The sequence below is a fragment of the Crinia signifera genome, chromosome 1, assembly GCF_055691185.1.
Source record: "Crinia signifera chromosome 1, ASM5569118v1, whole genome shotgun sequence".
Lineage (NCBI taxonomy): Eukaryota > Metazoa > Chordata > Amphibia > Anura > Myobatrachidae > Crinia > Crinia signifera.
Genome location: NC_139217.1, coordinates 167,538,971 through 168,692,403, shown reverse-complemented (window position 1 = coordinate 168,692,403; position 1,153,433 = coordinate 167,538,971). Strand labels below are relative to the sequence as shown.

Sequence of the window (1,153,433 nt, the reverse complement as noted above, 5' to 3'; positions counted from 1 at the left end):
TTTCACTGCGCCACCGCTCTAGCTGTTCTCCTAGCTGTTCTCAGCGCTACGTTACCAGCGTAGCGTGTGCGCGTGCCACTCTAGCTGTTCTCATTGCAGCGCTACGCTATCAGCGTAGCGTAATGTACACGCTACAATTGAGACGCTGGATTCAGACACTAATGAGTCTGAATTTGGTAGGGTGTAGGGGTACATAGAGGTGCACTGTGCAAAACACTCCTAAACCTGTTCACAATGACACTAGTCGACATAACAGCTGTCGACCTTGTAAATTCCACTATCCACGCCAACCCGAAGTGTGGCGAGCGCAGCGAGCCCCGCGAGGGGCGGCGGTACATGTCCTATGACCTTTTCATACCCCCACTATCCATGTCGGCGTGGAGTTGAGAATAAAAAGTGTGGCGAGCGCAGCGAGGGGACGCGGACACCTGTGAAGCCCGCGAGGGGACGCAAATACCTGTGAAGGTATCCGCGTGCGCTCGCCACGCTTCGGGCTCGACGGCTCGCTGCGCTCACCACACTTTCTATTTTCAACTCCACGCCAACGTGGATAGTGGGGGTATGAAAAGGTCGTAGGACACGTACCGCCGCCGCTCGCCACGCTTCGGGTTGGCGTGGATAGTGGAATTTACAAGGTCGACAGCTGTTGCGTCGACTAGTGCCATTGTGCACAGGTTTTAATAGTGTACCCCTAGACCCAGCTAAATTTAGATGCTTTAGCCTCTAAATTGAGATGTACCCCTACACCCAACTAAATCCAGACGCTTGAGCGTCTGAATTTAGATGCCCCACCACCTAAGCGGCTTGCAAGGCGCCTGGATTCAGACGCTTTAGCGTCTAAATCCACACTTCCCCGCTTCTTAGCGGCTAGCAGGGACTCTAGATTCAGACGCATTAGCGTCTGAATCTAGCGTATACATAGTGCCTAGAGCGGTGTGCCGGGGTGTGTAGTTTAGAAGCCCCGGCACGTCATCGGTGTGCCGGGGTGTCCACTTTATCATGCCACCCATTGTCAGCGGTGCCCAGGCGCTGCCTATTTCACTGTGGAACTACAAGTACCACAGTGACCTGTCAGCGCCTGGGCAGCGCGCTGCTGCTGCTGGCTGGCCGGCCGCTACGCTGTTAACGTAGAGCTAGAGCGGCACAAGCACAGTCAGACAGCGCTAGAGCGGCACGCGCACAGTTAAACAGAGCCTCTGGCAGGCTGCCAAGTTTCTGTTACAGACTGTGCGCGCGGTGGCGCCCTGAAACTTACTATTGAAAACAATGCATTAATGCCACTTGGATTGTAAATTCCATAGCAACTGGTTTCCATTTTAGCACCCATTCCAGTTAAACATATCTGCATGTATTTTGTGGAAATAAGTCTGTACAATAGATAATTCCCCCCACTACATAGAGAAAATGGCGACGCTGGCAGGATCATTCCATAACTAGTCTTGCATTTCATTGAGGTAGACATCATTAAGAAAAAGGATAGATTTACAATACAGTATATGGAAAAATCAAGTCAGTGTAGTTTACCCGAAGCCCTTTACAGATATGCTTCCTATTTTCAAATGTATATAGAAGTATTCTAAAAGTGAAATGAATAAATCAAATAATAAGAGACTATTTAAAGACTGCTTGGTGCACACTAGAATCTCATGGTAGCGTGCTTCATTAACAATATAATTGTTACACAATGGCCATTTTTGAAATTTGTTGTAACGACATGTCGTTATCGGTAAACTAGTTTAATATATTGTACCGGGCTTTAAAGAAGAATATGAACACCAGACAACATTTACCATCATTAGACTGTTCTCTCTATTGAAGGATGATCAGAAGGGATTCAAGACAGACTTTAAGTGATTTTAAGGCAACAATTTAAGCTTGTTAGGTTAACTTCAGCAAATAGCAGCTTACTATTCTTGTGCCAGCAACTTATATTACTCTTCAAAAAGAACTAACTAAATCTACAGAATTAGCCTTGGTAACCCATTTCCGCCATAAAAATGAAGCTTTTTATTGCAACCCGTGATACGCCGTATTCAATTGTCAGTGATAAACTACCGGCAATATTTCTGTATACTGTAGGTTTACTGCAAATTTCACTTCCCCACCACTGGACTTGGGGAAAATCCTATTTAAAAGGCAAAAGATGTCAGGATTTGGTTCAGAACCCCTGGGACACCCCCTGAATAAACAATTAAGCCCCTATGAAGTTTTTCTTGAAATTTTATTCAGCCAATAATGAAAGGTCATTTTGGGGTCACAATAAAAAATTATTGAAATTGGGGTACAAAATAGGCGACATGTATATTGGGTGTTTTATCAATGGGACAAGTGTTTTTTTTGCTTGCAGGAGGGAGCAATCGTTTAAAATATTTTAAAAGTGGCTTATAATTACCCAAATATACAATTTCAGCACTTAATTTTGCTGACAAAACACAGTTTGATTTTTTTAATGCATATAACATCCATTTGACAAAATGTAAGTACACCATATAATTTTATTATGACCACTAATAGACTATAGTAATTCCCTATATTAGTTTGTCTTTTGGGGGGGTAACCTTAGATTTCCCTATTTTCTACTACACTTTCATTTGGTGTTGATGGCAAGAATTGTAGCAAGAAACAGTTTTTGCAAATTTGCAATTGAATAGGGTGAACTGCAATTAAATTACATTTAAAAAACCATGCGATTGGAGCAAGTTACTGTGCTATTGCAGTTAATTGATTTTCTCCCTATATGGTCACAGGTACAGTTGTGCTCACAAGTTTACATACACTAGAAGAATTTGTGATTTTCTGGCCATTTGTCAGAGAATATGAATGATAACTTACTAACTTTTCTTTCACTCATGGTTAGTGGTTGGGTGAAGCCATTTATTGTCAAACATCTATGTTCACTCTTATTAAATCATAATGACAACAGATACTACCCAAATGACCCTCATCAAAAGTTTACTCACCCAAGTTATTAATACCCTGTATTGCCCCCTTTAAAAATCAATGACAGCTTGAAGTCTTTTGTGGTAGTTGTGGATGAGGCTCTTTATTTTCTCAGATGGTAAAGCTGCCCATTCTTCTTGGCAAAAAGCCTCCAGTTCCTGTAAATAATATTGAGGTCAGGAAACAGAGATGGCCACTCCAGAACCTTCACTTTATTTTGCTGTAGCCAATGACAGAGCGACTTGGCCTTGTGTTTTGGATTGTCATGTTGGAACGTCCAATACGTCCCATGCGCAGCTTCCAGACTGATGAGTGCAAATTTTCCTCCAGTATTTTCTGATAACATGCTGCATTCATTTGCCATCAATTTTGACCAAGTTTCAAGTGCCTTTGTAGCTCACACATCCCCAAATCAGCAGCAATCCACCTCCGTTTCACAGTGGGAATGGTGTAACTTTCATCATAAGCCTTGTTGACTCCTCTCCAAATTAAATTTTATGGTTGTGGCCAAAAAGTAAAATTTTGGTCTCATCACTCCAAATGACTTTGTTCCAGAAGTTTTGAGGCTTGTATTTGTGCTGTTTGGACTATTGTAAGTGGGACGCTTTGTGGCATTTGTGTAGTAATGGCTTTCTTCTGGCGACTCGACCATGCAGCCCATTTTTCTTCAAATGCCTCCTTATTTTGCATCTTGAATCAACCACACCACTTTTTTTCAGAGTCCTGTATTTCAGCTGAAGTTATTTGTGGATTTTTCTTTGCATCCCGAACAATTTTTCTGGCAGTTGTGGCTAAAATTTTTGTTGGTCTACCTGACCGTGATTTGGTTTCCACAGAATCCCTCATTTTTCACTTTTTAATTAGAGTTTGAACACAGCTGATTGGCATTCTCAATTGCTTTGATATCTTTTTATATTCCTTTCCTGTTTTATACAGTTCAATTACCTTTTCCTGCAGATCCTTTGACAATTCTTTTGCTTTCCCAATGATTCAGAATACAGACACGTCAGTGCAGCACTGGATAAAAGATGCAAGGGTCTTTCAGAAGACCAGAAACTCACTGACCTTTTATACAAAAACACTGATTACAAGCAAACAGATCAAGCCAAAATCTCCAGGGTATGCAAACTTTTGATCAGGGTCATTAGGGTAGTTTCTGTTGTCATTACGATTTAATAAGAGTAAACACCATTGTTTAAATGGCTTCACCCAACCACTAATCATGAATGAAAGAAAAGTTTGTGAGTTATCATTCATATTCTCGGACAAATAGCCAGAATATCGCAAATGCTGCTAGGGTATGTAAACTTATGAGCACAATTGAATATGAAGATCCCAAATAATCACACTTGTATGCTTGTTGAAATTCTCTTTTCAAAGCAATGGCCATTAATATGGATTTGTTCCCCTTTATGCGAAATAGTTTCCACCCTTCTCGGAAACCTAACCACTAGACTTTGGAGCATGGCTACAGGAAGTTGTATCCAATCAGCCACAAGAGAATCATAGAGGTTGGCCAATGACGTTGATGTGAAGCACTGAAGCAAGCATTCCAATTCATCCCAAGGATTTTCTTTTTTTAACATCATTGATTTTTATTGGAATAAAGAAGAAAAAGAGCATACATTTTCACCGAGATAGTACAATATGCGAAGGGGGGTAAAGGGAACCAAAAAAAAAAAAAAAACCAAAGAAGTTATTATAGGGGGAGAGGGGAGGAGGAGGGGGGGGGGTGTACATGAATCAAGGTGAACATATAGTATACAGTATAGTACTCCAATAGTATATATAAAAGTAGCATACATTTACAGTGACTTATACATTTATGGTATTGTAAGATAAACCGTAGGCTCTGACAGGCAGGGGGGTCTATCATTGCTAATGGGAGTCGAGAGCATTCTCGATGAGGCTAAATTGCCTGGGGTCAGAATTGGATGGTTTAGGGAAGATTGACGCCCCAGCTCCATCTGTAATAAATTCACTCCAAGGCGACCAGAGTACTAGTGGTGATGAGGCTTTGTAGGAGTACGGCATGTATTCTGTCTCCATAGCGAAATTAAATTGAATTTTGTGAATGACCTTTAGTAAGGTGGGAGGGGATGGTTGCTTCCATAGTTGTGCTAGTGCGGCTCTTGCTGCTATCAGGATTTGTCCAAGGACATATCGTTGGTGAGTTAAGATGTCATCTGGGAATAAATGTAATAATGTGATGGAAGGGGAGGGAGAAAGCTTTAGAAGTAGCACATCGTTGATTAGGTTAAATACATCCAGCCAGAACTGACGTAGAGCCGTACATGACCAAAAAATATGGAAAACATGGCCAATCTCGCCACATTGGCGCCAGCAGTATTTAGAGGAGGAGGGCCAAATGGTGTGTAATCTGTCGGGAGTTAAGTATAGCCTGTGTAACAATTTCACATGCATCTCGGTGTGGTTCAGACATCTTGAGATTTTAAATGAGGTGGCTAAAATGTTGTTCCATTGGGATTCGGACAGGTTTATCTGTAAGTCTTTTTCCCATCTTTTCCGAGATTTATATTTTGGGACTGGGGCTAGATCTAGAAGGATCTTGTACCAAAATGAGATTTCTCCTCTAGGTATGGGGTGAGAGATTCTAGATAGAACTGTAGGTGTGAGGGGGTTACTAGAACTCAACGACTTAGTAGTTTTTTTCCACCAGTGTTGAATTTGGAAGTACCCTAGTAGTTCTGAGTCAGGGATTTGATATTTATTTTGTAATATAGGGAATGGTAGTAGTAGTGTGCCATTTAACAAATCACCAAGTGTTTTCGCACCGCAGGAGACCCACTTTACAAGATTCAGGTTAGGTATAAGTTTGGCAAGGGATTTTAATGTGATGTGGGGGAGAGTGGCGGAAGAGGTATGTAGTTTATCAGCGAGTTTGTCCCATATTTTCAATGAAGACTGGGTAGACGGTAATAAAGAGGGAAGGGCTGGTCTTAGATGCTTAGGTATGAACACTGCATCTGCAAGCGGGAAGTCGGTACAGGCTGCTCTCTCCAAGATAGCCCATTCTGTAACTGAGTCTGTAGCGCAGATATGTTTAAGTTGGGCTAAAACACAGGCTTCATGGTACAATGCCAGATCGGGGAGACCTAGACCTCCCTTAGCTTTAGGTTGGGTCATTTTGGATTTTGCGATTTTTGGGGGTCCAGTTGGCCAGACATATTTGGTCAAGATGCGATTACATTCATTGAAGTATTTAGTTGGGACAGAGTAGGGGATAGTGCGGAATATATACATTGAATGCAGCTATGCGGCCCAGCCAGGATATATCCCAAGGATTTTCAATGTGTGTAAAGGTCAGGGCTGCATGCAGGACAGTCAAATTCTTACAAAACAAACATGGCAAATCTTAGGGCCCGATTCAGACCTGAGCGCTGCTGTACAACATTGCAGAAGTTCGCAATCAGATAGCTGCTGCCCCGACAGAGTCAAATCCAACCCTGTGCAAGTCTACAAATTACTTGCTAATAGATCGCTAAGCTGCAAAACACTCACCATTAAATGATTTCCCCGGTTTGTGCAAGTGAGCAAAAACTAAGGGCATAATTCGTCCCTGATTACACAGCGGGCATGCAGTACGGGTTCACAGTACAAATGCACAAGGTCGTCCTGTGATGCATTCCTGCAACTAGTTCTGTTCGCTGACCATTTACAAGGTGATTGACAGGGAGTGGAGGTAGACACCATCCATTTTTGGTGGCGTGCTATGAAAAACACTAGGTGTGCCTAGAAAACCGCTGAAAGCGTGGAGGGGAAATGCAGGGGTGCAAAATCGGCTTAGGGCAGGGTTTATGATGTCAGCTTTCAGCCTGGATGTGCCCGTTTTTCATCGCAGCGCCAAGTAAGGCTCAGGCTACGCAGCGCCTGCAATAACTTGGAAGGCAAAATTTTACTCCAGGATGGAGGCTTAACTGATCGCTGGATCCTGCAAGTTCGCAGCTATGCGATCAGATCTGAAGCGGGCCCTATGACCCTTCCACAAATCTCAGAAACAGGCTGATCGAGGCTGGAGCGGATGTCATACACCTTCCCTTAAAACACCTGGACACACTTTCATTTTTATGACACTCATATAAAATGGTCAGATAGCACCCACAAACCACCACTTCCTGTCCATCAAACTGTGGACGGACTGCGAAAAAACGTGCAGATTTTTTTTTTTAGATGTTTGGTTCACACATGCACTCTGCAACCCAGACAAATGCGCAGTCATTTGATAATTGATCAGCTTGTGAATTCACACAACAGTGATCAGGTCTGAATAACCCCCTTAGTTTGATACATCTGCATGAGGGCATGGTCATACTGAAACATCAAGGAACTTTCCCTAATCTACTACCTGTACCTCAAAGCTGGAAAAACACAATACTCTAGAACTGGGATGAACCACTTCCAGTCATTGTGATCTACTTTCACATGTCAAGTCTAGTGATTGCACATAAAATACTACATCGTGTCCCCATAGGTCACAGAAATTTTCCACATAGTGCGCTCATCTGTCACAGAAAATGCCACAAAATGTACCCATTATATCACATATGCCAGTCAGAGCCCCTTTCGTGTTCCCTTAATACGCCAGCATCAGCGCCCTGTAATTGCTTCTAATAGGTATTTATCTAGCAAGTTCTAGAAGATAATAACTAGAATATATGATTGGCTGTTATGTGCTGTACTTCTATAAACCCGCAAAGCATCAATACACCGACTGACAAGGTTATCACTTATCACAGCTGGAAATACAGTGCAATCCTTTCTGGCAATTAGTTTACCTGAACAAAGACTTTCTGAAGCAACGTTCTGCGCTCTGCCAATGGCAGCTCATTTTCTGCTCCTCCAGGTACCTCAGGCACGTGCGGGAGGTCAAAAAACAGGTACAGGCATTTAATTAGGGTGGAAGGCACCGACATGGTTGTCATGCAGTCCACGGTTTTCTGGGTAAGAAAGACACACACAAAATTAAACCGTGATTTCAAAAAGGAAGATGAGACCAATGTGACTAACTAAGAGACATCAAAATGACAGAAACACATAAGCATAATGTCAAGGCTTGACCTTACGCTGATCTGTCTATTGGCCGCTGGTGCGTCTAATTTGCCCCATAGAGGTGAGTAGCAGCATTATCCTTTTATTATATAGGATTTTGTCTTCAAGCAAGCAGATGGCTTGGTAATTTGTGTCTATTTATTATATATGGTAATGTAGTAATAAAACAAATAAACATCATACAGTAGCTGCATTATCACAGCTAAACTTTAGTTATGGTTCATACAAAAGTTAATACAAAACAGTTACAGTAAATTTGATATTCAGTACTTTGTCAAATAAGGTCTGAGTTTGTTTCCTGCAAACATGTAAGAAAAATGTATATGTTTTCAAGTGCTAGTTTATTTTGCAATACAAATTTCTAAGCAATATCTCACATTCTCTGAGATTAATACTTTGAACATTACATTGGAGCAACATGGATGGTGTAATGTTTATCAATACTTCCTCACAGCACCAAATTCTACATAGGGGTATGTTCAACTGCTGTCGGAACTGCCCTCCTGTCGGAAAGAAGGTAGTTTTCGACTAGAATAGGTGGAAAGGGGTTCCGACCTATTGACTACGGGCAGTTTGGCACCGATCCACCTGTATATATTGGAAACAGGGCATAATCCAACAGGTTATCTCGACAATCTCAAGCCAATTTAAAATAAATTTGGATTGAGGCAGGGAGGACGGCGCTGGGTGAGCAGCAGCAGATTGATCGGCGCCGTACTCCCATCCGCCATCCTCTCATCCTCCTCCGTCGCTCACTCGTCCCGCCGACAGGCTTGGGTGAGAGCAGCTGACCTGCCCCCACCCCACCTCCCGCCACTCATCTGGTCTAAGTGAGCAGCAGCAGCCAAATATGACAGTCGGATTTGGCCGCTGATTGAATAGGTAGTGGTCCATTTAGTGTCGGATCCATTCCAACACTCATTTGACTGAATGAATCTGCCAAATGAATGTTGGAATGGACCCGACACTAATTGAATATACCCCATAGAGTTTAAATTCCACCATGGTCCTAGCTGTGTGGAGTTTGTATATTCTTCCCTTAACTACTACAGTTTTCACCCACAATCCAAAAACATATTGGTGAGTTAACTAGCACTTAACAAAAATGAATCCCAGTGTGTATAATGTGTAGACCTGGTAGAAAATTTAAGCGTAAGCACAACGAGGACAGGGAACTGATGTGAGAGGCAAAATATTCTCTGTAAACTAATAATAAAAATTACAGTACTTTAGCCCATGGTTAGAACCAAAGCACTATGTGGGAGATTGGATACAAACCAGCTTCAAAATGTCATTAATGCATGTTGACCCTTTTTGCTGAGTCAACCTTTTGCCTGTCGACCAAATGATCCATACATGTATCTCTCTTCACCTTATCTCTATAGCTTTGATATAGCTCGACATATAAACACAGTTATGTTGAAATAAAGAAATATAAATAAGTGATTCGACTCACATAATTGCAATGATACCTTATAGCTATTGAAAATAAATTGAAAATATAGTAAAAAAAAAAAAAAGATAAGAACATACCTGCCCAGATGAGGCCAATAAGTTAATTACTGTAAGAAGCATCCATCCCCTACTGGTCTCCTCACTCTGGTTGATCTCTAGAAATTGGACAATGGCACGACTAGCAGCCTCTGCAATTAGAAACAAACAATAACTGTGCAAACTGCTAAGCTATCATTTTACTATGTAGATGCCAATGTATTTTCCTCACGTTTAGATCTATAATATACAGAAGGGGAGTTCAATAAGTTTCAAGAAGTGCAGTAAATAGATAAAGTAACTGCAATTTGAATTAGGTGTTCTTGCAAAATGTCAAGCCATGGAACCATATATAAAAGGAGAAATGCACATTAGTCAGCATGTTCATTTCCTTCACAACTCGTTGGCAACTGGAGACCTATGATCTTCCATGACTACAAGAGTGACCTAAGACAGCAGGAGATTATTGCACAATAATGCATTTTAGGGAGGAAGCACTGCTTGGAAACACTGTTTTTAATAGTTTGCAGAATTCGGGTGTTATATGGTGTCTGGAAGACTAGGAGCAGTGCAGGTGACCTGTGTCTGCCATCACCAAGAGCAATGTTGCTGCCATGAGGTACACAATTGAGATGGACGCCAGGGTGACTGTGGCCCAATTAGAGAAGATACTTGATACCCAATAAAAAGCTTGAGTAAGGTTTCTGCCCATCAGCTTACTTGAAAGCAGAAGGAGGCTCGTGTGCCACAAACTCTGTCTGTGAGATCATCAAGGTCGACCAATCAGCCGACCACAGTTGCAGGTACACTACCAGAGAAGGTGTGATGTGAGCCAAGCAGAAACTGGCTGCATTTGTGGTGAAGACTGTGAAATGTAACTTTGCATTGACTTTGTAAAAAAAAAATGTAATGTTCACTTTTGTAAATAATTTGAGTATCTGGAAACGTAGAGCACACCCCCACTCATATATAAATGTACACTGACATGCACATACTGAGCACCGTTTAATGAATAAGTTGATGAATTCAATAATCAGTTTATTATTGTTCAGTGTATATGGCTGATCACTGAATACAATGTAAAAAACGTATTACAAGACATTTAGATTCAAGCACACACATTGCAATCTAATTATTCGGGACTACCCTGCGCAGTAATGGCCAATGTCAGACAGAACCTCACAGCTAAAAGTCAATGTAAAAACAGCAAAATCGGGGGTCCTGCCGGGGAGTCAGTGCCAAAATTAGATGCTGGCTTCAGCCCGTGACTATTTAGCCCCCCCTCAAAAAAAACTATTAAACCATATATGAAAAAACCATCACACTGACCCCCACAGGTAACAAAAATAAAATACATCGTCCCTCACATGAAAACAATAGACCAGTGAATAACAGTTGAACTGGTGGTGTTGGCTGCAAACTGGTATGGACATTTTCTAGCTCTGGTACACTGATAACAGCTCAAGGCATACTAGTGTGCCACATCACAATGGTTGAAATACGCTAATCTAAATTTTACTGGTATTTTTAACCATTTAAGATAATAAGGACTGTCTACGGATTTTAATAAAAGAAAGAGCTGAAGCAATATGTAGAATTGTGTAGAATAGGAATGGCCAACGCACTGTAGTCAAACCAGGATGTATGTGGACCTAAGTTTCTACACGACCTTCAGTTTTCTGAATTCCTTTTTTATTTAATGGGAAACGATTCTGCGGTCAGAAAAGTGTCTATTCACATTAAAATGCCAGTTGTCTAGATTTCATAAGCTGATGTGACAAAAACATGCGCAAAGTGGAAAATTAAGATGGTCATCTGCATTGCAATGAGTTACTCCTTCCCGGTATATGGGAACACCACATAAGAAGCACTACGTTTTCTTAATAATGAACATTTCCTCTTCTGAACTGAAGGGTATCTAAATTTCATATGAAATATATGCAAGACTTACTACACAAAATATTTAGCATCAATGTGTTATTATTCTAGTAACAAACCTGTGGACTTGTTAGATGCTCTCCTTCGTATCTCCGTCACCATCAGTCGTGAAACTTGTGTAGTGAACTGCAGGAGGTCGGAGAACTTCTCGGTCATTGTGTTCGGTGGTGCATTTCCAAACACCTAACAACAAAATGAGGTTGTGAAGTAAATACACGCTAAAGAGATTATACTTTGTGTAGAGCAGACATGTCCAAACTGTGGCCCTCCAGCTGTTGTGAAACTACAAGTCCCATCATGCCTTGCCACAGTTTTGTTATCAGGGAATGCTAAAACTATGTCAAGGCATGCTGGGATGTGTAGCTTCACAACAGCTGGAGGGCCATAGTTTGGACATGCCTGGTGTAGAGGAATCAAATAATATAACTTGGTAACTTCTAACATAACAAAACAAAATCATTTCAAGAGGGATAGACATGAATTAAGTCTATAGTTACAACTGTTGGGCGATGTAGAAGGGGAGGGTTGGCTGGAGAGCATGTTTATTTTTATTTTTTTAGGTCTGATTGACATCTGGCCATATGCAGATCCTTAGTATGAGGGCAATGTGATTAATATAGTCTAATAGGGTCCTACACATGTGAGTGGTGAAGGGATACTACTGTAAACACTTACAGTATCAGTATAAAATAAAACCAACCAAAAAGATAAATTCAGAATCAAGTCATAAATACCCTATTAAAGACTGGCAGCATCATATAAAGTTTCTCTTCTTGTTCTTTCTGAGTCATGTGCCGGGCAGGGTGACAAAGCTCTGTAAAAAGCCGCCTTAGATGCATTAGACCAAGTGCATTGTCCTGCGGGCTACATTCCTCTTGCCGAGGCCGGCCCATGATTCTCTTGACCATATTCATGGTTGCACTTTTGTCACTGCAACCCTTTTACCTATAGAGAGATAAAACAATTTTCATAAATCAACCATCTAAAAATGCATTAGGTCAAATAATTAAAAGCAAGTATCAAGGTAATAAAGAAAAAAGTTCAGCCTTAAAACCGCTAACCTTACATTTATCTTCTAGAACTAATACAGGCTTTTTTGTTTATTTGCACGTTTATTTAAGTTAAATGCATTATAATGTATCAGTCACTAAAATACTTATTTACTAATAAAATATATACAATGCAAAGATCATAATCATTATCTGTGGAAAAGTAGACATAACCAATGGCAGTTTTTACCTATGGGCTGCAGGGCTTCCGCCCCCCCCAGGTAAAATCTGCTACTGTTTGAAGCCAGATGCAGTCTGTGAGACTGCACTGGCTTCACTGTGTGACCTGCCAGTCACCCAAGGCAGTCCCACTTGGGATTGTTCCCTCCCCCCGGGATTCCTCCATGAGCTGCTGAGCAACAGCCCATAAAATACAGTGTTCTGCACATGCCGGTACCGAGGACGATACTGCGGATGAGCCAGACCTGGGACCCTGAATATGCACCTGTGGACTGCTGCCAAAACAGTTAAAATATAACCTTCAGAAAATTCAGATTTATTGATAATTGTAGTTACGAATATATAGTATATACACAGGCTTTCACAGTGGTGCGGCAGAAACAACCTGACCTAAACCCCATCAAAACAGTTGAGATGGTTGTAGACTTCAGGAGCAAACCTGTCAAGGTTCCATTAGTAATTTCCTACAGTGGTCTCATGGGTAGAGACCTTCAAATTGCTTGAGACAAAAATTTCTCGCAACCTCAGCTGGGAGCCCAACATAACCTCCATTGTCAAAAAGGCCCAACAGCGGCTGTTCTTCCTGAGGCAACCGAATAAATTCTACATTCCACAGGAGCTGCTGCGGCTCTTTTGCACTGCCATTGTGGAGTCTGTTCTATGCTTATCTATTACAATCTGGTTTGGAGGGGCCAATTAATCTGACAAACAAAGCCTGCAAAGAGTGTTGAGGAAAGCAGAGAAGATTATTGGGATGGGCCTCCTCCTGTAGAGAACTATACGGTACTTGTTTCCTAGCACGGCCACAATCTTGTCCATCGTGTACCTTAAAGTTAAGGTACACGATGGACGCGATGGACCCGATTTCCTTTGAAATCAGGTCCATTTTGCCGGCAAAGGCAAAATCGGGACCATCGCGTCGGTCGAGTGCATTAACATGGCCCGCGACGCGTCTGACGCGATGGATGCGATTTTGCCATAGGCTTCAATGTTAAAATATTTTTAACATTGAAATCGGGAGCATCGCGTCGGTCTTGTGCCATTATAATGGCACAAGATGAGATGGACTTGATTAAGTCCACTTTACATAGCAAACAATGTGAAATGGGCCAATATGACCCATTTCACATTGTATATGGCCCCGTCATCGTTAAAAAGTTAAGCAACCCCATTGTGAGCGTCACCCCACGATTGACGCCAACCCGGCGTCCTCCGCGGTGCGCGTCCTCCAACCTTTTCATACCCCTACTATCCACGTCGGCGTGGAGTTGAGAATATAAAGTGTGGCGAGCGTAGCGAGCCACCGAGCCCGAAGCGTGACGAGCGTAGCGAGCCCCGCGTATACCTGTGAAGTTATACGCGTGCGCTCACCACGCTTCGGGCTCGGTGGCTCGCTGCGCTCGACACACTTTATATTCTCAACTCCACGCCGACGTGGATAGTAGGGGTATGAAAAGGTCGGAGGACACGTACCGCTGCGCTCGCCCCGCTTCGGGTTGGCGTCAATCGTGGGGTGCTGTTGAGGGGGTAAAATTTGGGGTCTGGGGACTACTTTACATTGAATTCAATAAAATAGGGCCCCAGGGGCCCTATTCACATTTGATTCAATGTAAAAATCAGGTCCATCGCGTCGTTTGCATCGATTTTTCCGACCCAATCACCCCGATACAAATCGGTGTGGCCGTGCTAGGAAACAAGTACCAACTATACTTAAGCAGGGTCAAGAAGCGAGCTGGGAAGATCATGGCAGACACCTTGGCCATGACTTGTTTGATATTCTCCCATCAGGTCCATCCATGCCAAGTCGGCAAGAACCTTCTTCCCAATAGCTAAAAAGCTTCTTCCCAATAGCTATTCAACTACTGAACAATGTACTCTAAGATACTGCTAATCTAAACATCTAACTGCTCTGTCTAACCTTGCAAATCATAGCATGTGAACCGTCATTTGTATGCGCAACTGATACAATGTATGTATGGCATATCATCTCTCTTGTACCATGCTTGAAGTTGCACTGTATCCACAAAAAATTCCTAGTATACAAGAGTATACATGGTAAATAAAGCAATTCTGATTCTATTAAGGGTTACAACATTATTTAAAGTGCTGAATAGTTTTTTACTACTGTATTTAAAAACTATGTTAAAAAAAAATGAATTTAAATAGTGAAACTATTGGTATCCTGCAATGTGTTTAAGTTGTAATGTTGCTAGGTGACAGCGAATGCACAGTATAAGTCATTGCAGTTGCCGACTCTTTGTGGCCGAGCTTGATGACATCATTGGAGAGCTTGATGACATCATTGGATAGCGCAGCCTGGCAGAAGATTGTCCCATAAGAGGAGAGGGTGCAAATGGTAGTAAGGTATTTATATGCGTAATATATGTTCTTTTATTATGCCTGATGACAACAGGCAAACACTGAAATGTTGACAAGTTTGCTGTGATTTTATAGTAGCCGCCAATGCCGCACGTGACTGGTCTGTATGTTTTCCCTAACCCACTGGTTCCTAAACTTTCTTGAATCCTGGTTCCCTAGAGAGTCAGCACTTTATTCTATGCACCCCTAGTCCAAACGTTTCCTATTGCTAAAATAAAAATATATATATTAAATTAAGTATATAGTGCTAAGTTGTCAGCATTAGATTCAGTTATGTGGTGGTGGACATACAGTAGTTGTGGTCCTAATTGTCCATATTTTCTATGATTGAGATGTGAAATCAGATATCTGGATTTAGGAAAATTAGGGAAAGGAAGGGAAGGAGATTTCACCTGGCACTGCTGTCAGCACTTTCTTATTTTTCATTTTCTGATTCAGATGTGGTTGGAAATTTGTTAGACAGTGCAAAATGCTAATGTTTGACACTTGTCACATGTGCCTCCAATTTTCGAGAGTCCGGAGACCAAGATCTCTTTCAAAACGCAAAGATTTCCTGTCCTCTTGGTCAGAGCTGCGGCGGACCCTGGGGTGCCTCAGAATGTTTGCAAGAGTGCCTTAGGTTGGGGGTCACCGAACAAAACAATTATTTATGTTCAAAGTGATAGGTAACACCAGTGCTGGTTTGTATGGACAATTATAACTACAGCTATGTTCCCCACCACATAACTGAACCAGGTTAACAGTTAAGGTTGAGGTTGACAGTTAAGCACAATTTACTGTATTTTTTTATTTATCCATAAGAAACTTTTGACTAGGGATGCCTTGAATAAATGCTGATATTCTAGGGCGCCCAGGTCAAGAAAGTTTGGGAACCACTGGCATACACTGGAGATTCTTTAATACAGGCATTTCATTCTATTTATATGTACTGCAGCACATAGGATGTCTGAAATAACAGAGGTCCACATTTTGAAGACGTATTCATTTATTAAAGAACGTACAGAGTATATACTAATCACTAATGTGTATAATTGACCCTTATAAATATATAGGCAAAAAAAAAAAGGCACAACTCCATGCATAATGGTCAATTCAGCGGCGGTCTGCAAAAACGCAGAGTCTAGACATGAATATGGTTTAAGGCAAAAGCAGAAACTTAATACTGACCTATCTGATCTCAGAGACATTGCAGGATACAACGCTGTGAGGAAACGAGGGACAGCCTAGCTGTATGCATGTATCCATTTGAGCCCTGCAGCAACAAATGCATGAAAACTCATGCAAAACAAACGGAGTTATGTATTAACAAATCCCCCTTACAATAATTTCTTTATAATTTACGTATGATTGGATTAATACTATGTGTATTGTGTTTTACATAAGTATATTTTTACAATTGGGCAGGTACTTCACACTACAACAAAAACATTATGAAGGCCAGTCATTTCTATTAGATATGCCTATATGATTAATGATCAGACATATGAGCAGCAAAATAATGACCGAGACTATATAGTAGTACTGCAGACAAAAACACAAATGGGTGCCTATAAAATTAAAATATATTGCTATTTAGGGACATCGGCCTGAAGTTTGTTATATTTACTGCCATTCTCGTTGATAAGAAATACAAAAAATATCATGTTTCTAGAGGATGATGGTGTACTAACTAAAACATTCCTCGCATCAGACTTTATTCTGCAGTCATACAAAACACAAAGCAACAAACTGGTACAATTTTCTGTCTGATATTTCTGCCCTCTCAGTAGAACACAAGCCTTAGTGACTGTGCTCACACACTTATGACAAATACAAGTGCAATTGATGAGAAAACATTTTGTTCTGACTGAAAAGTATACAAGGTGCATCCTTGAAGAGTACAAGGAAAGCTTGAATATTGTACAAAACCTTGAGCACAATGGAACAGAGATAATGCTAGAAGATTCAGCTTTAGATTGGAGCAACAGAAACTCTTTTGAATGAAACATAAATAAGAATCCATTGGATGTGGATGCATAGGTTAATGTCTATGAAAAGAGAAAATGAAAGGCAATTTTGAACTCAGCTGTATGTGTGGCTTAGGAGAAATACAACAAATATATCCAGCAATCTACTGTACTTGCTTTGTTATTACTGCTTTACAAATATCCACTGCTGAACAGATTTCTATTTAGTTTGATTGCATTACACTGACTATAATGTATATATGGATGGTAACCAGATGGCTGCACAATGTCTAGGTCGACCTACAGATGATCAACATGGTCTGAAGGTAGTCACGAACAAAAGGTGGATGTAGCTATGGTCAACACAGTTTTGGGCTCTTTATTCACTTTTTCATGTTTTACCATCTACTTGGACAATCGGGAACGTTATAGTGGCCAGAAAGCATGGTAAGCGGAGGGATGCAGTACACTAACTGGGGTCCACATGCTCAGGTGTCAAAATCTAAACAAAAAAAAAAGGTGAAAAAAACTTATGTCGACCTTTTCATGGCGACCAAGAGATTGTTGACCTAAAAACTGGCACTCTCATATACCAGACCCTATATGCATTTACTGATTGTATTGTGCCAAATGATCACCAAGGTCTAAAACTCGATGTCGTCTTTTTCCTATAAATACAAGTTTACTTTCATTTATTCTAAAATACAGTACAATAGTTTAGCAAACATTAAACATCTTATTTCGTCCTCATCACTATGACAACTAGCGAGCAGATCAGCCTCAGCAGAATGACCGCTATTTAGCATAGCTACCATCTGAAATTGGAGGTGTGTAATAACTAGCTGCTGAACTACAAGTGTAAAGACAAATTGGTTACAGGAAATCTAAAAGAAAAAAAATCCTGGAATTGTATGCATGGTTAGTAAAATCAATGCACAAATTATTTTGCTAGTGTGTTCACAGAACATGTTCAACAATGAACACACTGTGCAACATAGTCGCTGAGCAATTTTGGCATAATATCTCTCAGTAATATATTGCCCAGTGTACCATTTGCATTGGCTGAAAATTGCATGCTAATGTAATCCACTATTATATTTTGACTAGAAATAACTGGTTCATTCATTTGACAAACGCCCTCTCAGACAGTAACCACACTGGGTCGGTCATTTGCATTCACTTGGGATACCTCTAGCCTAAAATACCTTTGTGTTGTTTTGAATAGGGACCTATCCTAGCTTTTTGATAACAATGGAATGGTTTGAAAGAATTGACCTATATATGAATATGGAAGGCCTACGTTTTGGAGTGGAGAAATTAAAGACTTTACTACCACCTGGATCCCTTGTTTAGGGTTGGAATGTTCCACTGAACATAAACATTCCTTAATTTGAGTTACAGCCACCTGGATAGAACACTTTTTATCCCTCCTCCCAGCTCCTTTCCTCCACTACCTCTCCCTGTGTCAATGTGTACTTTCTTTCTTTCAGTATTGTTTGCTGTGATTTAATGTTTAATATGATTTGGTTATGTGATTTGCATGTGATCCACTGCCTTGATTAATGTGGATGTCCTTTTGTACTCATGTTTGTGGACCATGCAAGCTTATGGTTTGCTATACGCATATTTTGTTTTTCTTTATGATGTCTGCGGATTCTAAAATAAATAAGATATATTGAAAAAGATAAAACAGTTGACATGCACAAGGTTGACACAAAGAAATTTAACTTGTTGGCGTCATCGTCACCGGAGCATGTGGACCCCAATTAGTGTACCGCTTCTCTCATCATACCAGGTGACAAACCAATATCACTTTCACCTTGAAATTATATACAGTCACCTTACATAATAAGGGTGTGGATCATGGGGTCGACAAGAAGGTCACTGTCTAGGACCTGGTAATCCCAAAAGGTCGACATACACAAGATGGACAATGGAAAGAGGTTAACTCAAAAAAAGGTTGACATGAGTTTTTCATGTTTGTTCACATTTGGTTCAGCCAATCAGCTCCTACCTGCCATGCCATAGACTGTTTGAAAAATGTCAGACAGGAGCTGATTGGCTGGTTGTTTATCACTCTCCATTTTATCACTTTTGAAGCTTAGTGCATCTAGCCCTTTGTTTCTTAGTACAGAAAATGTATAAATCTCTTTTGGACTTTGTAGTAGCCAAGCTGTGAGTCCAAAACGATTTTCAAATTCCAATATCAAAACACGTACTTATGACAGCCAGACAAACTATAATTGCAATACTATGTAGAATAAAAAAGCATAGATACTGTATTGGATGAGCTTTTGTAACTCTATTCACTTGCAGATTGTTGATTTAAAGTGAAAATGCTGTTGAAAGGAGCACGGAGAAAGACACCATGGAATTAACATAGATACACAATTACAGTCATGCCGAGAGATAAGTGAATAATAGCAAAGAATTAATTATAATGTTTAAACATGACAGTTGAAGACGAAGTGGGCGTCAGTAACTGGTCTGCACTTGAAAAAAGTCTCAAGTAGTCTTCAGCAGATCCGTGCAGTGTGATGCTTATTAAATGGGATGTTATTTTATTAAGGTCTGGTGTAATTACACTTAATTTAGTGATACACTAATTGCTATTACACTCAATCTAACACTGAAAAGAAACAAACTGGGTTTCTTTTTTCAGCATTTTGTGAAGATCCAATACACATGTAGATACAGAGCAGTAAAGTATTAATAACTCAATGTAAACATTGAAAATATAACCACATAATTCTGCTTAATGAGAAGTAAAAATTCTTTCTAGTTGATGGCTAAGACTAATGGGGCACACACACACATGGCAATTGAAGCCCAATTTCTACGCAATCTGACTAGATTGCTTAGAAATGAAGCACAAAACGCTGTTTGTATGCCCCATAGTGAACGTGATGTGCGGCCATGCGTGCCGCTACCGCCAGGCTAGATTTTTCAAGCATGCTTGAAATAACTAGTCATCGCCCATGTTTTCCCTTTTGAGAACATGGGTAGTGACAGATCGCTCAGCACACATTGCTAGTGCAGTGATGTGTCGCTGAACTCAGTGTCGCTCAGCACAAAGCTCAACTCGACCCGAGGCAATGGTAGCTTAGCCAAAAAAATAAATACATATTTTGTGTGTGTGTGTATGCTAGATATATTATATTTATTTAATATGGTTGTCCGCACTCACATCCACCATAATGTTATCAGTGGGGTGGTCCAGTAGGGTAACAGGAAATCACTGTTCCAAATATATCCAGGTTTTGGCCATTCAGAACAAAATAAGGGCACTCACCAATCCAGTAGTTCATTAAAGTTTTAATAAGCTATCAATTACATCATAAATTGTTGACTTTTCAATCCATCAAGGCCATTATCAAGACACTGAAAGGATGGCATACATACATTTATAGCAAGGTATGCTCTATCTAGGGTAGAGATTAACACATTATTTTAAGTGCATTGCATAAAATGGAACTATTTATAGATTTATTTTTTATTTATTACCAGTTATGTATATAGCGCAGACATATTCTGCAGTGCTTTAAAGAGGATATTTTAAACATTCACATCAGTCCTTGTGGAGATTACAATCTATATTGCCTATCACATATACAAACACAAACATTCTAGGGTTAATTTTTGGTTGGGAGCTAATTAGCCTACCAGTATATATTTGGATTGTGGCAGGAAACCAGAGTACCCGCAATATACAAACTCCACATAGTTAGGGCCATGGTGGGTATTGAAACCATGACCTCAGTGCTGCTAGGCAATAATGCTAATCACTGTACCATGCGTGCTGCTACATTCACCTATATTCATTGTTGTACGCCATACACATATGCTTCGTTTGATGCCCATCATCATCATCATGTACTTTCAACATAGCACTTGACCCACTTCATTGCTCTCATTACCACTGTCTACAAGAAAACACTCCATTACAGAGATGTGTTTGAAATTGAATATGACTTTGCAATGTCCATAGTTGTATGTGTCGGTGTCGATTGAAAGGTCTACAGTGCGAAAACACACAAGATACACTCCATAAAAATGCATTCAACTCTGTATCCTATCCTTTGTACAGGGACATTTCACTGAATTTCTGTTTTTGGTGTTGTAATTGGCCTTCTCTCTGGCCAAAAATATGCAGAGTAGACCAGGCTTTTGGCTAAGAGGGGACATCCCAGGAATTTCCCAGGTCTCAGGTGCAGCGTGAATGGGGGTCTGAAACAAAAACCTGGGATTTGGCTGAGGTGAAAAACCTCGTTCTGGGCAACGAAATTCCTGGGTCCTAAGTTTGGAAGTGGTATTACTATCCAGTGCAGGATTACATATACATTAACAAAAAGCTGATGTTGATTTTATAGCAAAGTACTGTTTCCTCCATCTTGTGAATATTGTCTGGAAACAGGCCAATATTTAACATCACCACTAAGTAAACACTATGTTGCTTTAATCAGGATCTGACTACAGACAGTACAGACATGCACTTTACAAAGCTTCCAAATGAGAGCAATTAATATGAAGTTTGCAGTTAATTACAGCAAACTAAATAAAAAAAATAGGCCTCCTTAACGGTTAAATCAAGTGATTACAAAGTCACAAATGAAATGCATGGAAAGTAAAATAGCTAAAAGTTAAATGTCTAGTTGTTTTTCTATTCTAGCTAGATCCTAGATCGCTGCGAAAGCAACTGGAAAAGGCAAAATGGTAATGTGGTTGCAAACATAAAAGTACAAGTCCCCACGAATGAGTCACCAGAACAAAACATGGTCAGAAAGTGAAAAAAATTCTCTGGATAGATTTACATGGAAAAGGGACACACACACACACACACACACACACACACACACACACACACACACACACACACACTTAAATCTAGAACTAAGAAAGCATAATCTCCCAAAGATTACATACTATAGGGATGATTTTGAAGCGGGAACAGTTGGGTGCAGAATGTGCATCTGGAAACCCCATTTTCTGCAGCAGGGAGGGCAATGCTTACTGCACTTGGGGAAAAGTGATTGACCAGGAATGCAGTGCAAACATAGCAATGGACTGTATGCATTTCAATTGTTCATTGCAGCTCCCATTACTACAGTACATGGGTAGCGCAGCTACAACATCTGCATTCAATTCAATATGCACCAAGCTCTGAAATCAGCCTCAGTGTCAAACACAAGCCAGATACTAATTATCATTGAAGTTTATGTATTCATAGTATACAATTGTGTATTTATTTCAAATTATAAAATATCCCCACAAATAAAAGCCCTAAATTAGTTATCATTAGTAGAAATAAGAGCTTGAATAATGTATACTTAAATCTAAAAAGGCACATTCTTTTATATTTCATTATATCTTGTTGTTTGTTGTGGCTTCTCTATTATAATTGTTCCCCATTACACAATAAATGCGTGCTGATGTTGCTCAGCTACAGCATGAAAATATAGCACACAGCAATAATAAATGTCTCTTCGCAACACTCACACAAGGCACAGCCAAGTCTCTGAGATAGAATTGTTTTAAATTTCACTGAAAATTAGCAGAAAGCAGAAGCAAATTGCACAAATGAGTACAGGAGCCTAGTTATAACACATCACGCAATGAAGACAATGGGGGAAATCACCACACTGCACTCATTGTACTGCAGCCAATAGATCTTGCTGTTCTTTAACAATAGAGGGTGTATTTACTTAAGTGTAAGTTTACAGTAGTGGAGAGGTTGTTGCCCAAAGCAACCAGATTCTACAGTAGCTATTATCTTCTAGAACGGTGGTGGTTGATAAGCAGCCATCCAGCTGTTTTAGAACTACACATCCCAACACACCCTGCCTCAGTTTTGCTAATTGTCCATTTAAAAAGCTCTTGAAAATGTTCTTTTATTGAATGGTATCTTCCCTGCTTCAATCCGCCAATGTCCTTCTCTGGCTTCTTTTCAGAACAGAGGTCGTCAGGTCATGTTCGCTAATACATGCAATGTACAGTTCTTTTGCCAGAATATCGCTGAATATTTGGGCCATATCCCGCACAAACCAGTTTTTAATCGTTACCCACAAATATTAAGGATCCCCCTAAATGTATGTCCACTATCTCATCTGCTCCAGTTTCTTGAATTCAGACAGCACCCTAATATATGTAAGCTGCAAATCAGTCAGATTTACTTACTGGAGTTTGGGAGCAGCAGCTTTATGCCATCTTCAGATGAGGCTATATCTGACTTACAATCATGCATGTCCAAACTGTGGAACTCCAGCTGTTGTGAAACTACACATCCCAGCATGCCTACAAAACTGTAGCAAGGCAAAATGGGACTTGCAGTTTCACAACAGCTGGGAGGGCCATAGTTTGGACATACCTGGACTAATTAGTTATACCGATGGACTCAAAATGTATAATCCTGGGAGAGGAGATCATATCTAGAACTTAATGCCAGGGCTATTTCTAAGCGATCTGACTTAGAAATTAAGCACACATCGCCTTGTGTGTACACCCACCAGTGATGGCAATGCACGGTAGTGCATTGCATGCAGTGAAAATCTAATCAGATCGCCAGTGTTCCCACAAGAGAACACAGGTCCGCACACATTGCATGTATGTTGACCTATCTGTGCTTATGCACATCCCTCAGCACCACCGAAGGCGGAGCCTGAGCTGGGAGATGAAAGCATCTCCCAGTGCCGGCTTTTCCATTGCAGTGAACGGGACCCAGATCGTCAGGTTACCAGTTTACACTGCACAGCGATCCGAGCGCTTGCCGGGTTGATGACCCAGGTCGTCAGACTATTTACACAAGCTGCTGACCCAGCATTTTGCGTGCTTCCATGCAAAAACCCAGGTCTGCACAGCTGGTGTAAAAGGGGTATACAATAAGTAATATAATTCTTGCACAGCATCATCCAGTGAGAAAGCATACATTTAGAATGAGAATATAGTCCCATTGTAAAATATCTGCTCATCCTTCTTTACTTTCATATAACAATTAAAGACCATTAACCTTTCTGGACATTGAAGGGGAGCAATACATTTACACAGGGCCGTTTCTAGAGGCGGACAAGCCGTGCAGCAGCCCGGGGCGCCGCACGGCTTGTCCGCCTCTGTTTGACAGCCGGGGCGCCCTGCAGCTTCCCCAATGCCGCAGCAGCCTCCTCCCCGGCGTCCACACACAAGCAGAGGGAGGGGAGGGGAACGCATCGCGCGTCTGTCCCTCCCCCTCGCTTAGTGTGTCACTGGGCTGTCAGCCTATCAGCGCTCGCGGGCTGGCAGCCAATAAGGAGCCAGCCCGCGGGGTATGAATGGCTGATGGGCGACGGCTCAGGACAGACAAGTGCACACTACACAGTGAAGGGGAAGGAAAGAAGCGCGATGCGCTCCCCTCCCCTCCCCAAGGAATCAGCGCTGCAGCAGCACTCCCCAAGGAAGCAGCAGCAGAGGCGATGGCACAGGGGGAGACACAGAAACAGTGAGTTTGGCACTGTGGGGGCATAGATCTATGGCACTGTTGAGGCATATTTGGCACTGTGGGGGCATACATCTGTGGCAGTATAGATACAGGTATGGAGTGTCTACCAACAGTGCGCTCAGCAGCCAGACAGATCTATGTATGCAGGGTGTTTCCCTTAACCCTTAAAATACGGCAGTGTTTACAAAATGTTATACATATCTCAGTATCAGCGCCTGATACTGAGATATGTATAACATTTTGTATACATCTGTGGCACTGTGGGGGCATATTTGGCACTGTGGGGGCATATGTTTGGCACTATGGGGGCATAAGTGTGGCACTGTGGGGGCATATGTGGCACTGTGGGGGCATATGTGGCGCTGTGGGGGCATATGTGGCGCTGTGGGGGCATATGTGGCGCTGTGGGGGCATATGTGGCGCTGTGGGGGCATATCTGGCACTGTGGGGGCATATATCTGTGGCACTGTGGGGGCATATGTGTGGCACTGTGGGGGTATATATTTGTGGCACTGTGGGGGCATATTTGGCACTGGTGGCATATGTGTGGCACTGTGGGGGCATAGCTGTCACTGTGGGGGCATATATGTGTGGCGCTGTGGGGGCATATATGTGTGGCGCTGTGGGGGCATATATGTGTGGCGCTGTGGGGGCATATCTGGCACTATGGGGGCATATTAGTAAACGGCATCAGTTGTGCGTCAGCAGCGCGTGGGGCATAATTTGTAATGGCCATTACGGTGTGGGGTCTAATGGGCATCACGGTGTGCGACAATGTGTAATTGTCATCACGGTGTGTGTGACATAATGTGTAAATGTCATCACGGTGTGTGACATAATGTGTAATTGTCATCACGGTGTGCGGCGTAATGTGTAATTGTCATCACGGATAAATAGTGTATAATGATTTAAGTAGCCTGTCATTGTTTGGCCTTGATCTGTGAGGTGTACTAAGTCCCTGTGTGGCCTTCAGCCGGCCAATTTGAGTGCGGGAGGACAATGACAATTCCTGCGCTCAGGGCCTTTTCTAGAGGCGGACAAGCCGTGCAGCAGCCCGGGGCGCCGCACGGCTTGTCCGCCTCTGTTTGACAGCCGGGGCGCCCTGCAGCTTCCCCAATGCCGCAGCAGCCTCCTCCCCGGCGTCCACACACAAGCAGAGGGAGGGGAGGGGAACGCATCGCGCGTCTGTCCCTCCCCCTCGCTTAGTGTGTCACTGGGCTGTCAGCCTATCAGCGCTCGCGGGCTGGCAGCCAATAAGGAGCCAGCCCGCGGGGTATGAATGGCTGATGGGCGACGGCTCAGGACAGACAAGTGCACACTACACAGTGAAGGGGAAGGAAAGAAGCGCGATGCGCTCCCCTCCCCTCCCCAAGGAATCAGCGCTGCAGCAGCACTCCCCAAGGAAGCAGCAGCAGAGGCGATGGCACAGGGGGAGACACAGAAACAGTGAGTTTGGCACTGTGGGGGCATAGATCTATGGCACTGTTGAGGCATATTTGGCACTGTGGGGGCATACATCTGTGGCACTGTGGGGGCATATTTGGCACTGTGGGGGCATATGTTTGGCACTATGGGGGCATAAGTGTGGCACTGTGGGGGCATATGTGGCGCTGTGGGGGCATATGTGGCGCTGTGGGGGCATATGTGGCGCTGTGGGGGCATATGTGGCGCTGTGGGGGCATATGTGGCGCTGTGGGGGCATATCTGGCGCTGTGGGGGCATATATCTGTGGCACTGTGGGGGCATATGTGTGGCACTGTGGGGGTATATATTTGTGGCACTGTGGGGGCATATTTGGCACTGGTGGCATATGTGTGGCACTGTGGGGGCATAGCTGTCACTGTGGGGGCATATATGTGTGGCGCTGTGGGGGCATATCTGGCACTGTGGGGGCATATTAGTAAACGGCATCAGTTGTGCGTCAGCAGCGCGTGGGGCATAATTTGTAATGGCCATTACGGTGTGGGGTCTAATGGGCATCACGGTGTGCGACATAATGTGTAATTGTCATCACGGTGTGTGTGACATAATGTGTAAATGTCATCACGGTGTGTGACATAATGTGTAATTGTCATCACGGTGTGCGGCGTAATGTGTAATTGTCATCACGGATAAATAGTGTATAATGATTTAAGTAGCCTGTCATTGTTTGGCCTTGATCTGTGAGGTGTACTAAGTCCCTGTGTGGCCTTCAGCCGGCCAATTTGAGTGCGGGAGGACAATGACAATTCCTGCGGTCAGGGCCGTTTCTAGAGGCGGACAAGCCGTGCAGCAGCCCGGGGCGCCGCACGGCTTGTCCGCCTCTGTTTGACAGCCGGGGCGCCCTGCAGCTTCCCCAATGCCGCAGCAGCCTCCTCCCCGGCGTCCACACACAAGCAGAGGGAGGGGAGGGGAACGCATCGCGCGTCTGTCCCTCCCCCTCGCTTAGTGTGTCACTGGGCTGTCAGCCTATCAGCGCTCGCGGGCTGGCAGCCAATAAGGAGCCAGCCCGCGGGGTATGAATGGCTGATGGGCGACGGCTCAGGACAGACAAGTGCACACTACACAGTGAAGGGGAAGGAAAGAAGCGCGATGCGCTCCCCTCCCCTCCCCAAGGAATCAGCGCTGCAGCAGCACTCCCCAAGGAAGCAGCAGCAGAGGCGATGGCACAGGGGGAGACACAGAAACAGTGAGTTTGGCACTGTGGGGGCATAGATCTATGGCACTGTTGAGGCATATTTGGCACTGTGGGGGCATACATCTGTGGCACTGTGGGGGCATATTTGGCACTGTGGGGGCATAGGTTTGGCACTATGGGGGCATAAGTGTGGCACTGTGGGGGCATATGTGGCACTGTGGGGGCATATGTGGCGCTGTGGGGGCATATGTGGCGCTGTGGGGGCATATGTGGCGCTGTGGGGGCATATGTGGCGCTGTGGGGGCATATGTGGCGCTGTGGGGGCATATCTGGCACTGTGGGGGCATATATCTGTGGCACTGTGGGGGCATATGTGTGGCACTGTGGGGGTATATATTTGTGGCACTGTGGGGGCATATTTGGCACTGGTGGCATATGTGTGGCACTGTGGGGGCATAGCTGTCACTGTGGGGGCATATATGTGTGGCGCTGTGGGGGCATATCTGGCACTGTGGGGGCATATTAGTAAACGGCATCAGTTGTGCGTCAGCAGCGCGTGGGGCATAATTTGTAATGGCCATTACGGTGTGGGGTCTAATGGGCATCACGGTGTGCGACATAATGTGTAATTGTCATCACGGTGTGTGTGACATAATGTGTAATTGTCATCACGGTGTGCGGCGTAATGTGTAATTGTCATCACGGATAAATAGTGTATAATGATTTAAGTAGCCTGTCATTGTTTGGCCTTGATCTGTGAGGTGTACTAAGTCCCTGTGTGGCCTTCAGCCGGCCAATTTGAGTGCGGGAGGACAATGACAATTCCTGCGGTAACCAATGTCTGGTCATGCAGGATGCAAATGTGTGATGTAAGGTAATTGTTTTCCTGCTAGACCACGCCCTTATATTAAACCACACCCCCTTTTAAATGAAGCCACACCCCCTATTTCGGCGCGCGCCTCCGGCGCGCGCAATTTCCGCAGTGCCATGTAATGTATTTCATTGGGGGGGGGGGCGCATTTTTTTTCCTTCGCCCTGGGAGCTAAATTGTCTAGAAACGGCCCTGCATTTACATGACCATATTCATCCATCTACTGCATTCACAAAACATGCTTGCTGGGTGAAATGCAATCCGCTCCTGATGTGAAGCAGCAGATGACTTCCTTCCTCTGAGCTACACTGTGTGAGGCAATTCCATTCCATACGCCCAAACACATACTTGTGTCAGGTCAGAGCCCACACAGTGGCTTCCTTGTAGTCTCTCTGTGCCAGCAACATGATACAACAGCTGATCTGAAGCACCATAGCAATGCCTGGTGAATACAGAGTCTCTGCCAGACAAAGGAGGAACATGGGGAGTAAGAACAAAACACATTTTGCCCACTAGAAGTGTGAAACTGTCCATGTAGATTCTCTTCATTAATCAGTATAAAAAATGCTGATTAAGATGAAGCCCGTAATACAACGTAACTAACTACTTTTACTAAAGCTTCTAAAAATGAAAGTGAGGTTGCCCATAGCAACCAAATCAGTTCTACTGTATCTATCATTATCCAGGACGCAACAGAGAAATGATAGACTAAAATCTGCTATAAGCAACATCCCCTCCTTCTGTTTTTAGAAGCTTTATTACATTTATCCCCAAATATCGCTGGTTTTAATCAATAATACCCCTTTCACATCTCTAATGCTGGGTGGCACTCGGGATTTGGACACGGGTCCATCCCGGGAGCGACGTGGCATTTGCGGTGTTTAGCTGCTCTCAGTGACTTGGCTTATTGCTGGGTCACTGACATCATCATGGGGCTGAGCTCCTGGCAGCGGAGGAGGCAGAAATTGAATATCCTGGGAGAAATTTACTAAGATGTGTACTCTACTTCACATGTGATGTTGCCAACCAAAATCTACTTCTTATTTATTTAGCACCCTCTAGAAGATAGTAGACAGGATCTGATTGGTTGCCCATAGAAACATCACATGTGAAGTAGAATACACATCTTAGTATATTTCCCCCGGGATATTCAAATTGGCCCTTTCACAATGCACAGAGACCCCAGTTATTTGTGCGTTGTGAAAGGGGTATTATACAGAGAGCATTTTCCAAACAAATGGTAAATCATTTTGCTTTTAGGATGGTTTTCTTTAAATATACAATGTACACAGTATACAAAATAAGTGACGAGATATAAACTAACTAATAATATATTACCTTTTAATTCTTCTCATCAAAGCTAGAGGTTGCAGGAGTTTTTCTTAGGAGACGATTAAACTTCCCACTGAACGTACTCTGCATAGAACATCACTGCCGTTAGAAAGGAGCCACCTGCAAAGGACAGACAAACAGCTGAAATGGAAAGCAAATACATACTGACGTTTCTTTTTTGAATAAACAGCTAAGAGTATAATGAGAAATTTGTATATTAAGCAATCAGCAACGTCGTTTCAGCATATCAGTGCACCCCCCAGAATGAATATTAGCATGCAAATTATATGTGGTCTCAAAACAAAACATTCATTAGGCGTAGGAAGTGGTAATTGACAAAGCAAAAAGGTAAAATATTTTTTTTCTGTATCCTCGGAAAAATAAGTGTAGGTGTGTGTGAATGTGTTCACATTCTGTTCTGATTTAATATGCAACTGAAAAACATAAAAAAAAAACACATTATTGTAATTAAATAGTACAATAACAAGGTAAAAAATTTAGTTAATCCTGCATAGCTGTGTGGTAGCTGGAACTGCAATAGCCATTGCAAAATGAACATTTGTCTTGTTAACTAAACTGCATAGAGAATGCATTCAATCTATGATGTTTTACTAGTTGCTGATTATGTACATGCAGAACTAATTTTAATCCAGGCAATGATGGGCTAAAGATTTAAAACGCTGTCACACAGATGCTTATTCTATTACTCTTTCCCAACCTAAGCACACCGGATTAATTGTTTGTTGCAGATAGAGAAGTGGGTGCCAGCTGAAGACCCTATAGCAAAGGTCATGTACATGAACTCACGCTGCTCTCAAGCAGCCACAGCAGCACTCTGATCTAGAAGAACACGAATTAGGCAGGAACTCTCTGCAACATTTTGATTTTATTCAATCATCATCAGGCATAAAACATATGTTACAAACTCACCTTATATCCCCTCTCCACCGTGCACGCCATCTCACGCATCCTGCAGGCACTGATCCACATCATCAGTGCGTGTCAGCAATTGCAACCGGAGTTATGGTTACCAGCCCCAACAAGCGAGGCACGCACCATGGAAACCGGCGCCTTGTGCTGACGTCGCCGCCTAAGACGGGAAAGCTGCCCCGGACAAGAGACAGACCGGCGTGTAATTAAAAACCAAAGGAGAAGAAGGATAAAGGTGAAGTAACATCAGATATGCATATTATACAAAACGCAATGTAATAATCACAAGTAATGTTATAAACAATACAGGTATTACACAAGGACACTAAGTATTACAAAAAACATATTACAATAAAGGCCACATTACATATTACATACTAGATAGTGTGAGTAATTACTCTCTACATCTATCACAAAAACGCATGAATGACCATTTGGGATTTCATGCATTTTTGTGATAGTGTTGAGTAATTACTCTCTACCTCTATCTAGTATGTAATGTGCCCTCATGTAAATCGGGTGTGCATTCTAAGATCCCCCGCCCCCATAAGATAACATTGTGTACACCTGTACACCTGAAGGTTGGGACTCCTTCAACTTAGAGTAGCACCCCGCCCACCTGATCTGAACATTAGTTCACCAGTTTGGTCCCTGGTAGCCACAGACTGCAAACTGAGGGCACAATGAAGGTAAGACCTAAAAATTTACACTAATTGCTAGTCTTGGAGATGGATTTGGGGCGCGGTTCCCCTTGAGTTGACGTAACCGAGTTGCTTTCGGGGTGGCACACCCTAACATTTATTTAGCACTATTTATTTTCACTAATATTATACTTCCTAGCACTACACTTTTTAACCTCTAGCTCCTGCTTCTTTCTTATTAACACACATCTATAGCTTAGTTTTTCACTTGTGTGCTGCCCTGGGGTGACTGGCTTATGCTGGCCTTTTTTGGGGTTCCGCGCCCCAGATTCCTAGTATTAGGGACCCACCAGAAATGAGGTTACCGTGAAGCTGGTTGGTGGGCAAATATTTCTTGGCCAATGAATATACCAAGAACCTCTATTATTGATTGATTTTGATTAATAATATGGAGTGTACATCTGCACCACATGTCTTTCTTTGCAGAACTACAAGTCCCAGCATGATAGCACCTCATGTAAATCGGGTGTGCATTCTAAGATCCCCCGCCCCCATTGTTCTCAAAATGGGCAAAAAAATGCTGCACTGCAGGTGGGGCAGATGTAACATGTGTAGAGAGAGTTATGCCCCTTTCAGACCGCACTTTTTACCCGTTCTTTTTTACAGTTTTTAAACGGTAATTTGTGCCGTCTGAAAGGCGAAGAGTGAATTTATCGGTTCTATTGAACTGGTATTTCTAAACGGTAATAAAGTAGGGTCCTACCCATTTCAGACCCGTTTTTTTCATCCACTGTTTTCTACGGGTTAAAAAGAGTTCAGTGTTGTGAAGGAACAAAAACTGCACTGAAATACCATTTAAGGAAAAAAACTGCACTGAAATACCGTTTAAAGATATGTGGTGTTAAAGGGGTTTTAGCTGGCAGACCCGTCTTTAGAAACGTTTTAAAATACCTGGTCAAAGCCAGTTTTGCGGTCTGAAAGCAGCATTAGATTTGTGTGAGTTATTTTGTTTCTGTGCAGGGTAAATAATGGCTGCATTTTCTTTACACTGCAATTTAGATTTCAGTTTCAACACAACCCACCTAAATTTAACTCTTTGCACATGTTACATCTGCCCCACCTGCAGTGCAGCATTTTTTGCCCATATTGAGAACAAATTTGTACTGAGATCAGGTTTGAATAAGAGCCAAAAGTCAGAGATACAACAGGGGCCAAAAGGCAGTGATACAACAGTTCACAGAAAAGCCTCATTACCTTTTCACTAGTAATGTCCTACCGACCTTCCATATAACAGGACAATAGCACATATGGAGTAAAGCTGGTTATATTTTTCGTAACCTTATATGAATTTAGGATTGTTTTGTGATAGTAATGCCAATCAAGTATAAAAAAAGCATTAAAAAAAACAACCCTGCACTGTTTTTGAAATCTATAAAAAAAAAATTAAAAACATCCTATTTAGCATTTTTTGAAGCACTGCGAGTGCGGTATGTTTTGTCTTCTCAATAATAGTGTCTGGTTGTTAGATCTTGCTAATTCCATCCCAGTGAGGAGGTAATTGGATTTATGCTGCTCTCTTGTGCATATACAAAGATAGAAAATCATGAGTATATGAATAAGAAATAACTGTTGCAGTCTGTTATTGAAAAACAGTAACTGTTACACTAAGTATTACAAGTAACAGTGTAAACGGTCATGTATCATTTTACATATCACTTTTGCATCCCGTATGCTGGGAACATGAATGTTCTTGATTTTATTTTTCTAAACATTAGATGTATTTGTTTATTACAAATAATAACATATAATACACTTCAACGTATTCAACTGTTACTATATTGGCTTATCTTTGGCATAATTATATGCTGTAATGCAGCCCATTCCTGTTCACAGCATAGGGGATGCAAAACTGTTTTTCAGACCAATTCATGTTTAAACTAGTAAAAAAGGTGGAAAGAATATATACTATTGTGCACCCAGAAGCTAGATAAGATTTTATTCAGGGACCGTCCTATAATCCCAAAACATGCATACTGTATACAGATAAAAAGTGAAAAGTCCCTTCACCAGCGCTTCGGATATCCTTAAATGTAGAAAAACTTCAAAGCCCATTCAACCATCCACAATATGCTTGGTGGCATGTGGAGAAATTATAGGAGATAAAATAGAACAGCTGATATACACCAAAGGAAGTGTCCAGGAACACGATTGCCATACTTGGACTGGTTTACTAGCTAGCCTGCCCGGGGAGTCATCTGGTATTTCCATCTTACCCAAGCCTATATTGAACTGTTTTTCCCACAGTTCAATACCTTATGGTAAACGCACACTTTGCACTTTATTTGCCTATGGAAAAATCCTGTTTTGATGTTGCGAATATTGTCATTAAATTTATTACACTATGTTATATTTTCATCTCCTATAATTTCTCCACATACCACCGAGCCTATTGTGGATGGTTGAAGGGGCTTTGACGTTTTTCTACATTTGAGGATATCCGAAAGGAGAGTTATAAGTATTCATGTTTAAAATAAACTGCCACAAGTAAAGACAAAAAAACAGAAGTGTTTTAAATACTGGGGCAGTACGGATGGTGTAACAGTTAGCCTGTTTCCTCCCACAATCCAAAAATATACAGGTAGGCTAAATGGCTCCCCAAAAAATTTACCCTAGAATGTCTGTGTGTGCGTGTATATATGGTAGGGAATATAGATTGTAAGCTCCACTGGGGCAGGGACTGATGTGATTGTTCAACTATACTCTGTAAAGCGCTGCGGACTATGCAGGAGAAAACAAAATATTCACAATTTCTACCGCCAAAGTCAGTCACTTTGCAATAGGACAAGCTCGTACTCTCTTTTACTATGCTAAAGTATATTAATGAACCACTCTAAGACATCCTGACATACTTAGAACTAGATCGGAGCATCTTCATAGGTTTCGTTGTTTTCACCTAAAAAGCAAAACTTTAGGCCTCTTGCCAGATCAGAAGATGTTGACTCAGATCAAAATGATTTTGCACGTTTTAAGTCACAACTTTTCCACACTAGCCGATTTTGAATATCTCAATTTCAAGTTTTTCACTCCGCCCTAGTGATCACGTAGGGAATGTTGGGAAAACAACTTGGCTTCTTTACTGCTGTTATAACATCTCATACTGTACAGAACTTTAACTATGAAATCAGAGCAACATTCCTTAGCAAACCATACAATTTATAAAAAAAGTTACACATAGTAAAAATAATCCAAAATATTTCATAAACATGGTAATGCAAGCGTTAAATGTTTACTAAATCCAAAAGTAGTAATAAAAGATTAACGATTTTAGATTTATCCTGTGACTAAACTATCATGGTATTTGTAAATTCATGATTTTGCATACAAGGCATGTTGATAAAAAAAGGATTTGTAGGCATCTATCATACTACATTTGATCTCATTATTAAACAGTTTACTGGAGTTCGACATTTCTTTATTTCCTGCAATTTATTTACAAAGATAACTAGGTATAAAAAAAAAAAAAAAAAAAAAAAAAAAACCACACAAAAATTCCATCAAAAGCAATTACAGATTAAAAGAAGTCAACAATTAAAACCATTTCACACTCAGCAGAAAAATAATTAAACACACGTTTATAGCGGAATAAATGCCAGAAGCCAGGTCATAAAAAATAGCAAGCCATGCAAGTGTGCACGCTACACTAATTGTGGGTCTACGCGCTCAGGTGTTGACAACAAAATAAACGTGAAAAACGAATCGACTTTTCCATGCCGATCTTGTACATGTTGATCATTGTGCATGGCAAGCCTTTGTCATTATTGACTTTGTGCATGTTGACCCTTTTGGCGCCGACCAATTGGGACACGGTCGACCGTTTAATCCGGAACTGGCAGAAGGTGCTGCTAGAACATGGTAAGCTGACACTTACCTGACACTCATTATGTTGCCAGCTGAGGGTTGGACAAGAGTAATCTTATCCAAGCAGTAGACCAAGTGGTGGGCACAAAAATCTACATGACACAATAGGCCAGATCACATATCTGTTCAAATCACTCTTGATCCTCCCATGTGACTACTATTTCCAGTGAAGTAATGTCACTTTTTGGTAGTCACTATCCCCCTTTTGGATACTCGAAATTGACTCATTTGGTAGATATTGCTGCTATTCTTATTTACACGGCAGTGCTCATGTAGTGTACAAAGTATGAGAAACATTTAGGCAAGTAGATATTATACATTCGCATTATAAATTATGGTATTATATTAAGAAATATGGGTACTCTTTACTTAGAAGGGCGCCCATCTCGGCCATCTCGGGCATTGAATGCACTAAAAAATCAGGTGCGATGCGACAGACGAGATGCCCGAGATTTCCCATAGGGAACAATGTTAAATGTCTCAATTGACCCGATTTTCCTGTTCAATGCCTCAATTGACCCAATTTTTCCATAGGAAACAATGTTAAATGGGCCACAGAGGCCAAATAGGCACCCTGAAGTGAATAATGGCCACCCGAATTGTTAACGCCACCCCACGATCAACGTCAACCCAAAGCGTGGCGAGCGCAGCGAGCCCACGAGGGGCGGCGGTACGCGTCCTACGACCTTTTCATACTCCCACTATCCACGTCGGCGTGGAGTTGAGAATAGAAAGTGTGGCGAGCGCAGCGAGCCACCGAGCCCGAAGCGTGGCGAGCGCAGCGAGCCCCGCGAGGGGACGCGGATACCTTCACAGGTATCCGCGTCCCCTCGCGGGCTTCACAGCTGTCCGCGTGCGCTCGCCACGCTTCGGGCTCGGTGGCTCGCTGCGCTCGCCACACTTTCTATTCTCAACTCCACGCCGACGTGGATAGTGGGGGTATGAAAAGGTCGTAGGACGCGGGCTCGCTGCGCTCGCCACGCATCGGGTTGACGTTGATCGTGGGGTGGCGTTAACAATTCGGGTGGCCATTATACACTTCAGGGTGCCTATTTGGCCTCTGTGGCCCATTTAACATTGTTTCCTATGGAAAAATCGGGTCAATTGAGGCATTGAACAGGAAAATTGGGTCAATTGAGACATTTAACATTGTTCCCTATGGGAAATCTCGGGCATCTCGTCGGTTGATCGCACCCGATTTTTTAGTGCATTCAATGCCCGAGATGCCCGAGATTTTTTACTAACGATGCCCACGATCAAAATCGTGGGCGCCCTTCTAAGTAAAGAGTACCGAAATATGTATGTAAGAAAACATATTACTGCCAATAAAAACCATCAGATAACAGTGAGTTATTTTATGCCATATCACCTCCTGCAGGCCTTTAATAAAGAAAGAGGATTTGGCTTCATAGATCCTTTTTGGTCCAAAACACTGATGATGCACTTGTATTGCTGCAGATATCTTTTTCTTATAGTAGACTGTAGCGAGTCTGGTAAAGTGCCACGCAGACTTATACGATAGGGACTGGCAGAGGTGCAATTACCAATAGTGCAGCAGGTTCATTACACCAGGGCCCCTGAGGACTGGGGGCCCATTGCTGACCAGACCATTAATGACTTTTCAGGTTAGGGTAGTGGAGGGATCCCAAATCATATTCTTGCACCTGGGCCAGCCACTCACAAGTTCCACCACTGGGGACGGGGAAACAAATAACGTTGTAATCTTCCTTCCCCCATAATTAGCAATGATATACTTTATAGAAAAAATAACCTAGAATAACAGAGTTGTGCCTTCTACAGGATCAAGTTTTGACTTCTCCTTATAAGCCTCGACACCAGTTGTTGCCAAATGCAGCCCTCAAGGCACCCCAAACAGTCCATGTTTTTGAGCTATCCCTGCTTGCGCACAGATGGCAAAAGCACACTGGCTGAGGTGCTAATTAAGTCACCTGTGCCTAAACATGGATATCCTTAAAATGTGGACTGTTAGGGTGCTTTGGGGATTTTGGAAACACTGTTCTTTATCTAATAACTACGTACAGGCTACAATGTATATTTATGCCAGGAGATTAACGGCCTGATCCGGCAAAGCAGGTCAGTGATTTTGTTCTTCTGTGCATGCATCTATGTCACATTGCACAGGAGTCCATAGAGTGTGCACACAGGGTGGGAACTTAGGTTAAGGAGCAAAGTCTAAAGAAAAGTGTTAAAAATGTAGTGAGAGGTGGCTTATCACATGCATGGAGCTGGTCCATCTTTTGGGAGTGGCGTGGACCTTTGGTGAAAGTTGTTTTGTACACAGACGCTCAACCGCTCACATAGGAAGCCATACTTGAACTGAGAAACTGCACTCGCCATAGGTTTCAATGGTACGATTGACGGAGCACCCAAAGACACACCAAACTGTATTTCAGTGTCTAGAGATGCGGACATTTGATTTCCCAGACCTTGTACATACAGACACAGCATGAAAGGACTATGTACCAGGATTTGCATAAAGTTGCAGACAGACCGCTGCCAATAGATGAATACACTGACGCAGTTGCGTCTGAATCTGAACCAGCCCCTAAAAAAGGTGGGAAAGTAAATATTCAGCTATAATTGTAGATTGACAAAGAACTTCTCTACTTACAAATGTTAAATCACTTATTGAAATAAAAATAGAAAAAGGGAAGGGGCTTTAGCCAATGCTACAGGTTTGTGTCAAAAGGGGAGTGTTGTGAAACCTAGGCCTACATGGATTAGAATAGGCATAACGAGAACTGGAAGCCAATTACAGTGCATGCGTTTACTGCCGAGTTCTTCTGGAACAGCTGTCAGACAAATTAGGACAGTTTAGCTTTACATCCGCCTATTAGAGAAAACTCACATTTGCAATAGGAATTAAACAAATCTTAATCCATTTAAAGTGAGACTCCAGTATTAGCCAAGACAATGCATGAGGTTTTTCTTTATGAGCTTACAAGCTGTAACCAGACAAATCATTCTTCTTGAACTGTACAAATCTAAAGCAGTTGCACTTAGGAAAATGCTGCTGCTGGTATTACTGATGCTTTGGTTTGAGCATCTACATTGCTGTACAATAGCTATAACTAATGTAAATGGTAGCTTTATTGGTTTTCTAATGAATGTATTTTTAGCTATTGATTTTGCAAGCTGCAAAGTAAAGGAAGCACTGGGCAGGGATCTATGAGCATGCTGGGTGCACAATTGCAAAGGTATGCTTAAAACCTAGAAATTAGGTATGTGGAAACACTGGCCACCCCGAGTGACCCAAGGGTTACTCAGATGGACAGTGTTCACACAGAGAGAGACACTGCTGTCTTCGGATGCAGCAGTGGATCACAGAAGCCTGTTTTAGTACTGCGTCCATCTCTGAATAAGGCTCTTAGTCCTACTAAAGGTGCATACACACTGCATACACGCTGGTCGTTTTTGCCTAGAGTGCACGCAGAGCGATCATGCGAAAATGCAATATTTGCCCCAGCCCAGTGATTTTCACGGGCTGGGCTTTCACTATGATTGGGATAGTAATCTGTGGGGAACATGGCAAGCAAAGTGGCCCCACTAGTGTCTACGTTTGCACTGATGGTGATCACAGAACATGAAATATACAAGATGTGGCAAAAGAAAAATCCCATAAATGTTTCAACCATTTTTTTTTTTTAAATCGACCATTAACTAGTGCCATATATGTTGACCAATTTAAAGAAACTTCAAAGAAAGAAATCAGGCGCTACAGTATGTCAGTAGCTGTGGTTCTAAATAGAAGCTGCTGCTCAAAATGTGGGGGTAGTCAATCCCCACCAAAAAAGCACACAAAACCAATCACGCACAAGGCATGTGAGCAGCGCTAATGAATTAAACCAATAGTTTGATATAAAGATAATAATTTTTACTGTCAATTTACTGTTTTTATTTATTGACAGTAAAAATTATTATCTTTATATCAAACTATTGATAGTGTAGATCTTCTATAACAAAGCCAATCCCTAGTATTCAGTGCAGAAATAGAGGGGAATGGGCCACAGTTAAGTTGCAAGTATAGTCAGAAAACTGAGGGAGAAACAAGTACATTTACAGAGGAGAAAGTCCTCACACAACTGTCAAAATTGAAAGTGGATAAATCAATTGGGCAAGATGGGATACATCCAAGGATACTTAAAGAGCTTAAAGGGGAGCTGTAAAACCAATAAAATAATTATTGAACCAGTCACTAGCTACTGGAGTAATCCCAGAGGACTGGAAAACAGTGAATGTAGTCCCACTGCGCAAAAGTGGAAGCAACTATTGACCAGTGAGCCTTACCATCAGTAGTAGGGAAATTGATGGAAACACTCTTAAAAACAAAGAGATGTAGAATATCTCAAAACCAGCCATTTACAGGATCGAAAGAAGATTATGTTAAACTGGGGGAAGATTATGTTAAACAAATCTTATTGACTTTTTGACTGGGTGACTAAAGTAATAGATCAAGGTGGGGCTGTAGATGTAGCTTATCTAGACTTTAGTAAGGCTTTTGACGCTGTCCCACATCGCAGACTGTTAAATAAACTTGAAAATTTGGGATTGGATTCTAAGATAGTTGAATGAATAAGATCTTGGTTGCAGGACAGAAAACAGAGTTGTAGTAAATGGAGTACAGTCAAAGGAGGGAAAGGTTACAAGTGGAGTACCCCAGGGATCTGTACTCAGACCAGTGCTTTTTAATATCTTTATTGGTGATATTGCAAATGGAATTGAGGGTAAAATGTGTGTTTTTGCATATGACACAAAAGGTATGCAACAGGGTAGACACACCAGGAGGGGTAAAACAAATGATTGATGATCTAGGTAGATTAGAGGAATGGTAAAGAGCATGGCAACTACAGTTTAATGGCAAAAAATGCAAAATCATGCACTTGGGTCTCAGAAATCCAAAGACTCAATATAGTATAAATGGCACTATAATGGAAACTACTGAGGAAAAGAGGGATCTAGGTGTAACTATTTCAGGGGACTTAAAGGCAGGTAGGCAATGTAACAAAGCAATGAAGAAGGCAAGTCAGATGCTTGGTTGCATAGGGAGAGGTATCAGCAGTAGAAAGAAAGAAGTCATATAGGGGCAGATGTATTAAGCTTTAACAAGAGATAAATCCAAGGGTGATAAGGAGAGATAAATATCCAGCCAATCACCTGCTAACTGCCATGTTACAGGCTGTGTTTGAAAAAAGTCAGTAAGGAGCTGATTGGCTGGAAGTTTATCTCTCCTTATCACCCTTGCATTTATCTCTTGTTAAGGCTTAATACATCTGCCCCAATGCCACTGTATAGGTCATTGGTATGACCTCATCTAGAGTACTGTGTTCAGTTCTGGAGGCCATATCTCCAGAAGGATATAAATACATTAGAGACTGTACAAAGAAGGGCAACCAAAATGGTGCATGGCCTACATCGCAAATACCAGGAAAGACTAAAAAATATCTTAATACGTATACTTTAGAGCAGAGAAGGGAAAGGGGGGACATGATAGAAACTTTCAAATATATCAAGGGTTTTAACAAGGTACAGGTGGGAGACATTCTTCACAGGAAGAGGAGCAACAGAACACGAGGACATGCACTGAAACTAGAGGGAGAAAGATTCAGGGGTCAAATATGGTTTGAGGTAACATGTTTAAAAGAGGGGCAGACTAGAAGGGCCAAGTGGTTCTTATCTGAAGTCAAATTCTATGTTTCTCAGGGGTAGATTTATTAAGCTCGGTGAAGTGATAAAGTGTTTGTTTTTTATCACCGGCCAATCAGCTCCTAACTATGAAGTTACAGGCTTGGTTTGAAAAATGACAGGTAGGAGCTGATTGGGCAGTGATAAAAACCAGACACTTTATCACATCACGAGCTTAATAAATCTACCCCTCAGTTTCTATTCCCTTGAGGATGTAGAACTGGTTGTAGAAAGGAGAGTGTGCAGTTGGTAAGGGATACCCACCAATGGCGTATGAATAATACATGTTAAAAATGATGGTGTAACCATCTAATAAGCATTATCCCTAAATTTTACATTCATTTTAAAAAGGTCAATGACGGACAACCCCCACTGTGCTAAACTTGCAAACCGCGCAGCTGTCACATCGCTCCCAAACACAAATAGCACTGCACAAGTGTGTCCACTGGGACCAATGGGCTCAAGTTTAAGACCGTTTTCCTTGCACTGTACCAGTAATAAAAATGATAGTAAAAATCACGAACTTGAAGACAGTGAGAGGCCTTTATCTGCCAAATATGCTGTTTGGTCTACAGGCAGATATTATTTAGACTTTAGCTTACAGAGCAGTCCTGAATTTGTGGATTCACAGTTTAACTAATGTGAAATATTGTTATATAGCCCCCACTGTGAGGCTGCAAAGCAACACTCACAGGGTAGTATTTACAAGTAATAATACCTTTATCTCAAGTTTTGAATGCCATAAAATTTCGTAAGGCTTTTTCCAGTGACTAATCTCTGCAATTTTGTTCTGATACCACTGTATATGTACACCCCATAGCGATGGTAATGCATGGTCCTGCACGCCGCCATCGCTAGCTCAGATCTTTAGCACATGCAGGCCATCGCCTAGTAAGATCTCGTTAGATCAGCTAGCAAGTGCATACAATAGGTTAGCCCAGACCACTTAGCACACATCACTACATGTTTATGGGGCTTAAGTGCTCTGTCTCAGTAATAGGTATACTAAGTAAGGGCTTAACTCAATAGTGTAATAAGCACCCTGTTCCCTAATTCTAAAAGGAAGAAGATCAGGGCGAGTTAAAATCGACAAACTTTTATTTATCCTGAGAGGAAGGAGTGTACTGAATGTATATTTCCAAGATTGGATGATTCCTAGTAAGTTGGGAAAGTGCTACAACCCATATAAGCAAGAGTGACTGCTCCTCTGAGTCTATATTTGGAAGTTTGTGCTACCTTTTACTTTCAGTGGGTTATGCCCTCATTGGGTATACCTATTTCAGATTTTTGGGGTTGAGTAGGACAAAAATGGTGAATTAAGTTTTTATGTATTTTTGTGGGAAACCTTTGTAAGCCAAAGCCAAGTTGATATCTCACTGGCCTAAAAAATAGGGGTCGAATTAGAAAAAACATTGCTTGATGGGGGCTTATGTCATGGAAGAAATATACTCCCCAAAATTCCATGTTTCTAGTTCCAGCGGATTGGGCTAGGCCAGCGATGGCTAACCTTGACACTCCAGCTGTTGAACTACACATCCCAGCATGCCCTGCTACAGTTGTACTATTTGGCCATGCTAAAATTGATGCAGGGCATGTTGGGATGTGTAGTTCAACAACAGCTCAACAACAGATATTGGGTGGCTCAAGAAATATGTGGGCAGATTTAACAATAAATTATATTCTTGTTATCACTTGTTACGAATGATAAATGGCTTTCCAGACAACCAGTGCCTATTACTTTTCAAACACATCACAGGAGCTGATTGGCTGGATCAAGATTTAGAATTCGTAATGAGTGATAACCAGAATATCACTCTGTGGACCAAATGTATTAAAGGGGTTTACATGGGAAGTTGAGAGCTCTGAGCGATGCTAGAGAGCTCAGGACACTCAGCACACAGCACTGCACAGCGACGTACAGCTGAGCGATCTGTCAGAGCCAGTGTTGTCCAAGAGAACTTTGGCCCTGACACCGGCGATTATATATTTATCTAGTATGCAGGATATAAAATCACTGGGTCATTAATGTTAGCTGAGCAATGTAGGGGCATTTTCTAAGTGATCTAGAGAGATCGCATTGAAAAGGTCTGGGAATTGCTATGTGTGTAGGCCCCATAAATCTTAAAAAGAGATATGGAGGGTGATAAAGAGAGACCAGACATTTAGTACCTAACTGTAATTTCCCAAACAGACTAGCATGGCAGTTAGGAGCTGTCTATATGGTCCTTTATCTCTCTCCACTTGTTAAGGCTTAATACACCTGCCCCATAGTTCAATTTGCCCCACTGTGTTCCGATTTAACTGAGCAGCGATTTAGAACATCTGTTACATGTATGTTATACACACACACACTGCATCCAGGATATATTAGTACATTTGTAAAACATATTAGTTTTCCCTTGATGTTCGGAAGGGCACATGGGAATTCACAAAGTAAACAATGGTAATATTTATATTATTTATATTCAATATATAAGTTTATAACTCCAGTCTAGAGTATACATTGAGCCCTGTTAAGCTTCTGCCAGTCTCCACCTAGTAACTTCTTAAATGGACACAAAAACAATAAAATGTAGACCTTGAAAATATATTAATAATTTTTATTTTTTTCATTCAGAGTTGGAATGAATTTGTAGTGAAACTATCTGTTCTACATCAGATTGAACGTCACCAGCTACACCACACTTCTGCATAGGGATGCAGCGATGCCGAGAAGTGTTCCATCTTGGTGACATTTTGCTGCGGATGCTAGAATGCACTCAGGTCCATAATCATTTCTTAGAAAGCTGTACTTAAGTGGAATCATGCCTGAAGAAGTTGTAATTAAAAAGCCACTCAAACTACATTACTAATTAATGCCATCTTGAAAAAGAATCCCAGAACCTTGAACCACTGATTTTGACTAGGTTTACTTGATATTTTGACTATGGCCAGTATTCAATGAGAAAAATTCGCTGTGATTTCTGGAGAGTTTGTGCTTTTCACGCGGTGGAGAGAGGTTTTTTTTCTCCAAAGGCGAGCCACCCTATTCAATGTGAAATATTCTCCGTCTTTCTAAGTGATTCTCGCCGTCTCTCTCCGTGTAGAAATTCTCCATCTTTTGATGGAGAGCAGGAATGTGAACTTTTAAACTAAAAGGGTGTTTTTTTTAATTTTGGTGTCAAAAAATCAGGTTTTTTTTTCTGTGAAGGGCCATGTTATTTTTATTCATGTGCCTATAGCACATGAATATATATTTAATTTAAAAAAAAATATTTTTTTACAATTTTTTTTTTTTTTTTTTTTTACACAGTGCAGCCAGCAGGGGGCCGGAGCGCTCGAGCCGCTCATTAGATATTCATATATTCACTGCACCCGAAGCACGTTCGGGTACAGTGAATACTGGGTCCCCCGCTGGCTATAGGGGGGGCAGCCTGTGCTGCCTGGGTCCCGGGGAGCCCTGCTCCCCTCCCCATATCCCCTGCAGCAGCCAAGAGAGACTTTAATCTCTCTTGGCTGCTACGTCCCCCGGCTCCCTGACAGCTCCCTGCCGCGGACGCTCGTCCGCTGCAGGGGTTAAGACTCGCCGCGAGTGGCGGCGAGTCTTTAACACGTTGAATAGTGGGAGCAGGAGGCTCCGGAACACGGAGAGTGCATGGCGAGAGAAAAAAATCTCTCGCCATGCACGGAGAACATTTCTCATTGAATACTGGCCTATATTAGAACAATACATTTTACAAAATATAATCAAAATTGTCCGGCCTGTTGCCATACCTTCCTCATTGGGACCTCACATTGGCATCGCAAGCAGTGCAGATACTGTGCGATATGCAATAACTTTTCTTCTGATTTTGACTATATAGTCAAAATCAGAAGTACATATCACAATGTGTATATGCACCTTTAGGCCAGAGCCATTCTTCAGTAGATTTATACACTACATAAAACACCACAAGATGAGGTGTAGATTTTACTGAAGCATCTAAATAAAAAAAATACAAAAGAAAGCTTGTCTTCATTCTAACAAATCCCTCTTACTTCCCTTTATTATAATCCTGAATTCCAAAACGGTCTAGAATTCCAAAACGGTCATATCCCTTTATGATATGGAGAGTAGGTGGTGTAACCATCCTGAATTGCTTGGTTGACAAGGATTTACATCAGGTTTTGACTTTTGCTTCAGCTGTTGAATATCGCACCTTAGTGGCGTATCCTCTGGCCTTTCTGCAGGTGCAACACTGTATATCATCCGTAATTAGGATATTCTCTGAGAAGGATTGGATAAACCCAATAGATGTGCTATTAAATAAACCCCCCATATTACGGAAGGCCATCTCCATTTACTACAGATACTTTAAAATTGACTTGGACTACTCAAATAGAGGCATGTCAAAATGGCTGTCTAAGTTCCCTGATTATGAAATCAAAGACCTACTCAATGCGCTGATAAAGTCCTGCAAGGTTTTATCGTCTTTTACATATATAGAAATGTTTCTAAACATTTTCCATGGAGCATCCCCACATAGAAGCTTCCTGATGGGTCACTCCACATCCCATGCATGCTGCAGATGTGGGGAACCCTATGCGGATTTGTACAACAATTTTTGGTCCAGCCCGATAGTCCGGCAATTCTGTCACGCAATATGCGGAAACATCTTTAGTGGGATATAGTTCATTCACACCAGAATAGGCTATTTTTGGCATTGTCTCATCCTCCACGAGAATATCTAAGGGAGGCAGACATCTTCTACTGACGATTAGCGAGACGGCCCGTAAAACTATCCTTCTTAAGTGGATTTCTTGGTCACCTCCAACACTTCCAACCTTTGTTTAAATGCAAATTATTTAACTTGTTCAGGATGGGCTGGATTGAAGTCAATCTGAACAAGGAGTCCAAAATTAATACATTCTTTACAGTATGGGAAAGTTATAATGCCACACTGTCGGTGCATAAGAGGCTCCAAATACACCAAAGTTTACAGAACACATCTTGGTATTTACTGCGCTTAGCAGCTAACAACCCTCCCATTACATTTGATATAATTGGAATCACCATAGTCAAGTACAAAATGTACTCTTGTCCATCCTACACCCCACAAATAATTCAAAGGTGGTTTTTACATAAAAAAAAAAATCAGAAACCCAATTAAGTTTTTTTTCACAACATTTTCCACAATTAGCAGCAATTTTGTGATGCTAGAAACGAGCACAGCTAAAAATTGTAATACCAACTTCACATTCATAAAGTCACCCTCCACCCCCCTCCTCAACAAAAAGTTGCCATTATTTGTTCTTTTTTATACACCCCATTTCTTTGAATATAAATTTAATTAAAATATTAAGAGTAAATTACGATACTCATTTGGCTGGAAGACAAAGTCCATACTCAAAAGTAATGCGATTAAGCTGCAAATTTTATCCAATATGCCAATTATTGAAGTGCATAATCTTCCAGTACTGGGTACATATTAAGTGCAAGGATAATTCAAGAATTCAGAGGATACTGCCTAATCTTCAGTGGAAAGATGCACATTGCTACAAAAAGGATTTCAGAGTATTAGCGAATTAAAACTTTATTACTTACTAGTTAAAAGCTCATCCAAATGACGGCTTAGACCGATGTGCTCCTACCTCCAGTCTCTGTCTTCACAGCTCCCTCGCTACATATCCAGCAAGTTAGAAACAGATCATTTTGCTTTCACTTTATGTTAAGAAGTAATTTGGTCCATCGAGTGTGTTCTAGTGGTCACTGTATGGATGTTCCACGATAACTCTCGAACGCTCTAACTAATCATCTTCAACCTTTTCACACTACCTTATATTAAAAAGGTACGATCTAAGTGCGTAGATAGGTTTAATTGGACTAGCCCTTAAGGGTGCCCTCATAAGGGTCCATGCTATTTCTGTTGTTTTCATTCATTGTGATATGTCGTTGGAAAGCTTGACTTTTTGAATACAATACAATAAACAGACTCCCTTTAGCGGACCATTAAAGGCATATAAGGGTCCATTAAATGAAAAACATTATCACTTCACAAAACTTTTGACAAACTGAAATGAATAAGCAACTCATCTGCAGAGTAGTCTGTGAATTGAACACTGCAGATATCGTTGTGAAATCCATGCGAGATAGATCCCGTCAATTTTCTGTTGATGGTTTCCTTATTCATTGAGGGTTTTTGGGATCTTCTGTACCTGCTGCAGCAGCACCTGCCCTGTGGTTGGGAAGGGAAGGTGTATAGTTGGAGACCTGATCTGGCTGCTGCATCAGGTCCTGCCTTGATGTGGTTGGCAAGGGAAGGTGGATAATGGGAGACTTGGGGGGGGGTATTCAATGTCAGGGGAACGGCTGTCGAGCAAGCTCGACAGCAGTGCCCCTGTCCCCTTCTCATTTTGCTCGCTTGGAGCTCGGCAGTCGGGATTCAATGTCCCGGCCGCCGAGCGGCGAGAAGGGGGCATGGCCTCGAGTTAACGATGAAAATAGACGAGCTCCGGCCAGGAGCTCGCCTATTTCCGGCTTTTCTCGGCAGAACGAGCCCGACAGCTTGTGCTGTCGGGCTCGTTCTGCGCAAAACCCCTGTTCAATGCTGTCGGGGAACACAGCATTGAATAGGGCCCCGTAGCCATCTCCCCCGTCGGGAGATGGCTGCGGGTGCACGACAAAGATTGAATACCCCCCTTGGTCTTGCTGCTGCAGCAGGTCCTGCCTTGATGTGGTTGGCAAGGGAAGGTGGATAATGGGAGACTTGGTCTAGCAGTTGCAGCAGCTCCTGCCATGCTGCGGTTGGAAAGGGAAGTTGGATAGTTGGGAGTCTTGCTCTGGCTGCTGCAGCAGCTCCTGCCCCTGCTGCGGTTGGGAAGATAAGGTGAATAGTTGGATACTTGCTGTGCCTGTATCCTCATTTGCTGCTCTATTCAGTGACAAAGACCTGCTAGTGCCTGCATTATTGCTCACCACTTCTGTGCAATAAGTTGCCTGTTTGCACGCCCAAACATCACTTTTTGTATTGTGCACATTACAGACAACTGCTTTAGGTGCCTAAACCCAGTCTGCTTGTTGTGACACAAACAAAACAAAAATAAAAACTTTTGAATGGCACCCCCTATTCTCCAGTCACTTTAGACGAGAGATAAGGCACACACAAACAAATGAATTGCTTCAAGTGTGGACATTTTGGTTTACAAATAAATTTATATTTCTTTTAAATGGAAGGTAAATCATGGAATATTCCTATATACATACTATAATAGCACCATCTGAGAAAATATATTATTATTATTATAATTTTATTTATAAGGCGCCACAAGTGTTTCGCAGCGCCGTACAAATTACTAATATTACTACGAAATCATTAACCTGGACTCTGGCCACACCTTGCAAATGACCCTACTCGCTATTACTAATTTTGTCATTATTACCACTCAGCAGCCATGCTCTCATGTTATTGCATTGTATTATGAATGTAACCAATGAATAAGCTTAAATAACTTTCTCAGAGATAGCTTATCAATTGGGAGTATAGGACAATAGCACCAGGCCTCCAAATACATATAGGTCCCATTATCTGCCCAGCAGTCCACACGGTCAACCATAAATCATGAATATTACAATTATGGGGATTATTCACACCTGATTGCTGGGATGCTAATTGCAGAGCCCTGCGATCAGGTCATTGCCGCACAGCCAGAATAAAATCCCACCCTGTCCAAGCCTGCAAAAATATCACAGCACTGTATTGATTCTTCCAGTGTGGGCAGTCTGTGCATAGCCCAGGATTTACTCAGCCAGTGCGATAGAAACATCCTGGAAATGACCCCACACCCTCCCTGAAATGCCTTGGAATGCCTGCGTTTAAACTAACACTCCCAGTAAATGACTGGGTAACACCCCAAACGCCAGCTTTCTATCAATCAACTTCCATACGGCCAAAAATTTAAATATATGATAGATTTTTATCACAGGAAGGTAGGGCATAAAGTGGTCATGCAGATGTTGGGGGGGGGGGGGGGACTCATTTCTCTATATCACCTTATTACACCCCCTCCCCTACCCCCATTAGGCAGAGACAGCGCCAGTGGTAGGGTTTTTGCCATTCCCTGCAAACTAGAATGCTTTACTGTGAGAATTACTGTGCAGGGCCAGTGTGGAGGTTAAAATGTTCCACCTCACCATTAGAGGTGGTGGAACTCGCTTCCACCCCGTTCCCCCTCACTATAATCTCTGCATGAAGGCCTTGTGGTTGTACATGTGTATGGCAAGCTAATTTTTATGTATTTAGGGAGACATGGATGGGTGGATGGAGCGGGAGTCATCTTTTGCAGGGGATGGCGGAGGAATCGTCATCCGCCATCCCCCGCCAGCCGCCGTAAGGGGATGCGCGCGTCCCCTTACAACAGGGCTCCCCCGGGTCCCCGCAACCTCACCGACGGACGCCCCGGGTCCTTGCCGCCTTGCCGCACCCCCCCCCCCCCCTAACCCTGTCCGTCTCCCTGAAGCGAAGACGGACAGGGTTCCCGTCCCCCCGCCGACAGGAAACTGGGGCGCGCGTGCGTGTGGGACGCACGCGCGTCCCAGTCAGATGGAGCGCCTCTCCGCCGGCGATCGCCAGCGGACAGATTCTGGCGATCCCTGGGCAAGAATGAGCGGCGCTCCATCTGTAGGAGTGTATCATGTATAGATAAATAGATAGAGATCATTTCATTGTAAAAGATCAGTTCATTTCCTACAACACAGCTATCCATCAAATACAAAAGAAACACAATATCTTTCAGCACCTCTGAGAAATCAGCGCATGGATGTTTCCGTGAAACCACACACATACACACACATTTCTCCTAGAGACAGTGCCTGGCAGTTGGCATGGCATCTCGACAACTCCCTACTATAAACCACTGGAGAGAAGTCAGATTTCATCGGCAAAGATAAACACACAGGGGAGCAGGTACTGGAATAGCCAATCCTTTATTTGAAAACACAAATGCATGAGACCACAATGTCACTCTCTGTTTTACAAACTATGACAAGAAAAGAGAGACAGATAAGCCATGAAAGTCTAAGTATGGGGAGCGCATAACAAGGAGCTCTATTGAATGCCATTGCACAGAGCTCAGAGGAGACACTCTGCAGCAATGCTTAAAGGGGACTTTTACAATAATGTTTTGCAAGGTGAAGTGAAGGGCGTAGAGATTTTCAGAAGATTTATTGCTGCTGTGTGGTGTAAATGCATTGGAAAGCACATCTGTGCTGCATCTGAAGAGTGGAAACGATGCCTTTGCTTGTGTCCTTGTACATATTGACCGCGTATCTAGTGTGTGAAATAAAGAGGTCAAAACAATCCCTATGAGACTGTTCTGTGCACAGCTAAAGGAGCAAAGCGATCTACAATGCTTTATGGTAAAATGAAACATGTATTTTTGTGTTTGCCAATAAAAACAGCATTCCTGAACTCAAACAGACGTGTGCAAATGAGTGATAAGGATCTATCTTTCATATGGTATTTTGTACTTCACTTGCTCATAAAATTACCAACGATACAGTCTCATCTTTACTTGTAACCAAGGGGTTTATTTGCTTAAATGGGAGTTCTAATGAATATGGGATGTTGCTATGGGAAACCAATCATAATCTACTTCTTTATTTAGCACCTTCTAGAAGATAACAGACAGAATCTAAATCAGGGGTGGCCAAACCGGTCCTCGAGATCTACCAACGGTCCACGTTTTCCAGGTTACCTAGCTGGTGCACAGCTGCAGTCATTACTAACTGTCATATTTTAAAACATGCTGCAGTCATTCTTACTATAGATCCACAGGTTGCCTGGAAATCATGCACCGTTGGTAGATTTTGAGGACAGGTTTGGCCACCCCTGATCTAAATGATTGCCCATAGCAACATCCCCATCATCAATAGAACGCCCATCTTAGTAAACAAATCTCTGAGATGTAAAGGCCATTCTCATATAGACAATGTTCACTGAGAATACTTTGACATAAACTGTAGACAGTAGCACATTATAAACAAATACAAGCTTTGTGCTTTGTTCCCCATGCATATAATATATATTGGGGGGCTATGTTACAATAAATCTCTTTACTTGGATGCACCGCTCTCTACTCTGATTTTGACAAAGGCACGCAGCTACTTTGAACTTTTACGGTCCGTTGGAGATAGATAGATATATATCTATCTATCTAAGAGCAGGGAGCAGTGGCGCACACTCGGACTTTCCACAAGAGAAGATAGACACTGGGTGCTGCTGTAACGTGTCGGGGGTTCATTCCTTTTTCAAGATTAGAACTTATTTTATATATTCGCCCTCTGACTAAGTACGTGGTGATGAAACGTGTTGGGGCATGGCCTGGCGTTGCTGTCTTGTCTGCCGATTATGAGCATGGGAGTGTAACCGCTCCAACTAATCTGTGCAGGATACACAGATCTCTATGCTGTTAAAGTGCGGTGGTTAAACCGCCTACTCTGGTACGTTACCTTATACTGGTTTGTCGTGTGGATACCCTTTTAAATAAAAACTTTTTTACCTTTGGTACTGCACTATGGAGCGCTCTTATTTACCCTTGTAGAGAATATATATATATATATATATATATATATATATATATATATATATATATATATATATATATATATATATATATATATTCTGCAGGTTTGTCCTGCCCCAGCAAAACCCACCACTCAAGGGGTTAATTGACCCCATAGACAAAGCAAAAATTCAAAGTTGTGAATGGAAAGCTAAAATCGCTATCCACTGTCAAATTCACATGCAATTCCTGAACCATCGAACAGTTTTTGCCATATTTGCATATGTGAGTAACTTTGAGGCTCTCACTAATCTGCGACTAGGACAGTGTGAAAATGCCTTGATACGCCTGTTTTTTTTTCTTTTTCCTCAGACATGCCTAGAAAATGGCAAGTTTCCACCTAGAAAATGGCAAGTTTCTGCCCACCAAATGCCAGCATCCTGTTAATCAAAGTTTGACCACATTTGGTTTACAATTAATATGAATTTTCTGCTGCTAAACACCCTCGTGCATGCACAATGAAAACAGTACACATGCGCAGTCATTAGACAATATCTTGATTTGTGGATTCTCTAGTTAGCGTTCAGGGCTGAACCAGGCCATAGGTACAGTTCTGTAGTTCTGTTATTACCAGAACTGTGCACCTTGGATGTATATAGATGTATCAATGTTTTGTATTTATTTATTTTTTAATGAAATTAAGCTATGATTGGCAAAAGTGGGATTTGATAGTGTACCGTCAATTAAGAATTTGTACATAAGTTCAAATTGCTCGGTGGTAGCTCTTACACCTTGCTGTTCTCGCCTTCAAAGCTCATCAATCACCAAGCCAAAATGTATTTCTGTGTGTCTAAAAGGAAGAGGGAGTCAATCAGAGCATGAAAAAGTACATGTTTCATTTGCAAGCACTCCAGGAGCTGTCAAAACGCATGAGTTCAGGAGAGATGTTTTTTTATTTATTTTTTAATATACACACAGTGCATCCTGTTTAATGAGAAGCAAGAGAGCCCAGAAATAAACTGCCTGCGGGATTACAACAGCAAGGCCAATGTGCAACATGGCGACTTCCACATCGGAGTTTATTTACAAAAATCATTTTATTTCTATAATTTTATTATAAAGGCTGCAAGAGCTAACACGCCAAACCTATGGGTGAAATCTGCACTTTGGAAAATTTAAATTTTCAGAACATCCTCCCATTCATAAAGGCAACACGGACGGTGCAATGGTTAGCATTACTGCCTCACGGTACTGAGGTCATGGGTTCTTTTCCCACCATGGCTCTAACTGTGCGGCGTTTGTATATTCTCCCCGTACTTGCGTGAGTTTACTCCGGGGACTGTACATTTGGTAGAGAATATAGATTGTAAGCTCCACTGGGGCAGGGAATGTTGTGAATGTTCTAATATTCTCTGTAAAGCGCTGCGGAATATGTGTGCGCTATATAAGAAACTGTTAAATAATAATAATAATAATCTATATAATAAGTTGAAGAGTCTGTGTGCGTGTGTGCGTGTGTGCGTGTCCGTTGCATTGCGGGTACACCGTGGCACTCAGAGCTGCCAAATTTGGCAACAAGGTACCTCTGGACCTGGTGGTGTGCACCTCGAAGCCGTTTTTGGGAAATTTCACTTAGAAATTTAAAAAACACCAAGTTTAAATTTCCCTTCATTGATGATCTGGGGAAAAAGATTGACGATCGGGAAAACCGTAGTCGAAGGAACAACTCCACACCTGATATCATTGCTGTCATTGAGTATGAATGACACATTCTAACATTATGGTGAAGGGTTTAAACAATTATTAGGAATAACTGAGGATATACATAGACCACACATCACACGCACACGTACATATTGTACACGCACACACAGTACACCACATATGCACACAACACACATATATATATAGGTAGCGCACCTCACACACTTACACATTGGACAGATACACACAACAAAACACACACATAACACACCACATGTAGTACAACACAAACCCATATACACTACAACACACACCCAAAAACAGTACAACAAACACACAGAACACACACTTAAACATTGTGCAGATACAGAAACACACAGAACACACACACTTAAGCATTGTCAGGATACGCACAGCAAACTACACGCACATATATATGTAGCGCACCTCACATTCAGCGGATACACATAACACAACACACACACATAACACACCACTCATGGTACAACACACACCCACATTCACTACAACATGCACCCAAAAACAGTACAATACAAAGAACACACACAAGCATTGCACAGATACAAAAAGCACACTACACACACACACACACACACACATTTATACGTAACACACCTTACGCACTTACACATTGGGCAGATACACACAGCACACACATAACATACCTCTAACAGCACAACACACACCCACATTCACCACACTCACACACCCAAAAAACAGTACAACACACAAAACACATACTTAAACACTGCACAGATACACAAATGCACAACACACACATACACATACAGTATATACATAGCACACCTCACACACTTACGCATTGGACAGATACATACAACACAACACACAACCACATACACTACAACACACACACAAAAACAGTAACACACACAAACACATAAAAAATTTATTTGCCATTTATTTAACAGTCTGTACCGGCTAAAAAAAACTATACCTAATGTACCAGCTTTTCTTTTTTCCCCATATCCATCTCTGCGCACCCCGGCCAGTTGCACTGAGAAATCTTTGTCCTGGCCAATGCACCCGTTGTTTAATACAAAGTGGCTACACTGCACTCACCCTGTTAGTCAGTTGGATGTTAGGCACTGCTCTGCCTTAAGGGTTTCCCAGACTCTTTTGGTTCATAGATAATGTTTGGTCGATGGGCATGAGCGCTGCATGTATTTGTTTGAAGTTATGAGTGTAAGAAGTCGAAGAATAAGACTGAGATGAAGATTTGTCACGTTATAGTGTACAATTTACTCAATAAATCGTGAAATAAATATGTGTACATAGAAGTACAATCCAGAAATGAAAGTAGAATTAAAAAATAAATTCTGATTCAAACTGATAATTGTTTGGATGGGGTGGGTTGTGAAACAAATCTATAGGTGGAGGGGGTATGGATATTGTGGGCATAATTAGTGTTTTATACACCCACAGGGGGTCCCCAGTTGATGAGAAATTTTCACTTCAGTGTCACCATAGGGGTATTTCCAATTGGGGTTCAGGTGGTCTTTTAGGGGTCCCTTTACAATCCCGTTGGTCTCTTCTCCTGGAGCCTACGGTCTCCCTCAGTGATTGACTATCATTAAGGGAGACCGTAGGCTCAAGGAGGAGAGACCTATGGGATTGTAAAGGGACCCTAAAAGACCACCTGGACCCCAATTGGGAATCCCGCTATGGTGACACTGTGACCATGACACTGTACTGAAAATCCCATCAATTGAGGACCCCCTGTAGGTGTACCAAACACCAATTATGCTCACAATATCCATACCCCCCCACCTATAGATTTGTTTCAAAACCCACCCCCATCCAAACAATTATCAGTTTGAATCAGAACTTATTTTATAATCCTACTGTCATTTTTTAATTGTACTTCTATGTACACGTATATATTTTTTCACAATTTATCGAGTAAATTGTACACTTTAACATGGCAAATCTTTATCTCAGTCTTATTCTTCAACTTATTACACTCCAAACCTTATCAATGCACCCATTTATGATTGCGATGGCTGGATCGGTGTATTGGCCCGTGGGTGTAGGGAAGAATTTGGCCCATTGCACCCGTTCTCAGTGGTGCATTGCAGTGGTGAGGTTAGCGTGCATCGCGTCATGATGTCACGTGGCCAGGCCCGCGGACCTGCTCCCACACTCAGTGGCTGCCCCACTGTTTGGTAGAGATGCCCGGTGCATGTGCTTTACAGATCTCCAGACCTCAGAGACTGTTGCAGGCAGGATCGGTGAGGGGAGCGGCACTGGCAGGGAGCGTTGAATTTTTAATTAATTATGGCACGGTAAGTAATGCCCACCCCGGTCTCCACGCACTCAGCGTCTGTAATTACACACCCTAGAAACTGTAACATTGAAAGTATAGAAATGGAGGTGTGGCCACATCCCTTTTTGATTTTGTACCAATTTCTGACCCTCAGATGTTGGAAGGTACTGTATGTCATAGGTGATAAATCTCAGGAGTGGATGTGGAATTCATCAACACATACAAGTTATCAACTCAGGAGCGTTGTGTTTCAAACAACAACACCACACCTGATTTCATTGCCATCATTGAGTATCAATGCAAACACATCCTAACATTATGGTGGAATCTATAACAAATTACAATCTTAGGTCTTTGGCACAGCATACTGTAAGATGACATTTTTCAGCAATTTTGGAAATAAAAAAAACCCAAGGTTTTCCCGGGCAACGCCGGGCGGGTCAGCTAGTAATAATAATAAGCCTTGCATTTCAAAGAGCCAATTTATCTCTTGAATTCAACTCCGTAGCATCCACCGGGTTATTATGCAAGCATTAACATTTTGTAGCACTGCTAGGTATAAATCCCAAGCTGTGTTTTCTGTCAATTAGTAATAAAAGGGCTTCTTAAAGCACTATCTGTAATGAAAACTGCAGACTTGCTCTGTAACACATATAGGATGCCCCCCCATTTTTTTCTGTTACTCCCAGTGCACAATTTCTAGACTAGAAGAAACTCCAAACTCGCTAGGTTATGAAAGCAATGAGATCACCGCCAGTCTCAGAGATGTCATTTTGCATCATATCTTGGTGCCAAAGAGAGGAGCAGACATCCTAGAAAACAGGATGGTTTCCAGCCATGCCATTTTGATGGGGAGGAAAAAAAAAACTTCAGGATTAAATCTGTTGCTTCTACTGCCACACTTTGAAATGAGCTCATCTTGGGACTTGTTAAAATTATGATTTCCTATGTACAATAGTATTAAACCAGTAGGTTGAGACCAGTTGTGCCCACTTTGAAAAAGTTCATCATTGCAGCCCCCAACCCCCCCCCCTATATTGCGGCTTTGTGTATCACATCAATGTGGCAGCATGGTCACTGTAAAACAGGCCAATATGGTGGCTTCATGTATCACAATGTCTAATTGGCAAAAATGGGTGTCTCGGATCTGCGAGCACTTGCAAAATCATATAATGGTTGGCGACCATCTAATGATTTTGTCCCCACATGCAAGGCTGCGAATGGATGTTTATGCAAAACACCTATTTGCAGGCCTGCGGGGGATCACGGCGTGCAAGGGGGGGCAGGTGGCCGTACGAGCGGCATTTGGTGGACTCTCAAGGCTGTGAAATTCGCAGCCTTGCGAGTCAACCAGAATAAAGGCCATAGTCCACTATGGAGTAAAGCAAGGGAAAAAGAGTTAATTTAATTCATGAAGTTCAACAAATCAGCTAGATACACCATTATTGGGTATATGTTGTGAAGTCAGACTAGATAATCCATACTGTACATCTTTTAACAAATTTATGATACTCTGATTTTCTATACAAAAAAAACTCTCTAGGGTCAAATCTATCAAATTATGTAGAAGTGATCCGGTACTACTGCAAAAGAAACAAAAATAAATAGGCATAAAAAAAAAGGAAAGAAGTTTCACTGTATCTTGGACCAAAAGAAGAAGTCACATTGCAAACTTAATAATAATTTGATTCAGATTGCCTGGTTATACATATGCTGTGTACACACGGGGAGATATATTGCTCAGCCATATATTGCTGAGCAATATATGGCTGAGCCATATATTGCTCAGTTTCTACTTTACATCAGCGACCAGAGATGGTCGCTGATGAAAAAAACTGCCGGGGGGAGCCCGGCAGTGGTAATCAGCTAGTCGCAGGAGCATGTTCCTGCGACCAGCGATCACCACAGGGGCAAAAACGGGAGCGCGCACCCGGCGATATATCGCCGGTGCACACTCCCATTGCGGGCAATATGGTCACTCAGCGACCATATTTCCCACGATTTTGCACAAAATCGCCCCTGTGTGTACGCACCAATACCAGAGGATTTGTGTACATTACTGCAAGGACTCCACCATAAAATGTAAAAATATTTTTTACTACTTCAACACTACACAGACAGGACACACTAAATAACATATTAATTAAAATAAAAGAAAATAAAAAATGTACCCGTTTAAGATAAAAGGCTTGTACTTGTCCTAGCAACACTTGTGTAGCTGAAATACTAGTCAGAATTCCACAGCGCATCTTCAATAATAAAACATTGTTTACTATGGGGAATTCTCTGGCATGGCATTTCCTGAAGAGGAGGGGTTATCTAAGGATGTAGCAAGCTGAGCAAGGCAACCAGCCAAACATCCACTCACAGACTACTGCGCTCATCTTACCAGCCAGTCCAAAGATGAAATGGAGAGAGGTACTGGTCTGCCTGCAGATGGAAGTACTCAGATGTCCTTAAGATTTAAGCATCAAAGCAGAGATGGGATTTTAAAAAGCTCAGTGATTTGTATTGCACTTGGTTTAAAGCATGTTAAATCAATAAGAAACCAATTTCTAAAGAGGACATTTGGACTATTGTAATTTTTAGAATATTAGCAGATATAACAAGAAACTACTCCTGGAACAAAGAAAAAAACATAATAATGGTACAAAAATAAATTTAAATGAATATAATATTTATATGCACTCCATAATCTGCAAGTACAATTTCAACCTTTTCAAATCTACCCAAGATAATTAATACAATTCCAGAAACAATAGCAACCCTTCTTGCAGGATGAAATTAAACCCTATTCAGCTGAAATGTTGGCGTTTCTCTAGATGAACATGATGTGGCTGTGTAGTCATCACATCAGTGACAAAGACTAGAGCTGAACAGAAGCAAAGTATTCAAGCAGACAGAATAACTTTTGACAAAGTAAAAATTGACCAATATTATTACAATAAGATCTATTAATGATGTCATCATCCAAAACAGGTTTACAAAAGTCAGCTTCATAACCCAAAAGAAGGATGCCAAGATACACAATGAAGAGAATAAGCCTGAAGAATCTACAATCTCATATCAAAAGCCAAGTATTTAACACTAGGCTAATTACAATTGAAAACTATAAGGTTAGATTTTTCCATATAAATTACCATCTGTAGTATGATCAGTTATCATCATCATCATCATCATCTAAACGGCACATCAGCAGCTGAAATTCAACTCCAACTTGGCAAAATGTATGGTGATAACGTCAGGTCACAGAAACAGGTTGGGTACACTGCCTTTGATAATGGCAGTGCAGTCGTTCAAAATGACCAGCGATCCGGCCAGTAAAGCATGTCCAATGTAGAATGTATTTGTAGTTTAAAATAACGGTGCAATAAACAGACCTAGGAGGCATTCATGTTAAATGGCCCAATTGACCCGATTTCACATAGGGAACAATGTTAAATGGCCCACAGACCCCAAATACCCACCCTGAAGTGTGAAATGGCCCCCCCAATTGTTAACGCCACCCCACGATCAACGTCAACCCGAAGCGTGGCGAGCGCAGCTGTACGCGTCCTCCGACCTTTTCATACCCCCACTATCCACGTCGGCGTGGAGTTGAGAATAGAAAGTGTGGCGAACGCAGCGAGCCACCGAGCCCCGCGAGGGGACGCGGAATACATGTTTAATAATCCGTGTCCGCTCGCCACGCTTCGGGAGCGTGTTCCGCGTCCACTCGCCACACTTTCTATTCTCAACTCCACGCCGACGTGGATAGTGGGGGTATGAAAAGGTCGGAGGACGCGTACCGCCGCGCTCGCCATGCTTCGGGTTGACGTTGATCGTGGGGTGGCGTTAACAATTGGGGGGGCCATTTCACACTTCAGGGTGGGTATTTGGGGTCTGTGGGCCATTTAACATTGTTCCCTATGTGAAATCGGGTCAATTGGGCCATTTAACATTGTTCCCTATGTAAAATTGCGGTAATCGCGTCGGTCGCATCGCATGCGATTTTTTGGCTGCATGCGATGCGACCGACGCGATTTTTTTCCTTGCGATGCCTAAGATCAAAATCGTGAGCGCCGCTCTAGGAAACAAGTAACATGAATTTATTACAAAAATACACCTTGACAAGTTGGCACTGAATTTCAGCTGCTGATGTGCCCTTTAGATGCAGAAATCTAATCAAACTATGCACCTCAATGCAAAAAAAAAAACAGTCTTAGCAGCTTTGTACGCATTGGGCAAAGCAATGAACTGGGGCCCCTACCCAAATATTCATGTGAATACACTTTTCCAAAAAAATAGAAGTTACCCCTCCTGCGGTCCTGTGCAGTCTCTCCATGTTGAGATGATAAATGACTGATATCCATGAATCTGAATACTATCACCAATCAGAATTCTCAGAGCTTTTTGGCTTCAGGCTGGGATGCAGGCCTCACCGCTTAGTTTGTATGTAACTCACAATTCACAGCGGCCGGGGAGCTTTCGCTATCTCTAGAATCATGGGGCCCTAGGTAGCTGCCCAAAGTGCCTATATGTTAAGATAGTCCCAAATCCACCCTCGTACTTTGAATATACAGTATTGGTAAAAATTAGGACATGCCTCTTTTCAGCCTAGTTTAAGAAATTCGAAGTAGTAACACGAGAATACTACTGGCAAGGTCTAAACTGACATGAAGAAAACACTGATCAGCAAATGTGTATGTTTGGACAACTCGCTTATATTATTTTTAGATTATCAGTATTTGATACTTGAGCAATAAAGGACTCCAAACCCAATAAGGATCAAGTAGCAAGACCCAATAAACAAGGACGACAACAAGGACAAGATCCAATAAACTAGGCTTTTTTTTAAAAATGCAAGAAAAAAAATAAATGTATCCTTATTAAGGAGATACAGGGAAAGATAATTGGAGGGATGCAGGAAAAAGCAGAAGGATTATGTTAACAAATCCACTACATTACATAAAAACCAAAGGCTTTATGGGGGTCAACCTTATTTGTAGGTTTTGGATCCAACATCCTCTTTCACTGCATTGGATTTTACTGACTCTACAAGGGTTGTGCAATGGAGGTATGAGGTTCTTATACACAAAAAGTAGTGTATTTACAAACATTACATTTATTCACGTCAGAACTTCTGTGGCGGTGTCCCACGAACTGGGGTCTACTGAGCTGACAGTTTGGTCTTGGGATTGGAGATCCAGATTTCATCATCATCATCACCACTGATGATCTCTCGGAAAGTTTGCGAATATCACTAAATCTGGCTAGCATATTGCTTAACTTTGCTTAGGTCAAGCTCATTGCAAGAAGAAGCAAGCAGATGGATCCTAATGCAATGCCATCTCCTTCTCTAATAGGGCAACGGTTATTCCTCACACTAGGCAGATCATGCCAAGCATGAAGAATAATTTTTAAAAAGGCTAATTGTGCCCTGCCCTTTTACCAGTGCCCTCCTAAAACAGCCTGCCAATGCCTGGCCACCACAGTCACATTTAATGGAGAGCTTAGGGGTGGCCCAGCTATCATTGGGAAATAATGTACGGTCAGGTGATTTGGTGTGTCCAATCATATTAGTGGCATGTCTGTCATTAAAACACCCCTTTACATAAATGCCTGGCCTACAGCCCCCTGATGACATATAGTGATTATACTTAACCTAAAACCTAGCTGGGAAAATTACCTACACAAAAAAAAACAAAAAAAACTGCATCGTAATCTTTTCAGTGCTTTTAAAAATTTATCAGACAAAAACAGACTAATTTATAGTATATAAATGTAGATAAATTTAGACGTGTGCAAAACTCCATCAAGAAAATACATAATGGCCTCTCAACAATATGTTTTGAATTGAGTCGAACAGATTTCTATGCACTGATCAAACAGCGCATGCACATAGACAAGTTCACAAAATGGAATGGGCTGAGACAACATGATCACGCTGAGCTCGTCTGCCTTTTACGAATGTTGTGGGAGAAATGGTTTAATATTCGGAGTCATTTGTACAAAAAGTGGAAAGCCTTTTTTTAGAAGGATCTCATACACCTATCATGTGGCTGCTGCAGGTGCCAATACTAATGAGGACTGTTGCTGCAGTGGACAGTAAAACTGTGAGCGCATTTCCTCTTTGAAGAGGAATGGCTCTTCATATTAGCCTACAGAAGCCTTGCATTAGTATAGGGTAGCAAAGCAACCTTCCCACAGCATCAAGCAAACACAGCCATTTTGCATCCAACTCAACAAATCAAGCCCACAGTGTGCATTGATCCCACAATACAGTAACTAAACCAAACTTACATGGAAATACAGTGGATCGGGTTAATATGCAACATCGTGAGTTGAAGACACGCATTTCATCATCTTGACAAATTTTCTTTATTACAAAGGCATAGAGAAACTTCCCTATTTATTCAGACCTGAAACAAACCACATCAGGGGGGGAAATTAACGTGCCAGTGAAAGAGGTTTCATGGGGCCAAAATGAGGAAGGTAACATACACATTTTACAGGAAAATACAGAGTGGTGTAACTTTTATTTCTTTCATTAATTAATTGGATTCACGTGGCCACAGGAGAAAGTAAGCTGTGGGAGCAATTCAATTGTTGATCTGGTTGGGAACCCATTACTGTACAGAAGCCAGAAGCGCAAAGCAGCTAAAAACACCTAAAGTCCTACTTGTAGTTAGGATACACAAACCACAGACTTTTTGCACATTTCTTTCTGCCACCTCAGGGTGCTTTGAGAAGAGATTTATAAATAGTAGAACATGGGCCCCTGATTTGATCCGAATTGTAGTCTATGAAAAAGCACATCAAATTATCATGTCAATTATATGCTGCGTTGACCATTGTCATATTGACCAGGTCAACCCATTAGCTGTCGACTTTATTACTGTCGACCTAAGTATGCTACAGGTAATGCTAACCCCAACCCTAACACACCCATCCCACAGCCTAACCCCAAACACCCCCCTCCCCCTTGCCTGCAATCTAGCACTAAATCCCCTCCGATAATAATTCCCTAAAAGCCCCCATACACTTATGCGATTTGGGCTGATGGTACTTAGTTTAGTTTCACGGCGGCAGCGCGTGCCACTCTGTGTTTGAACCTTGGCAGCTTGCCAGACTGCCTTTCTTCTCTAAGCTACGTTATCAGCGTAGCGCCTGTTTAAATCCTGGCAGCTCGCCAGCTGCCTTACTTCTGTAATCTACATTATCAGCATCCTACGCTGACTCTGCGGCAGCCCTGCGCAGACAGGTCATTGTGGCACTTGTAGTTCCACAGAGAAATAGACACCCTGGAAAACCATAGAAAAAGGGGTGGTGGTGACCCTGACCACACAGAGTGGGTCTGGGTGCAGGTGCGCCTGGCTGGAGCTGTGTTTCCCTAGCTGCTGCTCTGGGACAGGATAGTTAGTCCTGTACTGAATGAACAAGAAAAGAAAGGGGTGTTGAGCTGCGCTTGATATAACTTTGTAAAAAGTGAGGTAATGAAACCTGTAAAGTTGGGTGAAAAAAATGAGGGATTGGTTGATCTAGTACAAAAAGATTTAATGTCTAAAATACATATAGCCAGAATACATTGATAATTCTCTAAAATCACATAAAATTCATATCTCACCAACCAAACTGGGGAAAATGTATGGCCCGGAGAGTCCCAAGAGTCCTGTATAGGGCTGAGATGTAAATCGTCCTGTATGGAGCTGCAATGATATGCCCAATTGGAGCAGTAGGGAGGGAGGACCAGATGTAAGAATAAGGAGCGGCTTAAGTTGACACGGATTGCCGACTCCCTCCGCTGGATGGACTGGAGCGGGATGGGTCCTCTACCTCTACCTTACTGTAAGAATTTGTAATCCAAATGGAACCAGTGGAGGTGGTATTACCGGACTGGGATCTGTGCGTGGCCCAAGGGGACCCCCAGGTCCTGGTGAGGCGTGATGGTTGTCTCCAATGTAGCAGATGGTGGGGAGGACTTGAAGATGTTGATAAGGAGCGGCCCAGGATGGCACAAATAACCGACTCCCTCCGCTGGATGGAATAGAGCGGGATACAGTCCTCGACCTCAACCTTGCTGCTAGGACTTGGTGGTCCAATTGGACAAAGGGTGGTAAATGTGTGCACAAATAAGCACTTCCGGGATCTTTAGGGGTACCAGTTTGGTATTCTGGAAGGAGATAGAAACCTGAGTCCTGACCGGTTTCGCTGCTCCAGGCAGCTTTGTCAGAGGATCCTCTGACAAAGCTGCCTGGAGCAGCGAAACCGGTCAGGACTCAGGTTTCTATCTCCTTCCAGAATACCAAACTGGTACCCCTAAAGATCCCGGAAGTGCTTATTTGTGCACACATTTACCACCCTTTGTCCAATTGGACCACCAAGTTCTAGCAGCAAGGTTGAGGTCGAGGACTGTATCCCGCTCTATTCCATCCAGCGGAGGGAGTCGGTTATTTGTGCCATCCTGGGCCGCTCCTTATCAACATCTTCAAGTCCTCCCCACCATCTGCTACATTGGAGACAACCATCACGCCTCACCAGGACCTGGGGGTCCCCTTGGGCCACGCACAGATCCCAGTCCGGTAATACCACCTCCACTGGTTCCATTTGGATTACAAATTCTTACAGTAAGGTAGAGGTAGAGGACCCATCCCGCTCCAGTCCATCCAGCGGAGGGAGTCGGCAATCCGTGTCAACTTAAGCCGCTCCTTATTCTTACATCTGGTCCTCCCTCCCTACTGCTCCAATTGGGCATATCATTGCAGCTCCATACAGGACGATTTACATCTCAGCCCTATACAGGACTCTTGGGACTCTCCGGGCCATACATTTTCCCCAGTTTGGTTGGTGAGATATGAATTTTATGTGATTTTAGAGAATTATCAATGTATTCTGGCTATATGTATTTTAGACATTAAATCTTTTTGTACTAGATCAACCAATCCCTCATTTTTTTCACCCAACTTTACAGGTTTCATTACCTCACTTTTTACAAAGTTATATCAAGCGCAGCTCAACACCCCTTTCTTACCCTGGAAAACCACTAACAAAAGGGGGCGTCTGAATCTTGCATCTACTACTATAGCTTCTAAATACAGCGCCGGCAAACTGTTCATTTAGACGCTTAACATCCAAATTTAGATGCTCCGCAAACCGCTAACAAGGGTGCATTTAAATTTAGACCCTTACAGCATCTACATTTTAGTTGGGTATAGGGGTACAGTGTGCAAAACACTACTAAACCTCTTAACAATGACACTTGTCGATGTTGTCGATGTAACAGCTGTCGACCTTGTTTATGCCACTATCCACGCCAGCCCGAAGCGTGGCGAGTGCAGCGCACCCAGTGAGGGGACGCGGTATGCGTCCTACCGACCTTTTCATACCCCCACTATCCACATCGGCGTGGAGTTGATTTTATATAGTGTGGCGAGCGCAGCAAGCCACCGAGCCCGAAGCGTGGCGAGCCCCGCGAGGATCGGGCCGAGACATTTTTTGGGGGATTTTGACATTGCATCCAATCCGATACGCAGTGCTGCGTGCATCAGATTGGAGTCAGAGGTCGGACCTGCCTGCACATCCGGACTCTGACCCACTTTTGGAGGCAGGAAATGGGTTGCATTCAATACATCACATGCAGAAGGACCGCATGAAGGTCCCGGCCGGCTCAAGGGGGATCGGATGGCCATACACTACTGCGACTTCTCTGTATAGCCACCTTAACTCTCTGTGGTAGTCAGGATGCAGACTACATCCTAAAACACACGAGCTGAATTTAACAAATCCAGAACCTACACTGAATAATTTAAATAGGGTATTTTTATTTTCTATTTACTTTTCAAAAGCCTATCTTCCTTTTTTTTATTGTATGTAACAGATACCTGTGGTAAGCATAGTTTCAGCTCAAACCACAAAAGCAATTGAGAAAAGCACGGTGTTTAGCTTCGGTGATCCTCAGGGTATCTGGTTGACAGATCGACACAAAAACAGAAAAAGTCGACATGCACTAGAACAACACTGACAAAAGGCCAACACAAGAAAAAGAAAAGCTAGACATGAGTTTTTCACAACTTTGTTCTTTCTTTGGACTTTTTCATGCTTTACCATATATGTGCAGCACTACGACTGGGAATGATGAAGTGTGTCGAGCACAGCAAGGCACCATGCCTGAGGACATGGCAGGGTATGCTCTACACTAATTGGGGGCCATGTCGACATTGACAGCAAAAACAGTGTAAACTGCATGTCGAAATTTTCATGTGTTATTTTTCCTGTCAACCTTTTGTCAGTGCCGACACGGTCTGTCAACCTTTTGGTGTTGACCTATACACTGGCACCTGCGGATTAGGTGTGGATCACAGGGTTGACAAATACTCACATACAGATGTAGCTACACAGATTACATTGGCCAAGTGACAGACAAACACATGCACATAGTACAGGGAAAAATTCTTAAGCTGGACACAGATATACACAAAATAACGTCTAGCCCAGTGGTTCCCAATCTTTTTTGAGTCTTGGCACCCTAAAGTATCAGATTTTTTTCGCGGCACCCCCTAGGCCAAAAACAAACATGTAGAAAAAAAAATAATGTAGAAAATTAATTAGATTGCTTTTATATGTGATTCTTTGGTAAAGGGCAGTATTTTCTTCTATTTGTACATACATTTTATGATTGGCAGCCACCAGCACTGGTTTTGTCCATAAATAAAAGATCATAAATAATTTGAATTGGTCCTGGACCAATAACCCGCGGCACCCCTGCAAGTGTCCCGAGGCACCCCAGGGAGCCACGGCACACAGTTTGGGAACCACTGGTCTAGACAACACGCATCATCATTCTTTAAAAAAGAAAAAGAGGATTTAAAAAAAAAAAAATGGTAAGAGATAATCATTTCATACAGCTATGGTTTGGAGTGTGAACACAAGCATTATGAATCGAGAGAGCTGAATTCCCTGTGGTAAAGCCATGCAGCCGCAATGTGACATCGGCCACATCCCATAGTGCCCTATGGAGAGAGTCTTTCATGCACACAGCGCTGTCTCCGCCAAATAGAAACCACAATTTGCAGAAGGAACTGTACAAGTCACTGAGAAGTAATGTAAAAATAAAATACTCATGACAAGCAAGTCCTCAATGAAGAACATATTTATTATGAACACAAATATGCAAGTACTGTAGATTTTAGACCAGGCATTCCCAAAGCTTGCTCCTCAATGCGGGTGTGGATCATTAGGTTGACCAAACTAAGGTCGACACATGAAAGAGGTTGACAGGGTTATTAGGAAGGTCGACAGTCAAAAGTCAACATGGGTTTCTCACATTTTTTGTTCCCAATGTAGACACAATTGTTATGGATATCGAAAAAGTGCATCGCATCCCCTCACATTGCTCGTTACACTAATATATTCTTCCTCCGTGCCCTAGCGGATGGTAGGGTATGAAATATCGCCTGTCGGCACATACCGGTTAAAAAACAAAAAGTGAACAACCCCTGTCGACCTTTTGACTGTCAACTTAATGCCCCTGTCGACCTTTCATCATGTGTCAACCTAAGGCATGTTGACTTTCAGTGGTCGACGTAACGCATGTCGACCTTTTAACTGTCGACCTAGTGACTGTGTACCCTAGATGAACACTAACAGTCCTGGAATTAGTGATATTGATGTTTGAGCCCAGGTGACTTCATTAGTACAATACACTCTTAATTTGCAGCTGTGGCTGTGTTGTGGATGGGCACTATCTAGCAGCAACATGCCACAATTCGCTGGTCAATGGGGGGGGGGGATTGCACTATTCTAATGGTACAGTCTCATTTTGGCTCTGCTTCCTCAATACTTGCCACCAGGGCTTGGATTTAATACACAGTGCCTGCTCTAGTTGTCTTTTAGGGGGATTTCTGGGTACTTGACCCTCCCACAACCCCCAACCCCCACCCTGTGCACCACTGTACCCAATAGTTTGTGTACAGTACATCACCTGCATTGTCGCACAGAGCGGCTGCAGACATCAGTTAAACCGAATTAAAAGGGAGAGGGCAGTGATGGGTAGTATTTTACAAAATGTAGGCATGTCAGCCCTGTTATGTAGGTGTACTGGGGGATATGGTCTGCATCTTCCAACACAACTGTACTGGCCCCAGCAGCTAAACACCGCCGACCATCCTGCATAACTACAGGGTTACTCAGGTGACAATTTACACACAGATGATTGGTTGCAGCATCTTTGGATGCACCAGTGGATCACAAATACATGCAGAGGGAGACTTTCTACTACAGACACCTCCTGCTGCTTTTGCATGTTTTAGCACAGCTGCAGTGTACAAAAGACATAGAAGCTGTGCAATACCATCCATCGCTGAATCAAGCACACCATATGGGAAAATTAACTGCATCCAAAAGGAAACACACAGAATGTACCAGAAGAGAAATGTACTAAGCCTTGGAGAGTAATCCACTACTAGCCTAACTGCTCCTAACTGTTACAGAAGCTGTAGTTTTGCTCTCTCTACTTTATCACTCTCTACAGCTTAGCACATCTGCCTGGGTTTTATCAGATTTCCTTGGTGTTGAAGCCAATGTATAGTAAGGGGCCCATTTATCATATAATATTTGAGGCTACTTAACTCGAAAACACCAGTTTAGTCACAAATATTAAGTATTCCCCGAATGTCTCAAGGGGGACCGCAGATCCCCGCTGTGATCCCTCCTGCCCTGCGGCCAGTCGCTTTCCTCATAGGTTTCTGTGTGTGTGTGGGGGGGGGGGGCGCCCGATGTTGTTGCTGATATCACCATCAGGCAGCATTGCTGGCATGGCAGTGCGGTCAGCAAGGTCATGGTAGGAAAATGCTAACCCGGCACCTGGCGAAGCAGAGCGCAGGGACAGGATACTTTCTGAGACCCTGTCCCTGCAGGGACATACATACTGCCGAAAGGATAGCATATTGCAATGCGATCCGTGGTGGTAAATACCACCCACATCACATTGCATATGCGATCCTGTAGTAAATGGGCCCCCAAATCTGAAGGTATCATTTTCTGCTTATGAAACACTTTAAATAAATGAATTAAATTAAATAAATTTGAGAGAGAAAATTAGTATTTCTGTGGCCTATTCCTTCCTAATATCTGAATATCATACAGATACCATGCAGGTTCAACGTCAAAGATGGGAGACAGATCTGGGTATCCTTAATGATATGGAATGGGATGCTGCTAGGGAATTTCCAACCCTTGCCACTTCTTCAATTAGGACTCAACAGATTCAATTATTTATATTATATAAAACATATTTGACTCCAAAGTGCTTAGTCAAATTTGGTGGTAGAGATTCAGCTGAAGGTCCGAAATGTAGAGGGGCGGATTGTGGCTTTTGGCACCTTAAATGTGTATGCCCTGTAGTTCAGAAATTTTGGAAACAAATTAAGACTGCTTTGATAGTCACAGGAATCCCGTCGGACTATCTTACCCCCAGGGTATGTTTGTTAGGTGCAGGGGGTGCTGAATTAATTTATAGGGATGACACTATGTATGTCATTAACCTGACTGCCCTAGCAAAGGTTTGTATAACTCGCGCTTGGATGGCACAGTCAGGTCCATCATTTAAAAAATGGAAGATGTTGGTCAATTCTACTTTACAGCATGAAAAATATATATATATGATAAGGGGCAAATTGTCTAAATATGATAAAGTATGGCATCGATGGATTAACTCAATTTATGCCGATACATTCTGAATGGCTCTAATGTCCAACTGTATTTAAATTTGCAGCCACTGATGCCAAATATTAGTTAGTTACAAAACGATATGACTTCACTAGGAAAATATTCTTTCTTGATGATATTTCTCATTTTAAAGGAACAGGGTTGGATGGGACAGTATATATTATATTTATTTATGTATTTAATACATTATTATTTTTATTCATTTTTTTGTGTTGGGTGTATTTATATATTTTTTTTATTTTTTTTACCGTAATATTGTTCATTGTTATGATAACATTGAATTATCCATAAGATAACTATTCTTGATGTCTTTGTTTATTATTCCTTTTTGAAATGTAAATGCCTTTCTTTAAAATAATAAAATTACTCTATTGAAAAAAAAAAAAAAAAAAAATGATAAAGATTGGCTTAATATATGTTGAATTTGTCATTAGCTAAATTAAACCAAAATCAGCATATATATTTGGCAATAGGAAAAACAATGGTAGAAATTGTTTTGTGTCTGCTTTCAGAAAGTTCTAAAATTAGCGTTTGATGACAGCCAGCTGTCAGAGATGTATCAGTATAGTGTGACTGTCCTTATTAGATGGATAAGGAGCTGCAGTGTAACCAGTGACTGCACTATGGTCAATTAGCATAGGAAGTTGTGTGAGTGCAACTAGGAAATACTAAAACACACATTTAAGGTCACTGGTGTAATGGAATTTAGGTTCAAACAACCAATCAAAATATGGAAGGACATATGACCGTAATTTATATACATTGCTGTAAAAGACTTCTATAATCTTTAATTGGATTTCATATCTTAATTGGATAATTGCAATTTCAAAAACAATTTTCTCCAACAGAATAGTAAATCAAAATGAATAATGTGAACATGAGATATAAAAATTAGCAGATACAATTTGCAATGACATATAATATGTACTACTAAAAATAGAGGATTAACCACTGGAACATAATAAAAGCAAGAGATGTAGAATACAACTGGTATAAGACTCTATTAAATGAGGGCAAGCAGAGGAATCCAGAGAACAAAAAGGATATAAACACGGATACAGGATACGGTTACAAGGTTTGTCAAGACTGCAAGAGGAGTATCTAACACACACACACACGTTCAGTAAAGTCAAAAGATGGGATCATTAGGTCAACAGTGACAAGGATGACAGTCTATAGGTCCTCCACTATTGGTCGACAGCGATAAGGTCGACACAGGGGGGGGGGTTGAAAGTTGATTTGCACTAGGTAGACATGGACAAAAGATCTAAGTTTTTCATGATTTTGTTGTCTATGTTGACATGGACCCCCAATTACTGTAACATGTACACTCGCATGGCTTGCTTCACTCATCATGCTTCACTCTGCACACTTGACTGCTCCCAATGGTAGTCCATGTGGATCGTAAAGTACTGTATGAACAAGTTATATAAATTGTCATTCGGACAAGTCTGCCTAATTTAAGCCTTAACACACATGCCCCAAAACAGATGAATTGCCTGGTAACAGATTGTACAAAACACAGGGCAAAATGGTACATAGTCCATTCCAGAAAATTCATACAAAAATGGTCAATATGTATACCGTAGTAGGTAGAAAAAGAAGGGGAGAATAATAGATAGGTTTTTGAACAGATAAAAGTAAAAAAAAAAAAAAAAAAAAAGACAGAGAAAGAGTCCTCTAGAGATCTTTTAGACCAATGACATGACCTCTTTAATGAGGGTAGTATATAGGTGGAACAGACTTCCAAACAAAGGCGGCCGAGGTGAATATGGTAGGGGATTAGACAGTAAACTAGGTTAAATCTGGAGAAATAGTAGGTTTCACACATGGTCAACAGTTTGTTTTGTTTTTAATATAAATGTGCAGACTAGTGAGGGATGCGATCATTTTGTCTACAGCATAATGGTCAACAGTCATTCGGTCGACACCATTAGGTTGACATGGGAAAATGTCGTCATGAGTCTAGGTCGACATGGGAAAGGTCATTACTTTGTAAAGCGCAACGGAATATGCTGCGCTTTATAAGAAACTGTTAATAAATAAATAAATAAAATACTTTGACAGGTCGCTAGTTTGACAGTGTCTAGGTTGACATGGAGTTTTTCACTGTTTTTTGGGGCCGACATGTGCCGACAGGCGGTATTTCATGCCCTACCATCCACTAGGGCGTGGTGGGAGAATAAAACAGTGTGCCCGATGCATTGCGGTGCACTTTAAACTGTGTCCATGTCAACTGTGTTGACATTCAGGGGAAAAAAACATGTGAAAAACCCCATGTCGACCTAATGATAATTAAAAATAAATAAATAAAAAGAAGACGACATGGAATGGACATTTTCTTTACATTTTTTTTTATAGATTAATCACCAAATGTCAACCTGCGAGACTGTAGCATACAGAATTACCAAATGAGGTAAGTTTCCTCATCAAGTCAGATAAACAAAATATTATCAAAGGGCTTCCTTTCCCCCTTCTGTTTTAGAGAATGCCATATGTTCTAACAGGTCGTACACATCTTTTGGCAATAGGTTCTGAAGTGTTTCAGATGTTCGCTGGACTTAAAGCACCATTGGCTACATTCCTCACAGCAGCACAATACCTCTACTGAACATCTAAAGAAGCGAACACTGCTGAAGAGCTGCAATAAAAGCACAGCTGGAAGGCAGACTGCATCAGGTCAGGATTTCTCAATAATATACTGTATTTATTATCAGTTTCTTATATAGCGCACACATATTCCGCAGCGCTTAACAGAGAATATTAGAACATTCACATCAGTCCCTGTCCCAGTGGAGCTTACAATCTATATTCCCTACCACAGATACACACACACACACACACACACACACACACTGACATTCTAGGGTAATCTTTTGTTGGAAGCCAGTTAACCTACCTGTATATTTTTGGATTGTGTGGAGGAAACCAGAGTACTCGGAGGAAACCCACGCAAGTACGGGGAGAATATACAAACTCTGCACAGTTAGGGCCATGGTGGGGATCAAACCCATGACCTCAGTGCTGTGAGGCAACTGTACACCCAATTTGTTTAGCAGTTTTCATGCTGAGTTACCAGCTAGCTTTGGGATGTCAAGTGAGTGCAATTAATATAAATACTATGGTACATCAGTTTCCCCTTTCTAGTTAGAGTGGTGTTCTGTTCCCCTTGCAGAATTAGCATTTTAGAACTTTGTGACAAACTCTGCATAGTCAACAAATTCAAAACAAAGTCACATGGCTTCTACAGTGTTATATGGTGAAAAGACGACCAAACCATAAACAGCAGCAGTGATTGGGGAAATACGGTATAATACCCCTTTCACATCGCACTTTTAAAACGGTAAATTGCCATTTTTTTTTCCCTTTTTAAAACGTTTAAGCCTGCACTGTGAATGCATAGCATTGTACACATTCACATTGCACAAAAAACGGCAAGGAACCGTGTAGGACTCTGCTTTTTACACGGTTCGAAATGCCAGTTAACTTTAAACGGTAAATCGGCTGTGGTGCATTCACAGTGCAGGCTTAAACGTTTTAAAAAGGGAAAAAAACGGCAATTTACCGTTTTAAAAGTGCGATGTGAAAGGGGTATTACATGTAACAGTTGTGTAAACATGAGAATGTCTATATGCTGAGAATGATGCACTGTCAACAAACGGTCTCTGGTGGTTTTAGCGTTGTCCCAGATGCTGTAGCAGCTCCAGTGTAAAGCAGAATCGAGACTTTTTAACATGCTTAATATGCCAGATCCCCCAACGGATCGCCGATCATCGCTGGCCACTGATCGGCGGTGCATTTCTGAGCATGTGCAAATGGGGAGGGAGGGCCGGGGAGACACCCAGCATTTTATGGGTGTACCCATAAAAAATGCTGGGTGTTCCCCTGTTTAGTGATCACTGTTGAATTAGGCCCAAAATCTCAAAACATTAACAATGGAGTGCTGATAAGCCTTTCAGATGTATTGAAACTGAAAACAAAAAAATACCCTAGATTGAAATTTGCTAGGGAGAATAAACCAATGTAAATGTAGTCTAGTTTCCCTAAAGGCAGTGTGACCAAGACACTTATGCTGCAACTTCATTTTATATGGACGTGTTTGGTAATCTGACTCCAGCATGTGAAGCCTATTATGTCCTATAAGTATTGCTTCATGACATGGAATGAACTTAAAAACGTCTTCTGCAAATTTGTAAAGTTTCAAAAAAAATCTCAGATTTTTCTTTTTCTTTTCTTACATTTAAGTTTTTTCTACCCCTTTCACACTGCAGCTCTTAAGGCCCCCTTACATTTGTCCGACTTGTCATAACGACAAGTCGGACCTGATTGTCCCAGCAGCTCCCCGGGAGGGATCACATGCGATGGCACTTCATGTGCCAAGTTTTGCATGTGATAAATCGCATGCGATTTATCACATGCCACTCCCGGGGAGCTGCAGGGACAATGGGAGCGGGGGACAGCAGCAGGAATATGCCCGCAAACAGAGAGTGGGCAGGGGGGGGGGGGGGGGGGTCGGGGTGCAGGGAGCCGGGCAGGAAGCCGCTGGGCAGGGAGCGGCGGCGCAGAGTACCAGGGAGCCGGGCAGGAGAACACGATGCAGCAGCAGCACTTCCAAAAAAAAAGAAAAACCCCATACAAACGAATAGGAAGCCATTGATTGGCTGAGACCTCTCTCAGCCAATGAGCGATTGGCTGAGAGAGGTCTCAGCCAATCGCTGATTGGCTGAGAGAGGTCTCAGCCAATGAATGGCTTCCTATGCGTTTGTATGGCCCTTTTTTTTTTGAAGTCCTGCTGCTGCAGCGTCTTCTCCTGCCCGGCTCCCTGGTACTCTGCGCCGCCCCCCCCCCCTGCTCCCGCTGATGCTGCCCGGCTCCCTGCGCCTGACTCTGGACCCCTGTTGTGGGGGAGCACGGCTCCGGGCAGCACATAAGATTTAGCAAATCTTATGTGCAGCCCGTCCGACCTCCCATCTCCGATCCGATGCGCACGGGCCGCGCATCGGGTCGGAGGGGATGTCACCATATGCGATTTGGGACGATTTCACGGCCCGATTCATCCGAATCGGGCAAAATCGTGCCCAAATCGCATAACGTAAGGGGGCCTTTAAACACTATATTGTCGTTTTTTTTGCCTTCTTAAAACAGTAGAGCTGCAATGTGAAAGCTCCAGGGTGCTTTAACCGTTTTAGAAATACCGGTATTTCTTAAACGGTTAAAAAGCAGGGTCCTAGCCGTTTCAGAGCAGCTTTTTATGCAGTGTGAACGGCTCTATTTCTATGGCTTGAAATGTGTTCCTTGGGGGTTAAACGGGTTGAATGTGTGAATAGTTTTACATGCCATTTAAAACGGTTTTCACCTGCAATGTTAAAGGGGTTTGAAAGGGGTTCAGTGGCTCAGACACATTTTAAATACCGTTTCGAAATGCCGGGTCTTAAACGTTTAAGCAATGTGAAAGCAGCATAAAGGGTCAGTTTAGTAAATGCCAGTCAGATACACTAAAAACTTTCCTCTGTGGTGGTGAAGTGGTCACAATGTGCCATATTCATGACATCAGATTAAAAAACAACTCATATCCTTCATGTCTTCTGGTCATCGGGTGATGCAGTGGGGAAACCAAAATTAAACGGCCCTTTTTCCTCATGTGAGATATATATATATATATTTCAGGGTCCTGTCCCCCTATACAACTGTCTTTATTTACCATGCACTTGTCCTAAATTGCCTTGTACTGTAATTATTTGCTCATTTATGTATTGTTAGGCAATGCAGAATAAAAGTAATACAATAATAAATGATCCTTCTCCTACTATCCTGGCCAGTCAGTAACGTTATATCTATAAGCAATGGTGAAAGTTAGGCAGACACTTGCATTTACCAAATAAAGCACTTGACGTTTATGGCAGGAAGGAATTTGCACATGTAAATCTATGGCTGCGTCTGCACATTGCGTTTTAGCAGGATGCAGTCGAAAAGGAGCTGCTTTGTAGGATGATTACTGAAGCGGATATATACACAAGCATGCTGCATCCTGCTAAACAAGATCCTGTCCAACTGCATCCTGCTAAAACACAATTTGTCGATGCAGCCTTATTTACTATAAACCTTTTATAAAGGAGATTACAGTTTAGTTGGCTTATTTGTCTGTACCGCATATTGAGCAAATGTAATAGGGTGTGAGAATCATAAAGTGAGAGATTTCTCATTTATTTATTTTTAAGCACAGTCACTTACAGATGACGCCAGGTTTATCCGTCTGGCCAGCGCACCATTTGAGGAAAATGGGATACATGTGCGTGTGAGATACTCATGTGTCCCCATCTTAGCGTGCCATTCGCCAGGATGGGGGAGCGCCGTCCGGATGGATAAACATGTCAAAGCTCAACCTGGTTTTCCCAGTGTAAAGGACTGCCACTGCCACACAAAAGAAAAAAGGAAAACTCATGCCAAAAGCTCTCACTTTCTGATTCTCACACTATTACATTTATCCCACTATCTTGACCATACTGCATTTTTGTTTCTGTTACTACTAGTCAACCCTAACAAAAATCTTTATTTGGAGAGATATAAATCACAGAGAGGTCTTGTATGCGTTGATGCTGATGCAAAATTAAGTAATGAATGAATTTGAAACTGGAAGTATATGCCAAGACGCTGCTATGATGTATAGACACGCATGCTCTTTTTGTTCTGAATGAAATTATGTATCTACATAAGAATTATTGCAAAACTGTATTACCTCCTAACCGACAAACCGCAGGTGCCGGTCGCCATGGCGACCATATTTTCCTGTCTGGCGACTAGATTCTGTGAGAGATGTGGCCTGCCGCCTGCTGAGGAAATAGGAGGCAGCGGCAGTGTGTCCCAGCTCCTGCCTAAGCCACAAAGCTGCGGATAGCAGTGTGCGTCACACCTCCTCTCAGCATATAGAGGAGATCCCCCGCCCCCTGCATCTCCATCCTCAGCAGAGTGGATGTCCGTGCGGCTCCTTCCGCTCTCCTGCATCCTCTTTTGGCTGGCTAATTTCAATCCGCTCCCCTGCCGTGGATATCAGCATGACCCCCCCTCACAGAATATCTCTGAGATCCGGAACCCGGAAAGCTGAGCTGCGTTCAGCGCTGTCCTCAGTAGCAGGAAGCAGCAACGCGGCTCCAGCCACCCTCCTGCTGTTTTCTTGCCCATTGTCCCCAGCAGTTGGTGCGAGGCACCTGCTAAATGTAAGTGCGGCGGCAAGCTATTTTAAATCCGCTCCCCTGCCTTATAGCTCTATACCTCCTGCCCTTGTCTACCCCCCCTCAGTGTGGCAGTTTGCTAGGGAACCCTGCACCATGGTACCCCATAGCAACAAACATTTATTCCTGGAAGAGCAGGTTAACCCCTGGCAGAGCATGGTAACCCCATACTGGCAGTGCATGTTAGCCCCATATTGGCAGAGCATATTAACCCCATGTCAGCCCCTGGCATTAAGCATGAAACGCATAGCAACGATCCTGTAGGTAAGCGAAACTTATGTGGCATAATATGCAATTACGGCACAATGTTTGGTATAATGTGTAATGGACATTACGGAGTGTGTACATTTGTGGGGGCGTGTCTTCGGCGCGCACTGTCCCTATTATTGGTTTGTCTGGCTCCTACATTTTCATCCTGGGTCCTAAATGTTAAAGAAATTTGTCGAGCCCTGTCTAACAGCAAAACAATGCGTTTTTTTTTTTTGTTTTTTTTTTAAATGCCGGGACACGGAGCATAGCACCACTCCCCTGAGACCCGCGAAGCCCCACCCCCGTGTTTTGATTGGCCCACAGGCTAATCAGTCAAACACAATGGATGACCATCGACAGTCATCCATTGCATATTTTAGCACTATCGATGGCCAGTTGCACATGGCAATGGCGCTGCGAAACACTTGTGGCGCCTTATAAATAAAATTATAATAATAATAATTATCCCTAATTTTGACTAAGCAATTTTGTCTAAGTAATGATAGTCTATGATCTAGTCAAATTTGCCTTGCCTTCACAGTCAATCTATGCTAGACAATACTGACTAAGTAGGAAAAATAGGGAGATTTAGGCTAACCTTCTAGGAAATTTTGACTATCTAGTCAAAATCTCACCATGTGTACACCAATTTAGAGTCATCGGAATCTCTGGGAGCTCTCCCAGACTCTCTTGATAGTAGGCCAGTTGACTGCATGGGTTTTGATATACATATGTATTTGGTGTGAATCAAACCTTGCCGTTATTTCCCTGAGAGCTATTCTATTGAAGATGAGTTGGTGCCTATAGCAACCAATCAGATTGTACTTCTTTTATGAATTTAGCACCTTCTAGAAGATAATAGAAAAAATCTGATTGGCAACATCCCATCTTCACTAGAACTCCCATCTTAGCAAATTGTGCCCATAGAGAGGTTTCTTAAAGTGGATATACACTAGACAATATTTTAAACGATACTGCCGATATCGACCATTCATAATGACAAATTCTGAAGATTGTTCAATATGCACGCACCATATCACTACTGATGTGCACTCCCTTGGGCCATTGTGCCATCCTTTGTTGTCTGTACATGCAGCTCAATCTGAGGATATCATCAACGGCAGCATAGCTCCTTGATTATATCACTTGTTAAAAAAAAAAAAAAAAAGTCGCTCAATGTGCCATTTATGACAACATATTGCAGCCAGCAACATCGCTACTTTTCTTGTGCACCTCTAAGGAAATGCAGATGTGTATGTGCCACCAACATACACTGCAGTGGTGTCTGATGGCGCAACTCCTGTAATTGAATCCGCCTCTATATATTTTATCATAGGACAAACACTGCATGTAGCATACCGCAAGAAGATACAATTCTGATAAATTAATTATGACAAATGAAATAGAAAAAGTTCTGTCCTACACAAAGGGCTCCTCTACGCAATTACCCTCTCTGTCCTATACAAAGCTTTCCTGTACACAATTACCCCCTCTGCCCTACACAAAGGGTTTCTGTACGCAATTACCCCCTCTGCCATACACAAAGGGTTTTTGTACGCAATTACCCCCTCTGCCATAAACAAAGGGTTCCTGTACCCTCTACCCTACACAAAGGGTTCCTGTACCCAATTACCCCCTCTACCCTACACAAAGTGTTTCTGTACGTAATTACCCCCCTCTACCCTACACAAAGGGTTCCTGTACCCAATTTCCCCCTCTACCCTACACAAAGTGTTTCTGTACCCAATTACTCCCTCTATCCTACAAAAAAGGGTTTCTGTACACAATTACCCCCCTCTGCCCTACACAAAGGGCTCCTGTATGCAATTAAGCCCTCTACCCTACACAATGGGTACCTTACGCAATTTACCCCTCTGCCCTATACAAAGGGTTCCTGTATAGAATTACCCCCCCCCTCTGCCCTACACATATGTCTAGGTCGACATGGGTATGGTCAACAGTGAAAAAGTCAACTTTTTTTTTTTTTTTTACACTTATGTCCTAGTCATTGTAGTGGATTGTAGGGCATGAAATACTGCCTGTCGGCACATGTTATAATGACATGGACACCGAAACGTACTACCACGTCAGCTTGCCATGCTTCGGGCACAGTGCCTCGCTACGCTCAGCACACTATTTTATTCTCCCACCATGCCCTAGTGGATGGTAGGGCATGAAATACCACCTGTCGGCTCCAAAAAAACCAGTAAAAAAAATAAAACCTATGTCGACCTAATGAGCCTGTGAACCTAAAGTCTTGTTGACCTTACTGCATGTCAATCTACTTGGTGGTGACCCAATGACCGTATCCCCGAAAATGAATACTAGGTTCCTTTATGCCAGGGATGGGGAACCTTAGGCCCTCCAGCTGTTGTTAAACTGCACATCCCAGCATGCCCTGCTACAGTTTTGTTATTTGGCCATTCTAAAACTGCTGCAGGGCATGCTGGGATGTGCAGTTCAACAACAGCTGGAGGGCTGAAGGTTCCCCATTCCTGCTTTATGCAATCACTCTTTACATTTAACCAGCTTATGTATTTGTATATCTTCAGAGACTGGACCAATATTCAATCCACTGCAGGCCAGTATTTCCAGGTAAGCATGGTATCATTAATACCGCTTTCACATCGCAAAATGTAGGATCACACCAGGACTTTGAAACAGTTCAGTCCCGAAGCGACCCTGCATTTTGCTCTCTCAAGGCTCTTCAGGGACCCGGCAATATTGCTGGTTCACTGATGTCATGCAGGAGTGGGCAAAGTGTCATCGGGGCAGGGGAGGAGGCAACGCTTGCAGTTGGCACTGCTCCAAGCACTGCCTCCTTTATCAGTGTGAAAGGCACCCATGTTGCACGACTCGGTTAACCCATTCACACTGCACAGCAACGAACCGAGAAAGAAACCTGCTTTTTTATAGGTTCGTAATGCTGGGTTGCTAAGCCCAGTAAGCCCTTTCAGATCGCACCTATTATCGGGTCTAACTGGCAACAAACCAGTAATTTGGTGCGGTAGTAAGTTGTTCTGCAAAACAGACATTATTAGTTATACCCTATAATTATTTAACTACATTTAATACCAAATTTCTAAAGTTTATATTAGATGTTAATTAGTTGTAGGCCTACTTTATTAAAAGTCAATTAGACTCAAAACACATTTTGCATAGACGTGTGCATTGACACTTTTGAACCAATAGTTTTTACATTTTCTCTCTTTCAACAGCCTCATATTTTTTTCTACCCAGTAGCAAAAATGGAGATAACATGCAACAAAATAAGCCTAGATTTGAAGATATCCAAGGTACTGCACACTAACAAATAACCTGAAGCCCCCTACCCACTAGGCAAGATTTTAAAATATATCGCTCAGAAGATCATTTAAAATCTTGTGGAGTGCCTGCTCATTGTCATTAATGATGTTAGCTCCTGCGCACCATCAACGCCGCCTCATCATCAGCTGAAAATGCAGGTATTCATCTATGCAGCCAACGACCTGCATGAGGAGTGGCCGCGGGTGATGTCATTGAACAATTTTGGTATAGTTACATGTGTATGCACTATACTATTAACCTGCAGCGACCGTTGATATTGCTAATGTCACTCGGGGTCTAATGGTGACTTACTTAGTCCAGCAGCTCCAGGGGTGGCTTCCAAGTCTGGCTGTGAAGTCCGGCTAACTTCCAACTAATCCTACATGGTTTCCAGTGGTAAGTGCAACTAGTCCTCCCCTAGTGCCTAACCCTAACCGCCTGTCCCGTGGCCTAACCTTAACACTACACTGAAGGTCGGCATTTCAGATGCTAAATGGGGATGTAGTCATAATGTTGACATCTCGGCAGTGCACAATGTTGACATGATCAATCTCAACATTAAGACTACATTCCCATTATACACCCAATATGTACAATATACTGCAGCTCTTTGAATACAAAAAATGAACATGATTTTGCAACCTGTAGCTGGAGATTTTGCAGACTCAAAAAATCATGAGAGGAAAATGTTAAACAGGAAATCACAGCACAACGACCACAGGACTTCACATGACCAAACTTATCAGATTCCTAATACCACAGCAAATTTTGAAAGAGGTCCAGCACTGACAGTAAAAACCAATACCTACTGTTAATAAATAAAAAACATGTGTACCAAGAGTTTCTTCAAAATATTAACAGGAATAAGAATTCGAAAACACTGCATCAAAAATCTAGCGTAGTTTAGACATAAAAATATCTATATGTTATAATGTAGCAAGGAAACACTGTATCAGAATTCTTAGTTACACACCAGGACGACCATGAGGCCTTATTCTGGTTCACTCTTAGAGGCAAATTCCTTCTTGGCTGGACAAAACCAAGTGCACTGCAGGTGGGGCAGATGTAACATGTGCAGATAGAATTAGATTTGGTGAGTTATTTTGTTTCTGTGCAGGGTAAATACTGGCTACTTTATTTTTACAAAAAAATACCCCGCCTAAATCTAATTCTCTCTGCACAAGTAACATCTGCCCCACCTGCAGTGCACATGGGTTTGTCCAGCTCAGAAGGAATTTGCTTCTAAGAGTGAACTAGAATAAGGCCCATGATTTCCTTTGAAAACACACTATAGCCCTGTACACACGCTTAGATTTTTGCCTGTTTTCGATTCGATTTTGCTTATAGAAGCAAAATCAAATCGAATCCTAATCGAAATCGAATGGTTTTTGTGTCACTTTTGATCTGCTTTCGATTCGATGCGCGCTCCCGTTTTCACCAAATCGAACACAAAAATCTTCTATGCAGCCAAGGAAATCTCAATTCGATCCAGTAAATAGAATGAGTACATTGTGCCTACATTGTGAAATCCAAATCGAATCGAATGCAAAAGTACAAATCTAATGGGAAGATCCAATGCCAGATCTAATAGAAAATCAAATCTAAAGCAAATCTAAGCATGTATACAGGGCTAATGATCTCAGGTTGGATTGGAGCATACAAACACACACGATCTGCACACAAATGTAGATTGACAAATCTTTACTGCAGTAGGTAAAATCCCCAATCCGACAGATGACCGGCGGGGACGCGCATCAGATCAGAATCGTAGTAACAACAGGTACAATTCAGCTCTTTTTACATACAAATCGGTCGTAAGATGCATCGAAATTGGGGGAATGAAGTCCAAATCGTCCTGATATGTACCCAACATTATACACGCTACCCACAAATCCTCAGTCATCTCCTCCTCCTGGATTAACATAGTTAATATAATGCCCACATATTTCATTGTGCTTTAGATTTGGGAACCGTAATAACACGAGACAGAAAAGGTAAGAGGGCCCTCGGAAGCTTACAATCTATAAATGCCCTAATCATTTCCGCTTCTTAAGGCTCATATACACGGGGCGACTTTAGCACGTGCTGAGCGATGTAGTTTAGCACAGATCGCTCAGCACACATGCTATCTGCGATGTGTGCTGACCAGTGTTCTCTGGTGAGAACATTGGTCAGTCAAGATCTAGTCAGGCGATGGTGATGCGCAAGACCACGCATTGCTGTCGCTCGCGGGCATACACACGGAGCTACCGCTGCTTAATTTCAAAGTGATCTACAACAAAAACATAAATGAATGAAAATACTACCAAGGAAGCAAGGTATCTGATCAAAAGGTCAACATGAATACAGGTTGAGTATCCCCTATCCAAATTATTCCAAAAACCGTGGTTTTTGGAATCATTTGAATTTTTTAAATTTTTTTTTTTTTTTAACCCCCCCTAACCCTCTTTTCATACTTACCAAGTCCCAGGGCGTCCACAGCAGGCCTCCGGCATCTTCTCCAGGGTCTCCAGCGGACCCAGGAATGCATTGCGCGAGTGTGCGTGCGCGCCGGTGACATCACCGGTGCGCGCGCACACTCGCGCAATGCATTCCTGGGACCGCTGGAGTCCAGGAGAAGATGCCGGAGGCCTGCTGTGGACACCCGGGGACTGCGCGGACGCAGAGGGACCACCGGACACCATCAGGGGACAGGTGAGAATGGCTACAAAAATTTAATCCAAAAATTTAATCCAAAAACTGGAAAATTACCCTATCCGGAATGCTCGTGGTCCCGAGCATTTAGGATAGGGGATACTCAACCTGTATAGCCGACACATGAAAAGGCGACATGAGGGGTTTTTGGAACTTTTTCATACTTTCCACGTGGACTGCGACTGGAAATGGTAAAGTGTGCTGAGCGTAGCTAGTTACCTTATCTGAAGCATGGCGAGCACAGCCAGACATGCAAGGGGATGCGGTAAACTAATTTGATGTGCTTAAATTTACAAACACCAAAAAAAACTTTCATGAAAAGATCTTTGCATGTGTCACATCAGCCAATTTCATGTCAAACTTTTGTCTGTTGACCTTATCCATATAGACCATTTGGGAGTCGACAGACACTGTCAACAAATTTGACGGTCAACCCTTTAAACCGGGTCAAAAAAAAAAAAAAAACATAAATATTACATTATCCCAAATGTAAACAAATTAGGGATCACTTGCCACCATCCAAACATAGCATTATTGCTTCATACCGAGCTAACAATGATGCTGGGGAGAAATAACACCATTTAGAAATGTATTATTATTACATACACTAAAAACAGGAGGGTTGCTATTGTGCTGGTCCTGTATCACACACACACACACACACACACACACACAAAATCAATGCTAATGCTGCTTACCAGCAAACTCTGACACTGCATGGTCATCATGAGGCTGCTGGTCATCAGGGACAGTGAGATACTCTGCACAATAGCTGAGACAGCCATGCAGCACTGATTGTGTAACAATACCTCCTAGCACACATGTGTGTTCCCTCTATAACCAAAAATCACTATTTAATAAAAGGTTAAAAAAAAAAAAAAAAAAAAGAGCATAGTAAATAGAAATAGGAGAGCAGACCAGTGTAACATGGTGACAAGTTATACTGGGCTCAACCCGTTCAAGGTTCACATACCAGCTATACAAACTAGTAGTGCAGTGTTTGCCTTCAGTATACACAGTGAGGAAGCAAATGGCTTATCCCTCTACACACAGAGCAATTACATCTGCGGAGGCCACTGGACACTGAAATAAATACATGTGCATTCCTTACCTGGCTGGAATGCAGGCACTTACAGGCCTGCCTGAGTAGGAATGGGTTAAACCATGTCCATTATGCACATAATACTATTATATACACACACTGGGGCACGGCAGTCACCAGAGAATGGGCTACATAAATGACTGGCCACTCACCTCCATGCAGGGTGGCACAGTAGATTGCAGAATGGCAGCAGGATGGAGCTTGCTATTTTATTCCTCTCCTTGGATAATTTCCTGCCCTCCTCCTTTAATGCAGTGCACTGGCTGCTCCTCCCGGCATGCTGATGTCAAGCCATCCCTTCCCACATACATCCAGGGGAAAGCAAATGTGACTTTTGATTTTAGTACAATAATAATAATGATGATGATGATGATAAAACAATACGATCATCCAAATGTCAAGGTGAGAGCAGAAAGGAATGAGGAGGAGAAGGATGAGGCTCCTGTTTGCATCCAGTGTGTGCTGCCTCTGTGTGTGACTGGCTGCTATGCCCACAGTACAGTGCCAGCTGCTGCTGCTGTTTGCCTGGCCCTGTCCTTGCCTCTTCCATCAATGCTGATCGCCCAGGCCGCTCTCACCATCCTGGACAGTCAGGAGTTGTTGCTGTTCCCAGCAGCTGCTGGTGGCCATTTTTAATCTTTATTCCTCCTCCCTCTTCCTGACTCACTCCGAGATCTTCCCTCTGCCTCCCTCCCTCCCTTCCCCCTTGCTCTGTCTCTGGTGTGTGAGGAGGACAGTGCCTGTCTCCTCTGCTGTGTGTGTGTATATATCTGGGATGGCTGGCAGGGTAGAATGGGCAGCCTTTGTCACTTCCCTCCCTGCAGCTTGCCTTGTCTTATTTCCAGAGGCTAAAAATGGACCAGTCGCCTCATTACTGCACAATAGCCAGGAATTCCCAAGCTGCAGGTTACCACAGTCCCTTATTACCCAGCAAGTGTTCATGTGTAGACGACAACACTGTATTAGTAGTTGTTGTTGCTGTTATTATTATAACATTTATTTTTCTGTGTGATTGTTTACACAACAAACTAAACCATTGCATGTATATAAAATCACCTGAAGCTAATGAATACAGATCTATATATATAAAAATACAGTCAAGTTCCTATATTGATACATGTTTATAGTTTTATGGAAAGTAAAGTTGGGTACATACCAGAGCGATGTGTATTTGGATATTGGATATTATGCCACAGACAGGGTGACATATCGCACCTTGCGACCAATATACTAAAGGGTTATAATATTACCTTGCACAATGTCGCTTGTGATATTGACCAGTCGTCCACGCAGTATGGCCGACTTGTTGATATATCATGTGACCGCGGGAGCAAACACTGTTGTCGCCCATGCAGATTCAACTTTTTTCAACGTCAAATCTGCATTGTCTACAACGACCGCTAAATTGTTGAATCTGCCTCCATTTTCGACAAACTACGTTCGTTCTCGACAATCATATCCTACATCATAACATTTCCGACAGTTAGATCCTACCATGGAAAAGTTCAGATAGTTGGATAGATTGAATAGGTCAAAAAGTGACGATATTTCTGAATGTTGGAAATGTCGGCACATATTAAATAACCCCCTATGTATCCTGTGTTTGTTTGTGTGTACCTACAGTATGTATGTTCTATGGGGGGTTTTCTGGTTGATTTGCAAGGCTGCCTTGCGAGTCCACCAAACACCGCACGGCGAATGACCGCCCCCCCCCCCCCGCCGCCCCCTTAAAGTGCGGCTTCGCCCGAACAGCTGCGAATGGATGTTTTGCATAAACATCCATTCGCATGGCTCGGGTAACCGCCCACATCTTTTGATGGTCACCGACCATCGAATGATGTTTAGCGTGCACATATATATAAGTGACTTTTTAGTTGCGTACATTTGCGTGCACGCTGGCGTGGATATGGGCGGGCAACTGACATCCGGTGATGTCAGCTACCCGCCCCCCACACCTGCGTCACTGCCTCATTACCATGAGAACGCCCAGCGTTCTCAAGGGAAGGCCCATGGAACGCTGGGCGTTCCCATATGGTAATGGGGCAGCCCGGCGCCCCCCGCCCTACTCCCCCCCCCGTCGCCATGGGTGCATGCACCCAGTGAACCGAACATCGGTAACATCGTGCAAATGCACGCAGGACCAATGTAATCTGAATGAGGCCCTATGTGTGTATATACAGTATATGTGGGTGTATGTGTGCATAAGTGTGTATGGGGGAAATGTACTACTATGGGAGTTTTATTTCACATGCGATGTTGCTATGGGCAACCAATCAAATCCTGTCTATTAACTTCTAGCGCAGTGGTTCTCAACTCGTCCTTGAGGTGCACAGTGCACGTTTTCGAGGTCTCCGCAATCACAGGTGAAATAATTAACTCTACGTGCGAATTGTGTCAGAGAATAATGAGTGCACCTGCCGGGTGACATGGAAAATGTGCACTGTTGAGGGTCTTTGAGGACCGAGTTGAGAACCAATGTTCTAGATGGTGCTAAATAAATAAAAAGTAGATTCTGATTGGTTGCCCATAGCAACATCCCATGTGAAATAGAACTCCCATCTTAGAAAACTTCCCCCAATGTGTTCTATGTAACATTTGTGTGCGATTGCCATCTGCAACCCCCACCCTGTACAAGAAGAGTCACACTGGAACAAATCGAAGTTCCGCTGCAGAAATAAGGGGTACACTAATATAACATTGCAACGTGGACAATAACAGTCTCACCTGAACTCTCAAATAGCCACACACATACTATTTACACAAAAGGGTCATTGTTCAGGTCCCTTAAAAATATGAGCTGAGTGTATGAGTCTTTAAACAATGAGGCTAAGCGGGGTACATCTGAGGAGAGGGTGTCCCTTGTTCCCACCAGCAATCCTCACATGAATGGCTACAGGGGGAGCTGAAGCCACCATGCACACGTGTTGATTCAGGGATTAATGTAGTGAGCAACTCTAGCTTCTATGGACTGCAGCCGATGCAGCCCATAAAAGGGTATACTCATGCACACAACTGTTGCAGATACTGCGCATGCACTGGACCCGACGCCTATCACTGCATTCAAAAGGGGCCAGGTCCATGTACAGCAGCATGGAGCTGGACCTGATGGCAGGGAGCAGGACCTGATGACGCAGCCAGCAGCAGCCCCCCTCCTACAGAAAGGTGGTTGCTTATGTCCTTCCTATGACTTCAATTAATTCCATTATCATTACCCACGTAACAACCCGTAGTACAGATATGTAGCATGGATTAGCCCACAGGTTCTCAAAGTTGATCCTCAGGACCCCACACAGTGCATGTTTTGCAGGCCTCCTCACAGAATCAAGTGAAGTAATTAGCTCCACCTGTGGTTCTTATAAAATGTGTCAGTCAGTAATGAGCGCATCTGTTGGGTGACCTGGAAAACGGGAACTGTGTGGGGACCGAGTTTGAGAACCACTGGATTAGCCAAATACACATGTAAAATGGTTCCAATAGGAATCAGAAAGACCAATATTATTAAATAAAATTTTATATGAGAAAGATGCTCACAATGCTGAAAGTATAAAATGAATCCGAATGACATACAAAGATAGTTTTAAGGCCCCCATACAATGGTCCAACTTGTCTGAGGCACAAGTCAGACCATTTTTCCCTTGACCTTTCCCGAGGGTCCTTAATCCATCTTGGCACTTGATTTGCAATGAATCGCATGTAATTTAATGTAAAAGGACTCCTGGTGGGGTTCAAGGAAGATTGGATGCCATATACCACAGGTGCTAAAAAGCACCTGCGATGTGCATGTAGGATTTTGGCTCCAATGCAATGAGTACGGGACATATGTCAAATGCATGTGATTTGGCGACTTTTCATCCGATTACACGGCATGAACAGTCTGAATCGGGTGACAGGCTGAAGGGGCTCCACCTCGCACCAGTGTATGGGTATCTTAAGGCAAATCATGTTCTTATAAAATTCTATTTATATAAGAAGCTGGAGACATTCCCTGGGGTAAATTTACTAATATGGGCGTTCCATTGAAGATGGTCGCACAGGGTCCAGCATTATACATACAAATTTTTATAATCATATCAAGCAATATAAACAGCAATTGAGCGCGATCATTACAGTTTAAACAGCTCGGATTAGGTATCGTCAGGGGTAGTGATAGATGTTGGGGAGGTAGTTTCTTTCTCATTGAGACTAAATTGTAGGGGGCTTACTCGGGATGGGTCGGGGAAGTACTGAGCTCCTTTGCCCTCTGTGACATATATGTGCCAGTGCGCCCATTGGACTATTGGTGAGGGTGCCGAGCAGGTGTAAGATATGAATTCCGTTTCCATAATGAAGTGGTATTGGGTTTTATGGATCAGCCAATTAGTTTCTATTATCTTTTAGAAGGTGCTAAATAAATAAGTAGAATCTTATTGGTTGCTATGGGCAACATCCCATCTTCAAAAAAACTCCCATCCTAGTAAATTTACTTCCCAATGGCACAATGGCCCAATAGCAGAATAGTTCTACATGGCAATCTATGACTACCTGTATCACACTGCCTCTCTTCTGATGGCTCACTGGTTTGGAAGTGTGACACTTTCCAGTCCAACCTCAGGTTAGTAAGAAGGGCAAGCTCAGAATGTATAGGACCCCATCATTTTACCATTATCTGTGTTTTGAGCGATTTGCTTGCAATCCTAACCAGATATAGACAGAGGCATCAAGGGGGGTGGGGTTGTTGGAGGGGCCAGGAGGATCCGGGTCCCGCTGCCCCTCCTTACGCTGTGTGGTGCCCCCCCCTCATGCAGAGCATAATACTTTTAATGTTTATTAAAGAGGAGGTTGGGGGGGCTGATCCACCAGCTGGCCAGCAAGTTTTGGCAATCCATAGGAAGCTAGGAAATGAAACCTGTTTAAAATTCCCAATTCCGTGACTTAATGGGGGGAATTTACTAAAGGAAATTTGTAAAAAATAGGTGTATTTGTATCCAGAAATACACTTATTTTTGACATTTACAATCCCAAAAATACGGCAATTTGTATTCGTATTGATAGCACGAATACGAATTGCCATATTTTCGGGATAGCAATGTATGTACCAAAAGTCACATTGAGTCCAAGTTTGTTAAATGGAAATATGATTGAAATATGAGGCCAATTCAGACCTGATCACAGGGATATAACTTTGTGCAGCCCAGCGATCAGTTAGCCCCCTTCCCGACAGAGTGAAATCCCTTCCCTTTACACGGCTCAAATGTAATCACCATCAAATGGGTGTCCCCCATCTGTGCTCCAAATTATTCAACTGTCTCTAAAGTTTGCAAATTTGAAATAAATTCTCCAACTTTGAAACACAATAATGTTTTATGTATGTGTAACCCATTAGAAATTCTATAACACAGACATTTCCAAATGCGGAACTCAAGGCACCCCAACACCCCAAACCTGGACCATTGGGGTGCCTTGAGGACCACATTTGGGAACCTCTGCTATAACATTTAATAATTACATTTTACACTAAACCCCTGGGTAAGTTATTTATTTGACAAAATTGCAACAGAAACCCTTTGTTCCTCTCTGCCTACTATTCCTCAGTAACACGATAGTCTGGGACCACAGGTATGTATGGGGTAGTGCGACTTTCTAATTGTTTGGTCATATACAGTATATCAGATGGGGTATATAGTGATCCTCTTCCAACTAATAGTACACTGCAACTGTGTATTTCTATTAGAATAAAACCATCCACCTTTTGTTCACCGCTTTGACCCGTCCCTTTCCACTACAACATGTCCATCCTCCTTTGTACACTCACTCGCTGATTCTGAAGAAACCATCTCTCCACCTTTTTTCTGTTAAGGTACCATCCCTTTTTTCGGCAAACCTTTCCTTCCACAGTGCTTGATTGTCTTATGTACAACCCCCTTACTCATGTGCACTCAGCTCTGCCTACTCAACTCCTTGCAATCAGGCTTCAGAACTCTATAGTCCACTTTATCTGACCTCCTCTATATTTTCAATTATCTGCTACGTCAAGGGTTGCTTTTTCCAACTCATCATCCATGACCTCTCTGCCATTTTTAAAACTGTTAACTGTTAACCACCCTCTTCTCTTTGACACCTTTCACTACCCTTTCTGTTTTGGCCTTCACAACACTGTTTTGTAGTAATTCCCTAGAATTCAAATTTCTCATTTTCGAAGTCCTCAATGCTCTCATCAACTACCATTCATACATCTTAGAATGCATGGTGTATTCCCGCTTTCTCTCTTCAATGTATTGAGTTATGCTTCTCTTTCCTTCTAGTAATCACCTTTACTTCTGACTCCAAAACTATTCCTGTACTACTCTACACTCCCAAAACTCACTAGCCTGCTTTGCCACAAGCTCCCTAAACTTTAATCTTTCAAGTGATCACCGAAACTCATCTCTTCACTAGATACTAACTTATCACCTCCTGCCACTACTTACTCTACATGTTCTACCAGTCCCAGTATTGCTTCTTGTAGACCAGGCATTCCCAACCACGGTCCTCAAGGCACACCAACAGTGCAGGTTTTGTAGATATCCAGGCTTGAGCACAGGTGACTTAATTAGTATCTGAGGGATTCTGATTAAACCATCTGTGCTGAAGTCTGGATATCACTAAAACCTGGATCGTGGTTGGGAATGCCTGTTGTAGACTATAAGATCTCATGAGCAAAGCCGTCTATCATCTTACCATTAAATCTCCTGCGGCCATTGATGGATCCATTGATCAAAATATAGGGGGTGATTTTGCATATCCTTATTTATCCTCCCACAGTCTTAATTGTGGCTACCAGTACCATGCAACAATCAATGTAGTACTTCAGCTATGAACTGTATTTTCTGTGCATAAGAAGAGGGTAGAGGATGCAGAACAGTTGAACAGGAAGCTTTATCTGCCTCTTGGCCACAAGCCAGTTCTATATAGTGTGCTACCTCAGACCTTTAGCCCCCAGCTAGGAGAGGGCAAGTGCTCCTATCACCCTCCCTTCAATGCTTTTGGCAACCTCATATGTACTTGTTCTATGTATTGTACAATATTTAACTCTTCATGTTGGTAGCTGCAGAGTTTTATGACATTTTATATATAAAGGATGATGATAGTGCTGAAATGTAATTTGCTAGGCAAAGTCACATAGATTGTGAATGCAGCCATTTGGGATTTAGTTCTTGTGCATTTACAGTACCTTTTAAAAGCTGAGCTCTCTGGATCGCACAGCTTCAAGACAACATTATACTCAATAGACTGTTTTATATCCTGCAATAACCATAGATAGCACATCACAGCACTGCTGTGGCATACAATTTTGATGTTTCTGCATTTCTATTATTTATGACTAATATCTGATGCCTTTGGGTGAGGCCCTCTGCTATTTTAGGACATGCAAAGCAATCTACTTGATGACTCTGACTTAACAGAACACTGGACTTCCACATTTTGGCAGAAGTCATTTTAAATTTGTTGTCAGCTCATATTACAATTAAAAAGCAGATAACAGGTTTATTTGTGTTATTTCCTGACACCTTTTGTAGTTGTGTACTTGATATTAGTCTTTGGAAACTACCTAGAAATTGTTCTAATTTTGTTTGATCAAGACATGAAATATATTGTACAAGGATTTTTTTTTGTATCATCCTTTGGTCCAGTAACATTCAGAGAATGAACCAGCTAGAACTCATTATACTTATAGCTATCCTTGAATTGCCTCTTCATTTCTTTCTCTTACTTGATGCAAGCGTAGGTGAACACCTTGTTTAATGTAGCATGTACAGTATATTCTCTGGCTCATCCACTTCTTAATATTTGTATTTTACAGGAGATAGGTAGTAGCAGTGGCGTAACTATAGAGGGTGCAGGGGATGCAGCTGCTATGGGGCCCGGGGCCTTTGGGGGGCCCGAGTACCAAGCAGGCAATCCCCTGCACTCTTTTACATTTATTTCTTCACAAAATAGTGCCACTGTGTGCAGGTTCTGGGCATTTTTTAACCTGAGCGGGAGGGAGGTAGGCAGGCGATGCACATTGCTGCTGCAGCTGCTCCAAAGGTCGACTATAGTGAACGCGGAGGGGAGGGAGGAGCTGCCGCAGGGAGGAAGAAGGTGCTGCTGTGGGTGGCCGGAGTCTCCGGAACCTGCCCTCAAGACACTCCATGGAGGTGCCGCTGCTGCTGCTGACTGGACCCTTCCCTGGAGACACACCATAGAGTGGAGGGAGGAGGTGCTGCTGCTGGCCTGCAATGGATCCTGCCCTGGATCCGCTCTACTCCATGGAGGGAGGACGCTGCTGCTGCCCTGACCCTGCAGGTGCTCCGTGGAGGGGAAGGAGGAGGTGCTGCTGCTGGCTGGCAACGGATCCTGCCCTGGATCCGCTCTGCTCCATGGAGGGAGGACGGACGCTGCTGCTGCTCTGACCCTGCCCTGCAGGTGCTCCATGGAGGGGAGGGAGGAGGTGCTGCTGCTGGCCGGCAATGGATTCTGCCCTGGATCCGCTCTGCTCTATGGACGGAGGACGCTGCTGCTGCCCAAACCCTGCCCTGCTGGTGCTCTGTGGATGGGAGGGAGGAGCCTACCTAAAGACAACAGACCCAGTGATGGTAAGCAAACCCCATCCCACCACTCATCACCACAAACACACACACACACGCACTTTAGTCTGTCACACCCCTGCATTCCCATCTGTCTATATTGCTCCCCCATCCATCTGTACCCCCATTATGGTGCCCTATCCCCTCTCTATGCCTCCCCATCTGTCTGTCAGTCTGTCTTCCATAAGTTGATCCATCTGAATATAACTGTTGTCCACCTGTCCCCCCATATCCTTCTATATGCCCCCCACACCCATCTATCAGTCTTTGCCCTCATACAGTATGCTGCTCTATCCATTCATCTATGCCCACTTCCTTCCATCTTTCTGTGCCCCTCCATCCATTTATGCCTGCCCCCCCATCTGTCTTTCCATCTATGCCCCATTATAGGGGTCATGCCTGTCCATATGTCTGTCTTTGTCCCACCATATCGTGTTTTGTCCGTCTATCCGTCAGTCACCCCATCTATGCCCCCATATGGCACACTGTCAGTGCATACTTGACCCCTCATCAGCCAAGCCCTCCCCATCCATTGTCTGTCTGTCTGTCTCTCACTGACACACTGTCATGCCCTGACACACTCTCTTTTTTCCATGATGCCCCATGCCACCCATTTCTCTCTCTCTTCCTCTTGCTCCTCACTCTGTTTTTATCTGTTTTTCCCCTGACGCCCTCTTTGTCTCTCGTTTCCTTCTTCACACCCCCCCCCCCCATAAGAGGCACTGTAGTAACAGCGGTAGGGGGGCCCTTTCCAAAATTTTGCTATGGGGCCCTCAAACTTCTAGTTATGCCTCTGGGTAGTAGCCTTGCTGAATGCATTAAAATAATATGAAAGAGCTGGTAGCTTAGCCATATTTTGTCACAAAATTAATAATCTTCCTTATGACTAAGAGGGGTCAGATGGTCTGATAAGAAGTAGTGCACTGCCTGTAGTATCCTAGGGAAGCTCCAGGCAGCTCCATGGGCTGTAGTGTGACTGCATAGAGAGTCCCTTGGATTCAGCAACAGTGGTACATACTGTACACAGTGATAACATCAGTACACAGTGGTAGCTATAATAGTGGTAATACAGGTCTCACATCTGAGTTGCTTAGTACTGCACAGTTGTGCACTACCGTGATACTCAACACAGTGCCATGACATTATCCCACTGGCACCAGGGACACAGCACAGAGGAGAAGGAGACTCTAATGGGCCTACACAGGTAGCGATTTAGGGGCATTTTCTAAGTGATCTCACTAGATCGCTTAAAAAATGACCCAACATTGCTCCAAGTGTAGGGGCATAACGATAGTGATGAGTGGCCCTGCACATCGTTATCGCCCGGTGATTAATATTCAGCATGCTGGATGAATCTAGTAATATCACCAGAGAACACTGGCCCTGACAGATCGCTAAGCACACAGCGCTGACACTGTGCTGAGTTTCTTGCTGTGTTCTGCGCGATCTAGCATTGCTCAGAACACTCAGCAATTCACTACCTGCGTAGGCCCCTAACACCACTTCTCACCCAATCTCGGCTCACATAAAGCACATAAAACATATTACACTTTAATTAAGTATCATAGTCCAAGTATTTGGCCAAACCTATTAAGTATTGAATTTAGGTGTTTCAGTCAAATCCGTTGCAGTCTCCATTGGCCAACATTTGTTATACATAATGGGTTATTCTGAAGGGCTCAGTGACTTCCAACGTGGGACTGTGATAGGATGCCACCTTTGCAATAAGACAGTTCATGAAATGTCATCCCTGCTGGATAATCCACAATGAATTTGAAGTGATATTATTAGAATGTGGAAGCGTTTAGGAACAACATGAAGCAGACCAATATGGAAAATCACAGAGCAGGATCAACAACTGCTAAGGCACATGATGCGTAAAAGTCATGAGCGCTTTGCTGATTTCCTAGCTGTAGAGTTCCAGAATTGGCATTAATGTAAGCACAAAATCATTTATGGCAGGAGCTTAAAGGAACGGGGTTTCCATTGTTGAGTAGATGCAGGCAAGCCTCACGTAACCAAATCCAATGGCAAGCGTCAGATGGAGTGGTATAAAGCACACCGACACTGTGGAGCAGTGGAAATGTGCTTGGTGGAGTAACGAATCCCACTTCTCTGTGGATTTCAGATGGGAGAGTCTGTCTTTCATGAATGCTGGGAGAATATTACCAGCCTGACTGTACTGTGCCAACTGTGAAGGTTGGTGGTGGATGGATAATGGTATGGGGCTGTTTTTACAGTTAGGGTTAGGCCCCTTACCTTCAATGAAAGACAATCTTAATGCTTCAGCATACCAAGCTTAACAATGCTATGCTTCCAACTTTGTGGCAACAGCATGGGGAAGGCCCTTTTATATTCCAAAATAAATGTGCCCCAGTGCACAAAGCAAGGACTATAAAGACATTGTATAATGAGTTTGGTGTGGACGAACCTGACTGGTCTGCACAGAGCCCGGACCTCAACCCCATTGAGCACCTTTGGGATGAACTTTAGTAATTGTTAACCAGAACTTCTCATCCAACATTGTTGCCTTTCTTCATCAATGCTCTATAGAATGAATGGGCACAAATTCTCACAGAAATACTCCACGATCTTGTGGAAAGCCTTCCAAGAATATTGGAAGCTGTTATAGGTGCTAAAGGGTGACCAGCTCCATATTAAAGTATTTGTATACAATATCATTAAAGTCCATGATGGTGTATTGATCAGGCATTCAAATACTTTTGTCCATATAGTGTATTTCAGTCCACATTTTCTCAGGTATATACTTGGTAGTGGTAATGTCTGTTGCCTCATTAACATATCAGATACAATATATTTGCTTGCTACATAGGTAACACTTATAGACTTATTTTCAAATAACTCCGGGATGAATTGGCGTCTAAGAATAACAATGGGCTTGCTGCTATAATAAAAGTTATAGTAATTGCATACTATTACTGTATGTTGATAGTTTCATCCTGACTAAGAAAACGTAATTCAGCATAGGGCTTCCTTGGCAAGTTCATTGTGTTCTGCCTCAGTGGTGAATATGGCAATAGTGGGTTACTTTCTGCTTGACCAACAGATTTCTACATCGTTACCTGCCAGTAAAAACAGTTATTGATCCCCAGTCTGGATCACCGAAAGATTCAGTGCAGAAGATCCAGATGTTTGAAAACATCTAACTTTAAGTTGATCCTTTGGAGTACATTAGAATTATTTTAACCGTTCAGTGTTGTTTTCTATGGTTTTTGGCAAATCAGCTCACCCAGCTCGTAGCATGTGTGATGTCTCGATGAGTATTAATACTTATTTAATTTTCTCTATCTCTGTCTCACTTTTTGAATTACATGGCCTTTATTACATTTTCCCTTTGTTAGTGAGTATACTGACTTGTTTTGCATCCTAGGGCCTGATTCAGCTCCGAATGTGCGGCTGCAAATTCACAGCAGCAAGCATTCCGTTAAGCTACTGCCATGCTAGATTGAAATCCTGCCTTGCGAATCAATGTGCGTATGGATGTGTATGGCTACACATCTATTTGCAGCAATGCCAAAATGTCTAAAACCCATCACAGGCGTTTAGTAGCCCTATACTTACTCGCAGTGTGATGGAAAAGGCATATCTGGTGTGGAGCTAAAGTCACACACCCTCCCATAAAACACTCAGGCATGCCTAAATTGGGTTCTGCTTCTGGGTTAATTACTGGATGGATGGTCTCTGACTAAGCTGCAATGTCCTGATAAAAATCCTATTTGGATTGAAACACCGCCAACATTTACCTGTCATGGTACAATCTGCTATATATTTGCCTACTGTCACCTGTCAGTAAACCCATGTTCTTTGCAACTTATGATTTGGTGAGTGCCCATTAATTATACTATTCTCTGGATATTGGAAATCAATTCCTTCAATGGAGAACCCCTGGCTGCTAGCTCTATGTGAGTGTGGACACTCTGTATCTATCTATCTATCTATCTATCTATCTATCTATCTATCTATCTATCTATCTATCTATCTAGAACCTGCAGTAGTACAGCATTTCAACACTCCTCTAATTACTGTAGTATGGAGTTTAATTCAGGCAATGTTTAATACAAACACTGTATCGTCATCATTTCTGTGTGTATTTTTTTTTTTACTTTACATTTTTATTAATTTTTTCATATAAAAGACATGAACAGTTTACATACCAGACATAAAAAAAACAAATACATTTGAGTCACTAAATCGATTGCTTTCACATTGTTATACTTTTGAGTGCTGATTAGCTACCGCGCCTGTTACTTATCCATTTAACAATATATTGCTATCTGCAAGGCAGGTAGTTTCCCCAGAGTATAAGGGAGATAGAGTTGCCAAACTATATATTGCTTTTAACCATGGTGCTTACAAGGTCGTTAACAATGAAAACCGGCAAAAAAAAAAACATAGCATATCTTCCCTAAGTGCATGGATTATAGGTTAGAAATTTGTACATTGGTTCATACACTTATTGTTGGTATTACTTATCCTCAGTCGCAAAAAATGACTTACCACAAAAAAAAAATCATTTTTCATATCCTATAAGTGTTTGGGGTGTACTTTAACTTCTTTTTACTTCAGTGTCAATCTACTCATGTGACCTAAGTACTCAGTGTTTTGTATATTACCCTAACTACTAAATATTAACCCCTTACCGACGCAGCCTGTTTTTGCCTTCCTGACAGAGCCCTTTTTTTCAAATCTGATATGTATCACTTAAGTGGGGATAACTTTTTTTTGCTTTTACTTATCCCAGTGATTTTGAGATTGTTTTCTCATGACACATTGTACTTCAAGTTAGTGGTAAATTTTGGTCGATACAGTCTGTGTTTTTTTGTGAAAAATACCAAAATGTCGTAAAAAATTTGAAAATTTAGCAATTTTCAAAATGTTAAATTTTCTGCTTGTGAGACAAATAATCATACCACTCAAAATAGTTAATAACTAACATAGACCATATGTATACTTTATGTTTCCATCATTATTTCAACCTCCTTTTAATTTTTTTGGACACTAGGAGGCTTAAAATATGAATAGCAAATTCTCAAATTTTCAAGAAAATTTCAAACACTGATTTTTTTAGGGACCAGTTCAGTTCTGATGTGACTTTGAGGGACTTGTATGTTAGACACCCCCATAAATGATGCCATTTCAAAAACTGCACCCCTCACAGTATTCAAAACAGCATTTTGGAAGTTTGTTAACCCTTTAGGTGTTTCACAGGAATTAAAACAAAGTGTATGTGAAATTTAAAAATTTCATTTTTTTAGCAGATTTTCAATTTTAATACATTTTTCTAAGGAACACAGTAGATTTTACTAGAGAAATGTGACTAAAAATTGCACCAATACAGTGGAACCCCCCCACAAGTGACCCCATTTTGCAAACTACACCCCTCAGGGAATTCATCTAGGGGTATAGTGTACATTTCAAACCCCCAGGGGTTTCACCAATTTTGGTACAACTGGGCTGTGAAAATTAAAAATTACATTTTTTACACAAAAATGCAGTTCTGGCTCAAAATTTTTCATTTTCACAAGGAATGAAGGAGACAAAGCACCCCAAAATCTGTGCCCCAATTTCTCCCGAGTACGGCAATGCCTCATATGTGACCAAAAAATACCATTTGGGTGCATGGCAGGACTCAGAAGGGAAGGAGTGATATTTGGATTTTGCAGCACACATTCTGGTGGAATGAATGGTGGGTGCTATGTCGCATTAGCAAGACCCCCGAAGCACCAATACAGTGGAACCCCCCCACAAGTGACCCCATTTTGCAAACTACACCCCTCAGGGAATTCATCTAGGGGTATAGTGTACATTTCAAACCCCCAGGGGTTTCACCAATTTTGGTACAACTGGGCTGTGAAAATGAAAAATTAAATTTTTTTACACAAAAATGCAGTTCTGGCTCAAAATTTTTCATTTTCACAAGGAATGAAGGAGACAAAGCACCCCAAAATCTGTGCCCCAATTTCTCCCGAGTACGGCAATGCCTCATATGTGACCAAAAAATACCATTTGGGTGCATGGCAGGACTCAGAAGGGAAGGAGTGATATTTGGATTTTGCAGCACAGATTCTGGTGGAATGAATGGTGGGTGCTATGTCGCATTAGCAAGACCCCCGAAGCACCAATACAGTGGAACCCCCCCACAAGTGACCCCATTTTGCAAACTACACCCCTCAGGGAATTCATCTAGGGGTATAGTGTACATTTCAAACCCCCAGGGGATTCACCAATTTTGGTACAACTGGGATGTGAAAATGAAAAATTACATTTTTTTACACAAAAATGCAGTTCTGGCTCAAAATTTTTCATTTTCACAAGAAATGAAGGAGACAAAGCACCCCAAAATCTGTGCCCCAATTTCTCCCGAGTACGGCAGTGCCTCATATGTGACCAAAAAATACCATTTGGGTGCATGGCAGGACTCAGAAGGGAAGGAGTGATATTTGGATTTTGCAGCACAGATTCTGGTGGAATGAATGGTTGGTGCTATGTCGCATTAGCAAGACCCCCGAAGCACCAATACAGTGGAACCCCCCCACAAGTGACCCCATTTTGCAAACTACACCCCTCAGGGAATTCATCTAGGGGTATAGTGTACATTTCAAACCCCCAGGGGTTTCACCAATTTTGGTACAACTGGGATGTGAAAATGAAAAATTACATTTTTTTACACAAAAATGCAGTTCTGGTTCAAAATTTTTCATTTTCACAAGGAATGAAGGAGACAAAGCACCCCAAGATCTGTGCCCCAATTTCTCCCGAGTACGGCAATGCCTCATATGTGACCAAAAAATACCATTTGGGTGCATGGCAGGACTCAGAAGGGAAGGAGTGATATTTGGATTTTGCAGCACAGATTCTGGTGGAATGAATGGTGGGTGCTATGTCGCATTAGCAAGACCCCCGAAGCACCAATACAGTGGAACCCCCCCACAAGTGACCCCATTTTGCAAACTACACCCCTCAGGGAATTCATCTAGGGGTATAGTGTACATTTCAAACCCCCAGGGGTTTCAGCAATTTTGGTACAACTGGGCTGTGAAAATGAAAAATTACATTTTTTTACACAAAAATGCAGTTCTGGCTCAAAATTTTTCATTTTCACAAGGAATGAAGGAGACAAAGCACCCCAAAATCTGTGCCCCAATTTCTCCCGAGTACGGCAATGCCTCATATGTGACCAAAAAATACCATTTGGGTGCATGGCAGGACTCAGAAGGGAAGGAGTGATATTTGGATTTTGCAGCACACATTCTGGTGGAATGAATGGTGGGTGCTATGTCGCATTAGCAAGACCCCCGAAGCACGGTGAAATGATGAACCTAATAATCCATAGATGTGTGGTATATTTTAAAGCACTCCTTCATACATAGGCCGGGTTTGTCGGGGCAAGTTTCACAGTGGAAAATAGTTTGCTTTCGTATTCCCTTTTTATAGCAAACTTTGCACCTTTTTTGTGTCCTGCCCTTTTTTCCAGTGGAGGGGATTTCGTTAGGAAAATGCTGCCCTGATACAATACGGGGGCCAGTACTAGAAGTACTGGGGCCAGTACTAGAAGTACTGGGGCCCTCTGCCTGCTGGTTCCCAAATATTAGGCCCTTTATGACTTCCTCTTGAAAGTGCATAAATGTCCCCGTCTGGCTGGTAGAACGGAATAGTACGTAAGCGTTATACAGTGCCATCTGGATGATATACACGGCCAGCTTCTTATACCATATTTTTGTTTTCCGCAGGGCACTGTACGGCTTCAGTACCTGATCTGAAAGATCCACTCCGCCCATGTACTTATTGTAATCTAGGATACAAATAGGTTTTGAGGTGTGGGTACTGGTACCTCGTACAGGGACGGAGGTGGTACTGTCTCCGTGAATTGTTGTCAGTATAAGGACATCCCTCTTGTCCTTATATTTGACCAACAACATATTTTCGGTGCATATTCCCCTGCTTTCACCCTTTCTCAGTAATTGGGCAACGTGCGTTTTTGGGAGGCCTCTTTGGTTCTTGCGCACAGTACCGCAAGCTGCTGTACCTCTTGAACCAAGGGCCTTAAACAGGGGGATGCTGGTGTAAAAGTTATCCACATAGAGGTGATAACCCTTATCCAGGAAGGGGTGCACTAAATCCCAGACAATCTTTACACTAACACCTACGAGGGAGGGGGGGCATTCTGGCGGTTCAATTCTTGTGTCCTTCCCTTCATATACCCTAAACCTGTGGGTGTACCCTGAGGTACTTTCGCACAGCTTATACATTTTTATGCCATACCTTGCCCTCTTATTGGGAAGGTACTGGCGGAATTTAACCCTTCCTTTAAAATGTATAAGTGACTCGTCTACACAAATTAATTTTTGGGGGATGTACATCTCAGCAAATTTGGCGCTGAAATGATCAATGACCGGCCTGACTTTGAATAGCCGGTCAAAGGTGGGATCATCTCTGGGTGGGCACTGTGCATTATCGTTGTAATGCAAAAATTTAAGGATCGTCTCAAAACGAGTCCGGGTCATGGCCATACGATGAAGTGGGGTGCTGTACAGAACATCTGTACTCCAATATTGCCTAATTTCTGGCTTTTTAACTATGCCCATATGTAACACCAGACCCCAAAACGTCATCATCTTTACTGCATCTACAGGGGTCCACCTAGCAAATGATGACGTGGGGTTTTGGGCAATAAACTGCTGGGCATATAAATTACTTTGGTCCACCATTAAATTTATAAAATCATCAGAGAAAAAGACTTTGAAAAAGTCAATTTCTTTGAGGCCTGTACTATCAAATTGGATTCCTGGGCAAAAACTCAGGAACCTGGGGCTCAAAATTGTCTGGTGGTGGGGTCCATACGAGATCAATCATTGGGGGGGGGTCTCAGCTGCTCTACGGGGGCGTCTTTAAAGGGGGTCCCTCATCACTAGAGGAGGAAGAGGAGCTTAAGACAAATGCCAATTCATCGCTTACTTCACTGGCTGTGTCAGTGTCAGAGGCAAGAAGGGCATATGCCTCCTCCGCTGAAAACAGTCTTTGCGATGATTGGGACATTTTTATTATTTTTAAGTGTAGTGTTTCAACACGTGTATAGTGTAGGGGGGGTACAAACTTTATTTCAACACGGGGGGTATGTAGTGTGTATGTAGTGCTTTAACACGTGTAAGAAAAAAAAAAAAAAAGCTCCTGCACCAAAAATTGAGCACAGATGTTGGTCAGTAACGTCCGTCACTGATCAGCGCTCAGCGGGCACAGGACACCCACAAAAGCACCGTGGGTGTAAAAACAATAAAAAAAAAAAAAACCCACAGCACTCTCCAAAAAAAATTTTTTTTAAATAACTGCTGAGTCAAAGGCAACAGAAATTTGATAAAAAAAAAAAAAAATTAGTTCAACCCTCTGCCAAAAATGCTGATCAGTGATGTACGTCACTGATCAGCGCTCAGCGGGCACAGGACACCCACAAAAGCACCGTGGGTGTAAAAACAATTTAAAAAAAAAAACCCACAGCACTCTCCAAAAAAAAAAAAATTAAAAATAACTGCTGATGAGTCAAAGGCAACAGAAATTTGATAAAAAAAAAAAAAATTTGATCAACCCTGTGCCAAAAATGCTGATCAGTGATGTACGTCACTGATCAGCGCTCAGCGGCCACAGGACACCCACAAAAGCACCGTGGGTGTAAAAACAATTTAAAAAAAAAAAACCCACAGCACTCTCCAAAAAAACCAAAACTGGTGATCAGTGATGCAACACTGATTAGCAGTGATTAGCAGTGAGGGGCAGCAGGCACACAACTGTGGGTGCAACCTGACAGGGTATATATAAAAAAAAAAATAACCCTGCACCCCAAAAAAGGTGCTGATCAGTTAGTTTCAGCACAAAAGGGGGGCAGCAGGGGGCAGCAGATCCAAAATTATAGCACACAATATATATATATCTCTGACACAATGACGCTGCAGCAGCAGCACAAGCAGACAGGAAGCAAGAGCAACCAGGAAGCAACCAGGAAGCACCAATAGCTGGCAGCACGGATGCCACCAACGCTGATCAGGTCAGTATAGGGCACAGATGGGCACGGAGACCGCTCTGCGCGCTGTTCCTGACCGGAATGGCGGCTGCAGGGCTGTCTCCGTTACCTCATTTGAGGTGTATTGGCGGTGATTGGTCCGTCGGTCCGACGGACCAATCACAGCCTTTGGGGGCAGGTGGGGTGAGGTGGGGTGACCACCAGTGACACCCTTACACCCCGTGGTGATTGGTGCTGTACTTAACAGCACCAATCACCACTGATCCCTGTGTCACCGGCGAACGTTATTCGCCGGTACACAGAAAACGCTGTAATTGGCTGTTCACATTGAACAGCCAATCACAGCGATCGCCGATGGGTGGGGGCATCACTGCCCCCCCTGGGCAATGAGGGAAGATGTCTGCTGACGTACATTTATGCCATGTGTCGGGAAGTACATCCCGACCATGACGTAAATGTACGTCAAATGTCGGGAAGGGGTTAAATAAAGTGATTATCCTTACTCTAAGTCAGTTGTGTTAAATCATCCATTCACTCAATCTTTATAGTGAAATTTATTATCATACACTAATATTTTTTAATAAAGTGCATGTATCTATTCTAATAAAGTGCATTTGTTTTCTTGTGATTTTTGAACATCGTATTATTATATTAAATCTATACAAACAAAAAACTACTTCTTATTATTAATTATAATATATGGAATTAATCCAGCCGTGCCAGATCTGATTAAATTTAACTAACGTGTTACGACTTAAAAATAAATACTTTTCTTGTTTAATAGTGTAGTTAACCAGTGACTTCCAACTATTATACTCTGGGGGGTCTTTGGACATCCAGGTTCTTCCCACAATCACTTTTGCAATTGCACATAGGTTATTAATATATATTTTTTCGTAGCCCGTTGTTTCTTCATCTACCATCCCCAACAGACAACATCTTGGGGTTAAGAGTTTAATAGAGATCCCAGTATCGGTTATAGTGCCTTTGACTTTTTCCCAGAATTCTGCCACTCTGTGACAGTTCCAGATTAGATGGAAGAAGGTTCCGGAGAGGTCATCACATTTTGGACATTTTGTTAGAGAGTACCCTGAAAACTTCGCTAAAGTTGTAGCTGAAAGATATGATCTATGTAAAATGTACAGTTGTGTCAATTGAACACGCAGCGAATTTGTGGTTCTGGATATTGCGGATTTAGCCCTTCTCCATTCCTCATTATTTATACCCCCGAGATCGTCTTCCCATTTACCCTTTAATTCCCTTAGCCAGTCTTTATATATATTTTTGCCTAATATTTTATATATTCTTGATACTAACTTTGGTTTGTTACCTGATTTTAGTATTAATTTTATTGGAGTTTCTCCAAATAAAGGAATTTTATTTTCATATTTGGCCTGTATCGCACTTCTCAGCTGAAGATAACGAAAAAAAAAGGTCTGTGGTAATTCAAATTCCTCTTTCAGCTGTGTGAATGATTTGAGTCCTGCCGGATCAAAGATTTGACTAAGTTTGGTCACGGCATGAGGGTACCATGCTGTTTTGATTTGCAGGGTCTCCGACTCACTAGTTGTAAGATAGTCTACCAAAAAATAATCTGTATCTATAAAATCAATTTCTAATATTTTAATGGCTTCTTGCCATATTGTTATAGCTTGAGCTATTAAGGGGGGGATCTGTCTTAGTCTTTTTTCCCTGTAAGATTCTCTGTGTTGGGCAAATCCCCGGGGTCGAGAAGGTGATTAAAGTGTCCACTATTTCTCTGCATTGATCATCCTGACAAAGCCATGGCCCAAGATGTGACAACTGGGCCGCAATATAATACCTCCTAAGGTCTGGTTTCTCCCTCATCAGATTACTCAGTTTAATTTTTGGACGGGCGTTATTCCAAACAAGTGAGGCCAAAATACTGTTTAATTTTCTAAACATCGTTTTTACAAGGTAAATCGGTGATTGCTTGACCACGTACAAGAATTTAGGAAGGACCACCATTTTTACCAGGTTTATTCTTCCGGTTACTATCAACGGAAGCCTCCTCCATGATTAAATTTTTTTACCCAGCCAGTCAAACAGCGGTTGGATACTAAGCTTCTCAAATTCCTTAGGTTCCCAAGAAACTATAATACCCAAATATTTTAAAGATGTTACCCACTGTATTGGAAGAGGCGGGTACGGTTGATACTTATACGTGGGGCCTGCTGGAAAGATGACAGATTTGGTCTGGTTAATTCTGAATCCGGAGAATTTCCCAAAGTCCTCGATTATCTCCAACGTTTCCATAAAAGATACTGAGTAATCGGCTAAATAAATCAGAAGATCATCGGCATATAGGGCCTTATTTTAGTTCACTCTTTCTGACAAAATCCTTCTTAGATGGACAAAACCATGTGCACTGCAGGGGGGCAAATGAAAAATGTGCAGAGAGAATTAGATTTGGGTGAGTTATTTTGTTTCTGTGCAGGGTAAATACTGACTGCTTTATTTTTACACTGCAATATAGATCTCACTTTGAAGTAAAACCCCACCCAAATCGAATTATCTCTGCACAAGTAACATCTGCCCCCCTGCAGTGCACATGGTTTTGTCCATCTAAGAAGGATTTTGTCAGAAAGAGTGAACTAGAATAACCTCCATAGTGAGATCCCATTTCTCTGCCCTCCCGTAGGCATATCCGCAGCTTTTATATATTGTCTCACTTTACATGCCACAGGCTCAATCGCCAGGGCGAACAAGGCAGGGGAGAGTGGACACCCCTGCCTTTTTCCCCTTGAGAGGGAAAATGCCGGAGAAATCCATCCGTTAACAGCAACCCGTGCGCTCGGGGTGGTATATAACAGTTGAATCCATTTAATGTAGTTTGGTCCCAGCCCCAATGATCTTAACCCCTTCCCGACATTTGACGTACATTTACGTCATGGTCGGGAAGTACTTCCCGACACATGGCGTAAATGTACGTCATGGCATTTAACTGTCACCGCGTCTATAGACGCGGTGACAGTTTCAACATGTCTGCTGTCCCTGACAGCAGACATGTCCGTGCATGCCCCGGGGGGGCTGCGATGCCGCCCCCCCGTCGGCGATCGCTGTGATTGGCTGTTCAGTGTGAACAGCCAATTACAGCGTTTTCCTGTGTCACCGGCGAATAACGTTCGCCGGTGACACGGGATCAGAGGTGATTGGTGCTGTAAAGTACAGCACCAATCACCGCGGGGTGTAAGGGTGACACTGGTGTCACCCCACCGCACCCCGCCCGCCCCCAAAGGCCGTGATTGGTTCGTCGGACCGACGGACCAATCACAGCCAAGGAGGGGGATTTAAACTAACGGTGACTGCACTGCAGACGCCATTCCGGTCTGGAATAGCGTGCAGTGCGGTCACCGTACCTCCCTGCCGCCATACTGACCAGAACCTTGCTCCATAGCTTGCTCCATACTCCATACTTACCTGATCGCTGCTTCATCACTGCTTCCTGGATCCTGTTACTACTTGTGCCTTCCTGTGAAATTGTGCTGCTGCAGTGTACTAGCTAGATAGAGAGAGATAGATAGAGAGAGATAGATAGAGAGATAGAGAGAGATAGAGAGAGATAGAGAGAGATAGAGAGAGATAGAGAGAGAGATAGTGTCAGAGAGTGCTATATTTTGTGCTGCTGCAGTGTGATCTAGTTATAGATAGAGAGAGAGAGATAGAGAGAGAGAGATAGATAGAGAGGCCTAGTGACAGAGTGCTATATTTTGTGCTGCTGCAGTGTGATAGTTATAGAGAGATAGAGAGAGATAGAGAGAGATAGAGAGAGAGATAGTGTCAGAGAGTGCTATATTTTGTGCTGCTGCAGTGTGATCTAGTTATAGATAGAGAGAGAGAGATAGAGAGAGAGAGATAGATAGAGAGGCCTAGTGACAGAGTGCTATATTTTGTGCTGCTGCAGTGTGATAGTTATAGAGAGATAGAGAGAGATAGAGAGAGAGAGATAGAGAGAGATAGTGACAGATTGTGCTATATATTTTTGATATAACTGACTGCTGCCCCCTCCTTTTGTGCTGATCAGTATAAATTAACTGATCAGCAACTTTTTGGGGGCGCAGGTTTTTTTTTATATATAGATATACCTGTCAGTGCTGCTGCTGCAGTGTCATAGAGTGATAGATAGTGAGAGATAGAGAGATAGAGAGAGATAGTGACAGAGAGTGATAGAGAGTGCTAAATTTTTTGGCTGCTGCCCCCGCCTTTTGTGCTGATCACTATATCTGAGGTGATCAGCAACTTTTTTGGGGGTACAGAGGTTTTTTTTTTTTTATATATACCTGTCAGTTGCACCAAAGGTTGTGCACCTGCTGCACCTCACTGGTAATCAGTGTCGCATCACTGATCACCTTTTTTTTTTGTGTGTGTGCTGTGGGGTCTTTTTTTAATTTTTTTTTACACACACTGTGATTTTGTGGGTGTCCTGTGGCCGCTGTGCGCTGATCAGTGACGTACATCACTGATCATCTTTTTCGGCACAGGGTTGATCTATATATTTTTTTTTTTGATCAAATTCCTGTTGCCTTTGAGCGCTGTTCAGTGACAGACGTTACTGACCAACATCTGTGCTCAATTTTTGGCGCAGGACCTTTTTTTTTTTTTTTTTTAACCCCTTCAATTTTTTTTTTTAACCCCTTCAATTTTTTTTTTTTAACCCCTTCAATTTTTTTTTTTTTTTAACCCCTCCATTTTTTTTTTTTGTATAAAGTATTTTTTTTTCCTGCACACTACATACACACTACAACCTACATACCCCCCGGGTTGAAATAAAGTTTGTACCCCCCCCTACACTATACACGTGTTGAAACATTTCACTACCTGTAACACAAAAATAAAAATGGCATCCCAAATGTCCTCCCAAATGTCCTCCCAAATGTCCTCCCAGTCATCCAGGAGAATGTATTCAGTGGAGGAGGCATATGCCATGCTTGCCTCTGACTCTGACACAGGCAGTGATGCAAGCGGGGAATTTGAAGGATTCGCCTTAAGCTCCTCTTCCTCCTCTGGTGATGAGGGACCCCCTCAAAGACGCCCCCGTAGATCAGCTGAGACCCCCCCCCCCAATAATTGATCTCGTATGGACCCCACCACCAGACAATTTTGAGCCCCAGGTTCCTGAGTTTTTGGCCATGCCAGGAATCCAATTTGATTCCACAGGTCTCAGAGAAATTGACTTTTTCAAATTATTTTTCTCTGATGATTTTATAAATTTAATGGTGGACCAAACTAATTTATATGCCCAGCAGTTTATTGCTCAAAACCCCACGTCATCATTTGCTAGGTGGACCCCTGTAGATGCAGTAGAGATGATGACGTTTTGGGGTCTGGTGTTTCATATGGGCATAGTAAAAAAGCCAGAAATTAGGCAATATTGGAGTACAGATGTTCTGTACAGTACTCCATTTTACCGTATGGCCATGCCCCGGACTCGATTTGAGACAATTCTTAAATTTATACATTACACCGATAATGCACAGTGCCCACCCAGAGATGATCCCACCTTTGACCGGCTATTCAAAGTCAGGCCGGTCATTGATCATTTCAGTGCCAAATTTGAAGAGGTGTACATCCCAGAAAAATTTATTTGTATCGACGAGTCCCTTATACATTTTAAAGGAAGGGTTAAATTCCGCCAGTACCTTCCCAGTAAGAGGGCAAGGTATGGCATAAAAATGTATAAACTGTGTGAAAGCACCTCAGGGTACACCCACAGGTTTAGGGTTTATGAAGGGAAGGATTCAAGAATTCAACCGCCAGAATGCCCCCCCTCCCTCGTAGGTGTTAGTGGGAAAATTGTCTGGGATTTAGTGCACCCCTTCCTGGATAAAGGTTATCACCTCTATGTGGATAACTTTTACACCAGCATCCCCCTGTTTAAGGCCCTTGGTTCAAGAGGTACAGCAGCTTGCGGTACTGTGCGCAAGAACCAAAGAGGCCTCCCAAAAACGCACATTGCCCAAGTAATGAGAAGGGGTGAAAGCAGGGGAATATGCACCGAAAATATGTTGTTGGTCAAATATAAGGACAAGAGGGATGTCCTTATACTGACAACAATTCACGGAGACAGTACCACCTCCGTCCCTGTACGAGGTACCAGTACCCACACCTCAAAACCTAATTGTATCCTGGATTACAATAGGTACATGGGCGGAGTGGATCTTTCAGATCAGGTACTGAAGCCGTACAGTGCCCTGCGGAAAACAAAAATCTGGTACAAGAAGGTGGCCGTGTATATCATCCAGATGGCACTGTATAACGCTTACGTGCTATTCCGTTCTACCGGCCAGAGGGGGACATTTATGCACTTTCAAGAGGAAGTCATAAAGGGCCTAATATTTGGGAACCAGCAGGCAGAGGGCCCCAGTACTTCTAGTACTGGCCCCCGTATTGTACCAGGGCAGCATTTTCCTGATGAAATCCCCTCCACTGGAAAAAAGGGCAGGACACAAAAAAGGTGCAAAGTTTGCTATAAAAAGGGAATAAGAAAGCAAACTATTTTCCAGTGTGACACTTGCCCCGACAAACCCGGCCTATGTATAAAGGAGTGTTTTAAAATATACCACACATCTATGGAATATTAGGTTCATAATTTCACCGTGCTTCGGGGGTCTTGCTAATGCCACATAGCACCCACCATTCATTCCACCAGAATCTGAGCCGCAAAATCCAAAAATCACTCCTTCCCTTCTGAGTCCTGCCATGCACCCAACTGGTATTTTTTGGTCACATGTGAGGCATTGCCGTACTCGGGAGAAATTGGGGCACATATTTTGGGGTGCTTTGTCTCCTTCATTCCTTGTGAAAATGAAAAATTTTGAGCCAGAACTGCATTTTTGTGTAAAAAAATGTAATTTTTCATGTTCACTGCCCACTTGTATCAAAATTGGTGAAACCCCTGGGGGTTTGAAATGTACACTATACCCCTAGATGAATTCCCTGAGGGGTGTAGTTTGCAAAATGGGGTCACTTGTGGGGGGGTTCCACTGTATTGGTGCTTTGGGGGTCTTGCTAATGCGACATAGCACCCACCATCATTCCACCAGAATTTGTGCTGCAAAATCCAAATATCACTCCTTCCCTTCTGAGTCCTGCCACTTTTTGGTCACACATGAGGCATTGCCGTACTCGGGAGAAATTGGGGCACATATTTTGGGGTGCTTTTTCTCCTTCATACCTTCTGAAAATGAAAAATTTTGAGCCAGAACTGCATTTTTGTGTAAAAAAATGTAATTTTTCATTTTCACTGCCCACTTGTATCAAAATTGGTGAAACCCCTGGGGGTTTTAAATGTACACTATACCCCTAGATGAATTCCCTGAGGGGTGTAGTTTGCAAAATGGGGTGACTTGTGGGGGGGTTCCACTGTATTGGTGCAACATAGCACCCACCATTCATTCCACCAGAATATGTGCTGCAAAATCCAAAAATCACTCCTTCCCTTCTGAGTCCTGCCATGCACCCAACTGGTATTTTTTGGTCACATGTGAGGCATTGCCGTACTCGGGAGAAATTGGGGCACAGATTTTGGGGTGCTTTTTCTCCTTCATACCTTCTGAAAATGAAAAATTTTGAGCCAGAACTGCATTTTTGTGTAAAAAATGTAATTTTTCTTTTTCACTGCCCACTTGTATCAAAATTGGTGAAACCCCTGGGGATTTGAAATGTACACTATACCCCTAGATGAATTCCCTGAGGGGTGTAGTTTGCAAAATGGGGTGACTTGTGGGGGGGTTCCACTGTATTGGTGCTTGGGGGGTCTTGCTAATGCGACATAGCACCCACCAAAATTCCACCAGAATCTGAGCCGCAAAAGCCAAAAATCACTCCTTCCGTTCTGAGTCCTGCCATGCACCCAACTGGTATTTTTTGGTCACATGTGAGGCATTGCCGTACTCGGGAGAAATTGGGGCACATATTTTGGGGTGCTTTTTCTCCTTCATACCTTCTGAAAATGAAAAATTTTGAGCCAGAACTGCATTTTTGTGTAAAAAAATGTAATTTTTCATGTTCACTGCCCACTTGTATCAAAATTGGTGAAACCCCTGGGGGTTTGAAATGTACACTATACCCCTAGATGAATTCCCTGAGGGGTGTAGTTTGCAAAATGGGGTCACTTGTGGGGGGGTTCCACTGTATTGGTGCTTGGGGGGTCTTGCTAATGCGACATAGCACCCACCAAAATTCCACCAGAATCTGAGCCGCAAAATCCAAAAATCACTCCTTCCGTTCTGAGTCCTGCCATGCACCCAACTGGTATTTTTTGGTCACATGTGAGGCATTGCCGTACTCGGGAGAAATTGGGGCACATATTTTGGGGTGCTTTTTCTCCTTCATACCTTCTGAAAATGAAAAATTTTGAGCCAGAACTGCATTTTTGTGTAAAAAAATGTAATTTTTCATGTTCACTGCCCACTTGTATCAAAATTGGTGAAACCCCTGGGGGTTTGAAATGTACACTATACCCCTAGATGAATTCCCTGAGGGGTGTAGTTTTCAAAATGGGGTGACTTGTGGGGGGGTTCCACTGTATTGGTGCTTGGGGGGTCTTGCTAATGCGACATAGCACCCACCAAAATTCCACCAGAATCTGAGCCGCAAAATCCAAAAATCACTCCTTCCCTTCTGAGTCCTGCCATGCACCCAACTGGTATTTTTTGGTCACATGTGAGGCATTGCCGTACTCGGGAGAAATTGGGGCACATATTTTGGGGTGCTTTTTCTCCTTCATACCTTCTGAAAATGAAAAATTTTGAGCCAGAACTGCATTTTTGTGTAAAAAAATGTAATTTTTCATTTTCACTGCCCACTTGTATCAAAATTGGTGAAACCCCTGGGGGTTTGAAATGTACACTATACCCCTAGATGAATTCCCTGAGGGGTGTACTTTGCAAAATGGGGTGACTTGTGGGGGGGTTCCACTGTATTGGTGCAACATAGCACCCACCATTCATTCCACCAGAATCTGTGCTGCAAAATCCAAAAATCACTCCTTCCCTTCTGAGTCCTGCCATGCACCCAACTGGTATTTTTTGGTCACATGTGAGGCATTGCCGTACTCGGGAGAAATTGGGGCACAGATTTTGGGGTGCTTTTTCTCCTTCATACCTTCTGAAAATGAAAAATTTTGAGCCAGAACTGCATTTTTGTGTAAAAAAATGTAATTTTTCATTTTCACTGCCCACTTGTATCAAAATTGGTGAAACCCCTGGGGGTTTGAAATGTACACTATACCCCTAGATGAATTCCCTGAGGGGTGTAGTTTTCAAAATGGGGTGACTTGTGGGGGGGTTCCACTGTATTGGTGCTTGGGGGGTCTTGCTAATGCGACATAGCACCCACCAAAATTCCACCAGAATCTGAGCCGCAAAATCCAAAAATCACTCCTTCCGTTCTGAGTCCTGCCATGCACCCAACTGGTATTTTTTGGTCACATGTGAGGCATTGCCGTACTCGGGAGAAATTGGGGCACATATTTTGGGGTGCTTTTTCTCCTTCATACCTTCTGAAAATGAAAAATTTTGAGCCAGAACTGCATTTTTGTGTAAAAAAATGTAATTTTTCATTTTCACTGCCCACTTGTATCAAAATTGGTGAAACCCCTGGGGGTTTGAAATGTACACTATACCCATAGATGAATTCCCTGAGGGGTGTACTTTGCAAAATGGGGTGACTTGTGGGGGGGTTCCACTGTATTGGTGCAACATAGCACCCACCATTCATTCCACCAGAATCTGTGCTGCAAAATCCAAAAATCACTCCTTCCCTTCTGAGTCCTGCCATGCACCCAACTGGTATTTTTTGGTCACATGTGAGGCATTGCCGTACTCGGGAGAAATTGGGGCACAGATTTTGGGGTGCTTTTTCTCCTTCATACCTTCTGAAAATGAAAAATTTTGAGCCAGAACTGCATTTTTGTGTAAAAAAATGTAATTTTTCATTTTCACTGCCCACTTGTATCAAAATTGGTGAAACCCCTGGGGGTTTGAAATGTACACTATACCCCTAGATGAATTCCCTGAGGGGTGTAGTTTGCAAAATGGGGTGACTTGTGGGGGGTTCCACTGTATTGGTGCTTGGGGGGTCTTGCTAATGCGACATAGCACCCACCAAAATTCCACCAGAATCTGAGCTGCAAAATCCAAAAATCACTCCTTCCCTTCTGAGTCCTGCCATGCACCCAACTGGTATTTTTTGGTCACATGTGAGGCATTGCCGTACTCGGGAGAAATTGGGGCACAGATTTTGGGGTGCTTTGTCTCCTTCATACCTTCTGAAAATGACAAATTTGGAGCCAGAACTGCATTTTTGTGTAAAAAAAATAATTTTTCATTTTCACTGCCCAGTTGTACCACAATTGGTGAAACCCCTGGGGGTTTGAAATGTACACTATACCCCTAGATGAATTCCCTGAGGGGTGTAGTTTGCAAAATGGGGTCACTTGTGGGGGGGTTCCTAACTTTTAGCATCTTATGGTGCCTTGAAACCTACATGGTGCCTAAAAAATAATCTCATAAAAAGGAGGCTCCAAAATCAAGTAGGTGCTCCTTCTATTATGAAGCCTGTGGTTTGGTCACCGTGCACACTAGGGCCACATATAGGATATTTATGAAAACCAAAGAATTGGGGGAATCAATTTTTAGTCACATTTCTCTAGTAAAATGTACTGTGTTCCTTATAAAAATGTATTAAAATTGCAAATCTGCAAAAAAAAAGAAATTTTGAAATTTCACCTACACTTTGTTTTAATTCCTGTGAAACACCTAAAGGGTTAACAAACTTCCAAAATGCTGTTTTGAATACTGTGAGGGGTGCAGTTTTTGAAATGGCATCATTTATGGGGGTGTCTCACATACAAGTCCCTCAAAGTTACATCAGAACTGAACTGGTCCCTAAAAAAATCAGTGTTTGAAATTTTCTTGAAAATTTGAGAATTTGCTATTCATATTGTAAGCCTCCTAGTGTCCCAAAAAATTAAAAGGAAGTTGAAATAATGATGTCAACATAAAGTAGACATATGGCCTATGTTAGTTATTCACTATTTTGAGTGGTAAGATTATTTGTCTCACAAGCAGAAAATTTAACATTTTGCAAATCGCTAAATTTTCCATTTTTTCACGATATTTTGGTATTTTTCACAAAAAAACACAGACTGTATCGACCCAAATTTACCACTAATTTGAAGTACAATGTGTCACGAAAAAACAATCTCAAAATCACTGGGATAAGTAAAAGCAAAAAAAAGTTATCCCCACTTAAGTGAGACATGTCAGATTTGAAAAAAAGGGCTCTGTCAGGAACGCAAAAACTGGCTCTGTCAGGAAGGGGTTAATACAGCCCATAAATACGACCATTCTACAGTATCGAAGGCTTTTATCGCATCAATCGATATCACCACCGGTCTGCTATCATCCTTTTCTCCTGTCTGCAAATAAGTATATAGTCGTCTTATATTTATAGAGGTTTCTTTCCCGGGCATAAAACCGGACTGGTCCGGGTGTACCAACGTATGAATATATCAATTCAACCTTTTTGCCAATATTTTGGCCAGTATCTTGGCTTCGGAGGGAATCAATGATATTGGTCTGTACGAGTCTAGTTCTTTCACATTTTTTCCTGGTTTTGGTATTACCACTACTTTGGCCTCTGTCATTGATAATGGAATAACACCCTCCTCAAATGAATTTTCAAAGGTCTCTAAAAGCAGAGGAGCTAATGATTTAATATATTTTTTGTAGATCTCTACTGGGATCCCATCTACTCCGGGGGCTTTTCCATTGGGGGAATCTGTGATGGCTTGAATTATTTCTCCAATTTTTAATGGGGCTTTGAAAACATCTAACTTTAAGTTGATCTTTTGGAGTACATTAGAATTCTTTTAACCGTTCAGTGTTGTTTTCTATGGTTTTTGGCAAATCAGCTCACCCAGCTCGTAGCATGTGTGATGTCTCGATGAGTATTAATACTTATTTAATTTTCTCTATCTCTGTCTCACTTTTTGAATTACATGGCCTTTATTACATTTTCCCTTTGTTAGTGAGTATACTGACTTGTTTTGCATCCTAGGGCCTGATTCAGCTCCGAATGTGCAGCTGCAAATTCACAGCAGCAAGCATTCCGTTAAGCTACTGCCATGCTAGATTGAAATCCTGCCTTGCGAATCAATGTGCGTATGGATGTGTATGGCTACACATCTATTTGCAGCAATGCCAAAATGTCTAAAACCCATCGCAGGCGTTGAGTAGCTCTATGTGAGTGTGGACACTCTGTATCTATCTATCTATCTATCTATCTATCTATCTATCTATCTATCTATCTATCTATCTATCTATCTATCTAGAACCTGAAGTAGTACAGCATTTCAACACTCCTCTAATCACTGTAGTATGGAGTTTAATTCAGGCAATGTTTAATACAAACACTGTATCGTCATCATTTCTGTGTGTATATGTATATATCAAATGTATATTTAATTTTTTTATTTCATTTTATACCAAAAAAGTTTATGCCTTACTTTTTTTACTACTTGAGCTGCGCTGGCTGCACAAACAGAAGCACACAGTGCAGTGGCCAGGGCCGGCGCTACCCACTCAGCAGCTCCTGCAAAGCAGGGAGGCGCCATGCTGAAAAGGCGCTTTCTCCCTCCCTGCTCTGCTAAAGCTGCCTCAGCCCTCACTGTCACTGCCTCCTGCACGCCACCCACAGCGCCTGTCTGACAGCGGGGGCGGCAGTATAAAGAGCAGCTCCCTGCACCGCGAGGGCACACAGCCTGCATGCCGCCCGCAGTGCCTGTCTGACAGTGGGCGGCAGTATGGAGAGGCTGAGCAGCTCCCTGCACTGTGCACACACTGTCCTCCTCCTGCGACCTGCCTCCTCTTCCTCATGGACACATTGCATGCATGCGGTGCGATGTGATCTAGCCCATAACGTGTATGGGCTCACAGCGTGTATGGGCACCTTTAGTGCCTGCAACATTTTGTAGACACAGCACTGAGATGGTGTATGCATACATGTACATGCACCCGAGATCCTCCATAGGATCGCATGTTGCATACACTCCCACAATCGGGCTGCAGCTTGTTGCAATGGCAATGTGAAAGGGCGCAACATGTATGGTTTGCAGGAGGGCGCCGGACACCCTAGCACCGGCCCTGGCAGTGGCTGCAGCTTGCTCCTCTGACCTTTTCGAAGTCCCGACTTTATAATGCAACCATGTACCCGCTGGCTCCTCCAGGATGGCTCCTTCCTGCAAGATGCACTCCAATGAGTAATACTGAGAACCTGTACAGGCACAGGCTTTCATTTAGTGTTCTAAGTAGTTTGCTCTGTCCTGTCAGAGCACTGTAGATCTAAAGCTGTGTACACATGCTTCGATTTTTTTCCTGTTTTCGATTCAATTTTGCTTCTATAAGCAAAATCGAATTGAAAACAGCGAAAAATCTAGTGGTTTTTATTACACTTTTGATCTGCATTCGATTCGATGCGCACTCCCGTTTTCTCAAAATCGAAAAGAAAAATAGAGAGTGCAGCCAAGGAAATATTGAATTTGATCCAGTAAATCGAATGTGTACAATGTACCATGAATGTAAATTGAATTCGATATCGAAATCGATATCTAATGCAAAAGTACAGATCTAATGCCAAATTGAATGGGAAGATCTAATGCCAAATCTAATAGAAAATCGAATCTAACATCGAATCTAAAGCAAAACGAAGTGTGTGTACATAACTTAACTCTGATCTGTGGTGGTGGGGTGTGCGTGTGTGTGTGTGGGGGGGGGGGGGGCTTCAAGACGGGGGGCCCTTTCAGATGAGGGTGTTGCAGGAAACTTACCTCCCTTTCCTTTAAAGTTGATTTCTTATTTGTATCACACTACTTCTGTGTTCCACTTAAATCTCTCTGCATTTAGAGGCATTATGTGACATACAAAACATTATTTATAGGCATTTGGCCTAGTGTTCTTCATTTGTAAAAAAGAACTCTCATTGCTGGTCTCAACTGGCATGTATTCCTGAAACTGGTGCAATTTATCCCACACAATATACTGTACTGTAGCTTAGTAACACAGGTTTCTAAAGCAGTAATCAACAAATCTAAGGCAGGCTTTAAATTCTGCAGCAACACCATTGCAACCTCGTTATCATCCACCAGATGTCAGTTGCGGAGATATACAGTAGACAACGTCTAATCAATGTACACATTCATGCCTCGGCATTCACTCTGGTACCACACAGTGTTTTTGTCTTAATATGCTGCCTGAAGTATATCCCTGGTTCATGTGCTGACACTTTTTATCATGAAGTATGAAATATATGTACTGCTCCACAGCTAAGCCAATAGCTCCCATGGCTCTGTCTACTCCGAGTCCCAATGAATCTCCATAACAATTTTCCACATGATATAATTGTTTGAACTTCTCTATTTTATAATGGTCATACTGGCTGCCACACTATGCATTTTTTGTAACTGGCAGGACCTTCTGTATACTGACGTATTAGTGTAGATCCTGGGTGATTTCTGTAAGCATTTCACACTTCACGCAGCTAACATCAACATCGGATGGCAGCGGGGCAGCAGTGTACAGCGGAATGTAAAATGTAGGTGAATCCACAAAAATGTCCTTAACCAGGCTTTCAGGATTGTTGATAACAGCGGTAGATAAAAGTGACAGTACACAATGGTGGCTATAATAGCACCAATCAGGGGAGGCAGCGCAGTACTAAATTCAAATAGGGGAGGCACAGCAACTGCCATTCCAAACTGACTCACTGGCAGTTAGTGTTTCTCCACTATTTGAATTTTGGACTGGGCTGGAGTCCAACCCCTGGAGCCGCCACTAGTGCTTATGCAGGCAATATACAACCAGGGTCAGTTTAGGCCAGTATTCAATGCCTCAGATTCGCCGGTTTTTTTCAGTAAATCTGGCAAATCGCTGGGTTTACGGCGAATTTTCTGTTAGAAAAAACGGTACTTGTTTCCTATCTGGGCGCCCGCTACGTTAATTGCGCACCATGCTATTCTCCGTATAAAAATCGGATCGCATCGCATCGGATACCACAAATGCACATACACGATATTGAACGATGCGATGCGATCCGATTTCGTTCCCGCTTTTATGGTTGGCCCATAGGATGGCCCATCTGTAACCCTCCACTATCCACGTGATCCCGAAGCGTGGCGAGCACAGCGAGCCCCGCGAGGGGCGGCGGTACGCGTCCTCCGACTTTTTCATACCCCCACTATCCACGTCGGCGTGGAGTTGAGAATAGAAAGTGTGACGAGCGCAGCGAGCCACCGAGCCCGAAGCGTGGCGAGCGCAGCGAGCCCCGCGAGGGGACGCGGATACCTGTGAAGCCCGCGAGGGGACACGGATACCTGTGAAGGTATCCGTGTCCCCTCGCAGGCTTCACAGGTATCCGCCCCACTTTCTATTCTCAACTCCACGCCGACGTGGATAGTGGGGGTATGAAAAAGTCGGAGGACGCGTACCGCCGCCCCTCGCGGGGCTCGCTGCGCTCGCCACGCTTCGGGATAAAATTGTGAATTTTCCCTTGGGTACCAAAGTGTCTTCCCTTGATTCCCAAGTGCCACCCTTCCATCCACTCCGATCCGATACAAAATGTAGTCGGATCGGATCGGACGCCATCGTACAGCATTGTGCACCGCATGCGATGCGATCCGATTTAAAATGAAATCGGATCGGATCGGATAGCATCGTATGCCATCGTACATCATCGAGTACCGAATCTGATGCGATCCGATTTCATTACGGTGCCGTACGTAGAAAACCTGGGCGCCCAGATAGGAAACAAGTACCGAAAAAACAATTCTCCCTATTCAATGGAGGCAATTCGCCACAAATGAACAGCGAATGTCTGCCGATTCGCCGTAAATTATTCTCCACAATTCGCCTGTGATTTTCAATGGGGTTTTTAGTGGAATTCGCCGACAGTGTATTCAATGCTCAAATGGAGAACTGCTTTCTCCATTGATTTTCGCCATGATTCTCCGTTTAGCATTCGTCATCTTTTTAGGTGAACAGTAATGTGATCTTTTAAATTAAAGCGTGTTTAATTTTTTTTTTGGTGTTAAAAAATCAGAATATTTTTCCTATGAAGGGGCATGCTATTTTTATTCATATACTTGCAGCACATGAATATATTTTTAATATATATATATATTTTTTTAAACAATATATATTTTACACATTCGCCAGCAGGGGGCCGGGAGCCGGAGCCGCTCATTAATATTCATATATTCACTGCACACTGATCCCGATGATCGGGACCAGTGAGTGCAGCGGCTCCGACCCCAGCAGCACCCTGCAAGCCCTTCTGCTGGGGGTGAGGTGAGGGGAGGGAGGTGAGGGGAGGGAGGTGAGGGGACGGGAGGGGGGAGAGATATGCGGGGGACAAGCTGACAGGGACGGCTCCAGCAGTAGCAGACCTCTGACTCCGGCAGCCACAGCACGGTGATGTCAGCGCTGGGACTGCTTGAGCCGGAGGCTCTACTGCTGCTGGACCTGTCCCCAGGCTGTGCGGAGGCTCCCGCCTGCATCAGCGCGCTCCCCCGCCGCGACACCAGTCCCTCCCATCCCCCTGCAGACTCCAGACAGGCATGGAGCATCTGCACAGGGGGATTCGTCACTCTTGCCACTATTCACCGTCAGGGGCAGCGAGCCCCTGACGCATTGAATAGTCAGGGCTGGCGGCTGGCGGCGAATTGAAGGGGAGAGAAAAATCATGGCAAGCGCACTGCGAATCAAAAACAGGATTCGCTGCCATGCGCTCGCCATTGCATTGAATACTCCCCTTAGATTGTTGGGTGCCCCCCTGCAAAGTAGAAATGTGTGCCTTCCTCCTAAATAGTGTGGTCTCATAAGGAAGGGATAGGAACCACACAACAGTACACTCAATTCATATTACAACAAACAGTATTACCCATTATTTATGTTAAACTACACAGTAGTACTCCTTATACAGATTACCCACATCCTAGTGCCTTACACAAATAATGTCCACAGTAGTAGTGACCCTTAAACATAATGCCCACAGTACAGCTCAGTACAGTAGCTGTGTTCTTTACACCTAGGGCCAGATGTACTAAGCTTGAAAACTGATAAAATAAAGAGTGATACACCACCAGCCAATCAGCTCCTGCCTGACATGTCACAGGCTGTGTTTGAAAAATGACAGGTAGTAGCTGATTGAATGATGGTTTATCACTCTTCATTTTATCACTTTTCAAGGCTTAGTACATCTCGACCCTAATGCTTACAGTAGTAGGGTCTTCTAACATAGATGGGGAGTGGAGAAAGAGAGGGGGGTACGGTGCTGAAGACTGAAGTTCCTGCAGCTGCTGTCTGTCATACTGAGGGTGAGGTTTTTGTAGGAGGGAAAAAGTAGAAGGGGGGATTTTTGAAGATCCGCACACAGTTAGTTTTTATCCCTCGTTTATATGTATATATATATATATATATATATATATATATATTTGTTGGGATTTCTTTGGAGGGAGGACGCCCTTCGTTATTATAGTTGGGCGGGAGAGCTATCCGGGCAAGTATGGTACAATTCAGTTGAGGAATAAATACTGAGGGTGAGACTTGACTCTGGAGATCAGCGCCAGGTGGACTGGAGACTGCCAATGCTGCTGCCTGTCATACAGCCGCATTCCAAACTGTTGATGCTGTCTTACAGCTTGATGGGTAGAGCAGTAGCCAACAGCAACAATGGACAGAAGCTAGGAAGCAGTGCCAGGAAAGCACCTCTCCAGGATGGCACCTCCCTGCTTTGCATAAGCTGAGTGTGTTGCATAGACCCTATATACTGTACAACAGTAAAAGGGCTCAGCTCTATGCAGTACCGTGAAACTCAACACATCCTGCCTGTGTCACAGCACAGAACACTTCTCTCCAATAGTTTAATTGAGATGTGGGCTCGATCAGTCAGCTCCTTCTCTGTCCTGTGCTTGGGAGAATACCAGATGACACACCCACCCAGTCAACATCAAGGGACCACTCAGGAGGTGGCAAGGACAATGCACTCCAGCAGGCAGTTGCACAGAGCCTACATGCATAAGAGGAGAGGAGTTTGTCTTAGTGGAAATTCCGCACCACCCTGCCCCCCCCCACCAAGTAAGGCTTGAACTTGCTTATAGGGAGTGACAGAGATACAAATGTGGCTAGGGCCATCTTTACAGCATTGTAGGTCCTGCACAAAGCAATGCACAGAGGCGTAACTAGATATTCGTAGGCCCCATAGCAAAAGTTTTTAAGGGCCCCCTATTTAGCAACTGATGGTGATAAATGTATGTAAAACATATTACTTAGACAGTAAAGATGGGCCCCCTTCAGCTCTGAGCCCCATAGCAGCTGCAGCCCTTGCACCTATGGTAGTTATGCCCTTGGCAATGCACCATGGCCCCTACACACCCATTAATTGGAACCAATTTGAAAAAATCATAACATGCACCTACTGCAGTCCTGCAGCATCTCTTCACGTGCTTCCATACAGTGAATGACTGTCAGCATACTGATTTGTGGAGAGTTCCAGCCATCTACCAATCAGCATGCTGACAGTCATTCACTGCCTGGCTGCAGGCTGGTAGGCAGGTAGAGAATTCTGATGTGTAACCACCACCTGCACCTGCTCGAAGGATTCTAAAATTGTGGGACCCCAGGCTATAGTTTGTGGCACTAGGAGTATTTACACATACAATTTCTTAATTATACTGCCAGCATAATTTAAGAACCTAATAATTAGTAAATTAATCATATTCATTTTATACCATGTTCATTAAGCGATTACACATATATTTCATTATAAAAGCTGCAAGAGACTTTTCTATTTTAGTTTAATTTAGTTTGTTTTAAACGCAATAAATTTTACAAGGCTAATTCAATAAATATGTTTTGTGTACATTTGTGGAAACATGGAAATAGCAGTGGAACAGTAAATACACAATGGAGCAAAACTATTTCTAAATACTAAAAGCTCCCATTTGTTATAGGTGCGCAAAATATACAGTATATTGAATGCGGTTATCACTTATTTACCGCTTATGTATGTATATCTACAGATGTGTCCACATACAGAATCCACCCACTTACTACATTTGGAAAAACAGCTAAGCCGTGTTTTACATGTTGTGACAAATTGAGAAAAAAAGCCAAGATGTATGTGGACACATCTGTATATTTTTCAACACAATAATTATTTCAGAAGTGCCATGTCAGTACACAGTTTTAACTGTCCCTTGAAAAACATGTTTTCTAAATGTAAGTCCATTTGTGCTCTGATTGCATGAAATCTTCCTGTTTACCCGTGTGGACAGCACAGATTATATCTACGTGACAGTAATTTGACATTCAGCACTTAAAAATAACATCACAGGAAAGACTGAGTTTAGTATAACAATACATTTTGTATTTATCTTCTTTTATTTTTTGAGCTAAAGTCCTGCATTCTGCAACATTTGGACCACCAACTTAATTGAACTAACTTAAAATGCACTGTATCTTAAAATACTAGATATTAAAGCCTCATTGATGTTCGAAAAAATTAGAGTGTTAAGCAGTGTTTCCTAAACTTTTTTGAAGTACATCGCCCTAAAGATATTCTTTCACGGCACCCCCACCGGAGCGTCCCAGGCGGGGGGGGCGGACGGACGCTCCGGTGCTCACGCATAATTGCGGCAGGGGGGGGCGGTGAGTGATGCGCCAAGTGATGCGGGGGCGCCAAGTGATACGTATCACCCGACACCCCAGCCGCACCATTTTCCGGGGGGCGGGTTGGGGTGTCAGGTGATGCGTCGACCGCTGCTAAGTAGCTCCTGGGGTAGGGAGGGGGACCTGGTAATGTGGCGGCTGCCACCTAGTCAATTCGGAGGGGGGGGGGGGAGTTGCGGCCATCACTGATGCCACTCACCTCCAGTGGCCGCGCCCTAGGCAAATGCCTAGAGCTGCCTAGTGGTGGCGCCAGCCCTGGGCACCCCTAAGACAAAAGTAACTTTCTTATTAGGTAATGCAGAAAAAATATACAGTAAAATTAATTTCATTGTGTTTATGTTTCTTCCATAAGGTCATTTATATGGTGAAGGACAGAGTTTGTTACTGTTTGTCTACATGTTGTTTGATGGGAAGCAACAAGCAACAATAATAATAATACTTTTATTATTAATAATAATAATAATAATAATAATATAGAAATATTCAAATTGACACAACACATTCTCCACCAAAGCTTAAATCCCCCCCTGATTCCTCTGTAATAGCCTGAAGGTAAGGAGGTGTGGGAAGGTGGGACAGAAGCAGTCACCAGGTAGTTACATGTAAACACATGGGCAAGGATTCCGGATTGCCTGATTCAAAGATGTATGCACATGCCATCACAGCGGCGATTTAGAATGCAGTGGCTGTGCGAAAATATGCAAATGTTGCAGCCACTGGCATTTGTATTGAGATATCCACTGTGGATCAGAGATACACAGCCTGTGGACACAGACCCAGACAGACTAAATGAAAGATCAATAGATTAGGGGCATGATTCAGACCTGATTGCTCATCTGCAAGACGCCAGCCAGACAGAGTGAAAACCTGCCCTGTGTAAATATATGAGTGAATTGTAAAAACTTCATGCAGGGAGAAGTCGCATAAGAATTCCCTTGCATGTGATCCCATTTTACGATGCCCGGAGTCTGCCCTTGTCAGAGGTCTGATGTGCAAGCAGGTATGATCTCTGACTCTGATCTGATGCACACAGGACCGCTCATTTTATCGGAACAGATGTCAAACACATTCAATTTGGCTACTTTTTCACCCGATCCATCGGAATCGGGTGAAAAGTGTCCAAATCGGACAAGTGTATGGCCAGCTTAAGGGAGTATTCCATCCCCGGTGCTATTTCCGATAGGGGAAATAGCGGCGGGCGCCTATTCAATGCTGTTTTGCAGAACACAGGATTGTCAAGATCACGGACATATCTCGACAATTCACAGCCGTTTTCGCAGCCACATCCTCTTTTTCACCGATCGGCAGGCAGGACATTGAATCCCACCTGCCGATAAACAGGCGAGCGGATCAAAAATGGGCCAGGGTCCCTACTGTCAGGACCCGGGATTGAATGCCCCACTAAGTCTGAGCCTTCCACAAACCTGCAACAAAAACATGCTGATTGAGGCTGGTGCTGACATCACACACCCTGTTTAAAATGCCTAGGCATGCCTGTCTTTTTCAGACATTCCCAAAAAACAGCAGGTTAACACCCCCAAACACTGACTTCCTGTCCGTCAAATTGTGAATGGACTGAGATTAGATATTATATATTAGATATTATATATATATTTTGCTATTTCTGTTGCTATTTGAGCTCGGATATGCAATCATTTGATAATCAAACGGATTGTTCTGCAATTAACCCTATGTATGGGGATCCTGCGCTCTCTGTTTATTGAACCACTATGGCATTCCTATATGGCCACTCTATCCTGCACTGCTATGGTGTTCCTATCTGGTCACTCTGTCCTGCACAGCTATGCAGTGACGTACGGTGAGGTCATTGCCTGGGGAGGCACTGACCTCCCCGCACTGCACCATATAATACTACAAATGTTTATAGTTATATGAATGTTTCAGCAAATAAATCTTTATTATTTAGCTGACTGACCAAGCATGTGACTCAGAGACACCACTAGCCTGTTTGACACCCTGTTCACCCAAGGTGGCGTAGTGTCTTCAGGATGGCATGGCCATGACTGGCGGGGGCACTTGTGGGGTCAATGAGATGTGTTTCAGACCCCATAGAGTACCGTGTCTGAGAGTGTTGGCTCTTATTCACTTTCAGGAGTGAGGTGGTGCATGTAACAATATAGAGTAGCACCTGGCTTCTGCCACTGAGCAAGAACTGGCATTTTGGTGCCACCCCTGGATGGGTGACTCCCAGATGTAGCTCGCACACCCTGCCCTGGATGGGTGACACCCAGGTGTAGCTCGCACTCCCTGTACCCTCCTTGTGAAGCTACCAGGGCTGCCGACAGGGCGGGTGCCGTGGGCACAACGCCTCCCCCACCCAGCGCCCCCCCAGCCAGGTATGCACAATATACAGTGCAGCCCGCCAAGTGCCGAGCCTAGGAGACAGAGGGGCTCGGCGCTCTGCAGGCTGCACTGGGCAGACTCCTCCATCTGCATTAACATATCTAATATATTATACTGTATATAATAATATAAGCAGCAGAACTATTCACTCCATTCACTTCTGATTCAGTCCTATTGCTTGGTTCTGCAATTCATAATCATTGCGTGAGGAGCATGAGGTTGGTCATACAGTAGTTCCTGATTGTCCCTGAAGAAGGAACAATCCCTGCAAAGTACAAACATTTGTTACAATAACTGACACATAAGCTGGCCATACATTAGGGCTACTTCTCCAATGGGTGAAGAAGCCCGCGATCCCCCTTGAGCCGCCGGGAACCTCCCGGTAACAGGACCTCATAAAATTCACGGTATGCCAGTGGTTCCCAAACTGTGCGCCGTGGCTCTGTGGGGTGCCTCGGGACACTTGCACGGGTGCCATGGGTTGGTGGTCCAGGACCATTTCAAACTAATTATGGACAAAACAAGTGCTGGTGGCTGCCAATCATGAAATATGTGTACAATCAGAAGCAAATCATGCCCTTTAACACATAACTGAACCTAAGAAACACAAATAAACACAATCTATTTAATTTTATGTATATTTTTTGGGGTCTAGGGGGTACCGTGGAAAAATTCTGATACTCTAGGGTGCCGTGATTCGAAAAAGATTGGAAACCCCTGCTGTATGCAATATTTTTGCATATGGCATGGCTGCAATGCAACACATCTCTCCTGCAGCCCGTGCAATCCTCTAGCTCCGACGCGATGCGCAGACCATGCATCGCATTGGACTTAATGTTAAATACATGCAATTTGGAGGCTTTTCATGAGATTTATTGCCGCAATCACATGAAAGCAACCAAATCGCATGTACATAGCTCTAGTGCAGTGGTTCCCAACCTGGGGTACTAGTACCCCTGGGGGTACTCTGCAGACCAGTTGGGGGTACTTAGAAATAATATTGGTAATGGCGGAAGAAGAAAAAGTCTCCCAATGGTAAAAGAAGTCTACCATTGACATGGAAACAAGCCACGTTGTGTCATTTCCAATTCCATCTGCAGCGTCATCAGAGTCTCGTGCTTTTGCCCAACCAGCAATTCACTGAGAGCTACCTGTGAACATCTGCCCCGCACTGACACGGGTGGAAGAAGCATTAATCCTACAGGCGTTAGCGGGAACTCTGGAGACAATACACAGCCAGCGGCCAGACAAAGACGGACCTGATTCCTGGCCATATACTAGTCCACGGCTACTCCTTAATATTAGGACACGCATACTGCTCACTTACACTCATAAGTACCGTGGAAATTTCAAATTGAGAGGAGGGGTACTTATATATGAAAAGCCTAAACAAGGGGTACGGAAGAGAAAAAAGGTTGGGAACCACTGCTCTAGTGTATGGGCATCTTTAGTAGTATTATCTTGCAGTTAGCAATGTTATAGTGGAGAATCTATAGAAGTTATAGTGGAGAATCTAATGATGTCTTAAGAACATTAGTGAGTGTTTCCATAGTCAGAAACATAGTGAAGCAAACATAGTGAAGGAATGGATACAAGTTCCACTGGGATAATGGGGCAACCTTGTTTAAGTTTCAGGGCACATCCCGTATGTAAAATTGCAAAGTATATAATATAATTTAAAAAGTTGTAATTGTTGCCTCAGTGCCTCAGCTCTTTGTATCCATATGTGGCATGTTTATTGTGTAAATGAAATGGTTTCACAGAAAAGATAGCTCAGAATAGAGTAATCACAATATGATTGTTATGGAGGCAGGAGTGTCATCGCTCCCACATCTTCCTGTTAATTGCTGACTTCATTGCTTTTCCCACGGGACCTGCTGAAAGCGGTTGCCATGGAGACTTCATCCTGCTCCTGCTTCAAGGATCTTGATCTATCTGACAATGCTAACTCGCCTTGAGATGTACATAACAAAAAGACTTTCAAAATCATGTTAATTTGTATTCCTGGAATAGTAATTAAACTATGCATTTCTGTGTTATGTCTGTACCCTTTACTTTTAGCTAAACTTTATTTTTGTAGATAGTTTGTATGCTGTTATAATATAGGTCATGTGTGTGCTTGGATAACCTTACAAATGAATTCTTGCAAAATAAGATTATGTTTACATAAATTCATGCAGAAAATGCTTCTAAATCTCTTATAATCAAGATCATTTCATAAAAAAAAAAAATTCTTTTAATTTACTTATATTATAATTAGAAACTAATGAAGTGTAAACATGTGGTTATGTTCTATGAGCAAGCAACTTCACTCCTGGATGAAGAAATAACTTAATTTGAATTTGGAAAAATGATGATGTCATAAGTAAAATAAAACAAGTTTGTATTTGATTTGTATATTAAAGCAATTTCTCCATTTATATAATGTTTGTTTTGGAGCCACCCTGGGAGTCTCTTGCTATATTTTTTAATTGTATACCTTGATTAATAAAACAGGAGGCTCTTCTGCAATTCCTGTGAAACAATCACTGTTCCATGGTTTTAAAATCATTTTTTTTACCAAGCGAGCTGGCGCTGCTGTCTGGTCGCACTTCAAATTGCTCCTGGCTGGCAGAAAGGTCTGTCCGTGCTGTCCCTGCACAGTGCTGTCTATCCTAACAAGATCCAATCTGGTAATCGCAAATCCCAGCTCAATTTTAACTTGGAGCCCAGTCTAGTATATCAAGGGACTCATTCCTAGTAACACCTGCTCAGTTTCATTCCAGTCACCTGCCAGTTTGGTTCCAGTCTGGCCACTCTCTACGGTTCCAGTTCTGTGTCAGTTACAACCTGGTTCCATTCCGGTCACTCTCCAGTTTCAGTCAGGCTCCAGTTACAATACGGGTTCCAGTGCAGTTATAATCCGTTTCATGTCTGGTTACAGTTACAATCAAGTTCTAGTCCAGTCACCTACTGGTTCTAATCTAATTTCAGTACCTAACCAGTTCCAATCATTGGTCCTGTCCAGTTCAGCTATTCTCCAGCTTCAGCTCAATATACAATTAATTCCAGTCGCTTCCAGTTTCCAGTATAATCACGTTGTTTATTATTCCCCAGTACACACCTTAAGGCTTGCCACTGCTAGAACACCAACATAATCTCTAAATCCTCACTAACATAGTTGCCTGTTTCCCTTAAACTCCATGACCAAGAGATGGATTAAGCCTTAGCCTTCTAGCCTGACACATATGCAGTAGGTTCCGGTTTAAGTCAATTTTGCAGTCGTAATGAATCAAGACAAGGTTTTAGCAATTTGGGTCCAGAATCATAGGAAATATGAAAAACTTCTATGGTAAATCAGCATAGGTATTCAGTGACTTGTGGCCACTTAAATCCATGAAAAAGGGCCAGTGATTTATTGAAAACATGGCAATTTAGATATATTTTACTGATGGAGCTGAAGACTGTGCTAGACTGTTCTAATTGTAAAGTTGGATTTAAATTAGAGATGTGCGGGCTCGGATTCCTCAGATCCGAGCCAGCACGGACGTCATCAATCCGGGCCCAGATACGAGCAGCGCTCGGAGCTTCCCGCCTTACTCGAATCCGGGCGCACGGGCAAAACGTCATCGCCCGGCGTCGGATTCAAGCGAGATCACCTTTAAATTCCGCAACCTCGCGCCGCCATCTTCACTCCAATCTCGGAGAAGGGTAGGGAAGGGTGTGCTGCTGCTGTGTGTGGTCTCTGCTGGGGCCCGTGCTGCTGTGTACTGTGTCTCTGCTCAGTGATCAAGACATCACCATTGCAAGGATGACTGGTGCTGTGTTCTGTCTCTCCTTTGTGCTGGGGCCTGCCTCTGCTGAGTCTGCTCCTGTATAGTCAGTCACAGTGTGATAGTCCACTGGTGCTGCTAGTGCCACTGCCTGCCCTGCACTGCCTAGTGTCTGCTGCAGTCTGCTCTCTGCTGTTGCCACTGGCTAGTGCCTACCAGTACCTATTGCAGTATATAATTCCAGTGTGCTGTTGCCCCTGGCTATCAGTACCTATCACAGTATATAATTCCAGTTTGCTGTTGCCACTGGCAGTAGCTACCAGTATTTTATTTATTGCAGTATATAATTCTAGTCTGCTGTTGCCACTGGCTACCAGTATTTATCGCAGTATATAATTCCAGTCTGATGTTGCCGCTGGCTACCAGTATTATTTATCACAGTATATAAATCCAGTCTGCTGTTTCCATTGGCTACCAGTATTTATCGCAGTATATAATTCCAGTCTGCTGTTGCCGCTGACTACCAGTATTATTTATCACAGTATATAAAAATCCAGTCTGCTGTTTCCACTGGCTACCAGTATTTATCGCAGTATATAATTCCAGTCTGCTGTTGCCGCTGACTACCAGTATTATTTATCACAGTATATAAAAATCCAGTCTGCTGTTTCCACTGGCTACCAGTATTTATCGCAGTATATAATTCCTGTCTGTTGCCACTGGCTACCAGTATTTATTGCAGTATATAATTCCAATCTGCTGTTTCCACTGGCTACCAGTACTATCAGTCCAGGGGTGCCCACATGTGTGCTGTATCCATCCAGGGGTGCCCACATGTGTGCTGTATTTGTCCAGGGGTGCCCCCATGTGTCCTGTATCAGTCCTGGGGTGCCCGCATGTGTGCCGTATAATTCCAGGGGTGCCCCATGTGTCCCATATCAGACCAGGGGAGCTGCCCTTTTTTTTTAATGAAAATAAAATTAAGGTGTTTTTTTTTTACTGCAAGGGCTGTTAAATGCGCTGTAGTCCAGGGGTGAGCCAAGAGTGCTGTATAATTCATGGGGTGTTGCTAAGTAAGGTGTGCTGCTCTTTTTTATAATTAAAAGAATACACATTTTTATTTTTACTGCAGGAATTTGTCTGCCGTATAATTCCATGCCTGCTGCCATGTGTGCCGTAACAGTCCAGGGGTGCCGCCATCTGTGCCGTATAATTCCATGTGTGCTGTATCAGGTCAGGGGTGCCACCATCTATGCTGTATAATCCTGGGGTAAGCCAAGTCTGCCGTATAATTCATGGGGTGCTGCCAAGTGTGCTGTATTAGTCCAGGGGTGATGCTAAGCGTGCCATATTAGTCCAGGGGTGATGCTAGGTGTGCCGTATCAGACTAGGGGGATGCTAGGTGTGACATATCAGTCCAGGGGTGATGCTAAATGTGCCGTATCAGTCCAGGTGTGATGCTACCTGTGCCATATCAGTCCAGGGGTGATGCTAGGTGTGCCGTATCAGACTAGGGGGGATGCTAAGTGTGCCATATCAGTCCAGGGGTGATGCTAAATGTGCCGTATCAGTCCAGGGGTGATGCTACCTGTGCCATATCAGTCCAGGGGTAATTCTAGGTGTGCAGTATCAGCCTAGAGGGTATGCTAAGTGTGCCATATCAGTCTAGTGTTTGTGCCGCACACTTGTGTGGCTTATCATAGTTATCCAGCTACCTCGGTGCAACCTTTTGCCCTAAAAACAATATTGTAAGGTGTGAGCTGTTCAGAATAGACTGTAAATGAGTGGAAATTAATGTTATTGAGGTTAATATAGCGTAGGAGCAAAAAAAAAAAAAAAAAATCTGCGATTTTAGCAGTTTTTATGCTTTTTTAACAAAAAAATCAGAACCCAAAACCCAAGAAATCCAAACACAAAACACTTAGGAGGTGTTTTGGCAAAACCCATTAGAACCCAAAACCTCAAGGTAATCAGAACCCAAAACCCAAAACCCGAAAAGTGGCCGGTGCACATCTCTAATTTAAATCCTAATTATTCCAATTCATTTTACTCTGTGAATCTTCTGACATAAAATAGGCCTTTGAGTAGTTTGAAAAACTATTAGGAACAGTGCTCATCTATTGCTGACTCCTGATGAATTCCATAGAACAACACAAGTAAGGTTACAAGTACATCCATTACTTATTTTGATATACTCAAAAGTGATTGAGAACTTTATCACTCTATGTATGGATTGTGTATTTGTATATTTTACTGTTAAAACTTTCTTCTGAAGAGCTTTACCTCTAAATGAAGATGAGCTATTTTATATGGATATTTAAATCATTACTTTAAAGTCTGGTGATGTTAGAGTTCTCAGCATGAGAGCGTTCTCAATGCCATATCCAAGGTTTGATATACATTTTTTCATACCAGCCCCCTCTGATTGCTGTTATTTATTTCTATTATTGTGACTCTGACCAACAGGGGGGCCTTTTAGTAGAGATGTTAATTGAGGAATAGGGCAAGATAAGAGCATAGTTTTAGCTATACACTACTGATCATAAGTTTGGGGTCATCAGAAATTTCCTTATTTTTGAAAGAAAAGCACCATTTTTTTTTCCATTAAATTAATCAGAAATACACTCTATATATTGTTAAGGTAGTAATTGACTATACTAGCTGCAAACATCAAGGGTGAAATGTACTAGGGTGAGAGAATCAGAAAGTGAGAGATTTGGTAAGAAATATCCAGGTACTTTTAAAGCGGCAATCATTTACACTGCAAAATCACACTGGTTTTGCAGTGTAAATGATTGCCGCTTTAAAAATACCTGGATATTTCTTACCAAATCTCTCACTTTCTGATTCTCTCATCCGATTACATTTGTTTTTAAAATAATATTTACATAGGTTTATAGTAGTAGTAGTACGTTTATTTATAAGGCGCCGCAAAGTGTCCGCAGCGCCGTACATAGCAAACAAAAAAACAAATTACAAGATAACGTACAGGGTGTGTTGAAAAATACAGTATGAATAGGGGTATAGCTGGTAGAACTAAAATCAGCATCAGTTCAGAAGTAGGTGTCAAAATTGTCGAGGAGACTGAAGATGAAGTAAAAGAAGGGAAGAACAGGACAGGAGCACAGGTGAGGTAAAGAGGTAGGGTGAGTACGTGAGGAAGGAGGACCCTACTCATAAGAGTTAACATACTAAAAATAGGTGGGTGGACGAACGAAAAACAATAGGATAAGTAGGAACGGAGGGGAACGGAGGCAGGATAGGAGGATCAAAAGAGGTTAGGAGGAGGGATAGGCTAGTCGAAAAAAGTGGGTTTTGAGGGAGCGCTTGAAGGAGGTAAGGGAATCAGAAAGCCTGATGGGTGGCGGGAGGTTGTTCCAGTGCAGGGGGGCAGCGCGAGAGAAGTCTTGGACACGGGAGTGGGAGGAGGTGATTAGGTGAGAGGTCAGTCGGCGGTCAGCGATGGAGCGAAGAGGACGGGAGGGAGTGTGGATAGAGATCAGTGAAGAGAGGTAAGGAGCGGTGGAGGAGGAGAGAGTCTTGTAGGTGGTGGTGAGGAGTTTAAAGAGAACTCGGAAAGGAATGGGGAGCCAGTGAAGAGATAGACAGAGGGGGAGGCGGAGGTAGAGCGGCGGGAGAGGAAGATGAGCCTAGCAGCAGCGTTAAGAATGGATTGGAGAGGTAGCCCAGAGAGAAGGATGTTGCAGTAGTCAAGGCGGGAGATGACAAGAGAATGAATGAGAATTTTGGTTGCGTCAGTGGAGAGGAATGGTCTGATGCGTGAGATGTTGCGTAGGTGAAAGCGGCAAGACTGTGAGAGAGCACGAATGTGGGGGGTGAAAGAGAGGGAGGAGTCAATGATGACACGAGGCAGCACGTTTGGTCGGTGGAGGTGATCTCGGTTTCACCAATGCTGATGGAGATAGTGGGAGAAGAGGGGATGTTCGGGGGATGGAAGATTAGAAGTTCAGCCATGTTTAGTTTCAGGAAGCGTTGGGTCATCCAGGCTGAGATGGCCGTGAGGCATTCGGAGACCTTGGACAGGAGTGATGGGGATAGGTCGGGGGAGGAGAGATAGATTAGGGTATCATCAGCATAAAGGTGGTAATGAAAACCATAGGAGCTGATGAGGGTGCCCAGAGAGGTGGTGTAGAGGGAGAAGAGGGCCAAGGACTGACCCTTGGGGAACACCGTCTGGCTGCGGGGTAGTAGGAGAGGAGGAGCTCGGAGTGGAGACGGAGAAGGACCGATCGGAGAGGTATGAGGTGAACCAGGAGAAGACCGTGCCAGTGATGCCAAAGGAGCGGAGGGTGTTGAGCAGGAGAGGGTGGTCAACAGTGGCAAAGGCAGAGTGGCCCATTTTCAGCAACCATTATTCCAGTGTTATAATGGAACATTGTGTTTGCTTATCGTATTAGAGGACGAATGGATGATTAGAAAACCCTTGTGCAATTATGTTAGCACAGCTGAAAATAGGTTTTCTTGTTAGAGATGCTATAAAACTGGCCTTCCTTTGAGCTAGTTGAGTATAAGAGCATCACATTTGTGGGTTCTATTATACTCTCAAAATGTCCAGAAAACTCGACAGTCTATCGGGAAGCTGGCGTCAGCTGCCCGCTCGCTTTCTGTACAGGGTGCCTGCAGACCTAAGACACCACAGAGGTGTTTTAGGTCTGTGAGCACTGTAAAAATCATTCGATGGCCGGCGACCATAGAATAATTTCCTCCCTGCAAGCAAGCTGTGAATGGATGTTTATGCAAAACATCCATTCGCATGCCTGCGGGGGATCACGGTGTGTGAGAGGGGACGGCGGGCGGCATTTTGTGGACTCACAAGGCTGCGAAATTGTAAGCCTTGCGAGTCAACCAGAATAAGGTCCTAAGCCATCATTTTGATGCGCCTTTAACTAGTTCTATATATATAAACGTGTAACAACTTTCATATACTTGCAGGGTGGCCTCCTTCAGCAGTGTACGGTGCTTGCATGCAACAGAAGAAGGTATCGGCTAACGATGTGAGCAACGTTTCAAGTTCAACGCCTTTATTGGCAATGAAACTTTGCTCACATCTTGTTGTATGGTTTAAGTTCTTTTAGAACACAATTTTTATCAACACAGAATGCCATGTGAGTGTATATGAGGTAAAACACATCTGAATACATTAACTGGACATTGATTGGATGCCTGTTACGATTGGATGCTTTGGCCTCTGGTCATTTTCTTCAGATGAAACCACTGTAAAGGTTAAAGCGGAGAAACGCATCAAGGACTGAGGCTTATTCATACCCTCTTGTTTTCTAAACCTTTCGGATATACTGCTGCAACCCCCTGTGCTTGGCCGAAATTGAGTTGATGGCTCATATATCACCAACAGCCTGAATTGTCTTTGGCACACTTGTGCCCATCACTTACATCAGCCACTTGCGACGGGCAGTCCTACTGTGTCCATCTGCTCACCGCTAGCAGAGGACACGTCTGTGCAGATCATCATCGCTGACTGCTTGTGGCGGACGGCTTGCTCCCTGCTTATTCTGACATTAGCGGTTTGTCAACAGGCGGTGACTGCTGAGGGGGTAGCTGGAGCTGTCTGCAGGTGTGGATCCTTAGTGTGGCCGAAGAGACACATTTTTTCACAAATCTCAGGTTTATTTCCACCTCTTAAATTATTCCACCACTGAGGTTCGCCTCAATGAGAGCGAATTAAATACACTAACAAATTGGAGCTGTATTCATTTCCATTTGCATTAATTGCACAGCTGGGGCTCTCAGTACCGAATAAATACTATATGATTTCTGTCCAGGACCTCAGGTTATAACTAGGGATGTGCACCGGGCACTTTTCGTGTTCCGTGAAACACGTTTTGGGTTTGTATCTCGGGCAGTGTTTGGATCTGGATCTATTCCAAAACAACACCATTTTCGTGTTTCGTGTTTTGGGTTTCATGTTTTGGGTTCTGAATTTTTTTTTTTAAAGCATAAATACTGCTCCTACGCTATTTTTGCTCCTACGCTATTATTAACCTCAATATCATACATTTTCACTCATTTCCAGTCTATTCTGAACACCTCACAATATTGTTTTTAGGGCAAAAGGTTGCACTGAGGTAGCTGGATAACTATGCTAAGCCACAAAAGTGGGCGGTACAAACACGTGGCTGATCTATGAGTGTAACTGCAGCAGCAGCAGACAGGATGGCTGTTTGAAAAACTAGGCCCCAAAAAGCACATAATGGCAAAAAAAGAGGTGCAAGATGGAATGTTGTATAAATAGGACATGCACACTTTAACAAACCAATCATTTCAGCGACAGGGTCTGCCACACGACTGACCAGTTTTAGCCTATGCTTGGTCCTGCAATTCGACAACTACAGAGCCAGAAAGTTCTGAGCTTAGGTGCAGTGGGACTGAACTTGTGTTGCCATGGAAAGTTGTGCTGGCTGCAGGTGGCTACGAAAAGATGTCCTTCTCTTGGCTTGTATTTTTTTTTTAGAAACGGGCTACAAATGGCACTTGAAGACAAAAGCATTCTAAATGTGGTCCATGACTGTCTCTGACTGGGGGATGTCTCTTCCCACCAATATGGGGTGGTTCTTAGCAATGTCTTTGATACACAGGTAGGAGATGTATACCTGCTCTTCATGGAAACCGGGGGCTTCCTTCCTAATCGTATGTGTTCACTTAAGGAATGTTTGACTCGACATCTCAACATGCCATCTTCACAAGTTTCATTCCTGACTTAAAAGAAAACTTTAATAAAGGATATCCCCAATAAATGGCTTGATTGTCCAATGTCTACACATTTGCTGAAAGAATTGGCTCTGGAAGTCTTACACCACTTGGCTCTGCGCCTAGCAATGTTGGATGCCATGTTAGCTGATTTTACATTATTGGTTGATGGGTATTTAAATACGTATAGCCAAGGAGCAGCGGATGATTTGGGAAGCACTGAGATCTGCTCCAAGCTTCCAAAAGAAATTCAGCAACTTTGTGTTTTCCATCAAGTTAGGCGAGACTTACAAGCAGGTTAATAAACGATAACCCCACTACATAACTTGATCATCAAGAATTCGCTCTGGAAGTCTTACACCGCTTGGCTCTGCACCTAGCAATTTTGGATGCCATGTTAGCTGATTTTACATCATTGGTTGATGGGTATTTAAATACATATAGCCAAGGAGCAGCGGATGATTCAGGCCACACTGGGATTTGCTCAGAGCTTCCAAAAGAAATTGTTTTCCAGCAAGTTAGGCGAGCGGAAGCAATACACAAATACATTGTCAATGGCCAAGGGTTTCTTACACGGGTCGAAAAGAGAAACCAATGAATGGAATAGCTGCACTGCAGAGCTGCAAAGGAGCGGAACCTACTGGCCAAACATAACCCCCCCCCTCCCTTCCTTATTATATTGCCTTTAGTATATGCACTTGCACTTGATTCAGGTGCATCCCCGCTCCTTTGCCTATGTCGTTGGTGGCTGTGTAGGCTTGAATGGTCTTTTTCTGCTCATCCATCCTCTGCAGCATATAGAGGGTGGAGTTCCAGCGCGTCACAACCTCTTGTTTGAGGTGATAGAAGGGCAGGTTGAGGTGTTTTTGCTGCCGCTCCAGCCTTCGGCAGGCAGTGGCAGAATGGCAAAGTGTCCAGCAATTTTGCGGCCCACCACAAGCATCTCCTGCACGCTCCTATCACTTTTTAAGTTGTCTTCCGACTGCGTCTGGTTGTGCTATGCAGGGTGAGAGCAGCAGCGGCGGGCTCCCAGAAAATAATATTTATTAATTTATTTACAGTTTCTTATATAGCGCAGCAGATTCCGTTGCGCTTTACAATAGTAAACAGTGATAAAACAAACTGGGTAACAACAGACAGACTTAGAGGTAGGAGGGCCCTGCTGCAAGCTTACAATCTTTAGGGACATATTCAGAATATCTTCATTTGCATAATGAATGTGAATGTGACACAGTCATGTACATGTTATCTGTGCTTAAGGTACAGTGCTTCCATTAACAACACTGCAGAATGGAGACTTCCGGTTCCGGTCCCGATGTAGGCGGCTGCGGCTAACGAGACCTCCGCTACATCCCCGGCACCAACCGTCCCCCTGCTCCCCCCGAGCACCTGAAAAGGTCCCCACCCGACTCCGGAGCCAGCTGAGACATCCCCGCCACGTAAAGAGCCGCTCGATCGCGGCCATCAGCAGCACCACGAGACGCCGCGGCGAGCTGCGGCCTGCTGCGGGTCACTCCTCATCACACGCTGAGAGACGGACACGCTGCGTGTACCCGGAGCCGGCGTCCAGGTACATTCAACCCACGGAGCCCCTCACCAGCACCCCTAGGCGAGCGGTGACAAGCCCGCTGACCACAGTGCCGCACAGCTGCATAGATTACCACACCCGTAGAGTCCACGCTGCTCCTCACCTGGGCAGCCATTTAGGCGCCAGACCCCCCCTCCGCCATTAAGCCCTGCTGGCTACTTGCTATAAAAGGCCCATCAAGACTGCCAGACGTATGTGGTAGCAGACATACTAATAGATAGCCTGGACAGAATACCCTGCAGATCTCTCCCATTGGGGACAGAGCACATATAGTGCCGGACCACTATAGAGGACAGAGCCTGCTGGACAGGACATAATAAGCCACAAATCCAGGCCCACGCTACACAGCACCCATATACCCACCTCAGGCGGTGGATGGAGAGATTTCTCTCTCCACAGATGCCGAGGAGGTCACAAAAACCTGAAGAGAAGAGAGCCAAGTCCAGCTCCAGATCACAGTCACTATCTAGATCTAAGATGGCCGCCACACGAGACAAGACAGGGGATTTCACCTCACAGGTACTTTTCTCCCAGGCTTCGGACACACTAGAGGGGCCCCCTGTTACCTACTCTGAGGTGGTGAAGGCTATACAAGAAACTATGGGTCCCTTGATGGAGGCACAAGCTGCCAAATTTAATATTGCTATTAAAGACGTTACAGCACAGTTGAAACAAGTAGCACAGACGCAACATGCCACCGAATGCAGGGTGGGGGAGCTTTTTCAGGATGTATCCACACTCAAAGACTCCTCTTCCAACCTCCAGCAAACGTGTTATGACCTTCAGAATAAGATTGACGATCTTGAAAACAGATCGAGAAGGAACAATTTGAGGATTGTGGGGCTGGATGAGAGCATAAAGGGCCCAGATCTATATAAATTTCTACAAATTTCCCTACCTGAGATGTTGCAGTTATCAGACCAGTGCGGTGACATGGTGATCGAGAGGGCACACCGCCTGGGCCCGACACGCACCACAAAGGGAAATAGACCGAGGGTTGTGATATTTCGTTGCCTGAATTACCTACATAAAGACGCTATATGGTCAGCATCCAGAAGACACCGAGACCTGACTTGGAACGACTCAAAAATATTCATATTCCAGGACTATTCTGCGGAAGTTACTCGGGCCCGCAAGGAGTTCTCCCCAATATGCACCAAACTATTCAACGCAAAAAAGAATTTTGCGCTTCTCTATCCAGCAAGATTGAGAATATTTGATGGAGACAAGGTCAAGGATTTCACCTCAGCTGCTGACGCAGACCGCTACATCGCTGAACAGGATAATGCATCAGAGACTGATCCTGACGCCCAGGGGGCATCCGCCTCTGGGAACTGAATAGGTTTGGTAGATTAGATATTTTGGAGGGTTGATGAGAGGCATGTTTGACCAGTCAAGATCTGCCACAACACATGATAGATTTATCATCTTGCAGAATATGCTGCTGATAGAATTGCAATATTGGCCTCTAAAGTTAATTTTTCTTGAATAGTAGGTTAAAGTAAAAGACTCGATATAATTTTTGTTAGACATGAGTATCGGTACTGCTTAGGATATGTATGGATAAAGGGAACTGCCAGACACAATGCAAAGTTACTTAGTATGGACACTACTGGTTGCTCACCTGTTTATTATAAGATCGGTTCATCTGATACAGTCAGATTAAGGTTCTAAAGGTATATAACAATGTTAGATAAATTAGATTATTATTATAGATTATTATGGGAGAGATTTATGGGGGGATTTAGGGGGGATGGGAGGGGAAGGGGATTTTGTTAGGAGTTATCGTTAGATTGGAGGGAGGTGAATAAGGAAGTTCTGATTAGAGTATTATGTGACCCCCACGGGAGCAACTGCTTCACGATGGGAGGTCTTACTGTTTGTGTGTTTTTTATGTTGTATGTGGTGTGTCTTCCCCTAGTTTGTCTTTTTCCCTCCGTGTGTCTTCCCCAGGTGCTGTTAGGGTATGAGGTACTGCGACAAAGATATGTATAAAGATCTATGATGCTAATGCTTAAGATAGGCTCACTAAATGTGGGCGGATTTAATACCCCTGCTAAACGCAGGAAAATACTAACATACTTGAATAAAATGTCCTTGGATATTGCCTTCCTACAGGAAACCCACCTTATCCCAAGTGAAATTTTAAAACTTAATATGCTAAGATGGTCTGTGATGGCATCGGCATCATTTAATTCCAAATCACGGGGAGTGGTGATTCTTATCAGGAATGCTATTAACCATACAATAACGTCGACTGAGATTGATGAAAATGGCAGATATGTAATTGTAAATGTAACAGTGCAAGATGTACCATATACTTTGTGTAACATTTATGCCCCCAATACTAACCCCCGTGGGTTCTACGCATCCCTGGTTGCCAAGCTTGACTCTATGCAAACGCACTCTCTGATCCTGGGGGGGGACTTCAACGTGGTGGCATCACAAACATTAGATAGGAATACACCCATGCCCAAGCATAATCGTCATCCAGATAACACTATAGCTTCCCTATGTGATCAATTTCAATTGGTGGACTCTTGGCGTTCATGCAATCCACTGGAAAGAGATTACACATGTCTGTCCGCAGCCCATGGCACCCTTTCCAGAATAGATTACGTATTGATCCCTCGCCACATGTTTCCCAAGCTTGCTGACACAAAGATAGAGACAATTAGCATCTCTGACCATGCTTTGTGCTGGGTCCAGCTCGCCGCCCAGGTTGACAAAGGCCCGATACGCCAATGGCGCTTCCCAGCCTACCTGGCAAATTCCATACAATTCAGAGCCATGCTGGAGGCGGCGTGGATGGACTTCAAGCACAATCATGCGGAATTGGAAACTACAGATCCTTTATTATTTTGGCAGGCTTCAAAGGCTGTGTTAAGGGGTAATATTATGTCCTACTGCAAGAAAAGAGACAGAGACCTAGACAAAAACTACCTAGAAGCCCAATCCCAATTAACACAGTCCTATTCCAATTTTAAAAATAACCCTACAGGGCCCAATAAAACACGCTATTATAAAGACAAAACAACATTTGACAATGTTTTGGCGGGCATAGAAAAGAAATTTAGTTTTCATAAAAACAGTAAATTTCACCGCTTTGGCAATAAGGCGGGGAAACTACTATCACACTTATTAGCAGGTAGACGCTCACCCACGATAGTGAAATCCATCAAAGACCCAATGGGAATACTTAAAAAATCAAATGCCGAAATATCCAAGGTGTTTTTTGATTTTTACTCCTCCCTTTATTCTGCCCCTACAATAAATATAGAGGCCAAGAACAGTTTTTGGTCAAATCTCCAAATTCCCACCCTCTCACAGGCTCAAAAGGAATCCCTGGTGGCCCCCATCTCAATAGAGGAAGTACAATCGACAATAACGAAACTTAAAAACGGAAAATCCCCTGGACCCGACGGGTTCGCCAATGAATATTTTAAAATATTGGCCCCTAAACTGGCCCCATCCTTGACAGCAATGTTTAATGAAATTATGACAGGAAAGGCCCTCCCATTACATTTTAATTCGGCAGTAGTAAGACTCCTCCCCAAACCAGGTAGAGATGCGGAAGACCCAAGCTCTTACCGACCTATATCATTGTTAAATAGTGATTACAAATTAATTACTAAGGTTATGGCAGACAGACTTAAGCTGATTCTTCCACACCTGATACACCCAGACCAGTCCGGGTTTATCTGGGGGCGTCAGTCGGTGGTAAACATTAGAAAATTACTAGCAGTAATGGAGTGGCTTCGAGCTCACCCATCCGGGGAGCAGAACGTAGTTCTGTCCCTGGATGCGGAGAAAGCCTTCGACCTAGTCACATGGGACCATGTATTCGAAACACTCCATAGATTCGGAGCCCCCCCCCAATTTATGACTCTGCTCAAAACTCTATATACGAACCCAGCCACGCAAATCCTTAATAATGGCTTCCTCTCACAACCATTTTATACAAAACGTGGCACCCGACAGGGATGCCCGTTGTCTCCACTAATATTTGCCCTGGCACTGGAGCCACTAGCCATAGCCCTTAGAGCAGCCCCTGCATATACTGGTATAAAAGTCGGAGAAGAAGAGGCTAAATTGGCCCTCTTCGCCGATGACATGTTGGTTTTTCTATCAAATCCTAAGGAAACTGTCCCCGTAATAGTCCCCTTGATAGAGCAATTTGGATCATTTTCCGGTCTCAAGGTAAATTACAACAAATCTGAGGCGATGATTCTCTCTGATCCAAAACCCTTGTCAGACATAGACTCCCCATTGGCCCAATTCTCTATAGTAAAGAACACAATGAAGTACTTGGGAATCCGCATACCCCATTCTGTATCCGAAATATATTCGGCTAACTTTAGACCCGTGATAGCGGAAATTTCCGCACTGCTCCATAGATGGACCACCCTTCCCCTCTCAACGATGGGAAGGGCGGCGGTCATCAAAAGCATAGCATTCCCTAAGTTAGCATACCTGCTACAGATGATTCCACTTTCCCTTACCAAACAAGACTGCGCCATAATCAAAACCGTGTTCTCTAAATTCTTATGGGCGGGCAAAAAGCCGAGAGTTGCTTATGCAAAACTGCAATTACCTAGGTCTGAGGGAGGACTTAATATCCCGGACCCGGCGACATTTAGCAGGGCAGTTTTCTTTAGATATATAACAGACTGGAGCTGGCTACATTCAACCTTCACCAATCGAGCCATCGAGGAAGCACTATTTGCTCCTTATTCACCAATAGCACTAATACATACACCTAGGAAAATGATTAGCCAAAACATAAAAGATAATATTTTATTTAAGGACACCTACAAGGCATGGATATACACGAACAAAGCACTGAAAAGATCCCCCCAGGTTTCAAGATTTATAACATTCTGGGGTAATCCTGGTTTTCCCCCCGGAATGGATAACTCCCAGTTTCTGACTTGGAGGAAGGCTGGTTTGGCGGCAATCAGGGATGTGTTCGACCCGGGGGGCCATCTTATGTCGTTTGCGGACCTAAAAGAAAAATATAAATTACAACAAAAACATTTTTTTATGTTCCTACAAATAAGGCACATGATTCAGTCCCTTCCCCCGGCTGGTCCGGAGGGAGCGGAGACTGACCCAATTGCCACTATAATGACACTGGCTCATACCGGAACTTATAGGCTGAGATACTATTACGCAGTAGCGGAAGTTACAGATGGGGGTAAGAAATGGAATAAAACTTTAAATGCCTGGAAATTAGAGATTCCTTCGATTCCAGAGTGTGGGGAGGTCATGAAACATTGCCAACAGACCATGAAATATTTACACTCAGCTTCTCTCCAAGAGGTGCACTGGAAAGTACTAAACAGGGCATATGTGGCTCCGATACAAAGAGCTCACATGGTGCCTGATGCACCAGACTCTTGCACCAAATGTGGTCAGAGACGGGCCACCTTTTTTCACAATCTTTGGCAGTGTGGCAGGATATCCACATATTGGAATAAATTGATAATGTTCATAAATAATACCTTCCAATTGAACATAACTAAAGACCCTACGGCATGTCTACTCCTAGTATTGAATGAATGGGATTGGGGAGTCCGGAAAAAATCTTTGTTGCCTGTGATAACGGTAATCCTAGGAATAGCAAAAAAACTAATTATGAAATACTGGATTAAGAAATCGGCACCCTCCATTCTTGAAACAAAGAACACAATAATAAGTATCTTGTACATGGAGAGACAGGCCACATTACCGGACATAGAAACAGGCGTTATGAGGTTTTATCGTAAATGGGGCCCTTATATCGAGACCTTACCCAGTACTACACAATCACAAATTCTAAGTTTATATGAAAACACGTCATGGTATTTGGTGCGCCAACTGAGTCATACATGAACAGTTCACCCAAACAAGATAAATGGAAGTAGGCGGCTCGAAATGTATAAGGATAGCATAGTATCATGTTTAGAGGTATCTCTTAGAAACTAATAGCAGTAGCCTCACTCCCCCCCCCCCCCCCCCCACACCTTCCCTGTGTCTTGTCTAGTTTGTCCAATTTTAAATATTAGTTTATATATTATATGGAATTGGAATTGAAGGCGAGCAAATATATTTAGTACTATGGAAAGCAAAATCAATACGTACTGACAAAAATACGTCTACTGTGGATCTATATTTCTATACGCATAAGCCTATTCAATTCTGTATGTTTATATTTGTGTATGTTTGTATTATGTTTGAGGAGAAAATAATGAAAATGTGGTCACCCTGCGCGGTGTATTTAAGTCTAACAAGGAGTGATTTGTCGCCTTGATGTTTGTCAATTTCACTATGTGACTTCCTCAAATAAAATGTTTTGAAAAAAAAAAAAAACAACACTGCAGAAAGGCTTCCCGGAGACACCTGTAACACCCTATCTACGTGTGATTCAGTAGCAGGACATGGGTGAGAAGCAGCCGCCATTTTAATCCTTGTCTGGCACTTGTGATTATGGTGCAATATTTAGATTAGCAGAGGGTTCCATTAAAATAAAATTGGCTTTGCCTTAGTTTAAATCTGGGTCTGCTATTGTGATATGTCATCAGCATCCTCCTCCTCCTCATCAACTTCCTCCTCAGCGCCAGCTACATCACTTTCCTCCTCCTGGTGTACAACATTGACAACTTCAAAATCAGGAACTGGACTGTGGGTGATTCTTCCAGCATATGCAGAGGGTGTGCTGCAAATGGTGGAAGGAGCCACCACTTCCCGTACAGTGATGGGAAGGTCAGGCTTCACAACCACCAACACCCTTGGACTCTCCTTGGGGATTTGTGATATTGTGTCTTTTATAAGGCTGAGTTGTTTGCTGTCTTTATGTTGACAGCTTAACTCTCTTTACATTTCTAAGGGGGCGGGGGGGGGGGGGGGGGGGGAGGATGAGAGCTGTGAAGGATGTATCTGTTTGCTTGCTGATTAGTGGATTATTGGTGCAGGATGGCAGGAGGGGTTAGTTGAGAATGAGTTTTGTACAGTATATATTCTAATGAATTGGTAGGTATGGGCCACAGTGCAGTGCAGTGCATGGCTTTCAGCAGGGGCGTAACTAGATATTAGTAGACCCCATAGAAAAAGTTTGTAAGGGCCCCCTATTTAGCAACTGATGGAGATAAATGTATTTAGACAGTAAATAAGCCCCCCCCCCCTCAGCTCTGGTCCCCATAACAGCTTGGTAATTACGCCCTTTCCATAAGAGCTCTATCTCAGATGACCAATGAAGAGATAACAAGGGCCCTTATTCTGGTCGGTGCGGATATATCCGCGTGCGTTCGGCCCGCCGATGTTTTGTGTCTGCGCATGTGCAGAGGCGTCTCTGCGCATGTGCGAGCGGGGCGTACGGTCAAATCCCGCATGATATATGAACACTCCGAACAGGGGGTGGAGAGGGGCGTGAAGGGCTATTTGGGCTCATTACCATATGCATACGCCCCGTGTTTCATGGGCGTTCCCATGAAAACGCTGGGCGTACGTATGGTAATGCGGCCGTGACGCACGTGTAGGGGGCGGACATATGACATCGCCGGATGTCAGCTGCCCGCCCAGATCCCTGCTTTTGCACGGAAAAATGTCCGTGTGGTCTGAGGTTGCGGGAGCTGGTGGAACACTCAGGCCTGCATTCGATGGTCTGCGACCATCGAATGATGGGGGAGGTTCCCTTAGATGGAGGAGGCGTATTCCGTGAAAAATACACGTGCGGTCCGTTCGGCCAGCTTCTTACCGCGTACGGACGGAGTTTGCGATCCGTATGGAAGGCGGGGTTTCGCACACACGGTCCTGGCCGCATGATCGGATCCGGCCGCACCGATCAGAATAAGGCCCTAGGTCATTTTGGAAGAAACAAAGGTCGAATTGAGGTAAAAAATACAAATAAACTTTAGTAAGAGAAACGTAAAGCATTCTGCAAGCCTAGAACATGCCCATTAAGCAATGCTGTTTCAATCGAACTCCCATCTAAAGGCTTGAATTTCATAATACAGTCAAAAAAACATACTGGGGGGAAAAATGTAATAGAAACTACAGCTGACCTTCAAAAATCAAAATAGAGGTAATTTACTCCTTTGCTTATTTTAAGGTCAGAACAATTGTCACAAACATACTCAAAAGTAAAATTGTGTTTTTTCTTACCATCAGCAAACATAACAAGCTAAGGATCATATGTACTACTACTAACCCTCCTTGCAGAAAACACTTCTATGGAAGAACTATTATTGGGTGAGTGTGCAACTTTACACAAATAAACACGGAGGTACAACCTGTGGCATAATTGTGGGGGTGCGGGCCACACCAGGGTGTCACTCTCTGAGGGATAATACAACATGCAGCACCAGGCTTACCGTGTTGGATCCTGCACGGAAAACTGACTTTGGACCCGTGAGGCCAAGCTTACTAAAATGCAAGGTCATACTCACTTTTGCTGGTACATGGTGAAGCCCCACCTGCTATAAGTCATTGCACCAGATATACATAAAGATAAGGACTCCACTGAGCAAAGCCACACGCTGACGCTGAGGACCATACTCAACAAAGACAAGCTGATTAAGTATTAGCCAAAATACATGGCAGCTTGCAAGATTTTAGTCATCTACAATTAGAGATCAGACACAATTCCAACAGAAAATAATTAATTAAATCTGCTCCGGCCTCATCCAGCTGCAAATGCTTATATAATGCAAGATAGTTAAGGACACTGACAGCATCCAGTGTGTACACTCGCTATCATTAACTATGTGGGCTTCCTCACGTTGTTAACGTCCACCTCCCTCATCCGAACATGTTTAGACAAGGGATTCCTCATTAATGGCGATCATGCTGCAACTGCAGTATGACAGATGCTCCCCCTGCTATCGCTCTCTTACCATCCGGACCTGTCTATGCCGGCCCCCTATGCCGCGTTTCCACTATCTGTGTTGACAGGGATCGGGTAGTATGTAAGGGGCATAACACTTTGGGACTAGACTAAACTTCTTATATATGTAAAGAATGTACAGATGTGTCCTCTTACCTCTCTGCTGCATTGCCATGAAGCACGTCCTGCTATTTGCACCATGCTGTATCGATGGTTGGCATTCTAAATTGCAAGAAGTTATTATTATTATTATTATAATTTTATTTATAAGGCGCCACAAGTGTTTCGCAGCGCCGTACAAAGGAACAATACAGGGAAACAAAACTTGGCATAACATTGAATAAATAACAAAAATACAGTACAAATAAAGAGCGCCACAGATCAATACACATTACAGCTTGGATATAAGTAGTGAGGATTCAATCAACATACAACTAGAGGCTTGAGGCCAATGATGGAGAGGAGTATGCAGATGAAGATGGTCACTGAGTGTTGGAGTAAAGGAGAGCTGTGAGTGAAATGTGAAGAGAAGTGGGCTTTGACAACAGGAGGGAAGAGGGCCCTACTCGGAGGAGCTTACAATCTAGTAGGAAGGGGAGACAGACAGATTACAAGAGGTGCAAGCGAGGGGGTGGTGGTTAGATAGCAGGATGTAAACAGGAAACAGGCAAGGGGTCGGAGAACCAGCTGGTTTATGCAGTGGAAGGGTACACTTTGATAAATAGGTGAGTTTTCAGTGCCCGTTTGAAGCTTTGCAAGGTCGGGGAGAGTCTAATGGAGCGAGGGAGTGCGTTCCACTGAAGGGGTGCAGCACGGGCAAAGTCCTGTACTCTAGCATGGGAGGCAGTGATCAGGGTGGAGGAGAGACGACAGTCGTCAGCTGACCGTAGAGGGCGGGAGGGTGTATGAATGGAGATGAGGTTAGAGATATATGGAGCAATGGAATTAGAGATGGCCCTGTAGGTGAGTGTGAGGTGTTTGAAGAGGATTCTGTAGGGGAATGGAAGCCAGTGCAGATTTTGTTGAAGGGGAGTAGCAGAATTAGAGCGGCGGGAGTGGAATATAAGCCTGGCTGCAGCATTGAGGACAGATTGGAGAGGAGCTAGTTGGGATTGAGCAAGGCCGGTGAGAAGAGCATTACAGTAGTCAAGCCGTGAGATGACCAATGAGTGGATGATCAGCTTAGTTGCACTCTGTGAGAGAAAGGGCCTGATGCGAGCAATGTTGCGTAACTGGAACCGGCAAGAATGGGCCAGCGTTTGGATGTGGGGTGCAAAGGAGAGGGAGGAGTCAAGAGTGACACCCAGGCAGCGGAGTTGGGGAACAGGGGAGATGATGGTGTTGTTAACAGTGATAGAGATATTAGTAGGGGGCATAGCTCTGGGTGGGGGAAAGATAATAAGTTCGGTTTTGTCCATATTCAGCTTCAGAAATCGCTCAGACATCCAGGTAGAGATGGCAGCGAGGCAGTTGGAAACTTGGGAGAAAACAGTGGGGGACAGATCAGGAGAGGAGAGGTAGATTTGGGTGTCATCTGCATAGAGGTGATATTGGAAGCCAAAGGAGTTAATGAGTGCACCCAGAGAGGAGGTGTACAGAGAGAACAGAATGGGGCCAAGGACGGAACCCTGAGGGACCCCGACAGGAAGGATAGAAGGTGGTGAGGTAGAGCCAGAGGCAGAGACTGAGAAGGAACGGTTGAAGAGGTAAGAGGAAAACCAGTTGAAGACTGTGCCAGAGAGGCCAATGTTTTGGAGTGTGTGGAGGAGGAGAGGGTGATCCACAGTGTCAAAGGCAGCAGATAGGTCCAAAAGGATAAGCAGGGAGAAGTGACCCTTGGATTTGGCTGACAGCAGGTCATTGGTGACTTTCACTAGGGCAGTCTCAGTGGAATGAAGTGGGCGAAAGCCAGATTGAAGGGGATCTAGGATGGAGTGGTCAGACAGGTAGCTGGTGAGACGCCTGTAAACCAGCCGTTCTAGTATTTTAGAGGCAAATGGGAGAAGAGAGATAGGGCGGTAGCTTGTGGGAGAAAAAGGGTCCAGGTTAGGTTTTTTAAGAATAGGCGAGACCAGAGCGTGTTTGAAGGGTGAGGGAAAGATGCCAGTAGAAAGAGATAGGTTAAAGAGGTGAGCAAGGTGGGAGCAGCCAGTGGGGGAGAGGGAACTGAGGAGACGGGAGGGGAGAGGGTCCAGGGGACAGGTAGAGGGGGGAGAGGATGAGATGAGGGAGCGGACTTCCTCAGCTGTAGTAGGGCAGAAGGATGACAGAGTGGGGTAGTTGGTAGGGGAGGATGATTGGGGTGGGTGGGCAGCAGAGGGGGTATGGAAGGAGATATCATGTCGGATTACCTCAATTTTAGAGAGGAAGAAGGAGGCAAAGTCAGTGGCAGTGAGGGATGAAGGGAGGAAGGGTGGTGCAGGGCGAAGTAGAGTGTTGAAAGTTTCAAAGAGACGTCGGGGATTGGAGGAATGGGAAGAGATGAGAGATTTGAAGAAAGATTGTTTGGTATAGGAGAGAGCAGCGCTGTAGGAGAAGAGAATAAACTTGAAAGAAGTTACAACTTAATGTACTGAGCAGCTGGAAAACCTGGAGAGTGTAATACCATTTTCTGTCCACCAGATGACTAAACTGTATTGCATCTGAGTTATTATTTATTTACAGTTTCTTATATAGCGCAGCCAACAAGTTTCTCTAGCGCCACCTGCTGATTGGCTGCATATTACACTATGCAGTCATAAAGAACAGCATGTCGCCATGAATCCAGAGATGTAGTTGAGTTTGTAATAAAGTATTAAGGCCAGATGTATCAAGCATCAAAAAGTGATAAAATGAGTGATACACAACCAGCCAATCAGCTCCTATCTGTAATTTTTCAAACCCAGTCTGTGACGTGGCAGTTATGAGCTGATTGGATGGCTGTTTATCACTCTCCATTTTATAACTTTTTGAAGCTTGATACATCTGGGCCTAAATATTATTTTTTATGTTATGCCAGCAAGCTGCATTTTTATACTAAATCACTATAGACATTGTATTGTACACCAGTACCAGCCATGGTATATGGTTTAAAGATGCCTGTTCTGAAGACACACGAGCAGTTTTTCATAAGGAGAGATCATTTTAGGTTTATTGCTCCAAAAGCACAAGTTTATGTATTGGCACGCGCTTCCCCCTCCCTTCCTCTCTACTTTATGACACCTACTGTAGCTGTATAAGACTCGAAACCACTATTGGCATTGTATTGTACATGGAACAAGGCATAAAATGATATGGGATCACCGTCCATCCAATGACACATTGTTTTCAGTACTGTAGCTTTCGTCTGAGTGGCTTTCGCCACTCATCGGTTCTTCTTTGAATTGGATGACGTAGATTCTCTTGTGGTGTACCATACGCCATGAAATGCTGCGGCTGAAATAGGATTGCAAATGTCATTGGTAGGCAAAAAATATTGCTGCAGTCAGAATAGTAAGCATTGTAAGCAAGGGAGTAAGATTTTGTGATTATAAAGCAGGAAAGGTCAATAGTTCCCCATGGGTAGGGCCGCCTACAGCACCGCGGGCCCCGGGGGGGGGAAAGGTGGCATGGCCAATGGAGGGGGCATGGTCATGCCCATGTAAATAAAATATTATAGCAGGAGGTGCAGACCGTGTGCGGACGGCCGACCATCTGGCGGGTGAGACACCCACTCAGGGAGAGAGAGGACAGGCTGCTGCTGCAGCTACCTCTCTCCCCAGCTCAGTACACAACACTGAGCAGCATGTACTGGGCTAGGGAGAGAGGCTTTGCTGCAGTAACAGCCTGTCCTGTCTACTCCCACTGCCCAGTTCTCTGCAGCATACCCGTGCCCAGGTAAAAAGTATTCCCCACCCCCTCCTCTCGATGAAGCTTCCCTTGGGGGTTGATCCACTGTAGAATACATTTGCAATGGCACCAAGACGGCATTGTAAGGAGGGTGGATACACTCTATCTGGGCTTGGAACTGTCGGAGGGTGGATACACTCTATCTGGGCTTGGAACTGTCGGATGTGCTGGTGCATACACTATGGGAAGGGAGAAGGGAGCATGTGCTGCTTTGCTGGGGAGAGAGTCTGCTGCAGCAGCAGCAGTCTTTACTCTCTCTCTGTGTAATTCTTGTTGGGAGGGGGATCACCTATACACCCCTGGGTGACCAACCACTCGGTGCCCCCCTGTACTTCGCGAGCATTCACATACTGTATTTTAGCTTTTTTACAAGCTGGGGGCCTGAACACTCCCTGACTTGGCTATGCCCTCTTGCCGTATCATAGCCTAGCAGAGTTGCCTCAAGCCCTTGCCATTTGAACCCCTAATCACTATAAACTGCATACACATTTAATTTGTTCTCAATTAATTTATTGGCCATGTATCAAGGTCTGGAGAGATATCTGCATATTCAAAGCCCTGTCCCAAACCAAAATTCTAGCACTTTTTACTTTCACAATTAAATACAGTATGTCTATTTACTGTATGTGGAAAGTAGGCAGTGGGGAACATAAGGCAGGTATGTATTATTACTAGAGATATTCGGGTTTGGTTTTACTTGGATTTACTCGGATCTCAAAATGGGATCTTATTGGCTATCCAAAACCTATGACAGCTGATAGCCAATCAGAAAAATGCGAACGTGTTCTAATTTTGCTGGAATAAAACAAGTAAATCCAAACTGCACATATTTAATTTAGTACCATTTGCACTTGTTTTATAATACTACTGTTAGTCTGAAATTTCCCGAGAACTACAAAATAATTCCACATACTTTTTCTTGATTAAAGTGTGAACAAGTAATAGCTGCATTTCTACCTTTAATGACACCTTTTCATGAAGTTGGGGCATGGCCACACATCCCAAACCATAATTTTCGTCATTGGGGTCCATAGATGCTGGGCTGCACCTGGGGACCATTCGGTCTGCAGTGCCTGTTCCTTAACTGTGACAAGAGCCAGGTAATGTTAAAGTGCAGCATCAGGCACCATTTACTAAGAAGGAGTCTGCACTTTGGTGTCAGCCCTAGTATGGTGACATCAAGGTGTGGCGAGCATCCCAATCATTACCAATCATCAATTGAAATAACCAAATAATGCAATTAATAAAATTGGGCAGTGGGAGGTGGCCATTACTGGTGGGCGTAGGGGTAGCCTGACCATTAATTCTGCCTCTGATTATAGGCAGTACGGATGGTGTAGTGATTATAGATATTGGGGGAAATTTAATAAGATGTGTATTACATGTGATGTTGGTATGGGCAACCAATCAGATCCTGTCTACTATCTTCTAGAGGGTGCACAAAATAAATAAGAAGTAGATTCTGATTGGTTGCCCATAGCAACATCACATGTGAATTAGAAGACACATCTTAGTAAATTTCCTCCACTGCCTCATGGCACTGAAGTCATGGGTTCAATTCCCACCATGGCCCTAACTGTGCGGTTTGTATATTCTCACCGTACTTGTGTGGTTTCCTCCAGTTTCCACCCGCAATCCAAAAATATACCGGTGGGTTACTAGGCTCCCAACAAAAATTAACACTAGAATGTCTGTGTGTGTGTGCATGTACATATGGTAGGGAATATAGGGGCAGATTTATTAAGCTCGGTGAAGTGAAATGTGGCTGGTACTTTATCACCGGCCAAACGGCTCCTAACTGTGAAGTTACAGGCTTGGTTTGAAAAATGACAGGTAGGAGCTGATTGGCCGGTGAGAAAGAACATATACTTTATCACTTCACTGAGCTTAATAAATATACTGTACCCCATCGATTGTAAACTCCACTGGGGCAGGGACTGATGTGACTGTTCCAATATTATCTCTGCGTAACGCTGTGGAATATGTATGTGTTATATAAATAACTGGTAATAATAATAATAATAATAATATTTATATGCCTTTAAAATGTACATCTGTCTAAGCAATCACTAAAACTATTTGCAAACATTTCACATTGCAGAAAGCAAGTTGAGAATTTGGATATGATAATTTTTTCACTTGTAATGTTCCATCTATGAACAGATGTCACTACAGCAGGAACTGGAAATTAGGCCACCTGCTAACTAAAAGGTCCAATTCACTAGGAGTTCCTGCATTCACTATCAATGATACAATGGGGGACATTTACTAAGATAGGAATAAGACTTCACATATGATGTTGCTATGGGCAACCAATCAGAATCTACTTATTTATTTAGCACCTTCTAGAAGATAGTAGACATGATCTGATTGGTTGCCCAAAGCAACATCACATGTGAAGTGAAATACACATCTTAGTAAATTTCCCCCATATTGGGGGAAATTTACGAAGATAGGAATAAGACTTCACATGTGATGTTGCTATGGGCAACCAATCAGAATCTACTTATTTATTTAGCACCCTCTAGTAGATAGTAGACAGGATCTGATTGGTTGCCCATAGCAACATCACATGTGAAGTCTTATTCCTATCTTCGTAAATTTCCCCCAATATGGGGTAAATTTACTAAGATGTGTATTTCACTTCACATGTCATGTCTACTTTCTTCTAGAGGGTGCTAAATAAATAAGTAGATTCTGATTGGTTGCCCATAGCAACATCACATATGAAGTAGAATACACATCTTAGTAAATTCCCCCCTATGTGTTGAAATCCAGATGCTACCGAACGACAGGGATCCGAACTGCACGGCTCACAGAACGAGGCAAAACATCATCATCCTGGCATCAGATTCTTGTGAGATCCGAACTCGATATAAATCCCCCTCAACACCACCATATTCACTTCGGCATTGGAGAGGTTTCAGGGAGGTTGTGTCTCTGTGTCTCTCTGGGAAGCTGTGGTACTGGGCTGTCTGCTGCTGGTGCTGGCGGTCTGTGCTGTCCAGTGCTGGTGTCCTAGTGCTGTATAAGTCCAATGCAGTGGTGCTGTGCTGTCTAGTGCTGCCATTAAGTCCAATGGTACTGCAGCAAAGCAGTTTGGAGGCCCCTGTATAAACTGGCTATATTTTACCTTAGTTTTCCCCCCTTCAGTGTGTACTCCGAAAGAGTTTTTAAGTTCAGGCGGGAACCTGGTCAGCAAGCTGCATAGGAGGTTGCTTCCACAAAATGTGTAAAAGATTATGTTCTTCAAAATTAAAAGATTATGTTCTTCAAAATGGTGTATTCCAGTGGGGATGGATTAATAATCTGTGAGGATGAGGATGTACGTACCGAAGGGGGTGAGGAATCGGAGGATGAGGATAACATTTTGCCTCTGTAGAGCCGATTTCTACAGGGAGAGATGAATTGCTCCTTTTTTTGTGGGGGCCCAAACAAACCAATCATTTCAGCCACAGTTGTGTGGCAGACCCTGACGCTGAAATGATTGGTTTGTTAAAGACAGTGCGCATGTCCTATTTAAGCAAAAGGGTGGATGGGAGGGCCCAAGGACAATTCCATCTTGGAACACTTTTTTGGGGGGCATTATGTGCTCCTTGGGGCATAGTTTTTCAAACTGCCATCCTGTCTGCCGCTGCAGTGCAACTCCTAGATTTGCCACGTGTTTGTGCCGCCCACTTGTGTCGCTTAGCATAGTCATCCAGCTACCTCAGTGCAACCTTTTGGCCTGACAACAACATTGTGAGGTGTGAGGTATTCAGTATAGACTGGAACTGAGTGGAACTTAATGTTATTTAGGTTAATAATAATGTAGGAACAAAAACCCAAATTCTGTAATTTTGATGTTTTTTTTTAAAATACAGATCCAAAACAAAAAAAAACACAGAAGGACTGAAAGACCTGCCAATGATTTCTGACATGTCTACTGTCACTGCATATGATGCTGTCACAATTGAAAAAAATGGTGGAGGATTACTCTGTTGACAGCATCCAAGTACACATGTCAGACAGTCCGTTCCTGTACTGGCAGGAAAAAAGGCAGTTTGGAGGCCCATGTACAGACTGGTTCTATTTTACCTGAATTGTTCCCCCTCCGGTGTGTACTCCGAAAGAGTTTTTAAGTGCAGCCAGGAACCTGGTCAGCGAGCGGCATAGGAGGTTTCTTCCACAGAATGTGGAGAAGATGATGTTCATCAAAATGAATTATTAATTCTTCAACGAAGAGACTAAAGATGGACCTGTAATGGTGGATTCCAGCGGGGACAAATTAATAATCTTTGAGGATGAGGATGTAATGAAGGAGGTGAGGAATTGGAGGATGAGGACGTAATTTTGCCTCTGTAGAGCCGGTTTGTACAGGGAGAGATGAATTGCCACTTTTTTTGTGGAGGCCCAAGCAAACCAATCATTTCAACCACAGTCGTGTGGCAGACCCTGTCGCAGAAATGATTGGTTTGTTAAAGACAGTGTGTATGACCTGTTTAAGTAAAATGGTGGGTGGGAGGGCTCAAGAATAATTCCATCTTACACCTCTTTTTTTTGGCATTATGTGCTCTTTGGGGACTAGTTTTTCAAACTGCCATCCTGTCTGCTGCTGCAGTGCCACTCCTAGATGGGCCATGTGTTTGTGCCGCCCACTTGTGTCGCTCCAGCTACCTCAGTGCAACATTTTGGCCTAAAGACAACATTGTAAGGTGTGAGGTATTCAGTATAGACTGGAAATGAGTGGAAATAAATTGAGGTTTAACGTAGATGCAAAAAAAATAAAATACAGATCTAAGACACTGAAGGGTGGTGTTTTGGAACAGATGCAAAATATACGTTTTACAAAACACTAAAGGGGAAATTTACTAAGATGTGTATTCTACTTCACAAGTGATGTTGCTATGGGCAACTAATCAGAATGTACTTCTTATTTATTTAGCACCCTCTAAAAGATAGTAGACATGATCTGATTGGTTGCCCAAAGCAACATCACATGTGAAGTAGAATCTTAGTAAATGTCTCACTCTGGCCCTTATTCTGGTTGGTGCGGTCGAGCCGCATATGCGGCTCCGACCGCACCAGACGAATCCCCGCCCACCATACGGTTCGCCACGGCCGTCCGTACACGGACGGCTGGCGAACCGCACGAAAATGGTGGAGGCGTACGCCTCCACCATGCTGGGAGCTGCCCCCTGCATTCGATGGTCGACGACCATCGAAGGCAGGACCGCACGCCGCGGCAGCTCCCGCAAGCTGAGACCACACGGACAATCGTCCGTGTGGTAGCTTGTATGGGGGCTGAAAGCTGACATCCGCCGACGTCAGCTTTCCGCCCCCATGAGTGGCGTCATGCCCTCATTACCATGCGTACGCCCCGCGTTTGCATGGGAACGCCCATGAAACGCGGGGCGTACACATAGGGAAATGAGGGGATGAAGCCCCTCACGCCCCTATACGCCCCCTTTGCGGCGTCTAAATTTTTAACACGGAGAATTCCCCTGCACATGCGCAGAGTGACCTCTGCGCATGTGCAGAGAGAAAACATCGGCGGTACGGCCGCACGCGGGCCGTACCGAGCCGATTAGAATAAGGGCCTAAAAGTGGCCGGTGCACATTCCTAGTTGAAATTAACTTTCTAAATGTCCACTAACTATTAAAAGAGATTAAAGAGATCTCTGAGATATAATCATTGTAGTGTGACTTGGTGAATAATAAAGAAAGCAAATCATCCTCTTTATCCACAACCATGGCATTCCCTTAATGAGCTCTTCAGTCTGGCTCTTGAAGATAAAGATGAAACTGAACATCAAAAAAATAACTACAACTGAAGCTGAGCAACAAATGCTGTAGATGAAGGCAATCACCCTGCATACTTTAACAACGAAATACCACAGCACCTGGAAATATACAAAATAAGATCCTATTGTTAATAAATAAGTTGTAACTTAATAAATGAAAACATTATTTGCAATAATGCTCCATTTTATTGAATGTTAAGTTAATTAACTTAACATTCAATAAAATGGAGCATTATTGCAAATAATGTTTTAATGTTGGCTGCAAGGTGGCTCAGTGGTTAGCCACCTTGCAGGGGTTATTTAAATTTGTCTTCATAAAAAGACAGACAATCAGGGCCCTCTAAGCTAACATTATTTGTTATGAAATACAATCGCATACAATAATATGCAGAATGGCTATATATATATATATATATATATATATATATATATATTACTTTTTTATATGGTCAAAGCTTCAAAAAAATTCAAAATAGCAAGTACAATACAATATACATCATATATGTATGAAAGAATATAAGTATCTACAAATCCAGAGGAGCCTTATAGATGTAATCAGATATTGTGCTGGTGTACATGTGCAGAAGGAAATTATTCGAAAAATATTGGAGGGTCATTGAGTAGAACACGTTCTTTGTACCAGAATGTTCCTCGAAAAACATTGATGAATGTCTAATTGACGGCATGGCTATAATTTACAGTATGTTTACAGTATGTACATACCAAATAATGTTACACTGTAACATTTTTTTATGTGTATACATTCAATATGACACTCAGAATATAGGCATGCTGCATATTATTTTAATCAGCAAAAGCTTCCGATTTTCATAGCGATGCACAACAGCTTCCTACCAAACCACATTCAGTTACCTTCATTGCAAATTGTGCTGAGTAGAATGCAGTTTCATCTTCACTTTGTGGATTCTTCAATACCTGCCAAGGTGACTCCCCTAACCTGCACCTTTTATAAATAATCCCCCCAAATATAAATATTTATGCCAAAATACATATTGCATTTATTATTTTAATTAGAAGCTTGCAAATTTAATCCTGTGGGATTTTTTTAAATTTGTGTTTTTGGACGTTCTGTTGTGTCTATCATATACCCTACTACAGAGACTAGTCTGTGTTGTGACTACAATAATTGTAATACAGTAGCCTCTGTTTCTTATATTTATGTTCTGATCTTGGAAAAATATTGTATACTTGACCACTGTGTGTGTTGTCATCATTCATTCATTCATTCATTCAATAAATACAAATGTTTTTTTTTTTTTTTTACCAAGCTAGCTTCTATAACACTGACAAAAAAAACCCAGACAGGCCGTTACGGATTCTTTAGTTTAGCATCATTCACTATTTGCATGTTTATTGAGTAGAACTGTGGTCATACCAGCTATTTTTTTTTATCACTCCCTCCACTCACTTTCAGAACGTTTTTTTTTATTTTTAATGGCGATAGTACTTGCTCTAAGGACCTTGAAAAAAATGGGCTGTAAAAATTCTGCATCAGCAGTTGAAATTCATTAGTGGTGATAACATCATGTCACGGAAACAGGTTTAGGTTTGGTACGCTACCTGTGGTGGATGTGTTTAATTGGCCAGATTGCTGCTCAAAAAGAGGGGGATGAACAATCGCACTGGCAGTATTTATAAGGTAACCCCTTGTTTTCAATCAATATTCATAGACTTTATTATGTGGGGTGTGCTGTCACTTCAACAGTAATTTGAGCAATAACAAGGGAAGAGAAGACTGTTATGTACGTGATGCACTGTTAGGACAAGAAAAATTAATAAAATGTAACCTTTAATTGTTTATTTTAAGATTTGTGACATATAAAAACAATTGCCAAAGAGGCAAAGAGGAAGAAACAAAGTGTTTTTAAAAGAGGGGATATAGATCCTCTCAAATTGAACCCCAATGTCCTGTTCCCAGTATAATTGCTAGATTAGGTGCGTGTTGTTGTAAATCTTACAGTGTGTACCCACTCATAAAATAAACAGATCTGTTACAGTTTTCACTTAAATAAGTTACTTTTGTTTAATATTAGTTTATAACACAGATTGCTCCCAAGAACTGTGCAGATAAATTAGGACAGCGAAGTAAATATGTCTGTTAGGTCCTTTTAAACATCAGAAAATGGGGTGCCGTCAAGTATCTGCACAGATATTGCGCAGTGTGTAGCACAGTCTTAAATAATCACAAACTACGGGGCCGGCTGGTAGTACACATGCCGTGTTTTACATCTAAAGTGTACCCGTTAGATCTGATATTGGGAACACAAATCGGCTGTTAGTGTTCTCCGCCGTTTGTGTAGTTCATCTCCGCAGGGAAAGTGGCTTGTACGTATGCCACTGTTCCCGGCTGTGCTGGTAGCGCATCTGTGTCTGCGGGGAGATCACAGTCAATGGTGGGGCTGTGGTTCTCCAACTCGCAGACCCGTGTCGCGCTCCGTCACTGACACTGCGCCTAACAGAGGGACGCACCGGTCGGGTGCTGTATTTGCACTGGCGTGCTGTAATAACATCTGAGTCTTGGGAGACCGTCGTCAGGTTCTGACCCCATGGTTCCTATCAGATGCGCCCTCTGTGAGTGGATACTGTAACGCCCTATACATCAATCAAAATACATTTCATGGGGGAAAGGGACATGAGGATATTTCACACACTAAGTGTGTCTGGTCAACGCGCGTGTCGCCACCAGCTTCATCAGGACCTGAACTGTAGAACTTAAATATGATGCGTGTAGAACTTAAATATGATAGGCTTGCCTGATGAGGTGTGTTTTCAGGGGACGCTTGAAAGTTTGGAGGCTAGTGGAGAGTCTTATTGTGCGTGGAAGGGCATTCCATAGGATGGGAGCAGCCCGATAAAAGTCTTGTAATAGTGCATGGGAGCTAGTGATCCGTGCAGAAGAGAGACGCAGATCTTGTGCAGAGCGGAGTGGTCGAGATGGGAGATATTTTGTGATAAGTGCAGAGATATATGCTGGTGCAGTATGGGAATATAAGTAATTATGTTTTGGAAATATTGAGTTTGAGTTGGCGAGAAGACATCCAAAATGAGATGGCAGAGAGACATTCAGAGACTCGGCCCAAAACCACTGGTGACAACTCTGGGGTTGATAGATAGATTTGAGTATCATCTGCATATAAGTGATACTGAAATCCGAAAGAGCTGATTAGTTTGCCAAGTGAGGAGGTATAGATTGAGAAAAGCAGAGGACCTAAGACTGAGCCTTGCGGAACTCCGACTGACAGAGGTAGTGAAGAGGAAGTAGAGTCACAGAAGCGAACAGTGAAAGAGCGATCAGATAGGTAAGATGTGAACCAGGAAATGGCTGTATCATTAAGACCTAGGGAGTGTAGTGTTTGTAAAAGGAGAGTGTGATCCACAGTGTCAAATGCAGCAGAAAGATCTAGAAGAATAAGCAGTGAGTAATGGCCTTTAGACTTAGCAGTTACCAGATCATTCACCACTTTAGTCAGTGCTGTCTCAGTGGAGTGTTGAGAGCGGAAGCCTGACTGAAGCGGGTCTAATAGGGTGTTAGAGTTAAGAAAGTTTGTGAGGCAAGAGTAGACAAGCCTCTCGAGTAGCTTGGAGAGGCATGGGAGCTGAGAGATAGGACGATAGTTAGAGAGAGAGTTATGGTCAGAATTGTGTTTTTTTAAGAATGGGAGTAATCACTGCATGTTTGAGCAGAGACGGAAAAGTACCAGTAGCAAGAGAGAGATTGCAGATTTTAGTTAAGGTTGGAATAAGCACAGGAGATAGATTTTTAATGACTTGTGCAGGTATAGGATCAAGAGGATAGGTAGTAGAGTAGGAGGATAAGAAGAGTGCGGATACTTCCTTTTCATTTGTGGGCTCAAATGAAGAGAAAGTGCCAGAGGGTTCAGGTGTGGAAGAAAGCGGGTTAGAGGTTGTGGAGCATACCATTTCATCTCGGATTTTATCAATCTTGTCCTTAAAGTAGGAGGCAAGTTCTTGTGCACTGATGGTAGCCGGTGGGGGAGGAGGGGGAGGATACAGAAGAGACTTAAAGGTGTTAAAAAGTCACTTAGGGTTGGTGGCATGAGAAGAGATGAGAGATTGGTAGTAAGTTTGTTTGGCCGTGTCCAAAGCATTGCAGTAGGAGTGGTAGCTAGTCTTATATGTGAGGAAATCAGTCATATTACGAGATTTACGCCATTGGCGTTCTACTTTACGTGACTGATTTCGTAGTTTTCTTGTTGTTTTAGAGTGCCACGTTTGGCATCTAAGCCTACGTGGGGTATAATGGGTAGCTGGAGCCACTTCATCAAGGGCTGTTTCAAGAGTCAGGTAGAGGTGGGAAACAGCAGAGTCAGGAGAGGTAAATGTAGAAATTAGTGAGAGCTGTTGTTGGAGGGAGGTAGAATGTTGTGGAAAATTAATACAATTAATACAATAGTAGACACCCTTAATCTTGCCCCTTAAACATTATGCCACACGGCATAAGCCAAAATCACATTATGCCACACGGAATAAGCCAACCTTTACACAGAATAAGTAAAAATTCACATTATGCCACACAGAATGATCCAAAATGCATATTATACCACCCGGATTGAGCCAAAATTCATGACGGAGCTCCAATCACGACGTGCACTCAGACAAAAATTGCCCTTTACACATGATTCCACCCACCATAATGCCCTTTACACATAATGCCAATATAATGCCCATTACACATAATGCCACCCAACATAATACTATACACCGTAATTCCTATTACATATTATGCAACATAAGTAATAACTACATGCTTGTTGCCAAGAGTTTAATTCTCATTGCCACGGGGGAGTTACATGCTCGTTGCTAGGGGGAGTTACATGCTTGTTGCTAGGGGGAACCTTTTACTATCTACTACATTCTATGAAACAATGTTTACAGTTCTGAGCGTTTAAGAAAAGTCCTTTCCTACCTTTAATAGTCTGACAGTCCCATCCGCTGTGTGGGGTCTGGCCGGATATGAAAGCAAGCTTTGCCGGTTAATCCCCGCTGCTGGGTTCTCCGTGCTGCGGAACTTCAGGCCGCCGGCTGGAGATGTCATGCCAGTCACTGCTGATTGGCCGCACACAGCACGCCAGGACTTGTAGTCTCCCCACAGCCTTGCTGTGACGTCCCCTCACTGCAGGCTATCCCAGAGAAGATGGAGACAGGCCTGTTGCTTTCCCCCATGTGCACCCTGGGAGATGTAGTCCTGGCCAGGCACTTCAAAGTCTCCCAGCACTACAGCAGGAGGCTGGAATCTGGGTGACTGAAAAAGCCTCCTGCAGCACAATTGCAAGCCGAGTTGGGCTGCTTTTCATTGCTAGTATTGGCTCATGGGACGTATCTTTCCCACCTGTAGTCTAATGGCTATGAGGGCAAGTAGTGGTCTACATACTCTAGCATATCTCCCAACTGTCCCAATTACCGCGGGAATGTCCGGATTTTTTGGGGATGTTTCCGCGTCCCTTACTCGATGGCAGTGTCCCGCAGGGGGGGGGGCAGTTGGGAGTCCCCCCTGTCAGTTGCCAGCCAGAGGGCCTGGGGCATGGCTAGAGGCTCCCAGAGCCTCTGGGCCATGCCCCCACAGCATCAAAACGGGGGCATGGCCTCGCGGGACAACACGATTATAGGCCCCGTCTCCTTTCCTGGTGAGCCCTGCCCACTAATTTCGAGCACACGCCGAAGGTGTGTGCCTGCGTCCCTCCTTCCATAACCTAAAAGTTGGGAGGTATGCTCTAGCGTCCCTGGGAATGTTATGAAATTGAGAATATTACACGTGAAACCATACAGTAGGTGTCGATTCTGTGGGTGCTCAAGGGCCCGAGCACCCACTGAATTTGATGAGCACCCACAGACCCAAGTCCCGCTGCAGGGCCGCTGTATTAACTTGCTAATTTGCGGCTGCAGCACCCGCATCGCTAGACCGGCCGCCTGGGAAACAGTATGCCGGGATGGCGGGAAGAGTGTATTCCATCCGCAGAGTAATAGGTGGATGTGAGGCAGGCCAGCCTGTGCGTGCTTTGCACATAGCGCACACTGACTGAGTAGCTTATTGTGGCAGATAGGAACATGTAGTAGGATGTAAAGAAAGGGGATTTTAAGGAGGAGCTACACAGTCTCAGGCTCATAAGCAAGTACTGGACTCTTCTTAGGAAATATTGGGGCAGAATCTGTATCAATCTGCCCCGAATGTTTTTAAAACAATGGATCCCGATTCTCCAGAATAACGTGGAGAAGTGGGCACCCGTTGCGGCCGAATGTATTACCCCACCCCCAGCCGATAAGGAGAGCCTTTATGCCCAGCGTTAACGGCTCTCCTTATCAGCGTCCCCGGCATCCCTGTGCATGCGCACTAGTGCTCCCCCCCGGCAGGCTCTAATGGGCATGTGCAAGATCTCGCTTTTATTGCGAGATCTCCAGTGCAGCCCAGAGCCAGCAGCAGGGCTAGTGTTGTCACAGCAGTGGGGATAGTAGAACGCTAGCCCTGAGCTGGCAAAAGCAGCCAGAGCAATTCAACACCTGGGCGGCTGTCAATACATCGCCGTGGCCGCTAATCACTGGGGGGATTGCAGGGGACAGCCCCGCCGAGCGTAACTTGGCAGGCTAGCACTAGCGCATGTTAGGTGCGCTAGTAATACATTAAGGATGATGTAATCCCCCCCCCCCCCAGTTAACCAGTGTTAAGTGTATTTCTGCATTTAACATTGGTTAGTACATCTGCCCCATTGTGTGTTAATTCCAGAGTAACTGATAGTGACATGTGAGTAGGAAAGCACAGAGCCAACCAGGTCAAAGTCAAATACCAAGTTTTTGCTGTATGTCCAGTGTAATGGGGCCTACACACATGCCGATTTTGTGCCATTTTCTAAGCGATTTAGCAAGGTCGCTTAGAAACTAAGCATACATCGGTGTGTGTGTGGGGGCTAAACCGATATAGATGCGCGGCCCCGCGCGTCTAAATCGCATTAAGATGAAGAATGAGCATGTCCCATCAATCTAGCAAAATCGTTTAGCAAGACCCTGCATATCGGGTGCCTTTTGTGTGGTGTCAATCTGGCATGCTTAAATCGCTAAGCAGAATCACTGAGGCACATTTTGCACGTTCTAAGCAATATAGATGATTTTGTGCTCAAAGGAAATCTGCTATGCTAAATCTGGCATGCTATATCTCTGGCCAAAATCGGGATGTGTGTAGGCCCTATTAGTTATAACATCTGATGAGTTGTTTTACCATTTTAGCAAATTCAACTAGAGCAGCAATGAATAACTAACATGTATCTAAGGGAAGTATTCGGGCATGAGATCTGTGAATAGTTAACTGAAGCATTTTCCATAATATGCATGGTTTATCTGCAATGTTAATTAAATGTGATTCTTGTGAAATCAATCTGTTTAGTAAAATTGCAGTGTAGAATAATATCTCTTTCACGCTGCCAGCAATATCCCAGAATATTTCACACGAGCAAACAGCAACCAGGTACATTGGCCCTGATTCAGGTCTGATATTGGCCCCGATTCTGGTGTTTGCACGGGAGACCAACAATGAAGCTGTGCGCATGTGCATATTCGCTTATGCGCATGTGCAGGCGTCTTCGGAGACTTGCATTGTCTGTTTGGCACTCGCACAGGGAGGGGTGTGTGTGTGTGTGTGTGAAGGAGTTGGGCAGGGGGAATTCCCTGTGTTTCCTGGGTGTACCCACCAAAATGCCCAGGAAAACGCTGGGCGTACCCATGCAAATGCAGGTGACAACCTGCCTGACAGGGGCAGGCCGCTAACATCACAAGACATCAGCCACAAGCCCTGTTATCAGAGCAGGACTCTGCAAGTCTAAGTCAGCAGAGATTGAGGAGTGCTTCATATCTTTACAGGGGCTGGCAGTGGATTCCCCAGCCGCCAGAAGTGGATGTGCATGCAGAAGACGCACCTGCTTTCCCTTCAACCAGAGCTCCCCTGGGGTCCCCCGCTGCCTCGTCGCCGTCCCCCACCTCCCCCTTCCCATCTAACCCTGCCCATCTCCCTGAAGCGGAGACAGGCGGGAAAGTGCGCCCCACTCAGATGTAGCGTCCACTCGCCAGTGGGGGTGGTCTGGGGAACCCTGGCACTGGATGAGTGGCGCTACATCTGTACTGTAGATTTGCGAGCACTTTAGAAGTCATGCACACTACCCTGTATCAGATGACAAATCCTGTATGTAAGAGACTCTGCTATAAACGTGCATAGTGGTCATGGTTATTCTAACACCTCATTCCTGTGCTCTGGTGCAATGATTCATTTGTATTACTTGCTTTTACATTTGGCTACCAGCCTGATATTTTGTTATTATAGTGTACAGCCTTCCCCAGCCTTGCAGCTTTACGTTTCAGGTGGTTGAAATGAGCCGTCCTTTACACTGTGTACAACTCTAATTCTGGGCTTAGGGCCTGATTCAGCAAGGCTTGCTAAGAAGCTGTCGTTTGCAGCCCCCGGCCGAACGTCTGCCCCTACTGCCGCTAAATCCCCTCGGTACCATGCGAGGGGGTGTACGCAAACACAACCTCTCGGATGTGGCTGAAGGAGAGAGAAATCATTTGATGGTTGCAGATCATTGAATGATTTCTCTCCCCTTTGGAAATAAAAGTCAGTCTGAACTGACTTTTATTGCCTTTGGTGTCCGCCAAAGCGGGGGCGGCGCTGATGTCCTGTGATGTCAGCCGCTGGCCACCCGGCAGGCATTGGGTTTTTCTGGTACAGCCCTGTGTCTACCTCTCCCCACCTCTGGCCCTCCTTCCCCGCAACGAACGGCCTGGCGAGTGTGTAACTGCCCAAAGCTGTTCGCTGAGGGGGTTAGCACATGTGCAGAAATGCCCATGTGCGTGCACAAACCCCAACCATCGGGCTGGGGCCAAATTCAGATTGATAGGATTCAAAAAGTGATAAAGTGGATAAACAACCAGCCAATCACCTCCTACCTTTCCTTTTTCAAACCCAGCCTGTACCATGACAGTTAGGAGCTGGCTGTTTATCATTCTCCATTTTATAATTTTCTGAAGTTTGATACATCTGGCCCTTAGTCTCCCATATTCAGGTGCTTTGTCTGTCCTCACTTGCTATTGCTCACACTGGGCGGCTTTTGAGCTGGAAGCAGCTCAAACGACAAAACTGAGCTGCTTTCGGCTCAAAATTGCCCAGCGTGTGTGGGCCTTAACCCTCTCCGTACATAGCATTCTACAGAATGTACAAATTTAACATGTTGGTATTTGAAATGTTGATATTATGAACATGTCAGCGACCTGGTATAACATAAAATAACATATAATTGCCAGCATTTTGAATTTTGTCATGGTGTGGGCAGCACGGACGGTGTACTGGTTAGCATTACTGCCTCAGTGCTGAGGTTATGGGTTTGATACCCACCATGGCCCTAACTGTGCAAAGTTTGTATATTCTCTGTTCACGTGGGTTTCCTCCGGGTACTCCGGTTTCCTCCCACAATCCAAAAATATACTGGTAGGCTAATTGGCTCCCAATAAAATGAACCCTAGAATGTCTGTGTGTGCGTGTACATGTGGTAGGGAATATAGATTGTAAGCTCCACTGGGGCAGGGACTGATGTGAATGTTCAACTATACTCTGTAAAGTGCTGCGGAATATGTGTGCGATATAAAATAAACTGTTAATAATAATAATAATAATGTTGACTAATGTACTTGCCACACTGAGCAGTGTTTCTGTTCTGTAGAGTGAGTCAATTCTGGATTACTAAAAAAAGCATAGCTACATAGTTTCATTTGATTTCCTGTACAACTAGTAAGGTCCTTAACTAGTGGTGGACAAGTAGTGCCATCACCCTGGAAATAACCTGGCGGCACCATAATTCTCCTGTGGCACCTGTATTTGACTTATAGGGTACCAGAAACAGCACCTTGTAACAGATGCTCTGAAGAGTCCATCTACTGGCTTGCAGAACCTTCTGGAAGTGTCCTAAGTATATCAGATTCTTCTTTGTCCTGGAAGTCATACCTCCTCATCATGGCATCCCATACTACCACCTGTCACAGATAATGAACTGACACTGCAGACAGCCAAGTCTCCTGGGGAAACCAGCATCTCCAGGGATGATGGACATGTCCCCAGACATGAGAGCACACCCCACTCCATTAGGTCACATCCACTTTTTGGGCAGCTGGGGTGTTAGTGCAGATTACACACTGGTTCTCACCACACCCAGTGGTGCCTCTGCCAATGTATGTAATGGATGTAAAACTATCTTTGTCTGGACAACCAGATGTAGAAAAAATAAATGTTTCAGTAAACATTGTATGTAAATACAGAAGATTTGTATAACCACAATTTAGCTTAGTTATAACAATGCATCATAGTTGCAAACAAAGGTTTTAATTAATTTCTGATTACATTTAATTAGCATGTGTAGGTAAGAAAGTTGTATCTTGTTGGAAGGGTGTCCACTTGCTGGGCTAATTTCAAAGAATACTATATAACAATTCTTAGGATTTTTTATAGGGCACCAACATATTTTGCATCCCATCACTTTTTGAGAATGTTTATTCGCTCACATTGGCGCATATAGCTGATTTCTACATTGTGTCCTTGTGATTTTTAAAATAATTTATTATACAGGTAGCAGCAAGGCTTAATATTTTCTGGTTTCCACATCCCTTTTTCACGCAGAACATGATCAATGGAATAAATTAGCACACAATCCCACTATGGAGATAAGCAGAATGTGTTTTATCTTTCCTTTTCAATTGCTAGTTGTATGCAATTTGGTCATTAAAGGAATAACAACTCTGTGCCAAGCCTGGTATTCACCCCACAGGAGCCCTGAGATTACAGTTAATGTATCCACTATGTTAAAGAGATACATACTTCCAGAGTAAAAGTATTAACCCAAAACATATCTCTTATATATGTTTCAGACACAGCCAAGCTGTGATTTAAATGTTGTGGCATGTGCCAGTGTTTCTTACTTCCTAATCGATCAATGCAGATGCCAGTTTACCACCTGTCCGTAAATTTTCTGGACCAATATAAAAGATACAGACAACCACAGCATACAGTCATATGTAATAAAAGAAAACTGTTGGCTTCTAAAACAGAAATCTAGACTTTCTCAGTCACGCATAGTAGGAATACTTTGAGTGTGTAGAACTGAAATAGCCAAAAGCCAAATTATGACCCACTAAATACTATTTTGGATGTAGTTATTAGGTTGATATTATTAATGTCGAAAATCATGTCAACATCACAATGTTGATAGTTATGATGTCAACTTTGTTCATATGACATGACATTCCCAGACTGTTAATATGAGAAATGTCGACATTAGGGTTAGGTTGTGGGCAGGAGGTTAAGAGATAGGGAGCAGTCATGGTTAGACTATTTGGGGGCAGACACTAAATGGTTACAAAGGGTTAGGGATCATTGTTGAAATAAAGCAGGTATACTCACTGGAATAAAGCAGGTATACTCACCACTCCATGAGACGACTCAGCCATAAGTGACAGCCACATGACCAGCAGGATCTGGAAAACACAGCTGTTGGTGTTGGGAGAAGGTAAGTAATCTCTGGCCCACCAGGGAAAATATGTTGACATTTGCACATGTCGATGTTTCATCACTGTTTGCATGATGAATGTCAATATTATCTTATACCACACCCAGTGACAAAATGGATGTGCATGTGGCAATGTGCCTCAGCAATGTGGATGTAGCAGACAGCGCTAAGATCAAGGGTCAGATGATGATCCCAGCACAAGAAATACAGTTGCAGATGGTAGTGGTGCTTCCCACAAGCCGATCACTGCTCACAGGTGGCAGCCAATTAAAGATGGTGGCCACTTCATAGCTCGGCCTGTTCGTCAGGCGCTGCCAGGTGGAAAGGTCAAGTTTAGTGGCGGTGTTCAGAAAAAGTGAAGAGCTCCAGTGGTCAGGTCAGAAGCTAGTCATATCAAGTAAGAAGACAGTTGGTGTAGCCTTTGAATATCAGTCAGCAGCTGAGCATTGAGCCCATGGCAAAAGACACAGAGAGTGCTGCTAGTGGTGGAATACAAAAGGGGTAGTAAAGCTCCCAACTAATGCCTGCCTATGTCACACAACAGGCAGGCATTAGACCAGGAGTAAAAGAGGGCATTAGGACCTGTTGACTTCAAGTGCCCTATCCACAGGAGATTTCAGATCTGGCCACTAGGCCCAGGTCGCTCAGTGTCCCTAAGTAGGCAGGCTTAATCCAGAGGCCATAACAATTAGAGTGATTTGAACACAAGGCCCAGACCACTCCAGCATGTCAAGTTAGGCAATCAAGAAAGAGCTGAGCCTCTCTTTAAGTAAAGTGATCTAGGCACTAGGCCCAGATTACTGATAGTGCCCACGAGTAAAGCCCAAGTAAGTGTGATCCAGACGTTAAGCCCACTTCACATCATGTTCTGCTGTAGAAAGCTGAGTAGGCCTGGACCCCATAACAAAGATGGACCTGGCATTAGGCCCAGATTAAAGTGTTTTTGAACTTTGTTTTTGAACTTTGCAAAGCAAAGTTCAAAAACCAAGAGTCAAGAAAAAGAAAGGCTGAGGTTGGAGACCAAGGATAAAACAATATGAAAGCATGCAGGATTACAGCTATATAAACTCCAGGCAACCTCTAAAAAAAAGTTAAAGCGGCTCTCACACCAGGCTTTACACAAAGTTTGGGTGCTGCTATATATTTTCACCTCCAACCCGCTGGGAAGTGTCAGCTTACTACGAAAATAAAGCCCAACAAAAGAGAAATACACCAAACACCATTTGGAATAGCAATTGGAAACTAACTTACTCACTCTTAACTTCTCTCTAACCCAGGAAGTGTGCAGCCTTTTATAATGCTTGTGAGGTGGTCTCAAGGTACCAATAGGTACCAACCTATCAAAAATGGCTGATATTACAAAAGTGCATTTTTCTGTCAAATCATAGGGCATGACTCAGACCTGTTCACATGGTCACGAAAATGAACAGTTAACTGCGCATGCATACTGGTCACAATGCACGTGCACGATGCCCAGCTGCAAACAAGTCCTGCAACTTTTTCTGTTCACTAGCCATCCGCACAGTGACTAATATGCAGTGTGTGTGTGGGGGTGGACACCGTCCCTTTCATGGGTATCTGAAGAAAAATCCTGGGCATGCCAAAAATAACACAAAAAAAACGCAGGGATAGACAGCGCCAAGTAAGTCCTAGTCTACCGGTGCCTGCGATGACTTGAGCCCAATGTAAAATAATAATTTGATGGTGAGCTTTTTATGAAGGATTTCGGACATATTTGCAGACACATAAATTCGCCAGATGGTACTTCACTGGAGAGGGCGACGGCTTAACTGATCGCTGTCCACTGCGAATGGCTGTGCGAACAGGTCTGAATCAGGCCGTTAGTGTCTTTGCCATTTTAAAACCGATCACTCTGTGAGACTCAATTTTCAAACTGCTTAATGGCAAATTTGGTGGTTTGAAGCTCATTTATTTTAGTAAACAAAGTAGAACTATTACGAAAAAAATAATAATAATAGAATTTACATTGTACAGATTAAATTTTTGGAGAAATTATAAAAAATAAGGGATATAATTTAATATATATATTTTTTTGTCCTTAAACTTGCTACAGTTTATGGGACAACAAATATAATAATGTAAAATGGACTGCACATAAGACTGCACCATTACATGATATCATGGCTTTAGGAAAGTATTTCAGCGCCATCTACTGTCAGTTGTTTGTATACAGTATCTGCAGATTGTGATCTGTATAAAATTAGTTGAAGTAATAGCTATCATCTATATATGTCTAGTGTATCTCCGAAACACTACCATCTGTTGGCAGCAAGTGAAACTACTAGCTTAGAGCGGGCTTGCACTGCCATCTGTTGGCAGCAATTGAAACTACTGTGCATCTACTAGCTTTCGAAGCATTAGCTTTGAGCGTGCTTACTAGTTTAAAATAAATGCAATTTTTTAAACCTGAGATGTCAGAATATATATGGATAATGAGCTATTTCCTGTATATTCCATCACTATTAGAAGGGAGTTCTATAACCATAATTGTGTAAATAAGTGGTATCCATTGTTTTAAAGCTAATTAAAAGATATTTAGGTGTATACATATAAGTGTTGTATGACAGCAATAAATAATGAAGAAATAGAATGCGTGTAGCAATGATATAATAATAATAATAATAATAATAATATTGTAGTGTTATTATATTATGCACCTTTATTACATTTGCTGTACTGTACTTCTTTAAAAAGAGATTTTCAATTGTAAGCAGCTTTGGGATCCCGTACCAAGTCCCGGGGAGTAAGTTGGCTGATACAGAACATTTAATTCACATTCCAGAATTGGAATTGCTGTTCTGTATTACTGCTGAATGACACATGAAAATCATATTTACCAGTGACTTATTTTATTACAAAAATCTAATATTACAGTACTAATATCTGTGTGTGTCTTCCACGCAAAAGGCTTTTCACCACTATGGGGGCATGCACAGAGCTGACATGTCCCCAGACCATCTTTCTCCCAACCATTTATTCACCACTACGCAGAGCAGCAAGTGACAGAGGGCCTCCCAGCTGCCCGCCGACCGCGGGACACTGCTGACAGAGTTTTTTTGGGACTGCTTTTATGGAGTGTTGATTTTTTTTTCACAAATTTACTTCTAGGGACTGTTTATGGACACGAAAAATGAATGCAACAAAAAGGCATACAGTTTAATATTTAATGAACTACCAATAGGACACTTTTTAAGTGTGATTTTCTGTTACAGTGATAACCAAAAAGTATTATCTCCACAAAAAAAACATCACTGTCCTGATGATAATATTCCAGAGCAATAAAGATTAACTTACCACTTCAGTGGGCCAATGTCTGTAGCTATGTGCACGTTTATGCCAGCTGGCTCACATGTGGGTCGTAGAATTTAAAACACAAATTTACAGCCTGTTTCTGAGTCGAGCACAAGAGTTCTTGCAGCATTTTCTATTAGTTCTGGCCTGTTTTTTTTAATTTTGGTACTTGTGTAGTTTCACGGCGCCACTGCGCCCACAGTCTCTCATGAAACTTGGCAGCTTGCCAGACTCTGTGTTTATTGAGTGCGTGCCGCTCTAGATGTAATGCACGTTATCAGCAGCTGCCCAGCGCTGACAGGTCATTGTGGTACTTGTAGTTCCACAGTGGACACCCCGGCACACCGCTAATGAATGGGGCTTCACCCCGGCACACCGCTATCAAAGTTGGTGTCCCTAAAGCGTCTGAATCTAGACTCCCTGCAAACCGCAAAGAAGGGGGCACCTGAATTTAGATGCTAAAGCGTCTGAATCTAGACTCCCTGCAAACCGCAAAGAAGGGGGCATCTGAATTTAGACGCTAAAGGGTCTAGATTTAGTAGGGTGTAGGGGTACATAGGGGTGCACTGTGCAAAACACTATTAAACCTGTTCACAATGACACTAGTCGATGTAACAGCTGTCGACCTTGTTAATTCCACTATCCATGCCACCCACCACAAACTGGCATTTTGCCAGAAAACAAGATGGCCGCCGGTGGGCAGCTGCACCACGGGCAGCTCCTCCAATGGCTCACGACTCTGTCTGGTCCCCGACTCCCCGGCAGGCAGCACAGCAGCTGTCCTGAGGGTTAGGTTTGGGGCGTGCGGTACAGCAGTGCAGTGCCATGACTTGAACAATGTAAGTTAACAGTTTTACAGCCTGTCCCCCCGCCCTTCCCTCCCTTTGCCTCTCTGAATGATAGTAAATAGCAGAAGGCTTATTTTAATTATGGAGATGAGATATATATATATATATATATATGTATGTATGTGTATATATGTGTGTGTATATATATATGATTGAAAATAACATGACCTCCTTTGATCTCTCTCTATTTATGCAATTAATGAAATTGATATTAAAAAGAAATTACTTTCTCTTCAATGGGGGGTTCTACCGCCAGCTATCAGGGTGCGCAATGGGGAGCTGTGTCTCCCCATCTTTTGCTAATATCTTCATGTTTACGGCTGAAAAACAACTATTCCATGAAAACCCATTAGCTCGTAACAAAATCCTACTCCTAACCAGATACATTGACGATTTGTTCATGCTCTGGGGGGGGAGTGAGGAGGAGCTTAGGAGGCTGATCACCCACATCAATGAACAGTCTTCCCCAATAAAATTAACGATGGAGTGCTCTCAAACATCAGTAAATTATCTGGATGTGAAAGTAAACATTGAAGAAGGCACAATAAAAACTACATTATTCGTCAAACCAACAGACAGGAACACCACGTTGAAGGTGAACAGTTATCACCCGATAGCCTTGAAAAAGGCATTACCAAAATCCCAGATGCTGAGGGCGGCTAGAATCGTAAGCGAGCCAGCATTACTTCCAGATATTCTGGACGAGTTCATCATGAAGTTCACACAAAGAGGTTACGATAATGCATTATTACAACAACAGAAGGTTGAAATATTACAGCTGGATAGAAATTCTTTGTTGAATTCTGATGTAAGAAGAAACAAACAAGAAGAGACTATCCCTTTTGTAACCAGATTGAATACCAGCAGCGCAGTGTTACCTAGAGCGACCAGGGCCTTGTGGCCAATCATTAAGACGGACAAAAGTCTACATGGTCTCAAGAAGAAAAGACCAATGCTCTGCTATACCAAGGGGCAGAGCATAAAAGATGTCATTGTGCACAGTGACATCACTGGGTTCGCTGATATACAACCGAGAACACATTTTTTAACCAAGACCAATGGCTGCTACAAGTGCCTAAAGTGCACAACGTGTGAAAGCATGATGACAGGAGGAGCTTACATACACCCGATCACTAAAAAGTCCTATGTGATCAAACATGTTCTCACATGCAAAACAACGCACATAGTGTATGTAATCCAATGTCCCTGCAATAAGATATATGTAGGAAAGACTGTGAGAACAATGAGAGAAAGAATGGCCATGCACCGGTCGGCCATTAAGGCGGCCTTAGAAGGCAAGGATAACGACCAGCCGGTAGCAAAACATTTTGCAATACAAAACCATAGGCTCTGTGATCTAAAACACATGGCTATAGACCACGTTCCAGAGTCAATTAGAGAAGGAGACAGAGGAGGACAGTTACTAAGATCAGAGACCAGATGGATATTCCGCCTGAGGGCAACTAAACCTGAAGGCCTGAATGAGCGGTTACCACTGGGGACCCTGCTGTGATGAACCTTGTATTTTTTCTTCCTTTTCCTTTTTGCCATTTTTTCATTTTTCTTAAATTTTTTTATTTTTATTTTTTATTTTTTACTGTTTCCTTTTATAGGGAGGACATTTGGAAAAAAAACATCTAGTTCCCAGTCCTTCAAATTGAACATTGACTTGGCACATGATACATTTCAACATTAAGTACATGAGTTCACAGGCTTTAATTAGACCAACCCTCTTGTCCTTCTATTCTTGCCTGTCAGCAGGTAAAGGTGGATCATTATATGCCCCACATAAAAAGAGGGGGGCTGTTTAATACATATATAGCGAGAAGCCGTAAGAGACTTCTGCTATACAGTAAATCTGACTGATATAGTCCTTCACTGGGATCCTGTTTTTTAACGTCTTAAATATAATACTGTAGAATAACACAGTATCTTCTATCACCACTAATTATTCATTCACTTGTCATTTTTCCAGTCACAACCTTCAGATCACCGTTATTACACTAGTTTGTTTGGTTTATTTCACGTATTTTATTTCACCCATTATTGTTTACTGAATACACACCACTTGAATATAACACAAGTCCAAACACACACAAGTATCAATTATATTTAATGTCTTGTTTATAATGTATTATGCACTGCTTAATGTGTCCCTCTGGCTCTGATTAAACTCCAGGTTCCCCGCCGGCTGGAACGCAAACCAAGTATTGTTGGGGAGATCACCATGGTGACCGGACTGCTTGCGTCTCAGAGCCAAGCAGCGAGATCGTTTCCCCGCACGTCATTTCCGGCTATGGCCGACTTCCGACTTCCGGGTCGCGGCGTCTCCAGCGGGCGGGAACCAGAGTCCGGATCTGAACGGAGGACACCTTATTTAAGGTAAGTGGAAACACTACCTCACTGTCTCACCTGTACACTTTGAAAAAGGAGCGCGAGCTCTGAAACGTCAGTCATCTTTTTTTGCCAAATACACTTTTGAAAAAAGACCTCTGAGTGCCGCGTTTTTCTCCACGCCATATATATATATATATATATATATATATATATATATATATATATATATATATATACACTAAACATCGGCACTCACCTTTCTTTGTTTTGGGGTGCCCTATGGATTGTGACCACATTGTTTAAACAGACATTGTAGGGGCTCTGCACACACTAAATTAACTGATAATAAATAGTGTTAGGACCTGCAGAAAAGTGGGGTTCCGTGAAGGGGGCTGCAGGCTTAAATGCATTGATCAATTCATGAATCAAATCTCCACTATTTATTATCAGTTAATTTAGTGAGTGCAGAGCCCCTACAATGTCTGTTTAAACAATGTGGTCACAAGCCATAGGGCACCCCAAAACTAGGAAAGGTGAGTGCCGATGTTTAGTGTATATATTGTTTATTAGATTAATTTTTTAAATTAGTCTTATTGCGGTCACACCCTGTTAGATTCCTTAGCTTATGTTAACCATTTCCCTAGATGATTAGTGACAGGTGTGTTGGTCACTGCTCACATATTAAAGCATAGTGCAGTGGTTCCCAAACTGTGTGCCGTGGCTCCCTGGGGTGCCTCGGGACACATGCAGGGGTGCCGCGGCTTGGTGGTCCAGGACCAACTCAAATTATTAATGGTTAATTATTTATGAGCAAGACCAGTGCTGGTGGCTGGCAATCATAGAATGTGTACAAACAGAAGCAAATACTGCCCTTTACCACATAACTGCCGCTAAGAATCGCATATAAACCCAATCTAATTCATTTTTTTTGGACCTAAGGGTGCCGTGAAAAAAAATCTGATTCTCTATTGTGCCCTGAATCAAAAAAGATTGGGAACCTCTGGCATAGTGTGTTGTGAGCTTTAGACCAGGTAGCATGCCTGGAATCAAGCATTGATGCGATAGCTATGTGTATTGTAGCCATTTTCAGCGATAGTGTTAGGACCTGCAGAAAAGTGGGGTCCCGTGAAGGGGGCTGCAGGCTTAAATGCATTGATCAATTCATGAACCAAATCTCCACTATTTATTATCAGTTAATTTAGTGTGTGCAGAGCCCCTACAATGTGTATATATATATATATATCTATATATATATAGATATATATATATATAGATATATATATATATCTATATATATATATATATATATATCTATATATATAGATATATATATATACACACAAACATATATAAAACTAGTGGCATTATGGTGTGTGGCACATAGGGTCAGGGGCATTATGGTGTGCGGCGTATAGTGTAAGGACATCACAGTGTGTAGCGTAACATGTAAGTGGTGTTACGGTTTGTGTCCCATGTGTAATGGGCATTAAGGAGTGTCACATATTGTGTAATAGGCATTACGGTGGGTGGCATATGTAATGGTCATTGTGGTGTGTGGCATATTGTGTAATGGACATTGCGGTATGTGGCATAATGTTTAATGGGCATTGCGGTGTGTCAAATATTATGTAATGGTCATTGTGATAAGTGGCATAATGTGTAATGGACATTACTGTGTGTGGCATAATGTTTAAGGGAAATTATTTTTCTTGGCACTTCCATGAAATGGCCACTTACCCTCAGCAGATGCCTACTTCCTGTCAATCACCATGCAAATGGCGTGTTTATAGAAATAGCTGCAGGCTTTCATCACAGGATGGCCTTGTACACACATACTATGAACCGTATGCATGCACAGTGTATCGATTATCGGCCCCTATGACAATTTCCAGCCATGCGATCAGGTTTGAATTAGGTCCATAGTACGTCCTGTCCTTAACCCCTTCTTTCCCTAGCTGCTATCTAGCCTTACCCAATCCTTGTCCTCAGCATTGCTTTCCCTTAGTCCCTCTTTGCCCCAGTTTAGCCCTAGTGGCTACCCACCCTTAGATAGATACATAAGAAGGATTCGGTATGAAATCCCGATGGTCAAAATCCCGACAGGGTCAAAATCCCGAATGGGTCAAAATACCGACAAGGTCAAAATCCCGACAAGGTCAAAATCCCGACATTTAAAATTCCGACGAAGACAAAATCCCGACAATTAAAATCCCGACAAGGTCAAAATACCGACATCCAGAATGTACAGGTGAAAAAGTCAACAAGGTCGACATGGGGGTTTTCAGTGTGTTTTTTTTTTAACCGAATGTCGACATAGTCAACATGGACACAGTTGGAAGTCAACCGCATGCCCTTGGCAACATGGGCAACATTTTAGCTTGCTTCGCTTGCGATGCTTCGGGCACAATGCCTCGCTGCGCTCGGCACACTATTTTATTCTCCCACCATGCCCTAGTGGATGGTAGGGCATGAAATACCACCTGTCGGCACATGTCGGGTAAAAAAACAGTGAAAAACCCCATGTCGACCTCGCGACCTGTCGACCGAAAGTCATGTTGACTTTTTCACCTGTACATTGTATATGTCGATATTTTGACCTTGTTGGGATTTTAAATGTCGGGATTTTGTCCTTGTTGGGATTTTAAATGTCGAGATTTTGACCTTGTCGGGATTTTGACCTTGTCGGTATTTTGACCCATTCAGGATTTTGACCCTGTCGGGATTTTAACCATATCCCCATAAGAAGACAGAAAATCATATTATTACACCTCTTTTTTTTTAAGCTTCGTGTTCTTGGTGAAACAAATGAAGATGTCATAATAGGTGACTACTGTGAGGTAATACACAACCTAAATTTTTTATATACATGGTTCGATGTTCAGATACATAAGTACAAAAAGTATGTGCAGGCAGTAATTTTTGTACTAGATTACATCGCATCTAGTTCAAATAGCACACTGGTTTATGTTATACGCTAAACCAGTGTGCTATTTGAACTAGATGCGATGTATTCTAGCGATTTGAACTTGGGACCTTTTTCTGGTCCATTTGCTCCCCTGCTCATCCTCAGATGTCAGCTGCCTGCCCCCTTCCCATACATAGCCTGCAGATCTAAGACACCATAGAGGGTGGCAGGCATTTGTGCGGGCAGCAGGCGGCATTCAAATTACACGCAAAGTTGCGAATTTCGCAGTTTTGCGTGTCAACCAAAATAAGGTCCTAGATATGATCTAGTACAAAATGGACACCACACATATTGCACCAGGCTCCTATTTCTATGGGCACCTTAAGATGTTGCCCATAGCATCCAATCAGGTTCTACAGATGTGTCCATATACACCTTTCTTGAAAAATCTTGACACGGCACTTAGGAAGTCATTCTGGTTGGCTCACTTAGCAGCATTAGTTTACTGCTTAGTGAGCCTTGTAACATACAACTGCTCGCCCCGCGCTGCACTGGGAATATCCCCGCCGCACTGTGAATGGATGTTTTGCATAAACATCCATTCCCAGGCTAGTGCTTGTAAAGCTGTCAGTCTCTGCTGACTTAGATCTGCAGTGTCCTGCTTCAAGGATTGTGTGGGCAGCTGACGTCTGATTACATCAGGTGCCCACCCCCGGAAGCCAGGTGCCCACCGCTGATAAAAATGACCTCCTTAATTTGGCCTGACATCAGTTCTCATTTCATGTTGTGCTTTGATGTTTGCTGTGCAGCAAAGTTGCAATTCATAGTTTCACCACTGGATGGCCAGTGTATCACGCAATGTACTGTATTACATCACTATAAAGTATTAAACCTGTGTATAGAAGAAGTTTGCAATTTTTAATTTTTCAGAAAATTGTGGTTGCATTTCGCCAGTTTCAGGGCTCGCGTATATGCGCAACCACGTGGGCGCATGCGCACATCCCAAAGAACTTTCTAAGCGATTTTTGCCAACTCAGCTTCAGTTGCCCCATATAATTCATATAGTGAAAAATAGCTCCCCAGCATGCAGGTCATTAACCCCTTAAGTGGTGGAATTTGCTGGGGCAGGACAAACCTACCAGGACAGGTATGTCCTGCCCCAGCAATACTCACCACCCAAGGGCAACAGCCAGTCCCGACTTCCCCCTCCTGTCACTCCCCCTCTGTTCCAGGCCTATGCCCTCCTGCAATCTTATGCCAGAGCTCCCCGCCGGCCTTTCACACTGCAGCAGTGACCATGTGACAGGCCACGCTCTGGGAGGTTCGGGGCGGCTCGGGGAACTCAGGCGCCCAAACTCCCGAGCGCTCCTGAGTTCCCCGAGCTGTGCCTCCCCAAGCAGGGCCTGCCACCTGTTCACTGATGCAGTGCTAATGCCGGCGGGAGCAGCGACAGGGGAGCTCTGGCGTACGTTTACCAGAGCGCCAGAGTGCGGAGGTCAGGGGAAGTGACAGGAATGGGAGAAAGCAATGGGTGGGTGCCGCTAGAGGTGGTGCGCCAGTGGTGCACAGCTGGGGGCACCACTGGCGCACATCTACATACTGGTGGTATGCCCCGGAAATTTCCGGCCATAACACTATGTAGCCATACACATCTATATATATATACACAGAAAAGAGTGAGAAAATAGCGCCTCCTAGTGCAATACGTACTACTTATTCTATACCCTTCACCATGTGGGAAAATACACCCCAACAAATGAGCCTGTACTCAATGCCCCAGAGACAGTTGTTGTCATCCGGGTTCCAGCGACCTCTGTGGTTTTCTCCTCTGGCTGTGTTGCTCCACCCTGGAAGGTGCAGGGACCCAGCAGTGTGGAGGGGGAGGCAGCTCACCACAGGCCCAGATTCAGAACTTCAGAAGCAGAAAGTGCCAGCTTCTGAACTCTTGTGTTCTCCACACTAAAAGCAAAGTGATTCCACCTATTTCTTTTACTTTTATCATATCGTGCATCTTATCCTTTTTATGAAATATCTCTTATTATCTCTTATCCGTTTAAATACGTTTTAGCAGTTTTTCTGTCACCTTTAGCACTTCATTATATATGAAATTTCTCCGTATTTTTATGTATTATTGAGATATCCCTACCCCTATTGTTATTGATTGTATTTTTCTACTGTAAAATAAATGTATTTATTTCTTAAACACTAAGCCTATTCATATATACATTTTTAAACTGTAGTCGCCAGGCTCTAAGTATTTCTTCACAATATATATATATATATATATATATATATATATATATATATATATATATATATATAGTGGCAGATGCTCAATCAGTTTAGTAATACCATTCAGGTGCATGAAAGGGAGGGGGAATACTGAGTAAGTAAAAATACATTGTTTCCCTCAGCTCGCTGAATGGTGTTAGTAACCAGTCTTGAACATTGCATGATATTTGAATTCAGAGATATTGGTTATATATATTTGCGCAAATGTATGATTTAAGTATAACGGGCTTGCGCTAAGGTAGGTAGCTCCTAGTTTGGATATATTTAAGTAAGTACACATTATCATGTGGCTCCTTGCTGGTTAATCATAGGCTTGGGGGCTTAAATCATAGAGCAGATGACATGGCTCCCCAAATCAACACAGACTGTAGAAACTTCACATTAGACTTCAAGCATCTTGGATTGTGTGCCTCTCCATTCTTCCTACAGACTCTGGGAACTTGGATTCCAAATGAGATTCAAAATTTGCTCTGATCAGAAAAGAGGACTTTGGACCACTGTGGAACAGATCAGTTCTTTTTCTTTGCCCAGGTGAGACACTTCTGACACTGTTTGTTTCTCAGGAGCGGCTTGATGATAGGTATATGACATTTGAAGTCCATGTCCAGGATTAGTCTGTGTGTGGTGGTTTTTGATGCACTAACTCCAGCCTCAGTCCACTCTTTGTGATGCTCCCCCATACTTTTGAATGGCCTTTTCCTGAAAATGCTCTCCAGGCTGCAGAGAGGGGGTGTGGTATAGGGTTCTGACAGTCGGGATCCCGACAGTCATTAGCCCGATGTCGGAATCCCGACTGGCCGGACTCAGACAGCATGACGAGCGCAACAAAGCCCCTTGTGGGCTCACTGTGCTCACCACGCTGCGGGCACGGTGGCTCGCTACGCTTGCCACCTATTCTATTCTCCCTTTATGAGGGTCGTGGCCCCCCACGAGGGACCGTCGGGAACCTGCCTGTTGGTGTTTTAACAGTCGGGATCCCGATGTCGGGTAAATGACTGTCGGGATCCCAATGTCGGGTAAATGACTGTCGCGATCCCGAAGCCGGGTAAATGACTTTGGGATCCCGACTGTTGGGACCCCGTCCGGCACCCACAGAGAGGATTGTCTGCTGCTTGTGCACCTTTTTTCTTCCACACTTTTCCCTTCCACTTATTATGTGAGGCTTTCCTTCCATGTGGAGGGTGCCAGTGATGTTTTTCTGCACAAATGTTAGGTTAGCTGTCTTCCCCATGGTTGTGAAGTTCTACTGATCCATACTGAGAGACCATTTAAAGGCTCAGGAACCCTCTGTAGGTGTTTTGGATTAATTAGCTGATTAGTGTGAAACTTTGAGCCTACATTATTGAACCTTTTCACAATATTCTAATTTTCTGAGATTTTGGATTTGGGGTTTTCATAAGATGTAAGCCATAATCATCAAAATGATAACAAATAAAGGCTTGCAATATCTTACTTTGTATGTAATGAGTAGGGTTACCACCTAGTCCCTTTAATTCCGGACACATGTTAATTACACAGGTTCTGTGGCAGTTTAAAATCAGGTGAAGTGGAGTTTTGAAGTCAGCCAGCCACAGAACCTGTGTAATTAATATGTGTCCGGAATTAAAGGGACTAGGTGGTAACCCTAGTAATGAGTCTATATCAGTGGTAGCCAACCCTAGAGAGCTACCAGCAGTTCCCATTTTCCAGACAACCTAGCTGCTGCACAGCTGCACTCATTCCTCACTAACACATTTTAAAAGATCCACAGGTGGAGCTAATTAGCTCACTTGTGATTCGGGGGGTTATTCTAGTCCATTCTTTCTGACAAATTCCTTCTTAGATGGACAAAACCATGTGCACTGCGGGTGGGGCAGATGTAACTTGTGCAGAGAGAATTAGATTTGGATGGGGTTTTTCTTCAAAGTGAGATCTATATTGAAGTGTAAAATCATGCAGTCAGTATTTTCCCTGCACAGAAACAAAATAACTCACCCAAATCTAATTCTCTCTGCACATGTTACATCTGCCCCCCTGCAGTGCACATGGTTTTGTCCATCTAAGAAGGATTTTGTCAGAAAGAATGAACTAGAATAAACCCCTCTGTGAGGAGACCTGCAAAACATGCACTGTTGGTAGCTCTCGAGGACTAGGATTGGCTACCCCAGGTCTATATAATATATTAGTTACACCTTTTAAGTTGAATTACTGAAATAAATTAACTTTTGCACAATATTCAAATTTTTTGAGTTTCACCTGTTTAGCTTTGGCTTCCTATCACTAGTATTTATTAACACTATCGTATTTTCACTGGCGTGCTGCTCTGGGCTTTCTGGCTTATGCTGTTGTTTTGGGGCGCCACACCCTGCACCTAGATATAGCTCTAGGGACTCCCAATATACAGAGCAAGCTTGACTGCCATGACCTACACATTGAATACCCCCCTTAATCATTGGTGCGATGGAAAAAGGCATATCCAGTGTGGAGCTGACGTCTCCTCATTAACCTCTCTTCTTGCAGCCTAACCCTAACCCTCCCACTCCCGCAACCTGACCATAACCTTACCCCTAGTGCCTAAATCTGAACCCTGCACTCTACCTTCTAAACCTAACCCCCTGCAGCCAGACCTTAACCCACAATTCTTGGTGCCTAACCCTAACCCCTCCCTCCCCGCAGCCTAACCCTAACCTTCCTCTCCCCACAGCCTAACCCTAACCTTCCTCTCCCCACAGCCTAACCCTAACCTTCCTCTCCCCACAGCCTAACCCTAAATCCACCCACTAGTGTTTAAATTTAACCCTCCTTAACTTCCCTGTCCTGACCCTAACTCTCTCTGCATAATCACGATCGGGATGCCAGCTGGCGGGATTGCAGCATTAGTGCGGAATGCTGACCACCATCACCATGACCACTAGGATGCTGACTGCAGCCAACCCAAAAATTAAGTATTCTGGTTACTTGCCTTTCAAATCACATATTGCAACAATGAATAGAAATGCTGGTTGAAATCCAAGTGACAGCACTGTTTAAATTATGTCTTCAAGTTTAGATTTGTTTAGATTTATATCTTTGTTATTACTAAATGCTATGTATTCTCAGATTATGCTAAAGTTTATGACATCTGTTCCCTTTTTCTTTACATGTGTAATACACTCTACAGGGGGAACTATTTTTAATTTTCAAACATTTAGTCTAGTGGCCCAAATATATAGTTGTATAAATTGGCATTTTGTATTTGTACGAAGATAGGATATATGACCTAGATTTCATGGTCACGCTTACAGAGAGAAATAAAAGCAGCGATAAAAGTGTTGATTTTGAGGCTTGCAGGAACAATATGATAGTAGAACATAGCTCTATTGCCATGAAAAAGAACATTAAAAAGAGCAAAAACATAACATCTGTTATACAGTAATTGTGAATTCTCACAAGGCAATTACTGCTACCACTTTTATGTCAGCTTAGACAGCATGAGATCAGAAACTACATCCAGCAAAGAGCAATACAACTGACATAGCAGAACGCCATTAGTGTCAGACCCATTAATATGGGAAAGGAAATTTGCAGAATTTTCAATTTTAAAATCAATTATAGAGGGGAATAAAGTGGTAAATTGGCAGAACACAAATCAGAAGTCATATTATAGCAGTTTGATTTTGACTACTGCTCTATGGGGAAAATAGGAGTGTTCTTCAATACTACTCAGGTATTAATGGTACACAATGTCTAAGTCGATAGTCACTAGGTTGACCACTGAAGGTCGACAGTGACTAGGTTGACACCTTGACATTGGTTGACATTGACAAAAGGTAGACACAAGCTTATGGTGGACATATACATGGTCGACATGGGTAAGGTTGACATGAGTTTTCAAAAATTTTGGGTGTCTATATCGATATATATATGTCAACTTGGACACCATAGAAGTGTACCACGTCCCCTTGCATGGTTTGCTGCGCTCTACACCCTATTATATTCCCACACTATACCCACTATGTCTCACTCACCAGGGAACACTGACCCTGACAGATCACCCAGCACACATCACTGGCACAGCTCAATGTTCTGAGAGATCCAGTATGTAGCAAAATCTCCCCATGTGTAGGCCCCTTTACCCTTCAGTCTGTGCAGAATGCTTTACAAAATAGTGCTAATAATTTATTTTTATCAATTACCAACATGCAAAGTCGCATACAATGCTTGTCTATATTTTGTGTGTAATTGTAATGGTATGTGCTTAATAAATGGTTTGGCTGTGAAATTCTAAGCAAAAATTTTGTATGCAGCTACAGTCACAATTGCATATAGAATATAGGCATGCTGCATATGCTTTTAATCAGTAGAAGCAAATGTTACAAATGTGCTCTAATTTTTTACTTGTAAGTGAATTTAAACATTGTTGAACACAACTGCAAATGACCTGCAATTGTTATACTATACGCAGAGCCGACACTAGCCACTCAGCAGGGTATGCAAAGCAGGGAGGCGGTGTGCTGGAGAGACACTCTCCATGCTCTGCACCCCTGCTGCTGTCTAGTTGGCTGTCGCACAGTCACAGCCTGTGCCTATCACACTGTGTGACAGGCAGTAACTCTGGCAGCATGATCGCCTGTGTTAGGGCACTTCCCTCTCTTCCTCTCTGCTGCTCGTTTCATGTAAATGACAGGCAAGCAGCAGCACCGTCCTCCCCTCTCTTGCCTACCCTCCTTCTTTCCCCTCCCTCATAGCAGTAGTGGTCAGTGCAGCCACTCCCGATACTGAGCTTGGTGCACACGTGACACAGGTTCTTGACTGCTCATTGGATGTAATGATACTTAGTGTTAAGACTCTGGAGGGTACGACCAAACCTGACCTCTAACTCTGTTGCCTCTACTCATGGTTGATGTACACATGCAGTGCTAGTCTTCACCTATAACAACTGCGTTAGAAGGAGCTGGTTATGCCAGCTCCAATCCCTATGTCGCCAGGCCTTACATGAGACAACGTGTCTGCCAAGGCGAGGAGAGTGCAAGAAGAAAGCTGATTAAGAGACACACAGGATGGGGTACCCCCAGAGTCTACACAAATGAGGGTGCAACAATGCACTAAGGTGGTAAATAACAAAACACACCCTAACTACTGCCCAAGGAAGGAATGACCCCCAGAGGACAAACCAGACCCCCAGTGCGAGCTTCTGCAACAATGCAGACATGGAACTGTTCAATATAATAAAAGAAGGAGCTGCAGGGAGAGCCCCTGACTTATCTGGAATGATGGTACACAGCATACAGAACTCAGGAAGCTGCAGCGCAGGCAGGCAGGAATGCTGACCGGGACCATAGCAAAAGCCAGGTTTGGGGTTCAATACGCTTGACAGGAGTACTTTCTGGGGTACACAAGGCAGTATCCGGACTCTGACAGGACTAGACAAGGCTCAGGAAAAAGCTAGGAAGAACTCCACTGGAACTCTCTGCAGGCTAACAAGCAGCTAGGACAGAACTCTGACTAGACTTAAACAGAACTATACAGTAACTGGCAGGGTTATTGGTCTGAATATCCACAGTATAAGCACAGATTTAAGTTTCTATGCCGCTGATGCTTCTCCAGTGAAAGCTTCAGCCATAGAACACTTCTATGCTTTTCATGGGCCTCCGGGTCTGAGGTCTTGCTGACTAAAAACTTCTTAGATGGGTCTCATTAGGGGCTGAATCAACCCCAGTGACCTCTGGGAGGATCAGAAAAATGTTGGTTAAGAGTTCTTGCAGCTGGAGTAGGGACCGCTGCAGAACCTCTAACCGCCCAGGTTTAAAGGCAGTGAAAGCCATATTTAGAGCCGCTAATGACTTTTGCATGGTCTGAATGGTAGAGCTGTGCAAGATCACAGACCAAACAACTACGGCAAAACAAACTATGGCAAGACAAACTACAAGAAAAATCTGGACTGGACTCAGCTCCAGAATTTTTTTGTGGCAAGTTATAACATTAGGACTCTGGAGGGTACCACCAAACCTGACCCCTAACTGTTGCCTCTCCTCGTGGTTGATGGACACATGCAGTGCTAGTCTTCACCTATAACAACCGTGTTCGAAGGAGCTGGTTATGCCAGCTCCAACCCCGAGTTCGCCAGGCCTTAAATGAGACAACGTGTCCGCCAAGGCGAGGAGAGTGCAAGAGGAAAGCTGACTAAAGAGACACACAGGATGGGGTACCCCCAGAGTCTACACAAATGCGGGTGCAACAATGCACTAAGGTGGTAAATAACAAAACACGCCCTGACTACTGCCCAAGGAAGGAAGGAATGACCCCCAGAGGACAAACCAGTGCGAGCTGCTGCAACAATACAGAGATGGAACCATTCAATATAATAACAGAAGCACCTGCAGGGAGAGCCCCTGACTTATCTGGAATGATGGTACACAGCATACAGAACTCAGGAAGCTGCAGCGCAGGCAGACAGGAATGCTGACTGGGACTGTAGCACAAGCCAGGCTTGGGGTTAAGTATGCTTGACAGCAGTACTTGCTGGGGTACACAGGGCAGTACCTGGGCTCTGACAGGACTAGACAAGGCTCAGGAAAAAGCTAGGAAGAACTCCACTGGAACTCTCTGCAGGCTAACAAGCAGCCAGGACTGAACACTGACTAAACTTAAACAGAACTATAACTGGCAGGGTAGTGCTGGCCAGAATGCCTTATAAAGGCATTCTGATCCAGACACCTGTACACAATCCAGCCCAACTCCCAGCAGGGATAACGAGGTCATTACCTCTCAGGCTTGTGAATAATTAAGATCACAGAGGATTAAGCTGCAATGGCACAGACCCACTACCAGATGCCACCAGAGAGTTAAATAGCAAACAAAGACTGAAAACAACACAGAACAGACAAGACAGAAATGAGCCATTTATCAATGGCTCCTAACAGTTAGTATGGTTGGGAGGTTTCAGAGTTCATACCAATTGTCATTACAATTGATGAGCAGTCAAGAACCTGTGTAGTGTAGTGTGTGGGGAGGGTTGTTGCAAGATAGCAGCGGTCGAGTGTGCATGGTGGGAGTTATAGGATAGGAAAGGTAGTGTAGTGTGTGGGAACTAGGGTGCAGGGTAACAGCAATGTAGTGTCCATAGAGGAAAATGCAGAGTAGTGGCAATAGTGTTGTATGTGCAGACCGGGGTGTGCAGATTATTGGTGATAGTGTGGTGTGTATGGGGAGGGGAATGCTGGGTAGTGGCAGTAGTTTAGTGTGCAATGAGTAGCGGTGATGGGTAGGGTAGGGGCAGCAAGGTAGGGGCAGCAGTGTGTGTGCGGGGATGGGGTGCACGGTATTAGCAGTTGTGTGGATAATGGGGTGCAAGATAGTGCTGATGTACTGCGTTGTATTTGTTTGTAGGAGGGAAGAAAGAAGAAAATGTATAGTTTGCAGAAGGGAGACAAACACCCTAGCACTGGCCCTGACTATAAGTCACATTTTGTGTTGGTCTGAAAAATATCCGACAGTTTCTGCCTTAAAAATACTGTTCCATCAAAAGTTGGATCCAATTTACATTCAAAACATTAAAGAAGCATGTCATTACATTGGACTAATTCCAGGAAAAATTTGGACATTCTAGCGTCTTGCAACTTTTTCTCGTCTGTTCAAATTGGCTCTAATTACATCCCAGCCCCTGTTGTCTATTCCAATATATCATTGCACTCACTTTTACAGCAGTCAGCCTGTCCTATTTCCTCTACATCTCTATCCTCATCTCCTTTACACTCATACCAGCTTACTTAGTTCTTCCAATGGCCGCTGCCTTTATCCTGATTATCTAGTCCCTCCGCCACCTCCATAATGTGGTCTATCTTGCTTTTCCACCACTGGAATTAACTCCATCTCCACCTGTCTCCAAATTTTAAAGCAGTCATTCAAAACTAAAATGTCTTTTTTAAAGTAGACCTCGTAGCCATTCTTATTTAAATTAGAAATAAACTTTTCCACCTTGTCTGTTTTATCCTTCATGATTGATACACATGCATGCATGACACACATCGGTTTTATTCATTTTAATTCTACCATTTTTTTAGCACAGCACTTTTACTTACAAACTTCTGCTTCATTTCCTTTGCTTAATTAAAAAAGGTTTCTTCATTCATGCAATGCGATGATGGCTATTTTTATTTATATAAAAATTATTCTGGATTAGTTTGGGTATGTTTTTATTTTGTAGCTTTAGTCACTCTTTATAAATCAATAGGTCTAAAAAATTTATTACTTCTGGCTAACATTTATATGTTCTACATAGAGCAAAATGTATTTTTTGAAAATAGTATTATCAGTGATAATATTTCGTCATATAAGAGATATATAGACGATCTGTTTATTACTTGGCAAGGAAGTGAACAACAATTCATGGATCTGATTGATAAGCACAATTCTACCAACTGCCCGGTTAAATTTACTATCCGCATGAACCAAAATTGCATTGATTTCTTGGATGTGGTTGTTCGCAAAGAATTGGGGTGTTTTTCCACCAGTGTGTATCATAAGCCCACAGACCGTAATACGGGTCTGCATGTAAATAGCTGCCACCCTGTACCACTAAAAATGGGGCTTCCCTATTCTCAGATGATCCGTGTCAGACAGATCAATTCTGAGATATCCATGGCCATTGAACAATTAGACGATTTGATTAATCGCTTTGTTTCTAGAGGATATGATAGACAGTTTCTTGTCAATACTAAAAATAGGGTTCTTAAACTTGACCGCCAATCACTGCTTGTGCCGGCCATCAAGGATGTGTCAACATCGCAGCAACGTCTACCCTGGGTTAACAATTACAATTTAAAATCTGAAAATATACAAAAAATAGCCAAACAACAATGGCCAATAGTTCAGACTGATGCACAGTTACCCTTTACTAGTACCACACTCATGCCTTGTTATTCACGCGGCCCTAATCTACGGGACATATTGGTTAAATCTGACATTACCCAAAGAGTCTCTACCAGTCTTTTTTTAACCTCTAAACCAGGCTGTTTCAAGTGCTCTTGTGTCACCTGCCAATTCATGCTTACAGGTGACAGCTTTAACCACCCGCACTCTGGAAAAAAGATTCCCATTAGACAGCATTTGACCTGTAATAGCACTTACGTGGTCTATCAAATTTTGTGCCCTTGTGGCTTAACTTATATTGGAAAAACCCAATGTAAATTCAAAGACAGGATGGCGGGTCACCGTTCCACTATCAAAGCTGCGTTAATTAATAAACGCAGTGACCAGCCGGTGGCCCGGCATTTCTATGAAAAAAATCATTCGCTAAGCAGCCTGAGATATCGCATGATTGACCAGATCGCCAGACCTATTCGAGGTGGTGATCGAGGTCGACTGTTACTTAAGAGGGAGGCAGAATGGATTCACCGTCTCGATGTAATCTCCCCGAGGGGGTTAAATGAATATTTATCATTTGCTGCTTTCTAATGTTTTTTCCCTAGAAGATATTCTATTGCTGTTTTCTCATATTGTAATATTCTGTTTTAACTCATTACATGCACTTTATAATAATGTAACAATTTGTTCATGCATTTGCACTTTATATTGCAACTTATGTATTTTTTTCATTATTTCTTCAGTTTGGTGATGGTTTTTTCACGAAATCAGGAGGTTTGACCCGCACTACGTCATCAGCAATTGACGGACAGCCCTGACGTGCGGCGTGCTTCCTCCCTCCCTCTTTCTGCACATGGGTGATGTATATAAGATCTGTATGTACTGTTTTTCATTTATCCTGACGATAGTGCCGACATTAAAGAGCACTGAAACGTTGATTCAAATCGACACTGTATTGTCGTTATTTGCAGTATCATTACCGAGTGCCGCACCCCAAACTCTTGGTATATATATATATATATATATATATATATATATATATATAGTGGTGGGTAGGCAGTGGCACTCAGGAGTTTTAGATGGTGAAAAAGAGTTTTTTAATACTAAAACGCTGACATCTCAATTCCCAACGTTTCGGGGTCAAACTCCCCCCGTTTTCAAGGTGAGATATATACCAGTTTACAGTTTAGGAAACTAATCCAATGAGGGCACTCACTACATTTGTATAATGAGAGAATTTTAATTAAGGTACATCACCATTCTGTAGTCAGTCCACTAGGTGGCCTTTCTCAAGACAGGGCATCTATAGGCGTCTTCACAGCTCAAACATCCTGATTAATTAAAATTCTCTCATTATACAAATGAGTGCCCTCATTGGATTTGTTTCCTAAACTGGTATATGATTGGGACAAATAATTGTCACCTTAGAGGTGCACCCCAGTGAATTTTCAAAGGTGGTCGTGAGTGCGGAGTCTCCGAATAATATATATATATATATATATATATATATATATATATATATATATATATCCAAGGTGCTTAATAAAAAGCAGGGGCACTCACCATTTTTCAGTCAGTCATTTTTAATGTAGCAAATCACTCATAGTAGTCGACGTTTCAACCCTCTAGGGGCCTTTGTCAAGACAAAAAATAAGATCCATATGGGTGAGTGCGCTGGAACGCATACCCGGAAGTAGATGCGTGTCAGCACACGCACTTCCGGTCCGGACCCGGCTATTCAGCCGAAGTTTATTAAGGTATTTCTCCGATTTCATAAACTATTTATATGTTCTACTTATGCGGTCACTGTTGGTACATTAACATTAATATATCCATGTACATGTAAGTGCTACTATGGGTTTATCTGAGAAGTTAAAGTGCGTTCCATTGGTTACACCAATGGTGGATTGAGCCACACAGGTGAAATGTATGGGGGCAATCAATGGGGTATTTAATGGCTGCATGCAGCATGTGTCAGTATCTCTCTCTTTGCCTGCTGTGCATATGGATCTTATTTTTTGTCTTGACAAAGGCCCCTAGAGGGTTGAAACGTCGACTACTATGAGTGATTTGCTACATTAAAAATGACTGACTGAAAAATGGTGAGTGCCCCTGCTTTTTATTAAGCACCTTGGATGTGAATTGGCCATTTGGACTGAATTGCCTTAGTGGTGCACCCCAAACACTCAACACTCCTGGATATGAGTGCAGGAACCTCCGTCTATATATATATATATATATATACCGTATATACTCGAGTATAAGTCGACCCAAATATAAGCCGAGGCACCTAATTTTACAACAGCCTTTTTATCAAGGTGCTGGATAGAGATATCCAGCACCTTGATAAAAAGGCTCACAGCCTTGAAACGTCGGTACATACCGCTGCAGTCCTGTCGTTTTTTTCTGAGTGCCGCCGTCACCCCCACTGCCATACATAGGGTGGTCGACACTGGCCACATCTCAGGAAGGCACCAGACATAGATCTTTGGACATCCTGCACCTTTCCTGGAGTGCCACCCTACATATTGTTATATATATATATATATATATATATATATATATATTTCTATATGTATCATTTTTTATTCTAACTACAGTAGCCTCACAATTTCTAATCTCTAATAATAGGTGGCTAATAAGACAGATGTAAAAATACAATATCTTTATGAGAGCTGGGAACATTATGCATCTGAAATGTTCTTCATTGATTTTGCAAAATGGTTCTTTTTGTAATAAATACAAACATGATGTACAGCTTTTATTTAGTTATTAGAATTAGACCTATTTTTGAGTGTACATACTGTATACTTGTAGCAGTCACTTTACCCAAGGTTGGATTTGGAGTTTGTTGCCATAGGTACTAAAGGAGAATATGCCCTACTAGTAAGCCCGCTCAAAGTAAATGCTTTCAAAGGTGGTCTGAGACACCACAGAGCTGTCTCAGACCACAGAGGTGTCTCAGACCTGCGAGCGCTGGAGAAATCATTTGATGGTCACCAACCAGAGAAAACGAGAATCTAGAAAAACAGAATCTCTGCAATGCATGTGAAATGCACCTTGGTTTTATAATTATAACAATTTGGTCAACCGTGTGCCATCTCATTGTTTTGGCCTCTATTGTCATAGTAGTTATTATAACAATAAAAAGTTGAATATTTTATAGCACCAGTTATCACTTATGAAGGTTCTGTTGTATAGACTGCAGCACACAAAATTTATGTTATACCCTACAGCAGAGACCCCAAGAGTCTACATGAGGAGTCTCTATAGGGTCATTAGGTCGACCCATATTAGGTCGCAATGCATTGGGTCAACCACAGAAGGTCGACGTGGCTTAGGTCAACACATGAAATTGGTGGACATGGCTAAGGTCGACAGGGTTGGAAGGCTAACAGAAGCATTTTGGCGACAATGTCTAGGTCGACATGAGTTTTCAACATTTTTTTTGAGCCCACATGTGCCGACAGGTGGTATTTCATGCCCTACCATCCACTAGTGCATGGAGGGAGAATATAATAGAGTGCAGAGCGTAGCGAGGCACCATACCTGAAGCATAGCAAGCACAGTGAGCCATGCTAGGGGACAGGGTACACTTTGACAGTGTCCATGTTGACATTTGGGACAAAATGTGCAAAAAATCTTATGTTGACCTTGCCATTGTCGACCTAGTGCTTTTGTCGACCTTCCAACACTGTCGACCTTATCCATGTCTACGTATTTCATGTGTCCTAAGCCATGTCGACATTATTTGGTTGATCCAATGCATGTTGACTTAATATGGGTCTACCCAATGACCCATATCCCTCTATAGTACTTAGGATAATTTCAGAAAAATCTAATTTCAATTCATGCAGGCCCAGGATTTATCATAATACCACTTGTAATATTAGAAGGACAACCCCAGATTTCCAGTTCACATGAACAAGGTAGATAACACACAATCATTAAAGTAGCATACAAATCCATACGTTGCTTGACTACTTCACAGCTACACTCTGCAATTAGCCAGCATACAGTGTTTAGCATCTAGCAGGCAAACAGACATAATGACTGGTATCTATAACTACTGTGTTCAGTTTCATCTGTCATATAATTGGGCAATTATCACTCTGCCTTGTGTGTCAGGCTGCTCAGCTGCAGTGACTTTCCTTATTAAGGGGGCTTGTCCATTGTAGCTGTTCTGATTGGACATTGCTCCCTATATTATCCAGTCTGCCTTAAGTTCTGTGCTGGTTATGCTGCTTGTTTTAAGCTATTTCCCTGATCCTATCCAGCCCTGTGTTCACTTACCTGGATCCTGTTTCCCAAAGTTTGCTTACCCCTTCATCTGTCTATCTTGTTTTTCATACTTGATACTTGCTCCTATGAAGCTTCTGTTTGTATTCTGTGATAATTCCCATGTTCTGTTTGAAACTAGTACTGCCCCACAGTCTGGTCTCACTGTATGTCCATCTGGGTCACTAAGTGTCTATTCCGCTTTTGCAGATTCTGTAACTGGTCTGTTTGTCTGCCAGTGTGTTGTCCCTTAGTACTACACTTAGTTGTTATTAGCGACCAGCCATTGTGTTTCACTACTCTGTACTTACGTAAACATCTACATTACAGTGTCACTAGTGTGTAACATCCACAACAGTGGTCTGGTGCCATTGTAGTATATCCTTGTTTATGATTTGTCCTGTGTGTCTGGTCCTTCCTTTTTGTGTCCCAGTCTGACTCCAGTCCTGTATTTGCCTTGTTCAGCCTCCTGTATCAGCCTTGTCCCTCTGAAAGACCTGGCGGCATCGGAGTGGGGACGGACCTAATTTTCCCTTACAAACGTGGCTGTTATAGGCGAAGCCTTAGGCTGCAGCAGGCTTTAAGGACTGCTGGGCAAGTACAACAGCACTACCTATACCACCTTGGTGGCAACCCTAACATTATTTAATTTACCTCTCTAGTTGTGATTCTCTTTTAGGCAATATGAGTCACTTCCACTCACTCGTCCTGGCTACAACTTTTTTTTTTTTTACCAAATAGTGGGATTGCACCTGAGATTTGGTACTCAGCTCCAACCCGGGTACTACCCATCTTATGACTTTCACATTGCGTGCCTACCTGGCATAATGCTGGGTGGGTGGTGGCAGTGGAGGCGGATCCTGAGCTGGCTCCTGAAGATGAGATCATTGCAGTGAACAGGTTCCTCGTAGCATCGACCTGCATTACCCATTTACACTGCAATTTCCCATTTACACTGCATTTATCCTGGGTTGCTGCCCATTCGTGTTCAATAACCTTAGGACATTTTGGGCAGTGTAATAGAAGTAAGTCAGTATAAGACATCCAGGACCAAATGAAATAGGGTCTGAAAATCAGAAGTGAGAAATTTGAGTTTTACCATTTTTTTAAAGCATCAATCAATTATATGGCTAATACAACCTGTTTTTTTTCCAGCATAAATGATTGCCGCTTTAAAATAATATGAAAACTCCCCAAATCTTTCTTTTCTTATTCTCTCAGTCTAATAGATTTTGCCCCCCTGGCTGTTTTGCAGTACATACCTCCCAACTGCCCCACTTTCTGCGTGAATGTCCCAGTCTTTGGGGATGTTCCCGCAGTGTCCCGGGGGGGGGGGGGCAGTTTGGAGTCCCCCCTGTCACCCGTGAGTAGACACTGTGTACATGTGTACATTGTCTATTCATGCCCCCACAGCAACAAAAATGTGGGTGTGGCCTCGCAGGAGCATACCTAGTATAGACCACGCCACCTTTCCAGTAGACTACACCCCCAAAATTTAAGGAGCATCTTTGTAAGAGTTGGAAGGTACAGTATGCAATATGCCTCTCATTAGGTGCCAATTTCATACACTGCTATTACCTTATGTTACTTTCCTTCACTAAGGAGAGAATATTTAGTTCCCTTTTAATAAGCAGATTATTTTGTTTTAAGATTATACATTCATTATATTATATGCAGTATGTCTCCACTATAAAACATCCATAAAATATAATGTTAACAAATTAATTGTCAAGCTTATCTTTTTTTTTTTTAATCAGTTGATTTATTTTCAAATTGAAACTGGTCGATGTTAGTGCCACATGTGCAAAAGAATAAAGGCAGTAGGAAATCTACAATAATTAGAAACATTCTAGACTTTTCTTTTGCATGGGACCACTGTGGCTAATTCATAGCTGTCAGTGCACAGGTGGACAAAGGTTGCATTTAGCTTCTCAGTAGTGGTATGTGAAATGTGAAAAGTAATGTTCCTGCATCCACAGAGCGGTTGGAGAGAACACTATAATAGAACTTGATTGGAGTACGGCTTCTGATCCTAAAAGCAATGTAAAAACTCCTCTCTCATTGTAATTGCTGCATTTGTAAGGGGTGCTGGTAAAATTAGAATCACCACAAAATGTTCATAATAAATGGCTGCATGAGCACCCAGCTGCTGATTTGGACTTTCTTTGTCTTTGCTGTAAAGACTAGAAATATTTCATTTGTTTGCCTGACTGTACCATAAATATATTGCTGTAGTTATTAGCATTTATTAAAATTGTAATTATTGTTTTCTGACAACTCCCACATACTCATTTTTAAAAAGCAATTCTTGAACCTGTTTATTAAAATGAATCATTTTTAGAACATGTCCCCTTATAATTCAGTTTAACGTTTAGAAAATCTATTTGTGGAAGAGATGTATACTGATGTAAAACACATAGGGGGGGTATTAAATCCGGGATTCCGACTGTGGGAACGCCCCGATAGTCGGAATCCTGGCTGTTTTTCGTCGGCTTACGACATGATCTCCACAGTCGGTATTCAATGTACTGACAGTCGAGTGGCGGAAAGTTCATGGATCGGCAAAAACAGCACAGTTTGGTTAAAAAAACAGCTGGGGTTTCGTCAATCCAAGGCCCTTTCTGACAATACAGACTCGCCTTTATAGGGAGGTGAGTCTGTAGCAGGCCAGTCCCGGCCGGGATTGAATACTGGACTGCCGATATTTCCACTATCGGAATTGGATCATATTTGGTTTAAGTCCTTTGTAATGCTTTCGTTACAACTGACTCAGATCTTAAGAGATGCAAAGAGCTCCTTTTGAGCAAGCTGGCAGCTGAAATGGCATATGACACAATGAGATATCCTCCAACTGCTGCTGCCAGGTAATGAGGATAAGTTCACTCAGCACACCAGAGTGACTCAGCATTTTAACAACAAAATTAGTGACACCTCTGCTCTGACTCCAGCTGATATGGTTGCATACAACCAATTAAGGACAGAGTATTGTTGGATACACCATTAGTGTATGTGTGTTCAATTACTATCTGTCTGTGTTAACCTTTTATTTTGCAGATAGCCTGGTTGCTTGACAAGGGATTCCTTCCAATAAAGACCTGCTCTTGCAACTCATACCTCCCAACATTACCCTCTCCAGGAGGGACACAATGCTCTGTTTCTGGACTTCTCTCTTAATGTAGGATTGCCGTCACCTGTTCTAAACAGGTAAATGGGTAAGAAAGGTATTTCCACAGAGGTGATAGCCAGTGACGTGCGGTGGTGGCTTTGTGCAGAGAGGCACCTGTTACAGCCACCACGCAAACCCCCCTCCACCACACCTGCTGTCGCCACCCCCCCCCTTCATATATTTTGTGGCACTTAAGTTAAGCAGAGGGGCAAGTTGGGAAGCCCAGGGTCCGCATTCAGGCCATCTTCGGCAGGCTGCTGGAGGAGCAGTGCTTCCTCTGCAGCTCCAGGGTCCGGCGCTGGACATATCATTCAAGCAGGTGACTGGAGAGAGGTGCCGATCCTCCTGCTGCTGAGTAGAGGGGGGAAATCCATTCAGTGATGCCGGCACCTGCAGTCTCTGCGAGGTGGGCTTCTGGGCAGGCTGCGGGTGTGTGGTCAGACTGCCCGACACACTCCTTACTACACTTGGCCGCGTAGCAGGTGAAACAGCAGTGCCGACCCTGGTTGCTGCAGTGTGCAGGAGGCCGAGCAGGAGTGGGAGCTGGTGGGTGAGCTGTTGAACAAGCCATGCAGTGGTGCCCAGTGCTTCAGCTGCAGCCCCATGGATCAGCGATGGAACGTGACAGGCAGGCAGAGAGGTACCGGCTGGCTGCTAGTGCTGCGGCATGCCCCTGACCCTGAGGCACCTGTAAAGGTGCCGCTTGAGCTAGTATTTTTAATGGGCTTTTACAGCCCTCTGTTTGTCCCCACCCCCTGTCCGCCCTCTGCTTCTATCAATTGTATAGGACAGCTGGAGGCACCGCTTTAGGTGCCTCCAAATCAATAAAAACATGATGCACAGTTAAAAATGTTTAGAATAATATAAAGAAAATAGTTTTGACACTCTGGGTGAAATGTAATAGGATGAGAGATTCAGAAAGTGAGAGATTTGGTAAGAAATCTCCAGTTTTTTTAAAGCGGCAGTCATTTACACTGCAAAATCAAACTGGTTTTGCAGTGTAAATGATTGCCGCTTTAAAAAAACTGGAGATTTCTTACCAAATCTCTCACTTTCTGAATCTCTCATCCTATTACATTTCACCCTCTGTGTCATATGTATCTTCCTTGTATTATTTTAATCATTAATGACAGGGGAGGCACTGCCTCCCCTGCCTCCCCTGACTGCACGTCCCTGGTGATAGCAATCATACATTACGAGGGAAGTCCAGAAACAGAGCATTGTGTCCCTCCTGGAGAGGGTAATGTTGGGAGGTATGCAACTTGTCTCCTTGCTGGACATGTTGGATCCTTTGCTCCATGTCACCATGATATCTCTGCTGAATGGTGTATCCTATTACCATGGTATTTCTGTTGAACAGTGTATCCTGCGACCATGGTACAATATCTCTGCTGAACCAGTGCATTGTGTGACCATGGTATTTCTGATGAACCTGTGTATCCTGTGTCTGTGGCTAACCCGTACATATGGTGCTCCTCCAAACCTGAATTATCTAGTAACTGCTGCCACTCTGCCAAACCTGAGTGATCCGGTATCAGCTGCCGCTATGCCAAACTTAATTGATACAGTACCGCTGCCACTGCCAAACCTGAGTGATCCGGGAACTGCTTCAGCTCTGCCAAACCGAAGTAATCAGTTGACTAATGCAGCCTGCTCTCCAATCCCTTTACTGACCAACTTTACCAAATATCCTGTGACCCAAGTCTCCCGTTTCTTTAAAAAACAGTAGTTTAGTAAAAACCAATAGTGCCTGTACAGCTTTGCCTTACCTTGTGCTGTTCGTGTGATTGCCAAAGTTGTACTGGTGCTACAGTATTTGCATAATAGCCACAGCTTGCTGAACTTTAGTGCTGTTCATATGACTGCCATAGCTCTACTGACCCGGTGATCCTGGCATCCAGCCTGGTATTGCTTTACCTGACTTTAATTCTGCTGAACATATAATTGAATGACCATTAATTTTTGTATCTGATTGCCTAAATAAATACTGTACTACTCTTTATCATTATTAAGGTATAAGTCTATATATATATATATATATATATATATATATATATATATAAATAACATACAAATTTTACTGTAGCCCACCTCAAAAAAATGTAAAGCAGTCTGGACTGCTAACTGTATGGAGGACCCGGACGGAGGGAGGGTGAATTAACTTTATGTGCAGTCTCAGTCAGTCTCTCTCACACTGACTGACTGCAGGGAGGTTTGTGCTGCTCAGCCTAGCTGCTTTCCCCGCCGGCTGCAGTGAGCCAGAGCAATTCAGCTCAGCTCGCCCAGCGGCGGAGCAGGGGGATAGCTGGGGGATAGCTGGGGTGGGGGGGGGGGGGGGGGTGTGAGGGGTTTGGGGCCATTGGCAGCAGTGTGAAAATACATTAAGACAGCGCTGGCAAAACGATCTTTATGTAATATTTGCCTATTTTTGAATGTATCTGTTATGGGTTGGGTTAGTTGTGGACCCTGACAAGACTGAAGTACAGGGCTTTGACCCACAGGGGTAACAACAAGATTAACGGGTTAAAAGTAAGGTTTATTTATGCACCCACTTGCTTTCACCTCTTATATTTAAGCTGTAATGTGTATTGAACTGTGGCGCTCTTTATTTGTACTCTATTTTTGTTATTTATTTAATGTTATGCCAAGTTTTGTCTCCCTGTATTGTTCCTTCCTTTGTACGACGCTGCGAAACACTTGTTGCGCCTTATAAATAAAACTATAATAATAATAATAATACCCACAGTTTTAGATACGTTAAAAGTGTGGGATAAAACTAAATCGAAGGTCCCTTCACTAACCTTTCCAAAATTAAATATACCATTAAAGATGTTCAAAACTCTGATTTCAAATCTGAATATCTCAAAATGGATCGCGGTGGGCATAAGAGATTTAGGAGATATCTTTGAAGGAGGAAGACTGATACCGTTTAAAGAACTACAGACTCGGTTTGACTTACCCGAGTCAGAGTTCCTACAATACATGCAAATACAGAATTGGATACGGAAGGCGAAGGGGATAGTAGACTTATTAGAATACCCACCATCCGCACTCATGACCCAGCTGAACAAAATGGGAACGAGAGGATCCATTTCATATTGGTATAAGCATTTCATATTGGTATAGTACCTCAAAATCCTAAAACATCAGCCCAGCAAAAATGGGAAAGAGATATGAATATCTATCTAACTGATAAACAATGGGAAAGTATATATACTTCTGCGTTTAGCATGTCTAAATGCTTGAACCATACAGAAATGCAGGTTACTGGCTTTCAAGCTCACAGTTCTGTTGGAGGGAATGCGGAGAGGTTGGGAATATCTACCATGTGTTTTGGCTTTGTCCAAAAATACAGCAATACTGGAGAGAAATATTCACGCAAATTAATAAAGTATTGGGACTGACATTGGCCCCCTCCCCACAAATAGCCCTTTAACATATATATCCAACGGAAGTTGCAGGCAATCATCGATATGTAGCAGGACATATATGTATAGCAGCACGAGCGGCCCTGGCGCAATGCTGGAAGCAAGCTACACTCCAACATACTCAAAAAGTGATCTCTAAAAAACTATTTCAATATATAATGGAAACAGAAACCGCATACGGTATTACACCTTCTAGATCAATACAGAGGAAATGGAGTATATGGGGTAAATACACTTCAGACCCAGAGGGTGGGAGTTAGAAATAAATTTAGAATAGCCTAGGAGAACCTAGACTGGATCAAAATGGAAAAGAGATATAGGCCGTAGGGGAGGGAAAACTACCTTATTAAACAAAGACTAGGAAATATAAAGCTGAAGGATAGGTAGGAGAATCTCCATAGTACAAAGAAAGAAATGAAAATGAAGGTTGTAGATTAAAGGATGTGCAACGGATATTTTATTGTAAACCCCTGTAATGTACCCCTCCCCCTGTTCTTTTTTCTATACCCCTTCCTTTTTTTGTTTTTTCTATATTGAAAAATCTAATAAAGAAATTAATGTTAACAAAAAAATCTCAATTCCCAATCCAAGACAAAAAAAAATTGGAATAGGCATATCAGAGATCTTTTATATAAAACATTTCACCAATTTAATGAAAAAATATGGAACTCAATATCAAAACATGGTGAAAATGATTGCTGGTTCATTGGGAAAGTCCTTTTTGGATCTTGATACTGTACATTGGCCATTGGCGCTCACTGATCAGCAGATCCAGTTGGGGATTCTGGGGAATTGGTGATTAGATGTAGAAGGCTGAGAAGGAATTGTGTTCTAGATACACTTTATTTTGAATGTTTATATATTTTTTTCATTTATAAAATTGATGTAAGAAAATACATTTCTTTCATTTCTAGACATTAGTAATATAATAACTTGCTAGTTGAAAATCCAAATGCTGTTAATGACATAATTGCTCATATTACCTAACAATGATTCTAATGGCCAGAGGCACTGCCAATTTCATTAACCAATATGCTAAAACAAAATACAAAGAAATGGCTTAATTCATTTAATTTAAAACACTTAAGACGCCAGTAACGAAAATGGTAAATACGTACTCATATTACAGTAAGGTCAGTTGCTATGGAAGATCACCCAGACACAATGTGGACACTATCCTGGCTAATGTTGTCGCCTAACTATCTGTATTGGCATTTTGAAGAATTTAAAGGAAAATAATGGACTCACTTATTGTTAGTTTTCTTAGTATAAAAAAGGCAGACGTTATAAACCTGATTCAGTCTGATGTATCATTGGCTAACGGTAATGAGAAATAGAGCATTACAGCTTAATTGTCCCTGTGAATACCATTGAGACGTAAATACAAAATAAGAATAGCATTAACGAATGACTAGAAAGTTAATGTTCAAAATGATAAATATTGTGTTTTTTTCCCTTTATTTCAAACACTTGCCAAGTGAGATGCTTGAATAGGTAAATTACATGTTGAAAGCATATGAGGTTTTGGTTGGCTGGTTTGGAAATATCACAATGTCTTCGTCCAATCTGAGCCAGAGGAAAGGAGAGCAGCAGATTCATTTCATTATAAAGAAGCAGCCAACAGATCGGGCTTTCAGAAGTGTTTTTTCCCTATGTGTGACTATTCGCCAGTGGCAACAGTTCATACACAGACCTTCTCCTTTTCTCTCCTATTATTTATACTTCGTGGGGGTAAATGAATGAAGTATGATGAGTCTTCCATCTGCATTGAGAGAAACTCTGCTCCCAGGGCTGGTAGCTACTGCATTTAGCCAGACAGGAATCAGTGAGTACATCATTTTACATATACCTTGCTCTTTTATATGTCTGTTGCTCGTCATTGCAAGTTCAATGTTTTAGGGCTATTTTCATTGCCGATTGTTACTGATCAAAAAAACTTGTCTTCGACTTGTCTTCTGTATAAGAGCTCGTTAACTCATGATTTGCTAAACAAACATATACAGCATTGCTGTTGCCTTGACAGCGAGCAGATTAACACTCAGTGTCACAAAGGCCTGAAATGAGCACTTGACAATGTTTTATGATTTATAATTGTTCTGTTGCTTTGGCTACATGAGGTCTCTGAATGTCCATTTGAATTTTCTTTTTTTATATGTATCGGCAAGTAATTTATTGCGGCTATAACCATTATCGAGGTACGCTGTTTTTTATTCTTACCGATTTCCTACAGTTTTTATATCACTATTGAAGTCTGTAAATAAGTCTGGAGAACGGCAGCAGAAGCCTGTGTAATGGGTTACAGGTCTGCTCCTTACGTATTGCATCTAGACATAATAATTGTATTTGCAAATGAACACATTTCTGCAGTATATATAATTGCTTCTCTATTGAAGTCCATAACATTGCTTTGTTATAGTTAATTTAACATTAAACTTTTATTGAATGTCATTGTTTTAAAACAAGCTGTCATCTAAACTGATGTAAGGAAAGTGAAGGAGAGGTAAAAGCGAGCAATAGACAAACAGATCTCTGTGTTCCTGGTTTTATGTTTTCACGCAGCTGACTTTCCTAATTAGAATGTTTCTGTTCTTAATTCTTTAAGAATAATGAAGATAAAGAGCATTGTGCAATTTGTGGGTTTTTACCTCCTGGCAGATGTGTAATTGTCAGTACAACTAAACAGTGCTGTTACCTCATGCTCTGATATCAGATCCAGCAAAATGCATTTCCATGGTAACTGTTTAAAGAAGTTAAGCAGCGTGCGCTCAGTTTGTCTTTGACATCAGGAAAAATATATCTATGCCATTATTTAAAAGTGTACACAGATAAATGTATGTTCATCTCGAGTTTTGTGTATATCAGGGCTGTTAATGGCTTTCTAGCCTACAATGCTCTTCTTGTGATGGATGGGAAATATGTTCCATTTTAGAAAGCTCCTTATAAGGATTATTCAGTAAGGTTGTCAATCAAAGTTGATTTTACACGAGCTACAGAAAATTGTCATGTTCTGCAAGTATTTATCTATAGTATTCCCGTAGAACGTATGTTTTGTACAAAAAAATGCATCTGTGGTGCACAAAGATGACAATGTTCACACTTGTACTCCTTTCACATATCAAAAATAACCCGGGTCTATCCCGGGTTGTTGCCGGTTCGACCTGGGTCTCTGTGGGATGTGAAAGGGACTTTTTAAATTTCCTGGGTTCAGTAACCTGGCACTCAGACCCAGGTTAAAAGAAGGGTTAATCCCGGGTCCTGTTCACACTGTGGAGTAGGCAGCACTTGAAGTCAGCATCAACTCCCTGCCCCATCTGATGTCAGTGACCCGGGTTATTGCCGGGTTGCTGCAGGGAGCTAAACCTTGCAAATGCTGGGTAGCTCCTGGGATGTACCGGCCTTTGCGATGTAAAAGGGGAATTAGTAATGCAATATTTTCAGTAACTATCATACCTTTTGCATTTTGCTATAATCTGAAACACTAACCTGAGATACTGCAAAGTGATTTGATTGCTACATTTTACCTGCCTACTCTCCCGGAACAGCTGAAAGGCTTCCTTACATTGGGCAACACTTCCTGGAATGGCCGGTCTCCTGCATCCACCACCAGCCCCCGGCACCCTCCCTCGGCTCCCTGAATAGAGTGGGGGGGGAGATTCTCTGTCGCTTACCGCCGCGTTAAGGGGTCCTTTTCCTCCCCAAAATCACCACCGCATATTCTGTGTCATTCGCCGGTGGAAGTGCGTGCTCTGCACTTCCGCATTCCTCAGGTTTTTGCTCTGCCGCTGCCTCCCCATAGATTAACATTGGGTGGGCGCGTGCAGCTTATTCTGTATGCCCCGCTGCGTTATTCTGGACAGTGTTTAAATTCGCCTCCTTGGACTGGCGAAGAGGTATTAACCTCGGCTGATTTATTGTCAATGTATTTGTATTATGCTTTATGGCACATTCTTTTATTGTTTATTTTATTATATTATCATTTTTTTAAGTATATATATATATATATATATATAAATAAAAAAAAGCCATAGAGACTTACAAATATGTTGACAGAGAACCCGCCCTGGAGAGAGAAAGGCGCACGCTTACTTCTATCAGCTAGGCGGCATCTGGCGGCACAGTACCGTGGTCCCCTTGGCTGCTTCTGTATAGCCCCTGCTGCAGAGACGCTTGTTGTGCCCATATGCCTGATGCCAGTGTGCTGGATTACTGTTCTAAGTGCCTGTCCCAGACCTTAGTGTCAGGGAATTCTAGTAAAACCTAAATACTAATGAGTTGTCTATGGACGCATGCGCACTCGAACCCTAACACAGGGATCGCGGAGGGATGAGACACCGCAAACACACTGCGGAAGCCGAAGGGAAAGAGAATATGGAGAAAAGGTAAACAGTAATGGCGCGCAAATGTGCCGTAAAACAAGCGATAAATAGATCAACTCGGCACGAATGTTTGAGAATCTCCCCCATAAGTGGGCGTGCTGAGGGGACCTGATGATGCAATTCATCCTGAGTTGCGACATTGTAGCCCCAAACCCACTGTACAGTGGCTTTATTCTTGGCAATGGCCCAGAGCCATGATTATGTGACTATTCCCCCATGCCCCTCCCCTCCCCCCATACAACTGAATATTACCCTGTATACCCCATACAGATAGCATATATGAGCTGTTCCTTATCTGGTAATGTAAATACACTGCTCTGCCGAATGATTAATTATTCTCAGTCACAAACAGAATCTAGAAAGCTACATAATTATTTAGTAAATGTTAAAATATGGTGTAAACAAGTCTCTTTTTGGTAGACAATATCTATATGTGATTACAGGACCAGATTAAGGTAGGTGGGGCAACAGGGCAATAATGAATACTCCTACCAACATAATTGTTGTCAATAGGATATTCTGGTGAATGTGCTACTACTTTCAATGTGTATTGGAATTGTATTATGTTTAATAAGGTATTGCCTCCAGTTCACATTATGCAACACAGAAACCACAGTTCGCACTGTCATTTTTTAAACCCAGCCTGTAACATGGAAGCTAGGAGCTGATTGGCTGGTTGTTTATCACTATTTGAAGCTTAATACAATTAACGATAGATGCGTGGAACAGATGCGATAGATGCGTGGAAAAGTGAGCCAGTGCAGATGTTGACGATGGCAACCAATCAGCATTGAGGTAACATCAGGGGTGCCAACGGCTTTGGCATCCTCCAGTAATGGGGGGGGGGGGTTGCCCAATGTGGGGATTTGTGGCTAGATCTCTCTTCAGAAATATGAAAAAAAGAGGTTATAGTATGTTCGGCAGAAAAGTGTCTGCACGTGCCATACAGGGTGCTGCTGGTGTCATGCTTGATAAATGGCAGAAGAGGGTGGTGGAGACAGCGAGTGTTATTGCTCCAAGCAGGTAGAAATAACAGACTACTTCTGCAGCTTCCTCTTTCCCTCTACCAGAGACTGTTGCATCAGCTGTCACTTCTACCTTCATCTCTACCTGCCAAATATCTACAACAGGGAAGGGGGTGGCATTAGGACCTGGGCCTTCCAACCCGGTATAATGTGCAGTATGACAGCACCCAGGTGAAATAAGCCAGGTCAAGCAGGGTTGAACACGGGTTCAACGTGGCTCACGCTATAGTGTGAATGGGTAAGCTGGGTTGATCCGTGTATAGCAATGGAATAGCTGGCGTTTGGAGATAATCTCATATCTACGCATTGACTCATGAACCATCACCAATTCGGCAATAAGTGTGGTGGGGCTGCCAGTCTAAAAAGGGTCTCAACCAGGTCACTCCTAAGATAAACCCTTGTACAAAATCTCAGATGGGATCTTGCTTTGCAATGTGAAAGCAATTTACTGTTGCGGGGTCATATTTCTATACAAACTGCTGAATGTATGGAAGTAAAATATATTAGAGAGGGCTCAAGTGAGAGAGAGAAAAGTGCAAGAGAGTGTAAATGGCAAAGGTTCTATAAAACAGGATGTATAGTTGTCCCCTTTGACCCCCCCACACAAGTAAGGCCCACACAAGACTAATTGAATGGCTAATCGGAAAGTGGGAGATTTACAAGAATAGTCAGTCCCAACCAAGTATTTCAAACAATACTTGGAGAGCGATAGTGCAGAATTTGCTTATTGCATCCCTATCAGCTTCTGTCATTTTTCTAGCACAGCCTTTTAAATGGTTGTTATTTACCTCGCTCCACAATTTGATATATCTCTCCCTTTGATAAACTTGACAGATGTATTCTTAAACTGGCCTAATGGTAATCTGTCTGCTTCTATGCTCAACATTTAAACTGAAGTTAAATTTACAGTAATTGCACAAACTGAGAAGATAATATGTAGGCACTTATACACAGACAGAAATAGCGCCATAGTAATATATGTCACCTATCGACATTCAGCTAGAAGGGATATCTTACTGAAGTCACCAAATTGTAGCACAAAGTGCTAATAGTGGCTCACAATAATCCAGGGTATTACTAGGTAATGACGGTTATTTGCCCAAGACAGTTACCTATAAGGTCACCAATATTCAATCATGTCATGTTATAAAGACATTTACATTTTCTGTTACTGCTGAAAAGGCTACAAAGATACCTTTAGCATTACTAAGCACAATGTGTTTCCATTTTCTGACATTTATATTCCACGATGACTGATTCTGTGTAATGTTAAAGGTATAGGGGTATATTCAATTAAAGTCAAATCCATTCCGACATTCTTTTGTCAGAATGGATCCGACTTGGGCTATTCAATTAGCAGCCAAATACAACTCCGGGACTGGGTGAGCGACGGTGGCGGCAGGGAGATGGGACAGTGTCAGGTGAGCTACTCTCACCCGGCCAGCCCGGTGGTGGGACAGGTGAGCAATGCGGGACCCGGTGGGAGGTGGGCGGGAGGATAGCACCAGGTGATTGCCAAAAGTCATTGCTGGATTGTGGCAAAAAGGGCTTACATATAGCTAGGGTGCTGAGTAACTTTGCACCAGTCCTGGTACTGTACAGTATGTATTATGAAACACCAGATTGACATGCAATGCATTGTAATGAAATGGTCATGTACCTGGAAATGCAATATAATATGACTTATTTATAAGTATTAAGCAAAATCCAGCACTTATAGCTGTTAATAATGTATGATGATGCCTTCCAGGGAGAAACAAACTCCAATATATCATAGCAAATTTGCGGCGCTTGGAGACTGTAGATCAATATAGAGAAATTGGCTTTAATATCCTATGTTTCGGGGATTAACTCAATATCGGGGAAAACTTTCAACCATTTTCGATATATTGATCTACACTCTATCTATCTATCTACAGTATGTGATGTTTTACATCCTTGCTGGCGGGTCGCCAGAACGTACGCGCTGGCGACCCGCCAGCAGCCTCGCCAGCGAGGAGACTGAGACGCGCGTGCGTCTCACGCGCACGCGCGTCTCAGTCTCCGTCGCTAGCGCGACGGAAACCCTGTCCATCTCCGCCTCAGGGAGACGGACAGGGTTAGGGGGGGTTAGGGAGGGTGCGGGCAGGCGGCGGGGACCCCGGGTTACCGCCGGCAAGCCGGCGGGGACCCGGGGGAACGTTTGGAAGCGCCGTCGGAAGGGGGCGCGCGCGCCTCTCGTGCGCGCGCGCCCCCTTCTCACGAGCGCCATGGCGCTGGCGGGGGATGGCGGCTGGCGACGCCAGCGCCATCCCCTGCAAGGATGGGACCTGACCCATCTGTATCTATCTATCTCACATTAAAGTACTCTATGGGCGAGATGTATTAAAATACATCGCCGCCCTTCGCGGCCACCCAACCGCGATGCCAGCGCATATGTACTAACATATGCGTCTGGCATCGCTGTGCGGTGACGGAGCCCCCCGCGATACCTGTACTCTGGTGTGCGGGGGGTCTCCGTCACCTCCCTGCCGCCTGGCTCTCCCTTCATGCCGGGGACAGCTAAGCAGGCTGTCCCCAGCGCCTCCTCCTCCCACCAGGGGGAGGAGGGGTTTACCTTCCGGGGTCCAGGAGGACCCTTCAGGAAGGTAAGCCAGAGGGGGGGTCGGCGAGGCGTCGGGTTTGCGTCGTCGGGCAGCGAAAAGAAGCCTATAGGCTTCTATAGGGTATTGCCACCCAAAGGTGGCGATACCCTTCAATGCGGTATCATTTTTGATACATTGGAAAATGCTGTAAAACCGGGGTTTTACGGCATTTTCCGTTTGATACATCTCGCCCTATATGTGATTAATTAAAACGATATTACCCAAGGGGACATAACTTCACATTGTAATAGGAAACCAAAAGATAGTGGACAGTAAAACCCATGACACGACTCACACTAAAAAAGACACACACACAGCGCGTGCATCAATTTTAATTAATTGTTCAATGTTTGTTTAAGTCATGTATGTGGTATATATTTCACTATAACGGTTCTCTTTTACCTATATTATTAAAGGTTATATTTTAATAAATTCTTTTCTTCAGTGCGCCAGCAACAAAGTCAATCCTTTTCTCTTTTTGCTCCTCCGAATACAATTATTGTCTTTGGCAGCACCCCCACTCATGCACTAACTGTAATTGAACATGGCAACTAGAAATTGGGGACATCAGCAAAATTAAAAAATAAAACTTGTGCAGAAGTACTTCTCATACCCCCTGTTCCCCCTTTTTTGAGTACCTTTCTATATAAAAATATTGCCTGATTCAGTTAATCACAAGAGCAAACTCATTCCCAAATTGGCAAAACCATGCTGCACAGCCAGGGCCAGATTTCCCACTAGGACCGTGAGGCACAGGCCTATGAGCGGCACCCCTGTGCAACACCCTGTGCCAGATTGGGGCGCGCAAACATTCTCGGCAATGAAACCTGCGGTCGGCCGCAATAAGAGCGGCCCCATCTGTATGTGTAATAACTGAATTTGCATGTGATTTATGTGTCTAGTGAACGCAAGAGTGCTATTCTATACTTTGTGGTGGCAGCATAGGTAAAATCCACATCACGACTGGCCATCTACATCAGGTTGGTGATTCTGAGCACAGGCTGGAGCTGTGTGTCGTGACAACATTATCACCCCTTTATCACTAGAGCCCCAGGTCAGACCCGGGCATTTGATCCCGGGTCAATCCCGGGGTGGACCCGCTTTTAGACACATTTCCATTGCACTGCTACCCAGGATATTGCCGGATCATCCCCAGGTGCGCACACAGGGGGGTCTCCGAGTACCTAGAAACCACCCTGGCTGCCGAACTATCAGCTTAGGCTAGTGGTGTGATTTTTAAACAGCATTTAGCAGGCTGTGCAGCTCCCGCAACTGCCTCCTAGAAAAGAGAGACAGTCTGTCGCTGGGGCTGGGCTGGCTGACAGTAGGGAGAGATACTGTAGCTGTAGAGGCAGCGTGTATTTCCTCAAAGGCTGTGCTCCACCCACAGGACTACTGTGAAGGAGAGCTGGTAGGGGCAGACAGGGACTGTGTTCTACAGCTGGGCAAGTACAATGTTCCGATTTTTTTGAGCTCTAGTAGGGGGAGGGGTGAATGCTGTGTGTGTGTACACACTGTATATGTTGCATGTACTCTATGTGTGTAAATGCTGTGTGTCTGTATGTATGTTGCATGTATGTGTGCACATGTTGTGAATATGTATGCTATGTGTGTGTGTCTGTGTGCATATGCTGTGTGAATATCTGTGCTATGTGTGTGTGTGTGTGTGTCTGTATCTATACTATCTGTGTATATCTATGCTATGTGTATATCTATGTGTACATGCTGTGTGTATCTATGCAATGTTTATCTATGTGTATCTATGCTATTTATGTATATCTATGCTATGCTCTAGGTGGGCAAGTCATCCGGAATTTTCCCACTCTCCCGCAATCACCCCTTGGGGGTTGTGGGGATCCGATGATGCAAATTGCATCATTGTGCCCCCCCTGCTTTTTCAAAAACCCAGTTTAACTGTTAAGAGGCGTCATTAGTGCCAACCTACCTGCCTCTCCTTGGTGTGTGGATATGTAAGAGGCGCGGGGACGGGACTGGCATGCTGATCACGGTGTTTACTCACCTTGCCATCTTCCGTCTCTCACCTTCAGGCTGATGATGGTACTTCTTTCTCGTGCTGCGCTGGACTCCGATGCAATGCTACCTGCAGAAGAAACGGGGGTGGGGAGTCCCACTATGGAGGGGAGGGGATGGTCATCACAGGCACTACTGGCCTCAGACTGGTTAGACCTGCTTGCGGAACACGCTCCAGGGAAGAGGAAGGAGCACGGACAACACAGCACACAAACACAACACAAATTATCGGCTGCCCACCTATCCTGTGCCACGGACCTGCTGCCCGATTGCATAGGCCTCAAGCCTGGAGGTCCTGGACCTAAAGTCCACGGGTCAGGAGGGTCTGGCTGATAATGGCCATGAGACGTAAAGACCCGCCTACTGCTCCAACAGGCCGAGAGGGCCTGAACACACTCCACGGGCTTGGTGCCTGAACTCTGGTGGTCTAGGGAGGAGCCGTCCCAGCATGGGGCATACTTCTACAGATAACGACTACTGTTGGACTAAGGACTGTCCCGAACCAGACCCCAGGATCCCAAGTTCTTGAAAAGACTCATCAACTACTTACAATTGGGCCTAAGATTTCCTCTTGATAAAGAAATCTCCACTCCAGGAACTCATTGCTCTATTTGAGCCAACTACAAGTGAGATCTGCTTACAGTGAGCGTATGATACTTTGCTCATTAAAGGGAATTTTATACAGTCAAGCAGTCATTCTAGGAACGGGACTACACTATACAATAATTCACCAATGTCAGAGACTGCTTAATTTACCACGCCAAAGATTCATGGTTATAATACGAGTTTTAACTCTTGTTTTTTTAATTTAATTTTTTTTTTTTATTGATGTTTTAACATCATTCTTTGAATAAATATTATTATTAAATATCCCATGGTAATTTAATTTGCTCTTTCCTCAAAACTAGCACTGTGTTCTCTTGTGTTTTTGTTTCCATAATTTCCATGCCATTGCAAAGGCAATTTACCATACTTGATCAATCGGATTCAGTATTAAATCCCCGCGGTCGGGATCCCGGCGTTCAAAATCCCGACGCCGGAATCCCGACCGCCGAAATCCCAACAAGGGGGGGACGTGGATCGCCCTCCCTTGCGGGCTCGCTGCGCTCGCCACGCAGCGGGTCCGGTGCCTCGCTACGGTCGGCACACTAATTTATTCTCCCTCCGGGGGTGTCGTGGACACCCCCGGAGGGAGAAAGTGTTGAAATTTCGGCGATCGGGATTCCGGCGTCCGGATTTTGAACGCCGGGATCCCGACCGCCGGGATTTACACTGCATCCCGATCAATCCTATACTTTCTTTGTGAGAATTTCAACTGGTTACATAGAAAAGACGTTCAATGTTGCAGTGAGTTGACATGTTTTATGGGAATTAAAGGGCTAATAACAACAGAAGATTCACGTTTTAAAAACACACTTTATTTTCATGTAATAATTGGGGATAATTAAATATCATGCTAAATGACACTGTTGAATTTAATTCTGCAGCTTGTCGAATCAACCTGGGTGAGTATTGATCAGATCCAAATTTGATTTGTGGCATGTACAGAGAATGCAGTAGATTAAGCTCCTGAGAGTGATAAAGGGTATATGCTGCTGTCTGAAGGTCTTATACAATTCTCAGCAGATGGGGAATGAGGTTATATAACCTAATTTGTCACCAGATTGGATTACGACCATTTGCAATAACTGATATTCAATGCAGATTTCGTTGAGAGATTTTTGAACAAACTGCTTTGAAATGCATATGAAGTAAATGTTACTTTGCTCCTGTGGAGTCCTCAGATTGGATTTTATATTGCGATTGAAGACATAATATGAAAACCAGGTGGTGGTAAAAATAGAACTGTTCTAATACCAGTAAATCTTTTTAATATGAACTCTGTTGTTCTTCTTTATTTATTTAGTAAGCTGTCAGGTAGAGCTTTATTTTCTATACCTCATCTACATTAACTAATGGACATTGCAAACCCTTTAAGTCACAGCAGACCTGCAGGTGCATGGATTGTCATTACTTTTCTAATTACCAAATGGTTTGGGGAATTTCATTTTCTATACCAAGTAAACAATACTAACAACAACAGATTATACAGTATATAAGAGACCTGAAACCATAGTTTTTCTCTTCCAAGTAGTCACGAAGTAGAAGATATAATAAGTGATGATATGTGATAAAGGAAATTATCTTCCCTGTCATTTATTTTTGTCACGGTTGTAATATACAGTAGTTATTATTCTGTATTGTAGATTCCTCTACATTGTGTTTTGTAATAATATGTTTGAACACCAAAAATGCATAAAAAAACTGATAGTTTGTCAGATAAATAGTTCCTCAAATCTCGGCTGATTATCCTCAGTGCTGCTGCTTCAGGGCCCATACACAGGGGCGGATCCAGGATAAAATGACAGGGGGGGCACCATGATAAAAAAAGGGTTTGGGTGGGGGAGGGGCAGTGTTAGTGGTGCCAGTGTACATGCTAAGAGAGCGGCAGGAGAGGGTGGGAATGGAATTAAAAATAGGCCCTGGCATTTAAAGTATGCAGGACCACCATGGCGACAAAAGTGAAGGATGTAGTTGGCGCGCTCCGGAAAAGGGTGTGTGGCCACTCAACAGGGGGCGTGTCAACACCATATACAACTTCTACACATTATGCAACAAAATACTAGACCCCATTATACTTGCCCCTTACACATGATGCCAAATGGAATGAGCCAAAATTCAAATAATGCCACATGGATTGTGTCAAAATTCACATAATGCCACACGGATTGAGCCAAATGCATAAAATGCCATACGGATTGAGCCAAAATTCACATAATGCCACAAGGATTGGGAAAAAATTCACATAATTCAACACTGATTGAGCCAAAATTCCGATAATGCCACATGGATTGAGCCAAAATTCACATAATGCCACACGGATTGAGACAAAATTCACATAATGCCACATGGATTGAGCCAGAATTCACATAATGCCACACAGATTAAGCCAAAATTCACAATACACTTCATAAACAGGGACATTGTCCACTAAAGGCTCGCATTAAACATTTACACCATAATGTCCATTACACGTTAAGTTACACGCCATTATGTCCATTATGTGTTATGCCAAACACCATAATGCCTATTAAAAATTATGCTACATAAGTGCTGCTTCTCTACATGCTCATTGCCAAGGGTTCCATGCTCATTGCCAGAGGTTCCATGCTCGTTGCCATGTGGGATTACATGCTCATTGCCAAGGGGGAATACATGCTCGTGGTAAATGGGGGACAGCAGAAGTGATAGCCACTGACAGTGGCAGAGCCTGGCTGTATTCAGAGCACTGCAGGTCCTGGCTATTTGAAATAATACCCCTTTAACACCAGAAAATGCATTCCCAGGTTGGCCCCTTTTACACCAGCCTAGTCCCTGCATTTTCTGGTGTGAGGGGGAGAGAAAACCAACCCTCCCCCCTTTAACCAGTTATCTCATTTAACCGCCTTTATCTTCGGAACCAACTGATCCATTTACATGAGACAAGTATTATATTGAAGAACTTTTGAGTGGGCTTTGAATGATTTTGGTCCAGTAAAACTGGAACGTTTGGTTCCAGAGTAATCTGCCCTCAAAGAACATGAACAGCCATGAAATTACATTTAAAAAAAAAAATCGGTTTACACGCAATATCTCTGGAACCGATTGACCGATTTGGACCAGCCTGGTATCATATTGAAGGCCCAGCGATTTGGAATTGAATGAAATCAACCACAAGGGCGGGAAATGGCAGCCGTTGGAACCGGGTGGGGGGTCGGAATTGATGGGTCCCATATTATCCTATGGGGAAAAAACGTTACAGGTTTGCCATGCGATATCTCCGGTTCCCGGGGGGCTAGAGACATGGGGCTGGGCTCGTTGGAAAGCCCTGGTCCTCAGCTACAAAGTAAATGACAGGGGGGGCACGTGCCCGGGTGCCCCCCCCCCCCTGAATCCGCCACTGCCCATACACACTGGGCGACTTTGAGCTGAAAGTCGCTCAAAACAGCATGTTTGAGCGGCTTTCAGCTCAAAGCCGCCCAGTGTGTATGCCCCGGCGATGAGCGATGAACGCTGCTGCGCGCTCCCGCATCATCGCCAGGAAATCCGTTTATCTGCTGGTATTACCAAAAGATGAGCGGCTTTGAGGTTGGCTTTGCATAGCACTGCGCTATGCAAAGCTGACCTCTCCCGCAGGGGTAAAGCTGCTCAGTGTGTATGCACTGAGGGGCTTTCCCCCCAGCGATGATAGATATCATCGCTGACCATACACGCTGGGAATAGTCGTCCAGTGTGTATGGACCTTAACGGTCTACCTTTTTGTCAGTTCTAGCTTTTTATTGATAATTTGAAAAAAATGTACTTTAAAAAAACATAAAAAATATAAAATTACATATTTTATTGCGTGTCACAATCTGGACGATCTGCCGATATTGTTCCATGATGACACCGAGACCCGATGAACAGGCAAGCTATATAGCCAAATTGACCTGCATGTTCAGAAGACCACAATAATCCTCAACAACGCATGGGGAGTGTATCGTTAATGATCTTGAGTGTACACAATAGACAATATTGTGAACGATATCTTTAAGAAGCCCCTTTCTGAGAGATATTGTTTACAATATCCTTTAGTGTGTATGGGGCTTTAAGCTTGGTGCACACACTATACAATATAGTGAACCAGCCATATGGTCATGAGATGTAATACATCTTTCCTCTGTACACACTATATGATACAATTATATCAATGTATCATTACATGCTGCATGTTACTGCACCAAGTTTGTAATGGAATCATTTGATTGGACGCAATGCACATCCAATGAATGGGACTACTTCATTAATGACTGCTAGGAAAGCTGGATCATGGGTACACCCTATGTAATGAAATATAGTTCTGTAGTATGTACCTAGCTTTAGGTTATATGCTCGTGTGTGCAGGTAATGGTTTTTCCATCACAATTTCCTCAATGAAAAGTACTGCATCTTAAACAATAATTAACATTTATTAAACACTGCTTAATTGGAAAGAAGTGTAAACCAGTGACGTGCGGTGAGTTCAGTGGCTGGTGAGGCACTGGCTAGTATCAGACCCAGAGTTTGTGGTGGTCATCTTGGACTTAAGCTCCAATACACACTAGATGACTAGGGAGGGTATTTAAAGATGTACGGGAGCACACATTGTTATTGATATTGAGCTTACATACTAGACTTTAAAAAATATTTTTTTCAAAGATATAGCTTAGAGGGCGATACCTTCTGTGCGATATATTTTTATTGTTTTGTCTAGGGTGTATGGGGTACTATAAGTAGATATTGGATCATTTTAACAACATATAGCCCAAGTGCATTCCATGTTATAAATGTTACTTATACAGGCGTATCTATCGATCTATCACAGCAGAGAATGGTACCTCCGTTTACAAACATTTTAAGGAAAAGTCTGTTTAGTACTGTAACACGTTATATTCACCTGTAGCTACAAATGGGTAGGACACAAGCAGTACAATCTAGGAGGATTGGCAGGGCAGCCACGACCGAGCTGATATTTGGTGGCAATTACACCAGAAGTCCTTGCTGGAGGAAGCTACTCCACTGTGCCCAGTGGCTGCTGTAACTTTTCCTCAGTGTGCAGGGCCAGGTTAAGCCTATGAGGTGCCCAGGGCATTTAAGGCAGAGGCCATTATGCCAGCACCGCACCACTGGCTGGGCCTACTCCCCATGTGTAGGATATATATATACACATATACCAATACATACTAACAGCTTGCACCTCAATTGTGCTTGCTTGCGTGTGGCCGGGGAAGGAGTGGGTGGTTAGGCTTAGGCACTAGTGTGGGGACTTAGGGTTGGCTGTGGGGAGGGGGGTTTAGGCACTTATAAGGAGGTGGAGTCAGGGTAAGGATGCACAGCGGGGTTGAAGTTTATGTGTTGAGATACAGGGGTTAGGTTTAGGCAGTAGAGGGGTGGGTTATAGTCAGGCTGAAGGGGAGGGTGGGTTATGGTCAGGCTGTAGGGGAGGGTGGGTTAACTTGTGGAGCCCCTTATAAGATTCTCTTTATTGGGATGCTGAGGGCGGTCTTTTGACCACTGGCATTCTGATATCAACTCCAAATACATTGATTATCACACCTAACCCCCAACCTCAAACCTTAAAAATTTAAAGACCCCACTATATATATATATATGTACAGTAGAGAGCAGCACTTCCTCGACAGTAAATAGAAGCTGCGGTGCCTTCCAGGTCCCCGAAGGTGTGCACACAGGAGTCCAGGGGGCGGCACTCGACAAAACAGTAGTCAAAGTCGCAGAATTACATCAACGTTTCGAACAATTTATTTCAGTTCTTCATCAGGATATAACGTTATAGAGGGGGGTAGAGGGGGATGGTAGTAAAGGAGAAGAGGGGGGGGGTAGAAGTCAATGGTGGGAGTAGAGGTTGAGGGGAGAATGACAGGGGTGGTATAGGATGAGAGCAATGGATAGAGGATGAGAGGGGAGTGATGGAGGACCAAAGGGAGGTAGTGGTAGAAGAATAGAGGGGGAGTGGGCTGGTAGAGGACCGTGGGGGGTGGTGGTGATATAGGACCAAAGGGGGCTGCCATGGGAGAGAACCAGAAAGGGGTGGGGGGTTGTAGAGAGAAAAAGGGATGACAGAGGACCAGAGGGTGGGTTTATAGAGGATTAGAGGGGGATGATGGAGGTCAGGCAGTGGTTACAAAGCATTGATAAAAGTTTGAATGTATACCTGCTTCTGGCCGTCACAGTGGAGCGCTTCCTTTTCTCGGAGCTAGCAGTGCATGGTTCCTCACCACAGCGCTGGGACTCCCTCTCCCCTGCCACTGTAGCTTCTTTTTCACAGCGCCAAATCCTCCCTATCTACCACAGTGCAGGGCTTCCTCCTCCAGATGCCGGGTCTTCCTGTCCCCGCACCCGGCGCCAGGTCTCCTTTTCCCCCCGCAGTTCAGACTTCCTCTTGCGGACACTGGGTCTCCCTGTCCCGGCGCTGCGTCTCCCTGTCCCGGCGCTGTGTCTCCCTGTCCCAGAGCTGGGTCTCCCTCTCCCCCCCCCAGCAGCGCAGGATTTCAATTGCTAACTTGCGCCGGACATATTCAGCAGTGCAGGATCCTCTCCCCCCGGTGGATTCCCAGTGTCAGACTCCCCCCCCCCCCCGGTGGATGCCTAGTGTCAGGTGCTATCCTGGGAGCGGGTTTGCTGGTGCTGGGTGCCAGGGAAGACGAAGGGGAGTGGGTAAGTGGCTGGAGATTGTTTATTGGTGGCTGGATGCTGCCAGATCATCGGATGCCCAGTCACATTCGCCTCAGTGACAGGGGTGTCCTTTCATATAGGCAAAAAGCACGTCCCTGTCACTGAGGCATTGCTATAGGTGCCGCTTTTATAGCTTTTACAGCCCGGTGCTCGGCTCTGCCCCCTACCCGCCCCCTCTTTCTGGACCTTTTACATTGAGAGCCAGAGGCATAGCTCTCGATGCCTCCGAAACCAATAATAGAAAAAAATGATGTAGTAAAAATGATTAAAATAATATAAAGCAAATACTTATAACACAGAATATGTGTCATAAGTATTTTCTTTGTATTATTTAGTTATTTTAACCATTTATGACAGGGGAGGCACTGCCTCCCCTGACTGCATGTCCCTGGTGTAAACCTAAATAAAGAATGTGTATACTTTACATATGTTTACATGCAAAGCTATGACTATAGGAAGACATGTGCTGTGTTAGAACCAGTAACATATACTCCAGGTCATACTTGCCTACTCCCGCACAAGTGCCTGGAAACTCACAATTTTTTGGACAGAAGAGAGAGCTAGAGTTTCCAATATACTTCTTTATATACTGTAGCTCTGATGTTCTGATTGAGAGTGAACTTTATAATCCTGAATATGAGGAATTCTTTGTGGTTCTTGTATTTATATCTAGCCATATCTATTTGGTTGTTACAAAATTTTTATTAGATTTTGCCCTTATAAAGAGAAAAATAAAGTGAAGTTTAGCTGTGTTTTTCCTGTTAATTAAAGAGATAGGTAATGGTGTAGCTGGAAAACTGCATTATAGACACAAACAATAAGGGCAGGGCTTAAAGTGGTCAAGCAGAGGTGAGGGAACTCATTTATCTATGCCACCTAATTAATCCCCTACCCCCATTAGGGCTAGTAGTAGGGTTTTTGACATCCTCTTGCAAACTAGAATGCTTCTCTGTGAGAATTACTGTTCAGGGCCAATGTGGAGTTTAGAATGTTCCACCTCACCATTAGAGGTGATGGAACTCAGTTCCAGCCCGTTCCTCCTCACTTTAACCCCTGAATAAGGGGGTTATTCAATTAAATAAAAAATGGCCCAATTTTCAACTTTTTTTTCATCTTTAATTGAATAAATCAAATGTAAATTAAAAACTGACAAAAATTAATGTTTTTTGACTGAGGAAAAATACAGCACGGAATTGAATGCCTCCTAGGTCTGTTTATTGCACCGTTATTTTAAACTACAAATACATTCTATAATGATATGTTATATATAACCTGTACAGGGAGCGTTTCACAGTTTCCACAGATTATACCAGTACATTTACATGTAAAAACAAAGCTCAGCGCGTAGAAGTCTGCCCAGTGCACAGTGTGAGTGGCACCTCTCAATCACAGGACACGACAACAAACACTTCTTGTACATAATGATTATTATTAAGGAAAGTAACATAAGATGCTATCATTAAAGTACATTGTTCTCTTGCTGTTTTATTACCATCTCTGTGGTGGGTAGATGTTAAGAAAGGAACAAAAGCAAAATAACATATTTGGTGTTTTGCATACAAGTGCCTCATTTAGCATTAGGAAAAACTCCAGATAGAAGGTGCAACTTTAGAAAAATGTGTTGCACCGCATGGAGGGTATATATACATTGTACAGATGGATTGTGAATTAAATGTGTGTTTTCTAGCTCAACTCTAAATCACAAGGTGAAAAAAATCTAGCCACTCTTTGGAGGTTATTCTGATCGGAGCGGCCAAACGTGCGTACGTTCGCCATTACCGCACGATAGCCGTACGCGGCCGTTAGGGTTAGGTCCACCCACAAATCAGCCGCTTACGTACGGGCAGAAATACCGCAGAAGGGGAGTGGCGTACAAATGAGCGTACGGCAACGTACGCGGACGGCCCAGCCCTTGCACTCCGACAACTGGCATACAACTGAGCGTACGGCGCCGTTTACGGACGTCTGTCGTCCGTCTTCCCACCGACTTCTTGCGGAGATCTGAGCGTACGCCAGCTTGCACGGACGGGTCCCTATTGTTTTCAATGGAAAACTCAGCTTATGTCACCGCTCGTGAGAGTGAGCGTACGTCCGTGCACGCTGGCATACCCTTCACATATATGGACCTGCAAATCTTGCCTTTCATCTATAATTAAGAAAATTAATTAATTGATTGAATTAATTAATGTGCAAAATAGTGGCCATGGGCTTAAAACATTGCTGAAACATCCTTTGTAGGTGTTAGATGTGGTTTATGTTATTGTATCCTAAATACAAAACCTATGTTAGTATTAGAGTGAACACGTTGACACATGTCGACTTGTGTAGATTGAGTGTGCTACTGCGTAAAGTCTATGAAAGCACGTAGTGAATGTGTCTGTTTAGCAAATACCTACCTTAGCGTATAAAAAGATTCTTACCTTAAATTAAACAAACCTTTAATTGTGGAGAAGTATAGAAACATAAGCTTCCAATGTGTTTGCGTGCTGTGTGTGTGGCTTGCAGGCAGTGAAATAATGGTTTGGACTTAATAGACTGCAGCATTGCTTATTACATTCAGGTGTATGTGTTTGAGTAGTAATCAGCGTTAATTAGCCAACTCAGCCGCACGCTGGCATGCGGTATCTGTAGGGGTGGTTTGAGCTGGCGGTTGGCGGCCGCCTGTTTGGTGTCCGAAATGAACGGTGCCTTAGTCGATCGTGCGGTAGTAGCACCGCTCATTTTTGGTGCACACCCCCGTGTACGCCCATATTTACGCCCATTTTCCCTCATTATTTCGGCCGCTCCCATCAACACGCCCCTATGCCGCCCCATTACCCGTACACTCGCGTACAGGTTTTTTCGCACGTTGAGACCCCGTCCGTAAGCGTTGTGGAGTGTTCGCGCCGGCGCATTAGCGTATCTGCACATGCGCAGATCATGAAAAACACCGGGACGTACGCATACGGCCCGGCCGCTCCAACCAGAATAAGGCCCTTTGTGTGCTACAGTATATACAAAACTAGACATGGTCTTCCCTGCATGCAAACATAGCACTTCTCTGGCAACACGTTTGTTCAGGAACAAAAAGTGTAAGATGTATATGGATTCACCATAAATAAGGCCACGTGTGAAAAAAAAGTAACACCATCTGAAATTACCTGCTTGGCTGCGGATGCATGATGATACTTGCTTACTATACCTGAATAGCTGGAAGGCTCCCAAAAATCAATTGATGCCTCCAGCCCCCCAAGAAATTAGCCAAGCCGGTTCCCAACGCCATACCACCAGTTTGGCCTCAGAACCCAGCATGGTCTGTGAAAGTAATGGCTTTCATGGGTGACTTTCTAATTATGTTTTTTCTTCTACTATCTGATAGTGACACACAAGGGGGCATAATGGAAGTACACGCTACAAGGGGCCATATGACAGATGTTAAGGGCATTTTTACAGGACATGTCAGGGAGACACTGGGGGCATTTGGGACATACAAGGGGGGATGAGGGGACAATTCTGCTGTGGAGGGGGCACACATTGATACTTGTTTCCTAGCACGGCGCCCACGATTTTTAGTCGTATGGCATCTTATGCATTGTATCGCATCGCATGCGGCTATATGGCATGCGATGCGATACAATGCATAAGATGCCATACGACTAAAAATCGTGGGCGCCGTGCTAGGAAACAAGTACCAATGTGTGCCCCCTCCACAGCAGAATTGTCCCCTCATCCCCCCTGCAATGTACTGAATTTATCGCTTTTTAATTCAATTAAGGACCAGAGGAAGATCATTCTCCGTTCAGCCAATCTACTAACATAGATAATAAAATAATAGGTACTTCATGTATGCAAGGACCCATTAACCATCCTGTTATGAATTGTTTCTTCTTGTGAAAAGTACCTTTAACCTATTCTTGTGATCTGTTAACCCCCGATGATGTCCTGTTAGGGGGCGAAACGCGTTGGGTATCTTCTGCTGTTTCCAAGTGTCTGAGATGTCTCAATGAAATTTATAACGATCTGGAATAACTGCTACCACTGTGTGGAAAAAAATACTTTTTAATAAACATTTGAAATGATATGGACTTTTTACTGTATGCTAGAGTGAAATTATCTAAGGCTTGATTGATCTAATTGTGGTGATCAAAAATATATATATTATATATATATATATATATATATATATATATATATATATATATATATAACAATTTGAGGAATCCGCACACTTAGATTTGTTATTGAGGTATTGAGGGTACCCGTCAATATCCAGGGATATCCAGGGATATAAACAAGACAGCACTCCTGTATCCATTTATAATCCAGCACAGCACAATTTATTAATCCATAAAATTGAGCATTAAAGGCTTAGAAAAACAATATGCAATTTCGGCAATATCATGCAATTATTGGTAATGGGGGTCACAAGCATATTCACCCATCCTTGCAATAGTTAACAGTCGGCAGTTATAAATGGTATTGTGTAGGGCTTAAAGTGGTCCTGGAGAGGTGGTGGAACCCCGTTCCCTTAACACCTCCACCCCCCCCCAGTAGCGCACGCAGGGGGGGTTTCTGAGTACCCAGAAACCCCCCCCCAGGAGTCTAAGGACCCTAGGCTGAAAGCTGAGGGTCCCCTCTTTCCATGGGTATAAGAATTTTAAAAACCGGCCCTGGGGAACCGGAGATATCTGACTTCAAAACAGTGGTCCCCATCCAAGCATGTTAATTGCTTTTCCCAGTCAGATATTTCAGGTTCTGTCTGACTCAGAGTTTTTCTGAGGGTATACTCTAAAAGCTGGGACTCTCCCCCTTTGAAGGACACTAGTAGCTTGTCTCTACTGTTCCCAGAACCAGAGATATCAGCCTTCCAGCAGCTGGTTACTGCTCCAGCTCCACACACATGGCATGTAGTTTTATATACTCGTTGCCAGATTGCTCTGCCTCCTGAACTCGGATCCCCTAGTCCCCAATACCATTTGGTAGGAGGGATTCTCTAGTTTTTAATTCCATTAAAATCTAAGAAATCTATTTCTGGGATCTGGAGATATCTGCAGTCAAGCAAGCTGTCCTCCCACCAGAAAATTATGAATAATAAGCCCACTCCACTATGCACCCCTCCTCTGCATATTAAACATCCTCTACCACCCAGGAAGTTATGTATCAGGGCCCCTTCATTCAGCTCAATGCCCCCTTCTCCCACCCCATCTCCCACCATCTGTGCAGTAAAGGGGTAATTAGTGGAAATTACTGATCCAGGCCCTACATGCTGAGCGGTTGATATAATACCCCCTACCACCCGCGGGACATCAAAGCTTCCCCCACCCCTACCGCTGGAGGATCGGTAGGGGCCCTAATACATTACTATGCCCAGGGATCTACACTGCTGTTATATATATATATATAATTTCTATACATTTGGTCTATCTAAAATACTTTTACTGACTCGGCATATACTGGGTCACCTAAGTGTCCATCTCCGTGCTTTGCTCCGCCCCTCTGGAAACCCCCTTCTGAAAATCCTGCGTTTGCCACTACCCCCATCCCCCCTCCACCCCCACCCCCCCATTAGGCAGAGCCTAGACCAGTGCCAGGGAATTTGCGCCCTACCTTCCATAAAGGGATAATGGCTCACAACACACTGTAGCACAATCATATACATATTACACCACATGCAGTGCCCTTGATTTATATTGTCACACAGTAATGTCCCTTATACACATTATGTCCACAGTTGTTCATCTTCACTTTACATCACATATGCCGTGCCAGAAGAAGTCACTGGGACAGGCTTTTCTGTTGGAATTACTGTGGTGGAGGTGGAACTCAGTTCCCCCTACCATTAGAGGTGGTGGAACTCAGTTCCTCCCAGTTCTCCCTCACTTTAACCTCTGGTATTGTGACAAACAGAGGTAATCTTAGTTACTGTTATTTGAAAGGAGGACATCTCGTTCTGAAATGAGGCGTATAGATTTTAGTCTCCAGTTTTCTAAATTAATTGTTATTCAAACTGTAATGATCTAATTTATATGCATGTTCCATTGGCTTACCAGTACTTTGTGCCTTTATAAACTATTCAGTCGGTTCAGACAGAAACTGGATATTATTCTGCTCGTTTTCTGACACACAATGTTAACCCTAAAGTGTTCTAATCTATTAAGATTGCAACCTCATGCAGCTTGTAGTGTGCGTGTGACCTGTGTACAACCTAGCCTGCTAGCCAGGTGCAGCGTCACTCACTGTTAATGTCCACAGGTTATTCCCACTCCCCTTTCTTTCAGTGGAGAATCAGGGTGCTTGCAACCGAAACCCATTTGCTTTAGCTAGGAGGCAATCCTATTCCCTAGAACAAAGTTCACATATCATAAATGACAGTTTCTAGGTTTCGTTTCTTGTTGTAAACCACATGAAGTTAAATTTGACTTTATCTACATTCTAATAAAGGCCCCTATTCTGATTTACACGTGTACATGCAGGGGAGCGATTTTTTCATGCGCATAGTCTTTAATGCACAGATGCAGCCACTGTGTGCGAGTGGCCATGGCGAATAGAGTATTCGCCGAGTGCTCACACACAACAGTGTGGGTGGGGGGCGTGGGGTGTGGGGTGGAGGGCCGGGGGATGCGCACATGGGAATGCACAGCATTTCATGGACGTTCCCATGAAAATGCTGGGTGTTCTCATGGTAATTCCCAGATGACGCACGTGCAGGGGGTGGGCAGGTTACTTCAGCGGATGTCCAGCGGACGTTCCCACACAGAGCGCCCGCAGATCTGAGACACCAAAGGCATCGTAGATCTGCGAGCACTTGCAAAATCATTCATCAAATGATTTTGTCCCTGCACACAAGGCTGCGAATGGATGTTTATGCAAAACATCCATTTGCACAGAGGCAGAACTCTGGGAGGCAATGGAGTCATCTGCCGCCGGGCTCCTGTTTCCAAGGGGGCACCTCTCCTCCCCTGCAAGTTTGAATCAGTTAATTGAAAGCAGTTGATATTGCTAATGTGGCTGACTCCCCCTTCTAACAGCATTTTTGCAAGTGTCACACCCTGTATTAGATCCCATGACCTTACTGGAGACAGACACCTTACTGATTGAGCTATTTGAAGGGGGGGCACCAATACTTATCTTGCCTCCAGGCAACTGGGATGAACTTACGCCACTGCATTTGCATGCCTGCGGGGGATCGCGGCGTGCGAGTCAACCAGAATATGCGCCAAAGTACAGCTCATCTATGTTATAAAGTGTTATTATTGCAACTATAAAGTCACTATTGAGTCACTTCTGACACTGGCTTGGTAATTTTTTCTTGAAAATCAATTTAGTATTGTAGAACTTCATTAAAATATTTTAGACTGGATATACTGGATATCATTTATATATGCTATTTCAGGTTTCCAGTACTTAATAAGGTTATCATGAGGCCAATGATGTAAGAAAGTGAGAAACAACTAGAAAGTAAATACATATACATTTATCATCAAGGAGCCTCAAACCTTTTAAAGGTCTCTTGAACTGATGACAGTCTTGACATTTGTAGTAAAAAAAAAGGTACAGTAACACAATAAGATATGGGGCTAAATTATTATTATTATCTTTTATTTATATGGTGCCACAAAGGATCCGTAGTGCTTAACTATATTACATGTTTTTGCTCATTTATGTTTTATAAATGAGCAAAAACATGTAATATAAATTGGACACTTCTCATATTCATATCTCTTGCAAACTAGAATCCACAAAAAACTATTTTTACGACATTGTTACTATCTTTTTTCCCACAGTCCAAACTTCAAATATGGGAGCCACACCAACTGCCACCATATATCATTTCAAACTGAATCACTAGCAGTTGGTGTTTCGCCCCTATTTGAATTTTGAACTGTGCTGCAGCTCCACCTCTGAAGCCACCACTGTATAAATATGATTTCTATATGTTTGAATAATAAATGGATATCATAGGTGTATATTACTGTGTATATATTATGTGTTACAGTTTAAAGGTTACCATAATGTAGATGGCTTTATATAATGTTTTGAATATATTTTGAATATATGTTTAAATAACAAAGCCCAACAAAATAAAAATTGCTTATATGTCAAGAATACTGTCATGAATTGAGGGTAATTTAGGGTTGTGGAATTACAAAAATTAAAGTAGTATTTGTGAATTGATTCTAGTTTCTTGAAGTAATGGATGCTCTCAATTAATAGGAAACTTAGCTATAATATGTGCATACTACTAAGCCCGGTTGAAGCAAATGCTTCGAAAGCAAGTTTGCTACCTTGTGAATACCTCTGTGTTTGTTCAAGTGTGACAGAGAAAGAGATGTAGGTTCTCTCGCTGCCAACAGATGGCAGTGTTTCGGAGACACACAAATGGACACTAGACATATATATATATATATATATATATATATATATATACACACAGATGATGGGGATCTACCATAACACTGTAGTGGGTGAGACATCTGAATATTTTTGGTGATCGGCTACTGTCAGTTGACAGCTGGGGTTGAGCTACAATGTACATGTTGTCTGTTGGGTCTTTCTTATTTCTAGTATGTGTATTTCAATCACATCCCGGACCTCTCCCCTCCCACTAAAGGTCGGCAACATGTCTCTGGTTTCAAAATCTGTCTGGTATAATGTGTCATAAGATCTGTTCATGACTTGTATATACACACAACAGTGGATGACTCAAACTACAATATAGTTAGTAGTTAAGGCTGAATAAAGATGTGCGTCCATAGAGTTCAACCTTGGTTAGTGTGTATGATCCATTTGCTACATCCCTTAGTATACGTAGTGTATTATGATTTATTTAAACACAGATTATGATTATTGTTTGTAACTTGGATATTTTTACCCAATAGATGTGCGTCCAACCTTATTTTGGTACTTGTGTACTAGCATGGCGCCCCGATAATTAGTCGCCCGATTTTTTAATCGAATCTCATCGCATGCCATACACCCGATGGCATGCGATGCAATGCGATTTTAACTCATATTCGATATTAAATTGTATAAGCACCCTAATGGGTGCTTACAATGCTTAAATGCACCCCCACGCCACCCCCCAAGTATAAACGTGAACCCGAAGCGTGGCGAGCGCAGAGAGCCTGCGATGGGTGGCGGTACGCGTCCTACGACCTTTTCATACCCCCACTATCCACGTCGGCGTGGAGTTTAGAATAGAAAGTGTGGCGAGCGCAGCGAGCCACCGAGCCCGAAGCGTAGCGAGCGCACGCGGATACCTGTGAAGCCCGCGATGGGACGCGGATACCTGTGAAGCCCGCGAGGAGACGCGGATACCTGTGAAGGTATCCGCGTCCCCTCGCGGGGCTCGCTGCGCTCGCCACGCTTTGGGCTCGGTGGCTCGCTGCACTCGCCACACTTTCTATTCTCAACTCCACGCCGACGTGGATAGTGGGGGTATGAAAAGGTCGTAGGACTGTATTCCGCGTGCGCTCGCCACGCTTCGGGCTAATTTTCCGCGTCCCCTTGCGGGGCTCGCTCATTTGGCACGCTTCGGGCTCGGTGGCTCACTGCGCTCCCCACACTATATAAAATCAACTCCACACCGAAGTGGATAGTGGAGGTATGAACTGGTTGGGAGAACACGTACCGCTTCCCCTCGCGGGGCTTGCTGTGCTCACCACGCTTCGGGCTAATGTGGATAGTGGGTGTGTGCTAAATCACACCGCAGATCGAATTGTATGCAAATTGTATGAAAAACGCATGCAAATATCACATGCGATTTGCATATGATTCGATCCGTGATGCAATTTAGCACACCCCCAACATCCACGTCATCCTGAAGCGTGGCGAGCGCACGCGGTACGCGTCCTCGTGACCTGTTCATACCCCCACTATACATGTCGGAGTGGAGTTGATTTTATAAAGTGTGGCGAGCGCAGCGAGCCCCCCGAGCCCAAAGCATGGCGAGCAGACGCGTAATAGGAGCCGGAAGCATGTCGAGGGGACATGGATTGCTTGAAGTGTATTCCGTGTGCGCTCGCCAAACTTTGGGCTCGTTACGCAACCCCTCGTGAGGCTCGCTGCTCTTCGGGCTCGGTGTCTCGTTGCGCTCACCACACTTTATAAAATCAACTCCACACCGAAGTGGGGGTATGAACAGGTCGGGAGGAAACGTACCGTATTGCATGCGATTTGCATACGATCCGCTGGGAAGTGCCGCCCTGACACTACACAAGTACCTAGGTTTCTATACAGCTCACCACCTGGTGAGTATATGCTACTTGCAAGTAATGGAGCAGGGTTGCGGGAACAGCTCCATGCAGATGATTATTAGGGTTTTGGACCTAAATGGGAGATTTGTGACTTCATCATGCTACTTCTCATAGAGTCTGACTTTACTAAGGATCTACAACAAGTGGCCCTCCAACTGCTTTGGGACTTCACATCCCAGCATGTCCTACCACATATTTGCTATCATGACATGCTAAAACTGTGGCAGGACATGCTAGGATATGTAATTCAACAGCAGCTGGAGGGTCACTTATTACCCTGATGTTCAGTAATACATCAGACTGGAGGACAGACCTTTCTGGGTCCTAGTTACTAGCATGTATACATAGTGAAGAGTGCAGGAGTGAACTGCTTTCTAGCACTACCCCTGACAAAAATACCCAAAATATATCATCGCACACATCCCCTTGAAATTTGACTGATTGATTTGGGGAGTCTCTCACCTGGGGATGAGCCTGCGAGCTGGAGTGTATGATCCGGCGAGCTGGAGTGTATGATCCGGCCAGCGGGGTGCTACCTTTGGTGCCCTTGCGCAGCTTTCCCTCACCTCTCCCTCCGATGGTTGCTGGGAGCCTGGATGCTGGGTCGCCAGAGGCCGCTTGCAGGTGTCTGTGTCGGGACTCTGCTAGGCTGGACCACCGCTGTCTGGGGGATCCCGGCCCTCTCTTCTTTTCTTTGATGTCTATCACAGCTCACCCATCTTGTGATCCAGCAGTGGGGTTGGGGGGCCAGGGGCTGGGAGCTCGAAGGATTGAGTGGGGGCTCCACAGTGTACGTCCACCCAGGGGCCACCCACAGGCCGATGGTGCTGCGGGGGGGGGGGGGGGGGACAATGCCATGCTGCTGGGCTCCGGCCATCCTGCTGTCCTGCTCCAGTTTGCAGAGCTCAACCGCTGGGGGAGCACAGCGCTACCTCTTTCCTCTCCCACATCACCGCCAACGCTGCCCACCGCCCGCTGCTCCCGAGGCTGGGGATGGTGGAGCTCCGTGGATGGGGGACCAGAGCTCCACGTGCATGCGACCTCCCCGGCCTCCACTGGAAGTAAAGGATTGTGGATAACAATATTTTCTGAATTTGCAGATTTGCACAGGATGGTCTTTCTAAGTGGTGACTATATACTCGCATTCATCTGCAAATTTGCAGATGAGCGATCAGGTCTGAATCAGGCGATCCATCAAGAGCAATAACCCCTGGGCAACCTTTACAGGCAGTAGTTCCATCCTTACAGACCAGTAGCATGGGTGTTCTGGTAAAGTCTGAAAACAGCAGAAGGTGCAACATCTATGGGTGTCTCCGTGTGATCAGGTGACATGGTCAACAAGGGCGTAACTACCATAGGTGCAAGGGGTGCAGCTGCTATGGGGCCCATAGCTGAAGGGGGCCCATCTTTGCTGTCTAAGTAATATGTTTTACATACATTTATCACCATCAGTTGCTAAATGGGGGGCCCTTACAAACTTTTGCTATGGGGCCTACGAATATCTAGGTATGCCTCTGATGGTTAGGAATAACTTAAGGGGACACCACAGGTTATTATGTGTGTGGTTTAAACAAAATGTCACAATGTGCTTACCATGTTCTATTTTACAATGTGCTTACCATGTTCTATTTGACAATGTGCTTACCATGTTCTAAGGTCTATTTTTGTATATGAATCCTAGGACCAGATTGTTCATGTGTGACTGTATCATCCTCAATATGTAATGTGTTTCTTACAGTCACTCATGTAAACTGAAAGTCACAGCTCACATCTCCCCATTTAATGAAGTTTTAAGATTAATTATTTTTGCAAATGATTTTAGATCTCTTGACATGACTCTGACAGATTTATATAAAGCTCTTTTTATGCCACAAATTACTGGTTTCACTTTACATTTTTAAAGATATGATTTTTATGCATTACAGAAATATGTAATTTCTCAGTTGGAACGCTTGACATGTATTGAATTCACTTTGCTCACTAGAGTCTATCTGCCATAATGTATGCAGTCATTCTCCTTGTTCTCAACGTAACAGGTAATTAGCTATTAGCAATATAGGTTGTTGGGATATGTAATCTAATAATGCAACCTTTGACCCCTTTGCATTTGTTGACCTACTGTAAATGGTAACACCAATGCCGGAAGTTGTAGTTAAATAATAACTGAAAGCACATGTGACAATTTTGTCTAAAAATATTACACTCTGCTTTTTTCATGTACACTACAGTATCTTTTATTAGCATCAAAGAATGAATCTTTAAGCTGTCTTCTTTATTATAATAATTTATGCTGCTATAATTTTAGATCTATTATTATGTTATAATAAAGAATCCATCATGGGCCTGTTTCTGGTTAACTCGCAAAAGCAAATTCTCTCTCTAATGGGAAAAAAGACTGCAAGTGGGGCAGATGTAACATGTGCAGAGAGAGTTAGATTTGGGAGGTTTTGTTTTCTGTGCAGGATAAATAATGGATGCTTTTTTTTCAAACTGCAATATAGATATCAGTTTGAAGTACAAACCCCACCCAAATCTAACTTTCTCTGCACAGGTTACATCTGCCCCACCTGCACTGCACATGGATTTGTCCATTAGAGTCAGGGCCCATATGTATGCAATGAGCATGCAATAATATCTTAAACTTTCCCCATATTGTTATCTAATCTGCCTATATTATAGCCTCCCAAATTAGTCACAATATTTCCCTGTAATAATAAGCGTCATAGTATCCGACCCAATAAATATAATGGCAAATATTACCGCATAGTTTATTTTATATGGCGTCGCACCAAAGCTCACTTTAAATGGCATTACCCACCCAACACAAGCATATGGGCTTTTTTGGCATTTTGCACAGAGAGGGATCTAATCAGATGCTTTCAGTTGTCCCCACTGGTGCATACATCATAAGGTGCATGTGCAGAAGGACTGATGGGAAGTGCCCATAACGCAAAGGACAGCCCTTATTCGGGAAAAGCGGTTCTTTGCTTAAATAATCATGCATTATTAAATGCTGATACACATGTGATCATTGGCTAAACTGTGTGCCGTGGCTCCCTGGGGTGCCTCGGGACACTTGCAGGGGTGCCTTGGATTGGTGGTCCAGTGCCAATTGAAATTGTTTATGGTCAATGTAAAAGGCAAAAACATTGCTGGTGGGCTGCCAATAATAAAATATGTGGACAAACAGAAGCTAATCCTGTCCCTCACCCATAAATAAACCTATGTATCACATACAAATCAATTTACAGAATAAAAAACTTTTGGCCTAGGGGTGCCGTAAAAAAAATTGTGATGCTCTAGGGTGCCGTGATTTAAAAAAGTTTGGGAACCACTGGGCTAAACACATCACATTCAAAATGCGATGCTTGATGCATCCTGCCCATAGAGTAGTTGTCATCTGCAAGGGGTGGAGGCCACCATATGAAGGGTGGTAATGCTGAATTACTATGACCTACTATGAGTTTTTTTATTGGAATGGTGGTACAGATGTGGCCTCATACACCTAGTCTTAAGATGCCCTATGGTATGAGATGCCCAGCACAAGTGAGCCATGCTGAGTGTCTTTTTTGTCTGAATTTATGTCTAAATCACAATACGATGCAACAAAACTGCTTCACGAGACTGAGCTGATTCATTTGATATTCAACACATATATGTCTGCATTTGATATACATTTTCATGCATTTCGTTAAATAAGTAATGAAACAAAAAATCAGCAATATAGAAAAGTAGTGCTTTATAAAAGGTATATAAAAACTTAGAAGGCTGTTGTATGTAGAAAAATCTATTTTTTACACATAAAAATAAACATTTACAAACATAACTACAAATGATATCTGCTTTTTTATTGCAGTTATAAAACAAGGGATGTGTGCATTCCTAACTACTTAAAACAGTAATCTGTTCTGAAAAATAGTGGCATATGCTTCTTGGGGAATGATGTACTGGAGAACCAGTTCCATAATTCTTATTTGAGCTATTACCAGTGTTATAAAGTGGGGCCAGTGATGATGCAATTTGGAGTGGGGCCAGGATGAGGCAATTTGGTGCAAAGCAAGTCTGGTCAAGTTGCTGGTATTGCCACATGGCAAGGGGGCAGCACCAGGAGGCCATGTGGGAGCTCAAGGAGGCATGACCAAGGGTGTAACTACAATAAGTGCAAGGTGTGCAGCTGATATGGGGCCAAAAACTGAGGGGGCCCATCTCCCCTGTGTTATATGTGCTATAAAGTTATATGTGCGATATAGATTTATCACCATTAATTGGCCCATACAAACATTTTCTTGAGGCCTAAGGATATAGTTAAGCCCCTGGGCGGGACGACTCTTCTAGCTGCCCAGGAGTACCAATCGAGATTCGGGAGACTCCCTGATGTTCCAGTAGAGCAGGCAAGTATAATGAAAATGCTTCCTAATTGCATCCCATTGCAACTACACTGTGCTCCCACTGATCTAAATAAGAAGTACTGAAATTATGAAGAAATTACACAAATTAAACCTACGTAAACATGCAAATATGTCTCATTCGGTGCAATGATTTCTATTTTCAGCTCTGTTTACATGCTTCCAAATTCCATTTACTTTCAAAAGCATTTTAAATGCAGTGTTTTAATGCCATTGTGTATGTAGCCCTAAGGCCCCTTCCTAGACTGTTTATCTCTTATTTATTCTTCTTATTCATGTTCTGTCAGAAATATCAGGCATGATCAGTAATCATCAAGTCAGTCTTTGAATCCATTCAGTCCTGCAAGAGCCTTTAAAGTTATTAATCAGATGTTTCAACCAGATGCCACTTGTGTCATAATTGCTGCTCAGCTGTTGTGTGTGGTACTTGGTGGGCGTGCATACATTATCTAGTGACGCTGGACACGTTTTTATCAAGTAAACATTGAGATGTTTGCGAATAAGGATAAAGATTGCAGAAAGTATTAAGAAACTATCACTCACCTGCATTTCATCCTGTCCAGTGAGTTTTGTGATAGCACTAATAGACTAAAGCCCCATACACAGAGGATATAGTAAAAGATCACCCACTACTGTATTTTCAAGTGTTTACACTGAATATCATTAACGATGCGTGCTCCCGCTTCCCCCATCGCACCCTTAAGCGCTGGCATCGGCAAGTGTGTATGCATGCGGGTCCCCATTGTTACCAATATCGTGTCGGCAGAGATTGGCTAGTGTGTATTGGGCTTAAGCAAGAACTGTACTATCACTGCACAGAATAGGAAGCTGACAGAGGAGATCACATGCCATGTGGGCCTCTAAACTTCAGGATGCTTGCAGTATAATAACATACCTCCCAACAGTCCCGATTTTAGCGGGACAGTCCCGATTATCAGGGCCTGTCCCGCTGTCCCACCCGCGGGCGGCAGTGGGGGGGCTGTTGGGAGTCCCCCCTGTCAGCTGCTAAGCAGCGGGGAATAAACGCTGTGCGCATGCACAGGGGGGGGGGGGCATGGCTAGAGGCTTACAGAGCCTCTGGGTCATGCAACCCATAGCGGCAAAATGGGGGCGTGGCCTCGTGGGAGAGCCACGAGTATAGGCCACGCCCCAAATTAGGTCACGCCCCCGAACATTTCACCCGTTGTGAGATCTGCTAGATTGGAGGACCAACAGAGAACTGTATGCAGTCCCTGGGTAGACAATGTCTATGTCTAACAGTCACTACTGTAGGTTGATGACTAATGGTTCAACACTGACAAAAGGTTATGGTCAACATAGAGAAGGGAGCGGGTACTGGCGGCAGCAGCACATGTGCAGCACAGTATCAGGGTATTTTGGGGGGGGGGGGAAATATCATGATGGTGCTGCGAAGACCATAACTTAGCTTTATCTCACGCTCCATCCCTGCATGCGATAATTGATACATCCATATTCAATGATTGCATTGCTAGATTGACTGATATTATCACATCCACAGATGCGGACGGTGATAAATGGGCACCATAAGACGGTGCGTTTTGCCTGTGTGATGTGATGCGCGCTCCCGCTCACATCACATCGCCAGCACAAAACATCTGTGCAGCCCGTACTTTTTGCACTAGATATCTAATACCAAAAACACGCTGCTGCAGCACATCACATGCTATTTCTACTAGATTTGCTCTAGTACAAAAAGTACAGAGCACATGGCTCCATGTATGGGCACCTTTAGTAATATAACATAGGACCTTATTCTAATTGACTTGCAAGGCTTCAAAATTTGCAGCCTTGCAAGTCCTTCAGACGCTGCCTGCTCCCACAGTGCTGGCCGCCCCCCCTTGCTTGTGCAACCCCCCCAGCAACCCCCCTGTGAATGGATGATTTACATAATCATCCATTCGCAGGTGGGAAGAAATCATTCGATGCTCGCAGTTCAGAGATACCCCCCGCACCCGCGTCACGGCCTCATTCATTAGCCTGAGAATGGCCAGTGTTCTCATGGAAACCTCCATGAAATGCTGGACGTTCCCATATGCTAATGGGGCTGGCCGCTGCTCCCCACCATTCTCCGACCCTGTGTAGAGTACGTGCACCCGGCAAAGAGAATGTTTGCCGTGGGTGCACGCACCCTGCATCTGCACATGCGCACGCACAGAGGACCGAATAAATCAGAATCAGGCCCATAGTAACAAGAGACCAGTCGCACCATACACCATAACAAATGTAATAATTATATATCATATATAGGGATGTGCATCGGCTACTTTTCGCGTTTTTGCTTTTTGGTTCTGATTGCCTTCAGGTTTTGGGTTCTAATAGGTTTTGCCAAAACACTCCCTCAAGGTTTTGGGATTTAATTTTTTTGGGGGAAAAAAAGCATAAAAACAGCTAAAATTGCATCATTTTTTTTCTCCCATGCTATTATTAACCTCAATAACATTAATTTTCACTCATTTGGCGTCTATTCTGAACACCTCACACCTTACAATATTGTTTTTAGGCCAAAAGGTTGCACCAAGGTAGCTGGATGACTATGCTACTGTAAGCCACACAAGTGGGCAGCACAAACACTGGACTGATACGGCACACTTAGCATCACCCCTGGACTGATATAGCACACTTAGCATCACCCCTGGATTGATACAGCACACTTAGCATCACCCCTGGATTGATACAGCACACTGCATCACCCCTGGATTGATACAGCACACTTAGCATCACCCCTGGACTAATACAGCACACTTGGCAGCACCCCATGAATTATACGGCAGACTTGGATTACCCCAGGAATTATATGGCCCAGATGATGGCACCCCTGACCTGATACAGCACACATGGCAGAACACATGGTTTTATATGGCACAGATGGCGGAACCTCTAGACTGATACAGCACACATGGAATTATATGGCACACATGGTGACTTTCCTGCAGTAAAAGTAAATAAAACATATTCTTTTAATAAAAAAATGGCAGCACCTCTGTATTGATATAGCAGCACCCCACAAATTATACAGCACACTTGGCTCACCCTTGGACTGATACGGCACACTTAGCATCATCCCTGGACTGATACGGAACACTTAGCACCATCATCAAAAAATTGTATTATTTTAATAAAAAAAAAAATTAGCAGCCCACCTGGAATTATACGGCAGATTTAGCAACACCCCATGAATTATACAGTACTCTTGGCTCACCCCTGGACTACAGCACATTTAACAGCCCTTGCAGTAAAAACAAAACAAAACTTATGGTACTTATATGTTAGTTGGGCGCCCACTACGCAATTTGCTTAGTGGGCTATTCTGCATAGGGAAATCGCATCGCATCGCATGGGCCATTTTAGGGCCATGCGATGTGCGATTTTCCTATGTAATTTATTCACTGCTCTCTCAGCCCCAGGCCATCGCATCCCATCTGCCGCAAAATCGCATGCGATCGCATGCGATTTTAAATCGCATGCGATTGCATGTCATTTTATAGGGTGTTTGATGCCATGACATTAGGTATACAACAATATGATTGTATGTCCCAAAAATAGGTTTAACGCACCCCCCCCACTATCCACGCCACCCGAAGCGTGGCGAGCGCAGCGTACCCCGCGAGGGGCGGCGTAACGTGTCCTCCGACTTTTCATTACCCCACTATCTCCACGTCGGTGTGGAGTTGATTATATATAGTGTGGCGAGCGCAGCCAACCACCGACCCGAAGCACGGCGAGCGCAGTGAGCCCCGTGAGGGGACGCGGAATACATGTAAAGTAATCCGCGTCCTCTCGCGGGGCTTGCTTCGCTCGCCACGCTTCGGGCTCAGTGGCTCACTGCGCTCGCCACACTATATAGAGTCAACTCCACGCCGTGGATAGTGGCGGTACGAAAAGGTCGAGGACACATTCCGCCACCGCTCGCCACGCTTCGGGGTGAGTAAAAGCTATTTTTAGGACATACAATCATATTACTGTATACCTAATGTAATGGCATCGCACACCCGATAAAATCGCATGCGATCGCATGCGATTGTGCGGGAGGTGCGATGCGATGCGATATTCTGGTGTAAAAACAAAAAATTGCATTGCATGCCCTTAAAACGAACCATGTGATGCAATGCGATTTCCCTACCTAACTAACATATAAGTACCCAACTTATTTTTATTTTCATTTAAAAAAGGGCAGCTCCCCTGGACTGGGGGCACCAATGGAATTATATGGCACACCTGCGGGCACCCCATGACATACTAACTAACATATAAGTACCCAACTAACATATAAGTACCCAACTTATTTTTATTTTCATTTAAAAAAGGGCAGCTCCCCTGGACTGGGGGCACCCATGGAATTATATGGCACACCTGCAGGCACCCCATGTCTGATATGGGACACATGCGGGCACCCCTGGAGTGATATGGGACACATGGGGGCACCCATAGAATTATACGGCACACATACGGGCACCCATGGAAGTATACAGCACACATACGGGCACCCCTGGACTGATATGGGACACATGTGGATTATACGGAATTATACGGCACACATGGGGGCACCCATGGAATTATACGGCACACATGCGTGCACCCCTGGACTGATATGGGACACATGTGGGCACCCCTGGACTGATACGGGACACATGTGGGCACCTCTGGACTGATATGAGAAACATGCGGGCACCCCATGTCTGATATGGGACACATGGGGGCACCCCTGGAATTATATGGCACACATGCAGGCACCCCTGGACTGATACGGGACACATGGGGGCACCTATACAATTATACAGCACACATGGGGGCACCCATGGATTGATACGGGACACATGCGGGCACCCCTGGACTGATAGGGGACACTGGGAAGCCCTGCAGTAAAAATAAAAATCTTTTTTTTTTTTCAGAGAACCCCTTGTCCCCCACAGTAGTCCTATATAGAAGCCCCCCTAGTAGTGCCACAGAATAGTACCCTTAGAAGTTCCTCCTTAGTCTATTCCACAGTAGTTCTCCTTTAGTAGTTGTTCACTGGCTGCTCAGAAGTTCCCCCTTAGTAGCTGTACCTGGCCGCTCAGTAGATCACTCTTTAGTTTGTCCCCACTCCAGCAGCCCCTTTAGCCTGTTTTGTGCCCCCTTTAGTGTGTCACCCCCCCGCCTTGCAGCCCCCATGAGTTCTCCCCCTCTGAAGACAGCATGGACACATCTGTGCTGTCTGACATTCACTTATCGAATGAAGATGGCACCGGAGCCAGGACTTATATAGCGATCGAATCCGATGCGGATGATGAGGTTTTGGCCTTGTTTTGGACTCGGAAAGATGGCGGGACCTGGCGAACTCCGCGAATCCGGCCTTGGATTGGGTAAGTTCGGGGGGTTCGGATCTCTAGGATTCGAACCCGCTCACCTCTAATCATATACAAAGGTTTTGCCATAAAATTGTCCAGTATTATGAGCCGGCCCATCTATGGGCAACATCTCCACGTCCAAAAACTGAAACCTTAGTAAATATACCGCTAAGTGTATATTTATGGATTGTTGCTCCTATGCCTGGAGAGGCTGAGTGGGGGAGGGCACTGATACGTCAAATACAGAACATTTATTTGTATGTAAGTACAGCATTCCTACTTAATGAGTCTTGGATACAACCCCAAAAAATGTTCTTCTAAGGCACATCTCTAATGGGTACTGGAGGCCTGGTATATAGATATGATAATTGATGATGATGATGATGATGACCCTGGCAATACCATCCAATCACTTTTATAATATATAATTTCCACTTGGACTTCTGCAGGAATTCAAAATATTCACTAGATTTACAAATGGAGCCGGGCTCCCTCTTGCTGGCAAATCGCCAGACTGTCTCTGCTGGCGATCCGCCAGCAGCGAGGCGCTCCATCTGGTGTCTCACACGCACGCGCATCTCAGTTTCCGGGCGGCCGTACGATGGGAACACTGTCCGTCTCCGCTTCAGGGAGACGGACAGGGTTAGGGGGGGGGGGGGGGGGGAGACGGTGGGGACCCCGGGGGAAGTGGCCGGGACCCGGGGGAAGCGCCGTCGGAAGGGGACGCGCGCGCATCTCGTGCGCGCGCGTCCCCTTTTACATATCGGAAGGCGGCTGGCGATTCTGCCACCATCCCCTGCAAAGACCAGGCCAGCTCCATCTCTACATATTAGTAAATGACTGATATTGGGTTTTTGTATCACATTACATTTTCTGTATTTCTATATTTTATTAAAGATGTGTGCTGACCTTTTTATTAGTTTGGATACGGATTCCTCTAAAATCGGATTTAAAATCCAAATTATCGGGACTCTGGGGGCTATTCAGACTTGACCGCTGTGCTCCTAATTTGCAGAGCCCTGCGATCAGGTTATTGCTGCCCAGCCAGAGTGAAATCCCACCATGTGCAAGCCTGCAAAAAGCTTGTCAATATATTTCAGCCCCAATTTTTTTTTCAGTATGTGCAGTCTGTGCGTGGCCCGGGACATACTCGGCGGGTGCGATAGAAAGAGGCTGATCGGTGCTGGAACTGACGTTACATACCCTCCCTGAAAACACTTGGAAACACGTGCATTTTCTCTGGCACTTCCAGTAAATTGCCGGGTGACAACCACAAACACCAGCTTCCTGTTAGTCTACTTGCATATGGCCAGTGATTAAAAAAGAAGATTTTGTTGCAGGATGGCCTTGTGCATGCGTACTGCGATCCGTACTCATGCGCAGTTGATTGATCATCACCTGGGCTGCAAACTTGCAGGTGCAATCATGTCTGACTTATGCTGGCCACACATCAGATCAACTTTCCTACAACCATCCAACTAGTTGCTTGGATTGAATAAAAAATATGGTACTGGATGGGAGCAAATGTAAAATTTACTTCAGAAATTTGCTACCAAATCTGAAAAAGGACAAAAAACTGTTGCTCAGACACGGTACTGTAGTTTTGGCCATTTTCCTGGGTTTGTGAGCACATTTCTGATGCTTTGCTCCCATCCAGTACCAGATTTTTATTCCATCCAAGCAACTAGTTGGATGGTTGGAGGAAAGTTGGTCTGATGCGTGGCCAGCATAACCCAGGTTGTTTAGTTTAGATCAGGCATGTCCAACCTGCGTCCCTCCAGCTGTTGTGAAACTACACATCCCAGCATGCCTTGCCATAGTATTGCTATTAGAGAATGCTAAAACTATTGCAAGGGATGCTGGGATGTGTAGTTTCACGACAGCTGGAGGTTGGACATGCTTGGTTTAGATCTTCTTGAAATATCTGGATCAGGATTTGGTTTGATTCGAATCCACAAATTTCCTGTGGATTCGGATTTCAGGAGGGTCGATCCAAACATCTCTGTATTTTATTGTGTGCAAACATATGCCTTTCACATTAATTTATAACGTTCTCATGCCACATTCTTAAACTATTGTTGGTTGTATGCCTGAAATACACCTAATTTAGAAATTCTGTGGTGTTTATAGTTGAACATTTATGTAATCAAACATGCAAATGTAAATGTGCGAACAGGATGTTTAGCATATATCAGGAGGGTGACCTGTCAAAACTCTATGGGCCTTATTCTGGTTCACTCTCAGAGGCAAATTCCTTCCTAAATGGACAACACCATGTGCACTGCAGGTGGGGCAGATACAACATGTGCAGAAAGAATAAGGTTTGGGTGTGGTTTTCTTCAAAGTGAGATCTATACTGCATCGTAGAAATAAAGCAGTCAGTATTTTCCCTGCACAGAAACAAAATAACTCACCCAAATCTAATTCTCTATGCACATGATACATCTGCCCCACCTGCTGTGCACATGGTTTTGTCCATTTGTAAAGGAATTTGCCTCTGAGAGTGAACCAGAATAAGGCTCTATGGGCCAGATGCACTAAGCTTCAAAAGTGATAAAATGGAAAGTGATAAACAGCCAGCCAATCAACTCCTACCTGCCATGTCACAGACTGTTTGAAAAATGTCAGGTATGAGCTGATTGGCTGGCTGTTTATCACTCTCAATTTTATCACTTTTGAAGCTTAGTACATCTGGCCCATTCATGAGGCACAAGTGGTTAACAGGAATTCATGATTAAACTAAAGAAATCTTGATTGTTTGAATATTTCTACAAGACTGACATGTCTAATATAGTCTTTTCTCTATTTTACATAAGGCTGTAGAGAACATAGGTAAAATGTTGCTAGGCAACACAAGGACTGTGAGGTAGCACAGCATCTCTCAAGGAGTGGGACGGGTTAAGTTAATCACATAACGCCATATGGGAATATTTATTGTTTAGTCTGTTACAGCTTTTAATAATGACTTAAATTAAAGTCTACTGTAAATGCAGCTTAAAATATTGAAAAAAGATTGTAACTTGTATTCCTGCTGTAAAATAATATTACATTTGTACACGTTGATTAATGCATCTACGGCTCATTTTGGGACCTAATGAATATCTGCGGGTATTTTCAGGGTGTACCAGCAAACATAAAGTATCCCTGTTTGATGAGAAAGAAGGGAAAGACTCTCTTTTTTGTTGGGGCACTCTTAAATGAAGATTACGTGACGTAATATTTAGTTGTTTGAATTATGATGTATTGTACAGTTCAAGATTGTATGCCGGGACGCTGCTAGGGGTCAACTCTATGCAAGCCTCCCTAAGAAAAAAAGGGGGGGGGGGGTTTACTAGTAAGACAATGATGCCTAAGCGTGTACCCCATTTTGAATGAAGTGTACTAAAATTTAACTTTTAATTATACATTTAAAAATATATACTAGACAGACGTGTAGACATACAGTAGACACACATGAGAATACCCTTCCCTTCTTTCTCATCAAACACTTATCTTACTCTCAGGGGTGCACCTCCACACTCTCTAAACCATTGGGGAGACAACGATTCCTCCCTCTATATTGGTCAATTGTGGATATTTAAATTTTTAGCTTAAACTTGCAAGAACCTAACCTGTGCACTGGTCTATTCCCCTACCCCTTTCCCCTTACATCAAATCATAAAGTATCCCTGGCCTGTATTTACAGGGGACCGTAGAATATCAGAGATGTTGGCTGTGGTACTCCATTTTTGACCGCAAAATAAATCCACCTAAGTTTCTATGGGGACTGCATTATTGCTACATTTACCAAGCTGATGTTAACCTCTGTAGACTATGTGATCCTCCTTGCAGAAGGGGAGAGGGTTCACATGCGTTGTCATGCAGACTGTGCATGTTTTTTCAGTGGCGTCACTAGGGGGTGTGTGGCCCGCACCCGGGTGTCACCTTTCAGTAGGGTGACACCAAACAATGCTGCACCCACACCCACTCACCAGTGTTCACGTCACAATCTGCACATCCCTGCCGGCAAATAACAACATAGCAGGAGAAGCACTGGTGATATATAAGGCTCTTTTCCCTCTATTTCCAATTGCTTGAGATATATATATATATATATATATATATATATATATATATATAGTAACAAAGATCGGATCACATACACAGAGATTCAAATGATGACTGATATTTATTTTATAAAGCAGGTCACAGTATACCAGATGAATTCCAAAGGCAAGTGTAGTTACAGGCAGCAGCATACAGGTTATCACAGCATTAACAGACTCTTGCAAATGCTCTAGTTGTCCCTACCATAGCCCACGACCCCGGCATATCGCTTGGGCAGCTAATCCACCATCAAGGGAATTTGCACTTTGCCCTGGAAACACTTATATCAGGAAATCACAAGTGCTGCTGATTACACACCTGGCTTTTACTACTGCTCCAAAACCTGGTCTGTATCCTCCAAATTACTATCACGTGGAGAGATGCTGTCTTTGCCACACTCCTCTCCCCTTAGCTTCAACCACCCTAGTGCAGCTACAATATTTTCAGGCGAGGTCTCCTCTACTTGTGTCATCTTTCCGGGTACACAGCACTCCACCACTTTGCAGAGGTCGCCCACCTTGCTTTCTTCCTTCTCTTGACCATAGGTTTGCTTGTTATCATACTGTAAATAAACTATCCCCATCTTTTTCAACTAGTGGACGCACATATCCCTCGGATACACTCTGTTCTAGAGAAACCTACATTCTGGACATCCCTGTTCATTGTAATCTCCAGGCTCCAGTACTTTGAGAATTTTCTGCAATACTTTGAGAGTTTTCATACTGAGCATGGTTGAATGCGTGGGTAGAAGGTGAACACCATGTACTGTATCATTTTGCATGTGAAGCTGAACATAACTTTTTCAGTGCAATATGTCACTGCTCTCACAGGACCGAATTTTCTCAAATGAGCCTCATTAACTGTAACCTGACACCATCAGGAAGTTCTCCAGGAGTATAATAGGGTTTAATACTGTAGTGGAGGCTCAACTGAGACTACAAGGGGAAAGGTGTGAGAAAATTAGTTTTTGCAGCTTTATATACAGTAACCCATTGCTGTAATGCGTTCAAAATTATAGTTTATAAATAGACTGGGGAACAAAGGTGTCAATTCATTTTTTAAAGTACAATAAAGGAGAAGTCATAGCAGATCAAAATGGAAAGGGGAATTGTTTATTTTTATTAATAATAATAATAATAATAATAATAATAATAATAATAATAATTATTATTATTATTATTAATAATATTTTTGTTATTATTTTAAGGCATCACACAATGTCTACAGTGCATCACATGCAATATACAGTGGAAAAAAACAACAACTCAACGGTCCAAAATGTAATATGACATATCAAAGTAACCAACAAACTGGAGGGTGTACTGGGGAGAATAGAAGATCAAGGGAGGAGAGAAGAGTGGTGATTTAGGAGAAAGCATGGAAGTCTTTGGTGAAAAGTTATATTTTGAGTATGAACATTTGAGTATGTGAGGAGTGAGTTTCAGAGGAGGGGAAGAATGGAAGAAATCTTGGTGGTAGCTGTAAGAGGAAATGGTTGGGGAGAGTAGAGGTCACATAACTGGATCATACAGAACTGTGGACATAGATGAGGTCAGATATGTAGGACAGCGCAGAGTTATAAAATGCTTTATAAGTGAGGGTTAGTAGTTTCAACTGGATTCTGAGGGGGTGGGGAAACAGTGAAGCAGGTTGCAGAAGGGGGGGGGGGCTAACACAGAGCCTCTAGAAAAGAAAATGAGAGATCCAGTAAAATTTTGGTTGATAGGAATGTTAGAATAGGAGTGTGTTTCTGCGCAGACTCCAATATGATGGTGCTTCATTCCCTTACCAAGAGGGCCACCACTAATACTACTAGCGAACAATGTCCAGAACTATCTTTCTGTAGCTTGCTGTTCCAGTACCCTGCACCAATACCAGCATCCAGGAGACAGTCATTACCTGGTGATATGTCTGAATTCTTGCTCAGCTACAAGCCCTTTCATCAAGTGGTGTAACAATGAGTACTGCTGCACTATCGCTTGCTCCATAAAGCCACAATACCAAGTTAACTCAATAAATGTTAATCTACTGGTGTGTATACGAGAAAAAGATATAGAGAGCGCTATTAAAGAAACCTCCACCTTAGTGTATTAGTGCAACAGTAAGGTACAGATTTTTACAGTTTGTAAAATGGCTTTATTAAAACATAAATGGTGTGGTCGATGTCAGACACAATTTACAGCATTGATTGTACATTTTTAGTACATGAATATCAGGTGAGTCGAGACCCAACGCGTTTCGTCGCTGCACGACTTCTTCAGGGGTGATGGACTCGAGTTTCCTGGGCTTTAGAAGATATATGAATAGTTTTTAGAAAAAACTTTTTTTTGACGTTGTGATGACGTCCTGAGGTGACGGGAAGTAAGATCCTGCAGAAAGGCTGGATTCGCTGTCCCAGATTATAATAAATACCGGTGGTGTACCGCTGAGTGGTTCTTAGTGTCTGACTGCAGCTCAAGCCCTTTCATCAAGTGGTGTAACAATGAGTACTGCTGCACTATCGCTTGCTCCATAAAGCCACAATACCAGGTTAACTCAATAAATGTTAATCTACTGGTGTGTATATTAACTCTACTAAACCACCAACTGCACACATATTGCCAGCAATAAATATCCTTTTTCTCTTTACTACTGCATTGCACATTGAAAACTGTTAAATTCCTTTAGATTTCAACGTCATCTTTATGTATATGGAAAGATATTCTCTCTGGATTATTTACAGAATGCAATCTAAAATACACAATATAACAATATAGGACTGTACATATCTTCATTCTCACACCATATTCTTTGCACAATATCTGTATCTCATTCAAACTAATTACAGTCTAATATTCCCTAATAAGGCACTTGTGTAATTCACTAGCCTGCTCCGTCTCATAACTAAAGTGATACAAAGCCCACACAAAGTTGACAAATGTCATTTAATACGCTCAAACAGTTCACTGATCTGGTCGCTTATAAGGACTGGACACCCCCCATTAAAACCCCAACACATTGGAAACTGAGTGGTAACATGTTCTAATTTATTATGAAATAATCATATGGAATTCCATGCTTTTTTAACCATGAATTTTTATTGTTTTTTTTATTATCATTTATGTGCATAATAACATATTTTAATAATTTTTTTTGAAACAAAACAAACATTCAATTTATTACTGTTCAGCCAGCGCTGGTACACATATCTTTTCCAGTTCACTGATCTAGACCAACATTGCTGTGTAACTGGGCACTTTTTATTAATATGCAAAATGTAGAACTTAGCCTTGTGCATTGAACAGCTAATATCCTATTCTTACATAGTATAAAGCAAGGCCTGGGAAGCATGTCTGTCTGTCTGTCAGTCCAAACGTGGTAATTTACCAAACTGCTGGACAAAATGATCTCTACTTTGCCCTGTTACTTGCTGAAGATTCCCCCAAAGGTTTAGCAATATTTACAATTTATGTATTTGGATTGGATGCAAGGAAAATAAAGCTTTTAACATATACAGTAAGCCCATAAAATAGACCAGGCTGCTGGGCCCCACACCCTGTGTAACTTAAGACCCCCATACACTATGCGATCGGTGCATGATTTCACCCGAGTCGGATGAATCGGGCTGTGAAATCGGCCCAAATCGCATAGCTAGACATCCCCTCCGACCTGATGCGCGGTCCCGTGCACATCAGATAAGAGTTGGGAGTTCGGACGGGCTACACATAAGATTGGAGCATGGGGGCGGCGCAGGGAACCGGGCAGGAGAAGATGCTGCATCGGCGCAGCGCCAGCGGCGGGAGCAGAGCCCTTAAAATAAAAGCAAGCCTATACAAATGAACAGGAAGCCAATGATTGGCTGAGACATCTCTCTCAGCCAATCAGAGATTGGCTGAGAGAGGTCTTTATATAGACCTTTATGTGGTATACAAAGAAATTCTATAAGTCTGTGATGCATTTGTTTTAATTTCATTACTTTACTCTAACTACAACAAATTTACCTCTGCGAATCATGGGCGGGTTGCTAGTAGAGTATACGTTTGCAAGCAGGACCCTCCTGTCAAGTGGAACAGAATATGCTGGCAAAATAAACACATATTATTATTATTATTATTATTATTATTATTATTATTATACTACTACTACTACTACTACTAATAATAATAATAACAAAAATAATAATAATAAAAAAACTAGACACATTTTTTATTATGTATCCAAATGAGCATGGAGGCAAATATTCTGTAGAATTGCCTACTATTGACAAGTTATGGTAGAGTCATAAAATTCACAAATTTATAGGAATTTACCCAGCTCCCAGGAGAGTAGTCAAGTCTAGTAGCTCCAGTGTTGTGTACATGGTGCGTGAAGACAGGATAAGCTATAAATTGCATCAATACAAGATATGCAAGGTATCATGTTTGTTTTGTCTTAATGGCTGGGGTCTTACCTAATTTGTAGCACATGACCCCACTTCTTTTATCAAGACCGCATCAAGGGAGTTATTCTGGTTGGTTTGCAAACGCAAATTCCTTCTTTAATGGACAAATCCATGTGCACTGTAGGTGGGGCAGATGTAACGTGCAGAGACAGTTACAGTAACATGTGCAGAGAGAGTTACATTTGGGTGAGTTATTTTGTTTTGGTACAGAGTAAATATTGTCTGCTTTATTTTTGCACTGCAAATTAGATTTCACTTTGAAAACACCTCACCCAAATGTAACTCTCTTTTGTCCATTAAAGAAGGAGTTTGCTTTTAAAAACCAACCAGAATCACCCCCCAAATCTCAAAGAGGAAACATTGGTAGTAGTTAAGTATGTTATTACCGAATGCAGTGGCGTAACTCTGATTTAGGCGCCCCCCCACCGCAACTAAAATGTGTGTGTCCACCCCCTCCTCCCCTTCTCACCACCGCCTCCCGGTCCATTGCTGCATGCCGGGACCAGCAGAATCTCCTGTGTGCGGTCCTGGCACTCCTCCTGTTAGAATGTCTCTTGCAAAATGGCCGCTGCCGTAAAGCAGACCATTATTTAGGATGCAAGATGAGGTTGCCGCCTCCTCTAGCATCCTTAATAACATCTGCTGTGAGGTGGCAGCCATTTTGTGACAATCTAACAAGAGGAGTGCCAGGACTGTAGACAGGAGGATCTGCTGGTCCCGGCGGGCAGCAGTGGACTGGGCAGCAGCGGTGAAGAGGGGGAGGGTGACAGATTTGGCGGCGGTGGCTGCCCCATTAACCCCTAGCATTAGCTTCCGCAGACCCCACGGCGTCCAAACTTACCTAGCACCTCCAAGCCACCGCGGGGTCTGCGGAGATATTGTTACGCCACTGACCTAGGGTTAGGCAAATAAACAAGCAAAATACTATTAATTATCAACCTTTGTACAGTGTCAGTTGCATATTACAGTATACAGTACAAAACAAAAGTTTAATATTTGTGAGATAGCTTTAAAGTTGCGTTAACTTCCAAATATTCTGTTCCATGTGTGACTGTCAAATATGTGTGGATAAGTTTATTTCAGTTTGAGTTCATGCTAATTATAATTAATTAGTACAATGATATGCCAAGATATTATGTAATTGGTGTTCGATTGCATAAAGAGCTGTGTCAGTTATATAGCACATGTGGTTGCTGGCTGTGCATAAAAACAACAGAAACATGATTTATTGTGCAAGTCAAATACTTAATGAAAAAGGGTAATGCATAATTCAAACTGATATGGGAAGTAGTTGCTAAACAGTGGACACAAAGCTAGCAATGGTCTATTCTGCCTTAAATGAGAGAGTTAAAAATGTTCTTTAATATAAAACATAATGAAAAAAATAACAGAATAATTATATTTTGACACTTTTTAAAATCTTGACACTGCATTAACCTACACTGCAATGCACAATTTAATTACAGAAAATGATCTGTGTATTGGTCTGATGAGAAAGTATAGTGCTACTTTTGTTTCCATAGAGCTTTTGTAATACTGTACCTTCACTTTCCATCATGGATAGTCTAAAATTGATTTAAAAAAAAAATATATATATCCTTATGTGAATTTCACTTAGATGTCCTGGCAATACAGGACATTACAGCAAAAATAAAGCAGACAATATTTACTCTGCACTGAAGCAAAATAACTTGCCCAAATGTACCTCTCTCTGCACATGTTACATCAGCCCCAGTGCACATGGTTTTGTCCATTAAAGTAGTGGGGATCCCAACAGTCAGCATCCCAACGTCGGGATCCCAACTGCTGGTGCCCCGACAGGGGGTAGAGTGCAAAGAAGCCTGTATATAATAAACCGCTTAATAAAATACAATCTATAAGATAACTACTTCATCTGATTTCTTTAGGAGATTTAATACATCTGTACCTAAGCATCAAAGGCCCAGGGCGTGGCTTCCAATGCTGAGCTGACATGGAGATGTCCAGCTCCAGTCTATCCCAGTGATGAGCGTAAGGATGATTGTGGTCCCGGGACTACTATCTCAATGTTGCAGCCACTTTTTTTTTGATAGTTTAGAAAGCTGTTTATTTTATAGCACAGAAAAGCTTAACATTCAAAAATGACTGTTGTTAGATTCACCCTAAAGGCTTGACTTACTATGCTACCCCTGTGTAGCAGATTTCCAATGTGGAGGCAGCAATCACACGCTCTACTGAGTTTTGACAATACATAACAATTGGACTCGACTGACTCCAGGGCACTATGCAGGATTAATGCTAAAAGACTATACCAGTGTCATTTCTGGTTATAAATAGTTTTATGCTACCGTAGCATGTTGTCTTTGATTTTGCTCTACATAGAATGCCATTATATTGGGTCTATCACACCCTACATTTCAGATGATTCCAGTCCTGACTAATAAGCTGTTACCAATTCTACAAAAAGATTTCATTCAGCTAGTAGAAAGAATTTCTTTACGGTCAGAACAGTCAAACTCTGGAACTCTCTTCCCAGAGAGGTGGTAATGGCTGGCTCATTAAATGCGTTCAAGGCAAAGTTGGACAAACATTTACTGGAGAAAAACATCCATGGGTACAAATAAGAAATATAATTTGTCTGTAAAATACCAGAACCAACCAAATCAGCAATGGATATCTATACCAGGTTGAACTAGATGGACGCAAGTCTTTTTTCAGCCTTACCTACTATGTAACTATGTAAATACATAGGTATCAAGGGAATATGTAATTATATCCACTAACACAGTGGTTCCCAAACTGTGTGCCGTGGCTCCCCGGGGTGCCTCGGGACACTTGCAGGGGTGCCTCGGGTTGGTTGTCCAGGACCAATTCAAATAATTTATGGTCAATTATTTCTGGACAAAACCAGTGCTGGTGGCTACCAATCCTAAAATATGTACAATCAGAAGCAAATCCTGCCCTTTACCACGTAACTGAACCTAAGAAGCACACAATCTACTTAATATGATATATATTTTTGGGGGCCATGGGGTGCCTTGGAAAAATTCTGATACTCTAGGGTGCCGTGATTAGAAAAAGATTGGGAACCCCTGCACTAACAATTAAATTGAGTCATGATGCATTGATACCCACAGGTATATTTATCATATTAGTTTGTAACAACTATTTAAGCTTCATTCTGCCTGCCTATATCACTACTTTGACACGTACAGAATATAATTGCACCTGGCCCTGATTTTAGGTTGCCTTTTCTCTCGCCTTGTTCTTCAGGGACCAGCGGCAGCTGCAGTGCCGACCATATAGTACAGGGGGAATTTCTTATCCCATAAAAAAATACATATGATGACCAGAGTTAGATTTAGGCTTCATGGTACCCTAAGCATGACATCCATTTTTTCAAACAACCCATACAGGCACCCCTATGAATTATAGCAGACAGGTCCCCAGTCAGCATGGGACCCCCCCTCCCCCCTGGCCCCAACCCACTGATTGTAGAAGTCAGGGCCCCAGTCAGTGTGTTCTCCTCCACAACTTGAAGCAAGCAGGCCGCCTTTCAGTATGTGCCTTATCACCCCATTGAGTGTAGCAGACAGCATTATCCCCACACATCTATGACCTCCATTGTCCCCTCCAACCACTCACTGACTCCTCACACACATGACACTCCTCAAAGCACCATGTGCAACCACCTGATTCTTCATAGAGGGCATTCCACACATATCACTTCCCCAATGTATGATACAATCACATTCAGGGAGAGGTTAGGGTTAGGCTGTTGGATGGGTTGTTAGGGTTAGGCTGCTGGAAGAAGGAGTTAGGTGCAGGAGGGTTGGTTATAGTTAGGCTGTGGGGTGTAGGGTTGGGCTGCCAGAGGGGAGTTTAGGGTTAAATTAGACAAGGGCAGGGTATGTGTGTGTTGGGATTAGGCTATAACATAGGAGGTTAGAGCTAGAGTTAGATTTGGGAAACTTCCTTTAGCCCAACCCTGTGATCATACCTCCAAACATGACTCATTCCGGGAGAGATAAACTGCTCTGTTCTTTGACTTTCTTGCCCGTGGCAGTCGCAGAGGTGGGGCTCCAGCACATTACAAAATTCAAATAGGGGCACACCCCAACTGCCACCTATAACACTGCCAAACACCACCATCTGGGACTCACTAGCAGTTGGTGTGGCTCCCCTATTTGAATTTTAAACTGTCATGCAGAGTATTTTGTCCGTCCTGGAATAAATCATGTTTGGTAGTTATGTTTTGGTGACTCCAAACTGGAACTTGTGGTGTACAGGGAGCCGAATGCACAATGTTGCAGGCAGGAAGCTGGCCGGTCTTCCCTGATATATTCTATCGGCAGCACTAAGTGATACTCCATGTTATGTGCAACAGCAGGCCCCTGAGTTCCACACTTGGGACCAGGCACATAGTCAGTGACAGGGAGCGCTTTGGGACCAGATGTAGGCCAATTGTACAGAAGGTAAGTCACTCCTTCAACACACTCCCCCCACCTCCATCTTCCCCTTCTGCCTTGGATGGGACCTCAGACAGCAGCTTTGCAGCCTAAAGAGACTGGCAGCATGCGGCAAGTGGCTGCATATAATTACAATGAGTAAAACTTACTCTTTTTAATGCTGCCAGCTGCAGGTCCCTTAGGATCAGCCAGGCCCTTAGTGGCCACCTAAGTTGGCTAGCAGTAAGTTCACCACTGGTGTTGATGAATGTAATATATGTGCTGGCTTAGATTGGCAGCGTGGTTGTGTGTATTAGATGCTATGAAGAACCCGTGGCTCGGCAGAAAGCATCCCACTTCTTCTAAACCCACCCCCAGGGTCCAGTGAAACTAGCCAATGGGAGTTTGCTTATGGTATTAGAAAGAGTTTGATGCCTTATACTAAGTCCTGAGTGAGTCTTCTGATGCACTGTCACACAGCACTGGAGGAATCAGCCAGCACATACATTGCATACATCAGTATATGTATGTTTTAATGTGCTAAGCAGTTCCCCCTGCACTGTATTGTTGCAGTGGGTTGTTGACAATATGAGAGATGCTGGCCGTATCTGATTGGTCACATCTGATCCAACACTCATGTCTGAAATGTACTCAGCTACAGATGGACTTTTGACCAAGTGTGGTGTAAGTGGGAGCCTTGTCCGTCTTGGACTTTGAGCCCAAACATTCCCTGCTACTGCTGGCTTTCAGCGGATGTTATGTGTCAGTAGATGCAAGGGAGAAAGAATTCCAGGTTGCCCATGGTTGCTAGGTAATCTGGCACATGCGGTATGAGTCTTCACTGCTACATGGTTGCCAGGCAATATTTCTGACCTTCCAAGTAATACTGACTTGAATAAAGAATTAACATTCTGCTGCTCTTTTAAAATGCTCATAGAACCTTATGGCAATTTAACTTAAGCACAGTCACCTGATGCTAAGTATTGTGGACAAAGAAATAAATGATCTTGGCAAAAAACTTGGAGAAATAGGAAAAGGAATTCAAATGTCAATCGACCTTCAAGAGGTTCAAGAACTATCTAGAACTCTATGTACAAAAAAATCATTGTTAGGAAAATAAACACATTTTTCAGAGATTTGAAGGATTTCAGTACTGGTAACATCTTCAGATGGAACATATCCAGCATCAGGAGAGAGGGCACTAAGGCCCTGATTCTGGTTGGCTCGCAAAGCAGCGGTAGTTTGCTGCTTTGCGAGCTATGTAACGCTGCTCCCCCCGCTACTCGCTGATTTCCCCTGCAGCGTTGGAAACGGATGTTGTTTTGCATAAACATCCATGCGCAGCCTTGCCTGGGGGCCTGAAATAATTTGATACTCGGCGATCATCGAATGATTTCTATAGGCTAATCTAAGTCACTCTCTGGTGACTTAGATTAGCAGCGCCCTGCTCTGAGAACAGGGTCGGGCAGCTGACATCCGGTGATGACAGCCGTCCACCCACAGTAGGCAGATGGCCGCCCCCATTTGCATGGGGACGCCCTGTGTTTTCCTGGGTGCACCCAGCATTTTCATGGGTACATTGTACACACCCTGCCCGCCTCATTCACCCCCCCCTCGCTGCGAGACTTGCATAGTCTCCGAGGTCTCCCACAGGTCTCCCACAGTGAAGACCATATAAGCAATTATGCACATGCGCAGGCCATCAACATCGGTCCCTGTTACGAATTCGCAAATCCCAAGAGTATACACCAGGGTAAATTTACTAAAGCTTCTAAAAAATAGAGGTGATGTTACCAATTGGTTGCTATAGGCAACATCACCTCTTTTCATTTTTAGAAGCTTTAGTAAATTTATCCCGTCATCTGAGTCTGAATCCTCTGGAGGCGTGGATTATTAGGAATTTGATAGTGCCTAGGTCATTATGCATATAGATGAGACTCCTACAGTATGTGGCCACATCAGCATCCTCCTCTTTTTTTTAAGAGGAGGCAATGGTGTTGGTGGAGGGTATTTAAGTATGTATTTGTTACTATGTAAGTTGTATCCTGATGAAAATGCAACAAGCATTGAAACGTTCATATTAAAAGGATTGTGTGAAGAGTATTATTTATGCTTCAGTGTGCCACTTTCTGGATTCTCTGTGTATGGCTGTGACAATTTTTTTTTCAGGCACCGGGGGTTAGTATATGGGACATTGGAGTGTCAGCTGTATGGACTTATTGTATGCAGTCATTCACCCCAAATTGTGAATCACTGGGGCAGGGCACCCAGCCTTCAGAATACTTTACCGTCATCAGTCAGCAGTAGCCTACTTGGATGGGTGACTAGTAGGAATTCTGGTTGTTTTTAATATTGCTTATTCCTTTTTCACGTGTTGCAAAATGGCTGAATCAGCAGCTTTGGGTAACGAGCAAATAGAGGTTATGTTGCACAATTATCCTGTTGGCGATTATTGGTCTTTTTCTGAGTTGGAAGCTGAAATTATTCTTGATAAGGATAAATTGCGCAATCAGATTGATTCAATTTCATCAGAATTTCTGTATCGTGAATTATGGAAATTAAGGAGGAAAGAAATTGACTTTCATTGCCATTTGCCATTGCCATACTATTTTCATTCGCTCTAAAATAGTCACTTAAGAAAAGAGTGACTATTTTAGAGTGAAAATGATCCCGCGGGGATTGCGGGTGAAAAATAGCCCAACAATTGGCCATCAAGATCCTGCATTCTGCAGGCGTGGGGAGGCCATTTGTAACAAATGTTCTTTGGACATGATTTTACTGATTATAGAACAAATCAATAAAGAATTGTCTGCTTTTAAATAAAGAATCATATCCTCTGAAAGTTTATATAAGGAGACACTAAGTAAAGACCCAGATACTGATTGGTATGAAAAACTTCAGAATCAGATGTAGTCATACAAAACGGATTTAATAATGTTTGTTTAAACAAGAGAAACTTAGTAAAGTTACAACTGATTATGAGTTGCATAATGTGTATCAATGGACCAATCCTAGGTCTGACAATCAACGCAAACCCTTCTTCCTCCACAATCGGATGAGACATGAGAATAAGGAACCTTTTTATGACACAGCTTCATCCAGTAAAAGCGAACTTGAGGGTTCTGGAAGAAAGTTTTGTTTTTTATGCCAGAATTTAATACCTTTAGACAGAGTGACCCGGTTAAAAAATCCAAAAAGTCTCCATATCCGCCGTGGTGGCCAAAGGCAAAGAATCAACCCGCCTTGGCAAAAAAAAAACAAAAAAAACACCATGGGGCAGAAAAGCCTGATCATTAACCTTTCATCTATTAACTGCCACTGAAGAAAAAGTGTTGAATAGTGGAGTATCGTTTGTACCCACAAACTTTTTTGATCCTCTACAGTTGCTGGTGGAACTACATGATTTTCAGCATAAATTACGGCTGAAATATTTTTTTTGCAAAAATGAAACATTAATTTCTTTTGCAATATGAATTTGTCTAAGAAGGAATGGACAGCGTTAACAAATTTGTCTAAGTGGGGATAGAATATTCTGTACAGCGCATAATGATGTGGTTGTCACCCCATAGGCTGCGAATGGATGTTCATGCAAAACATCCATTCGCAGCCGTGTGGGCAAATTCATTCTGTGAAGGAGGGTAATGGTCTATGCAAATGGCTGGCAGCGCTGCGAACTTGGCAGCACTTCGTGTCAACCAGAATAAGGTCCTGACTATGTATAAGGGTCTATTATGAAAAGTGGAAGAGGTGTGGCCAATGCCCTGTGGTATGTAAAACCCACACACTATAAGCCTCAATATCTCCATAAATATATGATAGTACAAAAATTGCATTAATAATTGTATAAAATACAAATACAGTTGTGATAATTATGATTTATGACCAACCATGTGGTCGCTGGTGTCTGTCTTGTGCTCATTATGGTTTCATTTTATGTGGAGGCCTGAATAGCTTGCTGTATGCCAGTAGATATTTTACATCTATTTTACATCTATGGAAGGACTTTACTAAATACGTTTATTAATCATCTTTTTCGATTTGTCCATTTAATGGTCCCTGTAAAGTATATTGATAACCAGAATGATCCATATATTGTGTATTTTAAATTAAATTACTAGATTGGCAGCTCCTCCGAGCAGGGCCCTCTTCCCTCCTGTTGTCTAAGCCCACTTCTCTTCACATTTCACTCACAGCTCTCCTATACTCAAACACTCAGCGACCATCTTCGTCTGCATACTCCTCTCCATCATTGGCCTCAAGCCTCTAGTACATTGATCAAGTCCTCACTACTTACACTTAAGCTGTAATGTGTATTGAATTTTGGTGCTGTTTTTACCTGTTCTCTATTTTGTTATTTATTCACTGTAATGCTAAGTTTTGTCTCCATGTACTGTTCCTTTGTACAGCGCTGCAAAACACTTGTAAATCAAATTATAAATAATTAATATATAAAAATTAACTAGTAATTATATAATAATAATATTTGTCATTAGATTGCTCTGTGTATTTTATTACTCTGGAAGCTTTTGTCCTTGCTTAAATCTCTTTGATATATTAATTGTTCATATATTTCTTTTAATGACATTCACGAGTCAAATAATTATTATAAGGGTTGTTGTCCAACCCATTTTTCCATTGCAGTGTGTTGGTAGAAAAGCAAGGGCCACATACTGTACCTTGTCTGACCCCCCTAAGAATATTATTAATAATATTAATAATAATAATAATAATAATAATATTTAGTATTAATAATAATATTATTCTTCTATTTGTTCTTCTATATATTCCTAGTCTTTTTCTTATTATATTAGAATATATAGTTGCTTTCCATTTCCACTACAGTATTTCTGTAACTAGTATTCTTTGTTTTTACCACTAGAGGACAATGTTGCTGTACTTTAAAATAACGGAACATTAAATTATGTTAATCCACCAACTAGTAAAGGTTTTCATCAGTTTATTATCATGTTTAAGACCTGACATTATATATGATATAACTAAACAAGTGACGAAACAATAATTCAAAGTAATAATATGTGAAAACACGATGCGACAGCTATTATTGATGATGTATTTCTGATTTATTCTCTCTGTTCTCAGAAATGTCTATGTCCATAGAGCAATAATCTTGATTATCTCTGTTACCCTTCCATTATCATAGCCCATTCATGCAGTTCAAATTCATTAACCCAAGTTTCAGTCACCACTTTATATGCATGCTGTAATTTGGAAACCCGTTTTGGCTGCTTCTGCATATATACTGCTGCTTACATGTTCAAACAGAGCACAAAGGCTATGGAAAATGTTAGCTTTAGATAGTTGTCCTTCGTTACTATAATTGCTGGCATTCTAATTTAGCACTTTTATAGTTAAATGCTTTGACATTTGTGGTAGCCCTGCATGATAGTGTATTTATTGCTATTCAATAAGTAACAGTTCTTTGTAGTGCTTGGAACTTCATTAAATACCTGTAGAAACATACACATGTGCAGTAAACATTCATTTATATGTGGTGTAGGGCCTGATAGTGAGCTAGATGCAGACTAGACAGCAGCTAGTTCTTTGGCCGCAGTTAGGTGAGCATCTTTATGTTATTGCACCTCCATTTTTATGTTATTGCATCTCCATCTTTATGCTATTGCCTCCAATTTGAAAAGAACTGATGCGCCCACTTGCAGTGTCTTCATACAGTGCATTTCTGCCTGTTGCGCCATAACATGCAGCATCGGAATCCGCACATCCCTAAGGTGGGTGCAGCTTGTTCCACTTTCAGAGCTTTCAAGCTCATGATACAGCCGGCCCTAGGCATAGGCAAAAATGGAAATGCACGCCTATCCTACAGCTAGTTCAGCTTGACAAGACAGTGGCAGTTTTGCACTGACTCATCCGCTGCTGACCAGATCTCGCACCTCATCTCCTTCCCAGCTTGGTGTGCCTGCTGCATTGGATGCTCTTTTTAAAGGACGTGGCCACGGGGTCTGTGATTAGGCCACACACCCTACTTTGACTGGGCTGAGCCTGCTCCCCTATGTCTGTCTAGCTTAGGCATGTCCAAACTCTGGCCCTCCAGCTGTTGTGAAACTACACATCCCAGCATGCAGTGGCGTAGCTTGTGTAAGGCAGCCCCCGCCACTGCTTGGGGGAGCGGGGGCTGCCTGGGCGCCGGCTCACGCACGGAGAGGCCAGACAGAGGAGCTGGGAAGAAGCTGAGCAGTCCTCAGTCAGGAGGGGGCCTGCTCGTGAATATACACAGCCAGCCACCCACTGCCGCTGCGCTGTACATTGTTAGAGGAAGTCCGTGCGTGCAGCTTGAGGAGCAGGAGAGCTGTCAGTCAGGGCTTCCCTGATGCTGGCTCCGCCCACCACACTGATGGGCTCCGTGCAGCAGGCCACAGCCCTGCACTCAGTGCTCCTGTGACCGGCTGCCCTGATGCTGGCCCCGCCCACCATACTGATGGGCTCCGGGGGTGCATTAGGGCACAGTCCTGCTCTCCATGCTCAGTGCTCCTGCTATAACTGGCTGCTGCTGCTGCCCTGATGCTGGCCCCGCACACTCACCACACTGCCAGCTCCCTGCATCTCCAAGGCAAGCCAGGTGAGTGTTGTATAGTGGGGGAGTGAGGGGCTGTGTTTAATCTACTGTAATGTGGCACTTGTATTACTGTGGTGCTGTATGTACTGGGGGAGTGGGGTCTGTAATATGATGGGGATTTAGTGTGTGGGGGGGCTGTTTATAATGTGGAATGGGCTGTGTGTAATATAGGGGGGCTGTGTATAATGTAATATGGGGAGGGCTGTGTATAATGTGATATGGGGAGGGCTGTGTATAATGCAATATAGGGGGGCTGTGTATAATGTAATATGGGGGGGGCTGTGTATAATGTAATATGGGGGGGGGCTGTGTATAATGTAATATGGGGGGGGGCTGTGTATAATGTAATATGGGGGGGCTGTGTATAATGTAATATTGGGGGGCTGTGTATAATGTAATATTGGGGGGGCTGTGTATAATATAATATGGGGAGGGCTGTGTATAATATAATATGGGGAGGGCTGTGTATAATGTAATATGGGGGGGGGGCTGTGTATAATGTAATATGGGGGGCTGTGTATAATGTAATATGGGGGGCTGTGTATAATGTAAAATGGGGGGGCTGTGTACAATGTAAAATTGGGGACGCTGTGTATAATATAATATGGGGAGGGCTGTGTATAATGTAATATATTCAGGGGCTGTGTATAATGTAATATAGGGGGGCTGTGTATAAAGTAATATATGGGGGCTGTGTATAATGTGATATGGGGAAGGCTGCGTACATTGGGCCAGATTCAGACCTGTTGATCAGTTTAGTCTTCGCCTCGCAAATCAATGTGCCCCCTGTGTGACTGGATTTGTAAGGCTGCACATTCGTTTGCACCCGCCCGGATATTTACAAATCCCATCAGATGCTGCTCGCCATCGAATTATATTTACACTGGGCATCAGTGATGGCAGCCGCCACGTAGCCCAGGACTTACTCGATGGCTGTGATGAAAACAGGTATACGGTATCCGGCCTGGATGTCACATACCCTCCCCTAACAGACATACTGTATCCGGCCTGGATGTCACACACCCTCCCCTAACAGACATACTGTATCCGGCCTGGATGTCACACACCCTCCCCTAACAGACATACTGTATCCGGCCTGGATGTCACACACCCTCCCCTAACAGACATACTGTATCCGGCCTGGATGTCACACACCCTCCCCTAACTGGCTTTGGCACGCCTAGCATTTTCCCTGTCACTCCCAGCGTTTTCTCAGGGACAACCAGTGTTTTTATTGGACTCCCAAAAGCGTTCGTTGTCCACCCCCACATACCCACTCAATGACAGTTACCTTACGAACGGCAGCCAACAAAAATGGTGGCAGGATTTTATTGCAGCATGGCCTCGTGCATGTATACTGCATACCCTACACATATGCAGTTCATTGATAATCATCCGCTATGCAAATTTGCAGCCATGCAAGCAGGTCTGAATTGGGCCCATTAAAATATGGTGCTGTGCATAATATGGGAGAGGGGCGGCTGTATATAATGTGATATGGTACTTTGTGTACGGGGTGTAATATGGGATGGGTGTGTGTACTGGGTGCAGCATCTCTTCAGTGCAGGGACAGAGGTAGTGCAGGCAGAGAGCCGGGGGCTGTCCACCTGCTAGGAATGACGGAACCGGGGGTCGCAGTGCTAGGCCTCTCTCCATGACCATACCCACCTGGCATGTAGCTCCGCCCTTCCTGGGGTCGGACGCGCCTTCGGCACGGCAGGTTGATATTTGAAACAAGCAAAAGTTGTGAGGTATGCTATAGTTTTCACCTGCCATTGCAGAACACACCACTGAGTGTATGTACATGGGTGGAGCTAGACACAAACTTTGGAGCAGACCACGATATCCCCCTCTCAACGGGGCAGCGCATTTTACTAGCATCTGGAATCTCCCTGAAACTAGTTTTCAAAAGTAGGCAAGTATGAGAGAAAACAGTGTCCCACCCAGACCCAGCATGCTACACTGACAGCGGGCAGTCTTTTTCTCCTGGGCCCTGCTGGAAGTTGTAGCGCTATGTGCCGGCAGGGCAAGAAGCGCTGCTGACATTGAAAAGACTGAGAATTCTCTCAGCCAATCAGCTTCCGGCCCGGCCAGTCTTTTCAAATTCAGTAGTGCTTCCTGCCCTGCCGGCACATAGCGCTAGAGTACAAGCTGTCTGCCACCGCCTGGATCATCCCCACTGCTGCACATAGGTGAGAAGGTGGGAGTCAAACAGTCTGCTGGGGGCAGTGTGCAGTGCGCTAGCAGCCAGTCCCGGGGGAGAGGATGTCCAGGTGGCCACGGTGCTGGGCGGAGGGGAGAGTGTTCTACAGGGGATGGGTTCTGCCAGTAAGCTCGCTGCGCTCTCCCTGCTATGCCTCCCCAGGGATGCTTCTCCGCCAATCACAGCGCTCCCAGCCACATATGTGGCAGACAGACAACAGTAATTAGAAGCAGGTTGGTGATTTGCCTATTTCTGCAGCCATTCATTTAAATTAAGTCCCACCAGGGTGGTCAGTGTGGACCAAGGGGGCCACATATAGGCATGTGGTGGGAAGGTACCAGGGGGGACAAAGAGAGGCCTGTGGTGAGAACGGAACAGGAAGGACACATGTGCATATAGTGGAAATGGACCAGGGGACACACGGAGAGGCATGTGGGGGGAAAGGGACATGGGGAGAGACAGAGAGTTAATGTGTATGGGGCATTATGGGGGGGCGCCTAAAAATATTTTGGCTTGGGGGAGCATCATTTATAGTTACGCCACTGCCAGCATGCCTTGCCATAGTTTTACCATTCCCTAATAGCAAAACTGTGACAAGGCATGATGGGACTTGTAGTTTCACAAGGGCCATCGTTTGGACATGCCTGGTCTAACTGGTGCAGGTACATCTATAACATCAGTCATTATATAAGTAGCCCTGTGTAAGTGTGTGTCAGTATGTGTGTCAGTGAGCGTGAATGTGTCAGTCAACAGCAGAGAACATCAGCAGATAGCTAAAAGTGGAAATTCTGAGGGTAACTACTTAGGGCGAAGGTCACAGGTCCATTGCACCTCCAATAACATAAAACTCCTTCTCCCATTCTTCCACTGCTGCAACTGCATGAATGCCGCAATTCCTGAGTATTTAGGGAGTGGAGCTTAATGTAGGGAAGTGCCTACCTCCATCCTCTGGAGCTACTGGAGTCAGGTAGTACTCACCCCCCCACCTCTACCTGGCGTAATCTGTGTAATGGGGCTTTACCTGGCGTAATGTATATAAGGGACCATACCTGGCGTATTGTGCATAGAGGCTATACCTGGCGTAATGTTCAACACGCACATTCACCATAGACTTCTATTGAATGAATGCTGGCTGTGACTAGCTGCAGCACACTGTTCACTGCAACTTGGAATGACAAGGCTGGCTATATCTGTAACAAATTGGTTAGTGCTGGCTCTTGATAAGCCCATGCCATCCCATTACTTCCTAGGAGCACCTTATAAATGATTGCCCTTTTAAAAAAGACTTCATTACATCCCAAAACGTGTGTCTGATTCTGTGCTGCATCTCTGTATACAGTTAATTGGAAGGCATTTTGATGTTGCTCGGATGCCTGTACAATACAATAAACATCAGCGAACTCATATTGGCACTGTGCCCACCTCTGATGAAGGCCCATAGTATCTATCAAGATTTCTGCATTTATAATTGGAAAAACAAAAAAAAAGATAATGTACCACACATCTCCCCCTATGGGTTATGGGTCGCCTTGTCGTCAGTAAAAAGGTCTAAGTCATTAGGTTCACCATTCTTGGTCAGCAGAAAAGCAGACATTTTTGTAATTTCTTAAACACTACCACTCCTGGTGCTTAGATAGCTAATATAAAAACCATAAATATGGGTCTCTATTTTAAACCAGTATAATTCCTGCTGCAATTAAATCAGTGGGTTTTGGCCAAAAAATAGATGGATCATAAATACTGCATCTGAAAAGGTAAATTAATAAATATATATCTATATATACTGTAAGTAGTGTATTCCAGGGAATTGCTTGTTCTCACAAAATGAAACAGTATGTGATCCTTCAAAATATAATTTTAGTTTATTTAAACAATATCAAAACTAATATATAAAATATGCGTACACATAAATGAACCAATTTCCAATGATTAAAAATACAAAATAATAAAACAATAAAGGTAAAGATACAAAGCACTGATTTTTGGGAACTCGGTCTGTGAAAGTGTTAAATTGTAGCCAGATACAAAGATTACTTTTTATAGGTTGTTACATAACTGCTTCAAAAGTAAAATTTGAACAAAGGTAGCATGACAGTCCTTTTAAGTTGTTTTAAATATACTGTATGACATGATTTACTGTCCATAGGCTAGTACTCGCTCTCTTAATTAGTGTATGGTGCCGATGTCTCAGCTTGCAGTGAGGGATAGGCCTGTGGAGAATGATTTGCAATAAAGGTTCCTTTTGAACAGCGGGTATGTTACCCGAAATATACTCACAGCGCTTTAGATAAGTGTCTGTCTCCCAACTTCTGTATGCGTGGTGGCCGTTCGTAATGGCAGGTGGCAATATAGAAGTGGTCTGTGCAGGATTACCGTTACTGTACCTCATAGGCATCAGCATTCAGGCTGGTGTGCCTGAATCTGGGTGAACGCAGGCTGCTTAGCGGAATGCTGGCCGCATACTTTTGATGAGAAATGTGATCAGCAGAGATAGTAGGTGAGATTTAATAGGATGAAAGATTCAGAAAGTGAGAGATTTGGGGAGAAATATCCAGTTTTTTTTAAAGTGGCAATCATTTACACTGCAAAATCAAACTGGTTTTGCAGTGTAAATGATTGCCACTTTAAAAAAACTGGAGATTTCTTCCCAAATCTCTCACTTTCTGAATCTCTCATCCTATTAAATCTCACCCAATGTCTATCAAACTTCAATTGTTAAATCTGTTTGGACCAAGCACCTAAAATACTGTCATCTACAGATCCATTTACCCTACTCTTGCACTGCCCTTCCAGCATGCTGACAGGTAGTTGCAGGGCCTGGAAACAGCTTCTGTGATCAGCCTGTATTTCCCATCGACCACAGGCTGTAATGGTATGTACACAGTCACATGATGTGATTTTTGGCTACAATTTTGACTAAATAGTCAAAATACGATAGTAAGTTAGCAAAAGTCACACACACAGTGTTTAGGAGGTTTATGATATCGATGCTCGGCCCCACAGCATTGGTATCGCAAGGGGAAATAAACTATGTAGGCAAGTCAATTTTCACTATGTTGCCTGTATGTTGCATGTATTTGGCCTAGGGCCGAATAGCATGATAGTCAAAATCGCAAATGGAGTTAGACAAAATCGCATAGTCAAAATAGGATAGAAATAGGTTAGTCAAAATCGTCCATTAGCCTGAATTGTACAGTGTGACTGTGTACACACCTAAAGCATATATAAAAAATATGTTTATTATAGTAAACGAATAAATAAATTTAAATAAAAAGCTTAAATGCACACAGAGATCTCTGATTGGAGGGTTGCTGTGGGAATCTGGTCAGCTGAGTTGTAGTGAAAGCCACAGCTGACCACGCCTACCTATCAGCTGATCGGGTTACTAAAGCCGCCCACTGATCAGAGTGTCCTGGGTGCAGTTAAGTTTATTTCCATTTATATTCTATTATAAACAAGAATCCTATGTCATGTTAATACCTGCTATTAAGGCTATGGAGGTGACTGGGAGGAGGCAGTGAGTAACAGGGAGTAAGCAGTGAGTGAAAGAGGGTGACAGGAGAGATGGAGGAGTTAAAGGGTGCCAGAAAGATGCAATGGGAGACTAGGAAGCAGTGAATGACGGAGAGGCAAAAGGGTGGCAGGGAGAGGCAGAGGGTGACAAAGGTTGCACAGGGCGATAGGGAGATGGGAGAGAGACAGTGGGTTACTCGGGAGAGTCAGTGGGTGACAGACGAGGCATACGATAGTAGAGGGTGATGGCAGAGGGTGATTATGTAGATGCAGATGGAGGCTTATGATGATGGGGGCAAGCATAGGGAAGCAGTGAGTGATGTGGCTGGCAGAGGTTAACGGGTGGGTAGCTGGGAGATGCAGAGGGTGGCAGTGGGAAAGGGGTTGAGTCAGTGGCTGCATGTAGCTGTAAAGGGTGAATAGGGAGAGGCCTTGGGTAACATGCATAGCAGTGGAAGATGGAGCGAAGGCAGGCAGTGACAGGTGGATGGCAGAGAATAACTAGAGAGTGGCCGAGGGTGACAGAGGGAGGCATGGGTTAGCAGGGGGGTGAAAGTGGGTGACAGAGAATGGCAGTGGGTAACAGGAGATGGAAGAGGGTGGCTAATGGAGGATGGCAAGGTTGATGGAGATGAAATAGGGAGGCAGTGGGTGGCAGAAGGTGACTAGGAAGAGGCATTGTGTGTTTAATGAGTTTTCCCCTGTCAGTCTCCACATCCTACACAGACACATGCCCTAAAGTATGTGCTCAGTACACCGCTCCTTCCCCCTCATGCTTCCATGCAGCTTCTACCCAGGACCCTACCCTGTGTGGCACTTGCAGATGACCTTCCCCTATGCAGGACTCACAAATGATTCTTCACAGTTTGAATCCTGGGCTGCAAGTTTCTATAACTTAGAAGCTCCAGGACCCGTGCACCCTTGCTGTTAGCCATTTTTCCCCCTATGTATATCTGCATGTAGATGAGGGAGACTGGAGTGCATTCATTCTTCTACTCTTAATTGAAAACAAGTGTTAAATAATACTAGCTAGTCTGAAAAACTGATTGTCTTCCAAAGAATTTCAACATTATAAATTAACAAAAAACCCAAAGTACAGTATAGGGGAGAATGAGGAAATACACATTTTCAACTGAATAACCATATCTGCTAAAAATTCTAGTTTCTAAGTAAAAACACTTTAATATATGTTTTTTTGTAACCAGAAGACATCAGATAACAATTTACAAGTCATTTATTTGATTTAAATGAATAATTAAATACTTTAAGTGAATTTTCATTTTACTCTCTAAGAACTTTAAGCAATATACAGTTGTACAGTATATTGTTAATGAATACACATAGTTTTACTGGCACCAGTTCTAGCAACTTAATTTCACTCGGCTTTAAATCACTCAAGCAATAAAAATAGTTAGCGGGCATAAAAATTGTGTCATAAATTTATCCCAATCTCTTTACAAAACCTGGTTTTAATACCAGACTATCAATTAATGAAGTGCTATATTATTAGTCAAAGGGGATATATCCTGTAAACTGTACACCAGATAGTGAAGTTGTCAGAATAATTATGAATTATTAATAATCTCTTACTAATTAATTGGAAAATATATACATATTTTATTTAAATATATTTCAGACTATCTGACAACCAGCATTGATTAGATAAAATCTTACCAATCTTTCTTGAATAAAAACTTGAAAATGTGATATTTATTTATCAGGAGAAAAATCAAACATTTAGAAGGAGAAAAATAAATAATACACACCTAGCTGACACTGATGGATTATACAGTATATTACTCTAGGTAGTAATATTATGAGTAGATAAGGAATGTGTGGGTTTGACAGCAGGTGACCGAAGTAAATATATACTACCATAGAGCTCAGCTGAGGTTACCTTTTGAAATCAATTAACCCTACTTACTACCAGGCATGTAAGGAACCTCCATGGATGTCTGAGTGTGGCCCTGTTCCGATTTGCTAAAAGAGGAGGACAATGGGGTACTAGCCATCTTGTCCTAGATGGCACAGGATGACTGTACCTATCTCCAATTAAAGAGGGTCAGATCCACCAATGCCCTGCTTCCAAGCTGGCCACTCTAATAGAACTAACCACTTCATGTTAGGTGTTGCAGATCAATAATCCACTCATGCCTTTCCTTCTCTTCCCCTTCTCACATCTCCTCATCGCCATCATATCTTTCCAAACAACCTTGCTCCAATCTGCACACTGGTTGGTAAGATCTCATTGTTTACGGTAATACGACTCCTCATGCTTTGTATTCAGTATATTGTACACTCTTGTTAACCTTAATGCTGCTTACCATCATTGGTGGCTCCAGAGGAGTGGTTGCAGCATAAATTCAAATAGGGGCGCCCCTCCAACTGCCAGTGAGTCAGTTTGAAATGGCAGTTGCTGTGCCTCCCCTATTTAAATGTTGACATGCTATGCAGATCACCTCTGGAGCCACCCCTGCTCTCCATCATTCATGATGGCAGTCCTCATGTAGCAGCACCAGATCATATTCTATTTTTTGTTCTGTGGAAACAGGTGGCGTAATTACTGACCCAGCAACACAGACCAACTCACCTGTTCCCAAATAAAACAAGTCCTGACAACATGAGGATTTTAACATGGACACAATGGTTTTGATATCTGTTTTGTGTGATAAGGCCAGAATCTGTGTCTTCTAAGACAGATTTCCTGTACCCACAAGTATGGAACACATGACCATCCTGACTAATCCTGAGGGGGGGTCTGGGTTAAGCTGGTGTGTGGGGGGAGTAGGTTTAGGGGGTGGGGTGTGGGGGGTGAGGATTAGGGTCAATTTGCATTGGGGGGGTTATGATTAGGCTACAGAAAGGAGGGTTAGGTGGTAGGGGGAGACAGTTGGGATACTGTAGATCTCTGTATTTGGATGCCGGGAATTGATCTTTTGGAAGCCAAGATACGTGTACTGTATGTAGCTCATGTAAGGACCTGCGGGCATATTCATTGTATTATATTCGGCTATGCCTTCTCTACATTAGGACTTAGATTTTGGATCTGTGCGACCACAGACCTGGTGTTAGTGTGATAATGAAAGGCGAATAAAATTACTTACTCCACAAAAGAGAGAAAACATCAGGGATACCTATTGGGGTACCTGATACCCCCTTTGACAGGCGCCATGGTAATGAGATAATCAATGTTTCTGACTTCATCTGTCAGTGGTATTCATGTTATAGCTGATCAGTGTATAAACTAGACAGACCGACTGTACAGAGGATAACAATTGATATCATTTAGTAATATATGATGCTGTAAACAATAAACTGCTGGCACTTTTGTACATCTTTGACTGTGAAAAGGCAATCAGCAGAGCACCTACTGCAATGCATCACTGTACAGATCTGGATTTTGTAGTATTTCTGCATCATTATCTGGAGAATATTTCTGAACATGGGGATAGAACCCTGCTGTGTACAGAATTACAAGCAGGAAGACCGTTGCTGCTTAAAAATATGATCTTTTACAAAGTTACATCCAGTAACTGAGATAAATACATTTGTAGACTGATGTAACACACATGATATGGGACATTTATCAAAGGCATACAATGATTTTAGGTTTTGCATAATATAATCCAAATGCATTATCATGGCGCCATTACTTTTAGACTATAAAATGTAATCATCCAAATCTAAATAATAAACATATAAATGGGTGGAAAATTACATTAATTTTAAACAATAGTTGTAAATGTTACTTCTTCTTAAAGTGATTAGCAAGTTTCATAGCATACCTAATAGGTACTCAAACCGGTAACATATTTTATATGTAGGTTTTCATCAAGAAGGAAATAAATCTGCCATGCGGAGATGAACTCAAATCACATTTGAATCATTAGCATTTAATATGCGATGCATCTTTCAAGTCATGTCCTGAATTGTTTTTACATTCAGGTGTACATGTGTATGCTGAGCCTCCTGCTTTCCTTGGTTGTAAATAAATCAACTTTCCTTAGGGAGCCAACTAAAAGGAGCATGTGTGCCTTAAAATCTCCCCTACGTATAGCACTGCGCACTGCAGCCCTGGAAGATACTTTGCCCATCCACTTTTTTTCTGAATTGTATGGTTCATTTCAACACTTAAACATCTGTGTGATGCTATGAAGGGGTACATTTGTTTGCGTGGGTGGAAGAGGGGAAGGTTCTTTATTGTTAGGTAAAAACTATCTTTCTCGCAAACCTATACATATTCTCATAAGAAGATTTTTCAGTCAGTCAAAATGGGAGATCCAATAAACTGATCAGTTCCATCAAAAGAGTGCATCTCAATGATTCATGAGCAAACCCAAGCAAGGGAGTCCTACTGTAGTAGCCCTATGTGCGCAAATGTCCCCCTTTTATTGACACTTGACTGAATTTCTCCCTACTCCTAGAGCACCACTAGTTATAAATATTTGGAAGCAGTATAATTTCATACCTAGACTCCATAGCAAAAATATGTGTCAAGAAAGACCCATTGGTGACGATCCATTTTCCAGAGTCTCTGCAATTCTGAGAATTCTATTATCCCAAAGGCAGATCAGGAGTCTAGCTGAGAGATGGACCGACATTGCCGGGCACTCTCACCTCCCAGCCATATAGCCACATCACATGCAATGTACTGAGTGGTCATTGGTGGCATATCTACTGTGGATGCAGAGAATGTAACTGCTATGGAGCCTGAGCTACCTCCAGGGCTTGTACTCTGCATAGACTGATCCCTACAGGACCCAGTCCATTGCTGTTTGGCTGTAGAGATGTAGGGGCTTGTAGTCAGGCCACACTGGCAGGAATTAGGAAAAGCCGCCCCAACTTGCTCCTACCTCTGCCCATCTGCTGTAGATCTCCCCTTGCTCAGGTCGGCTTGATCACCACCCCCTGCAAGGCCAATGGTGCTGTAATACATAGAGAAAAATGCACTGCGCTCCAGGCAACGGGTCTGTTAGGGTTTTGGGTGCGAATTCACAGCCAGGACTGTTGTTTAGAATGGCCACGGCGACACCTACACTAACTCTGTTGACCTCCTCGGACAGGTGACCGTAGTCTGCTGGTAACTAGGCTTCTTCTGTAGTCACCGCGTAACTTGGAGCAAGTTAGGCCCGCTCTAACCCCGATGCAACCAGGTCTTACGTGGCGACAAGACTACAGCAGCTCACTACCAGATTGTCTACCAATTTAGAATTGTGTGTTTCCATCATGGCTGCTAAAAGAGTCCTGATATTGCATGTAGAGTGTTTAAAAAAATGTTATACATATCTCAGTATCAGGCGCTGAAGGGTTCAACAGCAGATATCCATTTCCCTTCGTTTAGGGTGCATATAAAAAATAAATGAGTGAATATAGTGAAGTACAGTTATGTACATATATACTTTAATTCACACCAATAAAACATATAATGCTTGGTAGGTCACAATCTGATCCTCCCAGCGTATCCACAATGACAATACAATGATTAAAAAGAATCCATAAAGAGCCTTTCTGTCCGGCTCGGAAGGAGTAACAATTACCGAATGATTAGAACTGAGTGCCAGTTCAAAGTAGGCTCAAGTGAATAAGTCCCGGGGCAAACTCACGAGTCTCAGCTTCCCGTCAATTCAGCGTGTCTCCTCCGGGTCAGGCAGGTGGTCCTCAGGTGAAATTACCAACGCGTTTCAACTCCCTCTGGAGTCTTTCTCAAGGTCCAAATAAGTGCATAGGTTATTGTTGTTCATGTCCGGTATATATACTCTCCCTGCTCACGTATCAGTGAGTGCAGGTGATGCTGACCGGAAGTGACGAACGGCGGTCCCCGTCGCGTCACCTCCGTCTCTGATCCGCGTCGTTCTGTTGCCATGGCATTGATGACGCGCAGGTACTTCGATCCGGAGGTGACGCGCGGCCGTCCCCGTCGCGTCACTACCGCGTCTGTGTCTAGTCCTGTTGCCATGGCATCCTTTATGGAGATGCCGGAAATGGATCTCTTCTATATGACAGTACCCCGGCTTTCAGTTACCATGGAGTTTGGATGACGCTGTCGATACATGGATTTGTAATTAGACACAGTATTCATGTATAAGCATGTCGTAACAATTTATACAGGCCCATATTTCAGAAAGTGCACGTGCATAGAGATTATTCATGCAGAAAGTGCCAGTGCATACTGCTCTAAAAGTGACAGTGCATCAAAAACAAATATTATGCCATAGTAATACATAAAAAAAGGAAGAAGTATTCTTTATCTACATTGCATGTAGAGTGTCTATTACGTAAAAAAACCTGTTCCGGCTAGGTGAATAAGTTTGGAGAGTATGGGTTGTAGCCGAGTGGCAATTAGTTTTGTAAATATTTTATAAACCTGATTAAGTAAGGAGATTGGTCTGTATGAGGAGGGAAGAGTAGCGTCTTTGTTTGGTTTTAGAAGTAGTATAATTCTGGCAACATTAAATAATGGTGAGGCTGGTTTGCCTGAGAGAATGGAGTTAAATAGTTGGGCAAGAAGTGGGGCAACTCGTGGCGATAAGGATTTATAATATGACGCAGATAGACCATATGGTCCTGGTGATTTACCTGTGGGGAGTGATTTCATCGTTTGTTCGATTTCTTGTGTCGTTATTGCCCCATAAGGTGTTCTCTGTCATGATCTGTAAGCGATGGAGGGTTTGATTGAGATAGAAATTCCATTCCTTCAGTAGGGCTATCTGCCGGGGCATTATAATGGGTTTCGAAGTAAGTAAGAAATGTATTCATTTCTGTCTGGGAAGTGGAAACTGTGCCATCTGGGTGTTGAATTGATAAGATTGAAGTTGCTGTTTTTTTGGTGAGTACCAGGTTGGCCAAGAGTTTCCCTGGTCTATTTCCCCAACGGAAATAAAGTTTTTTCTGATTATTAAGATTCATCTGAGCTCTTTCAGAACAAAGGGTGTCGTAGGCATCTTTCGCCTGTTTGTAAGGGAGGCGTGAAGAGTCTGAGGGATCAGATAGGAGTGCAGAATATGCTGCTGAGACAGTCATAGAGGCTTGGGAAAATCGTTGTGTGAGCTTTTCTTTTTGGCTGCTGTGTAGGCTATAATGTGGCCTCTTAGTACTGGTTTAGAAACAGGTCACATAAGATTTATAGTTGATTCGTGTATTTTGTTATCTGCCAGATAATTAGTGAAGGATTATGTTAGATGTAGTTTGAAATTGTTGGAGGATGCTAAATAGTCAGGAATTTCCAGTTGTAAGAGAAGGTTTTAGGTTTAAGTAGGGAAATAGTCATTCCAATGGGAGCATGGCCGGATAATAAAATATTCCTTATTGAAACCTCTTTTACTTTATGTATAAGGGTACATGATATCAACCAGTAGTCTAAACTGGAGAAGGAATTATGGGGATGTGAATAGAAGGTGTATTCACGGGATGTTGGGTGAAAAAATCTCCACGAGTCTATTAGAGAAAAAGTATCCATGAGAAGTGAGATTGTAGTGGGAGGTGACCTACTGTTGGTGTGTCGGGGGTGTCTTGATATGTCTAGTTCTGGGTCCAAAACTATGTTGAGATCTTCGCCTATAATCACGTATCCCTGTGCCCATGTTTGCAGTTTAACGAAAATGTCAAAACTGCACTTGGGCCAGTAGGGGCGTACAAACAAACTAATGTATAAAGTTCACCCTCTATTTCAACTTTTAGAAAGATAAAGTGGCCCTCTGGGTCACACCATTCTTCATGGATAACATAATAACCAGATTTACTCAACAGTATTAAGACACCACGAGATTTACTATGATAACAAGTTGATTTAAAGCCCTGGGCCCAATTGTCATGTAATGTATTGTATTGGGATTGGAGGCCCTCCAGTGTGTTTCCTGGAGGAAAACAACATCTGGGTGGAGTTTCTTCAAGTGGGTTAATACCTTTTTTCCTCTTAATGGGGGTGTTCAGCCCTTCAACATTCCAAGATATATATTTTAGGGAAGATTTTATCTGTGGTGAATTAGTAACTAAAGGAGGAACCATGATGCTATCCTATACATTTCTTTGGTGGGCAATAGCAATGTTTTGAAGTTAGTTTGGTTGTTGTTGGCTTACCCCAGCAAATAAACCAACACAAATATATTAATAACATCTTGTGAGTATATAATAGATTAATATGTATATATTGAAAGTGTGAAAGAAAACATGAGAAACATAATAAACTCATTCTGTAAAGGCCAAACATATCTGTTGTCGAATTTCTCAAGGCAAGTTTGGAAAAAATAAAAAAATAAAATAAAGGTTGCGGAAAAGGTTGAAGACCATGGAGTGAAGAGAAAAAGTAAAAAGCAAGAGAAAAGAAAGAAGAGGGGTGGTACTCGAACTCAGACAGAGATGGAGCAATTTTTGTCTGCAACAATAATGCAAGACCTCCCCGGCATCACAATATGAATTTATAACAATGCTTTTGTTACTCATAGAACGTTTTGAAACATTAATACTTGTCAACATATAGGTGTCAGTCTTTATCTGCAGCGGATAAGCATGGTGTAACGGTACTCATTGATGATAAAAAGTTTTTTGCAGCTAATGGAGTTTCAAGAAAAGTAATGGTGCCATTATGGTATACCCTGAGTTTGGCAGGATATAACAGTGCGAAACGTGCCTTTATTAAACATCTCAGTGCAGATGGGAGAAAACTCTCTTCTTTTGGTGGACACTTGAAAGGAGAATTCCTGAAATAACAAGATTATTGAGTCTTCATATTTAAGCTCCATCATTTTCCTGTATGCGTCTATAATCAACACCTTGTCAAGATAGTTTAGAAGATGGAATATAACTGGACGGGGACGTTGTGTTTGTTTGTCTTGTTTGTCTGGGCCAATGTGATGTGCCCTCTCTACTTGAAGGGGCTTTGATGTTGGTGCTAGACCCAGGGCCTCAGGTAGCCATGAAGAGGTAATATACAGCAATTCCCTGGGTTTAACTGACTCTGGTAGGCCTATAAGTCGTAAATTGTTCCAGCGGGTCCAATATTCCATTTCTTCTAATTTGTCTTGGAATGTCAACATGTTGGTGTCCTGAATGTTTAGCAGATTTTTCACCTCCTTTAATTCCTCTTCTAGTGCCATGAGTCTTTCTTCGGCCTCTGTTAGACATGATGTGTGTTGTTTAAAAAGCGCCATTGCTGAGGTTATGGCTTCTGTGAGAGGGATCAATTTGGCATCAAGTAATGGAGAAGAATAACTGATATATCTTTGGTTCTCTTTGCTGTATCAGAATAGGGATCTACCTGATTAAAAGAATCTGAGGAGTCATCTCTGGATAGAGAGTTCTGAATGGGGCTTGATAGAGCCTCAGAGGACTTCTCTTTCTGTTTCTGGGTCTGCGAGTTCCTGGTGTTTTCGGCATTTTAGTTACATGTTTTTCCATGGCTAAGTAAAGGTATATGATAAGATATACAGTAGTAGTAAGTCACAGTATCAGGCCCACTTTAGATTGTTGAATGGTTACCATGTAGTGCAGTGGATGTCAGGTGAGGTGGTATCTCGGATTCTACATATTACAATGTGGAGACCTTTCCAGTGGTGTTCTTAGACTTGGAGTGGGATAGAGGGGTTGTGCAACCTGTCGCACTTGGGAGGAGAGCTGTGAATCAGGCTGCGACCGGCGCAACACCTTGGTAGTGGGGAAGCTCCATATTGTGTGTCCCAAGATGGTCTAACTTACACTCCAGTGGAAAGTCTTGCGGGGGGCTGACCACTGTAATAAAAGTGGTCTTACTGCTAGTATCCCTGACCCCTCATGGGAACAAGGGGTAATAATGGTCCCAAATTGATGTTAATTGCTGTGGATTGGGGAGCCCTCTGTAAACTGCGGTCTCTATAGGCACGCACACCAAAAGGCAAGAAGATTTTCCTCAAACTTCAATTGGAGTGAGCAGGCAACGCCCCAAAGTGTGGGTATTTTTATTTATTTATTTTTTGTTTATTTATTTATTTTTATATTAGTTTTTATTAACTGCAAATTGCAGTGGTTGATCAGGGTTATTTTTGGCCCCTAGTGGCAGATGGGAGCCCTGCAGGGAGCAGATGAGGAAAGTATAGTGATTCTGTATAAAATCAAGATGGCAGCCTCCAGTTCAGTGAGGAGACCTGACCTGTCAGCAAGCCGGCTGTTAGGTGATTTATGATGTTAGTATGACCTGTGAAGGTCTGGCCACAAGTCTGCATTTCTTTAATGTGCCTTGGAGTGATGTTTTAATGTCTCCCAAGCCGGATTTCGAGCTCTGCACCAATGCTTCCGTGAGTCCCGGGTTCCGGCCGCTAATTTAGGCCACGGCTTCACTTCCTCTACTAGGCCCCAATCTCAAACCGGCTGCACTTTCCCCAAAAAAACTCCCAACTGTTCAGTGTTAATTGGGGTGTCCAATAGGACATATAAGAGTGCCCACAAATATATCAAATAGCCTTAGAAGGCACTATTTAGTTGCTCGGTGACAGGAGCCGCTCTGAGACGCATCCTGCCACGGGCCCATCAACGTCCCAGCCACGGGCCCAGTTGCTAATTTCTAGTTGCTAAAGAACCGCTGATATCACAACCACATGACATGAGATGGCAGCAAGGTCAGTGGGCTAGCACTGTCACTATCCACATCAACATCTGTTGATGTTGACAACATTAAGTAAGACAAACAGTAAGACAACCATATCGAATAATTGGCCTAATTCAGCATGGATTGCTAATCAGAATATTCACAGTGAGCTGCAAGGAGAAAGCCGCCACCCATACAGAAAGAGAAAACACCCTGTACAGATTTACGAATGAATTGTAAAATAATCGCTAACTGTTATACAGTACAAAGTCTTTTGCAATTCCTGAAACATCAAAGATACTGTGCCGTCTGTGCAAATGTGAGAAGGCCTGAGGCTGCCACCTAGACAGGCTGAAAGTGGTCAGTTCTGAAGTTAGAGAACCTCTTCAAAAACCTCCTCAAACACACCCAGAAAATGGCAGGTTTTCCGCCCCCAAATGCGGACTTCCTGTCAGTGAAACTGCGGCTTTGTTGAGATTTTGATGTATACACATATTCAGACGGTAATTCTCCTCGCACACACAGGTTCAATAATTGCATGATTTGTGAATTCTGTAATTAGTGAGCTGAATTAGACCCAATATGCAGTCAAACATTTACAAATATAAAAAAATTAAAAGCCAAAGTACAGAGATTTACATTTTTTTTCTCTTTGTATGGATTAAATAATTAACTATCCTAGAACATTTTGCATTTATTAGTCAGCTAAAATATTGCCACAGATGTGAATCCGACTTAAGCTGAGCAATTTTTATATCAGATTCAGATGTATTGTACACAAAAACTCTCCCTGTACACAGACATTCCATAAAGTGTTTGCGGATTCACAGTAAGCCAGAGTAATATTCCTTGGCTCTGGCCTTTGTTCTGACACTTTAACCTTGTAGCCTAGTGCGCCTAATAACATTTTCATTTTTATAACAGTTGAAAGGAGTCATCGTCAGTTGTTCTTTATGGATCAAAAGCAACAGCACAGTCATTCTACCAATGGCGTAAGTTTGTTCCAGTTGCCTGGAGGCAAGATATGTATTTGTGCCCCCCCCCCCCCCCCCACACACACACACACACACACACACACACAACCTATATAACCTTATATATAATATATATTTCTGGTCAGATAGATAGATTGATAGATATATAGATAGATAGAGAACACACATATATTTCAGCCACATAAGCAATATCGTTGGCTTTTAAATAACTGATTTAAACTTCCAGGTGGAGGAGAGGTGCCCACTTGGGAGCAGGAGCCCAGCAGCAGATGACTCCATTGCCTCCTAGAGTTCTGCCTCTGGATTCTACAGAATACTGCAAACACAAATAGTTGAGGACCACTCCATGACATTTTAGAAAACATGATCATTTCTACCTTCTGATTGGTTTGTATTTTTTTGTATGTTTTTAGAAAGACTGATAGCATTCATAGATCAATTTGTAGATTCTAGAACATTCAAGAATTTTATAATGCGATAACAAAAAAGAGACCTAAGTAATTAGAAAGCTCACCCAGTATTGGATGATATAATAATGTAGAACAATAATTTATGGCTGAGACATTTTACCATCTACAGTATCAACTAAATTGCGCTTTTGCCCCATACGATGTAATGCTTTGGGGTGGGCAGTTTATCACTTAATAAGAAATTCATTTGTGAAGGTACACAAAATATACAAGAGATCGAAAGAGTCGGTGCCTTGGAATAGAGACTAATGGGAGTACAGAATATTTACTGAAGTGCGTTTTTTTTAGAAGTGGAGATGTTGCTTATAGTAACCAATCATATTCTAGCTAATATATTCTAGAATGTGTTAGATAAGTGTTAAGGAAAGTCTGATTGATTGCAACATTTCCACTTCTTAAATCCATACTTTGACAACAGCTGAGAGTTATAGAAAATAATATCTCTGATGTTTTGCAGAATATGCCACATTTTGTTCAATGGGTTTTAGGGCGAGATGTACTAAAGGGAAAATGCGGTAAAACCCCCGTTTTACCGCATTTTCCTATGTACTAAAACCCGTTCGCAGCGATATCGCAGGGCAGGGTATCGCCACCTTTGGGTGGCGATACCCTATAGAAGCCTATGGGCTTCTTTTCGCCGCCCGCCGCATCGCCGCAACCCCGCCGCCTCGCCGACCCCCCTTTTCCCCCCTCCCTTGGGCTTACCTTCTTGCAGGTCCTCCTGGACCCCGGAAGGTAAGCCCTTCCTCCCCCTAGCAACGCAGCCGGACGTCCTTCCGGCTGCAGGGGGGAGGAGGAAGCGCCGGGGACAGCTTGCTTAGCTGTCCCCGGCGTGAAAGCAGCAGAAGCCGGCTTGGAGGTGACGGAGACCCCCCGCAGACCACAGTACAGGTATCGCGGGGGGCCTCCGTCACCGCATCGCGATGCCAGCCGCATATGTTAGTACATATGCGGCGGCATCGCAGCGGGGGGGGGGCGCGAAGGGCGGCGATGTATTTTAATACATCCCGCCCTGAAACTGGAAAATAAGAATGTCATAGGGTAGGGGATCCTGCCATTACACTACATTGGGAGAGGATGTGCGTCACACATACCAGCGGTCACTCACAGATACACTCATTTATACACATTTACACACATTACACACTTGTGGGTTGGGGCCACTGGTTGTCAGAGCAAGTCCATCTGCAGTAATTTCTATGAAATCAACATTTTACATTTTCAGTTCTACAATTGAATAGCGGCACCTTCTAACTGTGAGAGAAATTAAACAGGTTTTTTTTTTTATTTGCCACGGTAATTGGACTCCCCTTTAAATGGGATGCATAGGTATGATGCAGTCCACTTTATATAACAACTTGTATAACAACAGAAAAACAAGATTTGTCATTGTTGGAGGCTGAAGCCACCAGCACTTCCCTGTGCTGCATGGAGGTCGCATAGAAGTATTTTGCATGAAATCTTTCCATTTGTCTTTATCTTTTCATGAATATTTGTGAAAATCTACAAGACATTGCCTATTTCACAACACATCTATTCAGTATTGTTTGACATGTTTTGGGATTTTTCAGTTGTCTACAAAGATTTAATTTGCCGTATTATGTGAGGAATCCGGTAAGACTACTGTGACTCCAATGTTTTTCATTAAAGTTTTCATTAAAAAAGACTGACATGTACCTTCCAGTTCTTTGCTTATCTATTCAAATGTCTGGATTTCTTCAGTCTGTCTCTATGGGAATATCAAACAATGAGAAATGTGAGATCCTGCCTCTTCCATTCTTTAAGTGTCTTAGGATGGTTACTATATGTTACTAAAAAATAACAAAAAGACTGAGAATATATTTCATTTAAAGTGCCCCTGTCAGATCATTTGTAAAAATGTAACATTAAATCAGGCATGAGTAAAAATAATGTATTAACCAGTTATTACCATATATAACATTATTGAGAAAAATTGTACCCACACTTTCCGGGGCTGATTCTCAGTCACCCACTGCTGTAATTGCTTTATCATCTACAGTATGTTTACAACCACTCCTGCAACATGCCTGTGGCACTGCCATAACACACCTGCAGGGCCACTGAGAGGGGGGGGGGCAGGTACAGTTTACCCGGGCCCAGGCCTGTCAGGGGGGCCCGGGTCCAGACACACACAGTTTTTTTTTATCTGGTGGCAAGTGCACCGGGTCTGAGTGCACTGGAGTCAGCTGTTTAGCAGCGGCGGCAGGAGTGCGGATGTGGGCGGCGTGGGGGTGGCAGCATCACAGATGTCCTTCTGAGCGGTGTTCCACTCTGTGGCTTCAGGGTCTGCTAAGAGCCTGCCACGTGACTCTGGAGTTTACCGTAGCTCGGCGACAGGAGGATACTTCGGGTCAGTAGTTCCTGGGTGCTGGGAGGAGCTGGGACAGAGAGAGGCCTCCTCCCGTGGGAGTACCACCAACTCCCCTGCATCCGGCTCACCCTGTGCATCACATTCCCATCCGAGTCACCACCAGCAGCAGGTGCCAGTGTCATGTCTCCAGCCCAGCAGTCCCAGACCTGGTTCCCCACCCATGTCCAGGTCACTGTGTTCCAAGGTGGAAGGTGGGTGGCTGGGTGCTCTGTGTCTGCTGCCTCCCTGCATGCTGCTGGGGCTGAGATCCAACTCTGGAAGTCAGCATGTAACCCCTGGCAAAGCATGTACTGGACTCCATGGCAACGAGCATGCTAACCCCTGGCAGAGCATGTATCCCCTGGCAGAAAATGTAACTCCATGGCAACAAGAATGGTAATCCCTGGCAGAACATGTATCCCCTGGCATAGCAGGTTAACCCCTGGCAGAGCAGGTTAACCCCTGGCAGAGAATGTTAACCCCTAGCAGAGCATGTAAACCCATTGCAACAAGCATGTTAACCCCTGGCAGAGCATGTTGACCCCTGATATCAAGCATGAAACCCATAGCAACGAGCATTTAGGTAAGTGGAATTTATGTGGCATAATATTTGCGGTACTATTTGTAATAGGCATTACATTGTGTGGCATAATATGTAATGAGCATTACGGTATGTGGTAAAATACATCATAAAGTACGTATTAGGGTGTATGGCATAATGTGTACTAGGCACTACAGTGTGCGGTATAACATGTAACTGGCATTATGACATGTGGTATCATATGTAATGGGTGTGTGACATGTGTAATAGGCTCTGATAATCCACCTCACGACCCACAGGCCCACGTAAGGTACCGAAACACCTCACGATTTTCAATCAAAACACACACAATGCATTACATGATCCGTCAAAATCGTGCGTTCGGGCCTTAAAAACTTCTGATGTATGGCCAGCTTTAGGCTTTTTAAATGTGATTAAAGAACATGGCAAACTTCTAACCTCAAATGTAATGTTCACTGCTCAAAGGTGTAAATATTTTTTTTTTTAAATACATGTTTTAATTAATTTGAATTAAATTAATAAATTTAAGCCATTTGAAATGTTATATAAGTGAACCTGGAATGTGAACTGTGAATGGAAGCTGAAAATGTTGTACCACAAAATCGTTGCATGTTGAATAGTGCACCACAAACCCATATAAAAGCCCCTATTATAAAAACTATTATATCATTAATCCACAACGTCCTATTACTATTAATCGCATGCTATACATGTGTGTGTGATGGCAGTTTGGCAAAAAGTGGAACGTTAGCATAAGAAATCCGACGTTCGCCCGCGTCACAGTTCACATTTTACTAAACGTCTCTTCACACTGAGCAATGTGGTTTAGAATAGCCAGAAATAAATGTGTATAAAATGAAGGTATAATGTGGTAATTACGTCTGTACTTGTTTCTGTAAGAAATTATGCAGTTGCCTAAGGGATTGCATTTAATCAGATACATGATCCTATATATAGAAAACAGGATTTACACCTCACTATACCAGATGCGCACATTTCACCTGCTAAAAAAAATGAGACATAAATTACATTGAAAAATGAATGTGTACCGATAAGATTGTTTTCTTAGCGATATCTCATTGAGTATCGTGCATCTAGAATGTGTTCATGTTGCTTGATATAAATTATATAATGTGTAGCCATAGGGCACTGAGAAAGTATAGGAGAGCGATTTCACACGTTCTAGAAATAAACAGAAAATAATATTTTTTTTATGGTAAACAGTTTGGTCTGTAACAATCAATGGCGGAGCAAGGTGCGAAATGCAGCATGTACAGAGGAAGGAGAACATTGAGCGTGAATCGCTAACGATATAGTACATACACACTAGGCGGTATACATGATAATGTCATTATCGTAAATATTATTTACAATATCATCTAGTATGCATGCACCTTAACTGTAAAAGAATAATAGATCTTAATATGTAACATAGTAACATAATAATTAAGGCTGAAAAAAGACGTTAGTCCATCGAGTTCAACCTATCTAACTTGTAACTATTGACTTGAGGAAATCGTATCTATAGGATTCCCTTAGTGGCCAAAAATGTATCCAGTTTTGTTTTAAATTCACTAACAGTAGTTGATGTAACCACTCCCATCGGCAATGAGTTACAGAACTTTACTGCTCTAATGGTGAAGAATCCTCTTCTTAATTCAGTAGGGAATTTATTTTCCTCAAGCCTCAGTACATGCCCGCGTGTCCTAAATATAGGCCTGTTAGCCATCTCCCAGTTCCATATGATTCCCAATCCTGTATTTGAACATATTAATCATATCACCTCTCAACCTCCGTTTCTCCAGTGAAACCATATTCAGCCTGGTTAGCCTATCTTTGTATTCTAGTGATTTGAGACCTTTTACTAACTTAGTCGCCCTTCTATGTACCCGTTCCAATTCATTTATGTCGTTTTTAAGGTATGGTGCCCAGAAATGAACACCGTATTCCAAGTGTGGTCTCCAATGCATTGTAAGGAGGCACTATCACATTGGCATCCCTTGAATCCATTCCCCTTTTAATGCATGCCAGTGTCCTGTTTACTTTTGCTGCTGCACTTGAGCAGTGTGCACTATTACCCAATTTTTCATCTATGATGACCCCCCCCAAGTCCTTCTCTACAGCAGAATTCCCCATAATAACACCATTTAGCCTATAAGTAGCTTGTTCATTTTGTTCCCATAATGAATTACTGTACTTTACATTTATCAACGTTAAACTGCATTTTCCACCTTTTCACCTTTCTGTCTGGAGCAGAGAAGGGAAAAGGGGGGGACATGATAGAAACTTTCAAACTACAAGTTTTAACAACGTCTAGGAGGGAAACATTCTGCAAATGAAGAAAGTGTTAGAACACAAGGACATGCACTGATACTGGAGATACTATAGATACAGTACGTTATATTTGTTCTATTTCTTTCTTTTAATTGATGGTTACTGAAAATCAAAGTTGCAAACGACTTGGCTAGTTCGAGACAGTAATTTACAGCTTTATCTTGATTTTGGTTACAGTATAGATGGAAGAAATGCCTTGTTTGACAGTCATTAGATCGACCACTAATATCAACAGTGACTAGGTCGAAACCTAAGAATGTATGACATGCCCTAGGTCAACATTGACAGAAATGCAAGCTTTATGTTGACTTGGACATGGTCGATGTGAATAAAGTCGACATGAGTTTTTTGCAGGGTTTGGTGTCTGTGTCTACATACAGAATGTAGCCCCTGCCATCCTTGGCCGAGGCTCGCCAGACCCTCCCCGCTGGCAAGCGCCGGCGGACAGGGGCTACACTGAACTGGGACACGCGTGCGTCTCACACACACACGTGTCCCAGTCTCTCGGCGGGAACGCTGCGTGTCCCTGCCCGTCTCCGCTTCAGAGGCGGCGAGGGGTACCTGCAGTGACGGCGGGGGAGGCGGTGGGGACCAGAGGCAGGCTGTGTTGCCAGGGGGTGCGCGAGCATCTCGTGTGCGCCCCTGCAAAGATGGCTTAAGCTCCATCTGTATGTGGACATGGACCCCTCGCTGTGCTGACCATGCTTGTATCACGGTTCTTTGCTGCGCTCAGCTCATTATTATATTCTCACTCTATGACCACTTGGATGTTAAAGTATGTCAAGTTTTTTTTAAAAGTGAAAAACTCATGTCAACCTTATTCAAGTCGACATGTCATGTTGACATTCTGTTAATGTCGACCTAGAGTATGTTGAACATTCTTAGATGTTGTCCTAGTCACTGTTGACTATTAGTGGTCGACCTGGTGACCCAGGGACCACAAACCCTTGACTCCATGTCATTTAGTTAGGGAGTCACCAATATATTCCTGCGCGCCATCTCTCCATACCCATGTTGCCAGGGGGCGCGCGAGCGTCTCGTGTGCGCGCGCCCCCTGGCGGGATGGCGGGGGCTTACTTTTTGGCACACCTTCATCACACATCACTGAAATGAGTTCTATTTTTTTTATGTACTTTTATGTACAGTAGTAGAATTATCCTTTAGATTTCTTCTATTTAATGAAAGCATGTGAATCTGTTAGTGGTCAGCTTGTTCATCGGAGATCATACAGCTTGGCATAGTAGCTTTTCACCTAGTGTCAATATTATGTATGAAGATTTATATTTCACACCACAACTTGTCTGTGATCTTTGGTGTCATCCTCTAAGTGTATTAATTTCCTTGCTTATCATGGTTTGATCCATTTCATAATAATGATCTTTTCCGCTGCAAACCAAATTACCTGCTGTTTGTTAATTTTGAATGTGCAAAAGTGTTAATCAAGCTAAAGTCTTATGTATACCCATTATGAGACTGAAATGTTAATTAAGTCCCAGAATCTGTAGATAATCTTATTCACCTCTTAAAGTACTAATCAAAGCAAAGGTTTTGAAATGATGTTACTTCAGACAATCACATCAGGACTAACCTTTATGAAGATTTGCTGATTTTTTGTTTATGGGTCACAATTAAACATTTTAATTAAAAAAGGTATTACAGTGTATTTTGCTTATAAGATATTTATAAATCTAGGTATATATTTGTTTGTTGTTGGTTGATGATACCACCACCGGATCTGAATTATGGAATCTGGAACAGTTGTGGATTATTATGTCTAGGGTGGCCAACTACTACTGGTCAACTTGCAAAAGGTTTGCATCTAAAAGGTTGACATGCAATAGATTGACTTGGGCAAAAGGTCGATATGGAAAAAGTCGTCATAGAAAAATGGTGACACAATTGTTTCACTTTTTTTTGTGTATATGCAAGCACATGTCGACATGGAACCCCCATGGAATGGCTTGCCATCCTTCGGGCTTGGTACTTTGCTTCGCTCCGTCCACTATTGCAGTATATTCTCACTATGTGCTGACATGGGTGGCTATTTAGACCTGAAAGTATGGCTGCAATTTGCATGCAGGGACATTATCTGCGCATGTGTACAGATCACAGTATGAATGCGCGAGGCCTACCTACAGTATGATAGAATACTACTACTTTTTGATCATTGGCCTTACGCAAGTTAATTGACAGAAATCCAGAATTTGGGAGTGGTAAACGGACATTTTCTGGGAGTACCCAGGCATGTGAAGGGAAGTCATAAGATGTCAGTTCCGGCACCAATCGGTCTGTTTCTATAACAGCCACCGAATAAGTACTGGGCTATGCACAGTGGAAAAATCATTTGATCGTGAGCGACTTGCAGATGGATTTACAGCTAATCGCTGATCCAGATAATTTTTGCAAGCCATGGTGTGGAGTATCCACAAGTAGCTTTATCTTCTGGGATGTTCATCTGAGTTCATACAGCTTGGCATGGTATAGTAGCTTTTTTTGTGATACCAGAGAAACCTGTTTTAATGTCTCGAGGTCTATAAGAGTTTCTGTACAATTAAAGAACAGTATGTATCTACAACAGCTACAGTATAAAGCCATTTCCTAACAAAAGGCAGAATCCTGGATTAACAAGCAACAATAACACTGTGGCCAGAGTTTATAAAGAATTTTGTAGACTTTGAGGGCTAATTAAATATTTAGACTTACATTACTAATGTGGGACTCCATTTAGTTTTGCATAATTAATATTTCATATGTATTGAATATTATTATACAGCTATTTAGATGTAACAAATACATTATTATATTAGACTAATTGTCAGCATCTCTATTTTTTATCTGTTGAGGCATGGTTCATTATGTGAAACTCGCAAAATGAAACTCGCACAGTGTGGGGATACAGTGTACTGCTTCTCAATTATGTAGACAGTTGCATGGGCCATTATACATAAGTATACATAATCTTCAGCAATGATAATAATAATAATAATAATAATAATAATAATAATACAATACGAGAGATCTGACACTCTGTATCCTGCACCCGGTTGCTGGCGCACGCCCCGCACCATCCAGGCTTAGTGGCACATACACCGAGACCCGCCAGGGAGGCAAGTGTGAATATGGTCTCTGGCGCTGTACACACCAGTACCCCCGTTGAACCAGACGCTGGAATCCCGGAGCATCCTGTGTTGTCATGGAAACGCCCCGGCCGGAGAGCGACGGCGGGTGTGACGCTAACACGCTGTAGGTAGCAGTGTCAGAACCCGGAAACGGCAGAGACGCCGTGAGATGCCCGTTTGGAGTCTGACAGGAGGAGGAGACGTGGTCTGCACGGTATATAGGTATGTGCTGTATGTCTTACACTTGTTGCTTTTTTGGTCATGAGGACGGAGTAAAATCCGAAACGTCACCAGGTCTCTGTGAGACGAAACGCGTTGGGAACTATCTACATACGATTTTACTCTGATAATCATGTGAAGACAAATAAATAAGTGTTGGAAGATATCTCCTATGTGCTTCATTGGACGTGGATCTGTTATTTGGACATTTATATTCTAATTATTGGCGCCATACCACTATTGGGTAAAAGTGTTGTGTTCTGTTTGTTCCCTACCCCTCAGGGAACTCAGTGGTGAGGCTGCCTAATACAGTATCTAAAAATAAGTTTGTGAAATAGGCTATTAGCGCGATTTGGAATATTGGGGATACATATATATATACATATATATATATCAACAAAGAACGGGGCGGCACTCGGGTAAATTCAAAAACCAAAAAACTAGGTTTTAATAGTGCAGGTGATGGCAACATTTCGGGGCTGCGCCCCTTTCTCAAGCCAGAAAAACAACAAGATTGTGCAAACAAATACATACAGTGTAACACAATGTATAGTATTTGCCACAGTGCGCAACCAGTGAGCAGCCAGAAAGGGTATAAATCAAATTTTCTTCAGTATCCCAAAAGACATTATATGTGCAAAAAAAGGTGAGATAAACCCTTCTACCAGCGCTAGCAAATATGGGGACATGGTGTACTTCCCTTAATCAAATGTCAGAAGAATCTCTGTAACAGATCATCATATCCTTGGATCCTCATTTCATTTCCAAAAGCAATTCCACATGCAAGATAAGTGTATACAATATCATCGCATAAATTGTATTTAATGAGAATCAACAGGATAAAAACATCAAAATGGATAAAAACATCACAACAAGTATAGAATGGCACACAAATAAAGTGCAGCAGCTTCCAAAAGGGTAATTACCAGATGTAATAGAACTGTGATGCAAATACAGTTCAAACAGGCATGGGTAAAGTGCTTATATGGGTCCCGGGTCTCATACAGCTACCAGGTCTGTGGGTAAGTGCCCTCCAAAGTCCGCACACAGTCGCCTCTCACCGACGCGTTTCAGATCCGCCTGGATCCTTTTTCAAGGTGTAATTTGGTGCCTCCTTGATCCAATATTTAAAGAACATGTCTACCAATCACAGGCGCAGCGATTTCCCGCGACAGACACCGGGTACAGGACTTCCGGGTTCGCGGGTCGCCGCTGCGTCACTTCTGGGTATTCCACTCGCGTCACTTCCGGCTTGGCGGACGTGAGTAGGAACGATGGGTGTAGTTGAAGCCACTTCCGGGTGTACTCCCTATTTATCGTTAGTCCAAACCTTTCAGATCTTTCAAGGTGCTTTTTCAATCCTCCTTCAATCACCATTTTTTGCACAAATACATACAGTGCTTAAATACCTTGGTACTTGTGAGTTATCCGGACGCCCGATGTGGTCATCGCATGCCATTGCAATAAGCATACGATACGACGCGATGCGACGCGATTTTCCATCGCGTCGTATCTCGTCGCATCGTATGCTTATTGTAATGGCATGCGATGGGATGCGATGCGACGCGACGCGATGTTTACACTTCCCGCCCAGTTTCAAACCTGCCTTCTGGCACATCTGGCAGAAAATCAGTGTGAGGTAGTTTCCAGAGGAGAGAGCAAGTGTTTGAGTGAGAGAAAGTGATTTTCAGCATTGTTACATATTTCTGAGGTGAATTCTTGGACATTTACCCCAATATTGCCCCATTTGGCCCTTTACACCTGCCCCATTTCACCCCTTACACTATTATGGCTGTGGTTGATGGCATCTTCAGCCTCCCAAAAACAGAGGAAGACACAGTCACCTTCCTGCAGGAGAAAGGGCTGCTCCCATTGACTGCCACATGCCCAAATGGCCATCCTATGCGCCTGTCACTCAAAGAGCGCAAATGGCGCTGCTATATTAAAAGCTGCAACAAAAAGCAGAGTCTGCGGGCCTCCCTCTTCTATCCTGGGTGCAGGCTCCCCTTCATGACCATCCTGCGGTTTATTTGGTGCTGGTGTGATGAGCTCACATCAATTGAATTCTGTGTGAAAAATTTGAAAATTTGCAATAAAAGCACCATTTTCTACAATGCCCTGATGCGGGAGGCATGCCAATGCGATCTAATGGCACAGCCGCAGCAGCAGATTGGAGGCCCAGACAAAATAGTGGAGGTAGATGAAACCCTCTTTGTCAAACGCAAGGCCAATGTTGGCAGAGTACTCCCACAGCAGTGGGTGTTCGGAGGAGTGTGCCGGGAGACAGGGGACTGTTTTATGGTTGCAGTTCCGAAAAGAGATGCACCCACTCTCATTGGTGCAATTGTGCAGCACGTGGCACCTGGCAGCACCATTCTAAGTGATTGCTGGCGTGCCTATCAAACCAGTGAACTGGAGCGGGCTGGTTACAGCCACTTGCGGGTTAATCACCGCTTCAACTTCGTCGACCCAGAGACTGGTGCACACACACAGAATATTGAGCGACTTTGGGGGTGTGCAAAGTGGCGCAACAAACGCCAGCGGGGAACAGCACGCCATCATCTAGATTCCTACATGCAGGAATTCGTGTGGCGAAAATGCCTGGCGAGAGACAATGCATTTGAGCGTATTCTGCATGCGCTGACATTAGTTGATAAATCATGATGTTAATTGAGATTATTGTGTGCTTTATGATTATTTATTGTGTGCTTTATGATTATTTGTTATTCTAATTTATTTCATTCTTATGTTAATTATACAGTTATTACCTTTAATTCAGTTGTCTTTAATGTGTCAGATATGCATGATATGGATGAATGATATTGGATGCTGACATCCACTCCACTATGAACGTGAACCCGAAGCGTGGCGAGCGCAGCGAGCCCGCGAGGGGCGGCGGTACGCGTCCTACGACCTTTTCATGCCCTACTATCCACTAGGGCGTGGAGTGAGAATATAATAGTGTGGCGAGCGCAGCGAGCCACCGAGCCCGAAGCGTGGCGAGCGCAGCGAGCCCCGCGAGGGGACACGGATACCTTCACAGGTAAGTGCGTCCCTTCGCAGGCTTCACAGGTGTCCATGGCGACGTGGACACCTGTGAAGCCTGCGAAGGGACGCGCTTACCTGTGAAGGTATCCGTGTCCCCTCGCGGGGCTCGCTGCGCTCGCCACGCTTCGGGCTCGGTGGCTCGCTGCGCTCGCCACACTATTATATTCTCACTCCACGCCCTAGTGGATAGTAGGGCATGAAAAGGTCGTAGGACGCGTACCGCCGCCCCTCGCGGGCTCGCTGCGCTCGCCACGCTTCGGGTTCACGTTCATAGTGGAGTGGATGTTAACAATGGGGATGGGACTGACATTGTGTCACTTTTTGGGACACTTTTTTGGGAGTTTTACACTGGAAAAATCGGGTGGTATCGCATCGCATCGCATCGCATGCCATGTGGTTAACATGCGATGCGACGTGTACCCGATGTAAAATCGGGTTCGGGTGCTCATCTCGTCGCGTCGCATCGCATTCCATTTGGTTAACATACGATGCCATGCGATGCGACGCGATGCGCATACGACCAAAAATCGGGCGTCCAGATAACTCACAAGTACCAATACCTTAAATCAAACATGTGGCGCCTCCTCCCCCTCCTCCTCCTCCGTGCAGCGTGCTTCCTCCCGGTCCGCTCCGTCTCCCGTCCGCTCTCACCCGACTGGTGACGTCAGCGAAAGTGCGGGGATCAGCTGAGCCGCTCTGGGTGTCGGGGGTGGCGTGGCCTCCGTCACCCAGGTAACGGAGTGAAACAAAAACAAACATGTAACGCATGCATATAAATACAAGTACTTGAGAAAATATGAGCAGACTTCTCATGATGTGTGCTTAGGTCTGGTGCTGTGTATGTTTTCTGATGCAGCCTTCATTAGCTGCATTTCTGTGTCAGAACCCAGTCATTGGGGATACGTGAATGCTGGGGAATATTGACCCACAGCTACTTCCTATGTGTACCTTCAATTAAAGAAATTTAAAAAATGCACTCTCAAGGTCGGAGCACCTATCATGGGTTAAATGGGTGGTCACCCTAGATCATGTTTATGATGTGCAGAAATGGAGAGAAAAGTCATATATGTGCTAGTATGCATTGTATCCCGCACTAAGGGCCTTATTCTAGTTCACTCTTTCTGACAAAATCCTTCTTAGAGGGACACAACCATGTGCACTGCAGGGGGGCAGATGCAAAATGTGCAGAGAGAATTAGATTTGGGTGAGTAATTTTGTTTCTGTGCAGGAAAAATACTGACTGCTTTATTTTTACACTGCAATATAGATCTCACTTTGAAGTAAAACCCCACCCAAATCTAATTCTATCTGCACAAGTTACATCTGCCCCACCTGCAGTGCACATGGTTTTGTCCATCTAAGAAGGATTTTGTCAGAAAGAGTGAACTAGAATAAGGCCCTAAGTGTGAACCTGCATACTTTTGACTGGGCGACATATATGGACTACTACACATTGGATTTTATCAGTTACAGTGAGTTCTGTACTGTTTTACTGTAATTTGTATGCCATTGTACGTTTTGGAGTATTTTGTTCAGCAGTGGTTGATCCCATTTTTGAGCAGTGGTTAGGGTTACAGTGTGAGGAGCCACAAAATATTGCTTCAAATCTTTAGGCATGCTTGAACTTGCCTTGCCTTGCACTGTAAACCCACCCACTGTCCATTACCGGCATGGATTGAGTGTTGGCCAAAATTTAGCTGATTTAACAAAGTGTTTACCTACAGTACTGTATTTGTCATTCACAAACGTTTCTAGAAAGTGGCGTAGTTGTACTGTATACTGATGACTGTGCATTTTGGAATGTTGCAGCTCAATAGAAACATCTCCACAATAATAACTCGGCACAGAATATTGAATTTACAATCCAGTGTACATTTTCTAACTGTCAAAAGAGATAAGTAATAGCTTCATGATCAAATAATTTAACATCGCTGTATTGGCAACTGTTTTGTCACTTCTGTCAGTCAATTAGCAAGGGAACTTGTAAAAGTGGCGATAATTGGATTTTTTACTTAATATAGCACTATGTGAGAACAAATGAACAAATACAATGGCATTAAAAATATCTGACTTCTGTGATATCACTAATTCATTGTGTAACATTCAGTATTTTAGTATCAAATATTACTGCATTTAAGAACTACACTTACAGTACTGTAGAGTACATACTCTATGGTACATGCATGTTATTACTTAATGAGCACATAAAGTATCATATCTGATGGACATATGGGATGCAAATGAGCTCATTGGTAAAACAAGTGGTGTATACATACATTACAACACAAGGATTGTGTCTAATGTCAATATGCTAAAGATGCATGCTCCAAGTATTTTGTAATCAATTTATTTAAATTAAAATCAAAGCAATACATTTTCTCTGTAGATTTAAAAAAAAAAAAAAAAACATGTTGGCTACTGGCTTAGAAAGTAAATGAAAACAACTTTTTAAAGATGCTGTTGAGGTTGAAAGGAATCCTTTTAGAAACCATAATATCCTTAACAAGAAGCCCCACAGCAAAGGTTTATGTTTCATATCATTTAATGTTTCCCTTTAGATTATTTGCTTTATTAAAGAAAATAATTAGATGTCAAGAGTTTATAAAAACACACGCAAACTGGGGTTTAAATGTTAACTTTTCATTAAGCAGCATTTTAAAGCCAACAATGGCACTCAAAACCACACCCTTTGCAGCTCGAATTAGCAAAAAATTGCTTAAAACTCTATGGGATAGTGAGCATTTATGTGCAAGTTCGGGTCGCTGAGCTTTGTGCATCTTGACCAACTTGATGTCAACCCAGTTCACCAGGCACCTGGCACCAATTGTAAGACAATTGATCTTTTACATCTGTCTAATATGGCTTTAAATGCAAAAAAGGCCTTTGATAGTGTTTTTATCAGAATCAGCTTTATTGGCCAGGAATACTTGCGTATACTAGGAATTTGTTTTCAAATTGCTGTGCAGCAGCCAGGTGGGTAACAAGTAAACAGTATACAGTATAAACAATAAACAATATAAACAAGGGGGGAGACATGTACAGTCATACAGAAATGTATTCCAAGGGGACACTCTGTTAGATTATGTGCAAAGGGTTATGGCACGACTAGACAGTGAGGTGTTCATGAGTTCACGTGTCAACAGGTGGTGAGGTAAGAAACTTTTTAGGCTTCTGGTGGACCCGGTGGGAATAGCCCTCTAGCGTCTGCCTGATGGCAGCAGGTTAAACAAGCCATGGCCAGGAGGTAATTGGTCCTTGACTATCTTCGTTGCCCGCTTTTGTTGCCAAAAGTGCTCTCTATGTTTTATTTTTGTTTTATGGTTTTGGTCAAAACCACCCTCAGTGTCTGGGATATGGATAATGAAAAAAATTCTAAATCCATCTAAAATCATGCAACTTGGGCCTGATTTGTTCCTCCAGTCTTAGTAACATAAATAACATTAATTTAAACTCATTTTCAGTCAATTTAGACTACCTCACAGCTCACAATATTGTTCACCAATATTGGCTAAACTAAGCACGCTTTGGCAGAGCACTCCACTGCCCACTGCAGCTGAAGTGGAGACAGGCAGGGAAAGCGCTCCAGCCACCGTATTGACAGGAACACGCTTGCGTGTGAGATGCTCGCGCATCCCCATCAGACGGAACGCCTCCCCACCGGCGATCGCCAGCTATTGGAATTTGGTGATTCCAAGTGCTGGCTGAGAGGCGCTCCATCTGTACTTATCAATCCCCTGCAGCACAAGGACAAAGCAATGGATGTCTCTTGTATAGGAGAAGTCTGCACAGCACAGACTGAAAGCCGTGGGTCTGTGAGGGCCAACAGCTGCTATAGCGCTGCAGCGTTATGTACACCGGGGCTCTGGACGCGCTACTCTGTAATGGCACCATCTCTCCTCACTACAGCGGAGCACAGTGCGGGACTCACACTTGTGTGGGCTCCCTGTCTCCACACTACAGCAGGGCGCAGGCTTCCCTCACATGGTCTGGCACATAGTCAATGTGTGCTGTGTCTAACTAACAAGGCACAGGGGAAAACACTCTGACAAGGCATGCTGTCAGGACAGTGAAGGCATGCTGGCCCACAGACTGAAAAGCCTGCTGTCTAACTGACACAGAATGCGGAGCTGGGACCACTCACAGCCAGATGGGGAGCGCCGGGGGTCACATCAGCCAGGATGCTGATGCAGTTGCTGATGTAAATGGAGACAGGTGCAGAGCGCACCTCTCCAACACATTTAAGGTTACAGAATATAATGCCTGACTGTGTTTGACCATGGCATTCTACAGCATTAAACATCAGCAGCACTAGCTAGCACTAGCTGGACCACTTACAACTAGGCCATGGCCTGAGCCTTTCCTTTTCACTGCTTGAGGTGTCTGACATGTTGGCAATTTAACATTTTCATCAGTTAACGTAAAATTTATGATTAGAGGTAAAGTTTTCTTTAACATTGTGATATACAGTTTAGTTTTCATGCACTCTTTCTTAAAATTTGTGTCCCCTGGACCACCTTTAGTACAGTATATGTTGAAGTAAAGATGGAGCCAGCCTCATTGTTGGTGCTGGCATGCCAGATGCTTCGATCTGGTGGGTAGTGCCAGAGACGCATGAGCATCTTATATGCTAGCACATCTATTGCCGGGAATGGGGCACGCAAGCATCGAAGAGCCATGCAAGGTGACACGGTACACTTATACAGAGTATATACCAAAGAAAATGTGAAAATCCCTTTTGAGTGTCGACCATGTCCATGTCAATCTTAGCATTTGTCGACATTCTGGCCAATGTTGACCTATGGTATTTCGACCATTTTTTAGGTGTCGACCTAGTCACTGTCAACCATTAGTGGTTGACCTTGTGACTGTCTACCTAGACATTGTTGACCCTATACCCTATAGAGTGCATAGCCACTGAAAGCAAAACCAACCCAAAGAAGTTTTTTAAATACATAAATAGTAAACGTTTAATTAAGAAAAACATAGGCCCACTAACTGATACTAGTGGAAAAAGTGTTACTGAGGACAAGGGAAAAGCAAAACTGTTAAATGAGTTCTCATCAGTATTTACTAAGGGAGAGCAGACTGTGGAACGAACATTTGCCACAAACGGGACAAATAAGCCAGATCTCATTGTGGATTTCACGCCGAAGGAAATAATACTGAGGCTAAGCAAACTCAAAACAAATAAATCACCAGGGCCAGATGGGATTCATCCGAGGGTATTAATGGATTTAAGGGATGAACTAGCTACCCCCCTACATTATATCTTTAGCAAGTCACTATCGTCAGGTATAGTACCAAAAGATTGGAGAATAGCAGAGGTAGTGCCAATATTCAAAAAAGGAAAAAAGGAAGATCCCGCTACTTACAGACCCGTTAGTTTAACATCAATTGTGGGTAAACTATTTGAAGGATTTTTAAGGGATGGTATCCAGGAATATTTAGATCATCACCGTCTACTCAGTACTAACCAACATGGGTTCGTGAAAAATCGTTCATGCCAAACTAATCTACTAGTGTTCTATGAAGAGGTCAGCAAAAACCTCGATAATGGAAATGCTGTAGATGTGATTTTCCTAGATTTCGCTAAAGCATTTGATACTGTCCCACACAAGAGATTGATTAATAAAATGGAGATCCTAGGATTGGGTGAAAATATTTGCAGATGGGTAGGGAATTGGCTATGTAATAGAAAACAAAGAGTGGTTGTGAATGGTGCCGTATCAGATATGATACCGGTACTAAGTGGAGTGCCCCAGGGTTCGGTTTTGGGGCCCATTTTGTTTAACATTTTTATTAACGATATTGGGATAGGGTTACTCAGCAATGTATCCATCTTTGCGGACGATACAAAACTTAGCAAAGTCATCAAATCATCAGAAGATGTCACCATGCTTCAAAATGATCTTGCAATTCTAGATGAGTGGGCAAAAAAATGGAAAATGAGGTTCAATGTAGATAAATGTAAGGTTATGCACCTTGGGAGACACAACCAGTGTGCAAGTTACAACCTTAGTGGAGATGATCTGGGTAATTCCATACTTGAAAAGGATCTAGGAGTCCAAATAGACAGCAAACTAGGATGTAGTGCCCATTGTAATGTAGCTACAAAAAAGGCCAACAAAATTCTGGCATGTATTAAGAGGGGAATGGAAACTAGGGACTCAAGGGTAATTATGCCACTATATAAAGCATTGGTGAGACCTCACCTAGAGTACGGAGTACAGTTCTGGGCCCCACACTATAAAAAGGACATCATAGAATTAGAAAAAGTCCAAAGGCGAGCAACAAAGCTTATTAGGGGAATGGAGAATTTAAACTACGGGGAGAGATTAAGCAATTTGGGACTATTTACATTAGAAAAGAGACGTTTAAGGGGGGACATGCTCAACATGTACAAGTATATCAAGGGCCAATATAAGGAACTGTCACACACCCTCTTTTCTACTAGAAAGGAATCTAGGACGCGAGGGCATGAGTATAGATTAGAAGAAAAAAGATTTCATTCAGCTAGTAGAAAGAATTTCTTTACGGTCAGAACAGTCAAACTCTGGAACTCTCTTCCCAGAGAGGTGGTAACGGCTGGCTCATTAAATGCGTTCAAGGCAAAGTTGGACAAACATTTACTGGAGAAAAACATCCATGGGTACAAATAAGAAATATAAATTGTCTGTAAAATACCAGAACCTACCAAATCAGCAATGGATATCTATACCAGGTTGAACTAGATGGACGCAAGTCTTTTTTCAGCCTTACCTACTATGTAACTATGTATACCTTAACCCCGGATTCAACTGGACCTGTATCAGACTGTTTGACTTAAGCATAATCATATGTGCAGGAGAATAGGCAGCCACAGTTTAATTTTAAAGGGTTAATAACTTCATATATATATATATAGAAAGGAGTACAGAGTGCGCTTATAAATGAACGTACAATTAAAAATGACTGTATTTAATAAAACAGTGCCTCAAGGGCTACACTACATTCAGTGTTTGGATCTCTGTGAGTACACATCCGGTTTCCTAATATTATTATTGACTGGACACCGGTCTTAGGGTTGTTAACACCCTCAACAAATCCTAAAAGGGCTAAAATTTTCCGGACAACCATTGGTCTTTGTTTCTAATTATTTGATTTCCAGATATATATTTTTTTTTTACACTATGCACTTTCTGGGAACTCAGGGGTAGATTTATCAAGCTCGGTGAAGTGATAAACTGTCTGTTTTTTATCACTGGCCAATCAGTTCCTACCTGTCATATTTAAAATCAAGCCTGTAACTTCACAAGTAGGAACTGATTGGCCGGTGATAAAAACCAGACAGTTTATCACTTCACCGAGCTTAATAAATCTACCCCACAGTTCTTGTTATTCCAGTATGTATGAGATTCTCCCTTCGAAGAAGTGCACATTTGTTGTTCTTAAATCAATACTTCCAATGCCCCTGATGAAGTCACTCCATTGATGAAACGCGTTGGGCCAGCAACTTCATTGGAAAGACCAAAATCTTCTGTGAAATTAATATCTTGTATACTGACTATTGTACCGTGTATGTAGTGTAGCCCTTGAGGCACTGTTTTATTAAATGCAGTCATTTTTAATTGTACGTTCATTTATAAGCGCACTCTGTACTCCTTTCTATCTCTATCACTTGCCTTTGTCCCGACTAACAGGGGACAATCAGAGGTGCAGCTTTCCTTTTTTGAGGCGCGGTTTTTGGTATTTCTTGTATTTGCTCATGCACGTCCTGATGAAAAGGTCCGGCGGGACCTTGAAACATTGACAAATGATGATTCTATTTCACTGAAAATACAACGTTGATCTAATACCTAAACCCGTGAGTGCCGCCTTATTTCCAGGAGCCCCGCTATAAGCTCTTGGACACTGTCCACCTAATTTGTGAAGGAAGGCACCGCGATTCTTACCATATCGTCCGGAGTGCCGAACAAATGCACTGCTATATATATATGTATATATATATCTATATATATATATATATATATATATATAGATATATATACAGGGAATGAAGACAACGGCACTCTGAGGTCTTGTTTCAATAGAAAAAGTGTATTCAAAGATACATGCTGCTGCTGACGTTTCGGAGCTCTCGCTCCTTTATCAAAGCGTGTGGGTGAGAGCTCCGAAACGTCAGCAGCAGCATGTATCTTTGAATACACTTTTTCTATTGAAACAAGACCTCAGAGTGCCGTTGTCTTCATTCCCTGTACATCCATCATCACTAAGGGCACCGGGGCAGCTGCAGCAAGGAGGAGAGTGCCAGGCCGCATCCCCCATCTATATATATATATATATATATATATATATATATATATATATATATATGGTAAGAAAGATGTAAAGTGCGCTTCTTTCACCTCAATAAACAGTTGCCTTTACATAAATACAACTATTGATAAAAAACTATTTATTTTTTATTAAAATGATTATGAGTTCATAATATCAGACACAGTGATTTTCAATCCGTTTCATAAAAACATGGGAACATATCCAACGCGTTTCATCACCTAAGTGACTTCATCAGGGGAACTGATTCCAACACCTTTAAATCGCACGGCGTAGGAGTGAACCTTTATTGGCACCTCAACGTTCAAATGACCTCACTTGAAGAAAGTTTTGTAAACAAACATCAGTGTTGCATGATGTCAGTTTTTCAAATTGCACCACAATGGAATTTGCTCCTCAGTCTCCAGTGTCTGAATGCAGCTCTGGAGACTACAAAAAAAAAGGTACTTGTTTAGTTTCAGGGCTGCAGTTACTTAGTTTATGTAGTGCTGTTTTGAGAATACCAATACAGCACTATGCTGCCTACGTAAACTACGTAACTGCTTGTGGAGCCCTGAAACTACACAATGGTTAATATCCCCACTATCCACATCATACCCCAAGTGTCCACGTGGGCATGGAGTTGATTTTATAAAGCGTGGCGAGCGGCCGTGGATACGCGGCCCCTCGCGGGGCTCCCTTCCTCCGGCACTCGCCTCCTCCAAAAGCAGGAGAGGGCAGCGATGTTGCATCATACACTGACAGTGTGCAGGACCCAAGCACACTCCCTGCATCTGACACACAAGAGCTGCGTGCTGGAAGCCCCTCCACTCTCCCCCAGCCCCCGGGTTACTGTGCACAGAACTCCGGCCAGAGGGAGGGAGCAAAGTCCGTGTAGCCGCCACCGCCAGCCCAGACACTGCGCCCGTCACCAGGTGGCCAGGTAGCAGTGACGGAGCTGCGTGCTGGGAGCCCCTCCGCTCTCCCCCAGCCCCCGGGTCACTATGTAGCCACCATTGTTTAGTTTCACAGCGCCGGCTACGCTGACAACGTAGCTTAGGCTATGTTGTCAGCGTAGCGTAGAGCTGCCACCGTGAAACACAACTATAGTACCAAAAAAAAAGTTAAATATGAAAAAATTGTCATCAGAAAATATAGAAATTATCTACGAAAGGCAAGACCTTTGTCCAGAGTTTTTGGTGTCCCTTAAAAACAGTATGATGATTATGTCACCAAAACTCTTGCTTACATTGATACTGTAATATTTTGTTTTCAAACTACATGTAAGACAGTATTTTCCAATCAAACTCAATAACACAGGTTATCTGGCGCATTAAAGAAATAGGAAAATGATGATGATGATTTATGTAAAAAAAGGTAGCTATGTTTTTAATAACCCCCAATGTTGGTGGTTCCATAGGTGTGAGCCCAATAGTCTGCTATTTAAGGATGTGTAGACTTAAATATAAATAAACATGTATTTTCCTTTAAATGCAAAAGGCAGTAAGATCAATTACTAAAAATATCTGCAGTTTTTTTTGTTATATTAATACATTCGTTGTCACCCTATGAAGACAGAGAATTTTCTAAAAACAGAAATCAGAGAAGCATGAATTCTAGATGTAGGACACATGTACAGACCTTTGGACGCTGGCTGAAGTTGTAATTTATTTTATTCTGTATACGGCTCCCAAGGACAATATTCCAGTTGAGTTGTGCAAGGAGCTTTATTTTAAGTACCAATAATGTTCTACCTGTAGATTTACTACCTACTTACGGAACAAAAATGAATCCATAAAAAGACATTTAATAAGAGTTACATTTTCAAAGCATATTAATTTAGGTTTGTAAGATTTAGGATTCCCATCTACAAGTTTATATCTGTATTTCCAGTCCCATTCTATATTACAGAAAATAGGTTAAATTATAAAAATGAATGGTATAATATTTCTAATTTAAATACGTTTTGTATGCCTTCGGATATACTATTATTTGAACATATCCAAAACTTATATATAACTTATATAAATATAAATATGGCATTTTAAACTATGCAGTTTCCATAATTGAGGTACAGATGTAGCCACATGACTCATTGAAAATACAGGCAGCGGGTGCGAGATGGTGTGACAAACCTCTCCAAGAGAGGAGTTGGCCCATCTCTGTCCTGGCTGCATCCTCTCTAGCCGGCACAGAAATAGACTTTCTTGGCTCTGGAGGGTACGCTTTAAAAAATTGGGTGCAGGGTATGCGGTGGTCCATACACCTATTGCAGATAAACCAGTGACTTCTTGCAACTGTATCATCCCTAAAGTATGCTGAATTCCATAGCAATCATCATTGTCCTCCCTTGCAATAATACATGTATACTTGATTCTGCATAGCCCACAATTGTGTTGGCTTGCAAACTACCTATAGATAGTAGGCCCCATTTTCACTCACTTTAGATTGGTATTGATGAGTCCAAGATGCATATGATTTTCAAACAACAATCGTTTTTGAAATGATAGTTAGTAGCTGATTGGTTGCTTTGGAACACTCCATTATATTGCTCTCCAAGGCTATCTCACACTTTGTGTGTTCATTCCTGTAGTCTGGATAATTATCTCTCCAGGCCAGGGGTGGGGAACCTTTTTTCTACCGAGGGCCATTTGGAAAATTTGAAAACCCTTCGGGGGCCATATAAAAATGATCACCTTAAAAATACATGTGGGCATTATACATACTGGCAGCGGCATATACACGTGGGCATTATACACAGGGCAGCGGCATATACATGTGGGCATTATAGACAGGGCAGCGGCATATACACGTGGGCATTATACACAGGGCAGCGGCATATACATGTGGGCATTATACACACGGGCAGCGGCATATACATGTGGGAATTATACACAGGGCAGCGGCATATACATGTGGGCATTATAGACAGGGTAGCGGCATATACGTGTGGACATTATACACACGGGCAGCGGCATATACATGTGGGCATTATACACAGGGCAGCGGCATATACTCATGGGCATTATACACACGGGCAGCAGCATATACATGTGGGCATTATACACAGGGCAGCAGCATATACACGTGGCCAGAGACACCAGGGCTGGCTAATTAATTCACAGCATTAATCCAGGGGTTGTCATTTACTCATAAAAAGTGGAGAAAGTGGCAGTGTCACCCCCAAACAGGTTTATGTGATTATCTCTGATTATAATAATCAGAGATAATCACATAAACCTGTTTGGGTGTGAATCCAGGGGTAAATGATAACTCCTGGATCTGTCAGTCACTGGGGAAGGGAGGGTGAGAGGAGCAGCATTTACAGTACCTTTAACACACTAGTTGAAGCAGCACAGCGTGATGGCTGCTGCTGCGGCTGTTGTAGGATGCTACTTAATCAGGCGACCAGTCTCCCTCCCTACCGCCCACATCACGCCCGCCAATCACTGTGGACGCATCACATCCACAGCCACTGTGATTGGCGGGCAATATGCAGCTGGACGGGCGGGCCGGACAAGCAGGGTGCGGGGGCCGTATCCGGCCCGAGGGCCGGAGGTTCCCCACCCCTGCTCTAGGCTCTCCTTTCCACCCCTGAGATACTCCATTAGTACATCCTGGCTGTGGATACCATTGATACAGCTTACACCGCAAACCCCACAAATCAGAACAAGTGGCTCCCATCTTGTACATCTGTACACACTCATTAATATATTAGATTACACAATCCATCATCAAACACTCTGAGTGAATAATACAGTATACTATAAGCGTTGTTTGTACATAAGTAGAAATGGGCAGTAAAAAGTCAAGGTCATAACTAGGGGTATGCGAACAACTGGACATGCTGCACTGCATGTTGGACAGGCTTGCATTTTTTTACTGCAACCACACAAACACAAATATATTAGTGCTGTTCTATGGCTTTGTAGAACACAACATTTTATGCCCCATCTACTTTAACATTTTTTTTTTTTAAATAATGTTTAGCAGAATTTACTTGTTTACTTTCTGATTTCCTAAACTCAGGAAAGCAGATCTGTGTACTGTATAAAAATCATAGAAGACAACCTACTCCACTGTACGCGCCCAGCTTAAGATGACATATACTAAGGGAAGGATCCATAGGTAGTTAAGTGTAAGGTATACATTCACCCCTACACTATACATTGGCCACGGCTGCTCTGCTTTTCACAATAGGCCCATGATAATTTTCCACATAAAGCTACTGTGGCCTAGTTCAGCCATGATGATTAGACACACCTTTCTACACAACCCTGCACATAGATGGCAGCATGGAGCATAGATAGGTTCTAGAGCTATAAATGTTACCAAAAAACATTACTTCCTAGAAGCCACCTTTAAAGACATTTGTTTGGGTTTTCTTGGGATCCAACTGTTTCACGCAGCTGCAGGACATCGCCGCAAGCTGTTTAATGAACCACATTAATATAAGGTGAGCTAACATTATGGTATTATTATCTTATCTCTCTTGAAAACCTTTTCTTTATAAGCAGAAAATAGTGTCTAATTCAAAGCAGATTTCAAACTAATTTGTGTTAACAAGAATCCTTAAAGGTCATGTAATACATTTTCTTAACCAGTAAATGAAATTACCTAGAACCTGGACACTATGTAAGACTGCCGAGGCATGCTAATCATTCCAATTAGTGCAGATACTGCATGCCATCAAGTATGTATTACAAAGATAAGAATCCAGCAGAATCCATATGCATCGATCCAGCTTAATGTGAGATGCATATATTTTAATGGCTTGTATACAAATTTGATTATCTATAACAAATTTATTTCAAGCCAATTATTAATTATCCTCTATTTTGGTTAAAGTGCACTGTAATGCTAACAGATATAATAAGTTATCCTTCTTGGGAGATTTTAGTGATTGTTATAATCATCACAATTATGCATCATTAAGGCACCCATTATTTTATTGTGATAAAACTCTTGTAATAAATATAGCTTAACCACTACAAAGAAAAGACACAGACACAAAACTGCTTGGATTATAAAGTCACAGAAATGTATTGAATTGGATGACCTGATTTTGTATTATTATGATGTGGAGGATGGCAAAGAAAGCACTACTAAACACCCACTCTGGTTAATAGATCTCATAATATTAAAAAGGAGGGGACTGAAAAACTACCTCCTGACTGCATCACCTGCATTGTGCAGGACTTACCACCCTTTATGTAGGGTACACACCAGGACGACCCGCTCACGATGCACATCGTGAGCGGGTCGTCAGTGTCTCGTCCGACCCGCTCACGGTGACGCGGGGGCACGACCCGCTCACGATGTGCACCGTGAGCGGGTCCGATCTGATGGCGACCCGCACCCGGCTGTATGGTCGTCATTGAGATTCCTACCTGCAGCAGGTAGGATCTCAATAACGACCGACCGACCCGCGGGACCGCGCATCGGATCGGTATCGGTCCACACCAGGTCAGAAAAGGGCCCAATCACCACACAATCTACATCCAATTGGTCGGAATTGGATCTAGATTGAGGGGATCGGGCCCTAGTCGTCCTGGTGTGTACCCAGCATAACTCTGACAAAACATGGAGGCTCCTGCAGGGGATTGCCCATTGTCCACCTGCAGGGGAAGGACACACTTGTCATCCTTCCAAAAGGGGGTGGCCCACAATCTCCTCTTATGCAACTGTTGACCGCTGGTTAGTAGCAATGTCCTGCCTACTTGGCTGTAACAGCCAACTATAGCTGAATAAACAAAAACTGTACTGAAAATTTTAAAACATTTTTTAAGGCAGGCGGGAGATGCTTCCAAAATGGCAAGAGCAAGGCTTGAATGCCGGACCTGCGCTACATATTGCCGAAAACTGTCCATCCACAAATCCCTGATACTGTAGGTCAGAATGCACCAATGAACAAATAACACAAAATCTGTCACTGCTAACCAATTGCAAAATTGTGCTCTTATATGATCTTGTGTCTAGACAGCCCTTGGCTAATCAAAGTCCAAATCCTCCAACTGCCAATAATGTACTGTATGTCTAAGGTTATAATGGCTGTGTGGCCAGTGCCTATACAATTAGCATGGGTGAGCAGGCAACCCGAGGCAACTTTGTGTGGCAGAAACTGTTTGGGGCAGAAAAATGGGCATCAATAATTGCAACAATATGAATTTCTTTATGCATACAGTATGCATCAAGTAGTTTTTATTTGTCTATAAGGTATTCCCAAACTTAGTTCTGAAGGCATGCTATCAGTCCAGATTTTAGTGATATCCAGGCTTGAGCCCAGGTGACATGATAAGTATTTTAAGTATTTCAGTTATTGTTATCTAAACATCTGTCCTCAAAGCCTGGACATCAATAAAACTTGCACTGTGTTCATAGGTTGGGAATGCCTGGTCTAGATGGTTGGTTTTATAGGGGCATGCATATAACATCTGGGAGAGGGGTAAGTTTTGAGAGAGATAAAGGGGAGAGATAGTGTACCAGCCAATCATCTCCTGTCAACACAACCTGTAAACTGAAAGGATACATATTCCCAGTCCCCATAGTTGTCAACATTACAACATTTGCATTTTAAAGAGCACATAATGCATATACAAATCGCCAGGGTAGTTTATATACAATATATAGTGACAGGATTTACGGCAACTGGAATAACCTTTTGTCCAGTGTCCAGTGTTTGGCTCAAATGGTCTCCAGCTAGCAACTAACAAATGCAATCAAAAAAATACATACAGATGACTGGTGGATGGGATACCAACAGGGGTCCAGTAAGCATGTTTACCTGCCCCCCCTCCAACCTTCCCCTCCTACAGCCTAACCTTAACCATTTCCCCACCCACAGCCTAACCCTACACTTTAGTGACAAACCATAACCTTCCTACCCAGCAGCCTAAACTGAACCATCCTGCCTGCAGACTATATCTAATACCCCTTCTAAGTGCCTAACCCTAATTTTCCCTCCCCGCAGCATAATCTCTACACCCCCCCTCCCCACAGCCTAACCCTAAATCCCTCCCAGTCTGACCCTAACTGCCAAACATACTTACAATCGGGAGGCCTGCAGTGGGGATACCAGTGTCAGCATCTACATAGATTCTGGCATCCTGATAGCTTAGATATTAATCAAATCTCCAATAAACATTTAGCACCCATTTTGGGCACTATTTATTTGACTGGCCTTTCTCTTACCAGTAGTGGCTAGGCTGCTTCCTACTCCTCTACTGGTCCTAGCTTTTTTGCCTCTTACAGGACACACATAACCTTTCTGTGATCTCTACCAGCTGTATACTGTATATCATAAAACATATTTCAATCCATATACTGGTGGCAAACATGCACCACCTAAACTGTAACCATTGCAATATATATATATATATATATATATATATATATATATATAAATAAATGTAGAAATTGGCTGGCACTCCTCCTCCGAATAACAATAATACCGCTGGTGCCCTTCCACAGCAGCAAGCAAGCAAGCATGTAAATATGGAGTATAGTCGGATGGGACTCAGCGGGATTTGCGTTGAAAATAAACAGACTTGGGTTAACTTCTGCCAACGTTTCAAATCTAATTGGATAGATTTTTCGTCAGGTTTTGGATCTGGATCTCCCTTCGTGTTTTGGATCTGGATTGGTTTTGGCAAACCCACCTTTGCGGGTTTTGGTTTTGGATCTGGATCTTTTGGGAAAATTGCTAAAATTTGCTAAAATAATAGATTTCGGGCCTGTTTTTGCCCCTAAAGTGTTATTAAGCTCAATAACATTAGTTTCCACTCATTTCTAGTAAATTTTGATCACTTCACAGCTCACAAAATCATTTTCATTTAGTGTAGTAGGGCCAAAAGGTTATCCCGAGGTAGCTGGATGTCTAGGCTAGGCGACAGCAGTGGGCATCACATACAGGTGGACCTTACACTTCCAACCTGGCACATGTTGGAAGCAGAGCAGCACTGCAGGGGCAGACAGGGTGGCAGTTTAAATTGTCCTTGTAGCTGCGCTCCTCTGTTAGAACCTCCACACAAGTACCAAGAGCCCAATGTGGATTGATTTTGCAGTTTGGCATGTGCAGCCAAGGAGCAGTGGGCGTTTGGTGCAGCATTGACCGTGTCTGCAAGTTCGTATCTGTTTGTATCAGTTTAATATTTAATAAGACCCCTTTCTGGCGTGAGGTCAAGTGGTTTCTGGATGCTGGGAGCATTACCAGTTGCCTCCTTATCAAGCTAGATCAGAGTGGATAGGCGTGCATTCCACCACTTCACCACTTGACGTGTGTTCCTCCCGAAGCCACGCGCTTGGTCTAGTACGCTGATCATCAGCAGCTGTTGGGACTTCTTCTACCCAACCATTCATCAATCCATCCATCATATCCCAATGATATGACCAATTCATGTGTGTTCCTCTCAAAGCCAGGAACTCGGTCTAGGTATGGATAAGACCATGGATGTGCCTGAGTTTTCATCCATTATGGATGAGGTGGAGAGCGAATCACCCATCTCCCCACCATTCATCCATCAGATGCCCAAAAAGTCTTTCTTGCTCCAAACAGCCAAAAAAGACGCAAAAAGACGAGGAAGAAAAAGATTGGCTGTGGCCCCCCCACCCAGTAAATATATATATAATAATTAGAGGAATGGCGAAGACCACGGATGTCTCTGAGGACATATTGTCATCCATAATGGATGATGATGGAGAGCGAATCACCCATCTCCCCACCATTCATCCATCAGATGGCCAAATATTTACTCTTGCTCCGAAGAGCCAAAAGACACCAAAAGACGAGGTAGAAAAAGATTGGCTGGGGCCCTCCCACCCAGCCCGACATCCGGGACATCCCATCCAATAAATATATATGATAATTAGAGGAATGGCGAAGACCACGGATGTCTCTGCTCCAAAGAGCCAAAAGGCACCAAAAGACGAGGTAGGGCCCTACCACCCAGCCTAACATTTACATGTCCGATTGTACAAAACAGAAAGAAAAATGACCAAGCCATAGTACAGAAATGCAACAGAAAAATCTACCAAATGATCAGTCTCCCAGGAAAAGGATCTGCAATGGAACCTCTGCAGAGAGTACAACTTACTCCACGCCCAAAAAGCAAAAGGTGATGAAGTCTTCAGAAAAGTCTTCCGAAAAGAAAAGTGAGGAAACCAGGGTGAAACGTCGATTAAGTGCAAAATCACCAACTGCTTTCCAACGTATCGACCAAAGTCCTGTAAAAAAGAGTCCTGCAAAAAATTCTGTACAAGAGTCCTACGAAAGACTCACCACAAAAGGAAAGCAAAGCGCTTGTCAATTCAAGTCAAAAAAATAAAAGGCGAGAATATGTAAAAGATATATTTAGTATCTGTTTGTATCACTTTAAAATCTAATAAGACCCCTATCTGGCCTGATTTTCTGATTAATTATTAATTGATAATATAATAAACTGATTGGTGAACTCTGGGAACATTTCCAGTCGCCTCTTCATTTATCACCTAATTGGTGGAGGGGAGGGGGGTTGTTGCTTATTAATAAAGTTGTTGCTTATTAATACTCAGACTATTGGGAGGGAGCTCCCATTACAGTAAAATCACTTAAGTTATTGAGAACTGTTTGTAAGGTATGAATCGCTTGTCATCGCTTACTGTAGTGCAAGATGTGTTTTTTTTTGTATTGGTCACAATGATCCTACTATTAGATGGTGATGTTTAGTGCTGCAAAAGTTTGTTATTTATGTATTACATCCTCGAAAGATTAATCCGGCTCTGCTTGCAGTAAATAAGTGAGCCCCTGGACAGTGGTCACTGCAGCCCCTGCGTGGGAGCACTGCAGCACCTAGTTAGTTAAATGACTCGAGTCTACAACACAGGGCAGTGAGGGCACAGGACATGTCACGGAGCACAGCACAGGGCAGTGAGGGCACAGGGCAGGTCACGGAGCACAGGGCAGTGAGGGCACATGGCAGGTCACTGAGTACAGCACAGCACAGGGCAGGTCACTGAGTAGAGCACAGCACAGGTCACGGAGTAGAGCACAGGGCAGGGCAGGTCACGGAGTACAGCACAGCACAGGGCAGGTCATGGAGTACAGCACAGCACAGGGCAGGTCACTGAGTACAGCACAGGGCAGGTCACTGAGTACAGCACAGCACAGGGCAGGTCACGGAGTACAGCACAGCACAGGGCAGGTCACGGAGTACAGCACAGCACAGGGCAGGTCACTGAGTACAGCACAGCACAGGGCAGGTCACGGAGTACAGTACAGCACAGCACAGGGCAGGTCACTGAGTACAGCACAGCACAGGGCAGGTCACTGAGTACAGCACAGCACAGGGCAGGTCACTGAGTACAGCACAGCACAGGGCAGGTCACGGAGTACAGCACAGCACAGGGCAGGTCACGGAGTATAGCACAGCACAGGGCAGGTCACTGAGTACAGTACAGCACAGGGCAGTGAGGGGACAGGGCAGGTCACGGGCCACAAGAGAGCCCCTGGACAGTGGACACTGCAGCCCCTGCTTGGGAGCACTGCAGCCCTTAGTTAAATGGCTCAATCCTACAACACAGGGCAGTGAGGGCACAGACAGGTCACGGTCGGAGTACAGTACAGCACAGGTCACGGAGTAGGTCACAGAGTACAGCACAGCACAGGGCAGGTCACGGAGCACAGCACAGGGCAGTCAGAGCACAGGGCAGGTCACGGAGCACAGCACAGGGCAGTGAGGGCACAAGGCAGGTCACGGAGCACATGGTACGGAGCACATGGCACGGAGCACAGCACAGGGCACACGGAGCTTCCCAACCACCCTCTTCCCTCTCCAAGATTGGAGTGAAGATGGCGGGGCGCGCGTGCGTCTTTTATAAGATCCCGCTCCCGCGAGAATCCGACAGCGCGATGATGACGTTTGGGTCTGTTATTGGTCCGGAAATTTGCGGGAACTCCCGAGCCGACTCGGATCTGACCCGGATCCCCGATATTCGGATCTGTCGGATCTCGGGATCCGGACCCGCTCATCTCTAATAGATAGATAGATAGATAGATAGATAGATAGATATATGCAAAACATGTTTAAGTTGCATAATATGCATATTTCCATGATTCTCTCTAATTTCCTAAAGTACCCTAATAGTGTGTCACACTCTATATTAATTATCTTATGCTAACAGCATAAAGCTGCAGCCTATTACATTGGCGATTCCCCTGGTTTGATTCAGAACATGGGAAAAGCCCACTTTCTAAGGAGACTTCTAGTTCATTTGCATAGATCTCCTATAGGAAAAAGCCTCATGATTGTGTGTCGTCCCCGTCCCCCCCCCCCCAAGCTGAGTAACAAGAATGCCTACATGGACAAAGAGGATCTTCAAAGACTCCTAGACTTTTGATCAATAAGTTGCAAAATATGTGGGATGTGTTTAATTCTGATAATATTTTTAATGTAGCAGGTGATCTCTCCTTGGTGTGCCACATGTTGTAAGCTGCCATGTATATTTATCACAACTGTTAGTGTGAAATCTATCACGGGTAAGTATCCACTTCGGTGAATCGGTTTCTCTGTTCTTAGGACAGGTGTTCAGTACTTCACATGAAGACAATTATTTATCAATAGCAAACAATTTATTATTTACAGAAACGAGTATAATGTGTTTCAATATCGTCCGTTCAATAGTTACAATATAAATAACAACAAGAAATTACAATTTTTATTACACTGGAACAGCGGATGTTGATCCTTTACTGTAATCCTCCACTCCTGCACTTCTTTACTCTACACATAAATATATGACTAACCCTACCTTCTTGCTACAATGCAAACAAGTTTAATGCAATTTCACTTACCATTTACATATACTAAATGCAATATCCAATATTCATATAGCCATTACAGTAAATATTAGAGATCTCCTTTCTATCGGGTACCGGCATGTATTATTGCGCAATAATTATTAAACATTACCCTAGTCTTGTTGTGTCTTTTGTGCAACTGCAGTTACTGTACTTTTCCTTTAAGCGCTTATTAAGAGGAGTATGTCTTTTTATCCTGCAGATGTTAGAGTCTCACGCTGAGAATATCTTACCACAGCGTATTTGTAATCCAATAGTGTAAACTCTGAGATTATCAGGCAATAACTGCAAATAGTTATAATGTATCCATTGAAGTAACTCCTTCTATGTGAATGCTGTCACTGCTGAATATTTCCTTATATCAGTAATGTAGATGACTGAACTGCATTATTCTATGTTCGCTGCACGGACAGCTCAGTTCCTTAGTAGAATGCCCACGAAACATACAATAATGTTTCCAATATTCAGAGCTCTCCTGGCTGTGCTATATGTCACTCTGTCCTTAATAAATCTTTCTTTCAACACTTGCCGGCTTATCAGTCTCACCATATACTGCAGTGAAAGTAGACAATTTTCTGAAGCGACTCTGCTCCCTTAGTACTGGACGTTGCTGGAGTAGGTTGCTACGGTGACAGTTACTGTTGTCGGGCACTAGCTGACCGGTATGTGTAGCTACTAGCTAGCGGTAAAACCCTTTAGGTATATGATCTGTTTACTCAAATGCAGGATCCTCAATGTAAATGAGTCTGAACGTTTTATGAGGTAATCCTCACTTTAGCTGGATCATAGTTTAACTCTCTGCCGGAAGTCTTTGCTGTGCTGTATAAATACTGTCCTGTATACTAATGTACTGTTCCTCAGCTAAGGCTGTGTGATGTTCCAGCAGTATAGCACTAGGTATATCACGCATAGGAAACTGTGCTGGCTCCCTGAATATCAATTCCTGCAGCTTGATACTTTTAGATAGTTAGCCATTCCCCTCCTTTGCTATATATGGGTGTCAGGGCGGGACTCACCACACCTCTCTTATGACTGCGGATTAGTATTCTCCTTTGACTCTGGCCGGGACTGCCCTCCGGATGCTGCGTCACTGCTGATTCTCCACCTCAGAGACCGCCTGTCAGCACCGCTATCCACCCTGCCTGCTGCGTAGCTCTGCCTTTTACAAATCTCCTCAGGGACTCTCCATCTTCTCCTCACAGACTGCACAGCACAACTGTTCCTCACTCCCAACTGTCTCCCCTGACCCTAGTCATGTGACCAACTCCTGACCTCTTCAACAGTTGCAGAGACTGCTGGGAATTGTTCATTTCTCAGACAATGTCCCCTGTGGGGATAGCATATGTTTATAGCACAATATATCTTATATTAATAATAACTAGTATGTCATTGTATGCCTATAAATCACTACATGCACATATATATGAATTTATCACATTTTTCCCCGGTAAAACATTGCATGTCCTCAGGCAATGGACTTTATACATTTTTAAACATCAATATACTACATATATATATTTCAAACATTGCAAATCATTACATGCTTTTTAAGTCAAGAAAGTTTACATTTTTATCATAAATCATTCTTTACTTTAAACATATTTGTTCAATCTCTGAATCGGAGGGGTTTTACCCCTCTGGTACTTCTAATGAGTCTGCTGGACGTCTCCTCTACACCATCTTTGTGGAGGAATGGGCCACGTTCCTCGGCCTCTCTTCTTTTCTCTGCGAGAAGTAATTTCCCTAAGGCGCTGAAGATATACTGGGTCTTGCATAGGATGGTAGGGGACTTGTGGTATTGCGTCTTCTTCTGTACAGTCCTGGCATGGCTCAAGTTGGTTTCTGTGTACCATCTTAAGAACTTGGTGGTCATCTCCATCTCTTCTTATTCCATACACCCCAGTGTCTGTAGCCGAAAGGTGAACAATTACGTAGGGTTCAGATTCCCAGAAGGGATCTAAGTCGTTACTCCTTTGGTCATCCAGCTTCCAAACTAGGTCTCCCACTCGGAATGATGTGGCATTCGCGTTCTGGCCATAACTTGTCCCTTGTGGGTGGTGGGCTGTCTCCATCCTTTCTTCCACTACTTTCTCGGCCAGTTCATGCCGATGCTCGTGTTCATTCAACCCATCGGTCTGAATCACTTCTGTCCCCTCGGGGAGGGTGTCAAGCTCCTGATACGCTGCGCTGTTTCCCCTACCAAAAGGTTGCCTGTGGGAGAATGGCGGTGGACTTCTGCACTGGATGGGTCTCTGCGGAGGGAACACTTCTTCCACTCTCTCCCCTTCACTTGCTTGGTCTGTACTTATGCCTTCTCCACCAGATTCGGCAGCATCCTCTACTTTTGGCTGGTAAGACCATCTGCGGAACTGACGTCTGTTGGGAGCAAACCGGCTTCCTTTAACTGGTACACCACCAGGGCCCGTCACGTTGGCTGCCTCAGCACCCTTCTCTCCTTCTACCACATCAAATTCAACCGTCTCGCATTCTCCAACACTGCGCAGAAATTTCTGGGGGTTGTTTCTCTTTATGGCCGTCTCATGGACAAAGACATCATCTTTTGTGTCATTCCTGTTGATGAAGCTATACCTCTTCCGGACATTAAACCACTTGACCGTTCCTTGTACTTGCGTAGCCAGCACCCTCTTCCCTGCCTGGCTTCTCCGGTCATAGACCGTGTATTGCATGACTCGTCTCACAGTCTGAGGTTGGTTGAACAGTTCTGGTGTCAGTGTCGAGATTAGTTCTTCCGGGCAATTTCTTAGGACATTCATTCCAACAATTATGGGTGGTAACCATTGGTCCTTAACGGCCGTAATTAAACATCCTTGATTGATGAGATGAGCTTGCCCTATCTTGATCTCAGCTTCAAAGTATCTGCAACACTCGATATGTTGTCCATTGCTGGCTAACAAATTCAACCCGGCCGGTGGTGTGGCTATGATACTTTCTTTCCTCCAATGCTTAATGAACTCATCCCATCGAATCGTAGTCACTTGTGACCCGGTATCCAACAATGCTGGTATGCTGACTCCATTCACCTTGATTTCAATGGTAGGGCAACACCCAATGTGTTTTGGTATCCATTCTTGCGATGTGGGACCTTCTACTGAAGATACTCCCGACGGTTGGTCCCGGACCTCGGGAGTTCTGTTTAAATGTTCCGTACTGCGGCAATTTTTCTCAATATGCCCGCTCCTTTGGCAATGCCTGCAGATGGGTCTTCCTTGTTCATCGAATTTATCTGTAGGAAGTCGGCGGGAGCTCCATGAAGCGTTTCTCCCATCATTTCCATAATGGGGTTCTCTCTCCATCTGCCAGGGTCTCTGTAAGGCATGCGTCTCTTTTAAGGTTCTCAATTCTCGACAAAGATCAGTCATTCCTTGTGTCAATTCAGCAATTTGCCCTTTCATTTCTTCGATGGGGTCATTAAAGGCAGCAGATTGAACTTGCTGAAAAACGGTTTCAACAGGGGTGATTACGGTTCCTTTTATGGGTTTATCGCCTAAAACCTTTACTATTAACTCCTTGAAGTCTGAAAAGCTGATAGGTGCTTCTTGTCGATGTAGCATCTTTAGCTGCCCTTTGGTATTTGCATCATAGATTCCGTCGAGAAATTGACTCGTTAAAGTTTCATCTTCAATCAGTTCCCTTGGGGCACACAACTTAATATCTTGCAATGCCTCCTGTAATTCTACAGCATATTCTCGTAGCGATTCATGCGGTTGCTGCTTTCGAGAATAGAACTGCGTTTTGAGTTCTGATAAAGTCTTAGCATCAAACACTTTTGCTAACTTGTCCAATATATCCGCTGCTGATTTCTTTTGGCTTTCCGGCCACGATTTCACTTCCCTTTTCGCAAATCCTCTCAGTTGAGCCAAAAGTATATCTATTTGTTGATTTTCATCTAACCTATATACCTGGAACATGGTTTCAATCTGTTCCCTAAAGTCACGGAACACATTGGTTTCAGTCATTCCACTATCTCCGGTATAAGTGGGAAGCCATGGCGCCCCCAAGTAATAGGGCATAGTTATCACTGCCGGTTTACGTGCCATTGAACTTATTCTATCCGTTGCATTTCCTTGGTCCTTGTTGCCAAGCATCTCTTCTTGACTATTGTCTTGAGACATTTTGAGTGACGCTGGGTTAGGTTTTCTCCGCTTTTGATGTATGTATCCTGTTCGTGACACGCCAAATGTGAAATCTATCACGGGTAAGTATCCACTTCGGTGAATCGGTTTCTCTGTTCTTAGGACAGGTGTTCAGTACTTCACATGAAGACAATTCTTTATCAATAGCAAACAATTTATTATTTACAGAAACGAGTATAATGTGTTTCAATATCGTCCGTTCAATAGTTACAATATAAATAACAACAAGAAATTACAATTTTTATTACACTGGAACAGCGGATGTTGATCCTTTACTGTAATCCTCCACTCCTGCACTTCTTTACTCTACACATAAATATATGACTAACCCTACCTTCTTGCTACAATGCAAACAAGTTTAATGCAATTTCACTTACCATTTACATATACTAAATGCAATATCCAATATTCATATAGCCATTACAGTAAATATTAGAGATCTCCTTTCTATCGGGTACCGGCATGTATTATTGCGCAATAATTATTAAACATTACCCTAGTCTTGTTGTGTCTTTTGTGTAACTGCAGTTACTGTACTTTTCCTTTAAGCGCTTATTAAGAGGAGTATGTCTTTTTATCCTGCAGATGTTAGAGTCTCACGCTGAGAATATCTTACCACAGCGTATTTGTAATCCAATAGTGTAAACTCTGAGATTATCAGGCAATAACTGCAAATAGTTATAATGTATCCATTGAAGTAACTCCTTCTATGTGAATGCTGTCACTGCTGAATATTTCCTTATATCAGTAATGTAGATGACTGAACTGCATTATTCTATGTTCGCTGCACGGACAGCTCAGTTCCTTAGTAGAATGCCCACGAAACATACAATAATGTTTCCAATATTCAGAGCTCTCCTGGCTGTGCTATATGTCACTCTGTCCTTAATAAATCTTTCTTTCAACACTTGCCGGCTTATCAGTCTCACCATATACTGCAGTGAAAGTAGACAATTTTCTGAAGCGACTCTGCTCCCTTAGTACTGGACGTTGCTGGAGTAGGTTGCTACGGTGACAGTTACTGTTGTCGGGCACTAGCTGACCGGTATGTGTAGCTACTAGCTAGCGGTAAAACCCTTTAGGTATATGATCTGTTTACTCAAATGCAGGATCCTCAATGTAAATGAGTCTGAACGTTTTATGAGGTAATCCTCACTTTAGCTGGATCATAGTTTAACTCTCTGCCGGAAGTCTTTGCTGTGCTGTATAAATACTGTCCTGTATACTAATGTACTGTTCCTCAGCTAAGGCTGTGTGATGTTCCAGCAGTATAGCACTAGGTATATCACGCATAGGAAACTGTGCTGGCTCCCTGAATATCAATTCCTGCAGCTTGATACTTTTAGATAGTTAGCCATTCCCCTCCTTTGCTATATATGGGTGTCAGGGCGGGACTCACCACACCTCTCTTATGACTGCGGATTAGTATTCTCCTTTGACTCTGGCCGGGACTGCCCTCCGGATGCTGCGTCACTGCTGATTCTCCACCTCAGAGACCGCCTGTCAGCACCGCTATCCACCCTGCCTGCTGCGTAGCTCTGCCTTTTACAAATCTCCTCAGGGACTCTCCATCTTCCCCTCACAGACTGCACAGCACAACTGTTCCTCACTCCCAACTGTCTCCCCTGACCCTAGTCATGTGACCAACTCCTGACCTCTTCAACAGTTGCAGAGACTGCTGGGAATTGTTCATTTCTCAGACAATGTCCCCTGTGGGGATAGCATATGTTTATAGCACAATATATCTTATATTAATAATAACTAGTATGTCATTGTATGCCTATAAATCACTACATGCACATATATATGAATTTATCACATTAGCATGTCAAACAATTTTTTAGTGATCAGGGCATGTGTTACAAGACCAATCATACTTGTTCGCCCGCCTCTTTCCTCTGTTATAACTAAAGCTGGCCATACAGATGTAGCCGGCCACATCTTTACAGGGGCTGGGGTGCACGCCAGGGGTGCACGCGCATGAGATGCTCGTGCACCCCGTGGCAAGGAGAATGCCGCTGTCGCCGCCGGTCCCCCTCGCCACCCCAACTGGGCAGCGTCTCCCTGAAGCAGAGACAGGCAGGGAGACGCTGCCCAGCCACTGTGATACTGGGACGTGCGTGAGACGCACACACGTCCCAGTCCCTATCTCCGGTGCTTGCCAATGAAAGGGATCTGGCGGGCGCCGGCCAAGGATGAGCCAGGCTCCATCTGTACATTAAAATTAAAACAACCTGCATACAACCTGATCATATGCAGGTCATAAGTGCGATAAAACAAGCGATCATATATGTTTTAAAAGCACGATCTGCATCCGACTGCAAGCAAAGCGAATGGATCATACATAACGTGCAGCACGTATGATCTGAGGATCGACCTCTATACCCACGGAACCGTGCACAGATACCATATACCTCACGATCAGTGGCGTAACTAGCGGTAGGCACCCCCCGCGGTGGCGGGGGGGAGCCGGGGCCACAGGGGCGCAGGTTTTGGAGAGGTGCGCTCGGCAACCTTCTCCATGGCAACCAGCGGCGTAACTACCTAAATTTCGCCCCCCCGCCGCAGATTTTTCGGCGCCCAGCTCCCCTCCCTCCCCTCGGCGCCCTCTCTCCCCTCCCTCCTCTCGGCTTACCTGACCGGCCGCATCTGCGGTCACGGTCCCGTCCTCCGCCGGCTCCTGCTGCTATAATCAATACGGACTCTTAGAAAATGGCTGCCCCATACTGCAGACAGAAAACTGTCTGCAGTATGGGGGCAGCCATTTTCTAAGTGTCTGTTTTCATTATAGCTGCAGGAGCCGGCGCCGGGAGAGACGGGACCGTGACAGCAGGGCAGCAGCGGGTAAGTGCAGTAACTATAGCTCCGCAGACCCCCGGCGCCCACATGTTCTCTGCGCCTCCCCGCCACCGCGGGGGCTGCGGAGCTATAGCTACGCCACTGATGGCAACGCCAGCAGCAGCCCGCAGGCTGTTTGATCCCTGCAGCCACCATCCTCAGGTATAGGCGGTCCTGCGCTGTCACATCTCTGAGTGACAGCGCAGTTAGCCCCTCAGCGCTCCGTTACCAGCCAATTGTAGCGCTGCTTGTGGGGGGTCCCAGCGCTGTAGTCACTACAGCGCTGGGACCCCCCACAAGCAGCGCTACAATTGGCTGGTAACGGAGCGCTGAGGGGCTAACTGCGCTGTCACTCAGATGCTGTGCCCGCACTGAGTCCGCGCTGTGTCATTATGCCGGGGGAGCTGAGGAGACGGAGCCCGCTGTAAGATTATGCTGGGGGAGCTGTCACTCTCCACCCTACGGTGTCTCCACATAGCGCCTGCAGCGCTATTTCATTGCCTGCCCTGCCTAATAGAACCCTCCTGCTCCAGGCTGCACGGCTGTGCAGACTTCAAGCCAGCAGAGAGACCTCTGCAGGAGCAGATAAGTATAATAACTGCACCAATACACCTGCAGCAAGTTTGCATGTGAGTGTGTACACCTACCCCCCCCCCCTGCAGCCTATAACCCTAACCATACACACACACACACACACACACACACACCACAGCCTATCACCCTAACCATACACACACACCGCAGCCTATAACCATAACCATACACACACACACCGCAGCCAATAACCCTAACCATACACACACACACCACAGCCTATCACCCTAACCATACACACACACACACACACACACCGCAGCCTATAACCATAACCATACACACACACACACCGCAGCCTATAACCATAACCATACACACACACACACACACCACAGCCTATCACCCTAACCATACACACACACCGCAGCCTATAACCATAACCATACACACACACACCGCAGCCAATAACCCTAACCATACACACACACCACAGCCTATCACCCTAACCATACACACACACACCGCAGCCTATAACCATAACCATACACACACACACACACCACAGCCTATCACCCTAACCATACACACACACCGCAGCCTATAACCATAACCATACACACACACACCGCAGCCAATAACCCTAACTATACACACACACACCACAGCCTATCACCCTAACCATACACACACACACACACACACACACACACCGCAGCCTATAACCATAACCATACACACACACACACCGCAGCCAATAACCCTAACCATACACACACACACCACAGCCTATAACCCTAACCATACACACACCCCGCAGCCTATAACCATAACCATACACACACACACCGCAGCCAATAACCCTAACCATACACACACACACCACAGCCTATCACCCTAACCATACACACACACACACACACACACCGCAGCCTATAACCATAACCATACACACACACACACCGCAGCCTATAACCATAACCATACACACACACACCACAGCCTATCACCCTAACCATACACACACACCGCAGCCTATAACCATAACCATACACACACACACCGCAGCCAATAACCCTAACCATACACACACACCACAGCCTATCACCCTAACCATACACACACACACCGCAGCCTATAACCATAACCATACACACACACACACACCACAGCCTATCACCCTAACCATACACACACACCGCAGCCTATAACCATAACCATACACACACACACCGCAGCCAATAACCCTAACTATACACACACACACCACAGCCTATCACCCTAACCATACACACACACACACACACACACACACACCGCAGCCTATAACCATAACCATACACACACACACACCGCAGCCAATAACCCTAACCATACACACACACACACACACACACCACAGCCTATAACCCTAACCATACACACACCCCGCAGCCTATAACCATAACCATACACACACACACCGCAGCCAATAACCCTAACCATACACACACACACCACAGCCTATCACCCTAACCATACACACACACACACACACACACCGCAGCCTATAACCATAACCATACACACACACACACCGCAGCCTATAACCATAACCATACACACACACACACCACAGCCTATCACCCTAACCATACACACACACCGCAGCCTATAACCATAACCATACACACACACACCGCAGCCAATAACCCTAACCATACACACACACCACAGCCTATCACCCTAACCATACACACACACACCGCAGCCTATAACCATAACCATACACACACACACACACCACAGCCTATCACCCTAACCATACACACACACCGCAGCCTATAACCATAACCATACACACACACACCGCAGCCAATAACCCTAACTATACACACACACACCACAGCCTATCACCCTAACCATACACACACACACACACACACACACACACACACCGCAGCCTATAACCATACACACACACACACCGCAGCCAATAACCCTAACCATACACACACACACCACAGCCTATAACCCTAACCATACACACACCCCGCAGCCTATAACCATAACCATACACACACACACCGCAGCCAATAACCCTAACCATACACACACACACCACAGCCTATAACCCTAACCATACACACACACACCGCAGCCTATAACCATAACCATACACACACACACAGCAGCCAATAACCCTAACCATACACACACACACCACAGCCTATAACCCTAACCATACACACACACCGCAGCCTATAACCATAACCATACACACACACACCGCAGCCAATAACCCTAACCATACACACACACACCACAGACTATAACCCTAACCATACACACACACACCGCAGCCTATAACCCTAACCATACACACACACACCGCAGCCTATAACCATAACCATACACACACACACACACACACACACCACAGCCTATAACCCTAACCATACACACACACACACCGCAGCCTATAACACTAACCATATATGCACACCACGCATCCCACAACCCTAACCTTACACACACACACACCGCAGCCTATAACCCTAACCATACACACACACACACCGCAGCCTATAACACTAACCATACACACACCCCGCAACCTATAACCCTAACCATACACATACACACCCCACAGCCTATAACCCTAACCATACACACACCCCGCAACCTATAACCCTAACCATACACATACACACACCACATCCTATAACCCTAACCATAGAGTGTATAGTGTAAGGTACATTATGGTGTGGGGTGTATAGTGTGAGTGGAATTATAGTGTGTATCATATAGTATAAGTGACACTAAGACGTATTGCCTAATGTATAAGGGACAGTGGGCATTATTCTGCTCGGAGCGGCCAAACGTGCGTACGTTCGCCATTACCGCACGCTAGCCGTACGCGGCCGTTAGGGTTAAGTCCACCCACAAATCAGCCGCTTACGTACGGCCAGAAATACCGTAGAAGGGGAGTGGCGTACAAATGAGCGTACGGCAACGTACGCGGACGGGCCAGCCCTTGCACTCCGACAACAGGCGTACAACTGAGCGTACGGCGCCGTGTACGGCCGTCTTTCCTCCGTCTCCCCACCGACTTCTTGCGGAGATCTGAGCGTACGCCAGTTTGCACGGACGGGTCCCTGTTGTTTTCAATGGAAAACTCAGCTTATGTCACCGCTCGTGAGAGTGAGCGTACGTCCGTGCACGCTGCCATACCCTTCACATATATGGACCTGCAAATCTTGCCTCTCAACTACTAATCTGACAATTGATTAATTAATCTATTTGTTATTCACTTATTGTTTTCTATTAACTCAATTGTCTACCTTAATAAAGACCTAATAAAACTACATTTGAACCCTCATTACATGTATATTTGTTATGTTCTAATGTGGCATTTTAATCACTATCTATGTGTCCCCATATTGCTGTTACTTTTAAATCAAGTTATGTTGGTGTTTCTGTATATGTACTAAATTATGTCCATAATTAGTTTGTCCAAAATGTGTAACATGTATACCTACCCTCATGTTATGTGTGATGTTTTAATCGAACAACATTAAACATTCATGCATTTTCACTATGTGTTATTTTACTCAAAAACACACACATTCACACATCAATCATTACCCCTCACCTCAAATTACAAGTATAACTTACAGTACACATCTGTATGTACCTACCCTTACAAGCCCTCTAACATATTTATTAGTAAAAACACAGGCAATTAATAAGACAATATAAACTTTTATTTTGACCAAAAATAATAAGGGGGGGGGGGGGGGGATAAAAATAAATTAAATGCGGGCCTCCAGAAGCCCAAAAAGGATTTGGAGATAGAGGAGTGTCCTGAATATCTCCTGAATAAGGGCTGCCACCTCCTCCTGCTGCTGTTCAGTGTCTGTAGTGAAGGGATAAAAAAAAAAAAAAAATATATAACATACACAAATGTTTGTTGTATTTGTACATAATAAAAAGTTCAGAGTTATGTGTGAAGGCCACATACATTTGTAAACTACATTGAAGATGGGTCTGCTGTAAACACAGTACTAAAAAATAATATGTTAACACACACATACTGTACATAGTAAATAACATTAATTCAATTACTCCTTCATCAATGAATGTATGCTGTATCCCAATTGGTACTTTGGTTTTGGGGGACTGTCCTCTAACCTCACAATTAGCCTGTGCTATTTAAGGGTTATGACATTGTTGTGGCTTAAGCACTCCTTACTATTTTAAATTTAGGACATTGCTGTACAAATTATAGGCCTACAGCTATGTTTGTAAAGCATGCATCCGCATGGCCTCACACACTATGAACAAAACAATCTCTACATTTAAGTTGCACCAGTGGCAGATTAAGCCTTTGGGGGGCCCGGGGTACTTTAGAGCGGGGGGCCCCCTTGCACTTGTCATTAATGGCCGCACACTGCATGGGCGAATATTATACTGTCAAAACACACAGTAAAGGCAGAATAAACTTGGTCAATGGTTACCTGCAGGGGATATATATATATATATATATATATATATATATATATATACATACACACACCACATGAAAAGCCTGTGTTTGTCCCTCTGCCCCTTACTCTGGAGGAGACCTCACAGTCCTAGTGCTGCCTCTGATTAAAAACCCTCCTATGACTAAGCTACTGCTGCTGTTCTCAATGGACCTGAGAAGCATGTAATGAGCTCCACCAATCAGAGCTCAGCACAAACTTCTCAGCCTCTGTCCTCTGGTGCAAAGTGTCATGGGACTTAGTCAACTCCCAGAAATGCACTGCACACTTGTGCAATCAGTGTGCCTTGGCTCCCGATGCTCAGCACCATAAATCATTGTCACATTGGCAGATAGGTCAAGCTGCAGCACTACCCCACCCATGCACAAAACATTTAGCTAAAAAAAAAAAAACATAACTTAAACATGTTATTTGTAAAAAATACATGACAACCACAGGGGGCCCCTAGCTAGAGGGGGGCCCAGGGGCACTGACCCCTTGCGCCTCCATTATAATCCGGCCCTGTGTTGCACATCATGCTGGGAACTGGAGTTACCCAACACCTGGAGCCACATAACTACCACACCACTAATGTCGGATATCTCATTGGATGTACTGTTATGTCAATTATTCAAGGGGTGAGGCATGGCCACACTCAAAAAAACCACCAAGGGGAGCCTTGTTCCTGGAGAAGGACAGGACACACCTCATGGTCGGCCTGCAGTGATATGTTGCAACTAATGTTGATGTTGGATACACATATGTGGTTGTTGTGATTGTTTATGTGTAGAAATGTGTAGGTCAACATTAGACACATTATTTACTTACGGCTACTTGAGCCATCCTGGTCGCCGCTGGTTGGCTGTGCAGTGGTTGGGGGGGTCACGAGCAAGGGGGATGGTCCTGCAGTTTGGACCGAGGTAGTGGGTGTGAGTGGGGAGTGGAGAGGTTTGGGGGTGGGTGGTGGAGAGGTGTAGGGGGGTTGGAAATGGGGTGGGGAGGGGGGGGGGGTTGTGGAGGGGGGGGTTGTGGAGGGGGTGGGGGTTGTGGAGGGGGTGGGGGTTGTGGAGGGGGAAGGGGATGGGGAAATTGTGTGGGTCCAAACTGCACCCTGGGTCTCCTCTTCTTCCTCCTCCTCTTCTTCCTCCTCCTCCTCTTCCTCCTCCTCTTTCTTCTCCTCCTCCTCCTCCTCCTCTTCCTCCTCCTCCTCTTCCTCCTCCTCCTCTTCCTCTTCCTCTTCTTCCTCCTCCTCTTCCTCCTCCTCCTCGGCTGCCTGGTCCCGGGCTGCCTGCTCCCGGGCTTCAATGCGTGCCCTTGCCCGTGCTGAAATGTTCATGTTGATGGCATAGAAATCGAAGATTGGGTTTCATAAAAAAGGGGGAAAGAAAAATTCACATTAGTCATGCTCATAACCTTCAAAATTATCATTGCTGTGAAATTTCAGACATTTATCATGCAAACTATTTGATATCCTACACCCAAAAACTGATCAACTACTTAAACCCCCCCCTATACACCCCCTATACACCCTCTATACACCCATATACACCCATATACCCCCATATACACCCATATACCCCCCATATACACCCATATACACCCATATACACCCATATACACCCATATACACCCATATACACCCCCATACACCCATATACCCCCCATATACCCCCATATACCCCCCATATACACCCCCATACTCAGGAACATATTTATAAAAAGTACACAAAACATTGCTAAAAAACGCTGACATACTAGTAATCAAAACTTACATCGGGCAATATGGCGGCGAAGGCTGCTGAGTAAAACCGGCTGCCGCCGGCGCAGGTCTGACCAGCGCCGCTCAACCTGCCCCAGGCTTCTGCGGACGCCGGTCGTAGAGAAGATGAGGCGGCGGGCAGCAGTATACGCCCGCCGCTTGTCGGCATTACTGACATAAGGGCCCCTGGGCCCCAGGTGACGGTCCATCACTTCCACCAGGGCCAAAAGCTCTGACGTGGAAAAGGGCCTAGCTCTTGGACAAGTCATATTGGCAATGGCGCAGTTATTAATTGCAGGTACATATATCACTTTTGGTGCTTGCTGATTGGTTGAAAAAATTGTTTGTTTGGTATTAACTTTATTAATCCCTCTTACATTAACAAACTGGATGCGAATAGAAACTTACGCGGACCGTTCCGATATACACACACCACAACCAACAGCATGCATTCAATGAACAGAGAAGTACTGTATTTACAGTGTGCGGAAAATAATACACGCAACCCTCTACTTATAACTACGCTGCTTAAAGGGGGCACGATGCACCGATATGCATACAGAGAAGTACTGTATATACAGTAGGCGGAAAATAATACACGCAACCCTCTACTTATAACTACGCTGCTTAAAGGGGCCACGATACACCGATATGCATGGAGAGGAGTACTGTATATACAGTAGGCGGAAAATAATACACGCAACCCTCTACTTATAACTACGCTGCCTAAAGGGCCACAATGCAACATGTTGCTGTATGACAATTTCATACACATTACATATGTAAGGAAAGCATTATATCGTGATGTTTTGAAATGTGACTCACAAAGCATACACGAACTCCAACAGATACCAGCTGACAACACTCGTCATTGGAATGACAGGTGCCCACATTTCACGATGTAGCACAATGCTCCACAACCTGTGTATGTGCATATACAGGTGTTTGATCAGGTGCGTTGAGACCTGCGTAATTTAAGCGGGAATTATCGGCGGGAAATATCGGCGTAAATTTGCATCTACATTGCGGGAAAAAATATACGCCCCCTTGTTCATGGCGGGAGATTAACATATAAATATTCAGTCAGATGCAGCCCACAATTGCTGCAAACATGTCTGACTCAGACGATTCTGCAGCAGAGGACGCTCTGCAGAGAGCTACAGCACAATCCATGCTTGATGCACTCAACAAGAGGGAACAGGAGCGGAGAAGGAGGGCCCAAGAGAGGAGTCGCCTGCAAGATCAAGCGGGCCCCTCAGTAACAGGCCCTGGTGAACCTCCACCAGCTCCACAAGGGCCAAGCAACCAGCCAGAACAAGAGGTTGCATCTCTCCAAACAGGTGTGACCCAGCAGGTGCATGGTGAGAGAACTGGGGCCACCAGAAAACGTGCTGCAACATCTAGGGTGATGACTGAGCAGGATACCACCACCAGAAGGAGAAACCCTGCATTTGTAGAGGCCGAAATGCGAATTCTAGTGCCCAGGGCACGCGAATGGATTGAATTGGCAACCAGGAAGCCGGGTGCCAGTGCAAGGAGAAACCTTTGGGACAAGATCACAGAGGAAGTGAACCAGGTGTCACCAGTGGTCAGAACTTGGGACGCGGTGAAGAAAAGGTTAGTGTGTTTGTCAGGGCAATTTTTCAGCAGTCTCCAGCAGGAACTGAGGCCCTTATTCTAGTTCACTCTTTCTGCCCAAATATTTCTTAGATGGACAAAACCATGTGCACTGCAGGTGAGGCAGGTGTTACTTGTGCAGAGATAATCAGATTTGGGTGGGGTTTTACACCTGCCTCACCTGCAGTGCACATGGTTTTGTCCATCAAAGAAATATTTGGCCACACATGGCAAAAAAAACATAAGATCACCCACACTAGGAAATGTCACGTAGCTAGGGGTACCACCTAGTCCCTTTAATTCCGGACACATATTAATTACACAGGTTCTGTGGCTGGCTGACTTCAAGACTCCACTTCACCTAATTTTAAACTGCCACAGAACCTGTGTAAGTAACATGTGTCCGGAATTAAAGGGACTAGGTGGTAACCCTACACGTAGCACAGTGGTGCACATATCTCATGGTGATATTTGTATTTTTAAACTTGTAGGTGGACTGACTTCAAAAGTGCCCTGAAGAGGAAGATGACTGACCGGTACAACCACAGCATGTCCACCGGGAGCGGTCCTATGCCTGACCATTTGGAGTATACCCCCCTGGAGCTGGACTCCTGTGACGTGATCGATGTGGGGGAGATCAGGGGGATCTCCAATATGGACAGTGAGCTCCCGGCGGAGGTCTTTGCTGCTGCTTTTGATGGTAAGTCACAGTAATGCATTGTATTTAGAAAGATATTTTTTATTGCGTATGTGATGGTGACATTGTTTTCAATTCTTATCCTAGCAGAAGCAGAAAGTCAGGATGTACCGGCAGCATCTTCCTCTGCAGAGCCACAGGTGGAGCAAGTGGTCCAGCCTCCACCAAGACGTCGCCCCCAGCCCCAGCCACAGGAGACATGGAGTGAGAGCCTGTTGGTGACGCTGGACAGGATCGAGCAGCAAGGGGTGGATGCTGCGATCCGTCAGCAGCAGGTGGCGGATTTTCTGGCGGAGTGGAAGGCCACAAACCAGCTGCAGGTTGAGGCCTTGAACCGCATTAATGAAACTCTGGCGGCTGGCATGCTAAGCATTGGCCAACACCTCAGCCGCCAGAATGAACTTCTTGCGGAGCAGCTGTCCACCGCCAGGTCCCAACGGGACAATCCCCCATCTGCTGCCCCACCCCAAGCTGCTCCCCAACCTTCCACCTCGGCTGACCCTCCTTTGTCGACTAGGGGAAGACGCCGAAAGCCAGCTGACCCAAAGGCCCCTGTCCCCAAGGCCCCATCTAAAAGGGGCAAAAAAGGGCCCAAATGAGACCTGGTTCACTTCCTCTGTGGTTGGAGGCCAAAGGTTTAAATTGCACTGGACATCCGCTTCCTGAGTTGGCCATCGATCCATTTGCGTGCCATGGGCATGAAAGTTCGTATTTTGACCTCTACAAATGCAGGATATTTTTTTTTGGTGGTGTGTATCTTGCTTAGTATTCACCCTGGTTGTTGCAGTACGTATTCTGGTGTCCCCATTTCTTTCACCATTGCATTTGCAGGGTAACACATGTTTGGAGATATGCAACCTCTTGTTCTGGCTGTTTTATTATTTGTGTGTCTATTTTATTTGTTTATTTGATTTCTCACATTAAAGTGTCAAGCTGTGATGCTGAACAGCAAATAAATTTATTTTACAAATTAAAACAAAATTGTGGTATGTGTAATTTCTTGTGTGAAACAAATACTAGATTTATGTGTACTTACTGACCAGGGTATTTTTGAACATTTGTTGAAGTGTGGTGGAAGTTTCCCATGTGTAACCCTCTCCATGGCCATTCCCATGTTCCTATCCAACTTTTCCCTGCTAATTAGTTTGTGTCAGCACATGTGCAGAGCAACTTAATAGGTGAGAAAGCAGTTTGTGTGCAGGTGAGGTAGCTCCTACAGTAGTAGGTAAAAGCAGGTCCAGAACAATGCTTTCCTCATGGAGTGGGTGAGGCAGACAAACAAGGGTGAAAAGGTACATTTGTGTAGGAATGCATATGTGTCCTCCCTAAAAAAAGATGTGTGAATGGGCCAAACATGATAAATTAGCTTGTGAACAAACATGCCTAACTTTTTAAATATATATGATTTGACAGTGTCATAAGCATATGTAGGAATCCTTTGTTAGAGAGATGAGAGTGCAATAATGTGATTGGTGGCATCTTACATCCAGAGTGTAGTCAAATCCAAATCATAGCAGATGAGATAGTGGTACAGGTCATTATTTTGGGTACTATACAAAGATTGTGTGGAAAATAGTGGTCATGGGCTTCAAACATTGCTGAAACATCCTTTGTAGGTGTTAGATGTGGTTTATGTTATTGTATCCTAAATACAAAACCTATGTTAGTATTAGAGTGAACACGTTGACACATGTCGACTTGTGTAGATTGAGTGTGCTACTGCGTAAAGTCTATGAAAGCACGTAGTGAATGTGCCTGTTTAGCAAATACCTACCTTAGCGTATAAAAAGATTCTTACCTTAAATTAAACAAACCTTTAAATGTGGCGAAGTATAAAAACATAAGCTTCCAATGTGTTTGCGTGCTGTATGTGTGGCTTGCAGGCAGTGAAATCATGGTTTGGAGTTAATAGACTGCAGCATTGCTTATTACATTCAGGTGTATGTGTTTGAGTAGTAATCAGCGTTAATTAGCCAACTCAGGCGCACGCTGGCATGCGGTATCTGTAGGGGTGGTTTGAGCTGGCGGTTGGCGGCCGCCTGTTTGGTGTCCGAAATGAACGGTGCCTTAGTCGATCGTGCGGTAGTAGCACCGCTCATTTCTGGTGCACACCCCCGTGTACGCCCATATTTACGCCCATTTTCCCTCATTATTTCGGCCGCTCCCATCAACACGCCCCTATGCCGCCCCATTACCCGTACACTCGCGTACAGGTTTTTTCGCACGTTGAGACACCGGCCGTAAGCATTGTGGAGTGTTCGCGCCGGCGCATTAGCGTATCTGCACATGCGCAGATCGTTAAAAACCCCGGGACGTACGCGTACGGCCCGGACGCTCCAACCAGAATAAGGCCCAGTATGTGTGGGGGCGCCTGAAAATATTTTGGCTGGGGGGAGCAAAATTTATAGTTACGCCACTGCTCACGATGTGCACACAATCGAACGCATGACCCCTCGAAATTGTATCTTCGGGCCTGAGATCGTTCTAGTGTATGGTCACCTTAAGGGGGTGATTTTGGTTGGTTTGCAAAAGCAAACTCTTGCTTTAATGGACAAAATCATGCTGCACTGCAGGTGGGGCAGATGTAGCATGTGCAAAAAGAGTTAGATTTCAACCAGAATCACCCCCTAAGAGTAGAGAAGCACAACGGCTAGTTTCTTCTTAGTGTGCGTATACACTGAGATCTAGTATTGTTTATTATACCATGCATATCCAGTCAGTATATAATAAAACCAAAGATTTTATTAATAAAATGTATTCAAATAACATTATTATAACAATCTATATTTTACCATACTTTTAATTTATAATAATATAAAGAACTGCTATCACTTATTAAACAAAATATCTTCTTTTACTCTTCCTGGAAAATCCATGGTAGCTACAATATCTTATTGAAATGCCACGAGCGATCATGTTTTATACCGTGCGTGGAAGTTTGCAATAATCTGGGAGCTTTTGCCTGTGTTTATGAAATCCTTGTTTATCAGAGACATGTGGCAATAGGATCTTGCAAACATTATACACAGCCATCTGTCTTACTGCTTGCTGGCTCAAACACTGCTAATGTTTACGGATAGAGATAGGATGTGAAAATCACACAGTAGGAATGCGTAGAGAAAATGTTACTTCTAGAAATACTGGCTCTGTGTACATAGTAAATAAGCTGAGAAATTAGTTTCATATAAAACATAGCGGGCTCATCGTCAAGAGACGACATATTCACAAGGCAAAGTGCCAAATTCATCTGTTTGCACTCCTGCAGATTCCGTTGAAATCTGGGAATTGGGTATTCAATATTATTATGTGTAAGCAATCAGAGATGACGATGTTTCAGATAAAAGTGATTGGTTGGGGAGATCATTCATAGCCAGATTAAGAAGGGGACATAGGGCATACTGTACCCCAGAACGCCCTTTGGCAGAAGACCCCCCAGCTGTAGTGGACCAGCATCACTACTGTAGCTGTCCCTCTCATGCAGCAGCAGAACCAGGCAGTCAGAATGGGAGCAAGACAGTAAGGATAGCAGGCAAATACACACAAATATCAAATTTCAAGAGCTGGAACTGGAATGGGTCATGTACCACTTTTACCGCCTTTTTCTTGGACCTTCATGTCTTAAGTGTCCCGGGTACCCCCAAGGTTGGCAAATCTGGGGGGTGGTCTGGGGGTGCAGTGGACCACCCATTTGCCCAAAACAGTTTATTATTTGTATTACCCCTTGGCAATCGCTCATGGTCATTCTACATTTGCAGACCCCCCTGAAGTCTGCATTAGCTTCATTGTTCTGCCCCCCCCCCCCCCCCTCCAGACACATTGGCAATGAAATTGCGCATGAGTGCGTAATACCATTGTAGCATGCCTAGTAATATGCATGAGCCCATCAAAGCCCACCTTCCCGGCTGCCCGCTCGCCATTTCCAAACACCCCTCTCCAACCCCCATAGTTCAATGTGTGTCTCTGATATTGGTCTGAGAATCTGACTCAATAATGCAGGCTTCTCCATACAAGGAGAAACTCCAAAACCACTTCAACAATTGTGTTGCAGTTTTCAGCATTGTGTAGGTAATTTTCTCAGGCATGTTTTTGGCACGTTTCATCACACCCGGTCATCTGGAGGATGTGGCACTATATATAAAGGTGTGTTATAATAATAGAAATCCCACATCCATTTTTGGACACACTAAATCAGCAAATTCTGAATACCCAATTTGCTGTTGGGTACTTTTAATAGTTTTTTTCTCTTTCATGTTACCGAAAATTGCCCCTAATTATTTCTTGTTGATATTGTATTTAGACAAGGTGATTGCCTGGGAGTAGCAGACTTCAGCATGTTTATAGTGATTTAGCTAGTAGATTTAAAGCAGTAATAGTTTAAAATACAAAAACAAAAATTTTAATACAATTACCCCAAAAGCTTTCATACTTATTGCACTGCACAGATTCTATAGAGTTCATCATACTCTTCTGATTTTTTCTAAATCATAATGCCCCTCAATATTAATACACCCCCTAAACCAGGCATGGGGAACCTTTGGCCCTCCAGCTGTGGTTGAACTACAAATCCTAGCATGCTCTGGTACAGTTTTACAATTTGGCCATTGTAAAACTATTGCGGCATGGCATGCTGGGATGTGTAGTTTAACAACAGCTGGACGGCCAAAGGTTCCCCATCCCTACCCTAAACCTTCAATGCTTCCTTTATTGTTTGCTCTGCAGGTTGGTGTGCCCCCATAGTCTCACCACCAGCTCATCAATGTTCTCTTACAGTGTTTCTCGCTGATCCAGGACACAAAAATGTAATTTTTCAAACAGAGGTCAACGTGCCCTCTTATATTACTATTCCCCAAAGAGAACCTGTCTGCACCTTGTTCTTCTTTTGACTTCCTTTGAAGTCACTGACAGCATAATAGGAACGGGACACTGATTGCAACATCCTTTGTACTTTTATGGACGGAGTCAATGTTCCCTCTAATTTTATGAAGGCTGTGTGCGGCAAAAGATTTGGGCTGTGCAACTTTGGAATGAAATTTAAATTTTTGTGCGTCACTTATATACAGTATAACTGGAAAATGACGTTCAGCATTTGTGTTAAATTTACTTCAAAATGATATTAAACATGTAAACATTCAAAACACAGCACACAATGTAGTTAATGGGTGAAACACACATTAATTGAGTCCACAACTGCAAAAAGGGACCACTGCTGCTTTGTGCGCTCTGTTGTCATGTCTGTGCGCACGCTCGTCGAGTCACGTGCGCACAGCTTAGAGAGAACACTGGTCAGAGTCCTTTTCATTATTACTGTTTTTATGTTTATTATTATTTTATGATAATTCAAAATGTGTAATAAGTTTTTCATCATCCAAGCACCACTTCTTTGTTTAAATTTGTTTAGTTTTCAATAGCTGCAAAATCTACAGTTTCCTTTAGAGCGTGTATATCTCATGTATTGGACACGGATTCTGGGACCACATAGCTACTATGGCTAAATATATTCAGATTTTTCCATTCTTTTTCTAGAAAATATGATGGTTTTCAGAAAGCACAGTAAGAACCAATTACGAAAATATGTTCTTATGATATGAAATCTGGTTATTATTAACAAAATGTCATCATTCCAGTTTTGGAATTGGATGTCATAGTGACAAGAAATATATTTAGTAGAATGGGCTTCTGTTATATACAGTCATACTGTAGGCATGCACAGCTTATGTCCAGGTTGTGCCAAGACACATTGCAATGTCAGACACGCTCTTTGTGCCCATAGCATTTTGATGACATAACAGTGTCAGCGAGTTACTTAAAAGCTCACAATACATAGCCAGGAAATATTATTATTATTATTATTATTATTATTATTATTAATATTACTGAAGGTATCAATACAGGGAAGGGACGATGATTTGGTTTGTATCAGTAGATATGGAAAGCAATCAGCAGATTGTAGAAATTAGTAGTAGTAATAGTAAATAATATAACAGATTTTAACCAAAGGGAAAAAAATCCACCCTGCTTTATATCTACTAAGGAGTCCGGACCAGCCCCAGGAACTACCCATTGACAATTTGGTCAGTTGAGACCTTTCAGCCTTTCTTTTACTGCTAAGGAATCAAACTTTTGACCACCCATCTACCCCCATATTTGGGATGAATTCTGGCCTCTGCAGTCTACATACAGAGTCCATTGTGCTAATTGGGAACCTCCAAGCATCACCCGTAGGTGAGAGAATTGGGACACTATCAGCACAAACTATGTTGAATGGAAGGTAATTATAACAGTCTATTAACCTTTTTTGCAACTACTAAATATGGAATTATCCTGAGGCACATAGGACTTCCTTTGAAAAACGTTTATTACAGGGTCGATTATTACTATTACCGTTTTTTTTATCTGAAAAAAATGTTTTTTACTATAATGATTCATTTTTATCCCGTTTTAGTGAATGAAATTGTAAAGGAAATCCAATCTGTAAATCAATAATTTTTTGCCCTGCATCTTTGTTTCTACTCTTATTGGTTTCCAGGATTGACTATCCTGTTTGTAGCAATAGCTTTGGTAATAACAGTTCAGAAAAGCGCCCCCAAAACCATTTCTCTCCATTTTTGGAGACCAGCGGTTTTCCTTTTCTCTTTTTTCAAAGTATGGTAAGTAAATATATATATTTATATACCACCAACAGTTTCAAAGCCGCTAGGCTCCTTTATCAAGGTGCTTTCTCTAAAGTGCCACCGCACCCCCAAGACTGCATATGGACAGTGCCAAACTGTCCATATCAGAGGGCACCAGCTAATTTATATTGAAACAGTGTCTGCTACTTTTGAGTGCCGCCAAAGGTCTCTCTCTCTCTATATATATGTATATATATTTTACAAATGCTCTTTTAGCTATGTCATCTAAATTCTCCATACTGTAGTTTTGTTTTTAGTTTTACTCACAAGTTTGCTTTTTCAGATGCAGTTCATCTGTTTATGCTTAGCCATGGATTACCATGGAAATCAATCAGGGATTGCAGTCCAGATGTTTATTGTAGCTTGAACTTGATTATTTGCCATCCATTCACAGTGTTCAATTTTACATTTGTGTGGTTTTGGAAAGTAATAAGGTAAATGGTTTTATTTAGCCAAATATGAAAGGAAATCTCCCAGCGGTAGCTCCTATTCCGTGATGCAGAGGCATCATGGGGTGTGGTAACACCCGGTGCGCACTCTGCATATACAGTCACCTGCACAAATCAGAACACTGGAGGTATAGCTGCCTGAAAAGGGATGGTGACTAATTGAAGGGTTTCCTGCACACAGGACCCTATTTTTGGCAATCTGGGGGCATGTCTAGATCAAAGGATGGGGTTTGGGAGCCGCACAAGGTTATGCCCACTTCATGTCTGGAAAGATCAAGTGAGACCTCTTCACCATGCTAGTGGGTTTTGGCCTGAGTTGCCTGCAACCAGCTGTAATGGACGTTTTTTGCCCTGGTATGGGAAAATATGTGTCCTTTCTTGCTGGTGGTGCTCCCTTGAGTCCGTGATATATTACAAAAAAAGAGGGAAAGTGGACTCTTTTTGTGGGGCACTCTTTGAAGAGTGCCCCACAAAAAGAGTCCACTTTCCCTCTTTCCTTGTTTGGCATGTCTAGATCCCCAGAGATGCTGGCTAACCCTAGAGAAGGGGCTATCTTTAGTGGCAACAATTATGTGTCACTCCTTTTATGGGATATACCTGAGTGCGTGCCAGACCCCCCCACACCCGTTTGGTGAAACCACTGTCAGGGTGCTAATCAAAGGCTCTGGTATGGACTTTTCTTGACAACAGCTCTGGTACTTCTTTCAGTCCTAAGTGATATCATGCTATTGAAGGTCACACCTCTCCTGAGAAGGGAAAGGCAGAAAATTGTATGGGACTCTTGATTACCTATGTTAACACACATGGGCCCTGATTGCAATTGACTCGGTAAGTTGCGAAGCTTACAGCTGAACGATTTTCGCCCATTTTAATGATTTTCCCGGGGGGTGGACAACTTTCCATAGCATGACCCTTTGGAAGCTGTCCACTACGTCCGGACCAGCGATGATGCAGGAGCGCGCATCACTGCTCATCGCTGCCCCATACACACTGGATGGTTTTGGAGCTGAAAGCAGCTCCAACAGCACAACTGATCTGCTTTCAGCTCAACGTCGTCAGTGTGTATGGGACGTTACTTAAACTGAATCCTGCGGTTTTCTGCCACGCTGATACTTATTACAGTGTCCTCTATTGATGCAGCTATGGTTATGTTCCCTGTACTTATCCTTTATTGTATTCAAGTCACTCTTTTGCTTATTTATAATTGGGTGCTGCGAATCCCTTGTAGCGACATATAAATAAAATAATAATAATAATAATAATATGGTAAACTTATATAAAGAATTTTAATAGTAAGTTTAACATGTATGGAAAAATATGGGTATTAAACTCTTATTACAGTAAGTTAACTCATTTAAGATAAATAGATAATATACTGAAGGATCTACTAGAGGAATGACTTATTTCTGGAGACAACATAGATGTAATATTCCTGCATTATATGACAAGGGGGCTGAACAGTACTGAGTGGAGGATGACTACAGTATATGTCCAAGGTTTCTGTCCTATGATTTCCCCTAGGACAATGTCTGTTTCTGCAAAACAGAATTAGGTGCCAATTTAGACCTGTTCTTTGGGTTCATCTGAATTCGGCCCTGTGCTTGATGGTGATGGAGTGAGTGGCTTAACTGAGGACGGAATGGGGGCGGGCAGGGGCTGCAACAGAGTAACGGCCAGCATTTTACGGTTGTCCTCATAAAAAGGCTGGGGGTTCCCCTGCGCACGCAGTTTTGTCGATGCCGGATCAGGGCTGGTGGCTGACATCACATGACATCAGCACTCGCCCTCTTTTCTGCATCTGGAATAAAAGTCAGTTTACCTGTTGGAACAGGTCTGAATCAGGCCCTTAGTTAGAGTTTGAGCTTTTAGTTAAGCATAGTTAAAAGGGTATGAATGGATGGAGAGGGTGGGTCCCAAGTATTAGGCCTAGTCTGGGTTTTGAAGGCCTGTAGCCTCAGAGAGAGCTAATCAGTGTTACCACCTGCATCGCTATAATAAAACTGCTGAGGAGAGAGAAAGAGAGAGAGAGAGAGAGCGCATTTACATTTTTTGTAGATAACTGTAATTAATATGAAAGTATTAATAAGTATTATTATTAGTGATGTATAGCATGGGACATGACATTGCATGCTACTGTAGTTTCATTTAGTATATTCCACAAATATTTGCTCTAATTAAGGAGATGATCATATCTCCTATAAAGCATTGTATTTAATGTTTCAAGATTTGATATTTTATTCTGTCCATATGGATGTGTAACTGCTTCAGTCACAGCAGGTGAATAATTAACGGAGAGCAGAATTCTAATTAAAGGGTGATGGTAGGATTTATACAGCTGCACACTTCATAGGGATGATAGACTTTGAGAAAGTCTCAGCTGGAGACAAAAACACATCGGAAGCAGCCGGGAGAGTGACCGACTGGAGACAGCGAGTTTGGATGAATGTCGAATGCATATGTTATAGCAGGTTATCTCGGCAGAAGGACTGACGTCATGCAGGAGATCAGTACACGAACAGCGTATAGCCGAGAGGTACACTGACACAGTTCATTGCAGCAAAGAAAATGCAATCACATTGTTATGAATAGAAAGAAAGTTACAGTATGGTGGCCACAAACGATGTATTGATTACATATTTATGCTCTGTTAGCATAATGAATTTTGCTAGTAAGAGGTTGATCTTCTGTTTATTGATACAACATGGTATATAGTATGGGGTGAGATCCACTTGCTGACAACAGATGTCAGAGGCCCCACATAATTCCTCCAGAATAAAATCCTGCAGATAAAGCCTAAAGGAAAGATGTCAGTATCCAAAATAAGGGTCAGACCTGTTGGTAGGAGTATAGATATGGTTCCCACCTCATCCCTGGTACTCAGATGCACCAGATCTTACACTCCAAATAATAGACACTTATCACCATAAGGTCAAAGGTCCCAAAACAGGGTCTGGCTCATCACAAACAGGAAATGTGCCAGCGCTAGCTGTAAAGGAGCCCATACATGGTCCGTTGTGTACGGCTCCGTTCTGTACTATGCGATGCGCGCTCCCGCGCATCACATAGTACGGTACAAAAAGTATGTGCTGCACATACTTTTTGTACTAGGTACACATCGGATCGAATCGCAGTGCATGCACACTGCATGCACTAGGGATCCAATCCGATGTGTGCTAATTAAGTCCCAAACGGATCCGTTAAACGGACCGTGTATGGGCTGCTTTACAATAATTGAGACAAGACAGTTCTCAACGATTAGTATTTAATTAATAACTTAAATGATGTACATCTAATGAATGAAAAAAAATAGGTACATTGAATATGATAAAAAGAGCAATCAATAAGATATATCAGGGGTAATTGCAGCTGGAATTAGGAATAGAGCAGGTATCCCAAATATGCAAATGTCCAGTTCAAATAGGAGTTGTAACGTCGGTGGGAGAAAGTACAGATCACACTGGAAGGATGAGTAAGTCCAAGACAATTGGGTCAGCTCAACGTGTTTCCCCGAATATTAGCGTCCGGCTTCTTCAGGAGCAAGTCAACTGGCTCCTGAAGAAGCCGGACGCTAATATCCGGGGAAACGGAATACAGTATACACCTTCGACTTTCCTGTGGTCCAAGGCATTTATCCTGATTCCAAGACTGAAAGGGTACCATTTAGGAATATTGCTAAGCACTATGAAAGGGCTAATGATTACCTAACTTCATTTGTCAACACCTCTTTGGAGTATGGCCAGACCTAATCTGTTGTGCAAAGTAATAGCTACAGTATACATAGGTTTGCATACTTTTGATTAAGTTCAAGTGATAATCACCATTGGCCAGATTCAGATATGGTTGGAGGAGACATCGCTATTGGAAGCAGCAGCAATCGCTAGAGTGGAAATGCAACAGGAGGCATCTAGTATAAGTTGACGTCTCCTGCTTGCATTAGTAAACTCAGGCTACATCCCAGGATGAAGTATTGGATCACCTGCAACATCATCAGAAAACTATGTGATGAAATCCTGACCTCTGCACTCCCCCAGAAGAGTGGTGAATTCCAGTTTAGGAAAGGAGGCTGTTGACGCTTCCTCTCTGCCCAGAAGCTGCTGCAGACTGTAACTCTAGTGACACCTGTAGCCATCGTGAATCCAATCATGCAGGACCATTATTGCACCTGCACAGTTCGGGTTCGTCATGTGTGCAAAGTACTGAACATTGGTACTTTGCGCTATGCGACTGATCTGACAGGATCTGCATTAGGCTCAATGGCAGCAATTGTGGAACATTTTAATTGCATCATCAACTTTTAGATATCCTAAGCATATCATCTTTTAGCATACTAGAATGTACACCTTCAGTAGTCCCAACTAAAATATTAAGGTGGACAAAAAAAAACTGAACAATGTTATCCAAAGCCTTCTGATATTTATCAAATTCAAGTGAAAATAACCTTATTCCAATGTGATCAAACAACTGCCTAATCTGACCAAATTACACCCATATTGGTTCAGCCAAATCCACATTCACAAAAAGTCACTTTTATATTGCCTATGCCCACTTTTGGGGCTTGGTGATTTGGATAGCTCCACTAAATTCAGGGCTATAGCAATACAACATTAGAACACTCCCATACAAATACAGTGTAGGTAAAACTGCATGACAACAATCTGAAAGCAGTACAATATTCCTATTTTTAATTTTATAGATAGAGCACACAATATAAAAAGATAAATCAATAAAACTGAAGAACCTGAAAAATGATAGTTGAGAAAAGATATAAAGTTTGTCACAATATTTGACAAGTGACAATCAACCCATTTATAAATAGTAACACTGATCACTCTAATTTCAGACAGAATTTGATTATCTGGTCATAGGATGAGTCAAATGAAATCCAATAAACTATTCAGCAGTTGCTATCACTACAAAATAGAACCTGATACTATTATTAAGCATTATCTGAAATACAGTAGCTGTCTAGGCTTCAGGGCACAGGGGTAGACAACAAGGTTTCATTTGTAACTCAGCCCGCTTGTTCAAAGCAGGATGATATTTCTTACTAACTTCTTGGTTTCCATAGAATTTTAATGCTACGTTTATAGAATAGTTTCCTGCTATCTTACAGATTAAAGATTTTTCTCTGGGGAATTTTTAATGCTGACAGTGTCCTTGTTTTCATTGTGATCAACTACACAGCAATATCTCTCTTGTTTTATACACAATTCCCTGTGTCTGAAATTGGTTGTTATTATTATGTACAACTTGAAATAAAACAAGTAAAGATGTTTCCTCCTTTAAAGACCTATTTGGCCCCATATATTTTAGACTGGATCTCGAAAGAAGAAAATATAGCATCATAACACCATGCAGAGCTAGATGCCTGTATGGAACTAGTTGCCAGGTCCCAACATTACAAGTGTTATTCATCTTTATTTGCCAAAAAATGCTGATTAATTTGATATCAACACAGTCTTCTACTGCATAGTAAAGGCCCCATACACTTGTGCAACTTCTGTGAGGGTAGAAGTCGCATATAATCCCCTTTGAACTGCATATATCTCATGCAGTCCTTTTGCATGAGGTATATTGAAAATGGTGCCAGATCTTATGGGCAGCACTTGCTGCCCTGTGTGCACCGGATTGGAGCGGATCAAAAATACATTCGATTTTCCCTATTTCACCTGACTACTGGACCCGAAAATACGGCAATTCATATTCGTATTGATAGAACATCAATACGAATACGAATTGCCGTATTTTCGGGATAGTAAATGTAAAAAATAAGTGTATTTCTGGATACAAATACACCTATTTTTACACCTATTTTTTACAAATTTCCTTTAGTAAATTCCCCCCAATGTGTCAGAATTGGGGGAAATCGGGCAAAATCACAGTAGTGTAAGGCAAGCTTAAGGTGCAGTTTTGGCTAATAATATACAAAAGATGTATAATATGCTAGCAGTGTTCAATGGGACCTGGTGCACCAATAGGAGCTGTTTGGCATGACTGCAGCAATAATGTATGAGGACACATCTGTAACTCCATCTAGTAAGTATCATCTCTATTGGGCTGAATGGGAAGTAATAGTGCTATTCAAGAGTTCTCACTGATAAATTCGGTTTTAAAGTTGTTTGCACACAAGGAGTATTTATTTCGATATATACCATCTCCCCAAGCCACATTCTTTGCCCCCATCAGGAGGAATCTTTTACACCTCAGTCATGGCTGTCTCTACCAGTAGACGGCTTTAGGCATCTGTCTAGGGGGCCTGGATCTGGGGAAGCACCACCGAGTCCACCTACCCAAAATTAAGGATGTCTATGAGGAAGACATCCTTGATGTTTCTTATACAGGTGGCAGCTGTGGAACTCCTAAGATGCCTATTTCACTCACTTGAGGGTCTGGAAAGTATTGGTGTCAGTGTGGGGTAGGAGGGGGGGCATTAGGTTGAAGTTTTGCATAGGGTGCTGAGAAGCCTTACACCAGCCTTGGCCCCAATGGTGACAAAAGTTATCCCTCCCATATAAAAGACATTATATAAGTGAAATATCTACTGGATATCTTCTAATGCCAGCCCCAGTTTATAAGAGCAAATAATTTTAAGAAAACTAAAGCAAGTGCATCAACTGTGAGTGGTCCAACAATTAAAAGCTTTGTTACAAACTTAAGTAGTTAATGTTTAATATGCTAATTGGTGTTTATTATATGGTAATATATTGTAAAGCTCAACGGAATATGGTGTGCTATTTAATAAATTGTTAATAAATAAATATGGGTACGGATTAATAGATTGATAATGTTTAGAATGACACAATCTGCTCAAAATGCATGACATCAACAGATACAAAAGGTTGACAGTGCTTCTGGTTGACAGGTCGAAACACAACATTATAAGGGGATACATCTGTATATAATAAGGCACAATTTTTTATTTTTTTTATTTATCTTTATTAAGTTCTTTGAAACATATACAAAAAGACAATATCATAGACATATGAACATACAATAACCCCTTTAAAAAACAATTGCATCCTGATTGATAGTGTTACATTATACGTCACGTATTTACTCTGTATTCCCATATTACTATTGAAATTACCACACCGCCTTTTCTACTAGAACCGCCAGTTCCAAGGAAATTACATCCAATTTCAACACTAGCTCTGAAAATTAGCCTATTTAACATAACACCTATTCCTCCTTACAAGTGACCAGGTAAACAACATTTAAGTCCACCCACCTACCGTGCAGCTTACGTCTTCCTCCTACCTAAACATATTTATCTAAAGTGATATCCCCTAATAATACCCTTGAACCTTACATGATGACTCCTCATAAGAGATTATATCAATCCTTTAATATAATCAGTCTATCCCTGAATTTCTACCTTAACTCACACAGTTACCATTAATCATAATATCCAATATCCCACGTGACTCAACTGTTTAAGCATTATGTTTAGTGTTTAGTAATATTTTCTATATTTAGTGTTCAGTATAATATTGAGAAAAAAAACAAACCCCCCAATCTTCATAGAATTTATTCACTTGTCTTCTTGAGAGATAAATAAACTTTTCGTGCTCCATAGTGCAATTAGTCAACTTAATCCACTCTTGAATATACGGCCCTCTATGTGCCATCCACGAACGTGTAACTATCATCTTGGCCACTGCACCCAAATTAATACCAAGTTGTTTCTGTGCGGGCGACATTATTCCATCTGACCAGATACCCAATATAAGACCCTTAGCATGTAAACACTGAGGAGGGCACCCCAGTTTTCCCAAAATGTCCATGACTCCCCTCCAGAATTCCTGCAGACATCGGCAGTCCCACATTAAATGCCAAAAATCACAGACCTTATCCGCACCCTCCATCTTACATTTGGGACACCTACTGCAGTTATTCGGGGAGAATTTACTAATCTTTGCAGGTGTCAAGTATATCCGATGAATGATATTAAATTGGACCTGCTGAATCCTGCTGGAATTAGTAGCGGCACTCTGCATCTCCAGTGCTAATTTCCAATTATCATGCGTTAAATCGGGCATATTTTGGGACCATCTTGTAAACAATGCCCCTAAATCGTCCCCTTGGCTGATTTCCAGAGCAAACCTATAACTTTTAGAGACCATTTTAACCGTACCTAGCTTAATAACAAAATACTTAATTGAAGATTCTAAAATCCTCAGCCTATCTTCACTAAAATATTGATATAGCGCACTTCTTAGTTGTAAATATTGGTAGAACATGGTCCGTGGTAGTTGGAACTCATCCTGCAACTGCGAGAAAGTTTTAATGCAATTGTTCACATATACCTGATCAAGAGTGTTTATACCGTATTGCCTCCATATTCGGCAGCCTTGCAATCTGTTAATTTGTTCCAAAGGCTCTAGTGAAAATAGATACGTGTCGGGATCCACCCCCACATATCCTATTGATTTGGTCATCCACCACCAGATCTTTCTTGCTTGTGATATAATAGGGGGACACTTCCTACCACATTTCCTCACCAATAGTGCCTGAAGTGGGGTGTACCCCGGAGCTGATCTCTTAATGAGCTGAAGCAACTCTATCAAAGCTTCCTCTTCCCCCATCCAATCCCATCCCCATGCCAATTGCGCCGCATAATAATATAACTTAAAATTAGGCAATGCCAACCCACCTCTTTTTCGCTCTCTAACTAATATATTAAACTTAATCCGAGGATTTTTATTCTTCCAAATGAAGGAGGTGACGACATTATTTATCCTATTGAAGACATCATTATAAATGTAAATAGGGGCGTGTTGGAAGGCATACAAATTTTTTGGCAGAATAGACATTTTTATCAGGTTGGTCCGTTCCAGCATAGTCAGTGGGAGTTTGGTCCAGTTCTTGCATTTAATTTTAAATTGAGATATCAAAGGGTCAATATTTTCTGCCCAAACTCTGCTGGGTTGGCAGCCACCACAACGTCCAAATATTTCATCCTATCTACCTTGGGAACACCTGTCTACATTATACGAAAAGTCACTAGCTTTATGGGTGACAAGTAATTGTGACTTATTCCTATTGATCGTTAGTCCAGAATATTGCCCAAAGTTCTCTATACACTCTATCACCTTAGGTATTTCTCTAACATAATCCACAACCCCAACCAAGATGTCGTCCGCATATAAGGACACCATACCAGCACCATGCCCTACCCCCCTATCCCCTCTCCTAATATCGTTCTTAGTTTGCAGGCGACAATCGCTATTGCAAATAGGAGAGGGGAGAGGGGACAGCCCTGCCGAGTTCCCCGACTTAGTCGAAAGGATTCAGAAATGTAACCATTAACCAATACTCTAGCCAGTGGGCTCTGATATAATAATAACACCCATCCTATAAACCTAGGACCAAAACCCAAGACTCGCATGGTACTTCTCAAATATAGCCATTCTACTGAATCAAAGGCTTTATTTGCGTCAAATGACGCAATCGCCACATTTTCGCCCATGAAATCAGCAGCCTGCATATACGAGAAGACTCTTCGAATATTAATCGCAGTGGAGTTTCCCTTCATAAATCCGGTTTGGTCCGGGTGCACTAGTTCCCTAATTACCCCTCCCAATCTAGTAGCCAGAATCTTCACAAAAATCTTGGCATCGGTGGTTATAAGGGATATTGGCCTGTAAGAATCCACTAATGTAGGGTCCTTATCCACTTTAGGTATTACAGTGATGATAGATTTTGTCATAGAGTCCGCCAGTTTCCCCTCTAATTCCATACTTTGGAGCGAGTGCAATAATCCAGAGGCAATAGTCTCGCACAATTTTTTAATCCAGAGAACACATGTCCACTGCTCCAGATTGTAAAGTAATGCAAAGTTACACTTAACCCGACCTTCACCTCTCGTATGTCTGACATTTTACATTACATTGGTTATAAGCCATGATAACCCTACTTTGATTACTTGATTTTATTAATTTTACTTGTCAAGTATTATTAACTAACACAAATATGTATTGTAAGTCCTAACGTTGTAACCAACAAAAGATGTGCAAAGTTGACAGGCTTGGAAATGGTATTTTGTTAAGTGTAATGTATCCCTGCCTTTATCAGACAAGTTAATGAAAACATATTTTGCAGGGATAATTTCAGCATACTAAGCAGAAGGGGGAAATACTTTAGATGCCAGTTTGTCAGGAAAATGTACTTGTTTGTAGGACTTAAGTCCCATATAGCAAATTATTCTGCAACACAAGCAGTAGTTCAGTTACAACGTTTTCAATAGCTGTCAGCATCTAAATGACTATAGGTTTCTTAGTTGTGCATACAATAACTCTGTGTTTTACTTTAATGAGCTTTGTTTGCAAAATCTCTAGAAAAGTCATTGTTCGGTTGTTGATTGCATTGGCGTTCATTAACTTTTTACATTCAGAAGCAAAGTCATATACAGTAACTATTTGTCTAATGCGTCTTCCCCTGAGGATAACACATCAATGTCTTGCATTGAGGAATGTAGGAAGAACACACCGGAGATATTTTACAGTTGCTGTCACTGGACCTGTTTATTCTAAATTTTAGCCAGTTATTATGGGTCCAGGCCGGCATATATCTGAGCAGGGATGGCTCTTATTTGCAAATCTGCACAACGAGAGGCTTTACATTTTGAGACTGCCAGAAACAAACCCAGAGCAGGACAACACCAGGCCACAAAAATAAATAAAAATAAACCTTGACTGGGAGACCTCGCCCTCCCTAATTTTGGGCACACGCCTGTGTCCCTCCTCTACTGCTTGGGAGGTATGTCATTATAGTGCCCACGTTCCAGAATGGCACCAGCATCTGTCAATGTTTAAATTAAACTGAATCATTCTGGCAGTTTATGATTTGAAGTCCAAATCAATTTTCATATCAAAACAATCTACAATATTACATCTCATATTACTTGATCTACTGAAGTTAATGTTTCGTTAATGTTTCTCTATACCAATAGAATATTTTCATTTGCATACATGTCAGGCATCCGACTGAGAAACTAGTCAAAAGAAAGTGACTTAAGCAGTGCAACAAAACTTTCCTTCATTTATTATGCCTAGAGCAATGGCTGATATTACAGTTATTAGTATGCATTTCATTACTTCTTACTAGTAATAAGGATTTGTGGTATAATAGAAGCCTAAAGACATTGTAAACAACGGTGGTGTCACTGTGTAACAATTACACTAGAGATATAGCTTGACACATGGCCTGTAGAACAATACAGTTCAGAATAAAAATAATGACTTCAGTTTCTTTCATTATTTATCTGTTTCTGTCTTATTTATTTATTTCTTGGTTTTGTCAGCGCTGCACAGACTAACAGGTGTGAAAAGCTCTGCGCTGCAAGCTAAACCGATGTGTTAGTGTTTGATTTCCTTACCCCAATCTCCTGAAGGGGCATTGTTTACTGCGCCTGGTTTCCTCTCATTGAGGATGATGTTGCAAGTGATCCTTAGGGGTGCAGCACTGCATCACATATGCCTGCAGGAGATGTCTACTTATACCAGATGCCTTCTGCTGCATGTCAAGTACTAGCATCTAAGAAAGCAGAAGCAATGCTTATTCCAAACAAAGCTGAAGTAGGCCTATAATGGTTTACAGTTCTAACGCCAATATGGTAAAATGCTTTTAATAACATTACTCCTCAAAGTCAGGATTCTGCAGTCAACATTATGCTGTAGATTTTTTGACTAACAACAGCATATCTATAGACAAAATTTACCAATTTGCCAATTTCATTTCTATAGCAATAAAGCAATAAAGCCATTTGGAACATCTGTCCCTAATAAATAGAGTCATAGTAACGGGTTCGACAGCTCTTAAAGTTGGTCCTGTTCTGTCAAACTGTCAGTCAAGACAGCATTGTATATGTGCCCGCCGCTATTTCCCCCATCGGAAATAGTGGCGGGGAATCAATACCCCCCCCATACACTATTTGTTACTTTCAACATCATTACTTTTGGATGTTGTGTGACGACCTTCCTGAGAGACATAGTAGTCTCTGACCATGCCTTAGAGTCTTATCACATTAAATGTTTGTTCAACGGGACCTCCCTTTTTCTGGTGTTTCCCATTATATCTTTATACGACTGAGCAATTTAAATAATTTCTTGAACAAAAATGGACAGAATTTCTGACTACAATCTACAACCATGTCTTGTTCTGGGAAACATATAAAAAGTATTAATGAGGGGCCGTATCATGTCATATTTTGCACAATGAAACAAAAAGATTAATACTCAATATAAAATGTTACAGTGTACAAACTCAACTAGCAGATCATGGGTGATATTCAATCGCAGATCACGACTGTCGATATGTTCCGACAGCCGTGACCCTGTCCTGTTTTTGGTCGAACCAAATCGTCAGACGGGATTCAATGTCCTGCCTGCCGATCTGCGAAAAGGGGGCATGTCCACATAAATAGTCATTGATTGTCGAGATCTGGCTGTGTGACAATTCATGGCCATTCTCTGCAAAACGGGCCCGGCAGCTTTTAAAGTCAGGCCCGTTCTGTCGATCTGCCTCTTCAATGCTGTTGGTCAAGACAACATTGAATAGGTGCCCGCCGCTATTTTCCCCTATATACAAGTATACCTATTCCTACCCTTCGTACGTAATCCGTCCTTTCAAAATGGAAACGCAAGTTACCCATTTACACTATGGACAAACATGGCCTAAAATCCATATGACAGCTCATGAACTGTGAAACCGGGAAACCATTACAAATTATACAGGCAGTGGAACAGCTCTCACTATTAAAGATTTTCCCTTTGGCATACCTTCAAGCCCAACACTACATGTACGCTGGTCTCTCCAAGGTGCTTTCCCCAAAAGATTACAATAACCCATAGGTCAACTTACTAATGAAGGGAAATTCTTCTTTCACACCGGAGAGAATCCGGATAGCACAGAGAGTTAGGAAGTTACTCATAATATCTGTGGCTGCTAAAACTAATGTATTCTCCAAATGTGGATACAACTTACAGCTCCTAAATTATCACTCTTTGTGGCAAAATTGGTTTATATCTTTAGAATGGAGTGGATTGAGGCTTCATTACAAAAGGAGAAGTTCAACGAGAAAGAAGTTGCATATAAACCTTGTCAGAGTCTCTGTAAGAGCAGATATTGAAATGTTTCAAAAATACATTGTGGTATGAAACATGGGTGTAATTTCGAGATCCCCAATATCACTTGCTATTATTATTATAATTTTATTTATAAGGCGCCACAAGTGTTTCGCAGCGCCGTACAAAGGAACAATACAGGGAGACAAAACTATTACATGATCCAAAGATACACCGCTTCTGCTGATTGTGTACCCCTTTGCCGGGGAAGAGTGGTGGAATACGCTTGGATACATGCATACTTTTCCAATTTTTCTGTAATATATTGTGTTAGAGAATTGTAATAAAAAACATTATTACAAAATGTACAATGGTGTACAGTATATTTTTTATTTCATAGAAAATTTTAACAATCATACATTGTTTTATGTACAGTACACAAAGATTACATTTTGATTGTAATTTTATATTATGCTTCAATAACTGAAAGTTTTTTGGGGAAAAAGCCCCCAATCAGACTGGAGACATTGAACCTTACATGTCTTCTGCCTGGATCTATTTGTGTATGTAGATTACTACAAGTTACCAACAAATGTAATTGAAACAATTGGAGCTGTATCAAAACTGTGGAAAGAATTGTTAATATGGGAACTGATTAAGAAGTGCATCTCTATATTTGTACTTATCGGCTGTGTGAAATTATGCAGAAGCCACAGGAGACATCTCAGATCCAGTGCTTGCATCCAAAGATATTGTGTCAGCATCATGATCGCAGCATTAGATCTCCGAGTGAGCCCAAGGTTACTCAGAATATCTGTCAACACGAGGCTGCTGGGGGCAGTGAAACTGATTCTGAGAATGCTTTAGAATGCCCATAAAACAGGGCCAACCTACCCTCATTTTCTGTAACACTCCCAGTCATCGACCTGAAATGTTTGCAGCCTGTCACTCATGCTGCAGCTAACAGGGCATAAACACCATTGTAAGGATTGCGCATTATGGCTCTGGAAACTTCATGGTCCCAAAAACATCAGTAAGTTGCGACTTAGGGCCTAATGCAGGTTGGTTTGCAAAAACAAATTCCTTCTTTAATGGACAAAACCATGTGCATTGCTGGTGGGACTGATGTAACATGTGCAGAGTGAGTTACATTAATTTGGGTGAGTTATTTTGTTTCTGTGCAGAGTAAATAGTGACTGCTTTATTTTTACACTGCAATTTAGATTAATTTTAAACACACCCCAACCAAATGTAACTCTCTGCATCTGTTACATCAGCCCCACCTGCAGTGCACATGTTTTTGTCCATTAAAGAATTTGCTTTTGCAAATCAACCTGAATTAGGCCCCTAGTCTGGACTTGATCCAGGGCTGGAATAGTCCTTTCATACCTACCCTGCCAGTAGACAATCTATAGAGTAAAGTCTTAGCCAATCAAGAGTAACTTCCTGGCCTTATGTAAGAAAAGTAGCAACGTATAATCAACAGATACCATGTCATTCTTTTTCCTTCACAAAATCATAAAGCAGTGCAATATGCCGAACATCATCTGAGGAACTCCTAGGCTTTATATATTGGTCAGGTTCTTTAAAATATGTGCTAGAGCTAGACAGTCCATTCCTTCAGGCATTTGGAATAGACAATTGCAAAATACAGAAATCTGCATGCCACATGTTTCCCTGTGCTGCCATATTCCATTGCTATTTATTACAGATTTTCCTGGACTGAATCTCAGAAGGGAAGATAAATGGGACATGCATGTGGTGTTTATACTATGCCACGTTATGTAATACTGAAAAGCAATATGCAGCACAAGTTATAGGGGTCAATCCAAGTAGGGTAAAAATGGGTCCAACAAGCCACCACAAACTCGCACTGCAAATTAAATTTGCAATCCGCTTCCGAGCTGTCATTGCTTTTTCAGATGACATTCAAGTCTTTTTTTGTGCACAACCCCCTGAGCAGGTGAAAGGTAGGGAGAACCTTTACTGTAAGGTCTAAATCTCCAGACACAGTGCAGAACCTTCAGCACGCCCTTCCCGCCCGTAATTATATAGATGCTTTGAAACTTTTTGTGCAATCACCAGTCTCTTATTTATCTCCATAGTCTGGAAACAATTGACTGTATGATGATTTAAGTCTGTAAACAAACAATTATGTAATAGGTTCTGAAAGATGTACTGTCCTAACAGCATATTAAAAATATCTATCTTTATTAAATATCTAAAAAGATCTTTATTCATTAATCAGCCAAACGATACTGTATGTAACTAATGGATTAATGGATTTTGCCAGGCTGGATTTGTATCTCTTTTTTCGTTAGATGCTATTAAATCCTATATTAAATACCGCACGTGCTGCATACACGTACACTGCTGACTGAGTACATTGTCGGTAATAAGATATGTTATGAGATGAGATTTTATAAGCTAATTTAAGAGCTGTAACCTTTTAGCACAAATGAAAGTCTAACCTGCAGTATATTGGCTGGATATTTCAATGATATTTGATTTCAACGTCCCATGACAATATGTAGTAGAACTGTGTGATACCTTGGGACTGATTTATCAATGGTACAAAAGCCTTATTGCCAATACCGTGTACCACTGCCTTACCACTTAAGCTATCTCTTTGGAAGCTCAGAGATTTATTAATGTGAAAATATTTTTAAATAAATGTGGCCTTCATAAAGTATACCATGGAATTCCATTTAAAATGATTTCTTTCCATCACTTGGCTTTGTCCATTTCAATAATCCAACTATTAGCATTGCTCTACATAGCAAAACAAGTGTCAGTTGTGTCCTACTGTGCAAATAGCAAGGAATCAGATCTCATTGTCCTCCAATATGGTAGTGCAAACTCCTGTTCGGTATCCAGGCATTAGATCTACAGTGTCTCGGTTGATAGTCAAAAGGTCGAGCACTATTGATTGACAGTCAATAGGTTGACATGGTTAAAAGGTTGACAGTCAAACGGTCGAGTTTTTCATGATTTTTAAAAAACTTGTTCATACTCACCAACCACGTAGGCATAGAATTAGATTATAATAGTGTGCCCGAAGCGTAGTGAGCGCAGCAAGCCATGCAAGGGTACTTGGTACACATATATGGTTTCCACGTCGACCTTTGTCGATATAGATACAAAAGAAATGTAAAAGTCATATAGACCTATATCGACCTTTATCATGTCGACTTTTTGAATGTTGGCATTTTGACCATGTCGGCATTTTGACTCTCGACCTATTGACCCAGTCGACACACAACGTTAATCAGGCGCTAGAAAGGGTAGGGTTGTGAATAATAGCAGAGAAAAGGTTAGAAGAAGAATAGTAAGTATCAATGAAGATAAGAGTGGAAGTAATGCAAAAATAAAATGAAATAAAAATAAATAAATAAAAATATAAAAGTTAAATGAAGTAAAATTGACCAAAATAATGTTTACACACTCCTTGTGGAGATTTTTTTAGGAAGTCCAAAATGAATGTGAGGCTTTGCTAGCTTACCCTGCACTACGTAGAAGCTGTAAAGTCGCGGCTTTGTAAGTTTCCAGCGGGACTCCGGAGATTGCGGTGATGTCACCTGCCAGCTTTTCAGTTTGCATAGTAGCGCTGCTGGCTGGGCTTGCTTCTCCTCTTCGTCTGGGGACTTCTAAAGTTCACCCAACGCGTTTCAAGGATGTTATGAAACTGTGAAACGTGCCATCATCAGGATCTTAAACTGTTCTTCAGCCATTTTACTCAGTGCAAATGGCGCTCAAAGTGTTCACTGTAATAGAAATACCCCAATACTATAAAATGAAATTTAGGTAATGAAAATACATTTTTAATTTGTTTCTCCTGCTTTTGGGGAATCATAATTCATTATTTTATATTGGCATTAAATAAAAATACCATTGCAATGAGTCTTTCCATTTTCATTTCTCACATCCTTCTTGTGTACCATGGATAATCCTTGCTGACTTACATGTTATTAACAATCTTTAGGAGATCAGTACTTTGGAATCATCCCAGTTGTAACACTTGTTCGCTCTGCTAATACCACATTATTTCCAAACAATATTTAATTATGTTGCCAGCACAGCTTGTACATGGAAAATTACATTTGTAATTACAACCTGAGATTTGAGACTGAGGATTTCACAGTTTGTATAAGTCATTGGCAACAGTACAATCACCCGCAATTACATAACTGTTGCCCAATAGCAGCTGTGCTTTGTTGTGCAAAGTGTATCTGTCACCTTGAAACAGTGGAGGTACTGTAGCTATTTTGTGGGCTGAATCCTAATGTTTTTAAAAGGTGCTGGCTCACTTGTCTCCACTTTCTCTAGGTGTATACCATTTCTCATTTGGGGCGATGAAAGGTGTGTCGCCGGTGTGGAGCCAAAATGGGACAGCAACCAGTATGCAAGTAGCAAGACTTCTATTTCAGACATACTGGTAAAGCTGCATGTATTAATATTAAGTGGCATTCATAGTGAAGCAGAACAGTGAGAAACAGAGCTGTACTGCACTATCAAAGGTTCCATAAAGTTGAAACAAAATTGTACACCATGCCCCTCTTCATTGCTGATCTGAACCAGTTTCTAACTTTTTGGTCTGCACAGCGAAGGGTGTGGCGTGGCATACAAGGTAATACTGGAGCATAGAGGCCAAGATCGCTTGATCGTGGTCATGTCCCTGGTATAACTAGAGGCTTGGAGGCCCAAGGCAACTTCTCATGGTGAGCCTCAAAAATGATTGATATAAACCCTTAGGACTTCATGTGTTCTCAAACCCAAATAATTTATGTATTATGCAAATATTTCATATACTTGAGGTGGCAGGACAATATACTTGTATAAGTATCAATGTATAAGCCTGCCCTCAGACTCCTGTTGGCTAGTTACAGATGAGTATGGGGGTGGGCTTTTTATGTTATTTCTCCCACCACATAAAAAATCTCCCCAACCAAAAATATATTCTTTCAGCAATTGTTTCAGCAGACAAGTGTATATGCATAGATTGTATGCATACACACAGGTATGCAAGCAGGTCTGCAGTAGGATTGTATAAACAGTCTGATTTGGAGTCTGATCTGCCGACGATTGGAGAAGTGAGTACCCAGCATTAAATAGATAATTCTTACCTGCTAATTCAGTTGTATTTTAAACGTACACACCCAGAGTTAAAGAGGGGTGGTACTATAGTAAATAACCCATTTAAGGTCTATGGAGTAGGAATGCTGTATCTACTTTAATCTAACAGCTCTGCCTGGTAGGTATTCTCACAGCACTGTCTGGCAAGCAGGTGTCTCAGAACATGCCAATCAGCTGCAAAGTTTATAATTATAAAGTTTTTATAAAGTTTAAATTGAAAAAGATCATGGTAAATATATGTTTAGAGGAAAGTTTAAAACTCCGGTACTTGTGTATTATCACGGCGCCCATCGCATCGCATCGAATACCACTAATTAAGGTATGCGATGGACCCGATTTCAGCCTTCTCCCAGGCTGAGTATACAATTTTAAAGTTGCGTCGCATCGCATGCCATTATAATGGTATGCGATGCAATGCGATTTCCCATTGATTCCCATGTTAAATGGCCCCCCAGACCCGATTTTTAATTGTATACCCACCCTGATGGGTAATTAGTATGTTAAATGCCTCCACATTGTTAACGGCCCCCCACTATGAACGCCAACCCGAAGCGTGGCGATCGCAGCGAGCCCGCGAGGGGTGGCAGTACACGTCCTCCGACCTTTTCATACCCCCACTATCCACGTCAGCGTGGAGTTGATCTTATAAAGTGTGGCGAGCGCAGCGAGCCACCGAGCCCGAAGCGTTGAGAGCGGACATGCATAACTTCACAGGTATACGCATGCGCTCGCCACGCTTCGGGCTCGGTGGCTCGCTGCACTTGCCACACTTTATAAAATCAACTCCACGCCGACGTGGATAGTGGGGGTATGAAAAGGTCGGAGGACGCTCGCCACACTTTGGGTTGGCGTTCATAGTGGGGGGCCGTTAACAATGTGGGGGCATTTAACATACTAATTACCCATATACAATTAAAAATCGGGTCTGGGGGGGCATTTATCATGGTACGAAGGCATCTGGGTGCCTGTACAATTAAAAATCGGGTGAAATCGCGTCGCATTGCATTTTTCATTGTACAATGCCCTGCGATGGAAATCGATATAATACACAAGTACCAAAACTCCTTCAGATAGTTCACAAATATTCAGATCAGTAATACAACATTTGAAATACATTAATGCCAGATTCTGGCTTTACATAGTCTTTGATCTTGATACCTGCATATGGTAAAACATTTCTATAGCTATAGTAGAATAGAATACTTTGATCCCAATTTTCTGTCAAAAAATAATCTGATTTATAAACACAAGTCTTGTTTGGGCTTACAGTCCATAAACATGAATGTGCCAAAGTAAAAAGAAATACATATTTTTGGGAAATGTATGATTGTATTTGTAATGCATGAACATACTCTCTCAAAATTATTATTTCTAGTGGAGTTTTACTATAAGTAGTTGAATTCAATCTGGTGCTTTCATTTTGTACTTAAAAAAATGTTCTTTAAAAACATTTTGAAACCATATACAATTTGCAATAAACTACTTGAACTTAGCTGATGTATTTATTTACTTAAGGTAAAACAGTGGAAGTGTAATATGCTGTATACACTCGGCAATCCATTGTCAGGTCAAGACTTTCACATTATTTTGCTTTGAACCATTTTTGAGGAACACGTAAACAATATCAATTTACAATATGTTCTTCAGTTTCATTGTTCTAGATCTTTCTTAATGTCTAATTTACATGTACATTTAGCAAAGTAGTAAATATGAATTTCAAAGTTGCCTATAGCAACAAATTAAATCCAGTCATTAACACTTTACACAATATAATTAAGTTTTATAGGAATGTTTATTTTGTGAAATATGCTGTATATGCTCTGCAATCCAATAAAATGAGGCATAATTGGCGTGAAATTGGTCAGCTCTTTTTTTATTAGAATGTTGTATGGTGGCAGAAGAAAGGACAAAGAGCTACTGTAATCTGTGGAGCCACTTGACATAACATTAAAAAAAGAGGCATATCGCATGGTACACATACACTATGGGGGTAATTCAAACCTGTTTGTATTGCCTCAAATTTGCACGGCTTCAGATTATCAATAGACTATGCATGAGCACATCCCGTAGTACACATGCGCAAGACCATCCTGCATTAAAAGCCTGCTACTTTTTTTGCTCGCTGGCCGTATGCAAGGTGATTGACAAGAAGTAGGCATCTGGTGGTGGTAACCGTCAATTTCACAGGAGTGCCAAGAAAAACACTAGGGAGTGACAGGGAAAATGCAGGCGTGCCCAAGCATTTTAGTGGAGGGTGTGTGATATGGACTACATACAATTGGGCTACATACAAAAGCAGCCAGTATTTGCCCTGCATGCAAAAAAAAATTATAGTATTTGCTCCACTTGCTTTGCATCGTGGTTACATAGTTACTTGCTCTTTCTCACTTTGCTCCCAAATTTGAATCAGGCTCTTAGTCATTTTCAGCAATACACAATACAATACATCTCCACAATGAAAACAAGTTTCATAGGAATGTTTATTTGGTGAAAGCACTATTGTACATTGCGCTGAACCCAAACTTGTCAATGTATTTATTAACAAATCTTAAAGCTCCAAAAAAGCTGACACATGAAATGACCCCATGCTTCAAAGAGCGTTGATTTTTTTTTTGTGAATTAATTATTAATATAAAACCAATAACATTACATATGGCTGTGTAAAATATTGCTGCAAAATAAATATTGATTCTTCATAAGAAATAGAAAAGTTTTAGCGTTAAACTTATTTTATAGTTGAAGAATACTGCATGATAGAGGTAGTCTTAAAATTTTAATATAATCTAGTCATAGATCATGGTGGGCAATCAATATTTTGTGACTGCATTGCTAGGGTAAGGTCAGATGCTGAAAAATATAGAGTTGTGCCATCAATACTTGATGATCGTAAAGGCCAAAACAATTTATAAAGCTTTCCAGCAATAACCATTGCAGGACTGACTGGGCAGAAGTACAGTAGTACAGAAGTTTCTAGTATATTTCACAAATAAAATAATAAGGGTAATAGGAGTAATAATATTCAAAAGATTCAAGTGTTGAATATTTTAATTGTAGATGGAATTTTTTTTTTTAGTATAGAGTTGTGTAAAACTTTAGATTTTCTTGGTTAATACTGTAGTTAGGTACATTAATATCTTTAAAAAATTAATTTGACAGATTTGGGATCATCAGAAATAATTTGTTTTTGTTTATCTATCTTTAATAATCAACATATCTCCCAACTTTTAGAAGTCCAGTTAAGGGATTGTGTGCCAAAAAGTGCATATGAATGGGGAGCCACCTTGTGCTTACTTAACCACACCCATTTTTGTGTATTTTATGCAGCAATGTCACTGGGGAGAGGGTGGGCCCAAAACAACGAGATTCAGTTAGAATCATGGTTTAGGAATATTGTCATTTCTTCTCTTTTTTTTTTTTTGGAAAATCCTGTGTTTGCCACCTTTTTTGGTTATGAATTAAAAAAGATTTCTGTTCTTCATTATTCAGCTTCTCATGTACAAGCAGCCTCCATAGCTTAACTTCTCTCAAATTAATACCCTCTCTGGATAGCGATACTGTACAGTATGTGTACCTTTTCTCTTGCCGAACTGGAGGAACACAGGGAAAAAAACAGTTGTAGTCCTGCTTTCTCCCACAATGCATCGTTTCCTTGACTCCTCATCATGGCAGTCTGACCTGCTCATGAGATACTGACCTACCTTGACGTCTTTTCTAAGTGACAGTTTAGTCTACATTTTTTCTGCAGATGATTCATAGTCTTGTGAAGCTAATGATATAATAAACGATTGAGGGTGAAAGACTAGCAATTAGTCTGGGGTGCCTGTCACTAGGTGTCGGAGTATATCAATTATGGTCTGAGTTTTCTCACACTTTGGCTGATGTGTACAGCAGAGACTACCCTATATATTATCTCCTCATATGAAGCATCTGATCGTGGGTGTGATATAACATGCAGTAGTAGTCCTGATGGATTACGTTATACAATATGTGGTTTGTATTTATGAAATAGAGGGCCACATACACCAAGCTTCGAAAGTGATAAAAATGTAAAGAGATAAACAACCAGCCAATCAGCTCCTACTTGCCATGCCACTGACGGGGCGAGATTCACCAAACTGAAAATGCCGTAAAAACCCAGTTTTCGGGGTTTTTACCGCATTTTCATATGCAGCAAAGCCCCACCGCCGGGGCTTCACTGCGGGGGGTTACGCCAGTTCTAGATGGCGTAACCCCATGGAAGCCTATGGGCTTCCCTTCGCGTGCCCCGCCGCCCCGCGCACCCCCTGCCGATCAGCGCCGCACCCCCTCACCTGTGTCCGGGCAGCCTCCTGCTGTGTTGCTCGGACCAGTGACCTCCTCCTCCCTGCACCTCTTCTGAGACAATGACTATGCCATCTTCTTTGGTTGTTAAGGCGTTAAGAAACAAATGCCCCATTTAATATATATATACAGTATAGCTGGCAACATCGACACCACTGAGAAAGAAGTAAAAAGCTTTATACAGTACATGAAGGAACAGCAAAGGTAGATGTCTTATTGGCTACAAGATGTGTTGCCATTGCTTAACCTTACTCACAAAGAACACACAGAACATATATTTGATTTTCTGCTGATAGACATACAAGGATAATAACAAAAGAAGAGTGATATGGGAATTAAAATGCTGTCTTTGTTACACAATAAATATTGGTGTTTCCATCTATTACATGGCATACTCAGTGAAAACAGCATTCCAAAGAATGAATGGAAGAAGGCATCCCTCATTACACAATCCAGTCTATGCAGCTAATGTTTACTTGTTGTACTGCACAATAGATGAAGAACAAGAGCCCCCAGTTTCCTTGGTGAGATTTCTATATAAATCCATCTGCAGCTTGTTTCCACAAGGTTACCTGTTTCCAAATACAAGTGCTGTGCGTTCCATGTAATTGTCTATCTGTATCTACTTTATATGTATATGCAATATCTATATAAATACCACTTGGATTATATTCTATTTTTCCCCTCCTATAACACTACTTCTCAGAATTAATAATATTGGTCTGTTTGTCAGCTCATTTATTTTATATTTTTAATCTTTGTGAAATAGTAAATTAAACGTCATTGTATTTTTGTTGTTATTAATTTGTAGTATAATACATATCAGTAATACATATCAGTGCCTGCACATGGGTTGATGACTTCTTGAGCGCACCAAAGGAACATACATCCAAAAAGGTGTACAGTGTTTTGTAGTTCTCAACCCCCAAGCATAAGTCTTGTTGGTTGGCTATGCTGCAGTCTTGCCTTGGGACCATTCATCAGAACCTCTGAGGGTTCAGGTACCACTCCTAGAACTCAGCTAGGCATCATGGTTATTAACAAATTAAAGTTGCAGGTTATAAAGTGGTTTGTTTCCTTAGGGTGTCTCTAGCAACTTCCATGTCGACCTATTGCTTCGGTCAACATTTTGACCATGTTGACCTAATGCATGTCATCCTTTTTTGTCTTCCTTTTGCCTGTTGACCAATAGTGGTTGACCTATTGACTTTCAACCTAATTACTTTTGACCTATTGACGGCATCCCTTACCGGCTTATCACACGTCCTGTAGTGAATGGCAGCAGTTTCAAAATCAAGTGATCATCAGATGATTCTTCAATATGTGGAGCCTCTATCTAGATCAGTGGTTCCCAACCCTGGTCCTCAAGTACCCCCAACAGTGCACGTTTTCCAGGTCTCCACACAGAATCACAGGCAAAATAATTAGCTCCACCTGTGGATCTTTTAAAATGTGACTGAATAATGAGTGCACCTGCTGGGTGACCTGGAAAATGTGCACTGTTGGGGGTACTTGAGGACCAGGGTTGGGGACCACTGATCTAGATGATAAATTATAATATGGTGTGGTGCTCATAATTGTTCTACATTCTGCCTTGTGGCCAAAGCATTGAATAAAATGACTGAAGGTTGCCACTACAATCTCTGATTCTCAGCCCATAGATATATATCTATTTAAGACTGTCTATTCTTCCAAGTGTTTATAGTTTTGTTTGTCATTTTCTGTATACAGCCTTTTGTGCAAATGAATTAGTGGCACAGAATAAGATGGTGTATCGATTTTTGCCTTTTTTCTAACATAATTCTCAACAATTGATCACTTTTATGCAGGATTCCACATTCCAAGACTGACCAGTTAGGTAAAAGTCATTGAATATCTTTAGCAACTTGTGATGACATTATCTTAAGCCAGGTGGCACTTGCTTATAATCATATACTACAGTATATAGACCAGGCATGTCCAACCTGCAGCCCTCCAGCTGTTGGGAAACTACACATCCCAGCATGCCTTGCCATAGTTTTAGCATTCCCTAATAGCAAAACACTGGCAAGGCATGTAGTTTCAGAATAGCTGGAAGGCTGCAGGTTGAACATGCTTGATATAGACCATCAACCTCAAATTGATGGTGCATCAATAAAGAATGCTCTCTGTTTGCTAAATACTTTTTTGTGGTCATGAAATGTTGCACCCCTCTTAGATTTACAGTATCTCCAATAGATATTGAGATTCTAACTTTTAGAATAGGTGCTTCTACTGTACATCTGCAGCATCTGTGGATTTTTTGTGTTTTGCCTTAGGTCAAGCTACAGCCCTTAACCCCTTCCCGACAATTGACGTACATTTACGTCATGGTCGGGAAGTACTTCCCGACACATGGCGTAAATGTACGTCATGGCATTTAACTGTCACCGCGTCTATAGACGCGGTGACAGTTTCAACATGTCTGCTGTCCCTGACAGCAGACATGTCCGTGCATGCCCAGGGGGGGCTGCGATGCCGCCCCCCCCGTCGGCGATCGCTGTGATTGGCTGTTCAGTGTGAACAGCCAATTACAGCGTTTTCTGTGTCACCGGCGAATAACGTTCGCCGGTGACACGCGATCGGAGGTGATTGGTGCTGTAAAGTACAGCACCAATCACCGCGGGGTGTAAGGGTGACACTGGTGTCACCCCACCTCACCCCGCCCGCCCCCAAAGGCTGTGATTGGTCTGTCGGACCGACGGACCAATCACAGCCATGGAGGGGGGTTTAAACTAACGGTGACTGCACTGCAGACGCCATTCCGGTCTGGAATTGCGTGCAGTGCGGTCACCGTGCCTAGCTGCCGCGATATACTGACCAGAACCTTGCAAAATACTTACCTGATCCTTGCAAATATCTTGCCTGCTTCATCACTGCTTGTAGTGTGCTGGATGCTTCCTGGATCCTGTTACTTGTGACTTCCTGTGTTGTGAACTTGTGCTGCTGCAGTGTAATAGCGTTAGTTAGATAGAGAGAGATAGAGAGAGATAGTGTCAGAGAGTGCTATATTTTGTGCTGCTGCAGTGTGATATAGTTATAGAGAGAGAGATAGAGAGAGATAGAGAGAGATAGAGAGAGATAGAGAGAGAGAGATAGAGAGGCCTAGTGACAGAGAGTGCTATATTTTGTGCTGCTGCAGTGTGATAGTTATAGATAGAGAGATAGAGAGAGATAGAGAGAGATAGAGATAGTGACAGATTGTGCTATATATTTTTTATATAACTGACTGCTGCCCCCCCTTTTGTGCTGATCAGTATAAATTAACTGATCAGCAACTTTTTGGGGGCGCAGGTTTTTTTTATATATATATATATATATACCTGTCACTGCTGCTGCTGCAGTGTCATAGAGTGTTAGATAGTGAGAGATAGAGAGATAGAGAGAGATAGTGACAGAGAGTGATAGAGAGTGCTAAATTTTGTGTCTGCTGCCCCCGCCTTTTGTGCTGATCACTATATCTGAGGTGATCAGCAACTTTTTGGGGGTGCAGAGGTTTTTTTTTTTATATATATACCTGCCAGTTGCACTGTCAGTTGCACCAAAGGTTGTGCACCTGCTGCCCCTCACTGGTAATCAGTGTCGCATCACTGATCACCTTTTTTTTTTTGTGTGTGCTGTGGGGTCTTTTTTAAATTTTTTTTTTTACACACACTGTGATTTTGTGGGTGTCCTGTGGCCGCTGTGCGCTGATCAGTGACGTACATCACTGATCATCTTTTTCGGCACAGGGTTGATCTATTTTTTTTTTTTTTGATCAAATTCCTGTTGCCTTTGAGCGCTGTTCAGTGACGGACGTTACTGACCAACATCTGTGCTCAATTTTTGGCGCAGGACCTTTTTTTTTTTTTTTTAACCCCTTCAATTTTTTTTTTAACCCCTTCAATTTTTTTTTTTTAACCCCTTCAATTTTTTTTTTTTGTATAAAGTATTTTTTTTTTCTGCACTACATACACACTACACACTACATACCCCCCGGGTTGAAATAAAGTTTGTACCCCCCCCTACACTATACACGTGTTGAAACATTTCACTACCAGTAACACAAAAATAAAAATGGCATCCCAAATGTCATCCCAAATGTCATCCCAAATGTCATCCCAAATGTCATCCCAGTCATCCAGAAGAATGTATTCAGCGGAGGAGGCATATGCCATGCTTGCTTCTGACTCTGACACAGCCAGTGATGCAAGCGGGGAATTTGAAGGATTCGCCTTAAGCTCCTCTTCCTCCTCTGGTGTTGAGGGACCCCCTCAAAGACGCCCCCGTAGAGCAGCTGAGACCCCCCCCCAATAATTGATCTCGTATGGACCCCACCACCAGACAATTTTGAGCCCCAGGTTCCTGAGTTTTTGGCCATGCCAGGAATCCAATTTGATTCCACAGGTCTCAGAGAAATTGATTTTTTCAAATTATTTTTCTCTGATGATTTTATAAATTTAATGGTGGACCAAACTAATTTATATGCCCAGCAGTTTATTGCTCAAAACCCCACGTCATCATTTGCTAGGTGGACCCCTGTAGATGCAGTAGAGATGATGACGTTTTGGGGTCTGGTGTTTCATATGGGCATAGTAAAAAAGCCAGAAATTAGGCAATATTGGAGTACAGATGTTCTGTACAGCACCCCATTTTACCGTATGGCCATGCCCCGGGCTCGATTTGAGACGATCCTTAAATTTTTGCATTACAACGATAATGCACAGTGCCCACCCAGAGATGATCCCACCTTTGACCGGCTATTCAAAGTCAGGCCGGTCATTGATCATTTCAGTGCCAAATTTGAAGACATGTACATCCCAGATAAATTCATTTGCATAGACGAGTCCCTTATACATTTTAAAGGAAGGGTTAAATTCCGCCAGTACCTTCCCAGTAAGAGGGCAAGGTATGGCATAAAAATGTATAAGCTGTGTGAAAGCACCTCAGGGTACACTCACAGGTTTAGGGTATATGAAGGGAAGGATTCAAGAATTGAACCGCCAGAATGCCCCCCCTCCCTCGTAGGTGTTAGTGGAAAAATTGTCTGGGATTTAGTGCACCCCTTCCTGGATAAAGGTTATCACCTCTATGTGGATAACTTTTACACCAGCATCCCCCTGTTTAAGGCCCTTGGTTCAAGAGGTACAGCAGCTTGCGGTACTGTGCGCAAGAACCAAAGAGGCCTCCCAAAAACGCACATTGCCCAAGTAATGAGAAGGGGTGAAAGCAGGGGAATATGCACCGAAAATATGTTGTTGGTCAAATATAAGGACAAGAGGGATGTCCTTATACTGACAACAATTCACGGAGACAGTACCACCTCCGTCCCTGTACGAGGTACCAGCACCCACACCTCAAAACCTAATTGTATCCTGGATTACAATAGGTACATGGGCGGAGTGGATCTTTCAGATCAGGTACTGAAGCCGTACAGTGCCCTGCGGAAAACAAAAATCTGGTACAAGAAGCTGGCCGTGTATATCATCCAGATGGCACTGTATAACGCTTACGTGCTATTCCGTTCTACCGGCCAGAGGGGGACATTTATGCACTTTCAAGAGGAAGTCATAAAGGGCCTAATATTTGGGAACCAGCAGGCAGAGGGCCCCAGTACTTCTAGTACTGGCCCCCGTATTGTACCAGGGCAGCATTTTCCTGATGAAATCCCCTCCACTGGAAAAAAGGGCAGGACACAAAAAAGGTGCAAAGTTTGCTATAAAAAGGGAATAAGAAAGCAAACTATTTTCCAGTGTGACACTTGCCCCGACAAACCCGGCCTATGTATAAAGGAGTGTTTTAAAATATACCACACATCTATGGATTATTAGGTTCATAATTTCACCGTGCTTCGGGGGTCTTGCTAATGCCACATAGCACCCACCATTCATTCCACCAGAATCTGAGCCGCAAAATCCAAAAATCACTCCTTCCCTTCTGAGTCCTGCCATGCACCCAACTGGTATTTTTTGGTCACATGTGAGGCATTGCCGTACTCGGGAGAAATTGGGGCACAGATTTTGGGGTGCTTTTTCTCCTTCATACCTTCTGAAAATGAAAAATTTTGAGCCAGAACTGCATTTTTGTGTAAAAAAATGTAATTTTTCATTTTCACTGCCCACTTGTATCAAAATTGGTGAAACCCCTGGGGGTTTGAAATGTACACTATACCCCTAGATGAATTCCCTGAGGGGTGTAGTTTGCAAAATGGGGTCACTTGTGGGGGGGTTCCACTGTATTGGTGCTTTGGGGGTCTTGCTAATGCGACATAGCACCCACCATCATTCCACCAGAATTTGTGCTGCAAAATCCAAATATCACTCCTTCCCTTCTGAGTCCTGCCACTTTTTGGTCACATGTGAGGCATTGCCGTACTCGGGAGAAATTGGGGCACAGATTTTGGGGTGCTTTGTCTCCTTCATTCCTTCTGAAAATGAAAAATTTTGAGCCAGAACTGCATTTTTGTGTAAAAAAATGTAATTTTTCATTTTCACTGCCCACTTGTATCAAAATTGGTGAAACCCCTGGGGGTTTGAAATGTACACTATACCCCTAGATGAATTCCCTGACAGGTGTAGTTTGCAAAATGGGGTGACTTGTGGGGGGGTTCCACTGTATTGGTGCTTTGGGGGTCTTGCTAATGCGACATAGCACCCACCATCATTCCACCAGAATTTGTGCTGCAAAATCCAAATATCACTCCTTCCCTTCTGAGTCCTGCCACTTTTTGGTCACACATGAGGCATTGCCGTACTCTGGAGAAATTGGGGCACAGATTTTGGGGTGCTTTTTCTCCTTCATACCTTCTGAAAATGAAAAATTTTGAGCCAGAACTGCATTTTTGTGTAAAAAAATGTAATTTTTCATTTTCACTGCCCACTTGTATCAAAATTGGTGAAACCCCTGGGGGTTTGAAATGTACACTATACCCCTAGATGAATTCCCTGAGGGGTGTACTTTGCAAAATGGGGTGACTTGTGGGGGGGTTCCACTGTATTGGTGCAACATAGCACCCACCATTCATTCCACCAAAATCTGTGCTGCAAAATTCAAAAATCACTCCTTCCCTTCTGAGTCCTGCCATGCACCCAACTGGTATTTTTTGGTCACATGTGAGGCATTGCCGTACTCGGGAGAAATTGGGGCACAGATTTTGGGGTGCTTTTTCTCCTTCATACCTTCTGAAAATGAAAAATTTTGAGCCAGAACTGCATTTTTGTGTAAAAAAATGTAATTTTTCATTTTCACTGCCCAGTTGTATCAAAATTGGTGAAACCCCTGGGGGTTTGAAATGTACACTATACCCCTAGATGAATTCCCTGAGGGGTGTAGTTTGCAAAATGGGGTCACTTGTGGGGGGGTTCCACTGTATTGGTGCTTGGGGGGTCTTGCTAATGCGACATAGCACCCACCAAAATTCCACCAGAATCTGAGCTGCAAAATCCAAAAATCACTCCTTCCCTTCTGAGTCCTGCCATGCACCCAAATGGTATTTTTTGGTCACATGTGAGGCATTGCCGTACTCGGGAGAAATTGGGGCACAGATTTTGGGGTGCTTTTTCTCCTTCATACCTTCTGAAAATGAAAAATTTTGAGCCAGAACTGCATTTTTGTGTAAAAAATGTAATTTTTCATTTTCACTGCCCACTTGTATCAAAATTGGTGAAACCCCTGGGGGTTTGAAATGTACACTATACCCCTAGATGAATTCCCTGAGGGGTGTAGTTTGCAAAATGGGGTCACTTGTGGGGGGGTTCCACTGTATTGGTGCTTGGGGGGTCTTGCTAATGCGACATAGCACCCACCAAAATTCCACCAGAATCTGAGCTGCAAAATCCAAAAATCACTCCTTCCCTTCTGAGTCCTGCCATGCACCCAACTGGTATTTTTTGGTCACATGTGAGGCATTGCCGTACTCGGGAGAAATTGGGGCACATATTTTGGGGTGCTTTTTCTCCTTCATACCTTCTGAAAATGAAAAATTTTGAGCCAGAACTGCATTTTTGTGTAAAAAAATGTAATTTTTCATTTTCACTGCCCACTTGTATCAAAATTGGTGAAACCCCTGGGGGTTTGAAATGTACACTATACCCCTAGATGAATTCCCTGAGGGGTGTACTTTGCAAAATGGGGTGACTTGTGGGGGGGTTCCACTGTATTGGTGCAACATAGCACCCACCATTCATTCCACCAGAATCTGAGCTGCAAAATCCAAAAATCACTCCTTCCCTTCTGAGTCCTGCCATGCACCCAAATGGTATTTTTTGGTCACATGTGAGGCATTGCCGTACTCGGGAGAAATTGGGGCACAGATTTTGGGGTGCTTTGTCTCCTTCATACCTTCTGAAAATGACAAATTTGGAGCCAGAACTGCATTTTTGTGTAAAAAAAATAATTTTTCATTTTCACTGCCCAGTTGTACCACAATTGGTGAAACCCCTGGGGGTTTGAAATGTACACTATACCCCTAGATGAATTCCCTGAGGGGTGTAGTTTGCAAAATGGGGTCACTTGTGGGGGGGTTCCTAACTTTTAGCATCTTATGGTGCCTAGAAACCTACATGGTGCCTAAAAAATAATCTCATAAAAAGGAGGCTCCAAAATCAAGTAGGTGCTCCTTCTATTATGAAGCCTGTGGTTTGGTCAACGTGCACACTAGGGCCACATATAGGATATTTATGAAAACAAAAGAATTGGGGGAATCAATTTTTAGTCACATTTCTCTAGTAAAATGTACTGTGTTCCTTAGAAAAATGTATTAAAATTGCAAATCTGCAAAAAAAATGAAATTTTGAAATTTCACCTACACTTTGTTTTAATTCCTGTGAAACACCTAAAGGGTTAACAAACTTCCAAAATGCTGTTTTGAATACTGTGAGGGGTGCAGTTTTTGAAATGGTATCATTTATGGGGGTGTCTCACATACAAGTCCCTCAAAGTCACATCAGAACTGAACTGGTCCCTAAAAAAATCAGTGTTTGAAATTTTCTTGAAAATTTGAGAATTTGCTATTCATATTGTAAGCCTCCTAGTGTCCAAAAAAATTAAAAGGAAGTTGAAATAATGATGGAAACATAAAGTAGACATATGGTCTATGTTAGTTATTAACTATTTTGAGTGGTATGATTATTTGTCTCACAAGCAGAAAATTTAACATTTTGCAAATTGCTAAATTTTCCATTTTTTTACGACATTTTGGTATTTTTCACAAAAAAACACAGACTGTATCGACCCAAATTTACCACTAATTTGAAGTACAATGTGTCACGAAAAAACAATCTCAAAATCACTGGGATAAGTAAAAGCAAAAAAAAGTTATCCCCACTTAAGTGAGACATGTCAGATTTGAAAAAAAGGGCTCTGTCAGGAACGCAAAAACTGGCTCTGTCAGGAAGGGGTTAATGACTTGGCTAACAAGATTTTATTTGTTTTGGGTTGTGACATTTCTCATGATTTCACTGAGATGTAGTACAGATGGAGCCACTCTCTGTGTTTTTGCCAGCTTGCCATATAGCTGTAGCTGGCTGACGGCGGGACACACGAGTGCCTCACAAGTTCGCATTTCAAATTGTCGAGAATATGGCACATGTCTCACGCATGTGTGCCCCATTCTGGCAGATGGCGCAGGATGGTGCATGTCGGTAGTAGCGTCGGGAGCTACTCTGAAGAATGTAGAATTCTTGTACGCTGATTTGGTCCCATATGATTTCTAGGCGTGATGTCACCAGACCTTGATGGTCTTGGATATGGTTAGCCTTTTCAGTGGTGAGTAGGTGTGTAAAATTGTTGGGAGGTGTTGCTGTCAGTTATCCCCAGATTTCAAGATGTTTGTCTTTTTTGACCTCATGGGATCTATCTTTCTCAGGAAATACTATGGGCAGTATTCAATGCTCCCAATTCACTGTTTTTTTCAGCGAATCAGGCTGTTTTCACTCCTTGCGGTGACACATTACACCAGCAGGGGGTGGGGAGCCACTCATTAAATATTCACTGCACACTGGTCCCGTTCATTACATATGCACGAGTGGGACCAGTGCAGTGGCTCCCTCCACCACACCCCTGCCAGCTTGTGCTGCCTGTAACCCCGGGAGCCCTCCTTCCCGCCCACACATTCCAGCGCAGGCAGGGAGGCTTCCATCTCCCTGCCTGCTGCCGTCCCCCGGCTCGCCACAGGGGTTAAAAATCACTGTCAGGGGCAGCGATCCCCTGCGGCAATGAATAGGGTGAGAGGGAGGGCTGGCAGCAAATGCTCCAGCCCCCGGAAACCCTGCGAATGTGCATCCTTAACAGGATTCGCTGCACATCGCGAAAAAGGTCATTTAACACTGCCCTATGTATATTAGCTATGTACATAAAATATGAATTAAAAAAGATTTTACTGACTGTAGAAAAATAGGATTGGAATACACTTGATTATATCAAATTTACAATTTGTATTTAAAATTGCTGTAATTTTTTGTGGTCATTTGTTACACTTGCGTTTGAAATAATACTCTACTCATTTATGAACTCTAAAAAGCTGGTCAATTCCGCACTGCACAGGAGCATTTACCCATCTTTAGAATTACATTTTCCATTTGCTATTATTTTATGTAAAATTTAGCTTAAGATTAAATTAATTTTTCCTGAAATGTTATAGTATCTCTCCAGGGAAAAATGGCCACCGCGGATGTGTTGATTACATATATTTTTATGTGTACATGAAGGTATTATTTTAATGGTCAACATGTACTGTACCTAAAAGTGCTTTTTCCTTCAAAAGTGCAATTTGAAGGATGGGTTTATGAGTCCTCTTACCAGCTAGGGAAATCAAGTCCACATGCTCATAACCTTGTTCCACAAAACGAAAATGATGTATCTGCTCCGGTGCAAAACTAGCCACCAGACTCACTTAGTAAGTAGGCACATCTCCCGCATGCTGCCCACTTCTTAATAAAGTGATCAGAATACAGGGAAGCCATGGTCCCAGCTGAATGGGTGGCTTAATTATGCAATTCTTTGCCTATCTTGTTATTTTTAGGAGCATCCCTATGCAAATATTGTCCATTGGTGACCGCTTTCCCACAAGGGGATGGGCCTAGTGACACAAGTAGCCTGTCTCTGTCCAACCCACCGACTTCATGCCTCCATGCATTTGCCAGAGAGGAAAATAATCATATTGGGTAAATAACTCCCACATCAAGATACCACACAAACGTTCCACCCAAATGTTACATAAATGCCTGACAAATGAAGGTACAGCACATCCAGAAATAAGGATCACTTCATACAAGCAACGTGTTTCTTACCTTGAGTCAAACCACACTACTTTGTCCCCTCAGAAAATATAATGTTATACTATAGTATCACTAGGCTGGATAAGCAATACATTTTAAACAACCCAATAAAGGCAATACATCTTCTACATCTGAATTGGGAAATATACTGAAATTTAAAATCTCATCATCAATAAGTACTGTGAACAACAGAACTTCACACTACATGAGAAATTAAGTTTAATGTATAATGTAATCTTATACGCTATATAAGGGTGTATGTATATTAAGGAGATTAATGGATAAAGAGGAGAAGATAGTATTTCTAATTAATATTTAAAAGCAATTAACTAAAGTTAAATGTTTGTTCTTGTTATGGAGAGGCTTATTTGCATATGAAAGCAGAAGATTTAAATGTTTGCATCTTTATATTTACTTTCTTAGTGAATAGAAATTTTCTTTCTCTTCTGGGTTATCTGTGCAATGTCTACCCACCCTCTAAGGGGCGTGATTACAGAACAGATGGGATTTCACACACTGTAATGGAAACTCTATTATGTGTTTTCAATCTTAAAGTTCATTAACACACCAGACTGCATTTACAGTTTGTCTTATAATAAAAATTGATGAGCTAGATCCTGTAAAGAAAGTAATGCACCATAACCACTTTTCTGGCACTACCGTGCTTTATGTTATGCAGGGTGCGTTACCTGTGTGTTCCCTGTGTATGGGGCTGCAGAATGGATTTTCTTCTTATGTGACTGTCCATGACCACTGACATCACTTCCAAAATCTCGCCCCAGAATGCCTTGCAAGCAGCATTCTGGGGCACCTACAGTACATTGGAACAAAACATGATGGGAGGGGAACAATGTTCCCCAGCACATCTATGTTGAGATCAGCTGCAGCAGGGGGAACTAATGATCAGTCAACATTGCCCCATGATTCACTGCACTGTCACTGCAATAGTGAGGGTCAGATACATACTGAGGGGTAATATGGTGGACTATAAAGGGGGAATGTCTTCTAGAACTAGGGGGGTTGCGCTTAGAAAATATTTTTAGGTGGGGATATGTCACAACTAGGAGTTTGTGGACTCGGTCGTGACCTTGGTGGTCTGGTGGCAGGTGCTGGATAATATGGATGGCACAAAAACACAGGAACTTAAACACGCCAACTTGGCTAAACAGAAATTGGAAACAATAGGATAACTTAGGATAGTCTTCTTGGCGAATTAAGGAAACTATAATACAGGAATAGAAAAGAGGGGTGGGGCTCTGGAAAAAGTGGCGCTGAACGAAAAAATATCTCTATACTTATCTTTATATGATGTATCTTTGGGTTAATGGTGTTTTCTTCTTTTTTTCTTTTTTTCCTTTTTTTGTTGGAAATTCGTCTCCAAGGCAATGGAAGTATGAAAAAGATAAGATTTTGGAAAAATAGAGCGATATGATGATCTATCTTCTGACTAAGGGTTTAATCAATAAAACATCCAGTGTTTAGCAAGGGAGCGTACCTTACTTACACTGGTATGTTGTATAATACACATATAATGGTATCTTTTTGGGTAATGGGTGCATACCCGTACTCACGGTGTCTTAGGTGTTATCACTCTTCAAAAGGTTTCTTTTTGGATATCCTTGTTATGAAAGAAAGGGTGCAATTCTTTTGTAATAAAAAGAATTTATTGTCATAAAAGCACACCAAAGTTAAAAAATTCACTTTAAAAATGTGACTTTCACTCCTATAGTGTAGTGAGGGAGGTAAGGAGATACGGTCCTGATCCACGGGGTAGTACCGGTATACGCCCAGATGTCAAATAGTGGGATCTTACCTGTTCTCCAACCTCCACCTCAAACACTTTTCAGATAGAAAGGCACCCTCCTCCTGCCAACGCGTTTCGAGCTGTGGCTCTTTATCAAGGCATGGAGGTAGTGTCAGCAGAAATTATATTTATAGGCTTTCTAAAAATGGTTGAACTTCCTGTTCCTGTCCATTAATTAACTTTCTTTTTTATCTTTTCTTAATTTGCAATATTTTATACCTTTTTGTTATACTTTATACATTCATTACTATAATTTAATATCAGAAATGAGAAGTAAAATGGTTTTTTTGATTCAATATCGCCGTTTTTCCCGCCAAAAAGACGGGTATTGTAAGGGTGTATGGGAAATGTAGTTCCCGGAAGAGAGCTCAGTCTTATAGTCTTTCTTCTATTATGTGTTTAATATAGCGCTGGAGCTCGTCATCTCTATCTAACTCCGTGACCGGAAGTTCCTATGTGCGGTATCATGGGAGTTGTAGTATATAGATGCACATAAAAACAGAAGTTCCGTCAGAAGCGCATCATTTCCCGATGGCATTGTGGGGATTGTAGTAAATCTGTCATGAAGAAGCGCATCGTTTGATGCGGCATTATGGGAATTGTAGTAAGTGGACGCCATGTCCGTCCTGTATTACCGGAAGTCTTATCTGAAGTTCGTCTTTCCGGGCGGCATTATGGGGATTGTAGTAGGTCTTTCATGGTTTCGTATGCTGTTATTCCACTCCGTGCAGTGTTCCCGGAAGATGTGCGGAGATTAGCACAGAAGGATGCTGGGAATGGTAGTTTACCTTGTGGTACAGGATTTATACATATTTTCAAGAATCTTTGAAACTTATGTGTATTTAAACGTGTTGCAATGACTTTCAATCATCCGTTATTCAGAGATATGTTTACTGAATTATATTATCGTTATAGATTCTTTTCTTTTGCTGGATGTATCAACAAAACGGTTGCTATAGCAACTTGTATGTATATAGAATATCCATTTATTTGAATCCACGTTTTAATGGGCTCTGGAAGAAAGAAAACTCAGTAAATGATGCTATAAAGTTGACATATATAAAATCGCTTAAAATATATGCTTATAAATAAAAAATAAAAAATAATAATAATGAATAATAAATAATAAATAAAAATAAAAATAAAAATAAAATGAAAATAAAAATAAAAAATAAAAAAATAAAGAATAAAAAATAAATAAAATAAAAAATAAAAAATAAATAAATAAAAATACAAATAAATAAATATAACATCAAATTATAAGAACCATTTTAACTCAAAATCATTATTAAGACCAGATGGTTTTAAGGTTTTTAAATCAAAAATAAGTTTCATTTCCGATTTGGCTAGATTTGATTCTATGTTCTTGTCTCTCCAATTATTTCTTATATGTCTCAAACCAATGAATTTCTTGATGTGATCTGGGCCGCAATTGTGAACCAATCTGAAATGATTGGACAAATGGTGTGTTTGTAGTCCTTTGCGAATGTTTCGCAAATGTTCTGACAACCTTATTTTTAATGCCCTTGTGGTCCGACCGATGTAACATAATCCACAAGAGCATTCTATCAAGTAGATTACGTTTTGTGTGTCACACGTGATGAAGTCCTTAATTTTAAACTTGATGTTATTCACTGTGACTTCTGTGTGTTTGGATGTTGGATCTTTTATATTTCTACAACCCAAACACATCCCGCATCTATAGAAACCCTTCGATCTGTTGAGGTTCCTTGTAATGATTGGAAGAGCACTGCGAACTAGATGACTTTTAAGGTTTTTCGACTTTCTGTAGATAAAGGATGGTTTCTTGGGGATAATTTCTTTAAGTACAGGGTCCCTTGTTAGTAAATGCCAATTTTTTGATATTATTTTTTCTATTTGTTTGAATTGGGTATCATAACCTGTAATCAAAGACCATTTTGTTTTTTCATTATTGTGTTGTAATTTTCTCTTGTCTTTGTTTCCCCCTTTTAAAAGATCTTCTCTATTTCTTTCCATTGCTTCTTCCATAATTGGAATAAGGTTTTCGTCTTTATATCCCTTTTCTATAAAGTTCTTTTTCATCTCTACCATCTGTTGTTTACAAACTTGTTGGTCGCTGCAATTCCTTTTAACTCTAAGGAATTGTCCTTTTGGCACGCCTTTTGACCATATTGCATGGTGTTGGCTGTCTGTTGAAATATAGGTGTTGGTATCTGTAGGCTTTTGATAGATCTTTGTGTTAATTTGATCATTGTCGACATAGATATTTAGATCTAAGAAGTTGATTTCTTTTTGACTGACTGTTGCAGTTAATTTGATATTGAAGTCATTATTATTTATGGTGTTCAGAAATTCAATTAAGTCCGTCTCGTTCCCTTCCCATAGGATCAGTATATCGTCAATATACCTATACCATTTTTTTTTTTTTTTTTCTTAATAATGATTTTGAGTTAAAATGGTTCTTATAATTTGATGTTATATTTATTTATTTGTATTTTTATTTATTTATTTTTTATTTTTTATTTTATTTATTTTTTATTCTTTATTTTTTATTTTTTATTTTTATTTTCATTTTATTTTTATTTTTATTTTTATTTATTATTTATTATTCATTATTATTATTTTTTATTTTTTATTTATAAGCATATATTTTAAGCGATTTTATATATGTCAACTTTATAGCATCATTTACTGAGTTTTCTTTCTTCCAGAGCCCATTAAAACGTGGATTCAAATAAATGGATATTCTATATACATACAAGTTGCTATAGCAACCGTTTTGTTGATACATCCAGCAAAAGAAAAGAATCTATAACGATAATATAATTCAGTAAACATTCACATCAAGAAATTCATTGGTTTGAGACATATAAGAAATAATTGGAGAGACAAGAACATAGAATCAAATCTAGCCAAATCGGAAATGAAACTTATTTTTGATTTAAAAACCTTAAAACCATCTGGTCTTAATAATGATTTTGAGTTAAAATGGTTCTTATAATTTGATGTTATATTTATTTATTTGTATTTTTATTTATTTATTTTTTATTTTTTATTTTATTTATTTTTTATTCTTTATTTTTTTTTTTTTATTGTTATTTTCATTTTATTTTTATTTTTATTTTTATTTATTATTTATTATTCATTATTATTATTTTTTATTTTTTATTTATAAGCATATATTTTAAGCGATTTTATATATGTCAACTTTATAGCATCATTTACTGAGTTTTCTTTCTTCCAGAGCCCATTAAAACGTGGATTCAAATAAATGGATATTCTATATACATACAAGTTGCTATAGCAACCGTTTTGTTGATACATCCAGCAAAAGAAAAGAATCTATAACGATAATATAATTCAGTAAACATATCTCTGAATAACGGATGATTGAAAGTCATTGCAACACGTTTAAATACACATAAGTTTCAAAGATTCTTGAAAATATGTATAAATCCTGTACCACAAGGTAAACTACCATTCCCAGCATCCTTCTGTGCTAATCTCCGCACATCTTCCGGGAACACTGCACGGAGTGGAATAACAGCATACGAAACCATGAAAGACCTACTACAATCCCCATAATGCCGCCCGGAAAGACGAACTTCAGATAAGACTTCCGGTAATACAGGACGGACATGGCGTCCACTTACTACAATTCCCATAATGCCGCATCAAACGATGCGCTTCTTCATGACAGATTTACTACAATCCCCACAATGCCATCGGGAAATGATGCGCTTCTGACGGAACTTCTGTTTTTATGTGCATCTATATACTACAACTCCCATGATACCGCACATAGGAACTTCCGGTCACGGAGTTAGATAGAGATGACGAGCTCCAGCGCTATATTAAACACATAATAGAAGAAAGACTATAAGACTGAGCTCTCTTCCGGGAACTACATTTCCCATACACCCTTACAATACCCGTCTTTTTGGCGGGAAAAACGGCGATATTGAATCAAAAAAACCATTTTACTTCTCATTTCTGATATTAAATTATAGTAATGAATGTATAAAGTATAACAAAAAGGTATAAAATATTGCAAATTAAGAAAAGATAAAAAAGAAAGTTAATTAATGGACAGGAACAGGAAGTTCAACCATTTTTAGAAAGCCTATAAATATAATTTCTGCTGACACTACCTCCATGCCTTGATAAAGAGCCACAGCTCGAAACGCGTTGGAAGGAGGAGGGTGCCTTTCTATCTGAAAAGTGTTTGAGGTGGAGGTTGGAGAACAGGTAAGATCCCACTATTTGACATCTGGGCGTATACCGGTACTACCCCGTGGATCAGGACCGTATCTCCTTACCTCCCTCACTACACTATAGGAGTGAAAGTCACATTTTTAAAGTGAATTTTTTAACTTTGGTGTGCTTTTATGACAATAAATTCTTTTTATTACAAAAGAATTGCACCCTTTCTTTCATAACAAGGATATCCAAAAAGAAACCTTTTGAAGAGTGATAACACCTAAGACACCGTGAGTATGGGTATGCACCCATTACCCAAAAAGATACCATTATATGTGTATTATACAACATACCAGTGTAAGTAAGGTACGCTCCCTTGCTAAACACTGGATGTTTTATTGATTAAACCCTTAGTCAGAAGATAGATCATCATATCGCTCTATTTTTCCAAAATCTTATCTTTTTCATACTTCCATTGCCTTGGAGACGAATTTCCAACAAAAAAAGGAAAAAAAGAAAAAAAGAAGAAAACACCATTAACCCAAAGATACATCATATAAAGATAAGTATAGAGATATTTTTTCGTTCAGCGCCACTTTTTCCAGAGCCCCACCCCTCTTTTCTCTACCTACATATTCATTGGATCAATAGGGATTGATCCACGGGTACTGGAAATACAGGCAGCAGAATTAAAGGAGCGCCACACCCATTTCCATTTTCTAGAAAAATCGTATAATACAGGAATATTGGAAACAGGCTTGTTTGGCAATGAAAAACAGGATCCGGAGGATATACCCGGCTGAGTGGACCAGAGGTGTGGACTGAAGAGACAGGAGACTTGAACAGGTAAATTCACTAGGCTGGCTGTACTAAAATGGAACGGTTCAGGAGTGCAGAAATACTGTTTCAGGAGAGTAACCTGGAACTGGTGCTGGAAAACTCTAGAATACTGTACACCATCGGTTTACCATGAACTGAACCACACGACAGCAGATATCCGGTAGTTGGCAAATACCTGAAACAGAGACGCAGAGTCTAAACTCGCTGGCGGTCTTGCCAGGGACCCCCGCAAGGAAGTTTGGACTTTGCGGCGTCCAGCGAGCAGGTTGCGGCCCTCCAAATAGGTCACCGGATACAGCGCTGTTTCTATAGAAGTACTGTAGAATAGAGCAGTTCAAAGACGATGAGCCGGATACTATTCTAACTAGTGTCAGAGTGGGCTGTAGTCTGGTAAGTAGAAAAACTGATGACTGAGTATGAGCGTAGAAGGAGTCAGAACCGGAGGAATCACCAGATGACTGGACCAGAGACAGGAATGGAGCAATGGAACCGGAGGATTTCACCAGATGACTGGACCGGAGACGGGAATAGAGCAATGGAACCGGAGGATTTAACCAGATGACTGGACCGGAGACGGGAATGGAGCAATGGAACAGGAGGATACTGGAGGACTGGAAATTATATAGCTACAGTCAGGATACGAAGCAGGAGCCGGGAAACAAACATGTACAGCAATGAGCAACTGGAACATGCAGCAGGTAGACAAGTTGCTGAAGGTGGGTCTGCCTCTGTGAGCAAGATATTTATCCCTCCTGCCTTGTATTGATTGGAGGAAATGACAGAGGGCAATCTGCAATCTGAGGCATGAATCCAGAATACTTCAGTCTGAACTAAACAGGTGAGCCACAGGGAACAGGAGAGCAAAGGGTTACAGGTGATTCCAGCTTCAGCCTGGATTCCCAACAGGTGCACCAATCAATGAGCCAGCAATGCACAGACTGTCTGGCAGCATGAATGGAGACAGAACTGAGTCAGACTGAGACATAGAGCAGAATCACCAGTCAGGTAAGCTTGACTAAGCAGATCTGTGACAGGGATATATTTCCTATTATACATTGATAATGATGATAATAATATTATAAATAAAACAGAGAAACATGGGTAGGGGGGTACTTAACTGAGGCCCATTGACACTTGGGTTGAGGGTGGAGGTTATGGCAGGGATCTGTTGCCACCTAGGGGTGGCTTGGAGTACTTGCAGGGGTGCCCTGAGTTGATGATCCAGAACCAATTCAATTTGTTTGTGGTCCATGCAGTAGGCAAAATCAGTGCTAGTGGCTTCCAGATAGAAAATATGTGGATAAGCAAAAGTTAATAATTTGTCTAACCACATAACTGGACCAATTTTTTCTGAAATTCTCAGGTACAAAACTTTTGGCCTAGGGGTGCCATGAAAAATATTCTTATACTCTAGGGTGCCATGATATAAAAAAGTTTGGGAACCCAAACTTGGGTTCGGTTTTGGGGCCCATTCTGTTTAACATTTTTATTAACGATATTGGGATAGGGTTACTCAGCAATGTATCCATCTTTGCGGACGATACAAAACTTAGCAAAGTCATCAAATCATCAGAAGATGTCACCATGCTTCAAAATGATCTTGCAATTCTAGATGAGTGGGCAAAAAAATGGAAGATGAGGTTCAATGTAGATAAATGTAAGGTTATGCACCTTGGGAGACACAACCAGTGTGCAAATTACAACCTTCCCAAAGAGAGGAACTGGGTAATTCCATACTTGAAAAGGATCTAGGAGTCCAAATAGACAGAAAACTGGGATATAGTGCCCATTGTAATGTAGCTACAAAAAAAGCCCAACAAAATTTGGGCATGTATTAAGAGGGGAATGGAAACTAGGGACTCAAGGGTAATTATGCCACTGTATAAAGCATTGGTGAGACCTCACCTTGAGTATGGAGTGCAGTTCTGGGCCCCACACTATAAAAAGGACATCATAGAATTAGAAAAAATCCAAAGGTGAGCAACAAAGCTTATTAGGGGAATGGAGAATTTAAGCTACGGGGAGAGATTAAGCAATTTGGGACTATTTACATTGGAAAAGAGACATTTAAGGGGGGACATGCTCAACATGTACAAGTATATCAAGGGCCAATATAAGGAACTGTCACACACCCTCTTTTCTACTAGAAAGGAATCTAGGACACGAGGGGATGAGTATAGATTAGAAGAAAAAAGATTTCATTCAGCTAGTAGAAAGAATTTCTTTACGGTCAGAACAGTCAAACTCTGGAACTCTCTTCCCAGAGAGGTGGTAACGGCTGGCTCATTAAATGCGTTCAAGGCAAAGTTGGACAAACATTTACCGGATAAAAACATCCATGGGTACAAATAAGAAATATAATCTGTCTGTAAAATATCAGAACCTACCAAATCAGCAATGGATATCTATACCAGGTTGAACTAGATGGACGCAAGTCTTTTTTCAGCCTTACCTACTATGTAACTATGTACAGATAGCGCCGGGCTTGTCGTTGCTGGGGATGGCGGAGGACTCGCCACCCGCCATCCCCCGCCCCTCGCCATCTGTATGTCGGAAGGGGACGCGCGTGCACGAGGTGCACGCGCGTCCCGTTCCGACGGTGCCTTTCCCCGGGTCCCCGCCGGCTTCCCCGGGTCCCCGCCGGTCCACACCGCCCCCCCGCAGCCCCCCGCAGCCCTGCCCGTCTCCCTGAAGCTGGAGACGGGCAGGACTGCACCCGCCGCGCCGCCTCGCCGCCCGGCTATTGAGACGCTCGTGCGTGGGAGACGCACGAGCGTCTCATTCAGCCAGAGCGCCAGATTGCTGGCGGATCGCCAGGGACACGGTCCTGGCGCTCCGCCAGCAATAATAAGGCCAGCTCCATCTGTAACTATGTAACCCCTGCTATAGAACAATGGAAATGTACATGCTTATCATAAGAAGATGAATGTAAATTTATGAATGTAAGTTTACACTTAAGCCCCCTACACATGGGACACCTTCAGCTCAGTGATCAGCGGTGTAGTTTAGTATAGATTGCTCAGCAAACAGCACACATTGTGACACACACGCTATCCACCAGCGATGTGTGTGCTGAGTGATCTGTGCTGACCAGTGTTCTCTGCTGAGTAAACTGGTGATCTGACTAGATCTTGACTACATGTTGTCAAGATCTAGGGCAGTATTCAATGCTCCCGATTCAATGTTTTTTTTTCGGCGAATCGGGCTGTTTTCACTCCTTGCAGTGAATCTTTTTCACTGAAAATCTGATTCACCCTATTCACACTGGTGTATTTCAATGGGGTTTTCACTGGGATTCACTGAGAGTGTATTCAATGCAAGGATGGAGAACTGCTTTCAGCATGATTTTCGCAATGATTCACCGTTTTGCATTCAACATCTTTTTAAGGTGAACTGGAATGTGATCTTTTAAAATAAAGGGTGTATTTTTTTGTTGTAAAAAAATCAGTACCGTATATACTCGAGTATAAGCCGACCCGAATATAAGCCGAGGCCCCTAATTTTGCCCCAAAAATCTGGGAAAACTTATTGACTCGAATATAAGCCGGGGGTGGGAAACACAGCGGTTACTGGTAAATTACAAAATTAAAATAGATACCAATAAAACTACATTAATTGAGGCATCAGTAGGTTTTTGAATATGTATTTCAAATAAAAACGGTAAACTATTGTTCTTCAAGTAGAAAAGAGGGTCAACCTAAACAATATGGTATCAACAATAACTTAAAAGTACCGGTACAAAAACAGCTCAATCAGCAACTAAGCTAAAACACAAGGGTTAAAATCCTTCAAAACTGGATTCCTCCTCATCATCTGTATTTCCAAATAGAGCTTCAGCTTCAGTCGGTGTGAGGGTATCAGCGTAGACATTGTCATCATCACTAAGTTCGCAGTCATCGCCATCACTGCTGTCGTTCTCATACAAAGCGCTGTCTTCACTGCCATCCATAGCATTACTAATGCCACATTTCTTAAAGGCACGTTGCACCATGTCTTCTGGAATATCTTCCCATGCATAACGAACCCACTTTGCTATCAATTCTATGTCGGGCTTCTTTAGATTTCCAACTTTTGTCAGTTGCGCTTGACCAGATGACATCCATTCATGCCACATCTTTCGCACACGGTCTTTGAAAGGTTTATTTAAACACACATCTAGGGGCTGTAATACAGATGTAAGCCCACCTGGAATAACGGCCAAAGTAACTTGAGAAGACTTTGCCAATTTTTTTTATGTTATCAGATGTGTGGGCCCTGAACATATCCCAAACTAGCAATGAAGGTTTTTTCTTTAAGGCTGCTCCTGGTCGTCCGTTCCAAATTTCTTCCAGCCATTTTTTTGTTCCTTCTTCGTCCATCCAGCCTTTAATATGTGCCCGCACTGTTATTCGTGGTGGAAATTTCACCTTTTTAGGCAATGTCTTCCTTTTAAAAATAATGACAGGCCGCAGCTTAGTTCCATTAGCCAAACATGAGAGAACGACTGTGAAATGTTTTTTTTCATTTCCTGTGGTCCTGAGTAAAATAGTTTTGTCTCACAAACTTGCCACAGTTCTGTTGCTTGGAAGATCAAAGGTCATAGGTGTTTCATCCATATTCCCAATATCTCCCAGGTCGTAGTTATGGATCCTTCTTTGTTTTATGATGAATGAATGGAATGACATCATTTTTTCATCAAGGTCTTTTGGCAACTTCTGTGCAATCTTTGTTCTTTGCCGCAAACATAGGCCAAACCTGTTCATGAAGCGGCTACACCATCCTGCTGACGCAACTAAATTTTCAATGCCTGGTGCTTTTAGTTTGTCGTCTTTAGCCATTTGAAGGGCACGTAAGCGAATTCCCATGCGTGTTACACAGTAGCCATTTTGACGACACTCCATAACCCATTTATGCAATACAGTCTCTAGAGCCCCATATGAAGTCATTAAACCACGTCGAGCTTTTTTTGCCTTTGGAATTTTTTCCAAGTCAGCTTTCATTTTCCGCCACTCCCTCACTTGTTTTTCGTCAACACAAAATTCCTTACTTGCAATGCTGTTATTGCTTTCTTCTGCTCTTGCTACAACCTTAAGTTTGAAACCAGCTTCGTATGACCTGCGTTTTTGTTTTGATCCAGTATTAGAGGTAGTGGGATCCATTTCTAACAGAATAAAAAAAAGCGTAGTGTATACCGGTAATTCCCAAAATACTGTATGTGGCAATAGAATGCAGTAAGACAGATAGACTTTACCACACAAAACTTGTGATAGCATAACTACCGTATGTTTGCAGAGAGCAGCCTGTGTTAGATTGGTATACATGTAGGGGCACACTAGATACCGTATACAGATAGGGGCACAGTACGCAGAGCAGTATAGAGGTAGGGGCACACTAGATAGAGGTAGGGGCACAGTACGCAGAGCAGTATAGAGGTAGGAGCAGAGATACAGTACATATACGGTAGTCATAGGGCATACCGTATATAGGGCATATATGGTATGCCGGTAGGTATACATAGGCATAGGTAGATACCGGTAAATCAAAGCGCTGAGCTCCTCTGACAGACACTAGAGGTCATGTTCACCTCTAGTGTCTGTCTCCTCCAAAATGATGTCGCAGCATGTTGCTTACGGTAGTTTAAAATCTTCAGATATGACCGCAACTTACGGTATGCTGCACAGGTCCTTGTATATACGGTAACCAATTTACAGCCACACACATAGTACCGTACCGTATACATACACATAGCTGACACAAACACACCTAGCATGCATAAACATACGGTATACACACATATTATACATACACATAGCCGACACACACAAGCACATAATATACGGTACATACAAACATACAGGTGACACACATACGGTATATACGGTAATACATACAGACATCTGACACACACACACATACGGTATTACCGGTAGTATACATACAAACAGCGAAGAACTCACAATGTATACAAACAATACTGACAAAAACACACAAATGGTATACACACAGTTGACACAGACATACACACACTTGCACAGTATACATACACATGCACAGTATACACACATGCCCAGTATACATACACACACATGCACAGTATACATACACACACAGACATGCACAGTATACATACACGCACAAACATGCACAGTATACATTACATACACACACATACACACACACAGACATGCACAGTACACATAGTGTGTAAAAAAACAGCATAAAGGTAATAAATTACAGCACATACGGCACCCAGAGCCCCCTCACTGCCACCCCCCCCCCCCCCACACACACACCAGAATTTATTTACGGTAACATTTCATGTTGGTACGGTACCTTTATTCACAGTACCGGTACTTTAGACGCAGGACGGAGCAGAGGGAGCAGAGCACCAGGCAGGAAGTGTCAACCTCTGACACTCCTGCGTGTGTCCGGCCCCTGCTCTGTCCTGCTGCAGCGCGGCGCCGGCGGGAGAACGGGCGGGCAAGGTAGGGAAACGGCTGGTGAGCGGTTAGAGCGGGCGGATAAGGCAGGGGAGCCGGCGGCAGCAGTGCACAGCTCCGGCGCTTTGTGATATGTCTGCGCCCGGAGCTAGTGTTCTGCCGGCTCCGCCGATGTGAATTTACACTTGACTCGAGTATAAGCCGAGGAGGGGGTTTTCTGCCCAAAAAATTGGGCAGAAAAACTCGGCTTATACTCGAGTATATACGGTAATTTTATTTTGTGAAGGGGCATGCTATTTTTATTTATGTGCTTTCAGCACATGAATATATACACATTCGCCAGCAGGGGGCGGGGAGCCGCTCATTAAATATTCACTTCACACTGGTCCCACTCATTACATATGCACGAGTGGGACCAGTGCAGCGGCTCGCTACCCGCGTCCCCTGCCAGCTTCTGCTGCCTGTGTCCCCGGGTGCCCTCCTCCCCCCCCACACATTCCAGCACAGGGAGGGAGGCTTCCATCTCCCTGCCTGCCACCGTCCCACCCTCCCTGCGGTGTTCGCCACAGGCGTTAAAAATCGCCGTCAGGGGAAGCGAGCCCCTGCGGAGTTGAATAGGGTGACAAGGAGGGCTGGTAGCGAATGCTCCAACCCTCCGAAACCCTGCGAATGTGCAGCGAATCCTAAACAGGATTCGCTGCACATAGCATAATTTATCATTGAATACTGCCCCATGTCAGGTGATGGTGAATGCTTAGAAATAGGGCTAACATCACCTCATGTGAATGCCCCATTACTCCAATGCTTAACTCTGATACCTACTGGACTGAAAGCAGGATGGGATTGGGTCTTAAAATAGGCCCTGGCATTTAAAGCACACAGGACTACCTGGCTCCTGGCATAGGCTCTTATATGTTATTACAAAAACATCCTCTACAGTGACTGTGTGCTAATTAGATCTCCCAGCAAAGAATAAGAGTTATATGACAAAATAATTGGTTTTAAACAATTTGCATATAAAACAGAATTTGTTACATACTTATCAATATTAGTGTGAAAGTTTCCTTTTTCTGGCCTCGCACAGCTGCAATGTAGTTCTGCAGTCAGTCAGGGCCAGATTAAGGCTGGTGGGGGCCCGGGGAACATATGTGTGGGGGCCCCCCACCATTAAATTTTTTTGTTGATATTTGTAAAAAAAAAATAGTTTTTTTTTCAAACATCAGTCGGGAACATCGCGACCATCGGAATATCGCGACCATCCAATTGTTTTTTTAACAGCAGGAACAGCCCAGGTACACAGGGGGGCTTGGGGAGAGGTTAATTTACACCTCTGCAGTGGCTGCTATTGTGTACAGCCGCTGGGACAGGGGTCTAGCCGTGCTGACCAATCAGCAATGATCAGCAGCAGGGCAAATGCTGGGAGAGAGCACGGGGAGGCAGAGGAACCTTCTGGTTCTTCTGAGTGTGTGCTGCCTGTCCCTGGGGCCCCCCACAAAATGCTTTTTAAGAGACTGCTCCAATTTATAAAGCAGTCTCTGGGGGTCCCTAATGTGTGTGGGTCCCGGGACGACCGCCCCTGTTGCCCCTTGGATAATCTGTCCCTGAGTCAGAGACACTGAACACTGCAAATTAACTTTCCAAACTCCTTGTACCATGCCGTCTGTGAAAATAATGAACATGTCGATATTAGATTCACTGTCATTTTATTGTGTGTATTTAAAAAACTATCAACTATTTTTCTTTGTGTAGAGCACTGGTTCCCAAACTGGTGTATCCTGGGATCCTGTGGTGTTGTGTGGCACTTGCAGATGTAGGCAAGGACTAAATCAAATTTACTCTATAATCAATGTGATTGGCAGCCACTGTCATTGGACCAGAAATCGTCCCTGGCATTTTCAGCACACAGGCCCACCTGCGGCAGACGGGACCCTTGTGCAGCAAAGTCGTGCTGCAAAAAGGGGCATGGTCTCATGGAAAGGAGGCATGGCATCACAAAAAGGAGGCATTACACATTAGGGAACACACCGTAATGCCCATTACACATTTTGGAACACAACGTTATGGTCATTACACATTGCCGCACACTATATTGCCCATTACATTATGCCACACACCATAATGCCCATTGCACATTATGCCACACAAGTAATGCCCATATTATTCCCCCAGTAATGTCCCTTGCACACAATTCCCCCAAGTAGTGCACCTTAAACATTGCCCACATAACAGCCCCCCCAGTATTATTAATATTAGCCCCCTGTCCTCTAATTAAAATTTCTGCACCCCACCCCTTAATACTGTACACATATTTGTAGATGGCAGGAGAAAAGGTGGTGTTTGTACACAGCAGAGGCAGCCCACCGGCTATCAGAAGCAGCACCATGAGCCACTGAAGCTGGAGGAGCAAGGAAAAGATGCAGTTTGGGACCACAGAGCCATATGCCCACCTACCGGCTCCGACTCCATCCTGACAGCAGCAGCCCTTCAGCTCCCCCCACACGCGCTGCTCAGACTGAAGGGGGCGGATCAAATGTGCGGTGGTCGCATCAGGATGTCATGACGCTGCTGCGTTATAACGTCAATACGCAAATGACGTTACCTACCCTACCCTGTGAAGCCATGTGAACTACAACTATATCCTACCACCTCCAAAGGGACTATGGGGCAGATGTATTAGGCCTGGAGAAGAGATAAACTGGAGATACATAGGGTACGTGACGCTATGTGAAGCCATGGGAATTACAACAAAAAAGGAAAAGAGTTTGCTTGGCAATGGTGCAATGATTTGATCAAATTGAAATGTCATTAATTCATATACTGTAATATAGATTGTAAGCTCCACTGAGGCAGGGACTGATGTGAATGTTCAAATATTCTCTGTAAAGTGCTGCGTAATATGTATGCGCTATATAAGAAACTGTTAATAAATAAATAAAAAAGTACTGTACGTGTTGTTAGGTCATTGATATTTATTGGGCTTAGAAAGAGGGTATGAAGACTTATGCATACAGCCCTGCTGATCTCTGTGGGATTCATCCAGAACATATAGGCCCTGTTTCTGGTTTTCTCTGTAAATTGCAAAGTTTGTCCAAAAGGGCCTGCCCCACTGCCCGAAAAATCACCCCCACATCCACGGCCACCATCGAAATTATTTCTTCAGGCCACACAAATATAAGTCAGTGGACCATTCCGCCAAAGACAGGGGGTGCGGCTGTCATCACGCACATCTCCTCCTGCCCGCAGTCCCATTTAAACGCCCAGCATTTGCAGGATGCCCATGAAACATTAAACGATCCCATGGGCAACACACAGACCCACCGCCCCATGCCCCCACTGACCCTTGTGAACAGTCTGGCAACATTGTAAAACACCGTGGCCGTTCACACAGTGGACTTGCACATTTGCACATAAGACCGTGCACATGTGTAGTCCATCAACCACAACATGGTCAGCCCTGCAGCCGCTGCTATTTAGAAATAATGTGCATTAAAATATGTTGTAGGTTGTTTTCTCTATGGAGTATTATCCATGATATATCACAAATTAATCATACTTACTTTATATATTTTATATCTCATCATATTATATTACTGTAAATATTTATTAGTGGATACCACCGCTACCATAGTTCTCTTACTTTTCAATGCTTTTCCCAGCAGCTAATGTCAACTTCATATGGTGTTATCTACCATTTACCATGTCAACCTTTTTCAAGTCGACCTTTTCCATGTCGACCTTTTGCTTATATCGACCATTGTGTGTGTCGACCTAATGCATGTCAACCTTTTATGCGTGTGTTGACCAATAGTGGTCGACCTAATGACTGTCAACCTTTTTACGCTCGACCATATGACCCCATCCCCACATGGGTTTTGTAAAGCTCTGGTGACAGTAACTTTACCATTTATGAATGAGCCATTGATGCTCAGTACTGTCAATCATTAAGTACAGCATTTATTGGAAGATTTCAATGGGGAAGTCTTTTTCAGAGACACTGGCCTAGCAGATAAGCGTTGCTAAATAGTCAGACATCATAGGAAGAGTCCTTCTTCACATCTGATGGGACTGTCCCATTGTCTCCATATTGTCCCCTTTTGAAAAACAGTTGTAGATAATATATAGGTTCCTCTGCCCCATCATGTCTTCTGGCTACTTTCCTACTGGGTGTGGTTCATAGGGTTGACCACAGGAAGGTCGACATACATTGGGTCAAGCATTGAAGGGTGAAACCCTGAAAAGGTCGACATGGGACAGGGTCATTAGGTCAATAACAAGCACTAAGTCAATATGGGGAAGGTCGAGAGTCAAAAGGTCGCCATGTATTTTTCAGGTACTTGTGTACTATCACAGCGCCCATCGCATCGCAGACCATAAGGCAAGCGATGATATGCGATGCGATGCGACGAGATTTCCCCCGATGTCATACAATGTTAAAATTGTATGACATTGTATATGGCATACAATGCCATACAATGCGATGCGATTTTAAATTCTATAAGCACCCTAATGGGGGCTTACAATGTTAAATGCTATGAACGTGAACCCAAAGCATGGCGAGCGCAGCGAGCCCGCGAGGGGTGGTGGTACGCGTCCTCCGACCTTTTCATACCTCCACTATCCACGTCGGCATGGAGTTGATTAAATATAGTGTGGCGAGCGCAGCGAGCCACCGAGCCCAAAGCGTGGCGTTCATACTGGGGGTGGGCGTGGGGGTGCATTTAACATTGTAAGCACCCATTAGGGTGCTTATACAATTTAAAATCGCATCGCATCGGTGTGCATCGGGTGTATGGCATGCGATGCGATTAAAAGTCGTGCGACTTAATATCGGGGGCGCCATGATAATACACAAGTATTCTTTTTCACTATTCATAAAGGATTTTGAACTTCATAAAAGTGTAGATTTTAGACTTAATAGGAAAATCAACATGATATTTGCAGTTAGCTTTTTAGTAACAATGTGAACAGTATCTAATGAGAAACAGGGCCGGCGCCACCACTAGGCAGCTCTAGGCATTTGCCTAGGGTGCCGGCACCTGGAGGGCGGCAGTTCGCCCCTCACCCCCAGCGAACTGTGTAAAAAAATTGCTGCCCCGGCGTCCCTGCAGTGCTGGGGCGGTCAGGGGTGTCCGTGCCGTAGGGGTACCTGCGGCGCCGTCATGTGTATAAAGCTGGCTGCGTCCGACGGGGTCCCTGTAGTGAATAGCAAATAACTAGCGCTATGCGCGCGGGAAGCGCTAGTTATTTGCTATTCACTACAGGGACCCCACCGGCCGCAGCCAGCTTTATACACATGACGGCGCGGCAGGTACCCCTACGGCACGGACACCCCTGACCGCCCCAGCACTGCAGGGACGCCGGGGCAGCAATTTTTTTACACAGGTACCACCCCCCCCCCTCCCTCCCCCCGGCACCGGGGCGCCCCCACCACGACTCGCCTGGGGCGCTCCGATGCCTTGCACCGGCCCTGATGAGAAATGTGACATTATAGAGAGGAAGTACAAGAAAAAAGCTCATAGAAAAAAACTATTTTTTCTGTGAATTGTCAAAACAGCTGATGACAGTTTGGTGGGTTGATTGAGTGACGGGTGCAGGATTGTATATCATATCTGCCTCCTGAAGATCAAATAATCTATAGTTCTGGAATATCCGCTGTCTTTAGGTAAACTCTACTGCACAGTGGATCCAATTAAGTAAGATACAGTATATAGAAGTTGATATTGGGAAAAATGTATATTGTGGATTGTTTTGAAAGCATGACACGATTACAGTGCTGCACATTAGGAGGACAAATCAGTACCCTGGCTTTGGCACTGGCCCTCTACTGATTTTCCACCTTGTGATCCTCCACAATCAGACTAGATCAGTAGAGTGCTAGCACGTTTGCGTAAGGCTATCTTTACCTTCTGTATCTTGTCATTGTACAGTATGTTATTTATTGATGTCAAAACTCCCTCAGTGTATAGTGAAATAATATATTTTTACATTATAAGCACATTATACTACAGTAGAATATTATTGTTATCGTTTTTGGTACTTGTGTAGTTTCACGGCACCCGATATATCCGATGCGATATCGGCCGATATATCGATGTGATCCGAAGCGATTTTTGACCTGTTCATAACACCACTATCCTCTATGCATGGAGTTGATTTTATATAGTGTGGCGAGCTCACTAGTCCGCGTCCCCTCGCGGGGCTTGCTACGCTCGCCACACTGTATGGAATCAACTCCAATGCGTAGACGATAGTGGTGTTATGAACAGGTCAAAATTCGCTTCGGATCGCATCAATATATCGGCCGATATCACATCCGATATATCGGCCGATATCACATCCGATATATCGGCCGATATCACATCTGATATATCGGCCGATATCACATCCAATATATCGGTCGATATCGCATCCGATATGTTGGGCGCCGTGAAACTACACAAGTACCTCATTTTTCTTGTACTGGATGAAAAATAAATATGCTGACCTGACATTTACTATTATTGTTTTTTTGACATTTTGGCCCTTATTCTGGTTCACTCGCAATGGCATATTCCTTCTCAAATATACAGTACAAAACCATGTGCACTGCAGGTGGGGCAGATGTAACTTGTGCAGAGAGAATTAGATTTGGGTGGGGTTTTACTTCAAAGTGAGATCTATATTGCAGTGTAAAAATAAAGCAGTCAGTATTTACTACCCCAGAGTTCCGCTCCTGAGCTGCAGTTGCATCAAAAAATTTATGTTAAAATAGCCACTGCACATGCGCAGCAGGAATTTTGCAGAACATGGCAGGCACCAAGTTTATGGAGTCCTGGCACAATGCCAGAGTCTACTGTGCTGTGAAGAGGAGGTGGCTCACCTGGAGTCTTCACACGGGCCCCCTTCTATATGAAAAAGCCCCTGACAAGCATTTACCCAATATGCCGTTCTAGAGCAGCACATACTGTACATCCATTGGCATCACAAGTTTTCCTCTGCACCCAATAGAGCTGCCACTTTGACACTACCGTAAATAGCCAATTTGTGTGCAGTCGGGTATCAGGCACAATTTAGTTTTTGGGGGGGTTTAACATTATTTAAAGTTTTATCCAAGGCAATATCTCTACTTAACCTTAAGGTAAAAGCATATTAAGATAACTCCCACCCCCAATAATACCAATAATACACAGATTGACAGCTATTAAGATTTCAGCGTCGGTGAACTTGTAAAGCTGTGAATTTGTCAAGTGACTTGTCAAGCGGACATAAAAAGTTTATTTATTTTTGTGTGAAGAAAATAAATTATCTGTTGGGTTGGCAGAAAAGATAGATGGAGTAGAGTTTTAGCATAAAAGTCCAGGATCCCATCCTGTGTACAGTATCTTGATCTAGTAGGTACAGTTAGTCCAAATATTTCCCTTTAAAGGAGACTTCACATGCGAGTTAAACATGGGGTGTGTGCAGGGTGTGTGGTGCACACCATGCATCCATTCATGATATCTACCAGTCAATTGGCACTACAAAAGTCACTGAGAAAATGGCACAGATGCCATTTTCCTGAATATCAGCAGAAGAATCGAACAGTTTCAGAATTTACTAAAGGTGTCCATACAAGGTACAATATTTTCTGTGCGTATTGAACTAGATTTGCATGCGTTGCAATGCAATCGCGACCTAGTTCAAAAAGCACGGGCTGCACAGACTTTATGTGCTGTGGGATGGGATGACCGCGGGAGCACGCATCACATCGCACAGCACCATTGTATCGTGTATGGACACCTTAAGAATATGCACTGGCAAATGGGGGCCTGCATGGAACTGCCCCTCCTCTATTAAAGAAAACATACTGCAGTTCAGCCCCAGCAGAACATTGGATTTGGCCATGTACAGTGAGTTGATGGCTAAATGAGATAACACCTAGAATTTTGTCTCATGGGCCTGACAATAGAGACAAAAAAGTGCAAAATGAGAAAACAAAGTGGTGTCATGAGAGAGCCAAAAGTCTAGTGGATTATTGTGCTGCATCGCCATCTTACTGAGGCCACCACATAATATTGCCACATTTGGCTGCAGTATTAGAGTGTGCTCAGCCAAATGTATTTAAGATAATCATCACTTATACTGCTTCAGGGCAAATCTCAGGTGGCTTGGTTTCAAGATACATCAATTTTCATTGTTAAGTTTTGTACTTACTGTACATCAACATAGATACTGCTTTATTGCTGTTCAATCTGCATCATGAAAGTATCATGGTCATAATAATTCTGAAATAAGTATTCCTTTATCTAAAGGTCTAAGATTTTTATCATTACGCAGGTTCACATTTTCTAATTCTATATCATGAAATCTCCTCAGAATTAATGTTAAATGTGTTCCGTCTAATGCATTTGGCGCAGGATCTCTAATGCATTTGTCGCTCTAGTTTTTATGACTGTGGTTTTACCTTGGCTTATACACTGTCTGCCTTCTTGACTTCCAGCATTATGAAGGCCACAGAAAGAACCGATGGAAGAAATTATACATGTCAAATTAATGGGCTCACATAAATATAGAAATACTAAAGGTATACAGTTAGCCTTGAAATGAAGTAGCAATATAAAATGTGAAAAATGTAATACCATATAAAAAGGTTGATACAATAAAGAGGTGCTAGTAAAATGTATATATTGTGATGTTCATATCCGTATAAGCAAGTACATTGTGTATAATTGTGAATTCTAATGCACTTGCATGGATACAATAACGGCTACAGACAACAGGTGGCAGTGCACCATCAACACTGACAAACAACTACACATTACTTTCACTTATTGCAATAAGCTCTCTACTAGATGTCCACAAAGCTGTAGCTAAGGGGGGGGGGGGGGGGGGTGTATCAAACAAGTATAGATGTTGTCCTTAGCAGCCATTAAACTTCTAGCTATCATTTATCATTTGACCTTTATAATCAGTGAGGAGAGCTAACATTGGGGAGGTTGGGGTGGGGGGGGGGGGGAGGGGGGGCAGCAGTGCTGCAAGAAAGGCGGTACGGGGTGGTACGGCGTACCACTAAAACGTAGGGTGCCGGTACCCCGTACCGCCATAAGAAATTACCCCCTATCAACATTGTGCGCATGCGCGCATATGTAAGTGGCGGGGGGCGTGGCCTGTACAGGTCCACTGCCCCCCGCCACAGCAGATTTCCTATGGAGGGGAGGGGCGGGGAGCGCACCTCGCATCTCTCCTTCCTCTCCCTAAGCAGCAGCAGCGGCGCGGAGTTGGCGGCGCGGAGATGGCGGCGGGGGGAAGCAGCGGCTGGAGCGGGAGAGAGTGAGAACAGGCTGCAGCAACCAACGGTGAGTTGTGCTGTTCTGCAGCTGGCACTGTGGGGGAAACTGTGGGGGCATATCTGGCACTGGGGGCATATGTGTGGCACTGTGGTGGGCATATCTGGCACTGTGGGGGGCATACCTAGCACTGTGGGGGCATATCTGGCACTGGGGGCATATCTGGCACTGTGGGGGCATATATGGATCTGGCTGGCACTGTGAGGGCATATGGCTGGCACTGGGGGCATATGTGTGGCACTGTGTGGGCATATCTGACACTGGGGGCATATCTGGCACTGTGGGGGCATATTTGGCACTGTGGGGGGCATTTCTGGCACTGTGGGCATATGTGTGGCACTGTGGGGGCATATCTGGCACTGTGGGGGCATACCTAGCACCGTGGGGGCATATCTGGCACTGTGGGGGCATATATGGTTCTGTCTGGCACTGTGGGGGCATATGGCTGGCACTGGGGGCATATGTGTGGGCATATCTGACACTGGGGTCATATCTGGCACTGTGGGGGCATATATGGTTCTGTCTGGCACTGTGGGGGCATATGGCTGGCACTGGGGGCATATGTGTGGGCATATCTGACACTGGGGTCATATCTGGCACTGTGGGGGCATATATGGTTCTGTCTGGCACTGTGGGGGCATATGGCTGGCACTGGGGGCATATGTGTGGGCATATCTGACACTGGGGGCATATCTGGCACTGTGGTGGGCATATCTGGCATTGTGAGGGCATACCTAGCACCGTGGGGGCATATCTGGCACTGTGGGGGCATATATGGTTCTGTCTGGCACTGTGGGGGCATATGGCTGGCACTGGGGGCATATGTGTGGGCATATCTGACACTGGGGGCATATCTGGCACTGTGGTGGGCATATCTGGCATTGTGGGGGCATACCTAGCACCGTGGGGGCATATCTGGCACTGTGGGGGCATATATGGTTCTGTCTGGCACTGTGGGGGCATATGGCTGGCACTGGGGGCATATGTGTGGGCATATCTGACACTGGGGGCATATCTGGCACTGTGGGGGCATATATGGTTCTGTCTGGCACTGTGGGGGCATATGGCTGGCACTGGGGGCATATGTGTGGGCATATCTGACACTGGGGTCATATCTGGCACTGTGGGGGCATATATGGTTCTGTCTGGCACTGTGGGGGCATATGGCTGGCACTGGGGGCATATGTGTGGGCATATCTGACACTGGGGGCATATCTGGCACTGTGGTGGGCATATCTGGCATTGTGGGGGCATACCTAGCACTGTGGGGGCATATCTGTTGCACTGTGGGACATATGATATCTGGCACGGGGCATATGTGTGGCACTGTGGGGGCATATGATATATGGCACTGGGGGCATATGTGTTGCACTGTGGGGCATATGACATCTGGCACTGTGTGGGCATATGTGTGGCACTGTGGGGGCATATCTGGCACTGTGGGGGTATATTAGTAATGAGCATCAGTTGTGCGGTGCAATGAGCATTATGGTGTGGGGCATAATGTGTAACGGGCATTATGGCTTGGGTCATATGTATGGGTGTGTGACGCATAACAGGCATTACTGTGTAAATTTTGGCCATGTGCCTTCGGCGTGCAATATTCTAGCCACTCCCCCTAGTGTCATGACCACACCCCTGACCACGCCCATGACTACGCCCATTTTTCGCCGCGCGCCTACGGCGCGCAGCACAGTACCACTAAGTCATTTTTCCTACTTGCACCACTGGGGGGCAGGCTTACTCCCTTATTTCATCTGTAGTGGCCCTGGACAAAAACTATACACCCTTGCTTTGTTGCAATCATTTCCCCTGGTGTATGTGGCAAGCAAATTAATTATGTGTACAATGAGAAGGCATAGAAGTAGCTCTTCCAATGGTTCCTGCCCTCCTTCCCGAGCAAACAGGCCCACCTGATGTTGGTATGAGCAGCTTGACTAGCCATGGTGTATCTCTGATGCTGTGTACACATATTTACAATTTGACATTCAATTTTGACTATATAGTCAAAATCGAATCAGGATCACATATACATCGTATGGAGATAGAACATGTTTTTAAGCTTTCTATCACAATTCGAAGCCGATGCGCACTCCCGTTCAGCTGAAATTGAAAAGCCAATTGCTGTGCGGCAATGACTATATAGTGCAAAAATGTAGATAGCATGAATTATATGTAAATAGTACAGAGTTAGCAAAGATTGCATAGCAATCAAATCTTAAGTCGTATAGCAAAGGAATCTCTCTGTGTGTACACACTATAACTATCCCAGCCATGTGATGATTTCTCATATGCATCCAGTACCAACACTATATTGTACTTTAAAAAAGTGTGCATTGTACAAATTAAACATTATCAGGTTCATAACAAGAACTTTGTGGGCCCCATCGCAACTTTGTGGGCCCCCTTTCCTAATGCTTATTGAGAGACACCTCTCCACAGCAGTTATTAAATGTATGAACCATAGTAGTGCCCTGGTTAATTTTCTCAACCATAGTAGTGCCATAATTGATATTATGCCCATTAGTTGTGCCCCAATTTATTTGATGAAACATTGAAGTTAATGAGTTTACAACATCTCCCTCTATAGGGCCTGCCAGTACACATTATACCACACAGTGTCCCCAATTCCCATATTTACAGTGTCCCCTGTTCAAATGATGCCACAATACAGTGCCCCAGTTCATATTATGCCACATTATAGTGCATATATTTCATATTGTGCCACATTAAAGTGCCCCAGTTCTTATTATGTAACATTATAGTGTCCTCCAAATTACAATGAGCCGATAAGATTATAGTGACCTAATACTACAGTGCTCTCCAGTTAATGTCGTGCCATATTACAGTGGTTTTGACTATTTTCCCTTTGTGGAAAGGATCCGGATGTGATGTGAGCTGAGGGCGGAAGTTGTTTGATGTCCTTACAGCTTTTCTTTATTTTGTCTGTAATTTAGGTTGGTGTAGGTTATTTTCTTTTTGTTTCAGCTACAGTGGACCTTCGCGGGCTTAATTCACTTTCCACACTACAGGCACAGTGGCTCACTTCACTCGCCAAAAGTTTATATTCCCATTTCAGGTGCACATGGACCCAGTGCATGATGGGAAAGGTCGTGACGATGAAGAGGATCTAGCTGCTACCATATTACAGTGGCCTCCAGTTCAAATTAGGAACTATTTTATAGTGCCCCTTACCATTATAACATCACTACACACTCACTGAAATTGTCACACAATTCACAGTGGGCGATAAATCACACTCAAATGCTTATTAGGTAATTCTGAGAAATTGGTATTCAAATTTACAACCTGGGTTCAGGCCCCTCAGCTTCTGTATCACATAGCATTCCAGGGCTTAAAATGGTCATGCAGAGGTGGTGGAACTCATTTCTCTGTGCCACCTAATTACCCCGACTCCCCTCCCCTCATTAGGCAGAGACAGGGCCAGTGGTAGGGTTTTTGTCATCCCCCTGCAAACTAGAATGCTTTACTGTGAGAATTACTGTGCAGGGCCAATGTGAAGGTTAAAATGTTCCACCTCACCATTAGAGGTGGTGGAACTCAGTTCCACCCTGTTCCCCCTCACTTTAACCCCAGATTGGCACCCATTGCCCCCATTATATTGTACCCATGCAAGTAATGTTGCATTTTGCATAATCATGTAATGTGGGCATTTAGAATATCAAAATGATAATGTTGACATGGCCTGACATTCAGAATGTTGGTATTCAACCTTACAATGTTGACACTGACATATTTTTGACATTACCAGAATGTCAACATTGTAAACTACGACAATGTGATTTTCAATAAATGGCAGTGGTAACATTGTGAATGTTGACATTTTGTCAAAATTGTGAATGTCAACATTCTATAATGTCAATGTGATGACTGCATTTATTATACTTTGTGCTTATATGTCAATATCATGAACAGATCATTGTATTGTATTAAAGTTTTGATGCTATACCTTGATATTATAATGAAATACAGTAGGTAAATACAAAAACTGATTTGGTAATTCAAAATACAAGGAATACTGTAAGTCAATAGACTAAAATTGCTTACTTCACAAAATATATACAGTATTTGTGCATAATGAAGATGGAATGTGTTATTGCATTTAAAAATGTTTTCTAGCCATAAGGTGTAGGATATAGTTATTAAATACGGTATACAAATAATACCATATTATATCATTGCAAGTATGAGTAGAATGTATGAGAACATAATATATAAATTTAGGGTTGTCAGTGGATCAGCAGTATAATGACATCTAAAATTGGCATTATATCAAATAAAGAGCACTGCGCTTTCATTGTTATTTATAAGTATATAACAGAGGTAGTACATCTGGCTCCTGAATGAAAGGTAATGAGAAAATACATCTAAAAAATATCCTATCATTTTAGTTATTTAAAAACAAAATGGTAATATTAATATATTAAAAATGTGAAAATGTGTTTAAAGTCTAGTATTAATATTAAAGTTTCTAGATTTTAAGTTATAAATATGATTAAACATATAAAGCAAAATTAAATCATTAAAATGGAGGAGAGTAAATTATACATGGCTTAAATATGCATCAAACTATGAATAGTTAAATACAACCTTGCTCCTTTTTGAGCCACTATTGGAATTGTTAATAGATTTTTCCTGTACTTCAAAAAATAATAGAATATTAAAATAATATGTGATATTGTAAGGACCTGTGGCTGGCTTCACAAATAGGCTGCTCAGGCAGAGGGCTGCCATATAAATGTGTGTGCATTGCAATTCTGCTTTGTGTTTGCATTTCTGCAATTCAATTGCAATTAAATTGCATTATGGAGAGAGACTCCCAGCATATTAGAGAAAGTAGTCGCAGTTTTGGTTTTTAAGGGTCCTTAGGGCCCGATTCTGATTAGAATACAGAGCTTTCAAATTGCAGCCCTGACGATTATTGAATGACCGCACATGGGCACTGCACACTGTGCGCATGTACGATCCGTTCTTGAGATTGGAGACTGCAATATGATTGATACTGTACCTGGTTGGTGTGTGTTTGATATCTGTAATCAATATCTGTAGTGGAAACATTTGTACAAGTTCAGGATTTAAACTGCTGCTGTATTTCTTTAGAAACTAAAACCAGATCGAATTCAATTGTTTGCAGTTGTGTGGTTTTGGTATTCAATTTTAGGACTGAAAATGTGACATGGGAATTTCTAGAGAAATCACCACATATTTTTTCATGTACCTCCAGAGATAGTATGATTTTTTTCTAAAATCATTTTGAGAAAAATCCCGGCTCAAGAATGCCCCCTCTCTGGACTAATTAAGTTGTAGACTCCAGTAAGCCTAATTAGTGTGTTATTACTCACCTTCCGAAGCTACAGCTGCCGGATCTTCTGCAACAGCGGTAAGGGTAAAGTGTATGTGTTTGTGTGTGTGCATGAATGCCTGTGTGTGTGAGTGACACCCGTCCCCAGTCTGTGTAAACCTCTCCCCACCTTTCCCACTGGAGGTGGCCACTAGGAGAACTACACCTTGCCTCCCAACAACCTTTGGACTCCCAACAGTTTTCTCCCCAGAGAAAGACGGTGGGGCGACCAAATTTGGCGCTTTTAATCTTGCTCCCAACTGAATTATTTTAAACATATTTGACTTTTTATTTGACTTTTTACTGAAGTAGTTGACTGCTAAGGGTGCTATCTGAATGAGGTGCATTATTTTCTTTATTAATTGGGGTATATGCACTTCTATGGAGAGTTGTACTCTATGAGGTCAATTCAGACCTGATCACGTGGCTGCGAATGTGCATCGGCCAGCGATCAGGTAGACACCACCCTTCTATAATGAAATCCTGCCTTGCGAATGAATGTGTACTCTGTGCGAATGGATGTGAATGGCTAGCAAAGACTTTTCAGCCGTGAAAAAATTTCTAAATCCATTCGTAAGACGCTCACAATGGTTTTTTTTTCACTAGTCACCACTTATCCCAGGCTCAGAGTAGCCAGAGACTGCAATGAAATCAGCCTGACCAAGCAGCTCCAGAGGCAGGAGCTGACATCACAAACACTCCCCTAATAGGCTTTGGCACACCTGCATTTTCACTGACACTCCCAGCATTTTTTTGAAACGCCTTTCGTTTTCCTTTACACTTCCATTAAACTGGTGGTACTTCCTGTCAGTCACCATATGAACGGCTTGCGAATAGAAATACTGGCATGTATGCCTCGTATGCCCCGTGGCCAGTGCTGTCACTTTGAGCATGTGCACCATTACCGGGTCTCTGTTGTTGACATAGCAATGTCATTATGCTGCACTGCAAATGCTCCTTCCTGCCACTGAAAGCAGAGAGAGCAGATCCATGGTACCATGATTACCCCCTTCCCCATCAAATAGTATAGCCAGCCTGTAAACTGTGCAGGAGCTAGGACCCAGCGGCTGTATCCCTACTCTACTGTCTGTGTGTGCCACCTTGTACCTCCACTCAGGCCCTTATTCAGATCTGATCGCAGTTCAAAGTTGTTCTCAAAATATGCAAAACCATGTGCACTGCAGGTGGGGCAGATGTACTGTAACATGTGCAGAGAGAGTTACATTTGGGTGGAGTTTTTTTAAACTGAAATCAAAATTGCAGTGTAAAAGTAATGCAGCCAATATTTTCCTGCACAGAAACAAAATACCTCACACAAATCTAACTCTCTATACATGTTACATCTGCCCCACCGGCAGTGCACATAGTTTTGCCCATTTTGAGAACAAATTTGTACTGCGATCAGATCTAAATAAAGGCTTCTCTGTAGAAGGGAGGCTCTTTCAAAATTTTTCTATGGGGCCCACAAAGTTGTAGTTATAAAGTGATAAAGGAAGGAGAAGCTGAGAGCTACTGTATGTCCCAGCCAGTTCAACAATGACTGTGATACACACAGCACCTTTGCTGAATCTAGGTGGCAGCCAACCAGCACACATTTTATAACATGCTATAAACCTGTTTTATTTCCAGTAAGATCAGATTTCCAGAGAATTCCAGTGCATCATTAATAGCTTAACATAAAATGTAATGTTCATAATAATTGCTTAAATTACAATAAAGAATACAGTGGTTCAACATTTATAAAAACACCAACTGTTTGTATTCGGTGTAAACAATAATCTGTTTTTGTATAAATTAGACAAACTTATGAAAGTAAAAGAGGAGTAAATTTTATGTGTCAGAGAATGGAGTCATTGTAGTGTATACAAAGCATGCAACCTAATTATACCAAGGGATGTTTTGCTAGCGTGGATTTAAGCTCTTTTAATGAATAAAAGCTAAATGTTATTGTGTTCTTAGGAAAAAGTTGGTTGAGTCTGTGATGATTAGCAAGTGAAATATGTCAACACAACACCTTGTTTTTCTCCAAAGACATTTCTTATCAGTAATTACAAATGTTCATAGTTAAGTAATACAGTGATCAATCACAGAATACAGCTTGTTAAGAGAGTATATATAGAATTAAAGGGTGCCGGATGATTTCCCAATGGTTTAAATGCCCGACAGTTGGGCTCACGACTGACAAGGGCCAATCCCCCTTGTGGGAGTCCACAACCCCATAGAGGGAGAATAGAACCTGTGGCGAGTGAAGCAGTGAGCCCGCAAGGGGCTTCTTTGCGCTCGCCCTCTTGTCGGAGCACTGGCAGTCGGGATTCCGATGTCGGGATACTGACCGTCGTTATCCCAATTGTCAGACCGCCAAACTACACCCAAATGAAATGGGGCTAGTATATATCCCAGGTGGAAAATGTTGTATAAATTGAGGTTTGTGTAAACACAGTTCTGTATTACTTTGACATTCTGCAATGTAGAGCTGATTCTGAACAACATGGCTGTTTTTTTCTCCATACATGTAACTGTGCAGGCAGTTACCAATAAGGGGAATAGCAATAAACAGTATGGTCATCCATGCTGAAAATACCGGGTCCTCTGATTAAGAAATAAAGTAATGGGAGCCCATTACTTATAGACTAAAGTTGGCCATACACTAGTGCGATTTGGCCACTTTTCACCCGATTCAGGATGAGAAATCTGGTGAAAAGTGGCCAAATCCCAGGTGTTTTACATCCGGTCCCATCCGATCTGTGGTCCTGTGCACATCCGATCAGAGTTGGAAATCGGATGTACTGCACACCCAGATAGCTCCCATCTTACTGCAACCAGTATTATATCTAGCAATGTGTATCTGTAACACTAAAATAATTGTAATGGCGACATTGAGATTGATTCTGGTGGGTTCATGGTGACCTTGTGCATATTCACATTTCCCATCACAATGCTTGCGTTGTGTTATATCCAGTTTGTAAAATACATGAATGTAAAAACAAAGGGATATATCATTTGATTTGTCTTGCTTTCAGAGATTTTTATTGACTTATTGTGTTCCTATAATGCAAGTAAAATTTTAGTATGCTACATTTCATTTTCTGTAATTAATTTTCTACAGATGCTCTGTAATGATGGGAAAAGAAACTGGTTAATTAAAGCTTCTTGATTAGCAATCTATGCCAAAGTTTATAGACTATAAAACAAGTCTTTCCAGTTTGCAGTTGCAATTAATATGTCCCTTTATGGATCAATTGTAATTTTGGGTTTGAGTAAGATACAGTATGGCAGAATTTCATGTGTATGTAATGAATAGGAAGCTGATACTTTACTATAACAGAGGTGAGAGGATTGTTAGGTTAACGCAGAACAATTCATTTTGTTTATACGGTTTACTATATATAGTAAAACCGTATAAAGTATACTTGATTTCCAAGTGAATAGTCAAAATAGGTGCCAAGCAAACATCTTCATTCATCATAATGACCTGTAATGTTTACCTTATAGGAAATATTATCTTTTTTTACACAACATTTGTTTTTATTTTAATTTATATAACAAATGTGAGAGACGCCGGCATTTGTACCAGCTATTTTGCACATCTCTTACAAAGATGTTGGCACTCAAAGGGTTAATTAGGGCCTTTTGAAAAAAACATACATTATCGAAGCGCATCAACAAGCGAGGTGGGAACTTGGCAGCAGACAAGAACATGACTGTAAAACTAATATTTGGCTTACTGGGGATGTTTGTGGGGCATGTAATATCTATGTTTCATCCTCTGTGCCTTAGTATTGCCAGTCTCAGGTAGGTGACCAAGCTACAGTTTTTGTTGTTCCTATCTAGATTTTGTCAGTTTATATCTTTTATATGTAAACGCATATGGGCAACTACTTAAAAATAAGGTCGTAGAGCCTGAAACATAACAGTCAGCATACAGTAGGTACACAAAGTTGGTGCTATAAATCAGTTGAAGTGCTCTATTTGATGAATAGAGGAAAGTTATTTTGATTTGTGAACTAGTATTGCATATTAGGCCACTTTAAACTATCAGTCTCCACTGATTTGAAAATAATTGTATGGACAAGCTTTCATTTATTTGCATATAAAGCAATGAAAAGCTGTAAGAAGTTTCTTGTTCAGTGACTTGTATTGTAATTTCTTTATGACTATGTGCATGTATTTCTCAGGCAGGGCCAGATTGGCCATCTGGCAGTTCTGGCAAATATCAGAAGGGCCAATGTCCAGATGAATTGGTCCAGTTGTGCACCAGATACGCCTCCAGCTCCTGGTGCTGGAGGACTTTGGGGCAGATGTATGAACTAGCGTTAAGTGCATTTCTGCACTTAGCGCTAGTTAACTGGGGGGATTACATTTTTGCAGATGTAGTAAATGCGCACCTAACGTGCGCTAGGGAAAGCCTGCCGAGTAACGCTCAGCTGGTCTGTCCACTGTAATCCCCCCCCCCCCCCAGTGATTATCAGCCTAGGTAGTGTATTAACACTCCACCTAGGCATTAAAATGCCTCGGCTGCTTCGCTAGCTCAGGGCTAGCATTCTCCTATCCCCACTGTGGGGACAATGCTAGCCCTGCTGCTGGTTCGGGGCTGCACTGGAGATCTCATGATAATAGCGAGATCTCGCACATGCCCAGAGAACCAGCTGGGGGAGAAAAGGGTTTTTTTTAAAGCGCAGCGCTGTGGGGGTGCTGATAAGGAGAGCCGTTAACACTGGGCATAATGGCTCTCCTTATCTGCAGTAATGGGTGGCCGCTTATCTACGTTATGCAGGAGAAGTGGGACCCGTTATTTTACAAACATTAAGGCAGATTAATACATCTGCCCCATAGTTTCTACCTTGACCACTGGTGGCCAAAGGAAGCAGAGATCCTGCAGCTGTGGATATAGGTATAGGGCGGTGTGAATATATTACATCTCTCTCTCTGCCCTCTGCCTCATTCCTTTCCCCCTGTCTCTCTTTGCCATCTCCCTCTGTTTTTACTGTTTCCCATCTCCCGCTATTTCCTTTATCTCTCTTTCTGTCTCTGTCTCTCATCTCCTCCTATTTCTACTCTCCCTCTGCCATTTCTCCCATGTGTTCCTCCTGTCTCTGCCATCTCCCTCTAGTCCTCCTCTCTCTCCCCCTGTCTTACCCTAGTCCTCTCTAGCAATATGCCGGGGTCTGTATCAATTACATTTAATTGCACAGTATAATATATATATATGACTGACAATAATGAGCGTTGCACATGGCACCTCATAGATAGTAAACACACACCTGCTAGCATCTGTACACAAAGCCATGATGTTTGAGGTTTATGCCTTGAGACGCTGCTTTATTAACCCATACTGTCACAAAATCACCAAAATAAGTTTCTAGCTTTACATTCCTGATCTAACTGTGTGTGATGGTACAGTATGTATGAACTGTTGAAGCTGGACAGCATTACTGTGCGTACTCCATGTTTTGGTTCTTACAGAGAGGCTTCAAATCTTTAACCACGATGGCCATCTATCAAAGCACTATGCCTCAGCCTCTGCTCAGGAATGCCAACCTGAGGCAGGTTGGGGTCATAATGTTGGATTCAATTCAGCTGCCACCCCAATGATTGTTAAAAATAGCCTTCTTGCAATGACCAGTTTCTTAAACCACACTTAAAACTCCAGTTATAACACAGATGTTTCACTGGCCTCTTCAGGCACATGAATTTTTAGAGCACCATAGGCGTGCACACAGGGGGTGCCGGGGTGCACAGGCACCTCCTAATGACCCCCCCCCCCCCGCACGATTGCAGCCAGGGCCCCCCGCACGACTGTAGCCAGTGCACTCTTGATTCCGTGCTGCGAGGGAGGTAAGGGAGCAAATCTGCTTAACTGCCTGCCAGTGTTCTGGGCGGAAGGCGGAGCCGCTGCCTGAAAGCTGCTGGTTGGGGTGAGAGAGGAGCAATCGCTGCTGCGCTGCTGTCATCATGCCTGGAGCCACACCAGGGGGGGAGACGCAGCACGGAGTCGCATCATCATGAGGTGGGGAGAGGAGGGAGCTCATGAGGACACTGCTGCACAGAGCCGCACCATGAAGGGGAAGAAGAGGGAGAGGACACACTGCTGTCTTTGCTGGCCAGAAAAGCTCCGCACAGAGGGGCAGATGTATTAAGCTTTAACAAGAGATAAATGCAAGGGTGATAAGGAGAGATAAATGCCCAGCCAATCACCTGCTAACTGACATGTTACAGGTTGTGTTTAAAAAAGTCTGCAAGGAGCTGTCTGATGAAGGATTGAGTAATGTAAGTAATGTAATGGTGAGCATCCCAGCATCTGTTTGTCAGTTTGTCTTTGCCCCCCCCCCCAACTCTTCCCTCCCTCTATGCTGCCCCTCCTACCAATATGGTACTTTGTCCCCATTTGTCTATGCCCCCCCCCCTCCCATCCATCGGTGCTTGCCCCTCCCCTCGTCCATCTTTCTATCTATGTTGTTCTATCTGTCCATCTCCCCCCCCCCCCCCCCCCCCCCAGTCCGTCCTGTGCTGTATAATATGTAATGGGCATTACAGTGTTAGGCATAATGTGTAATGGCAATCATGTGTGTCAAATAATGTGTAATAATGTGTAATGGCCATCAGTGTGTCAAATAATGTGTAATGGGCATCATCGTGTGTGGTGTAATAGGCATCACGGTCTGAGGCGTAATGTGTAATGGGCATTACTGTGTGTAGCATTATGTGTGATGGGCATTATAGTTTGTGGCATTGTGAGGAATGGGCATTATGTTGGGAGGCATTATGCGTAATGGTTATTACTGTGCAATGCATTATATGTAATGGGCATTACAGTGTGTTACATTATGTGTAATGGACATTACTTTGCAATGCGTTATGTGTAATGGGCATCACAGCGTGAGGCATTATGTGAAATGGGCATTATAGTGTACATTTTTGCAGCACGCCTACGGCGCGCACTGTCCCGGTTTCTACTATATGTGAGGGGGAATGATTAATTCTGAAGCCCATATAAATAAATAAGTCATCTATTAAATTTGTATTGATGCCCTTAGGTGGGGAAGGACACGCCCAGTAGGCCGTGATGGACAAGCCCCTCCAATGGTGCACCTCCTAAGAAAATGGGCTGCGCACGCCTATGTAGAGCACAGAGGTAACACTGATACATTTTTAGGATTTATTGAGAAAATTAGAAAGGTAAATAAATAAGAAATATGGTAAAGACCTGAACAGATTGACTGTAAGCAAATAAAAAGGGAATAAAAAGTTACTCTCTCCTGGACTTTAACCCTTCCATCCCCAGAATTAATTGTTTGTAATTAGGTATCAGAGGGGTTTCTCTGCCAGACCAGCAGAGGCGTTTAGTTACTTCAAGGGGAAAGGGGGAAGGGATGGTGACCGGTGCACAAGAGGTAGAGAATATATTTCAATTTTTTTAATGAGAAATGAGAAAAGTCCACAATCAAGAATAATTTGAGGGGATAGTTAGTCTCCCTGTTTTTTAAACAAGTTTCCTGGTGGAGGTGCGCCCTGGAGAGTAAATGGGTTACTAAAGGAAGAAGAGAAAAGACTCTCTCTTTGTTGGGGCACTCTTGGATTGTTTTATACGGTAATGATAATATCACATAGGTAGGTAGTGGGTCAACCACACAGACCACTTGCCAGTATAATGCCCAGAAAAAGGGGAAGTGTCTGGCTGTAAGTGCTAGATAACAAAGTATTTAGGAAAACAGAGCTGAAGCGCCCATGGGCGGGGCTATCTCTGAGTCCTATTCGTGAGAATGTTACTTGTATTAAAATATAGCTTTTAATGATAACTCTTAAAATATACTAGACAAACATGTAAACAAGACAAGGACATGTATATATAGACAGACATTTATGCAACAGTGTATTACAGTGCAACAGAATCTGATACCGCTATTGGTAACAATAAACAGTTTAAATCCTGTGTTATTACAGTGCAATAAATCTGATACCGCTATTGGTAACAATAAACAGTTTGACACCTGTGTTGTTGTTGTGCGGATCTCCGTGTGTATGGTCCACTGGAGTCTGGGCACGGTTGGAGCAGGGAAGAGGGGGTATATTGGGTATATGAACCCCTTAACACAGCTGTTCCCACTCGCTCTCTGTCCCAGCCGCTGATCAGTATCTTAAGTCTAAAATAACTAGAGACCAATTGCTAAGGGATGATGTGTGTAACAAATTTGACACATTCTACATATGTTGTTGTAGTGTTACAACAAAATTGCTGATACAGTTAAATCTGAATGGGTGGGAATGCGCCCATCACATGTACACACAGGAAATATTCCTTTACCTTAGTGGTCACGTTGCTGGCGCGGAGGGCCAATTCATACACACTGCAATATTCAGGTAGCAGTATTTAAAACATTCAACACGTTGCTGCCACGGAGGGCCAGTTCGTACACATTGCAGTATTCAGGTATCAGTGTTTAAAACATTCAATGGTTGTCACTGAGGTATAAGACCTTCTTTGCACATCGTGGTCCTGTTGCTGCCACGGTGGGCATAAGGAATCTACTTAAAATTCTATATCCAATATTCAGTCCAGCAGAGCAGTCAGTATATATAACAATAATATACACACTTTAAGGGGGTATCAGTACATGGTATCCACCACTGTTTGTCTTAATTACTGTGTGCTTATTAACCCCTTTACTCCACCATGGGGACACAAAATCAGTAAAGGAGATGACGTGATGTGTTGCACTCTGGGTTGTCGCCTGTCAATGTACCGGGATTATAGTGGTTCAGAAATAGAAAAATAAGAGGAGAGGTCTGCTGGTCCCTTGGGGTTGTAATGAGGTGTTCCCAAACCAACTTTATATACCCGAGCAAGAAAGGTTGTGGGGCCTGGTCTTAACAGGAAAAGTCTCCCTTACCGTCAGGCAGGTCCCTCGTCCAATGGTTAAGCTGCCACCTAGGTGGGCTTTTATGGGTATTGTGGGGGAATGCCTCTCCCTGGGATCCTCAGAGAAAATACAGATGGCTCAGCGGGCCCTCAGTGCTCGGCGGCTGCTGCCCAGCTTTATATACCTCTCCGTCAGGGTGGAATTAATACATGATTTTCTGAAGAGGTCTCCCTTCTTCAGAAGTGCTTTCAACACCGCTGACTGGCTGCCACCCGTACTGTTAGGGTGGGCCCTTAGGGTATGGCGGGTGAGCGGGCCTGTATGCACGTAGAGGGGATTCCTAGCTAACGAGCCAGAGAAAAGGGGGGTACTGCTGCCCTGTGATATCCCTGATTTTCCCTGTATGGCGAAAGCTCCCGAGCAGGGTGGTTTTTTAGGGATTGAATCTGGGTGAGTGACCCCTGAAGTGAAAGAAGCCCTGAAGAGGGCTTAGGAGTGGTGTCGGTTCGTATGCTGCTGTCCTCCACATGTAACAGAGTGCAGAGGTGGAGGGTGAGCGATACTAGATGGAAAATCCGACAGAAGGAAGTTAGTTCAGAAAAGAAAATTCTTTAAAAAGATAGTAGTGGTCCCGGTGTCGACAGATGCTGTCAGAGTCGACAGGATGTAATTCCTGAAGTTTTAGGCAGAAAGTAGCCTTTGGTGCTAATGCTGATATGTCCCCGTTGTAGGTGGCGGGTAGGGGGTACACTGAAATTAACAATGTGGTCGGATTGGGGGGCATATGTTGCAGAGGGTACCTCTAAGTATGCTGCTGCGCTAGGCAGAAATTTGCATTAATGCCAATGCTGATGCGTGCCAGTCGTAGGTAGCGGGTGGGGGTGCACTGGGATTGGCAGCGTAGTCCGGTACAGGGCATGCGCTGAGGAGGATACCTCTTGGTGCGCTGCTGCCCTTGTCAGCTGGTGTGCCGTCTACTGTCCATCCATCGTTGGTTCCCCGTTACCTGTGCGTCTCTGCGGTTGAGACACCGCTGTTTACCCGCTGTCACTGCCGGCCGTCTGTTCCCGTCTGCTGTGTGTGTGGATAGGTGCGTCTTACCCGGAGAGGCTAGGACGCTGCTGGCTGCTACTGCTGCTGCTGTAAGGAGGCACGCTGTAAGGGCGTCACTCCACTAACACCAACGATCGTTTCACCTGGGGTCAGGCTTCTTCAGGGTCAGTGTGTGGCTAAGTTGGGCGTGTATTCGCCTTTTAACTAGTCTGCATGTTGTCCATTAGCATTAATTGGATCAGATTAGTTACTGGTGTTAAGGTGTCTGGGCGTTCATTTCTCAGATATCTGGTTTTTAACCCTCTTGGTATTCAGAGGGTATATATCTAGCCAATATATAAGGTTTCATGATTACTGCTTCAAAGATTGGGAAAAAAATGAATGATTGGGAAAAAAAATGGGAGAAAAATTAAAGTGGGAATGTGTGTATTAATGTTTATGATGGAACACCTCTATTGAGAAGGAAATTATACGTGGATTATAAATTGAGAGTGGAGGGGGAAGGGGTAGCGTAGCGAGTGCTAAATTATAAAGCCCTCTTTTGCATGTGCTCCCTGAGCGAATTGGAAGGAGGAAAAAGTGGCACAGTTGAGGATGAGTGGAATCTTTATTAGATGACATTGTCATACCCCGCATGGGGCATGTTGCCAGTGTTACCAACTGGGGCGCTAATACCAGAATATTTCTAATGTCACACTGGGATTGAGCACTCGCAGTCGAGAGGAGAGACACTCATAGGATAAGAGGCTGTGCCCTGAGATGGCCATGGAAAAGAGGAGAAGAAAGGGGGGATGAACGGGATGAAGAGAGGGGGGGGGGGAGAGAGAGAGGAAAAAAGAGGAAAAGAAAAGAGGATATGGGGTTATGTTGTGGGAGGGGAACGGTTGCATGTTTATGAAACAGGTCTAACACGATTGTGGTGAGCGGTATGACCGTATTTTGTCCTCCGACATGCTGTGGCGGGCCTGTGTGTCGTCCATTATCATGTCGGCACTCCAGTGTGTCATGTCTAAAGGGTGATTGTCTATTGCCAGTGTAAAGCTGGCCAGCTTAAGAATAACAGAGTGACCGCATTGAGTCCTCCGACGTGTTGTGGCGGGTTTATGTGTCGTCCATTAGTGTGTCGACACTACGATGTGTCAGGTCTAATGGGCGGTTGCATGTTTATTCAGTAAATCCAGCCAGATTCAGGTAAGCGGTTGGGCCGTATTGTGTCGTACGACATGCTGTGGCAGACCTCTGTGTCGTCTATTCTCGTGTCAACTCTACATTGTATCGGGTTCTGGGGAATGTTTGGCCAGTCTAGGCCGTCAAAGTGTTAGTGCTGGACTAGAAAGGTAGGGGGGTGATGGAGTTCCAGTGGTCAAAGAGTAGACTGGTGATCCGGTGTTGGCGGTGTTTAGAGGCTAGCTAATTTGTGGGCCCCTGGTAACATGAGTGACTTCGGGGGTGAGGATATTATCGGCTGTGCACTGAGTAAAGGTAAGATAAACCAAGGTGAAGGTGCTAAAACAAAACTCAAACTAAAGCGTGAAGACAAGTGAGACTCGGTGACAGTTTTGCCGACAGTGTGAGTTATACCTGAGTATATGGTGGTACAAGGAGACCTACTTTGAAGGTCCCGGATCATCACTAGTGTATATGAAGTGAGTAAAAGGCAGACGAAGTAGGGTGCTAATAGGAATGTGCTAGTGCGGTGTACAGCATTAAGAGTAATGATAATCGGGTAATAATAATGGAGGGGATTGTTGAATATATAACATATATACATTCTGATAGAGGGGCAAATGGTCCCTGGTAGTAAATGACCTGACTGGGTCTTGGTTAATATCAAGTAGAGGTATGACCACTGATAGAAATAGACGCGACAATAAAGGAAAAAAATATATAGTAAATATCCAAATATTTGTATAAAATTGAAAAGAAAGTAGGGGAAAAGAGGGGGGGGGAAAGAACAGGAGAGGTAAAAAAAGAGAGAGGGGGGGGGCGGGGAGGGGGGAAAAATAGTTTCCATGTATGGGGGGACCGGACGGAAGTTGGGGTCCTGGGAACCTGGGTGAGTTATTTACAGGAAAGATCCGAAGCTATTGTTCTCGTTAAGGCCGTGTGGGTTGACAGAGTTGAGATAGAAGATCCATTTGCTTTCTGCTTGTTGTAATTCTTTACTAAGATCTCCACCTCTGATCCCCATTCGAATATTTTCCAATCCAAACGCCTTGAGTTCCTGAGGGGATCCTCTGTGTCTGGACAGAAAATGTCTGGCCACTGAGGTTAATTTTTTAAATTTCCGGGTGTCTGCTTCGGCGTTGCGGATATTACTAGCGTGTTCTAACAGGCGGAGTTTGAATTTCCTGCTAGTCATCCCCACGTATCGGAGTCCGCAGGGGCATTCGAGACAGTATATTACTCCTGATGTTTCGCATGTAATGAATTGGTTTATTTCCAGTATTTTACCGAACCGGTTGGTTACTTTGGTGTTTTTAATGATGTATACACACGCCTTGCATTTACCGCACGGAAATGTACCCGTTACTCTGGGTTTGACTCTGGGTGTCCTTTGAAAGTGGCTTTGAGTAAGTTTGTCGCTCAAGTTCTTGGCCCGCCTCCAGCTGTATTGTGGTCCGACAGATGTGATGTCCTCAAGGTCAGGATCCATCTCGAGAATGTGCCAATTCTTGCGGATTATACCCTGTAGATCTTGCCATTGATCACAATAGTTTGTTATAAATCTTGTGACAGGTTTTTTATTATTGGTTCGTGTGTTGGGATCTGAGAACAGAAGATCTTCTCTCTGACATTTTAGCGCCTTGTATTTTGCGCTCTTAATGGATCTTTTGCTGTATCCTCTTGTCAGCAATCTATTGCAGAGTTCCTGACTTTGGATTTCGTACATCTCTTCTGTCGAACAATTGCGTCTTAGACGTAGAAATTCCCCTTTGGGGAGATTCTTTATGGTGGGCGGGAAGTGTGCACTGCTGCTGACGAGTAGACTGTTGGTGGAGGTCTCCTTCCTGTATAGTTTAGTTTCCAGCTTGTTGTTATCTGACCGGTATATAGCTACATCTAGGAAGGTGATTTCGTCATGATGGATATTATACGTCAGTCTTAAATTCAGGTTATTGCTGTTGAGTGTTTTGATGAATTCAATGAGGCTTCTTTCATCTCCCTGCCAGATCACCATAATGTCGTCTATGTATCTTAGCCAAGATATGACTTTGTTGGTGTGTACATCATTTTGTTCGGAAAAGACATGTTCTTTCTCCCACCACCCGAGGAACATGTTGGCATACGTGGGCGCGCAAGCTGCGCCCATCGCTGTTCCCCGGGTCTGGAGGAAGAACTTATCGTCAAATGTAAAATAGTTCTTATTGAGCACAAACTCCAATAATGTAAGTAGGAATTCTCCAAAGTCAGTCATCCCTTCCATGCTGATGAAGTATCTTACTGCTGCCAGTCCAAGTTTATGCTCAATGCATGTGTAGAGTGCTTCTACATCCAAAGTGGCCAAGATCTGATCCTCCTCTAGGTGCACATCATGTATTCTTTTCAGAACATCTCGCGTATCCTGGACATACGATGGTAATGTATGGACATGATGCCTAAGGTGCTTGTCCAGGAAGATGCTCGCCTGTTCAGACAGGCCTCCCATCCCCGAGACAATAGGTCTTCCTGGGGGATTGGTTAAGTTCTTATGCACTTTAGGGAGCATATAAAATGTTGGGGTTTTGGGATGTTCGCTGGAGAGGAAAGCATGTTCACTCTTTAGAATAGTACCATCTTTAAATGCTTTGTTGATTAATCTGTCATACAGGATTTTGAAGTTGTTTGTCGGATTCAAGGTCATTTGCTGGTAACAGTTATGGTCCTGGAGTTGTCTTTTCACTTCTACCATATATAGCTCTTTGGGCCACAGGACTATATTCCCCCCTTTGTCCGAGGGTTTGATGATCATCTCCTCCCATGACTGTATTTCTCTGAGGGTGCGTCTTTCATCCCCTGTCAGGTTATGACTGTACTGGTTTCTCTGGTCTAATTGGGTTGTCAGATGGTTCATATCCCTGGACACCGAGTCGAGAAAGATCTTGATCTCCGGACTGAAATTGTCTTGGGGCATGAACTTACTTTTTTTCTTCAAGATGGGACGGCTGGTTCTGTTCTCCTGCAGGGTATTGGGATCTTGTAGTTCCTCAAGGATGTCAACCATCTGCAAATCTGACTCCGTAAGGACTACTCCCTCAAGGGATTGGGTGTTCTCTGTGCTTGTTCTGCCGGGGGAGATCATGTTCTCCTGATTTGCAAAATACTTCTTCAGTAGTAATTTCCTACCGAACAAGCGAAGATCCTTTTCCCAAGTGAACCGGTTCAGTGGACTGTTAGGTGAGAAGGACAGGCCTTTTCCTAAGAGTGCAGGATGTTCAGCAGTTAGCTCTCTTTGAGTCAGATTTATGATAGTTAACTTGTTGTCACCTCTTAATTCGGTTTCCGGGTCCTGGAGCTCTGGCGTTGGGGTTGGGGTGGGTCCCAGTTCCGCCAATCTCTTCTTCTTCTTGCCTCTCCTGGTGGTCCTCTTCCTTGTCTCCGTCGATGTCCCTGGCCGTCCAGGCCTTCCCCTAAAAAAGGAACCTGGGATCTGGATTGAGCTGATCCTAGCTCCTCTGTTTCAGATACATCCGTTTCTGAGGAGCTATAGTTATGTTCATATCTCCGATTGGGATTCCGATTTTGATAGCGTGTGTTGGTGGTCCATTTGACGATGCTCCCGGTGGTGAAATCCTTCTTGTCTCTTAGGAACTTGCTCTTTTTTCTTTCTATGATGGTGTCCTCGTACCTTTTGAGTTCTTCCCTATGTTGTTCGAAGTTTTTTTTAAATTGTTGGTCCTTCTCATAGGTTTCCAGTTTTGTTCCCAATTCATCAATGAGTTTTTCACAGTTGCTTAGTGTGAGCATACTGTGCTTCACAAGGATCCCCATGAGTTCGCCAGAGCACTTGAGAAGGCTTGTTTCCCATTCAGTTCTCAGGGAGTGAGTGGCCAGTTCAAATGTGAGGAAAATCCTGGGTCGTAGTCCTCTGGGTACTATTTTTTGTTTTGTATAGTTGTTTAGCGTAGTTATTTCCCAGTTTAGTCTTATTTGTTTTTGCATTAAATTCCTGAGCGATTTGAGATCCTCCTCCCATGTGATGCCATGGGACAGGCCTGTGCTTGTAGAGGGAAATATATCATCCAAATCTTCGTTGATGTTCCATTTTGAGGTCAGTTCTTTTCTGAGGCTGAACGCCATAATGAGTTGCTGGGCGAGCAGTGTGTGTGGTTCTCCAAAGTAATAAGGTTAAATGTTACTCAGTGTGAGTTTCGGGGTTGGATATGAGTACTGTGCTACCTGGTCAGTTGGAAATCCTGGGATGACCCAGGTGAGAATTGTATACTTCAAGGGGAAAGGGGGAAGGGATGGTGACCGGTGCACAAGAGGTAGAGAATATATTTCAATTTTTTAATGAGAAATGAGAAAAGTCCACAATCAAGAATAATTTGAGGGGATAGTTAGTCTCCCTGTTTTTTAAACAAGTTTTCTGGTGGAGGTGCGCCCTGGAGAGTAAATGGGTTACTAAAGGAAGAAGAGAAAAGACTCTCTCTTTGTTGGGGCACTCTTGGATTGTTTTATACGGTAATGATAATATCACATAGGTAGGTGATATTATCATTACCGTATAAAACAATCCAAGAGTGCCCCAACAAAGAGAGAGTCTTTTCTCTTCTGCGTTTAGTTACTTGCCTTATTTTGTTTGAGGTTTAATTACCTGGAATTTGTTATTATGCTGAGCAACTTTAAGGCTTTTGGTCAGGAAAAAGATTTGACACTTTCTTAGGTGTAAATTTACTAAAGCTTCTAAAAATTAAAAAGAGACGATGTTGCCCAAATCAACCACCAATTACAGCCCAGAAAATTAATCAAAATACAAAATCTGATTTGTTGCTATGGGCAACATCGCCTTTTTTTTTTTTTTTAGAAGCTAAGTCATTTAGCCCTTAAGGTGCATACACACGGGGCAATATGATCGCTGGCAATATATTGCTAGCAATATATTGCTCAGCAATCATATTGCCCCGTGTCCCGTTTTCATCTGCGACCAGAGATGGTCGCAGATGAAAATTTAAACACTGCTGGGTGAAGAGGCAGGGGATGTCGCTGGTTGGAGGAGCATGCTCCTCCGACCAGCGACCATTCAGGGACTGAAAACGGGAGCGCGCACCCGGCGATTTATGGTGCACACTCCAATCACTGGCAATATGGTTGCTCAGCGACCATATTCCCAGCGATTTCAGCCCCTATCGCTGCCGTGTCTTTGGCCTGTATGAATGACCCCCTGCGCATAGTAAACAGACATATTTTTGAACAGATCCATGGCTCAGAATAAACACTGGCTAGTTAGTCATTTACAAACCAACATATCAGATGGGTACACATTGTGTAGTGTGTACCCAGCTTAAGCTACAATCCTAATGAGACCAAAGACCAAGTTCTAGTACAGTGCGTTCAATCTCATTCAGAGTACTGAATTGCTGAATCACATATATTTAGTAGCCTGGCATGAAGGCTGAACTGAAATGCCTTTCCTAGCGAGCACAGCAATTAAATCTGGAAGTAAAAATGAAGTAAAAATGAAGTCCATTCAGTGGAACAAAGAAAATTCATTATAGCTAATTGACATTCTTATTACTGAACAAAGTCCAGTTATTTTACTAACATTAAAATATCATATATTTTGGCTTTTAGTTAAACTTCCATAGGGACTAAAGTTTCTCTAATCTCCATCCAAAACACCGTAGGTTAAAAACAGATGTTACAGAATTAATTATGAGCCATATATCAAAGTCACACAGTTTGTCTACGTATTACTTGGCTTATGTTATGACTACCTATTTATTAGTAATCCTGACCTTTGCCTTGTATGCTGCTAGTGATTTCTGTATTGACTTGACCTGTTTCTGACTACAATCAGTGTGGGACTGGGATATGAAGGGCCCATCAAGCAATGCAATGGTATGGCCCAAGCTTATTAGATGCATCCCAAACCATTAGGGAGTACATGAAAAAGAATAGATCACTTTTGTAAAGGAACAGGGTATCAGGGCCATGGCATTTGAAAGGGAGGAGGGATAATCTTGGTTCAGTTTCCATTGAAACAAACCAAGTACCCAAGTTGATCAATTATCTGCTCTATCCCTAGACTAGAGGGTAGGGCCCTCAGGCAGTGGGGCCCACTGGGGATTTCCCCTTTACACCTGTGTACCAGTCCACCCTGACTACAATTCATTTTTCATCTGTGTCAGCCTCTTCTTGGTGAGGAAACACGGAACCACCTGTGGTGTTTTGTAGCACTGTCTCATTGGCCACGTAGTTTGTCTCCACCTCCGGGTGTGGATCAGTTGTTGGACAGTCATTATGTCGACACCATTAGGTTGACATGCATTTAAGTCAACATGTGTCTAGGTCGACATGTAGGAATGTCGGCATGATTCTAGGTCGACATGGCTTAGGTTGACAAGGTCATAAGGTCGACAGGGGTAAGGTTGACAGGGTCATTAGGTCAACATGGGTAAGGTCGACAGGGTCATTAGGTCAACATAGGTAAGGTCGACAGGGTCATTAGGTCGACAGGTGTAAGGACAACAGTGAAAAAGTCGACATGTTTTTTTTTTTTTTTCGTTTTTTTTTTACCCTTATGTCAACACAGTTAACATAAACACTAAAACCAGTGGCGTAACTATGCCTCTGCAGCCCCCGCCGTGGCGGGGAGGTGCAGAGTAACTATGGGCGCCGGGGGGGGGCTGCGGTGCTATAGTTACCCGCTGCGCTGCTGCCCGGCCGCATCTGCGGTCACTGTCCCGTCACTCGCTCCCGGCGCCGGCTCTTGCTGATAATGAAAACTGACACTTAGAAAATGGCTGCCCCCGTATTGCAGACAGTTTTGGCAGCCATTTTCTAAGAGTCACTTTTCATTATCAGCAGGAGCCGGCGCCGGGAGACTGGACGGGACAGTGACCGCAGATGCGGCCATGTCAGGTATGGGCATGGGGAGGGGCGCCGAGGGGAGGGAGAGAGAGTTTGGCGGGGGGTCGCAAAATATATAGTTACGCCACTGACTAAAACATACCACCACGTCCCCTTGCTACGCTTGGCACACTATTCTATTCTCCTGCCATGCCCTAGTGGATGCTAGAGCATGAAATACCGCCTGTCGGCACATACGTACCACTGCGTCCCCTTGCACGGCTCTCTGCACTCACAATGCTTTAGGCATTGTGCCTCACTATGCTCGGCACACTGTTTTACTCTCCCACTATGCCCTATTGGATGGTAGGGCATGAAATACCGCCTTTCGGCACATGTCTTGTCGACATGGACACCGGAATGTACCACTGCGTCCCCTCATATGGCTCGGGTACAGTCCCTCGCTACACTCGGCACACTATTTTATTCTCCCACCACACCCTAGTGGATAGTAGGGTATGAAATACAGCCTTTCGGCACATGTCGGCTCAAAAAATAGTAAAAAAACCCATGTCGACCTAATGACCCTGTCGACCTAAAGTCTTGTTGACCTTACTGCATGTCGACCTAAACTCATGTCGACTTATATCCATGTTGTCCTAAACTCATGTCGACCTATCTGCCCCCCACCACCTAATTAGGTCAATAAGGGTTTGTTCAACCAATGTGGTATATAATGTATGTGCATCTTGGTGCACCAATATTATCTCATAAAGGATGCACCATCAGCTGTGCATATGCAAAATACACAGTTTGTGAAAACTTGCTAGAACTTATGATTTCTGGAACAGCTCAAAACATACAAGCATTGCCATAACAAATAACCTTTCATTATGTCCTTATTACCCAAGGGCAAATTATATTATATCTATAAAAATGTGAAATTCATGGCTGTTGACCCTTACAAATAATCTGTTTCTTCACCTGCTGCTAAAATGGATAGCTTTATGAATGTTCTCCCTATTATACTGTTAATTCCTAACTACTGCTAATCAGTAATGCCATGTACTGAACATTATAAGCAGCTTTATGCTAGTCTGAAAGTTTAAACGCATTATCGACAAAATAGAGGCTTTTCATAAGCCACACTTTAGAATTATACATCGTGAATTCTTAGCAAACATGATATCTATAAATGTCTACATATATTAACACAGCGACATGAGAGTGCAGATAGAAAATAGGTGATGTGCATCCACCTAGGTGTCTGGACTGACTGGACACCTAGGTGGATGCACATCACAGAGGGAGGGTTGGATAATTACCTTCCAATATATTACGTTCTAAAAACAATTGGAGTATTTTTCCAGAAAAGTGTTTATTGGAGATTAAACCTTTTCTTTCCCATTGTGGACACTATTTTCACCTGTAGAGGCCTAATGTATTCATTGTCAAAATAAATAGAAGGTATACTTTTGTTATCCTTCTTCCATAAAAAGGGAGACGGCTAGTGGGAGAATCCGCCACCACCTTCTTGCCACCAGTGTTGAATTATTAACTCACTACACTGAAACTACTATTTCTTCAGATGTACAAGGCCTAGCCAAATCGGAGATCATACATCCCTGATGAAGTCCCTGAATGGGACGAAACGCGTTGGTACTGGTCTTAACTTCAACAAATAAAAGAGAATTACTACAACAGCAAGATGTCGAAAGTGTTATATTTTATTCCTATATTTTTTATGTGATTTGCCATTAAGGGGATACCATGTCAATTGGGCGCTGATGACACTATTGTAGGTGTGTTTTAAGTAGATTGGTTCCTACTAGTAGGGGCACTCACCAGTCTTCTCACAAAAGTATAAGTCCAGAGTTTAATCTAATCGATAGCCTGCCAACATTTTGGTCCTGGTGCAGACCTTTGTCAAGGCAATGGCAATACAAGCAGCAGTAGTAAACAGCAATCCAACAACGGGGTAGGGGTACTGGTACCGTCCCAGAATATATAATGTTTTTGTCTGCATGATCTTTCATTCTGCAATATATAGACAAGAATAAAACATTTTTAGAATATTAAGGAAAGACACATTTTCATATATTTAGTAGTTTTGCTTACGATTTAATTACAATTCTAAGAAAATGTAAAACAGTCATACTGTATTTGATACTTGATAGTATGCTGGGACTGAATATGGATGATAAACATCTGAATGTGCCAGTAATTAATGTGGGAAAAAGAGTAAGAAAAAAAAAACACATGCACCATGTTGGGAGTTTAAAACTCCTAGATAGTGTGTCTCATTTATACTCAGCAATACACTGACATGTATGTGTCATGTTCTAATACTTGTTTTATTAAGCAAAATATTTTGAATATACTGTAGTTATATCATATATCGGGGTCGATCCTATTATCGCTGAAGGGTGCGAGTTGCCGTTCGGGTGCTGTTTTAATGCTGAAAACTGCACCGGAATTAATCCTATTTTGCACCCTTCGCAGGGCCGAATTCACTTACAATTGCTCGCACTCCTATGGAGGTGCAAGCACTTTTAGGCAAATTCAGCCTGCCGTAAAATGCGCCTGGTGTTGTGATGATTCGCACTCGTGAATCATCCGGAGGTAATAGAAACGACCCCATAGTATAAAGTATGTTTTTTTGATCAAAATAGATGCAGTCATAATAAGTGTTTCATTAATTCAAAAGATTCCCCCTTATCAAAAAAATTACCCCTGCCATATAACAAATAGGGGGAAACACAGGGGCGCTGAAAGGCCCAAATGAGGGCCTAGGTCTGATATAGCTGTGGATCATTACACTGCATTTAAGAATTTGTGGAGGCCTCGTCAGATGATGTCTGATCCTATTAAGCCCTTATGAGGAATGTCACAGATGGTGGATAAGTGGCCAAAGTATAGTATGTGGTCCCAGGTGTCTCTCTTTAATCTGGTGGCTACTAGAGGTAATGTCCCCAGAGGGAGGGTAGCCGCAAGTTCTCAGAGCAGGAGAGCCTGATTTACAGCTGATTCAGATCCTGGTGAAGTTTTTGCAAGCCCCTGGATACTATAATTTCACAGACCAGTTTTGCAAACCAGCCACCGGATTAAAGAGAGACACTACACAGCAGTAGATCATACAAGTTTGACATGACTTATCTAAATTATCTGGATCGTAACCATTGTGGGACAAATTATATAATTTGTTGCTACAGCTACAATTGGTCTACCATGTGTGTGGTACCGATGGAACCAGGCTTATCGGGAGCTCCAGCGAGGTATTCCTGGCGACTGATACATCAGCGCACGTGGACGCGCAAGGGTCTAACACGCTCGAAAGTCCATTTTCAGGAATGGGATGCATGTACGCCACAACCGCCGGCGTGCCTTGACGAATGGCGCACTGAGAGTGGTCCAGATGAGCCTGGCTCTATCTGCATAGGTAGGATACAGAGAGCTAGTATAGATTCTAATATATTTACCCTTCTAATATTTTCCTCTTTCTTTGGTTGAATTGCCTCTCAGCTATTTAAGTTATATGGACTAATAAGTGTCTTACAGTTTCATCAATGTAGTCCTCAAGATCTAAGATGACTACTCCCTCCCTTTTATCGACCATCTTAATCACAGTCTATTTGTTATTTTTTAATGGGCAAACATTCTTTCTTTTTTTAAGATGCATTTATTTGATTTCTTAGACACTGTGTTCTCTAAAGCCTCCCTAACTAATTCTTCAAATGTCTCATTAAAGTTTCCTTTTCATTCAAGGGGCTGAATGTGCATTTCTTTTTAAACTTCGATACAGTATACCCACATCTGACTTAATACCTGGTGAGCTGCTTCTTTATCAAAAAGATTCTATGAGACTTTTCTGGTGAACTTATGAAGATCAGTGAACACTTCAAAACTATCTACCTGATTGAAGGAACTTCTTTATGACATCATTTAAGTCTTTTAAGTCCTTTCTCTAAGGATTATTCAAAATCACTTAATACAGGTTGGGTATCCCTTGTCCTTATATTCCATATCTGAAATATTTATTTATTTATTTACAGTTTCTTATATAGAGCAGCGTATTTCATTGCACTTTACAATTGGAAACAACACTGATTAAACAAACTGGGTAGAAACAAACTGACATAGAGGAAGGTATTCCGAATTTCAGAATATATATATGTTTGTTTGATCACCGTCCCCGCACCTTTTTATTATACTTACCTCGTCCCCTGGTGTCCATGGCGGCCATCGGACTTCTCTTTAGTAGCATCCCCGGTACCAAGGATGCATTGGGCATGATGTCACCGGCGCATCCGCGCAATGTATTCTTGGGACCAGGGTATGCCACTGGAGAAGAATCCAAAGGATGCCGCAGATGCCAGGGAACATCGGGGACCATCAGGGCACTGCCAGGGGACCAGGTAAGTATGAACCAAAAAAAAGAACGTGGTCCCGAGCATTTCGGATAAGGAATACTCAACCTGTATTATACATTTTAGTTTTCTCTGCATCTAGAATATTTTCATTAGTTGAAAATGAAATACAGTCATTAGAAAAAGTATTGGCCTGATTCTTATTAATTCAGTCCCCGGCGTGTTCGCACTGGGGACTGATGTTTATGCCCTGCGCACAAACATAATCACATATGTGCATGTGCAGGGCATCTGTGCGGGTGCCTTCGAGGGACTGGCTAGTGGCGGGCAGGGGGCGTACCCAGGAAAACGCTGGGTGCACCCAGGAAAACGCAGGGTATTGCCATGTGAACTCAGCCGGCCACAGACCCAGATGCCGCAAGTCTAAGTCAGCACAGACTGACGTAGATTTGCGAGAGGGGGAAAAATCATTGCAAAGCGACTGGCGGGCAGAGTTAGAAGGCTCGCTGTGCAGTACATTTTCACTGCTTAGCAAGCCCACCAGATTAACCCCCAAAGTGGACAGAGATAATCTAATCTATATATATATATATATCTATATAGCAACTCCGTATACCCGGCACTCGGACCCTCCAAGGGTTGCCTTGCTCTGGTGCCTTCAGTGTCGGCAAAAAGCCCAATGTGTAATACTCCTGGAAGCAGCGGCACTCAGAGGCTTGTAAACGGTGATTCAAATGTGAATTTATTGTGAATTTATTGTCTACATGTTTCGGGGTACTTCCCCGTCTTCAGGACCTGAAGACGGGGAAGTACCCCGAAACATGTAGACAATAAATTCACATTTGAATCACCGTTTACAAGCCTCTGAGTGCCGCTGCTTCCAGGAGTATTATATATCTATATATCTATATATATATATATATATATATAGAGAGAGAGAGAGATAGAGATAGATATGATATATAAATATGTATATATATATATATATATATATTTATGATATATATATATCAGATGGTTTAATTAATATTGCAGCTGGGAAGTGTCAGAAATGCGTTCTGTATCGCCTCCACAGTAGTAATTACACAGACTGTCTGGAAGCTGCTGCCAGTTGCCTGTGAAATCTGATACCAGAGGGCTGTCCTGCTTCATTCTCCCTGCCTCTTGCACTGTTCACTGCACTGACAGACACATTCACACAATCAGCCCTTCCAACTTCAGGCACAAGTTCCCTGCTGGAGCAGTACAACACTGTGCTTGGCTGCCTGTCACTAGAAAGTGGACTGTAGTTTGGAAGTGGGTTCTGCCTGTTATTTAAGAGGAGCTGGGAAGAAGTCTATCTGTATGGCCAGTTTGCATTTACCAGGACTATATAGATTTGAAGAACTTCATCTTATTGACAAGACATATTTGTTTGATTTCAACCTGCCTTGTGAATGATATAACATTGGTGGATGTGATATTGGATTTACTCATTTCAGTCACTTGCAGTTTGTGGATCTGATCTAATATTGGAAGGGTAGGTATATATTCCCCTTTATCTGTCGGTTTATTTGTATAAAAATTGTTTTTAATTTAATTATTGACAGACAGCAGCAGTTATATTGCTAACCTAGGACAGGGCAGCTGTCTTGTGGAATGCAAAGATCTGTCTGGGTGAATGGGCACTGTGCCCCCACAGCTTACATTAGCTGAAGGTCTACAGTGATTGCAACTGTCATTACGCACACACCATGCACACTGCATTCATTCACTGCGTCATTTCTCCCCACAGATAAAGCACCATTCATTGTACTTTCTACTATACATCGCTTTTCTTCCCATAGGATTAACATTAATAAATTCTATTTTTCTTCTTGGTTAAAAAAAGGCTGCATGCTTGTCATGTAAGAGATAGCTTAAGCTATGCTTGCAGCTGTTACATTATTTTAAGGTAAAGCTTACTCACAGGAATAGCAACATATACATTTTATTCTACACAATTTGTGATTCCACTCTATATTGTCATGTTTTTCTTCCAATGAGCTTTGTTGCTTTTATTAAGTAGTGGACTTAAGTCAGCATGTTGACGTGCTGCCTAATGGAAGTGTAGTAGGAACTAGTATTTGTCTTCTGCTTCAGTGATTTATATTGGTGCATAGTGTTATGAAACTTTAACTGTGAAACTTTACTGCAGTAGTATACGACATAAGCAGTTATTGGTGATGCTTTCCTACTGACTGTGTGTGACAACAAGCTCTCCCTGTCACACTTATCAGCACTGCCAGGAGTATGGTGGCCTGCAAGCCTGATTCAGCCAGGATTTTTATCTGGCACCCTCAACTTGAACAAGATGTTTTGGTCATAGCTTTTATTTTATTACTTGGTGGGAGCCATCTTTGCCAAGTACATACACACTTGCCATTGGAGTGTGAAACATGCAAAGGAGCGAGGGAGGCACATCAAGCGTACACGCTGGCTGATATTTTGGTCTTGTCATTCTCGCCATTCGGAATCTGCTAAATTGTTAGGAATATCGGCTAATGTGTACTGACCTTTACACTACCTAAAAAACCTGGGTTATTGTCATGTGGCACCTCAGTGCAATCCCTTGGGGATCCCTGAGGTAAAACCTAGGTCAACTAACACAGCGATACAGGCTGGGAAGCAAGTGGGTTTGGCCCGGTGTAATGGGGCAGCATGTTCCCGCCTCCCGCCCGGTGCCTGCATTGTCTCGCAGTGGGGGGGGGGGGGGGGGTGCAGTTGGGAGCCCCCCCCCCCCCCCATCAATTCCTGCTAGAGAGGCTGGGGGCTGACCAGACGCTTACATAGCTGCTGGTCAGGCCCTCTCAGTGGAGTAAATGGGGCATGGCGTTGCAGGAATGATGCAATTTACAGGCCACACCACCTCACAACTAAGCCACACACACCCTAATTTCGGAAGCGCAATTCCGGTGCACACAGGAGTCCCTCTTCGCTTGTCAACAAAGTTGGGAGGAATAGGGCAGTGTAAATGGGTGAACTAGTTCCCATTTACTCCATATGGAGAGATGGCTCTCCAGCGCTTGGAGATGATGTCATCTTCAAGCACTGACAGGTGGGTACCACAGGCTATAACACGGGTCCACCCTGCAGTGTAGATGGGGTTTGGAGCTGCTGTGACACAGTTTAAAAACCTATTATCATTGACCTGGGATTGCATTGTAAATGGGTTATAATATTACTTATGTAACATAAAGGGCATCAGTAGTATATTATGTCCCCCAAAATTGTCTACTGTAACATCACAATAATATCTATTTTATGAATTGTTCTGAGATATCATTATTTATAGTGTTTGTTGCTTTTTATTGTAAACTATGTATATTAATTGTGTGCTAAACCCTACATACTGTATATATCCATGCAAATCTGAAATTGCTGCACAGTGTATGGCTCTTCCTGAATATACATTGGAAATTATCTGCTGTATGCTGCATTAAATACATATTGTAAGGGTTACTGTTCAGCTGTCTGAAGTAGCAGTAAGTAAGTAGCAAATTAAAAGTGCAGAGAACACAGTGACATTTTGTAGAACTGGGAATTGATCCACAATTGTTTACAAGGATTCCACAACACAAGAATGTAATTGTTAATGAGAAGCTTGCTGCTGGTACAAACGCATTTTAAATGAGCAGTGTTTACATAAGATAGAAATCTGATACTGTAGCTGGGAGTGTTTCTGCATGTGCCTATATCACATCAGTGTTTTATCTCTATGTTCATATTCGTGATTCCATACTTAAACAATATTATCAGTATTGACAATTCATTAATATCCATGTATTCATAGAGAAAACAGTGGTGTCCTATTATCCCTGATAAAACATCAGGTGCGCAAAACTTTTTTTCGCAACTTTTCCTCTTTTTTTTTAATTGGGCTATCCAATTTGGATCAATAAAAAGTTCTCCCGAAAAAACACAGCTTCATGAAAATAGGATGACGTTTACAATAAAGTTGACACATCAATAACACATATATAAAATTATGAAAAACAATGTAGGGTGATACAAGCCTACATGGGAAATGGTTAGTATACACTAATCGGGTTGGGATCATTTGGTCTACAGCATGAGGGTCGACAGTCATTAGGTCGACATGGGAAAAGGTCAACATGGGTCTAGGTCGACATAGGAAAAGGTCGACATGGTTCTAGGTCAGAAGGTCATTAGTTCGACAGGTCGTTAGTTCGAAAGGTCATTATTTCGACAATGTCTAGGTCGACAGTCAAAAGGTCGACATGGGGTTTTTCACAGTTTTTTTACCTGAATGTCAACACAGTCAACATGGACACATTTTCAAGTGCACCGCATCCCCTCGCATCGCTCGCTGTGCTCGCCATGCATCGGGCACGGTGCCTCGCTGCGCTCGGCACACTATTTTACTCTCCCACCACTCCCTAGTGGATGGTAGGGTATGAAATACCGGCCGTCGGCACATGTCGGCTCAAAAAACAGTGAAAAACTCCATGTCGAACTTTTGACTGTCGACCTAAACATTGTTGAACTAATGATCTGTCGAACTAACGACCTGTCGAACTAATGACCTTTCAACCTAGAACCATGTCAACCTTTCCCGATGTTGACCTAGACCAATGTCAACCTTTTCCCATGTCGACATAATGGTGTCGACCTAATGACTGTCGACCCTAATGCTGTAGACCAAATGACCGTATCCACACTAATCTAGTATTATGTAAGTCACTATGTGGCTAGTTGAAAGCAAAGTATAGCTACAAACAATCACAGTAATTTTGAAACAAACCATGTGCAATGCAGGGCGTGCACATATATGTATAATTCTTGCTTTCAAAATAAATAATGTCTGCTTTTGCATGTAGCCCAAACATACTGGGCAGCCTTTTTTATTTTATTTAGATCTGAGTTTGGACACACTGCTCTCACATCTAAAGCTCTGTACAATTTAAATGTGCCCCAACTGCAGTGCAATGTGGTTATTCCAAGGGATTCAGTATGAAATCCCGGCAGTCCAAGGTACCCAGTTCTGATTCCTTACTGCCCATCTTGATTAATGTGATCTGCAGATGATGGACAATACCTAGAATCTGCCTGAACTCATCTGATGGTAGAGCTTTCGACTTTGTGGCTCCAACTCTTTGGAAATCTCTTGTGGCCCACACTGTAGAATCCTTCAAATATAGACCCAAGACTTTCCTGTTCTCTCAAGCATTTCACTAATATCCACTTTACAGCACACTTTTTTTGTTTTGTAAGCTGTAAAGGCAAATGCAAAGCACTTTGAGTCATATTGGGAGAAAAGTGCTATAAAATACTCTTTTTTACACCAAAATTCTTGGTCGGACCCTAGTCTTTGAACACGGGAGTATCCAGGGTTGAACGCAGCTTCATACCCCATTAATATCCCTTTTACACCAAAATCCCTGGTCAAACCCAGGTCTTTGAACACAGTAGTTTCCAGGGTTTACCCAGCTTCATATCCCATTAAAGTAAATTACCCCTTTTACACCAACGAAAAACCCAGGTTGGACCCAGGTCAGCTTTGGTGTAAAAGGGGCCAACCCAGGTCCAGTAACACTGGTCTCCTACCCAGGTCCTGACCAGGGTTGAACACTGGTTGGACCTGGGTCGTGGGCGGTATAAATGGTCCCAACCCAGGTTGGGACATCCAGGTAGTGCTGAAAGGATACCAGAAGTGTTGGAAGCCTTTCCACAGTGCGCTGCAGTGGCAAAATACAGCAGGCAGGATACGGGCAGTCCACACAGAAATCATAATTGGATGCAGTATCGTTTATGTTATTTGGGGGGGTGGGGGGGCACATGGGAGATTCGGTCTGCTGCTGCACGGAAAGGGGCTGGGGAGAGCACAAAATAAACAAACCAACATTCTTCAATGCTAACTAGTCTTGTCTTTTAATTTTTATGTTAAATCATTGAGGGAAGGTTGGATAGCAGTTTATCAGTCCTAAAATGGAAATTTTTAATGTCATCCATAGGGAAAAGCAGGGCTGACCCAGGTTCAGTGTAAACGGCGCAGACCTGGGTCCAACCTGGGTCACAGTGCTGTGTAAATGGGGTAGGAAGCTGGGTCCAACCCTGGAAACTAGCGTGTTCAACGACCAGGGTCTGACCAGGGATTTTGGTGTAAAAGGGGTAGAGCACTGTGACCCAGGTCGGACCCAGGTCTGCGCCGTTTACACTGAACCTAGGTTATCCCTGCTTTTCCCCATGGAAAATGTTAGGACTGATAAACTGACAGCCAACCTGCCCTCAATGGTTTAAAATAAAAATTAAAATACATGACAAGTTAACATTGAAAAATGTTGGTTGGTTTATTTTGTAAAATATTTTTTTCAAAAAGTTATAATCAGTGCTCAAGCAAACATAGTGGTATAAAAGTGGAGCATCACCCATGTGCTCTCCCCAGCCCCTTCCCCTGCAGCAGCAGACCAAATCTCCCACTTTTCTTCCCCCCAACCCCCCCCCCCCCCCCCCCCCAATAAAAAAGAACATAAACTATCCTGCATCCGATTATGATTTCTGTAGGTAGGGTATATATCCCTAAAAAAAATGGAGTCACTAGAGTAGGGGGCATATCATGCACCCTCCTCCTTTGAGCTCTTGGTCCTGCTACTGCCTGTCAGCGCTTCTTCCTAGTGCCAGATAGGGATGTGGCAGGTCCACCTGTGGAGTATCAGGTAGCAGGGGTGCCCAGAGCCTTTGTGCACTGTCCGCTTGACATGTCCTTCCTGGCTGCTGTCTTTTACTGCTGCAACGTCCTGTAGAATGCATGGCGCTGACTTACAGAAAGGCGTCCCACGCTTCTGGTATCCTTTCAGCACTACCTGGTTGTCTCAACCTGGGTTGGGACCGTTTACACCGACCACTACCCAGGTCCGAACAGTGCTCCACCCTGGTAAGGACCTGAGTATGATTCCAGTGTCAATGGACCTGGGTTGGTCCCTTTTACACCATTGCTGACCTTGGTCCAACCTGTGTTTTTGCCTCGGTGTAAAAGGGGCACAGCACTTTGACCTAGGTCGGACCCTGGTTTGCGCTGTTTACACTGAACCTGGGTTAGCCCTGCTTTTTCCTATGGATGCCAGTAGTTGCCAGGGATTTGATGCTCGTCGCCAGGGAGGATTACATGCCCGTTGACATAGGGGGTTACATGCTCGTAGCCAGGGAGGATTACATGGTTGTTGACAAGGGGGATTACATGTTTGTTGCCCAGGGAGAGTTCATTGCCCGGCCGAGAGTGTCTCCAGGGGACACAGTTCTGCCTGTGCTACATATATACAAAGTGTGGCTGTAGCACTAAAAGTTTACAAGCCTGGGGGGCAGATGGCTAGACAGCATGCAGTCACAGGGGGCTCCCCCCTCTTACACATCAACAGCGGTTAACGGGCAGCTCAGTACACAGCAATTGCAATTCCCGGCACCAGTTCCAGATCCCAGGGGGCATTGGCTGTGATCAGCATGCAAAGCTCTAGCGCGTATCTTGTGTACCTGATCCCCCCCGTTGCCAGGCCTGCCTGGAGCACTGGTGCCAGGGGCTCGGGAGCCGCTGCTGCTGCCTCTCTCACTGGCAGGATTCAGTGGTCCCATAGTCCCCTTTCCCTTCCTTGCACTGCCCAGCCACATGCCCGTCACTGCAAGTACCTCCCCTGGTCCCCTGATTGGTCAGCGGCTACTGAGCTGCAGCTCCCCTGACTGCCCCATCGTACTCTGATGTCTCAAACCATGCTGGGACCATTTACACTGGCCTCTACCCAGGTCCTGCCCCTGTTCCACCCTGGTCAGGACCTGGGTAGGAGTCCCGTGTAAATGGACATGAGTTGACCCATTTTAAAATGCCGCTGACCCGGGTCCACAAAGCAAAAAACCTGGTTTTTGCGGCAGTGTAAAAGGGGTATAAATAACATTATTGTTATTATTTGACTACAATTAATATCTGGCATAACTTAAGATGTTTTTAGTTTTTTATAATAAATATGTTAAACAAGTTATTGAACAGTTGTTTTTATGTAATGAATGCAGGAGGTAAAAAATAGGCTTTATTGATCCTTATGGTAAATGCATTATTTATTATTATTCTGAAAATTTATAGTCAAACAACACAATGCCAATCTGTGTATAGACCTGTTTTCCTGGATTTGGACCTTGCTTTTCTTTAGTCATGTCTCAACTAGTAGGTTTGTTCGCATAGCTGTGTGCATCCATCACAATTTGTGGTATGCGACTGTGTGGGCTATGCCAAAGCACTGCCTACCTAAACATTCGTACTATTACTGTTGCTATTCATTACTTAAAGAGGTAGATCTGTACTGATTGCTATACTAGGCCTCTGTGACCCTATCTGCCTATATAGACCCTATATACTAATGTCAATTACACCATCCACCCCCATGGCATCCCATTTGTATAAACAGTACGTAGCAGGGTTGCCTACTTTCTGGCTGGCCCCTGCGGGAGAGGGCAGCCAATTTAGTGAGGCGAGGGCGCTGATGAGGCGGGAAAGGGGTGGGACGGGGGCAAGATGGCCGACGGATCATTCAGAGAGGGGCGTGGTCAGCACTATTGCATCCTCGTGGCCACGTCCCCCGCTGAGCAATGCTGGTATTTCAGGCATTGCACAGCGGGGGGCAGGGCTACAAAAAAGCGATTCACGTCATTTGCTCCCACGGGAGGCTTGCCCATCTTTCCAGGAGGACGGGAGGGAGACCTCACGGACATTCCGGGAGGGTAGGTGTAACCCTGCTACATAGAAACAATGAAAACTTGGATTTTTGTTTAAATAAATCTACTAGAAAAATACTAAATAAAAATAATTAAAAAGTCTAGTCCCTGTTCCCCTGGCTCAGGTCTCTGGTACATAAAGTAGAGCTATTTGGACAATCAAGCAGCGGCACTCAAAGGATTTCTTCAAAAAGTATATTAGGTCACAACAACCAAAAAAAAAAAACATTTCAGGGCTGGCACGCCCCTTTGTTAAGGTGTGGGTGAGAAAGGGGCATGCCAGCCCCGAAACATTGTTTTTTTGGTTGTTGTGACCTACTTTTTGAAGAAATCCTTTGAGTGCCGCTGCTTGATTGTCCAAATAGCTCTATGTATATACATATATATATATATATATATATATATATATATATATATATATATATATATAATAGGCCCTTATTCTGGTGGACTCGCTCTGTCGCAAGAGGGACCGATGTTTTGTGGGACATGTGTATGTGCTGGGTGCATGTGAACTCGACGAATAATCGCTTTGTGGGGTGCACGCTTCTTGCCTTTCGAGGGGGGATTGAGAGGGGCATGTGGTGCCGCAGAGGGCCATTAGCATATGTGAACGCCAAGGGTTTCATGGGTGTTCCCATGAAAACGCTGTTCGTACACATATGCTAATGCATTCATGACGCACGTGCAGAGTGGTGCGGTCAGCTGACATAAGCGGATGTCAGCTGCCCGCCCAATTCCCTGGAAATCTACACACATATGTACGAGTGGTGTGGACCACCCTTACATATGAGTGCGCCTGTACCATCATTCGATGGTCAGCTGCCATCAAAAGATGGTGGAGGTTCCCACTGGCATGCGAATGGATGGTTATGTAAAATATCCATTCGCATCCCGGGTGAACGAACCCAGTGTGGGAAAGGGGGTGGGCCCACCATTCGCAGGGCGGGTTCTGATTGACTCGCAAGGATGCGAATTTGCACCCGAGTGAGTCAACTAGAATAAGGACCATAGAGTAGCAGCAACCTAATTGATAAATTACCATCAATAATTGTAATATTAAAAGAATTTTTGCAACGGATATGTCCATTATGTTTAAAAATTCATAAAAAAAACAAACTGTACAACATAGGATAATAAATTGCGAGTAACAAGGTGAATATATATATAAAAAAAAAATATATATATATATATATATATTATATACACAAGGATTGCTTAATTTATGGATTTAGTAGGAGGCGAAGAACACCCCACTGGTATCGTCTGCTGACTTCATCAAGGTGTGATGTTGTATTGAGACTGATCAGCTTTTTATACCTGTGTAGCCTCAGTCCTGGGTCTGACATCTTTTCCTGTCAGTAATTAGCTTTGCAGCACATCTCCGATTTTAAAGTATAATAAAATTGTCCCTGTTCTTAATACATGTCACAAGTCCCTGCTGGGATGTTTTAATACATTTTAGTTAACCAACAGGATAATTACTGCTATCTATGGGACTAAATGAACTTCCTGCGGTGGGGCAGTACTTCCACCACCTTACCTGCAAAACATGGATCCACACCCTGATAGGTTAGAAAGCACGGCTCCATGCAGTGACGTTACAGAGCTCCATGCGGCTACCCTGGGCTGGAGGACAGGAGCGTGGGCACTAGAGATGGGCAAAACGGGTCACTACCGAGAGCTGGGATCCAGCAGATCAGGCCGTAAAAAGATCCGGATCTTTTACACAGATCAACAGTTCACTTTGAAAGAATGGGTAGTTTGATAATAACGAAGCATAGTTTGTTTTACAATAATTTTTTTTTCCATTTTTTTTTTCCATTTTTTTTTTTTTTTAAACAGTAAGCTGAACAAATAAGAACATACATGACCGAGTAAAACACTGATCGATGGCTGGGTGCAGAATCGCCATCGATGGCAGCCATCAATGGCGTCTGCACCGATGGCCATCCCTAGCAGCAGCAGCCTTATTATTCTTTCTTTTACTTGCAGTCACAGCACTGTACTCAGTCTCCAGAGTTAGTACATCTCAGCTGCCACAGGTGGCAGTGCTGAAATCATGCAAATGCATTAAAAATGAAACTGAAAGTAAAAGAATGATGGTTCACCTTTTTGAGATCGGCGGCTCCCTCTGTCTTTTATGGGATCCGTCCAAAAGACCCGCTTCGTTTGCGAACGACCCATCTCTAGTGGGCACGAGTCAGCGACGTCAGTCAGCGGCTGCTCCCACTGACAGGAGCGTGGTCCAGAGTGAGCGGTGACAGTGAGCAGCTCCTCCCACATACAGCTGCGCTAGGGATGTGGGCGCTACCTGGAGGCACACTCCTAATTGGTGCAAGGGCACACCTCCAGTGGTGATATCACGAGACCTCCATATGTGTTCCCCAGGCAGGAATGTATTAAATGATGTATGTAGCACTTGTGTGGTGGGCTGCTGCAGCTATAATCTTTGTGTACCTGTAGATCATGGTTCCCTTTTCTGGTGCCCTGCTGCAGCTATACTGTGTGTGCTCACTCTGTGACTGTGTGTATGAATCTGCCCAGCGTTATACACACACAGTCACAGAGTGACAGGGTACTTGTGTAGTTTCACGGCTCCAGCATATATATATATATATATTTTTTTTATAAATATATTCACCTTGTTACTCGCAATTTATTATCCTATGTTGTACAGTTTGTTTTTTTTACTTCCGGGTTGTACGCTCGCCACAACTATCTAAAATAAACTAACTTAACTCCATGCCAACATGGATAGTTCATACCCCCACTATCCATGTTGGCATGGAGTTGATTTTAGATAGTGTCACCGAGCCCCCACCGTGGGCGAGCGAAGCGAGACCCTCAAGGGGACTCAGACGCACGGCACCATGCTGGCGCCGTGAAACTACACAAGTACCAGTGACAGTTCTGGGCTATTATTTAAAAGATAAAAACGGGACATTTCCAGGTCAAATATAAGTCCAAAGACGACTTGAGACTGTAAAACGGTTTTTTTAAATAATGGACAGTTGGCAGCTATGGTTTAGAACATCTGAGTTTTCATGATTGTTTGTCGCCTTAATCTGACTTGGACAACATTTATAAACTGCATGAAGACACTTCAGAATCTCACTGTAGCTATTATGGCTAAAATGTTTACTGCTCTGAACAAGTAATAAACAAGGATGACTGATTGGGAGAAATGTTGTTCTGCAGAATGTTTGTTTTATCCCACATTTCAGACATCTTTATATAAGAATTTTTCCATAAGTGATCTATGAGGAGTCAATTCTATTATAGACTATAAATTTACATTTTGTGGTGTTTGCTTATATAGCACAGAAGGCAATTCGTGGAATGGCAAGCCAAATTCATACCTCAAAACTGTCCTGATTTTGACAGGACAATCAACATTTTTGGGACTGTCTCCCTGTCCCAACCACAGGCAGCAGTGTCCTACAGTGTGGGGATCAGTTGGGAAACTCCCTGTCCCTTGCTGCCAGCAGCGGCGACTAGACGCAGTGCGCAAGCGCACAGCGTCTATTCACAGGGAACAGAGGGGCTGGGGGCATGGCCAGAAGCTCACAGAATGCTAGCCTTGCCCCCATAATAGTAATGAAAACAGGAGGCGCAGTTAGTAGGAGCATCATTCCCACAAATCCATGCCTCCTCTTTTCAAGTATACACCCCCTTTTTGGCTTTGTCACTCAGAAGTCAGTCACAAATGCAATGACTGCTTGCTCAAAATGTCACTAGCCTATGGTCACCCAGTACTTCTCCCGCCTTTACCTTCTGCTCCAGGCCATTGCTCTGCTTTAGACCATGTGGAGAACAGGGCAAACCTTTCCATTACCCCCCACACAGCATGGCTTATATAGGGGTGCCAGCATGTAGAGAGTACATAGTATATAGTAGTGCCAGTGAAGAGTATAAAATAGTGAGAGGATGTGGAAGGGATATAGTATATAGCACTGCATGCATGTGGAGGGTATATACTGTACCTTATAGCTACAATATGTCAGCATGAGGAGGATACAGTATATAGTATAACGTGTTGTGCTAGCACATGAGCTACATAGCATTTTATCCACTGACTTTATTCATTTTATGTGTTACTAGTAGGCCTGCTTAAAGCAAAAGCTTCGGAAGCTAGTCTGCAACTTCTGTGTTTGAGCATGTGTGAGAAAGCGATGTAGTTTCACTCTCTGCCAGCAGATGGCAGTGTTTCGGAGACTCACGGACACTATACATATATATAGATGTTCCCAGTGTCTCATTATCTGTTCCCCATCCCACACACCAGCCAGGCAGCAGGGCCGGATTAACACAGGGGCGATAGGGGCAGCCGTCCTTGGGTCCCCACATACTGTATGGGCAGCTGCTGACACTCACTAGTATTGCTGCCGCAGCATGATCCATGGGCCGCGGATTGCAAGCTGTGACTACCGGGCAGGAGCAGTTTGTGGGCAGAAATCTCCAGGAATTAAAATTTTGCACAAATGCTGAGTCCTTCACAGATATAACACGTCGGCAGTGCAAACAGCCAACGTCCAATATATCACATCATGTTGTGCGTACACGTACGATCCGCACAGGAGCATGTTTTTAGTGATTTTTAAAATTCCCTCAGGTGTGAATCACCAATCCCTCTGCACAGGAATGATATGGTATAATTTGTTTTATAGACCATGGTGGAAATTTAATAGGATGAGAGAATCAGAAAGTGAGAGCTTTGGTAAGAAATCTCCATTTTTTTTAAAGCGGCAATCATTTATACTGCAAAGCCAGTATAATTTTGCAGTGTAAATGATTGCCACTTTAAAAAAACTGGAGATTTCTTACCAAATCTCTCACTTTCTGAATCTCTCATCCTATTACATTTCACCCCATATATATATATTACCTAGGAGCCTTCTACAGTGTGCAGTGATGCTTCTAATCACAAAGGGGGAGATGTATCAAGACTTGAAGAGAGATAAAGTAAAGTAGTTGCGCAAAGCAATCAAATGGGGGCCGAGGGTGGTTGAATAAAATTGATAATTAGTTGCCCTCAGACAACTACAGTATAAGTAATGCCATCCATCACTCCAGTACGCTTTGCATCAGCCTCTTTTACTACTCTTCGTGCTGTGTAACAAGAGGGCCGTGTAAAAAGAGGATATTTTAGCAATTGTACAAATATTGCTGTTCTATCTATGCAAAAAGTTTATATTAAGTTTCTTTAGCTTAAAAAAAAAAACATCCATTATTTGACGTTTCTCTTCTTAGCAGATTTAAAATGAGGACATAATAGAGGCTTATTACATTATGCGTTCATTGTCTAAATTTCCAGATCACTATGCTTGGAGGGAATATTGTTACTCGCGTGTCCCGCATTTTAATTACATTGAATATAGTATCATATTAAATATAGTATTACCATGAATATATTAATACACAGAATTAGGAGTTATTGCTACCTGTGGTGATTTTGCTGCATTCGGCCCATAAAAGGAAGAATGATGGACTTTTATAATAACAGATCACATTCAATCCCAGAAGTGTATCACAGGTGCTGCTTTAATAAAGTGAGGACATTTAATAGGCTTTTATTTTCTAATCTGTCTAGAGAAAGCAATGTAGAATTACTCATTTGTTCTGTCACATATAAAGTATACAGAGACCATAACATATGTCCACATGGTTTAAGGAACAGTCATAAGAAAATAAAGTGAAAATTAATATTTCTCTTTAATGTACAGCTGTTCTCTAAATTTATGACACAATAACAACTGACAACAGCTGAATTTGGTGTTTCATTATCATCTCAATCTCCTCCACCAGCAGTATAATAATTGCACTAACTGTTATCAGAGTTTTTTGTTTTTCACTACCAATCTGTGTTGTTTGAACAGCAATTACAACCGATAAGAACAGGAACATTGTTTAACTCTTTCAAAAAAATTGTTTCAAAAGTTATTTGTGAGTACCCAGACACATATTAAAGAGGGAATCGGTACATCTATCAGAATGAACTTAGGTCTACAGTCATTAGGTCGACCCCACTAGGTCGACTGGCAGGAAGGTCGACCTGATTTAAGGTCGACATGGGCCAAGGTCGACATGACTTAAGGTCGAATTTGCATAAAGGTCGACATGAGGAAGGTCGACTGGTCATAAGGTCGACATGGGTTTTTCGCTGTTTTTTTGTCCGAATGTCGACACAGTCGACATGGACACAGTTGGCAATGAGAATCAGGCCCTCGCATCGCTCGCTTCGCTTGCGATGCTTCGGGCACGGTGGCTCGCTTCGCTCGCCACAGCTTTAATAACCTCCTCCACGCCCTAGTGGATGGTAGGGCATGAAATACCGCCTGTCGGCACATGTCGGCTCAAAAAATAGTGAAAAACCCCATGTCGACCTTATGACCAGTCGACCTTCCTCATGTCGACCTTTATGCAAATTCGACCTTAAGTCATGTCGACCTTGGCCCATGTCGACCTTAAGTCAGGTCGACCTTCCTGCCAGTCGACCTAGTGGGGTCGACCTAATGACTGTAGACCTAAGTTCATTCTAATAGATGACCGCTTCCCTTAAAGAGATCCAACATTATTCTGCCTAGTAAAAGTCAGCACAAAGACTCTCGCAGCAGTGTATGGGCAGCCAATCCCCCGTGAGTCGCCCATCACATGTGGTTCTTTAACTTGTGATGGATCACATGTGACCGCTGGGAAGGGAGGATCCAGGTTGGACCTGCATGCCGGTCCGACCTCCGACTCAGGTCTGATGTGCACCTGAGAGGACATCACACTCACCTGATTTTGAATGCTTTCTTGGCCCATTCCATTGGGAACGGGTGAAATGAGCCCAAAACGAGGTAGTGTATGGGGGCAATTAGTAAGTGAAAACCGTCAGCCACTGTGAACCCGCCATATGTCTGTGAACTGCAATAGGGCACTGATTAATTTATTCCAAGGGTAAATAAAACAAAGTCAAGTTTGAAATGGCTAAAAAGCATTTAATCTGTATTTAGTTCTGGGCACCACACCTTAAAAAGGACATAAATTAATAAACAGGTACAGATAAGGGTCGACTAAGCTAGTAAATGGTCTTGAATCACCAGAATACAAAGATAGGTTAACCAGGCTGAATATGTTTTCACTGGAGAAATGGAGGTTGAGAGGTGATATGATTAGTATGTTCATTTACATGATTGGTGATCATATGGATCTGGAAGATGATTTGTTACCTCACAGGCCTATACTTAGGACACGCGGGCATGTACTGAGGCTTGAGGAAAATAAATTCCGTACTGAATTAAGAAATGTATTCTTCACCATTAGAGCAGTAAAATTCTGGATACATTTTTGGTTACTAAGGGAACTTACTCGTCAATAGTTACAAGTCGCATAAACTGAACTCTATGGGCTAAAGTATTTTTTCAACCTTAATTACTATGTTTTTTTTATATTGCATCAGCTGTGTCAAACACACCCGCACCGGAGCCACCTGTGATTGACAGCTTACATTGGCAGGCTATGCAGATGCTCCCGCCCAGTTGTGACATCAGTCCCGATGGATCGCGCAGCATGTATGGAGTGTATGGAGAACATGTAGGGAAGCCAATCCCGGGGCATTTTTTCAAACCTGGGATTTGCGATCGAAAAATGTCCAATCCTGGGATTCCTGGGATCTCAGAATTGGCCTCCCTAATGTAAAAAAATGTACCCACCCCCAAAGTGGTCAAGCCACACATTTACTTACATAACTGTGGCGGACGTAAAGGCCGGGAGCGGGGCGGGAGGCAGTGGTGTGCGCCGATGCAGGGTGCTGCTGAATGAGTGCAGCTGGGTGTTGGCGTGACGGCGGAAGTGCGGTGTGGCCTGCACAGCGTGACCTCTGACCATCATGCTGCGCACAGCCGAAGGCTGTGGGACCGGGAACAGCTGGGCAGCGTCTGAGCGGGTGCTCAGATGCGCAGTCTAATACTAAAATCCCAGACATTTTAGGGGCAAATCCCACCAATTCTGATCCTGGAATTGGCCACCCTAAGAGCATGCTGCCCAAACCATCTCCAGATATATGTACCAGTGTGTGCCCTGCCTTAGTGAGAATCAATATTATGAATTTTATACAGCAGAACCTCCGATGATATAATGAAACTAAAATGATGACCTCCTTCTGTAGAATTCAGCTTTAAATACACTAGTATATAGTAAAATTAACACACCTCATCTTTTCATGATTGAATACATTTAAATATACAGTATGTTCTATAAGACACGTTTTGCAGGGTACTTGACTTTTATGAACATCATTAAGTAGTTTAAGTCTGTTATGTGCAGAGGTTCAAAATATACATTTTGTTATCAGCTGTGTACACTATCCAAGGTGACTTGTCCGAGCCATTGGGCTTGAACAGAACCTGATCATCTACGCCTCCCTTGCTAGTTCTCTACAGAACTAAACTTCTTTGCTTTCTGTAGCCAAAAGTGATGAAAATGATAATGACTTATTAATGAGAGCAGATAGAAACCCAAAAAATGCTTCAGTGCACCTGTCTGGATTTTCTCTCCTCTACAGTAAGTCTATTATAAATTCAGTAGTGGATTCAGTCGATTCAAAGGTGAAGGAAGGGTAGAATTTAACACAGCACAGAAATAGCACAGCTCATCTGTACCATATATAAGAAGTAAGAACCATTTCTGCAAACTTTGGCTTCACTGCATTTAGGGGCAGATTTATTCCATCTGAGAATGCAGAGGTGCTGGGATAATATTGTCCCAATCTGCAATGTGATTATGATCACATTTGCATGCAGGGACAGAGGTTGCAATGCCACTCTGCAGCCTTATTGGCATACCCTGAGTAATGGCTGTGCATGTGCCACCGCATTCATCGCCATTACCATGGCAGTCAACACCCCTCCTCCCAAACACGATGACACCCCCCTGCTGTTCGCTCGTTTCCCTCCCTCAACCCTGATTGTAATCACCTTCACCAATGATAGGTGATCGGTGCTCCTGTAGAGCTGCTGGTCATCGAGGCTCCCGCTTCTAGTGTGCAGGACCATCTACTGAGAGGAGAGGACGTGTGCAGAGGGGTGCTCTCACCGCGCATGCCTCATCCATTTTTCCAATGCTTACCCTTCGTAGTTGATCGGCGGTGGCAGGATCGTTACCAAAATCGACAGTAAAATGGTGGCCATTTTTCTGGTGATTTGTGCATGGCCAGTGGAGTCTGAGCACTCCTAGTGCTTAGTCTCCACAATGCTGCTTTGCTGCCGGTAGCAGCAGCACTCCAAAAATCACCAGCAAAATGTCTGCTGCACCATTTTGCTGGAGACTCGCTCTTGCACAATAGGGTCTGAGTGCTCTAGTGCTCAGACCCTACTGCTCCCGACGATCCGTCACTGTTCCTGGCAGAGAGGAGGGGGCCCGGCCGGAGGAGGCTGCACACGGTCCTCCTCCTCTCTTAAAACAACCATGGCGGTGTGAACTTTGAAGTATGCTGAGGAGGACAATTAAGCAGGGCAAGTGCGCGTACAATGGTGAATCATTTCTTCTGGCTGGGAGAGCAAGGAGGGACTTGTGCTTACAGTAATTGCTGTTACCCTTTGCTCATTGATCCTATGGACTTTATTCCATCTTTCCTGTCACTTTTCTATATAGTTATCAATTTATCAACACAATTCCAGAATAGACCTATACTGTATTTAGCAAATATATCACTTTTCAATGGATTTGTGGATTCTATCCATACGTCAATTGCTGCAGACTGAAATGACAATTAACTTTTATCATAGATCTAAAATAATTGCTGCATATGTATCTTGTACAGAGATAGTCTAAGATACAATAAATAAGCAATCATTCTAATTTTAACTTATTTAAATATATTTTTTTTGTTGAACAGCCTCCCATGTATTTGTATGACTGCAATAAGCTATGATAGAAAGGGGTTAATGTACTATAGCAGCATGGGTCGTGACAATATTGCTCTTTATGCTTTGGCTCTGTACCGAGGCAAAGCAGTAAGCAGTATCACATGATGCAGCTCTGAGCCGGCAGCCGCAGAAATGACACCTGCAGCTTTTGATATCGAGATCTGCAGGTGTCATTGGTGTGGTGTCAATGGTCAGTACTTTTTTCCCTTCATATGAGGCTGGATTGAAAAGTAATGCCTCCATGGCTATAAGTCTTTTATTTGTGAACACATTTGAACTGATGTCTGCCTACATTTCTACACCAGATGAATACAGCAAAAACCTAACTACAATAAAGAAACACAGACAAATTGGTAGAGAAAAGGGTCTATATAATTATTTTGGTTCAGTACCCTTCACCCCCACCACCCACAACAAGGGACACACACCTGGAGAGTCAGCCTCACCCAGCCATCCAAGCAGTAGCAGCAGCTTTCAAAGCCCATGTGGTGTAGATAGAGAGGAGCTACCTGAGAGTTGACGAGCTGTGCGCTACAGCGCCACCTACATGCAGCAAGCTGCAGCTCTACAGCATTACATACAGTTGCCTCCCTGCGCTCCTTTCAGCTCCGCTCCCTCCATCTTAAAACAACTGTCAGCTGGGTGCAGGGCCGGTGCAAGGTTCCCCAACACCCTTGGCAAAATTCCAGCTAACTGCCCCCCAACAGGAATGGAGGAGCCTGGTTAAGCTGTAACACAAGAGGGAAGAGGGAAAACATGGGGACATGAGTGGGACCAGAGGGAAAGAAGGGACACAGAAGCTAGGGCATGTACACAGGACCTGGGGATAAGGGGCGGGGGGCTGACACAAAACTTTTGGTGTGACTGTGGACACGAGTTAATGACACAAGATCTTGGCACATAAGGGGGGTAGAGAAGGGGGAGGAGGGACAAAATACCTTAAAACATTACACAGATGAGGAACGGAGGACAAGAAGGGAGGGCATGACTGCAAACATATACACATGAGGTGGAGGAGATGCTATAGGACCTGGGCACAAGACCTGGGGGCATGAGGGGTGGGGGGCACAGGCCTTGGGGTCATGATGGGAGGAAAAGGGGGGACACAGAACTTGAGGACATGAGTAGGGATGGAGAGAGTGAGAGGAGGCACATGGGGACATGAGGAAGGGGGGGTTAGGAGGGTCAGATGACCTGGGGACAGGTAAAGATGGGGGAGGGGGAGGAAGGGGACACAGGACCTGGGGACATAACACAAAACTGGGGGGCTGTGGAGAATACAGGCTCCAGTGTTGTGCACGCTGGGGGGAAGTCTCTTCTCACTTTTCTTCTCTTCCCGGTGACTCTGGCTTTCATCCTATTCTGCTGGGGTGGCTACCGGCAGGCACAGTCCAGCAGTAACCTGGAGGTTGAGAACGGCAAGAATTTAGGCTGTCAGAGCTGGCCGGGCACAGCTTCTGCACATATGCCATGACTCCATGAAGCCTGCAGGGAATCTGGATGTCTGGAGGAGACGATCTCTACCTTGATCTCACTCTATGGTTACTTGCCTGTGTGAATGTTTGTGCTGTGTCCTCCTCTCTCGGGTTCCCTGAGCAGCTGACTGATCCACAATGCTCCTATGCTGGCCAATATTTTGCAAACCACTTAGCCAGCAAAAGGATGTCCCAGGCAGCCTCAGCCAGCCGCCCCTCAGGTCCCTTCCCAAATATTTATAGATACATATTATACATCTATATAATGTATCTATCTATCTATCTATCTATCTATCTATCTATCTATCTATCTATCTATCTATCTATCTATCTATCTATCTAGAGATAGGTGAATCCGTACTCCCATCCGGTATAAATCAATCAGGGTGCTCCACTTAAGGCTACACATAAAGTGTACCATACAGGTATCCAGGTACAGACCGTGATGATGATAATTTTAAAGTTTAATGCATCACCAGTTGACGTTTCAGACTGAAACAATCTTTTTTAAAGACAAGCTGAGAGACAACCTGGCAGCAAATTGGAAGGCAGCATATATAGAGACAGATACATTATATGTTTGTAGTGACATCATAACATTTGAGAATGTATCCAAACACAAGTGTTCTGTATCTAGTGGTGGAAATAAAAAAATGACTATTTTAATGAATTTGTAAGGCAGCACAGTCCATGATTTATAGCATTTACGGATTCTTAAATAATCTTCTATGCACATAATGTTCATATTTTCCCTGTATGACTATTGCAGCCAGTTAATGGGCTAATAAAGATTACCTCTTAAGGTTGATTGATTTTTAGACAGCTCACATTTGTTAAGTATTAGGTGGCTGCTTTAAGGCATGCATAAAACAGTCAGGTTGGTGGATGATAGATCACCACAAAATATTAATTGCTTTTATTATCATAATATAGAAACTAATTTATACATACAGTATATTTTTTTCACATTATATACACTGTAGTTAAATTTACCCAATTAATCAAAGTGATCTGTTTATAAAGTTATTGCTGCTCTAGTAAAAAGTGTGAGATACATTTTGGTGTTTCTTAAATATTATGGTAGTGCTTCAATGCAAAATATATACAGGTCGAGTATCCCGTATCCGAATATCCGTTATCCGAATTATTCCGAAATACGGACATTCCAGAAAGTGAAAAAAAAAATTTTTTTTGCTAAAAACTCACTGGGGACATATGTAACAGCATCACTGGGGACATGATATGTAACTGGCACTATATATGTGCAAGACAATGATTGCTTGGCATTCAAATTCAGTGCTGAGATAGTACACACATTTTGTTTCACGTTTTGAAACCTTGTTTTTTGAACAATTAAAATATGTTTGTGTGTATTTTATGTGGTAATAAAATATATTTGTGTGTATATTATGTGTTTATACAGCATAAATGCAAGATACTTCAAAATACATCATTGAAATATTAAAATATTCCGAAATACGGAATAATCCGTTATCCAAAATTCTCCTGGTCCCGAGCATTTTGGATACGGGATACTCAACCTGTATAACTAATGAGGTCTACACACGGGGCGATTTCAGGCCATTTTCTAAACAATCTGATGAGATTGCTTAGAAAAGGACACTACATTGCTCCGTGTGTAGAGGCCATAGCAAGACAGCAAAACGTGTCAACGCAAAGGAGTGTCACTTGCCAACACCCCTCTCCAGTCCTACCATCCCACCAATACTCACCAATGGCACAAGTTCATCTACCATTAATCCACAGTACTCTAGAGAGCACACCCTATGGGTTCATTGAGCAGGTCCGTCGATCTTCCTTTAGCAGTAACTTCCATATTTATCTTTCTGGCCAGTACCATGCCATCATGAGGACTACTGGACTCAAGCTCTAAAGATCCCAGTGATACCCTCTAGCGTTGAGACTTTATATATACAATTCAAGTGCCCAAAATCAAATGTGCATTTATGTGGAACTTTATATGAGAACCGTTTATTATACATTTTCAGTCGAGAGACAGATTGTTCAAAATCAATGTGACCACTCCTGCATGTGATTTCCACTGTGCTTTACCTCTTTTTACCAGGAAAAGGTCATTTCATTGTGTGATTTTATTTCCACTGTTACCTAATAAATCTTTTACCATTTTCAATAAAGACAATCCCAGCACTACTACTTAATTCTTGTAAGTATTCATATTAGCGCTGCTTCGTCTTGCTTTTGCATAGTGTTGTGTAAGCAAATATTATCAATTTGCAATTATAGCAAATAAATAAGAACAAAACCATGCTAAGGAGAAAACTCTTATTTTCTGTGCACTATTACCAGTACAATCCAAAAGAAGTTTTAAAACTACAAGTCCCATAATGAAACAGTGTCAGAACTCTAAGGGGGCAATTCAATTGTTTAAACAGTCATGATGAGCCTGGCAGAGAAATTAAATTTGACTAAAGTACTAGCTAAAGTATATTACTAAATATGACATTTGGACGTCCAAACAGGACACCTTTTGCACCTTGAAAGGCGGTGAGAAGAAATGTGCCCTTCCGCAGCACTCACACCCAAATGGAGCAACAATTGAATTGTTCCATCAGATGCCTTCTGGTAGCAGCCATGGGTCAAAACAACTGAATCACTCCTATGAGCTCAGTGTTCTTTTTGTATGCACTAAAACCAGTTGTAAAAGGTTTGCGTCTTCCTGTTTTACCCAGATCCTCTCATCAGGCTGTATAAATCTAGAATTTAGAAGAATAGAGGGGTGCTAAATAGAGCATTATCTGATAAAATGTATTTGGCATGCAGATAAGCAGGTAATATAATGCCTACCAAAGAAGAAGATAGCATCAGTGTGTTTAGACAAAACAACCATTATTCTGGTAAGATGATGCATAGGTCTACATTAAAGACAGAGAGAGAGAGCGAGAGAGAGAGAGCGAGAGAGAGAGAGCGAGAGAGAGAGAGAGAGATGGAAGTACTGTACATAATCTGTGAACAGTGGCAGTATTGAAATGTTCTCAGCAACAGTTACATACAGGTAAACACCTAAGCTCTGCTGGTGGATGTGCTGCAGGCTATATAAGTTTGAAATTCATCTAGTACATATTATGTTCCTGACATTCCATAAAGAATTGCTGCTTTGTTTAAATTGTGATCTCTACACATCAGGTCAAAAGTTCTGTGTTCATTCCTGAAATACCTGTCCTGTCTGTTCTGTATTATGCCAAGATTGATTTTAATGGTACATGTTGATGTTGAATGAGTGGAGTTGTTTCCTGCTCACCTTGGGAAGCTCCAACAGTCAACAATTAGAACTGGTAAAGGAAACACAGTCTTTCTGTAAGCGATGCTTATGAACAAAACCTGGAGGAGAAAGCACTGATCATATGTCAGTAAAGAATATTATTTAAAATGCAAAAAAAAAAGTACTTAACAAGTCTAAATAAAAAAGTTCTATGTTGATATGTGTTGCCTTTAGGCCGTTCAGGGCAGGTTTCTGTATCTGGTTAAGTAATAACATGACTAGTTCAGTAGAGTTACATTTTATGATAGTAACTAATATAAGCCCCAGTGTAATGGTTAGTATTACTGCCTCACAGCACTGAGGTCATGGGTTCGATTCCCACCATGGCCCTAACTGTGTGGAGTTTGTATATTCTCCCCGTACTTGTGTCAGTTTCCTCCCACAGCTCAAGAATATACTGATAGGTTAATTAGCTCCAAATAAAAACAAACCCAGAATGAATGTACTCTTTGTGCTTGTACATGTGGTAGGGAATATAGGTTGTAAGCTCCACTGGGGCAGGGACTGATGTGACTGTTCAAATATTCTCTGTAAAGCGCTGCAGAATATGTGTAGGCTATATAAATAACTGGTAATAAATAAATAATAAAAAAATAAATCTTTATCAAATATATTTGATGTGTGTGTGACAGCATTGTGCGAATCACAATAAACACACTTATGTTAACATCTGTGATCCATATTTTTAGGTTTTCAGTATAAATAAATATCAGGTTCCTTTAAGCCAGCAGCTTTTTTCCTGCAAATTTGTCTCTAAAATAAATTATTAATGCGACCTCCAGGTGTTCTAGAGCTACATTTAATGTATAGATCTTATATTAAAGACATAACCCACCTCTGTGGACTTCTTTTTGTCATAATTTAACATCATATTGTGGCTATATTGCAAGTACAGCGATTTAGCTACTTAGAGTAGTTTATAGCTAGATATGCAGATAGACTCTTTAGGCCATGATAACATTGGAGTGTCCTCCTCACAGGTTTGGCATAGCATGCAGACATGTCCATACGTTGTCATTGGGTAATGTCAGACGCAGCTTCGGGAATGACAAGTGAAGTTCACCCTTGCTTTGTCCTCAATCTCTCATCCTTTTTTCTAACCTTTCAGCTGGTTCTCTGTCCAATTACATTTTAAACTGTCTGCTTTATTGTTTCAAGGTTGTTGTTTTTTTATTCCATTGCAGACAATTATATAGTATTTGTTATCTTGCTGTATTGCTGCTTGCTTGTAAATCTGGGGTTTTACCTGCTTTCTATCCTTAAAGCAACATGGTTTTATTATTGCAATTAAAACATTTCCCATACGTTCTCTCATTGTCTATCATGGCCTATCAGTCTAAAGAAGAGGTGGCCATACACTTGTGTTAATTCTAACCTTGGGGAAGTGCCACGCAATCCCCCTTGAGCCTCCAGTGACATTCCCGGGCAGCAGGATCCCATGTGATCTACCATATGCAGTTCTTTCGCATACGATATATCACATGCGATCCTAGACAAGCCTGTCCTGGCTCAGATTTAATCCAACAGATTGTTACTACAGCCGGTGCGACTCGGAGACTCTGGTGGGATGTGCGTGGGATCATGCATTGCACCTCATGTCAAATAAATGCAATAAATGGGATTTATCGCCACAATGCATAAAAAGAGACCAGATTGCATCCAAATCGCCCTAGTATAGGTCCAGCTTTACATCTTCAATAAATAGTCCACAATCGTTTTCAAATGCCACTTACTGATTAAAACAAATAGTTTGATACCTGTTATTCATCTCTTGGGCAGTTCAGTTCTCCACTATTAAGTGCATCCAGAGAAGATAATGTACTGTAGGTGTCCACTTCTATGCCAGAAAATGAGAGGAGATTGATTACTCTCATAAGTATTAATGTGCTCAGAAGGACATAGCAGAAATGAAATTACCCTGTGCCAGATTTGTAACCGGGAGGCTTCTGTGCACCCAGGAGCCCCAAAATACCTTAATCTTTAGTTGTCCCATATGTCTGTCATCACATTAATTATCGAGGGCACGTAAATGAAATATCCAACCCACGACAAATTCACCGGAGAATTTCAAGCATGATCTGGTGTGGGGACAGCTAATCTGAAGATCTTCTGTGTGTCACCGCTGCTTCTGTCGTAGTGGAATTTATCACTTTTTACATATAGAAGGTTATTCTGGTTGACACACAGCGTTGTGTAGTTCGCATCGCTGTGTGTCATTTTTAGCCCGCCCGCCGATCGCACATGCCGCCGCCCCCTTCACAAGGCGAATTTGCAGGCACGGCTGTAAATGGATGCTTTGCATAAACATCCATTGGCAGCCTACAGGGCCAAACCCACATCATTCGATGGTCATGACCATCGAATGATGTGGAAGGTACACACAAAACTAAGACACTCTCAGGTGTCTTAGCAATGCGGGCAGCTGACATCTGGTGATGTCAGCTGCCCGCCCCCGGCACCCATGTCATCACCATGGGAACGACAAGCATTTTCATGGGAGCACCCATGAAATGCTGGGCGTTCCCATGGGCATGACTTTCCACCGCTGCCCCCACCCCCCCACCCCCCCGCCCACACTGGTTCGCCGTGCAGTAATGCGCAGAAAAGACACATTGAGCACCAAAAAAAGGTCCATGGTGAGGGTATGGCTGCAGAGGGATCTTTTCATCCCTCCCCAGGAATATGAACTCTCCTCAATAGTTATGTGTTTGTGAGTTTATAAGGAAATGGGGCATAGCCCAGGAGTTTGGGTGATATCTAATATTATACTGAAAACCTCTTAATGAATGTGCTGTTCATCTTTTATATCAGCAAATATTGGCAATTGTAGATATTAATTACCGGATAGAACAGCAATTAATAATAAATAATCCCTAATATTGTCTGAATGGAATTTGATAATGTGATTCACTATCACTATCCCACCTGGACCCCACTCTCTAATGGACTTCCTGGAGCTCCACCGAAATAGTTGGTAAGTATGATTAAAGGTCCAAAGTCTAGCAGCAAAAAAAAAAAAAAAAAAAAAATACTAATGCTACTATAGGTTGAGTTTTCTTTATCCAAATATCCGTTATCCAAATTATTCCAAAAACCATGCATTCCAAAAAGTGAAGAATTTATTTTTCTTGCTAAAAGCACTACTGGTGACATCTGTAACAGCACTACTGAGGACATTGGCCCTTATTCTGGTTGGTGCGGCCGGAGCCGCACACGGTGCTCCGGCCGCACAAACCAATCCCCGCCCACGAGACGGATCGCCACGGCCGTCCGTACACGGACGGCTGGCGATCCGCATAAAAATGGTGGGGCGTACGCCTCCACCATGGTGGGAGCTGCCCCCTGCATTCGATGGTCGTCGACCATCGAAGGCAGGGCCGCACGCCACAGCAGCTCCCGCAAGCTGAGACCACACGGACAATCGTCCGTGTGATAGCTTGTATGGGGGCTGAGAGCTGACATCCGGCGACGTCAGCTTTCCGCCCCCATCAGTGGCGTCATACCCTGATTAGCATGCATACGCCCCGCGTTTGCATGGGAACGCCCATGAAACGCGGGGCGTATACATAGGGAAATGAGGGTATGAAGCCCCTCACGCCCCTATACGCCCCCTTTGCGGCGGACGAAATACGTCTGCGGCGAATGGGGCTGCACATGCGCAGATTGACCTCTGCGCATGTGCAGACTAAAAACATCATTCAGAACATTCAGAATAAGGGCCATTATGTGTAACTGATACTAAGGGGGAAATTTACCTAAGGAAATTTGTAATAAAATAGGTGTATTTGTATTTAGAAATACACTTATTTTTGACATTTACTATCCCGAAAATACGGCAATTCGTATTCGTATTGATGTGCTATCAATATGAATACGAATTGCCGTATTTTCGGGATAGTAAATGTAAAAAATAAGTGTATTTCTAAATACAAATACACCTATTTTTTACAAATTTCCTTTAGTAAATTTCCCCCTAAATATCTGTAAGAAAATGATTGCTTAGCATTCATATTCAGTACCTGTATACACAAATACAATATATTTGTGTGTATTTCATGTGTTTGATGTGTTTGTACAACATAAATGCAAGATAACTCAAGATACATCATTGAAATACAAAAACATTCTGAAATACGGAATAATTCGTTATCTAAAATTCTTATGGTCCTGGGCATTTTGGTATACTCAACCTGTACTACCTTCTTGTGATGTTCTGCTTACAGAGACTAAGAAAACTGTATAAACTTTACAATATGAAAAGAAAACGTGTTGCTGGTAAACGCAATTGTCAGATAATTAGAATATATTCAAAAGGCTCCTTACATGTCTGTACGTAAGTGGGATTCTGATTCTGAAGCTATGCTTTGCTTGAAGGAGACAAGGTGATAATAAAGTACAGAATGATGCATGTTTGTGCAGCTGTTCTGCAAAATTGTTTGACTTCATGTTTCAATTGCAATAGACCGTGACACCACAAGTGAATGTATTCTGGTAAACAACTTTTACCATCAGATTTTTGAGCCCCACACTATGCTTATACATTATTGTGTATTTAATTTTTGTTTGTATATAATTATTATTTCCCTAAAAATTGCTACTCACATTTATTAATAATTGTTGGACAATAATCTATTTTGTGCATTACATTAGGTTGAGTAAAAACGGGCCTGGGAGGTCATTCTGATTTCTTTATCTTCTGCGCATGTGCGACTAATAAGCAAATACAATGAAATGGCTTATTTGTCATCCCATTTGCACCTAGCAGTGTGGGCAGGGGCGTGGGGCAGCGGCAACGGGCTGCACCATGAGAAAGCCCAGCATTTCTTGAGCGTTCCCATGGTAATTCGTTGATGACACGGGTGCCGGTGACGGGCAGCTGATGGCACCAGATGTCAGCTGTCCGCCCTCTTCCTGTACAAGGTAGCCACCAGTGGCTGATCGGCCGTTGAAATTACCGGGAAGAATCCCAGGAGGCCGCTCACCCGGGAGGCAACTGTCTCCTATTTAAATAATTTTTTGGTACTCTTTACCTAGAACGGCGCCCATCGCGGGCATCGCATGTACATCGCATGCCATTATAATGGCATGCGATGCGACCCATGCGATGCCCGCGATTTCACATAGAAATGCATGTTAAAATGTAAATCGCGTCAGTCGCATCACATGCGACCAAAAATCGCATGCGATGCGACCGACGCGATTACTGCGATTTTACATAGGGAACAATGTTAAATGGCGCAATTGACCCGATTTTACATAGGGAACAATGTTAAATGGCCCACAGAGCCCAAATAGCCACCCTCAAGTGTGAAATGACCCCCCCAATTGTTAACGCCACCCCACGATCAACGTGAACCCAAAGCGTGGTGAGCACAGCGAGACCACGAGGGGCGGCGGTACGCGTCCTCCGACCTTTTCATACCCCCACTATCCACGTCGGCGTGGAGTTGAGAATAGAAAGTGTGGCGAGCGCCCTCCAGAGGCCCCCAGTTTCACCACAAAAGTAAGAATTAGCGTTAGGCTTTTGTTAGGCTTTTGACATGTGTTGCACAAAAGTAATCGCTGCCAGAATGCTTATTGACAACTACATTTTCTGTATACCTTAATTAAAAGTAGTATAAACTGTCCTAGATTTGGAGGTTTGGTATGGCTTTGATAACATACGGTAGTTAGTTTGCATGAATCTTGAAAAATAACATGTTAAACAATTATGTTAATATGTATGATTACAGTATTTATTCAAAGGAAGTACATTCTGTATTACCTGTTATCCTAGTGGCCTGTTCAAGCCATAAACCATAATACAGGGTACTGCCGGCTTTACTCCATAATTCTCAATGGCCACTGGTGTTTTCAGCAGTTTATAAAGCATTAAACAGCTTTGCTTTCCAAGCTTGACTGTAGATGGAGTTAAAGTGTATAGCCGATAGTACACAGCATCACCGGAGAGGGATCTTCAGATCACCCTCCAGCAGGCTGGACAGTCCACATGCTCTGGGTCTAAAATACAGAGTATTCTTTCTCAGGTGTGATATGTAAGTGACAAGAATGGGAGACAGCCACCCCTGGGGCATTCTCTTATTGCATGTGGATTGCAGCATAACTTTAAACATAAATTGCTCCTTTAATTTATCAGTTATCACTGCAGCAATAACAGTTGTTACTTAACCCTTTGCATGCCAGCATTGCTGTGAGAAATCCTCCAAATATCCATTAAAAACGGCCACAGACGCTCATAGCTGGGTTCAATATTTAACTAAACTCCAATTAATTGACTTAGCTGTATTTGTATTTCTTTTTACTAAAAGAACAGTCGCTGTGAGCGATGCTGTCATTTTGGGCCTTATTCGAGTTCACTCTTTCTGACAAAATCCTTCTTAGATGGACAAAACCATGTGCACTGCAGGGGGGCAGATGTGACATGTGCAGATAGAAATAGATTTGGTGATTTTTTGGTGATTCTTTGCAGGGTAAATACTGGCTGCTTTATTTTAACACTGCACTATAGATCTCACTTTGAAGTAAAACCCCACCAAAATCTAATTAGATCTGCACAAGTTACATCTGCCCCCCCTGCAGTGCACATGGTTTTGCCCATCTAAGAAGGATTTTATCTGAAAGAGTGAACTCGAATAAGGCCCTTTCTGTGGATAGTTTTAGGATATCTCTCAGCATCTTAAGGGTTAAATTGAAGTGATTGTAGGTATTGTTAAATAGGTCTTATAAGACTTTTAGTAAAAAGAGTAAATATGAAAATACATAATGAAAAGTTATGCAGAGATTTAGCAGATCCATAGGACATCAAAACTGTACAGTACATGGTGGTAAACGGTTATGAATTCTGAACTATATTTATCATAGTACTGGTCTACTTGTACTTGTCTTAGTTCATACTGATGAGTTCAAAATCGGGGTCCTTAGAGATTCAGGGGCAGATTTATTAACCTCGGTGAAGTGATTAAGTTACTGTTTTTTATCACCGACCAATCAGCTCCTAACTGTAAAGTTTCAAGCTTGGTTTAAAAAATGACAGGTAGGAGCTGATTGGCCGGTGATAAAAAACCAGACACTTTATCACTTCACCGAGACTTTATAAATCTGCCCTTAATTCCTTGTAGCAGTCAACTCAAATTAATCTGGCAATGTTTCCCAAACTTTCTTGAATCACAGCAACCTATAGTATCAGCATTTCATGCATGGAACCCCTGGGATAAAAGACTGAATTAATATATTTGGAAACAAATATAAAATCAAGTAAATTTTGCTTACCTGTCATCCTTAGGGTTAGTTCTGTGATTGTGTACAGAGTTGTGTTTCTGATTGTCCACATGTGTTATTGGCTTAATGCTGACCTGATCACAGGACAAATGTGTTCTCAAAATGGGCAAAACCATGCTGCACTGCAGGTGGGGCAGATGTAACATGTGAAGAGAGAGTTAGGGTACTTGTGTATTATCTGGGCGCCCGTTTTTTTCATCGCATGCCACTACTTAAGGCATGCGATGCGATTTTTCATTGTAAAGACCCGATTTTTAATTGTATAGTCACCCATGGGTGATTTCATACCCCCACTATCCAACTACGCATGGAGTTGATTTTATATAGTGTGGCAAGCGCAGCGAGCACGAAGCGTGGCGAGCGCAGCAAGCCCCTCGAGGGGACACGGATTAATTTACATGTATTCTGCGTCCCCTCGCGGGGTTCGCTGCGCTCGCCACGCTTCGGGCTCGGTGGCTCGCCACGCTTCGGGCTCGGTGGCTCGCTACGCTCGCCACACTATATAAAGTCATCTCCATGCGTAGTTGGATAGTGGGAGTATTTGGCCGCTATTATTTTACACTGCAATGTAGATATCAGTTTGAACACATCCCACCCAAATCTAACTCTCTGTGCACATGTACTGTAACATCTGCCCCACCTGCAGTGCACATGAACATATTTATCCTGTTTTCAAGTCTGAATTAGGCCCTATGATTGAAAGCCACAAGCACTGACTTAGGCTATTACATTGAGCATAAATAATTTGATTTGGTTCTGGACCACCCATGCAAGGCACACAGGGGTAGATTTATGACCTGTCGATCAGGGGAATATGCGCTATCCCCGTGCGTTGTGGCAGGGGATAGCGCTTCCCCTGATCTATGACACCCGCTGAGCGGGTGTCTAGCGTGCGGAGCTGTGGGGCAGGAGGCATAGCGCAGCTACGATATTTTGTACTGTGCGCCTGCCCCCTGCCTAATTTATGAACGGTCAGCATCGCTGACCGTTCCGCCGCCTGCAGCTATCGACTTCGACAGCTGCAGGCGGCGATGCCCTGTGCCCACAGCAGGGACAGTGCTGTCCCTGCTGCTGGCTCTGAGCTGCTCTGGGGATCTCGCGAGAGTAGCGAGATCCCGCGCATGCGCAGTCAGCCGGCCGGGGTGGAAGGAGATGGCGCACCAGTATTAACTGATGCGCTGTCTCCAGGAGAGACATTAGTTAGCGCTCCCCTGCTTCGGCCTGCAAGATGTTGATACATCTTGTCGGTATCCCCTCTTGCTTCGCCTCGCTAATGAGGCGAAGCAGGAACTGTTATAGTGGCGCCTTTAGCGGCGCTATAATAAATCTACCCCACAGTTTCAGAACCACTAATCTACGGTAATTATTTTACTTCTAAATGTAAGCGTTTCTATGGAATTTATATTCTCTATACTTCAAAATATATGCAAGCCTATTACATGCTGTGCTGACCTCTCAGCAGGTCATTTTACAGTCAGTTATCTGGAATCTAAATTCATCTTTTGACGGTACCCAAATGCATTCGTTTGTAGGCCATTCCTATAGATGAAACAGAGTGAGGGACATTGCTGCCTTGTTACCTCAGCATAATGTACAGCATAATAGGGATGAGCTCTGTAATGACCAGGATGAGCAGGCTTAAAGTTGAAACAAAAAGGTCAATCGGTGCTTCATTCTTTGTGAAACGCAGACACATTGAACAAATGTTATTTGGCCATTTTCATACTGGAGTTCAAAGTGAGATGGAACTGGAAAAAGTGTTCATATCAGCAGAAGGACTGTTCAAAAGCATCCCTTCTAAGGGAAATAGAATCTCTGTTTCATGGATACATCCAGCCCTAAAGCAAAGAAGTCTTTTGTTTCAGGCTGTGGGCATTAAATCTTACACTTGAAACATGAACTGTCATGTATAGAGTCTGAGGGAAGCTGCACCATACAATAGGCATAGATATCACTGTATCTGCTGACACGTTGTATCTGCTGACACTCATTGCGTGCATTATATTCCCCTGAGTGCCAGAGGGGATACCATGAATGTTCTTGGCCTATCATAAAAGTACTTGACCTTGCGAGAAATCCTTTTTGCATCAATTCGGGAATATAGGTCACAGTCATATGGGCTCTCCATTTGCATGTATTGGTTATACTGTAGCTAAGACACATTCACAATAATGTCTGTGGCTACTTTCATGGTGGGGTGGGGTCACCAAAGCATCTGCCCCTTGTCAATAAGGAGATTTTTATATGTAATCGGTGGCTGCCGGCTGTCAGCCAGCCTGTAAGATGAAACTGGCAGCGTTGCAGACAGTGCATCATTAGTAGGCCTCCTGTCATCTCTCCCATGCTCCTCCTCTTTACCTCCTGCATAGCTGGGACTGCTTGCCAAGGGGGAGGCACAGGTGGATGGATGAGGTCACTCTGATCCTGCCTGCCCTGCAGTTCCTGTTCTCTGTGCCTATCTCCCAGACTCAACTGGCCATGCTGCTTAACTGTGGACTCACTTCTTCCCAGTCTCGCTATCTCAGTATTACCCTCTCTTTTTTGCTGTCACCCTCTCCTTGTCACCCACTGCCAGCCTGATTATACTCTGCATTAACCACTTCCACTCCTATCACCCATTTCCTGGTATCCCCACTGCTCTCATTTTCACCCTCTGTCTCCCACTATCTTTCCCAGTCACCCGCTGCCTCATCCTCTACCTCTCCCCTGTGTCTCCCCATCACCTTCTAACCCGTTGCTTCTCCAAGGCATCACCCTCTCCTAGTCATATAGATACAGCATTCCTTTTGAGGCCACATGCCTTGTAATTCCGTCCTGGAGTCACAAGCTCTGGATGCTATCCCCTGCATTACATCCTCCGCAACACATCTAGTACCCGCAGCATTGATTGATTCAAATGAGTGCTAGCCTCGCCGGGGCATTTGTGAGAAGAGTTTCCATGGCATCTTCTACTTTGCTATATTTACTGGAGCCCTCCAATTCTGGCGCACTGTTTGTTTATCATCCTCCAACATATAAGAATGTCATATAAGGTGTGGACTTTCACCTAATGCATTTTATTCTATGTATGCACATAATATTATTGATATTTCCATGTGACTGTTATTTGTTAATTAAAATATTATTGGTATTAAGGGGGAAATTTACTAAAGAAAATTTGTAAAAAAATAGGTGTATTTGTATCCAGAAATACACTTATTTTTGACATTTACTATCCCGAAAATACGTCACTTCGTAGTCGTATTGATGTGCTATCAATACCAATACGAATTACCGTATTTTCGGGATAGTAAATGTCAAAAATAAGTAGGGCCAAAAAAGCCCTGGAGAATGGTTTTTCTGCCCGCTGCACTGAAAGCTAGTAAGAGTTTTCTACGTTCTCTCGTCATTCGGAGAGTAGGATCAAAGATGCCCAATATCGCCCATTCTGGGGTAAAGGGGACAAACGTAACTAATTTGGCTTCCGCAAAACATTTAACAAGCCCATAAACAATGGTAAGTATCTGCATTGTAAAGGCGGCATTTCGGGCAGGTATGTGTAAGAAGAAAATCATTTTTAAAAATATTATTCGAAGAATATTTGTAGAATATATTTAATTACTTTACAAATATGAATTATTTCAAAGTGAAAGTAAATGAAACTCAAAACCAGCCACATTGTATGAATGAAATTGTTGCGTAAAGTTTTATGCATTTTATGTTTGTTTTTTTTCAACCTGCTTGGTTCCTTGATAGAAGTTTATCTGTGCTGTGACAGTCACTGGGTTTTATAAATGTCTGCTTGTCTTCCCTGTTCCCTTGTTTAATATTATACAGACCTTTAACACACACTGTGCTGAAAGCATGTTAATTCCTTCTAATAGACAATCTTATGCTTGAAATGAATCTTTATAGGTCAGTCTGCTTCCTTGTTCGCTCCTAAATACCATTTATTTAAATGCAGTCCAACTCCTTGACAGATGAGTGGTTTACATGTCCGCTCTCCATCAAGGATGCCCCTGTTTCTGTGCCTCGTCTGACAGTATGAAGGACTATAAGAGCATGTTAAGTGTGTACATGGCCAGTTATATGTGACTGGAACAATTTATCATGAAAGTAGATTAAAGCTCCATGCCTCGACACTGGCTGAAACAATCCACACAGGACACGCTGCACCTCAGCAGCTGTTAGAAAAGTGCTGCAGCTGGCGTGGCGTGTTGTGATAGCCTGAAAGAGGAAATAGATAAAGAACAGAGAATTCTAAATGCACAGGTTCCCTTCAGACATTTGCATGCTGTTTGACAGTGTGACTTCTGGAGCTCTGCTTCTGATATCTCCATCACCCATTGAGAAGAGGACGAGAAAACGTAAGTTGGAGGCATCTCAATTCAGGCATTGAGGGAAAAAAAGCTGTTTAGGAAATGAAAGGGGTAAAAATCGATTGTATTTAGAATGAGGGGTGCAGATGTAAAATCATGTTTGTAATATATACAGTATATAGATGTAATGGAGCATTTCTAAAGCAGGATTTCTTAGAATAACTCTTACAATAGAGCAATAGGATTTTACCCTTTTTTTCTCATTAGTAAGGTTTTAGTGTCTTGTGGAAGAGTAATTATGTTCCTATGCTGAATCCTAACGTTTTTGAAATCCTTAAAGTGGCAGTTCTCATTTATTCTCAGTGCCTGGCAAGGGAATACATTCAGCTGTAAATGTTTCCCTGACAGAGCGGTTTCATGTGTAAATGTTCTCTCTTTGGTAATCAGGGATGCTGCGATGCAGAGTTTTCATGTGTTTCTGGGAAAGTGCGTAAATGGAAAGAGGCAGACACATTGATACAAAGTATTTATATTTGTTTGCATCATCCTTTATGTCTGTAGAGTGCAGTATATTAGATGCCATTGAACAATCAGTGAATGTACTAGTAGCATCTCTCCCTGCTATTAGTGAAGCTCACAATCCGATTCTATTACCATAGATGTGCATCTGCTACACACGCTATGTCTAATTGTACAGTACTGTAGTTTAAAGATAATGAACCTACTACATACCTCCCAATGTGAACCTTTCCAGAAGGGACAAAATGCTCTGTTCCTGGACTTCCCCCTGAATGTATGATTGCCCTCACCTGTGATGAAGTACCTTTCTCATAATTTAATAGTTCAACACAATTGTGAAGGTGAAGGCATTAATTAATAAGGAAGTAAATCCAGGAACAGAGCACTTGTCTCTCCTGGAATGGGTCATGTTGGGAGGTATGTACTAGTAAATTCTTGTACAGGCGCACCTGGATCTGTTTTATCTACCCTTCTGCATTTTGCAGGATACTCCCTGAAATAGCAGCAATCCCCCTCTCTCCCTCATTAGTCTAGCAATCTCCCTCATTTCACCTAGCCCACATTTTTTTGGGAAAAAGGAATGTGAGACAGATACATTTACATTGAATCATCAGCACCATTTTCCAGCACTTTAGCAAGTATAGTATCTCTTACTTACTGCTTTGGGGCTCATCTACATTTGTATAAAAGTCATTTTTAAAAGATTCCTCTCAGATAAAGTAGTACACACCAATGATTCTAGGTACCACTTTCACAATCTCTTTTCACAATCTCTCCATATATGGAACTAGACACGCCCTTTGGGAGGAGCATGACACGTCCCCTGAATGGGGCGCTTTGCAAAATTCTATTACCAACTATAATTTCCCTGAAACTAGTTTTCACAAGTAGGCAAGTATGTCCTGGATGTCACCCGCCGAGGGGTGGCACTAAAGTGCTCAGTAGCAGAAGCTACTTTCACTGTGCAGAAGCAACTGCAGCCACAACACTCCACTCCACCCGGACCCCCGTATTGACAAAAAAATGGGGGTTTGGGCCATTAGGCTGAGCTTTTCCCATGAGCCTATGCCCACCGCAGAAGCCTCTTTCTGTGATGCAGCTAAGGTTTGCATATAGTTGTCGGAGTGCTGTGCTGCTTGTCATCAGGTTAAACCCCAGCTAGAGCACCAAGGGAAAGCACACAGGAACATGAACAGAACATACAAACTAACTGCAGATTGTGCCATGGTCTGAATCAAAACCAAATGTTTCATCCAAAAATATGTTTCTCAGCAAGAAATCTGTTAGTGTTACTTTGTTATCCCCTTAGCAGAAAAAAAAAAACCCACAAGTTCCGTTCCCTACAGGTGCAATACCGATTTTCTGGCACCTGATGATCCGGAACCTGTTTTAATCTGGACAAATCATGTACCGGGGTCATTTAAGATTTTGGAGGGTTTGGTAGGGCAGTGGGAGGGAGGGAGTCATGCTGTGGGTGGGAGAAGCGGCGCCGCAGGCAGAGAGGGGAGGGGAGCAGTGCTGCTAGTGGACAGAGGTAGTCGCTTTGTGTGGTAGGGGGGAATTAGCTATGGGAGGGAGTCGCGGGGTGAGACCGGTGGCACTGCAGGTACACCACTGATAATCTGGTAAAACTGGCACACTGCTGGAACCAAGGGTGCTGGATTATCTACTGGATATTGAAGTTGCTAAGTACTGCAACATTATTATCCCAAGTTAAACTACATTATTCTTTGAAATGTTTCATTTAAAAGTTATTGCTACCAGTGCTGCTTTATTTTAGGGCATCCAAATGTTTTTTGGGGGGGTACTCAAAGTAATGGACGCCCATCAGAGCACTTCAGTTGTTGCTCTGATCATGCACCTATTGCATTATACGCACCCAAATAGATGGTGACAAATCCTGTCTAAAGTCCTGGTTAAGGCAACTAAGAGAAACAATTGATTTGCACCTCCCTACTAGTAGCCTCTAGGAAAAACTATTGAACCTGCCTCCAAAGTTGTGTCTATGTATGGTGGTTTATTTCACCTAAGCAGTCAATGCATAGCAGTTTACAGTCAAACTGAAGTATATACATTTGATGCTTGTTGGCTGAAGCTATCAGCGTTGCCATTCAATAGTCTCTAGTGTTGTCACCGATGTAGGCACTTTGTTGTTCCTAAAGTACCTAAAAAGTTTTACTGTATCACTTCTTGCTATGGTGTCATGCATGCAGAAAACCTAGAAAGCTGTAATATATTTGTAGGGGCTACATGGTCTGATGCTTCTCTGTTTTAAATTACACTGATTATTGTATTAATAAGGAAAGATCCCATCTTAGAATTACCGTATGTCTATTTAGCAGCATAACACATCTCTAATAACAATAGCTCTTTATAGAATGGGATAACTATGTAATATATTTGCCAATATGATGCTGAAGTAATACCACATGTTCGCCTACAGCACAAAACCAAGCCAACTGAACTTCTGAAAATATTTTGATTTGTATTTCAGGAAGGGAAATGTTTTCATGCCTCACAATCATTTGAGTGAAAGCGCAATTAAGGCTGCTTTTATCTGTCATAGATTTCATATTGTGTCTGATTGCACTGATTGAATGTGGAGCAGAGATAAGTTTGACAATCACAAGAAGCACAGACAGATACAACAGGACCATCCCACTAATGTTTTATTTAAATGATACTGTTTCAATAGGTTAATACTTGTATAATTATCATCTCAATAAACTCTGCTGGTAAATCAGAGACTGGGAGAAGCAGAGTCCACAATCGAGTAGAACACCAGAGATATATATGAATCAATAGACTTCCACACATACAGTCTGTTTCGATTGGTTATACTGACCCTTCATCACATAATATTCCTTTGCCTCATTTGTCAGTCTCTTCCTTGGATGTCTGTATTTTACAGAATGCATATAAGATGCTTCTGTTTACACATAGGGCGATCAGCAGAACTACACCAACCTACATCTCTTCAGTTATTTAAGACTTTAGGGCAGAAGTATAAAGCCTGGGGAAGAGATAAAGTGGAGACAAAGTAGAAGGTGATAACGGCATGCGGTCACTGGGTAGACCACTAACTAGGCTGACCACTAATGGTCGACAGTGACTAGGTCGACACCTTGAAATGGTTGACATACCCAAGGTCGACACTGACAAAAGGACAACTTGCGGGTATTGGTCTGCATTATTATACCACACTGTTAACCCGAGGAGTGCCGACCTGAGGATATCTTCTATATCTACTCTGTATCTTACTGTGGGAAGGCACCCCGGCACACTATTGGAGTACCCCGCAAGTAGGGGTCTGCAGAACTGAGTGCCAGTCAACATGATATATATATATATATATATATATATATATATATATATATATATGGCGAATACCGGGACTCCGTGTTTCTGAACTTCAGCTGCCCGGGTGCTGCACTCAAGGGATAGATAGACAGAGCAATAGTGGCACTCCTGGGGACTTTATCAATAATCAGACACGACCGCAGATTACTCCAACGTTTCGGATTTTACTCCGTTGTCAAGGAAAGAACAAAGTACAATACAAAGAAGGCTTACCTAAATAGACTTTACATCAGAGTCCCCTCCTCGGTCTCCCTGTGCTGTACGCCTCACACTTCCATGTACTTCCTGTCTGGCTGGTCACGTGACGGAGACGTCACTCGCTCTCACATGAGGTGTTTGCCGACAGGCGTCTTGGTTGCTGGGCAACAGAACTGCGGCGAGACCTGTAGAAGTATACATAAAACATCACCATAAACAAGTGCTGAATGTGCTCAAAAAACATATCAAACAAAAAGGAAAAATGCATCATCTGAATCAAAGGGAAGCAGGGGGAGAGAAACAGGGTCAGATGGGGTGGGATAATCAGAGAAAAACATTGAAATAGATTTGTTCATTAAGTCCTTTGGGGAACACGGTCTGCAGTTTAAAGATCCAGCGGGTTTCAAGTTGGAAAAGTCTCTTGTTTCTATCTCCCCCCGCATGTTCTCCGGTACATGATCGATAAGAATGTAGCGTAAGCTGGCAAGACTATGGCTGAGTTGGGCAAAGTGCTTTGCCACTGGCTGTTCATTGGGCTTTTGGTTCAGTGCTGCTCTGATGGCAGAGCGGTGCTGGGCAATTCTTTCCCGAAAGGTCCTGATCGTCTTGCCGACGTAACAGAGTCCGCAAGGACATTTTAATAAATAGACGACATGAGTACTGGTGCAAGTAAGGGCGAATTTAATTTTGAATTTAACCCCCGAATGGGGGTGCGAAAAGAAGTTGCAATTGGCCATTGCGCTGCATGTCGTGCAGCCCATACATTTGTAGCAGCCTCCTGCTTTCTTAAGGGTTCCTGGTGGGAGACGAGTCGACAGGTCTGTGCGTACCAGCCAATCACGCAAGTTGCGTCCTCGGGTGTAGCAGGGCATCAGGTGTGTGTTCTTCATCTTTGACATCTCTTTATCATTTTGGATAAGTGGCCACAGTGTTTTAGACAGATCGAATTTCACTGTCAGCGGTATGGAAAGAACGTACCCATCCGAGTGTGTCAGGTTTGGGGTTCTTGTTTTTACTTCTGTTTAATGTCTCTGCTCTGGCGATGGCATAAATTTTGTTTCTAGCTTTGGACAAAGTTTGATGAGAGTACCCACGTTCTTTGAATTTGTCTGTCATAGTGTCCAGATCTTGCTCCAGAGTAGTAGGTGAACTGGTGATTCTTTTAACATGCAGTAACTGCGAGAAAGGCAAGCCCCATTTTACCGCTGGGGGATGATGACTCTGAGCTTGCAATAACATATTGCGATCCGTTTTCTTGGTGTAGATACATGTGTCAATATTACCATCTGTTACTTGGATACACACGTCCAGATAATTCACTGACACTTGACTCATCGTGTGGGTAAACTTTATAGGGCAGTCCAAGGCATTGATGTGTTCAATTGCAGAGATGAATTGGGATTCAGACCCTGTCCAGAAGACCAGGACGTCATCAATATAACGCATGTAGAAATGAATAAATTGGGCCAAGCCGCTGTCAAAGAAGAGCGATTTCTCTAAATCAGCCGTGTAGGCATTTGCATATGAAGGGGCCACAGGGGACCCCATCGCACACCCTGAGCATTGCTGGTAGTACTGTTTATTGAATATGAAGAAATTACGATTCAGCGTCAGATGTAATAATTTGATGAACAATTCAATGGGGGGACCATGATAGTCTGGATTGTCACACAGAAGTCGACGTACTGCTTCCAGTCCCTCAGCATGGGGGATACTGGTATACAGGCTGCAAATGTCAAGAGTTATAAGCCAAGTCCCTGTGGGTAATTTGCCCACACTTTCCAATTTAAGAAGAAGGGCTGTGGTATCTTGTAGATAGGTGGTGGTTTTCTGAATGCAGGGCTGTAAAAAGAAGTCAAGGAAGCTGGAAATAGGGCTGTAGAGGGAGTCATGGGCAGAGATGATTGGGCGGCCCGGCGGGCATTACAGGTCCTTGTGGATTTTGGGAAGACAATATAAGCTTGACACTTTGGGATGTTCTGATGTGAAATAAGTTTTAACGTTAGCCGGTATCATGTCTTGGTTCACAGCTTCACTGAGGATTTTGTCCAACTCAGTTTTGTATTTGCTTGTAGGGTCTTGAGGGAGAAGTTTGTAGACCTTTTAGACTTGTAGAGTAGACTCTCAAATAACGATATCCAGCAGGCCATCTGAAGTCAATGTTTAGAATTTCTTTATTTTTGCTTGTTCATCACGGCATATAACAGACATTAACACACAACAGGGGAAATTTACTAAGCAGAAATGGCTATTTAATAAACCTATTCGTAGCCATATCTGGCCATATACAGCTGTACATTTTTAGAATTTACTGTGACCATATTTACAGTCTTCAAATACGGATACGAATTTAAAAAAATATGGCCGCCTATGCCATCGGGAAATATGAATCCAATAAATATGGCTGATTAGTAAATCTTCCCTATTTATGAGTCATATTTTCTGGAAAGTATGGCTGATGCCAGTCGTATGCAGTTGTACCCATCATCGCCCGTATTCGGATTTCTTAGTAAATTTCTCCCAATGTGTATAAATAAAGAATTACATACCCATCAGCAATGTGCCGTAGATGCACTAATGCTTGTGTCGACCTAATGCTTGTGTCGACTTAATGACCTGTCGACCTTGACCCATGTCAAACTAAACCCATGTTGACCTTGTTGCCTGTCGACATACTGGTGTCAACCCAATGCTTGTCGACCTAGTTGTTGTAGACCTAATGACCGTATCCCCCCAAAGCAGAGGGTAGGGGACTGTCATGTGTGCCTACCACCAGGTTTGACCCCATGAAATGGGAAGTTGAGAAATACCGATTAATCCGACAACTGAATCTCAAGGAGTTCTTTGGTAAACAAACTGTTGTTAACAAGGACAACGGTTGATATACCTCCACAATTAAAAAAACTCCAGTCTGACATAGACTGAAGTCCATGTTCAAATCTATTTCCAATAATGCAACTCTTAAAACTTTTTTTCGCATAACACTCCAGTAAGTTTTGCTTTTTGTATCTTGTATACAATAACTAATGCCATAGGAGGATGGTGTTATCACCATTATAACATAATGTAAAGCCCCACTGAACAGTGTAAAGGGATCTCTCCCTTCCTTCATGTTGAGAATTGGTTTATACACTAACAATTGCCTAGTAAAATCAGTCTTTGCTGGGAAAGCCTTTTATCAGAGGCACTCTACTGACCTGACATTTACAAAGACTTGCTGCAAAAAATGGCATCTTATTTACTGCAGTAAGCTGTGCTAAGAGATGCTAAATTAAGGGGAATAAATACAAGAATAAATTGCCCCTAATTATTTACCGTCCAAGGAAGGAAATAACTTCACAAACATGATATTGTCGTTGTTAGAAGATAATTGTGACATTAATAACAATGAATAGAAAATTCACCATAATAAAATATTATATTATATAGTTGACAAAAATTTGGGAACCATGATCAAGTTGTATACTGTATTTCACTAAATCTAAGTGAAAAGAAGTCTAGCATAAATTGAGCTCTTTGTGTAATACATATCTCTATATCTCTATATCTAAAATAAGATTATTTGTTTGTACACGCATACCTTCCACAGCTCTGAAGGTAAAGCTGACAAATTGTACACAGTTAAGGTGAGTACACACGGGTGCAATTTCATGTAAAATCGCTGGGAATATGGTCGCTGAGCCAGTGATTTGGAGCGCAGTGATAAATCGCCAGCTTCGCGCTCCCGTGTGCACTGCCTAATGGTCGCTGGTCGCAGGAGCATGTTCCTGCGACCAGCGGCTTTCCCCGGCGATCGCTGTGCCGGGTGGTCAGCGCTGGGGAGATCAGCGTTGATCTCCCCAGCCCCGTGCCGCTGCTCCCTCCCTCCTCCCATCAAAGTGACAGCAGCAGCGTCTGCTGCTGCTGCGCTCCCCCTCTGCCCCGTAGCAGTTTCTCCTTTTCATCGCTGATGAAAAGGAGACACTGAGCAATATAATTGCTGGGGATATATCGCTAGCAATATATCCCCAGCAATCATATTACCCCATGTGTACACAGCATTACATACTATTGCAAAATGACGCTATAAGACCATGTGACAGAGCGACAAATATTATTTTGGGTTGTAAACTATTGTTTGACTTATGGAGAGAAATCTCTAATCAGAGCTTTTGTGTATTTTCTCAGTAGCATTTTTATGCTGGGTACACACCAGGACGACTAGGGCCCGATCCCCTCAATCTAGATCCAATTCCGACCAATTGGATGTAGATTGTGTGCTGATTGGGCCCTTTTCTGTCCTGGTGTGGACCGATACCGATCCGATGCGCGGTCCCGCGGGTCGGTCGTTATTGAGATCCTACCTGCTGCAGGTAGGATCTCAATGACGACCATACAGCCGGGTGCGGGTCGCCATCGGATCGGACCCGCTCACGGTGCACATTGTGAGCGGGTCGTGCCCCCCCGCGTCACCATGAGCGGGTCGGACGAGACAGTGACGACCCGCTCACGATGTGCATCGTGAGCGGGTTGCCCTGGTGTGTACCCTACATTAGTCTATTTACAAAATAATTTGCTAATATATAAAAACTGCTACACATTACAAATCCTACTTCTATTTTATATATAAAATGAATTTGTCTGCTTGTTTGTCTGTCCAATTACGCATTTAGATACTCCTGCACTGCTTGGGATTAAACCAACATGAAGTGGTCCAATTGGATCCTTTTAAGGGGGCCGGGATTCCAGTCAGACCTCCCATTGGTGTACTATGGGCAGAACACACAGGGAACCTGTTCTGATATATCCACATACTAGGGGGTTGATGCTGTGGTCAGACATCCCAGTGGTGTATGCTGGCGAGTACTTTGAGTCGAAGAGCCTGTCCTGAACCTGTTCTGTCACAAAGTGGTACATTTAAATCCCAGAAGACATAGTATGGGGTTGAGGTCCTGGTTGGAACTTTTGTTAGTGATCAACAGCCAGAACTTTGACCCAGTGAGCATTGGTGGGATTTCCATTAACATTGGGCCCAAGAAAACATAATAGAGGGTTGAGCTCCTGGTCAAACCTCCTGTTGGTGTAGGTCAGACAGACACAGAGAGCCTATTCTGGTCCTTCCACTTCAACAGAAATGGAGGTGTCACGATGAAAAATATTGTGTACCAAAAAGTCTTGGAATAGCACAGCGATAAGAGAAGGAAAAACCTTCTACCCATCTAACAATGCAAAATTTATTATAATATTGAACAGAAAGGAAAGTCTGGGATTAGTGCTATTGGGGACAACTTAAAAAAAAACCCACTGGGAAGCCACCTCTTGGGTATGTTGGAAGAGCTACTAATTAGTTTTAAAATGTTGACCATTTAACTCATTGATAACTTAACAACTTGATGATTTAAACCCATGCAACGTACGGTGTTTCAGTTAGTATAAATACATATGTACGCACATGTGTTTTTGCAATGTGTATCCAACCATGGGGGGTATTCAATGTGTGCCGATATTTCTGACAGTCATAAATATCGGCACACTTTCCACCTATTTAATCTATTTAAATGGTCGGAAAACACGTGGATTGGCTAAAAACTCACCGATCCACGTGTATTCTGTTGAAAACGGGCACAGATTCAACAATTTAGTGTACGTTTTTGACAATGCAGATTCAACTTTTAATAAATTTTAATCTATTTTACATTGGTAAAAATACAGCCAAAAATGTCTGCACTGAATAGGTATGTGCCGATATTTCAGACTTTCGGAAATAATAGCACACATTGAATACCCCCTATGTTGAGTTTGAATACTTATTTGCTTTTATACTTTTAGTATAACATCATACTCTATAACTGTACTATGGCTGGTAGTTCATTGTTGATTAAAAATGTATGTCTGTAACATAAACATTAATATCACCAGCATTGTATTATTCTTGCCTACTACATATATTTCAATGATATCATCACATTTCTATTCAGGAACATGTACAAATATGTGAGCATACTTTGAGACTAGTAATCAGCCTTTCATCACCATAATATCCTTGCTGTATATAACTGAATGGTTCCTTCAATAAGAATATCATTTCCATAGTATCACTAATTCCACCATCAAACCTTAGAACTAAATTACTTTGCATAAGCAGTTTACAGATGTCTATCATTTGCTACTGCCTTGAGTGTGAAACTATTGCTAAGAGATTTTGAAGTCTGCATTTCCTAGTTATTGATAGGTTCTCTATGTAACTCGGAATGTAAGATCTCCTATTGCACTAAACAATATGTACTTATGTCTGTTCTATTGCTGAAATTGGAAAAATGCAGGCCTGCATTGCTTTCTTATGTACATAAGTGAGCCAAATTGTGCACTTAGAGCATATGCCGGTGCAAGCCCAATTCATGGTTTGAATTACCCATCTAAAATCAGCCTGCGCCTACATTTGTGGGGTTATTGGATTCTCAGGAAAATATGCATGTGGGAAAGAGTAAAAATGTTACAATTGATTATTGCGTACTCACTACATTTGTTAACAATATTATACCTGTAGTTAAGTAACGACCATTTTATGGTGTTTATTCTTAACTAAACCTCATGTTATGTGATGGATTTTGTAATAATTAATGATAATAATTTTATTTATATAGCGCTCTTTCTCCAATAGGACTCAAGGCACTTAACAAATATAAAAAAAATTATATAGCAGAGGAACAATGAAGTACATAAAACCTTTTCATAAACCATACTTAAGGGAATTATGGAATTGCTTAGTAAACAGGAAAGTCTTGAGTCTGTTTTTTAAAGGATTCTACAGTGGGGGCCTGCAAGCAAGGCCCTCTTACATTTCAGACTGTCTATTATTGCTCACTCTTGTTATAATAATAAATCATTTTAAGAACTCCTCTTTACAGTACATCCAGTTTAGGACTTCACTATTAAAACAGTGCTAAACTAATTTGTGTTTAAATGAATCAAAAAAGTAATTTTCCCAGAAAGGCAGGTCGTTGACTTCATAGCTGAAATTGACTTGCCTGACATGATAAAGGCGGTGGCAGTGCTTGATTAACCAATAGGCTGAGCTGGGGGGGGGGGGGGGGGTTAGCTAGTTAGCTATCACCGGTCACAATGTAATTTGGGAGGGTAAAGTTCTTAAGGTGACTGCCAGATGGCTGTGCCAATGTAACTTACTGATGGAACCATTACCTTATATACATTGTGTTACAGTGCCAGCTGGGCAGCCTAAAGCAAAAGTCTTCTTCCCATTCCACAACCAATAAATCCTACATGCCAGTTGTATACCCTATATTACATGCACAAGGGCATTATAAATGGTGAGTCCCTGAGTGCCCATATACGTGTGTTCATCGGCATTACAAGGGGAGATACATGCGTAGTAGCCATGGGCATCTTGAACCTTTAATCAGGCCTTGAGTGGGGTTCACTAACGATGCACAGGAGCACGCATCGTTAACAATATCGAGCATACTTTAAATCAAATAGTGTGTATGGTGCTTTAGGCTGCAGTTGTGGTTAGACATATAACTATTTGAAACAGGTCAGTATGTAGAAAAAACTGTTTCTACATAATGACTCTCAACATTTGTCAATATTCATTCAATGCCATCATTCTGAATGTCAACATTTTGTACCCAAACCATAGTGATGAGGTTGGGTTTATGACACCCCAGAAATCCAGGCTTAATATGGCGCAAAACAGCGTGTAGACACCTCAGTAAGTAAAAACCACAACTAGCCCCGCAGATCTCTGAAAAATCGATCCGAACACATTTGTTTTAACCCCAAACATGACCAGTCTGTGAAGCCAGTGATGATCTTGCCCACCTTTCCGGTAGGCCGACCTGATTTTTGGGATCCTTCCTGACAATCCGGGAGGGTAGGTAAGTTTGACATAGAGTGGGCACTATGTTACCGGAGACCTGCATATGCGCTGCCAGATAGGAGGGGGCCTGCATGGAAATTGCACACTAGCCCTCATCTTTCTTAAACTACCGGTAGCCAGTTCGTAAATAATTAAGATTTTAATATGATCTTTTTGTATACATTCAGCTAAAAGTATTTATATTGTTTACATACACAGACAACATGACAGGAGGCAACAGTCATACACTGTCATACACTGTTTCTATTGAAGTGAATTATTGCTGTGTGAAGAACCCTGTTTGAGGTCCTATATCGATCTTTTGTTAGTCAGCTTTGTGCCCTCCGGTGATGATGAAAGTACTTTCTCAAGGCTGCGGCCCCATGTAATACTAGTCAATACAAATTATGAATACAGAGAAAAAAGTGCTTGATATAAAAACACTGATGCTGAATCCATAAATCACAAAGAAGCAGTAGGTGACAGATTTAAAAACATATCCAATAAGTGTGCACATTAATGTTGTTTAAGATGAACACAAAGCCTGATATATTTTCAACATCAAATGCTTAATCTGGTAAAGATAAAAGGAAAATATATATATTTTTTTTATTTCTCTGCAACATCAAATGAAAAGATAAATGTAATATTCTGTATAGTGAGAGAGAAGTTAAAAAATCTTTATAAAGTACATACAGTGTCTGATTTCTGAAAATTCAGAGACTAAGGGCCTTATTCTAGTTCACTCTTTCTGACAAAATCCTTCTTAGATGGACAAAACCATGTGCACTGCAGGGGGGCAGATGTAAAATGTGCAGAGAGAATTAGTTTTGGGTGAGTTATTTTGTTTCTGTGCAGGGTAAATACTGGCTGCTTTATTTTTACACTGCAATATAGATTTCACTTTGAAGTAAAACCCCACCCAAATCTAATTCTCTCTGCACAAGTAACATCTGCCCCACCTGCAGCGCACATGGTTTTGTCCATCTAAGAAGGATTTTGTCAGAGAGAGTGAACTAGAATAAGGCCCTTAGTCACTCAGTGTAAATAACTCCTTCAAGATTAATATGGGTATGACCACTGAAGGTCGACAGGCCTTAGGTCAACACCTGTAAAAGGTCAACATGCCTAAAGGTGGACATGGTCAAAAGGTTGACACAAACATGTCTACATTGGAAAAGTCGACAGTAAAAATGTCGACATGGGGCTTTCAATTTTTTTGTCCAATATGTCGATATGGTCGACATGAACACCTTCAAAGTGTACCGCATCTCCACGCATGGCTCGCTTTGCTCGCCAAGCTTTGGGCACGGTACCTCGCTATGCTCGGCACACTATTCTATTCTCCCTCCACGTGCAAAAACCCATGTCAACATTTTGACTGCCGACCTTCCTAATGTCTGACCTTTTGTCCCTGTCACCCTAAGGCGTGTCAACATTTTTCATGTGTTGACCTTCAGTGGTCAACCCAATGTATGTCGACCTTAATAGTGTTGACCTAACGGCCGTATACCGTTTAATAACCAGTTATTTACCTACAAGTTTAGATAGCTGCGGGCTAGGTTGCGGATGCACCTTGGTCCCAAGTCCTGCCCTGCGGTCTCTGTAAGTGATGTTCTTCTTGTTGGTCAGATCCTCTGCCGGGTGTAAACGTCTGACAAGTTTGTTCATAGTGGCTGGGAATTTTGACTGAGGGGTCGGAAGGTGGGTTGTAACAGTGATGGATGGGGGGGGGGGGGGGGGCGGACAGTGAGATGGCATTATTGTAAGTGCCATTATTGTCAGCATTGTGTATAAGGGGCACTATAATGTGGTGTAATGTTTCTATGAGGTACTACTTTCTGAAGTAACATGAGTAATGGGCTCTACTGTAGTGTTCATTCTAGCACCCTGCATCTTGTAAAATCCTTGCAGTTCCTCCTTACTGCCTGGGGTGTCACACTATGCTGTGGTGTTTCTACAACAGTTGAAGGTAATCTTTTAATTTTAATACAAGACCACGCCCCTTGCAGCAATACCACACCCCATTAAGTGAGGCCATGCCCCCTTTTTTGCATGTGCGTGCAATTTATTTTTTCAAGGCATGTGAAATTTGGAACTGGGACCACCCATTCCCAACCTTCTAGTTTTGCCTATGCCTACTACTACTCTTCATGTGAAGGAGACCTTAGGAGTACTTAAAAAAAAAAAAAAGACCCATACTGTAGCTCTGCTTTATTTACAGTGATGACTCCAGAGGTGGGGCTGCAGCACAATCCAATCAACAATTAGGGGAGTAACACCAACTGAGATAGTTTGGAATGGCAGCTGGTGGCAGTTGCTGGACCTCCCCTGTTTGAATTTTGAACTGCACTACAGCCCCCCCTCTGGAGCCTCCCCTGATTATTTATCTATTAGGAGATACCCTAGCATAGATGGGGCCTAACTGGAAAACATGAAGCAGCATAAGCTGTCTGGGTTTGGTATATTAGGTTGACAATGTCTAAATTAACACCAAAAAGCTTGACATGAGCAAAAGGTCATCACATGAAAAGATCAACGCAAATATTTCCAGGTTTTTTCTTGTGTCAATTTTAGACACCTGAGCACGTGGACCTCCATTGAGTGTACCGCTTCCTCTCACATCTTGCTTGCTTTGCTTGCTATGCTTCGGGCCCAATCGGAGTTGGATTGTTAAATATTATAAAGAGAAAAAAAATTAACAAAAATCTCAAAAACGGATGTCGCTCTTTTCATGTGTTGACCATAGCCACGTAGAGTTATTCCTTGTGTCTACCTTTTGACCATTTGCATGTCATCCATGTGGTGTTGACCTATTGACTGTTGACAGAGACATCGTCGACCTTGCATCCGGAACCCAAGCTGCTTATTTTGGCACATCTAAACAGCTTGTTCTACCAGTGTGGCATTCATATGTGCTGCCTGGAGCCGGCAGGAACAATAAGGGAACAGAAGCTGATTTTTTGAGATGGTCTATTCAACTCATTAGAGCAGTGATTTTCAACCTTTTTACCTTGCGGCACACTAAATAAGATTTAAAAATTGCCAAGGCACACTATGAGATCCCCACAGGGCAAAACACATTGGCCCCCACAGGAAAAAAAACAAAACTATTGGCCCCCATATAAAAAACAATCGCACGGGTCTCCACAGGTAACAAATAGAAAAAATCCTTTGGCACTGTACATGAAAAGAAGAGACCAGTAAATAATAGTTGAACTGGTGGTGGCTGTAAACTGGTTTGGGCATCTCTAGATCTACAGTAGGGGCACACTTGAGAACAGCTCAAGGCACACGAGTGTGCCACAGCACAGTGGTTGAAAAACACTGCATTAGAGAGATCTTGCTTTATTTCTGTTCCAGATCGCATTTGTATGTCTACAAATACATAATGTAAAGTGCAAGGATCTCTGAGCAAGATTTCTTATTCAGGTGTCATGTTGTCATTTAAAATAAAGTCTTGAACAGAGATATTCTATATACACTCTACGTATATTTTCTGTGATAAGAGCAGTCATGAGAGTATGGGTACAATATCTGCCTATTATCATGCATACAGTTACTGTCTGCATGCTAGATTTTAAATCCCTAATACATTTATGAAAAATTTCTCCTCTGGGAATTTAATTTTAAATTTCTACTTCTCGCTAAATTCTTCCCTGTGGAACTGGCAGCATTTACACTAAAATCTGAGAAAGTCAAATAATTTTATGTATATTAATATTTATAAATTAATTATGGCTTTTAGCTTGCCTTCATCTTAAAAGAGACGATGACTGGATTATGATAATTTTACAAATATCAGGTAAAGCTTCATTTTGTATTAAATACTTTAGCATTCCCAAATAACAGACTGTGGGCCAAGTAATTTTGTGTCTGAAACAAACTATGTTGCGATGCAAAGGGAGCAAATGCATTTATATTGTTTCTATGTAGAATAAATACTGGCTGCTTTTGCATGCAGCCCACACATTATAGATAGCTTTATTTTACACTGCAATTTAGACTTCAGTTTGAACATACCCCATCCAAATTGAAAAGCCCCCATACACTGCAGCGACTTCTCCCCTCGGAGAAGTTGCACGCAGTGCTGTCCCTTGCGCTACCTGGGACCTTTTTGGGCTGGGGATCGTATGCAATATATATTGTATGTGGTCCTTTTGCATATGATATATTGCATGCAATCACAACCAAGCCATCTCGGCTCAGAAGCCGCATTGCATCGGAACCGCTGTCAGTCACCTGCAATTTGGGTTCTTTTCCTGTGAGTGATTGCTGCAATCACAGGGAAATAACATAAATTTTAGGTAAATCGACTTGTGTATAGGTGCTTTAACTCTCTCTGTACATGGCACATCTGCACCAGGCAGCTATGTGCTGTTTACTGTACACACAGATTATGTAAGTATAATGCAAAGCAAACTTGTACCATTATAGCTGTATGCAAACTACTGTAAGCAGCATATAATGCAATAATTACTGTTTACAAAGTAAATACAAAAAAGCATGGACTCAAGAAATACATTTTGTGATATTAAATGTAATTATGAAATAGCAATTTTCACTATTAAATACATCAAAATGCATATATTGAATTTCGCACTTCTGTAAAAACAAACAAACAGCTTAGTACAGCATAACACAATACAAAAATAATATGAGTAATATGCTGGTGATACAGGGGTAATCCTCATTGGCAAATGCTGGGGGGTTTCTGGTTGCCTGGAAACCCCCTCCTCTTGGCAAGTGCCTTAAGTAATTACAGTAGCTCCACCTGTGGATCTTTGAAAATGTGTCAGCAAGTAATAAGTGCACCTTTGCAGCAGCTAGGTTGTTTGGAAAATGTGAACTGTTGGTAGCTCTCGAGTGGCTACCACTGCTATAGATCATTTGTACTGTAAAATATTAATACTGTATTCCATACAATATCCAGTTAAAAAAAGATCAATTTTCAGGACTGTTACCACTCCCCCAGACTCCCATACTTCAATGCGCTGCAGAGTGGGACATTTTGGATTACATTTGGAACCCCCCCGCCTCTGAAAATCCTGTGTTTGCCAATGATCCTGTAGCATGAAAAGATATCCTCCCACCTAATGCCTTTGGGCCAGATTCTCTAAGCTTCAAAAGTGATAAAATGGAGATTGATAAACAGCCAGCCAATCAGCTCCTACCTGCCATGTCACAGGCTGTGTTTGAAAAATGTCAGACAGGAGCTGATTGGCTGGCTGTTTATCACTCTCCATTTTATCACTTTTGAATCTTAGAGAATCTGGCCCTCTGTCTGTCAATCCAGCAGAAAAGGGACTGCATGGGCACATGTCTGATAATCGGGAATATACATGCGCATTTGAAACAGCATCCTGTGCTGAATCAGGCCCTGAGTTCATTTTTACAGCTTTGAGTCATTAAAAGCTGTTTCACTAGTCATGTTATATACAGCAGTGGCGGAACTTGTGAGTGGGGGGCTCAGGTAAAAGTATAATTTACCAGTAGGTGACAGGGGTACAAGGTGTTGGTCTGGGCAGCAGTGGGCACCTGCTACACCAATGGTAGTCCTGCCTCAAATATACAGATATTTTAACATTCATTCTAATCCACTATTTTAAAATGTTAAGGAATATAAGTGAAGTAGTTCATTTGGGACCTATTCAAATCATTAGGTAGAATCAAACAACATTTGGGTTTTTAAATAAAAAAATGTTAACGTTCTTGTAGTCTGATAATTTACTCACAACCAGCGGCAGCTGCAGTGTGTGCCATCCATGAAGTGCAGAAGGGTATCGCTAAACACATATATTATTCATACATGCTATCATATACAATATGTAATATGTACTGTATGCTGATCGTTCCCACAGGGATCGCCAGCACATCAAGTGCTCTGCGACACCCGGAAATCAGCATAACCCATTACAAACTGTTCAGCCAATCCCCAGACTCTGATTGGCTCATTTAAATTAGTCCTGGGGAGAGTTAACAATGTTTAATGGATTATGCTGATTCCCGGGTGCCGCAAGGCTCCTGATGCAATCAGCAGTGGCGATCACCAGGGGATTGATCCAGGACATAGATTACATACATGATAACATGTATGTTTATATGTTTAGCGATCCCACCTGCAATTCATGGATGGCGCTGCAACCACCGCTGGTTGTGATTAAATGATCAGCTATTACAATAAAGCTAAAGCTACTTTATTAAAAACCTAAATGGGACAATTGTCTGTATTGGCAGGTTGGGAAATCCAGGTTATAAATAGACATATGAGGGAAATGTACAAAGATGGGAGTTCTATTTCACATGGGATATTGCTATGGGCATCTGATGAAATACTATCTAGTATCTTCTAGATGGTGTTAAATAAATAAGAAGTAGATTCTGATTGGTTGCCCATAGCAACATCCCATGTGATATAGAACTCCCATCTTAGTAAATTGTGAAACATAGTGAAAGTAGTATCGAATGGATCTCACATGCACCCTGATAGTAATTTTTTTGAAAAGTCCATCTCTTTAAAATAAATCATGTGTGGACTATAGTTTTAACTATTAATTACATGTTTTTCATAAATTGCAATATGTGGAAGAGGTACTTATATGTTACTAAGCTATTTGCTCACCACGCTTCGGGCTCGGTGGCTCGCTGCGCGCACCACACTATATAAAATCAACTCCACGCAGACATGGATAGTGGGGGTATGAAAAGGTTGGAGGTCGCATTCCGCCGCCCATTGCTTCAAGTTGGTGGATAGTGGGGGGTGCGTAAAAGCTATTTTTAGGACATACAATCATATTATTGTATACCTAATGTAATGGCATCGCACACCCTATAAAATCGCATGCGATCGCATGCAATTTAGCGGGAGGTGCGATGCGATGCATTGCGATCCCCCAGGGCTAAAAGAGCAGTGAATAAATCACATAGGAAAATCGCATCGCATGCCCCTTAAAATGGCCCATGCGATGCGATGCAATTTTCCTAAGTTAGCGTACATATGCTAATTGGGCGCCCAACTAACATATAAGTACCGTGGAAGATATTTATGTACAATTAATTCTTATATTATTTTCTTAGGGCAGTATTCAATGAGAAAAATTCACTGTGATTTCTGGAGAGTTTGTGCTTTTCACGCGGTGGAGAGAGGTTTTTTCTCTCCAAAGGCGAGCCATCCTATTCAATGTGAAATATTCTCCGTCTTTCTAAGTGATTCTCGCCGTCTCTCTCCGTGTAGAAATTCTCCATCTTTTGATGGAGAGCAGGAATGTGAACTTTTAAACTAAAAGGGTGTTTTTTTTAATTTTGGTGTCAAAAAATCAGGTTTTTTTTTCTGTGAAGGGCCATGTTATTTTTATTCATGTGCCTATAGCACATGAATATATATTTAATTTTAAAAAAAATATTTTTTTACATTTTTTTTTTTTTTTTTTACACAGTGCAGCCAGCAGGGGGCCGGAGCGCTCGAGCCGCTCATTAGATATTCATATATTCACTGCACCCGATGCACGTTCGGGTACAGTGAATACTGGGTCCCCCGCTGGCTATAGGGGGGGCAGCCTGTGCTGCCTGGGTCCAGGGGAGCCCTGCTCCCCACCCCATATCCCCTGCAGCAGCCAAGAGAGACTTTAATCTCTCTTGGCTGCTACGTCCCCTGGCTCCCTGACAGCTCCCTGCCGCGGACGCTCGTCCGCTGCAGGGGTTAAGACTCGCCGCGAGTGGCGGCGAGTCTTTAACACGTTGAATAGGGGGAGCAGGAGGCTCCGGAACACGGAGAGTGCATGGCGAGAGAAAAAATCTCTCGCCATGCACGGAGAATATTTTACATTGAATACTGCCCTTAATCTTTTTTTTTAATCGCACAATTATCACTTTTAAGCATAATGATGTTTATCTAAAAGTTAGTCAGTTCATTGTCAAAGCGTGAAATGTCCTTTGTGAATTAAATTATTGCCATCAAATTAGCGCCTCTAAAAACCTGGGATAGATTCTGTGTATGTTTCATTTTATTTAAATGTAACTCTCATTTCAGCTTATTGGGTCTAGCTAATGTTATTAAATCGTATCACCTTACGTTTTATGGCTGTCATTCACATTGTTTACAGACTTTTCATCATAGTTTTATGTCAGTTACATTTTGCAGCTTTGCTGCTGTGTCTCAACTGCCAGATATAGATAATATACAAATGGGAGAAGATAATGTGGCCTCTGAAAATAAAATGTTTGCAGAACCAATATCATAACTCCCCTTTCCACTTCACAGTATAAACAATATGCCCCGTAGTGAGAGGCATCAAACCTCAATTTCTTAATGAAACCAAAGTTTTCTTCCAAAGTCAGTACTTTTCAGTGACCGCCATTGAATATGTGATGGCCTTCTTACTGGCTGTCCAGCTGCTGTGCAAAGTCAGCTTTGCTGTGACATGTCCTTTGCGCATCTGTACAGCAAGTTTGTGTGCGCATGAAACAATATTCAACATATTCAAACAATCACGACGGTTACACCAATTAATGGTTTGGATGCAATGGAATTAGCTATAAAATCGCATGTTTTAATGTTGGCCAACCATGTTGGCCTCCAATTCCCATCCCTAATGCCCAGTATTGCACCCCTATATCTTGGTGCTGACTCTCAGGGCGAGATGTACAGTACTAAGCCCTAAAAAGTTCTAAAATGGAGAGTGATAAGCCACCAACCAATCAGCTCCTACCTGTCATTTTTCAAACACAACCTGTGGCATGGCAGTTAGGAGCTGATTGGCTGGTGGTTTATCACTCTTCATGTTATCACTTTTCAAGCTTAGTACATCTGGCCCTCAGAGAGATCAAGTTGCTGACTGAGAAATGCAGATATCAGAAAACTTGTAACCAACACTCTGGTTGGTCAATAGTGCTACTGCTGATTCTTGCTGGTTGGTTAGAAAGAATGGACTTGATGAACTATCATTAGCAACCAATGTATGCAGGTAACAAGAGCCCCTGTTAATCTCTGCTATTAGGAATGATCATCCGAAGAGGGCCAATAAACAGTTGCTTTGTGATAGTATGCAGTGGCAAACCCAGGATATTTAGTGGGAGGTTTCCAAATGTAGTCAACAATCTCCCGCTCTGCTGAACAATGGAGCAAGTGCGGAAGTTTGGGGGAGATGTAGAATAACCTAGCAACAACACTGGACATTAATGTACACAGGCATAGGCGTGCGCACATTGAGTTTTAAGGGTGCACAGGCACCCCCTAATGATGTGCCCCCACACCCACACAGTTTTTGCTGCTAGTAATGCCAGCAATACCTTTTACCAAAGACTTTTGCTTTTTAGACCTGTATTCCATTAAAATAACCATCAATCAATTATGTGTGTTTTGCATTATTAATTGTATTACACCATTGTCATACAGTATCACTACATATCTGCGTCATCCAGATATGATTTTGACTTTATTTGCAAGTACTGTTACACAGAGTCATTAGAAGGTTAAAACTGAAATAGGCAGGATATAATGGTGTGGCTGAGAGACGTTTTATATTGTAGTGAGTGCACGCCTGATTGGCGGTGTTAGACAGACCCAATGGCGGTGTTAGACACGCCCAATAGGTGGTGCTAGGCACACCGCTTTGACAGTGCACCCCCTAATAAAATGTGCTGCGCACGCCTATGTACACAGGATACTGTATGGAATAGAGTAATGATATTTAACACTATAGTATAGTATCATTTAGTATAGTCTGTATCAAACATTTAAATAATATAAATAATTGGTCAGGAAAACTTTAGAAATACCATAATAAATAAATACACAATACACTTTCTAAGCACAAATTCCCCCATCTCATAATAAGGCTCCTGTCTCTTCTTCCTGGTAACTACTCTCTGGTCAGCAAACTTGGTAGAAGATGCACGGAGCATGTGCATCAGCTCCACTCTTTCTCTTAAACTGCATGATGTACAGTATTTATATACCATTGATACGGTTATCAGAATTTGAGTAACTTGCCAAGAGGAGGGGGGTTTTCCGGGCAACTGGAACCCCCCTCTCCTGCATTTGCCTATTGTATGAAGCCATTGCATATTATTATTATTGCACTCATTTAATGGTTTGCTTTCTGATGTATGCAAAACGAGAAACGTCAACAGCCTTCAGAAATAAACATGCAATGGTGGCAATAATCGCAATACCTGAATCAAACGAAAAGCACTGGTATTTTATGACATAACATAGCATATACATTCTACAAGCATGAGAATTATATACAGATGGAGTATGATCCTTTGGACTTTAAAGAGCCAGATTGAGCATCCCTTGGCAAACCGCATGCCATCCCATTCATAACTGTGCAGTACAGGTGTTACTTCCATTGAGTGGTCATAGATAAGAATGTTCAAGTTTAGTTTTTAGTTTCTGTTTTGCTTTTAATAAGAACTAAAAAGTTGCAGATTCTAAATAAGTCTGAACAATTACCATAATAATTTGACCAGCCAAACAAATGTTACAGCATTACATTTCATTTCTTTTTGTGCACATTGAACTCTTGCAAAATAGCTGTATCTCCAGAATGAAAAATTGTAAATTGAAAGCAACTAAGATGTTTTGTATGCAGCATTGAGCCTGCCTGCAGTTTGCCACAGTGGAGAACCTTACAGACATACACTGAGATTGGAGAATTTAGATCAAGATGTTATTCGCTTCATATCTTTAGATGATAAGACTGGAATAAGCAGTAAAAAAATGAAAATATTCTCTCATATGCTTTTAGCTCTTGCCATATATATTGAAAGGCAGTGTGTCATTGTTGCATATAATGCCTTTATAGGCAAGGCATGATTTGCAGACGTAATACAACATATTTTATATCATGTGTATATTATATATATTATATATTGCTAGAGACTTAAGGTTACCTTAAAGAACTAATAGAAGAATAAATAAGTTTATGAAACATGCACACTTCCTTTGAATAGTGATACAGCAGAGAAGGTATGGTAATGTACAGTACTTTGTGGGGGTTATTCACAAAGTACTGTACATTACCATACCGATGTTTTCTTGGTGTGCAAGCGCATTTCTGCGCATGCACCTAAGACTGTGGGCGGGGTCATGGGGCAACGGGGGCCTGGGGATTCCCCCATGTGAACACACAGCATATCATGGGTGTTCCCATGAAAACGCTGGGTGTTCCCATTCAAATTGCCAGGTGACACGGGTGCGGGGGGCAGGCGGATGTCAGCTGCCCGTGCTGTTCCTGTTGAGTGTGCAGACAAATCTGAGAGTCACCTTCCACATAATTTGATGGGTTGTGACCATCGAATGCTGTGGGCGTTACCCCATAGGCTGTGAATGGATGTTTTGGCAAATCATCCATACGCAGCCTTGCGGCCAACCTGGTGTGCAGGGGGGGGGGGGGGGGTGCAGGGGGGGATTTACTAAGATGGGAGTTCTAGTTCACATGGGATGTTGCTATGGGAAACCAATCAGAATCTACTTATTTATTTAGCACCTTATACAAGATAATAGATAGTATTTGATTGGTTGCCCATAGCAATATCCAATCTGAAATACATCTACCATCTTAGTAAATATCCCCAAAGTATTTATTAAGGAGACAGCATCACTGCATAATTACGACACTATTAATGTTTTACTTTAGCAGTAATGGGGGCAATAATGAATTTATGATGGGAGAAACACTTGTTATTTCATAATGGGGCACTATGTACACAGCACGCTTGTGGCACTGCTAATGCCAACTTGCACATGTGTTCTAGGCATTATTGCACATCTAGTGCCACTTATGCCAACATTCAACCTTTTTCCTAATTTGAGTTTTTACCCTCTGGTTCTGAAATCTGCTTGTAGTACTGTAGGTGTTTGCAAACCATACACAAGACTGCTGATTAATACGAGGGTGGATTAATAAGTACCTGTCTTAAGAATGAACACGAACATTTTTCACAATTCTTTTTATTTATTTACAACATAATCTCCTTTCATAGCAATACACTATTCCCAACGTCCCTGCCATTTCTTTACACCCTCTAAAAAATATGATTTGTCAAACTCGTTTGAGCTGAATTTTTTTACAGGTTAGGGAATCGAAAGAAGTCGCAGGGAGCCAAGTCAGGCGAGAACGGTGGATGCGGCAACAATTCATAGCGCAATTCATGCAATTTGGCCGTAGAAATCCCAGATGAGGGAGCTGGTACATTGTCGTGGTGGAAAAAATAAACTAACCTATGAATCAATCTGAAATTTGGTATGGCGTTTGAAAGATGGTAGTACACAATAGTAATACCAAGTTTCCTCAGAAAAACAACCTGTCTTCAAACACAGGTACTTATTGATTCACCCTCATAAATCTTCCCTCTTATTGTGAATGTGAGGGATATAGGTAGGAGATTGCTAGACTTAAGAAATTTGCTTCTATGCAATGGAAAAATGTAATTACAAATCAAAAACTCGACCAAAATCACTGTCCTTGTCTGCAGTGTGGCCCATACAACTAATTGGATTCTACTTGATGTTCTTATATTGTTGTGTACAACCAGTGCTATTTTTCAGCAGGAACCAGCAAGAACTCAGTTCCTGAACCTCTAATTAAATATGACATCATCAGGAACTGAAAATGTACTTTTCATAAGATACGTTTTATTTTGAAGTCACCTGTGAGTGCCTTTGTTTCTAAATACAATATATACATCTATCTCCCTCCCTCTCTCTATTATATATGTTTTTTTATTTAATTGATCCACCCCCAGACCTGGAGTTTCTGAATCTATTTTTCCAGAAAAATAGTACTGTGTACAACATTTAGCAAACTGCTGATTGCTAACATAGTTTCATAGTAGGCTTGAAAAATAGAAAGATCCTTCAACCTTTCACAAAATGTTATTGCATTTATTCATTCTAGGGGAAGGTAAATCAGAATTTGTAGTTGCCAATTTAATCTGCAAAATATTTACTGACTCAAAACATGAAAAAGGCACCGCTGGTAACCAATATTGTGCTACCAAGATACAAGACATTGTTAGACAAATCTTTGTATTGACCTCAGATATAATGACACATGTTAATCAAAAGAACAGTCTGATAACTGTAGAGGTATGTACCTCACTTGAGGCAGTATTTTTCTAATATAAAAATGCCTAATTTTTAAAAAAAATCTCTATAATGTAACAGTATAATTTAATTCATGTTATAAACACCTGCCTTTGTTTTCATCTAGTTAGTTTTAATCCATGTTATAGGGTCTAATTCAGCTTGGATCACTAGTTAGAGAAAACAGTTGCCTGCAATCAAAAAGTCTCAGCCCAGACAGAAAGAAACACTGTTCCTCACAAAATTGCAATTGCTTCAGAAATAGTGGTGCATTCGCAGATCCATTCACAAACACCGAACCATCAAAGAGTTTTTTTCTATCTGAGTAAGTCTAGGGCTTCCACTAATATGCTTATGTATCAGGCTGAAAGTGGTCATCGTTGATGTCAGAGACCCACCCAAAAAACGCCTGGGCACACCTGCGTTTTCACCCGGAAATCACACAACCGGAAACACCATGTTTCCACCAATAAATGCTGGCTTCCTGTCAATCAAACTGCAATTCCTATGCGACTTTTAAGCATACCAATGTTTATTTTGTAATTGCCACCGTGCATGCGCAATGCAAGTGCAGTCATTTGATATTCAAATGGATTGTGAACTCTCTGATTAGCGATCCATGCTGAATTAGCCTCATAGAGTCTTATTTTGGTTCATTCTTTCTGACAAAATCCTTCTTAGATGGGCAAAACCATGTGCATTGCAGGTGGGGCAAATGTAACATGTGCAGAGAGAATTAGATTTGGGTGGGGTTTTACTTCAAAGTGAGATCTATATTGCAGTGTAAAAATAAAGCAGTCAGTATTTACCCTGCACAGAAACAAAATTACTCACCCAAATCTAATTCTCTCTGCACATGTTACATCTACCCCCCCTGCAGTGCACATGGTTTTGTCTATCTAAGAAGGATTTTGTCAGAAAGAATGAACCAAAATAAGGCCCATAGAGTGGTACCCCAAACTGATATCTTCTAACGAGTGATCATTTTAATGTGCTGGTGCATATGTCACCATGTTATTAATTATAAGTATGTCCCAACAATTTTTTTATTTATTTTGTAGCCAAATAGGACAATGTTACTGTAAACACACTAGCGGGATTATTAAAACTATAAAATCGATTTTATGCACTGCAGTATATTCTAATAATAGAGTTAAATTCGACCCAATACAGTACATTGTGACTGCCAGACTATGTAGAACAAATGCAATATCCATGATTTGCCCTATAGTTAACCCAGCAGTGAGACAAAAAGGGGATTCTATGTATAGTATTGTGACTAATAGCCATGGAACACCATCTAAGAATGGAGTTCATTTTATTTCTGCTATTAAATGATGTGTCTGTTATATGCATCAGCCAATGCTGCTCCCTAATTAACTTTTTTTGGACCAAAAATCCAATTTGTCATAGTGATTCAGACAATATGAGTACAATTTAACACCAATTAGACGATATATTTACTGTATGTGAGAAAGTACTTACTATATTAAAATGCAAGAAAAATCTAGCTTGTTTCCAGAACTATGTTTTCTATAGAGTTGAACTATGTACATTTTTACCAGACATATAAATTAGGGGTGTGCAGCGGGTACTTTTCGTGTTTTGGGTCTGTATCTCCACTCATGTTTTGGATCCGGATCTGCCCTTCCATGTTTTGTGTTTCATGTATTGGAACTGTATTTAAAAAAAAACAAAAAACATAAAAAACGCAAAAATCACAGAATTAGTTCCCCCCAACCCCCCACCCCCAGGGGAGGCAGGTGGTACCTGGGCAACTCCTACCTGTCATTTTTCAAACACCATGATTGGCTTGTTGCGTTATCACCTTCCACTTTATCACAGCTTTATCACTACTTTATCACTTTCACAAGCTTAATACATCTACCCCATAATTAAGTTGGTACAGTTTGAAAAGATTAGCATTTTTTGGGTTCCTCACTATAACTGGTTGGGTTAGATAGGATTAGGGGACAGAAACTAATACGGTACAAGAATACTGTACAGTAGTTAATATTGTTGTGACACCTGTATAACAGCTAAATAGAGACCTGTAGTAATATATTATTTTTCTGTCATATATTGCTAACCACAATAATATTCCACAAATGCAATAGCCTAAATTAATTGTAATATTATTTGTCATTTATTAGTATTTATCTTAGACGTGACCATAATAGTATGATCTCTTATTTTACCTTGTTGGAACTGCAATATTATTACTTTTTATGTTGTTTTATATGACTTAGCAAGCAATATTTTAGCCTTTTTTTATCAACTGATCAAATCATACAGATAAAACAAATTACAATATAAGCTTATGATTAGTAAACAAATGTAGTAAACAGAAGGTTAAGCCATATAATCATCATGGATAAAACCAATTTTAAGAGCAGTACACAATGAAAGGTGATGGTCAGACATTGTTGTATTTGAATGTTAACAAGTAAGCATTGATCCTGAGGAGACTCAAAGTGTTTTAAGCAGGGGCTTAACTTTGATTGACGTATAACTGTCAATAGGAATTTACCAGTCACAGCAGGATTCATTACTAAGCTAAAATAAACTGCAAGAGGCAACAAACTTTTAATGCTACAAGGAAAGATTGTTCCTTGTGAAATCAGAAGTGCTTGAAAAATATATAAAAGTATTTTGCAATATTATTGTGATAATCTTTAAATCCAACTGAAACACACAATGGTAAAAAAACAAACAAATGTAGTGGGAATTTGGTAAACTTAAAAATGGCTACTTAAGTTGTTGACCTTTGCATGAGACAAATGGATTAGCATTATGGGGAGAAGTTTTATTTCACTGAAAACATTTTAAGGGCATACACTCCTGGTAGATCCGGGAGCCTCACAATTTTTGGGATAGTCCCCCACAGCCCTAGAAGAGTAGGTGGCTCTCCTGATTTTATTTTATACACAGACAGTCTCAGAATCTATGGGAAGGTTTCACTGCATGGGGTTGTCTTCTCACGGTGAGGGTCCCAGCTACAGTTGGGCTGCTGGCATCTCTTCTCAATCTGCACCCATGCAGTCATCTCTATCCTTCCTGGGAATGGACATAACACATAACACTACAATGACAGGTATACCTATAAAATTGAGATATGAAATGCAGCTGACTGGTGGTGGGAAAGGAGCTCAGTGCTACTAGGCCCCGCCCACTTACTTGAATGACACAAATTGCTGGTTGATCCAGAGGGGTGGGCCAATATCATGTGATTTTCATAGAAACTTATTGTATTGGTCCTTACTTGCATTCAGCATTCCAATACATCCATAGGAGTTCAGTGGGTTTTTAGTCAGGGTTCTTTGCAGGCTATTTGTATAGAGGGAAAGGGGTAGGTGTAGAACCTGAGCACAAGTTGTACAGATTTGTTCTGCAGAATGTATAAACAATGTATTATTTAACTAGTGATAGAGAATCCACAATTCATTAGGTATTGTCCTACGTTGAGAATGATCATAATGTGGATGTGTACCCCATGAGAGTAATATACAAGGTATGTCTATTAAATTCCAGGACTGGGGCTAATACAACAGAATAAATAATAAAAACAAACATACGTTTAATAGTCCTCAAAATAATCACCTCCGGCACTCACACACTTTTGTGCACGGCGGTACAAATTCTGGAAACACGCTTCGTAGTCCTCTGAAGATATGCTTCGAAGTTGAACGGTTACGTTTTTCTTTATGTCCTCTACGTCCTGAAATCGATGCCCTTTCAGAGCAGTCTTAAGTTTTGGGAACAAGTAAAAGTCAGGAGGTGACAAATCAGGAGAATACGGAGGAGGATTAACCTCTACGATGTCATGTTTTGCCAAAAAGCGCTTCACATTGACACCACAGTGGGGCCTCGCGTTGTCGTGAAGTAGTAGCAAGCATCCTAAGGGTCTTTCGGCGATCTGCAGTCACCAAAGCGCAGACTTTTGCAACCTCATTTTCTGTTCGTTTTGTGGTGGGTCGCCCACTGTGCTGGTCATCTTCTGTGCTTTCCCTGCCATTGCGAAAGAGTGCATACCATTCAAAAGTACGGGAGTGGGACATAGCAGCATCTCCATATGCAATTTTCAGTAACTCGTAGGTTTCACTCTGCGTTTTCCCAATTTTTAAACAAAACTTGATATTCAGTCTTTGCTCCATCACCGACCGTGACACGCGATCTAATGAACCACCTGTGTTTACCTTCTCTAAACCGGAAATGCTGACGCAATCACTGCACATTTGTTCCACCTTCGCGCCTCATTGGTTATGCTATCACATCCGCATGATGACGTGTTCCTACACAGTTTCATTCATTAACTACACGTATAGTCCTGGAATTTAATAGACACACCTTGTATAATGCACAAGATTGAAGGAAGAAAAAGTACTATCTTTTGTTTTGGGGGCACGCTTTGTCAAAAAAACCTTTGTAATTTTGGAATTATGTAATGTGTTTTTAAAATTTAACTTTTAATAAATTTTTAGAAAAACGTATTGGTCATACCGAAAAACAACATAAACATGTATGAATTGCTGTTTAGAGATTCTGGGTCAGATTCTGGGCTAGATGCACTAAGCTTCAAAAGTGATAAAATGGAGAGTGATAAACAGCCAGCCAATCAGCTCCTACCTGCCATGTCACAGGCTGTATTTGAAAAATGTCAGGCAGAAGCTGATTGGTTGGTTGTTTATCACTCTCCATTTTATCAATTTTGAAGCTTAGTGCATCTGGCTCTCTCTAAGCTTCGAAAGTGATAAAATGGAGAGTGATAAACAGCCAGCCAATCAGCTCCTACCTGCCATGTCACAGACTGTGTTTGAAAAATGTCAGACAGGAATTGATTGGCTGGCTGTTTATCGCTCTCTATTTGATCACTTTTGAAGCTTATTAGAGAATCTGGCCCAAAGTGAGTGATAAATCTGGCCTTGGTATTGGCGTTTAGGTGACCTTAGGTTCACTGTTAATCCTCTAACTAGTGCTTGGACACTGTGTAATAGTGTAAGATTGCAAATTTTTAGCTTTGTTGTCACCAGGAAGGGGTGGCCCTGTAGCCTGGTATGACCCGGCTACACCAGGGTGGGTAGGTGCCACTCAATATGGCTGGCTAAATGGGATGTGGTATTTTGTTTATGTATGCCAGAGTGTAAGCCCTATCCAGCAGTGACCCCGTACTCGGAGTGTGCAGTGGTAACCAGGAAAGAAGATACAAAGAGCAAGGTATACGATACTCCTACAGCTGTAAATTATACGGCTGCTGCTGCTAACTGTCAGTGTCATCCAGACCACCTAACAGTCAGTGAGCGGGCTGTATATATAATCTGTATGTAAGGGTCAGCAGAAAAATAGTGTCCTAATTAGGGTCAGATTTACCCAAGGTATGAAATACTCCTACAGTTGTAAAGTAAATAGCTGCTGCTGCTGACAATCAGTGTCGTCCAGACCTCCTAACAGTCAGTGAGCGGGCTGCATATAATCTGTATATAAGGAGTACTATTATAGATTGATGGAACATCTGCTGTCTCCTTTCAGATACTGCATACTCTGATGATATATAATCAGAGCAGGGTATATACAGGTTTCTTACTAGGTGATGAAAGTGTCCCTGTAAAAAAAGCTTTGTGAGATAGATTGCAGAGTCGACTTAAGTCCTGCGGTGTAGTGTGCTACTGCTACCCATTTGCAGGAGCATTGGTGGGAAGTGAGTGTCAATTGAGAATGTTTCCAGTGCTCCATAATGCAATCGCAATTTTCATTACGCCATTACAGCCAACTTTTGCTATAACAAATGGTGATCTGAGGATTTTGTGCAGTTGCTCAGGCCATGAAAAATGAATCCAAAAAATTTAAACAAACAATTCTTGTGCCGACTAGCAATAAGTTTAGCAGGGCAGCTCTAGCAGTCTGCCCTTTGGGGAATGGTTAGTTGCCATATTTTCCACAATTTCTTCAACATCTTCAACATTTTACTGGAGGCAATTCCCTTTTCTAAACAATGTTTATGCACATATGTCTGAGGAGGAGACTCTTCCTGGGGTGAGCACTTTTACAGTAAATCGAAGATCACTGTGTATGGTGCCACAACAGAGCACGTCTTTCAATAACAATTTTCAAGACAAAGAACTGTTTGTTATTTTTGGCTCCTGGCACTGGATTACTGTACACTGTGCTCACAGAGTTATGTATAGCTGACTGTAACACGGATCAATTGGCAAAATGATTCTCTATGGTGCATGTGCGTGTGTATATGTGTGTGTGGTAGGGCAATGATAGGATTGAGGTTGCACCAGGGCAAGGACCAATGCGAATGATTAGCAATTCTTTGTAAGGAGCTGAGTACAATGTATGTTTTATATAAATAACTGTTAATAGAGTACTGTGTTCTAGGTCTAACAATAGCTGCTGCGTCAGCTTTAATTCATTTACATGAATCAATCGGCAATAGACATAGAAGACACCTGAGGTTGTTAATGAAAGAATAAAAAAGAGATTAAAAATATAATATGCCCACCCCCCAAGTACGCAAAATAACGAGCAAGGTAAAAGTAAGTCCACGCTTACTTTTATCTACGAGAAGAGGAGAAATCAGTTGATGGTGAGTAACTATCAAATGATTTCTCCTCTGTACTGACGCATGTGAGCAGATGTGTAAACGTACACATCCACTCGCATCTTGTCACGGAGATTTGGTCGGGGGGTGGGGTGTGGGTTCGGCAGGGCAGCGAATATACGCAGCGTAGTGAGCAGGTATGATTTCACCCCTAAATACATTATATATACATCCAATGAGATGTAAGCAGGGGGAGGGGAAACTGTACATCAACAGCAGCTGTCCAAGTTATGCAGGCAGGTCTGGCCTACAAGAGATTCATATGTCACCATTGGAGACTTTAGGGGACCTAAACCTTTGGATAAACATTGTATCGAAGGTGAGTGAAACCATGGATTTCCTATATTTCTGGTTGTAATTCAATTTTTTTAGTTCTTGAAGTTTTGTTTCTCTTAATATTCATCCTAACTTCACCACCATTACAAGTAAACATTTATTGGTTTGGTTAATAACGGAACTACCAATGTACATCTTTATATATCAATATATAAATATATCAGTATATTCAAATACCTTGTAGGACTTTTGTAATAATAGTTATTTGTTTAGGCCAGTGATTCACAAACTGTGGGTCTCACCCTCAAAGTGGGTCCCAACCCCTGCAGCATGGGGTCACAACTCCATGTTACTGACCTTTAGACTCATGACTCCTCAGAGCTCAGAGCCAGTTAACCAATGAGTCTAAAAAATCAGTCGACTTGTCTGTTACTTCAGACTCCTTGGATCACTGGGTGCCGGATGGGTTCCCGACAGTCGGGATCCCGACAGTCATTTACCCGACGTCGGGAACCCGACTGTCAAAATGCCGACAGCTGGGTGCCCAACGGCCACACGCTATTTTCCCTCGTGGGGGTCCACGACCCCCATAGAGAGAGAATAGAATTGGTGGCGAGCGCAGCGAGCCCGCAAGGGGCTTTTTTGCACTCGCCATGCTGTCTGACTCCGGGGAGTCGGGATCCCGACGTAGGTATAATGACTGTCGGGATCCCGACTGTAGGAGTCCCATACCACACCCGGATCACTGGCTTAGAGTACTGAGGAGTCATTAGCTGAATGGTCAAGTATAATGGAGTTTTGAATCCATGCTGTGATGGTCTAGAGCTCCGTCTCCACTCCAGTGCTTTGTCTCCCCTGTCCTGCCCTGGATACTCATCTACATGCAGATATTTACAGGGGGCACACGGATGGCAGCGAGGGCACTCCCAGGTCCTGGGACTTCTAACTATAGTAAAACTAGCAGACCGCAGTCAGACTCAGAGGATCTGGCTCTTAATAAGCAGAATATTGTAAGTGCAGAATTAGCAGTTACTTGACTTGTTTTGTGCCTCTATAATGCTGCAATGCACATGCACTGTCTACTGACCACATATTTGGTGGGCATTTTGCGTGAACTTATATTGTCCTAGAGCAAAATTGTTTGAGAAGCCCTGGTGTAGGCCAAAAGATTGGTCTGTAGATCTTAGAAACACCTAAAGCTGGTCATACACCTACAGATTGATTGTCAGATCTTGCTGGTTGGAACAAAAACCTGGTAACGGATGAGAGCAAATTACTGTACAGTTGACCATTTGCTTTGAAATGCTGGTAAAGTGCCAAAAACAGTCTGTCTGATACTACCAGGTTTTTGTTCCAACCAGCCAGATCTGACAATCAATCTGTACATGTATGGCCAGCTTAACACTGACTTCACAAATCCTGTTACTTGTTTTTGTTGAGTGTCTTATGTTTTCTGGTCCCTGGGCTGTTTTAGATCAACATTTCCTGATGGAAGTATTTGTTTACTAAACCTTGCTACCTTAGCTTATTTGCATTCCGATCCTTCACTTCCTCTCGCTCAGATAAAAGAAAAATGCCAATTACAGCTCCAGTCGACAGCATAGTCTTCTTAGAAAATGATATTTCATTGAATGCTTTCAGCATATTTAAGGCTTTGAAAAAGAAACTCATTAGTGTTTGAAAGTTGCCCATAGTGACACTGGAAATTAGATTATTTTGCTGCTTAGCGACAATTTGCCAATAGCATTGAAAGTGACATATTCAGTTCCAAATTGGAAATGATATTTAATTTAATTTGGCCATCATTCTAGATAATTGTTTTGCTGGGACTATTGCTTTAATAGACAAAAGCTAAAAGAAAATTAGGTTTGATGCATACCGTTTGGATATACTGTAATTGCAATCAAATCAGGGAATACTAAAGACCAGACTGAACAGGTTGTTATAAAAAGTTGCCTCTAATTTCATTGGCTCATCCCATTTGTGTAATGCAAACTTACTAAAGCTATACAAATAGGAGGGAATGGGAAGTATGGGTGGCAACTCTGTTTTAACACCCCAATATGTTTGCTGCCACTATCCATGTGTGTGCATTGCATTTTCACTAATATAGGATGGGAGGAACTTAAACACCTGTCCTGATCCTGTGGTTCTGTGTCCTGTTGTATGATGTATATACCTGAAGAAGGTCCTTGATAGGACCGAAACGTTGTAATTCCATTGCTGATGTCTGAATAAATACTGCTTCGATATAAGCCCTGGTGAGTGCCTCTTCAAAACTTTATATATATATATATATATATATATATATATATATATATATAAAAATATATATACAGACGCTTCAAGTGCCGCACTCAAGGCTTTGTCAAAAAGGAAAAATCAAGCTATAGACATTGTTGTAATATCAACGTTTCAAATAACTTGTATTTGTCTTCAGGATACCTGAAGACAAATACAAGTTATTTGAAATGTTGATATTACAACAATGTCTATAGCATGATTTTTCCTGTTTGACAAAGCCTTGCGTGCCACACCACCAGCATCTGTATCTACCATTATTGTGAGGGCACCGGCTGCAGCATCTGATCTTGATTTGGGAGTGCCAAACCCCGGTTGTGTATATATATATATATATATATATATATATATATATATATATATATATATAGGCAATCTGTGATGATCGGCACTCAAGATGTTAATCCAAAATCACGTGCCTGGGTGCCTGCCTATGTGCGGGCGCACAGTGTGTATAGTAGCAGAGACTGGAGGCACTCCAAGGACTTGTAAGAAATGAAGACGCAGACACGGGGGTCTGGGGGCGATGTTTTGGTGTTTTAATGACCGTTTTCAAGCTCCAAGCTTCACTTACCCAACCTTATGTAGAGGAAAGAAACAGACCAGCACTCATAATGAAGGTGAAACAAACTATTGTATGAAATAAAGAGAACAACAGGCTGAACCGACAGCCGTTTCAACTGGAGCTCAGTCCAGTTTTCGAAAACTGGTCTGAGCTCCAGTTGAAACGGCTGTTGGGTCAACCTGTTGTTCTCTTTATTTCATCATGTTGTAATACTCATTACAATCGTTTGTTTCACCTTCATTATGAGTGCTGGTCTGTTCCTTTACTTTACATAAGGTTGCGTAAGTGCTGTTATCATTTCTCTTAAGGACCCTGCACCATTACCTGCTTAAATTACTTCAGAGTGCCGTTTTTCTACCTTCCTGCTATATATATATATATATATATATATATATATATATATATATATATATATATATATATATAACATGTAAGCTGTTTGAGAAAACCCAATAAAGGATGAAACGTCACTGCTCAAAGGCTTTATGGATGTTTTTTCTGGAAGTTCAGAGTGCTGCTGTTCACAGTGTGTGTATATATAATCAGTGACCACCGGCTGAAGAGATGCAGTTGTGATCTCCGCCCCCTACCCGCGGGACATTGCCACCAGTGGGAGGGACAGTCTCCAAATAGTCAGACTGTCCCGCTGTAATCAGGATAGTTGGTAGGTATGTGTATACAGCATATACCTGTGGCTTTCTGTTATGTTTCCAGGACAGGAGGTCATTGTTCTTGATGGTGGAATAGCCACATAGGTTATAGGCCGTGGTTGTGGGCTATAGTAGGGACCACTGGAACTTACTTTGTGACATATGTATGCTGCAATGCTGTAACTATCTTTGCCTGGGCTGTTTACCTAGCATGCTGTGTTCCTGATAATGACCAAGACTTCATCTTATCCAGTGTATGTGATTCCTTGCCACCAATATATGTGTGTGTGTGTGAGTGTGGTATATTCTGTGCGCTTTCTTTCCACATAATCACTTGTATTGGGATGGATCATTCTATATGTTTTCCTTTCTGCCATGATGGAAAAGGCAATGTTATAAGACAGTAAATGCTACACAAGTCTCATGAAACATCATCTGACTTATGTTATCTCTGGACATGCTGCTTTCTTGAAACTATGTAAACACCCCCACCCCCCCCCCCACCAAATATTCCTTCCCCACTCTATCTTCTGTCTTTGTTCTTTCTTAAGCTGGGTACACATATATACAATTGTCGGTCCGTTCTTCCGTCCTGGGACGAACGACCGTTCGATTGTATAGGTGTGTATGCTGTCCTGATTCCCTCTGTACGATCGATAAACAGCCAAAAACGGTCGGTCGAAAAAGCAAAAAAGTTTGAGCAGCGCTAAGTAATAAGGAATAAAATGTCAATAAACAATTATAAAAATAAGATTCAGATTGGTTAGATCTATCACAGATATTCACAGTGCTGTTTAATATTCACAGTGCTGTTAAATATTCATCCAACCGGACGGGCCACATCGTAAAAAAAGTGCAGTGTGTACGCACGTTCGATCGATATGCTGGCCGTTTTTGCGATTATACTGGAAAAACTGGAACGTCCATAGCTGCAGGATCTCTCCTATAGCACAAGAAGCGTTCACCTCTCCACATGTATATTTAAATAAATGATCATTGAAATATGTATGGCTTTATTCCCTTTATTCTTCATAGCATTTCAATAGGGAGTATATATAAAATATATATATGTATATCTGCTATGATCTGTTATCTATCTATATAGAAGTTTTGGTTCTGTACTCACGCCTCTTTGTTTTGGCATGCCCTTAACCCAGCCCATTATGATAATTTTGTTTATATATGACGTGTCAATAGCCCAAATCGAGAGAGTGTGTATGGTGGTACAATCTTTTCTTGCAACTGTTTGGATGGGAGTAGATAAGACGTCGCAAGTAAAATTGTACAGGTGTGTACGCGCGTATCGGCTGGTGTTTGTGGACGGTCGATCGCGTGTATGGTTGCTCGAATGCTCGCAAGAAAACAGGGATTGTATATATGTTTACCCAGCTTTAGACTCCACTGCTAAATGTACAGTGTTTATAAGGACAAGGAGATTGCGACCTTTGTATAGGGACACTTGCAAGACCTATATATATATGTGTTTGTTGATTATGGGCACTTCTTGTCATACAAGTATTTTCTGATCAGAGCCGCACATAGATAGCCCGTGTTTCAATAGTGTTTAGTGTTCCTAAATTATCTTAATACCATTTGTGCCTTGTCTATACTACAATGTATGTTCTGTTATTCTTTTGATTATATACAAAATCAATAAAAATTGTTATCCAAAAAAAAAAAAGACAGTAAATGCTATGGAGCAGTAGAGCACAGTACTGATGATCATATAAAGTCAGTGTTCAGTGTAAGGATGATAGCAAAAAAGTTAAGATTAATTGAATTACAGTCACAAACACATTTCAGAATTTGTCAGGCTGCATCACCATGATTTATTGTTCCTAATATGACTTGTATTTTATACTCTGTGCCTCTGCGTACATCAGTATGATGCTATAATAGTACGACTGTAAATAATGCATAGAGATAAACGTACCCAGTGCTAAATGAAGCTGATTTGCCGTGACTACTGCAGGAGAATGTAAACGCCTCTGCACTGAGCCTTCCTTGCTCAATATCTGCTGCTCTAATTACATGCAGTCAATATAATCTTAGTGTATTGATGGCATTCTAAGTAACTTTCATTTATCCTTTAAGCAGTTTTTCACCAGCTGATTGGAATGTGGAATAGCTGTAACAACATATATAGACAAATACAAGCAATTTGGCAGATTTAGGGTTTATCCCCTTCATGACAGAGCCAGTTTTTGCCTTCCTGACAGAGCCCTTTTTTTCAAATCTGGCATGTATCACTTAAGTGGGGATAACTTTTTTTTGCTTTTACTTATCCCAGTGATTTTGAGATTGTTTTCTCGTGACACATTGTACTTCAAGTTAGTGGTAAATTTTCGTCGATACAGTCTGTGTTTTTTTGTGAAAAATACCAAAATGTCGTAAAAAAATGGAAAATTTTGCGATTTGCAAAATGTTAAATTTTCTGCTTGTGAGACAAATAATCTTACCACTCAAAATAGTGAATAACTAACATAGACCATATGTCTACTTTATGTTGCCATCATTATTTCAACCTCATTTTCATTTTTTTGGACACTAGGAGGCTTAAAATATGAATAGCAAATTCTCAAATTTTCAAGAAAATTTCAAACTCTGATTTTTTTAGGGACCAGGTCAGTTATGATGTGACTTTGAGTGACTTGTATGTGAGACACCCCCATAAATGATGCCATTTCAAAAACTGCACCCCTCACAGTATTCAAAACAGCATTTTGGAAGTTTGTTAACCCTTTAGGTGTTTCACAGGAATTAAAAGAAAGTGTAGGTGAAATTTCAAAATTTCATTTTTTTTGCAGATTTTTTCAGTGCATATATTTATTTTTTGTACTTTTTCTGCAGCTTGATGCTGCTGCTGCTGCTGCGGGGGGGAGGGGGGAGGAGGTCAGCGCTGCGTGCGCTTCAGACGCTCCGGGGGAGCCGGGGGAGCTGCTGCTGCTGCCGGGTGAGTGCCCGGCGGGTTGGAGGGGGGGCTGCACATCGGAGGTGATCGGTGCTGTACTTGACAGCACCGATCACCACCGATCCCTGTGTTACCGAGCGGCTTAGCCGCCGGTAACACAGGAAACGCTGTGAATGGCTGTTCAGATTTGAACAGCCAATCACAGCGATCGCCGACCGGGGGGGGGCACCCCTGCCCCCCCTGGGCGGCGAGGGGGGATGTCTGCTGTCAGGGACAGCAGACATCACCTAACTGTCACTGCGTCTCTAGACGCAGTGACAGTTAGAAGTCATGACGTATATATACGTCATGTGTCGGGAAGTACTTCCCGACCATGACGTATATATACGTCAAATGTCGTGAAGGGGTTATCATTTACAGTGGCGGCCCGTACCTTTTTTAGGGAGGGGGCCTGCCTCTGGTCGCAATGCAGGCAGGCACCCCTCCCCCTCCCTGTCACCGCCGATGCCGCCGCCAGTCCCTGCAGGCAGAGTTCCCAGCGCCTGTGCTCTGATGACAGGCGCCGGGACTGGCGCATGCGCAGTACAAACCTCTGTACTGCGCATGCGGCCAGCTTCTATGGACTGCTTTGGCAACAGCCCATAGAAGTAATCATGGTCCCGACGCCTGTACAATACAAATAACAGGCACCGGGACTAGCGTGTGCGCAGTACCGATAAATCTATAATCTCCGGTGTCATGGCCTGTGGTCTCACAGAGAACACTGACCCTGACAGATCGCTCAGCGGCACTTTGCTGTGCAGCGCTGTGTGCTGAGCGTTCTGAGTGATCTAGCTTCGCTCATAAGGCTCATCTCCCAGCATGTAGGCCCCTTTAGGGTCACAACTTCATCTGTTATCATTTCTACTTTTTTCTCCCTCAATGCTGCTTAGCTATAGATGCTGGGAAACAGTCAATTTAATTTTTGCCCGGACAGGGCAGTTTAGCCAGTTAGATTCTCCTCGATGCATCAAACAGATATTTTCAGCATGATACTATCACCACAAGTACCGAAGGAAGAGCAAATCATAAAAATACGCTGCTAATTACATTTACAGTATACCAGATTTATTACACATTCTAGGGGTCAATTTTCATTAAATGACAGATGTGTCTAGCTCAGTTTTTCGTACACACGTAAAACTTATTCACGGGAAGAGGTGCACCTTATAATTCTACGGTCACGCTAGTCACTTTAATCGACACATGATTGCTCCGCTAGCGACAAAGATGAGCAGGGACTCATCTCTAGATCGGTTTGGTGTATCAGGGGCTAAAAGACACATTTACTTACAGAAGTTTTTTATGTTGATTTTTAATTCTAGTAAATTTATGTTTGAAACATAACATCAATTTAGATTTTCATTAATTTAAAATCAAATTTCATCTATGAAAAATTATCTTTAATAGATATACCCCCAAGTACAGTATCTATCGTGTAAGTCATGCTTAAAAACAAAAGCTCCTGCTGTAATGGAACTTTTGTTTTGCATAGGCAGTGCCACCAAACCCGAAACATTCACAAAAATACATTAGCATTTATTTCCATACTCATTCAGTATTTATGCATCTGCATTGAGTTTGATTAAAGTGTCACAAATCACAATAGAACAAGCTAGCTCCATTATTTTCTGTAATTATATTTTTCTTTCTGATACCCTATACAGAGGACAAAAATGACAATAGTTTTATATGCCGGAGTGTCATGGAGAGATTTTGGTTGGTATTCAATACGGGATTCCGACTGTCGGAATGCCAGGGACATTTTTGCCCAGCTTGATGGGTATACGACAAGCGGAATTCAATGTACCGCATCCCCTCACATGGCTCGCTATGCTTCAGGCACGGTGCCTTGCTGTGCTCACCACACTATTTTATTCTCCCACCACGCAGTAGGGCATGAAATAGCGACTTGCGGCACATGTCGGCTCAAAAACAGAAAAAGTGGAAATCTCATGTCGACCTTTTGACTGTCCCATTATCCACCTATTGCTTATGTCGACATTCCAACCCTGTCGACCTATTTCATGTGTCAGTCTAAGCCATGTCAACCTTCAGTGGTCGACCCAATGAATGTCAACCTAAATAGAGTCAACCTAATGACCATATCCCGCGGCCCCATATGGCAGGACCAGTGGCGTGTGGTGAGGTGTGGCAGGTGAGGCAGAGCCTGTCCTGTCACACTAAGGTCTACGCTGGAGATTTGAGTTTACAACGTATGCCAAAACTACAAAGAATATTTAAAAAATCTTATTTTTATTATTCTAATCATCTTTATAGTCAAAACTGCAGCAAAACGTTGATGGCAGATGAGGCAGTGCCTCACCCGGCTACCTTTTCTGCACATCTCTTATCAAAACTCAGTAAATCTCCAGCAGTACAGTATAATATACAGCTGCACATGTGTGTAATTCTGTCATGTACCCCTGGGCTTATATATTGTGTGCAAATCTGGCTCTGGTACTTGCCAGGGACAGAAAGAGCGTTCCTGGAGGTGACAGAAAGGTGGCTAACGGATGCACTAGGCCCTTATTCTGATCGGTGCGGATATATCCGCGTGCGTTCGGCCCGCCGATGTTTTGTGTCTGCGCATGTGCAGAGGCGTCTCTGCGCATGTGCGAGCGGGGCGTACGGCCAAATTCCGCATGATATGTGAACACTCCGAACAGGGGGTGGAGAGGGGCGTGAAGGGCTATTTGGGCTCATTACCATATGTATACGCCCCGCGTTTCATGGGAGTTCCCATGAAAACGCTGGGCGTACGTATGGTAATGCGGCCGTGACGCACGTGTAGGGGGCGGACATATGACATCGCCGGATGTCAGCTGCCCACCCAGATCTCTGCTTTTGCACGGAAAAATGTCCGTGTGGTCTGAGGTTGCGGGTGCTGCGACCATCGAATGATGGGGGAGGTTCCCTTAGATGGAGGAGGCGTATTCCGTGAAAAATACACGTGCGGTCCGTTCGGACAGCTTCTTACCGCATACGGACGGAGTTGGCGATCCGTATGGAAGGCGGGGTTTCGCACGCACGGTCCTGGCCGCATAATCGGCTCCGGCCGCACCGATCAGAATAAGGGCCTTAGATGGCCCATCTTTTAGTAGTAAAACGGGTCTGTCACTGATAGTGGTTGCATACACAGACACACAGTTGTTTACGCATCAGGCCATATTCAGATAATTGTACCTGCAATAGGAAGGGGGCAGGTTTTGATGATGTGACCCATGGTGGGGTCTATAGATGCACCAAGCAGTATTTTAACATCTCCCATACCTTCTAAATTTTGAATATAATGCAAGGGTCCTCAAAACTCAACTTATTAGTATAAAAGCTCCTTGTTTGTTATATATTAACCTGTAGAAATGTTTCCCACTTTTCAATGACCAAACTGCTCATGGATATAAGCACATAACCTCTTTACATGGTTACATGGCCAGTCTATTCATTACCTGCAAACAAATGACCATTTTGAATAGCTCCCATTATTCATGTTTGTTGGAGCAATACATTTCTTCATAAAAATGAAAAAGAAAAAAAATCACGTTGACAAAAGTTCACAGATCGCATTTGCTCGTGTGAGTAGTTCAGTGGTGCAGTAAACCTGACAAATAATGGAACAGTTTTTATGCAGTTATAAAATTCAAGGAACATGTGCAAGGCTTGCTTACCAGATCTAAAACTATTGCTCATGAAATAGAGAACAATCTTCTTCTCTGTGCAATAACATTAATAATATAGTACCACTGTTTTCAGTATTAATATAATATCTGATTATTACTTGATAAGATCATTGCACGTTGGGGTGTAATATGTAATGTAAGCATATATCAGGTCAACATATTCGAAATATTGGCGTGCACCATGTCTACCCTTCATTATGCCTATACGGATAACATGTCGACATGATAGATTGACGACACAACAACCTTGGTGGTCCAGAGGTCTGTTACCTGGTTCTGACAACTGTAGCTACTCCAGCCCAGCTTCTAGGTTCCAACTGTCATGTGACCATCACTTCCGGCACAGACCTCTGACGAAGCGGTGGTTTCGGTGTAGATTGTTTTGCTATCTTAAGGTGCCCATACATGTTACAATTGTATACAATATCGCATCTCATCGTATCTCAGTATTGCAATGAGATGAGATCTAGTACAAAAAGTATGTGCTGCACATACTTTTTGTACTAGATCTCATCTCATCGCAAAACCGAGATGCAATATTGTATACAATATTGGGTACTGTTTACCTAGAACGGCGCCCACGATCTATATCGCGGGTATCTTGACGCAAATCGCAGGCATCGCATGCATCTTATGTGTTTGTAATGTTAAATTCCCTTCCAATCAACCAGATCAACCCAATGTTAAATTCCCTTCCAATCAACCAGATCAACCCAATGGACACGATTTTACATAGGGAACAATGTTAAATAGCCCCCAGACCACAAATTGAATTGAATAACCACCCTGAAGTGTGAAATCCCCCCCCCCCACATTGTTAACGTCACCCCGCGGTCAACGTCATCCCGAAGCGTGGCAAGCGCAGCGAGCCCGCGAGGGGCGGCGGTACACATCCTCCGACCTTTTCATACCCCCACTATCCACGTCGGCATGGAGTTGAAAATAGAAAGTGTGGCGAGCGCAGCGAGCCACCGAGCCCGAAGCGTGGCAAGCGTAGCGAGCCCCGCGAGGGGACGCGGATACCTGTGAAGCCCGCAAGGGGACGCGGATACCTATGAAGGTATCCGAGTCCCCTCGCGGGGCACGCTGCGCTCGCCACGCTTCGGGCTAGGTGGCTCGCTCTGCTCGCCACACTTTCTTTTCTTAACTCCACGCCGACGTGGATAGTGGGGTTATGAAAAGGTCGGAGGACGCGTACCGCCGCCCCTCGCGGGCTCGCTGCGCTCGCCACGCTTCGGGATGACGTTGACCGTGGGGTGACGTTAACAATGGGGGGGGGGGGGCATTTCACACTTCAGGGTGCTTATTCTATTCAATTTGTGGTCTGGGGGCTATTTAACATTGTTCCCTATGTAAAATCGTGTCCATTGGGTTGATCTGGTTGATTGGAAGGGAATTTAACATTGTTCCCTATGTAAAATCTGGGCCATTGGGTTGATCTGGTTGATTGGAAGGGAATTTAACATTGTTCCCTATGTAAAATCGGGTCCACTGGGTTGATCTGGTTGATTGGAAGGTAATTTAACATTGTTCCCTATGTAAAATCGCTACAATCGCACCCATCGCATCGCAGGCATCGCATGCCACTATAATGGCATGCGATGTACATGCGATCAATGCAATGGGCGCCGTGCTAGGTAAACAGTACCCAATATTGTATACAAATATTGTAACGTGTATGGGCACCTTTACACATATTCATATACCTAACCTTTCCTCTAGTGCCTAAATCTACCCCCCCCCCCATCCAGACCTCCATCTGGTGCCTAACCCTTACCCTCCAGTTGGCATTCTGCAAACATGTCGGCATTTTGAGGATGTTGACATGTTGAGCCATGTATACTAATGGTAACTTTCAACAATGGGACAAGATACCACAAGTGGTAATTTAAAACATGGATAGATGATGCTGCTGCAAACTGGAGCTTATTGCTCCTTCGATAGCCCCCACAGGTGCAAATACTATGCCAATAAGCAGGTACTTGCCCCCTCTACAGCACCACCCAGTCTATATTTTAAGCTGTCACTATTTGGCACATCAGAAGTGTCTATATAACCTGTACCATCCTTTGATCGTCTTCAATGTTCTGCTGATGCTTTGGCTTGGAGAAAAGAACCAGTCAGGCTTGTGCAGGGGTGAGAAACTTTTTACTACAGTGATCCTGTTGTACAACAACTAGCAACAGGTGGAAAAGTGGAATTAAAGCGAATAATTGAGAGAGATTGATGCAAAACTACATGCATGTGATAAACAGAATGTGAGGTACATTTCATATAAATTAGCTGTCAGTATTAGAAATGTACAATCCTATTAATCACAATGCTAAGAAATCATAATTGAAAGGATCAGGGCCCGCATTGTAGGCCCTGAGCAAACACTCTACCAAGCCATTTATGGGAAAAAATATTTAAAAAATCATAACCCCTCCGACTGTCCAGTGCTGTCTTTCCAAATATTTCCATACAGTGAACATCTGTCAGCAGTCTGATTGGTGGATACCTCCAGCCATCCACCATAGAGCATGTTGACTTGACAGACGTTCACTTGTGGCTGGAGGCTGGGAGGCAGGTAGAGAATGCTGCTTGGTTACTTGGTTACTTGGGTTACTTGGGTGTAATTTAGAATCAGCATTCTATACCTGCCTCCCATACAGCTACAGTGGCATCACCACTGCTCGAAGGCCACTAGAATGGAAAGATGCCCAGTGTGTACATATGATAAAATGGTCCTGGAAAGAATGCCAGAAAGTGCTCAAAAGTAGTGGTAATGATTGATACTGTGACTTAAGCAATCTGCATATTTTGGCCAACAACTACACTGTGTATAAATGTGTGTAGTGGCCAAAAGTGAGTATTGTGCAGAATATGTGTAGTGGCTGGTAAGTCTCAGAGAGCCCCTACATGTGTATACAATGTGTCCTTTTCCTGTGCTCACCCGGGCACCTGACATTATGTAAACAATAAAGGATTTCACAGGTTCTGTTTAGGGCGGGATGTATTAACATACATCGCCGCCCTTCGCCGCCTGGCCGCTGCGATGCCAGTGCATATGTAATAACATATGCGGCTGGCATCGCGGTGCGGGATGGAGGCCCCCGCAATACCTGTACTGTGGTGTGCTGGGGGTCTCCATCACCTCCCAGCCGCCTACTGCTCCTCTCACGCCGGGACAGCTCAGCATGACTGTCCCCGGCACCTCCTCCTCCCCCCTGCAGTCGGAAGGACGTCCGGCTGCCATGCTAGGAGGGGCTTACCTTCCGGGTTCCAGGAGGACCTGCAGCCGGAAGGTAAAGGGGGGGGGGAGAGGGGGGTCGGCGAGGCGGCAGGTTTGCGGCTGAGGTTTGCCCATAGGCTTCTATAGGGTATCGCCAACGAGTTTTAGTACATACTGTATGAAAATGCGGTAAAACGGGGGTTTTACCGCATTTTCAGCTTAATACACCCGCCCTAATGTCATTTAGGAAATTTGAGATCTAAATCTACAGTATGTTTTCCTTTAGGATCAATGGTTGAAGTGTGCTGGGTACACTATAAATTGTTATATATATATATATATATATATATATATATATATATATGTACCTGACATGTCAGGACTGTCAGTGCACTATTCTACAAAGAGAACTGCAGAGTACAGTTGGCTATGTTCCACGCTACCTGACACATCTGTGATTTGTTCCCTTCCTTTGTTAGCCTTACACAGCGAACCCACACTTTAAAAAGTAGGTTAGATCCCCGCTGACTGCCACAGGCATGGCTATAAGTTTGAAGAATACAGTAGGAACCCTTGCAGAGCATCTTTTGTTGTCAGGGACTATTTATCTTACCATTGTGTCTCTACTGAAGAAACTGTTTTTTTGTTGTTGTTTTTTTATATCCTCCAGAACAAAGCTGATTTTATGTATTTCTTTCCTTTTTCTTTTTCTCTCGCTTCTTTAACAGAGAAGTCTATCAGTCTGATTATGGATGACTACAATGTCTCTGCAGAGAGCCCCCACACTGGCCAAGGCCGGCAATGCGCAATTAAGTGCGGATGGCTGCGGAAGCAAGGGGGTTTTGTCAAAACCTGGCACACGCGCTGGTTTGTCCTCAAGGGAGAACAGCTCTGTTACTTCAAAGATGAAGATGAAATGAAACCTTTGGTGAGTAAATGGAACATATAGTGAAGCAGGTTATAAAGACATTAGAATGTTCAGATAAAAGACATATTATAGTACATCATGTGTACTTGTAACCAGAGGGCGTGCGTCTCCACCTCTTTATTTGTTTATTAATGTCAGACTGTAATTAATTACAGTGTTATAAAGGAATGTGTTTTCCATATGAAATGGCATGGACTTTGAATACATTAATTTCTGAATATACTTAATTTGTTTTTACTTATAATCTTACTCTAGACCTTGATGAAATAATTGGTAATCTCTAATAAAAGGACAGATTTTAAGTATCTACAGATTTAGAAATTTACTAAATGCTTATTGTCAACAAACATACTCTGGACTCATTATAGAGAAGTATATAGACAGAGGGAGTGGACTCTTGGTTGTAACGTCTTGTTTTTTCCATGGTAACTTAACATTTATTTACAATACAGAAATTTCTAGAATTCTTTGAAGTATAACTGCCACAAATGTTGTGTATTTTGTGTCTGGAGAATATAGCCACAATTCGCTTGTGGACATTTACCACTCCCAATTGATACTGGTCTAACGATGAAGGATTAGCTACATTAATTAAGTTTTCCCCAAATATATAAAGAAATATGGGGCAGATGTATTAAGCCTTATCAAGAGATAAATGCAAGCGTGATAAAGAGAGATAAACGTCCAGCCAATCACCTGCCAACTGCCATGTTACAGGCTGTGTTTGAAAAAAGTCAGTAAGGAGCTGATTGGCTGGACGTTTATCTCTCTTTATCACCCTTGATAAAGCCTTGATAAGGCTTTATACATCTGCCCCTATATTTGTTATCTTTTGCATTTTTAATCACAAATACATTCCCACATTGAAAGTTCATGAGCAAAGAAACCAGGCCAAATTCAAGTGCCAAAAATCTGAGCTTCCCTCCTGATAGTCTACTGGACCCTATTCCTTATTTATTCATTTCCCATATCATTAATTTTCCATATTTAATACTATAGGCCAAATGTCATGGTTTGCAAGTCCAGCAGCTGTGTGCGATGCCGGATGAACTCTGAGTTTTATTTTTTATATACCATGACTTGCAAATGACTGCCCTTTAAAAAACAAAAACAAAAAAAAACCCTTCGATTTCATCCGGCATCACACATAGCCGCCAGACTCTCATTCCCTATATAATTATTAGAGCTTTTATATAACTGAGTGCTACATAACATAGAAACACCATTCGGAATACTGTATATTAGACATTTTTGTTGCATTGTTTATTTTCCATTAATACATTATTGGGGGAATATATGGTAATGAGGAACAACAATGAATATTGTATTGTGAAGAGCACTTTGTTGTAGTCACATACTGTATAATATTATTTTAAGAGTTTTCTTGTTTGTATACTCTAATGCAGTCACGTGTGGAACCCCTGTCTATTTGGTAACACATTTTGAATTGAACAGGTGTAATATTCAAGTAGATTGCCAAATAAGTACTATGTATGTATGTCTGTATGTATGTATGTATGCAAATAAATTGCCTATTGTGAACTTCCCTACTGAGTATTAATTAATTAATTGCCAAGTGCTGATTTAACTTTTTGGGATAATATTGCTATATATACCCATTAGTTATGTAACTGGTTCTTAGTGAATTGACAGCTGCATTCTCAAGAAAATTGGTTTAACTAACTCTATTAATGACTTTTACCTGTTACTCACAACGTATGCTAGACCACCAGCAACTGTTTCAGACATATGAATGAGAAAATCAGACCATAATTCTACTATATTAAAGAGCAGGGCTGCCATCAGAAATTTTGGTGCTCGGGACTGACAAATCCCGAGCCCCACCCCCCTTCCCCTACCAAGAACTCCCCACCCCCCCACATGTATTAAAAGGATACATGTGGCTGCGGCGGTGGCAGCAGCTTTTCCGGCATGTGGTATGCTGGATGCCCACACTGTAAGCCGCGTGTACAGTGCGGGCGCCCAGCATTCCTGCTGCACTGCCTGTGTATGTCGCCAGAAAGTAGGCAGCAGGAGGATTTGGGCGGGCCTGGGGACTGTCTATGTGCGGCGGGCTGTGGAGGACCTGCGGCCCGCCGCTGTGTAGTGGAAGAGGGCAGCTGAAGTGAATGGGGGTTCTGGCAGGCTGCTGCCCGGGCCCTACCCTCTGTCAGAGCGGCCAGGCCCAGGACAGTTGTACCCATAGCACCCCCCTGTTGGTGGCCCTGTTAAAGAGATGTCAATAATTTGTCAGTTATTAGTACAAACAAAACAACAACTAATCTGTATAGTTTAAATTTAACATTGGATAATTTTAAATTGTAAAAAGAATATCTAATTACACCCCGAAGACAATACATTTATAATATAAATTAGGTTTGCTAGAAAAATTTAACATTTTAAATTGTCAATATGTGTTGTGTATTATTGTCATGTTTGCAATATAATGTAATGTCCACATTCTTATCATCTATATTGATTGCTGTTATACAAAGGTTGACCAAGGTTATAATAATGCAAATTTCATTTTTATACACTTAAGTAATATTTTTTCTGCGAGCCACATACATCTGTCACTGGGCAATTATAGGGAAATATACTTATTATGCTTTGTTAAAGAATGTCCTTCGGGTTATTATATAGTAATACTGTATGTTGGAGTATCTTAAACTTCGACAATGTGTGCAGAATTGTCCCACTTTGTGTACACTGTATAATAAGATACAATGACCTGATACATGCTTCTGAGATAATTGTCATCCAGCTTGAACATGAAATAGAAATGGCCCTGCAGAAGGCCTTGGGAACTGACGTTACTTCCAGTTGTAAAGGTTATCTACATGGCTACACTGTATGGCCTTCCCAGCAGACAAGCTGGGATTTGAAAGGCAGCTTTTGTGTGGCTGCAGCTGAGATGTTAGAATTTCCAGTCTGTTTTGCTGTTTCTGAGAAGCAGTGTTACTTTGCTTTTGTCCAGCCACAACTAATCAATGACAGAAAGTGCTTATGGCTATTTATACTTATGTAATGTGTCATATTACAGTAAGACACTGGAGTACAGTATTAGGGACACACATTCTGTCAGACTGTAGATAATATGCAGACAACAAGTGCAAGCCACTGTACAGTCTAACAGTAGTCATTCATCTTGCAGTGATGAAGGAAGTTTAGAGATGAGCAATATAACTAGTATGGAGGATGTGGTAATACTTATGGGCTTGACAGTTGTCAATAGTAACCAATCAGCTTCCAGCTCATTTAGATACGGCAAGTTAGATAAAGTGTCCATCTTATAACCGCTGTAAATGTAGCACTTTCTCTACCTGTCTATCATGAAGTAAGCAGAATGTATTCATAATTCAGAGTTTTCGTCTTCTGCAACTGCCAAGAAAAAAAGCCTGCAGGAAAAGTCTTTTGTGCAGACAACAAATGTCTCTTGTGCTGTTTTCAGTGTATTGTTTTTTTGAAGATGGTTAAAGCATTGCCCAAAAAGGATGCATTATATACTGTTCCTGTTGAGTTTGTGTCTTAAGACTGTCAAAGTGTTTCCTCCTGCATTAAGGATATTATCGTTTCATGAAATGACTACTCTTATTTACACAGTATAAAGTATGAGAATATGGTATGTGTGTTATTCGGTCTTTCATTCCAGACATTCCTTTACTGATATTAGAGAAAAATGAACCTTTCAGGATTTTGTTAATACTAGTAGGAACGAGTGCTATCATTATTGGCTCTTAGCTGTCACATTGGATTGTTATCTACACATGAATAAACATATGTACATACAGAAATGTAAATACTATAAATATGTATTAATACCATTTGTAGTTTTAGATCTGGGAGCCTATGGAATAATTTTAGGCCAACGTGGGAAGTCTATCAGTAAACGTATAGTGCAATTCCGGGAAAGGAATTATTTTCTGTTGAGCAGGTCTGTACAATATATTATGCAGAACACACCTAGCTGTCACAATAATTTACACAGTGGTACATAATTATGAGGCAAGTGCAGTGGTGTAACAAAGCTGCCGCAGCCCCCGCACCGACTTGGAGGAGGCAGCGGCAGCGTGGTCTGCAGGAAGCGCAAGTTCTGCCAGTGCTAGTCCCCCTGCCGGGTGCCCATGTGGGGAGCATCCAGCTCTCAGTCCTACCGCCGTGCCTCTAGTGTCCCGCTGCCTCTGCTGGAGTCCCCCTGCCAGGCGCCCACATGTAGTTTACCCAGCTCTCAGTCCTGCCGACCTCGCCGATTGTGTCCCGCTGCCTCTGCTGGAGTCCTCCTGCCAGGCGCCCACATGTTGAGCACCCGGCTCCCAGTGCTGTCACTACTCCGCTGGTGTCCTGCTGCCTCTGCTGGAGTCCCCTTGCCGGGTGCCCACATGCGGTGCACCAGGCTCCCAGTCTTGCCGCCACTGAAGTCCAGCTGCTGCCGCTGGAGTTATATTTCTGTTCCTGGCTCCAGCAGCACCTTATTATTGCTTCTGTCCTATACACAGGAGGCCAGAGAGCAGCATGATCAGTGCTGGCTGCTCCCCTAGACCCTGTGCTCCTGCACCCCTGCTCCTGGTTCCACACATAGGGTGCCATAGAGCAACATAGAGGCCTGAACTTATTCTCATGCACACAGAGCCGTCATATAATCTTGGTACCCTCATTGCTGATTACAGAAATATTTGGTGAGCGCTATGCAACGCCATCCTGAAAGCCGCTCATCTGCTGGTATAACCAGCAGATGAACGGCTTTCCTGGCGATGTTGCGGGAGCGCGCAGCAGTGCTCACCGCTCATCTCTGGGCCATCCACACTGGGTATGCTTTGAGCTGAAAGCCGCTCAAACCTACCGTTTTGAGCGAATTTCAGTTCAAAGTCGCCCAGTGTGTACGGGGCATTACCTGTGTGGTGTATAGTGTAAGGGGCATTACATGTGTGGCGTATAGTGTAAGGGGCATTACGGTGTGGGGAGTATAGTGTAAGGGGCTTTACAGTATCTGAAGTATAATGTAAGGGGCATTACGTGTGTGGTGTATAGTGTAAGGGGCATTATGTGTGCCGTGTATAGTGTAAGTTGCATTACGATGTGTGGCGTATAGTGTAAGGGGCATTGTGGAAGGGGGGCGCCACAAACTTTTTTGGCTGTTTTCCCTTGATCATCTATCCCTTATTGATAATCTATCACATATTGATCAACTATAACATATTTAGGTTCTTCAACAATGACCCTGATATATGACAAATAACACTTTTGACAGTGGTAAACGCTTGACCTTTTTCGTGAGAACAGTGTTGTTGGATAGCATTGTGACGTTCATTCCAAATGAAATTAAATCTCTGAGTCTACAGTAAATTCAATTTATTTTCAAATTAATTAACGTTATGCAACAGGTTACAAAAGATATATCTTCTGTTTCCTCAAAAATATGAGACAATAATGTTCTCTAGAAAACTGACTATGTTCCAGTTACAGTGTTAAAGTTTTTGCATAAGCCATGTTTGTCGAGTAGGTGTGAGATTACTACAGCTTTAACATTGGAACAACTGCCAGTTGTTGTTTTTTCTCTTGCTTATGCCTATAGGAGAGAAGTGGACTGATGTTCTTTCGTGATTTAAAGTATTTGTGATTTTATTATTATATTGTCCTACTTTTGATTAATTTCCTAACGTATATGTAAAAATTATTTAACTTTCTATAAAAACAGATTGAAAAAAATGGACAATTTGACTGACTTTCACTGAAGTTTAGAGCAGTGCAGACAAGGGGCCTTATTCTAGTTCACTCATTCTGACAAAATCCTTCTTAGATGGACAAAACCATGTGCACTGCAGGGGGGCAGATATGGGTGAGTTATTTTGTTTCTGTGCAGGGTAAATACTGGCTGAATTATTTTTACACTGCAATATAGATCTTACTTTGAAGTAAAACCCCTCCCAAATCGAATTCTCTCTGCACATGTTACATCTGCCCCACCTGCAGTGCAGATGGTTTTGTCCATCTTAGAAGGATTTTGTCAGAAAGAGTGAACTAGAATAACCCCCAAGGCCTGTGTCATCTCTTAAGAGACTTGTGGTGCCCGCACGGTGCATTTCTCGGATGCGTTTTAAACTATTTAGTTTGAAACGCATTGCGTGTGGTTCACATCGCACAGTGTAGCCCAAAAAGTATGTGCAGTTAGTATATTTTGTACTAGATCACATTGCAGCTAGTTCAAACCCTGTTGTAAAATTGTGCATGCAATTTGAACTAGATGCGACACGCCTAGCACATATTGTATACTATATTGTATATGCACCTTTAGGAATTGTATTTTCTGTGTTACTTTCTATCTGCTATTTCATATACAATAGTGTAACTCATTGAATTATTTACTGCCTTGTTTCATTTGTTAGACTATATATGTTTACCCTTACAGTAGCTCAATGATTCTATGATTTTTGGTAAATATGTAGGCTATTTTATTTATATCCCAATACCAGTGCTCAATATGCCCAAAATGGACAAAACCACCATCCAAGGGTGGAGGATCAGGACTGAAACCTATGTTCTATAATATCATAATTTATGTGGCCAGGAGTAGTTAGCTGCCTCATTACAGTAACTGAATTTCATGGTTTTGCAATAAGACATTAGCTAGGAACATTGATGTGGAACAGTTTTAGCAAAACTGCTCAAAAGCATCAATGTTATATTTCTTTCCTTCCTCTGTATAAACATAGGTAACCTTCAGAAAAAAACTCTTCTCTACTCTAGCTAACTATGGAAAAGACCATGTCATCCAGTCGCAACTACCACATCTGCACTACCAATCATATTTAAGCGCTACAGTTATTTGTATAGCATAGCTTGCACAGTGGACATTATTTTTACATACCAGGTACCAAGTTCAGAGACTTGTGCCTTTAACCCTTTGAGTGCCAACATCTCTGAGAGAGATGCTCAAAATATCCGCTAAAAATTCCACTGTAGCTTACATTTGTTATATAAATTCAAATAAAAAATGTTGTGGTAAAAGAGATTATATATCCGATATAAGGTAAGCATTACAGGTCATTATGATGAATAAAAATGTTTGCTTGGAAAATTTTACACCTATTTTGACAAATTCACTTGGCAGTCAAAGGCTTAGAAGTCACTGTATTTTAACACTGGTCTGCCCAACATTTCCCTTTTTATATATATTAAATGCAATTCTTGTCATGTTCTTTTATTGTATAGGCTTCAAACCTTGATCATTATTGGCGAGTAATACTATTGATTTAAAATATATATTGGGTGGGATGTAATGCTGCACAAGTTTGGTGGAAGTGCGGGATGCCTTGTAATAAGACAAAACCATGCCTTGTAAGTGATTGCGCCTTTAAAACAACGTCAGAGTTTTACACTAGAGGCCTGATGCACTAAGCTTCAAAAGTGATCAAATAGAGAGTGATAAACAGCCAACCAATCAGCTCCTATCTGTCATGTCACAGACTGTTTTGAAAAATGTCAGGCAGGAGCTGATTGGTTGGTTGTTTATCACTCTCCCTTTTATTACTGTTGAAGCTTAGTGCATCTGGCCCTAGATTTGATTTCTTAAATGATAGTACAGTATATACATACTATAACTTTTAAAGAATATACAGTATATGAAGTAAGATTGAAATAGCAACTGACATGTCCATCAGAGATGGGCTAAAAGTGTAATTTCTCTAGTAAAATATTACTTTAATACTTAAAAAGGAATTTTATTAACTTTTTTGAGAATTGCCTGGTATTCAGTTACTAAGCACAGCGGCATTGGCAGCTACAGAACTTATTTAAAATAAGGATTGCTATACAAGGTTTTAGAAATTTAATTTAAACCCTGGACTTTAATCCATGAGGGAAAATCCATTGGCTACTTTGTGGTCAGCAATTTTATTATAGTTTGCCTACATTGGGGTTGTCAGATTTTTCAATTACTTTATAAAAGTTTAGATATTTAAACTATATGGTCGTCTCTTACACATTGCTCCTGAAGTACAGTAGGTTGGTTTCCATCATGCATTTTATCATTACACTATACCAGAAACAGAGATATTTGCATAACATTAAATATAATATATCTTGGGGGCAGTTTCTATACCAGGGGACTCGTGTTAAGTTTTTGTGCTAGAATATGTGATAGGAACCAAACCTTCTGTTGAGCAAACTTCCTATGTAATAAACTTACTGTAGCATGTATTCTCTTGATTACATTCCTAGAGCGCTTATCCTGTAAATCCAATGAAACCACATATTCCGATTTGCATAAAATAATGACTTTAACAATTCATCAGGGGAAGCAGAGGATTTTCGTATACTTGGAAGGCAAAAATCTACTTTCACTATTAAAAACTGCCAATCTTTCCTCTTTACTATAAATGTCTAAACACATCATATTATCACAAATCATGCAGCATTGCACAATAAGACAATGTTTAAGGGTTTTTTTTATCAAAGCTTTAAGAGAGATAAAATTGTGACATATAAAGTACTGACCAATCATCTTCTTATTTACATTTTGGCTGTATTTGAAAAATGAGAGATAAAATCTGATTGATTGGTATTTTATATTTCACAGTTTTATCTATTGTTAAGCTTTGATAAATATCCTCCTAAATCCCCCCCCCCTCCCCCAGTCCTAATTCTTAGTCCCAGTAACTAAAGTACAGTAACTTGGAAGTCTCTCAGCGTTGGGGAAGAGCTGCATTTGAGTATACACACAAATGGCTCTTCTTGCATTGGTCCTGGTATAGCTTTTTTTGGTGTATGAAAACTGTGTGCATGTATATTACAGGTTGAGTATCCCGTATCCGAATATCCGTTATCCGAATTATTCCGAAATACGGACATTCCGGAAAGTGAAGAAATTTTTTTTTTTTGCTAAAACCTCACTGGGGACATTTGTAACAGCCTCACTGGGGACATGATATGTAACTGGCACTATATATGTGCAAGACAATGATTGCTTGGCATTCAAATTCAGTGCTGAGATAGTACACACATTTTGTTTCACCTTTTGAAACCTTGTTTTTTGAACAATTAAAATATATTTGTGTGTATTTTATGTGGTAATAAAATATATTTGTGTGTATATTATGTGTTTATACAGCATAAATGCAAGATACTTCAAAATACATCATTGAAATATTAAAATATTCTGAAATACGGAATAATCCGTTATCCAAAATTCTCCTGGTCCCGAGCATTTTGGATAAGGGATACTCAACCTGTATTAAAGTTGTACTGTTCTGGGTGTTAGTTTGTATTTATTAAGTCATGTATAAAGGGATAAATAAATAGTAATTGTTAAGCGCTCAACCTAGGTTGTGTGTTTCTATGAAGTAAATGACAATATGCTGGTGTTCTGAATAATTTGTTTATTGTTCATAAGACAAAATATACAATGCACATATATATGGGGCAATGAAAGTACGTATGGGTGTGTGGACGGTGGGGGTGCCTGAGATGAGTCCCGTGAGGGAGATGGGGGTGCCAGCAGGCCCCTTTACCATAAGCCTGTGTGGATTATGTCTCATTCAGCGGTGGGTATAGGTGCAGTGGCCTGTGGTGAGCCCCGGAGGGTATGAGGGGTCAGCAGAACCCTTTTAACCATAAGCCCTTGGGCTTATGTCTCACTAAGGCTGTGGTGCGGATGGGGAGGATGGAGGGTGTGGGACGCCCCGTGGGCGGGTGGGTAGGCAGTGGGGGCGGACAGTCCAGGTAACACTCCTTGCTGCAGAACAGGAAAGTCTGATGCTGGGTGGCGGCGCCCCGCTCCCAGAGTTCTTACCAACTTGGTTTGTTTGCAGAGTGAGTGCAGCGGTATTGATGCTGGGTGTCACGGCCTCGCTGTTCGGGCAGTGGTGAGTAGCGTTCACCTTGCTGCCTGAAGTCTGTGAGCCCTTCCGTCGGTGTGGAAGCGGCTTCCACAGTTCCCTGACCCGGACGCTAACTTCCGGGTTAGCGCGATGACGTCACCGGGGGGAAGCTGTGCGCTCGACTCCGCACGGAGGAGACTTGGTGATTCTGTGGTGGTAGATGCTGTGGATGCTGCGTGTGTCGGTCCAACGCGTTTCAGCCACTGTGGGCCTTTATCAAGGATGCTGTAGGTTGAGGCTGGAGTGTTTTATATGCTGGATGGGCGTGCCAACGGATCTGTTCATTAATGTGATTGGTCCGCGGTGTCCGCCCCTGATTGGACATGGTTGGTTGTCACTCACAGGGGCGGGGGGGGGGGGGGGGGGGTTATGTTGGTAATGTGTAGCTGAAATGGGTTGTTAACCCTGTGTGAGCTGGATGTTATAACGGTGTGCTGTCAGCAGGCAGTTTTAGTGGTGTATTATGTGGGTATGGTTAGTGCATAGCAGTACTACCTGTAGATTTCAATGCGAGTGTATTTGCAGTATTGTTAAGGAGTTATAATGTGCCGTTTATTATGGATGGTTAAATGAGTCATTGACCCTTCGGGTGCTGCGGGTCTGTCAGCTCTAAGGGGCAGGGGCGGATTTAGGGAGGAGGGCGCCCCTAGGCACAACAATAATGTTTACTAAGTAGGACAGTTTATAGGGGCAGTATCTGCATGTCCTATCCATTTACACTCTATTTAAGATGGAATATAGTACAGTACAGTGGATATTTTGCAGTTATTGGTACATTTTGGGCTGACAGTACTATCACAGGCATCCAAGTGCCGCCCCCAAACATGTGCCGCCCCTAGGCCGGTGCCTCACGTGCCTAATGTGAAATTCGGCTCTGCTAAGGGGTGTGTGTGAGGAGGTGTTGGTGCTGTTAAACAGTGTCATATGGGTATGCACTTGATGGGGTTTTATTAGCCCCAAAAACCCCATCAAGTGCATACCCATAGTGTAAAGAAACGCTTCTGTTCCATACCACCTCATACACATATGACACTGTTCAACAGCACCAACACCTCCTCACACACACCCCTTAGAGCTGACAGACCCGCAGCACCCGAAGGGTCAATGATTAATTTAACCATCCATAATAAACGGCACATTATAACTCCTTAACAATACTGCAAATACACTCGCATTGAAATCTACAGGTAGTACTGCTATGCACTAACCATACCCACATAATACACCACTAAAACTGCCTGCTGACAGCACACCGTTATAACATCCAGCTCACACAGGGTTAACAACCCATTTCAGCTACACATTACCAACATAACCCCCCCCCCCCCCCCCCTGTGAGTGACAACCAACCATGTCCAATCAGGGGCGGACACCGCGGACCAATCACATCAATGAACAGATCCGTTGGCACGCCCATCCAGCATATAAAACACTCCAGCCTCAACCTACAGCATCCTTGATAAAGGCCCACAGTGGCTGAAACGCGTTGGACCGACACACGCAGCATCCACAGCATCTACCACCACAGAATCACCAAGTCTCCTCCGTGCGGAGTCAAGCGCACAGTTTCCCCCCGGTGACGTCATCGCGCTAACCCGGAAGTTAGCGTCCGGGTCAGGGAACTGTGGAAGCCGCTTCCACACCGACGGAAGGGCTCACAGACTTTAGGCAGCAAGGTGAACGCTACTCACCACTGCCCGAACAGCGAGGCCGTGACACCCAGCATCAATACCGCTGCACTCACTCTGCAAACAAACCAAGTTGGTAAGAACTCTGGGAGCGGGGCGCCGCCACCCAGCATCAGACTTTCCTGTTCTGCAGCAAGGAGTGTTACCTGGACTGTCCACCCCACTGCCTACCCACCCGCCCACGGGGCGTCCCACATCCTCCACCCTCCCCATCCGCACCACAGCCTTAGTGAGACATAAGCCCAAGGGCTTATGGTTAAAAGGGTTCTGCTGACCCCTCATACCCTCCGGGGCTCACCACAGGCCACTGCACCTATACCCACTGCTGAATGAGACATAATCCACACAGGCTTATGGTAAAGGGGCCTGCTGGCACCCCCATCTCCCTCACGGGACTCATCTCAGGCACCCCCACCGTCCACACACCCATACGTACTTTCATTGCCCCATATATATGTGCATTGTATATTTTGTCTTATTAACAATAAACAAATTATTCAGAACACCAGTATATTGTCATTTACTTCATAGAAACACACAACCTAGGTTGAGCGCTTAACAATTACTATTTATTTAACCTAAGATTTGAGTACGGACTACTCAGTTAAGCTGCCCCCACATACAGAGGGATAAGCGCAGTAACCTCCACCAAATCTACCATGTATAGAGGGATGGTTCTGCCTTTAATTGTTGGTGCTCCCAAATGTTTTTGTAATTAATGAAAGTCCTTTTGCGCAGGCAAAAGAAAGGTTTAAAGACCCAAAAACTGGTTTTCCTTCTTAGATGGACAAAACCATGCGCACTGCAGGGGGTCAGATGTAAAATGCGCAGAGAGAATTAGATTTGGGTGAGTTATTTTGATTCTGTGCAGCGAAAATACTGACTGCTTTATTTTTACACTGCAATATAGATCTCACTTTGAAGTAAAACCCCACCCAAATCTAACTCTCTCTGCACAAGTAATATCTACCCCACCTACAGTACACATGGTTTTGTCCATCTAAGAAGGAATTTGCCAGAAGGAGTGAACCAGAATAAGGCCCATTGTTTCGAGAAAATAAAATATACAATTATTTGACCTAAAACTAAAATCTAGGGCTAGAAAAATACTGAGCAGCTATATTGTGATGTGCCAATCGAGGTGGGTACAAGTAGCAAAGCAATGAGGAAGGCTAGTCAGATGCTTGGTTGCATAGGGAGAGGAATCAGTAGCAGAAAAAAGATGTAATAATGCCACTTTATAGGTCATTGGTACGGCCTCATCTGGAATACTGTGTCCAGTTCTGAAGACCATATCTTCAGAAGGATAGAAATACATTGGAGAGTGTACAAAGAAGGGCAACTAAAATGGTGCATGGCCTACATCACAAAACTTACCTGGATAGACTAAAAGATCTTAACATGTATAGTTTGGAGCAGAGAAGGGAAAGGGGGGACATGATAGAAATCTTCAAATATAATCAAGGGTTTTAACATAATACAGGAGGGGAATTTTCTTCAAAGGAAAATAAGTAATAGAACACGAGGACATGCACTGAAACTGGAGGGAGGTAGGTTCAGGGGAAATGTTAGAAATAATTACTTCACAGAAAGGGTAGTGGATAAGTGGAATAGCCTCCCATCAGAGGTGGTAGAGGCTAAGACAGTAGAACAATTTAAACATGCTTGGGATAGGCATATGAATATCCTTACAAATAAATAAGGATTAAAAAGGGTTGAGATTACCTGAAGGGTAAAAAAAAGGGCAGATTAGATGGGCCAAATGGTTCTTATCTGCCGTCAAATTCTATGTTTCTATGTTTCTAAAATAGCAATTCTGGTGAAGTCAAGTAAGTCATTGGCCCCACCCACCATTCACAGTCCCATCTGAGCTGGTTTTTGGGAACACCTTCAATGACTTTACTGTATTGAAATATTAGCTGAGTGTTTAACAATGACTTCAGCCAAGGGCACTGATGCCCAAAGCTACTCTCAGTAAGTCTTGCACATATTGGTAGGAAAACGAGGTGCAGAATGAGATTTAATAGTAAATGGTTGACTGGCTGGTATAAAGTTAATATTTATCTTTACTTATTTTCTTTCCCAGGCAATGACAGAAGCTTCTCTGTTGCTAAGCTTTTGCCGGTTCCTTCGTCTTGCTCCACTTACAAAGAATACCACAAACATTAGACATGTGAAACCAGCAAGACAGGAAAAGATAAAAGCTGATAAAAGATTAAACAATTTTCAGCAAAGAAGTATAAATATGGGATTTCGATAATAAATCGGGTGCTATTAATATACAATATATTTGCATCAAACAATACAGGAACCCGCCCAGGGCTACACAGCATGACTTGAAGTGTTTACAATGAAATAAAACATCAAAGGATTTCTAGTGTTGCTGTTTAATAGCCATTCAAGCATTGTCTTTGCAAATGAGCTTACATTAATTATGGGTAGTAGAATAAAGGCACATTACTATTAAACTCTATGGAAGTCTGACATCTTCATTGTTTTTCTAAAAAACATGAATTAAATGGCTGGATGCTAGCCAAGTGCTGTACAAATACACTATTTTCATGTCCTGTCACAAATTAATTTGGTTTTCATGGCACACTTGTTACCTAAGAACCCATCCATGAGGTTTGGTGATATAATTTACATTAAAAGTGCTGTAGATGAAAGAAAAAAACAGCTTTGCTTGTAATGAAAATAAATATCTTCTGTTTGCTGGATATGCCTTACACAAGAAACTGCAAAAACTCAAATCCATGCTCTTATCATCTCACGCATTGATTATTGCAATAGTCTCCTTATTGGCCTTCCCAAATACAGACTCTCACCACTACAGTCCATCATGAATGCAGCTGCAAGGTTATTCTTCCTAGCCAGACGTTCATCGTCTGCATAGCTACTCTGTCAGTCTCTTCATTGATTACCTGTATTCTACCGTATTCAATACAAAATTATTTTACTTACACACAAAGCCATAAACCAAACTACACCAACATACATATCTTATCTCAAAATATCTTCCAACACAACCTCTACGCTCCTCTCAAGATCTGCATCTCTCATCCACACTCATTACTCGGTCCCATTCCCGATTGCAGGACTTTATTCAGGCTGCACCCACTCTGTGGAATGCCCTCCCAAGCACTATAAGACTCTCCTCCAGTCTCCAAACCTATAAGCGTTCCCTGAAAACTCATCTCTTCAAGCAAGCTTATCAAATTCCAGAACCAGTCACAGAACCTTGCATTCTGGTGGAATTGATGCAATAAAGAATACAGTATCTAATCTGCGCTATATAAGAAACTGTAAATAAATAAATAAATATGCAGCACTGGTAAGGCCTTGCAGTACTGCTGTCATTATTGTTATATAGGAGAGGTTGTTTGATCCAGCACATCGCTATACCTAGTAATATAATGCAGTACCAACTACACTGTATTTAAATGGGTAGTGACTCCCTCTGTAATAAATGTGTTGGTGGTGCTACCAAGAGTCTTATGCCACATATACAGTGTGATTAGCGATCTAGTCAGCACAGATCGCTCAGCACACAATGCTGCACCTTGGGCTATATACTATCAGCTGTTCACCTTGGTTAGGATTTTGTAACAGCCTTGCTGCAGCTTATTGCTGACATGACCACTGACCCTGTGGAACTAATTCCAAACAAACACCTGCATTCTCCTTAGGATTGCTGCTAACTGTATATACCATGCAGTCCTACAGCATATCTTGCTGTTGTGTACTAAATATTTTTATTTTGCAATTGACAAATTGTACAAAATTAAAAAGTACAATGACAGAAACATTAAGAAGAATAATTGCATTGTACAATGTACCATCTTCAACAAAATATTTTTTTAATACAAAACAAGTAAACATAAAAGGGAAAAAATGGGGAAGGGAGTGTTAGGTAGGGGAGAAGACAAGACAAGACATCCTATGTATTTAGGGTCTAATAAGTATTATTATTAAATATTTATTATTTAACCCCTTCCCGACAATTGACGTACATTTACGTCATGGTCGGGAAGTACTTCCCGACACATGGCGTAAATGTACGTCATGGCATTTAACTGTCACCGCGTCTATAGACGCGGTGACAGTTTCAACATGTCTGCTGTCCCTGACAGCAGACATGTCCGTGCATGCCCAGGGGGGGCTGCGATGCCGCCCCCCCGTCGGCGATCGCTGTGATTGGCTGTTCAGTGTGAACAGCCAATTACAGCGTTTTCTGTGTCACCGGCGAATAACGTTCGCCGGTGACACGCGATCGGAGGTGATTGGTGCTGTAAAGTACAGCACCAATCACCGCGGGGTGTAAGGGTGACACTGGTGTCACCCCACCTCACCCCGCCCGCCCCCAAAGGCCGTGATTGGTCCGTCGGACCGACGGACCAATCACAGCCATGGAGGGGGGTTTAAACTAACGGTGACTGCACTGCAGACGCCATTCCGGTCTGGAATTGCGTGCAGTGCGGTCACCGTGCCAATCTGCCGCGATATACTGACCAGAACCTGGCAAAATACTTACCTGATCCTTGCAAATATCTTGGCTGCTTCATCTGCTTGTAGTGTGCTGGATGCTTCCTGGATCCTGTTACTTGTGACTTCCTGTGAACTTGTGCTGCTGCAGTGTAATAGCGTTAGTTAGATAGAGAGAGATAGAGAGAGATAGTGTCAGAGAGTGCTGTATTTTGTGCTGCTGCAGTGTGATATAGTTATAGAGAGAGAGATATAGAGAGAGAGAGATAGAGAGAGATAGAGAGAGATAGAGAGAGATAGAGAGATATAGAGAGAGATAGAGAGAGATAGAGAGGCCTAGTGACAGAGAGTGCTATATTTTGTGCTGCTGCAGTGTTATAGTTATAGATAGAGAGAGAGAGATAGAGAGAGATAGAGAGAGAGAGATAGAGATAGTGACAGATTGTGCTATATATTTTTTATATAACTGACTGCTGCCCCCCCTTTTGTGCTGATCAGTATAAATTAACTGAATAGCAACTTTTTGGGGGCGCAGGGTATTTTTATATATATATATATATATACCTGTCACTGCTGCTGCTGCTGCAGTGTCATAGAGTGTTAGATAGTGAGAGATAGAGAGATAGAGAGAGATAGTGACAGAGAGTGATAGAGAGTGCTAAATTTTGTGTCTGCTGCCCCCGCCTTTTGTGCTGATCACTATATCTGAGGTGATCAGCAACTTTTTAGGGGTGCAGAGGTTTTTTTTTTTTTTTTTATATATACCTGCCAGTTGCACTGTCAGTTGCACCTGCTACCCCTCACTGGTAATCAGTGTCGCATCACTGATCACCTTTTTTTTTTTTTGTGTGTGCTGTGGGGTCTTTTTTTAATTTTTTTTTTTACACACACTGTGATTTTGTGGGTGTCCTGTGGCCGCTGTGCGCGGATCAGTGACGTACATCACTGATCATCTTTTTCGGCACAGGGTTGATCTATTTTTTTTTTTTTTTTGATCAAATTCCTGTTGCCTTTCAGCGCTGTTCAGTGACGGACGTTACTGACCAACATCTGTGCTCAATTTTTGGCGCAGGACCTTTTTTTTTTTTTTTTTTTTAACCCCTTCAATTTTTTTTTTTAAACCCCTTCAATTTTTTTTTTTAACCCCTTCAATTTTTTTTTTTTAACCCCTCCATTTTTTTTTGTTTGTATAAAGTATTTTTTTTTTCTGCACACTACATACACACTACACACTACATACCCCCCGGGTTGAAATAAAGTTTGTACCCCCCCCTACACTATACACGTGTTGAAACATTTCACTACCAGTAACACAAAAATAAAAATGGCATCCCAAATGTCATCCCAAATGTCATCCCAGTCATCCAGAAGAATGTATTCAGCGGAGGAGGCATATGCCCTGCTTGCTTCTGACTCTGACACAGCCAGTGATGCAAGCGGGGAATTTGAAGGATTCGCCTTAAGCTCCTCTTCCTCCTCTGATGATGAGGGACCCCCTCAAAGACGCCCCGTAGAGCAGCTGAGACCCCCCCCCAATAATTGATCTCGTATGGACCCCACCACCAGACAATTTTGAGCCCCAGGTTCCTGAGTTTTTGGCCATGCCAGGAATCCAATTTGATTCCACAGGTCTCAGAGAAATTGACTTTTTCAAATTATTTTTCTCTGATGATTTTATAAATTTAATGGTGGACCAAACTAATTTATATGCCCAGCAGTTTATTGCTCAAAACCCCACGTCATCATTTGCTAGGTGGACCCCTGTAGATGCAGTAGAGATGATGACGTTTTGGGGTCTGGTGTTTCATATGGGCATAGTAAAAAAGCCAGAAATTAGGCAATATTGGAGTACAGATGTTCTGTACAGCACCCCATTTTACCGTATGGCCATGCCCCGGGCTCGATTTGAGACGATCCTTAAATTTTTGCATTACAACGATAATGCACAGTGCCCACCCAGAGATGATCCCACCTTTGACCGGCTATTCAAAGTCAGGCCGGTCATTGATCATTTCAGTGCCAAATTTGAAGACATGTACATCCCAGATAAATTCATTTGCATAGACGAGTCCCTTATACATTTTAAAGGAAGGGTTAAATTCCGCCAGTACCTTCCCAGTAAGAGGGCAAGGTATGGCATAAAAATGTATAAGTTGTGTGAAAGCACCTCAGGGTACACCCACAGGTTTAGGGTATATGAAGGGAAGGATTCAAGAATTGAACCGCCAGAATGCCCCCCCTCCCTCGTAGGTGTTAGTGGAAAAATTGTCTGGGATTTAGTGCACCCCTTCCTGGATAAAGGTTATCACCTCTATGTGGATAACTTTTACACCAGCATCCCCCTGTTTAAGGCCCTTGGTTCAAGAGGTACAGCAGCTTGCGGTACTGTGCGCAAGAACCAAAGAGGCCTCCCAAAAACGCACATTGCCCAAGTAATGAGAAGGGGTGAAAGCAGGGGAATATGCACCGAAAATATGTTGTTGGTCAAATATAAGGACAAGAGGGATGTCCTTATACTGACAACAATTCACGGAGACAGTACCACCTCCGTCCCTGTACGAGGTACCAGTACCCACACCTCCAAACCTAATTGTATCCTGGATTACAATAGGTACATGGGCGGAGTGGATCTTTCAGATCAGGTACTGAAGCCGTACAGTGCCCTGCGGAAAACAAAAATCTGGTACAAGAAGCTGGCCGTGTATATCATCCAGATGGCACTGTATAACGCTTACGTGCTATTCCGTTCTACCGGCCAGAGGGGGACATTTATGCACTTTCAAGAGGAAGTCATAAAGGGCCTAATATTTGGGAACCAGCAGGCTGAGGGCCCCAGTACTTCTAGTACTGGCCCCCGTATTGTACCAGGGCAGCATTTTCCTGATGAAATCCCCTCCACTGGAAAAAAGGGCAGGACACAAAAAAGGTGCAAAGTTTGCTATAAAAAGGGAATAAGAAAGCAAACTATTTTCCAGTGTGACACTTGCCCCGACAAACCCGGCCTATGTATAAAGGAGTGTTTTAAAATATACCACACATCTATGGATTATTAGGTTCATAATTTCACCGTGCTTCGGGGGTCTTGCTAATGCCACATACCACCCACCATTCATTCCACCATAATCTGAGCCGCAAAATCCAAAAATCACTCCTTCCGTTCTGAGTCCTGCCATGCACCCAACTGGTATTTTTTGGTCACATGTGAGGCATTGCCGTACTCGGGAGAAATTGGGGCACAGATTTTGGGGTGCTTTTTCTCCTTCATACCTTCTGAAAATGAAAAATTTTGAGCCAGAACTGCATTTTTGTGTAAAAAAATGTAATTTTTCATTTTCACTGCCCACTTGTATCAAAATTGGTGAAACCCCTGGGGGTTTGAAATGTACACTATACCCCTAGATGAATTCCCTGAGGGGTGTAGTTTGCAAAATGGGGTCACTTGTGGGGGGGTTCCACTGTATTGGTGCTTTGGGGGTCTTGCTAATGCGACATAGCACCCACCATCATTCCACCAGAATTTGTGCTGCAAAATCCAAATATCACTCCTTCCCTTCTGAGTCCTGCAACTTTTTGGTCACACATGAGGCATTGCCGTACTCGGGAGAAATTGGGGCACATATTTTGGGGTGCTTTTTCTCCTTCATACCTTCTGAAAATGAAAAATTTTGAGCCAGAACTGCATTTTTGTGTAAAAAAATGTAATTTTTCATTTTCACTGCCCACTTGTATCAAAATTGGTGAAACCCCTGGGGGTTTGAAATGTACACTATACCCCTAGATGAATTCCCTGAGGGGTGTAGTTTGCAAAATGGGGTGACTTGTGGGGGGGTTCCACTGTATTGGTGCAACATAGCACCCACCATTCATTCCACCAGAATCTGTGCTGCAAAATCCCAAAATCACTCCTTCCCTTCTGAGTCCTGCCATGCACCCAACTGGTATTTTTTGGTCACATGTGAGGCATTGCCGTACTCGGGAGAAATTGGGGCACAGATTTTGGGGTGCTTTTTCTCCTTCATACCTTCTGAAAATGAAAAATTTTGAGCCAGAACTGCATTTTTGTGTAAAAAATGTAATTTTTCATTTTCACTGCCCACTTGTATCAAAATTGGTGAAACCCCTGGGGGTTTGAAATGTACACTATACCCCTAGATGAATTCCCTGAGGGGTGTAGTTTGCAAAATGGGGTCACTTGTGGGGGGGTTCCACTGTATTGGTGCTTGGGGGGTCTTGGTAATGCGACATAGCACCCACCAAAATTCCACCAGAATCTGAGCCGCAAAATCCAAAAATCACTCCTTCCGTTCTGAGTCCTGCCATGCACCCAACTGGTATTTTTTGGTCACATGTGAGGCATTGCCGTACTCGGGAGAAATTGGGGCACATATTTTGGGGTGCTTTTTCTCCTTCATACCTTCTGAAAATGACAAATTTTGAGCCAGAACTGCATTTTTTGTGTAAAAAAATGTAATTTTTCATTTTCACTGCCCAGTTGTATCAAAATTGGTGAAACCCCTGGGGGTTTGAAATGTACACTATACCCCTAGATGAATTCCCTGAGGGGTGTACTTTGCAAAATGGGGTGACTTGTGGGGGGGTTCCACTGTATTGGTGCAACATAGCACCCACCATTCATTCCACCAGAATCTGTGCTGCAAAATCCAAAAATCACTCCTTCCGTTCTGAGTCCTGCCATGCACCCAACTGGTATTTTTTGGTCACATGTGAGGCATTGCCGTACTCGGGAGAAATTGGGGCACAGATTTTGGGGTGCTTTTTCTCCTTCATACCTTCTGAAAATGAAAAATTTTGAGCCAGAACTGCATTTTTGTGTAAAAAAATGTAATTTTTCATTTTCACTGCCCACTTGTATCAAAATTGGTGAAACCCCTGGGGGTTTGAAATGTACACTATACCCCTAGATGAATTCCCTGAGGGGTGTAGTTTGCAAAATGGGGTCACTTGTGGGGGGGTTCCACTGTATTGGTGCTTTGGGGGTCTTGCTAATGCGACATAGCACCCACCATCATTCCACCAGAATTTGTGCTGCAAAATCCAAATATCACTCCTTCCCTTCTGAGTCCTGCAACTTTTTGGTCACACATGAGGCATTGCCGTACTCGGGAGAAATTGGGGCACATATTTTGGGGTGCTTTTTCTCCTTCATACCTTCTGAAAATGAAAAATTTTGAGCCAGAACTGCATTTTTGTGTAAAAAAATGTAATTTTTCATTTTCACTGCCCACTTGTATCAAAATTGGTGAAACCCCTGGGGGTTTGAAATGTACACTATACCCCTAGATGAATTCCCTGAGGGGTGTAGTTTGCAAAATGGGGTGACTTGTGGGGGGGTTCCACTGTATTGGTGCAACATAGCACCCACCATTCATTCCACCAGAATCTGTGCTGCAAAATCCCAAAATCACTCCTTCCCTTCTGAGTCCTGCCATGCACCCAACTGGTATTTTTTGGTCACATGTGAGGCATTGCCGTACTCGGGAGAAATTGGGGCACAGATTTTGGGGTGCTTTTTCTCCTTCATACCTTCTGAAAATGAAAAATTTTGAGCCAGAACTGCATTTTTGTGTAAAAAATGTAATTTTTCATTTTCACTGCCCACTTGTATCAAAATTGGTGAAACCCCTGGGGGTTTGAAATGTACACTATACCCCTAGATGAATTCCCTGAGGGGTGTAGTTTGCAAAATGGGGTCACTTGTGGGGGGGTTCCACTGTATTGGTGCTTGGGGGGTCTTGGTAATGCGACATAGCACCCACCAAAATTCCACCAGAATCTGAGCCGCAAAATCCAAAAATCACTCCTTCCGTTCTGAGTCCTGCCATGCACCCAACTGGTATTTTTTGGTCACATGTGAGGCATTGCCGTACTCGGGAGAAATTGGGGCACATATTTTGGGGTGCTTTTTCTCCTTCATACCTTCTGAAAATGACAAATTTTGAGCCAGAACTGCATTTTTTGTGTAAAAAAATGTAATTTTTCATTTTCACTGCCCAGTTGTATCAAAATTGGTGAAACCCCTGGGGGTTTGAAATGTACACTATACCCCTAGATGAATTCCCTGAGGGGTGTACTTTGCAAAATGGGGTGACTTGTGGGGGGGTTCCACTGTATTGGTGCAACATAGCACCCACCATTCATTCCACCAGAATCTGTGCTGCAAAATCCAAAAATCACTCCTTCCGTTCTGAGTCCTGCCATGCACCCAACTGGTATTTTTTGGTCACATGTGAGGCATTGCCGTACTCGGGAGAAATTGGGGCACAGATTTTGGGGTGCTTTTTCTCCTTCATACCTTCTGAAAATGAAAAATTTTGAGCCAGAACTGCATTTTTGTGTAAAAAAATGTAATTTTTCATTTTCACTGCCCACTTGTATCAAAATTGGTGAAACCCCTGGGGGTTTGAAATGTACACTATACCCCTAGATGAATTCCCTGAGGGGTGTAGTTTGCAAAATGGGGTCACTTGTGGGGGGGTTCCACTGTATTGGTGCTTTGGGGGTCTTGCTAATGCGACATAGCACCCACCAAAATTCCACCAGAATCTGAGCTGCAAAATCCAAAAATCACTCCTTCCCTTCTGAGTCCTGCCATGCACCCAACTGGTATTTTTTGGTCACATGTGAGGCATTGCCGTACTCGGGAGAAATTGGGGCACAGATTTTGTGGTGCTTTTTCTCCTTCATACCTTCTGAAAATGAAAAATTTTGAGCCAGAACTGCATTTTTGTGTAAAAAATGTAATTTTTCATTTTCACTGCCCACTTGTATCAAAATTGGTGAAACCCCTGGGGGTTTGAAATGTACACTATACCCCTAGATGAATTCCCTGAGGGGTGTAGTTTGCAAAATGGGGTCACTTGTGGGGGGGTTCCACTGTATTGGTGCTTGGGGGGTCTTGCTAATGCGACATAGCACCCACCAAAATTCCACCAGAATCTGAGCTGCAAAATCCAAAAATCACTCCTTCCCTTCTGAGTCCTGCCATGCACCCAACTGGTATTTTTTGGTCACATGTGAGGCATTGCCGTACTCGGGAGAAATTGGGGCACAGATTTTGGGGTGCTTTTTCTCCTTCATACCTTCTGAAAATGAAAAATTTTGAGCCAGAACTGCATTTTTGTGTAAAAAAATGTAATTTTTCATTTTCACTGCCCACTTGTATCAAAATTGGTGAAACCCCTGGGGGTTTGAAATGTACACTATACCCCTAGATGAATTCCCTGAGGGGTGTAGTTTGCAAAATGGGGTCACTTGTGGGGGGGTTCCACTGTATTGGTGCTTGGGGGGTCTTGCTAATGCGACATAGCACCCACCAAAATTCCACCAGAATCTGAGCCGCAAAATCCAAAAATCACTCCTTCCGTTCTGAGTCCTGCCATGCACCCAACTGGTATTTTTTGGTCACATGTGAGGCATTGCCGTACTCGGGAGAAATTGGGGCACAGATTTTGGGGTGCTTTTTCTCCTTCATACCTTCTGAAAATGAAAAATTTTGAGCCAGAACTGCATTTTTGTGTAAAAAAATGTAATTTTTCATTTTCACTGCCCACTTGTATCAAAATTGGTGAAACCCCTGGGGGTTTGAAATGTACACTATACCCCTAGATGAATTCCCTGAGGGGTGTAGTTTGCAAAATGGGGTCACTTGTGGGGGGGTTCCACTGTATTGGTGCTTTGGGGGTCTTGCTAATGCGACATAGCACCCACCAAAATTCCACCAGAATCTGAGCTGCAAAATCCAAAAATCACTCCTTCCCTTCTGAGTCCTGCCATGCACCCAAATGGTATTTTTTTGGTCACATGTGAGGCATTGCCGTACTCGGTAGAAATTGGGGTACAGATTTTGGGGTGCTTTGTCTCCTTCATACCTTCTGAAAATGACAAATTTGGAGCCAGAACTGCATTTTTGTGTAAAAAAAATAATTTTTCATTTTCACTGCCCAGTTGTACCACAATTGGTGAAACCCCTGGGGGTTTGAAATGTACACTATACCCCTAGATGAATTCCCTGAGGGGTGTAGTTTGCAAAATGGGGTCACTTGTGGGGGGGTTCCTAACTTTTAGCATCTTATGGTGCCTAGAAACCTACATGGTGCCTAAAAAATAATCTCATAAAAAGGAGGCTCCAAAATCAAGTAGGTGCTCCTTCTATTATGAAGCCTGTGGTTTGGTCACCGTGCACACTAGGGCCACATATAGGATATTTATGAAAACAAAAGAATTGGGGGAATCAATTTTCAGTCACATTTCTCTAGTAAAATGTACTGTGTTCCTTAGAAAAATGTATTAAAATTGCAAATCTGCAAAAAAAAAGAAATTTTGAAATTTCACCTACACTTTGTTTTAATTCCTGTGAAACACCTAAAGGGTTAACAAACTTCCAAAATGCTGTTTTGAATACTGTGAGGGGTGCAGTTTTTGAAATGGCATCATTTATGGGGGTGTCTCACATACAAGTCCCTCAAAGTCACATCAGAACTGAACTGGTCCCTAAAAAAATCAGTGTTTGAAATTTTCTTGAAAATTTGAAAATTTGCTATTCATATTGTAAGCCTCCTAGTGTCCCAAAAAATTAAAAGGAAGTTGAAATAATGATGTCAACATAAAGTAGACATATGGTCTATGTTAGTTATTAACTATTTTGAGTGGTATGATTATTTGTCTCACAAGCAGAAAATTTAACATTTTGCAAATTGCTAAATTTTCCATTTTTTTACGACATTTTGGTATTTTTCACAAAAAAACACAGACTGTATCGACGAAAATTTACCACTAACTTGAAGTACAATGTGTCACGAAAAAACAATCTCAAAATCACTGGGATAAGTAAAAACAAAAAAAAGTTATCCCCACTTAAGTGAGACATGTCAGATTTGAAAAAAAGGGCTCTGTCAGGAACGCAAAAACTGGCTCTGTCAGGAAGGGGTTAAAATACATTCTAATAAAAAAAAAACAAAAAAAAAAACAATCTCTTAGGAGAATCTTAGGTTCTTGACAATTGACGAATAGAAAACCATGCAGTTGACTCAAAAAGTTTATATATGTATTTTTGTGTATCTTCATCTAGACCTGGGGTAGCCAACCCTAGTCCTCGAGAGCTACCAACAGTGCATGTTTTGCAGGTCTCCTCACAGAATCACAAGTGAGCTAATTAGCTCCATCTGTGTATCTTTTAAAATGTGTCAGTGATTAATGATTGCAGCTGTGCAGCAGCTAGGTTGTCTGGAAAACGTGCACTGTTGGTAGCTCTCGAGGGCTAGGGTTGGCTACCACTGATCTAGACTATCAATGTATTTTCCCATTTTTTAGCAAATTTCTGTATCCCCTGTTCCACATCTGGCAATGTAGCTCTACGTTCAAAATACAAAATCTTGCTGTTAGGCATAGTTGTGAGGACTATGGAATAGATTTATAAAGCATTGATATGAGTGGAGCAGTGTGCCATGGCAACCTATCAGCTGCTGCCTATAATATTTTAAAATACACTTGATAAATGGTTACTTTAAAGCTGATAGATTGCCATGGCACACTTCTCCACTAGCACACTTCTCCACTCTTATCACTGATTCAAACATCTACACGATTACCGCTGTGACAGCTGCTACTGTGTAGCTGCTCAAACACACTCACACTTGGTTCCGGGACTTACTTCCCTCATCCAGGGCTCTGCCCATGCATTATTACCATCCCCAATAATGAGCTCCCCCATTCCACAACTGACCACCCCCATTGCTGTGAATTTACGGGGTAAGAGCAAGGGAATAACCGCTGTGCGGTGCCAAATCATCAATTACATCAGATTAACTTTTCTTCAATTATACAACCTGTTTGATTAAAATGCCAACAGGAAGACTGAACTTTCCATCCAACTTGCAATTGGATATGTGTTGCTATTATTTAACATACCTTAATACCCTTATTTAGTGTGGCAGAAAAAAATAATAAAATATAATACTTTTGTGATTATGACCTCAGTGATTATTATAAATTTACTGTGTATGTATTGCTACCTTCTCTATTCTTATAGATGTTTTTTAATTAAATATATATTTTTATATCAACACAGTGCGCTCTCTCAACTAATTGTTTCAATATTTGTAGGGTTCCAGCTATTCTGTGAGCAGCATATTAATAATCTTTAGAACATTGCAAGAAGCAATTATTCTTTCTGTTTACGGTATTTTTATATATATATATTATGCCTCTGGATTTTTCCTTGGGTTGCGCCTGTTTTATATATTATTGTAAATACTGAGTGTAATAGTGTATAAAAAGATAATATTGATGCCCCTTTAGGCAATGATGATAATAATGTTGCTGTGATTTTATTGCTATTAAAACATCTTGCAAAGAGGCTGGAGTGCTGCACGTCTGCTGGAGTGTACAAGCATTGTTTGCTGTGCGGGCACCCGCCCAAGGAACTTACTATCAGTGGCTGTGCCGGATCACCTGTATTGCATATTGTTTATATATTTTTATATTTTTATTATTTTTCCTCTGGATTTTTCCCTGGATTGCGCCTGATTTATATTTTCTTGTAAAAACTGAGTGTAATAGTGTATAAAAATAGAATATTGATGCCCCTTTAAGCAAATTGAAACAGGCAAATACAACTGCAAATGGTTTTCAAAGGCCACTGACTTATCCTGTGTTGACTGACCTTTCCCATCAATAAATCTTTCTAAACAATATTACTGTACCATCCTGTAGCTATAAAAGTTCCCATAAAATATAACATAATTAAATATATAAAGGAACTTTCTATTCAGTAAAGATAAGTAAAGACTAGTTTCTGTTTTATATGTAACTATATGGTTAGGCAGTAACAAAATCATACAAATAAAATATAATTTACAAAATTGCTGTACTTTGCCATGACATCACAGATGGCATGTTGTTACGCCTTGCCCCCATTATTACTGTGGCATACTTGCCTACCCACTCAAAATGGCCGAGAGGCTCCCATAAATTAGGAGGCTCTCCTGGTCCCCCAGAAATGTAGGCAAGTCCACTGCATTCCCTGAAGGCCCACTGTATTTACCACACCTGATAATGCAATTTGCGCTGAAATGCATCATTGTAGCCCCCGATGCAATCATGGAGCCACTTGGCCATGCCTCCTAACTCACTACCCTTTTGTCCCCTCCCATTGGGTGCAGCAAAGTGGGGAGGTATGGCCTGTGCTTCCGGGTGGTGGCTTCTACAGCAACATTTTGCATCTTCTGCTGAGAGAGAATAGGTGAGTGAATCAGTGAGTCCTGTCCTGAATGCAGGTTATCAGCACTTAGTTGCAAAATAAGATTTTTGTTTTGCAGGGCTACTGTTGGCAGCAAGTGAAACTACATCTCTTTCTCTCTCTCACACATGCACAAACACAGAGGCAATCACCAGGTAGCAGACTAGCTTTCAAGCATTTGCTTCAAGTGGGCTTACTAGTAAGTAATATGCTGGATATGCCATCATTTCTTCAGCCTTTTAATATGACTTTTACAAATACATGATTTGGCTGGTTTCTTAGTTAATGAAATGTAATGTTTGTCTTATCAGCTATAGTGTCCAACTTAAAAGCCATGAGTAATTAGGCCTGCCACAAACCTTAGAAATAGTACCTCCAATGTAACTCCTATGCATTCAATGTGATTTAAAGGTATCTAAGAACAGCTGACAAAACCTTTGCTGTGGCACGAAGGCTATTCTTTGCCATTAATATACTGCATATTGCTCTTGCTATCCAGTGTAATACAATGACACCACTTCTCCGATTATTGCCACATTTAGGCCAAAGGATGTCGCAGCGAGCTGTCTGACTTGTTAATGCAGTAAAGCACAGAGATGGTTTATTGCACGATGTGCTTGTAATGCTTTGTGCAGAAAGGTTAGAGTTGAAAGAACATTGTTACATAATTCAGTCCGTGCCAACTGCTTTGATGACAGAAATACAAATATCAGCTTTGTTCTACTTTTACTCTCTGCTGCTCACTTGGTAAAGCTGCCCACGGTCACATTCTGGGCTCCAGCCTTCACATGCATCATCCTGCATCCCAGCTGAAACAGCGGCAGCAAAAAAACTGAATGAGTAAAACGTTCTTGTATGTTTACCCCTGGAGGGAGAATTAATTAAAGCAAGAAAAATGACCGCATTTGACACCCCCTAATAGATATTCAGCTGAATAGCCAAGTTTATTCATATAGTTAATTCTCCTCAGACCTCCTTTGTTATGTCCTTTAGGTTACTTAAGATGTGCCTGGTTACAAGGGAATGGTGTCTGCTGCGAGCAGAACACTAAATCTGCCTATCTCCATGACAGAGGGGTTATTTGTAAAGTGTATGTACTCAGCTTGCAAATATATTCTTAATTTTTTATGTAATTGTAACTCTTAGAACTTGAACATAGTAATGAATAATTCATTGTATTCTTGGGATATATACAATATTCCGGCAGTTAGGATACCGCGGGTCAAAAGACCGACCATGGCATCTCAATACAGATAATCCCGACATGGGCTCCATAAGGGTTTTAGCCCTTCCCCCTAGCACTCTAACCCTCCACTGCAGCAGCCTAACCCTAACCTCACACCCCCTTCCAGCCTGACCCTAACCCTCCGTGCTATTGCCTTACCCTAACTCGCATACCCCGCTGCTTAAACCTAACCCACCCTGCTGCTAGCAACTTAACCTTAACTCCCCATGTACAGTAAGTGCCTTCTCCAAACCCCCCTTCCCCACATCCTAACCCTATCTAGTGCCAAAACCTATCCCCCCTTAGCCATACTCTAGCCTGTCCTGCATACTAGCCATTCAGGATCGAAATCCTGATACTCAAAGTTCCGCTGCTGTTCTTCTAAAGGTAGTCAGAATGCCAGTATATTGAATGCCAGCATCCCCTTAAAGACAAGTTGATTTTTGGAGACCACCCAATTTCTTTATAATGTCACCATTTGGGGCATATTAACATACAGGGCCATCACTAATCCCAGTGACATCCAGTGTGGACTTGCAAAATCAATGCAAGATTTGAATGCATGCTGTAAAAAAGTGGGAGTGGATCCACACGTTGAATCACCCCATTTTGGTTACTACGAGGGTCCAAGAGATGCGGGCTGGTCCCTTGGAAGCTCAAATGCAGACACTTCCCATCTCTTACACTGTGGCAAGAGCTGAGAGCTGGACGTGATATTACACTGAAACACTGTAACTGAGCAGGGACAAGCATTTTGGTGTAATCCCTTTGAGGGTGACAGCTGGGCACGGCCTACAGCCACATAGTGATTTTACTGGTAGCATAAATATATGATTAATCCATACATACTTAATTTCCTCTTAGGACTTCTCCCCTCTGAAAGAGCAAACACTCATCTTCACTTCGGTGGCAGAAAATGACACAAACTTACATTTTAGTCCCGCCTGCTCTTCGGAGAGCCGCAAATTTGACTGGCAGAGTAGTTGGATGCAGGGGTGTCTGAGGGCAAGAAAGATACAATCCTCCTGATGGAAGAACCAGCACTGGACTCTTGTTATATCCAAGCAGAAAAACTATATAAGGTCATGTCATCCAGACCAATTGTCAACGTCACAATAGCATAAAAGAAATAAGGAAATCTCAAGTCCCCACCCTCAGGCAGAAATCAACAGTATACATTACTGCAAGCAAATCATCTTTCCCCTTTTGAGAAAGGTGCCCACAGCACCAAAATGGCCGTCAAGGGACACTTTGACTAAAAGCCCACGCAGTAATGTATACTGTTGTTTTCTGCCTGAGGGTGGGGACTTGAGATGTCCTTATTGCTGTGATGCCATTGGATGTTGACACTTGGTCTGGATGACAGTCAAGTCGAGTACTGGTTCTTCCATCAGGAGGATTGTATCTTTCTTGGATGTAAATATTTATCTAATAATTGACCGGGCATGGACACCATTATTCAGAAAGGGTTGTGCAGCATATCTGGACTCTTTCTCTCTCTCTCTCTCTCTCTCTCTCTCTCTCTCTCTCTCTCTCTCTCTCTCTCTCTCTCTCTCTCTCTCTCTCTATATATATCTATATATCTATATATATCTATATAGATATATATAGATATAGATATATATATGTATATACACACACACACACACACACACACACACACAAACACTTTCCTTGTCCCATTTATGTTTTTAGCTTTCTTTCTGTACTCATTTTCTAAGTTGTCTTTATTGGAAGAAATGTACATACTGCTTCCTTGTTGATCACAGCAATTCCCTATTTGATTTCGCAGACATGCCAAGAACGAATTGATAAGGCAATAAAATGGTTTCTTTACAGATCGCAGAAGCTAGCAAGTGGGCGTCGGACTCATTAACTATTCACTGCTCTGTCACTTTATGCAAAGGCCATCATTAGACTCCTACAGTACATGGCTTCGGAACACTGCCCATTCTTGTTACATTGCTAAATTCTTACACAACTACGTCCCAGTTTGTTAACTCCACGTCAAATCCCAAATTAATCTAAAGCCTGTGAAGTTTACGATTTTAGAAGGGCATATTTTAATACTCAAATGTACACTAAACTTGTAAATGACCAATGTGCTGAGTATCATTATCATGATTAACATTTTCTGCACGTTTCACAGTTTCTTGCTTTTGGAGATGAAATTATATTATGGATACCTTGCTGAGCGTAGCTCCAATTAAGATTTCCAAACACCAGTGTCTACTTTTTTTGTGAGAACAGGTTGCTTTGTCTGCAGGGCACAAAATAATTAACCACTGTTTACAAGTTTATCATTGGGCATGTTAATCATAAAGGAGACCAACCCCTGAGTCACTTAGACTACTCTTATTTTACTTAGTTGTTTAAGAAAATAACTCCCCTTCAAGTTCTTCTTAGAATGTGGAAATGAGCCATAGATAAAGACCCCCCCAACTGCCTTTGTATTAGAAGACTGTTGCAACTTTTAGGGGGGCATTCAATCCCGGGTCTCGACTGTCGATCCATCCCAACAGCCGTGACCCTGGCCTGTTTTCATTTTGTTCGATCACATATCGCCAGGCGAGATTCAATGTCCCGCTGCCAATTGCCGGAAAGGGGGGGGGGGGTGTCCGCATAAAAGGCAGTGGATTGTTGATATTCCGCCGCAACCGCGACAATTCATGGGCAAAACTGACAAAGCGGGGCAGACTGCTTTTAAAGTTGGGCCCGATCTCTCGATCTGCCTCTTAAATGCTGTCAGGAAAGACAGCATTGAGTAGGTGGTCTCCGCTATTTCCCCTGTTGCAAATAGCAGCCAGGATTGAATACGCCCCTTAGGCTTCATTGTATAGCCTAGATCCTTACAATATTAAATATTAATATACACGAAAAGCCTGATTCAAAGACGTATGCAAATCTGATGGTTTGATAGCGATTGGATTGCACTTGTGCATAACAACAGGCTATACAATTATATCACTGTAAACAAAATTGCACAAAAGTTTAAGTGAAACAGGTATGGGTCAATAGGTCAACAGTAAAAAGGTTGACAGTGAAATGGTCGACACATGAAAAAGGTCGATATGCATTTGGTCTTCATGGTCAAATGTCGATACAAGCAAAAGTTCGACATAGGAAAATGTCAACATGGGGTTTCTTAAAAGAATTGTTGTCTGTGTCAACATAGGTCAACATGGACCCTGTGTAAGGTTACCGCATCCCCTGGCATGGCTCAATAGTGGTTGACCTTTTGACTATTGACCGAAGGACCGCATACCCAATGAAAAATGTGTGTTTTTACTGGCCACAGCTCCATTTTTGTATGAAAACCGGGCTACTTTGGTGGATTTGTCTTCACTTGTCTGAGGCAGGTGAAATAAAATCCCTCATAAATTGCGGCATGCATCGGCTTATCGGGTTAATTGGATAGCCCAGACAAAGCAGTTTTACTCGTGGTCAGGGATTGCTGATAATTGGATCCCATCCTACTGTAAATGTCTCATATTTTGAAAGGATCCTAATTATAAATGTAAGTTTACCTACCCTACCTCTTGCTTTGCAGAAATGCTGGATGTCCATTGGTTTGATCTAAAGGCAGAATGCTTATTTTATGATGTGGGCACCATTTAAAGAGTCATAAAAAAATACATGTTGCCTATTTTACCATCAAATGATAATTAAATAATAATCCCTTGACTATAATTAATAAATTGCGCAATCAAATAAAACATGTTTTTTTTACAAAATAATTTGTCCCTTAAGAGTAATACTTCCTTCCCCCTTTATTGATGCATAATAATGTCCATCAGTAAAAGTTTATTGTACAGGTTCTGATGCTGTATCAGTAATTTGGTGATGACAACACTTCTGTTATATAATAGATTATGCTTGTGGTTTATTGGATGTTTTCAAAATTGCAGCAGGGTAAATATGGTGGCTCCTAATTTAAAGTAATACAAAATTAAGGTGGGAATGGGTCAGATGTATCAAGCTTCATAAAGTGATTAGATGGAGAGCGATAAACAGCCAGCAAATCAACTCATGCCTGTAATTTTTCAAGTCCAGCCTGTAATATAACAGGTAGGAGCTGATTGGCTGGTTGTTTTTCACTCTCCATTTTATCATTATTTTTTTTTTAATTAATACATCTGGCCTTATGTGTCTTATGGCAGTTTCTAAATTTTATGTTTTTGACCCTTTTTCAGCAGTTTTGCCTTTAGAAAATCCTGTATTTTCAAACCTTCCAGAAAACCAGTTATATGACAAAGCTCCCTAGAGTAATTTTAACCTAAATATATACACCATATATTTAGCATAAACAACAAATAGCTCAGTGCTTTGGATTATTATTATTACTCATTATTCCATGAACTGTTCTACCCAATTGCTTCACTACATTAGCAAATTGTTGTCTTCCTGTACACCTCACCATTAAAACCTATTTTGTGATCTTCTTTTGCTTGATGATGGGAACAGAGGTGGAAAAGAGCTATGGTGAATTTCTGCTTGTAGATTTGTCATTTAATATCTAAACAATCACACATGGAAATATAACCCATTTGGTCAATTTCTGCATTGGATACACATTGAAGAAGGTTTATAGCGTTCTGTATATTATACCAGGAGAGATAATGGTGTTTGCAGTGAGATAAGATTATACATACAGTATGCATTGTCTTACATGTGATCCATGACATATCTATAATGGGCAGGGCCGGTGCAAGGCACTGGAGCGCCCCAGGCGAGTCGGGGTGGGGGCGCCCCGGTGCCAGGGGGGGTGTACCTGTCCTGCGGCTGTGTATATAAAGCATGCGGCGGCGGCAGCGGGGGGTCCCTGCAGTCAAGAAATAACGAGCGCTATCCGCCTGGCTACGCGGAAGCGCTTCTGTTGTGAAAACACTGGACGCACGGCGCACGCTGATTGGCTGAATCTCAGCCAATCAGCGTTCGGCCAGTGTTTCCACAACAGAAGCGCTTCCGCGTAGCCAGGCGGATATTGCTCGTTATTTCTTGACTGCAGGGACCACCCGCTGCCGTGCCGCCGCAAGCTTTATATACACAGCCGCAGGACAGGTACCCCCGCGGCACAGGGGGGGGGAAATGCCGCCCCCCAGTGGCCGGCGCCCTAGGCAAATGCCTAGATTTGCCTAGTGGTGGCGCCGGCCCTGATAATGGGTGCAGTGTGTGCTGTGCACATGGGTTCATGAGTCCAGGGGGCCCTCACTGTGCACCCTGCACCCATTTTTTTCACAACTCACCTCTCTGGGGACAGCAGAACCTCTCCACAGTGACCATTTTCCCTGCTTTTTGTGCAGTAAAGAAATCTCTGGGAAAATGGGCGCCATACTATTTCCATGGAGTTCTGCACAGGAGTAATAAACCTTGTGTTCACAGACTTTACTGTGCTCCTCCTTTGTTAATATGCCCCTGCATGTAATATGCATTGAAATATATTTGTTATTCCAGTCCATATGTGCCCGGAATTCTTGGAAGAGCCAGAATTAGAGGGCATTCCCTGCCTCCTAACAGAATCAGCCAGTCTCCCTGTTCTGCCCACTACTCAAATGAACTTGACGACGGCCAGGAGGTTGTGTGGTGCAATTCTAGTTTCTAACTCTTACTCAATTATCTTTTTGCTCAATTATCTTGTTACTGCCTGCTCATTTTTACCTTATTTGTGCATTACCCATTGACAAGTCTATATTAGTCTGCTGTTACTTACTTTACCATCTACATTTGTGGATTGCCTGTTCAGTCTGCTAGGCTGCAGATGCTCTTCTCTTTTATAACAGTATTGTGGGTGCTCACCTCCTATTGCCATATATCAATATGATTCTAATGAATGATAGGGTAAATGCCATACTCCCTTGCTGTTACTCTATGGACTTAATGTACTGTATATGCAAGATTTGGGGTATCTGCATGGCTGGCAGATAATGTCTAGTTCGACAGTCAATAGGTCAACATGCACAAGATTGACATTGACAAAAGAGTGACACATGTAATGGATTGACATGACATTGGTCAACACAGAAAAAGGTCAACATAACTTTTTCCTGATCTTTATTAAAACTTAGGTTTTTCATTCTTCATCATCCACGTGACCTCCGATTAGGAATGGATAAACACCTGGCTTGAAACATGGTGAACAAAGCTGTACACTAATTGGTGGTCCACGTAAAAAAAACCTCATGTCAACCTTATGTCAACTATGTGCATGTCGACCTAATTGTTGACCTAGACATTGGCCAGTATTCAATGCCTCAGATTCGCCGGGTTTTTTCAGTGAATCTGGCAATTCGCTGGGTTTACGGTGAATTTTCTGTTAGAAAAAACAATTCTCCCTATTCAATGGAGGCAATTCGCCACAAATGAACAGCGAATGTCTGCCGATTCGCCGTAAATTATTCTCCACAATTCGCCTGTGATTTTCAATGGGGTTTTTAGTGGAATTCGCCGACAGTGTATTCAATGCTCAAATGGAGAACTGCTTTCTCCATTGATTTTCGCCATGATTCTCCGTTTAGCATTCGTCATCTTTTTTAGGTGAACTGTAATGTGATCTTTTAAATTAAAGCGTGTTTAATTTTTTTTTTGGTGTTAAAAAATCAGAATATTTTTCCTATGAAGGGGCATGCTATTTTTATTCATATACTTGCAGCACATGAATATATTTTTTATATATATATATATTTTTTTAAACAATATATATATTTTTTTTTTACACATTCGCCAGCAGGGGGCCGGGAGCCGGAGCCGCTCATTAATATTCATATATTCACTGCACACTGATCCCGATGATCGGGACCAGTGAGTGCAGCGGCTCCGACCCCAGCAGCACCCTGCAAGCCCTTCTGCTGGGGGTGAGGTGAGGGGAGGGAGGTGAGGGGAGGGAGGTGAGGGGACGGGAGGGGGGAGAGATATGCGGGGGACAAGCTGACAGGGACGGCTAGAGCAGTAGCAGATCTCTGACTCCGGCAGCCACAGCACGGTGATGTCAGCGCTGGGACTGCTTGAGCCGGAGGCTCTGCTGCTGCTGGACCTGTCCCTAGGCTGTGCGGAGGCTCCCGCCTGCATCAGCGCGCTCCCCCGCCGCGACACCAGTCCCTCCCATCCCCCTGCAGACTCCAGACAGGCATGGAGCATCTGCACAGGGGGATTCGTCACTCTTGCCACTATTCGCCGTCAGGGGCAGCGAGCCCCTGACGCATTGAATAGTCAGGGCTGGCGGCGAATTGAAGGGGAGAGAAAAATCATGGCGAGCGCACTGCGAATCAAAAACAGGATTCGCTGCCATGCGCTCGTCATTGCATTGAATACTCCCCTTTGTATGTGAGCTATAAAAAAAACCAAAAATTTCCTAGGGTCTAGTCTAGTCAGCAGTGACACTTTACACAGTTCTCAGACAAAGAAATGTAGCATCCAACAGGTGTCTAACCACTAAAGTACAACATGTGTCAGCTGAACCGGGGACCTTCCAGTTTCACTTCCCCACAATTACATTTATCATTGTCATTTGTAGTTTACTAGGAGAGCAGAGCTTAAATATATCAGAAAGGTGTCATTGTTTTGTTTGATGTAATCATTTCTAATGAGTGCTCAGTTATTGTCGCAGATAACCTGTTTTTAAACTTTCACTCTTAAGGTGTGTGCACACGGACCGATTTGGCTGGCGCCGATATCGATTCAGTATTGGCGATTGCTGGGACCTAGCAGGGAGGATGGGGATGACACAGGGGGGAGTGCTGCATTGAACAGCATGGCCCTAATCTTAGATAGTAGAAATAGACAGTTCTGCACAGCCTATCAAGCTTTTTGGAGTAGTCCCCAACTGCTCCGGATGAGTGGGTACTCCTCCTGAATTTCACCCACTTGGGCAGGATACACAGATACAGGCTGGAATCTCTGGTCCCCGTGGAGGGTGCGGAGCTAAATTTACATCCTTGCTCATCCTCAAGGACCTACGATTCACAGGATTTACTGTCATGGGGTCAGGGTCTAGTGAGATGGTTTAAATAGAGGGTGGAATTAACTGTTCCAATTGATTTTGTGTGTATGTGTGTGTGTGTGTGTGGGGGGGGGGGGCACGCAACACACTGTCCATATACAAACAAAGGCTAACCTCAGACCCCCCTGACATGCTGACATGCATGGAAAAAAGAGCAAGAATAAAAAATTAAGAGTGAGAACTCGGATGATAGAACAATTGAAAAGATGTGCCTTATATTTTACATTAGAAAAGTGCAGGTAAAATGGATGCTCATACTTGGAGGGTTTTGAGTTCTGATTACCTTCAGGTTTTGGGTTCTAATGGGTTTTGCTAAAACACCCCCTAAATGTTTTAAGTTTTGGGTTCTGTTTTTTTTTTTTTTAAGCATAAAAACTGCTAAAATTGCAGAATTTTGGTTTATTTTTTGCTCCTACGCTATTATTAACCTCAATAACATTAATTCCACTCATTTCCAGTCTATTCTGAATACCTCACACCTCACAATATTGTTTTAGGGCAAAAGGTTGCACCGAGGTAGCTGGATAACTATGCTAAGCCACACAAGTATGCGGCACAAACACGTGGCTCATCTAGGAGTGGCACTGCAGCGGCAGACAGAATGGCAGTTTGAAAAACTAGGCCCCAAAAAGACCCCTATCTGGCTTGATCGTGTTTACCACCAGCCGAGGGCGATTCGTGCAGCAATGCAATAGCTGCACTGCGGAGCTGCAAAGGAGTAGAACCTACTGACCAGATATAACCAGATGACGACCAGCCGAGGAGCAGTGGGCGATTCATGTAGCACTGAGATCTGCTACGAGGTTCCAACAGAACTGCATCAACTTTATTTTTTATAGCAAGCTAGGCGAGACTTTCAACCTGACTTACAAGCAAAGTTGTATAGCCAGTAAGACCCCTATCTGGCTTGATTTTGTTTACCACCAGCCGAGGAGCAGTGGGTGATTCGTGCAGCAATCAATGACTCTCAGCAGTGGGATTGCTCAGCTCTGTGATTACTACCACTTGAGAGCAAACAGTTGTATGTGATTAAAGATGAGTCCACTTATCGCACATATCGATGACTCTCAGCAGTGGGATTAGTGAATGGTGATGCAAGATGTATTTTGTGCTTGGGCCCTCCCACCCACCCTTATGTTGCGGAAATAGGACATGCACACTTTAACAAACCAAACATTTCAGCGACAGGGCCTACAAAACTGTGGCTGAAATGATTGGTTTGTTTGGGCCGCCACACAAAAAAAAACAATTCATATCTCCCTGTATAAACCGGCTTTACAGAGACAAGATGTCATAGTCACTCGTCATCCTCATCCTCTGATTCCTCGCCCCCTTCAGTGTGTACTTCCTCATCCTCACAGATTATCAATTCGTCCCCACTGGACTCCACAATCACAGGTCCCATTATAATCTCTGGAGGCAATTCCTGGTCTTCATTGAATAATTGATAATTCATTTTTATAAACATCATCTTCTCCACATTTTGCGGAAGCAAACTTCTTCGCCGCTCACTGACCAGGTTCCCCGATGCACTAAAAACTCTTTTGGAGTACACACTGGAGGGGGGAAAACTCAGGTAAAAAAGAGCCAGTTTGTACAGGGGTTTCCAAACTGCCTTTTTTTTCCTGCCAGTACTGGTAAGGACTGTCTGAGATGTCTACTTGGATGCTGTCACCAAAGTAATCCTCCACCATTTTTTTCAATGGTGACAGCATCCAATGCAGAGACAGTAGACATGTCAGCAATCGTTGGAAGGTCCTTTAGTCTGGGTCAGATGTCCAAACACCCTCCTGACTGCCTTGCATCCCCGCCAGCGGGTTGTGTGGGAAATCGCAGCTGTTTCCTCGCAGCCACAGGTGTGGGAGAAGATGAAGGTGGAGCTGTGGCCGTGTCACGGTCCCCTTCAGATGACAGGTCTTTGCACCTTTGTAGACTTGTGTCCCCTGGAAACAGAGACACAACATATGTTTTAAACAGAGGATTGAGCACGGTGGCCAGAATGTATTCCTCTGACTTTAACAGACTTACCACCCTCGTATCCTGGCAAAGCATATGGAGGGCTTCATCCACAAGAGTTACATGTGTGGCAAGTTCAAATGGCTGGAGAACCTTGCACAACAAGGAAATCAGCCTCCACTGTGCTTGAGTCAGGTGCAGCCTTGCTCCTCTGCCTATGTTGTAGGTGGCCGTGTAGGCTTGAATGGCCTTTTACTGGTCCTCCATCCTCTGCAGCATATTGAGGGTGGAGTTCCAACGCGTCACCACCTCTTGTTTAAGCTGATGGCAGGGCATGTTGAGGAGTTTTTGCTGCCGCTCCAGCCTTCGACAGGCAGTGGCTTAATGACGAAAGTGTCTGCAAATTTTGCGGGCCACCGCAAGCATCTCCTGCACGCTCCTATCACTTCTGATAAAATGCTGGACCACCAAATTTTTGTGTGGGCAAAACATGGCACATGCTGGAAATTGCCCATGTGTAATGCCTGCCCAATATTACTGGCATTGTCCAACACCACAAATCCCCAGGAGAGTCTAAGGGGGGTAAGCCACTGGGAGATGATTTCCCTCCGTTTCTCTAAAGGCCCCCATACACTATGCGATTTTGGGACGATTTCATCCGATTTCGGCACTTTGTGCCGATAATCGGATGAAATCGGCCCAAAATCGTAGGCATGTGACATTTGATCTGATCCGATGCGCGGTCCCGTGCGCATCGGACCGGATCAGGGAGGTCGGACGGTCTGTACATACGATCACGTCCGACCTCCCTGTATGCATATGCCTGCCACCTGACAGGCATATGCATACAGACACCGGGGGAGTAGTGGGGGCGGGCAGCGGTGGTGGGGGCGGGCAGCGGCGGTGGGGACGGGCGGCGTGTGCGGTGAGCGCAGTGTACTTACACATAGCAGCAGCGGCGGGGACGGGACGCGCAGTGGCGGCTATTATATTTTTAAAATACTTGTCAAATGACCGGCCGCTCTCTGATTGGCCGGAGAGCTCTCAGCCAATCAGAGAGCGGCCAGTCATTTGACAAGTATTTTAAAAATATAATAGCCGCCACTGCGCGTCCTCCCCGCCGCCAAATTGTATGTGAGCCTCCCGGGGAGCTGCCGGGCGGCTCGCAGGTAAATTGGGTCCGACTTGTCCCTAGGACAAGTCGGCCTAATGTGTGGGGGCCTTAAGAGGTTGTCGGCATTGTCCCTCTTCCTGAAACTGGTGATACAAAGCATAGCCTGCCTTGGAAGGAGCTGGCTTGCAGGAGATGCTGATGCTGCTGCGGAAGTCGATGCATCTATTTAGTGCCTCTGAATGTGCAATGTCTGAGATATCCAATTTCAGCATCTTTTATGCATCTTTAATCACACCATCAGAGGCAACAACAAAACTTGCTCGAGCCCTATGACATTGCAAATTATCCTCATACTCATAAGTCTCCATGCGTCTGCTTAGCCACTGCCCGGGAAAGTCCAAATACATTTTCCTAACTTTCTGAGATCGTGTCTGAATTGCAACTGTTACTCTGTGTATAATGACTATGGTTCATGCATACTGTGACTTAGATGCATGCAGAGATGAAAATGTTTTCCATTGTGTACGAAATAAAACTGTGTGTGACTCAGAACCAGCATCCAGCTCCATTGCTATTCTATGCATTGCTGTCTGCACATGGGGGGTGGTTTAGCAGAAGATGGGCCCGCGTGCAGACTCCATATAGGTCCCTCCTCTCTGTGGTGCAGTAGTCTACAGAAACATGGCACCCATCATGTGACACATGATGAAGCTCTATGGCGCATGGGTAATTTTTCCTGCAGCACAGTAACTAAATATGGGTGCAGGGTACAAAGAATGTGCCTCCCTGGTCCCAGGGCCAACGTGCACCACACAAACTTCACCCATTATAGATGCACCAATCTTGCAGTGTATCCGCCTTCTACCCACATGCTTTTTTGGTCACCTTCATCATTGACCACTTGCACCCATCTGTACTTGGTGCAATAGAAATGCTGGAAGCAGGTGTCTTGCCTTGACATACACTCACAGAACTTGGCCTCCTTAAGAATAGATTGATTAAAATGAATTGATCATCCTGTACTTGTGAATGCTCTCCTAAGCAGAGTATGTGCAAAATGAAAATATGCAATATTCACTCCCATATGCAATATTAACCCACTGATTATGGAGTAGCAGCACTGTTTGATGTTACAAAGTAAAATTTCCTGGTTAGAAACCAGTTGACACAGTTTTGTCCTATAGCAGGACACATACAGCCATCAGTCCTCTGTGATTAATTGACCTGGCCTGATAGTAAACCATACTTGCCTACTCTCCCGGAACATAAGGCTGTCAAAAAATTGTGTGGTACCAAAAACTGGAAAGTATGGCATATGCAGAGGGCCCTGCTGCAAGCTTACAATCTATAGGGACATAGGACAAGCACCAGTAATAGCATAGCAGTCCCACCAAGTTACAAGTCCAGAAGGGAAGATATAAGCATAAGTGCCTCAGAGGGTTATGTGTGTGCTACTTAAATATGATAGGCTTGCCTGAAGAGATACATTTTCAGGGAATGCTTGAAAGTTTGGAAACTAGTAGAGAGTCTTATTGTGCGTGGAAGGGTATTCCATAGGGTGGGAGCAGCCTGGTGAAAGTCCTGCAGAAGTGTGACTTTACTACCTGCAATTTTGCTGTATAACTGGCATCTGCAGAGGCACTTTCTTTGTAGCTAGTGTTGCCAAAAGGTCCCTTTAATCTGGTACACCTATGTGGCCAATTAAAAGCAGGTGAAATGCCGACTTACTGTAAATTTAGACAGTCATAGAACCATACTTGTCTACCTTATTTTTGTACTATCTGGGATGCAGGGCTGCCATCAGGAATTTTGGGGCCCGGGTCTCATTTCTGGTCCAGGCCCCTCCCCCTCCCCACTTGTCTTACCGTAACCCGGCTCCTGCTCCCCGGAGCGCAGGCTTCTTCAACTCAGGATGCCGGCAGCCAATTAAAATGCATCACCGGCTGGTGAGCCAATCAGAGCTCACGTACTGGCATCTGCTCTGATTGGCTGCCGATATGCAAGCTCTGATTGGCTCAAAAGCAGGTGAAGCATTTTAATTGGCCGCCGTCATCCTGGATTGAATAAGTGCTCCGGGACCTGCTTTGTTCAGCGCACTGAGCGCAGCACAGCGGGGGCAGTCGGGGTTGTTGCGGTGGGCAAAATGAGCTGCCCAGGCCCTTCCAAAGGCCGGGGCCCAGGACTGCTGTACCCACAGCACCCCCTTATTGGCAGCCCTGCTGGGATGAGCCAAAGAAGGGATGTAGGTGGGATAGGTGCATCATTTATTACCCGTCCCTTGTGTACTGTGTGTATGCATGGTGGTTAGATAATTGTCAGGGCTTCGAATTCATAGCAGTTTGAATAGGCCCATTATCTCAAGCCTAAGTATAACAAACACTTCCTGTATGACAATTGGCTAGCAAAGATGCAGTCAACATACATACATACATACAGTTAATGTGAAGGTTCATCATCTGGGAATAATAATAAAGGTAAAACATCAATGATACATTACCTACAGTGAATGAACTCCCAATTTGAGAAACCCCAGGGTCACTTTTATAAATCAATTTAAAGATGATTTGCATAACATTTACATATAATTGAGCAAGCTATTTTCCTGAACTTTACATGTTTTACCTTTTATTTGTTCATCAAACCAAATAACTGGGAACACTCTTTATTGTGTTATCAAAGTTGAATTGTCTAGTGCTTAATTAGTTCAGGGGATCAAAGAAATCTCTATAAAAATGACATAAGAAGAACAGACATTTAATTAGAAATGGCTCAAATAACATCAAAAGTAAATTAAACAATCATTAGTAATACACTAAAGAGATGAAGACAGAATGTAACATGAGCCCTTCAACATTTTTTTTACTCCATGAGAATGAAAAGCTATGTGTAATTGTTTTTTTTTTAAAGATAGAAAGAAAGAAAGAAAGACAGATAAATAGAAAACTTCACAATTAATGTTTGTTTTATAATGTTCTTATTTCATGTAAATATTGGATAATATAAAAGCAGCACATGTTTTCCACTTTTGGTGCATTTATCTATTTTATAAGAGTCTATGATGTTGGTACTACTAAAAGATAATACCTTAACAGCTTATAAAGCAAAATAAAGATTCTGTAACAATAATTTACATATTTCTTTGTAACCCCTATTACCATGCTGTCGGGGAACACTGAACAGACACTTGTTGCTACTGCAAAGTGTATTTTTGATAAAAGCATAATTTAGCTTACCCTACTGTTCAGGGGTGCTTCTGTGTGGCGGACACTGCTCTAAAGGCCTCCCTCCAGTGGCATACACCATCCAGCCAATTCAGTAGGAGGATCCTGTGAGCAGAAGCCTCTTTCCAGTGACTTTCCATCTTCTGGCGGACACCCTGGACTACCCTGGTGGCTATATCCCAATATAGTCCACTAGGGCAAAAACTACCAGTAGGATTAGCGGAAGCCTTTGATTCACCTTACCTTCAAACGGTCATACAAATCGTGAAAAATAGTGAGGACATACAACGCTTGTTACAAAAGTGGATCTACCTGGACCCAAAGGTCACTCAGTACCGGTAAAGTGAACTTACCTGTGACCCACTGTACCCTATTGCCCATTGTCCCCCTGGGCCAATTCCATTGTCCTGTGGCGTGATTTTACCCATAATATTTATTTTATATTGTGTATATGTAATGTGCATCAATTGTTTATGTTTATGTATTTTTAAAACAGTAAATTGTTTATATTTCCATAAATTTTTGGTCTAATTCTATTAAGCGCTGCTCACATGCCTAGTGCGTGACCCCTTGTGTATATCTCTTTTTAGGTGGGGATTGACTACCTCCCCATTTTTAAGCAGCAGCTTTCCCTTAGAATCACAGCTCCTGGGGTGTGGTATGGGACTCCGACAGTCGGGATCCCGACAGTCATTATCCCGATGTTGGGATCCTGACTGCCCGGAGTCAGACAGCATGGCGAGTGCAAAAAAGCCCCTTGCGGGCACGGTGGCTCGCTACGCGAGCCACCTATTCTATTCTCCCTCTATGGGGGTCGTGGACCCCCACAAGGGAAAATAGCGGGTGGCCGTCGGTCACCCGGTTGCCGGCGTTTTGACAGTCGGGATGCCAACGTCGGGTAAATGGCTGTCGGGATCCCGACTGTCGGGAACCCATCCGGCACCCCTCCTGCCACAGCGCCTGATTTCCTTTTTTCCTTAGGGGAAAAAGACATCCTGTCTAGAGAGAAGGAGGCTGTGTGGAGGCTCCATCTGGGCCTCCTCCTCTCTAGCCAGCTTTGTTGTAGACTGTCCTAGAGTCTACTGCACAGGCCCAGATCTCCCAGTAAATGGCAAATTTCCCAGTTATTTTCTTACTGTGCATGTGCAAAATGCCATGATATGGCCAGCAGACCATCTCCTGGAGATTTCTGCAGTGCTGCTGCTGCCTATGCGGGGAAAAAAAATGGGTGCAGGGTGTACCGCACCAGTGCTTCTGTACATGCAGCAAGAAATGTGCCAGTGTGGCTTTTGCAACTTATTTGTGTGATCCATTCCTGTTATGTTTGTGGCCTTAGTAGGTGGCAGGACAGGGGTTCCCAAAACCTCCCCTTGGTGTTTGTGTTCTTGGATTTTACCACCAGAGAGCCAATGTTTGGATGGAAGCTGATCTCCTAAGAGATGCACTAAAATGCAAACAATGCTATTACATAGCCAATCCAACTAGGGTGTGGTATAGCGGGCTGACATCTGTGATTCCGCTGCTCTGTGTCATAATCCCGACTGCCAGTACTCCGCCAGGGAGGCAAGCGCATCGAAGCCCCTTGTGGGCTCGGTGGCTAGCTCTGCTCGTAACAGGTTGTATTCTCCCTCTATGGGGGTTGTGAACCCACACAAGGGCGAATAGCCCTAGTAGGTTGGGATACTGACTGTCGGGCATTTAACAGTCGGGATTCTGCTGTTGGTATACTTACCAACCCAACTGTCGGGTGGTCATCTGGCACCATTCAACTAAAAGGGGGTTTTATGAAGTTTAGTAGCATAATTTTGATTGATTTAAAAAACACAATGTGCCTCTTCTGTCATTAGTTTGAAGCATATCTATGGCTGAACTAATTTTAGCAATATTTTGTTTTGACTAATTTCTTATCTGTTTGGTAGTACATGCAGGGATACATTATTATGTTTATGAATCATCAAATGCTCTTTTTATGGGGAAGTTTTTAGCTCAGCCCACTTCCCTACTGTACGCTATTGGATGTCATTGCTGCAAAAAATTCATTCTAACTTTTTTCTGGGCAGGGAGATGTATTGAGAAATGCACATGCCGCAATGCAATCTCATCTGGAATATAATAAACAGTTTCATACAAATCTGCTTCCCTTCATCCTGGGTTAATTAAATTGAGAATTTTTAATTCCAAAAAGCATGTATGAATACTGAATCAACACAATTGTGTTGTACTGTAAGCATTCTATTTAATTGTGTGAGTTTTTTGCATGGTTTCTGGAAAAATAATATTAATCTCACAGTGACATTATCGCTTCGAGCGCTGGCCTTTGCCAAGGCCTGTTCCCAAGCACATACCTGGCTCCAACCAATTGCCTACTTTTCAGCTGCCCTCTCCATTAGATGGGCAGCCAGCTAGCCGAAGAAGGGGGCGGAGCCAGCAGACATGCAGTGAAGGGAGGCGGGTCTGAAACACTGTGCTGTATTTGGTGGCATGGTCAATACAATGTCATCATCATGGCCATGCCTCCCGCATTGAAGGCCAGCGTTTCAGGCATTGCAGAGCAGGGGGCATTGCTATAATGATGCAATTTGCATCATCGGGTCCCCATGGACCCCCTGCAGAGTGGGAATTGTGGGAGGCTGGGGGATTCCGAGAGGCTTTCCTGCCTTCCCACGGGCCGGGAGGCAGACCCGATTTCTGGGAGCTTCCCTGCCATTCTGGGAGGGTAGTCAACCCTGAATTATGTACAGTATACAAACTAATCCCTGCTTCTGAGATTCAACATCAATACACTTAGGGGCAAAACAGTAAGACCATATAGACCAAAAGCCCCCAAAAGTCCCCAAATAACCCTTGTGCATGTGCGTCTAAACAATCAGCCTACACTAGATAATGGAAATACATAACATTTTAATAATTACAGCTGAGATAAAATTTTATTGTAATACTGGGACATTTCTAGAGACCTCCCTTTAAATATGATTATATATGGTATGATCAGTACAATAACATCTTTCCTTTACTCTTCATTTAAGCTGCGGGCAGAATTACAATTAAAATATTAGCGCAGTTATGTCTATTGTCTGCCCGGACTATATCATTTGTTGAGATATTCAGTCCCTTTTTTAGTTTGTTATTAATAATGCACAATATAGTGAATAGAATATGCATAGAGCTCTATATATGAATCCATGGTAAACAGAAAATAATTGCAATGTTTGCACCCAAACTATTCTCCATATCAGCAGATTCATTCTTGTTATTTCTTTGTACAAAGTATTCATTACATTACCTCTGAAAGTATTCTTTGCCCATCTTAGATGTGCAGACAAAAGAACTGATTAATATTTAAGAGATAATTAGTATATCATTTCAGAAAAGTTTTCTTGAATTAAGTTTAACATTAAAATATGCATGTTTCCAAATTGTGAGGTGGACTTTTCCTCATAATTACCGGCCACAGCCCCCCCCCCCCCCCCCCAATAAAACGCTAGGAGCAAAAAACATCTGTTTTTACACTATTTTTCATGATGTTTTGCCAATGTTTTTTTTTTTTATCGGACTATCCTATGAGATCACCTGATAAGAATTTGATTTTCTATCGAAACCACACAGATTGTGATTGCTTTGCCTGAGGCAGGTGAAACAAAATCCCAGATAAGCTGGTGCAAGTATCAACTTAATGGGGCCAATTAGATAGCCCCTGGTCATTGCACGTAATTAGATATCCACCAATGACTGTCAGATAGCATATTTGCCTTCTTTCTCAGAATATCAATGGGTTAATCGGACAACCCTCCTGGTTACTCCAGCCTACTTCTTTGTCTGTAATGAGAAGAAAGGTTGAACAGTCAAAATTGCAGGAAAAACTGCCATTGTCACATCCCTACTACATTACACATGCACTAGTATTGTTCTGTTTCAGGCCTGCTTATCCATCAGATGCGAAGGAGTGTATGATTGAGTCCATGTCAGAGGTAAAGGTATTGATATCTCAATTAATACACCCTTTTCCTGTGTGACACCCCCAAAAATACAAATGCTTTAATGTAGCTATGCAATAATAGAAGCCCAAAACACAAATATCTCAATTACTGGACACCCAGCACCAGCAGTTGTATTGTGTTACCCATGTAGCCAGTTGAGTAACTATTCTCATCACTGTCTTTTATGCTCTACTTGTAGGTTGTAGGTAGAAAAATCTGCTATCGATTTGTACAGTAGATGTCAGGATTATCTCTCCACCTGCAGCTCTAACCTGTGAGAACTTGCTCTATACCTTGCCTGTGGCTGTGATACTGAGCGACGCAAATTGTGGCATTTATTGCTGCCACTTGCTTTCTGACCAGTAAATCACAGCAGTTTGCTCTAGTTGGGGGCATGGCCTAAAGATGTGTAAGTCTGCCCCCCACCTCCCTGAAGTCTTCTTGAGGAGACATTGGGCCAGATGCACTAAGCTTCAAAAGTGATCAAATGGAGAATGATAAACAACCAACCAATCAGCTCCTGCCTGACATTTTTCAAACACAGTCTGTGACATGGCAGGTAGGAGCTCATTGGCTGGCTGTTTATCACTCTCCATTTTATCACTTTTGAAGCTTAGTGCATCTGGTCCAATTTATGCAATTATGCTGGCACCTTGGGGTATGAGTTAAAACAAATTCACAAGCCTCTGTGAACAAGCAAATGTTGAGCAGAGCTAAAACTCTGCACAGGTTGCTTTTAGGTGCTATGGACTCCTGGGAATCTTCTCTGTACGGTCCTGATGATGTAATTTTGCAAAAGAGTTCAGAAACTGCCTTCTGGCCCAAAAAAGCCCTGTTTTAGTTCAATCAACTACTACCTGGTTAAATTGGGGTTTGAGTGAATAAAATAAAAGAGTGAATAAAATAAAACAAAGGCACTTGCATTCCCTTTAGTTTTTATTACAATTGTGTAAAATGACTGGCACTCCTATTCTGTGGGCAGATTCCCAGACAGACAGAGATGTGTGTAAATGATAGATATTTCCAGTTTGTAGCACAAAATGAAGGGTTTAATCTCTTGGCCTTATTGCAGGAAAACCGAAGAACACTTCTGTCAGTCAGATCTGCCTCTGGTGAATTGCGCTCTGTATAACACTTCAATTCTGTGTGTATTCGCATATACTAAGGGGTCGATTCAGGCATGCTCGGTGTGTGCAATTAAGCCCCGTTTTCGATAATGGGGGTTTGCGCATATGTAAATATACGCATGTGCAAAACCCCTTTGTGAACGCCTTCAGCAAGTACTCACCGAGGTGTTCACACTGTGAGTGGGGGAAGGGAGTGGGCAGGGGCTAGAGCAGGGGAACACACAGCATGTTGATGCCTGCTTAGCATAAGCGGCTGACATCACGTGATGTCAGCGCCCGCCCCAAATTCAGCCATCTCCGGACAGGATAAAAGTCAGTTAAGAATGACTTTTATCTGCCAATGGGGGAAAAAATATCATTCGATGGTCTGCAGGGATATGTGCGGCAGGGGGCATGTGTTCAGTTGGGTTGGGTGGCGGGGGCAGCTTTTACCAGTTGCTAGGCTGTGTATGTTCACAGCAATCAGGTCTGAATCAGGCTCTAAATAATAAAAGGACTTTGGAAAATTTGTACTTAGTGGTTATAAGTGCAAGTCTAGATGGTTTTTTAGCATAATTCTACTGCACCATTACAACATGAACATCATCCAAATGATTGATCTAACAGCATATTTTTTTTCAATATTAAATTCTCCAACATCCAAAAAGTATTATTATTTGCAGAAGGATTGATTAAAATATTGTGACTGTTGGGCCATCTACTATTTACATGTATTAATCTGAATGAATCTGAATTTGATGATGTGGTCCAGCCCCTTTCAGTGTTTGACTGATAGCCCCAGGTTTGTTGCAGCAATGACTTTGACAAGACAAAATGGTGCATGATCTATAGACCCGAAAGGATAATCATCCGGCTATCAGTTTATAAATGAATGGTTATGAAGCATTCCATCATCGCTGATTATTAACAAAGCTTTGCTGCTCACTTTGCTGCTACTTGCCTACATTTCAGTACACCTTTCCAGAAGAAGCCGGAGAGGAGAAGCAGCTGGGGAATTCGGGGGGTGGGGGGGGGGGGGGGGGGGCAGATGTCTACATCACGAGGACACACAATTCCTTGATTTTTCTAAGTATCCTGTCTGATGATGCCCTGGGAAGCGACTAAAATGCGGAAGGAGTAACCACTTGGTTACTGGTTCATCCAAGCCCTACAAACAAGCCTCATGCATCTGGCAGGTATGCGATCATTAGGTGTCTACATTACCGTTCATTAGCTTCTACACTACTGTTCAAACGTTTGGGGTCATCCAGACAGTTTTGTGTTTTACATGAAAACTGTCTTTTATTTATCAAATGAATAAAACATATATTAAAGACATTTTTAAGGTTAGAAATAATGTTTTTTTCTTTGAAATTATAATTTTGTCCTACACACTGCTTTTGTCAAAGAATGCTTCTTTTGCAGTAATTACATCATTGCAGACCTATGGCATTCTAGCAGTTTATATATTGAGGTAATCTGAAGAAATTTCACCCCACACTTCCTGAAGCACCTCCCACACATTGGATTGGCTTGATGGCCACTTTTTGTGTGCCATATGGTCAAGCCGCTCCCACAACAGCTCAATGGGGTTGAGATCTGGTGACTACGCTGGCCACTCCATTACAGACAGAATACCAGCTACCTACTTCTTCCCTAAATAGTTCTTGCATAATTTCGAGGTGTGCTTTGGTTCATTGTCCTGTTGGAGGATGAAATTGGCTCCAATCAAACACTGTCTACAGTGTTCATTTTGTCTTCGAAAATGTAGACTAAAACTATTCATCAACAAAGGTTCACTAAAATGTGACGATAATGAAAACAGGAATTTTTAGTAAGCAAAATGTTGACTAAAAATTCGTCCATGTTGTCATGACTAAAGTTGACTAGATGAAAATTCTGTATAATTTTCGTCAGGACACCACATTTTTCAAATGATTCATTTTTTTGGATCTTTAATTAACCCCTTCCTGACACAGCATGTTTTTGCCTTCCTGACAGAGCCCTTTTTTTCAAATCTGACATGTATCACTTAAGTGGGGATAACTTTTTTTTGCTTTTACTTATCCCAGTGATTTTGAGATTGTTTTTTCGTGACACATTGTGCTTCAAGTTAGTGGTAAATTTTCGTCGATACAGTCTGTGTTTTTTTGTGAAAAATACCAAAATGTCGGAAAAAAATGGAAAATTTAGCAATTTGCAAAATGTTAAATTTTCTGCTTGTGAGACAAATAATCATACCACTCAAAATAGTTAATAACTAACATAGACCATATGTCTACTTTATGTTTCCATCATTATTTCAACTTCCTTTTAATTTTTTTGGACACTAGGAGGCTTACAATATGAATAGCAAATTTTCAAATTTTCAAGAAAATTTCAAACACTGATTTTTTTAGGGACCAGTTCAGTTCTGATGTGACTTTGAGGGACTTGTATGTGAGACACCCCCATAAATGATGCCATTTCAAAAACTGCACCCCTCACAGTATTCAAAACAGCATTTTGGAAGTTTGTTAACCCTTTAGGTGTTTCACAGGAATTAAAACAAAGTGTAGGTGAAATTTCAAAATTTCATTTTTTTTGCAGATTTGCAATTTTAATACATTTTTCTAAGGAACACAGTACATTTTACTAGAGAGATGTGACTAAAAATTGATTCCCCCAATTCTTTTGTTTTCATAAATATCCTATATGTGGCCCTAGTGTGCACGTTGACCAAACCACAGGCTTCATAATAGAAGGAGCACCTACTTGATTTTGGAGCCTCCTTTTTATGAGATTATTTATTAGGCACCATGTAGGTTTCTAGGCACCATAAGATGCTAAAAGTTAGGAACCCCCCCACAAGTGACCCCATTTTGCAAACTACACCCCTCAGGGAATTCATCTAGGGGTATAGTGTACATTTCAAACCCCCAGGGGTTTCACCAATTGTGGTACTACTGGGCAGTGAAAATGAAAAATTAATTTTTTTACACAAAAATGCAGTTCTGGCTCCAAATTTGTCATTTTCACAAGGAATGAAGGAGACAAAGCACCCCAAAATCTGTGCCCCAATTTCTCCCGAGTACGGCAATGCCTCATATGTGACCAAAAAATACCAGTTGGGTGCATGGCAGGACTCAGAAGGGAAGGAGTGATTTTTGGATTTTGCAGCTCAGATTCTGGTGGAATGTTGGTGGGTGCTATGTCGCATTAGCAAGACCCCCGAAGCACCAATACAGTGGAACCCCCCACAAGTGACCCCATTTTGCAAACTACACCCCTCAGGGAATTCATCTAGGGGTATAGTGTACATTTCAAACCCCCAGGGGTTTCACCAATTTTGATACAACTGGGCTGTGCAAATGAAAAATTACATTTTTTACACAAAAATGCAGTTCTGGCTCAAAATTTTTCATTTTCACAAGGAATGAAGGAAACAAAGCACCCCAAAATCTGTGCCCCAATTTCTCCCGAGTATGGCAATGCCTCAAATGTGACCAAAAAATACCAGTTGGGTGCATGGCAGGACTCAGAAGGGAAGGAGTGATATTTGGATTTTGCAGCACAGATTCTGGTGGAATGTTGGTGGGTGCTATGTCGCATTAGCAAGACCCCCAAAGCACCAATACAGTGGAACCCCCCCACAAGTGACCCCATTTTGCAAACTACACCCCTCAGGGAATTCATCTAGGGGTATAGTGTACATTTCAAACCCCCAGGGGTTTCACCAATTTTGATACAACTGGGCAGTGAAAATTAAAAATTACATTTTTTTACACAAAAATGCAGTTCTGGCTCCAAATTTGTCATTTTCACAAGGAATAAAGGAGACAAAGCACCCCAAAATCTGTGCCCCAATTTCTCCCGAGTACGGCAATGCCTCACATGTGACCAAAAAATACCAGTTGGGTGCATGGCAGGACTCAGAAGGGAAGGAGTGATTTTTGGATTTTGCAGCTCAGATTCTGGTGGAATGTTGGTGGGTGCTATGTCGCATTAGCAAGACCCCCGAAGCACCAATACAGTGGAACCCCCCCACAAGTGACCCTATTTTGCAAACTACACCCCTCAGGGAATTCATCTAGGGGTATAGTGTACATTTCAAACCCCCAGGGGTTTCACCAATTTTGATACAACTGGGCTGTGCAAATGAAAAATTACATTTTTTACACAAAAATGCAGTTCTGGCTCAAAATTTTTCATTTTCACAAGGAATGAAGGAGACAAAGCACCCCAAAATCTGTGCCCCAATTTCTCCCGAGTATGGCAATGCCTCACATGTGACCAAAAAATACCAGTTGGGTGCATGGCAGGACTCAGAAGGGAAGGAGTGATATTTGGATTTTGCAGCACAGATTCTGGTGGAATGTTGGTGGGTGCTATGTCGCATTAGCAAGACCCCCAAAGCACCAATACAGTGGAACCCCCCCACAAGTGACCCCATTTTGCAAACTACACCCCTCAGGGAATTCATCTAGGGGTATAGTGTAAATTTCAAACCCCCAGGGGTTTCACCAATTTTGATACAACTGGGCAGTGAAAATGAAAAATTACATTTTTTTACACAAAAATGCAGTTCTGGCTCCAAATTTGTCATTTTCACAAAGAATGAAGGAGACAAAGCACCCCAAAATCTGTGCCCCAATTTCTCCCGAGTATGGCAATGCCTCACATGTGACCAAAAAATACCAGTTGGGTGCATGGCAGGACTCAGAAGGGAAGGAGTGATTTTTGGATTTTGCAGCTCAGATTCTGGTGGAATGTTGGTGGGTGCTATGTCGCATTAGCAAGACCCCCGAAGCACCAATACAGTGGAACCCCCCCACAAGTGACCCCATTTTTCAAACTACACCCCTCAGGGAATTCATCTAGGGGTATAGTGTACATTTCAAACCCCCAGGGGTTTCACCAATTTTGATACAACTGGGCAGTGAAAATGAAAAATTACATTTTTTTACACAAAAATGCAGTTCTGGCTCCAAATTTGTCATTTTCACAAGGAATGAAGGAGACAAAGCACCCCAAAATCTGTGCCCCGATTTCTCCCGAGTACGGCAATGCCTCACATGTGACCAAAAAATACCAGTTGGGTGCATGGCAGGACTCAGAAGGGAAGGAGTGATTTTTGGATTTTGCAGCTCAGATTCTGGTGGAATGTTGGTGGGTGCTATGTCGCATTAGCAAGACCCCCGAAGCACCAATACAGTGGAAGCCCCCCACAATTGACCCCATTTTGCAAACTACACCCCTCTGGGAATTCATCTAGGGGTATAATGTACATTTCAAACCCCCAGGGGTTTCACCAATTGTGGTACAACTGGGTAGTGAAAATGAAAAATTAAATTTTTTACACAAAAATGCAGTTCTGGCTCAAAATTTTTCATTTTCAGAAGGTATGAAGGAGAAAAAGCACCCCAAAATCTGTGCCCCAATTTCTCCCGAGTACGGCAATGCTTCATGTGTGACCAAAAAATGGCAGGACTCAGAAGGGAAGGAGTGATATTTGGATTTTGCAGCTCAGATTCTGGTGGAATTTTGGTGGGTGCTATGTCGCATTAGCAAGACCCCCGAAGCACCAATACAGTGGAACCCCCCCACAAGTGACCCCATTTTGCAAACTACACCCCTCAGGGAATTCATCTAGGTGTATAGTGTACATTTCAAACCCCCAGGGGTTTCACCAATTTTGATACAACTGGGCAGTGAAAATTAAAAATTACATTTTTTTACACAAAAATGCAGTTCTGGCTCAAAATTTTTCATTTTTATAAGGTATGAAGGAGAAAAAGCACCCCAAAATCTGTGCCCCAATTTCTCCCGAGTACGGCAATGCCTCACATGTGACCAAAAAATACCAGTTGGGTGCATGGCAGGACTCAGAAGGGAAGGAGTGATTTTTGGATTTTGCGGCTCAGATTCTGGTGGAATGAATGGTGGGTGCTATGTGGCATTAGCAAGACCCCCGAAGCACGGTGAAATGATGAACCTAATAATCCATAGATGTGTGGTATATTTTAAAACACTCCTTTATACATAGGCCGGGTTTGTCGGGGCAAGTGTCACACTGGAAAATAGTTTGCTTTCTTATTCCCTTTTTATAGCAAACTTTGCACCTTTTTTGTGTCCTGCCCTTTTTTCCAGTGGAGGGGATTTCATCAGGAAAATGCTGCCCTGGTACAATACGGGGGCCAGTACTAGAAGTACTGGGGCCCTCTGCCTGCTGGTTCCCAAATATTAGGCCCTTTATGACTTCCTCTTGAAAGTGCATAAATGTCCCCCTCTGGCTGGTAGAACGGAATAGCATGTAAGCGTTATACAGTGCCATCTGGATGATATACACGGCCAGCTTCTTGTACCAGATTTTTGTTTTCCGCAGGGCACTGTACGGCTTCAGTACCTGATCTGAAAGATCCACTCCGCCCATGTACCTATTGTAATCCAGGATACAATTAGGTTTTGAGGTGTGGGTACTGGTACCTCGTACAGGGACGGAGGTGGTACTGTCTCCGTGAATTGTTGTCAGTATAAGGACATCCCTCTTGTCCTTATATTTGACCAACAACATATTTTCGGTGCATATTCCCCTGCTTTCACCCCTTCTCATTACTTGGGCAATGTGCGTTTTTGGGAGGCCTCTTTGGTTCTTGCGCACAGTACCGCAAGCTGCTGTACCTCTTGAACCAAGGGCCTTAAACAGGGGGATGCTGGTGTAAAAGTTATCCACATAGAGGTGATAACCTTTATCCAGGAAGGGGTGCACTAAATCCCAGACAATTTTTCCACTAACACCTACGAGGGAGGGGGGGCATTCTGGCGGTTCAATTCTTGAATCCTTCCCTTCATATACCCTAAACCTGTGGGTGTACCCTGAGGTGCTTTCACACAGCTTATACATTTTTATGCCATACCTTGCCCTCTTACTGGGAAGGTACTGGCGGAATTTAACCCTTCCTTTAAAATGTATAAGGGACTCATCTATGCAAATGAATTTATCTGGGATGTACATCTCTTCAAATTTGGCACTGAAGTGATCAATGACCGGCCTGACTTTGAATAGCCGGTCAAAGGTGGGATCATCTCTGGGTGGGCACTGTGCATTATCGTTGTAATGCAAAAATTTAAGGATTAACTCAAAACGATTCCGGGTCATGGCCATACGGTAAAGTGGGGTGCTGTACAGAACATCTGTACTCCAATATTGCCTAATTTCTGGCTTTTTTACTATGCCCATATGAAACACCAGACCCCAAAACGTCATCATCTCTACTGCATCTACAGGGGTCCACCTAGCAAATGATGACGTGGGGTTTTGAGCAATAAACTGCTGGGCATATAAATTAGTTTGGTCCACCATTAAATTTATAAAATCATCAGAGAAAAATAATTTGAAAAAGTCAATTTCTCTGAGACCTGTTGAATCAAATTGGATTCCTGGGATGGCCAAAAACTCAGGAACCTGGGGCTCAAAATTGTCTGGTGGTGGGGTCCATACGAGATCAATTATTGGGGGGGTCTCAGCTGCTCTACGGGGGCGTCTTTGAGGGGGTCCCTCATCACTAGAGGAGGAAGAGGAGCTTAAGATGAATCCTTCAAATTCCCCGCTTGCCTCACTGGCTGTGTCAGAGTCAGAGGCAAGCATGGCATATGCCTCCTCCGCTGAATACATTCTTCTGGATGACTGGGATGACATTTGGGATGACATTTGGGATGACATTTGGGATGACATTTGGGATGCCATTTTTATTTTTGTGTTTCTGGTAGTGAAATGTTTCAACACGTGTATAGTGTAGGGGGGGTACAAACTTTATTTCAATGTAGTATGTAGTGTGTAGTGTGTATGTAGTGCAGAAAAAAAAAAAAGGTCCTGCGCCAAAAATTGAGCACAGATGTTGGTCAGTAACGTCCGTCACTGAACAGCGCTCAAAGGCAACAGGAATTTGATCAAAAAAAAAAAAAAATCAACCCGTGCCGAAAAAGCTGATCAGTGATGTACGTCACTGATCAGCGCACAGTGGCCACAGGACACCCACAAAATCACAGTGTGTGTAAAAAAAAATTAAAAAAAGACCCCACAGCACCCTCAAAAAAAAAAAAAGGTGATCACTGATGCGACACTGATTACCAGTGAGGGGCAGCAGGTGCACAACCTTTGGTGCAACTGACAGTGCAACTGGCAGCAACTGACAGGTATACTGTATATAAAAAAAACCCTGCACCCCCAAAAAGTTGCTGATCAGCACAGATATACTGATCAGCACAAAAGGGGGGGTAGCAGACACAAAATATAGCACTCTCTATCACTCTCTGTCACTATCTCTCTCTATCTATCTCTCTCTATCTATCTCTCTATCTCTCACTATCTATCACTCTATGACACTGCAGCAGCAGCACTGACAGTTATATATATATAAAAAAAAAACCTGCAGCCCCAAAAAGGGGGGGGTAGCAGACACAAAATATAGCACTCTCTATCACTATCTCTCTATCTCTCTATCTCTCACTATCTATCACTATCTATCACTCTATGACACTGCAGCAGCAGCACTGACAGTTATATATATAAAAAAAAACCCTGCAGCCCCAAAAAGGGGGGGTAGCAGACACAAAATATAGCACTCTCTATCACTATCTCTCTATCTCTCTATCTCTCACTATCTATCACTATCTATCACTCTATGACACTGCAGCAGCAGCACTGACAGTTATATATATAAAAAAAAACCCTGCACCCCCAAAAAGGGGGGGTAGCAGACACAAAATATAGCACTCTCTGTCACTATCTCTCTATCTCTCTCTATCTCTCTCTATCTCTCTCTCTATCTCTCTCTATCTCTCTATCACACTGCAGCAGCAGCAGGAAGTCACAAGAAGTCAGATCCAGGAAGCATCCAGCACGCTACAAGCAGTGATCAGGTGATCAGGTAAGGTATTTGCAAGGATCAGGTAAGTATTTGCAAGGATCAGGTCAGTATCACGGCAGATAGGCACGGTGACCGCTCTGCACGCAATTCCAGACCGGAATGGCGTCTGCAGCGCAGTCACCATTAGTTTAAATGTCGCGCCTTGGCTGTGATTGGTCCGTGGGTCCCACTGGGGTGATGGTGAATTTATGTAGATATTCCTTTACAAAAAACAGACGTTTGCAGCTAGTATAGTCATTGACAATGTATAGAGTGTATTTTTGATTAATTTAATGTTATCTTCATTTGAAAAAAAAACAGTGCTTTTATTTTAAAAATAAGGACATTTCTTAGTGACCCCAAACCTTTGAATGGTAGTATAGGTCCTGCCTGTCGACCAATAGTGGTCTATTTAAACAGAAAATTTATAGCACTACTGATTGCGCACACTAGAGCAGCTATACAGTATGTACGCAGTAAAGAAAAGGTCACCCAACCTTATGGACAAATATACAGAATAAGAAAGTCTGTACGTATACCACATGGCGCACATATAGATAAACACAATTCATAAGTATTTTCAATGGGGTAGGTCGCACCAATAAATGTTCATTCACTTTACAGGCAAGTTACAGGCTGGGTTTAAAAAGGGACAGTTAGGAGCTATTTGGCCGGTGATAAAGTACCAGGCACTTTATTACTTCTCCTCCCTTATCACTGCTTAATTCATCTACCCCACAGTGTAATAGGTTTATATTCGGAGGAAGTAATGATTATAATATGCAGTAATAGTGTTCGGCTAGGTGGAGTCGTTTCTACATACTGTATAAAGGTATCTTTGAAATATTTCATAAAATTTCAGTGCGTAACGTATGTATACCATGTATACGTATCCTCATATATATAACGTATGTATATCCTCATATATAGGTATCTTTAACACAGAATATTTATATCCATCAATATAAGTAGTGAGTTTGTATAAAGAGGGGCGTACCCAACTTACAGCTTTAATGGGTTTTGTACTCCTGTGTTATACCCCCTGCACTACTTGGTCGGTGCTGCAGTTGCCTCTGGTGGGCCAATTAATAATATAATAATAATATGCCAAGCCTCATTTAGCTATCCAGCACCCAGAACAGTAAACTCTCCAGCTTAAAATGATAGCTGCAATGTTTAAACTACATCTCTTTAATTTTTATTTACCTTTATTTTCCTTGACTGAGATGAATCCAGATGTGTTTGCTATGAATATACCAGCTGTTTCTTTATGGATGTTTTCTTTATTTGATTTCTTTCTGTATTTTTCTTAAGAAATAGTTTGAAGAGAAAATTATTTTTCTGTACGAGTTTAGTGAGGATATTTTACCGGGATGCAGACTTTGTTTCATCATGGACAATAGGTCAACACAAGGTCACATGTTAATGGTAAACAAATGATACGGTCGACATACGTTTTTCAACATTATTTTTAACATTTCATATTTTAAAATTTTTATACTTAACCCTCCACGTGCACTAAAATTAGGAACGTGAAAGTGTGCATGTTGAGTGAAACGAGCCATGTGAGGGTGGGCGTTACACTAATTGGCGGTTCACGTGCACAAATCTACAAATTGACACACAAAAACCCAATGTCGACATTTTGGATGTCGACCATCCCTGTGTCGACGTTATACTTGTGTCAATTTTTTCATGTCGACTTTATGTTGACCTTTTGGGGTTGACTGTCAACCATATGATCCGCACCTATTCCACCTTACCTTGGTCTGTGACCCTTAAAGAAACATTATTTATATACACATTATGCAAATGGAGAGCATACAGTACTTAAATGTCAATGTTGAGCAAACTTTTTTTGGTACATTAGTCGCACTGTTTGGTTTAACCCCTCCTAGGTACTAAACTAAACTATGAAATAGAATAAAAGGGGATGGGGTTATTGCGATGGAATCCTGTGCGGTGTTTGTTGGTGGAGTGTCCCGCCTAAGGAGACTGACAAAGCGGAACTTGATCTTGGCGCCGGTACGCGTGTCTCTCACTCACGCTGCCGGAGGTGCTGGGTGCTGCTGTGTTTCAATCACGGGTGCTTGTAGCGGCTCCTGATGGCGTTCTCCATTGTGCAGCGTGGCCCCTGCGCACAGACACCCGGCGCACAGGATCCGCTTGCCTCAGCCCCTGCGCACAGACACCCAGCGCACAGGAGCCGCTTGCCTCAGCCCCTGCGCACTGACACCTGGCACACAGGAGCCACTTGCCTCAGCCTCTGCACACAGACACCCGGCACACAGAAGCTGCTTGCTACAGCCCCTGCCCACAGGAGAGCCAGGGCACAGTAAAGTGGCAGCTGTCTGTGCACCCTGCAAGAGATGGCCGTGCAAGAGATAGCTGTATGAGAGAAATTCCAGTAAAGCCAGCGAACGGTGAGACCCGGCACTGATGGCTGGTGAGAGGGAGGAAATATGCCGGTCACAATCCTTTTCAAGCCCCTACTCTCCATCATCTCTGCCTCCCCCCTAAGCACCTCTCTTTACCCTCTTCACCTCACTCCCTTCCCACAGGACACTTGGCACACATTACCTTTCACTCCCTCTAACTCTCCCCCACTCTCTCCCCTTTTTCTCACTGACCATCTCTTTCCTCTCTTTTGCTCTGCCCATTCCCTTTCCTCTCTCCTTTTTTCTCCCCTGCTGTCTCTCATCCTATTTCTCTTTCCCATGACCTTCTCTTTCTCTCAACTCTCTCTTAGTCCCCCTCCATCTCCCCTCTCTTTGCTCTAGTTTCTCTCTTTCTCCTCTGTCTCCTCCCTTCCTCTCTTCCCACACTTCCCTTCTCGCTCTCTTTCCTTACACTCACTCTCTCATTCTCTTTACCTGAAACCTATTCTCTCTCACTCCCTGTCTCTCCCTAACACCATCTCTCCCTGCGTCTTTCCCCTCTCTTGATGACACCCAGCCTCACCTTTCTGTCCATGACACCATCCCTCAATCTTGACGCCCTCTCTCTTTCTTGACAGTGGTGGTGGTGGTGGTGGTGGGGGTGGCTTACAAAAGTTTGCTATGGGACCCACACAGTTCTAGTTACACCCCTGTTTCCAATCACAGGATGCCTGGCGAGGCCAAGGAAACTGCAAATGCAATGCAGTCCTTGGCCTTGCCACACTCGGGTCCTAAACCTGGTAATTAGTAAATATGCTCTTAAATGAGTACAGTAAAAGTATTCTCCATGCGGTCATGCAGGTCTTATGCTGTAAATGTCCCCTCTACCATGCTCCATGCTGTATATATTTAGTTTCTCATACAGATCTATCTCTGATTTATCTTAGGTTATTTTATTCATCACATTGTCAAGGAATAGAATTTGCAGCTCATGTTTTATGCATGTTCAGCCCTACATCATGTGTCTGTTATGACTGTAGATGAAAAGGATCCTGCGGCTGCATGGATGCTGCAAAGGCATATGGTGGTCAGGCACATACACCAGCACTGGAAGCGTCCTAGTGTTCTGAATAGCACTCCACACTGTACAGATTGTGATACCAGAACAAATAAGCAGGCAGCCTGTGTACTCTGTGCTAATTAATAGTCGCTTCACGTAGCTTAGTCCTCCTACCAAATGCTTCCTTGCTGAGGCATCATTAGCTGCCTATATCACCTGCTGTATCTCTATCTCAGTACTCATATAAAGTGAAGAGGGTTGCATTTTTATCGTATAAAAAATACTTTCTTTTTTGTTGAAAATACACTTACATTACAAAATTTTTTTGAAATATTACTTCAGATCAAGTATTGATTTGCCTTGGTCTTATTTTATAGTGAACACAGCTTAGATTATTGACATTGATTCCTGTGGTAGTGGCTATAGGCATACCTTCCAACTTTTGAACAATGTAAAGAGGGACCATGCACAATGTGGGGATGTGGGGGCATAGCTAGCTCTCAGAGCTGCTGACCATGCCCCCAACCCCTCTGTCTCCAAGAATAGAAGTTGTGAACATGCACACAGAATCTATTCACCGAGTCGACCAGTCAGGACTCCCAACTGCCCCCCCCCCCCAATCAGGACACTGCCAATCCCGGGCAGGGGGGTAAGGTGGGGTAAGGTTTGTGTGGGTAGTGCTACTAACATTATTTTTTTTTTGGCGAGGGGGGGAGGGTGCGCTGCCAACATTTTTGGCAGGGGGGAGAAAAATTAATAGTTACGCCACTGGGGCAGCCCTCACCCTGCCCTCCCTCCAAGTGCAGGGCATCACTTCAGCATTCACTAGCTTCTTTGTAGGGAGGGACAGCGGCACAGCCTCTCAAATAGCGGGATCATCTCCCTGTAATTGGGACAGTTTGGCGATATGCCTTAGCAATGGGAGTAATAAATATAGCAGATGTACATAGGTAACAACCAGTAATAAAGGGTTGCTAAATTTCAATTTGATAAAAAAATAAGTCCTGCTGTTTACCTGATAATGGATTGTGGAAGATACCTTTAGGGGCACCAGCTGTTATCATGAATGTAATGGTCATACTGATAGAGTAAAGAACAACCCGACAAACAGATCTGTTCTGGCTTGCACTTTTAAAGAACTCATTATCACTCTGTTACTTTTATATACATCTATATATTACTCCCAGCCCAACAGTTGGCTATATTTGTTTCTGTCAGTATATTTGCAGAATTTGTATTTATTATGTTTGTTCGTTCCAGTAATACCTTCATTTTTTACGGTGTGATGAAGGTTAATAACTCTCATAACTTTGTATTAGGTTGATTGGTGCAACAAAGTAAATAATGCAATGGTTAATTACAATGCATGTCACTATTATCTAATTCATTTCTGGGTCAGTCCCTTCATTTCTCAGTAAACTTTCCAGCTACAGACAACGGTGCTGCTTTGAAACAATAATGAGCTTTTCTTTCTGTATTAATTATTGTCTGTTATTCCAACCAGCTTAATGTGAGAAATAACTTATGTTAGGTTTGTTTAGCCGAAAACAGAAAAGCTCCTTGTACATACTACATACCCCCCCCCCCCCACACACACACACACACACACACAACCTTATCCCTAAAGCAATTGCTCTCCCACAGTGCACACTTAAAATGCAATCTTACTTCCCGCAACCATCCACATCAGACCTTCCTACCCCCAACCTTCCTCCCCTAAAATAGCCTCACTTGCCAGGTGTACCACTGTCCCACATACTGCGGGAATATCCCGGTTTTTGGGTTCCCGCATCCCTCTAGCGGCCGACAGTGTCCCATGGGGGGAGGGGGGCAGTTGGGAGTCCCCCCTGTCACCCGGTGAATAGACGTGGTGCGCATGCGCACTGCGTCTATTCCCGCAAGCAGAGGGGCTGGGGGCTGGGGGCTGGCCTGCAGCTTACAGATCTGCTAGCTATGCCCCCACAGCATCCGAAAACAGGGCGTTGCCTTGCGAAATGTCATGATTTATAGACCACGCCTCTGGGAGGAAGCGAGATAATATGTGCTCATTAAAGGCAGTTATAATGTTCATCATACATTCTACTGCAACCATGACGTTAACACTCCGCTATATATGAAATCACTAATAAGCGATTTTTCAATATATTTTTATTTGACTTTCCAACTGATTGATGCACAGCATTCATAATAATGAAAAGTTAACTTCATGTGTGTTTTATGCCTATTATTGCCTATTAGAAATTAATAATGTGTGTTTTATGCCTATTATAAATTACATTAATTTGGAATATTTAGACCACACAAATATAGATAGTTTTATGGTATAGTATGTTTGCAAAATTGACTATTAGACATTACAGTACATTACTTACTCACTATAGGAGAGGAAAGATACAAGGGAAGACTGGCACTGTTCTGTGGCACACAGGCTTAATTGCTGTGATTCGAGTAAGAATCATTGAGGCTTGGTGCCAACTCTTCTCTCCTAACCTGGCAGCCCACTCCAAGCCTAATTATGTCTATTATTTCAGTACCAATGCCATGTATTGCTAGTGCATTATGTGTTTGTTTTGTGTGCACACAGACATGTTCATACACTATCACAGTACATCTCTCACAGATGGACTTGGTTTGTTTACACTTCAAGGTGGCAGATGTTGGCTGACTTCTTGTTTTATTAAAGAAACATAAAAATGCTTTTAAGACTCTTTGAAACCCTCTAGAATGGTTTTAATGCTCTCTTTCCAGATCTGCTAAAAGTTCTTTTGAAAAACGTAAAATGACCAAGTGAATTTGGGTTATCATGTGGTTGTAAAGTCTCTAGGGCTGATGTACAGGGCCGGTGCAAGGCAACTCAGCGCCCGCAAAACTGTGCTGCCCCGCTGTTGATAAGCTTCACGGATGGTGTATGCGTGCGGGGGGAGGGGGGGGGTGTTCTAACAGTGACCGCTGCTGACCAAGCCCCAGTGGGGTGGGGCTTGGTGCAGGTGCCCGCGGACGATGCTGTACTGCTCTGCGGGGAGTGAGTGTAGAAATGTGCTACTTGGGGGTGGGGGTACCCGCAGCCGCTGCTGTACTCTTCTACAGGGGGAGGGGAAGTGTGTTACTCGTGGCTGGGGGCGGGGGGGTGCGGGCTTTACCTGCAACCAGCGCTGTACTGTTGTAAGGGGGAAAGTGTGCTACTTGTGGCTGGGGGCGGGGGGAGGGGGCGGGTTGTGCGAGTGAAACCTTACGTTTCCTTGAAGATAATGCCCCAGGCTGGCTGGGATGGATGGGCGGCTGCATTCCTGCTCCATTCCAAGTCAGTATCGCCCTCCAATAGCGCCAGCCCTACTGACATAATGTCAATCAATGCGTATAAGTCTAATTGGAAATATATTAGATACTTACAAAAACAGTGATTAGAAGGCTTGTATTTATAGAAACTATTAAATAAGTTTGTCCTAAATTGTATCCATTAGGGCTTTTTTTTCTAAAAAAAATAAAACCTTATCATTCATTTTTATTATTGTCTCATTTGGAAAATGAAATACTTTAGTGCTCTGCAATGCTGGATTGTGGTAGGAAATGTTGGTGGGGAGACAGAAGCAATGCCGCAACCAGTTGGCCATACACACAGGGGGGATAATAGCCCCAGATTACTTAGAAATGAAGCACGGATTGTTCCATGTGTATGGCCCCTGGCAACGATGATGCACATTCCCATGCGTCGCTGTCGCCTGACTAGATTTATACTGCATGATGTATAAATCTAGTCATCGCCAGTGTTCTCTCAATTGATAACACTGGCCATGACAGATTGCTTAGCGCACATCGTTCAACTGCGTAGTCTGCGTAACGGGACGGCTCTGGTCACAAGTTAAGTACACAAGGCCAGCACAGGGTGTCAGGAGCACTTATAACAGTACTGATCAACCTTTTAGGTTGTGGGGGCAAGATATCATGATGTTCCCCCCTCAGGGGCATATGCAGTAAGTCACCACACCAGCTACCTGATGGGAGGGTTAACAAAATTGAATACAGTGGCAGTATTGTGCATACAGGGTTTTGGCCATTGTAGTGTACGGGATCATTAGCTCAATAGTGTCTAGGTCGACAGTCAATAAGTCTACCACTATTAGTTGACAGGTCGACGATTAAAAACAGTCAACATACAATATGTTGACATGGGTAAAAGTTTGACCCAAGTTAATGGTCAACACAGGAAAAGGTTGACTCTGTTTTCAATTTTTTGTTGTCTACATCGACATATGTCTACATGGACCCCCAATTAGTGTAACACGATTTGGATCAGATATGGAAGTGGATTTCATAGATGTTTATCTTCATGGAGGAAGTCTTGTCTCCAGGAGAAGCCCAGACAGGAAATGCTGCTAACCACTTTGGAGGACAGGGATGAGCTAATACCTAAATAGGCCCCGCCCTTGCAACTGGAATATATTCACAATATGCAGGGTCTGCAAATAAGAATGGGGCGTAATGACACAAATCTTGTTATTAAGTTTGGCTGCTACACATGGCATCAGTGATTACATTTGTTTTCTCTGCATCCTGATTGCTTCACAAGGAAGCGGGTGGGATGTGGTTGAGTTGCCTACTCTTCCAGGGGTGTGGGGGGACTACCCCCACACCCCTGGGAGACAAGTATGTGCAGGAGTGATAGGTAGTTTTCATAGAGGATGGGACATACAACCATGAGTTAAAGTGAGGAGGAACAGGGTAGAACCTGTTCTGCCTCCTGTAATGATAGGGGGAACTAGTTCCACCTCCAAATTGGCTTTGCTCAGTAATTCCAACAGAAAAGACTGTCCTACCACATCAAAAGATGAATCAGTCGCCGCTGGTGTCACTGACACTTGTATCCATCTTCCCCTTCCTCAGTTCTTGGTGGCTCCGTGGTCAAGGAGAAATAAGTTCCACTACCTCTCCAGGACATTTTTAAGCCCTACAAATAGTAACTTAAGCACATGGGGAGAGAGAGGAAATATTAGTACATAAGCGCCCACCAGTGAACCATTGTACTTGGAGGTGGGACACAAATATAAGGATTTGCAGAGTAATATGAGGGTGATGGCAGATAGGAAGAGGTTGTAGTAGTCAGAGCACATAAAAAACAATAAAAAAAATAACAATGAAATCATTTGACTGGTCTGTTAAACATACACCTTTGCTACCCAACGCTCTATATAACTGATATGGGTCGAGTCATTACAGCAGCTGCAGGTTTTTTTGTTTTGTTTTACTTTTACATCTACAGTATACAGTACTTCATTCATTTTCCTCTATATCAAGTGGTCTGCAGAGTATGCAGTTCTGGTTGAGGAGGGCCGCACATGAATTATGTACCACTCTCTGCAGCCAGATCTGCCCATCTGCTGCAAAGCCAGAAACTTCTTCAGGTTGATTGGGATCGTCCCCTCACAACATTTTGACTGGAATAAAAAATATATCACAGTATTCCTGAATGTAATGTCATTTGGAATTTTTTTTCTTATATTATTTACTGTACTGTATTATGTTTTTTTATTTTCTACTGGATCATTTCCATAAAACTAACAGATGTTGCAGCAATCACATATTAGTATGCTGAATCACAGATCAGCCGTGTAAAATCAATGACATTTTAAATTGACATCAGTAATGTCTTCTTTGGATTTGGTTTTGCAGTGGATAGGATTGATGAACCCGATTATCCAGGTCTTATTTACCCTGATTAAATGTATTACTATAATAATAGTATTTGTTAAGTTCCGTTTAACCCCTGCTGGTGACGGCAATATTATATTTTCGTTTTCACCAATAAGATGAACTTTATTAAGTCATGATAATATTGTACTATTGCTTAACCCTTTGAGTGCCAACGTTGCTGTGAGCGATCCACAAACATCTGCTAAAAATGGGGGTTCTCATGGTAATTCCCTGATGACCCGGGGGCGGGCAGCTGACATCAGCGGATGTCAGCTGCCTGCCCGTATCCCGCACGGGGCGCCCACAGATCTGAGACACCCCAGAGGTCTCTCAGATCTGCGAGCGCTTGCAAAATCATTCGATGGTCATTGACTGATTTTGTCCCCGCATGCAAGGCTGCGAATGGATATTTATGCAAAACATCAATTTGCATGCCTGCAGGGGATAGCGGCATGCGAGGGGGGCGGGCGGCCATGCAGGTGGCAGGAGGCATCTGGTGGACTCGCAAGGCTGAAAAATTTGAAAACCAGAATAACCTCCTTTATGTGTACATCTATAAATTTGGAAAGCACCTTTTGCACTTGCACTTTTCTCTGCAGGTTAAAGACAATGGCCCTAATTTATGTTTAAACCCAAATGCAATTGCAGTTCTCTAGGTTATGAAACTGCTAATGTTGGCAAGTGTAGCTGCCGCCATTGCGTACAGTACAAACAGGCAACAACACTTAATGAGACAATTGAAAATGTAGCCCAAAAAAGTTTTTCTTGGTTTTATAAGTGTAATTTTATTATTTATCAGTAATGTTTGATTATTTACTGTACTATTTGATCTTTTACATGGGCAATTTCTAGTAGCAACATCATCCAATCTGTTTTAAATACATATAGGGGAAATTCAATTGCCTATGTCAGAGGTGGGCAACCCGTGGCTCTTTTATTAATGGGATGTGGCTCCGCCTACCACTCTTACATGTCGCAGAACTTTCTGCTAACAGCTACTGTCAGCCCTTCCGGCTGCCCCCTGCTACGCTGACATACCATTGAGGTCTCTGTCACCAATAAGGGGCATGTCCTGCAGTGGCAGGTGAAAATTCTCAACCTGATTCAAAGGTGGACATTGCTGCATTCGCTCTAACACCTGTTGCTGGAATCACAGGAATGCTAATAAACAAATGCTCATTTCAGCCTTTACCTCGTGTACTAGCAATCGCCACAATGTGCAATCCCTGAGATGTTCTCTTTCTGTGCCCTACATGCTGAAACCCCACAGAGAGAGAGAGAGAGAGAGAGAGAGAGAGAGAGAGAGGGGGGGGGGGGGATTGTTTGGCAGAATGAGGGGGGAGAGTATGTCAGGTGAGGAAGGGGGAGAGTATTTCAGGAGGAGAGACAGTTAAGGACAGAGTTTCAGGGAGAGAGTGCCAGAGGGAGAGAGGGAAAGAGAGAGAGAGTGTGTGTGTGTGTGTTGGGTAGAGAAATAGGGAGGGGAAACACACAGGTGAGATACTGCTTGATTACAGAACGGGGGTGGTAGACAGACAGGGAAAGACATGGAGGGATGGGGACAACGGCCGACAAAGCACCATGTGGGGGCATAGACGGGCAGATAAACAAACATTACACAGAAAAAAGTTATGACTTCCACAGCCTTTTACCCACAGACAGGTTCAATCTCCTGTCCCATTACACCCCACGTAGGCTTAGATGCCAACCGTGGCACACCAAAACAACAAGACAACTACGAAATCAGTCACGTAAAGTAGAACGCCAATGGCGCAAATCTCGTAGTACGACTGATTTCCTTGCATATAAAACTAGCTACTACTCCTACAGCAATGCTTTGGACACTGCCAAACAAACATACTACCAATCTCTCATCTCTTCTCATGCCACCAACCCTAAGCGACTTTTTAACACCTTTAAGTCTCTTCTGTACCCTCCCAATCCTCCCCCACCGGCTACCATCAGTGCACAAGAACTTGCCTCCTACTTTAAGGACAAGATTGATAACATCCGAGATGAAATGGTATGCTCTTCCACAACCTCTAACACACTTTTTTCCCCTGCTGAACCCTCTGGCACTTTCTCTTCATTTGAGCCCGCAAATGAAAAGGAAGTATCCACACTCTTCTTATCCTCCTACTCTACTACCTCTCCTCTCGATCCTATACCTGCGCAAGTCATTAAAAATCTATCTCCTGTGATTATTCCAACCTTAACTAAAATCTGCAATCTCTCTCTTACTACTGGTACTTTTCCTTCTCTGCTCAAACATGCAGTGATAACTCCTATTCTAAAAAAACAGAATTCTGACCCTAACTCTCTCTCTAACTATCGTCCTATATCTCAGATCCCATGCCTCTCCAAGCTACTGGAGAGACTTGTCTACTCTCGCCTCACAAACTTTCTTAACTCTAACACCCTATTAGACCCACTTCAGTCAGGTTTTCGCTCTCAACACTCCATTGAGACAGCACTGACTAAAGTGGTGAATGATCTGGTAACGGCTAAGTCTAAAGGCTATTACTCACTACTTATTCTTCTTGATCTTTCTGCTGCATTTGACACCGTCGATCACTCTCTTCTCTTACAAACACTACACTCCCTAGGTCTTAATGATACAGCCCTTTCCTGGTTCACATCTTACCTATCTGATCGCTCTTTCAGTGTTCGCTTCTCTAACTCTACTTCCTCTTCATTACCTCTGTCAGTCGGAGTTCCGCAAGGTTCAGTCTTAGGTCCTCTGCTCTTCTCAATCTATACCTCCTCTCTTGGCAAACTAATCAGCTCTTTCGGATTTCACTATCACTTGTATGCTGATGATACTCAAATCTATCTATCAACCCCAGAGTTGTCACCAGTGGTTTTGGGTCGAGTTTCTGATTGTCTCTCTGCCATCTCATCTTGGATGTCTTGTCGCCAACTCAAACTCAATATTTCCAAAACGGAATTACTTATATTCGCTCCAACTAAGAACAGTTACCATCCTGACATCTCCATTGCTGTTGACAACTCGATAATCTACCCTACCCCACAAGCTCATTGCTTGGGGTCATCCTCGACTCTGAACTGTCCTTTCTTCCCCACATTCAATCTGTCTCCAAATCATGTTACATGCATCTAAAAAACATATCCAAAATACGACCCTATCTCACACAAGACACTACCAAATCTCTTATCCATGCACTCATTATATCCCGCATTGATTATTGCAATAGTCTCCTAACTGGTCTTCCCAAGAACAGACTCTAACCACTGCAATCAATTTTAAATGCTGCTGCTAGGCTGATCTTCCTTGCAAGATGCTCATCGTCTGCTGATCCGCTTTGCCAGTCCCTCCAATGGTTGCCTGTATATTACCGTATTCAATATAAAACACTTCTACTTGCTTATAAAGCTATTAACCATACTGCACCAGCATATATCTCTGCACTTATCACAAAATATCTCCCATCTCGACCACTACGCTCTACACAAGATCTGCGTCTCTCTTCTGCACGGATCACTAGCTCCCATTCATTATTACAGGACTTTTATCGGGCTGCTCCCATCCTATGGAATGCCCTTCCACGCACATTAAGACTCTCCACCAGTCTCCAAACTTTCAAGCGTTCCCTGAAAACTCACCTCTTCAGGCAAGCCTATCATATTTAAGTTCTACATGCATAACCCTCCGAGGCACTTATGTATTATATAGCTTCCCTTCTGGACTTGTAACTGCTATGCTATTACTGGTGCCTGTCCTTATGTTTCCCCCCTATATCCCTATAGATTGTAAGCTTGCAGCAGGGCCCTCCTACCTCCAAGTCTGTCTGTTGTTACCCAGTATGTCTTATCACTGTCTACTATTGTAAAGCGCAACGGAATCTGCTGCGCTATATAAGAAACTATAAATAAATATATATATATATATATAATGTGGGAAGTGCACAGATGCCACACCCATCCTCCGCTGCACAGATTTCCAAAAAGGGTGTGTGGCCTAATTGTGAGGAATGTGGTCTTGTGTGGGCCCCCATTTTTAGCACTCTCTGGAGATGCAGGCTGTCCCAGAGACTTGGCAGTCTGCAGTGTTGGCTCGTTATCTTTGACAGTAGCCAGGTTCTGCAGGAAAGTACCACACTTCAATTCTACAATTACAAATGAAGAACTGACAAGCTGTAACTGGAAATCACTGAGGAAAATGTACCTTTTTTTTACCTTGCTTTCTGATGACCTTGATCTGTCTCCTTTCATGCTCCTGACTGATCTCACATGATTGGTGGAATAAAAGTAGTTTCACAATCAAGCATATTAATGGATAAAATGTATGAGAAATTTATATTGAGAAACAGAGAATCATAGTCACATAGAAAAAATGCTGAGCATATTTGATCAAAAGATTGTGAGGGCAATGACTGTGAGCTATGAAAACTGCAGCAGTGACAGATGGGAACTCTGAAACCTTGCCAAGCAACTTTACCCTTATCGCCTCTACTCAACCCATCATGAATGACACAAAATGGAACAGCTGACTGAAACTTCCACAGCACAAAGTGATGCATGGCTGCAGAGAAGAAAATGGAATCTCTTTTCTTTGTAGTTTAAGACACATGAAATATATATCTAATGCTTTGGAAGAATAATGTGTTTAAGAGACTTAAATTTCACACTGGGCAGCCATATAATATATAACACAAAGGATCAGAGAGACCTGAAAAGAATGAAAATGAAAGACTGGGATAAAGAGTAGATAAGGAGGAGCAGAGTGTGTGTAGGACATCAGCTGTCATTGTTACAAATCCTCAAATGATTGTAGATATGACCATCAAAAAGGTTGTGTGAAGATTCATATCCTTTCAGACCTGCTTGAGGCTTTCATCTGTAACAACCTTCACGTTAAACTATCACTACAAGTTTTAGAGGACAAGCAACCAAACAGAGAACATACATCGACCATACGGATTAACAAGTCATACTGTATATGTTTAAATAGAAAGCTCACAAACAGAAATCCGAAGACCGTTAACTCTTTCTAGGAATGTAGAGCATCTCTACTTACATTTTATGTGTAGAGATTTTTGGGGGTATTGCAACTTCTCCTTAAAGTCACTAAAGTGTCAGAATATCATTATGCTCCTATTTCCAGTTCAACCTTTATAGCATTTCTGTAGAGATGATTGGGTTGTTTAATAACACAGGAGTATATGTGCAGTTGTCTATAGCCATCTATTAAGTATTTTATATCATTATTTATAGTGACTGTTTCCATGCTAATTAATGATTGCTATAAGTTACTACACATTTGCACTATTATTTTTGAAATCGTACATTGCATATTTTTGCTCTGATTCGGCAGAAAAAAGCATAAGTGACTATGGGTAATACAGAGTTGTGCAGAAATATAACGCACCACCATTTGCGGCTGAGGAAGAACAGGATATATTGGGTTGTTATCACTTCTCATATAAGTCATTTTGGTGACAGAGTGTGTTGATAGAATTGTGGGCTAAGTGCAGTTGTGCAAACGTTTATTATCCATACTTGCCTACCTGACCCTCTCCATGCGGGAGAAAATGCTCTGCTCCTGGACTTCCCTGGTAATGTGTGATTGCCATCACCTGTGGTGGAACACCTTTACCTAGCTCCCCACAGATGATGGCAATCATACTGTACATTACCAGGGAAGTCCAGAAACAGAGCATTTTCTCCCGCATGGAGAGGGTCAGGTAGGCAAGTATGTTATTATCCATAGTTGCCTAGCCTCCTGCATTGTGCAGGAGACTCTCTGAAATAGCAGCAATCTCCCTGTCTCCCCGGATTGTCTAGCAATCTCTGATTTCACCTAGCCCACATTATCATCAGTGGCATTTCCCTACATTGGTTACAAAGCAAAATGATCCCTATGACTACATACATTTTAAATAAGGTTTCTCATGGCCACTTACTCTATATAGAACCACTTGTAAAACACAATACATGAACAAGTTTGTTTTCTCAACAAGTACAGTAGACCTTATTATCTGCTTTGGGGCTCATCTACATTTGGGTGTAATGCAGTGGCGTAACTATAGCACCGCAGCCCCCGCCACCGCGGGGGGGGGGGGGGGCGCTGTGCATATGGGGGCGCCGGGGGCTGCGGTGCTATAACTACACCTCCCCCCAATCCCCCGCAGGCTTACCTATTTTGTTGGTCCCGGCGGCTCCGTTCTTCTGCTGAGGACCACCACAAAATGGCTGCCCCCATATAGCACACAGCTCTCTGAAACTGTCTGCTGTATGGGGGTGGCCATTTTGTGGTGGTCCTCAGCAGAAGAACGGAGCCGCCGGGACCAGCGCGAAAGGTAAGGCTGCGGGGGATTGGGGGGGTTTGAATGGGCGGCGGGGGGCGCCCAAAACGTAGCTATGCCGCTGGTGTAATGCTAGGTACACAACAGAACGATCATAATTGTGAGCAGATCCTGAGATGATCATACGATGGTCGCACCATCTGTTGGAGCATATGATCTGCACACAATCTGAATACAATCCGATCACGATCTCTATCCAGTTGAATGGATCGTTTACAAATCCTGACTGCAGCAGGATCAGAATCGGATCTAAAACATGCCAAAACATGCCCAATTAACATACAATTTGTCGAAATTGCATCGAAATTGGGGGAATTGAGGCCAAATCGTTCTGGTGTGTACCCAGCATAAGTCATTTTCTGACACGCCTCTCAGATGTAGTAGTACATACTATATCAGCTATTCTAGGTGCCACCTTTACAATCTCCCTGACATGCTTTTTCACAAGTACAGTAGGCAATTACTATTATCTTTTACATCAAGTACAGGGTTAGAGCTGATGATCAGTACCAAATCTACAGTAGCATATAGATAGTGTAGGGACGGTCCTACCACTGGGAGGTGTACAATTTTGCTTATAGACAAATATCCACATTTACTTATGAACAATTACAGCTGATTTGCATTACGCTCTGCCTAAGTCCATTTATGTACAGTATATTGATCAGTTTATATTCCTCGTCACATCTTACTAGTGGCAGCCCCAGTCTTTAGTGCTCAGCCTGACTGAACCAGGTTGTGTTCTTTTTTCAGCATATTAATTATTACAGAAAGGCAGATCCACCCGGTGTGTGGGGACAATGGGATATGAATATTAACATGCTTATACAGAAAGAGCACAGAGACAGGGGTACTATGTATTGTTTAGTGTTACATTAAAATAAGTATATTTTATTTGACAGTTATTTTACAGTTTGATTCCTTAGTCTCCTCATAAAAACATATTGTAGAATTAAAGTTTAATTTGTGTGTCTCTTCACCAGAAAACAAGGAGCACTACAGAAATATACAATTGGAAATATATATAGGTGGCTGTAAACGTATCTGTGTTATCTGTGAGGCTATATTGTGCTTTAAAGGCAGGGCTGCCTACCCCACCTTAATGTCCGGGAATTTCCCGGAAGTCGGGCAACCCTCCAGGAGAACTCTCTGATTCCCATGACAACCCCCCCCCCCCCCCCCCTCGGTGGGAGGTCCGTGGGTCAAATGACGTGAATTGCGTCATTTTAGCAACATCCACTGCAGTGCAATGTCTGAAATACTGGCATTACACGGTGAGATCGTGGCTAAATGTCGCAATCGGTCTGGCCACACCCATAACAAGGTCTCCCTTCTGTGACTCCGCCCCCACCCCTTTTCCACTCCCTGTGGCGGTCCCGTCCCCTGCCTCACTGAGCTGGCTGCCTTCCGCTGGAGAGGGCAGCCAGCAAGTAGGCAAGTATGTGTGAAGGTCATGATAAAATTATTGTAATTTCCCATCAGCAACTTCATGTACAGGGTGTTTTCTCCTAAAAAAAATACTGGCGTCTTACACAGGCAAATAAAAATAAATACTTTCTTTTACTGAACGTCAAACCTCAACTGCTGGAAATTTCATTGACCAGCAATTCACCAGTAAGTGCATCAGGAACATGTATCAGGAACAAATATCATCTTAGAAAAGATTTTTGGGATACAAAACGAAAATACAATGTCTTTGATTCATGTTTGTATGTAAAGCATAGGAGTAAGCAACTGGGCAGAACCATGTGCACTGCCTGCGGGGCTGGTGTAACACGTGCAGAGAGAGTTAGATTTGGGTGAGGTGATTTCACTGAACTCTAAAGTGCTTCAATGCAAAAATAAAGCTAATATTCTAAATGCAAAACAGCCAGTATTTACATTGCACAGGAAAATGTGAATGTGTTTGCTCCCCTTGCATTGCAACATGGTTTGTTACGGACTCAAAGGGGCTGATTTAGACTCGTTTGTTAGGGCCTTAATTCGGCCCCTTCCCCAATGTTCGGGGTCTGCACATGCACATGTGAGAATATGCGCATGCACCACTCACCAAGTCGTTCGCTCTAGGAAGGGAGGGCCGGGGGGCGGGCAGGGGGAACAGCAGGGGAACATTTACCGTTTATGGGCGTCCCCATAAAACCGCAGGTGCGGCAACAGTGGCCGGAATAAAAGTCAGTCTAGACTGACTTTTATTACCGATGGGGAGAAAAATCATTCTATGGTCAGACTCTCAGTGATTGACTGGGTGCTTCCATTTGGGGGTTAGGAGAAGGTGGCAACCACCTCGGATTTCTAATATGGAGGCATGTCACTGCCATTTAGGGTCTTTGGACGAGATTTCCAGGCCTCTGCAATGGACAGTTTGTATATCCCGATGGGTGACACAAGCGGTCTCATGGTGTTTGAGTAATTTGATGGTGTGTTTGTGATCGGATGGTGTGTGTGTGATCCGAAGGATGCCGCTCAGATCACTGTTGCAGCAGGAAACATCTATTTGTAATTTGATTCCAAGGAATCAGCAGTGATAACCACTTCAACCAAATCTGCATCAGGCCCTTTGTTTTATGACGACCCATTTCCAACTACTTCACTCATGAAAATTGCAACACCACTTTGTGACTGCATAGCTCATCCAAGGGGACCTGATATGCATGACAGGGATTATATATGCATTTACAGGGCAGGGCATGTCCTTGCCTGATGGAACATGCCCCTTCAGCAGTGGGCCTCAAAACATTTTATGAAAGCTTTGAATAATGTGTTTTCTCTATAGAAGGCCAGTGCCTACTTTACGTATATGGTAATCCAGCACTGCCTATAGTGAACATGGTTTTAAGCCAAGTTTATTCTATATACTGCACAGATGTGTCTATATTCACCTTTCCTCATAAAAGTCATAGAGTATGTCCAAATTAGCCATGCAATGGAATCTGCAACTTAGCAACGCTTTGTGATTTATCTCAAGATATGCTCTTACCCCTTTAGTGGTGGGTTAAAATAAATAAAAAACACACCCGGGGATCCATTTAAATTGTGCCAGGTGCCGTGGGGAGGCTTGAAGTGGGATCACCCATAGATCGCAATCACCAACGGGGATCCCCAGCATTAGCGCCAATTTCTGGCCGCTTCGCTTCGCCCGGGAACCAGCATAATGCAATACACAGTTAGGCCTGCTCCCTGACCAATAGGAGTATGGGGGCGGGCATAAGCATGTAATGCATTATGCTGATTCCTGTGCACCGCAATCAGCTATGGCAATCCCCAGGGGATTGGAAAGTGGTGTAGCCTGGGAATCTCCCTGGCTGGCTAGCTCTAGCAGCACAGCTAAACCCGGAAGATTAACGTGCATACCACTTCAGTGGTTAAGCTGCTACTTTATACAAATTTTTTTGCAGGGAAAAAAAATACAGGGATCCACCCAATCGCTACTTGTGGTGGAGCTTCTTATCCATGCTAAGCATGTTGTGCCAAATTAAGGGAAAGTTCTATTAAGACGCAGCTGTACTGTATATCAGACAGTGTAAGACCAAATTTGCAGACGCACCCCAGATGAAGCACTGTACACAGATTGTGGGTACTTGTACTTCCTGCTACAGTACTATATTTAGAGGAAAACATTGCATGAAAGCATCAGGACACACAGGGTGTAATGTAAACAAGCACAGAACCACCACGTGACTAAAGTAAGGTCTGAATTCAATAAGCCCTTATTTTGCAAGTTTAAATATATGTTCCTCACCAAATGCACTTGACAATTTAGGGGCATTATGTAGAAAGAAAGTAAAATCAGCAGTTAAGTGGTTAAATTTCTGACTACAGAAAATAGAATGCAGTATTGTAAATTTAGAGATGTATGGTTCATGTAAATGTGTTTCTATTTGGAATGTCAGATTTTGCAACATGCTTTTAGTTTAATAACTAACAAGGCAGCAATAAAAGTAGCTGTTGAGTAACTGAGCTGCCCTTCTATCCTTTACCATAATACAGAACATTTTCCGAGAATGTGTGGGCGTCCTGATCACACAATATAAATGGGTGCTTTGCCGGCACGGCTAGAAAGCAGCATTGTCGCATAGGTGTTCCAAGACATGATTTGGATGATTTAAGGGTTCTCCGGGATGTATTTAAATGTGCTGATATTCTGATATATGATTGGCCTTTCCTATCCCAGCCATGCACTAATAGTCAGTAACTTTGGCTTGCATTGCAAAATCTAGGGCTCTCATTTTCCTAAGCTTATGTATAAATACATAAAAAGATAATGGGATTTTTTTTTTTTACAACATTTATATGTGAAAGTAGACATTTCTTTGCAAGCAGTAATTTTCTTTTGAAGACAGCCTTTTATGTGTTTACTTTTCTTTTTATATTCAGTTTGCAGTATAAGGTTGATAGGATAAGCGCTAAAGGAACATATTTATGGCTTTCATTAGAATCACCCATAATTTAATTCTCACAGGAAAACCATACTGATATAAACTGGTGATGACCATTTAAAATGCAAGGTGATTTTCCAAGACCGAAGTGTACTTACTCCACATGCAAACTTTAGTCCGAAAACTTTTAGTCCACATTCAAACTTTAGTTCGAAAACTGTTATCAGGCAGTGTGATAGGGTAAAATACTGTAGGTAAGAACTTCTCACACGGAGGCAGATGTATTAAGCCTTAACAAGAGATAAATGCAAGGGCGATAAAAAGAGATAAACATCCAGCCAATCACCTCCTAACTGCCATTTTACAGGATGTGTTGGAAACAAGTCAGTAAGGAGCTGATTGGCTGGACATTTATCTCTCTTTATCAGAAACAAGAGGAGGTGATCAGTGCGCTACTATCTGCAGCTGGTACTAGGACTTGTCAGGTCCTCAAAGTGTTGAACAAAGAAGAAAAAAGTGTACCAGCGCTGGCTGAGGTATAAAATATAAGCAAAAATTTGCAGAACGGTATCCTGTACAATATATTTATTTGTTAAAAATATTGTTTAAAAAGCTGTATCATATTGTGTACTAATTAATAAAGGGGGTTACAATAGAATATTAAAATCAATATGTGGACATTCAGTTCTCAATATGGGACTACACCTTAGGATGTCCGTGTGGTAATATGCAATTATATGCTTGTTTTAAAAATTGAGATTGTGTTGAGAACTGAATGTCCACATATTGATTTTAATATTCTATTGTAACCCCCTTTATGAATTGCAAAGTACACAATATGATACAGCTTTTTAAACAATATTTTTAACAAATAAATATATTGTACAGGATACCGTTCTGCAAAAATTTTTGCTTATATTTTATACCTCAGCCAGCGCTGGTACACTTTTTTCATCTCTCTTTATCACCCTTGCATTTATCTCTTGTTTAGGATTATACATCTGCCCCAGTGTATAATATATCAAATAACTTCTGTTGGACAGGATAATGTCAGTTACATTGCTATATCAATTATTTATAAGTAGAGATGTTCACTGGACACTTTTTGTGTTTTGGTTTTGGATCTGGATCTCTGTTCATGTTTTGGATCTGGATTGGTTTTTCCAAAACCACCCTTCTAGGTGTTACTGTAGTTTTGGTTTAGGATCTGTATTTTCTTGAATAAAATCATAAAAACTGCTAAAATTACCGAATTTTCTTTTGTTCCTACAATATTATTAAGATTCATTTTGACTCATTTCCAGTCTATTCTGACACCTCACACCTCACAATATTGTTTTTAGGTCAAAAGGTTGCAGAGGTAGATGCATGACTAAGCTAAGTGGCACAAGTGGGTGGCACAAACTCGACTGATACGGTACACTTAGCAGCACCCCAGTACTGATACTGCACACTTAGCAGCACCCCTGAACTGATGCTGCACACTTATCAGCACCCCTGGACTGACAACACACACTAAGCAGCACCCCTATACTGATACTACACACTCAGCAGCACCCCTGGACTGACAATGCAAACTTAGCAGCACCCCTGGACTGATACTGCACACTTAGAGGCACACCTGGAGTGATACGGTACACTTAAAACCCGGACCGGGTCCCGACAGGATACCGACTGGATACCGACAGGATACCGACTGTCAAAACACCGACAGCCGAGTTCCCGACGGCCGTCGGCTATTTTCCCTCGTGGTGGTCTACGACCCCCATAGAGGGATAATAGAATAGGTGGCTCGCATAGCGAGCCACCGTGCCCGCAGCGTGGTGAGCACAGCGTGGCGAGCGCAGCGTGGCGCGCACAGTGAGCCTGCAAGGGGCTTTGTTGCGCTCGCCATGCTGACTGAGTCCGACAAGTCGGGATCCCAACGTCGGGCTAATGACTGTCGGGATCCCGACTGTCGGACCCCTGTACCACACCCCTTAAAAGCACCCTTGCAGTAAAAAATTAAATAAAAACTTTTCTTCTTTTAATTAAAAAGGACAGCTCACCTGGACTGATACGGCACACATGGCGGCACCCCTGGAATTACATCAGGCAAGAAACTACTGTATGTATAATTTTGTAAAGAAGATAGAAATACAATGTTAATACTTATCATTTACGGCTGACTATGTGACCAGCTGAGTGGATTGACCACTATTGTTCAACAGGCAATAGGTCGACACATGGAAAAGATCAACATCCACTAGGCCGATAACAAGGGTTGGTGTGTAAAATGGGTGTAAACAGTTATTTGGCTCATTTCTACTCTAATACAGTATTAATCTGTGTAATGGATTTTAATGGGGAAGGGAGGATAGGGAAGGTAAGGAAAGGCAAGATAAAATATTGCACTGTAGGTGCTTTATAAGTATTATTATTATTACATTTCATTTATAAAGTGCTTCACAGCACGGTACATATGGCATACATTAGAACTATACAGGGTACATAGAACTAAATATAGCAGTAACTGAGGAACTGAAACAGGTAACAATTAGCAGCACAATTCGTATACACAAGCTGAAGTAGGCCAATCGGTACAGTACCGTAAATCATATTATCATATTTAGATCTACAGGAAAGCTTCTTTACTACTACTTTTATTGTCATTGATACATACTGGCCTACCTGACCCTCTCCATAAGGGAGAAAATGCTCTGTTCCTGGACTTCGCGGGTAAAGTATGATTGCCATCACCTGTGGTGATCTAGGTCAGTGGTTCCCAACCCTGGTCCTCAAGTACCCCCAACAGTGCATGTTTTGCAGGTCTCCACACAGAAGTGCTATAATTAGCTCCACCTGTGATCTTTTCAAATGTGCCTGAATAATGAGTGCACCTGTCGGGTGACCTTGAAAACGTGCACTGTTGGGGATACTTGAGGACCAGGTTGGGAACCACTGATCTAGGTAATTGATAAGAAGGTACTTATGTAATATCTGGGCTCCCGTTTTTCTTATGACACCGCGTACCCTCGCGGGGCTCGCTGCGCTCACCACGCTTCGGGCACGGTGGCTCGCTGCGCTCGCCACACTATATAAAATCAACTCCATGCGTAATTGGATAGTAGGGGTATGAAAAAATGGGGTGCATTTAACATGGGAGCCCAGATAATACATAAGTACCGATAAGAAAGGTGTTTCACCACATGTGATGGCAATCATACATTACCAGGGAAGCCCAGGAATAGAGCATTTTCTCCCTCATGGAGAGGGTCAGGTAGGCAAGTATGCATTGATATCAGCTTGTCAGGCTTGTATTGTAGCTTTTATACTGTTCCTTATGACAATGTGTTATCCTCCGAGAGTATGTTGCTGCTGCATATACATAACTTTGTGGTGCGTTACCATAGGCACATTCTTTTCTATGGGAAATGAAGCAGCCAGCTGTACGTAATATGAATGTGACTGTCTTAATTTCACGCATATTCTGTGTCAGCAACATATGGTCTAGAAAGATCATAATTATATGCCATTACAAAAAGAGTGGCACCTGCTCCCCAAACAGAATGCAGCGAGACATAACATTAAGCGTACATCTTCTATCCTAGGAGAATTCTGTATATAAAGAATGTTCTTGGTAACTATGCTAGGCATGCTGCGTGCCAGAGGACTGCGCTAGATGCGGACAGTCTTTGGCTCTGCTCCAGTATGCAGATGTTCTTCCTATCCCAGGGGAGAGGTGCATGGTAAATTCTAGGTACTAAATAATAACATCTAAATAACAGGGATATGGTGGAGACATTAATGAATATTTTAATTATTGCAGTTTCAATTGTTAAAAATGGGGGTCATCTACAGTGTGTGTAGTGCACAATGTATATGACAGTCTATGTGAGTTGTAACACGTGTGACACTGTCATATGTGCATGTCATAGGGGTCTTCTAATGACTGCAGTTGCTAACATCTGATGTTATTATGTACAATAATGCTGCCAAAACTACATATATTCCATTAGTGGTAACGCACACATCTGGAACACACTTTTCATCCAAAACCTCTATAACGGTGATTAATTATATTTATATAGTGCTTCCTTGTGAATGTATGCAATGTCTCGCTTAAACTGCATTCCTAACATGGGTTCACATAAATGGTTATGTTTAAGAGTAATAGTCTGCAATAACCTGAATATCTGAATATTTTTCAACAAGCATCTACATGCAAGGCACAGCATGCTACGGTGTTCAGTGTAACTGCCATTTACTTGTGGGGAAAAATCTACTTGTGAATTGTTTTCTGTCCACTTTTAAAGGGGAGCAACAATAGAGTTATTATACTGTTCAAAACAACACATACACACATAAAGGATAGTGACACACAAACTCAGCGAAATGTCTTTATGCTTTTTGCTGAGATGCAATAAAAAAATATATGTTTTCTTTAACCTTCTGTTTACCATTTGTGGGATTTGTAATGGTCCCCAGGAGTTACTGCAGACTAAAGATGAAAGGCAAATACAGCATGTAGTGATCAGTGGTGTAGCTAGGTGCCATGGTGCCCAGGGCAAAGGCATGTTTTGTGCCCCACGCCTGTAATGAATTGGGGGCGTGGCTAACATGTGGTGGCATATAACATTTGAAAATAAAAGGGGGGGGGGGATCAGCACTGACCATACATGCGCACACACACCCTCAGCATATGGCTGAGCTCATCGCAGGGATGGGTTCCTTTCAGAGCCCTGTCCCTGCGTGTGCAGGATGATACATCCCCGAGATAGGATCGCATAATACAATGCGATCCTGGGTGGTAATATTCCGCCCAGATCGCTTTGTATATACAATCCTTAATAAATGGAACTCTTAATATAAATGTACTTATTTATTATATTAATAAATAATATGATTATTAATTATAATTCGTCAACACCCTCTCCCCACACCCACTTTCCCATTATTACATATATTTGATATATATACACAGCACCCCCTGTATTATACACCTCATACATTATAAACACAGCACCCCCTGTATTATACACCTTATACATTATATACACACACAGCACCCCCTGTATTATACACCTCATACATTATATACACAGCACATTCCCGGTATTATATACCTCATACATTATATAGACAGCACTCCCCGTATTATACACCTCATACATTATATACACAGCACTCCCAGTATTATACACCACCTCATACACTGCGGCTCAGTAGAAGAATGGAGCAGGCAGAACAAGAAATGCCCTTATACATAGGAGCTGGCGGCCTAAACTGGAGCAGGGGAGGGAGGGAGTGCCGTTGTGACGTCATGACATCATGTTGTTGCTTTTGTCCTTCAGTGATTGTGGGTGTGGCTTTGGGTAGTATACAAGCTCAGGTCATGTGCTTTAGACTTCCTCTTGGCATTTGGAAAGACCTTCCCTTCCATTCTAAAGTTTTTTTTCTTTATTGACTCTTTGTGCTACATTTTTCTCATTGTAGTATTAAAGGCCAACAGCTGGAGGGCCATAGTTTGGGCATGCCTGATGTAGGAGGTTGTTTTTGTTTTAGTCCCCTCCTCAGTTTTTTGATGGTATACGTTTAATTGACGAGCTGGCATTTGATAGCACATTTTCTTTGCCATCCTCTAACATAAAAATGTAGTTTAAAATCAGGTCAGCTAAATAGTGTCTGACCTTTGATAAATGGCTATTGGTGTCTGTGTCGTTATTTGTAGTAATAAGCTAGTAAATAAACCCCTTAACTGTACTTATCACATAAGGTGCCCATCATTTTATCACAATAAAATGATGGGAGCCTTATGTGCCAACTATAATTTTTCCTTTTTGTTCTAATGGACAATATAGAAAATCTCACAAATAAAATGGAAACAATCAAAATGGGACTAGGGGACATACTGTAGTTATCACACTAACGATGCTCACACCAATCAACTCTTAACTGTCATCTTTCATACACTGGAGCTGATTGGCCGGTACACCACTTATTAATAAATCTTCCCCATGGAATTAATTAGTAAATTAAGTTTCTTACTGATTACTAATATTGGCTTGCCACTACATAGGATAAATTCAGTATATTAATTGGTTTATAAACAAAATAAGACATTGAATAAATAACAGCCTTTAAATAGTAATAACAACCATTTTTGAAGATGCCATATGCATACAGTACATATTCTTTAGCCTCAACACTGTAGTTAATGTATCCATAATTAGGAGCATTCGTTATAATAAAACAAAGACTACTTATTTTAGCTGTCTTGTTTATTGGTCCTCACAACTGCAGATGTTATATATCTGGGACTGGTGTTATACATATAGGTGTGTGAGTGAAGCCACCTTAAGATTCCTTCAAACTCCCAAAGTAAGAGTAAAGTAACAAGATCAGATTTATTGCAGTGTGAAGAAACCTGCTATAACTATGGGAAACAGTTATTTTATTAACGGCTGGAGGATACATCTTCTGATGGTAATTTAATTTTCCTTGTGAAGTACTTAAATTTGAAGAGCAGATGCAAGATTGAAGTTTGTAATACGGCATCTGGAAAAACGCTTACAAAAAAACTGCTGCTGTAAATAGTGTTCTCAATAAGGTCATATTTTCAAACAATGCTGCCTTTTTGCATTATAGTGCGGAATGATGAAATGTTCCTATCTGAAGAAAATTAATGGATGTTATGAAAAAAAAGAATGAACATAAGCAATGGGAAAACATGCAGAACATTTGGAAAGCATACATGAGTCACAAAAGAAGGTTCGCCCCCCCTGTCTGATGAGATTAGCATGCTTGCCAATTTTTGAAAGGATATTCTGTGTTGTGTGGGAAAGATATCTGATACTTAGCATCTACAGCTCTAACAAATTGGGGTGGAAAACCACTTCCTCAGAAGCCTATGCTTTGTTCCTGGCTACTGGATTCTGCTGTTCTGAACTGGTTACAGAAGTAATGTTTTGTGTCTTGGTGTGCAGCAAAACAAAAGACACAAACTAGATTACAGTATGACAGGCAGAAGGGGGGTAATTATCCCCAAAAAGGGCTCCAAAATAGACTTGGCACCTCAATCTCTGTGGGTGAATTCAGGTCCTGCCAATGTGTGAACATCCCTGGGAACTATGGTAGACCAACATTGTTCATTTCCCTGTATACCTATGGAGTGCGAGGGAATGTTGTTAATATTGGTGTCCATGAGATTCCAGCATTCCGACTATCCCAAAGGAATTCCAACAGTGCTTACAGATAACTGAATTCCATCTATGAATATAAATATGACTGACTGCCAAATCATCGCCAGGAGGTTCTCATGAATTGATTTTTTTCCCTTGTTGTGGTTTTTATTCTTTAATTTTCAGGATTAATTCTCATTTTAAGAATAATTTCAAGAATTTGGCAATGGAATGAACTGGGCTGCTGTTGGGTTCCTCCTTTGATGCCTGCAACGACTCATTTTTGTTCTTGGTGAAATGGGTATCTAGCCATTAAGCGGTCACTCATTTTCATCCATATTGAAACCTGCTGATGTAAAGTTACACAGAGGTGGCTGTGCCCATGAGGTCCAACAGAACTATACATGATTTTCTGGTGTTCATGCATATGAATTAGTACGAGGCTTTGTGGTGTTTATGGATATAATTGCTATTGTGTAGGCTATACTATGAGTACTCTCCTTTTTATGTGGTTCTGAACCCTAATACACTGATGTTTTTTAACCTTGGTTTGACTGGTTAAGGCATAAAGGGCGACAGTGTCTAGGTTGATAGTCATTAAGTCCACACTTAAAGGTCGATATTCACATAGACAAAAGTTCAACACAAACAAAAGTTTGAAATGGAAAAGGTCGTCTCCACTCATTGAAATCTTGGGGCGCTGCTTAGCAATGCCACCGATGCTTCCGAGCAGCAGGGCGTGCTGCTGGAAGAGGATGGCCGCCGCCCACCTCCGTCCCCGAGACTCCATCCCTGCCACCGACTCCGGAGCTCGGGGGGAGCAAAGGTAAGAAGCAAAGACACATATGCTACTAGTAGCAGGGAGAGAAAATTCACTGCACAGTAAGAAACTCAGCCCAATCTCATTGACGTATCATGAGACCACACCCCTGCAATGTCCTAGGACAACAGGGGTGGTTTCTCATCCTAAACCACAGTAGTAGAAGGGCAGTCTTTACTTTACTTTCCACCTCCATGTGCAGTTCCATGTGTGCTCTCATCTGTCATCTGCTGACTTGTTCAAGATGAAAAGAAAGTAGATGCATGTGGATTTGCCACAGGCAGGCACCTTTACCTTACATACATTGCAATTATCCGGTACCATGATAATTACATTTCAATTGAATAATTACTTCTGATAAGTGAGATAATTATTTTAAAGCACATAATACATAACATACTGTCTATCCTATAGCATATTGCTTTCATGCCGTTACTACAGGTCTGTATGAAACACAACCTGCTACAATAATTGATGAATTTTGTTGGAATTGTTTAGTGTTACCGGCAATGTAGCAAAAGTTTCACCTGGTGCTACAATTTCGTTTCTTTTTTTTTGTCAGATTGCAGGCACTCTTTCCTGTACTAACTAACAATACTCTCTCAATATTTGAGGGCATAGTTTTTCATTCTGGCGCTAAAATCCCTAATAATATGCGATTCATGAATATTACATTGCCGCTATCAAATTTATCAAGATTGACCAGTAATTTAGCTGATCATTCAAGACAAAACTGTTCGAAATGACAGCCTTAGGGCTGCATTAGCCGTGTAAGTTTTAGGACTGTCTATTTTCTGCTACAATATATTACATGTATATTCTGGGCTAATTATATTTAAAAACAATCTATTATGTAATTGAGACTCTACTATGCTGATTAAGGGAACTATTTATTTTTATATGTTTGTGTGTTCAGTCTTCCATGTTTCTTCTCAGAACACCAATTATTTAAATGTGTCTTTTTTTCCCTTTATTATCCCCATTTAAGCTTTATTACCCCCATGTGGTGGTCACATCCCCCATTTTACCAGGTCCCAGCCGACCTGTCGCCACCCCTGGATGTGTGTTTACGTAACATGGACAACACATCTGGATCTGACATTACCGACAGCTCTTATTCTGACCCAAAAACCTCAGACTTTTAATGAACTTGGATGCTATTACATTGGCAGACTTTGTAAAATGGCCGACTTTTGCGGAAGAAAATTAAATTTCACAAAATCGGATCAAAATCATCTCCCATTACATCCCAGCCATAGCATTTATTTGCATCTTTACCTTTTGTTAAATTAATGTAAGCCATTTTTCTGTAAATGAAAAGAGTGTAGTTATAGTAATTATGTACAAGAAAAAATCTTTTGGCTTTCTATTTGGCACTTTACATGTATATATCTTTTCATCACCACTTGCTGTTCAACCCTTTATTTTATTGCTATAAATGTCATGGACAATCCTGGCGTTGCATGCCAATGTTTCATTAGCTATGCTTCATAGTATTTTCTGTTCAATAGGACTGTTCTGTTCCTGTTGTGGGCTTTCAATTTTCATATTATTGCTCCCAATATCTTAGAAGATGAAACAGTATGAGACTCTTTTTCTTCACAAAGCATAGGGAGATGGTCTCTGTTACCATATCCTTGGATTTTATAGAAGTGACACATGTCTCTCCATGCTGCTGAACAAATGACTAGCCCTTGCAAGGCTGCTCGTTAGTGTGTGGCTGAATTGGATTCCTTTAGCCTATTAGCTTGCAGAAATAGCTTCCTCAAAGTCTATTAACTTGGACATAAAAGTGGGACTTGCAGATGAATGAGCTACTAGGAATAAAACAGTCTTACAAAAGTACCATAACATAATCACCATATCAATATAGTAAGCTTAAAATGATAGTACTTTAGAATGAGAATAAGAAAACATTTTATATTCTTAGTTCAATTATAAAACTCTTCTATTTTAAAGAAAAAATCTGCTATTTGAGACGATTTTCCTCTTAATTCTGTATGGTTAACATAGATTAAAGGTATTTATTACCTGATAGAGCTACTATATATATATATATATATATATATATATATATATATATATATATATATGAAAACTGGTGGGAGTAGCACACATTAGTTTAGATGATGTTTAGATGGGTGCAGGATCCTTTAAGTAAATTTAGAAAAACTTCATGTCACAGGGACATATGAGGCAGCACTCCTTGGAGTGCTGCCTCATATGTCCCTGTGACATGAAGTTTTTCTATATATATATATATATATATATATATATATATATATATATATAGATATAGATATATATAGATAGACAAAAAAAGCAGGCACTCCGGGGACTTGGTTAGATGCAAAAAATTTGCATTAGGCAAACATGCCAAAAACGGCCAACGTTTCAGGGCAACAACGCCCCTTTGTCAAGGCAATACAAAGTGAAAATAACAGCAATCAATCTATATATATAGAACAGTCCCATTGCGCCGATCCACAGCTGCAATAAGTCAGGTGGCACTCCAACGGTTCAGGTATGAAAAAGGACAAATTTATTTCAAAATGCCATTAGCCGTAAATTAGCCGTAAATGCCATTGAAATAAATTCGTCCTTTTTCATACCTGAACCGTTGGAGTGCCGCCTCCTTAATTTAATGTGGCTTTTTAATGCAACATCAGCCAGAAGTATCCATCAAACAGTTCCCCTTGTATAAATGGGGACAAACAGCATAACAGTCAACGATACCGTTTCGGTGTACAGAGCACCTTCATCCTGGACTGCTCAACGGTCCAGGATGCAGGTGCTCTGTACACCGAAACGGTATCGTTGACTGTTATGCTGTTTGTCCCCATTTATACAAGGGGAACTGTTTGATGGATACTTCTGGCTGATGTTGCATTAAAAAGCCACATAAATTAATTTGGTGTTGCTTGCCCACTTGCTTTGTGACTTTGCTGTTTACAGCTTTGCTACTTAGAAAGAATCTTTTTTTTATATATATATATATATATATATATACATATATATAAAAAGTGCAATGTGCCGTCACTCAACTCCAATGCAGGGTTACTGGCCCTGTGCCTTCAGTAAACAGCGCAGCCTCGGCTGCCTGTTATGCATATATAGAAGGGAAACTGCGGCACTCGGGTCTTTGAAGTAAAAGAATAACGCGTAGCCTCTCAGGGACGTTTCAGCCGCGTGTGGCTTTTATCAAGCTATTTTTGATACGCGTTATAAAAAGGAGATATAAAAATGTTTTTTATATTTTTCAGATTTTGTAGCATATTGGCCTTTTCTCGTATATATATATATATATATATATATATCAGAATCATCTTTATTGGCCAGGTATACTTGCGTATGCTTGGAATTTTTTGTGGTAACAGTGCAGCATCAATCAAGGAACACAAGGGGGGTGGGAAGAGAGGCATAAACATACATCACATACATTTCACATCATATATCTAGAACAGTTCGAGTTAGTATTTAGTATTTGGTACGTTCAATACGGTTTAGTTGGTGGACAGCTATTGGGAAGAAGCCTTTTGTAGTTCTTGTCGTCTTTGCTGGGATAGACCTAAAACGTCTGCCTGACGGAAGGGGTTCAAACAGGTTGTGGCCAGGGTGTAGCTTATCCGCCAAGATCTTTCCTGCACGCTTATTGACCCTGGCTAGGTATAGTTCTTGGACAGTGGGGAGCTCCGCCCCAATGATCTTTTCTGCCATCCTCACCACTCTTTGCAACCTTCGTCTGTCATTCTCGTTTGCTCCTCCGAACCAGATTGTGATTGAGGAGCAAAGGACAGACTCTACTATGGCAGTGTAGAAGATGAGCAGCAGCTCCTGCGGGATGTTGAATTTCTTGAGTTGCCTCAGGAAGAACAACCGCTGCTGAGCCTTCTTGACAGTTGTAAAGATGTTGGGACCCCATTTGAGGTCGACCCTCGACACTACTCTGTCAGATATTATGAGTGGGTGCATGGCATTTGGTTTCCTTCTGAAGTCCACCACCATCTCCACCGTTTTGAGGGGTTGAGGTCAAGGTTGTTTCCGCTACACCATTTAGTTAGCCGATCCACCTCCCGTCTGTATGCTGACTCGTTTCCATCCATGATTAGGCCGATAACCGTTGTGTCGTCTGCAAATTTTATAATTTTTACTGACTGTTCTACTGAGGTGCAGTCGTTTGTGTAGAGGGAGAAGAGCAGGGGGGAGAGGACACATCCTTGAGGGGCACCAGTGCTAATTGTGCATGTGTTTGACATGAATGCGCCTGCTTTCACTGTTTCCTTTCAGTCAGGAAGTCAGTGATCCAGGAGCATGTAGGTTCTGGGACTCCTAGTGAACAGAGTTTTAGCTCCAGGATGTGAGGGATGATAGTGTTGAATGCCGAGCTGAAATCAACAAATAGTATCCTTGCATAGGTGCCTGGACTGTCCAGGTGCTGTAGAATGTGGTGCAGCCCTAGGTTGACTGCATCCTCAACACTTCTGTTTGCTCGGTAGGCAAACTACAGGGGGTCGAGGTGAGCATTTGTAACAACTCTCAGGTGGTTCAGCACCATACGTTCAAGCACTTTCATGACCACCGATGTTAGTGCAATCGGCCTGTAGTCATTGAGGTCTTTCGCAGTTGAGCTCTTGGGAACCGGGACGATAATTGAGCCTTTGAAGCAGGTGGAGACCTTGCACATTTCTAGTGAAGTGTTGAAAATCCTGGTAAAGATAGGGGCGAGCTGTGTTGCACAGGTCTTGAGGGCAGCTTTCCTAGGGTTGACCCTCTTGAACATTCCTTCTACCTCTGTTTGGTCCACCCGGAGAGTCTGGGGGTGGCAGTTTTGGAAGGAGGGTGGGCAAGCCGTTTTGCCCTGGTCAGGGGTAGGACTGTGGCAGGTAGCTTTCTTCTCGAATCTGCAGTAGAAATCGTTCAGCTTGTTCACTAGTTTCTGGTGCATGGTGGAGGGGGTTCGAGAGATCTTGTAGTTGGTTATAGCTTGCATGCCTCTCCAAGCTGACGCGGGGTCGTTGGTTGACAGGTTGTTCGCCAGCTTGTCTGAGAATCTTTTTTTTGCCAGCTTGATTTCCCGTGTTAGGGAGTTCCTGGCCTGTTTGTACAGGACAATATCACCACTGCGATAGGCTTCTTCCTTTGCCCGACGGAGCTTCCTGAGTTGACCGCTGAACCATGGCTTGTTGTTGTTGAAGGTGCGTGCTGTTTTGATTTTGAAGCTGATGTAGGCTGTCCCTGTGTCGGTCAGATCATCTAGGTTTGTAGCGGAGGATTCAAAGACTCCCCAGTCTGTGCATTCAAGACAGGCCTGAAGCTTCATTTTTGCCTCGTTTGTCCAGCTTTTGACTGATCTGACCACTGGTTTAGCTGATCTTAGCTTCTGGGTGTAAGTTGGTAGAAGGTGGACTATGCAATGGTCAGAGAGGCCCAGAGCTGCCCGGGGATAGCCCGGTAAGTAGACTTGATAATGGTGTAGCAGTGGTCTAAGGTACGTCCTTCCCTGGTGTGGCATCTGACTTGCTGTCTGTACTTCGGTAGCTCTTGGGACAGGTTGGCACTGTTGAAGTCGCCCATCACTATAAGCAGTGCTTCCGGATGTTTGAGTTCTGTGTCTGTTATCCTGGTGGCCAGTTGGAGTTGGGCTTCTTTCGCATTTCCTTGGGGAGGTATATACACCCCCACCAGGACTATTGAGGCAAATTCCCGGGGGGAGTAGAATGGGTTGCATTTAATGATGAGTGTCTCCAGTTGAGGGCTGCTTGATTTACTCAGAGTTTTTACGTCGGTGTACCACCCTTCATTTATGAAGAAGCAGATACCTCCTCCCTTGGTTTTTCCGGTGAGCTCCTTGTCGCGGTCAGCCCTGAGGAGACTGTAGCCCGGCAGCATCACCGAGGAGTCGGCAATGAGTTCATCTAGCCATGTCTCAGTGAAGCATAGGATAGATGAGCCAGCAGTGCATGATCTTGCATAGTTTATGAGCAGGGACAGCTCATCCATCTTGTTTACAAGGGATCGGGTGTTCGAGAGTAGGATAGCTGGGAGTGCAGATCTGTGACCTCTGCGTCTCCACTTAGCTAGTGCCCCAGCACGGTGGCCCCTCTTGCGAATCCTGAGCCTCACATATCTTCCTGTCAGCCTAGCTGTAAGTTGGGGGGCCCCTCCAGGCCACTTGGCGGTGGTAGGGGCATGTCTGTTCCTACTGGAGGGAGCCAGCGGCCTGGCTGGGATTGTCCTCATTGTTGTCGGGGCTCAGTTCTGGCTATCTTCTCAGGTGGGCACTGCGTCACACCACTTCCTTTTTGGACCCCCATAAGTAAGCTCTGGGGGTTTACTTTTCTGCTACCTCTGTGAATGGTTCTCCATGGTCGCCGGTCCACTCTCCAGCAACTGCCATTCAACTTTGCTGCATCCTTTCTGCACAGGGCAGCAAGGGCAGTGTGGACTGTGAGGGCAGCCGATCTGCCGACTTCCCGCTCCGTCAGGCTCATACGGGTGGTCTGCTCCAGGGGTGAGCTCCATTTCAGAAGGGCTTCTCTGCTGTGCTTGGTTACCACACTTGGCAGGGTCATCACACCCGAGGGGGTGATGAACGAGGACAAGGACAGGGGGAGACAAGGGGAGACATGTAGTTTGGTTGAGCTGCACAGCTCCGAGGCAGCCTTCTGCGGCGCCATATTTGTGGTAATATATATATATATTTTCCATAGCATTATGAAGGCAAAAACTCTACTCTTTATTAAGTCAACATTTCATGGACCGTCTCCACTTCCTCAGGACTGCCCCTCCTTCTGATTATACCTATAGTTAATGGCCTAGATATTTAGAATACAATCACCCAACTCAGCACAACTGCTCATAACACAGCATAAAAAATGGCAGGTGTACAGGGAAACATCCGTGGCACATTGAAGTTGGAGTATTCAACTATTTTGTTTAGATCAAGTTTATGTCTTCAGTTTGTCCAGGTTTCCCAATAAATCAGTCTTTTACACCAGATTATTCAACTTTCTATAGTTCAGTTTCCCAGTGCATCAGTTTTTTTTTTTTAAAAGCCAAGCAATTTTCTGTCCCTTTTGCATAGTGTCTGAGCCTGATGCTATTATGCATCTTAATGTTTTTCTGACAGTTGTAAAAGAGAAATCTCTATTCTGAATCTCATATCGATTCTTCTGGGGTTTTTATTAAAGATTTTATTGTCCATACCAAATGCTATTAACATATAGCAATCAATAAACAATTAACAAAATGAACAGAAGTTGAATACCTGCTGGGGTTTTTTTCTGTGTACTGTAGATGTATTCAATCTAATTGAATGCATTTAATTCTCTATCAGAGCGCATAACAAACTGTAAACCAAATGTCTAGAATGTTATCTTGGCATTGTAAGACACTGCTTCATTACATAGAAAAACATCTCAAAACCATCATCTTGTTATTTGGACACCTTCAAAACACCAGGTACATTGGGCTGGATTCAGATGTGATTGGAGTTGCTATCGCTGCTGCTTTCTTGGAAGCTCTGTATGGTAATGCAGCAGGAGGCTCGGTATGGTAATGCAGCAGGAGGCTCTGTATGGTAATGCAGCAGGAAGCTCTGTATGGTAATGCAGCAGGAGGCTCTGTATGGTAATGCAGCAGGAGGCTCTGTATGGTAATGCAGCAGGAGGCTCTGTGTGGTAATGCAGCAGGAAGCTCTGTATGGTAATGCAGCAGGAGGCTCTGTATGGTAATGCAGCAGGAGGCTCTGTGTGGTAATGCAGCAGGGGGCTCTGTATGGTAATGCAGCAGGGGGCTCTGTATGGTAATGCAGCAGGAGGCTCTGTGTGGTAATGCAGCAGGAAGCTCTGTATGGTAATGCAGCAGGGGGCTCTGTATGGTAATGCAGCAGGAGGCTCTGTGTGGTAATGCAGCAGGAGGCTCTGTATGGTAATGCAGCAGGAGGCTCTGTATGGTAATGCAGCAGGAGGCTCTGTGTGGTAATGCAGCAGGAAGCTCTGTATGGTAATGCAGCAGGAGGCTCTGTATGGTAATGCAGCAGGAGGCTCTGTGTGGTAATGCAGCAGGAAGCTCTGTATGGTAATGCAGCAGGGGGCTCTGTATGGTAATGCAGCAGGAGGCTCTGTGTGGTAATGCAGCAGGAAGCTCTGTATGGTAATGCAGCAGGGGGCTCTGTATGGTAATGCAGCAGGAGGCTCTGTATGGTAATGCAGCAGGAGGCTCTGTATGGTAATGCAGCAGGAGGCTCTGTATGGTAATGCAGCAGGAGGATCTGTGTGGTAATGCAGCAGGAGGCTCGGTATGGTAATGCAGCAGGAGGCTCTGTATGGTAATGCAGCAGGAGGTTCGGTATGGTAATGCAGCAGGAGGCTCTGTATGGTAATGCAGCAGGAGGCTATGTATGGTAATGCAGCAGGAGGCTCTGTATGGTAATGCAGCAGGAAGCTCTGTATGGTAATGCAGCAGGAAGCTCGGTATGGTAATGCAGCAGGAGGCTCTGTATGGTAATGCAGCAGGAGGCTATGTATGGTAATGCAGCAGGAGGCTCTGTGTGGTAATGCAGCAGGAAGCTCTGTATGGTAATGCAGCAGGAAGCTCGGTATGGTAATGCAGTAGGAGGCTCTGTATGGTAATGCAGCAGGAGGCTATGTATGGTAATGCAGCAGGAGGCTCTGTGTGGTAATGCAGCAGGAGGCTCTGTATGGTAATGCAGCAGGAGGCTCGGTATGGTAATGCAGCAGGAGGCTCTGTATGGTAATGCAGCAGGAGGCTCAGTATGGTAATACAGAAGGCTCCTTCCAATGCAGTAGCAAACTGACCTGTACCCCAGGACACCATAAAGAATCACTCAGTCAGTGTCAGGTGGCTTGCAGCACCTATGGGGACAGGCAAAACGCCTGCCACAGAGGCGAGTAAATCTCTGTGCAACCATATAAATACCTGGCATTCCCCCCACTACCACCCCTAAAGAGCAGTGACACACTGTGGTTTTGAGACGAGGAGACCATTGCCCCCTCCCCACCCTCCGGTCTGCAGCCGTCCTGTGTAACAGTTCCCATTCGCACATGCGCAGCAACCGCATGTGCAAAGTACCTAGAATCTGTACATCTGTATAGCCCAATTGTACTGTAGGATTGGATCAGGAGCCTCTGCATCAGGTAACAGGAAGCCATGACATTGGCTTGGCTTTGGGCCAAGGGAGGTTGCATTGAGCGCACAACCTTTGGTACAGCCCTGCAGTTATGGGTCATGTACAGCACTGACCTTACTTCTGCTGCTAATTAAATGCTTTGTAATTTCAGATTTATGGCTGTAAAAACAAATATAATGATATAGCGATATAGAAATATAGTGATTACACATTATTTCTATTCCCCTTGGAATGTGCATATACCTCCCAACTAAAGATTTTTTTTAACTGTCCGACAGTAAACTCATTTCTAGAATCCTAAAATTTGTCTGAAGTATTTCTAGTCCTACACAAGGATGCCAAAAAATTGAATGAATTGAGGACTGTCATCCCAGCTTTATTGATAGACCTTACAATTTGTGACATGTGATTTTAAAGAATAGAGAAACTAAACTGAATTATTAGATTGTATAGGTTTCCCCTCTTCATATGATTTTGGCTTCTCCCAACATTGGAGTCAAAGAACATTTAAATTGCCCATCTGCCATCTGTTCGCCAAATGCATTCACGTACCACCTGCTACACCTGTAACTGACTGACACCTCACACTAATATGCACATTTACATATACAGAATGGAATCATATCATTTGATAGAAGGTCATAATGTGTGCCATTAACACTGTACATGCTGTAATATATATATATATATATATATATATATATATATATATATATATATATATATATATATATATATATATATATAGCAAAAGCCCAACAGTGAGACCACTGGAAGACGGGACCAGCACACCCTTTATAGTCAATATAGAATTTTTTTTTAATGTGAACAATGCATCATATCATAAAAATCTGTATACTCATCCAAGAGTTAGCTGAAGACAGCAGCATATTCAAATGCAACGGTAGCCCTGACGGGCCGTTTCGGTAACCAAGTACCTTCCTCAAAGGGCATCAAGTAAACTATGACACATTGCAGGTATATAAAGCATGAATCCACCTGTGCACCATAAATTAATAATAAACAAAATACCATTACCAATTCGCTGCCGTCTGTACGCGTCCACATGCAAACAGAGCACTTGCTGCCGTCAACCCGGAAGTCCCACTCTATGCCGGAACCAATCTCCACGGGTACCTTGCCGGGGGAGCGCAACCAGGTACCTAGGTGCCGGAAGTCTCACTCCTCCGTCACCCTGGAAACCGAACGCTAACACCGGTTATCCCCGTGCAGCACGTCCAGCGTCAGGGATCGCCCTGTATCGCAGCGCTCTGATGCTGGGCACAAAAAACGGCAATACTTCCCATGTGAATGTGTCTATGTGATGAGCTGCCAAGGCTCCCGGATCCCGTCATACTAGTAAAGTGCAGAACCCTGCAACAGCCAACGCTGTCATATCTCCTGACGGTCTCTGTGGCTTACATGCCAAAAGCGTGGCAACACAATCACATCAACACAATGAAAAAAAAGAAAAAAGAAAAAAGAAGAAAATACTAACACACGAAAAAAGACATAAATAAAACAACAAAGCAGTAATGAGGTCACTACATGTCGGGTCCCAAACTAATCAAAGGAACACGGACAGATTCAGTTCTTCATTAAGTCCCAACGGTGCCATTGCCTGTAATGTATAGGTCCAATAGCATTCACGTTGCAGTAGCAAAGCATGGCGGTCTCCACCCCTCCTCAGTGGTGGTATATAATCAAAGGGCAAAAATACAAAGTCACTCATGCGATGACCCACCTGTGCAAAGTGTCTAGCGACAGGGGGCGTAGAGTTGTCAACCTTAACAAGGGCCTTATTGATCGAGGAGCGATGCATATTTATACGCTTTTTAAGCATACGTATTGTTTTGCCCGTGTATATTCTCTTACATGGGCACTGGATGATGTATACCACAAACTTCGTGGTGCAGTCCATACGATGCTTAAGATGGTATTTCTGTCCCGTTTTGGGGTGATGCCAGTCACTGCAGGTGTACAGGTACTTGCAGTTGACACAGCTAGTACATTTCTTGGCTCCCGTCCCCAACTTTAGCCACGTATTAGTCGCCATGGTCTTAGGTTCCACATCCTTAAGGACCACCTGTTGGCCAATGTTCCGGCTTTTCTTGTAGCAGAACATGGGGGGTTTGGCACAATCTTGCCCCAAAATCGGGTCGGTTTGTAAAATATGCCAATGCTTCAGTATTGCTCCTCTCACCGCTCCAGAATTGATGGAGTACGTGTTGGGAAAAAACATACGTTTATCACCATCCACCCTTGTATGGGGAATCAATAGTTCTTCTCGTTTTAGGCTAAGACACTTCTCTTTTGCTGAGTTCACTTCTCTCACATCATAACTACGAGAAATAAAGTTCTGTCCCATCACATCCAGGGTCTTTAGTAATTCATCTCGGTCCGACGTGATTCTTACTGCCCTGACCAACTGTGAAAACGGGAGACCACGTTTGAGCGGCTGAGGGTGGAAACTGCTCGCAAATAAAAAAATGTTTTTGTCGGTCGGCTTCTTATATAGTTTAGTGGAAAAACCACCTTCACTTATGGAGACCAACACATCTAAGAAACTAATGCTTTCCCTACTGCTAGTACATGTGAATCTAATAGAACCGGCAACCTGATTCAGTTTCTCCACAAACTGATCCAGTAGTACCTGGGTTCCAGTCCACACTATGAAAAGGTCATCAATGTAACGTAAATAGATGGTCACGAATTTAGAAAAAAAGGGATCTGCCATGATATGTGTCTTCTTATAATCAAACATAAAGAGGTTGGCATACGATGGGGCCATGATGGACCCCATCGCAGTCCCTTTCAGCTGCAAATAAAAAGTATTGTCAAAAAGAAAATAATTTTTATGCAAAATAAAACCAATCAATTGTAACATATACTCAATCGGTGGACCCTCATAGTGTGGACTGGACATCAAACATCTCCTGACTGCATCCATACCCTCAACATGGGTAATATTGGTGTACAAAGAAGCGACGTCTAGCGTCACAAGGATACAGTCATTGGTGGGCACATCAAGTTGGCTGAGTTTATTCAAAAAATGAGTGGTGTCCCTTAGCCAGTATGGAGTATTCTGGACCACATCCTGCAAAAAGTGATCAACATATTGTGATACTGGCTGGGACAAAGACCCAATAGACAAAATAATGGGCCTCCCAGGAGGGGAGACCAAGGTCTTATGTATCTTAGGCAGTATGTAAATGAGTGGCACTCTGGGGTAATCCTGTGTTAGAAATTCTCGGGTCCCCTCTTCAAGCCACCCATTTACACACCCCATCTGAAGGATAGAATCCAATTCACGCTTATAGGTAGACGTGGGATCAAACCGTAACTGGTTGTAACACACGGTGTCACACATTGCCTAGACACTTCGCTTATGTAATCTCTCTTATTGAGAATCACAGTGGCCCCCCCTTTATCAGCAGGGCACACCATTATAGTGGGATTTTCTTTAAGAGTTCTCAAAGCCTGTTGCTCAACGTTAGAGAGATAAGATCTGCAAATTTTCGATCCCTTCACCTGGGGTATCACATCTTGACGCACAAGGCGCATGAAAGTGTCTATGGAAGGGTTATTAACCTGGGGTTCAAATTTGGAGCGGGCTTTAAAAGGTACACTTGCAGGAGTGTTGGTCATAGCAATACTTTTGGGTTGTCTGGAAAAATAATCCCTCAATTTGAGCTGTCTATTAAACTTATACAGTTCAACTTTACATTCAAAGGGATTTTGTCTATACGTCTGAACAAAATGAAGGCCTATATTGAGTACAGCAAGCTCAACAGCACTGGGTTGGTAATCAGACAAATTATAAACAATCACCTCCTGACTTCCCTGTACGGTCAGCTTTGTTGTTTTATTTATGTCTTTTTTCGTGTGTTAGTATTTTCTTCTTTTTTATTTTTAATTTTTGTATATATTATTATTTTCATTGGTGTCATTGTGTTGATGTGATTGTGTTGCCATGGTGACGCTTTTGGCATGTAAGCCACAGAGACCGTCAGGAGATATGACAGAGTTGGCTGTTGCAGGGTTCTGCACTATACTTTTTATTTGCAGCTGAAAGGGACTGCGATGGGGTCCAACATGGCCCCATCGTATGCCAACCTCTTTATGTTTGATTATGAGAAGACACATATCATGGCAGATCCCTTTTTTTCTAAATTCGTGGCCATCTATTTACGTTACATTGATGACCTTTTCATAGTGTGGACTGGAACCCAGGTACTACTGGATCAGTTTGTGGAGAAACTGAATCAGGTTGCTGGTTCTATTAGATTCACGTGTACTAGCAGTAGGGAAAGCATTAGTTTCTTAGATGTGTTGGTCTCCATAAGTGAAGGTGGTTTTTCCACTAAACTATATAAGAAGCCGACCGACAAAAACAATCTTTTATTGGCGAGCAGTTTCCACCCTCAGCCCCTCAAACGTGGTCTCCCGTTTTCACAGTTGGTCAGGGCAGTAAGAATCACGTCGGACCAAGATGAATTACTAAAGACCCTGGATGTGATGGGACAGAACTTTATTTCTCGTGGTTATGATGTGAGAGAAGTGAACTCAGCAAAAGAGAAGTGTCTTAGCCTAAAACGAGAAGAACTATTGATTCCCCATACAAGGGTGTGATGGTGATAAACGTATGTTTTTCCCCAACACGTACTCCATCAATTCTGGAGCGGTGAGAGGAGCAATACTGAAGCATTGGCATATTTTACAAACCGACCCGATTTTGGGGCAAGATTGTGCCAAACCCCCCATGTTCTGCTACAAGAAAAGCCGGAACATTGGCCAACAGGTGGTCCTTAAGGATGTGGGACCTAAGACCATGGCGACTAATACGTGGCTAAAGTTGGGGACGGGAGCAGAGAAATGTACTGGCTGTGTCAACTGCAAGTACCTGTACACCTGCAGTGACTGACATCACCCCAAAACGGGACAGAAATACCATCTTAAGCATCGTATGGACTGCATCACGAAGCTTGTGGTATACATCATTCAGTGCCCATGTAAGAGAATATACGTGGGCAAAACAATACGTATGCTTAAAGAGCGTATAAATATGCATCGCTCCTCGATCAATAAGGCCCTTGTTAAGGTTGACAACTCTACGCCCCCTGTCGCTAGACACTTTGCACAGGTGGGTCATCGCATGAGTGACTTCGTATTTTTGCCCTTTGATTATATACCACCACTGAGGAGGGGTGGAGACTGCCATGCTTTGCTACTGCAACGTGAATGCTATTGGATCTATACATTACAGGCAATGGCACCGTTGGGACTTAATGAAGAACTGAATCTGTCCGTGTTCCTTTGATTAGTTTGGGACCCGACATGTAGTGACCTCATTACTGCTTTGTTGTTTTATTTATGTCTTTTTTCGTGCGTTAGTATTTTCTTCTTTTTTCTTTTTCATTTTTGTATATATTATTATTTTTATTGGTGTCATTGTGTTGATGTGATTGTGTTGCCATGGTGACACTTTTGGCATGTAAGCCACAGAGACCATCAGGAGATATGACAGCGTTGGCTGTTGCAGGGTTCTGCACTATACTAGTATGACGGGATCCGGGAGCCTTGGCAGCTCATCACATAGACACATTCACATGGGAAGTATTGCCGTTTTTTGTGCCCAGCATCAGAGCGCTGCGATACAGGGCGATCCCTGACGCTGGACGTGCTGCACGGGGATAACCGGTGTTAGCGTTCGGTTTCCAGGGTGACGACTTCCGGCACCTAGGTACCTGGTTGCGCTCCCCCGGAAAGGTACCCGTCGAGATTGGTTCCGGCATAGAGTGGGACTTCCGGGTTGACGGCAGCAAGTGCTCTGTTTGCATGTGGACGCGTACAGACGGCAGCGAATTGGTAATGGTATTTTGTTTATTATTAATTTATGGTGCACAGATGGATTCATGCTTTATATACCTGCAATGTGTCATAGTTTACTTGATGCCCTTTGAGGAAGGTACTTGGTTACCGAAACGGCCCGTCAGGGCTACCGTTGCATTTGAATATGCTGCTGTCTTCAGCTAACTCTTGGATGAGTATACAGATTTTTATGATATGATGCATTGTTCACATTAAAAAAAAATTCTATATTGACTATAAAGGGTGTGCTGGTCCCGTCTTCCAGTGGTCTCACTGTTGGGCTTTTGCTATGTTTATATTGCCCTTGCACCCCGCACATACAAAGTGGAAGTGTGCGTCTCCCTACATAGACTCTATATATATATATATATATATATATATATATATATATATATATATATATATATACAGTATATATATGTATCTCTTATATATTTAGCCAGATCTGTCAGTCAAGCAGTGTGGCAAACGGTGGGCGTGGTTTCACGGGTGATTGACAGGCCCATCCACCGTCAGCCATACTGCAAAAGCAAGGCACCTCTGTCCTACTGTTCTCCACAAGCACACACCCCTCCTCGCACACCACTCCCCATGCCTGCCCACTAACTCCATCCACGCCTGCTCACCACCCACAACCCCTCCCCTAACACACTCATCCCCAGGCATCTACACAACGCGCGCCTAGACCCCCCCCCCTCATATACGCGCGGCGTCCCACCGCCCCACCGGACATTTCACCCGCCCCCCTTCTGCCTCACACCTGCAGCCAGAGGCGTAGGGAGGGCAGAGGCACCGGAGCACCCGCTCCGGGCGCAGTTGGGGCACAGGGCGCCGCCCCCCCTCCGCACATGAGGTGAAGTCCTGCTGCCTTGCAATACTTCATTTCACACACGCAGGGCAGCGTGCGCCGGCGGCTGCCCTGCCCGGCGGCTGCCCTGCTCACCTGGACCCGGCCTGCCGCCGCAACGTGATGGGGTGACGTCACGTGACTCACTGCTCGCCTCCAGTCCAGTCCCTAATCAAGCTGCTGCTGCTGCTCCTGCTCGGGCTGGCTCCCGGCCAGCGCTGAGCAGCAGTAATAAGGAAGAAGACTCCTCCCTGCCTCTACAGGGAATATCTGTGCTGTGCTCCTTAAGGTAGACTTTTTCGGGTTTTTTTTTTAAATAAAGAATTAAGGGAATTATCATGGGGTCTGGGGTTTTGGTGGGGTGGGGTTTTGGTGGGGTGGGGTGGGGGGGGGGTGGGATCTCTCAGGTTTCTGCTGCCACCCTGCTCTTCTCAAGGTGGATTTTAGTTTTTTACTAAAGTGGGAATAATCATGGGGTTTGGGGGATTTATGGGGGGGTGAATCTCTCTTATATGTGTCTTATATAGCGCAGCAGATTCCGTTACAGTGTCTTATATAGCACAGCAGATTCCGTTACAGCGTCTTATATAGCGCAGCAGATTCTGTTACAGTGTCTTATATAGCGCAGCAGATTCCGTTACAGCGTCTTATATAGCCCAGCAGATTCCGTTACAGCGTCTTATATAGCGCAGCAGATTCTGTTACAGCGTCCTATATAGCGCAGCAGATTCCGTTACAGCGTCCTATATAGCGCAACAGATATAGCGCAGCAGATTCCGTTACAGTGTCTTATATAGCGCAGCAGATTCCGTTACAGTGTCTCATATAGCGCAGCAGATTCCGTTCTACTTCTGATGGGGCGAAGCCCCTCACAACGGTGTGAAGAGCGCCCGGAGGGCGCGATGAATCACCTAGTTCAGCAATAAAATGCACATGTAAGAATTTACAGCATTAAGCACGTTTGTCATTTATTTCTTTTTGTGTTTCCATTAGAAAGCTTATTCCTCTCTGGTTGCGTTATCTTTCCAGTTCCTTTATTTTCACATGTACTGACCTTGAGCATTCTATTGTGCCTCTCCGCTTCTGCTTGCATATTAACGTTAAATAATTCTATTATCATTTTGACAGAGCTGTACTAAATTCATACATTATTCCATTAAAAAGATCTGATTTACAGAAAGGTCAAATAATCACCTTCAGCAGATTTCTAACAGAATACATGTCCGCCGCAGAATACGGCTATCAGCCACCAGCTGAAAACTGGGTAAAAGAAAAGATTTACACTCTATACTGATGGAAGTGCATCTAAAGCTGCAGATTGTGGCAGATGGCAGGCCACAATCTCCATGGTCTATTATGGTTTCATTTACAATTTACTAATCAGCAGTATTTGAAAAGATGCCTAAGCAATTGTATTGTTTAACACAAACAAATGCTGTAAGATGAGCATCAAGTTTTATGTCAGGGGATATGATTTTAGGTGGGGTATGAAAAGTCATCTTTCAGATTTTCAGCAGTCAAAATATCAACATGGAAATTAGGTCCAAATTTTCTAAATGCCGATATTTAACATGACAACACCAGAATTATTATTATTACAATTTATTTATACAGTGCCACAAGTGGTTCACAGCGCCGTACATAGAGCACACATTAGAACAATACAGGGTACACAGGACTAAACATAACAGTAACTGAAGACCAGAAAGCAGAGCACAGGTATTCATTACCAGCACAATTTTTAGTACACAATACAATGCAGCTAAGATGTAGGGAAGCAGGGGAGTTGCCCGCATGCTACCAGAGGCAGGTCATTGGTAGAGATAAATTAACTCAGGTGAGAGGAGATGCTGGTATTTATATGGTAGGTGAGTAAGAGAGCTGTAATTGAAATGCAAGAAGAGTGCTGTGAGAACAGGAGGGAAGAGGAACCTGCCCCATGGAGTTTACAATCTAGAGTCCCTCCATCAGTAGCACATCATAACCTGAAAATCCCCCCCCCAAGATGGTACATAGCCCTGTAACTGACACATGTGAAGCCCCGGCCCCAGGATATAACTGGCCAGTCATTCAAAGTAAAGGGATGTCCATTAGTTGGTGAAAACATCAATGGTCATCCATTGCATAGTTGGCTACCATTGATGGCTACTTACAATATCACCAGGGCCACCGTCATAGGGGTGCCAGGGGCACCCGCACAGTGACACCCGGCGCTGGCGGACAGGCACGCACAATACACAGTGCAGCCTGCAGAGCACCGAGCCTAGGATACAAAGGGGCTCGGCGCTCTGCAGGCTGCACTGAGCAGTGAGTGCTCCGTCCAAGTCCCGATGCCCGGAGGGAGTAGATGCTGCGCTGGTGCCTCCACCACCGCAGGTAAGTAATAGTAATTGGCTGGGTGCCGGCACGCGAGGCATGCGGGGGGGGGGCATGTGCGTGAGGGGGCGGGGTGCCGCACGCGGGGGGTGCTGGCGTTCGCGAGGGGGGGTGTGCCAGCGTGCGCGAGAAGGGGGTGCCGCTGGGGGCCCAGGCTGAAGTTCAGTCCCGGGCCCCAACATTACTAGCGGCGGCCCTGAATATCGCCATCGATGGCAACCAACCACACCAATAGGCATGAGCCTGCATCTGCAGGCAGTGCTATACTTTAATATAATCATATAGCAGAATGAATATAATAGAGCAACACACTGGAATAAAATACCTTCTTTTCAAATTGAACATGGTGAGTGCTATTCATTTTATCTAATACTAACTGGAGTACACAGCATTGCCCGGGATTTTAAGTATGTTTGTTTACAAAAATCAATTTAAATATTAAACACTGGGAGAGATTTAATAGGATGAGATATTCAGAAAGTGAGAGATTTGGGAAGAAATCTCCAGTTTTTTTTTAAAGAGGCAATCATTTACACTGCAAAATCAAACTGGTTTTGCAGTGTAAATGATTGCCGCTTTAACAAAACTGGAGATTTCTTCCCAAATCTCTCACTTTCTGAATTTATTATCCTATTAAATCTCACCCAAAGTATAAATAACATAGTATAGAAAAGTTATGCACATCAAATGATATACACATAAATAAAATGAAAAGCACCTGTCAAACCGTAACGCAGATGTCCTAAGGCGAGCTCAGGTGGACAGAAACCCCCCGTGGAGCTGAAGGGCCTCAGAATCTGTTTTTATTTCTACCATATCTAGCTCTGTTCTTTGGTGGCAATTTATTATTTCAACATCATACGTACCAGAACAGAACAATAATATATTAAGGAAGATAATATGTAGAATGAAATCTAAAATTGCACGACTGCTAACATGTTTCCAAATCAAAACAAAAACAAATGCAGGCTCGTATGTAATATTTCACGCTCTTCGCCTTGTTTTCAAAACAATAGAACATTGTGAAAATCATCTCTGAAGTAATATTGGCAACAGTTTGTTTACATACAACCTCCGATGGTGAATCGTAATTTGATATAATCAGAGAGCTGAGATGCTGGCAAAGCCTGCTAAAGCTCTCTTTGATAATAAACATTAAGATAATCACAAAACATGACAACACAAAATACTCGCTCCTAGGCACCTACTCATATGTTGTAAGGCACAGTGGCGTAATGATTAAATGAGCGCCCCCCTGCCGGGAAGTTACTTGTCTGCGGTCTCAGCGCTCCTCCTAACTGGCTCCAGTTAATGAAATTGACCCTCACAAAATGGCTGCACCTAACAGCAGACTGTTTTTGAGGATGCTAGAGGAGGCCGCCGCCTCCTCTAGCATCCTCAAAAAGTGTCTGCTGTGAGGGGGCGGACATTTTGTGTGAATCATTAGCAGGAGCCAGCCGGGACCCCAGACTAGTAGATCTGCGGGTCCTGGGCCACAGAACCGACAGCGGCGGTAGCAATACATGATAATGATCAATATGGAACTCTACCCCACGATCCTGCGTATAGACCTCAGTGTTTGTTGTGAAGTTGCTGTACCCAAGGACTATGTGGGCATGCATATTACTATATGTACAGTACAACACTGTATATAAAAAGCTGGTACACATTGCTTAGCATTTACTAAAGGGAATGCATTTAATAGTAACTAGTTACATTTTGTTATTAATTTCATGTAAATCAGAATGTTGAAAAAAATGTAAAAAATCCACTGGTTACCACTGACATTCCTCTATCATACACAAATATGTTCTCAGGCTTGATCAGTACAACATCATGCCTGTTACCACAGATTCTGTTACAACAACAATAATAATTAATTGGTGGAGACTGTTGTTAATTAGCTTATATATTGCAGTTGTCCCAGTCACAATGTCTGGCTTCTGTTTACTCAACTTCTACTTAGATATTGAACAAACAATTGCTTTAATTTTTCTTTCACTGTTGTAAGGAATATAATTGAGGCATTAACTATAACTATCATGTTTCTTGTAATAAAGTAATTTTTGTACTAATAAGCACTGGCATTGCCCTGATAAAAAAAAGTCTACAGTACATACATACAGTATCCCAGCCTGTGTTTCTCATGCACCAACCTGAGGGAACTGCCTCAGTCAGCAGGTTTTGTATACAGCAACTGTGGCTTTTTGCAGTTTGAGAGAAAGGTCATTTCATTTTTTTACCTCTGCAAAATGCAATAAGCAAATACTTGCAATAAACTTATGATACATATTGCACTAATTACCAATACTAAAAAACATACATACTGAATACTGTATAAGAACAGATTTTCTGATACGAATTAGAATAAATATGTTTGATAGCTGCAACAGAGACAGTGTTATTTCTATGAACATCAAAGCTGTCTGTAAACCTGATTTATCACTTTTCTATTTCATTATTTATAAATGCATATACACACACAGATGGAATATAGTATTATATTAATTATCTGTTGGTATTGAATCTTGTGTACATTAGTATCATCTATATATGTCTAGTGTCTGATTGTGTGTCTCGGAAACACTGCCATCTGTAGGCAGCGAGTGAAACTACATCTCTTTCTCTCTCACACATACACAAACACAGAGGCAAATACAAGGTAGCTGGCTTGCTTTCAAAGCATTTGTTTCGAGCCGGCTTACAAGTAGGATTATATATTTTTAATACTAGTCTACGTAGTAAACTGTACACTGGTTACTACAGCACATCAGGTAAAGTCCTTCTATATTCAATGTGTTTAAACCTACCCTACTTTCTTAATAAGTCTAAAATGCTGCAGAGTTGCATCTACTATATAATATAGCACCCTGTGCATCTCTTCCTCAGCTAACCGACACACCCCCAGTGGAGAGCCCACAAATTAGTACCTTGAACCCCACCCCTCAATAGAGGTCCTGGAAAATGGCACCACCATATACCCCAAATCCGCTTCCTCAGTAGTTGCATGAAATCTACTTTACCTTCCCACCAGATACAGCCTCCCCTCTCTTCCTAGCCAAGAAAGAAGGGGAAAGTCAGGGAAGAGAAAAGGTACTCTTAGTACATGCGATGCCCGCGATGGGCGCCCTTCTAGGTAAAGAGTACCAGAGAAAATAAAAAACCTCTGCACAATAACTAGCAGGCTGGCAGAATTGTAGCATATGTAAGTCCCCATCAGTATGGTATTTGCAAATGATGTGTGGTAGAGGTGGCACCAGTGGCTTATGAGTGTATAAAATCATATATTTATTTAATGCTGTTTTGGAAACCTACATTCTCTTATATTGCAGCTCTAGTAAATATATTATGTATAGTATATGTGCAACATCAGGGCTGCCCAATACACAGATGTCGGATGATGACTAGCAATCTTTCTGTTGCTATTTTAAATTACAGCACTTTAGTGTGACTCCGTTATTTTGTATTATGCTTCCAACAGCTATCAAAATAATTCCAGTAAAATTCACAAATATATCAATACAAACTAATGCTTTCTAATTCTAATTCTATTAATCTGGAAAATAATATGAAAAAAAAACACCACAAAGAATATTTGGAATGAAGCCATCAAAAGACCCAGGGTTTTCTTTCACAGATCTCACATTGTAAGGTGAAGAAATATAGGAGAGGATGATATACAGTGTTGTCATCCCATTTGCTGGTCATTCTAAACCACAAGTTTGAAGGTCAAGCTGTATATCAGTGTCAGCACTGTCCCTGCTGAAGGGCAGTATATCAGACAAGGGGATCACATGCAGGATGCCATTTGGGTCACACAGTGCAGAACATTTACATTTAAAAAAAATTCAAAGAGACTACCGGTATATAACTAGAGATGTGGCACGTAGTAACATAAGTACTAGTAGAATGTAGACATATTACAATTGTACAACAGTAGAAAAATCTGCTTGTATATTTCTAAAGTTATCCCAAGTTACTTGTATTCACTTCAGAAAGGTGCTCATAAGACACTTGCAAAGCTTGAGAAGAAATGGACTCTGGCACTCTATCAGACAACAAAAATAGGGCCACATTTATCAAATGCTGTTTATTTCTGTCTGGCTTTAGTTTCTAGAGGTTCTGATGAAGTAAACGGAAATGTGCAGTAATTTCAGACTTCTGAATCTGTCAGCAGTCACGTGACTTGAAGGTGATTGAAATCTGGTGCACATATACACCAATCATGATGGTTGTAGTTAGGGCCACCATCAAAGGGTACTGGTCCAGCCAAAAGGGGGCCTGGGACTGGAATCATTTAAGTATACTTTGTCATAAACAAAAGTTCACTTTTCCCTTGAAGGTAGAGTAGTGAGGCCAGTGCTGTAGATACCAGAAGTCACAGTGTTTCAAGCCTCAACCCTTCCATTGGCTACACTTGTCTATTACATAGAACATCATAATCTTCCTTATAATTAAGAAGAATCTAATTGTTGTGAGAGAATGCAGGTACCAGGAGAACAGAAAATCGCAGCGTCCACCCTAACCCTTTGTTTTCCCAAGGTGCACAAGGATTTTTTCAGAAAGAGTGAACTAGAATAAGGCCCCATATGTCAGCAAACTAGGCCTTAGATCCACTTCAGCCCACTGGGAATGTTCCGCTGTGACCTCTTTGGCCAATCCACCGCTAAATCTGTCAGGCTACAGTATGTCCTGAACTGAACAGCTATATTCCCGATCACAATGATAGCTCTTCCTAACAGCAAGCCAAATCTTTTTTCTCTGCTGTTAAATATGAATATCCCACACACAAAAAAAATGAATTCAGTGTTCAGAGGTGTTGGATCAAGAAGTAATTTGACAACCTATTTTATTGTTTCTGTCTTTTGATTCCTGTAACAAAGTTTTCGGTATTGTGTGCAAACTACTGTATCAATCACTATAAAGGTGCCCACACACTAGAACGATTTTTGGGCCGATTGGCCGATTTCCGATAAATCGGCCGATATATCGTCCGATGTTTAGCGATAATCGGTCGAAAATCAGCCGATTTTGGTCCGATGCGCGCTCCCGTGGATCTTTAGCTGAATCTTCTGATCTTACGTGCTGCACAAAAGATCAGAAGATTTAACAAAAGATCCATAGGAACGCACAGGGGATCTTAAGAAAAATCTTTGGTAAAGATGTGCGCTTGCCTGATATCTTTGGTCCAGGACGGAAAAAAGATTTCAAGGCTAATTTATGCGCACATCTTACGATCGCAGATCTTTGTAGTGTGTGGGCACCTTAAGACTGAGGAAAGGGAGAAATACAGATAGACAGAGAAGGAGACATGTACTATACAATGAAAAATTGCTAAAAAGATATTGAATGGAAATGATAGGACAATGCAAGGAAGCAGCATGCATAACAGCACAATTAGCTATACACCTTTATTGAGAGCTATTAGGTTAGCAGACATTGGAAATTGCACCTGCTGAGATTCATTGTGCAGCCTCACTACAGGAATCCAATAATTGTGTTTTTAAACTGACACTACAAATCATTTTGCTACTTGCAATCATGAGTAGAATTCTTCAGGTGAATAAAGATAGGTATTCCGATGAACTGTATTGTATATTTAGACACCTAATAACTAATACTGTCATTTCAACACATTGGTCACTGTTTTAAAAAGTTTCAATAATTAAGGCTGAAACATTAAATTCCAATTCAAAGTTTCGGTAAATGCATGGGAGGTCACTATCGCAGCTACCCTATGATTTGGTTTGCACATGTGCGCCTAGATTTCGGTGGTGCACATTGGTTTGCATTGCAATGGGACAACACTAGTTTGCATAGACAGAAAGGAGGGGATCTTTGAGTTAGCAGAGCTGTATAGGAGCATAAGCCTACTTTTCAAATTGATATTTTAGGAATTAGACAAAGGATGAAGTGGTGGTTCCTTTCCAAACTTGGATATTTTCCTTTTTTACCAACTCAAAGATGAATTAATTATATATCTTTATAAAAAAAAGCAGTTTCCATTCAACAGGCACTGTGTAAATAAATAACAACAAAAGCAACACCCTCAGATGCCCACGGCAAATCCACCGATGTATACATGAAGACACACCCTGTAGTCATAATATCTGTTGGGTCAGTTGATCTACCTCTTGCAGCATAGTGTCTGACACTGTCTTGCCAATAGCCATTAGACACCCTTCCCAGTCACCAGGGGCTGGCTGGCAACTTTTAGCCTAGGGGGCAAGTCCAGAGCACTGGCCCATAATCTGCCAACTTTACGGCAGACGGAAGGCTTTTGCGTGCCGAAGGTGCGCAGGAAAATTAGGGGTGTGGCCTATCATAAGGGGACGTGGCCTGTACCATGATTGTATTGTCTACCTGCAGATTGCACATTTTAGCGAACCTTGTAATACCCATTACACATAAAGCCACATGCCGTAATGCCAATTACACATTATGCTGAACACCATGATGCCAGTTACACATTACGCCCAAAACTGCGATGCTATTTACTCAATACACCGCACACTGTGATGCTAATTACACATTATGCCGCACACCTTGATGCCCATTACACCCCATACTGTGATGGCAATTACCCAATGCTCTCCACACCGTAATGCCCATTACACCCATACCATGATGCCCATTACACCGCACAATGTGATGTCCACAGTGCCAGATATGCCCCCACAGTGCCAGATATTCCGCCACAGTGCCAAATACACATATGCCCCCACAGTGCCAGATATGCCCCCACAGTGCCAGAGGCACATATGCCCCCACAGAGTGCCAGAGGCACATATGCCCCACAGAGTGCCAGAAGCACATATGCCCCCACAGAGTGCCAGAGGCACATATGCCCCCACAGAGTGCCAGAGGCACATATGCCCCCACAGAGTGCCAGAGGCACATATGCCCCCACAGAGTGCCAGAAACACATATGCTGCGGGCAGGGGGGGGAGCGCTTACCCACCAACTGGCTGCGGGGCGCGCTGGATCAGCTCCTACAGCCCTTCTGCTCTGGCCGCGGCTTCCAGAACACGGCCGCGGCTACAGGAAAATGGCCGCCGGCCTCCTGCACTGAGGACATCCTCAGTGCAGGAGGCCGGCGGCCATTTTCCTGTAGCCGCGGCCGTGTTCTGGAAGCCGCGGCCAGCACAGGAGGGCTGGAGGAGCTGATCCAGCATGGCCCGCAGCCAGTGGGTGGGTAAGCGGCCCGGGGGACATATGGCACTCTGCCCCCCGGCCCAGCCCGCCCCTGCCAGTCACCACCTAGTGCCTTTTGAAACTACTTAGATCAAAGGCATTCATGGGCGGTGCTGGAATTCACACCTTTACATCTTTTGCGGCATCCGTGGATTAATAAGTCATGTAAATAGAAAGGTGTTATTGGGTCTTGCCTTTAGCAACCAATCAAAAATATTTTCCAATACTGGAGGAATTAGTTTTCCCATTTGTACTATGAAGGACCATTGAATAAGTAGTAGTATTTAGATTCGCTGTTATTTTGGATACTATTTCAAGCTGTCTATACCTGGACAGGATATCACCCCTTGGGGGAAATGTAATAGAATTAGAGATTCAGAAAGTGAGAGATTTCGTAAGAAATCTTCATTATTTTTAAAGCGGCAATCATTTACAGTGCAAATCCAGTTTGATTTTGCAGTGTAAATGATTGCCGCTTTAAAAACAACAGAGATTTCTTACCAAATCTCTCACTTTCTGAATCTCTCATCCTATTAAATTTCACCCCTTGTTTCTCAAAAACTTTAGTGTGACCTTTCTGCAGCAATTATTAGGTCCTATAGAGCCCAGGGAACTTCTTTAGTGTTTGGATCAATAGAACTTTATGTTAATTGAATAACAGTATAATCTTTTCAGATGTACAGTAGATTTTTACAGTATGTTCTTATCCTGTCTGTATCCATCTTTCACTCTATTCATTCTTGGTGCTATTTTTCTTGATTGTCAGATCATCGTTCTTTCACCCCTAATGTAATTGGGCAGCAGTGTGATGGTATTGCAGGCAGCAAGATATAAGATATAGTTCTTGGTTGTTTCAGTGACGTGGTATAAAAAACTTCAGGGTTACTCAGGATATCTACTGAACTCATGCTGCTGGTTCCAATGAAGCTATGTCCAAGGATGAAGTCACTAGCTTTAGTATGATAAGTAAATGTTTTCTCCAGATCGCTGCCTGCCAATGCAGTGCATGCAAAAAATGCATATGATTGCTGTTAATCATGCTTCAGTTTTGGGGAAGCCTTACATACAATATGCGATTCTGACTTATTTTTGTGATGGATTGCATAAAAAGTGACACATCGCATGTCATTTTCATGTGATTGCGATGTGAGGCGCATTCCTGTGTGCCTCGCATTCCAATCGCAGATCCTACGGGGTTTTGCATGCGATACCTTGGCCTCGTGGATGGGGGCCTTTAGATCTGGACATTTATCATGTTAATAGTATGGTACTGTAAGAAGGATATCATTGAAGCTATGACCAGAGAAAATGGAGAATTATTGCAAGACAAACCCAACAGTTTGCCCCCACACACAAAGATGAAATATGGCGGTTTTAAAGATCCATGACAGACGTGGATAAATATAGACACATTTGACACTATTATTTATAGGTAACTATATTTCTTGGCATATTCCTTGTATTATTGTCAATCTATGCAATCAGTGTTGCTGCACAAGTCAGGGGAACAATTAACATTGTTCCGAATCCTACTGCAAGTATCCTAATTTAGTTACCCAAATTTAGGCCCAACTCAGATCACATACTATACCTGCAAAAAGAAGAGTTTGTAGAAAAGTGGGTGGGTATAGCTGGTCAAATTGGCAATTTGTTGTAAGAATTGAGAGTACATCTAACAAAATGTCCTAGTACTATGATACTGGGTCGGGTTTGCTGGTTTAAATGGGAATTCTGTTGTGTATACTCATCACACTCTAGTATAATGAAAACAGCACAATGGGTAAGACCAGGGCCAAATTAAGGGGGGGAGGGGATGGGTAAGCATATTTACTTATCCTTGTACGCCTACAGAATCAGATTGTGCTTTTTATTTCAAAATGTAAATCCAAGCTTCTGTTCTGTGGGCAGTGTCAGACTGAGGCATGAAGGGCCCACCAGGGGAATGCAGCAGTAGGGGGCCGCATTCAGGGGTGTGGCTAGTCTCCAGAGGGGATGTGGCTAACCTTTTAAAAGTGCATACTTTGGGCCCCTTGATAAATCTATATAGTCAATACTGCTGTACATTCATGATAATGTACACAATTAATAAAAGCAATGCACTGTAGGGAATACATAACAGCCCTGCGCAGTATAATGTTACATAAGCATAATGTATATTTGAAATGCACAGTCTGGAACCTGATCCCTAGAGAAAGAGGTTGGACCCCAGGCACCCTGTCAGTGGGCCCAACTCATATATGGAATTGCACATCTGTAAGGAAGTGGCTGTGCAATTACGTCTAATTAAAATTCAAATACAGCAGGAGGCACCTGCAGGACATAGACGCCTCTGTTAGCATTAGTGAGCATTTGAGTGTGGTGTCTGAGGGTGCAGTCCCAGATCACAGTAAGAATATTACTGGCCATATGGTCCAGGTAGTCTGTGAAAACCTGTCATACCTTCAAAACCTCCTCTCTCCCCATACGTTGCAGCATGCCAATTTTGCAGCAGCTTCAAACAACATCAGAAGACCTGTTCTGCACATGTACAGAACTTGTCTAAAACAGTGGTTCTCAAACTAAATTGAATTGTCTGTTACTTCAGACTCCTTGCATCATTTTGTGCCTTCACAATACTGCCATGTATGTGCGGTCTGCTGAACATACATGTGTGTACCATTCTGTGGCAACTTGCTGGGGTCCTGATATAATTTTTATTGCCTGACAGGAGATTTAGCCAAGAGGTATGCCGGGTCCTGGTAAAAATTTGGGGGTGTGACCTCATCGCTGGAGGCATGGCCACCTCCCGCAATTAAGCCACACCTCCAAAACGTTTAGTGTGTGAAAACACACTTTAAAGTCAAGGGGGGAGTGCTACCCCCCCAGCAACAGCAGCAGCACATACCTACAGCATGTACAATGCTAACAGCAGGCTCAGCATGAGCACTCATGCTGTCAGTGAGATGCTCATGCTGATCCTGAATTGGGGATCGGACCAGGGCCCCCACTGGGCCCCTCCAGCAAGCCCGGGCCTGGGCAATTAGTACCCACTCCCCCCACCCCCCCCACCCCCTCTCAGCAGCCCTGCTGACTGGGTCCCAGAGCAAAATAGTTTGAGAACCGCTGGTCTAGAACATACACAGAACCTTAAACATTGTATTTGTATGTAAACCATTGGGGTTGCGTACAATTATGAGCTATGTAGTAAACACTAAACCCACTGCAGCAAGATGAAGACTGGGTGAAGAACAGCGTTCTATATTTTCATAACCTGCACTGCAAAAAAAAATGTATTATTAGGTTTTAATGACAGTCTGTTAAATCGATATACTATATCTTGTTTTAGTATGATCTAGACAGGATTGCCATTTAAGGGAAATATTTGATAATTCTCCAAAGACAAATGAAGACTAAACAGCAGATGCTTCTTTAATGGAAGACAAGGACAGGATGACAGCCACGTGGAATTGTGCAATGTGTTGGAGCCTGAAGAAGGTACCATTATTCTACAGCAATTATTTATGTGCTCTATTTGTACTATTTCAGTATACCTTCAGTACAGTATATGTGCTGTTGTGCAATAGGCCTTTTCATTGGTAGTAACTACACGTCCGTGAAAGTGTGGATGTTTCTGGAGTGACATTCATTTGTATAACAACAGATACTTCTATTGTAATGGAAGATCTTTAATACAGATATTCATGATAAAATGTATTAGTAGATATGTCAGTCATTAGTTACCTGGAAATCAGTTTTTTTGTGTAAATAAAATCCTAGAATTGGGGGAGAATATACGGTATATGACCAATGTATATGCATAGGTAATATTAGCTTCACTTTTTATTTTTATATGGTTATTTATATGGTTTTTTTTTACATGATATTCTATTACTATTTCTAGGCATCCTCCCATAAAGAGAGATTCCAGTAAGAAGAAAAGAGTACGGTACTCTTTACCTAGCACGGCGCCCACGATCTTGATCGTGGGCATCGTGAGGTAAAAAATCGCGTCGGTCGCGTCGTATGCGGGCTAAAGATGCCCGGACGCGACCGACGCGACCGACGCGATGTCCACGATTTCCCATTGAAAACCATGTTAAACATGGACATCGCGTCGGTCGCGTCGCGGCCATCGTGTGCACATTTATGGCCGGCCGATGCCCACGAGTTGCCATAGGAATCAATGTTAAAAGGCCCGATGGACACGATTTTCATGTTAAATGGCTGAATGGACCCGATTTTACCATAGGAAACAATGTTAAATGGGCCTTAGAGCCCAAATAGTTACCCTGAACTCTGAAATGGCCCCCCCAATTGTTTACGCCACCCCACGATCAACGTCAACCCGAAGCGTGGCGAGCGCAGCGAGCCCGCGAGGGGCGGCGGTACGCGTCCTCCGACCTTTTCATACCCCCACTATCCACGTCGGCGTGGAGTTGAGAATAGAATAGTGTGGCGAGCGCAGCGAGCCACCGAGCCCGAAGCGTGGCGAGCGCAGCGAGCCCCGCGAGGGGACGCAGATACCTTCACAGGTAAACGCGTCCCTTCGCGGGCTTCACAGGTGTCCGCGTCGCCATGGACACCTGTGAAGCCCGCGAGGGGACGCGTATAGCTGTGAAGGTATCCGCGTCCGCTCGCCACGCTTCGGGCTCGGTGGCTCGCTGCGCTCGCCACACTATTCTATTCTCAACTCCACGCCGACGTGGATAGTGGGGGTATGAAAAGGTCGGAGGATGCGTACCGCCGCCGCTCGCCACGCTTCGGGTTGACGTTGATCGTGGGGTGGCGTAAACAATTGGGGGGGCCATTTCAGAGTTCAGGGTAACTATTTGGGCTCTAAGGCCCATTTAACATTGTTTCCTATGGCCACATTGGGTCCATTGAGGCATTTAACAGTAAAATCGCGTCGGTCGGGCCATTTAACATTGATTGCTATGGGAAATCGGGTGCATCGCGTCGCGGGCATCGCGGGTACATTTATGGCCGTCCGCGACGCGACCGACGCGATTTCCATGTTTAACATGGGTTTCAATGGGAAATCACGGGCATCGCGTCGGTCGCGTCGCGGCCAGACATAAATGTACCCGCGATGCCCGCGATGGGCGCCGTGATAGGTAAAGAGTACCAAGAGTACTTTAGGAAATGAATTGGTCTATCGAGGGGAATTTTTCTAAGACGTAATCTTAACTGATTAGTCTTCTGCTGCTATCAAGGAATTTTCTGGATCTGCTTTTACGAGGAAAACTACTTGTCAATCAGATACATAAGCATTCTCTCACAGTCTGTGCGTGGTGTACAATATATCAAAGAGAGTCCAGGAACCTTTCTTGCAGTTGACGGCATGTTCTTCGTGGACAAGATTGTGGACAAGGGACTAGTACCATACAGAAAACTGTGGTCCTTCTGTACACAGATTTCTTCAGGACAGTAACATAGAAACATACAGCAGCTGCTGCCAGATGGGAACAGCAAGGCACATACAGTAGTGATAAAGAACCCCACCAGTCTCCATATTACAGTATAGTTAAATAACATTGCACCAAAATGTCACGGTTATGCCCAAACATAAGGAACAGATTGTTAGCAACATAATCTAATACCAGGGCAGCATTCACTGTATAGTTTTGAAACAAATGTATTGATCACATCTCGAGGGTGTTGTTCATTGAGGTGAAAATAAAAAGGGAGAGCAGAGCAAAGCAACACTGTATGTTATCCTGTTTGTAACTGTACGTGATCATTATTAATAAAGTAATATTGAACTGTGTGTGTTGTGCAGAGGTATCTTATATAGTTGGTGCTGTTACTACTAACATGTAAAAATACTACAATCATGCACATCACCCTACCTCCCAACTGTCCCAATTTTCAAGGGACAGTCCCATTTTTTGGGGACTGTCTTGCATCCCACCCAGGGCCGGCAGTGGCACATATGGGGGGGGGGGGGGGCATTTAGGAGTTCCCCCTGCTACACACTGTGCACATGCCTACAGCATCTATTCACTGTTATAAAATATCCCCTCATTTTGGGGGTTATTCTAGTCCATTCTTTCTGACAAAATCCTTCTTAGATGGACAAAACCATGTGCACTGCGGGTGGGGCAGATGTAACTTGTGCAGAGAGAATTAGATTTGGGTGGGGTTTTTCTTCAAAGTGAGATCTATATTGAAGTGTAAAATCTTGCAGTCAGTATTTTCCCTGCACAGAAACAAAATAACTCACCCAAATCTAATTCTCTCTGCACATGTTACATCTGCCCCCCTGCAGTGCACATGGTTTTGTCCATCTAAGAAGGATTTTGTCAGAAAGAATGAACTAGAATAAACCCCTTTATCTCCAGTTTATCTCTTCTCCAGGCTTAATACATCTTCCCCATAGTGTGTCTGTGCACCTGGGTTGCTGTGAGTCTCTTGCAAGGGTTGGTGTTCTAGGACCAAATAAAATTATATACTGAGTCTATTGTAGTTCACCAGTTGCCCTCAGCATACCTCCCACCTGTCCCAATTTTTTAAGGACAGTGCCGCTCTTTGGGCAGAGGGGAGGCCCCCTGTTATTAGCTGCAGTGGTGAATAGCTGCTGTGTGCATGTACACAGTGTCTAGTTACAGGAGAGAGGGACAAGGGGCATGCCAGCAGCTCACAGCTGGGCATACCTCAATAGTGAGGAAAACTAGGGCATGGTTTGTGGCACTATGCATAAGACCCCACTTCTAGATGGGAGGCCACATCCCTCCCATCAGAGGCCTTGCCCCTTTTCCAGAGTGTGCAAGACCCAAAAGTTGGGAATGTTTATTATTAGCAGTGTACTATAGCTTTGGCATACAGTATACTGCTACCACTTGCTGGAGTACATTGAGCACACATACTTCCCCGTACAAAATGACCAGCTCTGCAAGTTAAAATTGCCTTATTTTCTGGCCATCATTTTTTGAGGCCCACAGAGGTTTGAATGCACACAATTGCAGAACCTGCAATTGAGCATTGTAAATTTATATCTAAAAATAACTAAAAAAATATATTGTACAATATGCTGTATGTTTATTGTTTAACTTTTTGAATCACGGCACACTAGAGTATCAGAATTTCTTCACGGTACCCCAAGGTCAAAAAAAATTAGGGAAAAATTATAAAATTAAGTAGATTGTGTTTTTATATCATCCTTAGGTTCAGTTACATGGCGAGGGACTGGATTTGCTTCTGTTTGTCCACATATTTAATGATTGGCAGACACCAGCACTGGTTTTGTCTATTACTTTGACCATAAATAATTTGAATTTGTCCTGAACCACCAACCCGTGGCTCCCCGGCATGTGTCCTAAGGCACCCGAGGGTGCCACGGGCCACAGCTTGGGAACCTCTGGTTTAGCTTGCATTTCTTATTTAAAACATAAATTATGACTATGGGGCATCTTTATCTACATATGGTGAAATAAATAGTTTTCTATTGACAGTTTACATTTTTATACTTAAACATACATTTCTTATTGCAAAATTAAAAAAAGTCAATTAATAAAGGGCAGTGCAGATGGGCCAAGTTGTTCTTACCTGCCATGAAATTCATTCCAAAACATTTTTTTTATTTCTCATTTTCTGGCATATTCATTTCATAGTGGGTGCGACCACATCCACTGAAACAGTTGGACACCCAACCCCTGGTGGGTGTGGCCATGTTTGAGAGGGAGGCGTTTCAGTATAAATAAACTGCAGATTGCGGGAAATGTCTCCCAAACACCCCTTTTAGTGATATAGTTGGGATGTGCTATTGCTAGAACAGAAAAATGATTGCAGTGTTACTTCCTAAATAACCTTTTTTTTTTTTTTTTTTAAACAGCCCTATAGGGAAATACATGATCTCTCATCTTGTTTTTCAACAGACCTAAAAAAGTGCATGACGTTCTTTAATGATGAACCCAATAGCAGTACATACGTTTTCTTACACATTTTCTGTAGTGTAGTGAACCAACAAAATATGTTTATGCCTAAGTGTGTTTCAAGACACAGGATATGTGCTAGTTAAATGGAAAATAATTTTTGTGCCTATGCCAAAATTTTCCTTTGATCGCATCAAAAATGCTTTTTGGAGAGAAATACAGCAGGCATAGCATTTGGTTGCTGTGTGATTAAACTACTAATTAACAGTGAACTAAAGAAATTAATTTATAGTCTAGGCTGAATGGTCCTCATTTCAGAAGAACAAAATAGTAAGTGCGCAGCTTTAAAACAACCTTTAGTGTGTGCGTGTGGTTGTGTTTGCAGATGAGTAGGATCTGTGCATCGGCCAATGGCTGAGTGGCTACATTCTTTGCCAAGTTCGGAGTAAGTGCACTGAGGCACCTAGCTTTCTGGAGTAGTTCAAAATGCATTGCTTATGTGGAGTGAGCCTGTCAAAATACAGGAAAACTATAGTAAATGAGCTTGAATTCTGAATATCATTTCAATCAATCATCAATTTTTAGGACAGTAGTTGCTACACCAAAGAGCACTGAGTGGTGGAACAGGGCTTTTTAAGGATCCAAAAGGAGCTTGGTCACCTGCATAGGTGCTAGGACAGGTACCATGCACCAGAGCCGCATTAAGGCTCCATGGAGCCCGGGGTTCTTGAGACAAAGGGGGCCCCTAAAGAAAGACTAAACAACCACACACACATAGAACATACATTCCACCCAACACGCACTATATACATATTCACATACACACACACAAAGCATACTTACATATATACAGTATATAAACACACACACTGCATACATACAATACACACACATCATACAGACACATATATATATATATATATATATTTTTTTTTTTTTTTTTTTTTTTTTTTTTATTATTTATTTTTTATATTTTTAATTATATTATATTTAGCATATTAAATTAATGAATCGGAATGACAAATCCTTGCAAGGATTAAAATGTCAACGCACTATCGCAATTAAATAGCTACACTAATAGATACACGCTAGGAAACACGCTAGGAAAAACGTATCACGGATAGGAACATTAGTACTGATTATTGTTGAAACACGCTAGGAAGGACTTGTCACGGAACAGAAGTTCTGAACATTGCGGGGACCGATTTGAAGGTACACCTGTTATGGTGCACGCTTATATGGACGTGCGGTCCACCGCTATAATCCGGCTATACGGTGAACCATTTAGATCCAAGGGACATTATAAGTTAGCGCTTACTGGGCGGTTCAGCTGAGACACATTTAGCTGATGTACGGACCAGCTAAACATTTGATTAGTTCCGCCCATATAGGAAGTAGTTGGTTGGAACGCACATGAGCGGGCGTGCGTTCCACCAGACTAATTAAAAGAATTAAACATATTACACACCGCTCTAACATTGTTTCTCACGCTGGGTGGATATAATAGGTTGCGTTTACACAGCCCATTCACTTTTTATATATAAAAAACAGCCATATGGGACGTTTTTAGACTTTATTAAACCGGAAGTTGATCTGGCTTTAACTCCCTATATAAAGGCTCCACTATTCACTAGGCAGTTGTCGTCAGCCAGTGAAGGAGCTATTTAATTCTGCTACATTGTGGTGAGTTGATACCTTTGGAATCTTTTTAGTTACTTTGTCTAGTAACATTCTGTAAAACTGTGATACATCCTTTAAAGTATTTCCAATGAATTATGCTGCTTTTCTTGATACCCTAATACTTATAAGAAACTGTATTGTGCTTGGTTTAATCATGTCAGTGTTTAAGCCATTCACTATATTTAATCTATGGAAAAAACTAATAAATGGCCACTATGTGATCTGTTTAATTATATTATACTGGAGATAAACATAGAAATTTGATAAAAATATACTATTCTATATCATGCTCCCCAAGTTATTGAATTGTTATCAGACAAATGGTGACTTACACCTATCTAACTTATCCTTTCTAGGTGATATATATCTGAGAAGTGATTTCTCAAAACAAAGTCACTTTGGAATTATTCACTGGTTTTGAAATTATTTTATCTATATACGGTAGGTCTGATATAATTCCCCTTATATGGAACCCCGTTATAATGAAAATATTAATTTATTAATTAAGTATAACATTTTTTAGATTTTACGAATCCCACTCCCGATGATCGTTGTGTCTCACTAAATCCGTAAGGCCACGGTGGTTTTCCCATTTTCATTCACCATTTTGGTATGTAATGATCACTTAACTCCTTTAACGATTACATAAAATTCACTAGTAATTGATTATTTAAAATTTGTTATTTAGGTATGGTGACCTTTAAAATCTAAGACCACGCCTACTCACATTGGATTCTGTATATTAGACCATCTTTCTACTGGTATGTAGTTTTGGGTATTTATCTAACAAATTCCATTCCTATTTTGGAATGTGTAAAACTTAACATTTTTCTTGTCACTCAGGATTTTTTGATTATTTCTACGCCTAAAGACCAGGCATACATTATATTACTTAGAAGAAAGTTTCCCCCTGAATCATCTAACTGGGGGTAGGTTAATAAATAGAAAAAACTAAATTACTCTATGGTTACCAGCTAAAGGTTTAAAAATTGAATTATTAAATTAATATTTTCAGACCCTAATAAAATTCCGATACTTCCGGATAATCTTCTACATTCAATCATCAAGCCAATTTGGCGTCCACTTACCTGTTACGGGTATGTAGCCTGGCGAAACACCAGTCTTTATCCTCCATTATTCTCACTTGCTTGCTCTTCTGTTTATATTATATGTACTCATTGGTTATTTTAATTACATTTTAGATTTTATTATTATCCTGTATGAATTATTATCGTTGATCATACACTCAGGAAAATATTATTCTGGTATGTACTCAAAGTTCAATAAAATTACAACTATTGTATGTATATTGAAATGAAGTGATCAAATATTGAAAATACGCCCCCTGCTCTTTTTTTCTGTACCATTTTTAGTCTTACCCCTGAAGAAGTCGTTCTGACGAAACGCGTTGGGTTTCAATAAAAGAACTTTTTTACCTTGAACAAGATTTCCACGTTTCATTCCGGAAAGGGACAATAATCGTCGTTGTATATAAGAATTGTTTACCTATGTTGAATATTACACTAAGGTGACTAGGTGGTACATAACTCAGCGCTCTCCGATAAACTTCTTTTTTGTGTATTTCTTGCCCGACTCCCACTAACAGGGGAGCCTTATCGGAGTAGCAGCAGATATTAGAAACTGATAGCGCAATACGAGGTCCATATTGTATTTTTATATATATATATATATATGCAAGTGGGGGTTGACCCTGATAGCGCTTCCAATAGCAGATAGCAGCTACCTCTACAAAATCTCCCCTGTTAGCGGGAGACAGAACAGAAACCAGGAAAAGAATGTAGAGGGCGCCAATGAGATTTCCACCACCTTATTGTGTGATCAAATTAGGCAAATACACAATTTGACATTTTTAGTAACATTTATTTAAAAAAACATGAAAAAGACATCTGTAGGTTTAGATTCTTTGAATGGATAACAGCATGGAAAAAACCCGACGCGTTTCGTCTCCGAAGAGACTTCCTCAGGGGTACACAAGAATGAGCGGTATGTCAGTCTAAAAGCAATACCAGAATCTTTGTATTTCTTTAACATTCAATATCTCAGAGAGAGATCCTATGGCGATGAACCTTTAGTAAGGGCCCTTGAAAAAGCTGGGCACTCGAATGTATCCTCCAGCACCTTTTCAGAAGTGAGGACACTTCTGAAAAGGTGCTGGAGGATACACTCGTTTCAGTGTGATTCTGGTACTAACTCCTCCCCATTTTCGAGTGCCCTGCTTTTTCAACCAACAGCTAAGTCTGCCGCCAACCCCCCCTTGTCATGCTGCCACCACCCCACCACTGCTGCCGACACTAAACACCCCCTTAGTAAAGAAAAAAACTCACCAGGCAAGCAGGGGAACTAGGGGAGATAAAAACAGCACTGTCTTCTAGAAGCTTACTTGACAGGGGCTGCTGGGATTGGACACCAGCTAGATTTGCTGTCCAATTACAGCAGCCCCTGTCAATGAAGCCTTTTTCAGAAGTGTCACTTTTACCATTTGTAATGGTCTTTTTTAGCCCATGGCTTAACCCCTGCCCCCGGCGCTTCATCCTGTACACTTGTTAGTGGGCGGCACAGTTTATGGCAGGGGTATCCAAACTTTTTGTGACGAGGGCCAGATTTGGTGAAGTGTAAATGTGTGGGGGCTGACCATTCAGCCTGACATTCTTTGAATCATTAATCACATCAGAATGGTCCCCCACTCTGCCCCCATTCACTCTATGTCCCCCAGCCTGCCCCTTCACTGTATTTTCCCCAGCCTGCCCCCATTCACTGTATGTCCCCCAGTCTGCCCCTCCTTCACTGTATGTCCCCCTTTACTGTATGTTCCCCACTCTGCACCCATTCACTCTGTCCCCTCAGCCTGCCCCCTTCTCTTAATGTCCATCAGTGCCTCCATTCATTGTATGTCCCCAAGCCTGACCCTCCACTGTATGACTCCCATTCACTGTATGACCCCCATTCACTATGTACCCCACTTTGCCCCCATTCACTGTATGTCCCCCAGCCTGCCCCTGCTCCCCCTTCTCTGAATGGCCATCACTGCCTCCATTCACTGTATGTCAACCATCCTTAACCTCCTTCACTGTATGTCCCCCACTCTGCCCCCTCCCTTCTCTGTATGTTTCCCAGCCCCTTGTGTGAGCCAGAGGAAGGAGAGGCAAAACAGGCACTGCAAGGACAGAAGATGCTTGGGCTCCCGCTGCTGCCCTCCTCCGCTCTGCATGTTACGGGAGCAAGCTTCCCCCCACTGCTGTCACTGTGATTGTGGAGTAGGGTGATATTTGATTGTAGCAGCAGGTGTAGGACGCCAAACACATCTGACTGTGACGGCCGGCACCTCCACACTGCAGCAGACAGCAAGGTAAAGGCGCGCTCGCCGGGACCCCACCTTTAGTGTCCTGTGCTGTACTTCCCACCAGAGGCGGAACTTGTGGGTGCTGGGCCCAGGTGCAAAAATATAATTTAGGCCCCCTTCCTCCACCTCAACCCAAGTTCACAATATAGAACACAACAGTGGGGTGACAGGGAGAGGCCGAGCATGATAGGGAGAGGCATGCGTAGGAAGTGGGTGACAAGGAAAAACAATGGGTTACAGGAAGAGGGTGATGGGGCAGCAGTGGGCCCCTTAGTCTTTAGGGGCCCTGGTGCACTGCACCTGCTGCACCAATGGTAGTTCCGCCTCTGCTTCCCACATCTGATGCTCTGCCTGCTTTAATCTGGAGGCTGCGGGCCACTTGAAATGACAATGCGGGCCGCAATTGGCCCTCGGGCCTGACTTTGGACATGCCTGGCTTATGGTGTCTCCCAAACTAATGTAATTGTTATAAATGATTGAAATAATGTAAAGAAAATAAGACACAGAACATGTGTCATAGGTATATTCTTTGTATTATTTTAAACAAAATTACAGGGGAAACACTGCCTTCCCTGACTGCACATCCCTATTTCCCAACTTACTTAGAAAATATTGCTGCAGCATACTGTACGTTGTATAGACAATAGTAATTCTGAACTTATTCCTTTCCCATCCAGTCTGGATGCCTTTGCAAATGCATGACTCAGCAGAGTGAGCTTCCAGTTTCCAGTTTTGCTTCCCAAAGGATAAATGACAGTGGTGCCACTTCCCATAGATACACTAACTGCAGCATTATGCCACAGAGGTGATGCCTAATGATTCAAGATGCCCAGTCTGTCTGCATGACCTCCCGTGGCAAAGTAAGTGAAAGTAGGTGTGTGTGTATGCGTTTAATGTAATAATGTGTGTGCTATACAGGATGGATATATATATATATATATATATATATATATATATATATATATTTATTTATCATTTTGACAATATTGACATATCATAACTGTTGGCATGCTGCTATGAATGTTTACAGTGTCAATATTGATATAACCATTTATCACTTAAGGCATTTTCAACAAAAGATGAATGTGTGTGAGAGGGAGAGAAGTCTTTATTGAAGACAGACTTACAGATTTATACAGTATAAGGGTGAGGTTCAGGAATAGAGCAGCATAACAAGGCTGAGGAGACAGCATGGTCAATGCCATGACAGCACCCATTTTAGCTTGTAGGTTGTGTAGTTTCACCCGCTCCTTCCGGGTCCCCTCGCCCATGCTGCGTGAGTTGATTTTATAAAGTGTGGCGAGCGGAAGGGGACACGGACCCGGAAGGAGCGGGCGGCCACCTGCCACCGTGAAACTACATAAGTACCCCAGTCTACAATGTCAACAATACAACAAGGGATATGATGGGGATAGGAAGAAGGGTAAACAAATATATTAAATGCCATAAAATGTAGCATCTATATTATACTATATATTTTTTTATAATCTCATTGTGGTGATTATAGCTTTGATTCATTTTTTAATAATCTACTGGCAAAAACAGTGGTGTGACTGCCAAAGGCAATGGAAGGCATCAGCTGTCAGGGGTCCAGAGGAAGGACAACCACATATTTAAACTGGTGCACTTGTGGAGGTGTGCCCTGTTACTACAAGTAGCTGGCAGGCACTAGGACCCAGAGTGACTTGCCAAAGGTGTGACATTAGGGGTCTTCTGTGCATGCACCACTGCTTGGCACTTCTTTCTCTTCCATCCATCCATCCTTCCAAACGAACAGATGTGCCCATGAGTATTACGCAGTGGGAGTGTTTATATTTTGTTGTCCCCTCCGGGTCTACCCCTATGAGCTTCAAGTATGGGGTGACAGGGGGTTGTTCAGAGGGGCATCTAGAGAAAAGTTAATTTAGAAGTTCGTTCATTGAGCAAAATCACCTATTTTTACCATAGAAAGGGATTACTTCCATTTTACACTTAGACTCCTAGAGATGTGGGGTCCTTCTAATAACCTTGGTCCTGTAGCAAGCAAAACACAACCCAAAAAAGGATTATGGGCGCTGGTCCCTTCTAATATTGGTAAAGTGGGCTTCCCAAATATTTGACCGGACTGCTGCTCTCAAAGAGAAGGGATTGTACCTTCTTAAAGAAATTCATACTATATTAAAGAGTTTATTTACTCGGGACCATGAAACTCTTTTCAGAGAGCGCTCTCCTTTCAAATTACTCATTCAACAACTCTATAAATTATTCCAGAATCATTTTTTTTTCTTTCTTATTTAAACATGATTTTATATAGAATAAATTAATTCAAATATATACACACAATAATACATAATATAAACAAAAATAAAAAAATGTAAAAAAAACAAGCGAAACTTGTTTTATTCCTGAATCTTTATTACCACTGCAGAAAATATCAACAATAATACCCCTTTCAGACAGAAAAATCCCCAAAACCCAGGTATTTCCCGGATACAAAAACCCGGGTACAACTAGACAGCAAGGGGCTGACCCCCTTTCACACAGGAGCAAAAACCCGGGTATTTCCCGTGTCGACCCCTTTCACACAGAAGCTGGATTTTTCCTGCAAAACTCTGTGTGTCATAAGAATAGGACAGTTTTAAAGGCACACAGAGATGAGGTCATCAGAAGTGGGTGGTTACTGCTCACTGCATTGCATTAACCATGGCATGACACAAGGATATGTTGTAAACAAGTTTTATTGTTTTTATATACTGGAAGGTACATGTTACCTTACATGGCTGTCAGTATATTTGCAATGTTTGAGTACATCTTTGACTGTCCCAGTCATCTGCCGATATCCTCCTCCCCTCTCACTGCCAGCAGCTCTCACCTCTTGCTTCTACCAGTGGGCCATGCTATCCTTTTTTCAGCTCCCTAATGACCTCAGAGGCCAGCTCCATTGCCATGCCCTCCCAGCCAATCAGAGAAGCCTATCCTCACAACCAATCAGCCAGCACCCCACCAGGAGAGCCAATCCGTGCCTAACAATGTGTAATAATCCCAAAAACCCCTAAATACCTGGGTCGAAGTCCCGGAACTTTAGACCCGTGTTGACCCTTTCAGACAGAAGAAAAACCCGGGTCGACACGGCAAGAGCAGGGAAATTCCCGGGTCTTTTTTTCTGTCTGAAAGGGGTATTAGTAACAAGACATATTACACAATACTGTACAAATATTTTATGCCTACAGAAAATCATTGCCCATCAACCCACAGGTGGATAGAATGCAAAGTACCACCGGCTGTTTAGAAACAAAAGGTTATGTGCATTTTCTTTCATGCACAATCTATTTAAACTAGTATTCTGGACTGTCCGTCTGAAAAGCATGTATAACGATCAGGGTTGTTAAGGCAATCCGATCCTGTATATAGCATCATGAAAAAACAACAATTGTGACAGGCCATCAGCAAAATGCCACAGTTATAATGACAGGGTGTTGTTAAAAGCGAGAGGTCAGGGAGGTCAATAGAAAACGTAACTCATATAAAATATGTGCGGCCCTTTCACTAATCTGCTCAGTCACCTGTTTCTTTCAGAAGACAAGGCCAATGATTACATAAAGGTGCTACATCTTTTAACAGTGGCAAGATGTGCAATTAATGCTTTAAATATGAGCAGGATTCACTCATTAGCTGTTAATGGCGTGAGGGAATCAGCATTTGTGTAAAGCTTAAACAAAGATGCAGGTGTTCCGCCTACAGACTCAATTTGTCGCTGAGATTTTATATGAGTGACTTCATCTCTTCTGGCACATTTGTCCTACGGCTTAAGTGGAGTCCAAATGCTGCATTAAGCACTTTGGCACATGAGGTGACAGCGACTCGGTGCCCCTTGGCACAGAATGAATTATGTGTAAAACGTGACAAGCAGACAATTCATTTAAAGCACACAAATGTCCTCAAGCGCTTTATATCTTAATAATAAATTACTGAAATAGTGGCAATAAAAATAAAGTAAATGACACACTGGTAGTAAAAAAAAGATAATCACAGAATAACTAATAATTAAGTACATGTTTTCATGGAACCCAGCATAGCAAACTCTGAATGTCATTTACTCCTTGTATTACTTTTATTTGGTTTGTGATTAAGCAAAATAATTGGTGCACATGCTGTCAAACTTTAAACCCGCAGTGCTATTCTAGTGGAATGGAGTGATTGACAGCTTTTGTACAATAGAGGTGAAATGTGTTTTGTGAGTTTTTACAATGAAAATGAAAAGGACACAAATAAACTGAAGGAAAAAAAAAGAAACAAGGAGCAAACCTAAATAGACTAGTAGGGTGGGCAGTGGCGGAACTAGCGACTCGTAGGCCCAGGGGCAAGCATATGCTTTGGGCCCCCAGCAACCCATACCTCCCAAATTCTAATCCACGGCAGGAGGGACAACAACTCCCGAAATTTGGGGGCATGGGCTGGTGGCAAGGGGGCATGGCCTACAATCCCAGTCAGTGCAAAATAAAAGCCAACTCCATTTTGTACACCCCCATTGAAAATTTTTTACACATATTAGCTCTGACATCGCTCCCACCCCCTTCCGCCTTCCCTGCTGCCCCCATCTCCAATATGATCACTGTGCTCTGAGCTGTCTCTCCTCCTCTGAGACAGGGCCTGGGCTGGGCGTGCTGCACAGCTAGGTGGAGTCTTGACTTGGAGGCGCAGGGTACTGCTGCTGCAGGTGGGCGGACGGGTGTGCGCAGCTGCTACCACATGGCTATTATATTATGGCTGCATACAGTGCTTCTGCGCATGTGCAGAAGTTACCATTTGAGCCTAAGAAAGGAACTGTTGAGATAACTACATCAGATGAGACTTAAGATGCAATTATACTGGAGGGACAGCAGGCGGTGCTGTCATATTTGTATGTGTTTTACAGTCTGTGATGTATGCATATACCGTATATACTCGAGTATAAGCCGACCCGAATATAAGCCGAGGCACCTAATTTTACCTAAAAAAACTGGGAAAACTTATTGACCCGAATATAAGCCTAGGATGGGAAATGCACAGAGCAGTTACTAATACACTGGCCACAGGGAGATATAATGGTAGCTCAGGTCTCATTCTAGGGGCATAAGATAAAACCCATGACACTGAAGTGTCCCCATCACTAGATCATTGGGGTTCCACAGGCAGGAGTCTGTGGTACATAGTCAACTATGACCTCTAAGAGGGAAGGGGAGGAAGGTCTGGGGCAGAGGAGGGAAGGAGATAGGTCCCAACAGGGACACTAGTACTCACAGGGATCAGCTTCAGCCCTGACCTGGTTGCTCACTCCGGATCCTGCAGCTTCATAGTGCTGGTGGCTGCTGCCCTGTTTCTCCACAAGTCTTGGCTGTCCCCTCCTCAGGGTGGCCCTGTCGGCATTGCAGGGTGGCCCGGCCCCCAGAGCACCAGTACTAGTGTGGTACTAGATAGGGAGGCAAAGCCGCTTCTTATGCAGATATCGGCAGTGTAGGTGAGCTTCCATTAGCGGTGCTGGGGCTGCAGGATTGACGGATGTGGCACTGTGTACGCACTGTCAGTCAGCGTTTATCAGCCGCGCAGCTCCGGCACCGCTAATTCAGGCTCACCTACACTGTCAGAATCTGCAGAAGCAGCATCTTCTTCCTCCTCCCTACGTGTAAGCATGCGGCTGTGACTTTATTTCCTGCCCCGCTCCCCGCACTCCTTCCTGGCGCACGCACCGAGCTGTGAGAGGGCAGGAGAGACACTTGCAGGCTCTAACCCCGGCACGGCAGCACTGATTTCAAACAAACTACCGTATACACCCGAGTATAAGCCGAGGAGGTGCTTTTTCAGCATAAAAAATGTGCTGAAAAAGTCGGCTTATACTCGAGTATATACGGTACTTGTTTGTTGTTTCCTGTGTCTGAAGGTGACATGAAGGAGAGAGAGATGCAGCATGCAGTGAAAGCTCTTCATGTACAGTTACCTTGTTCTCATTACTAGTTCATGTAATGACCAGTTCCAGTTTATATAAAACAAATCATACCACAAAGACATTTCCGGTGTGTGACTACTGATTGAAGCTTAGTCCAAGAGGTGATCCTGACTGCGTGGATAAAACTCAAATGCCAACAGGAACAGCACTGCGGAATTAGAGAGGTCTGATCACAGAAGCCACCACCGCCGCAGCAATATTATTAAGGCCAATAAAATAGGACATAAAGGAGGACACTTTTCAAGGGAGGACTGTCTTCCCTAAAGGAGGATGGTTGGTCACCTTATTTTTAGTATAGGTGAAACTCTTCCATCCTGGTTGAGTTACCATCTCAGTTTGCAATCTTTGGGGTGCTGATGTGGCAGTTTTCTGTGATGATTTTGGTGATAAATGTTATAGAAGCTCACCTGCCTGTGTGCGATTGATCCATGTTACCTCCAGCTTCTTACGTACAGAAACGTTGATGAGCTTATCCTCTTTGTGGTTCAGACTTGGATGCTGCTAGTACCAAGGCATTAGCAATCTCAGTATGTGATGTACTCTTTTTGCAGCACATTTAGCCTGTGCAATGCCACTAAGCAGGACATCTTCTCATCCATGTTTATTCAGAATAGGCATACTGCATTTGCCAGGGGTTGCCCAAAGCAACATCATATCTGAAATAGAACGCCCATCTTAGTAAATTTCCCCTAAAGCAATTTAACTGCATGTGGGATAACAGTCTCAAGCTGTGAGATGCCCTGGAAATAGTCACAATTCTGCATTTGAGTCACCGCCAAAAAGGGGAGCCACTCCAAACTTCACTGTCCTGGACACACTGGCAGTTGATGTGACCCCCCCTCTTTGAATTTTGGACTGTGCTGGAGTCCAACCTCTGTAACTGCCACTGGCAGGGAAGTCCAGGAACAGAGCATTTTGTACCGAATGGAATGGGTCATGTTGGAGGGTATGCACCGAGATAGCTGTTAAACATTATGCCACACACCATGATGCCCATTACATATTTGCCACATACAGTAAGTGCCACTTTCCTACATGTTCATTGCTAGGGGGGTTTTGCTTGATGCTAGGGAATTCATGCTTAATGCAAAGGGGGCTTCATGCTCATTGCCAAGTAGGGAATACATGCTCATTACCAACAGGGACTTAAATTCTCATTGCCAAGGGGTAATGAAATGCTCGTTGCCAAGGGAGAGTGAATTGCTGCCTCTCGTTGTAAGGAAGACACAATTTTAAACCGTGACAATCAGGCAGAGAGGGGTAAGCTAACCGGCTGTATACTCAGAGTAGGTCTGCGGCTATTTTGAACTCTCTCGCTGGACCATGAGCCAATCTGAGCTCATGGTCCAGCAGCCAATCAGGAGCCACCACTGCCGCTTATGATTGACAGCCAGACCACAAGCTCTGATTGGCTCGCTACCTGGCCGTCACAGCTTTAAATTGTGTGCGGCTGGCTACCGCCTTCTTACAGTAAGCGTTACCATAGTAATCAGGGCGCTGACAGCAATGAAGGAGACACTGTCAGCGCCCTGATTACAATGGCGCCTTACTCAGCTGCATACAATGCGTAATGGGTGGGTCGGCCCTGACAGTATATTGTTTATGTACATGCACACATCTATACATGCACAGTAAAGTTACTATAGAAATGTAAGCATTTTAGTTTAGCGTTCTTTAAAAGAAAAAAAAAACACATACATGGATGGTATCAACATTTATATATGTGGATCATTGTATTTCTGCACGTAGAAGTTAGTAGAAGGTGGATATGCAACAGAGCCTTCATTGTTTCACGGCTATTGCACAATCGTTTATGGTATGTGTGTAAAGTTATGCATTAAAGTCAAGCTTCACAATGCTCAATAAAACCTGGAAACAGCACAGAATATACAAGTACCTTGGGGACAAATATAGCATATCTTTTTTGTCTCCTCGTGAGCAGGGCCTCAAAATTAATTACTGTTAAGAGAGGTAGTAGTACGTACATGCCGGCGTTCCTTTCTCTTTGAGTGCACAGCCAGGCGCAGGAGATCAGCAGAAGGTGGGCTGTTAGCATGAACATGCATGTTAAAGGTTGTTATTCCAAATCAGTACCTAACCAGAATCTACTTCTTATTTATTTAGCCCCCTCTAGAAGATAGTCGACAGGATCTGATTGGTTGCCCATATCAACATCACATGTGAAGTAGAATACACATCTTAGTAAATTGCCCCCTTACTGTGAGGACTCAAACTTCTGAATAGATCCAAATACGTTTTACACACTGTAGTACAAGTAAGTTGTTCTAAAACCAATCATTTTTTAAGACATCAATTTCATACCCTCCAACATGACCCATCCCATTAGGTACAAAATGCTCTGTTCCTGGACTTCCCTGCCAGTGACAGTTACAGATGTGAGCCTACAGCACAGTCCAATATTCAAAGAGGGGGGGTCACATCAACTCTCAGTGATGTTTGGGATGGCAGCTGGTGTGGCTCCCCTTTTTGAATATTGGACTGTGATGCAGGCTCACATCTGTAACTGCCACTGGCAGGGAAGTCCAGGAACAGAGCATTTTGTACCTAATGGAATGGGTCATGTTGGAGGGTATGTAATTTTAATGGCTATAGTTGAAAATAATGAATTTGTTTTCTGTAGTGTGGAATACTTTTGTCAGTGGCACATCTGCACCTTTTTGCAACTATAAAGCCCTTTACTGGTGGTGAACGTTAGTGCGTCCAATTGAGCAAGGGCTGAGAAGCCCACTGTTAGTGCCTGTAAATGCTAAAATATAGTTTTTTGCCTCTTTAGATGCCACCATTGGTCCAACCACCAAAGCTCTTATACATACCTCTCAACATTGTGACTGTGGACATTGGGATGCTCGCGCGATGGAGCCACACATGTGTCTGAAAGGGACGTGGTCTTGATTTAATGGGTGTGGCCTCATGGTGTGCCCCTGCCACGAGGCCATGCCACTTTCCGGCACTATGGGGGCATGGCTAGCACTGTGTGAACAAAGCGCTGTTCGGAGGACTAATAAAAAACCATTGGATATTAAAATAAAATCAATATTTTTATTTAAATGTGATAATCATGATAAAAAAATGTAAAGGCATAAAAAATAGGCATGAAATGATATCATATTTTATAGTACAGTCTCTCACAATAGCGTTGGTTTAGAAGTACATGGTCCCGTTCCTAGAATGACCTTTGGAATCCTTTTGGCAATACCCTCAGAAGCCCGTCTCAGACACTGACGCATTTCGCCAGATATACCCGGCTTTCTCAAAGGTGATCTGTTGTTGCCAATGGATCTATATTTATACTATATCCAATATGGCTACTAAATAATTGCAGCTGTGAAGCCACATGGTTACTGCCTTTATTAAAAAATTACTTTGTAGATAGTAGATCTGCATAGATCTTTACCAGATGCCCAGAGTGCTATATGGCATTTTTTCCTTCCTTTTATGGTTTTACTCAGCGTACTTCCATGATCACGTGACAGCAATGATGCGGTAGTCATGTGGTTGCGTTGACACACCTTAGGTTTAATTATTCATCTGTTCTCTCGCGGTCACATATTTTTTATGATAGTGCTGTATCTGAGTCGTGGACATGTGACTGCCACGTCATCGTGGTCACATGACCACGGGGAAAGAAATCATCTATGACAGAGCTCTGCATGGTGTTATTACGGTCAAGTCACTGCCACGTCATCGCGGTCACATGACTGCAAGAGGACAGATGAATAATTAAACCCTAAGTCACATCATTGCGAATACGTAACTGCTGCGTCATCGCGGTCACGTGATCGCGGAAGTACACTGGGTAAAACTCACGGAATAAAGGACATATAGTGCTGTGGTCATCTGGTAAAGATCTACGATGAGGGTAAGAACCCTACAACATACTCTGATTGGTTAAAGAATAACGTAGACCGGGGCCCAGGTCATACAAATAAGTAAACATATTGGTCACATGACAGATTAGAAAGGTAATGAATGTGTTTATATTTGTTTTATAAACTTGTGTTATGTATTTCTTTGATAGTCTGTCCTGTAATAACTATTATTTGATTAACCATGGGATATATACATTTTTCAGTTATTTTTTTTTATTAAAATAAAGGCAGTAACCAGATGGCTTCACAGCTGCAATAAATCAGCAGCCATATTGGATATAGTATAAATATAGATCCATTGGCAGCAACAGATCGCCTTTGAAAAAGCAGATATAACCGGCGAAATGCGTAGGTTGTGCCAACCTACCAGCCTCTTCTTGGTGTGTGTCATCCATTGGAACAACTAACAAAAGCTGTATACACACGTTGTCCCAGACCAGACCTCAAGACCACAAGTTTCCACAGGATCCTTCACCCATTTGGGCACAAGAATCAGCCGGCAGCTCGCCACTTCCCGGCCGTTCTCGGCAGAATGAGCCCAACAGCTTGTGATGTTGGGCTCGTTCTGCCGAGATACCCTGCTCAATGCTGTTGGGGAAGACCGCATTGAATAGGGCCCGGCGGGCATCTCCCCGACAGGAGATGCTCGCCGGTAATTAAATATCCCACCTTAGTGTACACACTAGATGATATTGTGAAAAAATATCTCTCAGAAGCCTCTTTCTGAGGGAGATCTTTTACAATATCTTCTAGTGCAGGGGTTCTCAAACTCGGTCCTCAGGACCCCACACAGTTCACGGTTTCCTGGTCACCCGGCAGGTACACAGGTGCTCTCATTACTCACTGACACATTTTAAAAGATCCACAGGTGGAGCTAATTATTTCACTTGTGATTCTGTGAGGACACCTGCAAAACATGCACTGTGTGGGGTCCTGAGGACCAACTTTGAGAACCTGTGCTCTAGTGTGTATGGGGCTTTACGATCAGTGACATCAGTGCATTTTGGCAAACTGTAAGTCCGCTCTTATGACCTGCAGTAGGTCTGGCATAAACTTTTTTGTCTTAATTTCCGCACCATTATACTGTATCTGTAGATATGTAGACCACTGCTTTGTCTTAGACTTGGAGGTAGTCACAGGTTATAAGACCCATTCTAAAAGGTAAACACATTTTAAAAGACAAGATTCATCCAGAATTGGAGAAAACATATATCAGAGCATGCTGTCTGCATTTATATATAATATACTGTAATACAAATACATTACATCATAATTCCACTGTTTGAAATTGTTCTAGTCTCTGCTTATTCTTTGGGAAATGTTTATGTTAAATTAATATGCAACAGATTGTTTGATGCTGCATTTGTTATAAACTATGAGACCTGCTTACTGTATATCATACAATACTGGAAGTTTATTAATTTGGTGTTTCTGATTCGTGTGATAAACTAGCCATCTGCTAATTTGTAATTTGTGAATATGCACACTGTGCACTTAATGTCTGTTAATCAGCAGTAACATATGAGAATTATTAAGACTTGTAAACAATTTGCAAAGTAAGTTATTACTGCCGAACTTTTTCATGTCTGGTAAATATATATATATATATATATATATACACATATATACACATATACACACACACACAGTATATATATATATATATGTATATATATATATATATATATATATATACAGATGGAGCCGGGCTTCCTCTTGCTGGCGAATTGCCAGACTGTCTCCGCTGGTGATCCGCCAGCAGCGAGGTGCTCCATCTGGCTCCATCTGACTGAGACGCGCGTGTGTCTCACACGCACGCGCGTCTCAGTTTCCGGGTGGTGGGGCGACGGGAACCCTGTCCGTCTCCGCTTCAGAGAAACGGACAGGGTTAGGGGCGGCGGCGGGGGGAGCGGGGAGGCGGTGGGGACCCCGGGTGACCGCCGGCAAGCCAGCGGGGACCCGGGGGAAGCGCCGTCGAGATGCGCGCGCATCCCATTTCGCAGAGCAGCTGGCGGGGGATGGCGGCTGGCGATTCTGCCGCCATCCCCTGCAAAGACAAGGCAAGTCAGAGGGCTGACGAAGTCCGGGGTGACGACATGCATAGGTCAACAAAGCTGTCCCAATCAAAGACCTCAACTCAGGTCTATAACATGTTACTCAATAAAACTGAGAACTGTTTCCCTTCAGTGGAATGGGAAGTGCACAGGGTGATGGAAATTTTGGTTCATGTATACCATAAATGATCTAATGCACAAACATTTGGTGATCCAAACTTCAAAAGTTTAAACTTTGAATTCAATCAATCACTCTCATCTGACTGATTTGTTTCTTTGAAAAAATGGATAGGGAAGAATGTCTTTCTTTGTTGGCGCACAGAAAAGAAGTATAAGAAGTGTATAATAAAATGACATTGCTTTATTACAGTAGGTATAGTTAAAAACTGTCAAACATGTGACATCAACTTGTGATTTGTTTCTTTAGCAAGTTAAGCCTCTATTTGAAATGACTGTATGGCAGATGTAGTAATTAATACCCCTTTTGTGCTGCGGCAATATCCTAACCAATTGCTGCACCAACAGGGTGGCGGCTTAGTGGAACAGGGTCCCTGAAAAATAAGCCAGGTCAATTTATCCAAGATGCCAATGCAGGTATTGTAGATAACAGGGTTGGACCTCGAAAAGACCTGGGTAAAGGTGCAGTATAAATGGGTGACCCGAGTCATCTGACCTGGGTCCCATTAAAACATTATGGAGAGCTCACTAGCACTTGGAGATGATATCAGAGGGAAGATCCACCACTAAGTCAGGTCTAGCCTATAGTGTTAACAGGGTTTCAAACCGCACTTACACAACTTGATACCCGTGTTCAGCTACCCAGGTTGGTTCTGGGTCGAAAAGCGGTTTTATTAAGCTGAATAATAAACATGAAATTAGTGGATGGCTCTGATGACAACTTGTTTTACTGTACAAATGGAACATTAAATAAACAGTATATTCAATTGCATATATAATATCTAATTGCAATTGGTTTACTGTATTAAAACTTTTCTTATTACAAGACAGCCATGAAATGTTTTACCCTTAGCAAATGCAAATCAAACCACCTGCCACAGTTATTGCATCTGTCGTGGACTTGGCAGCGATGGCAGACCCAGAACCCAGCCATCTGTTGAGAGAGAAACAACTGGACTATGCAGCATTGGTGAATGGAAAGAGTGATAACTAAATATAGGCAGCCAGACATTGCATGAGCCAGTTAGTTATTATCTTTGGCATGATTCATTCTGTATTTGTCACTTAAAATGAACTTTTTTTTTGTATCAAAGCCATTAAATTTTATGTTGATCTTATGCTACGTAGCAACACTACATACATATTCACACACTACAAAAGTCTAACATTCATATTAATAACTAGTAAGCCTGCTCAAAGCAGATGCTTCGAAAGCTAGTCTGCTACCTTGTGATTGCCTCTCTGTTTGTGCATGTGTGAGAGAGAAAGAGATGTGGTTTTACTTACCAACAGATGGTAGTGTTTCAGAGACACAAAAACGGACACTAGACACTGTATATATAACTGCCCTCCCAAAGACGGTCAGTCCAAATATACAATAGCAGGACGACGGCATTCGCTTAGCTTATAAATAACTGAGACCACTCAGTAGCTGATATGAGCTACTGAGTGGTCTCAGTTATTTATAAGCTAAGCGAGTGCCGCCGTCCTGCTATTGTATGTATATATATATATATATAGAGAGAGAGAGAGAGAGAGAGAGAGAGAGAGAGAGAGAGAGAGAGAGAGAGAGAGAGGTAGATGGCCTGGCACTCCCTCAGCTGGGATTCAGTACCTGGGTGCCTTCTGGAACAAACAGGTAGTCTCGTAGGAAGGAACAGACAGCGGCACTCCAAGGGTTTTCAAAAGCGTGTATTAAAGCAAACGAAACGTTGGTTTGCTTTAATACACGCTTTTGAAAACCCTTGGAGTGCCGCTGTCTGTTCCATCCTACGAGACTATATATATATATATATATATATATATATAAATATATATATATATATATATGTATACAATTATGCCGCACAACGCTTCCACATTGATAAGTATCTGTGCCCAGTCAATCAATCAGATATATCCAGATCCAAGTAATGATAAATCAGTTCCTTGGAGAAAACAGCACCAGACTTGTATGCAAGTAAAAAAGCTTTATATTTCCATAAGCCAAAGTCCAGGCATCACATGGCAAACATAGTCTAAAGCACAATAGCACCCTCAGGTAATAATATACGTTATATATCCCAGGAAATCGCCTACCCTAAATAGCTTAGCAAAATCGCTTAGGACATATCTCTACATGTGTATGCCCCTTTACTTTCAATCATAAATACTGCCCTATGTGGAGGGAGGTTTTTTCGCAAAAACACAACACAAATATAAACAAAGGAAAACAAATTAATGCATCTTAAATGTTTATATTGTAATCGGAGGGCAGGATAAACTTTAGTTTATACACAGGGTGCATTTTAAGATATCTACAGTCATCACTGTTAAACATCAAAGGCCATTTTGTCATCTGGTGTCAGTTTCAATTAAGCTTTAAGTACAATAAGACCTATAAGATTTGAGACCAGGAAATGAAAAGGACAAGTGATACATAGCAATTAATAATTTACTAATGAAGACTGACTTAAAATGGGGAGGAGGGATTAGATATTTTAAGGTGCGATTCTCCACATTATTTTTTCTATTCATAGCCTAAAACACTGGTGTCAAACTCATGGCCCTCCAGCTGTTGTAGAACTACACGTGCCAGCATGCTCTGCCACCGTTTTAGCAATCCATTATAAAAATCTGTCAGGGCATGCTGGGACATGTAGTTAAACATTCCAATAAACAGATGGTAATTTGGCTTTGGACAAAAAATTAACCCTACATAATGTATGTGTGCATTCATATTGTCGGTACAGAATTATAGATTGTAAGCGCCACTTTTGCAGGACTGATGTGAATGAGTCAATATTGTGTAGTGCTGTAGAATTTGTGCCCTCTCTATGAACTCTTAATAATACATAAAGATTAATATGATCTTCCATTCTTAGAACTGCTACTGCATATTACTGTCCCATATTTCATAGACTCCAAATAACTGTCAACACTATGCCTACAAGCAATGGCGGTAGTGGACCTTTATGCATCGGTATAGTATACAGTACCCACACTTTGCCTACTGCTTCCATTGTAATGCTATGAAATTCCATTCTGCCACTTCTACATTGGCACTGCTGTTATTGCGTACATGCATTGTTCAGTTACATTTATATTGTTATTGTATTATATATATAATACATATACAGTATTCAAATATACTTACTTTCTTTCATTATGCTATTGTCCTATTTGTACAGATTAGATGGCACACAGCAATTCCCCTAAACAGAGCAATGTACAGTAACAGTCAGTTCTACATAAATGATAATCATCTTGTGTTTTTTAGGGAACCATCTTCCTACCGGGAAATAGAGTTGTGGAGCATCCTTGTAATGAGGAAAGCCCAGGAAAATTCCTGTTTGAAGTTATTCCAGGTAGGATCCATTTTAATTTATCATTGTGTCTATATAAAAATATTCCATTTAATTTAAAATAAATAAATGTTTTGACTTTTTGTAAGAAATGTGTGTGTGTATACAGTATGTGTGTGTGTGTGTGTGTTTGTGTAATGCTGGGTACACACTAGGAAGACTTGATGGTGGACTCCTGACATATCACAGCTGGGTGGGCATTTGTATCTTCTCATCCAGCTGAGATGCCAGCCTTTGCAGCAAGTTTACAGGTGGTCGGGGGATGCCCGTACAAACAGACAAATTTGCCACTGAGTCTGCAGATATACAGTATATTGGTCATTGTCTGTTTTCCACAGCCGACACATTATCTCTGTGAACAACATTGTTGTGACATATAGGGTGTGATCACCAGCCAACTTGCTCATGATATATCGGTCAGATGGTATATCGCCCAGTGTGTACCCAGTGTAAGTTGTAGTATCTTTCAAGTGTTGTTTCCCTGATATGAAGCAGGGGTGGTACAGGAAGGATTGTTGCTAGTAAATGTTACCGATACTATTGGTATTATTTAATAAAAATGTTAATGGAACCCTCATGTACCTGCATGCAACGCTGTATATTATGTGCAATAGGTTACTGTCTGATTTTCAATGCATAAGTTATTAACCTATGTTGTAAGTACCTAAAATATACTGATTGGAATAGATTATATGAGTTGCAGACTTCTGTTGCTGGAATATTATGTCATTTAATTTCTCCTATAATATGCTCTGTCACTTATAGTTAAATATAGCAAATGTTGTTCAAATAATATTTTTTTCTGTGATGTTCCTTTATTAATATGTATAGCTAATACTATAGGTCTGTTTCCAGATTCAGAATCATGGTTCTACAGGAGTCAGGAGGAGTTATGCATACATTTTGGGCACACCAGACATGGTCAGGCTGGCCCACATGTGTACAGTGTGCTCTATTATCTAACAGCCCCACCCCCTTCTCTAAGGACCTTGTTTCAGAACATGGATTAAAATGAAACATTGTTACATTACTAGAGAATTAGTGACTTTGTGGAGCAGAACTTCAGACAAAATAGGTGACTGGCTTATGTGGCTTACATTTATAATAAGCATAGTGGGCAAAGGGGTCCTAATTTTGCGTTATGGGGCAACTCTTCCATACCTCCAGTTTGGATAATCCTCCAATTTCATCATTACATTAAAGCTAACACACTGGATACCACAACCTCTCTAGTGACCAGAAATATTTTGTGGTCCATTTTAGCTCATGCCAAAGTCTCTAAGTATAGATATTTATAGTTGGACTTGATTACTGCAGATTATGAAGCATTGTGGCCTAATACTAATGCATCTTATACTGATGCATCTTGGGGCAGACCCAAAGGGGTTTTATAGATTTCTCTTTGGTTTTAGACACCTTGGGGTTTTTATACTAAGATTAGAGTTTTATTGAAGATGGGATGTTGCTATGGGCAACCAGTCAGATTCTATTATCTTCTTGAAGGTGCTAAATATATGAGGTAGATTCTGATTTGTTGCTGTTGACAACATCCCATGTTTAATAGAATGCTCATCTTAGTAAATAAACCCCTTTGACTCAACTATGGCAGCAGTCTCTGCTGCCCTTTAAGAAACTCAACTGTCAATCCTAAATAAGATGGATGTGTCATCTATACAAAGAAGCCATTTTGTTGAATCTGAAACAGGGGCATGCATGAAGTGTCATCATGCCACAATCTCACTAACCCCTAATCTGAGGTCATGGAGAAAATAGCTACTGTACTGTAGGTTTTGGAATAGATTTTGGAACTATATTATCACAGGGTTATAGTCTCTCTATTGTTTCTGCAATGCTGAAAATTACTCATTGATATTTTGTATCACGAACGACATATAGTTATCTTGATATACTGTAGAAGCATACATTAAGTGATTGTAGAAAAAAAATGGGTGGCATACACTGATATACCTCCCATCAAGTCTCAAATTAGCATTTCAAAATGTTTGTATTGTTAGCATGCTATATATATAGGATCAGAATATAAATGGAAAGTTTTACAAAAAAAAAAGGTGCCATAGATTCTATATTTGTAAAGATACTTGCACTAACAGTTATCTGTGACTTTGCCATATTTTTCCCCTTCTTCTCTTACACAATCTATCTCTTCCAAAGTTAACTCTTCTCTCTACCCCCGCTGTCTCCTCTCCATCTGTCATACTACTTCATATCTTTCTCTCTGTCTCACCTGCCCTTCAATCTTTTCCCTTTTCATCTCTTATTTTTACTCTTTGCCAGTCTCGTACTTCCTTACCCATTGGAACTTCTTAATCAATCGCTATGGCCAGTGGCGTAACAATAGCCCCACAGCCCCCACGGTAGCGGGGAGGCGCTGTGTAAGTGTTGGCTGTGGGCGGCTGCAGGGCTATTGTAATGCCGCCGCCACAGACCTGCAGATACACCTGTATTCGCTGTGCTGGTCACGGCTCTCCTCCTGGCTTCACTCTGATGCTATGGCGACAGATCATCATAAAATGTCCACCCCCATATAGCAGACAATTTTCTGAAACTGTCTGCTGTATGAGGGCGGACATTTTGGGATGGTCCATTTTTCATAGCATCAGAATGAAACCAGGATGGGGAGCTGGGACCACCGCAGCAAATACAGGCAAATCTGCGGGGGATGGGGGGGGGCATGGGCGGCCAGGTGGGGGGACGCTGCTTAATTATCGGCGGGGGCGCATGAATTATTGTTACACCACTGGCCATGACCATCACATTTTGGGCCAGATGTATCAAGCTGTTAATCAACCAGCTAATCAGCTCCTACACAGGCTATAACTTGGCAGGTAGGAGCTGATTGGCTGCCTGTTTATCACTCTCCACTTTATCACTTTATGAAGCTTGATACATCTGGCCCATTATCATCAGGAGAATGCACACAGGCATCTAGCGCCCCTCTAGTTGATGACCTCACTTACCTAATGTTTTATTCAGCAAGTCCTCCTTTAGAAGTGATGGCTCCTCTCTGCATATAATCTGCAGCTCTTTCGATGTTAGAAGTAGATATGGGAAATGTACTAGCTTGTAGGTACTTGTTGATCAAATTGCAGAAAAGGGTTGGTGATCTCAGTAGGATCAGAGGCAATATGAATGGCAATTTGATTGCTGAGTCCTGTGCTTACAGTATTCCAAAAGTGTGTGGTTTGTGTTCCAAAGTATCCACTGTGCAACCAAGCCAAGTGCCTGTAAGGAGCTACAATTGAATAGCTTCAATGGGTGCCATGAAGTGGCTGCCAGCGAGAAAGCAATTGAATACAGCCCAATGGTTTCCTACGGATATTGAATTTACTATAATAGTACAATTTTTGCATGTTTCCATGAGTTAGTACATGAATTGTTTTATGCTTTCCACAATACCGGCACTTATATAGGATAGCAAGAGTTTTTTTGAAAGAATCATCACGTGCCCTTGAAATTTATGCGTTAGGAAGCTCGGCATACTTAATTGTATTGTAATTCTGATGCATTCAGGGAATGAATTACTGTATGTCATTACGTTTAAGTATGATTTTTTCTTCACGTGTTTGTTGGGGTGGAATATGCATTTGGCATAGGTCATTGCTTGTGTTAGCCTCAAAAACAGGATATTAAATAGTCAATTGTCTTGTTTAAAACATTTGTGGGCAGCGATAAAAGTTTCTCCTGTTTATAATGCATGCTTAATTTGGAGAATGTGAGTAGGAGAGACTCAGTGAATCTGTAGCCTTGAAATAGGGATGAGACGTGTGAAGAATTAAAATGATTTGCTGAAACACCAAGGAAATTCTGACTTGATCTCGTCTTCCAAATTCTTCTGTGAGAAATAGATTTTAACACATACCCTTACAAATAATAATTGCAGAGGAAGACAATCATCAAACATAATTTACAGTCCATAATTCAGGAAAATGCTTAACATCCAGCATATAGAATGGAATTTATTTGTATAATCTTTGTTTCCATAAATGTGACATCCGCAGTATGTGAACTTGTAACTGGTAGGATAAAGTGTTTGACCTTTGCCACAATCATAGTTTCCAATCCATGAAGAAAGTTGTGGGAAAACAGAACTTGTAAATACAGAGTGCTCATAATTGCTGATATTAAATCTACTATAATACAATAAAGTAATGGAATCCCAAATAATAAAAACATTAATATAGCTGTAAACTAAAAATCACTTTGAAGCAATTTGTTTAGTAAAACTTCTTATTATAGCATCACTTCACATTACAGTCATCAGAAATAGCATTGAGTTTAAACAATCAGTTCCAAATTACAGCTTATCTATTTCAAGCAACGATCATTACAGAAGCCTCATATCCAATATCATGGGGCCTTGCTACAATATATGTAACATAATACGGAAAATATAACTATTTGGGTAACTTCTATCAAAGCGAATCAAAGGCCTGATTCAGACCCTGTTTGCTAGGCCGCGTATACCCGCAACCAGAATAACCTCCATAGTCAAAGGGGGGTATTCAATCCCCGGTCACGACTGTTGTGCTGGCCAAACAGCCATGACCCTGTGACGTTCTCGGCTGGCTCGGTGGTGATTCCACAGGCGGGATTCAATGTCCCGCCTGTCGAATGCCAAGAAGGGGGTGTGGCCGCGAGGTACGGCCGTGGATCATCAAGCTGCGGCTGTGAGCTTGACAATCCACGGCCGTTCATGGCAGAACAGGCCCAGATGCTTCTAAAGTTGGGTCCGTTCTGTTGAGATCCCTGTGCAATGATGTTGGGAAAGACAGCATTGAATAGTACCCCGCTGCTATTTTCCCCGTCGGGAATAGTGGCAGGAGATTGAATACCCCCCTAAATCTGTTTGATGTGATCATTAATTAGCAATAAGCATAGGGCTGTTAGTTGTGTTCTCTTTGTGAAATAACATTGAATGTATCGCTCTTTAAAAATAAACCAAACACAATACATTTTGGCCATCATTCTGTCGTCGACATTTCTGTAAGTTTTCATAATTGGATTTTGAATGAACAAATATTATACCATACAGAGATTCCCTAGGGAAAGATGTATAAATCACCCACACGCAAACCATATGCCCTGTACTGTGGAGCTTAATAATCAAACCCTCAAGCTGTTTCGGTGGCTTAACTAGCAATGTTTAATAAATGGGAAAGAAGTATTTTGGACTGCAGCATATTGTCTATTACACTTAATAAGACGCAACGCACCAGGTGCTGACTTACACTTTGCTTTCAACTAGGCAGTAGCTGAGTTCAGTCAGTTAGGCGCTGGTCTATTGATTATTATACAAAGAACCATGATTTTTGTTTAACTAATGTACATAAATAGCTTGATGGAGCTTTGCAAATAAATTACATACACTGCACCAAAGGAGTGTTCATGGGAATAAGGCATATATCAGTCTTGCCAGGTGCCCCTTTTTGGAGAAGGCAGCCAGGTGGGCTTGGTGTGGTGCATGTTGTGAAAAAGTCGGTGGAAAAGTGGTCACAGATATGGGCATTGGGAAGCAGGGATGGGGCCCTGTGATGTGATTCACTGTGAATCCTGTCATTGGCTGCCAGGACCGCCCACTTAATATATAATTGGTCTGCTGCGGGCAGTGGCAGGCAGCTTCAGGAGGGATCCTCCTGCCCACTTCAGGAGTGTAAGCAAGTATGGCATATATTTTCCATTTATGCAGAACTGTAGACATCATTGTGATGCAACCACAGAGATGAGGGAGCCCCTGTGCACTGTGCAGATTCCGATTGGCAGTGGCGTAACTATAGAGGGTGCAGGGGATGCAGCTGCTATGGGGCCCGGTGGCTTGGGGGGCCCGAGGCTCCAGCAAGCTATCCCCTGCACCCTCTAAAAATGTTTTCCTCATTTTTTATTTCTAATAATCACCCGGATATACGTCGCGCACAGCAGCACTTACACGGAGGGAGAGGGGAGGAGGGAACTGTCTTCTGCTGCAGATTCTGTCAGTGTGTGTAGCTGAGTATGCAGTAGCGGAGCTGGGGATGCCACTGTATCAGTCAGTGTCCGTCATCCAAGCAGCCCTGGCTCCGCTACTGCAGGCTCAGCTACACTGACAGAATCTGCAGAAGATGCGGCTCCCTGCTCCTGCCTCTGCCCGCCCCCCCGTACACTGCCGTGTACCCATCCCTGTGCAGCAGTGCAGACAACTGTCTGTATCCCCATTAAACAAAGCAGAGTGACGTTCTTTATGCGGTTTCCTCCTTTCGTCTACCTCCCATGTAAGTACAATGCGGCTGTGTGGGACATAAATCTGGCGATTATTACAAATAAAAATTGAGTAAAACATTTTATTAGAGGGTGCAGGGGATAGCCTGCTGGGGCCTCAGCCCTCCCGTCGCACCCTCTATTTTTATGCCACTGCCCATCACTTTTGTGGTGTGAGTAGCCCATGTGCACCTCACACATTGCACCCATTATAGATACACCTGTGCAACTACCCCTATGTGGTTTTCCATAATCATCATTGGCCTCTTTTACCTTCCCTATGGTAGCCCATAGTTGACACCCCACCAGCACCATCTAGTCTGGTGGCCACCCCCTGCAGAGATATGAATCCGGACCTGACTCCAGCACTGTATACCCACCCATTATGATTACATTATGCCCAGGGGCATAGAGAGCCATGCTGGGCCTGATAATGAATGTGGGGCAGTAGTAAAAAAAAAAAGGGGGGGTAGCCAGGCGGGCTCTCAGGCAGGCCCCTCCAGCAGCTGAGGTCTAGGTAATATCCACCCTACCCACCTCCCTTGGCGCCACCGCATGACATCCCCACACCAACCCCCTTCTGTCATTTTTAAATAATGAAGCACAGATGATACTGTAAACTTTAGACTGGGGTGGGCAATGAACTACATATTCCAGCATGCCTTGCATCAGTCCATGCATGGTCAAATAGCAAAACTAAGGCAAGGCATGCTGGAATGTGTAGTTCATCAACAGCTGGAGGGCTGCTTATTCCACCCCTGCTTTAGACTGTATAATTTAGAATGTAACTCTCATGAGCAGGACTCTCTTCCCTCATGTGCTTTTCCTTCTGTTACCTAAACCATTCCTGCAGTTTTCTGCCACACTGATACCTATTCCGGTGTCCTCTGCTGATGCAGCTATGGTTATGTACCTTTCACTGTTCCTCTAATGTACTCAACTGTAAATCACTGTTTTGCTTATTCGTTATGTAATTGGGTACTGCTGTCCCTTGTGGCACCATTTAAATAAAGTATAATAATAAGAATTATGTGAGCAAAAAGCATATGAGATTTGTATTGTCACTAATTGCTGGAACTTGCACAGTGCAAATTTGCACAAAAGCGCTAATTCAGCTAATCTGCAAAACTGCAGATGACTGTGACTGTGTAGACTTTCAAGTGAATTGTGAATGTATCGCTAACTGGCATTGAATCGCAAATCCATAAGCAATCCCAGAACCATCTAAAGGTGATGGCCAAATGTGAGTAGCTCTGACCCTTCCACTAATCTGGAATTTATTGAACTCTTATTAAATTATAAAAATAAACCTATGAAATAATAATGGAGGGACACATACTCACAACAAGGCACTCACCTTCTTCCAGAATAAAAGTATTAAAATGTCAATTCATAAATGCTGGTGTGTCAGACATGCCCTTTAAATGCCATGAACTAAATATTGGCAAAATGTTCAGTAAGAAGCAGGTGTTGTTTGAATTAGGTCTATTGTTATTCACAGGAACAATGAACATTGATTAACATAGAGCTTACCTGTTAAAGACTTTGAAAAAAACCTGATCTGGGAGAGCAACAGTGAATAGATGGCGCTCAGCAGCACACCCATTAGTAATATAGTTGTGATTCAGGTATAGATAATTCACTCATAAACAAAGAGAAGTTAATACATCAGTAAAAGCTACAAATCTTTATTAAATATTATTATTGTAATTCATATGGATAGCTAAATTAAAGCAATATATGGCAGCTAAATAGGTAGAGACCTACAGTATATATCATAAATTATAACAATAACTCCTGTATTAGTGATTTTTGTCATATTTGTCAGTCTTTTACAGTAAATCGAGTGGTGCGTTTTGCTTGGGCAGGGAAAAGCTACCAGTGCAGGTTTGTCCTGCCCCAGCAAAACCCACCACAGAGTATAGGCTACCTCCCACCTACTTGTACGGGCACCCTCTCACCTCCGCTCCGGCGTTTGTACGCTGGAACTCCTCTGCCTCAGCGGTCAGTCACAGCAGTGATCACAGGTTTCAGGCTCAGGGATGTTCGGTGCGGCTTGTGAGGACTCGGGCACCTGATTTCCTTAGCACTCTTGAGTTCCCCCGAGCTGCCCCGAACAGCCCAGTGCTTGCCGCCTGCTCCCTGCAAATAATGGTGGCGGGGGCAGCGGCAGGGAAGCTCCAGCGTATGATCGCCGGAGCAGAGAGGTGAGGGGCAGTGACGGGAGGGGACGGGAGACTCGGTGGGGGGTGCCTGGACAGGTGATGTGCCAGTGGTGCACAGCTGCAGGCCCCACTGGCGCACACCTTGATATTAGTGTTATGCCCAGAAATTTTCCGAGCATACCACTCAAGTGGTTAATGTCAATGTATAAGTCACATGGATTCATAGACGACTTATCTATATGAAGCATTCAAATATTCCTATGACTATCTTGATAGAATAATCTTGCCAAGCAAAATAACATCTTGTGTCCCAACTGTTCCTCAAAACAAGACGAATCAGTGCGACTGCTCCGTACATCACCCAGCTTTCCTTTCTGCTCATCGAACTACTCCCCTATCACCAAATGCAGCAATCATGCACTGCAAAACTATGAGAACTGTTGGAAATCTAGATGCACTTGTTAAACAGAGGCAAATAGCAGGTGCAGGCAAAGGTGGAACTACCATTGGTGCAGCAGGTGCACTCTACAGAGCCCTTGAGGACCCACTGCTACCTCTGACACCTCCTTCCTGTAACCCACTGTGTTTCCCTGTCATACTCTGCCTCCCCCTGCCTCTACCTGTCACTCACTGCCATGCTGCATATTGTGAACTTGGGTTTGGGTGGAGGAGAGGGGCCCAAATTATGTTATTGCACCTGGGCCCACAACTCACAAGTTCCACCACTGGGTGCAGGGCTATACTGTACCTATGGAGCGGCCATTCAGAGGTATATAGGTGACATTAACAATTTTTCTTTTTAATTATATTTAGTTTATAGAGGTCCATCAAAATGTTGTGTCTATGGTACAAATGGTCAAAGTTAGTAGAGCAACCAAGGGCAGATTATGGCTAGATGCTTTAGGTATGGGTTAATCATTATGAAAGTGAGCAATTAAGCCTAAATACATGTTTTTTTTGCCTGCCATGAATGTGTAATTTTTCAAGCTTGTTAGAAATGATGTTGCTCTAGGACACTCTTTAGATGAGTAATTATGCACACCATATGTTATTTTCCTATCATCTGTCATTGCCGTCTGCATGCCTTTCAATAGTTTTGACAGGATAAAAATATACCTGTGTAGAACTACGAGAAAAAAAATCATTAACGGAAAAAAAAAAATATTAAGGGAATTAACAAAATGATTTCCCAAATATGATAATAAATGTTTTTGGTGGAAATAAAGCACTCAAAAGCGGTTTCTAAATATTCTGCAGTATAATTCAATTGACCTTTTTATTATGTGAATAAAAAAAACACTAATTAGTACACCAACACTTATCTAATTTATTTAATTTACTGAGTACATTGCTTAATAGGAATCCCATTGGCATGAACATCTTATCAAAGGAACTGTCCTTCATAAATCAGAGGTATCCATGCTACATTCTCTTCTATAGTCCCAAAGGGAATTGGGCAAGTTTAAATACCAAACATTAATAAAATAACATTAATAACAGTGATTTGTATTCAATCCCGTCATGACCTGTGGGAATAGGAAATAAAGAGTGGATTTCCTTAGCACTTAGCTGAACATAAAATGATTTGCTGCATTACAATGACATGTATAATACTGTTCAAAAGTTTGGGGTCACCCAGACAATTTTGTGTTTTACATGAAAACATACTTTTTTTTTATCAAATGAGTTGCAAAATGAATAGAACATATAGGTTAGAAATACTGATTTTTATTTAAAATAATCATTTTCGTCAAAGAATGCCCATTTTGCAGCAATTACAGCATTGCAGACCTTTTGCTTCCTAGCTGTTTATTTGTTGTGGTAATCGGAAGAAATTTCACTCCATGCTTCCTGAAGCACCTCAAACAAGTTGGATTGGCTTGATGAGCACTTCCTGCAGACCATACGGTCTACTTGCTCCCACAACAGCTCAATGGGGTTGAGATCTGGTGACTACGCTGGCCACTCCATTACAGACAGAATATCAGCTGCCTACTTTTTCCCTAAATAGTTATTGCATAATTTGGAGGTGTGCTTTGGATTATTGTCCTGTTGGAGGAGGAAATTAGCTTCAATCAAACGCTGACCACAGAGTTTGGCATGGCGTTGCAAAATGGAGTGATAGCCTTCCTTATTCAAAATCCCTTGTACCTTGTACAAGTCTCCCACTTTACCAGCACCAAAGTAGCCCCAGATAATCACATTAGCTCCAGTAGACTTGACAGATGGCGATAGGCACTCTTCCAACATCTTTTCACTTGTTCTGCATCTCACAAATGTTTTTCTGTGTTATCCAAACACCTCAAACTTCGATTCATCTGTCCATAACACTTTTTTCCAATCTTTCTCTGTCCGGTGTCTGTGTTCTTCTGAACATATTATTATTTTCCTTTTATTGGCCAGTCTCAGTTATAGCTTTTTTTTGCCACTCTGCCTAGAAGGCAAGCATACCGGAGTCGCCTCTTCACTGTAGATGTTGGCACTGGTATTTTGCAGATACCATTTAATGAAGCTGCCAGTTGAGGACCTGTGAGGTGTTTATTTCTCAAACTAGAGACTCTAATGTACTTGTCTTCTTGCTCAGTTGTGCACCAAGGCCTCCCTCTTCTCTTTCCACTTTGGTTAGAACAAGTTTGTGGTGTTCTCTGAAGGGAGTAGTACAAACCATTGTAGTAAATGTTCACATTCTTGGCAATTTCTCGTAGGGAATAGCCTTCATTTCGAAGAACAAGAATAGATTGTCGAGATTTACATAAAAGTTATCTTTTTCTGGCCATTTTGAGAGTATAATCGAATACACAAATGTAATGCTCCAGATACTCAACTAGCTCAAAGGAAGGTAAGTTTTATAGCTTCTGTAAGGAGCAATAGAAAAAGGGGTGGTGGTGGTGACCCTGACCACACAGAGTGGGTCTGGGTGCAGGTGCGCCTGGTTGGAGCTGTGTTTCCCTAGCTGCTGCTCTGGGACAGGATAGTTAGTCCTGTACTGAATGAACAAGAAAAGAAAGGGGTGTTGAGCTGCGCTTGGTATAACTTTGTAAAAAGTGAGGTAATGAAACCTGTAAAGTTGGGTGAAAAAAATGAGGGATTGGTTGATCTAGTACAAACAGATTTAATGTCTAAAATACATATAGCCAGAATACATTGATAATTCTCTAAAATCACATAAAATTCATATCTCACCAACCAAACTGGGGAAAATGTATGGCCCGGAGAGTCCCAAGAGTCCTGTATAGGGCTGAGATGTAAATCGTCCTGTATGGAGCTGCAATGATATGCCCAATTGGAGCAGTAGGGAGGGAGGACCAGATGTAAGAATAAGGAGCGGCTTAAGTTGACACGGATTGCCGACTCCCTCCGCTGGATGGACTGGAGCGGGATGGGTCCTCTACCTCTACCTTACTGTAGGAATTTGTAATCCAAATGGAACCAGTGGAGGTGGTATTACCGGACTGGGATCTGTGCGTGGCCCAAGGGGACCCCCAGGTCCTGGTGAGGCGTGATGGTTGTCTCCAATGTAGCAGATGGTGGGGAGGACTTGAAGATGTTGATAAGGAGCGGCCCAGGATGGCACAAATAACCGACTCCCTCCGCTGGATGGAATAGAGCGGGATACAGTCCTCGACCTCAACCTTGCTGCTAGGACTTGGTGGTCCAATTGGACAAAGGGTGGTAAGTGTGTGCACAAATAAGCACTTCCGGGTTCTTTAGGGGTACCAGTTTGGTATTCTGGAAGGAGATAGAAACCTGAGTCCTGACCGGTTTCGCTGCTCCAGGCAGCTTTGTCAGAGGAGCAAACCCATTTTGGGCTGTGCTAATATAATTGCACAAGGATTTTCTAATCATCCTTTAGTCTTCTAATACAATTAGCAAACACAATGTTCCATTAGAACATTGGAGTGATGGTTGCTGAAAATGGGCCTCTATACATCTATGTAGATATTCCTATTTGTAGCAAGTATAAACATTTACCACATTAACAATGTATAGGGTGTATTTCTGATTAATTTAATGTTATCTTCATTGAAAAAAAAACAGTGCTTTTCTTTAAAAAATAAGGACATTCCAAAGTGAACTCAAACTTTTAAATGGTGGTGTACAGTACATAACATCTGGTTACCCTGGCTGGCAAAGCATACAGGATGCTGCAGTTAGACAACATGTATTTCACCACAATCTCCACAGAAAATGGTAAATGAGAGTTAGCTACAGCCCATACAGTAAATAACCATAAATAACCATAAATAGTTTGACACTATATAGTTCTGGTGGTTGAGTGTCTCTACACACCTAAGGCATGATGCCTTTAAGTCCAGACACTTGTTAAATGACTCAAAATAGTGAGGAGATACCAAGGGCCTACTGATTGTCTTGGCACAGAGGCAGGTGGCATTAATTACTTGTCCCTTCTACATCCGTCGCACAGGTGGATGGAAATATAAGTTGTTTGAAAAGCAGCATGTCACTACGTGTTTCATTTAACGCTCTGCCTCTCCATTATTCTGTTCTTGGCTCAGTTGCTGTAGAGAGCTGAACTGCCTTGTATGCCAAATGAGTTTATGTTTTCTGTTTCTTCCTGTTATTTTTATTTTCTAGTAGTTATATAGTATTAAAGTACACAGTGCATAATAATGCTGATGTTCACGCAAGTGATAATACGCAGACTACACCAGGGTGCCTTTACGACCCCATTCGCAATAAAGAATGTCAACAGTTACAATGATGACAGTACATGTCAGAGTTAGGATTAGGATTAGGGTAAGGGAAGAGTTAGGGGTACTTGTATAGTTTCACGGCGCCAGCATGGCTACTTCCGGGTTCTACGCTCGCCACGAACTATGTTATAAAAAGTAACTTAACTCCATGTCAATATGGATTGTTCATACCCCCACTATCCATGTTGGCATGGAGTTGATTTTAAATAGCGTGGCGAGCGTAGCGAGCCACTGAGCCCGCAGCGTGGGCGAGCTGGCGCCGTGAAACTACACAAGTACCGAGTTAGGACTTAAAAGCTATTAAAACTCTATGGTACATTAGTATTTCTATAATGGGTGCAATGTGTGCACACACTGCATCCATTTTTATATAATTACCTGACAGGAACCCCAAGTCAGTGGTGCAGCCAAAAAACCACAGAGAAAATGGCCACCAGATTACATGTTTCTGGAGATCTGCGTACACGCAGTAGGCTCTTGCCCGATGCCAGAATCTGCTGTGTCATGAAGAGGAGGGAGCACACAGGCCCACTTCTATGATACAATTACCCTGGTCCAAGGTTTTGGTCTACTCACATAGGAGTATTTGGAATATAGTGGACAGTCTGGCAGAGTGAGCAAGTATGCATACACTGTAATGGACAGTTAAAATGTATATACAAACTTATGTTAATGAAATGGTAGATCCGTTACTCAGAGGGCAGACAAACAAGGCAGAGAACCAGCCCAGGAAATTTCTGGTATGGGGTCTGTTAAGGGGGTGGAGTCTGTTGAAGTGGCAGAATCCCTCCTCATAGGGCCTGAGTTGCACACAGTAGGAGATCTCCTTGTGTCTTTTCCTAGTGTCTTCAGCTTTATGTTAATTGCACTATAATGCTCTTCATTGGTGTCATGAGCAGATAGGGAATTTAAAGTGGCCCTGAAAAAAGTTCCAGAAAGTGGCCCTTGCACACACACATTGCCAGTCTGCCTCCTTTTACCTCCTCACCCACTTACACCACTAGTCTGTCACCATCTACCCTCTTCAGGCCCCTGCAAGTGTAAATGCACTGGGAATCTTCCCTGGGCCTTTTGTGGCTAATTGGCCTCTACAGGCAGCCAATAGGTTTCACTCTTTTTGCCAGTACTATAGCCTGTTGTGTTCAGCAATATCAACAGGCAAGAGATGTATTTATAATGGATGCAGTGTGTGCTGTGCATCCTTTCATTCCAACAGGGTAGCCTTAATGTTTATTTGAGGTCATTATCATGCTAATGATGTTCTAGCTGCACTGGAGGGCACTTCACTTGTTTACTTGTTTACTTTAGGACTTGACTTAGAACAGGAGGCAATAAATAATTATGGTACGCGTATAACTTCACAGGTATACGCGTCCCCTCGCGGGGCTCGCCACGCTTCCGGCTCGGTGGCTCGCTGCGCTCGCCACACTTTATATTCTCAACTCCACGTCAACGTGAATAGTAGGGGTATGAAAAGGTCGGAGGACGCGCACCACCGCCGCTCGCCACGCTTCGGGTTCTCGTTAATCATGGGGTGACGACGGGGCCATATACAATGTGAAATGGGTCATATTGGCCCATTTCACATTGTTTCCTATGTGAGATGGACTTAATCAAGTCCATCTCATCTTGTGCCATTATAATGGCACAAGACCGACGCGATGCTCCCGATTTCAATGTTAAAAAATATTTTAACATTGAAGCCTATGGCAAAATTGCGGGCATCGCGTCAGTCGCGTCGGGGGCAATGTTAATGGCCGCGACCGACGCGATGCCCGCGATTTTGCCTTTTGCCGGCAAAATGGACCTGATTTTAAAGGAAATCGGGTCCATCGCGGCCATCGTGTACCTTAACTTTAAGGTACATGATGCCCGCGATTGTGCCCGTGGTAGGAAACAAGTACCATAATTACTTTCTGACCACCAGATGACTCCATAAGAGTGTCATCATGTTCCTCTTAACTGGTTAAATACAGATTTGCGTTCATGACCACAATTGGTTGTTGATCCACAACATATTATATAACCTCATATCTTCAGTTACACCTGTTAACTATTGTGCAAGGACAGGGGAATAACTAGAACTTTGTGGGCCCCATAGCAAAATCTTGAAAGGGCCACCCTACCATCTTCAATATTATGCCCCCTAGGGTGTCTTTTACTCAGCACTGGGCTCCCCTGCTCCCCGGCACTGGGTTCTCCTCACCAGCATCAGGCTCCACTGCATCTCTGTGGTGAGCTCTTCTGTACATGTACATGTACTGCATCCCGGCACCGGGCTCCCCTGCTCCCCAGTGCTGGACTCTTCTGCACAGGGCTCTCCTGTTCACCGGTGCCTGATTTTTCTGCTCACCAGCTTCAGACTGTCTGAGCCAGGCTCCCCTGGTCCCTGGCGCCAGGCTCCCCTGCATCTCTGCATTGGGCCCTTCTTCTTTCCTGAACCGGGCTCCCAGGCTCCCTGGCAGTGCTAAAGGGGTCACAGGGTCTTACCACGGCTACTGACCGCACTGCAATAGTAAAAAAATAAGGAAAAAAAATATCCAAAGGGTGCAGGGGATAGCCCGCTGGGCCCTTGGGCCCTATAGCAGTTGCATCTCCTGCACCCTCTATAGTTATGCCACTGTATATAAAATGACACATAGGTTGGCCAAATGGTTAAGATCTGCATTATGCATTATCTTTTTTGTGGCCTATGTGGCCCATTTTCTGTTCATCTGACAATAGATTTGTAAAAATAGCAATATTGAGATGAAAAGTTTACAATTCTGACTTTAAAAGACTCAGCAACAAGAGTCATTGCAGCAGCTTATTTCCTAAATGAAGAACTACGTAGCGATTTTTTAATTACTGTGTTATATGACCACCACCTTTGATCTTAAGTTAGCTGTTAACAGCATCCATTGACTATAAGGGGATGAAAGGTTAATCCTTTTTTATTTTTTTAAGGCAATTCTGTCCTCAATATGAGTTTCCAGAGGGATTAATCAGGCGATTATGTGCAATGTAGCGGAAATCAGAACAGTGTATCTCATAAGATTTAATCACAGAGACTATATTTGCCTTTGTAGGTTAGAATTGAAAGTCATTTTTCAGAGGTCAAATTTCAGAATTTAACATATAGAAAGTTAACTTACTTGCATCTTGTATACCCTTACCTTTTGCTGAGTCTTACTGTATATATCTTATGTTGAGTCTTATGTACAGTCCCTTATGTTGAGTCTTATATACCTTACGCTAAATCATATATACCCAAACCTTTTGCTGAATCTTATATACCTTACCTTATGCTGAGCTTTATATACCCTTACCTGTTGCCATTGCCAGGGGTTCAGTGCTGACAGGCGCACCAGTGCTCTCCGCATCCGGCTCTTCTGGGTAGCTGTCCTACTGTAAGTCCAGTAGGACCTCTAGCATCTGTCTCCTCTTTTCAGCAGATTTCATATGGATGGCCAGTTTGTATGGAATCTACAGAGACCCTGCATCCCTGTGGTGCCAACTCCACCCCCCCCCCCCCCCCCCCCGCAACCGCTTGGACTGCAGTGGCATTGTTACCTTACAAGAATTCTGACTTTTAATTCGCTCATTCACTTGCGATTTATCTTGCTGCTGCCCTTCCTATTTTTGCTTGTATGCAATTGGCAATTGTGGCTATATACTAATATGGGCAAAAGCTAACCTACTGTGGTGGCATCATTTCCATCCGACAATGTATAATTGCTGATAAATCAATACCACTGTCACAAATCAGAGGATGTCGCAAAGTCTTGACTGCCTCTATAGGCGCTTTCCTTGAGAGAGCTCACAGGATGCATAGAGCTCAACAGTACCCAGTAGGATCGCAATTGCTAATTTATAAACATCCATAAAACAGTGTATGAACACCCATGACATGACTACATTTATCTGACCACTCCCCGTTCCCACCCCCAAATGCTGTCTTCCTGACACTCACTTTCAATAGAAGTGACCACCATCACAATTCAATCACTGCAAGTGCACGCTGCGGCTCAGACGCATGCACAGTAAGAAAGCATTGACCCGTGTGCATACAAGAGCCACTTTGCGGCTGCATCTGAATGAGCCGTTTAAAGTCAGAATTATGCAGCTCCAGGACTCATATAGAATCTGCCAATAGATACAGGTCAAAAGGAGAGAATTTAGATTTATTAGATGTACACATATTACAATGTTTTTTGCAAGACTGAGAAGGGTATCTTATAAAAAACGGTCAATGTTTTACCATTGGAAATAACTTTGCTGGGGGTCTAACCTATTAGCCCTGGAACCAGTATCCTTTTCCCCTAATGCCCGTATTCATTAGGGATTATCCCCGATAAGCAGCCTCTGGAGTTGCAGGAACACATGGGAAATGTATCCCTGATACCATGATTCGTTAGATCGGCGGTCCATTCTCTGCTGATAAAAATGGCCCTCATGATACCACAAGTCATAAATCACGATATCTGGTCACTTTAGATCTAGCATTTTAAAAAAATGCTCTGGTGTATAGATGTGGCCTTAGTAAAGATACAGCAAGCCACCCAACCAGTCCAGGAGCACCGCACCCCACACCACCATTACCCTAAATTAAGTCTACGATTAACCAGCAAGGAGCCACATGATAATGGCTCCTTACTTGATATATCTGAACTAATAGCTACCTACATTGGAGCAACCCCAGACTACTCCATGTGGCATATCAGGACCTGCATCTCCGCCTAATACAAGCTCCTCTCTGCCTCTCACAACATACATACAGATAGTGGTAGATGCTCAAATTAGTTCAGTAATACCATTCAGGTGCATGCAAGGGAGGGGTTAATACCGAGTAAGTAAAACAAGACATTGGTTCCCCTAGCACACTGAATGGTATTAGTAACCAATCTTGAACATTACATGATAATAGAATTCAGAGATATTGGTTACATATACCTGCGCAGGTGATCTATAATGAGTTGATAGAGATGATTTAAGGGGTTGCACAGAGGTGCTTGAGAATTTGGGTTCTTGGACAGTAATACAGATGGAGCGCCTCTCGCTATTGCAGGGGATGGCGGAAGATTTGCCAGCCGCCATCCCCCGCCAGCCGCCGTAAGGGGACGCATGCACGAGATGCTCCCCCCGGGTCCCCGCCGCCTCGCCGAGGGTCGCCCCGGGTCCCCGCCGCCTTGTGCCCCTCCTAACCCTGTCCGTCTCCCTGAAGCAGAGACGGACAGGGTTCCTGTCCCCCGGCAACGGTAAACTGAGAAACACGTGTGTGTGAGACGCACGTGCGTCTCAGTCAGATAGAGCGCCTCTCCGCCGGTGATCGCCAGCGGACAGATTCTGGCGCTGGCGGAGCAATAGCGAGAGGCAAAATGGGTCTGTTTTGGGTCTGTATCTCTGGCCGTGTTTTGGGTATGGATCTGCTCCCAAACATCACCCGTCCATGTTTTGTGTTTCGTGTTTTGGATCTGTATTTTTTTAAAACATAAAAAACTGCTTAAATCGCAGAATTTTGGGAGCTTTTTTTTTGCACCTGCGCTATTATTAACCTCAATAACATTAATTTCCACTCATTTCCAGTCTATCCTGAACACCTCACACCTAACAATGTTGTTTTTAGGTCAAAAGGTTGCACCGAGGTAGCTGAATGACTATGCTAAGAGACAAAAGTGGGCGGCACAAACATGTGGCCCATCTAGGAGTGGCACTGCAGTGGCAGACAGGGTAGCAGTTTGAAAAACTAGGCCCCAAAGAGCACATGATGCCAAATAAATGGTGCAAGATCGAATTGTCCTTGGGCCCACCCACTCTTATGTTGCAAAAATAGGACATGCACACTGTCAACAAACCAATCATTTCAGCGACAAGGTCTGCCACACAACTGTGTCTGAAATGATTGGTTTGTTTGGGCCCCCACAAAAAAAGATGCAAATTATCTCTCAAATTGGCTCTACAGAGGCAAGATTTTGTCCTCATCCCTCGATTCCTTACCCCATTCAATGTGTAGTTCCTCATCCTCACAGATTATCAATTCATTCCCACTGGACTCCACAATCACAGGTCCCTCTGTAGCCTCTGGAGGCAATACCTGGTCTTCATTGAAGAATTAATTTTTATGAATATCATCTTCTTCACATTTTGCAGAATCAACCTCCTTCGCCTCTCACTGACCTGGTTCCCGGTTGCAATAAAAAGTATACACTGGAGGAGGGACAACTCAGGTCAACTAGAGCCAGTTTGTACAGGAACTTTCAAATTGCCTCTCTTTCCTGCCAGTACAGGTACGAACTGTCTGACATGTCTACTTGGATGCTGTCACCAATGTAATCCTCCACTATTTTTTCAATGGTGACAGCATTATATGATCCAACAGTAGACATCAGCAATCGTTGGCAGGTCCTTCAGTCTGGACCAGATGTCCAAACTCTCTCCTGCCTGCCCTGCATCACCACCAGCGGATTGGAAATGTGAGCTGTTTCCTCGCAGCCACAGGTGTGGGATAAAATGAAGGAGGAGCTGTTGCTGAAGCAGTCAGCTTCAGATGACAATCTCTTGACCAACAGACTTGTCCACCGGAAACAGATACACAACATACACTTTAAACCGAGGATCAGGCACGGTAACCAGAATGTATTACTCTGACATTAATATACTGACCACACTCTGGCAAAGCGTATTAAGGGCTTCTTCCAAAAGAGCTACATGCTTTGTGGAATCGCAATGCTTTAGCTTCTTCTTGACTTACTCCAACTGCTTCTGCAACACCCTGATCAGGGGAATCACCTGACTCAAGCTGGCAGTGTCGGAACCGACTTCACGCGGGGCAAGTTCAAACGGCAGTAGAGCCTTGCACAACATGGAAATCAGTTTCCACTGCGCTTGAGTCAGGTGCATCCCCGCTCATTTGCCTATGTTGTAGGTGGCTGTGTAGGCTTGGATGGCCTTTTGCTGCTCCTCCATCATCTGCAGCATATAGAGGGTGGAGTTCCAGCACGTCACAACCTATTGTTTGAGGTGATGGCAGGACATGTTCAGAAGTTTTTGATGGCCCTCCAGTCTTCGGCAGGCAGTGACAGAATGGCGGAAGTATCTCACAATTTTGCGGACCACCGCAAGCATCTCCTGCACACTTTTGTCACTTTTAAGAAAATGATACACCACCTAATAAAAATGGACCTGCGTGCAGCTGCGGGAACAGGAAGGGAGGGGAAGTTCATTTCCTCTCCCCTGTGTTACTGGTGTTGCCGCAGCCTCTCCTTTATAGGGGCTACTCTATTTAAAATGAAGAAACAAATGTGCCAGCAATGACAGGGGGAGCACGTACCTTGCCCCCTGGATCTGCCACTGTGGCCGACTGCCCCTTTAATCGCTTCTGGGTGGGTTTTTTTAGGGAGCGCTCCTCACAGGACAGGTTTTTTTTTGAGGAGTGCTCCCTAAAAAAAACCCATCATTATTTCTCCTGGGGCCGGGCAGTGCTGCTGAGCATTACATTAGCAGCTGCCCTGCCCCCAGCAACTCAGCTGTGTGCGGCGTGACCTTAGCAAGGTCATGCCGCACACAGCTGGGCGGAAGGAGGTGGGGGCCGGGCTGCCGGAGCAGGGCAGTGGCTGAAGCTGAGCTCAGCGTTCAGCTCAGCGGAGCTTCCTCAGCATTAAGCAGCGCAAGTGGCAATCCCGAGATTATCATTGAAGGGGTTAAAGGGTCCGGATCTCAAAAGATCCGATGGCGAGTCTGGGCGGGAATTTCCGAACAGGCTCGGAAAGCAGTTCAGGGTGTCCAGACTCCCCCAATCTGAACTCGCACATCCCTACTGTATATGTAGTGAAAAAATAAAACAAATGTAGCCACACTCATCATTGCAGCATCAATCACTGCATGCAACATTCATAGTGATTACCCAATCCCATCGCCACGTGCGTGCATCTTATTTGCTTTTGCGGCTAATAGAGAAGCATTGAGTAGCGATGGATTCCACACTTTGGGTGCGATTTCGGCGCACCAAACACGCAGGAGTGGCCTTATCACAGCAATGATGAGCATGGCTACATCAAAGACCAGTAGGCATATTTAGTAAATGTCGATTTTTATCAATTTCGGAACAATTAAAAAGGATTAAATAACTTTTTATATTCATTTTTAAATGCTAGTGAATGTTTGTTTTAACCCTGGAAGAATAACACTGAGTAAGATCAATGTTAATCGATCAAAATCTACCAATATCAACCTTTAGTAAATACAGTATAACACGATGGGGGGGGGGGGGGGGGTGGAATAGGCTGTCAGAATCAGAAAGCAAAACTAGGTTGATTTTTCCAGATAAACGATTGCTGCATTAAAAAACTGGAGAATCCTCACAAAATCTCTTTTTTCATTCTTACACCAAATTACATTCCCCCGTGACTCGCAATGCTGCATATGTAGCAATGCTTAAACCAGTATTTACATCTAACTCCTAAAGTGACATAAATGGTTCCCACTGAAATACCCATGAATATGAATTCCACCAACGTCACTGCTACAAGAATGCTATACATACAGGACACTGACACTGTAAAGTAAAGGAAGTATTTAGATGTAACAATGCATACTGCATCACTTATTTACAGTACAGTATACAGTAGCGTCACACCATAGTGCTTTAATATGTCAGACATTACCAAACAGCTTTATCCACTCTAAAAGTTCTGTAATGATGAATTAGAAAATAATAAAAAAATTGCTGTCTGTATGGAGTTATGAGAAAAACAAATACATTATATTAGCAGACAGTACATTCATTATGGTGTTCAGCTACTGTGTAGTGTTATCAGTGTACCTTGTATCACACTGTGTATGGTATGCTGTCACTGCTTTCCACAATCAATACAGGCTCAGGAGGGTTCAGGACTAATGATCAGTGCTTCAGCATATACCAGGCATAGCAGACGTACAGCTGGCAGGCAGGCTGCCACTATCCTCATGCAGGAGATATATATATATAATCAGTTTAACTTTCAACTTTTTTTTTTTTTGTTAAGCTGCGCTTACTGTAGTTTTCATTATATTTCTAGCTAACCTGTTGTCTACAATTGTTGAGTGAATTTCATACATTATTTAAGTACTTAAAAGTGGGACCGGTATTGAGTTCTTGGCTGAGCAGAGCAGCGAAATTCCTCCCGGTGCAGGAAAGTCTTGCGTTACAAATAAAGGATCCCACACAACCACATAAGAACTTAATAACTTAGGCATCTGATGCACAGAAGAGTGGCTACAGTTGTGGTGTCATTAAATTTGTCAAGAACATTACCCTGGGAGGCTGATCTTTACAGCTTGCCAAGTGTAGTGCTGTGAATGCAGAGCCTGTGAAGAAGGCACCATCTGCTACCATTTGGCCTAGCTGAGGCCAGATCACATTATTGTCCCTGATACCAGTGAATGATCCTGGTGGAATCTTGCCTAAAATGTTGTTCTGTCCACCAAAGTACAGCTGAGAATGGCCTGCTCCAGTCACTGTAGTCTGTACAGATTTCATAGCTGGCAAATAAAACTCTTAAAACCAACCAATAGTAAAATAATTAGCATTTGACAATTATTGGGGGAGCCTAATAGAAGCTTTGATTAGAATCACACAAAATTGTTGTTGGGAGCGATTGTACTATGTAGAAAATATAGAATAATATAGAAAATATAGTAGAAACTGTGCTTTTTAGGTCATCAAATTACTTTGTCCCATTAATTATTAAGTGCAAAGTACAGCCACATGTAGCAAACACATTGAGGTCCTTTTGTAAAGAATTATATACACTTTAGGGAAGACAAAAACTATTCTAGTTCCACCTTTTCTGTTGAACTGTCGTGTATCTAGGATGAAATCGTATTTCAGTGATGTAGAGTAGATGAGCAGCGTCAGCGGCAACATGAGATGTTTGACATTTTATTGATATATACTGTGGCAACATTCAAACTATTGTTTACCATCAGCCATTGCAAACAGAGAGCAGCCTGCCATCTTTTATTGAGCAGATTTAAGTCGGAAAGTCCTTTGTATACAGGATATAACATCTTATGCCCCTTATTCTTTTTTTGTATCACATATACAGTAGCTTCTGTTCTGATAGGCAAGTGAAGGTATTAAGCAAGCATTGTAAACTTGGGGGGTGATTCAGGTTGGCTCGCAAAGCAAATTTTCTAATGGACAAAACCATGTGCACTGCAAGTGGGGCTGATGTAACATGTGCAGAGTGATTTAGATTTGGGTGGGGTTTGTACTTCAAACCAGGGCTGCCAATAGGAATTTTGGGGCCCAGAACTGATTTCCAGTCCAGGCCCCTCCAGCCCCCCCATCTCTCCCCTCCCTCCCCCTTCACTAACCGCCCGACTCCTGCTCCCTCATCCCCTCTCCTGCTGAACGCAACAGGTTCCGAAGCACAGGCATGTCAAGGCAGGATGCCGGTGGCCAATTAAAATGCAGCACCAGCTGGTGAGCAAATCAGAGTTCGTATACCATCAGCCGCTCTGATAGGCTCAAAAGCAGTACACAAGCTCTGATTGGCTCAAAAGCCAGTGCAGCATTGTAATTGGCCGCCAGTGTCCTGCTTTGAAGAATCATGTGCTCCGTTCAGTGCACCGAGTGCAGCGCAGGTAGCACAGCAGAGGCAGTCAGGGAGTTTTGCAGTGGGCAAAATGAGCTGCCTGGGCCCTTCCAGAGGCCGGGGTCCAGGACAGCTGTACCCACAGCACCCCCCTGTTGGCGGCCCTGCTTCAAACTGATATACGGTATATTCAGTGTAAGAATAATGAAGCCAGTATTTACCCAGCACAGAAACAAAATTACTCACCCAAATCTAACTCTCTCTGCACATTACAACTGCCCCATCTGCAGTGCACATTGCTTTGTCCATTAGCAAATCACATGTGTTTTGTGAGCCAACCTGAATCACCCCCTTTATTAGCACGTTTTTCACAGGAAGTTTATACAGTGGTTTAGGTTTTGTGTACTTTTAAAAGGAGGATGGACAATGTAATGGGCAAAAGGTAGGCTTGGGTATTATGACACCTAATGTAAAAATTTATATTTTAACTAAAAGTGTATTAAAAACATATATTTTATTAAATGTATGCAGTTTAGCAGTTTGACAATTTGAGGAAATCCAAACTATTGGAAGGGTAAAGCTGGGTACACATGGATAGATTTGGCGTTCCCAATCGATGGGAACGACCAATCGTTGAAACTGTTCCGTGCATCATTAACGATGGTCTATGATCTTTCCTGCATGCAGGAAGATCATAGACAAATCTTTTGTCAAGTGTATCCAATCGTTCCGTGTGTACGCACGATGAATGATTTGATACACTCGTTAACAATGTCGGAACGCTTCCGACATCGTTCCATGTGTACACACCTTTAAACTTGAAGTATGAAAACTTCACTCACATTCATATACTGTACATTATGATGATGTGCTCTAAAATTCATTGACTGCTTCTGTATGAATACTTAATATGTAATTTTATAGCCTCCTCACTTGAAGTTAGTGTTTTTTTTATTGTGCTCATTGAAGAGATTTTATTTTTTGACATTAAAGTAGTTGTAAAATAATACTGTAGGTTATATTGCTTTTACATACTTGAGCTGAACATTTTCACGTATCCCTATTTTGCAGCATGAGTTTTAGGCTCAGTCAGTAATTGTAGACAGAGCATAGGGTAAGACCGCTGACATGCACCAGGCCGTGTCAGAGTGGCTGAGGTTGCAGCTGTAAACTCCAAGCGACATGTGTTTTCCATACTGTGGAATGAAGACAGCTTTGCTTCCGGAAAATGAACAGATGAATAGAGAAACATTCCCTGTGAGCATTAACATGATATTGGCACCACCTCCCCTGCTAGCATTATTAGCTGAAGGCTGCTACGTCTTATGCAGTAAGCTGCAAAGGAAAGTTTCACTATATCATAAGAGAACTTTTATTTTTTTATTATATTAGTATTTTTTTTTTTTTTGCCTGCTGACATTGAAACGTAAAGGTCTAGCTGATGAAATACACAACAACACTGCCCTCTGCAGTCTCTCGCTGTATGATATCTCCTGCTTTTTACTGGTTCTTACTCAGTTTGCTTTTCATCTAACTGGAATTGGGGATATCTCTGTAACTCTCTCCTCCGCTGAATGCATGTAAGTCATATGTCACAGAGACTGTCTATTTCTATGCATACAGTAGTTGTGTTCTTTTATATTGTCTAGTGTTTGTGTATATAACCAGTGTGTGAAGCCCAGCTTGATGAACTGTAATGACTGTTAGTGAATTGTACTGTAAGTCTTCACATGATGCTGAGGTGCATTTTAATGTACTAGTTTCTGCAGTAATTCCATTCATATGACTTTTTTATTTTCTGAAAATATTACCAATGTCAGATGGCTTTGCTAAATTGCCAGCAGTTGTCAGTACATGGACATATATTTCTTTGCTGCTAAAATTCATCCAATGGAATATAAGATATGAAATCCAAAGGACATGTTATGCTCCACAGTCCCAGCATAAGAAACAACGCAAACTCCCCCCCCCCAACACACACACACACATACACACAAACAAATACAGAAATACACAAGAAAAAATCAGTACACTAGAATTGGTCAAATGTTGCTTTATACAATTCGTTTTTTATGCTGTAAGTAATATGTCTGGTGGTGGCAAACAGCACAAGTGGCACGTATTATGCAAATATAAGATTTCTCATAGGGCTGCATCATCACTAACAAACAAACAAAAACTCATGCCTGAACTGTATGTTACTACTACATACTGTGCATTATTTCATATTTTTCTTACTATTATTTTACTAATATTGCTGTTTTTGTTATATTTTTCTATTTCTACATTAGTATTAATATTTTATTTTTTAACAGTAAATTTAAAGTAATAATATACAAAATGTGATGTTTTAAATCAGTGGCGTCACAAGGAGGGTGTTGACCGCACCCCTCTGTCATCTGCAGAGGGGTGACACCAAAGTACCAGGTCCTAGTCAGTGCTGCACTGTAACATTTTGTGTGCCACCTTGCACCTGTCACTGTGCCAAAGCCAGGGGTTTGATACAAAATCCCGGCGGTCGGAATCCTGGCATTCAAAATCCCAACGCCGGAATCCCAACCGCCGAAATCACGACAAGGGGGACGTGGATCGCCCACCCCCCCCCCCCTCTTGCGGGCTCGCTGCGCTCGCCACGCAGCGGGCCCAGTGCCTTGCTAAACTCGGCACACTAATTTATTCTCCCCCCTATGAGTGTCGTGGACAACCATAGATGGAGAAATTGTCGTGATTTCGGCAGTGAGGATTCCGGCATTGGGATTTTGAACGCCGGGATTCTGACCGCCGCGATTCCGACCGCCGGGATTATAATTGCATCCCAAAGCCAGCACTACAGACAAGGCAGTCTCTGTGGGAAGCACGTCTCTTCTAGACCATTGGATTGATGGAATGGGATGCTTGACCACACCCCTCCTGTGAAGCCACACCCTTAAGATAAAGCTTTAAAACGGTTGGTGATGCCACTATTATAAATAAATACATATAAATTATAATCGAAGATTATTCTGGATGATCTCAACACAAGTATGAAGCACCTTAATGAATAGAATATTATTTCTTGTACAGGTCCCCCCAAATAAAAAACAGTACCACTTTCAAATAAATAGTTTATTGAAGATCTGTACTATATAGTCTTGCCTGCACAGTCTATTTTACTGTTCGATTTACACGAAGAGGTGTATTCAATGCTTTCTGCGAACTGTGACAGAGAGCAGGGTCAGTATTTAACTGACCCACTACACATGCCATTTACCCCTCACTAGGTTTTTGGAGCAAGGGGGAAATGGCATATGCGGCATATGCGGCCGCTAAAACAGTGAGGCCCGCGGCTAAATGCAGCGGGCTCCCTGCATTAGCTGCAAGCATCGCTGTTTGGGGGAAGGAGGACAGCGAGGATTCCCCCTGAGCGTTGAATATGGTGAGCAGCCGGCGCAGGGGTTAAACAGCAAGGATCACTTGTTTTTTGCAATCCCAGCCGTTTAACTCCCCTCGCTGGCCGCATTGACTAAACCCCTAAATGAGAGCACGCATCTGGATCGAATCAGCATCAAATGAGGGTGAAAACCGTTCCATGTCCATTCGATTCGATTTTGATCATATAATCCAAATCGAACACAAACTTTCACCTTGTCTACACAGCATAAGTTTCCCTGCATGGCAGCTGTCATCTGGCCAGGATTTGGAGAGCATCCAGTCACAAAAAAATAAAAGCGGTGATGTTGCCAATGACAACAAATTAGATTCTTTCTGTCATTTCTCTATTGCATCCTAGAAAATGATAGACAGAATCTGATTGGTCGATATGGGCAACATCACCGATTTTCATTTTTTTAGAAGCTTATGGAAATTTACCCCTGAGACGGATTGGTAGCTGTGGCTAGACTTAAAATAACCAATCTCAGGGGCCTACTATATTTAAATTGTTTGTCAGCCAGCTCATATGAGCTGAGAGTTTTGTTTTGCACATCCTATTTCCTCTGTGCATTCAATTTCTGAGTCACATCCAAAATAAACCATGCTGACATTTTTTCATTCATGCTTTTAAGGTAGATTTTGATGTGATATGACATTGTAAGAATTATTTCCTCTGGGTACATTTGGACAGTTGTCATATTGCAGTGTTGTGGTGTCAAAAAGTATATTTTTGTAAGGAAAAATGTTTAGCGTGATCCATTGTTGACATTTTGTTTATTAAAAACATATATATAGGTTGTATGCACAGTGAAATATTGATAGTGAAGTTTTGTAATGTGTTACACCGAACATTGCTCCCATTGTGTATGATTGATATAACTGATATTCATTTCTTAAAGATTGTCCTGTTTGGGCATTAATTCACCTAACCAGAACGGAACTCCCAGAGGCAATAGAGTAGAGGTACAGTATTACTTAGTCAAATAGCAATTTATAAAAAGAAAAAAAAAAACAGTTATTTTGTGGTATAATTCCATCAACAGTAATAGTGTATTACAGGACAGGCCAACCTGTGGCTCTCCAGATGTTGTGAAACTACAAATCCCAGCATGCCTTGCCACAGTTTTAACACTCCCTTATAGCAAAACTGTGGCAAGGCATGATGGGATTTGTAGTTTGACAACATCTGGAGAGCCACAGGTTGGCCAGGCCTGGAAAATCAGATATTCATTCCCTTGCAGTGGGATATTCATTCTCTTGCATTTCATTCAATGTACTGTTACTGTTGCTGGAATTGTACCACAGAAGAACTGTGTTTTATTTAATAAATTGTTAGTAATACCTGTACATAAGGTGTATAAATGTATGATTACAGTCAAAATTGACAAATACAAACAAATACTCAGCATCCAGAAAAAATAGTGGACAGGGTCAGCCCTTAAAAAATAAACCTTCTATCCATACAAAACTACTATTGTCCCATTAACAGGGGACAGTTGTGGGAAGAGCAGCTAATTTTAGTTAATTATTAAAAGAGTTAAGCAATGCACCCAGCACATCCTTAGCGATATTAACTGATCCCTGTGCCTGAATAACAGTGCGGGGGCTTCATAAGAGATCTTACAATTGCTAAAACCATTCAAGTGGAGTGAGAGCTCAATGCAGCTGCTGGAATAATTGACAAGTGCAGTCCATCAGCCGGTGTCCCGGCAGCACTTATGAAATGTTTGGCAGGGCAGTGCTGCATCTCAGCATTTAGCGCTTTCCTACTGTCAGCAGCATATATCTGCTGCCTGCAGCCAATCTCTACTGACTCTTTCCTCACGGTGCCTTTGAGTCTTCAAAATAGTATGTTAAGCCAAGGGTGGGAGACTGGAGCCACTGGGTGGGCACCACCTTCTATTTTGCCTCCAAACACCTAGTAGGAACTTATGCCACTGGACCTAAATGTTTCATCTTGGACACCAAGTATAAGTGATGTGCAGTATGCTGTACTGTATAACCACTCACATGCCTCTCATTCTACGGAAAATTCCAGTGCATGTTGGAATGTAAGTCTGTAACTGAACACCATGGGAAGTAACGGTCAGTTTGCTGTAATAAAATACACAGTATGGTCTACTACTTTATTGGAAATGCTGGAGGGAGAGGTGTGTGGAAGAATGTGAAAAAGTACAATTTGCTGCAACTAGGGGTCAGGCCAAGATGACGTGATTCACTGTGACTTGCGTCATCAAGTCCCCAGACGCATTGTGGTATTCGGTGGTATGCAGGAGCTTGGTCTACTTCCAAGGATGGCAGAATAATCACCATAATGTGTGTATTGCCCAGATATTTCAGTAGAGTTGGCTAATATGATATACAATATTTAAATGATGATGCTAAAACCAATTCCACACCACCACCCCCTTCCTAATCGATTCAGCACCATGACAAGGCACTGGAGCACCCCATGTCATTCAGCCCCATAAGCCTATAATGTATTGCAGAGGGGCGGAGCCACCAGCCCAAAGAACTGCAGCACTGCTGACAGCACCCTGGTGTTGCCTACAGTCAAAATACACACCCTGGAATCTATATACTGAGAATCCCAACAGAGGCTGCGTAAGTAACTCCCCATCTAAGTGCCTTAACCTAACCCCTGCAGCATATCCTTAACCTTTCTTACCCCCCACAGCCTAACCCTAGTCCCCCCTACTGCCTAACCCCCACTTTCCCAGCTTAACCCCACCTGCCCTAGCGTACTTATGGAGTCTGGCTGTCATTATTCTGATGTCAGCATCTGCACCCATGTCAAAGGCCCAGCACCGGTGTTCTGACAGCAGCCAAACTTCCATCAGCCAGCATCCCAACTGCCGCGATTATAACTGCATCCCCCTATTGTCATCTACTTATACAGAGATTCCTAGCATTGTACATGTGACTGGAGGAAAATGTTTGAAAATAAATTCAGTCTGTCGGATTTCTTGGCTTGGCAGATTTTAGAGATGCTAGGTAATAAGCCAAAATCAAATACTTCTGTTTTTCTACATTTATGGGAAATGCCTATAAAACTATTTCTAATCCTTTACAGCAGCTTTGATCTCAGCACTATTAGACATTTTTATCACAATAAGACGTTCCTGTTGTACAGTATTGTTCTGTAAAAATATAGAGATGCTGTTGACAGCTCTGCAATTTATTGTTTTGCAGTTCAACAGAAATGTAATAAAACATGATGGTGCCCAAGTGCACTTGGATAACATTGCCAATAATGCTGTAAAAACTGTAAAATGAAAAGTTTGTCACAAGCAATAAATCTATAAGAAATACAAGATTTTTTTCTTATGGGTTTTTGTTGGCCATGCACACAAAAGAAAAATGAAAACAATGTATTTTTTTTGTATTGCCTTTCTGTCATGCTTTCATGGCATCAGCATGTGGAATTTATTGTGACAATTTATTAAAGTATTAGAATTTACACAGACAGACCAATAATATATCCTTTTGGCTAACTCAGAGGGAGGACCAGACAGCAGCAGCAAGCATCAAACAGCAAACTCCTGGCACACCATGGAGATGTCAGAAGTTAGAACAGGATCTGTGGCTGGAGTCTCTGACAATCACTGTGACAATTGTATCAATAACTAGGTGATTGTCCCACTATCACTGTGTCCCACTATCACTGTCTGTGTGGTCAAACATAATTATGTTGAGATATTACAACAGACTGAGACTTGATATGCAATTACACTGGAGGGACAGCAGGTGGAGCTGTCATTTATATGGTTATGTGTTTAGTATCTGTGATGTATATTGTACTTGTTTGTTCCTGTGTGTGATGGAGGAATTCTGAAGGGGACATGAAGGAGAGATGGAGCATGCAGTGATTGCTGCTCATTTACAGTATACATGTTCTGAATATTAGTTTGTATTATGATCAGTTCCAGTTTTATCATATAAACAAGTTATGTCACAAAGAGCTTTCCAGTGTGTGCCCATGATGGAAACATAACTCCAGAGGTGATCCTGACTGCATGGGTAAAGCACTCTATGCCAACAAATTGATATATATTAATATATGAGGTCCTACATTTACCATGTAATGCCTGTCCTTTTAATACTAAAGTACATGATAGGTGATTTTACAGCTTTGGGATATTCACAATATTTATGTTCTGTTACATATATTTGCTGTATGCTTTATTTCATGTGTTGTGTTAGTACTTGAGTCTGTCAAATTGGGGTCTTAAAGAATCCCCTATAGCAGAGACCCCCATTCTCCGCTAGTAAAGTGCAGGTTATAAGTATATCCATGCCTGAGCCTAGATGGACCTAATACCTACTGTAAGTCACCTGGGCTCAATCATGGATATCCTTAAAACCTGCACTGTAATGGTCTGGGAAACCCTGCCCTATTGGGCTAATTTCACTACCTATTTAGGGGCTTATACTTGATACAGGGACCTATCTGTCACCTGTTACAGGATATTCTGTTCTTGTTCCTCCTAGTTCATCATACATAGTGGTTAGTAACCAGTGCTGAATTTACATATTTTATTACAGGTTTTCTTTGTTTACATTACGTATCAATATGGACCATGGGGAAATGTTTGCTTCAACTCAATGAATTCACAATGAAATTAGTACTTTGTGGAAATATTTTTTTCCAATACAGGTCGAGTCTCCCGTATCCGTAGATCTCTTATCCAAAATATTCTAAAAACTGTGTTTTTTTATAATATTTTGGATATTCTTTTGTTTTTTGATCCCCCCCCCCGTCCCTTATTTCATACTTACCAAGTCCCCCCGATGTCCACGGTGGCCTTCAGGATCATCTTCAGAGGTCCCAGGAGTGCATTGCTCGGGTGCGCTGGCGATCTCACCAGTGAGCCTGCAAACTCGCACAATGCACCCCTTTGACCGCTGAAGAAGATCCTGAAGGCCGCCGAGGACGCCTGGGAACCATCGTGGGGACCAGGTAAGTATGTAAAAAAAAAAATCCTAAAACTGTAAAAATATCAACCTGTAATAATGTTTGAGTTGTACTGTACTGCAAGATTACATTAGATTGCTTCTAAACCAGAAAGTACAAAAGGGGCGAGTACACTTGCGCTGTCCAAAATCAATACTCTGCTGATTGCCAGGTGGATAGTTCTTCACCGAATGGAATGAGCAGAGGGGGGGCAAGGGCAAAGGGTCAAAGAGATTATCAATGGGGGTATCGCCCCCTGCAACTGACCTCTCTGCCGAGCCCTATAGGCATGTAAAGGTATCTTTTATCCACAAGGTATTCAGTCTCTAATTTTCAATTGGATCAGAGCTCACCTTATAGCGGTGCCCTATGGGCATGGAAAGGTTTCTTTTCCTGTCCTTTCAGTTCGGAATGGTCCAAATCATCACCAGTCTCAGGTCAGTGAAAAAAGGTGCTTTTTATTCCAATCACGAACAGGTAATAACAATAAAAATGAATTTAAAAAGGGGGTTAAAACAGGCACTTGATGAAATCCAACGGAACTACGTCCGACCACCTCCACCTCACCCGGGTTCAGAGAAGAAGGTGAGTGTCTTAAAGATGAAAAAATGACACTGGAATTCCAAACAGGTGCCTAAGCTCAGTTCCTCCAGCCAACGCGTTTCGGGCCTCACCTAGGGCCCTTTTTCTAGGTATGGAGGAAGGAGAGTAGGTACAGGTATATATACCTGACTTAATTTACATAAAACACAATCACAGTAAAAAAACGGTTCTGGATCCAATTCAGAATATCCCTATGTAATACAATAAGACAGTGCTAATCGCTAGTGGTCAACTAACACAATGAGACAGAGCAGATCTATGTACATATACACAAACATCCATATATTCTTTAGCATACAGTAATTATAAAGTGAATGTCCGGTGCCAGTTTTTCTGGTTATCCTCAATTACAATTACGTACGAGTGCCGGATGTGACGTATCGTCACTTCACCGCATCACATCCAGCGGCCGGATATGACGTTCCGCTATCCCTGGGACGCAGGGCGGAAGAGATGTAATAGTATTCTTCCGTTTCAATGGAGCGCACCATACTTTTGTTCCGCTGTCTGGAACGCAAACGGAAGTAATGTGATAGTGTTCTTCCGTTGTTGCCGGGCACGTTCTGCTCATATTCTGCGTCTCAATCACTATGGTAATGCTTCCGCGTTAAATCCAATAGATTTTACATTGAAAAGCCATAGAAGAGAAAAACAGAATATTAGTACTCAAGCAATTTTAAACACATAAATATAAACCTATACAAATATGGATAGGGATATATTATCAATAAGGCAAAAGAATCATAAGAAGCACTTTAACTTGAAATCTACGTTGATCCCTCTAGGTTCAAGGGTCTTTAACTCATAGATAGATTTCATTTCGAGTTGTGACAGTCTTTGATCTCTATTATTAACACGCCAATGCGTTTTCACTGTGCGGATCCCACAAAATGATTTTAGTTGTGCTATATCACATCCATGCAGATGTTTAAAGTGGGTTGACACGTTATGGGATTCAAGACCCTTTTTTATATTGCGGACGTGTTCAGCCATCCTTACTTTTAGGACCCGCTTAGTCTTGCCCACATACTGCTTAGAGCAATTACATTCTAACAAGTAGATACAATAATTACTGTTGCAGGAAATAAATTCGTCTATATTGTAGGTTCTGCCTGTAGCCTTGGATTGGTATTCATGAATTACAGATGTTGGGCTTTTACATAGGCGACAAAGGCTGCAAGTGCCACACCGATAAAATCCCTTTGATTTAATGGGGTTATAGGGTGCTGGAGTGTTTATGGCACTGCTGACTATTTTATCCTTTATGTTTCTCGCCCTTCTGTAAACAAATTTTGGGTTGCTGTTGACATATTTTTTCAAGAGGGGGTCATTCGTAAGAATTTGCCAATGCCTCTTAATTATGCTTTCCAATTTCTTATATTGACTAGTGTACTGGGTAATGAAGGCTACATCCGTATTGCTCTCTTTAGATCTTAGTGGAATAGGATGTCCTTCTCTCCCAGAAAGAAGGGCTCTGCCTCTATTTCTCGCCTTGGCAACCATGGATCCATCATACTGTACCCTTTACTCAAAAATTGATTCTCGAGACCCTGTGCCTGTATATCATATACTTCCAGATCAGTGCAATTGCGACTGATCCGCTGAAATTGGCTATTGGGCACACTCTTTAGCCAATTGAGATGGTGGTTGCTATCGGCCCCTATGAAGGAGTTGCAATCAGTTGCTTTAATAAAATTTTTAGACTTTAATATGTCTCCTTCCACATAAAATGTAACGTCCAAAAAATCAATGGATTGTTTGCTTACATTGAATGGCAATTTAATATTATATTGGTTGTCATTAAGATGGTCACAAAACAGTTTTAACGACTCATTATCACCCTGCCACACCATCACCACGTCGTCAATGTAGCGACGCCAGAGCACCAGACTGGCACCATATGGATGTCCTGTCCATACAGATTGTGCCTCCCACCATGCCATAAATAAGTTGGCATAGCTTGGTGCCAGTCTGGTGCCCATAGCGGTGCCCGTGAGTTGCAGGTAATAAGTGTCCTCAAACCAAAAGTAATTATTGGTAAGGATGAGGGAGATCCCCTCCAGCACAAATTTCTTTTTATCGTCGGAGACTTCCTCTTTTTCAAGAAAATAAGCCACTGCTTTTAGTCCTAATTCATGGCTAATGATTGTATATAACAAAGTCACATCTGAAGTAACTAACGTGAAGTCAGGTTGCCACACCACCTCCTTCATAATATCAAGTGTGGCTATGGTGTCCTTCAGATATGACTTGTTGGCCTGCGCTAGGGGTTGCAATATGTTATCCAGATAATGGGATAAGTTTGACAGTATGGAATTGGTGCCCGCCACAATAGGGCGACCAGGTGGCTTCTCTTGGCATTTATGTACCTTAGGTAAGATGTATATTACCGTCTTAGATGGATTATCAATGCGAATATAATCTTTCACCTTTTCATCAATCACCCCTTTGCTGGTGTACAATTGCAGAAATACATCTAGTTTTTTAGCTATTGTTTCAGTGGGGTCACCCCTCAATTTTTTGTATGTTGACCTGTCTTCCAACTGTCTAATAATTTCCCCATTGTAATCTGTAGTGTTAAGAATAACAATACTGCCCCCTTTGTCAGCGGGTTTCACTACAATATTCGCATTCTCTTTGAGGGATTTTATGGCCATTCTCTCATTTTTAGTAGTGTTAGTTCTTTTATTAAATTTAAATTCACTTTTTTCAAGATCTTCTTTGACCAGACGCTCAAAGGTTTCCACGAAGCATCCTTTCTTATGCTTCGGGAAAAATGTGGATTTCTTTCGAAATACTGAGAAGCTCTCATTGCTGGGTTCAGAGGTTGGGGGGATCTACAGTTTCTTTATCCTCAAAAAATCTTTTTAATGTCAGTTTCCTGACAAATTTCTGGAGGTCTATAAAGACCTCAAAGTCATTTATTTTGTTGTCCGGGGCGAACTTAAGCCCCTTTTCTAGGATCTTTCTCTCATCCTCACTAAGGGTATAATCACTAAGGTTATAAATTTTATTTTTCCCCAGAGAGTCCTCCAATTGATTGGTCTCAGTCTCAACAGGTTCCGCTAATTGATTTTTCTTTTTTTCCTTTTTTTCTTTTCTAGCGGTTCTTGAGGCCTCTGATTTCCCAGAACCTCTTTTACCTCTCTTTTTCTTTTTAATAATAGTGATGGGGGGCACTACCACCTGTTTGATGGGTGTTCGCCTCTCTCTAAAAAATGATGCTGATCCCTATTCCTATTTTGTGGGGTTTCTTCATAATGATGGGGGTTCCTCCTATTACTTGGGTTGTCCCCCCAAGTGTTAAAGCGCCAATCGTTTGTCTCGCCTCTTTCGTGATAAGGGCGATATTTCCCCCTATTATTAGATGTGTAAGGGCCACTATTCTCTTGTTTGTTCTTATATCTGGGAGGTGTCCCTTGGTTCTTCATCTGATATGGAGGGGCTCTGTAATTAGGTCTGGAGTGATATGTGGTTTTCACTACATTTCTCCTGTAGTTTAATTTTGGAGTTGATTTAATGGCCTCTATGGGAGTTTCTTTAGGAATAATCAATTTTTTTGAATGGTTATGTTGGGTACCAGCTTTATAATCCTCAACATCCCTTAAATATTTTTTCTTTTTTTTATTCCTAAGGTCTCTCTCATTTTTTTCTATTTTATTGGTGATCCTCTCTTCTATTTCTTTATATTCTTTAGTTTTAGAATGGGGATCTACCAACGATTTATAAGCTGAAATTTCCTCCTCATTCGTTTTAAGTTCCTTATTTTTATATTTAATTATTAGTTCCATAAGTTTTAATGAACAAGAGTCTAGAATATTCAGCCATTCCTTTTTAAAGTCTTCTGACTCTGTTTCAAAGGAGGGAGACTTGTCAATGCGTAGACCTCTGGGTACTAGTCTCTCAGAGCAATATTTTTCTAGAGAGGTGATCTCCCACCATAGTCTCCCTTCTTTCAACAGGGCTTTCTCTAATTTAAACATTGCTCCCTCCCAAACATGGAGGGAGCAATGTTTAAATTAGAGAAAGCCCTGTTGAAAGAAGGGAGACTATGGTGGGAGTTCACCTCTCTAGAAAAATATTGCTCTGAGAGACTAGTACCCAGAGGTCTACGCATTGACAAGTCTCCCTCCTTTGAAACAGAGTCAGAAGACTTTAAAAAGGAATGGCTGAATATTCGAGACTCTTGTTCATTAAAACTTATGGAACTAATAATTAAATATAAAAATAAGGAACTTAAAACGAATGAGGAGGAAATTTCAGCTTATAAATCGTTGGTAGATCCCCATTCTAAAACTAAAGAATATAAAGAAATAGAAGAGAGGATCACCAATAAAATAGAAAAAAATGAGAGAGACCTTAGGAATAAAAAAAAGAAAAAATATTTAAGGGATGTTGAGGATTATAAAGCTGGTACCCAACATAACCATTCAAAAAAATTGATTATTCCTAAAGAAACTCCCATAGAGGCCATTAAATCAACTCCAAAATTAAACTACAGGAGAAATGTAGTGAAAACCACATATCACTCCAGACCTAATTACAGAGCCCCTCCATATCAGATGAGGAACCAAGGGACACCTCCCAGATATAAGAACAAACAAGAGAATAGTGGCCCTTACACATCTAATAATAGGGGGAAATATCACCCTTATCACGAAAGAGGCGAGACAAACGATTGGCGCTTTAACACTCGGGGGGACAACCCAAGTAATAGGAGGAACCCCCATCATTATGAAGAAACCCCACAAAATAGGAATGGGGATCAGCATCATTTTTTAGAGAGAGGCGAACACCCATCAAACAGGTGGTAGTGCCCCCATCACTATTATTAAAAAGAAAAAGAGAGGTAAAAGAGGTTCTGGGAAATCAGAGGCCTCAAGAACCGCTAGAAAAGAAAAAAAGGAAAAAAAGAAAAATCAATTAGCGGAACCTGTTGAGACTGAGACCAATCAATTGGAGGACTCTCTGGGGAAAAATAAAATTTATAACCTTAGTGATTATACCCTTAGTGAGGATGAGAGAAAGATCCTAGAAAAGGGGCTTAAGTTCGCCCCGGACAACAAAATAAATGACTTTGAGGTCTTTATAGACCTCCAGAAATTTGTCAGGAAACTGACATTAAAAAGATTTTTTGAGGATAAAGAAACTGTAGATCCCCCAACCTCTGAACCCAGCAATGAGAGCTTCTCAGTATTTCGAAAGAAATCCACATTTTTCCCGAAGCATAAGAAAGGATGCTTCGTGGAAACCTTTGAGCGTCTGGTCAAAGAAGATCTTGTCACAACTGAAGGGCTGGATGAAGTCGTGTGGTGTGTAGCAACCGGAGACGGACCAGAGGAGGAAGGATTAAATCGTGCAGGTTTAATAATAGAATTCATCAATAGAACAATACACGCTTGAATACTTTGTTAAGTGGCAGTTTAGCAGTAATAAGAATTGAGCCGGCACGGCACTTGTTAAAGAAGAAAAAGTTCATTTAAACAATGACAGTTCAAGCACTGCGGACTGCAGGTTGGGGTCTTGGGAAATGAAGAAATCCGGAAAGAGAATGTACTTGATGGTAATGAGGGATCCTTGAAGACTGAAAGAAGATGGATGATGACAGAAGAATGGGAAGTTGCTTGGAAGCAGACACCTTGAAGAGCTTAGGCCAGGAAGCTCAGGGATGCAGGCAGAGACCAGGCTGTGGAGAGATCTGGCAGCGATGGGGTTAAGCTGAATCGAGACCAACACAGAGCACTGAAGCAAGGCACCAAGTCAGGAGAGGTGAGTCAGAGAGCCGGAGTCAGCTGGGAGCTGTGAACGCCTCTGGAGACTCTTTGTACTGACACTGAACAGGCCTAGGCAGATCCCCTATATCCCTAGAGGGCGGCTGCCATTGGCTGTCAGGTCAGTATGGGCGGAAACCTCAGACAAGGACCAATCTGCTATTTGCCCTTAATCAAGATGGCGACGCCGGCCTCCCGGCGCCCCTACAGCACATACCGCTACACTTGCTGGCGTCCCACGCTGCCTGCTGCCCACCAGACTGCCGCTGCCTGCTGCCGCTGGAGACCACTACACGCTAGCCGACGGCGGGCGCGAACGGGTGAGTAGTAAGCCCGCCGCGCACCGCCGCGGCTGCGTGTGACAGTACCCCCCCCTTTCTGGGTGACCCCAGGGCACCTACGCACCTTGTGTGGATTTCTTTGAAAGAACTGTCTCACCAGACGAGGAGCATGAAGATCTGCAGCATCAACCCAGGAATTCTCTTCAGGACCGAATCCAAGCCACTCTACCAGATACTGAAGATGGGTATTGCGGCAACGTGAGTCGATAATGCGCCTCACCTCGAACTCTGCTTCTCTTTCCGAGCCAATCTTGGGCGGTTTAGGCACCTTCTTCTGATATAAGTTCAAACGCAAAGGTTTCAGAAGAGACACATGGAACGAATTTGATATTTTTAAGGAAGGAGGGAGCTGTAGTCTGTAGGCCACCGGATTAATCACCTGAGTGATCGGGTACGGCCCGATGAACCGAGGAGCCAGCTTCATGGACGGTAACCGAAGGCGTATATGGCGGGTAGACAGCCATACTCGATCTCCGACCTTCAACTTAGGAGCTGCTCTTCTTTTCCTGTCCGCCATCCTTTTATATCGAGCGGATGCTTTAAGGAGAGCTGTATGGACGTCTGACCAGATCTTTGCAAACCGTTGTAGGGAAGAAGCAGCTGCAGGGACTTCGGACAATGATAGATCTGAGAACTCCGGAGATCGGGGATGCTTGCCAAAGACAGTGAAAAAGGGAGTGGTGCCGGAGGAAGAATGATAAGAATTGTTGTGCGCAAATTCCGCCCAAGGCAGAAGGTCTACCCAGTCGTCTTGAGAGGAAGAGATGAACAAACGAATAAAGGCCTCCAAGTCTTGGTTGACTCGTTCTGTCTGCCCGTTGGTTTGTGGGTGGAACGCAGTGGAGAACTTGAGCTTGACTTGAACAGCAGAACAGAGGGCCCTCCAAAACTTTGCGACGAACTGCACGCCACGGTCAGAAATAATCTCTTTGGGCAACCCATGGAGTTTGAAGATGGTGGAAATGAAGAGCTGAGCCAACACTGGAGCAGATGGAAGACCTTTCAATGGGAAGAAGTGCACCATCTTTGAAAAGCGGTCGACCACCACCCAAATTACTGTATGCCCTTTGGAGGGAGGAAGTTCGCAAATGAAGTCCATAGACAGGTGGGACCATGGTTCTGTTGGTATGGCTAGAGGTAGAAGAGGACCGACAGGAGCTGTTCTGGAGGACTTATGCTGAGCGCACTTTACACAGGAAGCGACAAAGGAGTTTACATCGCGACGGATGGTAGGCCACCAGTATGACCGCAACAGGAACATTAAGGTCTTCTGTGCCCCGGTATGCCCTGCGAAACGGGAAGCGTGTGCCCAGGACAGCACTCTCTTTCGGAGATTGAGAGGAACGAAGGTCTTGCCTGGTGGAGGTGAAGGCTGGACTGTTACTTGAGCAAAGACCAGAGGATCGAGGATGGGTCGAGGAGGAGTCTCAAGATCAGCGGAAGTCTCAAAAGAGCGTGAAAGGGCATCGGCCTTGGCATTCATCGTCCCGGGTCTGAATTTGATTTGAAAATCGAAGCGTTCGAAGAACATGGCCCAGCGGGCTTGACGAGCTGTAAGACATTGGGCCTGCTTGAGGAATGAAAGGTTCTTATGGTCGGAGTACACCGTAATTTTATGTCGTGCCCCCTCCAGGAGGTACCGCCACTCCTCCAACGCTGATTTGACTGCCAGTAACTCCTGCTCTCCAATGGGGTAATTCTTCTCCGCTGGAAGAAACTTCTTGGAAAAGAAGGCGCAGGGATGAAGCACCTGGTCCTCCCCTCTCTGCGACAAGATTGCCCCTACCCCCTCTGAGGATGCGTCCACCTCAAGAATAAAGGGTTTGTCGAGGTTTGGCTGGAGAAGGATTGGGGCGGAGACAAAAGCATCCTTTAGTTGTTGGAAGGCTTGAGAGGCTTCAGGTGACCACCGACTCGGATTAGAACCCTTACGGGTTAGAGCAGTAAGAGGTGCAGCAAGGGTGGAGAAGTTTCGGATGAAACGACGATAGTAATTTGAAAAGCCCAGGAACCTCTGGATGCCTTTGAGCGTGGTGGGCGCTGTCCAGTCTAAGATGGCTCTTACTTTCTCTGGATCCATCTCTATCCCAGTGCTGGAGAGGATGTGGCCAAGGAATGGAATGGAGGTGACCTCAAAGACGCACTTGTCTAACTTGCAGAACAATTTATTTTGGCGAAGGCGCCGCAAGACCTCAGCTACTGTTTGCCGATGGAGATGGAGGTTCGATGAGAAGATGAGAATGTCATCGAGATACACCACAATGGAATGATACAATAAGTCTCGAAATATGTCATTTACAAATTGTTGGAAGACGGCTGGAGCGTTGCAAAGACCAAAGGGCATCACCAGGTATTCATAGTGGCCGTCTCGGGTGTTGAACGCCGTCTTCCACTCATCTCCAGATCGTATACGGATCAAGTTGTACGCCCCTCTTAAATCCAGTTTAGTAAAGATGGAAGCCCCTCGGATTTTGTCGAATAATTCGGTGATCAGAGGCAAAGGATAGCGGTTCTTGATCGTGATATCGTTCAGACCCCTGTAGTCGATACACGGGCGGAGGGTTCCATCCTTTTTTTTCACAAAGAAAAACCCCGCTCCGGCTGGCGAAGTGGACGGGCGAATGAACCCCTTATCTAAGTTCTCTCGAATGTAGTCAGACATGACTTTGGTCTCTGGCAGAGACAAGGGGTAGATGCGGCCCCGCGGTGGGAACTTCCCAGGTATCAACTCTATTGGACAGTCCCAGGAACGATGAGGCGGCAGGGTATCGGCACCTCCTTTGCTGAAGACGTCAGAAAAAGAAAGATATGGTGTGGGTATCGACAAGGGTGGAACTGGTGAAGACGAAAGACTGGAACTTCCTACTTCTTGAGGATTAGTTTGATGGAGTGGAATGACACGAGGCATGCACGTAGTTAGGCAGTTCGTACCCCAGGCTGTGATCTCCATACTGGTCCAATCAATATGAGGGTTGTGCTTAGTAAGCCATGGTAGGCCCAGGACTACCTGGTGTGAGGACTGAGGAAGGACAAAAAATTCTAGAGTCTCTTGATGTAAGGCACCGACGAGAACTGTCACTGGATCGGTTTGAAGGGTGATTTGCCCGCTGCTGATGCGACTCCCATCTACTGCAGTGAGAGCCAACGGATGGACCAAAGGTTGCACCGTCAAGGAATGTTGAAGAACGAAAGAGGAAGAAAGGAAGTTCCCGGCTGCTCCGGAATCTAGTAGAGCCTGGACCTTGATTTTTCCCTGAGGGCACACAAGAGTAACAGGAATGGTGGGCACAGTTGAAGAGGGAGATGAAAGCAGAACTCCTAACCTGGCCTCCCTCGGGGAGGTTAGGAGCGGTCGTTTCCCGGACGCAGTGGGCAGGAAGACAACAGATGAGCGGAAGAACCGCAGTACATGCAAAGATTCTCACGACGTCTACGGGATTTTTCTTCAAAGGAAAGCCGAGAGCGGTTGATCTGCATGGGTTCGTCTGGTGGTGTGGTTGTGGAGGACCCAGGTCTAGGGACAGGAACAGCGTTGGTGGTGAAACGAGGGCGGAGACGGTCGGAGCGATTTCTCTCTAGTTGACGCTCCTGCATCCGTAGATCTACTTTGTTGCACAAGGAGATGAGTTCAGCCAAAGTAGCAGGAGAGTCATGGGTAGTTAATTCGTCCTTGATACGACCTGCCAGCCCATTCCAGAAGGCGGAGACGAGAGCCTCTTCGTTCCACTTTAGTTCCGAAGCCAGAGTCTGGAACTGCACAGCATATTGTCCCACTGAGCGACTACCCTGGCGAATTCTCAGGATCTCAGTAGCGGCAGACGACACTCTGCCAGGTTCGTCGAAGATGTGACGGAAAGAGGTAATAAAAGCTTCATAGTCATTGAGCAGGGGATCAGCACGTTCCCAGAGAGGGGACACCCAGTCCAAAGCTGACCCTGCTAGGAGAGACACAATATAAGCCACCTTAGCCTTGGAAGTAGGGAAGTGAGAAGACTGTAAGGTGAAATGCACATCGCATTGGTTCAGAAACCCACGGCATCCTTTCGGAGAACCATCATATTTGCTGGGGGTTGGTAATTGCATGTGATGAGGAACTATTGGTCCAGGTGTAGGACCAGGGACTGGAACCTCTGGAGCTGGAGCCACAGAAACTGAGGGAGCCGCCTGGGGCGGAGCCAAGACCTGAAGGAATTGAGCCACTTGACGTTGGGTAGCCTCCACTTGCTCCAGACGAGCCATGATGCTGTGAAGTGCGTCCGCCATGGAAGCCTGTTCTTCACCCGACTCCATCGGGTCAGTACAAACTGTCACAACTGAAGGGCTGGATGAAGTCGTGTGGTGTGTAGCAACCGGAGACGGACCAGAGGAGGAAGGATTAAATCGTGCAGGTTTAATAATAGAATTCATCAATAGAACAATACACGCTTGAATACTTTGTTAAGTGGCAGTTTAGCAGTAATAAGAATTGAGCCGGCACGGCACTTGTTAAAGAAGAAAAAGTTCATTTAAACAATGACAGTTCAAGCACTGCGGACTGCAGGTTGGGGTCTTGGGAAATGAAGAAATCCGGAAAGAGAATGTACTTGATGGTAATGAGGGATCCTTGAAGACTGAAAGAAGATGGATGATGACAGAAGAATGGGAAGTTGCTTGGAAGCAGACACCTTGAAGAGCTTAGGCCAGGAAGCTCAGGGATGCAGGCAGAGACCAGGCTGTGGAGAGATCTGGCAGCGATGGGGTTAAGCTGAATCGAGACCAACACAGAGCACTGAAGCAAGGCACCAAGTCAGGAGAGGTGAGTCAGAGAGCCGGAGTCAGCTGGGAGCTGTGAACGCCTCTGGAGACTCTTTGTACTGACACTGAACAGGCCTAGGCAGATCCCCTATATCCCTAGAGGGCGGCTGCCATTGGCTGTCAGGTCAGTATGGGCGGAAACCTCAGACAAGGACCAATCTGCTATTTGCCCTTAATCAAGATGGCGACGCCGGCCTCCCGGCGCCCCTACAGCACATACCGCTACACTTGCTGGCGTCCCACGCTGCCTGCTGCCCACCAGACTGCCGCTGCCTGCTGCCGCTGACCTGGAGACCACTACACGCTAGCCGACGGCGGGCGCGAACGGGTGAGTAGTAAGCCCGCCGCGCACCGCCGCGGCTGCGTGTGACAGATCTTGAAAAAAGTGAATTTAAATTTAATAAAAGAACTAACACTACTAAAAATGAGAGAATGGCCATAAAATCCCTCAAAGAGAATGCGAATATTGTAGTGAAACCCGCTGACAAAGGGGGCAGTATTGTTATTCTTAACACTACAGATTACAATTGGGAAATTATTAGACAGTTGGAAGACAGGTCAACATACAAAAAATTGAGGGGTGACCCCACTGAAACAATAGCTAAAAACTAGATGTATTTCTGCAATTGTACACCAGCAAAGGGGTGATTGATGAAAAGGTGAAAGATTATATTCGCATTGATAATCCATCTAAGCCGGTAATATACATCTTACCTAAGGTGCATAAATGCCAAGAGAAGCCACCTGGTCGCCCTATTGTGGCGGGCACCAATTCCATACTGTCAAACTTATCCCATTATCTGGATAACATATTGCAACCCCTAGCGCAGGCCAACAAGTCATATCTGAAGGACACCATAGCCACACTTGATATTATGAAGGAGGTGGTGTGGCAACCTGACTTCACGTTAGTTACTTCAGATGTGACTTCGTTATATACAATCATTAGCCATGAATTAGGACTAAAAGCGGTGGCTTATTTTCTTGAAAAAGAGGAAGTCTCCGACGATAAAAAGAAATTTGTGCTGGAGGGGATCTCCCTCATCCTTACCAATAATTACTTTTGGTTTGAGGACACTTATTACCTGCAACTCACAGGCACCGCTATGGGCACCAGACTGGCACCAAGCTATGCCAACTTATTTATGGCATGGTGGGAGGCACAATCTGTATGGACAGGACATCCATATGGTGCCAGTCTGGTGCTCTGGCGTCGCTACATTGACGACGTGGTGATGGTGTGGCAGGGTGATAATGAGTCGTTAAAACTGTTTTGTGACCATCTTAATGACAACCAATATAATATTAAATTGTCATTCAATGTAAGCAAACAATCCATTGATTTTTTGGACGTTACATTTTATGTGGAAGGAGACATATTAAAGTCTAAAAATTTTATTAAAGCAACTGATTGCAACTCCTTCATAGGGGCCGATAGCAACCACCATCTCAATTGGCTAAAGAGTGTGCCCAATAGCCAATTTCAGCGGATCAGTCGCAATTGCACTGATCTGGAAGTATATGATATACAGGCACAGGGTCTCGAGAATCAATTTTTGAGTAAAGGGTATGATGGATCCATGGTTGCCAAGGCGAGAAATAGAGGCAGAGCCCTTCTTTCTGGGAGAGAAGGACATCCTATTCCACTAAGATCTAAAGAGAGCAATATGGATGTAGCCTTCATTACCCAGTACACTAGTCAATATAAGCAATTGGAAAGCATAATTAAGAGGCATTGGCAAATTCTTACGAATGACCCCCTCTTGAAAAAATATGTCAACAGCAACCCAAAATTTGTTTACAGAAGGGCGAGAAACATAAAGGATAAAATAGTCAGCAGTGCCATAAACACTCCAGCACCCTATAACCCCATTAAATCAAAGGGATTTTATCGGTGTGGCACTTGCAGCCTTTGTCGCCTATGTAAAAGCCCAACATCTGTAATTCATGAATACCAATCCAAGGCTACAGGCAGAACCTACAATATAGACGAATTTATTTCCTGCAACAGTAATTATTGTATCTACTTGTTAGAATGTAATTGCTCTAAGCAGTATGTGGGCAAGACTAAGCGGGTCCTAAAAGTAAGGATGGCTGAACACGTCCGCAATATAAAAAAGGGTCTTGAATCCCATAACGTGTCAGCCCACTTTAAAACATCTGCATGGATGTGATATAGCACAACTAAAATCATTTTGTGGGATCCGCACAGTGAAAACGCATTGGCGTGTTAACAATAGAGATCAAAGACTGTCACAACTCGAAATGAAATCTATCTATGAGTTAAAGACCCTTGAACCTAGAGGGATCAACGTAGATTTCAAGTTAAAGTGCTTCTTATGATTCTTTTGCCTTATTGATAATATATCCCTATCCATATTTGTATAGGTTTATATTTATGTGTTTAAAATTGCTTGAGTACTAATATTCTGTTTTTCTCTTCTATGGCTTTTCAATGTAAAATCTATTGGATTTAACGCGGAAGCGTTACCATAGTGATTGAGACGTAGAATATGAGCAGAACGTGCCCGGCAACAACGGAAGAACACCATCACATTACTTCCGTTTGCGTTCCAGACAGCGGAACAAAAGTATGGTGCGCTCCATTGAAACGGAAGAATACTATTACATCTCTTCCGCCCTGCGTCCCAGGGATAGCGGAACGTCATATCCGGCCGCTGGATGTGATGTGGTGAAGTGACGATACGTCACTCGTACGTAATTGTAATTGAGGATAACCAGAAAAACTGGCACCGGACATTCACTTTATAATTACTGTATGCTAAAGAATATATGGATGTTTGTGTATATGTACATAGATCTGCTCTGTCTCATTGTGTTAGTTGACCACTAGCGATTAGCACTGTCTTATTGTATTACATAGGGATATTCTGAATTGGATCCAGAACCGTTTTTTTTACTGTGATTGTGTTTTATGTAAATTAAGTCAGGTATATATACCTGTACCTACTCTCCTTCCTCCATACCTTGAAAAAGGGCCCTAGGTGAGGCCCGAAACGCGTTGGCTGGAGGAACTGAGCTTAGGCACCTGTTTGGAATTCCAGTGTCATTTTTTCATCTTTAAGACACTCACCTTCTTCTCTGAACCCGGGTGAGGTGGAGGTGGTCGGACGTAGTTCCGTTGGATTTCATCAAGTGCCTGTTTTAACCCCCTTTTTAAATTCATTTTTATTGTTATTACCTGTTCGTGATTGGAATAAAAAGCACCTTTTTTCACTGACCTGAGTCTGGTGATGATTTGGACCATTCCGAACTGAAAGGACAGGAAAAGAAACCTTTCCATGCCCATAGGGCACCGCTATAAGGTGAGCTCTGATCCAATTGAAAATTAGAGACTGAATACCTTGTGGATAAAAGATACCTTTACATGCCTATAGGGCTCGGCAGAGAGGTCAGTTGCAGGGGGCGATACCCCCATTGATAATCTCTTTGACCCTTTGCCCTTGCCCCCCCTCTGCTCATTCCATTCGGTGAAGAACTATCCACCTGGCAATCAGCAGAGTATTGATTTCGGACAGCGCAAGTGTACTCGCCCCTTTTGTACTTTCTGGATTGTGTTTTTTGGGATTGGTAATCCCTGGCATTTTACAGTGCTGCGGTCTGTAGGCGCGGACAGGGCCGCCGAGAGGGGAGGGGGGCGGGTACATTTTACCTGGGCCCGGGCCTATCAGGGGGCCCGGTTCCCAGCACACACAAAATAATTTTTCCCCCCAGCAACTGGTGCGTTGCGCGGGTCTAGCAGGCAACGCCACCGCCGGTACATCAAAGGATGACGGGGGAGAAGCGGCGGCGAACCCGTACTTAGCACTGCTTACTGTCTTGTGTGCAGACAGCGCAGGCATAGGCATTCCACCGGCCGCTGCGGAGCTTCCATCGCCGACGCCGTGCAGAGACTCTCGCGAGATTTCATCATCTCGCAGGTCTCTGACTGTAGATCAGCAGACTGCAGCAGCTGGGACCGGATGCTGCCTGCAGCCTGCCTGTGTGGGACACCAGGAAGGGGAAGGACGGTGTGGAGCTGGAGCCTGGAGGAGCTCAGAGGCTGACACCTGACAGAAGACTCAGACTGACCTGACCCAGCGCTGCTAGTAAGTGTCTCCTCTGCTATATATATATATATAATCAGGTGGTCCAAAGACAGGCAGTGTAATTTCAGAGAGGGTACCGGCAGCTGTTGCTGTACATTAGGAGGAGTGCTGGGCTGAAGCCACAGTGTGTGTGTATATTCAAAACAGTGTATTCAAAAAGCATGGAAAACTACCAACGTTTCGGGGCAGTGCCCCTCTGTCAAGGTGTAGGTGAGAAGAACATTCTCACCTACACCCTGACAAAGGGGCGCTGCCCTGAAACATTGGTAGTTTTCCATGCTTTTTGAATACACTTGTTGTAAAGACCCCGGAGTGCTAGTCTTTCTTTCTGCTAGTACCTTACATTAGGACAGGCACCAGGGCAGTTAACTGGCACCAGGCTACTGGGAGGTATGCCATGCTCCTGTGAGTGGGTTCTTCTCACAGAACCCCCCCCCCCCCCTCCCAGGGGGGCCCTGGGAAATTGTTGTTCCGGGGCCCAGGATTTCTCTTGGCAGCCCTGGGCGCGGACTATCCTATACCTCTTGTCTTGTGCTTCTGAGCCAATATTGAAAAAAGTCATCAATGACACGTTCAAAAAATAGGATTTGGTCAGTTATGAATACATATTAAATCATTGCATTTATATGTTATGTGCAAGAATTCTAATAAAGGTGAGAGACACTTCTAATACTGTTAGTAAAATATTTTCAATATTTGGCTGAAAAGTTGTGTACATTTTATGCTATTTACTACTCCAAAGAGATTTGGTGTTTGGCATGCATAACCACAAGGTTAGAATGAATAGCTACCAAGAAACAATGGTTTGCACTGCAGAGCATGAAAGAGTTCATGTCTGAAATGCACACCTCCCGACTTTACAGCTTTTGGCAGGACAGTCCAATGATTACAGAGTTTCTTGAATCAGGATATTCAGCAATATTTGCAAGGAAGTTATTGTATTGCCATTGTATGTTTTTTTATGTCATGTACATGGAGGAGTTGCCAAACCTACAATGTGCAGCAGCCACTCCCCTGTCCCAATGATAGATCACCAGTGCAGAGAAGTATGAATGTATACTTTCCAGAGACCTGCTGATTTCATTGTTAGGCCCGGCCCAAGCCTAATTATTTTTATTTGTAAGCACATAAATATCTTGGCGTGCTCTTCTGGACTTCTACCACATACTCCCAAAAAATGAAAGAGTGATGGTCTTGTGAGAAATGCCTTATCCATGAGCCACACCGCCTCCTGTTTTTTGTCATGCTGGGGAATGATCAGTCGCTGCCTCCCATTGTCACCGTGGGACACTGCACAAGTGTACATACATGCACATAGGTACATACACATGGTGCTATTTGCCAAATGAGTGATGTGCAATATTTTATTAAAGGCTTGTTCTTTATTGAAACTGCGATCTCAAGTAATTTATCAAGATTCAAAAAGCTTAGCTTTCCAGAACTTATCTCCAATACCTAACACTTCTGGTTCACTCGCAAGGCTGCAAATTTCGAATAGCACCACATGCAAGAAAAAGAGTTTCAAATTGGTCAATACTGAAAACTAGTGACATTATCAGGGACAGATCTTTTATTTAGGAATGCTCTAAACCCAACACAAGAACAACAGTATACAAAACAGTTTCAGAAATTGAAAAAAGAGAACTATATAATGTAATGGCAAATAAATGAAAGTCAAAGGCCACGGTACTAGCATTTTTCCCAGAAAAAACACAGGAAAGGTTAAAATACCAACATTTATTCCCATGAAAACTCATAAAGTCGTTGAAGCATAAGAAAGTTTTACTCACGTACTGTTTTATTTTCTGTATTTGATTGTTTTGTCAAAAAAGAAATACATATAATTATAATTTAGAACGTTGTGTACTACAATAGACATAGACTATAAACTCTAAGATGTTTTCTCTAATGTAATTTATGTATAAGTTTTATTTTTTATCTATACAATCGTTTCTTTTATGAAGTGTGCAGCTGCAGTAAGTTAAAAAGCAACATTTTTCAATCTGCCTCCATGTATTCTGTCCCAACAGTTCTTAATACAATGCAAGTCGCATGAAAAATCAAGCTCAGCAGTAGGTATTGGCGGTCGCCCATCTACGTCTATTTCCATTGTATACATCCGTGTGGCCAAATGTTAAAGGACTGAGACATTCACTTTTATCCACGATCGGTTGAATCATTCAAAATGATATACAGTAGGCTTATGGCAAGTCACATGCAGTTCCTCTGTATGTTTCCAACACCCATAATACACCCATTCAATGGACCATTGTTACGTTCAATACTAATCACTGCCCACATAGTTCCCGGTAGTCAGAGCTTATCGCACGCGGTACCTCGAATGCAATACCCCATCAACTCACCTGGCGGCTCACGGGACGGCTGGATCGCATACAATACAATGTATGCAGTCCTTTTGCATACGATGTATCGTATGCGATCACAGCAAGGGCTGCAATAAATATTCATGATCTGCGATTGCAATGTGAGGTGCATGGGAACCTGCGATATAACACTTTTCAGGCTATCGGTCGCAACATTGCGTCGGAATCGCATGAAAAGTGCCCATACTGTATCTCACTAGTGGATGGCAGCCTCTACATTTATTTGCCAATTATTTTTCATCAACTGAGGGGAAAAAAGAAAGATATTAAAGAAGCATGTCTCCCTTTAGGATGACAACAGTATACATAGTTTGGTTAATGGGATAAAACAAGTGGCAGTGAATCCTCCAGATGTAGAACTTTTGAATATGTTTTAAATTATTTATTTATTATTCTCTTCTATTAAGTATATAATAACCTATCCTGATGTAGCGATGTACCAGTGCTGCAATAAACAGGTGCAATTTGTTAGAAAATCATCAAAGCGAAATAATGATTCCTGTTCTCTCATTTTCTAAACAGGGCATGGTAATCAGAGACATTTGTAATAATTTCATGTAAATTAAAAACATCTTTACCATTTAAGTTTCAAGTAGAAACAGAATGACAGAAACATATCTACTTATTAACAGTCTAATACACTAAGAAAGAGCTACAAAATAAACATTTTCCTTGGAGCAATTAATAGCAAGTAGTTGTAAATATATATATATATATATATATATATATATATATATATATATAGAGAGAGAGAGAGAGAGAGAGAGAGAGAGAGAGAGAGAGAGAGAGAGAGAGAGAGAGAGAGAGAGAGAGAGAAGATTTTAAGGGCACTCCTTAAGATAATCAATAATGCTGCCCCGGTGCCTCCTCGTGTGCTCCCGCACAAACGTATAGAAAGAGACGGTAGTGGCACTCGTAGGTCTTTCAGAATAGAACAAAGCAACAGACAAATAGTCCAAGCAACGTTTCGGTTTATTACCGTTATCAAGCCTCAAGGAGGCTTGATAACGGTAATAAACCGAAATGTTGCTTGGACTAAGGAGGCTTGATAACGGTAATAAACCGAAATGTTGCTTGGACTATTTGTCTGTTGCTTTGTTCTATTCTGAAAGACCCACGAGTGCCACTACCGTCTCTTTCTATATATATATATATATATTTCGATTTTTGTATGCTTATTTTGGCTTCTTTTATTTATCACATTGTTTATTTGGTATTTTTTGTGGTTGGGCAGAACATATATTTTGTTTTTTGTTTAAGCACCGGACATCATAATGGCCCTTATTCTGATCGGTGCGGCCGGATCCGAATATGCGGCCAGCACCGTGCGTCCTAAACCCCGCCTTCCATACGGTTCGCCAACTCCGTCCGTACGCGGTAAGAAGCTGTCCGAACGGACCGCACGTGTATTTCTCATGAATACACCTCCGCCATCTCAGGGAACCTCCCCCATCATTCGATGGTCGCAGACCATCAAATGCAGGACCGAATGGCCAGGCAGTTCCCGCAACCTCAGACCACACGGGCATTTCTCCGTGCAAAAGCAGGGATCTGGGCGGGCAGCTGACATCCGGCAATGTCATATGTCCGCCCCCCACACGTGCGTCACGGCCGCATTACCATACGTACGCCCAGCGTTTGCATGGGAACGCCCATGAAACGCGGGGTGTAAACATATGGTAATGAGCCCAAACAGCCCTTCACACCCCTCTCCACCCCCTGTTCGAAGTGTACACATTCCATGTGGAATGTGGCCGTGCGCCCCGCTCGCACATGCGCAGAGACGCCTCTGCACATGCGCAGACACAAAACATCGGTGGCACGAACGCACGCGGATATTACCGCACCAAACAGAATAAGGGCCAATGTCTTATAGTAATGTTTCTTTTTTCATATGATTAACCGACCGCTGCAGGGCTCTCCACTATACTGTTGATAGTAATTGGCTTTTGTAATTGCAACATTTCTATGTGCAACCTATGTAATTTTTTTTCTTAGTTACTGTACATTGGTTTTATATAATGAATCAATATATTTCACTGATTTGTTATGATTGCATACCTACCAACTGTTCCAATACCAGCGGGACCATGCCACTACTCAAACATTTTTCCACTATTAAACCCGTGTGGGGCATGTGGAGCATGTGATCATTGCTGCGCTGCATTGCAAAGCAGCGAGTAATCAATGAAAGGATGCCATGCAGATATGCATCTAACAGTGCAGGGAGGTGAAGAGAGGGTTGCCCAGCTGCTTGGGGAGCGCTGGGCACGCCCCCAAAATGAGGATAATGGGGGATGTACAATAAGGCCACATCCCCTTTCAGCTGCTAGTGCACCTATGACGTGCATGGACCTACAATGATGGCTTCAATAGTTGGGAGGTATGTGATTGGTTTGTTATAGTTCTGCATAGTACTCCTGACATTGTCCACAAATGCACTGCAATATCACTGATGACACACTGTTGATGCAGGACTGAGAATTACAGAGCTGATTGTTTGGGCTGTAATTTTAAATTGTTCAGGGGTTGCTTTCTGATGGTAAGGTATGTTATAGGTATTATAGTCATCTTTCTGCTGGGCCTCGGCTGACTGCTATTTGCTATAATTGATGACATCTAATGTTTTATGTACATTTTACTGGGTGCATATACAGTATTTACTTCGGTACTTGTGTATTTTGGCGGCGCCCATTGCATCGTATACCATAACGCATGCGATGGTATGCGATGCGACGCGATTTCGGTGGTTAGTGTACGATGGCATACAATTTTCAAATTGTATGCCATTGTACATGGCATACAATGCCATAAGATGCGATGCGATGCGATTAAACATTGTATAAGCACCCTAATGGGTGCTTATACAATGTTAAGCACCCTAATGGGTGCTTACAATGTTAAATGCACCCCCAGGCCACCCCCCCACTATAAACGTGAACCCGAAGCGTGGCGAGCGCAGCGAGCCCGCGAGGGGCGGCGGTACGCGTCCTACGACCTTTTCATACCCCCACTATCCATGTCGGCGTGGAGTTGAGAATAGAATAGTGTGGCGAGCCACCGAGCCCGAAGCGTGGCGAGCGAAGCGTGGCGAGCGCAGCGAGCCCCGCGAGGGGATGCGGATACCTTCACAGGTAAACGCGTCCCTTCGCGGGCTTCACAGGTATCCGCGTCCTCTCGCGGGGCTCGCTGCGCTCGCCACGCTTCGGGCTCGGTGGCTCGCTGCGCTCGCCACACTATTCTATTCTCAACTCCACGCCGACGTGGATAGTGGGGGTATGAAAAGGTCGTAGGACGCGTACCGCCGCCCCTCGCGGGCTCGCTGCGCTCGCCACGCTTCGGGTTCACGTTTATAGTGGGGGGTGGCCTGGGGGTGCATTTAACACTGTAAGCACCCATTAGGGTGCTCAAAAGCACCCTTTAGGGTGCTTATACGATTTTTCATCGTATAGGGGGTCAAAATTGTATCGCATCGCATGCCATTGGGTACATGGCATGCGATGCGATGCAATACGATCATCGTACGATGCACAAATCGGGCGCCGCCAAAATACACAAGTACCTTTACTTCTGCTGTTGTATCCATATTACAGTAAGTTGATGCTGTTTCTATGTTTGCTACATCTGTGGCAAGTTAACTTAAATGTTTTGTTCTGTTGAGGCCTGCTGTGCAGCTTTCTGTTTAATATTTTTCATTATTTAATAATGCCATAACATGTGTACTTCCTTGCGGTAGTTTCCTTTTGAATCTTGATAATTGTTTCCTTATTGTTTGTTTATTATGTTTATTATTATCTGGTCTATTATGTGCTAGTTAATAATCTTTGTTTTGTTTCTGAAGATACACTGCTGACAGTCCTCTGTGGGTGTGATTACGCCCTTTGCTGCCTTTGGTACTGTCAGGAACCAGTCTGTTTTGTTTTCTGTCAGTTTCTGTTTGGCATTTTGACTCACTGGTGACCTCCAGTGGCAGGTCTGTTGCCATTACAGCTTTGTGTTCTGGGAGCTTAGTTTATTCACTAGGCTGTGAGATATTAAGCTAATCAAGCACTAGCCTAGGAGCTCCCTGAATCTTCAGGTGTAATTAATCACCTGAGCCCTTTATAGGGCAGGCTCACCTGCAGTATTCTGCCAGTGATAGCTTTCTGTTTAAGTTCCTGTTGCATTTGCAGGGAACTTCTGTTTGCTCCTAGCCATGCTTCCTGGTCCCTTGTTCCAGTCTCCTGTTTGGATCCCAGGATATATCCTCTGCAGCTCAGCTCCTTGCTAGTAATAGCATAAGCCTGATTACCCGGTCCCCGAAGCATTGTTGCTCCAGTCTTTGAAGTGTCCTGGTGTATACTCCTGCTCTCTTGTCTCCCAGCCTGCTTGGATCATCATCCTGTCCTGGGCCAGAGCCTGCACCTGTCCCCGTTACCTATCTGCCTGTGGGTCACGTAAGTGCTCCGTTGGAGCCTGCTGGTTATTCCTTATACCATCTTTGGCCCGCCGTGGCTGTACCCCTCCGTGGGTCCGCTGTTACTTTGCAGTATCATTTCTGTTGTCCTTCCTCTTTGGTTATTGTCTGTCACCTTAGTGTTGGGTAGGCAGGGGTATTTCCCTTCTAGCTACTCCTTGTTTTGGGGAATCGCAGTCTCGGGGTGTCCCTGTTCCGAGATTCCCTATTTCCTTGTTTGTGTCTGCGACTGGGTCGCCGTTCCCCGTTGGCCAGGTGCCGGTAGTTAGGGGTCTCTTCCCAGCTAGGCCCTGTAGTTAGACGGTCCTTTTGAGATACCCCCTGGCGATCGCTCACCCCTTGTCTTTACCTAACACCTGGCTGCATCGGGGTCAGAGCCGGCCTAACTGGCTCTGTCGAACGCGGCGGCTACAGGCGAAGCCTAGCACTTGCAGGGGTATTCCATCTGCCCGGGGGACTCAACAGAGTCAGTGTAGGTTTCGCTGTGGCCGTTCTAAACAGCGGTCCCAGCTGCGGGCTCACGCCTGACCTTTTTCCTCCTGCCAGCTGTCGTATCACCCAGAGCCCAGGCGAAAACCATAACATTATCACTGGCCCTACCGATATATGCATGTGTTCACAGTAGTCATAGGTATACATGCATATATAAAAATTTTGTTTCAAGGTGGTTTTGATTGGTAGCGGGACTTATAGATTTGTCCATATTAAGATTTTTTTTCTTCCCGCATTTTGCCCGTTACGGGGTTTTGCTTTATTCAGCTTGCCCAGTTGGTCTGGTCTGTTTGTTTCATTGCTGTACTTAATCATGCAGGCCTTGCAAGCTTCCTTGATGGCCTTAAATACGGCCTTTACAGAATTAAAACCTGAGCGGGTTAAGGGTCTGCAGCAGTCATTTCTGCAATTGCAAGATCTGTTAACCCAAATTTTCCTGGATCTGTCTGAGGTTTTTGGGGCTCAACCAGCTCCTAGGGAGAACCTGGCTAAGGGGGTAGTCAGTCAAACTTCAGATCAGGAGATTCAGAAGGGACATAGAAGTTTTTTACGGCCAAGGCTCACACCAGAAGAGCGGCGACGGCGTAAATACTTTAACCTATGTCTGTATTGTGGGGTATCAGGCCACTTTCTCCAGTATTGCGAATTGCGCAGACCTGGTGGTGGTACTGGGAAGGATTTTCCTCAATCCAAGTGGTATCAGGAGATTACATCTATGCCTATCTCCTCTAAGCAGGAGGAGCCTGACCACACACCCCACATCCGTAACGCTCCGACTTACAACTGGGGTCCTAAGACTAGAGCGCCCCATGTTGAGGTACGGAATCAGACGGGAATGTGGAATTCATCCACAAAGAATCCAGACAGAAAGACGTTAGACACTAATCTTCCAGTCAGGGAGATCAACGTTCTTTCAACATTGGAACTGTTAAGTCCCGTAGAGGAATATCAGGTTTTTCCCTCAAAAGGGGCTTCAAGCGGCATAATCCCAGAGGGGGTCCTTGAAGCCATCACCCCTAAGAGGGTCTTGGGGAACTTAACCCCACATGGAGTTATGGAGGTCATTGCTCCTGATGAGGCCTTGGGAGGCATAACTCCGAAAAAAGAATCCCTGACATCAGTCTCAGCCGGGATTTCTAGTGACATCTTCCCCGATCTTGGGGTTCTCGGAGTTGCCTCTGAGGTTGTGGATCCAGGAGTCCCAGTCTCCTTAGGCGAGTCCGATGCCGGGGGCTCATCTAGCGGCAAGGGCGCTTGGGGCTCATTGAACGTTTGTGGTGCTCGAGGTCAGTCGAGCCAATTTGATGCCCAAGGCCCGCCGGGCGTGTCTGATGATACTCCTAACACTCCATACTTCGATGGAGATTTGGCCCAGCTCCGACCAATTGCTCAGCAATTCCTCGCTGGAATGGACTTCTCACATAATGTGAAGATGACTCCTGCTTCTGCTGTCCGTTATCTCTTATCATGCTTTAGAGGAGGAGCTTTGGAGTGGGTTAAACCTCTCATAGAGGCTGACGATCCCATCCTAAGGGATCTTCCGGGTTTCCTAAAAACCGTGCGGAAAGTGTTCAGCCCAAAGGCCGTAGCCCCGAGTGGGGGCCCAAAGGCCGTAGCCCCGAGTGGGGGCCCAAAGGCCGTAGCCCCGAGTGGGGGCCCAAAGGCCGTAGCCCCGAGTGGGGGCCCAAAGGCCGTAGCCCCGAGTGGGGGCCCAAAGGCCGTAGCCCCGAGTGGGGGCCCAAAGGCCGTAGCCCCGAGTGGGGGCCCAAAGGCCGTAGCCCCGAGTGGGGGCCCAAAGGCCGTAGCCCCGAGTGGGGGCCCAAAGGCCGTAGCCCCGAGTGGGGGCCCAAAGGCCGTAGCCCCGAGTGGGGGCCCAAAAGTCTGTTTCGCCCCAGAAGGTGGGCAAGTCTGTTTCGCCCCAGAAGGTGGGCAAGTCTGTTTCGCCCCAGAAGGTGGGCAAGTCTGTTTCGCCCCAGAAGGTGGGCAAGTCTGTTTCGCCCCAGAAGGTGGGCAAGTCTGTTTCGCCCCAGAAGGTGGGCAAGTCTGTCTCGCCCCAGAAGGTGGGCAAGTCTGTCTCGCCCCAGAAGGTGGGCAAGTCTGTCTCGCCCCAGAAGGTGGGCAAGTCTGTCTCGCCCCAGAAGGTGGGCAAGTCTGTCTCGCCCCAGAAGGTGGGCAAGTCTGTCTCGCCCCAGAAGGTGGGCAAGTCTGTCTCGCCCCAGAAGGTGGGCAAGTCTGTCTCGCCCCAGAAGGTGGGCAAGTCTGTCTCGCCCCAGAAGGTGGGCAAGTCAGTCCGGTCCCTGAGGGGGACTCTGCCAGTCCGGTCCCTGAGGGGGACTCTGCCAGTCCGGTCCCTGAGGGGGACTCTGCCAGTCCGGTCCCTGAGGGGGACTCTGCCAGTCCGGTCCCTGAGGGGGACTCTGCCAGTCCGGTCCCTGAGGGGGACTCTGCCAGTCCGGTCCCTGAGGGGGACTCTGCCAGTCCGGTCCCTGAGGGGGACTCAGTCCATCTAGTCTCAAGTGGTATCATAGAAGCTGTGTCCCCGGAAGGGGTGGCCATATCCTTGTCTGAGGTCCCAAAGACCACAGCCTCAGCAAGGGTCTTGATGGCTGCAAACCCGGTGAGTGTTTCGGTTTTGCCAGCCTCTCGGGAGGCTTCAGAAATCTTAGCCCCCAAGGTTGTTGTTCCCATAGAGAATTCCAGTTCTGAGGTCCCAGAGGTGGATGTCCCTACGTCCATCGTGTTTGATGGAGATCTTGCCCATTTTATTGCCCTGGTTGGACACTATGTTTCCCTGTTTGAATCTGGACCATCTTCAGGGGTCACTTGGGCTAACATTGTAGACCTCATCATTTCTGCCTTTAGGGGTAGACCTCAGACATGGGCCTACGAGCGGATCAATGCTGGTGACCCTTGTATCCGAGATCTATCTTCTTTCTGTGATGCAGTTATTAAGAAGTTCAGTCCCAAAAAGAAGGATGGGGTTCCACCAGCTCCTGGAAATGTGGTGCCCAGCATAAGCCAGGGGCTTAAGGACCTGGCTTCTGGAGACTCACAGTCTCTGTTTGTTCGTTCTTCTGCCTCATCGCTTGGTCCGGAATCCAGGAGTTTAGCTATTGGTTTTGTCTCACTGACTCCTGACAAAAAATTTTTGGACACATCTGGTACCTGTAATTCTGGGTCTGGGGAATCCAATAAGAGTTCTGCCTATGGCCAATTAAGACATTCTTCCCTTTCTGAGATTCCATCTGTTAAAAAGACTCTCATGATCTCCTCAGATCGAGACTTCAACTCTGTTTCTGATTTGGTAACCCATAGCTGTGATTTGATAGAAGGTACCATCAGATCTGATAATGTGTGGGGCCTTAAACTGCTGATTCCATCAAAATCTAGGAAAAAGAAAAAGAAGAAGCACTAATCTTTTTCCGCTTTCCTGGATCATCTTGTTTGTCTTTTTGGTTGTGCCCTGTGGTCACCCTCAAGGGGGGGCACTGAGACAAGCCGTGGTTTTAGCTTGTGTTCACCTTTCTGTTGCCTTTGCCCCGTTATCCAGAATCCAGATACATTTAATTTTTGGAGGTCTGGATTTTGGGGTCTGTTGACCCCTCCTCAAGGGGGGGGTACTGTCAGGAACCAGTCTGTTTTGTTTTCTGTCAGTTTCTGTTTGGCATTTTGACTCACTGGTGACCTCCAGTGGCAGGTCTGTTGCCATTACAGCTTTGTGTTCTGGGAGCTTAGTTTATTCACTAGGCTGTGAGATATTAAGCTAATCAAGCACTAGCCTAGGAGCTCCCTGAATCTTCAGGTGTAATTAATCACCTGAGCCCTTTATAGGGCAGGCTCACCTGCAGTATTCTGCCAGTGATAGCTTTCTGTTTAAGTTCCTGTTGCATTTGCAGGGAACTTCTGTTTGCTCCTAGCCATGCTTCCTGGTCCCTTGTTCCAGTCTCCTGTTTGGATCCCAGGATATATCCTCTGCAGCTCAGCTCCTTGCTAGTAATAGCATAAGCCTGATTACCCGGTCCCCGAAGCATTGTTGCTCCAGTCTTTGAAGTGTCCTGGTGTATACTCCTGCTCTCTTGTCTCCCAGCCTGCTTGGATCATCATCCTGTCCTGGGCCAGAGCCTGCACCTGTCCCCGTTACCTATCTGCCTGTGGGTCACGTAAGTGCTCCGTTGGAGCCTGCTGGTTATTCCTTATACCATCTTTGGCCCGCCGTGGCTGTACCCCTCCGTGGGTCCGCTGTTAATTTGCAGTATCATTTCTGTTGTCCTTCCTCTTTGGTTATTGTCTGTCACCTTAGTGTTGGGTAGGCAGGGGTATTTCCCTTCTAGCTACTCCTTGTTTTGGGGAATCGCAGTCTCGGGGTGTCCCTGTTCCGAGATTCCCTATTTCCTTGTTTGTGTCTGCGACTGGGTCGCCGTTCCCCGTTGGCCAGGTGCCGGTAGTTAGGGATCTCTTCCCAGCTAGGCCCTGTAGTTAGACGGTCCTTTTGAGATACCCCCTGGCGATCGCTCACCCCTTGTCTTTACCTAACACCTGGCTGCATCGGGGTCAGAGCCGGCCTAACTGGCTCTGTCGAACGCGGCGGCTACAGGCGAAGCCTAGCACTTGCAGGGGTATTCCATCTGCCCGGGGGACTCAACAGAGTCAGTGTAGGTTTCGCTGTGGCCGTTCTAAACAGCGGTCCCAGCTGCGGGCTCACGCCTGACCTTTTTCCTCCTGCCAGCTGTCGTATCACCCAGAGCCCAGGCGAAAACCATAACAGGTACACCATTGTGTCCATACACTGACCTATGTGTTTGAAAGTAACACTGCATGGATAGCTGCATTTCTTCAAGTTTTATTAAATCTCTGTCTTACAGTATGTGTTTGTCCACCTGAGGAAAATCAGATGGATTGAAACAATTGTAGGGATTTTAAAAATAATTCATAAGAAGCCTTAATGGAACAAGTGAAACTGTAAAGTTTGTTTTTGTCTATGGCACATACTGTATATCGTCTTATATTGTGGGACACTCTACTTTTTTGGGACTGTCCTACTGTACCACTGTAAGCAGTGTCCCACGGTGGAGGTGAACAGGAGGCATGCCAACAGCTCACAGAGCATTGTGCAAGCCCCCAAAAAGATGAAAACATGGTGTGGTTCGCAATCATGACAATTCCAGGAAGCCACGCCCCCTTTTAATGAAGCAGCTCCTTTTTTTCAGGGCCTCTTGCATCGCATTGTCTAAATGAGCGGAATGTGTTTAGGCAACATGACATCAAGGGCAAAGCCCTATCTCTGACGAAACCACTTGTTTTTGCTTGTAACACTTTTTTTTATCCTTTCCAAAATATAAGCAATAAGAATGACCACCTAAATATTGATAACAGAAAAACACAGTAAAATAAAAATAAAAATATTCCCATAAACTTTTCTTTCATGTACTGGAAATATCCGCCCATAAACACTGTGGGAAAACAGTTTGAGTAAACAAATGCCTTACTGGTTTTCTCTTGAAGAGTCCCTCGCAATCTAGTGTAAATTAAATCAATGTGTTTTGTATGCAAGCTGCAGAGAATCCATTCTAAAACAGTAATACAAGCAGACAGTGAGCATATGGCCCAGGCATTCCTCCCAATGAGCAGATAGCAGAGGAATGGAATGTCATATACCCTGTATCTCAGGACCATTCAAATGACTATCGGGATCGCAAGGTAAAAAAACTGTGCGATCTGCATACGATCTGCATGCGATTTTGGCTATATAGTCAAAATCGAAAATCTCACCGTGTGTACACAGCATAAGTCACTGCAGAACTGTAGATTTGGGTAGGTTGCCTCTAGACTCCAGGGGTTCCTTTGATAATAGCTTGTAAACATGGGTGACTGACCTGTACTCTGCTCATGTGAGAGTGTTTAAGGTGTTTCAGGAAGCATAGAGGATCCCACCCCAGTTTGTGCCCCAGTGTATACCCCATGCACCCACCATGGTTCCGCCAAAAGGCTCCAAGGGGTAGGTTTGTGCCAAAATTAGTGAATTGAAATAACAGGTGAAATGGCTATCATTATTTTATTCTCATCATTGGAAAGTATATTATTCTGGCTATGTAACTGCACAGTATTTCTTCTTATTTAGTAAGTTTTTTCCCTCAGTATCTCTATTTATTCTGTATAAATACACAACTGCACTGTACTATTTATGTATCTTCTATATTCATCTCTAGACTACTCATGTGCTTCGCTCCAGCTAGGCAAAGGTTTGCTGGGTGAAACATTTTAGCCTTTTTCACCCTCTTAGAAGTTGAATTTGGAAATATCCCCATTTAGTTGGTGGCTGCAAATAACTGTCGCAGTTTCCAGACCACCCAGCAGGTCACATGTTCCAGGTCACTGAGCAGGTGCAAAGAGTCCAGAAACTGTCGCCATGGTGAAACACTGTGAAGGTGCCCATACACGGTCCGATCGTCGGATCCGTTCGGCACTTAATTAGTACACATCGCATGCCTTGTGCATGCATTGTGCATGCAATGCGATGCGATGTAAAGCTAGTACAAAAAGTATGTGCAGCACATACTTTTTGTACCGTATGATGAGATGCGCAGGAGCACGCATCTCAGAGTACAAAAGGGACGCGGCAGAATGGAGCGTGTATGGGCTCCTTAAGGATGATGTTTTACCACATAATTTCAAAAAGAAGCAACCAATTACAACACCTATAGTTTTTACAGACCATGACCTTTAAGTTGGCATAAGATGTGCCCAGCTCACACCACAACATCATAGAAATAAGTCACTCATAAAAGTTGTCCTCCTGTTATTAATATGTAGATATGAAGCTTAGCCTTTACTTTACCCGTTTATGCTGTTATTGCACACTGCATTTGCACATTTCCATTTTGTGTCATTTTAAGGTCTAATAATAGAGATGGAATGACCACAGTCAGCTTATTCTACGGGGTGATGTGACTGGGAAGAACTGGGAGCACTTAAGGCCAAACTCTTGCGAAACTTAACTTTTTCTGGCCGAATGAGAAACAATGTTTTGCAGAAAGAGGTCATCTCTGTCATAGAGACGCGGCAAAGGCATTATCTGTATCATCACTGAAGGGGTTAAATGTGGCAAACAGGAAATGGCTGTGTTTTGTGACACATTTCAGCTCATTATATTTTCTCCTCATTATTTCTTGTGGGAATTGAGATGTCTAAAATGCTAAATTCAAAGCATGAGTGTCAACCTAAGCTAATACATGTTCCCAGATGAAGACATTTTCTTATAATTGAATGTCACTGTGAACCTGCTTTGACCCAAACTTGTGTTACTGTTCCTCTGTACATTAAAGATGTTTGATAAGTATTTTGTACTGGGTGCTAAAATTATGTCATCGACATTAATTTATTTACTTCTATCCATGTTATTGTGCATTTATTGTGCAAAATAATTGACATTTGAAACAGTTTTATGTAGCACCGATGGCCAGATACAGTAATGCAAAAAAAGCAAGTAATTTGTGTCGGGAACCAACCATGTTGCTATTCAAGGGGAGCAAATGCATTTATTGTATATTGGGAACGATTGAGACCTGACTGCTGCTGGGCAAATTCACGCAGCGGGCAATCATTGATAGACTGTGTACATGACATAGTATGCATGCAAGATGCCTGTTAGCGAAGAAATCCTGCTACCTTTTTCCTTCATTAGCCATTGGCAAGGTGATTGACAGGAAGTAGGCGTCAGGGGATGGTAACCGTTCCCAAGCGTTTTATGGCAGGGTGTGTGATGTTCGCTCCAGATAGTATATGCTGTATTGATTACAGCCACCAAGTAAGTCTCTTGCTACTCCTAGCTTGTAAAGAATGGTGGACAGGTCAGCGGGCAGCTGCAGAAAACAGGGTTTTTACCGCATTTTCGCTTTAGTGCATCCTTCCCAGAGGAAGATTTGGACCTCATGGGGCTCTAAAAACGACACCCATTTGGGGCCCCTTCAAAAATAGATGAGCACTTCCACGTTGCTTTGTGAACATTTTGTCCATCGTGTACAGTATAGATGCATATGCTGGGTCGTTAGAGAAAGGTGTTTTTGATATTATTCCTCTGCAATAGCTTCTGAATTGTTCCTCTGGCTGGGTAGTAATTTCTAGCTGCTAAAAAACAGCTCAATCACTAAAAGTGATTTTTCCTGATCCAGGTTAGTAATGCTTGAAAGGATAAAACACATGCTTGCAGATTATATGGTTGGCTTCATGACTTTGATTTCCAATGCTCAGCTATACAAACTGGTTAACGCAGCAGACTAAACTCAAAGGGATCTCTTTGATGAAGTTGGTAGCCATATGTTGGTGACAGTACTGCTTATCTGACAGGTCATAAATAGATTATGTTACATTGCATTACCATTCACAACTTTCAGAATGGTAATAATTATGGAAATGAATGTTATGGCTAGTGTTCTGTGCTAGTGTAGCACTTTTTATCACAATGATTGCCAGGAAGGGACTGTTTGGGGGAGGTAATTTGGAGTGGCAGCAAAAATGTTGATGTTCCATGGGGCTTATATATTACGTCAGCTGAAATCATGTATGTACAAAATATATAGCATCTGTGTTACTACTTCTAGGACTTCCCTAGTAGTACACGTTCATTGTTGTTACATATATGCTGCATATGTTTACATACTTGTCAATGTATTTGCAATGGTGCTAATGTGCATCTATCCTCTTTCCTGGGTGGCAGCTTCGCTTGTGAGTATTAGGAATTCCAAAGTCTAAAAATTCACAACTGAATAGGCAAGTGTGTACAACTATGACTTACTGTATACCCTTAGTACATTATTAGTAAATGAACATTTAGTAAAAAGTACACAATCACAGGAATGACAGGGAGCCCAAAAATCACCAAGTGTTTCACAATATGGCACAAAAGAATACGTATAAGAGGGCACGTCTACACTGAGCTAGTATCACATGGAGGAAATTGTCAGGAATGAGTTGGCCACTTCTCAAGATACATCAATCTTAAAATCATTGCCAGTGACTTAGATGGTGCCACCAGCAAAGAGAAAGATGTAGTGACATGACACTATGTAGCGCTTTGCTTCTACCTACATACACAGCTATTAATATTTCACCAAAAAGGTAACATAAGCCACCCAGGTCAATTGGTCAAAGAACACAGAATATTAAAACTAGAAAATAGATTTTAATTCCAAGAAATCACACTCTAAAGTGGAGTTCAAATTTTAAATGTATGATCTCATTACACAATGCTGCCCTTTCCATCTCTAAACAGTCATTTTAAAAGCCTCATCTCCCCCAATCTTCGAACCTTTGATGTCTCTTTGTTAATGTCAACCACCTCCCCTATGGGTCTCCTCAACTCCCTTCCTCACTCCCCATCAACCTCCCCACTGAACCTTATCCCCTCCTGTCTTCCCCACCACTTCTTCAATATCTCCCTCTCCCCAGGCACTGTTCCCTATGCCTTCAAGCATGTTCTTTATGCCTGTTCTTCAAAAGCCTACCCATGAACCTAACACTCTCTCCATCTGCCAACCCATATCTATCCTCCCTTTTGCATCCAAACTCTTAAAGCATATTGTATACATCTGCCTTACTGCCTTTCCTTTCTCCAAGTGCCTGACTGACCTATTTCAGTCTGAGTTCTGTCCTCTACGCGCCACTGAAACTGCCCTTGGTAAAGTCTGCAATGACCTCCGTGATGCCAACTCTAAGGGCCACTACTCTCTGCTTATTCTCCTCGATGTGCTGCTTTTGATACTGTTACTGCCCTCTCCTCTTGCAAAACCTTCACTCCATTGTCTGCATGATACTGACCTCTCCTTGCTATACTCTTACTCCATCTATGTCTTCACTCGTGATTCCACCTCCACCAGCCTTTTACTAACAGTAGGTGACCCCCAAGGCTCTGTTCTTGGACCTCTCCTTTTCTGTCTGTAAGCATCCTCTTTACATGAGTGTATTCACGATTTCTACTTTCAATATCACTTCTGTGCTGATGATACTCAAATCTACCTCTCCTCCCCTGACTTCTCCCCTTTGCTCTTCACTCATATCTCCAACTGTGTTTCTGCTATCTCTTTTTCATGTCTAAGAATGTGCTGATCATCTTCCCACTCTCCCACATAACCTCACCAAGCAAAACTAGCACCTCTAGCCCTTAAGTATGCTCTCTTGGAGTTATACTTCATTGCTCCCTCTCCTTCAAACCACTCATTCGCTAACTCTTGTAGTCCTGACAATTCCATCTAAAAAAATATTGCAAGGATCAGATCCTTTCTCACCCAGGATGGTACTATACCCCTCATCCACTCACTAGTAATCTCCATATTAGACTAGTGTAATCTCCTCCTATCTGTCCTCCCTGACAAAGGCCTTTCTCCACTCCAGTGCTGCTGCCCAGCTCTTATTCTCCAAGTGTACTACATCCAGCTCTCATGTTTTACATGCCCTATGCTGGATCCTTTTCCCCTTCTGAATCCATTTAAAGCTTTGCACACTCACATACAAATCCTGTATTCCTTACCCATTTGCATATCTGGCCTTATATCCCTATACACTAAAGGCCCCCATACATTAGGCCGACTTGTCCTTAGGACAAGTCGGACCCAATACTCCTGTGAGCCGCCCGGCAGCTCCCTCAGAGAACGGCTAGTCATTTGACAGGTGTTTTAAAAATATAATACCCGCCACTGCCCGGCCCCGTCCGTCCCGCAGCGCTGCTGACCACACCGCCCCCAGGTCAGCACTCACCGGCGCCGCCAGCTAACAGGGAGGTTGGACGTGATCGTATGTACTGACCGTCCGACCTCCCTGATCCGATCCGATGCGCACGGGAGCGCGGATCGGATCAGATGTCACAGTCCTGCGATTTTGGGCCGATTTCACCCGGTTATCGGCACAAAGTGCCGAAATCGGATGAAATCGGCCCAAAATCGCATAGTGTATGGGGGCCTTAACACCAGCCCTCTTTGTTTCATAAATACATGCTACCTCTCCTGCCCACGATTAGGGTGGCCAATCCCAGGATTGTCGGGATCCTGGGATTTTGGCCTTAATACCGCAGGATTCTAATCCCGGGATCGAGCCTTCTAATCCCGGGATTGCGGAATTAGTACCCGCTTGTAAAATACGATCACCCGCGTGACATAATGTCACACTGCACAGCCGGCCGCAGCCATGGTACTACAGCACAGCACATTCGATCACCAGGCCATGGGGTGTGTTGCTCCCAGTTACCCGCTCTCCCTCCTGCTGATCAGCGATCAGCCGCCCGCCTGATGTGCTCCTTCCAGTTGACTGCTCACCCGCCTGCTGTGCAGCTCCGAGCCGCCCTCCCGCTGTGCTGCTCCTAGTAGGCCGCTCGCCCGCCTGCAGTGAAGCTCACAGCTGCCCGCCCGCTCTGCTGCTCCAAGCCACCCGCCGGCCGGAGATGATGGTCCTGCTACTGCCTGTCAACACTGTGTAAGTGTCAGTGCAGGGCAGGGCAGGGGGGTAGGGAGAAATAGTGCAGGTGGTCTGCCTTTCAGTGAAGTGCGACCTGGGCAGTTTGGGGGGTGTTTTCTTTTATCAGGGAGGCCAATGTCGGGATCCCGGGAATGCCGGGATTGAGAATATTTCAATCCCCAAATATTCTCAATGCCCCGGGATTGTCCCCGGCATTGGCATCCCTACTCCCAATCCTGTCTCCATGATTTTGTCCATGGTGCTTCCTTTCTCTGAAATTCTCTACCTCGCCCTATCAGACTTTTGACCTCTCTACAGAACTAAAATGAGCTCTCAAGACCTAATTCTTCTCTTTATGCCCGCTTCTACCCAGTGGTGTAGCTTGGTTCCACTGTGCTCGGAGCAAGGGCATGTTTCCCGCCCCCGCCCCCCTTGCTCGTTGCCAAGGGGGACTGAACTTGCTCTTAGCTAACAGGACTGACCTTGCTCGTTAATAATAATAACAGGACCCCACAGGCTGTTCCCCCTGTATAATCACAACATGACCCCACAGGCTGCTCCCCCTGTATAATAAAAGGACACCACAGGCTGCTCCCCCTGTATAATAAAAGGACACCACAGGCTGCTCCCCTTGTATAATAAAAGGACACCACAGGCTGCTCCCCTGTATAATAATAATAGGACCCCACAGCGCTCACCCCTTGACCCCTGGATAGGGTCTCCGGTGCCAGGGATGCAGTGCCATGATGTTGATGCCTGCTGTGCCCGGCATAAGCCAGTGGGGAAAGTTAAAACCCGGCGAGCGCTCTCACATTGCACATGCACCGGTTTGGGACGCCGGAGGCAGGGATGCGGCGCCATGACGTTAATGGCGTTGTAACGTCATGGCACCGCATCTCTCCCTCCCTTACTGTCCCCAGTGCAGACTGATGCCGGGCACAACGGGGAGCGGGCGAGCAGGGCGGGGGAGCCGGCGGCTTGTTTTTCTCATTTGTTTATGTATTTTGTTAGGTGCTGTGGAAAAAATTATAATGACAACGCATCACAAGTTGTACACTTTTACCTTTTTAGAAACAATGGTGGGAACAAGCTAATAGTAATATAACACGATTGTTAAGAAACTATCCATTCTATTTAAAAGGTACAGGATTTAGGGCCTATTTTTAGTAACATTTAATAAGAAATTATTTTTATCACAATTCTCATGGCAGGACAGCAGGGACGTGCAGTCAGGGGAGGCAGGGGAGGCAGAGCCTCCCCTGTCATAACTGATAAAAAAAAAAAAAAGATGATATTTATAACATAACACATATATGCTATTGTTATAAATATCATATTTGATTTTTTTCTTTAATTATCTATGAGGTGGGACACTTTGGGGAGGCTGGGCGGCAGCGGGAGCTGTGCCTCCCGCTGACAATAGAAAACTGTCGGGCAGCTGGGGGCGGGCATAACCCGCATGGGGAAAATAGGCTGAGAAGCCCATTAAAATTGCATGGGGAAGCGGCATCGATTCGTCTGCCTCAATGACAGGGACGGATGCCCCTGCCACTGAGACAGATGTGATAGGACAGCGGAGCAGGCTGTCACTCACTGACAGCCTGTATCCGCTGCCCATGAGCTGCGCAGTCAGTGTCTGGCAGCGTGCGTGCAGACAGGGACCAGGTCAGCAGCACCAGCATGTAAGTGTTAAGTTAACACTCACTGTAGTGACTGCACTGACTTACACACTGCACCCCCCCCACACACACACACACACACACACACACACACACACACACACACAGTCACACACACACACACAGTGATTTTATAATTACATTTAAAAAAACAGGGTTCAGGCAGCAGCGGTGCTGTAATCGGCTGCTACCCCCGCTCTGCCCCCCCCCAGCCTGCAGCAGCACAAATCGACGGCGGGGGTTGCAGCGGTAATCGGCGGTGCGGTAGCGCGGCAGGTATCTCTACTAGCAACCAGGCTGCTGCTGCCCCCCCCTCCCCTCCGCAGCCTGGCGCAGCTGCGGTAGCTCTCATCTGCGGAGGCTGCCTGTAGCACTGCTGCGGTAGCTCTCAGGCTGCGGAGGGGAGGGGGGGGGGGGCAGCAGCCTGGTTGCTAGAAGTAGAGATACCTGCCGCGCTACCGCATCGCCGATTAACGCTGAAACCCCCGCTGTCGATTTGCGCTGCTGGGGGGGGGCAGAGCGGGAGTAGCAGCAGCCGATTACAGCACCGCTGCTATTACACACACATCGCGCGGTGGTAGCAGCGGCGCCGCGGGTGTCTTATCTGCGTACCTGCTGCGCTGCTAGATCCCCCCTCCGGCTTCCTGTGGTCTCTGTCGGGGCAAGGGGGAACTTTGCTTTCAGTTCCTTCTCTTCCCCGGACTGGCAGGGAGTCCGGCTGTGGCTGTGCAAATATTGATAGTAATTAATATCCTTGCACTACAAGTCCCAGCATTATTAGTCAGTTGCTGGGACTTGTAGTGCAAGGGTAACTCTAATTACTATTTATATAAAAAGCTGCGGTGCCGTGGACTACATAATTGAATTTTTTAAATTCAAAGATGGCCGCCGGGAGCCAATCAGATTACTGCATGTCTTGGCTCCGCCCCCCTCAGAGGTCTTTTAAGAGCTAGCGTGAGCCAGCAGCAGACAGTCTGCCTGCAGAGATGGAGCAGAGAAGAGCTCCTGAAGAAAGAAGACTCCAGGAAGTCTAGTGGGTGGCAGCCTTGCAAAAGAGCTAAAAAAAGGCTGCTGCCCACCAGATGAAGACACCAGAAGCCCTGGCACGGCGGCGGCCATGCAAAAGAGCTTATTGGCTGCCGCCCGCCAGGTGAAGACGACGGAAGCCCTGGCATGGCGGTGGCCGCGCAAAAGAGCTTATTGGCTGCCGCCCGCCAGGTGAAGACGCCGGAAGCCCTGGCACGGCGGCGGCCGCGCAAAAGAGCTTATTGGCTTCCGCCCACCAGGTGAAGACGCCGGAAGCCCTGGCATGGCGGCGGCCGCCACGTGAAGACGCCGGAAGCCCTGGCATGGCGGCGGCCGCGCAAAAGAGCTTATTGGCTGCCGCCCGCCAGGTGAAGACGCCGGAAGCCCTGGCACGGCGGCGGCCGCGCAAAAGAGCTTATTGGCTGCCGCCCGCCAGGTGAAGACTGCTGTGTGTGTCAATAAAATTTTACTGTGTGCGTGTTTTTATTGGCGTATTGGTTCTGCTGTGGAACTTCAAGTCCCAGCGGGCCCATTAATGCCCTGTATGCTGGGACTTGTGGTTCCCCAAGTCCCTACATACAGGGGACGGTTTGCTGTTATTTGTTATTCCGCAGCAGAATCCAATACTTTTACACTTATTTTTATCAGCCCGGTGTCCACCGCCCTGGGACACCGGGGACAGCCCCGGGCTTCAGCCCAGGACGGGTGAAGCCTGGGGGTGGGGGACCCCTTTATTGGGGGGGTCCCCACTCCCCCAGGTACCCGTCCTGGGCTGACCAGCCAGGGTGATCATGCTATGGCTGGGGGACCTTGCATAAAAAGTGTCCCCCAGCTGTGGCATGACACTGCTGGCTGTTGGAGCCCGGTGCTGGTTCCAAAATACGGGGGGCCCCCAATTTTTTTGTCCCCCGTATTTTTTGGAACCAGGACCGGTCTAAGAGCCTGGTGCTGGTTTCTTAAATATGGGGGAACCCCACAATTTTTCCCCCCCGTATTTGGGGAACCAGGACTGGCTCGATGAGCCCGGGGCTGGTTATGCTCGGGAGGGGGGACCCTATGCGTTTTTTTTTTTTTACTTTTTTATACTTGTGCACACTTTTCTAGACAGAACCATGCACAGTTTAAAGAAAAAAAGAGAGTAAGTGTGGAGAGATTGTGCACTCCAGAGGTAAACTTCAGGGGATGTCCAACTGATAAAACACAATCCGTTAAAACATAGCTTTTATTTAATCAATATTTAAAAAGAAGTGTACTAATTACAGCTTCCAGGATAAAATATATAAATAAGTGCAACCTAGCATAATTGTGAGCTAATTATGTTCATTTTATAAATGTAATTGTGAGATATACAAAAAGAGCGACATATTCTGGGAAGCAACAAATGTCAGAGTAATCTCCAGAAATTAAAAATAACTGCCTTGCTTCCCAGCCTATTGTTACCATAGAAGAAAGTGTTACTGTAACTATTGGTAAGACATAGTTACATAGTAGGTAAGGCTGAAAAAAGACTTGCGTCCATCTAGTTCAACCTGGTATAGATATCCATTGCTGATTTGGTAGGTTCTGGTATTTTACAGACAAATTATATTTCTTATTTGTACCCATGGATGTTTTTCTCCAGTAAATGTTTGTCCAACTTTGCCTTGAACGCATTTAATGAGCCAGCAATTACCACCTCTCTGGGAAGAGAGTTCCAGAGTTTGACTGTTCTGACCGTAAAGAAATTCTTTCTACTAGCTGAATGAAATCTTTTTTCTTCTAATCTATACTCATGCCCTCGCGTCCTAGATTCCTTTCTAGTAGAAAAGAGGGTGTGTGACAGTTCCTTATATTGGCCCTTGATATACTTGTACATGTTGAGCATGTCCCCCCTTAAACGTCTCTTTTCTAATGTAAATAGTCCCAAATTGCTTAATCTCTCCCCGTAGCTTAAATTCTCCATTCCCCTAATAAGCTTTGTTGCTCGCCTTTGGACTTTTTCTAATTCTATGATGTCCTTTTTATAGTGTGGGGCCCAGAACTGTACTCCATACTCTAGGTGAGGTCTCACCAATGCTTTATATAGTGGCATAATTACCCTTGAGTCCCTAGTTTCCATTCCCCTCTTAATACATGCCAGAATTTTGTTGGCCTTTTTTGTAGCTACATTACAATGGGCACTACATCCTAGATTGCTGTCTATTTGGACTCCTAGATCCTTTTCAAGTATGGAATTACCCAGTTCCTCTCCGCTAAGGTTGTAACTTGCACACTGGTTGTGTCTCCCAAGGTGCATAACCTTACATTTATCTACATTGAACCTCATCTTCCATTTTTTAGCCCACTCATCTAGAATTGCAAGATCATTTTGAAGCATGGTGACATCTTCTGGTGATTTGATGACTTTGCTAAGTTTTGTATCGTCCGCAAAGATGGATACATTGCTGAGTAACCCTATCCCAATATCGTTAATAAAAATGTTAAACAAAATGGGCCCCAAAACCGAGCCCTGGGGCACTCCACTTAGTACCGGTATCATATCTGATACGGCACCATTCACAACCACTCTTTGTTCTCTATTACATAGCCAATTCCCTACCCATCTGCAGATATTTTCACCCAATCCTAGGTTCTCCATTTTATTAATCAATCTCTTGTGTGGGACAGTATCAAATGCTTTAGCGAAATCTAGGAAAATCACATCTACAGCATTTCCATTATCGAGGTTTTTGCTAACCTCTTCATAGAACCCTAGTAGATTAGTTTGGCATGAACGATTTTTCACGAACCCATGTTGGTTAGTACTGAGTAGACGGTGATTATCTAAATATTCCTGGATACCATCCCTTAAAAATCCTTCAAATAGTTTACCCACAATTGATGTTAAACTAACGGGTCTGTAATTAGCGGGATCTTCCTTTTTTCCTTTTTTGAATATTGGCACTACCTCTGCTATTCTCCAATCTTTTGGTACTATACCTGACGATAGTGACTTGCTAAAAATATAATGTAGGGGGGTAGCTAGTTCATCCCTTAATTCCATTAATACCCTCGGATGAATCCCATCTGGCCCTGGTGACTTATTTGTTTTGAGTTTGCTTAGCCTCAGTATTATTTCCTTCGGCGTGAAATCCACAATGAGATCTGGCTTATTTGTCCCGTTTGTGGTAAATGTTCGTTCCACAGTCTGCTCTCCCTTAGTAAATACTGATGAGAAGAACTCATTTAACAGTTTTGCTTTTCCCTTGTCCTCAGTAACACTTTTTCCACTAGTATCAGTTAGTGGGCCTATGTTTTCCTTAATTAAACGTTTACTATTTATGTATTTAAAAAACTTCTTTGGGTTGGTTTTGCTTTCAGTGGCTATGCACTCTTCATATAATATTTTAGCTGCTTTGATTACCCCTTTACAAGTTTTGTTTGATTCTTTGTATTTTGCGAACGCCTCCTCATTCAAGTTATTTTTATAGAATTTAAAGGCTCTGGTTTTATTGTTGATAGCTGACCTTACTTCTTTGTCCAACCATGGTGGCTTTTTTTTGTTGAATTTACCTTTAATTACTTTAGGAATGTATTCAATAGTTAGTGAATCAAGCACCTTTTTTAGAGTATCCCACATTTCCTCTGCATTTTTTCCCTCCATAACAGTTTCCCACCCAATTCTTGTAAGGGCTTCCCTGAATAATTCAAAGTTCGCTTTTCTGAAGTTTAGTATTTTTGCAGATCCTTTTTGATGTAATTTACTGAAGTTGATTTCCAGTGAAACCATATTGTGATCACTATTCCCTAATTGTTCAATTACTTTTGTGTTTGAAACTAAGTCTGTGTTATTTGTTAATACTAAGTCCAAGAGCGCCTCATCACGAGTTGGAGTTTCTACCGTTTGTGTAATAAACTGGTCTTTAAGTAAGCTTAAGAACCCATTGCTTCTTGCTGATTTACCTGTTTCGTTTTCCCAATCAATGTCGGGTAAATTAAAATCCCCCATAATTAATACCTGACCCTGATTTGATGCTTGTTTGATTTGGTTTAAAAGAAGAGACTCTTCCCTTTCATTTATATTTGGTGGTCTATAGCATACCCCTATTATAAATTTGTTTTTTGGTTTCTTATTATTGTCGGTTATCTCTGCCCACACTGTCTCTGAGTTGTCGTCTTCCAGGTCTGTGCTCATATTTTTCTCACATGATGTTAAGTTATTATTTACATATAGGCACACACCCCCGCCCCTTCTATTTTCCCTGTCTTTCCTGTAGAGTGTATATCCCTCCATGTTTAATAGCAGCAAGTGTAACTTTTTACTGCACAGACATAAAAAGTATCAAATAAGAATAACAAGAACCTTGAATACAGCAATATAAAATATTGTTACACATAAAAGACATATAAAGGTGTAAAATCCTTCATTGGGAAGGCATAACCTTCAAGTATAATACATGTGAATTATTTGATATAAGTTTCCACATCTTTTTCTTTTTTTTTTATTGACACTTTCCATACTTTTTTGCACTTATTTACTATATTTTATCCTGGAAGCTGTAATTAGTACACTTCTTTTTAAATATTGATTAAATAAAAGCTATGTTTTAACGGATTTTGTTATATCAGTTGGACATCCCCTGAAGTTTACCTCCGGAGTGCACCCGAATCTCTCCACACTTAGGCCCTTATTCTGGTCGGTGCGGTAATGTCCGCGTGCGTTCGGCCCGCCGATGTTTTGTGTCTGCGCATGTGCAGAAGCGTCTCTGCGCATGTGCGAGCGGAGCGTACGGCCAAATCCCGCATGATATGTGAACACTCCGAACAGGGGGTGGAGAGGGGCGTGAAGGGCTATTTGGGCTCATTACCATATGCATACGCCCCGCGTTTCATGGGCGTTCCCATGAAAACGATGGGCGTACGTATGGTAATGCGGCCGTGACGCACGTGTAGGGGGCGGACATATGACATCGCCGGATGTCAGCTGCCCGCCCAGATCCCTGCTTTTGCACGGAAAAATGTCCGTGTGGTCTGAGGTTGCGGGTGCTGGTGAAGCAAGAGTGGGCTCCCCCCTGCAGCTTCTGCCAGCACCAGGTAGGCGCCCTTGGCCACCTCCCCTCAACCCTCCCTTTACCACCAGGGTGTGTGGCTATCACCACTGACAACATTCTGTTGACTATAAGTACTTCTTTGCTTTAAATCCTGTGGAGATACAGGGAAATATGTTATTGTTATTGTTCAATTAAATGGTAAATCTATCCGGTCTATATTGTTTGTGTGTACGTGTGTAACTCTGGCTCTTATACTAGCCAGTGCCTCACCAGTCACTGACCTCACCGCACGTCACTGCAGGACAGGGACTTCAAGAAAAGGCCATCATAGTGAATAGATAACTTGAAAAGTGATATAATGGGTGAGATTTAATAGGATGAGAGATTCAGAAAGTGAGAGATTTGGTGAGAAATCTCCATTTTTTTTTAAATCATTTACACTGCAAAATCAAACAGTGTAAATGATTGCCACTCTAAAAAAACTGGAGATTTCTCACCAAATCTCTCACTTTCTGAAACTCTCATCCTATTAAATCTCACCCAATATTACTCTAACAGCCTTGATGCTTAAATAATCTGTCAACTGAAAACAAAAGTACCTTAATAAATAGGACCCTTAGTTAGCTGCTGAAAAGAATATGAATAGTGCATAGGTGTGAAATAGTAATACATCTTTCACTGTCAGCAAGAAACAGTGATGGGAAGCTCAAATTCATAGCCCCTCAAGCATAACACTTAGTTTTACACTAAACTGATGAGACAACCCATTGTTCTAGAACAGTAACCAGCAATAACAATGCTGGAATAAGAGTTTATCTAATGAACATATACCCATTGTGGGCTGAACTACTTGTAAATTACTGACAGATTCCATTAACAGACTGTACTTCCTACAGAGATGTGTATCCTAAGTATTTTATCTGTTATGAATAATAACTTTTGTTGGTTTTTGGTATTTTTAATTGTTTTAAAATCACACTATTCAAATAAGACCCAATGACCCAATGACCCAATGAACTTGTTGTGATTTGGTGTGAAATGAATTTCCAAACTATACAAAAGATAATGTGGAATAAGAAATAGCTATACATTCAATTTCCTACACATAGAGATGCAGAATCCACTAATCCATTAAAGACACTCACTGGTACGTCCTATGGGGGTTATTCTGATTCACTCGGAAAGGCACAATCACTCTCTAATGGACAAAACCATATGCAATTCCCAGCTCCCCCGATAATGTTAACTTTATCAGCTTTGAACTATATCAGCAGTGTCACAGGAATAATGATATAGTGCAAACGCACTGACTGATATCAGCAATGATATCAGTTAGTGCAGTCCCCCACCCTCCCGCTTCATCCATATATTATTGACTAGTCAACATTGAGCTGCAATTATAGAAAAGAATGGGGTCGTTTAGGATACACTACATTTAAAGTACACACTGGATGATTTACATTTAACATACACACAGAAGAGCATTGCGTGACTACCGCGTGATGTCATGCCATCACATGGACCTGCCCACAATACCAAAGTTCTTTGATAGGATTAAAAATATTTGGACACGCAAAATAGTTTCTTCCCCTGTATGTATGTGGGCAGTCAGTTTACTTTAATTGTGGCACTGGTATTAAGCCTAATTCCAAAAGACCTAGAGCCTGATCCAAAGAATAAGCCTCCTAACAGGTCTGCATGAGCATTAGCATAAACACACCCCTTAATGAACTTGGCCTACATTAGTTGCCCCTTCCCTGTAACAGCACTCCAGGTACAGGCAGGGTTAGTGTACCATGTGCCCAGGTCTGCAATTGCACTTATGTGGTTGCTTTGGACAGAGCAAAACTAGGCAAGATAAACTGGCATAATACTCCCCATACATCGACCATTGGGCCTAATTCATGTTTGTACGGAAATGCAATTGCAGTTTTCTAGGCTACGGAGCTGCTTATGTTATTCGCCATTGCATACACACATGAATTAGACCACAGTAGTATTAGAAGAGGCAAAGGACAACAATGCCTATGTAAATTACATTATATCCATTAAACAGGAATATTTGTTTCCTTGCTGGTAAACGGTTTTCCAGATGAGAGAGATCATCATCATACCTGTATAATGTGCCATTTCCCAAAGCCTCTGAAGAAACTAAACAGAATGTAAATCAGGGCCCACTGATTTCCTTATGGATTTAGTAACATTAATTTGTTGTGATTTATAACTCGTGAGAACAAATTCATTATTGCTGATAATTTTATTTCCCAAGAGTTTCTTCACAGCTATCTTTCACTAACTCTCCCATCTTCCAGACATTCTCCTCATTGGCCTCTTTGGAATCCAGCTAATTTTTAACTAAATGTAAAATATACAGTATATAAAGCATGTTAAACTTAGTAACAATTAATGTATTTTCTTAAATAATACACTTCTTGTGGTTGGGAAAGGCTTTATACAATAACTATTAGTGTCAGGTGAGCCATAACTTCGTAAAACAGTTGTCGCAGGTTTATGTTATGTGAGGCACACCTTTACCAAACATATACTGTAAATATATTTGTGCACTTCTGTAATGGTAAAACATACCTCCCAACTGTCCCCATTCCAATACCTCCCAACTGTGCCAATTACAGTGGAACAGTCCCTATCCTATAATTGGAGACTGTCCCACTGTCCCTCCCACAGGTCGCAGTGTCCCACAAACAGGGGGACAGTTGGGGGAGGGGAGCCGTCACTGCATCTCCAGGGAGCCGGGGGAGGGGGCGAATACAGAGGTCGCAGAGATAGGCCATGCCCCTCCATTCAAGGTCACGCCTATCTGCTGGGTAACTCCACCCACTTTTTAGACCGGTCATGCCATCAGTGCGGCAGGTCCCACTTAATTACAGTATGCCAAAGTTTGCAGGTATGCATTGCAGCATGACAGTCCTGATAATTGGAAACTGTGTTGTGTCCGAACCCACGGCCTGCAGTCTGTAATATTTGGGAGGGGGAGCCTGTAATCACCTCTGCTCTGCAAAGCAGTGGGTGATTTCTGAATAACAGCTATGTGCCCGCACATAACATCTACACAGTGCAGGGAGATATGCCGGGGGCTGTCCAGTTTCTCGGACAGCACTGGGCATGTCCCCAAACATGCAGAAAACAGGAGAATGCCACACCGAGTACACAAACCCTTAAACCCTTTTATGGACAGGTGTGTATTTGGAGCGTGATGGTCCGGTATTCATCAGACTAAAAGTTATGGTTGGTTAATATGACATGATTTGGTAATCAACCCCGGTCAGCTGACCCTTCTTTTGCATTCCCACACCAAGGGTGTCATTATTACCAATCAGTTCTTGTTTTGTGTGTGAAATCCTCCCAAATATCTGTTCTTTAGGGATACCTGCTTAAATGAAGTATACCTGGATTTAAGATCTGGGGAATTGTAGCACATATCTCAGATATCTGCAAAACTCTTTACATTGTCATTCACCTGGGAAGCCTCGTTCTATGAGTTTACCAAGATCTGGAATACAAAGCCAAGTTAGCCAACACTGTTGTTAGCCAATTTAGCCTATAAGCTAAATGCACACGCACAGTACCTGTGTCAGGGTCTTATACATTGACGGGACAGGCCTCACATGGGTGATACATAATTTATTATTGCAGTGATAAGGAGTCTACTTAACAAAAAGCCCTGCATTATCAGTCATTCTGCATTGCTGCATATTACACATACAGTACTGCTGCAATCTAACATGACTGGTCTCCTGTGGGTTTTCATCTTCTTATCAGCAGCCTAATGCTATATCAGGTGATAGGCATGTGGACATGTGCAAATAATATCTGTGCTAATGTCCAGAGATGGTGTTGCCTAGGAGTGAAGCTATGATCTTTACTACAGGTTCAATTCAGTTTGCCCTCTCCCTCTTCTTGTGGAGACTGCAGTAAATTATGGCAATAAAAAAGAACTGTAGGAGAAATCAGTGGGATAAGAGTGAAGAAAGAATAAATAAATATATCAGCTTCATAAATAGGCTCAGTAGCATATGTGTGCACTTCACCTGCCATGACTCTATACCACATTTTTTCATACAATATCATTTTTTTCAAATTTCCCATTGCCTGACTACCAATCTTCTTGCCTCAAAGATAAGAGATCTATTGAAGATAGGATGTTGTCCATAACAACCAATCAAAATCTACTTCTTATCTATTTAGCACTTTCTAGAAGACAATAGATATAATCTGATTGGTTGTCCATAGCAACATCCCATATTCAATAGAACACCCATCTTAGTAAATAACCCCCCATCTCTCTTTCTATCTCTCACATTCTTTATCCCTGTTTATTTCTCTCTCTCTCTCTCTCTCTCTCTCTCTCTCTCTCTCTCTCTCTCTCTCTCTCTCTCTCTCTCTCTCTCTCTCTCTGTTCTCTCTCTCTCTCGTGCAGTACAAAAAAATGTAAGAATATTCAGCGTTTTTCATTAGAGAAGGGAATTTTACCTTTGATTAAATTTGTGTTCATACTTATGGCAGTATTCTGCTAATTTATATACTACGTGAGTCGATCAGTACCAGTTATATATCCATCACTGTTAGGTGTCTTCACTGCCTAGGTGTTTTCCTTGACTCCGAACTGTCCTTTGTTCCCCAATTTCATTTTGTCTCAAAATCATGTTACATACAGTATATCCAAAATATGAGCATAACTTACACAAGACACTGCTAAAACTCTTCCCAGCCAGATGTTCATCGTCTGCAAAACTGCACTGTCAGTCCCTCCATGGGTTACCTGTCTTCTACCATATTCAATATAAAATACTTTTACTTACACAGAAGGTCATAAACCAAACTACACTAATATAAATCTTTTTGCTTACAGTATCTCAGTATATCTTCCAACTCTACCTATTTGTTCTTCACATGATCTACGTCTCTCATCCCTGCGTACACCCCATTACTTGCTCTGATTAACGATTGCAGGACTTTCTTTGGGCTGCACCCACTGTTATGCCGGCCACACATCAGAAAGATATCGTTTCAACCAGCCAACTTTTGGCTGGTTGGAATGATAATCTTTCTAGTGTGTGGGAGCAAAAGATTATCAGCCGTTTCCTCCCATAAGGCCAAAAACTGAAAAACGGCCCCAAATGGTCGTTCCAACTAGCTGGGAAAAATCAAACCTGTTTGATTTTTCCCAGCTGATTGTCCTGATGTGTGAGGAAACACTCTCCCAACTGCCCAATAAGTAGGCGGACACTGACCAGCAGTGTCCGCTTGCTTTAACTCTGCAGCCTCCAGCCGGGTCCAGGTGAGCCTGCACCACCTTCCCCTCACCACCGCCATCAGTCCATCTGCCGGGTCGGGTGGCTGCGCCATCTCTGCAAAGCTGCCAGGTGATGGGGAACACAGTGATCAATAATTATTATTTTTTTTTTAAGAGAAAAATACAAATAATGAATGGCTTTTAGCTACAGTGAGATTACCATTACCCAACATTCACATAATTGCCACAATGTTTCCACAAATGATACATAGTTAAGTGCTGAATTTTCAAGGAATCAATAAACAAACACAATGTTCTCTTATAGTGGTGTTGAAGGCTGCTGATAAAAAGCAGACTGCCCTTATTCAGCATTAAGGCCCATACACACTAGAAGATATTGGCATCAATATCATTCAGAAAAAAGTTTCTGAACGATATTGAGGCCAATGTCTTCTAGTATGTATGCCTAATCTTGCTAACGATGCGTGCCCCCGCACACCATTAATGATATTGATGTCAACCGCACCTGCAGCTCAGTCAGCCAATATCTTTCATGTCGTTCAGCATGAGAAGGCAGCAGCAGCACAGCCACGCACTGACGCTGTTGCTCCACACAGTTGTAGTGTGAGCTCCGGCCATTGGCCACCGATGATTTAATACATCCCCCCCCCTGCCCACCAATATGTTAATAGTTTGTTCTCCGCACTCCCCGCCAATGTATTAGCATGCATGCTCCATTGGCCACTAGCCATCAATGTTTGTAGCATGCACCCCCTGCCCATCAATGTAGCATGCATACACCCGCAACCCACCAATGTATAGCCTACATGTACATCTGTGTGTGTAAAATAAATAAAACATTACACTGTCATTTACCATGTTAACAATAAATAAAAAAATTAAACAAAAAATCAATACAGGTACCATGTCAAGCTTTTATTTGTGGATCTTCAAGAACAAACTTTCCTGGGCAGGCCAACCATGTTTGTAACTGTAGTTAACCCCAAAAAAATACAATTGTTTGGAAGAAAGGCTCCAGTTCACTGAAATAAACAGACATTTTTTTAAAAAAAAATCTTCAAAACAGGCAGGCACTGGCTGCCCACTTCTGTGACAGAAGTTGGCTGGACTAAAAAAAAAGTTTGCTGGTTGAAAGAAAAGTTGGTTAGATGTGTATAGAACTGTTTTAGTTGGACAGACAAGTGGGATGGTTGGAAGTTTGAAGGTTTGGAAAAAAGTTGGTCTGAAGTTGATCTGATGTGTGGCCAGCAATAGTCTCCTCTAGCCTCCAATCCAAAGTATTCCCTGAAAACTCACCTCTTCAGGCAAGGTTATCAAATTCCAAAACTGCTCACACAACCATCATAAACCTTTCCTATCCAATTACATAACCATTGTACATAACAAACATATCCTCACTTATATTCTCTCACCTTTCCATCCTCCTGGCCCCTGGCTTACATTGCTGGGGCACCGTATCATACAGCCCACCAAGAACCTTTGCAATCTGGTAGACCATTATGCAATATATAACACCTATCCTTGTGTATAAACTCCTATTTCCCTATAGATTGTAGGCTTCCGAGCAGGGCCTTCTTGTCCTTTTGATTGTCTGTAACTACCCAGTTAGTTTTATACCTATTTACAATTTTAAAGTGCGGCAGAACTTGCTGTGCTGTATAAGAACTGCCTAATAAATTAATATATAAATCAATGAGCTCCGAAAGCTCCAGTGAATGCCTATTTTCATTTTTGAGCGTCAGCTTCAGAAGTTGCGACACTGAAAACTTGCAGCTGCATTAGCGTCATCTCTGAAGATGGCCCTGTATCAACTTGCATGTGGCTCATACCATTGGCTAGATAGAGGGCCAGATGTATCAAGCTTCAAAAAGTGATACAATGTAGAGTGACAAACGGCCAGCCAACCTACCTGTCATGTAACAGGCTGGGTTTGAATAATGACATGCAGGAGCTGATTGGCTGGTTGTTTATCACTCTCCATTTTATCACTTCTTGAAGCTTGATACATCTGACCCATAATGAGAACTATCCAATCTTGCAGGAATGGTTGTTTTACAGTATTGATTGGGTTAAGTATACTGTATGAAATCTGATTTCTAACTCCTGTAAATACATAAATATCACTTGTCCTTTACTAAGAAGATAGTTTGGAGAGGGAGTATGATGCCTCAGTGCACCTTAATATCCCACTGCTCAGCTCTCCTAGGATGAATGTGCTTCCTTATATTCACTGAGCCTGAAAATTGATGTAACCAATTCCGCCCTTTTTGCAGAAATTGCAATTTATATTGTGCACATAGATTTTCCTTATTCCACTGTGAGTTTATAATTACATTACTTCTCCCATTGAGGCATCTGACATCTGAGCTTCAAATTAGAGGCATTTCTCATCTTTAAAGCCTTAATGAATAGTTACTTGGGATCTGGTGTATAGTGTAATTGATATAAATACATATAGAGCTCTTTTCCCTTTTGTGTTTGCAAATGCTGTCAAGAAAATATTAATTATGAGCAGTTTTACCCTGTCAATAATTTGCTGTAATAAAAAATTAGTTTGATATCCAAAATAACTCTTCATATGTGCACTAAACAAGCAATAGTGTTGTGCTTATAACATCTGCATGGTTTGTTATTGAATTGTGGATTTAAATACTGTACTGTATCACACCTCCCAACTGTCCCGCTTTTTGCGGCACCGTCCTGGTTTTTTGGGGCAGTCCCAAAAAACCAGGACGGACCCACAGAAAACCTATTTTGTCACCCATTTATTATACTCACAGTTTCTTAGAAATCTCTGCTCTCAAGCCCTTTATTCTGCATATAAGCCTTCACCAATCACAAGTGCTTACAAGTGCACAGGCTTTATTGCTGGAATTAGGGCTTTCCGCTACAGGTATGTAACATGGGCTACTGGGATACGGTCGTATTGTTGACCTGACTTAGGTCGACAGTCATTAGGTCGACACTGTTGGGTCGACAGGCACCAAGGTCGACAGGGCTCTAGGTTAACATGGATGAAGGTCAATGGGTGTCTAGGTCGACATGGAAAAAGGTCAACATGGTTTTAGGTCAACAAATGTGTTAGGTCGACATGGGTTAGGTCGCGAGGTCGACATGGGTTTTTTCACTGTTTTTTGAGCCGACATGTGCCGACAGGTGGTATTTCATGCCTTACCATCCAATAGGGCCTGGTGGGAGAATAAAATAGTGTGCCGAGCACAGCGAGGCACCGTGCCTGAAGCATTTTGAGTGATGCGAGGAGCTGCGGTTCACTTCCAACTGTGTCCATGTCAAATTTGTCGACATTCGAGTAAAAAAACAGTGAAAAAAACCATGTCGACCTGTCGACCTAATCCATGTCGATCTAATGCATTTGTCGACCTAAACCCATGTCGTCTTTGTCCCACGTCGACCTAGACACCTGTTGACCTTCACCAATGTCGACCTAGAACCCTGTCGACCTTGTTGCCTGTCGACCCAACGGTGTCGACCTAAGTCGGGTTGACAATACGATCCACACCCGGGCTACTATGGACAGTGAAAGCTTCCACATGCAGGTGCTGACGTCCTATGATCACTTTGTGATTAAATATTTTTGTCTTTCTAGCTACTATTATTAATAATACTGATGGTAATATCTCTATCCATGGCCCGAATTTGGCAGTGCTGCACCCCATAGTAAATTCCCTAGTTCCCAACTCTATTCTGATCAAAGGGAAGCTTGGTCCTCTGAGTAACATGTGTCTAATTTAGGGTTTTCATTTTGCATTCAATGGTCTGAAGCATACTGTACTTAGAAAGTCCTCCAATCTGCTAGACTGAGAACAGAGCAGTTACATAGGCAGGGTAGCTCGGCCATTCCCCTCACCTGCAAACCCTAGTTAGTGCACCCTGCGATTCCACCCCTGCTTCTACATATAGAAATGTTATGATGAATTCCACTTTCTTTCATTTTATATTTTGGTGGTAAATGTGTTATTTCTGTAATCAGAAGAACATTGATACAGTATATATGGTTGTCCTTCAGTTTTTTTGGTACTTATTAAGGAACTGGCTACCTCCTCAATCTCTTGCATCTTGTGTCTTGATAAAAAAAAAACTGATTTATTATTGTTATAGTCAAATACTTTCATCATGTTGTAGTCTGCATTGCAGGCCAATACACCTCATTGGTGTCTAAAATGATTAAATAGAGAATGATCATTTGGTCCAAATGACATTTATGAACCATATAACACCCCGCCTATTTGCCCTAGATTCTGCATCATACTGTATTTAATTTAATAAGACTAACCCATAATATTTCTTCACGAAAGAAGTGTATTTTATAAACCAAGTTGACAGTGTCAGTAGGTACTGCACTTTCTGTTGTGTTTGTGATCTCCCACGGTGAGTGCAGACTGGATGTAACTGCGAGGCCCTAGAAAGGTTCTGTACAGCATGTCATTGGGAAAGCACCAAAGCTAATGAGTAGATACAATCGCTGGAGGCATCATAGCCATTACTCAGATAGTGCTGCTGTACAAGACACTTATCTCGCTCTAATTTGCTGCTCTGTCAGGTCTCATTCCCCAGAACTGCAGGAGAGCAGTGCACAGAGCTTGTCCTATGAAAAATGAATATGGAGGCTTGTTAGCATACACTGTTAGAGTATCATACACACTTTATTGTGTTCCGAGAGCCTGCAGGTTCTAGTTTGCTTACTGTATAGTTATGCATTATTTTATAATAGAGATCCTCACTAACACAGCAGGAAAAAAAATGAGAAACACACAGTAGTAAGAAAAGTTAAAACAATATAAAAAGTAAATTGGTTACTATTATGCCAGTTTCTATTTTTAATAAAAAAAAAAATGAATTACTTTCTGATCTACATACTAAATAAATGCAATATCTATTCCTCAACTTGTATGTATGTGTGTATATATATATATATATATATATATATATATATATATATATATATATATATACTTGTGTGTTGGCCGGCACTCCCAGAAGTAGGTCCAAATAGATGCTGACCCGGTGCCTTCCAGTATGGACCCGTGGGTCCCAATGCAGGGTTTTGGAGAATCAGGCGGCACTCTCGGTTTTGATGAAAAAAGTGAAGCAAATTTATTGCAAAAAAGGTGAATGTGACAATTTTCAGGCGCCAGAGATAGGGTAAAAAACATATAAAATTTTATTTCGACAAATATCATAGGCTCACATAAAAAGGTTCACATAAAAAGATGTATTTGAAGATGAATCCTTACCCCTAAGGGTATTTGGAGCCAGCAAGGGATGGAAAAAAGGGCAGGGATGCAGTCCGGAAGTGCACCCTGCTGTGGCCCCAAATACCTTAGCACTGGTCAGGTTCAGTCTTATGGTAGTCCAATCAGTCACTGCCTCCAACGCGTTTCGAGCAACAAGTACTCTTCTTCAAGGACCTTGCCCTTGAAGAAGAGCACTTGTTGCTCGAAACGCGGACTGCATCCCTGCCCTTTTTTCCATCCCTTGCTGGCTCCAAATACCCTTAGGGGTAAGGATTCATCTTCAAATACATCTTTTTATGTGAGCCTATGATATTTGTCGAAATAAAATTTTATATGTTTTTTACCCTATCTCTGGCGCCTGAAAATTGTCACATTCACCTTTTTTGCCATATTTCCAAGGTCTGAGGGAGACCTTTAGTGACAACCCAAAGGCAGCCTGAGAAGTAGCGCAGGACAAGTGGTACTCATAATATATCTACCAATGAAGCAAATTTATTGTTCCGACATGTTTCGGCACTGTATGCCCGTCCTCAGGGATCCCTTCCAAGTACTGCAGCACTCCAGTCCTTTTGAAACAACATGATAATTTTAATAAGCAGCAACGTTTCAATACAAAATAACTGTATTTTCCTCAGTTATTTTGTATTGAAACGTTGCTGCTTATTAAAATTATCACGTTGTTTCAAAAGGACTGGAGTGCTGCAGTACTTGGAAGTATATATGTGGCTACAATTGTATGCTGACTGCGGGCACCCGTCAAGGCTGTGTTATTGAAAGTGGCTGTGCCGGACCACCGTGCTACGGTATATATATATATATATATATATATATATATATATATATATATATATATATATATATATATATATATATATATATATATATATATATATATATGCAAATTAGGGTGGTAGATGATATGAGGCTCCAGTCTCCTGGCTGTAAGCCCTGAAGGGGGCCCTGCATGTAAAGCAGTACCTGTGAGGTTCACATCCAAGAGTGACCAGTGCTCTTGCAATGGAGCTCTATGGCACACCTGTAGTTACAGTAATTGGCTCTATACTAGGAGCCCTGCTAACATCAGCAATAGGGGACAGGATGGCTCCTGCCTGGTACCACTCAGTCTATGCTGCAGCAAGCAATCCTGATGGACTCTGAGATGATTCGCACAGGTGAATGTTGACACACAACATATTTGGGGTGGGGGGCAACAAACTCAAACTTGTCTCAGGGTGACTGAGGTGAATTTACGCCCCTGAATTAAAAGATCTGGACTAGACCTGAAATTACCTTTTTGACTTTTTCCAGCTTAACACAGCCCCTCAACCCCCCCCCCCCCCCCCCCCTCACACACACATTTTCCTCAGCACTTTGGTGACCCCTGCCTGCCCACGTACATCCACATAACATAGTCTGTAAAATCCTAACAGTATGTTAAGTGATCATTGTGTTATTCTGCTGTGACCCTCCAGCCATTAGAGCTAGTTTGCCACCTGTGAGTCAGTAATGGATAAGTGCAGTAGTTATGTAAATTATATCTCACGTATCAGTTGTTCTGAAATCAGTATCTGCATGGACACTGTTTAGTAAAGCTTGTAACAAATGCAATAGGAGTGACTCACACATTTAATTATGTTTCTTTCACTGTGAGAATATGTGATCATGTATAAATAATTCAACATGGCATATAATATGTTGGTTTTGATACATTGGGGTCTATATATGAAGAACTGATAAAGTATTTTTTTAGGCGGTTTTCTGCTGTAGAGAGGGGCTGCGACCACTTCCTCCTTTTAAAAAAAGAGAGATACCGCAGAGAAATCACCCCATATATCAAGTTGTCAGTTTTTCCCAAATGTTTTTGAATCACGGCTCCCTAGAGAATCAGATTTTGATTTCGCAGCACCCCTAGGCCAAAGGTTTCAAATAAATTCAGAAAAAAAAATTACATTCAGTAAACTGTGTTTATAATTCATCATATGGTTAATTTACAGTATGTAGTCAGGGACAAAATTTGCTTGTTTGTGCACAAAAAGTGATTTTACCTAGCATTGGCCACCAAACCAGAGATCCCCTGCAAGTGCCCTGTAGCACCCCAGGGTGCCACGGCATGTAGTGTTGGAACCACTGTGCTAGGTAAAATCATCTTCAGATGGCATTGCCCTATACCGTTCAGTGAGGGACCTGCAAAGCGGTAGATGTTGGTGGAATAGTGCTTGTATCCTATGTTGGAGAGAATGTAGCTGGGTTTTTGCCAAAGTTCCAAGAGGAAATCCCAATTGCTATATTATTATACAAAAATCTACAAATTGGCACAATGTGCACTTATATGAAATGTGCATTTTGGTGGTACAGGTTGAATATTCCTTATCCGAAATGCGAAGAGGACCACGAGCATTTTGGATAAGGGATTATTCCGGATTTCTGAGTTTTTTAAATATATTTACTCACCTAGTCCCCTGGACTTCTACGGTCCACAGCGGCCATATTCAGCAGCATCGGTGGCATCACCGATGCACCTACACAATACATCCTTGGGTCCGGGGATGCCACTGAAAACAAATCCCTTAAAATGCCTGAGCACACCTGCAGATGTCCACCCCATAACGCCATCTTCTTGTCATACAACCTCTGGCCACATTGTGTTTACGATCCATACACAATTTTTGTCGCTATTCACCCTTGCGCATGTGCTCTATGCATAAGCAGTCATTCGATAATCACTCCATCTGCTAATTGGGTGATCAGTGGTCATCTCTGAATAAGGCCCTATGTTATATAATAGGAACTAGTGCACTGTAATGTGGCACAATCTGAAATGGTGGTGCTATAATGTGGCATCATATGAACTGCGGTCTCTCTGTTGTAATGTGGATTGGGGATACTGTGTGGCATAATATGTACTAAAAGCCTTACAATCTGAGATCATGTAAACTAGGGAAATACAATGGTTTATAAATTTAAATATAAAGGTCATGGTATTAACTAGGGCACTACTATGGTTCAAAAGTTGAACTGCAGATGGAGCACCTCTCAGCCAGTGCCGGGGCTCGCCAGAATGCCCCCGCTGGCGAGATGGTGCTCCATCTGACTGGGACGTAAGAGCATCTCCCACATTTGGTTTCCTTTAGCTAACACCATCCAAAGATGGAGTCTGACTTTATCTGTCTGATGCAGCATCAGGGAGGGATCTCCAGACCATTACCCTGCAGCTGCACAGCTCCTCCCCTCCCCAATAGCTGCACAGCTCCTCCCCTCCCGATTAGCTGCACAGCTCCTCCCCAACAGCTGCACAGCTCCTCCCCTCCCCAACAGCTGCAGAGCTCCTTCCCTGTCAGCTGCACAGCTCCTCACCTTCCTCTACCTAGTTCTATTTCTGTATTGTAAATAAAGAACACAGATAAAAGGTAGTAGTGATACCCACACTTTATTTTAGATGCTTCAACAGGACAATCTCTTGTAAGAACGGAAAGAGTTTTTCCTTAAATAGCTCACTACAGCACTTTATTTTTCATTGCTGTCAATAGAAGCGACTACATAAGAAAGTTGACATTTACTGCAAATATTAATAAACTGGCACCATAAAAAACAGCATGTATTGCTTTTTTTCAAGCATACAACAGGGTAAATCAACTTCCTACACTACAGTATGCACATGCAATGATTACCTAATGTTATGAAACATTACCATGGTCACAATGGAAAAGAAGACATTTATTACCCAGATCCTTTGAGACATAGCATTGCAGCTATACTGTATATCCACACTGGAACATCAAGCAGAGGAATGTGGAACGCTGCAGGGTTCTAAGAAGTTTGAAATAAATAATATACATTTGCTAAACATAAATGTAATGAATGTACTCAATCTGTCCCATTCATTTTCTGAGAAAATCTCATCTATTACCTATTCATATCTGGAGGTCATTGAAATATCAGTACAATGGGTAAATATTATTTTTTTCATTAGTTTTGTGTTCAGTAAAGCCCCATACACACATACATTACTCGTCATTTACGCCCAATTTGCCGGCGGAGGCTGACATTCAGCACACTGGGAGCCACTCAGATGAGAGCGGCTCCATCTGGATACTGTAAATAAAAAACAGAATCAGAGTTGCATTGCTAGTAGTTTGCTCATACCTCCCAATTATCCCGATTTTAGCAGGACAGTACCATTTTGTGGGGACTGCCACACTGTCCCACCCACGGGCAGTAGTATTCTGTAGTTGTTGAGGGCAGTTGGGAGTCCCGGGTGAATAGTCACGGGAGACAAGGGGACTGCATTTCAACATGTGGGAGTCTCGCTTCACACCTTCAATATGTTGGGAGATATTGTGATTCTTGTGACTCTTCTATATATGGTATATATATATAATCAGTGGTGGTATACTATAAATTAATGATTGTGCAAATCTTTCAGGCTTTTGCACTATGGACGCATTGCTGCTTTCTGTTGCACAGTAAGGCTAAATCCCATTCTTGGGTAACAAACAGAGAGCATCACTACCACAGGTACAGCAGCTTGGCCTCACTCTAAAGTGTATTTAAATGAATCCATCTTCTGCTTTCAGCTAGTGCTAATCAATGCAATCCAGTACAGATTGCAATACTTGCTCCTACAGCTCGATGAATGCGTACACCCTCACTATGTAAACATGTGGGAGCGACCTCTTATTGTCTGGCAATGCTACATATTTCACATACTCACCAGATGATGGAGATGGCAAACAATGTTTCATTGAAAAAGTTATCATAAATAGTTTATTATTTTGCTGTTTCATTGTTGTAATTCTCCCACATATGCTGCTAGATAGACACCGTAGTGAGTTTTTCTAAATCATGATACAGTAGTTTTATGCAGTTTGGAAATTAATCTAAACCTACAGGTCTTGAATCACTGTATAATTTCCCCATGTTCAATACATGCAAGTAACAATAATAAACAATTGCACATGTTATTATTCCAACATGTAGTCATTTGTATTTATATTTGTGTGCAAATTGGGATATTAGCAAGTAAAAGGGCACATTCAGACCTGATCGCTGGGCTGCTGATTTGCAGAGCCCTGCGATACGGTATTTGCTACCAAGCCAGACTAAAATGCCGCACTGTACAAGCCTGCAAATTGCTTAGCACAGCTCAGTGTGTGCAGTCTGTGCGTAGCCCTTGGTGGCTACAATAGAAGCATTCGGATCACAAGAAAATGATACCCCCAAATGCTGCCTTCCTGTCAATCAACTTGTGTACGGCCAACGATCAAAAAAGTAGCAGGATCATAGGAAGGTCTCGCGTATGCGTACACAGGGGTGCCGACTGGTCGGCCGGGCCCCGGAAAAATGGTGAGGGCGTGGCCACCGGGAGGGGGAATGACCTTGCTCCCGGGGGGGGGGGGGGGGGCAATGAACAAGAGGGACACAGAGGACAGGCTTCCCAGCTCCCTGCAATAGGGGGATTGGGCCCCTCCAGCTGTCCCTGGCCTGGGGAAAAAAGTACCCGCTCCTTCCTCTCAACACCACTGTGCGTACTACCAGCTGTAAACATACACATGCATAGCCTATCGATTATCACAGTGTGCGATCAGGTCTGAATAACCCCTATAGTCTTTACTTCTATTGTAAGGTTGTGTTTTGCACTTTCTTTCTCCTCTAACATTCTTGCTTCTCTGTCAGCGCTGTAATGATAGCGTGCCTGCTCACCTGGCTCATTCTGTTACATGGATTTGGAATACGCATCTGTGTGAGAGTTCCCAGCTGGGGACCTACTGTGTTAGTTAGTAGTTTCCCCTTAATCAGGCATGTGCACATACAGTATGTGCCTATGCACATAGGCGTGCGCACGGGGGGTGCCAGGGGTGCACAGGCACCTCCTAATGACCCGGCACCCCCCACAGGATTGCACGCAAATCAGATTTTTCTGCAGCACCCTCGGCGGTCAGGACTGCTGCATGACTTCCCTTCCGCCGCCGGTCTCCAGCACGCCAAACAGATCACGGCGGCTGGGGACATAATGGGTGTCGCTACTGTGTGGATGGACCTGCGGCGCTGTCTCGCTCAGCTCCATAAGGTCAGGCCCCGCTCTGACCTTTAAACGTCATGGCGCACAGCGCGCACACCCGCTCCGTCCCACAACCTGCCTGTCGGGTCTCCTACCTGCTCTATCCAACGTCCCGCCCTCCTGGTCTCCCATTATGGTAGGTGGCATTATGTTTGGTGGACATTAAAGTGTGTGTCAGTATGAGGAATGGGCATTACAATTTGCGGCATTATGTGAAATGAGCATTTTGGTGTGTGGCATTTTGTGAGATGGGCTTTAATGTGTGGTGGGCATTACAGTGTGTGGCATTATCTGGAATGGGCATTACAGTGTAAATTTTTGCAGCCCGCCTTTGGCACGCACTGTCCAGATTTCTAGTGTATTTAAGGGGTATGATTCTTTCTACAGTGCATATACATAAGTCACCTTGTATTTTATGTGCATTGATGCCCAATTAGAGTTTATAGACACGCCCAGAAGGCGGTGATGGACACGCCCAGAAGGCGGTAATGGACACACCCCTCCAATGGTGCACCCCCTAAAACAATGGGCTGCGCACGCCTATGCCTATGCACATCCTTGCTGGCGGGTCGCCAGAACGTATGCGCTGGCGACCCGCCAGCAGCCTCGCCAGCGAGGAGACTGAGACGCGCGTGCGTCTCACGCGCACGCGCGTCTCAGTCGCCGTCGCTAGCGTGGCGGAAACCCTGTCCGTCTCCGCCTCAGGGAGACGGACGGGGTTAGGGGGGGGTTAGGGGGGATGCGGGCAGGCGGCGGGGACCCCGGGTTACCGCTGGCAAGCCGGCGGGGACCCGGGGAAACGTATGGAAGCGCCGTCGGAAGGGGGCGCGCGCGCCTCTCGTGCGCGCGCGTCCCCTTCTCACGATCGCCATGGCGCTGGCGGGGGATGGCGGCTGGCGACGCCAGCGCCATCCCCTGCCAAGATGGGAACAGACCCATCTGTACCTTCTAGAAGGTTGTTATTACAGCTAATATGAATGATGCCTCATTGACAGAGTAGTTTTAGCTAAATTGGCAAAATAAAATAAAAAGTAAGCAGAGGCGTTTGTGTTGTTTTCTCCCCATGTGTTTTGTGCTGCGGTCCTCCCACATAATGATCGCTGTCAAATGTCAGATGGTTTGGAACAATAGCCAGCAAACTGAGAAAGTTAATCCTGGCTTTGTATTTAGTGTGTGTTGAACACAACTATGCAGCATCGTGCATCTATATATACCCAGTTCCTGCAATACTTGCAGGTCAGCATATACACTTCCAATGGGCCTATTTATGGTCCCGTTGGGTATGTAAGTGTACTCTGGGGGTGTTTCAGGTTCACTCGCAAAGCACATTTGGTTTGCCAATGGACAAAACCATGTGCACTGCAGGTGGGGCTGATGTAACATGTGCAGAGAGAGTTAGATTTGGGTGGGGTTTGTACTTCAAACTGATATCTATATTGCAGTATAAAAATAAAGCAGCCAGTATTTATCCTGCGCAGATAAAAAATAACTCACCCAAATGTATTTCTCTCTGTACGTTACATCTGCCCCACCTGCAGTTCACATGGTATTGTCCATTAGCAAACCAAATGTACTTTGCCAGTGAACCTGAATCAGGCCCTATATGCCAGCAGCCAGATATGGATGGAAACGTATATCTTATGCAATAAATCGAGGTACGGCCAACATTAAGTGGCATATTTTTTTAACCACTTTTGCTGGAAAAGTGTCAGATTCTCAAAAATGTAAGTATACCCTGGATCTATTACAGAGGTTCACCAGTATATATTGGAAATGTCTGCTGTGGTCCCCTGTCTCCAGGACTGGCGCCACCACTAGGCAGCTTAAGGGAATTGCCTGAGGTGGCATGAAGTGAGATCAGCCTAATACCAGCATGCCCTGACTCACCAATGTCGACACATTACCCCAATCCCAGTGGAGCTGGCGCAATTGCAGCAACCCCCCTCCACGCTGGAGCAGGTGAGCGGTGGGTCTACCACACCACCCACCCCCAGTGCAGAAAAAATTAACTCAGTACATGGCGGGTCTAGAACCAAACCCCCCCCCCCCCATGGAGCAATTGAGCGGCCAGGCGCTGGAGCAGGTGGGTGGCGCCCGCAATCCCCCCCCCCCCTCCATTTTGCCTGGGGCGGTGAAAGGGCTTGCATCGGCACTGCCTGTCTCTAATTGCAAGAAGCAACACTATAGTGGCCTGCTATAATGTGAGATTTACCAAGCTCAGATGCTTTAATTAACACCATTGTAGGCTACATACATTATTTGCTTGGAGAAGGACCCTCCCGATCCCGCTACTGTAGTATAGACTCATGCATGCACCAGTGGCGGAACTTGTGTGTTGTGGGCCCAGGGGCAAATATATAATCTGGGCCTCCTCCTCCACCCCAACCCAGGTTCACAATAACTCATTGATGGTTTTATGCAGCAGTGGGCCCCTTAGTTGTAAGGGGCCCCGGTGCAATGCACCTGCTGCACCAATGGTAGTTCCGCCTCTGGCATGCACTGTAGACCACTGGTGGTCCCACAGCCCAGTTCAATGATCGCTGACAAGATACAGTACATATATCTTATGTGGTATGCACATCGTTTAACCAGCTTGGCATTTTGTATCAATATTTAAGCCTGGCACACACTAAAATGAACACTGTTGTGGTGTTTAGATGGTTGATATAATAATTAATGAGAAATGATCAGGCATCTTTAATGGTTAAGAAGATATAAGTTAATTTGTATTAAAAAAACATACCACACCTGGTAAAGTTCATTTCACAATTCTTGTGTATTTATTGTATTCAATGTTGATAGGCCTTGATCTACATCATTTTGTATCGACAGAGTTAAACTCACTGATGACATTCTATTATTACAGTAATTCTGCGTGAACACAAAAGATGCAGTCATTGTCTATGGATTTCTGCTCACTTTCAAAATAGATATGTTTATGCCATTAAATATACACCCAAAATGATATGATGATTATCACAGCATGTGCACTGTAATTTACTGCATCATCCATTTTACATGAACACAATTCCTCCACATTAAGCTAGTTTTCATTATTGGGTTTTCGCTATGTTTAGAGGCTTATTTAATTGATTTATCTGATGTCACAATTGCAATACAGAGACACTTCCAATACAGATGAGAAGAAGCTACCTGACCTAGTTACTGAATGTACAGTACTATATCACGCGATACACTTGCATTACATAGTATAAATAAGAACCATATGGTTACTCTATTTCAGAGCCTCATCCACTGTCTATTCTTAAGCTGGCCATACATTAGAAAGATCGATCTTAAGATCGATTGCGCTCATGATTGTGTACAATTTCCCTTGAAATCCCCGGCAGTCCTTGGTGGTTTTTGGACACACAATCTACACACAATCGATCATACAATCAATCATACAATCCATCTACTGCATGATTGTGTACACAAGATGTGCACACAATCTGCATACAATCCATCTTACAATCAGTCATACAATCCATCTGCTGATTGATTGTATGATTATGTACATAAGATGTGCACACAATCTGCATACAATCCATCTTACAATCAGTCATACAATCCATCTGCTGATTGATTGTATGATTATGTACATAAGATGTGCACACAATCTGCATACAATCCATCTTACAATCAGTCATACAATCCATCTGCTGATTGATTGTATGATTATGTACATAAGATGTGCACACAATCTGCATACAATCCATCTTACAATCAGTTGAGATTGTATGATTGGGTACAATATCTTTCTGATGTATGGCCACCTTTATAATTACAGATATGGCTCCTTATAATAAGTATGAACCAGACCATGGTTTCCCTTAAGTGGCTTAGATTCTGTGCATTGTCCACTGTATAATTCACCTCAGTCGGAGGCTGTAGGGGTTTATTTACTAAGGTGGGAGTTCTATTGAAGATGGCATGTTACTATAGGCAACCAATCAGGTCCTATTGATTATATTCTAGAAAGTGCTACATAAATATTGGTTGCTATGGGCAACATCCCATCTTCAATAGAACTCACATCCTAGTAAATATACCCCGCAGGTGCATTGAACAAAGACCATACAATCCAGTCCTCACGCACCCACAGTGGTTTCCACCTCCAAATAACTAACTACATAATATTCTAGGCCCTTGCATCGGCTATACTCAGCTTTCCATTGTATGAGGAGGTTCCTGACACATACCCAGTCCTTGATTGCACTGCAGGGAATATGCCCCCTGGCCTCCATTTTTCCACTGGAGAACAGTAAAGATAGGGGAGTTAAGTCTGGTACCTCTACATGGAGTATTGGTATAACAACCCTGTTACTGTAATACTGCTATTAAAAGTATAAATTAATTTATCTTATCATTCATCTGTTACAGTATGCTACAGTATTCAGAAATGTATTACGCTGAGATCACCCACCTGATATTAATCATTATACACAACAAAAACAAATATTATACAACTAACCGCTGCACAGTACGCCTTGTGCACCAATAACACATACCTGAATGCATCACAAAACCAATGAAAAACCTGAAATAGACATTTATCATGTACTACTAAGCCCGCTCAAAGCAAAAGTTTAAAAAGCTAGTCTACTACCTTCTGTGTGAGAAAGAGATGTAGCTTCACTCTCTGCCAGCAGATGGAAGTATTTTGGAGACTCACGGACACTAAACACACACATATATATATATATATATATATATATATATATATATATATATATATATATATATATATATATAGATATAGATGATTCTGTTGTCCTCCACTGGTGGAACTGCAAAATACCACAGCATGGGTCTTCAAACTGTGGCCCTCCAGATGTTGTGAAACTACAAATCCCAGCATGCCTTGCCACAATTTTAACAATCCCTTATAGCAAAACTGTGGCAAGGCATGCTGGGATTTGTAGTTTCACATCTGGAGGGCCACAGTTTGAAGACCCATGTACCAGAGCATAAATACAGCTTACCAGCATGGGGCTTCACATTAGCTGGGAAGAAATTTGAGTTTGAAATACATATAAGACTCTCTCATTATGTGGTTTAAACAAAATAAATGTTACATTTTAGTCTTAAACATAATTGTAGTTACCGTAGGCTATTTCTCTCTCCTGTGCCCTGCTATACTGATGCATACCCTGAACTGCTCCACTCAGGTCACGCCCCAAGATAAACGTAAATAATAAGAAAGTTGGAATTTATATACAGGTTATTGTTCTAGGCCCAATGAAGCAGCCTTCCTAGGATTTCTACTTGAACTTCTTATTTTACATACAGTATGTATTCAAGCTGAGGGAGATTGTATACAATTCCATATACAAGACCAATGGTAAAACATAAGTACTAAAGCAATATGGCCCTTATTCTGATCTCGGCGGTACGGCCCGCGTGCGGCCGTACCGCCGATGTTTTCACTCTGCACATGCGCAGAGGTCACTCTGCGCATGTGCAGGCGAAATCGCCGCACAAAAATTTTATACGCCGCAAAGGGGGCGTATAGGGGCGTGAGGGGCTTAATAGCCTCATTTCCCTATGCATACGCCCCGCGTTTCATGGGCGTTCCCATGCAAACGCGGGGCGTATGCATGGTAATGAGGCTATGACGCCAGTGATGGGGGCGGAAAGCTGACATCGCCGGATGTCAGCTCTCCGCCCCCATACAAGCTTTCACACGGACGATTGTCCGTGTGGTCTAAGCTTGCGGGAGCTGGTGGAGCGTGCGGCCCTGCCTTCGATGGTCGCCGACCATCGAATGCAGGGGGCAGCTCCCACCATGGTGGAGGCGTACGCCCCACCATTTTCATGCGGATCGCCAGCCGTCCGCGTACGGACGGCCGTGGCGATCCGTCTTGTAGGCGGGGATTGGTTTGTGCGGCCGGAGCAACGTATGCGGCTCCGGCCGCACAGATCAGAATAAGGGCCTATATGAGGTAAAAGCTGAGTCAACCTTGCAGTGTTGACAGAGCCACTTTCTCATTTAAATGTAGATTAAAAGAAGCTAGGTTTCATTTCTGACTAAACGACTTTTAAAATCAATGGATAAAAAAATGACATTCCCGTGAAGGCGTTTTATTTGTGTTTTGCATTATCACTGCCTTTAGGTTCCTATAGATAAAGAGGATTTCTCAGAACATTGCTGTAATATCAGCTATTGCTTGTAGTAAATCAAATAATTGATCTTATTTTTATAAGTTCTGCAATACTAAGGTAATATTTTCACATGGAGACTATCAAGCTGCAAATTACTTTTCCCTTTTCCAGTGCAGAGTTTCTGTGCATATTTTGCCACCCCAAACTTTGACAAACAAACTTACTGGCAGTGGGTGGGGCTTCCCTATTTGACTGGGCTGCGGCCCCACCTACGCCACTGCTTTCAGCCATTAGACCTTTGCTGATTATTATAATGTTATCCTACTAAAGCATAATTAAAATATTATAAATATTGTGGTAACTAAAGCATAAAAACATGTATCAGCAGTATGTAGCCTGTACTGTACGTAAATAGTGTAAGCAGCCAGGAACAGTATAACAATCAGCATAACAATGCAACTCAGTTATGCCATTTTATAATCAGTGGGGTGTGGTGGTTAGGTATACATGTGGAAGTAACTGTACATGATTGATGCTAAAGAGAAGACCAAGATGAACCAATAAAAGCCGAGATAAACAAGTCAGGGTTACAAAAACCCTTTCTGTACTCCTTTATTCAAACATTCAAATCAAATATTTACCAGGGCTATACCATTTATGCTGGTGGACCTGTTGGATCTGATTCCATCCTGTTCTTTCTATAATCCCCCTGCTGCTTCTACAGAAAATATTGTTATGAGAGGAAGGGTAGAGAACTATTCCATACCACCATTCTACACTCTGGGGGTTATTCTGATCGGTGCGGCCAAACGTGCATACGTTCCATATTAGCGTACGCTCTCCGTACGCGGCCGTTGAGGTTAAGTCCACCCACAAATCAGCCGCATACGTACGGCCAGAAACAACGTCGAAGGGGAGTGGCGTACAATTGAGCGTACGCCAACGTACACGGACGGATCAGCCCTTAGACTCCGACAACTGGCGTACAACAGAGCGTATGCCACCGTTTACGGACGTCTCTCGTCCGTCTTCCCACCGACTTCTTGCGGCTATCTGAGCGTACGCCAGCTTGCACGGACGGGTCCCTATTGTTTTCAATGGAAAACTCAGCTTATGTCACCGCTCGTGAGAGTGAGCGTACGTCCGTGCACGCTGGCATACCCTTCACATATATGGACCTGCAAATCTTGCCTTTCAACTATAATTCTGACAATTAATTAATTATTCTAATTGTTATTCAATTATTGTTTTCTATTAACTCAATTGAAGATTGTGTGCAAAATAGTGGGCATGGGCTTAAAACATTGCTGAAACATCCTTTGTAGGTGTTAGATGTGGTTTATGTTATTGTATCATAAATACAAAACCTATGTTTGTATTAGAGTGAACACGTTGACACATGTCGACTTGTGTAGATTGAGTGTGCTACTGTGTAAAGTCTATGAAAGCACGTAGTGAATGTGTATAACTGTTTAACAAATACCTACCTTAGCATATATAAGCAGGTCTTAAAAAGATTCTTACCTTACATTAAACAAACCTTTAAATGTAGAGAAGTATAGAAAGATAAGCTTCCAATGTGTTTGAGTGCTGTGTGTAGGCTTGCAGGTAGTGAAATCATGGTTTGGACTTAATAGACTGCAGCATTGCTTATTACATTCAGGTGTATGTGTTTGAGTAGTAATCAGCGTAAATTAGCAAACCCAGGCGCACGCTGGCATGCGGTATCTGTAGGGGTGGTCTGAGCTGGCGGTTGGCGGCCGCCTGTTTTGTGTCCGAATAGAACGGTGCTTTAGCCGATAGTGCGGTAGTAGCACCGTTCATTTTTGGTGCACACCCCCGTGTACGCCCATATTTACGCCCATTTTCCCTCATTATTTCGGCCGCTCCCCTCATCACGCCCCTATGCCGCCCCCAATGCCCGTACTCTCGCGTACAGGTTTTTTCGCACGGAGAGACCCGTCCATAAGCGTTGTGGAGTGTTCGCGCCTGCGCATTGGCGATTGTACGCATGCGCAGATCATTAAAAACCCCGGAACGTACGCGTACGGGCCAGCCGCACCAACCAGAATAAGGCCCTCTGTCCGTGTAATATTCTGTTATATGGATTGCTGGCAGTCTCTATCATTGAAGGTATGCAATCCGGGAGATCATGGCTGTCGATCCATCCCAACAGCTGTGATCCAGGCCCGTTTGCAGTTTGCTCGATAACAATGCGGCAGGCAGGATTCAATGTCCCGCCTGCCGATTGTCAAAAAGGGAGAGGGGTGTCCGCATAAACGGCCAAGGATTGTTGATCTGCGGCCGGGATTGCGACATCGGCAGAATGGGCCCGACAGCTTCTAAAGTCGAGCTTGTTCTGCCGTGATCCCTCTTGAATAGGGCCCCGTCGCTATTTCTCCCCCCCCCCCTCCAGAATCGGATATTATTAACATGGGGTATAAAAAAACTAAGGTTTATTACAGTAACACAGAGAGTTAATGACATTGGGTGTGAGTTTAATGATGGTGATGAGTTTTCATACACGGGTCCTGGGCCAGGCACGCCTTGTTGGACGCAATACCATTATTTACTCCACTGAGCACTATCTTCTTGCTTACTATTAGTATATTTTTTTGGCCCAATCAGTATTATAGTACATAGATTTATTGGTGCCCAGTAGAAAATAAATAGATCACATGAACTGTGTAACTGCAAGTGCATTACTTTAACATAAAATAAAGAACAAGTAGCTAATTAAATAAATAGGGAAAAGGCCTTAATTATTCCCCAGGCATTGTCAGAGTATCTGCTGGTAGGTAGTAGACTTTTATGTCTCTCTTCACATGATAGGGTATGTGGGTTTAGCGTTCAATTATAGCAAAGACTAGCCTTAGGAACTGGACATTCTGCATCATCTCAATACTCAAAGGGTATCAACTGCTGGTTACATAATAGACCAAGTAGAAGATAAAAAAGGCATTATTGGAATAAAAATAAACATTATTTTACCACATTCACAACACCTACTGTATAGACCTCATTATTTGTGAATATTAAAAAAAACTATTGTCTTTTGTAATTGACTGACAAATTATTGAATACAATGGTGGTTTGTATTGCAGATACCTTGCTGTTTGAACATAAATCAATTGCTCATTAATTCCTTTAGGAGTAGATATAGACTAGTCTGATTAAGTGATGAAGAACAGGTTTTTGGGCAAATACATTTATATCAAAACTGAAAGTATACTGCAATAAAAGTAAATTTATTCAGCACTGGAAATAAAACCTCATGAGACTCCAATAAACAAAATCTAAAACCACTGGTGAAGACTAACCTATCCCCTTCCACTACAAGAATTCATAATCCCTTATTTCTGCCCACTGATCATGATTACCTGAGCTACTACTGATGCTTATCATTAGCTGGAGCCATGTCTGGTGTTTCCAAGGGTGGTTCTCACAGGTAAGAGGTGCCAGTGCCAACATAATAAAAACAGGTTGCAAAACCTTACCCAGCCCTGTCAGCCACTCAAACGCACATCCCTATGTATTTTAGACATCTTCATCTTCTCTTCATGTTGGCTGCTCTGGGTTGAATGCTGGGAAACTGCCTGGATAGGTCATCTGATACTGCATCACTCCAATTGGTGTATTATTGGCCAGTGCAATTGGTGTATTATTGGCCATGCCTCCAATTGCATGCAGTCTCTAACTATCACAAGGGAGTTTAAGCTCATAGATGGCTCACATCTGGTATGTCCCAGACAGTCCCTGCATTTCCAGGGGAGGACTGCAAATCTGGTGAGTTTGGATCAGAACTCTGGAGCTGTGTTTCCCCTGCCTACCTTTACTGTACATCACTGCTGTCATGTGAGGCTGAAGCAGCTTTCACTGAGTTTGGGAGGCAGATTCATAATCCATGTGTTTCACCACTGTCCTCATGGCTGCTGTTCTGCTCGAGTTGGGTGGCACCTCTTCAAACTGTTCCCACAGAATGCATGAACAGATTTCATGATCATGCCCTGCCATTATATGGAGAAAGGGTGCCGAGCAGAGGTTCTGGGAAGCAGAACTGCAGATAGCCAGGCCTCTGAGTATTTCCGCTTACACCAAATACATTAACATACATATATATACTATAATAGCCTAGTTAAACACCCATCATTTATACAACACATAAACAAAACATGAACACAAAAAGAACATACTACACCTATAGTTTTATAGTCATATAGCAGCTTTCTATGTGTTGTGATGTTTGCTTTTGATCTGGAATCAAACATCTTATACATGAGTCACTGGTCCGCAGTCTAATGTAAGCAGTCTGTACTCTGTGCCCTCTTCATGTGACATTTTGGTTATTTATATTGGAGCATTTAGTGTCAAGTATGGAACATAGTTAAATGGATGCTTAAAATATGTATTGGTACACAAGGTTATCTAGATACTGGGTTATGCAATATAATTTAACTACAAGGGTGTACGATAACATCTGTATGAGTTAAATTAAAAATAATACTGTAGGTGGGACCCCAGAACGTAAGTCTGAGGCTCTGAAATAAGCAGCTGTCATCACATCACATGCAGCTGACCACTTACTATATAGCAATATGGCAGTGCCTTGTGACTGAGTCTGGAATCCATGTCCTAAATGTACTTGACTTACAATTTAGGGACCACTTTCTTACCCCAAAATTTAAGAAAGAAATGTCCCGGACATGTTCCTACTATTGCCTGCTATCACAGTACAATAATCATGTCTCTTAAGATGAATTACGATTTCTGCACTGCTCTGCAAAACAATGGTTTATTATGATCCTTTCTAGGTATACCTTCAATCTATGTAATCCCTGCTCATCTAAGGTACTGGTCCTTTACATCAGTGGTTCCCAAACTCTGTCCTCAAATACCCCCAACAAGTCACCCTTTTCAGGTCACATGCAAGGTACACAGGTGTACTCATTACTCACTGACAGATGTGAACTGTTGACTCACTTACAGGTGTGAACTGTTGGGGGTACTCGAGGACCCAGGTTGGGAACCTCTGGTCTACATATTGAGCCACATAGATGGTCCAAAGAATTATTTCCTCTGTGGAGACACTATTTAACTTCATAAATTGTCTTTTGTAAAGTCAAAAATAGTACAACATGTGCATAACAAATGATCATTTGCCAGCACTGTATAACCAGCACACAAGGCTCCTCCCCTCATCTATAAGAAATGATGTTTGGTACATTTCCAAATTAAAAGATACCCCATGAGTGTAACCTGAATGCAATTCAACTTGTTGCTTTAAACCGTTTTACCTGGAGATTAGTGGTTCTCATAAAATACAATTATGGTAACTCATAATGCATTCCTAATACTGAAATGTAATAACAGTGATAGATTTTGTCTTTTGTGCCTTTTCCTCTGTGTGCATTTCCCTACTGCTGTAGACACTTGCTCCCTTCTCACGCTCCTCTGGCTGGCTGACTCTGTTTAATATTTATATGCCATTTTATTACTTTTGAAGGCTGAGGAGGAAGAAATTGAACAGCTTGATTTCGGATGAAGTTCAATTTCTTTTAGCTTCATTTCCTCCTATGCATTCTCAGAAAGGAGGCACAGATTAAGGATTATGATATTATTTTGTTTAAAAAAATACGTTCTGCATAAACTGTGGAACTTCTCAGTAAAGTTCTAATTCAGTCATTGTTTGTAATACCCACACATGCACAAGGAAAACGTTTTTTCTTTGGTAAGAAACAAGGTATTTGAGGTTATTGAAGAAAGTGCATATTTTTTTCTGGCCCACAGTGCAAATGCTGGTTTCAGTAGCCCTGTCTACTAGAAAACACATGGATTGGTCATTTTGGATACATCTGCAGTTGTATAGATCATCTTTTGTCATTTATATAGAACATGCATTTGGAGTTGATCCAGTCATAATATCACATAATGCTACATAATGTACCAACCAAATACATATAAACCAGTGAAATGAATATATTCAACACACAAAAGTGATACATGTCATAAAGTTTAATAAAGTTCAATATTGGTCACCTGAATAATATAACATATAAATGACTAAGCCTTCTCGAAGCAAACGTTTCAGAAGCTAGTCTGCTACTTTCTGTGTTTGTGCATGTGTGAGAAAGAGATGAAGTTTCACTCTCTGGCAGCAGATGGCAGTGCTTCAGGGACTCACGGACACTAGACATATATATAGATGATATATAGATGATATATAGATGATACTAATTTGACCCCCAAAAAAATGAATAAAGGGTAAAGTCATAAAAGAGTGTTGATGGGATTCTCTGAATTAATCCCACTGTCATTAAAATGTGTCCCCTTCACGATACTTCATTAATTCACACAGATATGTCACGCCAACAAGTTTGATGATAGGATGTTGTACAGTAAACCCCTCTTTACAATATGTTGAACATTCTGGTTTAACCTCCAGTTCTGTACATTTGTTTTGTAATTATCATTTAACATTACTTCTGTTTCATTATCAGTATTCTGTCCCCTTGTGCCTCCTGATTTGCAAGGCATCAGGGACAGTGAAAAGTAGGAAGATACTGTAGGTTGCAATTCTGTTATGCATTCAGCTAAATTATTGTATGGTGTGGACTGTTTCATTTAATAGAAGGTCATGATAGTGCCAATTTCAAATTGGGTGAAGGCACTAGTTGTATAATGTTCGGGTGGTTTGGAGACTAAGATTGAATGTGGGTTTGGGGAAGAGTAGTATGTATTAATTATGATGAATAAGTACTTAGGTTGGAGCTATTTGAGCGGGAAATAGGTTTATTAGTGAAATATGAATACTAAGACATTGTGGCTATTTCCAAATGTTAAGGCAATGATTTTGCATTTATGCAATATTGTTTTTACACTAATGAAGATGATTTGACATCAGTATACTCTGAGGGGGAAATTTACTAAAATGTGTATTCTACTTCACATGTGATGTTGCTATGGGAAACCAATCATATCCTGTCTACTATCTTCTAGAAGGTGCTAAATAAATAAGAAGTAGATTCTGATTGGTTGCACTTAGCAACATCACATGTGAAGTAGAATACACATCTTAGTAAATTTCCCCCTGAGCTTCAAGTGATTAAAAACATCAGCTGAGCGAATCCTTGGCCACTCTGGTAGCCTTTACTTATTTGAATATTAGTAAGACCACCAAGTGTTTATTTGTTTCCCAGGTCTGGGTTTGTTGTAGGGCCTCAACTGCTGAGGGACACAAATGTCATAATTTCCAGAGCGCGGCACATAGCATTGAACTTTTTTCTCTCCTGAATTTGCCGCACTTCCCAGTACTCAGGCTCTCTTCCCCAGTACCCAGGCTCTCTTCCCCACTACCCGGGCTCTCTTCCCCAGTACCCGGGCTCTCTTCCCCATTCTCCGTCTTTGGCATCATTGGATACAAGTAGGGATGCCAATCCCGGGTCATTTTTTTCAATCCCGGGATTCGGGATTTGAATGTCCAATCCCTGGATTGAAATCCCGCTGATTTTGGCCTACAATCCCGGGATCCTGCCGATCCCAATCCTGAGATTGGCCACCCTAGATACAAGTGAAACATGCAGTTTTTCTGAAGATACAGCTTAATAAAAAAACAGAGCAATTTTTGCTAATTCAACACAGAATCTGCAAACTCCAGGGAAAATATACAAACTCCACACATATTGGGATGCCATTCAATCAAGCTAATGTCAAGCACTGTACTGCAGCACTGATAACTTTTGTACCATTGTGTTGACCTTTAATAGCTTGGTACAATCGTTTTTCAAGAAAGGTTCTCTACATTCTTCAGAGGGAGATACTACGTAAACATTAAGAAAGGGAAGCAAACAAAGGTAATAAAGTACAAGTAAACATTTTATAACATACTGTATATGTATGTTAAATAACAAACTAATCACAACTTTCAACATGAAATACAGCAGGTGTTACTGTGACTTCTGTTAGAAAAATGGTTGCTCTAACACTAAATATACCATTTGTAATTTCATTTTCATTGGATAATAATTAAACATTTCTTGTTAGATTGAAATACACATTAAGTCACCATATAAGTTGATGATGTTGACTGGAATCCCAACAGTCTTGTTATACAGCATATGACATACTTAATCATTCAGATACATTTACTAATATGTACTATATGGTGTAGCACATATTTTAGTATTGTACCGAAAAAATTGTTTGCACATATTAATTCTGCATTTCAGGTACAAATGTTTCTAATTTAGAGTCAGATCCTTAATCAGTACAATATAGCTTTATGGTTTAGAAATTGAATAATTGTAAGGCACGGTGAGAAATCACTGTTTTTTGACACACAAATGTCACCACAAGATGGCAGTGTCCAGAATCTAAAATCTAAGCACGGTAAAGAAAAATTTCACCTGATGTAATTTATTATGTTAACTCGTTGAAGTGAATTTGTGAAAATAGGTGTGAAAATTGCAAAAGCAAACATTTTTATTCGTCATAATGACCTGTAATGGTCATCTTATATAGGATATTTAGTCTTTTTTTTTTTTTGCACAACATTTTTTATATGAATTTATATAACAAATGTGAGCCATGCTGCCATTTTTGGCGGATATTTTGTACATCTCAAACAGAGATGTTGGCACTCAAAGGGTTAATATCTTTCTTATTTAAAACTTCAGTATTGTCTTTCTTTTTGCTACATAAATGTAGCACTTTTAAATGGCAAGAACTCACCATATACAGTAGCTTAATTAGAAACTGAACTTAACATTCTGCCATCAAGTTTAATATGGAGATATCTCACATACAGGAAAAAGTGGGAGAAAATTGGGATGTTTTTGGCAGGCCAACAAACAAAGGGCCTGATTCAGACTTGTCCACTAGGCTGCGTATACTCGTAGCCTAGATACCAGGTAAATGCTGCCTGCCGCCCCACCTGCCTCGCCATGTAATGATTTCTCTTCTGTTTGATAATAAGTCAATCAAGACTGACTTTTATTTGGGACAGAGATGGTCGAATTCGGGTGGGTGCTTATGTCATGTGACCCGACTGTGTACGCAGGGGTACGCCCAGTTTTTTCATGTGCGCACCCACCGTTTTGTGAACATATCCATGTAATGCTGGGCGTACCCCTGTGCCCACCCCCTGCAAACCCCTGGCATTCCCTTCCCAGAGCAAAAGGCATGGCGAGTGTGAAACTTGCCAAGGTCATCCGCTCCCAAGGTTTGCGCATGCGCAAACCCCGAAAAATTGGGGACGGGGACTAATGTGGCCCATAACAAACAGGTCTGAATCTGGCCCCCCAGTTAAACTTATTTTAGAACATCAGTTTTCAGGAACTGTCTTTAAAGTCTTTCCCATTGTGTTGTTGCTCCTTAGTTCTGGTTTATAAAGTTTTCTATATTTGAATATTGTAGAGCAGGTATATTTTGATATATTTCATTTATATGTAAATGAATTACCTGTTAAATATAAAAAAGACATGGGTAATAACCAGAGGGACATTCTCAAATGACATTTAGTAGCTTCAGACCGTTGACTGCATAACAAAGCTGCTGGTTAAAAGGCAGCAGTTCATTTAGCACGCCGGAGGTTCAAAATAGATGGGCTGTGACTGGCACTTTTATCAGCTCCAGTGCTATGGAAATATTTGAACGCTATCGCCCTTTCTGTTGATGTTTTATGCAGATAAATACATAACAGCACATAAAAAGGTGTATGCAGCTTATCTGTCCTGTTGTTTTCTTGTAAGTCCATCTATCTGTCACTATTTTTTACAATGGCATTTGATCTATCTTACCTGCAGTATGGGAATGGTATAAAATGGCATTTTTAATTCAGCAGGTGTTGCTGTTTGTTTGTTCGTTTGTGTGTTTATAAATTAATGCATAAAGCTGATACGATTAAATGTTCTCGTTCAGCTGTTGCTCGCAAATAACCTTCAGTAGAGATTTAGAATATAAAAAAAAATGCATCATGACTGGAAACGGGAAGATGACTTGTTATTACCGGCCATTTATATCTTATACTTTACATGTCCAATAACCATTTACATGAAGAACACACTCTACAGTGTGCATCACATACTGTACATAAACCTCGTTTTCTCAGCGGGAGTTTATAGTACTTGTTACATTATGTTGTCTGTAATAATATAAAAGACTAGGCACCTGATAGTGTGCAGGTGTGCTCGCACAAACTTGCTAATAATTCAGGTTTTTATGTGTTCTCCAGAGTTTTCTATGTACATTGTCTCTGGAGTTTTTATTTTCTTGGATATCTCACATACAGGAGAAAGGGCCGGATGTATCAAGCTTCAAAAAATTATAAAATGGAGAGTGGTAAACAAGCAGCCAATCAGCTCTCTCCTGCCATGTTACAGGCTGGGTTTGAGAAGTCACAGGTAGGAGCTGATTGGCTGGTTCTTTATCAATCTCCACTTTATCACTTTTTGAAGCTTGATACATCTGGCCCAATGGGATGGGGGTGATTTATCGCAATTTGGCGAGAGATAAAGTGTAAAGAGATAAAAGGGCCTAATTCAGACCTGATCGCTGTGCTGATAATTTGCAGAGCCATGCGAGCAGGTTATTGCTGACCATTCAGAGTGAAATCCCGCCTGCAAATTGCTTAGCACGAATTGTGAAAATTAGCTGGATTGGCGAATAGCTGCTAATCCGTTTCTCAAGCCGCTCATGATCAAATGATTTTTCCATTTTGTGCAGTCTGTGCGTAGCCCAGGAGCTACTCGGCAGCTGCGATAGAAACAATTGGATCAGGGTTGGATCTGACGTCACATGACTTTCACTCAAACGACTGGGCACACCTGCGTTTTCCCTGACACTCCTAGAAAACAGCCAGTTACCACCCACAAATGCCGGCTTTCTGTCAATCAACTTGCGTCTGGCCAGTGAAAAAAAAATGTGTAAGATTTTATCACAGGAGGGCATTGTGCTTGTGTACTATGGGCCATACACATGCACAGTCTATTGATGATCGCCCAGTCTGTGAATTTGCAGCCATGCAATCAGGCCTGAATTAGGCCCAAAGTACAACACAATCATCTCCTGTCATTTTAAAGGAGCTGATTGGTTGTTACTTTATCTCTCTCCACTTACTCCATGCTGTAATAAATCTTCCCCATGGTATACTACAGTATATTTTATAACTTGACTCACAGGGGAAAAAACTGATTACACATATTAACAATAATACTGTAACTAAAATCTTAGCTCAAAGTTGTTTAGGGATTCCGCCCAACTGGAGCTCAATATTTAAATCCTTGGATACTGTGAATATAAATCAGGAAAGGAGATCCTCACAGAGCAATCAATTTCCAACAAGTACAGTTCCCGTTGGTCTTCTTTAGGGGGTTCGTGAAAAAAGATACCTGTACTCAGATATTAAAAATGTACGTAAAGTTACAAGATAATAAACATTTTGTAGTACCTTCTATACTCTGGCTAGTCGTGTGTATACTCTGGACAAATCTTCAGATTATTTTATGCTTTAAATTGTGTATGTTACATCAGGTGAGCTGATCATTGCAGCCTTCTTTATTCATTGTGCTTAACTTTCTTGATCTTAACTTGGTTCCTCGTTAAAACTTTTTACAGGTGGATGTATTCTACTTTGGAACATATAGTTGCATAAGTAGAAGTGATATTTTGTCTTCAGTCACTGGTCTTTTAGTAAATATGGCATCTGATGGATAGTGAGGGCATTCTATGGCAAGTGGGTGTCTAAGGGCTCTTTTACTATGCTTGTTCTATGTACGAAGCATCTTCCCATTTCCAAGTGGGTTCTATTTCCCACTTTTAACTTTACTTACATCCTGCGGGAACTATGCAGAATATATGAGGGAAATGTAGGTGGTTAGATGCTATCTATGATCTCTATGGACTGGTCATACCTACACAGCTCTGAACACGCCAACACATCACTGATATCACATCCACCGCAGGGCCACCCACTGCCATCTGTAATCATTTTTAGTCCATTTAGACCAGGGGTGGGGAACCTCAGGCCTTGGGGCCGCATACGGCCCCCGTAGCCGTCTGAGTGGCCCTCCCACCGACCAGGCGGCTTTGCCAGGAGTCAAGTAGAGGGGAATTCTCACGAGAGGTCGGTAGTTCTTGCAAGATTCCTCTTAATCAACAGCAACTGGAGACTGTCAGTCGTATTCAGCGGCAGGCGCCGGAGCATGGAACTGCTGCAGCAGGACGATTTGTAAGATACATTTTTACATATGGCCCCCGAAGGATATTTTCCCCATACAAACGGCCCTTGGCACAAAAAAGGTTCCCCACCCCTGATTTAGACCATTGTGACCCTAATATGGCCCTGCAAATGTGTGTGTGTGTGTGTGTGTGTGTGTGTTTATTCCAAAACTTAGTCACTGTTTGGAATACATACAGTAACATGGGTAGCGCCACAATTTAGAATTTCAATGATCTTATTCTCTTGTTTGTAAACAGAATTTCCTATATAGGATGATAATAACAAAGTGAACCCAATAATATAGCATTCTTTGACCATACCAGAAACATTAAACTGCCATAAAGAGTAGGTATTTCCAATCTAATTTCAATATAACTTGGACATATTTATGTATTGGTGTGAGTATACCTTAAAACTTAATTTAAATTAATCTCCCAAATGTATACGGGTATGGGTCATAGGGTCGACAATATGAAAGTCGACATACATTAGGTCAACTACTAAAAGTCAACAGTATTTAGGTTGACATGGCTAAGGTTGACAGGGTCGGAAGGTAGACACAAGCATTAGGTCGACAATGGGAAGATCAGCAGTGAAAAGGTTGAGTTTTTGGAATTTTGAGTCAACATGAAAGTCAACATGGACAGTGTATCCATGGCTCCCTGTGCTCGCCATGCTTCTGGTGCTTTGCTGCGCTCGGCACACTATTATATTCTCTCTCCACTCCCCAGTGGATGGTAGGGTATGAAATAACGCCTGTCGGCACAAGTCGGCTAAAGAAAAAAATGAAAAACTTACATCGACCTATTGACTGTCGACCTTCCCATTTTAGGGTTAACCTGCCAACTCTACTAATTACATGGGCCCGGGCTTGCTGGAGGGGCCCGGTGGGGGCCCTGTTCTGACCCCCCCTTCCCCTCCTTCTCTCTCTGGCAGCAGCAGCAGACAACGTGAGAGCTCATGCTGAGCCTGCTGTCAGCACAGCACATGTTGTCGGTGTCTGCTGCTGCTGCGGAGGCAGGTGGGCAATAACACCCCCCTCGACTTTAGAGGGGTTTTTCACCCACCTTAAACATTTTGGGGTTTGGTAGGCGCCTTTCCACGATTACGCCACGCACCCAAAATTTTACCAAGGCCCGTCATACCTCTCGACTGCTGGGCTGGGCTCCTGCAAGGAAACTTAAGCAGTTTATTATGCCTGCCCCACTAGCCTTCCCCTTCTTGGAGTCCCTGTCCTTTAATATGATTCTTGTCGCTTGAACAATGGCTGGTCCAAGCAGTTCAACCTGTAGATAAGTGCAATGTATGCATTTTAACTATATACTACTCATGTTATTTTATTTATATTATTTACTGAATTTTATATATATATATATATATATATATATATATATATATATATATTCCATTCAGACAGTGTCTTTACTTCATATTTAATCAATTTTAGTTGTACACAACATGTAAGACTAATAACAGACATTTTACAATGAAACATTTCCTGTCATTCAACAAGAACAAAATATCCTGTCTTACAAATTTTACTCTTGTCACTTCCAGGCTTTTCTAGCTCAAACATTTTCATTATACTAGCTTGGCACAATTAGTCATTTTACCTGCATTTAGAAAAGGATGCAGCATAAAAAAAATAACATCCTCTCTTTGATGCAAAGATTTTATAATGCATAGATATTCAACAAAGTAATTACAAAGAGGAAATATCTTAAAGTACAACATGCCAGCCTTTGGTTTTCTTATGACTGTGGCATTAGTGATTTCCTAAAAGGTTTTTGTATGGTATGACAATCATAGTATTGTTTTGGAGCATTTATGATTGTGTGCTTTTCGAAGCTTTAGATTAGAACTTTTGTTGCGCATTATACATATATATATATAGTACTTGTTTCCTAGCATGGCGCCCACATTTACGTACGGTACAGTACAGATACAGAGGCGTAACTAATATTGTGGCGCCCCCCCCGCCAAAAAATTACCTTACCCCGCCGCATGCCGCCGCTGGCCCCGCATTCAGTCCGGCACCGCAGATAGCCTCCGGGCTCCGTCTCCTGCAGTAATGAAAAATGACACGACAAAATGGCTGCCCCCGTACAGCAGACAGTTTTTTTAGGGATGTTAGAGGAGGCGGCGGCCTCCTCTAGCATCCTTAAAAAATGTCTGCTATTAGGGGGCAGCCATTTTGTCTTGTCATTTTTCATTACTGCAGGAGACGGAGCCCGGAGGCTATCTGCGGTGCCGGACTGAATGCGGCGGCGGCATGCGGAGGGGTAAGGGGGGGTCTGACCAGAGTGCCCGGGCAGCCGCGGTGGCTGCCTTACGGTAGCTACGCCTCTGTACAGATATCACATCGCATGCCGCGTTATAGTGACATGCGATGCATGCGATGCGATGAGATGCGATTTCAGTACCGTACATGTTCCCGCTCACTGACTTTCCCGCCCCCTTTTGGATTCTGTCAGAAATTACTCTGAGGTGATTTTCTGTGACTACTGGATGCATCACTCAGAGCTCCTGCTGTTGTATTGATATATGCTATTAAATTGGTATTAAATATTGCTATGGCAGCATTATTGGATATCTTCACATTGCCTCAGTCCGAGGAGGAGATGATTAAGTTCTTTCAGGACTATGGACTTCTCCCAGTCGCCGCGAATTGTGCAAATGGCCACACGATGCGCCTTGCAGTTAAGGAGGCGATGTGGCGGTGCCACATGAAGGCGCGCCGACTTAAGGTCAGTTTGCGAGCGGCGCAATGGTTCCCTGGCTGCCGGTTAGCGTTTCTCACGTTGGTAAAGTTCCTGTACTCATGGGCACAGGAGATGACGTCTGTGGAGTATTGTGCGCAGCAGCTCCACATCTCCAAGAAGACCACAGTGCTGTACAACCTCTGGGTCAGGGAGGCATGTGCCCTAGATGTCATGGCGCAGCCACAGCGACACATCGGTGGGCCAGGGATGATCGTGGAATGCGATGAGACATTGTTTGTCAAAAGAAAAAATAATGCCGGAAGACTTTTACCACAACAGTGGTCCTTTGGCGGTATATGCCGGGAAACTGGACAATGTTTTTTGGAAAAGGTGGCCACCCGGGATACGGCCACATTGATGAACTGCATCATGCAGAATGTAGATGCAGGCACAAATGTGTACACCGACTGCTGGAGGGCATATAGCTATGAACAATTAGAACAGGCTGGCTACCACCATTTCACTGTAAATCGCAGATATAACTTTATTGATCCAGCAACAGGTGTTCACACACAAACTGTCGAGAGGTTGTGGGGCCAATTGAAATGGCGCAACAAGCGCCAAAGAGGAACAGCCAGGCATCACCTTGAATTTTACCTCATAGAATTTATGTGGCGAAAGCCTCTGGGAGCTGAGGATCCTTTCAAAAGGATTCTGGAAGCACGGAAACTGCTCCCAAAGGACGAATTTGTGTGAATGTTTTCTTAATGTTATCTTTTCTTGTTCTAATAAATTATCAATCATTCTTGTAATCGATGTTATTAATTATTTATGATTATTTAATGATTATTTAATTCTTTAAGTAAATATCAGTTTAACATTAACACATGTCGTCATTATTTTGTCAGTTATATGATAATGCAGGTGTGAAAGTGTTCCTAAAACACCTCCACTATCCACGCCACCCTGAAGCGTGGCGAGCGCAGCGGAACGTGTCCTCCAACCTTTTCATACCCCCATTATCCACGTCGGCGTGGTGAGCGCAGCGAGCCCGCGAGGGGACGCGGAATACATGTAAAGTAATCTGCGCTCACCACGCTTTGGGCTCATTGGCTCGCTGCGCTCGCCACACTATCTAAAATCAACTCCATGCCGATGTGGATAGTGGGGGTATGAAGAGGACGGCGGACGCAGGGCTCGCTGCGCTTGCCACACTTTGGGGTGGCGTGGATACTGGGGGTGATGCAATAAAATGCCAGAGGTCCTTACAATTTTAAGCACCCGTCACATGCTATACTATCACAAATAACATATTGCATCACATGGCATAGTAAGCACCCATCACATCTCATGGCATGGGTGCTTATACAATCAAATATCGCATCGCATTTGGTGCCATGCGATCCTATGCGATATTTAATTGTATAATCACTCCTGTGCACTTAACATGGACATCGCATTGCATCGCACAGCACTATACACGGTACAAGATGCAATGCGATTTCCCTACACAGAATAGCCCACTAAGCTATTTGCTTAGTGGGCACCATTCTAGGAAACAAGTACCATATATATATTTTTGCGGGGGGGGGGGGGGGGGGTAATATAAAGTTGCTCAATCTTGTTTCAGTTTATTTCATAAAGCTTTATTCATATCATTGCTAATGTCCTTCTATTAGTTTTAAGATGGTGGTATAATTCAGAAGCAATCTAAGCGGATTTTCTAATGTTGTGAAATGAGTGTATATCAGAATATATGTAGGGAAACACGTGAATATATAGCACAGTTATATATATGTTTCCAGCTCAGTACCACTAATATTTGTGGGCAGTGGTATCACACCAGGGCTGCACATGAGTGTCACACACGTACATGCCAAGCATATTGAAACCAATGGCATCCACACAGGCATAGGTGCCGATTTATGTTTTTGCTGGTGGGTGCTCAAGCCAAAAACATAGGGGAGTGACTTCATGGGGAAGGGGCGTGGCCACAAAATAATAACAATTTATATTATGCAGCACAGTTGTCTCCAATATACAAATTACGGCAGCAGTGCCAAATACATAAATGCCCCCACAGTGCCAGATACATAAATGCCCCCCACAGTGCCAAATACATAAATGCCCCCCACAGTGCCAAATACATAAATGCCCCCACAGTGCCAGGTACATAAATGCCCCCACAGTGCAGGTACATAAATGCCCCCCACAGTGCCAAATACATAAATGCCCCCACAGTGCCAGGTACATAAATGCTACCACACTGCCTAATACATAAATGCCCCCACAGTGCCAAATACATAAATGCCCCCACAGTGCCAAATACATAAATGCCCCCACAGTGCAGGTACATAAATGCCCCCCACAGTACCTGTGCCAGCGATGAGGGAGGGGGAGGGTGGTGGGACACGGGCGGGTGGGCTGCTGCTGAGATACTCTGTCAGTGCGCGCTATGCGTGCTGTGCTACACCGGCGCCTGATTCAGATGCACAGGCTGGCCTGCCCCACGTCTGAGTATGACTCCGAGGATGGAATACACTCTTTCCGCTGTCCCGGCATACTGTTTACCAGGCAGCGGGTCCGGCGATGCGGGTTCTGCAGCCGCAAATTAGCAAATTAGTACGGTGAAAATTCAGGCCCGTGGGTGCTCATCAATTTCCGTAGGTGCTCAGGCCCTTGAGCATCCACAGAATTGGCGCCTATGCACACAGGTGAGTGATGTATATATTCCATTTGTTTTAGTATTGTTTTTGCCTACATTCAATTTTGTGCCGCCCAAGTGAGGCCACTTCTATCCCTTTTTTAATGGACACTTTTATTTCTCAATCCACCCCTGACTACACCCCTCACTATTAGTGACACTCCTGTTTACACTACAGCAGGCATGTATCAAGCGTAGCAGTGTGTATTATTATGCATCATGTAATGTAGAGAGCAGTGGTGACAGTGTTGGTGGTAAATACTAACATTACTGTACTAAAGGGCTCCAGTGACGACCAGGATTATTTGAAAAAAGTGTAATATTCAGTTAAAATTTTTAGTAAATATAACTTTTAATTATAATTAATTATAAACTTGTTTTCCCTTTTATATTTTTGTTAAGGAGCTTACTTTTATGCAGTAATTCAAATGAAAAAGTTAGTAATACAAATAAATGACTTCAATATACAGTAGCTGCTAACATTGCTGACAGTCATTTTATTATCATTATCATCATTGTGTATTGTTGCATCAGCCCTCTTTGGCATCCAGATATATACTTACTAAAAGGTGTCTCTGGGGATGCATCCACATAACCTAATGGTGTAAAGGATGCAGCTCAATGGAATTCTAACATTTAATACATTCATGGTGTGTATAAGCAGCAAGGAAATATATATATCATACACACACGAAAAGATGTACATAAACCTTTGTATAAATGTACTTTTGCAAATGTAAGTGAAATATAGCACCACTGCAATATCAACTTTCCAATACTCATGTGTACTTTAGTCTTTGAATCAATGAGAGAAGATTCACTTACAATCTATTTTCTTCTACTTACCATAGAGTCTAGTTGTATGGATAAATCTAGCTATAAATTATGGTTATATACTGTGTATATGGTTATATACTGTGAACCGATACAGGGTAAGCAGTTATTTTTTGTGATCCCATACCAGCTTAGAGGTTATGTACTGTGATCCCATAACGACTGAGAGGTTATGTACTGTGATCCCATACCAGCTGAGAGGTTATGTACTGTGATCCCATACCAGCTGAGAGGTTATGTACTGTGATCCCATACCGACTGAGAGGTTATGTACTGTGATCCCATAATGGCTGAGAGGTTGTGTACTGTGATCCCATACCAGCTGAGAGGTTATGTACTGTGATCCCATACCAGCTTAGAGGTTATGTACTGTGATCCCATACCAGCTTAGAGGTTATGTACTGTGATCCCATACCAGCTTAGAGGTTATGTACTGTGATCCCATACCGACTGAGAGGTTATGTACTGTGATCCCATACCAGCTGAGAGGTTATGTACTGTGATCCCATAATGGCTGAGAGGTTATGTACTGTGATCCCATACCAGCTTAGAGGTTATGTACTGTGATCCCATACCAGGTTAGAGGTTATGTACTGTGATCCCATAAAGTCTGAGAGGTTATGTACTGTGATCCCATAGCAGCTGAGAGATTATGTACTGTGATCCCATACCGGCTGAGAGGTTATGTACTGTGATCCCATAAAGGCTGAAAGGTTATGTACTGTGATCCCATACCGGCTGAGAGGTTATGTACTGTGATCCCATATACTGTAGGTTGAGAAGTTATGTACTGTGATCTTATACTGCCTGAGAGGTTATGTACAAGGCCATCTCCTCCAATGGATCAGTGGGCAGTACCCTATTATTTAAAGGGCCAGTTTCTGATAAACATTCCCATCCCTAGCCAGTTGGACTAACAGTTTATAGGTTGCCTTATTGTGGCATCATATGAATTAGGGGTACTATTGTGTGACTACCCCTTTCTTAGTTAGTCCAAGCTCCTGTCCATAATCCAGTTGTGGGGGAAGGACACCATTCGCTCTTTCTGGCACAGGGCACAAAAATATCTTATAGGGGCATTGTAAGAGAGGAGGAGACCTGTGTGCAGGCTCCTCCATCCAGGCCCCCTCCTCTCTGCTGACAGCAGCACAGCGCTACAGCATCTGAGTACTAGAGGTAATTCTGTGTTACTTGCTGTGCATTAAATCATACAGCAGTTTTAAGCATAAACACAACCAAAACCAAAGTTCAAATTACTTTATTTAAAATACTTTTCCAAACACTAATAAACCTACTGTACAGATGGAGTGGGTCTTATCTGTGCAGGCGCTGGCGATTCTATTGCCAGACCCCGCCAGCCACCAACCGTCGCCAGCTGTCGGAAGGGGGCACCCGCGCACGAGATGCTCGCGCGCTGCGTTCCGATGGAGCTCCCCCTGGGTCTCCGCCACCTCGCCGCCCTGTTCCGACACTTGCCCCACCTCCCCGCAACCCCCCCTAATCCTGCCCATCTCCCTGAAGCGGAGACGGCCAGGGTCCCGCCGCCCAGCCACCGAGAGACTGGGACGCGCGTGTGCATGAGATGCACGTGCATCCCAGTCTGATGGAGCCCCTCTCCGCCGGCGCTCCCCAGCGGGGACATTCTGGCGAGCACCTGACAAAGACGAGAGGGGCTCCATCTGTATGTACAGCATATAAAGGTTTAAATACAGTACATAATAAAGACTAATTATACTAGAGATAGTAGTAATCTATAAGTAACTTTCTATTTACAGTATAACGGAATTGTAAAGAAAGACACTGCAGGGATTCACTTTAGACTCTATGAATGACAATTCAAAAGGAAATAGCTTGTACCTAGCTAGATAATAGGATATTGGTACTACCACAGGGTACCATCAGACCTTATTTTTTGTACCTACTAGCATCATCCTGCATCGCTAATACTTGACTGTAACTGAGACCCTGATGACTACAATGCTGTGTCTTGGAGCCATGCAATTCTGGTCCTGGCCAAAGGACTAATACTGTATACACAGTATTCACACTGCACTTACATCCTTTACAGTGAGGTGCCAGGTCTCCACTACAAGTCACAGCCACTGTAAATTGGATTGAATCAAAAACAGCTCAGACACTGAACGGAAATTATCTGACAAAAACAAATTAACAATTACTGCTCATTGCATGGACATGAATGATAATTGTTCACAGCCTGAAACAGGCTGAATAACAGTCTAGATAGTTTGTTTTGGTTATAAATCCTGCCCGGCATTAATTCAAAAGCAAACCATGAATGGAAATTGCCTTTATACAGCTTTCACATTCCTACTAATTGGACACTGTCCCACTGTCCCACCCACGGGTCACAGCGTCTCGTGGGCTGGGGTGGCAGGTTGGTAGAGCCTGTAATCACTTCTGCTGGTGATCACTGAATAGATAATGTGTGCATGAGCAAAGAGGAGAGCTGATGCTGCTCGTGGAGTGCTTGGAAGACCCACAAAATGGAGAACATTGAGAATCATGATTCAAGGCCCTCCATTTCAATACAGAGGAATGGATAGCCACTAGTAAGGCATTTGAATGGCATTGGCAGTTCCCTAAAGTGGAGGAGCCATAGATGGGAAGCACATTCACATTACCCCACCTGCCAACAGCGGATTTTTGCTACTATAACTACAAAAGGTGCTTCATCATCGTTCTAATGGCAGTGGTAAATGCTAACTACGAGTTTATCTTTGTAGATGTGGGCAAGAATGGGCATGCTTTGGATGGTGGCTTATTTTAAAATACTGTTTTCTATGACCAGCTCACCACTCAATCCACTTACGGGTGGACAAGATGTTTTCTGTGACCAGCTCACCACTCAATCCACTTGATGGTGGACAAGATTGACTGGGGTGTTCTACACAACTTTCTGCACAGAAAATCCACCCAGCAAAGGACAGCTGCACAGCCGGAAGTGGAAGATAAAGTGGACCCACCCTACACACTACATATAATCTCTCTGCTACATCCCCTCTCTCTGCTACTACCCTCCCTCCCTTATTAAGTACTAGTTTAAATGATAAATACTTCTATTATGTCTCTGCTTATGGAAATGGTCTCTGCTGTATAATGCAGATCCTCTGGCTGTCCACCGCACTCTTCAGTCTCTGCCATAAGCACAAGCAAAGGTCTGATAGGTTTTTGGTGGACTGTGAAGAGCAAATCATTGTAGTACCATAGATTTGTTTGATAAATGTAGTCAGCGCCAGCTCCAGACCTCTGGGAATTATTTAATTTGTTATTTTGATCTTAAAAAACAGTTCTGATGTTCAACCTGAATCGGAACTAATCAATGGAGGCTATGTCATGATAAGGTGTGCTGAACCTGACGAGTTCCTCCAATGCTGCAATCCGCTTTTGTTTGTCGGCATAGTCCCTGGACAGTGACGTAACTATACATTTTGCTCCCCCCTGCCAAAAAGTTTGTGCCCCCCCCAGGCTCCTCTCCTCCCCAGACTGTGACGTGAGGACGTCATGCGCATAACGGAGAAGCTGAAGCAGGATAAGAGAGACCAACAGACACTGCTGCTTCCCTTGGCTCTGACACATCCCAGGCCGCCCTAGCACGCCCATCCTCTACACAGTAGCCAAAAGCCAGCTTTGTGTACAGTCAATTGAATCAGTGGGGGGGGGATTTGTCGTCTCTGCCATGGCTCGGCTCCGTTGCTCAGCCAATGGGCAGCGGCAGGCAGCAGCATGACAGTGCGTCGAGCCGGTGCCGGCGCCCACACAGATCCCACTGCGGCTTGCTCCCCCAAGCAGCAGCTGGGGCTGCCTTACAGTAGTTACGCCACTGTCCCTGGACTTAACCCTCCACAAACATTCATTATCTCTGTATATGTCAATAAATCATTGAATAAATTCTTGAGTGACATTTCTAAAGTAGTCAATTATTTAATAAGTATGTAATTGCCTACTGTATGTGTAGAATCAAGGAGTGGTACATAAAGGGACACAAAACCCTAATTGCATGTACAGATGGAGCGCCTTTCATTCAACCTGGGATGGGTGGGAAGCTCTGTCGGAAGGGAAAAATACAAATAGATGCATATAGATGCATATAGTAAACATTAGTGGCCAGTGGACATTGGTGGAAGCACAATACATACTTTTGGTTGCTTGTATCTGGATTGGGTGTTCTGTAGCTGCTCCAATTACGTGTTCCTTTCCTCTCAAGTTATGGTGCTGCATAGAGAAAAACATGAGTATTGTAATCAAGTTAAGAGTACCAGTTATAAAAAAAGTCATTGGAGAATGTGATGTTATCAAGCAATTACAAACAGAAAGCTTGGACACTTATGTGTCCTGAGGCCTACAATCTGCTCAGACCCATGGGTTGTCCACACAATTTGTATATAATGAAGATGTCTTTTCCTATTGATCAGCTTGTACTTTACATAGTGTAGTCCTTAGTTTTATTTTTAATCAATTGCTATAATTGTAGCACTAGTAATAAATCAATGCTCCGTTGAAAGCGAGATAGACATATGGAAATTCGTTCTGGTAGAAATACATGAAAAGAGATGTACGATTTCTGCTAACTGATATATTCACAGATCACATAGAAGACTTAATACTAAGAATTAATTACATATAAAAACTGTACAAAGTCACTGAATTTAAAGAAATGTTTCAAGGCAGGGAATCAGGTTGTGGCACATTAAGTAAATGATGGTCCATGGGTGGCATATTCATCTGAACAGAGCTCGTCTTAGACAGCCGTATTAATAAGAATTATATTGCACATAAGAAATTACGGATTTACATTTCCTCCTGCTGGGATAAAGCAACATTTTCTTGATATGCAGTTGTTGAGTCACCGAAGAAATTTCTGGTCTATATTTGAATATTTATTGCAAGCAATAATTACTGTATTATGCAATTGTAAACCATGCTAGAAAAGCTTGTGATCATATATATTAGATGTACAGTAAGTACAGTCTACAGAATGGCTGTTTAATTATAAATGATACTTTATCACCTATTTCTCGATATTTTTGACTTGTTTTGTTAAATGCAAAGTATAAAGAGTGATGATACAAAAAATAGAACAGACTTGTACATCTTTAGTCAGAGAACGAAAAAATATACAGTATATAAGCACATATAGAATTTGGTGCAAAGTTACCGTCAGTATAATGACCATCGGGATCCAGGCTGTGGGCGGGTCATCCGGCAATCGAATGACACAGCTAAACTGTTTATACTGCCCCTTAATTGAGGTCATTTACAGGATAGACCCTTAAACAGGGTCCTTTCCAGGATTAACCCTGCAAGCTGGCCAGGTTGGACTCCTGGGTCAAGATATATCTACCAACAGATATAGCTTACAGACAGCTAGCCAACCCACTCCTACCTGTCATGCCACAGACTGTGTTTGAAAAATGTCAGGCAGGAGCTGATTGGTTGGTTGTTTATCACTCTCCATTTTATCACTTTTGATGCTTAGTGCATATGGCCCAGAATTAGACATGCCAACGCAGTCAGTATCCCAACAACCAACTTTTTCTAAACTGACTTGTTCATACTTTACCATCCCAGTGGTGCCGATCACATGCCCGAAGCATGGCAAGAGCAGCAAGCCATGCAAGGGGAAGCAGTACACTTATACGATTCATGTACACATATTGATTTTCCATGTCAACATTTTACTTGTGTCGTTACTTTTGTCAATGTCTAACTAATGTATGTCTAACTTTTGTCAAGGTCTAACTAATGCATCTCTGACTTTTGTCAATGTCCAACTAATGTATGTCTAACTTTTGTCAATGTCTAACTAATGCATGTCTGACTTTTGTCACTGTCTAACTAATGTATGTCTAACATAATGCATGTCTAACTTTTGTCAATATCTAACTAATGCATGTCTAATGTTTGTCAATGTCTAACTAATGTAGGTCTAACTTTTGTCAATGTCTAACTAATGTAGGTCTAACTTTTGTCAGTGTCTAACTCAGTGGTCAGGGAACAGGGGTAAAATACCCCAAAAGGGGGTTAAAATGAAATTCCTGGGGATAATGGACGGTCACGCCGCCGAGACACAGCTGGGCATGCATATTACTCTATATGCATGCCCAGCTGTGTTTCAGCAGCGCAACCTTCCATTACCCCCAGGGATTTCATTTCATTGCATATAGAATCTATATATAGATTTTATATGTATGCCCGTCTGTGTGTTACAATACTATAGTGTACAAGGACCTGACAAAGTGCAGTGTGTCAGGCCCTTGTGTATAACATGCTCCGCCTCCAAGTCCGCCCACTTCTTCAGTAGAGTTGACTAGTTGCTGTGCCAGCTCGGCAGTGCGCAGTCTGTACTGCCGCTGTGGCGACGAGTTTCTTTGCCTGGTTATAGGCTCCTGTCAAGGTATACCCATCTCTAGTCTAGGGGAAAAAAATAACAGACTGTCCCTACAGTATATCATATTGAAATACTGACACTAGTAGTTGCCTGGACGTCACATTATCAATGGCTATACCACACACAGCCTGGCAGACATTGATGATGATTACCATGTACTGTATGGCTGTGTGTGGTACAAATTGTGTACCACACACAGCCATACATGGTAATCATCATCAATTGCTGCCAGGCTGTGTACCAGGATATATAATCTACAGTATTTCTGGGGATACAGTGTGTATTACAATTATATGATTTCCTTCCTTACAAATCAAGAGGGTAACGTCGGCGTATCTAAATATATTTTGGGGTAAAAGATAAAAAAGTTGACGTCCTGACCTCTGGTCTAATTAATGCTGGTTCAACTTTTGTCAATGGTAGGGAAAAATGGCTCTAAATTGCACACCCTCAGTAATGAAAGGTGCCATCTGCTGAGAATAAAATGTTTTACATAAAGAGAGAGGGTGCAAGTGCACTATGTGATCATTACATTACAATATATAATAAGAGGTTGTTAGTATATCATTGACCAGTGATATTGGCCTTCCCACCAATTATCCAGGTCACCTCTTGTCGAGCAGGTCCCTAACACTTTGGGTTCACCACTTGGGGCGCAGGGAACCCCAAAACATGATACAGCTAAGGGAGGACTCCCCATGCCTTCACAATAAATAATAGTGATAGTAAAGTGATAAAGTTATAAGTATGAAGGTCCCTACTATGTGTTTAATGGTAGAGAGTGTGTGAAAAAAATGTGCTTACGTAAATAATGAACAATCATGATATAAAACGTGACTGTGTATTTAAGTAGTGATGCCCTGAGACAGGGCCCCACGCCCAGATGCCAACCCCAAATTTTCTCACACTCTATACAAATAAATAGGACTTACTTGGAATTATGCCTCTGTCTCAGTGCAGTCCATGCTGGTTCCCTGCTTAACAACACAGAGTGCGATGGGCAGGCCAATATCTCTGGCCAATGATATACTAACAATCTCTTATTATATATTGTAATGTAATGATCGCATAGTGCATTTGCACCCTCTCTCTCTGTGCTAACTTTTGTCAATGTCTGACTAATGCATGTCTGATTGTTGGTGTAGACCTGTGTGGATTGGTAGGTGTAGATAGGACCTTTGTTGTTCTGCTGTCATTTGTTGCTGAAGTTCTTCCATAAAGAACACCAAGGACATTGTGGAGTAATATTAGCAACATGCAAAAAAAGAGTAATAAATCTGCACATTATCTATTGTACTAATGTTCTATAGACAGAACAACACAGGCACACACCACTCCCCTGAATCTAGACTAAAATCTGGAACAGATGTTAAACACTTCTTCCACAGTAAAGTTCCATTACAGAGAATCTGACTAGAGAGATATGTTATCCAGTGTATTTAATGAAGACTGCACAGCCATAATTACATTTCTCATTTGCATGGTAAATGCCCTGCTTGCAGCTTGCTTCTTTCTGACTGCATAAAGACTTCATTTGTGAGGCAGAACCGTTTGAAGGAATTGTTAGGACATTTGTTAAGGAAACTGCTCCTCTTTATTCAGCCTCCTGTGGGAAGTAGAATAAATATATAAGGAAATAGATGGAAAGAGAATTAGTGAAGTAATTTCCCTGTCCTTGCTAATGTCACTGTTTCTGCAGTAAGACCCAATGCTCCTGACATCTGAACTCAACATGAGGGTCTAGACAGGGCTGCCAAGAGAAATCCTGGGCCCCGGTACATCAACTTCCAGGGGCCCTCATGGGGGTGACCACAGCATGTTAAGGGCATGTTTAGCCCAAATATACACACAAAAAGACATTCACTTTCCCATATAAATACCCCCACTGTAGTCCCATCTCTCCATCCCCGCCGGGCGCCCGGGTTTGTCCTACCGGAAGTGCTTTGCACCATACTTCCAGAAGGAATAGGAAGTCAGGGCACACTCACGTGCGTTCCACTGATCCCCCTCCACGTTCCACTGGCCGGCAGTATCCAGCTACATCATAAAGGCAGATCCACAGCACCCATTCACTGGGATCTAAAATCGCCTTTTCTGTTACAGCTGGGTGCCATGTATCCCCCTGTCATGAGCTGGGTACTGCCAGACAGTGGAACACAGAGGGGGAGCAGTGGAATGCACGTGAGTGTGCCCTGACTTCCTACTCTGCGTGATAGGGGAAGTAGGGTGCCGAGCAGTTTTGGGTGGATGGACCCGGGCTACAGTGGGGGTATTTATATGGGAAAGTGAATGTCTTTTTGAGTGTATATTTATGCTATATCGCCCTGAGGACGGGGGAGACCCTGCAAGTGCTAGGTGCTAATGCAGTCATTTCTGCATAATTGCTTGTGAGAACTATGTAAAAACCGGACCCGGACTAAACCCTGGACTACCGAACTGGACATCAAAATCTGCAGTCCGGGTCTTGTAGTGTCCGGTACGGGGGGTGTCACGTCCGGGGGGTCCCTGTGATAGCTATCATCAGGGATATGGGGAAGGGGAGATTACAGCCTCCCTGTGTGGTCTGGACCATCCGGTTTTTGCTACATGCCCGGACCATACAGGGAGGCTTTATTCTCCCCCCCCCCCCCCACCAGGCCTCCCCACAGCTCCCAGCCCCTATTTTGGAATGCACTTAAAGGGCGCAAGAAAGACCCAAATATTTGTGGGGACTATGTAAAAACCGGACCCGGACCAGACTCCGGACAGGACATCAAAATCTGCAGTCCGGAGCTTGCAGGGTCCAGTCCGGGGGGTGTCCTGTCCAGGGGGGGGGGGGGGGTGTCCTATCCGGGGGGGGGGGGGGGGGGGGGTCCCTGTGATAGCTATCACCAGGGACATGGGGGAGGGGAGATTACAGCCTCCCCGTGTGGTCCGGACCGTCCGATTTTTGCTACATGCCCGGACCATACAGGGAGGCTTTATTCTACCCCTCCTCCTCTACCTGGTGACGGGTGTCACAGGCAGCCCCCCGGACAGGACACCCCCCGGACCGGACGCTACAAGCTCCAAAATGCAGTTTTGATGTCCGGTCCAGCAGTCCGGGGGTTTTGTCCTGGTCCAGTTTTTACCCATACCCATATTTGTGTGGTATTCCACCATGTACTCCAGTTTCCTTCTATACCCCCACTTCTAAAATCCCACTTCCACCACTGTCGAGAAGAGAGAGACAGAGAGAGACAGAGAGAGACAGACAGAGACAGAGAGACAGAGAGAGAGACAGACAGAGAGAGAGACAGAGAGAGACAGAGAGAGACAGAGAGAGACAGACAGAGAACAATTAAGTATTAAGACAGGCAGGGCATAAAAAAATGAACTTACAGGGCAGGACTCGAAGTCAGCCAGATTCAGGAGCTCCCCCGGCTCCAGCCTCCACTTCATCTTCCCCTGTCACATGCCGCACGTCCTGCACGTGACCTTACGACCTTCCCCTCTCACGTCCAGTGTTGTGTGCAGAGAGTTTATCTATTCTCTGCAGACGCTCCGCAGCATGCCGGCCTCTGTCACTGTCTGCAGATCTGCACACAGTAAGTAAGTGACACAGGCTGCCGCTGCTGACACGCTCTCCCCAGCGCCCGGCCAGCCACCACCCCCCGCGCTGCCGCTGCATTAATTTTTTTTTTTTTTTTTTTTATAAAGTGGGTCTGTGTATCCTCTGGCCCGGGCCCCCCTGATAGGCCCGGGCCCAGGTAAAATGTACCCGCCCCCCCTGCCTCTCGGCGGCCCTGGGTCTAGAACAAGGAAACTGACACTCCTGGGTGTTTGTTCCTCAGTTACAGAGGACTGCTGCGTGCTATGGATGATGGACAGCGAGAGTTCTGTTGTGATGATCAAATCCAATCCCCCCTCTAACCTCTGCATCCTGGGGGCTGACTTTACAGCAGCAGCAGCAGCAACAGTATATATCCGACCGAACACAGAGATGGGCTGTAGCTGTAGGACAGTATCGTTCCTCCTCTGCCCCCTCCTCCTCTTCCTCACATGCTGCCGGTTCTCCCTGTACTAGTCACTATACTATGCCGCTCCTGTCCCTTATACTGTACCTGCTGTGATCCTACTATGACAGCTCACACCTGAGCCTGACTAGTGCCAGTAAGAGGCAGTGCCAGTGCCATTCCTGACTGATGGAGTCATGAGAGAGGCTGCAGTGAGCAGTCACACTACAGGGAGCAGATGCAGAGATCTGAGCACGCAGAGCAGCAGCAGCACTAGGGTAGTACGGGGGATATCATCTGGGCTGTGAAAGCATCAACACGGGTGAGTTTTGTCTGGTAGCTGCTCAGCAGCCTGAGTCTGGTCTAGTTTCTCTCGGTGTACGGAGTGTGCCATGTACAGGACTTCCCAGGTCTTACTGGCCTCCGGGCATTCCTAAAAGTACCCAGGATGTGTCATCCTTTGTAGCACTTAGAGTTATCTCTGATACAGCTGTGTGGTTTCCCTTAGTCATTGGCAGCCTGTTACTTATCTGGCAGCTGTTAGTCCTAGTATAAAATGTCCCCTGGGTGACAGTATACTCACTGGGACACACGTGTGGGCAGTATGTTCCTCTGAGTGAACTTTGAAGACCTCTGGATTCATTTTTTTATATAATCGTTGTACTCTAAATATTGTTATATAGCTATGTTTGCAATTTAACTTATCTTAATATCCTTTATCTGTTTGTTTCCTGTTGCTCCATACTACAGTATGCTGTATCAAATGACAAGTGTTGATTGCTCTGACTTTGTCACTGGTTTCCAATCACTATTAACAAATTAATAAGCGTGTATGTGTGTGAAGGTACATTGTACATTGTATATATATGTAGTAATAACTTGAAAATGGTTGCCTAGTTGGTAGGGAATATAGTGCACATATTTCATCTGACAGGATTTGAATCCAGAGACACTAGTGTGCTGCTAAAGTGTAATATGTGTATGGAGTTCTCATTAGGAGCATGTTACTGCAGTAATGAGACATTTAAACGCTGCTCACTGATAAATCAGAGTATGCTGCGTACTTGGTTTATGTGGCAGATGAGTATAGAAATGCTTTAGCATCTACAGTAATGTATCTTCATTTAGCATTTCAGCTGACAAACAGATAAATATAAATGCCAGTAAAGGCACTGCAGTATCTATGTCACTAAGACAAACAGTCATGGCTGTTGTGCTGGTAAATAGCATTCCAGCAAGTCAGTGCACTGTAAATGTGTGTACTGGAAACATTGCATGTACCTGTGTCAATTTTCCTACTCATATTAATCTCAGTTTACATCACTAGATCTGATACACGGTATAGGAATAAACACAGAATTTCCTGTAGGGCAATTCTATCTGTACTTTTTACCAAAAGCTGAATAGGTCAATATAAAATGTACTTAACCCTTTTGGTTATGTTCACATTTTATGTACCACTGCTCTTAAATACTTCGTAATGTCCCTGAAATGTTTATGCAAATTTTTTCACTTTATTGGAAGCCTGTGAGTACCACCTTTATTTTCCTGTATATGTACACGGAGGCGCAGTCCTCGAGGGAGGGTACCTCAGTACACTACACCCAGTGAGGACCACTGGAGTGCTGGAGCAGAATGGCATGATATATATATATATATATATATATATATATATATACTTTTCCAAAGGATCGGCAATTGCACTCTAAGGTGAACTGCTCTGGGTGCCCTCCTAGATAGACGAATCATAGGTAGTTGCGAGGCGGGCGGCACTCACGGAAATAATCACAAACGCGGATGTGGTATATTTCACCGACAGTTGGGATTCCGACAGTCATTACTCGGAATCTCTGTGCAGTCGGAATCCCGACTGCACAGAGGGGGGAGCGCAATGAAGCACGGTGGCGAGCTGCACTCGCCACCTATTTTATTCTCCCTCTATGGGGGTCGTGGACCCCCACGGGGGAGCAGTCGGGATTCTGACGTCGGAGTAATGACTGTTGGACTGTTGGAATCCTGACTGCCGGGGAGCCGTCCGGCACCCACAAACGCAAGGGTTAAGCTAAACCCTTGCGTTTGTGATTATTTCCGTGAGTGCCGTCCGCCTTGCAACTACCTATGTATATATACTCATCTCCATCCATTCTGAGCTAAGCAAATATTTTCTCCAAGAAACAGGCATCACTCCGGGGCTTTACGTGTAGCAATCAAGTGAAGTTTATTCCTTCCACGGTCACGTGGAAGGAATAAACTTCACTTGATTGCTACACATAAAGCCCCGGAGTGACGCCTGTTTCTTGGAGAGAATATATATATATATCATGCAATTCTGCTCCGGCACTCCAGTGGTCCTCACTGGGTTATATATATATATATATATATATATATATATATATATATATATATATATAGAGGTTTGTATTGCGGCTTGGCACTCCAACTCACAGGTACAGCTCCCCAGGTGCCCTCCAGATACAATGGATAGCCAGGTGGTATAGAAGTATATACTCAGACAGCGGCACTCAATGGGTGTTTGAAAAAAATGTATTCAAGCGGTCCAACGTTTCGGGGACTAGCCCCTTTGTCAAGGTGCCTGACCTATACAGATTTGTACAGCCAAGCACTTATACTTACTGTCACCAGCATATTTAAGGGTACACACATTCCGTTATTTCATTAGCGCAGGTCTCCATACCCCCTGCTTCCATTATTACCTATTGGAGGGTGGCCCCCCTCCCCTGGAGACCAGCAGCTGCAACAAGATCGCATTGGTGAGCGCAGTGTCTATACGCATATCTCCATAAATTAGACAAGATAAATATGTAAAAAGTACATTTTTATTTACTAAATACAAATACATGAATAAAATGACAAAAATAAGAAACTTCCCAATAAGTCTGTGAGATGAAAAATGATGGGGAACTTTTGACGCCTTCCTCACCTTATATCAGATAAGCTATATTTATTATTTATTGAAGGCTTATATTATCCTTCGTAAAGCAATTTTTGCCCTTTTAAACATATATTGGATTTTTTAAAATAATTTATTAGGATCATTTTGTGTGTGCGGATATACTTTGTTTTTATCTTTTGTATTTTTGCCTTTTATTTGAGTATTGGTATTTATTAAATTAAAATTCATTTTTTATATATATTTATCTTGTCTAATTTATACCTGGCACCGTAGGTCACCTTGTATATCCTGATGAAAAAACCTGATGGGGTTTTGAAACGTCGATGATAGAATAAACACAGGTTTACACCTTGTAACAAGTCCGTGGAGTGCCGCCTGGTTTCTATCATAGGAACCCCTGCATTGCTATGTATATATATATCGAGGGGGGGAGAGAGAGAGGGCGCAATGGTGAAATATAGAAAAACCACCCAAGACATTAGGACTATAATAAAAATAATATTAAGTACCACTTTGATTGATCTTCACAATAAAATTCTACAAAAGATAAATTAAAGTAGTAATGCATTTTCATAAACGTAGATAAGGACAATGCAGATTTTATGACAATTTTCATTGTTCACATCAGTAACCACAATAAGAGTTTTAAAGCGATTATAGCTGTTCATATCGATATCCAACACGTTTTGTATTGCAACTTCATCAGGGGAATGTCTGGGTGGAATAAAAAACTAGTGTACATGGTCTACAGAACTTTAAAAAAATCTATACCAATTCGGTAAAATTAATATACATATGAAACAGAGGAATTACAAAATGTATATAGCCAATATTAGGTCTTTAAAATCTATAGAAACAAACATAAGTATGCATAAGGTATGGAACAAAAATAGGGCGGGGAAAGCAAACAATCATTATTTTTAAGGTGGCAGTTCACCTACCATATGAAGATAAAACCAATGCATACTGGTATTAATTAAACCCTATAGGGGGGGAAAATACGTTTTTCAGCCTGAGCCTATAATTACAACATATCTTACAGATATATCCTGACTGCTTCCACCAATGTGTATGAACAGCTATAGCTGTTATCCTGTGATTCCTGATCCAGTGCAAATATATATACTCACATTGCCAGATGCAAAAAAAAAATCTGATAAAATATATCAATACTTATTCTATAACAATGATGCAGCATAACAAACTTTTACTCTCTCTCATATGAGCCCTTGAAAGAAACATGCAATATGTTAATAGCCCCACATTATTAATAAACAACACGTATAGCACTAAATCACAGGTGACCCAATACAAACATTTATTTTTTATTTTTTGACTTCAGTCAGTGGCAATAGTTAACACAAACCAGTAAGCCTCACACCTTGCCCTATAATAAAACACAGATAGGACAGAGTGCTTGGGTAAAAATGCCAGCGTCACTCACATTTGTTATATCGATTTAAATAAAAAAATGCTGTGTAAAAAAGATTATATTTAACGTAAATATTACAGGTAATTATGATAAATAAAAAGGTTTGCTTGGCAATTTTCACACCAATTTTGACAAATTCACTTGTCACTCAAAGGGTTAAATTGCCTTTCTGTCTTACCCAGGTAGTGTAAGCACCGGATCCCTAATATGTAATTGGGCATTAATTTAACCTGTAATATTTTCAAATCAGGTCCTGAGATAACAAACAACCACAAATATTTGGCTTCCTTGCTGAGGTCAGTACCCTTAGTGGTATACGAGTACACCCATTGTATAACTTGTTTCTTGTTGTTAAGTTGTGAAACTTTCAACAAGTCAGTCTTATAATGTTGTAAAGCTATAGTCTTAACTTTTAACAGCTATTTTAAGGATACCCTCTTCCAATCTTGTTTAATTGGCTTTCTGTTTCTTGTCTGTCACTGGTTATTCGGCATACAGGGATAAATAGTGAATAAGGAAGACCATTAAAACAAACTGTCATCTATATACCAAACATATTGCAAGATGATGCCACTTACCTTCACTAAAAAACTATTGTTTTATACTGAAAATATATATGCCTTTGCATACGATAGGGTGCATGTGTATGAGCCCATGACGCAGCCTGACACCTGCAGGAAAAAAAACACCATCATAAATGAAAAAATTGTGAGTCTAGATGTACTCCAGTAAAGTCATAAAAAAAAATCATTTTACCAGTATAAGTATAAAGTTGTGATGCCAAAACTACTGTAGCAAGTGTTAAATATCAGGAAATTCTGAAATATCGCATTATTTTCTTAACAATGAGGAATGTGTCCTTTAGATGGTTACAACTTCCCTGAACTCAAGTACTGTCAGTAATAATGGGGAAACTAGTAAAATATTGTTGAAAATATTTTCTAAATCAGAGACACCAAGGGAGACCAATTATTTTGGCCAAGGAGTCTCTGTGCGACCCCCTGCAGCCTAGCCATCCTTTCTAGTGTCTAACCATCATACTCCATAACCTTATCCTAACCCTCATGAGCTGCAGCCTATCCATAACCCTCCTTTCTAAGTGCCTAACCCTTACCCTCTCTCCTCACCGTCTAACCCTAACCCCCCCCCCCCCCCCCCCCAACTGCAGCTTAACCCTAGGTCCCTTGCTAGTGCTTAAACCTATGCCTATAGTAGTGGTAGTGGGAAAAAAAATATTGCTCCCCCTACCTCAGCTACATCATGGTTCTGGCAGTGATCCTGGAAACAATGTGCAGTAATCAGATTCCCCCAAAGAATTTTCCTCCAAAAACCTGGGGAAGTAACTTGCAGAGACGGTGGTTATTGTTACTGTCACTGTGAGTTGCACTTAAAAATGTAACTATATGCACCATGATACGGTATGTTACTAATAGCGTCAGATCTTTGCTTATTAAGTTATATACCTCTAAAACACTAATATTTAAAATAAATAGGAGTGATAACTCTTTTGGATTATCACTTGCTTACACAATTTACCTAACTTGTTTTTCAGAGAAGTCATTGATTTTTCTTATTGTAAAGCTGGTGTTGCCCCAGGACCAACAATCTCATTGCTTAAACACTGAATGATAGCAGTAACAATATTGTTCAGTGACATCACGCGGATCCCGGCTGACCATGCACTGATTGACAATATACAGTAGTCAAGTTTATGTTTAGATGACAGGGAGCAGTTAACGATATCATGCATATTGTTTGCAAATATCACAACGTGGCTTTACTTTGAAAATGTTTGTTGAAGCTTTATGGCATTAGTTCTGTGATACATGTAGATAAATAACTTTTGCTCATTCGCTCATGATAAATAACTTCTGATCACCAGTGTGCATGTCTGAATCATCCCTCGGCACATGTGGCCAATATGTGCAACAACAAAAAACAATATAGAAGATAATGCAGATGCCTACTGACAGAGTACCACTCTTGCAAGGGGTCCCTTATACCATCGAATTCCATAGTTTGTACAATATGTTGGTTAACAATGCTATATCATATTATTTGTTCTACTGTAGAGAAACCGCACCTTAGAACTGTTCCATAAATAATGTAATGACAGCACAGATATAGATGAAAAATTGTTGAGGAACAGCTTTATCTTATTGTATAGGCCCTCTGAATTGTAGGCATGTGCTGCTGTGACAAACTAAGTGGCCTGTAAGATTTAATCTACCAACTCAATGTACTCTGCGGTGCTGGTAAATATGGCTTCTGTTCTGCAATAACTATTAGACTTTCAACCCAACTATCTTCAAATGTATTCTGTCTCGTCAATGTTTTTATCTAATGTACTTTGATTAACAAAAAAGTAATCTATTGAATGTTATTTAATGAAAATAAATGTTTTTTCTTATTATTTTTATATTTTTCTTCTTTTTCTGTATTGTACAATGTATAATTATGCTCCCACCTCATCTGAACAATATAGCTGAGAACACAAATTAATGGATTTTGCTTTAGTTCTGTAGATAAATGGCAACTACCCGAGGGTGACTTAACATTTTGTTGGAAAGCAGTAGCAAGATTAATGAAGAGGAGGTTAATATAACATCATAGACAAGTCAAGATAGTTGATCTGATCGCATCGGGACTCACGGCAGGAACTGCCATGTGTACACACCTTAAGTAGTGGGTAGCGCCTCATTAAATATTATATATTTCTGTGAGCACTGCCTGGACCATATTGAGGACAAAATACTAATATTTGACATGTATTTACTGGTGCGGGATTTGCACTCTGTTTGTGTATAAAGATGCATTTACTGTATGCCTGAAACAGCTGTGATATTTAAAATTGATAAGTGAGATCACAAATAGGGAATGATGAGGATAATGATCGCCAACACTAGAAAAGAGCTTGGGATTGCCCTTTTTTGGGGAACAATCCACATTTTTAGCAGTTGTTTGTGCTGTGTTTTAAAGGTTTTTTAAGTGGGATGTACTTTTAGTGTCTGGGGCGTGTTCCTGGTGTAAACTAGGTGACATACAGTATCTTTGGCATATAGGCAGAATTGTGGCTTTTTTAAATAATTCAATTTAAACTTTGGGGTACAATTGCGGACAAGTCTACATCTGGCTATGTACAGTTTGCACACAATAGTAAGTGTGCATTGGATATGGTTAGAGTAAGAACCACCTTTGTCAAACACGATTACCTATAGGAGTGGAAAGCAAAGCCTTTGACAGCAGCTATTTTTGATACTCTGTTTCTTATTGATTAGATGTTGTCCTACACTTTCCATGCTCATTCTATTACACTGATTCACAGCAGGAAAATGTCAGTACACTTTCGGCAGAAATGTACAGTTTGTTCTACACAGTCCATGTGAGAATGAAACACATTTAACATCATATTCCATTAGTTTTTTTATTAATGCTTTTAGCACTCTTGTAACTTTTATATGTTCCTTTACAATCTCTTTAGCACATTTGATATAAACTTATTTTTCTAACAAACAAAATCCAGCAGAATAAATCACTGATAACATGTCAGCTGCTGCGTTTTCAACCACACATTTGATTTTGAGATATTTAAATGTTTATGTTATTTTTGTTTGTTACTGTATCTTCTTCTTCACTAACCCCTTGGGTGGTATGCCTGGAAATTTTCCTGGAAAAGGACAGGGCAAAATCCCCCCCCCCCGCCACACCCCCCTAGTCCCCACCAATCACCTTTGCACCGGCGATCGTATGCCAAAGCTCTCCTGACCCAGCCGTCACTCATTTTACAGCAGCAGTGACGGCGGCGGCAGGCTCAGGTATGTTCGGCGCGGCCCAGGGGGACTCGGTAGCACTCAGGCGCCCGAGTCCTCCCGAGTCGCTGCGAACATCCCCGAGCCTGCTGCCACGTCACTGCTGACTGTGACTGGCGGCTAGGGCAGCGGCGGCAGGGAAGCTCCGGCATACAAACGCCGGATCAGAGGTTAGGGGGGCCTTCCAACATCCTGTGGTGGGTTTTGCTGGGGCAGGACAAACCTGCCCTGGTAGGTTTGTCCTGCCCCAGCAAAACCCACCACTCAAGGGGTTAATGCTATATCATTATAGCATTATAGCATTTAATGCTATATTGACACTTTAGTCAATTACTGCAGTGCAAGAAGGTCTTTAGAATATGCAAACTATATCTACAAACTATATCTACAAAACTTAGTTTTAGATCATTTAAAAAATTATTTTCACTTGTGTGTTCTATATATACATTTATGTATATATACAGTATACATATATACAGTACTGTTTTTCTGGAAAAATAGGTCCAGAAACTCCGGATCTGGGGATGGATCAATTAAATAAAGGTAGAGAAAGAAAGGCTAATGCAGGGAGCCCACTGCATTTAGCAGCGAGTCTTGCTGTTTTAGCGGCCGCATAACCCGTTTCTCCAAAAATGGAGCGAGGGGGAAACGGCATATGCAGGGGGTAGGTTGAATACTAACCCTGCTCACTGTCACAGCTCGCCCCCAGCATTGAATACTGCCCTATATGTGACTTTGGAAGAAATCATAGAGTTGTCAATTATGACTCTTCGTATGTATTTGTAGTGCTCTATACCAAAACCAATCAGCAACAAGTAGCACAATACACCCTACAACCTTTATTTTAAAAACAAACTGTAACATAAAAGTAAAATGCATACACACTTTTACCTGGCTTTCTTCAGAAATGCTTTCTTTTTTTCAGCACTATTAATGGATAGCTTCCTGATTCTCAGAGTTAAAACACAGATCTGGCTTTAGAGTTGTATTTTTTACAGCAATACATTTGATTGATTTATTAGGTTTGGTCTTGTGTGTATTACATAAAACATTTGCATCCTGTATAATGCCTGAAGCTTATATATGTGTAACCTTTATCCTTGAGCCTGAATGTGTACGTTATGTGGATGTTTTTTTTTTAAGTGCAGATCAATGTCTATTGTGATGTATGTAGGAAGAAGGTATTAATTATAATAGCAGCACACTTATAAAGAGATTTATTGAAAGCTTTGCTTAACCCCTTCCTGACAGAGCCAGTTTTTGCGTTCCTGACAGAGCCCTTTTTTTCAAATCTGACATGTATCACTTAAGTGGGGATAACTTTTGTTTTTTCGTGACACATTGTACTTCAAATTAGTGGTAAATTTGGGTCGATACAGTCTGTGTTTTTTTGTGAAAAATACCAAAATGTCGGAAAAAAATGGAAAATTTAGCAATTTGCAAAATGTTAAATTTTCTGCTTGTGAGACAAATAATCATACCACTCAAAATAGTTAATAGTTAACATAGACCATATGTCTACTTTATGTTTCCATCATTATTTCAACTTCCTTTTAATTTTTTTGGACACTAGGAGGCTTACAATATGAATAGCAAATTCTCAAATTTTCAAGAAAATTTCAAACACTGATTTTTTTAGGGACCAGTTCAGTTCTGATGTGACTTTGAGAAACTTGTATTTGAGACACCCCCATAAATGATACCATTTCAAAAACTGCACCCCTCACAGTATTCAAAACAGCATTTTGGAAGTTTGTTAACCCTTTAGGTGTTTCACAGGAATTAAAACAAAGTGTAGGTGAAATTTCAAAATTTCATTTTTTTTGCAGATTTGCAATTTTAATACATTTTTCTAAGGAACACAGTACATTTTACTAGAGAAATGTGACTAAAAATTGATTCCCCCAATTCTTTTGTTTTCATAAATATCCTATATGTGGCCCTAGTGTGCACGTTTACCAAACCACAGGCTTCATAATAGAAGGAGCACCTACTTGATTTTGGAGCCTCCTTTTTATGAGATTATTTTTTAGGCACCATGTAGGTTTCTAGGCACCATAAGATGCTAAAAGTTAGGAACCCCCCACAAGTGACCCCATTTTGCAAACTACACCCCTCAGGTAATTCATCTAGGGGTATAGTGTTTATTTCAAACCCCCAGGGGTTTCACCAATTGTGGTACAACTGGGCAGTGAAAATGAAAAATTATTTTTTTTACACAAAAATGCAGTTCTGGCTCCAAATTTGTCATTTTCACAAGGAATGAAGGAGACCAAGCACCCCAAAATCTGTGCCCCAATTTCTCCCGAGTACGGCAATGCCTCACATGTGACCAAAAAATACCATTTGGGTGCATGGCAGGACTCAGAAAGGAAGGAGTGATTTTTGGATTTTGCAGCTCAGATTCTGGTGGAATGTTGGTGGGTGCTATGTCGCATTAGCAAGACCCCCCAAGCACCAATACAGTGGAACCCCCCCACAAGTGACCCCATTTTGCAAACTACACCCCTCAGGGAATTCATCTAGGGGTATAGTGTACATTTCAAACCCCCAGGGGTTTCACCAATTTTGATACAACTGGGCAGTGAAAATGAAAAATTACATTTTTTTACACAAAAATGCAGTTCTGGCTCAACATTTTTCATTTTCATAAGGTATGAAGGAGAAAAAGCACCCCAAAATCTGTGCCCCAATTTCTCCCGAGTATGGCAATGCCTCATATGTGACCAAAAAATACCAGTTGGGTGCATGGCAGGACTCAGAAGGGAAGGAGTGATTTTTGGTGGTGGAATGTTGGTGGGTGCTATGTTGCATTAGCAAGACCCCCAAAGCACCAATACAGTGGAACCCCCCCACAAGTGACCCCATTTTGCAAACTACACCCCTCAGGGAATTCATCTAGGGGTATAGTGTACATTTCAAACCCCCAGGGGTTTCACCAATTTTGATACAACTGGGCAGTGAAAATGAAAAATTAAATTTTTTTACACAAAAATGCAGTTCTGGCTCAAAATTTTTCATTTTCAGAAGGTATGAAGGAGAAAAAGCACCCCAAAGTCTGTGCCCCAATTTCTCCCGAGTACGGCAATGCCTCACATGTGACCAAAAAATACCATTTGGGTGCATGGCAGGACTCAGAAGGGAAGGAGTGATTTTTGGATTTTGCAGCTCAGATTCTGGTGGAATTTTGGTGGGTGCTATGTTGCATTAGCAAGACCCCCCAAGCACCAATACAGTGGAACCCCCCCACAAGTGACCCCATTTTGCAAACTACACCCCTCAGGGAATTCATCTAGGGGTATAGTGTACATTTCAAACCCCCAGGGGTTTCACCAATTTTGATACAACTGGGCTGTGCAAATGCAAAATTACATTTTTTACACAAAAATGCAGTTCTGGCTCAAAATGTTTCATTTTCACAAGGAATGAAGGAGACAAAGCACCCCAAAATCTGTGCGCCAATTTCTCCCGAGTACGGCAATGCCTCACATGTGACCAAAAAATACCATTTGGGTGCATGGCAGGACTCAGAAAGGAAGGAGTGATTTTTGGATTTTGCAGCTCAGATTCTGGTGGAATGTTGGTGGGTGCTATGTCGCATTAGCAAGACCCCCCAAGCACCAATACAGTGGAACCCCCCCACAAGTGACCCCATTTTGCAAACTACACCCCTCAGGGAATTTATCTAGGGGTATAGTGTACATTTCAAACCCCCAGGGGTTTCACCAATTTTGATACAACTGGGCAGTGAAAATGAAAAATTACATTTTTTTACACAAAAATGCAGTTCTGGCTCAACATTTTTCATTTTCATAAGGTATGAAGGAGAAAAAGCACCCCAAAATCTGTGCCCCAATTTCTCCCGAGTATGGCAATGCCTCATATGTGACCAAAAAATACCAGTTGGGTGCATGGCAGGACTCAGAAGGGAAGGAGTGATTTTTGGTGGTGGAATGTTGGTGGGTGCTATGTCGCATTAGCAAGACCCCCAAAGCACCAATACAGTGGAACCCCCCCACAAGTGACCCCATTTTGCAAACTACACCCCTCAGGGAATTCATTTAGGGGTATAGTGTACATTTCAAACCCCCAGGGGTTTCACCAATTTTGATACAACTGGGCTGTGCAAATGCAAAATTACATTTTTTACACAAAAATGCAGTTCTGGCTCAAAATTTTTCATTTTCACAAGGAATGAAGGAGACAAAGCACCACAAAATCTGTGCCCTAATTTCTCCCGAGTACGGCAATGCCTCACATGTGACCAAAAAATACCATTTGGGTGCATGGCAGGACTCAGAAGGGAAGGAGTGATTTTTGGATTTTGCAGCTCAGATTCTGGTGGAATTTTGGTGGGTGCTATGTTGCATTAGCAAGACCCCCCAAGCACCAATACAGTGGAACCCCCCCACAAGTGACCCCATTTTGCAAACTACACCCCTCAGGGAATTCATCTAGGGGTATAGTGTACATTTCAAACCCCCAGGGGTTTCACCAATTTCGATACAACTGGGCTGTGCAAATGCAAAATTACATTTTTTACACAAAAATGCAGTTCTGGCTCAAAATGTTTCATTTTCACAAGGAATGAAGGAGACAAAGCACCCCAAAATCTGTGCGCCAATTTCTCCCGAGTACGGCAATGCCTCACATGTGACCAAAAAATACCATTTGGGTGCATGGCAGGACTCAGAAAGGAAGGAGTGATTTTTGGATTTTGCAGCTCAGATTCTGGTGGAATGTTGGTGGGTGCTATGTCGCATTAGCAAGACCCCCCAAGCACCAATACAGTGGAACCCCCCCACAAGTGACCCCATTTTGCAAACTACACCCCTCAGGGAATTTATCTAGGGGTATAGTGTACATTTCAAACCCCCAGGGGTTTCACCAATTTTGATACAACTGGGCAGTGAAAATGAAAAATTACATTTTTTTTACACAAAAATGCAGTTCTGGCTCAACATTTTTCATTTTCATAAGGTATGAAGGAGAAAAAGCACCCCAAAATCTGTGCCCCAATTTCTCCCGAGTATGGCAATGCCTCATATGTGACCAAAAAATACCAGTTGGGTGCATGGCAGGACTCAGAAGGGAAGGAGTGATTTTTGGTGGTGGAATGTTGGTGGGTGCTATGTCGCATTAGCAAGACCCCCAAAGCACCAATACAGTGGAACCCCCCCACAAGTGACCCCATTTTGCAAACTACACCCCTCAGGGAATTCATCTAGGGGTATAGTGTACATTTCAAACCCCCAGGGGTTTCACCAATTTTGATACAACTGGGCTGTGCAAATGCAAAATTACATTTTTTACACAAAAATGCAGTTCTGGCTCAAAATTTTTCATTTTCACAAGGAATGAAGGAGACAAAGCACCACAAAATCTGTGCCCTAATTTCTCCCGAGTACGGCAATGCCTCACATGTGACCAAAAAATACCATTTGGGTGCATGGCAGGACTCAGAAGGGAAGGAGTGATTTTTGGATTTTGCAGCTCAGATTCTGGTGGAATTTTGGTGGGTGCTATGTTGCATTAGCAAGACCCCCCAAGCACCAATACAGTGGAACCCCCCCACAAGTGACCCCATTTTGCAAACTACACCCCTCAGGGAATTCATCTAGGGGTATAGTGTACATTTCAAACCCCCAGGGGTTTCACCAATTTTGATACAACTGGGCTGTGCAAATGCAAAATTACATTTTTTACACAAAAATGCAGTTCTGGCTCAAAATTTTTCATTTTCACAAGGAATGAAGGAGACAAAGCACCCCAAAATCTGTGCCCCAATTTCTCCCGAGTACGGCAATGCCTCACATGTGACCAAAAAATACCATTTGGGTGCATGGCAGGACTCAGAAAGGAAGGAGTGATTTTTGGATTTTGCAGCTCAGATTCTGGTGGAATGTTGGTGGGTGCTATGTCGCATTAGCAAGACCCCCCAAGCACCAATACAGTGGAACCCCCCCACAAGTGACCCCATTTTGCAAACTACACCCCTCAAGGAATTCATCTAGGGGTATAGTGTACATTTCAAACCCCCAGGGGTTTCACCAATTTTGATACAACTGGGCAGTGAAAATGAAAAATTACATTTTTTTACACAAAAATGCAGTTCTGGCTCAAAATTTTTCATTTTCAGAAGGTATGAAGGAGAAAAAGCACCCCAAAATCTGTGCCCCAATTTCTCCCGAGTACGGCAATGCCACATGTGTGACCAAAAAGTGGCAGGACTCAGAAGGGAAGGAGTGATATTTGGATTTTGCAGCACAAATTCTGGTGGAATGTTGGTGGGTGCTATGTCGCATTAGCAAGACCCCCCAAGCACCAATACAGTGGAACCCCCCCACAAGTGACCCCATTTTGCAAACTACACCCCTCAAGGAATTCATCTAGGGGTATAGTGTACATTTCAAACCCCCAGGGGTTTCACCAATTTTGATACAACTGGGCAGTGAAAATGAAAAATTACATTTTTTTACACAAAAATGCAGTTCTGGCTCAAAATTTTTCATTTTCAGAAGGTATGAAGGAGAAAAAGCACCCCAAAATCTGTGCCCCAATTTCTCCCGAGTACGGCAATGCCTCACATGTGACCAAAAAATACCAGTTGGGTGCATGGCAGGACTCAGAAGGGAAGGAGTGATTTTTGGATTTTGCGGCTCAGATTCTGGTGGAATGAATGGTGGGTGCTATGTGGCATTAGCAAGACCCCCGAAGCACGGTGAAATTATGAACCTAATAATCCATAGATGTGTGGTATATTTTAAAACACTCCTTTATACATAGGCCGGGTTTGTCGGGGCAAGTGTCACACTGGAAAATAGTTTGCTTTCTTATTCCCTTTTTATAGCAAACTTTGCACCTTTTTTGTGTCCTGCCCTTTTTTCCAGTGGAGGGGATTTCATCAGGAAAATGCTGCCCTGGTACAATACGGGGGCCAGTACTAGAAGTACTGGGGCCCTCTGCCTGCTGGTTCCCAAATATTAGGCCCTTTATGACTTCCTCTTGAAAGTGCATAAATGTCCCCCTCTGGCCGGTAGAACGGAATAGCACGTAAGCGTTATACAGTGCCATCTGGATGATATACACGGCCAGCTTCTTGTACCAGATTTTTGTTTTCCGCAGGGCACTGTACGGCTTCAGTACCTGATCTGAAAGATCCACTCCGCCCATGTACTTATTGTAATCCAGGATACAATTAGGTTTGGAGGTGTGGGTACTGGTACCTCGTACAGGGACGGAGGTGGTACTGTCTCCGTAAATTGTTGTCAGTATAAGGACATCCCTCTTGTCCTTATATTTGACCAACAACATATTTTCGGTGCATATTCCCCTGCTTTCACCCCTTCTCATTACTTGGGCAATGTGCGTTTTTGGGAGGCCTCTTTGGTTCTTGCGCACAGTACCGCAAGCTGCTGTACCTCTTGAACCAAGGGCCTTAAACAGGGGGATGCTAGTGTAAAAGTTATCCACATAGAGGTGATAACCTTTATCCAGGAAGGGGTGCACTAAATCCCAGACAATTTTTCCACTAACACCTACGAGGGAGGGGGGGCATTCTGGCGGTTCAATTCTTGAATCCTTCCCTTCATATACCCTAAACCTGTGGGTGTACCCTGAGGTGCTTTCACACAGCTTATACATTTTTATGCCATACCTTGCCCTCTTACTGGGAAGGTACTGGCGGAATTTAACCCTTCCTTTAAAATGTATAAGGGACTCGTCAATACAAATAAATTTTTCAGGGATGTACATCTCTGCAAATTTGGCACTGAAATGATCAATGACCGGCCTGACTTTGAATAGCCGGTCAAAGGTGGGATCATCTCTGGGAGGGCACTGTGCATTATCGTTGTAATGCAAAAATTTAAGGATCGTCTCAAATCGAGCCCGGGGCATGGCCATACGGTAAAATGGGGTGCTGTACAGAACATCTGTACTCCAATATTGCCTAATTTCTGGCTTTTTTACTATGCCCATATGAAACACCAGACCCCAAAACGTCATCATCTCTACTGCATCTACAGGGGTCCACCTAGCAAATGATGACGTGGGGTTTTGAGCAATAAACTGCTGGGCATATAAATTAGTTTGGTCCACCATTAAATTTATAAAATCATCAGAGAAAAATAATTTGAAAAAGTCAATTTCTCTGAGACCTGTGGAATCAAATTGGATTCCTGGCATGGCCAAAAACTCAGGAACCTGGGGCTCAAAATTGTCTGGTGGTGGGGTCCATACGAGATCAATTATTGGGGGGGGGTCTCAGCTGCTCTACGGGGGCGTCTTTGAGGGGGTCCCTCATCACTAGAGGAGGAAGAGGAGCTTAAGACGAAGCCTTCAAATTCCCCGCTTGCATCACTGGCTGTGTCAGAATCAGAGGCAAGCATGGCATATGCCTCCTCCACTGAATACATTCTTCTGGATGACTGGGATGACATTTGGGATGACATTTGGGATGCCATTTTTATTTTTGTGTTACTGGTAGTGAAATGTTTCAACACGTGTATAGTGTAGGGGGGGGGGGTACAAACTTTATTTCAACCCGGGGGGTATGTAGTGTGTAGTGTGTATGTAGTGCAGAAAAAAAAAAATACTTTATACAGGAATTTGATCCCAATTAAAAAAAATAAAAATTGAAGGGGTTAAAAAACAAAAAAAAAAAGCTCCTGCGCCAAAAATTGAGCACAGATGTTGGTCAGTAACGTCCGTCACTGAACAGCGCTCAAAGGCAACAGGAATTTGATCAAAAAAAAAAAAATAGATCAACCCTGTGCCGAAAAAGCTGATCAGTGATGTACGTCACTGATCAGCGCACAGTGGCCACAGGACACCCACAAAATCACAGTGTGTGTAAAAAAAAAAATTAAAAAAAGACCCCACAGCAGCCTCAAAAAAAAAAAAGGTGATCAGTGATGCAACACTGATTACCAGTGAGGGGCAGCAGGTGCACAACCTTTGGTGCAACTGACAGTGCAACTGGCATCAACTGACAGGTATATATATAAAAAAAAAAAAACCTGCGCCCCCAAAAAGTTGCTGATCAGCACAGATATACTGATCAGCACAAAATGGGGGGTAGCAGACACAAAATATACACTCTCTATCACTCTCTGTCACTATCTCTCTCTATCTCTCACTATCTATCACTATCTATCACTATCTATCACTATCTATCACTATCTATCACTCTAGGACACTGCAGCAGCAGCACTGACAGTTATATGTATAAAAAAAAACCTGCACCCCCAAAAAGGGGGGGTAGCAGACACAAAATATACACTCTCTATCACTCTCTGTCACTATCTCTCTCTATCTCTCTATCTCTCACTATCTATCACTATCTATCACTCTATGACACTGCAGCAGCAGCACTGACAGTTATATATATATAAAAAAAAACCTGCAGCCCCAAAAAGGGGGGGTAGCAGACACAAATCTCTCTATCTCTCTATCTCTCACTATCTATCACTATCTATCACTCTATGACACTGCAGCAGCAGCACTGACAGTTATTTATATATAAAAAAAACCTGCACCCCCAAAAAGGGGGGGTAGCAGACACAAAATATAGCTCTCTCTGTCACTATCTCTCTATCTCTCTCTATCTCTCTCTCTCTATCTCTCTAGCTCTCTATCACACTGCAGCAGCAGCAGGAAGTCCCAAGAAGTCAGATCCAGGAAGCGTCCAGCACGCTACAAGCAGTGATCAGGTGATCAGGTAAGGTATTTGCAAGGATCAGGTAAGTATTAGCAAGGATCAGGTCAGTATCACGGCAGATAGGCACGGTGACCGCTCTGCACGCTATTCCAGACCGGAATGGCGTCTGCAGCGCAGTCACCGTTAGTTTAAATGTCGCACCTTGGCTGTGATTGGTCCGTGGGTCCCACGGACCAATCACAGCCTTGGGGGCAGGTGGGGTGAGGGTGGGGTGAGGTGTCATCGTCACCGATGACCCCCTCATGCCCCCTGATGCCCGGCGGTGATTGACACCTGTGTTACCGAGCGTCTGATTCGCTGGTAACACAGGAAAACGCTGTGAATGGCTGTTCACACTGAACAGCCAATCACAGCGATCGCCGACGGGGGGGCGGAATCGCAGCCCCCCCTGGGCATGCAGGGACATGTCTGCTGTCAGGGACAGCAGACATCGTCCCTCTGTCACTGCGTCTCGAGACGCAGTGACAGTTTAAAGTCATGACGTACATTTATGCCATGTGTCGGGAAGTACATCCCGGCCATGACGTAAATGTACGTCAAATGTCGGGAAGGGGTTAAAACCAACAATGACATAATGTTTTTTTTTTTTTTTAATAAATGCACTGCATATAACTATGTTCGCTTCACTAGTAACTAATTCTATCTCTCTGCAACAACATCTTAAAAGTGTCATCATAATGAGAATTGAACAAAGAAATTTAAGACAATTAATACTTTTTAAAGCACTTCTGATAATACTAAATGACTATACCAAGCAGTACAGTAAGTAATGCATAACAGCATAAGAGGAGAAAATGGGTCCTTAGCATAAGTGTGTCCATGCATAATGTAAGTAATCGTGTATGTATATATATATATATAGATTCAGCTTTTGGGATCCAAGGAGCACACATCCGGTAATCCAGATCTATAAAAGTCTATGTTATTGGAGAAATATTGGACTGGGAAAAGGACACTACCCTGATCTATCAAGTCCAAACCGATTATCATCTTCAGCTCAAAATTGTGTTTGATTTTGGCTGTTCTTTTTGGCTCTATGATATTGAAAATATCGGACTGAGGTTATATTTATCGCAGGGGAAGATATGACCCCTACCCACTGAATTTAATCGATTATTATCACCAGCTCAGAGTGCTCTTCTGGCTGCACTTAGGTTTCTGGTTTTATACTGTTCCGCTTTTTGAATGACGGATGCCTTCCGAAAAATTTATATACAAATGTTGTTCCATATGAAGTGTCATTCGACTGTCAAACTCTGCCTGTAAGCCCCTGATGAAGTCAACATTTTTGACGAAACGCGTTGGGCCTTTGTTTCATCACAGAAATATCATCAATTTATGAAATTGACAAACATACGCTGTAAAAGTTCTTATGTATTATATGCTGCCCAATGTTGGCATTGTGTTATTAAATTTTACTATATGTCTTTTACAATTGTGGATTAATCTCTGGTAGCGCACTCTGAACCACACATTTTCTCTATCTCTAAAACTTCAGGTCCTGTCTAACAGGGGACCTTCAGAAGTGCTGCAACCCTATAGGTGTGCGCGGTTGGGGTTCCTGTTTTTTCTTTATATATATATATATATATATATATATATATATATATATATATATATATATATATGTGTGTATATATATGGGTCCTTAGCATAAGTGTGTCCATGCATAATGTAAGTAATCGTGTATGTATGTATATATATATATATATATATATATATATATATATATATATGGGTCCTTAGCATAAGTGTGTCCATGCATAATGTAAGTAATCGTATATATATATATATATATATATATATATATATATATATATATATAAATCATGTATGCATAATGTAAGAATGCTGTGAATGCTGTGAGTCCACTGTCAATCCTGAAAGTTACACCGGCAAAGTATTATACATTATGGGGGTTATTCTGATTCACTCGGAAAGGCACAATCACTCTGTGTCTTACATAGGTGGAGAAACGTGTATTTGAACTGCACCCTGTCCCATCTCTGATAATTACCGCTGATCATACAAAAGTAAGAGTGGCTTGCTGGACTTCTATTGGCTGCAGCTAAAAAATCTCCACTAAACAGCTGTCTGGAGAGTCACTGTGGTAAAAGAAGGGGAGCTGCACTCCTGGATATTATTGTCAGCATCCCAGGAATATAATTTTGCCACTGGAGGATCCACTTAGAACGGGACTGGTAACTATAGGTTTTCTGCCTCACTACTCTGCATATTTATGCCCAAAGATCAGAGCCATCTGTAGCCTCATAGCCATTTGTGCCAGAGACATTTTAGTATAATATGTTGTTTGTTTTGTTTGTCTGTGTGTTAGCAAAGTGCACTTTAATATGATGTTTTATGAATTATATTTTTGATACATTTTGTCTATAAACCCCATTTTGGTTATCTATGTTACTGAGTGCAGCTGCACCTCTGATTAGTTACTGTGAGCATTTGCCACAGAAACTAAAAAAAAAAAAACAAATTGTCTGTCAGAGGCACACACCCTCCTATAAGGGGCTGCAGCAGCACCCAGTTGGTATACATTTTGTTGCTTTCTTTTAATTAATTGAAGCATACTATCCAGGTGTATAATTTTATTGAGTCTATTGTGTAATATCCTATTGGACGTTAATAGTTTAAGTGATATTAGAAACAGCGCTTTTGTGTGACTTAGGTCACAATTGTTTAGGTTTCTCTAATGGACAAAACCATATTCACTGCAGGTGGGGCTGATGTAATATGTGCAGAGAACGTTAGATTTGGGTGGGGGGTGTACTTCAAACTGATATCTATATTGCAGGGTAAAAATAAAGCAGCCAGAAACAAAATAACGCACCCAAATCTAACTCTCTCTGCACATGTTAGATCAGCTCCACCTGCAGTGCATATGGTTTTGTCCATTAGAGAGTGATTGTGCCTTTCCAAGTGAATCAGAATAACCCCCTATGTGCAAGCAATATTCACTTTGCTGTGTATCATTTTTAAAAAAATTGGACAAAAGCTACAAAAAGAAAGTCAGCCTTTCAGTCTATATTTATAGCATATGCTATTTTAAGTAATTTAACAGTTTCTAATCATAGAGATTTGGTTTTATTCCAAAGATAACATCTGTGAGTATATCAAGATATATAACCAAAGAAATAGATGCTGCTGTTTAATAGCTGCAAGTTATTCATCTGAGAATAACACTGGCTCCTCACTTTCTGCAGGAACCTACCTCTACCATGCTGGGCTTAAGGCCCCCATACATTAGGCCGACTTGTCCTTAGGACAAGTCACACCCAATTCGCCTGTGAGCCGCCCGGCAGCTCCCCGGGAGGCTCACATACAATTTGGCACTTGATGAGCCAATTCACATGTGATAAATCGCGGTGTGATCACAGACATCAGCAGCGGGGGCGGGCAGTGCAGTGGCGGGTATTCGATTTTTAAAATACCTGTCAAATGACTGGCCGTTCTCTGATTATTGGCTGAAAGCTCTCAGCCAATCAGAGAACGGCCAGTCATTTGACAGGTATTTTAAAAAACGAATACCCGCCAGTCCGCCACTGACTGCACTGCCCATCCCACAGCGCTGCTGATCACACGCCTGGCCAGGTCAGCACTCGCCGGCGCCGCCAGCTATTTAAAGCGTCAGGACCCGCTGCCCGCTCTGGCGTCCGCCTTATGAGCGTTGCTGATCCCACTGCTCCCCCGGTCAGTCTTGAGGTCGGACGTGATCTTATGTGCTGACCGTCCAACCTCCCTGATCCGATCCGATGCGCACGGGACCGCGCATCGGATCAGATGTCACACATATGCGATTTTGGGACGATTTAACCCGGATATCGTCCCAAAGTGCCGAAATCGGCTGAAATCGTCCCAAAATCACATAGTGTATGGGGGCCTTTACACACAATCAATGTTTTCCTCACATTGGGAGATGTAGCTTCTGTCATTTTTCAAACAATCTGTAAAATGGCAGGAGCTTATTGGTTGGTACTTTTTCTGTCTCCGAGCTTTGATCTACTGTATCTCTAATTTTTTTATGACAAATACTATGTTCACTCACACACTCTTGTAGATGAGTCACATTTTACACGTTTCGCTGACTAGAAACTCAGTGGTACAAGCAGGTTGGGTTTCTGATTATTCAGAAAACCCCTTGATCAGTGCCAACCGACAGATAGTCTAACTAAGGTGCAGATCAGAGGATTGCTCTTTATAAGTCCTGCATGAGCAGAGAGCTGCGGTCATTGCTGACTGCAGTACTTCTGGGTGCCACTAGATGTCCCTATCTCCATTGTGCCATCTAATTTGCCTGTTGTATAATCTTCTGACCCCATTTGTATGTCACAGAGAACAAGGCTGGATTAAGGGCCATGTGGGCGTGGGTCTGAAAATATTTTACTGGCCTTTACTGAGAGGGGGGGGGGGGGCTTTGTCCAGTACTGTGTAGGAGTGGTTACTGTAGTGTGGGAATTGTCAGTACCATGATTGTGTGTAAACTGAAGAGAATATAAGAGAACTGTCTCTCAGAGAGCGCAATTGCGAGCTGCATTTGGGAGCTGCATTTATACAAAATTCAATTAGATGGTCATTTATGTTGAAACTGTTTTGTTTTATTTTTTTTGCGCCTGATTTAATTCTATTATTGTTTCTGTGTAAACCCCCTGCACTATCAGACCCACTATCTTGAAAAATAACATAACAATTGAAAAACGGCAGAATTTTCTGATAAAACTAGAAAAGTAGGTACACCCGCAAATCACTGCTGGGACCTAAATTTCTTAAGTGCCCCCCCCCCCAGCAGAACCATTTTAACGTATGGGCTCACTAGGCAAGTGCCCAGGGGACCCGAGAATCTAGGGGCCTTTGAGCAGGCTGGGCTGGTAAAGAAGAAAAATGAGAACCGTAGGTTTTTATTTTCCAATTAGTATTTTAAAATTCTTTCAGTCAAACCCAATCGCTGTATGTTATATTTCTGGACTGGGCTGGTACCTCTGGAATTTCCTGGGAGGCAGGCAGAGTATGCTTTCTGGCTGCTTTCTGGGATTGTGAATTACACAGAGTGGCAAAGCAGCATTCGTTACCTGCTTCCCAGACAGTGAATGGCTGTCAGCATGCTGATTGGTGGACAGCAGGAGCTATCCACCAATTAGAGTGTAGAATTCCCTATTTCTCTCCCAGCCTGTAGTCAGACAGTGAATGTCTGTCAGCATGTTGCTGGTTGATGGCTTGTGCTATCCATCAATCATAGTGCTAACAGCTATTCACCGGATCAAAGCATGAGGTGTGGAACTGCAGGAGGGCTAAATTATCGTTATTTAAATTTATTCCAATGAATGGGTGTGTGGATGGCCCTGCTCCCCATGCCTGCCTCCATCAGCTGTCTGCTTCATAAGCCCCCCCCCCCTCTATTTAATAGCTGTACACTAGTCGCTCTCCTGAGATATCATTGTACCATTTTACCATATACAGTACATACTATTGGTTTCTTTTGACTGGCACACTTTTGCTGTATACATACAATAAATGTATTGTACATACTGTATACAGAAAACATGTTTTGTTTTGCTTCCGCTATGGGAGCTGTCGTAAAATCATTGTTTTATAGTGTTCAGTGTTTTGACTAAACACTTGATTTAAATAAAGATCAACCCCCCCCCCCCCCCAAACCCCCCCAGACCTTCACAGAACTTACAGTATAACAATCTATTTACATTTGCTGTGTAGCGGACTGCAGGCTCCTGTTCTGTTATCAGCCAGACAAATAAAAGTTGCCTGTGCTGCCCTTTAAAGGGCTCACTGACAGGAAGTTTGCTATTTATAGAAGGAATATCACCCCTTCTTTGTAAAGTATATTGTTCCATTCTAATACCTTCCTTGGACTTAAACACTCAGTACTGTATGTATTTGTGAATGTTATTTGTGGTTGTTTTTATATTAATATATCTATATAGCTTTCACTTTGATCATATTATTTACTCCATTGAACTAGCTGTGGTATTAGCACTCACTAATTTAGTGCAGGGTTGCCTAGCCTCCCGGAATGGCAGGAAGACTCACGAAAATCGGGTCCCCCTCCAGGCCTCCCGAATTCTGGGGGACCCCCACTCCGCCCCCCGATCGCGGCGTCTTCCCCTCGACCTATTACATTAGGTAAATTAAGTCCCCCATTTGATCTAGTTTGTTCAATACATTATTTGTCTATGCCAGTGAAGTACTGTATAAAGCTGTGGATATTTTTCATTTTTATTTTGGCGCTTAACTAATTGAAAAGAATCAGCTAAATCAATGGATGCTGTGATTCAGACTAAAGGGTAGGCTACGCAGGGCACAGCAATGGCATGGTGCTCTCGGAGCCAGAGGCAGGTGACCTGTCTGTGTGAGGACGCTCAGCTGTCAGAGAGATCCCCTTTCCTCCCTGCCCGCCACCCTTCCACTGTGCAGTCAATCCACTGCACTTTTTTTTTTGCACATTTGGTTCTTTTAAAGTAGTGGGTGGGTGTCATAGTCCCGGGTCCTGCTGTTGCCAGCATCACAATTAAGGGGCTCTGACACTGCCGGGGCAATACGTCACTATGCAGTGACCAGCCCCACCGCAAAAAGCAGAGTTTCTGCCCTGCTGCTGTTTGCAGGGGACACTGTACAGATACAGTCCCAGAGCTGCCGGAGAGACATACCTGGAGCTGTCTGCGCATGGTTGAGCAGAATACCCGGCGCAGAAGAATAGACCCGCCACCACCGCTAGAGGTACCCTACCCTTCCTGATAAGGGGGCAGGCAGGGCTACCTGTCCTGATGGGGGGGGAGGGAGACAAACAGTGCTACCTGTCTTAAAGAGTGGGGGCACAGTGCTACGTGTCCTGATGGGAAGGAGGGGGACACTGTGCTACCTGTCCTGATAGGGCAAAGGGGACAAACAGAGTGCTACCTGTCCTTATGGCGGGAGGGAGGGGGACAAACACAGTGCTAGTACCTGTCCTGAAAGGGGATGGGGGACAAACACAGTGCTACCTGTCCTTATGGGGGGAGGGAGGGGGACAAACACAGTGCTAGTACCTGTCCTGATAGGGGGAGGAGGGGAAACACAGTGCTACCAGTCCTCATGGGGGGAGGGAGGGGGACAAACACAGTGCTAGTACCTGTCCTGATGGGGGGGAGGGGACACACAGTTCTACCTGTCCTGATGGGGGGAGGAGGGAACACACAGTGCTACTTGTCCTGATGAGTGGGGTCACAGTGCTACTTGTCCTCATGTTTTACTAAAATGGGAGGGGGGGGCGCCAGAATTTTTTTCGGCTGGGGGGGGAGCAAAATTTCTAGTTACGCCACTGATGCTTCACTATACTACTGCTCTACGTGTTAACTGCCAATTGTGTAGTCTCCGGTTTTAAAAGCTGTTGTTGTCATTAGAAGATCCTGTTTGGCTCAGATACATAGTATGCTTATGTACACACTATGAAACACTGGGTAAGCAGAATTCCACTTTGGAAATGAGGGCACTCTGCAGCTCTTGTTACACCCAAATAGTACAGCATTAAAATGCCAGGATTCATTATCAATTGAAACACTTTTTTTTTAAAGCAATTGAATAGTTATTATGCCCTTTAAAATGTATTTGAAGATAAAACTTACTTTCATTTTATGGCATGCAAAGGGGGAAATTTGAAGATGTGTATTCTACTTGACATGTGATGTTGCTATAGGCAACCAATCAGAAGCTACTTCCTTTTTATTTAAGAATGAGCGTCAGTGTTTCTATAGAATGTAAAGGGTTACTTAGTATAAAGTTACACTAAAGAGTGTAGGTAAGGAGACACTATTACTGTCTGGGTAAACAGGAAAAATGATTCTCTTTGATTTTTATTCTTCCTGCTTCCTCTTGGGATGTCAAAGAGTAGCAGTAATAAAGATCAAAATATTGATGAAAGTTATGGAATACAATGTTATTGCTTCAGCTGATCAACCATTCATGTCATTAACAGACAAATCAAATCTCCATGTATCAATTTAATGAGCATTTAACAATTAAATAAAAAAATCACAAAACATGACAGATGGTGGTATACAAAGTGTACTATACAGCACAGTGCTTCCATATTAAGCAGCAGAGTACTGTATGTATTCATAATCCACTTCCTACCACATCTGCTTAAGAAATATTTATTATGCAGCAACTTAACGCTCTGAACTAATTATGCAATACTCCACTTCACTGACTAACATCTATCAGCAGAGGCGTAACTACAACTGTGTGGGCCCCATAGCAAAATCTTAAAAAGGGCCCCCCTTACCATTGTCATTTCAATGTCCCTTAGGGCAAGGGGCATTGTTGTGAGGAGCAAGAGAAAGAAAGGGAATGGTGCTAGCAGTAGTGAGAGAAAATGGCACACATAGAGGGAGAGAAAGAGCGGGGAGCAAGAAAGTGAGAGATTGTCAGAGGAGGAGCGGCAGGGAGTGGGAGAAGCTATCCGGAAGAGAAAAAAGGAGAGAGGTGGGGAGGAGAGAGATAAGGAGCAGAAAGACTAGGGGCAGAGGGAGAAAAGAGAAACTAGGGGCAGAGAGCTGGAGGGGAGTGAAAGGGTTGAGAGAAAGAAAGGGGAAAAAGAGAGCAGAAGTGAGAGAAGAAAAGAGAAGAGAGAGGGGGAGTGAGAAGAGATAGGAGGGGAGAGAGTGGGAAGAGGACGGGAGGAAGGGAGAAAGGAAGGAGGGGGAGGGAGGAAGGAAGGGAGAAAGGAAGGAGGGGGAGGGAGGAAGGGAGAAAGGAAGGAGGGGGAGGGAGGGAGAAAGGGAGGGGGAGGAAGGGAGGGAGAGAAAGGGGGAGGGAGGGAGAGAGAAAGGGGGAGGGAGGGAGAGAGAGAGAGAGAAAGGGGGAGAGTGAGAGAGAGAGAGAGAGAGAAAGGGGGAGATAAAGAGAAAAAGAGAGAGAGAGAAAAAGAGAGAGAAAGAGAGAGAGAGAGAGAAAGAGGGAGAGATGGATGGATGGGTTTGAAAGGGCTGTGACAGCCTGACAGGCATCACTTTGTACTTCGCAATCCCATAGCCCTTGTAAAAAAAACAAAAAAAGAAGTGGTTCTAGCAGCTACCATACCCCTTGTCCCAGCAGAATTGGAACTGATTAGCCTTGCTCTGCCCCCTCACCTCACAGCTTCCCGTTCAGATCAATTACAGAACCTTGAGCAGCAGAACATCTCCTGCTTACTGGGTCTCTCACAAACAGTGCCAATCTCCCAAGCCGCCGTGTCAGCTTCAATAGAGTGCCGGGTCACCAGCAGACAGAGCGCCTGGTCACCCGCACACAGAGCGCCGGGTCACCAGCAGACAGAGCGCCGGGTCACCAGCAGACAGAGCACCTGGTCACCCGCAAACAGAGCGTCGGGTCACCAGCAAACAGAGCGCCGGGTCACCAGCAAACAGAGCGCCGGGTCACCCCCAGAGCGTCCGGTCTCGCCCGGACACAGCGTCTGGTCACCCGCGGTCACAGCGCAGAGTCTCCCGCGGTCACAGCGCGCTGGCAGCAGGACAGGTTAGTTTTGATTTTCGCATCAGGGCTGGTCATTAGTTCATGACGTTAAGCCCATTAGAGAGGGGACAGTAAAGGGGAGGGGAAAGGATGTATTAGCTGGCCCTCCTCCTCCCCTTAATTCTACAACCCACAGCTGCTGACGGGGACAGTATTTTAAAACAAAAATCAAAAGGGTGCAGGGGATTACCTGCTGGGACCACGGGGCCCCCCAAGCCGCCGGGCCCCATAGCAGCTGCATCCCCTGCACCCTCTGTAGTTACGCCACTGTCTATCAGTGTAATCTACAATAACTCTAATGCTGGATACACCCTAGACCAGGCATGGGCAAACTATGGCCCTCCAGCTCTTGTGAAACTACAAGTCCCATCATGCCGTGTCACAGTTTTGGTATTAGGGAATGCTAAAAATATGGTAAGGCATGCTGGGATGTGTAGATTCACAACAGCTGAAGGGCCACAGTTTGGCCATACCTGCCCAGACGACATTTTGAGTGATTCCGGCGGGTCAGAATGACAAAATGTTCATTTCGTCCAGTCTGTTTGCTCTGTGTCACTAGCAATGCACGCTCACCCATGCATTGCCAGCGTCGTCCTGTGTCGTCTGTACAGCATAATGCAGCATGGCCCCTGCTACACAGCTGTTTGCATCGGCAAGTGTGCACTTGCCGATGCTGGCTCCGCCGCCAGGGTCCCGATAGAGGCGATGTAACTCAACTAAGTTGTGCTAAATCAAAAATCATAAATTGAAACAAAATTTAAACATTCCAATCCATCCATCCCACCCAATCCAGCCAAATGTTGTATTATCCACTCACACTCCACCCGTTCCATAAATAAATGACTATTTATATTCTAGAGTGGCTGTGGATGGGCACATAAAGGGTGAGGGAGCAGAATTGTGGGTTGCAAGGATGGAGTGTAAGGAAAGGAGATGTGGTAGAATTGGATATAGAAATATTTATGCATGTATGCGCAATCAGATGAACTTCCAAGCTGTCTTCAGCCATTTCTGAAGCACATAGCCAAAGTTTCAGTGCCAAATTACCCACGTTTACCCTTTCATCATTTGTGCATTGTGATTGGTCTGCAACATTTGTAAACCATATTTTCCACTTCTTTTTAAAAGTACTATCAGCCTGCTAGCTAGTGCCGGCCCTGCCATAAAGAACGTGCTAATAATACTGACAAGTATATCTACACCTCCCAACTTTAAGATGTTGCAAAGCAGGACCCAGGGCCGGGGCCACCACTAGGCAGTGTTAGGCATTTGCCTAGGGCGCCGGCCACTGGGGGGCGGTAGTTGGGAGCAGGACAGGAGGGAGAGCTGGAGGTCTGGCTTAGCGGGCAGGAGGGAGGGCTCGCTGTGCTGTAGTTCAGTCCCGGTGCATGTTTACTGACATCTTCCTCCACCCGCACCGCGTACAGCCGCTCAGCCGGGCAGCGTCTGAGGGTGAGCCAAGTGCTCAGCGCTGCCCGGCTGAGTGGCTGTACACGGTGCGGGTGGAGAAAGATGTCAGTCACACTGCGCCGGGACTGAACTGCGAGGCCTCCCTCCTGCCTGCTAAGCCAGACCTCCAGCTCTCCCTCCCGCCCGATGAGCTAGACCCGGGTGAGTAATTATATATGCACTGGAGGGAACAACACGGCGGCCGTATCCCTCCCCCCCCCAGATCGGCCGTATTTCTCACCACCCCCCCACCCGTGGACCGGCAGGACCTGGTGCCGCCAGCTCCTAAAAAGTGTGCGGGAACCTTGGATAGAGTGGACGGGGCCTCTATTGGGGACATACTCTGCTCTTCTTGAGCAGCTGGGCAGCCCCTGGATCCACCTCCATTATTCAGTGATCACTCATTCCTTTGCTGGCAGAGCAATGGTATTCACAGTCTGCCACAACTGTCTCTCCTGCCCGCGGGGCACTGCTATAATCAGGAAAGTAGGAAGGTATGGTATATTTGTGTCTCCATATCATTACTTCCAGTGATGCTGTAGTTCTTAATGACAATGACTGTATGTTTGGGACCATTGTCATCCTGCAGAAAAATTTTAGAGCCACTCAGATGCCTAGAAGATATTGCATTATGGATAAGTACTTGCCTGAATTTCTCAGCATTTCTGACTATGGGCCTTATTTTGGTTCACTCTTTCTGACAAAATCCTTCTTAGATGGACAAAACCATGTGCACTGCAGGTGGGGCAGATGTTACTTGTGCAGAGAGAATTAGATTTGGATGGGGTTTTACTTCAAAGTGAGATCTATATTGCAGTGTAAAAATAAAGCAGTCAGTATTTACCCTGCACAGAAACAAAATAACTCACCCAAATCTAATTCTCTCTGCACATTTTACATCTGCCCCCCTGCAGTGCACATGGTTTTGTCCATCTAAGAAGGATTTTGTCAGAAAGAGTGAACCAAAATAAGGCCCTATATCCCAAACTCTATCATTCTTCATTGTTGCCTGCAGACACTCATTATCACATTGTCCAGCTGTCCAGCTCTTTAGGGAACAAACTGCCTTATGTTACAGCCAAATATTTCAAATTTTTACTTATCAATCCAGAGCACCTGCTGTCGTTTTGCTGCACCCCAGTTCCTATGTCTTCATGCATAGTTGAGTTGCTTGGCCTTGTTTCCACATTGAAGGTATGGCTTCAGTGGCGTAAGTTAGTTCCAGTTGCCCGGAGGCAAGATATATATTGGTGCCCCCACAAACACACACATACACAAATACACACCCCTATATAACCTTATATAAAATATATATTTATGTTTAGATAGATAGATAGAAGAACACACATATATTTCAGAACTCAGCCACAGAAGTGATATTGATGGCTTTTAAATAACTGATTTAAACTTCCAGGGGGAAGAGAGGTGCCCCCTTGGGAGCAGGAGCCCGGCGGCAGATGACTCCATTGCCTCCCAGAGTTCTGCCTCTGTATGGCTTTTTGGCCATAATTATTACATTAAGACCACTTCTGAAAAGACTTTTCTGGAAAGTAGATGGGTGTACCTGGGTCCAACTGATTTCTGCCAGTTGTGAGCTGATGGCACTGCTGGACATCTAACGATTTCAAAGGGAATTAAGCATGATGGGGGAAATGTAATATGATGAGAGATTCAGAAAGTGAGAGATATGGTAAGAAATCTCCAGGTTTTTTTAAAGCGGCAATCATTTACACTGCAAAATCAGATGGAGATTTCTTACCAACTGGAGATTTCTTACCAAATCTCTCACTTTCTGAATCCTATTAATTTTCACCTGATGTGTCTTTCAGCTGATGCACAATTTTTCCATGGCCGACCACTGCATCTACGGGTCCTCAACATTGCCTGTTTCTTTGTGCTTCTCCAAAAGAGCTGAGTGTTGTCTCCTGGGTGCGGCTTATCCAAGCACTGCATCTGCAAATCAGTGTACTTGGTCTTGCAAAGCCCCCGCAACTTCAAACCTGCGTATGGTCAGACTTACACAGGCTGCTGTAGCAGATAAACATGATGACCGGTGGTCGTGATGTTCATCCTGAACTGCGATCGCATTCGCAGTTGTAGCAATTGCAAATGATGTGGTATGCACCTCCTCCTGCAATTGTATTGCCATGGATTGAATATGCTTAGCTTCTGTGAACAGCTTAGCATATAGGATCCAACCTGAATGAGGACCTACAGTATGTACTATGATTTACACAATAAATGGATCAACAACTAAATTATCTTTTGTATTCCTCTTTAAAAAACAATAATGACAAGCTGAATAAGCTTATTTTTGTGGCTTGTTTTTTACATATCTTGATAAGCAGAATCTCAAACTGTGACTTAAAAGCTGATTATGGCATGATTTCAGGATATCAGATACTATTTTGTTCCATAGTGTCCCTAAAATGTCTTTAATTGTGCGTTTCATTTTAAGCATTCTCGATGTGCAAGTTTTTCATTTCACCAAGTTACAGAAGTATATGAGTAAGATCGCCTGCAGGCAGCTTCTGCCTCTTAAAATGAAATTAAAATGATCACTCTTTCTAATGTTGTGCTAATGAGTTTCTCCTCTATTACACCTGTCTTAACTCGGAATTTTCTTTGAAGATGTATTTCTCTTTTTAGAAGATAGCAAAGTGTAACCTTTGATACAAGTGACTGTTAAATGTATGCAATGTACCTTCATATTCATTAATACGGGCTGTCATTTGAATATTAAGAAAGCTAGAAAGAAAGAAAAGAAACATTGGGTGCCCTTTGTGTTTGGCACATGTTTCAATATTACAAATTAGCCTTTATATAGTACAGTCTGTATCTCTCTCTCATGTGTGTACAGTAGATAACTCCTAGTACCCCTTCGCCAAAATGACCTTTCCCATCATGCACTGGCTCAATGCCATCTTTTATTGATAAGAGTAACCTGTAACGAGCGAACTGAGCTGTCAAAGCTATCGGAATCCCTGTGCTGGGTTTCTGGCACTTGTCGGGATTGATACCAGCATAGCTCTTCCAACAGCCGACACCCCATTCTTCAGGATAACAACTACATGCCCAAAAAACTTATGTCACCCTGTGCACCATATGCAATCAATTGCTGTCAAACAGGCACTAGCTACAGCACCGCTGTCTTGCCTTGCGTGAGTAATGCCTGTGTTTGTAACACAGGGGCCCTTTGGCATGTCTTTCAGGGACACAACTAACATAAATACAGTATATACCGGTTATACTAAGGATGGATGAAGTTGGCAAATGTTCCCTGAATCTCTGGCCAACAGGTTAGAGAGATTTAGGTTATTGTATTCTACCAATGGGTATAACATAGAAGTGAGTGGTGTAAATCCAAGAATGACATATGTGCTCGGTTATTTATTTATCTTTATAAGGCAATGAATTGTCATAACACATAAAATGCACTCTCCCTGGTTGTGGTTAGTTATTGTCCATGGTCAGCTTTCCAGCAAAGCTTATGAACGGCCTACGGCTCAAAATTTGTTTTCTATTGTGAATTGTAGATCAAATCTATTTGTTTATTGCAAATAAATTGTATTTGTCAGCATTGGAAATGTTGGCATTTATTGTAAGATTCATTGTCACAAGAGAGCAGGATTATAATGTGCGTAGCCGTTAACCTTTTACAAATATCGGCCAATCAGTTTCCTGGCAAACCTGCAGAAGCATTTACTATACTCAATACAAGAGCTCACGTTTACCTTACAAAAACCTTCTCAAATTTATTAATAGCCATTATCACAAGCAGAAACACGTAAGTGATTTCTGTCTTCTGGTACCAGTTACTCATCCAGCGACTACCATAACGTGGGCGAACCCTGATAAGGCTGTGGAGTGCAAACCAAGCCACTTGTACAACCAAAATATTTAGGGATCTACTTCCAGAGCTCTGTGCTCTCTGTCTGTGTCTCTCCTCTCACAAGTCACGACACCAGGATCCATGTGTAACCTCCTCTCCTGTGGGGAGGAGTTCAGCATGTAGTAGTTTCTTATACACAGGACTGAAAACTCCTCCCCCTCTTGGGCTGCCAGTACATGGAATGATGACAGCAATAGCTTCCAACAGGAAGCCATTCTGTGCAAATCGCCAGAGCTACAGTGCTTCTATGGGCTGCTGCCTGTGCAGCCCAGCAGAAGCAAATCCGGTGTACCAGTGTTTTTGTGCATACTGTATACTGTAAACAAATGATGTACCCATATGCACACAAACACAGGTTTGTGTGCATATGGGTACATCATTTGTATACAGTATATGCACAAAAACACTGGTACAGAGCAATCAAGATCAATGTTGCAATGATTCCGCAACTTTACACAAGAGGGAAGATTATCATTTGTTTAGGGGGCTACGATCACTAGGTCGGCAAGCATTAGGTCGACCACTGAAGGTTAACATGCATGAAGGTTGACATGACTGAAGGTGGATATGACTGAAAATGGACATGGATTAGGTCGCCAGGGTCATTAGGTCGACACAAGCATTAGGTCAATATGGGATAGGTCGACAGTCAAAAGGTCAACATGGGGTCTTTCACTTTTTTTTGAGCCGTCATTTGCCGACAGGCGGTATTTCATGCACTACCATCCACTAGGGTGTGGTGGGAGAATAAATAGTGTGCCAAGCGTAGCAAGGAATTTTTTTAGTGTCCATGTCGACTGTGTCAGGCAATTGCAGCCCCCCTTACGTCTAGAGGCAGGAGTCACCACTGGTCACAAGGTTTCATAAATACATTATATGTGCTGCTGGATTAAAATAAAGATGATAAAAAGCATACATGTGCTGCTAGTTTGAAGCGGAGGGGGTGTGGTATAGTAGCCCGACAGTCGGGATTCCGACAGTCATTAGTCAGACGTCGGAATCCCGACTGCACAGCGTGGGGAGCGCAATGAAGCCCCTTGCGGGCTCGCTGCGCTCTCCACCTATTTTATTCTCCCTCTATGGGGGTCGTGGACCCCCACGAGGGAGCAGTCGGAATTCCGACGTCGGAGGAATGACTGTCGGGGAGCCGTCCGGCACCCGAAGCGGAGGTGTCCCAACATGGGTTTTAATAGCATGGGCTTGGCCACAACGCATTTAAAAATTGGGGCGTGGCCTTGTAGGAGCAGTGGCATGCCCTCTCTTCTCCCCGGCTCCTGGAACTTGAGTTCTACCTGAGCCACCCTCCCTACGCCTCTGGGTAGGAGAGCGGGACAGTCACAAAAAATCATGACTATCCTGCAAAAATCGGGACAGTTGAGAGTTATGAAAATTGACTAATCAAACTGACAACCTTGTGAGAGAGATATCCTTCATATAATACTTTAATTGCCAATTCAGTAAAATCCCTAAAGCAAAAAAAACCTGTAAAAAAATTCTAAAAATGCCAGGCGAGTAGCTAGGGCTATTGAGTCATGCTTGGAGAGAGAAAGCCGCTTATGAGAGACAAATTCTTGATCAGAGAACAGCCAAATCCAACCTGAGACACTTATAGTGGGTACACACAGTTAGATGTGGAATTCAATTTGATTTCGATTCGATTTCTACAATATACTGTATTCTTGCCTGGACTGTTTTTCTTTTCGATTTCCACTAAACGTGAACATGCATCGGGATCGAATCTGCATCGAATGTGCAAAAACCATTCGATGCCCATTCAATTTCGATTTGATTTTGCTTCAAAAAGCAAAATTGAATAAATAAATAGTGTAGATCTCACTGTGTGTATCCACCATTAGAAGAGATGCACTTAAGCTCTCAATATAAGTCAGAGGGCGGTATTCAATGAGGCTGATTCGCCAGGTTTTTATTGCGATTTTGTGCTGTAAGCTGAATTTCTGACTAAAACGGTGAATCACCCTATTCAATGACCAGATGGCGAATACATTTCAAGGTTTTTTTCGCCATGATTCACCGAGTAGCAATCGCTATCTTTTTATGGTGAAGTGGAAGGTGAACTTTTCAAATAAAGTGTTTTGTTTTTTACAATTGGTGTCAAAAAATCTGGAATTTTATTCTGAGGAGGGGCATGCTATTTTTATTCATGTGCTGTAAGCACATGAATATATATTTAATTAAAAAATATATATATATATTTTTATTTTTTTTACACAGACCAGCCAGCAGGGGGCCGGAGCCGAGCCGCTCATTAGATATTCATATATTCACTTCACCCGATCATTACATATTCATGATCGGGTGTAGTGAATATACCCGGTCCCCTGCTGGCACCCCCGGGGGGCAGCCTGTGCTGCCTGGCACCCGGGGAGCCCACCTCCCCCCCCCCCCACAAACGTTCTGGGGCAGGCAGGGAGACTTCCCTGCGGCGTCCGCCACAGGAGCTCAAATTCGCCGGTCAGGGGCAGCGAGCCCCTGACTCGTTGAATACCGGAGCCGGCGAGGCTCCGGAACGCAGCGAGCAGTGGCGAATGTGCAGCGAATCCTAAACAGGATTCGCTGCACGTCGCCGGTATTCACATTGAATAACGCCCAGAGAGTCCAGTAACCAGAGAGAGATGCATTGCCATAATCAAAGTGGCCATGATCAAAGTGATCGTGTATGCAAATCAGAAATGCAATGTCTGTTCTCGACGTTAGATTGGCATTTTGTAATGACCCTTCTAGAGTTTATGCTAATCACCGCAATCTGTCTTTTAAACAATAAGATCATAAAAACACTTTTTTACTTCAGAAAATATTAAATCAGCCGAGTGAACTGAAAAAATCGGAAAGCAAAAATTGTACTGTATAATTGAATAAAATTAATAATCACTTGGCAACGACAGGTAGGCACTGCTAGTTCGTTATAAGCCAAGTTTACATTAAGTAAGTAACTAAGCACTAAACATATGGACATAAATTACTACAGTAGTTTCTTGATAAAACAACAAAATCATTTGTTCGCTCGTTAGTTTTAAATTAAGGGACAACCGAATTATTTTTTTCTTTTGTGTCTCTGTTTGGAACTACATACCCTCAGCTGCACAATGGACTAATTCATGCTGTAATTTATCTAAAGAAGGAACAATGGATTAGTGGGTATATAAATACTACACAAAGAACAAGTGATTGAAATAAAGTTTGTGTGATGTAAGGCCTACTCTTGGCTCTAGCCCAATTCACATACTTTGAGTAATCCAAAGTTTTATTTAAAGGGGAGGTTTAATTAAAAGTATTCCACTCAGATAGTACAACGGCTTAGAATAATGGCACTTATACAAAACAGAAAAGAAACAGTTACAAGACAGGCAGCATTTCAATTTGGGTTGACATTGCTTCTTTTTCAATCCAAAAGCCCAATGCTTTAATCCTTCAAAAAAAGTTAATTTCTGGTTTTCATATTAATCCTTTCAGTGGCGGGTTATTTTTTGAAAAAACACCCATGGGAGTCTGGCTTAAATGTATAATGAATTATACTGTTTCCCGGGCTGCTGCACTCAGGATCTAAAAATGGTGTAGCCTGTAAATCTGCCGGGCTAACCCACACCAGCAGCACAGCTCAGACTGGAAGATTTCCGGGTGTTCTTAAAGGCTTAAAATAGATATTGCAATAGACACATTAACCAATGACCTTCAAAAGTGGGGCAGGGTGGTTTCAGCATATGTAGACGTGGAGGTGCGATTGCACTACTGTGGCCCGCCTCTCTGACTACAATGCACAGGATATGGCCAGATCTGGACATCAGGAATACCAAACGTTCAGAAATGAACGATCCTCCAAATCCTGACCGGGACATGATTATTTTCCCAGATGCCCTGACGGGTTTCTGATCATCTGGACAGCAGATCAGCGGTTTGGGGGAGCATGGCAACATGGTGCCCAATACATGGTGACCTTAACTCATGTGTATTCAAAAGGTCGCACAGCATGGCTGCAGGATACCCAACACCAGAGCCATTGCAGATGCATACAGGATCACAGTCGCAGTCTGAAACGTGCCCCGAAATTGGTCACAGCACACCTGCGTTTTTGCTGCCATGCCCTGTAATTACCCACAAACAGTCCTTGACTGTGAATCACTTTACAAATAAATCCTCAATGTGACCGCAGTCAATAGACTATTGCGGCACATGGGTGGCTGCAAATAATTGTCACAGTTTTCATACAATATTTTTCTACAAAATCTATGGACCAAGGGCCTGATTTAGAGATGAACGCTAATGCAGATGTAAGTGCAATTTTCCACTTCAAAGCATCTGTAGATGTGGAAAAGTAAAGCAGCCACCCAGAAATGAAATAGAGGACCACTGGAGCAATCGTAACTCAACCTCAATTGTGTATACATTTGCAGCCTATACACAAGAACTAGGTACATCGAGCTTAAGGGTTGACCTGTGGATACACACACTGGCTGCAGCAGTAGTGACACAAGTGCTGGATTTCTCTGTGTACATGATCACAGCAATGTAAGATACACGCCCCAAAAACAAGCATGACACACCTGCATTTTTACATCTACTCCACGTTACCGCCCCCAAACATGTCTCTTCCTATGAAGCAGTGTGAATTAGACACATACACAATATTGGAAAGGAGGGTGATTGCACAGCACTCTAAGATTGTCAACCCTTAGCTGCTTGCACTGGTGGAGGGGCAGTCCTGATCCCTCCTAGAGCAATGAAAAAAGGAAAAAGGGTAGTGCTGGCGCTCAGGGGTTGGGCTAGTAAATATGTGAATGTCTGTCTGGTTAGCTGGAATCTGGATCTGTGGTTATTGGTATCAAGAACAATAAATGTGGGCTGGGTGTTGTAGTTGCTGTCCTGAATTGGAGGAACAGTTTGTGGGGTGGTATAAGAGTGAAAATGTCCCACGCCGGGTGGGTACTCACTGCTGGCAAACTTGAGGCTGAGGGTTCACCAATGTTGGCCCTTGCGTCAAGGTTGTGCTGGATGTTGGTACTTCTGGTATAACAAGTATGTAGATCAGTACGGTATATGCGTGCAATGACAAGAAATAGTTGTAGCTTACCCAAAAGTGTAGGTTAATCAGCATGCTCTCTGGTTTACAGCGTGTTCCATACAGTGCGAGTGAGGGGTAAGCTACTGCTATTTCTTGTCATTGCACGCATATACCGTACTGATCTACATACTTGTTATACCAGAAGTACCAACATCCAGCACAACCTTGACGCAAGGGCCAACATTGGTGAACCCTCAGCCACAAGTTTGCCAGCAGTGAGTACCCACCCGGCGTGGGACATTTTCACTCTTATACTACCCCACGAACTGTTCCTCCGATTCAGGACACCAACTACAACACCCAGCCCACAGTTATTGTTCCTGATACCAGAAACCACAGATCCAGATTCCAGCTAACCCGACAGACATTCACATATTGACTAACCCAACCCCTCAGCGCCAGCAATACCCTTTTTCCTTTAGACACATACGCAGTCTGACAATAATGGCTCAGTTCCATGGAACATCGGCTTTGCACCCATCAGGCCCCAAGACTTTTTATTTGGTATATTATGTGTCCTGCTCAGGCAATGGAAATCATATAAATATGTACTGGTGTTTCCATAATGGGTGCAAGGTGTGCGTTGTGCAGGGAGGTCCACACATCGCCCATCCTGCACACAATTAATCATACTCACCTCTCCGTCGGTCCAACGTTGGCAGAACTGCAGTAAAAATCACTGGGAAAATGGCCTCTGCGGCCATTTTTCAACGATTCACACATGCACAATAGAGGTGTTTGCGGGAACATGGCACGGGTGCTAGTGCACCCCTGGAGAGGAGGAGACCCAATCAGAGCCTGCACACAGGCCTCATACTCTCTTAAAGCACCCCTGGAAATATGTTACTCTAACAAAGTCGTCCTCATGCTATTAAAATATAAAGAATAATAATAATAAAAATGTCACATACAGCCTCACCCCCACTCACATTTAAAAGATATGATTGGCTACATGCTATTCTGTTGCCACCCACTTCAAGTCTGGAGACAGGTGGATAACCAGGAAATGCAAATGTGATAGAAAACAGTTGACAAATGCACTAAAAACATTTATATTAATTTATAACATTTACATTAATTGTCTGTATTTGCAAATAAGCCCTAATGTGTTTTTCCGGAGCATAATAGAAGTGTAATGAAAATTATTAAGCAGTAATGTGAAGCTTGTAATCTACCCTTTGTTGAAACTGTCATACAGGACCATATGGGTGTAGCTCTCTGCAGCACAGTGTGTCTGTCAGACTCCGTCATGTAAACACTGGCTCATGAGGGATTTTATTCCCATTGTCTGTAGTCTCTACTCTCTCCCTGCTAGAACAGCTTTGTTGAGCTTGTCCGTGGAATAGGGGTTTGGATATGAGTGAAGGTTAAGAAGACAGTAACCGAAGTTTATGCAAGAATAATGGCTGAAGAATGATTAACTTTCCAGTGGAGAACATGGAAGGTAAAAATTACAGTCAACTTTTCAGTGACTTTTCCTTCTTGGCTTAATATAGAAAGAGCACGACCCATCTTCTCAGCATAGGACACTTGAAACGCAATGTAGCTTCCCATCCGTACATGCACAGTAACATAGCAGTCACTGTATTAGTAGTACAGTACTTTCTGTAAGTGAAGCATAATTTAACTATTTCTGTGACTTACTTTGCTATGTGTTCTCTAACAGAGGTCAAGTAAGGTCTGGAGTTTTCCGTTTCACCCTCTAGCTTTATGTCAGCCATAATATAACTTCTTGTCATGTACAGTATGATGTGAAACAGTAATGTGTGCTCTTATATATGTATTCATATATATTATATGTTAATATTGAACTTTCAAAGATATTTGTAACTTGACGGTTACTTTGCCTATCAATTGTAGTTCACAGCAGGGAGGTGTTACTATTTATAGAGACTACAGAACGTTTTTTTTCTCCTACATAGTAATTTATGCTTGTACATAAATGCTGCTTACAGTAAAGCATTGTTGCATTGTTTTCAAAGCTCGTTTTCAGACAATATAAATGGAAAGGTATATTTTTCCTTCAAAGGAGGCATTTTAGTTTCATTTTAACTTCGTTCCTTCAACTAGGTCAATCCTAAGCTAATTAATTTCCATTCTAAAGCCCCCAGCATGTCCAATCTTTGACTCCGATCCGATGTGCTCGGAAATATGCATCCGATCGCAGGGGCGCCGACTTCCTTTTTTTTCGGTGGGTGCTCCCAACACCCCCCACCCTCAAGGCCCCCCCCCCACACACACACTACCACATACCACCACCCCCCCACCCCCACCACCACCACCACGGACTCACTCGCTGTCGGGGTCCGGGAGCAGCAGCAGTGCCGCAGCGGGGTCCCAGCAGCAGCGGATATGCCGTCAGCAGCAGGGTCCCTGCGGTATTAATACCGCTACTAGTACCCATCCGCCGCAGGGACCCCCGCTGATGACAGCATGTCAGCTGCTGGGACCCCGCTGCCGTGGCCCGTTCCGTGGGTGCTCCTCACCTTCTGTGGGTGCTTGGGCCCCGGAGCACCCACGGTTTCGATGCCTATGTCTGATCAGATGTCAAACACATGCGATTTCACCACTTTTCACCCGATTTCTCAGCCGATCCATCAGAATTTGGGACCCCTGTAACAGAGTAATGTAATGTCCTACCTGGGTCTCTGCAAGATGGCTGGCGGATTCTGGACACTTCACAGCCTCTCCAGTAGGAGCTTGTGGCAGGAGATCGGATACCCCAAATAGGACCCCACAAATAATGAGACCTAATAAGCAATGATGTTACTTTTATTATTCTGGAACTGGTCACTGCTACAACCCAATTGTAATCAAGGTTAGATGCATATAATAAACCATTACACTGCGCAGGTCAAGAGTGGTCTCACAAATGGTAATCACAAGTTATATAATCAAAGACAATTCAATTAAGGTTATTATGAAAAAAAAAACATCTTATTCCACTTACACAATTTGACTATAGCATTCAACTTATGCAGAATATGCACGGCCCCTTTCCTTAATGTCCTCCAAGGAGAATGATGAGTTGGGCCTAAACTGCGCACAGTTATTTATAATCCAATGAACAGTACAGTACTGTATCCAGGTTGTATTCATGTGGTGCAGCAAATAGAGGGTGCTGTAGGAGGTGAAGAGCCAGTGTTTTTGTATCCCACAAATAGAGGGCGCTATTGAGCCATGACAGTCTATATATCAGAGTCACCAATAGAGGGCGATGTTTAGTAACCATCGAACCAACGGTCCTACTCTGAGAGTCCCACACAATAAATGGAGGCACTTGATCCAAATGTCACTACACTTGGGTGCCCTGCATCAGGGATATTGGGCAGTAATAGACCCACAAATAATTCCAGTGAAGGCCCAGAAGTTAGTATCTCTGACAAAGGGCTCTATTCAAGGGAGGCTAAGGCAGTTTCAGTCACTGTGCTGCAGGGTAACACACTGAGTGATTACATGGGGAGAAGTCCCAATATGGGGGCTGACTGATCAAGGGTAGAAAGGGTTCCCTGAGTCTGTTGCTGGCTGCCAGCTCCTGCCGGGCATCTCCGAGCTCACAGCTCTCAATGGGGACTGCAAACTGGACGGGCTGGCAGGCGTCCACTGGTTGCACAATGTGACAGTCACCCAGCGGGGGTCCGTCTGTGCCACTACCAGCTGTCAATCCCGTGGCCTTACCTCCTTGTGCACTGCCATCCACTTCCACCCAGAATGGCTCCTTGCAGCTGCACCCTCAGCCTCTGCACTGCTCACCCGAATCATCGCTGGCTACTCTCTGTTTGGGGCGGTCAGGCCTCTGACTGCCCTGATCACTCTGTGCCTGCCATTCACGATGCTCACTGCCTTTCTTGTCCACCATGCTCCTCGTTTGTTCTTCCCGAATGGCGGCAGCCAATCCTGCCCACTCCTGTCTTCCCGCTCCCCAGTTAGTATACTGGGTTGCACTGGGTCCTTATGCTCTACTGGTATTTCTTCCTGGGTGCTTTGGTCACCTAGCAATCGGGGGGAATATTAACCCCCGCAGTCCCTTGTAGGTCAGGGTTCATCTGGCAGCGTTGGCTGCAATTACAGGGCTGTGGGATAAAAAGGGGATGGTTCTGGAGTGGGGTACCACGCATATTTTTGCAAATCCTCTGATTCAAAAATTATATTTGAGTCTGAATCCGGACCGCTGTTTGTTAATACATACTGTACTGTGTACTTGATTACAGTCTTGTTCTGGAGATCCCTGACAGTAGATCCAAGTGGCAAGAGTGGGAATGGGATTTGCAGTATTGTTCAGCAGTGTCATGATACCATGGTTCACTATAAATTGCATGAGCACACCCAGCGCCTTTCCAATTTTGTATTTTGTTTACAAGGAAGGGTTGCTGGCATAAATATTAATTATTCCAAATGCTGATGTGCATTATTTTTTTTTTATTATTTTTTTTTTTCGTTTATTGGAGTTTTTTTTTACATTGCGACCATGCTATTAAATGTGAAATAATAAAAGGCAAAAAGAGAAGCCGGCTGTTATTCACTGCACACAAATTGGTCATGTTGGAAGTTATGAGTCATAAGGTCTAAATATACCAGTGTTTATATCACATGCCCCTTGAATAACTGTTAGCATGGTCATTTAATTTGCACAGATTGCTGTGTCTACTGCTAGTGATCATACAGTTCTAAGGTGTTTGGGAAGTTGTGTCAAAATGCCATTTCTCTTTTTCTGTGCTAATGTGTTCACTGGTAATTTAACACATGTGCAGAGGTGGGTTTAGACCTCAAGGGCCCTAGGCAAGATACTGGATTGTGGCCCTCCAACATTCCATAGCACTATACAGTATCTTTACTGCTGAATGCAGCCAGCATTGATAGAGTACCTTGGCACATGTACAGTCTACTGATAAATGCTAAGCATTGTGTACAAATCTGAATCAGGCTCTCGGACTTTTGCAAGGCTTAATACCTCAGGGGCAAACGCAGGATTTTCAGAAGGCACTTAGGTGACCCAGTATATGGCGGGTCAGTTAAAGTATTATAGATAAATGTATATAAATAATAATAATTATATATATATATATATATATACATACACATACAGGGGCAGCAACAGCAGTGTAGACCCCTGGGCATAGCAATGTATTGGGACCCCTACTGATCCTCCAGCGGTAGGGGTGGGGGAAGCTTTGATGTCCCACAGTTGGTAGAGGGTATTATATCAATCGCTCAGCATGTAGGGCCTGGATCAGTAATTTCCACTAATTACCCCTTTACTGCACAGATGGTGGGAGATTGGGTGGGAGAAGGGGGCATTGGGCTGAATGAAGGGGCCCTGATACATAACTTCCAGGGTGGTAGAGGATGTTTAATATGCAGAGGACGGGTGTATAATGGAGTGGGATTATTATTCATAATTTTCTGGTGGGAGGACAGCTTGCTTGACTGCATATTTCTCCAGTTCCCGGAAAAAGATTTCTTAGATTTGAATTGGAATTAAAAACTAGTTAATCCCACCTACCAAATGGTATTATGGACTAGGGGAACAGAGTTCAGGAGGCAGAGCAATCCGCCAACGAGAATATAAAACTACATACCAGGTGTGTGGAGCTGGAGCAGTAACCAGCTGCTGGAAGGCAGATATCTCTGGTTCTGGGAACAGTAGAGACAAGCTACTAGTGTCCTTCAAAGGGGGAGAGTCACAGATTTTGGAATATATCCTCAGAAAAACTCTAAGTCAGACAGAACCTGAAATATCTGACTGGGAAGAGCAATTAACAGGCTTGGATGGGGACCACTGATTTGAAGTCAGATATCTCCGGTTCCCAAGGGCCGATTTTTAAAATTCTTGTGCCCAGCCTATGGTCCTTAGACTCTTGGGTTTCTGGGTACTCAGAACCCCCCCCCCCCCCCTTGCGTGCGCTACTGTACCTGTGTCACATTTAATGCAAACTGACTGTATGCAGTGGATGAAACCATATTGTGAGTGCAAACATTTTTTTTTATCATATCAAAGAACATCAAACGGACTTTGAAAGTGTGGGCTCCTCCAGGAATGTTTTGTGTCGCCAGGATATCTTTATGGGGCCCATTGGGAGCTGCTGGGCCCTAGGCATGCACCTAGGATGCCTTGTGGAAAATTTGCCTATACATACATACAACCATATTCCGCAGCGCTTTACAGAGAATATTTTTGAACATTCACTTCAGTCCCTGCCCCAGTGGAGCTTACAATCTATATTCCCTACCACATATACATGCACACAGACATTGTAGGGTTAATTTTGTTGGGAGCCATTTAGCCTACCAGTATATTTTTGGATTGTGGGAGGAAACCGGAGTACCTGAAGGAACCACACAGCAGCATGGGGAAAACTCATACAAACTCTGCACAGTTAGAGCCATGGTGGGAATAGAACCCATAACCCATGCTAACCATTACACCATCCGTACTGCCCCATAAATAGCATTTATGGTTGTTTAACTTCGTAATGAAGGAATCACGTCAATGTTTAATTTACTGGCATTCCATGTTCTATTTTATAAAGTAGCTTTAAGTAGATCACAACTGTTTGACTCACGGCTAACGATACAGAAAAACTGCTCCGTACACAGCCATGGAAATACTATTTCCTGTTGCCTTGTGATAGATTTGGCTGCCAGTGTATTTACCAAATATGGTTCTTCAGTCACGTTAGTTCGTTGTAAGAACTCTGTGGAAGAAAAAAAAAGGATATTTGGATTAAGCAATAAATGTTTATTTCTGTCTGCACTATGCTGAAATGAGTGTATGGAGCAGTGTAATAGAAACATTGTTAGGGCAGCAGTGAATTGCAGTCAGTTACATGAATCAAGCAGTATAATGTCCTCAATACTCTGATTTATGTAACTCATTATAAGACATTGAACCATAGCACTGCTCCCTTTGCCTTCAGCAAAGTGAGCTATGGACAATTGCATTATGTTGTGGTGAATAATAATAAGGCAAAGTTACTTTTCTACTGATGCTTGTAAGACAGAGGTAAACAGTATACAGTATCTCCTTCTTCAGGCACCAACTGTAACATGGATTCCTCTGAGCTGAATCCCTTGACTCCCAAACATGAGGAACTACCCTGCAGTGTGTTTAGAACTGTCTTGTCTGAGACTGATATAATAACATCCCTCTCATAGGATGTGGACTATTGTCACTGTGTGGCTGTGTGCAAGACAACATAGATGACAGATCTCCTAGCAAAGGGAATTAAATTAATGTGAAGAGACTGATTTTGTTCTGAATGCAATATCTAGTAAATTGTACAATGAAGATGATAGCTGAATTGCTGTTCCTTATGAGTTGTGACAAGTAGTTTTTAGCTTTGTATACCTAAGGCACCATCCTTTTACTTCTGATTAAGTGACATTTTTATTTTCCAGTGTGACTTTCATTGCTTCTATACAAAAGTACTGTATGCCTTTAAAATGACATGTCATGTGGCAGTGTAGAAGGAATTTGAAGGCCCCATACCCACGGCCATTCAATTCTTCACGGTTTTAAACTATAGTAAAATAATGTACTGTAAGTAGGGAAGGGGCGGAACATTTTGGACATACTTGACAGCCAAGAAAAGGTGCCAGACAGACGCCAGGAAACTGAGGGCAATAAGGGGAGCTGAGGAGCAGAGGGTAACAGGAACAGCAATGGAAGGATGTAACAGGTGGCATTTGCTGTTACAGGACAGCGTAGTGTGAAGTATCTGTTATACATAACATAGAGGGCTATATAGTCAGTGTGCAAAGACAAAACCAATACACACTGATAAATATAGATATAAACCCGAAAGGATTACACAAGATTAGAACATGAGACAGGACTTGTAAGTAAGTAAGTTTTATTTATATAGCGACTAAAGGCATACCTCCCAACTTTTGAAGTTGGGAGGTCGGGATGTTCGCGCGGCGAAGTGAAAAGGGGGTGTGGCCTCGAGAAAAGGGGGTGACGTGCAATCCGGCCACGCCCCCGTTTTCGCCGCTCGTCGTAATAATGGGGCAGATGTATGAAGGGTCGTTATGGGGGAGAAGGGGTATCAGCGCACGTTATGTGCACTGATACCGCTTCTCCCCCATGTATGAAGGAGGTGAGATGCGGTAAAGGACAGGGGCGCTATGCGCCCCTGTCCATATCGGCGCTGCTATCAAAATGATAGCAGGCCGAATGTATGAACGGTCAGCATCGCTGACCGTTCCGCACAAAGCCTGCTTTGGCTTCGCCAGCATCAGGCTGGCGAAGCCCTATCTAAACAGCAGGGACAGCACTGTCCCTGCTGTTAGGTCTGGGCTGCGCTGGGGATCTCGCGTGAACAGCGAGATCCCGCGCATGCCCAGTGCGGCCGGCCGGGGGACAGGAGATAGCGCATCAGTATTAACTGATGCGCTATCTCCAGAAAGGGACATCGCCGAAGGGGGGAGTTAACGCTCCCCCGCTTCGGCAGACAAGATGTTAATACATCTTGTCGATGTCCCTTCCTGCTTCGCCTCGCTATTGAGGCGAAGCAGGAAGTATCATAGCGGCGCGATAAGCGCTGCTATGATACATCTGCCCCATTATCGTGGTTTATATCTCCCAACCGTCTCGGGAAGCCGGGACTGCGGTAAGTAGTACCGGGACGACGGGACATCAGCCGTAAATCGTGAATGTCCCGCCGAATCCGGGACGGTTGGGAGGTATGCTAAAGGCGCTTTACAGACATCAAGACAATGCACATAATACATAGGATTTGGGTAGTACAGCAATATATAAGTCACACAGATATAAAATAAAGCCTTGGGAGCACAGTAGGCACAATTTAGTGTTGGTGCAGGCATTTCTGATAATACAGTAACTTTCATGAGTTGTGTATTCTACCCTAACAAGGTACCAGGTGAGGCATGACTATGGGCCATATTCTCTAAGCTTCAAAAGTGATAAAATGGAGCGTGATAAACAGCCAGCCAATCAGCTCATGTCTGACATTTTTCAAACACAGCCTGTGACATGGCATGTAGGAGCTGATTTGATTGGCTGTTTATCACTCTCCATTTTATCATTTTTGAAGCTTAGAGAATCTGGACCTTGGTCATGGCTGAGAAATAGGAAAAGGAAACATTTGTCATAGACCTAGTCAGGAATTGTCATCAAGACTGAGTAAAAATTCACTGACCAGATAATACAGAATCAGTACCCAAGCAATGCCTAGCACATCTCTATGGACTACCCACACTTATAAGGCAGCATGGTGGGGCTAAGGCATTATACTACACTATGTGCTCATTATGAGATTTATTCTATTACTTATTATACTATTTTCTACATTATATTATATATTCTGTACTATATTATACTTTCTTTATATGTAACTATGACTGTACAGTATACTATTTTCTACAGTAAAATATATCCATCAATAATGCTGTTATTTAAGATGTATTATGATTATCAAGATTATAAACAAAACTATTTTGTATTATTATTAATGTGATTAAGCAACAAGTACAGGAGGTCTGTGTTAAAACTGGCGCTATCAGTGCTACCTACAGTAACTGCTCTACCATAGATTAAGAATCAGTAAATCTCAGAAGTAAATCAATTTATGTTGCTGTCAAATAAACTAATATCCTTCATAGGCTAGCATACTATAATCAAACCTCTGGCCTAGTACCTCAATATAGTCTGTGTAAGACAGTGGTTATATTTCATTATCTGTAACAAGCTGGCTCCCTAGCGGCACATTAATGAGGTGATAAATGACACAGAGATAAACCTAAGTAGCTATTTTGTTAATTAGTTAAGTATTGGAGTAAAATTACTATTTTTAAAAGCTATAATACTGAATGTAAAAATGCACATTCTATAAAAATGCTATTAGCTGTATTTGTGTTCACATATATTATTAACATACTGTACTGATTCTCTGTTTTGCATATTTATTTATTAACAGGTTTTTATCATTTCCGCAGCGCTGTACAGAGCATAGTTATGAGCAAAAACACATACCGAATTACAGTACAAGACAGTTTAGGACACGTACATGGTAAATATATCAAAAACTTCTTCATGGGGAGTGGCTCCCCTTGAAGAAGTCCAACTATTGGACGAAACACGTTGGGACCCTCCACCTAACCTCAGGGCTAATCCAGGCGTCGGACTAAAGGTGTGTACACATGGGGCCCCCTTTTCATCGGCGACCAGGAATGGTCGCTGATGAAAAGAAACCTCTGCCGGCGGTGCCGCAAAGGTAATCAGCTGGTCGCAGGAGCAAGTTCCTGCGACCAGCGATTAGAACGGGGCTGAAAACGGGAGCGTGCACCCGCCGATTTATGGGCACACTCCCATCACTGGCAATATGGTCGCCAGCGACCATATTCCCAGCAATATCAGTGTACACGGCTTAAGACTCTGTTTTCCTGTATGTACAATACAAAGTCTCCAAAGTGTCAATGTAAAAATCACCTTTTCCGTCCCATTCCCTTGCCCTTATTGTATCCCTTATTATAAAATATATTGTATTTTATTGTTGTTTTTATCATTACTTTATACTGTATGTTGTATTGCTGTAATAAATTGTATATCTATATATTTTTACATATTTGCATGTGGTTTTTAAGAACTGCTAGGAGCCTGTTCTCTCCCCTACGTCTGCTACCTACTTGACCGATTAACCAAGTCGGTCTTTCGAGAACTGGATAACTGTGTTATTAAAAATTAAGGTACGCACTACCGTCACTTTACATTCATAGTGTTGGAATTGTGTGCCCAGGTCCTAGAGCTATACCCGAAACTATATACATAGTCTGCTTTTTAGCAGATAACATAAATTCCAGATCACCAAAATCAATGGGTCAAGTTAAGACATGTCTCAAATCAATGGGACAAATGGGGACAGGTTATAACTGTTCATTTTTATTTGCAATGTTAATGTGAGTACTGTATATAGTGAATATTGTAGACTGAGAAAGCACCATGTAACAGTGATGTCATTTCATGGGAGCTGTGGTGTGAGGCAAAATCTTGAAATAAATATATTTGTGTTTTAGAAACTTTATTAAAATATAGCAGGAAAAAAGTATATAGGAAATGAACAGCCATTAAGAAAGTAGCATAACATTATATGCCTAATCCAGACCTGATCACATGGCAAATTAGTTCTCAAAATTGGCAAAACCATGTGCACTGCAGGTAAGGCAGATGTAACATGCACAAAGATTTGGATTATGGTGGGTGTAATGAAACTGAAATCTAAATTGTGGTGTAGTAATAATAAAGCAGCCGGTATTTACCCTGCACAAAAACAAAATAACTCACCCAAATCTAACTCTCTCTGCACATGGTTTTGCCCATTTTAAGAACAAATTTGTCCTGCTGTCAGGTCTGAATTAGGCCCAATGTCACTACATACAATATACTGGTGATCATTGATCCACCACATTTGTATATTGAGGGGAAAAAAAGTATTGTAAATGATATACAGTTATAACAGAATGGTTAAACATTCCCATTTTATGACTAAAGGGTGGCTGACAATGCAACACAATGTAGATTGCAGATTATGTGACATATCCTGGTTTAACACTTGCTGGTTCAGAATTGAAAAAGACATTGCTTTAAAAATTGCACATTTGGGGTATTCAATCATTATTCTAAAAATAAGGTGGACTTACTCTCTATATATTTTTTTATAACAATCTTTTATTGTCCAATTTTGTTATTGTCCCATTTTTTTCTTATAATTGTATTTATTTGCTTGTGAAACCATTAATTTTGTTTTATTTAGATTTTTGATAAAGTGTTTGCATTTTAGTATTTTATTAATTATTTAAAAATCGGGTACTCTTTACCTAGAACGGCGCCCATCGCAACCATCGCGACCATCGAATGCACTAAAAAACAGGTGCGATGCGATGCCCGCGATGGCCGCGATTTCCCATAGGGATCAATGTTAAAAGTGAGATTGGACGCGATTTTAGTGTTCAATGCCTCGTTGCCCGCGATTTTTCCATGGGAAACAATGTTAAATGGGCCACAGAGCCCAAATAGTCACCCTAAAGTCTGAAATGGCCCCCACAATTGTTAACGCCACCCCACGATCTCCGTCAGCCCGAAGCGTGGCGAGCGCAGCGAGCCCCGCGAGGGGACGCGGATACCTTCACAGGTAAACGCGTCCCTTCGCGGGCTTCACAGGTATCCGCGTCCCCTCGCGGGGCGCGCTGCGCTCGCCACGCTTCAGGCTCGGTGGCTCGCTGCGCTCGCCACACTATTCTATTCTCAACTCCACGCCGACATGGATAGTGGGGGTATGAAAAGGTCGGAGGACGCGTACCGCCGCCCCTCGCGGGCTCGCTGCGCTCGCCACGCTTCGGGTTCACGTTGATCGTGGGGTGGCGTTAAAAATTGTGGGGGCCATTTAAGACTTCAGGGGGACTATTAGGGCTCTGTGGCCCATTTAACATTGTTTCCTATGTAAAAATCGCGGGCATTGAGGCATTTAACACTAAAATCGCATCCAATCTCACTTTTAACATTGATCCCTATGGGAAAATCGTGGGCATCGCGTCGCACCCGTTTTTTATGTGCATGCGATGGCCCCGATGCCCGCGATTTTTTACCCCCGACGCCCGCGATGCCAATCGCGGGCGCCGTTCTAGGTAAAGAGTACCAAAAATTGATATTATGGGGGAAATTTACTAAAGGAAATTTGTAAAAAAAAATAGGTGTATTTTTATCCAAAAATACACTTATTTTTGACATCTACTATCCCGAAAATACAGCAAATCGGATTCGTATTGATGTGCTATCAATACGAATACAAATTGCCATATTTTCGGGATAGTAAATGTGAAAAATAAGTGTATTTCTGGATACAAATACACCTATTTTTTACAAATTTCCTTTAGTAAATTTCCCCCTATATCCACACCACGAGTCCAATTGTATATTTTTATCAGTCACAAATCTACTTTCCTTTTCCTGTGTTTTATTGTCTATAATGGTTCAATTGGCAATAAATGAATTTAAGTGGCAGCAGTAATTTGACTGATAAATTAGAGTGTAATTACTGAGTGAGGCTTCCAGCGCTTGGAGTTTTTTTTTTAATTATTCCAGGTCTGCGTTATGTCATGACACCATGCAGTAGTCGCGCAATGCTCCTCTGGGAACATTTTGGATGGCCAGGGTCTCCTTATGTGGCCAGTTGGGTCCTCCTGGGCCCTAGGCAGATGCCTGTTGCATTGTGAAAAATCCACCTCTGCTGATACTACAGAGGGCTCCATTGGAACGGGGCACACAAGCGTCTCGTGTGCACGCATCCCATTCTGGCGGATGGCGCAGATTGGCGATTCTATGGCCAAGTGCAGCTCTGACGGGAGCTGCTCCATCTGTATATTGCCAGTTAGTGCTACAGTATCACTTTAATATACTGTATAAATATAGTTAATATATCTCATTGGGTGCTTAATGTTGCTACACACTGTATTTGCAAATTTGCACCACAATCTCACTGCGCTCGCCACACTATATAAAATCAACTCCATGCCGACATGGATAGTGGGGGTATGAGCGTACTAACTATAGTGGGTGCCCAACTAACATATAAATACCAATCTAATTGAACAAAACCAAATGTAATATACAGTATGTTGGGTGCAATACTTGCCTGACATTGCATGCTCCTGTCAGTAAGTTGATGATAGATAGGGGGAAATTTACTAAAGCAAATTTGTAAAAAATAGGTGTATTTGTATTTAGAAATACACTTATTTTTGACATTTACTTTCTTGAAAATACGGCAATTCGTATTCGTATTGATGTGCTATCAATACGAATACGAATTGCTGTATTTTAGGGATAGTAAATGTCAAAAATAAATGTATTTCTAAATACAAATACACCTATTTTTTACAAATTTCCTTTAGTAAATTTCCCCCATAATGTCTAGGTAGTCAGTCACTATGTCAACATACAATAGTTTGAGAGGTACAAAAAGATAAACCAAATAAAGGAACAAAATGTTAAAACATTCTAAGGTCAGTATTCAATGCCAGGGGTGAGCGGCCAGGGAGGGGGTTAAACGGCGGGGATTGTAGAAAACCAGCGATCCTCGCTGTTTAACCCCCTCGCCAGCCACCCCATTCTACTTTCCGGGGAAATCCAGCGAGGAGCAGGGGAGCCTGCTGCAATTTTTTTCCGAACTCTTTTTGACTTACAAATTTCCACACTGTTGTGCAAAAACACAGTCCAAGAGAGTGTCAGCTATCAGGATAATTTACTTACCCCCAGGGATTAATCAACCACAGTAATATACATTGGATAACTGAATTCTCCCCTTATTAAGAGAAGCATCATTACAATACTTGTCTTTTATGTAAGATTATTACATTAACATTTTAAATATAATGTTCAGTACAGTTGAATATTAACACAAATGCTACCATTATACTTCACATTTCTTCAGTTTTAGTATTAACCCTTTGAGTGCCAACATCTCTGTGAGAGATTAGCAAAATATCTACTGCGGCGGCTTCCGGTGTTGGACCCTGCCCAGTGTGGAGGCAGAGCTCTATGATGTGGCAGGAGCAGTTGCCCGGGATGGCGGGTAGCATGGGGCAGGAGGACCATCCCTGGTCACAGCCTGCCGCCCTTAAAAGGTGCCGCCCCTAGGCCCATGTCTCACAGGCCTAGTGACAAGACCGGCCCTGGTAAGTATAGCACAGTAGACCCAATACAAGCTTAGGCCTTCCGTTCCTCTGTGATATAAACACATGTCGTCGGGCTGCTCTGTCACAATCAGATCAGTCTAGCCACATGGACTAATATGGTAGTAGTTATGCTAATGAGTTTAATACACCCAGTCCAGTACACACAGTATTTATGGTGGCTGGTAATAAAAACAGCATGTTCTCAAAGCACATACTTTGATACCTATACGTGCAGATATCATTCTGTTTTATTCTCTATGTGCATTGCCTTTAGCTTATTTTATACTCCTGTACAAAATCTAATCGCTGCCCACTGAGCATGTCTCTTAGATTTATTGTTTCTTCCTCAAGAAAACAATTTGGAGTGGATTTCAGGCCATAAAAGGTAGCTAGGTCATGTTAGTACAACTGAACTCCTCAGCAAGCAATTAATGACACAGTGACAGCAGGAAATGCTTTTTGGAAAAGGAGACTTAAAGCAAGTTGCACAGTAGCTGTGTTACTGGACTTTACTACAAAGAGGTTTACTGCTAAATTTTACTGCAACAAAAAGGTTTTAATTGAGTTGGCCATTGCATAGGCATAGGTTGAAAAGACCTTAGAACTGCTGTATGCTCAATAACACTGCTACTTAACAGGGGGCAATCATAGGCGTGCGCAAGGGGGGTGCCGGGGGTGCACAGGCACCTCCTAATCATAGCTGAGGGATGGGGCTTTCCAACGAGCCCAGCCCCGTGTCTCTAGCCCCCTGGGAACCGGAGATACTGCCAGGCAAAGCTGGAACGTTTTCCCTATAGAATAACATGGGACCCGCTAATTCCGACCCCCACCCAGTTCAATGGCTGCCAGTTCCCCCTTCGGCATCACTGAAGCTCGAGGTTGATTTCAGTCGAACCCAAATCGCTGGGCCTTCAATCTGATACCAGGCGGATCCATATGGATTATTTGATTCAAGGGATATTGAGGTTAAACCGTTTTTTTTTTTTTGTATGTGTGTGTGTGTATACTATGTGTGCGGGTGGGCATTTGCCCCTGGGCACTTGGGGTACAAGTGTCCCGTGCCCGCCACAGCCTCCTTCCCTTTTGAGCGGCTGACCAGATGCTGCCTGCCGCTGACAGGTAAAGTAGCTTCAGTGTGCGGCGTGCAGCATCCGGCCAGCGGCTCAAAAGGGAAGGAGGCTGCGGCTCCGGTGGACTTCTTATAAGAAGAGTGCACAGCGCTACCCGGAAGTGCGGATTCACGGGAGCGCTGGTGTACAATGCGCACCCCCAGCAACGAGCATGAAACTCCCCTTGTCAACGAGCATTTAACCACCCCCTTCCCAGGGAGCATGTGACTCCTGGCAAAGAACATTTCACATCCCCCCCCCATGGCATAATCTGTAATGGCCATCACAGTCTGAGGCGTAACGTGTAATGGGCATCATGGTGTGAGGCGTAACATGTAATGGGAATTACACGTACAACGTGTAATGGGCATTATGGAATGTGGTATACTATGTAATGGCTGTGTGATGTGTAATATGCATGTAAGTATGTGTTAATTTTTGGCGCGCGCCTTCGACGTGCACAGTCCCTATTGTCCCTGTTTTAATAATATTTTTTTGAAGCCCTAACATAATTTGTAATGGGCATTACGGTGTGTGGCATGTGTGATGGGCATTATTGTGCGTGACATTATGTCTAGTGTGTTTCATTATGTGTAATAATAGGAGATGATGAACACGCCCAGTAGATAGTGATGGACACGCCCCCTCCAATGGTGCACCCCCTAATAAAACGGGCTGCGCACGCCTATGGGGGCAATAATGTGTTTTACTTATGGGGTGATTCAAGACTCAGCAAATTGCGCTAGTGTTAAGTTAGCACTATTCTACATTTACATTGATAGAGGGTCACACTTCTATATTTAGGTTAAAAACGACAGTTTGCTATTAATCATTGATGATAGGTTTAGTAATAATAATAATAATAATAATAATAATAATAATAATAATTTAATTTATTTATTTAGCGTCTTTCTCCAGTAGGACTCCAAGATGCTTTACAAACAACAAACACAAGGCCTGATTCAGTATTTTTAGTCTAGCAAAAAAGCACACACTGTGCTTACGTATGGATCGTAGAGTGCATGCGTGACGTCAGACAGCAACAGCAATCAGCAATTACTCTGTTCACAAGCCATTTGCAAGTTAATTGAGAGGAAACCGCTGTTTGTGGGTGTCACCCAGCCATTTTGCGGGAGCCTAAATAAAAACACAGGCGTGCCCAAGCATTTCGGGGGAGGGGTGGGGGGTTTCATGTCAGCTCCGGCCTCTATCACCCTGTTTCTATCGCAGAGTTATGGAAGGGTCAGGGTTACGCACAGACTGCACAGACTGAAAAAATCAATCAATGGTGAGTGAGTTGCGCATGGATCTGCAGCTGCCTGCCGATCTGTGAGATTTCTGCAAGGCATTCGCAGACTTGCAAGGGGCAGGATTTCACTCTGTCTGGGTGCTAAATCTCTCTGCATATGTTACATCTGTCCCCCCTGCAGTGCACATGGTTTTGTCCATTTGAGAAGGAATTTGCCTTTGCGAGTGAACCAGAATATGGGTCTAAATGTATTAACCTAACATCTAAAGCCCAATGGTATTGGGATGAACTTACTGTACAATAGGTGCTATTAGCATGGGACTGGTTTTTCATGGAAATATAAAGCCATGAGCTGACCAGCCCAGAGCTGATTGGCACTATGGCAGGTGTACTCCACGTCGTGCCTTCCCTGCTATGGTAGCTCCAGTCCCGACTAGTAATGTCTAGTGCTGTAATGGAAATGTTGTCTGGACCTCATGCTTTTTCCGAATAGTTTAGGCTGAAGCATTACTGCTGTTTTTATTTGGAGGGAACCCTACAGTTTCACATTATTTGTTTTGGGGAAAAAAGTTTGAATCAGCCTTTTACATCCTGCAATATTTAGGATCATTGCATATATATATATATATATATAGACATTGGGTGGGCTCTGCAGAGCCCACCCAATGTCTGTTTAAACAATGTGGTCACAAGCCATAGGGCACCCCAAAACTAGGAAAGGTGAGTGCCGATGTTAAGTGTATATATTATATATATATATATATATATATATATATATATATATATATATATGTATATATACATATATAAATGATAGAAAGGACTCACTCTCCAGGCTTTTGGTAAATGCAAATAAAATTAGCTGTGTATTAGAGTTTTCATATGCAGCAAAAACAAAGGTAATACTCAACGTATACGTTTCAGTCCCATAAGGACCTTCTTCAGGAGTTAGACATCAGGTACATCCATTTGTGGGTGAAGGCACAGCGTGGACCACACAGCAGGTTCCTACAGTGATTATATATATATATATATATATAGTCTCCAAATAATGGGCGTCACTCCGGGACTTGGTGAACAAAAGTGAAATTTATTCCTTCCTTACGGTCAACGCCGTTTCGGGTATTAACCCTTCGTCAGGACCAGAAGTTTTAACAATGTTGCACATTGTTAAAACTTCTGGTCCTGACGAAGGGTTAATACCCGAAACGGCGTTGACCGTAAGGAAGGAATAAATTTAACTTTTTTTCACCAAGTCCCGGAGTGACGCCCATTATTTGGAGACTGTATTGGTGGTAAGAACACAACAGGGAAAGGCACCCGGGCGCAGTATATGGTCAGTAAGCAGGGAGTGCCGGACATTCCAAGGCTATATATATATTTATATATATATATATATATATATATATATATATATATATATATATTCATCATCTTGAATGTCTTTAAAAATGTGCCACTTACTCTATTCCATTCTGGGTATACACCTAACAATTCATGGCCCAATCAGGGCTTGGCAATCACACAATACTAGCTGAATAGGCTGACGATTTTGTCATTGTGTATGCATGTCCATTGCAGGAGTGTCAGCCGCATCTCATGTATTAATCTTTGTCAGTCCAACCTCCTAAACCCATAAAAGCCCATATATACTGAGCTATTTCTAGCAGGAGATTCATAGAGGGTCAAGCTGGTGACAAAGTACTTGGCTGATTGGAAGCATTTTCCCTATCAGCTGAGTGATCGCAAAAGTGTGCTCCCAGCTTAAGCCTCTTAAGTTTACAGTGACTAATCGTTTCAGCTAATACGTGCTACTGATAGTTACTAAGCAGGTGAATAGGCCACTCGCTGCTACTGTACTTTTTATTCCATCATAAGGCAAACCACTGCTTAATCAGTTTGGAATTACAGAGGTTAGAGAGCTAAGTACCTCCAATTGAATTCACTTATACAGTTTATAGAGATCCTACGTTTTCCGCATTTGAAAGATGGAAGAGGGGATGTGTTTTCAGGTACCTCTATTTTTAATGCTCTGGACTTATACTGGGCATATTCTAGGGCAACTTCTCCCCTCGGAGGTGGCAGTATTGCATGCGATATATGATATCGCATGCAGTCCTTGTGCATGTGATATACAGATGTAGCCCCTGTCATCCTTGGCCGGAGCTCGCCAGAGCCTCCCATCTGGCGAGGGCCGGCGGACAGGGGCTACACTGAAGTGGGACGCACGTGCGTCTCACACGCAAGCGCGTCCCAATCTGGCAACGGCGGCGCATCGGGTCCCTGCCCGTCTCCACTTCAGGATTAGGGCGGGGGTCGGGCGTCGAGGGGGACTGGCGGTGGGGGAGGCGGCGAAGACCCGGGGCATGCTCCATTGGCACGGGGTGCTGGCGGCTGGTGGGGGCAGGCGAAAGTATCGCCAGCTCCTGCAAAGACTGAGCCAGCTCCAACTGTATTGCATGCGATCCCAGCCAAGCCTGCCTGGCTTGGAAGCAATCCAACAGATTACTTCTACAGCAGGTGTGATTTGCAAGATCCGATGCGATCACATCAGACCTGCTGTCAATCACATGACAATTAGACGCTTTTCATGCGATTGTTCACCACAATGGCATGAAAACAGCCCAGATTACATGTAAATCGCCTAATGTATGATTGGAAATAATCCTGTAACTAACATGTTTTTCATGCTTTTGACATCCTGTTGGACTTTTATGGATTTATGATTGTGTGATTTTATATATGTCAGACAATCTTCCTTATATCCCCTGTTGATTATATTGTTTCACCTTTACTTGATGTTTAGAATGTTGGGCCTAAGTCAGAGATGGATGCAGTGGTGAGATTAGACACAAGTGGTCGGGTTTCTGTTTATACACCCGATTCTCACTGTGCATGTGTCTCAATGGTTAGCACACAATAAGCACAGTGAAATTGCATGCAAGTAGAGGCAATTCGGATGTGTGTGGGTGGTAACTAATCGCAGATGGTTCATGGGTGGTACAGTAACTGTGTATAAAATGCAGTTGCTATGACCCAGATGGCATGTCCAGACAGAGATTCTGCTCTCCCATGTGGCAGGTAAAGTCTCCGATTGTGGTGCGTCTTAATATGCACAGTGGGAATTAGATCATATTAGTTACAGAGCTCATGGCTCCCACACATAACAGATACCTGTATATTGGGAAAGTTTCCGATTGTGTGAATGCGAAAATGGTCAGGATCGACAAATCTTGTATTTTTAAAAATGTTTATATCCCCCATTCCTCATCAGAATGCCGATCATTGTGATTTGGCACTGGGTACAATATAACTAGTATATTACATTTTATGCCAGCTAATATATAAAAAAAAAATCACACTTCAGCAGCATTTTTGTGTCCTTGTAAAAAAGATACTGTGTGGACTTGGCCTTTCTAATGTATCAGTGAGAAATCGGCATTGTGTTATACATATCACTGGGCGCTGCAAGGTTTCTCTTCATTATGATCAGTGTGGGTTCTATGTGGAATGCATTGGCAATTGTAGAGCTTACGTGTGTTCAAGGTAAGTTGTGCTGCGATCTGTGATCTGTGACATTTCTTAATGCTGCTGGGCTGGATTGCTGCATTGAAAATGATAAATTGTCAAAATGATACAATTGGGCCGATTTAGACCCATTAGGTTGGGTCCAAATTAGTCTCGGTGTTCAATGGGGGGATTTGCGCATGTGCATATGCGGATATGCCCATGCTGAAACCCTGTGAGGGGAGCCGTTCGCTCCAGGAGGGGTGGAATGGAGGGCAGGACGCCCAGCTTTCCCCTGCACACACAGGTGTGACGATGTCTGATCGAGGCTGGCAGCTGACATCACATGATGCCAGCAGGCCACCGAGAGGTATGTCGGGCTGCGGTAAAATTTGGGAATGTAGCCTAATCGCAGGAGACATGTCCACGGTCCTTAGTGGAAAATAATTTAAAAGCCTTCAAAACACTTGAGGAAGCTCATGCTGGTGCTGCGGCCCGGGAGGACAGAAGGGGGTTAGTTAGTACCCGCCCCCTCCCCCTCTCGGCGGCCCTTGACATCAAAACTCACCCCCCCCCCCTTTTGGCAATCTGCAGCCGGAATAAAAGTCAGTTTAGACAGATTTTTATTACCGAAGGGGAGTGAAAACATTTGATGGTGTGCGACCATCGCACAATGTCTCTCCCTTTCAGCCACGTGCGGGGGATGTGTTAGAGAACACATCCCCCCACATGCTAGCGCCAAGACTCAGGTGGTAGGGGGCGTTTATCTGTTCGCTGACATATGCAGCGTAGCGAACAGGTCTGAATCAGGATCAATATTTGTATAGTTGCTAAACTTGATGGTCATTTACTGAAGCTTTTTTGTTAAGCTTTGTACACATTAGATGATTTTTGCTAACGATATGCACGATAACGATTTTGTTAACAAGTGAGTATGCATGATAACATTAACAGTGCGCTCCTGAGGGTCGTTATCGACCCCTTCTATCATCCGTACATGCAGTAAAATCCAGACTATAACAATGACAGTATACTCCTAGATGTTTCCACTAAATGATATTGTTAATAATATGGGGCCAGATAAAATGGAGAGTGGTAAACCACCAGCCAATCAGTTCCTACCTGCAATGGTACAGGCTGGGTTTAATAAATGACATGTAGGAGCTGATTGGTTAGTAGTTTATCACACTCCATTGTATCACTCTTTAAGGCTTAGTACATCTGGCCCATTGTGTGGTGTGTATGCACTATATCATTTGTACAGGAGTTACAGGCAGATCAAGGGAAATCCTTAGCGATATTGTATTTGTCGGCTTATGCATGGCCAGCTTTACAGCGCGGTATAGGATGACTGTAAAGCAGGTTGCCACTAGTCTGTGCCTTTGACCTTTTCAACAATTTTACCTGTAGGTGATTGGAGGGAGGTGCTAATTATGCCTTGCATGACACTTGCCCTGCCCACAAAGCACTGGACACACCCCAACCCCTTGATCTAATGCATCCCTCATCATTTTAAAAACAAGGCTTATTTGGCCCTTAAACTGACCCAGCACACCTTGAAAATAAAGCATATACTGTATTCCACAAACTATAACAAGAACTACAGACCTCACAACACAACTTTTCAAATGGAAAACCAAGACAAATTAGATCTAATCTGACAAATCATGGCCTATCCTTCGGGGCAGTGGTATGAAGACTTTGCAAAATATAAAATGTTCACCTTACTCGTTATTGTGTCTTCTAGATTATGCCATACTGAGATGTAATTAATATTCTTTCAGCGTAGTGGGATTTGCTACAGTAGCTGTACCATGATCCTGGGTACAAGCACACTGTATGAGATTATTAATAAAATATGAAGGCAATTGCAGCAGCTCTGGCCTTTTGAACGATGCCACCTTTGCAGCCCTAGCAGGTCTCAATACAATGAATCTACAATGAGGTGATGCTATTCGATTGAGAGACCTATTTATTTTCTTATTGTGCTGACACTATGGAATAAAACAGATTAAACATCCCTTGAAAGAGGGGAAGCTGGTCTATACTGCCTGCCTATAGCGGAATTCAGACAAGACATGGAGGGGAATTAATATAACATCAATTCATCTGGGATCTATTCAGTGTATGCTGAGAATTCATTGTCACAGCAGGAGCTAGACATACTTGTGTACACACTTTGGACTGTCCATCTATGCAATAATGAATAAAATACACTGCTAGGTCATTTTATTACTTTAGATCAGAGGTCCTCAAACTATTTTGCTCTGGGACCGCTTCAGACAATAAAAATAATTACAAGACCCCAGCAAGTTACTGCAGAAGGTCATCACATCACATGTGTAGTCAGCAGACAGCACATACATGGCAGCATTGTGGAGGCACAGAGTGATGGGAGGAGTCTAAAATAACAGACAATTCAACAGAAATTTCAGACTCCTTGAATCACTGAATGATATTAGAAAAGTCATCAGCCTGATGGTCAGCAGCATGGAGTCGTGACCCCATGCTGAGTAGGTCGGGACCCACTTTTGGGGTCAGGACCCACAGTTTGAGAACCGTTGCTTTAATATAACAAAACTGTAAACTTGTTTTATTTTTAAAGCTGTTGGGATGCTTCCACTTGAAAGTGTCTGTCATGTCATGCTGCTGGGTTGTACACCAGAGGGCATCTTCTCCTTAATTGCTGTAGACAGAGTTGAAACTCAGTAAAACTAAATCAACAAATGACACTGCACTGGCTCCATGTGCTACTTATCATGTGTCAGTGTTTTGATTAGAATGTGTTTGAACATGCTGGCATAAAAGCTTAACAATTTTGAATAAGTTTACAGATAGAGGGAAAAATGTATCAAGCTTCAAAAAGCGATGAAGTGGAGCAACCAGCCAATCAGCTCTTACCTGTTATTTTTCAAACCCAGCCTGTAACATGACAGGTAGGAGCTGATTGGCTGGCTGTTTATCACTCTCCATTTAATCACTTTTTGAAGCTTGATACCTTTAGAGGGAAATTTACTAATATGGGAGTTCTATTGAAGATGTAATGTTGTTTCTATTGGCAGCTAATCAACATCTACTTTTTTTATTAAGCAACTTCTAGAAGATATTGTAATAGATAGTATCTGATTGGTTGCCCAGGCATGCTGCAGTGGCAATTTAGTAATTTACTGGCATTGTCAGCATGAGGACACCCTCAGGAAGCTAGCCGGGAGGAGACCATCATAGGGGTTTATTTACGAAGATGGGAGTTCTATCAAAGATGTGATGTTGCTAAGTGCATCCAATCCAATTGTATCTATTATCTTCTAGAACAGTGGTTCCCAATCTTTTTTTCTCACCCCCCCATACCCCTCTATTAGGCTTTATATTTATGAGTATCCCTTTCTCTCAATTTGAAATATCCACAGTACTTACGAGTGGAATGGAAGTGATCGGTATGCGTGTCCTTATGCATATCCTTATATTAAGGAGTAGTGTGCAGTCAGGAATTGGTTCCGTCTGTGTCTGGCTGCTGACTGTGTGCTGTCTCCGGGGTTCCCACTAATGCCTGTAGTATTAATGCCATTGCTTCCTCCACCCATGTGCGATGACATCTGGGGCAGCATGGGTAGCTCCCAGTTGATTGCTGGTCGGGCAAAAGCATTAGGAGACACTGATGATGCTGCAGACAGAACTGGAAGTGGCACAATGTGGTTCATCTTCATGGCAATAAGGGAGTTCTTCCTCATCTTCTGCCATTACCAATTGTATTTTCAGTACAAACAACCAGTCTGCAGTGTACTCCCATGGGTACAAGTACTCCAGGCTGGTGCTAAATAAATAAGTAGTAGATTCTCATTGGTTGCCCATAGCAACATCTCATCTTCATTAGAAATCCTATCTTAGTAAAGTAACCCCATAGAGAGGAGGTGGGGCATAAGTCTGCACTACACTTGCTGGCTGGACACTATACAGCTAATGCAGCACCTCTGCAGATCCCAGCTGAGATCCCGCCTCCGACCAAGCCCGCCACCGGCCCTCTGCCTCCTGCCTCACCTCCCTCCCCCACAGTGAGTAAACTGCTGGCCTGAACCCTTGCAGCAGAAATAACATTCAAAAGAGAGAAGGGGATTGGTTGCTGGACCTTGGGCCCCCACAGCATCCGGGCCCCATAGCTGCATTCCCTGCACCCGCTATCGTTATGCCACTGCACAAAAAGCAACTTCAAGTGATAGAGATACAGTATACTTAATCATCATTGTAACCTCTATTTGTTAAGTGTACAGTATATCCTACAGTCATCATATCATATAACTAAGAATCCTGACTAACATCTTAGTTAACAAAATGTAATTTTATAGTATGGGATTTTTAATCAGACTACATTCTCTTGCTGAACAATATATAATTTGTTTAGCATTAATAGAAAATCAGTTTATCAGCATGTTATGAAATTTGATGTATTAACTAAATGTCCTAGACCAATTAGTCACAGTTTAATATCATGCAAATTTATACCCAGTGAGGAACAAACGTGAATACAAATGGGGTCTGAAATACCATGACTGCATAATGTATTTTCTTTAAACTTCGCTTTCAAACGTAATGCAGCACAGGAACGAAGCTGTAACATTGTACACAGAGTAATGCTAACACTTGAGGAAGCTCATGCTGGTGCTGCGGCCCGGGAGGACAGAAGGGGGTTAGTTAGTACCCGCCCCCTCCCCCTCTCGGCGGCCCTTGACATCAAAACTCACCCCCCCCCCCTTTTGGCAATCTGCAGCCGGAATAAAAGTCAGTTTAGACAGATTTTTATTACCGAAGGGGAGTGAAAACATTTGATGGTGTGCGACCATCGCACAATGTCTCTCCCTTTCAGCCACGTGCGGGGGATGTGTTAGAGAACACATCCCCCCACATGCTAGCGCCAAGACTCAGGTGGTAGGGGGCGTTTATCTGTTCGCTGACATATGCAGCGTAGCGAACAGGTCTGAATCAGGATCAATATTTGTATAGTTGCTAAACTTGATGGTCATTTACTGAAGCTTTTTTGTTAAGCTTTGTACACATTAGATGATTTTTGCTAACGATATGCACGATAACGATTTTGTTAACAAGTGAGTATGCATGATAACATTAACAGTGCGCTCCTGAGGGTCGTTATCGACCCCTTCTATCATCCGTACATGCAGTAAAATCCAGACTATAACAATGACAGTATACTCCTAGATGTTTCCACTAAATGATATTGTTAATAATATGGGGCCAGATAAAATGGAGAGTGGTAAACCACCAGCCAATCAGTTCCTACCTGCAATGGTACAGGCTGGGTTTAATAAATGACATGTAGGAGCTGATTGGTTAGTAGTTTATCACACTCCATTGTATCACTCTTTAAGGCTTAGTACATCTGGCCCATTGTGTGGTGTGTATGCACTATATCATTTGTACAGGAGTTACAGGCAGATCAAGGGAAATCCTTAGCGATATTGTATTTGTCGGCTTATGCATGGCCAGCTTTACAGCGCGGTATAGGATGACTGTAAAGCAGGTTGCCACTAGTCTGTGCCTTTGACCTTTTCAACAATTTTACCTGTAGGTGATTGGAGGGAGGTGCTAATTATGCCTTGCATGACACTTGCCCTGCCCACAAAGCACTGGACACACCCCAACCCCTTGATCTAATGCATCCCTCATCATTTTAAAAACAAGGCTTATTTGGCCCTTAAACTGACCCAGCACACCTTGAAAATAAAGCATATACTGTATTCCACAAACTATAACAAGAACTACAGACCTCACAACACAACTTTTCAAATGGAAAACCAAGACAAATTAGATCTAATCTGACAAATCATGGCCTATCCTTCGGGGCAGTGGTATGAAGACTTTGCAAAATATAAAATGTTCACCTTACTCGTTATTGTGTCTTCTAGATTATGCCATACTGAGATGTAATTAATATTCTTTCAGCGTAGTGGGATTTGCTACAGTAGCTGTACCATGATCCTGGGTACAAGCACACTGTATGAGATTATTAATAAAATATGAAGGCAATTGCAGCAGCTCTGGCCTTTTGAACGATGCCACCTTTGCAGCCCTAGCAGGTCTCAATACAATGAATCTACAATGAGGTGATGCTATTCGATTGAGAGACCTATTTATTTTCTTATTGTGCTGACACTATGGAATAAAACAGATTAAACATCCCTTGAAAGAGGGGAAGCTGGTCTATACTGCCTGCCTATAGCGGAATTCAGACAAGACATGGAGGGGAATTAATATAACATCAATTCATCTGGGATCTATTCAGTGTATGCTGAGAATTCATTGTCACAGCAGGAGCTAGACATACTTGTGTACACACTTTGGACTGTCCATCTATGCAATAATGAATAAAATACACTGCTAGGTCATTTTATTACTTTAGATCAGAGGTCCTCAAACTATTTTGCTCTGGGACCGCTTCAGACAATAAAAATAATTACAAGACCCCAGCAAGTTACTGCAGAAGGTCATCACATCACATGTGTAGTCAGCAGACAGCACATACATGGCAGCATTGTGGAGGCACAGAGTGATGGGAGGAGTCTAAAATAACAGACAATTCAACAGAAATTTCAGACTCCTTGAATCACTGAATGATATTAGAAAAGTCATCAGCCTGATGGTCAGCAGCATGGAGTCGTGACCCCATGCTGAGTAGGTCGGGACCCACTTTTGGGGTCAGGACCCACAGTTTGAGAACCGTTGCTTTAATATAACAAAACTGTAAACTTGTTTTATTTTTAAAGCTGTTGGGATGCTTCCACTTGAAAGTGTCTGTCATGTCATGCTGCTGGGTTGTACACCAGAGGGCATCTTCTCCTTAATTGCTGTAGACAGAGTTGAAACTCAGTAAAACTAAATCAACAAATGACACTGCACTGGCTCCATGTGCTACTTATCATGTGTCAGTGTTTTGATTAGAATGTGTTTGAACATGCTGGCATAAAAGCTTAACAATTTTGAATAAGTTTACAGATAGAGGGAAAAATGTATCAAGCTTCAAAAAGCGATGAAGTGGAGCAACCAGCCAATCAGCTCTTACCTGTTATTTTTCAAACCCAGCCTGTAACATGACAGGTAGGAGCTGATTGGCTGGCTGTTTATCACTCTCCATTTAATCACTTTTTGAAGCTTGATACCTTTAGAGGGAAATTTACTAATATGGGAGTTCTATTGAAGATGTAATGTTGTTTCTATTGGCAGCTAATCAACATCTACTTTTTTTATTAAGCAACTTCTAGAAGATATTGTAATAGATAGTATCTGATTGGTTGCCCAGGCATGCTGCAGTGGCAATTTAGTAATTTACTGGCATTGTCAGCATGAGGACACCCTCAGGAAGCTAGCCGGGAGGAGACCATCATAGGGGTTTATTTACGAAGATGGGAGTTCTATCAAAGATGTGATGTTGCTAAGTGCATCCAATCCAATTGTATCTATTATCTTCTAGAACAGTGGTTCCCAATCTTTTTTTCTCACCCCCCCATACCCCTCTATTAGGCTTTATATTTATGAGTATCCCTTTCTCTCAATTTGAAATATCCACAGTACTTACGAGTGGAATGGAAGTGATCGGTATGCGTGTCCTTATGCATATCCTTATATTAAGGAGTAGTGTGCAGTCAGGAATTGGTTCCGTCTGTGTCTGGCTGCTGACTGTGTGCTGTCTCCGGGGTTCCCACTAATGCCTGTAGTATTAATGCCATTGCTTCCTCCACCCATGTGCGATGACATCTGGGGCAGCATGGGTAGCTCCCAGTTGATTGCTGGTCGGGCAAAAGCATTAGGAGACACTGATGATGCTGCAGACAGAACTGGAAGTGGCACAATGTGGTTCATCTTCATGGCAATAAGGGAGTTCTTCCTCATCTTCTGCCATTACCAATTGTATTTTCAGTACAAACAACCAGTCTGCAGTGTACTCCCATGGGTACAAGTACTCCAGGCTGGTGCTAAATAAATAAGTAGTAGATTCTCATTGGTTGCCCATAGCAACATCTCATCTTCATTAGAAATCCTATCTTAGTAAAGTAACCCCATAGAGAGGAGGTGGGGCATAAGTCTGCACTACACTTGCTGGCTGGACACTATACAGCTAATGCAGCACCTCTGCAGATCCCAGCTGAGATCCCGCCTCCGACCAAGCCCGCCACCGGCCCTCTGCCTCCTGCCTCACCTCCCTCCCCCACAGTGAGTAAACTGCTGGCCTGAACCCTTGCAGCAGAAATAACATTCAAAAGAGAGAAGGGGATTGGTTGCTGGACCTTGGGCCCCCACAGCATCCGGGCCCCATAGCTGCATTCCCTGCACCCGCTATCGTTATGCCACTGCACAAAAAGCAACTTCAAGTGATAGAGATACAGTATACTTAATCATCATTGTAACCTCTATTTGTTAAGTGTACAGTATATCCTACAGTCATCATATCATATAACTAAGAATCCTGACTAACATCTTAGTTAACAAAATGTAATTTTATAGTATGGGATTTTTAATCAGACTACATTCTCTTGCTGAACAATATATAATTTGTTTAGCATTAATAGAAAATCAGTTTATCAGCATGTTATGAAATTTGATGTATTAACTAAATGTCCTAGACCAATTAGTCACAGTTTAATATCATGCAAATTTATACCCAGTGAGGAACAAACGTGAATACAAATGGGGTCTGAAATACCATGACTGCATAATGTATTTTCTTTAAACTTCGCTTTCAAACGTAATGCAGCACAGGAACGAAGCTGTAACATTGTACACAGAGTAATGCTTCCGGTACTTTTGAAATTGTTTTCATAGTTATACACAGGATTTGGTTAATAGGCAAAAAATATCAAAAAAATCCAATGTTAACTACATTGATAATCCTTACTCCTTTCTAATAAGGTAACAATATGGCATCAAAACTAGATCATCAGTGTCTCTGTGATGGAGACCACTTGCTTCCCCCATTATTCCACCCGCCCCCCCTTGATCTGCCATATTAGCATATTAGCACTGTGTTGTAATAATAATTTATCTGGATTTGGCTATCAAAGAAATAAGGAAGTAGTACAGCGGGCAAGGGTTCATTCAAAGTTATTTGGTTCATCCATTCCTTAACATTAAAAGCTCTGATATTACATATTATACTGTAGCTATAGCTTACTTGCTTTAAAGGATTCTTGGGTCATTGGGTAAACCAAATTAAGGTCAACATGAATTGGGTCAACCACTGAAGGTTTAGGTCCACAGATGAAAAAGGTTGACATGGCTAAGGTCGACAGGGTCAAAAGGTTGACTAAAGCATTAGGTCGACAATGGGAAGGTCATCGGTCAAAAGGTTGACATTAGTTTTTACTTTCTTTGTCCCGAGTCTCAACATGGTTGACTTGGCTCGCCATGTTTAGGGCACGGTGCCTTGCTACGCTCAGCACACTATTCTATTCTCCCTACACGCCCTAGTGGATGGTAAGGCATTAAACACCGCCTGTCGGCACATGTCGGCTCAAAAATTTGAAAAACTCATGTTGGCCTAGTGACTGTCGACCTTCCCATTGTTGACCTAATGCTTGTGCCGACCTTTGAATCCTGTCGACCTTAGCCATGTCAACAGTTTTCATGTGTTGACCTAAGCTCTGTCAACCTTCAGTGGTCGACCCAATGCATGTCGACTTTAATAGTGTCGACCTAACGGCCGTTTACAATTAATTTATCAAAGATTATTAATAAAATGGTTAAAAATGTATTCTTTGCTGTTATTTAATTGGGAAAATGAAGGTGGAAGCCGGCACATTACAGTTAAGGTGCCCATACACGGTGCGATTGCCGTGTGCGATACGATGTAGTCCAAAACGCATGCAATTATCGCAGCGTGTATGGGCACCTTAAGATAACAGACAAAGAGGCGGATTCACACAGCATTGGACAGAGCACCTATTCTCCTGGGCTCCACAAGAGCTGCATGGCCTGCTATGCTTATAGTTACACCCTTGCAATGCACTATAATTGTTTCATACTTTCCATATGTACATAGAATTCCTGCCTTTATTTCTATATAACGTGCTCATTTTTCTGAACCAGCTTAAGTCATTTGGATTCCTTGTGATTCATTCCCAGGCATAATGATGACATGCTTACTGTATGCAGAATGACTGGAGGACTTGACACCGCTTAGGGGAATGTTGATGTTGCTCATGGAAAAGTTAAGCAAAAGTCACTTTATGGGCTCACATGTTAATTGTTACTGTTACATTTTTTATGATACAATGATGGTGAGATGATACTTTTATTGGGCTCCATCTGCTCTTCGTTCGTGCTTCAGTCCCATATCCCAAATATTGCTTATTTAAATGATGTGTTATTCCAGGCTTTGTCTGGAGTCTTCTGCTACACAGGTGTTATTTTATTGTTGCTTTTTATTCACAAAAACCTCAAAGCAGGTCACATATGGAGGCAAATTCAGTAGCACAGGTTCTCCTGGGCACAAACAAAATGTTTTCTCCTTATCCCACTTACTGTTTGCTTTTGTGAGTGAAGTGGGCTTTATGCATTCAAAACCTTTCCCCCTGAGGAGTCATGGCAACACGCAAGAAAACCTATTCATGTCGGATGGCATAACAGTACTTGGGCTAGATTCCCCATTAAGCACTGTATGTGTAGGGTTTGCATGTTCTCCACCATGTTTAAGTGGGTTTCCTCCCACCATCCAAAAACCGACTGGAAGGTAAATGGGATTCTGTCATTGAATAACCCTAGCATGTGTGTGTGTGTGTTGCTTACACTTTTTCCTAATTTTTATGACATTGCAAACTTTATCAATTGATCAACCTTAAAGCTAAAGCTGCTTTACCCAACTGCAATGAAAGACATACATACATAAGCATGATGACCATTGCATAGACAAAAAGGAAACTCAAGTATTGTTTTGCCAGAACTTTGCACCTCTGCAAATGGACCATTGATACTGTATACGCAATCTGAATGCTAATTTGCCACAAATTTATTTATCGTTATATTGTCAACATGATTTTGCTAATTAATCTAAATAATATTCAAGATGTAGTCATCATCCTCCAATTACTCCCCCATCATTGTTTGGAATTATACAGCAGAGTTAGCAGCACCTTCGAATTATATGGCATATTTTGCAGCACCACTGGACTAATACAGCATACGTAGAGGCACCACTGGATTGGTACGGCTGAGATAGCAGCACCCATGGATGGATACACCCGACAGATGACAGACATGACAGATTTAGCAGCACCTCTGGATTGATAAAGCAGACTTCGCAGCACCCCTTGACTGATAGGGCAGAACCCTGTAATTATATAGCAGACAATTTTACACCCCTGGAATTATACGGTGGACTAATCTGCACCCCAGGAATTATATGGTAGATTTAGCAGCACCCATGGATTAATACTGCATACTTAGCAGCACCCCTGGAATTATACAGCAGACATACTGTAGCAGCACGCCTGGACTAATATGGCAGACTTAGCAGCACCCTCGGACTGATACAGTTTAACGGCACCCCTGGATTGATACAGCAGACTGGACACCCCTGCGGTTATAAAAAAAGGAAAATTATATTTTTCATGTTTTTTTACTTTTAATATATATATTTTAAATGCAGCCCCTTAGTATTCCCCTTAGTAGTCTCCCACACCAGCCCCTTAGTAGTGCCCTTTAGTAATGCCCCTTATTAATGCCCCCCCCCCCCCGCGCAGCAAAAGCCGATGTTAAGGACTCATCAACAATTACTGGGAACGTAGAATTCACAATGTATGCAGATATAATATACAGAACTATATACATTTATGTTTCAGAACCTTTGTTTTCTGCTATTGGCTAAGGTACAGTTTCAGTCTTTTCTTTTAGTCTTAAAGCTTTCATCCCTTCAAGCTAGTCATAATCCAGCAGGATATGATTGCTCACATTGCTGGATTCTAGAGGAAATGGAAGTCATGACCAAAGACTGAGAAAGCAATCCTTCCAAATACAGACCAGGTAGTAATGACACAGGGGAAATATATACAGTAGTTTGGGGACTGAAGAAAGACAAAAAATAAAAGTTTAATAATAACATAATATTCTATATTATAGAATATTATGTTATCTACAGTATCTATCTATCTATGGATAGATAGATAGATAGATAGATAGATAGATAGATGTGTGGTAAAGCCGGTCGACAGTGAAATGGTCGACAGTGTCTCTAGGCTGACCCCAAAAGTTCAACATGCACAAAACATACAAAATATCTACACGGAAATGATCAAATGATGTTGTTATTTAGTTTTTTTTTTATGTCACTTTGTACATTTGCTAACATGGACCCCAAATTAGTATACCAGGTACCCTCACATGACTCGCTTCACTTGCCAACCTTCCATTCCCAATCCGCAGCCACTTGGATGGAAAAATATAAAAAAAAAAAAAAACAACTCATGTCATCCTTTTCACTTGTCAACCATTGCGAGGTTGAACTTTTTCTTTTGTCGACCCGTGGGGCAACCTTGTCTGTGTCGACATATAGTGTCGCCCTGTTGACTGTCAACCTAGACATTGTTGACCTATTATTTGTATCCCAACGCAAAGAACTGCATGGAACTACACTTCTTACTCCACATGGTCAATGCCGTTGTCTATATATTAACCTGTATGATGTTTGCCACCTCCACTGTGTAGTGATCAGTGATGGTATATTATTAATGTTGTCCTATACATTTACTTTAAAAGGATATTCTGCAAAACTATGGGGTAAATGTATGAAGCGTGGAGAAGTGTTATCTATCCCCATAAAGATCGTTATGTGCAATGCACCAGCCAATCAGTTCCAAAATGTAAATTGACCGTTAAGGGCTGATTGGCTGGTGCATTATCACCTTCTACATAACGTTCTTTATGGAGATAGATATCACTTCTCCAAGCTTCATACATTTACCCCTTAATCATATCCCAATGTTTGGTGTATGACTCTATCACGGATCCATCCCTTTAATCTCTCTCTGACTACAGGCTATCACATCTCACAATTTTGCCCACAAGAAAATACACACATAGGAAATTATTAACCTTACTGTCAGCATGGACTGCATTTCCATCTATACTCCCCGAGTTTTCTAAATGTGCGGCCAATTATAAAAGCCTTTGCTTTGTTATGGAACTTATAAGAGAAGGTGATGAGAGGGGGCATTCTGATCTCTGATGAATTGCTGTGTGTACTACAGCTAGTGTCAGCAACGCACATGAGGGACAAGGGTACTGGCATTTTATGGAAGGCTTTCTGTAATCCACAGGAAAATAATGATGTTTACCGACTTTTGCAGATATCTTACCAAAGGACTTGTTATATAAACAGTCAGTGCAAGTACCAAGCCATCTGGCTCAACAACAGCTACCTCCTTATTATCTCTAAAAATACCTGCTACAGTTATGACTTGATTATACAGAATGCATGCCACATGATTCCTGCATCTATCCGTAGTACTATTAAGGTGTCCTTTTACAAGGATCTAATGTATTTGCAGAGGAAACTGTGTAGTCAAAAAGAGAAAACAAAAAACATCAATGCTACAAAAATGACAGTACAATAATACATTTAAAAAAAACATAAATGGGATTTCTAGCATATTCAAGATTACATTTTATGCTTAACTATTTAAGACAATTCAGCCTTACTTCATCATTTCAGAGGCACTGTTGAAATATTAAACAGGCTTGACTTTTAGGGGGCAATTTACTAAGATGTGAAATACACTTCACAGGTCATGTTGTTTTTACGGGCAACCAATCAGAAGCCACTTCTTATTTCTTTTTCACCCTCTAGAAAATAGTAGACAGGATCTGATTGCTTGTCCATAGCAACATGACCTGTGAAGTGTATTTCACATCTTAGTAAATTTCCCCCTTAGTGTGAGAATTCGCAGTTGACTGTGAGGAGAAAGCCACCATTCAGACAGAAAGAGAAAATGCCACTTACTAAATTGCTAGAAAATTGCGAATGGATCGTTAATCACATCCATTCGCAAATCCATACGCAATTCTGTGCATACAGTATGTACGTAGGTCTGAGGCTCCCACTGATCTGCTACTGAGACAGTGGCCATCGCTGACATCACAGACATCAGGTTTTCAGCCCAAACACCAGATTCCTGTCAGGCAAACCGCTAGGGGATTACATTTATGATCCATGTGCTAATTCCTCTCACACATGCATGATGCATATGGTATGCATGCACCGTGTTTTGGTAATCGCTCGATTTGCAAATTCTGTATATAGCGGTCAAGTCTTCATTTGTTTGATGTTAAGCTAGATACAGTAAGTCCTGGACTTTTTAAGAAAAAATGATGTTTTAGTTTAAAAGCATTGGTAAATATAAATACAGCTTGCAGCAACATTTTGAAAGTTCATTTGTACATGGAGTAAGGTTAAATATAAGCATATGTGACTGCACTGGCCTATCTATAATGGGTGCAAGGTGTGTGTGTACCAGGGGGGCCACACACTGCACACCCTGCACCCATTAATCATACTCACCTCTACGTTGGCCCTACGCCAGCAGTTTAGTGGCAACAATTACTGATAAAATGGCTGCTGCAGCCATTTTCCAGTGATTCGCACATGTGTAATAGATGTTTCCACAATAACACAGCGTGGGCAACATGCTACCAGAAACCTGTGCGTGTGCAGTAGACTCTGGCACAATTCCAGAGTCTACTGCACAAACGGAGAGTAGGGGGTCCCATCTGAAACTGCACACAGCACCCCCTCTCTTGAAACGCTCCTGTGTGACTACAATAGTAATTTATCTCCAGGCCAGTTAAGGTTAAACAGAAGATCATTTATCCATATGGAGAGATGGCACTACAATACACACGGCTACGTTACTAAAGCTAATAAGAAAACATGGATGGGGAAAGTATAGTAAAGTATAATGCATTACATTATATTAAAGTAACTGTTATGTACATAAACCTTTATTTACTTCAGTTGGGTAATGAAAGAATGCAAAAATGAATGCAACAAAGGCAATACAGGATATTTTGAGTACAAGTAAAAACATTTTTAAATGAAAATGATTAGATAGAAATACCAGTATAAATTGGTATCTGTAGCAAATTACATATAATCAGAATGACTGCCAACTGACCTATTACCAAGCACGGTACAGTAGGTTTTAACTTTTTAGAGCTTCTTGGATAAAGACAGAAGAGTTTTTGTAAGTTGATATAGACATGGAAGTTGTACATGTATGTTTTTGGGTTGTAAGAGAAAACTGTCATTAAGCTCCGCCCCATTTCCTGTAAATTCTTTTCACAGCTCTTCGGGGAGGGGGTGGTACTAAATGATGTAATTTGCATAATTTTGGCCCCGTCCCCAAAGAGCCATGAATCCTGGTATTTGACCGGCAGATGGAGGGAGTGCAGGGTAGATGGGGGGGGCACTAAATGCAGAAGGCCTTCCAGGGGGGCCAGGTGCAGGACCCAATTTTTGGGACCCTTCTTGCCATTTCGGAAGGGTAGGTAAGTATGCAGTATATTGTAGTTCTTCTTTACAGTATGTAATGCTATGCATCTTAAATATATTGTGTTGCACATATCACTGTGTTTATTTGCTTTCATACTGCTAGTCTGTTTGTGTAACCTTTAAAAGTTCAATTGTTTTTTAGCTGCAAGTTCTGTAAACAATAGAGTTTGCAGCATTCCTAACATCCTAACATTTCAGAGGATGGATGTTATTGAGATGCCATAAGACAAGAGCTCAGGGGTCAGCAGCTGAGAAGCTCTGCAGAATACACCTGTAAAATTATATGTAAATAATGTATGCATCAAATTAAATAAGTCTTCACTGTGAAGGAGATGAACTGTTCTTCTATGCATACTCTTCATGCTTTGGACAGATAACAGATGACTTATGTTTCACATGTGTATTCAGTGCAAAAGATCATCATGTATGTACAGTATCTACCCATTCAGGGGCGGATTGGGACTTGAATCCAACCCGGGAATCTTCCTGCAGAGAGGGGGGGGGGGCAGATGGTGGGGGGCGAGTGGCGGCGGCAGGGGTTAAAGTGAGGGGGAACTGGGTGGAACTGAGTTCCACCACCTCTAATGGTGATGTGAAACATTTTAACGTCCACATTGGCCCCTACACAGTAATTCTCACAGAAAAGCATTCTAAAACCCTACCACTGGCCCTGTCTCTGCCTAATGGGGGGAGTGGAGAAGGGGTAATTAGGTGGCATAGAGAAATCAGTTCCCCCACCTCTGGATGACCACTTTAAGCCCTGGGCGGCGGCGGCGTAAGTAAGTTGGGGGAGGTGGTGGCAGTGGTGTATGCATATGTAATGCGCAGGGGGGCTCACCTGCTGCTTCTTTCTGCTAGCTGGGTACCTGGGCAGAGGGGGAACGGGAGCAGCTTGATGGCTCATGGGAGGTGCTGTGCGCAAAGTGCCGCGGCAAGGCAGCCCAGGGGGAGCGCGGCTGGCCCGTTTTTAATGAGTTTTGGGCCTGCCCACCGGGAAATGGCCCGGTTTCCCAGCGGGCCCATCCGCCCCTGTACCAATTGAGCAGTCATACTGTATTTGTACAATACATGGTACTTATGTTTACTGTGTAAGTTGAGGCATTGACAAGTTGTAAGTGAACTAACTATATCACTAAGAAAATTCCCCTACATCGCTCGATGTGTGGGGGCCACAGCGTTAGCGATGTGTGGCCCCCGCGCGTCGCTATCCCCCAACAATAAATATGCTGGATAAATCTGCTTAATCGCTGGGCAGGGTCAGTTCTCTCACTAGAGAACACTGGCCATGACACATCGCTGTGTGCTGAACGATCTTGCTGAGTGATCTAGCATCGCTCAGAGCGCTTAGCAAATCTCCCCGTGTGTAGGCCCTGTGTGTATTGTCAAATCACAAAACCCCAAATCAGAGGCAGAGCAGTGCATTTCTAGGCCCCATACGGTCATTCCATGAATGAGTTCAAGAAGGGCAGTAATCTCTCCAGGGGGTATATAATATCCAGAGAATTTTAGGTAAATCCAGACTGAAAATGTAACTGCTTAATTCAATGTACTTTCACAATACACTGAATTAATTTATCTCTACAAGTACCATGCACAACAGACAGTATAAATAACCTATTTGGTACCATAGCAGAAGAGGCCACACTTGAGAAACAGGTGTGAAAATATAAGTGAGCTTTAGGAACCAAAACGGAACTGTCTGTAACTGATCTCATTTTGGTTTGTATACCACGTGTGATTATGTGTATGGTAAAATACACTGGAAATAATAGCATTTATGTGAGGTACAGTATGTGTGTTATGAGCGTATGCTTTGTATATTTATTTTATCTTTGGTCTTTTACTGGTCTCAATGCACATGACGTGATTATAGAAATGATCTTTGCAATGATGCAACAAAGACAATATTTGTAATATTTTCTCCTGATTCTTGCAGGGGGTGACCGGGAGCGAATGACTGCAAATCATGAAACATACCTTCTTATGGCCAGCACACAGAATGACATGGAAGACTGGGTGAAGTCTATCCGAAGAGTAATATGGGCACCATTTGGAGGAGGTGAGTTCTGGATATTACAGAGACAATGTATATACAGTATATAATGCAGAAGCAGAAAGAGGCGTAGCGAGGGCGGAGCCGGTGGAGCACACGCTCCAGGTGCCGGAAAATAGCATGGCGCCGGAGCTGTGCCGGCACCGTCAGCCCGCTCACCAGCCCACGTCTCTCAGAAGAGAGACGTGCTGCTATGTAAAATTCATAACAGGCGCTCGCGGTCCAGCAGCCACCAGTTGATTGGCTGCTGGACCGCAAGCGCCCCTTGTCTAGCGGTCCAGCGTGAGACGTGAATGTTACATAGCAGCACGTCTCTCTCCTGGAGTCCGGACACAGCGGACAGGGGAGCGGGGAACAGCACAGCCCAGTCCAGGACAGGACGCAGCACAGGCAGGAGAGGGGGGGACTCAGACGCACACTGGCAGGGGGGAGGTGTCCCTTCTGCACACCACTGCAACCACCCTCCCACCCTGCTGCACGCTACTGCACCCACCCTGCTGCACCCACCATCGCACCCTACTGCAACCACCCACCCTGCTGCACACCACTGCAATCCACCCTGCTGCAACCACCCTGCTGCACACTACTGCACCCACCCTGCTGCACCCTACTGCAGCTGCACCCTACTGCACCCGCCCTCCCACCCTGCTGCACCCTATTTCACCCACTCTCCCGCACCCTACTGCCATCACCCTCCCACCCTGCTGCACCCTACTGCCCCCACCCTGCTGCACTCTAATGCACCCACCCACCCTGCTGCACACTACTGCACCACCTACCCTGCTGCACACTACCGCTCCCACCCTCTCTCCCTGCTGCACACTACCGCTCCCACCTTCCCTCCCTGCTGCACACTACTGGCGGTGCATTGAATTTAATTTAAATAGCAGTAGGGAGCCGGGAGCGGGCCACTGCACAGTTCTGTCCCCCTTGGCAATGAGCAAATCCAGCCCCACTTGGCAATGAGCAAATTCAGTCCCCCTTGGCATCGAGCATGAAGCCCCTTGGCATCGAGCATGAAGCCCCTTGGCATCGAGCATGAAGCCCCTTGGCATTGAGCATGAAGCCCCTGGCATTGAGCATGTAGGTAAGTGGCCCTTTTGTGTCAAATGTGTAATGGGCATTATGGTGTGTTATATAATATGTAATGGGCATTACGGTGTGTTATATAGTATGTAATGGGCATTACGGTGTGTTATATAGTATGTAATGGGCATTACGGTGTGTTATATAGTATGTAATAGACATTACGGTGTGTTATATAGTATGTAATGGGCATTGCAGAGAGTTATATAGTATGTCATGGGCATTGCGGAGTGTTATATAGTATGTCATGGGCATCATGTGTGGGTTTATGTATAATTGGAATTACAAAGTTCACTAAAATGTGCAATGGGCATTACAGTGTGGGGTATAATGTTGGTCCGTGCCCACTTTTCACTGCGCAAGAGCCTCACCTTCTACAAATTGGGGGGGCGCGAAACATGCCCTTGCTCCGGGCACCGTGGCACCTAGCTACACCACTGGAAGCAGTACAGTGCACAGTGCTAAATTGTATCAGTAAATTAAGGATTATCTGCTTTTCTCACAGTCAAGACTTTGCAGTCCTTTCTTTTCTTTTAGGTTTAGCTCTTTGAGATTCAATGGTCATTACCTGCATTAACCAACTGCTTGCATAATTAAGGTTTATTTTGTTTACTCTTTAATGAAAAAAAATATTAAATGAAAAGTTATTAAACTATGGCCTATTACTTATATTGCAAGACATGGATTAAGAGAAGATAGTACATAACTGCAGTTTCCAATGGATAAACTAGAGTTTGATTTATTTTATTTAAGTGTAAACCAGACATATGGAACGTTTCTGTGAGCTGCGTGAGTGAATAGTACTCCTTTTACCCCAACCCTAATAACCTAGGGTTTTGTATGGGAACATGCCTAAACCCGGGTTTGCAGGCAGTGTAAACGGACTAATGGTTTTCAACCCAACAAAGGTTCCAGGTTGCAGCATGGGCCCACTCCCCCCCCCCCCCCCCCACACCCTCGTGCGCACCACCCCTCCCTCACAAAGAAAAGTACAGATTTACCGGTTTTCCAAGGTTCCCGACGCCGCTCCTGTGACTCCAGCTTGTGATGCGATGGATAGGATTGGAATTCTGGCCCAGTGCACCCGTTCCCAGTGGTGTATTGCGGTCCCTGCAGCATGCGTCATCACGGCAGGTCCCGCTGCCCGCGGACCCGCTCCTGCACTCAGGGGCTGCACAAATTTTAAGTGGCTGTCTGGCGCATGCGCTTTAGAAATTTCCAGACGCCAGCATGATCTCTGTGGTGGGAGCCTAGTGATGGGAGCGTCTGGCCGTGCAGTGACCAGTGAGTGAGTCTAGCTCAAACTGACAGAGACTTAAAAATAACTGTATTAAACATTACATTTTTAAGTCTATGTCAGTGGTGGGAGCCTGGTGGGGGAAGCGTCCGGCTGCACATGAGTGAATCTAGCACACACAAAATAAAACAACATTTAATTTTAAGTAAGAACAAACAACAAAACTCTGCCCCAGCCCCTTTCCTTGTGAACATATCCATTTTTTTGTGGCCATTCCCCTTTCTCATTTTTTTTTACCAGTTTCTGCCCTTCAGATGTTGGAGGGTATGGGATTTTGCTATGGGCAACCAATCAGCATCTATTTATTTATTTATCACCTTCTTGAAGAGGAGAGATAATTCCCCCCTAACACTTTTGTACTTTATGCTTATTTTGTTTGTTTATTACTGTTGTTTGCCTGTTTCTGCTTATAATCTATATATATGTCTAGTGTCTTTGAGTCTCCGAAACACTGCCATCTGCTGGCTGAGAGTGAAACTACATCTCTTTCTCACACATGCACAAACACAGAAGGTAGCAGACTAGGGAAGCTTTTACTTCCAGCGGGCTTACTAGTGTACCTTATATGGCACCTATAACTTTTTAATTCTACTAGAATTTTACATGTATTAAGCCTGCTGATATTAATATATTTACTGGAGATATTTGTTATTTTAACACTGATCCTGGGACACATTTCTCTCTATCTTATATGGTTGTAATGATGACTGAATACTTTCCTGGGTATGTTTCCATTAAAGACAACATACTTGTTTGTGAGCCAGTGTTTGGTCTGACATAGGGCTGCCTCATCAGGTTTGTTGTGTGAACTGGCAGCTTTATTAATCATTAACTACATGATTAAATTAATGTTTGTTCACTCCTGCTGGGGGTGAAAGCTTGTATCTAGAACATCATTCCTTTTTTTTTTTTCCAAAGAACAATGTTACTAGAATAAACAGCATCAGCAAAGTCACTTAGGACATTGCTTGTGTGTTTGCATGCACAGTGCCCTTCTGCATTATTGAAGGTCAGTCAAAGTCACTTGGAAATAACAAAGATTATTACAAGATACATGTGTGTAAAGGCAGCAATCAATCACAGGAAAAGAACCCAAATTGCAGGTGATTGACAGCGGGTCCAATGCATTGTGTGGTCCCATGCATATTGCATCAGACCCTCTGAGTCGCCCCTGCTGCAAAAGCAATTTCTTGGATTGCTTCTGAGCTGGGCCAGCTTGGCTGGTATTGCGATATATCACATGCGATCCTGCTGCCCGGGAACGTCTCGTTGGCTCAAAGATGTTGCTGTATCACTATTGGGATGCAGTACACGTTGATATGTTTCAGGATTTCTTTCTCCGTGGATTAATGTGTTGAACGTACTGGTGGCAAAAAATACAAATATGATAATTGTCATTTTTCTGATAAATATTTTATGCAGTGTTATACATAAACAAGGAATTGTATAAAAACTTTACAAAAGTTGAAAATGAAATTGAAAAATTATTTTAAAATGTCTTCCAAATGCACATATCCTGTGTGTGAAGCTGGGCATACATTAGTGATTACTGGGGATAATTCAGCATGGATTGCTAATGTGAGAATTCACAATACACCTCGAGGAGTAAGCTGCTTCCCAGACAAAAAGAGTAACCGCCCTTTGTAAAATTGCATGAGAATATTGAATGGCTTGCTAATCGCGGATTTTATTGGCTTTGCAATTGTGAGTAGGTCTGAAGCGTCTGCAACTGAGACATGGTGGAAGTGGTCATTGCATAGACCATCCTCAAAAACGCCTGGGCACAACTGTATTTTTTTCTGACACATCAAGTATAATGGCAGGTTACTTCTTCTAAATGCCGGCTTCATGTCAGTCAGACTGCAAAGGGTTTAGAGTATCTATATGCATTTTATGTTACTAATTTCCCTTGCACATGCACAATTCGATTGCTACTGTATGCCCCATTGTTCCAACAATAATTAATAATTACATAATAATCACCAGTTTGATACTACACCCTGAAAAATGTGTTAAAATTCAAATGATCAGAAGTCAAATATCATCTACATAAGTCTAGTGTCCGTGAGTCTACAAAACACTGCCATCTGCTGGCAGAGAGGGAAACTACATCTCTTTCTCACACATATACAAACATAGAAGGTAGCAGACTAGCTTTCGAAGGTTTTGCTTTGAGCGGGCTTACTAGTATCTAATATCCCTCAACTATTTGGGTTGAAGTCATTTCCAGGTAGGGGTTTGTTGGGTACCTCCCAACCAAAATAGGTGGCCCATAACCAATCACACCCCTCCCATGGCCATTATAATTATAGTTTTTGGTTCTGTATTGGTGAAAATTAGTAGGATCTTTTTGCATTTGTTATTTACCTTCTTGCCTAAAGCTGCTAATCCCACTAATATCCAAGTTGCCACACTAAATGATCTGAGCAGAAAAACATGCACAGGTTTCAATTTACTTATGCTTCCATTAGATCCATAAAATTATATATTCAGAAATATTTTGTATCTTATTCACTACAGTAATTCAGGTAATCTAATGTATTGTCCTTAAACATTGCGATTGTAAATTTAAAATCAATGTATATATTCTTAGAGTGCAGAATACATGAATGTACGTGATGGACTGTGACTTGTATCCTATTGGCCATGCTCATTTTCCAGACAAAAGAACGGGCTGATATTGCGATGTGTCATCTGATAACACATGGGATCTGGGCTAAATATTCCCATGTGTCATCGTGGGTCTAAAGGATTGTTTATTGTGGATTATGCTCATAGTGTCCATTAAGTGCTGGCACCAGGCGAAACAGGCATCGGGGCCAATAGGATAGCCCCTGGCGAACCTATTAGCATGGAATTACCACTGCTAATAGGATAACCCTCTATGTATTTTGTTTATATAACCTAAACATTCGAATTGCTCAAGAACCTTTTTATACATTTTTGAGAGAAGTTAACATTAATTAACATTTCTTCTTTTTTACAAAAGTTTTTTTTCTAACAATTTTTGAATTGCTCTGGAGAAAGGACAGTGTTTCTGATAAGCAGGTGTCTTGGTGGAATGGATTGATAAATAGGAACCTTAGTTGTGCCTATAATTCAAGATCTCTGTACTCACATTGCTTCATATATGCACGCAGCTACTGTTATAAAAGCTAGCTTTCCTATTAAGTAGACAATTACTTTTAAAATGCGTCTCCTCACTTCTAGACACCAGTCATGATTTTAAATTCAACACACAGCTACAGTATGTCAGCTGGAGAGCAGTATTCACCGACTGCATCTGGATTCTCAAAGAAGAGGCTGCTGGACAGTTTAGGCACTTGATGATGATGTAAGATGGCGCATCAACATATTAAAGCCATCATTACAAGTAACTTGCCACCAGATTACAAAACCGGCTCGAAATATCTGTAAACGTAACTTGTCTCATAACTGCTGTGTGTATTTAGCTTCCTTAATAGCTTATGCAGAAGATCTTTGGTACTATTACATTTTTGCTTATTGCTTTCCTATATTTTTGCCTTGTTTTTTATGTCAGTAATTTATTTTCATTATATAGACGTGAACAAACTTGTTGGTACCCTTAAAGGTCATTGAAATAATGACTCATGAAAAAACACACAGCTAAAAGCACCATGAATAGTTAAGAACAAATCAATAGACTATTCTGAAGTGGCTTTCTATGAGCCCTGGTCTGAATCCTATGGAAAGAGATAAAGCATGTAGTCTGGACAAAGCATTCATCAAACCTGAGACTGCTGGAGCAGTTAGCTAAGGAAGACCCAAACTACCTGTTGACAGGTACAGAAGTCTCTGGCTGCAGAAATTGCTTGGTTGCAGGGATTGCCTCTAAAGCCCCATACATGGGGTGATTTTAGCCATTACCGCCGGAGATATGGTTGCTGAGCGACTATATCCCTGTGTGTATGAGGCGACTGTCTCCGGGAGCATGCTTCAGCGACCAGCCCTGGGGTGGTCGCTGGTCGGGGGAGCATGCTCCAGCGACCAGCAGTTTCTCCTTTTCATCAGCGACCAGCTTTAGGCCCCATAGCAGCTGCCCCCCTTGCACCTAGGGCAGTAAAGCCCTTACTCACAGAGCAATTAGCAAAAGCTAAAGAAGTTAATAACTTCTTTTTGGGGCATTCTTTTAAATTCAATAACTTTGATTAATATGATAAAATATAACTTTTATTCACGTTATCCTTAAAAAACATGGGGTATATTGGCTGTTCCAAAAAATGATTAGTCAACCCCTGGATTAAGCAAAATTCATGTTGTGATAATTATTCAGGGATATTTTACCTCTTCTTAACGACAATAATTAAGTGGTGAGAATAAAGAATCAAGCGTCCATATCTCTGCAACACTCCATAACATTGCAACATGTTGCTGAACAATATTGTGAACTGTGAAGTAATCGAAATTGACTGTAAATGACTGTAAATTAATGTTATTGAGGTTAACTCTTTGAGTGCCAAGTGAATTTGTTACAATTGGTGTGGAAATTGCCAAGCAAACATTTGTATTCATCATAATGACCTGTAATGTTTATCTTATATAGGAAATATAATCTTTTTATACACATTTTTAGTTGAATTTATATAACAAGCTGGTATTGTTAGCAGATATTTTGCACATCTCTCACAGAGGTGTTGGCACTCAAATGGGTTGATATTACTGTAATAATACCGTAGGAACAAAATATTCCTGAATTATGGTATTTTAGCTGTTTTTTAAATATTTTTCAAAACAAAAATACAGATCCCAAACCAAAATCAAAACACGTGAGGCAGTTTTGGTAAGAACAGAACAAGTCATTAGTACAGATCCAAAACAAGAGGGTCGGTGCACATCTGTGCTGTAATTTCTTCTCCTCATTGATATGCACTTTTAGTCAGTGGATGGGTGTCCCATGTTTGGAAAGTAGGCATTTGCCTTCGTGAGCACAAAGCAGACCATGTAAGTGCTCTGATGGAAAAGGTTCCCCATAAATGATCCTCATGCTCTCATCCTCACTGACCAATCCTGCAAGAACAATGTACCCAAGTGGGGAAGTAAAGAAGCTCCAGAAGAAGGGTGTTTGGGTGGTCGAAACTTAGTTACACACACACGTAAAAAAAAATGAATTAAAGACAGGGCAACACTAGATATGGACATATATGAGTATATAGGTGTGAAGTGAGTTTGTGTGTGTATATATACTGTATATATAAACAGATGTAGCGCCGCTCGTTATCATCGGGGCTGACAATAGAGGGGGGGCACGTGTGCACGAGACGCTCGCACGCCCCATTCCAACGGAGCTCCGTTCTGCCGTCCACCAGCTCTCCATCCGCCGTCACCACACCCCCCCCCCTAACCGGGGGACAGTACATTGGTAGTGTTGAGTGCCGGCTCTATGAACTGCTTTTATATATATATATATATATATATATGTATGTATATATATATTTATATATATTAAGCTGTGGTAGCTGTACGTTGACATGACATTCTTGGGAGGAAATCTGCTGGAGAATTGTGGATGCAGTGTAAATCAGAAGTAAAGGTTATTTGAAGAAGGAATGAAGAGGGAGGACTGCACCTTTAATAATCACTAAGCTGTCACACGTGATGCCTGCTTGAAGTCAACTCAAAGTCAGAGCTAGGGAGCTCATTACTACTGCTGCCTGGGATAGCTGTTTACACTCTCCTGCTTGCTGTAGATTAGAACTGCACCTGTATTCTGTATGTGAAGTGCCTGGAGCACATTCAGCCACTTCATTCCTTGGCTGAGGAGTAGTCTAAGCTTCAGTTTTCTAGTCTGCTAACTGGGAGAAGAGAAAACCTTCCTGGAGAGACTCCCAGCAAACCAAGGTATCAGACATTCTGGTACACGGAACTGTCATAGTTCAGTAACTTTATGAAAAGAGCCAATGAGATAACAACATGGCATCGCTCTATAAAGTTGTTGTTTTTTTATAGAGTCACTACACCTTGGGATATACATTGAGAAAGACCGGAAGGATTTATACAGTACCCTTTTCATCTGCTCATTAACCGGATTGCTGACTTTTTCCATGCTAATTTAGCATTTATTTATTTTTGAACTGAGAGGGGGAACTGATTGTTTTTGACATCTTCACAAACAAGACCAGTCATGTGATATAATAAAAAGTAAGAAGATCTCTTCTAAGTAACCTTTCATGGCTGACAGAAAGCATATGAAGGAAATATGCAAGGAAACAAACAATACAAGATGACATTAAAGATGAAAATCTCTGGTCCAGGGAATGATTCATTGGTCTTATTCAAATGCTACTTGTGAGGGACACCATTGGTATCAACGAGGGCGCGCACCTGTATGATGCTCGAAGACCGAAATGCAGCAGCTTCTCCCTCTGCATCCTTGACCTCCAACCCATTCATTCCCAAAGCAACTTACCGCAAGATTAAAAGGTGTTTTAGCTTCAGAAGAGGTACAGTATGTTCATATCTGTAAATCTACCAACCGTTGGCACTGATTTAATGATGCCGCACTTATTTCTCATGTGAAAAACTTAAATAATCTTTTTGTGAAAAAAAAATGTAATACTGTTTTCATGTTTTTAACAAGCGTTCAAGACAAACACTACGCGTATAAATGTTATTTTTAGCACATGTACATGTTTGAATGGAGAAACAATGTAATGCATTTGGATTCGTTTATTGTTTATATATCCTCTCACATTTATTCCTCCGGATCACATTATGCAGAAAATCCATGGTAGGGTTGAAGTTTACACAAGTAATCAGATGGTTGTGTAGGAGCAGTGAACTCAATCACGCGCAAAGTCAAAGGGAAAGCACTCACAATGTTTTCTGAACACTTGAAAGGCTTTGCTCTTCCAGCTCATATAACATCCCCCAGGAGGTAGCACTCAGCTAGATGCAGTACGGTACACACACCAACATGGAGCTTGCAATCCTTGTAGAAAATACAGAGAATGTCATATTATAAAATATCCACTTACAGGTCACTAACAGTCACCTTATTGTACATCACTTAACAGTGGAAAACCTGACAGTTATAAAAGGGTCATGTAGCAAAAAGCGATTGTGAAACTGAAGAAATAGGATCTTTTTTTTAATATTTTTTTGTCTTTTATGACACTTGTAGGTACTACTGACTAAACAGTTTACCGTATATGCTGCTTATTGGTCTTAGAAATGTCCCCCTAATAAAAAAAACTGTTTATCCTATGGTATAAAACATTGCTTTTATATTTTATTGTTGTCCATATAACCTCTTGCCTTGTATATGGCTACTGTTGTATTTGTGTAATTGTGTTTGTTTTAATACTATATCAGTGTAGGATGGCATACACATGGGGCAATTTCAGCCCCAATTCAAAACAATCTGACTAGATCACTCAGAAATGGAGCACGGATCGTTCCGTGTGTATGTCCTGCAGTGATGGCGATGCGCGGTCCCACATGTCGATATTGCCCACAGGGAAAGACAGTACTTGCACAGCATTCCTGCTAGATCATGGGGTTTTGCCTATAAACCATAGGCAAAACCCCACTCAGCACGATTGCTCAGCACGCAGCATCGCAGGGTGCATCGCTAATGCACACTTCAGGATGGGGGCGGCTGTTGGTGGTGTTCGGGATGGGACAGAGGGCTGTTGGGGGGTGCCATAATATGCTCAATACAGTATTACAGCAACCAATCAATTTGTAGAAAATTATATTTATAGAAACCTTTGCAGAAATAATTCACAGTCACCAATGCCCTATTCTGTTTTAAGTTAATATGGTTTTAAGGTGGAGAGGTACTAAAAGTTACTCATTTTCTGGGGCCTGGACTTGTTTGAGGGGCCTGTCAGCATTTCACTCCCCCTTGGCAATGAGCATGTATCCGCCTTGGCAATGAGAATTTCACTCCCCCTAGGCAGCGAGCAATTAACTCCCCATTGGCAGGAAGCGTATAACTGCCCCTTGGCAACAAGCATTTAACTCCTCCTTGGCAATGAGCATATAATCCTCCTCGACAACAAGGATAAAACCCCCTTGGCATAGAGCATGAAGTCCCTGTCATTGAGCATGTAACCCCTGGCATCCAGCATGCTCAATGCCAGGGGTTTCATGCTCTATGCCAAGGGTTTTTTATCCTTGTTGTCAAGGAGGATTATATGATCGTTGCCACAGGGGAGTTGAATGCTCGTTTCCACATTCAACCCTGTGGCAATGAGCATATAATGCCCAGACAATGCATTTGTTAAAATTTAGCGAGCTCTGAGCATGGCACCTACCACTGCATTCAATCGGTGGGCCCTCCATACCGCAATGTAACACTGCTGCTGGCTGGAGGACTCACAGCACCCCCACTTATCAGTGTGCAGGCCTGGTTTTCAGCTCTCTGCGGCCCTGCCTAAATGACACAGTAGATGTATAACTAAATTGTATGAAAGGAGGCCACTACTAACTGTATAATGATATAATATCTACAGGGGAATAAAATGATAAAGTGGAGCGAGATAAATTACCAACAAATTGTCTTCTGTCATTTTTCAAACACAGCCTGTAACATGGCAGTTACGAGGTGATTGGCTGGTAGTTTATCTTTCTCCAAGCTTGATATTATACATCTCCCCCACAATGGTGCATTGCCCTATAGGGTCTACACACGATCACTTACAGTATGACACTGCCAGTCATTGCTTTGACAGAGAAGAGATTGCTGACTAAATTGAGAAAAGTGTAGACTGTGTTAATGACTAGCTGTGAACCAGTTATATAACCAGTTTTATATGTGTAGTCCTCCTTCATTATAAATGTCTTCTTCACTTTTGAAAGAGTTCTGTCACCAGGAAGCTGTCACCCTCTCACCATAACTAAGGGTGTGCTCCCAGTGCCACCTCACAAAGCACAGGTCTCTCAGAGCGGCACTGTTGCTTCCCCACATTCCTTGCTTCTGGCTAGCAGGGTGCCTGGAATTTAGAAACTCCAGATACAATAGTCACCCTGCAGCCTGTACAGCCGATTGGAGCATCCATAGGATTGTTCTGTGCTGCTGGCTCTTTGCCCTCTGTGCGATGATGTGACGTTGGAAACTCTGCCTGTAACAAGTAGTGATTTCCATTTACATAAGGGAATACAATTCCTTTGTATCATTTTGTAAGAAATGAGTCTGCATATGGCTTGTTAACCAGATTTTTGACATAACTCTTTTTGACCCAGTCAATAAAAGCATGCCAGATAAACATCCCTTAACATGCTTAAGAAAGACCTGAAGGATCAATAAATATCTTAGTGTCATATGCAAGTTATTTATGACACTATTTTTATCGAGTCAATGCTTTCTTTTTGACATGTTATCTAAATTCCGATATAAGGAATGGTTAAGTCAAAGCTATCATCAAAGCGAGGTGGGCTTGCTGAGCTGTGACCTTTTCAAGCAGGTGAAGAGAAAACATTGTGGTGTGTACAATTAATATAAAGCAGGCTTTGAGAAAAGAGGGAGAGAGAGACAAAAAATACTTGTGTATATTCCATTCAGGTGTGGATATGAGCCAGCAATGTAGGACAGGGACCCTGGGAAAGTATATTTCACCTTACACATACAGATGAAAAATGGAAGGTTTGGAAATGAAAGCAGAGGCAGAACTACCATTGGTGCAGCAGGTGCATTGCACCGGGGACCCTGTGTACTAAGGGGCCATATAGAGATGGAGCGCCTCTCTTCTTTGGCCGGGGATCGTCAGCATGTCTCTGCTGGCGATCGCCGGCGCAGAGGCGCTCCATCTGACTGGGACGCGCATGCATCTCACACACACGTCCCAGTTTCAGGACGGCGCTGCTGGAGGTCTCTGCCCGTCTCCACTTCAGAATACATGTAGTCCACGTCCCCTCGCGGGGCACGCTGCGCTCTCCAAGCTTCGGGCTCAGTGGCTCGCTGCGCTCGCCACACTATATAAAATCAACTCCACGCCGACGTGGATAGTGGGGGTATGAAAAGGTCTGAGGACGCGTACCGCCGCCCCTTGCGGGCTCGCTGCGCTCGCCATGCTTCGGTTGGCATTGATAGTGCTGGTGGAGTTAACAATGGTTATTGGGGGCTCACAATTTTTTTTATCACATGCATCTCATGGATCTCATGGATCTCATGCATCTTATGTATGCATAAGATCCATGAGATTAAAAAATCGGGTCCATCGTGTTAATTGTATGCCTTAAGTACCTTAAAATTAAGGCATACAATCAATGAGACGGGCGCCGTGCTAGGAAAGCAGTACCATATATATATAGAGAGAGAGAGAGAGAGAGAGAGAGAGAGAGAGAGAGAGAGAGAGAGAGAGAGAGAGAGAGAGAGAGAGAGAGAGAGAGAGAGAGAGAGAGAGAGAGAGAGAGAGAGAGAGAGAGAGAGAGAGGGGATGCCGCACCCGTTGGGCTTAGTGATTGAAATAATTAGATCAGAGCCGTAAGTGATCAGCTTGTATGTCCATCAGACAGGATTTGCAGGGAGCTCTCTGAATTTGCCCTGAAGCTGGCATTATTAACACAGGGCTCACTGTGGGTTTTTTTTTTTTTTTTTTAGAATTCTTTTTTGTAAATTCATCCAGATCGCTTTTCCTATTATAAGTATGGAAAATGTGATCTGGTTACTTAAAAAATGCATATTTAATTTAACAAAAACTGATCTAAAAGCCCTTTAATGCACTTAGGTACTAAAATGCGGATAGGGTGAAAAAGTACCTTTTCTTCATATTATGTTACTAAAAAAATTGTTAATAAATCAGCCAGCCCCTTAAAGCAACTTTTGTTAAAGATTTACTAGGAGTATCCATTATAAAACAGTTGTATTGCTTAAACTGCTGTTTATTCTTAACATATATTTTATTCATTTTAAATCAAAGTACAATACATATAATGTATAGAATAGACATACTTACAAATATAATGATGCTCAAATTAAACAAAGACATCCTATTACATTGCCCAGCTGCATTACTGGAGGTCTCTTTTATCCCTGAGCTTGCCTGAGGACACCTTTGTTGTGATTTGACAGGTGTATCGCCCAGTCAAGCCCTCCAGGTGTTACTACACTTAGAAGTTGTGTTCTTGACAAGGTCTGCTGATACATTAGGCTGAAACACCAACATGCTTTGGTGACTTAAGTTTTTATTAATAAATCAAGCTTCCTTTTTTTTTTTTTTACTTGGTGAGTGCCCTCTACTTTATTATACTTGTGACAAACTGGTGAATGCCATTGTGGATTCAGCACAGTTGCTGCCTTTTAACCCTTTGAGTGCCAAGTGAATTTGCTAACATCGGTGTGAAAAATATTCAGCACAGTGGCAGCTTGTACCTTTTTGCAGGAGGGGGTCTGCCGCTGGCCAAGATGCAGGCACCCCCCCCTTCCAGACGCTCCTCCTGGTCCCCTCTACACACGTTCCACTTTCCGGTGCTTTTACTAAGATGACAGGCCTCCGAGACTGGTGCATGCGCAGTACAATCCTCTGCATGCGGCCAGCTTCTATGGGCTGCTTTGGTAGAAGTTCTGCTCATGCTGATGGGTGTATTGGAGTCAACTTGAAATAAAGTGGCACTAGATGCCTGGCATAATGGGTCCCACCCTGTCTACCATCTTCCTACGGCTGACCCACTGACTGATCCGTTATGCGGCCAAAGGAAATGCTGACAACTGGGCAGTTAAAGTTTAATGTCTGCACGGTTAGGCTGTCTTGCCAGACATATCGAGCAGTCGATTAGTAAGTGTGTATATAGATTACCAAATTTGTTGCCCGGTCTGTGGGAGAGTCGCTCAGGTGTGGGAGAGTCGCTCAGGTGTGGGAGAGTCGCTCAGGTGTGGACCCCAACCTAAGGAAGAAGTGAAAGTGAGGGGATTAAGAGTAGTTTTATGAGATTGCTAAAATATCATATTATTATATGAATATTTGGCTTAATACGTTCTCCATCCGGAACGGCATATTACTTTTTAATAATATGTGTGTTCATATAAAGTACAATAAATAGCAAACCAGACGAAAACAATTCCCTCATACACCCTGAATTTTTACAGCTAAAAGGATGTCTCTTCTGCTCAGACATGTTTTCTCGCAGGCAAACACAGGGTACACAGAAGAGACATCTTAATCTCATACACCATCGAAAAACACCAATCACGATTCTTAAGCCCCGTACACACGGTGCAATTCTAGCCTATATCACCGGGAATATGGTTGCTAAGCGACCATATACCCGTGTGTACAGGGCAACTGTCTCTGGGAACCCTGGGTGGTCGCGGGTTGGAGGAGTATGCTCCTGTGATCAGCTGTTTCCCCCGGCAGAGAGTCTCTTTTTTTTATCAGCGATCATCTCTGGTCGCTGAGGAAAACGGGAGACTGAGATATAGGTCCTTATTCAGATCTGATCACAGTACAAATTTGTTCTCAAAATGGGCAAAACCATGTGCACTGCAGGTGGGACAGATGTAACATGTATAGAGAGAGTTAGATTTGTGTGAGTTATTTTGTTTCTGTGCAGGGTAAATACTGGCTGCATTATTTTTACACTGAAATTTAGATTTCAGTTTCAACACACCCCACCCAAATGTAACTATCTCTGCACATGTTACATCTGCCCCACCTGCAGTGCACATGGTATTGCCTATTTTGAGAACAAATTTGTACTGCAATCAGATCTAAATAAGGGCCATAGTCCTCAGCACGCAATTGGGACACAATGTCTAAATGTCACATATATTATCAATGAATACAATTTAAGATATTTTCATTATAAAAGGAACATTGTGTCAACTAGTAACAACATTGTGCGCAACTGGCATACATTGTAAGCAAACAACTCCTTCATTATTAGGAAACTGCCAGAGTACAGGATGGACATCTGAAATACATAGTTACAACCAACTATTAACACAGGAGAAACGCCACCAAATATAGGAGGATCCCACTGTGTCAACAGCTACCAATCAACCAGGATAGGTAGACCCTGCCGACACAGGCAGAGAAACCATTAATCCCAAACCCTTCTGCTCCACAGGATACTGCTTCAACATTTAACCCCCTCTTTTTTGGGAAAAATTGTGGACTGCCAAAACTTGCTGCAATAGATTAGGGAAACCATCAAGTACGTATATTTACACATATATATTCTTTCTCTACAGTCTGCTATCTTGACCCCATAATTTTGGCCACATGCGCAGGTCACATCACATTGACCACCATGCCCACTCAATAAGAAGGGTCAAAGTGCAGCCAGTAGATATAATTGAATAGTCTGAGAGACCCACTAACAAGGGTTAAACCGCTGCGCCATCCCTACCTGCAGCCAAACAGATTCAATTGATTGAACCACAAAACCTTGTTATATTGCCACCATACCCCACTGGATTGCCCAAACCCTCCCCGAACTTGGAAGCCAAGCAGTGGAGGGCCAGGACAGTACCCAGGTGGAAGACCCCTGGGGAAGCCCAGGTGTGGCAATATAAGTTCAGGGTATAGGAGCTGTCGTATCGATCATTTAGTGTCTCTAATAATGACTGCCAGAGTGAGTCTCTATTAAAGAGTATTTATTTAATGCAATTTTGAGGCTGTGCCCCCTTGCTTTCCTGGTAAATTACCTGAGTTATACTGTATGATACTGTAAAGTTCACTATCACATATAGCCAGGGGAACTGAATCATTTTTACTGCCTATGATCATTGGTAACTGTACCTTTGATAAAACAGTGCGTAAATGAAAAATTAAAGTGTGAAAAATCGATGAATATTCCTTAACAAAAATTTGTCTAAGGATCACACTACATTTTTAAATCATTATCTAATTACCTGTGCCATCCATTTTAAAAATAAGTCTTCAATAAAAGCTATGTTTTAAAATATTCATTGAATTTATCCACAAAGGAGTGCGCCCAAAAAGCGTTTTTTTCTTTCTTTGTCAGCCTCTTTACTGACAAAATAATCCCAGTGTACAATCATTGATTATAAACGCTGGGCGCACCGCCAACCATTCAACTACCAGAATTTATCCTGTCAAGTAGTTTAAACTAGTTGGTTTCTAAATAAATATACAGATTACCAGTCTGTGCGGATCTTCATCCTTTTTCTTGAACATATATTGCTGAGCATCTGTTAAACGAAACACCCCCCCCCCCCCAGTTCCTGCGATGTCCATCATGATTCATCTCGACCAGGTTTAAATCCTTCACGATTCAGCCCGGTACACACTAAACAATATTTTTAAATGATATCGCTCATATCGCTATATCGTATAGAATCCTTGTTTAGTGTGGACGCTCACTGTCATTAATGATGTAAGCTCCTACGCATTGTTAGTGATCCCCCTCTCATCGTCTTTTCATACAGCCCAATCTGACTACATTGTTAGCAACTGTATGCACCGCGGGGGACCCTGTGATGTCAATGAATGATTTTGTTAAATTATATCAATCAGTTTGCCTAGTGACACCACCGATATAATTAACTATATCGGTTGGGCCACTAATCACAGGGATTTACTATATTTACCCTATAGTGTAACATGATCCAAAAATCTATATAATAGAGGAAATGATCTACCTTATCAGCCATAATTATTGAAGTACAGTAGTCTTATTGAAGAGTGTTGCTAGAAGTATTCACTTTTTATGTGGTAGCTGCTTTTGTATCTAATACTATATTGAATCATTTGAGGTAAGCATTGCTTTAGGGCAGGGATGGGGAACTTTGAGTTGTTGAACTACACATTCCAACATGCCCTGCTACCGTTTTGTTATGTGGCCATGCTAAAACTGTTGCAGGGCATGCTGGAGGGCCGAAGGGTTAGTGAAACAGCAATAAAATCACTGCTGTTTTACTAACCCCTAATTGCAAATGGTTTTTGTATACTAAACACTATGGGGGAGAGTCTCTAAACTAAAAATGCGGTAAAAACCCCATCATCTGGATTTTTTACCGCATTTTGGGATGCTCTAAGGACTTCTAAGGCGACCCCCTGCTGCCCCGCACTGACCCAGCGCCGCGCCGCACCGACCCCCGCTGCCCCGCATCAGCCCCCCCCCTCACCTGTGTCCAGGCAGCACAAAGCTGTGCTGCCCGGACCTGTGACCTCCTCCTCCCTGCACTATGATCCTCTTTCGGGTGCAGGGAGGAGGAGAGCCAGCCCCCCCGCCGCAGCAGCAGCACAGTGCCTGGTAAGGGAGGGAGGGGGGAGCTGCCGAGTCCCGATGGGACCTGCTGACTCACCGCAAAGGACAGCTCTTAACGCAAGAGCTGTCCTTTGCCATAACTATCGCATATGTTACAGCATATGCGATAATTATGTATGCGGTAGCCAGCGATAGGGGGCGGTAAGAGGGCGCGGATGTTAGAGCATCCCCGCCTATGTTCACTCTCCACTAGCCTCTTAACCTTCAAGCGTTCCCTGAAAACTCAGCACTTCAGGCAAGCCTATCATATTAAGGTACCACAAGCATAACCCTCTGAGGCACTTATGTATTATATAGCTTCCCTTCTGGACCTACAACTTGGTGGGGCTGCTATGCTATTACTGATGCCTGTCCTTCAGTATGTCCCTATAGATTGTAAGCTTGCAGCAGGGGTATCCGGATTGGTCATAGACAGACTCTTTTTATGTCGACCTTTTACCTGTTGACCTGTTGACCCTGTTGACCTTGTGACTGTCGACCATTAGTGATATGAGTGTCTATGATAAGTCTGTCTATGATTTATACCATTACCGCAGCAGGGCCCAGTCCTACCTCCAAGCCTGTCTGTTGTTACCCAGTGTGTTTTATCACTGTTTACACTTGTAAAGCGCAACGGAATCTGCTGCACTATATAAGAAACTGTAAGTAAATAAATAAATATGTTCAGCAAAGTAGACTAGGTTCACACTATGCTCAGATATAAGAGCAAGATCTTTGTTAATAAATGGATTATGTTAAACAAATGGCATTCTTGCCTGACAAATATGCCTCTGTGCTGTGTCCTGGTGACACCAGTGGATATGTTAGGCTGCGTATCTATGGTCTGACATTGCGTTTGTATAAGCCAGCCTGTGAAAGAGTTTGCTATCTTCCCTACCCACCAATCAGTAGCTGGTTTCCACAGATGCTCCCCCCAGCTACTCATGGAATGTGCAGAATTTGGAGACTGAGATTAACAGATTAATTTTCAGATGACTAAAGTGATTTCAGGACATTGCTCCAACTGAAAATTAAATGTACAATTAGTTTCATAAAACATAAAAATAAATAAACAAGAAATAGCAGACCACCAACAAGAACATTACTTTCTAGATGTGGGTAAGCTGCAATTGACAATCATACAATAATTGGATAAATAAGTTTTATGCCTTTTTCATTTTCTCAACTAATCCTTTAATCATTTCTGTTTTGCACAAAAAAGTCTGTTTATCTACCTTCAAATAGGAACAGTTCTTAAAAGCCAAGGTTAATTTGCAATATCTATTGTACCTGAACAGTTTGCACGTAAAGGTAATGGGCCTGATTCATATCTGATTGTAGGACAAATTTGGTCTCTATGGGGGAGATTCTCTAAGAATCTACGCCCCCCTTCGCCTCTCTTCGCAATTATAATTATCGCATATGTTCTAACATATGCGATAATTATAGCAAAGGACAGCTCTTGCTCCCCCCTCCCTCACACACCTGGCGCTGCTGCTGCTGCGCCGGGCTCTCCTCCTCCCTTCACCCGGAAGAGGATCAGTGCAGGGAGGAGGTCACAGGTCCGGGCAGCACAGCTCTGTGCTGCCCGGACACAGGTGAGGGGGCGATGCGGGGAGGCGGGGGTCCGTGCGGGGCGGCGGGGGGGTCGTTGCGGGGTGGCGGTGGGATGCGGTAGAAGCCCATTGGCTTCTATGGCGCATCGCCAGATTTTTCTGGCGATGCCCCCCGCCGCGGTAACCCGGTGGGGGATGCTTACAGCTTCCCAAAATGTGGTAAAAACCCAGATAACGGGGTTTTTACCGCATTTTTAGCTTAGAGAATCTCCCCCAAAATGAGCAAAAGCATGTTGCTCTGCAGTTGGGTCAGATGTAACATGTGCAGAGAGTTTAATTTGGATGGGGAAACTGAAATCTAAATTGAAGTGTAAAAATAAAGCAGCCAGTATTTACCCTGCACAGAAACATTATAACTCACCCAAATCTAAAGCCCAGTACTCAAGGGGCGAATGCCACCCTGGCTGTGCGGGGCAACTGCCACCCTGGCTGTGCGGAGTGATATGTGATTAATTTCTAAGCGATCTAGTCAGATCACTTAGAAATGGGGCTTAAATAACCCCGTCTTTTTATGCCCCTTAACTCTCTCTGCATATGTTGCATCTGCCCCACCTGCAGTGCACAGGGGTTTGCTCATTTTGAGAACAGATTTGAAATCAATGTTTCTTGCTATAGTATCTTTGCGGAAGAGAGGCACGTGGTCATGCAGATCTTGGCATGATTCATTAGTCAAAGTTATTAGGAGTGTTCCTGTTAATGCTTAATCTGCCCTTTGCCCTGGTAACTTTGTCATGGGATACATTTTATTCAGCTGTAAGTACTTTTGTTATTTAGTGTATACATGCCTAAAGCCTTGGTTAAGCTACAGACACGTGGATCTCTTTCCAGCTATAAAGCGCTGTTGGCCTGGCTGCTGAAAATAAATGATGTGTGATGATGTGTCACAGCTTCAGCCTCTAGAGATGGAGATCTTAGTGGATTTGCCTGGATAACTTTTTGAAGTGGACCTGGCATACTTTCCTTGCCAAAAGAAAAATAATGTTCTTATTTTGCTGCACTTGCATATAAAATTAACCCAGACCGTGAACGAGTCAACAATATGCACATTTTTAAAATACTAATTAATTTAAATACCTAAGGTATATAAGGTTATTACTTTAGTCATTATCGTCCATGTGACTACTGTTTTGCTAGGCCGGCCATTTGAGAAGATACACCATACTTGCTCTGAAAATGGGGTTCCCTTCCAGGACCCCTGGGAATGTGGGTAAGTCTCCCGCAAGCTCTGCAGAGCCCCTGCACCCCCTTCCCCGCCAAGACAAAAGCTGGAATATGAGGTTCTCTGGGGTGGTGTCAAAATTATGCAAATTGCTTAATTTTAACTCAGCCCCCCTCCTTGGAGAGCTGCAAATCACAGCAGTTTGTGTCTCCTCTCCGGGCTTCTCCTTGACATGCATTTAGCAAAGTACGAGATACAGTGTCATATGATCAATATAGGGGCTGTCACATTACTTTGCAGAAGCAGAACTGCATTGCACTGGGGCCCCTGAGGACTAATGGGCCCACTGCTGCCCCTGTCATCTTCTTCCTGTCACGCACTGTTTTTCCTGTCACACTTTGCCTCCCCCTGCCTCTCCCTGTCACCCACTGCTGTGTTGCATATTGTGAATTTGGGTGGTCTTCTGACTTCCTCTCTGGGATGATGGTCAACTCACAGCAGCAAAAGCAGTAGTAGGCATAGCACTCAAGGAGCCTCCTGAGGAATCCCGGATAGGAGAGGAGTCAGTCATGCCAGTGATATGGCCTGCAGGACTACTTCCGATCATGATGGAGGAGGAAATTGATGATGAGGGAGTTGGTGGTGTGGATTGTGGGTGCTTGGATACAACAGGAAAAAGCTATTTAGGTGTCACTGGACTGCTTAGACTCTTAGCCAAAGTTTATGAACTTGACAATTACTTGACAATGATGAATGCGCTGCAGATGACGTATAAAGGAGGATGTTACTAGGTGGTTAGAACAGGTATGTGGCAGACTGGGCACCCCTCGTCTGATAGAACAGAGCTGACAGGGCATCTTGGAGTACAACAGTGGACCCACCCTACGCCACCACAGACAGACAGAGGTCTGCCTGTGGTCACATCCCGTCGCATGCAGCTGCAAGGAGGAGACATTATTCCATGGTTGATTTCCATCTAATGATTTCCTCACCTTTGCTAGTAAAAGTCAGCCTAGATTGACTTTTATTGAGCCTACTGTCCTGAGGTGTAAATAGGTTGGACACCTGGTGCAGCCATACTTATAGGTATGGCTGCCTTGCATGGTACCTTTCATGGCTGGAATAGATAATCTGTAAAATATATTACCCAAAATGTCTGCACCAACCCGGCATTATGTTTATTGTGTACTCTAGGTTTTTCTTCTCTGTGGTTTTCTGTCTGCTGTTATACAAAATCCTTGGTAAAATGTGTTGTTATTTATATATTTATGTCTGGAAAGAGACTGTAAAAATAATAATATTATTATTATTATTATTATTATTATTATTTTTATTATTACTACATACATATACAACATTCTACAGCCCATCATGAAACCTCAAAATCCATCAACCAAAGGGGTAGAACCATACGGTTAACCTCTATAGATTTGGAGTAGTTTATTTTGAAGTTCAAATAAAATTAAAACTGAAACATTATTAGTTTTATTTATTTGTAATTAAAACACAAGCAAAATCTCATCAATAGATAGGGTTGGCAAATAAAAAGGTGAGGAATGACCACTTTGTGTATGTAGGGTGGAACTGTTCATTGAAATACGAACAGGCTAGCTACCAGCCCATCAAAATGGTGGAACAAAGTAACAGTAATGTCAGCGCTGATGGCTGTGCATGCCTGAACAGAACAACATTTAAGTTGCTTCGTCAAGCACCATTTCTTTGCCGCCGGCATGCAAAACACTTGATTGTGCCCATAGAGGTGAAGAACAGCATTAGCCTTTTGATATATAGGATATGGAGTAAATGGAATAACTGAAAGGGGGTATTCAATCATCCGCGATCATCGGGAAAAATTACAAAAAACATTTGTTTTTCACTCCTGGGGCCAAATGTAATAGCGTGTGAGAATCAGAAAGTGAGAGATTTTGGGAGTTTTCCCATTTTTTTAAAGCGGCAATCAGTTACATGGCAAAATCAACCTGGTTTTGCTGTGTAAATGATTACCGCTTTAAAAAAAAAAAGGGAAAACTCTCACAAAATCTATCACTTTCTGAAACTCTCACCCTATTACAATTGGCCCCCAGTGTTTCTTTGACCGTAATTGAATACAGGCCAATATATTTCCTTTACATAAAGACGTTGAAACTGTCTCTAGTTAAGTTTTTATCCCATCAGATGGATTGTGCTATGTGGTGTAGCCTGAACACCAGAGCTGGCCCTAGGCATAGGCAAAGCAGGCAAATGCCTAGGGCATCTGGCATGCCTAGGAACATCCATCCCAAACCTCCTAGGGCCAGCTCAGCCTGACAGCAGCAGAAGGGGGGGACACACTAAAGGCAGCCACAGCAGGCTTGTGGTGACACAATATCAGGACTAGAGTGGCCTTCATTGTCCCTCGAGGATTCCCAGATCCTAGTCACCTTTTGCCCTGCCCCCTTATTACATAAAAGAGGGACGGCTCTTGCATGACAGCTGATGCACGCCCATATAGGAAGAAGAATGGGTCTGCGTCCAACAAGAGTGGTGAGTTCAGCAGCCTTTGATTTTATCTGCAAGAGATGATCTGTTTGAAGGGGAGGGGCTATTCTATGATAAAGGGAGATTGTGATCTGTTTATTGGGTGGAGGTTATTTATTGCTAAAATAAGATGATGTATTGGACAGGAATATATGATTGATAAAATCATCATGTCAATTTAGTGAACCTCCCATTGATACCCATTTATACCCCTGTAGTGAGATGCGAGGACACTACAGCAGTGCGCATACGTAACTTTGATGCTAGGCAATGACTTGATCATGTGTGGCACTTCTCCCTTGCCTTCCGTTTAGAAGCAAATGTGGTGTAATCTGAATAAAGGAGGATGTGGTGTGGTGTAAAGTGGATAATGAGCATTATGGTGTGGTATAATTTGAATAAGGAGCAATATAGTGTGGTGTAATTGGAATAAGGAGCAATAAGGCATGGTGTATTGTGAATAAAGGTCAATATGGTGTGGTTTAATATGAATAAGTAGCAATACAGCATGGTTTAATGTTAATAAGGAGCTGTACATTGGGGTGTAATCTAAATAAGGAGAGGTCTGGTGTAGTGTAATGTGAATAAGAAGCAGTATGATGTGGTGTAATGTGAATAAGGAGCAATACAGGGTGGTGTATGTGAATAACAGGCTCTAATCTGTGACATAATGGGCAGGGGTGCTGGGTGATAGCGGAATTAGCTGTAGAGCAAGGGGGCACCAGCCAAAATCTTGGCTAGGGCAAGCTCTGCTGAACACCTCTATATTATATATCCTGATATCCAAGCACTTATCAGTATACTGACTGTACTTCTTGCATGATGATCAGTGTGCACTGTATTGTACAGGTTCCTCATCCTCAAATGTTCTCTTTAAAATACAATTTTTTTGCGTTCTAAAATCAATACAAAAAATCTAAAAGGAAAAATCTAAATGTGTTTGGTAACATAGTTTGTATGGTCAAGTAAATTCACTGCAGTCTATGAGCTGTTGCCAAAGTAATTTTCATTTGGTAATGACCTTTCACAAATGACAACTTCACAGTAGTGAATCTGTCATACGGATCAATGCTTCTGTGCTGCACATCTGTTCCTTGGATAGTGCTGTGAAATTTTCACTTTCCAGCCTATAACAAGAAATATTTCCTGACTGTATATTGCATACATACATCAAACAAGATTTTTTACAGGTAATAACAAACTCCAGTATCTTGATATACTGTATACGCCAGTGTTTAATTACCTCCAATCATTGACATGGGGTAATTGTCTCACTGGTAGGCTATTCAATTAGTCCCGATAAGTTAGAGCTGCCCTTTGCAATACTTATTGCATATGTTAGTACATATATATTCTCTATATACTGTATATTGTACATACAAAGATGCAATACCCGCCTCTGAGTGGGGCCATCTGTGACTGTGAGGGCCATAGGTGACGATTTATGTTTTTGCTGGTGGGTGCTCAAGCCAAAAATATAGAGGAGTGGCTAAATGGGGAAGGGGTGTGACCACAAAATAATACCAATTTATATTACGGAGCACAGTTGTCTCCAATATTCAAATTACGGCAACAGAGTTCCACATCCATAAATGCCCCCACAGTGCAGGTACATAAATGCCCACACAGTGCAGGTTCATAAATGCCCACACAGTGCAGGTACATAAATGCCCACACAGTGCAGATTCATAAATTCCCCCACAGTGCAGGTACTCCGTGGACAGAATACACTCTTCCCGGCATACTGTTTCCCAGGTGGCGGGTCCGGCAATGTGGGTGCTGCAGCTGCAAATTACAGTAGCAAGTTAATATGGCGGCCCAGCAGCAGGACTCGGGCCCGTGGGTGCTCAACAATTTCCGTGGGTGCTCGGGCCCTTGAGCACCCACAGGATCGGCACCTATGGTGAGGGCTGAGAAAAGACTACATATCATTACTATCAGGGAGCAAGGGCTCTGGGGAAGATCAGGGTTTTCCTTGATCTCTAGTGCACAACTTTAGACAATTATTATGGTTAATATTATAGATGTCATCTGTGCACTGCAATGATGTGTCCCAAGTTTGGAGTACTTTGCACTGTTTGGGGAGATGTACTAAACTGAAAATGCATTTTCAGATGCACCACCACTTCCCTGCAGGAGATTATGCTACCCCACACTGCCCCACCCCGGACCGCACTGCCCACGCCACCGCCCCCCCCCCCCCCTTCTCACCTGATATCCGGGCAGCCTCCTGCTGTGCTGCCCGGACCAGTGACCTCCTCTATATCACCTTTCAGGTGCAGGGAGGAGAAGGAGCCTGGCAGTTCCTGCAGTCATCTGAGCAGCAGGCTGCCGGGCACAGGAGTAGGGGAAGATCCGTGGGGACCTGTTCACCCCGACCTGCTGCTTTGCAACTGGCAGCTCTTATCGCAAGCGCTGCCCTTTGCAATACTAAACGCATATGTGCAATGGCTTGGTACTGTACATCACTACTGTACATCACGCCCTCTGTGAGGTAGAAATGATTCTGTTTACAGAGACTGATTTAATCAAATAGCTTTTAGCATCAGGATGACAGTACAGAAAGGAGGTCTCATGTGTACATGACTTGTTAGCTTAAGCCTGATCTCCCATACTGTGTACAGAGGCGAGTACTGTCAGCCATTTGTCATTTAATGGCAGGTAAGAGCAGACACTCAAAAAAACATAATTTATTCCTGATGTAATCAGCGATTGTGACCTTCAAGTACACAGTACGGACAATGGGCACTACTAGAATCATCACTTTTAGATCACCTTGTACATCAATAATGTAATAAAAACTTGTTGTTATGGGTTGGGTGAATCATTGCATCTTGTTTGTATATTACTGTACATGCCCATGATAATCTACTAGATACAAATTGAAGCTTTTTATCACTGTGACTGTACATGACAGTGCCTTTAAGATAAAACATTTATTTTGAAGTGCAAGCCACTTTGATAGCACAATTCTTATGGACATAATGCAGCATGAATTGGTGACCATATAACTGAAGACTGTACATCTTCTAACTTCTGTTTCACATTGATTGCTGCAGGCATCTTTGGCCAGAAGCTGGAGGAGACTGTACGCTATGAGAAGAGATATGGGGCACGCCTGGCCCCCCTGCTGGTGGAACAATGTGTCGACTTTATCAGGCAGCGAGGGCTGACAGAGGAAGGGCTGTTTAGACTGCCAGGCCAGGCCAACCTGGTCAAGGAATTACAAGATGCCTTTGACTGTGGAGAGAAGCCATCATTTGACAGGTACTTTCACATATGAATTTGATTATTAGGAAGCATTTCTTTTTTTTTTTTTGCTGTATAATACTTAATTAGTTATTTAAATACTGGGAAAAATAATACATTTGGCATAATACTTTTTCATATACTGAGGCACAGTGTGCAGTTAGACATACAACATTTTTTTTTTACATGAACATAGGCATTACTATACAGTACTTGGCATGTGTGCCAAGAGACATGCATATATAGACTTGTGCACAACCTAGGCTTGTACCCGCTTCAGCCATCAGAGGTGGAATAGGCGCTGGAAATCATAGGTTGAGTACAGGTTGAGTATCCCTTAGCCATATATCTGTTATCCAAATTATTTTGAAAACCCTAGTCTCAAAAAATGTACTTTTTTTTATTTTTTATAAAAATCTACTGGCTACATCTGTAACTTCCACTACTGGGGAAATAACATGTAACTGGCACTAAACATGTGCAATGACGTGATTGCTGGGCATTCAAATTCAGTGTCTGTGATTGTGCACAAACTTTGTGTCATGATTTGAAACCTGGTTTTATGCACAAATGAAATATATTTGTGTGTATTTCATGTGTTTGATGTGTTTTTAACCCCTTCCCGCCGCAGACAGTTTTTGCCTTCCTGACAGAGCCCTTTTTTTCAAATCTGACAGGTATCACTTAAGTGGGGATAACTTTTTTTTGCTTTTACTTATCCCAGTGATTTTGAGATTGTTTTCTCGTGACACATTGTACTTCAAGTTAGTGGTAAATTTTCGTCGATACAGTCTGTGTTTTTTTGTGAAAAATACCAAAATGTCGTAAAAAAAATGGAAAATTTTGCAATTTTTAAAATGTTAAATTTTCTGCTTGTGAGACAAATAATCATACCACTCAAAATAGTTAATAACTAACATAGACCATATGTCTACTTTATGTTGCCATCATTATTTCAACCTCCTTTTAATTTTTTTGGACACTAGGAGGCTTAAAATATGAATAGCAAATTCTCAAATTTTCAAGAAAATTTCAAACACTGATTTTTTTAGGGACCAGTTCAGTTCTGATGTGACTTTGAGGGACTTGTATGTGAGACACCCCCATAAATGATGTCATTTCAAAAACTGCACCCCTCACAGTATTCAAAACAGCATTTTGGAAGTTTGTTAACCCTTTAGGTGTTTCACAGGAATTAAAACAAAGTGTAGGTGAAATTTCAAAATTTCATTTTTTTTGCAGATTTGCAATTTTAATACATTTTTCTAAGGAACACAGTAGATTTTACTAGAGAAATGTGACTAAAAATTGATTCCCCCAATTCTTTTGTTTTCATAAATATCCTATATGTGGCCCTAGTGTGCACGTTGACCAAACCACAGGCTTCATAATAGAAGGAGCACCTACTTGATTTTGGAGCCTCCTTTTTATGAGATTATTTTTTAGGCACCATGTAGGTTTCTAGGCACCATAAGATGCTAAAAGTTAGGAACCCCCCCACAAGTGACCCCATTTTGCAAACTACACCCCTCAGGGAATTCATCTAGGGGTATAATGTACATTTCAAACCCCCAGGGGTTTCACCAATTGTGGTACAACTGGGCAGTGAAAATGAAAAATTACATTTTTTACACAAAAATGCAGTTCTGGCTCGAAATTTTTCATTTTCACAAGGAATGAAGGAGACAAAGCACCCCAAAATCTGTGCCCCAATTTCTCCCGAGTACGGCAATGCCTCACATGTGACCAAAAAATACCATTTGGGTGCATGGCAGGACTCAGAAGGGAAGGAGTGATTTTTGTATTTTGCAGCTCAGATTCTGGTGGAATTTTGGTGGGTGCTATGTCGCATTAGCAAGACCCCCAAAGCACCAATACAGTGGAAGCCCCCCACAAGTGACCCCATTTTGCAAACTACACCCCTCAGGGAATTCATCTAGGGGTATAGTGTACATTTCAAACCCCCAGGGGTTTCACCAATTTTGATACAACTGGGCTGTGCAAATGAAAAATTACATTTTTTTACACAAAAATGCAGTTCTGGCTCAAAATTTTTCATTTTCACAAGGAATGAAGGAGACAAAGCACCCCAAAATCTGTGCCCCAATTTCTCCCGAGTATGGCAATGCCTCACATGTGACCAAAAAATACCATTTGGGTGCATGGCAGGACTCAGAAGGGAAGGAGTGATTTTTGTATTTTGCAGCTCAGATTCTGGTGGAATTTTGGTGGGTGCTATGTCGCATTAGCAAGACCCCCGAAGCACCAATACAGTGGAAGCCCCCCACAAGTGACCCCATTTTGCAAACTACACCCCTCAGGGAATTCATCTAGGGGTATAATGTACATTTCAAACCCCCCGGGGTTTCACCAATTGTGGTACAACTGGGCAGTGAAAATGAAAAATTAAATTTTTTACACAAAAATGCAGTTCTGGCTCAAAATTTTTCATTTTCACAAGGAATGAAGGAGACAAAGCACCCCAAAATCTGTGCCCCAATTTCTCCCGAGTACGGCAATGCCTCACATGTGACCAAAAAATACCATTTAGGTGCATGGCAGGACTCAGAAGGGAAGGAGTGATTTTTGTATTTTGCAGCTCAGATTCTGGTGGAATTTTGGTGGGTGCTATGTCGCATTAGCAAGACCCCCAAAGCACCAATACAGTGGAAGCCCCCCACAAGTGACCCCATTTTGCAAACTACACCCCTCAGGGAATTCATCTAGGGGTATAGTGTACATTTCAAACCCCCAGGGGTTTCACCAATTTTGATACAACTGGGCTGTGCAAATGAAAAATTACATTTTTTTACACAAAAATGCAGTTCTGGCTCAAAATTTTTCATTTTCACAAGGAATGAAGGAGACAAAGCACCCCAAAATCTGTGCCCCAATTTCTCCCGAGTATGGCAATGCCTCACATGTGACCAAAAAATACCATTTGGGTGCATGGCAGGACTCAGAAGGGAAGGAGTGATTTTTGTATTTTGCAGCTCAGATTCTGGTGGAATTTTGGTGGGTGCTATGTTGCATTAGCAAGACCCCCAAAGCACCAATACAGTAGAAGCCCCCCACAAGTGACCCCATTTTGCAAACTACACCCCTCTGGGAATTCATCTAGGGGTATAGTGTACATTTCAAACCCCCAGGGGTTTCACCAATTTTGATACAACTGGGCTGTGCAAATGAAAAATTACATTTTTTTACGCAAAAATGCAGTTCTGGCTCAAAATTTTTCATTTTCACAAGGAATGAAGGAGACAACGCACCCCAAAATCTGTGCCCCAATTTCTCCCGAGTACGGCAATGCCTCACATGTGACCAAAAAATACCATTTGGGTGCATGGCAGGACTCAGAAGGGAAGGAGTGATTTTTGTATTTTGCAGCTCAGATTCTGGTGGAATTTTGGTGGGTGCTATGTCGCATTAGCAAGACCCCCAAAGCACCAATACAGTGGAAGCCCCCCACAAGTGACCCCATTTTGCAAACTACACCCCTCAGGGAATTCATCTAGGGGTATAGTGTACATTTCAAACCCCCAGGGGTTTCACCAATTTTGATACAACTGGGCTGTGCAAATGAAAAATTACATTTTTTTACACAAAAATGCAGTTCTGGCTCAAAATTTTTCATTTTCATAAGGTATGAAGGAGAAAAAGCACCCCAAAATCTGTGCCCCAATTTCTCCCGAGTACGGCAATGCCTCACATGTGACCAAAAAATACCAGTTGGGTGCATGGCAGGACTCAGAAGGGAAGGAGTGATTTTTGGATTTTGCGGCTCAGATTCTGGTGGAATGAATGGTGGGTGCTATGTGGCATTAGCAAGACCCCCGAAGCACGGTGAAATGATGAACCTAATAATCCATAGATGTGTGGTATATTTTAAAACACTCCTTTATACATAGGCCGGGTTTGTCGGGGCAAGTGTCACACTGGAAAATAGTTTGCTTTCTTATTCCCTTTTTATAACAAACTTTGCACCTTTTTTGTGTCCTGCCCTTTTTTCCAGTGGAGGGGATTTCATCAGGAAAATGCTGCCCTGGTACAATACGGGGGCCAGTACTAGAAGTACTGGGGCCCTCTGCCTGCTGGTTCCCAAATATTAGGCTCTTTATGACTTCCTCTAGAAAGTGCATAAATGTCCCCCTCTGGCTGGTAGAACGGAATAGCACGTAAGCGTTATACAGTGCCATCTGGATGATATACACGGTCAGTTTCTTGTACCAGATTTTTGTTTTCCGCAGGGCACTGTACGGCTTCAGTACCTGATCTGAAAGATCCACTCCGCCCATGTACTTATTGTAATCCAGGATACAATTAGGTTTTGAGGTGTGGGTACTGGTACCTCGTACAGGGACGGAGGTGGTACTGTCTCCGTGAATTGTTGTCAGTATAAGGACATCCCTCTTGTCCTTATATTTGACCAACAACATATTTTCGGTGGATTGTGCCCTGCTTTCACCCCTTCTCATTACTTGGGCAATGTGCATTTTTGGGAGGCCTCTTTGGTTCTTGCGCACAGTACCGCAAGCTGCTGTACCTCTTGAACCAAGGGCCTTAAACAGGGGGATGCTGGTGTAAAAGTTATCCAAATAGAGGTGATAACCTTTATCCAGGAAGGGGTGCACTAAATCCCAGACAATTTTTCCACTAACACCTACGAGGGAGGGGGGGCATTCTGGCGGTTCAATTCTTGAATCCTTCCCTTCATATACCCTAAACCTGTGAGTGTACCCTGAGGTGCTTTCACACAGCTTATACATTTTTATGCCATACCTTGCCCTCTTACTGGGAAGGTACTGGCGGAATTTAACCCTTCCTTTAAAATGTATAAGGGACTCGTCTATGCAAATGAATTTATCTGGGATGTACATCTCTTCAAATTTGGCACTGAAGTGATCAATGACCGGCCTGACTTTGAATAGCCGGTCAAAGGTGGGATCATCTCTGGGTGGGCACTGTGCATTATCGTTGTAATGCAAAAATTTAAGGATTAACTCAAAACGAGTCCGGGTCATGGCCATACGGTAAAGTGGGGTGCTGTACAGAATATCTGTACTCCAATATTGCCTAATTTCTGGCTTTTTTACTATGCCCATATGAAACACCAGACCCCAAAACGTCATCATCTCTACTGCATCTACAGGGGTCCACCTAGCAAATGATGACGTGGGGTTTTGAGCAATAAACTGCTGGGCATATAAATTAGTTTGGTCCACCATTAAATTTATAAAATCATCAGAGAAAAATAATTTGAAAAAGTCAATTTCTCTGAGACCTGTGGAATCAAATTGGATTCCTGGGATGGCCAAAAACTCAGGAACCTGGGGCTCAAAATTGTCTGGTGGTGGGGTCCATACGAGATCAATTATTGGGGGGGGGTCTCAGCTGCTCTACGGGGGCGTCTTTGAGGGGGTCCCTCATCACTAGAGGAGGAAGAGGAGCTTAAGATGAATCCTTCAAATTCCCCGCTTCCCTCACTGGCTGTGTCAGAGTCAGAGGCAAGCATGGTATATGCCTCCTCCGCTGAATACATTCTTCTGGATGACTGGGATGACATTTGGGATGACATTTGGGATGCCATTTTTATTTTTGTGTTTCTGGTAGTGAAATGTTTCAACACGTGTATAGTGTAGGGGGGGTACAAACTTTATTTCAACACGGGGGGTATGTAGTGTGTAGTGTGTATGTAGTGCAGAAAAAAAAAATACTTTATACAGGAATTTGATCCCAATAAAAAAAAAAAAAAATTGAAGGGGTTAAAAAAAAAAAAAAAAGGTCCTGCGCCAAAAATTGAGCACAGATGTTAGTCAGTAACGTCCGTCACTGAACAGCGCTCAAAGGCAACAGGAATTTGATAAAAAAAAAAAAAAATAGATCAACCCTGTGCCGAAAAAGCTAATCAGTGATGTACGTCACTGATCAGCGCACAGTGGCCACAGGACACCCACAAAATCACAGTGTGTGTAAAAAAATAAATTAAAAAAAGACCCCACAGCACCCTCAAAAAAAAAAAAAAAGGTGATCAGTGATGCGACACTGATTACCAGTGAGGGGCAGCAGGTGCACAACCTTTGGTGCAACTGACAGTGCAACTGGCAGCAACTGACAGGTATATATAAAAAAAAAAACCCTGCACCCCCAAAAAGTTGCTGATCAGCACAGATATACTGATCAGCACAAAAGGGGGGGTAGCAGACACAAAATATAGCACTCTCTATCACTCTCTGTCACTATCTCTCTCTGGCCCTTATTCACATTGGCGCGTACGCATGCGAATTCGCACGTTTCACCCTGCAACCCCCATTGCGCATGTGCAGCAAGCGCACTGCGCATGTGCAATGTCATTAAAACATACTCGCAAGCAAACGTTCGTGGAGATTTCTCCGTGCGAACGAGTGCATCGGTAGTAGGCGTGCAGTGGGCGTTAGCATGGGCGCGACCATTATAATGAGCAAAAGTGGGCGTACACATGGGCGTACACATGGGCGTTCACTATGAGTGGTGGGAGTGCTTTCGCATGAGTGCAAGAGGGATTGTTCCCCTCCAACGCAAAACTTTTCGCCAGCTCAAAGCAGGTTTTTCGTTTCGCACACCTTGCTCCTTGTAATGTGCTCATTCGTACGGAGCAAACACACGCACAAAATGGCTAAATCAATGGGTAAATCAATGGCACCTGCACACTATTGACACCAATACATGGTAGATTTCATGAGACAATTACCTCAGCACAACTTCTGATTGCATACCACCAGCAATCAAGTGTTAGCAGATACAAACTTCTTCTGTTGCTAAAGTTATTTTGACCAAACCAATGCGCTAAAACCAAACAAATCCCACCCTTATAAATTTGCCTTATGTAACATACCACCACTATTGTCATTTCTACTTTGCTATATTTAGCATGTTGCCCCTGTCAACATTAGTCGACATGTTTGCTAACATTTGGGGAGTAGAGCATGTTCGTTAGCAGCTTGAGGTGAGTGTGCGTGCGCAAATGTGTGGGTGCGTGCGACCAGTTACACGTACGCACAGTGATAGACCACCCCCCTTCTTTGTATGGTTGCGTGCGAATGATTTCGCAAGCACTGTAGGCGTGCCTTCGCCCGATGCGTGCGTGTGTTTTTTTCCGTAACAGTGCTTGCGAATGTGCATGCGAGCGCATGAACCTGAATGAGGGCCTCTATCTCTCACTATCTATCACTATCTATCACTCTATGACACTGCAGCAGCAGCACTGACAGTTATATATATAAAAAAAAACCTGCACCCCCAAAAAGGGGGGGTAGCAGACACAAAATATAGCACTCTCTATCACTCTCTGTCACTATCTCTCTCTATCTCTCTATCTCTCACTATCTATCACTCTATGACACTGCAGCAGCAGCACTGACAGTTATATATATAAAAAAAAACCTGCACCCCCAAAAAGGGGGGGTAGCAGACACAAAATATAGCACTCTCTATCACTATCTCTCTCTATCTCTCTATCTCTCACTATCTATCACTATCTATCACTCTATGACACTGCAGCAGCAGCACTGACAGTTATATATATAAAAAAAAAACCTGCACCCCCAAAAAGGGGGGGTAGCAGACACAAAATATAGCACACTCTGTCACTATCTCTCTCTATCTCTCTCTATCTCTCTCTATCTATCTATCTATAACTCTATCACACTGCAGCAGCAGCAGGAAGTCACAAGAAGTCAGACCCAGGAAGCATCCAGCACGCTACAAGCAGTGATCAGGTGATCAGGTAAGTATTTTGCAAGGATCAGGTTAGTATATCACGGCAGATAGGTACGGTGACCGCACTGCACGCAATTCCAGACCGGAATGGCGTCTGCAGTGCAGTCACCGTTAGTTTAAATCACCCTCCATGGCTGTGATTGGTCCGTCGGTCCGGCGAACCAATCACGGCCTTTGGGGGCGGGTTGGGTGAGGTGGGGTGACACCAGTGTCACCCTTACACCCCGTGGTGATTGGTGCTGTACTTTACAGCACCAATCACCACCGATCCCTGTGTCACACACAGAAAACGCTGTAATTGGCTGTTCACATTTGAACAGCCAATCACAGCGATCGCCGACGGGGGGGAGGCATCGCCACCCCTCCTGGGCATGCAGGGACATGTCTGCTGTCAGGGACAGCAGACATGTTTAAACTGTCACCGCGTCTATAGACGCGGTGACAGTTAAATGGCATGACGTACATTTATGCCATGTGTCGGGAAGTACATCCCGGCCATGACGTAAATGTACGTCAAATGTCGGGAAGGGGTTAAACAACATAAATGCAAGATACCTCAAGATACCTCATTCAAATATAAAAATATTCCAAAATACAAAATAATCCGTTATCCAAAATTCTTCTGGTCCCGAGCATTTTGGATAAGGGATACTCAACCTGTAAAGGAAAACCATGGTCACAGAAGTATAGGACACATCCCCAGATAAGTATTTGTAGGTGTATTTTGTGCATAGATACCTACCCTCCTGCATTCTGCAAGAGACTCCCTGAAATAGCAGCAATCTCCCTCTCTCCCTCTCTCCCTCATTAGTCTAGCAATCTCCCTCATTTCACCTAGCCCACATTACACTGTTAAATTTTTTTTGGGAAAAAGGAATGAGAGATAGATACAGTTACATTGAATCATCAGCACCATTTCCAAGCACCAAGTATAGTAGCTCTTACTAACTGCTTTGGGGCTCATCTACATTTGTATATGTCATTTTAAAAGATTCCTCTCAGATGTAGCAGTACACACCCATGCTTCTAGGTGCCACTTTCACAATCTCTTTTCACAATCTCTACATATATGAAACTAGCCCCCCCCCCCTTTGGGAGCAACATGACACTCCCGCCCAATGGAGGGCTTTGCAAAATTGTACTACCAACTATAATCTCCCTGAAACTAGTTTTCAAAAAGTAGGCAAGTATGTTTTTGTGCTCATAGAAGACTGCTGTAAAGATATGTGTAAATGGCCACAGTGCAGTGTCTAGTGGGTAGCATGGTTGGTGTTACAGTCAGCATTACTGCCTCAGAGCTCAAGGGTTTGATTCCCACCATTGCCCTAAATGTGCAGTATATATATTCTCCCCATGCTTGTGTGTGTTTCCTCCCAACAAAAAACAGTGTTCAAGAGTGTGCATGTACATGTCTTTAGTACAGACTGGATGAGACAAGTAGTTGTTACTGTACCTGCTGTCAAAATCTATATTTTTATGTTACCCTTTTTTGGTTGGTTGGTAGATTGCATGCTGAACCCAGCAGGTAATAATAATTAATTCAACCGTGTTTCAGCAATATATAACAGGTCACCTCCACTTCCATTATTGATTTCCATTTCTACTGTAGAAAAGCAGATTTCTATTAAGGGGTACTGTAAATAAAAGATGTGAAGGAGTTTTTATTTCATTACAATTTATATGGCAAATGTGACTTTCCTATTTATGTTATCTCATGTGTATATACACTGCAGTACATTTCATTTCAATATTGTGTGCAAATAGAGTATTGAGACTTCAGCATTTACTACTCAGAAAGTACATACTGTTTGTCACCAGTTATTATTGCTTTAATTAGTGTTAAGCCCGGTACAGAGAGTGATTGGTCACTGAGCGATATATCGTACAGTGACCAAATTTTTCTTGATAAAGGGCCTCATTCTTTTGCAAAAACATGTATTCACTGTGTAAACCTGTTGCCATAATTCTGCGCGTGTTGCTGCTACTGCCAACTGCAATAAAGATACGCTTGACAATGAATGAGTGTTTGTAAAGCTGCTCCCATACCACATTTTTAATTAGTCTAGAAATTAAAATGTTGACACAGACAGATGGTCCATCTCTGCCATAATGTGTACTCATTAAAAGGCAGATATTGACTTCTGCTGTTGTCATAATATTGTGTTGTTGTACACAAACAAATCCAATGCTGTCCTTTTATTTGCTGGAAGCCACTGGCTTTTTAAACTGTGACTAAACCATTTTGTTTATACCCCACCATGAAGAATGTAAGTTTGTAATGCCAGACATATTTGACCTTGCCAGTTATTGTACGAGACCAGCTGCATTATCACGTTACAGCTGGATAAGTTTGTTTTGTAGTGACTTATGTTGAGCTTGTTAACTCACAAAGGGGGCTAGTCATCATTGTTTATGGACCTGTTACACATGCGGAAATGCTAGTTACCGTATGTTCTGAGTAGCGGGCCAGCAAATATTGGGAGCCCGAAGGGGCCGCATAATATTCATCAAACTCTGACATTGTGGCATTGGTTCTGTATCCTTGCTCCTTCATTTTAAAATTCTGGGATTGTGAAGTGTGATCCAATGGGCAGGGAAGGTTCCGGAGGTGGAGGGGGGGACTGTGCACCTGCCACCAACTGCCATTCCAAACTAACTTACTAAAAGTTGGTGTTTCTCCTATACTTGAATTTTGAACTGTGCTACAGCCCCTCCTCTGGAGCCCCCACTGCCTATGGGCCATCTGTATTCAGGGCATGCATGTACAGTCAACTTGCATAAAATTGGTAAGTAATTTTGCTACTTTGATGGCAGTGTTAGGAATAGTGGCTTATCTATAATGGTTGCAGTGTGCCCAGGGGGGTCCACACCACACACACTGCACCCATTTTGGTAATACTTACCCTATGCAGTCAGGCGGCAGTGGCAAGAGAGCTGCAGATATGGCAGGAAAAATGGTGCGATGGAAATTTTTCCAGCAATCTGTGCATGCACAGTGGAGACTGATCGCTCTAGTGCTCAGAGTCTATAACACAGCAGAATTTTGTGCATGCACAGTAGGGTCTGTGCACAAGAGTCCTCAGACCCTACTGCTCCCAGTGGGGGTATACTCTCCCCCCTCGTTGCTGATCCTCCCCCTCAGCCCACATCACCGATCCTCCCCGACGCTACTCAGGGAGGATCGGCGCCGCTAGGGGATGTTCGGCCGTGCTCAGCCATTCGTATATTCAGGCATCCAGACACAGGAATGGGAGAACAGACAAATGGCGGAGCGCCCCACCAGAGCGCTCCTGAGCCCCCCAAGTGGCCCCAAACTTCTTCAAGCGGAAGCCAGCAGCAGCAGCCCCATTGGGGTTCTATGGTGAGTATTTCTAGGGTGCACATAAGTCCGGGGTGAATTTGAAGTCCAATGTGGGGTGAACGGCTTAGGGGAGCTTGGTGGGTGATGCTGGAATGTAACATATGATATAAAGATTGGTGTTTTTCCTAAGGAATATTACTAATATTATAAATGAAATACAAAAGGATGTTTATAAATCAACATTATAAGTGGGATTTGAACCCAGGACATTAGTAAAGTTTGAGCACTAGTTCCTTTCTCTACCTCGGAGCTATTGGCTCTAGATATATATGTAGGGTGAAATGATAGAATACTTATAGTTACTTTATAAAAGTTTAAAATAAATGAATTAACAACGTTCAATGATGCCAATTTTAAAAGATTGCATAGGCATATACAGGTTGAGTATCCCTTATCCAAAATGCTCGGGACCAGGAGAATTTTGGATAACGGATTATTCCGTATTTCGGAATATTTTAATATTTCAATGATGTATTTTGAAGTATCTTGCATTTATGCTGTATAAACACATAATATACACACAAATATATTTTATTACCACATAAAATACACACAAATATATTTTATTTGTTCAAAAAACAAGGTTTCAAAACGTGAAACAAAATGTGTGTACTATCTCAGCACTGAATTTGAATGCCAAGCAATCATTGTCTTGCACATATATAGTGCAAGTTACATATCATGTCCCCAGTGATGCTGTTACACATGTCCCCAGTGAGTTTTTAGTAAAAAAAAAAAAAAAATTTCACTTTCTGGAATGTCTGGTTTTCGGAATAATTCGGATAAAGGATATTCGGATACGGGATACTCGACCTGTATACATTAATCTATGTGTTTATTTTAAGGTTTAATTATAAACCTATAAGTGATGATGTTCATATTTTAGAGAATTTACCAATTAAGGAAATGTGTTTAAGAATCTAACCACGCAGCTACATCCACCTGCATCAGGTGAGACCTGATGAGCACACAGGTGCACTGGAATTAATGCCCAAAAGTGATTGGCCAATCTACCTTTTTAAACTGAGACAGCAGTATGATTCCCCATCATCTAAGGAAATTGCCAGATCACCAGGACGGAGAAACGTGACAAGACCAGGAATCTAACAGTCCAGCATCACCCACCAAGCTCCCCCAAGCCATTCACCCCACATTGGACTTCAAATTCACCCTTGGACTTCTGTGCATCACGGCCACATACAGGGAGTGACCTGTGGCGATCTCCAGTGTGCAATCTATCTGGACGTGTGAGCGAGTCACGTCTGATCACCACATTGGTGGTCATCTAGTGGCGTGGCTCCAATTCCAACATAGCCACGCCGGTTGTAGCAAACAAATAATTACCGCACCATTCCCTCTCCAGCTGCAGCAGCAACATGTGTGCTGGCACACAGCCCGCACCTCCTGCAATTTTTGCTGATACACCGGGCAGCTTCGCATCTCCGCAGTTGCAGTGGAGGCGGGATCACAGTAGGGATTGGAGATTCCTGCTGCAGTCCCTCCTGATACATTCAAGTGATACTTAATATTTGCGGCTGAATCCCAAAAAAGGGTGTGTTCGTGGATTTTGCCACAAATATTGAATGATAAATGGGCTCCTGTATGTCAGTGTGAGGCCTTTAGCCAGCCAGGAGGACAGTGATCATTCCTATGGTAACCAATGTCTGGTCATGCAGTTTGTAAAGGAGTGTAAGGTAATAGTTTTCTTGCTAGCCATGCTTTATTCAATGTTAGGCCACACCCATTGTAATTAGGCCATGCCCCTTTTTGTGGCACGCAAAGTTTCTGCAATACCATATTGAGTCGGGGGGTGGGGGAAGGGGGCACATTTTTAACTGTTCACACTGGGAGCCAAATTGTGTAGAAACAGCCCTGCATCTGATCAAACCCATCTTTGAACTTAGATTGTCCCTTAAGATGTTATGGTACTGTTCAATGTTTGATGATGATTAGTTAAAGTGGTGGAGAGTTATAGTGGAACATACACACACACACACACACACACACACACATTACTGAATTGCTGCATTAATTATTCACCACCGTACCTTGTGGCAGGTTGGATATTTTATCATCCAGCCCCAAAATGTGATAAAATTCACATTGGCAAATATCAGAAAGTAATTTCATATAATGTATTTTTATAGTAACAAGAACAAAAAGCAACATATCTATATTTGTATGAAGAAAATCTGTTATATTTCAAGGCAATACAGAGGTTCACCTGTGGTTAATGAAACTGGATTGCCATGCATGTTATAATAGGCTCCTGTATATACGGTAAATGAAATAAATCCATTTTTCATATTAAGTAGTGAGTGCAGCGAAACCCTCTACACCCTCTACACCTTAGGTATATAAAATATTTCCATAAATACTATCAACATTGACAATACTAGAAGCTTACTGATTTATTTTCCACTCTACTGCATTCTGTAGGCAAGTCACACAAATACATGGCGACTGCGGTGAGTAAGGTTAATCTCTATGCATGTTACTGTTTCCACTATAGCGCAAGGTCATTACAGGTTGAACTCTTTTTTCCAAACACATCATTGATTAAAATGAAGACGTCTATCAAAGGACATACATACATTTGTGCAATATATCTCTAAAATGTATCGGTTACAGAACTACAAAGGCATCAAATTATTGTATCTGTACATTTTTTTATTAAGTACTTTTCCTACTTTTGCAGTTCTGTTCCACTTTTCTTAGTATATAAGCTCAGTAAATACAGAGCTTTGCAAAGTGATGGCTGAGTTTGATGGAGTAGTTGCTATATAGGGTCAAGTTTTAGAATACCTGCTAATGAATAATTAATTTGTTTTTAATGTGACATACTGTACATATTGGACAGATCTGAATGCCAATCCCCCATATGTGCTTGTTTATTGCATGCATGGAAATAGATGCGTATATATTCATTATTACGCAGAGTCCAATACATCTTGCAGTGCGCCTCCCCTTCTGTGTATGTTTATTAATTTATTAACAGTATTTTATACATTGCAACAAGTTTACTAATCATCATCAACTGACATTAGGTTATACGTTTACCAAAGGATAGTTTTTGTTAACGGCATATAGAGGATTCCTGTTAGGAAGCACTTTGCATCCATATCTGGTCCTGGTTGCTTTTTTTATATGACTTATACCCAAAGGGTATAAGATGAGCTTTACGTTGTTCACTTTCTCAGATGCCACGGACTGGTGGGGCTATTTGATATGGTGTTTGGTATTTGATCGGGCGCAGCTTTTGGATGCTGCTTGTCGGTTAACCAAAAGGTCTAACCTTTAAGACCTTTAATACTATGAGAAGAGAAAGGGAGGATGGAAAACCAATGTTTTCATTGTTTGTACAGTATGTCAGTGTATACAATGTTTATATGTCAGTCTCTTTCTCAGCTGGCAGACAATATTATACTGTTGTTACTTAGTCAGGAAGTCATAATAGGTGGCACAGAAGAAAAATATTCTGACATTGGGCTACTAAGAGGTGCGACAATACTACTGTGGGCATTATGTGTAAGCGACACTACTGTGTGGCATAAATGTACAGTATAAAGAGTACTATTTTGTAGTGTAACTTGAATATGGGGTACTACTGTGTGTCATAACATGAATAAGGGGCACTACTATGTGGTGTAAAATTAATCAGGGGCACTACATGTTGTGAAATGTGAATATGATTGTGCAACTGTGTTGGGTAATTTGAATTGGAGGTACTATTGTGTGACCAGGTCCTTTCAGTTTGAGACCACGCCCCCTGTCGAAGGTAGGATACAAATTTTGTCATTTGCAGGGGGTGCTGAAAACCCTGGCACTGGCCCGGGCTCCCTCTAATGGGGGAAGGTAGGGGGTTTGGTGCAAAGTGAAATGAGTTCCACCACCTTTTAAGGGGGCCACTTTAACCCCTGGATGTCACACGCCCACCACTAACAGGCTTTTGCATGCCTTTATTTTCCCTGACACTCCGAGTGGTTTTTTTTTCGACACGCCCAGTATTTTGCTTTCCACTCTCAAATACCGGTCAGTTTCAATTCCCACACGCCCACTCCCTGTCAATCACATTGAGAACAGCCAGTGAACAGAAATAGTTGCATCGCAGGATGGCCTTGCTCATGCGTACTGCGAACCACACCCATGCGCAGTCTATCGGCCTATGTGAAAATTCACAGTCATGCGATCAGATCAGAATCGGGTCCATAGTTTCACCATTCTGCTGAATTTCTATTCTGCACTATTGTAAATTGGTCATTTGTGGAATTTATAGTATAAGAATAGAACTGGAAAAACAATGGTCAATTTATTCTGCAGTGTGACAAAGTTGGGACTGATCCGAGAACTCTTAAGGTCGAATTCCAAAGTGTGTGAATTTTGTAAATTCCGAATAAGTAATTATTAATGTGAAAAGTCCTTAAGAGCATTTTAAAATAAGTTCTCCAGCAGAAATGCTAGAATGGGTCATGCAGTCACAAAACAATGAATACTCTGTAAAAATATTACTGCTATTATGTATTGAAAATCTGAAATGCTTTAACATACATGTAAGAACACGCGTTTCCATTGGGCAGCCCTGCAAATATGCAGATAACAATTTCATTTCACCTTTTCCCGTGGTGGAGTTAGATTTGCTCTGATAGCATTTCCAGCACATTCTCTACCTTTGTCGGCGGACACAGCGCACAGTAAAATCTACTATGACAGCCTGACTATTTTTGTGTTGAATTACCTGCATCAATAATGTTATTGTTCTTGCACATAAGTACAAATGTAATTACTTTAGGTTGTTTTCTTTAGAAATTATTCCCAAACTTAAAAGCACAGTACTTGTTTCACTTTAATTATATCTTTTTTTTTAATTTTGCATTAACTATTAATTAGCTACACATTACCTTAATTGTTATATTTCAGAGCTGGGATTAAATGATACTGTTTGTGGATCCCAGTCCTGCAACAAACCATATACTTGCCTACTTTTGAAAAGCATTTCATGGAGATTGTAAGGTGGCACCAAAAAGTGCGGACATGGTACTGCTTGTCATAAAATGATTTAAGGTGCCCATACAGAGAGCGATGTTCTCCATACTTTTTGTACTAGATTGCATTGCATCATGCAACAGCAGCGTTCTTTTTGTACTACGGGGGTGACTTTGGTTTGCTTGATAACCTGCGAAGCTCGCAGCTTACCTAGCACCAGGTACGCCGCCCCCCCCCTCCTCCGCTTCCCCTTGGTGATACAAGGTGATGTGTAACAAAGACACATTCGCTCGCATGCCTCTGCTGCAGGAGAAATCATCTGATGGTTGCCGACCATCAAAGGATTTCTCCTGCCTTCATAAATAACTGACTTTTATTTGCATGTGGCTGGCCGAAGACAGGGTGGGCGGCTGACATCCTGACAGCATCGTCTCACTCGCGTAACCATGGGAACACCCAGTGTTTTCATGGGGATGGGTGGCCCCCGGCCGTCTGTCCCCGGCCCACCCTGATCCTTGCGAGTGGCTTGGCAACTATGCAAGTCACCAAAGCTATTCGCAAAGGGCTGCAGATGCGCATAATATACTGTACCATATGCATGCACAGAGCCCCAAACATCAGAACGGGTGCGAATTCATCCCGTTACGAGTAAATCAGAATCACCCCCTAGATGATATGCAAAATACAGATGGAGCCACTCTCAGCCAGCCCGCCAGCTCCCCATATCACAGTTTCTGGCAGAGCTGGCGGATGAAGGGGATGTGTAAGCGTCTCACTCCCTTGCAGGTCCTGTTGGGGTGTACCTCATCCTCGTTGATGCAGACTGCAGGGAGCGGCAGGGAGCGGTAAAGCATTCCGGAAGAGTAGACATGTATGGGTAAGGTACTGCACAAGCCATTAAGCTTCTAAGTGTCATTTTTACTGACTATGGCCCTTATTCTAGTTAAATCGAACAGATGCGTATTTCGGACAGGAACCGAGTATGCTTAGCCCCGCCTATCATACGGATCGCTCACACCTTCCGAATGCGGACCGCGAGTGGATGTTTCATGTGAACACCTCTTCCATCTGTGGGAACCTCCCCCATCCTCCGATGGTTACCAACCATCGAATGATGGACCAAGTGGTCAGACAGCACCGAGTGCTCCAGACCACTCGGACATTTTTCCGTATGAAAGCAGGGATATGGGCGGCCAGCAGACATCCGGCTATGTCAGCTGTCCGCCCCTCACACGTGCATCACGGCCGCATTAATATACGTACGCACAGCGTTTTCATGGGAATGCCCATGAAATGCAGGGCATACGCATATGGTAATGAGCCCAAATAGCCCGTCACGCCCCTCTCCACCCCCTGCTCAGATGTTTCCGTACAATCATTTTCTGCACGGACCTCACGCCGTGTTCGTACGTGTGAGGCGTTCGCACATGCACAGATACGCCTCTGCACATGCGCAAAAACCAACCATCGGTTGTCCGGCCGCACTTGGAGCCATCCAACTCAATCAGAATAAGATCCCATGTTTCAAAAATTAAACGATCTCATTGGTAGGTAATTTATCTCTATCTGCTATAACACTTCTTTAACACACAACCCCAGAACCAGTATGCATGTGAACTGGTTTAAACATGTGTGAACTGGCTGTTCTACTGACAAACAAGCTTGAGAAGGGGAGAACCTATTTGACATTCTCAATTTTTTTTTATTTTATGGTACTGAAATTCAATAAATTATGTTGAATTTATAAATTTCAGAACCAACTATTCGAAATAGAAGCACCACACATATGGTTTAGGTGCACAGAAACCCTTGGGCTTTGTCTATGTCGGACCACCTTTACTGTGTGGTAATACAGCGTTAAAGAGGAAAACACATTTCCTTTTTTCTTATACATTTTTTAAAGTGCATCTCAAGTTACTTATTCCATTTATTTCTATACTGTCAGACGCATCTCATTTCAGCTCTTGGTAGAATGTCAGCTGGAAAAAGCTTGGAAAAAGGAGATTTTCAATAGAGAAACATAAAACACTGTGCAAATTCAATGTAATTTATGCAGCTGCAGAGAATCTGTACAGTACAAATGTATGCAGCTGCATGCATAGTTATTATGACAATATAAAGAAATCAGTGATTGATGACCATACTGAAGGTGGCAGTACAAAGTACATATACTATACAGCCCACATATTTTTCTTATCAAGTAAATAATGTCATTTTGTACAGTACATTGAACTTTGCAGATGTTTTCTTATTTCACATGCAAATCTTCCCTGGCTGAAAAGATTGTGCGGTACTGTTATTCCTACAAACACATTATATTCCGCTAACAACAATCATTTCCTGCACTAGTTTACAGGTGCCCACGCCAACTCTTTCTTCTTATTTTTTTACCAAGAAAATGAATATGGAACAATCTGTCTATGCTAGAATTACATTATGTTAGGTGAGCTTTATTAATGTTACCAAAATAGGTGCAGAATGCAATCTGTGTTAAGGCTGCTAATGGTCACTTTACCAGTTCAGGCAAGGCAATAAAGCCCACTTATAACTGAATTTCCCACTTCATTAAAAAACGCAATAAGTAATTATTTTATTTGTCAATGAATTTGTGCTGGGACAGCACCTCTGATCAGTGTCTGTCCTGCCAAAGCGATATCGGCTATCACTTCACTGCAGTATCTAACATTAGCATGAGCCAGGGCAGGTGTTAGGGATTTTGCACTAGGGGTGCGCACTGGAAACGGGGTGTGGTCTCATAAGTCAAGGTTGTGCTCACACAATAGTACCCCAATTCAAATGACGCCACACAGTAGGTTAATGTTTTCCACATAGTACTCCTTATTCACATTATGAATACCTCCCAACTGTCCCGTTTTTTTGGGGACGGTTCCACATCCCGTGTAGGGCCAGCTGTGTCCCGCAGTGGGGAAAGGGGGGCAGATGGGAGCCCAGCACTGTTCTATTGAGCATAGCAGCTGTGATATAAGACTATTCCCTGGAGAAAAAAGGCTGGGGGCATGTGCAGCAGCTCACAAAGCCGCTGGCCAGTGGCGTAGCTACAGGGGTCGCAGCGGTCGCACCTGCGACCAGGCCCCTGAGCCAGGGGGACCCAGCCCCCGCCACTGTCCGGCCTGGTTACTCAGAGGTCATACTTCCGCTCCGAGTCCTCATCTCAGCTCTCACTAGGCTGCCGGCAGCACTGCAATAGCTGCCGGTGCGCCTATGTTTCCGGCCACCAGCCCGTCAGCTACGGCTGCCCCTGCCTTCCCCTGCACACAAAGACAGACGCTAGAAGTCATAATTCACCTCTAGCGTCTGACAGGAAGCGCAGCTCTGCACTTCCTGGTAACGCGGCTGCAGAGCTGTGCTCCCTGTCAGAGACGCTGGAAGTGAAAAATGACTCTAGCGTCTGTCTCTCTCTGCGCAGGGTAAGGCAGGGGCAGCAACAGCAGCGTACGGGCGGGTGGCTGGGGTGGGCACATACGTATTAACCCCTTGGCAACGAGCTAGAACCCCTGGCAACGGGAATAAACCCCCCTTGGCAACGAGCATTAAACCCTGATAAAAAAAAAATTTAACCACTTGGCAACATCCAATAACCCCTGGCAACACATATTAACCCCTTGGCAACGAGCAAGAACCCATGGCAACAGACATTAACCCCCCTTGGCAATGATGTATTAAAATATAAACAGACCGAGATTTAATTTTGTTGTATGTAGGGGGGCCCCAAGGTGACCTTTCGCACCAGGGCCCATGAACCCTTAGCTACGCCCCTGCCGCTGGCTATGCCTCCACAGTGGCAAAAACATCAGCGTGGCCTCTAGGCCATGCCCCATATTACAATGTTCCCATTTGCGTCATTCAGAAGTTGGGAGGCATGCATTATGTCACACACTAGTGCTCCTTATTCATGTTATGAAACACAGCAATGCCAATTTTTTACATTACGACACACAGTAGTACCCCTATACATGTTATCATGTTATGCCACAAAGTAGTGCCCCTATATACAATGCCCAAATATAGAAGTGGATTTTCCACAAGGCAACCTAGGTGCCTGCCCAGAAAGTCCCAAGGGGCCCCAAAAAGATATCCTGGCCATCCCAAATTTTTCCAGAGTAGAATGTTTGGACAAACAAAAGGGTTTCATAGCCTGTATGTGGGCAGTCAGTTATTTTAAATGTGACACAGGTATTAAGCCTACTTCCAAAAGCCTAGAGCCTGATTCCTATTTGTACACAATGCCGATGTTCACGCAGCTGAGTATTTATCAGTACCCTGTGTATGTGACAAGGTACTCTATCAATGCTGTCTGCAATCAGCAGCAAAAATATAGTGCTATGGATTGTTTGAGGGAGTAAGGCCCCAAACTGGTATCTTGCCTAGGGACCCATGAGGTCTAAATCCACCTCTGCCTACAGTAGTGCTGCTTATATATATATATATATATATATGCCCACAGTAACAATGCACACAGTAATAATGAGTCTTAAGGTGTGTATACACTTGTACAATTTAGATTATATTACAATTTAGACTATCTGCATACAATTTATACTGTATAGTGCAGATCTGCACTATATAGTCTATGCAGCCAAGACTTTCTGGCTGCGATACGGGAGCACGCATCGGGATCGGATCGGGATCGCAAGGGTTAAAACCCATACAATCTGCATGCGATCCAGATGAGACTGTATGACAAAATCTCATGCACATTGTACAAGTGTGTACACACCATTACACATATAGGGTGGGATGCCGCAAGCATCACATTTGGCTTGCGATTTATACCACAAAGCATAGCAGCATCTAGAAATGCTGCATGCTTAAATAATAACACAAAGGACAGCTCTTGCGTTGCCTCTCATATGCCCTGGTGGTGTTGCAAAGACTTCCAAGCCTTTATTTTGTTTAAATACACTAAAAAAATATTATCCTAAATGACAGGGGGGCACGTGCCTTGGAGGCCCCCCTCCCACCCCTGAATCCACCATTGCATGCAGCCAAACCCCTGGAAACTGCATTTCCAGTGGTTTGGCCACATTTTTTAGCTTGTTGCATCCCACTTATATTGTCCACAGTACTAGTGTCACTTATACATTTATACAGTGTCAGCTGTAGTAAATAATTGCTCACACACCCCGTTCTGTTGGAGCCTGCCGCCGCCCTCTGCCGGCTCCCCGCTGCTCCCCGCACCCCCACTCACCCTGCCTGTCTCCTTGAAGCAGAGACGGACAGGGAATCCACTCTCCGACTCCGTGCTGACGGGGATGAGCGACCACATGAGATGATTGCGTGTCCCCATCAGATGGAGCTCCTGTCCGCCACCCTGTGCCAGCTCAGGAGGTCTGGTGATTCTATAGGCTGGCTGACGGTGCTCCATCTGTACTTGCTGATATTACTCCTCCTGTGGGAGGATGGTGGGCATGTAGATGACTGTGGTCACACTATACAGTGATGTACAACAGGCATGTCAGGGCCCCCTTGGTCAACCCACTTGCGTTCTGTAAATGGATGGACGAGGGGGTTGTGGAGAGGTGTCAGGAGATTTGCAGGGGACTTGCCCACCTTTCTGGGGACGGAAGGGCTCCCCATTTTTGGGAGGAATGGCAAGTATGATTAGTACCCCTTACACATGGGAGGGGGTGATGCTGAAACTGAAGTGCCTGCCACTGCTATCTGTCTGTCATACAGTTACAGCAGGGAGGAGGGGGTAGGGAGAACAAGGACAAAGACACACACACATACAGTACATACATACATACATACATACAGTACATACATACATACATACATACATACATACAGTACAATAACAATATATGGCTCTGGTAAAAAAAAATTGGAAGCACACATTTGCAGCAGGAGCATTCATAACCACTTACTGTAGAATACAAGGATTTCAAAGAGTTAAACTCACTATTATGACTGTCGGGCTGTGATGAACACCAGAACGGAGGACCTCCCATTCAGCAGCATGTAGAGGGAGCAAACTCAGTAACCTAAGAGAAGGGGGAACATTTCCTTGTCTCATAGCATGAGCAGAAACAGAGGGGGGTACAGTTATTTTTCACAGCCCATGGGGATGCATGCTCTACTGGGAGGGAGAGACCTGAGTTGGTGGATTGGAGCGTCTGCTAAGCATGTTTCACTGGCCCTGGGCATGGCTAAAGTAGGTGCAGAGGGTGTGGCTGCAATGGAGCCAGTCCTGCCCCTGTGGCTCTGTCTGTACTCACATGCTTTACTGGGAGGAGGTAGATTTCATGCTTGATATCTGCCCACGTCACTTGTTCTGCCCATTGTAACCTTTGTAGGCTACCTTACTTAGTAATCTCATGGGTAGGATAAACAATTTCCAGAACTGTGATGTCTACAAGTTGTGTCTGACAAACTGGTCGTGCTGTGTAATAACTGATAATTGGCACCTGAGGAGTTGTCACAAAGAGCTTATTCTGTTTCGGAATATGGTTACGGTAGCTATGACTATAAAAGTGATACTACTCCTTTTTTAACCCCTTCCCGCCGCAGCCTGTTTTTGCCTTCCTGACAGAGCCCTTTTTTTCAAATCTGACAGGTATCACTTAAGTGGGGATAACTTTTTTTTGCTTTTACTTATCGCAGTGATTTTGAGATTGTTTTCTCGTGACACATTGTACTTCAAGTTAGTGGTAAATTTGGGTCGATACAGTCTGTGTTTTTTTGTGAAAAATACCAAAATGTCGTAAAAAAATGGAAAATTTAGCAATTTTCAAAATGTTAAATTTTCTGCTTGTGAGACAAATAATCATACCACTCAAAATAGTTAATAACTAACATAGACCATATGTCTACTTTATGTTTCCATCATTATTTCAACATCCGTTTTTATTTTTTTGGACACTAGGAGGCTTAAAATATGAATAGCAAATTCTCAAATTTTCAAGAAAATTTCAAACACTGATTTTTTTAGGGACCAGTTCAGTTCTGATGTGACTTTGAGGGACTTGTATGTGAGACACCCCCATAAATGATGCCATTTCAAAAACTGCACCCCTCACAGTATTCAAAACAGCATTTTGGAAGTTTGTTAACCCTTTAGGTGTTTCCCAGGAATTAAAACAAAGTGTAGGTGAAATTTCAAAATTTCATTTTTTTTGCAGATTTGCAAATTTAATACATTTTTCTAAGGAACACAGTAGATTTTACTAGAGAAATGTGACTAAAAATTGATTCCCCCAATTCTTTTGTTTTCATAAATATCCTATATGTGGCCCTAGTGTGCAGGTTGACCAAACCACAGGCTTCATAATAGAAGGAGCACCTACTTGATTTTGGAGCCTCCTTTTTATGAGATTATTTTTTAGGCACCATGTAGGTTTCTAGGCACCATAAGATGCTAAAAGTTAGGAACCCCCCCACAAGTGACCCCATTTTGCAAACTACACCCCTCAGGGAATTCAACTAGGGGTATAGTGTACATTTCAAACCCCCAGGGGTTTCACCAATTTTGATACAACTGGGCTGTGCAAATGAAAAATTACATTTTTTACACAAAAATGCAGTTCTGGCTCCAAATTTTTCATTTTCACAAGGAATGAAGGAGACAAAGCACCCCAAAATCTGTGCCCCAATTTCTCCCGAGTACGGCAATGCCTCACATGTGACCAAAAAATACCATTTGGGTGCATGGCAGGACTCAGAAGGGAAGGAGTGATTTTTGGATTTTGCAGCTCAGATTCTGGTGGAATGTTGGTGGGTGCTATGTCGCATTAGCAAGACCCCCGAAGCACCAATACAGTGGAACCCCCCCACAAGTGACCCCATTTTGCAAACTACACCCCTCAGGGAATTCATCTAGGGGTATAGTGTACATTTCAAACCCCCAGGGGTTTCACCAATTTTGATACAACTGGGCTGTGCAAATGAAAAATTAAATTTTTTACACAAAAATGCAGTTCTGGCTCCAAATTTTTCATTTTCACAAGGAATGAAGGAGACAAAGCACCCCAAAATCTGTGCCCCAATTTCTCCCGAGTACGGCAATGCCTCACATGTGACCAAAAAATACCATTTGGGTGCATGGCAGGACTCAGAAGGGAAGGAGTGATTTTTGGATTTTGCAGCTCAGATTCTGGTGGAATGTTGGTGGGTGCTATGTCGCATTAGCAAGACCCCCGAAGCACCAATACAGTGGAACCCCCCCACAAGTGACCCCATTTTGCAAACTACACCCCTCAGGGAATTCATCTAGGGAATTCATCTAGGGGTATAGTGTACATTTCAAACCCCCAGGGGTTTCACCAATTTTGATACAACTGGGCTGTGCAAATGAAAAATTACATTTTTTACACAAAAATGCAGTTCTGGCTCCAAATTTTTCATTTTCACAAGGAATGAAGGAGACAAAGCACCCCAAAATCTGTGCCCCAATTTCTCCCGAGTACGGCAATGCCTCACATGTGACCAAAAAATACCATTTGGGTGCATGGCAGGACTCAGAAGGGAAGGAGTGATTTTTGGATTTTGCAGCTCAGATTCTGGTGGAATGTTGGTGGGTGCTATGTCGCATTAGCAAGACCCCCGAAGCACCAATACAGTGGAACCCCCCCACAAGTGACCCCATTTTGCAAACTACACCCCTCAGGGAATTCATCTAGGGGTATAGTGTACATTTCAAACCCCCAGGGGTTTCACCAATTTTGATACAACTGGGCTGTGCAAATGAAAAATTACATTTTTTACACAAAAATGCAGTTCTGGCTCCAAATTTTTCATTTTCACAAGGAATGAAGGAGACAAAGCACCCCAAAATCTGTGCCCCAATTTCTCCCGAGTACGGCAATGCCTCACATGTGACCAAAAAATACCATTTGGGTGCATGGCAGGACTCAGAAGGGAAGGAGTGATTTTTGGATTTTGCAGCTCAGATTCTGGTGGAATGTTGGTGGGTGCTATGTCGCATTAGCAAGACCCCCGAAGTACCAATACAGTGGAACCCCCCCCACAAGTGACCCCATTTTGCAAACTACACCCCTCAGGGAATTCATCTAGGGGTATAGTGTACATTTCAAACCCCCAGGGGTTTCACCAATTTTGATACAACTGGGCTGTGCAAATGAAAAATTACATTTTTTACACAAAAATGCAGTTCTGGCTCCAAATTTTTCATTTTCACAAGGAATGAAGGAGACAAAGCACCCCAAAATCTGTGCCCCAATTTCTCCCGAGTACGACAATGCCTCATGTGTGACCAAAAAATGGCAGGACTCAGAAGGGAAGGAGTGATATTTGGATTTTGCAGCACAGATTCTGGTGGAATGTTGGTGGGTGCTATGTCGCATTAGCAAGACCCCCGAAGCACCAATACAGTGGAACCCCCCCACAAGTGACCCCATTTTGCAAACTACACCCCTCAGGGAATTCATCTAGGGGTATAGTGTACATTTCAAACCCCCAGGGGTTTCACCAATTTTGATACAACTGGGCTGTGCAAATTAAAAATTACATTTTTAACACAAAAATGCAGTTCTGGCTCCAAATTTTTCATTTTCACAAGGAATGAAGGAGACAAAGCACCCCAAAATCTGTGCCCCAATTTCTCCCGAGTATGGCAATGCCTCATATGTGACCAAAAAATACCAGTTGGGTGCATGGCAGGACTCAGAAGGGAAGGAGTGATTTTTGGATTTTGCAGCTCAGATTCTGGTGGAATGAATGGTGGGTGCTATGTGGCATTAGCAAGACCCCCGAAGCACGGTGAAATGATGAACCTAATAATCCATAGATGTGTGGTATATTTTAAAACACTCCTTTATACATAGGCCGGGTTTGTCGGGGCAAGTTTCACAGTGGAAAATAGTATCCTTTCTTATTCCCTTTTTATAGCAAACTTTGCACCTTTTTTGTGTCCTGCCCTTTCTTGCAGTGGAGGGGATTTCGTTAGGAAAATGCTGCCCTGGTACAATACGGGGGCCAGTACTAGAAGTACTGGGGCCCTCTGCCTGCTGGTTCCCAAATATTAGGCCCTTTATGACTTCCTCTTGAAAGTGCATAAATGTCCCCCTCTGGCTGGTAGAACGGAATAGCACGTAAGCGTTATACAGTGCCATCTGGATGATATACACGGCCAGCTTCTTACCAGATTTTTGTTTTCCGCAGGGGACTGTACGGCTTCAGTACCTGATCTGAAAGATCCACTCCGCCCATGTACTTATTGTAATCTAGGATACAATTAGGTTTTGAGGTGTGGGTACTGGTACCTCGTACAGGGATGGAGGTGGTACTGTCTCCATGAATTGTTGTCAGTATAAGGACATCCCTCTTGTCCTTATATTTGACCAACAACATATTTTCGGTGGATTGTGCCCTGCTTTCACCCCTTCTCAGTACTTGGGCAATGTGCGTTTTTGGGAGGCCTCTTTGGTTCTTGCGCACAGTACCGCAAGCTGCTGTACCTCTTGAACCAAGGGCCTTAAACAGGGGGATGCTAGTGTAAAAGTTATCCACATAGAGGTGATAACCTTTATCCAGGAAGGGGTGCACTAAATCCCAGACAATTTTTCCACTAACACCTACGAGGGAGGGGGGGCATTCTGGCGGTTCAATTCTTGAATCCTTCCCTTCATATACCCTAAACCTGTGGGTGTACCCTGAGGTGCTTTCACACAGTTTATACATTTTTATGCCATACCTTGCCCTCTTACTGGGAAGGTACTGGCGGAATTTAACCCTTCCTTTAAAATGTATAAGGGACTCGTCGATACAAATAAATTTTTCAGGGATGTACATCTCTGCAAATTTGGCACTGAAATGATCAATGACCGGCCTGACTTTGAATAGCCGTTCAAAGGTGGGATCATCTCTGGGTGGGCACTGTGCATTATCGGTGTAATGTAAAAATTTAAGGATTATCTCAAAACGAGTCAGAGTCATGGCCATACGGTAAAGTGGGGTGCTGTACAGAACATCTGTACTCCAATATTGCCTAATTTCTGGCTTTTTTACTATGCCCATATGTAACACCAGACCCCAAAACGTCATCATCTCTACTGCATCTACAGGGGTCCACCTAGCAAATGATGACGTGGGGTTTTGAGCAATAAACTGCTGGGCATATAAATTACTTTGGTCCACCATTAAATTTATAAAATCATCAGAGAAAAATATTTTGAAAAAGTCAATTTCTCTGAGACCTGTTGAATCAAATTGGATTCCTGGGATGGCCAAAAACTCAGGAACCTGGGGCTCAAAATTGTCTGGTGGTGGGGTCCATACGGGATCAATCATTTGGGGGGGGGTTCAGCTGCTCTATGGGGGCGTCTTTGAGGGGGTCCCTCATCACTAGAGGAGGAAGAGGAGCTTAAGACGAATCCTTCAAATTCCCCGCTTGCATCACTGGCTGTGTCAGAGTCAGAGGCAAGCATGGCATATGCCTCCTCCGCTGAATACATTCTTCTGGATGACTGGGATGACTGGGATGACATTTGGGATGACAGTTGGGATGCCATTTTTATTTTTGTGTTTCTGTAAGTGTAATGTTTCAACACGTGTATAGTGTTGGGGGGTATGTAGTGTGTAGTGTGTATGTAGTGCAGAAAAAAAAAATACTTTATACAGGAATTTGATCCCAATAAAAAAAAAAAAAAATTGAAGGGGTTAAAAAAAAAAAAAAAGGTCCTGCGCCAAAAATTGAGCACAGATGTTGGTCAGTAACGTCCGTCACTGAACAGCGCTCAAAGGCAACAGGTGTAAAAACAATAAAAAAAAAAAAAATACCACAGCACTCTCCAAAAAAAAACAATTTAAAAAAACTGCAGAAAAAAAATGATATCAACCCTGTGCCAAAAATGCTGTTCAGTGATGTAGGTCACTGATCAGCGGCCACAGGACACCCACAAAAGCACCCACAAAAGCACCCACAAAAGCAACGTGGGTGTAAAAACAAAACCCCACTGCAATCCCCCCCCCCAAAAAAACTGCAGATCAGTGATGCAGTGATGCGACACTGATTAGCAGTGAGGGGCAGCAGGCAGACAACTGTGGGTGCAACCTGACAGGGTATATATATAAAAAAAAAAAAAACCTGGACCCCCAAAAAGTTGCTGATCAGTTAATTAACTTAAACTGATCAGCACAAAAGGGGGGGGCAGCAGTCAGTTGCACAGGCAGCACAACCTTTGGTGCAACTGACAGGTATATACAGTATATAAAAAAAAAAACCCAAAAAGTTGCTGATCAGCACAGATATACTGATCAGCACAAAAGGGGTGCAGCAGACACAAAATATAGCACTCTCTATCACTCTCTATCACTCTCTATCACTCTCTGTCACTATCTCTCACGATCTGTGACTCTATGACACTGCAGCAGCAGGACACAGGAAGTCACAAGATCCAGGAAGCATCCAACTGCTGGCAGCACGCTACCAGCGGTGATCAGGTAAGTATCAGGCAAGGTTCAGGTATGTATATCACGACAGAGTGGCCGGTGACCGCTCTGCACGCAATTCCAGACCGGAATGGCGTCTGCAGCGCAGTCACCATTAGTTTAAATGGCGCGCCTTGGCTGACCAAACGACGGACCAATCACAGCCTTGGGGGCAGGTGGGGTGAGGTGTCGTCGTCACCGATGACCCCCTCATGCCCCCTCACACCCGGCGGTGATTGACACCTGTGTTACCGAGCGTCTGATTCGCCGGTAACACAGGAAAACACTGCGAAAGGCTGTTCACATTGAACAGTCAATCACAGCGATCGCCGACGGGGGGGCGGCATCGCCGCCCCCCCTGGGCATGCAGGGACATGTCTGCTGTCAGGGACAGCAGACATCGTCCCTCTGTCACTGCGTCTCGAGACGCAGTGGCACTTTGAAGTCATGACCTATATATACATCATGTGTCGGGAAGTACATCCCGGCCATGACGTATATATACGTCAAATGTCGGGAAGGGGTTTAATGTAACTTAAACCAGACACTTGACTGAAGATGAGGAGATGGTGGAATAAGTTGTTTATGCATCTCAGATTCTTCCTTTTTTTATTTGTATAACATTTTTCGATAATTCAAAATATTGGATGACAGCTAGACACGTCATTCTCCTGTTAAAGGTGTTTCTTAGGGGCAGATTTATTAAGCTTGGAGAAGAGATAAAGCGGAGAAAAGTTAAAAGGAGATAAAGCACCAGCCAATCAGCTGTGTTTGAAAAAAGACAGTTGGGAGTTGATTGGCTGGTGCTTTATCTCCTTTTACCTTTTCTCCGCTTTATCTCCAGTTTATCTCTTCTCCAAGCTTAATAAATCTGCCCCTTAATTTGGTATTTTTGTGGTATATTAAGTGTTAATTATTTGGAACTATTATTTGGAAATTATGATTCTGTAGGTGTCTTATTGTTTTGTACTTTGGACTTGATTCAGGATGGCTCGCTAAGCAGCGGTCATTCGCTTAATGCTTAACGCCAACCATCGAATGATTTCCCCCCCCCCCCCCCCGTTCATACCTCGGGTATGTCCGAGAACAGGGTGGGCGCAGACGTCATGTGATACAACAGGGGCCAAGTAAGCTCATTGTATCATCATGCGATGCCCCCTCATGGAGGAATTAGCATACATTTGCATAGGGACATGGTCAAGTTAGTAGAAATTTGTCACTAGGCTCTGCCCTCTCCTCAAGCACACTGGAAATCTCTATAGTAATTTCTCCATTCTTCCGACATTACTAGGAAGTAGGCAGGATCATGGAGATGTGCTCAGTCTTCCAGGGCCGCGGAGGAGTACATGAAGGTCTATGAAAGTAGGCAAATATGATGTACATGTTCAGTTTCCATCAGGGCTCCCTCTCTGGCCAGCAGCCAGGCAGTGTATTAGGTAGCAGACTGACTCTAGCATTGCCAGAGTCTACTGCACATGCGCTGGTCTCTTGGAAAATGGAATGGCGGCCATTTTCATACTGTGCATTTGGAAATTGCAGAGAAGTTCACAGCCGCACCATTCTCTATGAGATGGGTGTAGACTGTAGAGCATACACACCCTGTTGCACTGCACTGCACACCCTGCATCCATTATAGATAAGCCACCGTTTGTATTTCCCCAAAGTGTAATTCTAGTTTCACTTTTTGCTGATTCCACCAATTACAGCCTATGTAGTGCAGCTAAGATGGCTGCTCTGCCTGGTACTTATGCGAGTAGGATGACCAATCTGTGGAACAGATTATTCTGTGTGCACCAGGTATACACATCCAAGATGTGAAATACTCTGTATTTCACATCTTGGAGTCCATGTGAATATTGTGTGCCAGAGATAGCTACTTCTCATTTCTTCTGTGATCATCTTACAGTACTTATACTACATGTACTTACCATAGCAACATTTCTTGGTACTGATTTGGATGCAGAACAAACTAAGAGTCTGGAACAGTACATATCTTTAAGCCTTCAGAGAAAGTGCCTATTACTTTTTTGTTTTGTTACACATGGTTTAGCAATTACCTACAGATTATGAAGCAAGTTCCTAGCTCAGCACAATCTTGGTGACTGTAAAACAGGCTAATTGGTCTCTTACTAAGGGATTTCAGTAATTAATTGTGGGAGTGTAGTGTAATTCTGCAGACTCCTACATACACACACAGTAATAAGAAACCATATTTTCTGGTTGTGTTACTTATGATCTTATAAATGACAATATAAAGTGACATTAACATTTCAACTGGATAAGTAAGACACTTAAGTCACAAACTCCAGGTATAAGTGTAGCCCCCTTTAGATCACACTGTAGACCCAGGTAACTGCTGGATCTACACAGGTTGAGGTGCAATGTGAATGCACCAAACCTAATAACCCGGGTCAAGCAACACAGAGTCTAAGAAGGGCTAAAGCTATGTCGCCCTGTGTATAATGGGTGGCCTGGATTTAGTGTGAAAGTAGGATCAATCTCTCTGAAAGCGGTGATCTAGCAAGGGCCTGATTCAGAGATGGACGCAAAGATAATCACAGCTGTAATCCCATATGTAGCGGGTTTGTGATAATAGGCTAATAATGACGCTGCCTGCTACTGTATAGAGATAACTACCGGTGGCCAGTGTTCCCTCTAAGCTGTGCGCACGTGCACGCGCACACAACTCGAAGAGCATGCGCACAAACATTACAACAGAGCGCACAAAGCAGCAGTGGTCCCTTTTTGCAGTTGTGTACTCAATTAATGTGTGTTTCACCCATTAACTACATTGTGTGCTGTGTTTTGAATGTTTAAATGTTTAATATCATTTTGAAGTAAAGTTAACACAAATGCTGAACGTCATTTTCCAGTTATGTATAAGTGACGCACAAAATTTTTAATTTCCTTCCAAAGTTGCACAGCCAAAATCTTTTGCCGCACACAGGCTGCGTAAAATTATAGGGAACATTGCCGGTGGCCTCACAAATCTAAACAGCTGTGCTTAAAGATGCAGCGCAGTTTGCAGATCCTTCACTAATTAACCAATTGAGTGACCAGAATGGGTGCACATAATGGCCGTGAGAAGCAAGACACTGCTGTCATGATGTTTGCATATACAGTGCCACACAAGAGGTTGATAAATAAAATGGAGGATCTGGGACTGGGTGTAAGAAACTGTAGATGAGTAAGGAACTGGCGGTGTAATAGAGAACAGAGGGTGGACATAAATGGCGCAGTATCAAATATGATACCAGTACTAAGTGGAGTGCCACAGGGGTCAGTGCTATGGCCCATTTTATTTAACATATTTATTAACGACATTGTGGAGGGAATACTCAGCAATGTTTCCATCTTTGCTGATGATACAAAACTGAGCAGAGTAATTAGATCAACCGAGGATGTCTCCACGTTTCAGAGCGATCTTAATAAATTAGATGAGTGGACAAAAAAGTGGAAAATGAGGTTCAATGTGGATAAATGCAAGGTTATGCACCTTGGGAGACATAACCAGTGTGCTAGTTATAACCTAAGTGTGGAGGCATTGGGTAATTCAGAACTTGAAAAGGGCCTAGGAGTCCAAATAGACAACAAGCTGGGGTGTAGTGCTCAATGTCACATAGCAACAAATAAGGCCAACAGGATACTGGCATGTATAAAAAGGGGTAAGGAAACTAGGGACTCAAAAGTAATTATGCCACTGTACAAGCATTGGTTAGACCGCATCTAGAATATGGAGTACAATTCTGGGCCCCACACAATAAAAAGGACATCATAGAACTGGAAAAAATTCAAAGAAGAGCAACAAAGCTAATCAGGGGAATGGAGAATTTAAGCTACGGGGACAGATTGAACAAATTGGGACTGTTTACGCTAGAGATGAGACGTTTAAGGGGGGACATGCTAAACATGTACAGATATATCAGGGGCCAATCTAAGGAACTGTCAGGCGCCCTTTTTACTGAAAGCCTTCCTTTCAGTAAAAAGGGCATCTGACAGTTCCTTATATTGGCCTAGAATATGTGGGCATGAGTTTAGATTAGAGGAAAAAAGATTTTGTTCCCTTAGAAGGAAAAAATAAATTTAAGGTCAGAGCAGCCAAACTATGGCACTCTCACCCTGGAGATGTGGTGTCAGCAGACACAATAAATACATTTAAAATTAGGTTGGACAAACATCTATTGGTCAAAAACATCCAGGGGTACAAACAATACTCATAATCTGTCTTTAAAGATATAAGAATACACTACATTTAACCAGTGGCGTAGCCTCCCCCCCATCACCGCAGGTTTACCTGTCTGTGCCTCCTGGCTTCAATTCTATGCAGACGGACCTCCCGCCATCGCCGCAGGCGTGTGTATGCCTGTCACTGTCCCCGCGCCAGGGACCTTGCGCTGCACTCTGCTGTGTGTATGGTGGGGAGCACGGGCAGCAGCTGCTGAGCGGGCAGGAGGCAGAGCCCCCGGGGGGGCAGGAGTAGAGCTGTATGAGCATGCCACTTCTCTGCCACCAATCCTTCTGCTGCTGCTGGAACCTGTCTGCGCGTCCCGGCTCCCCTCCTGGCTTCAATTAATTCTATGCAGACGGACCACGATAAAATGGCCTCCCCCATACCGCAGACAGTTTCAGTGAACTGTCTGCTTTATGGGGCGGCCAATTTTTCGTGGTCCGTCTCCATAGAATTGATTGAAGCCAGGAGGGGAGCCAGGACGTGCAGACAGGTAAGCCTGCGGGGGATGGGGGGCGGGGCCATTACTATAGCACCGCAGCCCCCCGGCGCCCCCACATGCACAGCGCCCCCCCCCCCCCCCCCCGCGACCGCGGGGGCTGCGGTGCTATAGTTACGCCACTGCATATAACAAGGGATGAAGCTAGTATATCACACTCGCTATAGGTTGAACTTGATGGATGCAATTCTTTATTCAGCCTTAACTACTATGTAACTACGTATATGGGATCATAGTCACAGCCTGAAACCTGAAAATGGTCGTGACCTGACAGTATTTCCTGGGCATCCCCATAGTAACTCTGTGCATTCCCCTGCAAACACTGGCATGGCGATGCCTGTTTGGGGCGAGCGTCTGACGTCACATGGCATTAGCGCCCACCCCCCTAATTTGGCGATCTGCGGCCATAATGAAAGGCAGTTTAGACTGACTTTTATTAACGAATGGCAGAAAAATCATTAGCTGGTGAGCGACCGTGGAAGGATTTTTCAGCCGTGCGCCGCATACGTGTGTATGTGTTAGTGTACACATCACCTCTCATGCTACCGAGCGGATTTGCGTGGCGGGGATTCGGCCAGGAAGCGAGTGGCGCTTACCTATTTGCTAGGCTGCGATTACACACCAACATGTCTGAATCAGTCCCCAATTGTTCTTCTTTACACAAGTTAGCCTTTACAAGTATGGTCCTATTCACTGTTAAAGAACAACCACAGGGGGGAATTTAATTGGGTGCAATTTGGTTAAGCGTAGTAAAAAAAAAAATTGCGTACCTCATGTCCAGGCATGTTGGCATGTCATTAGGCCCCACCCCCATGATGGAATTTGTATTATATTACCAACGCCCCCTCTGTGAGAACCAGTGATTCCTTGTTTTATCTGAATATTCGGTACTTGTTTCCTAGCACGGCCACAATCGTATGGATCGTGTACCTTTAAGTTAAGGTACACGATCCATACGATGGACCCGATTTCCTTTGAAATCAGGTCCATTTGGCCGGCTAGGACAAAATATCGGGGGCATCGCGTCGGTCGGGACCGTTAACAATGGTCACGACGCGACCGACGCGATGCCCGCGATTTCCCCATAGGCTTCAATGATAAAAAATATTTTAACATTGAAATCGTGTCGGGAAAGGTAAAATATCGGGGGCATCGCGTCGGTCGGGACCATTAACATAGGTCCCGACGCGATGCCCCCGATTTTTCCATAGGCTTCAATGTTAAAAGATTTTTTAACATTGAAATCCTTAAAAAATGTGAAAAATGTGAAATGGGCCAATATGACCCATTTCACATTATAGATGTCCCCGTCGTCACCCCACGATAGACGCCAACCCGAAGCGTGGCGAGCGCAGCGAGCCCGCGAGGGGCGGCGGTGCGCGTCCTCCGACCTTTTCATTCCCCTACTATCCACGTCGGCGTGGAGTTGAGAATAGAATAGTGTGGCGAGCGCAGCGAGCCACCGAGCCCGAAGCGTGGCGAGCGCAGCGAGCCCCGCGAGGGGACGCGTATAACTTCACAGGTATACGCGTCCCCTCGCGAGGCTCGCTGCGCTCGCCACGCTTCGGGCTCGGTGGCTCGCTGCGCTCGCCACACTATTCTATCCTCAACTCCACGCCAACGTGGATAGTAGGGGAATGAAAAGGTCGGAGGACGCGCACCGCCGCCCCTCGCGGGCTCGCTGCGCTCGCCACGCTTCGGGTTGGCGTCTATCGTGGGGTGGGGTGTACGCCGTGACATTTGGGGGGGTTGGGAATATTTTACATTGAATCCAATGTAAAATCGGGTCCCAGGGACCCGATTTACATTTCATTAAAAAAAAAAATCGGGTCCAAAATCGGTCGGTCGCGTCGATCGCATCGCATGCGACCAAATCGCATGCGATGCGATCGACCCGATTTTTCCGACACGACCACCCCGATGTAAATCGGGGTGGCCGTGCTAGGAAACAAGTACCGAATATTCTGCCCGCTTCCCTACAAAATGGGTGGAATGCAGGAGGAATACACCCACTTCTGATGTTGTGGAGGACAACCCCAAAAAATGTCACTGTCCCGCAACTTCCGGGAGAGTAGGTAAGTATGCATCAATGTGATTAAAATAGTGCAATATTATTGTATGTCGTATTTACTAAATCAGGGAGAATTTAAATAGCAAAGTATTCATAATGATTCTTGTTTGTACTGTACTCCATATCAAGAGTATGTTTCTTCACCAGTAAAGTTATACAAGGGCAGTAGAAGCACAGCAGCAGTGAGAGAACATATTGTACATTCAGTAACCTGTAATTAATGTTCTCAGGACTGGTTGAGGGCAAGTGGTGAACTTCGTGCAAAGTAATCAGCCCTGACCAGCACTTACACGGAATGTGTATATCATAGTGAATGCAGCACCAGCCTGAGGGACCTATTCATGAAAGAAACAAAGATCTTTACAGATTGTGAAACATAGAACTTTAATACATACTGCAGATTGTGGATAACATGCAAAGACATGCAAAGACCTAAATAAACAATTTGGAGTAATAGTTACTTTATATGATAAAGTTAATATATTTGTCAAAAAGTAACCCTACCTCTACCTGATCTAATTAGTAGTTTTAGCTTACAGTTTATTAATTTCTCATTGTGTACAACGTTATTCAAATGGGATGTGCAGTTTAGTACATCAGATATATTTTATAAGGATAAATTGTAATTTTGTCAACATTTTCCATTCAAGAATTTTGCTGCTGGTACATTCTGCCATCTAGTGGTACTTGTGTTCTTTACATGTGTCTCGTGTATGACTTTTTTTGTAATACTCAGATTATTATCATTATATTATATTATTATCATTATTTATCCTACTGTTTGTGTATGCACCCAAACGTGCATAAAATAAACGTATTTAATTTTGTAGTACCATGAAATATCCAAATATAAATAGCTACAAAACAACATTTTTACCAGAATGTGCTAGCAGAGGCTTCCAGTCACTATGAAGACATTCACTATGTTGACATTCAGAATGTTGACACCATAATGTCTAATGTTGCAGAATGATGTAGGCCAATCAGTCGAAAAAAAATGGATGACCATCGATAGGTAAAAATATCAATGGTCATCCATTGCATAGTTTAACACTATTGATGGGCAGTTGACCTATTGCCATCTATGGCAACCATCGATGGCAATGGCAATGATGGCCATCCCTATTCTGCACCTCTGACTGGGAGGAGATGCACGCTGCCTCTGCACCTTGCTCCCTCTACTGTCAGATAGCCCAGCGGCAGTCTGTTTCTCTAACAGGAGGCAGCTGCAGGGAGCCACACAGCCACAGTCTGCCGGAGGCTGTGTATAAAATTGGAGATCTTGGTGGGCAGGGGTGTTTTAGCCTTATGCAGGGCCGTTTCTAGAGGCGGACAAGCCGTGCAGCAGCCCGGGGCGCCGCACGGCTTGTCCGTCTCTAATAAACAGCCGGGGCGCCCGGCAGCTCCCCCCAGCACCGCCTCCCTTGCTCTCCCTCCCAGCTCGCCTCTCACGGTCACCGCCGGTGTCCGCCGCCGGCGCCGCTGATTAATTTCCCAGGGGAGGGGAGGGGAGCGCATCGTGCGTCTCCTTCCCCTCTCTCACTATGTCACTGGGCTGTCAGCCAATCAGGAGACAGCCCGCGATGTATAAATGGCTGACAGCTCAGTGAAGGGGAAGGAGAGAGATGTGATGCGCTCCCCTCCCCTCCCCAATGAAGATGAAGATGAAGAAGAGGCAGCAGCACAGGCGATGGAAGCAGGGGGAGACGCAAACAGTGAGTCACTGTATGCTGCTTCCGGCACTGTGGGGCATATTTGGCACTGTGGGGGCATATATCTGTGGCACTGTGGGGGGGCATATATCTGTGGCACTGTGGGGGGGGCATATTGGGCACTGTGGGGGCATATTTCTGTGGCACTGTGGGGGCATATTTGGCACTGTGGGGGCATATATCTGTGGCAAAGTGGGGGCATATATCTGTGGCAAAGTGGGGGCATATATCTGTGGCACTGTGGGGGCATATATCTGTGGCACTGTGGGGGCATATATCTGTGGCACTGTGGGGCATATTTGGCACTGTTGGGGCATAGCTGTCACTGTGGGGGCATATATGTGTGGCACTGTGGGGGCATATGTGTGGCCTTTGGGGGAATAGCTGTCACTGTGGGGGCATATATGTGTGGCGCTGTGGGGGGCATATCCAGCACTGTGGGGGCATATATGTGTGGCACTGTGGGGGCATATATGTGTGGCACTGTGGGGGCATATTTGGCACTGTGGGGCATACCTGTGGGGAATATTTGGCACTGTGGGGGCATATGTGTGGCACTGTGGGGGCATAGCTGTCACTGTGGGGGCATATATGTGTGGCACTGTGGGGGCATATCTGGCACTGTGGGGGCATATTAGTAAACGGCATCAGTTGTGCGGCAGCGGCTCGTGGGGCATAATGTGTAATGGGCATTACGGTGTGGGGAGTATTGCGTAATTGCCATCCCAGTGTGGGGTGTAATGGGCATCACAGTGTGGGGTCTAATGGGCATCATGGTGTGCGACATAATGTGTAATTGTCATCACGGTGTGCAACAAAAATGTGTAATTTTTATCACGGTGTGCGGTGTAATATGTAATTGGCCTCATAGTGTGCGGCATAAGGTGTACTTGTCATCACGGTGTGCGACGTAATGTGTAATTGTCAATACGGTGTGCAGCGTCGTGTGTAATTGGCATCATGGATAAATAGTGTATAATGATTTAAGTAGCCTGTCATTGTTTGACCTTGATCTGTGAGGCGTACTAGGTGTGATGTAAGGTAATTGTTTTCCTGCCAGGCCAAGCCCTTATATTAAGCCACACCCCCTTTTGAATTAAGCCACACCCACTATTTCGGCGCGCGCCTTCGGCGCGCGCAATTTCGTCTATTCCATGTTATGTATTTGGGGGGGGGCGCATTTTTTTTTCCTGCCCTGGGAGCTAAATTGTCTAGAAACGGCCCTGGCCTTATGTAAAAAGTGTCTTCTGGCTGTGGTATGACACCGATGGCCAAGAACCTGGTGCTGGTTATAGAAATACGGGGGGGGAGGGGGGGGAATGAAATGGACATCCCCCTGTATTTCTGCAACCAGGACTCAGTGAGCCCGGGGCTGGTTAAAGCCGGGCCAGAGGACCCCACACCAATCGTGTTTTTTTTTTTTTCAATTAATTTTTGATTTTCTGACAGGAGCGGAAGTATCCCTCAGAGCTGGTGGTGAACTATTGACATTTATGTAATGGCTTCATCAATTAATATGTTCAGCTTGCCTCAGACGGAGGAGGAGGCTATCGACTTCTTTCAACGACATGATCTCCTTCCGATGGCGCAGAATTGCGCAGATGGGCATGCAATGCGCCTATCAGTGAAGGAATGTATGTGGCGTGCCATGTTAAAGCGTGCGGCTCAAGGTGAGCCTCAGAGCGGCCCACTGGTTTTCAGAGTGCCGGTTATCCTTTGTGACTTTGGTGCGCTTTATATATTCATGGGCCCAGGAGCTGACATCCATTGAGTACTGTCAGCAACAGCTGGACATATCTAAGAAGAGTGCTGTTTTGTATAACAGATGGATGAGGGAGGCTTGCACGATGGACCTCATGGTGCAGCCGCAACGCCGTATCGGCGGTCATGGCCACATCGTTATTATTCGTTAAAAGGAGTCATTTTGGCCGTCTGTTACCCCAGCAGTGGGTTTTGGGGGGAATTTGCAGGGAAACTGGACAGTGTTTTCTCACCATGGTGCCCAGACGCGATGCCAGCACTTTGATGGTGGCTATTATTGATACTATAGAGCCAGGCACCACAATTTACACGGACTGCTGGAGGGCGTACAGCACTGAACAGCTGGAACTTGCAGGTTATCAGCACGCCCAAGTTAATCACCATTTTCATTTCATAGACCTATCCACAGGGGTACATACCCAGAATGTGGAGAGAATGTGGGGCGCATGCAAATGGCGCAATAAGCGCCACAGAGGCACAGCATGCCACATGCTCCAATCATATTTGCAGGAGTTTATGTGGTGAAAGACATTGGGTGGGGATAACCCATTTCATCGCATCCTGCGAGCACTTACGCTCCTCCCTAGGGATGATTAACTGATTTTTTACTAATTAATGTTTTACTGTTTAACTTGATTCATTGTTCTTATTATCATTATTGTTCTTCTTATTATCATTATGTTATTATCTTCTTTATGGTCTTATTATCATTATTGTTCTTATTATCATTATGCTATTTAATTCTTTTAAGTAAATTACAGTTCTTAGTTAACACATGTCATCATTATTGTGTCAGCTGTATGATTTTGCAGGTGTGAATGTGTTCCTAAACCACCCCCACTATCCACGCCACTCCGAAGCGTGGCGAGGGGCGGTGGAACGCGTCCTCCGACCTTTTCATACCCCCACTATCCACGTCGGCGCGGAGTTGATCTTATAAAGTGTGGTGAGCGCAGCGAGCCACCGAGCCCAAAGCGTGTCGAGCGCAGCGAGCCCCGTGAGGGGACGCAGAATACATGTAAAGTAATCCGCGTCTGCTCGCCACGCTTCGGACTCGATGGCTCGCTGCGCTCGCCACACTTTATAAAATCAACTCCACGCCGACGTGGATAGTGGGGGTATGGAAAGGTCGGAGGAAGCTCTGTGCTCGCCACGCTTCAGGGTGGCGTGGATAGCGGGGGGGTCCGCAATCTCATGTAATGGTATAGTAAAGTAAATGGCATTGCACCCTATAAAATCGCATGCGATGCAATGCAATGCGATTTCCTAACGCAGAATCGCCTGCTAAGCAATTTGCTTAGTGGGCGCCCTGCTAGGAAACAAGTACCAAAAATTTATACAGAGAAGTATCGTGCGGATCTGACTGATCTGTGCAATGCTGGCGGCTCGTACGTATTTGGCTGCCATATACTCGGCAGCCAAATACCAATGGCTTCATCATTGGAAAATACGAATCCAGAGAATACGTCAGCTTATGTGCTGTATTCACCATTCGTATTTTTGGCCGATTGAGGCCGATCCCGGTCATACTCCTTCGTAATGTGCCTTCTTAGTAAATCTCCGCCTATGTGAGTAGTTGCACCGGTCCTCTTCTATTTTTTAAGGTATATCGGACTAGTATAAAAAAAAATCTAATACACCAGATTCTGATTTATTCTTTTGCTTTCTCAACTGCCTGTTTAATATTGAATAAGCTTTTCAAATTTCACGCAGTGCCTCTGTCAGTAGGGACTTGTTCTTAGATAAATGCTAAATATACAAATTAATTTTATTTGGCGTGACTGGAAATGCAGACAAAAGAAAAACAGAAATGGGGTTTAGTTTGCAGTTGTAGGGAAATGATATTGAAATGTGTGGTATAGCTTGGGATGTGTACTAGGGATTTGCAGACTGCTGCTTTATGTACATTAACCTCTTCTTGCTTCTTCTGTTATCTGCAGTAATACAGATGTCCACACCGTTGCCTCCCTTCTGAAGCTGTACCTGCGAGAGCTGCCGGAGCCTGTCATTCCATATGCAAAGTTTGAGGATTTTCTGTCATGTGCAAAACAGCTCAGCAAAGAAGAGGAGTCTGTAAGTAGTGGAGGAACGGTGCATGATCTCTGTTGTCAGATGCACTATGCATTATGTTATGTGTTAAGGTCATTTATTGTCTTGTCTCCCTGTATTGTTCCTTTGTACGGCGCTGCGAAACACTTGTGGGCCTTATAAATAAAATTATAATAATAATAATAATAATTTATTGTGTGGAAAAAGGAGCTTTTAAAGACAATACTCACAATACTTAATTCTCAGATCCTTCAGGGCTTTTACGTTCAAGGCCAGTGTCTGCAGAGTATTGCACAGGAATCCTTCTGCGATAGCTTCTCCATGCTAAGCGTAGGGAAGCTATTTACCACAAGATGAAGAAGGGCCTAACTGTCAGGATGGCAATAACAAATGCGTAAAGAAAAAACTTATTTAAATGAATGTGCCCGTGGTTGCTCAAGACTGGGCTTCTGGTGCATTGTTCCTGTGTGACCCAATAATGCCACATCATTCATCAGCAGTAGGGACCATTGACTAATTGACTATTCAGTGTAACCCAGTATTGCCATGCCACGCTTCAGCAGTAGGGGCCACTGACATGTTGGTGTAACCCAGCAATGCCTCACAGGGGAGGATTGGTAATGAAATTCGTCCCGGGAGAAATCCTAGAGCAGCCCGGGGGGAGGGGGGGTGTTTCCCTTTGGTCGGTGTTGCCATGGGGGGGCTTTTGATAATCGGTGCTGACGGGTTGCCGAGGGGGTTTTATCGATGTGAACGGGTTGCCGGGGGGCTGCTGCCCGGTTCCCAGGGGGGGGGTGATGCCGGGGTGCTAACGGGTTGCCGGGGTGCTAACAGGTTGCCGGGGAGGTTGCTAATGGGTTGCAGGAGGTGGGGTGGGGGTTGGTGCTAACTGTTTGTAGCCGCTCACTTACCGGCTGCCTCTCTTCAGTGTCGGCAGAGGTCCAGGGACAGCCTGGCTCTGATAGTAGGAGCGGGGTGGAGTCAGTGCCGGGCAATACCACTCTGTGCTGCACGACTGAACACATGAGGAGCACCGCAAAGGACAATGGGAGGAAGAGGAGCTGTTGCATTGGGCAGTAGATCTCCTCTAGGACCACCGGGCGCTGCCATCTTTATTACTGGCAGCCTTCCCAGAAATCCCACTTGCTGTTAGCGGCCCGGCCAGGGGAGACAGCAGCGGCCTGGGCAGGGGGAAAACCGGCCAAATCCGGACCGGCCCACCGGGAAATGGCCCGGTTTCCCGGTGGCCAATCCACCCCTGATGCCTCATCACACATCAGCAGTAGAGACCACTGACTACACGTGTAACCCAGCAATGCCATGTCACTTATCAGCAGTAGGGACCACGACTGGCTGGTGTAACCTAGCAATGCCACATCATGCATCGCAGTAGGGTCCACTAATTTGCCAGTGTGATCCAGCAATGCCACATCACACATCAGTAGAAATCACTGATTTGACAGTGGGACCCAGCAATGCCATGTTACAAGTCCTGGTGCTCTAGGCTGCAGCCTAATCAGCCTATTGGTTAATCAGGCACTGTGTGTTCTCATGTGCACAGTTTCAGTACTTGCTGTTTTTTATTTATACCAAACTCAGTACAGTTTTGCATCTCAGCTGCAGTAGTCCATTAACACAGCTTTGTGTTTTACAGTATGTTAATAACAATCATAACAATGTTTATTGTGCTTTATAGGGTTTGGCAGAATTAGTGAAGCAAGTGAAAAGTCTCCCTCCAGTCAATTACAATCTACTGAAGTATATTTGTAGGTAAGCCTCCAATGTACGGTCATGTTACGTCACGTGTTACATGTACAAATAACTGAATAAACAAATACAAAATCCTCATGATGAAAAACATATGGTTTGTGAAGTACCTCCTGGAGCTGTAACGAATGATAAAAATTGGTGATTAAAGGCTGGGTAAACATAATTAAGTGTGTACCCAGTTTAAAGGATCCAATGGATAGTAGCACATTAAGCAGAAAGAGACTCACCACCGGTCCTTAGATCTCTCCAGGTAGCTATCCTTGGTGTGTTACAAAATATGTGAGAACGCCATATCATGGTGCGCTGAGACACAAGATGCCATGCAGCTCACAGCCCACCTTCTGTAAGGTACAGTAAAGTACTATATGGCCAACTGTTTGATAGGCTTCATGTCATGAATTCACCTGCACTGTGTAACACTGTGGGGTGCAATTGCGTGTCTCAATAGTGCACTGGTCACATTGTGTTCCGTATGGTAAAGAGCTTTACAAAATTTGTAACATAATCTTGTGCATGGATGCTGATCTTGACATTTGGGACTCCTTGTTCAGACATATTTGGTTGCATGTGATGTCAGAACTGGCAAGCATGAAGTATGGCACTTCATTTGTGGGCGTTATTTTCTTTCTCCTGACTTTCAATCCACTCTAAAACCAAAATTCAAGCCCAGTTGGGAATTAGTTGAGCAATAGATTGGTTAACTGCGCCTAGAACGTACAATAGAAACATGCAAACTCCCCAAAATGTGTTGACATCCAACTCTTCTTCAGGCCCTATATGTCATGTGCACAGATAATGTTTGTTGTACACTTGGGGAAAGTTCCTCAGGTGCTCAGGAAGTTGTCAGTAACAGATTTGCTAATTCTGTTCCAATAATACGAGTAACAGCATCACTGTAGAACTATTGATCATTAGGCTGGTGAAATATATCAGTTTCAAAAAATATCTTGAGACTTAAATTAAATGCCTGAACTGCTGACCATGTAATTAGAATATAACAATAATGCTGAATCAATAAAAATGTATAGGTTAAACAAATTATAATCAATGAGAATCATGATGGTTCATTGATAAACTGGCAATATGAGGCCATATTTTAGTTGATAGTACTGTAGTTTTCCTGATCACACATGGGAAAGACCTATTATTAATAATCTGTAGTTAATTGACATTAATTTGAGCAGGTTGCAAGGCATTGAAATGAGCGATTGTTAGTGTATACTGTTTCTAAAGGTTTGTTTTATTTCTATTATAAAGTAGACATGTAGTAAGTCATTTTTGAATATACCATAGTAAATGTTTGCAAGCATCATTACATCTATTCTCTACTTGATACTGTTGAAGATAAACTAAGTGGACCATTTGTAGATAATGTGCATAAAGGATATAAAGTTTGTGCAAATCTGGAAATAATAAGGTGTGACTGCAGAAACCAGTCTTCCAGATCTCAGCAAGCTCATAGACAATGATCTATTTCTGAGTTCCAATTACTACCTCTTTTTTTTTTTTTTCACCATTTAATGACTGCTAAGTTTCTTTCATATATCAGGCCTATCTATACATCCAAAAGTCAAATTAGACACTCAAACTGTTCAAACAGTATAGTTATTCACATTTTTTAGGTGTGACAAAATTGAGCTTTCAAATGGTAACGGTCAAGAGTATGGGTAGTACAGATGGTGAAATGGTTAGCATTACTGCCTCACAGCACTGTGGTCATGGGTTCTATTCCCACCAAGATAATCATTAGTTTAAAACAAAATGCAGTCCATGGGGACTATAATCTGGATCAATTTATTAAGCTTCACTTTTTGAGACTGTCCCCAATAGTTTACACCATCTGATTATGACATTAGCAGCAGCAGCACTGAAGAGGACTATTTGGATCCCTCCCCATGCAGGCTGGAGTGCACACTAAAGACATCATGTTCATTTGGCTGCAATAAGTTCGCTGGGATAGATCTGTCAATAATATTATCTTGTATAGACTCTTATCAGAGACAGTGTCTGACAAAACTCATTGCTGTGAATAGCAGTGATAAACCGACCCCTGAACCCCTGAAGTTTTTTAAATGAAGAAGTAGGGATATCAACTTCTATATTTCTACAACAAAATATTTGGGATTTATAAATTACAATTCATGGATAAGAAATAGTGTAAATGGATAAGAAACATTGTACAATGTTTTTTTTTTTTTTTTTCATTTTAAATTTGTCATCAACTGTACAATTGCAGTTTTGGTGACCAGCTTGTTTCCTCTCACTGGGGTACCTATAGATTTAGTAGTAATGTTGGATAGTTTATGGACTTGGGTACTTTACCTTTCATCATCAATAATCCTGAATATAGGGGGCTATTTTGGTTCACTCTTTCTGACAAATTCCTTCTTAGATGGACAAAACCATGGCCCTTATTCTGATCGGTGCGGATATATCCGCGTGCGTTCGGCCCGCCGATGTTTTGTGTCTGCGCATGTGCAGAGGCGTCTCTGCGCATGTGCAAGCGGGGCGTACGGCCAAATGTGAACACTCCGAACAGGGGGTGGAGAGGGGCGTGAAGGGCTATTTGGGCTCATTACCATATGCATACGCCCCGCGTTTCATGGGAGTTCCCATGAAAACGCTGGGCGTACGTATGGGAATGCGGCCGTGACGCACGTGTAGGGGGCGGACATATGACATCACCGGATGTCAGCTGCCCGCCCAGATCTCTGCTTTTGCACGGAAAAATGTCCGTGTGGTCTGAGGTTGCGGGTGCTGGTGGAGCACTCGGTCCTGCATTCGATGGTCTGCGACCATCGAATGATGGGGGAGGTTCCCTTAGATGGAGGAGGCGTATTCCGTGAAAAATACACGTGCGGTCCGTTCGGACAGCTTCTTACCGCATACGGACGGAGTTGGCGATCCATATGGAAGGCGGGGTTTCGCACGCACGGTCCTGGCCGCATAATCGGCTCCGACCGCACCGATCAGAATAAGGGCCCATGTGCACTGCAGGGGGGCAGATGAAAAATGTGCAGAGAGAATTAGATTTGGGTGATTTGTTTTGTTTCTGTGCAGGGAAAATACTGGCTGCTTTATTTTTACACTGCAATATAGATCTCACTTTGAAGTAAAACCCCACCCAAATCTAATTCTATCTGCAAATGTTATGGGCGCCGGATGGGGTCCCGACAGTCATTTAACCGACTCGGGATCCCGACTGTTAAAACACCGACAGACGGGTTCCTGACGGCCACCGGCTATTCTCCTTTGTGGGGGTCCACGACCCCCATAGAGGGAGAATAGAATAGGTGGCGAGCATAGCGAGCCACCGTGCCTGCAGCGTGGTGAGTGCAGTGAGCCCACAAGGGGCTTTGTTGCGCTCACCATGCTGTCTGAGTCCGTCCAGTCGGGATCCTGACTGTCGGAACCCTATACCACACCCCATGTTATATCTGCCCCACCTGCAATGCACATGGTTTTGGCCATCTAAGAAGGAATTTGTCAGAAAGAGTGAACAAAATAACCCCCATAGTCACAAACACTGCTCTGTAAGGTATAGATCACTAAAACTGTGCTGTAGATCACGTACTCCAAGGTAAATTGGGGTACGTGATTTGTTAGGAGATCATTTCCTGTCCATCAGATTCATTGTCCACCCTTTTCAAGTAGTTTATTGTATGGAAGAAATGTGTTTAGTCCTGCACTCTAGCTAACTGCAGCTGTCCTATATGTGTGACAGGTTCCTGGATGAAGTTCAGTCTTACTCTGGAGTAAACAAAATGAGTGTACAGAACCTGGCGACAGTATTTGGTCCCAACATCTTACGCCCCAAGGTGGAGGATCCAATGACTATAATGGAAGGTAAGTTAAATCAGTATATAGTTTTACAATTAGCAAGGGGTCTGCATCCTATTAGGGTTATGTATGAATCTAAAAATCATTGCAATTGGCATAGAAACTGGACATAATTGGTTTTAGTAAACAAAACAAACAGTGTGTCATTTTTAATAGCCAACCAAATTGAAGATGCAGTGATCTACCGTATACAATGTTTGTTGTGTGCATGTTACCAGGGCTGTGGATGCCTGTGTGTGGCATCAATTCACATTGCTGACAGGAGGCTGGGGGCTTGTTCCAAGCATGGGGATCGGCAGTCCCGGCGTGTCTTATGCCAGTCCCGGTGCTTGGAGTTGATTTCATCTCCAAGCGCTGCCCCCTGCATCCGCGTGCAGTGTAACTGGTGCCCAGGTCGGCACCACAGTGTAAATGGGGCAAATCCCGGATCCGACCTGGGCCCTTATTCTGATCTGTGCGGATATTCCCGCATTCTTACGGAGCGGTCCGCACGCCACGGTGTTTTGCCGCATGCGGCCATCGTCCGTAGAAACGCCCACGTGTCCTCCGCATTCGGACGGACTCACTCTTTAAGAACAGGGCGTGTTTACGGACGACATACAAACCATGCGTGTGCGGGAGAAACACTCCGATTCGGCACGGTATTACAGAGTATTACAGAGTATGCTCGGGAATACCGCATCCGAACGGGAGCCAAGCGGTGCTACCGCACGTAAGCGGAGGATTTACGCCAAACAACCCACTATGAAGTATCTTCTGCAAGACATCACATGACCCACTTATTCAATTACCTATCCTCATAAAAAACTGCTTATTTGGAATTGGAATCAATTAGATTCCAATATATCCTTACAAGCATGCCTAACACATGCATAGCACACATTAACCCTTACAGCAATTGAAGTGCAATGGTTTCAATTAAAGCACTGACAAGCGTCCTATTAGTGAGTAATGAGTAAAGGAGTAGATTGTTATTGGGTTCAGGTGTTAATGGTTGTAGTCATTAGGCGTACGTTCGCCTACCGCATGAACGAGTGGTGTCCGCAAAGCAATAGTACACTTGTGGACACCGCACATTTCAGCCCTTTTTGCTCGCGTGCATTCGGAGTGGTTTCCGAATGTACGCCCCCCAACATAAGTGTACTCCCCCGTGTCCGCCCATGTTTCCGCCCCGTTTTGCCCACTTTGAAACTACGCCCATGTGTCATTCCGCATGACGCCCATAATACGCCCCTATTTCCCGACTGATTGCGGTGACCAGTTTTGGACGGGCTTTGTCCGAACTGGTACCGAGTCAAGGCGTGGCACATGCGCGTAGCGTTCTCCACGCATGCGCAGACGCCGTAAAGACGCGATCCGTAAGAACGCGGTAAAGTCCGCATCAATCAGAATAAGGGCCCTGGATTGGAACCGTGTTCTTTTTGGTGTAAAAGTGGTATTATTCTAAAATAGGCTTTCTTGTGCTTAATGATAAGAACAATATTGAGGGCCAGAATGGCTTCTCATATTGGAAGCAGCCTCATCTGCAGCATAAATCACCTCTTTCAGAGGATTTAGCGAACTTCTCCATAATAAATAGGCACCTCAACCCCTAACTTAAGCATACTGCAGTAATATACAATTTAAATCTCATATTATATGAACATTATAATACAGTCTTTGGAACCTATTGTGTTTTAAATAAATGAAACGGCTCATTCTCATTTTTTTTTTTTTCAAGTGACAACCTATACACCAGTCTATTACAGCTGTATAGGAAATCTATATATCTGTAACTTATTAGATACAATCAGGGCCAGCGCTACCACTAGGCAGCTTTAGGCAGCTGCCTAGGGCAGCGGCCACTGGAGGGCGCCTCTTCAGCCCAACAATTGAGTAAAATATAATTGTGGCAGCAGCATTCTAAAAACCGTCCCTGGTCCCTGCTGCTGGCGATGGCTGCCTAGCGCTGCTACCGCTGGTCGTGAGACACTGGTCCCAGAAGATCCCGCCCGCCCCTCACCATTGGCGTCAGTGGGGAACAGTGGCAGCAGCGCTAAGCAGTCAGCGGCTGCAGCAGGGACTAGGGACGGGTCTCCCCACCAGCTGAGCTGCAGAAGGAACCGCTGCACGGGTCCTGACCCGTGCAGCGGTGAGTGGCACCAGAGAGGTGAGTGTCACGAGTGGCCTCCTATACCCCCCGCCACCCCCCCCCCCCCCCCAGCCCCGGGGAATGACGCGGCGCAATTACCGGCACCCCCAATATACAGCGGCTGGGTGAGCATCGCAGCATCCATCCCCTCGCCGCAATCACCAGCACCACCCCCCTCCTATACAGCGGCCGGGGGGGCGGGTGAGCACCGGAGTGCCCCCCCCCCGCCTTGGGCACTCCGTTGTCTCGCATCGGCACTGGATACAATATTATACCTCTTATAGGCCCAGAGTGTTTGCTGCTGATATAGAATTACATTATGTAAATACAGTAATATACAAAACCCTGTATTATTTGAAATGTGGGTACAATTAATACTTTCTCCACACTATTGTATCTTCTTAAAGAATAGCTTAGCATTAGTAGGAGGACTAGAGTGGAATTCTAGTGTGTTCTGTAATACAGTGTTCGTTTTCATTTAGTTAACTCCTGAGTGTCCACTGTCAGTGCTCAGAATGCTTTTCGTCATTGGTACTGTATACTTACATATTATGCAGTTCACCATCCAAATTCATATTAACTGTAGCTACTCAGAGGACAGGCTACAACTGGATGTGGGATTTTGAAATGATAAGATTGAGGATCTGGAGGATCAGTTGGCAACTTAGGCAGCTGGAACCTATAGAATCTGAGACACATGTTCCAACCATTCTGTAGCACTGGGATCATGACACAATTATAGATAGTGTTGTATAAATTATATTATGCATTGATTTCTTGCCAATAAAAACATCAGCATAATAACATCCTTCCCATAGGCGAATCTAGGGGGTGGTCCGGGGGTGCACAGGACCACCCATTAGCCCATTTTGTAGCTGAGGGATGGGGCTTTCCAACGAGCCCAGCCCCGTGTCTCTAGCCCCCTGGGAACCGGAGATACTGCCAGGCAAAGCTGGAACGTTTTCCCTATAGGATAACATGGGACCCGCTAATTCCGACCCGCACCCAGTTCAACAGCTGCCAGTTCCCCCTTCGGCATCACTGAAGCTCGAGGTTGATGTCAGTCAAACCCAAATCGCTGGGCCTTCAATCTGATACCAGGCTGGATCCATATGGGTTAATTGGTTCCAGGGATATTGAGGTTAAACCGTTTTTTTTTTTGTTTTTTTTTAATTTCTTAAAATGTCATTTCATGACTGTTTATGTTCTTTGAGGGCAGATTTCTCTGGAACCAAACAGCCCAGTTTCACGGGACCAAAAATCATTCGAAGCCAACTCAAAAGTTCTTCAATATGATACTGGTCTCATGTAAATGGGTCAGTTGGTTCCGAAGATATAGCTTGTTGGTTAAAGGGGGGTAGGGAGAGGGGAGTGTTTGTCTCTCCCCCTCACACCAGAAAATGCAGGGACTAGGCTGGTGTATAAGGGGTCACCTGGGAATGTCCCTGCATGATCCTGGTACCACATTCCTGGGTAAATCCCTGCATTTCCTGTTGTGAAAGGGGTATTATTTCAAACAGCCGTGACCTGCAGTGCTCTGAATACAGCCGGGCAGCCCCCTGCTCTCTTCCCAGCTGTCAATGACTGTCATCCCAGCAGCTTCCGCTCCAATTCTTCTCCCCGCTTTCACCTTAGCCCGCCCCCCTTAATCATGTGGTGCCGGTGCCCGGTGTGCTACCCCGACATCACGCACAACAGCGCGCATAATATTTCAAATGTCCACTCGGCTAGAGGGGACACCAGGAGGGGAGTGGGAGCGTGCTCTGCGCTGCGCTCTGCTCCTCTCCCCATAGAAGCAGCTGCACCGCTCTCCATCTCTCCCTGCAGCAGCAGCGAAGGCTCATATAAAAATTTACAGTAAGTGGCACTTTTGGGGGCATTGCTTAAGGGACGCTACAAGTGGCAGTATGTGGGGGCATTACACATAATGTGTGGCTCAATGTGTAAGGGGCATTACGGTGTGCAGCATCATGTGTAAGTGGCATTATGTGTGCAGCATCATGTGTAATGGGTTCTATGGTGTGTGGCATCATGTGTAATGGGTACTATGGTGTGCGGCATAATGTGTAATGGGTACTATGGTGCCATCAAGCAAGAACCCCCTAGCAATGAACACGTAGGTAAGAAGCACTTATGTGGCAAATATGTAATGGGCATTACGGTTTGTTATATAGTATGTAATGGGCATCATGATTTGTGGCACAATGTTTAATGGGCATTATGGTGTGTGGCCTAATGTGTAATTGGCATTATGGCGTGTGGCATTATGTGTAATGGGTATTACGGAGTTTGCTAAAATGTGTAATGGGCATTACCGTGTATGGTCTAAAGTGTAATACCACACCGCTTTTTGTGATGCCATGCCTCCTTTCCATGGGACCACGCCCCCTTTATGCCGCGCAAAGGTCCCCCTACTGTTGTGTCTAGTTCTGGGACCACCCATTACCATAATTCTAGATTCGCCTATGATCCTTCCCCCATCACAAGAAATAAATATAGATTTGGTGGGCTGAAATGATCTTATAGTTTTTACAGCAATTTGCATTTGTCATTCAGGATTTAAGTTACAGCCATACACTTCATTCAGATTCCACACACAATTAAAGAATAAAAGATTAAAAAACGGACTCAATGGAAAAAGCACACTGTACAACTATATTATATAAAATGAATCAGTGCAGTCTTGTGAAGTACTTTGCTGCATCACATTGACACAGATTGGGTAATTCAATTAGCATTGGTGATTTACTGAAACAGGGCTATTCAATTATACCCACAGGCTGCAGTAATTGGGGAACTCCCTGTGACATACTGTAGCCTGTTTTTGGGTGCCACGGCCATGTTTACCCATAGATTTACAACGTATCCTAGATTCTATGGGTTAGTGCCTGTTAACACAGTAATTTACCAGGCAAGAGAAAAAGGCTGTAAATGAATAGCCCCAGGTGTCAAAGCTACCACCCTCGTTCACAGGCGGCATATTTCTAGGTGTAATTGGCTTCCCTCCTAAGATCGGTCATTATGTCAACAGTGTCTTCGTCTACGTCAGCAGTCTAAAGATTGACCACTATTTATTGAAGTCAGAAGGTGGACACAAGCAAAGGGTCAACATGAGAAAAGGTTGACATGAGTTTTTAATGAGTTTTTAATATTTTTTTTTAAATGGACTCGTTGATACTTTACCACCAAAGCAACAGTACAGTAATGCAGTGTCCGGTGACATAGACACCAAAAAAAACATGATAAAATCATGTCGACCTTTTTCATGTCAACCGTTTCCATATTGACCTTCCTTGTTTCGACCATTTGACCACATCAACCTAATGCATGTTGACATTTTTCATGTGTTGACCTTCTGCCTGTCAATTAATAGTGGTCGACCTTTTCACTGTCAACCTAACATTCCACACCCCTAAGATGCATATTCACAAAAAACACGCAGAAGAGCTGCACTGGTCAGTGTGGATCACAAATTTTATCTATCTATCTATCTATCTATCTATCTATCTACTGTATCTATCAATCGCTACAGATGTTGTACATAGGTGTAACCTGGGTCTTCTCCTTATTTTGCAGGCACTGTTATGGTGCAGCAGCTGATGGCAGTGATGATAAGTGAGCATGAAGTACTTTTCCCCAAAGATGCCGATGTTCAGATCCAAATTGGACAAGAGCTTAGTAACAACAATATCGAATTGCAGAAGAAAATGATTTTAGGCCAAATACAAAATAAAGAGAACAATAACACAAAGGATATAGCAGTGAGGCGTTGTTCCTGGGAGAAGTCTGATTCTTCCCAAAAGCCCATTGTTGATAATGGCTCCCCCACTGCACTCTCAGGAAGTAAATCCAGCAGCCCAAGGAATAGCATTCATAAACTTGATGTTACCCGAAGTCCGCCACTAATGGTGAAGAAGAACCCAGCATTTAATAAGGGTAGTGGTATTGTTACAAACGGATCTTTCAGCAGCTCAGTGGAAGTCCATGACAAGCACCATTCATTACCTAATGGTACCTTACAGGCCAGGAGAACCTCTTCCCTGAAAAGTTCAGGTACTAAAATGGGCACTCACAGTGTGCAGAACGGTGCTGTAAAAATGGGAGTGTGTAGCACAGACACAATGAGCAATGCTTTGAACAGTCGGACCTCAAGCTGGCTGCCCAATGGATATGTAACATTAAGAGATAATAAACAAAAAGACTCAACAAGTGATTCCGCACAACAGCACAGGTTGTCCACATATGATAACGTGCACCAACAGTTTTCCATGATGAACTCTGATGATAAACAGAGCATAGACAGTGCAACATGGTCGACATCATCATGTGAGATATCCCTACCAGAAAACTCCAACTCTTGCCGTTCCTCTACGACAACTTGCGCAGAGCAGGACTTTTATGGTGGAAATTTTGAAGACCCTGTTTTGGATGGGCCAACCAACGAGGATGCTACCAATGCAGCAGACTTTGAGAGCAAATTTGACAGGAGAAGTGCAGGAGGACGCAGCAGCAGGGCTACCAGTAGCAGTGATAACAGTGAGACTTTTGTAGTGAGCAACACAAGTAACCACAGTGCGCTGCATAGTCTTGTCTCCAGCTTAAAGCAGGAAATGTCAAAACAGAAAATGGAGTATGAGACAAGAGTAAAAAGGTATTACTATTGCTCTGTATTTATAAAGCTTGAACATGTTATAGAAAATTGTACAATAATATTGATAGCAGAAAACAGTCACTGACAGGTGAGCGGAATCAGCAGGAAAAGCATAAAATTCATATAAAGCAAAGATTTACATCATACAGCTGATGTGTGTACATTGTCTACATTGTTAGGAGCAGTGGACAGGCCAGCAACTGGTCTCCAGAGACTGTTATAGCTTCCGGGTGCTGGCGACTTGCCCCCTGTGCGTGACATCACACATTAAGTAGGTAGGGCCAGCACAGGGTACCAGTGCTAGAACAAACCATGAGGCAAATATATTTTTTGGCATGCAAGGTAAATACGGGCTGCTTCTACATGTAATCAACAATTACTGAACATCTTTTTGTTACACTGCAAGTAGATATGAGTCCAAACATTCACCTCCCAAATCTACTGTACACAGTATCTCACTGCATATTTTTTATTTGCCCCTCCTGCAGTGTGGTTTCACCAACTTTTTGCTTGCTCTAGGAATAGACATTGGAAGAGGATGGTCAGCAACCATCAATGTTCCCAATCTTTCCTTTTTTGGTGGTCGACAACCATTGAATCTGCATTCTGATACCCATCCAATGACTGGCTGTTTATTTGTAACTGTGGACACACAAAAGTGGTGTCTGCAGCTTGACTTTTGGTGGCATGCACGATGCTCAGACTGTTTCTGCTCATGCACACAGTACAACCATAGATGATAATGCAATCATATTGGTTTGATGCAGTGGCTAGTAACAATTGCATAGCTGATTTGATGAAGGAAGCCCATTCGATAAAATGTAATGTAACTGACAGGAAGAAGAAAATGATGCGTTATATTTTATTTTTTGTTATCGTTATTACACAAAATGTAGGCATCATCTTACGTTGGGTGATATGTATACATGCATGAAAACAGTGTAGATACAATTCACAACAACAAACCTTCTCATACATATATACAGTATTGGATGAATTGAAGACATTACAGTGAAACCACAGACACCAGGAACAAGGATTAGGCAACACTCTGTAGTTGTGGGAGTGACAAGCAGTGAGTTTTGGGGAGGCACATCTCACTAAAGGGGACAAAAAGTGACAAAGAGACAAAAGACAACGAGCACTGGTAGCACAAATAGCTATAGTAGGAGAACAAAGGGGATTCTGTACAATTGAAATTGTCTAGTGGAAAATGCCCAAAGACTCAGCAGAGGTTTTAGCAAAAGAATGTATTTACTCATTTCATGTTTATTTAAACATCGATTTCTGAACACTTTAATTAAAAACATTTTTTTTGCTGATTCTTACCATCTTCCATTTATTCCTTTTGGTCAGCACAATACACATTAATGTTCATTTTTTAAATTTAATTTAGAACTCAAACCTAAACTTGTTATTTAGACCATATTGACATCAATGGGGGTATTCAATTATCTACAGTTATTTACAGCAGCTAATGGATTTGGTGGGGCTATTCAACTGAATAGCCCCAATATCTGACACTTATTGGGGATTAAGCTTTGGGTTCCTCAGGCACGCAAAACGTAATTCCCAATAAGCAGCCCACAGAGCTATGATGACAAATGGGTTCTGGATATATTTCTCCACAAAAATAAAGTGTTTTAAATGGATAGACCGATAATGACCATTGGTCAAAAATTTGCAGCCAATTTTTGGGGGGAGATAAATGATCTGGGAAAATTGAATACTCCCAAAAATGTCAGCATTTTACATTTATATGTTTTTCTCTAATCCAACTGACTTTCATATGTGTATCTTCAGCCTGGAACAAAGAAATCTGACTCTGGAGACAGAAGTAGTTGCCCTGCATGAAGAACTGGAACAGGAGAAAAAGAAGTACACCATGGTGGAAATTAAGATGAGGAATGCGGAACGTGCAAAAGAGGACGCTGAGAAAAGAAATGACATGTTGCAGAAGGAGATGGAGCAGTTTTTCTCTACATTTGGAGACCTTACAGTGGAACCTCGTAGACCAGAGAGAGGAAACACAATATGGATTCAGTAAAGTGGGCCAAAGTATGTTGGACAGTGAGATGTACAGAAGCTGTAGAGATACCACCGGAAGGTGTCAGGTGACTGGTCACCTGACTGGGATTAGCACTCATTTCTTGGTACCTTTCAGGCAGGAATGAAATAAGATTAATCAACATCATAAGCAGTACCTTTCAGAGAGTCTGTTATATTATTACATGCTCCATAATGCTACTGTCAAGTGTTACAACTGGATGTGTGTAAATAGATTTAAAAAGTGTTATTAAAAAAAAAGAGAATTGTATTTCAAGAATTATAATAATGCAAGTATTGTATTTAAAATGGCAAATTGATATGTTGTCGCAGTCAGCTTTATATGAAGTCAATACAGTATACCCTTGCACTTAAACATAATACAATATTTTTGCTCATTGTGCTACCATCAGCTTATTTTGTATATCAACTGTTACTATTACTATGTTGATAGGGAATGAACAAAGAAAAAAAAAACAATGTGGCTTTGATGTTTGTGCCAACCAATTGCCTATGACCAAAAGAAAGTGTACAGAATTTTATAAAGCATTACCGCAAAACTGGTCATGCCTGGCTCTTTTTATATAGTATGCCTTTCTTCTACCTGTAGTAAAAAAGAATCTAAGTTATTTGTTGTTGTTGATGATGATGGTGACGATGAGGGTCATTTCACACACAGAAGCCAGTGCTACTTTGCACTTCAGTTTGCTAAAATGATCGTTCTCCCCCATACATTTACTTGCAGGAATCACTATTGTACATAGACGGGTGGACATACTGTAGCGACAGCATTGTATTATTAGCAAATGTCAATGTACTTTCAGCTAATGTACAGTACTATTACCTGTTATTGTGTCATCAAAATCTGTCATTTCAGTTATTAACACTTAAAATATAATCAAATGGGAAACAATTTAGTGGTTATTGCACTGTGAAAATGTGGGATGCTCCTACAGTTGGATGTCGGGATCACAACTGCCAATGAACGATAACAAGATTTAGTAATGTTTTGGATATTGAAAATAAAAAGTAAGATAAAATATATTTTCTTACAAATAAGTATTGCCTATAGCAGATAAGGATCAACTAGTTCATTACGTATGTCCCAAACTTCACAATAATTACCTTACATAAATATTCTTAGAACAATGTATTTTAGTAAAACATTGTGGTCTATGTACTAAGCCTTTTGAGAGATAAAGTGCAGAGAGAGATAAAGTACCAGCTAATCATCTCCTAACTGTCATGTCACATGACAGGAACGCTCCATCGCCAAGGCTTAGTAAATTGACCCCATGGTCTTTAATTTTTATTCCTCAAAACTCAAATCACTTTGGTATCCAGCCAAACACATTTTATTGATAAAACAGTAAATTGCTAGATAGGGGTGCTAAGGAATATTGTGAGAGTGGAGCGAGGGAGATTAAATAAATTGGGGGAGGAATTGTCTACAGAATTGGATTTGTTCAGGTCCCGGGGACTTTTATGTGCTTTGACACTAAATATTCATGCATATGTTGCCAATTTCAGACATCACCATGCCAATTACATCAAATTACAACAAAGTTTAAACTGCGTATTAGAAAGGTTGGTACTTGTTTCCTACAATTTGCTTAGTGGGCTATTCTGCATAGGGAAATCGCATCGCATAGCATGTTCCATTTTAGGACCATGCGATGTGCGATGTGATTTTCCTATGTAATTTATTCACTGCTTTCTCAGCCTCGGGCCATCGCATCGCATCTGCCGCAAAATCGCATGCGATCGCATTTTATAGGGTGTGCGATGCCATGACATTAGGTATACAATAATATGATTGTATGTCCCAAAAATAGGTTTAACGCACCCCCCACTATAAACGCCACCACGAAGTGTTGCGAGCCCCGCGAGGGGCTGCGGAACGCGTCCTCCGACCTTTTTATTCCCCCACTATCCACATTGGCGTGGAGTTGATTTTATATAGTGTGGCGAGCGCAGCGAGCCACTGAGCCCGAAGCATGGCGAGCGCAGCGAGACCCGCAAGGGGACACGGAATACATGTAAAGTAATCTGTGTCCCCTCGCGGGGCTCTCTGCGCTCTCCACGCTTTGGGCTCGGTGGCTATCTGCGCTCGCCACACTATATAACATCAACTCCACGCCAATGTGGATAGTGGGGGAATAAAAAGATCGGAGGACGCGTTCCGCCGCCCCTCGCGGGGATCGCTGCGCTCGCCACGCTTCGGGCTGGCGTGGATAGTGGGGGGGTGCGTTAAACCTATTTTTGGGACATACAATCATACATTATTATTGTGTGCCTAATGTCATGGCATCGTACATCCGATTAAATCGCATGCGATTTTGCGGGACTCGCGATGCAATGCGATGCGATATAGTGGGGTACAATGAGCATAGAAAAAATTACATTAAAAAAATCGCATCGCTTCGCATCGCATCACATGCCGCTATAATGGCCCATGCGATGCGAATTCCCTACGGTGCCATACGTAGGAAATCTGGGCGCCGTGCTAGGAAACAAGTACTGAAAGGTTTTCCACTTTCAAAAACAGATTGCACCCCCTGTACAGTAGATGGCGCCACTACTGTCCAAGAACCTTACTCTGTTGCCTGAAGCCAGATGCCTGACTGCATAGAGTGTTCCTCATTTTGATGCTGGTATCTGGATGGAAGATAAATAAATAGACTGTCAATTTGTGGACACCAGATGGTCAACAATCAATAGGTCTACACTTTAATGGTTTACATAGACTTAGACCGACAGGGTCAAAAGGCCAACTATGCAAATAGTCAACACAGAAAATATTGACAAATTGTTTTTCACGATGAACCATGATTTTTAGGGTAAGTGTGAAGGTTAGGCACCCTGGGGGATAGAGTTAGGTTTCCCAAGGAGTCAATTAAGATAAGGCAGTTGGCTCAGGTTTTGTGTTAGGCTGTGGAAGGGGATGGCTTTGATTAGGTACTAAGGGGAGTAATAATAAAACATCATTTCTGGGTCGTCCATTTAACTGTTGACCGTATAACCCTGTCAACCTATTGACTGTCTATCTATAGACTGTCAATCTTTGAATCCACACCCATTGTTGGATATGGACCCTGTATTTATCGGTCAGAGCTATTTGTATGGAGAGCTCATGTATTTGCAATGAGAAGATGGAGCATAAGGCTCTGCACAGCTGCACTATGGCCATGTGTGGTATAGTTGTATGGTACTACAGGGGCATCACTTACCCCTATGATACCAAGCATGGTTGCCAGTAATGTATGCATGTGACCCATGAAGAGAGAGCGGGGTTTCATGAAGAGGGTGTGGCCTCACATCCCAAATCACTGTTTACATCACTGTTGTGCTGCGTCCCACAGCCCTGTAGTGATGCCACTGCTGTACTATATATATCTGCTTACTGTGCAGTGAATATATTTAGTACTACTATAAACCATCCATCATACACTATTAATAGTATTGTTTAGGGCTGGTTCACCCTTTAGGAATGTATTAGGGTGCTATAATAAAAACAAATATTGTGTGTGTTAGACTTTACCTATGTTCCTTTTTAGTTTAGTGTAATGTACAGGTTGGAATGAAACATAATAATATGATATACAGTAGAGGTTAGAACATACAGATTTTATTTAGACATTTACTGCAGCATCAAACTACTTAAATGGAATGGTACAGATTTCCCAACATTCATGTAAATGGGTTGGATGTGAAAATGATGGTCTCCTGAAGGCTACAGTTGCTCCAGCTGCATCTTCTGGGTCCCAGTGTTAGAGTAAGTATTTGGCTCACACTGCTTCATCTAGTCTAACCCTAACCTCCTCTAACCAAAGCCCTCCTGCTTCTAGGATAACCTAACGCTGACATTCTGATAACGTCAACATTTTCACCGGTTGACATTCTAAGAATATTGACGTTGCTTGTCTTCATTTTATCAATGCTGACATAACTGAATGTCAACATTGTTACTGCCAACCTTCTGACTACATCCTTTGTAAAACCCATGCGGTAATATCAATTTTTCAAATTATAAGTTGAAACTTTCCCCTCTGGATCGGATATTCAAACTGTGTTGATATTTCCTTAAAGGGGAAATATTGGCACTCACCTATTCAATGCCACAATTAACGACAGCATCGAAGGGTGTCAGATCCGTCCTTTTTTAAAAGTCTGATAGGTTTTGTCGGAAACGGACGCGGATTGTCAAATTCACTGACATTTTATTGACAATCCACGGACATTTTTGCGACTTTACGTCACTCGATGGGGGGAATATTGAATTCCGACTGTCGAGTTACTGTCGGATCGGACGAAAACGGCCCAGGATTCCGACTGTCGGGATGTTGAATACCCCCCACAGTGTTGTACATTTTACTATTGGGATAGATGTATGAAAACGTAAAGAGATAAAGCATGAATCAATCAGCTCCTAACCATCGTTTTCATACAGCCTGTAGCATGACAGACTTTGATTTGCTGGTTCTTTCTATCTCTCCAAGCTTTGATACACCGCCCCCTTAATCTGGTCACTGAAACTTTGAGATATGACATGTGTGTTGCATGTATTCCAGGCACTGAAACATTTATAACAACGTACTAAGATGATAATTAGCAATTGTGTTTAACTACAGTAGTTAGTATTAAATGTCCACGAAGGTATAAATAGCTATAATATGGAATACAGTGTCTCTCTATTTATATATAACATCCTCAATTGTATTAGATGTAAATATGCACAGGTAAAATCACCTGCACTGCATTTAATACATTTCCATATAATTCTTGAAGGAATTAAAGGACACCAGAGCATGCAACTGTCATGAGAGACTGTGCCCACACCTGCACTAGTAAACAAATGACATACAGTACTGTATATACAATAATAAATAATTAGGAATAAAAAATATCAGTGCTCAGTCTTTTTCCTCTTTACCCCGGTTAGGGTGGGAGACATGCCCCAAAACTGAATTCAGTGCCAGCACTAGTATATTATGTCACATTAGTAATGCAAATAAGGGTACTTGTGTAGTTTCACGACGCCAGCATGGCGCTGTGCTACTTCCGGTTTCTACGCTCGTCAAACTATCTAAAATAAACTAACTTAACTCCATGCCAACATTGATAGTTCATACCCCCATTATCCATGTTGGCATGGAGTTGATTTTAGATAGCGTGGCGAGCGCAGCGAGCCACCAAGCCCGCAGCGTGGGCGAGCGAAGCGAGCCCCGCAAGGGGACTCAGACGCGCGGCGCCATGCAGGCGCCGTGAAACTACACAAGTACCCAAATAAGATGCAGATTTTATGAAAAGTATGTGCCAAGATTCCTACTACAGCTTAGTTGCAAAACCAGTGCTGGTCCATGTAGCCCACTGAGGAATTGAGGCTATGTATGAGGACAAATCTTTATTATATACTGCTGATCAAAGGACAGGTTTTTATTATTATTATTATTCTCAATTATTATTAAAGATTATTTATTATTTAAGAATCATCTTATTGTGCTGCATTATTCCCTTATTGGTAATGATTTCCAATTCTTATTTATATACTCACAACACATAACAACATAATAACATAAAGCTTTTGACTCTGAAGAAAATATTTGCTGGACCCTGATGCGTTAAACCATTTGAAACACTTCTGTTATGTTACTCATTTGTGTTTCTCTTACAAAGCTAAGATTGTCCCCTTTGCACCTTACAGGTATATTACAATTGTACAGTAGATTATAGGACAAGCATAGGAATGTGTGTATGGAGGATATCAGCCTGCTAAAACAACATGTACAACCAATATTGTTCTTAAAAATAAAGCTTTTATTTATAACTATAACAACTTGTATTGTGCTTGTTATATGTATTTTGTTGAACTTATTATACATGTATTGTCTACATCAGAGGTGCATACACATGGTGAGGTTTTGACTATGTAAGATTTTGACTGATTTCCCTTGAACTCCATGGAGCACAGAACCATACAATATTGACTATATTTACTTGAGATTATGATTATGGCCTATTTTTAATTTTACTAGATCAATAGATTGTACACAATATAGTCAATATTGGCTTACCTGCACAGTCTAATTTTTCTTGCGATGCTGATCCCACAGGATTATGCAATGGCATCACAAGCTGTGTACACACTGTGCAATTTGTGCTAACCTTTCTTCCAAATTTGAGTATATAGTCAAAATCGGATGCTCAAATTGTACCTTGTGTATGCATAATGCACCTTAAGTTAAATTCCTAAACTGTGTGCTGTGGCATCCTGGGGTGCCTTGGGGAACTTGAAGGGTTGCCCTGGTTTGGTGGTCTGCGACCAATTCAAATGAGTCATGACCAATGTAATAGGAAAAGTGTGGACAAACAGAAGTGATTCCTGCCCATTACCACATAACTGAAACTAAGGATGAGATATAAACACTATTTATTTTATTTTATTGTTTTTCTGATTTTATCAATGAGAAATTCTTGACCTAGGGGCGCCATGATTCAAAAAAGTTTAAGAACCACTGCCTTAAGGGTTTTCACTGATTTTGTTGATTATTCTATCTGTTTGCTGGCACTTCGGGTAAATTCCGAGCATTTATGGCAGTAGAGGAAAATTTATTATCATAGATAAGCTATTGCAGTTGCTCCAGTTAAGTCCCATACACACAAATGAAAATTAAAAGACATCACAGAAGGGCCCTTTAAAAAAAAGTCTAGTGTGTAAACTCAATATCGTTAACGATAAGCACTACATACATCATTAAGGACCCCCTCCATCTGCTGAACATGTGGCTATATAGCCAAAAGACACGCATGTTCAGCGGGTCCCGGTGACGTCACTGAATGATATCGTTTTCCAATATCGTTCAGCATATACACTCAAACGTTAACTATATTGATGGTGCCCCTAGTCTTCTAGTGTGTATGGGGGTCACCATTCATCCTATAGTAGCTAAGCAATGACCCCAGAGGGTTGGAGTTGCCATTGACACCTAGCTATCGTGTTTAATATTATAAGGTATCTACTGTAGGTCACTTTTAGCCTCGTAATTTTATGTGCAGTCTTTAGAGCCACACAAAGAATAGAAATAGAATATATCAGTCCCACAGTGGCCTATGCAGGGACTGATTGTTTTGGAATTGCCAAACTACATATGAGAGCTTATTCTGTGCTGTGGAGTTTTATTCAGATGTTTAAAGGACAACTAATCCTAAAAAAGGATTAAGCAATCATTCACAAATTGAATACTTAATCCAAATTAGACTTGTGGGCATGAGGTTATGTGGCCAGTTGTAGATCTCTGAGCTGTTTTACCTGGCATTAAAGGGGAAAGCTTGACATAACTTGTTAGTTTCCCAATGGTGACTGGTGGAATCAAAATAGAAGTAGACCTGTCCTCAAATCCAGCTAATGCAGTTATACAAAACGGACAAGGCTTGGAGGCTTTTGGAAATAATACTGCTTTAAATAATAGCGAACCCAAAGTGTTTTGTCTGAGCCATGGGGGAGATTTATCAAAGAGGGATAAACAATATAAACAAATAACAGAACTCATTTACAGATAAAAGCATTTACAGATAAACTAAAAATACAACAATGGGACAAGGTAAAATGATTAGCCAGGTCGCATTGTGTGTTAACAAAATAGTATAATCCAGTGGTTCCCAAACTGTGCGCATAGGCTGCCTCGGGTGCCTCGGGACACTTGCAGGGGTGCCTCAGGTTGGTCGTCCGGGACCAATTCAAATTATTTATGATCAATTATTTCTGGACAAAACCAGTGCTGGTAGCTGACAATCATAAAATGTGTACAATCAGAACCAAATCCTGCCCTTTACCACGTAACTGAAACTAAGAAGCACATATAAACACAATCTACTTCATTTGATATATATTTTTGGAGGCCTAGGTGTGCCGTGGAAAAATTCTGATACTCTAGGGTGCAGTGATTAGAAAAAGATTGGGAACCCCTGGTATAATCTGATTATTATTAATTTTGTTATGCACAATGCGACAAGGCTAATTCTATATACTGTACACTCTGTTGGACATTAGTCAATAATAAATCACATAGGGGTACATTTTATATAGAAAACCAATAGAACTTTGACTTATATGGAGACTCGGGTATTAAATTGTGGTCTGTCATTCGTCCCCACAAACAAGTGGGAAGACTTCAAGTGAAAAATAGACCTGAACCGGTTGAACAGAAACTGGAAATTAAAACATTTTTTCAGTCAAGACCAGACCGATAAACAACTGTCCAGTCCTACATCATTCGATTGATTTAAGAAAAAAATCCCGGTTCGACCCGCCATCCAACAACATATCAATACAAAGTTCTCGACACCCAGGTATTGACCACTGCGCCCATGACACCCTCTCATTCCAACCTCTCCTGTGATGAATGGAAGGCTCTTAAAGATCTCAAGTCGTATGATGACATCATGATCCTCCCCGCCGACAAGGGTGGGGGGAGTGTGTTGTGGGACCTTGAAGCCTACAAAAAAAGAGGTGTATTCCCAAATATCCAACCCTGCTTCCTATGAACGCCTGTTGGCCGATCCCACTGCCCCATACAAGCGAGAATTGGATCAGATTCTCATCAATGCAGTGAACCAAGGTTGGATCCCTGTAGCCACTCGCGAATATTTGACCACAGATTTCCCCAAAACGCCCATTTTTTATTGCATTCCAAAGTATCATAAGGATGCTCAAACCCCACATGGTCGACCGATCATTTCGGGCCAAGAGTCCCTATATAGTCCCATTTCTACATTCCTTGACTACTTTCTCAAGCCATGTGTCCAGAGATTGTATTTACAAGATACTACCGACTTACGGAACAAAATCAAGGAATTTGGGGTTACCCAACATGTGGCTCTGTTCTTTGGACATAAGCAGCTTATATACCAGCACCCCCCACCGTGAGGGATTGCTGGCTACTTCATGATTGCTGGAATCTGATTCCAATTACGTTGGACCTCCTGTCCCCTTCTTTAACCAATTTCTGGAATTGACTTCAACACTCAATTGCTTTATTTTTAATAAAGAATTCTTCCAACAGTGAACAGGGTGTGCCATGGGGTTTCCTGTGGCACCCTTGTCCGCGAATGTCTATATGCACTTTGTGGAACAGGAACTTTTCCTTCAGTGCCACTTTGCCTCATCCATTTGCTTTTATTTGAGGTACATCAATGATGTCCTCTTATTTTGGACAGGCAACAAAACAGCCTTTGAGGAGATGGTCACAGAGATCAATCTAAGAGACTGCCCCATTAAGTTCACCTATGAACTTAGCCAAGTTCGTAAATCCGCCAGGCAAATTGCCAAGCAAATACTTGTATTCATCATAATGACCTGTAATGTTTACCTTATATATAAAATGTAATCTTTTTATTATACAACACTTTTTATTTGAATTACTATAACTAAGGTGAGTGACGCTGGCATTTTTAGCAGATATTTTGCACATCTCTCGCAGAGATGTTGGCACTCAGAACATGTGGGTTATTTTATATTGAAACACGTTGCGCTTTACTTATCTGCAGACCTTACTGATCTGGACCAGCTATATTCATTGGAAGACTTCTTATTTCACTGATTGTCAGCTTGCACTCTCTTGCCACAACACCTTGCTAAGCAGCTTGATAATGGATCAACCTCATCTATTGGGTAATATTCCCATCTTGCTGGAGATTATACCATATTCCTATAATATATTACTGCATACAGTATATGCACTGTGAAGGGTCATTGATAACAAATTACTGATTAATGAATACAGTTGGATACCTCATTAGTGCTGGTTATGGAGCATAACTTAGTCATTTATTTTCCCTTCATTTTATAATTAATAGTGTCTAGGACTTTCCTATAATAATTGATTAATTTATGGGGGATTAGTATCTTGTTTCAATGTTTTTAATGATTCGGGAAACCAATATTTTACCTAATTGCATTGCTGTATTTTGATTTTGCCAGTGATCCTCAAGTGCTGTTCTTTGTTTTATTATTATTGTTTAGACTTGGTTTTTTAGGAGTCTGACAGAAATCCATTGAATAGCAGCTAAATTTTTTTTAATATATATATATATATATATATATATATCCATAGAGAGAGATTATGTGGAGATAGAGAGAGAACAGTAACAACCAATAAGCTTCTAACTACCATTTTACTGGCAGCTTATGACAGGGGCTGATTGGTCTGTACTTTATCTCTCTCCCCATTTAGGATAGTAGAGCTTATGTGAGATATGATTTCCATATGTTTTTCAATTTACATTTCTGCAGTTACAGTTCTAGACTACATGCTCTATTAATCATAGGGATAATAATGCCCTTTTCTTATTTTTAGCAGTAGAAACGTGTTGTTATTAAATAACAAAAAAGTGTTGGCATCGGTTATGTTCTATGCCCCTTCTTTGTCCTTCCCCATCGCCACTCATGTCCTTATTTAGGAACCTGGCCTTTCCTCCTGGGATCCCAGATTCCTCATTCTGTGATTGGAGCTTGGTAGGGTTAAACAGAATGGGTCAACTTTGGGACTCAGATGGTATTTTGAGTTTTCTGAAAATTCAATCTACCTGGGGTTTACCTAATAGGGAAATGTGGAGGTTCTTGCAGATTAAACATTTCCTGTCAACCCTTTTCCCCCAAAGGGCTGCACTACACTCCCCAACTCCTTTTGAAAACTTGTGCCTCTCCCATTTGTACACACAGGATTCCCTCTGGGCTATTTATAAATTAATTATGGACCATGCATTCCCAGCAAATCCTACATTTCTGGATTATTGGAAAGCTGACTTGAAGGGTCTAATAGGAGAGGATGATTGGGCATAAATACTTGCTAATACTTTTTCTTCCTCCTCCAGTGTACTGGTGCTGAAGACTCACTATAAGGTACTGCGAATACCGTTGTCCTGCCTTGTTTGCTAAAATGTACCAAGGGTTACCTAATACCTGATGGAGGTGTGTGTGGGGGGTGGCGGTGGGTGGTGTTAACGCCCCTACACATTTGGTGGAATTTTCCGCTTATTGAACCCTATTGGCGGAGAGTTAAGGAGATAGCTAGTCTTATATTAGGAGAAGAGTTACCATTTCTCCCTAGCTTTTGGCTCCTTAATCTATTGAAGTGACCCCAATCTCATTTCAAGAAGACACTTCTTAAGCTGTGTACACATGCTTAGATTTTTCCCTGTTTTCGATTCGATTTTGCTTATAGAAGCAAAATCGAATCCACATTGAATGGTTTTTAGGATACTTTCGATTCGATGCACGCTCCCGTTTTCTCAAAATCGAATAGAAAAATCTACTGTGCAGCCAAGGAAATCTCGAATTCGATCCAGTAAATCGAATAAGTACATTGTGCCTACATTGTGAAATCGAAATCGAATCAAATGCAAAAGTACAGATCTAATGACAAATCGAATCTAACATCAAATCTAAAGCAAATCTAAGCATGTGTACAGGGCTTTAGACATATTCTAAGTGCCTCTAAGGATTTTATGCCGGTGTACTGGAAGACTTCTGACATTACCACCATGTCTGAATGGTATGCCATACTAGAGCATTGCCTCCACATGGAGGACCTGTCTACCTTCTTGGCAGGTATAAGGAAACATTTTAAAAATCACTTGGCACACTTGGATACAATTAAAAGATTCAGAACATTATAAAATGTTACGATGATGCATGTCAGGGTTTTCCCCCTTCCCTTATGTGGTAAGTCCCTGTTCACTTTATTATTTTGGGTGCAAGACTTTCTCTTTCCCTATCCTTATCTCTCCCAATATTTTTGTTTTGCATCTCCTTTTTGTATTCGTTTTTCTTTCCTTATTTGCCTTTTTCTCCTCCATTTAACTATATACTGTATTACATCCTGTTAATTGTTTCACGATGGTGCCTGTTTCATGGTGGATTTTCCCGTTTTTTACTTTGTTTTCTCTTTACCTAAACATGAGCAGCGGGCAATGCAACTTCTATGCTATCTTTCACAAATGCAAAAAGTACCAAAAAGTAGTAGTAGTAGTAGTTTGTTTATTTACAAAAAGACACCACTTCCGGCTCCTTGGTGGGACCTCTGGTGCCTGAGGGGCACTTACCTTGCTAGCTCCACAAGTTTACTAGTATACTTATGTTGTGATGGCAAGTGTGTCCCTCCTCTGCCCTTGTCACCCTCTTCCGAAGAGATCATAGGGAATATGGTTCCACACAGCAAAGACTTTACTCTCTAGTGCAGGAAAAACCAATGCCAGTTCTCAACAGCTACCAATAGTTCACATTTACCAGACCACCTAACTTTTGTACAGGTTTAGTCATTACTCACTGATACATTTAAAAAAAATCCACAGGTGGAGCTAATTACTTCACTTGTAATTCTGTGAGACCAAGAAAAAGTTAACTGTTAGTAGCTCTGTGCAGAAGGAGGAGCCTACTTCCCAGAGCATGGTAAGATGCTGATGCACCAACATCCATTGCATCTACCCCTGGCTGGGGAGTGCAATTACTACTTTGTTCAAATATATTTTTTGTTTGGGGATTATGCCTTGCCTGGAATCGCTCTTTATGGCCCTGGCCCGGACAGACATTCACCATAGGTCTGTTCCCGTATTACAAATATATAAATACAAACTGAATTTAATAGCTTAAGCAGTAAATATTTTACGATGCTTTCAGGCATTCTCTTTAAATAAAACCCTAAATAAGTCAGTAATTCAAATGTACAAACATTCTAAATTTAATTTAATCTAAGTATTGCGTGCCACTACACTCCCATGGCACTTTTTTCTTCATGAAATTGTTAAGTGGTGCATATACAGTATTTGTGAGTATCTAGAGAAATCTAAAAATGAAATTAGATAGAATCAGATAATCAGCTGAAATTACATTTATTAATAGGGGCATTCGTGTATATATATATATATATATATATATATATATATATATATATATATATATATATATCTATACAGTAGCTCATCTAGTTTATTACTGATACACATTTTATTTTATTCAGACTTTTAGTTGTATTTCTAAATAAGATTTTAGGGTGCAATAATTCAACTTAATTTGTATTTAATTTGTGCACATACATTGCTCAGCTCCATGTTCCTACTGTATGTGCAGATCCCAATGCCCAGCTTAAGGATACAGCAGTTCTCCCTTGTGGCACCGACAATATTTTCCCGCCAAAACTTTATCATTCAGGTTCTTGTGGATGTACATGGATCTCAGATGTTTGAAAACCTTGATGTAGGGTCTATAAATCAGACCATTGCTATAGGTTGGTATTTTTATAATCTGTATTATTATTATTTAGATTTTTTATATTGACTGCATATTTGCTGCATATAGCAGCGTTTTATCATGGTACCGTGATGCATATTCCTCATAGTATACTGCACTCTATCGTAGCCACAGGTTCTCCTATTGTAACTAATGGATAGTGGCACCATGTGTATGCACGTTCTCCGCTAACCTACCGAATGCCGCAATGCATAACAATATAAGAGCACACATCTGTAGCTATGGATATTTTTAAAGTAAATACAGCACATGCGGACAAGATACAATGTGTACTACTTAAAACCACACCAACATGCATTGATAATTCCTGGCAAAATAATACACAGCGAATCACTTTTCTCAATTCAAAGAGTCATTTTCTTTAATTTTCAATCACATACATATAGTTGTATTCATATACAGTCATTTTAAAATATCGCGTGCCTTTGATTTTGTTTTGTGTTTGCTTTTTTTATTACAAATAAAATATCACAATGAGTTTCTGTGTGCTGTAACTTGATATCTGAAATGAATATTAGTTTTAAAAAGTGTTTCTTTCTTGATTTGGCAAAGAAAAACATAAAAAATAAACTGAGTCAGGAACAAAGCAATTTTGGAAAAAGAACAGCACAAGTCTCAGTCTCACACCGAAATAGAATGATTCACAAACAGTACAAAATAAAGACCATATGCTAGTATCACAGTAATAACTATCATATCAAGTCTCTGCAGTTTGAAGCCCCCACCCCAACTCCACATATCACCCCAGATATGTTGTGATTAAACAAGAAGTACATCAGGCATTGCTTATAATCTGCACCAGCCAGAAGACATTTCTATGCACACTCACAAACTTGACTTGTTTGGTCGAAGATGTATCTGTGTATTCCTGGGTGTCAATGACCAGCTTGGACTGACTTTGCATTACAGTATGTTTTTCCATAGTTTCTCAGTGCTATTTTGAAAGATATCTCAGTATTAATTTTATAAATGAAGGATGAAGTTCTTAAATCCCATTTTAGTGGGAAACTAACAATTTGTACTAAAAGAGCTGCACAATTGCTGAATGGGGTCATACAATAACTAGATACTGGTAGACTGTTGAAAAAAATCAATGACTGGAAATGATCTTTAAAAAACAGCAGCAGATTTTATAAGGGGAAGTTACTATAACCTTTGTGAGTAGAGATCATTATATAGACTGCGTTATTTTAATAAATAGCTAGAGCTGATTGTATATTATAATATGTCATTATAAACTTCTCCACTTAAAAGGTGTGATACATCTTCCCTATAGAATTTTGAACCAAGGAATTTTATGATTGCCAGTTTGGGGCTAGAAAGGAATTTGCTTAAAATGTTTTTTTTTTTTAAATCTACATCTGTATCAACTAGTTTTTGATGATGAACCTTAATGGACAAATATCCTGGTGTTTTACATCACAGTTATGTTACATTATATTTAAACACATTTTTCTATTCCCACAATGTTTATCACCACAGTTTAGTATATATGTAGGTATATGAAACCAGCCAAATATGTAAAACTCATCAGGATAGTAGAAATAAGATGTGACTGAGGACTTAGGGGGGTATGCAATCTCCCGCTGCTATTACCTACAGCATGGGTCCTCAAACTGCGGCCCTCCAGATGTTGTGAAACTACAAATCCCAGCATGCCTTGTAACAGTTTTGCTAAAAGGGAGTGTTAAAACTGTGGCAAGGCATGATGGGATTTGTAGTTTCACAACATCTGGAGGGCCGCAGTTTGAGGACCCATGACCTACAGCAATGAACAGGGATCTCGGCAGAACGGGCCATTACTTTCCAAGCAGTCGGGCCCGTTCTGCTTCGAATTGTCGAGCTCCAGGCCGCAGCTCGACGATTTACATCTGTTTCTCTCAGCCACATCCCCTTTTTGGCGCTCAGCAGGTGAAACTTTGAATCCCGCCTGCCGAGCTGATGACGATCCGGACGAGAACGGTTCTAGGTCACGGCTGTCGGGCTAGCTCGACAGTAGTGACGCTGGATACAATACCCCCTTAGTCTCAACTTAGACAGGAATAAACCAGGTGGTCTCAATTTGGCATGGGCAATATTGTTCCATGAAAACTAAGTAAAATGCTAATATGGCTACTTTTATACAAATTCTATACTAATGCATTATATTCGGCAGCCATTCTTTGAAGCATAACAGTAGAATTTCACATTTTCAGGTTACCTTTACCCCTTTTACATAGCACCGGCTTATAAGAAGAGTTTATTGTGAAATCGCGATGTGAAAGGGGTATTTGTAGCATAAAAAAACAAACACAAGCCATACTTATGTCCAACAGTGCTTGCACATTGTAGGTTTACTGGAAAATGTTATTTATTTACATATCTTAATAAGCTAAACAATATACAGTGTGGTTCTGCTGAAGCAACATTACATCGAATAAGATGGTTATACTTATTAAGCAGAATTAAACCAGTTTTCTACCTTCAAATAAAGAGAAATAATGAAAACCAGTTATTTAAACTGCTTTCAGATATGGATGCGTCTAGGCAGTAACAGTTCCTAGTAATGAAATTTCTATTTCCTAAGCAAATAAACTATACATTTAAGAACACTCAATGTTTTATAAAAAAATCATTTACATTCATCAGAAATAAAACATTTCTTGCAAATAATTAGATATATAGCTATTATTGCCCCCTGGCGTCTCGACTGAGTATTATGGTAATGAAAGTTGGACTGTAGTCTGATTATGGTCCAGTAACTTTCTCCTCTATGTATACTCTCACCACTTGGATCTCTGTCAAAATAATTTTTTTGGATCTCTGTCGTCTTATAGAAGAGCACCTTCTAGTGGTGCAAGTTGTTACTCTTTCTGCAGGATCTAGGGGTATTTGTGCTGAAGGTGAATGACCGTACTTTAAGTGCAGAACTTAACCCCAAATGTGGCATTTTGTGTACCAAGTTTTTTAAATGAGGTTTAATGGGTGGAGACTGCTTAATTTTAACCTACAATACTATCTGGCTTTTTATATATCCTTATGGGTGGCAGAGATTTCTGTCAAGAAGCTTATTCCATAAATGGAAATCCTATTTCACCATCCAAGTTGACTGTATTCACTAAAGTACATACAGTTGGAGCCCCTGTCAACTTTGTTCCTTAGGTCGTGGCTCACCATGGCTAGCCATGACTATCCTATTGTTCTCAGCAGCAATACAATACATAGAACAATACAGTAGGGGATTAGCATAGTAATCCTATTACTCACTTAATCCAATTAACAGGCTAAATGAGGAGGACTCCATCTGTATATGTCAAACCATTGGGAGATATTAACGGTTTGATATCTCTCTGCTAATAGTCTTAAGACTTTAATATATAGTAATTAGAGGATACTGTAGGTTCAAAACTGTCATTAGCCAGTGAATTAACTTCTTGCTTTGGTCAAAATGCTGCAATATTGTTTGGTGAATGAAAGTTGTCTTAATTGGATTTTTTTGTAAATAAATTATGTCATACAGTTATCAGCGAAACGGACAGATAATTGCACAGTGTATGCCCAGTATTGGCCGAGAAGTAAAACTGTTTTGTGGTAGCCTGGCAATACCGTGAAAACTCACTTCTTGCACTCGATTAAACGGGATAAAAACTAATACAGTGCTCACGACACACCCATGTAATATATGCATTGATACGGTTAAAATATGGCTATACAATTTTACATTGGATTGATAATGTTTCATGTAAAAAAAATGTTATCTTGGAAAAAACGCTAAAATAATATAACAGTTGTTAATATTATGCCATGCACAATTACCGTAAGCACAATGTTTGTGTTTGACATGGAAGCTGAATAGTTTACAATGGTCAGTCTAGTAAGATGATTGGATGATGATATAGAAATGACATATACTGGCCGGAAGTCCCAATGTGCTACACACAGAATTGCAGTATTGTCCTGACATTTTCAACAACAGTCTCAGAAAAGGGAAATAATATACCTTTTTTTTAAAATAAAGTAAATTTTACATACAGTGGGTTAAATTAAATAGGATGAGAGAATCAGAAAGTGAGAAATTTGGTAAGAAATCTCCAGTTTTAAAGCGGCAAACATTTACACTGCAAAATCAAACTGATTTTGCATTGTGAATGATTGCCGCTTTAAAAAAACTGGAGATTTCTTACCAAATCTCTCATTTTCTGAACCTCTCATCCTATTAAATTTCACCAAGTATATTTACATGCTCATGTAAAAGTACAGAGATTGAATTTTATTGTGATAAACACAATGAATAAAAGTTGTGAGAGGCACCGTGTCTTCTACAATATCTATCACATTCTTGGGGAAATGAAATAGGGTGACAGAATCAGAACATGAGAGATTTGGTAAGAAATCTCCAGTTTATTAAAGGGGCAATCAGTCACACTGCAAAACCAGTTTGATTTTGAGGTGTAAATGATTTCCGCTTTAAAAACTGGAGATTTCTTGACAAATCTCTCACTTTCTGATTCTCTCACCCTAATCTCTCCCCCCCTATGGCAATGCCACTTTTATCTACATGGATATGTCCATATTTTGCTATTACTTTTGACAATTTTGTCATTCACAGAAGTGGCAGCAAACATGGGTGGGAGTGGAGACTCATAAGAATATTTCAGGACAATAAAACACACAGGAAACACAAGGAAATGATTGTGAAACAAATGAACCATCATACATTATCCTAAAGAAAAGGCACACAGTTTTAGCTGGGCTACCAAGTCTGGCTACTGCTTTGCAGGATTTAGTTAACCTTTTCATTGACTGAGTGCAGCACAAATCCAATATGTCAGCATCTGTACTGTGATTGCTGGAAATCTATTTTCTATCTTTGGGTGATGGGGATTAGAAGCATTCTGTGGGCATAACTAACATTCTAGTGCAGCAGACTGAATGAGATAATGTACCGGACATGCTGTGCAAAGCCCTGAATGTCATATACATGGAGGCCTATTAGCCACATGCATATCTCTGCATCATTCCGATTTCTTGGAACACAGCAAATATTTATCATTTGAAAAATGTAAAAAGGGAAGTTCCAAGGAAACTGTATACAGTAGGTACACAGACATGTCAGACACATATGTAGTTTAATGTTGCCAGTTAGTATACAGGTGGCATGGTAAGCTGTTCACACATATGGTGTGCCTGGTATCCAATGCTACTCTCCACATGCAATGCAGCTAAACAATTAAAGAAATAAGTACTTGGCCCAGTAATAAACATCATCACTGTCCCTTACTTACTGAGTATTATTTCTGCTCCTTACAGAAGCCTTTTTATCCCTAGCAGCCCCTCCAATTTGGTCATAAAATATAGCTAATTCCCCATAACACAGTAGGCACATTCATACACGTGTAGGTCAACATGCCACATGTACTGCAGAACTGCACTTCCATACATGACCTCCAATATATGTAGTCTAAATGTATGCAGACATTATATATATATATATATATATATATATATATATATATATATATATATATATATACTGCTGACATCAGTGACCTTACTATTGCAAATGGTGACATTGTTCATGTTATGAACATCAACATGCATATAAATCTCGGTATGTTCCGTTCACTAATTGTAAGCTGTAACGTACAGTAGTTCTAAAAGATCCTTATATTGGCAAGAATGTTAAAACAACAGGAATTTGCCAACAACATTGAGTGTCTGAATTGCTTATTTTAAGTTGTTCATGTGGTTTAAAAGATGTACTTTCAGGTGACAGATATTTGTAAGTTTAAACATTTTTGTAATAGTCAAAGTAATAGTTATTAAATCAATCATAGCCACTTGAGTCTTTTGGAACCAGTTCTCTATTTATGCTCCAGCTAGAGTAGTAGAACCTCCTGGTGTCCATCTTTTTATACCACAATCAGTCCTAAATACAACAAGATATTGCTCTAGCTCTGTCACTGCTCCACCTCCTTAGTCAAAACCCAAAATGACCTTTAATCCAAGTCTACCTACTTTCCCTCACCTTTCTAGTGCTATACATCTCTAGGGAGGCATTCAATCCTGACTCTCGGAACGTTCCAACATTCGGAATCCCGGCCCCTTTTTGCTCTGCTTGACAGATACTCGACAGGAGAAATTCAATGTTCCGCCTGTTGAGTGTCGAGAAGTGGGCGTGTCTGCAAAAACGGCCATGGATTGACGAGAAGCGGCCATGAATTTCACAATCCACTGCCGTTTCCAACAAAACAGATCTGTTTTGTCGAAGATCTGCCTTCAATGCTGAAATAGCGTCCAGAATTGAATATCGCCCCTGGTCTCATCCCACCTGTATGTCTCTCATACCTGATTCTGACTTATGCCTGTCCTCTGATCACAACATCCAAGAGTAGCCCGTGCTGCTACCCCTAAGCAATGCCCTTCCCTACCTGACCACACTTGTTCTGAATGTTACATTTTCAAAATCCACCTTCTCACTAGGTCACTATAAATGATCTAACTTCCACTTGATACTCTTCCTGGTATTCCCAGCTGCTGCCCAAGTCTACATTCCAAGTCTCTTTAGCTCCTATTGTCTCAATGTATCCATCCAGCATGTCCTTCTGTAACTTTGTCAACATTCAATGTATTTGTCCTTTGTATTCAAGATGTATTCTACATATATCTGTAACACCAACGCTCTGGTGCTAAAGTTTTGTGATGCCGGACAAAAAATAAAAATCACCATCAAAATCATCTGTAGACATGATAATGACAGTTCCCAAAGCATAATCCCCAAAAATCAGCCCTCAGAGCAGTGATAACACATAGGATTTGGAGCTTATCCTGTATCCCATGCGTTATTGCTCAAAATCAGGGATTTTTTGGCTGGAAAAAAAAAAGGCTGTAATTTGATCACTTGATAATTGCTAGAATAGTTTATTTTATAGGCTGAAAAATGATTGCATCTAATTCGATATCCCCATTTGTTTGAGCTCGGTGATCAAGTTCTAGATGAGCATGCCAGGGAAAACCATATGTAAATGTAGGGGCATAACTAATAATGGTGACATTATTAATTGGCATGGCCGTGCGGTTATGGGGACATTGCCTCGTACCATGAACACCAGTTTTTTCACTTCAGAGGTCACAGTAATGTGGGCTGCCCCAGTTGACCAGTGTGAGTGCAGTTCACAGTATAGCACCCAGCTCCTGTCACTGATAGGAGTCGGCAAATTGGTGTAAACTCTCGGCGAGTGACACCTGGGTGCGCCATTGTAGGACAACCGTGATTGCAATAACTATACCATTGCAACTAAGTATTGTGCCATACCAAATGCAAATAGCCAAATAATAGCACAACAATGTAAAAAAGAAATACATCTCTGACATAGCAGTAGAATAAAATACCAAATATTAAATCTTATAAAAACTTAAAAAAGGTGGACATCTATGCTGCCATAAAGGCACCTTTATAATTATAAGGCCTTGTTCTTTGGTTGTTGTTGGCAACAATCTAATACAACGCACAGAAAAAAATAATAAAAAATAGCAAAAAGATTATACATTCTTAATTTTGTTCCTCAGTCATCTAAATTGATAGATTACCAACTGAAGGAAAAAGTTTTTTTTTTAAGGCTGATCAGATATTTGACTACACTGAGCAAGCACTGTACGATATGCCGGATCATAGTTATTGCTATAGTGAACACAACACCCGGTCAGTTCTTATTGTTTGAAGAATGGCCATTACGAGGCCTAACAATTCCATGTAGATTTATTGTGCAACACAAAAATGAAAAGCATTGATAGCCAGCTGCTAGCCACGGCAGCAGAACAACCACATTGCTCCCGTCTGGTCACACAATTGCTCATGTATTTGATGTGACATTTGATATACTGTATTGTAATTTGTTAATAGATGAAGGGTTGGCAAGTGGCTTGGTTTGTAATACTCCTTAAATACTGTAAAGTTAAGTGATGAAGTTAGCCTTTACAGTACTTCTTTTTTGATACAGACTCCCCATAATTTCATAAATCACAACCAATATACTGTACAACAAATACATTTGCGATTACAGCACAAGCAACCACAAGGTCTCTTTAAAGCACCTACTATCGCCCAGGTTCTTGGTATTCACCATACAGTACATGTAGTTCCTGAGTTTGAATAACTCATTTCATTTAGGATGTCACAAAACAGTGGCAGCTTACAATTACATAAACCAAACTGGTTAAGGTTGACACATACAAGGGGTGAAATTTAATATAGTGAGAGATTCAGAAAGTGAGAAATTTGGTAAGAAATCTCCAGTTTTAAAGCAGCAATCATTTACACTGCAAAATCACACTGGTGTTGCAGTGTAAAAGATTGCCGCTTTAGAAAAAAATGGAGATTTCTTACCAGATCTCTCACTTTCTGAATCTCTCACTCTATTAAATTTCACCCAAGATGTTACATGTAGCTTTTATTTTAGAATAAAAACAGAATTATTTATTTACTGCTTTTACTGAACTACTATAGGAGGGGGGTCTCTTTAATGAAGCACATGTACTTGTTAGAGGCAATGAAATCTTATATTTAAAAGATTACAGTAATATAATGTAGTACAATTAGGAAGTATGTATTAATAAATTATTTTTATGTCTAAAGCTGGTAATTAGTCGGGGGTACATATTTAGGATTGACTGCAAGGTAACAGATAGACATGCGCTAATTCTGTACTATGGAGAGCTTCAGGAAATCTAGTTCTTTCCCCATTGCTGTCAGTGACACCAGTTGTACAATAAGCTGCACCAACACTTCCCCCTAGGCAGAGTTCTAAGCCTATTACTCTAAGATTAAAGCAGGAAAATTAGCCAGAATCTCCCAAATCATGGAGGTCTTATTGGCTGTTTGTATTTTTCTGTCGGGAGAGAACGTTTATTATCATAGTAAATCTTTTAAAGGTGGTGGAATTACAACACTGTGTCTACAGCAATTTCAGAATGTTCTGTGAAGAGATTGTTGTAGAGAATAAGAAATGGCTGCTGGTATTAAGGTACAGTATTAACATGAAACTTGAAATAGTGTAACACAAATTCAGCTTCACATCTTGAATGAAGATGGACAAGCACACCATGTATTCGCCAAGACCATCTGTCCTATGATCACTGACGTCTACTGTACGGACTGCTAGCCTTTTATAATGTGCTAAACCAACCAATGAAAGCTTTCCATGAATGTTACTATTAATCATCATTTTAGCACAGCTTAAAGGTCCAGGGAATACTAAAACAAATATTTTCCATAACATTATTCCATTAAAGACTAAAGTAATGTATGTTAAGATAATTAATGTTTTTCGTGGTTCTCTGTAAGGTGTAATAGGATTTGTTTACTCCGCATCCAGATGTATCATCCCTTGACCCATACACAAGGCAAAAAACTGCGTTACTTTTTAGAGCACGGATGGGGAACCTTCGGCCCTCTAGCTGTTGTTGAACTACACATCCCAGCATGCAACAGTTTTAGTATGGCCAAATAACAAAGCTGTAGCAGGGCATGCTGGGTTGTGAAGTTCAACAACAGCTGGAGGGCCGAAGGTTCCCCATGACAAGTGTTCAATTATAAAACACTTTAATATTGCGCCATTACATCTTGTAGAGACTTCCTGCCATGAATTGTTTCTGGATTTGAATTTCCACACATGGATTGTCACTGTATTCAAACAGCTGCCCTGCATAGCTTGATAAGGTAAATGTAATTTAGAATACTGCAGAACATACCTTATATTACTCCACTGTACATCTTGATGTAAGATAACCTGAGGACTTACTGCATTATCACATTTCTCTGCACTACTCAGGATTTATTTACTAATGTGATTTGTATCAGGAAGGGAAATTGTAATATTTCATAGCACCTTTGTTGTTTGATAACACAAACGACACAGCTTGCTTCATTAAATACTTGATTCAAAATTCAACATGTCTGACTTTTTAATTTCTCGGCTGCAATTTGTAAATGTGAAATGAAAATGAAACATAAACTCTGAGAACTCTTAGTTGATAGCACAAAACTTTTTTTTTTTAAAGGAGTTTTCAATAAATTGTACCAATCTAGTCCAACCTTATTTTCTCTAATGAGATTTCAGTGATTAAAGTTTATTTTGCAGATGTTTATAGCCAGTCTACAAATGCCAACATCTAACAGAACAAGTCAATAAACAGGATAAGACTCCAAAGTGTTATTCTCCTGAGGATTAAAACATAAAACAATGGTACATTTCATCCCTGATGCATAAATAATAATGCAAGAAATAATGGATGAAATTTAATAGGATGAGAGATTCAGAAAGTGAGATATTTGGTAAGATATCTCCAGTATTTTTTAAAGCGGCAATCATTTACACTGCAAAATCAAATTGGTTTTGTGGTGTAAATGATTGCCGCTTTAAAAAAAAACTGGAGATTTCTTACCAAATCTTTCACTTTCTGAATCTCTCATCCTATTAAATTCCGCCCAATGTTTTCAACTCTGAACATTTGTTATCTCCAAAGAACACCATCCTCATCGGATCCTATTCTCACAGGTTCAATATAAACCTTAATTTGAAAGATGGCTAATATTGTACAAAAAATATGAAGAAAACATGAAGAAAGTATTACCATATGTCACTATAACATACAACCCAATGACAAGTTTACTATCTGTGCTGCTTTCCGTTGCAGATCTAAGCAATTAACAGGAAGCGGTTGCTGTGTGGGGATCTCAATGGTGCAACCTTCCCTAGTGGGTTACTGCAAGACCTACATTGTTACTACTCCTGTACTCTACAAAGGAAAACTCCCCAAACTAAAATATACAGTTGTATACAAGTTAACTTTAGCTCACTGCTGGTTTAATTCAGCACACCTGGTCTGAAATAAAAAATATTGTGCATGTAAAAAAATAAATAGCTATTACAACTGTGACAGACTATTGGATAGTGGGTGTTTTTTGCATGATCCGTGGAATTATGACTAGTTAGCCATCATGCTCTGTTCTGCTAAAGATGTTTTCTTGTTATAGGATACAAAGTTTATTTTTTTTCACAATTTGACAAATGTATGAACTTAACATCTTATATGCTAGCGTCATTTTACAGCAACAATTTATGTAGCTAACACAAAACAGGCCCTTTTTACTATATATATACTGCTCTATGTAATAACTACTGTACAGTTGTGTTTTTTTCTTTTAATATACATATATGCTTGCATGTATACAGTACATCTGATGTACAAGTGTGAGATTATCTACATCCATCTATCTGGAAAGATGGAAGGGTTTCAAACAGATATTCAAACAATTCTGATGAAAAAGTACGTACAGTTCACGCACACGCTCACACGGACACGCACACGCTTGAAGGGCTACTGCACATTTTAGTCATGTCATAATGAGAAAAGATAATTGGGTCTTGCTGGTTTCACAGCCATTAATTGTACATATATGCAAACAGAATAATTTTTTTTTTGTGAAAGATCCCTTTTTTCTTGCAGTAAGCATAACCAGAAGACCAAAGCGGAGCAACTATAAGTTAAATATACATTTGAGCTTAGCTGCATGACATAACTTTGTAGGAGAAGCAGGCTAGAAGGGAAATATGTGACTCTCTACTTCCTTTCTTGCAATTATATAGCTATATTGATTTTTTTCCCAATCACGTCATCCTCTGAAGAAGGTGGGGTTTCGTAGGCAGGCGGCTAGTCACCTGCAACAACCAAGGGGTCCTGCGGAAGCTTCAAGGCTGCTGTCTGTGTCAGATGCCAGTGTTTGGTCAGTGGACATGGAGGATATATCGTTGACAGATGAGGACGGAGGGGGGCTCTCACTGCTGTTCACTGCTGCACCTGTGCTGAGAAAATTAACGGCAAAGCAATTGAACCTTAGTAAAATCACTCAAGATGAAGACCCCAAATAACAGTCATTGCAAAGTATAGAACAAAAAAAAAAACATACATTTTTTACTGCACACCTCCCAACTGTCCCACTTTCAGCCGGACAGTCTCATTATACTAGAACTGTCCCGCAGTGTCTTGTAGTGGGGGAGCACACATCGCTGCTGTGCATAGCACATTCACAGTGTAGGGGGAGCCTAGGGGCAGACCAGCAATCTAAGAGAGATGCTGGGCACGCCCCCAACGAGACAGGAACGAGAAGTGTTTTCCTTTATGCTCCACCCCATCACGGATGCACACAGGCAGGGTACTGCTCTGCTGACCACCAATGTTGGGAGCTATGCTACTGTACATGGACATTAGATGTTGTGATGCAGAAGAGGCAAGGGATGTCTGCATGGTCACATACAATTACATCTAGCTTCAACACTTTTAGTAAACCTTATCATTGTGAGATGTGTAAACAGATCAGTTCTGCAATATATTTGAAATGGCCTATATTGTTAAAGTAAGCATGCTGCAGCCACTCAGCCAGTGGCCATATTTCATTATCACTGTTCAGAGACAAGACTTCTCCCTCTGTCTGGCCTATAAAGCATGGATTGGCCTAACTACAGTGCACCGTGTGCATGGGTTCTGTTATTTCCTAAAGTACATTGGGGGTTATTCTGATTCACTCGGAAAGGCACAATCACTCTCTAATGGACAAAACCATGTGCACTGCAGGGGGGGGGGGGGGGGCTGATGTGCCATTTGCAGAGAGAGTTAGATTTGGGTGTTTTATTGTTTCTCTGCAGGGTAAATACTGGCTGCTTTATTTTTACACTGCAATATAGATCTCAGTTTGAAGTACACCCCCAATCCAAATCTAACTCTCTCTGCACATGTTACATCAGCCTCACCTGCAGTGCATATGGTTTTGTCCATTAGAGAGTGACTGTGCCTTTCCGAGTGAATCAGAATAACTCCCATTGTGTAGGAAGCAGCGCAGATGAGTGTGGAGGGGGAGTGCAGGAGTGGGCACACACAGACACACATTAAACAATGCAGCCTGGATAAATGGCCGCTCTCCACTGTTCTAGCTAGTCCAAAGCCCTGACTGCAAAGGTGCTGGTCCAAGACCTGGTTCCCTAGGCTATGGACCCATATATTCAGTAGTGGTCCATACTGGTCCTGCCACTGTAGTCACACTACATATAGGGCCCGGCTCAGACACGTATGCAGGGCTGGGTCCTCTTGCGAATGGACAATGCGAAGGCTAGCCTATGTTGGCCGCTCGCATGGTGAGTGACAGGCGCCGGGCATTTGGAGGTGTAACACCGGCATTTTCTGGTAGTGCCCCAGAAATCGTAGACATTCCCTGGCCTTTGGAGGGAGGACTGCTGACGTCAGCAGTGGCCTCCTTCTCGCCACGGGCTTCGCAGTGCCGACTGAGTCTAGACTTAATCAGTGCTTTGAGCAGAGGGAAAATCATTCGATGGTGAGTAATTTTACCCTGTGTGCACAGCTGCAAATGCATTCCCAGCCGTGCACAGGAGTGTCGGGAGGGAGCTTGGCGGCCCGGCAGTTACCAGCTCGCAGTCCAGCAAGCATGTATGACTCGGGCCCATAGACACATACTACAGTAAAGATAAAAACAATATACAGTAGGAAAATGTACTTAATATACTTTAGTCATGTATTATTTTCAGTATGTGTGGAATGGAAGATTGCATTATGTTATACATTTGATGTAATGTTGTATTTATAGAAGCAATAAAACTAAATATTTATTTTCTCTATGAAACAGATTTAATGTCTCATAAATGTCATTTATAAATAAAGTAGAAATGATAAATATGCCAGGATGCTTATTTTATTCAATATGTAATGCACATTATTCTGTCTTACATGAATATTCTCTAAGTAATACATTTTATTTATTATTAGTGTCATCCACAGTAAAATCTACTATAGTTCAGTAATATTCATTTTCAATAATGCTTTTTTGCTAGGAAAATAAAAAAACACCTGAGTACTACTAACTGTACATCTCCTTTTTTCTAGTTCATGGCTTCGCACACACTATCAGAGGGGACAAGTGCGGGGTGTTCTACACCGCATGCACTCACCTCTTCCTCCATGGGCAGGAGGTAGTCCTGTAGTAGGTAACACCAGCTACAAACTGTCCAACATGGTATTCCAGGAAAATCTTCCTGGAAAAACTTTCTCAAATCTTCCTAAAACACTCATTTTTACTCAAACGCCACCTGTTTATCTGTAACTTCTGCCCATTTGGAGGTGTGGGTAATAAGGATAGTTGTGAGTTATAGAAGTGTGAGAGTTACAGTATGTGGACATCTCTGATGGCATTTGGTTTAGACTGTGGTAAAAGTGGATACGTTTTCGGGCATATGAGGCTATTTTAGAGCAGCCTAAAACCCAAGTCTCTTACCCACTCCGCAAGCATTAGATCATACATGCCAGCTGTTTAAGCTTTGTTACATGCACATGGGCAATATGACTGGTGAGCCCTTGAGCATCCATACCCATGAGTTTAGCAGCATTACAAGGAGAGCTACATGTGTATTAGCCTAGGGACCTGGAACCTTTAATCAGGCCCTGATATAGCTACTCTTTTGAAACGACCCATTGTCACCCAGGGCCTTATTTTGGTTCACTCTTTCTGACAAAATCCTTCTTAGATGGACAAAACCATGTGCACTGCAGGGGGGGCAGATGTAAAATGTGCAGAGAGAATTAGATTTGGGTGAGTTATTTTGTTTCTGTGCAGGGTAAATACTGACTGCTTTATTTTTACACTGCAATATAGATCTCACTTTGAAGTAAAACCCCACCCAAATCTAATTCTCTCTGCACAAGTAACATCTGCCCCACCTGCAGTGCACATGGTTTTGTCCATCTAAGAAGGATTTTGTCAGAAAGAGTGAACCAAAATAAGGCCCATAGTTGTGTCCATTCAGCCTCTGCCGAGGAGCAACACATAACTCAGAATCACACAGAGATGCTGCTTATTGTGTATGTGAGACGCAACTCGGTTGGTTGGCTAAAAATCTCAAAATGGTGCATTGCACATTGCATGCAATCCAAACTCAAGACTCAAATATAAATGTCTTATTAGTCTTATTAGCTGCAGTAACTGGTTAGCAATTTGCTTGAATTCATAAAGAACATTAAATGGGCAACCTTGAACCTGCAGGTAGCCACACATTGGGCCAGATGCACTAAGCTGCCAAAGTGATAAAATGCAGAGTGATAAATAGAACCAGGATTATATGCAATTGCATATTTGCATATGTATTTGCATATTTTGCCCATTCTCACTGATTTTGCAGGCTAGACCCATATGTATGCGGTGTGGGGGACCTTGGATGTACACTACGTCTGACATTGCTCTAGGCTGCCAACCCATTTTAATAATAGTCAGTTGGGCGGATGCCGTCACGAAGCTCCTGAACCTTTGCCTGCCCCTTGCCTTGGACTTTGCGCCAAGAGAGAGACTTCTGCAGCAGAGGAGGTGGGCGGAAGGGTTGTGACATCACGTGGCATGGAGAAAATGACGGGTCACAGTGAGTATGCGTTGCAGGGAGGAATCTTTCCACTGCGCCGCCCTCACATGCTATGTAGACATTTGATCAATCAGCGCTGGAGATGAGGTTCCGTGTAGTTAATGCCAGAAGAGCCTAGGACGCTGCAGTCTGCTGTAGCAGCCAGGAAGAAAAAAAATCCTGTGTACAGCACTAGACGAAGAGGTATTTTTGAAATAGAAATAGAGGCGCTATTAGATAAGAGGTTGGTACTCCCCTGAAGCTTCTGGAAACTCCCGATAAGGGTCCCCTTAGTACGGTTTCGTATTGAGTATATGAAATGAGAAAGAAAAAAGAGAGAGAGCCGAGCTCCTCGTGTAATCCTGTCTGATTATAGGGATCACACTTTTATATATACAGTAGTCAGATTCGTCATATATAAATTCATCTGCTGGGGTGTTACCCCCTACCAATCTCACTCACATAAGTGATAATATATATCGCATATCACAACAAATTCCGTATTGATTCAGAAGATGATATAAATTGGGGTTTCCCCCTCTGCTATGTACTCACAACAGGATAGATGTTAGAGTGCATGTATCATGGTCTTTCACTCCTGGCTTCTTCTTAATCCCAAAAAAATAATTTCTGGATTCTTGTAATAATAAACAAGTATCCTTTATTAAAACATACAGTTTTAAAAACAGATTTGAGACTGTGACTGTGTGGAACCGGTTGGGACTGGATGGAAAGATGTTATAATAGTGGGTGGAACAAATCTTACCGGGGCCCCCTGTTCGATAGTCCACCTCCAATCCACGTCCTGTTCCGTTCCACCAGCCGTATTGTCTCCTTAGGTATAGTCAAAGGGAACTGCACCAACGCGTTTCGAACCTCCGTGGTTCTTTTTCAAGGTGTACCTGTCCCCCCTGACTTCCGGGTATATATGGTGGTTGGATGGTCGTTTCATGTGTCCTTCATTAGATCCTAATTGCGCTTATGTATTTATATAACATTTCCATACACAATACATTCTTCGTTATAGTTTATACATGTTCCTATCACTGAAACCGGGTAGCGTCGCGTCACATCCGGTGACGCGGCCGCGACTTCCTCCTTTCTCCTGTGTTCTGTGTAATAGTCTCCTACTGCTGGTTTGATCACGTCGCGTCACTTCCGGTTTTTCCGTCTGTACTAGTCTTCCTCCATGCGTTCCATCGGCTTTCTTACTTCCTTGTTTTGCGTTCCAGTGGGTTCTCCCATTCTATATGTATTTCCTTTGGCGATCACGTAATACGTTTTCTGTATCAATTGCTGGGTTTAATCTTTATGCCTATAGGGTATTGAACACTGATTAGCGGCTTCAAGGAATAATTCAAGAGACTAAATATAATAGTTTCAGCAGGGTTGCTGGATTAATCTTTATGCCTGTACGGTATTGAATACTGATTAACAGCTTCAAGGAATAATTATAGAAACTAAATATAATAGTTTTAGCAGCATGTATAAGGGAGTTCATAATAGCAGCAAAAAGGCTTTTTTTTATAGCAGCAGAAAAACTTTTAGCAGCATAAATAATTTTGATACAGAAAACGTATTACGTGATCGCCAAAGGAAATACATATAGAATGGGAGAACCCACTGGAACGCAAAACAAGGAAGTAAGAAAGCCGATGGAACGCATGGAGGAAGACTAGTACAGACGGAAAAACCGGAAGTGACGCGACGCGATCAAACCAGCAGTAGGAGACTATTACACAGAACACAGGAGAAAGGAGGAAGTCGCGGCCGCGTCACCGGATGTGACGCGACGCTACCCGGTTTCAGTGATAGGAACATGTATAAACTATAACGAAGAATGTATTGTGTATGGAAATGTTATCTAAATACATAAGCGCAATTAGGATCTAATGAAGGACACATGAAACGACCATCCAACCACCATATATATCCGGAAGTCAGGGGGGACAGGTACACCTTGAAAAAGAACCACGGAGGTTCGAAACGCGTTGGTGCAGTTCCCTTTGACTATACCTAAGGAGACAATACGGCTGGTGGAACGGAACAGGACGTGGATTGGAGGTGGACTATCGAACAGGGGGCCCCGGTAAGATTTGTTCCACCCACTATTATAACATCTTTCCATCCAGTCCCAACCGGTTCCACACAGTCACAGTCTCAAATCTGTTTTTAAAACTGTATGTTTTAATAAAGGATACTTGTTTATTATTACAAGAATCCAGAAATTATTTTTTTGGGATTAAGAAGAAGCCAGGAGTGAAAGACCATGATACATGCACTCTAACATCTATCCTGTTGTGAGTACATAACAGAGGGGGAAACCCCAATTTATATCATCTTCTGAATCAATACGGAATTTGTTGTGATATGCGATATATATTATCACTTATGTGAGTGAGATTGGTAGGGGGTAACACCCCAGCAGATGAATTTATATATGACGAATCTGACTACTGTATATATAAAAGTGTGATCCCTATAATCAGACAGGATTACACGAGGAGCTCGGCTCTCTCTCTTTTTTCTTTCTCATTTCATATACTCAATACGAAACCGTACTAAGGGGACCCTTATCGGGAGTTTCCAGAAGCTTCAGGGGAGTACCAACCTCTTATCTAATAGCGCCTCTATTTCTATTTCAAAAATACCTCTTCTTCTACTGTCCTTCCTAAGGAGACTAGGTGGTCTCTTTATTTTTTTGAAATTATATTGGCAGCTTCAGAGCGCAGATTAAATTATTGGTACTTGTGAGTTATCTGGACGCCCGATTTCAAAATCGGGTCGGATCGGGCACATCGCATCGCATCGCATGCGACCATCGGATGCGATGCGATGCGATGCGATGCGATGACCCGATTTTTCCATAGGAATCAATGTTAAAATGGACTGAGTCCATTTTAACATGGAATTCAATGGGAAAAAGGGGTCCTTTTCATACCCCTACTATCCAAGTGGGCATGGAGTTGGATATAAACCTGTGGCGAGCGTAGCGAGCCACCGAGCCCGAAGCGTGGCGAGCGTAGCGAGCCCCGCGAGGGGACACGGAATACCGTCCCCTCGCGGGGCTCGCTTCGCTCGCCACGCTTCGGGCTCGGTGGCTCGCTACGCTCGCCACAGGTTTATATCCAACTCCATGCCCACTTGGATAGTAGGGGTATGAAAAAGACCCCTTTTTCCATAGGAATCATTTTAACATTGATTCCTATGGAAAAATCGGGTCATCGCATCCGATGGTCGCATGCGATGCGATGCGATGCGATGCGATATCGCATCGCATCTGATTGTATGCCTTAACTTAAGGCATACAATCAAAAAATCGGGCGTCCAGATAACTCACAAGTACCAAATTATTCCCTAAATAAACCTACTACAGCACTAGACATCTGCAGATGCTGTGGGCCAAATGGGCCTATTTTTGAGGTTTATTTGCAACTAATTTTATACTGATGTTTAAATAAATAAGTTAAAAAACATTTGTTTGTTATTTAATATAGCATATTTTAACACTTTTCATGCATATTTTAAGTATTTTTCATGCATATTTGCATGCATATTTCAAGCTTTTTATGTAGCATATAATCCTGTCTCTAGTGATAAACAACCAAACAATCAGCTTAAGAGCTGGCTGTTTATCACTCTCCATTGTATCACTTTTTGAAGCTTGATACATCTGGCGCAATCTCCCTTAACAAGCAGAGCCGGCCTTAGGCATAGGCACGCTAGGCAATTGCCTAGGGCATTTGGAATGCCTAGGGGCATCAGCAGCTTCTGCTGATTAAAATGATATGCGGCATGCCTATATTCTGTGTGTGAGTGAGGCTGTATCTGCATATAAAATAGTGTATTCATGGAAATCACTGTAACATAGCATTCTGTATGCAGGTACAGCCACAGTCACACACAGAATATAGGCATGCCGCATATTATTTTAATCATCCGAAGCTCCTTGTGTGTGTCCTGATCATAATAATGCAAATAAGACGAAATTTCAGCAAAAAAAGGCAACCAACGTTAGCAGAACTGGCCAAGAACTGCATGGCTTATTGAGTATGAGGAAACATCTGTATCCAAGCAGAAGCAGAGGTCACAGTGTTAGCGGCTGTGCGAGTGCTGTCTGCGGGTGGGTTGGTTGTGCAATAGTGTCGGCATATGTGTAAGGGGCATTATGTGTGTCATGTATAAATGCATTAATAATGGGCGACATATGTGTAACAGGCATTATGTGTGTCATGTGTATAAGGGCATTAATAATGTGTGACATGTGTAAGGGGCATTGTGTGTGATGTATAAATGCATTAATAATGTGCGACATGTGTAACAGGCATTATGTGTGTCATGTGTAACAGGCATTAATAATGTGTGACATATGTGTAAGGGGCATTATGTGTGTCATGTATAAATGCATTAATAATGTGCAACATATGTGTAATGGGCATTATGTGTGTCATGTGTATAAGTGCATTAATAATGTGCAACATATGTGTAAGGGGCATTATGTGTGTCATTATGTGTATGAAGGGCATTAATAAAGGTTGGCATAATGTGTAAGGGGCATTATGGTTATAAGGACATTAATAATGTGTGTCATGTGTAAGGGGCATTACTGTGTGGTATTATCAGGGGTACAGAGAGAAAGGGGTAGGGGGTACAAATTACCCAGGCCAAAGTCTGATGGAAGGGCCCAGTGGGGGCCCCGGGCCCCCGCCCCTTCAGTGACAGCAGCAGCTGCAGCTCTTCTCCTCTGCCCAGTCCACACTGCTTTGTGCTGGGTTGCAGTGTGGCCATGGAGGTGCTTAAAATACAATATTTTCTCAGGATTTTTTTCTAAGAGAATAATGTGAGGAGTAATGTATATAAGGTAAAGTGGTACTACTGTGTGATGTAATGTGAATAAGGGACACTATCGCATGATATAATGTGAAAAAAGTTGCACTACTGTGTGTCATAATTTGAATTGGGGGTACTATTGTGTGGCCATGCCCCTTCCCAGCAAGAACACCCCCCTTTTGGGCTGCGCACCGAATTTGTGCACTGTTTCTATTTAAAATATTGCGGATAGGAGCACCAATATGATTACTGCTATGATGAGGGTTGATGGTGCTGGGAAAGGGGAGCAGGGTCAGAGGCAGAACTAGTGGCGGTGCTAGGGGGCAACAGCCAAAATCTTGCCTAGGGCGTCATTTAAGCTAGGGCCGGCTCTGTTCACAAGGGCACCCCTGTCTGAAGTGCCCTGCCCCCCTCCGCATCCCAAGCCTTTAACCGACCCTGTACACAAAATGTAAGCATCATATATAAAATGAATCAGCACAGTCTCTTGGGGCAATAAATGCATGGCATTGCAAGATGTATTTTCAACAAAAAAAAGGTGCCAATGCTAGCAGTGTTGCTGGGGACCTGGAGGCTTACTTATGCCAGGCATCTCACGCTGTGTGGTGTATTGAGGATAGATGTACTGCATGATGGCACATTTATGGAATCCACTTCTGAATCAGGCACAATATCCACTAAATTAGTATAATATATATATAAAATAATAACTGGGAAGTACAAGGAATAGTGTATGCTAACAACAAAAATTGAAGTGAATAATTGTTTTTCTGCAAAAAGGCAGCTCGAGAAAGGAAAAACATAAAGATCAATGGAACGTGATGATTCATGTCATAAAATCTGCTAATAGAATGTTCAAATAAACATATTCTTGTACCGCTCTTTAAAAATTCATTATGAAATAATGAAAGCGTGTTTTAATTGGCGCAATGGCTAAATTAGTATGCATGCACACCTCCAGAACAGAAGTCACTGAGCACAGTGGATGAGATATCAAACAGCGTTCCGAATAAATAAAACACAGCATGCAATAATTCCTCCCGTCAAACATAAATGCACAGAGAAATATAATTGGGGATCTGCTAGAGGTGACAAACCCTCCTAGTTATGTGAGCAGGAACAGGGTGTTCCCGCAATGAGCAAGGCCGCTGCTTTATTCCTTGGTAATCTGCAGTGCACGTAGAATGTAAAAACAAAAAATACCTCAAAGGTAAATGATAATAAATTGCCATATTTTAGGCCTTTTGCGGCCTTGGTCACCTTTCAGCAAGTCTCTTTGTTTCCTTGGAAAAACAGATCATAACTTACGGTATAGTGAATGGATTAGACATGACCCCTATACAAATGCTGGGTGCTCAAGGCTGTGTGGTTATACAGCTGCAAAAATCACCAGGTAGCAATAAATTGGAATGTCCTTGCTCGCCGTTCACTTCTTCACTCATTAGAAAAAGAACACATGTATTCGCTGGCTCCTGGATGACAAGGACATTTTTCTTTATTCTAAACTTTTTCTGCTCTAGAGGTGAAGTTGGCACTATTACCAATGCTAATACACTGTCTGCTGACAAGCTCTGTGTCACACTGCATACCAATGAGACACTACATAATGCATCAAGCGGGGAGTATTCCCACATACAGAATGCAAAGGTATCTTGGTTAAGATATTATGGTACTGTGGGGTAGATGTAAGATTGGTGTTATGGGGAAGGTGGTAGCAGAGCGCATTATGTGAGCTGCTATCACTTCTTCCCAATGCATTAATATGCCATTCTGTGTGATAAATGACAGGGGTGGTGCTGCAATCCACAAGACAGCACGCCAATATGCAGGGCAATGTATGAAGGGTCAGTGGTGCTAACCGTTCCGTCCCAAACACCACAGTAGAAACATTTCTGTAACTAGCTGTGGTGGCTGCCGGCTCCGGGCTGCACATTAAAGCTCACAAAGGTAACAAGATCTGGTGCAAGCTCAGTGGAGCTGGTTACGGAGAGAAAGACACACAGCGCATTAGCACTAGACGTATGCATTGTGCGCTCCAGCACGATTGTCTTATCCCCCAGCTTCAGCAGACAAAATGCTAATAGATCTTGTATGTGTAGCTTCCTTCTTTGGCTTGGTAATGAGGCGAAGCAGGAAATGCTATAATGGCACAATGCATACCTCCCAACTTTGCAATATCTACGATCGGGGCGGCCACGTGGCCCTGCGGTGTGTGATCCCTAAAAGGGGCATGGATCTGTATAAAGGGGCTTCATGTAAATGTCTGCAGTCATGAAGCCACGCCCCCCTTTCGACACGGCTGGACATGGCCAGCACTCTGAGAGCTTGTGGCCATGCCCCCTGTACCTCCGTCTCCTGTCAATAGATGCTGAGCTCCTATTCACTGCCTCCTCCACTGTAGGACACTGCCAGTCCCGGGGCGCAGGATAGTTTTTTTTATAACTGAAATATTGCCCTCAACCTTAGACTGAAACTGCCCTGACAAAATTCCTCTAATAGCAATGTCTTAGGGCCAATTCTGCATACTCATTCTCTGTTATCTCTAAAATGATGTAAACCATCAACTTCCCTCTTCCATACTATTTACTTCGCAGATCTTCATTGTACATATTTTTCCTAGTTCATTACCTATCCAAACTCTCCTTAGTAGCTCTAACTCTGGTACATCCTCTTCTACATTTCCAACATTCCAAAAATAATCTTTTCTGGGCCTTGATTTTATCACTGTAAACTTCTTCTCATACTTTAATTCCCTCTACTTTCAGAATGATCTACACTGACGTCATCAAAACCATCCTGCCCTCCCCCCCTCCGGCGATGTCCCCTCCTTGAGACAGCGCATCAGTTAACACTGATGCGCCGTCTCCTTCCCCCCAGCCCGCTCACTGCGCATGTCCGGGATCTCGCTACTCACGCAAGATCCCCAGTGCAGCTCAGAGCCAGCCACAGGGACAGCACTGTCCCTGCTGTGGGCATAGGGAATCGCCGCCTGCAGCTGTCGAAGTCGATAGCTGCAGGGGGCGGAACAGTCAGCGATGCTGACCGCTCATAAATTAGGCAGGCGTGCAGTACAAAATATCGTCCCTGCACTATGCCTCCTGCCCCACACCGCCGCATGTTAGACACCCACTCAGCGGTTGTCATAGATCAGGGGAAGCGCTATCCCCTGCCATAACGCATGGGGATAGCGCATATTCCCCTAATCGCCGGTACATAAATCTACCCCTGAGTTCTGAAATAGGGGTGGGGGATGGCTCTAAAGCATTTGTCATGAGCCTATACCCCCTTTTTCCAGGTGCGTATCACAGGCAAAGTTCCCATTTTAATTTTAAAGAAAGTTAGGAAGTAAGTAATCATGTAAACTACACTGCATATTAAATCAGTTATAAATAATTCTCTTTTTATATTGCCTAAAGTCACACAGAGGGTTAGGTTTGATATTTAGCTGGAGGATGATATTTTAGCTCATTGAAAAAAGTACAGTACAAGTATAAATTTCACATGAATCGCATTTAACTGCAATTACTTCTGGTCTCTGGTGAGTAAAATTGCTTCATTACTTTTTCAGTTCAGATAAAGTTAATGCAATTCTTTCAACAAAATTAAAATATGAAACATATAAGAAAGTATTTAACTTCTAACTGACTGGAGATGTTTCTCCCCGTGGTAAGCATACTTTATGCTTACCATACATGGAATAACCTTTTTTTTAGTCTACACAATTAAGGGGCTAATTCAGCATTTATTGCTGACCAGAGAATTCGCAAATCGATTATCAAATGACTGTGTATGTGTACCTATGCATTGCGCATACACGAGGGGAATTAGCAACTGACAATGCGTATAGATGATAAACGTATTGTGGTCAGAGCTTGACAGACAGGAAGCTGGCTTTTTTGGGGGTACAATCCTGGCTTTTCTGGGAGTGCATACACCAGGCGTTTTGAGGAGTCTTAGAATGGTGGAAGCCTCAGGCCTACTCACAATTGCATTGATGGTTTGGGAATTGCACATAGATATGCAAATAGTTAGTGATTTACGATCAATTTGCAATTCTCTTGCAAGTTAGCAAGAGGCGTTTTCGCTGTCTGTCTGAGCAGCAGCTTTCTCCTTGCAGTCCATTGCGAACTCTTATATTAACGATCCATGCTGAATTAGCCCGTATGGCTGGTATTTAATTATTTGAAGCAATTTACTGCAGCTAATAGATTCGCAGGGGGCTATTCAATTACTTATTGAGGATTATACTTCCAAAGCCTCTGGCACATGAAGCATAATCCCCGATTATGAGAGCTGCTATAATACATGGGATCCAGAAATTTATCCGGGATCTCACCCAAAAATTGGGTGTTTTTCTCAATAAAAAAATGGGGTTTAATTGGATAGCCCGAAAATTACCACTGGTCAAAAATCATTTCTCTTTTTTTTTTTCAGGAGAAAAATTATCGTGGCCACTGGAATACCAGCCTTAGGACCTTGTTCATAGTAATTTTGCAAATGCTTTTGACTGACTGACAGGAGGGGAAATTCAAGGTTAGGGACGGGTGCAAGTTGCGGCTGATGTTTCAGGGAGTGGCAAGGCCTAGTACTGATCCTCAGGGCGCGATTCCTTAGCCTCTCCTCTGGACAGGAACCTCCATTGGCTGTAGGTTCCCGACTGTAGCTCATGAAACCTGATACTCCCATTTTCTGCAGCTGCACAAGAGGAATAACTAGTGCTATGGCAGGGGGACCTCCTGACAGAAGAGGCCCCTGTGCCCCCATCCCCTCCCCCTCCCTAATCTGGCTATGGCTGCAGGCAGCTTATCATGTGGCATCCATGCTGAATCAGGCCCAAAAGCCCCTTTCACACGGGCTGACCCGGCTCTTTTGCCGAGCTACGTGCTTGCTGAGCGAGGCTTTGCCTATTTTTAATAGGCAAAGCCCTGCGATCTAGGGAAAGCCAATGCAAGCACTGTCTTTCCCTGCGGGTCATACCAGCGCACAGTAATGCGCATCGCCATCGCTGCAGGCCATACACACAGAGCAATCAGTGCTCCATTTCTAAGCGATCTAGAAAAGGGGCTAAAATATAATAATATAATATTTATTTGGTACAAAGTCGTAACAAATGTTTTGTAATCTTCATATTACGGAAAGCTAAAATAGACTTTCTGATTACAACTGTAATATAGCTTTTTTTTTTAAATTTTATTTAATCTAGAAATTCTGTTTTTGTCCCTGGGCAGCAGTGCAGCTTGGGTATAATTCTGCATCAGATATCAGTGCTCTGGACTATAACCTTTTCATGCAGGAGAAGGTAAAAGTTATTATTTTGTGTTACAAAAGTTAAGATGTGGAACTGGTTAATAGATCTTGATGGGTGATGAGTTCTTCTGGATGCCAAGAAACTTTGCACTGGTCCAGTTTGTGAGAGAGATAGGAGTGGGAGGCAATGCCTACTTAAATAGACTGTCCACTTCAAAACCCTTACTGGGTTACTTACCTTCACCAATAGCCTGAGGTTGAATAAAGAAATTCACCAACGCATTCAATAGCATGGGAAACTGGACTGCCCTTCCAATTCTGAGACAGTTGGGAGATATGTGGTGACTTTTCATTTGGAAGCCAGAGGTGACCATGACCCAATGTGCCTGTACCATTTTTTCCAATCAGAAAAGTTCTCTCCTACGTATCCTATGTATAGCTCTGGTGTTCTATGTATCAGACTACCAATTCCACAATGATTGTGCATTATGTGGGTAATATTCTCAGTTCTATGCATACTATGAATGAGAGACCGCTCGTACAATAGGCCTAATTCAGCATGGATCGCAAAGCACATTTTTTCTCTAATAGACAAAACAATGCTGCACAGCAGGTGGGGCAGATGTACCATGTGCAGGGGGAGAGTCAGATTTGGATGGGGTGTGACCAGAACTTCAAACTGAAATTCAAACTGTTGTTTAAAAAAAAAGCAGTCATTATTTACCCTGCACAGAAACAAAATAACACCCAAATCTAACTCTCTCTGCACATTTGCCCCACCTGCAGCACAACATGGTGTTGTCCCTTAGAAAAAAAAGAAGCATAGGGCGTATTCACACTGATTGCACTGACAAGCTTAGGGCCTGATTCTGGTTCAGTTGCAAAAGCAAATTCTCTATCAAATGGACAAAACCATGTGCACTGCAGGTGGAGGAGATGTAACATGTGCAAAGAGAGTTAGATTTGGGTGGGGTTTGTTGAATTTGAAATCTAAATTGCAGTGAAAAAATAAAGCAGCCAGTATTTACCCTGCACAGAAACAAAATAACACCCACATCTACAGATGGAGTGCCTCTCAGCCAGCGCTGGGGCTCGCCAGAACGCCCCCGCTGGCGAGCCAGCGCTCCATCTGACTGACGAACGTCCCAGTTTCCTGGCGGCGGGGGACGCGAACCCTGCCCATCTCCAATTCAGGGAGACGGGCAGGGTTAGGGGGATCGGGGAGGTGGGATCGGGCGGCGAAGCGGTGGGGACCGACAGGGACCTCCGTAGTAAGGGGATGCGCATGCGTCCCCTTCCGGCAGCTGGCGAATCCAAGAATGAAGGGCGCTCCATCTGTAACTCTCTCTGCACATATTTACATCTGCCCCACCTGCAGTGCACGCGTTTTTTTCCATTAGAGAAAGAATTTGCTTTTGTGAATAAACCAGAGTCAAGCCCTTAGTTGTAGAACAACAAAAAACCTGTGTCTGGCAATCACACATAAACCACACATAAAATAGCATGAAGAAGAAACTTCTCTTAATAGGCCATTATTAATTACACATGTGTCTAGCTTGTAAAATAGACTCTTCATAGAAGTTTGTTACAAGTGGGGGGTTTGGGATCTTGGGAAATTGTAGCTGTCGTCTTGAAAAACCTGCATCTGTTCAAAAAGCATTTACTCCTTGGGGTTATGCTGGTTGATTTGTTGGGATGCGAATTTGCATCCTTGCAAGTCAACCAGAACTCGCCCTGTGAATGGTGGGACGCCGGTCCACCATTCGCACAGCGCGTATGTTCGCATGGAATGCGAATGGATGATTTACTTATACATCCATTCTCATGGCAGTGGGAATGCGGACTATCGAAAGATTTGGTGCGCTCACGCATATAAAGTGACTCACAGATCACATTTAAATGCGTGAACGTTGTCACTGAAATAGGCGGGCAGCTGACATCTGGCGATTTCAGCTGGCCGCCCCTGGCACCCACGCCCCCGGGCAATTACCATGGGAACGCCCAGCATTTTCATGGGAATGCCCATGAAATGCTGGGTGTTCTCATGGGTGCGTACCCCTGCACGCCGCCCCCCCCCCCCACCCACAAGGTTGGGTGCATGCACCCAGGGAACACTTTATTCGCCGTGGGCGCAAGCGCCCAGCATCTGCACATGCACAGATGCTAAACATCGCCCCCGTGCGAATGCACCTGAATAAGGTCCCTTGTGTGAGCAAATGCATATAACATAATGATGTAATGGGTTAATGCACTGTACACCGGCTAAGATTTTATATATAGTCATTTGGGTGTGATATAGCTCACAGACACTGTCTAGGTTGATTGTCATTAGGTCAACAGCAAAAGGTCAACATGCACAAGGTCGACAGTGAGGGAAAAAAGTCGACACAAGCAAAAGGTTGACATGGGAAAGGTCAAAACATGAGATGGTCAGCATGAGGTTTTCATTTTTTGGCCCTTATTCAGATCTGATTGCAGTAAAAATTTGTTTGGAAAATGGGCAAAACCATGTGCACTCCAGAGAGAGTTAGATTTGGGTGGGGTGTGTTGAAATTGAAATCTAAATTGCAGTGAAAAAATAAAGCAGCCATTATTTACCCTGCATAGAAACAAAATAACTCACCCAAATCTAACTATATAGATTATATAACTCTATACATGTTACATCTACCCCACCTGCAGTGCGCATGGTTTTGCCCATTTTCCAAACAAATTTGTGCTGCGATCAGATCTGAAAAAAGGCCACTGTGTCAATGTTAACACCTGGCATAGCTTGCATTGACTGCCACACTCCAGACGCATTCCTAATTATTCCTAGTTGTTAAAAAAAAAAGACTAAATAAAATGAAACGTTTTCGTATGTCAACTTTTTTCATATCAACGTTTTGCATGTTGACCTTTTGGTTTTGACCTGCTGACTGTAGGCCATCCAGATGCCCTTCTGTGCAGGGCCGGACTGGCCCACAGGGGTACAGGGAAAACCCCCGGTGGGCCCCGCTATCTGCCCCCTCCCCCTCCTCTCCTTCTAAAAATCAGTTATACATTGTGCATACAGCATGTTACATTATAATGCAAAGGACTGTGATGTATTCTCTACAATGCATTGCTATTATTAAACTGGTACATTATCATGCATGTACAGCAGTATTGACTATATAGATTTATCAAGGAGCCCAGATCATGTACTCTTTAAAAGTTACAACACCCCCTCTGGAGGCTGGCCACACCCGTGAACGTGGACCCCTACTCCTGAACCCCCCCAGTTAGGACGGATTCAGTATGAAATCCCGGCGGTCGGGATCCCAGCGTTCAAAATCCCGACGCCGGAATCCCGACCGCCGAAATCCCGACAAGGGGGGGACGTGGATCGCCCCCCCTTGCGGGCTCGCTGCGCTCGCCACGCAGCGGTCCCGCTGCGCTGGGCACGCAGCGGGCCCGGTGCCTCGCTACGCTCGGCACGCTAATTTATTCTCCCTCCAGGGGTGTCGTGGACACCCACGGAGAGAGAAACTGTCGGGATTCCGGCGGTCGGGATTTCGGCGTCGGGATTCTGAACGCCGGGATCCCGACCGCCGGGATTTAAACTGCATACCATTAGGACATGGGTTGTACTCATGTCCTAACTGTGCAAGCCTTTAACATAGGTCAGTGGTTCCCAAACTTTTTTGAATCACGGCGCCCCAGAGCATCAATACATTTTAAAGGCACCCCTAGGCCAAATGCTGTTTATCGATAAATTCAGAAAAAAAATATAAAAGTAAGTGCATTGTGTTTATATGTCACAGTTATCTGGTGAGGGACAGGATTTGCTGTTGTTTGTCCACATATATTATGATTGGCCGCCACCAGCACTGGTTTTGCCTGTTACATTGACCATTCATAATATGAATTGATCCTGGTCCAGCAAACCAAGGCACCCCTGCAATTGTCCTGAGGCACCCCCAGTTTGGGAACCACTGACATAGGTCATTTATTAAAATCTAGTTATTATTAGAATTATCTCAATGCACAATTGGTGCGATCATACGGCTAGTTACAAAGAGTACCTGAAGGAGACGGCTGTCCTTTTACTACACCATTTTTTGTTCTTTCTTCAAAGTTCATAACTTCCTTATAGATGAGCTCTGCAAAACATGAAAATGAATTTGTTAACATGCATTAGACACTTTCTCTGCTTATTTATATTTTTAGATACAAAATAGTTAAGGGTCTTTCCATCATCAGTATACTTTATGTGCTGATCTGGTCTATTTTTGTTAGTTTTACATACTGTGTGACACAGGGGGTTATTCAGAGTTGATCGCTGTTGTGCGAATTCGCAATCCTATAGATTATTGAATGACTGCGCACACGTATGGATCGTAGCGCACATGCGCAAGGCTAAAACAGCGATGAACCTAATTGCAACGCCCTCACAACTTGACTGACAGGAAGCCGCTGCTTTTAGGTGTTAACCTGCCGCTTTCAGGGAAGAGTCAGTAAAAACGCAGGCATGCCCAGGCATTTTCAGGGAGGGTCTGTGACATCAGCTCTGGCCATGATCAGCCTGTATCTGTCGCATAGTTGTGGAAGGTTCAGAGGTACACACACTTGCACAGACTGTATTATTATTATTATGGCATGGGAATAGGGATACATACACAGACTTGCAAGAGACAGGATTTCACTCTAGGCGGCGGCTATCTGGTCACAGGGCTCTGCAAATTTCCACAGCAACGCTCAGGTCTGAATTAGGCCCAGAGCTCACCTCTGCTCAGGAAATGTTATACTGTATCAGCAAATTGGTTATGTGTTACAGTGTACATCCATGGACAATGGGAGTAACTACTTACTACAGTGGCACTTACTATGCTGCTATAGTTCTTCCTGCGTCGCTAGTTTTCTAATACATATGATTAATGTTCTATTGCTATACAATTCGATGATGATAGTAAAACCGTTAGATGTTTGCAGATACCATAAAGAAGTGATTTTTTTCTGTTATCTACTTTCATACACGCCAAAGCTGCATATGTGTAAAAAAGTGTCTTAGTCATAGAATTTGACGGCAGATAAGAACCATTTGGCCCATCTAGTCAGCTGGAAATGACGACTATGCTGTATACTGTATGAATCTTTGCATACTGCACATGCTCCAAAAAAAACAAATCAACTTCTGCACTGGACACACAAATGGGGATTGTTAATGTGCATAGATTGTTCTGTCTGACATCCTTGAAATCTGCGTTTCTGGCCATGGGGTGTAAGTTCGGAAACTGAAGATAACAGCTGTAGTGGGACAGCAGTGGCACTGCTGCTCCTGTCACCCACTGTCTCTCCCTGTCACAGTCTGCCTCTCTCTGTCACGCACTGCTGTGGTGCATATTGTGAACTTGGGTTGTGGTGGAGGAGGGGGGGGGGGGGGGGCTTAAATTATATTTTTGCACCTCGGCTCACCACCCACAGATCCGACACTGATTGAGGCATCTGTATTTAGTGGCAGAGACTTTGTGCCACAATTTTATATTTTCAGGAAAAAAACCGAAAAAATGGAGGTGCTAATTTAAATATCAATAAACATTACAACTATGACCACAAGTGAGTTATTAATATTGAGAAGCTGCAGAATCTATGCTATGTATGCTTGTGGCAGAATACAGATAAAAAATGTCCTTCTACAGGGAACTAGTATATCAATGAAAAGGTCGACAAGAGTTTTTCACAATTTTTTTCTGATTTTGTTACTTTTTCATAGTTCACCATCCACAGTAAAGTGTGCAGAGCACAGAGGTAGCAGAGAAATGCACCTTTCCGAAGCCATACGAGTAATTGGGAGTCCACATGCTCAGGTGTCGACATTGACACCAAAAAAACCTGAAAAACTCATGTCAACCTTTTCATCTGTCGACCTTTTCTATGTTGACCTTTTGCTTGTGTTTATATCATTGCTGGAAAGTAATTGTGGTATTTCTGGAACACAAGCAATAAAGGTATTACTGAAGCACAAGTAATTGGGCGATTACTGAAGCCCATGTAATTGGGGTATTACTGAATCACATGTAATTGGGGTATTACTGAAGCACGAGTAATTGGGCGATTACTGAAGCATATGTAATTGGGGTATTACTGAATCACATGTAATTGGGGTATTACTGAATCACATGTAATTGGGGTATTACTGAATCACATGTAATTGGGGTATTACTGAATCACATGTAATTGGGGTATTACTGAATCACATGTAATTGGGGTATTACTGAAGCACAAGTAATTGGGCGATTACTGAAGCCCATGTAATTGGGGTATTACTGAATCACATGTAATTGGGGTATTACTGAATCACATGTAATTGGGGTATTACTGAATCACATGTAATTGGGGTATTACTGAATCACATGTAGTTGGGGTATTACTGAATCACATGTAATTGGGGTATTACTGAATCACATGTAATTGGGGTATTACTGTAACACAAGTAATTGAGGAATTGCTGTTGCACAAGAAATCAGAGTATCGCTGGAGGATAGCAGGAGTACTGTGGAACATAACTAATAGGGGTATTACTGGAGCACGAGTATGTAACGTGTTATATTTTATCTTGATTGATGTCTCATAAAACGTATTTCAGTGGAATTAGCATTTAATTCATTTTAATTTAATGCACCAGTAACAAAGGGCATTTTGTAATATTACCATACCTTTCCATTCTTCAATCGTATGTTCCCTTTCATCCAACTGTTTGTCATAAATCTGAGGTGGAGGCTGTACAATGCACATATAAAGAAAACATCAATTATTTGTATAATTATTCCATTAATATTTTGAAAAACATGACAATAGAGTAGTATATATATATATATTATAGATACTAGAGTGTGTGGTCACAGGCCACCGCACCCCACCCTGGGATGTGGGTGCTGTTTGCACCCCATTCCTAGGAATGGCGAGTGTGTTGGTACTTCTGTATCAAAATATTTGGGTTGATTTTTAATTAACCTCTGTTACTGTGATCATAGCTTTCTCATGCCCCCTAGATAAGCTCATTTACCTGAAATCTGTGACAGCTGCCCCTTTAATACTAATTCAGGTGCTGTGTTTGGGATTGTCTCACCTTTAAAAGCGAAAAGGTACTTGGAAGTTGAGCATTAACCCAGGAAAAAAACACATGTTCATTTTAGCTATGATGTGTAAGCAGGTGCCAGGATTCTAAGAAAACCAGTTGCTAGTTTAGGACTTGCAGTGAAATGGGGTCCCTTGGCGATGGGCTGCAAGCTTAAATGCATTGATCAATTCATGAACTAAAACCCCATTATTTATTTATTGATTATTTGAATGTTAAGGTGAGTTAGTTTGTTATAGTGAGTGCTGGGCCCCCTGTGTTTGTATATATATATATATATATATATATATATATATATATATATATATATATATATATACAAACGAAGGTGCGGCACTCACGATCAGTCAAACAATAAACGATATGCTGCCACAGAGGTTCGATCAACGTTTCAAAACTTTATTGTTTTGTCATCAGGATAAAGATAACATGTAACACTGACCTTAATATAGCAGAGTATACACACCATGTGGAAAATGCTGTTTCCTGTGGGCGGGGCTGGGTACCCGCCCCTCAGTCCAGCCTGAATGACATCACTCACTAGGGACGCACTCAGATGACATCACCATCACCATAACAACATATACATTTTCAGATGTGGAAATCGGGTCCATCATTTTGAAATCCGGTATGGCCGAAGAAGTGGGCACCATGTCGGCAGACATTGTATACCGGGACCTCTTGCGCCTCAAAAAGAAGGAGGTGGACTACCACCTGCATGCAGTGTCCCTAAGTGACTATTTTAAGGCAAAGATGATCCCTAGAGGTTTCAGGGTGAGGAACTGTCCCACCATAGGCCGGTTTGATCCATCGTTTTGCAAGCGGTGGGTCGGCATCCTTAACCGCTGTTCGTTGGACCTAATGGTCCTAGTTGTGGAACAGTCCTCTAAAGAACTGGTAATCATTAAAGAAAAAATAACTAAATTTGAGGATGAACATCTGGCCACGTTGTCGACCGACCTTGATACAGACTGGCTGGACAGATTGAAAATCCAACTTGCCTCATATAAAAGAGACTTAATCCAGTACAAGCAAGAAAAATTGTTTAAGGTACAAGGCGATTATGAACGCCACACTGTCTACAAATGGCTGTCCGGGAATCCCGGTGAGGGACCAAAATGCCCCTTCTTCCGCCGCAGACAACGTGAAAAACCTACCTACAGCCAGTTCGAGACTGATTCCTCACAGGAGCTACAGAGTTCTAATAGCGACAATGACAGACGCAATGCCAATGCCGGCCCTTTAGGGCCACGACCCCGGCAACCCCCGATAAGAGGTGGACGCGGAAGAGGCGCTACACCCGGAGGGGAAAACAACACGAGAGGCGGCAGAAGGATGGGTCGTCCGTCGACAAGAACCTGATATTTAATCTCTCATCATACGAACTTTCTCCTAGTGAGTACAAATTACTAAATCATGGCCTTTCATATGTCCCGACTGTCCCTTACAACGACCTACAATGGAGAATTGAACAACATGATCTCCTCCGGAAAATTAAACTGAAAGAACATTTTCAAAATAACATCATTCCGGACTCCATTAAGAAATACCGACCACCATCGACATTTGAGCCGTATACCACTAATCCCTCCATCAGGACATTTGCCCAAATCATCCAACAGCAAACTGAGGATTCCATCCCGCATCTACCCCCTATTCACCCCAACTTATCAGCACAAGAAAGAGAAGCATTGCAGAGACTTCGATCCAACGATGCCTTAATAATCCGCCCGGCGGACAAAGGCGGCGCAATCGTGCTGCAAGACATCGCAGATTACGACAAAGAAGTCCAACGCCAGCTGTCAGACATCGCCACCTATCGAAGACTGACCAGCAATCCGACCCAGGTATGTAGGAGTCAACTGGCTTCTCTTCTAGATCTGGGGGTCACACAGGGCATTTTGACTAATAACATTAAAGACATCTTGTTACCGGTGCACCCTACGGTGCCTATATTTTATACTTTGCCCAAAGTGCATAAGGGGTTGGACCCTCCACCTGGGCGCCCCATTGTGGCCGCGCAAGGGTCTCTTCTACAACCGCTGGCAACTCTAATTGATGATTGGTTGCAACCCCTCATCAAAAAGCAACCCTCATTTATTTTGGATACCACGGACTTTTTGCTGTCCCTGGAACCGTTTTATAAATCCAAGGATATTGGTTGCCTAGCAACGATTGATGTGACGGGATTGTATACGACCATACCACATGAAATGGGACTCACGGCCCTACATAGGTTCCTGGTCGCACAGAGTGACTTTGATGGGACCAAAATTGAATTTATTGTGGGTGCCATGGAATTTTTATTGAAAAACAATTTTTTTCTGTACAATGATGTGTTTTATTTGCAGCTATGTGGTGTTTCTATGGGGTCCTCAGTAGCCCCTTCTTTCGCAAACATTTTTATGTTTTCCATTGAAACAGATGTATTTTTTTCAAATGTCGTTTTTTCATCCAATTGTCTTTTGTTTAAACGTTTTATTGATGACCTGTTTATTTTGTGGAAGGGTACATCTCTTTCCCTCTCAGATCTCATTAATGGCCACAATAATACTTCCTGCCCTATAAAATTTACGTTTGATATAAACTGCACCAGGGTACATTTCCTGGATGTAGATATCACGTATAACACTGAGACATTGGAGACCAAAGTTTTTGTCAAAAGTACGGACCGCAACACCATGTTGCAACCCCAAAGTTGCCATCCGAGAAAACTTGTAGAAAGTCTGCCTTATTCGCAGATGTTGCGTTATAAGCGCATTAACAGCAACCATGAAACCTGCAAGACACAAATCAGCGAGTTTTGTGAAAAACTCGAACAAAGGGGTTATAACAGGCAGAGGTTAAAAAAGTGTCAAGACAAGGTTCTTGATCTTGACAGAAAGTTACTCCTAGAAAAAAGAGCCGCAGATAATAAAAATATGGAGGGGATCCTTCCCATGGTCACCAGCTTCAACACCGCAGCACCTCTGATTGTGTCTACCGTAAAAAAGAACTGGCCTATTTTGGCCAGCGATAAAAGCCTTCCTTTTGAAAAATTGAGAGTTATGCCCTGTTACACCAAGGGCAAAAATCTCAAACAACTCCTGGTCAAAACTGACATACATTTTAAACCTGATGCCACCAGTAGTAACTGGCTTGACAACGTCCGCACAGGTAATTTCAGATGCCCATGTGTCACCTGCCAGTTTTTACAGACAGGTGACACCTTTAATCACCCATATTCGGGTAAAACATATGTCATCAAACACCACTTTACCTGCAATTCTACACACATTGTGTATCTTATCACCTGCCCCTGCAGTATGTATTACGTGGGAAAAACAGAACGCAAACTGAAAGAACGCATGGCGATGCACAGGCACTCTATACGCAGTTCCCTGACAAGTGGGAAAAGCGATCAGCCAGTTGCGAGGCATTTCGCTGTTAAAAAACATCCCCTGTCCAGCCTCAAATATAGAGCCATAGATTGTGTTCCAACTTCCAAAAGAGGAGGCGACCGTGCGAGAGCACTGCTGCGCAAACAGTCCTGGTGGATTCACCAGTTAGACACGATGTCCCCTCGGGGGTTAAATGAAATGCTACCTCTTGGAATATTTCGTTAAACATGTTTGGTCATCATGTTCTGTGCATTTTTTGTTCATTTTATGCTGCTTATTGATTATATATCTCTTGTTCTTTACAGTGCTGGATTATTCCCCGCGTGTTTGTTTTGTATTCATGTTGTTATGGTGATGGTGATGTCATCTGAGTGCGTCCCTAGTGAGTGATGTCATTCAGGCTGGACTGAGGGGCGGGTACCCAGCCCCGCCCACAGGAAACAGCATTTTCCACATGGTGTGTATACTCTGCTATATTAAGGTCAGTGTTACATGTTATCTTTATCCTGATGACAAAACAATAAAGTTTTGAAACGTTGATCGAACCTCTGTGGCAGCATATCGTTTATTGTTTGACTAATCGTGAGTGCCGCACCTTCGTTTGTATATCACAGCAAGTCCCTGCAGTGAAGGCACCGATCGCTGAGAGGTACTGTTACTGGGAGTGCCGGACCGTCTTCCCTATATATATATATATATATATATATATAAAATAAAGAAGTACTATAAAACATAGTACAACTATGAAACATATAAATGTGAGGTAGAAAATAGAGGACAAATCTTACTCGTAATTGAATATCAGACTTAAGAACTTGCTGCCTGGCATTACTTGAGCCTGGTGGTGGGGAGGGGGGTTCCAGGTATATCAAATTATTCCAGATGCCTAGTTTATGTGATATTGGCATTTGCATGATTTTATCACATTCTATTGGGTGTTTTTTCAAACCATGACTTGCATTCTGGGACATGCACAAGATCTCTGTTCTGGCCAAAATTGTTATTTGTGCAGAGAAATGATTGGAGGATTCAGCAGTCATTAGTTTCCAATCAGGTCTTGAACTATCTGTATCAGTCACTTGACTGGGTAACATAACCCAGTATAGTACTAAAAATTGAATATAAATACCAGCTTATTCATGGAATGGTAATCTAGCAGGAACCTTACTCCTACATACGTGTTAACACTTCATAAAAAATATTTCCTACCGTCTTCCTTAATCTATTCAAAATGTCAAGATAAATCACTCTGAAAAGATGTTTAAATGATACTTGTGTACTAGCAAGGCGCCCCGATAATTAGTCACCCAATTTTTTTATCACATCGCATGCCATACACCCGATGGCGAGGGTTGATTTTATAAAGTGTGGCGAGTGCAGCAAGCCACGAGCCACTTTATAAAATCAACTCCACGCCGACGTGGATAGTGGGGGTATGAAAAGGTCGTAGGACGCGTACCGCCGCGCCTCGCGGGCTCGCTGCGCTCGCCACGCTTCGGGTTCACGTTTATACTTGGGGGGGGGGGGGGGTGGCGTGGGGGTGCATTTAAGCATTGTAAGCACCCATTAGGGTGCTTATAAAATTTATAATCGCATCCCATCTCATTGTATGGCATATACAATGGCATACAATTTTAAAATTGTATGCCATTGTAGAACATCGGCCGATATCGCGTCGCATCGCATGCGATATGGTCTGCGATGCGATGGGCGCCGTGATAGTACACAAGTATCGTTTAAACTAATCCATGGACTTTATCATACCCCAGAACGACTTCACAACATCTGGCCTGAATCCTCTAAATATTGATGGAGACAATGTGGATCTGTGGGAACGCTAGTACATATCTTTTAGCCCTGTCCTATCATCCAACAACTATGGACAGCGGTCTTTGACTTGATTATACATATTGCTAAGGTCTCTGTCCCGTTATTGCCTGAAATCATATTCCTGCATTGATTTCCCCTAGAGCAGGGCTGGGCAACACCGGCCCTCCAGATGTTAGTGAACTACACATCCCAGGATGCTTTGCATTAGTTTTGCTATGTGGCCATGCTGAAACTGATGCAAGGCATGCTGGGATGTGTAGTTCACTAACATCTGGAGGGCCGGTGTTGCCCAGCCCTGCCCTAGAGGCTATAAGGCATATTCTCATAGCAACTCGGGCAGCTTTTGCTCAATACTGGAAGAGATCAGACCCTCCCCATCTGCCCAAGATTATAGCAGTCGTCCAATGCAGCTGTGAAATGGAAACTATTGGATTTAAATATTCCATGGCGCCAAACTCCCCTCTGACTAAATAGTTTCCCTGGTCTGACTATTATGAGACCCTACTACCCTCACCACAATCATAACTTACTGGGGATATTATACTGGAGATATTATACAGTAGGTATCTCCGTTCCCGTTTACTATACAGTATATAAATCTTTTCGTACAAGGATTTATGGCATCACCCCCACCCTACCTCCCTTTTAATTCTCTTATTTCTTCCCCTCTGGCTTTCTTTTTTTCTTTAGTGTTTATTTTCTTTCAACATGATTGAAATTATATTAATGTTATGTGTTTTGTGTTGAATGCAGAGACGATAACTGTGCATTATTACCCCTGTGTTATTCCCACTCTGCATAATTTGTAATGAAAAATGTCCTTAATAAAAATATTCAGTTAAAAAAAAAAAAAAAGAATTCCTACCAGGAGACACACAAAAAGACAAACACACACACATTATTTATACATACAGTTGCAAAATGAATTGTCACTTTCCTATAAAAAAAATATTACTCTCTCCTGTCCACACTGGCTATATGACACAGCTGCATACAATGCAATATAATACTATAAGCGCCCCCCCCCCCCCCCCAAAAAAAAATTGAAGTGTCCCCCCCCCCTGTGTCCACCATGCCTTACCTCAGTGCCCCCCCCCCGTGCCCAGCAACCGGACCGCAATGCAGATCCTGACTTCTGCTATTAAAAACGGACCATCACAAAATGTCCGCCCCCATACAGCAGACAGTTTCAGAGAACTGTCTGCTATATGGGGGCGGACATTTTATGATGGTCTGTAAGATAGCAGGAGAGGAGCCGGGACAGGTCAATTTGCGTCTGTGGCGACGGCGGCAGCATTACAATAGCCCAGTTATCAGGGTCAGTTATCAGGGATTTTTTTCTCCCACCAAAGTCAGTAAGTTTGCACTAGGACAAGCTCGTAATCTTTTTTACTATGCTTAAGTACATTAATGAACCACTCTAAGACGACCTGACATAATTTTAACTAGATCGGAGCTTCTTCATACGTTTCGTTATTTTCATCTGAAAAGCAAAACTTTAGGTGTCTTGCCGCAACAGAAGATATTGACGTAGAGCAAAACGCTTTTGCACGTTTCTTTTTCAGGTCAAGTCACAACTTTTCCACAGTAGTCGATTTTGAATATCTCAATTTCAACTTTTTCACTCCGCCCTACTGATCATACTGAGACAAATGTAGATGTCTGTTTATTGTAAATGATAACTACGTGTATATACAGTGCTGAAAAGACAACAAAAATTATCTATGAATTGCTTTAGTTCAAAAATATATTCTTGTTGGCATTATCAATTTGTATGTGTCATCATTGTGCCATCCATATATAGAATATGGTAATATAGTGACATAGGGGATTATTCTGGTTCACACGCAAAAGCAAATTCACTCTCTAATGGACAAAACCATGCATACTGCAGGTGGGGCTGATGTAACATGTGCTGGGAGAGTTAGATTTGGGTGTTATTTTGTTTCTGTGTAGAGTAAATACTGGCTGCTTTATTTTGACAATGCAATATAGATATCAGTTTGAAGTACAAACCCCACCCAAATGTAATGATCACTGCACGTTACATAAGCCCCACCTGCATTGCACATGGTTTTTATCCATTAGAGAGTGAATTTGCCTTTGCGAGTGAACCAGAATAACCCCTATAATGTAATGTTTACCATACTACTGCCCCAAAACATAGATTGTTACTCCTTGCCTTCCATGGTTTGCTATGGTACAAGGACAGACTGCTACAGAGTTGCTACTTCTATAAAGATGGCAATTTACTAACTAGATTCAAATTGTACAAGTCCTGTAAGTATTGCAGGCAATTGACAAATACCTTTTAATGATTGATTCCATTGAATTCAATCTCAGAATAAAATACAATGTTTGACTGGTAGGTTATGGTCTCTGTACACACTGTATGTAGTTTTACAGCTAGAGTAGTAAGTCATCCAAAGTACATGGATTTCATATAGAGAAAAACTCCTGAACAATCTGGCATTATAATCTAATTTCTGCATTAGTAGTATCAAGTAAAGTAAGAGGATGGAGTCATTTTATTTGTAAATATTGTAACTACAGGTAAATGCTAATACTGAAAGGTTGCATTTACTATAATCTGTGAAATTATTTTTAAATAAAAAAGTACTACAGTATACTTAAAGGGGTTTTAGACATATATTGTGTTAAAATATGATAGTGGTAGACCAAGAAAATTTTAAAACAAGAGTTAAAAAGTAGAAAACAGCATAATTTTATTGGTTGGTAGTTACAGAGGGCAATAAGTGATTGGTGGGCAGACAGCCAATCAAATGATGTTCTTTCTGTCCACCTCCTTTCAAACTTAACTTTGCAGAAGTAATCAGAAATACTGTATAAACCAAATCAGGAAGGCAGAAGCTTCAATATACATGTTACATATTGCATGTAACATTCATGTAATTTGTGTGTATATTATGGCAACTGCCAACATACATGAAATTGTTTAAGAATGCTCCAACCCCTTTGTTGTTTAGTGTTATATTTTATTTTGGTGCCCTATTGGTATTATGGATGCTAGTATCTACTATTCGTAATACAGTGCACATAACATATTGACATGTTCTTACTCTTCTATTGTAAAAATGACTGGTTACAGTGTATGTTTCTGTCTTAGCTTGCCTATTGATACAGCCTGACTCCCGCTCAACAATGTACAAATGCATGTTTACAAACGTAGAATATAACCTTGTCATTATTCTGTGTTTTGACTTGCTGTCCATTCCATCTCTCCCTCATAGGGTCCTGAGGCTGAAAATAAAGGAGAATGGGCATGGCAAGTGAATGAAACCATATAATGCGCATCAGAAGACATTTCTCACAGGTCTACCAAATATTTTCAAATTGTATACTGTTGGGTCAGTATTCAAAGTATACATTGACTGATTGCTAGAATGGACTTTGTAATGTTAAGTCTTTGTATTACAGCTACAGCTAAATGTCTACATTTACTGTGGTGACAGACAGTTACAGTGTATTTATTTATTAACAGTTTCTTATATAGAGCAGCAGATTCCGTTGCGCTTTACAAAAGGAGACAGTGATACAACAAACAGGGTATTTACAGACAGTCAAAAGTTAGGAGGGCCATACACTACATTAGTATACGGTATATGCATGAAATGTACAAATGAATAAATGTTATACAGTTGGGGATACGGTCATTTGGTCTAAAACAAGAAGGTCGACAAGCATTGGGTCGACACCATTAGGTCGACATGCAGAAAGGTCGCTATGGGTCTAGGTCAACATGGGTCTAGGTCAACAGGGTCATTAGGTCGACACAAGCATTAGGTCGACATGGGCAAGGTTAACAGTCAAAAGGTCAACATTCACAGTTGACCTTTTGACTGTTTTTTCACAGTTTTTTGTGCCGAAAATGTGCCGATATTTCTTGCCCTACCATCCACTAGGGCATGGCTGGAGATTAAAATAGCATGCCGAGGGTAGTAAAGCACCGAGTCCGAAGCTTGGCAAGCGCAGCGAGCCATGCAAGGGGACGCGGTGCACTTTAACCTGTGTCCATGTCAAGTGTGTCGACATTCAGGTAAAAAAACAGTGACAAACCCCATGTCGACCTCTTGACTGTCGATCTTGCCTATTTCGACCTAATGCTTGTGTCGACCTAATGACCCTATCAACCTAACCCATGTTGACCTAGACCCATGTCGACCTAGACCCATGTCGACCTAATGGTGTCGACCCAATGCTTGTCGACCAAATTCTTGTAGACCTAATGATCCTTACCCTACAGTTGTGTGTGTGTATGTTTTACAGGTAGCAACAAATATACTGCACAGCCACTTGGCTTTATGTCTGACCTTTGCATGTACAGTACAATATATTCACTAGGTCATATTTAGTTATGAATATAAGTATGTAAATGTGTTGTATGATTGAATGTATAAAAGGAACTTTAATATAACAAATACACCTTAATATAGTTATAGTATTACTACCTTTATTTTGTATCACTTACTGTTTTTTTTTTTTGTTACTATAAGGGGGACTCAAATCACCATGGTAAACTACTTCAATGTTTCCATTTACACATTAATATGTAAGACAAACTTCACTTATTTTCCAGCATGCCTCTGTGAAGTGCCCAGGAAATTAAACAATGTTATTAATAAAGAAGTGCCTCTGTCTGACCATTAAGAAGGCACTTTGTGGTTATTACCCTCCCCCTAGATTCAGTAGCTAGGCCCATTTAGCTAATTCTGCCGTGCTCGAACGATATACATTTATTTTTATTTGTTATTTATATATTTGCCACATATTCTGCTGTGTCGTGCAATAAGATGAAAACATGCTGTGCTTTAACATTCTGCATAGCTGCACAGGTCAACATAAATCAATGTCCATGTGTCGTATCAATGAGTTACCCAATATGACATGACATAAACAAATGAAGTAAATGTAAGAACAAAAGAAAAGAATATCTAAGATTACTTTCATTTTCTAAAGCTGTACATCAAAGGACCTTGAATAAAAATGAGTTTGTGAAAAAGTATTTTTCCAAAACACAGATGACGTGGCATTTATAAATCTGTGAAGATTTATGGAAAAAATGATGGATGGATCAATGTGTGACTCACAAAAAGCTTCACATTTCTTTCAGCGCTTTTATTAGTACTGCATATACAGTATATATATATATATATATATATATATATATATATACACAGTATTTATGATGTTTTGAGCAGCCGTCTAGTGTGTACGGTCCGGCAATGAGCGATGAGCAGTGATGCGCGCTCCCACATTATCGCCGGGAAAGCCACTTGTCTTCTGGTATTACCAGCAGATGAGCGGCTTTGTGGACGGCTTTCCGTAGCACTGCGCTATGCAAAGCCGTCTGCCCCCTGCTGACAGCGCCGGGCTTTCTCCCCAGCGATGACAGCGGTCATCGCTGTCCATACATGCTGGGCAAAATCACCCTGTGTGTATGGACCTTTAGACTGTGGCAATATAGCATACACAGTATTTTTGATCAGTACCATGGAGAGCAGCAGGAAAGGAAGCTTTATGTTGTACAGTATATGTTTTGAAATGCTCTTCTATTTTGATTGGAAAACTCGGGAACAATGAGAAAGTAAATGATAATATTAAACAAAGAAAGAATATTATAGCCTGCAACAGCTGTAGCATATCTAGATACCAAAGCCAATCTCTAGTCCCCTCTAGTCCCTGTACTCAGGTATTTCCCAATAGCCATTCTCCCTTTTGCCCCAGGTAGATATAACCTTAAGTAATTTAAATGGCGATTTTAGCAGGTCGATCCTGTTACCCGAACAATAAAAGTCTCTATTAGATTAATTTTAATGCTGCCTAGCAGATAAAACATAAATGGAGTGACCTTCTGCGGGGAAGACTTCATGTCATGTCATGCAGTAGCTGTATGACACTAAGGGGTTTATGTACTTAGCCTTGGAGAGTGATAAAGTAGATGAAGATACAGTACCAGCCAGTTCCTACCTGCTACAGGCTGTGTCTAAAATACAGTAAGGAACTGGTTGGCTAATACTTTATCTTCATCTTCTTTATCTCTCTCCAAAGCCCAGTACATAGCCCCCTTAGGAACATACTGTAATACAGGATGGAAATGTGTGAAATTTATCATAGAAACATAGAATTTGAAAATAACTATTTGGCCCATCAAGTCTGTCCATTAATATACATATGGTACCTCAAACCCTATTTGATCCTTGTTTCTTTGTAAGGAAATCCTTACTTTATGTCTATCTTTTGCACATTTAAATTTCTCTACTGTCAGCTTTTACCACCTCTGATGGAGGGCTATTCCACTTGTCCACTACCTTTTCTGTGAAGTAATTTTTGCCTCAGATTTCACATAAACCTGCCTCCCTCCAGTGTCACTGCATGTCCACGTGCTCTAATTCTCTTCATTTTGTTTCCCTCCCAGACCTTCATGGAATGCACCAGCCAATCAACTCCCGAATGTAAAATTTCCAAAAACAGCTGATTGACTGGTACATTATCACCTTCCACTTTATCTCCACTTTATCTCTTCACCAAGCTTAATACACCTGCCCCAATTTTACTTACTTTTCTTGCTTTACTTACACACATAAATAAGGCCCTTAGTTTTATACTCATGGCTACCTTAAATACACTTTCCTGAAATACTGCTGCTGGCTTAAGATATGAGCAAGCAAAGTCTGGGAAGTTTTAGATAAAATGTTGTCACCCCTTATGTCTTGTACACAGGGCAAGTTGTACTAAGCGAGATTACAAGTAGAAGGGCACTCTGCTCCACATCTTCTGAGACCGCCCAAAAATACCTCACGCACCACTCAGGACCAAGTACCTGTCAGTTCTAATTTTTTCCAATGGCCCTTTACTAATACCACCAAACATTGGCACATCCTGAATTCCCACACTGCCAACTCTTCTTCCTGGAATGTGCCACATCCCCACTGCCTCAGCTCCATCTCGAAAAAGGTTTGGTTTGTCAATAGAATGGGGTATATCTCCTGTATTATATCTAGATCACCATTTATATTTTCTGCAATCTGAACCTCTTATTTGGGTCATTATGGAGCAGCCTTGCCATTATCCCATTTCCTTTCAGTAATTTATTTTCCTTTAAGTTCAACTAATATATCGGAAAATATTGGAAATAATGGACCCCATGCAACAATTCCTGGATTTAACTCAGATATCTGAAACCAGTATTAAGCCTTTGACCGAAGGTGTCTTGTACTTTGACGTGGTCGAAAAAAACAATCTATGACATAAAATACATCAAGGAAAGCTGTTGATTCAATACATTTGAATGCATTTTGTTTTTAATAAATTGTTTTCTATGGGTAACAGTGGTAAAAATGATAAATGCCCAAATTATTATATTATTATAATAATTATATTATTGCTTCATATTCCATAATGTTATATTGTTTTATAAATAATATCATTCATTAGAAAAATAACACGTATGGGGCCATGTAGTTTCAAGTTAAAATCAGCATCTTGATAAAAATAACAGATTTTCAGAAGTTAAAATGTTGAACTTGAAGATCTTTCATCCTCTCCAATTCAATCTGTATTTAATTTATTTACATACATAAACACCATGAAAACAAATAATGGAGTTTCTGATACATTATCATCATTTTGCATCTGTTTAAATGTTAATCCTTTAAAAAATAAATCTACAAATTGACTACACATTTCATTAACTTCTGACAATTTGCCATTTCAATGCAAAGAATATCTGCAGATGATAGAACCCAAGCTTCAGAAAACTGGTTTTCATTAAAATATGAAATGTCTTCCCAATTTGACTATTTTTACACAGGAAGAAATGTTTATGTGTAGTTACCAGTAATAGAAAATAGAAGGATAAACAGTCTCTTATTCTCAACATGGACCTTTCGTTAATTAGTTTCTATTGTTTTTTTAGTTGTGAAAATGAAAAAAATACTACTGACTTCAAGGGTCAAAAAATGGTGGTGTCTGTGGCATTTCTAAATACAGTCATTAGAGGAAAAGGAAAATAGAATACATCCTAATCAGACCTATACAGTATCTAAATTTCTGTCCAAACTCAATTATTATTATTATTATTATTATTATTATTTTTATAGTATAATTCCATTTCCTGTTAAACTTTTGGCACACAGAGCAATCTAATAGCACTCAAGAAATGAAATACTACCAATCAGGGCCTGGTGCAAGACATCTAGGCACCCTAGGCACAAAGGGGGGGGGGGGTGGGTAAGCATTAGGTCGACACAAGCATTAGGTCAACATGGGGAAGGTCAAAAATCAAGGTCGACATGGGGTTTTTCACTGATTTTTTGAGCCGACAGTCCTACCATCCACTAGGGCGTGGTGGGAGAAAAAAGTAGTGTGCTGAGCATAGCATGGCGAGCGTAGCGAGCCATGCGAGGGGATGCGGTGCTACACTTTAGTGTCCATGTCAACTGTGTCGACATTTGGGTAAAAAAAACTGCAAAACCCATGTCCAACTTTTGACTGTCAACCTAATGCTTGTGTCAACCTAATGACCCTGTTGACTAACCCATGTCGACCTTCAGTCACGTCAACCTTTCTGCATGTCAACCTTCAGTCATGTTGACCTAGTGGTGTCGACCTAATGCTTGTAGACCTACTTGTTGTCTATCTAATGATCCATACTTGGGGGGATGGGGTGGTAAAGGGCTCTTACTTCGGGCCCATCAGATGCCACCTCTCACCTTGCTGGCTGCTGGAGAATGCAGTGGTGACAGGAGGAGAGGGGGTGCACGATGCTCCTCTAAGCTTCCATAGTCAGGGCTCAAGTCAGTGCCGCCCTCCAGTGGCCAGTGCCCATAGTCAAATGCCTCTAACGGTAATCCGAAGAAAGGACAATCAAGTGTTTAAAACTGGGAGTTTTCCTACCAGTGGGGAAGTATTGCCAGAATACTCTAATTTATCCCGAGGAAGCTTGGTACACAGGCGAAACGCGTTTTTTACAGAGCAACCGATCCCTCCAGATATGGAAAGCCACCATCACCTCTGCCGTGACAGGAGGTACAGTCTGCCGGCAGACGAAGATCGCTCCCTGGGACCTGCAAATGAACCACCGGTGTCTGCCAATACTTCCCCACTGTTAGGAAAACTCACAGTTTTAAACACTTGATTGTCCTTTCTTCGGATTACCACTAGAGACTGTAATCCATAAGGATTAACCTGTCCAATACCCAGTGACTTTTTTTCTTGATTTTTTTGGACACTTACAAAGAAAGAAACCATTTCTATCTTCTATATGTGATATGTATGTGAGTCTTGTCTGTTAGTATACCGGTATTAGAACACTATTGACTGTGATTTCCAATACTATATAAGGATCTTTTTTTTTTATAAATGTATGAGATACTTAACACATTTTTAAATAAAATAATTTCTACTTTTTAACAAATTGTGTCAGCAACCTGATTTATATCCACTTGTATTAATCAGTTAAGGTCAGCGCAGATTAAACCCACAACCCCTCTTTGTATACTATTATTTTAGGGTATTATGTAGTATACCCTGGGTGAAACCTGCAGCGGCCATACATACTACTAACTCGGCGCAGTTGCCACGCATTTTTTTCTAGCTGCTTTATTTTTGGGAGTCTGAGGGCTTTATCAGGGCGAGCACCCAGGTTAGTTCTTACTCTACTAGGAGGATATTTATATATATTATCCACCATACATGACTAAGCGTTTGCAATGGTACACCAGTACACCAAGGAATCAATCCTGGAATAGAAAAAATCAGCAGTACATGATGGCTTCACCATCGTTTGCGAAACGCCTTACATCTAAGTTCTTCTTCAATGGTTCAATAAATGTAAATCATTTAGTGCCAGGTCAGCGCTGTAGGGAGGATGGTCAAGTACCTATCAATGGTACCACTGTCTGTAACAACTCATGTGTGCGGTTAGTTGAGCATGGCCTGGCGTTATATTGCAGCAATATAACATTTGTTTAAAGCAACACATGTCATTTTCATAACTGGCTTAATGTGTGACAATAGTGGTGAGCACCATGAGCTTCTTTGCACACGTATTTGTTTTGAATTTCTTTGATGCATGTTTCCATGTCATTGATGTTTGCTTCAGCTCTGGTGTTAGACTCACGCCAACAATACGTTGAAGGAACTACACTATGTCCTCATGGTGCTGCATCAAATGCATGACAGACATTTCCATCTTATTGGTATTGTGGTTGTTTCCGTACCCAGAATGAACACTTTTTTCTGTACCCTTCCTGTGCAGTTTCCCAGTATCCCAGTTGATCATGAACGCAGGGCTTAAAGTGGTCCTGGAAAGGTGTTGGAACTGATTTCCCTCTGTCACCTAATTCTGCCCACTGCTCTCCCCGCATTAAGAGTCAGGACCAGTGGTAGGGTTTCTGGTGTCCCCCTGCAAACTATAATGCTTTTCTCTTAGAATTATCACCATTATATAGGGTGGAACCCAGCCCCCCCCCCCCCCCACAGCTGTACTCCCTTACTTTAACCCCTGCATAAAAATGTTATGCACAAAACCCAATGAGATGTTCAGTTTGTCAACAGTATCACTATATCAAATTACAATATCAAATGTGTCTGTTCTCGTGAATAAGACCTTCGATGCAGTACAAATTGTCATCTGTGCTTGGCTGGCCAGATCGCTGCTCTCTTTGAACATCTGTGCTGCCTTTATCAAAGGCAGTGCACCAAACCCAAACCTTTTTCCATCACATGATGTTATTACCGTACACCTCAACAAGATGGCAAATATTGCCAGCTGCTGTTGTGCCCTATAAATCCAGAAATCTGCAAATTTGATGTTTGACCATATTTTTGCCAGCCTTGACATCTTACAACTGATGTTGGGACATTGTGACAGGCACAGTATAAAGGGCGTGAGGGGGAGCAGTGGTCTACCTGGTCTAGCCTGGCCGGAAAGTAGAATTTAATAGAAAATAATAAACACGTGAGAGATCTTGTTAGTTTACTTATTGATCCTATAGATGTAACTAACAATACTAACAGTTGCCTGCAAAACCAATGTTTGCAACAAGCAAAGTTGTAATATGGCAAAACTATTTGATGTGCAATATCAAGCACATATGACAAGTAGAATTGTTGCATGGTATTCACAAATTAAGGTTTATCTTAAGAACTAAGAGTTGCTTAGTGACACGTTTCGAACTATTGCTCTACTAGAAAGAAGAATCCAAAGTCTTACCGCCTCAACTTCTGCTGGGTCATACCAAACATTTATGTAAGGGTGTTGTAGTGCCTCATCTACTGATATTCTCTTTGCTGGATCAATGACGAGCATCTTTGACAAAAGGTCTCTTGCTTGGCTGGCTGAAAATGGTAACATAATTAGCTGAAGTTCATTATAATTTCTAACACAGTGTTATCTTCACACTATATACCTTTGCTAACAATTATTGGGGTCAATTCTATTCTCCACACTATTATATTCAGCAGCTGCAAACGCTGACCAGTGGATTATAAGTAACTGGTAATAAATAATAAATATATAATTTACATGCAACTCTGCTTAAAGATCCTTAATCTTGTTTCAGTGGTGCATTTATAATGGGTGCTGCACCCAGTTATAAATACTTACCCTCCATAGTCCCGCAATGAAGGCAGCATTGCTGCCAGAATCACCGAAGAAATGCAGCCATTTTTCCGGAGGTCTGTTCATGTGCAATAGAGTCTGAGCGCTCTAGTGCTCAAACTCTAGTGTGCTGTGGTTGGTGGAGGCTGCACATGGGCCTCCTCCTCTCTTGATGCACCCCTGTCTCTTTTCCATTCATAGGCAACACGGTACACTAAATAAACACCATTGAACCACCACTATCTTTGACCCACTATCTTAATATGAATGTCTCTAAAAATATGAGATTTCATTAAGCCAAGTGCTCTGTCCCATGGTAATAGAAAATATTGATTATGTTAATGCAGACCTTACATTCCTAGTTAATCAGTTGCATTATAATTTTGGAAGCAGAAGGTCAACGTATGACATCTATGGACTGAAATGTGGTTTTCCATTTTTACTACAGTATATATTTATTAAAGTTTTTTGGCGGGAGCAATATCCAAAATAAAGATTTTCACCTAATTATGAGGTTATGGCCTCCGGGTTTAACTGCAGTGCCGGCTCCTGCACTGTGACAGGCGCCAGTTGCTGCAAGTGATGATACAGGGCAGCATCTGGCTCCTGTCACTGAGCAGAGCTGGCATTTTGATATCAAACCCTTAGCGTGTGACAACCTGGAGCAGGATGCACCGTCATAGCGATGCCACTGTGCAAATGTTCATTAATAAGCCAGCATAAGATATTTTATTAAGAAACATAATGCAGCATAAAAGTACAGGCATCATTTTGCTTTATTTCTACCTAACTGACCTGTTTTTTTTATATCAAAGTAGCACAAGCATTTAGCAGGTATCATTTACGCTTTTGCTTGAAATTCAAGAAGGTTGTGCTTGCCATGTAGAAAACACACAGGCATTATAAGTTTATGGCCCTTATTCAGATCTGATCGCAGTACAAATTTGTTCTCAAAATGGGCAAAACCATGTGCACTGCAGGTGGAGCAGATGTAACAGATTTGGTTGGGGTGTTTTGAAACTGAAATCTAAATTTCAGTGTAAAAATAATGCAGCCAGTATTTACCCTGCACAGAAACAAAATAACACACACAAACCCAACTCTCTCTGCACATGTTACATCTGCCCACCTGCAGTGCACATGGTTTTGCCCATTTTGAGAACAAATTAAGTCTAATTTGTATTTGAAGCAATCAAATGCCACATTCCATTTTACTTCATCTGAAACTTTACATATTTTTATAAGGAATGCCTGTGCAGAATTACAGCCCATCCTGTGTAGAGCATTTTATTGAAGCTGCGATTCAAATAAGTTGTAAAATGTAAAGAAAATTATGTTATTCTATATCTCTCAGAGAGGCTCAGTAGCATTGGGTGGCTCGCATCATATAGAGTATTGGGCAAGTTTTATGAGGAAACACCTGTATAGAGTGCAAGCTCTTAAGAAATCTTCAAAATGAATATTAAGCAGTGTCAGACTGGGAAAGAAGGGCCCACCGGGGAAAGCATTGGCAGGGGCCCATGAAAAATTGTAAATACTACTAGTGTTCTCATGATAATTGGGGCGATTCAGACCCATACGCTCAGGCTGCAGATTCGCAGCATAAGCGATTATCGAATGACCGCGCATGTGCATGGTATGCTGTGCACGCGCGCGAGCTGTCCTCCCCAAGGCAACCGTGCACATGGGTGGGGAAGTGTGGGGGCGGCAGCTACCTGCTCACTGACAGTCCTGTCACATTAGTAAACCAAGAACCTCATTAATATTTGGACTAGCAGTATTTCAAATGGTTAGTGTGCACCTGCATTTATTTTTCCCTACCAATGTTTCTAAAACATGGTCAGATTTAATTTATTTTTCTCTACTATTGTAAGTTTTTAATACACAATACAGTTTTTAAGCATACTAAGCCCAACAAAAAAAAGCATTTGCTGTACAACACTTTCAGTACATCCCAAACTATATGGGTACCATGTATTCCTCAGATAGTGAATGGAATTTCAATAGAAAGTAAAAAAGAAACCCTGGCTTTTTTTTTTTTTTTTTAAACATAGCTTACACATGTATAGATACAGTATTTGAAAGGTATGAGGTATAATGTCCCATGAGCAGGTCCTATAACAATTAAATATCTACTTTACTATAACAATATTTCATCACTGGTTTAATACTTTATCAGCTTACCTTTGAGTTTGTTATGCTCGGAATCTGCTGGAAATAGCGAATCTGGGAAAAGTTTGGGAAATGTGAGGCCAGCGTATTTAGGTCGGTTTTCAACATAATTCCGAACTGTTGGTTGAAGTTTTTTCATAAACTCTGGGCACGGGGTTCCCAGCTGCTCTATAACTTTGTTCCATTGGTCAATATCTGAATAATTATTAAGGAAACACCAGCATTTCTGAAGCTACCTGTAAAAATTTTCATTTTATGAGTACAAGACGTATTTTATGAAGATTATAACACAAAAATGCAAGTTTTTTTTCCATTTGTTTGCTTTGTTCCAGGACATGATCAGCATGGGATATATTTGTGAGGATTTGCAAAGCTATAACCCATGCCGGTAGGCTGCTGGGGGCAAGCAACATCAGGCAAGGCCGCCCCGCATTGCAAATGCAAGATTTTGCATTGGCATTGTTATTGTACGAGGGTTTCCCTATACAGGAAAGTGATTTCACATTACCGGTAGCCATGTAGCTCCACAGCCTAGCTGCAAAGCCAATCACAGGGCAACCATTTTTGGTTACAGCCGCCATTGCACTCCTCCCAAGAATGGTCTGGATACTCCTCCATTGTCCAGACCATTCCCCTGCAACGGTCAGTCACCGCCCTTTGTCAAGCCTTATGCCGGGCACACACACACCAGAATGATCATGATCGTGAGTTGATCGTGAGATGATCATGCAATGGTCGCACAATCTGCTGGAGCACACGGTCTGCTTACGATCCGCATCCGATCCGATTCCGATCCCGATCTGTACCCAGTGGAAGGGGTTGTTTTCAAATCCTACCTGCAGCAGAGAGGATCTGCAAAACAACCAAATGACCATCGGGATGCGCATCGGATAGAAATCAGATCTAAAACATGTCAAAACATGCCAAATTTACATACAATCGGTCCAGTTTGTATTGAAATTGGTGGAATTGAGGCCAAATCGTTCTAGTGTGTACCCTACATTAGACTGCAATTTCAGACTTGCACACATGCACTGGCCCATATGCGCAGATCTGCAAAAATCACGATCTGCAATTTTCATATTGGCCGTCAGTACTGAATCGGGCCCTTAGTTACATCACACTAAGAAGCATTTTGCCAGCACCAAACGCTAGCAGACTGTCACGGGGCTGTGTGGTGCGACTGCAGAAATAATGTATGAAGACTGTACAGTATATGCATTTACCAGTATCTCAAACTTAAACATCAAACATGTCAAGTAATATATCAATACATACTGTAGTTGAAAACACAAATAACATTTCACTGTTTCTTGTCTTCACCATGATTCCTGTATAGCTGTGTACATTGCCTCCAAGGTGAACACTAATCTGTAAGTATTTATTGTAAGCAATACCCAGTTAGTTATAAACATGATCTATCAAGTCGTGCAGTCCCCCCCCCCGGAGAGCTGGCAGGGGACAGGGGTAGGGAGCCGCTTCACTGGTCCTGCTCGTAAGAAGCCGGGACCAGTGTGGGGTGAATACTGGCCATTCTATTAAACACTCCGTAAGGGTGAATGTAATGTATGTATATATATTAGTGGTAATTTAGATGTTTAATAAAACATGTGCGTATATACTACTGTGTATGTTATTTGTTTTTTACTGTCTTTGTATGTATGTGGACGCTTTCAGAAATATATAACCCAAGTAGCAGGTAGGATCTGCCAGGTATCTGTTAATGGGATAGCCTGACTGCCAGATAATAAATATGATCTCATAGGAACTGGTTAGTTTGTGGGGTCTGCTCCATTCCATTTATTTGTGGATCACCTGGGGGTGACAAAGTCCATCAGGGTCTACATTGTACTGTTGTGAGTTATACATTAATAGAGGGTACACAGGTGAGATTTCCACTATTTTCCTATTCGATGTTGCTTATAGAAGCAAAATTGAATCGGAATATCGTATAAAATTGAATGATTTTTCCACATGCAGACTCAATCGCGATGCATGCTCCCGTGTAGTGTAAATCGAATAGATTTACACTTGGCAGGCAAGACTATATAGTGTAAATCTAATAGTAGATAGTACAAATCTAATGTGTTCACTGTTGCCATAGATTTGATCACTATTCGATTCAGATCTCCTTCCTAGAATCTAAAATCAAATCTAAAACAAAATCTTGTGTGTACCCACTATTATGGTGTGTACACACGGTGTGATTCCTTTGCTATTCGACTAACAGAGGGAACACATGGTGAGATATGCACTATTTTTTTTCTATTCGATTGTGCTTATAGAAGCAAAATCGCATAGAAAATCGAATAGAAAATCGAATGGGCACCAAATGGTTTTTATACATTTGATGCAGATTCGATCCCAATGCGTGCTCCCATGTAGTAAAAATCGAATAGAAAAATAGGTCTTGTCATGCATTAAATTTCCAAAAATAGGTCTACAGTATCTACATCAATTTGCACTATATATTCATTGCTGCACTGTCTATTTGGCTTTTCGATTTCAGCTGAATGGGAGCACACATCAGCATCGATTTGGGATTGAAAGCTTAAAACCATGTTCGACGTCTACGCAATACAGATTCAATTTTGACTATATAGTCAAAATTGAAAGGTAAATCTTACCGTGTGTACAAACCATAAGACACTCCAATTCTCCAAACGTAAGAAGGCCAGATCTGCATTAAGATGTAGGTGAACACTTTCCTTTGTCAGCATACACAGTACAATTAGCTAGATTTTTTGTGAAGCAAACACCCAAAACAGAATGAGCCTATTAGCTATTATCATAAAGAATTTACATTTTTGATTATTAGTTCTGTAACTAGTACTTTGCCAAAGTCCTTGCAAACTGCACAGAATGCTTCAGCGAACACCTTGTGTAAAATATTGCAAGAGACTGGTATTAAAAAGAAAACACATATACATTTGTGCACACTAGCAACGCATTTCTAGTGTAATAGTTACATTTGATAAACCCTTATAATATTATTGTGCATTGCATATCTAAAATGTATGCTTATAACAAATATGGTCATATAAAATATTAACATGCATTTATTGAAATGACACAATTACTGCTGTGAAACTAAACCACTACAATAATTACTGTCTTCAGGGTAAAGTGTGATATACTGTATTTCTGCAATACTGTAGTAAGAACTCAAACTATAGCCAGAATGGCATTATTATTAAGTACATTTACATATCTGAAAACAAAAAAAGGTTATGTATAAAATAGCATGAATCCTAAAAATAAACCAAACCTTAATATATGTAACAAATATTTAAAAAAATATTTACTATACTCAAGCTGTGTAACACAGCAACTGAAATGAGATTCAAGGGTTAATTCAACCAGCTCAATTAAACTTTAAAGACATTTACTGGTAACAAAATATAAGTATATACAGTATATATATATATATATACAGGTCGAGTATCCCGTATCCGAATATCCGTTATCCGAATTATTCCGAAATACGGACATTCCAGAAAGTGAAATTTTTTTTTTTTTTTTATAAAAACTCACTGGGGACATATGTAACAGCATCACTGGGGACATGATATGTAACTGGCACTATATATGTGCAAGACAATGATTGCTTGGCATTCAAATTCAGTGATGAGATAGTACACACATTTTGTTTCACGTTTTGAAACCTTGTTTTTTGAACAATTAAAATATGTTTGTGTGTATTTTATGTGGTAATAAAATATATTTGTGTGTATATTATGTGTTTATACAGCATAAATGCAAGATACTTCAAAATACATAATTGAAATATTAAAATATTCCGAAATACGGAATAATCCGTTATCCAAAATTCTCCTGGTCCCGAGCATTTTGGATACGGGATACTCAACCTGTATATATATATATATATATATATATATATATATATATATATATATATATATATATATATATATAGTTGTAACCTGATGACATATTTATAAGAGATGTGAAATGTTGTTATACTGCTGGCACCGTCTGCATTTATTGAATCTAAGCTACAAGTGCCTCATCTCCTGCGTCTCTCTCTCTCTCTCTCTCTCTCTCTCTCTGCATACATGCATTTAATATACAGTGAATCCATTAAAAAGTGTAATTGGTGAACCTGTGGAACAGTATATGTTCCACATAAGTTTCAAATCTCAACATTCCACTATGCGAATTTAAGGAGAGACAAATAGTTGATTATTTACTTAAATTAACAATAGAAATCATTATACTATATGTTATGTTCCTAATCACTGACTACAATTGCTAGTGATCAGTGAAGTCAGTACTGTAAGCATCCATCTGAAAGCACTTCTGAAAGTGTGTTCTACAATGTGAACAGAAGATGGAGCCCTTATTATTTGAGTGCACATTCTTCTCGAGTGAATGACTGCATGTGGGTGGACGCGGTTGCCAAGACACACATGAAAAGCATGAGATATTAACCTTGAGCTCAGAAACTCGGCTGATGAACTGCAGCACTTGAATGGAAGTCTATAGCTTCTAGAAAACATTAGCTAGTGGATTACAGCGCACCTGCAGGACAAGAATACTCGGCCTGCATAGAATAAAAGATTGGATGGAGTGTGTGTTTTTCATTCCCTATGAAAAGGTTTTACTAGATCTATTATACAGCTTCAGGCATGAAGTGTTTAAAGAAACAGTTACACAATTTCCCAAAATGGACAGTGGGAACACTGGAAGAAAAACACACAGGGCCAGATGTATCAAGCTTCAAAAAGTGATAAAGTGGAGAGTGATAAACAACCAGCCAATCAGCTCCTACCTGACATTTTTCAATCTCAGCAGGTAACATGGGCGATAGGAGCTGATTGGCTGGTAGTTTATCACTCTCCATTTTATTACTTTTTTAAGCTTAATACATCTGGCCCAAAGATTCTGTAAGTAGAGAAAATATTCCTCAATGGTATGTTACCTTTACCCATACCTCCCAACTTTTCATGTGAAGAAATAGGGACACTCGCACTGATGTCAGTGTCAGCCAGGATGTGCCTGTGTTCATTGAAGATGCCGAGTAAATCTTGGGCTACGTGGCGGCTGCGATAACCTGGAGCACAATGTAAAAGTAATTAGATGGTGAGCAGCTTCCGACAGAATTTGGACATATTCGCTTGGGTGCGAATAGATGCACAATTCATTTGCAAGGTGGGATTCCACTGGAGCGCAGCGGAAGCTAAACTGATTGCTGGCCGTGCGATCTGGTCTGAATCAGGCCCATAGTTCCAAAGAAAGAGAGCTGACACAGTCACAACATGAACACTTAATTAGAGATGGTTGAAAACAGAACACACTTGAACTATGGAGCTTTGACATGAGTCCAAGCTTGGTCACTTTGGGGTCAATTGTCAGATTGAAAAAAACGAACCTTGTATGTTTGATGGCATGTAAGTCCCTCACATTGTGATATAAGGTCCATTTCACACTGCAAATGACTGGAAATGAATGCTATTGATGTAAATGATACTGTAGAAACAACAATCAATTTTGAAAGAAAGCCAAATACGAACCAAAACACTTGGTTGGTTTTGCTAAAACCCAGGTGTCTGTGCACATCTCTATCATGTACAAGGCAGGGTCTCCTATAGACCCAAATACCTTTACAGTTGGGTATGGCATAGCTTAAAGACAATGTCTAGGTCTACCGTCATTAAGTCAAGAGCAAAAGGTTGACATGTCAATGTCGATAACTAAGCACATGGACCCACAATTGGTAGACCAAACACACTGCTCAGCTTGCCATGCTTTGCAATGGGAGTCCGCATGGATGCTAAAGTATGAAAAAGTACAAAATAATTAAATAATTTTTTTTCAAAACTCATGTTGACCTTTTCATCTGTCGACATTTTCCATGCCACCATTTTGCTTGTGTTGACCTTTTTGCAATGTTGACTTTTTGGTGTCGATCTATTGACCGTTGACCTAGGGAATGTCTGTCAGCCATCTGGATACCTTTACAGTTATACTGCAGTCAGAAATTCAAATGCATTAAGCCTGTTAAAGTGATAAAGTGGTGATAAAGTGGAAGGCACCAGCCAATAAACTGTCATTTTTCAAACACAGCTGATTGGCTGGTGCATTATCACCTTCCCTTTTATCACCACTTTTTTCACTTTATCAGGCTTAATACATCTGCGCCTCAGTTTTAATTACAACTGACACATATATATAGTACGTGTATGTCATCATTTAACTCTATCTAGTCAACAAAACAGCTGGACAATACAGTATTTCTTCTTTAAAGTTCAAGTATTACTCATATTCCCTTGTAACACTGCCGTCACTCTGGAATTTAGTTCATATTTTTTACCCTTTTTACAGTGCTGAGTATTACAGGATTATGTCTAACAGTCCTGTGTGGGTTACCTCATTCTGTTTAAATATAAACAGCTGGACAAGTAGAATGTTACTACACTACATCAGAGGTTGCTGGATTATGTCTTCTATCATCAAGTTTCCAGTTTGGACAAAATGCTTCTTTTAAAAAATACTTTACTTGAATTCTGCAAATAAAGGGCAGGGCTATACAATGTTTGTGCCAAACCAGCATTCATTTGATTCAGTAGAGAAATAAATGAAATTGGCAAAAACATTTTTGGGAAATACATTTCTAATGCACCTGATAGTTCCTAGCAGCATTACAAATGCATACAGTACAGTATGTTGTATACTTCATCCAAAAACAAAATGCTACATGCCCAATAAAACAAATGCAGCTACAGTACCTATTCAATTGGGCAGGAGTTTTCACCTAGGCATTTTTTAGGGCTAATGGGGATTTCATCTAGGCATAAAATTCTGAAGTGGAGAAAAACACCTAGATCGGTGAACTAACAGCCAATCTACCTGTTTTCGCCACTTTGCTGGTGTAATTGTAGCTGTTTTTGCCGCTTTTTGAGGCAATTTGGGCCAATTCTTTTTAGGTGAAAAAAAAAGTGAAGTGAAAAGGCATTGAAGAAAAATGCCTTCAATGGCGGCGAAATGTTGTCTGCAATTGAATAGCCAAGTATCGAATTAGTTCCGTTTTCTTCACCTATGCAAAAAAAAATGCTAAATTAAACGAATACCCCCAATATTTTTTTTGTAAACATAATAAATAGAAATTTATTTTAAATTAATATTGGTGGCAACATTTAAATAACTTCCTCTAGTGCAGCGGTGGCCAACCCGCGGCTCTCGAGCCGCATGCGGTTTTTCCTCTCTTTATCTGCGGCTCAGGTGTTAAATGTATAGGAGAAGGCATTTGTCCGCCTCCATGTCACTGTGTCAGTGTCCGTTCACCCTGGGTGCAGTGTGGCGGCGGGACTGACACTCAGTAATACCGATGGTGCAGGAGACGGACTGGCTCTGCTGGGGCTTGGGCTCGCGTTGCTGGCTGGCTGCTCACTCCGTTGTCGACTAGTCTAGTCTCATCTGAGTGCGCTAGACATTCTTTGAGTCAAGAGCAGCCGAGCGCTGAGGATGAAGACACGTATGCGCAGCGCACCATGTGCGCGTGTAGCCACCTGGAGCCGGTCCTGGTCAGGTGTGCACTGTGCTTGTGCACGGTGTGCCACATAAGGTAAACACTACCCATGATCCACAGCAGGTGCAGCCCAGGCTGGCTCTTTCCAGCACAGGACCACAAGCTGTTCATTGACGCTAGGGCTGGGTAGCAACTGACCTGGCATCATTTTAGTGATAAGGTTGGGGCTGGCTGCTGCAGGCTGTCTAACTTTGGGGGCATAACAGATTGTTGCACTGTGGGGGCATACCAGCTTTTTGGCACTGTGGGGGCATACCAGCTTTCTGGCACTGTGGGGGCATACCTGGCACCGTGGGGGGGCATATGTGTATCTGGTACTGCACTATTGGAGGCATATTTGCATCACACCCACCCAAGGGGTCAAAATAGACCACGCCGGTTTTTTGGGGCGCGCACGTGATGTCGGCTCTTTGGCTTGACTACCAATATTTTTTGGCTCTTTACCTCTGACCAGTTGGCCACCCCTGCTCTAGTGGGTATTTAATTGCAAACCAACATTTACAGTTTAATTACCCATAGTTGATAACTGCACACATTTTAAGGACATTATTTTATTTATTTATTTATTACCAGTTTCTTATATAGCGCATACATATTCCGCAGCGCTTTACAGAGAATAGTTGAACAGTCACATCAGTCCCTGCCCCAGTGGAGCTTACACTCTATATTCCCTACCACATGTACAAACACATAGACATTCTAGGGTTAATTTTGATGGGAGCCAAATAACCTACCAGTATATTTTTGGATTGTGGGAGGAAACCGGATTACCCGGAGGAAACCCACGCAAGTATGGGGAGAATATACAAACTCCCCACAGTTAGGGCCATGCTGGGTATTGAACCCATGACCTCAGCGCTGTGAGGCAGTAATGCTAACCATTACACCATCCGTACTGCCCATTATCACATCTGTATACCAGCCTTAAAATTACTTTACATGTAAGATAGAAAATATCCGATGACAATGCACGTCTGCCATTGTGGGCCTGATTCAGAGTCAAATTCCATTGCCACTGCGTCTTTGTATGCAGTGGAATTCAGGAGAAATGCTATTGCCGCAGCTGCAGTTTTATGTACCGATACGCCTGCTGTCAGGGCTTGGTTAACAATGGTGTGGATGGAGCTGCAGCTCCAGGCTACCCAATGACAATAGGGCCATAGGATTCCCTGCATAGCAGAATGTCTTTACAGGAAAAAAGAACAGCTCAAGGAACCCGTATGAAAGAGCGCTTCTGCAGGAGAGGGTGTGCTAGAAATGGGAGCCCAGAAGAGGAAATCCACAGAGGGTGAAATGTAATAGGGTGAGAGAATCAGAAAGTGAGAGATTTGGGGCCAGAAGCACTAAACTTCAAAAGTGATAAAATGGAGAGTGATAAACAACCAACCAATCAGCTCCTGCCTGACATTTTTCAAACACAGTCTGTGACATGGCAAGTAGGAGCTGATTGGTTGCTGTTTATCACTCTCCATTTTATCACTTTTGAAGCTTAGGGCATCTGGCCCATAGTAAGAAATCGCCAGTTTTTTTTAAAGCAGCAATCATTTACACTGCAAAATCCAACTGATTAAATGATTGCCACTTTTAAAAAAAATGGAGATTTCTTACCAAATCTCTCACTTTCTGATTCTCTCACATTATTACATTTGACCCTTAGGGCCAGATTCTCTAAGCTTCAAAAGTGATAAAATCCAGAGTGATAAACAGCCAGCCAATCAGCTCCTACCTGCCATGTCACAGGCTGTGTTTGAAAAATGTCAAGCAGGAGCTGATTGGCTGACTGTTTATCACTCTCTATTTTATCACTTTTGAAGCTTAGAGAATCTGGCCTCTTGTCTTTGTTTGGTTTTCTAGTGCTGGGGGTTTAGGGAGAAGCCGCCAGGGAGGAGGAGAGTGCACTGTATATACTGTATATCCTGTGCCTTTATCCATGTCATTTATTTAACTCTTTTTTTTTGCCAGCAACTTGGTGTCTGATTTATCCTCTTCCAGGACCCAGGGTGCGGCTGTAAATTCCTCCATCATTTATGGATGTTGTTGGAGTTTGGCGAACACCTCCTGGATGCTTGGAGTATTATATGGCAGGCACTAATATATTGTGGTCACTGCAATGGTCTCTGTACTATATGGTGGTCCCTGTAATGCTCCCTGCATAATCTGCTGTGATGTTATGTAATGGGTGATATAGCTTAGTACAGACAGTAATATTCCATCAGTGAAAGGGGCAGATATCCCAGAACTAAGTATGGGTTTTACCCTTACCCTACATGCATTTCAGTATTTTCAATGTTGTCAATTGTATCCAAGCTAGCCATGGTTGACTATAATCTACAAGGTACAAGCCAAGTTTTTGCCCTGGGTTACATGAAGCCAACGTACCTCTGTATATTTGTATACATATATAAATATAGACAATAGACCTCACATATTATAAATACGGGATGCGGTTGATAGATTGACAGTCGATCACCACTATTGGTTATTCAAAAAAAGGCATTTTTTTCATAATAATAACTATGAACGTGGGCACAAAAGGAGTATATAATATTGTGCCCGAAGCATGGTGGAACCGATACGGTGTCCATGTCAACATAGACACCCCAAACAAACCATGAAAAACCATGAAGACCTTTCCCATGTTGACTTCTTGCTTTGTCTACCCTTTGACCATGCTTAACTAATGCCTTTTTCATGTGTCGACCTTTTAACTGTCTACCAAATTACTGTTGACCCTATGACCCAGACCCATAAACATATATATATATATATATATATATATATATATACAGATGGAGCCCTTGTCATCCTGTATATATATATATATATATATATATATATATATATACTGTATATATATATATATATATATATATATATATATATATATATATATATATATATAGATATATATATAGAAAGAAGGGGGGAGTCAGAGTGCGCTTGTTGAACAATAAATGTCACTTTTTAGAAAAAAGTATATTTAATAAAAAATATATATAAAAGGTACACATATATAATGTACAGTAAAAGAACCCTTCTTGGGGTATCACAAATACACAGTTGGTGAACATCAGTGGTAATTGCTCAATTCAGAGATTTCTTGATCACAGACAGAAGGCCCAACGCGTTTCGTCAAATCATGACTTCATCAGGGGCAGAAATTGCAATCAGCAGTAACTGTAATTTACAATAATACATTACATCAATGAAATTCATAATGGAATGTCAAAAAAAGGAAGGAGGAGGTGGAGGAAGAACAGGAGGAGGAGATGGTGAAGACAACAATGACCAAATTGGACCAAAATAATATATAAAAATTAATTAATTAAAAAATCAATCAACCAATTAATAATATGAATCAATTGATAAAAATTAGCCCATAAACACCACGTGATGATTAATGATTAAGCACATACCTATGGATGTTCAGTACAAAAAGTTTTATGAATCAGATGTCATAGACATAGTCCGGTTAATTTCAGCAATCTATATAAATTTACAGAAAGTCACAATCTGACCCATAGATATTTTCTGACAAAAAACTTCACAATTAAATATTATAACATATTTTTACATACCAGAAAACAGAAATTGTTCTAGCTTGATATAACCAATCTAAGGTAATTGCCAGATGTGATAGAGTCCTCAGAATAAAATCTGATAACAGAGACATTGTAATCTTAGTATAAATTTACAATCCAAAAAAACATGCAAGTTCAACTTATCAAATAGGCATCAGTTAGGAGAAAATACTCACTAGCAAGGATAGGAGCAGTCACATACAGCAGGGGTTCACCAGTGTGAATGAAAGCCCTGTGTCCCTGAAGTGTATATATGGCCCAGGGAGTGTGACATCACTTCCGGGTACCAGATAATTGAAATAAACTTATTTAAGTGATTTAGACTTATAAAGCTCTAATATAATGAGCTAGTAGTGTTTAAACGCTCCAATATCTAAAGGAGGAGTGAGGAAAGGGGCCAAATAGGACCATCGTTATAGTGAATATAAGCCGGTGGAACGCATAATTAATCGCGTGCGTTCCAACCGGCGGCCATCTTGGTTGGCGGAAAACCCGGGGGTGTGTGTAAGAGGTACTTCAAGTGCGTTATGATGGGCGGAAATGATGTGCCGCTCTGTGTGCTTTAATGATAGAAAGCCTGTGGAACGCACAGAATCATCTATGCGCTCCAACTGGCGGCCATATTGCAATAAGCGCAACTAGTGCATAGCAGGATATGACGTCCATGTATAGGATGTCTCTAACGTTATTACGAGATTGAAACCAAGTGGAATATAGGAACCCCAGTGTGCGTTCCATTTGGCAGCCATATTGGAAAGTATATATCCTTCCAGTTACCCTATTAATAAGGGATAGATTTATACATAAGAAAGCTACTTGATACCCTATTCTTAAGGGATAGATTTATACATTAGAGAGCTACTAAATTACCTGCAAATGGAGAACAGTTAATAAAAATTTATAATGAGTAATTAAGTATTAATACTAAAGTGAAAAACAATATATATATATATATATATATATATATATATATATATGATTAAAAAATAAATAAATAAATAAAATAAAATAAAATAAAAATAAATAAAAATAGAAATAAATAAATATAAACATAAATATAAATAAATAAAAATAAAATTAAAAATAAAAATATAAAAATAAACAATACTGTGTATCACAGCTATTATTGTGGTGTATTAATATTTCAAAAAGTACCTCTTACACACACCCCCCGGGTTTTCGGCCAACCAAGATGGCCGCTGGTTGGAACGCACGCGATCAATTATGCGTTCCATCGGCTTATATTCACTATAACGATGGTCCTATTTGGCCCCTTTCCTCACTCCTCCTTTAGATATTGGAGCGTTTAAACACTACTAGCTCATTATATTAGAGCTTTATAAGTCTAAATCACTTAAATAAGTTTATTTCAATTATCTGGTACCCGGAAGTGATGTCACACTCCCTGGGCTATATATACACTTCAGGGACACAGGGCTTTCATTCACACTGGTGAACCCCTGCTATATGTGACTGCTCCTATCCTTGCTAGTGAGTATTTTCTCCTAACTGATGCCTATTTGATAAGTTGAACTTGCATGTTTTTTTGGATTGTAAATTTATACTAAGATTACAATGTCTCTGTTATCAGATTTTATTCTGAGGACTCTATCACATCTGGCAATTACCTTAGATTGGTTATATCAAGCTAGAACAATTTCTGTTTTCTGGTATGTAAAAATATGTTATAATATTTAATTTTGAAGTTTTTTGTCAGAAAATATCTATGGGTCAGATTGTGACTTTCTGTAAATTTATATAGATTGCTGAAATTAACCGGACTATGTCTATGACACCTGATTCATAAAACTTTTTGTACTGAACATCCATAGGTATGTGCTTAATCATTAATTATCATGTGGTGTTTATGGGCTAATTTTTATCAATTGATTCATATTATTAATTGGTTGATTGATTTTTTAATTAATTAATTTTTATATATTATTTTGGTCCAATTTGGTCATTGTTGTCTTCACCATCTCCTCCTCCTGTTCTTCCTCCACCTCCTCCTTCCTTTTTTTGACATTCCATTATGAATTTCATTGATGTAATGTATTATTGTAAATTACAGTTACTGCTGATTGCAATTTCTGCCCCTGATGAAGTCATGATTTGACGAAACGCGTTGGGCCTTCTGTCTGTGATCAAGAAATCTCTGAATTGAGCAATTACCACTGATGTTCACCAACTGTGTATTTGTGATACCCCAAGAAGGGTTCTTTTACTGTACATGATATATATGTGTACCTTTTATATATATTTTTTATTAAATATACTTTTTTCTAAAAAGTGACATTTATTGTTCAACAAGCGCACTCTGATCTCCCCCCTTCTTTCTATGTCTATTTGACTGGGTCTTGGCTAACAGAGGACCCTTCAGAGGTGCTGCTCTCATTCTATTAGCGCAGGAAAGGGCCTCTCTCTTTTTTATATATATATATATATATATATACAGATGGAGCACCAACAGGCAGGGGCTACACTGAACTGGTACGTGTGTGCGTCTCACACGCATGCGAGTCCCAGTCTCTTGATGGCGGCGCTGCGGGTTTAGGGGAGGGGTCGAGGTGGGGAGGGGGACCGGCAGCGGGGAGCGGGGGCAAGCTCCATTGCCACAGGGCACGCGAGCTGACGGGGGTTAATTCCAAGGTGGTTCTCACCTTCAGTGAGTGTGCTCTGGTCACAGGTTCTGTCTGAATGAGCTCATTCAGAAAACCACCTTTGAATTAACTCCAAAATCTGTACTGAGTTTACAATTTTTTTCCAATTTCTGAGCTTTTACAGTTGGATCCACCAGGGATCGAACCCAGGTCCAGTGTGAATTACACATCGGTACTTCCCCAGACCAATTGGAGTAGTCTTCTTCTTCATAACCTTATACTGGTACTGCTATTAAAAGTAAACCTTATCCACCAACTTAACATCGGACTACAAATGTATTAGCAGCATAATCAAGAGGAAGGCCATCTGCCACCCAGCCGGTGGGTTAAGCCACAGAAAACATATCAATAGGTGTTATATTGTTCCAAGGACTTTATTACCACCCAATAGGAGTTAACTGCCTTATTAAATCCCTTATGATCCGTTAACCCCTGATGAAGTCCTATTAAGGGACGAAACGCGTTGGGGTTCTTCTGCTGTTATCACGTTTGAATTGTCTCAATGAATACCATAAACATCTGGATGAATTGTTGCCACTGTGTAGATTAAGAGACTTCTTAAAGAATTATTTTAAATTATTTGGACTCTTATTCTGTATACTAGAGTAAATTGTATTAAGGCTGGATTGATCAAATATATATATATATATATATATATATATATATATATATAAATATAACTGATTGTATTAGTTATTAATTCCAATATATGCATTAAATTTAGTGAAAGTAATTAAAAATGAAGTTTTTTTCAAGCCTCATTACAACATTTATTATACATAAAATACAACAATGCAGAAAAATACAAATAAAACATATTGGAGTGTTCCCTAGCATTTTCCTCTTCTATGCTCCCTGTTCTAATCATCCTACAGATGAAGCATTGACAATGAGCAGTAAGTGGTTTTTAGGAAGGATACGGTCAGTACCAGGAAACAACACAGCACCTTTAATCATCTCTCCCATGATGCACCCCACTGACCACATGTCAACTGAAAACAAACAAAAATAATGAAATGAAGAAACAGCAACAAGTCAACAGAAAACAATGTACATGGGACACTGTCATGCAATGTAACATCACTCTCACTACAGTATCTTTCTCATATATATATATATATCTCCTTCTCTCTCTCCATCTCATATCTCTATATACTATCTGTTCTTTTTTATAACACTTGATAGAGCTGGCCTTCTATTACTGCTTTTATCAATAAAAGAAATGGTAAGGACAGCTCAGCAGAAGCGGCTAAGATGACCTCAGCTGAAAGCCAGAACTTGCGATTTGAGCTCCATTTAAAAAAAAAAAAAAAGAAAAAGTAAATAAATATAGAAAATCATGCAAAGTAGGAATATATATAGATATATATAGATATATATATATATATCTATATATAGATAGATATATATCTATCTATATAGATATACACTACCCTTGTAAAATATGCTTTATTTAAATAAAAAATGCACTTGTTTATGTTACCGCCTTCTTGATATACTTTAGCAATGATAGAAGGATTGTGGGTGTATAAGTATCCTTGTTAAATAGGTGACGCTGGGTCACCAAATATGAAAGTTGTTAGATGCTTACCACCAGAAACGGTGGTAACCTACATAACGAATAGTTCCGAAAAACCCTTTCTCCATTAGACTGATCTCAAAATATATATACTTTGTGCATCACCATAACCATGCATCAGGTTATCCCAGGAGGGCACCAGTTTAGGATAAATACAGGAGAAACAAAAGCCATGGCACTCTGGTGATGCTAAACAAATAATGTTAGCATAAATTAATGGGATGACACAAAATGTTGTGAATGACAAAAATGATGTGCCCGAGCATTCTAATTAGTGTTCGGCCATTTCGAATAAAACTATGTGAGCACTTATATTTGAAACAGTGTAATTTTCAGTAATTCATTAAACACACATATATATACGTATATATATATATATATATATATATATATACAAAAGCAAACAAAAACAAACAATACACATGAAAAATATATGAATCTTTGCATCTCTTTTTGGTAAGAATTTTGGGAACCATGCGGCAAGATCTACTGCTGGATTACAGCTGCAGTTTTTCCTTCCTTCTTGTTAGAGGATGTGGGTAGGCTAACTAACTATTCTTCTTCTTACCTCTTTGAAATGGAGTACATTGCCAGAGGATAAGAGGTAGGAAGAGGGATATACCACACCCATTGCTTACAGGTGTATACATCAATCAATCAATCAATCAATCAATTATAAAAACATGAAATCTCCCATTTTCAAAGATTAACAGAAGAGTTTTTTTTATGGCTAAAGACCCTTTACAGTATGACAATGTAAGGTGACTTTCCACATGACACTGTCATTCTATAGGAGGCCGCTGTTTTAATAAGTCTATTTGTCATATTTTTGCCCTTATAGACATGCCCCAGCTGATTGTACAAATTATTACTAATTGAATAGTACAGTAGTTCACAAACTGTAAGTCCTGACCCCAAAGTGGGTCCCGACCTTCTCAGCATCGGGTCATGACTCCATGTTGCTGACCATCAGGCTGATGGCTTTTCTAATCTCAGTCAGTGATTCAAAAATCTGTTGAATTGTTTGTTATTTTAGACTCTTCTCATCATTTTGTGTCTCCACAATGCTGCCATGTATGTACCGTCTGCTGACTACACATGTGATGTGATGACCTTCTGTAGTAACTTGCTGGGGTCCTGTAGTTATTTTTATTATCTGATGGCAGGGGCAAACGCAGGATTTTCAGAAGGGGGTTTCCAGAGGGGCGGAGCAAAGCACAGAGATGGACACTTAGGTGACCCAGTATATGCTTTGATGTCTATCTCCAGTTCCCGGAAATAGATTTTTTAGATTTTAATGGAATTGAAAACTAGAGAATCCCACCTACCAAATGGTACTGGGGGCTAGGGGATCAGAGTTCAGGAGGCAGAGCAATCTGCCAACGAGTATATATAACTACATACCAGGTGTGTGGAACTGGAGCAGTAACCAGCTGCTGGAAGGCTGATATCTCTGGTTCTGGGAACAGTAGAGACAAGGTTCTAGTGTCCTTCAAAGGGGGAGAATCTCAGCTTTTGGAATATACCCTCATAAAAACTCTATATCAGACAGAACCTGAAATATCTGACTGGGAAGAGCAATTAACAGGCTTGGATGGGGACCACTGCTTTGAAGTCAGATATCTCCGGTTCCCAAGGTCCGATTTTAAAAATTCTTGTACTCATGTACCCCCTTAGACTCCTGGGGGGGTTTCTGGGTACTCGGAAACCCCCCCTGCGTGCGCTACTGGATGGGGTCCCAGAGAAAAATAGTTTGAGGACCCCTGGATTAGTACTATAATTATGGAAATGTCTAGGGACAACAACAGCTTTGCAGACAACCAGTAGGCCACTTAAGCTCACAGAACAGTTCTGCTGAGTGTTGAAGCTACAGTATAGTGCATACAATTACTTTGGGCCTTATTTTGGTTCATTCTTTCTGACAAAATCCTTCTTAGATGGACAAAACCATGTGAACTGCAGGGGGGGCAGATGTTACTTGTGCAGAGAGAATTAGATTTGGGTGAGTAATTTTGTTTCTGTGCAGGGAAAATACTGACTGCTTTATTTTTACACTGCAACATAGATCTCATGATAACATGTGCAATCTAATTCTCTCTGCACATGTTACATCTGCCCCACCTGCAGTGCACATGGTTTTGCCCATCTAAGAAGGATTTTGTCAGAAAGAATGAACCAAAATAAGGCCCTTTGTCCTCCATTGCAATACTTAGAATGGACAAATTGCCTTTGGAAACAAATTAAGCTCAAGAACTGTTCAATTGGAGCTTCATGGATTGTGTTTCCATAGCCCTACATTCACACACACACATGCCTCATATTGGACTCAGTAAAAGTGGAAATGTGTTCACTGGAGTGATTAATCCCACTTCACCATCTGGCAGTATGACAGACGAATCTGGGTTTGGCGCATGATAAAACTTCCTGTCTAAAGCGTACTGTCAATTATTTGGTATGGCCTCCTTAGTTCCAGAGAAGGGAAATCTAAATGCTTAAGCAATGGCTTTCTAGAAAATTGTGTTTCCAAGTTTGTGAAAAATATTTTCACAATTGCCCTCCATCAAAAAATATATATATTGTTTGCCAAGTTTGGTGTGGGAGAATGTGACTGACCATCACATATCCCTGACCAACCCACTGAACACCTTTCGGATGACACAATCATGAGAAACACTTAACATTAGAGCCCAACTTAATAAAGGGCAGAGATACCCATACTATACATGAAGTGTGATATATTTGGCTAAACAAACACTGAAGTGGTGACTTAAGGTCCTATGTCCTAAGATGTGATAACCTTTTATTCAATTAGGGGCACTGATGTGCATCTTCTGAATTACTTTGTGGCATGTGAAGTTTTTCACACGCACAATCATTAAGGGTTCACTACCTCACCAATGGATGACGAGATTTACTTTAATTAGGAGCTGGACTGATACTTCACTTGCAAACCAAGAAGAGTAAGACAGGAAGTAAAAGCCCTAAGGTGTATTACTATCTTTATCAACACATTAGGTGGGAAAATCCTATGAGTATATGGGTATGGGTCATAGGGTCAACACATGACAAAGGTCGACATGTCTAAAGTTGACAGGGTAAAAGGTCGACACAAGAATTGGGTCAACATTGGGAAGGTCGCCAGTCAAAAGGTCGACATGGAGTTTTGGCGCTTTTTATATCGAATGTTGACATGGACTCCGTATCGGTGCACTGCATCCCCTCGCATGGCTCGCTGCGCTCATGGTGCTTCGGTTATGAAGCCACGCTACACTCGGCACACTATTCTAGTCTCCCTCCACGCCCTAGTGGATGGTAGGGCATGAAATACTGCCTGTCGACATATGACGGCTTAAAAAAACCATGTAGACATTTTGACTGTCCCAATGTCGACTTAATGCTTGTGTCAACCTTTTTTCCCTATCCACCATGGCCATGTCAACCTTTGTCATGTGTCGACCTAAGGCCTGTTGACCTTCAGTGGTCAACTCAATGTATGTCGACCGTAATAGTGTTGACCTAATGACCGTATACCATATGTTACATGTTATTGTGGAAATATTTATGTTTTATGTATTGTTTTTACGTGGCATACTGTATCAGCATATAATATTATATTATTTGCATACTATTTGTTCATTGTTTTGGTATGTAGTTTATTAATAAATATATTTAAATCATACCTTTGTGATTCCATAAATGTGGATGTGCTGGAATATTTAATTATGTGTGGCATATCGTGAATTCAGATTGTAACTGTGTGACATGAATTTGGGGTATAGATGTGTGGCATAATGTGAATTCAAGTTGTGACAATGGCCCTTATTCATATCTGATTGCAGTACAAATATGTTTGGAAAATGAGCAAAACCATGTGCGCTGCAGGTGGGGCAGATGTAACCCTGCACAGAAACAAAATAACTCACACAAATGTAATTCTCTCTGCACATGTTACATCTGTCCCACCTGTAGTGCACATGGTTTTGCCCACTTTCCAAACAAATTCACGCACCGATATTCATGTGCTGTGCATTTTGAACTTTTAAGGTGCCATGCGATTTTGGAACTGGAAGGGGATGTGATGCAATGCGATGTACTGTACGGGTGCGATGCGATTTCAGCCTTTTTTTTAAAGTTAATAGTCACTAATGGACGTCGCATCGCATGTACTTCAAAACTAATGCGATGCAATGAAGCACAAAAAGCACTGCCTGCAGATACATTTTGTGCTTTACAATTTGTACCCGCGGAGACGCGCATCACATCCCCGATGCAATGCGTTTTGAACTTTAAAAGTTCAAAACGCATGCTGAAATTGCAGCGTGTATGGGCACCTTAAAGGCCTATGTGACAAATTAATTTGGGGTATAGATGTGTGGCATATTATGAACTCAGGTTATGACTATGGGACATTAATTTAGGGCATATATCTGTGAATTGGGAGCCTTACTACAGTATATAGCAAATAACAAATTGATAGCACTGAAAATATGTTTATTACAAGATATTTATATTAGCTTTAGAGGGCTTACAATAAGATTTTCTTAGCAAAGAACCCATACAGTATATAAGGGCTGAGAGGGTGATTATAACAATCAATGTTATGGCCTTCTGTTAAAAGTAATTTTCTCAATATGTTATGCTTATAACCAGTGGTCGAAGTGGAAATTTTGAAGTGGGGGTATGGAAATTTTGAAGTGGGGGTATGGAAAAGTAAAGAGTGAATATAGTGCGCACCTTCGGACACCCCCCTGTCCATCAACGTCCCCTGCCAGACTGCCCCGTTGTACAGGGGTATTACAAAAGCACAATATGTGCTGCTGAGTGATCAGAGAGCATCCTGAGGGGGAAAAAAAACTTTTTTTTTTATCTTCAGATTAAAGTGGGGGTATGCCATACCCCCGTATACCGCCCCACTTCGACCACTGCTTATAACAGGAAGTGGTTAATATCCCGGTGAATGGAACGCCCACATAAGAATACTAACACCAGCATCCTAACTCGAGACCACCAGAATCCTGACATAGATGAGGCTGCTGATGTTGGGATCCCTACTGCCTGCATCCCTTCTGTCGTTACCCTGATTGTAAGTACGCGGGCAGGTTAGGGTTAGGCTTGGGGGGGGGGGGGGGAGAGATAGGTTTAGGTTAGGCTGTGGGAGGAAAATGTTAGGTTTAGGCTGTGGGGGGAGGAGAGTTAGGCAGTGGGTATAATGGTTAGGTTCAGGCACTTACAGGAAGGGTCAGTGTGAGACTGAAGGGAGTTTGAGGCAACATGAAATACCACACCCATGTTTCTCCACATATGTCTACCCTCTGCCCTCACACAAAAAGGGAGTATGTAGGCTGGTGCACCTGCGAGGTCACCCGTTAGCCATTAACATTTTTTTCAATATGTGGCCTGCCCAGAGTAGTGTCCCTATCGCTCTCCAGTCTCTCACACAAACATATTTTCAGGATCACATAACAGCCGAATGATAGTCTACGGCCGTTTCACCCTTAAGGCTTCTGGTGAAACGGCTGTAGGCTATTATTGGGCTGTTATGTGATCCTGAAAATATGAATAGAATGTATATGTGGCTGTCAGATAGAATGAACACAGATTTGTCTATAGCACATTGTGGCAGCGTAGCGCTCAGAACAGAGCGAGAGAGACTCACATTGAAACAGAATAGTGTTCTCACTCATGCTGGGATTATTGTATCAGAATTGTAACAGCTTAGCAAAAGGAGTTCATGTATATTGCAATTCTACAGCAGATATTTAGCACAGCTGTAATAACAAGCAGCAGCTCTGAATGTACCCAGGATATATTGGGAAGCAGCATAAAATAAATATTTATAGATACGTGAAAAGAAAGGGAGAAAGCGCACCAAATAGTGATCAATTTAGATCCAGCGACACCCCACTGAATACAATTTCAGGTACAAGAATATGGTACCTTCAGCGATATGCTAAACCTACAGTAAGTAGGTTTAGCAGTGTGTTGAAATACAATTTTGGCAGGTGAACATCTGAGTGGCTGCAAACATTTGCTCACCGCCACATTATTCTATATCTCAGAAAAAATTGGACATATAAACCAGAGATACTGGGGGAAATTTACTAAGATGTGCATTCTACTTCACACATGATGTTGCTATGGGCAACCAATCAGAATCTACTTCTTAATTTAGCACCCTCTAGAAGATAGTAGACAGGATCTGATTGGTTGGCCATAACAACATCACATGTGTAGTAGAATACACATCTTAGTATATTTCCTCAACTGTGTTGGCCACAGCTAACAAGAAGTATAGGCAATTAGAGCAGACTTCTATATAATTATAGCAGGACAATACATGATGGCCCATTAGGAATATTATTTTAAAACACAATTTTCTTACTTTTGCAATTTGCTTTTAACTATTTCACAGTTTGAGAGTATAATATTGAATAATTTTAATACATACCAATGAATTGCACCCACAATATAAATCTACTGATCTTTTTTCTCTTTTTTTGCTAAGAAATACAAATTCTGTGTGCAATCTACATTTACAGTATTGTAATGATATATGGATGTTTGGTTTATTACTCAATTATTAACTACTAAAAAAAGTTAGTAAACATTATAGTATCTGCTTCAGTATTCTATAATAAAAACTCTCCATATTATGGAAAATGTAAATAAACGGTATAGGGTCATTAGGATGACACATCTAATGTTGACATGCATTGGGTTGACATGGGCTTAGGTTGACACCTCAGAAGGTCGACATGGGCTTAGGTCAACACAAGCATTAGGTCAACAGTCAAAAGGTCAACATGGGTTTTTCATGTTTTTTTTGTGCCAACATGTGCCGACAGGTGGTATTTCATGCCTTTCCATCCACTAGGGCGTGGAGGTAGAATAAACTAGTGTGTACTCGAAGCATGGCGAGCGCATCCGTGCACCAATATGGTGTCCATGTTGACTGTGTTGACATTTTTGACTGTCGACCGTGCCCCTGTCGACTGAATGCTTGTGTTGACCTAATGACCCTGTTGACCTAAGCCCATGTCGACCTTCAGTGGTCGAGCCAATGCATGTTGACTCTAGTTGTGTCGACCCTATGACCCATACCCAAATTAACAACACATTCTGTCACAAGGTTATTCTCATTGTACTGATTTCTGTAGTATCCTAGTATAGCAACCAATTAATCCATAGCAACCAATGACATTCACCTTCAAGAGAATAATAGCTACTGTAGATTGAGATTGGATGCTACATAAATTGTCCCCGTAATGTCATCATTTACTATGGTGCCATTCATAGCTGCAACACCAAAATGTTCATGGTTATGTTGTTGACATAATTTCAATGTTCAGATCTATAAAATGTTGATATTGTATGTACAGAATTTTGAACTCTGAAGTGAAAATGTACACATTAGCATTAAGGCTAGGCATACCTGAAAACTGGATTGTCGACATTAAGATCATTCACACAATTCAGTAATGTCACCATGCTAAACGTCAACATGGTGACCATGTCAAACCATGAATTTCCACCTTATCACTACAGAGCATGTAAGTAGTTCTTTGTCTTTGCTATTGTTTGATACAGTAGTTCTCTGTTGGAGGGTCCACCACAGTGAGACAACTTCTGTGTCTGATGTTATCAGTGGATACCAAGGCTTGGATCTCCAACCAAGGCAGTGGTCTCCAACCTTTTTTGGGGTGTGAGCTACTCGCGGAAAAATCAACCACCCGAAGACCTATTAGCATTAAAAAAATAAAAAGAAATCTGCCTAATAACCAAAGAATGCCCTTTACACATTATGCCACACTCTGACACATTATTCATTATTTATGCCACACCCCTGACACATTATTCATGCCACATACTGTACTGTGTACTCGCGCCGTAGGCCCAGTGGGGGCATATCTGGCACCCCATGTGGCATGTGGCTACTTGATATGGTTTGATTTTTGATCACTATATATGCCTAAAAGCAAATAGAGAGTACCCACATAGCATGCAATTGTGAACAATAAACTGTAAAACAAAAAGTGTATAAAGCACATAAAAGTTGCAAACAGAAGCAAAATAATCAATTACTACACATAACATGAAATACTCTAATAATGGTTTTAGTCATGTTAGCTGTCAGGTGAGAATTGGCATTGCCTGCAAAGAGCTGGCAAAGCTTTTTTCAACATCATTTATTCCAGTACAGTAAATGGGCTTTACTAGTAATGATTTCCTGTGCACATGAATTGTCATAACGGTATGCTGGCAATATTGCAGCTGGTAGCTGAAGAGTGCAAGCAGAAATGATTATGATCAGGTTACGGTATGTTGGTAAATGTTGTCAGATGCTGGTCATAATTAGCTGCTATTAGATGGCGTGTAGCTAATATCCAGTTGCACTAACAGGCCCTGAGTTGTACTGGAAGTGATCTGGCCACTCCACCTAGAATTTGCTTATTTACAAGTGTAACTACACATTGCTCATGTGAACTGGAGCTGGAATATCAGCTGTGCGAGGCAGTGTAACAGCATTTAGAACTGCCTGACAAAGTATATGTTACAGAATTGCAAAGTTAAGACTTTTAAAACTCTATTTTGCATTAACTCATCTGCTACTGTAGTTCAAATAAGCCTCAAGGATACAGCTGTGTCCACATGCATTTAGCCTTCTTGCAATTTAAACAGCCCTTCTTCTTTTCATACCATGCTTTGACATGACCCAGTGTCTTTTTCATGCATCTTTTCTGTTAAATACAAAGCAATGTGAATAGGACTCACCATAGGAATCAGCTGGGTTGGGATCATTTGGTCTATTGCATTATGGTAGAAAGTCATTAGGTCGAATCCATTAGGTCGACATGCTAAAAGGTCGACATGATTCTAGGTCGACATGGGAAAAGGTCGACATGATTCTAGGTCGAAAGGTCATTAGTTCGACAGGTCATTAGTTCGACAAGGTCATTAGTTCGACATTGTCTATGTCGACATTCACAAGGTCGACATGGGGTTTTTCACTGTTTTTTTACCTGAATGTCAACACAGTCGACATGGACACAGTTTAAAGTGCACTGCATCCCCTCGCATCGCTCGCTGCGCTCGCAATGCGTCGGGCACGGTGCCTCGCTACGCTCGGCACACTATTTTATTCTCCCACCACGCCCTAGTGGATGGTAGGGCATGAAATACCGCCTGTCGGCACATGTTGGCTCAAAAAACAGTGAAAAACTCCATGTCGACCTTGTGAATGTCGACATAGACAATGTTGAACTAATGACCTTGTCGAACTAATGACCTGTCGAACTAATGACCTTTCGAACTAGAATCATGTCGACCTTTTCCCATGTCGACCAAGAGTCATGTCGACCTTTTAGCATGTCGACCTAATGGATTCGACCTAATGACTTTCTACCATAATGCAGTAGACCAAATGACCGCATCCCGATTAAAATGATATGCAGCATGCCTATATTATGTGTAGAACTGCGGCTGTATCTGCATATGAAATGTTATATTACAGTGTTTTACTGGAAAGCATTGAAATGTAGCACTCTGTATGCACCTACAACCTCAGTCACACAAAGAATATAGGCATGCCGCATACTAATCAGAATATACTGCTTGTGTCTCCAATTTGCATCATATTGTGAATAAGATGCATTTTTATGGAAAAAGTTACATGAAACGATGATTGGTGCTAGAAAGTCACATGTGCTCACACGTTATGTTTAACGCAACTTGTATACGGCATGTGGACACATCTGTATCTCCTCTGTTTAAGAAATGTTAATATAATATGTCCTTTACCTAACAATATTCTAATATAAACCCCATTATACTCTCCCATTCATACTCAGGGCTGCTCTCAGAAATTGTGGGGCCTGGAACTGACAAAATAAGCAGGGCCCCCCTTTCCTTTCTTGCACACTAGGAATGCCTGGTGAGACCTGTGTCTGCAGCACTGGCTGCACTGCTCAACCTCTACATTGCTTTAAGGGAAATGTGGACTTTGTTTATGACAAATTATACTTTATAAAATCCAGTCCTTTATAAAATCCAGTCCTTTATAAAATCCAGTCCCCCAATGGCTGCCCTGTTCATACTAGCATATTACATTTCCTGTCAGTTATGATGCCGTAAAGGCCAGCAACCAGAATGGGCATCGTAAATAGAGATTTATGCAGACAGATGTAACAGCATGATATGAATCGATGCTGTGCAGTATCTAAATGGATGCAGGGAGGTTGGTTATTGTATAACACATTGGTGCAGGTTTCTACTGGGGTTTTCATTATCAAAATATTAGTTAGAATGCCACATATCTCCCTCTGGCAGCGAATCCATCGGAGAGTTTAGTCAGGGTGTACACACTACTTAGAAGATGTTGGCTGTGTGGATGCCGGCTGCCTGTAGGGGGAGCAGCAGCGTCACCGCACAGCTCCTCTCAAGCAGATCAGAAGTGAACATGGAGCTTGGAAACAGAGCTAGGAGTAGGGATGGCCATCGGTGCAGTCTCCATCGATGTTTGCCTTCGATGGCGATTCTGCAACCAGCCATTGATCGTCTTAAACTACTTAATGGATAACCTTTGATAGTTTAAGCTATCAATGGTCATCCATTTTCTTTAACTGGGCCAAACAAAATTTGGGGGTGGGGCTTCTGGGTGTCGGGGGTGGGGCTATGCTTGGCATCGGTTCTCCTTTGCCATTGATGAAGGGAATCCATCTGGTTCTACCACATCGATGGCAAAAGTATTCAACATCGGCCATAGACCATCAATGATTTCAAACCATCGATTTTATTATTATATAATATTTTTTTTTTTTCAAATATAATCCATTACCTATTACTTCCCAAGGCGAGACTCTTAATTCAAGGAAGGCATGCTACTTTGTTAGCTTTAAAGTTATTGCTATTGATCTTCTGTGTTGAATTCATTTCTAAAATGACATTTAGGTAATAATCAAATTTATATTAATTAATGTCAGTCTCTCTCCGAGTTGTGTTTGCAGTATAAGGGTCCCATTTAGTGAGAAATTCTTAAAAAAGTCCTAAATATTTTACATATCTGCAAGACGACATAATTTGCTATAAAACTGATTGAATGCTGAGAACATGAAGACTTGGAATCAATATTAATAATCCATCATTTCCGGCAATAGGCATTAAATAGGATTTATGCATTTCTCAGCTCAGATTCTCACACTTGTTATTCAGATTGTAAAAGAACCTGAATGGAAAGTGTAACAAGGTTGAATAGGAGCATTGCAGATATCCATCATTTCTAGTGTTAGGTTTAATTACAAGAATTAAGATACTATACTGCCTTCATTCTCCATATATAACGGAGAGCAGTGCTTTAGGATAACATTTAAATAGAAGGGTTTCATACAGTACATTGGAAATTTCTATATTGATTCTGTTAAAAAACAGAAAAAAATAACATAGAGCCTGATTCAAACCTGTTCGCTAGGCTGCATATGTTCGCAGGTACAGGTAAACGCATCCCGCTGGAACAACCGCTTACACATCCCAGCGCATGCAGCCGCATGAGTGCAAAAACATTCGATGTCTAATAATTTTTCCCGTTCCCAAATAAAAGTCAGTCTAAAATTTATTTTATGGTAAGAGTAAATAGGAAGAAGCAACTCATTAAAATTACACAGAATTTGCACTGAGTTCCTACAGAGGCAGGCATAAATAAAGAATAGGTTACGTGGTACATAGACCAAGCAGCTTGTGTGTGTGCCTATGAAAAACTAAAATGCCTGTTTTTTTTAAATAGTAACAATAATAAAGACTTTCTGTTGTAGCCTATAGAAAATCTACAATCATCGCCACTCACTCACACTTTGGGCCAGATCTGGAAAGCAAAAAAAGCAAGTCATTTTGTATCTGGAACAAACCATGTTGAAATGCAAGGGGAGCAAATATATGTATATTGTTTCTCTGCAGCGTAAATACTGTCTGCTTTTGCATGCACTGTAGCCCACAGGTGTTACACAGCTTTACTGTTTTTCTAATCAATTTAGATTTCAGTTAGAACAAACCCCACCCAAATCTAACTCTCTCTGCACGTTACATCTGCCCCACCTGCAGTGCAACATAGTTTTGTCCATTTGCATGCTTCGCTAACAATCAGGCTGTGCCTGGAAAGCTGCAGGATGCTCAGTTCCTCACAGTTGCTGCTTGGCGATGGTAAATCTGGACTTAGCAGGCCTCTGTTCCTGCAAATGAACATGCATGACCCGAATTCACAGGTACTAAATGTGCTGTACGAGGGAAGCCTGGAGTTAGGCTTTCAGTGCACATTTCAGCAAAAGTTTAAACATTTTTTTTATTAAAATAAGAATAATAAGTGAGTTCAAAAAATCAAATAAACAAAAAGAACGTGCTATGTAATTAGTTTTTTTTTTTTACAAATTCTGTAATGAAAGTTTTCTACTGCCAGACCCAGCCGTTGCCCAGCTGGGAGTAGACCCCTGCTGTAAGTGTGTAATTTCCTCTTCTATCTAGGTCTGGCTGAATCTCTCCCCAGTGGATTTGATTACATCAGTGGTCCGAGCTGTACTAGCAGGGGGCTTTATAGGATAATTTATAATAATCAGCCACTGATTTGTTGGAACTGCTGAGGCAGTCAAGACCACGCGGGTAAAATGATTGCACTGTTTGCTCAAAATACAGTATACAGCGCACGTGCAATGCTCCATGCGGTGCCGCCACCTCCCCAGCAAAGCATCTTGTTCTTTTCTCTTCTATATTGCCTTGAGGACAACTCTTGCATCAAACATTGCAGCCTCCTTTCAAAGAACAGATGATAAGCTCTCATTTGGAAAAATTACACTGAATGCGACCATCACAATATCCCTATTCACTTTTGAACGCATGAGCGGCTGATTGAGAAGCCATACACTAATTAGAAAAAAACAACAACAACCCTTTTATAAAAAGGGTTTAAATGCAGTAATCAGCGACTACAGGCAGGCAACAAATACCATGGCTGCTTGAAACACATTCCATGTTCTGGAGTTTCTGTAAACCCTTCAATTTCTATGGAATGGAACATGCACAATGAGCAGCTTGCAGAAGCTGTCCCAAACACGATTCACCCTTTTAGTACCAGTACAGAGTAGAACACTTACCTATCTCTAAATATATCCCTTACATTTAAAATTCAAGTAAAAAATGTGCGGAAGCATGTCTTAGTAATGGGGAAATCAGAGCATTAGAAGAAATGCAAGATGAGAGAAACAGTCATACAATTTCGCAGAGTGGAATTCAGAATCGAATGCACTTGCTAATGGAACTCATAAGTAAGCCAAGCTGTGAGCATCGATGCGGTAACCAAGAGGCAGCATCTGCGCAGGCATGATGTCTTCATTAACTGCAATCCTGTATGGTGATGGGAACTTGCAAAGCATAAAATGACAAATAAAAAATACAGCATGCAACACCCAACACTAAAAGAAGCAATAGTGTGCCATAAAGATTCATGGGTATTGTTCCATTATCTGTTATACTATAATTGGTGAGCCATAGATTTCTGTCCTCTAATTGCCATGACTTATACATACCTTCCAACCTAGTGCGCTTTGATTGTGACTATTACAGGAAAACTAATGAAGCTAGAAGACTGGAGGATGATTGATACTCTGAGAGTGAACAGGAAAAACAGGGGGAACGCTTTCTGTGACCTGCTGAAGAAGAAAATGTTAGAGACTAATACTGTTCATCTGAGGAACACTCAATAATCCAGGACCATTAAATAAGACGCACTTCAGCCATAATGCTGTCTAGCTGCAAAGTGCTTCAGAAAGCTCTCCAAGTATATCTCGCTGCTACCCGTGAGTCCCATGGTTATATTATTTAGGACAAAGTATATATATAAAGCAACAAGCAGCATGATGATCTGGGTAATTGGAGTGAGGGTCAATTTACACAGTGAGTAACCTAATCAGATGGTATATCAAGGTGACTTTAGAAAATCTATTATCCAAGCCACATTGCAATACAGGATCAATAGCTGTATCATGGGCATGCACAAGGGCATGCACTATCACTCGTGTGACATCTCTGACAACCATCAATCTCTTTTCCTGTCCATGCACATGTATTACCTGAGGCATTAGGTGATTATGGAGAGTTAATGAAGAGTGAGAGATATGAATATAAGTCTTTTTAATTTAGTTATGCACAATACTTGCTGTCCAACGAATGACATATATATATATATATATATATATATATATATCAATCAGTATCTAGATGATAGTTCAACATTATCTAGGTCTAGGTCGACTCCAATAAGATGCACAATGTTGACATTTTCAAAGGTCATCATTGACCAAAGGCTGGCACAAGTAAACGGTTGACATGACCATGGTCAACACTTGAAAAGGTTGACATGAGTTTTTCACAATTTCTTTTTTCACTCTTTTTCATACCTAGCATCCATATGGACTCTAATTGGTAACGGTAAAGTGTGCCAAGTGCAGCGAGGCCCCTGGGCCAAAGCATAGTGGTGCACCAATTGGAGATCCAAAGCGGTAATATGTGTAATTGTTACATGTCGACACGTACATGAAAAAACCTGAAAAACCCTTATTGATATTTTCATGTGACAAGCTTTTGCCAATGTTGACCTTGTGCATGTCGACCTTTTGACGTTGCCATATTGACTGTATACCTAGACACTGTTGAGCATTTGATCCAAACCCTTATCAACCGTCGTGCAAGTCAGAAAGAAATTGCATCAGTACCACACTGTTGGTAAGGCTGGTATGACGCATGGGTTAGACAGCTCCGTATTAAGCCACTACGACATATAACATATTATACACTAATAACGAAAAAGTGGGATATTAATTTACAACAATGACATCCCCCTCTGATTGATGATTACTTGCAATATAAATTAGTTTCAGACACAAAATTTATGTCACCGGTGATTTCATAAAGCAAACTAAGTGCTGTCTAGGCACCAGTTATTTTAACATACAGAGATAGGGGATTGTGAGTTTGATACTTTTACAGGTTTACTGTATGTGTTAGAAGTGCTACTTTACAAAGTGCAGTTTTGGGATGTACAGTAAATATGATTGTACAATCCACCCAGTTAGTAGCAAAAGCAACTGTCACAAACTGTCAGGATTAGACATGTACAAATGGTACAATGTTTGTTAATTTACATTTGAAATACTGTAATAAGATTTTAACACCCTAATTTATTATTTATTTATTTACAGTTTCTTATATAGCGCAGCAGATTCCGTTGCGCTTTACAATAGTAAATGATTGCAGCTTGTATTATACTTCTGATTATAGTTAGCATTAGTGCCAGCTTCACTGTATTGTAGTAGTTTTTATACTGCATTTGGTGGATACTTGCCTACCCTCCTGGTAGCTGCAATTGGCTCCCGATATTTGGGGAAGTCCTCCACAGCCCAAGGGTGACTCTCCTGCATCCTGCCCACTTCCTAGTGAAGTGGAAAGGATGGAGATAAAATCAGTACAGACTCATCAACTGTATGAAGGGGCTAAAATATGCAATAGTGTCATTTAACACGGCCTCCTACCTATGAACACACAAGTTACAAGCTATTTCAACATCTAGGGGTGGGGCCTTATGACATCACTGCCCACCCCACGCCCAAAGTATCCTGCAGTATCTCCTCTCGGGCTTGATTTGGTGCTATTTGTCATTTCTCTGCTCCCCTCAAGAGATTTGCAGATAACAAATGTTTGAGACATTTGTGCAATGTCAGAATTGTTTTTATAAGATAATCTACAGGTATGAGCTGACACTAAGAATATAAACTAAAACAAGACAATGTTACAAAAATAAGCATGATGTTAGACGCTATGAATAAATATATGATATAATATATATTTCTAAAATATATATTTATATAACACATCTATGAGGGTTGGATTGAAATATATATATATTTTTTTTTAGTAGACCAATGAAACATATGAAAAAGGTTATTTTTGTTTAGTACACGCACCTATTATATTTTGATAACACCATCAATGCAAATGACTTCTATCATTTTAGGCAGGTGTGCTATACTTATGTTGATCTGTACCATAAATCCTGTCTTTCATCATAAAAATAATAAGAGTTAGTGCACAGCAACAAATAATATGGCGGTTAATAATCAGACGTATAAGCTTTGTAAGTTGGAAGGTATGTTCCCATGAGTAAACTGAAGCTCCGGAATGGTACAAGGATACAGTCCCTTCCTGGAAAGAGGATCTTGTGGCGGACCATTTCTCCCATAATGCATCCCACAGACCAAATATCCACTAGAAGTGCAGAAACAAGGCCATTAAGATGTGGAAAGAGGAAAAGGCAAAGTTAGCTAGGAAGGTCAATTCGAAAAGCATGGATGAAAAAGAGCACAACTCCTGTTATCCCTACCCCCACAAATTAATACAAAAGAAGTAACCTATTTTGGAACCATAGTGAAGAGTGACACACCATTAAAAGTGTCAGAATCCATATCAGCCTACCAGAATTTGCCTAAATTAAGCTTACCATACCATAACTTTAAACCTGGGCACTCATGAATTACACCGATTCTATGGATGATTAAAACCAGGTGAAATAAAGGCTTGAATTAAGTTAGCCAAAAAACTTGTGTAATTCAAGAGTTCCCAGTTTCAAGAGATCGTATGCCAAATCTAGCTTTAATATTCTAGGTACTACTATACAAATGACTTAGTATGTGATTGGTTGTTATGAATTCCAACACCTTTTTCTCATTCACCAGTTTCCAAAATATTCCAGCTGCATTTACTTACAATAAGAATGCAAATCAAAGGAGAAAAAATAGCAGCTTAAACAAAAGCAAAATTGTTAAAAGGGGCTAATTCAGCACTAAATAGAGAATTCGCAAATGGAGTGATTATAGAATGACTATGCATGACTACTATATGCATCGCGCATTTGTGAGGGGAACCAACGACAGAAAATGCATATGGATCGGAGATATAATCAAAATGCGGTTTGACTGTCTGAAAGCCGCCGTTTAGGGGTGGTAACTTGCCATTTTCTGAGAGCGACACAAAAAATGCACAGGTGTGTTTGAAGAGGGTCTGTGACATCAGCAATGACCACTTCCACCCTGGCTCAATCCCAGGTTAGTGGAAGCCTCAGACCTACTTACATTTACACAGACGGCAAAATCTCTTCAAGAATTCGGAATTGCGTATAGATTTGCAAGTGGTTACAATTGGCAATCCATTCGCAATTTTCTGGCAAGTTAGCATTTTTTTCTCTTTCTGTCTTGGTGGTAGCTTTCTCCTCACAGGCCACTGCCAATTCTCACATTAGAGTTCCATGCTGAATTAGTCCCACAATGCCCCATACAGGTGGGGATAAGATGGGACAAGAAAGAATGAAAATGTTGAGGGTGACAGTGAACAAAATAAAGTAATAAACTACTGAAAATAATGGATGGGAAAAGACTGCAATAAAGACATGACATTCTCTGAATTCATTTATATCTGGTGCTATTAGAATTAAAGAAACGGGCTTAGAGTGTTGCAAGGGGAAGATCAGAGTAGATTTGTTTAAATTACTTTTTCATCTAATATCTGATAACTGTGCTCAAAATATTAATGGCATAAAAGTAAGAGTGAGACAAAATAAATCTAAAAGGATAACAAATTTTAGTGAATAAAACATAAAATTCTTATGATCCTATCAAAACAAAACACTATAAAGGGCCAATGCAGACTAATATACAAAGTACATGCATTATGGACGAGGTTTAGCATTGGACATGAGTACATTTGCGTCACATAAAATAAAAAAAAACTTATGTAAATTGGGGTGCACTGCGCACGCAACAACTTTGGGCCATATTTTGAGTTGAGCATATTTTGTGCTTGTACCCATTTGCACTTGGATATACATGTCAGACTGTAAGTTCATTACAGTCGCAGTGGGAAGTACAAGTCATCCATGCTCCCCACAGATGCTTCCAGAACAGCTGTCAGTGTCCCGTAGGTTGGGTTCTAGTGCCCAACCTGATGATAATGATAACCACATTTTGTGCACCGATATAAGCTAGATGTAAAGACATGTTCAACTCAAAATACATTTAAAGAAATAAAAGTGTACAGAGGTCATTTTGTATGTACGCAAAAGTCTCAATGCTACTTATAACTCTAAGTAAGGTATTTATTTATTAATATATGTATTTAAATAAGGTTTTTCATTAGTCTATAAAACATAATTTATCAAACAAAATAGGTACATGAATTATGGTATGTATGACAAGCAGCTGACAGTATGACAATGAGAAACAAGATGGCATATAAATTGTTTTATTTCTCAGTTACAAACATCTATAGTCTGCATATTCCAATCACATATTTAGGGGTTATGAATGGAACTGGAAGGAGAATGGATTGCTCTTTTATCTTCTTAATTTTTTTTCTGTGTTTATATTGATGTTATGCATTATTATAATATAAACTACACAGCTTCTCACACGTTTCAATATGCATAATATCTTACCACATATGAATATCACTATATATTTATATATTTCATAGATATACATGTTGGCTTGCTACAGCAAGGCCATATAGCAATATTATTTACATATACATATATATATATATATATATATATATATATATATATATATATACTCTAGCAATGTACAATATGCTGCTAGTACTGTTCCCATTTCATACGTTCTGCAATAAGATATATTCTTACACCATGATCAACCACTGCAACATGGATTTCTTTTGATGCATGCCTTCCTAACACGTGGTGTTAAAGTTACTCTTTTCCTGAAAATAACTATAACCAAAGGAGATCAGTGCCCATTATTTCTTAGTCTACTGGTCTATTTCCTACATTCCCTCCAATTGCCAAGAGACTGTGTTTAAGGCACAGCCTACCGTTTTCCTTGTATCCCATTCCAAGAATGACTTCCGGTGCTCTGTAATAACGTGTTACTACATATGGGGTCATCATGAAGCTAGTGCCAGCAGTCCTTGCCAATCCAAAGTCAAGAATCTTCAAGGTGCAGTCTGATTTCACAACAATATTACTTGGTTTTAAATCCTGCATTGGAAATGGGATTGTGTTAGTAAAGTTGCATGAAGCAGTAGGCCTTCTGTACATATTCCATGATTCACATTGTTGTATATTTACATTACCTACATAGCACCCGCAATAGATACAATTCTACAAATAGCTATCTAAGTTGAGACTAATATTTTGATAGCAGCCCTCCTATGAGAGCTTGTTGTCTGGATTTTACTGACTCTCTGGTTCTCTGCCAACACCTTAGATATATACATTCTCTATCAGATAACCATAGTTATTTTCAGCCTGTATAGAATACACCCCCTCTCTTTTTGTTTTTCTACAAATATTTATCATACCACCACTAAGCTTTACTCAATATATAAGATCCGTGGCAGATTTTACTTATGAGCTACAAGACTGAAACTCCCCGCCACTTTAGTGACTGTCATTTCCAGTGACTGGGCCAGATGCACTAAAATTCAAAAGTGATAAAATAGAGAGTGATAAATAAACAACCAACCAATCAGCTCCTACCTGACATTTTACAAACACAGTCTTTGACATCACAGGTAGGTTTTTGTTTTCGTGGCTTCTGCGCTGTGTTGTTTGAGCAGCTTCTTTATAATAAGTTGATTTGGGGATTGATAAAAAGCGCTAAAAAATATGATGATTATATGCTTAGAGTGGTACCTGTAAATGAATAATGGTTAGTAGCAATGTTTACTCCCTTCTTGGGGAATACATATAAGGAGTTGGATTAACTGATACTGTCCCTATGCCTGACCCTTACGTGCTTCCAGTGCGGTGGTGACTCCGTGTGTCAGGGTGCAGCAGCGGGGATGCCGCCTGATGTTAGTGCGGCTGTGTGCTGTCCGTCTGACTCTCTGTGTGGCAGGGCGCAGTGTCAGGGCCGCCGCTTGATGTTGTTGCGGCTGGATCTCTGCGCGTCCGTGACTGCCGGGAGTCGGAAGTTGTTTACCGGAAGTTCGCCGCAGCCGCCGGGCAGGGTTTCGGGGTGAGCTTGGGAGCAAGTGTCAGTGTCCTCCTTGTGGGTCCAACGCGTTTCGTGCATCCTGCGCACTTTTTCAAGGATGGTTTCCTGTCCAGCCTGGATGCGCAGAGATCCAGCCGCAACAACATCAAGCGGCGGCCCTGACACTGCGCCCTGCCACACAGAGAGTCAGACAGACAGCACACAGCCGCACTAACATCAGGCGGCATCCCCGCTGCTGCACCCTGGCACACGGAGTCACCACCGCACTGGAAGCACGTAAGGGTCAGGCATAGGGACAGTATCAGTTAATCCAACTCCTTATATGTATTCCCCAAGAAGGGAGTAAACATTGCTACTAACCATTATTCATTTACAGGTACCACTCTAAGCATATAATCATCATATTTTTTAGCGCTTTTTATCAATCCCCAAATCACAGGTAGGTGCTGATTGGCTGGCTGATTTTCACTCTCCATCTGTGCATCTGGCCCACTTTCTGTTGGAGGTATTTTCTGCCAGACTAGAGTGCAATTAGCAGAAAGCTGGCGTCTATTAGAAAGCCACTACCTGCCTTACATTCAGCCATAGCTGGAATCTATGGGCTGCAGAAGTTAAAGTCCATAGAAACCAGTGTTTTGCGCATGCACAAGTGCTGGGAACAGGCTGGCCTGGATTCTCCTCTTCACTCTCCTCCTACTACAGGTAACATGGGCAGCGGCAGTCCTGTTCTTTCAAGATGTACTGTAGAAGCGACTGCTAAGATACACATTCATGATTTCAGATCTTTAAACTACACTTGATGTATGAAACCTCGACCCTCTCATTTGCTCAGTTCTATCAAGCAATCATGCACTCATGTAACTCAACCATGCAAAAGTACAGCACTCACACAATATACATCAATGATAAAGTCAGCATCTTTTACCATTGCTGCTTGTATGTCTCAGCAATTGTAAATTATTTTGCTTACATCAGCATTGCACTTTGAAACGAAGTTTACAGTGTTTCATGCCAGTATCATTTAGCATGTTTTCTTGTATAAAAGTACTTTCTATTACGTGAACCTAAAGTTTCAGTGATGATTACTTCCAATTGCCATAGTCCCCCCCCCTCCCGACTATTATTTAAACCAACCATTTAAAAAACCATGCATAGAACTAAAGTCGTACATTTTGGGTTTATTTCAGCCCGCTCCGCAAATTGACAAAAATGTGTAATCATGATTTTTTAGCAATCTGCGGGGTGGTTCTGCCCCCTGCTGGGCTATTCCCCCCCCCCCCCCCCCAGCAGCTTACCCCCACAAGTTGTAGTTTTGCAAATCATCGCAAAACTACAAACCATATTGAATCAGGCCATACATACAGTATAGAAGACAAAGTGGTGTATCAATTTCAGCTGCTAACAGGTTCACATGGGGCTCTCCTTTTCCCCTGATACCCACTCTTTTTGGTTATTATACTTTGTGTGCCTTAGGCATAATGCCCGATAAGCAGATGCTTATCCCATATGATTTGCGGCATAGTGTTGTATTTTCAGACAAATATAAATGGCCTCTAATTGGATTTCATTACTTTTTTAATGGCTAAAAAAAAAGGCATCAGGGCTTATAGGATACTCAGGGCCGGTGCTAGGGTGTTCAGCACCCCCCTGCAAACTAAAGATTTGCGCCCTCAATGCCTGCTGAAGGCGCACAATGAAAAAAACACATAATGGGCTTAGTAGCAGCAATACCATGGGCCTTATTTTGGTTCATTCTTTCTGACAAAATCCTTCTTAGATGGGCAAAACCATGTGCACTGCAGGTGGGGCAGGTGTTACTTGTGCAGAGAGAATTAGATTTGGGTGGGGTTTTACTTCAAAGTGAGATCTATATTGCAGTGTAAAAATAAAGCAGTCAGTATTTTCCCTGCACAGAAACAAAATTACTCACCCAAATCTAATTCTCTCTGCACATGTTGCATCTGCCCCCCCTGCAGTGCACATGGTTTTGTCCATCTAAGAAGGATTTTGTCAGAAAGAATGAACCAAAATAAGGCCCCATATGTAGATATGTAGACATTTGGTACCCCCCCCCCCCCCACACACACACACAGACACCAAAACCAGTGACAGTGCGCGCCCACGGCGCATGGCAATATTTACACCGTAAATCCTATTACACATGATTGCCACACACCGTAGTGCCCATAACACATTGTCACACACCATAATTCCTATTACATGTTATAACACACTGTAATGCCTATTACACATTATGCCACAACCATAATGCCTATTACATATTATAACACACGCCATAATGCCTAATACATATTATAACACACACCGTAATGAGGGTTATTTATTATTCCACATAAGTGGCGCTTACCTACATGCTCATTGCCAGGAGTTACATGCTCATTGCCAGGTGTTTCTTGCTCAAATACAGGGGTTACATGCTCCTTACTAAGGGTTTCATGCTCGTTGCCACGGAGTTACCATTAAATGCTTATTTGGTAAAGGTAGATAGCAGTTTTGGCAGTACTGGGGCAAGGAGGGGGTTAGGGTCAGGCAATATATATATATATATATATATATATATATATATAAAATGATGTCTTACATTTAATTTGTGTGGTTTTAGATAAGCATATTTAATTGCTTTTAAAATAAGCAGTTTATATTTTATAACTCTGCTTTCCCTGTGGTCTAGGGTGAAAGCACTCAGCAAGTGTTTATTACCAGACAACCTACCCCTCCCCCCTTTCCCAGCAGTTTTGGGCCCAGTACACCTACCCTGGGCAATTAAGAGAAACAGCGCTGGTCCATGCTGTAGCTGCAGCTCCAGGCATGTCCCATGCATGTCACACAGGCAGCGCAAAGTACAGCAAAATTGCATCTGCCCCAGCGGTGTCCAGGCTATTGCTGAAAATACTGGTAACTGGGACACTCGCGGTGGGGAAGACCCGACTAAGCGATAGCTGATGCGGTAGTCAGCTCTGCGTTGTTGCTGTGCTTCCGGCACCGCTGTCTGTATGACAGGCGCAGTACAGGAGGCACCGTGTCCCGGCAGAAGAACAGTGGTAGTGCAGGGAGAGGCTTGAGCGCCTCTTCAGTCCGGCACCTCCCTGCACCGCAGGAGCTGCTGAGTGGGTAGCGCCGCCCTGAGGATACTGCCTAAAATGAGAAAGGGTGAACTGCATAGTATAAAATTACTAACCCTGTGTATAATTCCAGCTGAATGAAGATGTTTAATTCCACAAAGCATTTGGTACAGCAGGTAAGACATTCGCTCATGATCCAGTTCCATCTGAATCACCTGGCACAAGTTGGCATCCATTAATTCCATTACTAGATAGCTGGAAAAATCAGAACTGAATTAATAAAAGAGTTTCTAAAAATGCATTTTTAAATATTTTATTAACATGACATTATAATAGTAATTCCACAACATACTGTATGTATCACAATAAAATAAATGATTGTGCAATAGCAGTCTAGTAGATGTTACCAATTACTGGACCACATAAGATGAATTCAATGCAGAGTGATTAAAGGCTAAAAATTTAAATAGATTTAGTTTGCAAGATGCCTTCATATATTTACAAATATTTCAACAAAGTTAAAGTATTGTTACTTTCTACTGTCAGAATGCTAATATTTAGTAACAATTAAAAATATAACTTCTTAAAGTAATCACAAATGGAAATTGTGGCTTATGTAGAACTTTTTCTTAGAACACGCATTGCAAACAAGTAATGTTTGAGTTGAGTGCAACCCTCTTAAATAGATGTTCAATGGATGTTCAATGGACTGTGAAAGAAGTCAGCGCAATTAATTAAGCAGGGTGCAGCTTACCAAAACATGAAAGAAGGTACAATACCTTCTGGATTCTACACAGACATTTTAGGGGGTATGCAATCTGCCGCTGCTATTTCTGACGTGGGAAACCTATTCAATGGCGTCTTTAGCGACAGCATTGAAGAGGGATCACGGCAGAATGGGTCCGATTGTCACCACCCCACCCAAACCTTATTCTCTCTGCCCAAGTTACATCTGCCCACCCTGCAGTGCACATGGGCCCTTATTCTAGTTGATTCGGTCGGATGTGTATTTTCGGATAGGAACCGAGTGTTCTTAGCCTCGCCTTCTGTACGGATCGCTCACACCGTCCGAATGCGGTAAGATGCTGACCGAACGGACCGCGAGTGGATTTTTCATTTGAACACCTCCTCCATCTATGGGAACCTCTCCCATCATTCGATGGTCGCCGACCATCGAATGCTGGACCGAGTGGTCAGGCAGCACTGAGTGCTGCAGACCACTCGGGCATTTCTCCGTGCAAAAGCAGCGATATGGGCGGGCAGCTGGCATCCGGCTATGTCATATGTCCGCGCCCCACACGTGCATCACGACCGCATTACCATACGTACGCCCAGCGTTGTCATGGGAACGCCCATGAAATGCGGGGCATACGCATATGGTAATGAGCCCACACAGCCCTTCACGCCCCTCTCCACCCCCTGTTCGGATATTTCCAACCGATCGTTTTCTGTACAGAATTCACGCTGTATTCGGACGTGCGCGGCATTCGCACATGCGCAGATACGCCTCTGCACATGTGCAAACACCAACCATCGGCCATCCGTCCGCATTCGGAGCCATCCGACTCAATCAGAATAAGGGCCTTGGTTTTGTCCATTTGAGAAGGAATTTGCGTTTGCGAGTGAACCAGAATAACCCCCCATAATCTGAATGGTTGCTATGGGCACACATTTCTCATTTCTAAAAACTCACGTTAGTAAATGTACTTCTTTTCTAGATAGAACTCTGGTGGATCATACAAACCCTACTCTTATAAAAGCTTGATGTTCTACCTATCACTGTACTGGCTCAGCACCTAGAACCTACTCCTAGAACATATATTGACAAAGCTCAGCTTTTTAGGTATCACACTAGTGTCTCATGGACAACCTACCCCTAGAACATACATGGACAAGACTGAGCTGCCTAGATAATACTTTAGTGGCAATTTTTCTCAAGTGTATTAGACTTGTGGTGAGATCTTCAACTGACATAAAAATCTACCAATATTTATTATGAAAGCAATGCTTAGCTGGTTACAAAAACAATGATGAAAATTGTGATATGCTCATGTGAATAAATGAGTAATCTCCTTTTCTGCCAATCCAATTATTAATATGCTCCAGAACATGGAAAGATAATACTATTCCCTTAAATGTCATTATTCTCCTAAACTAAATGTTTTTGTTTCACAGACATTTCCATTATACTGATATATAAAACACACATTCATTTAAAATTAGATGCATGTTGTTAGTGCCAGGAGGCTGTCATGGCACGGTGCAATTTCCTAACTGCCATATATATTTAATAGATAACTTCCCAATCTAGATAGTCACAGTCACCGAGGACAGCAGAGTTAGAAGTTAGAAGAAGTTGAAAAAAAAAAAAAAACCTATAACAATGTTGCAGCCTGGGTGAATAATGCCTAATTAAAATTATTTTGGACGTCCTTTTGTCCTCATGTTTTAAACTTCCTACAACTACAGTAGCATCCTGCAATCAATACGGTGTTGATTTTATCTATTAAATGAAGGCACTTTCTCCGCCTCTGAAGATTAACTTAATTTAATCAGGCATTACTTACACATCTTGGAAATCCTCAAGAGACTTCTGTGATGTAAAGACATTTAATAAACTGATAATCTAAAAAAGAAAAGGAAAGAAAGTCAGGCATATGATAAGAAGGAATATGCAATTATATTTTAATTTACAAAATCATTATGCAAATTAATGTTTGATAACAACCTGCTACAGTCAACGGAAAATGGAGGCACTGGGGACAGGATAAAATATAAACCTTTATATCTTCCCTTTAATACTGCTAGTTTATTGGAACACATACTGTGTAACATATAGGAAATGATGGGTTGTTTTTAGATTTCACTTTAAAATCTATGTTGTGCAATTTATTTTGAGTATGTTGAGTGTTGCTTATTGGTCAGTGACATTTCTTGCTGGCACTGCATTTAGTCTAGACCAGTGGTTCCCAACCCTGGTCCTCAAGTACCCCCAACAGTGCACGTTTTCCAGGTCACCCGGCAGGTGCACTCATTATTCAGGCACATTTGAAAAGATCACAGGTGGAGCTAATTATCTCACCTGTGATTCTGTGTGGAGACCTGCAAAACGTGCACTGTTGGGGGTACTTGAGGACCAGGGTTGGGAACCACTGGTCTAGACTGTGCAAACTACACAACAAAAATATATGTGTAATTGGCTAAAATGATTCAATAAAATTGGTAAAATAACTCTTCTGTCTACTTTAATAAAACTGTTGCTGTTAACGAGTAAAACACCAAAAGAAATGAACTCAGGTGAATGTTAAAACTATAACAAAGAATTATGATTAACAAACATAATTTAGAATCAATGTCAGATAGAGCCATGTCAAAAATATTGTTAAGACATTACCACAGTTAACTGATCCTTTAAATCAGGAGCCAAGGTGCTATCGATTGTGCACACTACTGAAAGCAAGTTGTATGCCCAATGGCAGGGCCCTTATCATAAGATTAAGATCATAGAGGCAGTGGGACCGGTCAATTTGTTCGACAGGAAGGTAGAAGGAAAGAGGTGCACATCTACCACATAAACCTGTTAAAACCTTGGAAGGAAAGTACCAGTCAGCCCTCATTAGTGGCTAAGAAAGTCCCAGAATTCCAGGTACCCACTAAAGTCATACTTATCTAGCCAGAAACAGGAAGTGTTGAATTTAGTAGCACAGTACCAAGATGTATTTTCTGCCATTCTGGGAAAGACCTTGATCATCCAACATGATAGTGTTACTCCACCCGGGGTAGTAATTAAAGAAAGGCCATATTGCAAACATGTGGTGAAACAGGCAGCGGTAAAGCAAGAGGTGGAGGATATGCTATGCCTAGGGGTCAAAGAGGAATCGAACAGCGATTCCAATAATTGTCTAAGTCTTCCAGTGCTTTAGGATTCAGCAATGACTTTCCTAAATTAAATCAAGTTTCTTAGTTTGATTCCTACCCGTTGCCAAGGGTTAATAAGCTGGTGTAGAATTTAGCAAAGAGCCAGTATCTCACTACTCTGAGTTAATAAAAGAGAATTGGTAGATTACTTTAACTGAAGCTGCTAAAGCATAAACATCCTTCTCTACCCCGGAGGGTTACCATTTGGTTTACTTGGTGCCCCAGCAACCTTCCAAATAGCTACAGTATGAACAAGTTGCTGTGGCCCCACAGAGAATAAGCAGCTACATATTTAGATCATCCCAAAGGTGCTCGGTCGAGTTAAGATCAGAACTCTGTACAGGCCAGTCAAGTTTTTCCACACCAAACTCATCAAATCATGGGTGAAATGTAATAGGGTGCAATTTCTATAATAGGCAATTTTTTTTTAGACATGGAAATGTGCTATATTTTGTAACAATAAAAAAATGGCTTGGGGTGTCCTGCTATCCTCCCACCCCCCTCCCTGAGCTTAACCAACCATGGGCTCAATAAGGTAGGGGAAAAATCATAGGGCTCCCTTGTGTTTAAGACAACAGCGCCAGGCTTTTGGACCAGTCCTGGTTCCAAAAAATATGCGGGACAAAAAACATAGGGGTCCCCATATATTGGAACCAGCATCATGCTCCAATAGCCAGCGGTATCTTGCCACAGACGGGGGCACTTTTTACACAAGTCAGCCCTTGATGGGGTACCTGGGGGAGTAGGGACCCCCCAATAAAGGAGCCCCCCACCAAGCTTCACCTGTCCAAGGATATCCCAGGGCAGTTGCTTGGTGATTTTTACACCTATTTTGACAAATTCACTTGGCACTCAAAAGGTTAATGCCAGTGGAATTTTGGAAACTTTCAGGTATGGAATCAGCAGAATGTTTGTGCCTTAGCAGTCATTTACATGTGATTTCACATGATCTTCCGCTATGTGTCTGAGTTGCTGTTGTTCCTAATCGCTTCCACTTTCCAATAATATCACCTACAATTGAGCATGGAATATCCAGCAGGGATGTAATTTCATGAACAATCTTATTGCACAGTTGGCATCCTATCACAGTACCATGCTAGAAGTCACTGAGCTCTTCAGAATGACCCACTTTGTATCATGAAACATCTAAATTCAATAATTAACAGTTGTGGCCAATACTTTTATCCAAAGAAAAAGCAGCAGTTGAAAGTGAAACGCGTCAGCCACCGCACCCTACTGGATCAACTTTTGCCTATTTTTCACTTTATAGCCCACTATAGCTCACTTTGGCTAGTGGGAAACACTATCTCTTCCAGGAACTCTGTCCTCATCCATTTATCACCATCCAGCATATCATTGACCTCACGGGCATTCTCTGAAAAAAGTGCTGTATGCTACCCCTTGCGGCCTAAAGCTATTGAGGTACCCAGGACATATCTATTTTTGTCAGTGACCCTAAAGGCACATTCATTCCAGGGCATACTAAGAACGGACTCAAAGTGCATTATTTGAATTATTTTCCCACAACAACCAACATTGATCCACTGGGTAATTATGTCGATCTTGCCCATGTTGACCTAATGCTTGTGTCGACCAAGACCCATGTTGACCTTGAACCATGTTGATCTAGTAGACCCATGTCGACCTTTTCCCATGTCGACCTAATGGTATTGACCCAATGCTTGTCGACCACCTTGCTGTAGACCTAATGATCCATACCCGCTGTAATTTTGTATGTATTTATGTTTTCTCATACAGTATGTAGCTTAATTGGTGGAAATTATGCAATGGTTGTCAGTAACCCAGACACTACAGACTTCATCTTTCAATTAAATAGACAAGTATAGATAAACTTGTTCAATATATCCTTTTATTTACTGTACAATGCAAAAAAATAAAACTATGTGTTTGTCTCTCAATGATTATTGTAGGAGTGTAATCTGATAAGCCTTTAGCATTGCAATGATCAATTGTTTCTTGGCTGGGTTCCTTGCAGTGATACACAGCCTGACTTACTCTTACAATTAAATTAATCTATATCGACACCGCACAAGTACAAAACGTGTCCTGAATTTCAATGAAGACCTTTAACAAGAGTTCATACAGGAGGACATAAAACAATACGGAGAACAGTGTCCCGTAAGCGTAATGCTGAAATGTGAAAAACAGACGCCAATTATATAAAACTACACAATGTTTTATTTGAAAGTTAAAACTGAATTAACCACAGTACTGTAGTTATGAATTAATAGTAAGAATCAGCATTTCATCTACAGTATTTGAAGGTGACAGTGCAAACTTTGATAAAATAATATTCATTTGACAAATAGTAGGAGGTTCCAAATAGGTGCTGTTATATGGAAATGCAACAAGTATTACAGTAGAGGTAGTTGCTGATATTTGGACAAGACAGGCAACTTTTTTGCAATATAGTAAATACTGTATACTGTACTACATACCCTGTCCCTAACCACCTAATACCCCTATCAAGGATATTGCTGGGTTTGTGACATGTTGATGTGGGTCAACGTGCGGTGTGAAATTACCAAAGCTCATAACCCAGGTCAATCAACCCAACAATTCTACCTGGTTTATAAGAAGGGTTATACCTGGGTCATCCTCTGTATAATGGGCGACCTGGGTTTATTGTGAAAGTGCCAGACCCGGGTTGGTGATTGAGAACCTGGGTCCAATGAAAGGGGTATTGTTTGCATGGTCCGTTTATAAGTGAATGTCTGGCTTTGCACTTACCAGACATGAACCTGTTTGTTGGTGTGATCCCTCTTGTCACACTAACTTTAATTTTGATGTTTAACTAATGTATTCCCTTACTTTATCTGAAAAGTTTTCACTGTTTGCAGATTGTTATATCTAGGCTGTAAACAGAGTATATTTTCTTTATAATAAGTGGAAGAGAGTGTGTATGTGTGTGTGTGTGTGTGTGTGTGTGTGTGTGTGTGTCTGTCGCATTGCGGAGACACAGTGGCACTCAGACCCAGTAAATTGTGCAACAAGGTACCTCTGAGCCCAGTGGTGTGCACCTCAAGCTGTTTTTGTGAAATTTCACTTCGAAATTTAAAAAACACCAAGGTTCAATTAGCCTTAAGTGATGATCTCGAAAAAAAAAATAGGAATAGGCATAGCCTAGAATAGGAATACAAATGGCCATATTTCGGCCATAGCAAATTCTAAAAATACTAATTTATGGCCGTATACGCACACACAGCACAATACACACACACACATAGGATAGATACACATAACACAACACACACACACACACATACATAACACACCACTCACAGTACAACAAAACCCACATTCACTACAACACACACCCAAAAACAGTACAACACACACAAAAACAAAGAACACACACACTTAAACATTGCACAGATACACACAGCACACTACACACACACACACACACACACACACACATATATATGTATATATATATATATATTTATATATATATATATATATATAAATATATATATATATAGGTGCTACAGTAAATCTCAAGAGTGCATGTGGAATTCATCAACACACACAAGCTATCAAGTCAGGAGCGGTGTCTCAATGACAGCAATGAAACCTGTTTTAACAAATTACAATCTTGGGCCTTTGGCACAGCATAAGATGAAATTTTGGAAATAAAAAACCCCCCAAGGTTTTCCCGGGCAACGCTAAGTGGGTCAGCTAGTTAGTGAATAAAAGCGTACAGAATAGCAAAGAAAATAATTTCTCTGCAAAAAGTGCATCTAAATCACATTTGCCGTTATTAGAAAACATTTACATTTTCTTATTGTTAAAGATCAGTATGAAAAATTAGTATGGATGCTGTGCCGAAATACTAACCATCAAATCTCATAGTCAATTGTGTGAATGATCAGACATGAGGCAGCAGACGGGCTGCAGCAGAACGCATAATACAGCTACAAAGCTGCAGAAGATTGGTGCAGGTGTGTCCTCTCTGCATGGAAGCTTCTGTGTGACTCAGCCGCACCAAGTCTTTCAGTGAGTCTCTGACTCAAAATGTGTTTCTTAATTGTGTAAATAACGGCCCAAACGCATGAGCAGTCTATTGATAATCAACCGCAAATTCATGACCATGCGATCCAGTCTGAATTACCCAATTCAGGCATTAATGTATGATTTTTAAAATTATTAAATGATTTTATATATAATGTAATTAGAGCTGCAGAGACTGAAATACATCTGTGAATTCATATTAAGATGCCTTGCGAGAGGTACCAAACAAAAACAAAATAACATATATACTCTCGCTAGTGTATTTTAAACAACATATATACTCTCGCTAGTGTATTTTAAACAAGACTGATATGTATCAATTAAGCCACACCTTAATTGACAAATATTTCTTATACTAGTTCAAGTAAAATTTACATAATAGACACTTTTTGTTTGGTAATTCTAATAATTCATAAAATACACATTTATAAAAGAGGTGGATCATTCAATTGAGTTGTCATATTAAAAAGTAATATTGAAAACTGCTAAAAATAGATTTATATAACATAAGTGTCCTGTTAGGATGATATAAGAGCTGTTGACCGAATAATAAGTATTCAATAAGTGCAGAGTGTTAATGCTAGGTTTCTCTCTACTGCGGAATTACCCTAAAAGTACAAACCAATGTATTTTATTTTGTCAATTACTTTTTTCACTTTACTTTATTTCAAATTCACAACTTGGAACGAGTCTTGTAATTTTCTCTACTGCTTATATTCATGTTTTATGGAATTTGTATTTCCTGATGGCGTTGGTGGCCATATTTTTTTTTTAATTTAAAAATCTGAATACAAATAGACAGCCTGACTGATCCAAGCAGGCAGACATGTTGTTAAAAATATATATAATAATTAAATAAATAATAATAAAAAAATGGCATGGTCCCCCCCCCCCCCCCATGGCTGTAAGCAACACCTGGCTCAAACAGCTGGTTCTGGTTTTAGAAATGGGTGGGCACTTTGGAAAGCCCTGGGCTTCCGGCCGTGCTGGAGGGGGGACTCCTTCAAATATAAATAGTTTCCCCCTGCTGTGGCATTACCCTGCTGGCTGTTTGGGCCCGGTGTTGGTTCTCAAAATACAGGGGACCCCTAGTCAGTTTTAGAAATTCAGGGGAACCCCTATTCGGTTTGACCCGTTAATTTCTACAACCTGGACCAGCTGTTTGCGCCAGGGGCTGGTCAGGGCCATGACTGATCCTTGCAGGCTTCTGCCAAATATGGCTGGAAAATTAAGAGTATTTTCCTACCGTATTTTCGGGTCAATTAAAGGCCTTTTTTTTACATACAGCCAGTTATCAAATTCAAATAAATGATGACTCCTATTTGTATTCTTTTGATGGCATATGCATTATTATTCCTGAATAGGAATAGGCATAGCCTAGAATACGAATACAAATCGCGTATATTGGCCATAGTAAATTCAAAAAATATGAATTTACATCCATATACGCCAGAAATGGCTACAGATAGGCGTATTTGTAGCCATTTCACTTTAGCAAATTTCCTCCAATATGTAAAGAAAAATCTAGCATGATATTCCTCTGAGAGCATCTCAGTCACATCCGGCATCTCATGCCATATGTTGTACTGGAAACCAGTAAGTGAGAACACATCTGAACAAATAATCAAGTAATTGTTACTCTGTATACAATTTAAGTGTACTTACTGATTTCAAAATAAATACACTAGATCAAAGGAAATATGAGAAAAGTATACATGAAAATGTAAAAGACTGCGGGAATTGTCTCATGTCTTGGAAAGAGATAAAGTGGAGAAACAGCCCTAGTAACCTTTAAAATGTCATATATCTAGACCAGACTTTTAAATGACAGAAGTTGATTGGTTGCAATTGAAAAATACTCCACTATATCTCTCCCCAAGGCTTGTTACATTTCCCTTTAATATGTCCTAGAGAACTTCAAGTCAATCCGAATGAGAAAGTCTGGCACAAAGGTATTCAGAACACGGAGTTCTCTAACAGGGCAAGAAAGAAGACATTTTGCAACATGGAAAGACTCATTCTTCCATATTAGCGATGGATTAAACAGACCATAGGATAGTTATATCTCAGTTAAGTCTATAATTTTTAAAGAAAGAAAGAAAACCATGGTTGAATAAACTGGATACAAAGTTGAAGAGTTTGTCAGAAGAATGTGGGATAAACATACTGAATGATCCATTCTGCAATGGCAGACACTATTTTTAGATAAGCTAACCACTTCACATGAAGAATTCCAACTGTGAAACATTGTGTTGGGAGAATAAAGGAATCGTGGATTCCTTTCTGCATCAGAAACTGGAAAACATGGAAAAGGGCATAGAGGGCAAAACAAATGGTGCAAGACCGGGGCCGGTGTAAGGCTACTCAGCACCCTAGGCAAAACTTCAACCAACGTCCCCCCCCCCCCCCAAAAAAAAAATCACGTGGTCTCCCCAGCCGCCCCAGGAAGATGGGCAAGTCCCCTGCTTTCCCTGGAGGCCCTCTGCAACCTCCCCTTTGCCACCCACAAAAGAGTACAAGGAGGAGGGTAGCAGCAATGTAGGCAAGTATGTCTCAAGGGAAAGGGAAAGTATGGCGGTGTGAGGTCTTAAAAGTTCCACAGTCGCCACCTGCATTAAGTACAAGGATCCTCATAGACATCCTTGAATTTTTGATTTGCCGACTTGGTGGCGCCCCCCCCGAGATCCTGGCGCCCTAGGCAGATGCCTAAAGCTGCCTAATGGTAGAGCCGGCCCTGTGCAAGACATATATACCTTTTGCTGGTAAATGTACTACACTTTACTAGACATCTAGAACATGCGAGAAGATTTAATTAACATCAGGGCAATAACTGAAAGCATACAGCAAATCAACATTCTGGCCTGGCTTAAGTACAAAAATTAAATCAATGCCCTGAAATGGCTAGTAAAGTCCAAGACCTCAGTCCTATCCAGGATCTTTGCATTGGTTTGAAAATGGCTGTTTAGCAATGGTTACAAGAAAACCTAATGGAGCATAAACAATACTGCAGAGAAGAATGCATCACACAGATAGAGGGAAATTTACTAAGATGTGTATTCTACTTCACATGTGTTGTTGCTATGGACAACCAATCAGCATCTACTTCTTATTTATTTTGCTCCCTCTAGAATCTAGAGGGAGCAAAATAAATAAGAAGTAGATGCTGATTGGTTGCCCATAGCAACATCACATGTGAAGTAGAATACACATGTGAAGTAGAATACACATCTTAGTAAATTTCCCCCATAGTGAACAACTGTACAGAACTAGTAGACTGTAACTACTGTAAGTACTCCTAAAGGTGCAACTACCAAGTATTAAACAAGAAGATGAAAATTATGTCCTTTCTGTGTTTTCTATATTTAATAAAATAAACGACCTGCCCTCTTCGCTCAACAAATGCATGCAGCCTCTCCTGCCGACTGGTTATGTCCCCCACTGCTGCCTCCATGATGGCCATAGTGCTCCATATCTCTGAAATTCTCTGCCTATCCCTATCAGACTCCACCTCTCTACAAAACTGTAAATGGGCTCTCAAGCCTCACTTCTTAATTAAACCCAGCCATCTCTCATCCTAATTTCCTGTTTATGTTCACATCTATGCCCTCTGTGCCACTCCTGTCTGTCTGTCCCTTCCCATCAGAATGTAAGATTCCACAAGCAGGGCCCTCTCCCATCATGTGCTTCTCCTCTCTTAGCAGGCCATAGAAGTGCATGTGCAGTATCAACATAGGTTCTGCACATGCCCCTGGTTCTATGGGCGGCTTCGGCTGCAGCCCATAGAAGCTGAGGAGGCATCCTGAAGGGAGGGATCACCTCCCAATGGGACTGACTTGGGTGACTGGCAGGTTGGACTTCCAATAGGAAGTCCCTGCCAGTCACAGTGAAGCCTTTGCAGTCTCCCAGACTGTGGTCCATATTCTGATTCACTCGCAGACAACACCACGTGCACTGCAGGTGGCGCAGATGTAATGTGCAGAGAGAATTAGGTTTGGGTGGGGTTTTACTTCAAAGTGAGATGTATATTGCAGTGTAGAAAAAAACAGTCAGTATTTACCCTGCACAGAAACAAAATAACTCACCCAAATCTAACTCTCTGCACAGGTTACATCTGCCCCCCTGCAGTGCACATGGTTTTGTCCATTTGAGTGAAATGGAATCAGAATAAGGGCCTGTGTCTGGCTCCACTTATTCAGTTATTCAGAGCACAGTGGTGGATTTTACACGGGGGGGGGGGGGGGGGGGCGGCAGTCCTGCAGCCCATAGGTAAAATATGTCCCTGTTTTATACTCCTTTCAACGATACCTCTAGCGCTCTGCCGACCTAATAATTATTTCAGTGGGTCTAATTCAGACTTGATCGCAAAGCACCTTTTTTTTTACCAAAAGGGCAAAACCATGTGCACTGCAGGCGGGGCAGATGTAACATGTGCAGAGAGTTAGATTTGGGTGGGATGTGTTCAAACTCAAATTTGAATAACGTAATGTCTGCAATAGGCATGGAGTGGGTTAAACATCCAAGACTGTTGTGTGACCTAGGGAAGCATGTGACTCGGTGGTCCAATAAGGACTTAGGGAAGAGCAGTGTTAGCTGGGATATCAGGGCAGGAAAGGGAGGAGTATTTCTCTCTTTCCTGAAAGTTTTCTGGTGAGTGGACCTGTGCCCCTGAGCTCCCCAGTTAGTGTATAACTGTATTCAGTTGAGTGCTGATACATTGCTTTGCTGTCTCAGTAGTGCTTTCCCTGACTATTACCATGCCATGGATACCTCCCAATTTCTGAAGATTGCAAATAGGGACTCTCACAGCGCCCGCAAGGGGCATCTCCTATGCTAATTAGGTTGTGGTGTATGCTAATTAGGTCGCGGTATATGCTAATTAGGTCGCGGCATATGCTAATTAGGTCGCCGCATATGCTAATTAGCCGCGATTAGGCCCCCACCCCTCTGCGATGCTGAGTAGATGCTGTGCGAAGTCAAGGAGGCCTGAACAGACGCTGTGGCATCATCCCTGTCTCTGGTCCCCGTTTGCGGATGGGCTTGTGGTAGACGCCCGGCTGCAGGTGAAGCCTTGGAGGCTCCTGCGCTGCGCCCTGCTTCCGGCCTCAGGCCCCGGGGCGGCTAGAGCCAAGGGGCGGGACGCCGTGGGGCAGCAAGGCCCAGTGTTGTAGGTGAGCGCTACAGTAGCTGCGAACATTAGGGGTCGGGCAGCGTGGGCCAGGTTAATGCGGGCAGCATTTACATGCCCTCATCGGCCCGCTGTGAGGCGCTGCCACCTAGGGGACATACTACTGCACGGGCTTCTGGGGGGTGGAGTCAGGGGGGATGGCAGGCTTTCACCGGTGGGGTGCGCTCTGGATCCAAGGCAGGGTCTGGGGGTGCAACCACGACTGGAGTCTCCACTACCTCCTTTGACCCCTCTCTGCTGTCCGCAGCAGTGTCCTCCGTTGCTGGGGCTCTGGTGCCCATTGTTAATACTCTGCCCCGGGAGACGGTGGGGTCCCAGACAGTTAGAGGATTGGTCTCAGGGGGCACAAAGGAGGCCCATTCCAGGGTGCTCAGAATTCTTGCAGGCTTTCAGGGATATGGGGTCAGCTGTTGCCATGATGGAGAGGGAGACACTCTGAGGTGATGGTTCTGCACAGAGCCGCATACGTGACCGAGGCCTACAGTCCTCGGGGTCCCCCCCCCTTTTGCATGTTCCCACAGATGTTGAGGCACAGCTGGACTACAGCGAAGAGGATTCGTTCGCTGCTGGCGAAGTCGGGGAGGACGATGCAGATGATGACACATGGGCTGCTCAGCCTGAATCTTCAGACGTAAAGTCCCCACGGATTTTCGGGCAGTGGAGTCGGCTATGGAAGCGGGCATGGATAGTGATGCTGATGTTGGTACATGGGCGGCGCGGCCTGGATTTTCAGGTGAGGGGGCTGAGCCTGTGTCGGGCGGCTTATCTGGCATTTCTCACTCGTCCCCCCCATGGGGTTGACATTGGTTGGGCTCTGCGAATGCACAGCAGTCCTTCAGGTATCGAGGCATTAAGTGAGAGCCATAAGGGGTAAATTTAGAAGGATGACTTTATGTACTTGTTCAGCCTAACCGACGAGTCCATGTAAGCCTCCCAGGCTCGGTGTTCCTATGTCTCAATGAGATCAGCCTCAACCCCTAGATCAGTGGTTCCCAAACTATGGAAAAAAGCAATTGGGGTTTTCTTGAGCGCTAGGGGCACGTGTGCTGTGTAGAACAGAATGCTGCCCTCTGGTATAGGGATGCCGCCCTAACAAAAGTGCTTACAAGGAAGAGAGAGCCAGTGGGCGCCTTCTGTACACTAAATTATTTTAATCAATAATACACATAAATACAGTACACAAAATACACTTGACAAATAGCTTTGCATGCATGCAAACAGAGTAAAAAATATATTTCGTATAGAAATACTCTAAAATATTTTTCAAAAGCAATTGCAGAAAAAGTAAAAAATAAAAATGGAAAAATATGTATAAAAACCGAACTGCAGCAAATATTTACCAAGTCCTGATTGGATGGTGTGGGGGCCAGTAATTATAGTCCCATCACAGGTCCAGATAAAATCATAGATCATAAAATGTGTACAATCGGAAGCAAATCCTGCCCTTTACCACATAACTGACCCTAAGAGAAATATATCAACAGAATCTACTTGATTTGATATATTTTTGGGGCCTGGGGTTGCCTTGGAAAAATTCTGATACTCTAGGGTGTCGCAATTAGAAAAAGATTGGGAACCCCTGCCCCAGATACAGCGTTCCTAATAAAGTAGTTCAGCTCAGGGACCATCCTTCTCCAGGGTATTTCTCCAGAAGGGTGTGATTATTACTGCAGAATAAATAGAATAAATAACATGGCGGTGGAAGCGCAGTACCAGCTAATGAGTTATTTAGGAGCATCAGCCTCTAAAGCTTGGATTAGCTGTATTCTAAGGTACAAGACCTGTCATTTGCTTTGCAATGCTAAAATTACGATGAGTGAGGGAAAGGTGACATGATTGGCGGTAGAACACATCAGGTAAGCGCATGGGCAACGCTGTGTTCTCGCACAGTAATATTCCCTTCTAAAAATTTCCAGCGCTCCAGGCTATGCTATGGACGCATATCTAGATTAGGGGTCGTTCAAATCAAAATATTTGCTTCTCGAAAGTGTCACAAGCAGCAAAATAAAGAAAGGCAAAATCTCTAGCATTGCAGTAATAATCATTATTTTCGATAATAATATTCCACAATAATACTTCTAAAATTTATTGGATGCCAAGAACGAAATGAGTTTTGGTGGGCATACGTGTCCAGGTGAATTAAAATATAGACTTTAAGTTCAAGGCAGCAATCTATGGGTGCATACGTCCCCTGTAACGCACTACGTAGTATGGGTACAATGTACATCACCACTACCAATTAAATAGCAGCAATGCCATGAATAAATAAATCAGGATTATAACACCTTTAGCCTGTTATTCACTAGCCTTAACGAACGGATCTGCTGTGGAGAGGCGAGGAATACTTCATCGTCAAGTGTTGCCGATGGGGTGTTCCATTTCTCGCACATAATTTAAGGGGTTACACACCTTTACACTGGGGCGTTGAAGTGTCCCCGTGTCAGGGCTGGATCTCTCACTACCTTTAGGAATTGCTTTTTGTTGGCCCTGCTTATTCTGAACGCTGCGCTAGGCTCCTGGGTGGTTTCCGTTCGCTATTCGGACATTTTGGTGTGCTAATTGCTGAGGTTGGAATGGAGGAGCGGTTACTTACCTGTCCTTTCTGGGAATCCAGATTGCCGCTGTGTATGACCTCTGTTACCTGAAGTAATTTGTACCCATGGGTCACTTGTCTGCCTCTCACTAATAAGGGCCGCTGCGGGCGTGGCCAGATCCCATCATCTGGTTCGCTTGTCTACCATAATTGGGCAGGATGGGATCCAGCTGGCTCTAGTAGTTGTCAATGCAGGGCTGCAGCCATCTACCCAGTAGGCCGGGTCTCCTTGGTTGCGTGGGCTAGGGGCAGCTCGCCCTGCAATGTTTGCACTTCGCAATTCTATTTAGGGAACGTATGTTCCCGGCGTCAGGTTGGCTGATCTGCGCAGTCAGGTTGGCGGGGGTTGGGATTAATGTTGTCTATTCTAGGAGAGGTTTAGTGCCGGGAACTTCAGGGTGGTACTGGCGCATTACCTAATGGGTATTTTCTTTTTGATTTTTCCAAAAAATGCCCTCCCCTCCCCACCACCCCATCACCTTTTGCTTGCTGCTGGTTTAGGTTTAGGGTTGCGCAGACTCTGGTAACGATACGCTATTGTCCGGGAGGAGTCTATCCTTGCTGTTTTGCTACAGCTGCATGGTGCCCCTCGGGTGTCTTATCTGGTAGTGCTTTCTAGGACCCGCGCTGCGTTTTTTGCTGGCATCAGATATCCGACTAGTCCCCGGGGTTCGGGGGTTTAAGATTAGGCGGCCGAGATGGATCTGACGGCTGGGGACGGAAGTGTGTCCTTGGTTCCTGTGGTGCCCTAGGTCATCCTCCCAGTGGCCTTGGCAAACATTTATACACTGGTCAGGCTTTCCTTTGCAGGCTCTGGCTCCTGCACTTGGCTCTCTGATGACCTGATGTCAGTTTGCTGGGTCGAGGTGGCGTTGTCCAGCGAGTTTCCATTGGGAATTTGGAATCCATTCCCACTGCCTTGGGGCTGCCACGTCGGCTATAGCCGCTCAATTGGCCTTGTCGAGCTTTAAATCGCTAGGAAGATGGCGCTCCGCAATTTAAATAGTACATTAGGCCTCACCTACTGCGCTGTAGGTCCTTGCGCTTTGTATGTATGTGTTTGATTGAGGTCATTTGTTTATTCCCCCATCCTTGTCCATCCTACTCGGGGATTAGCTACGCTCTGCTGTTGGGCCAGCGTCCGGAGTTTTCTCGCTTTTTGCCTGAACTGACAGACTGAATTTGATCACTCTGATTCGGCTATAGTCTCAATTAAGAGTCCCTCAGCAGGTCCAGTCGTTTTTTCTCCGGCCGAGTACACCCGTTTTTTCCTTATACCCTTCCATTACCTTGCCCTCCCCCTGTTTGTCTCTTTCCATCTTAGTTTTCTGGTATGGCTTCAATTGGTATTGGAGCATGTCTTAAGCACCTAAAATTGTGCTTCAACAGAACAAATTTATTTTCTTTTTGGCAGATCCTCCTATTATACTTAGGTCAACCCTTTAATATAAATACTACTAGTCTCCTCTTATAGCTTCTCCTTTAGAGGTATGGGGAAGGATAGGCTCAGAGTGTGCATAGTTGAACATTCATTTCTGTATTGGGCAGCCGGCTGGGCCTCATCTGGGGGTAGTCTGGTGGCTTGGAGTTCGAGAGCCGTACTGGCTTGAGTTTAGAGGCGTTCCTTGAGGTGAACGTCCGCCAGTGTCTGAGGTCTTTGGTACTTCAGCTGGAGGCAACAATTTGGGAAAATGTCCCGATTGAAGCTGTCGGCCTTGATCTTAAATGATCTTGCAGCCATTAATACAGCTTGGTTTTTCTGCACCTTGGTTGGTCTCCAATTGTTTCCCCGACTCCATTTTGAGAGATGTTAGAAATGGTAAGGCTTCAAATGAGGCTCGGAAGCAGCTATATCGGCGGTGGCACAGTGGGTTCTAGCTGCCAGAGGTGCTGTTGACCCACAGGAGAGGATTAGGTTTTGGTGCCATCAGGTCTTCCTGCCTAACGGGGTGCATTTGGTTAGGGATGGTTCATTAATTTTGGAGGATCTATCTCTGGTTGTAGCTCAGTACGTTAGGTTGGTGGCCGGGCGGGGATTCTGGGCTCAGAGTCCCCGCTTTGGCGGGAAAGAACGGCAGGTGAATAGAATTAGTTCTTATTCAAATGATGAGGCTACGTATATGTTTGCTTTTTGGTGCGCTCGCCTCTCATTGGCTTCGGCCTTCGCTCGATCTCCCGCTCGGGGGGCAGCGAACCCATCAGATGGGTGGGTAGTCAATGCAGAAAGTCGAGCGGATACCGCTTGTTAGGGTAGGCTTGATTACGTATGCAGATTGTGTGGGTGGAGCTTAGTTAATTAGCCGTTCTTTCTGGGCCACCATTAATTAATTAATTATTAATAAATTAATCTAGCTTAAAAGTGCTAAAATAAATCAGCTAACAATTTCTGCCAAACCTAAGTCTCCGAGTCTTTATTTCAGGTTTAGTTTGTAAGTTTTGAAATGTGATGTATATACATGCTAGAGGTCACACACATCAGATGCTAGGATGTTTAGAATAACGTAATGTCTGCAATAGGCATGGAGTGGGTTAAACATCCAAGACTGTTGTGTGACCTAGGGAAGCATGTGACTCGGTGGTCCAATAAGGACTTAGGGAAGGGCAGTGTTAGCTGGGATATCAGGGCAGGAAAGGGAGGAGTATTTCTCTCTTTCCTGAAAGTTTTCCCGCCCTCCCTCCCTTGTGTTATTATGGTTGGGTGTTAATCGCGTTGGCTGATAGGCGGGAAAAAACGGCAGGTGAATAGAATTAGTTCTTATTCAAATGATGAGGCTACGTATATGTTTGCTTTTCGGTGCGCTCGCCTCTCATTGGCTTAGGCCTTCGCTCGATCTCCCGCTCGGGGGGCAGCGAACCCATCAGATGGGTGGGTAGTCAATGCAGTAGGTCGAGCGGATACCGCTTGTTAGGGTAGGCTTGATTACGTATGCAGATTGTGTGGGTGGAGCTTAGTTAATTAGCCATTCTTTCTGGGCCACCATTAATTAATTAATTATTAATAAATTAATCTAGCTTAAAAGTGCTAAAATAAATCAGCTAACAATTTCTGCCAAACCTAAGTCTCCGAGTCTTTATTTCAGGTTTAGTTTGTAAGTTTTGAAATGTGATGTATATACATGCTAGAGGTCACACACATCAGATGCTAGGATGTTTAAAAAAGGGTAAAAATAAAGTAGCAAGTATTTACCCTGCACAAAAACAAAATAACTCGCCCACATCTGCACATGTTCCATTTGCCCCACTTGCAGTGCAACATGGTTTTGTCCATTTGGAAAAAGTGCTATGAGATCAAGTCTGAATTAGGCCCTTACCATTTACTGTACTTTTTCTAAATTGCCTTGTACTGTAAATGCTCATACTGTACACACCAGAAGATATACAAGACAAAAGATATTGGTGAACAAATTCCCTTGAGCTGAGCATGAAAGATATTGTGCATACACACTGGAAGATTTTATGAAAGATAATAAAGACAAAAGATATTGGCACCAATCTTCTGAGACACGCATAGTTAAATAATGGGCTGGTTTGAAACCCTGACATTTAAATAAAGGGCTGGCCAAAATATAGTGTACATGTAGGCTACATTTTACACACTGCCATACATGGCTATACTTTGGCGGCAGCATGTAAATATAATGTACATGTACGCTCTATTTTACACGCTTCAATACGTGTAGGCTGTCAGGAGGGCGCGAGTGGTGGGCGGCATTTAAACCCCGTACAGCTCTGCGGAATTTGCAGCACTGCATGTGGACTAGAGTAAGGTCAAAACATTGATGGCCAGCTGGCTATAAAGTGGGCATGCATGCATGCGAAAAGAATTTAATAAGGTGTGTCAGCGCTGGCTTTAAGTAAGTTGCAAGAAGGTATTAAAATATATAAAATTTTAATGACTAAACATATATCATTTTAGCATACATATTATTTAAAAAAATAAAAAATATATATCACAGTGTGCATACAAATACTGACAAATGGAAATGAAGTCAGCTAGAATAAAATTTAGAAGGGAACAAATATTTTATAATGTTTTATTTTCATTTGGATTAGTGATTCAAAATGTATTGGATTGATATAAAATACAATTTTATGACTGCCTCCTTGTGAAAGCAATGGGTGATTGATTATTTGTTTTGCAAGACGGCTTTTAAGGTATTGTGAGTTTCACAGGTGTGCAATGTTTTTAATCAGCAGAGTGCTATAAATGACTCCCCTTTGAGACTGGGAATATTAATTTTGCTCCTGAGGAAGCCAGGGTGTATCCGTGGAAACGCATTGAGCGTGTTCCCTATTACCCCCAACTGGCATCACCATCCACTGAATTATCGCTGAGAGGAACTTTTCAACTCTGACTGGACACCGCATATTGGACATTAGCACCTGTTTTTCCAGCCTATTGAGTTATCACCATCTAAAAGTCTCCAGAGAATCCTGGTAATTTTAAAAGTATTGCATGAGGATACAAGGGACACGTTCACTCCTAGCGCAAGATGTCACATCTCCCACCTCCTCTGCTATCATCATATATCTCAGCAACATTCCTACAATTCGTGGATTGGTAATATCAACATTGATTCAGTTGGATTTTATTTGTTACCTTCTAAATTTTATTCTAGCTGACTTCATTTCCATTTGTCAGTATTTTTATGCATTTTATTTTTTTTAAATAATATGTATGCTAAAATGATATATGTTTAGTCATTAAAATTTGAGCTATTTTAATACCGTCTTGCAACTTACACAGTCAGGGCTGACACACCTTATTTAATTCTTTTTTTTTTGCCTATATTGGGGAGTGATTACCTTGTGTCAGCTGCTGATAATTGCACAACACACAAACCTTTCTCCAATGCATGCTAAAACATGAGGCGGCGGGGGGAGCAGACCCGGGGAGAGGAGGCGGGGAGCTACAGCATAATATCATTAACATCATTAGGCAAAGAGTACACACATAACGATGTGCCTAACGATATTAACAATATTGGCTAGATTGAGATGCTGGATTGGCCGACATCAATCTCGTTAACGAGATTAGGCATACACACTACAAGATATTGTCATTAATATCTTTCAGAAGCACCTTTCTGAACTAAATTGGTGCCAATATCTTCTAGTTTGTATGGGGCCTTAAGATGTTTTCTTGTTTGTGGTCATTTATTTTTCTGTTAGCCACTGCAGAAGAAGAAGAAGAAGAAAAAGAAGAATTATAATAAAAAACACAAAACCCTTTAACTTAGCCAAGGCATTAAATATATATATTACCAATTACTGTTTAAACTTTCTTTATTGTGCCATTTTTCCCAATTACCTAGGGAACAGCACTAGAGATGTTTATTTTATGTTTGTCATTAAGGAGTATATTATGAATATCAGTAGTAGGAATTCTTGAATAAATCCATTTAGATTCCGTGATGCAAGAAAATAAAAAGTGCAAAATGCTAAAGGGGTTGGATACTTTTATAGTCACTTAAATAAATGCTGCAACATATTACATAATAAGATAGTTTTAAGAGAAACCATCTTTCAGCTTTATGTGTTTATGTTCCTAATATATTTCAAAACACTAGTAAGTGGAAACTGTGGTTAGATTATGATCTTGAAAAGCTGTAAATGGTATTGCTGCAGACTGTTCAAGTTGAAAATAATGTGTTACTTGCTCAATGATTTGTATATAATGAACTCTGTCCTAAAGATCCTCCATATCCTATATAAAATTTGTTTTGAGCACCGGTGGCTACAGACCACCCCACGGACTAAGGTCCGATTCAGATGTGTTTGCTAGGCTACATATACTTGCAGGCTAGCGAAAAGATTCCGCCCATCGCCCCACCTTAATAAATGGGATCCAAAATTAAATCAACTATAAATTACTTTGGTACTTGTTTCCTAGCACGGCGCCCAGATTTTCTACGTACGGTACCGTACTGAAATCGAATCGCAAGCCGCGTTATAGTGGAATGCGATGCGTGCGATGCGATTTCAGTACCGATCCCGCTCACTGTCATTCCCGCCCCCTGTTGGATTCTCTCAGAAATCACTCTGAGGTGATTTTCTGTGAGTAGTGGAAGCATCACTCAGAGCTCCTGGTGTTTTATTGATCTGATATTGAAATCAATTGATATGGCAGCATTGTTGGACATATTTACGTTGCCTCAGTCCGAGGAGGAGGCCATAAAGTTTTTTCAAGACCACAAACTTCTTCCAGTCGAGCAGAATTGCGCAAACGGGCACATAGTGCGCCTCACATAAAGGTCTGCCAACTTAAGGTGAGCCTGAGAGCGGCACACTGGTTCCCAGGCTGCCGCTTACCGTTTCTTACGTTGGTGCGTTTCTTGTACTCGTGGGCACAGGAGCTGAGGTCTATAGAATATTGTGCGCAGCAGCTCCACATCTCCAAAAAAAACAACAGTGCTGTACAACCGGTGGATGAGGGAGGCGTGTGCCCTGGATATAATGGCACAGCCACAGCGCCGCATCGGTGGGCCAGGAATGATTGTTGAATGTGACGAAACATTATTTGTCAGGCGCAAAAATAATGCTGGAGGAATTTTGCCACAACAGTGGATTTTCGGTGGTATTTGCCGGGAAAGCGGACAGTGTTTCTTGGAAATGGATGCCAGCCGCGATGCCACCACATTGATGAACTGCATTATCCAGAATATAGAGCCGGGTACAAATGTGTATAAAGACTGCTGGAGGTCCTATAGCACTCAACAGTTACAACTGGCAGGATACCACCATTTTAATGTGAATCACAGATACAATTTCATCTACCCAGCAACAGGGGTTCACACGCAAACTGTTGAGAGATTGTGGGGCCAATGTAAATGGCGCAACAAGCGCCAAAGAGAAACAGCAAGACATGAGCTGAAATCATATCTAACCGAGTTCATGTGGCGAAAGACATTTGGAGCTGAGGAGCCTTTCAAACGCATTGTGGAAGCGCTCCCCAAGGACGATTAAGTGTGTTTAAATTTGTTGATTAATATTGTCTTCTTAATATTATTATAAATTTTTCTAATCGATGTTATTGTTTTCTTACTATTATCATTAATTGTTCTAATCAATGTTATTAATTATTTATGATTATTTAATGAAATTATTTAAGTAAATATCAGTTTAGCGTTAACACATGTCGTCATTACTGTGTCATATATATGATAATGCAGGTGTGAAAGTGTTCCTAAAACACCTCCACTATCCATGCCACCCTGAAGCGTGGTGAGCGGCGGCGGAACGCATCCTCCAACCTTTTCATACCCCCACTATCCACGTCGGCGTGGAGTTGATTTTATATATTTTGGCGAGCGCAGCGATCCACCGAGCCCGAAGCGTGGCGATGGAACGCGGATTACTTTACATGTATTCCGCGTCTGCTCGCCACGCTTCAGGATTGGTGGCTCGCCACACTATATAGAATGAACTCGACGCCGACGTGGATAGTGGGGGTATGAAAAAGTCGAAGGATGCGTTCCTCAGCGCTCACCACGCTTCGGTGTGACGTGGATAATGGGGAGGTGTCTGTATGCTTCGAGGTAGCGTGGATATTGGAGGGGGGGGGCGGGAAAATCACAGTAGAAAATGACATTGTGGGCCAAATGTAATAGGGTGAGAGTTTTAGAAAGTGAGAGATTTTGGGAGAGTTTTCCCCTTTTTTTAAAGCAGCAATCAATTACACTGCAAAACCAGGTTGATTTTGCCATGTAATTGATTGCTGCTTTAAAAAACATGGGAAAACTGACAGAAAATCTCTAACTTTCTGAAACTCTCACCCTATTACATCTGGCCCTGTATGTCATTTATTTGTATAAGTAGCCTGTAACATTGCATCCGATATTCGTATCGCATCGCATTGCACCGCATGCAAAAAAAACTGGATGCGATGCAATACGATTTTCTTACCCAGAATAGCCCACTACGCAATTAGCTTAGTGGGCTCCATGCTAGGATACAAGTACCATCACTTTTAATTTAATCTGCATATAATCATAGTTGCCTACCCTCCTGCATTCTGCAGGAGACTCCCTGAATTAGAAGCACTCTACCTCTCCCCTGAAGTCTAGAAATCTCCCTGATTTCTCCTAACCCACATTATGTAGCTGTTACCTTTTTGAGGAAAAAAATAAATCAGAGATATATACAATCAGATGGGATTTCACTTGGAATGTACTGCACAGGCATCACATTTATTATCACATATGTTGTGCTGAGAGAGAACAAACTTAATATCACAGCAGCTCAAGAGGTTTGGAGGTGGATGGGAGAAAATAAATTGGGCATTAGCTAGTGGGTGAGGAAAGGTCAAGGTTGAGTTTTTTTAACAATAGGTGAGACAATAGTATGTTGGACTGGTGAGGGAAAGGTGCCAGTAGAGTGATAGGTTCTCTGACACCTTTTTGTGGTATTGTATGTACATTTCTGTGGTGACTCAATTTCTCAGCGGTGCCTCCAGTTAGCAGCTGGGATTCTGACCCTCGACTCAGATCCAATGTGCACAGAACCGCGCATCAGACCTGATGGCATGTAATACACATCCAATTTGGCCCGTTTTATCAGCTTGATCCGTTAGAAAGGGGTGAGATCGGCCTCAATCGCTGTAGTGTATGAGGACCTTAAAGTCCCATACACACTAGACGAGAAAGTAAAGAATATCGCTCACAACTGCACTTCTGAGCGATATCTTTTACTTTCTCGTCTAGTGTGTACATTCAGTATAGTTAAGTATGTGCACATCATTAATGGCCCCCGTTTCACATCTGTAAATGTACAGAGGAGTGAGGACCTCGTTAATTGCGCACTTGCCAATTTCCGACACACTGCCAGGTTCCTGCAGCCGCTGATATCGGCGTTGAGGATCACGTAATGTGTATGAGGCTTTAGATACCCACATCTAACATCCATGTATGCTGCAATAATGGCTGCAATAATGATCTTTATACAGCACCACTGGTCACACCATCAAAACATGCACAAGGCCGATGGCAGGTTCTGCATCTGACTAGTAGGCTTGTGGCTGTGCATTTGGGACTGCAACGTTTGCACTAACACGCCTATAACACATCCACTGACTGAACTATTTGTGTGTGCACTTGTAGCCACCACTCGGAACGCCCATCAATGTTCGGCAGCATTTCTCATAGCATCTGACCCGATCAGCACCTCTTTCTGCATTTTCTAAAGAACGCTCATCTATTTGAACATTGGCATTGCCTATCTCCCAACTTTAAAAGCAGGTACTGCTGCTGTGTATCGACATGCTCCTTGTAAGGGGATGTGGCCTAATTGAAAGGGAGCAGCTTAATGGGGATGACGCTTCTGAGGCCACGCCCCATTTAACTGCTTTGGGGGCATGCCCTGAGCTCTGTTTGCTAGCAATACCCCTGTCCCCTTGTTTGCCATGAATAGATGCTGGGCAGATGGGCAGGGTGGCATCTGCCCCCTGGGCCTGTACACTTTATGGCATTTTGGGCCGCGTCAACTGTCTGTCAGCCTGTAGTTCGCTGCACACCCCAACTAAACTTTACATGTATTTACGTTTGATTTCCCATTACATCCCAATTATTCCATTTTACTCATAAGTGGCAAAGCGCTACAAATGCTTTTAATTCTGCATGTCTGTACCTTTGGCCATTTTACTGTTGCTTTTTGTAAGGCCACTTTCACGCATTTGTCTCCTAGGTTAAAAGTTGCCAACCAGCCCCTAGCTGTGTGCATGGGATGCGAGACTGTCCTGCGAAAAATCAGGACAGATGTGAGGTATGGCATTGTGTTCAACACAGAATCAGGCCCTTAACCTCAATGTGCTAATCCGCATGGGAGATACTTTCACATTTGCCTTGATTTAACGGTATTCAGCACATTTGGTTTGCATTGCAGACATACACTGCAATTTTTGTATGAAAAAAAACATAACACAATAAGTAACAAGCACAGAGAGTAATGAGAGAGAGAAAAACTTACATTTTTATGATTTACACACTTCATTAGAACCAGTTCCCTGTATGCCCGTTTGGCATGTGTTTGATTTTGAAATGGTCGGCTGAGTTTCTTAATGGCCACATTCCTATCAAGCACAGCATCATAAGCAGCACTGAAAGACAAGAGACAGAAGCACCATAAGAACTGCTGTGTATTATGTCCGTTAGAAGAGAATGCAGAACAATCTCCAAAGAGCCAAAGCCGTTTTCCAGTGTATTAAAAGAACAATGTCCAGAGATTTAGAGAATCAATTTGACTTTGTAAGGTCAGAATATAAAACAGTGCTTGTTATCCTTCCTGTATACTTCCTCTATGATTGCTTTATCTACCATGTTATACCATTTTTCAGCAAATGCATTTGGAAACAGGGCAGATCCATATACTGTAGGGGAGAAATACTGTAATTATTACTACATGTTCTTTCTTCCTTACACTATATTAACTCTCTGAGTGCCAACATCTCTGTGAGAGAAAATAGCCACTAAAATGCTAGCTTTGCTCACATTTGCTATATAAATTCAAATAAAAAAATGTTGTGTAAAAAGATTAGGTACTTGTGAGTTATCCGGGCGCCCGATGTGGTCATCGCATGCCATTATAATAAGGCATACGATGCGATGCGACGCGTTTTACCATCGCGTCGCATGGCGTCTTATCGTATGCTTATTGTATGGTATGCGATGCGACGCGACGCGATGTTTACAGTTCCCGCCCATTTTTAAACCCGCCCTCTGGCACATCTGGCAGAAATTCAGTGTGAGGTAGTTTCCAGAGGAGAGAGCAAGTGATATTCAGAGAGAGAAAGTGTTGTACAGCGTTGGAGTATATTTGTGAGGTGAATTTGTGGACATTTGCCCCAATATTGCCCCATTTGGTCCCTTACACCTGCCCCATTTTGGCCCTTACCCCATTAGTCCCAAAATGGCTTTGGTTGATGGCATTTTCAGCCTCCCAAAAACCGAGGAAGAGACAGTCGTCTTCCTGCAGGAGAAAGGGCTGCTCCCATCGACTGCCACATGCCCAAATGGCCACCCTATGCGCCTGTCCCTGAAAGAGCGCAAATGGCGCTGCTACATTAAAAGCTGCAGCAAAAAACAGAGTCTACGGGCCTCCCTATTCTATCCTGGGTGCAGGCTCCCCTTCATGACTATCCTGCGCTTCATCTGGTGCTGGTGCGATGAACTAACATCAATTGAGTTCTGCGCTAAGAATTTGAAGCTCTGTAACAAAAGCACCATTTTCTATAACGCCTTGATGCGGGAGGCATGCCAATGTGACTTGCTGGCACAGCCTCAACGGCAGATTGGAGGCCCAGGGCAAATGGTGGAGGTCGATGAAACACTATTTGTGAAGCGGAAAGCCAATGTTGGCAGAATCCTCCCACAGCAGTGGGTGTTTGGAGGAGTGTGCCGGGAGACAGGGGACTGTTTCATGGTCGCGGTTGCCCAGCGAGATGCACCCACTCTCCTCGGTGCAATTGTGGAACACGTGGCACCTGGCAGCACCATCGTCAGTGATTGCTGGCGCGCCTACCAAACGACTGAACTGGAGCGGGCTGGGTACAGCCACTTGCGGGTGAATCACCGGTACAATTTTGTAGACCCGGACACGGGTGCACACACCCAGAACATTGAGAGACTGTGGGGTTGTGCAAAATGGCGCAACAAACGCCAGCGGGGCACAGCCCGCCATCACCTGGATTCATACATGCAGGAGTTCGTCTGGCGAAAGTGCCTGGCGGGAGACAGTGCATTTGAGCGTATTCTGCATGCGCTGACATTACTTGATAAATAATGATGTTGATTGATTATTGTGTGCTTTCTGATTGTTTGTTATTCTAATTTATTCCCTTAATATGTTAATTACACAGTTATTCCCTTTAATTCAGTTGTCCTTAATGTGTCAGATATGAATGATATTGATGAATGATATTGGATGCTCACAGCCACTCCACTATCAACGTGAACCAGAAGCGTGGCGAGCGCAGCGAGCCCGCGAGGGGCGGCGGTACGCGTCCTACGACCTTTTCATGCCCCCACTATCCACGTCGGGACACGCTTACCTGTGAAGGTATCCGTGTCCCGAGCCCGCGAGGGGCGGCGGTACGCGTCCTACGACCTTTTCATGCCCCCACTATCCACGTCGGGACACGCTTACCTGTGAAGGTATCCGTGTCCCCTCGCGGGGCTCGCTGCGCTCGCCACGCTTCGGGCTCGGTGGCTCGCTGCGCTCGCCACACTATTCTATTCTCAACTCCACGCCGACGTGGATAGTGGGGGCATGAAAAGGTCATAGGACGCGTACCGCCGCCCCTCGCGGGCTCGCTGCGCTCGCCACGCTTCGGGTTCACGTTGATAGTGGAGTGGGGTTCACAATGGGGGTGGGACTGACATTGTGTCACTTTTTGTGACACTTTCTGGGGGTTTTGCACTGCTAAAATCGGGTGCGATCGCATCGCATCGCATGCCATGTGGTTAACATGCGATGCGACGTGATCACTTTACATGGTACCCGATGTAAAATCGGGTTCGGGTGGTCATCTCGTCGCGTCGCATCGCATGCCATTTGGTTAACATACGATGCGACGCGATGCGAAATCGGGTTCGGGTGGTCATCTCGTCGCGTCGCATCGCATGCCATTTGGTTAACATACGATGCCATGCGATGCGACGCGATGCGTATACGACCAAAAATCGGGCGCCCGGATAACTCACAAGTACCAAAGATTATATTTCCTATATAAAGGTAAATATTGCAGGTCATTATGATGACTAAAAATATTTTCTTGGCAATTTTCACACCTATTTTGACAAATTCATATGTCCCACAACTTAAATACAAGTGACAATCAGCACATTTTTCTATATATTTTTATTTTATCTCTTGTACATATTTTTTTATTTTATTTTATTTTTTATATACAGGTTGAGTATCCCTTATCCAAACCATGGGAGTTCTACTGAACATGAGTTGTTGCCCAGAGCAACCAATCAGAGTTGATCTATTATTTTCTAGAATGTGCTAAATAAATAAGAAATGGAATCTGATTGGTTGATAAGGGAACATCCCATATTTAATTGAACTCCTATCTTATACTGCTTTCACATTGCAAAAACCTGCTTTCAACCCGATTTTCTAAACGTGTCTTAAAACTGGTCAAAAGCCAGTTAAACCCCTTTCATATTGCATGATGTAAAGGTATATTGCAGTTTAAATACCGTTTTGTACCTTTCAGATTCAACCCGTTTCACCCATAGAAAGCCATACAATGTCATTTTAAATGTTTTTTTCCTGCTTGTGGGCAGGGATCAAGTGTGGTTATCATTTATAGCAAATACCGTTTCTGAGCTGTTCAGACTGCAGGGAAAACGGCTCAGAAACGTGTAGGATCCTGCTTTTAACATGTGTCAAAATACCGGTTTTCTGTAACCGGTAAATTGACAATGTAGCTTTCACATTGCAGCTGGAACCATTTTAAAGCACTAAAAAAACGGCAATATACCGTGTTACAGCTGCAATGTGAAAGGGGTATTAGTATATTTACCTCAAAGTTTTGCTTATTTTTAGAAAAACAAAAAATCATTGTTCAAAACGGTTAAAAGGCCAGTCAGTGTTAGCAATATTTCATATGTATGTCTATGATATACCTAATTTAGTAATTCTAATTATTTCAGCTTAGATTATCGATTCAGCAGTGTATGGATGGGCATCATACAGTAGCTTAAATAAATAGTTGGTATATCACATTCAGTTTGTAACATGATAGTTACTTAAACATGATCAATAATTGCACCAACTGCATAGATGCTTAGTAAGGCCTTATTCAGAGATATGACGTAAATGCAAATTGCATGCAAGCAGCACTGTAATTCCATCCAATCTCCAGGAGGGAAATGCAGATGCCTCATTAGGAACGACCATTGAACATCAATGAGATTCATAATCATCTATGGTTTATAGTCGATGTTAAATACTTTTATCATCAATAGGGAAGACCCAGATGGTTTCGCTCCATCGATGGCACGGCATAACCAAATTTTTTTGGGGACAAGACATAGAACACACTGACACCTGTGAAACCCTCCTGTGAAGAAAAGGGATGGCTATCGGTTGGTGAAACCATCCATTGCACAGATGGCAACCATCGATGGCCAGTACTTCCTGCATGATGCTGTGATTCCAGTACTGAAGCCAACGTCACAAGCTGGGATCCAACATCACTTATACACTAGACGATTTGACTAAACTGTATTAACACTATATCACCCAGTGTGTACCGAGCATTAAAATGCAGGAAATTATAAAGCGGACAATACGTAAGTTAAAGTAACTAGTAAAACCTGTCTGCTGTGTATGATACCAAAAAATGACGGTTCTGTCTTATTTACATTCAAATAATTGTAAGTGGCTCGTTCCAAATATGAAAAAATACACAGAATTTGAACACATATCAAAATTATAAATGTATTTGAAGATGGACACAAACACAATTTTCTGTCTTGTCGGTTTCATTGTGTGAGATGTAAATGTTCTTGTTTCTCAATCTTCAAGAACAATAAGGCAAGCAATTTATCTAGCAGGACAGAGGGATGCGCCAGACATCATTAATCTTATTGAATGTATTCAGAAAATGTAGCTGCCTGGAATGAAATCTGTACTGTATGGTGGATGTTGCTTTTCTGTTGTCATCTACAGATGATATGAGGACTGGCACTGGATACAGGGTGGTTTATTTATTTATGTATTTATTTTTGTGAAAATGAACATTAAAGCTGATTAGCGTGGCTTAATTCGATGTACTGTATGATAAAAGCATGATGATTACATTTTTTTTATTTCAATATATTTATAATAAAAAAAAAAAAAAATCTTCAAAATGTTATGCAAGCATCAGGTAACGGAATAGTAAAATTGTAAGACACTAAGGGGCTGGTGCTGACTTAGAAAAAGTTGCTTCTAAAATTGCAAACATAAATAGCATTTACGAAATAAATGCAATTGTTCATATACAGATGTGTCCAGTTTAAATTGTTGCCGTAATGAATACATATATGGCGCAGCATTTATTCTAAAACTATAAAGGATAAGACCCTTTCTCCTCCCGAGGTCCTCTTAGAAGGAAAATGAAAGCTAACAAATATATGTAGGATTGCTAGCATATGATCATCAGGATATATTTATATCTTCCCAGGAAGGAGCCTGGGATGCATCAAGATCATACTGTATTCTGGAAATCCAACATTCTCCCAGGATTGGAATTTTGTTGGAACTTTGCAGTATCCTGTCCTGAAACTATAGGCCCCTCAGCACTTTATAAGATTTTAATTGTGTCTTGTAATGAAGATATTGTTATCCCTGTATACAGGCCCGGGCTGGCCATCTGGCACTTCTGGCAAATGCCAGGGAAGCCGATGACCAGGTGAGACGATTTCTACTTGTAAGTGGAGGCTCCGCCTCCCGATCGGTGCAGAGAGAGCTGCTGAACTCGTGGCAGGTCTGGCGGCTCTGTGCTTTGCTGAGGTCCAGGAGAGAGTGGTTATTCACACGCCGCTATTCCCCTCTCTCCTGCAAGCTGGGAGAGGACGTGCATGCACAGTGCATGTATGCATGTGCATGCCCGGCATGTGCACACATGTGACAAAGGTCACGCGCGCGCACAAATGCCAGCTCCGATTCCACGGCCCAGTCCATCGCTCATTTGGGAAGTGGGCAGGTTCTGGCAAATTTGTTTCTACAGGGAGTACAAAAGGAGCTTGTACAATTTAGAAGACTCCCAGATGTTCTAGGGGAGCAGACAAGTATACACATAACTGACTATAAACGATAGATTAATCATGTAAATCTATAATAATGTTCAGAAAAACAATGCCTGTATAGCATTGCCACCAGACAATAATTATATTGTTCTTCTTAATTGTTCTTAGGTTTATAAAAGGAAATTGTAAATTTTGCAGTCTATAATAAGCTGACAATCATTGGAACTGCTTCTGTAGAAGAGCAAAAAAGAACTGTGAACCTGGACAAACTATGCAGCAATTAAAGGAGTGTGCATTCATGTATTATTCATTTATTATTTTTGCATGCAGTGTAAATACTGGCTGCTTCTGCATGTAACATCAAATATTGGACAGATTTGTTTTTCCACTGCAATCTAGCAGGACAGTGAAGATGAGATGTAACAAACCAATGTCGTCATGATTTCTGCAAGATGTTTGCATTACCAAGTTTTCTAGCTTAATTAAATGTGTTCTAGAAGCATAATCATAAAGCATTTAACATTTAATTTTAAGTTTTCCTACAGTATGGATAAAATATAATCTGTTTATATTTCAGTGCTAATGAATAGAGTATTAATTTTGTTGTTCAAGCTCTTTATATAAAGTAATGAAGAATACAAAGTTCTTAAAATGCTGCTGTGTTTAAGTTAAGATGAAATGAAACTGCCCGACCCTGATACCAATAAAGAATATGTTCTCTGAGGTACTAAAATTCCAAATGCATAGTGACATTATTCATATGCTGAATGAGAGTATGCATTTGAAGTTCCAGGGCATATTAACAATGGGTAACATATTCTGTTGGACGGGAAAGCTTAGTGACTACAGGCTAGACAGTTTCTGTTTTGCAAATAAACAAATAAATAAACTTGGCACCTTGCACATCGCTGGGCTGATTTGCAGAAATATTGGCCTCAGAAATAAATGTGGATCCCTGCTTGTATTCAGTGCTCTGCAGCATCTATGTGGTGTCTTGGCACATTTCCACCTGCAAATGCTCATCTTTAGGAACATCCAGTTTCTACTCAGTTACACTTGCTCAGCAGTAATATGAGATCAGGCTGAGTTGTATACAACTCGTAGTCGGGGACGGATTTCCTGCTAGGCAACCTAGATGCTCGCCTAGAGCCCAGCGGGTGCCCCTTGGCCCATGGATGGGCCCCGGAAAATCCTGTCCTGTGCACCACACAAGCATTGCAGGCGCAGACATGGGGACTGATGGCATTGCAACAGCCAGCCCCAGCAGCAGCCCATCAGCCCCCAAACACACAGTACAACAGGGACACAGGGAGGGACCGCCGTTACCACATAAAAGACAGGTAGGCGGCTTTAGACAGGCTGTCGGCTGGGGAAGACAGAGACCAAATTCAGATGATTTGTCCACTTTTATGGGCAGCTGGGTGTGCCAACCAATTTTTGGGAGCAAGTCAATCATTCCGGAAGTGTAAGGTTAGACTGCTAGAAGGGAGGGTTATGGGTGGCATTGGCAGGGTAAGTATTCTTACCTGACTCCTGTCAGGATTCCCTCCATCCTTATGTATCATATATTCATATATAAATGATCACATTTAACAAAGTTAATTAGTTGGTCATATTGTACAGCTGCATATAGTCTAATGTAAATAATGCTCAAAAACCTAGGTGGGTGGAGGGGACAGTTTCAAATTCAAGAAGATAGGAAAAATAATTAACATAGGAAATTAGAAAAATGGAATCAAACTGGCATTTGTAGAAGCTATATAGATGAGAGGGAACGGTGTAAAATATCAGGAGGGTAAAATAGTGGAGATGGGAGTGGTTAAGAAAGAACAGTTAGGGTCACACTGTGACACTACCTGTCATGGTGACCAACTGTAATAAAACCTGACCATCATGTTGTTTTGTTGGCTTGTTATGTACTCCATTTTGGCCATTTTTGCCACAAAACCAATATGGTTCAGGAGCTGTTGAAAGGTCAGAGAATGGGTTTGCTTCCTTCAGTAGTTCTATAGTAGCAATCTGAAATTTAGCAGCAAATAAAATAAGCAGAGATAATTTGCACACATAAGCAATAAGGTTGTAGTGGGGGTGGCATCAAGGTAGGGTAAAGAGGATTGGACCAATGATCAAAAAGAGATGATACGAGGACATGTCCTCCAAATGTGGAAGAAGGATCCAACTTGACCACAAGGTCTCAAAAAGAGTTTAGAGGTGTCCGGGTACATTTAGTGTAATCGTTTTAAAACAGGCTACCAATGGCTATATACTCTTTACAAGTTTTCCTTAATGGAAACACTAATAAAACACCTCAAGAAACTGAGGAGGCGGATGGCCTTCCAAGTGTCCTCTACAAGAGAAGTACCCACATCTGACTCCCAATATTGATAGTGGGTCTCCAGAGGTGGAGAGTCATGTGCTAGGATAAAATAGTAAATTTGAGATATGGTAAGGCCCTGTGCTTACAGTGGATCTGGAGAGGTGGTGGAACTAATTTCCCTCTACCAACTAATCCCCCCTTCTCCTCCTCCCATTAGGCAGGGCTAGTGGTAGTGTTTTTGCCCCCCCCCTGCAAACTATAATGGTTTTCTGACATAATTACTATGAAGGGTCAAGGTGGGGGTTGAACAAGTTCCTCCTTACCATTAGAGGTGGTGGAACTCAGTTCCACCCCCATCCACCCCCACTTTAACATGTTCCATCGCTGTGAGGTTTTGCAAGGAGTTTGGAGATGAAGTGACAAAGTCTTGAATTTGAAGTTAAGGGTAGAAATAGGATCGCAGATAAAGGTTAAGGGGTGTACACACGGAGCAAATTTGTGCTATTTTCTAAGCAATCTGACTAGATTGCTTAGAAAGTAAGCACAGATCTCTCTGTGTGTATGCTCCAAGAGATTAAATATCTCTTGCTAACTAAATCAGTGCATGCAGTCCCAATCTAGTTAGATTGCTTAGCAAATGACTGCAAATCTCTCTGTGTGTACAGAATGAGAGATACTGATCGCAATCTCTCATTCTGAACATCTACCCGGCCTTTTTTTGCTTAAGCAAAATTGCTAAGAAAAATTGCTTAGCAAAATTGTTTAAGACAAATCTCTGCGTGTGTATGTGCTCTGCATGGGAGCTCTTTACACTAGCAAAATTGCTTAGCAAAATTGCTTAGCACAGATCTCTACGTGTGTATGCCCCTTTAGAGTTTGACCCTGTCTACCTTTTGGGGTCGACCTATTGACTGTCTATTTAGACACTGTCTATTTTATAATCCACATGCCCCTGTAAGATTGGTATGACACAAGTCCCCTTTTAAGTACTAAGTAATAAGCCCATAAATGGAAGGCAACCCATAAAGACAGAAAAACCTCACAAAAATAAAATAAATAAAAAGGAATATTATTTATATTATAGTCAGTAAGATTTTTTTTTCAGTAAAGGAAATGTGCATGAAGGATATAAATGATCAATAATCATGTAAACAAATGTATTTCTCACACATACGCACAGAATTTTGTCGAGAGATTGGACGTGTTCACATTTACCACTTATAAACAAGCCCACTCCCTTCGGCAAAACATGTGTCATTTACATCATTCTACAGAACATTTACTGAATTACCCCCTTAATCTTTTTATCCGTACAATTAAAATCTAGGTGAGGTGATCAGCAGGTGTGATTTAAATATGTAATTTGTATGGTATTTTTCTCATTTGCATTAGTTCTTTACTGCCAGTACTAGTCTTCTTACTCATTATAGACCTGTATGATCCTATACATTCATGCAATTTGCATTCTGTGATCATCTTTCAATTTGTGGACCGTCACTTTTATGATGTGTATAGATTGTGTGCAGTAAATCAATGCATGTACTTACCATACTATTCCCTGAGCCCCAGATCCTATGGGCTTGAGATTCTGGTAGCGTTTCAGAACCGTGAAGGTCGAGTCTCCTACTTCCACACTGTAGAACTGGTTGTCAACTTTGCTTTTGCTCATGTTGTAATGTTTGACAATATATGACACATCCACTTGATTACCGAATCCCTAGAATATGAAACACAAATGTAGGAACTCTGTTTTGCTTTTGATCATCATCAATAATCTATTATATAAGTATATATATATATATATATATATATATATATATATACATATATATATAAAATCATAAAAATAAAAACTTTAACTGAACATTTATAAAAATATTTTTATACAATGTTTGCAACTTTTTTTATTTTTTATATTATTAAAAGAGCATTTTTTTGCTGAAATATTACAATACGTTTTTAACAATGCAGAAGTTTTCATACACACGTCACGATGCACAAATGATATCGCACAAACTGATTTCAATATAACATTTGATCAACATAATACGACATAAACATTCAAAACTTAAAGTAGACTGTAAAGACATTTACACAACACAATGCAATCCATAAAGGTGTAAGACATTTGTGTGAAAAACAAAAATGATGTGCAGTCACTACACAGATTGCATAGAAAAGACTCAGAAACTTTGACAATGATTGGGAGTAGTATGGACTCTTTGAGATATTTCCAACAGGTGGAGCATACTGTACCATTTTAATACACATGGGGCCAAATGTAATAGGGTGAGAGTTTCAGAAAGTGAGAGATTTTGGGAGAGTTTTCCCCTTTTTCTTAAAGCAGCAATCAATTACACTGCAAAAGCAGGTTGATTTGGCCATGTAATTCATTGCTGCTTTAAAAAAAAGGGGAAAACTCTCCCAAAATCTCTCACTTTCTGAAACTCTCACCCTATTACATTTGGCCATGGAGTCATGTTTACTAAAGGTTGATTTTTACTGTTTAGCAATCTAAATTAATGGGTGCTATTCAATTATTATATAGTGCCCGATCTCCTGTCTAAAGTGAAGGGAAATCGTGGAGTGATATTCAACTGATCCATTTTTTGTGTGCATATCACGCTCATTGAGGTTAGGTTTAGCCACGTATTTGCGCAATTCAGCTCACCAGCCCCAGGCATAACGAGCTGAAATGCTGATGAAAAACAACTGAATACCGCCCAAGGTGTTTCCATGGCTAAAATGTTCTAATATTTAATAATTAGTATATAAAAAAATCTTCATCTAGTACAATGTTTTATTGTGTTATCAAAATTAATTTAATTAAAAATCAACAGAAATCGATGAAAAATTACCTTTAGCAAAGCCTTGAAAAGTGCTCAAATGGAAAGTGATAAAGTACCAATCAGCTCCTAACTGCCAGTTGGTTGGTCGTTTATCACTCTCCACTATAATTTTTTCAATGCTTAGTACATATCGCCCAGATCCTTCCTTCATTAAACTACACAGCAGCATATCCTCTCAATGACTGTGCAGCACAGCTAACCAGAAGATCTACTGCACTTAAGCCCTATCCTATGTCCAAACGCAGCAGTCGTCATGATTTGTTGTTCCGGTACTTTTTTCCTAGCACGGCGCCCATCGCATCGCATACCATTATACTAAATAAGGTATGCGATGGTATGCGATGCAACTCGATATTGTACAATAAAATATCGCATCGTATACAATGGTGATGGGTCCTTACGATGTTAAATGGCCCCCCATAGTGAACGCAACCCCCAGGATTAACGCCAACCTGAAGCATGGCGAGCGCAATACATGTGAAGTAATAGGCGTCCGCTCGCCATGCTATCTAAAATCAACTCCACGCCGACGTGGATAGTGGGGGTATAAAAAAGTCGGAGGACGCGTACATCCATTTGCACTTCACCTTTGCGTTGATAGTGGGGGTGGCGTGGGAGTGCATTTAACATTGTAAGCACCCATCAGGGTGCTTGTACAATTAAAAAACGCATCAAATTGCATCGCATCGCATGCATCGTATGCGGCTATATGGCATACGATGGACATCGGGGGCGCCTTGCTAGGAAACAAGTACCATTGTTCCAATATTAAATACTTTATAATAAAGATATGTTTTTAGTGTGTACTCTGCCTTAGAGCCTAATTCAGATGCAATCGCTGGGATGCAAATTCACAGCCTGAGCGATATTTAAACTATTATGCATGCCCATGGTCTTCCTGCAAAAAGGGCGATTGACAGGCGGATGGGGGGTGAACCCAGGTGTTTGAAGGAACGACCTCTAACCTCAGCTTCGGCCCAGATCTGCCATGGTTCATTACAGCACTGGGTAAATCTACTAAGGCCATTGCATACGGGGGAGGTGGGGATTCATTCGATAGTGAGTGTATTCAAATGGATTTGTAGAGGTTCACACAGCTGCTATGGCATTCGCAGCTATGCAAATGGGTGGGTTTAAACTCTGAAGGTGCAGCGACTAACTGCTCATTGGGCTACGAGTATTAAACAGCCCAGCGATCGGGTCTTAATTAGTAATTTAGCCATAAGGTACAGTATTTGATTTTATTTCCATTTTCCTTTAGAGTTACAGAATGATGCAATAGTTGCATGTCAAGACTAGGGGGTCAATTTACTGAAGATTCTTAAACAAACAAGTCATTGTGTTGCACAGATCAACTAATCAGATTTTGTATGGAATACAATAGAGGAATGATAGCTAGAATCGGATTGGTTTATATAGGCAACACCATCACTTTTTATATTTCAAAACTTTAATAACATGTTACCCTTAGCATCTAATCCCGTCTTATTGTTGATAGAGAAGGAATTAGATCTATTGGATTTCTCATTGATAAACCTAATTAACAGCACCTCACATTAGATCAGGCTGCAGACAAATATGAGTTTCTTGTTCCCTTTAGTAAATATACCCTAAGTGTATCAATACAGTATGTGGGGGCTAATCCCAAACTGCCTATTATAAAAACAACACTTAGGGGTAGATTTATGAACATAATGGGTGCAGATACCACTTTTCCCCCATATATGAATGCATTCATGTGAGTTCAATGACAAATAATGCTCTGATGTGCAGGCCAATACATGAACGCTCAGTGACACTGAGCGTTCTGCCAATTACAGTACAGCTATCAATTTTGATATCTGAAGGTGTCATAGTCCCATCACCTGACTACGGCGGCTGCGGGCTCCGGGCTGCAGAGGACACTCTGAAAAAAAAATTTGTATGGATTTTTTTTTTTGATAATTGACCCCACGAATGGGAAATATGCATGTGCCGTCATTCAACAATTATTACATTTACAAATTCTCTAATTAGAAATCCATGCTTAATTAGGCCCTATGTACTGCTATAATACAACTTCCCCTTATTCCTTTGCAATACATCATCTTCGTTACATACTGTAACTATTCATTACCACACAGGTTGGGCCCTAGGGTAGATGTATTAATTACCCTGTAGGTAGCTCCATTCATAAAGCCTAAACTTTAATTTTAAATTATTCAACTTAATTTCAGTTCAGACCCACAATCATAGCTTTTATTGCCCATGTTCTATATCAAGCTGTTACTATGGTACAAAGTTTCCTACAGGCTGGTATTGAAATATTATGTATTGAAGGAACAATTTTGAAAGTCAAGCGAGGGTGGTTTTGATATACAGGTCTAATAAAAGTACACCCTAGCAAGGGTTAATGTTTGTAACAAAAACAGCAGAAGATTGATTTGATTTTGGGAGGGAAAATAAGAAAATGTAATTCCAATACTCTTCATATCCCTTACTCATTTTATTTACAGCCCATGCTGCTGTACTTGAAACAAAATTATTGCGCTCAAGTGAACTATCCAAAAGTCACATTACAAAAAGTGCCACAAACCTGATTTATGTGTGCTCATGTATTATCTGGGAGTGAGGGAGCCAAACACACCAGGATGTCTATCATACTGAAATATGCCGTACTGAGCCACACGGGGATGTATAACATGCTCTTGGTCTGACAAATGACAGTACAGTGATTCTTTAACTAAATACAGTAATAGAAGCCCATCAGCCTTCGATAAAGGGAGCTTCAGTGACCTTGGCTTTCTATAAATATTGGGATGGCAAATCCTGTACATACATAATTGCCTTTCCTGTACATAATTGACAGGCTGCGGGGAGGAAGGGATAGGATGGCGGGGACGGAGGAGGAAGTTAAGTATACTTAACGAACCCCTTATGGGATTCGAAAATGGGATTCTAGCATCCATTTTTTTTTTCTGACTGCCAGCATTCCCATCAACGGTTATACGTATGTATTCCACTTCCTAGTCACATTGCATTGCAATTTAGACACAATTTTGGCGTTGCACTGGACCTGTCAACTCACTAACTCCAGGCATTTCACAACGTATGGCATAATGAGTCTAGATGTATGAAAACATATATGTAAAACAGGTAATTTAATCTGTATTAATGGAATTAACAGAATCTGTTTCCCCTTCATTGGCTACTTTGCACCCATACAATGCAGAGGTACCAGAGAAAAAGGACCATAAGTATCTCGACTCATCCTTAAATGGAATTTTTAGTACAAATAAGGACATATTTTGCTTAACCCAGAGGTCCTCAACTGTTCGATTAATCAAGAAACTTGTCTATGTGTGCAGTGATTGCTATCTAACTGTCTGACTTATTTGTTGACAGCCACCATGCTGACTGAGAGTGAGCAAGGGGCCAAGTAAAAAATGGTATATGGTCGTTAGGTCGACACGGCTTATGTCGACACATGACATATGTTGACATGGCTAAGGTCAACATGGTTGGAAGGTCGACACAAGCATTAAGTCGACAATGGCTCGGTCGACAGTCAAAAGGTCAACATGGGTTTTTCACTTTTTTTGAACCAACATATGCCGACAGGCGGTATTTCCTGCCCTACCATCCACTAGGGCGTGCATGGAGAATAGAATAGTGTGCCTGAAGCATGGCGAGTGCAGAGACCCATGTGAGGGGATGCGGTACACTTTGACGGTGTCCATGACGACCATGTTGAAATTTTGGACAAAAAAACACGTCGACCTTTTGACTGCAGATCTAGCTATTGTTGAAATAATGCTTGTGACAACCTTCTAATCATGTCGACCTTAGCCATGTTATAATAATAATAATAATAATAATTTTATTTATATAGCGCTCTTTCTCCAATAGGACTCAAGGCGCTTAACAGATAGAATGAATGTAATACAGTACAGAAAAGCTTTTCATAAACAATACTTAAGGGACTGAAGGAAACGCTTGAGTAAATAGGAAGGTCTTGAGTCTGTTTTTGAAGCATTCTAGAGTGGGGGTCTCTCAAACTGTGCGGGGAAGTGAGTTCCATAAAGTCGGAGCTGAATGGCTAAAAGCTCAACCCCCAGATGAATTACGGGAGATCCTAGGTACTGCTAAAAGTCCCTCATCTACAGACCGCAGTAATCGGGTGGGACAGTATGGAATCAGAAGCTGCTTCAGGTACCTTGGGCCTTGGTCATCTAGGGCTTTGAAACTCAGTAGATTGATCTTGAAAATTATTCGCCATTTTATTGGCAGCCAGTGAAGGGAGTAGAGAATGGGAGTAATGTGGCTAGAGCGGGGCTGTTTAGTTTGAATGCAGTTTAAATCCTGGCGGTCGGGATCCCGGCGTTCAGAATCCTGACGCTGGAATTACGACCGCCGAAATCCCGACACTTTCTCCCTCCGTGGGTGTCCACGACACCCCTGGAGGGAGAATAATATAGCGTGCCGAGCGTAGCGAGGCACCGGGCCCGCTGCGTGGCGAGCGCAGCGAGCACGTAAGGGGGGGCGATCCACGTCTCCCCCTTGTCGGGATTTCGGCGGTCGGGATTCCAGCGTCGGGATTTTGAACGCCGGGATCCCGATCGCCGGGATTTCATACTGAATCCGTTTAGTTAACAGCCTGGCAGCTGTGTTTTGTACCAGCTGTAATCGGTGCAGTTCTTTTGCTGGTAGACCAAGGTAAAGGGCATTGCAGTAATCCAAATGAGATGATACAAATGCATGTATGACTTTTGGCAAATGGGATTAAGTGTTTGATTCTGGCTATGTTCCTCAGATGAAAGAATGAGGATTTGATTGTGGTTGATATCTGATGTTTAAGTGTCAATCCACCATCTAGTACCACGCCAAGATTCCGCACATGCTCAGAGTTTTGTAATTCTGTACCCCCAAGTGTCAGTCCAGTTGGGTGGCTGTGCTGCAGTCATCTCCTTTGATGTTGAGGTCCAATCATAAGGACCTCTGTTTTATCAGGATTCAGTCTCAGCCAACTGTTGACCTATTTCATGTGTCAACCTAAGCCATGTCGACCTTCAGTGGTCGACCCAATGCATGTTGATCAAACCCAGTGGTATCACACTATAACTAAATTAAAAGTGCAGCCATGAATTGTGAAACCACCAGTGAATGAGTAATGGTGGAACCTGTCATACTCAAAACACAGAATTGTAAATTCATTGGAGATCCAACGTTTTTATATTGAAGCCAAAGAAAAGGGGGAGGGAAGCACATACAGACACAAAATAATTTCACTGCACTGCAAAACCACCAGAGATTTAGGGTGGCCACATTGTAAAGCTTAGAGAGAAAATTAGGTCATATAATGAAAACAGACATTTGGGAACCTGCGTTTTACAGTGGCACCAAATTTGTCATTAAATAGTATTTATGTATTGTATATAGGTCACTGGAATGCACTGAGAATGATACTGAGATCACTGGAATGTTCTCTATATTGTACATTAGTCATTAAGATGCTCTCTGTATTGTGTTTCGATCATTAGCATGTACCATATTGTATACCGTAGCCTATAATAGACCAGTGGCGGATCCAGCACGGGGCGATAGGGGCGGTCGCCCCGGGGCCCTCCACACATCAGGGACCCCCACACTCAAATACATGTACGCCGCAGCTGCTGCATGTACGCTCGTGGCCGCACAGCCCTGGGCCTACCCCGGCCCAGCGAGTCTCTCAGTCTCCCGAGATATCCCAGGAGCCAGCACGGCGAGTCTCGCAAGACATCTCAGGAGCCAGTGCAGCCTTGGATCGCACAGCCCTGCACCTGCCCCAGCCCAGTAAGTCTTGCGAGACATCCCAGGAGATGCCTGGGATGATGTAGGCCGTGGCGGCAGGTCTGGACCTGCAACATTTTAATGAGCAGCAGACAGTGCAGCACAGAGCACTGAGAGCGGCCCTTCACTGGATCCAGCAGCAGCCAGAGCCCTGGAGCGCCCGGCTCCTCTCCTTACTCCCTCGCTGCTCGGCTTTGTCAATTTGCACCACCCGGTCAATGCAGACAGTAAGGACAAACACAAATACTATCCAGAAGACCTGTAGCTAGGTGTCTGTGTGCTCCTTGTAAATGTTAAGGACTTTACCCATCCTTATAATATTTGCTTATAAATTTTCCATCCACGTTATATTGGCCACACTGTTGAAAACCCTGCAGATAAAAACATAAAATGTAGAAGAAAGGGTAATACACATTATGGTGAGGTGTGACCATGGACTTATTGGTCCACAGAGAAAATTGAGGTGGATGACACTGTAGTAACAGAGGCAGGGGTGTTTGGCAGGAAGGGCTGGGAAGTAGGGTGGTACAAGAGTAGTAAGGTTTGGGGGATATTAGGGTGGAGGATTGGGGCAAGATGTCGGGCCTTGCAGGATAGGGATGCGGTCAATATGCCGGCGGTCGGAATCCTGACCGCCGCAATGCCGGCACTTTGTCCCTCTATGGGTGCCCACAACACCCATATAGGGAGAATAAAATAGTGTGCCGAGCGTAGCTAGGCACTGGGCCCGCTGCGTGGCGAACGCAGCGAGCCCGCAAGGAGGGGCTATCCACGGCCCCCCCTTGTCGGCATATTGGCGGTCGGTATTCCGCCCGCCAGGTTTCCGACCGCCAGCATTTCATACTGAATCCGTTGGATATATGCAAGCGTGGGCCAAATTATAGAGAATACTACAAGGCTATGACCTGTTAGAGATAGTAAAGGGGGAGGGGGGGGGGCACTCAAACAGTGCCCCTGGCAAGATCCATCCTCTCCAACCCCAAGTTACAGCCCTGATGCCATCTGAAGTATGTTAGCGAGATAGAAATTGATTAGAAATTGATTATGTTTTTAAAGAATAGATATATCACTTTTATTGATAGAGGCCCCCCACAAGTGTGTTGTCCAGGGCCCCCACAGACCTTAATCCGGCCCTGTAATAGCTTCTGCTTATCATATTAGACAATCCATAAACTCAGTTCCATCTTACCCAATTTTTTGTGTCGCAATGCACCTGCTGATTAGCCAGGGCTAATTGTATTTGATATATTTTTTTTTTACATTGAATTCAATGTAAAGACATCTGGAGGCACCACTCCAAGATCGTAGGCCTTATAATGGGAGGTAAAATTAGTAATCATATTAGCCATGTTACTTGAATGTACAGTAAGAATAAGATACTGTAGGGCTGTTTAAACTGGTTGTTTGTTTTTGTATGATTTCAGGATATTTGCAAGGTGTACATTGGCCATATTTAAATAAAGTTTTAATGTGCTTGTTTTGTTCAAAACAATGTGACCAAGGAAAATTATATAAAAAAAGCAAACCACTTGATCTACAGCTAATTAATCATTGTTTTTTTGTAGAAATGTCAAGAAAACATAGAATGCCAATATCGGACTACATGAATCATAGAACATTGAGCTGAAACTTAATAACATTTTGTCATTTATTTGGATACATGACACTGCTGGATTACAGGCAAGAAAAAAAATATGGAAAGTTCAATTGATTACATGTCAGATTGAAGGTCTTAAATTATATTGGTTCTTTCTACGAATTTCAGTAACAAAACCTGTCCTTTCCCGATTTGAGGAAATAGGATTATTAATCTTGTTCTGCAAACTACATGCCAAATGTAACCTTCACATTGTATACTAATTAGTCAACTTGGCCCTATAGACTCATCTGTTTATCTAGCAACGGTACTTCTCCAATATATTATCTCCTTACATTTATACACTGAAGACCCCAGGGGGCACTGAAATATATATATATATATATATATATATATACACAGTCCATTGTACTGGCACTCACATCAATGTTGTTATCTTGCTGGGGTGACATTCCGAGGTAAAAGACTTGCTAGCAGGTCATTACTTTGTATAGAGTAATAGATTGGAGTCACTCACCAGTCTCAGGCAAAATCAAATGATTTATTCAGGCAGCATGGCAATATTGGTGGGCATCGACGTTTCGGTCCGCCTCTGGGACCTTTTTCAAGATACAATACAGGGGCTAATGCCTCACTATTTATGCAGTTTATGACCCGGAAGTGTTTCACCACAATTAATTAATCAATAAAACGAACCAGTTAAAAAATATACATATATCAAACAGCTTATATACATCTCTGACATTGGGGTATATTAGCGCAGAGTCCAAATATAAAGTGCAAGTGCTTATGTGCAAGTTTAAGGTGCTCAAACTCTAGTGCAGCAGACTAAACATACCTTTGGCCCGCATGTGGAACGCACGCCACCGGACCCGGAAGTGACGCGCGTGTAGTAACCCTGCCGGCTGACGCGATGTGTAGCACCAGCGTCTCCGGCGTATCCAACGTGTGTTGTGCAGCGCAGACCAGTAACACTAGCCTTTTTTTCTATTTCCTGGTTTGATAGCTTGCGTGTCACGCATGCGGGCCATACAATATGCACAACACACGTTCCTATCCCTTTCCTTTGCCTTCTATTGTGGACCCTGGGTGACCTCCGTAGAGGCTCCCTCTTGCTGCCCCCACTGCAGGCAATGATCGGCGGGTCCCGCAGCCGAGGGACTCCCAGAACGGGCTGCCGCCATCTTGACTGCCACCCTGCTGCATCTACTCAGAGGTGAGTGACTCTGAGTGGCCCCTAAGTGGGCTGAACACCCCAGCTGCTTCTCCCTCTGCATGGTGAGAGCTAGTGGGTTAGCAGAGTCCCCACTAACAACAGTTGCTGTCCTGCCTGTCAAGTCTGGCAGCAGCAAGTCCTTCACTGCCTGCCCAACAACCTGTATCCCATAATTACCTACTGCATCCAAATTGGGCTGCTCAATTCCCCATCCGATGACCTCTTCTTTGCTACTACAATCTGCCCTCTGCCCTCCTCCCTTGCCAGGTAGAGCTTTCCAGGACTCATGTCAGTGGCTTCAAGCTCCAGGAGGCTTTCACTCACCCCGTTGCCTTGCTAAAGAAATTAATTTTGAACATAGTGATCCCAATATACAATACTCAGTGGGTCACCTTCCCCCCCACTCAGCCGATCCCTGTTGCCCTGGGTGACGACTTCACTCCTACCCAGGATCCGATGGCGTACTCCATCATGCTTTGATACTATGCCCAGAGATGCCACCGCACATGTGACCCGTAGTCTCATGCCCATTCCATAAAAAGGATACATTCTGCTATAATATACTAGTGCAAGGAGATCTGACCAATTCTATCTCGAGAGTCTTCTGACATACCCCACCATGCCCTCTAAGAAACCTAAAGGGGTTCCTCCCCTTGTGTCTTCTTTCCTGCACGGGGGCTGCACAGGCCTTAAGGGCTTCCCCCGGCACCTCTGTGGCTGTGTCTGCAGCTGACACTCCTTCCCGTAACCCCAGCCAGTCTCTCTTAATGGTGGGCGTCGATTGTGCCCCTGATACACCACTTACAGCTGGTCTATTATGTCAAATATTGTCCATATAGGGAAGTCAAGATCGACCCTATAGACTTCCTACTAGATTGTAAGCTCCTCTGAGCAGGGCCCTTTTCCCTCCTGTCGTCAAAGCCCTCTTCTCTTCACATTTCAATGACAGTTCTCCTATACTAAAACACTCAGTGACCATCTTCGTCCTCATACTCATCTCCATCATTGGCCACAAGCCTCTAGTTGTATGTTAATTGAGTCTTCACTACTTATATTTAAGCTTTAATGTGTATTGAACTGTGTTGCTCTTTATTTGTACTCTATTTCTGTTATTTATTCAATGTAATGCCAAGTTTTGTCTCCCTGTACTGTTCCTTTCTAAGGTGCTGCAAAACACTTGTGGCGCCTGATAACTAAAATTATAATAATAAAATTGAAGCAGTTAAAAACAAGCTGGCAGAACTGGAGGATAGATCCAGGAGAAACAATATCAAAATCAGAGGGATTCCAGACTCCGTATCCAACTCCGAATCAGAGGGGTATGTTACAGCGCTGTTCTGTAAGCTACTGCCTACAGCAGAAGACAGGGACCTCTTGATTGACCATGTTCACCCACTCCCACACTGTCTCTTCAGCTCTCCCCAGAGACACTCTTCTCCGTGTCCACTTTTTACCACTAAGGAGCGCATCCTGAGAGCTGCAATGTAGGCTCGGGAGGATGAAAATCGGGGAGGCCTACAGATTTTTCCAGACCTCTCTGCAATGACATTAGCCAAATGAAGAGCACTAGCCCCGATTACGGTAGCCCTAGGAGCCCATGACATCACCTACCGTTGGGGTTTCCCAGTAAAGCTTTTGATTACCCACGAAGATTCCACGCATATCGTCTCGTCCCTAGATGCCGGAGTTACACTCCTCTTAGAATGGGACATCATGGTGAACCACTCCTCCACCTCTAAACCAAGCTTGGCTCCCCGTACAGAATGGGCGAATACTTGTTACTTGTTTTATGCTATTTCTCCGTTAGGCAATAGATTATGATACTGTTTATAAACTGTTTTTTATGTCTCACACTGGGTTTGTGGATTTGTTATTTACTAAGTGACTTCCCTGCCGGGTTTATATGGGCGGTGACGTTAGGCCACCTACAGAGCCCCCACCTGCAGTAGTCATGTCGGTCCGATATACTGGACCGTTTTGGTTTTGTATTTTCCCCCTCCTCTTCAATTTTTTCCCTAATTTTCCCCATAGTTATAATCCCCTCCCCACTAGATTCTGTCTAATGTTACAGAATACTCATAGCACCCCTCAAAGCCATTCCTCAACGATAATGCTGCATCTCCACCCCATCACAGACCACACAGCCCAACCTTACAAATTACACTGCCTACCCTCACCCAGATTTAATTGCATTCCCCTGGGCCCTTGCTTGCTTTCTGAAGTGAAGAAGGACCTTCAAGTGAAGACACACAGGGGATCTCATAAACACCTTTCAATAAGTGGCTTGGGGCACAGCGCTGTACATGGCGCTCTTCAGGCTGTGGTGCTCTAGGGAACATCCCCGTCCAGGCAATGGCCAATGCCTTCAGCCACCCAATACTGCGTCCTGTCCTGGAACAAAACCCATCTGCTGAAGCTGCCAGCCTTTGTCCCCTGATCTTCATTCAGGTAATTTAAAGAGGTATTTATTTGTTTTGTAATATTTAGTAAGTGCTGTGTGTATAACTCCCTCCAAGACTTGGCCATGGCACTTCTGGTATCACACGCTGGGGTCTTCCCATTATAATAATTTCTACCCATATTCTGGACAAGATTTAACCATTCCCATTGCGTGCGTCTCACACGCACGCGCTTCTCAGTTTCCCGTCGGTGGGGGGAAGGGAACCCTATCCGTCTCCACTTCAGGGAGATGGACAGGGTTAGGGGGGGCGGCAAGGCGGCAGGGACCCGGGGTGACCCTCGGCGAGGCGGTGGGGACCCAGGGGGAGCCCCGTTGTAAGGCGACGCGCGTGAATCTCGTGTGCGCGCGTTCCCTTATGGCGGCTGGCGGGGGATGGCGGCTGGCAAATCTTCCGCCATCCCCTGCAAAGCTGGGACCCGCTCCATCTGTATGGGCTCTTTTAGATAAGGCATGTCTGAACTATGGCCCTCCAGCTGTTGCAAAACGACACATCCCAGCATGCCTTGCAATAGTTTTAGCATTCCCTAATAGCAAAACCGTGGCAAGGCATGATGGGAATTGTCGTTTCAGCTTGAGGGCCATACTTTGGACATGCCTGCTTTACATTATATTATATATTAAAATAGCTACAAATGTTGCTTGTTTGAGCTTAAATTGGTAAATCGTATTGTATCATTCATTTTTTTATTATTATTATTATAGAAGTGAACCTTGCTCTTTGAGTTTGACATTAGCTTGGGAAGCTGCTGTATGAATCAACACTGCAGTTGTAAAATGCCACAAAACAAGCACAAATAAATGTACTTCACCTCTGAATCAGCACTTGCTTTCTACACTGTTTCATCCATGCATTCCTTTAATACTGGTAATATCTTGTTGTGTCATTGTTACTGACAAAGGACTGAACCACAAACATATTTTGAATATTTAATAAACTGCATGAAACACATGATAAAAAAACTTTAAAAACTTATTAGCATGTGTATGTCTGGTGTTTGCATGTACTATATTGTTTAAATGAAGTCTAATAAATGGATTATTGACTTTTGTCATTAACCTTTAGCGCACAATAGATTGTGTTTGTGTATAATGTCATTTCTTTTTCTGTATATGTATTTCTCTGTTATTGTATTGGGATTTATCCTGGCAGTAAGTATGACTGGATGGAAAAAGACTGGATTCTATGACAATTGACTGGAAATGTATTTGCTCAAGTTAGCATACGATTTATCATTCTTATATCAACATTGAGGAAAAGTGATGCAATGTTGTATAACATCCAAGTGTAGACTAACAGCATGACATTCATACAGCTACATTTAAACGTAGAACTGACAAATGAAATTGGGAAGCTATTAAATGATAAATAACAAACAATTAGGAAGGAAAATGGAAGTACAAATTCATACGGTACCTTGTTTTACCTGTAAGGAACACACACCTGACAAAAGGCAATCTTCACATCCAGGGTAGGTTCACTGCAGTTGTACAAGAAATGTCGGCTCATAAATACCTGCAAGAAGATTAACATTAATAGAAGATTATATACTGAAACCCATAATGAATAAAAATAAGGCTGTCATCTTTCTAGCACAGCTTTAAAAAAATAATATTAATATCTGATAGGTTGCTATAGATTACATTGCATTACATTATAACTGTGTTATTAAAAAAGACCTTATGAGATTTATTCCTGGAACAACATTTATGAATGATTCACTTAATAAAAAATATATACTGTATAATACAAAAACATTCAGCGCAGTTAGGGAACTGCAGGCACACAAAAAGGCTTGGGGATTATTTCTGGCAACACAACCAGTTGGACAGCATGTAAAGAATGAGTATGCATCATTGGATAGACAGCAACTATGTCGACAGGCAGGAAGGTCGACATGGCTGAAGGTCGACATGGGTTAGGTTGACAGGGTCATTAGGTCGACACAAGCATTAGGTTGACATGGGGAAGGTCAACAGTCAAAAGGTCGACATGGGGGTTTTCACGTTTTTTTTGTCCTGAATATCGACACAGTTGACATGGACACTGAAATGTAGCACCGCGACCCCTCGCATGGCTCACCATGCTTAGGGTTCGGTGCCTCGCTGCGCTAGGAACACTATTTTGTTCTCCTACCACCCCCTAGTGCAGGGGTGGCCAACCAGTCAGAGGTAAAGAGCCGAAAAATATCCGTAGTCAAGTTAAAGAGCCAACATACGTGCGCCGAAGGCACGCGCGCCCAAAAAAGGGGCGTGGTCTATTTGGAAGTAGGCCAAGCCCCATTTTTGTGTCTATGCCAAGCCAGATCCACACAAAAAAAACACTGAATCAAGCCAAATCCACATAAAATACACTGAAACAAGCCTGATCCACATAAAATACACTTCGAGAAGCCTGATCCACATAAAATACACTGAGACTTGCCAGATCCACATAAAATACACTGAGACTTGCCAGATCCACATAAAAGACAGTCCACATGAAAAAAGCAATCAGCGGGATGCAGCGAGCGGTAGTTAGAGCAGCGGGGGGAGCGGGCCTGCCACCTATGGAACTGACAGCTCCTCGGTTGGGGGGATGCCACGGTGGGCAGGATGTACTCGACCTGACCCTCCGTGGTATTTTCACAGCACCATACTCCCTGATTCCTCAGGCAGAGGAAGATAGGGGAGTGCCCCAACTCAGAGGAGGAGCAGATTAAGATAATCCTAACACCTAACATCCTATCTGACTGCAGATAAAGTGCCCAGACATCAGCTGATCTATAAGGTGGTGAAAACTAGAAGATTTTAATATACCCTCAATTGTCTCTGTTTTATGGATAACGGCATAAACATGACACTGCAATAAAATGGAACAACTAATACAACTTGGATAAAGAAGCCTGATGCCCACGATACCTATGTCCACAGAATGCTCCTTCCTCTGTGCAGAGAGGAGTGGCACCAGGGTAAGAACCGGCTACTTCCTATTGAAGTCATAGTCACTCTGGGCCAAACGTCCTGTTCCTTACACAGTGCAAGGGCAGCATATCTATTTAGTAGGATAGCTTCCCCCCCCCCCCCCCCTGCCCTCCGCTGCAGCATGGACTTAAGAGGCAGAGGAATACTTACCATTCAACGACGTCCTCCAGGCCCGCGATCGCGTCCTCTCCTTCTGTCATGCGGCAGCACCTCCCACCTCTCATACGCGATATGACGTTCTGACGTCACATTGCGCAGAGCGGAGCCAGCGTAATGGGCTGCTGTGGGGAAGGCTGCCAGGAGCCTCATCAATGTATGAGATGGGAGTGGGAGCAGGAGCCGCACATTAGCAGGGGGAGAGCCGCATGCGGCTCGAGAGCCGCGGGTTGGCCACCCCTGCCCTAGTGGATGGCAGGGCATGACTACCGCCTGTAGGCACATGTTCCAAAAAACCCAGTCAAAAACCCCATGTCGACCTTATGACTGTCGACCAAATTACCCTTTTGACCTAACCTATGTCGACCTTCAGTCATGTTGACCTTCCTGCATGTTGACCTTCAGTCATGTTGACCTTCATGCATGTCGACCTAGTGGTGTTGACCTAATGCTTGAAGACCTAGTGACCGTTTCCTGTAAAATACACTGTTTATATTTTGGCAATGCAATACGTTTTAGAACTGAATGAAAAAATATGCCACTTGGCCCCTAGACAAATGGACAGTATGATAACACCCAGCAACATGGATTCGCACATGACATCACTGGGTAACCTGTGCATTAGTAAGAATTGTGTAGTAGCAGGAACAGAAAATAGGTTTTCTGAAAATTCTTATTGTGTCAAATATTTTATATGTACACATCATCTATATATGTCTAGTGTCCATTTGTGTGTCTCTGAAACACTGCCATCTGTTGGCAGCGAGTAAAAATACATTCCTTTTTCTCTCACACATGCATAAACACAGAGGCAATCAAAAGGTAGCAGACTAGCTTTCAAAACATTTGCTTTGAGCAGGCTTACTAGTAACCAAATAAAGTAAATGTTTAAAGGACCACTAAACCCCAAAATGGAAAAATTTAGATATGAGCCATGAAAGAAAATGTCAAGTCAAATATTTACTTTCCCACTCTACTGTGTCCAGTTGAAAGCTTCTTAACTTTTTACAACAGTATCATAATTGCATCTGATACTGGTGGAAAAGCATGCAGTCACTTAAGCTGCAGTGACATTATTGTCTCTGCCCCTGCTTGCTGAAATTAAAATGAGCTGGCTTGCACATCGACTCAATTGTAAAGAACATAGGAGGTTATTTTGGTTCACTCCTTCTGACAAATTCCTTCTTAGATGGACAAAACCATGTGCACTGCAGGGGGGCAGATGTAACTTGTGCAGAGATAGTTAGATTTGGGTGAGTTATTTTGTTTCTGTGCAGGGAAATTACTGGCTGGTTTATTTTTACACTGCAATATAGATTTCACTTTGAAGTAAAACCCCACCCAAATCTAATTCTCTCTGCACAAGTAACATCTGCCCCACCTGCAGTGCACATGGTTTTGTCCATCTAAGAAGGAATTTGTCAGAAGGAGTGAACCAAAATAACCCCCATAGTCTTAAATTAAATATAGAACATAATGAAAAAACAATGATTAAAGTATTATTCTACACAAATGATGAGGACTCTTTTGTTACAATTGTGAGAGCAAGTAGAACACATTTATTCAAGCTGGTGTGGGGAATGGCCACAATATGCCGAGGACACAGAATGCTAATTTTCAGTACATGAAAGTTTCACTGTTCAGTGAGTGGCAATTTCCTTTCCTCGGCTGGCAGTATGCCAGGCATGAAAATCTGCACTTTGTATCCTCTCTGCTGAATTTGAATTCATTATTCTGCCGGGGATTTGCTTGTTTCTGAGTCTTTATTAGATTTCCATGAGCTAAGATTGCAGATAGATCAGGAAAAATAAATTGATCCTTTTTTTTTTTTTATAAGGGCTACAGTATGTCTCAAATAGATTTGATGGATTTTGTTGTCCCTTTAGATGGGTAAATAATAAGAGTTTTCCTGGAAAGAAATTACAGTACACTGAACGGAGGAATAGTTTCTTTTTTTATTTGCCTCATACATTACAGAATGGGAGCACTGATCTGATTATTTACAGCAAGCGCTATTAGAGCTGATGAGTTTTTGTTACTATAGGAGCCATACAGAGATGAAGATATGAGAATTATAATAACTACTGTACTAAAATGTAATGACTAAAAAGAACAGGAAGGACATCTTAAAGGGTTAGTCAGACTTGATCATGGGCGTGCGAATTTGCAGCTTGGTCGATAATTGGTCGACTTTGCATGCGTACGGATCACAGTACACATGTGCGAGGCCATCCAGTGACAAAATCCAGTATCCTGTATAAACGCCAGCTGTTCACAAGTTGATTGAAAGGACTTGATTGCGAGTGGTAAATTCATGCAGTATTTATATACTCAGGAAAATAAATGAACATGTATGCAATGTTTACAAGACATTCCATAGAATATCTTATGTTATAACCACTCTGTTTATACTAGTGAGACTCCTATTGGCTGCATCCAGAATATCATTTGTTACACATTTTACATTCACTTAGAGGGTTTTCTAATTGGTTTGGTCCCCCACACGTTCGCACAGGGGACCGATGTTTTACCTCTGCGGATGCACAGATGCATTTCTGAGCATGGGCATGGCGAACTACGTGTTCGCTCTCCGGCTCACACCTAGCAGGGCGGGCAGGGGGCGTGGGGCGGCGGCAGGGTGTACAGCAGGGGGTACAACCCATGGGAACGCCCAGCACTTCAAAACGCTGCCCATTCCTATGCAAATTGCCTGGTGATGCCGGTGTGGGGGGGCAGCTGGGATGCAGTTACAATCCCGGCGGTCGGGATCCCGGCGTTCAGAATCCCGACGCCGGAATCCCGACCGCCGAAATGCCAACACTTTCTCCCTCCTGGAGTGTCCACGACACCCCTGGAGGGAGAATAAATTAGTGTGCCGAGCGTAGCAAGGCACCGGGCCCACTGCGTGGCGAGCGCAGCGAGCCCGCAAGGGGGGGGGCGATCCACGTCCCCCCCTTGTCGGCATTTCGGCTGTCGGGATTCCGGCGGGATTCTGAACGCCGGGATCCCGACCGCCGGGATTCAATACTGAATCCGGGGCAGCTGATGTCAGCGGATGTCAGCTGCCCACCTGCCTCCCGCACAGGGCGCTCGCTGATCAGAGATACCATAGAGGTGTCTCAGATCTGCGAGCGCTGGAGAAATCCGTCGATGGTTGCCGACCATGAAATGATTTCTCCCCCGCACCCAAGACTGCGAAAGGAGGATTATGCAAATCCTCCATTTGCAGCCTTGCAGGAGATTGCGGCGTGCAAGGGGGGGGGGGGTGGATGGCCATGCAGGCGTTGCGAAATTTGCAGCGTTGCATGTGGACCAGAATAAGGCCCTTAGTTATAACTTGATTAGTGAAATCATATAGGAAAGCATGAAACAATGGGGGCTGGTTTGCTTTTATAGTTGCACATCCGGTATAATCCTTTTTGTGGTGTGACTGTTTAATCATGAGATTATATTTGAGATGGATCTCCAGCTCATGGCATTTTCATATCCGCACATGCTCTGCCAAGTAATCTACCCGTGAATGCAGCCAAAGCCTTAACACTAATGAGATCTCACATTCAGTAGTAGGCAATGCTAGGTGATTTTCTGTGAACCTGTCTTGTACACAATCAACATTTAAATGAGACCTCAGCATCTGTTGTTAATATTTACTGCTATTCTGTCAGATCTGAGACTGGATTACTGTTTACTGACCCTGTTGGATTTTTTTCCCTAAAATTCCTGGTTCCTATCAAGTGCTACTTGCTTTTTTATCAAACCTGCTTTAAGATTACATTTCTGTCTCACTCCGGCCTGTTGCTGTTGCCTTGCTGTGCATCTGACCCACAGCCAATTTTTGGGAATTTTGCTGCTCATCCCTGGGTTGTGTGTTTCCTGCCTATCAGTTATTGGGGACCTGATATAAAAAGGCTGTTGAGTAACAATCTAAAACCTATACTTGTGGTTGCCTTATTTACTGTATGCATGACAAAAGAAAAAAAAACTCAAGCTTTTTTTACATTAATCTGATACTGTAGCTACACAAAATGGATACCCACTGAGTGTATGTGACAAACAAAATGGATGCATACACTGTGTGTAGATGACAGGTTCATATTCAAAATGGCTAGAGAACTATTCAATATGTTCCTATAACACATAAAGACAACAAATGCTTATGCAGTCATACATTCAATAATTTCATCTTGAATGTACCAGTACTTAAAACTAAAAGAGTAATATCCTAATCATCAATGTCCCTCAATGAACTATAGTGGTAGATACATAATTTATATTAAGGTGCATTTAGTAGGATAGGGTTTTGGTGGTATAGGGATAAAATCAATTCACATTGCAGTCACTTGCTTTAGGGAATTCATCTTACTGTGTTTGTTTCTTTTGAACAAGGTAGAATTGAATGCAGTGAGTGAATAGGAAGTGGAGGGGTGCCAGCTGGCTAACACCGTGTCCAGATAGCCAGTATGTGCTTGATTCTGAGTAGGAAAACAAATGGCTAAATATGCTCTATTATTTTCCAAATCAAAATTGTAATGAAACTTAACAGGTCTTATAAAATATTAACTAAATGACCTCATCAATTATCTGAAATAGAGCATTGGTTTACTCAGAATCTTCAGTATTTTTGTCTGGACAGAAAAACAAATTATTTCAGTTGCTCATTACATTTAGTTTTGACAAGAACCAGTCTTAATGACTCTGGAGATAATTTTGAACAATTTCTTCCTACAAGTAATCTTATTTAGCAAAAACAAAGCACCATTAAAGCACATACAGTACACAGACTTGATTGAGGTAAAAGGTAATCTTCCTGCAGACCTCATTAATCATTGTTATTCTTTTCTGAACATTTTTTATCTGATTTAATTTAATTTGCTTTATATAAACATAGGTTCACCATCTTTAGCACATACGTTCTGTATGATAAACTGTATTATGCTGCATTGTGTACAAGAGGAATTTCCCATAGTTACAGTGGTTCCCAAACTGTGTGCCGGAGCACCCTAGGGTGACTTGGGGGACTTGAAGGGGTGTCCCAGATTGGTGATCCATGACCAATGTAATAGGCAAATTGTGGATAGACAGAAGTGAATCCGGTCCATAACCACATAACTGACCATAAGGATGAGATATAAACACAAATTACATCATTTAAAATATGTTTCTGATTTTCTTAATGACAATCTTTTGGCCATGGCTATGTCCAGAGGTGCCGCATCAGATGGAGATGGCATTGGCTTTGCAGCCTTCCCGATGGGTGAGAGACTGCGTTTCTCAGAGGATGAATCCACCGCGTCCTATTCTCTGAGCGATTGGATGAGTCTAGTGGATGTCCAACAGTGGAGGATATCTACAATTATTTGCTAAAGCTCAAAAAGAAAGAGGTCGAGTTTCTGATGCACAGAGTGACCCTCTCTGAATACTATCGGGAAAAAAAGATACCACGAGGGTTCCGGATTAAGAACGTGCCCACCATTGGGCGATATAATAACAAATTCTGCAGGCGCTGGGTCGCCGTATTGAATAACTGTTGACCTAATGACTTTGGTCATTGAAGAGTCAGCAAGGGAAATGGCAGACATTCAGAAACGCATTGCAGAATATCAGTCCACCCATCAGAACACGTTGATTGAACATAAATCGGATGATTGGTTGTTGAAATGGAATACAACTATCTCAACCTTAAAAAAAGAGCTTGTAGCCTTTAAAAAGAGCAAATTTGAGAAGGTTAACAAGGACTATATAGAGCACAAAGTTTATGTGTGGACCACAGGTTCTACTAAAAACTACAGGAGGAATATGCGTCAACATCGTCAACCCAAGCGATGGAACTTGGAGACTGAGTCGAGCAGTGAGTCAGCCAGCTCCAATGCTGATTCACGGCATCATCAGGCTTCAAAAAATGAGAAGCGCCCACAGACAGGTGTCCGAACTCGAGCGGGCACAGAAAACGAGAGCGACCTCAACGCAGGGGTGGGCAGGGGTGCAGGATCAAGAAACAGAGGGCGAGAAAAGAGAACCTAATATTTAATTTATCTAACAGGACACTAATGGAGGTGGAAACCCGGGTCTTGAGTTATGGACTTTCGTTTGTACCCACCCAGAAGTTCGATGGTTTTAGGTGGAAGACAGACTCCATCGGTTACATCGCAATCTCAAACTTCGAGACTTCTTTAGCAAAGAGAGTGGGGCCACCGGAGACATCCGTGACATCCAATATGCAAAATTTAAGAAAAATTCCAAATTCGACCTGCCTTCAAATAACACCTCGATTACTGGTTTCATTAAAGTCCTGGATGCCCAGGTCCAATCAATGGCCCCTGATGCCACCTCGCACTCAAATCTATCAAAGGAAGAATGGGGTGCCCTCAGAGACCTGAGGTCCTACGAGGACATTATGATCCTCCTCGCTGATAAAGGGGGGGATTGTTCTGTGGGATTTGGAGGCATACAAAAAGGAGGTGTACTCCCAACTATTGAACCCCCTGACATATGACAAATTGCCGGCTAACCCGACAGTTCATTATAAAGTGGAACTCGACACCATTCTAAAAGAAGCAGTCTCCCGGGGATGGATCCCGGTCTCCACCTAGGAGTATTTGACGACTGACTTTCCTAGAACCCCAATTATCTATTGTCTACCCAAAGTGCACAAGCACCCCACGACCCCCCCAGGTCGGCCGATAATTGCGGCCCGTGATTCGCTCTATAGCCCTGTGTCGACTTTCCTTGACTATTTCCTCCAGCCAGTGGTACAAAAGTTGCCCGCTTAAGTCACCACTGACCTTCTTAACAAAATTGCAGCATTTGGAGATGCCTCCCCAGGAATGTGGCTATGTGCGTTAGGCATTAGTAGCTTGTACACGAGTATTCCCCATCGTGAAGGCATACTCGCGACAGCTAAGATCCTGGAGTCTGATTCCAGCTACACAGGTCCTCCTATCAGCTTCATCACACGACTACTTGAGCTCACGCTCACAAGGAATTTTTTTCTCTTTAATAAAGAGTTTTTCCAACAGTGGACGGGGTGAGCGATGGGTTCTCCCGTCGCACCCTCGTTCACTAACATTTACATGCACTTCATCGAACAAGAATTGTTTTTTGAATCGGCATATGCTGCTAACATCAGCTTCTATTGTTGATTTATCGACGATGTCCTGATATTTTGGACTGGTACTGAATTGTTGTTTAAACGAATGATGGATGAAATCAATGCTCGGGAATGTCCCATAAAATTTACCCACAGTATGAGCCAGTCTGCCATTCAATACCTAGATGTCCATCTGGAGATCGAGGGCACTAGGATTGAAACATCGATCTATACCAAGCCGACGGACAGGAACACCTTGCTATGTGCCCAGAGTTACCACCCTCCATCCCTCACCAAGGGTTTACCCTTTTCCCAGCTTGTTAGGGTCAAAAGGATTACCAGCAAGAGTGAGGTGGTGTCCAGGGATCTAGACACCATGAGTGAAAAATTTCACAGCAGCTAGGACTAAGGTGGAGGACATCTCTCGTAGTGAGCTGTTAAAGAAATCGGCTCCTGGGGAGAATGGTCCAGAGAGGTTTGGTTGGGTCCGTGACTACAATGAAGCAGACACCATCATCTCGAATGTTGAACTGGCCAGTTATTCAGAGAGATAAAGATCTGAGCAAGCTCAAAAACTCTACTTTGATGTCTTGCTATAAGCGTGGCAGGAATATCAGAGATTGGGTGGTGAACACGGATATTTCAAAGCGGCTTGGCCCTAATACCCAGAAGAAACCAGGAGGGTATTACAGATGTGTGGGGTGTGCCACCTGCCGGAGCATGACAGATACAGATTAAACATCCTGTGACTTGTACATCTACCCACGTAGTCTACCTGATTAAGTGCCCGTGTGGCATGTGCTACGTGGGTAAGACGATCAGGACATTTCGGGAACGGATCGCAGCCCACCGATCCGCCATTAAAGCAGCTTTAAACAATAAGGAAAAAGACTAGCCGGTTGCCCGGCACTTTGTGACCGCGAGGCATACATTAGTCCAGCTCAATTATGTTATAATTGATCATGTGCCTGCTGATTTGAGAGGGGGGGACTGCGGTCGGCGGCTCCTCCAATTAGAGACATATTGGATCCATAAGCTGGACACTATGCAGCCAAAAGGCTTGAATGAGCAGCTGTCTTACAATATGTTTCTTTAAAATATTGACTAATGCACTGTATCCAGTACTGATGTCCATGCTTGTCCATTTTGTGTTTTGGTGATGTGCACTTTGTATATGTGTTTTCTCCTCAGATCCCCCCTGCTAGCCGGCATCCAGCGGCGTCGGGTTGCCAAGCAACCATAGCCAGCTCTGGGGAGACGCCGACGTCATGACGCTTGCACGCAAGGTGAGAGGTCGGATGTGACCCGGAAGCGGCATGGTGAACGGAGCGTCCCGGCTGTGGGTGTGGCGTGGCTGGAGGCGGTCTGTGGACACGTATTTAGGTAAGATTTGTCCATGTTTGTATTGTTTGATGTGTTGGTCTTGAGAACGGAGTAAATTCCGAAACGTCGGCTTTTTGACACCGAGTCCCACTGTGTGGAGTGTTTTATTGGAATCCGAGTTGAGTGCTGCTGTACACCCAAGCTTATATATATATATATATATATATATATATATATATATATATATATATATATATAGAACTTCCAATGTTCCATGAGGAACAATAACGGCACTCAGGAGACTGGTTACATGCAAAAAACGATGTATTCAGCTGTACACCTGAATACATTGTTTTTTGCATGTAACCAGTCTCCTGAGTGCCGTTATTGTTCCTCATGGAACATTGGAAGTTCTACATTATTTCGTTCTGGCACCGAGAGCAAGTTGTACCTGTAATTCATTGAGTGCCGGCAGTTATTGGATCTGTATATATATATATATATATATATATATATATATATATATATATATTTATATATATATACAAACACATATACACAGTATATATATATTTATATATATATATATATATATATATATATATATATATATATATATATATATATACAGTCAGGATCGAAAGTTTGGACACCCCAGGCAAAATTTCATTTTAATGTGCAAAAAGATGCCAGGAAAAGATGGAAAAAACTCCAAAATGCATCAAATTACAGATTAGACATTCTTATGAAAAAAAAGTTTGATTTTATTTCCAACATTTACACTTTCAAAATTACTGAAAACAAAAAATGGCATCTGCAAAAGTTTGGGCACCCTGCAGAGTTAATACCTTGTACTGCCCTCTTTGGCAAGTATCACAGCTTATAAACACTTTTTCTAGCCAGCCAAGAGTCTTTCAATTTTTGCTTGATTATTCCTTACAAAAGTCTTCCAGTTCTTTGAGATTCCTGGGCTGTCTGTGACACACTGCTCTTTTAAGGTCTATCCATAGATTTTCAATTATGTTGAGATCGGGAGATTGTGAAGGCCATGGCAAAACCTTCAATTTACACCTCTTGATCCACCGTGGATTTTAAAGTGTGTTTAGGATCATTATCAATTTGTAGAAGCCAGCCTCTCTATAACTTCAGCTTTTTTCACAGATGGCATCAAGTTAGCGTCCAAAATTTGCTGGAATCTTATTGAATCCATTTTTCCTTTTACTCGTGTAATGTTCCCTGGGCCACTGGCTGCAATACAACCCCAAAGCATGATTGATCCACCCCCATGCTTAATAGTTGGACACAGGTTATTTTCATTAAATTCTGTGCCCTTCCTTCTCCAAATGTACCATTGCTCATTCCGGTCAAAAAGTTATATTTTAACCTCATCGGTCCACAGAACTTGATACCAAAATGCATCAGGCTTGTCTATATGTTCATTTGCAAACTTCAAATGCTGATTTTTGTGGTGAGGATGTAGAAGAGGTTTTCTTCTGATGACTCTTCCATTAAGACCATATTTGTACAAGTATCTCTTTATAGTGGAATAGTGTACCACAACTCCAGTGTCTGCCAGATCTTCCTGAAGGGATTGAGCAGTCAAACGTGGATTTTGACTTGCTTTTCTCACAATCCTGAGAGCTGTTCTGTCTGATATTTTTCTTGGTCTTCCAGATCTTGCTTTAACTTCCACTGTTCCTGATGACTGCCATTTCTTAATTACATTCCGAACAGATGATAAGGGCATCTGATAACGCTTTGCTATCTTCTAATAGCCTTCTCCTGCTTTGTGAGCGTCAACTATTCTCAGTTTCAGTGTTCTACACAACTGCTTAGAGGATCCCATGGTGCTGATTGTTGGGGCAAGGTCAGATGAGTCTGGGCTTTTAAAACCTTTGAGCAGGGCCGGCGCTGCCACTTGGCAGCTTTAGGCAGCTGCCTAGGGCGTCTGGCACTGGAGGGCGCCCTTGAGCTGCCTCTATTGTCCCAGCAGGTTTTATATATATCCGCAGTTTGTGGGAGGTAGATGGCATGGCAGAACTTAATACTCGGCTAGAACCAGGCATCAGCCGGCCGCCTGCCCATCTGGCTTGCTGCGCTGCTGGGGAAGCTGTTTCTGGCACCTGCCAGTGATACAGCAGCAGCAGCAGCAGCCAGGAAGAAGCCGAGGAGCTTTTTGGGCTCTAGTGCTTTGTGCCGCCCGCCCGGAAATGACAAGTGCTGCTGGCTGTCAACTAGGTGAATTCAGCCCTCCCCTGTCAGCACGCGGACGCCAGCCCCAGCTTGATTCAGAGGGAGAGGGAGGGGGAGGGGGGCAACACGTTTGCGCTGCTGCAGCCTCTGTCTGGATGCCGACATTTAAGAGATCTTCAGTGGCGGTGAGTAGCATGCTGCTGGGTGTGGGGAGGCTGCTGCTGAGGTAGAGGGAGAGCAGAGGAGTGGTGCTGGATAAGGGAGGGGACTTCCAAAATATAGAAGAGCCAAGAGGTGCAAGTTAGGAGGCAGCTGCTGCTAAGGAACGATCTAGAGGGGAGGGGGTGTTATGTCATGGATATGCTGTTTGAGGGGGGGGTTGTTTAATGTTAAGAAGTGTTAGGGAGAAGAGCTGTCGCAGGTTGTATTATAGAGGTGTGAGACATGTTCTGCAAAGTGGGCAATGAGGGAGAAAGTATAAACTCTGTGGGAGATATCAGCTGGAAGTTAATTCATAACTTCTCTGGCCTCCGTTACTGTTTGTACTCCATGCCCCCCATGTGTAATGTAAATGAGTGAGATGATCAATGATTCAGCATTCCCTTTTAGGCCAAACCCATTTTTCAAAGAGCATGGGCACCTTCGGTGTGCACAAAAACCACACAACCACACAAAAACCACACTATATATTACACTGTCTAGATGCACACACTTACGGTATATATCTGGAAACCCCCCCCCCCCTGAAAATCCTGCGTTTGCCCCTGAATGTATCTATTTAAAGCCTACCCATAGCCCTCTCTCCTGTACCATTATAATCTCCTGCAGCCTAACCTCCCCTCTCCAGCCTAACCCTCTCCCCTGTGCCTAATCCTAACCTCCCCTCTCGCAGCCTAACCGTCTCGCCTGTGCCTAATCCTAACCTCCCCTCTCGCAGCCTAACCCTCTCCCCCTGTGCCTAATCCTAACCTTCCCTCCCGCAGCCTAACCCTCTCCCCTGTGCCTAATCCTAACCTCCCCTCCCGCAGCCTAACCCTCTACCCTGTGCCTAATCCTAACCTCCCCTTCCGCAGCCTAACCCTCTACCCTGTGCCTAATCCTAACCTCCCCTCTCGCAGCCTAACCCTCTCCCCTGTGCCTAATCCTAACCTCCCCTCCCGCAGCCTAACCCTCTACCCTGTGCCTAATCCTAACCTCCCCTTCCGCAGCCTAACCCTCTACCCTGTGCCTAATCCTAACCTCCCCTCCCGCAGCCTAATCCTCTCCCCTGTGCCTAATCCTAACCTCCCCTCCCGCAGCCTAACCCTCTACCCTGTGCCTAATCCTAACCTCCCCTTCCACAGCCTAACCCTCTACCCTGTGCTTAATCCTAACCTCCCCTCCCGCAGCCTAACCCTCTCCCCTGTGCCTAATCCTAACCTCCCTTCTCGCAGCCTAACCCTCTCCCCTGTGCCTAATCCTAACCTCCCCTCCCGCAGCCTAACCCTCTCCCCTGTGCCTAATCCTAACCTCCCCTCCCACAGCCTAACCCTCTCCCCTGTGCCTACTTCTAACCTCCCGCATCCTAACCCTCTGTCCAGTGCCTAACCTCCTCTACAGCGAAGGGGCATGGAGGGCATGCAATGGTAGAGACACGGAGGGGGCAAAGTTAGAGAAATGCAGGATAAGAATAACACTTTCTTTTTTGTGAATTATGAAACAAGGTTTACTGTGGAGATTGTACTTGTGGCAGCGAGATGATGACTGATTACTCCCTGGATTTGCATTCTTCAAAAGTAAGAGACCATTTTTTTTTTCTTTAAAAAATTAAAATAAAATTAGTGGCAGCTGCACACTTAAATCAGACCTGCTCGCAAGGCTGCACATAATCTCAGCCCAGTGAGCAGGTTAACTCTGTCCCTTCACCTGACTGACCTGGAAAGTGGGTAATGGGCGGTGTTTGGGGGGGGGGGGGGGGTAGGCTGAAGTTTTGCCTAGGGTGCCAAGAACCCTTGCACCGGCCCTGCCTTTGAGATTGACATCACCTGGTCTTTCCAGACGATGATTGAGTACAATCCATGACACTGCCAGGTCTCAGCTGTCCAAAGGGGGCAGTGCATGCTATAAACTCTGCAGGGTTCCCAAACTTTTGCAGACACCATTTTTTGTTTTCTGTTACTTTGAAAGTGTTTATGATGGAAATAAAATCAAACTTTTTTGTCATGTTCTATATATATATTGTAGAAGAAATCGGCACTCTCAAGTGACTAAATTGCAGCACTACTCGGATGCCTTCCAACGTGCTTCCACGCGTCATGTAGCAGGAATCAAAAGGTAGCAAACTAGTTTTCGAAGCATTTGCTTCGAGCGGGCTTACTAATTTATATATATATACTTGGTTTCAACTGTCTAATTATGAAGCATTGAAGTCTTTTAAATTCACATGTGCAGCAATGTGTGACCAACTACTCTATGAACAGCAATATTGCAGCATGTACAATCACTATAAAGTGAGCTTCCAAGGACACTTTGCTGCTGGGTAGATTTTCCTTAATTTGTCATTCTCTGTACATTTAAGTTTAGGTTCCCAATTCTGATGTAATCCTGGGACATGATCTTAATATTGTTCTTTTGCGACAATAATGAATGTTTAATAATTAAGAATTTATAATGTATACAATGCAAAACAGTTACTGGTAATTGCATCTGGTGTAACTCACAATAAAATTACAACTGTGCTGTTAAATGGAACAATAATATTTTGCATTGTCTGTGCTTTTATTATCTAATCAGATGTAGGGAGAACATGCACTGTAGCCATTATACATTGTTATGTTCCTTTAAGTACCTACTATGACACCCATGAGCATGGAAAGATGCTGTGTTTTGGCATAAAGCATTCTGGGGTAGATGTACCAAGCAGTGATAATGGAGAAAACATGAGCCAGATGAAAAGTGGCCCATGGCAACCACTCAGCTGCTCTATATAATTTTATATTATGCAAATTAGAGATGTTACTTCAGTGCTGATTGGTTGCCATGTGTCATTTCTCCTCTGGCTCACTTCTCCTCTCTTATCACTGCTTCATATATCTGCACCTCTGTATGTTTGTTTTTACACACAATGGGAATTGTCACAGTATTCTAGGCTTCCTTTCTCACAAAACACTTCTTGGTTGTAATTTTTTTACTTTATTAAAAAAAAAAAATAACCCTCCCCCCCTCCCCCCAAAAAGAGAAGGAAAATAAATACATACATACATACATACATACATACATACATACATACATACATACATCTCTCAACTTAAGGCACATGATTTTTTTTAAAAAAAAAGACATATCTCTGTAAAACTGTAAGATTAGGACAAAATTAATCTACAGCTCCATTAAAATGTCATTCAATTGTAAAGTGCTGATTATTCAATAACTGTAAATTTCATTATGTTTTGGCATACTCATTTACTAGGCAATGTTGAAGCACTGTACTGTCCCTGCAATGAGTTATTAAAATGGCCATGCATACCGAAAATTCTTAATCCTCAAATCCTTTAGGAGAAGGTTTTTTTTTGCCAGTGACTACTTGAGGTTATTCTGCTGACATGCGTTTAAGTTTGGAACTTGTAGTAAAGGCAAGCTTAAATGATGTCATTATCCTAATAGCCTTTCTGGGTTAGGTCTGTGTTTATATGCTTCCTGTCTAGATGCAGGTCTTCTGTCTTTCAGAAAGATTTAAGGCAGATAAGATCTAATATTAACCCTTTAAGTGCCAACATCTCTGTGAGAAGTGTCCAAAATATCTGCTAAAAATGCCAACGTCGCTCACCTTTGTTATTTACATTCAAATAAAAGGTTCTGCATAAAAAAAAGATTATATTTATATTCCCTATATATGGTAAACATTAATAAAAATGTTTTCTTGCCAATTGTCACACCTATTTTGACAAATTTCCTTAGCGCTCAAAGGGTTAAGAATGTATGAGTCTACTTTTTTCGACTTATATGGTAAGAAAAAACTAAAAATGGATAATTATATTTAGTACAGTATATTTTTAGATGGGTCTGATTAAGGTCGGGGCACCTATTTTGCTACATTTTCAAAACTTAATAACAGGGATAAAGTTCATTTGTCTAAAACCATCTATGTCAACCAGAACATTATAATGTTAGTGGACTTAGTATATATTTGAGCTCAAATATATACTAAGTCCACTAACATTATAATGTTCTGGTTGACATAGGAATCTGTGCATGCTGCAGTGTACCCAACTCATCTAGGAAGTAAGGCCTTTCGCTTAAATAATAAAGTGGGAATTCAGTCAACTGCAGGTTCACCTAACCTGATCCCCCCACCACCACCAGGCTATTCAATCAATCCCCAAAAAGAGACCACAGGCTGCATTTAACAGGGATTTCTTTCTTGGTCTGAGCAGATCCAAAAATAAATCCCTGATAAATTGTCTATCAGGTGCCATAACCATGTTAAGACGTGGGTCAGGGAACTTATACCTGATTCCATGGGCCTAATTCAGACTTGATCGCAGGACAGATTTGATCTCAAAATGGGCAAAACCATGTGCACTGCAGGTGGAGCAAATGTAACATGTGCAGAGAGAGTTAGATTTGGGTGGGTGTTCAAACTGAAATCTTAATTGCAGTGTAAGAATAAAGCAGACAGTATTTAACCCGCAGAGAAACAAAATAACTCACCCAAATCTAACTCTCTGTGCACATGTTACATTTTACCCCACCTGCAGTGCAGCATGGTTTTGCCTCTTATGAGAACAAATTTGTCCTGCGACCAGGTTTGAATTAGACTCAATGTGTTAATGTCCAACTTTGGATCAATTTACAAATTATTTCACAATACTGAAATTTATCTAAATTAGTCAAAAATATACTTACCTAAGTTTTCGAATAGGATATGCAACCTTAATTAATGGCTTTATGAGCTGCATAGGGCTTGGTTTGCAGAGTAAAATGTGCAGCCCCCAAGAGCTATGTCTGTGGTTTGGCAGGTGTTTGGAAAAACAACCATGAATGCTATCACATGTGACAAGGTCAGTCTAGACCAGGGCTGGGCAACACCGGCCCTCCAAATGTTAATGAACTACACATCCCAGGATGCTTTGCATTAGTTTTGCTATGTGGCCATGCTGAAACTGATGCAAGGCATGCTGGGATGTGTAGTTCATCAACATCTGGAGGGCCGGTGTTGCCCAGCCCTGGTCTAGACAATGGTTCCTCATTTAAGCCTTTGCAGGTCACAGCTCTATCTGTATGATGAGTATTGCTAGGTCCCTCTCTTGGGGCCAGATGCACTAAGCTTCAAAAGTGATAAAATGGAGAGTGATAAAAAGCCAGCCAATCAGCTCCTGTCTGACATTTTTCAAACACAGCCTATTACATGTCAGGTAGGAGCTGATTGGCTGGCTGTGTATCACTTTATTTGGAAGCTTAGTACATCTGGCCCTTCGAATGAGTATTTGTAAGAGTAATATGATTGGCTTTGCTAAATAACAATACGTTATATATGTATTACTGTATATATGAATTACAAAAAATATAGGTACTCGCATAAAATCAACCTTTAAATGAACTGTTTTATTAAATATTTGTTAAAAGAAATGTTCTTATAACAAGAATATACAGTAATCACTAGTAAATATATGGGAGGTAAAACTACCTTCACCATCCTGTTGATACCTGAAAACTTGAGTCTACCTCTCACAAGTAATTTTCTATATAATGTAGATGCCAGTTATTTCTTGAAAGGATGACAGAATAAAGTTGTCATTTTCTGGACCTTGCACATGAAAACTGACCAAGAGGAACTATCACTGCACTGCTATTGTCACGGCTGTCACATCCTAGCTTTGATAAAAAGTCTTGTTCCCCAGGATGCTGCCTGTCAATGGCAAATGTAGCTTATGCATGCAAATGATCTATGATGCTGTTATTCTCTGGCTTTTTGGTCTGAAAATTCCAGAACTTTATGTCTTCATCACAGAAAGACTAGAACACTGTGTTTTTTTGTGTTACCTCATTTCAGTTGACTACTCTTTTGTCCTGTTTTTTATATATAATACAGGGCTTGACAAATTTCTTTAAAATCTAGGAGCCAGGATGAAAGTGTAGGAGCCATACAAACTAAAGAGAGTGACAGTGCGCGCCAAAGATCCCTGTTTAGCATAAACATCCATTCGCAGCTTGCGTGCAGGGAGGAAATCATTCGATGGTCACTGACCATTGCATGATTTCTACAGCACTCGCAAATCTGAAACACCTCTCTGGTGTCTAACATCTACGAGCGCCCTGTGCGGGAAGCAGGCGGGCAGCTGACATCTGCTTATGTCAGCTGCCGCCCCCCCCCCCCCCACCACCGGGCCTTTGGCATGGAAACCCCCATGAAACGCTGGGCCTTCCCATGGGCTCTGCCCCCCTCCACAGCCCACACTGCTAGTTGCGAGCGGGACGGTGAACAGGCAGTTCGCCGTGCCCACTCACACCAGGCATCTCTACATGCGCATACGCTAAAAATTAAATCAGAATAACCCCCATTATACCATTCTTCAGTCAAGGAAGCAGGCCCAGTTACATAAAAGAAACAGTGGACTCACCAGAATGGCAGGTGGAGGGGTTATGGTAGCAGGAGTCCTGGGAAAACCTGACTGAACCTCAGACAGCAGGGCCACTCTCTTGGTGGAATACAGTGGCAGCAGAGAGCAGACAGGAGGGCAACAACCCATCTCAAGGTGCAGCAGAAGCTACCTCTTGGAGCTTCTCCTGGCAGTTATATTCCAGCTGCTGTCACAGGGTGCTGACCATCCAGCAGTCCCTGCCCAACAGTAGACCATACAGGAGACAGGACGCAGCCTCTGGGGAAGGAACTTGAGAGTGGGCAGCGGCCGGCGCCAGCACCCCCGGCTGGGAACTGCAGATAGTTGAAGAGGTCAGAAAAGGCTGTGGTGTGGAGGCAGCAGGTGGACTGGTGTGCAGCCGCGGGGATCCGGTGGCTGGTAACACCTGCAGCGGGGATCGGCAGAAGCTCAGTGGAGACAAAACTTCTCTGCACACTGATTAGGCCACGCCCCGCCTTCTCAAGTCTTGTAATAGCCACAGCAGACCTGCTCTCATACAGCCAGGTGAGATGTCCTCCTCTCTGCCTGGCTGTTAGCGCAAGCGTGCCCTGCCATGACCAGATTTTGCTTCCTTCCCAAAAAAATGTGGTCGCCAGGAAGCAGAATCTGGTCGCCGTGGTGACCTGGCCCCTGGGGTTTGTGGAGCCCTGATATTATATATATATATATATATATATATATATATATATACAGAGAACAATACCCAGGCGCAAAATCTCCTCAGACCAGCTTGTCAAATCTTCAGATGTGTGCAGCTTTTACATGGACCAACCAGGACCAGACAAAGAATCTCAAAAAGAATGAGAAAAGCGCACAATGAGCAAAAGTATAACAGTTCTTTTACTGGATGTATAGGCTCACATACATGAAGGTTTAAAATTAACAGCTTGCCAGCATAGGGAAGATCACAGCATGCGGTATCACAGCTACACGGTCAAACAAACGTCCAGCGCCCGATCACCGTCTTCTGCAAACAGCCGCAGCTTGTTCTCCCTCACAGTTGGACGTCACTCTGTCCTCTCCGTAAGCCACGCCCAATGCGTTTCGTCTATGGACTTCGTCAGGGGGGTGTATAAAACTGTGGGTCAGTGATGATCTCTTCATTATCTACTATCAGTCACTGCCATGCTGTCTGCATTGTGTGAGGATCACTGCAACACTCTCTGTAGTACAGTATAAGGTTCTTGTAACTGTTATGCTCTATATTATATGGTAGTCACTGCCATGTTCTCTGGATGATCTGGAAGTCACTATATCACTCTCTGTATTGTATGGTTGCTGCGATGTTCTCTATAGCAGTGACTGATGCTGTCTATAGTACAATATATGACAGGTACTACAATAGCACTGAAAAGTATATAGGAGTCACAGCGATCTGAGTCTCAACATGAGAGTACTTGGAACTCAGATCGCTGTGACTCCTATATACTTTTCAGTGCTAAACCATACCTCCCAACTTTTTAATCCCCTGTGTCGTGCGTGACAAAAAGGGGGTGTGGCCTGTGCAAATGGGATGTGTCCTATGCAAATGAGGGTGCCGTTTGGCCATGCCCCCATTTTTCACCCTCTGCTTGGCTGAATAGCGTCTATTCCCTTCACGCCGGGAAAGGAGGCGGGGCCGGGCAGCAGGAGCCAGGCAGCGGCTGAAGCTGGGTGCAGCGCTGATCTCAGCGCTCAGCTCAGCGGCGCTGCCTGGCAGGAGGGAGCGCAGCCAATGGCACTCCTGAGAATTTTCCGGGTTTGTCAGTCCAAAAAATACTCGGGAATACCAGTGAAGGGGTTAATGTAATACTTAGAAGTAAATAGGTCTATTTGTAATGCTATTCACTTATTATAAGGATATCTTGGAGGACGAAGGCCTATTAAATGTATTACTATTACAGTAGTATTAATAATGAAAATGTGGTAGAACAAGGGGCACAGTCTGTCAAGTATTCCAATTCAGGTGGGGGAAAAAAAACTGATTTTTCTTGACTCTCCGACACTTGGCCAGATACAGTAAAGCAGGGGTGGCCAAACCTGTCCTCAAGAGCTACCAACAGTTCATTTTCTTCAGGCAACCTGTGGATCTAGTATAAATGAATTCAGCAGGTTTGAAAATGTGACAGTTAGTAATGACTACAGCTGTGCACCCGCAAAGTGATCTGGAAAACATGGACCGTTGGTAGATCTCGAGGACCAGTTTGGCCACCCTTGCAGTAAAGCAAAAAAGCTATTCTTTTTGTGTACGGAAACAAACCATGTTGCTATGCAGAGTGATCATCTACATTTATAATGTTTCAGTGCAGGCTAAATACTGGCTGCTTTTGCATGCACTGTAGCCCACAAATGTTAGACAGCTCAATTTTACTCAGTTTGAGCACACCCCACCCAAAACTTACGCCCCCCAAAAATACATGATGTATTTCTGATGTGATTAAAGTGGTTGTGGGCTGACCTAGAACAGAAATCTCCACACAATTTCATGCTGACACAGAAATCAATAACTAGTCACAATGTGAAGAAAAGATGGGGTGAAGGAAGGGTGGTCTGTCTAGAATTTCATAAGGCTAGACAGTCACATGCCCCTGCAGTATGTTGGGCAGAAAAATAAATATGTAACAAATCACAGTCATTCTATTATTATGTAGTCAAATAGTATAAATGTGGGTATGAAACATATGAGGTAAGGTTCTTGGGATTAAGAGTTAATGTGTATTATTCTCCTCATACTGTATAACATTAGGCCTACTCTGTGGAAAGGAACATTTTCAGAGATGCCCTTCACATGTCTTTGACAACAGAATTATAAGGAAAAAGGTTACATTTCTTTCAAGGATAATAAGATGGCTGATAATATGAAAATGACTTGCAGTGATTCATGGCTAAGGTACTAATGGGTTACATGAAGGCATTTCCCAAAATGATATCCATCATCTTCCCTCACCTTTCCAGTTAAACAACAGGTCAAATAGTAAAATGGAGCTGGTAGCATTTGATGGAAGACAGACAACTTTTTCTTTTCAAAATTAAAGACAAGGGGCCAGATGCACTAAGCTTCAAAAGTGATAAAATGGAGAGTGATAAACAGCCAGCCAATCAGCTCGTACCTGCCATGTCACAGACTGCGTTTGAAATAAGCAGGAGATAATTGGTTGTTTGTTTATCATTCTCCATTTTAACACTTTTTGAAGCTTAGAACATCTGGCCCATATCATGGTAATTTTCTACCTATAGTTAATTATCTTATATACAAAAGTAACTCACATATTTTCTATTGTACAAGCTCCTTCGAAGATTGTTATAACTCTAGAGATGAAGTTCCTGTGTGACATTTACAAATAAATAACAAATAGTAACCTAAGCATTACTGTATTATACACATCTGTGTATACTGCCTGCATTTATTGTGTCACTGTGTAAACTTAGATTTAACAGTCAGTAATTTGTATATACTGTAGGATGTTTGGAGTGGCTCTCCGATGTGGATGAGATGGGGTAAAATTGGGGTAAATGTGTTCAAATTTCACAAAGCAATATGCAAATACATTGCAATAATGTATCAGTAATCTCATGCATGTAATCTCCTATCTCCTAGCAAGACTGCCCTGATCCAATTAGAAAATAAATCAAATTAAACTTACTTGCACCCAGGGACCAGTGATTGGCATTTCCTTCTGTGTAAGAACGGTTTGCAGATCTGTACAGTAGGCTAAGATGCTATGAAACTCCTGGCAGACATCCCAGCTAAGGTTGCACAGATCAGCTGAATGGGTCACATTGAAGGAGACACCAATCACTAGTCCCTCGGTTCAGGTAAATTTTATTTTATTTATTTTCTATTTCAACTATTTTAAAAAATACTGTGATCAGCCTGTGGTCTATTAGACACACATGGCTTATCACAGAAGCATACTCTGTGTTCTGCTTGTTCCTGTCAGCATGAGGAAGAGCAGAGCAAAAGTAGGTGAAATGAGGAGGGAAGCCTGCATAACAACAGATGGCATTATTATCACAGGGCTCCCTCCAATATTTGTTTACAATTATATTTTAGTAATTTTTCCGTTGTAGGTATGGGAAATGAGATCTGATTACAAAACAATACTAACTTTTTGCAAATTCGCCCTACAGCTGCCCATTGGCACATACAAAAATAAAGGCCAAAATGTTAGACAATTTTACAGTGTTTATTAGATATAATTTTGAAGACCCATGAGTGCCGCCAGCTACACTGCATATTACTGGGTGAATGCTGTTGGTTAGCTGTGTGAAGTGCCTGTTTGGTACACACACACACACATATATATGTTCTCATAGAGTCTACCACCCCTGAGGAAGCCGGGTACCGGCGAAACGCGTTGGGTCTCGACTCACTGAAAATGCTTGAATCATAATTTTATTATGTTTTATGTGAATATTGTCTGATATCGACTATATCATTTATTTTAAAATAAAGTTTAAAATAAAATTTGTTTACAAATCGCAAATTGTGAATCCACTATTGAATGTCACAGTAAGGTGGAGGTTTCTATCTAGCGCTCTCTATATCCAATATCTGTACACATTTTCATTTGCCGACCTTCACTAACAGGGAGGTCTTATAGAGTAGCTGCTATAAGTAGCGCAATACGACGGTCTTTCTCACACACACACCTAACCAACTGTTAGCGACCTAGTTTGCTGCTGCGACGATTCTAAAATGCCCGTGTTCAATGATCGGTCTAAAAGATCACTCAGAGCTAAGAACATTTTTGTGGAGGAGGAAGAACATGTGTATATTTCTGACGATGAGGATTACTACAGCCATTTAAACAGCGTAGAAAAATTGGCTATGAATGAATTGAAGTGTTGGTATGATACCACCACTTTAGAAAAGTATTTGGAATAACAAAAAATCCCACTCTGGGCAATGTCACTGAAACATTCATGACCAATTGGAACAACATATTGGAAGAGTGTTCCAACAAACTTATGACCCTTATAGTGAATGAAAGAAAGAGAGAAATCTCAAAAATCGAGATAGAGTTGAACAAATTGGATAAACTTGTGGAGAAATTCTCTGAAAGTGAAGAATTTAAGAAGGATGTACAAGACCTCAAACACAAATTAGAAAGAACTGAAAATGAAATCATCCAACGCAAACAAAAAAAATTTGCTCGCGATAGAAATGATTATATTAACGGCCAAGTCCAAAACTGGACCCAAAGCGAGCAACGCATGACGGAGAATTACTACAATCACAATGACAATCGTCACAATTATACGAACGGAAACAGACAGCAACAGGACAACACTAGACGATACAACACACAACGTTGGCAACAACCCGTCTTCGAAAACCATACAAATAATGATCGTCAAGATAGACATTTCCGGTCTCCAGTAAGACATCATAACGCTCCATATAACAGGCCCCAAGGACGATATCATAACGACCAACAAAAAAGACCATACCGAGGACGAATTCCATCATACAACGATGAGTATAGACGGAATAGAAGTCGGATCCGATCATATCGGGATATAAAGGAGGACACTCATCATGATCACACGTACGGTCATCCCTACGACAACAAACCATTAGAAAGAAGACAGAGATATAGATCACCCACCCCCCTAAGATCTAGGAGATCACTCTCACATGAAAGACCAACAAAAAGTCATTTTTTAGGGGAAGGCAAAAGACCAATCAGACTTCAAAAAGAAGAAGTCCTTTTCGACAGAATAGCATCCCCCAAAGGAACCAAAAGAATACTGAACTGCACAGAAGAAGAGGATGCAGAGGAGGACGAAAGAAGCCCAAAAAAGAGGAAGGGAGCGTCACAACTAGCCAAATAAAAACAGGGCTTATTAACCTCGCTGAGAGGGAACTATCCACCACCCAGGTCTCTCTACTAAATAAAGGCCTTAAATTCGCTCCCGACAGCCATCTGGACAAATTCAATCTGTTCATAGACTTGAATAAATTTGTGAGGAACCTCACACTACAACGTCACTTTCTAAAAAACCCTATACCTGAACAACTGGACAAAACTCCACCAAGAGTTTGTAACCCCTCCAAATTCTACCCAGTAGAATCAAGAGGGAGCGATCTGGACATTTTCTTTAACCTTGTCAATGAAGACTTCAAGAAAATCAAAACCACCAACACTAAATATAACAGCAACCTGAACACACAGGAGAAGAAAGCACTACAACAACTTAAGAAAGACAAGGACATCGTCATCCGTAACGCGGATAAAGGAGGGGCGGTGGTAGTTCAGTCTAAAGAAGAGTATCTGAAAGAAGCGGAAAACATACTAGAAGATGGAATAACCTACAAAGAACTCTCAAATGATCCCACTTCTGAAGTCCAAGAGGAACTACATAAACTACTACTCGATGCTAAAAGTAAAAACCTCATCAGTATGGAAGAATTTAATTACCTTTATGTAAAACATCCACTCATACCTAAATTCTACCATATCCCGAAGGTACATAAGAACAAAGAGAAACCACCAGGGAGGCCCATTGTGGCAGGAATTCAGTCCCTTAGCAGCAACCTCTCCCACTTTATAGATATGCTACTCCAACCATATGTAGCAGAAAATCCGTCACATTTAAAAGATTCGGGGAGCCTGCTCAATAAATTGACAACGGTCTGTTGGGAACCTAACTACACTTGGATAACGGTGGACATCCAAGCATTATACTCGTCCATACCGCACGAAAAAGGGATCCAAGCCGTCAAAACCATCCTCTCAAAAGACAACAGAAAAACAAGAGAAGAAATCGACTTCATACTGTCCAGCATCAAATATATCCTCACACGGAATTTCTTCGAGTTCAACGGGAAGTTCCACCTTCAAACAACGGGTACAGCGATGGGGACGAAATTCGCCCCATCATACGCAAATCTCCTAATGTGGATGTGGGAAGATCAACATCTACACAGCTCTCCTTACCAACAACACATCAAGCTATATATGAGGTAAATTGATGATCTCATATTTATATGGAGTGGTGATAATACAAAAATTGACGAATTTGTAACATTTTTGGACCAAAATGAGTTCAATCTGAGATTCACCCATAAAACAAGCCAAACCAGTATAGATTATCTGGACCTCTGCCTTATGGGCATTCCAGGTGAGCCAATTTCGTCTAAAACATATTTCAAAGAAGTTGACGCGAACAGCTTCATCCCTTATAACAGCTGTCACCATTTAAGATGGAAAGACGATGTTCCCTACGCCCAGTTCACAAGACTGAGAAGAAACTGCACGAACATGGAGGACTTTGCAACACAAGCACAAATGCTGGCAGGCCGTTTTCTCGACAGAGGTTACGATCCGGGGAAAATTGAAGAGGCAAAACAAAAAGCGAGTCACAGATCAAGAGAAGAACTTCGCTCAACCAAACCAAAAAATACTACAGAGACCCAAAAATATCATCAGAGACCGTTTATTACGCAATTTAACAAAGAGAATCATCTCATCAGACGAGTACTCAATAAGCATTGGGACATTCTGAAGAAAGATAACATCCTGGGCCCAACCCTCCCATCAAAACCGAATCTAGTGTTTAGACAGGCCAAAAACCTCAAGAGCATGATAGCTCCAAGCACCATAAAAACCAAACCAGAACACCCCGCCAAACAAACCACTTTCCTTGGGAGTAGCATCAGATGTACACCATGTGGACATTGCATTTGCTGCAAACACATGGAAAAAGAAACATTCAAAACTAAGATACACCAAAAGCCATATTCATTAAACGTTGCATGTACATGCAAATCTACCTATGTAATTTACAGAATCACATGCAGCTGTGGAATGATATACATCGGAAAAACAAAAAGACAAATTAAATTAAGGATACAAGAGCACATCAGAAACATAAAGCACAAAGTAACTTCACACAGCCTTCCACGACACTTCAACGAAAAACACGAATCCACAATCAACAAAAACAACTTCACCTTCACCATATTAGAGCACATAACTGTCAACCCGAGGGGAGGAAACAGGGATGAAGACTTATCAAAAAAAGAAACCTTCTGGATATACACCCTGAACGCTCTGCAACCAACAGGACTACATGAAAATCTAGATATCGTCTTCTTCCTGGGGACAAAATGAACCATCCACAAGAAACGATATCACAGTCCACCAGTCAGGAATACAAAACTCCACCATAAAGGACAGGCGGGATCTGGAACCTCTCAAAAAAAAACCTAAAAATCACAATCAGAAGAAACGTAACATCAGAATAGACTAAAGCGAACGAACTCTAGCAATTCCCACTGGAGAAGAAAAGGCCTCCGATTCATCCCACACCCTAACATAACAAGATGAACATTATGGACATACTCAACACTATCAATAAGGACTGGACATGTAAACACCAGACAACCCTGACACAGACGAATCACCATCACAAACCCACCCTTTCCATAATGTCACAGTATCACGTTTGGTAAAATGTACCATGGATATTAATCACTCAACGTAATTAATAAAAAAGTAAAAGCACCCAAGCACAGCACGAAGCTTAGAGCTCAAATCACTTATTTGAGGAAGTCACGATTAGGCACAATATATGCCTTACAATGTTTACTACCATGTATTATGAATTGCAATGTCTCACGGTGCATCAGAATACCACAGCACGGAATATAGAACTCAAATCACACATTGGAGAAAGTCACAATATGGCACAATGCATGAGGACACACTCCCTTATCACTACTAAGGAACTTTAATTACTCACGGTGCACCTATATTTCAAGTGCACTGTATAAAAATGATATGCACTTGGAAAAATATTTAAAAATGCATATCTTAAATAAATCATGTTTCCAAATCATTGCACAAGATCAAAAAATATGCTGCCGGACAACTACTGATCTATCCAACTAGTATAGGTGGATTATTATACCTTAAACTCCACCAGTATGGATAACCTGTATTATATTCTATAACTTGTAATGTATTCCATACTAGCAAGATCAAAAAATATGCTGCCGGACAACTACTGATCTATCCAACTAGTATAGGGGGATTACTATACCTTAAATTCCACCCGTATGGATAACTTGTATTGTATTCTATAACCTGTAATGTATTCCATACTAGCAAGGGAAAAAGAAATAGGGGTAGCACCTTTCCAAGTAATGAAAGCATAAGAGATTTATGCAACAAATGTTAAAAATTTCAATACAAATGTTGCAACATTGTCTAAACATGTAATTGTAAATGGCAAACTATTCAGAAGAGCAATATATCGCAAACCACCCACAAAATTATGAACCAGAACACTATGAAGCACACTTTAAATCACCCACCATTAATTCCACACATCAGAGAAATTAGTCAGTATTATTTTATGAATCCCCATGGCAACACACGCCCCTAACAAAAAGCATACAGACCTCTAGTTTAATACCCGGAATATGACACCCCAAAGTGTTAATTACATTACCTAAACTAAAGACAAACAACTCCGGAATGACACTGTGGTGTCAGTGGAGCGCACATGGAACGCAATACAACTACAAAGTGAATTCACGTCAATCCAACTAGGAAGTAGGTCCAACCCCGTTGTGGAACGCACTTGGAACGCAAACGTCGTCCAGTGGAGCGCACGGGGAACACGCCACACTAGGGAAAGGAAGTCACGTCACTCCCACTAGGAAGTAAGCCCAACACCGCCGCGCTCCGAGTGGAACGCACGTGGAACGCAAACAGCGTTCAGTTAGAATCATTCCCCTTATAATGGGTATTAAAACACCGGGCACATATCCCTCGATAAAGTAAAACACCACACACAAAGGGAAGTCACCATAGATTATGAGCCACCACTGCAAAGGCGATAATCCGATGGATAAACTTCTCATTAGAACCGGAAATGACGTCAGGTACCTTTAGCCTTATAGGGAGCTCAGATACAACAGAAGTCTGAAAGCAGACACGCAGAAGGAGCTATTCCCACACCTCTGGTAAGTCCTTGTACCTATTTAGCACTGCATTACTATGATGTATGATTACAATAAGCTCTATCTGAATAGTTTCCCATACTTTGAGACGGATGTAATATGTACAACTGTAACATGTCTAAATGTGTCTAGTTGTAACAATGTAAATGTAGCACTATTGTAAGAGCAGCACAAATCACTGTCACACCCCCAAAAAAACCTCAAAGTTAAAAAAGCACTATCCTGCACTAAAAATAAGTCAATATGATAAATTATAGCAAGTCAACATGACATATTGTAAAATATAGGTACCAAGCACAAAAAATGACTGTCTCACCACTAAGGGAATGAAGTGAGGTCATTTCCCATGGCAAATGACCCCCAGACAGATATAATTTTAATTAGAGAATTTCTGCAGTGAAACCCTCCAGATACCTTTTAACTGTGTCTCGATGCATAAAAACAAGGGACATTATACTGAATTTTTTAAAAAAAATGAAAATTCACCATTTAGGTGTTCACCAAATTCTTTGGACAGCACGACCCGCATAAGTATCTGACAGAAAAGTGTTTGGCAGATCCATCAACACCAAAGGGTACGTACTATCTATACAAAAATATAAATATAAAAATAAACTTAACACGATACCCCCTGTTCATTCTGTTCATTCTTTCGGTGGGTAAATCGCCTAGAAATTATTGTCAGTGTCTTGATCTTTACAAAAATAAAAGACACCATATGTAAAATTAAAATTCATCATTATTTAGGTTTTTCAAAACCTTTAAGCAGCGCCACCAATATAAATATTGGACAGACATCTGTATGACAGATCGTTTAACACCATAGGGTATGTACTCTCCAGGAGGCTCAACATGGCACCTCCTGTTTTCTTATCTTTTCTCCATACACATGTTCTCCCTTCTCAAGATCATTGATGTATTTATATATGTATTTTAAATTTTAGACGTCATCCAAGCGTCATAAGAAGTTTTTTTAAAAACTCATCCTTAGACCTTCCATAAGCTCAGAATTCCGGTATGTATACAAAACTCTACATACCACCAAATACCGTACTTTATAATTAAAAAGATCTAAAGGGCTTTCTATGTTCTCATAGAGTCTACCACCCCTGAGGAAGCCGGGTACCGGCGAAACGCGTTGGGTCTCGACTCACTGAAAATGCTTGAATCATAATTTTATTATGTTTTATGTGAATATTGTCTGATATCGACTATATCATTTATTTTAAAATAAAATTTGTTTACAAATCGCAAATTGTGAATCCACTATTGAATGTCACAGTAAGGTGGAGGTTTCTATCTAGCGCTCTCTATATCCAATATCTGTACATATATGTATATATATATATACACACACACACACACACACACACACACACACACACACACACACAGCAAATACAGTATATTTAGATTATTTCGTTTATAAATATTTGTTCAATTTTGGAAAATTATTTTTGTAAATAGTTTATTCTAAAGATACAAATTGAAATACTAATTTGCTCTAAAATGTGAATGTTTTTAAAAAAATTATTCATTCACCACAAAACACTAAAATTTATACAACCTTGAATTTTGATGTTTAATTTCATTCATCTCGTCAGGATTGTTCTTGAGTCTGTTGGTCAATTATGCTATAATTTACATTTAAAAATATAAAAACCTTTAGGCTGTACGGACTAGCAATACTTTTAGTATGCACTGCAAAAACTTTTAAACACTTTCTACCGTACTTTTACTTTTAGAAAGGCAATTTTTCTTAATATAGTCTTTTCTTTAACTAATTAACTTTAATGCCTCTTTCTAGTGCATACATATATTTAGATCACTGCCACCTTCTGCATTCATTTAATGATAATAATTACAAAGTAATTTGTTTCACTTGTCAATTTTAAAAAAAAATCCATCTCATATTGGACTTCCAGGCACTTATTTTAATGTAATTAGTCTGTAATTGATTTCACATTAACAGTAGTAAGGAATTGCTATTTAGAAGTACGGTATTTATACATGAAATGGCATACTGCTTCAGTTAATGCAACACCAATACATAAGGTCATTGTTTGAACTTACTATTGAAAAACGCTTTTACCAAAACATTTCACAGAAATCCATATAGATTAGCAATTATTGCAGTGCACTAATAAAAGTGTAGCCTAATGATCATGACCATCTTAGAAATGTCTCAAAATAAATTACAAATGTGCAAAGTATTGTATAGTAATTATCAGGGCTATTTTTCAGCAGGCTCCAGCAGAAACTGAGGCCCTTAATGTAGTTCACTCTTTCTGACAAAATATTTCTTAGATGAACAAAACCATGTGTACTGCAGGTGAGGCAGGTGTAAAACCCCACCCAAATCTAATTATCTCTGCACAAGTAACACCTGCCTCACCTGCAGTGCACATGGTTTTGTCCATCTAAGAAATATTTTGTCAGAAAGAGTGAACTAGATTAAGGGCCTCAGTTCCTGCTGGAGCCTACTGAAAAATAGCCCTGGTAATTATACATTATAATAATCAGGTGCTGTTGTGTTTCTTCCAAGATAGCTATAATATACTGTAGGTTACAGCCATTCTCCACAATTAAACAATAAACTATAGACCTATTGGAGGACTTTCTCAAATAAAATTGTTTCCCGCTGTTGACTGAATTCATTTTTAAAGTGTTTAAATGTGTTGTGCAATCTATTAAAGCTATCCTTTTAGACATCCTGTCAGTTAACTATTGTTGGATGACATAGGCCCCGGCCTATATGCACTGTCATTATTTTGCTATACTCTAAATCACAAATTATCAAAGTCAGTCCTCAGGACCCCACACAGTGCATGTTTTGCAGGTCTCCTCACAGAATCAAGTGAAAAAAATAGCTCTTTAAAAATGTGTCAGTGAGCAATGTCGGGTGACCTGGAGAACATGAACTGTGTGGGGTCCTGAGGACCGATTTTGAGAACCACTGCTCTAAATATATCAACTGGAGAGTTAGATCCTAAAGAGTAGATATACTGTACTAAAGCTTCTAAAAATACAAAAGGTACTGGTTGTGTTGCCCATAGTAACAAATCCGATTCTAGACATCATTTAATGCATTCTAGAAAATGAGCACCACCTCCATTTGTCTGTTTTAGAAGCTTTAGAAAATCTAAACCTAGAAATGTAATGTAAGCATGTAGGTTGAACTGGGTCTGTGCTAGGCAATCAGTCGTGGATAGTGATTTTGTTATGTGCCAATATATATTTAGGCAAACGAAAACGGTAGCATTCCCCCCTTTCTGTATTTGGCCATGGAACTTTGCTTATTTTATATTCTTAAGCGTTTAATGTTTTTCTATTTTTTAACTGATTAAAAAAAATCTCCAAGTCTGAAGCAAATACAATACAGTACCTGTATTTTTGAAGGATGAAGTCCTCATAAATACTGTAAATGTAGGTTCTATCTTTGAGAGAAGTCCTCAATCCAAGTTACACCTAGTTGCATTGCAGAACAGTGCCATGCTTCATAACAAAATGTAATATTTGTAGTTGCTCTAGCACCAAGGACTCTCAAGCCCTTACATGCTCATGATGAGGTACACTGCTTTATTGGGAGGCAGCGGGTAAAACATTTCCTTAAGTGTACTGTAATATAGCTCTGAATGTGTAGAATTCATAATCTAATAAAGGATAAGATTTTTTTTTTGTTGAACTATTACCGACAATCAATGTCAAGAACTTAGGGCCTTATTCTGGTCTGTGCGGCCGGAGCCGAATATGCGGCCAGGACGTGCGTCCTAAACCCCGCCTTCCATACGGATCGCTCACTCCATCCGAATGCGGTAAGCCGCTGACCGCACGGAGCACGAGTGGATTTCTCATGTATACACCTCCTCCATCTCTGGGAACCTCCCCATAACATTGTGTACTAGCAAACAACCAGTAGATTCTGCATAACTATGGTTACTATTACCATTTTATGCAGGCACCTACTTTCATATGAGAGGCCTCAATCTGTGAAATACGCCAATAGAATGACAAGTATGATTGTGGGCACCTCATCTCATATCACCACGATATTCAAACACAATTTATTGAATTCAACAGATTACCACGCGTAATCTTAGCAAAAGAGTGCCCCAAAAAAGAGAGAGTCTTTTTTTTTTTTCCTCTGCAACTATAGCCACTCTCCTGGGCACCTCCACTTCCGAGCTGCTCTCTCTCGAATAATAACTTAGTTATTGTGGAATCTAAATATCTTTATACTCAAATCTTTATACTCAAATATCTTTATACTCATCTTTCTCTGATAAATAACCTGGGCACTGGTCGCCACCCCTTTCCCTTTTTCCCCTCAACAGAGAAGTAAATAATTACCTGACTTCAGCTATCTTTATATTCAATTCTTAGAGGGGTATTCAATTAGTCCAGTAACTAATGGAAACTGTGGTGGCTAGCCGAGTAGCCCCAATAGCTGTCACCTACAGTATCAGGGATTATGCTGAGGCACGCTAAGCAAAATGCCGATAACCAGTCCAAGGAAGCCTGTTTTTCCGCAATAATGCATGGTTTCGGAAACTTAACCCAGATACCATGTGTTATCACCCAAAATGAGTCCCTTTTCATCTGAAAAGAGAGGGCTATAATTGGATAGTCCGATAATGACTATCAGGCTAAAATTGCATTAATAGGCCATTTTTTTTCCCAACAAAGAGTAATGCAACTAATTGGATATCTCCAAAGTACTCTGTTGAACATTTCCCTTTGTTTTTTTTCGACTCTATACAATTTTATATTTGCATTTTATTGATTCATCCTGAACAGTTAAATATACATATTTATTTTCCTGTAACAATATTGTGTTATGTATAATGCAGCAAGTTTCATTTTTACAATGTACACAGTTTAACGGGAGGAAATTGCTGTAATTCTTAAATAGCCAGGTAACTTGTACTAGATCAGCTTGCAATGTGCATGGGAAGCAGAATTTCCTCTATTGAGGCAAACTGGAACATATGTTTGGATCCCTAGGGGACAAAATTATTTATATATTTCAGATTGTTACAGAATTTAAATGTGGAAAATATAATAATTTCTGGTAACTCAATATACTTTTTGTCTACATTAAAATTCAATAACCATTGCAAGGTTGATAAATATTTTTATAGAAATTAAATTATCAGAATAAAGGGTTAACAGTACAATTTTATAAAGCAAAAAAAAAACCTGATTAAAAACACTTTGCAGCTGTATTCATTACACCCCTGTGTGTCTAGCTGTCAAACTGGGATCAGTAAAATGCTGTGTAGCACAGCATATTACATTGCTATTATCACTGAGTTGTATCATAATGTAATTTTTGTCTTTTATTGAAACAGGTAAAGGGAAAAATACAATAAAGGTGTATGCCGAAAGAAGACTTCCTGCTGTTATATATGAAAGTCTTTTTTTGTTTTTTAAATTATCATTTGATATCTTCCTCTTTTGTGTTGTACCCCTTGGTTTCCCTTTCCTTTCTTCTATACCCTTGAATCTGAAACAGTTTTACTAAAAATTGCTGAAAAAAACTATATAGTGATAAAATTATTTGAGCATCTTTTAAAGTTCAACAAAATGCTGTTGTGGAAATAATGAATGTCTGACTACTGGGTGTAATTTACTACAGGTTGATTTTAATCTTTTAAATTAGTAAAGATCGATCTCAATCAATGTTGTGTTTCCAGAAACGAAACACTTTTATTAACATATTATTTTTAGTTTATATATATATATATATATATATTATAAATTAATTTTTTTAACTGTTATTAAATGTGTTTAAGTCGCCAAAACACAGCACTGATTTTAATAGATTTTGATTGACTTGAAACAATTAAAAATAATCTATTAAAATCACCCTTTAGCAAATATACTCCTTCATTCTTTTAGGAAATACAGAAAGATTTGTATCTGTTAACTGAATTTTGTAAAAATGTGTGCACCACTAACAGAGGGAAGAATGTTTTGCTGCCTGTAAATTCACTAGATATTGCAGAGATTAAAATGACTGTACTATCTAAACATCACTTAAGAAAAACAACCAACATACAAGGAAAATAGAAACATGTATAACTACTTTGTCAGGGAAGAAAGGTAGACTAAATTATAGTATAATAAGAACATCCATGTATGGCAGCATTTTTCAAACACGGTGTCGTGGCACATTAGTGTGCCTTGAGCCGTTCTCAAGTGTACCAACAGAGCTAGGGATGTCCACACCAGTTTACAGCCACCACCACCACCAGTTATCAACTGTAATCCACTGGTCTCTTGATTTCATGTGAGGGCAAATGTATTTTATTTGGTTTTTTTTTTACCTGTGGAGACCAGTGATTGTTTTTTCATATTGGGGCCAATGTGTTTGGTTTTTTTTTCTGTGGTGGACAATGTAATTTTCCCTGTGGGGGGTCTGACAATGTTCCTTGGCAATCTTGAAATTCCTGGTGTGTTTCAAGTTGAAAGAGTTTGAAAATCACTTGAGTATGGGGAGGAGATGCCAATACCCCTAATAGAACTACTATCTCCTCCCTTAAAATTATGGCAAATTTTGTTTTCTTTTTTTGCAAATGCTCCTGGTAATTTGTCTCTTTACATCCACTTAATGCCTTCACTTTTACATTAAAACTAAAACTGTGTTTTTCCCTAGGTCTTAATAGAAATCTGAAATCCCCCAGCACTTAGAATATCAAAGCTGCAAAAGAGATTTCGGCAGAGACAGCTGTGAATAGATTAATCTCTTATAAAATATTTCCCAATGAGAAGGCACACTGAGATGCATGCAGTGTGAAGGTTTTTTTTCTGTTCAAGAAAATGAGACCTGTCACTCGTTGTACAACAATGCTCAAATTGATTATGCCTAAAGAAAAAGTTATTCACTGCACAATAATGGAAGAAGGGTTTCATGTAAGAATGAGAAATGGATTTAGCTATGCCTAGTACATTGGTGACAAAAAGTCCAAAAACTAAACATTATTATTGCTTCACAGGCAGCCCAAATAAATAAACAGAATAATAACCAGGAGCCTTCATTGAGACCATATTTTGGTGTTTGGTCTAAAGGCCCCCATACACTAGTACGATTTGGGCTCTTTTCACCCGATTTGCACGGATCAAGTCGTATGTGTTTTATCTCTAATTTTGATTCGAAGTTGGGGATCATAAGTGCTGCACTCAGGATTTGTCACATCCCGCAGCACTTGCTGGGATCGCATAAGATACATTGTGTGCAAAAGGACCACATTTGGTGTATTGTATGCAATACTGCTGCCTGGGAAGTTGCTGGCCGTTCAAAAGGGGATCGCATGCGACTTCTCCCCTCGGAGAAGTCAGACAAGTGTATGGGGGCCTTTAGTGTTTGAATGTTTAATATAGGTTTTTGTAAAGTATAAATAAATCTGTAAATTACTTAAAGGAAAGCTAAGTTTCACTAAATATAAGGTCTACTTGGTCATAACATCATACTAAAGTGGCTAACTACATGTTGCAGAATTTCTTTGTATGATCAAGTAAGTCTATTTTTAGAATAATTTGTTAATACACATATTGCTGCATTCCTAATAATGTAATAGACTCAGTGGCGTAGCTATAAATGTTGCTCCCCCCTGCCAAACACAATTAGGGTGCCCCCCCCCACACACATTTTTGGTCAAACACATTATATAGATGGAGTTTTTACCCGTGTGCTGGTGCAGGTCGATGAAAAGCGGGGTCTCTTCAGCGGGTGGCCACCGCTCTCTACAGCATCATTGGAAGGGCAGCAGGCAGGCAGGGTGGACAGGGAAGCTGCTGTTTGTGGGAGGCTCAGTGACCCCAGTCCCGGCCGGCAGAGAGGTGACGACGTACACGACGCGCCTGGCCGTGCTACGTGTTTCCTTTCCTGCGCCCCCTGTGCAGTGAGTGACAGGGGTGCGTGCAGGGGCCGGGACAGCGAGCTGGGCATTCACTGAGGGCGGGGGGGGGGGGGGGGCGGTAATTGCTGGTCAACGCCCGGCATGTGGGAACATGCTGGGGACTTGGAGGCTGAAGCCGGGGGGAGGGGGAGTGCAGAGTCCGTGTCCGCGCAGCACCCCACCAATGAAGATTGGCAGTCAGTGCACCAAGCCGGAGCCCACACAGCCCCCGCTCCCCCAAGCCACAGTGGGGGCTGCCTTACAGTAGCTACGCCACTGAATAGACTTCCTATTGGTATTACTATATGTAATTAATAGTGGATAGCTGCTGGTGACCTGGAAAACGTGCACTGTGTGGGGGTCCTGAGGACCGAAATTGAGAACCACTGTTCTAGATGGTGCTAAATAAATAAGAAGTAGAATCTGATTGATTGTAACTGTATGTACAACATCCCATTTTTAATAGTACTCCCATCTTTGTAAACTTACTCAATTATGAGAAATCAACATTCCCAATTTTCCCACCATTTTTTCAGGCACACCCATGAAACAGCAGGGATCCACCCCCACATGCCCACTACCTATCAAACAGACTGCGAGCGGCTTGCAAACAGACAAATCTGCCAAAGACATTCACAGCCAGGCCTGTGGTCAATGCGGTCAATGCACGCGAGCAGTAGCAAAACCAATGGCCAGCATCCGAATTCGGACCTGGCCGAATAAGTCTGATTCAAGACCTTTTTTTCCACCTTCCAATGTGCATATTGATGTATGTTGTAGCTTTATCAATATTAATGGGAAATAGTTTACATCCAAGGCCAGATCTGCAAGGACTTGCTGCCACTAACCAATTTAGTAAGATATGCCCACAATAATTGTTTTTTTTTTTCCCTTTTTAATTATTTTTTACAGAAAAACAATGTATTACTCAGTGAATAGAACAGAAAAAGCAAAATAGTGAAACCAGTAAACTAGAACCATTCTAATTTAGTTTAACTCCCATATTGTTGTTGCTCCCTACCTGGCAGCAGTGTGTATGGGATGCGGTTAACATTCCAGCAGTCGGGATGCCAGTGTTCAGTATACCGATGACAGCATCCCGACTGCCCTCACAATATCAGTGTCGGAAACAGATCAGGATCCCAACCCCGAAATACCGACAAGCAGGATCCCGATCAGTTACTATGGGTGGGAATACTAGCGGGTTGCCAGGATATGGGGCGGGGGTTGGTTTAGGCACTAATGGGGGACTTATCGTTAGGCTGCGGGGAGGGGAAGGGAAGGGCAGGGTTAGGTTTACTCACCAAAAAGGGGGGGGGTGTTACGGTAAGTAAGAGGGAGCCTGGGTTAAGCACTAATGAGGAGGGGTTAGAGACAGGCTAAAGGTCGGTAAGGTTTAGGAGGAGCAAGGGGGTGGTAAATATACTTACTTGACCCCTGTCGGGATTCCCTCTATTGGGATGGCAGTGTTGGTAATCTGACCACCAGCAACCTGTATATATGCCATGTGTATACCATAAGTACAATACAGATGCATCCACATACATCTATCTTCCGTGTGCTTCAAGTCATGTTACACAAAATAAGTAAGCTCCCTGTAACCCGGTAGCTATATTATTTACAAAGCAGATTCGATTTAGATTAGATACATCTTTATTGTCATCACCCTAATTAGGGTTACAAAACTGAGTTTAGCATCCATCCAAATACATACATATAATAAAATACGAAATGATCCACAGACAATTACAATAAAACTTAAATCCCATTAACCCTCTCCCCATGATCCAAATTAGCATTTGATTCTATAATAGCCCTAGGAAAGAAACTATTCCTCATCCTACTAGTCCTGCTCCTCAGGCAACTAAACCGTCTACCCGAAGACAGTAACATAAACCTTCTGCTGACTAAAATGATATGTGGCATGTCTATATTCTGTATGTGACTGAGGATGCATCTGAATACGAAATACTATGTTACAGTGATTTACTGGACAACATTATAAAGTAACATTTCGTATGCAGATACAGCCATGGACGCCAACAAAATATAGGCATGCTGTATATCATTATAATCATCAGAAGATGTTTGGCTTCCTATCCACACCATTTTGCACTGTAATGAAATACTTTGCTCGCAAAGATGCTCTGTGCTATCGAGTCATGCCATGGCAGCAAGGATAGATCTGTAAGTGTAGTTATCCAGTATCATGGCATTTAGTAAAATATGCCATATAAAATATTGAAGACCTTTGAGTATAAACTGAGCCAAGTACTATAAAGCACTAATAAGTATATGAATTTGGCTGAAGGCTAAAAAAGTAACCTTATTAGATGACAGCTGAAAAGGGCTGATCCCCTAGTATATGACATAGCATAAGCATATTTCAAGCACCTTTTCACATTGATTTTCTAATGAGCAGATATAATGATCATGCAGGTCCTGGGGGTCTGTTCTTGTATTTATTATTATTCTGCTTTCTGACTATGTCACCCATGGCTCAGTAAATAAACCATAATGATAAGGCCTGCTGACATGTTCAGTAACTGAGACTGAGGGCAAAATAAAATATAGTATAACATCTACCTTTAGAAGTAGGTTCCAAATTAATATATACTAGCTTTAGGGCATCACAGACGATGTAATGGTTAGCTTTACTGCCTCACAGCGCTGAGGTCATGGGTTCAATACCGACCATGGCCCTAACTGTGCAGAGTTTGTATATTCTCCCCATGTTTGCGTGGGTTTACTCCAGGTACTCCGGTTTCCTCCCACAATCCAAAAATATACTGGTAGGTCAATTGGCTTCCAACAAATTTAACCGTAGAATGTCTGTGTGTGCGTGTACATGTGGTAGGGAATATCAGGGACTGATGTGAATGTTCAACTATTCTCTGTACAGCGCTGTGGAATATGTATGCGCTATATAAGAAACTGTTAATAAATAAATAGATAAATTACACTGGGGATCAGTCCATTTCATGTCATCTTTAATTTAGATCCCCCTTCCCACACACACACACAAACATACACGCACTTAGAGATTCATGGGTTATGTGAATATTGTATCTGTTTGCGCATAAGATACCACAAGAAAATATTCCCAGAAAGTCAATGCATCTGTATCGAATAATGCTCAAATCTGTCATATGCCTACCTCTGCCTTTAGAGATGGGATATGGGAGGGAAAAGGCACAGCTAATGTTTAGTAAGTGCAGTTCATGCATTAAAAAAGTAGCTTGCAATATATGGGGATAGGTGAAACCACCGGATGATGACAATTATGATTGGCATCACTTATGATCCCTATTATGACTGGATGTTGGGCATGTGATGTATAAGTATTAAGCAGGTGAATATGCAGGTGCAGACATACAATGAGTGGACAACATATATATTTATATGTATCCACATACACTATTTTGTACTGTGAAACCAACTGTGCATCGTGCCCTTGTGCCATTATGCACTGTGTAATCAGTGTGATCCATCGGGCCTAAGTTAGACTTGATCACAGGGCAAATTTGTACTCAAAATGGGTATAACCATGTGCAATGCAGTGGAGGCAAATGTAACATGTGCAGAGAGAGTTAGATTTGGGTAGCGTTTGTTTGATCTAAATTGCAGTGTAAAGGGACATACACAGGGGGAGATTTTTCCCTATTTTCTAAGCATTCTGTCCAGATCGCTCTTAGAAATTAAACATCTGTGTGTACAGGCCATAGCAATGGCGATGCGTGTTCCTGCATGTTGCCATCGCCAGCTCAGATCTTTAGCAGATTCAGGCAAAATCTAGTTAGATTGCCTAGCAAATGCATAAAAAACACTGGTTAGCACAGATCACATAGCACACATCGCTATGTGTGTATGGGCAATCTAGACACCAGTAAGTTCAAGGGAAATCTCCTAGCCTACATCTCTGGTTAGCACAGATTGCTAAGAACATATCACCAGCAGCCAGTATTCACATTGCACAGAAACAAGGGACCCCATTCAAACCTAATCTCTGGGCTACGAATGCTCAGATATCAGGTAAACGCAACCCGCCTGAGTCCTCCCACCCCTGCGCTCGGCTATGAATATGTTCACAGCCATACAAACAGGGGGGAAACCATTCACAATCACTCACGTCAAATGGTTTTCCCCCTGTTCGCAGCGCCAAGAAAATGTAGACTTACTTGACACTGCAATGACGTTGGGAAGATGAAGGCTGCTGCAGACGTCAACGTGCATTAGTACACAAAGTGTATAGCAGCACTAGATAAGTAAAATAAGCAAGTGATTGTAATAAAATTAACTTTTACTAAATACACAATTAAAATACAATATAAAATACCACATAAATAATAAAAATAAATAAAAAGCTACAGCAAGTAGTGAAACACATCAGTTGCCTCTTGCCTCTCACCCTCCCTGGACATCCCAGTGTCCTACCCCCTCTCTGCCCATTGTGGACTTTTATTCAAGCTCCAAACATCCCCGGCTCAAAATTTGGGACCCGCATTCTGGACCCCTGCGGTGGCTTAATTTCATCTGGCCACCTGTGTGAGAGGACCCAAGGTCCAGCTCATCAGGACATTCCTTTTCTGCATCTCCTCCAGCGGCCGCAAAAGGATTGCCGCACTACTATTGAGGACTGAGCCCATTCAGGGATTGAAATATAACATCTAAGGAGCGCCATTTCTACATTGGGTAATGTGCACTTACCTTTGACATTTTGTCCACCTGGGCCCAATGAAGATTATATTTGGGATACAAATCCACCTTGACCTACTGGGACTATTCTAATAAATTAGTCAGGAGTGTGAGAGCTCTATCAATTTATTATTATTTATTTGGTATTTAAATTGTATGTGTATTTTAATTGTGTATTTAGTAAAAGTTAAATAAAAAGAAAATATATCTTGAAGAAACATTGGGAAATTTTACTATTAGATCCCGTGTTAGGGAAAACATTGCCAAGGAAACCACAGTTTATTTTTAAGAAGGCACATTCCTTAAAAAATGTATTAGTTCAAGTTCTCTTCCCATGACTAAAAGAAAACAAATGGTTAGGAACCTCCAAAGGGTTCTTTCCATGCAATAAATGTTTGGTTTGCCAGTTTGTGAGTAAGGAAAGGACAGTATATATGCACACAGCGCTGAGGCCATGAGTTTGATTCCCATCATGGCCCTAACTGTGCAGAGTTTGTATAATCTCCCTGTGCTTGAGTGGGTTTCCGCTGGGTAATTTACTGGTAGGTGAATAGGCTCCCACAAAATGAACCCTAGAATGAATGTGTGTGTGTGTGTGTGTGTGTGTGTGTGTGTGTGTGTACATGTGGTAGAGAATATAGATTGTAGGGCAGGGACTGATGTGAATATTCAAATAATCTCTGTAAAACACTGCAGAATATATGTGTGCTATATAAATAACTGTTAATAAACAATAATAAATATATGACATTGCTAAGCTTCAAATGGGCACTGAAAACTCACCTATTCATCATAGCATACCCTTCCACTGCATAACCTACTCCTGAGTCTGGTCCTTCAACCCCCTGCCTCAGACCTTGACCATCTCTGCCTGCTTACATCCTGCTATCAAGCCACCTCCCACTTGCTTGCACCTCAGGTAATCTGTATGTCTCCCCTTCCTACTAGCTTGTATACTCTTTAGAGCAGGGCCCTCTTCCCTCCTGTTGTCAAAGCTCTTCTCTTCACTTCTCACTTACAGCTCTCCCATACTTAAAACACTCAGCACCATCTTCACCTGCATACTCATCTCCATCTTTGGCCACCAGCCCCTAGTAGTACGATGATCATGTCCTGACTACTTACTGTACATCTAAGCTGTACTGTGTATTGAACTATGGCACTCTTTGTACTTGTACACTATTTTTGTTACTTACTGACTGTAATGTTAAGTTTTGTCTCCCTCTACTGTTCCTTTGGACGGCACTGCAAAACACTTCTGTTGCCTTATAAATACAAATCTAATAATAATAATAATAATAATAATAATCATAGCATGCCAATGAGGCGTAAAAAATATATTGGAAAAACTGAAAGGAATTTAAAATTGTGTATTTTGGAGCATAAAAGAAGAATATTAAAGATCTTAATCTTAGTGTAGCATGGCACTTTGCTACATTGGATTCAAGCCTAAATAATTTAATATTTGAGGGTATTAAACATATAAGATTGAAAGGTAATCTGTTAAATAAACTATCAAGGAGGGAAACTTGGTGGATTCATCTATTAAATCCCTTGGTAACAAATGGCTTGTATGAAGGATGTGATATTGTGCCATCTTGGAAAGATTGATTAAGTTTATTGTTCATTTTGGGGATTATTAGGCACCATCTGGTGTGGTTTGAGGGACTCACCATACGGGTATGTAGTTGTTGGATGGAAACATCCCTACCTGTCTTATGCAAGTATAGTATGGTATCTAACTTAACCATTAAAGTGCTAAAAAGACTCCTTTGTTACTAATGTTGGTTTTACCCTGTGACTAATGGTCTTAGAATGCAGAAGAAGGGCGTGATGCTCTAACCCAGAAATGCAGTAAAAATCCAGTTTTTGAAGCCCGGCGGAGAGGGGCTGCGGATGTTAGAACATCCCACCCGAAATCTGAATATTTAGTAACAGTGCATCATGTAGCTTAATAGTATATTGAAATGGCTACTATGTATATTATATATATATATATATATATATATATATATATATATATATATATATATATATATATCTTCTATTCTAATGAAATGGTTTTGCTGGAATCTCTATAGAGAAAGAATGGGTCAATTGACTATTTACAGTTCTCCCACTGACCTGTCTGTATTAAATCCCCGCCTCTATTTTGATTTTGTTTATTTCAGTAATAGGCCAACTGGACCTTATTTATCTATTGTACCTGACTCCCCAATGTTTCCCCCTTTTCTTCTTTCTGTACCACATTTTTTGTGATTTTTCTTTAATAAAAAGCAATTTTTTTTAAAAATGGTTGCAAAAGTCTGCAGTAGTGTTATCAATAGAGTAACCAGTTATTTAATGAAGAGAGGAGGAGTCAATTTACAATCAATATCCAATGAAGTTATAACTAATAAAACGCCGGTATAACACTGCTTTAGATTTTAAAATGACTCTTTCTAACGAGATCATTCATCTCCCTAGTGTCCAAACCAATAGATGATCTTCAATATTGGCCATTGCAGACTCCAAGGATTGGTGAATATGGAGAATACGTACATATTGGACCTTATTCTGGTCCATGTGCTCCCATGCGAATTCGCACAGGGGAACATTGTTTTTGTTTTGTGCATGCGCCATCTGCGAGTGGCCACGGTTCGCCAGGCGCTCGCACACAACAGTGCTGGCGAGGGGAGTGCGGCCGCAGGCCAGGGGATGCGGCAATGGAAACGCCCAGTTTTTCATAAATATATGTTGTGTGTTCCCATGATAATGCCCCGATGACGCAGATGCCGTCACTGGATGTCAGCTGCCAGCCCTGTCCTCATACAGGACACATGCAAACCTTAAGTTGCCCGCACACGCACCGATGCCGGCGGTGCGATGCTGTACGATGGGGTGCGCGCTCCCACGGCACCTCATCGTACAGTACAAAAAGTATGTGCTGCACATACTTTTTGTACTAGCCTTTTCTAGCATAGCATCGCATCGCATGCACATCGTATGCACAAGGCATACGATGCGATGCTATGTGTGCTAGTTAAGCCCACAACGCACGCCGGAATCGGTGCGTGTGTGGGCTCCATAAGACACCTGAGAGTATCTTAGTTTTGCGTGTGTGCTCCACATCATTCGATGGACGGCGACTATCAAATGATGTGGGTTTGGCCCGTAGGCTGCGAATGGATGTTTATGCAAATCATCCATTCGCAGCCGTGTGGGTGAATTCACCCTGCGAAGGGGGGGTCAGTATGAACAAGGGGCAGGCTTAAAAAGCTGCAAACTTTGCAACGCTGCGTGTCAACCAGAATAAGGTCCTTTGTCTCATAGATAAATGTAGCCCAGTCATTATTGTGCTGCCATTCTGAAGATACTGAATAAAACATTACAAACTGTTGTTATTGTTGTGTTCTTGCTATTTTGTTTTCTATTATTTAGTTTTATGGATCTTAAGGAAGTTCATAATATCATTTTATAATTTTTAAGAGTATCCAGCTTGCCACTGAGCAAAAAGTATGTTCACTTGCAAACGCTTCAGGGCTTAAATAGCAAATAAATCAATCTAAAGGACTAATTAAAATCAGGTAATAAATGTAGCCTTGCAATCTTACACATAATGGTTGCTGTAGAACACTGGCTTTATTTGCCCATTTCTGGTGCTAGTAAATCCAATTTACTGTATCTGCTTTTCTTCCTGTGCTCCTGCTAGATAGTAACAATAATTCCTTATAAACAAACAGGGTATGCCTCAGCAATGTACGAAGCACCCTTTTATTGATTTGAAGCTAGATTCTCTTCAAAAAGCCATTAGGTTCTGCAAAAAGAGGACTAGTCATTTAGACAATCATGAATCTTAAAACGTGTAAAAGTAATATTGTGTAAGAAAAGCTTGACCAGGACTTTTTTACACAATGTCTGTATCTTTTGTATTGCAACATCTAATTTCCCATAGTGTTCTTTTTTCTCCTTATATAACAAAGGCCCATCATTGATAGTCACTATAGAGAGAGAGAGAAAGAGAGAGAGTTCAATTTAAAGAGTTGTAGTTTAGTCTCCCCCTTTAAAAAAAAAGAAGGAAAACAAATTTTGCATGTGTGTGTTATACACACACAACTTAAAGAATCATCCTTTTGATAGAACTCAGACTGTCTACAGGGATCAGAGCCCACAGTGAATTGGCAGGGCTCCAGCTCCTCTGTGTGACAACAGCCAGATAGGTCATGGTCAGACTCACAAGATTCAGCAGTCTGCAACATGCAGAATCAGCATTCACTGATAGGTCCCATCTCACTGTACAGCAGCAGCGGCGAGTGCACCGTAGCTTTCTGCAGCACAGTATGAGTGGTACCAGGAGGGAGCTGCCTGGGACATTTTTCAATGGGGATAAAAAAAAATGGTCAATCCCCAGATTGGCATCTCTTAACGAAAAACGCCCCCGTCCCCCTCATTAACTTACTTAGGTGAGAGGCGGGGCGTCCAAAAGCGAGGCAGCAGTACAGAGGTGCGGGTGTGCCACAGGAATGGTTGTTTAGGCAGTAGCGGTGCGTTGGTGCAGCCGGTCGGCAGCAGTGCGGAGGTGCTGGTGTGCCATCGGGAGCAGTCGATCTGGCGGTGGATTTGCATGGTGCAAATCACACTGTGCAGGGCCGCACGCCGGGGTCAGGAACAGCATGGCCAGTCTAATCTAAACTACAATCCTGGGATTAAAATCCCAACAATTTTAAGGGCCTCCAATCCAATGTTCCCTCTAATTTTACCAAGGCTTTGTGCGGCAAAAGATGTTGGCTGTGCAACTTTGGAAGGAAATGTACATTTTTGTGCGTCACATAACAAATACAGGCCTAGGTTTCGAGTTCTGTTGAGTTAATAAAGCAATTTGAATGTTTACAGACTTCACACACCACACATATAGGCTATAGCAGTGATTTTCAACCTTATTAAACTCGTGGCACACTAAACAAGATTTTAACCTTTGTGCGCTTAGCTGTAATGTCTGTGTGTGGGCTCGGCGAGTTGTGTGCGCGCGCACATGCGCACAGCTTAGAGGGAACACTGCTCCGATCCCCATCCCAGGTTTGGCCATCCTATATGTGGGTGTACTACAGAGCTCTTTTGGAAGAGCAGTGGTAACACTTGGATCCCTCCTGTGAACCACACAGGTGCTCTTATACATGCAGGTGCCCCTTCAGGACTTGGAGCCTGAAGGCAGAGGACTCCATTGCCTCTGGGAGTTACGCCCCTGAGTCATACATACAGTATATTTACAGAAGTCATTTTTTTACAATGGATAAAAAACTAAAATATATCAGTACAGGTTTCATTATTAGTCTGTTAGTGCCTCAACGATGTCACAGGATCGTTGCAAACTGATAGGCAACATACTGTAGGGTTTAATGTAAATGTAGAGACCCCCTAATTTGTGTAATAGTTTCACTTTTGTTTTATTAAACCCAAACTATTGCAAATTTCACCAGAGAAAGGGCCACTGTCTGCTATAGATCACAATGGGGATGTTGAAATAAGCCAGTTAAAATAGCTAGCGGGAAGGGACGTCATTCATTCATTAGCCAGGACCAATCTCTCCCAAACACTGGAAATACATACTTGTATCAGGTAGAATTCTTTGTTTATAGTAGTTGTATTTTTCATTTTGACCTAATCTGGATCTGGATAATTTTACACCAGATCTAAATTGTCTTATTTAGAAATATCAAGTAAAGATTTAATCCATGTGCAATAATAAAAAGTACTTGCAGATGACCTTTAAACTGAAGGTTGACTTTTGCAATTCTAAGCAAATACTTTCACTTGTGCAAACATCATCTAGTGTATTGAATCTGATCCCTGGATGCCTTACGGATATCAGAAGGGGACAAAGAATTGATTTTCAGTGGATGCAGCCTGAACCTATGCAAACAGAAACAGTGATACTTTCGGGATGAAATAATTCCCATAGCACTTTCATGTTATTGACACTTTGTACTATTAACACATGAATAAGTATTCTTATCGATTAAAGTTTAGTCCTGTAGCACAGATAGCTGAAAACTTCACATATCACTTCTAGCCACCAGCTGTTATACACCTGTAATTGATTATGTGCAACAGTTCACTTGCGGTGGGTGTTAAGTCCGTATCAGCAGGAGGAAAAAAAAAAGTCTAGTGCCCCTTTCAGACCGCACTTTTTACCCGTTATTTTGCCGTTTTTTTTACCGTTTTAAAACGGTAATTTGTGCAGTCTGAAAGGTGCAGAGTGAATTTACCGGTTCTATTGAACTGGTATTTCTAAACGGTAATAAAGCAGGGGCCTACCCGTTTCAGACCCTTTTTTTTATCCACTGTTTTCTATGGGTAAAAACGGGTGCAGTGTTGTGAAGGAACAAAAACTGCATTGCAATACCGTTTAAGGACAAAAACTGCACTGAAATACCATTTTAAGACATGTGATGTGAAAGGGGTTTTAGCTGGCAGACCCGTTTTAAAATACCTGGTCAAAGACAGTTTTGCGGTCTGAAAGCAGCATAGGAGTTCTATAACTATACATAGTATACACTGTAGCAAAAATATTAGATGGCAGTGTAACTACAGCCTAACTACAGCAAAATGCTGGCCATACAACAGACTGACTTTCCTGCAACCATACAACTAGTTGGTTGGATGGAATAAGAATATGGTACTGGATAGTAGCAAATGTAATTAGTAAATAAGTAATTTGTTTCCCAAATCTGAAAATGAACAACAACTGTCCCTCAGATAACGTACTGTAGTTGGACCTATTTGATTTAAACAATTTCACTGAATATTGTTGTCCATTCTCCTGAATTTGTGAGCAAATTGCGTATTGGCATTTGCCCCCATACAGTACCAGATTTTCAGTCCATGGTTGGATAAAAGTTGGTCTAGTGTATGGCCAGCAAAAGCACACTGGTGGGACAGCACTGCTTATAATATGAATATACTGTACTGTATCACATTATCATGTCGAGCAATTATCCTCAGACTCTGCTATTTCTGAATAAAATGAGTTTCAGTTTAGTTGACCTCAACAATGGTAGATCACTAGTAGTGAGGAGATAATAGTGCTTGTTTGCCATGTAACTATATTACAAATGATTTTACAGCAACAAGATTTAGAGCTTATATCTAAAAGAATAACTAAACATTAAACTGCATAAAAAAAATTATGATTATATACATTAAACAATAGATACAATTGTAACAATTGCCCTACCCAACCTTATAATCATAGCTAAAGTTTGAAGAAGTCATGAGATGGAAGAGAAGATAGATAGAAAGCTCTGTGGTACTCAGATACAACCATGCCAGGCTGGACTTTCCCTGACAATTACGCATTTAGGTGATTCGGGTTGGCTCGCAAAGCACTTTGGGGGGGGGGTTGATTGTGCTTGATTTGCAAAAGAAAACTCCTTCTTTAATGGACAAAACCATATGCACTGCAGGTAGGGCTGATGTAATGTGCAGAGAGAGTTACATTTGAGTGGGGGGTGTTCAAACTAAAATCTAAATTGCAGTGTGAAATCTAAATTGCAGAATAAAGCAGCTAGTATTTACTCTGAACAGAAACAAAATAACTTACTCAAATGTAACTCGCTCTGCACATGTTACATCTGCCCCACCTGCAGTGCACATGGTTTTGTACATTAAAGAAGGACTTTGCTTTTGCAAACCAACCAAAATCACCACCTTGGATTTCTAATATACAAAACCATATGCACTCAGGTAGGGCAGATGTAACATGTGCAAAGAGAATTAGATTTTGGTAAGTTTTTTTGTTTCTGTGCAGGGTAAATACTGGCTGCTTTATTTCTACACTTCTATATAGATATCAGTTTGAAGTACAAACCCCACCCAAATCTAACTTTCTCTGCACATGTTACATTATCCCCACCTGCAGTGCATATGGTTTTGTCCATTAGCAAACCAAATGTCATTTGTAAACCAACCTGAATCACCCCCTTAATGCGACCAAGCAGAATCACCCTCTACACGGCTGCTGGAAGATAATTTTCCAGCAGTCATCAATTCCAGAAGAACCTCATTGTTCCCTCCTCCAATCAGCTTCTACCTATTCATTTAAAGAATGTACTTGAGTAATGCTACCTAAAAGCTGATTGGTCACTATGGGCAACTTCTCCACTGACTCTCTTCACCAATCTTTTCACTGCACAATTCAACGATCCTGAAGCTACAAATAGAAGGACCCATCTGTCTGCAGCAAATAAATATGACATTCATTAGGTTAAACTATGGAAAAATTGAAAATTCAGTCAGACCATTAAGGAATGAAATGCCCTCACTTATAAAGGGGTTAAGTGTGCTTGACATTACATATAACTATTATGAATATTTGTTTTCTACAAAATAAAAATCTAAGCAGGCTAATGGGGCCAGCCAGGACTCTCCAAAAGGTATAAAATCAGTGCTGCCAATGATGTATTTATTGTATACTTACCAGCATCAAATATTTTTTTTCTAAAAAGACAACATGAGTGCAGAAGCTTTTAACGCTTAAACATTTAACAAGACCCTGCTGGGCACAGCAGATTTTATTGATAGGGCACATTTGCAGCACTTGAGAGCAAGTACTTTATGTAATGTCCGCGAGCTGGTACACTCCAGGGACTTACAGAATTTCATTGCTGGTCTAATAGATTGTACTAACTAATGTTGTCATAAACACAATTATTTCTAGGTGTTACTTATTAAGCTTGTATCATAATGTGTTCTACATATCATATACATGTGATATATATGTGATTGAATACAATATTAAAGTAGTGGCTTTAAGATACATTTGCTATGTCATAATATATATAAAGATAATCTGCATATATGTCTATATATATGTATATATATATATATATAGATAGATAGATAGATAGATAGATAGATAAATAGATGGGTAGCGCCACTTGTAAGTCTTTAGTGAATATTAAAAGAAATAAAAAATTACCAATATTCCCTTATTTGATATAGGGTGTCAGCCAATCCTTAAATACAAAGTAGTGGTAAGGTACTTTCAATAAAAAAAATGTGAACAATGAATAAGGATGCGGCGACTAATTGTAGAATTTGCGACTGGATGATATATAATAATTTTAAGATATGTACACAAAAGTAGGTATAAAAGGGAGTAACATTTATTTATACAGTATAAAAACAAGGACATTTATAGCAGTAATGTAAAAAAACAATTAATCGGATAAAATAATAAAGATAAAAAGGAGAGAGATAAAGCTATATGCTTATCTTTTAAGGTAGGCAGGAGGCTGTAGATTTCCCAAGACTTCTTCAAGGGGTGCAAGTGTAGTGTGACCTGGCCTGTATTTATACCATTTATACCATTGGTATATACCATTTATATCATTGGTATAAATACAGGCCTGGTCACACTTCACTTTCACCCCTTGAAGAAGTCCGCTAGACAAAACGTGTTGGGGAATCTACAGCCTCCTGTCTACCTTAAAAGATAAACAAATAGCTTTATCTCTCTCCTTTTTATCTTTTTTTCTAATTTTATCCGATTGTTTTTTAACATTACTGCTATAAATGTCCTTGTTTTTATACTGTATAAATAAATGTTACTCCCTGTTATACCTACTTTTGTGTACATATCTTAAAATTATTATATTTCATCAAGTCCGGCTTTTATGCAAATTATACAATTAGTCGCCACATCCTTATTCATTGTTTAAAAAAAAAAAAATATATATATATATATATATATATATATAGACTTGTTTGTTTTGGCTTGAGAAAGGGGGTCATCCCTGAAACGTTGCCTCATCTTGCACAATAAACCTGCTTATGGTTTAAACTGTTCACACCGTCTCTGAGTGCCGCCTACCTCGGACATACATATATATATATATATATATATATATATATACATACAGTATATAAGTACTTACATCTCCCCAACAGGGGTTAAAGTGTGTGTGTGGGGGGGGGGGGGGGGGGGGGGAGTCGAACTGAGTTTCACCACTTGTAATGGCAGGGGGAACTCAGTTCCGCCGCCACCACAGCCCTGCACAGTAATTCAAACAGAAAAGCCTGTCCCAGCATCTTCCTTTCCTGGCACAGCATATGTGATGTCATGCCATCACCACAGCTGAAATGAAAATGTGAGGGAAGGAAGCTGCTGGAGGGACAAATACAGATATGTGTATAAAGGGCACTTACTGTGGAGATTTTATGTAAGGGGTACTACTGCTGTGGGCATTATGTGTATAATCAATGCTACTGTGGGTATTCGTGTGTGTAAGCGACACTACTATGTGGCATACATGTATAAGGTGAAATACTATGTAGCATAACTTGAATAATAATATTAGTATATTAGTTTATAGTAATATGGATTAGGGGCACTACTTGCAGTGTAATGTGAATATGAATGTGCTACTGTGATTTGAATTTGAGGTACTACTGTGTGACCACACACCTTCCTTGTGAGACACTGTCCCTTTTTAAAGTGAGGGAAGTAGGGAACAAATTAAGTAGTTTTCAGGGACGTCAAAAACCTTGGCAATGGCCTGGGCTCTGTCTAATGGGAGAAAGGGGGTGGAGAGGCAGTGGTAGGAGAAATGAGTTAAACCACAAAACCTGGACCACTTTCAGCCCTGCTCTCCGGTGTGAGCTATCTCTAGTACCTGAGCACAGAATTGTGAAAGTGACTAGCAGAAATATTTTAAAAGACACAAAAGCAATTATTAGATTGTCAAAGTGCATTCAGAGTATTCAAGCAACATTCTACTTTACTCAAGATTGTTGGCACACATCCATATAACAACAAACTTCCATATTGAATGTGCGCCAAAGCCTATGGTACCCACCGACAGATCGAGCTTGCAACAATTTTATATTGCACTTTTTATTTCTATTGTACAGTATAATTTTTAGTGTGCAAGAGTTTGGGCCTTATTTTGGTTCATTCTTTCTGACAAAATCCTTCTAAGATGGGCAAAACCATGTGCACTGCAGGTGGGGCAGGTGTTACTTGTGCAGAGAGAATTAGATTTGGGTGGGGTTTTACTTCAAAGTGAGATCTATATTGCAGTGTAAAAATAAAGCAGTCAGTATTTTACCTGCACAGAAACAAAATTACTCACCCAAATCTAATTCTCTCTGCACATGTTACATCTGCCCCCCCTGCAGTGCACATGGTTTTGTCCATCTAAGAAGGATTTTGTCAGAAAGAATGAACCAAAATAAGGCCCTTTGTATGGTCGTGGCTTACAGGACAGAGCGGCGACTGGAGCTTTAGGAGGTTTAAGTGGAAAGTGCAGCATCATATAAGTAAAATAATTACTGTATTGTTAGTCATTTGGTCTTAGAGGATTGTATTGTGGTCCCAAGAGTCATGAGATTGATTGGAGTAAATAGTGTATGGATTATTGCAGAGATTCCTTCTACTATTGCTGCTAGTTCTTCGATTTTGTCCTTCTATATCATACATAATGGTTTTGTCTGTTATTTTGTGAAAATGTAGGTTAAAAACTCATATTATTGGCGGTATCCTATTACCTGCAGCCGTTGATCGCATGTAAAAGGTTCAACGGAGGCTGTTTAATTAGACCGGATAAGCTGGGGCATGTCACGGTTTATCAGAAAATGTTGTTTTCCTCCATAGCTGAGCATCCCCGAAAGCAACCCTGTTTTCCAGAGAAAACTGAGCATAACCTGTATGTTTTCAGGAGATCTTGTGCTTTATTATTGTGTGATCCTTTTTGAATACCCCTATAAAAAACATCGGTTAAACATTGGGAAAAATTAGAAATTGCTGATATTATTCTATCTTGAATTGTATTAATGTCTTATTGCAATTGCAGGTGATGGGGTGTATTTCAAAGTCTATGGGGTCAATCTTACATCACTTGTACATGGTTTCACCCCACAGGTGTGTACCAAAAGAGTGGAACATGTAGATACGGTATATGTGTATATATATATATATATATATATATATATATATATATATATATATATATATATATATATATAAATATGCCTGTATCACATGTCAGTACACAAGAAAATGCTGCATTGCGATTAACTGCTACACTGAGGCTCTGCAAACTATTAGCTCAATATATTTCCGTTCCTGACAGCTATAATCTCCCCATCTGTGCCTGCCAAGCCTTTTAACCATCTAAAATTGTGTACGTGGGATGTGCATATGTGCTTCTTCACAAGGTATATGTAAACTCACCACAGCACTATAAATATTTCACATTTTAAATGATAGATCTGTTCAACTGTATTCATTCATTTAAATAAGTTTGTTTTACACCTGTATTTATTAAAATGTGTTGTGTGTGTGTGTGTGTGTGTGTGTGTGTGTGTGTGTGTGTGTGTGTGTGTGTGTGTGTGTGTGTGTGTGTGTGTGTATATATATACATATACACAAACCCTCACAAACATGGGGGTATCCATACGTTTACTGCCTTGGTGCCTCAGTGCTGTGAAGCAGTAATACTAGCCACTACACCACAGTGCTGCCCTACATTATGCTCCAGTTAGAGTGATGCTGAGTCACTGGTATAGAATACTAAAAATAACTATTCCTGGTATAGCTCAAATGCTCTTATCACAAGATAAAGGCCAAATACTAGGTTGCTATCTTTTCAAAATGATAATATAATGTTTAATCCACATGATTTATATAACGGCCTCTTAAAAGTCTGCACACAAAGCTTTTAACATTTTCTATATATAATAAAGCATTTATTTTTAAAGTCTGCTTATCTGTGACAAGCCACCCGAACGACCCAAATCTTAACATAATCTTCTTAAATGAATGGCTGATAATTTTAATGATATTATATCTTCAGTTCTCGGGAAGTAGCAGGAAATTGACTTTCCAAGAATTTCCCTCAGATGTCACAAAAACAGAAGTAATTCTCCTCAACAAATAGTTGTAATATACTGTTCATAAATAACAAGTGTCATAAAAATCTATAAAACTTATTGTGAAACTGCATTGTTTCAATTTATAAGGATGGTGAATAAAGTAGACCTGGCAATACCTTAGCACATGGGGCCTTATTCTGGTTCACTCTCAGAGGCAAATTCCTTCTCAAATGGACAAAACCATGTGCACTGCAGGGGGCGCAGATGTAACATGTGCAGAGAGAATTAGATTTGGGTGGGGTTTTACTTCAAAGTGAGATCTATATTGCAGTGTAATAATAAATCAGTCAGTATTTTCCCTGCACAGAAACAAAATAAGTCACCCAAATCTAACTCTCTCTGCACATGTTACATCTGCCCCAGCTGCAGTGCACATGGTTTTGTCCATTTGAAAAGAAATTTGCCTCTGAGAGTGAACCAGAATAAGGGCCATGGTATGGCAAGTATTACATCGCAGTCATTAGACAGTTCTCTTACACAAGTATATTATGTATTTTAAACAAGAACAAGAGGCTACATATTGAGGCTCATTCAGGTGAGGTTGTTCTTGCTGCTGCTGCCATCGCTATCTTTTTTTATGCTAATATGAGCAGAAGCTAACCTAAGAATAGGGACGCTCACTGCTGTCACTTTATTTCTGTACAACACCATATAATTGCTTATAAATCTTTTGTCGCAAAGATTGAGCTATTCCCCTAGGATGCAGAGAGCTCTCTGGTAGCAAGTAAGATCACACCTGCTATTAAGCACACCCAGAAAATGATGTCTGTAGGGCCATGAAACATATTTGGCCAACTACTCCCCGTTATTGCCAAGAATGCTGATTTCTCTGATGCACTGCGGATCAGATGTATACACAGTAAGGAAACATTCACTGATATGCGTGCAATAGCAGCTTTGCAGACACACCTGGATGAGCCTTATTATGTTGAAGTTACAATAAATGTACAATTCCTGTCTTTTATTTATGTACTTATTTATGCATTTTAAAGAATATATTTTTAATGTTACTGTAAGACCATATGTTAATCAAGGGAACGTATTTCCACTACTGTTATTATATTAGTCAAGATTTAGCAATATTACTCACAAAAAACGAGCACAGAAAACAGCATATTTCCCATATACTGTATGCAGAGCTGTATGTATCTAAAGATGCAGAAAATGCACATGACATTTAACATTATTAAGTACTTGCACCTAATTATAATAAGACAAACATAATGTGAATCCTAACAAGTGCATAGGCACAGATTGCTTATAAATCTGCAGTATTTGGGGCTGGACCTCCTGCTGGGGTGCTAGGGTGGTAGAGAGCTGTCTGACCTGCTGTGTGGCCTCTAGGCTGCTGGGATCTTATGACATCTCCCCCTGGGTAAAATTTAGCAACTGGTGCACAAGGGGGACGCCTCTGTGCTGCCAGTGACTGAACTATGTCTCACCTGCTTATAACACTGGTTATCCCTACCATACGGATGTCTCCTCTTCAGATGATTTGACCAGGCTTATGTTCCCCATTGCCTGCCCTTAAAGTGCCATGGTATAGTTAGCAACTAATACATGGTGGAGCCTTAACATTCTCACTGCTTTACACTTTTGCTTTTTTTGCTGTTTTTTTTCTGCTATTCAGGACATGGCCCCTAAAAGACCAAAAGCTTCCCAGTCCGTATCGCAGGTTACCTTCTTCAAACCATCGCCTCACTCATCTAAATCTAAAGATTCTGAGAAGTCGCCAACAGGTCGGGACACTCGGCCTCCCCATCCCCCCCACATTCTCTCGAGCTTCGGGACAATGCGACTGACCAGGAAAGTATTAGTAATAACGATGTCCTCACAGTTGGCAACATGAAAATTCTACTGAGGCAATTCAAAGATGAAGTGGCGGCTGAATTCCGGTCCACCCTTCATGAGTGTCAGCATATGATTGACGATTTGGAGGGCGTACTGACCACTTTGAAACAAAAATGGGCGAAGTCGTCAGCTCCCATAATGAGTTGGTGGAATCTCATGAAGCTTTGGAGGCGGAAGTCACGGCTCTCAGAGATAAAATGGCGGATATGGAGGACCGATCGCAGGGAAACAACTTCAAGCTGCTGGGAGTTCCGGAGTATGTTTCGAATAGTAGTCTTCATGACTTTGCCATTACCCTATTCAAAAAACTTCTGCCTACCGCTTTATCAGCTGACTTGCTTATTGACCAAATTCACAGACTCCCAAAAGCACGCAACGCCCCTGCCGGAGTCCCCAGGGATGTCCTGATGAGAATTCACTTTTTTCACATTAAAGAGGCATTATTGAACGTGGCCAGATCTTACTCTGAATCGTCTGAGATCCTGAACTCATTACAACTATTTGGCGACCTTTCTCCGGCTACATTGCTTAAGAGACGTTCTTTCCAATCTTTTACTATGACTCTCAGGAAGGCCGAGATCCTCTACAGATGGGGTTTTCCCACAAAACTTCTGATTTCACGTGACGGCTCCACTATTGCTGTATCTTCCTTGGAGGAGGGCATGAAACTGCTAGCTAAATGGAACATTGCCAGTGCCATGTTCAGCACCTCCCCTGAATGTCGACTCCAGCAGGACTGGTCGATGGCGGGGTCAAAATAACATGGATTTGTAATGTGTATGTTCTCACTTTAGTATAACCCTCCTCCATTTTCTAATGCTAACACTGCCTACAATGTCAAATGTTCTTTTTTTTTCTTTTTCACTTTTAATATTGTTATTTGGGTTTTGCCGGTGGGCGGGCTGCATTGTGTCTGTACCAACTCCCCTCTGACCATTTATAGTTTCACTGTTGGCACATTCTTAGTGTCTAGCGGGGTCGGTTGGGCACAGGGTGGCCCGGGGTCATACCTTAAAGTTGCTTTGTTTTGCTCTTGTAGTCAACGGGGGATATGTTCACTACCCCCGTTTTCCTTCCCAGAGAGGTGCCCATGGTGTGGCATCTGACTTTACCCCCAGTGGGGTTATTTGAGTTTACATTATATATGTTTTTTTCTTTTTTTTTGTCTGTTTGTTGTTTTGTTTTGTTATCTACTTCCCCTTATATTGCTAGATATATTGTCTTGTTTACTGTTTTTTTCGACTAATTGCTATGTTAAAAACTCACCATCCCAATTGAGAACATGGTAAAAGTAGTATCTATTAATGCTAAGGGACTTAACTCCCCTTCAAAGAGGAAGTTAGCACTAAACCACTTTCACAGACTTAAGCCTCATATCATCAGCCTCATCAAGCTGCCCCGCCTCGATTTTACAATACAAGATACCTCCACTGTTATACGGCCAATGGCCCAAAAAAAAAGCCGGTGTTGTTATCCTTACCTCACAACACTGTCCCTTTATTCTGTCGACAAAGTGGTCAGACCCAAGTGGGCGATATTTAATCCTAGTGGGCAGTCTGAATAACATAGAAGTTACTCTTGCATCTTGTTATGTCCCTAACACCAAACAACTAGCGTTTTGTAAAAAGTTTTGTAAGATTCTGGAACCACATGCAAAAGGTGCTATCTTAGTACTTGGTGACTTTAACATGAGTCTGGATCCATCCATAGATAGATCTAGTGCGATTGCTATGTCTGCAAATAAGCCACATGACCCTGCTAAAGGCTTCCGTGGTTTGCTGGCAGAATAGACATCCAACAGTTAGGGACTACTCATTTTATTCCCATGTACAGTACACCGGTCATATTTCAGAATTGATTTGATTCTAGCAGATAAATGGACATTGGCATCTATCCGTAAAGCCGACATATTGCCTATGTTGTGGTCGGATCACTCACCCTTTTTTCTCATATAGGATGTAGGGGAGTGGAGACTCCCCTCTGGTTCCTGGAGATTAGGCACACATACCCTTAACCAGCTAGAGACATCAAATGCCATACTACAATATCTTTCATCCTATTTGTCCACCAATACTCCTGAGGAGACTTCAGTTTTTACCCACTGGTGTTCACTCAAAGCTGTCGTTCGTGGCTTGGCCATTCAGGCAGCAGCCAGACTTAAAAAAAAGTATAAAAGTACTTTGAACTGGCCGAACTTGAGGCTGAGAGTGCACACAAAGCAGACCCTAAAAACAGACCTTTATATGGGCTTTTGATTAAGGCTAGAGAAGAGGTCAACCTTTTCTCAGTGAGTGAGGTACAACCTAACTTGTCCCGCCTTAATCAGAGGTTTTATAGGGCCGGTCGCCTCTTGGCTCAGAAATTGAGAGGCCCCAGGATAGAATCCACGTTGTTTATAATTCTAGGGGTGCTAAGGTTTCTGATAAAGTAGACATAGCCAATGCCTTCGCTGAATATTACTCTTGCCTGTACAAGCTTAAAAGCAATCCCAAATCCACTCACATGACACTCACACACCCTTCACTCGAGGCATTAAGTGCCTCCTAGCCAAAATTGCAGCCACCAAAAAAACTATTCTCTCCCAATGGATCCACTCTGACACTATTTCTCTACAACTTATGCTCCCAAGATTAAAATTTATTTTCCAAATGGATTGGATAGAGTGTCTGTTAGATACGGAATATAAAGCGTTAAAATTCTTTGCCACTTGGATAAGTGTCATCGCAAATATGTTCTAATCAGTTGCTATTGAGGCACATATACGCCTGACATTGCTGATTTGCTGAGAACAGGACACATTCCAGGCGAGCCACAGCCCCTGAGGAGCGATTGGTTGCTATTGTGGCACGGTACGTGCCTATTGTTGCTGTCTTGCCCAGAGTTGGGTAACCCAATAATGACTAATATTGAAGATACTTAGGATATTCAATCCTGCCCAATATTTTCAACAGTCGTAAATACCCAGAAGGACCTATTCAATCCTGGTAGTTTCTGGCCAGGACTCGCCGCTATAGATTCAACTCTTTAAAAAGCCAAATCTGCACTGAAACGGCAAAAACAGACTGTAAATTGTGGAATGAGTGTCCGTTTCCATTTAAAAAAGACGTGGCTTCGCCGATTGCAAAATCACTGAAATTGGTCATATAGGCAAAAAAAAATGCCAATATTTCCAACTTTCAGAAAGATCAGTAGGGATTGAATATCCCCCTTAATCTAAAACCTGCCTGGGAAAATAACCTACAAAATGGTGAAAACTGCATCAGAATCAGTTCAGTTGTTTCACAGTTTATCGCAATCAGACAGACAAACTCACAGAATTTCTTATATATAAGATGTACAGATAGATACACTATTTTGATGCTTTGTTATAAAAATAGGGACATGAGACCTCAACTGCATTGGCATCATTAACTTTAACACCCCAAGTTCAAAATGGATGTTAGGCAAAAGAGACCAAAACAATACTTATTGTGTGTACAGGAATTACCAAGACATGTATGACAGCATCTCATAGAAATATGGTAGCATTTTCTAAATTTAGTTTTCGACAGGTCAATGAAATAAAAAATAGTAGAGTTTACCCAAACGAAATACTTTCTAAAAATACTTAGCATCTACAATTGCAGTGTATACAATTCTACATCACTGTCCTAGCAACTACTGGCTCAAAAATGAATTGTCATTTCTAATTTTATTTATGATTCTAATTGTGTTTCATAATTTGTTGCCAAATCTAAATAACTCTGCCCCACCTGCAGTGCAACATGGTTTTTCCCAGTTGTATTTTTTTTTTTTAACAAAGCTGAATTCGGCCCAATATTCCTTAACCTTTTGACTGGCAAAGTTGCTGAGAGCGAACCTCAAAATATCCACTAAAAATGCCAGCATCGCTCAAAGCGAATGTTCTTTTAGTATAAATACAAATACAGCCAAGTCAATTATTTGAAGTTTGGTTAAATATTGAACCATAAAAAGAACAGTCGCTGTGAGTGGCACTGGCATTTTTATTGGATATTTTGAGGATCACTCACAGCAACGTTAGCACGCAAAGGGTTCATGGTCTTTACTACATTATAATACACAAGTGTATATCTAGAGCGGTTCACCTCTTGAAATCATGTTAGAACAAAACAGGTCACTTTTATTTATTTTAAAAAAAAATCAGACTTTAAATTGCACAGTTTTCTCTGATTTAATTTATTTCAAACAAATGTGCAAAGTAAATTCATATTATTTCCGAACACATATTTTTAGGACTGTAAAAAATAATAACTAACCTGATTCAGTCAGGGAGATTTTATTCCAGCCGAATGCCACTGCGTCCACGGAATTGTCATACTGCTTTTTATACTCAGAATAATACTAGCCTATCAGTGAGAGGTGGCTGTTTGGGGATGAGTGTTGTCAGCGATGGAACAAAATCTCCCTAAAGGAACTGGATCTATTGACCAGAATAACTATATAACAACGTTGTTCACATTGCTACACAGGAAAATACAAAACAAAACTTTCACAAGGCTTAAAACAAAAATTAGCTAATAATTAGAATTACACAGATACTTTTTGCCATGTACTGTAGTATGTACAGTAAATATAGTCATGTTTCTCCAACATGACTAGTGATGTTACATATGTATTAGGCGTGAAATGAGCATTCACATATGTTGTTTTCAATAATTTTCAATTAGTTTGCATTGACCTTACAAAACCATGGTGCTACATTTCAGTGTCCATGTTGACTCTAATGACCCTGTCGACCTTCAGTCAAGTCGACCTTCATGCATGTTGGCCTAGTAGTGTTGACCTAATGCTTGTAGACCTAGTTACTGTCTATCCAATTATCCCCCCAGCTGTGGCTCATAGCTGATATTGTGTGACACACCTGGGCGGCACAGCAGTCGGAGAAGGTGGCGAGGCAGCATACAGCAGGGCAGGATGCCGTTTGCGTTGCCCGGCGCCCTATGAGATATTGCTCGATTTTGTGTAGGACTAGATGTTTCAGAGTTACTTTCCAGAGGCAATTTATACTTTAATTAGTGGGAGTCTTGTATGTAATGTTTTTCTTTCTGTTTTGGTCTATGCTGTACTGTTTAACACGTGAAGTGTGCATTTGATGAGAAATAAAGATATTATTAAATAAACTAAAATTATTAAATCAAATTATAGATATTATTATATGTTTTGGTACTTGTTTCCTAGAACGGCGCCCACAATATTGATCTTAGGCATCGCAAGGAAAAAAATCACGTCAATCGCATCGCATGCGGCCAAAAAATCGCATGCGATGCGACCGACGTGATTACCGCGATTTTACATAGGGCACAATGTTAAATGGCCCAATTGACCCGATTTCACATAGGGAACAATGTTAAATGGCCCACAGACCCCAAATAGCCACCCTGAAGTGTGAAATGGCCCCCCTAATTGTTAACACCACCCCACGATCAACCGGAACCCGACGCGTGGCGAGCGCAGCGAGCCCACGAGGGGCGGCGGTACGCGTCCTCCAACCTTTTCATACCCCCACTATCCACGTCGGCGTGGAGTTGAGAATAGAAAGTGTGGCGAGCGCAGCGAGCCACCGAGCCCGAAGCGCTCGCCTCGCTTCGGGCTCGGTGGCTCGCTGTGCTCGCCACACTTTCTATTCTCAACTCCACGCTGATGTGGATAGTGGGGGTATGAAAAGGTCGGAGGATACGTACCGCCGCCCCTCGCGGGCTCGCTGCGCTCCCCACGCTTCGGATTGAAGTTGATCGTGGGGTGGCGTTAACAATTGGGGGGGCCATTTCACACTTCAGGGTGGCTATTTGGGGTCTGTGGGCCATTTAACATTGTTCCCTATGTGAAATCGGGTCAATTGGGCCATTTAACATTGTTCCCTATGTAAAATCGGTAATCGCGTCGGTCGCATCACATGCGATTTTTTGGCCGCATGCGATGCGACCGACGCAATTTACTTTTTACCATGCATTTCTATGTAAAATCGCGGGCATCGCATCGGTCGCATCGCATGCCATTATAATGGCATGCGATGTACATGCGATGCCCGCGATGGGCGCCGTTCTAGGAAACAAGTACCTATGTTTTTTATGTCTTTTGTGAATAAATTTCCATTTTATTAAGTCAAGGAACACAGTGCGCCTTAAGTTTTTGTGCTACTTACCCAAAAAATGTAGCTACTTACCGGGTGCTGAGAACACCCCAGAGCATACAGTTTGGCAGCACTGCATTGGAGCACAACCCTATTTCGCATTATCCATTTTTCCAGACTATTAGCCTGCTGCAGGTGATGTCGGCTAGAAGCTGGCCGGGACAATGGAGGAGAGATTACCTCTTCAGGGCTAAAATAGTTTTTCCCCAGCCCTAAAGCATCCATGCCATGCCCATTTGTGCTGAGACTGTGATCCTTTCTTGGATTGTTTGCAGCAATGATTATATCATTTCACAGCTGGTATACATACGTAGTGCCAAATAGGCTGCCTCTGTTTATTTTTGAGTTCTAAATAGCTGTAATATTGGTTTAATAGGTAAAAAATAAATCATAATAAAGATTATTCCAATGTCCTGTCTGATTTATCTTAATATAATGGAGTAAATTTACTAATGTGGGAGTTCTATTGAAGATGGGATGTTTTCCACAGCAACCAATCAGATTCTATCTATTATTTTCTAGAAGGTGCTCAACAAATAAGAAGTCAAATATGATTGGTTGCAATGGTCAACATCCCATCTTCAATAGAACACCCATCTTAGTATATTTACCCTAATGTGTCATTAGCCAGTTCGAAACTCAAATCATTGCATGTTGACACTGTGAACGTTGACAGTGTCTAATAGTCAACATTTGACATATAGACCTTCACTATGTCAGCACTAGGCATACACGGCTACATGGTCAGCATGCTATCTACCCCTGACTGCAGCCTTACACTAAGCGGCACATTTGATAATACTGGCCCACTTTGCAATGCAATAATTGATTACAACGCATGGATGTATGAATTATCGCCTGCTGATGCAGAGCTTGCAAAAAAGCTCTGTCCCTAAAAATACCCCAACTATGAGTTGCGCATTTGCCACTGCCCACTACCACCGCCATGGGCACCCCCTCCCTATCGCAATGACACCCTCACACCCACACACTCTCAGTCATGTCCGGCCTAGGGTCTGTGTAGTCAAAGATTCTGTGGACAGGGCTGACCGGATCTGATGGTCAGTATGAGTATGCTATGGCTTATGTAGACACATCAGGTGCTGTGACCATCCCATACCACGACCGATGGTCATGATGGCGATCCAATGTTGTGTCAGTTGCAATTGTATGCAGGAGGCTTATATTTCATACAGACGCCTCCAGCTACATTTTAATTTCATTTGTACGGTACCGAACTATAAATAAGTCCTCAACTTTGTACCGTGGCCTTATGAAGAAAGAGTATTTGTCTTACATGTATTATTTATGTGTGATTTTATTTAGTATGAATCATATCAGAGTTTATTATTATACTGATAATACCCTTACTGGGTTACAGGCATCTTGTGTACAGAGGGCATTGGTTACCAGTAATTGCCCAATTATTCATATGATTTAAATGATGTGTGGTTTATTATTCATTATAATGCTTTGTTTACTGTGTTCATCCTTTTTAATTACCTCATTACCAATGGCCTGCGACAGAAGCAAGGATGAAGACCATAAGCACAAGTACACTAACTATAGCTCTATTAAAACTACAGTATATTAAATCTAGTCAACTCACATCAATATCAGATGAACAAAACACCTATCCAATGTAATGCAACCAGACAAGCAGACAAAGTGGAGGCCATTCAGACCAGATGATTTTATTAACTCATAAAACCGGCGAAGTCATGATGAAAATTAAATATGATGTAACCTATTACTGTACCAGGAGGTTAATCTTGCTTAGGAAAGGTATCATGGTAGGTCTTTCTAGACAGTTCTGTTCTTTCAGACAGTGCTGTTACATTTTTGTATGTATTATTTTCCATTAAAATGTAGCACAGTGCTTCATGTCATCAGTTTTAATGTTATTTTGTAGCTTTGTCATGGTAATGTCATTTCATACACTATGGGGATTATTCTGATTCACTCGGAAAGGCACAATCACTCTCAAATGGACAAAACCATATGCACTGCAGGTGGGGCTGACATGTGCAGAGAGAGTTAGATTTGGGTGGGGGGTGTACTTTAAACTGATATCTATAGGGCAGTGGGAAAAAAGCAGCCAGTATTTACCCTGCACAGAAACAATAAAACACCCAAATCTAACTCTCTCTGCACATGTTACATCAGCCCCACCTGCAGTGCACATGGTTTTGTCCATTAGAAAGTGATTGTGCCTTTCCGAGTGAATCAGAATAACCCATTATATGTAACTTAATAACATTCACAAATATACATTTCAGCAACTTTAAGGGGGGGATTCAATTAGGTTTAAATCTGTAAAAGGCAAACTCACCTTGTTAAACTCATACACTTTGCCTTAATATGCACACCCGAGATTCTTACAATTCAATTAGAAATGCTAAGCCACACTACTTGCAGCATGGTTACACGAATTCTGTCCAAAAACCGACCTAAAGAAAAGCATAAAAATTTTGGACACTTTTCTGGATCTCAAAAAGCAACAACTTTGTTGGCAGGACCATATAGAAGGCCGTTAGTGGGTATAAGGAAAGTATTGGACGATTTTGAAAGTTGTCAACTGTCTGTTTTTTTTCTTCGTTAAAAAAAAATAATGTAAATAAAGCGTTTGAGTTTTATTTATTTACAAAAAAAGCTGATTTGGGGTAATTTGAGGCCACTTTAGAAAAAACTAAAAAAGTTGATTTTGTGTTAATATTAGGCCATTATTATTTAACCTAAATAATGACAAATAATTATTGGCCCAGTTAAGCTATTTGAAAACTTCCAAAGGCCTAAACTGTCATTAGGGTGGTATTCAAGGGGTTCTGAATTATGGAAAAAAAAAAAGGTTTACCATTGTTGATTTTAAAGTACTATATATTCTCTTTTTATGATTATTTTTCAATGCTATGTAGATTGTTAGCATCCTGGAACTCTTTTTAGATATGGGGTATAGCAATCTCCAGAAAACCGAGGGCTGTTTAAGCAAGAGGGATCTGAGCTGCTGGCAATCTAAGTAGCAAGTTGCTAGGGTGTTCTGACAAGAATAGGATAGCCAATTAGGGATCAGGGGATGAGCTATTGTGCGCTTGGAATAGGCAGGAAGTCAGGTGAACTTCCTCTTTGGATCAGCTTTCCCCACCCTCCCAACCCTATTTTTCTATTTCTAGGCAGCGGTAAAGAACGGTCTTGTCTATATGGAAATAGTATGTAGATAGTGGGGTGCACTCTCCCATCATCGATATGTGGTTAGCCCATGTCCCTGGACAGGGGATGGGCTGCACCATCCGCACAGGTGGGTTGTGATGGGATAATTGAACACTAACGATGTTTGAATGGTGTGTGTGATCTTTACCCCCTCTTTTCTATGACCGTTCTTTAGTGCCACCACCATTTATAGTCAGATATAGCTGTCAATTAATAAATTTGACATTCTGTTTGAAACGCCACACACTGTCTGTCTTGTTATTTTAGTGATAAGTTATGTTTAAGGTTTAAATAAGTTTGTTTAAAGTATAAGCATAAAGGTTACCGATGGTGAGTTTATAGGTCTACTACTGTACTCCATCTTGTCAAAACCATGTTACAGTATACTACAGAGGTAGAGCTGAATTCTAAATCACAGTGGAAAACGAGTTAAACAGTATTTTTGTTGTAAATGTAAACATGGACAGTATTTCCCTGCAAAAAAATTAATAGCATTGTTTCTGCAGGTATACAGTAAGGAGGTAATTGTAACGGGACCGATGTTTAGCTTCTGCGCTTGTGCATAAGCATTTATGCGCATGTGCAGGCTCCTTTTGCAAATGGACGCAGCGACTTGTATAGTCGCTGGCCCATTCGTACAGAGCAGTGTGGGTGGGGGGCGTGGGGTGGGGGGGGCACAGGTCACACCCATGGGAATCAATATGCAATGTCACATACTAAAATATAATTTGGCAATATTTTAGTAACATTTTTAATTAATTATTGTTTTCTAAAGTATGCTGAAATTAAATGTACTCAAAGAGATAGCATATTTGTGTTTAATCCAAGAAATGACATTAACGGTCCATAGACACTGGCCCAGTGTGTATGGATAATGATGATGGGGAAAATTGCTGGGCTGAAAAATGCTCAGTGCATACACACTGAGCATTTTTTGACCTTCCCCACAATTTTCCCCGGAGTGGATGACTTTCCATAGCAAGGCGCTATAGAAAGCCGTCCACTCCGCCGCTCAACTGCTGGTAATACCAGCAGATGAGCGGCAGCAGGCAGCGATGATGCGGGAGTATGCATCAACGCTCACTGCTCATCACTCCCCTGTACACCCTGGGCAGCTTTCCAGCTGAAAATCGCCAAGTGTGTATGGGGGTTGTGTTATGATATTGTCAATATTACTTTACAGAAAAATTTCAATAGTGCCTTATTGCCATTGTTTGTTAGATTATTGTTAGCTATGTAAAGAAGAAGAAATACTTAAAATACAAGCTTATTTATAAACAATTAACCACTTGAATGGCTAGTCACATCATTGCGACCACATTAGGCTGTGTTTTAACTGACCTGGTCGCAAACAATACAAGCAGTCAGAATTGCTAATTGGGTGACTGGCAGAAGGTAATCTTCTAGCAGCTGCCAATCACAGAGGATGTTACCGGCCCGTCTGCATCCCTGCAATCTCCCCCATAGTTTGCTGAAGATGAGCACTCATCTGGGAAATGTAAATGAAACACCTCACTATAATGCTGCATGGCATATTCAGGGGTTATGGATCATTTGATCGACCCAAAAGGTCGACAGGGACTAAAGGTCACCAGGGTCCTTAGGTCGACCAGCGTAAGGTTGACAATGCAGAAGGTTGACACAGATTTATTTTTTAAGCGTCAAGATCTAGACTCTAGTTCTGGACACTAAGTGTCCGGTGGCCAATCGAATCGTTCGATATGCTCGCGAGTCGCTGCACAGATGCTGACTGTGATTTTACACACAAGCTATACTTCTGACAGTTTCATTGTCAGGCACATTGGCATCATCGGTCCAATCAGTACAAATTTGTACTGATAGTTGGCAAATTGACTACATTTTGTTCTTGGGATTTATCCCGTCTTAAGCTGGGTACACACTATCTACAGACAGATCTGTCGGCACTGACATCCCAAACAGGTGAGTGCATTTGAATGCACCCGCACATTGAACTGTCAATCACCGGCAGCTCCAGCCCGGCAGTTGGCGCATCTCCCATACAAACAGCACGATGCGCCGATATATGTTTAGATATATCGAGCGTCGGCCTGTCGCACCTAAAAGCACTGGGTTTGTCCATGTAAAGGTTTTAAACCGTTCTAAAGTACTGGTTAACGTGTCCAAACTATTGTTTGAGCACCCAAAACTGATTTCTGCTCATCAACTACAGGGGGATCAAGCAGTAATTTGGGTGCCCCAAATATGCAAAACTGATTTGATTACTGATCATCCTATTTCATGTCCAGTCCATGTGTGATTCCCAACTGTCTGGGTTTGGCAGGACAGTCCTGACCTCAAATAGGAGCAGAAATTGCACCAATATGATTGGTGTATCATTGATGACGGCCAATAGTTATTTAGTTTTTTCATTATTTTGTTATTATTTAATTTAATGGATGTATGTTTGTGGAATTATTTAACATTTAACATAGGTGTGCACCAAAATAAGTCATTTTATATGAATTATTAGATTATTAGTTAATATATTGTCTTGTATGCCTGTTTTGTAATAAAGGGCCGAAACATTTTTTATAAAAAAAAAACAACAGGATTTTAAATGCTTTAAATAAAATAAAAAAAGAAATTAGGATTTGTGTGGTCTGGGATTCGGTTGCCACCATTGCTTAGACAACCTGTAAGTCTCCATAGCTACCACAGACAGCATGGATACACTGGGATTCATTCATGTAATGCAAGTGTTTCTAGAAATAGGTCAGACGGCTTGCAGCCTACATCATGCAAAAACTGGTGGTTCTTGAACAGACAGCAGCATTTTGTAACTGTGCTATTGCTGTCATACCATTATACCGTGTATCAATCACATATATAGTTATTATCTTTGCCTCCCAGTTTGATGTATTGAAAGGAATTATCAAATAATGTAGAGAATATAAATATTACACTAAACCATTCCTCATTTTAATCTTTACTCTAGAATTTTAGAAGGCAGGCTCTCATTTGTAGGATGTTGCAATACATTTCTTACCTAAAATATACATGACAAATGCAAGTATAAGATAGTCATTAACCAAAATATTGATGCTCTATGTATGTACATTCATCATAGTCCTAAATGTAGAATGTTAAAGATTATTTTGGCAGATGAATCTAAAGGTGCCCATACACTAGTAAGATTTATCTTCAGATCTGGCTGGTTGGAACAAACACCTGGTAATATCTGAATGACAGTTTGTCAGTTTTCCAGCATTTCCAAGAAAACGGTCAACTGTCATTTCTCTCATCCATAACCATGTTTTTGTTCCAACCAGTCAGATCTGAAGATAAATCTGCGTGTGTATGGCCACCTTTAGACTCAGCCACACATCTGATGAAGTTTAGATTTGGCCTTTTTTCTTCAGATTGGTCTGTCAGATCCATCTGAATCTGAAGAAAACAGGCCAAATCTGACTAGTGGATGGGGGCCTTTTGGCTGATGCAGGCTAAGTACTTAGCCCGTTGGTGTCTCTTTTGTGTATTACTGTAGCAGAGCAGTGCGTACCATACAGATTTGTGTGTTTCTGCCACATAAAGCTTCCTGCACTTTAATGAGTGGGGTGGACAGTTACGTTGGCCACGTACCGTAAGAACGTGTTCACATATTTGCAAACACTGGCTGTAGGGGAAAATGCATATATGTCTGGGACATCCTTAATATTTGCAGGTGCTGAGGGGCAGATAGCAGATAAAGGGCCTGTGGTCATGTGATTTTTGCACATGCTCAGCGGCAGTAGCATGCGTGTGCAAAGTGCTAAACTGTGATTGCATCCAGGGCAGGACTTTTTTACCTTGGCCTGTGCTGGGCAGCCCCCAACATGCGGACGAAATTGCAAAACTGCAATTAAACATGAATCAGGCATGATTGAGATGACATTGATGATGACATTCACTGGTAATTCCACTGGTTCCTTTATTTGATGCTCAGGCACAGATGATGTTTTTATGCATTTGTATAAGCAATTGTCCATACCTCTATTTGTAGTGTGTTGTATTTAAGTTGCTTTTCATTCTTATTTAACCAATGTTCTTTGAGTATATTGCAAAGTATTTTTATGTTAGTATATTAAATGCAGTAGAAGAACCATAATACAAATTATGGTTTACAGCGCATATTTGGTGCACTATTACCAGATATTTTAATAACTGGATATTGACTCTTCAAATGATTGCATGTAATAAACAAACTATAGTAAAGCTTTGCAAAACAGTGTGACTACAGTCAAGCTTAACTCTTGTTTCTTTTATGATAAAACCTTTGAAAAATATTTAACTGGCCAAACATATTGACAAACAGTGATTAAAAAAAAACACATAGTATTCCATCAGTCAGATATAGTACATATGCTCTTGTGTCAATAGATACCTGGATGTCTTCACCTTATTAAGTGAATGTTTGAAAGTGTAGCACTGAAGAATATTGATCTACAAAATAGTCTCCAGTCAATATAGATCAATAGAGTTATAAAGCACAATACCACATACTATAAACACTAGCATCTATCTATATCCCTAATAACACACAGCCAGCTATACAGCAACAAGCAATACTGCCTACAGCAGCACAGGTCAATAGACGGACGCCTGGACGCCAGCTGCCTGGGGAGCTTGCACTAAAAGTCTGACTTCTCCTCCATATGTAATAAAGAATAAGATTAAACAGGTACAGCTGAGTTCCACATCACATGCACTCCTATGTAAAGTTAAAGTCATGCAGCACATCACAGGAGAATGCAGCACATCACAGGATAATGAAGCACATCACAGGATAATGAGGCACATCACAGGAGAATGCAGCACATCACAGGATAATGAAGCACATCACAGGAGAATGCAGCACATCACAGGATAATGCTACACATCACAGGAGAATGCAGCACATCACAGGAGAATTAAGTGCATTCTGCATTATGTGCTTTTTGTATAATCAATGTTTATTGGCATTCAAAGTATACATTATAGGTAAAAAACAACCTCTATTAAGTCAATGCCGGAATGTGATCTTCAATGTATCTAATAACAATAAACAATAAAGAAAAACATCAAAAGGAGTTTAGTATTTTGAATCTGTATATTTGACAGTGAGCATGTAAGGTGTATGCCACACGTGTAGAGTAGTGAGAAGCATAGATAGGAGATCTGAATGCCATGTGGCCATGTGTGGATAGCAAGTAGAAACTTCTGAGAGGCATTGCTATGGTCTGAGAAGCATGCAGGTAGGTCTGGGAGGCACATAGGGAGGTTTTGGAGTAGGTATGTGATGGTCTGTTCATGTATATGAAGGCTATTTAAGACACAAAACGACCTGTGGAATTGGTAAATTTGGGAACAACTGGAAGGTTTGTGTAGCGTATGGTGAACTTCTATAGCCAGTAAGGGGCGTGTGTGGCATTTTGAGATGTGACATTGGGGTAACATGGCCGTCCATCATTAGCCTACCATGTACAAATGGTTTACATTATGCCCTGTGTACTGGGAAAGATCATAACAAAATGCTATATTTAACCAACATTATATTTAACTTGGAATAACATTAAAAAAGGTGAAAGCCTGATTGAAATTTCTGGAGGGTAACAGGCCAAGTGTGTCATATGGGAAGCACCATGCTGGGGGCCTTCTGTAGAAGTTGCACTCCAGCATGAGGTGGCCGAGTACAGTAATGGGCTTGTCCACACCATGGCCCTTATTCTGGTTGGTGCGGCCAGAGCCGCACACAGTGCTCTGGCCGCACAAACCAATCCCCGCCCACGAGACAGATCGCCACGGCCGTCCGTACACGGACGGCTGGCGATCCGCATAAAAATGGTGGGGCGTACGCCTCCACCATGGTGGGAGCTGCCCCCTGCATTCGATGGTCGTCGACCATCGAAGGCAGGGCCGCACGCCACAGCAGCTCCCGCAAGCTGAGACCACACGGACAATCGTCCGTGTGTTAGCTTGTATGGGGGCTGAGAGCTGACATCCGGCGACGTCAGCTTTCCGCCCCCATCAGTGGCGTCATACCCTCATTTGCATGCATACGCCCCGCGTTTGCATGGGAACGCCCATGAAACGCGGGGCGTATACATAGGGAAATGAGGGTATGAAGCCCCTCACGCCCCTATACGCCCCCTTTGCGGCGGACGAAATACGTCTGCGGCGAATGGGGCTGCACATGCGCAGATTGACCTCTGCGCATGTGCAGACTAAAAACATCGGCGGTACGGCCGCACGCGGGCCGTACCGCACGATGCAGAATAAGGGCCCATGTTGGGACATGACTACACCTCCACGGCAGGACAGGGTTCTTGGCATCTGCCCTCTCCCCCATTTCACACATCTGAATATCAGGAATTGGTAGAACATATAACATATTTGCATTATTGTCTCAATATGCACTTGCTTGGTTAAATGTAATTACTGATCAGTTTCTATCTGTTTCTATGCACTGTTATCAAACAAGCCCAGGTGACTTTTATGCGCCGTACACACGGGCGATGGAGCTGAGCGAGGTGCTTAAGCACGGAACGCTCAGCTCACATCTCGGCACACATGTGATGCACCAGTGATGTGTGCTCAGCGATCTGTGCAGAGCAGGGTTATGCCTACGCTAATAGGCAAAACCCTGTGATCTAAGCAGATCCCACCATAAGTACCTCTGCATTTCTTATATATTTTTAACCACTTTAAGATTTAAGTTTAAGAGCTACATACATCAAGTATTCCAAGGCTAGCAGGATGCATTTTAGGTTTCATCTTAGATATGAGAGATATGTAACATAAAATCTCTCCTAAACTGCATATCAGTTTTAGCTTAGACCAACCATGGGGTACATAGTGGAGGTGGCTATCAACGTAATAGCTAGGCTTGAAATCCCCTACTGAATACAATCACATTTTATGTGCTTCAGGGTATTAGCAAAACCAAGAATTAATGTGAATTTTGCACCTGATCTCCATCGTTGAGTATTTTCTGCTTTCCCATTGATTGTAAGGTTAATTTAAGGTCATTAAAACAAGCAGAAATGCATGTCCCACAACCGGTTCAGAACTGCTATACTAAGAACAAGATGATTACTTACAAATTCTGTATGTATGGTGGTTTAGAGGTTGGATACTATGTGCATTGGGTTAGAAAAAACTTAGTCACTCCACTGTCCTTGGTTCTGTACCTCCACCACCACTACACCTCCAGGGCCACTAGATTCCTAATTCAATTTCTTTTTTTCCATTTGGTGTTGCTGAAGCAGCATGCTCTATACAGTAAATATAACAAAATTAAGAACTATCATTATGTCATGGGAATTACTACAATTCCCAAAGATTCTTTTTACAATGCTGAATTGTCTATGCGATTGCCTTGGTACTGCATTAATATATCCAGTTCCCTGCAGTAAAGCTCACTTGTCTGTACCACTCAGAATTTAGTAATGAATCCTTCCGTTTGGTTCTGATCCAGAAGGGTATTGGGATAGGAATGCTGAGCTGTTACAACCTGTAAACCACGAGGATCTTTACTACGAACAATTACCGCTATTTATATAACAAAAGGGCCCATGGTCACTGAAAGCCTTTTTCCTTTTACATCATTTACCACTGTCAAGTCACTGGTGTTGTGACTTGCTGGTACAGTACCTTGCTTATATACAGTATGATTTTCCAACTTATAAATTGTAATGATATCTTAGACATTTATATGGGGAACTATATCCCAAGTGCAGATGAGTAGGATCACACCAAACCTGGTAGAGGCATTGATAAATTATGTCAAATGAACATCTAAATGAATGTTTGCACTCAACTACATGTTAATATTACTTTTTAATCAACATCTATGTCCAAGTCTTGTTATCTTAAATTAAAATGTACTAAGTCGAGTAAGTAAACAAATCCAATCTTGATTTTGATCTTTTTATTACTGTAGCTATAGTTTAAATTATCTTCATTGTATTAAAATACAACAGACTATTAATTTAAAAAAATAGATCTGCTTAACGCACTGTGCTTAGCTGCTTTTTTAATTCCTATTATTTATGTAATTAATATTATATATCCATCAAATCTGTTACAGTATATGGGAAGCCTAGGCTGATTCTAATGTGAACATTATGACTGTAAATCATACGGGATGTAGTCACAAGGTTGTCAAAAGTCTCGGAACAGATAAATAATGCCTTTTTTGCTAAAACCATAGTTACTATCAAAAAAAGGTCACTCCCAAATTTTATACCGCAAATTGCTTTCAAATTTATTTGCTAATTACACGATTATCACTATTATCATTTTTAAATGTTCTGTTGACTTCTGTTAAAAGTAAGGGTGAGCATACTAAGTGCCAAGAAACGCAAAATGGATTTGCATACAGCTCGGATCTGCTCCACAATTGACATATGTAAATGATAATACTGTATCCTTGATTTGAGGTTTGGCCACTTGGCCAAAACATTTTTGGTTGCGCTCAAAATAACTTTTGTTATCCTGTATGCAGTATACAGATGCTGCAAATATTGTAGCTCCATTTGGTGCAGAACAGACTTTGCGACTTAGCTGATCCTTTCAACTTCTTAATGTCCTTTACTAATTCTAAGTACTTAATGTACTATTTGTAACTAAGGGCTTTATTCATGAATGGACGCAGTAGTAGCACAGTGACTGCGCCTTTACATGCAGACACAACATTGCAAGGATCTTTAATAAATGTGGTAAATTTCTATGAGGAATCCATTTTGGTGATGTAATGTCTGGAAATTTCCACTCTTCTAACTCCCCCCCACCTTAAATTGCATCCAGAATTGAAGCAATGTTCACTTGCCGTAATTGTTTCCAATTTTGAAAATCTGGATCAGTGAGAAGAAATTCTCGTTTAATGAAGATGTCATTGCTGCCATCAAAGAGTTGAGAGAGACACCCTAACGTACTTTTATGAGGGTCACTGGACCAAGTTATAGCATCTATGCCAGTGGTTCCCACCTCTGGTCCTCAAATGCCCCAACAGTTCATATTTTCCAGGCCACCTGTGGATTTGTAAAATGTGACAGTTGGTGCTACACAGTGCATCGCCTGGGTGACTTGGAAAACCTAAACTGTTAGGGGTAATTGATGACCGAGGTTGGGAACCACTTGTCTATGAGAAATTAAGTGGGTTTTTTTGTTGTTGTTGTTTTTTAACAAAAAACTTGGATTTTACTGGCTTTTTTACCACACTTATCAAACAACTCACATAAATTACGCTAATGCTGCAGGAGGCGGGTTGTAAATAGATATGTCTTGGGTGCTTCTGTGATCCGCTGCTATGTCTGAGTAGCCTTGGCACTCCCACAAAATGAAAGCGACATTCCGCCTGCAAACATTTGCAGACTGTCACTTGCCTGACTTTTGGAGCTGCACTGCATGCAAGGACGCAGAATCCAAATTGCACAAGGAGAGCATGGAGTTCCGCACATGTGCAGTTTTATGAACATCTGACAACTGCGATAACATCATTGCTGCATCCGTCCTATGACTAAGGTCATCAGTAGACTAATAGTGAATTAAGATGCAAAACTGAGGAAAAAGTACATCATCTGGATTTAAAAAAAAAAAAGCAGAGGTCCTACAGTATAGGATGTGTTGTTTGTCTTCTTACCCAGATTAAGTACTTTGGGGTGATTCAGGTTGGTTTGCAAAAGCAAACTCCTTCTTTAATGGACAAAACCATGTGCACTGCAGGTGGGGCAGATGTAACATGTGCATAGAGAGTTAGATGTGGATGTTATTTTGTTTCTGTGCAGAGTTAATATTGGTTGCTTTATTCTTACACTGAAATTTAGATTTCAGTTTGAACACAGCCCACCCAAATGTAATTGTCTCTGCACATATTACATCTGCCCCACTTGCAGTGCACGTGGTTTTTCCATTAAAGAAGAAGTTTGCTTTTGCAAACCAACCAGAATCACCTCATTTGGGCCTAATTCATGTTTGTTGCACTAAGCTTCAGAAGTGATAAAATGGAGAGTGATAAACAACCAATAAATCAGCTCCTGCCTTACATTTTTCAAACACAGTGTGTGACATGGCAGGCTGTTTATCACTCTCCATTTTATCACTTTTGATGCTTAATGCATCTGGCCCCCATGACACGCCTACATTTTTGCCACCACTACCTTAAAAGGGTGTTTTCCTGTCAATCATTTTGCGAAAACATGTTACTGCAAGCGTGACCGTAAAGGTACCTTGGCACGTGCGCTGTGCGATTGTGGTACATGCGCCATCTGTAGATAATTGTTTTGTTGCATACAAACATGAATTAAGCCCTTTATCCTGAACTTTGTATCTTAATTCACTAATATGATGGTTTGAGTACATGATGTACATGATGGGTGGACTTCCAAAGTGCAAGAGCCATTCTGCATATTTGTACAATGGGGGTGATTCTGGTTGGTTTTCAAAAGCAAACTCCTTTTTTAATGGACAACACCATGCACCATGCTGGTGTGGTTGATGTAACATGTGCAGAGAGAGTTATGTAGGGTACACACCAGGACGACCCGCTCACGATGCATATCGTGAGCAGGTCGTCAGTGTCTCGTCCGACCCGCTCACGGTGACGCGGGGGGGCACGACCCGCTCACGATGTGCACCGTGAGCGGGTCCGATCCGATGGCGACCCGCACCCGGGTGTATGGTCGTCATTGAGATCCTACCTGCAGCAGGTAGGATCTCAATAACGACCGACCCGCGGGACCGCGCATCGGATCGGTATCGGTCCACACCAGGACAGAAAAGGGCCCAATCAGCACACAATCTACATCCAATTGATCGGAATTGGATCTAGATTGTGGGGATCGGGCCCTAGTCGTCCTGGTGTGTACCCAGCATTACATTTGGATGGGGTGTGTTCAAAGTGAAATCTAAATTGCAGTGTAAGAATAAAGCAGCCAGTATTTACTCTGCACAGAAAGAAAATAACTCACACAAATCTAACTCTGCACAAGTTACATCTGCCCCACCTGCAGTGCACATGGTTTTGTCCATGAAAGTTTGCTTTTGCAACCCAACCAGAATTTCCCCCCAATGTGTGCTGCGTAATCACACACATTGTTCTGTAAGCCACAGTCTGACTGACAGACTGACAGTGTATGGGGGCAGGGCAGAGCTGGCCAGCGTTCCCAAAAATGGGTGTTGCTCCCATTTTCCCTGTTTCTTCTGATGCAGCTTTCCTGGCCTCTGCTGAGCAGTTTTGACTGCCAGCATTGTTAAAGATTGTCGCAATGGTAATCTGATGCTGCGTTTTCAGTTGCGGCACTCATATTGCAGATGTTGGCATGAGGCATCTTTTTCCTACAGACGCCTCTTCAAGGATTTGCATTTGTTACACATTGCTGCTGCACAATGTGTTCTGCACCCATTCTAATTCAAGCCATGTTGCTAATGGTACTCTTTTAAAGATTAATTTATTTTTGTCGCAAAGGAATTGGTAAAAATTAGCAGGTTATGGCCCTTATTCAGATCTGATTGCAGTACAAATTTGTTCTCAAAATGGGCAAAACCATGTGCACTGCAGGTGGGGCAGATGTAACAGGTGCAGAGAGAGTTAAATTTGGGTGGGGTGTGTTGAAACGGAAATCTAAATTTCAGTGTAAAAATAATGCAGCCAGTGTTTACCCTGCACAGAAACAAAATAACTCACACAAATCGAACTCTCTCTTTACATGTTACCAACTGCAGTGCACATGGTTTTGCCCATTTTGAGAACAATTTTGTACTTCGATCAGATTTCAGTAAGGGCCTAAGTGTACTGATGTGTGGCACTTGTATACAGTACACTATAAATGAATTAAGCCCCAAATACAGGAATCACTCATTACCTATGGAGGAGCATCTAAGCCTTGTCAGACATTCACTGTCATCCAATTACAGATGGGGTCATAGGCTGCAATTTATGAAATTGTAAGCGCCTGGGCTGAGTATCAGGATAGGACTCTGATGCCTGCATTGCATGTAGATTCTCTGTGCGACCCAGTTACTAATCTAGTTAAAAAGCTAAACAGCAGATATCCAATACAAGTGACCCACAGCATGCTTTGTGCAACTTATCAGTTTGCTTAACCTGTGACTTTATAACCTGTGACTTTATAACCTGTGACTTTATACCAAAAGTACTAATCTACTGTGCCTAGGGTCTGATTCAGATCTGATCGCTGCTATGCAAATTTTTACGGTAGGGGATTATTGACCAACACACGCGTACGGATCGTAGCGCACATGCGTGGGCCCAAACAGCGACAAAATCCAGCGTCTATTCTGATCGCTAGTCGTTCACAAGCTGACTGACAGGAAGCCGCCATTCCGTTTTCTGGGAGTGTCAGGGAAAACGCTGGTGTGCCCAGGCATTGTCAGGGCGGTGTGTGATGTCAGCTCCAGCCACAATCTGCCTGTTTCTATCACAGCGGCCAGGTTGGTTCTAGGTTACGCATAGACTGCACATACTGGGAGAATCATTCGATGGTGAGTGAGTTGCGTATGGATTTGCAGCTAGCGCCGATCGGTGTGATCTTTGTAAGCCATTCGCAGACTTGCACAGGGCGGGTTTTCACTCTCTCTGGGCGGCGGCTATCTATAGCAGAGCTCTGCTAAATTGCCCATAAGATTTCTGGGCATTATTGTTACCATATAACATATTACAGGGCATGCTGTTGTTGGCATATCATTGGCATACTACTTGACATTACAGCAGATGGTATAATATTCAACATATCTGCAGCTGACATACAGGCTGTATTAAAAAAAATGACAGAAAATGTTTATCTGTTTTTACTTTATCACTCTCCAAGGCTTAGTAGATATATGCCTTTATGTCTTATTATACAGAATCAGAATCAGCTTTATTGGCCAGGCAGGGTCACCATTAGAAATATTGGGGCCCGGGACTGACCATACCTCCGGCCACAGACCCCGCGCGTGCCCGCCCCCACCTGCCAGCACCCCGCCTCCCCCTACACCTACCCCATTACTTACCATCACGTTGCTGCAATGTCCTCCGGCTCCTTCAGTTTCCCCTGTCAGGTCCAGTGCGCACACTGCCCAGTGCAGCCTGCAGAGCGCCGAGCCCCTCTGTGTCCTAGGCTCTGCAGGCTGCACTGTGTATTGTGCGTGCCTGGCCGCTGGGTGAGGGAGGCTGGGTGCGGGTGCGGGAGGGGGGGTGGCTGTGGGCAGCTGCCCGGGCCCCTCCCGATCCCGGGGCCCAGGACAGCTGTACCCAGGGCACCCCCCTGTCGGCGGCCCTGTGGCCAGGTATACTTGCGTATACTAGGAATTTGTTTTTGGTTATATACAGTGCCCCCAGTTCTTATTATGCCACTCTATAAAGCTTTCACTTCATATTGTGCCACACTACACTACACTTTAGTTCATGTTATGTAGTATTATAATGCCCTAAAGTTCATTTTATACCACAATACAATGAGCAGGTCCACGGGTATAGCTAGGTATATTGCAGGCCCCACAGCAAAAGTTTGTAAAGTCTCTATGTATCTCTACGAATGGTAAAAAATGTATCTAACACATGCAATTGAGGGAGAAGTTGGTTTCTCTCAGCTCTGGGTACCATAGCGGCTTCGCTCCCTGCACCTGTGCTGGCTATGCCCTTGTTACTGAATAATATTACTGCAGAAATAAAGCTCAGCATTCATTTTAGCTTTATTAGCTGGAATATTACTGGGCATTATTGTTGGCATATCACTAAGTATTACTACAGACATAATGCTGCTGAAATACTGGTTGAACCTTGTGTATTATTGTAGAAATTTCACAACAAATTAACATTTCTATACATATTACTGTACTAGTAAGACCGCTCGAAGCAAATGCTTTGAAAGCTAGTCTGCTACCTTGTGATTGCCTCTGTGTTTGTGCAAGCTGCCAACAGATGGCAGTGTTTCGGAGACGCACAAACGGACCCTAGACATATATATATAAATATAGATGATATAAAAAACTTTTAAGCTTCTGATATTACATTATTACAGTGCGTATTGCTGGGATGGGTAAGAAACAATGTATTTTATAGATGTCAACAGAATGAGCTTCTTTGGTTTACAGTCAGAATGTTACCATTCATAATGTCACCAGCATAAAGTCAACACTCTTGATGTCAACAAGGTTACAATGTCTAAATGGCAAAATGTCAGAATGTTGATATTCCCTAGCATTAAGGTTAGGGGCAGAGATAAAAAAAAAAACCCAATCAAAAAAGATAGTGCTGACATTTCAACAATGTCACCTACACGCACACATCGTTTGACATCTGTGGCTGTACTGGAAAGTGGGAATCTTCACACTTCTCAAGATAATGAAATCCTATTATGAATATGTCCAGTGGTCGTGCCCTGAATGAGAGCTGTGGAATTCAATGCTTCAAAAATATATACCATGTACAACAAACACCTGCCCAACAGTAAAGTGATATACCGTAGTTTTCAAAATCTAGCACATAGGCACAGTGGGCCTGATACAGATCTGTTTGATAGGTGCCACCTGCATCCCCTCACTAGCATGCCATGCATAGCATGAGAACACATCCCTTCGCATGCAGCCGAAGCGGAGGGAAATCATTGGATGGCTGCCGACGATTTCTCTCCTCTTTGTAAATAGGGGGCGGGTGCTGAGGCCATGTGATGTCAGCAGCCCGCCCCAAATAGGCATTGGCCTGCCTGCATTCCCAGGGGAAAGCTCAGCGTTTTCATGTGGATGTGAAACCCCGCCAAAGCCGTTCGCTCCCGGGGTTTACACATGCGCATAAACTCACATGCGCATACACAAACCCCAAACATGGGGGAATAGGCCGAATTTGGCCTGCTACGAGTGAGTCTGAATCGGCCCAGTGTTCATAACTAGCTCACAGACCTGCTGTAGGTGGGTGTGGATCATGGGATCAACAGTAATTAATGAAACAAACACAAGGTCGACATAGACAAGTGGTCGACACATGGAAGAGGTTGACACACCGTTCCCATGGTTTGCTTCCCACAAGGTTTTACAGTTCCCAGTCAGAGTCCACGTGGATGGTAACGCATAACAAAGTTCAAAAATAAGAAGAAAATACAAAAAATGCCACAAAAGGCAGAATTTAGACATATGCTGCGGAAGGAGCATACCCTGATATGGGGAAGTAATAACACAATCTGAGGATTACATTACCAGTACTCTGTTCAGATGTATTCTACATACCTTGACAAATAATTAGATTATGGACATTTTATTTACAATTTTTATTACTATGACCAAGAAAAGCTAATTGTACGGAACTTCATCATGTACTGGCAGGAAGCCAAGAAAAACAGTGAAAAAATGTAGCCTTTTCCAAATGTGTTATTTGAATGGACGTTCCAAGATGTATTCACACGCTACAAATTTTCAAACCTTAAGAACTTGTACAGGCATTGTACAGTGTCTAAAGTTGCTGTAGCTTCCTTCCATATACCTACCAACCGTCCCGATAACCGTGGGAACGTCCCGGGGGGGGGGGGGGGGGGCAGTTGAGAGTCCCCCCTTATCCCTTATACCCCTTTCACACCAGAAATGCAGAGACAAACCCGGGAATGAAATTCCAGGGACAAGCAGAGACATTCCCGGGTTGGGACCCATTCATACATGCTTTTGAAGCAGGGACAACCTGAGTTGGTGCCTTTCACACTGAACCCGGAATAACCCTGCATTTCTATGAGAATAGCATTGAAAATGGCCTTTTTTAGGCTCACGCTAGATTATTGATTATAAATAATTAAGACACAAAACATTTGTAGTGTTTCAGCCTTTGTTTACTTGTATAAAACAAATGAAAAGGCATATGAAAGCATCTTCCCCTCTAATGATTAATAGCTCTCTCACCTCCTCATTTGTCAAAGACATGGCACACATTGCAGGCTTTCAGGGGTTAAAATGAACTTCTGAGGTCTGTGGTGCCACAGAACATGCACACTGTCTCCCTGCACGCTGTATGCTGTCTCTGGGCATGTCTGTGAGTGTCCACCACAACGGGAAGTTGCCCTGCTAGCAAATCAGCACTAGCAGAGGCAACACGGGAAGCAGGGACATGTCCCTGCACCTTTCACACCAGCCAGTAACCCTGGAAGGACTCGGGAAAAACCCTGCAGGGTTGAATTGCCGGCAAATTAACCCGGGAATTTGTCCCAGGAACCTTTCACGCAAGAGCTAGTCCCGGGTTGTTCCTGGACCAACCCGGGAATTTAGGCTGGTGTGAAAGGTGACATTACCTCTGATTGAGCAGCTTGCCAATAAAAGTGTGTTGTGAAAGGTGTATTATTTGCTGGTCAGAGGTAAATAGACGCTGTGCGCATGCGCACAGCATCTATACCCACAGCCAGAGGGGCTAGGGGCTTGGCAAGAGGCTCACAGAGCCTCTGGGCCATGCCCCCACAGCGTAAAACAGGTGTGTCTGTGTCCCTCCTCGCCTTAACTAAAAGTTGGGAGGTATGTAAAAGTGCATCTATTGTAAACTTGTCCCCTGTAACCACTCAGGACCGGATTGCATGGCAATGTACTGATAACATGCAAGCTTGGTAAGGTGCATGGTTAAGGTGGGAATGCATACTGCCATGCCATGATATAGATGGTGGGTCTTGAATAATGAGTGGTCAATAAGTTGATTTGCTCCCTGTTGTGTATGTTCCCAGGTGACCCCAAATACAACCCAGCTTTATGTACAAACAAAAGTGCCAAAAGCACTGATACAGTATGTTCTATCTGCAGCTGCCAATAGCAGTCCTAGTTACTATAGGGATGGATGATCTCCATTGGGTAAAGTTTCAAGCCGTTGCTTTTTTCTCTACATCTACGAATGAGTGAAATATGATGTACTTGTTTACAATCTGAGAAAGGTGGGGTTGCAAAATGCTTTAAATATGCATATGTGTGTGCGTGTGTTTTATTATTATAAAAATAAATGCACCTGTAAAGTGCTATATATACACAACTGATATTAACATAATAATAATACAAGTAATACAAATACAGTATGTCATCAGCTTCCAAACCCGCCCACTAGTGCACACACCAACCTACACTGTAATCACCCATATCGTAACAAGAACAAAGACCAGTAGGCTAATTTACAGTAAATTGACAAGATTTACTGTATTGAAATACCAAAACAACTTAGCTGCTTTGTGAACTAAATATACATACAGCATAATTATTATTTATGGACCTGGTGTAAATAGGAAAGTGTTTACGTAATAATAACTATAATGAGGAATATTGGTGGTTCTAAATTAAGATGTAAAATCCAACAATCCTTTTAGCTGCCGGCCAGGCTGCAATAGTGAATGGAAAATGTGTCCAGAAATTAGCATTTATGGTTATTATTGTCCCCCTTTCATCTCTATGCACCTCATTCGGGAAGCGAAGACCAAACAAAAGGAAGGCTGCAAGATCTGATAACGGGTTATCATCAAATGCATTTATAAAAGAGTCGCAATTGGGAAAATATATCTCCTATTTCAAAACTTGATGACTGGATAATAGGATAATCCCATGTAAATAAACCTTTGTCAACACAAGGCAACAAAGGGAGAGGATTCTTCAAGGAATAGCTCACCCTAGTGTACATGCTCATGTAGTCTCTTCATTTTTAATACTCAACTCCATTTGTTTTTTGTGTGCCTTTTTTCCATAAACTGCAGCAGAATCCTAGTATGGGCACAGGAACAATGGCAGCATCACTCTGCAATTTGACAGCTGTCAATTACACGGGGGGGGGGGGGGGGGGGTCTATGCATTAGCATTTTAATGGGGGAAGGGATGCAATGAAGGTTTATCACTAAATTAGGCTGTCTAGATAAAACAGCATAACAAAAACCTACTGATTTGGCTTGGAACCAACATTAGCATAATTAATGCTTCCGATTCCAGCAGGAAGAGTAGTCCATTAGCACTGCATAGCCCTAGAGCAATCTGACAACCGTCATATTGAAGTAGTTCTACTTTCTTTAATCCTAGAACTCGTTCTGATTAGCTACAGTATGTGCCAATGCCATTAACCTCTACGGTCTTACAGCTTTACTTCAAACGGTGTGCAAAATGAAATAAAGACACTATTAAAATATTCTAGACATGATATAATCTGATTTGGACACATGAAGTATGGGTGCTGACAGCGTGTTTAGATCTGACAAAACAAAAACAGAACAGTAACAAAATATATCATGCAATAGTTTTAATAAGCAGAAAAAACCCCACTTTAATAACACGGGCAAATATGTCTAAAACCTTGTTCAAGACAAACCGTATTGTATAACGGTATATAAAAGTCTTCCTACAAAACATTGACCAATGTAAAATAACAGCACTTTTCCTGCAGCAATGGAAGGCAACAGAAGGTGACAAAACAGCAAAATTTACTTCCAGGAACAAAATGTAATTGGCTTAAAGGTTTACTAGGGTCAGCACCTTTTGGTGGCTTTGCACTGTGCTAGTGATAAAGCAAGAGGGTGTTTATACTGCACTCTTGGAACAGAGCTAAGAAAAGCAACCTGTCACAATGCAGCAGCCAGCACAGTCTCCTTACACTGTCTATGCTGGAGAGAGGCCTGCAGCATATCATACAGTGTCTATGGCATCTACCAGTCTGCTATACTGGCAGGTTAACCACATCGCTCAATATCCACCTTCAGCTTTAATGCTATATGGCTTCGGCCTTGTCGAGTGTACCATCAAATGCATTAGCAGCGTGCTTCCTAATGACAAAAACATGTCAGTTCATTTTTAAGAAGGATTCTACGAGACATGCCATTAAGTCTACCACCCTGATTATTAAACCTCCTTATGAATTATTGTTAATCAATAGAAGAGAGTAGAAATTGCAGATGATGATGATGTGGCAATGCAGCAAACCAAAATAGAAAAAAACAGTTCTGTCATGCCATTTCTGGGGTGTACCGTAAATATATATATATATATATATATATATATATATATATATATATATATATATATATATATATATATATTGTCATGCCATTTCTGGGGAGTACCATATATATGTATTCATCGTGTAATATTAACGATTGTCCATTTTTTTTATTTGGCATAATTCCCACAATTCTGTAAATATACCCAGACGTGGTGCTTCGTGGTAAACATAGCCAGACGTAGTGCTGCGTGACATAGATGAGCATGCATATCACTACTGCAATAGGTAAGTGATTGGAAGAAAGCCACAGACAGGTAGGTGTACATAGAGATCATCAATTTGCTTCTTAAAACAATAATCCACAGTGGGGGGTGTTCCTGTCATCATAGCCATTAGCGTGTGAGTGGATAAGGGACTTTTTTTTCAGCATAATGAATTTAAGAAATAAAAAGCCACCCAAAAAAAACAACAGTGAGGTCGATTGCATGAAAGACACAGCAATTATAGGCAGGGCTTCAGTCTGTGCATCAGTACTAATGTGCACAGCCTCCAGCATTTCCATCAACTACCTACCTATATGTATGTGTACGTGTGTCTGCTGATATATATACATATATATATATATATATATATATATAATTGTGTCACAGTGCTACACGGTACATGTCAGCAATGACATACTGTGGCCAGTGTGATATAACAGCAGCACCCCACCCACCCTGAGCCCCCACCCTGCCCCATCCCAGCAGCAGTACTGCCCGGGTTACTACTCACCATTCCGTGCCTGCAATGCTTGGATCCCGGTTAAGAGCTGCGCCTCCAGATGCTGCTCCTCTATGTGTCTCCTGTCTTACAGCACATTCCAGACGCCAATGGCGGGTAGGGGGTGAGCAGTGAGTGATAGCCAGGTGATATAGCGGGACCCCGGATCGGGGTTGGGGTGTACGGCTGGTGTAATGGCAGCCCTCTTTCTCTCTATGGTAACAGACAGGGGAAGCGGGAGGTAGCCGGACACATGCACAGGAGGAGGGATGCTGCTGCTGAATCACCGCTGTCAGTCACTGCTGCCGGGGAGCTAGCACTGGCAGCGCTGTGCGGCGTGATGGTGATGATGATGATGATGATGCTGGCTGTACCATTGTGGAGGCTGCGAGAGGAGACAGGCGATGGGGTTTGGGAATGGAGTCGCTATAGCAACTGGAAGGAGCACACATGACGTCAGAGACATGGAGGTCTCAGGGGGTGAGCTGGGTGGGTGAGTATAGGGGGAGGGAAGTAAAGAGTAATCTGCAGCCACAGCAGCACCAGAGGACATCACACAATAACCACCAGCAGCAGCAGCCTCTCGAGCATCGCAGGAATACCCTGCATTGCATGCTAGATCTGCTCCTGCTGCATTACTAGCCCTGGCATCCTCCAAACCATCTCCAAGCCCAGTAATTGTCATGCTGCCTTTACAAATGTCCGTGCCCTGTGCGGGTATATACAGACACATGTATGTGGATAATATTGGAATATTATTCATGTAAAGACTTCTTTATTTCTCTGTAGCACCTGTACTGTGTGTTGGCTGATCCCCCCTCTGCAGCATGGTTAGTGCAGGCTGGCATTCGCGACTACCCAGGAACAGATCACATCCCCTGTGTCATCTCTGCAGCAGGTATATCTACTGGGGATCATCTCCAGCCTAGTGTGGCCTCTGGAGACCAATAACTGTAGAAATGTATTATGATATTTTTGATGATGTTAAAGTTATCAGCTGGGTGTCAAAATAATATGGATAACTGTGGAACCCTTGCCCTGCATTTCTGGACTATTTAAAAAAATCAAATTCTACCATTTTTTTTATTATTATTATTATTATTATTATTACTATTATTATTAATATTATTCTAGTTCAATGATCCCATAGTTTATTAAGGTACTGGTACCATTGCATTCTTAAGGAGCCGAACTACCAGTGGTGGAGTAGACCCTGGGCAGCGCCATCTTAACTAGGGATGTGCGGGCTTGAATTTCCCAGATCCAAGCACGCCCAAACGCCAGGGATCCAAGTCTGTATCCGAGCAGTGTTCACTGTTCCCACCTGACTCGGATCCGGGCAGCGCGGGCAAAACGTCATTGCCCGGCACCAGATTCTCGTGAGATCCAGACTCGCATAAATTCCGACTCCCGCGCTGCCATCTTCACTCTGTCTTGGAGGGTTGGTTAGGTTAGTTGTCTGCCTCTCCTCATCTGCTGGGGCCTAATTATTTAGTCTGCTAGAGCCACACTGCCACTGCATATTCCACTCTTCTGGTGGCTGCCAGTACCTGCCTAGTGCCTACTACTGCTGTCACTGGGCTACCATAGTCAGGGCCGGCTCTACCATTAGGCAGCTTTAGGCAGCTGCCTAGGGCGCTAAGATCTGGGGGGGCGCCACCAATTCTGCCTATCATAAAATCAAGGATGTCTATGAGGATCCTTGTTGTACTTAATTCAGGTGATGGCTGTGGAACTTCTAAGGCCTAGCCTCCATACTTTCCCATGGGTCATACTTTCTTATTTTGCTGCCCTCTCCTGGGGGCCTTCAGGGAACGTGCCCACCTTCCCAGGGGGCTGGGAGAACCATCTGATTTTTGGGAGCATCTATATTGGATTGTTAAGCAAGTATGCCTTAAAGGGTTGAAAAGTGGTTATTGGCAGTATAGAAGGAAGGGGGGGGGGA

General features: G+C 42.5%; 3 protein-coding genes, 2 long non-coding RNA genes and 1 pseudogene across 17 annotated transcripts in view; 2 read left to right on the top strand and 4 right to left on the bottom strand.

Moving 5' to 3' along the window:
• The window catches only part of WDFY3 (WD repeat and FYVE domain containing 3), a 237,277-nt gene extending 153,328 nt beyond the window's left edge, over positions 1-83,949 (bottom strand). For all 5 annotated transcript variants that reach the window (XM_083176583.1, XM_083176592.1, XM_083176599.1 and 2 more), the window contains exons 1-6: positions 83,440-83,949; positions 29,288-29,401; positions 12,174-12,384; positions 11,499-11,622; positions 9,544-9,653; positions 7,737-7,898 (exon numbers count right to left, since the gene is read on the bottom strand). In XM_083176583.1, the coding sequence (XP_083032709.1) occupies positions 7,737-7,898; positions 9,544-9,653; positions 11,499-11,622; positions 12,174-12,353 (576 nt within the window). In that variant the 5' untranslated portion in view covers positions 12,354-12,384; positions 29,288-29,401; positions 83,440-83,949. The remainder of the gene's footprint in view (positions 1-7,736; positions 7,899-9,543; positions 9,654-11,498; positions 11,623-12,173; positions 12,385-29,287; positions 29,402-83,439) is intronic.
• Positions 83,950-199,175: 115,226 nt separating this feature from the next.
• ARHGAP24 (Rho GTPase activating protein 24) lies at positions 199,176-915,557 on the top strand. Of its 5 annotated transcripts, none has more exons than XM_083176529.1 (10): positions 199,176-199,383; positions 492,118-492,317; positions 630,583-630,670; positions 832,200-832,322; positions 858,225-858,432; positions 899,133-899,265; positions 900,938-901,011; positions 904,736-904,857; positions 910,559-911,633; positions 913,437-915,557. In XM_083176529.1, exons 1-10 carry the CDS (start codon positions 199,305-199,307, stop codon positions 913,678-913,680), a joined length of 2,346 nt encoding a protein of 781 aa, XP_083032655.1. In that variant the 5' UTR covers positions 199,176-199,304; the 3' UTR covers positions 913,681-915,557. The 5 variants fall into 5 exon arrangements, with proteins under 5 accessions (XP_083032655.1, XP_083032661.1, XP_083032646.1 ...); XM_083176535.1 differs by lacking the exon at positions 199,176-199,383 and adding an exon at positions 412,280-412,647; XM_083176520.1 differs by lacking the exon at positions 199,176-199,383 and adding an exon at positions 445,995-446,175.
• Positions 749,935-756,528, bottom strand: LOC146063795 (uncharacterized). Its single transcript, XR_014471675.1, has 5 exons — positions 756,275-756,528; positions 755,743-755,939; positions 753,850-753,988; positions 750,131-750,206; positions 749,935-750,039 (listed from the first exon to the last, which is right to left on the bottom strand). It is a non-coding gene; the product is annotated as an uncharacterized LOC146063795 (long non-coding RNA).
• Positions 848,056-848,174, top strand: LOC146039513 (5S ribosomal RNA; annotated as a pseudogene).
• An 11,762-nt stretch (positions 915,558-927,319) lies between the features above and the next one.
• LOC146063773 (uncharacterized) lies at positions 927,320-937,333 on the bottom strand. The gene is made up of 2 exons (XR_014471661.1): positions 928,748-937,333; positions 927,320-928,581 (listed from the first exon to the last, which is right to left on the bottom strand). It is a non-coding gene; the product is annotated as an uncharacterized LOC146063773 (long non-coding RNA).
• Positions 937,334-937,386: 53 nt separating this feature from the next.
• On the bottom strand, positions 937,387-1,151,909 carry MAPK10 (mitogen-activated protein kinase 10). Of its 5 annotated transcripts, none has more exons than XM_083176471.1 (14): positions 1,151,501-1,151,909; positions 1,066,252-1,066,323; positions 1,052,427-1,052,596; positions 1,042,789-1,042,918; positions 1,019,662-1,019,720; positions 1,017,211-1,017,349; positions 1,012,885-1,013,050; positions 993,311-993,382; positions 978,613-978,795; positions 976,042-976,166; positions 968,004-968,066; positions 959,174-959,237; positions 956,543-956,620; positions 937,387-938,823 (listed from the first exon to the last, which is right to left on the bottom strand). In XM_083176471.1, exons 1-14 carry the CDS (start codon positions 1,151,501-1,151,503, stop codon positions 938,681-938,683), a joined length of 1,467 nt encoding a protein of 488 aa, XP_083032597.1. In that variant the 5' UTR covers positions 1,151,504-1,151,909; the 3' UTR covers positions 937,387-938,680. The 5 variants fall into 5 exon arrangements, with proteins under 5 accessions (XP_083032597.1, XP_083032627.1, XP_083032590.1 ...); XM_083176501.1 differs by lacking the exon at positions 993,311-993,382 and adding an exon at positions 1,010,197-1,010,268 and having other exon boundaries at positions 937,387-938,828; positions 1,151,501-1,151,905; XM_083176464.1 differs by lacking the exon at positions 993,311-993,382 and adding an exon at positions 1,010,197-1,010,268 and having other exon boundaries at positions 937,388-938,823; positions 1,151,501-1,151,906.
• Positions 1,151,910-1,153,433: the final 1,524 nt, after the last annotated feature.

What these genes read in the sequence shown, in the direction of transcription:
- ARHGAP24 (XM_083176520.1), top strand. Translation starts at nt 446,073, where the DNA reads ATGCACAGGTTCCCTTCAGACATTTGCATGCTGTTTGACAGTGTGACT. An exon ending in CCTGTTTGAAGTTATTCCAG is followed by an intron (nt 630,671 to 832,199) that starts GTAGGATCCATT and finishes TGATTCTTGCAG; the next exon opens with GGGGTGACCGGGAGCGAATG. An exon ending in TCAGCAAAGAAGAGGAGTCT is followed by an intron (nt 899,266 to 900,937) that starts GTAAGTAGTGGA and finishes TGTGCTTTATAG; the next exon opens with GGTTTGGCAGAATTAGTGAA.
- MAPK10 (XM_083176471.1), bottom strand. An exon ending in AATGGGATACAAGGAAAACG is followed by an intron (nt 993,383 to 1,012,884) that starts GTAGGCTGTGCC and finishes GTTTGTTTTCAG; the next exon opens with TTGACATGTGGTCAGTGGGG. An exon ending in CGAGCATAACAAACTCAAAG is followed by an intron (nt 976,167 to 978,612) that starts GTAAGCTGATAA and finishes TACCATTTTCAG; the next exon opens with CCAGCCAAGCAAGAGACCTT.